The 1,130,783-nt window shown below is 45.9% G+C and overlaps 6 protein-coding genes and 1 long non-coding RNA gene across 26 annotated transcripts; 4 read left to right on the forward strand and 3 right to left on the reverse strand.

Annotated features, from left to right (window-relative positions):
• Positions 1 to 5,435: 5,435 nt before the first annotated feature.
• On the reverse strand, positions 5,436 to 628,912 carry PKNOX2 (PBX/knotted 1 homeobox 2). Of its 10 annotated transcripts, XM_050921669.1 has the most exons (14): positions 627,681 to 627,772; positions 537,712 to 537,784; positions 492,334 to 492,416; positions 353,560 to 353,664; positions 298,518 to 298,626; positions 248,812 to 248,951; positions 177,963 to 178,134; positions 156,156 to 156,344; positions 77,767 to 77,896; positions 76,462 to 76,559; positions 54,157 to 54,276; positions 23,849 to 23,925; positions 18,899 to 19,077; positions 5,436 to 7,885 (listed from the first exon to the last, which is right to left on the reverse strand). In XM_050921669.1, the coding sequence occupies exons 5-14, from the start codon at positions 298,602 to 298,604 to the stop codon at positions 7,659 to 7,661; spliced, it is 1,419 nt and encodes a 472-aa protein (XP_050777626.1). In that variant the 5' UTR covers positions 298,605 to 298,626; positions 353,560 to 353,664; positions 492,334 to 492,416; positions 537,712 to 537,784; positions 627,681 to 627,772; the 3' UTR covers positions 5,436 to 7,658. The 10 variants fall into 10 exon arrangements, with proteins under 10 accessions (XP_050777626.1, XP_050777618.1, XP_050777625.1 ...); XM_050921661.1 differs by lacking the exons at positions 492,334 to 492,416; positions 627,681 to 627,772 and adding an exon at positions 628,857 to 628,912; XM_050921668.1 differs by lacking the exons at positions 492,334 to 492,416; positions 627,681 to 627,772 and adding an exon at positions 628,608 to 628,627.
• On the forward strand, positions 550,372 to 554,347 carry LOC127033668 (deoxyuridine 5'-triphosphate nucleotidohydrolase-like). The gene is made up of 2 exons (XM_050921758.1): positions 550,372 to 551,034; positions 554,134 to 554,347. Exons 1-2 carry the CDS (start codon positions 550,446 to 550,448, stop codon positions 554,163 to 554,165), a joined length of 621 nt encoding a protein of 206 aa, XP_050777715.1. The 5' UTR covers positions 550,372 to 550,445; the 3' UTR covers positions 554,166 to 554,347.
• On the forward strand, positions 626,212 to 650,306 carry LOC127033692 (uncharacterized). Of its 2 annotated transcripts, none has more exons than XR_007769179.1 (5): positions 626,212 to 626,408; positions 638,442 to 638,576; positions 639,975 to 640,151; positions 644,312 to 644,504; positions 648,175 to 650,306. It is a non-coding gene; the product is annotated as an uncharacterized LOC127033692 (long non-coding RNA). The 2 variants fall into 2 exon arrangements; XR_007769180.1 differs by having other exon boundaries at positions 639,975 to 640,141.
• Positions 650,307 to 731,518: 81,212 nt separating this feature from the next.
• On the forward strand, positions 731,519 to 747,369 carry TMEM218 (transmembrane protein 218). 3 transcript variants are annotated; one of them, XM_050921768.1, is made up of 4 exons: positions 731,519 to 731,697; positions 733,103 to 733,213; positions 734,256 to 734,358; positions 745,712 to 747,369. In XM_050921768.1, exons 2-4 carry the CDS (start codon positions 733,104 to 733,106, stop codon positions 745,844 to 745,846), a joined length of 348 nt encoding a protein of 115 aa, XP_050777725.1. In that variant the 5' UTR covers positions 731,519 to 731,697; position 733,103; the 3' UTR covers positions 745,847 to 747,369. The 3 variants fall into 3 exon arrangements, with proteins under 3 accessions (XP_050777725.1, XP_050777726.1, XP_050777724.1); XM_050921769.1 differs by lacking the exon at positions 731,519 to 731,697 and adding an exon at positions 731,740 to 732,277; XM_050921767.1 differs by lacking the exon at positions 731,519 to 731,697 and having other exon boundaries at positions 733,081 to 733,213.
• An 84,708-nt stretch (positions 747,370 to 832,077) lies between these two features.
• Positions 832,078 to 892,439, reverse strand: SLC37A2 (solute carrier family 37 member 2). Of its 4 annotated transcripts, XM_050921647.1 has the most exons (18): positions 892,216 to 892,384; positions 867,528 to 867,609; positions 866,699 to 866,786; positions 865,006 to 865,084; positions 863,331 to 863,466; positions 858,213 to 858,289; positions 856,303 to 856,469; positions 853,577 to 853,614; positions 851,202 to 851,360; positions 847,014 to 847,104; positions 846,353 to 846,415; positions 845,471 to 845,556; positions 842,496 to 842,544; positions 840,888 to 840,961; positions 838,079 to 838,157; positions 836,951 to 837,048; positions 835,296 to 835,360; positions 832,078 to 832,409 (listed from the first exon to the last, which is right to left on the reverse strand). In XM_050921647.1, exons 1-18 carry the CDS (start codon positions 892,272 to 892,274, stop codon positions 832,394 to 832,396), a joined length of 1,506 nt encoding a protein of 501 aa, XP_050777604.1. In that variant the 5' UTR covers positions 892,275 to 892,384; the 3' UTR covers positions 832,078 to 832,393. The 4 variants fall into 4 exon arrangements, 3 of the variants coding, with proteins under 3 accessions (XP_050777604.1, XP_050777606.1, XP_050777607.1); XM_050921650.1 differs by lacking the exon at positions 832,078 to 832,409 and having other exon boundaries at positions 832,418 to 835,360; positions 892,216 to 892,439; XR_007769153.1 differs by lacking the exons at positions 832,078 to 832,409; positions 838,079 to 838,157.
• Positions 892,440 to 979,764: 87,325 nt separating this feature from the next.
• CCDC15 (coiled-coil domain containing 15) lies at positions 979,765 to 1,015,700 on the reverse strand. 5 transcript variants are annotated; one of them, XM_050921642.1, is made up of 11 exons: positions 1,015,616 to 1,015,700; positions 1,013,742 to 1,013,973; positions 1,009,162 to 1,009,311; positions 1,008,034 to 1,008,243; positions 1,006,005 to 1,006,121; positions 1,002,298 to 1,002,462; positions 999,459 to 999,578; positions 996,069 to 996,172; positions 982,458 to 982,637; positions 982,190 to 982,338; positions 979,765 to 980,293 (listed from the first exon to the last, which is right to left on the reverse strand). In XM_050921642.1, exons 2-11 carry the CDS (start codon positions 1,013,934 to 1,013,936, stop codon positions 980,172 to 980,174), a joined length of 1,512 nt encoding a protein of 503 aa, XP_050777599.1. In that variant the 5' UTR covers positions 1,013,937 to 1,013,973; positions 1,015,616 to 1,015,700; the 3' UTR covers positions 979,765 to 980,171. The 5 variants fall into 5 exon arrangements, with proteins under 5 accessions (XP_050777599.1, XP_050777600.1, XP_050777598.1 ...); XM_050921643.1 differs by having other exon boundaries at positions 1,015,606 to 1,015,697; XM_050921641.1 differs by having other exon boundaries at positions 1,015,558 to 1,015,697.
• Positions 1,015,701 to 1,044,946: 29,246 nt separating this feature from the next.
• HEPACAM (hepatic and glial cell adhesion molecule) lies at positions 1,044,947 to 1,118,563 on the forward strand. The gene is made up of 7 exons (XM_050921708.1): positions 1,044,947 to 1,045,351; positions 1,082,306 to 1,082,647; positions 1,098,741 to 1,099,022; positions 1,108,676 to 1,108,769; positions 1,111,457 to 1,111,530; positions 1,114,333 to 1,114,403; positions 1,116,419 to 1,118,563. The coding sequence occupies exons 1-7, from the start codon at positions 1,045,267 to 1,045,269 to the stop codon at positions 1,116,713 to 1,116,715; spliced, it is 1,245 nt and encodes a 414-aa protein (XP_050777665.1). The 5' UTR covers positions 1,044,947 to 1,045,266; the 3' UTR covers positions 1,116,716 to 1,118,563.
• The last annotated feature ends 12,220 nt before the right edge of the window (positions 1,118,564 to 1,130,783 follow it).

The following is a 1,130,783-nucleotide window of genomic DNA, read 5'->3' on the forward strand; positions in this document are numbered from 1 at the left end:
CTACTATAAGATGAAACTGACCAGCTAGAACGCCTCACTGCAGCACTGTGTGGGAATCATTCACAGTATTGTAAAAAATAGCTTAGGAGCAATGTTCTCTTTATACTCAAGAGTTCCTTGGTCTGGCACTACATGTAAGAGTGAAATGTTTAGCTTCAGGGAGGATCAGGGAGGATCAGCTGGCTCACTTAGTTTTGACAATCCTGAGTCTTTTGCCAAAATGCCACATCTGAGGAAGCAATGGTTTCCCTGATGTAGTGTCTGTAAAGGTATTGGCTGAATGATAGATGACTGCTTGGCCAATATCCATCACTGATGCAGCGTTAGTCTGCAACGCTGCCCTAGCTCTTGCTGAATGAACCCTGTTTCCTAAGTGACTTCCACTCATATGTGCCTCTATGCAATCATATGTCCACTTAGTCAGACAGCATCTAGACATTGTCTGATCTCTCTGGCAACCTTTAAAGAACACACACAAAAGGATTCTGACCAGAGTCCTATGATAATGGTATTTTAGTGGCCTAACTACATCACGAGACTGTATTTCTGGGAGGATTAGGGGGATGGAGGAAAGTGAAAGCAGGGCAAATTGAATTCACTGGGAACGTGAAGGTCTACTGAGGTGATGCTATTAGGAACCATTCTCAGGTTACTCTTGCCTAGATAGAAAACTAGGAAGCAGTAGCTATAGGATTGATTTCCTTGTATGAACCGTCCAATTCAGGTCTTTGGGTCAAGCACGTGCATAAGCATTTTTTAGCACAACAGACTGAAATGGCATAAAGATCACTTCAGTGTTAACAATAAAAGGGAATTTAGACTTTTGATACATTAACAATGTTGCTGCAACCATTTTTACACACACCTGCAAAATCCTTAACAATAGGAGCCTTAAATTAAGCTCTTAAGCAGATATTTAGGGAGGGCTTTTTCAAAGCACTTAAGTGATTAAGGTGCACCAACTGCCATCAAGCTGCAAATCCCTGTTGGAGGAGTACAGCCTAGTCAAAGCATTTAATCCAGTGCACAAAGTCTTTGCTTATCACTTTTGTGTTTGTGTTGGCTCGATGGTGAGGCTGTTAATGAGGCCCTAGTCTTATCTTTTTCAGCACAGCTGAGCATTTTATATGAGAAATGTCTTGGTACAGAAAATTCTATGTAAAATCTGAGTCTACGAGCAATTAGGAAACTATTAAAGAAACAAGAACAACATGTCCATTTTAGCAATTTAAGACTACAAAATGGAAAGAAAGGCAAGAACTGGAAATATGTAAAATTAAGGTCTGATTTGAATTAAAACTGATTTAAATAAAATAATTATTATTTTTAAAATTATTTTTGTACATCTTGAATTAAGTTATTGTAAAAGGATGGAAGATATCCACAAGCCATAGTCCTACTGCAGACTGGTCCAGGAGAGAAGTAGATTTTCATGGCAAGTAGACCTGTTTCTATCAGCTCCAATATTGACAGGTCTGTTGGACTATAGCTGTGGTGCTATATTCTGGGATGAGGCCTCTGACTGGTTCGTGGTTTCTGCCAGGGGGAGCTCATAGACTCATAGACTTTAAGGCCAGAAGGGACCACCATGATCAGCCAGTCTCATCTCCTGCACATTGCAGGCCACAGAACTTCACTGCCCACTCCTGTAGTAGGCCCATAACGTCTGGCTAAATTACTGAAGTTCTCACATCTTGATTTAAAGACTTCATGTTATAGCAAATCCACCATTTACTCCAGTTTAAAGTGATCTGTGCCCCACACTGCAGAGAAAGGTAAAACCCCCAAGAGTCTGCCAACCTGACCTGGGGGAAAATTCCTTCCCGACCCCCACTATGGTAAAGTTAGTCTCTGACACCTGGGAAAGAATTCTCTGTATTAACTCAGCACCCTCCCACTCCGTCTTTTCTCAGCTGTTGGGGATATTTGCTGCTCGCAGTCACAGATCAGCTACATGCCACTGTAGGCAGGCTCGTCATACCATCCTTTCCATAAAGTTATCATGCTCAGTCATGAAGCCACTTAGGTTTTTTTTGCCCCCACACTGCTCCCCTTGGAAGGCTGTTCCAGAGCTTTACTCCTCTGATAGAAACCTTCATCTAATTTCAATCCTAAACTTATTGATGGCCAGTTTATAGCCATTTGTTCTTGTGCCAACAATGGCCCATAACCTAAACAACTCCTCTCACTCCCTAGAGTTTATCTCTCTGATGTATTTATAGAGCGCAATCATGTCACCTCATCCTTCATTTTGGTAAGCTAAACAGGCCAAGTTCTTTAACTCTCCTTTCATAAGGTACAGGCCTCATTCCTCTGATCATGTTAATAGCCCTTCTCTCCTTGAAGGCATCTTTCTTAAACATAGGCAGTCAAAATTGTACACAGTATTCCAGATGAGGTCTCACTAGTACCTGGCATAACTCTAATATCTCTTCCCTATCTCTCCTGAAAATACCTTGCCAAATGCATCCTAGGACTGCATTAGCCTTTTTCATTGCGTCATCACATTGGTAGGTCATAGTTATCATGTGATAGACCATTACACCCAGGTCTTTCTCCACCTCTGTTCCGTGCAACTGATACTTCCCAGATTGGATTCTCCCCAGAACGTCAGATTGACTCTTTTCTTCAGATTCTTGCTCTGTGTCCTTGCCTGTTTGCTGATGCACATTATGATAGCTACATTGCCTGTCCTAATTAGAACAGGGTCCCTCTGACTTAAATCCTTTAAGGTCAGCAGTCTTCCATAGCTCTCTGAGTACCAGCATATTGGTATGAGATGTCCAGTCAAGAACTTCATCAGTCAGGTACTGGAAGTCCTTCCTCTGTGGCAAATTGGCAAGACTTTGTCCAGAATGTTCAGTGTGTTTGGCATGCACATAATATGGCCACAGCTGTCTGCACACTCGGGGGAGGGTAGGGTGGGAGAGAAAGGGAGTTTTCTAAAAGTTCTGGCTGGAGGGTCCCTCTAGTAGTGAGAGAATGAAGAGCAGATTTTCCTTATGGCGTCTTGCCCTCATAGAACTTTCACTAGGTAAGGAGAAACCTGAAGACCTCCTTCATTCACTCCTGACTGCAATGCTAAAACGGCTTTAAGGCTGTGAGGTTTTCCTCCCAAGCCCCTGCAGGAGGAGGACAAAGGTACCAAGAAGAATTAAACTAGCCACTGGAAAATTGGGTCTGGCATGGAATTCGATGGATGCTGCAGAGTTGCTTTTCCTGCAGTTTCCTCTAACATGGAGTTTGGTGGGAGGAGAAATGTGGTTTCAGCTCAACAGAACCATCAGTTTTGGTAGGAAAGAGCTATATCACACAATGGCTGGTCTCATTGCAGGTGTGGTGACCCAGGCCCCAGCACAGATCCTGTTGGTAGTGATTCTCCAGGTAGAGGAAGAGTTGCACGAGTCCCAGATCTGACTCACAGGGATGACACCCAGTGGCAGGAGGGACAGAACATCTTAACCTTTGCCTGGAAAAGCTCTGCTTTATAATTCAAGTGAAACCTTCCTACTCTCAAATCCCTTGAGGGGCTGCAATGCCCTGTTAATGCAGAAGGATAGATTCTGCTGAATTGCAGGGAGGACTGGAGTTACTGCAAATATTCTGCTACCATCAACCTCTTCTCTGAAAGGAACTGCCTACATGTCTTGGAAGACCAATGGAGCTGCTAATTCATTCTGTACTCATGGAAGCCTCAAGAAAAGAAGACAACAGTAAAAGGTTAAAGGAGGAAAAGAGCAATGAATTAGCCTGAGGTGATGTACTAAGCAATCCCAAAATGTTTTTATTTTATTTTACTTTATTTAAAAATCCATTGGCCTCACAGTCCAAGGTATGGCTTGCCCAGTATGAGCAATGTGATCTGTAATGCTCTCTTGGCTATGAAATGTCTGAAATGACTCTTCAGACCCGCATATCTGTTCCTGTTGTCCAGACATATACCACACTTCTGGATTTTGAGAATATTTTCAGCTTCATCGAGCAGTGAATTGGTGCAGTCTCTGAAGCAGACAGCACTGGTCTTCCAGTCATTCTCACCAGGTAGTTAAGGTGGTAGCTATGATGAATCGCTAAAATTAAAGACATGTTAGCCTTTGAGAATTACAGCAATTTTCAATTTTGAAGCCTGCCAAGGAAAATCACGTTCAGAGAACTCATGTCTTGGGTAACACTGGGTCCCCTTCATTGACCTAGATTTCTCATATCCTTTATTCCTAAACCTTAATCAAGAACATATAAATAAACTCACAATAAGATACAGCTGCAAAATCTCATCTGATAGCACTTTATAATAAATGGATATGAATTAATACTAGATTACAATGAAATTTCTATGAAATTACATATTACATTCACGCCATATCAGTATTGAAAACAGGCCCTTATGTCCATTGCCAGCCCAATAAATTCCCAAGGAATTATCATGGAGTTAACCCTTGTTGTAGATAATCAAACGTCTCAACTGCTCAACAGGCAAAAGAAGGAGCAAAGAGGAAACTGTAGTTCAGGGGCCATCAAAAATAATTGTTACAGAAAAATAATAGTTAAAAATGGGATCAAGCTCTGTCATAAAACATTAAACTCACTGAAACTGTCTCAAAACTCAGTGTGTGTTAGCGCCATCAAAAGTAAGTTGGGTATACAGTCCTTAGTCCTGGGCTGGTGTTGGGGCTGTGCATATTTAAGTAAGACTATGAACCAGAAAAGAAAAGCTTCCATCCTAACTGTCAGCTGGTTGGAAATTTTCTGCCAAACCCTTTTTTTCATTCGAAAAGGCAGAATGTTCAAAACCAAAATTTTTCACCGAACTGCATCAGTCTTAACGGGACAGTTTCTCAGGTCCAGCATGGGATTTCTCAGAAGAGAGAGAGAGAGAGAGAAAGCCAGGCAACAGACACAGTCTCTCTCTGGTCCAATTAACATTTAATTGTGTATACCAAGTGGCACGGCTCCAACAGGTGAGAGAGACTGCAGCCATGTCTACACTACAGGTGCTATGGCAGTACAGCTATAATACTGACAGTGACACTTCCTACACTGATGTAAGAGGTTCTTCCATCGCTGTAAGCAATCCACCTCTCTGAGTGGCAGTAGCTAGGACAATGAAAGAAATCTTTCATTGACCTAACTGCATCTATCGCAGGAGTTAGCTCAGCATACCTACATCGTTCTGGGGTGTGTGTGAATTTTTCAAACCCATGAACACCGTAGCTATGTTGTCCTAACTTTGAAGTGTAGAAAAGACCAGACTCTCTTGCCTGTTGCTGAGGGTATTTACCTAGGATGTAGCGACACAGGTCCAATCCCTGCTTTGAATTAGAGCAGGGCCTGGACTCTGCAACTTCTATCCCACAGCTGAGTATCTTAAGCATCAGGCTACTGGCTTTTGAGCGGTTGCTCTCAAGTGTGCAAATTTCAGTTTGCTTGTGTTCTTATTTTCTGGCTGCCCTAATTCCACTGCATTTTCAAAGGGGAAATGTGATCAAATTATGGCATGGAAAGGAAGCAAAATGTATTGCTCTATACCACTGATTATAAATAAGCTTGTTTCTTTCTCAAATTTCTATTAAACCGTTCAGTTTTGCTCATTGTAGGGAGGAACACATTCATTTCAGGAAGTCCTTCCTCAGTCTCAGTTACTGACTGCTCTTCAAAGGTGGAATATAGAGGTCCCCAGTTGTTTTGCTAAAGGTCATTCTCAGCCTTCACGATAGTGCCATCCAAGGGTTGTCACTGAAATTGTTCTCCTGCAAATGGACTGAAAGTTCATTCAATTAAATTTTATGGATAACACAACCATATTCAGTTCTACCATTTAGTGTGTGGCGAGTGGAGGTGTGCGAGTGATGTTTTGGGGTGAAATCTCTTTCTATCAAGGGGAGTTTATTTCCTTCCCACTGTGTGAATACTAGAGAGCCTTTGTTGCCATTTCTGTGATTATATTCATAATCTGATTCTTATTTGTTTATTATATTTGTATATATGTTAGTCAGCTCAGCAAATGTTTCTGATCTCAGGAAAGTCTTGGCTGTGATTAGTTTTGCCAGTGCGTCATGAAATGTTTTCTTCCTCAGTCAGTGAAGAAAATTTGTATGGTTCTGACCCATCCTACTGCTATTAAACACGCCTAAGGCTATGTCCACACTGCACTGTGCTTCCCAGTGTGGCTAGACAGATACTTGTACCTGGGGTAGTACAGGTGGCAGCTTGAGCTAGCCACCTGAGCGTGTGCCAAGTGGGTTTGGGTGGGTGTGTACTCAGGTGCCTAGACTGTGTCACTATCCCTGCTACCACAGCTACACTGCTATTTTTAGCCCACTAACTTGAGCAGAGCTAACAAGTGGCTGGCTAGCCAAACTGGGAAGGACACTCCCTGCTGCAGTGTAGCCATTGCCTAAATGACCATCTTATTTCAAGTTGGCTTTTCATCAATCTCTCGGCAGAATGCTTTACATGAGAGGGATAGTTGGTGGGGATTCTAGATGAGAGCTGGAAGTAACACAAGGAGCATTTTTATATTTTACCAGCTGGATAGCATGTTCAGCTATCTCAAAAAACCTTTTCCTAGTTCAGCAATCCATGAATTCTCAAAACCAGGAGATAGCATAGCAGAATATGAGCTTGCTTTCAGCATTTGAAATCTGACAACGTTTCAGATGAACAAGGCAAATTTAGCATTTTTTGCTTATATTTCATTAAAACATAAGAATGCCCAATCATTTCTTGATCAGTTTCTGAATATTTGTGATCTTTTAAACATTCTTTGTCATTTGACATTGCACCTATAGCCTAAGAAATTTCACTAACTGTATCACAAGCAGAACATTCAATAAAAAGTTTCTAAGTTTTCGTTCTCCTACAAAGGCTGCACAGCTCACAGTCTGGTGCCCAATCAACAGACCGTTTTACATGAACATGTGTGTGTCCCCTCTGTACTTCCTGGGGTTTGTCACTCTGTATAGGAAGAAATGGAAGTCTGAAGAACTGACATTCATTTAATCAGCACTAATCAGGAATCTAAATGGATCCAGCACTAAAGTCTTTCAATGTTCAGTTTTAAATTCTGACAATTTGCAAACTCTGATTTCCCTACATTTAGATATTTATAATCATTACAATCTTTTACTTAAAAAAAGCATCAATCCTTTTGTATCTATAAATCTTTCATAAATGCAGTGAAAATGAAAACAGACCTGCCTCTCACCTGCATGTCAAAAAAAGGCATTGCATGATAACATCCATCAAAGACTCAGTCATACAGAAAACAGCTTGCCCTAAAAACACTTTTGTTCTTATCAAAAACAACAACAACAACACCAAAAAAAAAAACAACAAACAAACAAACAAAAAAAAAAACTGGCCACAATATGTGCCTTGTAAACATGTGTCCTTCACTTAAATAATAACCCTGCACATTCTACTGGTCTCTTAAATGTGCACTCCTGTCCACAGCTGCAGTGTATTGCAGGCAAGCAGGACACTTTGTAAGGGTATCACTACTTGATTTTGTCATACATAATTTTTAAAGCGATGTGAGGGGCTTGTATGTCAAAGATCAGGGTTCCTCTAAAAATTCCTCAGGCTGCTGATTTAGGTAGGGAAACAACTTTCCGGGAGGCATCTGCTCTACCATAAATCAGGGAACCTTCAATTCTTTGTTACTCCAGTGAGTCACTGTGCTCCAAGCCAAGGTCACTGACATTCGTTGTCTGGAGCTCATCGTTATCTTCCTCCAGTTCTTCTTCTTCTTCTTCCTCCATTTCATCCTCCTCCTCATCTTCTGTTCCATCAAGTGAGTCATCATGAGCTGCCATCATGGCCTGCTGCATAGCAATGGTAGCATTATCGGAAGACAGGGACTGCAGATTGTCCATAATTAAGGAGCCTAAAATAAAAACAACACCTGATATAAATAATTACATTTGCAAATTTACTTTGCGGAGGCAACAATGCCATCTGACATCATGTTGCTTTACCACGACTGCTGACTTGCTATGGAGAGATCCACATTGGTTGGCATTTGCCGTACCTCCCATTCAATACAAGATGTGAAAATCAAACTTTCTCTTTAACCTAACACATTTTCTGTCGGAATCACAGAATTACACATCAGTATTTCCCATAAAACAACACAGCATCTGAATGTTCAGTAATAAGTTTGAATCTAACATATTAAGCGTGGACAATACTACTCTTAATGCATGGCATTTTTATCTGAGGAGCTAACAGAACTTTAAAAAATGAGTGCATACATGTTGAAGCTGACGTTTCACAATTCTGGAGATTTTATGCTTAGTGGATTAATTTGCATATTTTATTACATAAATGATATAAAATGTCCTAATGACCAGAACATGAACCTGGTAAAACTGAAGCCTGGAAGGAACTTTGGGAACATAGGAACTTCTGGTGGATAGGTGACTCTGACTGTTTCTTGAGGCTCTGGCCCTTGCTGCTCCTTGTCTAAAGACTGGACAGAAGGGCTGTGATTGGGTTTCTGATACTAGCCCTTGATGGCGGCTACTGCTTCCCCGGTCTGGGAGGGGGATAAGGCTGCTTCCTGCCATCAGCTGGGAGATGCTCTGGCTAGGCTGTCAAATGTCTAACTGGCTGCTCATTGCCTGATTGGGACATGCTGCTCTTACTGCCAATCCCTGGTTCCAGCTCAAAGATGTCTCTGGCCAGGGAGAAATGACTCTAGTGTCACTCTAGCCATACCTCCAAGTCTAATCATGGAGATTCCCCCCTAGAGCCACTCTTCCCATAGAGATGAAGCTGAGAGCATCTCTGCAGTTCTCAAGGAGATTTAAGTTCCTCCAGAGGAGCACTTCAGAAGGCAGCTGTACACAGGAGCCTTCTAACTAAATCAAGCGTCTTAACAGATCTGTGTGCACCTAGCATCTGACAGTGCTGCCAAATCTCACAAATTTAGCATGAGTCTTTCAATATTTGATGTTATTCTTGAAGCCCCTTCTGCTGGAGTCATAGCAATATGTGAGAATCAGTTTTCATTCAAATAAAAAGATTCTAACCTTCATGCTTGTGAAGAAACACCTGACAATCTGACCCAAGAGCACTCAAAAGGCTTAGGAACCAGGAGGCAAATAAAAAGACCCTGACTTTTTATTTGATGGTTTCCAATGTCATGATTTTTAGCCAACCTCATGATTTGGGAGGGGGCGCTCATTTGTGATTTTTGAATGCTTAGGTTGATGATACGGCATTGGACACCTCCAGCCCAAGAGACAAGTCAAGGTTTTCTGGGGTCAGAGCTCCCACTGACTGAGATGCTGTGGAGTAGTAGTTGACCAGAAGCACTTAGGCACATGTGTATGGTTGCTTGAATAATGTCAGGCATTTCAGACTCTATTCCCAGAAAAGCTATGCACTCACGTCACCAACTTGCTACTTCTTTACACTTTGCTAATGTTTCTCTTTTAAGCAACACTTTACGGTTATTATTATTATACATATTTATAACTGCCCACCACTTCAATATCTGGAACACAATATCTACCACCAACCAAAATGAGCCAGATCCTCAGCTGGTGTAAATCAGCAGAGCTCCACCAAGGTCAACAAACCTGCACCAATTTACACCAGCTAAGGATCTGGCTCAATATCATCCCCAAAACACTGGGAAAACACCGACTAAACATCTCCAAGACTAGGAATGCTTAAATAGCAATCTGTGTTACTAGAGCAGAATAGTGCACTAAGTACATTTACACCTGGTACAATACTGGGAGGAGTTGCAAACACCCGTGAGGATAAAAGAATCAAAAAGTGATAAAAAAAGATGGAGACATGGGCTGAAAAAAATTAATTAATAATTAAAAAGAATTGGAAAAATGCATCCAATACACCTGGGGAAACTAACCAGAAACACAGAGACCAAGACAGGATGCTGTCAATACGTTGCATTAGTAAAATAGTTGTGCTGAAAATGGAGGCCTGAATTTTGCCATTTGCTCCACTTGAATGCAGACAGTTCTGGAACGGGTTCTCTGAAGTCCAGCCCAGGGTCAAAACTCATCTGCTTCCAAGTTTCAAAGAGAAGGGGAACCTCACTGTACAGATGGATGGACATTAAGGGTCTAGAGAATGACTTGCAGGAAAAAGCACAAATAAGCTGCCATTTCTGAGAGACAGGCTAACAGACTGGAAATATCTACAAGGTATTAACACGATGGAGGCAGAGAAATTACTTGGTGCTATTCAAGAGATTTAACTAGGATAAAATGGATGAAATTAAGACAGGGAAAATTTAGGTTCCACATCAGACAATTCTTTTCAGTGAGATGGATTCGGTATGAAACAGTCTCTGAACGCAAATGAAGCTGGCCCCATTGCTTGGGACATTTAAAATAAGACTGGATGGAATACAGGGAAATGGCCTGTAAGGAACAACTCTGTATTGCACCCCATCCTTGAGCTGTGCACTGGATGACCTAACATGTCCTTTCCACCTCTAATTTGTAGGACTGTATGATTGCCATGCAGTCTGCAGTCAGTGGGGAGCCTAAACAGAAAGTGGTGAATCTACAGACTGCTCTAAAAGTGGGGACCTACAGCCAGAGGGGCTGGATTTCAGACTTAAGAGGCCTTGTTTCCTGCTCCTGTGAGCATCACCTTTGGTTCTGCTAGCCAAAATGTATCTTCTGAGCACAGTTGTCATGGTGGGACATCAGGGGGTAGTCTCTGAGATAACTGGGGCCTACACCAGGGCAGGTTTGCAAAAAGGGGTCCAGAAGGCAAATGAAGTATGGCAGCATCCCTGGGTTTTGGGAAAAGGGAGGCTAACCTCTACTGTACTTCCATCTCTAAGCCTTCAAAACTCATTAGTAAAGCCCCTCAAAAATCCATAAGAGTGGTTTAAAAATCAGGAGTTTTTCAAGTTTTCACGTTTTCAAGCTTTTCTCCACAACCACAATTTACTTAAAAATAAAAGGTGTGGAGAGAAGGCTGAGAGTCTCATCTAAGCACGCGCCTCCATGAGCTGCGGCTTTAAGAAAAACACCTAATACTGTGAGACACACGATAAAATCATGAGCGCTTCAAGGCCTGGCAACACTGAATGTTATGCCTCACTGCTTTTCCTTCATCTTCTCTCTGTTTCTCACTTTCATTTTTCACATTGTTGCACTTGGTGCTTATTTTAAACCCTATTTTGTAAATGTCTCTGCATCTCATTCTCCCCTTTTCCCACCTGCTTCTTCTCATCTGGAGACGTATGACTTTTAATACATGGGCAGTTGACCTCAGTGTTTGCTGCTCTTCACTTCACTTAAGGTCAAAAGCAGTAATGAGTAAAGAAACACCCCTCCACCCCAAAATCTAATTAACACACACACAGAAAAGTCTTGCAAAACAGGTTGTAAATCTCTGGCTATTTGAATTATTCATTGTTTAATCTGTTTTCAGAACTTTAAAACATACAATACTGGGAAAGTGAAACTATTCAAGAAAAGCAGTTAACACAGCTGGGGGAGCATCCCGTAGCCCCCATATTCCTCATTTATATATAATTGTGATATTGCATATAAAGCAGGGCATGTGAGGTATCAGGAGAAAGGTTATGATCTACTGAAAGTCACTGTTCTATCTAAATATATATATAATTAATGCATATGAAGTTATGAGAATGGTGTTGTATGGTTATCACTAAAATATGCTGTGGGTTTTGGAGACGCCCAGATACCAGCTCTCCAGAGACAATGACAAGGGTGGGTGCTGAACAGACATCACCAGCCATTGTCCAGCAGGGGAGCTACAAGTCAATGACCACACCTGTATGAGGCCACACCAGGGGAATTGCTCAACTTTGCTTGTCTAGGGACTCAGCAGTGCCCACCACACATGCCTGGACTTGTGTTCTCCAAGCACATGGGACAGAACACAGGGGTCCCATGCTTGGCCTTTCTCCTTCCCCCACCTATGCTGCAAGCAACAAGGACACTCAGAAGACTGAAGACCCCAACAGAGGAGACTGGCTCAGGTCTCAAAGGTGAAACCCGTGTACTATGAACTGCAATATCAAGGTTAATCTAGATGTTTCCCAGTCTAATAGAGTTCTGAGTTTAGACTGCGTTCTTATATTTTGCCTATCACTTAAAAATCTATCTTTTGTAGTCAATAAATTTGTTTAGCTGTTGAACTTTACCAGTGAGTTTTCGTGGAGTCTTTGGCAAACCTGCTCAGATTTACAGAGGCTGGCATATATCCACTTTCCATTGACCAAGTGGTGAACCAATTAATAAATTTGAACTGCTTGTCTTGAGAAATGTACGATGGTATATTCCTGAGGTGCAAGGCTGGGAGGTGGGGGGATTTGGCTGGTGCCTTTCTCTGCGTGATTCATGAGTGGCTCTGGGAGCATTCATGCAATCTAGCTGGGTGTGGGGCTCCACATGTGGTTGTACTGAGTGATAACAGCACCTGGAGGGGATTGCTGCTTGTCACTAGCAAAGCATTGTGAGAGACAGCCCAGGCTGGAGAGTTAAGGGGGCACAGAAGTCCCACAGTCCCATGCTGCACCCCGGGGATCCTGTCACAACAACATCTGCTTGAATTATTTATAGCAGCAGCTTCCAAGAGCAATCTGTATATACGTAATATAAGTGAAGTTTAGAGGCAGTGCCGCTTACAGCACCTCAGAAAGAGATTTTAGTCTAATAATGACAAGAAATTTTAAGAGGTTATTTTGTTAAATTTTCTTGTTTTTATCCAGTTGAAAAATCAATGATTTTATGCAGTTTATGTCCCTATATGAATTCTCAGTGTCTCTCTGACTCAAAGGGAATTTCATGATCCTAGTGATGGTTTACGAACTTGGAGCAGAAATTAGTCACCAGTGGATAAAGTGCCTTGGTGATGGCCCATTTGCATTTTGCAATGCTAAAACTTCCAGTAGAAAACCATCAGAGGCAATTGCAAACAACTGAAACCATGTGAGGGTAAGAACGGAACTTCACAACAAGACAGGGTTTCTGGGACAAGACACAAAAGGCTGTTTTCAGTATAGCACAGGGGAAGAGAAGCACTCTGTATCCACTCACTGAGGAAACCTTGTGAAGCAGTAGCGTTTTCATGGAGTTTGGATCCTGGTAGTCTGAACTTTGGGAGGAAAACTTAATCTATTAGACACAGGTTTTCATTTTATGATTTTGTTTCGCCCACAAAGAACAGTGATAGCAAGCATTTCTTGCCTGGTGTTTGCCTGTTCCTAAGATTAAAGCCTCCCCTGTTCATGTGTTCCATCTGGCAATGAGGATTCCCTGAACTCTGGCCTTAAAGGCTATTTGTTTCCCTCATTCTATTTTTTTCTAGTAGAATATCTGTTCTTCCTTAAATAACGCATCTTTTGGTTCATTACAAGTGCTATGTGGTTTACAGGAGCAGTGGTTTACAGTAAAACTGGTAAACCTCCTTTCGGGGGAGAGGATCTGGGATTTCTGTGAATAGCCAGTGACAGGGGCTGTGAATGTGATTGGGTGGCAGGATACCTAGGAATAAGATGATGCAACACCTAAATTCACTTGGGAATCCAGCCCTTAATTTCCCTGTGACTCAGCTCCCCATCAGCAAAAATGGGAATAAAAATATTTCTCTCACAGGGCCGTTGTGAGGATAAACACTTTAAATATTGAGAGGTGCTCAGTGGGGCTATCTAAATTCCATAGAAAGATCCCTTCAGTCCCCATCCAGGGTCCTTTTGTCTAGACCATATTTCCTTCTAGCAGGTAGTGTTTCAAATGTGATGAGCAAGTTGACCTTAGGCTGATCCCAAATGGCAAAAAAAAACAATTCGCCTCTGAGTCTTTTTAAAACAGAATTAAAAATTGGTTTGAGGTCTTCTAATAATATTACAAATGGTTGTTTAGCCAAAGCAGATGTTTTATTCCAAGACAGAAGGGATCTTTGGGAGCATCTAGTCTGACCCCTTGCATAGCACAGGCCAAAAACCTGCCTGAAAATAATTCCTAGGGCAGAGCTTTTAGAAAAACATCCAATCTGGATTTTAAAATGGTCAGTGATGCCACAACACATCTTAAATTGCTCCAACAGTTCATTACTCTCAGGGCTGGTCTACACTAGAGGGGAAAATTGATCTAAGATACGCAACTTCAGCTACGTGAATAGCGTAGCTGAAGTCGAAGTATCTTAGATCAAGTTACCTACCGTCCTCACGGTGCGGGATCGACGTCCGAGGCTCCCCCTGTCGACTCTGCTACCGCTGTTCGCGTTAGTGGACTTCCGGAGCCGACAGGAGCTCGTTTGGGGATCGATATATCGCGTCTAGATGAGACGCAATATATTGATCCCCGAGAAATCGATTGCTACCCACCGGTACGGTGGGTAGTGAAGACGTAGCCTCACTGTTAAAAATTTTAGACCTTATTTACAAGCTACATTTGTCTGGCTTCAAGTTCCAGTCATTAGATTATGTTGTACCGTTTTCTGCTAGACTGAAGCACCCATTATTAAATATGTGTCCCTCATGTCGGTACTTACAGACTGTAATCATCCTGTGTGATGCGGGACAACTTATGTTAATCCACATTTCTCTAGATGGCCACTAATTCTGTGTTCCTTATTCACTTGGGTCCAACAGGAAGACACTTGGAACTGGGACTAGAAGTGCTGAGTGCTCATAACTGCAACTAAAGTCACTGCTTTAGTCCTGCTCAGTCCTGCCAGTAGTAATAGATTGTGGACTGGAGGAATGAACACGGGGCTGGAAGTCAGGTAGTCCTGAAATCTGTCTTTGATAAATCACTTCATCTCAGTTTTCCCATCTGTAAAATGGGGTAAATAATACACTCATAACATCAATGGAGTTGTGAAGACACATTCAATACTGGTTGAGAGTGTCAGATATCACAATTATGAGCACCATAGAAAAGCCCAACAGGAAATTAATAATTTACTATTTAGTGCAGGGTTTGGATGGTGGCACTAGATAAGGCAGGGGCCACACATGGAATGGTGAGAATGAAAGGAAATACTGAATAGCTGGCTCATTCCCTGAGCACAGTCCTTTCTCTATACTGAATGAGGCAGGGTCCTGTGGAAAATGAATATGTGATCGTGTAATTAAAGACTATCATATTACATATGCACTGGCAACCTCAGTGCTGACACTTTCAGTTTAGGGCTTACTTTATATTACACTATCCTGTTGGCTGTTTTCCTGTTACATCCCCAGCATGTGAATTTATCCATCTTATGCTCACCCTCACTTATGTTGACCAATATGTAACTTAAACCACTATTTCATCACCTTAATATTTGTCTCTGGTGCATTTTAAAAACTAGTAACCTGTTTGCTACTTAGGGGAGTTGGAGTACTGAGGCAACTAGATCTATTGGATGGGGTACTAGACTTGGAGTAAGAAGTTGTGGCTGCTATTTCTGGCTCCCTTTGTATAATCCTGGGCAATTTACTTCCATTCTCTTTTCCCTCCTTCCACTCTTGTCTGTTTAGAGTGCATCTCTCATGGTATCTTTGCTAGCACCTAGCACAATGGGGCCCAATCTAACCTGAGAACTCTTGGAGCTACTTTAATAGAAATAGCTAATATTTGTTGCAACTTAATGCTGGTGTCAGGCAGACTTTACTAAAAAAATTATGATAAGGAAGTGGTCTCAGAGCTAATGGCTACAACAATAGGCAAATTAGCAAACTGAGGATAATAACACTTTTAATGTTAAATAGTTTGAAAAATCTTACCCTACCATCCTACGGGTCTGATGTTGGAGAAATACTAAAATAATGTAGTGAAATGCCCATATTAAAAATGTCCCAGCATTCTACAGGAATGGCCAATAATACTGAAATATATTGTGACATACTGATATAGCCAGAGCCAGAGGTTAAATAAAAGGAAACAGGTTGCTCCCAGTCATCCCCCTCTCCACTGACTGGAGTTACGCTCCTATGACCTTCCCATTCTCCTTGGCTAGCAAAGTGATGACTCCTAACCAGCGGAGCTTCAGGGAGCAGCAGGAGATATTGGTGCGTGGTTGGGAGACTTTCTGGGGCTCCCAACATTCCTTGAAACACACAGAGCTGTAGTAGAAAGAGCCTGAGACATGAGGCCAGGTATAAGGTGCCTGGTAAGACCCAAGACCCGTACTAAAGTCAGGTCCTGCTGATAAGAGCAAAGTTAGGCTCTGAACAAAACTCAGGCCCTGTTACAAAACATGTCTGCTTTCAAGTTCACAGAACCTGGCAAGAACCGGGCTAAGAAGTGCTAGGCACTGGACACTTGCATAAACACATTCCAGAAGGTGGTTAACCACTGGCTCTGGCTATATCAGTATGTCACAATATATTTCAGTATTATTGGTGTGTGTCAGAACACCTTGATACAAGGTTATGGCGTAAACACACTTACTGAAGATGATGCAAGGACATGCTGACCCCTCTTAAAGATAAGATCAGAATGACGGGCTAATGGATAGAGATGTTTTGATCAAACCAACAGGTAGAAAGTAAAGGGTGGCAATTACCCATGTCAGAGGAGCGGTATGTAACATTTGTATCAGTGTATAAAAGAGGGGTTGCAGAGGGTTGGCTGGCCGAGGTGGGAATGGAAAGTCCTGCAGTTCACTGAACTGGTCCACTGTAATGGGGATACATGTGTTGGTGGTCCTGTAGAGTCTATGTGATACTAGGACTGTGCTTCATCAATAATAAACCTGGCTGACTGTCTTTCCACTGAACCTAGTCTGTGGTCTTCTTGGGCAGTTCAATCCAGGTCTGTTGTCAGCTACCTGCGCAGAGCTGGCATAGCGCACAGTCAGAACACACACATAGCCAGCAACTGACAACAAAAGCAACAACTGAGGGGAGAAAAGGAGACATCTCAGTTGAGTGTCACCAACTCACCTTTTCTCTACTACACAAAAATCATTCTCCAGCCAGTTTCTCCTTCCTTCCAAGAGGGGAAGGCAACTCGCAGTTCTCTCCCTTCTTGAGAGAAAGGCAAATAAATGATATATCATACACTACACTATGCAAAATCTCTTGCAATTTTAAAATCTTCTGCAATACAGGAACCAATGGCCTCACATATAGGTAAATCAGGAGGAGTGACAAGAGATGTCTGCAGTATCTTTGGGGCACTCAAGATTCACTGTCTGGAACCATGTCAGCTACATCTCAGAGTCAACAATATCAAGTCAGCTGATAGACCTAGCAGAATTTTCATGGGTACTTGGTTCTCATTCACTTTCAGCAGAAGATCGTTGAACGATGAAAGAAGCAGAGTCTCCATTAAGTACCTAGCCTACGTTGTGACAGACCACAGCCAAGCTAATCTGAAGAAATCAGAGTGCTTTGAATATTTATAGAGTTGCTTTGACATCCCATTCTCACAAACTTCCTATAGTTATCAACATTACAAATGTCTAGAAAGGTTTCTTGAACAAGTGCCTTACAATAAACAGCTTTCTAAGAAAAACTGGCAACCCATCCTCCCAAAGGGAGACATTAATGATATATTTTAACCCTTGGGAGGCTCAGCTTGACCCCTGGCTCTGTGTTCTGCTAGTGCAGGAAGACGCACGCTGTCCCTGGGAGGAAAGTGTCCAGGAGCAGATTCAGAGACTGTGAGCAGCCCCGAGGGAGTGAGGAGAGTCATGATTTCAAGTGACGGCCCCTCGAGCTTTGAGGAGGATGGCAGTGTCCCTGGATGGCCACCAACTGCCTGCTCAGAGGAGGAGCCATGTCTGGGGTGGTGGGGGATACAGTCACATGTTTGATAAGTCAAAGCCCTGGAAGAAGAGCTAGAGTGACCAGCAGGATGTGAGGTGCCACCCCCGGGAGCGCTGGGAGAGGGGAGACACCATTTTATAGGAGCTGGAGCCAGCCACTGAAGGGACAGAACTGGTGTGGGGGAGCTGGTGAGTCCCAGGCCTGCATGCAGGGTCTCCCTGAGAACTGGCCTCCAGGTGCCTGGCAGCAACATCCCTCATCTTGGTGCTTTCATTCCTCAGGAGAGCGCCCAGCATTCAGGGTTTTGTGGGAAAATTCCCTCCCTAGCCGGGCGGCGTGAGCCCTACAACTCCACGTGGCCAGTGCTGCTTTACTGCTCACTCGGGGCTGCCTGCCTGCTGGGAGTGGGGCTGAGCACTGTGGAAGGAGATCAGGAGTTGGGTTTTTAGTAGAGTTATAATATGCACCTGAGCCCTGCACCCCTTTGTGGAGTGGGGAGATCCTGGCTCCAGAAGTAGCCTGACTCCGGCAGGAAAAGGATGCCTGCCAGCAGCAATCGTCAGCCCCTGAGCAGTGCTGAAGAGTCTAGGCTGAGCTCTAAATCTGAGAATCATACATGGATTTAAGAGTGCACCATCTTTTAATTGGATACCCAGCAAATTGTTTGGAAGACCCTTACTCCCTGAACTGTGTCCTTAAGCCAGGGGAAGAAAATAAGAAAGTTACGTCCTTCTGAGCTGGATGCAGGATCCAGATGAACCCAGCCCTGTCCATCAAAACCTGTAGGGAGATTGGTGTTAAAGGAGGCAACTGGCTGTATGGGGTGCGACATATTTTTATTGATTATACTAGTCTCTCTGTTTCTAACCTCCCTGTTTCTCCAGTAGAGTTTTCCAGCCAGGAGAGGCATGACTAACTAGTATGTGGTGACCTGGAGTCTCCTCTGTATATGCAGAAGTGCAGTGAGAGAAACTGGATAAAATTCAAGAAAGAAGACCTTGCACTTCTCTCAAAAACTAGCATTACCCCATAGAAACTGAAAGCAAAGTGTGTGAATGGACCGCATGCTTGTTAACAAACATTCTTAATTACTGACATTAAGTACAATAACCAACACAGATGTGCTCTACAGACTTCCCCAACCAATTCCTTGCCATGTCCCTGGCCCATTCTTACCATCAGGATTGGTAGTAGGATTGACTCCTTGTTGCTGCAACACTCCAGCTGCAATAGAGTTGGGCCAGAATCTTTGAGTAGGACGGTGCTGGGATTTGATCTTCTTGGCTTTGGGGGCTGGATCTGGATTGCTTGCGTCAAGCATGGGCTGCAGAATGCGCCGTCGGGCATTGATAAACCTTCCCACGGGGAAAAACAGGGAGTTACTTGCATTGTTGAATGTTCAGAATTATTACAAGGTTTTAGAATATTTATTTTCTTTCATTTATTGACTATGGATAACATTTTCAAACGCATCTGAGTGACTTAGGAAACTAAATTCCATTGACTTTCAATGAGACTTAGGTTCCTAAGGACCAGAGTTTTAAAAAGATCTAGGCATTGCTCAGTCCCATGTGGCCCCCGCCTAGTGGAATATGTAGCCCTAAGTTAAGGAGCTCAGTTTCACCCAGGCTCCATATGGTGTGCCTGGGGATAGTTAAGTGTCGAAGAGAGAGATTTTCAGACACTGGCCCGCTGAGTGGGAAGTGCCCTACATTAGCCAGGAGAAAAATGCCCAGGAAAAGGGTGGGGAGAGCAGAGAGCTGTAGGTGCATAAGCAGCTGACCTGGTGCACCTGGCTGATGGTCCAGAGACAGATATTACCCTCTGTTTGGGATTCTCAGCTGCAAACCCTCTTGGAGTTAGACCCCCTAAGACAGGTCACCTGATTAGGTAGCCTGTGCACTCTCTGGCTATGTCTTCACTGCCCCATTGTGTGGACTAAGGGTGTGTGAATTGCAGAGCACACCGAAATGTTGCGCTCCCACTGCTCTGTGTGGACACTGCTAGTGCAAACTAAAAGTTACTTTGTGTTAATGTAGTCCTCTTTCAAATAGAACTATGTTAATGTGAACTAGGTATCTTTTCATTAGATGTTAGACACACTTTGGTGCACACTTCAATTCACACCCCTGTAGTCCACCCCGCAGCAATGCAGACAAGCCCTCTGTCTCCTGGTCATAATCAATACCTTTCACATTGTTCAGGCACCTAAATCCCTTTAAAAATCTGGCTCTAAGTGCCAAAGTCACTTTTGAAAAGGAAACTTGGCCCCTAACCTGCTTAGGGCTTATCTACATAGAGAAGTTACTATGAATTAAGCTAGGATGTGATTTTAAAGTACAATTGCTATTCTGCATTAATTCCCCACATGAACACTCTTATTCCAAACCAAGAGTACCTTTTTCTGCTTCGTCCACTTCCAAAGTAGTGAAAGCTAAACCAGACAAAGGCAATGCAGAATCAGAGTGTCTACAATGGGAGTTAATGCAGAATAGTTGTTTGGCATTTGCTACTCCATGATAGCTATTCTGAACTATTTGCCTATGTAAACTAGCTCTTAGGTGCTTTTCAAAATGTTACCCTATTTCACAAGTAAGTACTTTGTTATAACTACTAGCAATATGCTGACTATTATCCTCTGTAGAAAAATATAACACTAATTATTCCATTATGTATATTTTCACCAGCAGGGGGCACTGGGTGATTGCAAATGTATACCAGCTACTGTTGCTAGAGTTTACATGATGTTACCAGGCATCAGTCAGTACAGGCCCTTGGTAGACTTAATCATTACTATAAGTAAATGTTATAATTTGATATTTAATCATTCTACTGCTCAGTTTAGTCTGGCATTATTGTGTCCAGCTAATGAAGCAGCAGCAGAATGAAATGACAGAAGTAACAATAAAACATAGTCCTGGCTGATGATGACCCCACGTAATGATAGTAGCTTTCAACTACCTGAAGGGGGTGTCCAAAAAGGATGGAGCTTGGCTGTTCACAGTGGTGGCAGATGATAGAACAAGGAGCAATAGTCTCAAGTTGCAGTGTGGGAGGTCTAGGTTGGATATTAGAAAAAACTATTTCACTAGGTGGGTGGTGAAGCACTGGAATGGGTTACCTAGAGAGGTGGTGGAATCTCCATCCTTAGAGGTTTTTAAGGCCCAGCTTGGGATGATTTAGTTGGGTTGGCCCTCCTTTAGCAGGGGGTTGGACTAGATGACCTCCTGAGGTCCCTTCCAACCCTGATATTCTATGATAAACAGTAAAGTACTCCCCAGGCAATGTTCCATATGATTACCCTGCTCCTCAGTCCATACATACTACAATCAACTCTTCAAACAGTGCAACACTCTCTGGATAAACAATCCCATAGTCCTAAATAATTCTACAGCTATTGATTTGTCTGTATCTTTCTAGTTGCCTGCCACTATGACATTTAGGCACAATAGCCCAAGGGCCAGATTTTTAAAGGTATTTAGGTATCTAATGATGCAGATACAAACGTACTGGGATTTTCAAAAATGCCTGTGAACGCAGCTTCAAGCTCCCCTCAGTCTGGGCAGCTCCAGGCAGAGTTTCTGGCTCTGGCTTCTCGGGCACAGATACTATCTGGTTCCATTTCTGCAGAGCAGGGCCCAGTGGGAGCTGGGGTTAAGTGTGTACACGTTTTGAAAATCAAAAGTTCCCACTGATTTCTTTTGATTGATTGGTTGCCGCTGAAAATCCCACTAAGTGTGTCAGGCTCCTAAGTCACATGGGCACTTTCAAAAAGGCTTTTCCAGGAATTAAAAGTTTCACTCAGGGCTCAATTCATCCCTGATATAACTTCATGGACAGCACAAACTTACACCAGCAGCAAATGTGGCCCAAGAAGTGGAAATGAGGTAGGTGACACTGAAGGTTTAAGAGAGACAAGGTTAGCAAGGGAGTATCTTTTACGGGACCAGCTCCTGTTTAAGTTAGTTTTACAAAGAGTATGAGTCAAATTCTGCTTTTACACTCGTTTAAAATTGGATTAACGGCAGCACAACTGGTGGCATTGCTGTGGCTGAACAAACTGTATGGTAAAACTGATCTCAGAATGTGTCAGTGTCATAGCAGTGCAACTTGCACCGATGCGGTAATTTGCTGGAACTAAATTCAGCCCCTAGTATGAACGGGTGCAATCTCTAGTGAAGTCAACAGGAGCTGGTCCTGAAAGTATTGTGTTAGTTAAAGTGTATGTTTGGCTACACTCTCCTTTTTGCTGCTTTCCCTGTTACACTGCCTTCAGCCCTCAGCATGTAATGCTCACTTTGCATACAGACTTAATCGAGGAGTTGGGAAAGTTATGCTACTGTATGAGCAGTAAACAGAAGCCTGATTCTGGTAGAGGTCTGATGTGTTTATACTACCATTTTTGTTACCATTAAATGCAGCCCAGAGACATCACCATGTCCAGACTACATTTGCCTGAACTGGACCAAAAGTGTTTTCTGGTTCTCCAGTGTTTCTGAGTTTGGCTCTGCTCTCTCTTGGTGTTTTATTAATAAATGGCATCCTACGGAGTCAAATCCTGGCCCTAGTGAAGTCAATGGAAGTTCTGCCACAGACTTCAGTGGGGCCAGATTTTGGCCAAGGAGAATTTCTAAAACTATTATATCTTCTGGCTACACTAGGACATCCAATGTGTTATTTTTATTTCATTGCTGTCATGTTTGTTGACAGTATTACATGGAATGAGACTGAGGATATGTCTAAGCTACAGGCCTGGGGTAAGATTCCTCTGCTAATGTACGCACACGCACACTAACTCGCACTGTGCTAGCATGATTATAAATAACAGTGTAGCCACAGTGGCACACGTAGAGGCAGCGGAGGCATGGCTAAGCTGTGCCGAGTACCTACCCACCTGTCTCCAGGGGTGTGCGCACTTAGCACGGCTCAGCGGTGCCTCCTCTGCCACTACCTATCCTAACGTGGCTACACTGCTATTTATAATTATATTGATAATCCTGCCAGTTTGATGAGAATAGAACAGTATGTGTATGTAAGCAGGGAATCACAGCCCTGGCTTGTAATGTAGCCATAGCCTAGGCGAGCTAGCGCGAGCATGTGTGTGTGAACAGAGCAATCACACCCATCTCACAGACACGGTCTCAGTGATACTATTAGCTGATTAGCAAAGACAAATGGAAAAGAGTGACCCAAAAATCAGGTAAACATTAATATTAAATAAGAATGAATATTAAATAAGAATCCACTTGCTGGTGGATTCTCTGCAGCTTGAGGTCTTCAAACCACAATTTGAAGACTTCATAACTCAGACATAGGTTAGGGGTTTGTTATAGAAGTGGATGGGTGAGTTTCTGTGGCCTGCTTTGTGCAGGAGGTCAGACTAGATGATCATATTGGTCCCTTCTGGCCCTAAAGTCTATGAGTCTATGAAACCTTTGCCAATGCCTCTCAGATTACACCTATAGCTGTACCAATGCAACTCAGCCCTGACCTCCAGCGTTCTCTGTTATTCCAGTCTGTTGCCACACCGTTCTACCAGTAAGATACCTTCTCACCTCACCTCCAGCAATGATACGCCTGAACAGAGAATGGCAAATATGGGGTGGGTTTCTGAGATGGGTGAACTCCATTCACACCTGGGCTGAATCCAGTAGGATTTCCAGAGAAGAGTTGCAGCATCATATTGCATTACCTGGAGCATGGTTTTAAATGTAAACAATTTATATAGAGATGTTTCTTTTTATATCTACTTTCTTTTTAAGCACCCGTGGATACAAATTCATTCCTTTGTCATCAGACTAAGAAGAACCAATCCGAGTCCATAAGGTGCTCAGGTTTGAATCTTGTCTTTTTCCCTAGGAGCTATTTCCACCTTACTCTATTGTTCAGATTAAAAAACACCTCAAAACCATAGAAAAACACCTCTTCTTTGGGCTCTGATGCCAATTTTATTTGGAGAAATGTCCAGTAAGGGGAGTTGCCTGAGCAACTTAATCAGCATCCTGCTATCCATATGACAAAAGTCGCAGGCTAGGCAGGGACACCAGGAGTAGTGAGATGACACCAGCAGTTTAATAACTATGAAAGCAGGAAAATTCCACAACCCCCACACTAAGGTTCACTCACCAGTTATTGACTTGCAAAAGTGTCAGGTTTGTCTGTGCTGCTATCTGCCTTTTCTCATCCTCTGTCGGGTAAGGGTGCTGAAAAGAGACAAATGGCATAATTGCAGTGCATTATCTAGAGGAAAGCATTGAGGAGCAGAGGGTCAGGGTCAGCTGTCGTGATCTGAGTTTTACGAGGAAGGGCTCTATTAAAGGGTGCCCCACCTCCGTTCTGGGTAGCTCAGCATTACCAAGTTTTGAAGTGCTCCTTTCCATACAGTTGAACAGTCAGCTCCCACAGGAATTGAAAGCCCAAATTCTAACCCATTTCTCAGTAGTATGCAGGGCCTCTTGTGATAGACTCTAGACACATTCAGTGGCAAAAGAGAAAAGCCAGAGCAAGGAACACAGCTGAAACCTTGCTAGTCTGGAAGCTGTCATTTATATTAATATTAAAACTATTTGTATCGCAGCTGCCAAAACAGCCATCTGCATTCACCCTCTACGACCAATCCATAGAAGCACCACTTACATTTTAGTGTGCTGGGGACTTTTAGAACAAACTTTTGGGAACTTTATCTTGGTTTGATTATTATTTAAAGAACAGAAAGTGCTCTTGGTTTATCTCATCTGGTCTCCACTTATTTTATGATAATGAGTGCATGTGATTGCTGGGGCATTTTATTCACAGATATGACCTAAATGCTACGTAAGCACTGTGGCACTTGCAATCAGTATAAAATGACGAACCCAACATCATTATTATGGTAACTTATAGGAGCTCTGGGGAAGACGCTGCATTACTTACTCCTGAAGAAAGGAGGAAATTAACTGGAAAACTCAAGACTGAGCTTCAAGAACTCAGGTCTTATTATGGCAATAAGACTGAAATGAACTATAGAAGCCTTACCTTCTATGTGTGTATGCAGTACATGCCAATTTTGCACAATGCATAAAATAGACAGTGACATTGTGATAAATGAAAGTGTGTGGGGGACTCCTTTTTATGGACACCCAGCCAGCAAGTTAGCTATAAAATCCCTGTTAGTAACTGTTCTCTACTTGCTTTACCTGTAAAGGGTTAAAAAAAAGCCCGAAGGTAAAAAGAAGGGACAGGGCACCTGACCAAAAGAGCCAATGAGAGGGCTAGAAATTTTTAAAATTGGGGAAAAGCTTTCCCTTTGTCTGTCTGTTGTTCTCTGGAGAGAGGGGACAGAGCAGAGACAGGGCTGAAGCTATGCTGTAAAAATCATAGAATATCAGGGTTGTAAGGGACCTCAGGAGGTCATCTAGTCCCACCCCCTGCTTGAAGCAGGACCAATCCCCAGATAGATTTTTTGCCCCAGATCCCTAAGTGGCCCCCTCAAGGATTAAATTTATAACCCTGGGTTTAACAGGCCAGTGCTGAAAACTATGAGCTATCCCTTGCCCCAGGTAAGGAAGTCACCAGATCATACCTAGAACTACTCAATTTGAAACTCCAGATATGTAAGTAGATCAGGAAATGTCTAGAAAGATGCAATTAGGTTTGTCACTTTTATTTCTGTAAGGTTTGTGGACTCCTCTATGCTAACCCCCAAATGCTTTTGTTTTGCTAGTAATCATTTAGCTGGACCTCAAAAAAAACATTCTTGATGCTTAATTATTATATTTTTCTCTTTTTAAATATAGCAATAGCCTAAGTTCCTGATGTATTTTCTTTCTTTTTGTTTTTAATAAAATTTACCTTTTTTGAGAACAGGATTGTTTTTTGTGAGTGTTCTAAGAGGTTTATACATATGTTGTTTAATTAGCTGGTGGCTAATTAGAGGGTACCTAACAGGGAGGAATTCTCAAGGGGTTTTTGCACTTGGGTGGTGGCAGCATCTACCCATCCAAGGTTAGCGAGAAACTGTAACCTTGGGAGTTTAATACAAACTTGGAGTGGCCAGTATCAATTTTTAGAATCCTTGAGGGCCCTTCTGCACTCGAAGTGCCAGAGTGGGGAATCAGCCTTGACAGGCATCCACAAACTGGATGATTAAATATTCATTTACCCCATTTGGTGCAGGACCAAGCACATTTATGTCAATTAAAGTCTTTCCATTGGGTTGAATGGGAGGAAAATCTGGAATCCACCAAAACTCCTGGTTAATTGTTCCAGTGGTTAAGTACCCTAACTGTTACAATCATGTTCTATCTTTCCCTGCTAGACTGAAGAGCCCATTATTAAATATTTGTTCCCCATGTAGGTACTCATGGTGTGTAATCAAGTCACCCCTTAACCTTCTCTTGTTAAACTATATAAATTGACTACTTTGATTCTATAACTTTAAGGCACGTTTTTTTAATCCTTTAATCATTCTTGTGGCTATTCTTTGAACCCTCTCCAATTTATCAACATTCTTAAACTGTGGACATTAGAACTGGACATGGGATTCCAAATACAGAGGTAAAATAACTTCCCTAATCCTACTCAGAATTCCCCTCTTAATGCAATTGTTTTCGCAAACTTCATGTCCAGCACATCTCATCTTGTAACTCTTGAATAAAATATTACATGACCCAATGAGCTCAGCAATAGCAAAATGTGAGTGAACCTCTGAGTAATGCTACTTTACACTGGGCCGCTAACAAGACTGTGTTTCTGCTCTACTGGGCAAACACATTAATGGACTCACTCTCTTCCCTGAAGCTTTTCAGATCTTCTTAAAATATAACACAGTCTGCATTTGGACAACAGCCACAGGCGCACTCATTGGATTTGGCCAAATCCAAAGGTTTGTTACATGGTTACCATTTCTGTGTGCATTCCAGAAAAATGTGCCACTATGTATCTTGTTTATTGGAGCCTCAGAACCACTAGTCAAGACCACAGTATGGGAGTCACCGACTCCTAGATTAAGAATAATCCATTCCTTTTCAAACAAAATACTAAAAAATAGTTGGTTGCATTGCTGGGTCTTTTAAAACTGAAATAATATAAAAGAAAAATTTCAGGACATTTATTTGAATTACATTTTTCTGCCAGTTAGCCCAAGAGATGAAGTTACTTCCTTATTAATAATTGATCCTCTGTTTATTGAGCCATGGCAAATCTTGCTGAAGCTTTATAAAATGTGTTAGCTCACATGTTCAGCTTGTTTAGGACAGCATCCTGAAAAATGCAAGGTGCACCTGCTACATTCCAGTCTGCACATGTCCCTTGTACAGGGATCAGGAGCACATGTTTAGTGGGTCCAGCTGAGATAAAACTGTATAAGAGATATAAGCCTTCATCCTGCTTCATAAACCAACTTTTAAGTGCCTTGGCTATGAAGAGACATTCCCCAAGGGCAGGTTATTCCATTAATTGTCCATTACAAGATTTTCTATAATTAATTAATAATTGGAGAAATACCTACCTCCTAGAACTGAAAGGGACCTTGAGTCCAGCCCCCTACCTTCACTAGCAGGACCAAGTACTGATTTTTGCCCCAGATCCCTAAGTGGCCCTCTCAAGGATTGAGTTCACAATCCTGGGTTTAGCAGGCCAATGCTCAAACCACTGAGCTATCCCTCCCCCTATTGTATTGGCTACCATTAGAGACTGCAAGGAGGGTAGACGGTTGTCAGTTTGATCAAGTTTGGTAATTCTTATGAGCTAGATTCACAATGGTACTTAGGCATGGTGATGCTGAGCATTGCCATGCTTAACTTTAGGGGCCAAGAAACCCACTAGGATTCACAAAGCCTGAGCTAGGTATCTAGACTCCCCATACAATGAATGGGGAGGTACCTCAGAATGGGATTCACAAAAGCCAGCATGCTGAGCGGGTGCCATCTAAACTAGACAATGGGAAATGGTAAGGTGAGGAATATATCTTAAACTCCACCCCTCTCGAAGAGTTTAATGCCTCAGTCCAGGCTGCTTGGGATTCTCAGCTGCAAACCCTCACTTGGTGTTACACACCTACATCACTTTTGCAGCAAGCCAGGCGTGAGGGTTAGAGTCCAGTCCTGAGGTTAGAGTACTCGTGGGAAGTGGGAGAGCCTTGGTTCACAGTCCTCCCTTTGCCAGATGGAGAAGAAAGGATTTGAACAGAGCTTTACTCAGGACAGGGTCCAGGCCCCAGCGCGCCAAGTGCGTGCTTGGGGCGGCATGCCGCAGGGGGCACTGTGCCGATTGCCGGGAGGGTGGCAGGCGGCTCTGGTGGACCTCCTGCAGGCGTCCCTGCGGATGGTCCGCTGGTCCCGCGGCTCCTGTGGAGCATCCGCAGGCACGCCTGCGGGAGGTCCACTGGAGCCGCGGGACCAGCGAGCGGCAGAGCGCCCCCTGCAGCGTACTGCTGTGCTTGGGGCGGCGAAATGGCTAGAGCTGGCCCTGGCTTTACTTCCTCTTGGGTGGGTGCCCTGACCACTAGGTTAATAGGATTTTCTGATGTGGGCCTCCATCAGTCCCTCCTATTGAAGCTAATGTAAAAAATCATTAGAACAGGGGGACTGGATCTCCTGTCTCCCAGGGGAGTGCTCTAACTACCAGGCTCCAGAATTGTTCTTGTGCTTGGGCACGCTTTCTCTCCAGCCCAACAATTCCATCTCCACGATCGTACAGTTTCAACAGGAGAGACTGAGACTAAGCCCCATTTCTGCCTCTTCCCCAAATGACCTATAGCTCAGTGGTTAGGACATGCACCTCAGAGGTAGAAAATCCCTTCTGTCCATCAGGCAGAGGGAGGACTCTCCTCATTCCTCTGGACTAAAAGTCATAAGGGAAGTCCTTGTCCCCCAGCTATTTTGTGGAAGAATGCCTATCAGGTCCCAATCTTGTAGGCAGCCTCTGAGCCCACTTACTAGATCAGGCCCTGCAGGTCAGTTAGATGGAAGAACAGCTATCTTCCCCCAGTTAATCCATCGTTATGGGGCTTAGGTGTCCAGCAGTGCACATGCGCAGAAGCAGAAACATAAGCCCATAGGGAATTTTACTGCAAAAAAATCTAGGTGCCAAGTGAGTTTAGTACTTAAAGGGTTTGACAGAAGCTGGATGGGGGCTCTGTGAATCTCAGTGGTGCCTGATTCTGGGATTTATGTTCTTAAAGGGACAGTTGGTAGCCTACGTCCTTTTGTGAATCTAGCCCTGTATTCCTAAACCGGTGGTATTCCGGTGAGCAATTTACATCAGTGTGTAGAGAGTGAGTGCCAGTGTGCATGTGCTTAGTGCCTGGCAGAATATGATCAGATGGGAGAAAGTGAGAGCAAGGAGGAAGACGGGGCTGGATTGGGTTGCAAGAGAGGAATGGAGATGGATAAGTTAGGGATGGGCCCACAGGAGAAACAGCCAAACTTTGTGAAATTTTGCCACTAACTAGAGCAATTCAAATGAATCTCAGATAATGGGACATACTTGCTAAAATAAAATAAACACCACATGGTATTTAATTGGAGACTTCAATACAAAACAAACTTGATGAAATAACTTATTTTTGTGTAACAATTAGTTTCCCTGAAACCTGTTATTCTGCAAATGAGCCAGCTGAGGGCAGTAGTTACTCTGCTCTGTGCTGGTGAAAGGCCAGAGCACTGACTTAGCAAAATTATTCACTAAATGACAAGTTTAAGTAAATATTGATTTAAGGATTGCCAGCATACAAACTTCTGAACCACAAACGATGATTCATCTGTTTAAAATTATAACAGCTCCTAGCAACTAGACAGAATATCCAATGGTCATGGCAGGCCTAGCAGCCCAGATGGTCCATGTTCCACGTTTCTCTCAAAACAGAAGCTCTAGACAGCTTGTTTCTCCCCCAGGCTCCCAACTTCAGAATTGGGATATTCATCCATGTTCTTCGTCTCTTGCCCAGGTCCAGCCTACATTACTTTGAAATAAGATTGATAGGAAATATGAGATGTGCCACATTTAATCCACAGGAGCTCTTCTGTGTGTCCTGTAAAGCACACGTATTGTTGGGACAGTCAGATTAAAACCAGAGTAATTCATTTGGTTTACAGTGCTAGAGAACTGTTCCTTAAAGAACCTCACGGAATGCTACTTTCCAGTTCCTTTTTGGACATCATGCCACAGGACTGAGAGTGTTGTATGCTGGAGAGACAAGAGCAGGGAAGGGCTAAAGAACGGTTGACAGACATTGTATGTCTCTGTTTAGAACTCACCATCACTCAGTGATCAACCTTTACCACGCAAGCCTCAGGCGAATCCCATTTAGTAAAAGCTGATCTTGATTTACAGCCTCCAATAGAAGCAACTAAATATTAGAGAAGCCAAAGCTTCTAACCTAAACTACACAGCAAATACTAGATTGACTTTCCTTCACATCAGAGGCTTTTTGCTAGGTTATCTGGTGCTTAAAAGAGATAAAGTGCTAATCAGTTGTGGGACCACTGGCTTAGGGCAGGGGTAATCAATTATTTTTTGTCAAGGTCCAAATTTCTTGGTGAAGGTATAGTCAAGGTCCACACTTCCACCCAGCTCCCCTCCCCAACTCTCCCAATTGTCCCTCCAAGCTCCCTGATCACCTTCCAGCTCCCCGTCTGGAAAGTAGGATGCACAGGGCTGGCCCAAGCCACCTGGTGTTGCCACTCACCCTCCCTCAAACATTCATCCATGCTCCCAGTTGAGCCAAATAGCAAAGCTGGGGGTGGGATCTGGGCAGCAAAGCAGGGTGTGAGCATGCAAGTGTGTGTGAGTACTTCTGAGCTTGGAACCAGGAGGTGAAGCTGTTGGGCTATGATCCAACAAGCAGTGCGCTACCCCTTTGGGGGCTGGGATAGCACAGAGTCAGGAAGGAGGATCCAGATAATGGGAGGGATCAAGGAAACTCTAGATAGTAGTGCTGGGAGATGGGAGAGGCAGGATGTGGCAGAGCTGGTGACTGGAGGTGGACTGGGGTGGGAAAAAGGCCATTTGGGGGTGTGGGAGGAGCTGGAGAGGGCTCCGCAGACCTGCCCCAAAGGACGGAGGGTGGGGAGGACACCAGGCTAGGGGTGGGACTCTGGGGACCACTTGGGGGTGGGGGGTCACGAGGCCAGGGAGGAGCTCGGGGGGGGTGCTGCGCTCAGTGCCCCAGCACAAACGGATGCTGCAGGACCCCATCAGACACTTATGAACTGGGTTGCCTAGTGAGGCTCACAAGTTGCAGCTCCATGGCCCAGCTGGCCCCACCATCTCCACAGAAAGCAGAGAAGAATTTGAATTAGGGTCCCTACAGTGCTGACCTCTGATTGACTGCAGAGTGAGCATGTGACATCCTATTGTTCCCTGATTGGAGGGGCAGGGCATAGCGGAGACACATTAGGCTGCCTGCTGGGGTGGATGTGTAAATTCTCCACCCCCCAAAAAATGTAACTGTTCACCCCCCCCTAATCCTGCACTGCTTGTGCTGGTGCAACAGAAATGTGCTAGCTTACAGAGCTGGGCTGCAACCAAAATCCTTCGTCTAAACTCCCTTGAATTTTGGCTATGTATGGAGCTACACCTGACATTAGCAGCTTGGGCCTGTCTTTAATCAGACAGGAGTTGTATCACCCAATTTTATAGTGCCTAGATTTTAATGCCAGAGAAGACAATATGAATCACCTAGTCTGACCTCCTGTGTAACAAAGGTCAGAGAATTTCACCCAGTGATTCTTGCATTGAACCCATATTGTGTGGTTGAGTTCTGTTATTTAGAAAGTCACCCCTAGGGAGGCCATTTGTCCTATTTTAAACTGGACAGTCCTTTCTTTGAGTGGTTTGTCCCCTCGCATGGTATTAAGACAAAACCAGATGTGATTTTGTCTGGTACCAGACAGGGGATGCTATTTTGAAGACCGTGTTTGATGCGTGACCTTGCACATGAGGTCACAGAGGTGGTGGTGGAGTGGGGCATTCTCCGTGCAGCGCGACACCATATGAATTGTGAGTGTGAGATCACACCAGCAGGTGGTGGGCCATCCACCAGGGCCAGGCCCACTCCATTCACAGAAGTGCTGGAATGTCTGGTTGTGACACTGACAGGCCAGTGAACTTAACCGTTATGACCCATAACAACTTAACAAGAGGCACTGAAATGTAATCAAGACAATCTACTTGTATGTGAATTTCAAAGAGATATACTAGACTAGCAATCATTAACCCATTTACTTGTAGGAATAGAAATCCAGGATATATGTTATGTGTATTTACCTGTATTTTGTTAGAAGTTTAACAATGTGATCTAATTAGCCTGTATATGCTAAATTCTGTTCCTGTCTTATAATGCTTCATTACTATGCTCTATTGACTTGGGGATGTTATCAATTAGATGGGACTTGTGGTGTAGGTAATATTATTGTCCTAATCTCTCTTGAAACTTGTAATTCCACATAGTAAACTACCTGTGAACTGTCTTGATAGTTTGAATGGCTAATTGCCTTAAGTGAATGAATGCAACTAGTCTACCTGTGTATGCACAGAAAATAGAAGATGAGTTTCAAAGCAACAATCTGCACTGCCTATTCTTCCTCGGGGAAGGTCCCTGTGTCAAGAGGCTTATTAGTTTTCTAGATGACTATAAAGGAAAGCCCCAGGCCTGATCCTGAATCTCTGGTCTGCTTAAACTTTAACAGGGAAGGTCTATGCCATAAGACTGAGGTCTGCAGGTTTACTCTGGATTAGCCTGGAATTCTCATGGAAGAATTTGGGCAAACGCTACACCTGGATTGCCTATTGGACCTTTTAAATTGATTCCAGAAAGATTTTTACAAATTAGAAGCCTCACCATCTCTGCTATGAAATTGACCTAAGGATTTTACACATATCTGTATGTATATCAATCTTTTAACCACAGCAACTGTTTTCTTTCTTTCTCCTTTCATTATTAAACCTTTAGTCTTTTAGTTACTAAAGGACTGGAATCTGCATGATTATTGGTTAAGATCTGAGACTCATATTGACCTGGTGATAAGTGTCTGGTCCTTTGGGATTGGTGGACATCACATATGGTGAATCAGGTTTTTAGACTTGGGGACTGTGTTTGGCTTCTTGGTAACCACAGTGGTATTGTAGAAGCTGTTTTGTCATTAGACTGCAATTTTAAAATATTGGCACAACATTAGGTTTTTTCCATTCCTTTGGAATCATCCCAAAATTCCAAGATTTGCTAAAAATCAGCCGTGGTTCAGAGAAGGCTAATGAAATCCTTGGCTGAATTAACAGGGGAATCTTGAATAGGAGGTGGGAGGATACATTCCCTCTGTATTTGGTACTGATGAGATCGCTACTGGAACACAGTGTCCAGTTCTGGTGTCCAGAATTCAAGGAGAATGATAAACTTGAGAGGGTTCAGAGAAAAGCTGCGAGAATCGTTAAAGGACTGGAAAACATGTCTTATAGTGATAGACTCCAGGAGCTCAATCTGTTTAGCTTAATAAAAAGAAGATTAAGGTGTAACTTGATCACAGTCTACAAGTAGCTTCACGGAAAATAGAAATTTGATAATAAAGGGCTTTTGAATCTAGCAGAAAAAGTACAACAAAATCCCAGGGCTGACATGAGACAAATTCAGACTTCAAATAAGGTGCAAAGTTGTAACAGTGAGGGTAATTAACCACTGGAACAATTTAACATGAAATGTAATGGGTTCACCATCACTGAAAATATTTAAATCAAGATTGGATGTTTTTCTAAAATATCTGCTCTAGTTCAAGCAGGAATTAATTCAGGATAGTCTTATATCTGTGTTATGCAGTAGATCAAACAAGATGTCCATAATAATGATCCCTTATGGCCTTATAGTCTATGGATATATATTGAATATGTCACCAGATGGCGCCCTTATACATAGTTGTAACTCTCCTTTTCTTAGTATAGGAGCACTGTTCAGTCTTTCGAGAAATGCTGTATTCATATTTATTTTGCGATGCAGAGTTCTTAAGGGGAGTTGCTACAAGTAGCTTTTGCTTGCTGCCTTAATCTCTACCTAGGGATAATTTTTGGTAGAAAGTTGCTTTCTAGGAACTAGGTTTAGGAAGAAGTTGCCTGATGTTGTGTAGTCACCTATATTCAAAGACTGGTGTATATAGCATAAATAAACAAGTTACATTAAGGAATTACATGGACTTGATGTCATTGATTTCTCCTTCAATGCGAAATCAACCTGCAAGACACTGAAATCTGACACCTCTTGGTAGAGGGGTGACACTGAAGTGAGACTGGAATATATTTTACAAGGAGAAAAATTGTGAGCTGGTGTTCCTCTTGACCCAAGATTGAGCATATAGTGAACATGCTTGCAGAAATCAAAGCTGTCCAAGAGACAATAAAAGCTGCCAGAAGGTATTAAAACAAGACCTAAAACAGGAACTAAAAGTTTCTCTGAATGAAAAACCTAGAGGCTTTGCAGAAGGAACTAAAACAGGGGCAGGAGTTTCTCAGAAGGAACTGAAGGCAATTAGGTAGAAAGAAAACTTTATTAAATCGAAGCTACAATGTATCCAGACTGATTTTAAACCCAGCTATAAATTACCCAGCCCAGATTAGCAAAGCAGATTAAAGAGAAGAGCAGCAACTTGGGTAACATGCATAGAAAAGATTTCTAGGAAATAGAAAACACCCAGAAAGCTTTTGCCAACTTGAAACTTGCTAATAGAGGGCTTATCTACATGGTCCTGCAGTGTGGAGCAAAGAGGTGGTGGTGGGGAATTGCAGAATTCACCAAAGCATTGTGTTGTAACCAGAGGTGAAAGTAAGCGGTCCGGTTCAGTCTGGCATACCAGCAAGAGCCAGTACGCCGTGCTGGACCAGACCAGCTTCCCCAGGCTGACACTTTAAAGGGCCTGGGGCTCCCTCCAGCATCTGGAACTCCAAGCCCCAGGGCTCTGGCAGCCAGGCTTGGGTGGTGCTTTAAAGAGCTCGGGGCTCCTGCCGCTGTGGGGAGCCCCAGCCCTTTAAAGTGCCACCTTAGCCCGGCTGCCGCAGGGCTCCGTTGGTGATTTAAAGGCCCCGGAGCTCTGCTGTGGTAGCGGCGGCCAGAGCCTCAGGTCCTTTAAATCGCCCCTTAGCCCCAGGCCTCCCAGCTGCCTCTTGATTTAAAGGCCCCACCTCGTCCAGTTGAGGCCACACCTCTTCTGGTTGAGGCCACGCCCTCACTCAGGACTCTGGAGTACCAGTAAGTCCTTTAATTTACTTTCACCCCTGGCTGTAACTGCCCCCAGCAGACCCTGCTAGCAGGAACTAAAGGATACCTAGTTTGCTTTGACAGAGTCCTGTTTGAAAGATTACATTGTACTGGGTACCTCTTAGTTCTCACTCGCAGGATATAAAGGGGGTAGTAACAATGTAACTATTTAGTGTATGCTGCAACTCACACCTCTGTGATCTACATCATGGGGCTGTGTAGACAAGTCCAGAGATGAGCTGCAGACAGACTGAGGGAGCTGGAAGATCACTTACAGGAGAAACGTCAGGGGTTGCAAATACCTGTAGGAGCTAGCTGTTTGGAGGAGGACTCAGGCAAGCCAGAGAATGTGGGTGAGACTGGACACTTCCCTCGCCCTCATCTGCACCCCACAGAAGCTCAGGTGTTGGGGGTGAGACTGGACACTCCTCCCTCCCCCACCTCCATCTGCACCCCACAGAAGCTCAGCTACTACTGGGTTGAGTAATATAAAAGCTCTGTCTTTGTGGGAGAAACTTCCTGGGCGGTTAATTTACCTCAGTTTAACATTATATGCCACGTGGAGATGAACAAATGAGTAGGGGGCGGCAGGATAGGGAGCTCCCAGCTGCTAACCCAAGAGGCCCACTTCTGATGGTCCTTCAAAACTTACCCCCTGAAAAGAGACTGAGTTATCCTGATTTGCTGCAGGTTTTGATACAAGGTTTGGAGCCATCCATCTGAGACCCTGACTGTCTTACAGTGTAAGATTTAGCTTATCAGTCTATATGGTATATACACACCTCCATAGGCACAAGATTTGTAACTTTGAGGACTCTAATATATCAGACAAAGGCATTATGAGCTCCAATGGCTAGAAAGGCAAGGTAAACAATTCTAACAATAAGGTGCACTACCAGATGAGGGTAATTAACCGCTGGAAAAACTGAGCAAGGGATGTGGTAGAATCTCTGCCACTTGAGGTCTTTAAATCAAGACTTAACATTTTTCTAAAAAATATGCTCTATCCCTCGCAGTAGTTATGGGACTGACATAGGAATTAGGGGGTGAAATTCTCTGGCCTGTATAACTCAGGAGACTGGCCTAGTTGGTTGCAATGGTCTTTTCTGGCTTTAAAACCTATGAATATATGAATCTGTGAATCTCTGATGAGCTTATACAGTTGGCTGATAACAACAGCTGTGATGGTGTAATAGACATAGACATCAGGAAACTGTTTGACTTAGTGTAACATGACATTTGGTTAAAGGATTAACACTATGTGAACTCCATATAGCATAAATTCAATGGATTAAAACCAGCTAACAGATAGTTCTGTCAATGTAATCATTAATCAGGAATCATCATCAAAGTAATGTGTACAAGCGGCCAAAGTTTATGCGAATAATAGACTTTTCAGTTCTCTGGCAATTCTAAAAAAAAAATTCGGAAAAAACACTTTGGGGTCAAATGAAACATTTAATTCAAATTCAAACGATACATTATGGTTCAGTTCTGAGCATTACTGAATGTTTTAATTGATTTTTAAATAAAATTAAAGAACATTTTGAAACAAAAAAATTGCTTTGAACCAAAAATTGCAACGTCATTTTGAAAACATCAGATAAAATGTTTTGAATTTTTCCGATTTTTTTTTTAGTTTCTTTTTATTTTAATCAAAACAATTTGGTGAAATGGACACAAAATGAAAAGGTTTCAGTGTTACCAAATCTGCATTTTTCAGCAAAAAAGTTTTGTACAGAAAATTTTGCCCAACTCTGCTGGTGGGGTCCTGCAGGGATTGGTTCTGAGACCACTGCTATTCAATATCAATGGTCTGGATGAAATTATAAAATGATTGCTGAAAAAGTTTGCAGATGACACAAAGATTGGTGGAGTGGTAAATAATATTGATAAATGGTGCCTAAATGAGAGCTAAACCATCTTGAAAATCTGGCCCCAATTATGTGTGTTGAACTTTTGAAAATCTGTCCCTGTATGTCATAACCACTGTATCTTGCAGTGATTCAGAGAATAATGGCTCAGCTGTTCCATGGATTAAATGATGCTGTCTGTTATTTGTATGATATATTGACATACTTGATATGGCTAGGGTAGAAGAAACAGAGAGGTAATGAAGGAGAATATTGACCTGCCATTGGAAGATAAAAGTTTGCAAAGGGAAAAGGACCTGAAATTGAACACGGTGACCATGTAATTACTGGGAAGGAAAATGATTGTCTTTTGATTGGCCTGAAGGTGATATAACTGAATATGGTCCTACAGAATGTGAATCTCAAAATGCTAAAGAGAGACTGGAAGAAGAGCAAGAACCAAAAGCTCTGACTGACAGACACCACTGACACAATGGAAATGCAGAGCTCACACAAGACTAAACTTATTACAAAAATATTGTAGAGAAGGAGTGTAGCATAGGGAGTCATGTAATGTCATTCTCTTCTGTATACTTTTCTTTTACATGTTTAGGCGTCTGCTCTCATCAGAGGCAGCTGCCTTTTTGTGAGGCGATTTATGCAGAATGTTGTAGTGTGGGTGAAGCGCTTAAGATTTGGCTTATATAATGTGTTAGTAGGGACTGTTGAGCATTTTGGGATCTTTGAATAAAACATGCTATATAAACATATTGTTTATTTATTTATTATCATTAGCCCCATTCTGCAAGTCAGTTGGGCTATTCACATACTTAGGCCTGGTCTACACTATGAGTTTATCTTGAATTTAGCAACGTCAAACCGAATTAACCCTGCACCCGTCCACACAACGAAGCCCTTTACTTTGATATAAAGGGCTCTTAATATTGATATCTGTACTCCTCCCCGACAAGGGAAGTAGTGCTGAAATCGGTATTACCATGTCGGATTAGGGTTAGTGTGGCCGCAATTCGATGGTATTGGCCTCTGGGAACTATCCCACAGTGCACCATTGTGACTGCTCTGGACAGCAATCTGAACTCGGATGCACTGGCCAGGTAGACAGGAAAAGCCTCACAAACTTTTGAATTTCATTTCCTGTTTGCCCAGCGTGGAGCGCTGATCAGCACAGGTGACCATGCAGTCTGAGAATCGAAAAAGAGCTCCAGCATGGACCATAGGTGAGGTACTGGATCTGATCGCTACATGGGGAGAGGATTCCGTGTTAGCAGAACTATATTCCAAAAGACGAAATGCCAAAACATTTGAAAAAATCTCAAAGGGCATGATGAAGAGAGGTCACAATAGGGACTCAGTACAGTGCCGTGTGAAAGTTAAGGAGCTCAGACAAGTCTACCAGTAAACCAAAGAAGCAAACGGAAGGTCTGGGGCAGAGCCACAGACATGCCGCTTCTATGCTGATCTGCTTGCAATTCTAGGGGGGCTGCCACCACTACCCCACCGTGGATTCCAAGGAGCGAGTAATCTCAGCCATGGCTGAGGATTCTGCAGATGGGGAAGATGAGGAGGATGAGCTTGCGGAGAGCACACAGCACTCCATTCTCCCCAACAGCCAGGATCTTTTTCTTAGCCTGAAGAAGTACCCTTCCAGCCCTCCCAAGGCAGTATCTCAGACAATGAAGCCATGGAAGGGACATCGGCTGAGTGTACCTTTGTAAATATAAAACATGGTTTAAAAGCAAGCGTTTTTTAATGATTAATTTGCCCTGAGGACTTGGGATGCATTCACGGCCAGTACTGCTACTGGAAAAGTCTGTTAATGTGTCTGGGGATGGAGCGGAAATCCTCCAGGGACATATCCATGAAGCTCTCCTGGAGGTACTCCAAAAGCCTTTGCAGAAGGTTTATGGGCAGTGCAACCTTATTCCATCCTCCGTGGTAGGACTCTTGACTACACCATGCATGTAGCAAGTAATCTGGTACCACTGCATGACAAAGCCTGGCAGTGTATGGTCCCGGTGTTTGCTGGCATTCAAGCAACTTCCATTCTTTATCTCACTGTGTTATCCTCAGGAGCGTGATTGTAACCTGGTTGAAATACGGGAATTTAATTAAGGGGACAGAGGTGGCCATTCCTACTGGGCTGTTTGCCTGTGGCTGAAAAGAAATCCTTCCCTGCAGTTAGCCAAGCGGGGGATTGGCGCTGAGCTTTTCGCATTTAGCTAGCAGGGATCCTCCCTGATACAAGCCACGTGGTGGGGGGAGGGGTAAAGTGAACTTTTTTCGTGGCTTTTTCCTTCCCTCCTATCTTCCTCCCAAACCCCACCTGGGCTACCTTGTCAGTTCTCTCCCTCTTTTTATAATCAATTAATAAAGAATACATGATTTTTAAATGATAGTGACTTTATTTCCTTAGAAAGCAAGCTGTGATCAAAGGGCGAGGGTGGGTTTCTTACAGGGAATGAGTCAATCAAGAGGGTGGGTTTTCATCAAGGAGAAACAAACAGAACTTTCACACTGAAGCCTGGCCAGTCATTAAACTGGTTTTTAAAGCTTCTCCGATGCGCAGCGCTTCCTGGTGTGCTCTTCTAATCACCCTGGTGTCTGGCTGCGTGTAAGCACTGGCCAGGCAATTTACCTCAGCCTCTCATCCCGCCATAAAGGTCTCCCCCCTTACTCTCACAGAGATTGTGAAGCACACAGCAAGCAGCAATAACAATGGCAATATTGGTTTGGCTGAGGTCTGAGCAAGTCAGTAACATGCGCCAGCGTGCCTTTAAATGGCCAAATGCACATTCTACCACCATTCTGCACTTGCTCAGCCTGTAGTTGAACAGCTCCTGACTACTGTCCAGCCTGCCTGTGTATGACTTCATGAGCCATGGCATCAAGGGGTGGGCTGGGTCCCCAAGGATAACTATAGGCATTTCAATATCCCCAACTGTTATTTTCTGGTCTGGGAAGTAAATCCCTTACTGCAGCCATTTAAACAGATTCATGTTCCTGAAGACGCGAGCGTCATGAACCCTTCTTGGCGATCCCACGTTGATGTTGGTTAAATGTCCCTTGTGATCACCAGTGCTTACAGCACCATTGAAAAGTACCCCTTGCGGCTTATGTACTGGCTGCCCTGGTGCTCCGGTGCCAAGATAGGGATATGGGTTCCATCTATCGCCCCACCACAGTTAGGGAATCCCATTGCAGCAAAGCCATCCACTATGACCTGCACATTTCCCAGAGTCACTATACATTTTCCCACATTTTCCCAGAGTCACTACCTTTGGTAGCAGCAGCTCAGTGATTGCTTTGGGTACTTGCAGCATAGCAGCTCCCACAGTAGATTTGCCCACTCCAAATTGATTCCCGACTGACTGGTAGCTGTCTGGTGTTGCAAGCTTCCACAGGGCTATCGCCACTCGCTTCTAAACTGTGAGGGCTGCTCTCATCTTGGTATTCTGGTGCTTCAGGCCAGGGGAAAGCAAGTCACAAAGTTCCATGAGAGTGCCCTTACGCATGTGAAAGTTTCGCAGCCACTGGGAATCTTCCCACACCTGCAACACTATGCGGTCCCACCAGTCTGTGCTTGTTTCCTGGGCCCAAAATTCGCGTTCCATGGCTAGAACCTGCCCCATTAACAGCATGATCTCCAAAGCGCCGGGGCCTGCAGTTTGAGAGAATTCTATGTCCATGTCCTCATCGCTCTCGTCGCCGTGCTGCATAGCCGCCTCCTCCTCGCCTGGTTTTTCAGGTCCTGGTTCAGCATAAACTGCACAATAATGCGTGAGGTGTTTACAATGTTCATGACTGCTGTCTTGAGCTGAGTGGGCTCCATGCTTGCCGTGGTATGGCATCTGCACAGTTCACCCAGGAAAAAAGGGGCAAAACAGTTGTCTGCTTTTGCTTTCACGGAGGGAGGGGTTAGGCTGTACCCAGAACCACCAGCGACAATGTTTTTTGCCCCATCAGGCATTGGGATCTCAACTCAGAATTCAAATGGGTGGAGGAGACTGCGGGAACTATGGGATAGCTATGGGATTGTTACCCACAGTGCAACACTCCAGAAGTCGACGCTAGCCTCGGTACATGGATGCACACCGCCGAATTACTGTGCTTAGTGTGACCGCGTGCCATTGACTTTATACAATCTGTTTCCAAAAATCGGTTTCTGTAAAATCAGAATAATCCCATAGTGTAGACACACCCTTAAATTTCAGAACTCACTCAAGTGCCTTGCTGAATGAGGGCCATAAAATTGCACCAGAGTTCTGCGCTTATGAGCAGATTGCAGGCAATATATGGTAAAGTAGGAGCAAGCAAAACATACTCAATGAATTATTTAGGGTTGAAACAATGGTGTATAATTGAAAATAACTAAGGCTGCGTGTCTGTCACAGAGATCATGGAAGTCATGGATTCCATGACTTTCCATGACCTCCGTGACTTCCGCAGTGGCTGGGGCTGGCAGAGAGGCTGCCCGAGATGGGCAACCCCTGGGTCAGCAGCAGCAGTTTGGGTGTGTGGGAGGGACTCAGGGCTGGGGCAGGGCGTTGGGGTGCGTGGCGGCGCTTACCTGGAGGGGGCTCCCTGGGTCCCACTGGCATGTCCCTGAAGCTCCCAAGCAGAGTGGCCAGGGGGGTCCATCCACTGTCTGTGCTGCAGGCGCTGCCACCGCAGCTCCCATTGGCTGCAGTTCCTGGCCAATGGGAGCTGCAGAGCTGGCATTGTGGCAGGAGCAGCGTGCAGAGCCCCCCTGGCCACTCCTACTCCTAGGAGCTGCAGGGACATGCCAGTCAGAGCTGGGTAGGGAGCCTACCAGTCCAGTTAACCTTCTCTCCCTCCCAGCACTGTGCGCTGCACCCCCAGGCCTCTCACTAGCACCAGCTGGGGTCCTGAGCCACATGCCTGCCTCCTCCCCAGCACTAGTGTGGGTTCTGCCCCCCCCCCCCACAGTACCCACTGCACCTCCCGCCCACCAGTTGAGCAGCAAGTAAGAAGGCCACTTAGCACACATGGTCAGGAACTTCATGCCAGTTTCCCCATTGCCATCACAGACTAGCAGGTCCTGCTACATTCCAGCTTCATGTTACTATCACATGTTATTAGGGGTCAGGTAAGGAGGTTTTTTCACTACATAGCATTGCCGTGAAAACTTCACATTATTTTATACCCAACAGGAGACAGATCTGAAATCATGTGAAGTTTTCATGGCCTCGCTCCAGGTGTGTTTGGTAGCACTGAAGGACCTGCCACCCAAGACCCGCCGAAAACTCTCGTGAGGGCCCCTGAAAACTCTCGTGGGGGCCTGGGGCAAATTGCCCCACTTGCTCCCCTCCCCGCCCTGGGCAGCCCTGTTGCATAGTGACCTAGTACAGCAGCCACCATGACTTTTTTCAGTCAATTTTTTCTCTCTCATTTCTGTTCTTTCTTTCTAATCCTAGTCACCTGCGTGGGGTGACAGTGAGGTGTGGTTGCTGGTTCTGTGGTGCTCTTTCAGCTGGGATGCATGCCACAGGGCAGAGAATTTTGAATCAATAAGCCGATGCCTGAGTCAGCAGTGCTTTTGTGAAGCTGGCTGCATCAAGGGCCAGTGCAAGAGAAGGTGGTTTTTCAAGTCTGTATTTTTAGAAGTGAGGGGAAAGGCAGGTTGGATCTAATGTCAAGCAATTTTCCCTACTCTCATTGCTCCTCTCCTATGCTTAGTGCCTCTAGAAGTAGCCTAGCGCTCCCCATATTGGGAAAGATTGCCTAAGGCTACGTCTAGACTACCCGCCATATCGGCGGGTTAAAATCGATTGCTCGGGGATTGATATATCGCGTCTCATCTAGACGCGATATATCGATCCCCGAGCGTGCTTATATCGATTCTGGAACTCCACCAACCCCAACGGAGTTGCGGAATTGACAGGGAGCCGCGGACATCGATCCCGCGCGGTGAGGATGGGTGAGTAATCCGATCTTAGATATTCGACTTCAGCTACGTTATTCACGTAGCTGAAGTTGCGTATCTAAGATCGATTTCCCCCCATAGTGTAGACCAGCCCTGAGTCTATGTACTGACGGCTTTACCAAGCTGCTCCTATCTGGGGTATTCAGTGCATCATAGCCTTACAATTAGTTCATTTTTAAAAACTTGTAGGTCACCTATAAAAGGGGATTTTTCCCAATGAGGCAAACTTCAAAGGAAGACACGACTAATTCCAGCAGCAAAGTCATCACTAGACACTCTCTGCTTTTCCCCAATCTTATTCCAGATGATCTCTCTGCCTCAGTAAGAGCATTTACTATCACCATGAAGCCTTAACTTTTGAACTAACGACTTTGAAAGGATTATATTGTTCCAATTTCAGCCTTATGAATCTAGTAAGACAAGTTGATGTGGTAGGAGGGAACAAACCTTTGATTAAACAACGAAATAGAGCTGCAAAATTCAAAATCTGGTTCAGAGTGTTCAGATGTAGGGTTTTGGAACAACAATAAGCCATCCACACATGAATAATAATACAAAATTACCTCCTTGATATTTAGCAAGGGGAGCCTGGTCTGAAAATATTTAAAAAGACGTGAAAATGAACTGAATCAAAGGGATCACATCCCTCTTTGAACCTATATATTTAGATCTTTGTTTCTGTGAATGTGGAGGATTTTTTTAAATCTATTTGTTATTTGTAAATGTTTGTCCAGTTATTTGTGCAAACCAGTTAAAACCTTTTTGGTCAACCCCTCTGCTCTCTCCATTTCTTAAGAAACCAACCTGGGAGCCTTAAATCAATGCCCATTTTAGGTCTCTAGCGTAAACTTTAGCTTAAATGGCACCAAGCCATTTCTCCAGCTGGGCTGAGGGAAGGATGCATTTCTGTGGCAGCATCACAAGCCGCAGAACTCTAGCAGCAGCCTGGCTGTTGATTTCAGTTAAAGTTTGGGCAGGAGGTTGTTAAGGCTCCCAGTTCAGCTTTTTAAAACTTGAGAGATTTGGCAGGAAAGAAAGGAAGAGAGGTAAGAGGGGGAGGGATGGATAAGGAGGCAGGAATAGGAATAGGGAAGTCTACAGGCTCTGGTTGCCTTTGTAGATGAAGCCTGTAACACATTTTAAATGTCATTTTCATCTGCACCTACAGAGTCTATTGGTGGAAATAATAAAAACAGTAAGAAGTGTTTATAAACTTTCTCTTAGGAATCCCCCAAAACTGCGGTGAAAAAAAAGAAAGAAAGGATCGAGCCAACCTCTGATAGCAATGAGCTACTCCTGCATATGCATTAGTTGACTACCGGAATATTTGACAGCAGTCAAAGATTCTCAGCCTAAGACTAGATTTGCAAAGGGCCTTAAGTGTTGTGATGCAACCACAACATACAACTTTTAGGAGTCTAGAAAGTCACACCTAACTTTTAGCCCAGTGATTATGGCGTTGGCCAGGATGTGGGAGACTCTGGTCTGCTCTACACTACACAGTTAGGTTGACGTAAAAGGCCAATTTTGGTTGGACGTATTCCTGGAGATTTAATCACATGACAATCTTTCATTAAAGGTGCATCTTTAATTCCTGGAGATTCCAGGCCAATCCTGCAAAGTTGGCAACCCTACTAAAGCAGCTTATGTCGATCTAATTATGTCAGTGTCACACTACAGCCTTGTCCCACCAGTGTAAGTGCCCTACTACACCGACATAATAACTTCACCTCCACAAGTGGCATCGGCTTATGTCGATGTAGTTAGGGCAATGCAGTGTCCATGCTGGAGCCATGAAATTGACAAGAAAGCCAGGCATCTAGAGCCTGGCTGCCCCCGGGCACCCATCCCGCTACCCGCTCAAAGGCCGGCTGCCCCCTGAGTTCCAGCTCCCCTCTCTCAGTCCAGCTGCTGTCTGGAAGCTCCCCACTCTGAGCTGGGCTGTGCATGTGGGCTCCATCCTCCAAGCCGGGCTGCTGCCCGCTGCTCTGGCTTCCCACTTTCTGTTCCCAGTCGGGCTGCCATGCTCTGCTCAGGGAACTAAGTCCGGATGGCTGTCCCCCAGGGGACAGCTGGGCTCCCAATAGGGAGCTGTGCAGAGGTGAACGCCCACACTACCCCTCTATTGGTGGAAGAGCTGCTGGTGAGGACATGCACCACCGACAAAAGGAGAATAGTGTTGACATAAGCCACCACAGTAATTATTACTGCAGTAAGTTGACCTAACATTTCCATTTTTCTGCTACATGGGGAGAAAGGATATGAATACAGGTATCCCATACCAGAGGAGGGTTTGCTAACCACTGAGATGTGGGACACTCTGAGATGGGCTTCCTTAATATCTCCTGTTGAAGCTGGAGTACAAGTAATGAAAAAGCAATTGGAGCAGGGGGCTGCACCCAGGATTACTCAGCACCGAGGAAGGGTGCCTTAAGCATGGACTACAGAGTCACTCTCGCTCTCTCTCAGGCCCAGTGATTCTTTGGGTATTTATCCACAGTAGAACAATCGTTGGGACAGAGAGAGAAAGAGAATGCAAGACAGAGAGTGAATTAACTCTGTAGTGCAGTGGTTCGAGACCCCACCTTGTAAATGCCTGGGGACTTAGGTATTTAACTCTGAAGTTTAGGTGTGGATGGTCACATATGGATCGCACCCAGAGTATGCTCTAGGATGGTATATTATTAAAATAAGAGGGGGAAAATGACAGGGGTCTATAAAAGTATGACTGGTGTGGAGAAAGTGAATAAGGAAGTATAATTTAGTCATTCACATAACACAAGGGATTATGTGAGACAAACAAGAGTCACCAAAGGAAATTAATAGGCAGCATGTTTAAAGCAAACATAAAGAAGTATTTCTTCATGCAATGCACAGTCAACCTGTGCAACTCATTGCCGGGGACGTTATGAAGGCCAAAAGTATAACTGGGTTCAAAAAAGAGTTACAGAAATTCATGGAGGACAGGTCCATCAATGGCTATTAGCCAAGATAGTCAGGACGCAATCCCATGCTCTGGGTGTCCCTAAGCCTCTTACTGCTAGAAACCATAACTAGAGAACAGGGGATGGATCACTGAATATATTACCCTGTTCTGTTCACTCCCTCTGAAGCATCTGGCATCAGCCACTGTCGGAAGACAGGATACTGGGCTAGATGGACCACTGGTCTAAACCAGTATGGCCATTCTTTTGTTTTCATGATGACTGATGATTAATAGGGACAGTATTGATATAAATTCCTCCTTCATATGTGTGCTCTGAGTTAGTGCCAAGAAGGTAGGCTAAAAATTAGAAGGAAGTTTCTAACTATCAGAGGAGTACGGTTCTGGAACAGTGCCCCATTGGGACGAGAAAAGTAAGAGGCTTTAAAATGGAGCTGAATATGTCTATGGACAGGGTTATAAAAAGAGGTTGCCTATGCTAGTGAAGCAGATGGCCCAGGAGGTCCCTTTCAGGCCCAAGTCTTATGTAACTCCTGTTTAACCAAGTAACAAATTGGTTTAAAATTCTAAGCTCTGCTCCTTTTAAAACAAATGGACAAATGAAGTATATTTTCCTAGGCACTGAGAGCTTTAGTCAAATGCAGATGGATTTATGAGGCACCAAGCCAAATAATAATTCTTCCTTTTCTTTTTCTTTCTTTTAAATGAAACCACCAAAGAAACTGTATACAAATTAACTGTAAATGCTATGGAGGCTGAGAAATTAAGTTAAGAGTTCTTCTGTATTCAATAGAGTTAAAATTGAAAGCTCAATTTTAGCTCTACACATTTAATTCTTGAAAGTATATTCTGTCTTTAGCTCATTATACACAATTTGTCAGTAAACACAATTTATAATATAATACAAAATGGACTTTGTTATAAACCATTACATATAGTAAATTATATTACCATACATTAATATTTGACTGCATTTTTAAGTCTCAATGAGATTTAAAAAACAATCCAAGTTTGAAGAAAATCAGTTCAGTAGTTTTAATGTCATTAATGTTTTAAATTGGTAAATTGAAACATTTTTGTTCCATTTTTAAAATTAATTCAAGTCTTCTATGGTTTAGAATACAGACCCATCCCTAATATCTGGCATTGCCTCAATCTCTAGGAGCATTTCAATCTTTGAAACGTCATATTTAAATAATGAGTTCCTACTTAGGAGTACTTCGTTTCCCATTCCCTAAGTTGCATTAACACTAGCATAAATATAGTACATAATTTTCAGATAACACTCTGTCTCCAGGAGATTTTTATATCTGCATCTACATTTCTTGTGAAACATTTTCCTAAATTGGCACTTTGTACCATCTGTCCAGTGGGCTGAGGTACTGCAATGAATTATGATGACCACGGCATCCTGATGATGACTACCAGATTAACTTCTAAACGAAGAAAAAAAGGAAATATTTGAGCACCAAAAACCATTAGATTAAAAAATACATAATTTAGAAACCCATAGCTTCAGGGATAATTAGGACTAGCTGCATGGAATGCCCTAGAGTCCCTTTCTAATAGTGCTAATTGCCTAAATCTGTATTAATTGGTGTGCAACATGGTGCACCAGAAAATCTGCCAAGTGCTTTTTCATTTTTTTGCACCAGAAGCCAACTGCAGGGAATGGATAACCCAAAAATCCTAGCTTCAAGAAAATATCCAGTGTACAGAAGATCCTGCATAGGATCATGGAATGATAAATTCAAGTCAGAATAGTCCTATTAGACCATCCAGTCCATAGCTCTACCAATGCAGGATTTCTCCCTGTAGAACAGTTTCTAGTCTGGCGTAGTTTCAGAAGTCCCAAATCATGGGACTTTCACATCTTCCATAAGGGTATTCTATAGGTATGGCTATACTTAGAGCTGGGGGGCTCAGTCCCAGTTCACGTAGACCCATTCATGCTTGCACTCATCAAGCTAGTGTGCTAAAAACAGTAGCGTCACTGAGGAAGCATGGGCAGTGGCAGCATGACCTACCCACCCTGAGTACAAACCTGCCTGAACCCCATGAGTATATACTCAGCATGGCTAGCCAATGTCACTGCACTGACTACACTACTGTTTTTAGCACATTGGTCACACCTCTAGCTCCAAGCGTAGACATATATAGAATCATAGAAGATTATATTTGGAAGAGACCACAGGAGGTTATCTAGTCCAACCCCCTGCTCAAAGCAGGACCAACCCCAACTAAATCATCCCAGCTAGGGCTTTGTCAAGCTGGGCCTTAAAAACCTCTAAGGATGGAGATTCCACCATCTCCTGAGGTAACCCATTCCCGTGCTTCACCATCTTCCTACTGAAATAGTTTTTCCTAATAACCAACCTAGACCTCCCCCACTGCAACTTGAGACCATTGCTTCTTGTTGTCAATTGCCACCACTGAGAACAGCCTAGCTCCATTCTCTTTGGAATCCCCACTTCAGGTAGCTGAAGGCTGCTATCAAATCCCCCCGCCTCATTCTTCTCTTCTGCAGACTAAATAAGACCAGTTCCCTCAGCCTCTTCTCGTAAGTTATGTGCCCCAGCCCCCTAATAATTTTTGTTGCCCTCCACTGGAGTCTCTCCAATTTTTTCACATCCTTTCTGTAGTGGGGGCCCAAAACTGGATGCAGTACTCCAGATGTGGCCTCACCAGTGCTGAACAGACGGGAATAATCACTTCCTTTGATCTGCTGGCAATACTCCTACTAATGCAGCTCAAAATGCTGTTAGCCTTCTTGGCAACAAGGACACACTGTTGACTCATATCCAGCTTCTCATCTACTGTAATCCCCAGGTCCTTTTCTGCAGAACTGCCACTTAGCCAGTTGGTTGCCAGCCTGTAGCAGTGCATGACATTCTTCCATCCTAAGTGTGGGACTCTGAACTTGTCCTTGTTGAACATCATCAGATTTCTTTTGGCCCAATCATCCAATTTGTCTAGGTCACTCTGGATCCTATCCCTACCCTCTAGCATATCTAACTCTCCCTTCAGCTTAGTGTCATCTGTGAACTTGCTGAGGGTGCAATCCATCCCATCATCCAGATCATTAATGAAGGTGTTGAACAAAACCGGCCCCAGGACCGACCACTGAGGCATTCCGATGCCAACCAGACATCGAGCCATTGATCACTACCCGTTGAGCCTGATGATCTAGCCAGCTTTCTATCCACTTTATAGTGCATTCATCCAATCCATACTTCTTTAACTTGTTGGCAAGAATACTGTGGGAGACCATATCAAAAGGTTTGCTAAAGTCAAGGTATATCACATCTACTGCTTTTCCCGTATCCACAGAGCCAGTTATCTCATCATAGAAGGCAATCAGGTTGGTCAGACATGACTTGCCCTTGGTGAATCCATGCTGACTGTTCCTCATCACCTTTCTTTTCTCCAAGTGCTTCAAAATGCAGTATTTGAAGACCTGCTCCATGATGTTTGCAAACTGATTGCTTAATTGTTTGCTCCATTATCTTTCTGGGTACAGAAGTTAAGCTGACTGGGTTGTTCTTATTTTCCTTTTTATAGACTGGCACTATTTGCCCTTTTCCAGAGTTCTGGAATCTCTCCCGTCTTCCACGACTTTTCAAAGATAATCGCTAATGGCTCAGATATTTCCTCAGTCAGCTCCCTGAGTATTCTAGGATGCATTTCATCAGGCCCTGGTGACTTGAAGTCATCTACATTTTCTAAATAATTTTTAACTTGTTATTTCCCTATTTTAGTCTCTGATCCTACCTCATTTGCACTGGCATTCACTATGTTAGACGTCCAATCACTACCAGCCCTCTTGGTGAAAACCGAAACAAAGACGTTATTAAGCACCTCTGCTATTTCCACATTTTCTGTTATTGTTCCTCCTACACCCCCACCCATTGTCACCCTCATGGATGCAGGTTGAGCTTGCTGAAGAACTTTGCAGCACTAACCCATTCTAGAAGCTCACTGATCAGTAGGCGAGGATATTGGTGCTTGATGGTAGTAGTGTTCCAAGGCCTGATAATCAACACAGATATGCAGTGTTTTGTCCTCCTTTTCAATGAACAGGATAGGGGCTCTTGCACAGGATTTGGAGGGTTGGACAAAGTTTTTAGCCAGATTCTCATCCAAGTAATCTTAAAGGCTCTTGAGCTTGGGTTCCAATAAAGGGTAAATATGCCCAAAGGGGATCTTTTCCTCTGGCTGGAGGTCTACAGGGCAATCACAGAGTCGATTTGAGGATGGGACATCAGTGTTCTCTTTATCGACCATATCCGCAAGGTCATTAAGGAACTAGTATTTCCAAAGTTCATGTACTACCATGCAGGAAGAGGGCTTTGCCAAGGGCCAGTTTCATCTCCCCACCCCTTAGATCTTCCTAGACATCACAGCCAGCAAAACCTGGAGCTGAACCATACCTCCTGCTCTGCCCAAGTGTAGTGAGGTGGTGTGGCTCCCTGCTGCCCCGGAGGGTGCTGAGCCCATCCTGAGGCCTGAGTGGGCAGGGCTAGGGAGCTCTGACCCCGCCCCTCAGCCGGTCAGGCGGCTACCCGGAAGTATAAAGGCTTGCCCTCAGAGCTCAGTAAGGCCCCAGCCCCTGGAAAGACCAGATATCTCAAGTCTAGCCTGCGACTGGGAAACCCCCGCGGCCCAAGCTGCAGGCCAGGACTGGCCTGACTTGCCCTGCGATAGCTACCTGGAGAAGTTGCCGGACCTGCCCTGAACTTGCTACCCAGGGAAGTTACCGGACCTGCCCTGCGCCTTGCACCCGCTACCTGGAGGAGTTGCTGGGCCTGCCACTCGCCCACTACCCCGAGGAACCGATGGTGCTGGACACCCCAGAGGACACCACCCTGATCCAGGTACTAACCGAGAGGGAGTCTGGAAATAGCCTGGGGGCAGCCGACCCTAGTCTGGCTGCAGTACTGTCAGAGCCCATGTCAGTGTGTTGCAGCCAGGATCCCCACTGACACAGCAGCGGTCTTCTGCCACCGCCAGGGCCCCGGGCTGGGATGCAGTGGAGTGGGAGGGCTTGCGTCCCCCCTGCCACCCAATTCGTGAGTGGCAGTCTCCCCCTCTCCCAGGCCTTTGGAGGCTTGAGGCTTACTATCATTGCTCAGCCCTGCCTGAGGGCCTGAGCTCCTGACTCTGCACTGCCCTGCCCTGACCCAGGGCCTGGGCTTATGGTGTTTGTTCCTGTACCACAAGGGCTGCCGAGGAAGACCCCGCGAACAGACTAATTCCCCAAGCGTCAACTGCGGCGAGTGAGCCAGTGTGGCTCCCCACTGCCCCGGAGGGGGTCAAGCCCCGGGGAACCCTTGTACACCAGGAAATGCTTGAGTTGTGGATGGAGAGCCCAAAAGTGCTGCAAAATACTCAGATCAAACTGCATAATCTTCTGGCGGTTCTGGATTTTGATCTGGAGAACTGCTATGTTGTTTTCTCCCGGGGACACAAAGTCCTGGGACATCCATGTCACATAAAGCGATTATGCAGGCCCTTGTGCTGCCTACCCACCAGCAATTACTGGAGGTATGCGTGCTCAGAATTCTGACCAACACTTCAGCATCTCTCAATCTCTTTTGAACAGTTTAATTAACAAAGAAATGTATGACTTTGTTAAAGGTCCCACTCTTTTCTGTTGCCTCAAATGTTACCTTGCATATGGTATTTTATGATCCATGATGTGCAGCCCTTTGTAATGCCTGCATGGCAGAGGCAACAAAAATAAAACATTCTTAATCTAGTGAAAACAGTGTACAAGAAAAATTAGCTGTTCTCTGCCAGGGCAAGAATGTGAAGTGGCCATACATTCTGGTCAAATTATGAACTAAGGGCCAGATTTCCAGAGGTATTTTGGCATCCAAAGATGCAGATGGGCACCTAGTGGGATTTTGATAGACACCTATCTGTTTGAAAATCCCAGTAGGCACCTATTTGCATCTTTACGTGCCTAAATCCCTTTGAAAATCTGCCACTAAGAGCTCTGAAAAGTTACCATGGCGATAAGCAGATAAAAGATAATACATATATAGAGATGGTGTATGTGTGGAACAGATCCCTATTTGGGTTTCCATTACCAACCAATACTTTCATCCCAACATTGGGTTTCCAATGTTCCCATCACCACTGTACATAGGTGCTTAGTTTTCTGATACCTCTATATCTGATGCAGCCAGATTCCCTACTTGCTCTAACTAGCAGGTGCACAGAGCATTCTTAACAAAAAGGGTGCAAACAATATCTAGATGTCTTAGGAAGTGTGTAAATTACCCTAAGAGATGCTACCCTGTGATCTCGTCATTATTAAGGCATGGGGCAGATTGTGGTATATGCAGATGGTCAAATAAGTCACTGTAATGCTTGGCAAATGCATGGCAAATTTGGCATTCTAGAATCAAGCAACTATTCAGGAATAACTTTTTCCTGATATTTGCCCAGCCTAGTTCTGCTTGCAACAACAGGTGCACCACTGTCATCATCCGAGCTGGCAGACAGGCAGGAGTATGCTAAAAGTGATACTGTATTATGATACGTAGAGCTGTTTGTAAACGTTCTCATCCATGTCAGCTATGTTTTTATTCCCATATACTTCTTATTTACTTTGATAGTTACGGGTAACTACGTCTTCTGGGATTTGAGACTGCATTCCCACTACGTGTACACTAATATCATCAGCTGCCACTCCTGTGCTCTGCATAACGGAGAACTTTCACATCTCAGCTGATTGCCATGGTTACAGGCAACCTGCTGGGACATCAGGAATCATAAATGAAGGTAATTTTACAGCATTTAGGTAAATAAACTTCCACACTGAAACCATACCCCAGGTTGCTGACTCAGCAAATGCACAAAGATTTGATAGGAAAATAAGGTTTCAGAGCAACTTAGCTTTTTACTATGAGTTCTGAGAGGTAGAGACAAGCTGCACGACCCATTACCCCCTCCTCTGGGACCTTCACTGGCTGCCTATCTGTCTCTTAATATGTAAGAAAATGGTCTTTTTGGTTTTCAAAACACTCAACCACACCTTTTAGCACAAAGATATGCTGGAGCTGGAAACTTGTCAGGCATGTAGGAACTGATCCAAACCCTACTATCATCACTAGGAGTCTTTCTGTGGGTCCGCTCCATGGTGGAGGATACTTCTTTCCAGGATATAAAAGCAGGGGGAAGTGTGGCTTCACTGGAGAGCCACAGCCTTTGTGGAGCTACAAGATCTCCAAACTAATGACCCTGTCCTCTAGTTAATCAGCCATGGTTCAGGTGGGCCCCATGGGATCCACAAGATTTTGTGAACACTATGCAGCCAGTTTGCTAAAAGGGTAGCGACATGGAGTTTTCTTCCCTCTTAGCTCCTTCTTCTATATCTTCCCCTGTAGGGATAATCAGGCCCGGTGTTAAGCACAGTTGTGTGGTTTTCTCTATTTGTTTTGTTAATTGTATATCTTAATATAGTTTTCCTTATTTTATAAAATGAACACCTAAAATCCACAGGATGTACGACAGCACTAGGGGCTTGTCTACACAGTGCAGCAATGCACACTAGAGGGTCGAGATGTTGAGCACTAACTAGCCCATGCAGAAGCCTGGTTGCATGAACTAAAATTTCCCTATTGCATATTAGCATACTACTTTAATGTGCTAACGTGCACCAAAGAACTTTTAGTTTGCACAAGTAGGGTCAACACAGGTCAGTTAGTGCATAACACTCTGATGCACTTGAGAAACCACACCCCTCTAGTGTGCACTGTCATACCATGTAGACAAGCCCTGAATTATTGCTGCACACTCCTTAGCCTGTGCATGTCCTGATTTTGTGATTTTTGCTGTGTAGCCATAATGGTGCCTTGGTGCTGTCTTTTACGCTTAATTTTCCTTGATAATATTTATCTTTGTCATGCAAGACCTTTGAAAGGAGCACACAACAGGTCAAACTGACCCAAAATTTAGGTTTTGTGGAAGGAAGCTTGGCAAAACGTAAGCCCAATAGAAAAGTTTCAAGGTTTGTTTTTAGAGAAAGAAATGTGCCTGTGTAGCATTTCCATCCCAAATACTGAAAGGTTGTGCAAATGAATGCAGACATAACTGGTCAGAAACTGAAATGAAGCCAATTAGTCTATTTCATGCTCCAGGATGAGAGAAATGCAAAATATAAACAAACGGCATAAGCAGTGTAACATGAATTAGATTTCTTAAAAATTCCTTCATTTACATCCTTAAGGTTTAAATTCATACATAACACCATTCTTCCTTTTTGTTTAAGACAACAAAGTTTTTATGAGTATCTTCTGACTGACCCTCCTGAAGATTTTTGTATGACATTTTATCAAAGCATTAGCACATATTAACTATTCTCTCATGAAGTGGCAGTGTAAGATGAGTACCCTTAAAACCTGTCCCTGCTTAAAAATCTCTTACACGCTTGTTGACTTCTCTCACCATAAGATGCTGGAAGAGCCAGGAACGCATTATATTGGTAGCGTGCTTCGGTAGCACTCCCCGTTTGTTCTTTGACTTTTTATCTTCACTGTCAAGGAGGGAGGTCAGATCCAGGTTAACCTACAGGGCAGGAAAGGAGAAAGAAAAGCTTAAACAACAGTGCAGGTAAAATTGCGTTGCCATGGTGACAAAACACACAATGGCTGTTTGATTTCATGGTGAGACTTGGCTGGGCTACAGAGCTTTCTGCCATTCACAGAGGTAAAAGCAAAATGGCTTAAGATGAATTTTATTAAAGCCTTTCTTCTGTAACCTGGCGTAAAATACACCATTTCTCAATGAAGATGTAGGATTGGCAAATGGAAAAAGAGAGATTTTAGAGTTCCTTTACTGGAGGTGATGTGGTAAATAGTAACAACTTCATCACTCTTGCTTGCACCTGTTGTTTTCATTAAGTTCACATCAAAGTGACTGAGCTGCGTCAGAGTCCTTGTCTGCACTCGGGGATAATCTCAATTCAGCAACTGGGGGGCGGCCGGTGTTTGGTACAGCTATACCATTGTTAATCCCTATTTGCCCCAGTTTTCAATCTTGATTAGCTCAGTCAATGCAAACTGCAGCTTGCCTTTGTCTACCCTGAATGGTCAGCAGCGATACGGTTCTACTGGCTGCTGAACTGGGGTTGGTCAAGGTCTAATTAGAATATGGAAGGGTTGGTAAAAGAATGTGCTATGTCTGTATATATGTAAATAGTTAGTAACAGGTAAGGCACCAGTACATGGCAATTTAAGAATATGTAGCAGAGTTCTAGGGGATTAGGTACTGCAAATGGATTCCTCTGGCAGCTCATGACAGGCGACTCTGGTCTTGCTGAACTGCAACTACAATGAATCTGGCAGGCAACCTTGATCAAACTTTCCTACTGAAAAATATATTACAATTTGGCACAACTGACCCTAAGTGCCAACGCAAAGTACAGGGCCTGGGCACCAGTGCTCCAAGCATGTGCTTGGGGTGGCACTTTCCAAGGGACTCTGGCTCCATTTTTTTTTTGCTTGGGGCACAAAAAGCCGGGAGCTGGCCCTGAGTGGAGATGAGCTGCAACCGTGGGTGGGGGTCGGGGCGTGGGGAGGGCCACAGGAAGTAACCCTGCAGGGAGGGGCCAGAGAATCACTCCTCCCCAGCTAATCTCTGCTCCACTGCCGCCTGCTCCCCCAAGCGCGTCACCGCTCCGCTTCTCCCCCCTCCCTCCCAGGCTTGCTGTGCAAATCAGCTGTTTTGCAGCAGGCCTGGGAGAGAGGAGGGAGAAGCAGAGCGGCAGTGGCACGCCCAGGGAAGCAGGCGGAGCAGAGGTGAGCTGCAGCAGTGGGGGGCATGGGGAGGGCCGCAGGAAGTAATCCTGGGGAGAGGCAGAGGAACCGCTCCCCCCCAGCTCACCTCCACTGGGAAGGAAGGAGGGATAGGAGGGGAAATGCGTCATGCCCGGGGGAGGAGGCGGGGCTGGGGATTTGGGAAAGGGGTTGGAATGGGGCAGGGAAGGGGCGGAGTTGGGGTGGGGCTAGGGGAGCACGGGAAAATTTTTTTGCTTGGGACTGCAAAAAACTTGGAGCCGGTTGTGGCAAAGTATCATTCAAATATGTTACTTACAGGCCCAAATGCTGTCTGCATTGCTCACATCAGACACAGAATACAGTTAGTCTTAAGCAGTAACTACCTTTTCTCTGAACAACCATTTGCTGCTTGAGATGAAAACCCTTAATCTATTAATAATAGGAGATATACCTATCTCCTGGAACTGGAAGGGACCTTGAAAGGTCATCAAGTCCAGCCCCCTGCCTTCACTAGCAGAACCAAGTACCGATTTTTACCCCAGACCCCTAAGTGGCCCCCTCAAAGATTGAACTCACAACTTTGAGTGTAGCAGGCCAATGCTCAAACCACTGAGCTATCCCTCATTCCTTTATAAGGAGTTATAAACATGTGAGTCTCAATCAGCTTATTCCCAGAACAGCAAAGAAATGTTTTTAAATAGAAAGGTGTGTGTGTGTATAAATATGTAACCCCCCAAGTAGATTCCTGGGGTTCTGTGTGATGATAGTTCAGTGAGAGGTACATTGTCCCTGGTAGGGTAGGAAGGGGGCCAAGGACAGACTCGGAGACTGCTCAGCAACCCAGAGGGAGAGAGGAGAGCCATGTAGAACAACAGGGGCTCTGTTGGTTTGGGGAAGGATTGCAGGAGCCTGCTCAGAGCAAATGATTGACAAGGGAAAGCAAAGGAAGAAGAGCTAGCCTGACCAATAGGGAGTGAGATGCCCTTCCAGGGAGCCCTGAATGGGGGAGAAGCCATTTTGGGGAGTAGTCTGCAGCCAGCTAGGGTAAGGGCAGGATGGCCTGTCAGGGGTGGGGAGACTGGTGATTCCCAGTCTTGCATGCAGGGTTGCCCCTGAGAACTGGCCTCTGGGGACCTGAAAGCAAGATCCCTCAGCCTGAGCCTTTCCCGCTCCAAGGCAACACCCAGTTTCTAGAGTTTTATTGGGAAAACTTCCCCCAGCTTGGCTGAGTTAGCCCCTCAGCCCCTCAGGTGAGATCAGTCACTACATGGCCAGCTCTGCAGGTGCTTGTCCAGGGCTGCTCCCTGCTGAGAGTGTGTCTGAGCACAGAGGCTGGAGACTGCAGTTTGGAGTTTAGTAGAGTTATTGTAACCTGCACCATGAGCCCGGCACCCTGTAGTGGGGAGGTGAAATCCTGGCACCAGGAGCAGCCTGACTCCTGCATGGAGAGGATGCCTGCCAGCAGCGCTCATCAGCCCCTCTGTAGTGCTGAGGAGTCCAGAGCCATCTCTGAACCTGCAGATCCATTGCGAGTGCACCATCCTTCAGTTAGCTAGTCAGGGAGTGTCCTCAAGCCCGGGAGGAAAGGTTTGGGAATTGTATCACCTGCTGCCTATTAAATCTGCAGAGGGACTTACTACCCTACCATGTGAGAGTCCTTTGGGCTGTACTGAACCCAGTCAGCAACATTGCTAACTGCTGCACCAAAGATCTCATGGTCACAGCCATCAAGGGCCCCTGTGAAGTACACCTACCAATGGGATGCTAATTGTACATTTGCTATATCAGGTTACATAACTGGGGAAATTCACAGGTATTGTCAGCATGGACACTGGTGACCCTGAGAATATGTTTTACCCTGTTATGTTATATTTACCTTCTGTTTAATAGAATTACTGTTAAATATATTGTAATGTGTTTGTATTATCGCTTGGTAGTCTGCAACTATCTGCAAGTAAGTGGGGGTTACTCTGTGATTAGAATTTTCCTCCCAAGCTGCCCTGGTGACCCTGCCAGGAAGGAGCAAGGCAGGTGGAGGCACTGCCAAATACATTCCTATTTGAAGAAAAAGAAGTTACATTCTGTTGAGTAGATGGCAGGATCCAGAAGAACCCAGGCCTGTCCATCAAAACCCATAAGGAGCTTGGCACTAATGGAAGTAACCAGGTGGATAGGGGGCACTATATATATTCTTGAGAAGAAGAGTTTTAATGAGGTTGCAGGAAACTAGCTGAAATCTCAATATCAACTTAAAGCCTTTTCTTTTCTTTTCTTTTTTTTTTAGGTTCTTCATCAAAACACTTCTCCTGTATGAATTAAACATCACTATGGCAGCCCCGTGTCAGGTATAAATGATTCCCTCAGGCAAAGATTGTGATGTATTGCAGGGCCTAGGCAGAATAAATTACCCAGGCTGTACAGGAATAGCATCAGGAGGTGCTTGTCCAGGGCTTTGTCACTGCCACAATATTCCCAGCATACTTGTATTTCATACATCTGATCAGTTTCACGGTATGATCTGAGCCAGCAATTCCCTTTATACATTAAAAAGAACCTAGATTTGGATTTTATTTTTTCTTCCTCATCCAGGCTCGAAGAGCTGAGGACAAGGTAAGGACCATGGAGACTGCAGTAGTGAAAATCCACTTCGGAGTGTTTTAGTAAGCTTTGTAAAATAAGAAATAAATGCATTAATGTGAAAAGAGGGTGAGTGCAAGTTCAAAGGACTCAAAGGCTGATCAGGTGCTATCTGGTTTCAACTGGCGCAGTGTGAAATGTTGAAACTGAAATGCAGGGTCTCACCTGTGTAACACTAGAAGGTATATGATTTTCCCCAGGTCGGAGCATGCCAAGGGAAGAGACTAACTGGAATTCATTTGCAACAGCAAGAAATACCTACATGGAATTTAGCTGGGACTGTGGCAGGTAAACAAAAGTAGCTACTCTGCTCTAAAAAGTTAGGGTCATAAGGGGAGAGGGCTCGCTGTCTGAGAGTAACAGAGTCTGCACTGGGATCGGATGGGGAGAGAAAAGGGGAGGGCTCCTTTTGAGCTCTTATTCATTCCCTGGGTGCGTTTCTGTATCAAACAAAGAAAGAGGGTAGTTTGTGCCCTCTATGTTACCCTGTAAATGCAGAGGCTGCATTATTACTCCTGGGAACCCGCGACTCTTCAGGAAGTTTGATCCTGGGTCTTACACTTTGTATTTGAATAGTTTCAAGTCCCAGCCCATGTTGTTAGAGACATAAAGAAAGTCAATCTCACCAGACCTTTCACAGCCTCCCATCCATCAGGTAGCTTTTCTGGAGAGCACATGAGTAAGGCTGCGTGTCTGTCACAGAGGTAATGGAAATCATGGATTTGGTGACTTTCCATGACCGCCGTGACTTCTGCAGTGGCCAGCAGCAGCAGTTTGGGTGTGTGGGAGGGGCTTCAGGGCTCGGGCAGAGGGTTGGGGTGCATGGCAGTGCTTACCTGGGTTGGGGGGCGCTCCCCAGCTCCCACTGACATGTCCATGCAGCTCTTAGGCAGAGCAGCCAGAGGGGCTCCGCACACTGCCCATGCTGCAGGTGCTGCCCCCGCAGCTCCCATTGGCTTTGGTTCCCAGCCAATGGGAGCTGCGGAGCTGGCATTGTGATGGGAACAGTGAGTTGGAGTCCCCTTGGCCGCCCCTCCCCCTATGAGCTGCAGAGACATGCTGGTCAGAGCCAGATAGGGAGCCCTCCAGCACCGCCAACCCTTCCCCCCTCCAGGACCAACAGGGGTCCCAGGCCACGTGCCGCCACCTGGCCCCCCCTCCCAACACCAGCTGTGCACCACTGCCCGCCTTCCCAGAGCACCCATGGTCCCCTCAACTCAAGTTTTAGTTAAGGGTATATGGTAAAAGTCATGGACAGGTCACAGGCCATGAATTGTTGTTTATTGCCCGGGACCCATCCATGACTTTTACTAAAAATACCTGTAACTAAAACATAGCCTTACACATGAGTGATGATTACTCATGAGTGATGAGCCTTACATTGAATTCTCCAAAACGTTTATGTCTCAAATGAGCAGGTCTCCCCCAACCAAAAAGAATTAAAATTTATAAATAATGGATGGCATCTCCGTACCTTTGGAAGTTTTAGCCTTGGGAGCAGGAAGTATTATGGAAGGCTGCCACTTCCATAGTTAAGGTTGAGAATAACTTTCTGTTTAACAGCTGACTTTCAAAGTGCTGAAAAATCCACTTCCCTAGGGGTTTGTCATAAAATGTGTTATGCTACAAGAGGGACTGGGATATACATTGTGCTATAAATTTAAGGTTATTTGGTCAAGGGTTTCCGAAAATATAGGTTCTCTCCAAAAAATGAGAGCTTTGAACATTTTCAGATTTTTATACCTTTTTTTGCTGAGCGCTACAGAAAAACTACGGCTCTGTCCCTCATAATAATATTGTGGTGGATTGAAAACTGATATGGCATGATATTTTGATTAAAAAACTAGAATGATACAAAATCAGCTCAGCACACATTAAATGGATTAAAAAACACTGCTAACTGATAGGTCTCAAAATGTAATTGTAATCAGAGAATCATCACTGAGCACTTGTATTTCTAAGTGGGGTCCCACAGGCATCAGTTCCCAACCTTATGCTATTTAACATTTTTAGCAATGATCTGGAAGGAAAAAATATCAGCTGATGACATAAAGATTGAGAGGAATGGTAAATAATGAAGAGGCTGGGTCCCTAATGCAGAGCAATCTGGACTGCTTTGTAAACTGAGACAAGCAGACAATATGTATTTCAATTCAGCCAAATGTAAAATCATACATTTAGCAACAAAGAATGTAGACCATACTTACATGATGGGGGACTCTATCTTGGGAAGCAGTGACTCTGAAAAATACTTGGGGGTCAGAGTGGATAATCAGCAGAACATGAGCTCCCAGTGTGGTGATGTGTCATAAAGGGCTAATGCGACACTTGAATGTATAAACAGGAGAATCCTGAGTAGGAGTCAAGAGGTTATTTTACCTCTGTATTTGGCACTGTTGCAGCCACTGGAATCCCATGTCCAGTTTTGGTGTCCACACTGGAAGAATGTTGAAAAATTGGCAAGAGTTCAGAAAATAGCCACAAAAATGATTGAAGGATTAGAAAACATGCCTTATAGTGAAAGACTCAAGGAACTCCATTTATTTGGCTTATGAAGGAGGAAGATAAGGGGCGCCTGGATCACAGTCTAGAAGTACCTACATGGAGAACAGAAATTTCATAGAAGGCTCTTCAGTCTAACAGAAAAAGGTAGAACATGATCCAATGTCTGGACGTTGAAGCTAGACAAATTCAGATTACAAATAAGGTGCAAAGTTTTAACAATGAGTGTAATTAACTATTGGAATGATTTACCAAGGTTTGCGGTGGAATCTCCATCGCTGGGAATGTTCAGATGTTTTTCTAAAAGATCTGCTCCAGTTCAAACAGGAATTATTAATATAGGGAAGTTATCTGGCCTGTGTTATACAAGAGGTCAGACTAGATAACCACAACGCTTCCTTCTGGCATCATAATATATTAATCTGAGTGGGTTCCTGGTCCATGATGATGGCTCATAGACATTGTGATAAGGCAAATAATGAATAGCACCCCCTTAGTTTTGAGAGCCAAGAGGGGCTATTGTGATCATGTACATGGCCCTCCTGCATAACACAGACCAGAAAAAATGGGATCCCTGATTCCTCATCCCTGGATCAATAGAGCTAGATCTAACCCTGTGGGTCAGTGACAGTATATGAATCACGAGAGCACAACATGATGCAGAAAATGGTAGGTTTTCTTGGTTATGTAACCACTAGCATAGCGTGTGCCATGTTCCACTGTAGTGGCTGATCCACACTGAGGATAATCATCTATTGCCACCACTTTAACTCCTTAACTCAAATAGTAGATGTCTGTGCTGTGGATCTGAAGGTCTTGTAGGTATGTGGCAAGTCTCCAAAAAGGGCCATGTGTCTGGAGTTTAATATACCTATCCATACACACACGCACATCATATCATTTGAAAGTTTATTTTATGTAAATTTCAATGAGATATGATATGGAGTTGTCAAGTGGTGCCATAAACCTGTAGGCAAGATTGAATGTACCCAAATGAGTCTTTGGTTCCCCCCCCTCCACAGTTCCAGAAACACTGCCACATAACTACAGTTTTTACTGTAGAAGTTAATTTCAGCACATTAATGTGGTATTTGTTGGTCAAAGCTACCAATCAACAATGTATTGAAAATTTATTGGTTTTGCATGGGCATTTGTTTAGAAATCATTAAGCTGTTTAGTATTTGGCAGATGTCAACATTTTGCAATATACAAACATGAAATGTTTTCATCTTCTTAATTGCCAAATTGTGATTATAATAGCTTTCTATAATTTCAGTTCAAATTTGCTGTCCAGCTCAGTCTCACACTGAAGGCTGTGCTCTAATAGTGGTTTGAGCATTGGCCTGCTTAAACCCAGGGCTGTGAGTTCAGTCCTTGAGGGGGACATTTAGGGCAAAAACTTGGGATTGGTCCTGCTTTGAGCAGGGGGTTGGATTAGATATTACAGGGATAACAGAAACACGGTGGAATAGTAGTCATGACTGGAGTACAGGTATTGAAGGGTATGTGCTGTTTAGAAAAGACAGAAATAAAGCGAAAGGTGGTGGAGTAGCATTGTATATCAATGATGAGGTAGACTGGAAAGAAATAAGAAAGGATGGAACGAATAAGACAGAGTCTGTCTGGGCAAAAATCACATTGGGGAAGGAAGCTACTACAGCCTCCCCTGAGATAGTGCTTGGGATGTGCGATAGACCACCAGGATCTGATGTGGATATGGAGAGACCTCTTCAATGTTTTTAATGAAGTAAATACTAATGGGAATTGTGTGATCATGGGAGACTTTAACTTCCCAGGAGAACAAGTGCTAGTCGTAATAATAGGGTTCAGATTTTCCTAGATGTGATAGCTGATGGATTCCTTCACTAAATAGTTGCTGAACCAATAAGAGGGGATGCCATTTTAGATTTAGTTTTGGTGAGTAGTGGGGACCTCATAGAAGAAATGGTTGTAGGGGACAACCTTGGTTCGAGTGATCATGAGCTAATTCAGTTTAAACTAAATGGAAGTATACACAAAAATAGATCTGTGACTGGGTTTTTTTATTTCAAAAGGGCTAACTTTTTAAAGAATTAAGGAAATTAGTTAGGGAAGTGGATTGGACTGAAGAACTTGGGGATCAAAAGGTGGAGGAAGCCTGGAATGACTTCAATTTAAAGTTGCAGAAACTATCAGAAGCCAGCATCCCAAGAAAGGGGAAAAAATTCATAGGCAGGAATTGTCGACCAAGCTGGATGAGCAAGCATCTCAAAGAGGTGATTAAGAAAAAGCAGAAAGCCTACAAGGAATGGAAGATGGGAGTGATCAGCAAGGAAAGCTACCTTATTGAGGTCAGAACATGTAGGGATAAAGTGAGGAAGGCCAAAATCCATGTACAGTTGGACCTTGCAAAGGGAATTAAAACCAATAGTAAAAGGTTGTATAGCCATATAAATAAGAAGAAAATAAAGAAAGAAGAAGTGAGAATGCTAAACACTGAGGATGGAGTGAAGGTTAAGAATAATCTAGGCATGGCCCAATATCTAAACAAATACTTTGCCTCAGTCTTTAATGAGGCTAATTAGGAGCTTAGGGATAATGGTAGAATGACAAATAGGAATGAGGATATGGAGGTAGATATTACCACATCCGAGGTAGAAGCCAAACTCGAACAGCTTAATGGTACTAAATTGGAGGGCCTAGATAATCTTCATCCAAGAATATTAAAGGAACTGGCACATGAAATTGCAAGCCCATTAGCAAGCATTTTTAATGAATCTGTAAACTCAGGGGTTGTACTGTATGACTGGAGAATTGCTAACATAGTTCCTATCTTTAAGAAAGGGAAAAAAGGCTTGTCAGTTTGACATCTGTAGTATGCAACGTTTTGGAAAAAATTTTGAAGGAAAAAGTAGTTCAGGACATTGAGGGCAATGATAATTGGGACAAAATACAGCATGGTTTTGCAAAAGGTAGATCATGCCAAACCAACCTGATCTTCTTTGAGAAGGTAACAGATTTTTTAGACAAAAGAAATGCAAGAATCTAATTTACCTCGATTTCAGTAAGGCATTTGATACGGTTCCACATGGGGAATTATTAGCTAAACTGGAAAAGATGGGGATCAATATGAAAATTGAAAGATGGATAAGGAACTGGTTAACAGGGAGACTACAACGAGTTGTACTGAAAAGTGAATTGTCAGGCTAGAGGGAGGTTACTAGAGGAGTTCCTCAGGGATCAGTTTTGGGACCAACCTTATTTAATCTTTTTATTACTGACCTTGGCACAAAAAGTGGGAATGTGCTAATAAAGTTTGCGGATGACAAGAAGCTGGGAGGTATTGCCAATACAGAGAAGGACTGGGATATCATAGAGGAGATCTGGGTGACCTTGTAAACTGGAATAATAGTAATAGGATGAAATTTAATAATGAAAAGTGCAAGGTCATGCATTTAGGGATTAATAACAAGAACTATTGTTATAAGCTGGGGAGGTATCATTTGGAAGTAACAGAGGAGGAGAAGGACCTCTGAGTATTGGTTGATCCCAGTATGACTATGAGTCACCAATGCAATATGGCCGTGAAAAAAGCTAATGCACTCTTGGGATGCATAAGGCGAGGTATTTCCAGTAGAGATAAGGAGGTGTTAGTACTGTTATACAAGGCACTGCTGAGACCTCATCTGGAATACAGTGTGTACTGCTGGTCTCCCATGTTTAAGAAGGCTGAATTCAAACTGGAACAGGTACAGAGAAGGGCTACTAGAATGATCCAAGGAATGGAGAACCTGCCATATGAAAGGAGACTCAAAGAGCCTGGCTTGTTTAGCCTAACCAAAAGAAGACTGAGGGGATATATGATTGCTCTCTATAAATATATCAGAGGAATAAATACAAGGGAGGGAGAGGAATTATTTAAGCTTAGTACCAATGTGGACACAAGAACAAATGGACATAAACTGGCTATCATGAAGTTTAGACTTGAAATTAGACGAAGGTTTCTAACCATCAGAGGAGTGAAGTTCTGGAACAGCCTTGCAACGGGAGTAGTGGGGGCAAAAGACATGTCTGGCTTCAAGACTAAGCTTGATATGTTTATGGAGGGGATGGTATAATGGGATAGCCTAATTCTGGCAATTAATTCATCTTTGACTACTAGCGGTAAATATGCCCAATGGCTTGTGATGGGATGTTAGATGGGGTGGGATCTGAGTTACTACAGAGAATTCTTTCCTGGGTGTCTGGCTTGTGAGTCTTGCCCACATGCTCAGGGTTTAGCTGATCGCCATATTTGGGGTTAGGAAGGAATTTTCCTCCAGGGCAGATTCGCAGAAGCCCTGGGGGTCTTTCGCATTCCTCTGCAGGGTGGGGCACGGGTCACTTGCTGAAAGATTCTCTGCACCTTGAAGTCTTTAAACCATGATTTGAGGACTTCAATGACTCAGACACAGGTTTGGTACAGGAGTGGGTGGGCAAGATTCTGTGGCCTGCATTGTGCAGGAGGTCAGACTAGATGATCATAATGGTCTCTTAAAGTCTATGATTCTATGAGATGACCTCATGAGGTCCCTTCCAACCCTGATAGTCTATGATTCTATGATTGCATGCCTATAGTTTGGACTGCATAGCTTCCAGGGGGGAGAGAGAGCTCAGTCATTTGAGCATTGGCCTGCTGAACCCAGGACTGTGAGTTCAATCCTTGAAGGGGCCATTTAGGGATCTGGGGCCAAAATCTGTCTGGGGATTGGTCCTGCTTTGAGTAGGGGGTTGGAGTAGATGACCTCCTGAGGTCCCTTCCAACTCTGATATTCTATGCTTCTATATTATGAATATGAAAAAGCTGTGAGAGAAAGAAATGCCTAACAAAAAGTAATGAAGACACAGTCCACAAATAAGTCTTTGTCTGTGGGATGAAGAGCATGTTATTATTCCTACAACCCATGTCATCAACAATATGACAGACTCTGAATCACATCCCGAGGTGTTTATCAGCATATCTACTGCAGTGCATGTAATATCAGATGTACAAGGGTCTGCTGAAAATAGCAGGTGTTGGTGAAGAACAAATGGAGAAATTTGTGAGAAGTGCATTTGATTCTGATGGGACACGTAGCTTTTTTCAGTCCAGTCAAGAAATCTGGCATCAAAACATTTGCTGACATAGCCAGGAAAACCATATCTAAGTCTGACAAGCGAGGGATAGTCAGAGCAGCTATCGGTCCAGAAACTGTTTTCCATACAACCCCATCCTTAGCAAGGTGCAGTGATGGTAACTGTTGCTTGTCACCCAAAAGGACCTGTGTCTATGTCCCTCTTGGATACTGATGGAACAATGAGAAGAACAGACAAAGTTGAATTAAGGAATCAGCTGGAAGCTCAAGCTGAAAGAATCCGGAAGCTGACAATGTAACATAGAAACCATAGTATGCGTCAGAGGTGCCATGGCTGTCATACAAATGATGGCTGGGGCCCAAAACTGGACACAGTACTCCAGATGAGGCCTCACCAATGCTGAATAGAGGGGAATGATCACGTCCCTCGATCTGCTGGCAATGCTCCTACTTATACAGCCCAAAATGCCATTAGCCTTCTTGGCAACAAGGGCACACTGTTGACTCATATCGAGCTTCTCGTCCACTGTAACCCTAAGTCCTTTTCTGCAGAACTTCCACAAGACCTTATTTGTGCCTGTACCAGCAGGACAGTCTACACAATCAATTGTCCGTAGTCAGAACAATCTTCCCCACACAGAACTGTGTACATGCAAGGCAATGAAGAATTGTGGTAATCCATTGTGGCCAAATGCACCCCTACTCAGGACTGTAATCTTTTGTAAAAAAAAACCACACGCCTTGTGAGATAATAATTTGAAAACCAATAACTCACTGGTCAATAATATTATGATGAAATGTGTAGCAACATTATCTGTAGAGTTATGAATTTGCTCAGAATGATGTTGATAGCACAAGTTCAAACCCATGTAGCCCCAGTTAGGCAGGACTGGTCAAGCAGTCTTAAAGGAATGTGTGTGTTTTACCTCAATTTACATATAAGTACTAAACAAAGTCCTCAAAACTGCAAGGTGGGAGACAAGGCAAATCTGCATTTTAGCAAACAACAACCTGAAACCTCTTTTACAGTGAGACTCCTTGTCTCTGTCATCAATGGGTGACTGAACTATGAAAGTGAGAGGTAGAAACACAATATCTCTCTCGCTCTCTTTCACCTAAGAAGACAAAAGAAACAACCTTTGGACTTTGGGAGCAGATCCTGGCCTGAGAATTTGTTTAGCATTGTTACTGGGAACTTGAGGTAAAAACCTCTCCTCAAGCCAAGACTAGTTTAAGTTTAGAAAATGTTTTATCTTTATTTCTCTTGTAAACACTTCTGACTTTAATACCTGTACTCACTTAAAATCTATTTCTTTGTAGTTAGATAAACTTGTTTTATTCTTTAGTCAAAACGAATCCAGTGCTGTTACTTGTTTGGGTAACTCAAATCAAACGTAAATTAAGTTGTCATGGGATAAGAGGCAAGATCCTGTCATGGATTGAGATCTGGTTAAAAGATAGGGAACAAAGGATAGGAATAAATGGTAAATTTTCAGAATGGAGAGGGGTAACTAGTGGTGTTCCCCAAGGGTCAGTCTGAGGACCAATACTATTCAACTTATTTATAAATGATCTGGAGAAAGGGGTAAACAGTGAGGTAGCAAAGTTTGGAGATGATACTAAACTGCTCAAGATAGCTAAGACCAAAGCAGACCGTGAAGAACTTAAAAAAGATCTCACAAAACTAAGTGATTGGGCAACAAAATGGCAAATGAAATGTAATATTGATAAATGTAAAGTAATGCACATTGGAAAAAATTACCCTAACTATACATACAATATGATGAGGGCTAATTTAGCTACAACTAATCGGGAAAGAGATCTTCGAGTCATCATGGATAGTTCTCTGAAGACATCCACGTAGTGTGCAGCAGCAGACAAAAAAGCACACAGGACGTTAGGAATAATTAAAAAAGGGATAGAGAATAAGATGGAGAATAGCTTACTGCCCTTATATAAATCCATGGTACGCCCACATCTTGAATACTATGTGTACAGATATTGTCTCCTCATTTCAAAACAGATATACTGGCATTAGGAAAGGTTCAGAGAAGGGCAACTAAAATGATTAGGGGTTTGGAACAGGTCCCATATGAGGAGCGATTAAAGAGGCTACGACTTTTCAGCTTGGAAAAGAGGAGACTAAGGGGGGATATGATAGAGGTATACAAAATCATGAGTGGCGTGGAGAAAGTGAATAAGGAAATGTTATTTACTTGTTCCCATAATATAAGAACTAGGGGCCACCGAATGAAATTAATGGGCAGCAGGTTTAAAACAAATAAAAGGAAGTTCTTCACACAGCGCACAGTCAACTTGTGGAACTCCTTGCCAGAGGAGGTTGTGAAGGCTAGGACTATAACAGGGTTTAGAAGAGAACTGGATAAATTCATGGAGGTTATATCCATTAATGGCTTTTAGCCAGGATGGGTAAGGAATGGTGTCCCTAGCCTCTGTTTGTCAGAGGGTGGAGATGGATGGAAGGAGAGAGATCACTTGATCATTACCTGTTAGGTTGACTCCCTCTGGGGCAGCTGGCATTGGCCACTGTGGGCAGATAGGATACTAGGCTGGATGGACCTTTGGTCTGACCCAGTGTGGTCATTCTTATGTTCTTAACTCGATTTAAAAGTAGTGAGAGTGTTGTATATTGATCCCCTTAAAGGGGCAATGGGTCTAGCACACCTGGAATGTCCAGGAAAGGGCTGGACTGTGCAGAACATACATTTTGGGGAGTGTGTTTGGGCCACTCTGCAGGTAGTAATCAAAGCTGTTTGAAGCCAGAGTGTTGCTGGTGTTTGCTGACAGGTTGCTGGGTTCAGAGCTGCTGGACGAGGGCTGAAGCTATACACAGACACTCAGGAGGTGACCTGCATGCTGTTTGGCTGTTTGTGAGGAACCCAGGTTGGGAGCTACATTAGCAAAGCATTGAGAGGAACCCCAGGTTTCAGGGCAAGTCACTGGTCTGGATTGTACCCCAAAATGTCATGCCCAAAGTCTCAACAGAGACCACAATGGTGAACAACATGATGATAATGATACCTGTACATATTTATTATTAGATTTTGTTTAACCCTTAGGTTATTCTTGTGATGCTTTGAGATCACAAAGAAACCCAATGTTGTCTTAGTTTAATGACTGTGTATTATTTAACAGCCAAATGCAAATATTTCAAAGCTGTCATTTTAACATGTTGGTGTCATTGTTTGTGCCACTACCATAGAAATGGAATAACTTGACCACTCTGCATCATATCTCATCTCAAAGTAAACCTGATGAGTTTTGTATGATGTGTGTGCAGAGAGGGTAAATTAAGTCAACCAAATTACTGGTGTTTACTGCTCCCCTACTGGGTTCAAACCACAGAGGGAGGAGTCATTGTAGAATCATAGGATTGGAAGAGACCTTGAGAGGACATGTAGTCCAATCCCCTGCACTCATGGCAGGACTAAGTATTATCTAGAGCATCCTGGACAGGTATTTGTCTAACCTGCTCTTAAAAATTTCCATTATGGTTCTATGTGACAGAATTTCAGTTTTTATAACTTGTTTTTTAAAAAACCTAAAACTTCATACTCATTACTTTTATTAAAAGACAGTTAAAATGGCAAAATCAAACACTAACTGGGTAGGAAACACCCATGCAACCTTAATTCTGCTTCTGTGTGTGTATTATGACAGTCTTTAATTACATGAGTATAGAAACAGAGGGATCCCTGCCTCTGTTACAAAAGAGGCATATAGTTAGGTTGCACAGACAACCTTACTTCTGGCATTTTGAGTGCTTAAATCTGCAACCTTTACCTTCGGATATAGTTTTTTGTATGAAACAAGCACAAACATCTGCCAGCTAGGTTTGACTTTGTCTCTATGGACTTCTAAGGGAAGGCTGGGAAAGTTCTTTAGCACAGTGAATACAAATCTCAGTATTCTGAATCCGTTTCTGCAAATGCCTATAATTTATGAAAAGGGAGGGAGAATACAAAGGAAACAAACTAGTGGTGAACAATAAAAGAAATGAACCTTTTTACTGAGCTCCATAATTCATGTGCGTGGGAGCTGAGGATGAGTGATTATGGCGATATCTTTTGTTGACAGGAGAGATGTATTATCCTGTGCACTGCTGTATATTGTTGTATCATTTTTTTGTTCTATACAATGCAGATCATTCAAAAATTTGCTGTTGTGTCAAGCAGGGCATGGGTCATTTTCAGGTTAAACTAGTGTCAGTGGTGGATTCTCTGTAACTTGAAGTCTTTAAACCATCAGGAGGTCAGACTAGATGATCATGATGGTCTCTTCTGACCTTAAAGTCTGTCTATAACCCTACAGTAAATTGCTCAAATTCAGCCTAATTCACATTAAAATGTCTGATAATAACCTTAGCTGTAGCTCTGGAATGAACCAAACTGAGGGATATCTCAGAGAAATGCCTGTATGGAATTCCTTAAAATAAAAGGTTAATTACTGTGTATTTTTTCACTGCGACTCTCTGCATTTCTGAACACTCTGAGATTCAATGCATTCATCTTTCTTTGTTAAGGACATGACTTTCAGAAGTGCTGGGCATCCACAGCTTCTATTGCCTCAGTCACATCTGCCAACTAGGCCATAATTGCTTTTAAATGTTTGTTCTTTTAAATATTGTCTTTTCAGTCCATGGTAAACCGAGTACAGAATTACACTTGGCTTGAAAGTTATCAATACATTTCTAGCTAGACCAGTTCAAGTACATAGAAAACTGTTTTTTTTCTATAAACTGACATCAAATATACATGTATTCCTGATGGAAGAGTTTAGCATTTGATTTTAAACCTATGTGAAAGCCAATGCATTTTCATTATGATCCTTTGTTGTTATGACTCTTTGTTGTTCATGGCATGTTGTCTAAGGGTACGTCTACACACGGGATTATTCCGATTTTACAGAAACCGGTTTTTTAAAACAGATTGTATAAAGTGAAGTGCATGCGGCCACAGTAAGCACATTAATTCAGCGGTGTGCATCCATGTACCGATGCTAGTGTTGACTTCCGGAGCGTTGCACTGTGGGTAGCTATCTCATAGCTATCCCATAGTTCCTGCAGTCTCCCCTGCCCCTTGGAATTCTGGGTTGAGATCCCAGTGCCTGATGGGGCAAAAAACATTGTCGCGAGTGGTTCTGGGTACAGCCTCACCCCTCTCTCCGTGAAAGCAGCAGACAACCGTTTTGCGCCTTTTTTCCTGAGTGAACTGTGCAAACGCCATAGCACAGAAAGCATGGACCCTGCTCAGCTCAAGACCACAATCGTGGACGTTGCCTCCTCGTGCATTTTCGTGCAGTCTATGCTGAACCAGGACCTGCAAAACCAGGTGAGGAGGAGGCGGCTACGCCAACGCGGCGACGAGAGCGATGAGGACATGGACACACAATTCTCTCAAACCGCAGGCCCGTGTGCTTTGGAGATCCTGCTGGTAATGGGGCAGGTTCTAGCCATTAAATGCTGATTTTGGGCCCGGGAAACAAGCACAGACTGGTGGGACCGCATAGTTTTGCAGGTTTGGGACGATTCCCAGTGGCTGCAAAACTTTTGCATGCGTAAGGGCACTTTCATGGAACTTTGTGACTTGCTTTCCTCTGCCCTGAAATGCCAGAATACCAAGATGAGAGCAGCCCTCACAGTTGAGAAGCGAGTGGCAATAGCCATCTGGAAGCTTGCAACGCCAGACAGCTACCGGTCAGTCAGGAATAAATTTGGAGTGGTAAAATCTACTGTGGGGGCTGCTGTGATGCAAGTAGCCAAAGCAATCGTTAAGCTGCTGCTACGAAAGGTAGTGACTCTGGGAAATATGCCGGTCATAGTGGATGGCTTTGCTGCAATGGGATTCCCTAACTGTGGTGGGGTGATAGGGATATGGGTTTCATCTATCTTAGCACTGGAGCACCAGGGCACCCAGTACATAAACTGCAAGAGGTACTTTTCAATGGTGCTGCAAACACTGGTGGATAACAAGGGACGTTTCACCAACATCCACGTGGGATGGCCGGGAAGGTTCATGATGCTCGCGTCTTCAGGAACACTACTGTGTTTAAACGGCTCCAGCAAGGGAATTACTTCCCAGACCAGAAAATAACAGTTGGGGATGTTGAAATGCCTGTAGTTATCCTGGGGGACCCAGCCTACCCCTTGATGCCAGGGCTCATGAAGCCATACACAGGCAGCCTGGACAGTAGTCAGGAACTGTTCAACAACAGGCTGAGGTTAAATGCAGAATGGTAGTAGAATGTGCATTTGGCCATTTAAAGGCACGCTGGCGCACATTACTGACTCGCTCTGACCTCAGCCAAATCAATGTCCCCATTGTTATTGCTGCTTGCTGTGTGCTCCACAATCTCTGTGAGAGTAAGGGGGAGACTTTTATGGCGGGGTGGGAGACTGAGGCAAATCACCTGGCCGCTGATTATGCGCAGCCAGACACAAGGGCGATTAGAAGAGCACACCAGGAAGAGGTGCGCATCAGAGAAGCTTTGAAAATGAGTTTCATCACGGGCCAGGGTACAGTCTGACTGCTGTGTTTGTTTCCCCTTGATGAACCCCACTCCTTGATCGATCCATTCCCTGTAAGCAACCCACCTTCCCGCTTCAATTACAGCTTGCTTTCTAAGGATATAAAGTCACTATCATTTAAAAATCATGTATTATTTATTAATTCATTATAAAAAGAGGGAGAGAACTGACAAGGTAGCTCGGGTGTGGTTTGGGAGGAGGATAGGAGGGAAGGAAAAAGCCACTAAAAAAATTTCAAAGTAATGACAGTCTTTTGGTTGTACTGTCCACGGGGGTGGAGTGGGCGGGTGCACGAAGGCTTCCCCCATGCATTCTTACACGTCTGGGTGAGGAGGATATGGAACATGGTGAGGGGTGAGGGTGGTTACACAGGGGCTGCAGCGGCACTCTGTGATTCTGCTGCTGTTCCTGAAGGTCCACCAGACATCGGAGGATGTCAGTTTGATCACGCAGCAGCCTCAGTGTTGCATCCCACCACCGCTGATCTTCCTGCCTACACCTCTGATCTTCCTGCTGCCATCTCTCATCTCGAGCATCCCTCCTGTCCTCACGTTGGTCCCTTCTGCCCTCACATTCACTGGCATCTTTCCTGTAATTTGATACCACATCCTTCCACTCATTCAGATGAGCTCTTTCATTGCGGGTCACTTCCATGATTTCCGAGAACATTTCGTCTCATGTCTTCTTTTTCCACTGCCTTATCTGAGATAGCCTTCGGGATGGACTAGGGAGGCTTGAAAAATGTGCAGCTGCATGAGGGAGGGAAAAAAGGGAGAGAAGTATTTAAAAAGATACATTTTATAGAACAATACTTATACTCTTTCACGGTGAACAACACTATTCACCTTACATAGCACATGTGATTTCACTACAAGGTCACATTTTGCATCTTAATATTGAGTACCTGCGGCTCTGTTGTTAGAGATCTCACAGACACAGGTCCGGGCAGCAGAATTCAGCTTGCATGCGGCCAAGGTAAGCCATTGTCTTTCTGCTTCTGCAGCCTTCATATACACAGTGCCCTCCTTTCCCAAAAACCAAGCAAATACTGTTCAATGATGCTTCTTTCCTGTTAACATGCAGCAGCAGAAACCACCCCCCCATCCAATTCTCTGGGATGATCGCTTTACCTCTCCCCCAACCATGTGGCTGGTATTATGGAAGATCACTGCTAGCCAAATGCGAAAAAGCTCAGGGCCAATCCCCCTTCTCCTCCCCCCACTTGCAAGGAACGATTTCTTTTAAGCAACAGGCAAACAGCCCAGTAGGAATGGCCATCTCTGTCCCCTTAATTAAATTCCTGAATTTCAACTAGGTTACCATGAACGATATCACTCTCCTGAGGATAAAGCAGTGAGATAAAGAACGGATGTTGCTTGAATGCCAGCAATCACCAGGACCATACATAGCTAGGCTTTGTCATGCAATGATACCAGATTACTTGCTACATGCATGGCGTGGTCAAGTGTCCTACCATGGAGGACGGAATAAGGCTGCCCTGCCCAGAAACCTTCTGCAAAGGCTTTTGGAGTACCTCTAGGAGAGCTTCACGGAGATGTCCCTGGAGGATTTCCGCTCCATCCCCAGACATGTTAGCAGACTTTTCCAATAACTGTACTGGCCGTGAATGCATCCAAAGTCCTCAGGGCAAATTAATCATTAAAAAATGCTTGCTTTTAAACCATGTTTTATATTTACAGAGGTACACTCACCAGAGGTCGCTTCCATGGCTTCATTGTCTGGGCTAGTGGCTTGGGAGGGCTGGGAGGGTAATTCCGTCTGAGTGAGAGAAAGCTCCTGGCTGTTGGGGAGAATGGAGTGCAGTGTGCTCTCTGCAAGCTCGTCATCCTCTTCCTACTCCTCATCTTCCCCACCCGCAGAATCCTCAGGCATGGCTGAGATTACCAACCTCACCTTGGAATCTAGGGATAGGGTTAGGGTAGTGGTGGCAGACCCCCGAATTGCATGCAGCTCAGCGTAGAAGCGGCATGTTTTCGACCCTGCCCCGGACCTTCCATTTGCTTCTTTGGTTTTCTGGTAGGCTTGTCTGAGCTCTTTAACTTTCACTCGGCACTGTACTGAGTCCCTGGTGTGGCCTCTCTCCATCATAGCCTCCGAAATTTTTTCAAACGTTTTATGATTTTGTCTTTTGGAACAGAGTTCTGTTAGCACGGAATCCTCTCCTTATATAGCGATCAGATCCAGGACCTCCCGTGTGGTCCATGCTGGAGCTCTTTTTCAATTCTCAGGAGACTGCATTGTTACCTGTGCTGATGAGCTCTGCGTGGTCACCTGTGCTGGTGAGCTCTCCACGCTGGCCAAACAGGAAATTAAATTCAAAAGTTCGCGGGGCTTTTCCTGTCTACCTGGCCAGTGCATCCAAGTTCAGATGGCTTTCCAGAGCGGTCACAATGGTGCACTGTGGGATACTGCCCGGAGGTCAACACTGTCGAATTGCGGCCACACTAACCCTCATCCGATATGGCAATACCAATTTCAGCGCTACTCTTCTCATTGGGGAGGAGTACAGAAACCGGTTTAAAGAGCCCTTTATATCGATATAAAGGGCCTCGTTGTGTGGATGGGTGCAGGGTTAAATCGGTTTAACGCTGCAAAATTTGGTATAAACACGTAGTGTAGACCAGGCCTAAGTCTGTTTTCCACATACATTTCATATAAACAACTTCTGTGGACTGCATAGCACTACAAGATGTTATATGTGTCTGTCTGAAGTTGTAGAAAAGACCTGTATGATATGTTTTTTTATTATCTTGAGAAATAGTGTGTGATCATGTAATTAAAGACTGAGCCAGATTTACAGGTACACTCCAGCTGCTTTGCACTACTGTGATGCAAAGCAACTGTAAACCTAGCTTAAGTTGCTGCTTAAATGGGTTTATAGCTGCTTTGCATCATAAGAGTCGTGCAACACAGCAGGAGCATTTGGGTGAATCTGTCCCTGTATTTATAATGCATTCAAACAAAGAGGCAGAGTTACAGTTGTGTGAGAAACCTTTAGTTTAACCTCTCTTGACTTTTGCGTGTTTAGCTGTAATTTTATCATTAGCTTTTTGTAGTATTTTTTGCATTCTGTGTGTATAGTTTTATTTTGTAAAGAGAAAACTAAACAAGGAGCTTTGTTCTCCCAAGCTTCAAAGCTCTGCAACACTGAACTGCCAAAGAGCTCTGGAGGAACAGAGCTTTATTTTAGTAGAGGGCAGTTCTTATTACCAGACCCTGAACTCTCTGAAACATTAGGCCCTAGCTAGTTCAGGACTCTTCAGTGGATGAGGCAGCCCACTGCTAAGCTAATGTAGCTAACCACAGCAGAAGCACATAAATATTTGGGATTCAGATCCTAAAAAGTCTTACTGAAATATGTATTCATATAGGGCAAGCACAGGACTCTATCAGTTTGTCAAACCTATTGCAATAAGGTCAGATAATAACTTTACTGAATCACCCTGCCCCTCAGAAATGGATTAGCATAGAATCATAGAAGATTAGGAAGAAAACCTCAGTCCAACCCCCTGCTCAAAGCAGGACCAACCCCAAGTAAATCAGAGCCTTTCTTTGATTTATTTCACACAGGCTGGTCATGGGTCTGCATCTCCTCAACGACGTTCACATGTCATGGGTCAGTTACTTACTAAGAAGCCAGAGTGTTAGTGCAGGATCGAAACTCAGATCTCCCTTTGTCAGCCCATCACACTTGCATTATCCATAGGTCTGGCTGGATGTCCCAGGCCTGATCATGTGTGAGTACATAACCCCCACTGATTGTAATGAGAGCTGTCTGCACTCTGACAGAATGTTTGGCTCCTCATTGCTAAGTATATTGTCAGGAACTGCTGGACCTAAAATCTGCTAAAAGCAATGGCAGCTGTTGTTTGTAAGTGAGTCTGCCTGTACAATTTAGGTGAGAGAGCAGGAGTGAGTGTGAGAGGGGAGAGAGAGCACAAGATAGCACGGAGGGGAGAGTGTGAGAGGAGGGAACGTGAGATCATGTCAAAAAGAGAGTGTGAGAGCAAGCATGTGACCAGAGAGAGCAGGAGCTGAAACAGGGCATGAAAGGAGATTGTAGGGGCAGATGGAGAGCAGTGGATGTTCCCTGTAGTTGTTCCCCTTTTAAAACTTTAAGGAAGCCAGTGCTCTGGCTTAGCCCTTCCAGGCCTCTTGGTCCCACTCATCTTACCTGTGTGTTCTGGATCTGTATGGCTCCTTGTGGGATTGCTTGAGTTACCACCTGGCCCTGAGATGTTACCATAGTTACAGGCTGGTAGAGGGCTCCACCTGACAAAGATATGGTTCAAAGCAGAATTTTAGGGAAACAGCTGATATTTATCACTCCAGGCTGGCCAAGGGGAGGCACATGCACAAGGCCAGTGGTTTCATTGGTCCCAGCTGCAGCCCAGGGTTGTAGTGAGAAGTCAGTTTTGAAAGGAGCATATTAACACTAATAGCTGCGCTGCACACTGTCCAGCACAAGGATTGGACCAGCCGGACAAAAATGGGTCTAGATCCATCCCTGTGGTTGAAGCAAAGGATCATAGTAAAAGCATGACAAAATAATGTCATTTCCTTCCAAAGCCAAGATCTCTCAGGTTCTGGGGTCCTGGGGCAGCCACAGCCTGGAGTGGCTGTGAGGGGATAGAACTCTCCCATCCTATTCTGGGGATAAGACCACCCCTAGAGCTACAGAATTTGACACAGGGGTGGCTCCAGGCACCAGCACAGCAAGTGCATGTCTGAGGCGGCAAGCCGCAGGGGGCAGCCTGCTGGTTGCTGTGAGGGCGGCAGTCAGGCTGCCTTCAGTGGTATGCCTGCAGCAGGTCCGCCGGTCCCACAGCTTTGGTGGCGGGTATGCCGAAGGCGCAGGACCGGCAGATCACCCACAGAAACGCCGCCGAATCTGCGTGACCAGTGGACCGCCGACAGGTGTGCCACCGAAGGCCGCCTGACTGCCATGCTTGGGGCAGCAAAAACATAGAGCCGCCCCTGGTTTGACGTTCAGCAAAGCAGAGATGACAGAAGGCTGATGCATCAACACTACAGCTCTGTTTTAAAACACATCCATTCTGCACTGGACCACAGATTGATACTGAAAGCAGAACTAGAGTTGCTGAAATAACAGACAGTGCCTAGCTCACAAAGAATGGTTCTGAGAAAATGAACCTACTGGCTACCAAGGGGCTAGCATGCAGTATTGTGAGCTCTGATCCAAGAAGGCAGAGCCAGTAGAGCTATCAGAGCTCTCCTTCCGTGCAGTTAATGATCTCAGCTTTAACAGAAAGACAAGTGTTCCCATTTCACAACATCTGAGTCAGAAGACACTTGGATGTGCCAAGTGCTGTCCAGTTCCATGCCGTACCTTTCATTTCACAGACATTTGCTCTGCCTGTTCTTACTTCAGTTTTTTTTCTTGTCATCTAAAGAAAGAACCTAAGCATGCAAAAGATGTGACTAACATGGTCACTGATGTACATTGCACGCCTCCTACCTGACACAACTTGTGAATTGACCGTTGTCATGGAGATATTCCCCGGCTGCAGCGCTGATGCTGGGACCACAATTCCCTGGGGGTTGTTGGCCACTGCAGTCATTGAGTTCGGAGAATTCTGCAGCAAATCCTAGAGAGACCAACACAAACCTCAGCTTATACAAAGATTTCAGACACAATCAGTAAAAACAAGCCTTATTGGGAATTAGCCTTTGATCAAAGGGTTAATTCAATACTAACCCTGTGCTCTTCTGCAGACCCAGATTTTTAGGGATCTCAATGCATTTTAGAAATATTAATAAACAAAGAATAAAACACACTTTTTTCCAACAATGAATTTCTGTTGCAAATATTCTGATATTTTTTTCTATGGGAAAACTTCAAAATGAAATAAAACAGTATTTTTTCATTTAGATTCAATTTTTTTAAAATGCTTTAGTTCTATCTGAAATTTCATTTCATTTTTATTTTAATTGACATTCACATTTCAATTCAACCTTCAGAAATTAAAACAACCTTTTGAAATTTCGGATTTTTGTTTTCTCCCTTTTTTGCTCCTGAATGGAACAGAATGTCTAGTTGTTGGATTTTTTATTCTTTCCTCTCTTTTTTTAACATTTCCCTTTTTCTACTTTAACTTTTAAAAATGTCTCCAACTTTGTAAAAGTTACCAAGTTAGAAAAATGAACTTTGTTAACTCTTCCCCTCTGTGACTTTTCAAAATTTCCTCAACAGGATGAAGTTTTGAAACACTGCTGAGTAGAAAAGGGAAAAAAATACAGCAAAAAAAGCCCTACAACAGCTTGGACATTATTTATTAATTTGTGCACAATGGCAAAAAAGGTGGCAAAGGAGGAGAAAAGGGGAAAAAACAATTTGAATTTTCAAAAAATATTTGGTTTTCAGAAAACAAAACTAAACAAATTTCAATTGAAATTTTAAAAATTGCCATGTTTAGAAACTTCCTTTAAAAAAATCTGCAAATTTAGTCAAAACTGCCTTTTTCCTGAGGGGTGATACAGAAACCCAAATTTTCAGTGGGAATTTTTTTGGTCTAAAAAATGTTGATCAGATCTATTAGTGAATGAAGCCTCAATGCCCAGTGACAAAGGGCTCTCTTTCCCCAGTTTATAGATAGGGGAGCTAAGGCAGAGACAGACTAAGTGACTTGCCAAAAGGCACACAGCAAAACCAGGAGAAGAACTCGGATCCTCCCACTTCAAGTTCTTTTTAAAAAACATTTTTCATTAAAAAAGATTTTTTGACAAAACTGTTTTATAATCTTCACTATCTTCAGATTTTTCATTAAAAACTTTTTTTGGTTCAGTTCAATTTGAAAACTTTAGAAGGAAATCAAACAATTCTCTTTTTGTTAGGAAATGTTCACTGGTTTATCAATTTTTCATCCAAACAAAAATTTTCAATTAGGTTTGAAATGAAAACACTCATGTATTCTTAGTTGTTGTCATTGTTCTTGTTTCTCACTCTTTCTCTTCCTTTCCGGGGGGAAGAAGGGGGGAGGAAAAGAAACGAGAAATAGCCTCCAAAAATTAAACCATTTTATTTTGATTTGACTCAAATTACACGTAATCAAAATTTTTCATTTGAAATCTAATCTATTTCTTTTGCATGGAAAATAAAAATACATAGAATACATAGAAAAGAATTGCCACTTTTTGAACAGCTCTCTCAAAGTGTATGAGATGGATGATGTTTCTCCTAACAATGAGGATTGATTGGCTTTCACCTTCTCTGCTGCTTGAGGCTGTTTCTAACCTATAGAGATTATACTGGCGTAGATGTGTTGGCATATCTATACCAGCATAACTCTGTAGTGTAGACACAGCCTACACCACCAGAAGGCCTTTTTCTGTCAGTGTAGGAACACCACCCAAACGATGCTAGCAATGTCAACAGAATCATTCTTCCACTCACATACCTGCATCTTCACCTAAAAGTTATGTAGACATAACTAAGTTGGTCAGGGGTATGTTTTTTCACCCCCCTGACTGATGTAGCTATGTAAAGCTAACTTTTAAGTATAGACCAAACCTAACTCTAAAAACCCTTCCCAGGGCTCACCTTGACTTTGAACTAACCCGTGTTAAAATATAATTTGCCTTGTCTACACTAGCATTTTAAAACGTGGTAGCTAATGTTTAAAAAACCTACCTTTTATGCTAGTTGAGACAGAACCTCAAACTATTGATTATGGCTACACAGATTAGATGAGTTGAGACTGTTCCTTTCCTCTTCCTTCTCTTTCCTGCTTCCCTACTCATACTCACTTCCAGGGGTGGCTCCAGGCCCCAGCACACCAAGTGTGTGCTTGGGGTGGCATACCACGGGGGACGCTCAGCCGGTCACCGGGAGGGCAGCAGGTGGGCAGTCTTCGGTGGCATGCCTGCGGAGGGTCCGCTGGTCCCGCGGCTCCGGTGGACCTCCCGCAGGTGTGCCTGCGGAGGGTCCGCTGGTCCCGCGGCTCCATCGAAGCCACGGGATCAGCGGATCCTCCGCAGGCACACCTGCGAGAGGTCCACCGGAGCCGTGGGACCAGAGGACCCTCCGCAGGCACGCCTGCGGGAGGTTCACCAGAGCCGCGGGACCGGCAAGCTGCAGAGCGCCCCCTGTGGCATGAGGCTGTGCTTGGGGCGGCGAAATGTCTAGAGCCGCCCCTGCTCACTTCCCCATGCCTGTCCCCCTCCCCTTCACTTTCCCTGTACTCTCAGTTAAAAAGCCAGCCAACCAGAAACATGTAGCAAACCAAGCCATGCCAGTGCCACACTTCCAAGAATAAAGTTTTGCTTCCTTGAAGTTTAAACAAGCTCGGTCTTCCCTAATCTAGAAGTGGAGGCAGTAATCTCCCACACACGCTGCTCTGAGCCTCCTGAAAGCACATACTGCAACCAACTGCCCCACTATGCTTATGTAGTACAACATAGCAATTTTTAAAAAATGTTAATTAAATCAATATTCAAACAACATCCCAATTGGCTGGCAAATACAAGGTGTTACAATATAACTTCAACTATGACATTTACTCCAGGGTCCTCACATGAATTGCAACCTGTCCTTTTGCTGATATGTTGTTTCCAATTTCCAACCTTTTATCTGTTTATTGTTTCGTAAACTGCAAACCCTCCATGGCAGTGATTGTCTTGGAAAAATAAGTAAACCGTATGGTGCAGAATTTAATACAATCTCTAATTACTAGGGAGGATCCTTACACCTTGGGAGGGTCCTTGCATCTTCTTCGAAAGCATCTGATGCATACCACTATTGGAGACAGGGTACTGGACGAAATGGTTCATAATTTTGATCCACACTGGTAGTTCCTGTATTCCTGTGTCTTATCTGTGTTTGTAGAGCATCCACCAAAATGGGGCCCCAGTCATTAGTGGGGCCTTTGGGAGCTAAATATGTACATACGATTATATAGTAATAAAGCTGTCACCTGGCATGTAAGGGCTTCTCTCCCCCATCATGGTTGTGATTCAGCATGATTGAAATATGACCTTGTATATCAACGCTGCTACCACTGTCATTGCAACAAATCTTATACAAAGTATGTCATGCAAGGAATCAATGAAAAAGTTAGAATCTGTCAAATATGATTATTTTGTTTGTATGCATGTATCATCTTTGTATCTGAAGTTATGAACATTCGCGGTGTGCCAGTATTTCAAATATATTTGATCCTGGGGTAGCACCCACCACATAAAAACTACATTCAGGCCAGACAGCTTTGTGTTGATGGCCCATCAAGGGCAATTAACTCTCACAGTGGGCCATAAAAAAAACTCATTTCACCCAGTTAGTTCTTCCTGTAGAGCCTTAGCCTCCATGTGGCCAATGGCTTACTCATCTGAGTCAGCAAGTCATGCAAGGGAATGTGACTTGCTCATGTGACCCTGGACTCCATCTTGTGCCTGTACTTATCTACAAACTGAGACTGGGAGCTCTGTTTGGGACAGTAAAATTCCATCCACATGGGACAGGGTATAAAAGACCCTAGAAACATCTCCATTTTGTCTTCATTTCCTGCTTCATTTCTCTGGGTTGGATTTCTAATAAGGAAGCTCTAAACAATGACTGATGACCACCAAGCTGACTGGGTAATTTCTGGAGAGACTTGCAAACTTGCAATTTATTCCGTCACGGCTTCAAACCTGATAGAAGTACTTTGCAATGATTGTATGTATATGATTTCCTTAACCATTTTAACTCTCTATTTCTTTTCTCTTAAAAGTAAACCTTTAGATTTTAGCTATTAAAGGATTGGAAACAGTGTGATTATTGGGTAAGATCTGAGTTATATATTAACCCAGCTATGTCACTGGTCTCTTGAGATCAGAAGAATCCTTTGTTTGATGAAATTGGTTTTCAATAAACAGTTGTCATAAACTAGTGTCTGGGTGGTGAAATAAATGCTGGAATTCCTAAAGAGAGTGCATTTTTGACTTCTTGTGGTCAGTCAAAAGTTTATTTTTGTTACTGGCTTAGTATATCTAATGGTAGAATAACCACCAGTTTGGGGCGAGTCTTCCCTATTTCTCAGCCGTTTGTCCCGAATCTGGTATTCTCAGCTGTAACCCACTGAGGCACGGTGACAATGCTGTGTGTATATACATAAAGCCGTTGAAAAGCCTCTTTGCCAATCCTTGGTTCCCTGTGCTGCTCTCATTGTAGGCAACCTTGAAGGTGGGGCTGACAATTTCTTGCTCATACAGATTCAGGCTGCAAACCTCTCATTCCCACTGGTATGCTGTTGTTCTCCAAAGTCCTATTGACTCCACTGATAGCTGCTCACCATTGCGAGTAAGGGATTTACAGTGTAATCCACAGTGTATAAATAACGTTTTCCCTCTAGTCAATTCTAAAACTCAGAAATACATGCTGAACTTCAAGTGCAATACTCAAGTCAACCTTAACTTTGGAGCCACAACAGAGCTCACTTCACCAAGTACTGAAATGTCACTGCCTCTAGCGTGAAGCATGACAGCTGATAAAACAGTGCACAGCCTAGGGCACTATCTGCAAGTAAGAATGATCAGCATTGTAGAGAAGAAACTGTCTATTGATGGAATGAATGGGTAACAGCTAAGCCCATGTGTAGAGATGCAGGCCTCCTAAGTAGAAACATCCTATTATCAGGGCCTTGAACACTGCATGAAAGTGCAAGGTAATTTCTGCTGAGTCATACTGTCAGGTGCATTCAGCAAGCTCTAACTATAGCATAAGAGCTGCAGCTTCTCTCAGGTCCCATCTTCGTGCTCTCAGCAGGAATAACTGACACCAGACTGAAAATAACTGCTGGAGTCAGAGAGGTATCTATAGTAGGGCTACATGGTACAGCTGTGGAGAGGGCATCTGGAGAGAACCAGGATGTGGAGCAGAGGGGTTCTGCAGCAAAAATCCTAAGGACAGCCATGCTAGGGAAGAAAGCGTCACTGAAGTTTAGTTTTTGTTACTTACATGGCATAGATTAATAGAGTCATTGATTTTAAGGCCAGCATTTTGACGATTGAGTCTGATCTCGTGCATTAGTAGGCCATAGAATTTCACCCAGTGATTCCTGCATTGAGATCATTGATTTCTGGTTGAGCTAGAATGTATCTTTTAGAAGGACACTCATTCTTAATGTAAAGAGTTCTAAGGATGGAACTCCTTGGAAAGCTGCTCTTAGGTATAGCTACCCACACTGTAGCTGGGTAATGCAGAGGCATATAGCAGGGGCCTTGGTGCAGAGTGGTTGATTTAATCTACTTCTCTCTATATCAAAAGTCTAAATCCCTCTTCTTACTCCATCATATCCACCCCATGTGCCATTACCGAAAAGATCAGTAGCTTTAAGGGACCGTCAGCCAAATACTGTGAGCAATACATTTCAATCAAAATTTCTCTGTAATAGCCACAAACACCTTAAAATTAAGGCAATGAAGTAGGAGGGAGAGGATTCTAGGCCCAGATGAGGAAGCAAATTCTGTTCAGAGCTACCCATGTGGAATCAGGTATGAATCTATTACATTAATTGCATCATTGGGCAGCAAAGACCTTCTAGTATTCAGCGCTATCATTATCTGCCTGCTGCAATTTCACTCCTCCGCCCCCCATGACGGCAGCAGTTTCAATGTGAGCACTCTGCTGAGAAGCTGCTTTCTCACTTCACTCTGAACATGAGTCCCACAGGGGGCCTTGCTTTGTCTTTTGTTTTCTGAAGCTGCCAGGGTTACACAATGCCAAGATGGACAACCAGATACGCTAAAAATCAGGGATTTTAAATGGGCACATTGATTCCCCCATGCTGTGGCCTCTTGATGCTGACAGACCATTGCCTATAATCATAAAATTCCTCAGCTTGCAGGACAGAGAATTGATCTTGTGTGGACCCTGTAAGGGCAGCAAAGGAGATGATATCTTCTTTTACCCCAATTCCTGCCTAGAAACACAAAAGGGAACAGCATTTATTCCCATCAGATATAATCTCTGCAATAAAAACATTAAATCTGACCTCTGCAGAACATGTACATCTCAGTTTCACCAGGAGACTTTCAGGCCTGATCCATACCTAAAACTATATCATTCTACTCTAGGGCAGGGACTTCCTCTTTCTCCTCCCCCTGCAGAGCCGTCTAGCAGCTATCCAGCCAGCCTAGCAATATAGAGAGTGAGTCTGCAGGGGGAGCAGCAGACTGCAGCCTAGAGCACACTATAGCAACCAAGATATTGATGCCCCAGGAAGACAGAAAAGCTCAAAGGAGATGCGAGCAGGAGTGAGAGGAAGAAAGGAGAGGAGAGAAATTTCAGGGAAGAAGGAGTGAGCAAGGAGGAGGAGAGGATTTGAGGGCATAACAAAAAAGCCAGAGAGGAGATGGGGAAACTTGGAGGGAAAAGGAAGAGAGAAAAGTAAGGGGGGAATTAATAGGTTTGATGTTGTGGTGGCGGGGGGTGGGATTGATGCATTTATGACTGAAGGTTCATGCAAATACTGTAATTCATATTCATTTAATATAGAAATTAAGACACTATAACATTTACATAAAATCTCCAGATGCCCAGATTTACAGCCCTGATAAGTAATGTCTGATACCTGGCCAGGAACCATGATGTGACGGAGAGACTGCCGAGACTCATCAAGCCCTTGGATCGCTACCCCTTCCTGCTTCTCCACGTGGGCACCAATGATACTGCCCAGAATGACCTTGAGCGGATCACTGCAGACTACGTGGCTCTGGGAAGATTGAAAAAGGAATTTGAGGCACAAGTGCCGTTCTCGTCCATCCTCCTTGTGGAAGGAAAAGGCCCAGGTAGAGACCGTCGAATCGTGGAAGTCAACGAATGGCTATGCAGGTGGTATCGGAGAGAAGGCTTTGGATTCTTTGACCATGGTATGGTGTTCCAAGAAGGAGTGCTAGGCAGAGATGGGCTCCTCGTAACGAAGAGAGGGAAGAGCATCTTCACAAGCAAGCTGACTAACTTAGTGAGGAGGGCTTTAAACTAGGTTCACCAGGGGAAGGAGACCAAAGCCCTGAGGTAAGTGGGGAAGTGAGATACCAGGAGAAAGCATGAGCAGGAGAGCACAAGAGGAGAGGACTCCTGCCTCATACTGAGAAAGCAGGATGATCAGCGAGTTCTCTTAAGTGCCTATACTCAAATGCAAGAAGTCTGGGAAACAAGCAGGGAGAACTGGAAATCCTGGCACAGCCAAGGAATTATGATGTGATGGGAATAACAGAGACTTGGTGGGATAACTCACATGACTGGAGAACTGTCATGGATGGATATAAATGGTTCAGGAAGGACAGGCAGGGCAGAATAGGTAGGAGAGTTGCATTGTATGTAAGAGAGCAGTATGACTGCTCAGAGCTCTGGTATGAAACTGCAGAAAAACTGCCATTGGAGTCAGAACCTGAAACAAGTGTGAGCAGTGCTGAAAGGGAAGAAAATTTGCAATGCAAGAGTTAAATTGGTGACTATGCAAGAGTTAAATTGGTGACTATTAATCTTCAGAAATGTCACACTGTAGGCCTTTCTGGAGCCTTAGGCATAACTAAAAGTGTGAACCAAAGACCGTGAACCAGAGGAGACCCGGTCTTGGAAAAACTAGGTTTGGCTAGCCAAGTAAGCACATTCTTGATCAGACAGGTTGGTACAAGAACACGGAGAGTTCTCAAGTAATTACCTAAACACATTCTTAAGAAATGGTACAAGAACACACTGACCCCCTCATAAGATAAGGATGGGATGACAGGATAATGGATAAGGATGTTTTGTTCCAACTAGCAGATACAAGGTGTAGGGTTGGTAACTAACAATGTCTGGAGTATAATATGTAACATATTTGTATCAATGTATAAAAGGAGAAGTCATAGGAGGGACATGGGTTGGATGAATGGACTATAAGGTGGATAGAAAGCTGGCTAGATCGTCAGGCTCAATGGGTAGTGATCAATGGCTCCATGTCTAGTTATTAGCCAGTATCAAAGGGAGTGCCCCAGGATCGGTTAGGGCGGCCAGCACGTCCCTTGGCCTGCGCCACTTCCCGCAGCCCCCATTGGCCAGTGGGAGCCGCGATCGGCAGAACCTGCAGATGCGGCAGGTAAACAAACCGGCCCGGACCTCCAGAGGCTTTCCCTGAACAAGGGAGGCCCGACTTTGAGAAGCACTGGACTAGATGACCTCCTGAGGTCCCTTCCAATCCTGATATTCTATGATTCTATGACATCTTTGCCTAGTCTAGGGGGCACTCTCCTGGTGCACTGACTGAGCTGGTACAATTGTCGTGGACATACATGTGTTAATGTACCTGTAACCACAGAAGCAGCACTGTAGTATTGTTCTTTGTCAGAAATAAACCTGGTTGAGTGCCTTTGCCACCAAGCTGAGTCTGTGGTCTTTCTTCATGAGTAACATTGAGGTCTGTTGAACCACCAGGCTGTGCTCTCTTCTCGTGCATCTAACACCAGAACTCCAAGAATGGGTCCACTGAGCAGCTGTAACAGTGCAGCAGCCTTGATAGCATTGCTGCAGCAATGACATTCCACAGCACTTAACAACACTGATGACTCCGACCGCTGATAAGTTAAGTGGCAAGTTGCCTGCTCTAGGAGTCATGACCTCAGATGGCAGAAAACTATGAGCTGGGGCACCTCCTCTCCTCCACAGAACTCCAGAAACTTTGATAAGGTTTGGATGTGCTGGGTAATGAAAAAAGTGGTCCATACGAGTTTAAAAAAGGGGAAACATGGACTGGAACCTGTAAGGCTAGGGCAGAGAGCGTAGCCTTGAAAAATAATAAGAATAATATATGTACAATATTGCAAACTATGGCCATGACTGTTAGACGGTTAAGACAACACACCACAAAACTGGCTGGGCAAATAACAAAAACAAAAGAAGAGTTAAGAGAAGCAACCAAGCCATAGAACGTTTCAACTCTCCTGGCAGGGCAGCAAGCAGTCCAGAGACATTATACATTACAGCAAGCACAAGAATAGAATAGAAAATTGGAAATAGCTGTAGAGGATCTGCAGAAAAAAAGTGCCAGCCCCTGTTATAAATCTTGTTGGGCAACAAAAGGCTTCGGGTATTTATATAGCGCCTGAAGAATGGGGACAGAAATAGAAAAAGGTGGCTCTAGCAAAATTAAAAGATGGAACATGAGATGATTGGAATGGGTGTTGGAATGGGGGCACTGGGAATGACCCAGACCAAGAGTCACCAAGCCATCTCTGTGCATTGCAACCACCACCATATGATAAGAGCTACATTCTGGTAAAACCTAAATTGAGACCTAGACTGGTGCCTGCTGGAATGGGAAGTATAAGTGCACAGGAGGGAAAAGTAGCAAACAATACTTTCATTAGACTGGTAAATCAGATGAAAGAGAAAATGGAACCGTTCACAGACAGGGCTGGGTTTACATCTTAAGTGCCCTGAGGCACAGCAACTTCAGCACTCCTCTGCCTACAGCTGAATGTGTTGCATACCGTTTTAGAGAGGTAAGGTGCCTCTAGAATGCCAGTGTCTCTGGGCACATGTCTACTGTGCCTAACTGGAAATCCAGCCCTGTTCACAGAGCATATTAGGAGATGGGAGCTATGACTTAATTGCTGGGGAGTGGATTAAAAAAGAATTTCAAACTGAAAAACCAAGAGCGATCAGGTTAACACCTAGAATTGATACGTTAATACATGCCACTGCACAGAAATGGTTAACTGCAGCAGGGAAGGGCAATCCTGCAATCCATTTGACATGCAGACAAAAGGAACTGGGGGAACAGATTCGGGTTTTCCAAAAAGAGGTAAATAACAACCCCTACTCTCCTCTCAGGGCCAGGATAAAAACTAGGGTTATGGGTTCCCAACCTTCTGCTTTAACCTATGGAGCCCCACTCCTCGTTCAGAGCTAATAATATAACCTTCTTTCTCAAATAGTTTTATATATCAGTTAAATTTTCCTTTATATCTTCTCTCAGTTGGCAAAACTTACCGCTGCTGCCGGTACTTCACAGAGTTAATTAATCTCTTGGCTCAGGTCTCCCTCCCTTCCTAGATTGCTCTTCTCCCCTCTCCCCTTCCTCCTCCAACCTCTCCTCATTTCTGCGTTCTGTTTTAAAAGTTAAAAGTTGTAGTTATTACAGAAACCTGCATCACAGGAAAAAGATGAAGGAACTAGGGGCAAGGGGAAAGAAAAAACCTAATGTGAAAACGTTACTTTAAATAAGCCCAGTAAATTAATCATTTTAACCTTTCAGGAATGCAACAGCTGGAACTATTCCTAACTTTCTAGAAGATATGGTTGCCAAGCAACAGAAACATTAGCTCTTCTTCTAATCCTAGCCATTAATTACTATATAAAACATGAGTTTTTCTTATTTCCATATAGCAGCATTTTTAAAATAAAAGGAATATGAAGTAATGGAAACTGCTTTACGTTAACTAAATTAATACAACAAAGTGGGCAAATACTGTGCATTTTTATCAATTCTTATTTAAAGTTTTAAATAAAAAGGTAATAATTTGCTTATTTAAATATCTAACTCTTCTGCTCACCTGTCTGTTTTCTAACATGCATTGCTTTAATAACTTTAAGCTCTTAAAGCCTTATTTTATATAATTATAAATACAATTCTAGTGCCATTCGTCTTCAATTGTAAATTTGTCCTGTATGTCATATATGTTGTGCTCACAAACAGAGAAGAGTTAATAGGGAAAGCAAAAGTGCATGGGAACCTGGGAGGCAGTGACCACGAACGAGATGGTCGAGTTCAGGATCCTGACACAAGGAAGAAATGAGAGCAGCAGAATACAGACCCTGGACTTCAGAAAAGCAGACTTTGACTCCCTCAGGGAGCTGATGGGCAGAATCCCCCAGGAAAATAACATGAGGGGGAAAGGAGTCCAGGATTACTGGCTGTATTTTAAAGAATCCTTATTGAGGTTGCAGGAAAAAAACATCCCAATGTGTAGGAAGAATAGTAAATATGGCAGGCGACCAGCTTGGCTTAACAGTGAAATCTTTGCTGACCTTAAACGCAAAGAAGAAGCTTACAAGAAGTGGAAGACTGGACAAATGACCAGGGAGGAGTATAAAAATATTGCTCAGGCATGCAGGAGTGAAATGACGAAGGCCAAATCACACTCGGAGTTGCAGCTAGCAAGAGATATTAAGAGTAACAAAAAGGTTTTCTTCAGGTATGTTAGCAACAAGAAGAAAGTCAAGGAAAGTGTGGGCCCCTTACTGAATGGGAGAGGCAACCTAGTGACAGAGGATGTAGAAAAAGCTAATGTAATCAATGATTTTTTTGCCTCTGTTTTCACAAACAAGGTCAGTTCCCAGACTGTTGCACTGAGCAGCGTAGCATGGGGAGAAGGTGACCAGCCCTCTGTGGAGAAAGAAGTGGTTCAGGACTATTTAGAAAAACTGGACGAGAATAAGTCCATGGGCCGGATGCGCTGCGTCCGAGGGTGCTAAAGGAGTTGGCGGATGTGATTTCAGGGCCATTGGCCATTATCTTTGGAAACTCGTGGTGATTGTGGGAGGTCCCAGATGAGGCTAATGTAGTGCCCATCTTTAAAAAACAGAAGAAGGAGGATCCAGGGAACTACAGGCCAGTCAGCCTCACCTCAGTCCCTGGAAAAATCATGGAGCAGGTTCTCAAGGAATCAATTCTGAAGCACTTAGAGGAGAGGAAAGTGATCAGGAACAGTCAGCATGGATTCACCAAGGGCAAGTCATGCCTGACTAACGTAATTGCCTTCTATAAGGAGATAACTGGGTCTGTGGATGAGGGGAAAGCAGTGGATGTGTTATTCCTTGACTTTAGCAAAGCTTTTGATACGGTTTCCCACGGTATTCTTGCCAGCAAATTAAAGAAGTATGGATTGGATGAATGGACTATAAGGTGGATAGAAAGCTGGCTAAATCGATGGGCTCAACGGGTAGTGATTAACGGCTTCATGTCTAGTTGGCAGCCGGTTTCAAGCGGAGTGCCCCAAGGGTTGGTTCTAGGGCCAGTTTTGTTCAATATCTTCATTAATGATCTGGAGGATTGCATGGACAGAGGCGGGTCTTGGTATTTTGCCGCCCCAAGCACAGCAGGCAGGCAGCCTTTGGCGGCTTGCCTGTGGGAGGTCCCCGGTCCTGCGGGACCAGCGGACCCTCCACAGGCATGCCACTGAAGGCAACCTGCCTGCCGCCCTCGTGGCGACTGGCAGAGCACCCCTCATGGCTTGCCGCCTCAGGCATGCGCTTGGCGTGCTGGTGCCTGGAGCCGCCCCTGGGCATGGACTGCACTCTCAGCAAGTTTGCAGATGACACCAAACTTGGAGGAGTGGTAAATACACTGGAGGATAGGGATAGGATGCAGAGGGATCTAGACAAATTAGAGGACAGAGCCAAAAGAAACCTTATGAGGTTCAACAAGGACAAATGCAGAGTCCTGCACTTAGGACGAAAGAATCCCAGGCACTGTTACAGACTAGGCACCGAATGGCTAGGAAGCAGTTCTGCAAAAAAGGACATAGGGGTTACAGTGGACGAGAAGTTGGATATGAATCAACAGTGTGCCCTTGTTGCCAAGAAGGCTAACAGCATTTTGGCCTGTATAAGTAGGGGCATTGCCAGCAGATCGAGGGATCTGATCATTCCCCTCTATTTGACATTGGTGAGGCCTCATCTGGAGTACTGTGTCCAGTTTTGGGCTCCACACTACAAGAAGGATGTGGAAAATTTGGAAAAAGTCCAGCGGAGGGCAACAAAAATGATTAGGGGGCTGGAGTACATGACTTATGAGGAGAGGCTGAGGGAACTGGGATTGTTTAGTCTGCAGAAGAGAAGAATGAGGTAGGATTTGACAGCTGCTTTCAACTACCTGAAAGGGAGTTCCAAAGAGAATAGATCTAGATTGTTCTCAGTGGTATCTGATGGACAGGACAAGGAGTAATGGTCTCAAATTGCAGTGGGGGAGGTTTAGGTTGGATACTAGGAAAAACTTTTTCACTCAGAGAGTTGTGAAGCACTGGAATGGGTTCCATAGGGAGGTGGTGGCATCTCCTTCCTTAGAGGTTTTTAAGGTCAGGCTTGACAAAGCCCTGGCAGGGATGATTTAGTTGGGAATTGGTCCTGCTTTGAGCAGGGGGTTGGACTAGATGACCTCCTGAGGTCCCTTCCAATCCTGATATTCTATGATTCTATGCTGTGTCATTGTGTGTTGTATCTGTCACATAAATACTTCTTTTGTTTTCACTTTGTTGCAACACAAGTCAATTTTATATTTTTTTAAATATAAGTGTTACCACAACATGTTAATATTATGGTTGGAGTATAGCCATCATAATATTATTAATAACCAATTTTTGTTGCAAAGCTCAAAAAGGCCTCAGTTATAAATATATGTACATTTTTGCCTCAACAAATAATGCAATTGCAAATGAAAACAATCCTCTTTTACCAGGTTTTTTTATACAACTAGTGCAAAAGTAGTATTAATGAAATGACAATTTTTGGTTTGGGTTTCTATAAACTTGTTTGCACCTTTATTAAAGATTAAATTATAGTTATAGGAATGTTATAGCAAAAATCTTTAAAAAGATAATATATACCGGGGTAGCCAAATTTACTGACCCTCCGTTCAGGAGCCGCATGACGTATATAACCTTTACACAGGCATTTTTTTAAAATATTACCATCCTAATTATTGCATCATGGCTAATTACTGCTAGAGCTAGAGGTCTTGTGGGTCTCCATCATGGTTGTAAGTCTTTGGAAATCTGGTTCAGATGTTATCAAGGCGGATGTTGATTTGTAAGGACTGAAGGATGTTTCAATTTTACGAACTTCATCGCGGAGTAGAGAGATTCACAGGAGTATGTTGTGCCAAAAATTGAAATGAGTCGCACACTAGTCTTCTTGAGTTGAGGCTACTTTGTTCCTGGCACTTGATTCCAGAACTTGATTGTAGATTGTGATATATGCATCATCTTTAGAGCCTGATCAACCATGAATGGGCTTACAAGAAAGGTAAAGCAGGATTTCAGCTTCTATAAGTCTTCAAATGTGGCCTGAAAGTCATCAGTCCTTGTAATTTACCTCTGTATTCCTCACGTTTGTGATTTTCTATTTTGATTTCAAGGAATGTGTTTACCGTACTCTTGAGACAGGGAGTATGGCTGAAGTCTTCTGACAGTATATCTGTTTCCAGAAGCTTTAACTTCTGGAAGCTGAATACTGTCTGGGTAAGGTCAGAAAAAAATCTTATCCTTCCCTTGGAGTGCCAAATTGAGAGTTTGCGGATGAGGCATAATATCAGTGCATCCATTGCTCATCTTTCAGTGGTGGATAAGACTTTTCCTTTTCTTCAAGGAAAGCACTCATAGGCTCCAACAGTGTAGTAACTAATTACAAGAAGTTTTAATATGAAAGCTTCATTTGTGATGTCACCATTCCAAATTCCTGTTTTACTCCTTATAGACAAAGCACTGTGGGACACACTGTAATAGTGCCTATCCCCATTGTTCAACATGAATCAAAGACTACACCTCTCAACTAAAGTCCTGGACCTAATATTCTCAGGCCCACTATATGGGACTAAGAACAATTGGAAAAAGAAAACTGTCCACTGGTTGTATGAGGGAATGTGCAGACCATTTGACACAAGGAGCATGAATGTATGAATGAGTAAAGTGAACTGGCCAAGAAACAGTGCTTAGCCCACTGGGTTATTTTCAGTTAATACATTATACTTTTCTGGTATGATGGGTAAACATCCTCCCCCTAAAAAGACAAAAAGGAGGGGAATGTAGGCCTTGCTGGAGCCCCAGGCATAACGAACAGTGTAAACCAAAGGCTGTGAACCAGAGTAGGCCTGGCCTTGGCAAAATAACAACACATTAGGTATTTACTAGCCATTAAGCACAGTCTTGACTGGAGAGTTTGGTAGAAGAGCACCCAGAATTCTCAAGTAACTACATAAACCCATTCTTAAAGAAGGTAAAAGAACACAGTGATCCCTTGTAAGATAATGATGGGATGACAGGATATTGGATAAAGATGTTTTGTTCAAAGTAGCAGGTACAAGGTGTAGGGTTGGTAACGAACATTTGGAGTGTAATATGTTTGTATCAGTGTATGAAAGGAGAAATCATAGGAGTGGCATCTTTGTCCAGCCTAGGGCAGTGTCCTGGTTCCATTGTCATAGAATATTAGGGTTGGAAGGGACCTTAGGAGATCATTTAGTCCTACCCCCTGCTCAAAGCAGGACCAATCCCCAGACAGATTTTTGTCCTAGATCCCTAAATGGCTCCCTCAAGGATTGAACTCACAACGCTGGTTTAGCAAGCCAATGCTCAAACCACTGAGCTATCCCTCCCCCTATCATAGGTATATATGTGTTAGTGTCCCTGTAACCATGGAGCCAGGGCACTAGTGCCATGAGTCGTTGACAATAAGCCTGGCAGAACATCTTCGCCAGCAAGCCGAGCCTGTGATCTTTCTTTGAGTAACATCAGTGTCTGCTGAATTAGCAGGCTGTGCTCTCTGCTCGTGTAGCTAACACTGGAGCTCCAAGAACAGAAGCACTGAGCAGCTGTTACAGCTTAGCAACCTTAACAGTGTTGTCACAGCAACGACATTACACAGAACTTCACAACACAGACAACAGGAGAAGTTCAGCTTCCACTGAACTTGGTCACTACAGTAAAGTCTATTTAGTATTCCAATATTTCTAGTGCTGTTATTGCGAGTGGATTTTATCTGAAGGCATCACACGAATTCCTGGGGTATTAATAGAACAAACCTGTTCCTGGAAAATATTCAGATACCTCTGCTAGATGTGGGTAGGAAGAAGCATGGAGCCTGCAGGGAGGAACAAATCTTGGAACCTACCATGACCACAGGACAAGAGCGATGAATGTCATGAACCTGTGGTGCTTCAGAATAAAGTTGCAGCAAAACCAGATCATCACACAATAATACCCTAGAATAAAGGACTGCATTACTGAACCTATGGGAGTGTTTGAAGCTATGGATATCCAGTCAGAATTGTGTTTAGCAGAGCTCTGTTTCAAGTTGGACCAAAAGGGGAGTTTTGAGTAAGAGAAATAAATGTGAGTGACCAGAAGATGCAGGTAGTGAAAATTCAGATCTTGGGGACAGTGTCCAATGTAGCTAGTATCTCAAAGACTCTCACACACGCAGTGGTCAAGAGCTATGATGCAACCCAAACAGAAAAAAGAGATAGGGGTTAACTTAACAGAAGCATCCATACAAGGCAATGACAAGAAGCAATTAGAACAGCTACTCTTACTGTACTTCGGAGATATGATCATGTGCAACGCTGGACTGGGCTTAAGACAGAGAGAATTCCTGTGAGGCATTCCCCATGTTAGAGTCCCCTGTTGTATCTGGTTGCATTGAAAGAGAAGCTAAATTATGTGCTGTAGGATGGCCAGATGGATATTTGGAAAATATCAGATAAAAGAGTCACCTGAGACTCAAGGAAGAATTGCCTCTCTGACACCATATGGGTTAGAATAATAGAAGATTAGGGTTGGAAGAGACCTCAGGAAGTCATCTAATCCAACCCCCTGCTCAAAGTAGGACCAACACCAACTAAATCATCCCAGCCAGGGCTTTGTCAAGCTGGGCCTTAAAAACCTCTAAGGATGGAGATTCCACCATCTCCTTAGGTAACCCATTCCAGTGCCTCACCACCCTCCTAGTGAAATAATGTTTCCTAATATCCAACCTAGACCTCCCCCACTGCAACTTGAGACCATTGCTCCTTGTTCTGTCATCTGCCACCACTGAGAACAGCCGAGCTCCATCCTCTTTGGAACCCCCCCTTCAGGTTGTTGAAGGCTGCTATCAAATCCCCCCTCACTCTTCTTTTCTGCAGACTAAATAACCCCAGTTCCCTCAGCCTCCCTTTGTAAATCATGTGCCCCAGCCCCCTAGTCATTTTTGTTGCTCTCTGCTGTACTTTCTACAATTTGTCCACATCTTTTCTATTGTGGGGGGACCAAAACTTGATGCTATACTCCAGGTATGGCCTCACCAGTGTTGAATAGAGGGGAATAATCACTTCCCTCGATCTGCTGGCAATGCTCCTACTTATACAGCCCAATATGCCATTAGCCTTCTTGGCAACAAGAGCACACTGCTGACTCATATCCAGCTTCTTGTCCACTGTAATACCCAGGTCCCTTTTCTGCAGAACTGCTGCTTAGCCAGTCAGTCCCCAGCCTGTAGCAGTGCCTGGGATTCTTCCGTCATAAGTGCAGGACTTTGCACTTGTCCTTGTTGAACCTCATCAGATTTCTTTGTTTTATTAGTTCTGTCTTTCAGACACCCTCATATACTTAGATGCCCTCATTTGTTTTCATAAAACACACGAGGAACATCTGGTGGAAATAGAAAGGATTCTAAAGCTTTATAAGGAGTCAGGGTGTAAACTTGCCAAAAACACATCAGTTTTCGAGGGGGCATATCACCTTCCTGGGACATATAGTCAGTAAAGATGATTTGGAACCCCAAGCCCAGAACCTGAATGTTATAAAGAACTGGAAGGTTCCTACAAACCTGGAGGAAATTCAGCACCATTATATTAGCTAACTAAGAGCAAGTCTATAAAGCCCTGCGAGGATACAAAATTTGTACCCACATCCCATTTGCACATATAAATGCTGATATCTGCAGATTTGCAGGGCTCTACAAATCTGGATCGAAGAATAGCAAAAACTTTTGAGTTACTGAAAGAAGGATTTCTAAACCTTCCTGTGCTTTCACTCCTGGACTCTTCTCATCCATTAATCATAATTTGTAATGCCTCAAAGTGCCAGATTTGCACTTTTTAGATACAGAATTCACATACTGCACTGACCACATTGCCTCAAGGTGACTTGTTATGAAACACAATCCAGAAGCATGCTTGCGGAGATATAAAAGCAGCAAAGAGTCCTGTGGCACCTTATAGACTAACAGACGTATTGGAGCATGAGCTTTCGTGGGTGAATACCCAGTTCATCGGATGCACCCATGAAAGCTCATGCTCCAATACGTCTGTTAATCTATGAAGTGCCACAGGATTCTTTGCTGCTTTTACAGATGCAGACTAACATGGCTACCCCTCTGATACTTGTGGAGATGGATTCACAAACGGCCCCAAGTATATATTTACAGTTCACCATAAACAAAGCAAAATGTGGTTGTGGATGATTTCAGACAGGTGAGGGCAGTGAGACTAGACTCTGCTTGGGCCTCTGAGCACATCTTGCAAGAACAGCCTAAGGACCCTGAATTATGTGTGGTGTCAACAGATCTACCGAAGGGGAGAGACTAGTGAAGTTCAATGCAGCTCAGGAATGATTATTCATTGATTCGGCTACCAACTTGCTGGTGTATGAAGGTAACAGCTTGCCAGCAAGCTTACAGAAAACAGTATTAGACTGTCTTCATGACAACGAAGCAGCAGGCCATTTGGGGTATGAAAAGAGACTGAACCTGGTACCTGACAGATTTTTTTGGATGGACATGGCTGCAGACATGAAGGACTGGATTCCTTCCTGTCTTATGTGTCAAGAAAGGAAATCACCTGTGAGGAGAGGAAGAATTACTTTAGAGGAAACACTCCAATCTAGTAAACCCTGGGAGTTCATACAGATTGACTTGAAAGGCCCACTTCCAGGAACACCAGCTAGAAATCAATATTGGCATATGATGCCTTCTCAAAATATGTGGTGGCACAACCACTAAAGGATAAAAGGACTGAGTCTGTTATAAATGCATTGCTGAAACATACAGTGTTACAACTGGCCCACCAAGCTGTATCTGCAGTGATCAGGGGAAGGAATCTGAATTGTGGTTATTATAGAAGGTTTGGCAACAACTCCAGATAACCAATGTGAGAACCAGTGTTGCTCATCCTACAAGTAATGGGGGAATGGAGAGAGCAAACCACACCATTGGTTCCATGCTAAGAGTCTGAGTCAGTGAAGACTGAGAAACAAAGACATCTTTGTTGTCTTTGCATACAACAACAGCCAGCACTCAACTATTCATCTGTCTCCTTATGAGATTATTTTTAGACTCTGCCCCTGTGACTTGATGTCCAGGCAGCAAGAACTGGCATCTACACAGGTCTCTAATATTAGCGACCTGAGGGCTGCATTCCAGAAGCTGGAGGAACAGATGAGCAGGAAGTGTGCATACCAGACACAGGATTCTAGGGGAAAAAAATTATGTGCCCATCCAGAAATCAGAGACTGTGGCTAAACAACTGGAAAAAGCAGGCAGCAGAAATTTTTGGAAGAAATCCTTATGTAGTAATCAAGAAACTAAACAGCTTATCCTTTCTGATACACAACATAGCATAGCTTTTGTGTTCAGTTAATTATCCACTGTTATCCATGAGTCCTTTTCAACGTCACTGCTTTTCAGGACATGGGAAGAGTATGCTGTATGTGTGACCTACATTTTGGCTGTATTTAAACACATATTATTTACCCATAAAAGCAAACCGCAGGAAGGGGGGTGCATTTGGATGTTCTATGTTTCATGTTTGTAGTGTTGCTGTGTTAGTTCCAGGATATGAGAGAGAAAAGGTGGGTGAGAACTTATTTTATTGGACCAACTTTGTTGGTGGAGGAGACAGAGACAAGGTTTCAAACTACACAGAGCTCTGCATTTAATGCTTTCTTTCTTTCATGGTACTGGATGCCATTTTAGAATCCCTAACTCTTAGAGAAGGATGGCATGACATGGTGCTTAACATGTTGGTAGCCACCAAATCTTTTCTATACTAGTGCTCCTGATGTTGATATCGCTATGGGAGCTGAATCTAGGGAATTCAGCAGGGAGAAATTTTAGCAACAATTTTCCAGTGAAGACAAAGCTAAAGACACAACACTGTCAGCTGTCCTTTCCCTTGGACTGTAGTGTTTCTCATCATCCTCTTCAGTTTTACGTCCCAGGTTACTTTGGTCTGCCTGGCTCTGATGCTCAATCATAAATAGAACAACACAGATGTCCCATCTTAGGGGATCTAGCTGCTTGTTGCTCCTGCAGTGCCCATTTCTATTTCACAGCTCCACTTAGCACCGTATTCAGTGCTTTTCAGAAATAGCTTTGGGCTCCAGTTTAGCCTGTAATCCTTGAACAAATGCTTTCTTGAAAAATCCTTTGGGCATTGCATCCACACAGTAGCTGTCTCTCAGTCCTACATTCACATCCTCTGCCCCCCAGGGTGACTCCGTGCTGTTTGAAATAATCCTTTTAGGGAAACTAATTAACCTGCCTCTCAATGTTTAGTGTCTCTGGTTTGAGATGTTACCTTTAAACTAGTTCTTTAGGAGATCTGATGTCTATTTACAGATTTGTCACAGTGGAGAAGACTGTAAGTAGGACAAAAGAAATCCAAGCAATTTGTTACGTCTGTTACTAGTTAAGGATGGTAAAATTATCAATAATGATGCAGAAAATGCAGAAGCATTCAATGAATATTTCTGTTTTGTATTTGGAAAGAAGTCAGATGATGTAGTCACATGAAATAGTTATAATGAAATATGTTCTGTTCTAACAGTAACCACACAGGATATTAAACAGCAAATATCTAAAACTGAGCAAAATTAAACATTTTAAAATCTGCAAGAATGGTTTATTTACACACTTTAACAAAATTGGCCGAGGAACCTTCTGAAGCATTGATGTTGATACTAAATAAATCTTAGCATCCTGGGAAAGTTCCAGAGGACAGACAAAATCTAATGTTGTGCCAATATTTAAAAGGGGTAGTAGCTATAGGCTGGTTAACCAGGCAAAATCATGGAATAGGTTGACATGGGAGGCAATAAGTAAAAGACAAAAGGAAGATAGCACAATTAATGCCACTCAACATAGCTTTATGGAATACAGGTCTTGTAAGAAAAATACTTGATAGCCTTTTTTTGATGCGATTACAGGACTAGTTGACAAAGGTAAGTGCATTGACATACTATACTTAGACTTTTCAAAGGGGTTTGATTTAGTAATACATGACATTCTGATTAAAAATATCAGCTCTATAAAAACAATAATAGCATATATTAACTGTTTTAAAAACTGGTTAACTCATAGATTTAATAAAGTAATTGTACATGGGGAATCATCATCCAAAAGGATATGTTCTTAGTCGGTTATGAGAGGCATCTGTTTTGTGCTCAATGCTATTGAATATCTTTATCAATGATCTGGAAGAAAATATAAAACTGCTACTGTTAAATCTGGTAGATGACAAAAAGGTTGGCAGAACTGTGAATAATTATAAGGACAGGTCAGTTCTACAGAGCAATCTGGATTGTGTGGTAAACTAGGCTCTTTTAAACAACATTGACAGAACAAGGAGCAATGGTCCCAAGTTACAGTGGGGCAGGTCTAGCTTGGATATTAGGAAAAACTATTTCACTAGGAGGGTGGTGAAGCACTGGAATGGGTTACCTAAGGAGGTGGAGGAATTTCCATCCTTAAAGGTTTTAAGGCCCGGCTTGACAAAGTCCTGGCTGGGATGATTTAGTTGGGGTTGGTCCTGCTTTGAGCAGGGGGTTGGACTAGATGACCTCCTGAGGTCTCTTCCAACCTTAATCTTCTATAATTCTATGATTCTAACGTGTTTAAGTAAGCTAAATGCAAGGTCACAGCTCTAGGAAAAACAGTGCAGGCCATACCGCTGGCATGGGGGACTGTATCCTGTCAAGAACTTTCTGGAATGTAACCTATCACTTCAGTCAGCCTTTGTACCATATGACTGGAGGATAGCTAAAGTGACTCCAATTTTTTAAAAAGGCTCCAGGGGCAATTCTGGAAATTACAGGCCAGTAAGCCTAACTTCAATACCAAGCAAATTGGTTGAAACTATAGTAAAGAACAGAACTGTCAGAGACACAGATGAAAACAGTATGTTGGGGAAGTGTCAATACAGCATTTCTAAAGGGAAATCATGCCTAGAAATCCAAAATTTGAGCTGTGTTGCTTAGAGTTAGGTGGGGGATGTTAGGAAGAGAGAGTCTGGAGCATGTCCCTGGTACAAGACCTGAGGCCTGAACCAAAGTCAGCAAAAGTTATGTTTTGAGCAAAAGTCAGGCCCTGTCAAAAACAGATGCTTCCCTGCAAGTTCAGTGTTGGGTACATGAACTTGTCGCTGGTATTGCTAGCATTGCTAAAACACAATGAATATGTAAACACATTCCAGCAGAGAGGGTGTATGTACTCCAGTTAAGTTAATAAGCTGAGATGTACTGACGCTTTAAGAGAGCAGCGAACTTAATCTCTTCTGTGAATGCACAGTGATAGAGCCAATGCATTTCAGAGAAACAGCGTTGACAAGCTCGGTGGTTGGAGTTCACTGATTGTTAGCTGCTAGGCAAGATCTGGGACTGGAGAGTCTAGATGAGTTTGCTGGTGAGGAAGATAGACTGGTGAGGCAGGGAGTTGACACACAATCTAGTCGCCAGCAAAACTCACTTTTGCTGAGGTAAAGAGGTAACACGGTGGCTCACAACTTTGGATATCCCCCAGCAGCATGTTATAGTAGGACAAGAAGTAATGGGCTTATTCTGCAGCAAGGAAAATTCACGTTAGATATTAGGAACATCTTTCTAACTATAAGGATAATTAAGTACTGGAAAAGCTTAACGAGGGAAGTTATGGAATCCCTATATGGTGGTTTTAAAGAACAGATTAGGAAAGTGGTTCTCAAAATTACTTGACTGTGTTCCCATTCTTTGTACATATACTGATAAAAAACAACAACATGCAACTCACTAAATATTAAAAACAGTAAGGCATTGATTCAAACAGTGGGGATGTACTGTGGCTCCGTGCGGCTCCTGGAAGCAGTGGCATGTCCCCCCTCCAGCTCCTATGCCACGGCCAATGGGAACTGCAGGGGCGGTGCCTGCAGAATTGCCTGGCTGCGCCTCCGCGTAGGAGCCAGAAAGGGGACATGCTGCTGCTTCTGGCAGCTGCTTAAAGTAAGCACTGCCCGGACACTGCACCCCAGGCCCCGTCCCAAGCCCCAACTCCCTACCCCAGCCCTGATCCCCCTCCTGCCCTCCGAACCCCTTGGTCACAGCCCAGAGACCCCTCCTGCACCCCAAACCCTCATCCCCAGCCCCACCCCAGAGCCCACACCCCCAGTCAGAGCCCTCACCCCCCCACACATCCTAACCACCTGCCCCAAGCCAGATCCCCGTCCTGCACACTGAACTCCTCATTTCTGGTCCCACCACAGAGCCTGCACCCCCAGCCGGAGCCCTCACCCCCTCTCACACCTCATCCTCCAATTTTGTGAGTATTCATGGCCTGTCATACAATTTCCATACCCAGATGTGGCCTTTGGGTCAAAAATTTTGCCCACCCCTGACCTAGAGTCAAATGCACAGTGCCATCTGAGGACCTGATACGTTTGGAGGAATCAGCTTTGCTAGCTATTCATTGCTGTTGGTAAAATATGTGCAGTAGGCTTTTTTTCCCTAAAGCTTCTCACTTCCCCCTTGAATACATTCCGCGCCCCTCTGGGGTCTCACCCCCAGTTTGAGAACCGCTGGGTTAGACCAACAGCTGTCAGAGATGGTCTACATATACTTAATCCTGTGTCAGTTGAGAGGAATGGACTAGATTACCTTTGAGGGCTCTTCCAGTCTTACATTTCTCTGATTCTATTCTTGAATTGCAAAGAGTCCTGTGGCACCTTATAGACTAACAGACGTATTGGAGCATGAGCTTTGCTGGGTGAATCCCTACTTCGTTGGATGTGGGTATTCACGAAGTGGGGATTCACCCACAAAAGCTCATGCTCCAATACGTCTGTTAGTCTATAAGGTGCCACAGGACCCTTTGCTGCTTTCACAGATCCAGACTAACACGGCTACCCCTCTGATACTATTCTTGAATTGTGGACACTAGAACTGGACATAAGCTCCAGTAGTGCTCACATTCGTGCCAAATATGTTATTTTAACATAATTTATTTTAATGTAATTTTCTGTTTTTTAAGAACGTAAACACTGAAAAAAAATCACATGGAGCCATATAAAACCCCATCATGGGGTGATCTGTGGGGTTTCGATCTTTAGATTTACAGCACAGTCTTCTACTTCTTGAGCTAACTGACTAATTGGTGGAAGTAGAAGATAGTTATCTTCTATATGAACCTGTCACTATAGGGGACTGGAGACATACACTTTGCCAGTGGGTTTCGTAGTTATTTTGAGACAGCAACAGACTATAGAAACTCATTATTCCTTGGTTCCATTCCTGGTTCTATAGGACATTGTACTCTAGTGATACATACCTATGCCCCTGTCCCTTCAGCATTTCTCTGTCCCTTTATCTGCTCCCTCCTTCCTAGGTCCACCTTTGTCTCTGCTGCTACTGCTGTCTCCTGCAGCTACTGCCCCAACTCCTCTCTCTGCTCCCATGTTCCCCCTCTCTTTCCTTCTAACCTCAACCCCTCTGCTTCTATCCTCCCTCTTCCTCTGCCTTTCTCCACCCCCTTGTTCCAATAACCTCTTGTCTTTTACCCCCTTTTCTCCTACCCTGGTCCTCTCATCCTGGCTCCTGCCCCAGGCTCCTATCTCCTCTGCCACTGTCAAGCTCTTGTCCCTGCCCTTCATCTCTGCCCCGTCCACTCTGTTTTTTACTCCCCTGTATGCAAATCACTCAGAACCCTCCTTCCCCTCCTGGATGCCTGGGCACTAGCAGGGAGAGCACTGAGAGCACATGAGAGAGAGTCTCTCTACTCTCAGACCTATGTCCAGCACCACATTGGCCCCCAGCAGCAGGCAGATGCAATTGCAGCGGAAGTCCTGCTTCGCATATTCAGTCACTCTGTGACGATGATACGTGCACAGGCCGTTGGTGGAGCCAGGTATTGCAACCAGGAAGGGCGACGGGTCATTGGTAGTGTCTTTAAAACAGCACCCACATTTCAAAGGGAATGTCTCATGCAGACAGGAGTTACCCCTCAGGGGCATGCACGAGGGGGGGACAAAAATGCAGATCCCCCCCTCCCTGAATCAGAGGGGGCACAGAACTCCTCTGGGGCTGGGGAGGGGAAAGCAAGCTCCTCCGGTCCTGGGCTGGGATGGGAGATGATAGCTTCTCCAGCCCTGGGGCCATGAGGGGAGATCCAGCTCCTCTGGATGCTGGGGGAAAGCCAGCTCCACTGGATCATGTGGGGAGGGGGAACCAGGTCCTCTGGCTGCAGGGGATAGGACAGGAGAGCCAGCTCCGCCAGTCCCTGGGCTGTGGAGGGGACTGGGGAAGGGGGGAGAGCCAGCTCCTCCACCGCGGGGGGGCACAGAAAGTGAACCTCCAAAAACAACCCAATTTTTATTCAAATGCATGCCCCTGTACTCCCTGCAGCTTCATGAACCCCCTCACTCCAGATCAATTCCCCTTTCAGGGTGACAGAGCATCAAATGTAGCAGCAGTTAGCAGGAGGAGGTGGCTAGGTTGAGGAGCATTTCGGCACATGAGGAATTCATTGACAGTATTCATATGGAGACTTACAAGGCTGAGGACGCTATCCAGCTAGAGAGGACAGCTGTCACACTACCGGGGAAGGAGGATAAGGCTCTGGTACAGGGAGGAGACTTGCTGCTGGTTACTTCTGGCAGTAGGCAGTGCTCCACCCCTACTCACAACCCACCCACCATGGTAATGGAGAACCGTTATGCTACCCTGGCAATAAGTGATAAGGAATCACTCCCAAAGGTTGAAGAGGAGAAGCCATGTACCCCCAAGGCTGGGAGGATCATAGCCATCACTCCCAGGAGGAAACATAGGGCAGTGGTGGTTGGAGACTCTCTTCTGAGGGGGATGGAGGCACTCATCTGTTGCCCTGACATGGCATCCCGGGCAGAATGCTGCCTGCCAGGGATCCGTATCCGAGATGTAATGGAGGGATTGTCGAGGACCATCAGGCCCTCTGACTACTACCCCATGCTACTCATCCATGTTGGCACTAATGATACTGCGAGGTATGGCCCTTAGCAGATCAGAAGTGATTACAGGGCTCTGGGAAAAAGGGTGAGGGAGTTGGGAGCGCAGATGGGGTTCTCTTCAGTCCTTCCAGTCAAAGGTAGGGGCCCAGGTAGAGATAGATGCATCCTGGAGGTGAACGCCTGGCTGCAAGGATGGTGTCACCAGGAGGGCTTCGGCTTCCTTGACCACGGGATGCTGTTCCAGGAAGAAGGACTGCTAAGCAGAGATGGGGTCCAACTACCGAGGAAGGGGAAGAGCATATTTGGCTACAGACTGGCTAACCTAGTGAGAAGTGCTTTAAACTAGGTTCAACGGGGGTAGGTGACCAAAGCCCACAGGTAAGTCAAAAACATGGAGACCTGAGAGAAGGGTTGGAATCTGGAGGGAGCATGGGCTGTTATAGCAGAAATAAGGGAGAGACGAGACAGAACTGGGGGGGAAATCAAATCAGTATCTTAGATACTGTATGCTAACGCAAGAAGTATGAGGAATAAGCAGGAATGCTATTACTCGAAATGCTAGTAAATAAACACAACTATGACATAGTTGGGATAACGGAGACTTGGTGGGATAATACGCATGACTTTAGTATTGATATAGAAGGATACAGCTTGCTCAGGAAGAACAGGCAGGGAAAAAATGGAAGAAGTGTTGCCTTATATATTAAAAATGTACACACTTGGACTGAGATTGAGATAGAAATAAGGGACAGACTTATTGAAAGTCTCTGAGTAAAGATAAAAGGAATAAAAAACAAGGGTGTTGTCATGGTAGGGGGTCTACTACAGACCACCAAACCAGGAAGAAGAGGTGGATGAGGCTTTTTTAAACAACTAACAAAATCATCCAAAGCACAGGAATTGGTGGTGATGAGGGACTTCTACAACCCAGACATCTGCTGGGAAAATAACACAGCAGTGCACAGATTATCTAACAAGTTATTAGCATGTATTGGAGACAATTTTTTATTTCAGAAGGTGAAGAAAGCTAGTGGAGGGAGACTGTTCTAGATTTGATTTTGATAAAGAGGGAAGAACTGGTTGACAATTTGGTAGTGGAAGGCAACTTGGGTGAAAGTGATCGTGAAATGGTAGAGTTCATGATTCTAAAGAATGGTAGGAGGGAGAACAGGAAAATAAAGACAATGGATTTCAAGAAGGTAGACTTTAGAAAACTCAGGGTGTTGGTAGGTAAGATCTCATGAGAAACAAGTCTAAGGGGAAAAACTATTGAAGACAGTTGACAGTTTTTCAAAGAGACATTATTAAGGGCAGAAGAGCAAACTATCCCACTGCGTAGTAAAGATAGGAAGAGACCACCCTGGCTTAACCAGGAGATCTTCAATGATCTAAAACTCAAAAAAGAGTCCCACAAAAAGTGGAAACTGGCTGAAATTACAAAGTATGAATATAAAGAAATAACACAAATATGTAGGGACAAAATTAGAAAAGCCAAGGCAAAAAACTAGATCAAAATAGCTAGGGACATAAAAGGAAACAAGAAAACATTCTACAAATACATTAGAAGCAAAAGGAAGACCGAGGACAGAGTAGGCCTGTTACTCAATGAGGGGGGAAAGACAATAACATAAAATGTGGAAATGGCAGAGGTGACTTCTTTGTTTCGGTTTTCACCAAGAAGGTTGATGGTGACAAGTCAAAAATTACTTAGACATGTTAGATGTCTTCAAATCACCAGGGCCTGATGAAATGCATCCTAGCATACTTAAGGAACTGACTGAGGAGATATCTGAGCCATTAGCAATTATCTTTGAAAAGTCATGGAAGATGGGAGAGATTCCAGAAGACTGGAAAAGGCCAAATATAGTGCCCATCTATAAAAAGGGAAATAAGGACAACCCAGGGAATTACAGAACCAGTCAACTTAACTTCTATACCTGGAAAGATAATGGAGCAAATAATTAAGCAATCAATTTGCAAACACCTAGAAAATAATAAGGTGATAAATAACAGTCAACATGGATTTGTCAAAAACAAATTGTGCCAAACCAACCTGATAGCTTTCTTTGACAGGGTAACAAGCCTTGTGGATAGAGGGGAAGCAGTAGATTTGGTGTATCTTGACTTTAGAAAAGCTTTTGATAATGTCTCGTATGATCTAGGGAAATACAACTTAGATGGAGTTACTATAAGGTGGGTGCATAACTGGTTGGAAAATCATTCCTAGAGCGTAGTTATCAGTGGTTCACAGTCATGCTGGAACGGATAACAAGTGGGGTCCTGCAGGGATTGGTTCTGGGTCCGGTTCTGTTCAATATTTTCATCAATGATTTGGATAATGGCATAGAGAATACACTTATAAAATTTGCAGATGAAACCAAGCTGGGAAGGGTTGCAAGTGCTTTGGAGGATAGGATTAAAATTCAAAATGATCTGGACAAACTGGAGAAACGGTCTAAAGTAAATAGGATGAAATTCAATAAGGACAAAAGCAAAGTACTCCACTTAGGAAGGAACAATCAGTTGTACACATACAAAATGGGAAATGATTGCCTAGGAAAGAGTACTGTGGAAAGGGATCTGGGGGTCATAGTGGATCATAAGCTAAATATGAGTCAACAGTGTAACGCTGTTGCAAAAAAACCCAAACGTCATTTTGGGATGTATTAGCAGGAGTATTAGCAAGGCACAAGAAGTAATTCTTCCGCTCTACTCCACGCTGATTAGGCCTCAACTGGAGTACTGTGTCCAGTTCTGGGCACCACATTTCAGGAAAGATGTGGACAAACTGGAGAGAGTCCAGAGAAGAGCAACAAAAATGATTAAAGGTTTAGAAAAAATGATGTATGATGGAAGATTGAAAAAATTAGGTTTGTTTAATGTGGAGAAGAGAAGACTGAGTGGGGACATGATAACAGTTTTAAGTACATAAAAGGTTGTTACAAGGAGGAGGGAGAAGAATTGTTCTTCTTAACCTCTGAGGATAGGACAAGAAGCAATGAGCTTCAATTGCAGCCAGGGCAGTTGAGGTTGGGAAAAACTTAGGAAAAACTTCCTATCAGAGTGGTTAAGCACTGGAATAAATTGCCTAGGAAGGTTGTTGTCTAGATAATTCTTGGTCCTGCCTCGAGTGTAGGGAACTGGACTAGATGACCTCTCGAGGTTCCTTCCAGTTCTATGATTCTATGAATCTATGCTCCTCCATACTCAGACTTCCCTGGAAGGACCCCACTGTAGCCTTGCCCAGCCTTGTACTAGGGATCTATTCTGAAAAGCATTGTAGATTCATAGAGTTCAAGACCAGAAGGGCCCATTGTGACCATGTAGTCGGACTTCCAGTATAACACGGGCCATAGAAAGTCCCTAAAATAATTCCTATAACAGATCTGTTAGAAAAACATCCATCTGGATTTAAAAATGGCCAGTGCTGGAGAATCCACCACAATCCTTTGTAAATTGTTCCAATGGTTAATTATTCTTACAGTTAAAATGTACATCTTATTTTCAGTCTGAACTTGTCTAGCTTCAATTTCGAGCCATTGGATCATGTTGCACCTTCTTTGCTAGATTGAAAAGCCCATTATTAATTATTTGGTCTTAATATATGTTCTTACAGACTATAAACAAGTCACCCCTTAACCTTCTCTTCGATAAACTAAATAGATTGATCTCCTTGAGTCTATCACTATAAGGCATGTTTCCTAATCCTTTAATTATAACCATGGGCTGAGATTCACAGCATGGGGCTCCATCTGCCCCCCACCCCCAGTAGGGCTCCGCCCCCCAAATCTCAAGCAAACTCCTCGGGTGTCAATCTGAAGGGCACCCTAGGGTGCTGGGGAAGCTGTTCTAGGCCTGGGGGAATGGGTCCCTGACATGAGGCTGAAGGAAGGCATGCAATACATAGGTGGAAAAATAAGGGGAATAATACAGGGGGACTGGACTCAGGACATGGGGTAGGGATGGGGAAGACTAGGACACAGGGGACAGAGGGGTAGGCTTCAGGATACAGTGGGGGACTCAGGTGAAGGGAATGAGGAAATGAGGGTGGATGGATGGAGTGCCAGGAACACAAGGGATAGGGAGCAGATAAGGGGACGGATGTGATGAGGGATAGGACACAAGGGAGCACATGGGGCAGGATGCTAGAGTAGGGTGCTGAAGGCATGTGGTGTAGTAAGCAGCAGCTGGGAGATGATTTTACCTCTGTATACATCATTGGTGAGACCCATAGTGGAATACTGCATCCAGTTCTGGTGTCCACATCTTAGAAAGGATGTTGAAAAATTGGAGAGGGAGCAGGAAAGAGACACAAAAATGATTTGAGAAAGTGCTGTACTGTGAGAGACTTAAAGAGCTAATTCACGCTACCAAAAAAGAAGATTGAGAGGTGACTTGATTGCAGTGCTAAGTATCTTCACAGAGAAAATTAAGGGCTCTTTAAGCTAGCACAGAAAGACATAAGAATCAATGGCTCCAAGCTGAAGTCAGGCAAATTCAAATTAGAAATAAGGTACACATTTTTACCAGTGTGGGTGATTAACCATTGGAACTAACTGCCAAAGCAAGGGCGAAATTCTCCATCACTTTCTTCACACCAAGACTGGCTTTCTTTCTAGAAGAGATGCTTTAGCCAAACATAAGTTACGGGACTTAAGTCATGGCCTGATACACAGGAAGTTAGAGAAGATGATTAAGTGGTGCCTTCTGGCCTTAAACTCATGAATCTATGATCTTGGCCAGTACATTGGGACAATTTAGATAACAAAATCAAGCAAGGCTCTACTTAGCATGTGCAAACTGACAATTTTTAGAGGCTTATAACTTGGCTAAATTTGAGCAAATTTTCATGGGGACAGTACATAGGAACATAAGAATGGCCATACTGGGTCAGACCAAAGGTCCATCCAGCCCAGTATCCTGTCTACCAACAGTGACCAATGCCAGGTGCCCCAGAGGGAGTGAATCTAATGGGTAATGGTCAAGTGATCTCTCTTCTGCCATCCATCTCCACTCTCTGGCAAACAGAGGCTAGTGACACCATTCCTTACCCATCCTGGCTAATAGCCATTAATGGACATAACCTCCATGAATTTATCCAGTTCTCTTTTAAACTCTGTTTAGCTCTAGCCTTCACAACCTCCTCAGGCAAGGAGTTCCACAGGTTGACTGTGCACTGTGTGAAGAAGAACTTCCTTTTATTTGTTTTAAACCTCCTGCCCATTAATTTAATTTGGTGGCCCCTAGTTCTTATATTATAGGAACAAGTAAATAACTTTTCCTTATTCACTTTCTCCACACCACTCACGATTTGATATACCTCTATCGTATCCCCCCTTAGTCTCCTCTTTTCCATGTAAAGACATCTCCTGACACCAAATTTCAAGTGCCTGCACCAAAGTGTAGAGCTGCTAGAATTTCTCAGTGAAATAGTAGTAAAAACTGTTTTTAATGTGGGAAAAATAATATAGTTCCCCCCAATCTTATTTTGAGAAATACCTAAACCATTTTTATCTGAAACCTGTGATAAAATTCAGCGGTGAGGCACGCACCCAGCATAAGAAATTTCAGTCTGAACAGCTGAAGTCTGGAAAAGTTATAGGCAACTGAAAACATTATTTTATAATGGAAAGTGTTGGGTAACCTCAAATCTAGGCATTGCTACCAGCTCTGCCTATCATAAAGTCCTCCTGCTTAAACCAGTGCAGCTTTCAGGGAGCATCTCTCTCCCTAAAAGAGGTTCCTCTTTGGCTGAATATAATATAATATAAGTCACCTTTGGAAAAAAAACTTGGGTTTAAGTTTACAGGAAAATAAAGACTCTTGAACTATTTTAAAAATTCTGAAATTTAATCTGTGAATGTCACAAAATCTCAGCATCACTGAGGTTTTCCCATCTCTTTCCCATTTTACCCCTAACATGTGGTCTGCACTGATGCTGGGCTATTTTACTTGACTGATGCTTTAAGTGACTGAATTGATCTGTACTACCCAAACTGACTTGCGCTCGGCATACATTTTGCAGTCTAGCCCTCCATCAGCAATGAAAGCAGAGTTCAGAAAGCTGGTTCTCGCTTGTAAAACAGGGCAGCTTTATTTAAAAAAAAAACAAACCTAAATGCTGTTGGCTCAAAAAATTAAGAACTGAATCCTCATGAGTGGTGGGTATAATAGTCCAGGAGAGTCTCAGCCTGTCCTGGCGCCGCTGCTGCCACTAGATGCTGGTTGTGGGTTTGGCGTGGGAAAATTTTGCTTATTTTTATGCCACAGGTAGATTCCGGGACAGTTGAGGAGATGGTATGTGCTACTCGGCTTCCTGGGTTTGTCAGTAATCTCCCTGGAGTTCCTGGAGACTCGGGGCTCCTCGGGGTGGGGGGTGGGGGTTCAGGGCTCTGGCCACAGGAGGGGGCAGAGGGTCTCGGGGCTACTGCCATGGGTGGGGGGCAGGGGGTCTTGGAGCTCCAGCTGTGGGGGTATATGTGGGTGGAAGGGGTGAAGCAGGGGGCTAGCCTCCCCAAAGTGGGGGTTCCACCCACCACCCATGCTAATCCTCATGTGTCTCTAAAACATGTTGGAAAAGGAAGTTATGGGCCACTGAGACTAGCAGCAGGCAGCCTTGGAAATTTTCAGCTGGAGAAGACTAGGCTCTACTCCTATTTAACATCTCCTGACAGCTGACATTCCCTGCAGAGAGAGACTTGGGGTTTGACATTTGGCCCACTGACCTGGGGGGAATGAAAGGGCCATCAAAGCTAAGGGGATAACAGGGTTTTCAGTTTGAAGGGTGCTTTAAGGCAGGCATAATCAATTATTTTTTGTCAAGGTCTAAATTTCTTGGTCAAGGTCCAGACTCCAGAGAAAATAATAATAATAAAAAACAAATAATGATAATAATAAGTAAATAAAAATATTTTGGAGACCGTTCAAAAGTGTTTGGCGGTCTGAATTTGGCCCGCAGTCTGCCTAATTGACTACCACTTCTTTAGGGAATCTGAAATTGTACACTGATTTTTATGAAATTTTATTCTTGTCTCCAAAGCCCCATCTCCAATCTAGATGCACTATGAGTTGTAACACACTATGGATATATCTACACAGAAATAAAAGTCCTGCAGCATGGCCACAGCTGCCCTGGGTCAGCAGACTCGGGCTTGCAGGGTTTGGGCTGCAGGGTGAAAAATCACAGGGTCCTGAAGCTTGGACTCCAGCCCAAGCCTGAACACCTCCACAGCAGTTTTTCAGCCCTGGAGCCTGAGTCTTGTGAGCCCAGGTCAGCTATTTTTTATCCCTGTGTAGATATACTCCATAGAGCTTTGAAATTGCTTGGTCATCTCATGTGGGTTCATCATTGTGACAGGGTATGTTTCTGTCCTGCCTCTTTCCAGACAAACTATTCAGAAGCCTTCTTCAGGTGAAACACCCAGTGATTTTTTACAAAGTTCATTCCTACCACCTTTGCAGATGGTGCAGCAGCTTTAACAGCCTCCTAGGACACTATGGCTCCTGAGCCCAGCAGGGGAGACTCCTTCTATGTCCTTGGCACTACCAGATTTCTCACTTTTGCACTATCCTCCTCTGCCTCTGGACCTTCTGAGTTAATGAGGTAATGAGCTTTTAACTCTCTCCAACCTATTGTCAATCCATCAATTTGGCCCCTGGCACTGCACCATTACAGCTCCCACTGGACACAGAATGTTTAGAACAGTAATCAGAATCCTTATCAAGCGTATATTTGAGCCCTTACAGCCTTATCAAGATTATATTTGAGGCCTTACAACTCTATGGGGAGGGAGGCCTCTTTTAAGTCCCTTCCCCTCTACCTACATCCTGAAATCAGCAGCATGAAGGCAGGGCCATGCACACTTGCAAGTTGGTGAAAAAGGGGGTCATTCCCAACCAGGCAGAGCCAGAGCCAACCAGGACTATGTCTGCCTGTGAGTTCCTATCTGGCACCTTCCCCCAGTAGCTAAAAATCTCTCTTCTCCTTCACAGTGTTGCCACATGCCTCCCTGCAAATGGCAGGATCTTGTAAAACACCTCAGGCTAAATATGGTGCTGAAGGAGAGGTAACAGAATGTGATAGGATTATATGTAACAAGTCACTGCAACAAGACCCCAGTGCCTCCCACCAGCTGGCAGTACAAACATAGCCTGAATGCTTCCTTCCAAACTCCCAAGCAGCTAGATTTCTCCTGGCCTGACATCTGACATGCAACAGAATAAAAGGCAGCAAAAACCCCATCAGTGTGGGGTCAAGGTGGGGGCTTTGGGCTTGACATGCATTTTCCAAGTAAATTTGCTTCTCTTTCCTCCAAAACAAGTCAAAGTAATTAACAACTTGAGAAAAACATTAACGAGCTGCCTTCAACAAAGCTGGCAGCAGAGTGGAAGTTTTATCCTGCTGTATCATTTTCCAGTAGGAAGCAACCTTAACATACGCACAGACGATGACTCTTCTATTTCAAGCTTCAGGGATTAAACTCGAATCATGACAAATTCTCTCTCTCTTCTTTAAAAATTGTGCCAACCTTCCAATCTCTGAGTTTTCCAGTGCCTCTTCACCCTTCTCTGAGAGCCAGTCCCACCTTAGATCCCCTTGCGCAGTTGTGTGTTTATGTCTCAGATAAGCCAAATTTGCCCACACCGGTTTTACTGAAAAATCCATTAACTTCAAATTATGAATAACTCGCACTTTGCAGATTTCATGCCATGTATCCAAAAGCAGCTGACTCCAACCTTCCCGTTTGCTCAGAATGGAAAATTAGAGCTGTGAGAGCCTGAAGTGAAGGCTCATAGCTTTCCAAACGGTACATGCTGAAAATGCATGGGTAGCCTGTCTGGTGTCATTGAGTGCTTCCCTGTGTCCCCCATGATGCAGACAGTAGAGACTCAAGATGAGCTAATATAAAGGACAGTCCATTAAGAAACTGAGATAGGCTTTATTCTCCTGCTGTGGTGATATTTGCTAACAACCTCATCAAATTCAAGCTCTTCTATGCATGAAAACAGCTCTAGGAGAAAGTTTTTCCTTTTGTCAGAGGATACAGAGCCAGTGCTACAAGAACTTGCTAATACCTCTCAACTCTCACTTACTTTAAACCTCAGTACTGTACACCAGACCCCCATACATAAACCAGAGCTCCTATGACCCTTTTTCTACTGTCACTTATTTTAAGCTCATTGCCCCATTGCTTGGTGTCTCCTGGATCCAGGGGATTTGCATATGTGTTTAAGGTTTTTAAAGTGAATTTTGGACAGGTGAAAAGTGCCAACCTCACAGCCATGGACAGCAAAGCTGTCTCTATTATTTCAAATATTTACTTGGCACTGGGATTATCTGGGGCCACATCAACATTTTCAGACTAGGGAAGTCATCCAGCAATTCTCCAAAATGGGCCACGTACACCACCCTACACACACCCATAGCACATATCATTTGAAAGCTTATTTTATGTACATTTAAATGAGGTATGAAGTGGAGATGTCATGTGGTATTGTAATCCTGTAGGCGAGGTAAAACAATGACACCCAAAATGAAAAAGTATCATTTTTTGACAGTTCCAGAAATACTGCAACATGATTGTGACTACAGTTTTTACTGTTTAAGTTAATTTTCACACATTAATACGGTGTTTATTGGTCAAAGCTACCAAAAAACATTTTATCAGAAATGATTAAGCTGTTCAGCATGTGGCCAAAATGGCGAATGTCAGCATTTTGCAATATACTAACATGAAATGTTTTCACATTGCGTATTCTTAATTGTCAAAGTACCTCACAAGTGATTATAATAGTTTTCTATATTTTCAATTCAAACTGGAGACCAGCTCATTCTCACACTGAAGATTGTGCTCCAATAGCAGTAGATTGCATGCCCATAGTTTGGACTGCATAGCAGGGACACCCGGGGGGAGGAGGGGCAACTGGGGCAATTTGCCCCGGGCCCCGCAGGAACCCCCATGAGAATGTCAGAGGCTCCCCCCGCCTCCACCTTCCCCCAACCCCCGGCGCCTCAGCGCGCCGCATCCAGGAGTGGCCCTGGACGGAGCTAAAGCGGTTTGGCACAGGCGGGGCCTGAGATCCTCCCACTCAGAACCGTGTGGTAAGGGGGCAGAGCTGCGAGCTCAGGTCCTGCTGGAGCCAGGCTGCTGCAGCGCTGTCCAGGGCTGCTCCTGGATGTGGCGCACTAAGGGGGTGGGGGGTGGCGGGGGTAAGTGGCTTGGTAAGGGTGCTGTGGTGGGGGGCGTTGGATAAGGGGCAGGGAGTCCCGGAGACACTCAGGGGACAGGGAGGGGGCAGAGGTTCGGGGGGGGTCAGGGGACGGGGAATGGGAGGTTGGATCGTGGGCATTCAAGGGTCTGTCAGGACTCGGCAGGGGGTGATGGTGGATAGGGGTTGGGGCAGTCAGGGGACAGGGAGCAGGGGGGGTCATGGAGGTGGAGTCCTGGGGGGGGTTGGGAGATCTCAGGGGGACGGTCAGGGGACAAGGAGCAGGATGGGTTGGGGATTCTGAGGGGGGCAGTCAGGGGGCATGAAGTGGGTGGGGGTCGGATAGGGGACAGGGCCAGGCTGTTTGGGGAGGCACAGCCTTCCCTACCCTAAAGCTCATTCAGCAGTTTGAGGCTTGCAGACAGCTATTTAACACAAAGAGCCAAACTGTTATTTTTTTCCCTTAGGGCTACCATCCCTTTCACTTCTCAAATGCTAAATTATAGTCTACATTTAATTTCAGTGCCACAGGGAGATTCATGTCAGGGCAGAGTAGCTTCATTTAAAATTAGCCACTTTACATTAACAGTGATAGAGCCAAGAGAGCCATGGGGAAGGGAATCACATGAGAAGAGCAATATCCTACACCACCTACCTCCTTCCCAACCCTGCCAAGGGAGACATCCACTCCCCTTCATTCCCCAAGGCTCCAGAGGGGATAATTCAGTGGTTCTCAAACTTTTGTAATGGTGACCCCTTTCACATAGCAAACTTCTGAGTGCAACCCCCTCCTTATAAATTAAAAACACATTTTTATATATTTAATACTATTATAAATGCTGCAGGCAAAGCAGGGTTTGAGGTGGAGGCTGACAGCTTGCGACCCCCGTCATAAACAGATAGTTAAGGGTTAATGTCTCTTTTACCTGTAAAGGGTTAAAAAACAGGAAACCAAAAAAACCACCTGACCAGAGGACCAATCAGGAAACAAGATACTTTCAAATCTCGGTGGAGGGAAGCCTTTGTTTGTAGTTTTGGGTTTTGCTTTGTTGTCTCTAGGCTCTGAGAGTGACCACACATACCTACAGGCTCTCTAATCTTCTGTTCCAATTTTGTAAGTACAAAAGTAGAAAGACAGTTTAGTCTTTTTAATTGTTTTTCTGTATTTGCAACTGTGTATCTGGCTGGTAGAGTTTGAATATGTATTTGGGTGAAAGTATTGGAGAAAGCTTTCTTTCTATTGTCTATAAGCTGACAGACCCTGTAATATTCCATCTTGAATTTACAGTGATTTTCTTTATTCTTTTTTCTTTTATTAAAAGTTTTGCTTTTAAGACCTGTCTAATTTTTCCCCTTGTTGAGGCTCAAGGGAATTTGAGTCTGTACTTAACAGGGAAGGAGAAGGGACGGGGAGAGAAAGGGCGGGGACCCACCTGATTTCTCTGTGGTGTGATTCAAGAAGTTGAATCATGGTGAATCATGGTGATTTCCTAGTGTACCAAGGGCGGGAAAGATCTGGGAGGAAGAAAGGAGAAGGGGGAATCCCTTTGTTTAGATTCACGGAGCTTGAATCTGTATATCTCTCCAGGAGCCCAGGGAGGGAACACCTGGAGGGGAGGAGGGGGAAGGGACATGGTTTATTCCCCTTTGTTGAGAGACTCAAGGAATTTGGGTCTTGGGGGTCCCCAGGGAAGGTTTTGGGGGAGACCAGAGTCTATCAGGCGCTCTACCTAAGTCCTGATTGGTGGCAGCATATCAGATCTAAGCTGGTAATTAAGCTTAGGGAAATTCATGCTAGTACCCATATTTTGGACGCTAAGGTTCAGATCTGGGAATTATACTATGACACCCCCAGTAATAACCTTGTGACCCCCTGAGGGGTCCTGACCCCCAGTTTGAGACCCCGGGTTAATTTAATTTTAGCACCCTGTCTCCATTCACATGCATGTGCTATTTTGAGCATTTCAGTTTTCACAACATAGGCTCATCCCAGATTCTGGAACAAGCTCAAATGCTCAGTTTGTGGAGTATGTACATAGTCTATACTAAAGAGAAACCCACAGTAACCAACTCCAGTTTGTGAGGGACCCCATGGAACCAGTCTCTAGGAAACAGATAAATTCATGGAGGTTAAGTCCATTAATGGCTATTATCCAGGATAGGTAAGGAATGGTGTCCCTAGCCTGTTTGTCAGAGGGTGGAGATGGATGGCAGGAGAGAGATCACTTGATCATTACCTGTTACGTTCACTCCCTCTGAGACACCTGGCATTAGTCATTGTCAGTAGACCGGATACTGGGCTGGATGGACCTTTGGTCTGACCCAGTATGGCCATTCTTATGTTCTAACCTAAATGAACCCAAAGTTATGGAGACAGATATGAGTCAAGGAAGCCAGCAGAGTATCAGAAACCTGCAAAAATCTCTGACTGGATGGGCTCAGATGTTTGGTCACAAGCTGAGGTGGTTCAAAAGTTTTGGATTTTTTTTAAGCAGAATTTTTTTTATTGTTTCTTTAAACAATCAAACACAGCAAGCAGCAAATATTTGGCCACACACTTCTGAAACCCAAACCATGTTCAGGTTTTGGCAGACTAATTTCAATTCTTTTCAATTAAAAAGCCACAACAAATTTTGAAGGAAAGCAGACATTGTCCGTGATTCCTGTGCTTTTTAAAAACCCCTAGTTTTTGCTCCAAAAAAAGTTTTGATGGAAAATATTTGTCCAACCCTTTTAATGAGCTTTAGTGCCTTTTAGCACTAGCTGATGCTGAGAACCAGTGATACCTTGTAAAGTTGACTTGAAAAGAAGTTTTCTCAAAACTGGGTTTGTGCTGAGATGCGGAAGGTTTTAAATGTTTTTTTCCCCCAGGGTGGCCCCGGGGCGGTAGGGGAGGGGAAGTGGGGCAATTTTCCTTAGGCCCTGCAGGGGTCTCCATGAGAATATAGTATTCTATAGTATTGCAACTTTTTTTTATGGAACGGGCCCCTGAAATTGCTTTGCCCCAGGTCCCCTGAATCCTCTGGGCTGCTGCGTAGCTTCATATTATGAATATGCAAAAGCTATGAGAGAAAGAAATGGGCTTACAAGAAGTGGTGAAGACAAAAAAATAGGTCCTTCTCTCTGCACTGAAGAGGGATGAAGAGCATGTTACAGCTCCTGCGAACCATGCCATCAACAATATGACAAATCCATTTGACCTTGAATCACATCCAGAGGTGTTTATCAACATATCTACTGCAGTGCATGTAACATAAGCGGTACAAGAGTCTCTGCTGAAAATAGCAGGTGTTGGTGAAGAACAAATGGAGAGATTTGTGAGAGGTGCACTTGATTCTGATGGGACATGTAGCTTTTTCAGCCCAGTCAAGAAATCTGGCATCAAAACATTTGCTGACATGGCCAAGAAAACCATATCTAAATCTGGCAAGCGAGGGACAATCACAGCAGCTATCAGTCCAGAAACTGTTTTCTGTACAGCCCCGTCCTTAGCAAGGCTCAGTGATGATTTTTCTATGGCAACTGTTCCTCGTCACCCAACTGGACCTGTGTCTATGTCCCTCTTGGGTACTGATGGAACAAAGAGAAGAACAGACAAAGCTGAATTAGTGCATCAGCTGGAAGTTCAAAATAGACTCATAGACTTCAAGTCAGAAGGGACTATAATGATCTTCTAGTCTGACCTCCTGCGCAAAGCAGGCCACAGAATCTCACCCATCCATTCCTGAAACAAACCCTTGACCTATGTCTGAGCTACTGAAGTCCTCAAATCATGGTTTAAAGACTTCAAGGTGCAGAGAAACCTCCAGCGAGTGACCCGTGCCCCACACTGCAGAGGAAGGCAAAACCCTCCCAGGGCTTCTGCCAATCTGCCCTGGAGGAAAATTCCTTCCCGACCCCAGATATGGCGATCAGCTAAACTCTGAGAATGTGGGCAAGACTCACCAGCCAGACACCCAGGAAAGAATTCTCTGTAATAACTCAGATCCCACCCTATCTAGTGTCCCATCACAGGCCACTGGGCATATTTACCACTAATAGTCAAAGATCAATTAATTGCCAGAATTAGGCTATCTCATCATGCCATCCCTTCCATAAACCTATCAAGCTTAGTCTTGAAGCCAGATATGTCTTTTGCCCCCACTGCTCCCCTTGGAAGGCTGTTCCAGAACTTCACTCCTCTGATGGTTAGAAATCTTTGTCTAATTTCAAGTCTAAACTTCCTGATGGCCAGTTTATATCCATTTGTTCTTGTGTCCACATTGGTACTGAGCTTAAATAATTCCTCCCTCTCCCTGGTATTTATCCCTCTGATATATTTATAGAGAGAAATCATATCTCCCCTCAGCCTTTGGTTAGGCTAAACAAGCCAAGCTCTTTGAGTCTCCTTTCGTAAGATAGGTTTTCCATTCCTTGGATCATCCTAGTATCCTTTCTCTGTACCTGTTTCAGTTTGAATTCATCCTTCCTAAACATGAGATACCAGAACTGCACATTATATTCCAGATGAGGTCTCACCAGTGCTTTGTATAACAGTACTAATACCTCCTTATCTCTACTGGAAATACCTCGCCTAATTCATCCCAGGACCATATTAGCTTTTTTCACAGCCATATCACATTGGTGGCTCATAGTCATCCTGTGATCAACCAATACTCCAAGATCCTTTCCCTCCTCTGTTACTTCCAAGTGATGCGTCCCCAGTTTATAACAAAAATTCTTGTTATTAATCCCTAAATTCATGACTTTGCACTTTTCACTATTAAATTTCATCTTATTATTATTACTTCAGTTTACAAGGTCATCCAGATCTTCCTTTAGGATATCCTGGTCTCTCTCTGTATTGTCAATACCTCCCAGCTTCATGTCATCTGCAAAATTTATTAGCACATTCCCACTTTTTGTGACAAGTTCAGTAATAAAAAGATTAAATAAGATTGGTCCTAAAACCAATCCCCGAGGAACTCCAGTAGTAACCTCATTCCAGCCTGACAGTTCAGCTTTCAGTACGACCTGTTGTAGTCTCCCCTTTAACCAGTTCCTTATCCACCTTTCAATTTTCATACTGATCCCCATCTTTTCCAATTTAGCTAATAATTCCCCATGCGGAACCGTATCAAATGCCTTACTGAAACTGAGGTAAATTAGATCCACTGCATTTCCTTTGTCTAAAAAATCTGTTACCTTTTCAAAGAAGGAGGTCAAGTTGGTTTGGCACGATCTGCCTTTTGTAAAACCATGTTGTATTTTGTTCCAGTTATCACTGACCTCAATATCCTTAACTACTTTCTCCTTCAAATTTTTTTCCAACACCTTGCATACTACAGATGTCAAACTAACAGGCCTGTAGTTACCTAGATCACTTTTTTCCCCCTTTCTTAAAAATAGGAACTATGTTAGCAATTCTCCAGTCATACCGTACAACCACTGAGTTTACAGATTGATTAAAAATTCCTGTTAATGGGCTTGCAATTTCATGTGCCAGTTCCTTTAATATTCTTGGATGAAGATTATCTGGGCCCCCCGATTTAGTACAATTAAGCTGTTCGAGTTTGGTTTCTACCTCGGATGTGGTAATATCTACCTCCATATCTTCATTCCTATTTGTCATCCTACCATTATCTCTAAGCCCCTCATTAACCTAATTAAAGACTGATATCAGAGGGGTAGCCATGTTAGTCTGGATCTGTAAAAGCAGCAAAGAGTCCTGTGGCACCTTATAGACTAACATACGTATTGGAGCATGAGCTTTCGTGGATGAATACCCACTTTGTCGGATGCATGTAGTGGAAATTTCCAGGGACAGGTATATAAAGGCAAGCAAGAAGCAGGCATATATGTGCTTCTATGAAGAATCATTTCTTCCATGAGGTGCTCACTACTCACCAAAACCAAATCTAAAATGGCATCCCCTCTTGTTGGTTCAGCAACTATTTGGTGAAGGAATCCATCAGCTATTGCATCCAGGAAAATCTGAGCCCTATTATTACTACTAGCACTTGTCCTCCAGTCTATATCTGGGAAGTTAAAGTCTCCCATGATCACACAATTCCCATTAGTATTTACTCTATCCATATCCCAATCAGATCCTAGCGATCTATAGCACACACTAAGCACTATCCCAGGGGAGGCTCTAGTAGCTTTCTTCCCCAATGTGATTTTTGCCCAGACAGACTCTGTCTTATCCATTCCATCGCTTCTCATTTCTTTACAGTCTATCTTATCATTGATATACAATGCTACTCCACCACCTTTGCCTTTATTTCTGTCTTTCCTAAACAGCACATAGCCTTCAATACCTGTACTCCAGTCGTGACTACTATTCCACCATGTTTCTGTTATCCCTATAATATCTGGTTTCACTTCCCGCACCAATAGCTCTAGTTCCTCCATTTTGTTACCTAAGCTCCTCACATTAGTGTAGAAACATCTTAATTTTTGCTGTTTAGCTTCTCTCACATTCTTTACCCAATTAGGCACAGACATTCTACTGCCAGTATCACCTATTAGACTGGTATCTACACTAACCTTCCTCCTTATGTCCATTCTCCTACCCATGGCTGTATCCTTTCTTACTTCATTTTCTTCCCTCTCAATTTTAAAATCTGGTGTGGAGATTACGTGGACATCTCCCAAACATCTCTCCCAAATTCCTATTTTAAAGGTCTTTTAATCAGTTGTGCCAGCCTCCATCCTAGGATAAGTCTATTTCCCTCTCTATTCAGGTGAAGTCCACCCCGAGAGAACAGTCCTCTGTTCATGAATGCTTCCCAGTGGCCACACATCCCAAAGCCCTCCTTATGGCATCACTGCTTGAGCCATCTGTTGATCATCATAATCTTGTCACACCTTTATTGCCCTTCTCTAGGAACAGGCAGAATCCCACTGAAGATCACCTGAACCTCGATTTCCTTAGGCATCTTCCCAATCTGGCATAGTCTCCCTTGATATGTTCCAGTGAGAATCTAGCTGTATCATTTGTTCCCACATGAAGGACAATCAGTGGATTCTTTCCCACTCCCGTTAGGATCCTCTTCAGCATCAGGTCTACACCCCGTATCTTAGCACCTGGCAGACAGCACATCCTTCTGTTCTCCGGATCAGCTCTAGTTACAGGCCTGCCTATTCTTCTCAGTAAGGAGTTCCCAATCACTTAGACCTGCCTTTTCCTGGTGATGGTGCGATTCTCTGGTCTATCCCCTGTTCCCTCTGGCTGCAAGTCTTCTCAATTCCTATTCTCCCTTGCAATCCTCCACAACCCATCCCGTATCCTCTTGGGGCTCATATTTGGTATTATCTCAATTGACTCTTCCGCTCTTCCTATAGGGCTAGCTGCTCTTCTCTTCTTCCTTGCCCTCTCACCTTCAGTGACCACCTGCTATGCCCTTTCTTCATTTTCCATCTCCGCAAACCTGTTCCTGAGCTCTATTTCTCCTTCACTAGCCTGTCTTTTCCTCTGCCTGGTTCTCTTAGTCACATGCTTCCACTGTCCATTTTCCTCACCCAGCAGTCTCCCCTCAGAGTTCTTTGGTCCTGCTTCCATCTGCAAGTCTGAGCTTTTCCCTTCAGCCTCCTCATGTCTTTGCTCCATCATCTGCTCAAACCCCCTTCTAAACTCAACCAGAGTTTCCACTTGCATCTCCAATCCTCAGATCTTTTGTTCCATCAGCTTTATCAGGCATCACTTCATGCAGATGAAACTCTTTTTAGGTACCTCCTCCAGGATCATGTTGTCATAAACAGATAGTTATGGGTTAATGTCTCTTTTACCTGTAAAGAGTTAACAAACAGTGAACCAAACACCTGACCAGAGGACCAATGAGGAAACAAGATACTTTCAAATCTCAGTGGAGGGAAGCCTTTGTTTGTGTTTTTTGGGTTTGGCTTTGTTCTCTCTGGGTCCTGGAAGGGACTAGACATGCAACCAGGTTTCTTGCAAATCTCCCTGCTACAGTCTCTTATATATTCAGAATAGTGAGTGTTTAGTAAGAAAGGCGGTTATAGTCTTTTGATTGTTTTCTGTATTTGCAAATGTGTATTTGGCTGGAAGTATTTTAAATTGTATTTCTGCTGGAGGAGGCTTTTTCTCCAGTTTCTATAAGCTGACGGACCCTGTAACTTTTACCATCTAAATTACAGAGATAACTTTTACCTTTTTCTTTCTTTTTTTATTAAAAGGTTTGTTTTTAAGACTTGTTTGATTTTTTCCCCTTGTTGAGGCTCAAGGGAATTGAGTCTGTACTTAACAGGGAAGGGGAAGGGAGGGGAGAAGGGGGAATCCCTTTGTTTTAAGATTCAAGGAGTTCAAATCACGGTAATCTTCCAGAGTAACCCAGGGAGGGCAGGTCTGGGAGAGGCAACGGTGAGGAAAGGGGTTTGCTTTCCTTGTGTTAAGATCCAGGGGGTCTGGGTCTTGGGGGTCCCCAGGGAAGGTTCTGGGGGGACCAGAGTGTATCAGGCACTGGAATTCCTGATTGGTGGCAGCTTATCAGATCTAAGCAGGTAATTAAGCTTAGAAAAATTCATGCTGGTACCCCAACTTTTGGACTCTAAGGTTCAGATTGGGGAAAGAGACCGTGACACATGTACATGCTGCAGCTTCCACATCCAGTCATCTGCATTGTGTCTTCTACTGCTTGGGTCACTACCACTGCTGCCTCTGTATCCGTCATAGCCTTCTCACCTAAGTCCCGTTAGTCTGGGAAACAGAAACCAAACCAAACACCACCACCCACAGCAACACAAACCCCCAACAAGCACCAAAACACTGCCAGACCACCACACACTCCCTTCACTAGCCTGGCTCTCTCAGTCTTCCCTACAAACTCCCCATGCAAACTCCCACTCAAACTCCCCTGTTTACAGCTCTGTTTCCTGGCTTCTGTGCTGCTGCAGCTGTCTATGCTGCTGCCTGGCTGGTTAGCTACCTTTATAGGACCCTAGTCAGAGGTTCAAGCTGAAAGAATTTGGACGCTAGGACAATGTAACATAGAAACCACAGTGTACGTCAGAGGTGCCATGGCTGTCATACAAATGATGGCTGGAGACAAATCCCACATATTGATGAATTGGCTGCTGAGTACCTAAGGCAGATCCAAGAAGGATTTATCAAAGCTAATTCTGTAATTAAAGTCTTTGACAGATATGATAGCAGTAACACTGTGAAAAGGGCAGAAAGATAGCACTGGACAGGATCTAAGGCTGGATGCAAGAAACCCCAGGTGATTGGTGGACGCCATGTGACTCCATGGAAAATGTTTCTAAAGCTGATATCTGACCAGCAGTCATTTGTAAAATTTGTCTGTGTATATAGGGTTCAAAATGTACCCAAGAGGGTAAGAGCACACCCAACACAAACACTTCTCGTGGAGGCTTTTCCAATGGTGAAGTAGCAAAGTTCATTGGCGGAATAGGTCCTGAAGTCCAAGACATGACAGTAATCTCGAGTAAGCAGACACAAGGGTACTCCTTCAGGGGGAGGGATAGCTCAGTGGTTTGAGCATTGGCCTGCTTAAACCCAGTGCTGTGAGTTCAATCTTTAAGGGGGGCATTTAGGAATGGGGATAAATAGCTGTCTGGGGATGGGTCCTGCCTTAAGCACACCATTGGACTAAATGACCTCATGAGGTCCCTTCTAACTCTGGTAATCTATGATTCACCCAGTATGGGTCTTTTGGTGTCAAAAGACCCGTAATCATTAGATCACGTGATACAGATGTTTTGGTCTTTGCTGTTCACTACTGTCCAAAAATGCAATACACAGATAACATCTGCATTGAAACAGGCACCATTACCAGCGTAATCAACAAGTGTCACTCTATAGCTGTTCATGCAATTTGTGACCCACTCACTCCTGATTTCTGCATCATACTTCCCGCTGTATATGGATGTGATGGGATCCCCAGGGTACAACCCAGAACTGGGATACTGCTGTGCCCCCTTAACTCTCCAGCCTGGGATGTCTCTCACAATGCTTTGCTAGTGACAAGCAGCCAACCCCTCAAGGTGCTGTTATCACTCAGTACAGCAGCATGTGGAGCCCCACACCCAGCTAAAGTGTATGAATGGTCCCTGAGCCACTCAAGAATCGCACATAGAAAGGCATAAGCAAATCTCCCAAGCCCCCAGCCTTGCACCCCTGGAATACACTGGCATGCCCTGGTCAGAAGCCTGACCAGTGTAAATTCATTACCCAGTCCACCCCTTCTTTTATGTGAAGAGGACACACACATGCCTTTTTAAACTGAGCTGAGAATTCCCAAGCATTTCAACCCAAATACACTGTTTTAGGTAAAATACAAAACAGATTTATTAACTATAGAAAAATAGATTTTAAGTGATTATAAGTGGTAGGCACAAAAGGTCAGAGACAGTTACCAAAGAAAATAAAAGGTAAGCATACAGTCTAAATCTTAAACCTTATTAGACTAGGCAGTATTTGGATCAAACAGTTTTCTCACCCCACTAGATGTTACAGTTCTTAATATGCAGGCTTTCCCTTTAAGCCTGGGACCAGTTGTCACGGAGTGTGGAGGGAGACTAGGCCCAGCACCCCCAGCTTCCTGCGAGTCACCATGACTCTCAGCCAGCCAGTAAAACAGAAAGTTTATTTAGACGCCAGGAACACAGTCCAAAACAGATCTTGCCGGTACAGACAACAGGACCCCCTTTAGTTAGGTCCATCTGGGGCTCCCAGGGAGGCCACAGCCCCATTGGGAAGCCAAAGCCCCGTTGGGGCATCCCTCTCCATTTCCAAGCCAGCTCCAAACTGAAACTCCCTTCAGCCTCTCACTTAGACTCCCCTCGGCTCCTCCCCCAGCCTTTGTCCTCTTTCCAGTTTCCCAGGCAGAGGTGTTACCTGGCCTCCAACCCCCGTCCTGGGTTCTCAGGTTACATGCTCAGGTATGCTCCCTTCCCCAATGCAGGCTGTCCTAGCAAGACTCCCCTGCAACCTTCCCAGATCAATACTCCCCACTCAGCATTCACATAACACATCAAGAACATTCCCACTTCGTCACACCAGTCTCCTCAGTTCTTTGTCTTCCAAGCATTCTTGTTGCTTCCAATGTAGGTGGGGGAGGAGAAAGGCAAAAGTATGATGCCATTATCCCCTATTTTATATCCTCAGTCCATGTGCCTAGAAAACACTAGCCCAGAAATGTTCTGGTGGGCTTCGCTGAGTCACAAAGTTGAGCACTCTCCTACTGTGTGATGCTTGTGCAGCACTCTTACAGAATTGTAAATCCCTTGTTTATAACTCCCATACTGATTAACGGTTGCTTAACACCCTCCTGGGAGAGTATCACCACCTAGCATTCGAGACTCTCAAATATACAACCTACTTCAGTAACAACCATGCAGCAAAATCTCTTAACTTCATACACACTAATGATATACATATTTGGACAGAACAATAGGTTTCAGCAGATCATGACCTTTCATATGATATCTTACATGACATGCTTTGTATGAAATATATCAGAATTATATGATGGGGTGTGTATGAGGGCTCCAGGGAGCTGTTTTGAGGTACAAAGTGCAACAATGCATTACCAGGATGTGGCTCTGTGTCATCCCTATTTGATATTGGGAAAAATATTCATTTAATGTCAAAGCAGAGGGAGCTTACTACTTCAAAGATCTTGCCAAACTGGGAGAAAGTGACAGACAAGCCACTATTTCTGTGGCAAGGAAGTTGGTAGCAGTGCTGTATGATGAGAGCGAGAAAGAAAAGGAGACCTACAGAGACTTGAATTGCTTGCACCTCAGAGCTGGTCTACACTAGGGGGGGAAATCGATCTAAGATACACAACTTCAGCTACATGAATAGCGTAGCTGAAGTCAAAGTATCTTTGATCGAGTTACCTACTGTCCTCACGGCGCAGGATCGACGTCCGCGGCTCCCCCTGTCGACTCCGCTACCGCCATTCGCATTGGTGGAGTTCCGGAGTCGACAGGAGCTCGTTTGGGGATCGCTATATCGTGTCTAGATGAGACGTGATATATCGATCCTCGAGAAATCGATTGCTACCCTCCGATACAGCCGGTAGTGAAGACGTAGCCTTAGTCTAGCCAGCAAAGAGGAGAAGTTGCTCATCAAATTCCTACCACATGAGAACAATTTTGAGTATTTCAAAAGAGCATCTTGGCAAACAAAAATGTGGATGTCTTTGCACATAGGTAAACCATTGCAACATGGATGGAAAAATGTGGCTGATGAACTACTTCCTGCATTCTTCAAGGACTGAATGGCATCTGCACTTTTATAAGATCTTATTTGTGCCCGTACCAAAAGGTGTTGCTACACTACCAACTGTGTGTGCAGTGAGAACAATTTTCCCTGCACAGAACTATACTCATGTGAGAGCAATGAAGATTGTGGTAACCCACAAGATGATGATGATGATATTGATTAGAAATGTCACCAGCACTATTACATTTCAACTATGTCTGTACAAATTTATTACTATATTTTGTTTTGCCCTTTAGTTTGTTGTTGTGATACTTTGAGGTTAAAATAAATCAAATGTTCTGTTTTGAAATAATACATACAGTCATGAAACTAACAGAAATGAATGCAAATATTTCAAAATGGTCATTTTAACATGTTGATGATATTATTGTTTAGCCCTGTTTCAATGGTAGCAGCACCACTTGACAGCTCCACATCATAGCTCATCTTAAAGCAGACATAATAAGCTTTGCAATGGTGTATAATGTGCATGTGTGTAGGGTACAGTAAGTTGACCAAATTGGGGCCTCTGCCATGCACCCACACCTGCTTCCTAAATTTGAGCAAAAGCATTGTGAATCTCCTCACTCTACTCCCACTCCAGCACTGAGACTTTAAAGAGTAGAGACAGAGGAAGATCTGGGCAGTAGGCTACATGCCAGGCATTCCAGAGCCCTCAGTTAGTAGAAAGCAAGGGGCATCTTACAACATAAGTTGCCAGGCTTTGATATATGTCCACTGGGAGCTAATTCCAGAAGTGAGGCCGTGCTGACCCCTGCTTTATCTTGAGGACCTAATGTGTCCGGGATGACTGCAACAGGTGTGCTGGAAAGGTGACTATTAATCTCACAAGACCCAGAAGCAGCACTGTCTGGGATATCTCTAACAAAGCAACTATCTCCGATGTAATGACATGGACATCTGCGCTCTCCAGCTTGCCCCACAGCATGTTACGATGCTCTCTAGTCCCCTCTCACCAGCCTACCCCACAGTATGTCCTGACCTTCACTCCCTAGCTGCCCATAATTCCCACAGGGCAGCTGTCAGGCATCTGACCTGACAATTGTGCATCTGGTGGCCCTATCACGTGTTCCCACTGCTAAGTGGGAATCTCTCACATCTAGAGCTGCAGGCAGGAGCTGTAGTTATGCCTTGACAGTCACTAGAGGCTGCTGTGGCATCTGGCTTCAGACAACCAGTACTATTAGTTAGCAGTTGGAACAAAGCACTAGCAAAAAGGGTTTTAAAATAACAAACAGCCCATATGGATATGTGATGTCTTACCCTTCGCTGTAAGCTAAGTTAGACAGGCTTTCCTCTTCAGTGACAGGAACAGAAGAAAACCAAGTTACAGTCTCTTAAAAAACCTTGTGTCTATATGCTTCTCAGTCCAAGACTAGATGAAGAGCTCTGTGTGGCACAAAAGCTTGTCTCTCTCTCACCAACAGAAGTTGTTTCAGTTCAAGCTGTTACCTCACCCACCGTGTCCCTCTAATAGCATGGGACCAACACTGCTACAGCAACACTGCCTACACGTCTCTCAATCTGAATTGCTCAGGGCATGTCTGCACTACAAAATTAAGTCAACTTAAGTTAAGTTGACCTACAGCCACAGCAGTAATTAAATGAGCTCTTCATATCCATACCACGCTCCTTTTTCCGGTGGTGTGCATCTTCACAAGAGCCTGCACCGACTGTAGTGTGGCATTGTGGGGCACTGACAGCTGGAACCCCGTTGTCCTGGTGATGACAGCTGGAGCCCCACCACCCAGGGCTGACAGCCGGAACCTTTCCAGGGATAAGGGCTGGAGGTAAGGCTCTGACTGTCAGCCCCACGCAGTGGGGCTCCAGCTGTGAGTCCCGGGAGGTAGGGCTCTAGCTATCAGCCCCAGGAGGCTGGACTCTAGCTGTCAGCCCTGGCAGTGGGGCTTCTGCTGTCAGCCCAGCATGGCTCCAGATTTCAGCCCCTGACAGAAACAAGTGATGTAAGCAATGAAGTGTCTACACAGACACTGCATCGACCTAAATACATTGTCTTATGCATTATTCCTCTCTAGAGGTGGAGTTATTAAGTCGGTGTAGTGGGTGACTTTCACTGGCAGGAGGGACATTTTGGTGTAGACGCTTACAGAGTTCAGTTGACGTAAGCTACCTTATGTGGACCTAACTCTACAGTGTAGACCAGGCCTCAGTTTGACTTTGGTGCTCCCTGAGGGAAGCAAGATAAAGGCAATAAAGCTACTTGCTCTGTCATTGTCTCTTAATGACTCTTAAGTATAAGCTGTTAGGAGACTGTTAGAAAAAGCCTTCTCCCTCTTCCTCTAGTTGGGTAGGCTCAGACCCCTACTGTGAAAGTCTGTTCCATTGTATGATACAGAAACACTATGCTAGCGATACAGCCATATAAAATATTAATAATGATTAAAGAGGAACTCCATATTTCTCACAATCATTTTTTTAGTTCTTCTTTGAACCCTCTCCAATATTTCAACATCCTTCTTAAAGTGCACACACCCAGTTAGGATGCAGTATTCCAGTACTGATCTTACCAATGCTGTATACAAAGGAAATACCATCTCCCTACTCCTATGTGATATGCCTGTTTTTATACATCAAAGGATAGTGGCTTCCCCCTCCCTACCCAATATCACACTGGGAGCTCATGTTCAGTTGATTATTCACTATGATAATTTACTATGGTTATTCAGAGTCACTGCTTCCCAGGATAGAGTTCCCCATCCTGTCAACTTGGCCTACGTTATTTGTTCTGAGATGACCTTATACTAAAATGCAGGTTGTTTGATTGCACCCAGCTGACCAAGCAATCCAGAACCCTCCAAATCAATGACCTGTCCTTATTGTCATTGTCCATCTTACCAATATTTCTGTCATTTGCAAAGTTTATCAGCAATTGCTTTATATCCTTCTCCAAATCACAGATAAAAATACTGAATAGGGTTGGGAAAAGAACCAATCCTTCTAGTGATACTAGAGATACCCTGCCAGAGATACCTCTTCTAGTTGATAACCCCCCAATAATAATAAAATATTATATTTTAACATCTCTCAGCCAGCATTTTAGCTCTTTAATGGGTCGTCATGTTTCTGTATGATACTAATTTTTTAATCAGAATATCATGCGTTATTCAGGTAAACATCTTACAGAAGCCTAAGCCTAACATCAGCATAGTTATCTTTATCCACCAGACTTGTAATCTTGTCAAAAAATGATTGATGATGATGATGATCCTGTTTGTGTGACAAGATCTATATTCTAGGAAACCAAGTGGACTGGTATTAATTATATTTGCATCCTTTAATTCTTTATTGCTAGAGTCTTGTTTAATTATTTTACCCAGGTTCAACGTCAGGCTATGTGGCCGATAATTTCCCAAGTTATTCCTTTTTGGTACTATGTTAGCTTTCTTCCTCTAGAACTTACTCAGTTTTCCAATACTTTAAACATTAACATAAACAGCTGGAGATCTCCTCAGTCAACCCTTTTAAAACTCTTGTGGGTAAATTATCCAGATCTGTTGATTTTAAAATATTTAGCTTTACTAGATCTGTTTAACACTGTCTTTAGTTATACCTAAAATAAAAAGTATCTCATCCTCATTACATGATACTGATACATCATCCAGCTTTGTTCTAAATCCAGAACAGAAATATTTATGGAACACTTCTGTCTTTTCTGCATAATTATTGATATTGTTACCATTTGTCTCTAAAAATGTACCTATAGCATTGTTGGTATTCCTTTTGTTCCTGATATATTTTTAAACTCCTTCATATTATCCTTAAATTTGTTGGCCATAGATATTTTGTTGATACTTTTTCTTGACTTAACAATTACCTGCATTTTTTAACTTTTAAATTATGCTCATTGCTGTCTGTTGTCCTTTTTTCCATTTCCTATATGATTTATTTGTAATTGCTGCTCTCACGTCCCCCTTCTCCCTTAACCAAGATGTTTTTTAACCAAAAAGCTCTATTTTTTGAGTTACAGCCTAGATGCGAAACTGAAAACGAATTAGAGAAAGAGGAAATGTTAACAAAGGACATAGTTACAGAGCTGCTCATGGTTACAGAACCAGGTCTCTCTGTTGAGACTGAAAGTTTGCATCCTTTGCCACACATCCTAGTTGTGGAGCATCTTCCCGAAGATTCTAATTATAATTTTGTGGATTCAGCAGCAAATTTAACACATCTGAAAGTATTAAAGAGCATCGGACTGGTGGCAGAGGAAAGCAAAATTAAGTCAATGGCTGACACAATTGGAAGCCTCCAGCAAATATTTTGAAACCACTCTGGCTTTGAAAAGCCCATGGGGGAGTATATATACTTTTATCATTGACATCAGGAAGAATGAGCTGCCAGGCCTTATATGGTCCAAGCACGAGGCTACAATGAAAAGAATACAGATTGCACTGCCATATCTGCTACGAAGGAGCAAACGGTGTGAGCAACAGAAGGTAAAAAGACACTCTGAAAAAAGGAAAGTCACTCTGCAGGCTCAGAAGCACCGGTCACTTCCCCTGTCCTGAGCTAAAGGTTATAGTTAGACCCTACTGTGCTTTTAAATATAAATATACATTCGATAAAATGTAAATGCATATGTTTATATAATGTGTACACGTTATATAGAATATAGCCCTGGGCACTCAGAGACTGGGCTTTTGGGCTAGGTCTATACCCCTGGGCATGTGGGAACTGGGCCTGTGTCCCAGGTGTTTAGAAATTGGGCTCTCAGGGCCTGGGGGCATGGCCCTGTGTGTATTGGTGGTAGATCTGGAACTAGACACTCTGGATGCCCAGACACTGGGTCCTCAGAGGCTGGGCAAGTGATCTTGGGTGACTGTGGGACTGTGTGGGTAGCTCTTGCCTTGAAGGTTTGGAGTGGCTCATGTTTGTATTTGACCTTGGGTGGAGAACACATTCCCCAGGCCCATTAGTCAGTGTTTGAGAGGAACATAAGTTTCACAGAAGATGCTATTTAAGTAATTTTAACTGCAGTTGTGAACTCCTTTTTGGCAGACATAAGAAAGTGCCATCATTGTAGCTGAACCTCTCTGTCCCTGAGGGCTTGGCTACACTGGAGAGTTGCAGCGCTGTAAACCCACCATCAGCGCTGCAACTTACTCACCGTCCACACTTGCAAGGCACATACAGTGCTGCATCTCCCTGGCTGCAGCGCTGGTTGTACTCCTGCTCTGCCTGAGGTATAACGATTGCAGCGCTGGTGATGCAGCGCTGCTCCACAAGTGTGGCCACCAAAAGCGCTGTAATTGGCCTCCAGGGTATTAGAAGGTATCCCAGAATACCTGTTCAGCCACTCTGCTCATCAGTTCACACTCTACTGCCCTGGCCTCAGGTGAGCCCCCTTTAAATGCCCCGGGAATTTTAAAAATCCCCTTCCTGTTTGCTCAGCCAGGTGTGGAGTGCAATCAATCAGTGACCATGCCTCCACGCGCCAAACGAGCCCCAGCATGGAGCAATGGTGAGTTGATGGACCTCATTAGTGTTTGGGGGGAGGAAGCTGTGCAGTCACAGCTGCGCTCCAGCCGTAGGAATTACGATACCTTTGGGCAGATCTCAAGGGCCATGCTGGAAAGAGGCCATGACCGGGACGCGGTGCAGTGAAGGGTTAAAGTAAAGGAGCTGCGGAGTGCCTATTGCAAAGCCCGCGAGGGAAACCGCCGCTCAGGTGCTGCCCCCACGACCTGCCGTTTTTACAAGGAGCTGGACGCGATACTTGGGGGTGAACCCACTGCCAATCCAACGACCACGATGGACAGTTCAGAGCGGGGAGAGGAGAGGGAGGTGGAAGGCGGGGAGGAAACCGAGAGTGAGGGTACTGGGCTGGGGGGAGACACCCCGGAGTCCCAGGAGGCATGCAACCAGGAGCTCTTCTCAAGCCCGGAGGAAGGTAGCCAGTCGCAGCAGCTGGAACTTGGTGGTGAAGAAGAAGAAGAGGAGCGGGTTCCCGGTAAGCAGCTTTTATTTTCAGGATGGAAATGTTTCGGGAGAGGAGGGGGGGTTAGGGCTGCATGCATGCATGCCTAGATGTGGAATAGCCCATCGATGTGGTCTATCACGTTGCGGTAATCGGCCTTGGTAATCTCTTCAAAAGTTTCTGCCAGAGCGTGGGCAATGCGCTTGCGCAAGTTTATAGGGAGAGCCACTGTCGTCCTTGTCCCAGTCAGGCTAACGCGTACGCACCACTGTTCCGCGAGGGGTGGGGGGACCATTGCTGCACACAGGCAAGCTGCATAGGGGCCAGGGCGGAATCCGCATTGCTGTAGAAGACCCTCCCTTGCTTCCCAGGTGACCCGCAGCAGTGAGATATCTTCCAGGATTAACTCCTGTGGAAAATGTAGGGATAGTGTTCAGTGTAGGTCCCCCTGCAGCTCTTTGCTTTCCCCAACGCACAGAAACTCCAGTGCAGCCCTGAACCAATCAGTCCCCCTTCCCAGGTGACCCGCAGCAGCGAGATAGCTTCCAGGATTAATTAACTCCTGCACTCATTCCCCCTTACTCACCATGTCTTCGCTGCTGTGGGCTCTCTGTGCTCTGTTTGGTAGGTGGAAAGTATGCTAAAATGAGACTGTAAACTCCTTCACTCGTCATGCATCTGACGAAGTGGGTATTCACCCATGAAAGCTCATGCTCCAAAACGTCTGTTAGTCTACAAGGTGCCACAGGATTCTTTGCAACTCCTTCGCTGTGATTATACACAATGCTGCCTCTCTGTTAAATGTTTCAATTTTTGTCTTTCTAATAACAGTGTCCTTGACTACTACTACTACTCAACTGGCCGTATCAGAGACTGCTGAAAGGCTACAAAACCTGAGGAAAAAGCCAGGAAAAAGCAAAGAAGATATGGTGAAAGCAGTAATGAATCAGTCTGCCAGAGAGAGTAAGAAGCTGCAGGACTGGAGAGAAAAAATGCAGCAGTGGAGGGAAAGAGAAAGCAGGAGAAAGGCATTGGCTAAGAAGAAAAGCACAAAGCAGCTGATAAGCCTCCTGGTGCGCCAAACGGACTGTATCCAGTCACTCGTAGCCATGCAGGCAGAGCACTACCGTGCCGCCCCCCGATCCCAAAGCTCTCTCCCTTGTTCCCCAATGTCAGCTCAAAACCCCCTTCTCCAGCATCCAGGTTCTTACCACCACCAGCTGCCCCCAACCCCTGAACGTTCACCTACCAGCCCTGAGAACTACGAACCTTACCCTCTGTACTCAACCCCCATCACCACGCAGCATTTTCATCCTGAAGTGCAGCAGTCATTGCACAGCACTCCAGGCAGCACATATTCAAACCTCTGACTGTACAGCTCACCACCCTACCCCCCTGCCCTTTTACATACTTTCTTTTCAATAAATGATTTCTTGGCTTTTAAAACAGTTTTTATTATTGCAGAAAGTGAAAGATACCATACCCCAAGGAAAAAACAGGCACTGCAAATCATTGTAACCACTGCACTTCACTCCCGTGCAAGGCACCAAATGTTACTGTTGGCTGTCAGCCTCAAATTCCTCCCTCAAGGCATCCCTAATCCTTGTAGCCCTGTGCTGGGCCTCTCTAGTAGCCCTGCTCTCTGGCTGTGCAAATTCAGCCTCCAGGCGTTGAACCTCGGAGGTCCATTCCTGACTGAATGTTTCACCCTTCCCTTCACAAATATTATGGAGGGTACAGCATGCGGATATAACCGCAGGGATGCTGCTTTCCCCCAAGTCTAGCTTCCCATAAAGAGATCGCCAGCGCCCTTTTAAACGGCCAAAAGCACACTCCACAGTCATTCAGCACCAGTTCAGCCTGTAGTTGAACAGGTCCTTGCTCCTGTCAAGCTTCCCTGTATACGATTTCATGAGCCAAGGCATTAACGGGTAAGTGGGGTCTCCAAGGATCACAATGGGCATTTCAACGTCCCCTACTGTGATCTTCCGGTCCGGGGAAAAAGTCCCGGCCTGCAGCTTCCTAAATAGGCCACTGTTCCGAAAGATGCGTGCATCATGCACCTTTCCAGGCCAGCCTGTGTAAATGTCAATGAAACGCCCATGGTGATCCACAAGTGCCTGGAGAAACATAGAGAAATACCCCTTCCAATTAATGTACTTGGATGCTAGGTGGGGTGGTGCCAGAATAGGAATATGCGTCCCATCTATCGCCCCTCCACACTTACGGAAACCCATTTGTGCAAAGCCATCCAGAATGTCCTGCACGTTCCCCAGAGTCACGGTTCTTCTTAGCAGGATGCGATTAATGGCCCTGCAAACTTGCATCAACACGATTGCAACGGTTAACTTTCCCACTCCAAACTGGTTCGGGACCGATTGGTAGCTGTCTGGAGTTGCCAGCTTCCAGACTGCAATAGCCACCCGCTTCTCCACTGGAAGGGCAGCTCTCAAGCTCATGTCCTTGCGCCGCAGGGTGGGGGCAAACTCCTCACACAGTCCCATGAAAGGGCTTTTCTCATCTGAAAGTTCTGCAGCCACTGCTCATCATCCCAGACTTCCATGAAGATGTGATCCCACCACTCAGTGCTTGCTTCCCGAGCCCAAAAGCGGCATTCCACGGTGCTGAGCATTTCTGTTACTGCCACAAGCAATTTAGTATCATACGCGTCAGGCGACTTGATATCATCGTCAGACTCCTCACTGTCACTTTGGAGCTGAAGGAATAACTCAACTGCCAAACGTGATGTGCTGGCGACACTCATCAGCAAAGTCCTCAGCAGCTCGGGCTCCATTTCCCACAGAAATCGTGCTGCACAGAGACTCACAATGGCGCCAAATGTGGACGGAAAAACTGTGAGTGCTCGGATGTGAAGCGATGCACCACGGGACGTTGCGACAGGAAGCGAAATGACCCGCACCCTTCCGTCCCCTTCCCACAACCCACGGCGCCAAAATGGGACGAGGTGCTCTGTGGGATAGCTGCCCACAATGTACCACTCCCAACAGCACTGCAAATGCTGCAAATGTGGCCACACTGCAGCGCTGGTAGCTGTCAGTGTGGCCACACTGCAGCACTGTCCCTACACAGCTGTACGAAGACAGCTGTAACTCCCAGCGCTGCACACCTCCAAGTGTAGCCAAGGCCTGAGAAAATAAAATCAAGACAGCTCCATGATTGCAGAGCAACCTGTAAAATCAGAAGGAGCCAAGAGAAGAGGTTTAGTGACTCTCCAAGGGCCTGATTATTTCCAAAGACTTGTGCTAATTTTCTGATATGATCCTCACATCTTTGTGAAGCGCTAAAGCTCTCATTACTTTTCCTGACCGATGCATTCTAATTAGATCAACACTTAAAAAAAAATTCACAATAGCCACAGGACAGCTTTCCATCTCATTAACTCCTCACTTATTATTTTCATGAAAATTACTGATAAAAATGTGCATCTCCATTTGCTGGGACTTAGAGCCTCGTCGGCTCATATCTAACATCTCTCTCATCACCCTGGATGCGAGCTGTTGCTATAGTGACTCACAATAATAGAAACTAATAAATTACAAACGAGATGCTCGTTGAGCAATTATTGTTCTCTTTTATGCAAGTTTCTTGCTAATTTTGATCATAAGGGGAACTAAAATAAAGCATCAAAGGAATAATAAGTCCATTTCTAGAGAATATTAGAAAATAGAAAAAGGCCAGATTTTTAGATCCATGATTAAGTGATTTGGCTATTTCAGTAAATCTAAATAAGAAATGAACTTTTTATGGCATTATTTTTCTCTGGACCTCTCCCTGCTGGTGCAATGCCACATCAAGTGCCTTGAACTCTATGTGACTCAAAGTTAAACAAGCTGCCTGGACTCTCCAAAGTGACCCTTTGTGGACAGAATCCTATCCCTGTTCCTGGAAGCATGGTCATAGCAAAAAGGTCTTGATAACATCTGTAACATGGCTGCTAGAGCAGGCACACATTATACTGCTGAGATTGCTTTCAAGCCCTCTCTATACAGGAGACATGTTTTCTTATTCCACTGCTTCAAACCCCCTACCAAAAGGGGAAGCAAGACCATATCTAGCACAAGCAGAGCCCTACTTGCTCACCAACCCACGCTGTCACATGCACCTTTCCTGGAGCAAGGAGAAAGAATAGCAGGTTTCCAAGCAGCCCATCTCTAGTGCAATGCATTGGTTTAAGGGCCGTATGAATACAGCCACCAACTGCCTACCACACAGCACTAGTGCTCCACACACCTCTGCATGATGAACTCAGGGGGGCAGTATGCAAGTCAAGTGGGACAATTTAGACAGTGCCTTTGGAGACCCCACTGTTGGAGATTCAGAGTCAAATGGGGTACAGAGGAATACATGTTTCTGCAAGTTGCAACTAGCACTGACCCGATCATTGTCCCTCCCCTGATCATACACACATACCTGCCCACCACTCTGGTGTGCTGAAATAATGGCCAGGTATCACTCCAGATGCTGGCTCTGCCCAATGGCCTGGTTCAGGGTAGTTAGCAGCCCATTCCATGCCTTCTTAAACCAGGCCAAGATTTAAAGAGAGCATACAGAGTGACACTGCTAGTTAGCAGAGTTACCAGGTTTAAAAAAGACTGAAGAGTTAGAATATCAGGGTTGGAAAGGACCTCAGGAGGTCATCGAGTCCAACCCCCTGCTTAAAGCAGGACCAATCCTCAGACAGATTTTTACCCCAGTTCCCAAAAATGCCCCCCTCAAGGATTGAACTCACAACCCTGGGTTTAAGCAGGCCAATACTTAAACCACTCCTGGTCCTGGATTACTCTTTTCATAGAGATTAGCTTTTGGAGAGATGGAAGGTGCACTGGACTGAGACTCAGGCAACCTGGGTTTTATTTCCAGCTCTGCTACTGACCTGCTGTGACCTCAGGCAAGCCAATAGGCTTCTTTGTGCCTCAGTTTCCCCTCCCAACTTTTGTCTCTTTTGTTTAATTAGACTAAGATTTTAAGGGCAGATATTCTCTCTTGCAATGTGTGTGTGCAGCGCCCAGCACAATGGGGATTTCAGGAATTATAACAAGGACTTTGTCTCTTGTTTCCCCCCTCTAAACGTTCTTCTCTCACCATTGTTCACCCACCACTGTTTCTTCTTGCCTCTACCCTTTACAGCCTCCTTTGTTTCCTCTTCTTCCTCCTTTGCTTTCCTCCATCCTAGGTCACCTCTTTTTCTCAACCTACTGCTTTATTGCTTGTCTCCTAATTCATCTTAGAAGTTCAGTGAGCCCCTGGGCCACACTGGGAGAAGATCTCTGTTGGTCCATAGTCAAAGTGAAACTTAACTACCTCCTAGTAAGATTCACTTTGAAGTCCCACTGTGCTGACAACACAACAGGCTGAGGGGGAGCGGGTTAATTGCCAGGCAATGCAGGAGATAGGGGGAGACTGGCAGAATGGAGAGGAAGGTTCCACACAGGAGTTTTGACAGTAGATAGTCATTCCACGATTCCCAGCTAGTCTGCCTACTGCCTGACTTGCTCTAAGGAATACACTACCAGCCATAGCTCACCCCAACATTTGCTTCTTGCTCCTGCACAGAAAAGCATCTCTGGTGGGTATCCGCGACCATGCTGCCTTCCTGCATTACAAATTTGTTCTCTGCTCCTTCAATTCTGCCATTTTCTTAGACAAGCACCTCTACTTCTGCACCCTGATTGACTTCCACACCCAGAAGCCCAGCCAACTTTAACAACCTTTCACTCCCACCTTTGGCCCCACTTGCCGAGAGGGCTGGGGCTGGGAGTGGAGCTGTCCAGGGATCGAGGCCTGGGGCAGGGCTGGGGCCATGGCCAGGATTGAGAGTGGAGCCACATCCAGGCTGCAGTTGGGGCCTGAGGCTGGGGACAGGACTGGGGCCACAGCTGGGTGCAGAGCTGCAGCCAGGCCTGGGAACCAGGGACCAAGGCCAGGGCCACATCTGAGAGCAGGCTGGGAGCAGAGGTGTGGCTGGGAACCGGGGTTGGAGCAGATCTGGGGGCAGAGCCAGGCTGGGTAACACTCCCTCACACACCCCTATGGGGGCTGGGCTGGGCCCCACTGCACACCCCCAAATGTTTCTCTGCGCCTCCGTAGGAGGTATGTGTCCTAGGAGGGTGCGACCACTGCTCTACAACATCACATTCAGACTGGTTCTAAATCCTCCAGATTCTTTCTGCATAACATCTCTAGGATAAGGCTTTTCCTATCCAGCCACACAACTAAATCTCTTATCCCAGCTTTCACCATCTTGTATTGATAACTGCAACATCCTCTTCTCTGACCTTGAAAAAAGAAATCACATCCCACTCATGTCTATTAAAAATGTAGCCACAAAGATCATTTCCCTAGCCTGTCACTTTGACCATGTCACCTCTCTCTTCATTCCTCCATGGGCTCCCCTTTCTCTATCACATCAAACATAAGCTGCTTGTATTCACCTTCAAGACTCTTCCTAGCCTATCTCCATCCTACCTACCATTTCTCATACACTGTTGAGATGCTGACTTCCACTCATGTATGAAATTTGCAAACCTGCACTCAGGCTGCCGCTCCTTATTGAGAGGTGCTTCCTGTAAATCTCATCAGAACCATCTCATGGTGCTCCTTCAATCCCTTCTTAAAACTCTCCTTTGCTGTGATGCCTACAAAACACTTTGCAATTGTTAGGCATCTGTGGAGAGCACTGCCTATCATGCTGACAAGCATTGTTTTATTGTTTCCTCGTGCACCACCTTCGGACTTTCTGTATCCACCCGTTCTCTTGTCTTATATACTGTAAGGTCTTGCTGGTGAGAACCATCTTTTTGTTCTGTGTTTATACAATGCCTAGCACAATAAGGTCCTGGTCCATGGCTGGGGCTCCTAGGTGCAAAGACAATACAAATAAATAATAATAGTACATGGCCAGGTAGTTAATGGTTAATACTTTTCTACCTTTTTCACTTGGTCCTCTTGGAAGAATCTCAGATATGCTCTGTGACAGTTATTGCAGCCCCATGCAAGAACTTTGGGAACCATACTGAATGGTTTATATATCACGGTAGGCCAAAGCCTATATGCAACTCCAGGGGGGAAGGTTGCCGCAGCTCTGCCAGGAAACAGAAACAGTGGGTGTGATTAAGGTGAATCACTTAGGTTGCAAACACTGCCAGAAAGGCACCATCCCTGGGGAGGCTTGCATATCCTGCCTCAAACTGTATTTTCCAGAGACCAATAGACAAAGAAAGGGCTTTTGATTTTAAAAGGTTAAGTTTAAACTGACTCAGGGCCTTTTTACTATCCACCAAACAGACAGGACCTCCTGTTCAAGGAGGGGTTGAAAAGACTTCGGCCTACTATGGGGTCCATATGATTGATAAGTGACTCCTGGCATGTTTAAATCTGGTTTTTGTTTTTATTATGTTTTCTGTGTCATGCCTTTACCTTAAGAATAATTTAGATTGCTTAGGAAGAGCTGTGTGGTAACTTGTAGCTGCTGGAAATACACTGTGCATAGCCCTCAGAGAGAAAACAATGCACAGGCACTGGCTATTAGGTAGACTGTCTTGCTGGGAATATCATCATGTTAGGCAGTGAGCTGTGCAGTTTTAAAACTCCCCTTGGTCAGAAGTGAATGGCATAAGGGTCCCTGCCTAGACACAGGTGACAGCTGGAGAGCTAAGTCCTGACTAGATGCTCCTGGAGTGGACCACAGAGAGGAGAATGCAGGTGCAGCTCCATTGAGACTGTGACACTTTCTTTCTTGCTCTCCAAATGATTCTTTTCCAAAGTTGTTGCTCATTTCAATTTACATCTAAATGTGAATTTTAATGAAACTGACTGATATTGCTATGACAGAAATAAATATGTAAAAGCTTCATAACTCTTACACGTTCCAGGGTAAGAGCTCCATCTATCCCACACCCTATACTACCATGCCACTACCACCATGATGGTGCAGTGCTTGGACAAGATCAGCTCATGGATAAAGAAGAGTTGGTTGATGCTGAACACAAACAAGACAGAAGTGATGCTGATGGGACAAGGAAAGTTCTTTGAAGATTCTGCAAGCATGTTGCGGTCTAATTTGGTTGCAAGCTCATACCCACAACTGGTCAATCCAGTCCATAATTTAGGATGCTCCCTGATTTCTTGTTGATGCTAAGATATGACAAAGCAGCATCCATGAGTAATGCATTCTACCATCACTGGTTGGATAGGAGACTCCATCCCATCCTGGCAGATAATGACCTGGCCTTCATTATACACCTTTTGTCACTCCTTGTCTGAATTACAACAACACATTCTACCTTCAAAACTTCAGCCTTCAGAGCATTCCAAGCAGTGTAGACTGCTTTGGCACATCTCCTCAGCAACATGGGCTACAATGAGTACATCATACTTGTCCTCTTCTCTCTACATTGGCTTCCCTCTCTTGATTGCTGAGCTCCACGGTGGTTCTGTGCCAATCCTGGCTGCTACCACACTGTGAGTTGCCCACCTCCCATCTCAGGGGCAAAATTCAGCAGCAGTGAAATAAGATGAAGTACTGGCTTCACCCATCTCATTTCTTCAGTCACAGAGCCTCCTTCATCCGACCAATGGGACTCAATACTATTGGGAAGCTGTTTTCTTCTGATAGGCTAGAATTCCTCATGCCTGGAGGACTCCCATGGATGAGTGAAATGACTACAGCATCTCTCAAAATGGAAGACCATTTTGATGAAACTTTTTCTTCATTTTCTTTCAAATTTCGTTTTGACAGAAATTTTCTGATGTTCTTTAGAAATGGCTCCAATCAAGTATCAGACATGCTCAGTAATTGTGCTTGGTGAATTTGAAGCTCGTCACATATTCTATCAGACCCTCTAAGGATATGGCACATTTTCTCAGTTGTCAAAAAAAAAAATCCAAACCATGATTAACACTTTAAACCATTCTAATGCTATATTAATGTGCACAGTAATCCAATTAGATGGCCAGGGCACCTAAACTAATAGGATTTTTGTCACCCTAAAGCTTTACATATGCTTAACAATGATTTCCACATGCTCCCAGCAAATGATTTATGACATCGGACAAAGGTAGAGGTCAGTTGAACAAAAAATATTTAATGACTCAAAATGCCATCTGAGTCCTGTAAACTTCCAAATGGACTAACCAAATTTACTAATTCCTGCAGGCTGGAGGAATATTTTGCCCCCAGTGTTCACTCTAATTTAAATGACTACTCCATGTCAAATAGAATAGAACTCTGTACTTGAAATGACTAACCTGTGTAAGCCCGGTCTGAATGAACTCTCTCCTGACAGCTATCTGGGATGAAGAGAGACTTCTGGAGTAAACTCATTAACATGAACACACCTACTCTGCCTAGATATCCAGCAGTGTTTGAGCAGTGTTGCTCAAAGTGATCAACTTTGGCTGCTATTGGATTACAAATCACTTTGGTACTGAATGCAGGGATAGTGAAATACCGTTATCAATGTTGTTGTCTTTACTGTATGAATAAAGGGAAACAGAACTGTACTTAAACTGTCCAAATGAGGGGATCACCCTGATCTGAAAGGACCTCATTAAGGATCAGGAACTCCAATGCCAGAGCCCTGAAATTAAGGGTACGTCTTCACTACCGGCAGTATCGGTGGGTAGCAATCGATTTCTTGGGGATCGATATATCACTTCTCATCTAGACGCGATATATCGATCCCCGGACACGCTCCTGTCAACTCTGGAACTCCACCAACGCAAACGGCGGTAGCGGCGTCAAAATGGGGAGCCGCGGAAGTCGATCCCATGCCGTGAGGACGGTAAGTAACTCAATCTAAGATACTTCGACTTCAGCTATGCTATTCACATAGCTGAAGCTGCGTATCTTAGATCGATCCCCGCCCCCAGTGTAGACCAGCCCTAAGAGGAGAGGGGACAGGTATCTCAGCCAGGAGGTGTGAACTGTCCCTCAGAGTTCCCAGTCTGGTTTAACCTGTTTACCCCCTACTGTTCAGAGATAGAGCTAAATAGGCTCCATTAGGAGCCTTTGTTATTTTAAGTGCTTAAATGAGAGCTGAAATCACTTATGATGGCACAGCATTTCTGCCCAGCCTGCTAAATGCTGAAAATCACCAGGAGCTGACAATCACTAAGGCCACATCTACACTACCCGCCGGATTGGCAGGTAGTAATGGATCTATTGGGGATCAATTTATCGAGTCTTATCTAGATGCGAGAAATCAATCCTTGAATTGACGCCCTTACTCCATCTCAGCAGGAGAAGTAAGTGGAGTTAACAGGGGAGCCGCGGCGGTCAACTTGCCGCCATGAGGATGGCCAAGTAAGTTGAACTAAGATACTTTGACGTCAGCTACGTGAATAGCAAATAGCGTAGCTGAAGCTGCATATCTTAGATCGATCCCCACCTTCCCCACCCCCCAGCGTAGACTAGCCCTTTGAGACTGACCTGCGGCAGTCACAGCAGAGAGGCAGGTGGCAGTGGGAGGTAACTGACAGTCAGCTGGTGGGAGCGGTGAGCAGTCAGCTGGCAGGAGCGGCAAACAAGCAGCCAGCAAGAGCGGTGAGTGATCAGCCAGCGGAAGTGGAATGAGCGGCTGGCAGGGCGGCCAACCAGAGCAAGTGCTCAGATGGTGGAGCAAGGAAGGTCCCTTCCTCCCTGGATGGGAGGTGAACTTATACAGATGCGTCCTGGGTCCTCACTGACCAAGGGCAACTACTGTGAGTGGGATATGGTGAGGGAGCAGAGGGGGGCGCAGAAAAGGAACTTTTGGTTGTAGAATTCAAGGACATGAGGCAGAAGGCACTGCCCCACACACTCTGGGGCGGGTGGTCCTGCTCACAGTTTCATGATTATGAATCCCACTTGTGGCATTTTCCCTAATTAGTGTTGGGTGACTTCCCTCCTTTCATTAAAAGTCTTTTTTTTCTACACTCAGACTCTGTGTTTGTGAGTGAGGAAATATTGCCTCTCAGAAGCGCCTAGGGGTAGTGGGTAATTTTCCCAGGTTATTGGGTGGGGGCTTGAGTCGGTACTGTGTTGTATTATTGAAAAGGAACACCTAGCTATTGAACTTGGCCCTGGTTGCTGCCGGCTCCACCTGGCTGAAGGGTTACACTTGGATCATTTATGACTTCAGCTACATGAATGCCTGCTCTAGAGTTTCAAATGACAACTGTAAGGTGGGCTTTCACACTGGAACATTTTTTAAATGACAATATATCCAGCTGAGTAACATTTTCTAGGGCTGCCCAAGTCCATTGGCATTTTCTTCTGTGTTTGAAAAAGAGTTTACTTCCTTCTCAGCAAATGTCTCCCTTTGCCTGACTCTTATTTCAGTGATGAGCAGGAGACAGCATGTGAGGCCCTGGTTAATATACCATGGCAGACTGAAGGGAAGTTTGTGGTTTCCTTTCCTCTAAAAGAGTCACTCCCCTCTGGTAAACTGCCCCCACCAAGGATGATTTTCACTTCTAGGACTCAGGAAAAAAGTGCAGTAAAGCTCATTTTTTACTTTTGGAATGCACCAGATTGCACCAAAGAGGTATTTAAAAAAATGTTCAGGGTAGGAGACCAGTGGACTTTACACACATACATTTCAATTGCCATCAGCTGCAGCATCAATACACTCAGGAGATTTTCAGGAACAAAGTATAAAAATATCAAGCAAATGGACTTGATATAAGTTTGTTTCCCCAGTTGTGGAAGTATTTTAGTTTACATGGGAAAACAAACTGACACCACTATCGTAAATATTGCTGATAACAAATATTGCGAGAAAGTGACTGACATTGGTACAATTCCACTGGAATCTAGGTGATGGAAACAGCCTTCTACCTTCCCCTTCTGCTATCATCACCACTCAAAGTGGATTTCAATCATCATGGGTTTTGCATACATGTATAAAAGTGCTATAAGGTAGCATGGGACATGGATGCCCCAAGTTCCCCATGGTGTCTGGGGATGTGAAAGGGGCACAGTGATGCAGAGAAGGGGAGACAGCATTGCGAGAGTGATCTAGTTTGTCAAGGAGACCATTAACAGAGGACTTAATTGTGGGCTATAAAAATCAGCATACAGAGAAAGATTCTGATCTTTGATCTAGTGGACAATGATACAATATCCAAAGGCTAGAAGTTAAACTGGAGAAATTCAGACTGGAAATAATGTTTCCATTTTTAACAGAGGGTAGTTAGCAATTGAAACAACGTATCATGGGATGTGATAGATTTGCTACCACATAAAGTCCATAGTAGATGTTTTTCTAAAATATAGGCTCTAGTTTAAGCTTGATGCACGAATCACTGGAAGGAATTCTCTGACTTATGTAGTGCAGGAGGACAGACTAGATGACCATAATGTTTTTTTTACTTTAATACCTATTAATAGTTTCTTAACTTTTTTTTACTGTTGCTGCTCATTGAGCAGAGGTTTCCATTGAGCTGTGCAGAAAGACTCCCTGATCCTTTTCTTGATTAGTTACAGTTATTCCTTTAAACGTACACGGGAAACTAGAAGGGATGTGGACAATGGCTGACTGGAAGACAAAAGAACAGGAAGGGGAGGGATAGCTCAGTGGTTTGAGCTAATCACCTAGCATTGTGATCTGTGGCAAAATCAGTACTTGGTCCTTCTAGTGAAGGCAGGGGGCTGGAGCTGACGACTTTTCAAAGTCCCTTCCAGCCTTATGAGCTAGGTATATCTCCATATTATAGGAAAGAGTGAGATTCACCATAATGGCAGCTACTGTCACTGTCTCCCAGAATCTACAGTGACACGGTTGGACTATCTATGTCATAATTCTCAGAGATGTCCTGATTGAACCAGGCCAGAGAGAGGGAGCCAGATGACAATGCACCTCCACCGGCTACAGTTAAAACCTGAATACCACCTGGAAAGTGAGATTTTATCACACACATTGTCCCTCTCCCCATTTGTTCTTTTCCTTCTCCACCTTATTTCTTTTTTTTCCTATCACTCTTCTCATAAGAACCTGGCTTAGACAGCAAAGACTGTATTTCAAAACACTGCTGTGAGCCTGTGACAAGAAAAGCAGCCAAAAGCTGTGTCCTAAACAGCCTGATGCTGTTTGCAGGTCTTGGAGTGGCTGATAAGACCATAGGCTCGGCCTATCTTTGTCCAGGAGTTTGGCTGCAAGTGAGGGCCAACACCAGAGACAGAACCTACCTTTTCTATTTTTGCTGTTCTTTTCCTGCTTCCTCTTGTGTGTATTTGTCATGAGTTGTTTTTTAGGAAATGGGATCAGACTTTAACAACTACAGTGACAATAACAGCTCCAGCCCAGGTCAACTAACTTTTCTTTTCCCTAGAAAGACCATTAGTACTATCCTTAATACTATCAGAGACTCTCAGATGGGGGAAAGGGGTGCTCTTTCTAAGGGTACGTCTTCACTACCCGCCATATCGGCGGGTAGCAATCGATTGCTCGGGGATCGATATATCGCATCTAGATGAGACGCAATATATCGATCCCTGAACGCACTTATATCGATTCCGTAACTCCACCAACCCGAACGGAGTTGCGGAATCGACAGGGGTAGCCGTGGACATCGATCCCGCGCCGTGAGGACAGTGAGTAATTCGATCTTAGATACTTCGACTTCAGCTACGTTATTCACGTAGCTGAAGTTGCGTATCTAAGTTCGTTTTTCCCCCGTAGTGTAGACCAGCCCTAAGAACTCTCCTCAGGGAAAGGAATAAGAGATGTTATTAAGATGAAAGTCTCCTTTAATACTTTGCATTTCAAAGGCTTTAACTGTTTTCCCTTCTTTTCTCTATCTTTAATAAAAGGTTACAAGGATTTTTAAAGGTGTGTTTGACACGGTACTAAGCAGGCTGAGGTTAAACCAAATCTGTCCAATGCTGGACAGTGATGAGGTCATGTCAACACGTCTGATGCTTTGGGCCTGTATATTCCATCGAATTAACACAGTACACCCATCTGTAACCTTGTACTATTTTGGAAAATGATCATAGAATCATAGAATATCAGGGTTGGAAGGGACCTCAGGAGGTCATCTAGTCCAACCCCCTGCTCGAAGCAGGACCAATTCACAACTAAATAATCCCAGTCAGGGCTTTGTCAAGCCTGACCTGATCATTTATTCTTACTCTGGCTCTCCTTTAGTTGACATGGTCAAACATTTGACTTGATTAGAAGCCCTTGGTCTTTATCATTATCACAACCTATACAGGCGAATCTCATCTTACTTGCATTTAACATACATAAATTCAGCTTTGGACGGTCAGCAAAAAAAAAAAAAAAAAAAGAGAAAAAATAACAATTTACATATTGTACCTGTAGTGCGGGAAATTCCGCCCACCATTACACTCAATGTAATTTTGACTATACATGATTTTTGCTTTATGCGCTGACAGCGGAACGTAACCCCGGCGTAAGATGAGACTCACCTGTATACCTAGATGCATCCTATACATTTTTTACAGGTGGATTCAACAGTTGCTGCCCTCCTGTTCTCCAGTACAACTGATGAGTTTATTGAGGAATTGCATATTTTTGTGATCAGCTCAGCTCTTTTATGCTCTGTCTATACTACGAGCTAGGGCTGTGATTCCCACACCTGTGGGCATTACTTCTGCTAGTATAAACATCCATGTATAAATAAACAGTATAAACAGCCGTGTAGCCCTGAGAGCAGCAGCAGAGACATGACTCAAGTACAAACTCTTCTGAAATTGGTGGGCATGGCTCGGCATCCGTTGGTGAATAACGAGACAAAGAAATCATTTAGCATCTCAGCAATGTCATGATCTTCCTTAGTTGCTCCTTTAGAGCTAGTTGTGTGCTTTTAAGCTCAGCCCTGTGTGAATTCCTTCCCTGCTCCCACCTTCTCCTGGGTGATAGTACTCTACAGCAGCTCCACCAGAAGCAGATTACTATCCTGTCCCCTATGCTGGCTGGACTGGCTAACATTCCAGGGGGTGCAATCAAAACTGGGACAGACAGCAGCCTCACAGAATTTGCTCTCCATCTGCATCCAGAGCAGGAAGATGTCTTATTCTCCATAATTCCTTGCAAAAGCCTGGGCCACAGTTTGGTCCTTCACTCCCTGATAGTCCAGCAGCTCTGCAGCCCTTTTGCAGGCTTCATGCTTCTGTTCTATGGAAAGAATCTCTTGGTAGGTTTTTAAACCTTGGGCTAACTGCACTTCAAATCCCCTCTTTGTTCTTCAATTCCTTCTTGTACATCACCCGCTCTGGTTTGTTCATTTCTATTGGCTTCCCTAATGGTTTGGATTTCCATTTTCTGAAGGATACCTGTTTTCTCAAATAGTGTTACCATTAAACCAGACTAGTTTTGCCTTTCTTTTTATTTTGTTTTATTTCTTTTTTGCTTAGGGGGCATTTAGTGACTCTATTAAGGAATGTTTAAATACCCTCCATGCTGAATCAAAGGATTTCAATTTCCTTTTGATTTTTATGGCTTTTTTGATGAGATTTCTCATTTGTTTGAAAATCTTTCTTTCTACAATTGAGTGTCACAGTGCTAGCTTTTGGTTCTATTCCTCCCCCAGGAATGTTGAACACAATTGTGTTGTGGTCACTGTTACTTAGGGCTTGTGTACCTGGAACAGCAAAGTGCTCTAGAGAAGGGTGATTTGTAAAGCACTCTAGCATGTTGCACCCTAATGTAGACTATGTTAACCTGAAGTAGGTGCGTTTTCATGTTAGAGCACTATAGAAATCACACTTCTCCTCAGGTCTTTGCCATGCCATGCAGACAAGTCCTTAGTAGCTCAATTATCTGACTTCAAATCATGTATTATTTTTTTTTCTTTGATTGGATGACTTACGCACTACACTGAGGTACTTTTAGATGTCTGGATATCCAATCTGAAATTTGCTTTTGGTGGATAGTCAAACCTTTAGATTTTAGATTTGCTTTTCACAAATATTTGTTCTAGTAAACACTCAAAAATTTGCAGAAAGCTGCCAAGAAACAGTCATAAACACAGTGGGATTGAAACAGAAACTGAATAAAAACCCTCTTATCAAAAGAAAGCAGGAGAATGCCATGTTGTGTAACCAAATAACCTGATAATGCAACCTTCAATATCAGATTTAAGACAAAAATCATTTGTCCATTTCACACTAAGGTGTGCTCACACTGTCATGTTTATGCACTAAACTTGGCTTAGTGCAGTGCACATTGGGGAGCCATTATTTGAGGAAAGTGCTTTACTTTGCATTATTCCAAGAGCTACTATAAAAAATATTTGAAGTCCTATTGGAAGCATAGCACTCTTGGAGACTGGGTCATTTTGCAGAGGTTCTTTGGGAAGGTATGGTATATGCAGGGTCACATTAAGACACGGGCACACGTGCAGAATCATAGCTATCCATTGAAAGTTTCTAGTGATCATGATGGCAGAAAAAGGCTTGAAATGAGTGTCACTAAAAGCAGAGAGATCTGCCTCAGTCTGCAACAACAGCTGTAAGAAGGTGGCAGATGCCTGACTCATCTCAATAGAGTGTTAACTCCAAGACCTACATCTTGGGGGTCCTGCCAGCCTCACCTTGGCAGAAGACAATGTCTGTGAAAGGAGGAGGAGACTGGACCTGTGTGTGGCACTAGTGAGATTACAGTCTTCCCCTTCACCTGACACAAACATGGAATGCAAATTCACTGAATTTACATCCCAAGACACACCTGGATGGACCTTGATTTGGGCCATTTCAGCTGAAATTTTCACAGATGTTTAAGACCAGAAGGGACCTCTCTGTAAAATAATGACTTTTCAATCCTGATTGTGATCCATTCCAAAATTTCAGGGAGTATCCTAAGCATCAAATGGCCAGAACCATATTGATTTGGAGAAAATCAGGGAGAGAGGAACCAATGCATTGGGAGAAGGGAGGTAGGAGGGCCCATGCAAAGTCCCTGTTATGGGGGTGAGAGGGGGACCTTGGAATGGGGACTCACGGGTGGAATGGGAGGCACACAGAACCCCTGGTTGGGAGTGATATTAGGGAAACCTGCTATGGGGTCGGGGGCCCACAATCCCCCTTCCAGAGGGGAAAGCAGGAACAGAAGGCATGGGGGAAGTGGAAAAGTGAGTGCACTCAGAGCTGCCGGCAGGAGGACAGGGAGTGCAGGCACACAGAGCCCCTGGCAAGGCACAGATGGGGGAGTTGCAGGGAGTCCCTGCAATAAGGGGTGAGAGGATAGCACCCAGGGAGATGGGAGGGGGGAGAAGGTATGCAAAGAGCCCCTTGTGGGTGCAATTCACTCAGCCTGCACAATGTGTGCGACCCCCTAATATAATTCTATATTTCATAACTGTTACAATTTACAAAGTACAGACATTCAGCTCACTGGTCAGTGATTCCCCAGATCACTCCAAGCACATTGAAAAAATAGAGATATCAACATTTGCGACCCTGTAACTCTCTTGAATGGCAGCCGATAAGGAGAGTTTGCATATTTTTGCTATCAGCAGAGTCACTTCACGCTGAACCTCCTTCAGAACATTTGTAACTATTTGAACCAGGTTACTAATTTGTACCAGCACCTCTTCTTCAGACCCCTCAGTCTTTGACAGTGCCTCATTGCTGTTACCTGAAAAGAGTAGGTCCAGAGTAAGATTGTCCCCAACATCCTCTGTGGTGAAGACTACGTTTGTGCCTACACTACAGGGCCTGGAATTACTTCAAGTCAAAGTTGCAGAAACTATCAGAAGAACTGCATCCCAAGAAAGGGGATAAAAATCATAGGCAGGAGTTGTAGACCAAGTTGGATGAGCAAGCATCTCAGAGAGGTGATTAAGAAAAAACAGAAAGCCTACAAGGAGTGGAAGATGGGAGGGATTAGCAAGGAAAGCGACCTTATTGAGGTCAGATCATGTAGGGATAAAGTGAGAAAGGCCAAAAGCCATGCAGAGTTGGACCTTGCAAAGGGAATTAAAACCAATAGTAAAAGGTTGTATAGCCATATAAATAAGAAGAAAACAAAGAAAGAAGAAGTGGGACCACTAAACACTGAGGATGGAATGGAGGTTAAGGATAATCTAGGCATGGCCCAATATCTAAACAAATACTTTGCCTCAGTCTTAAATGAGGCTAATGAGGATTTTAGGAATAATGGTAGGATGACAAATGAGAATGTGGATATGGAGGTAGATATTACCACATCTGAGGTAGAAGCCAAACTTGAACAGCTTAATGGGACAAAATCGGAGGGCCCAGATAATCTTCATCCAAGAATATTAAAGGAACTGGCACATGAAATTGCAAGCCCATTAGCAAGAATTTTTAATGAATCAGTAAACTCAGGGGTTGTGCCGCACGACTGGAGAATTGCTAACATAGTTCCTATTTTTAAGAAAGGGAAAAAGAATGATCCGAGTAACTATAGGCCTGTTAGTTTGACATCTGCAGTATGTAAGGTCTCGGAAAAAATTTTGAAGGAGAAAGTAGTTAAGGACATTGAGGTCAATGGTAATTGGGACAAAATACAACGTGGTTTTATAAAAGGTAGATCGTGCCAAACCAACCTAATCTCCTTCTTTGAGAAGGTAACAGATTTTTTAGACAGAGGAAATGCAGTGGATCTAATTTACCTCGATTTCAGTAAGGCATTTGATATGATTCCAAATGGGGAATTATTAGCCAAACTGGAAAAGATGGGGATCAATATGAAAATTGAAAGGTGGATAAGGAACTGGTTAAAGGGGAGACTGCAATGGGTTGTACTGAAATGTGAACTGTCAGGCTGGAAGGAAGTTACTAGTGGAGTTCCTCAGGGATCGGTTTTAGGACCAATCTTATTTAATCTTTTTATTACTGACCTTGACACAAAAAGCGCGAATGTGCTCATAAAGTTTGCGGATGACATAAAGCTGGGAGGTATTGCTAACACAGAGAAGGATCGAGATATCATACAAGAAGATCTGGATGACCTTGTAAACTGGAGTAATAATAATAGGATGAAATTTAATAGTGAAAAGTGCAAGGTCATGCATTTAGAGATTAATAATAAGAATTTTAGTTATAAATTGGGGACACATCAGTTGGAAGTAACAGAGGAGGAGAAGGACCTTGGAGTATTGGTTGATCGCAGGATGACTATGAGCCGTCAATGTGATATGGCTGTTAAAAAAGCTAATGTAAAAGCAGCAAAGAGTCCTGTGGCACCTTATAGACTAACAGACATTTTGGAGCATGAGCTTTCAGGGGGAATGCCCACTTCGTTGGATGCATGTAGTGGAAATTTCCAGGGGCAGGTATATATATGCAAGCAAGAAGCAGGATAGAGATGATGAGGTTAGTTCAATCAGGGAGGATGAGGCCCTCTTCTAGCAGCTGAGGTGTGAAAACCAAGGGAGGAGAAACTGGTTTTGTAGTTGGCAAGCCATTCACAGTCTTTGTTTAATCCTGAGCTGATGGTGTCAAATTTGCAGATGAACTGAAGCTCAGCAGTTTCTCTTTGAAGTCTGGTCCTGAAGTTTTTTTGCTGCAGTATGGCCACCTTAAGATCTGCTATTGTGTGGCCAGGGAGGTTGAAGTGTTCTCCTACAGGTTTTTGTATATTGCCATTCCTAATATCTGATTTGTGTCCATTTATCCTTTTCCGTAAAGACTGTCCAGTCTGGCCAATGTGCATAGCAGAGGGGCATTGCTGGCACATGATGGAGTATATTACATTGGTGGACGTGCAGGTGAATGAACCAGTGATGATGTGGCTAATATGGTTAGGTCCTGTGATGGTATCGCTGGTGTAGATATGTGGGCAGAGTTGGCATTGAGGTTTGTTGCATGGATTGGTTCCTGAGTTAGAGTTACTATGGTGCGGTGTGCAGATACTGGTGAGAATATGCTTCAGGTTGGCAGGTTGTCTGTGGGAGAGGACTGGCCTGCCTCCCAAGGCCTGTGAAAGTGTGGGATTATTGTCCAGGATGGGTTGTAGATCCCTGATGATGCATTGGAGGGGTTTTAGCTGGGGACTGTATGTGATGGCCAGTGGAGACCTGTTGGTTTCTTTCTTGGGTTTGTCTTGCAGTAGGAGGCTTCTGGGTACACATTTGGCTCTGTTGATCTGTTTCCTTATTTCCTTGTGTGGGTATTGTAGTTTGGAGAATGCTTGGTGGAGATTTTGTAGGTGTTGGTCTCTGTCTGAGGGGTTAGAGCAGATGTGGTTGTACCTCAGTGCTTGGCTGTAGACAATGGATCATGTGGTGTGCCCAGGAAGGAAGCTGGAGGCATGAAGGTAGGCATAGCGGTCGGTAGGTTTTTGGTATAGGGTGGTAATGTGACCATCACTTATTTGCACCGTGGGTCTAGGAAGTGGACCTCCCATGCAGATTGGTCCAGGCTGAGATTGATGGTGGGGTGGAAGCTGTTGAAATCATGGTGGAATTTTTCCAGAGCCTCCTTCCCATGGGTCCAGATGATGAAGATGTCATCAATGTAGCGTAGGTAGAGAAGGGGCGTGAGTGGACGAGAGCTGAGGAAGCGTTGATCCAGGTCAGCCATAAAAATGTTAGCACATTGTGGGGCCATGCAGGTGCCCATAGCAGTGCCAGTGATCTGGAGGTATATATTATCATCAAATTTGAAATAGTTGTGTGTGAGGATAAAGGCGCAGAGCTCAGCAACCAGTTGTGCTGTGGCATCATCAGGGAACCTGTTCCTGACAGCTTGTATTCCATCTGTGTGTGAGATAGTTGTGTTGTTAAAAAAGCTAATGCAGTTTTAGGATGCATCAGGCGAAGTATTTCCAGCAAAGATAAGGAGGTGTTAGTACTGTTATACAAGGCACTGATGAGACCTCATGTGGAATACTGTGTGCAGTTCTAGTCTCCCATGTTTAAGAAGAATGAATTCAAACTGGAACAGGTACAGAGAACGGCTACTAGGATGATCCGAGGAATGGAAAACCTATCTTACGAAAGGAGACTGAAAGAACTTGGCTTGTTTAGTCTAACCAAAAGAAGGTTGAGGGGGGATATGATTGCTCTTTATAAATATATCAGAGAGAGAAATATTAGGGAGGGAGAGAAATTATTTAAGCTTAGTACCAATGTGGACACAAGAACAAATAGATATAAACTGGACACTAGGAAGTTTAGACTCGAAATTAGACGAAGGTTTCAAACCAACAGAGGAGTGAAGTTCTGGAATAGCCTTCCAAGGGGAGTAGTGGGGGCAAAAGACATATCTGGCTTCAAGACTAAGCTTGATAAGTTTATGGAGGAGGTGGTATGATGGGATAGCCTAATTTTGGCTATTAATTTGGCAATTAATCTTTGATTATCAGCAGGTAAGTATGCCCAGTGGTCTGTGATGGGATGTTAGATGGGCTGAAATCTGAGTTACTACAGAGAATTCTTTCCTGGGTGCTGGCTGGTGAGTCTTGCCCACATGCTCAGGGTTTAACTGATCACCATATTTGGGGTCGGGAAGGAATTTTCCTCCAGGGCAGATTGGCAGAGGCCCTGGAGGTTTTTCACATTCCTTTGCGGCATGGGGCATGAGTCACTTGCTGGAAGAGTCTCTGCAGCTTGAGGTTTTCAACTCACAATTTGAGGACTTCAATAACTCAGACATAGGTTAGGGGTTTGTTACAGGAGTGGGTGACTGAGATTCTGTGGCCTGCATTGTGAAGGAGGTCAGACTAGATGATCATAATGGTCCATTCTGACCTTAAAGTCTATGAGTCTATGAGCCTATGCTGGCATAGCCCCCTAGCCGAGACGCAGTGAATGCCGACAGAAGGGGGCTGTTGGTGTAGTAACACCACTTCCCCAAGCAATGCTAGCTATGTTGACAGAAGCTCTCTTCTGTTAGTATAGCTGCATCTATGCTGGGGGGGTTTGTCAGCGTAGCTACGTTGCTACTGGGTGTAGTTTTTTCACACCCTGACTGACATAGCTATGCCAGTATAAGTTTTAAGTGTAGACCAGACCTGAGGGAAAAATTGCTTAACTTTCCAGCAATTTCCTTAATTTCCTGAATTTCTCCCTGGTGGTGTAATGGACCTACGGATCCTCTTGCAAGCATCTTGCTTCTGATGTAATTTCTTGTTATTTTTAAATACCTTGAATTATTTACGGTTCAAATTCTATTTTAACCCCTTAATTTTCTTCTTACATGTTGCCTGATGTAGTTGATCTTCCATTTCCTGGGCTTCACTAGGGTTGGATTTCCATTTACCACTTGACTTCCTGCTTCCCTTCTTGGGGAAGCTGCTCATCCAGCGCCTACACAGAAATTTCAAGCAAAGAGCCCTAAAAAAAGCCTTAGGAAGCACTGAGACAATAAGCTAGTGGTCAGCGGGCAGGATGGAATAGTATAGAAACAATGCACTGCACTGCCTGTCCCAGCAGCTGTCTGTGATGCCTCTGAAGGAAGAGGTAAAAGACGGTACTAGTGAGATTTGTGAAAGGAAGTTCACTGCATTACTATTCTGTCAAAGGCACAACATCTGCTGGATTTCTAGAAGATTTTCTAGAAAAAATCCAGCAAAGCAATTCAAATGGACAAACTCTGACATGAGGTTGCTTAAGAAAATGTTACTAGGGATTAGGCTTCATGAAATTTTTGTGCCAGGATTTTGTTGCTATAAAATCTTGTACCTTTTCTATGGTAATTGACAAATTCAACAGTTTATATCTCCATAAACTTTAAAATGTAACCCAAAATCTGTTTTTTATTTTACATTTTTTTCAAAGTGAGGATAAGGATTTGTCTATATGCAGTTAGTGTGCAGGGTTTCAAACACCAGTACATCAGAGCGCACAGAGAGCTAGTGTGCAGCATGCTAGAACCCTTCAGCTTGCTGTGCACTAATTCACCATATAGAGAAGCACTAAGAATCTCCTATGGTTCTAATTAGTTTGTGCCCCCTCTGTAACTATCACTGCATACTGACATACAGCCATATGCAATATTTTATCTGACATCTCAGTTTCATCATCCATAAACTTTCATGGTTAAAACTCTACCAGTCAGCGGCAGTCACCCACTAGAGTCACTTTTCTATGAAAGAGTGCTCTGCTGCAGGATGGCATTCAGAGCAACCCAGTGAAAAACACTCAATCACTGCATCATTTCCTCCTGTGGCGTTGTGCTTATTAATTATGGGTCATTTGCTTTCAAACACATATATTCACATACACACACACAGATTAAGACTTACATTTTCAATAGTGCCCCAAATTTTCAGGGGCTTCCATTTTTAGAGCCCACCTGGAAACACTTGTTGATTGATTTCCAGAGCTGCTGAGCAAGTACAATGGGAAGCCAATGGGAGCTGCAGATACTGAGTGCCTCTGAAAATCAGACCCAAAATGTCTTAAATCTCCAGGATTCCTCTGCCATGCTCACACAGCCCGTTAGGAAAATGTGCCTCCTGGCAACTGGATCAAAATGAGGAGGAACTTTATAAAATGGAGTGAAACTGTTTGTAGAACAATAAGGCCCAAGGGGAGATTTTAAGAAAGCATGTGTGGTGGACATTTTCAGCCATTACCTGTGGGTGTAGGTTTATGGAGGGCTGGTTTGGGGAGTAGGGCCCCCCAAGATCATTCCTGAGTAGGTTATCGCTGTGCATCTTTGTTTTGAGGCAGGTGATATAACGGTTACAAAAATCCTTGCACAATTCATTCACCTTCTCCAGCTCCAGCAGATGAATTCTCAAGACCTGAATTGCTTTCACCATCTGAGAAGGATAAACAAAGAGAGGAGGTCAATGCGTATCCACTGGCTTTCTAGTAACTACTAGAATCATTGGGCAACCTCAGGAACTGCTAAGGATGAGTATCTGCAAGATTACCTCGGAATTGCTAATGAAGACAATCTGATTAAAAAACCTAGTGTACAATTTGCCACATAATCCTTTTCAGGCCTGCAGTTCAGATCTGTTGGTGCTAGTGCAGAAAAGCAGCCTTTTCAAACAGTGCAGCTTTTTCACTAGTGGTAAAAGAAAATAAATATTTTTGTTGCCATGGAATTCACCAATCTCCACTATTTGGAGATGCAGAAACTCACTGTAATTACCATCCCAACTAAAATAAATGCCCAAAGAACATTTGGAGACTAAGCATTGGATGTAAAAATGTGTTTGATTATTCTCTACTGGCCACTCTCTCTAACAAGATTTCAGAGCAGCAATGTGGCTGTGAGCTTTCCCTAGAGCAAAGCTGAGGCCTCATTAAAATGTATCCCATAAATGTTAAAAAATGTACACATAAAACATTCCTCTCATGGAACTGAAACTTTAAGTTTTACAGCTTCAGTTTGAAATCTTGCATAATATATAAATTCCAGATATTCGCTGTGGGGTGATAAAGCCAGTTTTATATAACAAAAAGTCTTTACATGTCAAAGGATTTTTTTAATTTGCAAATTGTAGTGATCATCTTTACAAACTGTTAGTCATAGACTGCTCCTGGGTTGAATGGCTACACACATTTCAATAGCCTTGCCGTCAATTGCCCTGATGAGCCTGCAGGGGCAATAGTAGGCCTTTGGAACTCTGCTGCTATAATGAGACCTTGCTCGCTACTAGCTCAGAGATTTATAAAAGTGGCATTAAAAAGGGGTAGGAGAGGACCTCAGGAGATAGCCACATTTCTCTGTCCTAATGCACTGTGAAGGCTTTCTCCGCTGAGTCACAAAGCCAGCAGGGAGACAGAATAATGGGTGCCGATGAGGTACAATTTACAAATAGAACAAGAAGAGATTAATCAGAAGCATGGTTAGCCAGGGCAAACAGGGGACAAACTCCTTTTAGTCCCCATCTACTCCAGGGAATTTTGAGAGGAAGAGGTTGAAAGCCCTTTGCCTTTCAGCTTCTGCTTCAGCCCCAGTAATACTGGTTCACGACGATATGCTACTGAACCCTTGCACTCCCATGCTCCACATCCTACTTCTTTTCTCTTGCAGAAATGGGAATAACGTACAAGGTCAAACAAAACAAAATAAACAAAAAACTCTGACCAGCACACAAATTGGGAAATTAAGTTCTTCAGAGCTATTCAGTAAATGGACACGAGAAAAGTGTAGCTCCGAAGAAGGACAGAGATCCCTCAGACTGGTGTATCCATCCAACAATCACATTTATGAAAGTCAGTATTCAAGGGCAAAGGCAAGAAGACCTGACACACTCATATATATAAAATATAAATCTCTCAATTATCTCAGCTCATTTGCTTAGGGTCTCTCATTTTATGTTCCTGCTTCACTGCGTAGTATATCTGTCCAGAAAAAGAGTTACAGTCCAATGGAATACGTGCGCGGGGTTGTAAAAAAATACAGATGCTGAATTAATTGACTGTGTGGCACTCAGCAACTGATTGAGTTGATAATGGCAAGATCTGACCTTTTTCTAATTTCTAATTATATGCATCTCAGCTGGGAGGAATACATGATTCTTATTCTAATGATGGCTAATGTTGCTGGCCTTTTCATCTCCTTTTTGCCATCAGCGGTGGTGGACAATTTGTAGGGAATTAGTGGTGTGAAGAAATCCTCCAGACAACACAAACAAACTCCAGCAGAAGATTTGTTTGCCCTCGCTTGTTCCAGACACAATGATTGCCTAGCAAATCCCACTCAGGAGCGTAGTGTGAAGTGGAGAGACACAAACAGAGGAGTGAGAGGCAGAAATGCTGCACCCCACACAAAAGGCGCTGTATCTGCCAAGGAATCTGGAACAGCTCCAGATTATACATGAGTGAGAAGAAAATTTCATTTCTGTCACTCAGTTGCAAATTCATTAGAGCCACTTCCTTCACTTTCCCTGTATAAACAAGGGCATTGTCACAGGTCCCCCACTGCTGATTATGCTGGGGAGACACAAATGTGTTTTGCTGTGGCCAAACCCTGTGAACATCAGACCCCTGGTTCTCATTAAAGAATGAGCAACACGAAGAATAAGGCAGAGGCCTACATGGATAATAAAAGTGGCTATACTAGACCCCCATCATGACATTGTCTCTATTTATCTTCATCCAGAATCTTTCAACTAGTCTGCTTCTGACCTCCTTCTATACCGCAGAACAAATGTATATATTCTTAATTCATAATGTAACATCTCCTCCATCCGGACCCTGCCACCGCCTGTCCTTCCTGAACAAGCTATACCCTTCTATACCAAAATTCCAGTCAAGCAGGATTGGTACTGCTTTGAGCAGGGGGTTGGACTAGATGACCTCCTGAGGTCCCTTCCAATCCTGATATTCTAGGATTCTATGATTCTATGATTTATCCCACCAAGGCTCTGTGATGCCAGTTAAGTCATAATTTAGCTTATGGACTCATAGTTTCAGTTCATCCTGTTTATTCTCCATACTTCTTGCATTTCAAAGAATCATAGACTATCAGGAGGAGGCGGATGAGGTCTTTCTTTCTTTCTTTCTTTCTTTCTTTCGTGTGAATCTATCTATCGATTGATCAATCGATCGATCGATAGATAGATATCACTAGACCTGGTAGTAATGGGGGACTTTAGCTATCCATACATCTGTTGGAAAAGTAATATGGCAAAACATGAAATGTCCAATAAATTCACCTTAATAAGCTATCTTGTTTCACTCATATCCTGGGATCAACGCAGCCACTTCACCACTGGCAAACAATAAGTTCATGGACTGTATTGGGGACAACCTTATGATTCGGAAAGTGCAGGAAGTAACCAGAGAGTCAGACCGTTTAGACTTGATTCTGACTAATGGGGAAGGACTGATTGTGAATCTGAAAGTTGACGGCAATTTGGGTGAAAGTCATCATGAAATCATGAATTTCATGATTCTAAGGAAAGGAAGGAGTGAGAGCAGGAGAATAATGATGATGCACTTAAAATAACAGACTTTAACAAACTCGGAGAACTCATAGGTAAGGTTTCACAGGAAGAAAATCTAAAGGAAAAAGGTCAGGAGAGCGGGCAGTTACTGAAAGAGACAATATTAGAGGAATAACAGCAAATAGTCACAATGAGAAGGAAAGATAGCAAGATCAGTAAGAGGCCAATATGGCTCTATTGGCGGCTCTTTAATGACCTGAAAATCAGAAAAGAATCCTATGAAAAGTGGAAACATGGACAAGCAGCTAAAGATGTGTACAAAAGAATAGCACAAGCAGGTAGAGACAAAATCAGAAAGGCTACAGCACAAAATGAGTTACACCTAGCAAAGGACATAAAAGGCAATAAGAAGAGGGTCTACATTAAAATCAAAACAAAGAAATTGTAGGTCCTCTATTTAGCCGAGAAGGAGAGCTAATAACTGATGATATCAAAATGTCTGAGATGTCTGTAGTCAGTCACAAGGAGCTGTCACATACACACTGTTCTCTCATCCAAAAGGGGAAACAGAGAAGGGAGTGAGTGTGGTGAGCAGGATCCCCAGGTGGGTGATCATCAGTGTTCTCGACACCCTGTTCCATATCTGAGGACACAGGAAGCCTACAAAGAGGCTCCATATTTTTTAAATAGGCAGTTTTATGTACAGGCCTGGAGAGGAGACAGGAGGAGTAGGAGTGAGCAAGGTGGTGGGGTTTAGGAATATTTGATGTTCCCTAAGCAGTGATAATTTCTCCTAGGGAAAATCCAAGCACAACTCTTTCTTTGGTTCTTCTGCACTGGCAGTCGGGCCATTATGATAGGAATCCCTGGAATAAATGTTCTCACTGAGGGGAGGTCATAGCCCTAAGTACACAGAATCCACTGAAATCACAAGGAACCTCTTTATGCTTCAAAACGACAAGAAAACACACTATACCAGAGGTTCTCAAACTGTGGTCTGTAGATTACTCCATTCAGGTGATCCACAGATAGTTCCCTCTAAGGTGCATGCCTGAGCAGCCACACATGAGAGAATGAAGACCCACCCAAGTAGTGGAGCCATGCAGGCGTGTCTCCACTAATTAGGTGCCTGGACCCTGGAGAAGATGCACATGTAAGGTGAGGTGGTGGCCTTGGGGGGAATAGGAGGGAGATGGGAGTAAGCTGCCAGCAAGAGATGGCCCCCCTTCCCAGCCCCAGCTTGGAGGCTGCTGCAGCAGGAGAGAGAGGGCACATCCATCACATTAGAAAGGTAAGACTACTGATATTAAAATGCGTTGTGTGCTTTTATTTGTAGAACAACAAAAATTAATTATTACATTTTTTTATATAGTGCTTTTCTCCAAAGCGCTTTATAATAGTTAGCTAATGGTACAAACATTTGGAAAGACCATTAAGTGGTCCACCGAGACCCTTGGCAATTTTCAAGTGGTCCATGAAGAAAAGAGTTTGAGAATCACTGCACTACACACAACACACTGATCTCCCACAGTTGCAATCAAAATTGCAATCGGGGTGCCAGAATCTATGTAGAAGTGGTGGGGTCAAGGCCAAACTTCCCCCTCCCTCTCTGCACTTGGCTGCGAGCCAGCTGACCTTTCTTCTGGCACTACAGCAGCCCTGGTGCAATTGCAACCCTAACAAATATTGAGGGTTAATATGATGTTTCTCCATAACTTCCCCTCTGACATGTGAGGACATACAGGGAGCAGTGATGTTTGCACAGGGGGAAGGAGAGATGATTGGGAAGTGCCCTTCCAAACTCCAGCATAACTCCGTACCCTATGAGGCACTCAAATATAAACAACAGCATTTTACAAATTAAGTAACCAAGAGGTGCACAACATCATTTTGAGAAGAGCTGGGACTAGAACTTACATCTTTGACGTGGAAAACCTCAGCCTCATTTACTCAAAAGGAAACTGCCATACCTATATGCTTGACTACAATGGCTGTAACCACTGGTCTGGCAACTAATATATACTGTATTCTAAGCCAGGACTTGAACTCAGCTGTCCTGGCTCTCTGTAACGCTGCTCTAAACCCCAAAGCAATCCCCTCCCCTGAAAGTCAGGAATCCTGATTCTCAGTAGTCTTCTGTCTAGCAAATAGTTGAGCCATGCTATGGAAAGAAAAGTGTGTCATGTTCTCCCTTTAGTGGCTGCTCCATAGTGAAGATGACAAGATGTCGGGTTCAAACATTGCCTGGGTGGGTCTCTTATGGTTGCACATGGCAAACTGTGGCTTCAATATCTTAGGAAAAAATTATGAAAGGCAGATATCTTTACTAGACATAGTGACGATCTTTAATGAGGACTTACATTGTTATTGGTGGTGTCGTTGTCGTAGTGCCTAAGAGCCCCACTCATAGACCATGATCCGTTGTGCTAGGTGCTGTACATTACTATTGCTATTTCATAGGTATATTATGGTAGCACTCAAGAGCCCCAGCCGTGGCGCAGAACCACATTATGCTAGGAACTTTACAAACACAGAACAAAAGATGATCTCTGGCCCACACAGCTTACATGCTGTCATGCTGATTTAGTCCCATTGTCAGTTATGGGAAATGGTGGCCATTTTGAGAAAGGGAACATTGAGACTATAGTGGGAAAGATGGCAAAGGGAATCATTAATAACTCATCTTTACAACCTAATTTCTTCAGGTGTACATTTGAAGGGGGCTGTCAGTGAATTTTATCTATATGGAAAATATGATGGATAAGAACCCGGTTATTAGTTAGCTACGGGTTACAAAAAAATAAAAGTCAGACACTGGAAATTTCCTAAATATCCCATTTTAAAACTAATCTAACTCATTAGCTAAGAAAAAGGTAGCTGAAAATCCCTATAAAATTTGATCTTTGCTCACATATTTGTGCTGCAAGTTTGGAAAGATATACTGTATTCTCCAGACAAATCAAATCCCTACTTCAATTGAAAAATGGAACTCAACCTTCAAATATCATCTTCATGTGCTGCTTTTGTGTGTATTTGTGTGTATCTGTGAGAACCACAAAAATTCACTCCCCATGGCCAGGAGGAAGTCAGGGACAAGCATCCATGAATACCCAGGTGACATGAAGGAATTAGATTAGACCAGGGGTCAGCAACCTTTCAGAAGCGGTGTGCCAAGTCTTCATTTATTCACTCTAATTTAAGGTTTCACGTGCCAGTAATACATTTTAATGTTTTTAGAAGGTCTCTTTCTATAAGTCTATATTATATAACTAAACTATTGTTTTATGTAAAGAAAACAAGGTTTTCAAAATGTTTAAGAAACTTAATTTAAAATTAAATTAAAATGCTGATCTTACGCTGCCAGCCTGTTCAGCTCACTGCCAGCCTGGGGTTTTGTTCACCTAGGCTGGCAGTGGGCTGAGTGGGGCCTGTGGCTGGGATGCCAGCTGGCAAGGGGCTGGCAGCCAGGACCCCAGACCTGGGGGGTTCAGGGGTCAGGGCAGAGGGCTGAGTGTTTATGGGGGGAGGTTCAAGGCAGAAAGCTGTGCATGTGGGGGTGGTTCAGGGGTCAGGACGGAGGGCTGGGGCTGGGGGGATACAGGGCAGAAGGCTGGGTGTGTGTGGAGGATTCAGGGGTCAGGGCAGTGGGGGTGTGGGGGTGTAGGGCAGAAGGTTGTGAGGGGGGTTTCAGGGTTCAGGGCAGAGGGCTGGGGTGTGGGAGGGTGCAGGGCAGAAGGCTGGGGTGCTCGAACTCGTGGGGATGCTCCCAGCCCCCTGCCCTGAGCAGCTCATGGAAGGGGGCTGGAAGGATTATGCCCTGTTCCACTCCCTTCCCCAAGGCCCCATCCCTTCCTCTTCTCTGCCTCCTCTACGGAGCAGAGAGCACGCTGCCACTCTTTCCCCTCCCCCTCACAAGGGGCATCAGCTGATTAGTGCAGGGAAGGAGAGGTGGAAGGGCAGGAAAGCAGCACGCTGGGGGAAGAAGTGGGGGAGGGGGGAAGCTTGGCTGCCACAGGACCAAGCTTCTGCCTCCTGCCCCCACAGGGGAGAGCGGTGAGCGAGGGAGCTGAGTGAGGCTGGGGACCAGGAGCGCGGCAGGCAGCAGTGTGCCACTCAAAATTGGCTGGAATAGACTAAGATTAATTCTGCATAAATGGTGGGTTCCACGGTGAATTTCATGGTGTAGACAAAATATACAAGATCCTAATCATAATATAAGCACAATAGAAGCTTATTGTCTCCAAATGTAAACCAATAATTAAACACAAAAATAGCAAAGTCTCCACGTTTTGTGTGGCACATTAAGGCTAAATTCTGTGTATGGATTCTAATATTGTGATACTTCCCCCCAGTCCCCACACCTCCCAGTACTATACAATCAGTACGGCAGCCCTTGTGTTATTTGTTGTTTCCTCATCTGCATATTGTATGATGCCTCCACATTTTCAGTTTTCAGTGCACCACATACTTTTGTATTAAAAATCCCAAATTGCAGAGGCGCATTTAGATGTCCTGGAGAGTGAGGGATGCGGTGAAGCTAGAGGTTCTAACACCTGGATAGGGAAAGACTGGAGTACTTCGCTCCCAGGAAGATACAGGAAGTTGATTTGGGCTTTGGCTCTCTGGATGCCACTGAGGCTTTTAGAACTGGGAAGCACAATGCAGGGGACAGCATAACTTGGGAAAAAATTGCGCTGTAATAATCAGTAACTGCACAGTGGACTGGCTCTCTGATTGGCTGTGACAGTTCCAGTATATGCTTGCTGCCTGCTGTGATACAGACTCACTCTTGAGTCTGGGTGGCTTAGTCTCTCCTGTGCTTGTCATACTGTAAAGGTTTGACATCTACCTTCCATTCCTGGCACAATTGTTCAGGCTGGGGTTTGCTTAAGCAGTGGGCTGTCTAAATTATTTCAGATAAAACGAAGTAGCTCTTGCTGCTACGTCAGTAAAGAAACTATGTGTTCACTTTGGACTCCTCAGTCATCAATAGGCCTGAAATACCCCTTTTATGATGCAAAAAAGCGGAATGAAAAGCAAGCATGCATTTTGTGATGTTCTAATCAGTTGTGGGTTTTTTTACAGAATTACTCAGCTAAGTCCTGATCCTGAACCTTTACTCATGTGAGGAACCTGCTGGGGTTATCAGGTAAGTAAATGCTGCTCAGTCCATAGTTAGTAAAGTACAAGGTGAAATTCCTTCAAATGACCCCAGTTCTGTTACCCCACTCTCACCAACCTGCTATCTGAGCACCTAGAACTTGTTGCATTAGGACATAATGGGGGAAAGGGAGCTGGTGCCACTCTACATCAAAGACACTTTTACCTGTTACAGAGGTACAGACAATTCAGAATCACAGGACCTCAAACACTTATAGATTAAAGTTCAAACTAGTAAAACTAAAGATGAGGTAACAGTGGACATTTGTTACAGACAACCAGCTATCACTAGGGGACAGGATGAACTGCTCTGTAGACATCTGTCCATAATGTATCAGAATAAAAACAGTATTATCATGGGTGACTTCAACCTGGGGGACATTTGCTGGACATCTCATGCAGCCAGTAACAAAACATCCTTGAAGAGTTTCGGAAAATAATAGATAATCACTTCTTAACACAAAGTCCTGCACTCAACATGGAGTAACTCAATACTGGGCCTCAATCTACTGGACAAGGAAGAGTTAATCACTGATCTAAACATTAGGGATTGCCTATGTATCAGTGGCTATGATCTGGTTACATTTACTTTGTGTAACAGAATATGGCACCATTATTTCAAAGCTTAAAGCAGTTGTCAGCATAATTTACTGGAACACAACTTTAAGGTGCGAAGTGTTAACAAAATCTGGGGATTGTGCAAGGACATCTTAATGGATGACTAAAAAACTAAAAAAAGTTATGGAGAACATGAAGCCATCCCGGTTAAAAGAATATGAGGAAGCAGTGATAAAGCACAAAAATAATCAATATATAAAGAATGGGAAAAAGGGAAAGCAAATGGCAATGACTATAAGTAGATTAAAAATATAGATGACTGATAAAGGAATGTACAGGAATCAATGTACTATCAGTGGCTAATAGGATTAAAGATAAGAAGAAGACAATTTTAAAACATATTACAAACAAACAAAGGAGCTCTATGTCAGGTACAGGTTTATTGCCAGAAACAGATGGTAAAATTGTGAATAATGATGCATAAAAGGCAGAAATGTTCAACAGATACTCCTTTTCTGTATTTGGAACAAAAGAGAGGCGGGGTATATCTATCCCGTATGATGTGGATGGAACAAAAAATGTATCATCTGTAATGAAGCAGGATGTGAGGCAGCATCTGCTAAAATTAAACATTCTGAAATCAACAGGCCAAGATAACTTACACCCAGGAGTCTTAAAAGAACTAACTGAGGAGTTCTCTAAACTACAAACTGGGGAAATTCCAAAAGAGTGGAGCACTGCCAATGTAGCTCCAGTATTATAAAAGGGTAAAAGAGATGACCCAAGGAACAATATATCAGTTAGCCTTATATTGATCCCGAGTAAAATAATGGAATGGTTAATTTGGGACTTTACCAACATAGCTAAAACTATCATTACTGCCAATTGACACAGTTTCTGGAAGGTAGGTCTTGCTAAGGATTACAGATCTGGTTGATAAAGCCAACAGTGCTGATAGACTGTACTTGGACTTCTCTAAGGCATTTGATTTAGAACCACATGATATTTTGATCTAAAAAATTGCATTATATGGAACTAACAGGGAACAAAATAGATAGATTAAAAACTGGCTAACTTGCAGATCTCAGAATGTAGTTGTGAATGGGAATATATCAATGAGCAGAACTCTCGGTAGCTCGGTTCCCCAAGGATCCATTTGTGGTCCAACACTATTTAATATTTTGATCAATGAGCTAGATGATGATATTTTATCATGATCAACGGAGTTGGAGTCAGAGGAACCATGTCCTCTGGAAGGGATGTCATTGACAGGTTACCAGTGGAAAAGGGAGTGCAGGGAGTTAGGGTGGAAGCTACTTAGCCACATGAACAGAGTAGTGCACAGAGTTTAATAAAGTTCTACTTGTTCAACTTAACCTGCACTCGGCATCTCTCTTTTCAAATGAAACAGATACAAAATCTTTGCTGGTAAATTTGTAGATAACACAAAGACTGGTGGGTTAGTAAATAACGAGGAGGACAGGTTCTGTTACAGAGTGATCTGAATCTCTTGGTTAAGTATTCATTATCCAACAAAATGTATTTTAATATAGCCAAATGCAAAGTAACACATGTGGGAACCAAGAATGCTGGCTGTATGTATAGGTTGGAGACTCTGTGTTGGAAAACAATGACTGAGATAAGGACTTTAGGAGTCATCGTAGATAATCCCTCAGCGTGCGCTCCCAGTGCAATGTCAAATATTGGAACTAAATTGGCAGTCCTCCAGTCTGTTGGAGTTTCCCCAGTCTTCCAAGATTAAAGGTAAAAAAAGGCTCATGTGATCCTTGGATGTATAAAAATGGGAATATCAACTTAAAGTAGGGCAGCGATCTTATTCCTGCACTGGTAAAATCACTACAGTAGAACCTCAGAGTTACGAACACCAGAATTCGAACTGACCAATCAACCACCCACCTCATTTGGAACCAGAAGTACACAATCAGACAACAGCAGAGACCAAAAAAAAAAAAAAAAGGCAAATATAGCTCAGTACTCTGTTAAATGTAAACTACTAAATAAATACAATAAAAGTTTAAAGATAGATTTGACAGGGTAAGGAAACTGTTTCTGTTCTTGTTTCATTTAAATTAAGATGGCTAAAAGCAGCATTTTTGTTCTGCATAGTAAAGTTTCAAAGCTGTAATAAGTCAATGTTCAGCTGCAAACTTTTGAAGAACAATCATGACCATTTGTTCAGAGTTACGAACACTGCAGAGTTACGAACAACCTTCATTTCCGAGGTGCCCATAACTCTGAGGTTCTACTGTACTAAAATACTGTGTCCAGTTCTGGTGTCCATGCTTCAAGAAGGGTGTGGAAATACTGGAGAGAGTTCTAAGGAGCAGCCAACAAATGATCCAGGGACTGGAAAAGAAACCTTGCGATGTGAGGCTTAAGGAACTCAACCTATTTAGCTTATCTAAGAGGAGTTCCAGAGGCGAAGTGGTCATTGTGCATAGGAACTTACACACGGAAAAGAGATTTGACAGTAGGAGCTTTTCAGCCTTGCTGTCAAAGGTTCAATTTACCAGCAGTGACGATAGTTAAATATTGGAACAGTTTACCGGGGAGGTGATAGAATCTCTAAAATATATGCTGTAAGACAATCTCTAAAATACATGCTTGTAAGACAAGTTCTGCAGCCTGTAGAGGGAATCAGGTTGGATAGTCGTGATGGTCCTTTCTGGCCTTCACTGCCTTCAACATGCTCATAATGCTTGCAGTTCTGGATTAATACAGTGACTACAACCAAACCTCAGACTTCAGGGTTTCAAGTCATCACTTGCAGGGGTCAGGAAGGATTTTTAGACTTTTTCCATGTGAGTTACAGAGGCAGAGGTGCAGCTGCCAATAACTTCCTTCTTGGATCAGTTGAAGTGGAAGGATCTGACTAGCTCATTGTGCTTCTGACCACCCTCACCAGGTCTCGAAGGTGAGTCAGCAGTACTTCAAATGCTGCAGAGAGATCCAACGGTCAGAGCATGGCTCTTTGCTTCTTTCTACTAACATGGCAAGTGCTGTCTCTTACTGTGATGGTCAGGGGTTAAAGATGGATCGTCCACATCTTCACAGTCACCTTTCTCAAGAATAGGAGGTGAGTAGCTGAGTAGAAGCTGACACAGTTAGTTAAAATCAATGTTTTTGCAAGCACTAGACAGATTATTAGAGGACTGGGCCGAAAGAAATCTGATGAGGTTCAACAAGGTCAAGTGCAGAGTCCTGCACTTAGGACAGAAGAATCCCATGCACTGCTACAGACTAGGGACCGAGTGACTAAGCAGCAGTTCTGCAGAAAAGGACCGAGGGGTTACAGTGGATGAGAAGCTGGATATGAGTCAACAGTGTGCCCTAGTTGCCAAGAAGGCTAACAGCACCTTGGGCTGTATAAGTAGGAGAATTGCCAGCAGATCGAGGGACATGATCATTCCCCTCTATTCGGCATTGGTGAGGCCTCATCTGGAGTACTGTGTCCAGTTTTGGGCCCCACACTATAAGAAGGATGTGGTTGGGGTTCCCCAATGTGCGAAAATGTCACATAGCACCTGCCATGGAGTTCCCATTCATGGTCAATCGCAAAGTGTCTGCTGAGGGAGTGTGTGAGCACATTCTATGTCCTAGAAGGGTAGGCTGCTGACAGAGTGATTTGATTGCTGGTGCACCAGTTCCAGAGATTGCCTGCTTCTGTGCACAGGAAGGCAGACTTCGCTCCCCCTTGTTTGTTGATGTAGAATGAGGTTCTAATGTCTGACATTATGAGGATATGGTGAGAGCAGATGAATGGAAGAAAGAACTTGCATGCCATTCTTACTGCCAGAAATTCCAGGACATTGATGTGCATTCAGGATATCCATGTCTCTTGTGTTGCGTGGTTGTCCATATGAGTGCCCCAGGTTATTAGGGATGCAGCGAAGTGGAGCACAGGATCAGGTCTAAGAAGTGACTATAGCTGGACTGCTTGGTAATAGTGACCATAATATAGTTCATAGGGTTGGAAGGGACCTCAGGAGGTCATCTAGTCCAACTGCCTGCTCAAAGCAGGACCAATCCCCAGATTTTTACCTCAGTTGGCCCCCTCAAGGATTGAACTCACAACCCTAGGTTTAGCAGGCCAATGCTCAAACCACTGAGCTATCCCTGCCCCCTTAAAGGGTCATTGAGTCCAGCCCCCAGCCTTCACTAGGCAGGACTAAGTACTGATTTCTGCCCCAGTTCCCTAAGTGGCTGCCTAAAGGCTTGAACATGCAAGCTTGGGTTTAGTAGGCCACTGCTCAAACCACTGAGCTATCCCTGTGGTAGGGATAACTCCACAGTGCCCCAACACTGTAGCATTTCATTTCAGAAAGGGGACCTACACAAAAATGAAGAGGTTAGTGAAACAGAAATTAAAAGGTACAGTACCAAAAGTAAAATCCCTGCAAGCTGCATGGAAACTTTTTTAAAACACCGTAATAGAGGCTCAACTTAAATGTATACCCCAATTTAAAAAAACATAAAGAACTAAAAAAAGTGCCACCATGGCTAAACAACAAAGTAAAAGATGCAGTGAGAGGCAAAAAGGCACCCTTTAAAAAGTGGAAGATAAATCCTAATGAGGAAAATAGAAAAGAGCATAAACTCTGGCAAATGAAATGTAATAATTGTGATAGACCCAAACCAGTGGGGTACAGGAGTCTGGTAGAGGGCAAATATACTGGTCACTGGGTGAGTAGTTTTCTGATCCCTGAGTGACCAGAGCAGAGGCTGCACTTGAGTAATCAGGAACCTGCTAGAACAAATTAAGGCAGACAGGCTGATTAGATCACCTGCAGCCAACCAAGGCAGGCTAATCAGGGCACCTGGGTTTAAAAAGGAGGAAGTGTGGGTGAGGAGCTGGGAGCAAGAGGTGCAAGGAGCTGAGAGTGAGAGCTCCTGGAGGACAGAGCAGTACAAGCATTACCAGACACCAGGAGGAAGGTCCTGTGGTGAGGAAAAAGAAGGTGTTTGGAGGAGGCCAGGGGGAAGTAGCCCAGGGAGTTGTAGCTCTCATGCAGCTGTTACAGGAGGCACTATAAACAGCTGCAATCCACAGGGCCCTGGGCTGGAACCTGGAGTAGAGGGTGGGTTCCAGCCTCCCAAACTTCCCAACTCCTGGTCAGACACAGGAGAAGTTGACCCAGACTGTGGGGAAGATCACTGAGGTGAGCAAGTCTGCCAATAAGTGCAGGACCCACCAAGCTAGAGGAGGAACTTTGTCACAAACATAATTAGAAAGACCAAAAAAAGAATTTGAAGACTAGCTAGCCAAAGACACCAAAAGTAATAGCAACAATTTTTTTTAAATACATCAGAAGCAGAAAGCCTGCTAAACAATCCGTGGGGCCACTGGATGATCAAGATTCTAAAGGAGCATTCAAAGATGATAAGGCCATTGTGGAGAAAGTAAATTAATTCTTTGCATCAGTCTTCACTATTGAGGATGTGAGGGAGATTCCCAAACCTGAGCCATTCTTTTTGGATCTGAGGAACTGTCCCCAAATTGAGGTGTCATTAGAGGAGGTTTTGGAACAAATTGATAAACTAAATAGTAATAAGTCTCCAGGACCTGATGGTATTCACCCAAGAGTTCTGAAGGAACTCAAATGTGAAACTGCAGAACTACTGTTGTCTATAACCTATCATTTAAACCAGCTTCTGTACCACGTGACTGGAGGATAGCTAACGTGACACTAATTTTTAAAAAGGGTTCCAGAGGTGATCCTGGCAACTACAGGCCAGTAAGCTTCACTTCAGTACTGGGCAAATTGATTGAAACTATTGTAAAGAATAAAATTGTCAGATGCATAGAGGAAGATAATTTGTTGGGAAACAGTCAATGTGGTTTTTGTAAAGAGAAATCATGCCTCATCAATCTACTAGAATTCTTTGAGGGAGTCAACAAGCATATGGACAAAGGAGATCCAGTGGATATAGTGTATTTAGATTTTCAGAAAGCCCAGTATGAACAGAAGGATAATGGAACAGACTGCCTAAGGAGGTTGTGGAAGCTCCTTCACTGGAAGTTTTCAAAAGGAGGCTGGATAGCTGTCTGCCTTGAATGGGTTAAACACAACAAATCCGGCATCTTGGGAGAAGATTAGACTAGATGACTCTTGCAGTCCCTTCTAATTCTATGATTCTATTATTTATGGGGCAAGTTCGATGGTTCTCTAGGAGAGAAAGCAGGTGGCAACTCCCTGATGGCGTGGATGGTCTCTGAAGGGGGGCAGTGTTCCCTAAGTCCCAAATATGCCCAATAGGAGGAATCGACAGGTGGTCATTAAGGCCTCCATGGCATGGGATACCAATGGCTCAGAGTATCAGAGGGGTAGCCGTGTTAGTCTGGATCTGTAAAAGCAGCAAAGAATCCTGTGGCACATTATAGACTAACAGATGTTTTGGAGCATGAGCTTTCGTGCATCTGATGAAGTGGGTATTCATCCACGAAAGCTCATGATCCAAAACATCTGTTAGTCTATAAGGTGCCACAGGATTCTTTGCTGCAATGGCTCAGAGTCAGGTGAGGCAATGGCTGCTCCCAGGGTCATGCAGGTCTCCTGGGAAATGGATAAGAGTGGTATGGGAGAGGCAATTCTTCCAATGGTTCCAAATCCCCCAAGGAAGAAAAGGCTACAGTGGCAGAACCATCAGTGCCATCTGAGAGGTGTACTTTGTGTATGGGCATGGGGGGAGGGATGGAGGCTCTGAACCACAGTCTGGAGTCAGTGGAGCACAATGTGTCTGGGCTTTCGTCTCATGCCTAAGGGACTTAGGACTTAATAAATCCTCATGGACAGAGCTGGTGAACGGAACATCTGATCTTTTCGAAGTGGACTGAGAGGAAGACTTATGAGAATATTTCTTCCCAACGAGACCCTGCCATGGGTCTGTGGGGGTGGAGTCTCTGGTACCAGAGTTCGTCTTCATAGCAGAAGACTCACTCCTTGCTGATTCAGGTCAATGTGCAGGAGGTGGGGGGTTCCCAAGCATGGGTCCGAATGGGGTCTCATGGCCATCCCATGAGATATCTGTGGAGACAAAGTGCCCACCCTTCTCGGGTATGGCTGGGGAAGGACTGACAGATACTGCACTGAGTGGCAATGTGAGCTTCTCCCAGGCAGTAGAGGCAGTGTTGATGGTCATCGCTGATGGAGAAGACAGTGGGCAGGGGCACAAAGTTAGAAGCCCATAGTTCTGGGCATAGTCTAATATCCAAATGCGGAAGCACGGGGGAGATCCCTGTAATCTACTCTACAACTACTAAAACTATTCAAACTGGTAAAACTACTAATCTACACATTATTTAAGAATTAATAAAACTATTTACAACTGTTTATTTAGAATGTCAGAGATGAGGACACTGAAGTTTCCAAAGCAGCAATGAGAAGGAATTGAAGAGGCAGTTGGTCCGACCCACCTTTTATTGCCTTGGTCAGAAGCACGAGGTGAGCCAGGGCACATATGTGGACCAATGGACACTGCTTTCAAAACTCTCTGACTCTGAGCACATGGCGCACGTGCATAATCTCAGTGGAACACAATAGGAACCATCACTTGAGGAAGAGAGCTAGTTTGCCCTTCTTTTCAGCTGATAGCATCAGGAACCAACTCAGGAGTAAGAATAGCAAAGTTGTTACAAAACTCTTCTGTAAGAAAGCATTTCTTGTTCTTGTTCTTCATATATAATATATATATATATATGTGTGTATATATGTGTGTGTGTGTGTGTATATATGTGTATATATATATATATGTGTGTGTGTGTGTATATATATATATATATATATATACACACACACAAATCATTGGCAAGTAATATATGCCCAACTGTGACTGCAATTTCCACCAGGAAAATGCAGGTAGAAAGCTGTGAAATGCAGGGATCTAGAGATTGGTATACAATGAAACATTAACTTTGTTGAGAAATTGCTCACATTTCTTAAGGTAATCACTGATTAACAGTATATAAGGTCCTGGCAGTAAATCCATTTTGCCTAGGCAGGGAGATCATGTCATTGCGGTTTCTTATCTGGAATGTTTTACAAACCAAAAATTACAGTTTGCCAACAATCAAACATAAAAACTAATTTAATAAATCAGAAGCAAGCTACTGACTGTCAAGGGCACTTATATTTAAACCACACATTTGCATTTGCTAGATAAAGCAGGGACTATTGGTAGAGCCAGTTCAATGACTAAAGTTGAGTCATCTTGCCTTGGGTACAGTCAGTCATTTGCCTCATGTGTGTGGAGGTCAATGCAGTTTGTGGCTTTTCATAGTGGTAATAGTGACCATAATGTAATTAAATTTAACATCGTTGCGTGGACTGGGGAATACCACTATAGTGTTTAACTTCAGAAAGGGGAACTACAAAAAAAATGAGGAAGCTAGTTAAACGGAAATTAAAAGGTACAGTTACAAAAGTGAAATGCCTGCAAGCTGCATGGAAACTTTTTAAAACCACCTGTCATAAACAGATGGTTAAGGGTTAATGCCTCTTTTACCTGTAAAGGGTTAAAAAGTTCACCTACCCTAGCTAACACCTGACCAGAGGAACCAATGGGGGAACAAGATGTTTCAAAAGGAAGGAGGGAAGTTTTTACTTTGTTTAGAGTTTCAGTTTCAGCTGGAGTGAAAAAGATCAAGGAACCAGCCTCTTATCAGAGTAGTAAGTTTTAGAAAGGAATAAATAGGTTTATGTTCATTTCTTTGTAAACTGTCTTATGCAATTAGAGGTAGAATCAAATTGGGTATTTTTTTGCGAAACTAAATTTGTGCCCAGGGGAACATCCTCTGTGTTTTGAATCTGTTGTCTGTGAGAGTAGCTGGTATGCTAATCTCTCCCAGAGGGTTTTCTTTTACCTTTTCTATAATTAAAAGCCTTTTCTTAATACTTGATTGATTTTTTCCCCTTGTTTTTAGATCCAAGGGGATTGGATCTGGACTTACCAGGGATTGGTGGGAGAAAGGAGGGGGGATGGTTAATTTCTCCTTGATTTAAGATCCAAGGGATTGGATCTGGACTCACCAGGGAATTGGTAAAGGAGTCTCTCAAGGCTACCCAGGAAGGGGAAGGTTTGGGGGGTAAAGGGAGAGATCCAGACACTGAAAATTCTGGATGGTGGCAGCGATACCAGATCTAAGCTAGTAATTAAGCTTAGAAGTGTCCATGCAGGTCTCCACATCTGTACCCTAAAGTTCAGAGTGGGGAAGGAACCTTGACACCTCAATACCTCAATTTAAATACACCCATAATACCTCAAATTAAAAAAAAACATAGTAAGAGACTAAAAAAAAAATGCAACCATAGCTATACAATAAAGAAAAGGAAATGGTCAGAGGCAAAAAGGCATCCTTTAAAAATTGGAAGTAAAATCCTATTGATGAAATTAGAAAGAAGCATAACCTCTAGCAAATCAAGCATAGAAGCATTATTAGGCAGGACAAAAAAAGAATCTGTTGAGCACCTAGCAAAAGACTCGGAAACTAACAACAAAAAACTTTTTTTAGTATGTCAGAAGCGGTAGGTCTGCCAAACAATCAGTACATCCACTGGACAATCAAGGTGCTAAATGAGCACTCAAGGAAGATAAAGTTAAATTAATTCTTTGCATCGGTCTTCATTGCAGATGATGTGAGGGAGATTCCCACACCTGAGCCACTTTTTTTAGGTGACAAATATGAGGAACGGTCCCAGACTGAGATGTTGTAACAAACTGATCAATTAAACAGCAATAAATCACCAGGACTGCTTGGTATTCATGCAAGATTTCTAAAGGAATTCAAATATGAAACTGCACAATTACTAAGTGATATGTAATCTATCACTTAAAACAGCTTCTGTACCAGATGACTGGAAGATAGCTAATGTGACACCATTTTTTAAAAAAAGGTCCAGAGGTGATCCTGGCAATTACAGACCAGTGGTTTAAACTTAACTTCAGTACCAGGCAAAGTGGTTGAAATTATAGTAAAGAACAGAATTATCTGACACAAAGATGAACATGATTTGTTGAGGAATAGTTAACATGGCTTTTGGAAAGGTAAATCATGCCTCATCAATCTACTAGAATTCTTTGAAGTGGTCAACAAATATGGGGAAAAGAGTGATGCAGCAGATATAGTGTACATGGACTTTCAGAAAGCCTTTGACAATGTCCCTCACCAAGACTCTTAAGCAAAGTAAGCAGTCTTGGGATAAGAGGGAAGGTCCTCTCATGGATCAGTAACTGGTTAAAAAAGAGGAAACAAAGGGTTTGAATAAATAGTCCATTCTCCGAATGGAGAGAGGTAAATAGCGGTTCCCCCATGGATCTGTACTGATACCAGTGCTATTTAAATGTATTCAGAAATGATCTGGAAAGAGGGGTAAATACTGAAGTGGCAAAATTTGTAGATAACACAAAATTACCCAAGGTAAGTCAATCTAAAGCAGACTGAGAAGAGTTACAATCACAAAGCTGGGTGATTGCGCAACAAAATGGCAGATGAAATTCAATGTTGATAAATGCAAATGAATGTGCATTGGAAAATATAATCTCAACTAAATATACAAAATGATCTAAATTAGTTGTTACTATTCCGGAAAAAGATCTTTGAGTCATTGTGGATAGTTCTCTGAAAACATCCACTCAGTATGCAGTGGCGGTCAAAAAATCTAACAGAATGTTAGGAAAGGGATAGACAATAAGACAGTAATATCTTAATGCCACTTTATAAACCCACATCTTGAATATTGTGTGCAGTTCTGGTTGTCCCATCTCAAAAAAGGATATATTAAAAGTATAAAACGTACGAGGAAGAGCAACAAAAATGATTAAGGGCATGGAACAACTTCCATATAAGCAGAGATTAAAAAACTAAGGGGGGATCTGATAAAGGTCTAGAAGTACTTCTTCACACAATGTACAGTCATCCTGTGGAATTCATTGAGATGTTGAGAAGGGCAAAACTATAACCAGGTTCAAAAAAAAAATAATTAGATAAATTGATGGAGGATGGGTCCATCAGTGGCTATTAGACAAGATGGCCAGGGATGCAACCCTATGTTCTGGTGTCCCTAGCCTCTCACTACCAGAAGTTGGGAGGGGATGACAGGGATGGATCAAACGATTATTGCCCTGTTCATTCTTTCTTATGCATCTGGAATTGGCCACTGTCAGAAGACAGGATCCTGTACCAGATGGACCATTGCTAAGGATACGTTTTAGTCATGGGTATTTTTAGTAAAAATCATGGACAGGGCACAGGCAGTACACAAAAATTTACAGCTGTGACCTGTCCATGACTTGTACTATATACCCCTAACTAAAACTTGAGTGGTCTGGGGCAGGGGGCAGCCCAGGGTCACTAAAGGTGCTTTGGGGGAGGGAGCCAAGGGCACTGCGGGTGCTCTGAGGGAGGGGGCTGGGGACACTGAGAGTGCTCAGGAGGGCGGGCAGCGGTGCGCAGCCCAGGAACCCTGGTGCTGCTAGGGGGTAGGTGGGGATGACATGCTCCCTACCAGGCTCTGCACGGCTCCCCAGAAGCAGCGACATGATGTCCCTCATCTCCTAGGTGGAGGTGCAGCCAGGGGGTTCCACACGCTGCCCCCACCCCAAGCGCCAGCTCTGCAGCTGGGAACCATGGCCAATGGAGCTGTGGGGCTGGTGCCTGCGGACAGAGGCAGTGTGCAGAGCTGCCTGGCCATGCCTAGCAGATGAGAGGTATATTGCTGCTTCTGGGGAGCCTTCCCCCCGTACTCCCCCTGAGGTAAGCACTGCCCAGAGCCCTCACTCCCACCTGCACCCCAACCCACCCCTGAGCCATCTCCTACACCCAAACTCCTGCTGCAGGTGGGGGGCAGGGGGCAGTGGCTTGAGACTGCCCCTGCAGAGGCTGGCCCAGGGGCTGCCCGAGCTGCTCAGGCTGCCCCCGGGCCAGCTGCACCGGTTGCTGCAGAATCCATGACTTCCGTGACCTCCATGACAGACTCGCAGTCTTAACCATTGGTCTGACCCAGTATGGCCATTCTTATGTTCTTAAACTATTTCTATAAATTTTAGACAAAGATTTACAATTATTCCTTTTGAAAAATCTCAGTTGCCAAGCTCATCCAGACTCTTCAATGCTCTAACACAATGGTTTTCAAACTTTTTAGACTGGGTACTTCCTTACAAATAATGCAGTATACCTCATACCCCATCTGAGATAGGCAGAGGTGACATGTGCTGCCTCAGATTTCTGCCTTCCATTTAGCAACAGCTTCAAGAGGTTTTCAAATTGTGGGGCGTGGGGACCCAGAGGAACTTTCAGGGGGGTGAGCAGCGATGCCAGAGGGATCCGGGGGGGAGTGCCATCTTAACCCCCGACTCACCTCAGTGGGGCACCCAGCCTGTCTGGAATGGGTGGCGGGCGGTGCAACCAAAAATTGTAACTGAAAGGGGACTCAGCTCAAAAACTGAGCCACCTCACATCGCCGCTCACCCCACCGAACATTCCTCCAACACCCCAGGGGGGTGCACCCCACAGTTTGAAAATCTTGCTACTAAATAAAAGTGTTGTCCACCATTACAAGATTTTTCTCATGTACCCCCCTGACGAGAGCTCGTGTACCCCTAGGATTATGTGTACCCCATTTGAAAACCACTAATATATGCTCCTTAAAACACATCCAACCTGAGACTTCTCTAATCTGCTGCCCTTCGGGCTTTGGGTTCAGAAGCCTATAGTGTAAGAGCAAAGCAGTGAGATGTCCCTGTTATCTCAAATGCTAAACAAAGCAACGGGGCTGGGACTGGTCTGAACCAGGGCTTTACCAGGTTGTCCAGTTCGGGGTCATCACTGAAGAATGGTTTGTGTTCCTGCTCCTGCTGGTGTACAAAGTTCTCAATGTCCACGTCAAAGCTGGCAGAGGTGATGCACTCGGAGCCCTGTGTTGCCTGCTCACACTTCTCAAACAGCAGCGTCAGGAGTGGGAAAAGAGGATGCCTGGAGAGACAGGAAATCACAACATTCTTTCTGTAAAGCCATCTTCCTATGTGTTTAACTGATTTCAGCTTTCTGCGCCAGAGCGTGGGCGAGTATTACATTCACTCACCAGCTAAATAAAGGCATTCTCTTTTCCAGTCTCATTCTCATCTTGTTTTCTAACCTTTAATTTACACTTGCCTCTGGGAGGTAGGGGATTTCTTATGCTGCTAAAATGTCAAAATGGCAGCCAGACAAACAGGTAAATCTCCCAAATGTATCTGTAGGCACCCTATTCTGATCAGTTCTATAAAGCAAATTCCAGTGGCTGTAATGTCACAGGATCAGTTACCAACATTACTACAGGGGTTAGGGTCCAATTCTGATTGGACTGAAGTTGGTCAGATGGTGCCATAACTTATAGTTGTTTTGAAGAGGTTTTGAGCAGTTGGATTTGGATGCTCTAGAAACAGGGTGAACTTTCATAGCAGTGGCAGTTATATTTCCTATTCCTATAGGCTGTGCTATCTCCCCTTGGGCCCCTTAGGCAGGGGTGGACATCATCTACAATGCTTGGTTCACATATGAAGTTCTTCGTGGCCTAGAACTCGTGCATGATTTGATGTTGGCTCTGCCCACAGTAGCACTAATAATAGTAATAGTGCACAGCAGTCCTGTGGATCATGGCATATATGGAGCCAGCAGGGCACAAAGAGGCAGCACATAGGGTCATATCACTTGCATACCTATGAAAGGATCCAGTGAGAAGGATCCCAATGGCTGTACTCACCTTGATGGGGTCAGAGGGAGCCTTGCTCCTCTGGGTTGGACCTTTTAAATCATTGCTTGTGTGATGGCCATGGGGGGAGACTTTCTCTTTCAGGTCTGTGCCTCAGTGAGTCTGAGGCTGGTCCAAAATTGAAAAAAAAGTCTTGGGACCCATGATAATTGAATCCATGTGTGCTGGACTTTATTTGGACATAATTCAAAATTTCAACTAAAATAAAATGATCCAAACATTGAATTTGGACCATTTCCCCCAGCTCGGCCAGTGAGGCTGCGAAAGATCCTCCGAGGCGAACAGACCTTACTCGAAGGGTCGAAGCCTCAGCCTCAGTTGCCTGAAACTCCTTTCCATGAGTTCCTTCATAATGTACCAGCCCAACATGGTTAGGTACTGCATTGCCACCTCCCACAATGATGTTTCCCCACCTCTGTGTTCCTCAGTCTCCCAAGCCCTGATTCTGTGTTGTCTTGTATGTGTTTGATTTTGTCTTAGTTAGACTCTCAGTTCTCCAGGGCACAGAATGTGTCTCTTGTGTTTGGAAAGTGCCGTGTAATTTACAGCCCTCCATCAATGGTTTGTAGTAAGAAATGTACCAGTCCAATACTATTACATGACCTGCTGCCCTGTGGGCAGTCAACATCCTGCTTTGTGGTTTCTGCAGTTTGCTACCCCTGCTGTTTGGATGGCTGACAAAGTCTTCATAGATGGTCACCCAACAGTTTGCAGATGGCGCCAACAGCTTGTCCATTTTGAGCTGAAAGTGCCTGGGCATCAAAGACAAAATTGTCAAAAGTAGCCTTGGACTTTGGGTGCTTCACATTGTTGGCGCCCAGTATGAGACATCCAAAACACTGCAATGCCCTAAATCAGGGGCTGTTTATAGGTAATTTCAGCCCAACTGACTGGAATGTGCTTCCTGTTTTAATAACTGAATACCTATAAACCTACATTGTATTCTTCTGAATGTGTCTAGCTATGAAATAAGAGAGAGTCTTCCAAAATGTACCACATAGCCCCCCAATTCACACCACAGCTGGATAGGTCAGCCCTTTTTAAGTACAACAGAGAACAAAACCACCTTTTCAAACCACTTAACCGTCTTCTTACTCAGAACCCCTTAGCTGTGGTCAAGATTACCCCTTAGCAAAAGCAGGGGAGGGTGAGAGGTCACCTCGATACACTCTGAACCTTACAGTATCTTTCCCACAAGGGAGTGGATACCTCAGTCATGGGCTCATTGTAACATTCTGGAATGTTCTCTTTTCTTGATCTTTTAAGGGTATTTGAACCTTTGAAAATAATAAAATAAAATAAAATAATAATAATAATAATAAAAAATTAATAATACCAGCAAACAATAACAAGGAGCAAAATAGACAGGTAAAAAACCTGACAAACTCATCACACTTTGGACCACCTCTGCTATCAAGTTATTTATTATATAGACTCGTCTGGTGCAGGTGATGATCCTCAGGAACCCATTCATCTGAGTCCCTCTATCTCCCCAGCCTAATCTTAATTCCCTTGCCTCTTGCCTCTCAGTATTTAGCAGCCTCTACCCTGGAAGGATTCCCACCACCTCTATCCTTCCTGTATCTCGCAGATAACAGTTACTTCAGTGAACTCAAAGTGTTCAAATGATCTTCTCAGAGATCTTTCCTGTCACATGAGCAAAGGAAGACAGAAGGCAGAAGATTCTGGAAGTGAACCGCTGGTTAGGTAAGCAGCAGTGGGTTATGGATTTCTGGAACAATGGCCCACCTTCTGTGAAGAGGGGGCTGTACAGTTAGGCTGGCCTCTGTCTCAATAGGAAACCCAATCTCTTTGGGGACAGGCCAGCTAGAGTAGTCAGGAGGGTGTTAAACTAATAGCCAAAGGGAAGGGTAAAAGAGGGAAAGATATGAGCACTCAGCACAAAATCAAGATGTTGAGAAAAGAAGGTAACTCACCTTGTGCAGTAACTGTGGTTCTTCAAGATGTGTGTCCCTCTGGGTGCTCCACTCTAGATGTGCTGGCATCCCATGTGCCTCAGATTAGAGATTTTAGGTGGCAGAGTCCATTCTGCCCACACATCGCCCTCCCCATCTCATGCCCTGCACCAGGGCTACATAGTGCTGTGTGGACGAACTGCCCTCAGTTCCTTCTCTACCATGAAGCTCACTGAAAATAACTCCAAAGCAGAGGGGAGGAGAGTAGGTAGTGGAACACCTATGGGGGGAACATCTCAAAGAACCACAGTTACTGCACAAAGTGAGTAACCTTCGTTAATTCTTTGAATAGTGTCCCTATGGGTGTTCCCTTCTCGGTGACTCCACAGCAGTACCCCTAATGGATGGGTGTGACAAGGTGTACCTACCCCACACCAGTCCGAAAGGGTTAACTGTGCTTTGCAGGCTGAGGAAGACTCGCCCTTCTAATTCTGCTGTGCCTGCTCAGCCAGGAGGCAGAATATGAAAGGAAGCAGCCCAACTCAGTCTGGGCAGGCTACTGAAGGGAGAGGACGCAGACTGTAGGCTCTCTCCAGGGAGCTGCTACAGGCTCTGATTACAAAGTCACAGCATATAGCGCTCCAGATGGACTCCAGGCTGCCTGATGAGCCTGGAGAAGAGAATGCGCTGGCGGAGCTAGCCCAGTTGAGAATCCCAGAGACCTGGGGGAACCATGTAGTATCACAGAGGGAGAAAGGGTCGGAAGCAGACCAGGGGACTTAAACTTTTCTCCTGTGAGTGAACTGGGGAACCAGTCAGCGTGTTTTGGGAGGATCCCCCGACTCAGTGGCAAGCACCCCACCACCGCCAGGGTCTTGGGCTGGGAGTCCAAGGAGCAGGGAGGGCCCGAGTCCCCCAACCCTGGGTGCCACACACCGCTAAGTGGCATCCCACTTCCCCAATGAGCCAATCAGCCACGCAATCCCACTGAAGTGGGTTATTTTATTGACTCTGGCAATTGCGCCACATTACCCTGAGTGGAAGGGCCGTTTTATTGACTCCAGCCCTTAGGCCATGCTGCCCTGAGTGGAAGGGCCGTTTTATTGACTCCAGCCCTTAGGCCATGCTGCCCTGAGTGGAAGGGCCGTTTTATTGACTCCAGCCCTTAGGCCATGCTGCCCTGAGTGGAAGGGCCCTTTTAATGACTCCAGCCCTTAGGCCATGCTGCCCTGAGTGGAAGGGTCATTTTATTGACTCCAGCCCTTAGGCCATGCTGCCCTGAGTGGAAGGGCCATTTTATTGACTCCAGACCTTAGGACATGCTGCCCTGAGTGGAAGGGCCGCTTTATTAACTTCACTAGGCCATACTACCATGTTTTAAGACAGATTCACGAACACAGGACCTAACTGGCTGCTATACAGTTTTTTAACTTCTTCTGTCCATACGTGACCCGGCACTTGGGACAGAGTGTACCTATCCCATGACAACAGCACTTTGGTATCGAGTCTAGAATTGAGGATAAAATAGTGGAGCCAAATATGGCATTGGATGCTGAGGCATGAGTGACTGTGCAAAGTTCAGCGAATGTATGACTGGATGTCCACTATATATATCTGCAACCAGAACATTCTTGAGGAAGGCTATGGAAGTGGAGAGAGATCTCATGGAGTGAGTTTGTATTCTAGAGGGAAGTTGAAGATCATGAGACTGGCAGCAGTAAATAATACAACCTGATAACCATCTGGAGAGCTTTTGCTTGGAAATTGGGGATTAGTTCTGTCCACAATTGAGAGAAAGTCTGGGAGATTTCCCGAAGGGCTTAGTCCTATCTAAATAAAAGGCTAATGCCCTCCTGACATCATGTGTGTGTAATGACACATCGCTTTTGACCTGGTGTGGTTTAGGAAAGAGAATTGGAAGGTGAATAAGTTGGTTTATATGGAAGTCTAAAGATATTTTCAGCAGGAACTTGGGATGTGGACTTAATGTGACCTTGTTTTTAAAGAAAAGTAAAGGGGAGTATTCCATTAGATCATTAACTCCCCTACTCTTTGATCAGTAGTAATGGCCACTAGAAATGTGGTCTTCATAGACAGATGTAAAAGGGAACAAGTGGCCATGGCTTCCTGGGGTGTGTATGTGTGTCTCATAAGACATCTGAGTACAAAGTTGAGGTCCCATGCTGGTGTGGGGCATCTGATTTGTGGAAAGAGCTTACCCAGTCCCTTGAGGAACCTTATTGTTGTTGGATGAGCAAAAACAGAAAACCCTTCTATCATGTGATGGAAGGCCATGACAGCTGTGAGGTGCACCTTTACAGTGCTTAGAGATAACCCAGACCTTTTTAGCTAGAGTACAAATGATAGTGGAGAGGATGTAGGTGAAATGGGCTTTGAGTCACACCAGTGTTTGAATCTCTTCCACTTTTGGACATATGTGTCACAAGTGGCTTGTTTCCTGCTGTGCAACAGCACTGTCTGTGTCCTCAGAACAGATTGTTTCTAACCCCTCAAACCATCTATCAGCCATGCCTTGAACCTGGAGACTGGGGAGATGAATTTGACCAGCATGCTCGGAGAGGAGATGGGGAACAGGTTGGAGAATGATTGGCTGACAAATAGCGAGTTGACATAAGGAAACCATATTTGTCTTGGTCACGTGAGCACTACGAGAATAACTTTGTCTTTTTCTTTACTTATCTTGAGCAGCACCATGGATATTAAGGGAATCAGTAGAAATGCATACAAGAATCCTCAGTTCCAATGCAGGAGAAATGTGTTTCCCAGGGAGTGGTGATCCAGACCGGCTCTGGAGCAGAAATGGGAGCATTTCTTGTTCTTGGCTTTGGCAAACAGGTCTATCTGTGGGACATCCCAATGTAGAAATATGCAGTGGACTATAGTGGGATCTCTCTCCAATTCGTGATCTTGCAAGAGGCATCTGCTGCAAGCATTTGCTGGGGTGTTTTGTATGCCAGAAGGTAAACAGCTGAGATGTTGATCTGGTGCAATGTGCACCAAATCCAGAGTCTCACTGCTTCAGCGGAGAAGGCAGTTTATGTAAAATATACATGACATGCTGTCCATCATGATCTTTACATGTTTGCCCCTAATCAGTGGCAGGAAATAAATACAGGAATTTCTGACAGCTGTGAGTTCCAGCAAGTTGATGTGTACTCTGGACACAACAGGAGACCACCTGTCTTGAATAGTATGGTGTTTTGGTGCGCTCCCCATCCCAATAGGGATGCATTCATTGTTATTAATGATGTTGGGAGTGGCTGAATGAAGGAGACCCCAGCACAAACATTGTGAGGGTTCTTCCACCATTTGACGGACTTTTTAACTACTGAAGGTATAGAGAGTAATTTGTTTAAGATGTGTTTGCTTGGTGAGCAAATAATTCTGAGCCACCTTTGGCTGTTACTGCATTGAGGTAGACTCCTATGAACACCAGATGTTGTACCAGACTGAAGGTGGACTTTTGGATGTTTAATTGTAGTCTCAGTCAGAGGAATAGGTCCCCGGCCTTCTGTGTGGCCATCAAACCTTCGCTGAAGGACTGCGCTTTGAGCACGCAATCATCTAAGTATGGAAAGATCAGGATTCTTTGTTTGTGGAGATGTGTCAATACCACAGAAAGGACTGTTGAGAACACTCTGTGTGCAGAGGAGAGACTGAACAGGAGCACTGTGTGTTGAAAGTGCTCTTGACCTAAGGTGAATCATAGAAACCTTCTGTGGGGGGGTGGATCACTAAATGGAAGTAAGTGTCCTGGAGGTTGACGGCTGAGAACCAGTCCCCTTCATCCAGTGATGGACTCAGTGCTGCAAGGGTTACCATTTTGAACCACTAAACATTTACAAATCTGTTGTGTGATCTTAGATCTAAAACGGATCTCCAACAGCCATTCTCTTTTGGTACCAGGAACTACCTGGAATAAAATCCCTTCCCTCTGTGTTGGATAGGAACTGATTCTGTAGCACCCAGATCCAGGAAAGAATCGATTTCCTGTCGCAAAAGGTGCTGTTGAGAGGGGTCCGTGAAGACAAACGGAGAGGGTGGGTGGAGGAAGATAAAATTGATAGACTATCTTATTGAAATAATATCCTACACCCACTTGACCGTAGTGATATGTTCTTAGTTCTGACAAAAATGAAAAAGGTAGTCATTGAAGCAGGGGAAATATGGATTGTTGCAGCAGCTAAGAATGGGTGTGGTAACTTAGGCTACTCCTGGGGGAATTCTACACTACTGCACATGTGCAGAATTCATGTCCCACACAGAATATTTTTCTCTGCAGAAAATATATTCTGCCAGGGAAGTGCTGTAGTTATGCTGTGGTGCCAGAACACAGAGAAGCCACTCCCAGTCAGGAGCAGCTCTAGCTGTGGATAGGGAAAAGAAGAGGCTTCTTCCTCACAGTACCCTGCCTGTGAGGCAAGGTTAGGCGGCATCAGACTGGGAGGGGACAGATAGCATGGGGCATATGGAGCTGCTTGGGGGTCATAGACTGCGGTTCAGAAGGGCTAGTGGGAGAGGACAGACTGGGGCGGAGGCTGAATGGGAGTGGGGATGCACAGACACATGGGGAGGAGGGTGGCTGAGTGGAGGTGCAGGGACTCATGGGGATGCGGGTACAAGGACACATGGGGACAGGGAGAGGGTGGCTGATTGGGGTGCAGGGCCACAGGGGGAGGAGGGTGGCTGAGTGGGGGTGCAAGGACTCATGGGGATGGGGGTACAAGGACACATGGGGATAGGGGAGGTGGGGTGGCTAAGTGGGGATACAAGGACACATGGGGATGGGGGTACAGGGACACATGGGGACAGGGGCAGATGTGCCTGACTGAATGAGAGAGACTAGGGGTCATCTAGGGTCCGCATGGGGATGTCTCCACAGCAATCCCTTGCCCCCCGCCCAGAAAACACTTGTTCAGTACTTTTCCCACCCACACCCAACAACTCTCCAAGTTCACACCCTGGTTCCTTCCAACCAATTACTTCCATCTCCTTCAGCTCCTCCTTTACCCCTGACTCCACCAAGCCTTCACACTTCTTCTGAGAGATGCGAGAAATGGATTTCTGTATTGTAGTTTAAATGAATTATTACTCAAAGGTCTGTATTAATATCGCCAATAAAGAATCCATTTCTTAAAAAACATTTCCTGAATCTTTTTTGTTGTCTGTATTATTACAGACATACTTGTTGACAGGTATTTTGAAAAAAAATTACCAGAATAATTGAAACTGGCATGTGTTAGTTTGAGAAATAAAATATACAGAATTTTAAAATATTGTGCATAAAATTTAAATTTTTTTGGTACAGTATTCCCCTACGAGTATCAGGACATTGACCAACCTGTTAAAATTGATTTTTCAAGCTAGTTAGCTGTGAAGTCTATGCCTGCGTAGCAACAGGTCTCTTTCTCTGAAATTGTTGTCTCTTGTGCTGGGGTTCATAATGCCTCTGGAAGGCAGGAAACTGAGTAGGCCAAGATCTCTGTGCAGTCTGGGACTTACTGAATCTTCTTTTTTATGCAGGGGTATAAATTCCAAGAGTGTGCAAGGTGGCTCTAGGGTCTTTCAAGGTGTGCAAGGATTCATCAATTTTCTTGGCAAACAACTTTGATCCCTCAAAGGGAAGGTAATTGACTGTAGTTTGCACTTCCCTCAGAGAACCTGAGAACTAAAGCCAGGGAGCCTTCCTCATGACCACCATTATGAAGAAGACAAAAACAGCTGTGTCATAGAATCATAGAATATTAGGGTTGGAAGAGACCTCAGGAGGTCATCTAGTCCCATACCCTGCTCAAAGCAGGACCAATACCAACTAAATCATCCCAGCCAGGGCTTTGTCACGCCAGGCCTTAAAAACCTCTAAGGATGGGGATTCCACCACCTCCCTAGGTAACTCATTCCAGTGCTTCACCACCCTCCTAGTGAAACAGTGTTTCCTAATATCCAACCTAGACCTCCCCCACTGCAACTTGAGACCATTGCTTCTTGTTCTGTCATCTGCCACCACTGAAAACTGCTGAGCTCCATCCTGTTTGGAACCCCCCTTTAGGTAGTTGAAGGCTGCTATCAACCTCCCCACTCACTGTTCTCTTCTGCAGACTAAATAACCCCAGTTTCCTCAGCCTCTCCTTTGAATGCCTCAGCAGCATTCAAAGAGGCCTGCAGAGATGTCCTTGCAAGCAGTTGGCCATCTGCAATGATCACCTGAAATTGCTCCCTCTGTTCCATCTACCACTGGAAGATGCTCAATAAAGGCATTCAGTTTTGTGTAATTAGTATGGCTATGTTTTGCCATAAGGGCTTGGTAATTGGCAATCTTAAATTGTAAGGTAGCTGACAAGTATGACTTACAGTCAAATACAACACAACACTTAAAACCTTTGTAGTATGACATCAATTTAGCATAGTGCTGTCTGCCACATTAATTCACAGCATCAACCACGAGGGAGTTTTGGGATGGATGTGAAAATAAAAAGCCTGAGTTGTTGGAAGAAACATAGTATCTTTTGCCCACTTTCTTACAGGTGAGTGGTATTGTGGCCAGAGTATGCCATATTATTTTTGCTGGATCCAACAAGACCTCATTAATGGGTAATGTGATGCGGGCATATGAGGAGGTACCAAGTAACTTATGTTGTGACTCCTTAACTTCCTCTAGTAGAATTTGCAAGGAGTCTGCTATCCTTTTAATAAGGTCATGAAATTGTTTAAAATCATCTGCCAACGCAGCATAACAGTTTCGTCAGGGGTGGATGAAGAGATGTTGGATGTAGAAGTAATCTCTTTGTCCAATCTCACCTCCTGTTCCTCAAAGGTCTCATCTTGTGGATCAGGAGCCCTAGAGAGAAAATCTGGTGGGAAGTGCCTTCTCTTTTCCCAGCAAGAAGCACTAGGGTAAGCTGCCAAGAATCCCAATAAGGCCACTGAGGTGCTGCATAAGACCAAAGTGCTTGGTACCAAGGCTCTAGGGGATTCTGTCAGTACCAGTTTAGAAGAGCTGATCTCTCTACTGCTCTGTTCATCTGATAATACTGATCTTCTGAAGACTGAACTTTTAAAGTCCTTGCTGGTGGTGATGGTATCTAGGGAGCCTGCTGCCTTGTGGGAACTGAGTTGGAGACCAGTGGATGCCGAGGTGGTCAACATGGTCAGGGACTGTCTCTTTGCAGTAGATTCTTTACCCAGGGGACTTGAAGCCCACTTCCTAGAGACTTTTTGAGAGGATTCCAGCGATTTCCTCTTTGAATCTCTAGAGGAGTGTTTCATGGAAGAAGCTGATGCAGTTGGTCTGGTTGGGACCGTTGTATGGGGGTTCCTAGGGCTGAAGTCAGAAGCTGGTCAGAGCAAACTCTTCATCATAACGAGACGCACTATTAGTTCCTGTTTTTTTCTGCCCCCTGACTTTAACTTGATGCAGAAATTACATTTTTGAGGAACGTGTGACTCCCCGAGACAGTGCATACAATGGGAATGTCCATCAGTGACTGGGATAGCCTCTCAGCATGAAAGGCAATGTTTAAACCCATGAGAACTGGGCATAAACTTTCTGGATTTCAGTTCCCCGGAGGGGAAGAAATAAAGAAAAATAGTCAGATGGGCAACAGCTGTGAACCTAGTAACAATACATTTTTTAATTTTTTTGGAGGGTAAACTAAAAAAAGAAAAGGAAAAGGATTACTACCACTAACTAAAAGAAACTCTAGGAACTAATATTATTATGAATGAGAGGGAAAAAACGGTTGAAATAATGGGATGCTGCTTAGTCTCTGTCTTAGGCCTAGGCAGTTGAGGGGGACCTGAGAGCAGTTTGCTCATGCAGAGCGTTATAGCCTGGTGCAGCACATGAGACAAGGAGGGACATGCACAGGCCGAATGGACACTGCTACCTCAAATCTCCAATCTGAGGAACATGGGGCAGAAGCACACCTAGAGTGGAGAAGCCATAGGAATACAACCTGAAGAAGAATAAAATTAACCAAGGAAACAAAGGACATGAAAAGAAGAAAGTCTTTAATTTCCTACACATCAGTACTAGGAGCCTGGGTAATAAACACGAGGAATTGGAACTGATCATTTATGAGCATAGGTTTGATCTAGATGGTATTTAGAAAGGGCTGAGTGGCCAAAAAGAGAGGGTGAGTGCTTTACCTATTTCTGAGTCACTGATACGCGGAAGAAATTATCTTAAATGCTTATGGATCAACATCCTAAGAGATAAAGCACAAGATGGGGTACTAGTTGGTGTCCGCTACAGACCACTAAATCACGCTAAGGATCAGGATGACCGCCTTCTTAGGCACCTGTCTATAATGTGAGGGAAAAAAGCTGTGTTATCATAGGGCAGTTCAATTTGAGTGACCTGTGCTGGAGGTTTGATGCTGCCAGGACTAAAACATCCTTAGAATTTCTAAACACTGTAGGTGACGATTTCCTAACTCAAAAAGCATTGCAACCAACATGTTAGACTTTGTCTTAACAGATAAAGAGGAACTGATCACAGAACTAAAAATTAACAGTAGCTTAGGTACTAGTGATCATGACTTCATCATATTTACAATGTGCAACCAGAACACACTGCAGGCCAGTAAAATACTTGGTGCTTTAATGGGGCTAGTTTTATAATGCTGAAAAGGGTTACGAGCCAGATCAGCTGGGAGGAAGAATTTAATCAGAAAAATGTGAATGCTAATTGGGAACAATTTAAGAACACTGCACTAGATGCCCAAAAGATCACAATCCCACAATCAAGGAAGACCATACTGGTTAAAAAACTGACCTGGTTTAAAGGAGAAACAAAGGCAACTATTTACAAGGGAAGCAAAGGGACACAGGGAGAAATCTATAACCAGCAGAGTCAAAGACAATAAAATATTTTAGGAACAAAAAGAATCCTGACAATGGCATTAGTCCATTACTAGATGGAAATGGCAGAAGTATCAATAATAATGCAGAAAAGGCAGAAGTGTTCAATAAATATTTCTATTCTGCATTTGGAGGAAAACAGATGATACAATTTCATCATATGGTGATGATAACATCCTTTCCATTCCACTAGCATCTTTGGATGATGTTAAACAGAAGCTACTAAAGTCAGACATTTTAAAATCAGCAGATCCAGATAACTTGCACCCAAGAGTTTTAAAAGATATGGCTGAGGAGCTTATTGGACCATTAATGTTGATTTCAATAAGTGTTGGAGCCCTCGGGTAGATAACAGATTATAGAGATAATAGATTATATAGATAATATACTTGGTGTAATATACTTAGTCTTCTGTAAGGCGTTTCACTTATTATTGTATGACATTTTAATTAAAAAAATAGAACAATATAAAATTAACATGGCTGATATTAAACTGATTAAAAACTGGCTAACAGGTCTCAAACTGTAACTGGGGAATCACCATCAAACAGGTGTTTCCAGTGAGGTCCTGTAGGGATCAGTTTTTGACCTTTCACTATTTCACATTTTTATCAGTGACTTGGAAGAAAACATTAAATCGTTACTGATAATGTTTGCAGATGACTCAAAAAATGGGGGAGTGGTTAACAATGAAGAGGACAGGTCACTGATTTAGAGCGATCTGGATTGCTTGGTAAACTGGGTGCAAACAAATAATATGTGCTTTAATATGGCTAAACGCAAATGTATAGCTCTAGGAACAAAGAATATAGGCCATACTGACAAGACAGGGAACTCTATCCAGGGAAGCAGTGACTCTGAAAAAATATTTGGGGATCAAAACGGATAATCACGAGCTACAATGAACTACAATGCAATGTTGTGGCCAAAAGAGTGAGTGTGATCATGGTATGTATAAACAGGAATTAGGAATAGAGAGGTTATTCCTCTATATTGGTGATGTGACCACTGCTGGAATACTGTATCCAGATCTGAAATCCACAATTCAAAGCAGTTGATAAATTGGAGAGGGTTCAGAGAAGAGCCATGAGAATCATTAAAGGATTAGAAAACATGCCTGATAGTGATAGACTCAAAGGGCTCAATCTATTTCGCTTAATAAAGGAAAGGTTAATTATTACAGTCTGTAAGTATCTCTATAGGGTATGTCTACACAGCAAAGAAAAACTCGTAGCTGGCCCATGCCAGCCAACTCGGACACGCAGGGCTCAGGCCGCTGGGCTGTTTCATGGCTGTGTAGACCTCCAGGCGAGGCTGGAGTGTGAGCTCTGTGACTCTCCCACCTTGCTGGGTCCTAGAGCCCAGGCTCCAGGTTGAAAGTCTACAGAGCAATGAAATAGCCCCACAGCCTGAGCCCTGTGAGCCCAAGTCGGCTGGTATGGGCCAGTCACGGATTTTCTTTGCTGTGTAGACATACCCATAGGGAACAAATATTTAGCAATGGGGTCTTCAATCTAGCAGAGAAAGGTAGAACATGATCCAGTGTCTGGAAGTTGAAGCTACACCGATTCAGACTGGAAATAAGGTACACGCTTTTAACGCTGAAAGTTATTAACCACTGGAACAATTTAAGAAGGGTCGTGATGGATTCTCCATCTCTGACCATTTTTAAATTGAGCTTGGATGATTTTCTAAAAGATCTGCTCTGGGAATTATTGTGGGGCAGTTCTCTGGTCTGTGTGATACAGGAGGTCAGATTACATGATCACAATGATCCCTTCTGGCCTTGGAATCTATGAATCTATTATAATCAGATCCAAGAGCAGCCATACAGCTAATTGACTGCTAGAACATGCTTCTTTTACTGACCTTTGAAATGTTATTTAAAACCACCTCTTCTCCTCTAGAGAGACAGTGTGGCAGGCTAAGCCCTGGTCTACACTTAAAAATTAGATCGATATACTCATGGTACAGATCCCTTTGGGTCCGTGGGCCACAGGTTGAAAACCACTGGTCTACAGGGCTGTGCTCTAAGGTTCTTCAACTCAGCAACAGAGTGGCAAGCTGCCTGATGAATATAGGAAGTTCTCACATCTGCTAGAAGAAAGGGACCCTGGACATTTGGGCCAGATCCGAAGCCCACTGTAATCAAGGGAAATACTCCCATTGATTTCAATGGGCTTTGGATCAGTTCCTAGCAGTCTAACTTGGGTTGCTATTTAACAGGATGGGGAGGAATGGCTGAGCCCAACTAATGACAGTCTATTATTAGCTCTGTATGTATTATACATTTTGGGCTGATTCTTCATTGTGTTTTTTCTTGTTATTATTCTGCTTAGGCAACATTTTGCACCCATTTTGCATCCGTGCAAATGACTTCCTAAAACACCAGGAAGAATCTGGCCCCACATATCTCTGTAGATTATAATAAATGAATCACCTGTTAAAATTGGCATTGTATAACATTTTGCTTTATACACAATACAAAATGCATTACTATAATATAAAAGAAATACCCAACAAATGAACAAAACTCATAAATGAAAATAACTATTTACATGTGTATAATTTTTTTTAAAAATGTAATAACTCCCAGGAAAGAACTGTAAAACGTGGGTAATTTCCCCCACAGAGCCCACAGGACAATCAGCACACAACAGAACTCTCTGCCATGTCATGTGTCCCTGGGACTAGGGCCAGACACTTTAAAGCATTCCCCTTGCCCCTGTAGGGGTTCAATGTGACCACTATGAGGTTAGCGTGCTCTTACACAGACTGCACAGCTCTGTGGGAAGCAACCTGGATCTGCTACACTGGTGCAATTCATTCACTGAGTCTACATGCTACATTCATCTTTTTTATCTTAAAATTTCTCTTTCTCCTCTGCCTGCTACTTTTCCACATTGGATTCTTTACTCTGCCCCATCTCTGCTGCATTGTTCATCCCATTTTTCATTGGCTATTTTGCCTTTCCGCTCCTTTTGCTCAAGTCTCCTACGCAGAATGCAAAATCAATAACATTTGAGTTCAAACCTAGGTGAGGTGAGTTCAGCCCTCCATGTGGCAATGTATCACCACCACCAAAGCACCAACGAATCTTCCAGGGAACCCTCAGCAAATAAAAACAACTCCGCACCCCTACACAAACTCGCCTGGTCTCTTCCCTGAATGAGAGGAAATTAGAGCAGTCATTAAAACAGGCTGGACTGGAGGGTTGCCAATCAGAATGTGGTGGACAGTGTGACATGCTTCATTTGTGAAGCTTCACTTTAGAGGTATGAGCCTCATCCCCTCCCCATTATCCCTGAGTAGGGATGACTCTGCCCAGAGACCTGCACACTCTGTAAAGCTGCTTGCAACCGGCTTTTCATTTTTCCGGTTAATCCCAGATTGGTGAGTTGCCATGTTTCTCCTGTGAATAAGGGGAGTCAAATCTCTGTCAGTGAAAAAGTAATAAACACTCTGTCTCCTGAAAGAAGAGCTGGTATTTCAGTTTTTTAAAAAACAGCTAAATCCAAATACTCATGTGTGTAAAGCTAGAGATTCCAAGCTGAAGCTGCATTTAAACATGGGATGGTAAAACTTTATTTGGCTGCTCTCCCTTATCAAATCCTGAGGAAATGGGAAGGACAAGAACCATGTTACAAATAAGTTAACTGCTCTCCAAATCCATACAACAGGTTGGCAATAGAGCTGCTTAAATTTGTAACACATTTCTAACATGACACCAGGTAGGCTGTCTCTTCTTTCCTATATATTTGCGGGGAATTGAAAAAAAAATGTGTCTCTTTCACTAAAATCTGAAAGGCACCTTATTTAATCAAAGCAAGTGTGCTTTAATTTTTTAAAAGTCTTGGACACTTCATGCTCCCAGGAGTCCACCAAGCTGAAAGATCTATTAAACACATCAACAAATCAGAGGAAGCAACGGATTAGCCGAGCCTTCCAGGTCCAAGACAAAGAGAAAGTCAGGTGAAGGGGTTAAACTCTGGTATAAGTCTTCATTTGCAGCCACTAATACTGCAGCATATTATAGTCTAATCTAGACTGATCCCAGTTTAATGCAAGATTCTCCAAGACCTGAATAGAATACGAAAAAAAGCCTCAGCAGTCATAATTTAGGCAGCCCTGCAGAGGTTTAGCTGAGCAATATGAAAGGCAAATTCCAGACGGTGTTATGAATTATTGCACCTTATGAACCTTCCAACTCTCAACAGATGCCTGCTGCCATTTAAACAGCCACTAGATCAATTAGAAATGAAAGGCACAAATCGACCCTGTGCAAGGGCACTAAATTACCAGGAACTAATAACCCAAGCAGTAATGCCAGGTGGTAGGAGTTGAGCAGCACACCCCCCAATCTCTGCACACTGCACAAATTCCTTTTTCAATTTTTATGGAGAGAATTAAAGTGCACACACTGGGTGGAGAAAGGACCAATTTGTAAACCCCTGGCAAATGCTCAGCAAGCAATCTCTCTGACTTGCCTACAGCTCAGGCACTTTCCTTCAAATAGTCCTAGAAGCTGGAGATAGAAAGTGACAATTTCACTATCTAGCCCATCTCCCTGTGGCCAAGCAAGGCAAGATTTTTCCATACAAGTAGTATTAATTATTATTATTGTTATTATGTAGTGCCTAGAAATCACAACCAGATTGGAGCTCTGTGTGCTAGGAGCTGTGCCCTAAAGTTTACAGTTGTAATTCAGGCAAGCAGGTGGGTAAAATGAGCAAAGGGTGGAAGAGGTGGGGCAGTAATGTAAACTTGGGTTTGCACTGACTAGCAGCCTGCATGCATAATTTGCAGGCAGAGATTTTTGTTAGTTGTGTTTTGTTTTGTTAAATACAGACAAAGAAGCAGATCAATTGCACTACCCTCAGCTCACCGCTTAATAACAATAACACCAGCTAGCTCTTCTCATCAGTAGAGCTCAAACTATTTACAAAGGAGGTCATTATCATTATTCCCATTTTACAGATGGGGAACTGAGTCACACAGCAGTGCAGTGACTTGTCCAATGTCAGCTGGCCAGTGGCAGAGTCAGGAATGGAACCGAGGTCACATGAGCCCTGGTCTAGTGCTGTGAATGTTTGGTAGGCATCATGGTAATAATGGGGTTTGAAATATAGGGTTTTGAAGGAGCCTGGAAGAATGGAAGGTATTCCAGCATGGAACAGAGCTTGAAGAAGCCTGAGGCAGAAATAAGACAAGTTGGGGAGGGAGGATGGCACCACAGCTGGAGTAAAGGAGGAAGCTTACAATTAGATAATGTAAATAGAGCAGATAAATGAGGATGGGTTAAATTGTGATGGTCCTTGAAGATAAGGACAAGAACACTACACTTTATGATGGTGAGGGGGGACTAGCCAGCAGAGGAATTCAGGGATGGCTGGTGCGGTCAGAGCAGCGAATGATGAAGATGATCTCAGCCGCTACATATTGAATGGACTCATAGGCGCCAACTCTCCTGGAGCCGGTGAGTGCTCGCATCCCCCCACCCCTGCCCCAAAGTCCTGCTCCAGCTCCACCCTCTCCCTACCCCTCTTGGACTCCTTCCCCAAATCCCGACCCCAGCTGTGCCTCTTTCCCGACTTCTCCCCTGAGAGTGCTGTGTTCCCGCTCCTCCCCCCTCCCTCCCACAGCTTGTTACATTGCAAAACAGCTGTTTCACGGCAGCAAGTGCTGGGAGGAAAAACAGAGAAGGTGCACTCAGGGGAGGAGGCGGAGGTGAGCTGGGGCGGGGAGCTACCAGTGGGTGCAGAGCACCCACCAATTTTTCCCCGTGCGTGATCCAGCCCCGGAGCACCCACAGAATTGGCACCTATGGATGGACTTGAGGGAGGTCAGGCTGCAGAAGTTAAAGGCAAGAGAGGTGGCTGCAGTCGTCTGTACACAAAATGTTGAGGACCTGGGTGGGAATGTTATTGTGACAGGTTGGATCACAGAAACCCCTTTGAGACTGCCATCTGATGTGCTGAGACTACCAATGAGCCTGTTTCCCCTTCAGTGCCCTGCCTGGTTTGAGCCAGACCTACTAGCCTGCTGCAAACTCAGACCCAGGTCTGAACCACATCCCCTAAAAGCTGCAGGCTTAACTGAAAACAGCTTTAAGAAGTGTTCCTGTCTCTGTCACTCAGATGCCCAGCTCCCAACGGGGGTCCAAACCCCAAATAAATCCATTTTACCCTGTATAAGGCTTATACAAAGTAAACTCATAAATTGTTCGCCCTCTATAATAATGCTAGAGAGATATGCATAGCTGTTTGCCCCCTCCCCACAGGTATTAATGCATACTCTGTGTTAATTAATAAGTAAAAAGTGATTTTATTAAATATAAGAAGTAGGATTTAAGTGGTTCCAAGTGATAACAGACAGAACAAATGAATTACCAAGTAAAATAAAACAAAACATGCAAGTCTGAACCTAATACAGTAAAAAAGTGATTACAGATGAAATCTCACCCTCAGAGATGTTCCAGCAAGCTTCTTTTACAGACTAGCCTCCTTCTAGTCTGGGTCCAGCAATCACTCACACCCCTGTGGTCACTGTCTTTTGTTCCAGTTTCTTTCAGGTATCCTTTGGGCTGGAGAAGCTCTCTCTTAAGACAGCTGAATAACAAATGGAGGGGTCTCCCAGGGGTTTAAATAGACTTTATCTTGCGGGTGGACACCCCACTCTCCCCCTGTGTAGAATCCCAGCTGCAAGATGGAGTTTTGGAGTCAGATGGGCAAGTCACATGTCCATGCATGATTCAGAACTTACAGCTAGCAGCCATTGTTCATATGCTACCTTGAACATCCTCAGGTAAACTTCTTATGTGGATTGGAGCCTTCCAAGATCCATTGTCTGTTAAGCGTTTCTTGACTGGGCACTTAACTTGCAAATTCCTTTCTAAAGAAGCTGCCCAAATGCTTTACTAAGGCTACTTACAATCAAACAAGTACACAGCCAATATTCATAACTTCGAATACAAAAATGGTATATGCATACAAACAGGAGGAATAGAGTAAGTAGATCAGAACCTTTGCAGAGATATGTTACATGGCATATGTAGCATAAAACATATTCTGCTTATGTCATATATACATTCATAAGCATATTTCCATAAAGCATTATGGGGTGCAACATAACAGTTATTGTGGTAGACAGCGAAGAAAGGCAACTTCTTTGAAGTTTTATTTAGAAAGAAGTGGCAAGGTTTAGATAGAGGCTGGTTGTGTGGGTCTAGACAAAAGGCTCAGTGGAAAATGATGCCCAGCTAAGAAGCCTGAGTGACTGTGGAGATGTTGTCCATGGTGACAGATGAGAGAGCTTCAGGTGAAAGACCAGGAGCTGTTCTGGCCATTATCACTTTGAGTTTAAGGCTATACATCTGTCAGAGAGACAGTGCAAACTAGGAAACTGGAGGGAGGGCAACAGGTATGGAGTACAGAGGCAGTTTTGTGAGTTATCAGAGTAAAGATGGTCATCAAAGCCATGTGAACAGGTAAGATCAATAGTGAAAGTGTTCAAAGAGAAAAAAGGAGGCGATTTAGGATGGACCCCTATAGGATCCCCACCCAAGTGGGAGACAGACAAAGGACTGAACTGAAGGAATGATCACAGAGGTGTGAGGAGAACCAGCAGAGGATGGAGTCATGAATGCCCAGGAAGCACAACTTCTAGTGCTTTGTCCAGTCTAGTTTAAAAAATCCCAAACAATGGGCAGTGCCAGGTTAATGCCCAGGGTTAGATCTGCACTATCTGAAGCCACGTGATTTCATCAAAATCAGAGTTTTCACATAAAAAGAAGGAATTTAATAGTCTTTACTGTTGCAAAGGAAACAAAGAAAAAGTAGTTTGAGCATGGCTTATGCCATTATGTCTGCCTGAGTCTGCAGAGAGTCTGAAACAAAAGCTTTGGCAGATGTGACCAACCCCAGGCATTTCAATGGGGGTCCTCACTAGCACCATCCCAGGGGAGGACAGTGCCTGGCAGAAGCAGATAAGTGCAGACAGGCCAACTCCTGAATCCAAGCTGAGGCATCCTGACTGATGGGATAATTACAAGGGATTCCAGCTGCACCACTCTGACCCCTGTTGCCCCACGTCCTGCTTCTAGGCACTACATAATAATAATAATAATAATAATACTTAATATAATCTGTATGGAAAAATCTTGCCTTGCTTGGCTCCAGGGAGATGGGCTAGATAGTTTCTATCTCCAACTTCTAGGACTCTTTGACGGAAAGTGGCTGAGCTGTAGGCACGTCAGAGAGATTGCTTGCTGAGCATTTGCCAGGGGGTTACAAAATGGTCCTTTCTCCACACAGTGTGTGTACTTTAATTCTCTCCCCCTGAAGCTACTCCTTGAAAATGAAGGGTTCCCCATGCCATTGCCCTGTCTGTACAGAAGAAGAGAGGGCACCCTACAACCACACCTCCAAGTGAGAGGCAGGATTGTGGCATGAGATGAGGCTACAAACTTCACTTTACTGAAGCGAGTGTTACTGATGACCAAATAACAAACAAACCCCACATTGCAAAGTCAAGCACTCAAAAGTTAGGAAAATCCCACATTAAATAGTTTTATCAGTGCACTTTTAATTCCTCTCCTATGGCCCACACTCATGGGCATGCATTATGTTACAGTCTTTACTTACAGGATCCATGATTGTTTTTTTTCCAGAGGCCCCTCCTTCATACAGTGAAGCTGGACAGTGCTCAGTGATTAGGTAGTTATTCAATCTTTCTTTTTATCCACCACAGTCACTGTATGGCCCTAGCCCTTCTACAACACACATCAGCTAAATCTTGCACTGAAAACAATATCATTAATTTATTCATAGGCATTTCTATGGCGCTTGCCATCAGATTATCTGAGCGCTTCTCAAACATTAATGAATTTATTTTCACCACACCCTTGTGAGATGAGCTGGTATTATCCCAAATGTATATCTCAGGGACTGAAGCACAAAGAGGCCAAAATTGTCAACAGAGTTCACTAAATTTCAGTGCTTAACTTGAAACACCTATGGCCTGATTTTTCAGAGTACTTAGCACTTCAAAGCACTGTATAGTTCACCTCCAGTGAATTATTTGGGGCAGGTCTCTAGCCTGTGTGATATATGAGTAAGGTTGCCAGGCATTCGGTTTACGACCGGAACACCTGGTTGAAAACAGACCCTCGTGGCTCTGGTCAGCACCGCCGACTGGGCCATTAAAAGTCCGTGCTGTGCTGTGGTGCTAAGGCAGGCTAGTCCTTACCTGTCCTGGCTCTGTGCTGCATGTCGGAAGTGGCCAGCAAGCCCGGCTCCTAGGCGTGTGGGCCACGGGCTCCATGCACTCTCCTCGTCCCGAGGACCGGCTCCGCACTCCCATTGGCCGTGGTTCCAGGTCCCTGACGCCCTGCCCCAGCCCAGTTAAAGTGAGTAAGGATGGGTGAGCCATCGAGGGAGGGGGAATGTAGTGAGCAGGGGACAGGGCCTCAGGGAAGGGGTGGGGCTAGGGTGTTCGGTTTTGAGCCATTAGAAAGTTGGCAATCCTATACAGGAGGTCAGACTAGATGATCACTGTAATCCCTTCTGGCCTGGGGATCTACGAATCTATGAAAGCCCAGCTCCCAGTGACTTCAGGTGCAACTGTGTGTACTCAGCATTTCTGCAAATCTCAAGTCAGGCACACAGACAGTGAGGATCACAAAACCAGTGACTACCTGTAAAAGGTTTGGTTTAATAATAAATAAGAGCAGGCAGCTCTCGTGAGATGACAAAGGGGATTTTCACTGTCCCAGAAAATATCAACAGTAACGTGCTAGACGCTTCTGAATGGAGGGAGTTCCAGTGGCTGGGTGTGTGTCGGGATCTTCACCAGCCCTTCCCAGACAGGCTATAGGAGGGATCTCAGGCTGAGGACCATTGGAAGGAAACAAGGCTGGTCTGATTCATTTCTCCCCCCTCAGGCCATGGGAGAGAGGATCCCTGTCCTTTCCCCAGCACACAGGTTCATTTGGAATTTAGGACTTAGTTCTGGGCACCTCGTGTCCAGAAAGAGATGAGCAAAGTATAATAAGTGCAGAGCAGAGCAACAAAAATGGTCCGGGAGAGGGGAGAACTGACATATAAAAACTATTAAAAGAGCTAACTTTGCCGAGCAAGACTGAGCTCCTGCTGAGAGTGTGGGGTGTACAGGTGTGTACAAACACCAAGGAGAGAGGAATTATGATGTAACAGTATATCCTGGCATGTGCCTACTGGCACTCCTAGAGTGCCTCCCACCCTGTGTCTGAGCACTGAGCAACAAGATGAAAGAACAAAAGGAGAGTCTAGACGGAATGTCAGGAAACTTTTCTCCCCCCCTGCAATGTGTGCAAGGCTGTGGCCAGCTCCCCAACCAGGGTATGCAATGCACTTGGCACTGCCGCTTATATGCCCGCAGGCAGACAAATCATCCAGGACAACGCTGTGCATGGCTGCTGACATGACACCAAGGATATGGTTACCGACAAAATTATTTCTACCTCTGTTTATATTCTAGAGGAGGCTGCCATGGCACTGGAGAATCAAAGCAAACCAGACCATTTTCTCCACCCATGGGAATGAAAAGCTCAGGCTTGTGCAATGACAGAGGGTTAGTGGTCGCCTTCACCTTCTCCTCATGGGTAGAAGTGGGGCTCCCTGTTCATTCAGTCAAAGCAGCCAGTCCTTCCAAGGTCCAAAGCAGACACATATGACCTACACTGGAACTGAGCAGGGATTTCACTCGCTCGCTTCCCCCCGCCACCCCCTTAAGCTATTCAAAATTTGGAGGAAATAAATCTCTACACTAATTCAGGGAGAGTTTGATCCTCGTCAGCGTAGAACAAATAAAAGGGCTGAACTGGCCTGACATTTTACTGCAGAAGAGAGGTCGTTTTCAGCCACTAATAAAAAGGATTTGACACAGGCTAATAAAGAGAAATGAATTCCTCTAATGGCCTAATTTAGCACATTCAGCTGTGTTCTGCCTGCAAGCCAGGAGGGGAACAGCAAAGAAAGAGTGAGGCTGGGGACGGGAGGGAAGAGGAAGAAATGGAGGGAGGGAAAGAGAATTTCAAATTCCATTTCTTCTTTTAACTCTAGTAAAGAGCATCAGAACAAAAACAGGGCAGGGAATATTTGGTTCTCCTTGTTAAAGAGACAAAGAAATAAAAGGCCCTTCGCAACATGAAAATTACAGTCTTGTGTCATTGATGTAGGTGATTAAAATGGATGTGTTTATTTCTTAGGGAGTGTAAGCCTTTATTTAGTTAAATTACTCCTGCCTTAGTTCTGGCATCTACAAAGATTCCACATATTCCCATATCTAAGAGCAAGTGGGAGTGCTCGTTATTAGAGGTCAGCAGAGCCTGGCGAACTTGCTGAACAGAGACTACACTGCTGCCAAAGAAAAGGACTCACAATTCTGGGAGCAACAATGACATATACCATGAATGGAAAGTGTTTCCTCAGGATTCTGCTTTTATGCTTCAAATGGCTGAGTGATTCCAGAGATGGGCCAGGAGTACAAAGGCAGAGGAATAAAAAGTTCCTCTAACATTCTCTTTAGCTAAGCCAAGGAAGAGACACTGTTTACACCAAAGGCAAAGAGTCCCGTTAGCTATGAAGAGCATTCAGTCATTGTGAAACATTGAGGAAGGCCTGGACAATCAGGCCCAGAACCCCAGGATAGGCACCTTACCACTTGGACTGGAAGAGAATAGGGCTGTCTGCTATAGGGAGGTAAACATAAAATCTAATTCACTGGGACTCTTGATGCATCCCTACTGCTCTTGCCCCAGACAGGCTCCCAAATGCCAAGTGCAGACTGTCTAAGGGAGACCTGCTGTGCCTGGGCTTCACAGAGTGCCGAAGAGAGACATCGCGTCACTGAATAACAGAGCCCTGAGAACATACTTTGTAGATGAAAGTAAGAAGGAGAAACTATTTTGTAAAGTTCTTTTTATGGGTGATAAAACTCCAGATATAAAACCGAGCAGTAACTTCACAGTCACTCAACCATTTTTTTCAGAGTGACCTTGGCAAGGAAGCTAAACTTCAATTACGAATCCGACCAACTGTGCGGCAATCTAATTGCTGGGCATGGCTTTCCTTCCCCTGTGAGTGACCTTGGAAACCTCTGTTGACTGCACGGACTTCAGTGACGTTCAGCAGTTAAGCTTTTACAGCCCACACTAACACTTAAGGTATGTCTACAGTGAAAATGCTACAGGGCCGCTGTAGTGCTTCAGTGTAGACACTACCAACACTGACGTAAAGGGTTCTCCCATCAAAGTAGGTAATGAGTCTTCCCAACAGATGAGAGCTAGCTCAATGGAAGTATTCTTCCATTGCCCTAGCACTGTCTGTCTACACCGGTGGTTAGGTTAGGGTGACCAGATGAGAAGGAGAAAATATTGGGACAAATTGGTGGGGGGGAGCAAAAACAAACAAAAAAAAGGCCGAGTGCTGCTGGCGGAGCAGCGAGGGGAAAACGTGCTGGCAGAACGAAATATCGGGACAAATTGCATCCTGAACAAAAATCATTCGGGACGTGGGACAAACAGCTAAATATTGGGACAGTCCTGATTTTATCAGGATGTCTGGTCACCCTAGGTTAGGTCAGCCTAGCTACGTTTCTCAGGGACATAGCTACGTCACACCCCCGAGTGACATAGCTATGCTGATATAGGTTCCCAGTGTAGCCCTTGGAAATGATTATTTAGCAAGGCACTAACTTTAGAATTGTAGCTCAGAAGCCAAACACTGCCTTTCACCTACCAAACACTCCAAAGTGTAAAATAGCCTCTCCAATCCTACTGTCCTCCTCCACTATGGAGCCAAGCCCATTAGAAGAAGTCTTCATTTGGAATCTTGCTAATTTGGGATTGATAGTGGGAACTGGCAGGAATGGGCCAGGCACTCAGGCTGGGGAGGCACTGGGTGGAAGTGTGGCTAAGACAGTGGGAAACAGTTGTGTGCCCACTACAGTGTAGCCTTTCCCCATCTGTTCATCCTGTTATCTCATTGCAAGCTCAATTTCAACCTTTGCACCCCCAGAGAACCAACCTTGATCACCTGCTTGTCCACTTCTCCCGTAAGCACCACTGCAGTTTTGCCCTTGCCCCCACCCTCCCCGCTACATGCCAAGGGAAAGCTGCCTGTGCACTCAAATAGCAACTACCAAATCACCTCAAGCAGAGACTGAGTTTAGGGTGAACCTTCAGAAAGTCACAAAAGCAGTGAGTTAGAATGGAAACTACTATGCAGCCTTAGCTAGAATGGTCGTCACTCAATCTCCTGCTACAGCAATATCAGCAAAAGAGCAGTTAAATAAGTGGGTAGCTTGAAAAGTAACTGAAAACTTCCCGAAATGGTGGGGGACTTGTGGTCGAGGCACTAACCTTGAACTCAGAAGCTCAAGGTTCAGTTCCAGGCTCTGTTACAGACACCCTGTGTGATCTTGAACAAGTCACTCGATCTCTCTGTGCCTCAGTTCCCCTTCTGTAAAAAGGAGGCAATAATACTTCCCTATCTCAAAGGGGCTTCACAAGGATAATGCATAAATCCTTGAGAATGGCTCAGAGCTTGTCTATACCACAGAACCTTGGCCAGGACAGTTAGGCTGATAAAGCCCACTAGTGGAGATGCAGTGGAAGTCAGCAGAAATAGCTAGTTCTCAAAAGACATTAACTAAAGTGACAGAAGCTCTCTTGTGTTTACACTAGGTGTTTTGCCGGCATAGCTGTTTTGGCTGGGGAGCTGATTTGTTCACACTCCTAGCCAACAAAGCTGTAGACCAGATCTTAGCCCTGGTTTACACTTCAAACTTACGTCAGTATAACTATATCGCTTGGGGAAAATCCACACCCCTGAGCAGTGCAGTTATACCAACCTGACTCCTGGTGTAGACAATGCTATGTCAACAGGAGAACTTCTCCCATCAACATAGCTACTGCTTCTCAGGGAGATGGAGCACCTACATTGTTGGGAGAGCTTCTCCCATCAGCATAGGTAATGTCTTCACTTTAGTGCTGTAAGATTCAATTTATGTCTTTGGTTTCATTTTGCACAGAACCCTGGGTAGTGTAAGCTGCTGCTAATCTCCCTGTAGGTCCAACCATGGTTATGAAATTTCAGTCTAATTTCCTCCTGCTATATGCATAATGACTAAAAAACTCTATCGTTGTCCTGTGGAACAAGCAGTTGGTGATGATGTACAGTGAACAAGCCCTGTACTGCTGCTCATAAAGTAAATACAGGAAATTAAGTGCTCTTCAGAGTCCTGTGGTCTTAACTTGTTCAGCTCTGCCTGGGAATGGTGGTTTCCCATTTAGCTCTGAATTTGATGGCTCTTGCTTAGCTCAGACCATTATCAGGGCTTTAACATTTTTCAGGGTTTAATTAACCCTGTTCTTAACTAGGTAGTGTTAAAAGGCCAAAAAACAAACAAAAAAACCCCAACTGATTGTCTGATGTCATCATTTACATCAGTGTAAAGTGAGTGCAAATTGGCTGTAAGGTCTTATCCAGTCAGAATGGTGCAGGTGCAAGTTATTATAGATGGTTCAATCCAGTGGACAATTGGGTCCTTACAGAGCAAAGATGGCTGAGTAAGAAATGCTATTTTTGACATGTGATGAAGAACAAAAAGAATGAAGAAATAGGAGGGACAAAGTCCAGCAGCACAAAGCTGGTGAGAGGGCGCTGTGGCAGGTCATTGTGAAGGCTGAGGCAGTGGAGAAAGATTAGATAAAAGGGAGTAGATTTAATTTTATATTCGGAGTTTTAGTTCAATCTTTTTCTTTATTATACGATGAACCATGCAGGACATTTTCACAGGCTGTTTGTATATCACTGTTAAATTTGATCTGCATTTACTTTTGTTTCAAAGTAAAACAGACTCCACACATATTTTCTTACATCATGAATTTGTATATTGAGCCTTGGTGCTGGTCTGAAATCTACCATATGTTGATTCTCTATACTCTGCTGGTGTTACCAGGGAAAGACACAGACAGACATTCTTTCTTTGGCTTCAAGGCACAGATTTTATTTTTGTGCCTCTTCTTTTATGTTTGATGGCTGTAATTTTTATTTATATTGTTATGGCAGGTGCTTTATTACACATAGTCTCCCCACATTCTTTTTCTTAGCTTTCAAGCTAACATTTAGTTTGGTGAAGACATGCTGTGTTGTTGGTAGTTTTGGAGATGTAAGGCTCTGTGTAGAGGCAGTGGTCCTTGGATGGGAAGCTGGGTCAGCATCAGGATAGTTTTCTTTCTGTCATAGTCTCTGATTAAACTTATTTTTTGAGGCAGAGTTGCTCTCTGGAAACCAGGCATTCATATTGGGCTGAGAATCCTCAAAGAAGAGATTGCCTTGCATTCTGTTTGCCTCAGTTCCAGGACTGGTGTATATGTTAAATTAACACAAATTACACTTAGGGTTTGTCTATACTTGACAGTTGTTTCAGATTAAGGTAGACTGTGAATTTAGAAAGTGAAGTAGCTAGGCCCGAATAACATGTGTGAGCACTCTTATACCAGAATAAGAGTACCTTCTTCCTGTTTAGCTTACCCACTGGCCTGTTCCTGAAATCTATTCCAGAATAACTCTATGTGTAGACAAGCCCTAACTTAGGGTTTATGACGATTCTGGATCACTGATTTCTCCTCCACTGTGAAGCTGACTTGAAAGGTCTCAGTTGCCACTGCTCAGCTGATGGGGTTCACTGGTATCAGAAGATGGAGATATAGTATATTTCAATAGAACATAAAAATGGCCATACTGTGTCAGACCAAAGGTCCATCCAGCCCAGCATTCTATCCTCCGACAGTGGCCAATGCAATGTGCCCCACAGGGAACGAACAGAACAGGCAATCATCGAGTGATCCATTCCTCATCGCCCATTCCTGACTTCTGGAAAATAGAGGCTAGGGACATCATCACTGCCTACCCTGGCAAATAGCCATTGATGGACCTACCCTCCATGAACTTATCTAGTTCTTTTTTGAACCCTGTTATAAGTCTTGACCTTCACAACATTCTCTGGCAAGGAGTTCACAGGTTGACTGTGCAAAGAAATACTTCCTTTTGTTTGTTTTAAACCAACTGCCTATTAATTTCTTTGGTGACCCCTAGTTCTTGTGTTAGGAGAAGGAGAAAATAACACTTCCTTACTTACTTTCTCCACACCGGTCATGATTTTATAAACCCCTATTATATACCCCCACTTAGTCATCTTTTTTCCAAGCTGAAAAGTTCGTCTTGTTAATCTCTCCTCATACAGAAGCTGTTCCATACCCCTAATCATTTTTGCTGCCCTTTTCTGAACCTTTTCCAATTCCAATATATCTTTTTTGAGATGGGACGATCACATCTACATATATTATTCTAGATGTGGACGTACCATACATTTATATAGAGGTAATATGGTATTTTCTGTCTTATTATCTATCCCTTTCTTAATGATTCCCAACATTGTGTTCACCTTTTTGATGCCTGCTGCACATTGAGTGGACGTTTTCGGAGAACTATACACAATGACGCCAAGATCTCTTTCTTGAATGGTGGTAGCTAATTTAGATCCCACCATTGTATATGTTTGGATGGGATTATGTTTTCCAATGTGCATTACTTTGCATTTATCAACCTTGAATTTCATCTGTCATTTTGTTGCCCAGTTCTGAGAGATCCTTTTGTAACTCTTTGCAGTCTGCCTGGAACGTAAGTATCTTGAGTAGTCATGTATCATCTTCAAATTTTGCCACTTCACTGGTCCCAGTACAGACCTCTGGGGGAAACCACTATTTACCTATCTCCATTCTGAAAACTGACCATTTATTCCTACCCTTTATTTCTTATCTTTTCACCAGTTACCAATCTATGAGAGGACTCCTATCCCATGACTGCTTAATTTGCTTAAGAGCCTTTGGTGAGGGATATTGTCAAAGGCTTTCTGAAAATCTAAACACACTATACCCACTGGATCCCCATTGTCCCCATGCATGTAGACCCCCCTCAAAGAATTCTAGTAGATTGGTGAGGCATGATTTCCCTTTAAAAAAACCATGTTGACTCTTCCTCAACAAATTATGTTCAACTATGTGTCTGACAATTTTGTTCTTGACTATAGTTTCAACTAGTTTGCCCGTTACTGAAGTCAGGCCTGTAATTGCTGGGATCACATCTGGCGCCATTTTTAAAAATTGGTGTCACATTATCTATCCTCCAGTCATTTGGTACAGAAACTGATTTAAATGATAGGTTATAGATGACATTAGTAGTCCTGCATTTTCACATTTGAGTTCCTTTAGAATTCTTGGGTGAATACCATCTGGTCCTGGTGACTTATTATTGTTTAGTTTATTGATTTGTTCCAAAACCTCCTCTAATTACACCCCAATCTGGGACAGTCCCTCAGATTTCTCACCTAAAAAGAATGGCTCATGTTTGGGAATCTCCCTCACATCCTCAACCGTGAAGACAGACGCAAATAATTCATTTAGGGCATGGCTACACTTGCAGATGTAGAGCGCTGTGAGATAAACCAGCCTTCGAAGAGCGCAGTAGGAAAAGCGCTGCAGTCTATCCACACTGACAGCTGCAGTCACACTGGTGTGGCCACATTTGTGGCACATGTAGCGGCATTGGGAACAGTGCATTATGGGTAGCTATCCCATAGAGCACCTCTTCCCATTCTGGTGCTGTGGCTTGTAGGAAGGGGTGGGGGGGCAGGGCATTCTGGATCCTGTTCCAACACCCCATGATGCATCGGTTCACATCCCAGCAATCCCTCTGCTTCCATCCACATTTGGCACCATCTTTCAATGTTTTTTGTGCTGCGCGTTCTGTCTTCCCTTTTGGTCTATGGAATGGAGCCTGAACTGCTGAGGAATATGCAGACGAGTCTCGCCAGCATGTTGCATTTGGCAGTCGAGTTACTCCTTAAGATCCAAACTGACAGTGAGGACTCCAACAGTGATATTGACTTGAGTAACGCATATGACATGAGATTGCTCGTGGCATTCATGGACATGCTCACCACCATGGAATACCGCTTTTGGGCTTGGGAAACAAGCACTGAGTGGTGGGATCACATCATCATGCAAGTCTGGGATGAGAAAAGCCACTTTCATGGGACTATGTGATGAGCTTGCCCCCATCCTGTGGCGGAAGGACACGGGATTGAGAGCTGCCCTGATGGTGGAGAAGCAGGTGGCTATTGCAGTCTGGAAGCTGGTAACTCCAGACTGCTACTGATTGGTAGCTAACCAGTCTGGAGTGGGAAAGTCTACCATTGGAATCATGTTGATGCAAGTTTGCAGGGCCATTAATCACATCCTGCTCAGAAGAACTGTGATTCTGGGTAACATGCTTGACATTGTGGCTGGCTTTGCACAAATGGGTTTCCCTAACTGTGGAGGGGCAATAGATGGGAGGCATATTCCAATTCTGGCACCAGCCCCGCTAGCCTCCGAGTATGTTAATTGGAAGGGATATTTCTCTATGGTTCTCCAGGCGCTTATTGAACACCATGAGCATTTCACTGACATTAACACAGGCTGGCCCAGAACGTTAATGATGCACGCATCGTATGGAACATTGGCCTGTTCAGGAAGCTGCACGCTGGTACTTTTTTCCCACACCAGAAGATCACCGTTGGTGAAGCTGAAATGCCCATTGTGATCCTTGGAGACCCTGCTTACCCTTTAATGTCGTGGCTCATGAAACCCTATATAGGGAGCCTTGACAGCAGCAAGGAGCGGTTCAAGAGGCTGAGCCGGTGCAAAATGACTGTGGAGTGTGCTTTTGGCTGTTTAAAGGGCCGCTGGTGCTCTCTGTATGGGAAGCTGGACCTGGCCGATGACAACATCCCCGCAGTTATATCTGCGTGCTGTACCCTCCATAACATTTGTGAAGGGAAGGGTGAAAGCTTCACTCAGGCATGGACCTTGGAGATTCAACACCTGGCGGCTGAATTTGAACAGCCAGAGAGCAGGGCTATTAGAGGGGCCCAGCGTGGGGCTGCAAGGATTAGGGATGCCTTGAGGGAGCAATTTGAGACTGAAACCCACCAGTAATGTCTGGTGCCCTGCATGGGAGTGAAGTGCAGTGGTTCCAATGTTAGTAGGAATCTGTGTTTGCTACGCTGACTTGCAGTACCTGCTGCTTTCCTGGACTAAGGTATCTTTTACTTTATGCAATAATAAAGAACGTTTTCAAAGCCAAAAAATCCATTTATTGAAAAGAAAATTCATGTATGGAAAAGAAACACAACTGCTTGGGAAACAGAAAGGGCAAGCGGGTGGGGTGGGGAATGGTACAATCACAGATTTGCGTAAGTCCTGTTATCACACTCAGTCTTCCTGTCTGGAGTGCTGTGCAACGAGTTCTGCACTTCAGGATGGCTATACTGCATGGTGATGGTGGTTGAGTGCAGACAGTAAGGGTCATAGTTTTCAGGGCTGGGTGGTGAAGCTACAGGTGTGGGAGGCAGCTAGTGGCGATAAGAACCCGGACGTTGGGGAAAGTGGGTTGGAGGTGACATAGGGACACAAGGAAAAGAGTTTTGGGGGAGGGGGCGGGCGCGGTAGTGCTCTGCCTGCACGGCTACAAGTGCCTGGATCGAATCCGCTTGGTGCTCCATGATGCTTCTTGGTTTAGTTGGGGACCAGTCCTGCTTTGAGCAGGGGGTTGAACTAGATGACCTCCTGAGGTCCCTTCCAACCCTGATCCGTGCTTTGCTGTCGGAGTTCCACGCTTTTGTGCCAGCAATCCTCATTCTGCTGGCGGATCCTCCTTTCACTTTCCCTCCACTCCTGCACTTTTAGATTCTTGTTAAATGACTGCTGCATTAGTTCATGCAGCATGTCTTCTTTGCTTCTACGTGTCCTCTTCCTGAGTCTTTGCAGTCTCTCAGTGGTGATAACACAGACGGTTGAGATGTCAAGATTGCATCTGTAAAGGCAAAATGCAATGCTTAACAGAGGCAGCATTGTTCACACCAGACAGAGCGATGATTCTCCCGGACTTAAGGAGGGCAAGGACAATCTACACAATAGCATAATTTGCCCGTCCCAAAGCGAGTGCAGATAACCCATGGGAGCCCCAAAATGATGAGTAAGCACAGGGGCTGGGGGAATGATTGTTTCATGGCTCTAGTGTCCTCTGGGTTTCTGTGCCTTGGGGAGAGCAAACAGCTGCAGGGAGCCCCTATACTGAACACTGTCCCAACATTTTCTACAGGAGTTTGTCCTGGAAGATATCTCACTGCTGAGGGTGACCTGAGAAGCAAGGGAGAGTCTTCTACTGCAATGAGGCTTCCGCCCTGGCCCATATGCAGCTTGCCTGTGCGCAGCAATGGTCCCCCTGCCCCTCATGGCACAGTGGACACATTAGCCTGACTGGGACAAGGACCACAGTGGCTCTCCCAAGAAACCTGTGCAAGTGCATTGCCCAAGTTCAGGCTGAGACCTTTGAAGAGATCATTGAGGCTGATTATCGCGATGTGAGAGAGCACAACAATGCCCTATTCTGCATCTAGATATGCATGCAGCCCTAACCCTCCTCGCCCCAAGAGCCCCCACTGAATAACTTCCTTCCCAAAATAAAAGCCGCTTACCGGGCACTTCCTCTGGTGTCTGTCCTTCCCCAAGCACTGGCCGCGGTAACTGGCTACCTTCCTCCTGGCTTGAGAACAGCTCCTGGCTGCATGTATCTAGGGTTTCCGGGGCATCTTCTTCCACCTCAGCACCCTCGCTTTTGCTTTGCTCCTCCTCCTCCTCCTGCCTTGTTGAACTGGGCTCTGAAATGTCCATGCTGGTAATCAGAGTGGAGGTGGGGTCGCCCCCAAGTATTGCATACAGCTCTTTGTAGAAATGGCAGGTCGCAGAAGCCGCCCCAGAGTGGTGGTTTGCCTCACGGGCTTTGCAGTAGGCATTCTGCAGCTCCTTCACTTTAACCCTGCACTGCAGTGCACCCTGGTCCTGGCTCCTTTCCATCATGTCCCTTGATATCTGCCCGAAGGTACTGTAATTCCTATGAATGGAGCGCAGCTGGGACCCGACAGCTGCCTCCCCCCAAACACTGATGAGGTCCAGCACCTCACCATTGCTCCATACTGGGGATCACCAGGCACATGGTCAACTGGAAAGATTCGCTGATCGCACTCCACGCCTGGCTGAGCAAACAAGAAGGGGATTTTCAAAATTCCCAGAGAATTTAAAGGGCGGGTCTGATGGTTGGTCACCTGAGGGCAAGGCAGTAGAGTTCAAATTGATGACCAGAGTGGCTAGAACAGGCATTGTGGGACACATCTGGAGGCCAATCAGATCACATTAACAGACCAGGGCACCCACACCGGCGTCACAGCACTCCAGCGGGGGCGCATCAAACGTTATTCCACTCGCCGAGGTGGAGTACCAGGAGCGCTCTAGCCGCGGAGTCAGAGTGCTCTACATGCCTTGCCAATGTGAACATGTCGTGAGTTAGAGTGCACTGAACTGCTTTAATACACTCTAGCTCGCAAGTGTAGCCATGTCCTTAGTTTCTCCGCAATGGCCTTATCGTCCTTGAGTGCTCCTTTAGCATCTTGATAGTCCAGAGGCCTCGCTGGTTGTTTAGCAGACTTCCTGCTTCTGATGTACTTAAAAAAAATTTGCCTTTACTTTTTGAGTCTTTGGCTAACTGGTCTTCAAATTCTTTTTTGGCCTTCTTAATTATATTTTTATACTTCATTTGCCAGAGTTTATGCTTCTTTCTATTTTCCTCACTAGGATTTAACTTCAACTTTTTAAAGGATGACTTTTTGCCTCTCACTGCTTCTCTTACTTTGTTGTTTAGCCATGGTGGGTCTTTTTTTGGTTTCTTACTATGTTTTTTAATTTGGGGTATACATTTAAGTTGTGCCTCTTTATGATGTCTTTAAAAAGTTTCCATGCAGCTTACAGAGATTTTACTTTTGGTTCTGTACCTTTTAATTTCTGTTTAACTAACCTCCAGATCAATAGTCATCAGACCAAGAAAAGAGAGGAATTAATTAATCCCAAAATTGTGGGGATGGAGGGAAGGAGAGAAGGAGAAATAGAGAATTCCCTGCTTTAACATTTAACAGAAGACATTTTACAGTCCATAAAAATGAAGGAAGGAGGGGGTCAATAAACTGAGCTGGTAAACAGAGAAATATTAACATAGCTGGGACTGCATTGGTCTCAGGTTAGGGCTGACGGCCACTTGGGATAGAATAGACACCAAGGTATAATCCATGCAGTTACTTTTCAGTTGAGCAGATCAAAAAAAATTCAAATACACTTTTTTTCTGTTGAAACTGAATTTTTTTGTGAATGTGTATCAGTTTCAACAAAACTTTTGTCAAGAAGGTTCTTCAGGTCCAGGATGGAATTTCTGGTCAAACTAGAGATATAGAAAGGTGTACCCAGGCATGGCCAATAACCCCATGGTTAAGGCACTTGGGTAGGATATGGGAAACCTGGTTCCTGATCCTAGTGTGGATCAGACAGAGCAAGGACTTGAATTGGGTCTCCCAAAGGCCCAGGTAAGTCCTCTAATCACCATGCTAGTGAGCATTCGGGGGTAGGGCTTATTCTTTCTGTAGAAAAAATTATTCAAGAAAGAAGGTTAACAAGGTCTGGATATGTACAGAGGTAAAAAAAAGCATATGCCTAGCCATATTCCCGAATTCCACCTGGTGGAACATGGAAGAGGTGGACAACAGATGACATATATAAAAACTATTAATTAAAATGCTGTTGTCACGGAAACAGACTTTGATGGAGCAAGAAATGTGACAGTAGCCTGAGAGAAGTGGAATCCCTGGGTTGCTTTTCTGCCACAAGGCAGAGAGCATTTGATCTTGTTCTCTTGTGCTTGTCTGTACACAGTTTCACAAGGCCTCATTTCCATTCTGCAGTGGAAGGAGGATACATTCTGACACCTCACAGTTTTTTCATAAAATGGAAATGCTGTTTTCCAGCCAGCCCTACTTTAGCATTAGGGCACTTCACTCACCTGCCAGGCTTCAGAGAGGCTTCAGCAATTCTCTTTACTTAATCCTATAGGTGTAGTTATTTATCTACTGCAGATGTCCAGAAAGGGCCCCTCACCTTGTCCCCTCAGTGTCAGTTTGATTATTAATAACATACTTATCTCCCCAGTACTGCACTTGTATGTGCCAAAGAGCCAGAAAAGAGCTGTCCTTTTCCCATGTCTCATATGGGCAGTGAGTCTATTTCATTGCTAACAAGATACTGTTGAGCATCTCCTAATATTAAAAGGTAATGTCTAGCCTAGAACCTTGGCTACGCTACAGGTTACTTCAGTATAACTTACATCGGTCAGGGGTGTGAATAAGCCACCACCCAGAGTGATATTGTACCGGGGGAGAGAGCAGGAGAGCTTCTTGACAGGGTCCTTCACCAAATGCTCTTAAGCAAAGTAAGCTGTCATGGGATAAGCGGGAAGGTCCTCTCATAAATCATAGACTCTAAGGTCAGAAGGGACCATTATGATTGTCTAGTCTGACCTCCTGCACAATGCAGGCCACAGAATCTCACCCACCCTCTCCTGTTTCAAACCCCTAACCCTATGTCTGAGCTACTGAAGTCCTCAAATTGTGGTTTAAAGACTTCAAGGTGCAGAGAATCCCCAGAAAGTGATCCGTGCCCCATGCTGCAAAGGAAGGTGAAAACCCTCCAGGGCTCCTGCCAATTTGCCCGGGAGGAAAATTCCTTCCCGACCCCAAATATGGCGATTAGCTAAACCCTGGGCATGTGGGCAAGACTCACCAACCAGACACCCAGGAAAGAATTCTCTGTAGTAACTCAGATCCCAACCCATCTAACATCTCATCACAGGCCACTGGGCATGTTTACTGCTAATAGTCAAAGACCAATTAATTGCCAAAATTAGGCTATCCCATCATATCATCCCCTCCATAAACATATCAAGCTTAGTCTTGAAGCCAGATATGTCTTTTGCCCCCACTACTCCCCTTGGAAGGCTGTTCCAGAACTTCACTCCTCTGATGGTTAGCAATCTTTGTCTGATTTCAAGTCTAAACTTCCTGACAGCCAGTTTATATCCATTTGTTCTTGTATCCACATTGGTACTGAGCTTAAATAATTCCTCTCCCTCCCTGGTATTTATTCCTCTGATTTATTTTTAGAAAGCAATCATATCTCCCCTCAACCTTCTTTTGGTTAGTCTAAATAAGCCAAGCTCTTTGAGTCTCCTTTCATAAGACAGGTTTTCCATTCCTCGGATCATCCTAGTAGCCCTTCTCTGTACCTGTTCCAGTTTGAATTCATCCTTCTTAAACATGGGAGACCAGAGCTGCACACAATATTCCAGATGAGATCTCACCAGTGCCTTGTATAATGGTACTAACACCTCATTATCTCTACTGGAAATACCTCGCCCAATGCATCCCAAGACCGCATTAGCTTTCTTTCACAGCCTTATCACACTGGCACCTCATAGCCATTCTGCGATCAACCAGTGCTCTGAGGTCCTTCTCCTCCTCTGTTACTTCCAAGTGATGCGTCCCCAGCTTATAAAAAAAAATTCTTGTTATTAATTCCTAAATGCATGACCCTGCACTTTTCACTATTAAATTTCATCCTATTACTATTAGTCCAGTTTACAAGGTCATCCAGAGCTTCTTGTATGATATCCTGGTCCTTCTCTGTATTGGCAATATCTCCCAGCTTTGTGTCATCCGCAAACTTTATTAGCACATTCCCACTGCCAAGGTCAGTAATAAAAAGATTTAATAAGATTGGTCCCAAAACCACTCTCTGAAGAACTCCACTAGTAACCTCCCTCCAGCCCGACAGTTCACCTTTCAGTATGAACTTTTGTAGTCTACCCTTTAAACAGTTCCTTATCCATCTTTCATATTGAGCCCCATCTTTTCCAATTTAGTTAATAATTCCCCATGTGGAACTGTATCAAATGCTTTACTGAAATTGAGGTAAATTAGATCCACTGTGTTTCCTTTGCCTAAGAAATCTGTTACCTTCTCAAAGAAGGAGATTAGGTTGGTTTGGCATGATCTACCTTTTGTAAAACCATGTTGTATTTTGTCCCAATTATTCATGGATCTTTAACTGGTTAAAAGATAGGAAAGAAAGAATAGAATTAAATGGTCAGTTTTCAGAATGGAAAGAGGTAAATAGCAGTGTCCCCCAGGGGACTGTACTGAGATCCGTCCTATTCCACATATTCATAAATGATCTTGGAAAATGTGTAAACAGTGAAGTGGCAAAATTTGCGGATGATACACAAGTACTCAAGATAGTTAAATCCAAAGCAAACTGTGAAGAGCTACGAAGGGATCTCACAAAGCTGTATGACTGGGGAACAAAATGACAGACGAAATTCAAGGTTGATAAATGCAAAGTAATGCACATTGGAAAAGATATCCTCAACTATACATATCAAATAATGGGGTCTACATTAGCTGTTACCACTCGAGAGAGAGATCTTGGCGTTGTGGATAGTTCTCGGAAAACATCCACTCAATGTGAAGCAGCAGTCAAAAAAGAAAACAGAATGGTGGGAATCATTAAGAAAGGGATAGATAATAAGACAGAAAATATCATATTTCCTCTATATGAATAGGAAAAGGCCCAGATATATACTGTTTAATTGTGGAAGTCAACAAATAGCTTTGCAGGTGGTGTCGGAGAGAAGGCTTTGGATTCTTTGACCGTGGGATGTGCTTCCAAGAAGAAGGAGTGCTAGGCAGAGATGGGCTCAACATAACAAAGAGAGGGAAGAGCATATTCACAAGCCGGCTGGCTAACCTAGTGAGGAGGGCTTTAAACTAGGTTCACTGGGGGAAGGAGACTAAATCCTTGAGGTAAGTGGGGAAATGGGACGATCAGAGAGTTATCTTAAGTGCCTATACACAAATGCAAGAAGCCTAGGAAACAAGCAGGCAGAACTGGAAGCCCTGGCATAGCCAAGGAACTATGATGTGATGGGAATAACAGAGCCTTGGTGGGATAACTCACATGACTGAAGCACTGTCATGGATGGATATAAACTGTTCAGGAAGGACAGGCAAGGCAGAAAAGGTGAGGGAGTTGCATTGTATGGAAGAGAGCAGTATGACTGTTCTGAGCTCCAGTTTGAAACTGCAGAAAAACCTGAGAGTCTCTGGATTAAGTTTAGAAGTGTGAGCAACAAAGGTGATGTCGTGGAGAGAGTCTGCTATAGACCACCAGACCAGGGGGATGAGGTGGACAAGACTTTCTTCAGGCAACTAACAGAAGTTACTAGATCACAAGCCCTGGTTCTCATGGGGGATTTCAATCACCTTGATATCTACTTGGAGAGCAATACAGCAGACAATCCAGGCCAGGCCAGGCTCCGGGAGCCGAAGGGAGCTCTAGCCTGTAGCCTGCCTGGCTGCCAGGCTGCAGGACCTTAAGGGAAGGGCCTAGCAGGTGCAAGGGGCTGTAGGGGAAGTGGCCTAGGGAAGTGGACAGATGAGGGGAGAGAAGGAAGACAGCGAGGCTGCCGCCAGAGGGTCCCTGGGTTGGGACCCAGAGTAGAGGGTGGGCCTGGGTTCCCCCCTTCTCCACTTGCCATACACTCAGCCATCGGCAGTGGGGAGCAGTCATTACAGACTACGCCAGATCCCTGACAAGAGGGATTAGACTTTGGGGGCATGATCGGATATGGTGGCTGGGGCACAAAGAGACTGCTGATCACCACCACCTCCCAGAAGGGGGTGTGGATGGACTAAGAGGCACTGGTGGAGGGCAGTGGTCCGGAAGAGGATGCTGTGAGCTGGACAGCGATGTGGGCTCAGACGCCAACCTAGGGCGAGACAACAGATAGGACACCACCAGGAGAGGGCACTCCACCGGACTGAGCTAATTCCTGGAGACAACCAGTAGGAGGCACTAGGTGGTGAGTCCTGACCTGTCACAGGGACAATTTCCTGGTGCAAGTGCTGGAGGAACCAACTAGGGGCAGAGCTCTTCTAGACCTGCTGCTCACAAACCGGGAAGAATTAGTAGAGGAAGCAAAAGTGGATGGGAACCTTGGAGGCAGTGACCATGAGATGGTTGAGTTCAGGATCCTTACACAAGGAAGAAAGGAGAGCAGCAGAATATTGACCCTGGACTTCAGAAAAGCAGACTTTGACTCCGTCAGGGAACTGATGGGCAGGATCCCCTGAGAGAATAACATGAAGGGGAAAGAAGTCCAGGAGAGCTGGCTGTATTTTAAAGAATCATTATTGAGGTTGCAGAAACAAATCATCCCGATGTGTAGAAAGAATAGTAAATATGGCAAGTGACCAGTGTGGCTTAACAGTGAAATCCTTGCTGATTTCAAACAAAAAAGAAGCCTACAAGAAGTGCAAGATCGGACAAATGACCAGGGAGGATTATAAAAATATTGCTCAGGCATGCAGGACTGAAATCAGGAAGGCCAAATCACACCTGGAGTTTCAGCTAGCAAGAAATGTTAAGAGTAACAATAAGGGTTTCTTCAGGTATGTTAGCAACAAGAAGGTCAAGGAAAGTGTGGGGCCCTTATTGAATGGGGGAAGCAACCTAGTGACAGAAGATGTGGAAAAAGATAATGTACTCAATGATTTCTTTGCCTCTGTCTACATGAACAAGGTCAGTTCCCAGACTACTGCACTGGGCAGCACAGTAGAAGGAGGAGGTGACTAGCCCTCTGTGGAGAAAGAAGTGATTCAGGACTATTTAGAAAAGCTGGACGAGAACAAGTCCACAGGACCAGATGCACTGCATCCGAGGGTGCTAAAGGAGTTGGCGGATGTGATTGCAGAGCCATTGGCACTTATCTTTGAAAACTCATGGTGATCGAAGGAGGTCCCGGTTGACTGGAAAAAGGCTAATGTAGTGCCCATCTTTAAAAAAGGGAAGAAGGAGGATTCAGGAAACTACAGGCCAGTCAGCCTCACCTCAGTCCCTGGAAAAATCATGGAGCAGGTCCTCAAGGAATCAATTCTGAAGCACTTAGAGGAGAGGAAAGTGATCAGGAATATTTAGCATGAATTCACCAAGGGCAAGTCATGCCTGACTAACCTAATTGCCTTCTATGAGGAGATAACTGGGTCTGTGGATGAGGGGAAAGCAGTGGACGTGTTATTCCTTGACTTTAGCAAAGCTTTTGATACGGTCTCCCACAGTACTCTTGCCAGCAAGTTAAAGAAGTATGGGCTGGATGAATGGACTATAAGGTGAAAAGAAAGCTGGCTAGATCGTCGGGCTCAACAGGTAGTGATCAATGGCTCCACTCCATCAAGCGGAGTGTCCCAAGTGTAGGTCATGGGGCTGATTTTGTTCAATATCTTCATTAATGATCTGGAGGATGGCGTGGATTGCATCCTCAGCAAGTTTACAGATGACACTAAACTGGGAGGAGTGGTAGATACCCTGGAGGGTAGGATAGGATATAGCGTTACCTAGACAAATTGGAGGATTGGGCCAAAAGAAATCTGAGAAGATTCAACAAGGACAAGTGCAGAGTCCTGCACTTAGGACAGAAGAATCCCATGAACTGCTACAGACTAGGAACAGAGTGGCTAGAAAGCAGTTCTGCAGAAAAGGATTTAGGGGTAACAGTGGACGAGAAGCTGGATTTGAATCAACAGTGTGCCCTTGTTGCCAAGAAGGCTAATGGCATTTTGGCTTTATAAAGAGGGGCACTGCCAGCAGATCGAGGGACATGATTATTCCCCTCTATTCTGCATTGGTGAGGCCTCATCTGGAGTACAGTGTCTAGTTTTGGGTCCCACACTATAAGAAGGATGTGGAAAAACTGGAAAGAGTCCAGCAGAGGGCAACAAAAATGATTAGGGGGCTGGAGCATATGATTTATGATGAGAGTCTGAGGGGACTGGGATTATTTAGTTTTCAAAAGAAAAGAATGAGGGGGGATTTGATAGCTGTTTTCAGCTACCTGAAAGAGGGTTCCAAAGAGGACGGATCTAGACTGTTCTCCGTGGTAGTAGATGACAGAATAAGGAGTAATGGTCCCAAGTTGCAGTGGGGGAGGTTTAGTTTGGATATTAGGTAAAACTTTATCACTAGGAGGGTGGTGAAGCACTGGAATGGGTTACCTAGGGAGGTGGTGGAATCTCTTTCCTTAGAGATTTTAAAGGTCAGGCTTGACAAAGCCCTGGCAGTGATGATTTAGTTGCGGATTGGTCCTGCTTTGAGCAGGGGGTTGGACTAAATGACCTCCTGAGGTCCCTTCCAACCCTGATATTCTATGACTCTATGAATCTAAATCCAGGGAACACCCACATCTTGAATACTGCATGCAGATGTGGTTGTCCCATCTCAAAAAAGATATATTGGAATTGGAAAAGGGTCAGAAAAGAGCAAAAAAAAAAGAGATTAGCACCGGGGTATGGAACAAGGAGAGATTAATAAGATTTGGACTTTTTAGATTGAAAAAGAAATGACTTAGGGGTGATATGATAGAGGTCTATAAAATCATGACTGTGTGGAGAAAGGAAATAAGGAATGTTATTTACTCCTTCTCATAACACAAGAACTAAGGGTCACCAAATGAAATTAATAAGCAGCAGGTTTAAAATAAAAAAAGAAAGTATTTCTTCACATAATGCACAGTCAACCTGTGGAACTCTTTGCTAGAAGATGTTGTGAAGGTTAAGTGTATAACAGGGTTAATAAAAAAAACCTAGATAAATTCATGGAGGATAGGTGCATCAATGGCTATTAGCCAGGATGGGCAGGGATGGTGTCCCTAGCATCTGTTTGCCAGAAGCTGGGAATGGGGGCAGGGGATGGATCACTTGATGATTACCTGTTCTGTTTATTCTCTGTGGGGCAGCTGGCATTGGCCACTGTTGGAAGACAGGATATTGGGCTAGATGGAACTTTGGTCAGATTCCGTATGTCCATTCTTATGTTCATGTTCATAGATATCGCCTCTCGCAGAAGCAGGAGTTATTAAAGTGATGGGAGAGCTCTGTCCCGTTGGCTTAGAGTGTCTTCAATACAAGTGCTGTAGCGGCAATGCAGTAAGTACTGAAGTGTAGATATAGCCTACGAAAATGTTGTTTTTATAAAAATGTTAAGTGACAAGTTTTACTTAACACGTTTTAAAACACTGCTAAGCATCCAGTGCAGACAGGTTTTAGAAACTTTAAAACATGTTAAATGGATGTGGTCAGTCCTAGGCTTCACATTAGGGTGGCAGTGACACCCATTTACTGCGCAGACTGGCTACATACCCAGAAAACCAGGCAGCCCCCTACCGCTTCAGTTACCAGGCAAATCCTCTGTCATTATCAGACTGTGGATCAGTGCAGCTACGTCCTCCTCCAAGAACAGACCTAGTCCCTTAATAAGTCAGAGGAGGAAGTGGTTTCACTTTCAATGCCTGACCATCAAGAAGCAGTGCTAGATCGACTAAGACTTCTGGGTGTTACACTGACTTGACAATTGGAAGGTGAGGTCAATGTCTCATCTATCTCTCTCTTACTGTGTCTTGCAAGTGTTGCAAATTGAGTGACAGCATCACTGTGGCTGCTGAGGAGGTGGTGTAAGGATGGGTATCAGCAGCATTACGGTACCTAGGGGACCTGGGGCATCTCATGATGACTCCCAGAGGATTAGCATATATTCTGAAAAGGAAAAATAACAGGACTGATGCCTGCAGGGTTTCATAGATTGGGATTCCTGTGGAGGAAGAGTCTCTGCCCAACCTAATTTTCTAGGGTTTATTTGAGAAGAATGATTGAAGCTAGTTTAGTGCTGCACCATCCATTCCTGCTAGGTCCTATGCACAGGACAGCAGCACCTTATGGTTGACTGAGGAGCCATAGGGGTGTCTGAGTCTGTCAGTAGCCATGAGGAGGTCATTCATCAAAGTTCTCTGCGCCTCACCCTGGTCTGAAGTTTGACTGAGAGCTGTCCAAAGCTGGATGTCATCCCCTCTCATTATTTACCTAGGAAAATGAGGGAGCACGGCTGGAAACTATGCAGAAGTTTGTGAGTATGTTAGCAACACTTTTCAAAATATAGGCACCTATTCTCTAGACCTAAGATCCTAAACTGATATTCAGTTACCTAGAGATGGGATTTTCAAAAGCACTCAAGTCCCACTGATTGATGCTGTCATTTAGATACTTTTTTTTCTCTTGAAAATCCTTGAATAGTGTCTTGGATGTTTAAGGTGGTTCTGCCACTGACATTCCAATCTTCTGCCTTTTTGTTAGATGTGATGTTGTTCATCAGTTGTCAAAGGTGATTTACAGGATCCATATAAAGGGAGAGATGTTTTGGGGTTAATCATGGTGTTGACAGTTGAAACCACCAATTGGTTGCATTTCTCCACCAGATCATCCGCATATTGGCCCCACAACTGGACAGCTTTGCCTCCCATGTCAGTCTAGAGGCTCATCAGATTCATGAAACTCTAGGGAAACCAGCGTAGTTGGCTCATGTCTCAGCCGAAAGGGAGGACAGCCATGCTAGCTGCTCAGAAGACATTTGCTGTGCTCCATGCTGATAACCAAATTAATTACATAAAGTTTCAGAAGGCTTTTCAGGTTTTGTTATAAGATCTCTCTCTCTCTCATTCTCTTTCAATTCTGCTTCTATTGTGCATTTAAATCTTATCCTTGGTCTACCCTGTCATCCTTTGCTCTGGAGGTCCTAGTCCAGAGCCTGTCTTATTATGTTATTCAGGTCTTTTCTACATATATGACCTAGCCATCTCCCTTTTCATTCCATAATTTCCTATCTTATTGGTTTCTATTTCATCCTCTTCCAGAATTGTTGGCTTGTGATTTTTTTCTGTCTATCCGATATTGAGGATTTATCTAAGACAGTTGTTTACGAAAACTTTGAGGTTAGATAGTAAGGTCTTAATAAAACTCCAAGTTTCACTACCATATTATAAGATAAATTTTACAATTATTTAAAATATTCAAAGTGTAGTTTGAAGATTACATCTAGCATTTCTCCAGGCACCCTTGGAAGCAAACAACTTCACATCACAATCTCCCAATGGAAACATTTGTAGCCCAATGTGTCCATGCAAGGAGCTGGTTTGATTAGAGATGAACATTGCTTTTAAAGAAAAAAGCATTGTGGCCAAGAAAATAGTAAATTATCAGCAGTGGCTATCAGTCTGTCAGAAAACACATTACTTTGGACATTCAAGTGAAAGCACTAACCACTCACTGGCAGAAGAAAATTTCTTAGCACAAATGGCTATATAACTAAATGGTGAAATAAGTGCAGATCAGCATTAAATATGAGCCACTTCCCTAAATGTAACAAAAATACTTCTTTCCATTAAGACGAACTAGGCTTAGCAGCTGAAAAGAAATGTTTATTTTTAACCAAACGTTTAAACTCAAAAAAATTCTTTCTTCCTTTTTGTCTTTCATGAGGCTTTTGCTGCTTAGTTCACTTTGCTGTTACACCAGTCTCCTAGCACTGCCTCCTGCCAGATCAGTTCTAGTTGCCTTACTTCCAGTAATGCTAATGTTGCATATTGCCATCTATATCAGTGGACAATGGGCAATATGTCTTCTGTGACAGAAATGGCAATATCCTGCAATATCATTGGGAGAGCTTATTGAATTAAGTTTAAATCGCTTTGAAGTCCACTGTATTATAAATGCAAAATGTATATATTAATGTGAGATTATATGTAACTTCTTTAGGGAGCAGATGTGGCCAATGTAAACCCTGGGAAGTGTTATGAGCTTCAAAGGGCTATTTTAAGCCATGTGCCACACAAGAAGGAACTTTTGGGACAAAGCTAAATGGGTTTCCTAGGAAACACCTGAGGGGAGGGGAATGCAACTTCCTACCTCCAGACCTAACCTTTTGAAGTTATGCGCTGAGGAGAGAACCCATTGCCATTACCTATTTATACCTCCAAAGATCCAAGCTGTATAAAGAAAAGACTAACATGCATTTTGGTTCCTTTTCTGAGCAAAATGCTATTATGAACTTATAACTCAAAAAAGCCCTTGAAGGACTGACTATTTGCTGAGCTGGAGTGAGGGAGTGAACTCTGGTAAGATTGTTAGCACGTGTAGGTTCTTTTATTGTTTTAATGTTTTTCTGTAATGCTTTCACCTTAAGAACAACTGCTCTTGCTTAAAATGGGCTGTGTGGCAGGAACTGTAGGCAATTATGCTATTTATAGCCTCTAGAAAGAAAACAAAGTGCAGATGCTGGCCATTTAGGCAGTCTGGCTTGCTGGGGAATTCACGATGTATGCATGGAACTGTGCAGCCTGGAAAAACCCTGATCAGGAGGAAAAGAGATGCAGGCCTCTACCTAAAAGACATAACAGTTCAGGTGCCAAGAACCTAGGGTGGGGGGGCTTACTGGGCCACAAGGGGAAAATTCAGCCACAGTTATTTCAGCCAAAGTGTGACATTTTCTACTAAAGTGGGATGCAGAAGACATGAGTTCCAGTCTTGGCCCTATCAACGATCAGCTGTGTCACACTGGAGAAGTCTCGGTTCCTCCTCCCACTCTTTGTCTGTCTTGTCTATTAAGACTGTAAGCTTTCTGCAGGAGGGCCTAAAATCTTTATCCCAATGAATCTTGTGGCTGGAAGTTCCACAACCTAATTATACATTGTGAAAAAGCACTTCTATTTATCCATTTAAATGCATTGCTTTCAGTTTCACTGAATGTCTCTTGTTCTTGTTCAGAAGCCCTTGAAGCTATTTTATCGTTAGTAGCTGAGAGCCAGAACTGTTGCCATAAAGTCATGTAATTGCTCTAAAGTCATGTACTATACTGTAATTTGTAAAGTCATAAGTGTAAAATGGCTGAGAACTTCAAAATGGGACACTAACAGACTGTGAATCCCAGTGACAACTGAACCTGGTGATATTCTGAACCAAAAAATCTCTCAACCACGCTTGTAGCTGTTTCCATCACAACACGCTGATTCAACAGACATTCTAGGCTTCAGAGTGATGTTTGGGGTTATTGTTTGTGCTGGTTGTGTTGTTGTGCAGGTGGTTGTGCTGCTCTGTGTATGGGTTTTGTTGTGCTGGGAGAGTTGTGTGAATTTGTACAAGTGGAGAAAGAGAGAGTGTGCTGTGGCGAGGGGCGTGGTGTGTTTGGAGTTATTATGTGTGCTGGTTGTGTTGTGGTGAGGGTGATTGTGCTGATTTGGGTCTAGAGTGGGGTTGTCCTGGGAGATTTGTGTTGATTTGTGTGGGTGTTAGTTGCGTGCCTGTGCTAGTTGGGCCAAGTAATCCATCATCTGTGCAGCTGTCCTCATACAACCAATGAAACTGTAGCATGCAAGTTAACTGTAACCTGATGTTGATTGGTTGAGTTACCTCTGATATCATAGTGCTCTTGGATTCTTGGCATGGCATAGATACACGCCTTATAGTAGTTGTACACCACATGGGTGTAATTTGTAATGTCAAAATGGCTGAGAAGTTAAGAACTGAATGGTAACAGACTGTGGAAGCCAGTGAGGATTTAACCTGTTTACATTCTGAACAAATTCTCGTCCATGCCTGTCGCATTCTCATCCATGCTTGTTGCTGTTTCCATCGCTTCACGCTAACTCAGCAGACATTTTTGCCTACAGCATAACACAAAGACTTACAATCCTAGAATCTTATTATACAGCTGTACCCTCTCTAAACTACACAGTTCCATTTTCCCCAGTCTTTCTTCATGTGGAAGTCTGTCGTGCCTCTACTCATTCCTATCACCTCTCTACAACCTCCTTCTATTTCTGCTATGCTTTTTTTTTAATCTTGAGTGACTAGAATTGAGCACAAGTATTCCAGGTGAAGATACACCACAGATTTATATGATGGCATTTTAATATTTTTGGTACTGTTTTCTATCCCATTATTTTTATAGAGCCATATTTTGTTTGTGTTTCCCACTGCCATTGCACATTAGTCAGAAGTTGTCAATGAACTGATGTGCAGAAAGAATAGCAAATATGGCAGGCGACCAGCTTGGCTTAATAGAGAAATCTTCAGTGAGCTTCAACACAAAAAGGAAGCTTACAAGAAGTGGGAATTTGCACAGATGACTAGGGAGGAGTATAAAAATATTGTTCGAGCATGCAAGAGTGTAATCAGGAAGGCCAAAGCACAATTGGAGTTGCAGCTGGCAAGGGATGTGAAGGGTACCAAGAAAGGTTTCTACAGGTATGTTAGCAACAAGAAGAAGGATAGGGAAAGTGTGGGACTCTTACTGAATGTGAGACGCAACCTAGTGACAGATGTTGTGGAAAAAGCTGAAGTACTCAATGCTTTTTTTGCCTTGGTCTTCACTGGGCAGCACAGAAAGGGGAGGAGGTGAGCAGCCCCCAGTGGTGAAAGACCAGGTTAAGGACTATTTATAAAATCTGGACATGCAAAAGTCGATGGGGCCGGATGCAATACATCTGAGGGTGCTGAGGGAATTGGCTGATGCGATTGCAGAGCCATTGGCCATTATCTCTGAAAACTCATGGTTATTAGGGAAGGTACCAGATGACTGGAAAAAGGCAAATATACTATCCATCTTTAAAAAAGGAAAGAAGGAGAATCCAGGGAACTGCAGTCTCACCTCAGTCCCTGGAAAAATTATGGAGCAGGTCCTCAAGGAATCAATTTTGAAGCACTTGGAGGAGAGGAAGATGATGAGGAACAGTCAGCATGGACTCACCAAGGGCAAGTCATACCTGACCAACCTGATTGGTACCTGTGATGAGATAACTGACTCTGTGGATATGGGGAAAGCAGTGGACATGATATACCTTGACTTTACCAAAGCTTTTGAAATGGTCTCCCACCGTATTCCTGCCAGCAAGTTAAAGAAGTATGGATTGGATGAATGGACTATAAGGTGTATAGAAAGCTGGCTAGATCATTGGGCTTAATGGGTAGTGATCAATGTCTAGTTGGCAGCTGGTCTCAAGCGGAGTGCCCCAGGGGTTGGTCCTGGGGCTGATTTTGTTCAACATCTTCATCAATCATCTGGATGAAGGGATGGATTACACCCTTAGGAAGTTCGCGGATGACACGAAGCTGGGGGGAGAGGTAGATAGGGTGGAGGGTAGGGATAGAGTCCAGAGTGACCTAGACAAATTGGCAGATTGGACCAAAAGAAATCTGATGAGGTTCAACAAGGATGAGAGAATCCCAGGCACTGCTACAGCCTGGGGACCAACTGGCTGAATGGCAGTTCTGCAGAAAGGGACCTGGGGATTACAGTGGACGAGAAGCTAGATATGAGTCAAAAGTGTGCCCTTATTGCCAAGAAGGCTAATGGCATATTGGGCGGCATTAGTAGAAGCGTTGACAGCAGATGGAGGGAAGCGATTATTCCCCTCTATTCAGCACTGGTGAGGCCACATCTGGAGTACTGCATCCAGTTTTGGGCCCCCCAATATAGAAAAGATGTGGACAAATTGGAGAGATTCCAGCAGAGGGCAACAAAAATGATTAGGGGGCTGGGGCACATGACTTATGAGGAGAGGCTGAGGGAACTGGGCTTGTTTAGTCTGCAGAAGACCAGAGTGAGAGAGGATTTGATAGCAGCCTTCAACTACCTGAAGCAGGGTTCCAAAGAGGATGGAGCTAGGTTGTTTTCAGTGGTGACAGCCGACAGCACAAGGAGCAATGGTCTCAAGTTGCAGTGGGGGAGGTTTTGATAGCAGCCTTCAACTACCTGAAGCAGGGTTCCAAAGAGGATGGAGCTAGGTTGTTTTCAGTGGTGACAGCCGACAGCACAAGGAGCAATGGTCTCAAGTTGCAGTGGGGGAGGTTTTGATAGCAGCCTTCAACTACCTGAAGCAGGGTTCCAAAGAGGATGGAGCTAGGCTGTTTTCAGTGGTGACAGCCGACAGCACAAGGAGCAATGGTCTCAAGTTGCAGTGGGGGAGGTTTCGGTTGAATATTAGGAAATTCTTTTTCACTAGGATGATGGTGAAGCACTGGAATGGGTTACCTTGGGAGGTGGTGGAATCTCCATCCTTACAGGTTTTTAAGGCCTGACTTGACGAAGCCCTGGCTGGGATGATTTAGCTGGGGTTGGTCCTGCTTTGAGCAGGGGGTTAGACTAGATTACCTTCTAAGGTCTCTGCTAAACCTAATCTTCTAACCTGCCACAATGATCTCCAAGTCATTTTCCTGATAATTTCTTCCAACGTACATTGCTTTGTTTTTTAACAAAGTTGAATTTCACCTGCCATTGTGTTGCTCATTCATCTAACTTGGTTTAGGCCTTCTGACGTTACTCACTTTTTCCTGGGTCTGATGAACCTACATAATTTTGTATCTTCTGCCAATTTTGCCACCCCCGTGCTCACCCCCATTTCAAGATCCTAAATAAATATATTAGACAATACCAGTTAAAAATGCTGACATGGGGGTGCCATCCCCACCATAAATCTTTTATTATACTGACGGTAAAGCAGTTATTCCTCCTCTTTGTTTTCTCTCTTAGTAAGGTTCTGATCCTGACAGTACTTTTCTTACCCTTCAGCTGATTGTGACGGACTTTATCAAAAGCTTTTTTAAAATTAAAATAAAGGTTCAATGGGTAGCTGTAGTTTTGTTTTTTTTTAATATAGTCAGATAATTGATTAGAGCCATATGATTATCCTTTCCATGCTGCTTTATTCTTATCATACACTGTTCACATATATGTTTTATAATAATTCTATTAATTATAATTCCAACCAATTTTCCTGGTACAATTCCCTGGTCTGCAATTCACAGTATGACTCCAAGGGTCTCATAATAATAATAATAATCACAGAATATCAGGGTTGGAAGAGACCTCAGGAGGTCACCTAGCGCAACCGCCTGCTCAAAGCAGGTCCAATTTCCAACTAAATCACCCCTGCCAGGACTTTGTCAAGCCTGACCTTAAAAACCTCTAAGGACGGAGATTCCACCACCTCCCTAGGTAACTATTGCAGCGCTTCACCACCCTCCTAGTGAAAAAGTTTTTCCTAATATCCAACCTAAACCTCCTCCACTGCAACTTGACACCATTACTCCTTGTTCTGACATCAGGTACCACTGAGAACAATCTAGATCTATCCTCTTTGGAACCCCCTTTCAGATAGTTGAAAGCAGCTATCAAATCCCCCCTCATTCTTCTCTTCTGCAGACTAAACAATCCCAGTTCCCTCAGCTTCTCCTCATAAGTCATGTGCTCCAGCCCCATAATCATTTTTGTTGCCCTCTGCTGGACTCTTTCCAATTTTTCAACATCCTTCTTGTAGTGTGGGGCTCAAAACTGGACATAGTACCCCAGATGAGGCCACACCAATGTCATATAGAGGGGAATGATCACGTCCCTCGATCTGCTGGCAATGCCCCTACTTATACAGCCCAAAATGCTGTTAGCCTTCTTGGCAACAAGGGCACACTGTTGATACATATCCAGCTTCTCATCCACTGTAACCCCTACGTCCTTTTCTGCAGAACTGCTTCCTAGACATTTGGTCCCTTAGTCTGTAACAGTGAATGGGATTCTTCTGTCCTAAATGTAGGACTCTGCACTTGTCCTTGTTGAACCTCATCAGGTTTCTTTTGGCCCAGTCTTCTAATTTGTCTAGGTTCCTCTGTATCCTATCCCTACCCTCCAGCGTATCTACCACTCCTCCAAGTTTAGTGTCATCTGCAAACTTGCTGAGAATGCAGTCCATGCCATCCTCCAGATCATTAATGAAGATATTGAACAAAACCGGCCCCAGGGCCGATCCTTGGGGTACTCCACTTGAAACCAGCTGCCAACCAGACATGGAGCTGTTGATCACTACCCGTTGAGCCCGACGATCTAGCCAGCTTTCTATCCAACTTATAGTCCAACCATCCAGCCCATAGTTCTTTACTTGCCAGCAAGAATACTGTGGGAAACCATATCAGAAGTTTTGCTAAAGTCAAGGAATAACACATCCACTGCTTTCCCCTCATCCACAGACCCAGTTATCTCCTCATAGAAGGCAATTAGGTTAGTCGGGCATTACTTGCCTTTGGTGAATCCATGCTGACTGTTCCTGATCACTTTCCTCTCCTCTCCTCTAAGTGCTTCAGAATTGATTCCTTGAGGACCTACTCCATGATTTTTCTAGGGACTGAGGTGAGGCTGACTGGCCTGTAGTTCCCCGGATCCTCCTCCTTCCCTTTTTTAAAGATGGGCACTACATTAGCCTTTTTTCCAGTCAACCGGGACCTCTCCCGATGGCCATGAGTTTTCAAAGGTAAGGGGCAATGGCTCTGCAATCACATTCGCCAACTCCTTTATCACCCTCAGATGCAGTGCATCCGGCCCCATGGACTTGTGCTCGTCCAGTTTTTCTAAATAGTCTTGAACCACTTCTTTCTCCATGGAGGTCTGGTCACCTTCTCCCCATACTGTACTGCCCAAGTGCAGCAGTCTGGGAGCTGACCTTGTTTGTGAAGACAGAGGCAAAAAAAGCATTGAGTACGTTAGCTTTTTCCACATCCTCTGTCACTAGGTTGCCTCTCTCATTCAGTTAGGGGCCCATACTTTCCTTGACTTTCTTCTTGTTGCTAACATACCTGAAGAAACCCTTCATGTTACTCTTAACATCTCTTGCTATCTGCAACTCCAAGTGTGATTTGGCCTTCCTGATTTCACTCCTGCATGCCTGAGCAATATTTTTATACTCCTCCCTGGTCATTTGTCCAACCTTCCACTTCTTGTATGTGTTTAAGATCAGCAAGGATTTCACTGCTAAGTCAAGCTGGTCGCTTGCCATATTTACTATTCTTTCTTCACATAATGTGACAGAGCATCCCATATTCTTCATAGTGATATTATTATGACATGAATATAGCATAATTATGATGTATTTTATGCAAGATAAGTCATGAGAGGTATCATTGGAAAAATTATGATTTGCTTAATATAATTATCCTATTTGTATGCATATACCATTTTTGTATGTAAAGTTATGAATATTGACTACGGATCTGTATTTCAAAAGGGCTTACTCTGGAAAACACCCACAGCTAGCCTTTCAGGTACGACAAGGAAGAAGCCAGATGGGGCTAATGGCCCATCAGCAAAGACAATGGACTATGAAATAGATTAGCCTTCTTGTGGGCATTTTGCCCAGCCTGTAAGAAATGGCTGCTGTAACAGCAATGTGACCAGACCACATGTCTCTGGACTCCATCTTGTGATTCTTCCACAAACCAGTCTGGGAACCACGTTTTGAAACAAAGGATTCCTGCCATATGCTAAAGCTTTATAAGGCGGGGACTGACATCATCCATGGTTCTTCACTCCCTATACAAGAAGACACCTGGAAACACCTGAGGAACAAAGACTGAACTAGGGGACGCGCTGGACCCAGGCTAAAGGGATTTCTAGCCTGTTTATGAAAGACCTGGGCATTCCAAGCTGTGAAGCAAGTGCAGTTTGTCCCATAAGAATCTGCAGTGTGCCTGTCTCATCAGCCAAGATGAGAATTTGCTAGTTCATATCCTATATTTTTAGTATTTTAGACTTAGTTGCATTTTGTTTATTTACTTGTTTATCTGCTTTGATCTGTTTGCTATCACTTAAAATTAGGGCTGTCAAGCAATTAAAAAAATCAATTGTGATTGATTATGCTGTTAAAACAACAACAGAATACCATTTATTTTAAATATTTTGGATGTTTACTATATTTTCAAATATATTAATTTCAATTACAACACAGAATACAAAGTGTACAGTGATTACAAATGTTTGCACTGTAAAAAACAAAAAAATTGTATTTTTCAATTCAACTCATATAAGTACTGTAGTGCAATCTCTTTATCATGAAAGTTGAACTTACACACCTCACCCCTCTCAGATTTTGGATGGCATTTCAGATTCTTAAACCTTGGGTCGAGCGCTGTCGCTATTTTTAGAAATCTCACATAGGTACCTTCTTTGCGTTTTGTCAAATCTGCTGTGAGAGTCTTCTTAAAATGAACATGTGCTGGGTCATCATCTGAGACTGCGATAACATGAAATATTTGCAGAATGCGGGTAAAACAGAGCACGAGATATACAATTCTCCCCCAAGGAGTACAGTCACAAATTTAATTGATACATTTTTTTAACAAGCATCATCAGCATGGAAGCATGTCCTCTGGAATAGTGGCCAAAGCATGAAGGGGCATACAAGTGTTTAGTATATCTGGCATGTAAATACCTTGCAATGCCAGCTACAAAAGTGCCATGCGAACGTCTGTTCTCACTTTCAGGTGACATTGTAAATAGGAAGCAGGCAGCAGTATATCTCCCGTCAATGTAAACAAACTTGTTTGTCTTAGAGATTGGCAGAATAAGAAGAACAACTGAGTGGACTTGCAGGCTCTAAAGTTTCACACTGTTTTGTTTTTGAGTGCAGTTATGTAACCAAAAAAAAAAATCTGAATTTGTAAGTTACACTTTCACAATAGTGTCAAGTATCACAATAAATAGACTTCACTTTAGTACTTGTCTGAGGTCAGTTGAAAAATACTATTTCTTTTGTTTATAATTTTCACAGTGCATATATTTGTAATTAAAAATAATAATATAAAGTGAACACGGTGCACTTTGTATTCTGTGTTGTAATTGAAATCAATATTGAAAATGTAGAAAAACAGCCAAAAATATTTAATAAATTTCAATTGGCATTCTACTGTTACAAGTGTGATTAATCATGATAGATTTTAAGTAGGGCTGTCAATTAATTGCAGTTAACTCCCGTGATTAAGTCAAAAAAAATTATTCACGATTAAAAAAATCAATCTTTTGTAGTTAATATACACCTCTACCTCAATATAACGCTGTCCTTGGGAGCCAAAAAATCTTACCACGTTATAGCTGAAACCGTGTTATATTGCACTTGATTTGATCTGCTGGAGCACGCAGCCCTGCCCTCCTGGAGCGCTGCTTTACCACATTATATCCGAATTCGTGTTATATCGGGTGGCATTAAATCAGGGTAGAGGTGTACTTATTTTATGTTTTAATCCAAACCAGTAAGCTTTGCCTGGAGTGCTTGAAGAAAATTTCTGATTGGTTACCACAAGTGTGCATTGTTCTCTTCACATTGTGGGAGAGATGGATCGTGGGCAGACCGGTACTGCTCTGGGGTCCTAGGCTGGGAAGCTGGTGGTTAGAGAGCCTGGGTGTAACTGCAGCTGGGTGTGTTCCTACCTGTGTGAGTGCTGGTGAAAGTGCAGGCTGGAGGGCTTTTCAACTTTCTCACAGCAGCACAGTGTGAGAGGGAGCCCAGGCTGGAGGGTAAGAGGGCTCAGTGGTACCCCAGTTCCAGGTGGCACCCCAGGGGGATCCCATCACAGATAGGTGTATTTATTAGAGCCCAATCCTCCAATCTAGTAGCTGATTTTAATGAGCAGTGTAAGCCACTCAGTCACATGTATACCTGACACATTAATTTCTGCAGAGCAGTTGGAGGTACCAGCTGGGCCTGGTAACTTGTTGTTTTTTAATTGATCGGATTCTTCCAGCAGCCAGTCTGCTGACATCTTAGTCCCTAGAAATACCTCATCTTTATCACCATAACTATCCAGGGCAGGTATCCTCTGGGGATATCCTTATCATCCTTAATTGTTCCCTTTACTCACTGGTAGTCCAGCAGACTCAAAGATTTCTTCACAGGCTTTCTGCTTCAGAGATACTGAAAGTTTTTTTATAATTTGTTTTTATATCTTTGGTTAACTGCTCTTCAAATTCCCTTAGCCTTCAAATTCTCTAATTTTATTTCACCTTTTATCTTCTATGGTTTATGTTTCTTTCCATAGACTTCCCCAGGGTTGGATTTCTATTTCTTGAGTGCTACATATTTGGTTCAATTAACCTCTTGAACTTTCCCATTAAATCAGACTGGTTTATATCTTGCCTTCCTGATCCCTTTTTACCATAAGGGGCATGTGTCTTTGGGACTCTACTACTGTTCCTGGAGTAGCCTCCAAGAATTTTAATTCCCTCACTTTAGACTTTAGGGCAGGAGCCTCATCTTTTACAGTCCCCTTTTCTGAAAGTGCATGACTAATAGATCTTTTACTATGTGTCTGGTATGTGGGTCCATTGGCCAAAACGCTTTCTTGCGGGGGGGGATGCTATTGCAGCTCTAGAGCTCCTCTGCTACTCAAGGCCCTGCCCCTCCTCCAGGCTTCTCACAGGAGGTAAGGTTTGTCTAATTGATTTATTTGTAATACCTACCTTACAGCACGTGTGACTGCAATAGAGGTTTGAATGGAAATCCCATTTTGGGAGTAATCAAAGTATGAACTCCACCTGGGAGTGTTCATCCCATGTGAGCACTCTCCCTGCTAGTACTCTCACAGGTAAAGTAACCCTGAGAATTTCCCAAACCCAGGTCTCCGTTATTAACTGGCTTTACATTACATCTGAAAACATTTTAAGTTCCTCCCATACTGATGATATTACTGTTTCCGTAGTAACTAGTGTATTTTAGAGGGGAAAAGTGGGGGGAGACTGAAGAGCCCAACACAGTAAGTAGCGTGAGCAAAATATGTGATGAAATAAGGACTGCTACGAAGTTTCCTGAATGGTTTTGCCACATGTGAGCAATGTTGGCATCCCAAGCTTATGGCCGTGAAAACTTCAGAGCACCTCATTTTGAGCGCTACAAAAATAAATACCATTAGCACAGATGTGCATCTGATCCTCAAATCTTCTAAGATTATTTTGCAATCATTAATCTCAGCCAAAGAGGCTCTTTAGTGCTGCTGCCTTGCTGATTAACTAAAGAGAAGCTCCCATATGATCCAATTAAAATCAGACTTCTTTCCCATATTTCAGATCAGGGGGAAGTGATACATTTTATTAACACATTGCTCTATACACACACAAGCTAGCAGCAAATCATGTGCCTCGTTCAGCTTCCCTTCTTCTGTCTTTTGCTGAACAAAAATAGCTCTCTCAGAATGATTCTGCTGGGGTTTCTGAGTGTGTGTGTGTGTGTGTGTGTGCATGTGCGTGTGCGTGTCCGTGTGTGTGGGAGGGAGAGAGAGAATAAATTAAGTTCACCAAATATTTTTCCTTTATCTGTTCTTTAAGAGCAGAGCATAAAAGCTAGGAGCTCAGGTATTAATTTGAATTGAATGGGGCCTTGTTAAATTTATTGACATGAAATGAAAACCCCCCAATGTGGTTTTGAACTGTCATGCTCTCCAGAGGAAAGAAATTTTAATTTAATCCCTCCCCCCCTTAACTTCCAGGCATTCAGTGTGATATACAAGGTTTCCAGTGAACCATTAAACTCTTCCACTCTTCATCCTGGCTCCAGTTCTCTTTTCTATCCTGAATGATAGCAATTGATTCCCCCTCTTCCCTCAACTTCCTTTTATGAAATAGGAAGATACCGCCTATTACAACAATGTTAAGGGACTGAAATCAACAAAAGCAGAAGATGCCAGAATTCAGGCTGTCTCACCACAGGGTGCAATTTGACCTGGTTTTGGCACACAGTTGGACTTGCTCCCAAAGAGGCACTACAGAGGCCAGACTCAAGTTGTGATCAGATTCACTACCCACATCCTCTGCAATGATGCCTAAGCTGAACCCACTCCCCACATGACCTGAGATTCCTAGGCATGGTGCGTGATTAGGCCAACATGTTCTGTGGTGACAAAGCAGGGCATGTAATCAAAACTACTTCTTCCAGTGTGTGTGTTTGGCACATGATAGGAGTAATCCTTACCAGCCCTGCAGTGCCTAGCTACAACGTGTGAGCATGGTGAAATACCCAGCCAGGACAGGTTGGCCCTGGTAGTCTGGCCCACATTCCTTGTCTCAATAAATGGGTGCAAGTGTGTAAGTCTATGTGAGAGCTCCCCTGAGTGTGGAAGGTGAGATAGAAAAATTAATTTGTTTCAATGCAGTGTGATGAACAGAGGGACTCATTAAATATTATCTGGATATGTAACTAAAATATGAATTATATGATGAATTTTTAAAAAGATAGGCTGTAAGCCAAGACAAGTATGTTTCAGAGCAGAGATCCAGTCAGGGTCTATTAACTTTTCAAACCACAGGCCATAGGCCCATCAACAAACAATACCACCTCCAACCAATGAGACATTAAACAGGACCTTCTGGTAGCCAAAAGCAAGTTTTGGCAATACCTTGTCTTAGTGTCCATATAGTTGTTCTTTTTTGGTAAATTCTGAATATTTAAACCTTAAATTAAAAGAAACTGCCAGAGCACCCTTGTCACTGGTAAATATTCTGAAACCTGAACACTTATTACCACTCCTCTCGTGATTCACAAGCCAGATGACAGTGAAACCACATTCACTGAATTCAATTATTTTTAATGAAAACGTCAGACAATTATTTTGTTAACAAACATCATTAAGCAGGGGGTACACATGTCTGTATTAGGAGTATATTCTGCCATCCCCATCCTCCCTCCAAAATGAGAGACAGCACTCTCACAGCAGGCTCTCACAAAAGGCTCACTTAACGAATTCTTACATATTCATTCATGAGAATTACTTTTCAAATACTGGACAATTATAGACATTAACAGATTATAAACCAAAACCACGGCCAACCGTTTTCTTCATTCAACTTTTGTTTTCTTTTATGCTTCTGGAGTGACGTGCATTGAAGCCACTTTCATGAGGTATGGACTGAGCCATGGTGGCATAACTGGGATCAGGGACGGTGCAAGGATGTTTTGTGACCTAGGTGAAACTTTCACCTTGCATCCTCCCGCCCTCCCCGTGCTCCCCTGCCCCAGCTCCCTCCACCTAAATGCCGGCAGCGACTGGGGTGGCCGAAGATCCGGCCGCTGCAGTTGCTGCCAAAGAAAATGCCACTCCCCAAATCCTTGCGCCCTAGGCGACTGCCTATGTCACCTAAATGATTGCACTGGCCCTGACTGGGATCATCCTGAAACAAGAATTGCTCAAGACTTAGCTTCCACTAATGCTGTGGTTGGTGACCTCAAGCACCATGCCTAGCCACCACAGGACATTGTTGGTCCAGTTAAACACCAGGCTCTCGTGAGAGTGCTGCACCTTGTACAGCTATGAGATGTGTCTGTAACAGTGCCAAACTGCCATGCCCCACATTCTGGGCACACCAAGGCAGTGTGGGGCATTGCACTGACCTGACAAAATCAGCTTCAGTATTTGCAGACAGAAATGGCAATGATAAGTAGCAACCTGTATTACTCAGTTTAGGGCACTTACCTGCAGTTTGAATGAGAAAAAAAACACTAGTAGACATTTATAATGATTCCAAAATGAAGTATTTGGTTAAAATTGTTATCATGATCATTATTACTATTTTGTTGAAGATATATATTTATCATGTGTAGAATATTTTTCATGGAAAAAACGTGGTCAGTGTATCAAATGATCGGTAATTTAGTTACAAGGGTGTTTATCATGTAAATGTTTGCTATTACATTATGGCAGGAATAAATAAGTGAAAACAATACCAGTAACATTCCACAAGTTTAAACATCTGAATTCACACTTATACAGCCAACCATTACTTTGATCTACACAAGGGAATTGACCTGAAGACACGCCAGTGTGACCTGGTCAGCCAGTGACACAACCATATCTGTACATTGGCTGTGCTGGAGCCTGCATTATCCCACAAGCCATTGTGCAGGGTTTACATGTGTGCCAAAAAGTTGAGGAGACAGTGCTGAGCCTCACAAGGCTTAATTTCTGAGAATCATAGAAGATTAGGGTTGGAAGAGACCTCAGGAGGTCATCTGATCCAATCCCCTGCTTGAAGCAGGACCAACCCTAACTAAATCATCCTAGCCAGGGTTTTGTCAAGCTGGGCCTTAAAAACCTCTAAGGATGTTGTCAAGGCTGATTCCTCACTCTGGCACTTTGAATGCAGAAGGTGGGGGCCCGCAAGGATTCTAATAATTAATACTGGCCCTCCAGGCTAGTATTAAACTCCCAAGGTCACAGCTTCTCTCTGACCTTGGATTGGTAGATGCTGTCACCACCCAAGTGCAAAAAACCTCTTTGGACCCAGGAAGCCGCACTTGGGAATTCCTCCCTGTGGGGTACCCTCAAGCTCTTCCCCCCGCCCCCGGGGGAGGAGCTGAGAAAGAAAACAAAGGAAATCAGCTGTTGCCACCAGCTAATTAAACAACATGTGCACAAACCTCTTAGGAACAAAAAAAAAACCAACCCCAATCCTGTTCTTAAAAAAGGTAAATTTTATTAAAAACAAAAAGAAAGAAAATACAGCTGGAACTTAAGCTATTGCTATATTTAAAAACAGCAAATATAATAATTAAACATCAAGAATGGTTTTCTTGAGGTCCAGCTTAAAGGTTACGAGCAAAACAAATGCACCTGGGGTTAGCACAAAGGATTCCACAAGCCAAAGAAATAAAAGAGAGAAACCTAACCGCATCTTCCTAGACCTTTCCTGATCTACTTACACATCTGGGGGTTTCTAGATATGATCTAATGGTTTTTCATACCTGGCTTAAAGCTTCTTACAGCATGGCTTAAAGCTTCTTACAGCATAGTTCAGCCCTGTTCATGCTCTGTGTCGCCTCTCTCTGGAGAACAACAACAGACAGACAAAGGGAAAGGTTTTTTTCCCCAATTTTAAAAAGTTCTAGCCCTCCCATTGGCTCTTTTGGTCAGGTGCCCGTTCCCTTCCTTTTACCTATGGGCTTTTTTTTAACCCTTTACAGGTAAAGCAAGTAGAGAACAGCTATTAACAGAGATTTTACAGCTAACTGGATGGCTGGATATCCACAAAAGGGAGCTAACCCCCCTTCATTTATCATAGATGTAGATTCCACCACTTCCCTAGGTAACCCATTCCAGGGCTTCACCACCCTCTTAGTGAAACAGCGTTTCCTAATATCCAACCTAGACCTCCACCATTGCAACTTGAGACCATTGCTCCTTGTTCTGTCATCTGCCACCACTGAGAACAGCCGAGCTCCATCCTCTTTGGAACCCCCCTTCAGGTAGCTGAAGGCTGCTATCAAATCCCCCCTCACTCTGCTCTTCTGCAGACTAAATAAACCCAATTCCCTCAGTTTCTCCTCATAAGTCATGTGCCCCAGCCCCCTAATCATTTTTGTTGCCCTCCGCTGGACTCTCTCCAATTTGCACATCCCTTCTGTAGTGGGAGGACCCAAAACTGGATGCAGTACTCCAGGCGTGGCCTCACTAGTGCTGAATAGAGGGGAATAATCACTTCCCTCGATCTGCTGGCAATATTCCAACTAATGCAGCCCAATATGCCATTAGCCTTCTTGGCAACAAGTTCACACTGCTGACTCATATCCAGCTTCTCATCCACTGTAATCTCCAGGTCCTTTTCTGCAGAACTGCTGCTTAGCCAGTTGGTCCCCAGCCTGTAGCAGTGCATGTGATTCTTCCATCCTAAGTGCAGGACTCTGCACTTGTCCTTGTTGAATCTCATCAGATTTCTTTTGGCCCAGTCCTCCAGTTTGTCTAGCTCACTGTGGATCCTATACCTATCCTCCAGCATCCTATCCCTCCTCCTCCCAGTTTAGTGTTATCTGCAAACTTGCTGAGGGTGCAATCCATCGCATCATCTACATAATTAATGAAGATGTTGAACAAACTCATGAGTCTTTGAGAACTGTGTGAAAGGAATGGGGGAAGCCACCTGAGTGCTACACTGTCTATTCCTGGTTAGGTGTTATTTGGGATTGCCAGTGCTGAAAACAGTTTAGAGATTGTCCATACGCATGAACAGTGCTGTTACTGTGCCACAGCCTAGTCTGAAACCTGATTACAGAAGACCAAGAATATCAGCAGTGATATGCTGCTGGAAGGCAAAATGAGCCCTATCCAGGTCCCAAGAGTTCTGGGGTTTGCTACAAGAACATGTAATACCGATGACTCTTGGCGGATTGACAGAGATGGTGACTGAATCTGTACTGTTTTAAGTGTAGACAAGCCCTTAGTATTTAGATTTGTATACAAGCACTTATAAAATGTGTCAATATTTAGTTGTCTGCCTTCATGTGATGTACTTTAATGGGATTCTTTTTCATTTGACTGTTTCTCTTCAGTTCCTACCTGTACTTTACCATCTTCTATCCTCTCCTCTTTACTAGGATATAGAGAATCTTTATTAATAGATCCTCCCCTAAGGGACATCTCTGTCTGAACTGTGTTCTCCTCCGTGTCTGTCGGCTTTCCTCCAGCCCTTAGTTTCTCTACTACCTTTTCAATTTTACATGAAAGCAATCTGGTTCCATTTAGGTTTAAGTGGTGCCCATCCTTCCTGTATAGGCTCTCCCTTTCCCGAAAAGAACAGGAGTACTTGTGGCACCTTAGAGACTAACCAATTTATTTGAGCATAAGCTTTCGTGGGCTACAGCCCACTTCATCGGATGCATGGAATGGAACATACAGTAAGAAGATATTTATATATGCAGAGAACATGAAAAGGTGGAAGTACCCATACCAACTGTAAGAGGCTAATTAATTAAGAGAAGCTATTATCAGCAGGGGAGAAAAACTTTTGAAGTGATAATCAAGATGGCCCCTTTTTGGACAGTTGACACGAAGGTGTGAGGATATTTTAACATGGGGAAATAGATTCAATTAGTGTAATGACTGAGCCATTCCCAGTCTCTGTTCAATCCGATGAAGTGGGCTGTAGCCCACAAAAGCTTATGCTCAAATAAATTTGTGAGGCCTTGGCTACACTGGTGCTTTACAGCGCTGCAACTTTCTTGCTCAGGGGTGTGAAAAAAACACCCCCCTGAGCGCTGCAAGATACAGCGCTGTAAAGCGCCAGTGTAAACAGTGCCGCAGCGCTGGGAGCCACCGCTGCAAGCTAAACCCGATGAGGATGTGGAGTACGTGCAGTGCTGGGAGAGCTCTCTCCCAGCGCTGGTGCTGCGACCACACTCGCGAAGTTTCAAGTGTAGCCATACCTCTAGTCTCTAAGGTGCTACAAGTACTCCTGTTCTTTTTGCTGATACAGACTAACACAGATGCTAGTCTGAAACCTTTCCCAAAAGGTTCCCCAGTTCCTAATAAACCTAAAGCCCCTCTCCCAATGCCGCTATCTCATTCACACATTGAGACCCTGCAGTTCTGCTTGTCTAACTGGCCCTGCGCATGGAATTGGAAGCATTCAGAGAATTCAACCATGGAGGTCCTGGACTTTAATCTGTTACTTAGAAGCTTAAATTTGGCCTCCAGGACCTCACTCCTACCTTTACTTATGTCCTTTGTACCTACTCCCACTGGTTTTAATAGGACGCGTGCAGTGAACTCCACTTTTCACTGCCATCATGTCCAGCCAATATTGGAACATGGGGAGGGGAGGAAAGAATTGACAATTGATATAAAATATATAGGAAAGTGCCTCTTCTTAGCATTCAACATTTCCTTGGAAATACATTGGTAAATCCCTAATCTGTAACCCCCAAGCACATCTCCAAAGTATCTGAGAGAAATGCTGCTGTTAGCAGCTTGCTAACACTGATTAAAATTATTAAGCCTGCTTACAATGTTGTTAAAAAACATTAAGCAGTAAGTTACAAACCCCAAAGGTGAAATAATAAAGAGATTGATCTCAGATGAGAGTGAAAGAGAGAAGTGGTGCCCGCAACAGGCTGCCAGCAATCTGGAAACATCAAAACAAGTCCCCAAAGTCTAAGAGCCCCAGGCTGACTGTGGCCTTCAAACAAATGCACGTAGGCTTGTGCCTGTGCAGCAGGATGTGCTTACCGACACCAGCTGAATCTCCCTTTCTATTAGGGTTTCCAGCAAGGGGAGAGAACTGCCATCTCCCTTGTCCTGCTGCTTCTGCAAAGACTGAGGGGGAAATTGTTCAGTTGTTGTTGTTGTTTTCGGGATTTTTTTTAACTCCCATAGACCATTTCTTCTTCTTTTGTCCAGTACATCTATACTCGTCTCAAGCTGCACATGGCAGAATAAAAAGGCTAGTATAAATTAAACAAGACAGGGTCATGACCAGTGAAGATCAAAGATACCCATCACGTAAATGAGGGATGGGGAATAACAACAACTCTTATTTTGAAGTACCTTCCACTGCCAGGCTCTACTGGGGCTGAACTACATAATATACATAAATAAAAATGCCATGCAAATGTAATTAACAATATCTGGAAACTCACAAAGCAAAACTCCCAAGGGGTTTGTCCCAGGGCAGGGGCAGCAGGTTTGTATAATTTTTGATGGTGTACAGAATGTGTCTAAGTCTCTTCCCTCTCACCCTGGCCTGCCTTGTAAGCTGATAAATATTTTATTAAATAATGTAAAAATGGACTGGCAACTGTAAGCATTTAAAAGTTTCCCTTTATTGCACAATATCACTATTGTAAGAAAAAAATATTTAACTAAGAATATCAACGTTATTAATACTCTTTTGAATACATAAACAACCAAGCACTCTTTGATCAATACTCCCTCAAAAGCAAATACTTTCTAAAATTAAAACAAATATAACCCCTTCTTCTGTGATGTACTTTTGTGAAGATCAAGAATTTGTTGCTGGGATAAAATGAAGCCCCAGTGCGCCAGCGCCACAAGATTACAAGGGCCAATTAAAAGTGGAAAGGCAGAAGCAGCACTCACCTGCTTCAGTATATTATATTTTGTTGTACCTGTTGTGATGAAGTGGGAATTTTCTTAATGTTTTCTCTGAATACTGTGTGGGTGCCTCAGTTTCCCCTGCAAGGTGCCAACTGAAGGTGTTGGAGAACAAAAAGATCAGGTGGCCTCCTTGTCAGGAAAAGAGACAAAGGCCAGAGAAGGGGCTGGAGAGACTATCAGTTTGGAACTGGCTGGGGAGACAGGGAGAGGCCCAGAACTTGGGTCTGGCTCCCCATCCCTGAAGATGGACCTGACTGAAGGGTCCTGTTTTCTGCACCTACAAGCTCTGTTTTGGACTGTGTTCCTCTCACCTAATAAACCTTCTGTTTTACCGGCTGGGTAAGAGTCATGTCTGACTGCGGAGTTGGGGTGTAGGGCACTCTGGCTTTCCCAGGAGCCCCACCTGTGCAAACTCGCTGAAAGAAGCGCATGGTATGGAAGGGGATGCTGAATGCTCCGAGGTCAGACCCAGGAAGGAGTAAGCTTCTTGCCCTGGAGACAGTATGCTCAGAGAGAAGAGGCTCCCCCAGAGTCCTGACTGGCTTCATATGGAGTAGTTCCAGAGCATCCCAGCATCCCCTTCCACACTGTGCGCTTCCCGCAGCGAATCCGCACAGGCACTGACACTCCCTCCAGCCCCTCGTCTGGCCTTTGTCTCTTTTCCAGGCAAAGAAGCCACCTGAATTCTTTGTTCTCCAGCACCTTCAGCTGGCACCTTGCAGGGGAGGGGCCTAGGACATCAGCTGCCAGGAGACAGGGTGTCAGCCATTCTCTGTGCAGACGGCATCACATTGGCCCTCTAGGGCTCTGCAACAATCACACACCCTTATCCAACCACCTAGATCCTTAAGAAATGCATAAGGGAAACTGAGGCACCCACAAGGTATTCAGAGAAAACATTAAGAACAATCCCACTTTGTGACACCTGTATACAATCAATTATTTACTTTAAAGGGTGTAAAATAATCAAGTATTGTGCTAAACAAGATCATACCCCAAACTGACCACCAAATTTAAGTTGCATGTTTTTCCCCTCAGGTGAGGGCTCTGGGGTGGGGCTGGGAATGAGGGGTTCACAATGCAGGAGGGAGTTCAGGGCTGGGGCTCAGGGTTGGGATGCTGGGGGCACAGGCTCTAGGGTGTTGCAGGGCCGGGGATGAGGAGCTTGGGGTGCAGACAGGCTGCCCCAGGGCTAGGGCCAGAGAGGACTTCCCCCCTCAACCCTCTCCCCATTGGCATCAGCAAGCTCCGGGGCAGGAACCCCTCTTCTCTCTCCCCCCCGCAGTACACTCACTCTGCACCACTGTCACTGCACATGCTTCTAGGGCCCTTCTCAGGTCCAGGAAGCCCCCTTGTCTCCCCTATGGTGGATACCGGGGGAGGGGAGTTGCCATCACGTGTGGCCTCCCCAGCTGCTGCCCCTCACTATAGCCTCACTGGGGGTGGGGGATGGGGCTGCCCCTTGCCCAGCGTGGGGCAGGAGTGGGGGCTGTGGGTGGGGGAGGGGTGGCTCACAGAGTCAACCACTCACCGAAGCCCCAACCAAAGCCCCAGCAGCTGCTCAGGTGAGCGAGATCCACTCCAGATGTCTCCTGGCTGGAAGCCCCCTTGGCGTCTTCTCCCGGTGGGTACCAAGGAAGGGCTGCCAAGCATGTGTGTGCCTCCTACTCCCCTCCTGAGGTGCTGCAGCAGCCACCAGCTGCCTGAGCCTGCCGGCGTTGCTCTTGTGCTACAGCTGTAGGCAGTAGCAGCAGTAGCAGTGGCCGCCGGCAGCACAGGCAGGCAAGGGAGAGCCGCACGCCACTTTCATGCAAGCAGGGACGCTCCGGAGCTTGGGGGGCGGGGAGGGGATGGAGGTGGCAGGTGGGGGAGAGACCTAGCTCCAAACATTGGCGGAGCAGGGCCCCCAGCCCTGAATATTCCTGGAGCCCAGGCATCACAGGGGAGACCTGCTGAGTCAGAGCTGCGTGGATCAGTCAGGAAGGGCAATGGAGAGCTGCGTGGATCAGTCAGGAAGGGCAGTGGAGAGCTGCGTGGATCAGTCAGGAAGGGCAATGGAGAGCTGTGTGGATCAATCAGGAAGGGCAATGGAGAGCTGCTAAAGATCAGAGGGACAGGCAGAGAAGCAGAAGTGTTCCAGGGATGCTGGATCCTCATGAAAGTAGAAGGGCTATGAGGTCCTGCCCCCTCTGTGGGCCTGCCCCTCCTCTTCGCTTCAAGGCCGTGCCCCCATGGCCAGACTGCAAGCCAGAGCCTGGCCAGGGTAACAGCCATCCTGGCTGCTGTGGGGAGCCCTGGCAGACCCTCCATCTTCCCTTGAGAGTACAGGTGTGGTGGATGACACCGGAGTTTGGTGAGAGGGTGTGCCCAGCAGAGAGTCTGGTGAGGTCACCGGAGTCTGGTGCAGGGGTGTGCCCAGAAGAGAGACTGGTGGTGTTTCTGCTACATAGAGAAGGGTTTAGGACTATGTTTGGGACTCTTGGTGTTAGAGCATTTGCATGATTTTTTTTGTAATAAACCAGGCCCAAAGAGTGGTACTACTGAGGCAAGGGAGCCTGTGGTGGAGTCTGTGGGATTTTTGAAAGGCAAAAGTGAGGCGGGTACACCTGGCATGCTGTGACCTGCTGCTGGAGGGCACTCCAGGTGGGATTGCCCTATGACAAGGTTCTAATACAAAGGATGGCAATTTGCAATCATAAAAGGAAACTAATACAGGACAACCTCTAACACCTTTGGGGAAAGACTGACTTGGTGTTTTTTAAAATTCAGGGCCAGAGGAAGTAAGGGAGATTTCACAGGGAAGAAGTTCCATACCCAAGGGCCAAATACTTCAATGGTGTCATCATCTGTTAACATAGCATACAGTGGCGGAGCATCATGTAACTGAAGTTAGCATCATAATGTGTACACACAAGGGAATACAAGGGGAAAAAAACTAGTAAAAGAAAAGAATTCCATCATGTGAAACCATAGACCCCCGGCATAGGTTTGAACTCAGAACATTCTGAGCCACACTACTGATTTCAACCACGTGAACTGAAGAACTGATGCCATCAGCTGGAGCAGTAGTAGGCTATTGTTCTCTAGGCACACTGTGTTAGGATATAGATATTCAGGCCTGTCTGCAAAGGCCTATGCTTTAAGAATTTAGCTGTATTCTTATCACTTCACTAGTTATAGAGGTATAAAAGAAAGAATCAAAACCACTGTCTGTGTAATGGCCTTCTCTTACTGGTTCTTCGGCTAAGAGCAGAGGCAGCCGTAAGCTGGGAAGTGTATGGTCCCATTCACACATTCCGAACTAGTCACATTGAAATAAGGTGCTATTGGGCTATTAGGAATACAATCCTGTCCTGATATTCCTATCACCTCCAGAGAAAGAGAAGAGCCTAGAAGATGTAAAAGGAAACTTAGTTTAATAGCATCTTGTCTGGCAAGAACTCACTTATCAATAGACACAGCTGGAAAACCCTTATGTCTGTATAGATGTAGTTGTGAAATCCTCACTTCTGTATAGTTTTGTATGTTTATTTGCACGGTCTCTGTCTGTTTCTGTAATTGTTTCTGTCTGCTGTATCATTAATTTTGTTAGGTATAAACCAATTAAGGTGATGGGGTATAATTGGTTAAATAACCATGTTACAGTATGTTAGGATTGGTTAGTTAAATTTCCGTAAAATGATTGGTTAAGGTATAGCTAAGCAGAATTCAAGTTTTACTATATAGTCTGCAGTCAATCAGGAAGTGGTGGGGGGGGGGAATGGGAACAGGTACTGGGGATGAGGGAACTGGGATCATGTTTTGCTGAAGGGGGAATGGGAACGGGGGAATGGGAACAGGAACAGGGACACAGGCAAGGCTCTGTGGTGTCAGAGCTGGGAAGGGGGACACTAAGGTAGGAAATGGAATCATGCTTACTGGAAGTTCACCCCAATAAACATCAAATTGTTTGCGCCTTTGGACTTCAGGTATTGTTGCTCTCTGTTCAAGGGAGAAGGACCAGGGAAGTGAGAGGGTGAAGGAATAAGTCACTAGAGGGTGAGATGACACATTAACTACATTGGTCAGGGGCATAGGCACCAACTGCGTGGAGCACCCAGGGAAAAAAATCAGCAGGTGCTCCGCACCCACTAGCAGCCAAGCACCCCCCGCCTCTTCCCCGCCTCCTCCCTTGAGAGTGCCGCATTCCTGCTCCTCCACCTCCCTTCCAGAACTTCTGCCCACTGCCAAACAGCTGTTTGGCACTCCAGGAGGAGGAATGGGGACACAGCGCGCTCAAGGGAGGAGGCAGGGAAGAGGTGGGGTGGGGGCGGAGACTTGGGGAAGGGGGTGGAAGCGGAACAGGGGTGGGAAGAGGCAGGGGGAGTGTGGGGGCTTGGGGAAGGGATGGGGTGGGGGTGGGTCCGGGGGGTCAACCACCCACTGGCAGGAGCAGAAGTTGGTGCCTATGGTTAAGGGTGTGAAAAATTCACACCACCTGAGCAGCATTGTTAAGCCGACCTAAATCCCTATGTAGACAGCGCTAGGCTGACAGAAGAATTCTTCCCTCGACCCAAATCCCGCTTCTCAGTGAGGTGGATTACCTACACCTACAGGAAAATCCCTCCTGTCACACTGAAGTGCTACAGAAGCACATCTGTGCCGCTGTAGCATTTTAAGAGACAAGGCCTGAGAGTTTAGACTCTTGGATGTCAATGGTGTTTTGGATTTACAGAGTGCTCATTGATGTGTGCATCTCAAAAGCGGGTAGGTAGGATATCTTACAAATATCCTAACCAACTGCACAGATTTGGTATATGCATTCTGAGAGGCAGTGTGACTAAATGGAAGAGACTTGGGTCTCCCATATTTGATACCTGGTTCTTTGTGATTTTGTGCAATCTTGCCAGTAAAAGGAGGAGGCTTGCTTTCCAGGATAGGGACATATGAGGTCCTGCTCAATAATAAGATTTGTTAAGTACAAAGGATTATTAACAGAAGCAGAAGGATCTATTTCGCTGTGTTTAATGTGGCTCACTAGCTCATGTGATGCAGGAAATTCTGCAGGTCCTGGAAGTGCACATAGTTTGGCTGAAATATTCATAAAACTAAGGGCACATCTACACTGCAAAAAACCCCTCACATCAGTGACTCTTAGTGCCTGGGTCAATTGATTCAGGCTTGTGAGGCTCACGCATCACAGGCTAAAAATAGCATAGACTGACTCAGGCTCGCACTGTGAGGCTAAAAATAGCCATGTAGAGGTTCCAGTTTGGGCTGGCATCTGGGCTCTGAGGCCCTCTCGCCTCGCTGGGTTTCAGTGCCTGGGCTCCAGCCCAAGCAGGAACCTCTACAGTTGAGCCAGACTCTGAGATGTGATGTCGCAGGGTTTTTTGCTATGTATATGTATCCTAAGGGACCAGTGTTGAACAAGTTCTAAAGTGCATGCACAAATGAGGACTTTCTGTATCCTATAACTTGACAAAATGTGGATGAATTTTCACAGGGACAGCGGAAAGGATCTCTCTGGCTTTCAAGTTCCTTCTCCAAATCATAGAAGCATTAAATTATTTTAAAAAATGGCAAAGCTACCTGTCACTGACCTCACTGAAAAACAACTGAACTGTTCTCACTCAAATTTCAAAAGAAACGAAACAACAAAAACATCTCAAGCCAAGAACAAGAATGAAAAATTTCAACCCACGTGGTTAAGGTCTGCAAAATTTGTAATAGCTGAAAATATTGTCTTACAATGGAAAAAACAGCTGCAGCTGCACCTCTAAGACCACCAGCCTCCCTTTGTTACAGTGCTTGGATGAGCAGTTAAAACTGACCAAATATCCTGCCCTGCCCCACAGCACTCTCTACTCTTGAGGTTGGATGGTACATTCAGTGAGCAGAACCTAGATACCTGTATTATATTATTGAGTGCTTAGAGCTTGTGATCAATATTTTTATAACTACACCTCTACCTTGACATAACGCGACCCGATATAATACGAATTCAGATATAATGTGGTAAAGCTGTGCTCCGGGGGGGCAGGGCTGTGCACTCCGGTGGATCAAAGCAAGTTTGATATAACACGATTTCACCTATAATGCAGTAAGATTTTTTGGCTCCCGAGGACAGCGTTATATTGAGGTAGAGGTGTATAATAATAACGTAGGAGAGGAGGAGGACATTTTGCAGAGGGAGGCTCTTTCTGCTGCAATTTTTTTATTCCAGATATTTTCTTTTCTCATAAATATCTGCTGGAGTAACACCAGCTAACCCAATTACTGACATCACATTAGCTTTTATGCAGCTATAGACACTTCACCAGAAATGTTCCTCAGTTTCCAGGCCTCAGTTGCCCTTCCATATACCTGAGCAAAGTGGGGACAGAATGTTGCCATTCTGGTCTGATAGTCACCTATTTTGCACAGGAACAGAGCAGGGCAGAATCCAGCTCTTAATCTCTACACCAAGGAGCCCACCCTGTTGTCCAGTATGCCAGCCAGTTGAGTAGGGGGCCAGATGCACTGAAAGCTGCACTGGCAGAATCTTTTCCTTGGATCAAAGAGGAAATAAAGCCAGGTGTAAAGGTGGCAGATGAAGAAGCAAGAATCCCCAGGTCCCCGTGAGCCTACAGTATCAATGCAGGGATCACTGCTCAGCGACACTGCTGCTTTCTCATCTATCAAGTTACAATACAGACAATTTTTAGTTTTAAAGAGCAAATGTTCTCCTCATCCTCTTGTGTCTACACATGAGGCCAGGGATGGGATATTACCCACAAGGGTCAATGCAAAGGTCACCCTGTTGTCATGGCTGAGGGATTAAGGAGAGAATGAGCCCACTGCTGTGGATGATTACATGGTTTATCATGTGGGCTAACTATCTGCCCTGAGATGTGGTGATGACTGCTAGTGTGAGCCTGCTGCCCAGATGGGGCTTGGACAGCGGGTTGAGCCAAGTGTGAGGGCAGGTCTGGCTGACTATTTATGTCACAGAGGCAACCAAACAGGCATCAGATAGTATCCCCGTATTCCTTTAAAAAAGCAATGATAAGTGAATCCCATGGTCATTTTAGACCAGTGGTGTATGAGGAATAACCAGGTGAGAAGCCGAACAAATTAGGAAGGAAAAGTAACAGAAGAAATTCAGAATTCCCCAGTATCCACTGAGCATTTCATCCTAATATCTTCCATCACCTGATCTCTAGCATCCCAGGTGCACTGGGGTCACTGTCTCCTGCATATTGTTCAGCACAAAGGTGTGTAGGAACCTTTAATTTCTCTGGAACAGGGGTCTCACCTAGTTTAAAGTGAATTGAAAGCTGCCTCCTGAAAAATCTATTGACAAAGATGCAAATGCCTCTCTGTAGACTCCTGCTGACATGTTAGCCCCAGGCCAGATTGCACTAACAGCTCAACATGCCACTCTAGTGATGGGAAGGAACTTTAAAGAGCAGCCTGGCAATAGTTTCTCTGTACCTGTAGACAGCTCGCTTGTCAGCCTCCAGCTGCGCCTGAGGGTCAATAGGAGCGCTGGGGACTGGGGTGTTGGCTGCTGCCGAGGGTGTTGTGATGTGCACTGGCTGTGCCTTAGCCGGCTGTTGCGCTGTGGCAGTCATCTGTTAAAACAAGACAAGAAAGCACTGGGGTTTAAAACAAACCAGATCTAGGTGTGAGTGAAAGGTGGTGGAGGTACTTCTCTGTGACTTTGTGTGTGTACGTTATCAATATTGCAGCATAGGCATGTGACCCTCTGGGTGCTTGTATGTGTGTGGTTGTAGCTCTGTGTTTATGTGCCACTGAGTCCTGCTCATATGTCTCTGGGTGCGTCTCAGTCTCACATTATGTCTGTGTTCCTGTGTGTGTGTGTCTGTGCATTTACATGTGTGTGAATTGTGTGTTACTGCCTCTATGTGCATCTCTCTGTGCAAGTGAGTCCATGTTTGCATGTGTGTGAGTGTCTCTGAATGTATGGGTATGTCTGTCTCCTTTCTCTACAGAGCTATTATTAGGGCCCTACCAAATTCACGATCCATTTTGGTCAATTTCATAGTCATAGGATTTTAAAAATCATAAATTTCATTATTTCAGCTATTTAAATCTGAAATTTCATAGAGTTGTAATTGTAGGGGTCTCGACCCAAAAAAAGTGGTGCGGGGGGCTGCAAAGGTTATTGTAGGGGGGTTGCGGTACTGCTAGCATTACTTCTGTACTGCTGCTGGTGCCAGTGCTGTCTTCAGAGCTGGGTAGCCAGAGAGCAGCAGCTGTTGGACGGGGGCCCAGCTCAGAACCACCGCCAGCAGCAGCACAGAAGTAAAGGTGGCGTGGTATGGTATTGCTACCCTTCTGCGCTGCAGCCTGCAGGGCTGGGCACCCAGTCAGAAGCTGCCAGATTTCACAGTCCATGATGCGTTTTTCATGGCCATGAATTAGGTAGGGCCCTAGTTATCATGTACCATATGTTTTTTGTCTGTGGTTTTGCTGATCTCATTGGTGTCTGTGTAACTTTTTGGAGGGTTGTGCCAGTATGCTTGATAGCCTTGTGGTCTTTTGTGTGTGTGTCTCTGTGTCAATGTGTTTCTTGGAAGCTATTCCATGGAGTAGCACATAATTGGAGGATGCCAGAACCATTAGAAAAGACAGACACACAATTCTTTAGTCCTGTTCCCCACAAAGAGAATTAATTGAGATTCCAGACTAAGTCTTTTTAGGACAGGAAGGGTCTGACATGAAAAATTCAGGAAATTCAGGAACAACAGATCTGCTCCACCATTGCCCTGCATCTTCTATCATCATTTACAGCCATGCAAAGTCGGTGTACATCTCTACTATTCTGAGTACCTATTGGTTCTCATTTATTTTGATGTAAATAATAAAAAGCAACACTTCTCCAAGAGTTTAGGCACCCTAAACATTATTAGCATTACAGCAAGCCCAAGAGCATGGCATGAATCATTTAGACAGGAGCTCTGCCAGACAGCTACCTGCAACAAAAGCTCTATTCCACCCTGCATTGTTCTAGGCAGGACACCCTCAGCCCCCTCTTCAAAAACCCTTATCAGGTGAATTTTACAATGTGACTGGCAGGTCATCAAAGCTGGGCTATTTCTGACCACTTTGCACCAGTGCAAATAATGACACCAGGTGCAGGCCAGCAATGAATTGGACCTAGCAGTTGGAGTGAGGATGGAACCACATGCTGACTTTAATGCCTTGGCTGAACTGCACCAAACACCAGGCTGCATGTCTCTCAGGACAGAGGAGGCCAATGCAAAGGGTTCTCTATGAGTCTGCATTTAGGCAATGTGTGTGGCCCAGGTACCTAGCTTTCTGAGTAAGTCAGAGCTGCATAGCTCTTTTGAAAGCCCAGCTCTGGTAAGTGAGTGCTGCTGCCATTGCTGGAGCCCAGAGCTGGCCAAAATTGGGGTGAAAAATCATTTCTTCCATTGCATCCCATCCCATGCCAAAAGGAAAAAAAGAAAACAAAAAGATAGGGACTGGGGTTTGGGGAAGAGGAAAAAACAAGCATGGAGAAAGGGGAGCAAATAAAAAACTGGAACAATAAAAAGCAAATATAAAAAGGCAATTTTTATTTGCAGATGCACACATGTTTTGCAAAAGACCACATCAGATCTTTCAAGCTGCATGCCTATCTGCTCACATTTCTTCCCACCCTCGAGCTATAGCAACTGATTTATAAACTCTGCCCTTACGGGCAAAGATCTTTGACCTGCAAAGGTCAGGCTCCTCACGCCCACCCTGAACTAGCACAAAACAGCTTGAAACACTTATTACCACAAAGCAATGTCATATTTCAGGAATGATGGTTGATCTCGGGTAGATGTGGCACCTGCACAAGGAAGTAAGAGTGCACAACCTTAACCCCTTGTGCTGGATTGCAGGTAGCAGCATGAGAAGGACAGCACTTCCTTACACAACTGGAGAAGAGTGGATGGGGCCATGTGGGGAGTGGTCAAAGCCTTGGCTCCACCCCTGTGCACTGGCTATGCTGACCTGCTAGGTATGGATCTGGAATGGGGGTATTTCCTCTTCAGAGTAAGTAGGGGCCCATCCAGAGAGGAGACTGTGTCTCTGAGCCACAATCTGCCCCTTAGTTTGCTCCAGGGGCAGCATGACCACACACTGCCCCTCGCTCACAGCTCATGGCAAAGCCACTGCTCACCCTTTGTCACTAAAGCTCCAAAAACAATCACAGACTCAAATACAGTAGGGCTGGCAACAAGGCCTCTGGTACCAGGCAGGGAATTTCCTGATAGTCCTTTCTCTGTAGTAAAACACAAAGACATTCTTTGCACTAGGAAAAGTGTACAGATCTGGTGCCTCTCCACTGTACCACCCATTTGCCTCTCTCTCTACCAGAAGCCAGGATTCAGACAAACCACTGAATTTCCAGACTAGTATTTTGGGAACAAGTAGCTGAAAAGTCAGTACATTTAACAGTACAAACCCCAAGGAATTAGCATCTGGATTGAAATGTGGAACAAGCCACTTCTTATTAGATTTTCTAACTTTTTATTTTTCCAAATATAATTCCCACCAATTCCTGTTGTCATCATCCAGCTACCCACCAGTAACCCTTAGCCCTGTTGAAGGAGAGAAATGCTGCAGCTCTCAAAATCTTATCCAAAGGTCACACAAAATTACTGCAAGACAAACCCAAGAGAGAAACCAACAGGACTCCACTGGCCATCACATACAGCCCCCAGCTAAAACCCCTCCAACGCATCATCAAGGATCTACAACCCATCCTGGACAATGATCCCACACTTTCACAGGCCTTGGGTGGCAGGCCGATCCTTGCCCACAGACAACCTGCCAACCTGAAACATATTCTCACCGGTAACTGCACACCACACCATAATAACTCTAGCTCAGGAACCAATCCATGCAACAAACCTCGATGCCAACTCTGCCCACATATCTACACCAGCGACACCATCACAGGACCTAACCAGATCAGCCACACCATCACTGGTTCATTCACCTGCACATCCACCAATGTAATATATGCCATCATATGCCAACAATGCCCCTCTGCTATGTACATCGGCCAAACTGGACAGTCTCTACGGAAAAGGATAAATGGACACAAATCAGACATTAGGAATGGCAATATACAAAAACCTGTAGGAGAGCACTTCAACCTCCCTGGCCACACTATAGCAGACCTTAAGGTGGCCATCCTGCAGCAAAAAAACTTCAGGACCAGACTTCAAAGAGAAACTGCTGAGCTTCAGTTCATCTGCAAATTTGACACCATCAGCTCAGGATTAAACAAAGACTGTGAATGGCTTGCCAATTACAGAACCAGTTTCTCCTCTCTTGGTTTTCACACCTCAACTGCTAGAACAGGGCCTCATCCTCCCTGATTGAACTGACCTCGTTATCTCTAGCTTGCTTGCTAGCACACATATATACAACTGCCCCTGGATATTTCCATTACATGCATCTGAGGAAGTGGGTATTCACCCACGAAAGCTCATGCTCCAAAACGTCTGTTAGTCTATAAGGTGCCACAGGACTCTTTGCTGCTTTTACAGATCCAGACTAACACGGCTACCCTCTGATACTTGACAAAATTAACAACGGTCCAATTCAGCAGCAGTCACCAACTGAATCAGAGAAATATACTTTAACATCCATACAAATATTCCAGAGCAGTGTGAATTCTTTACCCTTTCCCAACCAACTGCTCCAATCCCTCTCTGCTCCTGAACATGTTTGGGGAGGGGGACCGTTTTCTTAATTTGATTTTCCTCACTCTGTTGAATGTCTCTTCCTTTTACTCATTGCACTTCAATTTCTTTATACAAACGGAGGTGAATTCCTGAGAAATTATGGCAGACCACAAAATTTCGCAATGCTCCAGATCCAGTGCAATTTGACAATAATCTGTGTTTCTGCAGCAAATGGTTCCCTATACTGACTGTTAATATCATCCAAGGGTCAGCATGAGAGGAGATACTTTTCTCTGCTTCATCCCATTTCTATCCAGGGCGCATGGGGAGAGGGTGGCAAGAGCTACGTAATTTTGAATACATAAAGACGGTCATTTCACAGTTTCCAAAGAGACATCAGCCGAGAGGGACATAAGAACATAAGAACAACCATACTGGGTCAGACCAAAGATCCATCTGGCCCAGTATTCTGTCTTCTGAGAGTGGCCAATGCCAGGTGCCCCAGAGGGAATGAACAGAACAGGTCATCATCAAGACATCCATCCGCTGTTACCCATTCCCGGCTTCTGGCAAACAAGCTAGGGATACCATCCCTGCCCATCCTGGCTAATAGCCATTGATGGACCGATCCTTTATATGAATTTATTTAGTTCTTTTTTTAACACGGTTATAATCTTGGCCTTCACAACATCCTCTAGCAAAGATTTCTACATGGTGACAAAGTGGGCTGTAGCCCACGAAAGCTTATGCTCAAATAAATTTGTTAGTCTCTAAAATGTCACAAGTACTCCTGTAAAAGCAGCAAAGAATCCTGTGGCACCTTATAGACTAACAGACATTTTGGAGCATGAGCTTTCGTGGGTGACGAAGTGGGTATTCACCCACGAAAGCTCATGCTCCAAAATGTCTGTTAGTCTATAAGGTACCACAGGATTCTTTGCTGCTTTTACAGATCCAGACTAACATGGCTACTCCTCTGATACTTGACAAGTACTCCTGTTCTTTTTGTGGATACAGACTAACACGGCTGCTACGCTGATACATGTTGACTATATGTTGTGTGAAAAAATACTTCCTTTTGTTTGTTTTAAACCTACTGCCTATTAATTTCATTTGGTGACCCCTAGCTCTTGCGTTATGAGGAATAAATAACACTTCCTTATTTACTTTGTCCACACCAGTCATGATTTTATAGATCTCTCTCATATCACCCCTTAGTCGTCTCTTTTCCAAGCTGAAAAGTCCCAGTCTTATTAAGCTCTCCTCACATGCAAGCTGTTCCATATCTCTAATAAAGATATTTGCTGCATTTCACTCCAGGGAAAGATAAGATGATTGGACAGTGAAGTTACAGACCTACAAAGCTCTTGGGAGCAAATTCAGCACACTGCATTTAATTGTAAGCAGCACCGTGTGTAAGCACAGGCTAAAGAAAGTCCTTTTTATAAATATGTAAGCAGAGTCAGGATAAGCTCTACCCTGACATCTGGTGGAAAGAATTTCAGAGAGTGCATTTGCATAGGCACGCCGTCCATCTATCCCAGACTGCTGAGCTGTGGGACTGCTTGGTGACAAATGACTCACCCTCAGTTGGGTGGTACTTGCTAGACAAGGGACATGGGTTCCAAAACCCAGTGAATTGAGAGAGGCTGGGGACAGGTATCTGTGCCTGGTCGTGCAGTCTTCTTGTGGAGCCAGAAGCACCAGTTCCACCCCCTCCTCTCTCCACTGTGGAATGTCAGAGTTGATTTTTTATTCCTTCAAGAATCTAAATACAGGTTACTGAGCTGAATTCACTTTGGGCTAATGGTGCACTAGCACTGGGGCTCCCCTACTAAGAGCTGAGATCACTAAGAGTTGAAATCACTAAAGAGCTGAAATTACTGAGCTGAGAGCACTGAGTACTGTGCTAACTAGTGGGGGAGCCTGAAGATATACTGGGGAACAGAGTGGTTGGCGGAGTGGAGCAGTTGTGGGGATGGCTGGAGTGGATCACGGGACAGCTGGTGGCAGCGGAGCGGCTGGCAGAGTGGAGTAGCTGTGGGACGAGTGGAGCAGCCCATAGAGTGAGCGGAGCTGAGCAGTTTGCAAGGAGAACTGGAGCAGCTCATGGAGCAGAGCAGCTGGTGGAGCGGAGCAGTTTCTGAGGACGGCTGGAGGAGCAGAGTGGAGCGGCTGGTGAAGCGGAGCAGTTCGTGGAGAAGGTGGAAGCAGAACCCATGGAGAGGCAGGGCAGTTGGCCCCGGACCACGTAAGGTGCCCCTTTCTACCCAGGCTGGGGGGAGGGACCTCTACAGATAAACTCTCGAACTCTGGGGTGGCATTGACCAGAGACTTTTGGGTTGTTGGACTTTGGGGTGATTGGACTTAAAACCCTAAGGGGAAAAAGGACAGTGCCAAACGTACTTGGAGGTGGGTTTTTGTTTATGGTTTGTGTTATAACCCTGTTTGTGGTGTTTCTCCAATGGGACGCCGCATTGATTCCTTCTTTTATTAAAAAGATTTTGCTACACTCAGACTCCGTGCTTGCGAGAGGGGAAGTATTGCCTCCTAGAGGCGCCCAGAGGGGTGTGATATGTGAGTGTCCCAGGTCACTGGGTGGGGGCTCGAGCCGGTTATGCATTGTGTTACTGAAACGGAACCCCTGGATACCAAACCCGGCCCTTGTTGCTGCCAACTCAGAGGGGCAGAAGGGTTACAAATATAAACCCTGGTTTCCCAAAAACTAGCTGTCAAGGGAAAAATTGACCCACAAACACAGGACTTTCCATACACTAGCAACTTAGGAGGGCTTCTGATAACCTAAGCAGGCATGATGGAACACAGTGGTTTGGTTAGGATGGTTCCACTTTGCTGCTGTGTCCCTCTTTAGAGCCAGGTGCTGAAGAGATTGAAATGACTGATTAAAGAAACAAGGTGGGTGAGGTAATATCTTTTATTAGGCCAACTTGTGTTGGGGAAAGAGACAAGCTTTCAAGTGACACAGAGCCCTCCTTGAGGTCCATGAAAGGTACTCAGACTGTCACAGCTAAATAAAAGGTGGAACAGATTATTTAGCATACACAGTTGACACATATTCAAAGAGACCATTCAAGGTGAAATGGCCTGTTAACACCTCAGGATTGATAAAGTCTGCTGCAAGTGGTGCTTGCTTCATTCTTCCTCGGTTCAGCCTCTCCGAAGGAAGAGCTGAATAGTGTATTTCAAGGGTGGTGGAAATGTGAAAACCGAGGGCATGGCTACACTTCCAGATATAGAGCGCTTTGAGTTAAACCAGCCTTTGTAGAGCGCAGTAGGGAAAGCGCTGCAATTTGTCCACACTGACAGCTGCAAGCGCACTGGCCTGGCAACATTAGCAGCTCTTCCAATGGCCACAGAGAGCAGTGCATTGTGGTAGCTATCCCAGCATGCAAGTGGCTGCAACGGTGCTTTTCAAATGGGGTGAAGTGGAATGTGACAGGGAGTGTGTTGTGTATATGTGGGGGAAGAGAGTGAGTGGGTTTTTGGGGGGCTGAGAGCATGTCAGCACGCTATCTTGTAAGTTCAGACAACAGCAGACCTTCCCCCTGCCTCTCTTTCTCACACACAGCATTCCACAGTAATGGTTGCTTTGTCTCAGAGCAGATAAGCATGCTGGATGTCAGAAACAGAGCTTTAAAAGGGCATATTCGCATTCCTGCAGCGATTACAAAACAATGATAAGAGTGGTCACTTGACTTAAGGGGATTATGGGATGTTTCCGGAGGCTGATCAGAGTGCAGTAATGCAACACCTCATTCACACTGACGTCCAGGCGTTTCAGCCAATGTGCACCAAGCGTTAATCTTCTCACTCAGGTGGAGTACCAGGAGCACTCTAGCCCTGGAGTCAGAGTGCTCTACGTGCCTTGCCAGTATTGCCGGATAGTGAGCTAGGGCATCTGGGGCTGCTTTAATGCACTCTAACTCGCAAGTGCAGCCAAGCCCTGAGGATGTTTGCAATAACCCAAACTTGGAATGAACTTGGAAATCAGGGGATTTAGATTTCATTCTTTCCCTGTTTCCTCCTGAAGGTTAGTTAGATAATAAGAATGCCTTCTGCAGCTTGGGTCAGATTTGTGTACAATACCTCTGGACAGAGAGATTGCCTGCACAACCAATCATTTCAACACTGCCAAAACAGCCTCCCACACAATGACATGAAAACAAGGGATAAATCAGCAGTGGAGGAGATTAGGCTACAAACTGAAATCTTCTCTCTGTTTGGCTACTTTGGCCAAATGTCCCAGACCTGAGCACCGAGACATATCAGGGAAACATAAGACATTAGCAGCTGTGATGGGATGAGTATCTGCAGATTAAAAATAGAATAGTAATCACAAACCAACGTTTAGGTGAGGGGAAAGGAACGCATGCCAGCTGCCTTAATATGCTCTGAGTGTACAGGAAACACACCGATCATTCATTAACTGAATAGATGAATACCCTGTTTGTTTTCTGTTGGGAGTAACACAAAGAGTAACAATGTTGGAGAAACAAGAGTCACAACATTTACTCTTGATTTGCAAAGCAATGTTAAAATAAAGCAGATTTTATTGTCTAGCTCAGGGGTAGGCAACTTATGGCACACGTGCCGAAGGCGGCACGCGAGCTGATTTTCAGAGGCACTCACAGTGCCCGGGTCCTGGCCACCCATCCGGGAGGCTCTGCATTTTAATTTAATTTTAAATGAAGCTTCTTAAACATTTTAAAAATCTTATTTACTTTACATACAGCAATAGTTTAGTTATACATTATAGACTTATAGAAAGAGACCTTCTAAAAACTTGAATGTATTGCCAGCACATGAAACCTTAAATTAGAGTGAATAAATGAAGACTTGGCACACCACTTCTGAAAGGTTGCTGACCCCTGGTCTAGCTACATAGATGGTCTGTTGCTTAAAAAAGAAAAACAAAATCCCTGAAACTCTTCCAACTAATTTGTTCTCCAAAGTACAGAGATTATTCACCGTTTTTGCACCACTGAAAACCCCTTGCCTCAGAGTGCCTGTTGTAGTAGGAACTGAATAGAAACCAGCTCCTTTGTCCAGTGCTGTGCTCTCACCAGGACATCAACTCTCTCAAAGAACAACACTCAGCACCAGACAAAGCAAGCACAGCTTGACTGGGAACTTCACAGGCTTCCCGGCTTTGCCACTTCAGAGAGCGTGAAGTTGTGTAATTAAGCCCCTTTCACCTTTCCTGAAGTTAAACCTAGGAGCTGCTTCCCCACCTTTCCTCAACAGGCTCTGGCTAGTCTATTACATTTCACACAGGGAATGGGAGTCTCTCTGACCTGGTGGTTCACTTTTTTAAAGGTTGCTCATTGTGGAAATCTGGCTGTCTTTCAGCTACTAAACATTTGAGAGCCTGAAGATTTTGTAATTTTGTCTTACAATGGCAGACTTAGGATCAACCAGCTAATGGGTTGTTGATGGTAATTGTAAATTACACGAGTATCAAAGTCTGTAGCCACAAAAACAACGAGGAGTCCGGAGGCACCTTAAAGACTAACAGATTTATTTGGGCATAAGCTCTCATAGTTAAAGAACTCACTTCTTCAGATGCATGGAGTGAAAATTACAGATACAGGCATAAATATATATTGGCACGTGAAGAGAAGGGAGTTTACCTTACAAGTGGAGAACCAGTGTTGAAGGCCAGTTTAGTCAGGGTGGATGTTGTCGCCTATGCTACTTGTGCTACCTGCTGTTGCTCTGAGGTGTCAGCCAAAGAGCATTGGGAAGGGGACATCGTCATGACCACCATTCCCCATGTACCCCAGTAAGGCCACTGGTTTGGCCACTGGCCTTGATATCACTGCAGTACCAAAGTTGATGTGGTCTCGGAGCCCCTGTCGTGCCGGTGAGACCATGGAGGAGCTGTTGATGCCAGGAGCCATCAGAGCAGAGTGCAGCACGGAGCTGTAGGGGAGAGTCACTGGCTTGAGGTAGGGACGCTCTGGGGCCCGGAGGAGGCATGAGGGGCAGCAAGTGGGGGCCAGGGGACATTTGGGGGAGGCGCGCAGGGGCAGCAGGTGGGGCTAGGGGAGAGACCTGGCCCCAGAAATTGGTGCAGCAGGGCCCCAGGGCACTGAATATTGCTGGAGCCCAGGCACCACAGGCCCATATAACTTATTATTATGCCAGGGCTCAAATCATGTCAGTTCCAGCATCTCTTTTGCTGTGTTCTGGTATTTTTAATATTAAGTACCAGCACTATGAGTACACTTATGGGTGACAGTACTGGCAGTGCATTCCAGGCTTATTTATTTTATTTTTTGTTAAGGACTCAGTCCCTGGTGTTTGCAGAGGCTATTTATTTATCGAGAGTACACATAAGTAGCCTCTTCAATGTACCTTCAGGGACACAGTAGATGGAGCCTTGCTTCCACGCAACACAGGAAATCTGCAAGAGGGAAGACATGTCTTTTGTGAACTGTAGGAGCTGCACATTTCCCATGGTGTGCAAGAGCAGGCATCCCGCCTGTGCACCATAAGATGTGTGTAAGAATTCTCTTTCAACTCTTTTGCACTTGACTAGGAACAAGAGGAGTTAGGCACAGGTCTGTGCTTCCTCACAGCTGCACTTTCTAAGCCTTCCAAAAAAGTGTACTGCAGTAGTGTGAGGTTTTCTGATAATGATAAGAACTTTTCACCAGACACTCTTCCCACTTAGGGCTCTTCTCGATATTTTGTATTTGCTGTAGGCTCTTCTCTTCAATAAGGGATATTTCCTGGCTAATTTTCTACTTCATCCGCAGACACTTTTGGCTGCAGAGTTGGTCAGGAAAAGTCACAAGGACTTTTATTTTTTAAATAGGAACATTATATTTTTTATTCTTCTCATTCATAAAATAGTAGAACTAATTTAGTTCAAATTTTTATTTTTATAAAAACTTCACTTTCAGGCAAAGAACAAGCCTGGACAAGTTGAGCCCCAGAGGTTTGGAAAGGTATGAGCAAATAGAGGGCTAGAGTGAAAATTGTTGTTCAACTTTACCTGTAGAAGGGATCATCGCCACTCCTGCTTTACTTTTACTTCAATTACTTTAAGGGAAGGGAGGGAAAGTTATTCAGTTAGGGAACATTGGTCTGAAGCTAAAAAAGAAAAAAGGGTTTCTTCAGGAAAGTTTTTTTTAACAGTAAGAGAAAGTGGCAGTGAAAGAGACTCCTAAAGGAGGTGGTTGAGGTATCATCACTTCAGAGATTCAGGAGCAGGTTAAATGCAGCTTCAGCGCAGACAGTGTGGCAAGCCATCTCGAAGAGTGCTGGGGGTCCAACTGATGGTCCCTATGGTTATTCCTATTATCTATGATTACATTAATTCTTTCCAGACAGCTAATGGAATGTTTCTGCAATGACTTTTAGCAGTAGATAATACTGCTGAGGAAAGAATTCTGATTGTTAATGAGGCTTCTGCCATGAGAGAGCTAATTTTGATTGAATATTATGATTAATGCACTTCACAAGATTTATTTATTTAGAGCACTCACCACTACCCCAAAGGGAAAAGTCTCTACCATTATCCCTATTTTCCAGTGCATTGAGGTTAATTGCCCAAGGTCCATTGGAATTTTGTGCCAGTCTCAGGAAAAGAGACCTGATCCCTAAGATGATAGACTCATGTCTCAACCATTACATCACAGCGTCTCTCATGCAAATTCCTCAGTTATCTATACTTAGGCCTACTGTAAAATGATTGTAATTTAGGCACTGACTGTGGAACTGAGTCCTTAGACCTACCTAGAGTCTGAATTTCTGTATTGTGTATGGATCTTTGCAGCACATTTCTCAACACTGGAGTGAAAGTGTCCATGATGTACATACATGCATAGCTAAATTAGCTGCATAGACATAGTTGCCAAGTTTGGTGTAACTCCATGTGACAGTTTATGCAAATTATTGAATTGACTGATTTGCCTATTTCTGACTGATTTGCATACAGCCATAAACTTTGGCTTAAAAAAACATTCTGTGGCTGTAGTGCTCGTGCAGCACTGTGAATGAATCCCTCTGCTTATCTACAAAGCAGCATCAGAGCAAGCTTCACTCACGTACTAGCCCGCCAGCTTCCCAAGCACTGATCTGGGGGGAATCTCTAGGGATCACAGAGGAAGTTCAGTCTCCAGGTCATTTTTGGTCTCTCTGCTTAGTCTGCCAAAGAGTATTGGTGAGTTTATGCTGTGGGAATATTAGCTAAGGGACAATGCACATTAGCATGGAGATGATAGCAGGCTCATAAACCTCAATGTGTGCCTAAACCAGGGGTCTCAAACTCAAATGACCACGAGGGCTGCATCACGGACACATCCCCCTCACTGCCCCCTGCCCCTCCCCCACTCCACCTCTTCCATTAGGCCCATCCCTTCCTTGCCCCATTCCAACCCCTTCCCCGAAGTCCCCACCCCAACGCTGCCCCAGGGGGTGCACAAAGGGTGCAGGGTGTGGCAGGGGCTCAGAGCAGGGAGTTGAGGTGCAGGAGGTGTTCAGGGGGCTCAGTGCAGGGAGTTGGGTGCAGGAGGGGTGCAGGATGTGGCAGGGGGCTCACGGCAGGGGGCTGGGGTGCAGGAGGGGTTCAGGGTGCAGCAGGTGGCTCAGTGCAGGGAGTGCAGGAGGGATGCGGTATGCGGCAGGGGACTCAGGGCAGGGAGCTGGGTGCAGGAGGGGTGCAGGGTGTGGAAGGGGGCTCAGGGCAGGGGGTTGGGTGCAGAAGAGGTGCAGGGTGCAGCAGGGGGCTCAGGGCAGGGAGTTGGGGTGCAGGAGAGGTTCAGGGTACAAGCTCCAGCCCGGTGCTGCTTACCTAGAGTGGCTCCAGGGTTGCAGCAGTGCGCACCGGGGCCAGGGCAGGCTCCCTGCCTGCCTGCCTTGGCCCCTGGCCCTGCACTGCTCCATTTCAGGAAGTAGCAGGAACTGTGTCCCTGCAGCCCCTGGAGGAGGGGGAGGGGGAGGGCTCAGGGTTCAGTGCGCCTGCTGCTCTTGCCGCTCCTCCAGGTACCTCCCACGAAGCTCCCATTGGCTGCGGTTCCCTGTTCCCGGCCAATGGGAGCTGCGAGGGCCGGTGCCCGGAAGGAGGCAATGCAGAAGCCTTCTGCCTCCTTCCTCCTCCTCCCCGGACCGAAAGGATGTGCTGCCAGCTGGTTCAGATAGTGGCACGGGGTTTGCAGCACCACAGGGAGCAATCCTGCGGGTAGGCAGAGGGGCGGGGAGCTTGGCAGGCCACACGCAAGAGCCCCGCAGGCTGCATGCGGCCCATGGGCCGTGCGTTTGAGACCCCTGGTCTAGACTGTAGGCACTAGCTTGAGACAAAGCCACACTGTAAATGTGGGTTACACAAGCACATAATTTGGGAAATGTCTTTCTTCCCAATATGGGGAAGCAGAAGAGACTTAAATAAATAAATAATTGGAGATATACCTATCTCCTAAAACTAGAAGGGACCTTGAAAGGTCATCAAGTCCAGCCGCCTGCCTTCACTAGCAAGATCAAATTTTGCCCCAGATCCCTAAGCGACCCCCTCAAGGGCTGAGCTCACAATCTTGGGCCAAGCAGGCCAATGCTCAAACCATAGAGCTATCCCTCTACCTTGTTAGAGAGCTGGGTTCTTAACTTGCTCTACATCATTTAAAATTAAGACGATCATCAAAGGTGATGAGTAAGCCTATGTTATTGGTGCCCTGGTAACAACCAGATGTTTTGTATAAATCAAAGTCTGAAGTACATTTTATAGCTCTCCCTTAAAGAAGTTACTGCTTTTTGTGCGTGTGACCCAGCCATGGACTTGCAGCAAACAACCCAGCAGGTAGCAGTGAAAGAAGGGAGTGTTCAAACTTCTCCTGTCTCTTTTCAATGTGAAATTGCAGGATTTTCTCACCCAGGAAGAGACCACCTGGAAAAATGACACAGCATTGATAGATGTGTCCATTCTACCCTCTTCAAAACTTAATAGTCATTCTCTAGCTAAGGAGGTCTAGTTCTCTAGATTCACACAAAGAAAGTTATAGAAACTATTTATTACATTTTAATCTGATTCTTTCTCTGCTTTTAATAACTCCTGTTTTTCAGAAGCTACTGTTATGTGAGTGTTTCATACAGTCTGCCCTGAAGGAGAATTAAGTCCATCCACCTACCTACTGAGAGGTAGTGAAGGGAAACTGGGTGTCTGGATCCTAAAATCCCCATTCCTAGACTAGGCCACACGGCCTCAGTAGAGGTAAACTCTCCCAGTGAGGAGTTTAGAACAGGTTCTCCGTGTGCATACAAGGACAGAAACCAAAGGCCCTATGTGATGGAATATATTCCTGTATTCACACCCTACACACTACTGTAATAATCTTTGTACAAAATATGCCTTATGAGATATCATTTGAAAGCTAATAATTCACTGGTTACTAATATCAGGATGAAATGTATGTAGCAACATTATATATAAAGCTATGAACATAAGCTGAAATCATGACTGAAGTGTGTTTGCCAGGCAAGTCTGTTTCTTAAAGACAAAGAACAAGTTGACACATTAGCCAGGTGTCAACAAAACTGATGGGCATTCACTTATCATGTGGTCATTCTTTGGTAAGGAAGGGAAGCAGGAACAAACAGATCTGCAGTTTAGCAAGCAACAGAAACCCTCGGTAACCCTCGGAAAAATGCATTTCAAAGGTGACTGAACTATAAAAGTGAGGGGCAAACCCCACCCCCAAGTTATCTTTCCCTATCCGTCTCTCTCCTTTTTACCTAAGAAGACAAAAGAAACAGCTGTTAGACTTTGGAGCAGCTCTTGGTCTGAGAATTTGGTCAGCAATGTGACTGGAAATATGTGGTAAGGGACTTCACCTTCAATCAAATACAGTTTATTAAGGGCTTGGCTACATTTGCAGATGTAGAACGCTGGAAGTTAAACCAGCATTCGGAGACTGCAGCAGGGAAAACACTGCCGTGTGTTTACACTGTCAGCTGTAAGTGCAGTGGTGTGGCCACATTGGCTGCTCTTGCAATGACACAGAGAGCAGTGCATTGTGGTAGCTATCTCAGTGTGCAAGGGGCTGCAGTGTGCTTTTCAAATGGGGGGTGGAGTGTGATAGAGTGTGTTGTGTGTGTGGGGGGGAAAGACAGTGTGTTTTGGGGGGGCAGAAAGAGGGTCAGCATGCTGTCTTGTAAGTTCAGACAGCAGCGGATCCCCCATACCCCTGTCTCTCTCTTTCTCTCTCTCACACACACACATGCCTTGGCAGCAGCAGCATTTCACAGTAATGGTTTTCTTTGTCCTGGAGCAGATAAGCATGCCGGCTGTCAGAAACGAAGCTTTGAAAGGGGACATCTGCATGCCTGCAGCTGAGTTCAAAACAACGACAAGAGTGGCCACTTGACTTCAGGGGATTATGGGACATTTCTGGAGGCCAATCACAGCACAGTATTGCAACACATTGTCCACACTGACACCCAGGTGATTCAGCCAGGGCACAGCAAGCTTTACGCTTCTTGTGGAGCTGGATTACCAGGATTACGTCCAGCTGCAGAGTCCAGGCACTCTAAGTACCTTGCCAGTGTGGACACCTCAGGAGTTAGGGTGCCCAGGATTGATTTAATGCACTCTAACTTGCAAGTGTAGCCATGCCCTAAATTAGTATTAGGAAGTGTTTTATCCTTATTTCTCTTGTAACCATTTCTGATTTTAATGCCTGATATTTGTACTCATTTAAAAAATCTCTTTGTAGTTAAATAAACTTGTTGTATTCTTTAATCAAAATTAATCTAGTATTGTCTTTAAATGGAATGTGTGGGTGTCATAAACATACAGCTAAGGGTAACATAAAATCCCTCCTTACCCTGTAAAGGGTAAATCCCTCCTTTACCTGTAAAGGGTTAAGAATCTCAGATAACCTGGTTGGCACCTGACCAAAAGGACCAATAAGGGGAGAAGATACTTTCAAATCTGTGGGGGAAGGTTTTTGTTTTTGTGTTCCTTTGTTCTCTCCCGGTCAGCGAGGAGCCAGGGCAGGGAAAATACATCTCCCTAAGCCACATCTGAACTAAGCATCTAATATTACAGAAATAGTAAGTAATAGCAAGGAAATGTGTTAGATTATCTTTTGTTTTAGCTTGTGAATTTTCCCTGTGCTAAGAGGGAGGTTTATCCCTGTTTTTGTAACTTTAAACTTTTGCCTAGAGGGGAAATCCTGTGTTTGGAATCTTTGTTACCCTGTAAAGTTATCTTCCATCCTGATTTTACAGAAGTGATTCTTTTATCTTTTTTTAAATGAACTTCTTTTAAGGATCTGATTGGTTTTCAGTGTCCTAAAGACCCAAGGGGTTTGATCTGTGCTCACTTTGTAACCAATTGGTTAGGATATTATTCTCAAGCCTCCTCAAGAAAGGGGGTGTAGGAGCTTAGGGGGATATTTTAGGGGAGGTAGGGCTCTAAGTGGCCCTCCCTGAATGTTTGTTTAAATCAGAGGTCAGCAACCTTTCAGAAGTGGTGTGTCGAGTCTTCATTTATTCACTTTAATTTAAGGTTTCGTGTGCCAGTAATACATTTTAACGTTTTTAGAAGGTCTCTTTCTAGAAGTCTATAATATATAACTAAACTATTGTTGTATATAAAGTATATAAGATTTTTAAAATGTTTAAGAAGCTTCATTTAAAACTAAATTAAAATGAAGAGCCCCCCAGACCGGTGGCCAGGACCTGGGCAGTGTGAGTGCCACTGAAAATCAGCTCGCGTGCTGCCTTCGGCACCCGTGCCATAGGTTGCCTACCCCTGGGTTAAATCATTTGGTGGTGGCAGCGATACTAAGGGCAAGGAAGGAATTTGTGCCTTGGGGAAGTTTTTAACCTAAGATGATAGAAATAAGCTTAGGGGGTCTTTAATACGGGTCCCCACATCTGTACCCTAGAGTTTAGAGGGGGGAGGGAACCCTGACAGTGAGTAAGTCCCTTTAAAGTAATAATCTGTTGTATATTGATCCCCTTATATCTGGACTGTCCAGGAGAGGGCTGGACAGTGCAGAACACATGGTTTGGAAGAAAAATCCAGGACCAGGAATGTGTTGGGGTCATTCTGCAGGTAGTATCCAAGGCTGCTGGAAGCCAGAGCGTAGCTGGTGTTTGCTCCTGGACCAAGAGTGTAGCTGTACACAGACACACAGGGTGGGACCTGCACGCTGGCAGACTGATTGTGAGCAGCCCAAGTTGGAAGTTACAACAACAAAGCATTATGAGGCACCCCTAGTTTCAGGGCAGGGGTAACACAGCCCCTCACTGGTCTGGATTGCACCCAGGAATGTCATATGCTAGTAGGAATAAGCTGGATCAGGTATGGGTGACAGAATTTGCTTTCCTCTAGTCTGATAGACTCCAGGTTTATGGGCCTTCAGGGACCCACAGTCAAGTCTATAGATTGATGGGGACTTTTTGCAGAGGGTGGCTTAAATGGGAAGGCAGGGGACTCAGAGGTTTTAGCACCCAGGTGTGGTGTTTATTACCATAACTGATAACGGGTCAAGTGATGTACATATAGGATTGTATAGATCTTTATTTTACATGCACCTGGCGGCCACATTGTTATAAAATGATGATAAAGAAGAAAATAAAGAATATCCCAATGAATTAAGCCAATCTGGCATATGCTTTTGATGGCTGTATAATGCCTACGCTCCTGCTCTGACCTATCTCTAAGGTAAGTTCTACATAAACATTCCACTTCAGCCGTGATGCCTGGACCTAAACAACCAAGTGCCTTTTAACACACGCTTTACAAATGTTTAATGGGACAAATGAGTCTCAGTGCAAAAACGATTGTTCAAGAAAAGTAAGTTCCCTGGTTTGAGCCTTTAGTGCTATCAGTGCAGTCACTGCAGTGCCCTCGAGGGGGGGATATGACTGGGTTGTTCCTAGATTACAATTAGCATGGGCCTTGCAGGAGAATGTCACAGGTGGGACCTCCCTTCTGGACATATCGTGATTTTATACTACAGTGACAATTCTGGCTAGTTCCTATCCTCGAACCTATAAGCCTATAAGCATTGTTCACTACCTTCCTACTTCCTTCCTTGGCTTATCTAGTCAGCCATATTTCTCCTTGCTTCTTTCAAGTTATTGAACATAAGTTCAAAGTTAGGGCTTATGAAAAAGTTTTCAAGGTCTGTTAACTTCCCTCTCTGCAGCCAACCCCGGACTTAGATCCGGCTGTCCACCATCTTCACTGCAGGGTTGGACAGGTGCCACAGGATTTGTAAAATGTACAACCACAATAGTGGGGTTCACAGCTTTGCTTTGGTCTGAGATGTGTAGCAGTTTGTAAATACCTGGTATTTTAGATATTAAGATATTTTCTATTTGTATTTAAAAAACTGTCCTCAAGGCACATCAGTTGTGGCATCACACCCAAGAGACTCCACGGTGCTTTCTGCTCCAGTCCCATCTCTGCAGGGGTCACTGCCTCTGATTGAAGACAGGAAATTTCTTTTCTTCTTGCTTTATTTTGAGGATACCACTAGGCCACACTTCATCCTGTGGGAAAACCCATGGAGGGGCCAGAATTCTTCAAAAGGTTCCTTGGGATGTGTCCCCTCAGTTGGGAGAAACTCAGGGTGGGCGAGGGATGGGACCTCCACACCATGAATCTAGGGCATGCACAGGGAAGGCAATAGCCAGAAAAGATCCACCCTGAAGGTTTGGCTGCCTCTGCACCTTACTACACTAGCCTCCCTGTTTTGGCAGCATGCCTCCTGCCATGCCTCCTCCTGCCCCCAGTTCTTCCTACACAGCCAGGCTTCTGCAGAGTTTCAGAGATAGGTGGCCAGAACCAGAAAGGTGGTACACCTCATCTTCGATATCCCAAGGGGAACTCTACCTGTGCCGCAGTGAAAGAGATGATACAGACTATGTTATCTAGTGTAGCCAGTTAAGTCATTTTACCATCTGTTCATCATTGTGTTATTGAGGGTTTGTTCAACTCTTATGCTATTTCATATATAATCAATGTATGCTAAATAGATGTAAGTTCTAGGATTATAGCCTTGTAAAACTGACAAGTATTTAGGTATGTAAGTAAAGCATGACTGTAATGCACAGCCTATAGTCTGAGGCCTGTAAGATTTTAGCTTAGCCATAGTAGGCCACAGGCTTAAGAATGCTTGATGTAAGTGGGTAACCTAGGCATAACCCTATGTAAGGTTACAAGATTACTGGAAAGAAAGTGCCAAAAGGTGATGTTACAGAAAAACAAACTGTATCAGATGACAAAACAACAGCATGAAAAGTTCGGTTCTAACGGTGGGTTATCATGGACACATGATGTGCGTAGATACTATTGAGAATAAGGGGAGCTAAGACAACAACCTATGAAAAATGGTACACACCAATATTCGCTGAAATTCTCATTCATAGAATCATAGAATATCAGGGTGGAAGGGACCTCAGGAGGTCATCTAATCCAACCCCCTGCTCAAAGCAGGACCAATCCCCAACTAACTAAATCATCCCAGCCAGGGCTTTGCCAAGCCTGACCTTAAAAACCTCTAAGGAAGGAGATTCCACCACCTCCCTAGATAACAAATTCCAGTGCTTCACCACCCTCCTAGTGAAAAAGCTTTTCCTAATATCCAACCTAAACCTCCCCCACTGCAACTTGAGACCATTACTCCTTGTTCTGTCATCAAGTACCGTTGAGAAGAGTCTAGATCCATCCTCTTTGGAACCCCCTTTCAGATAGTTGAAAGCAGCTTTCAAATCCCCCCTCATTCTTCTCTTCTGCAGACTAAATCTCAGGTCCCTCAGCCTCTCCTCATAAGTCATGGGCCCCCTAATCATTTTTGTTGCCCTCCGCTGGACTCTTTCCAATTTTTCCACATCCTTCTTGTACTGTGGGGCTCAAAACTGGACATAGTACTCCAGATGAGGCCTCACCAATGTCGAATAGAGAGGGGAATGATCACGTCCCTCGATCTGCTGGCAATGCCCCTACTTATACAGCCCAAAATGCTGTTAGCCTTTTTGGCAATAAGGGCACACTGTTGACTCATATCCAGCTTATTGTCCACTGTAACCCCTAGGTCCTTTTCTGCAGAAGTGCTTCCTAGCCATTCGGTCCCTAGTCTGTAACAGTGAATGGGATTCTTCCATCCTAAGTGCAGGACTCTGCACTTGTCCTTGTTGAACCTCATCAGGTTTCTTTTGGCCCAATCCTCTAATTTGTCTAGTTGTTAGGTGTGGTCAGAACAACAATATAAAGGAGGCTCCCTGTCTGGGTAAAGGTGGGAAGACCCCCAAGGGAAGACCCATGGGAAATCCCAGCAGGAACCACTTCTCTATCAATGGACATCTGTTGAGATCTCCATCAGATCCTGGAGTTTCTTTGGGGATGTAAGTAGGAATACAGTATTAGTCATTCCACAGGTTTTTGCAGCATTTCTATATTCATGGGTAATTGTAACTACTTACTGCTTTAACAAAACTTGTAGTACAGTTAAGACTTCGTACTTGTGATTGGGTCTGTGGTCACTGTCCTTGGTCTTTGTGTGTTCCTGGAGTCTCCAAATTTGAGAAAAGCACCAAAGGTGATTTTCACTCTGTCAAGCTTGAAACTGTAACAGCAGCTGAACCCACTGTAGTTTAATACAAAATCATTAAATTCCATTTAAAAAAAAGTCTGTTCTACCATGTGTATATGAAGAGACGTACTGTCCTTTTAACACGTAGGTGTCAGCCTTAGGCAAAGGCTGGATAGGTAGCTTCCAAGGGTACCACATCTAAAGAGGTTCCAGCAATAGGACCTGCTGTGGGCACTCACAAAGAGACCAGACCCTGTATTGATAATCTGCAGCTGTAGAGCTTTGGCTTATCTAGGTGTCAGTTATCAACTGCGATCCTTGTCAGCCTCCCGAAAGCCAGGGCAAATGATTCTGGTCCTCCTGGGAATTAAAGCTACTTGCAGCACATGCCTGAGCAGCTATAGTGGCAACCGGCTGGAGGAAGAAAGAGAACTTTCCCAGGACTAGGAGTGAGTAGTTGTAGTGCCAAATACTATCTTCTGCACTGAGGATACACACTGCATTCAAGGCAAGCCCTGACCACATTATTCTCTGGATCAGACAGTCTGGAGTGCTCTTTGCTGAACAATGGTTGGCATCCTGAAAAGTCTTCATGTCTAAAAAAATGTTTGGCCAATTGTGTTTACACTGTCATACTTCCATATGTCACAGATATATTTCTGACTTTTTTGTTAAGTTTTATTCCACCCAAACTTGAGAAGTGGCTGTGACTGGCAATATCTTCCTAGCAAATCAAAGTTCCAAGCTCAGAAAAAACTCCTAGATCTAGTAGATAGCAAATTCAAAGTTGCACGTGACAAGAGATCTTTAATATGCCGGCAAAGTTCTTCTCATCACTGGCTATAGCGCAGCTGGCTCTGGCATTATAGACCCCTCAGTAGAGCTGGGCAGAAAAATCCCAACAAAATATACTTTCATCAGAATTCGCCAAGTCATGAAAATCAAAATGTTCCCAGAAATGGTTCAATTCCGGCAAACTTCTCACAAAAGCCTGCCTGTTTTCCTGCCAGCTCCCGCAGCCCGTTCCTCTGTAGCCCACCAGGCAGAGCAGCCCACTAGGCAGACTTCTTCAGAGCTGGGGAACTCAGGGCTTCCAAATTCCCAGGCCAGGTGCCTCCCCAAGCTGCCTGATTCCCAGGAGTTAGGCAGCCTGGAGAGCCAGCTGCCTCAGGAGTCTGCCAGCCTGGGCAGCCAGCTGGCTTGGTATTTGGGAAGCCTTTGGAATCCTAGTTCCCAAGCTCCCAGGCTCCTGACTCCTCCACAGTTCACCAAGTGGGCTCCAGTAGAGCCAGGCTCCTAAGGCTTCCAGTTCCCCTCAGCTTACCTGCAGCAGCGGACTTGGGAGCCTAGGAAGAACTGTCAGCCCTGGGTGAGACAGGAGCCTTGGAGCTTGGGAGCCAGTGCTCAGAGAGCTTTCAGGCTACTGGCTCCCCACTCCCTATCAGCCTGCTAGGGACCCTAGAGACCTGACAACTGCAGACTGAAATTTATGTAATTCTTGTCAGTTTCACTGCTGTCCACCACTAAATAGCTAGAGAGATTTTCACCTGAGTCTGGCTAATTTGACAAAAAGTGTTTGTCAAGTTTCACTGCTGCTGCAGTGGTGGGCAGCTGTGAAACTAACAAGAATCATAGCAGTTTTAGTCAGCAGCTCTGCATTAATCTATTTTTTTTTGTTTTAGAAACATCACAAAATATTGCAAGATTTCAGTTCTGCAAAAATTTGAGTTTTTGGCTTTTCATCCTGACCGAAGATGAAATTTTCCAAAAACTGAAATTTGTCTTTCCAGATAAAACTACTTTCAAGCAAAGTGGAGTTTCTTCTTTCTTGACTGTGCTGCAGTGGAAATTAACAGAAAATGGAGAGATACAGGATGAGGTAAAATCCTGCACTTAGTAATTCCACTGAGAAAAAATCATTATCTGGGTTTACACCAGTGTGATGGAGAGCAGAATTTTTCCCACTGTGCTTCATCCTCAGAAGATAAACAACAGCATATTTTTTAAAAAGAAGCTTCTATTTTTCATAACTTTATTCCCCAAACGTTAAAAATAAAGTTGCAGTGAAATAACTCCACTTAAATTTTTTAATTTTTTTTTATGGAGAACATGGGATCCTGGATTTTTTATGCAGATTTCTAATTTTAAAAGACAGTCTCCTGTGCATTTGAATAGATTATGCTCAATATTACTAGCCTTTAGCCAAACCAGAAGATTATTAAAGCAGTTGCTCTATTCTCAAAGCAAATTTTTCCCTTTTCTTCCTCTGTATTTTAGGAAATTCAGTCATTTTGACAGTCAACTGTGTTGCCTTTGAAAAGATGTGTCAAGCAGCATCATAGCGAGCAGAAAAGATATTAATGCTAAGCTACCAAGGAAGAGATCTGATCTTTCTTTAGTGCTACTTATCTCCTTGCTCTTTTGCCTCCTTGTATAAGCTGCTTTGGGGAACAGGGGTTTGTCACACATACATTTCACAGGAGTGGGTAGGGAGTGTGTTCAACGCTAGGGTCGCACATTGGTTTATTACATAAAAGGAAAATGAAGAACTGTAGTGTTACTTGTCGGCACATTCCTCTCCATCCCCACTGAGCCAAAAGACAGCTTTTGTAGACAAAACAGTGGCCTTGTACACACTACAATGCTCTTCCCACCATCAAAACTCACCTGCTTTGCTGACAAAATAAAACCACCTCGATGAGAGACATAGAGCTTTTTGCAGCAAAGTTAGAGCAACAAAGTGTCAGTGTAAGACACTGTGTTCGCGATGTTGCTGTAACTGGCCTCCAGGAGGTATCTCACAATGCCCCCCCCGCGATCGCTCTGCTCACTGTTTTGAACTCCACTGCCCTGCATCCAGCTACACAGACATGCACCTCTTCCCTTTCAAAGCCCCAGGAAGTTTTGAAATTGCTCAGCATCTGTGGCGTGTTATCGCCGAGGGGTGGCATATTTATAATAGCAGCATTTTTGTAATCACAGCATCAGTGATGCTGCGATTCTAACAATCATAGCATGTATTGAACTCGGGGTTTTGGATCCATGCGCAGTCCCGTGCTATAAGCGAAATCACACTATACAGACATGTGTTCAAGTGAGGGTCCGCTGTACTCGTAAATGTTCAATTATTTTAATGATATTTAGATTCATTTTAGTGCAAACCAATTTGTAAAAGAACTAAAACACGTTCATACGGGGCCAGGGGCGGCAATTATTTCAGGGCCTAGGGGCAGCAAAATCATTAATCCGCCACTGCTTAGTGTAGAGAGCTCATATAGCCACTGCCTAGCTGAGCATGCCACTCCTGACAGCAAATGCACTCCTACCTGGACTACAGGGGAGGGGGTGGATCTCCTTGGTCTGTGGGTAGAGGAGGCTGTGAGAAAACTTGGAGGCAATCACGGAATCAAAACACCAATGTGGAATCCTGCTCTCCCCAGCACTAGGACGCAGCGACCAGCCGGCAGGGTGAGCTGCTGCTGAGGGAGGAGGGAAAGAGACTCATGCTGTGCTGTGCAAAGCCAGGGAGGGAGGTGGGGCTGATGTTGGGGTGTCCCCCTCTCCCACTGAGCAGGGGTGAGGGGGCAGGGGGACACCAGCTGTCTATCTCAGGATTCAAGTATCAGGGGGTAGCCGTGTTAGTCTATCCACAAAAACAAGGAGTCCGGTGGCACCTTAAAGAGTAGCAGAAAGCTTATGCCCAAATAAATCTGTTAGTCTTTAAGGTGCCACGGCCACTTTGTTGTTTTTATCTCAGGATTGGTTGCTTCCAGCTGCTGTCTGAACAAGTGATCGGGCTGGTGAGTGCTATACTTAAAGAGACAGGTGCCGACACACTCACTCTCCCCCAACACACACACAGTCTCACTCTCTCTCACGCACTCCCCCACATCCCCCTACATTTCTGTGGGCTTCCTGTGTTAGTGTTCAGCAATGTCGGTCTGGTAATATTACCGAGTGCTACATTAAAAAGTGATGCACAGTGTATTACTTTTCAGGCACACACAGCACTCATTACAAGGTTCCTGGCGTGGTGCAAACAAACAATGCCAGGCTCAGCACACTACAGCAACACACATTACTGTGGCTCAGTGTTAATATGCTCTTTCAAGGCATCCCCCAGCTGAATTGCCCCCGTTGGACTCCTCTTATAGCCAAGGGCAGCTCTATATTTCTTGCCACCCCAAACACGGCAGTCAGGGAGCCTTCAGCGGCGTTTCTGCAGAAGGTCCGCTGGTCATGTGGATTCGGCGGTGTTTCTGCCGGTGATCTGCTGGTCCCGCGCCTTCAGCGTGCCCACCATCGAATTGCTGCCAAAGCCGCGGGACCGGCGGACCTTCTGCAGAAACACCGCCGAAGCCACATGACCAGCGCACCTCACGACAACCAGCACGCCGCGCTCCCTCCCCCACCCCGGGCTTGCCATGCCAGGCACATGCTTGCTGTGCTGGTGCCTGGAGCCACCCCTGCTTATAGCCTTTTGTTCATAACACACAGAACAGTGCTGAAAAGCAGCGCACGTCCTGTGCTTTCGTACAGAGATGGCTGGGTTGCAGATTGCCAGGACAGTTGAAAAGCGGTTGGCAATCTAGCAGGATGTCCATGGAACAATGGGATTGAGAAATCTTCATTGTGTGAAGCTGTACCTGCCCCATGAGGCATTGCAAACCCTTCCCAATTCACCCTACGGCCAGTTGCACAGAGGAATAGCTACCCACAGTGCACTGCTCTCTGAGTCGATGCAAGAGCTCTTATTGTGGATGCACTCTGCTGACACAAGGAGCATAGTGTGAACATGCAACGGTAGTTTAATTACAGCCGTGGCTGTACGTTGGCGTAACTTGCATCAACAAAACTCTGCAGTGCAGGCAAGGCCTGAGAAAACCCTCAGTCATCTCACATCTCAGCTTCTGCAATCTTTTTGGCTTTCTCCACATTCACCTCCCCCCACCAAAATCATCTGCCTTTCCCAATGTTGTGAACAGGCCCAGCCTTTCTTCAAAACCCTTGCTATGTCACTACCAAATTTGCAGAGGAATTTTTGTTAGTGTGCAACACCTATGAACCAGTAGCATAGCTGGCGGGGTTCTGTGGAAGCAGCTGCTTCCACTCAGACTGGCAGGCGTGCCAGCGCTGTCAGCCACACGGCCAGCGGAGCTGCGGGGCGGCAGGCCGGTGTGGAGGCTGCCTCTGCCAGCTGACACAAGCACAGCCAAGCGCTGCAACAGGAGACGGGGACAGGCAGCAGCGCAGGAGGGAAGATGAGAGGGGGTGGGGGTGGGGTCTGATATGGGGGCATGGCCAGAGGAGTCAAGGGGGCGTGGCCAGAGGGGGAGCCAAGAGGGGGTGCCTTTTTATGTTTTTGCTCCCCTTACACTGAAAACCTGGCTACGCCACAGCTATGAACCCTCTGAGGCAGACCTCCTGCAGCTGTGCAAGCTACTTGTAACCCCTAGCGAGCATGAAAAATGGCTCACAGCAGCCAATTGGCCCGTCAGTGAGCAACATTCTACTTTGCCAGACACCGGTCCTGACGCTGAATACCAAAAAAATTGTAAAAACCAGGCTAAAAAACCTACCTGAGGCCATTCCTCCAGTACAGACTCCTAAAATCAACTGGACAGCCATACATTGCTGTAAACAGCAACAGGGAGAAAGCCCAGGCGACTATTGCACCCAGCTGACTGATGTTTTTCTGCAACATTCTGGTATACAGCAACCGGGTGAAAATGGAAATGAAGCCCTGGCTCATGCATTTGTTAATGGCCTCCTACCTGCTATTGGCAGTATGCTAAAGCGAATAAGTGTTGGGTGGGAGACCGAAACCATGGACAAATTGTAAGCAGTGGCAGAGCACTGCTACCCCACTCTAAAAGGAAAGGAGGAACAATTCTCCCAAAAGTTAATGGCCCTGCAAATACAGCATTATTCAGGGCAGGGCAAACAGTACTGGGGATGGGGACGTGGTTGCAGGAGGGGCTATGGAACTGGATTTTTGTAATTACTGTAAGCAACCAGGAAATTGGAAGAACGAGTGTCTGTGCTGGCCTAATAGCTCTGTAAACAACCAGCTAGACTCCCTGTCTGCACAGCCTGACAGTCCCCAGCCTTACTTTGTCCCACAGCAATGACGGGATGCCGGGGAACCTCAGGAAATTTTAGCTCCTTTACTACCTCTCACTCCCACGAGTGAATGTGTTTTGACTATCAATGATCTTTCTCTCCCTTTCCTTGTTGATACAGGAGCTTTGCTCTCTGCAGTTCGTACTACCGACCTTCCAGTGGTTCCCCACTCCGGAAAAACCATGTCCGCTGTGGGCATTATGGGAATCCCAACCCCTTATCCCCTTTCAAAACCTCTACTGTCCAGGTTGGTCCCCTTTCCATGGATCATGCCTTCCTTCTCTCTGATTCCACCCCGGTAAACCTTTTGGGTCGAGATCTGTTATGAAAACTTGGCTGTACCATCTACTGTTCCCCGGATGGTGTCTACTTACAAATTCCCCAGTCCTCTCTGAGTGATTCTGTGGCCTCCTTGCTGTCTGAAACTCCCCTTTCCACTCCGGTTCCCTGTTACCCATTAATCCTGTCCCTTGAACACCTAATTTTGCAGGTCCCATCCTCTCTGTGGCCAACCCATCCATATGAAGAGGGCTGCTTAAATACTGAACCCGTCTGCATTACTGTTGACTCCTCCAAACCCCTGCCTCACCTGTCTCAATACCCTTTAAACCCTGAAGCATTGCTCCGGTCATGACTGCCCTGTGGGAACAAGGCATTACTGTCCCCTGCTCCAGCCCCTGTAACACCACTATCCTCCCAGTTCGAAAAGCTGATGGCAAATCGTGGTGGTTTGTTCAGGATCTTTGAGCCATTAACCGCATTGTCATACCCGCCTTTCCTGTTGTCCCTAACCCAGCAACGATTCTGGCTTCTATCCCACCAGGTGCAACTCATTTTACTGTTGTTGATTTTTCCTCTGCTGTCTTTTCTGTCCCAGTTCACCCTGACTCCCTGTATCTTTTTGCCTTTTCTTAGAAGGGGCAACAGTATACATGGACCACGCTCCCCCAGGGGTATACTGAAGCCCATCTTACTTTTCCCAAGCATTAGCCCGAGACCTTGCTGACCTTGTTTTCCCATCTGGGTCCACACTAGTCCAATATGTAGATCAGTGGTCCCCAACCTTTTTGTGGCCAGTAGCACATTCATGTTTTCAGAAGAGTGTGGCAGGCGCCAGCAATTTTTCAAGACTTATTTTGTATTTGTACATTAAATAATATGAAAAACATCATATTTAATATTACATAATATATGACTTGCTAAGATACAAACGGTAATTTTACATGTAAAAGGTATTAAATTAAATTATTCAGCAATTACTCTTTCACCTTACCATGTGAATTTGCTGCTTTTATCTACCTGTAAGAAACATTAAGGAGTTTTTACAAAATAAATATCATAAACAGTTTTCATCTTATTTATTTTAAAAAAGTAAAACATTGTTTAACTGCTGGTCCAAATATATTTATTATTCTTACTTTAACATAGAATGAAGCCTGCAGCCCCGGAGTTCTATGTCCCCGGCAGGCGCGGGGCCATGGCTTCTCTCCGGCTTAAGGCACAACCTGGCACCTGCCAGGGACTGACAACACCGGTGCCCGCAGCCCCAGAGTTCTCTGTCCCTGGCCGCCGTGGGCCCAGGTCTTCTCTCCAGCTTCGAAGCCGAGAGAAGGGCCCGGCGCCTGCCGGGAACTGAGAACACCAGCACCTGCAGTCCCAGAGAAGCCGGAGAGAAGTCACAGTCCCGCGCCTGCCAGGGACAGAGAAATGTGGCGCCCATAGCCCTGGAGTACTCTGTCCCCAGAAGGCGTGGGACCCCAGCTTCTCTCCTCTGCTGGGCACTAGGCGGGCACACATAAATGCCACAGCAGGCGCCATGACGCCCTTGGGGACCACTGATGTAGATGATCTACTCCTCTGTTCCCCTTTGTTGTCTGCCTCAGAAACTGATTGTTTAGTGCTCCTTACTGCCCTAGCAAACAAGGGTCACAATGCTTCTCACTCTAAGCTACAGCTCTGTCAAGCCTCTGTCACACACCTTGGCTTTCTCCTCTCCCAGGGTTCCCATACACTTTCTCCCACCCGCATCCAAGCTATCCTTAGCTTTCCCAACCCCACTCCCCACGCCAGGTCAGAAAATTTTTGGGCATGGCTGGATTCTGCAGGCAATGGATTCCTCAATATGCCTCCCTTGCAAAACCTCTCCAGGAACTCACTTGATTCTCTGTGCCTAATCCCATGCCATGGCCCCCTGAGGCCGACTCTGCCTTTGTTTCCCTCAAACAGGGTTTGGCTTCTGCCCCCACTTTAGGGCTGCCTGACTATTCTAAGCCTTTTAACCTTTTCTGCCATGAACAATCTGGGTATGTACTTGGAGTTCTCACTCAGATGCACAGACAAAAACCGCCCAGTGGCTTATTTCTCTGCCACTCTGGACCCTGTTGCCCAAAGCTTACTGCCCTGCCTGCGTGCTTTGGCTGCCGCAGCACACCTAGTTGAAATATCCAAATCCCTTGTCCTCCATTCTCCTCTTACCCTCATGGTCCCTCACTCTGTGGAAACTCTCCTGCTACAACGTAACACAGGCCACTTCTCCACCGCCTGCCTTACCAGGTACGAACTTTTACTGCTGTCGGCTTCGTATATCACTGCAAAGCGTTGTTCTCAGTTAAACCCTGCCACTCTCCTTCGTCTGATGATGGTGATTCCCACGACTGCCCTGCAACTGTTTCTGCTGTCACCATCCCGCGCTCAGACCTTTCTGATGTCCCTCTCCCTAACTCAGACATCGTTTTGTTTACTGATGGTTCCTGTTTTCGAGACAACCAAGGTCGTCTCCTTGCAGGATACGCTGTAGTGTCACTCTCTGGGTTGGTCTACACTAGGGCAAGGGATCGATCTAAGATACGCAACTTCAGCTATATGAATAGTGTAGCTGAAGTCGAAGTATCTTAGATCTAATTACCTACCGTCCTCACGGCGCGGGATCGATGTCCGCGGTCCCTGTGTCGACTCCGCTACCGCCGTTCGTTTTGGTGGAGTTCCGGAGTCAACAGGAGCACGTTCGGGGATTGATATATCGCGTCTAGATGAGACGCGATATATCGATCCCTGAGAAATCGATTGCTACCCGCCGATACGGCCGGTAGTGAAGACGTACCCTCTGAAACCCCAGAAGCTGTGCCTTTACCTTCTGTAACCTCAGCACCAGTCGCCAAATTAGTTGCCCTCATTCGTGCCTGCTTTTTGGTGAAGGGACGCTCCGCCACCATTTACATTGACTCCCGCTACGCTTTTTGGGTTGTACATGACTTTGGCACCCTCTAGCAAGCTTGGGGTTTCCTTACCTCCGCTGGTACCCCTATCAAAAATAGCTCCTACATTGCTGCTCCCTTGTATGCAATTTTACTTTCATCTACCCCAGCTATTGTTAAGTGCCCTGGTCCCTTGACGGCAGATACTGATGTTGCTAAGGGTAACGCATTTGTTGACGCCTCTGCTAAACATGCTGCTGCCATAGAACCTTCCCTAGGTGCATTTCTAGGTTCCCTTTCTGTTTCTATACCACCGCCATCCCTCACTGACCTCACCCTGCTACAAGACTCTGCCCCAGAAACCGAAAAAGACTCCTGGGTTGCCCAAGGTTGCTGTCTACATCCTGATTCCCTTTGGCGTTCGCCTACTGGCGCCTTTGTGGCCTCTTCTTCACTCTACCTGTCTCTGGCCACCCTGCTACACGGTGTTTCGCATGTTGGAAAGGAGGGGATGGTCTCTTCTGTAACTAAGGCAGGATGGTGGGCCCCCTATTTCAGCTCTTTTACAGCCCGCCACTATGCCGCCTGTACCACTTGCCAAAGCCACAACATTGGTAAACCTCTAAAAGTGGCTCAGGGGTTCTGGGGCCTGCCCCAAGCACCATTCTTGCACTGGCAACTTGATTTTGTACAAATGCCTAAGTGTCGACAATATGAATTATTTTGGTTATGGTATGTTTATTTTCTGCTTGGATTGAAGCCTTTCCCTGTTACAAGGCTGACTCACTATCTGCTGCCAAATGTTTGTTAAATCATATTATGCCTGCCAAGGGAATTCCTGCCACTCTGTCCAGTGATCAGGGTACACATTTTACCAGACAACTTGTTCAACACTTGGATCATATATTACATATCACACACACATATCTACCACCCACAGAGCGCAGGTGCAGTTGAAAAATGAAATAGTGTACTTAAGAATAAGCTTGCTAAAATTTGTGACTCTACAGGATTAAGCTGCCCAGCAGCTTTACCAGTAGCCCTTATGGAAATGTGACCCACTCCATCCGAAAGGCATAAATTGAGTTCTTTTGAAATCGTTATGGGACACCCTATGCAAGCTATGGCTACCATTACTCCAATCTCAGACTTGAATTTGACTCACAGTACGCGCCTTCAATATTGCAAGGGATTAATGCAAGGCGTAAATCACTTCCATTCACAGGTTCGAGCTGCCTGGGTGATGGAACCCACCTCTGACGCTTGCCATGACCTTGAGCCAGTTGATTGGGTCTATGTACGGCACCATCATCGAAAACATGCCTTGGAGCCCCAGTGGAAGGGTCTTCATCAGGTACTGTTTACTACCCAGATGGCTGTTAAACTGTCTGGCATCACAGCGTGGATACATGTTTTGCAGTGTAAGAAGGCACCACTCCCAGCAAACCAATCATCACCTCAGGACCGTGCAGAGTCAATTTTGACTCCAGAAGAAGCTGTAGAGGAACAGCCTGCAATACCTTACAATCTACGCTCTCATAAGGGTTGCCAGAAGCAGACGATGACCTAAAGCAAGGCCCAACAATAAGCAGTAGAGAGCCTAGCGCCTGCTGCCTGGTGGATGTAAAATCGTGATTGCGGTTCCCTCAGTTGAGGTTGTCAGAACCAGAAGGGCCTTGCCTCCAACATGAGCCTCTGATGGCACCTGTTCCTCGGCTGCTGAGGTCTTAAGGTCTGGGGAGTCCACGATGACAATTCTTTTATCCAGCAGCAAGTGTGGATAGCTTAGACCCTTAATATTTCTAAATGCTGGGTCTGCAGCCACATCCCAGCCCACTCTCAAACTGGTGTTCCTGTCCTGGCAATCCCACTCCATTCCCCAGACCTCACTGGAGAACCTCATACGTTTAACAAAACATGGAACAGCAATGACACTTGGGAAGTGGTGGGAATAAATGTATCTAAATGCTTAAGTGTGGAGGAGGGAAAAGGTCATTGGTGTTGGGTGTGTAATGGGACAGGGCTGGATCTGGGGAAAAGCCATTGCCTTCAGCATACTGTGGCCAGTGGTGTATGGGATTATTCAAGCAAAACTAAAAAGTGGTGGGTCAGGTTTGGAGATATGAATTTTTTCTCAGCCTGGTATCAAACAGAGAAATCAATCTCATGTTCCCCCTACAGTAACCTTAGTGAAAACAATACAATCTTTCAATGCCATGCAAATAACACTACTCCTTGTAAGGAGAATTACCCTGTGCCCTTTGGGGGATATTACTCCTCATTTGCAACACACCTATATGACAAATGGGTGCGACTGACTCTTCCCGGCCTTCATAGGCCATCATTGGGTTTGTGAGACCAAGGCTTATACCGCGCTACCAGCCGACTGGTCAGGTATCTGTTATCCTGCCTGACTCTTCCCACAATTCTGAGTGCTAAGGTCTTTCCCACGAGAACGCCTCCATAATTTCAGGTGAAAAAATGGGACCTATCAGATGCCCAATGGTATGTAAATAACATAAGCCCCTTAACATGGGAAGAGGCCATTAGTGGTTCCTTAATCCCACCTGGGGAGTAATACACCATGCAAAAATGCTCCTGAGGTTACAAGCAGTAGTTGAAATAATGGCAAATGAAATTGGAGAAAGGTTAAGAGTCCTGGCCAAAGAAACAGGGGCGATCTGACAGATGGCCCCAAAACTGTCAGGCATTGGACATAGTGCTGGCAGCCAAAGGAGGGACCTGTGCTCTCATTGGAAAAGAATGTTGCGTGTATATACCTGATAACACCAATGAGGTAACAGATCGCGCTAGTCACTTAGAAAAAATCACATATCTTCCCCATGAAGAGCTGAGTTCTTTATGGAAATGGCTAAGTAACCTGTTCAATTTCTCTGGCATAGGAAACTGGTTGTTTCAGGGAGCCCTGACTATCTTGTTTGGAATCCTAATGATTTTTGTATGTTTTCAGTTAATCTCCTGTCGCATCCAAAATTGTGTAAGACATGCTATACAGATAGCTGTCCCAAACCAGAGTGCTAATATGATGATTTTAAATATCACTGATGAACAAAGAGATAAAGAATGATTGATATGTGGAACCCAGTAATTGTTGGTCATTGCATAGCTTGACCAAAAGGAGGGACTGTGAAAGAAGAATGAATTATATTGTAAAAATAGAATGGATTAAAGAAATGCTGTATGTTCCTTTAAGCAGAAATAAGGAATGCTGAAATACAGTTGTCAGGAAGAGAAACATTAAGGTACGAAACAATGGGTCCACTTAAGCTAATGGTAGGACATTGACAGGAGATCGGTAATAGTTAGTTAGTAAGGAAATAAGATATGCATGTCTAGCCCAGGTAAACTTATCAGATTCTTGCATCCGACAAAGTGGGTATTCATTCACAAAAGCTCATGCTCCAATACGTCTGTTAGTCTATAAGGTGCCACAGGACTCTCTGCTGCTTTTATTAGATTCTGCTTCCTTTGTTATCTTGTTAAGTTCGTGCCCTTTTATCTGTATAAATAAGATAGTTTGAGTCTTGCATGGTGCTCACATTATCTGGGTGTATTAGCAAAGTTGTCTGATAAACTGTGAGTCCTGAATCTGACTTTGACACGAGCAGTACCTGCCAAACACCTTCCTGGTAGGGGAGTGGCACCATATGTGAAAGAAAGCATAGACTAGTCAAATATACCAACAATTTTAAATTTATCAACTTGTACCATAGAATCTCTATAGGTAGAAATTCCATGCTTGAATAATAAGTGTAGCAGTAGGAATATACTACCGACCACCTAACTAGGATAGTGATGGTTATTGTGAAATGCTCCAAGAGATTAGAGAAGCCAAAAAATAGAAAACTCAATAATAATGCGGGATTTCAACTATCCCTATATTGACTGGGTATGTCACCTCAGGATAGAATGCAGAGAGAAAGTTTTTAGACACCATTAATGACTGCTTCTTGGAGCAACTAGTCCTGGAACCCACAAAGGGAGAGACAATTCTTGATTTAGTCCTGAGCTGAGTTCAGGATCTGGCCTAAGGAGTGAATACAGCTGGACAGCTTGGTAATAAGAGATCATAATATGATTAAGTTTAACATCCGTGTGTGTGTGTGTGTGTGTGTGTGTGTGTGTGTGTGTGTTAACAAAGAAGCCCACAACAGTAGCATTTAACTTCAGAAAAGGGAACTACACAAAAATGAAGAAACTAACTAAATGGAAATCAAAAGAAACGGTAACAAAAGTGAAATCCAGCACGGTGCATGGACACTTTATAAAAACATCATAATAGAGGCTCAAATTAAATGTATACTCCAAATTAAAAAGAATAATAAAGGACCAAAAAAGTCAACAATGGCTAAACAGAATAAAAGAAGTGGTCAAAAGCAAAAACGGATCCTTTAAAAATTGGAAGTCAAATCCTACTGAGGACAATAGAAAGGAGCATAAACTCAGGCCAGTCAAGTGTAAAAGCATAATTAGGCAGGCCAAAAAGGAATTTGAAGTGCAGCTAGGAAAAGACTCAAAAACTAACAAAACCTTGTTTTTAATACATCAGAAGCAGGAAGCCTGAAAAACAGTGGGACCACTGGACAATCAAGGTGCTAAAGGAGCATTCAGGGAAGACAAGGCCATTGTGGAGAAGTGAAATGAAATTTTTGCATTCATCTTCAATGCAGAGGGTGTGAAGGAGATGCCCAGGCCTGAGTCATTCTTTTTAGGTGACAAATCTGATGAATTATCCCACATTGAGGTGTCAGTAGAGGAGGTTTTGGAACAAATTTATAATTAAACAGTAATAAGTCCCCAGGACCAAATGGAATTCGCCTGAGTCCTGAAGAAACTCAAATATGAAATTGCAGAACTACTAATGTGGTATGTAATGTAACCTTTAAAAGATAGGAAACAAAGTATAGGAATAAATGATCAGTTTTCAGAATGGAGAGAGGTAAATAGTGGTGTCCCCCATGAATCTGTCCTGAGACAATGCTGTTCAACATATGCATAAGTGATCCGGGAAAAGGAGTAAACAGTGAGATGGCAAAATTTGCAGGTGATACAAAATTACTCAAGATAGTTAAGTCCAAAGCTGCAAAAGGGATCTCACAGAAATGGGTGACTGGGCAACAAAATGGCAGATGACATTCAATGTTGATAAATGCAAAGTAAATCACATTGGAAAACATAATCCCAACTATACATATACAATGGTAGGGTCTAAATTAGCTGTTACCACTCAAAAAAGAGATCTTGGAGTCACTGTGGATAGTTCTCTGAAAATATCTGCTTAATAAGCAATGGCTGTCAAAAAAGCTAACAGAATGTTAGGAACCATTAGGAAAGGGAGAGGTGATAAGACAGAAAATATCACAATGCCACTATATAAATCCATGGTACCTCCACACCTTGAATACTGTGTGCAGTTCTGGTCACCCCATCTGATAAAAGATAGAGAGTTGAATTGGGAAAGATACAGAGAAGGACAACAAAAATTATTAGGGGTATGGAACAGCTTCCATATGACCAGAGAATACAAAGCCTGGAACTGTTCAGCTTGGGAAAGAGATGACTAAACGGCTATATCAGGCATGGCCAAACTGTGGCTTATGAGCTGCATGAGGCTCTTTCATCATTAAAGTGCAGCTCGCGAACCCCCCCCCCCTGCACACAACACTCCATCCCCATTCTCCACCTACCAGACTGGGAAGGGGAGCTCGAGACCTCTGCCTTGCAGCAAGGTGGTAGGGTAGGGATTTCTGCCCAGCAGGGAGCGGGAGTCTCAGGGCATCATCCCCGGAGGGCATGCGTGCTGCGGCTTGGGGCTTCAGCAGGAGCAAAGCTGAAGCCTGAAACCCTGTCAAATGCCTCCCACAGGGATGAAGTCCCGAGCCCTGGCAGCTCTCGAACTTCTGAAGACTGTCATATGCGGCTCAGAGGGTCGGTAAGTTTGGCCCCCCTGGGCTATATGATAGAGGTCTTTAAAATAATGAGTGAAGTGGAGAAACTGACTAAGTGCTATATACCCCTTCATGTAGCACAAGAACCAGGGATCACCCAATGAAATTAACAGGCAACAAGTTTTAAACAAACAAACAAAAGAAGTATTTCTTCACACAATACACAGTCAACCTGTGGAACTCATTGCCAGGGGATATCGAAGGTCAAAAATATAACTGGATTTAAAAAAGAATTAGGTAATTTCATGGAGGATAGGTCCATCAATCGTTGTTAGTCAACTTCCACAGTCCCTGCCCTGTTCTGTTCATTCCCTTGGGAGCATCTGGTATTTGCCATTGTTGGAAAACAGGATCCTGGGCTAGATGGAGGAGCAATGGAGGAGCTGGCCTTGTCCCCTCCCACACCTCAAAGCACAGTGTTTCCTCCTCTTGCTGAACAGGGGTTAGGGCTGGGGCCACTTCCTCCCCACACAGCTGCCTTTGTGTCTGAACAATTCTGAGATTAAATAATGATATTTCTTCTGGCTGTGAGTTACTATATTAACTGCTTTAGCCACAGACTAAATATCATTTCCCGCAAGAGTTGCTATTGGAATTCCATCCAGCACTCCAATTTTTAAAGTTCCATCTAAGCCTTTCCACTCCAAACATACCACAGCCAGAGGCAGAGGAATTTTATATCTTCCCAATGCCAGGAGTTCTTGGCCTCCTGGCCTCCTTGATCACAGAAATCTGGGCTCCAGTGTGTCTCTACCCTAGATGCTCTGCAGGGCCACAGGGCCTCAGCATATCAGTGAGGGAGAGGGAATGGAAGTTGCACTGAATGTTTCAGAAAGACCTGGCTATGGAGAAGCCCTCCTATTTTAACAGTTCTTTCAACTGCAAACAGGAATAAAATATCCCTGCATTTCCCTTCTGCTTCCACCACACCAGCAGAAAACAAAGTGCAGTGGAGATCAGCCAAAACAACATGTTCAACTCAGAGCGCTCACAAAAGGAAACCAGGAGGAGCAGTGAAACCAGCAAATGATTACATCAAATTTCAACATGTCATAAAGCTCGCACCAAGGTGTCGTTTGTGCAAAGTGACCTTTCTCACCATAGGGACATGTTAAGGAGATGAGCATAAAGGGCCATGTGACTCTCACACAGGCTTATAACGTGCAGATTTCACTGTATTATAAAAGCCTCTCGAAGGTGGCAAGCAGGTCTCAGCACTGCAGAGTACAGCTCTTAGTCCCATTGGTGAGAAAGCGTGAGATGACAATCATATCTTTCACTTAATCATATCTTCACTGTGAAAAATTAACTTGCCTGCCCCTTTCCCCTCACACTCAGACCAACACATCAGGTGGAACTGACTCCAGGCGCTTTCTGAGGAGGGAGGGGATTTCAGTCCAACTCTGACCTCAGGCCAGGCAAACCTACAGGACACAGGAGAGGAAAATGGCACTCTTCTGCCCAAGGAGTTCCCCAAAATGTGTAGGGGTAGGAGAGGCTTTGGCAGGGGGTTCTGCCCCCAAATCTTGTGATACCAGGACATGTACAGGACACTTGTTCATGTGCGGTCCTGTGCCTTCCAATTCATTATTGGGGCCACATCCCCCCTTTTCTGGCCCTCAAGCAGCAGGCTTCAGGGCTTCCTTAGCCAGCCCCGGGAGCTCCCCACGAAGGATTTCACAGCATGGGAATGCAAAGCTCTAGAGGACCTAATGAAGCATCACCAGATTAACAGTTCTTTGTGGTGCATTGTGGGGGGAGGACAATATCTATACTTCATCTCCCTGTCTGTGGTCCCCTCCCTCCTACCCTGGATTCTGATCTCAATGGGGCTACTCACGCAGTAAAGTACTATTGGCACACAATCTGACCCATGAAATACCTATCAGTGTTGGCACTTAAACTGTCATCACAGGCTTCAGAGCTAACAGGCTCTGGAGATGAAAAAGGCAGTTCACACCTCTCAGTTTTGGCTGTCTACAGACTCATTCACATTCACAGAATTACCTTTGCAGCCATAAGGGCTAGAAACGTGCTTTAAGAGGAAGCTTTAATTTTGCAGAAACTGCCGAAGTCGCCACACAGGTGCCGCTGATCCCACTGCCAGGTCGCGCCAGCCTCGCCTGTGGCTGTTCCCAAACCCCACGCTGTACAGTATTGCCATTTATGCTGCAGGCTGGCTGCCTGAAGTGTGGCTAGCACAGGAAATGCCATGTGAGCAGAACATTTCCTTTTAAAGCCCTAAAAATAAATTTGAGTGAAAGTTTCTATTTCAGATTCTAAAAAAACCTCTTGACTTCATTTGGAGCCATTCAAAGGGCACTGAAACCCTCTTCAGTTAAGTGTCACTGAAACGTACCCTGAGGCTTTGTTTCCAGTGGCCATAGAGACTATAGTGAGGTGAGGGAGAGTCACTTCAACTATACTGCAACATTTGGAAGAGGCTGACCTGCCGTAATGTGCATTAGGAAAGGAACGTTGCTGCGAGTGTGAGTTTCGCTTTAACTTAGACTTATTGAAAGGATTTTCAAGGAATCACTCAGGGCATAAATGAGCACCCAGATGCAGTGAACCAATCAGTTACAAGTTTTCAGGAGGGCTCATCAAGTGACTCAAACAATTAGTATCTAGATCAGCCTGAGACCATGCAGCTCCAGAGAACGCATGCTGGACAGCAGAGAGTGTGCTGATAGACCAGCCGTACCGTGGAGACTGCAGCATGGACCCAGGGCTGGGGCTACCATTTAGGCAGCCTAGGCAATCGTCTAGGGAGCCAGAATAAATGGTGGGTGCCGTTTTGCCGGAGGAGGCGGCAGGCGGCTCCGGTGGAGCTGCCACAGTCATGCCTGCGGGCAGTCGGCTGCTCGCACGGCTCCGGTGGACCTCCCACAGGCACCACTGCGGCAGCTCCACCGGAGCCGCGGGACCAGCGCACGGGGCGGCGAAATTCCCATCAGCCTAGGGCGCTCAAACCCCTAGCGCCGGTTCTGCATGGACCACATTACCATGCGGTCCCAATAAATATGGCTGCAAGGGGTGCTCTCAATAATATCTCAGCCAACAAACAGAAACCATTATGAACTCCGAAGGCAGGAAGATGAAAAGGGGGATGCCTGATGTGAGGAGACAGCCACGTTGGCAACTGTTTATAACTCACAGATTTCCTGTCCAGCTCTGAATTCAAAACAACCACACTAATCAGTTTTGCTGCTTGTTCTAAATAAAATAATTCCTTCTGGGGGAGAGACAGATGAATGCCACAATTATTCTGCCAGACTAACAATAGAAAGGGCTGCAAAGTCTCCAGAAAGTAACTACTAGTGCCCTACATAACAGTAATTTTGGGGCTACAGCAGAGATGGGCAAACTACGGCTTGCGGGCCACATCCGGCCTGTGGGACCCTCCCACCTGGCCCCTGAGCTCCTGGTCTGAGAGGCTAGCTCCTAGCCCCTCCCCTACAGCCTCAGCTCACTGATCCGCTGGTGCAATGCTCTGGGCGGCTGGGCAGCGCAGCTGCAGAGCCCACAGCTTGACACGGTGCTCTGGGCAGTCTGGCTGTAGCGCCATCAGCCACCGGTGCTCCAGGCAGCGCGGTAAGGAGGCATGGAGCAGGGAGAGTTGGATAGAGGGCAGGGGAGTTTGGGGTCATGGTCAGGGGGTGTGGATGTGGATAGGGGTCAAGGTGGTCAGAGGGTGAGGAACAGGGGGGTTGAATGGAGGCAGCGGTACTGAGGGGGCCATCAGAAAGGAGAGGGGGTTGGATGGAGTGGCAGGGGGTAGTCAGGGGCGAGGGGCGGTCAGGGGACAGGGAGCAGGGGGAGTTGGATGGGGTAGGAGTTTGGGGGAGGGGCTGTTGGGGGCGAGAAGCAGGGGGGGGTCAGATAGGGGTCAGGGGCCGGGCCATGCCTGGCTGTTTGGGAGGCACAGCCTCCCCTAACTGGCCCTCCATACAATTTTGGAAACCCAATGTGGCCCTCTGGCCAAAAAGTTTGCCCACTCCTGGGCTACAGTCATCCCTCCACACCTATGCACTGCAGATACACCACCCAAAGCAATTAACCATTTATTATCCCAAGGAGAGATGCTTAATGTTTAAATATGCAACTGTCATGAAATGCAGCACTGTTTGGCTTTTGAGTTAGAATTTTTCACTATGGAAAAGTTTTGTTTTTTAAAAGATTCTATAGAAACATTCTCTCTCTCCGGAGCTCAGCATCAGAGCTTGTGGAAATGATAAGAAAACAGCATGAAGGTGAGGGTTACCTCTGTCACACGGCAGGTGCCTTGGATGTGCAAAAACAAATAGCTTTTAAGTATAGTCCCTAACTGTACGGTTCTCCACATGTGTTAGCCAAAGACATGCTAGCTACACTTCCTCTGCGGTCCAAAGGGCCCTTCCCCTCCAATCACAGCACCAGCCGAAGACATTCCCCATTCACACAATGATCTTCAATCCAAATGCATATATGGCATTTGGCAATTAATTTGGCAATTGATCTTTGATTATCAGCAGGTAAGTATGCCCAGTGGTCTGTGATGGGATGTTAGATGGGGTGGGATCTGAGTTACTACAGAGAATTCTTTCCTAGGTGCTGGGTGGTGAGTCTTGCCCACATGCTCAGGGTTTAACTGATTGCCATATTTGGGGTCGGGAAGGAATTTTCCTCCAGGGCAGATTGGCAGAGGCCCTGGAGGTTTTTCACCTTCCTCTGCAGCATGGGGTCTTCAAACCACAATTTGAGGACTTCAATAACTCAGACACAGGTTAGGGGTTTGTTACAGGAGTGTGTGGGTGAGATTCTGTGGCCTGCTTTGTGCAGGAGGTCAGACTAGATGATCATAATGGTCCCTTCTGACCTTAAAGTCTATGAGTCTATGAGCTGCAAGGCTAATGTGAACATTGAGCTAAAAGCTCAGAAATGTGAGTGATCTGCAAGTGATCTGACTTTTCTCTAGCACCTTCCATTCCAAAGTGATTTCTAAACTTAACCTGATACACACTATGAACTTTAGGCAGGCATCTCTTCATCTGGTACTGAACAGAGTCACTTTGCTAGTGAAATGCCACCGGTGTAACAGTGCACAGTCCCACCACAAAACAAATTAGGACAGGAAGTGAAGGATGGCATGTCCAACAGGTAATCTGTTCTAAATCCCCATTAGCTAATGAGAGACCCTTCAATTTACATATTTGAAAACATTCTCTGTCTTTCTCTGTCAAAACCATTGTCATGTCCTAGTTTTCCAGTGATACCCCAGAGCACAGCACTCTGTGACACCATGGACACAATTAATCCCATGTCTGGAATGCCATGCCGCAGGTCGAATGATATCACTGCAGTTCATGGGATTAATAATGGTACCAGTGACATGGGAGAATTTTGTATATTGGGAGGTCTTTGGGGAAGCAGGAATTCCCAGAGGGACTCACAGAAGGGAGTAATCACTGGAGAGGTAAGTCTAAATGATTTCACCGTTGGATGTCACCAGAGCCTAGATAATGGGGTTCACGCTTCTAGCTTTAACTGAGATCTGTTTCAGCTCTGTAATGTACCTTTAAGATACCCTTCTGTCCATCTTGTAGCCAGTCAAAATCTTTTCTGGAGGTCCAGTTGGCTCCTGAGCTTGCTTCACGGGGCAGTCTTGCCACCACGAACACGAAGTTCCAGGAGTGCATCCCCCTCAGCCCCATGCACCCACATCCACCCCCTCTGGAAGAATGTCCCACTATTCTTTTTATGTGAATTTAATTTTCCTATATGTATCACAATATATGTTACCCATGTTGGTTGGCCTTGGCCTAGTTCTTCACGTTTACTGTAGGACGGTCCATTCCCTTCCTCCATCTGTTACTACGTGAGTTCTGTAACTGTAAACTCTTCAGGGAAGGGGCTCTTGGGCACCTAGTCTGCGTTTTGCTGCTGGATTACAATACATAATAATTCTGAGATGAGATGAGAGTAGTAGGAAGAAAGTCTAAGCCCTTGTATCAGAGGCCTGGTATGAGGCCTGAGGCTTGAACTAAAGTAATGGTCAAAACTTGATAATATAAAGCAAAGTTAAGTTGTAAGCAAGAGGCAGGCCCTGCTCACAGAATTTGGCAAGCATAGGGCTGATATTGCAAAAACACATACTCCTAAGAGGTGATAGGCACAAAACACTCATGTAAACACATTCCAGAAGGGTGGTACCAGAACACCCCTATAAACATATTCCCCAAAGATAACAGGAACATTCTGACCCTTCTTAAGGATAAGGTCAGGATAACAGCATGATGAATAGAGATGTTTTGATCATGCCTACAGGTACAAGGCAATGGGTGGACCATGGCACCCTAACATGTCAGAGGGTTGCACCCTGATATTTCAAGGGTAATATGTAACTTGTTTGTATTGGTGTATAAAGGTGTATCTCAGAGGGAGTGTCTTTGTTTGATAGCGAAAAGTCCCACCACTATCTGAGCCGGTCCATTGTCACAAGCATACATGTGTTAGTGTACCTGTAGCCATTAAGCCCGGGCCTTAGCACTGTGCTTCATCAGCAATAAACCTGACCAAGTGCCTTTTCTATGAGCCAGGTCTGTAAATTTATTGGGTGGTTTGCTTGAGGTCTGCTGTGCCAGCTGTCTGCACAGAGCTGGGACAGCACATGGTAGAACACACGGGAGAACACACACGCGGCCAAACATCTGACAACACTGGTGACACCTAGGACAATTCTCACACACACATGCACATACACACACAAACATGCATGCACACACTCGTGTCTGTATCATGCTTGTGCACAAACAGATATGTTCATGCACACACACATGCATCCCCACACACAAGACTAAGTGTTCTCATCTGTAAAACTCATGAGTTGTCTCCAAGTATCCCAGGGATACCTATTCATTTATATCAGCTGCTCTAGCTGTAGCCGGAGCCATCCGAGGAATGAACCAAACTTTCAAAGCATGCTTGAAATGAACAAACTGGTTCTTAGCAAAGAGGCAAAAGGGATGTTCCTATTCTTGTACCAACTAAGCAGGTCATTTACGGTAGAAACTCAGATGTTTTCAGACCAAGGCAAATCAAGTTCTTACTGGGCATCACATTTCGGAACAACTTGAAGTGCTCCCCACTGAACACAGATATTACCATAAATGTGCGGTTGGAGCCTCCAGCTCGGTGGCTGAAATGGTGTCAGTACAGCTTGGCACACATGGGCCAACACAGAAATGCATGTTGGAAGCAGCGATTGATTTCTCCTGGGACACAAGAGCGTTTGGCAGCCGGACTAGCCATGAAAGTCCGTTTCAGCAGCTGTGATTTGTTAATCCACAGTATAATGTGAATTAAATAAGGCTCTTCTCACGCCCCACCTCCAATCTACATTCTTTTGTAATGTTTGGGTGTCTCATGCAGCTACCTACTAATCTCTCCGGCCCTAAACATCTCCCAGCTGCTGACTACAGCCATTATGGAGGAATTCCAGCAACTCAGACCCAGTGAACACTTAATTATAAGCTGTTAGAGTCTGAGGAAATGGGCCCCTCCAGTTTAAAACTGTAACCCTTAACTAATGGAAAGGGAAGCATTCTGTTTATGTCCTAAGCATACCGCAGAGCCTGGGAGCTCATGTCTTTGCTTACTTTACATGTTGTAATTGTCTGTGCAAAAAAGTTCATGGAAGGTCACTGACGGATGGGCTTGTTTGGAAGAGGCAGCCAGAAGCTGGGCAGCAAAATGCAGCAGCTCTCTGCTGTCTTCATCCCCTGTGGGACTATCTGCTGTCTCATCCCTCTGTAGTGATCAGTATGGACAGGCAGACAGTCACCTGTCCTCTAGCCACAAATGAGGGATCTCTGCCTCCCAGTTTGCAGGAGGGGAAACAGCTTCACAGGGATGTGCCTAAGGTCACAGGGTTGGTCACTAGCAGAGCTGGGCACAGAAACCAGAACTCCTTATTTTCAGCCCCACACTAACCACTAAGGGCCAGATTCTCAAAGAAGCTCAGCTCCTGCTGCGAACTCCCAAAGGCCTGAGCAAGGACTGGGGCATAAACTGCACCACCCCAGGAGTAGTCCTGGAGGCTTTGAGCTCTTCTCTTGCTCCAGGAGTACAATGATTTTCTATTTGCCTATACCCGCAGCAGATTGCTGCCCACTCAGCCCCACACATTCTGCTGTGCTGGCCAAGCAGAACTAGTTCCCAAACTGTGTTCTGTGTATCACTGTTGGTGACCTGCAAAACGCTGGGAGGTCACATAGTGCAGGATCCTCTTTGTTTCCAATTAACTGTAAAAGCCTGGAAGCCTGAAGAAGCAGCTAGGAAACAAGGGGCAGGAACAAGACAAGTTGCCTCGCCTAGAGGCCATCGCTACACAAGAGTGGGAGGAGAAACTTAACGCATCGCCAAGGACCGGAACTACCACGAGGAGGAAACGTCACTTGGGAAGAATAATGGGAACTGCCACAGCGAGAGTCCTGGAAACCAGGGGAACTAGATGTCAGGGAAGTATGTACAAGTGCAGGGAGCAGGGAACATGCAAGGGAGCAAGATGGGGGAGGGAAACAAAACAGATCAAAGTGGGAGATGAAACAAAGAGCACAGCAAGCTAAGTGATTACTTTCTTCTCCAAAAAGGACAAAACATTTATTGCATTAAATGCAGTAAAGGTATTCAGCTTCCCCAGAGTGACCAGAGCCTGTGAGAGACGGAACTAACTTACATGAGAAAAAACTAAGGTGACTACGAACAAACTTCAGAGAATAAAAATGGGCAAATAACTGAAAATGGAATGAGAGCGCGATAAGGTTGGTGAGGTACTGTCTTTTATTGGACCAACTTCTGTTGATGAGAGAGACAAGTATTCTGGAATTGTTTGAAAACTAGCTCTAAATTCACTGAATACATTATCTGGATGAGCTCCACTCACACTGCAACTGATGAGAGAGATAGCGGGCTTGTCTACAAGTGTGTTGATATGGACTAGAGAGTGTGAATTCTAAACCACACTGTGTTGCATGTTAGCTGTCCATGTAGATCTAGCTGGCATGCACTAAAAGTTCGCTAGCGCATGTTAAGGTAGCACTAAGACTAGTATGCAACACGCTGGTGGTTGGAATACACACCCCTCTTGTGTGCACTCACTGTCGTGCCTTGCAATCAACCCTGAGACAACAAGAATGACACCTTTGTAGATAAACAAAAAGAAACCTACCAGTTTTCCAGGAGCTGAACTGCCTCTATGGTTCTCATCTGTTTAGATGGTCACAGTATTTTTTATATGACTTACTCCCAGCCACATCACAGAGTGGATTAGACAAGTTAAAGAGTAAAACACATAAATACTGATGGGTCAGAAACCAACCCTCACCTCCAAACCCCTGTAATTTTTAGGGAGGAGGCCCTGGCTTCCAATTCAAGGCTCTTCACCAGAACCTTCTCTGTGCAGGCTGGTTCCAGGTTAGCTCCAGTGCACAAAGGTGCCTGTTCTCTGCATCCAGTTGCAAGCAGACAGTATCTCAGGAAAGCTGATGTCATGAGGCACCTGTCAAAACTGGGTTAAAACCTACTAGACAGCTGTTGAGATTGGTGCATTATCAGATTTGAATCTCCTGATTCAGCTTTGAACACAAAGCTCTGTGCCCAACCTAGCTCCACCATGGATGGAAATGCTGCCTTTTCAGTCACTGTAATAATAGAGCCACTAATGCAGCTGCTTTTAGAAAAGTTAGGTGTGTTGGCCCAAAGAGCCCAGCACAGATTGTGAAGCACCCCTGGTATTACGCAGCAATTGAATCTAAATAGCGTCACAAAACTCCATGTCCAAGACTTTTGAGTGCTTTGGCAGACATTCTTTATAACAACTAAATCCTTATTTGCATTTGGACAGAGATTTGTTCTAACCCGTAGAGCCACATTATACAGGAAGTATTTTTTCCCTGAGATAGGTTGCCAAAATCTTTTAAATAAATCAAAACATTGTTTACATTTTCTTATGGTTTCTTCCCCTAGCTTGTATTTAGTTAAAGGGTTCATATTTCTAGCTTGTTAACCTACAAGTTGTGCTATGCACATGATGTGGGGTGAGGGCAGAAGTATGCAGAACTGAATGGAAAAGCCTTTACCATTTCATTCCGTGCATTTTTCACCTCCTTGAAAAGTTGTTTTTCTGCAAAATATTGGGGTCATGGGGCAGAGAGGAGAAGGAGTTGTTTTTTGGTTTGGTGCATAAAATCCAGGCCAGTTTTCCAGAGCCAGTTCAGATAGGTCCCTGGATGTCAGGGATGGCATGAACCCAGCGCCATCAAACCTGAACCCAACCCTTGCCTAGCCTTAACTCTGAAGGTGAACCTCAGGAGGAACCTCACCAAGGGTCCAGATTTGAACCCTTCCACTTCCACCAGCTCTGACTCCAAGCTGTCTAATTATTAGTGTGACAGTAAAAGAACCATCTTCCTGGCCATCTTCCTAAGTACAACTTTGCTCAACACTCTGAAAAACAGTCAGCAAGGCCTCTGGAAAGCAGCTAAATCAGGGAAACAGAAATAATACAATATGACAAACTATATGACTTGTCCCAACCAACCCAGTTTGTAACTAGAAAACGCACTGTGAAACCAGCTCAGCATTTGCATGGGCATCCAAAGAGTGCTGACAACACTGTGCTTATTTCTCACTTCATGCCGACTGCCACACTCACTTCATTGCATGCTCAGCGTGTTCATCTTCCACTGCCAAGTTCTATTTTCATAGAAATGCCACAAACTCATTTTTAGTTTTGTTATGAATATTTCACACAGCTCCACCTTCTAGTGGCTTCAGTGCATTGAATCTAGCCATTCTCAACTTTTTCCATACTATGACCCCATGTTACAAAAGAAGAATTTCTGGACCCACTTCCATCTTGCCATAGTACCCCTAGACTTGTTTGCCACCTGCTGCACCCAGGGTCCATCAAAATAAAGAAGTTCTGAGATTTCCTTACATATACATTTCCTCCTAACAAGCTCTTGGTCCAATGGGTCTCACAGTCAAATACTAACGTTTTAGCATTGTGTGGTCTACTTAATCTAGCTCCTGATTGGTAAATATCAGAATGCAATTTTGGTGTTCTGTTCCTGGCTTGAACTAGATAGTCTAAGTTCATTAACAGTGGGGCTGAGCAAATAACTCACAGCAAATAAATTATTTTCCCTCTGAGTGGATCACAGTTTCCTCATACTCAGTCATTCCCCACACTTATTCAATTCATGTTGCAGGGTTGTTTTTTTAAAGTGAACTTTGTGGCTTTATTATGAAGAATTTGCTGCAGCATTTGATGCTTCATATGCAAAATCTCAATTGTGTTGGTTGTTTGATATTGGGTGCATAAGCCACATGCTTTTGTCTCCTGTGCCTTTTGGGGTGAGTGCAACTGATGAAATCAACAGCAGGGCTTGAAGTAGCACCTCAGGGAGAAAGAGCAGATAAACAGGATTAGGGGGGTTGCAAAAATCAAACTCTTCCTTTTGTGTGTCCCTCAGGCACTCCTTGAGAAGTGGTTCCTAGGAACATCAGGTTATTGTAATGTTTACTAGATGAGCGCAGAGTGGCCCATTCATTTTTCTGCTGTCATGCTGGCACAAAGTAACTGCCTGTGAATGTGCTGCCCAGGGGTTAAGGGTTTGTTTAGATCCTTGTTTGGCTAGTTTAACTGGGGAGGGGCTTTGGGAGCTACATCTCTGCTGCCCCATTGCATAGTATTAAAAATACTCCAGTCTGGTGTGAGCAGTTGAGCTTTCAGCTTTACTGTAACTTTCTGTCAGTGAATATGACATTGCTCAAAAGTCCCTGGAAAGAGACTATAGAAGAGGCTTGAGCAGCGCCAAAGAAAATTCACTTTGAAATCAGAGTGCAAATGCCAGCACATGTTTTGTAGTATTCATCCAACTCCAGTACATTTGCCGTACTGGTCCTGCCTTCTGAAATACAGGCTGATCCCTTAGCCAGCTTTGCATTAGACCTATCTACAGAAAAGCACTTGTTTTAGCTGTCTGAGGACTTCAATGGGATTGACATGGTGTGATGCAGGTATGTGTCAGAGTTGCTGAGACACCACAGCTGTCTTTTCATAGGGTATCTATACTACCCACTGGATCGGTGGGCAGCGATCGATCCAGCGGGGGTCAATTTATCATGTCTAGTCTAGACACGATAAACCAACCCTGAGCACTTTCTCATCAACTCCTGTACTTCACCACCTGGAGAGGCACAGGCAGAGTCGACGGGGGAGCATCAGCAGTTGACTCACCGCAGTGAAGACACCGTGCTGAATAGATCTAAGTACGTCGACTTCAGCTACGTTAGTCACGTAGTTGAAGTTGCATAACTTGGATCGACGCCCCCCCCTTCTCCCCCCCAGTGTAGACCAGGCCTAAGCTTGTATCTTTTATAGTTCTTCAAGGACAGAATTAACTCAGCAACACAACAGCGTCTCCTTTCAGCCGGCAGGCCTCCAGCTCCTCTCCCCCAGCCCTTTTCTCCCAAGTACTGTATATGCCAGCTACAGAGAGCTGAGCACTTTGCCTGCTTATCCCAGTGTGTGGTAAAGAAACTCCTTTTTGGAATCCAGGCCGAATTAAAAAGGTCATGATGACTATTCACTACTCACCCTTCCTTCCTCAAACAGATTAGATGCAAAAGTAACAATTTTAAAAAGGCACCAAGAGATAGGACCAACAGTCACAAAGTCACAGCACTTCCACCCATTCTAGGGGTGAAGTTTCACGCTATCTTGGAGTGAGTTCTTTCAGATCAAGCACATTGCGAAACCAGCCATTCTCTGTATACCCTCTTTACGCCTCTTCCCTCTTGGGAAAAATATCAGATGACATTACTGGCAGAACTTTTGGAAGTGTAAGGCTCAGATTTGTAAAGTGATTTAGGTGTTCCTGTGCTCCATGTCATCCTAACATCTAACTGATTTAGGAGCTTAAATGGCATTTTCAAAAGGGATTTAGGAACTTAGGAATCTAAATGCCTTTGACTGTCTCCCAAACTGTGTTCTGGACTCTGGCACAAAAGATTCCAGGGTGGCATATTCAAACTGGGGAATCTAAAGTTAGGCCAGGCCAGATTTCCAAAGGTGCCTCAAGATGAAGCAAGTTGGCTAGTGGGGTTTACAAAGTCACATGAATAGATTAGTCCCATGGCTCCCATTAGAGTTAATGGGAGTCAAGCTACAAACTTATTCAGGTGTGTCTGAACCTTCCAGAAGGTGCCAACGTGTATTTTTGGGCACCTAAATACCTTTGATAATATGCGGCCTAGGGGATTTGGCATTTGGGGATATATTTGGTTAGAGTACGGCACAGAACAAAATCCAGTAATGCATTGCAACTTCATTTGCATTTGGTTCTAGATAACAATGTGAGATCCTTCCATTTCGTGCCAGAATCAATTGTGCTTTGCACTTGGCAGCAATACCGATTCATAAGGAATTTTTTCTTTGATGCTAAGTCCCCTGCTGTTTTTTCAGCAACACTCCAAACTCTTCTACAAAGGCTGTAAGTGGAAATGCATGGAAAGCCCCTGGCCAAGCCTCACTGCTGCTGCATGTTTGAAGGGTGGTGTTGGATGGGAGCTCTGCAGCACACTCACCTGCTGGCTGTCTTGGTAAGGGGGAGGGGGCACACTCTGTGTGGCCATCATTGTCAGAGCTGGTGCTGGGGAGACATGTTGCATCATGGGATTGATTCACATCTAGAACCTGTTGATGGGAGAAAGTTCAGCTTGATTAACCGAAAAAAAAAAAAAAAAGGACAAGTCAGTCAAAAGATGAGACACTGCCTGCTCCCGAGTGAATGTTGCCTTCTGGGCATGAAATAGCACCCCTCATTCAGCCTATCATGCCTGCACTGGTCCTGCCACTGCGCTCAGCCTACTGAGTCATTTTCCTATGTGGTCCCTACAAATGAACTTCTGCCACTAGAATTACTCAGACTCAAAAGAGTTCAGTACTGACACTCTAAGATGGCTGCATTTTGTTGTTGTTTGAAGTGGCATAGTTGTGCTAATTATACAAATCTCAAGTCCTGACTCCAAGACACACTATGAAAACACTCACTATTCAGGAGGTGGTCATGTTGCCAAAGGAAACTGGGTGAGAGGGGAACTGTTCCGAAATATTTCAAGGCTGTGATCAGCTCAGGTCTGAAATATTAGTCAAAAGTAGGCGTACAAGCATTGTTATTGTTCATTGCCAATTGCCAGTGTGCTCAGTACAAACTCTTGCTGTATTGTGTGAGTAAATAAATATGTAGCCATTGCATCAACCAACTCTACTGCATTTTAAAAAATATTTCTATAGCTTCACGCACATTCTCCCCACAGGTAGGCCCCATTTATCTTGTGGAATATCAGCCTGGGACTAACATTACTCACAGTACATCTTGCAACAGTATATTTGAAAATCTGTCAAGAGGACAGAAGAGCAGAGGGTCACCAATTAGTCAAACATTGAATGACTAAGTCAGTTTCATTCCCATCTGCTGTCTTCTGATTCAAAACCTTTCCAAACATATCCATTTATAGTATTAAAAAATAACCCTAAACAATGCTAAATCTAGGCGATTTACTGCTTTAGGCAAACTGAAAAATCTTTCTACCTTTTTACACATCATGATGTAATGTAGAGATGACATTCTTTGCTTCCCAGGTAACCATTCTGCCTGTGGGATCAGGGCCAGCTCCAGCTTTTTTGCCACCCCAAGCGGCGAAGGAAAAAAACAAACAAAACGATTGAGGTACCGCTGAAGTGCCGCCAAAGACGAAGAAAGAGACTGAAGGACCCCGCTGCCTAATTGCTGCTGAAGACCTGGACGTGCCACCTCAATAACCAATGGAGTGCCCACCCTTTCTATTGGCCGCCCCAGGCCCCTGCTTCCTTTGCTGATGCCTGGAGCCAGCCCTGTGTGGGATGCAAATAATTATTAGCCTAACTGCAAGTGAGGGAAATATTGAGAGGAAGTGGTCCTGCTAACAAGAGCAGCCCTGGGGTGGAGCCAGTTGTGGCCCCTTGTGCTGATGCCACTGCAGTATCACAGTCTGTTGTCATGCACTGACTGTGATGTCACCAATTCAGCATTATGACTTGAATAAATAATCCTCAAGGAAGGGAAATTCGGTTGGCAGAGAGCAGGAACGTAGTTATTTTTTGATACTGAACAAAAGCCACGGAGGGAAAGCCTTCAAGCTTATGGACAGTAAATAGATGATCTGGAAAAAGGAGTAAATAGTGATGTGGCAAAATTTGCAGACGATAAAAAATTACTCCAGATAGTTAAGTCCAGCGCAGACTGAAGATCTCACAGAACTGGGTGATTTGGCAACAAAGTGGCAGATGAAATTCAATTTGATAAATTCAAAGTAATGAACATTGGAAAACATAATCTCAACTACACATACAAAAAGATGGGGTCTAAATTAACTAATACCACTCAGGAAAGAGATCTTGGAATCTTTGTGAATAGTTTTCTGAAAACATCCACTCAACGTGCAGCAGCAGTCAAAAAAGCTAATAGAATGTTTGGAACCATTAAGAAAGGGATAGATAATAAGATAGAAAATATCATAATGCCTCTAGGGGCATGGATCACTTGATGATTGCCTGTTCTGTTCATCCCTTCTGAAGCACCTGGCACTGGCCACTATCAGAAGATAGGATACTGGGCTAGATGAACCATTGGTCTGACCCAATATGGACATTCTTATGTTCTCTATATAAATCCATAGTACACCCACATCTTGAATACTGTGTGCAGATGTAGTTGCCCCATCTCAAAAGATATACTGGAAGTGGAAAAAGGTACAGAGAATGGCAATAAAATGATTAGGGGTATGGAACAGATTCCATATGAGGAGAGATTAAAAAGACTGGGACTTTTCAGCTTGGAAAAGAGACGACTAACGGGGGAATATGACAGAGTTCTATAAGATCATGTGCAGAAAGTAAATAAGGAAGTATTAGTTACTCCTTCACATAACACAAGAACTAGGGGTCACCCAATGAAATTAATAGGCAGTAGGTTTAAAACAAACAATAGGAAGTGCTTCTTCACACAGTGCAGTCAATCTGCGGAACTCATTGCCAAGGGATGTTGTGAAGGCCAAAACTAGAACAGGGTTCATAAAAGAGCTAGATAAGTTCAAGAGCTAGATAGGGCCATCAATGGCTATTAGCCAGGAGGGGCAGGGATGCAACACTATGCTCTGTGTTCCTAGCCTCTGTTTGCCAGAAGCTGGGAGTAGACAACAGGGGGATGGATCACTCAATAATTGCCCTGTTCTTTTCATTCTCTCTGAAGCATCTGGCTTTGGCCACTGTTGGAAGACAGGATCCTAGGCTAGCTGGATCACTGGTCTGACCCAATATGGCTGTTCTTATGACTGTTATTTGCCTGACCCAGAGTGACTATCTGCATATGGAGGGGCACAATACTCTCTTCTGTAAGGTCCTATGCAGGGTTTCCAGAATGAGTCAGATCAATAGAAAAAATAACAGTGTTTGGTGCCTTGTAGATCTAATAGGCAAAGGGCAGATGCAATGCACACAGTCGGTGCTCTATTAGGGATGTTCAGAAATAGTGAAGAGGAAGACAGCAAAGAACTAAATTCCTAAGAAAAAAAGAGAGTAACAGCAAAATACCCAGATCTTGGCAGGTTCCAAAGAAAGAACAGGGCATACCTAGGAGTCAGAAATACCAGTGAGGCACAGAATGGCTTCTGTAGGCTCCAAAGCAATTCAGTGGAGCGGCGAACGGCGGAGGCTAACAGAGGGAGTTTGCCTGGGATCTGTCCGAGAGGAGGTACGCTAAGTGCTGCATTAGGGGGGCTGTGTTGGTGAGTATCTGAGTGTCTGTTGCAGGGGACAGTTTGTCAGTTTGACCGTGTGCTTGATTGTTTGTTTGAAAAGTGTGAATTGGGAGTGCTTTGTTCCAGGTGGGCCTTGAGTAGGCTTGTCATAACTATAAAGGGAAGGGAACATCCCTCCTGTGTACAATACTATAAAATCCCTCATGGCCAGAGACACCAAAATCCTTTTACCTGTAAAGGGTTAAGAAGCTCAGGAAACCTGGCTGACACCTGACCCAAAGGACCAATAAGGGGACAAGATACTTTCAAATCTTGGTGGGGGGAAGTCTTTTGTTTGTGCTCTTTGTTTTGGGGGTTGTTCGCTCTTGGGACTAAGAGGGACCAGACATCAATCCAGGCTCTCCAAATCTTTCTGAACCAGTCTCTCGTATTTCAAACTTGTAAGTAACAGCCAGGCAAAGCGTGATAGTCTTATTTTTGTTTTCTCAACTTGTAAATGTTTCTTTTTGCTGAGAGGATTTTACCTCTGTTTGCTGTAACTTTGAACCTAAGGCTAGAGGGGGTTCCTCTGGGCTATATGAATCTGATTACCCTGTAAAGTATTTTCCATCCTGATTTCACAGAGATGATTTTTACCTTTCTTTCTTTAATTAAAAGCTTTCTTTTTAAGAACCTGATTGATTTTTCCTTGTTTTAAGATCCAAGGGGATTGGATCTGGACTCACCAGGAATTGGTGGGGGAAAGGAGGGGGAATGGTTAAATTCTCCTTGTGTTACGATCCAAGGGGTTGGATCGGTCTTCACCAGGAATTTGGCAAACAAGTCTCTCAAGGCTACCCAGGGACGGGAAGGTTTTGGGAGGAAAGAGGGTGTTCCAGACTGAGGAATATGGATGATGGCAGCAAAACCAGATCTAAGCTGGTAGTTAAGCTGAGAAGTGTTTATGCAGGTCCCCACATCTGTACCCTAAAGTTCAGAGTTGGGGAGAAACCTTGACAGGGCCTGACTGCTATAAAAAGGCAGTCAGCAGCGAACCAGCTGAGCGGCGAACAGCGGAGGCTAACAGAGGGAGTTTGCCTGGGGAGAGCCCACTGAGGCTTCCATCTCGTGGGCTTCTGTGAGTTGCTGCAACAGCTGAGGAAGCTCTTAGAAGGAAGAAATTATGGAAGGTGAGTGGTTCAGCTGTTGTAACCTGTACAGGTTGTGCCAGAGGACAGAAGCAACTTTGTCTGTTCAAAGTGCAAGCCGGTCTCCATATCGGAAGAGAAGGTTTGAGGTCTGGAGGAACAAGTATCGACCCTACGCTGCATACGAGAAAATTAAGTTTTCCTGTATAGACGTCAGGATATGCTTCTACGGGCCCAACGTTCTGAAGAATTGGAGCAGGCTGGGCAGAGGAGACTGAGGGATGGTGAAGAAATTTGGCAGCATGTGACCTCCAGAAGAAGAAAGAGAAGCATCCATGTACTAGCAATGGAGATACAGATGAGCAACCGTTTTCATGTTCTCTCCACAGGTACTAATGCGGACAGTGGACTAGATGATACATCTGAGGGAAGGGAGCAGAAGGAGACTCCACCGATTGGAAGGCATGAGATGCACTGTCCTAGGGATGGGGGCTCCATGACCACCGCTGCCAAGAGAAGGAGGAGAGTGGTGGCGGTTGGGGACTCCCTCCTCAGGGGGACTGAGTCATCTACCTGCCGCCCCAACTGAGAAAACCAAGAGATCTGCTGCTTGCCAGGAGCTAGGATTCACGATGTGACGGAGAGACTGCCGAGACCCATCAAGCCCTCAGATCGCTACCCCTTCCTGCTTCTCCACGTGGGCACCAATGATACTGCCCAGAATGACCTTGAGCGGATCACTGCAGACTACGTGGCTCTGGGAAGAAGGATAAAGGAGTTTGAGGCGCAAGTGGTGTTCTAGTCCATCCTCCCTGTGCAGGGAAAAAGCTTGGGTAGAGATCATCAAATTGTGGAAGTCAACGAATGGCTACGCAGGTGGTGTTGGAGAGAAGGCTTTGGATTCTTCGACCATGGGATGGTGTTTCAAGAAGGAGGAGTGCTAGGCAGGGATGGGCTCCACTTAAAGAAGAGAGGGAAGAGCATCTTTGCAAGCAGGCTGGCTAACCTAGTGAGGAGGGCTTTAAACTAGGTTCACTGGGGAAAGGAGACCAAAGTCCTGAGGAAATGGGATACCGGGAGGAAGCACGAGCAGGAGAGTGCAAGAGGGGAGGACTCCTGTCTCAGACTGAGAAAGCGGGATAATCAGCGAGTTCTCTTAAGTGCCTATACTCAAATGCAAGAAGCCTGGGAAACAAGCAGGAAGAATTGGAAGTCCTGGCACAGTCAAGGAACTATGATGTGATGGGAATAACAGAGACTTGGTGGGATAACTCACATGCCTGGAGCACTGTCATGGATGGATATAAACTGTTCAGGAAGGACAGGCAAGGCAGAAAAGGTGGAGGAGTTGCATTGTATGTAAGAGAGCAATATGACTGCTCAGAGCTCCGGTATGAAACTGCAGAAAAACCTGAGAGTCTCTGGATTAAGTTTAGAAGTGTGAGCAACAAAGGTGGTGTCGTGGTGGGAGTCTGCTATAGACCATCAGACCAGGGGGATGAGGTGGACGAGGCTTTCTTCCGGCAACTAGCAGAAGTTACTAGATCGCAGGCCCTGGTCATGGGAGACTTTAATCACTCTGATATCTGCTGGGAGAGCAATACAGCAATGCACAGACAATCCAGGAAGTTTTTGGAAAGTGTAGGGGACAATTTCCTGGTGCAAATGCTGGAGGAACCAACTAGGGGCAGAGCTCTTCTAGACCTGCTGCTCACAAACCAGGAAGAATTAGTAGGGGAAGAAAAAGTGGATGGGAACCTGGGAGGCAGTGACCATGAGATGGTTGAGTTCAGGATCCTGACACAAGGAAGAAAGGAGAGCAGCAGAATATGGACCCTGGACTTCAGAAAAACAGACTTTGACTCCCTCAGGGAACTGATGGGCAGGATCCCCTGGGAGAACAACACGAAGGGGAAAGGAGTCCAGGAGAGCTGGCTGTATTTTAAAGAATCCTTATTGAGGTTGCAGGAACAAACCATCCCAATGTGTAGAACAAATAGTAAATATGGCAGGAGCCCAGCTTGGATTAACAGAAAAATCTTTGGTGAGTTTAAACACAAAAAAGAAGCTTATAAGAAGTGGAAGATTGGACAAATGACCAGGGAGGAGTATAAAAATATTGCTTAGGCATGCAGGAGTGAAATCAGGGAGGCCAAATCACACCTGGAGTTCCACCTAGTAAGAAATGTGAAGAGTAACAAGAAGGGTTTCTTCAGGTATGTTAGTAATAAGAAGAAGGTCAAGGAAAGTGTGGGCCCCTTACTGAATAAGGTGGGCAAGCTAGTGACAGAGGATGTGGAAAAAGATAATGTACTCAATGCTTTTTTTGCCTTTTTCTTCACGAACATGGTCAGCTCCCAGACTGCTGCTCTGGGCAGCACAGCATGGGGAGGAGGTGACCAGCCCTCTGTGGAGAAAGAAGTGTTTCAGGACTATTTAGAAAAGCTGGACGAGCACAATTCCATGGGGCTGGATGTGCTGCATCCGAGGGTGCTAAAGGAGTTGGCAGATGTGATTGCAGAGCCATTGGCTATTATCTTTGGAAACTTGTGGCGATTGTGGTACGTCCCGGATGACTGGAAAAAGGCTAATGTAGTGTCCATCTTTAAAAAAGGGAAGAAGGAGGATCTGGGGAACTACAGGCCAGTCAGGCTCACCTCAGTCCCTTGAAAAATCATGGAGTAGGTCCTCAAGGACTCAATTCCTCAAGGAATCAAAGCACTTAGAGGAGAGGAAAGTGATCAGGAACAGTCAGCATGGATTCACCAAGGGCAAGTCATGCCTGACTAACCTAATTGCCTTGTATGACGAGATAACTGGGTCTGTGGATGAGGGGAAAGAAGTGGACGTGTTATTCCTTGACTTTAGCAAAGCTTTTGATACAGTATTCTTGCTGGCAAGTTAAAGTAGTATGGGCTGGATGAATGGACTATAAGGTGGATAGAAAGATGACTAGATCATCAGGCTTAACGGGTAGTGATCAATGGCTCCAAGTCTAGTTGGCAGTCGATATCAAGAGGAACGCCCCAAGGGTTGGTCTTGGGGCCGGTTTTATTCAATAGCTTCATTAATGATCTGGAGGATAGCATGCACTGTACTCTCAGCAAGTTTGCAGATGACACTAAACTGGGAGGAGTGGTAGATACGCTGGAGGATAGGGACAGGATACAGAGGGACTTAGACAAGTTAGAGGATTGGGCCAAAAAAAATCTGATGAGGTTCAACAAGGACAAGTGCAGAGTCCTGCACTTAGGATGGAAGAATCCCATGCACTGCTACAGACTAGGGACCGAATGGCTAGCCAGCAGTTCTGCAGAAAAGGACCTGGGGTTACAGTGGATGAGAAACTGGATATGAGTCGACAGTGTGCCCTTGTTGTCAAGAAGGTTAATGCCATTTTGGACTGTATAAGTAGGGGCATTACCAGCAGATCGAGAGACGTGATCATTCCCCTCTATTCAACATTGGTGAGGCCCCATCTGGAGTACTGTGTCCAGTTTTCGGCCCCACACTACAAGAAGGATGTGGAAAAATTGGAAAGAGTCCAGTGGAGGGCCAAAAAAATGATTAGAGGACTGGAGCACATGACTTATGAGGAGAGGCTGAGGGAACTGGGATTGTTTAGTCTGCAGAAGAGAAGAATGAGGGGGGATTAGAGCTGCTTTCAGCTACCTGAAAGGAGGTTCCAAAGAGGATGGATCTAGATTTTTCTCAATGGTAGCAGATGACAGAACAAGGAGTAACGGTCTCAAGTTGCAGTGGGGTAGGTCTAGACTGGATATTAGGGAAAACATTTTCACTAGGAGGGTAGTGAAACACTGGAATGGGTTATGTAGGGAGGTGGTGGGATCTTCCTTAGGGGTTTTTAAGGTCAGGCTTGACAAAGCCCTGGCTGGGATGATTTAGTTGGGAATTGGTCCTGCTTTGAGCAGAGGGTTGGACTAGACGACCTCCTGAGGTCCCTTCCAACCCTGATATTCTATGATTCTATGATCCGAGAAAAATGTTTGACATCCTTTTTAATTGAGTTCTGATGCAGTTTGTTTTTAGATGCAAAAGTAAAACTATAGGTGAAGAACACACGTTTAACCCTTTGGAAAAGCTGTTTCATTGGAATGCCTGCTTCAGGGCTTCAGAACCAGCCATCAAGTGCTCAGATACCATGATGGAGGATGCAATATAGGAATGCAGACAGACAGGCAGACTCTGGGCAACAGGTGTTGGGGTAAGATGACAGGAAAATGTCAAAGGTTGTCCGTGTCTACCTGTGAATTTGGGGACAGGCCTGGCAGTGCAGAAATATGTTCAAGATTACTAGGACTTTCAAGATAACTGAGAAACTTCCCTCTATAGGGCCAGCAACAAGAGATCCCAGCTTTGAAGGAGCATAGAATGCAACGAGATCCCTAAGGAATTTTCATGAAGTGTAGAAGCCTGGTGAAGGAAAGTACCTACGTTGCTACTGCTGCTGACACCCTGAAAATGCTCCTGGGATAGAGCTGAGGAATATAACCAAAATCAGTTGTGAGAACTCTGCAATTCTTCTTGCAGTAAAATCCTGTTTAGTTCATCAGATAAGTGTCCTGACCTCTCTCCTTTTCCAGAATGCCACATTTTGTTCACGAGTCAAGACCTGGCTGGAAGAGGCATGATCTCAGACTGGCTGCTCAAACAGGCTCTGCCTTTTGCATTGCAATGGCTACGCAGCAGTGTGTGTCAGAATCTCTGTGCTATATTTTCAGCATATTAATGATGTTGTAGAGCAAAATCCCCTGCAGCCCCCTGGAAAAGTGCTTCTCCCTCCTCTGCTGTCAATATATGGAATTTTCCAAACAAGATACAGCCTTTCTTCTATAAGCCAGGATATGACTGAGCTCTCCCCGGCCATCTGTTGATGAACTGAAGGAAAAGACTGTATTTGCATAGACACACCTACTCTGCTATGTGCTCAGCAGACAGACCTGCTTTGCCAAAATGCTCAATTTTGGCTGTTTGGGGCCACTGGGGGACAAGGAACAAGTGTTCCTGTCTACTGCTACGGACTGTGTTTAAAGAATCCTAGATACTATTTATCCTACCACCTTCAGTATTTAAAGGTAAAGCTGGTCAGATTCACTCTGAAGTCCTTATTTCTACTCAGGGTTCACCAGAGCTGTAATCACTGCTGAGCAAGGTCTAGGGGGGCTGAACTTTAGACCTTGTGTGGGGACAGTGTTGAATGTAAGACAATGCAGAGGATACAACAGCAGTGAGGTTCCCCACTGCCTGCTGAAATCACTGAGAACTGGGCTCTGTGCTGGCAGCATATCTAGAAGCAGAAGGGGCAGCAAGCAGCAGCAGTGAGTAATGGCAGAGACAGCAGTGAGGAGCAACAAAGGCAGCTGCAGCAAGAAGTGGCAGAGACAACGGTGACAGCCAGGATGAGCTGTGGCAGCAACCCTGCCCTCTTCGGGAATGGGAGGTGAACCCACATGAATGCCCCCAAAGTCTGTGACATGGCTGAGTTCAGACAACCAGCCGTGAGAACAGTGCAGCAAAGGGAAAGAAAGTGGAATGTTAAAAGGACATTCACCTGCTGGACTTTCACACACTGAGACCATGGACACTGCCCAGGCTATTGTGGGGCAGGTGTTTACTTACGGTTTGCACACTTTTGAATCACTGTGGAGTTCCCTCTCCCTCTTAATAATAGATTTATTTTGTTCCACACAGACTCGGTGCTTGTGAGTGGGCAAGTATTGCCTCTTAGAGGCACCCCAGGGTAGTGGTTAGTTTTCCCAGATTTCTGGATGGGGCTTGAGCTGATTGTTTTTTAATGTCAAGAGGAGCCCCTAGATACTGATCCAGTCCTTGCGGTTGCTGACGCCCCTGGCAGAAGGGTTACGTCCCTACATGCACACACTCACATTCATATATACTTGTGCACACACACACACAATTGAGACTGTGCTTCGGATCTCCCTCTTACCCACCTCATGCACAAGAGGACCAGAGAAGATTTTTTTCACACCCTATCTATATCCCAGAGGAGTCACTGCTGAGTGGCAGAAAGAACTCTCCCATTCTCTGCTGCTGGCTGCAGTCCTGGGGGAAGGCGGAGGAGAAGGAGACCAGGAGTTGTTGGTACAAAACATTTTTTTTAATTACAAAGATTCTTTCAAAACCAGATTAATCATGAACTAAACATTTTCTTCAAGGGGCCTTCCTGATTTTCTGACTTTGTGAAAGAGTCAAATATCACCAGCAATGATGAGAACTGTGAATATCTTCTGGAAACTCAGTGTAAAGAGCTGCACAAGGGAAGCCATTTGAGGATCACAAGTTTATGGGTCCTACTAAACCTCTAAGGATGGAGATTCCACCACCTCCCTAGGTAACCCATTCCAATGCTTCACCACCTTCCTAGTGAAACAGTGTTTCCTAATATCCAACTTAGACCTCCCCCACTACAACTTGAGACCATTGCTTCTTTTTCTGTCATCTGCCACCACTGAGAACAGCCTAGCTACATCCTCTTTGGAACCTCCTTCACTCTTCTCTTCTGCAGATTAAATAAGACCAGTTCCCTCAGCCGCTCCTCATAAGTCATGTGCTCCAGCCTCCTAATAATTTTCATTGCCCTCTGCTGGACTCTCTCCAATTTATCCACATCCTTTCTGGAGTGGGGGGACCAAAACTGGATGTAATACTCCAGATGTGGCCTCATCAGTGCCGAATAGAGGGGAATAATCACTTCCCTCGATCTGCTGGCAATGCTACTACTAATGCAGCCCAATATGCCATTGGCCTTCTTGGTAACAAGGGCACACCATTGACTCATATCCTGCTTCTCATCCAGGTCCTGTAAGCCCCAGGTCCTTTACTACTGAACTGCCACTTAGCCAGTCAGTCCCCAGCCTGTAGCAGTGCATGGGATTCTTCTGTCCTAAGTGCAGGACTCTGCCCTTGTCCTTGCTGAACCTCATCAGATTTCTTTTGGCCCAATTCTCCAATTTGTCTAGGTCACTCCAGACCCTATCCCTACCCTCCAATGTATCTACCTCTCCCACCAGCTTACTGTCATCTGCAAACTTGCTGAGGATGCAATCTATCCCATCATTTAGATCATTAATGAAGATGTTGAACAAAACCGGCCCCAGGACTGACCCCTTGGGCACTCCACTTGATACCAGCTGCCAAATACACATTGAGCTGTTGATCACTACCTGCTGAGCCCGACGATCTAGCCAGATTTCTAGCCACCTTATAGTTCTTTCACCCAAGCCATACTTTTTTAATGTGCTGGTAAGAATACTGTGGGAGACTGTATCAGAAGCTTTGCTAAAGTCAAGGTGTATCACGTCCATCACTTTCCCAATATCCACAGAGCCAGTTATCGCATCATAAAATGCAATCAGGTTGTTCAGGCATGACTTGCTCTTGGTGAATCCATGTTGACTGTTCCTGGTCACCTTCCTCTCCTCCAAGTGCTTCAAAATTGGATTCCTTCAGGACCTGCTCCATGATTTTTCCAGGGACAGAGGTGAGGTTTGTAGTTCGCAAGATTCTCCTTCTTCCTTTTTTTAAAGATGGACACTATATTTGTCTTTTTCCAATTGTCCAGGACCTCCCACAATCGCCATGAGTTTTCAAAGATAATGGCCAATGGCTCTGCAATCACATCAGCCAAATCCCTTGGCACCTTTGGATGCATTGTATCCAGACTTGTATATGTCCAGCTTTTCTAAATAGTCCTTAACCTGTTCTTTCACTACTGAGGGCTGCTCACGTCCTCCCCATACTGTGCTGCTCAGTGCAGCAGTCTGGGAGCTGACCTTGTCTGTGAAGACCGAGGCAAAAAAAGCTTCCCTGATATCAGTTGGAAGACTACTACTGCAAAACATAATACATCCTGTAAACTCTTAGTGTGTGTAGGGGACAACTTTCTGATTCAGATTGTTGAGGAAACAACTTCAGGGTGATTCATTTTGCATCTGGTTTTGACCAGCAGGGATGAATTAGTTGAGAATGTGTAGGGGGTCCGGAACTTGGTAGGAAGTGATCATGATCTGATAGAATTCAAGATCCTAAGGAAAGGAACACATGAGGACAGCAAAACAAGGACACTGGACTTCAGAAAGGTGAATTTCAACCAACTCAGAAATAGCAGGCAAGCCCCCAGGGAAAGATCAATTAGGAAGAAAATGAGTCGAAGGGGGCTGGCAGTTCCTAAAAGATGTAATACTAGGGACTCAACGTCAAGCTATTCCGACATAAAAGAAAGATAAGAAGAGCCAGAGGGAGTCAATGTGGCTGCACAAGGAGCTTTTTAGCTATCTAAAAACCATACATACAGGAAAAGGAGGGAGGGGCATGTCACCAAGGAAGTATACATGGAAATAGCATGAGCGTGCAGGGAGAAAATCAGGAAAGCCAAAGCAAGGAACATGTTACAGATGACAAGACATGTGAGAGACAACAAGAAGGGGTTGTGCAAATATGTCAGACAAAAAAGAAAGGTCAAGGACAGTGTCGGTCCACTGCTCAGTGGAGAAGGTGAGCTGGGAATGGAAGATGATAGAAAGGCAGAGCTTCTCAATGCCTACTTTGCTTCAGTCTTCTTACAAAAAGTAACATTTGACCAGACGACTAGCAAAGGGGAAAGGATGCAAAGATCTTCTGACCAATCTGAAGGAATTCAAACCATCAGGGCCTCATGCTATTCACCCCAGGGTACTGAAGGAATTAGCTGAAAGGTACTGAAGAAATCTCAGAGCCGCTGGCAATAATATTTCCAAACTCATGGAACAGAGGGGTTAAGACTGGAAAAGGGCTAACATAGTGCTCACCTTTAACATAGTGCCCCTCTTTAAATATGTGAAAAAGGAGGAGCTGGGGAACTATAGACCAGTCAGCCACACCTTGATACTTGGGAAGCTACTAGAACAATGTATAAAACATTCAATTTGCAGGTACCTGGAAGATGAAGGGGTGATCACTTGCAGCCATCATGGATTTACCAAGAACAAATCATGCCAAATCAACCTGATTTCCTTCTTTGACAGGGTAACTGGTTTGGTGGTTAGGAGGAATGCCTGGACTCCAGCATGGCTTTTGACACAGTCCCACATGACATTCTGATAAGTAAGCTGGAGAAATGTGGGCTCGGTGGAACTACCATTAAGTGGATACATAATTGATTGAACAACTGCAAACAAAGAGTAACTGTTAATGGAATGTCAGATTGGAGGGAGATCTCAAGTGGGGTTTCACATCTATCTTTTCTGGGTCTGCTGTTCTGTAAAATCTTTATTATTCACCTGAATGTAGGAATAGAGATCACACTGACCAAATTTGCAGAGGACACAAAGTTGGCAACACATTGGAGGATAGAGTTAAAATTCAAAGGGATCTTGATAAATTATAGAACTGGGTTATAGACAACTAAATGAAATTCAGCAAAATGAATGTAAGGTGCTACATTTACGGAAGAAAAACCAAATGCACAAATACAGAATGGCAGATAACTGGCTTGGCAGCAGCACTGCTGAGAAGGATCTGGGAGCGTGGGGTATTAAAACATGAGTCAACAGCCGTTGCAAAAAAAGCAAATGCAATTTTAGGTTTCATTAACAGAGGTATAGCATGCAAGTCCTGAGAGGTGATAGTACTGCTCTACGCGGTGCTGGTTAGGCTTCAGCTGGAGTACAATGTCCAATTTTGGTCACCACTGTATAGAAAGGAAGTGGAGAAACTGGAAAGTATCCAGAGGTGAGCAATAAGGATGATCAAAGGGATGGAATACAAACCATACAAGCAGAGGCTGAAGGAACTGGGTATATTTAGTTTGGAAAAGAGGAGATTAAGGGGAGATATGACAGCTGTCTTCAAATACTTGAAAGGCTGCCATAAGAAAGATGGAGAAAAGTGTTCTCTCTTGCCACAGAGGGCAGGACAAGAGGCAATGGGTTCAAACTACAGCACAGCAGATTTAGATTAACTTTAACTTGAGTTAAAACTCACACATTGCCCCTAACTCAAGTCCCATTCACCCACAAAAACCCTTCACTCTAGTTGGCTGGACCAAGAGGAGGCTAAAACTTGGGTGAGCAAAAGTTAAATGCCAACATGATCACTCTGCAGTGTGGATGCAGGCATCCAGCAATCGAATGCCACTGCTCCTCCAGTACCTTCCCACAATTTCCCTTGTGTTCCCAGAATGGACAGACAAGTTCTCCCACAATTCACTGGGAAAGAATTAATGTAACAGCTAAGTTTACTGCTGTGCTAAGAACATCGGGATGTGCCTCCAGAAGTCTTAGTGCCACATGAGTGACTGCAATGCCAGTGTCGACCCAGCAACTTCAGTGTTATTGTGCAGTATGTCCACTCTCACTTTGGCTAGAATAACTTGAGAGGAGTAATTTGAGTGTAGAACGCTTGAATTAACACGAAGACAGACCCCAATCTACGACATTACAAACACCTAAAACAATAATAACAGCCATGTTAATATAACTGTTTGCTCTGAAACAAATGACACCTTGAGGCCAAGATTCTAACCTAAGATAACTGCAATATGTCCTAGGGGAAATAAGCTTCTGTGCAACGTCTAGTGACTGTCATGAAAATGTAAATTAAGAACTGTTTTATGATAAACGGCTCATAATCACTAAGCAGAGATTTCAAATGTCTCCAGCAGCCCCTAAGGAATCACGGGGGGAGGGATAGCTCAGTGGTTTGAGCATTGGCCTGCTAAACCTGGAGTCACGAGCTCAATCCTTGAGGGTGCCATTTATGGATTTAGGGCAAAAATCTATTTGGGGATTGGTCCTGCTTTGAGCAGGGGGTTGGACTAGATGACCTCCTGAGGTCCCTTCCAACCCTGATATTCTATGTTGTATTTGAGGCCATGTCTATGCTTCAGGTGATATAGCTATGGTGCCATCACCATGCTGCTGTAACCCCAGAGTGAGATGCAGACCACAGAGATAGAAAGGAACTCCACCTCCCCAGGAGAGGGTAGTTTGGTTGATAGAAGCATTCTTCTGTTAACCAACCTGTATCTACACCAGGGATTAAGTTGGCATAGCTATGGCATGGAGGAGTATGGATTTTTTCACACTCAAGTGCCATAGCTCTGTCAATCTACATTTTAAGTGTAGACCAGGCCTAAGTCTCTGCTATAAAACTGCTACTGCATACAGCTGGTTCCACACAGAGTCTGCAAACACACAAAATATAGTGATTCTACATAATGCTAAAGTATTATTGGCCATGAAAGAAGCATGACAGACAGTCCTTGATTATTTTGGGTATGAAAGGTAAAACTCTAGACACAATTACTTCTTAAACTATTCTGCCTTATTACCCAATGACCCACCAGAATGCGGGAAGATGTCCTTTCTCAAACCAAAAAAGGGGAAGGAAGATTATATGCATCATGTGGAAGAAAAACGACAGATCTTATATTATGGTTATGGAAAAAACCTAGTGAGCTCCAAAAGCATCAGGTTTATAATAATTATTTTCCCTTTCACTATACTGTGAAACAGATGAGAAAAACTTAGTTACTTTCAAAGAGAACCCGTTGCTGTAAATCTTAAGAATTCTACATTAAAACTTAGATTTCAGCTGAATAAACACCAATATTCATATCTCCAAGGATTAATAATGATATTTGATTCCATTGGCATTAATATTGATGCTGAATACCAATAATGCTGTTGCCAGCTCTGTGGATAGCAAATATAAATAGAAGGAATCGTGATGTTGCATGGCAGCATGTAAAGAAAGCTTGTGCTGGCAAATGAAATATTTCCATTACTAAAAGAGAGAAAGAAAGAGATTTGGGAGAATTAATAATGGAGATTCCTTAGCTTCATATTGCACTGGTTGCTTTAAGAGTTGAAAGGAAACCTTGTGAATCATTATCAAGGATGCATCACTTTAAAATACTTAAAAAGAAACGCACCCTGCCATTAAGTGGATAATGTCAGATTTTTCTCAAGAGATGTGCTAACTCCACTGACTCCCTCCTGGATTAAACCTTCTGACTGGAGCCAGAACATTAACAGTCCCGCTGCAATGCTTTGTAACAGCCATCCCTGCTAGAGAAAGGTGAACAGTTCACGGCTTTAACTCTCTAGATGTGGGTGAAACCCCTCCACAGAGAATTCATTTTGCAGGGGGAGAGGAATCTCTGCAGAACAGTTGCTCAGCTGGAGTCCACTGTTCACATTGGAAGAATGAGTATGCCCCTAGCACACGCCAGCGATTTATTTTATCGTAAATGATCGTCTACGTACAACTTGCTACTTTACGGGCTGCTAGCTTCCTTTCTGCATATTTGCAGAAGGTGGCAGTGTGGAGCATTATTTAACTGTTATATAAAATAACCTGTTTACTAAAACATGTAGTCAGTTGTCTGCTTTTGACGTGTTTAGATCATTGGACTTATAGGCAAACATAAAACAAATAAAAATGAGAGGCAGCTGTTGCTGATAGTGTTATATTTATCTTTGGGAAATAAACTTATTCAGCCACCATAAATATTCCAGGAAGAGTGTTTAGTTTGCTGGAAAGATATGGACAGTTCCCTCTCAATGGGAACCTACAGCTATGAATCTTGAAATAATGGTGTAAACCTGTCACAAATTTCATGTGACTCTGTGGATTTATCTGAAGAAAAACACACACGATCTGCTCTGCAAAACCCATGAAGGGCCATAAATAGCTGAGTTGACTAGCATAGCATTTTGCAGCTCAGTCTGACTCATGGCAGTCATCAGTCATTCCCTCTACTGAATGGCATTGCCCTCTGTTCTTTCTCACCTCAGTGTGTCAGAGAAAGCCTGTTTCCTTAGTCAGATAGATTGATATAATGAAACCATCCCATGCTGAAGGTACAAATAAAATCCATAGTTTAAGAATAAATGCAGGAATATTTCAAATCAACAACGTCATACAGTAAAAGACTCAAAGGCCACAAAACTAAAGACCAAGCACTATCTCCTCAATACCTTCCCCACCCACATACCAAGCAGCATGCCCCTGAGGTCAGCAAACTCAGGCCAAAAGCCTCCAGTAAGAACTTGCTGAACTGTCCAAAGTGGAGCACATTCAGTGAGTGTATGGTTGAGCCTCTCAGCTGATCTCAACTGCCAGATGATAAAATGATGACAGAGACCTTGCAGGAAGGGGTGCCAGAATAGCACCTGGACACTAATCAGAAGCCAGTACAGGGCACACACATGTTGACACATGTTGAATCTGCTCACAGTAGGTAGCCCCAGGTAAGTGAATAGCCACATTCTGCATCAACTGAAAATCCTGAGTGGTCTTCAACTGTAGCCCAAAGTAGGGCACATTCTGCTTCTCCAGTGTGGAGATAGCAATGGCGTGGACACTGCAGTGCTGAACTCCACATCTGAAAGCAAAAGCCCCAACCTTCTTGCAATGTGCAGTTGGAAAGACATAGTCTGGGCTACTGCTGCTATCTGATCATGAAGTAGCTGGAGATGGAAGAAATCCAAGTCAGGCAGCTCAATAACAAATGGCAGAGAAAATTGCTCAGATATCATCTCCACCATTTGCTCTAGTTGTTTGTCTCAGGCCACCAAAATTACCTGTTTCTTATCCGCACTGACCCTCTGCCCCATGTCTAACCTTTGGCTTGGATAGAGATTGGAAATCTATCAACTGTGCCCTCAAGGACTGAATAAACAGAGACAGAACTGTGTATCATCTATGTATGGAAGGAAACACCTCACTTCTACCCTTTTTGCCTCATAGACACATCAGATATAATTGTGTAAACCCCCACATGAGAAGTACCTTGGGCTCAGATGAAGGGATGCCCCAAATTACCTTCTGGGTTCTCCGCAAGACAAAAGGTCTCCATCTATCTCTTTGAGTGAGTGTCAAAAATTCTTCACATCAACAAGAAAATGCTGCTTACAGGTGCTCCAGCCACAGCAGGAGGATTTAGAAAATCCTCGATTATTATTTCCAGTTCCTGCAATTTTATGTCTCATGTAAAGATCTTCAGGGTAAAAAGGGCGGAATCATAGAATATTAGGATTAGATGAAACCTCAGGAGGTCATCTAATCCAACCCCCTACTCAAAGCAGGACCAACTTCAAATAAATCATCCCAGCCAAGGCTTTGTCAAGCCAGGCCTTAAAAAACCTCTAATGATGGAGATTCCTTCACCTCCCTAGGTAACCCGTTCCAGTGCTTCACCACCCTCCTAGTGAAATAGTGTTTCCTAATATCCAACCTAAACCTCCCCCACTGCAACTTGAGACCATTGCTCCTTGTTCTGTCATCTGCCACCCTGGGAACAGCCGCACTCCATCTTCTTTGGAACCCCCCTTCAGGTAGTTGAAGGCTGCTATCAAATCCCCCCTCACTCTTCTCTTCTGCAGACTAAACAAGCCCAGTTCCCTCAGTCTCTCCTCGTAAGTCATCTGCCCCAGCCACCTGATCATTTTTGTTGCCCTCCACTGGACTCTTTGCAATTTGTCCATATCCTTTCTGTAGTGGTGGTGGGGGGGACAAACTGGACACAATACTCCAGATGTGGCCTCCCCAGTGTTGAATAGAGGGGAATAATCACTTTCCTCAATTTGCTGGCAGTGCTCCCACTATGCAGCCCAATATGCTGTTAGCCTTCTTGGCAACAGAGCACACTGCTGACTCATATCTAGCTTTTCATCCACTATAATCCCTAGGTCCTCTTCTGCAGAACTGCCACTTAGCCATTCGGTCCCGAGCCTGTAGCGGTGCATGGGATTCTTCCTTCCTAAGTGCAGAACTCTGTGCTTGTCCCTGTTGAACCTCATCTAGGGTGACCAGATGTCCCGGTATTATAGGGACAGTCCCAATTTTTGTGTCTTTTTCTTATATAGGGTCCTATTACCCCCCACCCCCTGTCCCCATTTTTCACACTTGCTGTCTGGTCACCTTAACCTCATCAGATTTCTTTTGGTCCAATCCTCCAATTTGTCTTGGTCACTCTGGACCCTATCCCTACCCTCCAATGTATCTACCTCTCCCACCAGCTTACTGTCATCTGCGAACTTGCTGAGGGTGCAATCCATCCCATCATCCAGATCATTAATAAAGATATTAAACAAAACCGGCTCCAGAACCAACCCCTGGGGCACTCCATTTGATACCTGCTGCAAACTAGACATGGAGCCACTGCTCATTATCCATTGAGCCAGACAATCTAGCCAGCTTTCTATCCACCTTATAGTCCATTCTTCCAATCCATACTTTTTATCTTGCTGGCAAGAATACTGTGGGAGACCGTATCAAAAGCTTTGCTAAAGTCAAGATATATAAGGACAAGAATAATAGTTAGCAGCACTTATACAGCACACAACATGCCACAATGGGCAAGAGTGGCACATCAGTTAGGCTGAATCAGCATATCTTCTGGCTTTACCCCTTCCCAAGTCAGGGCCTCGCTGGCCAGTTCTGAGCCCTTCATTGTAGCAGACGTCTTGGGCTGCTTGCATCACTATGTTCCCTCTTCAGATGGACTTTCCTTCATATGCAGCCTGCAGCCTTAGTGCCATCTGCACGACCCAGTGGAACTCAGGTGCTGAACCTAGGCTCACATCTTCAAAGTGCTGTAAATGAGAAATTTACCTAACATCAGCTACCTTCAGCCCTGAAATTAACAATGTGCTTGAGAAGAAAATGTGAGTATATTTATGTAGATAACAGTACTGTAAGCACTCAGTTTATGCCACTCCAACCTGTGCAACAGGATAGAGGCTGAGAGAAAACTCCTGCTAGATTGACGAGCCCATCATCAAATACCTATTCCCCATAGGTACTTATAAACTGATCAAGTCACCCCTTAACCTTCTCTTTGTTAAATTAAATAAATTGAGCTGCTTGAATCCATCATTATAAGGCATCTTTTCCAATCATTCTCATGGCTCTTTTCCGATCCCACTCCAGCAACGGTCACACCAGGGCCAAATGCAGAGGTAAAATAACCTGTCTACTTCTACTCACAATTCCTCTGTTTGTGCATTCCAGGATCACATCAGCTCTTTTGGCCACAGTTCCACACTGGGAGCTCATCTTCAGTGTATTATCCACCACAACCTCCAACCCTTTTTCAGAGTCACTGCTTCCCAGGACAGAGTCCCTCATCCTGTAAGTATAGGGTACATTCTTTCGTCCTTGCTATTTTGAACTGATCTGAATTTGTTTGTTTTGATTTCATGTATTTTGACCCAAGCACTGGAGAGCTAGCTGGTGAGAGATAGTGGCTTCCTTATAACCTCGAGTCTGGTACTTAGGGGCTCCCATGGAATGTAGCACACTGAGGTTCAATTCCTCCTTGATATGGAGAAGGGAAGGGAACTTGGTTCTGCAATATTGCAAGAAAGTGTCCTAATCAATGTGCCATGGAATATTCCAATATTGAGCTTTCTCAGTCTCTCCTGTTGAAGCCATTTTACTGTATATAGCTTGTTGAATATTCATTGGAGCAGGGCAGGGCCGGTGCAAGGATGTTTCGCGCTCTAGGCGAAACTCCCACTTTGCACTCCCCACAACCCCACCCTGAGGTGCTCCCCCCGGCGGCAGCTCCCCCCCTCCACCCTGAGGCGCCCCCACCTGTGGCAGCTCCCCACCCCCACCCTCCACCCTGAGACACCCCCCGCCCCAGATCACCCCTGCTCCACGCACGAGCACGAGCACCCCAAGCATGGCGTCGCCGCTTCACTTCTCCTGCCTCCCAGGCTTGCAGTGCCTAAGCTGATTGGTGCCGTAAGCCTGGGAGGTGGGAGAAGTGAAGCAGCCATGACGTGCTCAGGGAGGAGACGTGGCAGGGGTGAGCTGGGGCAGGGAGTTTCCCTACATGCCGCCTCCTGCCCCTTGCTTGCTGCAGGCGGAACTGCCCGCACTCTCCTGCCCCAGCTCCCTCTGCCTAAATGCTGGCGGTGACGGGGCGGCCGAAGATCTGGCCGCCACGGTCACTGCCAAAGAAAATGGCACCCCCCAAATCCCAGTGCTCTAGGCGACCGCCTAGTCGCCTAAATGGTTGCACTGGCCCTGGAGTAGGGACTTGCACGTGAGTCTCCCACATCTTGGGAGATGGCCTTAACCATTTGGTTACAGAATCATTCTTTCTTTCTCCATGGCCAAAGGACTATTCACTGTCATGATGAATGACTATGAATTGTCATTATGAACATGGATGGAACAAAGAATGTCGGCCAGGCTTACAGGATGGGGGACTCTATCCTGGGAAACAGTGACTCTGAAAAAAAAAATCAGTGACTCTGAAAAAGCCATCTTGGGATACATAAACAGAGGAATCTTGAGCAGGAGTATAGAGGATATTTACCTCAATATTTAGCACTGGAGCAACCACTGCTGGAATATTGTGTCTAGTTCTGGTGTCCACAATTTAAGAAGGAAATTTATAAGTTGGAGAGACTTCAGAGAAGTGCCACAAGAATGATTAAAGGGTTAGAACATTTGCCTTATAGTGATAGACTCAAGGAGCTCAATCCATTTAGCTTAACAAAGGGAAAGTTAAGGGATGACTTGATTACCGTCTCTGAGTACCTAGGTGGTGAACAAATATTTGATAATGGGTTCTTCAGACTAGCAGGGAAAGGCAGAACATGACCCAGTGGCTGGAAGTACAAGCTGGACACATTCAGACGGGAAATAAAAAGGAGATTTTTAATAGTGAGGGTAATGAACAACTGGAAAAATTTACTAATGGTTGAGGTGGATTCTCCATCACTGAAAATATTTAAATCCAGACTGGCTGTTTTTTCTACAAGATCTGCTCTAAGAATTATTGTGGGGCAGGTCTCTGGCCTGTGCTATCCCTGAGGTCAGACTAGATGATCACAAAGGTCCCCTCTGCCTTGGAATCTATGTATCTTAGCATGCTTCAAAACTATACGGCTCATTTGTCACTGTTCTCTGAAGATAAACATCACAACAGATCACCTTTCTATATCTTCCACATTCTAAGGGCTGAAACATTCACAGCTTTTGCCTGTGCAGAACTGCTCTGATCATGTGATCCAGGCGAGCACACTGCCAAAAAGGAAACAGGAGGAGACTGAGGGCCGTGGCCCTGCCCCTGTCCCTTTCTGCACAAGCCCTTACAGTAGGCCAGGCCATGAGCACTGAGAGAAGCAGACTGCACCATCCTGGGAATTGGTGTGGAGTAGCCTGTACAGCCACACTATGTACCACGAGCCTTGAGGAACCTTCCCCAAACTCCTTTCAACCACCCCCTAATCCATGCTGTGCCGGTTTGTCACAATCTAACCCAAAATGTTCCAACAGAAAGTGTCTTCTGCCAGACCTTGCCATACAATGCAGTCACAACGGGTGCTTTCACCAGGGGAGGTGAAATCCTTCCGATAGGTATAAAGAGGAGTATCATTAAAACATTTTAAATTACAGCCCCCTCAGCATTTTGAGGAGAAAAGTATGTGAAGGGGAGCGGTTATGATGCATATCTGACGAGAACAGCAATTACAGCTAAGTCATTCTCTCTTTTCTGATGACACTCAAGCCAATGCATCTCAAGACTAAAATGCTCCAGGGACATCTCAATAACAAACACTAGAATAAAAACCGCAACAGCCAATCAGAACTTTAGTAGCCAAAGATAATGAACCTTGAAAAGCCACATTAAACAACTTTGTTCTTTTAAGTGGAGGCCTGAGGTACCTACAGACATTTTAAAGTGTTATATTTATAGAAAGAGAGCATTAAGATACCTTCCAAAACAATCTGGCAAAGGAAATCCTCATCAAAGACACACCTTCAAAGTAAAGTAAAAATACTATGGTTTGGGGGTTGGATTTTTTGTGTGTGCAAGAGTTTTGGTGCTCCTTGGCCCAGCAAAAGTTTCTGTAATGCTGATAGAACATTCTTGACTCTCATCTACAAGGCAAACTGAAAGGGCTTGAAATAAAAATACAGCTTCAATTTAGTAAAACTGGACAAATAATTTTTTGACAAATTTCCTTTCTGATCACGAATGGTCCATGAGAAGCTGCTGGTTTTCTTGAAAGTATGTGTTATTTGAAATCATTTGTTGATTCATTCTTCAACTGTAACTCATTCAAAATCTCCCTTAGTGTTATCAGTTCAAAATCTGATATGCACAAATAGTTTTGTATATTTGCTTGCACCTTACTCTTTCCATGCACATTCCTAATGAGAAGTTTCTATGCATGCATACTTCGAGGAGGTGAACACAAAGGGGCTTGACTAGTCTGAAAATGAATTGATTAAATATTCATTAATCTTTTGAGAATCTGGCCCATTTTTTCAGGCTATGTTTAAACTCAAGAGGAAAGCACTTGTATTAGTTGATTTCAGTAGGTTCATGTTTGGATCATTTATTTCACTGGGCTGGACATCTTTTTTTTTTTAACTGAAAGTTTTGATTCTACAGCACAATTCTGCAGTGAAAGCTGAACTTTGCAACACATTTATTACATTATCTAGTGCCTTGACCGTGGCCCTGACTGAGCAAAGCACCGAAGTACGTGTTTAAAGTTAAAAAGGGAAGAAGTACATTACAAAGTTAAGAAGGACCCTAAGGGACTAACATCTCTTTGAGCCACTTGGCTTCACTCTCATTATTCCCAACGGGAGGCAATAGCCGTTCTGAACTGATAGCCACTGTAACCTCTCTCTTACTGAGAACAAAAAGGAAATGACAACCATTTTGAAAGAGGGCAGCTCTTTGTGGAATTCTCTGTAATGGAACATTATTCACCAGCCTCCACTCACAGGCAAACTTTCAGTTATGAAGAATAACAGCAAAAAATGACAATAAGTCCTAAAAAAAACCCTCAAAAACTACTCATTGCCCCAACCTATTGAGAAGGCAGGAAGGGGAAACTCAAGAGGCATGTGAGAGCAGGAGAACATGGAGCCTGAAGTGAGGGGGAAACGTGTGTGTGAAAGAGAGAGTGTAGGACACATACTCAGCCACAAAGGAGTGTGACTGAACCCAAGCAGCAATTATAGAATGGAAAGACCTCCAGATTAAAGAGGTCTTACTCATGGTTTCATCACTCTTGAATAAAGTAACAATTCAAAACACATGCCTGATGCCTATAAGGCCTCAGTGCTTAATGTCCTGTTCAATAGACAAATGTCAGTACCTAATGTCTCCCTTGAACAAAAAGTTATAAATCCCTTTTTGTATGTGTTAATTTTGCATTTTTGGCATTTGTATGATAACAATGTGCTTATGTTTCCTAAATCAACAATTATAAAAACAAAACAAATAAACCTTCTGCATTAAGATTGCAAAGTCAACCTCTCAATGTTAGGAATCCCATCAATCAGATTACCCAGGCTGATTTTATTTTACTCTCTTGTGCACATGCCTTATAATGCAGTCAATAATTACATGGTAAATTAATTTTTGCCTAAGTCAGTGGACAGGGTAGAAGGTGCTCACTGCTCAGTAAAGAAAGCACGCTAAGGACATAACGTAAGAACAGCATACTGGGTCAGACCAGTGGTCCATTTAGCCAAGTATCCTGACTTCCCACAGTGGTCCGTGCCACATGGTTCAGAGTGAATGAACAAAACAGGACAATTTGTCAAGTGATCCATCCACTGTCATCAACTCCCAGTTTCTGGCAGTCAGAGGTTTAGGAGCATCGGGCATGGGGGTCCATCCCTGACCTCTGTCGCTGATAGCCACCGATGGAACTATCCTCCATGAACTTATCTAATTCTTTCTTGAACTGACTTATACTTTTGGCCTTCAAAACATCCCCTGGCAATGATCCCCACAGATCCATTGTGCGAAGAAGTACTTCTTTTGTTTGTTTTAAACCTCCTGCCTCTTAATTTCATTGGGTGACCCCTGGTTCTTGCGTTATGTAAAGAGGTAATTAACAATTCCTTATTCACTTTCTCCACATGATTTATGATTTTATAGCTCTCTAACATATTTCTCTGTAGTTGTCTCTTTTCTAAGATGAACAGTCCCAGTCTTTTAATCTCTCCTCATATGGAAGCTGTTCTATATCCTTAGTCATTTTTGTTGTCCTGCTCTGTACTTTTTCCAATTATGCTATATTTTTTGACATCCTCAAAGAATTATAATAGTTTGATGAGGAATGATTTCCCTTTCCAAAATCCCTGTTGACTCTTCCCCAACATATCATGTTCATTTATGTGTCTGATCATTCTATTCTTTACTATAGTTTCAATAATAATGAACAACTATTTGAGATGGGGCGATGAAACCTGCGGGAAGAAGTCAAGGTGTGGTCAATACCATGAATTTATATAGTGCAATATGATATAATCTCTCTCATTTACTACCCCTTTCCTAATGATTCCTAACATTGTTGCCTTTTTTGACTGCTACTATATTGAGCAGATGTCGTCAGAGAATTATCTATGATGACTCCAAGATCTTTCTCGAGTGGTAATACTTAGCCTGAACCCCATCATTTTGTATGTAGAGTTGGGATTATGTTTTCCAATGAGCATTACTCTGCATTTATCAACACTGAATTTCATATGCCATTTTATTGCCCAGTCACCCAGTTTTGAGAGATCCTTTTGTAGCTCTTCACAGTCTGCTTTGGACTTAACTATCTTGAGTAATTTTGTATTGTCTGCAAATTTTGCCACTTCACTGTCTATCCCCTTTCCCAGATCATTCATGAAGACATTGAAAAGTACTGGTCCCAGGACTGATCCTTTGGGGACCACGCTATTTACCTCTCTCCACTGTGAAAATTGACCTTTTATTCCTACCCTTTGTTTCCTATCTTTTAACTAGTTACTGATCCACAAGAGGACCATCCCTCTTATCCCATGACAGCTTACTTTGCTTAAGAGCTTTTGGTGATGGACCTTGTCAGGTTTTCTGAAAGTTTCTTTGGTATTTCCCCCTACAAGGACGTTAAATTTAATTACATTACAGTCACTATTAGTTATTTTCATCTCCTGGACCAGATTCTATGCACCAGTTAGGACTAAATCAGGAATTGCCTCTCCCCTTTGGGTTTCAGGAGTAGCTGCTCCAAGAAGCAATCATTAATGGTGTCTGGAAATTTTCTCTCTGCATCCCATCCTGAGGCAACATGTTCTCAGCCAATATGGGGATAGTTGAAATCCCCTGCCCTGCCTTATTTACTGCCACCAACCAAACCATGCACTGAATATAGAATTATTCATTTTTCCATGGGCTTTTCTAGTGTGATCCTCACTGTAGTATCAGACACTTCACAAACATTCTTCACCAAGCATTCTCAAAACTACGATTCCCACACGAGGAAATAAGGAAACAAATCAACAGAGCCAGAAGTGTACCCAGAAGCCTCCTGCTGCAAGACAAGCCCAAGAAAGAAACCAACAGAACTCCACTGGCCATCATCTACAGTCCTCAGCTAAAACCTCTCCAACACAACATCAGTGATCTACAACCCATCCTGGACAATGATCCCTTGCTTTCACAGGCCTTGGGAGGCAGGCCAGTCCTCACCCACAGACAACCTGCCAACATTAAGCATATTCTCACCAGCTACCACACACCGTACCATAGTAACTCTAACTCAGGAACCAATCCATTCAACAAACCTTGATGCCAACTCTGCCCACATATAAACCCCTGCGACACCATCACATAACCTAACCAGATTAGCCATAACATCACCGCTTCATTCACCTGCACGTCCTCCAATGTAATATATGCCATCATGTGCCAGCAATGCCCCTCTGCTATGTACATCAGCAAAACTGGACAGTCCCTACATAAAAGGATAAATGGACACAAGTCAAATATTAGGAATGGCAATATACAAAAAACCTGTAGGAGAACACTTCAATCTTCCTGGACACACAATAGCAGATTTAAAGGTAGCCATCCTGCAGCAAAAACAACTTCAGGACCAGACTTCAAAGAGAAACTGCTAAGCTTCAGTTCATCTGCAAATTTGACACCATCAGTTCAGGATTAAACAAAGACTGTGAATGGCTAGCCAACTACAAAAGCAGTTTCTCCTCCCTTGGTGTTCACACCTCAGCTGCTAGAAGAGGGCCTCATCCTGATTGAACTAACCTCGTTATCTCTAGACTGATTCTTGCCTGCATATTTATACCTGCCTCTGGAAATTTCCACTACATGCATCTGAAGAAGTGGGTATTCACCCACGAAAGCTTATGCTCCAATATGTCTCTTAGTCTATAAGGTGCCACAGGAGTCTTTGTTGCTTTTCATTAATGACATATTTTCACAACTCCCTTGTCAGGTAGGGAGGTCTTACTGAGGCATAGAGGACCAGATTTTCCAAAGATATTTAAGTGCCTGTAGTGGGGTAGACCCCTCAACTCCTAAAAGCCTGGGCTGACTGGGGGGAAAGTAGGCTCAGCTGGGGCCATGCCCCAACCAGGCCCAGTCCCAATAAGAGGCTGCGAACCAGAAGCCAAAGAAGTCTCCCTTTGCCTGTAGAGGGAGAAGGGCCTGGCTGTAGGGAGCTAGACACAGGGTACCTGTAGGGCTGGGGAAAGACTGGGGAGCTTCTGCCTGGAAAGCTCCAGGCTGTAGCCTAGCATAAGGCCAAGAGGTATTGGGGATTGCAGGGGGCAGCCCAAGAGGTAGGGAAAGGCAGCAGGTCCAAACTCAACCTTGTCAGTGATGAGTGGCTGATACTGCAGTTTGCCCCAGTGAATGGGGGCTAGAGGAGACTGGGCAGTAGCCAAACTGAGGCAAATTGGGGATAGTGGGTTGGGGGTTCTCCAGGGAGGAGATACCCAGACTGGTGGGGTAGTTCCAGGGAGCAGCACCCCAGTTAAAAGGGCACCGGGGTCCTGGGAGGGACATGGGGGCCAGAGGACAGGCAGATCACTGGCCTGCAGAGGGCACTCCAGAGCTGGAATGAGCTAATTCCCTGAGAGACCAGCAGGAGGCACCGCAGGAGAGAATCTGCACGTCTACAGTGCCTAAAGATGCAGACAGATGTTCAGTGGGATTTTCAAAAAGAGCCTAACTCCCACAGACTCTGATAAGGATGTAGGTGACAGAGTAGACAAGCAACTGAACGTGAGCTCCCAGTGTGATGCTGTGGCTAAAAGGGCTAATGAGATCCTTAGCTGTATAAACAGGGGCACAGTGAGTAGCAGTAGTGAGGTGATTGTACCTCTGTGTACACCGTTGGAATACTGCATCCAGTTCTGGTGTCCACCAGAATTAGAAAGAATACTGAAAAGAGACACAAAAACGGTTCAAGGGCTGGAGACAATGCCTTACAATGAGAAATTGAAAGAGCTCAACATATTTAGCTGATCAAAAAGAAGCTTGAGAGGCAACTTGAGTACAGTGTATAAGCACCGTTACAGGGAAAAATACCCGGTATTAAAGGACTTCTTAATCTAGCAGAGAGAGGCAAACCAAGAACCCAGACAAATTCAAACTAGAAATTAGGCACAAATTTTTAACAGTGAGAGTTATTAACCAAACTACCAAGGGCAGTGGTGGATTCTCCCACTCATGTCTAGGTACCTTCAGAACAAGATTGGAGCCTTCCTGGAAGATATGTTTTAGTCAAACACAAGTTACTGGACTCAAGGCAGGGGTAGTTGCATGCAATATAATGGCCAGTGATACAGGAGGCCAGACTAGATGATCTAATGGTCCCTTACTGGCCTTACATTCTATGATCTATGACTCTATGAATCTTCAGAATAATGTTCAGAAGACCTTTTCATAATGGAAAGTGTCAAGCGATCTTAACATAAGGGTTATTGCTACTCTATTATACATGGAATTCTCTCTCAGAAATCACATTCAACAACAACTATGTCTGCTGTCAAACACTGGAATTATGAGTTTTTAAGACAAGAAACAAATTGAGACCCAGGTCCTTGAAAACACTTACGTACACACATCATTTTATCATGTGAGTAGTTCCATTAGTTCACATTAGCAAAATTATGCATTTGAATAATTGTTACAGGATTAGAATCTTAAATTCTCACAGCCCGCCTCCTCCCTCTCCCCTCATGGCCATCCAAAAAAAAAACAACCCAAAACAACTAACCAAACATCAGCACAACTCTGTGGGAAAGAGACAATAGGATCTGAACACTTTCTTGGGCTCCTCATACTGAAATGTTTAGTGCTTGGTTCTGTATTGAATTCTGGACCTTACAAGTTTAACAGTCATTGTGCCAGATCACAGTATTGCTTTGTCTCACCAGCTAACAACAACAACTGACACTCTGATGCCCTCTATCTAGGCTGGTATCAGCAGCCTCTAGAGCTGAAAGCATGAATTTCCACAGCTGTGAGCTGTAAAGATCCACATTCCCTGTGGATCAGGCACAGAGGGAAACACCTTACACACACAGACCAGTGGGTTATGTACTTCACCCTGCAAGAAGAAACTCATCCCAAGCTGCTCACACACTAGTCAGTTCTCCCATGTATGTGGCAGCCACCATTAGAAATTGCACCAGCAAGCTCCAGCTTGAGCTAAACAGGTGAGAGCTGTTAGCGAGCCCTGCCTACTATGGATCAGGCACAGAGAGGGGAACACAAAATACACTGACCAGTGGGTTCTAATACCAGAGCATGTGGCCTGGAGGTTGAATATGCGAGGTCCTGACTGATTATTACAGAGGTCACTGGCTTTTGGGCACTGATAGTTTGATGCAGTTGGTGCATGCAGATTCTGTTACCTTTACTGCACAGTATGACTGAAACATCCAACTTTCAACACTTATACTTCCCATGGGACACTCATTTTCCCCAGTCACTACAAGCATCAGCAAAGCCATTACTGTTCTTGAAAGCAGAAGTATGACTCGCACCTTCAAATGAGCCTTTTTTCGCACTCAGAAGTGTTGCGGGGATTTCTGTCAGACAAGAGTATAATTTAAGGTAGAGGTTCTCAAACTGGGGGTCGGGACCCCTCAGGGGGTTGCAAAGTTATTACATAGGGGGTTGTGAGCTGTCAGCCTCCATCTCAAAACCCGCTTTACCTCAGCATTTAAAATGGTGTTAAATATATTTAAAAGTGTTTTTAATTTATAAGGAGGTCACACTCAGAGGCTTGCTATATGAAAGGGGTCACCAGTACAAAAGTTTTAGGACCACTGGTTTATGGTTACTGGAAGCAAAAAAAAGAAAAACACACAGCCAAACCATTCTAGCCTCATCAAAATTTAAGCAGCCTCATCCTGCATAATTCCTGAATTTTTCCATGCATAGGAATATTTGAGACAACGCACTGGGCAATTTTAGAGACCAGATATGTATTTGGAGACAGAATTGGGAGAGGGGGCCATTAGCACTCACTACCTCACAGATAGTAATTACTGGAGTCAACTGTCTGCTCTGCCAAAGAACACCAGTTCTCTCAGTCTTCCCAGCGTTTGGAGGAACTGGTCCTTTAAGAATCACTGGTAAGAGCTAGTCTGAACTGGTTCTTATGTTACAGAGGCTCATGTTATGCTACACTGATCATTTGGAACTCAGACACTGAATGAAGCAGGGCTCTGTCAGATTTATTGGCTCTGAGTGATCACTGAACACCACATGGTACCAGGAGTAAAATGAACTAAGAAAACACTCTGAGTGGAAGAATGGAGCTGTGAAAAGCTCCCCCACACACACCCCAGCTGAAACCTGTTGGAAATGTGGAAGACCACTGGAGAAGGGTTCAACAGCACTATACTCTGTATCGGCAAGTGTAACCCACACACCTCTGGGGTGTGGTGCTCTGTCCCATCTAGTGGCACCGAGACCACTTAGAGAGAGAAAGATTAATGAGTCTGTTCTACAGCCTTAGCTAACAGCCATATGGCTTTTAGCTCATGTAGTAGAGGCTCATACACTAAACTCCAGAGATTCACCGACAAACAGGGTGTGTCGGTGTTACACAAGCAGGAGGACAGTCAGCAGGTAGCTTTATTTTTTAGCACAGCTGATTCTGAAGTCCTTGATGCACTTGACAGCTAACTCAGGCAGAGGAGGGTAACTATGAAATGGTATTACAGAAGTCTGAAGAGTACTGCACTCCAGAAAACGCAGGAGAGAGATGGTCTATAACAGACAGTACAAAAACTAAAAGTGAAACCATAGAAGAGTTTATGACTGATCTGAAGCTGGAGAGCCCATCTTGCAAGTTTAGGGAACTAATGGAATCCCTGATAACATACCACTTTGTGAATGGGATCTGGGACAAAAAGCTCCAAGAGAGACTACTGGGAGACCCAGAATTAACATTTCACAAGGCAATTAGAATTTGCCAAGCAAAGGAAGTCACCTCCTGCAGGGGAGGATCTATTAATGGGGATTCTCTATATCCTAGTAAAGGGGAGATGATAGAAGTTGATAAAGTACAGGTAGGAACTGGAGAGAAACAGTAACATGAAGAACATGACCTTGTCTGTGAAGAATGAGGCAAAAAAAGCATTGAGTACTTCAGCTTTTTCCACATTGTCTGTCACTAGGTTGCTTCCCCCATTCAGTAAGGGGCCTACACTTTCCTTGACCGCCTTCTTGTTGCTAACATATATGTAGATACCATTCTTGTTGCCCTTCATATCCCTTGCTAGCTGCAACTCCAACTGTGCTTTGGCCTTTCTGATTACTCCCCTGCATGCTCCAGCAATATTTTTGTACTCCTCCCTAGTCATCCGTCCAAGTTCCCACTTCTTGTAAGCTTCCTTTTTGTGTTTAAGTTCACCGAAGACTTCTCTGTTAAGCCAAGCTGGTCACCTGCCATATTTGCTATTCTTTCTGCACATCAGGATGGTTTGTTCCTGCACCGTCAATAAGGCTTCTTTAAAATACAGCCAGCTCTCCTGGACTCCTTTCCCCCTCATCTTAGCCTCCCTGGGGATCCTGCCCATCAGTTACCTGAGGGAATCAAAGTCTGCTTTTCTGAAGTCCAAGGTCTGTATTCTGAAGGTCTCCTTTCTTCTTCTTGTCAGGATCTTGAACTCGACCATCTCATGGTCACTGCTGCACAGGTTGCCACTCACTTCTACTTCCTCTACCAATTCTTCCCTGTTTGTGAGCAGCAGGTAAAGAGGAGTACAGCCCCTGGTTGGTTCCTCCAGCACTTACGTCATGAAGTTGTCCCCAACACTCTCCAAAAGCTTCCTGGATTGTCTGTGCACTGCTGTATTGCTCTCCCAGCAGATGTCAGGGTGATTGAAGTCCCCCATGAGAACCAGGGCCTGTGATTTGGAAACTTCTGTTAATTGTCCAAAGAAAGCCTCATCTACCTCATCCTCCTGATCTGGTGATCTATAGCAGACACCCACAACTACATTACCCTTGTTGCTCTTGCCTCTAAACTTAACCCAAAGACTCTAAACAGGCTTTTCTCCAGTTTCATACTGGAGCTCTGAGCAATCATACTGCTCTCTTAGAAACAGTGCAACTCCTCCACCTTTCCTTCCTGAACAGTTTATACCCATCCATGACAGTGCTCCAGTCATGTGAGTTACCCCACCAAGTCTCTGTTATTCCAGTCACGTCCTTGACTGTGTCAGGACTTTCAATTCTTCCTGCTTGTTTCCCAGGAGTCTTGCGTTCATGCACAGACACCTAAGATAACTATCCGATTGCCCTACTTTCTCAGTACGAATCAGGAGGCCTCTCGTGCTGCACCCTCCTCCTTGTGTTTCCTCCTGTATTCCACTTCCCCACTTACCTCAGGGCTTAGGTCTCCATCCCTCGGCAAGCCTAGTTTAAAGCCCTCCTCACTAGGTTAGCCAGCCGGCTTGCAAAGATGCTTTTCCCTCTTTCCATTAGGTGGATCCCATCTCTTCCTAGCAATCCTTCTTCCTGGACCAGCATCCCATGGTCAAAGGATCCAAAGCCCTCTCTCCGACACCACCTGCGCAACCACACATTTACCTCCACAGTTCGATGGTCCCTACCTGGGCCTTTTCCTTCAACAGGGAGGATGGATGAGAACTTGTGCCTCAAACTCCTTTATCCTTCTTTCCAGAGCCACATTGTCTGCAGTGACCCACTCAGGGTCATTCTTGGCAGTATCATTGGTGCCCACATGGAGGAGTAGGAAGGGGTAGCGGTCTAGGGCTTGATCAGTCTCGGCAGACACTCCGTCACATCCTGAATTCTAGCTCCAGGTAAGCTGCACACTTCTCGACTTTCCCAGTCTGGACGGCAGATGGATGACTCCGTCTCCCTTAGGATGGAGTCCCCAGCCACCACCACCTATCTCCTCCTCTTGGGATTGGTGGTCGTGGAACCCCATCCTTAGAACAATGCATCCCATGGCTTCTGGTCGATGGAGTCTCCTTCTGATCCCTTCCCTCAGATGACTCTTCCAAACCACTCTCCACCATAGCACCTGTGCAGAGAGCCTGAAAATGGTTTCTTACCTCTATCTGCAGTGGGGATACATGGGTTGTTCTCCTTCTTCTTCTGGAGGTCACATGCTGCCAATTTTCTTCCCTGTTCTGCCCTCTCTGATTCTTCAGCATGCTGTGCCTGGAGTACCAAATGCTGACTTCTATCCAGAAAGTTTTCATTTTCTCTGATGCAACACAGGGTTGATACTTGGGTCTCTAGTCTTTTAACCTTCTCTTCACATATGGAGACCAGCTTGCACTTCATATAGACAAAGTTACTTTGAGGGAAGGATAGCTCAGTGGTTTGAGCATTGGCTTGCTAAACCCAGGGTTGTGAGTTCAAGCCTTAAGGAGACTGTTTAGGGACCTGGGGTAAAAATCTGTCTGGTCCTGCTTTGAGCAGGGGGTTGGACTAGATGACCTTCTGAGGCCCCTTCCAACCCTAATCTCCTATGATTCTATCCTTTGGGAGAAAAACAAACATTGTACATCCTGTGCAGGTCACAACAGCTGATCACTCACTATCCATATTGTCTTCTTTCTAAGATCCTCTTCAGATGTTGTATTTACTGCTCACGTCCGTTAGTCTATAAGGTGCCACAGGATTCCTTGCTGCTTTTACTGCTCACAGAAGCTTGAAAGGCAAATAACTTTGTGGGAACTCCTCCCAGGCAAACTTCCTCTCTTAGCCTCTCTGTTTGCCATTCACTTGGTTTGGAACTGGCAGATTTTTTATCAGGCAATAAAGAACTGATCTGATTTGCAAAATGGTTTTGTCCTTCCAATAAAAAAACCAATGCCCACCTTATGTCTAGGGAGTGGAGACATTGCTCTCCACTATTAGCATGTGGCTTAGGGTAGAACACTGGAAGGAAAATGTCCTAGCTTGTGTGAAAATGGGATACCACTTTTGAAAGGAAGGCTGGATGAGGCCATAACTGAACTTTGTCCTTATAGAATACCGTGTATGAGGGCTCGGATGTCAAGGCCTTGAGCTCAGACACTCTCCTGGCCGAGGTTACAGCAACCAGAAATGACACCTTTAATTAGAGGTAGAGGAGCGAGCAAGTTGCTAAGGGCTCAAAGGTGGGCCCCATCAGCCTGAAGAGCACCAGGTTAAGGTCCCATGCCAGTACTGGGTGGAGAAATTGAGGGTATAACTTGTCTAGTCTCTTGAGAAAGCAGCCCACCATCGGGCTAGCAAAGACTGATCGGCTGTCAGCCCCAGAATGGAATGCTGAGATCTCTGCCAGGTGAACCTTTATGGATGACACCGCCAGAGCTAACTGCTTCAAGCGCAACAGGTAGTCCAGAATGAAGGGTATTGATGCCTGCATTGGAGACATACCTTTCTGTATGCCCATCTATAAAAAGGGAAATAAAAACAACCCAGGAAACTACAGACCAGTTAGTTTAACTTCTGTACCAGGGAAGATAATGCAGCAAGTAATTAAAGAAATCATCTGCAAACACTTGGAAGGCGGTAAGGTGATAGGGAATAGCCAGCATGGATTTGTAAAGAACAAATCGTGTCAAACCAATCTGATAGCTTTCTTTGATAGGATAACGAGTCTTGTGGATAAGGTAAAAGTGGTGGATGTGGTATACCTAGACTTTAGTAAGGCATTTGATACGGTCTCGTATGATATCCTTATCGATAAACTAGGCAAATACAATTTAGATGGGGTTACTATAAGGTGAGTGCGTAACTGGCTCGATAACCGTACTCAGAGAGTAGTTATTAATGGCTCCCAATCCTGCTGGAAAGGTATAACAAGTGGGGTTCCGCAGGGGTCTGTTTTGGGACCAGCTCTGTTCAATATCTTCATCAACAACTTAGATGTTGGCATAGAAAGTACGCTTATTAAGTTTGCAGACGATACCAAACTGGGAGGGATTGCAACTGCTTTGGAGGACAGGGTCAAAATTCAAAATGATCTGGACAAATTGGAGAAATGGTCTGAGGTAAACCGGATGAAGTTCAATAAAGACAAATGCAAAGTGCTCCACTTAGGAAGGAACAATCAGTTTCACACATACAGATTGGGAAGAGACTGTCTAGGAAGGAGTATGGCAGAAAGAGATCTAGGAGTCATAGTGGACCACAAGCTAAATATGAGTCAACAGTGTGATACTGTTGCAAAAAAAGCAAACATGATTCTGGGATGCCTTAACAGGTGTGTTGTAAACAAGACACAAAAAGTCATTCTTCCGCTCTACTCTGCACTGGTTAGGCCTCAACTGGAGTATTGTGTCCATTTCTGGGCACTGCATTTCAAGAAAGATGTGGAGAAATTGGAGAGGGTCCAGAAAGAGCAACAAGAATGATTAAAGGTCTTGAGAACATGACCTATGAAGGAAGGCTGAAAGAATTGGGTTTGTTTAGTTTGGAAAAGAGAAGACTGAGAGGGGACATGATAGCAGTTTTCAGGTATCTAAAAGGATGTCATCAGGAGGAGGGAGAAAACTTGTTCACCTTAGCCTCTAATGATAGAACAAGAGGCAATGGGCTTAAACTGCAGCAAGGGAGATTTAGTTTGGACATTAGGAAAAGGTTCCTAACTGTCAGGGTGGTTGAACACTGGAATAAATTGCCTAGGGAGGTTGTGGAATCTCCATCTCTGGAGATATTTAAGAGTAGGTTAGATAAATGTCTATCAGTGATGGTCTAGACGGTATTTGGTCCTGCCATGAGGGCAGGGGACTGGACTCGATGACCTCTCAAGGTCCCTTCCAGTCCTAGAGTCTATGAATCTATGAATCTATGTACTGCCCAAATCAAAAATCTCTTCCATTTGGCTAAGTAAGTAGCGCTAGTGAATGGCTTCCAGCTGCCAAGGAGCACCTCTCTGACAGGCTCTGAGCATGCCAACTCCATGGGGTTTAGTCATGAAGCTTCCATGCCATGAGGTGGAGAGGTTGGAGGCTGAGATGCTGGAGGCAGCCGTGATCCTAAGTGATTCAGTCTGGCACCAATGGCAGGGCAATCAGAGTGGCTACTGACAGTTCCAGGAGCATTGTATACCAATGTTGTTGGGCCCAAGCTGGCATTATCAGACTGACTGATGTTCTGTCCCTTCTGACCTTGAGCAGGACCTTGTGGCTGAGCAGGAAGGGCAGGAATGCATAAAACAGATGGTTCTTCCAGGGGAGGAGAAACACATCCACGACAAAGCCTGGGCTGTGATTTTGGAAGGAACAAAACTGCTGACACTTCCTACTGAGTCTCATCACGAATAGGTCAATCTGGGGAATTTCCCACCACCGGAAGATGCTGTTGATGATGTCCAGGCAAATGAACCACTCGTGACTGTGGAAAGATCTTCTCAGATGGTCCACCAACTCATTCTGGGGCCCTGGAAGGTAAGGAGCCTCTAGGTGTATTGAGTGGGCTATGCAGAAGTCCCACAGCTTGAGGGCTTCCTGACATAGGGGAGAGGAGCGTACTCCACCCTGTCTGTTTATATAAAATATTGCTGTTGTACTGTCCATCGTGACTGACATACACCTGCCTTCCAGATGGGATTAGACGGTTGGCAGGCTGGGTGAACTGCTCTCAGCCCTTTCATGTTGGTGTGAAGTGAGAGCTCTGCCTGGGACCAGAAGCCTTGAGTTCTGAGACCCCCGAGATGTTCTCCCCAGTCCATCACCAATGGATCCATGACTAGAGACAGCGAGAGCTGGGGCCTGGAGAAGGGGACTCCTGCACATATCGTTTGGGAACTGAGCCACCACAGGAGGGACTTGATAACCAGGCGAGGAAGCAAAACTATCTTGTTGAAGTTGTCTCTGTTTGGTCTTCATACTAATGCCAGCCATGCCTGAAAAGGTCTGAGTCACAGTCATGCATGTTGCACCACGTATGTGCATGCGACCACGTGATCGTGCAACTTCAAGGAGTTCTGTGCCATTGTGGCTGAAAAACTTTTGAAGCTGTCTATTATGGAGGAAATGGCTTGGAATTCCCTGGCTTGAGTGGAGCCTAGGACTGCTCCTATAAACCCTATCCTTTGGGTAGAGGATAGAGTCGACTCAGGCATGCTCATAATAGACCCAGACTGCTAAAAGTCATCCATGTCAGGCGTACATGCACTTCTACCTACACCCTGGAATGGCCCTTGACCAGCCAGATGTTGAGATATAGGAACATCTGCACCTGTCTGGAGAGCTGCCTTGGGGGGGTGCGCATGGTGGAAGTTTTGCCTAAGGAGCGAAACATCCCTGCACCTGCCCTGGGCAGTGGGTTGGCAGGGACCTATATATACTGCCATAAAGGTGCCACTCCAGGGGATTTCACAGCTGGCCCAACAGGTGCCACTAGTGGAAAAACCTTCTGACAACTGCGCTCGCGGCACATGCACATCTACTTGAAATTGACATGAGCAAGCACTTCAAGAAGAACCAAGTAGGCATGGCAGGATGGATTCAGCATAGGCTGGGCACCAGAATATATATCCAAGGTCTTCTTGGGGCAGCCAGCCCACGAGGAAGCCTGTGTCACCCTGTCTACATTACTATTGTTGCATGGGCTTGGTCTACCCATGCTACAACTACACTTTTTTTTTATTTTTTGCCATGCAGATGTACCTCAGATGTCTAGGAGACAAATGAGATTTTGGCTCCCAAAATGATTGACTGGCTCAACAGGCAATAGTGCAGAATTGGTTTAGACTTTGTGACTTGTCTCCCTGGATGGCATTGACAAGTATTGGGCATTTCTTTTGTGTAAATGGATCAGGCAGGAGGATAGCTGAGAGCGGTACAAAGAGTGGAAGTAGGATCAATGGGATGAAGTGAGCCACAAGACATTTAAACCTTCCTAATAGCGAGAACAATTAAGCCATGAAAAGGTGACCCAAGGGCACTGGAGGAAAAGTCCCATTGCTTAGCTCATTAACACTAATCTATGTAAAGTAGCAGGGCAAGCCTTAGGGAAAATGACACCCTAAGCAAACTTGTATTTTGCCCCCCCATCACCCTGGCCCCCACGGGCTCCCTGGGCTAACCCCCCATCACCTCTGGGCCCCGCTGCCTCCCCCAGTTTTTAATTTGCATTGAAAGAGATGCCAGAGCTCAGCCCTTGCACAAATTAAGACCTGGCAAGGCAGCCTGATACCGGCGGGTGCTGGCTGGGCACCCAGCTCTGAAGGCAACGCCACGGCCAGCAGCAGCAGCGCAGAAATAAGAGTGGCCTGGTATATGGTGTATTGCCACCCTTACTTCTGCACTGCTGTTGTGGCTTGTGGTGCCTGGTGCATGGCATGTGGCTCAAGGCGGGCTTTGTGCTGTTACACAGGGGCTGCATCTTGGCCACTTCTGGCTCACTGGGGCACTGTTTCAGATTTTGGGGGATGGGAGGAAAGTTTGTGATTCCAAAGACTACTTAGGCACCTGAAAATGCTAGGGTTTTTTGCAGATAATAACTTAGGAATTAGCTTGCAGGAGCACTGTTTCTAATCATTATATAAAGAAAGAAAAATATATACAAACTCCAATTAAAACCATGTTTAAAGTTTATATGTAAATTTAGAACAATCAGGAGATAATATGGCAAGAGAGTCCCAATCCCAAGACTTGAGGTATCAGTTCTGGAGCTTTAACAGAGATATCGGAAACACACATTTGATACTTTGCATATTATCTTTAGTAGAGATAAATAAAAATAAATAAAATCTGCTTAAAATCTGTTTACTTTCTCCACAGACACACTCTGTGTGACTGCCATTATCTACTCTATTTTAGTAAATTGTTTTTGACTCCTCAAAAACACACACCTAATTTTAACATGGGTGATTATGGTTCTTTTCTCTTTTATTAAGAAAGGGAATTTATTTTTCTAATTATTTTGGCACTTACGTTTACCGATCACAATCATGTACATGACTCACTAACATTTGACTACATCATTGCTATTGGTATCATAGTTGGAACTGCATCTATTTTTATGCAATTTTTAAGTTATTTTACAGATAGAATTAAAAATACAATTTGGAAATAAGCAACCTTCATCTGCCCGGTGTCTAAAATTATATTTTTAGCTAATGTTTTTTCAGCTGGCACTGCTAAGGTTACTACAAACTACAGTTACATTCTAGAAGGATTCTAATATTTGATTGTAACACTTTAAATAATGAATGACAAAGAACAATATGATAATAAAAGTAATAATGATAATTACTCCAGCTGGGACAGATTAGGCATTTTAGAACTCACTACTCAAAGAATTAATTTTAAGCATAAGAGAGAAATAAAATTATGAAATGCATAGATCAGTCAAAAAATAAAATAACAGCACTTTGAAATAATAAAATTACAGAGAATATATGCAAAAAGAACAGGAGTACTTGTGGCACCTTAGAGACCAACAAATTTATTGTAGCATAAGCTTTCGTGGGCTTCATCGTGAAATGAGCTGCAGCCCACGAAAGCTTATGCTACAATAAAGTTGTTAGTCTCTAAAGTGCCACAAGTACTCCTATTCTTTTTGCAGATACAGACTAACATGGATACTATTCTGAAACCAGAGAATATATGTGCTTTGCAGGCAGGGCCGGCTCCAGGCATCAGCTTAGCAAGCAGGTGCTTGGGGCGGCCACTCTGGACCGGGGCAGCACGTTCAGGTATTTGGCGGCAGTTTGGCGGAGGGTCCCTCACTCCCGCTCGGAGCGAAGGACCTCTTGCTGAATTGCCGCAGATCGTGATTGCAATCAGGGCTTTTTTTTTAGCTGCTTGGGGCAGCAAAACCACTGGAGCTGGCCCTGATTGTAGGAAGTTGGAAGTAACAACAACAATAATACAAGTATGTGGTGAGTGTGAGAGACATTGTGTGTGTGTGTGAGAGTGTGTGTGCATGTGTGTGCGAGAGAGACAGTGTGTGTGTGCCTATGTGTGAGAGAGGCAGAGACAGAGTGTGTGTTCTGTGGGAGTGTATGGGAGACAGAGCACTGCCCCTTTACGTGAGCAGCCCTCACCAGCCCCTACTTCTCCCCTCCCATCCATAGCAAACAGGAGTTCCTGGGAACAGCTGGTCAATGGGGCTCCAAGGAAGGGGGCAGGAGCAGTGGGGCTGCAGATGGCAACAGAGCAGTGGGAGGAGGGGCATTCCTGATCTAGAGGCACCGTGCTTATAACAGCACCCCGGGCTTTCACCCAGTTCGCCCATATCAAAGGCAAATTGCAAAGTAGTAAATAACTACACAAAGCATTAGATATCACTCTGTAGGGAATCAGCCATGTAGCTAGATAAGCTAATTAATCTTTTTAATCTCTAGTTTCTATGATACTGTATATTCATGGCTTGAATGCCATAAAATGTCATGATTTATGTCATTACTATTTTTGCTGTGCCTAATCTTTTCAACTCCACATACATTTTCCACTCATTGATATTTGCTATAAATTGCAAATGTTACCTTCTTGTGAAAGCTTCACAAGAAGGACAAAAATTATATATTAAAATGAAAGATATCTGGGAAATGCCTTCTCTTTTCTTGGGTGAAAGTGAAGGAGCGGATTGATGGCATATTTTGGTGCTTCCACTTAGTAAAATAATTAGCTAAAATAATATTTTAATTGTGAAATACAAATACTTAAAACAGAATGTGTAATTGCTGACCTTTGTAACCCCCATTTTCTTCTCTGCATGTGTCACAAAATGAGGATGAGAGGATGAAAAGATGATGAAGTATATAAGACAAATGTTTGTATAAATCTGAGAATTTAACTTATATAGCTGTTTTGCCTTTCTGATCAATATACTTTTAACAGTATTGCCCCAGCCAGTTGTACTTAACAAAGTTGACAACTCTGAAAAAGTAAGTTCCTGTAAGTCTATTTCTGCCTCCATTGACAGACAACTTTTAGGAATTCATCACTAATGTGGGCTATCCAATTTATTTAATCGATAAGATATTTCAGGTAATTTGCTAGATTTCTTTTTACAGCAAAAGTTGGGTGTCCTGTGGACTAAAAAGCATCAGGTTAAGAAGCTGAGCTGTCCACTCTCACAATATCATGAGATGCACAATTACCACTTGCTTCATCCCTGTTTGCAGTGGGTTAATGGCTAATATCATCACAACAAAACAATTTAACTTCTTCAGTGTCCAAGGAAAATCAGTGATGCAAAATAATGGGCCAGTATATATGCCACATGGCTGAAGATCTGAATATACAAAACAATGAATTACAGCTCACTTTATTAATCTCCTAAAATAACTGGGTTCACTTTTCCTCTCTGAGTAACAATATGCTTGCAGACAAACGTTGCTAGTTGTAATACCAGCTATTCAAACAATATATAGTAGTTGATAATACATAGTGATTTTACTACTAAGCCTCATGTCACAGGGTAACTGGCTCTTTTGAGGGGGGTGGGTCCTACCACACCTGTGCCAAAATTAATCAGCTGCTTCCCAGCCTAAGGAGGCAAGTGATTGGACACCTGTGCCTTATAAGAGGGCTGAGGGAAGGGGCAGGATCCTGTGGAAGGATCCTGAGTCTGGGTCTACAGGGGAACTGGTACTTCAGAGGAACCAGCGTAGGGCTAGCACTCTACCCCAGAATGGAGAAATACTCTCAAAGGGAGCTTACAAAGGGGCTGGGAATAGGGCCCATAGAATAGGTTGAAGAGAAGCCCCAAAGAGCAGAAGAACCTTTTTGGGATGTTGGGCTTTTTAATTTGGACTTCTTGTTTTGGAACTTAGCCAGGGATTAATACATATCTCTAGAACTGACTGGTGTGTGTGTTGAGCCAAGGAGACCCACCTCGGGGAGGGAAACTGATGCAGGGAGTGTTAGAAGGTAGCCATGCCCTACGACACAGGGAGTGTTAGAAGGTAGCTATGCCCTACGACACCTCAGTTTCAGGGGTTTATGACTTATGTTCTAAAGATCTTGGGCTGGAGCTTGACAGTGTTTTAGACTGAATTGGAGCCCTTTTTAAACAATGGGGAATGGATGAGCTGGGCTGGCCATTGATTGACAGCACAGCGCATTGCTGCACACTTCAGGGATTTGCAGCTGGGGCCAAAGCTCTGGATCGGCAAGCTGGCTGTGGTTTAGAGTGCTGTGGAGACAGCAAAGTTGGCTTCTGATGAAAGGAAGCAGCTACTGATAACTAAGCAATGAGAAGGATCTAACTCCTCATGAAGGGCTGAGGAGCACATTGCAGCCAGTTCTCCGAGTGGTACAGACAGGCCTTGAGTGGCAGTTTCACCTTGAGAGCTCAGTGCACAGTGGGGGAAATTATTCAAACATCTCAGTAAATCTAATTGGCCATGTTCCAACCTGTTTAAATTGGCCTCTTGCAAACAACTCTCCAAGTGGTTTTTTATTCAGATAAAAGTGCTGAGAAAAACAAATACTGGCCCGGTAAATGACATCTGTTTCAAACAGACATAGCAGAGTGATCACAGAAACAAAGGGCCAGAAATGAGAGAGAGGTTCTACTTTGAAAAGTGACTCTTTAAAACTGGCAACTTCTCACTTTACAGATGTGCTCCTGGTATGGATACAGCATCAGATCTACTGATCTGAAGGGATAATATTAATCGCCATTGCTTCTCACTCCAGTTTAGCAAACACACCAAAGAGGAAATGAGCTGGATTCTATCTGTGATTGCGTATCAATATGTAAACATTTCTACCAAGTTTCAATACAATGTTGATCAATTACAACTGTGAAAACCACTCAAGGGTATAGGCATGCAAAAGTGTCACAGCCCACGTCCAGACTAACCCGCGGCATCAGCGGGTTAAAATCGATTGCTCGGGGATCGATACATCGCGTCTAGTCTGGACGCGATGTATCGATCCCCGAGCGCGCTTACATCGATTCCGGAACTCCATCAACCCGAACGGAGTTCCGGAATCGACACGGAGAGCCGCGGACATCGATGCCGCGCCGTCTGGACGGGTGAGTACCTCGATTTTAGAAATTCGACTTCAGCTACGTTATTCACGTAGCTGAAGTTGCGTATCTAAAATCGATTTTAATACCCTAGTCTGGACGTGACCACAGAGAATAATCTGATGAAATCCCGTAACAGCTAGGACTATGTAAAGCCCCTGTCCAGAGCCCAGGTGCAGATTAAATTAAATAGACCATACAAAATCTGGGCACATTCCAGCCAGCTAGGACCATATGTGCACATGTTACATGCAATTATGTGGTGATGAAGTCATTTTAAATGTGACCTAGCCTATCGGATTACAATAGACTATGATGTCTACCAGTTATATTTTAGGAAACACCTCACTGGAGTGCCCCAGCCCCCCGCCCTCCAAAAAAATGGGGGGGGGGATTAAAATGTCCTAAAATTCTCTGATCCTTTCAACCCTATTCTGCTTAAAGCAAAAGAATGTTCCCACCTGCTCCCTAACGGAGTCAAAGCCCTAATAATTGACAGAACCTTCCTTGCTTTATTACAGTTCTAGCAAGCCAATCAGGAAACAGAGACAAGGCCCGACTGATATAGTTAGTCTAGGATTAAAGTTTCTGATAGGGCTGTGTCAATAACCTAGTCCCAGATTTGGACCTTAGCGTCCAAAATATGGGGGATAGCATGAAAACCTCCAAGCTTAGTTACCAGCTTGGACCTGGTACTGCTGCCACTACCCAAAAAATTAGAGTGTTTTGGGGCACTCTGGTCCCCCCAAAAACCTTCCCTGGGGACCCCAAGACCCAAATCCCTTGAGTCTCACAACAAAGGGAAATAAATCTTTTCCCTTCCCCCCTCCAGGTGCTCCTGGAGAGATACACAAAAGCAACCTCCGTGAATCTAAGCAGAGGGAGTCCACCCTCTCTAATTCCAGTCCAGGAAACAAAAGCACTTCCCTCTTCACCCAGAGGGAATGCAAAGTCAGGCTAGTACATCTAACACACAGGTCTCCCCTGACTTCTTCCTCCCACCAATTCCCTGGTGAGCTGCAGACTCAATTCCCTGGAGTTCCTCACTAAAGAAAAAACTCCAACAGGTCTTAAAAGAAAGCTTTATATAAACAAGAAAGAAAAATACATACAAATGGTCTCTCTGTATTAAGGTGACAAATACAGGGTCAATTGCTTAAAAGAAATATGAATAAACAGCCTTATTCAAAAAGAATACAATTTAAAGCACTCCAGCAACTATAGACATGTAAATACAAAACAACAAACCATTTTTGTACTCACAACTTGTAAACAGAAGATTAGAAAGCAGGAAATAGAAATCCTTCTCATAGCTGAGAGAGATTCCGGCAGAAGACAAAGAACTCAGACACAAACTTCCCTCCACCCAGAGCTGAAAAAGGTCTGGTTTCCTGATTGGTCCTCTGGTCAGGTGTTTCAGGATACTTTTTTTTTTCAGGTAAAAGAGACATTAACCCTTAGCTATCTGTTTATGACAGGCTGTCAATTAATTGCAGTTAACTCACGCGATTAACTGAAAAAAATTGTCTTGCTCAGGAGTGTGAAAAAATACCCGAGCGCTGTAAATTTCAGCACTGTAAAATGCCAGTGTAGCCAGTGCAGCAGCACTAGGAGCCACACCGAAGGTGGGTTTTTTAGAGTGCTGGGAGAGCTCTCTCCCAGAGCTATGCTGCGACTATGCAAGCCACATTAAAGCGTTGCCATGGCAGCACTTTAATATTGCCAGTGAAGACATGCCCTCAGATGATGAAAATGAACATGCATCAGTCTGCACTGCTTTGGATTGTTATCAAGCAGAACCGATCATCCACATGGAAGCATGTCCTCTGGAATGGTGGTTGAAGCATGAAGGGACATATGAATCTTTCGTGCATCTAGCACGTAAATATCTTGCAACGTCAGCTGCAACAGTGCCATGTGAACGCCTGTTCTCACTTCCAGGTGGCATTGTAAACAGGAAGCAGGCAGCATTGTCTCCTGCAAATTGTAAACAACCTTGTTTGTCTGAGTGATTGGCTGACCAAGAAGCAGGACTGAGTGGACTTGTGGACTCTAAAGTTTTATATTGATTTATTTTTGAATACAGGTTTTCTTGTATATAAATCTACATTTGTAAGTTCAACTTTCATGATAAAGAGATTACACTACAGTACTTGTATGAGATGAACTGAAAAATACAATTTTTTTGTTTTTTACAGTACCAATATTTGTAATAAAAATAAATATAAAGTGAGCACTGTACACTTTGTATTCTGTGCTGTAATTGAAATTAATATATTTTGCAATGTAGCAAACATCTCAAAATATTTAAAATCAATGGTATTCTATTGTTGTTTAACAGCATGAATAATCGTGCTATTAATTGCAATTTTTTTAACTGCACCATTAATTGTGATTGCTTTTTTAAATCACCTGACAGCCCTGGTTTCTGATTGACTTCTTTTTTGCTTCTGTAGATTTCTCCCAGTGTCTGTGAGTTAACACCAATGGGCCATATTCTGCGTTCAGTAACACAAATGCAACCTCAGACTTCAATTGGATTATAAACTCATAGACTTTAAGGTCAGAAGGGACAATTATGATCATTTGGTCTGACCCCCTGCACAATGCAGGCCACAGAATCTCACCCACCCACTCCTGTAACAAACCCCTAACCTATGTCTGAGTTATTGAAGTCCTCAAATTGTGGTTTGAAGACCTCAAGCTGCAGAGAATCCACCAGCAAGTGACCTGTGCCCCATGCTGCAGAGGAAGGCAAAAAACCTCCAGGGCCTCTGCCAATCTGCCCTGGAGGAAAATTCCTTCCCGACCCCAAATATGGCGATCAGTTAAACCCTGAGCATGTGGGTAAGACTTACCAGCCAGCACCCAGCAAAGAATTCTCTGTAGTAACTCATATCCCACCCCATCTTACATCCCATCACAGACCTCTGGGCATACTTACCTGCTGATAATCAAAGATTAATTGCCAAATTAATAGCCAAAATTAGGCGATCCCATCATACCATCCCCTTCATAAACTTATCAAGCTTAGTCTTAAAGCCAGATATGTCTTTTGCCCCCACTACTCCCCTTGGAAGGCTGTTCCAGAATTTCACTCCTCTAATGATTAGAAACTTTCGTCTAATTTCAAATTTAAACTTCCTAGTGTCCAGTTTAGATCCATTTGTTCTTGTGTTCACATTGGTACTAAGCTTAAATAATTCCTCTCCCTCCCTAATATTTATCCCTCTGATATATTTATAAAGAGCAAGCATATCCCCCCTCAACCTTCTTTTGGTTAGGCTAAACAAGCCAAGCTCTTTGAGTCTTCTTTCATAAGATAGGTTTTCCATTCCTCGGATCATCCTAGTAGCCCTTCTCTGTACCTGTTCCAGTTTGAATTCATCCTTCTTAAACATGGGAGAACAGAATTGCACACAGTATACCAGATGAGGTCTCATCAGTGCCTTGTATAACAGTACTAACACCTCCTTATCTTTGCTGGAAATACCTCGCCTGATGCATCCTAAAACCATATTAGCTTTTTTAATGGCCATATCACATTGGCAGCTCATAGTCATCCTGTGATCGACCAATACTCCAAGGTCCTTCTCCTCCTCTGTTACTTCCAACTGATGTGTCCCCAATTTATAACTAAAATTCTTGTTATTACTCCCTAAATGCATAACTTTGCACTTTTCACTATTAAATTTCATCCTATTACTATTACTCCAGTTTACAAGGTCATCCAGATCTTCCTGTATGATATCCCGGTCCTTCTCTGTATTGGCAATACCTCCCAGCTTTGTGTCATCCACAAACTTTATAAGCACATTCCCACTTTTTGTGCCAAGGTCAGTAATAAAAAGATTAAATAAGACTGGTCCTAAAACCGATCCCTGAAGAACTCCACTAGTAACCTCCTTCCAACCGGACAGTTCACCTTTCAGTACGACCCGTTGTAGTCTCTCCTTTAACCAGTTCCTTATCCACCTTTCAATTTTCATATTGAGTCTCATCTTTTCCAGTTTAGCTAATAATTCCCCATTTGGAACCGTATCAAATGCCTTACTGAAATCGAGGTAAATTAGATCTATTGCCTTTCCTTTGTCTAAAAAATCTGTTACCTTCTCAAAGAAGGAGATCAAGTTGGTTTGGCATGATCTACCTTTTGTAAAACCATGTTGTATTTTGTCCCAATTACCATTGATCTCAATGTCCTTAACTACTTTCTCCTTCAAAATTTTTTCCAAAAACTTACATACTACAGATGTCAAGCTAACAGGCCTAGAGTTACTTGGATCACTTTGTTTCCCTTTCTTAAAAATACGAGGTAGATTAGTAATTCTCCAGTCATACGGTACAACCCCAGAGTTTACTGATTCATTAAAAATTCTTGCTAATGGGCTTGCAATTTCATGTGCCAGTTCCTTTAATATTCTTGGATGAAGATTATCTGGGCCCTCTGATTTCGTCCCATTAAGCTGTTTGAGTTTGGCTTCTACCTCAGATGTGGTAATATCTACCTTCATAACCTCATTCCCATTTGTCATCCTACCATTATCCCTAAGCTCCTCATTAGCCTCATTAAAGACTGAGGCAAAGTATTTGTTTAGATATTGGGCCATGCCTAGATTATCCTTAACTTCCATTCCATCCTCAGTGTTTAGTGGTCCCATTTCTTCCTTCTTTGTTTTCTTCTTATTTATATGGATATAGAACCTTTTACTATTGTTTTAATTCTCCTTGCAAGGTCCAACTCTACATGGCTTTTGGCCTTTCTCACTTTATTATCCCTACATGTTCTGACCGCAATAAGGTAGCTTTCCTTGCTAATCTCTCCCATCTTCCACTCCTTGTAGACTTTCTGCTTTTTCTTAATCACCTCTCTAAGATGCTTGCTCATCTAGCTTGGTCTACAATTCCTGCCTATGATTTTTTTCCCCTTTCTTGGGATACAGGCTTCTGATATTTTCTGCAAATTTGACTTGAAGTAATTCCAGGACTCCTCTGCCTTTAGATCCACAAGTTCTTCAGTCCAATCCACTTCCCTAACTAATTTCCTTCATTCTTTAAATTTAGCCTTTTTGAAATAAAAAATCCTAGTCCCAGATCTATTTTTGTTTATCCTTCCATCTAGATTGAACTGAATTAGCTCATGAGCACTCAAACCAAGGTTGTCTCCTACAACCATTTCTTCTATGAGGTCCTCACTACTCACCAAAACCAAATCTAAAATGGCATCCCCTTTTGTTGGTTCTTCAACTACTTGGTGAAGAAATCCATCAGCTATTGCATCCAGGAAAATCTGAGCCCTATTATTATTACCAGCACTTGTCCTCCAGTCTATATCTGGGAAGTTAAAGTCTCCCATGATCACACAATTCCCATTAATGTTTATTTCATTAAAAACATTGAAGAGGTCTCTAATCATATCCAAATCAGATCCTGGCGGTCTGCAGTGCTACCCCAAGCACTATCTCAGGAGAGGCTCTAGTAGCTTTCTTTCCCAGTGTGATTTTTGCCCAGACAGACTCTGTCTTATCCATTCCATCACTATTTCTTTACAGTTAACCTCATCATTGATATACAATGCTACTCCACCACCTTTGCCTTTATTTCTGTCTTTCCTAAACAGCACATAGCCTTCAATACCTGTACTCCAGTAATGACTACTATTCCACCATGTTTCTGTTATCCCTATAATATCTGGTTTCACTTCCTGCACCAGTAGCTCTAGTTCCTTATGGGGTTAATTGAGAACAGCATACTTTGTACTTTGCATATGCCTTCTTCAGCATATGTTCGCTTGGGGGGGTGTGTGTGTGCAGGAATAAGGTCTAGAAGTCCTGCATGTTACCAGTTTGTTTAATATATTAAACACTAATCATCTGCTTAGAATTGGTAACTAGCAAGTGAGCAGTAATAGAGCCTTGCAATATTCTACTGACATGTTTGAAGATTAAGGCTACTTCTTTAAAGATGCATCTGTTGTAATATAGAACCTAGGCAAACAAATCTCCTTTAGAGTTGGTTCTTTCTCCATTTCCAAGCACTTCCCTCAGCCACTATAGAGGATACACCAGGCACCCCGTCAGCAAAGTTTTTGATTTACTCCCTCTCTGAGCACTTCTGAGAGCTCTGTGCCCTGCACTACTTCTTAGTTTTAGTTGCTTCATTTAAAACAGTTTGATTTTCCTCGTAAAATGCAAAAATTCCAAACAAAAAGTGTTGTAAAAAAAGGAAGATGCAGTGAGACTTCCAAAAATGTCATGCACATTTTTAGCACATGGGCTACCTGGTCCAGATAATCAAAGATATTTAGGTACCTAACTCCCATGGGAATTAGGTGCTTAAATATCTTTGAGGATCTAGGCCTCTGTGCCTACAGGACATAGGCACCAAACTAGCTGATTACAGCATCACTGATTTGCTATTAAATTAACATTCACAGAATAAATTGTAACAGAAGCTGTTTAGTCAACTGCTCCCATTTCAAACCCTTTCTATTTGCATGTTTACAGGGAAGTTAGAAGTCTGAATCAGCAGCCATATTTACAGCTTTTTACATCCTATCAGAAAAAAAACTACCAATTTTAAGAGCCAAATTATATCACTACTGTACAAACCTTCAACTAATCAGGGAGTCACAAATATTTTGAAAGCCTGTAATTATATTTTATGTTGACTATATTTTCTTTGTCATTATCTCCAAAAAATAAACCATAAAATGTGTGTGTAGGGGATACAGATTTGACCTATACTCACAATAGCAAGGGAATTCCAAGCAAAGAATCTGTGAATTGCCAGGTCCTGAGAAAGGTGCATGAAATTGTGCACAAGCCATGCAGTTCTTCCCGGCAAGCACAATGACACAATTAGTGGTAGATCATCAACTCGGACATTCAGCCTAAACCCTGAATTGCTTGGCTGTTTGGTTTCAGGCAGGGTCCCAATTTCATTTCATTAGTTTTCTGGAGTTCAAGAAAACATAATTTCCCAGTTCACCTGTGCTCTGAAAAGTGTATCTTCTCCCCACTCTCATCCCATGTTCTCTAAACACAGCACTGATTAAAAACACAAACGTTCAAGCCTCTGGGTTTCTAAAATGAGCTGAAATGTTTCTAACTAATCTGAAGTTTTCAGTGACATTGTGAAGATTCTGTCTTTGCTGAGAACCTTCTGATCTAGCAGCCCCAACACTGGAACAAAAGGAAAATTTCTGGCTGTTGCTAAGCATGCTGTGCTGGAGCCATCACTCACTGCCGCCGAGGAGGGAGGTATCTGATGGTGGCTATTGGGCTAATCATATTTGCATTATAAATCATTGTAATTTTTTCTCCAGTTTCTGCTAGGAGTTCTCATCATAAGGCCTTATTAAACAAAGTTCTTAGAGAATGTGCCAAACTTTAAGCATATGAGGCAGCCCCAATGACTTCAAGCAAGCGCTTAAAGTTAGCCACATGCCCTGATCCCCTGCTGTCTCAGGGCCCTGGTTTCTCTCTTGGTGAGTCTTAGGTAATTAATTCCCTAGGGCTAGATTGTGACCTGGCTTGGACACCCACAGAGGGGAACAGGGCATGCAAAAGTCACAAGTTGTGCACCTGCTGGCCCCCACTCCAGAGCCAGAGCAGGTGGGTGGGGAGTGATGGGGAATGGGTGGAGTCTTGACTCCATCCCTTACAGTGTGCTGGCCAATATCATGGAGCTGGTGCAGGAGGGCTCATAATTGGCTGCAGATCTAGGTCATTGCTACCACCCAAGTGGGGAGGGAATTGTGCCTCAGAGGCTCTCTAGCGTACAGGACTTCCAGGGGCTACTCTAGGGCAGTGCAGCATACAATCTCTGCCCCCGTTCAGGGCACTGTCCAAAGGAACAATCAAATCCTTGGGCCAGATGGGACCAAGGAAGAAAGACATCATCCCGAGAAATCTAGCCACCAAGGTCAACTGGAACATTGTAGCCAATCTCCTATGAATGGAACTGGAAAAGAATCTTCAAGTATGGAGAGTTCCTCTCTGGGGATTAGCCCTGTCTTCTGAGCCATTTAGTTCCAACAAAGAAGGGGTTAATTGACTACCTGACATAATTTTATAAACACAAAGTAAAATACACATGATGTCACCTTTCCTCAGGTTAAAATAATGAATTTGTAGAAAAAAATAGAAACTGTCACATACATCTTACCAAAGAGCCAGATTTGATTACAATTCACCTACACCATTGTGAAATCTGGCACAGCACGGTAACACAAAATGTCATTGCCCTTAGTCCTGACATCGTTTGGTGGAGGCTATGATTCATAGCTACCAAGGCCACAAGGGACCATTGTGAGCTTCTAGTCTGACCTCCTGCATAACACAGGCCAGAGAACAGCCCCCAAAATAATTCCAACAGCACATCTGGAAGGCCTAACCTCTGATTAGGTCTCATAGAGAGGGGCCTGCAGAATATAATCCTCTCATAACTTTATGTGGTTTATTAGAAGAAATTTTTAAAACATTATGGAGGCAAGAAGGTTCTGTTAAAAGAGAGGGATATAGAAGCCTTTGAACTTTGCTCTGGATCAAGGTAAGTTTTATATTTGATTAAAAGAACAGAAAAGGTTTTTCTCCCAAGATGCTCAGACCCTAATATTTCCTAGTTAACAAGAGAAAGGCCAGAGAGATGGCAGAGGTTCATGTTTTAAGAAAGAAAACGTGCACAGTTTGGAGCTACAGCAGTTTTGTTTCTTCTAACTGTGGGGTTATATTAAGACAAAGGTTTTCTAGGTAGTATCAGGCCCATCCCTAGCCATTTTGGTGCCCTATGCAGCCCCCCTGCTGGGGGCTATGTGGAGCCCCAGGCCTCCATGGTGGTGGAGGGCTGGCTTGGAGGGCAGAGGGAACCGCCCCTCAGCACGAGCAGGCAGAGCGGGTTGGGGCCAGGTCACTCCACTTCCTGCTGCCTGGTGAGTCCAGGGCAGGCTCGACTCCACACTCACAGGGCAGCGGGAAGTGGAGCGACCCAGCCCCAGCCACTCTGCTCTGCTCCGCTCCCCTTGCTCCCAGCCTTGGGGCTGGGGGGCAAAGGGGAACCACCCCCCAGCACTCACTGGCAGTGCGGCTGTGAGCCAGGGGAGCGGAGCAGGCTGGGGCCGGATTGCTCCACTTTCTGCCGCCAGTGACGCGGGGCAGGGGCAGGAAGAGCTGGGGTGGGGCAGAGCAGGGGTGGGGACTTTGGGGAAGGGGTGGAGTGGTGGGCGCTGGGGTGGAGCAAGGGCGGAGGCCATGGGGAAGAGGTGAAGTAGGGGCTGGAGCAGCACGCAGCTGTGTAGGGCACCAGAAAATTTGGTGCTCCACATTTCCTGGTGCCCTGCACAGCTGTGTACTTTGCATATGGGTAGGGATGGCCCTGGGTAGTATAACACTGCACTCCATATTCCTCACCGTGATATTATTATGATATGATTATGGCATAATTATGATGCATTTTGTACTAGACAAGTCATGTAAGGTGTCATTGGAAACGTTATGATTTGCTGAATATGATTATCCTATCTGTATGCATTTATCATTTTGACTCTAGCCTTTCAAGTACAACAATGAAGAAGCCAGACAGTGCTGATGGCCCATCAGCAAAGACAATGAACCCTGGAAGAACTTAACTTTCCTGTGAACGTTCCAGACAGCCTGTAAGTAATGGTTGCTATGACTCAGTAAGGTATGCAAGGGCATATGACCAGGCCACATGACTCTGGACTCCTTTTTGGGATGTCTGTATTTTTCCACAAACTGGTCCGGCAACCAAGTTTTGAAACAAAGGGTTCCCACCATATGCTAAAGCTATAGAAGGCCAGGGGTGTCATCATCTGTTGTTCTTCACTCCCCACACAAGAAAACTCCTGGAAACATCTAAGGAACAACAGACTGAACCGGGCGCAGTGCTGGACCCAGGCTAAAGGGATTGCTAGTCTGTGTATGAAAAACTTGGGGATTCCAAACTGCAAAGCAAGTGCAGTTTCCACCTTAAGAATCTGCAGCCTGCTTGTACCATCACTCAGGTGAAAAACTACTAATGCATATTCAATCTAGTATGTTAAGCTTAGTTTGCGTTTTTCTTTATTTGCTAGGTAATCTGCTTTGATCTGTTTGCTATCCATTATAATCACTGAAATCTATCTTTTGTTGTTAATAAACTTGTTTTATGTTTTAATTAAAACTCAGTGTGCCTTTAAGTGAAGTGTCGGGGGAAAAATCTCAGCTTGGTTTAACACAGGCTTGTTGCATTTCCTGTCCACATTGAGGGGGAGGCGAACTGAATAATACATTCATCCTGGTTGAGGTTTGGACCAGAGCAGGACAGTACAGCTGTGGGGTCCTAGGCTGGGAAGCTGGTGGTTATTTTGGCTGTAGCCTATTGTTGGTTTATGCATTGGCTGGTCAGACAGCATGTAACTGCAGCTGAGTGTGCCCCTGCCTGTGTGAATGCTGGGGGAAGTGTAGGACCAGGAGCGGGTCTGCAGCTCGTCACAGCAGCACAGTGTGAGAGGGAGCCCAGACTGCTGGGTTAGAGGGCTCAGTGGTATCCCAGTCCCAGGTGCACCCCAGGGGGAAGCCATCATAGGTCGCACTCAGGATGAAGCAAGTAACTTTCAGATAACTTTGTGGTTTCTTCAGTGCCTCCAGAGCATCCTGACTTGGACACCAGTTTGAACCCTGTTCCTGCAAACACTCACATGGGCAACTTTTTGCATGTGGGCAGTCCCATTGGAGTGGTTACGAGTTCAGGGCCTTAGACAGCACAGAGAATTCTGACAGCACTGACTTCAGACACATTTCATCTGATTGTTTTCTGTATTCTTAGGGTTTGTGTTTTTTAACAACTGGCAATTTTTGACTCAGATCACACCCTATTGCTCTTGTAAATTTGGCAGTAATAATGGGTATACTTTGGGTCATTTTCTTTTCAACCTTTTTTAGTTTTTAAAATACAGTTGACCTTTTGGAGAAAGCTCTGATTTAAAAGTTTATAAACAAAAATGTTTAAAAAACAGGCATATTTTCCATAGGTAGCAGTAATAGTTGTGCTTATGGCATCCTTTCAGGCTCCAGCCATTAGAAGCTGAGACAATTAAAAGTTTGGATTTTTTCCCAAAACACACACTTTGTGTACTTGTTTTAAACAAATACCAGGAACCAAGCACTCATGAGAAACCCTGTTATAATATGATGGATTAACACTATTTTGCTAAGTCAATCTCTGGCTGCCGGGGCTATTTTATTACAATGATATTAAAAAATATGATAACTATATTGCCAGTGTCTCTATTAAAACTTCAGTAAGGTCACTCCTGGTCTATTTCATGTATAAAGCACCTGCTTTGTTAATTTATTTGTGCCACTTATTGAAATGATTCTGATTTGTTTTGTTCATTTGCTTGAAGCTATAGAAGTATGATGGGTCTTACTGTTTGGAGTGCGCTCTGGGAGCTGCCAGTCCTTTGAACCTCTCCCCTTTGCTCTTCCTCTGCCAGTAAAACAAAACCTCCTTCTTTCAGTCAGAGCCAAAGCACCTGAAAAGAGAAAGATAAACTATCAACTGGAGAAAGCGCATTTCCCCCATTAGAAATTCATTTCTATACAAGTGAAAGCAGCAGGGACAAAAACAAATCTGCAGCTCCCGCCAACAGATCTACTCTTCATAAGCATCACTGAGATCTTTTATGATCCAGACTAACAGCAAGAACAGAAAATATTTGGAAAACCATGAAAATATTGCTCTCTGCCATGGTATGTTTCCAGTCTATAAAAAAACAGGCAAATAAAAGGGACAACGTCAGACCAAATTTGGCCTCGAATTTAGGAATATTTTTTAAAAATTCTAGAGGAAACAGTTTAACACCCCTCTCCCAAACAAACAAAACCATAAATAGTTCCCTGCAGTGTTTGGAACACAAATGTTGGAGTGCTGTGGTAGAGCATGAAATACCCTCCGTGAAACCGGCCAATTACTAGGAATAAAAATGAAACTGCTCATCATGTTTCATGGCCCAAGCCAAGAGAAATATGGAAAATAATACACAGCATGAAGAGTAATTCCTAAATGAGATTTAAAAAATTCTTTGTTGTATTATTCTGTGATGTTATTAGCCCAATCGCTAAACACACCTAAAGATAAATAAAAGCCTCCAACATCACTTCTTTAAAATCAGCTGAGTGAATTTTTCCAGGGGGACTAACTGGGAAAATGCCTTCAGCAATATCCCCAGGACCACCCTTCTCTTCACTCTCTCTCCCATGGGTTATAGATGTGTGGGGACAGATTTTCAGGTACTTGAAGGCTGCTATCAAATCCACCCTCACTCTTCTCTTCTGCAGACTAAATAAGACCAGATCCCTGAGCCGCTCCTCATAAAGCATGTGCCCCAGCCTCTTAATCCTTTTCATTGCCTTCCACTGGACTCTCTCTAATTTGTCCACATCCTTTTTGTAGTGGGGGGCCCACAACTGGATGCAATACTCGAGATGTGGTCTCACCAGTGCTGAATAGAGGGGAATAATCATTTCCCTTGATCTGCTGGCAATGCTCCTACTAATGCAGCCCAATATGCCGTTGGTCTTCTTGGCAACAAGGGCACACTGCTGACTCATATCCAGCTTCTCGTCCACTGTAATCCCCAGGTCCTTTTCTGAAGATCCGCCACCTAGCCAGTAGGTGATGCATTTGAACTCTCATCAGTAGGTATTACACCCCTGGAGTATCACCATTAGGTGATATTGCTGGCTTGTGGCACCCAGCCAATCCCTGACAGGAGGGCACTCACCTAGGAGGTAGGACAGCCAGGCTCCAGTCCCTCTGCTCTAATGGCTCCTTACTTAGCCAACGTGAAATAGCTTCAACAGGAGAAGCTGAGGGAGGCCTCCCACTTCAGAATATTCCATTGCCCAGTGGTAAGAGGATTCACTTGACAAGTGGTAGATCCTCAGTCAAACCCTTACTCATCAGCAGGTGGCTTGAACTGGCAGTTGCCCACATCCTGCCTGAATAGAATGACCACCTAACAATTATGATGTAAGAGTCCAGGACAAAGCAGCAGCTGAGCAGGGCTTTAGTGAATACTAGTGGTACCTTAAGTAGCAGATAGGCACTGTGACAAAATCTACTGCTGTGTTCACACCCTGCGCATCATTGCAATAATGTTTTTGTATGGTATCATTTGAAAACTCATAATTTTCTCGTTCGTATTGTCCTGATTAAAATATGTATGGCAATATTGTATGTGAAGTTACAGTAGAACCTCAGAGTTATGAACACCTTGGAAATGGAGGATGTTTGTAACTCTGAAATGTTGGTAAATCTGAACAAAACATTATGGTTGTCCTTTCATAGAATCATAGAAAATAAGGGTTGGAAGGGACCTCAGGAGGTCATGTAGGAGCAGGCCAACTTGAGACCACTACTTCCTGTTTTGTCATCTGCTACCACTGAGAACAGTCTAGATCCATCCTCTTTGGAACCTCACTTCAGGTAGTTTAAAGCTGCTATCCAATCCCACCTAATTCTTCTCTTCTGCAGACTAAATAATCCAAGTTCCCTCAGCCTCTCCTCATCAGTCATGTGTTCCAGCCCCCTAAGCATTTTGTTGCCCTCTGCTGGACTCTTTCCAATTTTTCCACATCCTTCTTGTAGTGTGGGGCCCAAAACTGGACACGGGTACTTCAGATGAGGCCTCACCAGTGCTGAACAGAGGGGAATGATCACGTCCCTCGATCTGTTGGGAATGCTCCTACTTATACAGCCCAAAATGCCGTTAGCCTTCTTGTCAACAAGGGCACACTGTTGACTCATATCCAGCTTCTTGTCCACTGTAACTCCTAGGTCCTTTTCTGCAGAACTGCTGCCTAGCCACTCACTAGTCTGTATCAGCGCATGGGATTCTTCCATCCTGAGTGCAGAACTCTGAACGTGTCCTTGTTGAACTCCATCAGATTCCTTTTGGCCCAATCCTCTAATTTGTCTAGGTCCCTCTGTATCCTATCCCTACCGTCCAGCGTATCTACCACTCCTCCCAGTTTAGTGTTATCTGCAAACTTGCTGAGGGTGCAATCCACGCCATCCTCCAGATCATTAATGAAAATATTGAACAAAACTGGCCCCAGAATCGACCCTTGGGGCACTCTGCTTGACACCAGCTGCCAACTAGACATGGAACCATTGATAACTACCCGTTGACCTCGATGATCTAGCCAGCTTTCTGTCTACCTTATAGTCCATTCATCCAATCTATACTTCTTTAACTTTCAAAAGTTTACAAAGGAACATTGACTTAATACAGCTTTGAGACTTTACTATGCAGAAGAAAAAGTCTATTTTTAACCATCTTAATTTAAATGAAACAAGCATAGAAACAGTTTCCTTACCTTGTCAAATCTGTTTTTTAATCTTTCCCTTTATTTTTAGCATTTTTCATTTAACACAGCACTGTGCTGCATTTCCTTTTGTTTATCTCTGCTGCTGCCTGGCTGCGTACATCTGGTTCCAAATGAGGTGTGTGGTTTACCAGTCAGTGTGTTCGTAAAACTATAAAAATGAGGGACAAGCGCTCCAAGAAATTCCTCTCCCCCTTCCCATTGCATTCACTGCACCTGTAGAGCTAAAGAAAGCAGCCATTGGACTCTGGGAGAGTTCAGACTCAGTGCTGAAAGGATGTGATGAGAAAACTTTGCTTTGAATCTAATGTAGTTTGTTAAAATTAGGTGCCAGTAAGTGGTTTATCTTTATTTTTCTTGTAACCGTTTCTAACTTTTATGCCTCGTTACTTGGACTCACTTAAAACCTCTTTGTTGTTAATAAACTTGTTTTACTGTTTGATCTAATTGAGTGTGTTCAATTGAAATGGGAGGATAACTCCATTTGGGGTAACAAGTTGTGTGCATATTATTCCCTTAAAGGAACAATAGACTCAATACATTAGTATAATCCAGGAGAGGGCTGAGCAGTCCAGGCCATCATTTCTAGGGGGAAAGTTTGGGACTGGGAGTGTGTTGGACTCTTTAAGGCTATCGAGAACTAATGTGTGGCTGGCTGGCTGGCTGCAGCACATGGACGTGGCTGAGATGACTTACATGCTGAAAGCTGTTTGTGAGCAGTCCAGGTTGGAGGATACAGCAGCAAGGCATTGTCAATAGCATCCCAGGGCAGGGGTGACACAGTTCATTGGTCTGGATTTCACCCTGGTATGTCACAAGTGCCTAATTCCTTTGTGAATCTAGCCCTGGAGCACTTTCTGGAAGAGATGCTTTAGCCAGACACAAGACATTGGGCTCTTTACAGGGTGAAAGTTAATGGCCCGTGATATACAGAAGGTCAGACTAGCATATCTAATGCTCTCTTTTGGCTCTACACTCTGTAAATCTCTATGGCATGTTGTTTTTTTAGCACAGCAGCCAGTCTCTTGCAAGCTGCACTCAGAACACAGCAGCCACATCCATGGATGATTTGGAAATGGTTGGAGCAGGACCAAGAAGTGATGGGTGAGGATGCACCCTGAAGTAAATATACTGCTGTGGCCACTGACACTGCCAATACCACCCATATCCTCCCACTATTTGTCCATTTTGCCCCCGATTATTAGGACTCCAGGCCACCAGGTATTACAAAATGGGTTCTGGTGAAATCCTGGGCCACAGGGGGCAACAAAGCAGGTTGGTCATGCAATGTTCTAAGCATCCTCAGCTCATCTGTATTGTTTCGATGCCTGACATTTCTATGGCAACCTATGCAAACGGAGAGCTAATGGCTCCAGGACATTGATGAAGAAAAACTGCACAAAAGAATCTATAATCAGAGGGGGAAAATGGGAAAATGTCTCAGTCCTAAACAACCCTACCCTCACTACAGCTCTGAGTTCCACAGACACTGCTGCCAAAAGGGGAGAAACTAGTCGCAAGGGGAGAAGTGGAGAGGTGCAGCGGTACTGACTCTGTAGCAGACAAGTCTTTTCGCTTCTCACTTTCATGCTTGGCAGATATAAGCAATTTTTGTTCTAAATTTCTGCTCTGCTGTATTGCAAATTTTCAGCTGCTTCAGGAAGCTTCACCCATTGGTGAAAAGGCAAAACCAGTTATTTGCAGGCGGGACCACTGTGACTATCTTGTCTGACCTACTGCTTAACACAGGTCAGAGACTTGCCTCCAGTGATTCCTGCCGTGGAGCGAATTATTCCTCACTGCCCTGAAAAACCCAACCCTTGTTGCTGAAGTAGAGCAGGTCTTTTAGGTAGAGACTTCCACACTGCGTAGTAACTACAGCGGGGGAAGCAGATGAAAAATATTTCCATAAAATTTCACATAAGAACATTTTTCAAGTTCTGAAACTTTCGTGTGTCTGTGACATGCAATAAAATGGCTCTTTTCACATCAAAAACACGGACAATTCCAGTTTTCTTCTTCATTCAGATTTCAAAATGTGCTCACGCTCACTGCCATAGTTTACACTGTTCTGGTCACCATTTTACTAAATTATAATAAAACTTATGTAAAGTATCATTGGAAGAGTCATAATCCGTTGACCATCATTGTCCTATTGAAATGTACATGTCAGCATTGTACACGAGGTTATGAGAGTTTGCTGGGGGGCGGGGCGGGAGGGGTTGTTGTTCACGAGCATAGCAATGTAGCAGACAGCCTGGGCTGGAGAGTTAAAAGTGGCACAGTGGTTCCACGGTCCAGATTGCACCGCAGGGGATGTCACACTTAGCCAGACTGGGGCATATTTTCTCTACAAAAAAATCACAAAACCTGACAAGTATTTAGGTAAAATGGGCCCATTTTCAAAAATTTTTGCTTTGATTGTGAATATTTGTTATCCTTTTAATAAATATGTTTGTATACAACCTGTGCTGTAATAACCTTTACAATACATTTATTCTGTTCTCATGTTTATTATTTTAATTTATTTTATTTGGTGATCTGGATTCTATCCCTGGATAGCTCACCAGGGAAAATAAGTCTAATAGTCACTTTAGATCTCCTCTAGACTCACTCACCCACCCACCCACACAAACACACACACACTAAGGTTTGTTCAGGAAAGGAAATGCAAAGGCCCTGCAAGTCAGCACTGCACGGTGTGTGACTGCTGTGAATGCAGGGAACAATGTGATACAGCCAAAGCTACGCTACAAACATACATTGGAAAGCACATGGCTCAGGGATGTGAGAAATCCACACCCCTAAGCGATGCAGTTATACCAACCTAGCCTACCAACCATTCCCAGCCCTGGCACAGACAGTGCTAGATCGATGGGGGAGCTTCTCCCGTCAACATAGCTACCGCCTCTCGCAGAGGTGGACTACTAGGCCAATGGGCAAAGCTCTCCCATCAGCGTAGTACCGTCTTCGCTAAAGTGCTGCAGCTGAGCCGCCTCAGCTTTTTCACCCTAGACCTGCCCACGGACTTGTTGTTGCTTCTGCCAGTTGTGGCTCGCTGGCGCTCACTGGCGTTGAGTTTGAAGATGGGGTTGCAATTGCTGGTGCTGGTTGCTGTTCCAGTTCTGGGCCTGGGACTGGAGGTGCTGTGGCTGTTTCAGTGGTTGGCCTGGAATCCGGGTCCACTACCTCTGTCTGGGTCTCTGGTAACCCAGACGGGGCGTCTGTGGACGGTTCAGGAACAGGAATGGGTCTGGAAGCTTGCCTGCTTTGGCTACGTGTAACCATTCCCACTCTCTTGGCCCGCCTTAACTGGTTGGCCAAGTCTTCCCCCAGTAGCATGGGGATAGGATAATTGTCATAGACTGCAAAAGTCCACATTTCTGACCAGCCTTTGTACTGGACAGGCAGTTGAGCTGTAGGCAAGTCTACAGCTTGTGACATGAAGGGGTAAATTGTAACTTTGTCCTTTGGGTTGATGAATTTGGGGTTAACGAAGGATTGGTGGATAGCTGACACTTGTGCCCCCGTGTCTCTCCACGCAGTAACCTTCTTTCCGCCCACTCTCAAATTTTCCCTTCGCTCCAAGGGTATTTGAGAGGCATCCAGGCCTGGGGATCTTTGGTGTGATGGTGGTGTAATGAATTGCACTCGCATGGTGTTCTTGGGACAGTTGGCCTTGATATGTCCCAGTTCATTACACTTAAAGCATCTTCCATCTGATGGGTCAGTGGGCCGAGGTGAGTTACTGGAGACTGGTGAGGTGGAAGAGTAGGGTGTCTGTGGCTTTACTTGGGTGGTATGTGGGGTCTTTGGCTGTCCTCGGTTGTAGGGTTTATGGTCGGTGTGCCCCCTGGGGTAATCGTTCCCCTTGACAGTAGCTTTCTTGCTTTTTGCCACTTCCATCCATTTGGCTCCAATCTTCCCCGCCTCAGCGAGATCTTTGGGTTTTCCATCTTGTATGTACCGTGTGATGTCTTCAGGAACACCATCCAAGAACTGCTCCATTTGTATGAGGAGGTGCAGTTCTTCCAAGGTTTTAACATTGTGTCCTGATATCCAGGCCTCATAGTTTTTTGCAACGTAGTAGGCGTGTTTGGGAAATGACACATCTGGTTTTTACTTTTGGGTTCTGAAGTGCCGACGGGCATGATCTGGGGTTATCCCCATTCTGTATCTGGCCTTGGTTTGAAAAAGTTTATAGTCATTCATTTGCTGCTTAGGCATTTTAGCTGCCACCTCTGCTAAAGGTCCACTGAGCTGTGACCTCAATTCTACCATGTACTGGTCTTCGGGGATGCTGTACCCAAGACAGGCTCTTTCAAAATTTTCCAAAAAGGCCTCGGTGTCATCACCTGCCTTGTAGGTGGGAAATTTCCTGTGCTGTGGAGCAATAATTGGCGCCGGGTTGTTAGGGTTGGCTGGCACATGCAGCCCAGCTTTTGCCAAGTCCAGTTCATGTTTTTTCTGTTTTTCCTTTTCTTCATTTTTTTTTGTTGTTTTTCCATTTCTTTTTGTTGTTTTTCCATGTCTCGGCGGTGGGCCGCCTCTTCTTCTTCTTGCTTTCTTCTGTGGGCCAACTTTTCTTCTGCTTGTTTTCTTCGGTGGGCCACCTCTTCTTCTTCTAGTTTTCTTTTGTGTGCTGCCTCTTTGGCTGCCTGTTCTCTTTGGTAGGCTGCCAGTTTGATGCTTTTTTCCTTTTTTTTTAGCTCCATCTCTTTTTGTTTTATTTCTAGTTCCTGTTTGTGTTTTTTCATCTCTCGCCTGTGTTCAGCTTCTTTGATTTGTTCTTTGGCCTCAATTTTTGCCTTAGAAGTCATGGTTCCTGTTTTTTTGTGTTGGGGTGCCCTCCGGTGTTTATCTTCAGAACTGCAGGTTCTCTGTTGCCTCCTGAAGTCTGCCTAGCAACAGTGCCTTTAGCTAATCTTCAATGTTAAGTAAACCGGAAAAACCACTTTATTTGCATGTATATAGTGCTGGTAATGACTCTCAATGGGAGTGCTATTGTGTGACAAAAGACTCTTAATAGCACCTTAATGGTTTCTTGCTTAAGATGCAAGCCACAAACTGCCAGAGAGAGCAGAAAAAAAAAATTTCTCTCTGGTTTCTTTGAAAACCAAACCCTCTCTGCTAAAAAGTCCCTAGCAGAGAAAAGAAAAATATAATATTCCTACTGGCTTCTGGATTCTATCCCACCGCTACCACCATGTCAAACCTTAGTCCCAGATTTGGACCTTAGCGTCCAAAATATGGAGGTTAGCATGACAACCTCCAAGCTTAGTTACCAGCTTGGACCTGGTACTTGCTGCCACCACCCAAAAAATTAGAGTGTTTTGGGGCACTCTGGTCCCCCTGAAAAACCTTCCCTGGGGACCCCAAGACCCAAATCCCTTGAGTCTCACAACAAAGGGAAATAATCCTTTTTCCCTTCCCCCCTCCAGGTGCTCCTGGAGAGATACACAGACACAAGCTCTGTGAATCCAAACAGAGTGACTCCCCCTCTCCGTTCCCAGTCCTGGAAACAAAAGCACTTTCCTCTTCACCCAGAGGGAATGCAAAATCAGGCTAGCAAATCCAACACACACAGATCTCCCCCTGATTTCTTCCTCCCACCAATTCCCTGGTGAGTACAGACTCAATCTCCCTGAAATTTCCCAGAAAAGAAAACTCCAACAAGTCTCAAAAAGAAAGCTTTATATAAAAAGAAAGAAAAAATACATACAAATGGTCTCTCTGTATTAAGGTGACAAAATACAGGGTCAATTGCTTAAAAGAATATTGAATAAACAGACTTATTCAAAAAGAATACAAATCAAAGCACTCCAGCACTTATATTCATGCAAATACCAAAGAAAAGAAACCATATAACTTACTATCTGATCTCTTTGTCCTTACACTTAGAAACAGAAGAGTAGAAAGCAGAAACTACTTCTCCAGAGCTCAGAGAAAGCAGGCAGACAGACAAAAGACTCAGACACAAACTTCCCTCCACTCAGAGTTGAAAAAAATCCGGTTTCCTGATTGGTCCTCTGGTCAGGTGCTTCAGGTGAAAGAGACATTAACCCTTAGCTATCTGTTTATGACAGGACTCCAGGCTTTTAGCAGAACATCCCTGCCTCGGAATTTCTCCCTGCCTTTATTAAAGTCCACATTATTCAGTCCTTCTTGGGCCTGTGCAGGCACTGGAGGATCGAGACTTTATGGTTTTAATTCCATGCTGGTGTATCTGTGCGTAAAATCATTGTCCTCTACTGGCTGGAGTATGAGGCCTGAGGAAATGTAGAGCATATGTCTCCCTAGCGTGGGTGGCCTATTTCTATTGCATGGAGGAGTGTTTCTCTTGCTCCAGAGGATTGGGCCAGGCCTATGCTTTGAGTTCTGTCTCTACTGGGAACAAGTGGAGGGATTGGTCTCGACACGCTTGGACAGTGCAGTGCTGGGTAGAGTGTAAAAACCTGAATAGGGAGGTTGAGGATGTTCCTACACTGCAATCTGAAGTGTGACTGCAACATGTGTAAGCATACCTGAGCTACCTTGAGTTAGCCCATTAAAGATAGCGGTGGTGGTGGCACAGGCTAACCACCTGAGAGCAAGCCCATTATGCAGCCTTTGCTGCTGCATTTCACTGCTGGTTTTAGTGAACTAGCTGGATTGAAGCTAGTGCGGGTGTGTCTACACAAGCTGCAGTCATACTGCTGCTTGAAGTGTAGAGAGAAAGGGAGAGACCCTGGTACTTTGATCACTTCATGAGTCCTGGGGCAGCCAGGAGTGTTTCCGCTAAGTCAACCTTGAGGTGTTTTGGCAGCGCTAGAAAGAAGTTTGCCCAGCACTCGTCTGCACTGTCCCAGGAGCTGTCTAGCCAGCGCTGTCAGCTCCTTGTGCTAGTTAGTGAGCATTATGCTCACTCCCAATGGAAGCTCAGGCTGCTCCTCCTGTCAGCTGATGCCTTATAAAGAGCAACTCCGCTAAACTGCTGCCAGGTGCCTCCTCCAGCTAAGCTCCAGCACAGACTTGGGGAGCTACATGGAGGGATTCATCAAGAGCCTCCCTGCTTCGCAGTCCTTCCTTTTCTGTCCAGCCAGAATGAACACTGCCCTACGTTTGTTTTCAAGTGTTTGTATTTGATACGTTGGGCTGAAATCCAGCACACTGCTGGGGTTGGGGATTCATTATATTCCAGTCCTGAAAATGACAAATAAAAGAGAGGGCTGATGTAGCCATGAACTCCCCTCTCACATCTCTGCTTGCTGGGCTTCGGTTTAGCACCTCTTTTTGTCACTGTGCTAGTTAATTACAATCTTTATTTAGGTGTGAATGTGTTTTGACACTCAGACTGAGATGGTGCTAACTAGGAAGGAGTTGTTCACACCAAAGAGCAGTTTACTTATACCCTATATTCCCAGCCCTGCCCGTCCAAGAACCATGAGACTGACCCTTCGCCCCACAAATAATGAGTCTGACGTAAACATCATGAGCTATTTAAAAAAAAAAAATCACAGGGAGAGTCACTGCTTTGAGTGCGCGTGTGTGTGCATGTGCTTGCAGGCATACAGATATGTGTGTGGCTTCATCCATCAGGAAATTCAACCAAAATGCGCACACACTGTGACCCCCCTCTCCATGTGACTGGTGACACTTGCCCAGACTGCCCCAGGCCATGCCAAGCATTCGCTCCGACACACTCCACTTCTTCCTCATGGACACTGTCCCCAGCTCCCCTACCCCTGGACCTGCCCCAGCGCCCCTCCACTGGACACTGTCCCCAGCTCCCTCACCCCTGGACCTGGCCCAAGCTCTCCTCCACTGGACATGGTCTCCAGCTTCCCCACCCCTGGACCTGCCCCAGCACCCCTCAAACCTGGACACTGTCCCCAGCTCCCCCACCCCTGGACCTGGCCCCAGCTCTCCTCCACTGGACATGGTCTCCAGCTTCCCCACCCCTGGACCTGCCCCAGCACCCCTCAAACCTGGACACTGTCCCCAGCTCCCTCACCCCTGGACCTGGCCCAAGCTCTCCTCCACTGGACATGGTCTCCAGCTTCCCCACCCCTGGACCTGCCCCAGTGCCCCTCCACTGGACACTGTCCCCAGCTCCCCCATCCCTGGACCTGGCCCCAGCTCCCCCACCCCTGGACCTGCCTCAGCACCCCTCAACCCTGGACAGTGTCCACAGCTCCCCTCACACCTGCTCTACCTCTGGGCACTGTCCCCAGCTCCCCCACTCCTGGACCTGACCCCAGCTCCCCCACCCTTGGACCTGGCCCCAGCTCATCCTTCACCATTGCTCTCCCCCTGGACATTGTCCCTGGCTGTCTTTCTTGGACCCTCCCTTCCTGCCCTGGGGAGTGGCCTGTATCCAGTTCTCTCCCTTCCTCAAATATACCCAGCTCCCTGTTCTGCCCCAGCCTGCTCTTTCCCTCTATGACATTGCCTCTCGGTCTCTCCTACTCACTCTTCCCCCTTCTGTCAGCAGCATCTGGCGAGATCCCAAGTAGCTATTAGAATTGTGAATTGCAGGACCTTGTGAAATCTGGTGGCAGTCAGCAACCCTGGGTCTGTCCCCACTGCCCTGTCACATTCCACAGCCTGGGTTCATTTCAGAGCAAGCATCCTCAGCTGTTGGCATCCTCAGCTCCATCCCCTACCCTTGGGTGCGGTTCAAAGGAGTTTGAAAGCTGCCATTGCCCTTTCTCCTCAGTTCTGCACTGCCAGGCACTGGGCCTATACAGTGGGAGTCCCAGGTGAAGCCTTGCTGAAGATGTGGGCCAGAGTGCCACAGCTGGAAAGCCAGCATCAGGGAGCTGCTGCATGGCTGTTAATGTTGAAGGCCTGAGGATGAGCAATACTCTGCTCTCCCTGCAGCTGAGGCCTTGGCTCCACTGGCGCTTTACAGTGCTGCAACTTTCTCGCTCAGGGGTGTGAAAAAACACACCCCTGAGCGCAGCAAGTTACAGCGCTGCAAAGCGCCAGTGTAAACAGTGCCCCAGCTCTGGGAGCGCGGCTCCCAGCGCTGCAAAGTAATCCCCACAGGGAGGTGGAGTACCTGCAGCGCTGGGAGAGCTCTCTCCCAGAGCAGGCACCGCGACCACACCCGCACTTCAAAGCGCTGCCACGGCAGCGCTGTATGGCTGCAAGTGTAGCCATACTCGGAATGATTTAGGCCTTCAAAAGAAATGAATAGCTTGGTCAGAACAGGCAATTAAAAGACACTAAAGAGAGTGTCTTGGGGAGGTGGTCTGTGTGGCTGGGTGAAGGTGTGTATGGGGGGGTGCATCTGTGAAAGTGAGTGGGTATGTGGGGGGTGCATGAGTGCTGTGTATGGGGATGTGGGCGTCTGAGTGAATGAAGGGGGGTCTGGCTATATGTGTGAGTGCAGGGTGATGTGTGTTGGAATGGGAAAAGGGGGTGCATGGGTGATGTGGAGAAAGGTGAGGGGGTGCATTAGGACATACATAGGAAGAGTGTTTGAGTAGGGTTACCATATTTCAGGTTCTCAAAAAGAGGTCACAGCCAGAAGATGGGGTGGGGGGTGGGGGCATTTGGGGAGTTGCTGGAGGGGGTGTGTGAGCACTGGGAAGGGTACCTGGGGGGTCCTGGATGGGGTTCCTGCAGCCTCACCCTCAAGGTGGGTGGCAGTGTCACTCTCTGGCAGGGTGGCTGATGCAGGCCCAGGACTCCGTGCCAGCCTCGGGGGCACTGGAATGGGGGGGAGGGTCAGGAGGCCACCACGCCCCTTTTTACCATCTGTAAGGGCAAGCAATGGGGGGAAGTGAGCGTGGGGGGGCTGGGGGGAAGAGGGGGTGCTGAGGAGGGGCCTTGGGGAAAAAGTGGCATGAGGGTGGGGCTCAGGAAGCAGTAGGGTGACCAGACAGCAAGGGTGAAAAATCAGGACTGTCCCTATAAAAGGGTGAGGGTAGAGGAAGCAGTGCAGGGCTGTGGTCACAGGGGAAGGGGTGGTGCGAGGGTGGGGACTCAGGGAGCAGGGGCGGTACAGGGGATGCGGGGCACTGGTGGCCCCTCCTCCACTTTTAGGAAGCTTCTGCTGCTCCTGGTCAGGCTGTCAGTCAGTACCTCCCTGCAGGCCTCTCCCTCTCTCCAGGGCTGGGAGTCAGGGCCAGGATGGGTGGGATTTCAGCTGCTGTGGCTGCAGGGAAGGGATCAATCAGCTATGGACACAGGGGAGGGACCAATCGGAGCATGGAGACAAATCTCTCTGAGCTGCAACGTCTGCTCTGCAAAAATCCTGGATGTTGCCTCTTATTAGAAAAATCTGCCCAGACAGAGGATCAAAAAAAGAGGCAATGCCTGGAAAAACCCAGATGTATGGTAACCCTGTATGGTTTGAGTACGTTTGTGTGATCACCTATGCTATTTATGGATCAGGTGAACCAGATTATTCCTGTCAGGCGCATCATTACTTTTAGGGATGTGTTGTTCTCTGACTATCCGGAGAACCCAGCTTTGTTTTATAGGTGAATCAGAATAAAAATTGCTTAGTGCTGGTCGAAAGAAGCACTAGAATGGTATAAAATATTCCTGTTTAGTGCATTTATCATTTCCATTCATCAAGAGTGACCACGTGTTAGAGCTCACTGGAATAGTACTGTTCTCTGCCATGCATACAGTATGCTGTCTCTCCGTGATGAATGAAGACCAATAAGGCTAGAATGATGGGCCCTATCAGGCCATTCCTACTGACACCTTCAATACACCACAATTTGGGCTGCAAGGGATCTCAATTGGTTCAGCTACTGCACTTTATTGTGTATGGTCATTTCTATGGCAATCACCATCATCCATCCATTAAGCCTTCAGCAAGGCAACGCAGCAGCTATTATTGTTCCCACTTTCCAGGTATGGAAACTGATGCGCAGAGGAGAAGTGATTTCCTCAAGGTTCCACAAAAAGAGGACCAACATCACTTGACTCCAAGTCCTATGCTTTATCTCCTGGACCTAGTTCCCATCTGTCCCCTCCAACCTATGGCATTGTGATGAATGGAGAATACTACATGGAAGCATCTGTTGATAAAAGTGAGTGTTTTCCTTCTTCCTTATAGCTACCCATGTGCTGTGACACAGAGTTGTGGTCAATTCCTGGCAGATCTGAGGGTAAAAAAGTAGCTTCTCTAATTATTTGAGTCTGGCCCATCTAAACCATTGAAGGAACAGATTTAATTCAGAGCAGAATTATAAAAACCTGATACGATTTATTAACCACTGGAGCATCTTACCCCAGGTGATGGTGAATTCTCCATTACTGGCAATTTTTAAAGCAAGATTTGATGTTTTTCTAAGAGATCTGCTCTGGGAATTATTCTGGGGAAATTCTCTAGTCTGTGTTATATAGGAAATCAGACCAGAGGATAATAATGGTTCTTTCTGGCCTTGGAATCGCTAAATATTTTAAATTTGAAATGTTTTAATTCTTTTACGTGGGGCATATCTACACTAGAAACATAAGTCAATCTAGGTTAAGTCAATTTACAACCACAACAATAATTACAGCAGTGGTTCATGTCCACATTACCCTCCTTCTGTTGGTGATGCACATTCTTACCTGGAGCACTTCCACCACCTTAGAAGGGCAGCATGGGGGGCTGAGAGCCTGTGCACTCAACTCCACATGCAGCTCCTTGCCAGAACCCCAGCTGCACCACTGGGCTCTCGGCTTCCAGCTCCCTGCCACACCTAGGCTCGCAGCTGCGATCTCCACACTGGGAATCCAAGCAGCTCCCAGGACCCTCTGGACAGCCATCATGCTATGACTGCCTGGCTCTCTGCTGTCAGCCAGGCTGCACCCTAGGCTCCCCACTTCGCGCAGGGAGCCTGGCTGCAGCAGGGAGTGGAAAGCCAAGAGCCTGGGGAGGCAGATGGGCTCCCAATGACAGGGAGCAGGGAAGGGGAAGCCTCTGTGCAGTACCAGGGCTCTCTGTGGGAAGCCTATGGGCAGCAATGCGGATGGCAGCAGGGAGCTGGGCAGCAGCTGGGCTGGAAGCCAGGACCAGGGAGCCAGGGTGGACGCAGCCTGACTGGGAGCAGGGAGAGAGCCCTCACCCACCACATGACAGCTCAACTTTCCTGTCAATTTCAGGCCTTCAGCATGGAGCTGTGAAATTGACAAGAAAGACAGTCAACAGCCTATGAAAGTAATGCAGTGTCTACACAGACACACTGCATGACCCTCACTACACCAACATAAGTCCTACGCCTCCTGCTGTAGTATGGTACTCACATTGGTGGGAGTAAGGCTGTAGTGTGGACACTGACATAATTAGGTCAACGAAAGCTGCCTGACATCAACCTAACTGTGTAGTGTAGACCAAGCCAAACGATACAGGGGGGAGGGGAGGAAGGGTCAAAAGGATTTTTAACTAACTTGGTTTCAAACGGGTTGATGTTGGACAGTTTCAGGATCATGTTAACACCTTTAACTCTTTGGGCCCTATGTCCTACTGTGCACTGTACCCCTCCAATCTTCATCTTAGGCCTGGTTTACAGAGGGTGGGGGAGGAATCGATCTAAGTTATGCAACTTCAGCTACGTGAATAATGTAGCTGAAGACGACGCACTTAGATCTACTTACCGCGGTGTCATCACTGCAGTAGGTCGACTGCTGACGCTCCCCCGTCGACTCCGCCTGCACTTCTCGCTCCGGTGGAGTACCGGAGTCAACAGGAAAGCGCTCAGCAGTCAATTTATTGCATCTAGTGAAGATAAACTAGACACGATAAATCAACCCCCGCTGGATCGATCGGTCCCGAGGTAAGTGTAGATATGCCCCTAGACTCTTCCCAATGGCTCCCCAGAGACCATCCTTTTGTTTGTGATACCTCATCTATGTGGGATGTTCCCCTCTTCCTCACCTTCTGAGTCACCTCCTCTCCTGAAAATGCATTTCTTTTTTGTTAGCATGTGATTGCCTATCGCAGTAAAGGATTTTGTGATACCATCCATTAAAGATGTTGCATTGTTCTGTAGGGCATTGTACTAGCATTTGGAACTTAAAATTTTCTCTGTAATCTAAACAATTGGGGATTAATAAAACACATATCAGAAACAGAAAAGAGGTTCAAAGATGACACTGCAGTCATTCTTTTCTTCAGGCTGTGGAAATAATTAGATTTGCCCCCATAATTAACAATTTACCTTGTTCTTATTATTTTCCCGACAGCCTGAAGAAAGCTGCCAGGCTGAAATACAGCCTCTCGCCTCATCTTCTATCCCCAGTAGCTATTCCTCTGAGTTTAAGCATAACAATTTATATGACAGAAAGAGAGGAAGCAAAACTAAAAGGAGACAGAAAATGAGGAAACTGTGGCCAATATCAAACCACCATAACATACAGCACAGTGCTATTAGCCATCATTGCTGCCACAATACGGCAAAGCAAGCAACAGCTCCAACAAATCCACCCTGCAATAAGCAGGCACCACTCCCATGGACTCAGCAGGTGTTGTGCTCTCTTACACCAATGTTTAATTTGGTCCCGGAAGAGCTTTGCTTCCTTAGAGCTGTGTCACAGATGGGACATTATCTACCACCTTTAATTAAATGTAAAATCTTATCATCTGCAGAGATTAAGATCAGCCAGCTCCACCTACAGCCAACTGACCCAGAGGCTACAGAATGGTCAGTGGAACTGATATCATCTGCACTCCCCGAACACCTCATTAACGCCAAGGCTGTCTGTACTAGAACTCCATGGGCGAGAAGAGTCTGCAAACTGGGGGGGACGGACAAGGTGGGAAGAGAGGGAAAATGAATTCACTAATAAATGAGCTTCAGCTCAGACCATCCCAGGCCTGCTCTGCATTACACACGAATGCTTGAGAGCAGACACAGTTAAGAATCACACAACTCACACCAATGTAGTGACTTCCCACTTGTGTGAAAAACAAGAAGATAGCAAGTCAGATAGGCATGAAATGGAACGGATCTAAGAGGTGGGTGCAATGGAGATGGTGCCAGGACATGACTTCCATTTAAAAAGGAAAGGCAGCAAAGGGCAGCTCCCAGACAGACAAATCCCAAGTTTCTTCTGGGTGACTACAGCCCTGGGCTGGATTCCTGCCACTCCAGGCTTCAGAGTCCAATTACTAATCACCACTTTGTTTTCAGGGGCCTTTATTAAGATGTGTAAACAAGGTTACAAATGTGATGAAGCCAGAGTTTCAAATTTTTGACTGGTGAAAATTGGTGCAGCTCTGTTGAAATCAATCATGTTCGCCCATGAACATCAACAGACAATATGCCCCTAAGAGAAAGAAACTTATATAAAAGTCAGAACATTCTGGTATGTCTCGCAAATAGAATCACAGAAGATTAGAGTTGGAAGAGGCCTCAGGAGGTCATCTAGTCCAACCCCCTGCTCAAAGCAGGATCGACCCCAACTAGATCATCCCAGCCAGGGCTTTGTCAAGCCGGGCCTTAAAAACCTCTAAGGATGGAGATTCCACCACCTCCCTAGGTAACCCATTCCAGTGCTTCACCACCCTCCTAGTGAAATAGTGTTTCCTAATAACCAACCTAGACCTCCCCCCCTGCTCCTTGTTCTGTCATCTGCCACCACTGAGAACAGCCTAGCTCCACCCTCTTTGGAACCCCCTTTTGGGTAGTTGAAGACTGCTATAAAATCCCCTTCACTCTTCTCTCCTGCAGACTAAACAGTCCCAGTTCCCTCAGCCTCTGCTCATAAGTCATGTGCCCCAACCCTCTAATCATTTTTGTTGCCCTCCGTTGGACTCTCTCCAATTTTTCCACATCCTTTCTGTAGTGGTGGGACCAAAACTGGACACAGTACTCCAGATGTGGCCTCACCAATGTCAAATAGAGGGGAATAATCACTTTCCTCGATCTGCTGGTAATGCTCCTACTATTGCAGCCCAATATGCCGTTAGCCTTCTTGGCAACAAGGGCACACTGCTGACTCATATCCAGTTTCTCGTACACTGTAATCCCCAGGTAATTTTCTGCAGAACTGCTGCTGAGCCCTTCGCTCCCCAGCCTGTCGCGATGCATGGGATTCTTCTGTCCTAAATGCAGGACTCTATACTTGTCCTTGTTGTCCTGCGTGTTTGGACTGAAGTGTTTGGGAAACTCCATTTGGAATAACAAAATTTGTGCACATAATTTTCTATTAATAAGCCATAGAACCATAGAGTTAGAAGGAATCACAAGGGCCATGTAGTCTAACCCCCCTGCCAAGCTGCAGATGGCTATCCAGCCTCCTTTTGAAAACCTCCAGTGAAGGAGATTCCACTACCTCCTTAGGCAGTCTGTTCCATTGTCCTCTTCTTATAGTTTGGAAGTTTTTCCTGAGATTTAATCTAAACCTGCTTTGATGTAGTTTGAACCCATTGTCTCTTGTCCTGCCCACTGTTGCTGAAGAGAACATCTTTTCTCCATCTTTTTCAGCCTTCCAAGTATTTGAACACGGCTATCATGTCCCCAGTTAATCTCCTCTTTTCCAAACTAACCATACCCAGTTCCTTTAGTGACTTACATTCCATTCCTTTGATCATCTTTGTTGTTTGGCTCTGGATCCTTTCCAGTTTCTCTACATCCTTTCTATATAGCAGTAACTAAAATTAGACACAGTACTCCAGCTGAGGCCTACCCAGCACCAAGAAGAGCGGTACTATCACCTCCCATGACACGCACGCTATATCTCTGTTAATGAAACCTAAAATTACATTTGCTTTTCTTGCAGCAGTGTCACACTGCTGACTCATGTTGAGATTGTGATCCACCACAGCTCCCAGATCCTTCTCAGCAGTGCTGCTGCCAAGCCAGTTATTCCCCATTCTGTATTTGTGCATTTGGTATTGTTTCCCTGAGTGTAGCACCTTTCATTTATCTGTGTTGAATTTTATTTATTTGTCTAATTTATCAAGATCCCTCTTAATTTTAGCTCTATTCTCCAAAGTATTGGCAACACTTCTCCCCTAGCATTGTGTCATCTGCAAATTTGATCAGTATACTCTCTATATTTAGATCCAGGTCATTAATAAAGTTGTTAAACAACACCAGACCCAGAAAGATGCCCAGGGAACCCCACTTGAGACCTCCCTCCAATCTGACATCATTCCATTAATAGTTACTCTTTCTTTGTGTTTTTTCAACAAATTATATACCCTCTTAATTATAGTTCTGTCAAGCCCACATTTCTCCAATTTATCAGAATGTCATGTGGGACTGTGTCAAAAGCCTTGCTGAAGGACAGGTATATTATGTTCATCCCATTCTCCCATTCACCAAACCAGTTACTCTGTCAAAGAAGGAAATCAAATTGGTTTGGCAGGATTTGTTCTTAGTAAATCCATGCTGGCTGCTACTGATCACCCCTTCATCCTCCAGGTATTCACAAATTGAATGTTTTATACATCGCTCTAGTAGCTTCCCAGGTATCAAGGTCAGGCTGACTGGCCTATAGTTCCCCGGCTTCTCCCTTTCACTTATTTAAAGAGGGGCACTACGTTAGCCCTTCTCCAGTCTTCCGGGACTTCTTTTGTCATCCAGGAGTTTGTAAATATTATTGCCAGTGGTTCCGAGATTTCTTCAGCTAATTCCATCAGTACCTTTGGGTGAAAAGCATTAGGCCCTGCTGATTTGAATTTATTCAAATTGATCAGAAGATCTCTGACATGTTCTTTATTTATCCTGATCTGCATTTCTTTCCCTTTATTGTCTATGGTAACTTTGCTAGTCCTCCGGTCACGTTATTTTTTATGAGAAGACTGAAGCAAAGTAAGCACTGAGCAGCATTGCCTTCCTATCATCTTCTGTTACCAGACTTTATATGATGGACTTTATATGATCTTATCCAGGAGGGTTCTGGGCAGTACAAGACGCACATTTCTGGGGAAAAGTCTGGGACTGGGAGTTTGCTGGTGTTGCCTTGCAGTGTAATTCATGAGTGGATGGCTAGAGCACTCACACACTATAACTGGGAGATATTTACATGGTGGAGGCTGGGTGTGAGCAGACCAGGAGTGGTTGCTCTCACAGCAAACAGTGTAAAGGGCACCCCAAGTTGGAGAATTGAGGCAACACAGCTGTTTAACAGTCCAGATTGTACCCTGGGAAATGTCACATCCTCCCATCACTCCAGAGACCCCCTTACCAATTGATCCTCTCTTAATGCAACCAGGTAGATACCAAAAAGCCACAATTGCAGAGCCATTGGCTATTATCTTTGAAAACTCGTGGCCATCGGGGGACGTCCCAGACCACTGGAAAAAGGCAAATGTAGTGCCCATATTTAAAAAAAGGAAGAAAGAGAACCCGGGGAACTACAGATCAGTCACCCTCACTTCAGTCCCCAGAAAAATCATGGAGCAGGTACTCAAGGAATCCATTTTGAAGCACTTGGAGGAGAGGAAGGTGATGAGGAGCAGTCAACATGGATTCACCAAGGGCAAGTCATGCCTGACCAACCTGATTGCCTTCCATGATGAGATAACTGGCTCTGTGGATATGGGAAAAGTGGTGGATGTGATATATCTTGACTTTAGCAAAGCTTCTGATACAGTCTCCCACAATATTCTTGCCAGCAAGTTAAAGAAGTATGGATTGGATGAATGGACTATAAGGTGGACAGAAAGCTGGCTAGATTGTCGGGCTCAACAGGTAGTGATAAACGGCTCGATGTCTAGCTGGCAGCTAGTATCAAGCAGAGTGTCCCAGGGGTTGGTCCTGGGGCCTATTTTGTTCAACATCTTTACGAATTATCTGGAATGATGGGATTAATTGCACCCTCAGCAAGTTCACAGATGACACTAAGATGGGGGCAGAGGTGGATACGCTGGAGTGTAGAGATAGGGTCCAGAGTGACCTGGACACATTGGAGGATTGGGCAAAAAGAAATCTGAAGAGGTTCAACAAGAACAAGTGCAGAGACCTACACTTAGGAAGGAAGAATCCTATGTACTGCTACAGGCTGGGGACTGACCGGATACGCAACAGTTCTGCAGAAGAGGGCCTGGAGATTACAGTGGATGAGAAGCTGGATATGAGTCAGCAGCGTGCCTTCGTTGCCAGGAAGCCTAGCAGCATATTGGGCTGTATTAGCCGGAGCATTGCCAGTAGATCGACGAAAGTGATTATTTCCCTCTATTCGACACTGGTGAGTACTGTGTCCAGTTTTGGTCCCCCCACTACAGAAAGGATGTGGAGAATTTGGAGAGAGTCCAGCGGAGGGCAATGAAAATGATTAGGGGGCTGGGGCACATTACTTATGAGGAGAGGCTGCAGAAGCTCGGGTTATTTAGTCTGCAGAAGAGAAGACTGAGGGAGGATTTGATAGCAGCCTTCAACTACCTGAAGGGGGATTCCATAGAGGATGGAGCTAGGCTGCTCTCAGTGGTGGCAGATAACAGAACAAGCAATGGTCTCAAGTTGCAGTGGGGCAGGTTTAGGTTAGATATTAGGAAACACTATTTCACTAGGAGGGTGGTAAAGGGCTGGAATGGGTTATCTAGGGAGGTGTTGAAATCTCCATCCTTAGAGGTTTTTAAGGCCTGGCTTGACAGAGCCTTGGCTGGAATGATTTAGTTGGTGTTAGTCCTGCTTTGAGCAGGGGATTGGACTAGATGACTTCCTGAGGTCCCTCCCAACCCTAATCTTCTATGATTCTATGATTGTGCCCAAAAGAGCTAATGCAATCCTTGGATGCATTAGCAGGGGAATCTCAAGTATGTGTAGAGAGTTATTTTACCTCTGTATTTGGCACTGGTGCGACTGCTGCTGGAATCCTGGATCCAGTTCTGTAGTCCACAATTCAAGAAGGATGGTGATAAATTTGAGAGGGTTCAGAGAAGAGCCCCAAGAATGATTAAAGGATTAGAAAACATGCCTTAGGCCAGGTCTACACTACAGATCTACACTACAGACACTATATCACTATGTCGCTCAGGGGTGCAGATTTTTTATACCCCTGAGTGATATAGTTATAATGACCTAACACCTCATGTAGACAGTGCTATGTTGGCAAGTAGAACTTCTCCCACCAACAGACCTACCGCCTCTGGGAGGCGGAGCACCTACACCAATGGGAGACGTTTTCTTGTTGGTGTAGTAGCGTCTTCACTAATGCACTACAGCTTAAGTGCTGTACATGAAGACAAGTCCTTGTAGTTATAGACTCAAGGAGCTCCATTTTTTTAACATAACAAAGAAAAGATTCTCCATCACTGACACTTTCAAATCAAATTTGGAAGTTCTTCTAGAAGATCTGCTCTAGGAATTATTGTGAGGCAAATTTATGGTCTGTGCTATATAGGCAGTCAGACTAGATTATGACAATGGTCCTTTCTGGTCTTGAAATCTGGCTACCACCACATAAGCAGCTACGCACCAAACTTCCACAACTACACAACCAGCTACACACCTCCACAACCAGCTGCCTCACTAAACTGACACAACCAGCTTCACCCCAAACAGCCAGAACTGCCAGAGTTCGAAATGGCAATACAAATGATAATAATTGCCATCATCATCCCCCTTGTAAAGGGATGTGTGCAGAAGAAGCAAAGAATTCAGGTGTGCTAATGGTAGGGTGAGTGGCTACAGCTGGAGGCCTGGAGGGGATCTGCTGTTAGGGGACTCCGCCATTCATTTCCTTGCTTTTCTGGGTTTGTGCCATGTGAAGAACAGCCCCAAAGGAATGTTTTTGTACATGAATCATATGACAGGTTTTAGTGAGCTTGCTTACTGGTAGTGGCATCAATAGCTTGAGAGAATCCCAGCAAAAAGGGGTGTTCCTGCTAACCTTCACCGAGCTTTAGAAGACCTGATAGCTAAATGCTGTTGCTACAACAACTCCTCTGTTTAGATTTCTCTTCCTCTCACTGGGCTACGTGGAGAGAGAGTGCAGAAGTCCTACCGTTGCCTATAAATTATAGCAAAACAACTTCTGAAAGTCACAAGGATGTGCATCTCATCTAAGTGACATGTGAGAAACAGGAGAGCAGCTGACGCACATGAGTGTGTGGGTGTATATGCAGGGGGCATGTACATGCATGTATGTGTATTTGTGTGCATGCCTGAATACATGGTGTATGTGTGTGAAAAGGTGTGTACGTGTGCTTGTGTCTGCATATGTGTGCTTGCGTATATGCATGTGCATGAATGTGAACACATCAGTATGGAGTGTGAGTGCCTGTATATGTGGGAGCGTGTGTGCATGAGTGCACAGCAGTCACTCACTGCACATAGTTGCCTCACTGCACTGGGCCAATAAATAACAAAAAGTCAAAGTACCCTGTCGAAGCAGGCACCATACTGTTTGGCCTCAGGCAAAACAGAGGAAACTTGGTGCCCCGGAGGTCTAGAACAGTGGGATTAATAACACATCAATTTTAATGCAGAATTTTTTTTCTGCTTCACAAACAGCAAAGTGAATGTTTGAGCATCTCAGTAGGGGGTTAATGAGGACTCTGATTAGTTATTCAGGTTTCCTTACACTGCCTCAATCCATCCTAGTGCTCCTGGATGAAAGGAAAGAAGGATTTGCAAAGAAGCTCTTAAAGATATATTGCTCTGATTTCATCTGTAGGAGAACTACACATGACAGGAGCCCCTAAAATTCAGAGCACTCCAGTGGTTCAGCTGGCAATGTGTCTATAGCACCCCAGTAAATTAATCCCACCTCTCTTATTGCACACAGCATCCACCTTTTCCCCCTCCATGGCGGCTGACAATTAGGGAGAGAATAAAAATGTGGTTCAATCTGGCTTGAACCCAAACTTCTTCCAGTTTGAGGTGCACTGGATTTTCTGCAGAACATCCCAGAGTATGCAGAATCTGCTTGCTGTCCAGCGCATGAAGATTAACCCTCAAACAGCTCATCTAAAAAGACTGAAGTCAAAGGCCCCTTTACATGGGTTGGCTTCACAAGGGCTGCTCAGAAATCTGAGGGTAAAAGAGAAACCGGTTCTGCAAATGGAAAAGAGGGAAGCAACCAAGCAGGGATAATAAAGATAATGGAAAGGGAAGCCAAACAAGTTAATGATGCCAAAGGGGTTAAGGAAAATAAAAAAGGACTTTTAAAAACATATCAGGGAAGACAGAAATACGGACGGAACTGGGCCTATTAATTAGTACAGGAGGAAGGGGATGAAATTAACAATGATGCTAACATAACAACCTGCTTTTAAAATCCATCTTAAGAAAGATAAGCATAGAAAATAAAATTGAACATATTAGTATGGAAGGGCAAGCCTGTAAAAATAATTTTTGAACAAGAACTGGTAAATGAATTCTGGGGAAAAGGAACGTATGCAAATCAGCTAGTCCAGATTAAATGCATTTAAAGGCTTTCGGGTAATGAACTAGCTGAAGCACTGACAATTTATGGTGAGGAACCCTAAGACGGGTGGAAAGTCACTGCAGTACTGATTCTCAAAAAGGAAAGATTAGTGATCCTGGCAATTACTGCCCAGTAAATCTAACTTCTACTCCCAGGAAACTAACAGATCAAATATTAAGAGCCAATATTGTTGAGCATTTAGTGGGTAATGAGCAATGGGCAGCCTGGATATATATATGCACTCTTTAAATTGTTTTGTAATAAGCATTGAGCTCTCAGCCTTCCCTTTACACTGTGTAGCTCTCTCCATTCCACACCCCCATTCCCTCACTACTTCAGAAAAAGGCAGGTTACACAGATTTCAGTTCTAGTTCTGCAGATCTGGGTCCCAATGAGCCTCCCTTTTAATTCACATGGCATCTTCCCTAATGGAAGCTGGAAGCCACCTAGTGCTTAGTCATGGCAGTGACAGGCATGGGGTAGGCAGAGAACAAGATCTGCTTTTGCTGAACTCCACCTAGGCCAGATGCCAGCAACTGCCCCACTCCTTCCTGCCCTGATGCACATTCTGGATCCCAACTTGTCTTGCATTCCTGTGGCTCTGGAAAATCACTGATTTGTGTTTTCATTGAGCCTATCAGAATCAAAGTGACACCCCCATATGAAGGATGAGAAATACGTAGAGGGTGGGGTGTGGAGGGGAATACAGGGCTGCAGGGATGGAAATGAAGTTACCAACAGCAGCTGAAATCTCTGCTTCTACTCACACCTCCCAGTCTGCAGTAGCAGGAGGAGGCCATAGATTGTGTCACCAAAGAACCTAAGCATCAGCATCAACTCTGTTTCCTCAGGGAGTAGCAGGAAGATGCAGTTCTGGTTCTCGAACTGACCATTTCACCCAGTGGAACAACTGGGGGAGCCACTGACTGAGAGACCAAGGATCCAAGGGGAGGATGTGAGGAGTGAATATACTTATTATTCATGGAGGTATATGGTTTGTGCAAAAACATGTGTGTGTGTGTGCCTCTGTGTGTGTGTGCACGTGTGTGTATGCACGTGTGTATGCAAGTATGTATGCACCTATCTGTGTGCATGCACATGTGTGTGCCTGTGTGTGTGCATGTGTGTGAATATGCTGGTGGCCAGGAGCAGGCAGGCAGAGGCCAGGAACAGGTAGCCAATGGCTAGAGACAGTGAGTTGCTGTGAGTTATAATAAATTATGTCACCAAAGAATCAAGGCATCAGCATCTATTTCATTGTCTCAGGGAGTAGGGGGAGGATGCAGCAGTGGCTCTGGAACTGTATCTCCCAGTGCAATCCCCTTTTTTCCCCCCAAACTGAGTCAGCTGCAAGGGATGCTGGGAGAAAAGCAATCTGATTGTCTTCATGATAGCAAAAGTGTATTTTTTTCATTCTCCTCAAACTTGGAAAAATAAAACAACTTTAAGTAGAGGCCAAGTATGGAAAATTTACTGACAAATGGCAAAAGTGTGGGAAAGGCAGGCGCGCCTAAAAATAAACAGACTGAAAACTACGTGTAGCCTCCGCAGAGCAATTCATGACCAGTATCACGCTAACTATAGAGGCTGCATGAAATGTTATCAGCCTGAAGAGCAGGAACAAATTGAAGTCAGTGCCTCTCCTCAAATAAGAATCCAGGCTTGTGGTTTGCATGAGGCTATCCTTATAAAAGAGTATATTCTAGGTGGCAACTATTGGAACTTGGACTATGACAGTCATGTCAGCGAGGCACAGTCAGGCAGTTACTTCTGACCAAGATAGAAGCCATTCCCCATGCAACAGGCATGGCAGGTATTACACACAGGAGACATTTGGACTTCATCCACCCGCAGATCACACATGTAAAAGAGCAATGAGGCCATTTGTCAAGCAACTGGTGTCAGCTGACCGACTAGGCCCTGTTGTTGATAACCCATGGCTCAGTATGGACACAGAATAGGATTCCCTGATGATTATTTTACACTTGTCAGCAGCCTTTTGACACTTTTCAGGAGGTATAGAGAGGCTCTGTGTGGGGCAGTTCTGCACTTTCCTCCTAGAAAGATGCCAGGAGGTGGTTTGGGGCAATTGTCCATCAGGCCCTGAAGGAACTGATGTGGGGTTCCTGGTCCCACTGGGTCCATTCTGGCAGAAGGGCACTGGGGGAGAACGAGAGGAAGCAGCAGCTCATCTATCAGCAGTGTGCCAATAACATACTCTTGGGCTTCATGCAGCAGTCTCTGAGTGGGGACCTCTGGCCTGCGTTATGCCAGAGGTCAGACTAGCAAATCACAATAGGCCAGGGTTGCCAAGCCTCCTGGAATTGGGCTTGATCTCCCGGAGGTTACTGAAGCCAATACGGGAGATTCTAGGCCGTTAAAAGTCCGACGGTGCAGCAGGGCTAAGGTAGTCTCCCTACCTGCCCTGGCTCTGCGTGGCTCCCGGAAGCAGCTGGCAAGTCCCTCTAGGCACAGGGACGGCCAGAGGGTCTCTGTGTGCAGCCTCCACCCTGAGTGCCAGCTCTGCAGCTCCTATTGTCTGGGAATCACGGCCAATGGCAGCTGCAGGGGTGGCGCCTGCAGACAGGGGCAGTGCGCAGAGCCAGCTGGCTGCCCCTGAGCCTAGGAGCTGGAAATGCCAATTGATTCCCGTGATCTGCCCAAAGTAAGCGCAGGCTGGCTGGAGCCTTCACCCCTCACCCCCTCCTGCATCCCAACCCCCTGCCCCAGCCCTAAGTGCCCTCCTGTACCCAAAGTCCCTCCCAGAGCTTGCACCCTGCACCCACTTCTGCACCCCAGCCACCTGCCTCAGGTTCAGCCCAGAGCCCCCTCCCACACTCCGAACTTCTCCGCCCCACCCCCCAGCCCAGAGCCCCCACTCCCTGCCATACCCCAACCCCCTGCCCCAGCCCGGTGAGGGTGAGTGAGGGTGGGGAAGAGTGAGTGATGGAGGGAGGGGGGATGGAGTGAGTGGGGAGGGGCCTCAGAGAAGGGGCTGGGCAGGGGACAAGGGTGTTTGGGTTTGTGGGATAAGACAGTTGGTAACCCTACAATGGGCCCTTCTGACCTTAAGACCACTCTGATCTGAGAGGCTGCTCTCTGACTCTGTCATGGTTAGATGTCCTTTCCTGCCAGGGCCTAAGGATGAGATTCTATGAGAACAAGCTGGCTGAGGCACAATCCAGACACGCTGGAAGTTATAATGGTAAGTGATGAAAATGTAGATATGTGAGTGGTTTCCTCTTCAGTGGTTCACCACCCATGTGGACAGCAGATAGCAGTTGGGATGGATGGGGCTTTAGGGACCCACAGTGGCCTGGATTCTCAGGTGGTGCTGGTAACTTTTTTTTGCCTCACCCAGGAAAGGTGTGGAGCAGCTATTGTTGTGCGAGGCTGTAGGTTAGGGTAGCAGAGGTCAAAGGGGTCGCCCTCCATATTGAAAGGCAGGGGCTTGCCTTTCAGGGACAGAGTGAGTGAGCTGCAGGTTCTGCTGTTTTAGAGTTACATCATCTACATGCTTTCGTGCTTTAATGCCAAGAATAGCACACGGAGCTAGCTGTGACCTTTCCTCTCTGAAATGGACCTTTCCACAGCTATCTGTGCCCTTGTGACATCCAGGCTGCCTTCTGCATGGAGCCTTGCAGCCTGTGAAGAATATGGCTAAACACCAAGAGTGAGCTGCAGGAAGCTATGAGATCAGTTCTTTGAAGACTGCTTTGGGGTCCCATTTGCTTCTTTGTACAGTTGAATAAACTCACATGGATCTATAAGGGCCTATATGGCCTGGATCCTGGCTCATTGAGACACCTCCAGCTGAACCCTCAGTCCCTCTCCTTCCTGTCCATCTCATCCCCTGCTTTCACTAAGCCTCTCACATGGAGTTTCACTGGGTTCTGTGCCAGCTTTGCCCAATTTGTCAGTTCAATGAGACAGCAGATGGGGAGGAGGGAAGGTTCCTGACAGGGAGAGGGGACCCAGATGGGACTCCCTGGGCCTAGAAGTCCTGACCAGCCCTTTTCTTCTTGGTCACAGACCCACTTAGCAACCCAACTCAGCACCCCTAGAGCCTCCACCTAATGCACACACCTCAGAGTTAATGTGTGTTTCCTGTCTCTGCCGCACAGGGGATCTCTGGAGCAGGGACGCAAGGTTATTCCCTCCCTGGCAACTGAACACCTGACTGCCAGTCTCTGGTTTCCTTTATTTCCAGTAGAACCCCCACAACTGGAAAGTTTGACAAAGGCACCAGCCCAGTCTGCTATGAGCAGGTCTCATTCGTACAATTGTGGGCACTGGGCTGTAGGCTCAGTAAGATGGAGAGGACGGAGGGAAGGACTCTGCTGTGCTCAGTGCTATGGAGTCTGAGCAGGCCGGACTGGCTTTGTGACATGCTGACAAACCAAGAGCTTTCCTTTTTGACCAGAACTTGGTGGTTGCCAGGAGGAATGTTTCTTTTCATCTGTGATCCAGTGAGAAGCTGCTCTTTGAAATGAGCTATTAAGGTAGAAAAAGCTGAGACTCCTGATAGAAAAAAGGGAGAGCCCAAAGCCACTCTGATGCCTCCCTTCAGCTCAGATCTTATGGGAAAGACACCCAGGGTGAAAGGCTTTTAAAAAGGTATAAGATTTCCACGTTGGGGTGAGGTGTAGGAGAGAGAGTCTGGGTAGCCCTCCACCTCTGCCCACGTCCCCTTGCTTCATTCCATTACTACTACATCTGCATTTGAGAAAGGAGCTAGGAGGCTGCCCCAGTCTCTGAAATCTTCTCCCAGAGTCTCTAACTGGCATTGCTGTGCTGTGGCTTTCAAAAGTATGTATCAGCCACTCAAGCACTGCCCTCCAGTGCCAGGAAAGGGCACTGTCCCCACCTGCGATGAGGGGCACATTCCCATCCAATGGGGAGGCGGTGCCTTCCAGTGCTTGTAGATACCATCAGGACAGGTGCCTTTGAAATAGAGAGCTGCCAGGTATAGCTGGACTGACAATGGATGTGCCGGGTAATAGAGAGACTCCGTTCAGGGCAGAGTGATCCCACTGCACTGGGGTTAGGGGAGGGGAGGAGAATGCAAGCAGGCCAGGAAAAGCATCCTCATTTTCTGCTCCAACACCTCAATTTTCCATCTTAATTGAAGCCTCTCTTTTTCCTCCATTGTCTTTACCTTGACCGGGGACTTTCCTTCTCCTCTCACATAACCCAGGCCTACAAACTGACAGGTCACTATCACTGCAACATTCCCATGATGTTTATAGGGACCCCAAGAATATCAAACACAAAATTTTGGAAGGGATTCTAAACCTTCTGACACTGGGCTTAAACGAGTCTCTGACTATTAGAGATCAGGATGAGAGCTAGCGCATGGGGCAGATTATCCCACATCTGCTGCATGGGGCTCTTATCCTTTCTTCTGAAGCACCTAGTGCTGCCACCCTCAGAGACAGGACACTGGACGAGACAGACCTCGCATCTGATTCAAACTGCAGTTCCTATGTACCTATGCTGTACATCCCCACCCACTTTCCCACCCCCTCTGCTAAATCCTCATCCCTCCTCTCACCGTGGCCATTTCAACTAACCTCTCTGTGGCCTGTTGTGGACCCTGCTCTCCAAACAGCAGCATGTGCTAAATGCTGCCACCATATACACTAACACACTGCTCTGTTGGAATTATATATCTGCCTCGTTGTGCATAAGGGTGATGGTAACACACACCCCTGCACAAAGCCTGGGCCAGCAGACTTTGTGCAGAGCAGCTGTGTGGGCTGAGGAGGATTGAACCCACGGACAGGAGGCAGGGGGGCTGTGCAGCACCTCTTATCCCATTACAGAGGGCTAGAATCCCAGGCACACCTATGGGTCTATTGGATCATTTTTATCATGAGCTGGGTGAGTTGCATCTAACATGAGAATGAGAACAGTTATCTATTAGTGTATGAACCGGGACCCCATTGCATTGATAGGCACTGTGCAAACACAGAACAAAAAGTCAGTCCCTGCCCCAAATATAGCCATATCCAGGGCTCTTTACACAGTGGAGACCAGCGGCCTCAACTTGGAACAGTCTGTAAGAAAAAGTCACTCATGCCAGGTTCCTACCTAGGCCCTGTACCTATTTCTGTCTGATCTGTGTTAAAAGCAGCCAGTGAAACAGGAGCAACAAGTGGGGAAATCACTGAGCATAAAGGCGCTTCTGTTCCAGCAGACTGGTCATGGAGGAGGCATGTTTCCAGCTCTTGGAGAAGGCACCTCAGCATAAGCTTCCGGAGCCTTAGAAAAGGAGTCGCAGAAAGCTCTGCTTACACCTCCCTTTCTCGCTCCATTGGCCCACAGCCAATTCTTGACGTGAACTTCACAGCCCAAGAACTTCCTTTCCCAAGCTTGCTCCGCTGGCGTAATCAAGACATCATTTATTCCTCTCTAACATTTTCTTGAAGGAATGTTCACGTTGAATTATAGCCAGGAGCATTATCTCACAGTAACTAGCTGGGAAATGTTACTGCCTCGATCAGGGCTACTGCCACAGGAGTTTTTATGGTGGACATATTTTTATGAACTTTTTCTCTCAAAGCTTTTCCTACAGAAAAAAAAGAAGAACCCACTGCCATCAGAGCATTTGCAATGGCTTCCTTAGCCTCAGCACAAATTTTGCAGGGTGCCATGGGGCAGAAGCCCCAGTAACCTTGTTGGAGCCATCCCAAATGATGGAACCTCTTTGCGATTACCATTTGTAATTGGGACTCTACCACAGATCTAGTAAACTTTTCTGCTAACTCCCAGGTCTGCAGCTGGCTGAGCTCAAACTTAATGTGTGCTTACGAAGGAGCTATTACACCATACATAGTGTTGATGTATCTTGTGAGCAGCAAAGGGGGCTGCCAAGAAGTGACAGCCTGAGCTGTTAAAATATCTCTGAAATTGAGAGTGTCTTCAGCTGAACTTTGGGGTCTCCCTTCAGAGGAATGTGGGTAATTATTTAAAGTGATTCTCATTTAGGTCTCACAAAAATACTTTCAAAGTGGCAGTATTTCACACAGACTTTCATAAAGGTCTAATAAAGCCGGTGTTTAGCATTTTATATCCTTGCACAAAAATAATGGTCTTGGCTCTTTGCTCCTCAATGCAGAAATATTTTAAATAGGTTTAGGTCTCCCACCTCTGGAATACTGTTAAAAAGACTGACTTTATAGCTTTGTGCTTTACCTGCCCTCAGCTTCAATTTAAGTCTCATAACTACTACATTATAGGCAGACTGGGTCCTTTTTGTTGCACTTGCATTCAGGGGTTACATCATTTCATTATTCTTCTAGACAGAGCACTGTTTAACTCCTGACATTTCTAGTAATGGCTGGATGCTTAACAGCAGTTTACAGCAGTTAGGTTGACAGTGTCAAAGCAACTGACCCGGAGGAGGCGGGGAAAGCCTGCATACGTGACCTGGTGGCTCTCTCCTGAAGAGCGATGTCACCCTAGGAATATTCATGGCAGCATTAGACTGTTCTACTGGAAACATTCCTGTCAAACATCACTGCAAGAGCCCTGAACAGGTGTGAAAACAAATGATAGAAACAACAAACTCTGGAGATGTCGTTTTCCAAGGGTAGCCAGCCCTGATGTCACAGTTCTAAAGCTAACTTCGTTATCAAAGAAACACAGCATGTATTGAATAAACTACCCTATGCCAGACACTTGTTCTTTTTACACACACATACAATCTTCTAAATCAGCCTATTCTGGCTTCTGAGTCCCAGAGTCTGACGACTTGATGCTCACGAGAGTGAAGTTTTCCACAAGAAAGCCACCACTGGATTTAACCAGAGAGGCTACCTGCGTTAAAGCATCTCTAAGGGGCCATGTAAAGTGGCAATAGGAAAAACAGAAGATTTTGATGATTTTAGAGTTGGATGAGGGGCTGTCTGTCATGTTGATGTTAATTTTTAATAAGTCATGGAAAACTGGGTAAGTTCAAGAGGTTTGGAAGAAAGTCAATGGCATGCCAGTATTTCCAAAAGAGTAAGCAGGATGACCTGGGTAATTATAGGCTTGTTACTGTGACAGTGATCACAGGCCAGGTAATGGACTGGCTGATACTGACTTTAACGATAAAGAATTAAAGAATGGAAATATAATGACATTTAACATGGTTTACTGAAAATAGGTTTTGTCAAACAAACTTACTGTTTTTATATGCTGAGTTTACAAGTATGACTGATAAAGAAAACTGTGTAATATATAATGACTCTGTAAGGCTAAGTAAATAAGAGTACCTCACAACATTTTGATTAAAAAATAAGCACTATGCAGAACAAATATAACATATATTAAATGGATTAAAAACTGGAAAAAGGATAGTTCTCAAAGTGTAATTAATAATGGAGAATTATTGATTAAAGGGGTTGCTTTCCAGTGAAGTATCACAGGGATCAATTCTTGACCACTGTGATTCATTATTTTACTCAGCTATCTGACATAAAATATAAAGTCATTGCAAATGACCGAAAGATGGATGGAGTGGTAAACACTGATTAGGACAGGTCACTTACATGATCTGATCTGGATTGTTCAGTAAACTGGGCTCATGCAATATATTCATAAATGTTAGGGTCAGAAAGACTCACTAGACCTGTTACTCAATCATGGGGGAAAAACAATAGCAGAAAATGTGGAAATGACAGAGGTGCTTAATGACTTCTTTTTTTTGGTTTTCACCAAGAAGGTTGGTGGTAATTGGATGTCTAACATAGTGAATGCCAGTGAAAATGAGGAAGGATCAGAGGCTAAAATAGGGAAAGAACAAGTTAAAAATTACTTAGACAAGTTAGATGTCTTCAAGTCACGAGGGCCTCATGAAATGCATCCTAGAATACTCAGGGAGCTGACTGAGGAGATATCTGAGCCATTAATGATTATCTTTGAAAAGTCATGGAAGATGGGAGAGATTCCAGAAGACTGGAAAAGGGCAAATATAGTGTCCATCTATAAAAAGGGAAATAAGGACAAACTGGGGAATTACAGACCAGTCAGCTTAACTTCTGTACCCGGAAAGATAATGGAGCAAATAATTAAGCAATCGATTTGCAAACACCCAGAACATAATAAGGTGATAAGTAAGAGTCAGCATGGATTTTTCAAGAACAAATCGTGCCAAACCAACTTGATAGCTTTCTTTGACAGGGTAACAAGCCATGTGAATGAGGGGAAGCAGTAGATGTGGTATATCTTGACTTTAGTGAGGCTTTTGATACTGTCTCGTGTGACCTTCTCATAAACAAACTAGGAATATACAACCTAGATGGAGCTACTATAAGGTGGGTGCCTAACTGGTTGGAAAATCATTCCCAGAGAGTAGTTATCAGTGGTTAACAGTCTTACTGGAAGGGCATACCGAGTGGGGTCCTGCAGGGATCAGTTCTGGATCCAGTTCTGTTCAATATCTTTATCAATGATTTAGATAATGGCATAGAGAGTACACTTATAAATTTTGCGGACAATACCAAGCTGGGAGGGGTTACAAGTGCTTTTTAGGATAGGATTAGAATTAGGGCTGTAAAGCGATTAAAAAAATTAATCAAGATTAATCACATCATTAATTGCGCTGTTAAACAATAATAGAATACCATTTATTTGAATAATTTTGGATGTTTTCTACATTTTCAAATATATTGATTTAAATTACAACACAGAATACAAAGTGTACAGTGCTCACTTTATATTTATTTCTGATTACAAGTGTTTGCACTGTAAAAAGACAAAAGAAATAGTATTTTTCAGTTCACCTTATACAAGTACTGTAATGAAATCTCTTTATCATGAAAGTTGAACTTACAATATAGAATTATGTACAAAAATTCTACATTAAAAAAATAAAAATGTAAAATTTTAAAGCTTCCAAGTCCACTCTTGTACTTCTTGTTCAGCCAATCGCTCAGACAAACAAGTTTGTTTACATTTGCAGGAGATAATGCTGCACACTTCATGTTTACAGTGTCACCTGAAAGTGAGAACAGGTGTTCTCATGGCACTGTTGTAGCCGGCGTCGCAAGATATTTACGTGCCAGATGCATATGCTTCAACCACCATTCCAGAAAAGGCAGAAGTGTGTAATAAATATTGTTGTTCTGTATTTGTGGAAAAACAGATGATACAGTCTCATCATATGGTATTCCATCCATTCCACTCGTATCTCTGGAGGATGTTAAACAGAAGTTACTAAAGTTAAGCAGTTTTAAATCAGCAGGTCCAGAAAACTTGCAGCTAAGAGTTTTAAAAGAGCTGTCTGGAGAGCTTACTGAACCATTAATGTTAATTTTCAAAAAGTCTTGGAGCACCAGGAAAGTTCCAGAGGATTGGAAGAAAACTAATGTACCAATTTTTTTAAAAAAAGTATATGGGATATCTGAGTAATTATATACCTGTTAGACTGACATCAATCCCGAGCAATATAAGGAAGCAGCTGGTACAGGACTTGATTAATAAAGAATTAAAGGAGGGTAATGTAATGAATGTAAATCAACATGGGTTTATGGAAAATAGATCCTGTCAAACTAACTTGATATCTTTTTTTGCTGAGGTTACAAGTTTGGTGGCTAAAGGTAATCGTGTTGATGTAATATACTTATTTGGGACCAAAATAGCTATAGCAACACTGTATGTAACATGTAAGGTGTCTGGCATGCTATTGCACAACATTTTCATTAAAAAAACTAGAACAATATAAAATCAACATGGCACACATTAAATGGATTAAAACTGGCTAAATGATAGGTCTCAAAATGTAACTGTAAACAGAGAATCATCATCAAATGGGTATTTCCAGTGGGGTCCCACAGGGATCAGTTCTTGGCCCTACACTGTTTAATGCTTTTATCAGTGACCTAAAAGAAAACATATATTTATCACTGTGTGATGGACTGTTTGTCCCCCATCAACCCTGACAGGGTTAAGGAGGCTCAGAAAATGCCAGTTAGTGTGATAGGCCCCACATGAGGGCATTCATCTGGAGGACCAACCCCTAATTGGAGGATGAAACTCACCTAAGCAGGTGTGGGCTGGGCTAGTATAAAGACAGGCAGCTGGCAAAAGAAAGGGCTGCAATGAGGAGGTCTGCAGCCACCCTCTGTGCATTAGAGAAGGAAGGAAGGAACCCAGGAAAAGAATAGGACCCTGGGAGCTTGGCCCTGAGGGAAGGGCATACCCCAAAGAGAGAAGGGTGGAGAAGAAAGCCTGTGGGAGGTGAGTAGGAAGTAGCAAGGGAGAATACAGCAAGGTTGGGGACTGAGTAAACCTTGACTGAATTTTGTAGAGTTCCTGGGCTGGAACCTGGAGTGGTGGGTGGGCCTGAGTTCCCCTAGCAGACACTGATGAAGTGGCATTGTCTGGACATCAGGTCCAGTGAGACTCTATACCCTAGAAGGGGAAACTGCATAGTGACCCAGCCGGAGGCAGAGTCACAAAAAGGCAGCTGAAGCTCCTGAAGCAAGAGAAGGGTCACAGTGTATGAGAGAGAACAATGGGTGGAGAGACCAGAAGGGGAGATGTCGGACCTGGAAGAGAGCTAATCCCCAGAATGGCCAGGAGTCGGCACCACCTGCAGTGAGCGAGAACCCCTTGACACACTGATAAGAACTGATGCAAACATCGAGGGACTGGTAAATAAAAAAAAGGACAGATCATGGATTCAGAGTAATCTGGATCTCTTGATAAACTGGGAACAAGAAAACAGTATACATTTTAATACAGCTAAATGTAAATGTGTGCATCTAGGAACAAAGAATACAGGCCCTACTTACATGATGGGGGACTCTATCCAGGGAAGCAGGGATTGTGATAAAGATTTGGGGGTTGTGGGGGATAATCAACTCATCATGAGCTCCCAATGTGGTGCTTTTGCCAAAAGAGCTAATGTAATCCTGGGATGCATAACCAAGGGACTCTCAAATAGGAGTAGAAAAGTGATTTTACCTCTGTATTTGGCATGGGTGTGACTACTTCTGGAATACTGTGTCCCGTTCTGGTGCCCACAATTCAAGAAGGATGTTGATAAACTGGATGGTTCAGGGATAGAATGCCTGAGGAGGAGGTAGAGTTGCCTATATAAGGGCTCATCTACACTGGAGGGGGGAATCCATCTAAGATACGCAACTTCAGCTACGTGATTAGCGTAGCGGAAGTCTAAGTATCTTAGATCGAGTTACCTACCATCCTTACGGCGTGGGATCGACGTTCACGGCTCCCTGTCGACTCCGCTACTGCCGTTCGTGTTGGTGGAGTTCCAGAGTCGACAGGAGCGCGTTCAGGGATCGATATATCGTGTCTAGATCAGACGCGATATATCAATCCCCGAGAAATCGATTGCTACCCACCGATATGGCCGGTAGTGAAGAGGTACCCTTAGACTAAAGAGTTAGAAAACCTGCCTTATAGTGATAAATTCAAGGGGCTCGATCTATTTAGCTGAAAAGGAGAAGGTGAAGGTGTGACTTGATCCCAGTCTTTAAGTACCTACATAGGGAACAAATATTTGATAATGGGCTCTTAATTATAGCAGAGAAAGGTCTAACGGTTGAAGCTAGACACATTCAGACTGGAAATAAGGTATGAACTTTTGACAGTGAAGGTAATTAACCATTGGAACAATTTACCTAGACTGGATGTTTTTCCAAGAATCTGCTCTAGGAATTGTTTTGGGGCAGGTCTCTGGCCTGTGTTGCTCAGCAGGCCAGACTAGATGATCACAATGGTCCCTTCTGGCCTTGGAATCCAAGAATTTCTCCAGCATATGCGGTCACATTGTGATGAGCAGAAAGGGAATGAGTTATGCCCTCTGTATGAAACTTTTTTTATCATCTCACAGTCTGATGAGAGGTTGCCTCCCTTGGAGCTGCCTTTGTTGAAAGCACAACCATTACAGAGGTGAGGGGCAATGTTGTATTATTTTAGATGGAATAAAGGGGTCCAAAGAGTCCAAAATGCTAATAAGACCTTGAAACTGTCCAATGTGGAATAGTTTTAAACAAGGTTTGGGGTTTGATATGCAGAGACCTCAGCCAATTTAGTACCACCACAAACACACCACTAAACGTCCTTTTAACCTTGTATTAAAGATACAAAAAAGAAGGAAAAAACAGTTAAAGCCTTTGAAATGTAAAGTATTAAATAAGACTTTCATTTTAATAACATCTCTTGTTCTCTCTCCCTTTAGCTTGAGAGCATTTTTAGAAGAAAACAACTCCTTATTTGACAGACTCTCAGATAGTATTAAGATGGTAAAAAACATCCTTTTGGGGGAAAGAGAAGAAGTTAGTTGGATGGGATGAAGCTGCTGCTGTTGTTAAAGTTTGAAGAAGCCAAACGCACGCAAGAGAGGAGAGAAAAAGAACAGCAATAATAGAAAATGCAGCTTCTGTGTCTGGTGTTGACTCACACTTGCAACCTCATTGCTGGAAAAAGACAGGCCCAGCACATGCTCTTATCAGCCACCCTGAAACCTTGCTAACTTGTACCAGCATTGGGCTATTCAGGGCATTGCTTTTAGCTGCTTCTTTCTGGTCATAGGCTTATAGCGCTGTTGCAAAATATACAGTCTTGGGCAGCTAAGCCAGATTCTTATTAAACAGAACGCAAAAGGATGGAAAGAGAAAAGAGAAGAAATAAAGTGGGCAAGAGAAAGGACACAAAGGGAGGGGAGAATGACACAGTCTCACATCAGCTGGAGCTGGTGGAGGTGGCAATGTCAACTGTCTCCCTCTCCCTCTGGGCCAGTCTTCTCAGGACAGCTCTCAGCATTGGGATGACGAAAGTCTGGGATCCCAGGAGACAGTCGGGTGGCAGCCTTGATGGTTAAGCCTGCTCCTTCCCTTTCTCTTGTCTTTCAAGGCAGCCAGTACCACACCTTCCTTTGCCTTTCCAAAGGTTCTTTTCGAGGAAATCAAATGGAAGCGATGGGCAAAACAGCCCATCTCCTCATTGTTCTGTCCACTGGCAGTTTGGCCTAATTTGCAACACACCAATTTTGATTCACTGATTTATAATCACATACTTCTCTTGTTTACCAGGCATGATCTTAACCCAGTCCTGGAATGATATCAGTAGCCTTTTTCATTTGGACTTATGCGATCTGTCTGCCTCTTTTTTGCACCACTTCCCATCAATATTATAAGTTGTTGTGACATGTTATGAACTTTGACTCACTTTTCACAGCCGATCTTGCAGTTAGGGTAAAGCTGTAGGCTCAGTTAACACAACACTGAGGTGTGTGGTGAGGACTCAGGACCAGCCCTTAGGGGAGCGGTGGTTGGGTGAGGACTCTGCACACTTGCTGAATCACTGCTCATCTCAGGCAGGTCTATCAGGAGGATTGTCCAGATTCCATACTGCTGATCCCAAGGTTACTGAATGGGTAAATGCCTGCGATGTCTGCCTACACCCTTTGGACATTTTTGGACATACACGTCTGCTTCATCTCCCTCCTTTATATTTTGCATTTTGAACTTTTTTCCAGCTTTATTGTACCACTTGCGCATTTGCTAATAATAATCTAGTCAGACCTTCGGCATAACATAGGCACCAGCATTTCATTCAGAGACTCCAGCATCAAGCCCATGACGTCTGAGCTAGAGCATATCCTTTAGAAAGATATCCAGTCTTGACTTAAAAAACTTGAAGAGATGGAGAATCCACCGCATCCCACAGTACGTTTATAAATGTTGAGTTAACCTCACTGTTAAAAACTCGCACCATATTTCTAGTCTGAATTGATCACGCTTCAGTTTCCAGCCACTGGATCTCATTTTGCCTTTATCTGCTAAAACAAAGAGCCCTCTACTATCAAAAAATCTTCTCCCAATGTAGGTTCTATTACATGTGGTCAAGGCCCCTCTTAGCTTTCTCTTGGATAAACAAAACAGATGGAGCTTCATGAGTCTCTCGCTGTAAAAAGAGAGATTTAAGGAGCTCAATCTATTTACCTTTTCAAAGAGCAGGCTAAGACTGACTTGATCCTACTCTATAAGTACCTGCCTGGGAAGATGATTTCTGATTGTAATGGAAGAATCCAGAAGAAAGAGGGATAAACCCAAGAAGTCTGACTGCACTGACTGTAAACCTGCTAGACCAGTGCAGATGGTAGCCGGAATATATGCAGAGGTTGTGTCTCTGTGAATTTACCATTGCAAAGAGTCTTGAACTGGTGAACTAGAATCAACCGAGATCTTAAAATGAAGATGAATTGCTGGAGTGCGTATGCTAGACATTTGTTAAGTTCCCTAAAGTAAATGAAAGCTGGTGCACCTGCTCCTAAGTAACTCAGGTCCTGTCCTATTCCTCCTCCCTCCTGCTGTAAACAGCCTGTTTTTCAGACTCTCTATCGGATACTAAAGAGAGGCTGTAATAGACTTTTTTCTTTGGGACCATTCCATATGCTTCATTTCAGTTTTAAACTGCACAGTAATTGTTCAGAATTAACAGCTCCAGCTGGAAAAACAAACAAGCAATTTGTAAACCTTAAGATAACACCCAACTTATCTTCAGTGAGTTAAATTTCACTTGGAACCTCTCCTTTCTGGTATGTAGAATACAAATAGGACCGGTACTTCTAACCAGCTTTCACACCACGGATGAACCTCTCTGTACTACCGGGCTTAAAAAATTTAACTAGAACTTTCAAAATAAGCCAAGCTCCTTCTAAGCCAATAATAAGAATGTTACAATTACTCCCCTAAGGAAAATCTCTACAACAAGGCCAAGGATTGAAAGGACCCTGGAGACTGAGTTCCCCCTCTCACCCTCTGGAGGGACTCTTTTCAGTTCAGGTGACACACTGACAGGTCAGTGGAAGGAATCCTCTAGAGTCACTGCCATATGTCCCTGGTTTTGGAAAGAGAGAATTTCACTCTCCATTGCTTCCAGCCCAATGCTTCTCCCCAGCACCGAATTCTTGAAGAGAACATTTGGAAATCGTCAGGCAAAGGCTGGGCAATTCAAACAGACCAAGTCAAGGATGGGATCTGACTCCCAGCGCTTTAATATGGAAAACAGTTCCTTTTTGGCTGCAATTTTTAAGAAGAGTACAATCCAGTTTAACTTAAAGCTCGTGTTCTATCAAGGCAAAGTTTTCTCGTGTACATTATGACTGATAGGCCCTGATGCAGTTTACAAGAGCTAGTGTATAAATGACCTTCTGCAGAATTAGAAAAGGGTGAATGAAGGTTTTCTTTTAAAAACTGATACTGCATCAAAATGCATTTTTGAACTAAATATTATTTCTTTCAGCAGCTCTCTGCCCCGTCACGGTAGCATCTGTAAAAAGAGGCAGGAAAAGACCTTGGACAATGTCTCTGTGTATCTAGGACTTGCAAGTTATTCAGAATCCAACAGTGAGTATGTGGCTCCAACTTTCCGCAGTGCCAGTGCCTCTGGAGGGGCCTGCTGGGCAGCACAAAATAAAAGAGAAACCCATATGTCATTTCTGTGCAGCCTGGGGGACTCTGTTGGAACAACAGACCTCAATAAAAGACAAAATTCAAAAGTGAGACAGCTTGAAAGTGAAGCCTGTCCCTATTCCCAGCGTGCCCTGTTACACAGATTAATCCTTCTTGATGGAGAATTACAATTAGGGCTTCGTCTTAAGGAGGTTTCAGCAATCAGATATCTTATCAAATGCCACCTCAATTATTCAAATAATCCCTGACTCTACACTTGGGTGCTGTTTAGGGAAAGTGGCCCTATTAATGTGCTGCTACTTCCCCATCACGTCCAACATTCTGAACTTCATGTCTGATTACAGAATTTGCATTCAATTTAATGTTTCCATCTGAAGTAAATGAATAATCCGAGTACCTACCCCAGCCTTAATTACATTTGTTAAATTAAAAACTGGAATGTGAGAAATGTAAATGCATGTGGTTCTGAGGCCAGACAAACTGCATGTTCAGCCTGCTACAGCCCTTCTATCTCCTGCTCCAATTTCTTTCCCTTCTCCATAGCCATGCATCAAAGAAATTACAACTGAAAAACAAAAATTCTTTATAAATGATGAAACAATAGATGATCTTTTGACATTTTCAGTGCTGTTTGCAGGAGAATGAGATAAAATGTAATAAATTCATATGCTTCTGTGTGTTTCTTGGCTCCAGCAGTTAAAATTTCCATCTCTTTATGCAGAATTCCTGGGGAGCAGAAATCCTTGATAATGCCAAACAATTCAACATTTTATTTTCTCTTTATTCTGCGCCACACAAAATATAGACTTCAAGCTGCCAGCTGCTGGAAGTGAAACCAGATGCCATATTCCTTTTGCGTATGGAAAAATTGTTCAGACTCAGAGGCTGCACATAAGAAAGCCATAAAAGGATGAGTTTTAATTTCTGAATCAGAACCTGTGTACAGTGCTCCTGACCCTTAAGAGGCTACTAGTTTGCTGAGCCAGTCAGATATAAATTCCTTTCTGCAGGTGCATTTACACAGTATAAAAGTTGCTTTCTTTTTATTTCCACTGAGCAGCATTTTGCTCTCTGCTGTGGTGATGTCTAGATTGTGACACTTTAGGAAGCACGATGGCCAACACAAGAACTTTACTGCAGACATGAAGGTATGTGTTCGAATGAGCATTTATGTGCTAATGTGTCACAAAAGAGCATGACTTCCTAGGCACTTTGTGCTGTGCCATGCTACAGAATAGCTGTTGCTATGTCTTGTACAGTTCACACCAAACCAGAGACCTCTGGTGAAGGTCCTCTTCCTACTGGAAGGTCTCTAAGGATTAGTCTATGATGGAGAGAAACCCAGAGATAATAGCCAAAATGCAAGCCACTGCAGTGCGAAGGAGAATGTGGCAATGGGGGCCTGAGATGGAGCACATAGTAAGCAGAGAGAATTGCATGGTGTATCAATAGAGTAGTGGTGGCATGCTTGAGCACAGAGCGTAGGGGTGTGCAGTGGAGCCTGGGGCAATGAGGTGTGGGTGATGGAGCATAGGGCAATGTGTCAAGGCTGGGTCACAGGCAGCCAGACCTACTGGCCAGAGTTGGAGTCCATAGTAAGGACTTGAGCATCAGCTGGGTCAGGATACCAGGAGATAGAAGCAAGAGACAAACTGGAGATCAAAACCACACACAGGCAATCAGAGTCAGGCCATGTGAGGATACTTGCAGGTCAGAGGCAGGAAGCAAACCAGAGACCAGAACAACACATCAGCGGTCAGAAGCCAAGCCAGGTCAGGATGCCAGGAAGTCAAGGTAAGGGAGCAGGAGGTGAAGGCACAAGGCACACAGTCCAGAGCACGGTGGATCCCAGTTCAGTGCCTGTTACTGTGCCTATTACTGGCATAAGTAGGGCCACTGGGCCAGCCAGTAGCTCTGAGATTCCACCAATAGGATGTTGGGTGGACCCTCAAACTGAGGCTGGGCTTTATAGGCCCTGGGTCAGCAGTTGTCAGCAGGTTGCCAAGTGGAGGGTTGAAGTGTATGTTCATTCATCATTCTCTGAATGCTATTTTTGAAGTTTTTGCCTCATATTAATGTACCAACAATTCTTAAGAATGATTTTCAGTCCTAGAGAAAATGTTTAAACCAAAAAGGCTGACAATCACTCTCTCCATCCTCAAAACCAAAACCTTGCAGAAAAGCAATACTGAAATGCAAACAGCCTGATAGATTTCTGTAGTGTCTCCTGCACTTCTCCATCAAATTCCGGTCAGCAAGGAAGAGGATTGCTGGGAAGGTGTCAGGTTTTCTCTAATAGCCCTTTATGTACACGGGAAGCAAGGGAGGCAGCAAATGCCAAACAAGACCACGCCACACAGAGACATCATGAGCAAAGAACAAAATCTGTGCTCACAATGAAACAGTCAGCATTTGCCAACGGTTACTACACAGTTATTTCCTTTTCAGAGGATAAGGAAAATGGTGGGATCTCAGCTACTGCTGTGTGTAGTATCAGCTGGCAAATACTGAGTGTTTAAGGGTGAAAACTATAAATCTAGATTATCAAGGTAGCATACAAGTGAAGATTGCTCTAAGGTGGTTTCTAGCAGCCAGGGCTGTCTTCTAACAGGGATATTTATAATGCACATCCACGTAGGGTCAAGAACAATCATTCATTATTTCGTCTATTTGAGTGATTTATAAGACTATAACAGGGTTCAAAAAAGAACTAGATAAATTTATGGAGAATAGGTCCATCAATGGATATTAGCCAGGATGGGCAAGGATGGTTTCCCTAACCAGAAGCTGGGAATGGGTGATGGGGATGGATCACTGGATGATGACCTGTTCTGTTCATCCCCTCTGGGGCACCTGGCATTGGCCACTGTTGGAAGACAGGATATTGGGCTAGATGGACCTTTGGTTTGACCCAGTATGGCCGTTCTTATGTTCTTATACAACTACCAATACTAAAGCAGCCAGACATTTTATTACGATTTGAAAAGAACAAACCAGAGGCAGTGCTAGACCACGGGACTGGAAGACAGACACTCTTGGATTCCCACCCCAGCTCTGCCACGGCCATATGTACATAGCTTACCAGGCCAATCTGTCTGTGTCCTAACTGGGGGCCCAATCCTGCCCCATTAAAGTCACTGGCAAAACTCTCACTGAGACAAATTCTGCCCTCACTTACAGGAGTAATTACATTGCGGGCAATGAGGCAGGATCAGGCCCTGGAGGGACAAGCAGTTAGGGCAGTCTCCAGCACCTTCAGTCTGTGGCTGTTGCTCAGAGTTCCAGCAAAGCGGCCATTCCCCAGTACTGAAGTGGTTACAGTTTTGTGAGGCTGACACTGACTTGAGCCACTCCTGGCAGGGTATATTTGGGCTGGTGACCTAGACTCACAGGACCTAGTTGAGAGGCTAGTGCAGAGTGTCACCCAATGCCTCCTGCAGCTGCTTGGTGCCCAGGGGAGTCACCTTTCTGAGGGTGGAGCAGTCACTCCTTCTATGGCTGGCCCATACTGCTGGCTGGTACATTTAGGGGCTGAGGAGGACATGGTCCTGCATCCTCCCACCATTAATCTTGCATACACTTGTGCTCAAGTGAGCAAAAGGACAGCGACTACTGTCAGCCTTTGTGTGGGGATGTGGAGATCAGGGTGAGGACAGGGCACAGCAATGGCTGGAGTCACAGCAGTGAGATCACCCAGGGCCAAGGCAGGGCGGCTTCTTGCATAACAACATCCGCTGTTTTGTCTCGTCTAGTTTTAAAAGTCCCAAGCAATGGGGCTCCTACCCCTTCCTCCAGGAGCACTTCGAGTCTAGAACAGTTTGTGGGACCCTGCATTCTACACCCCTCTGAGCAATATGATTATAGCGCCCCATTTGTTCTATCTGGCAATGGTTACAACTGGTTCACCTGATCATAAAATAGATGAACATGCCTCACTCCTCATAGCCGGACCCCCACTGGCAGCACCTAGGAGATGGGAAGCCTTCTCCACACTTCTGAGTCATTGGGAATACAGTTTAAATTGGTGTTAAGCAAGCCTATGCAGGGTGCTAAATGGAAAAAACTGATGCACATATGCTGATGAAGCTTAAAAGGCAAAAATTAACAGCCACTGGGACAGGCTACTCAGGTAATCGCAAAAAAAATAAGTTTGGCCTGATATAAATAATAGATAAATGCAAAGGGAAAAAAAGATGAATGTGTTTCAATTCTTAGAGACAATGGGTGAAGGAATATCTCCTATTGCAATGGTTTTCAACTGGGGTACGTGTACCCTGCGGGTACGCAGAGGTCTTCTTGGGTACAGCAACTCATCTAGATATTTGCCTATTTTTACAACAGGCTTCATAAAAAGCACTAGCGAAGTCAGTACAAACTAAAATTTCATACAGACAATGACTTGTTTATACTGCTCTCTATACTACACACTGACATGTAAGTACAGTATTTATATTCCAATTGATTTATTCGATAATTATATTGTAAAAATGAGAAACTAAGCAATTTGTCAGTAATAGTGTCCTGTGACACTTTGTATTTTGATGACTGATTTTGTAAGCAAGTACTTTTCAAGTGAGGTGAAACTTGAGAATATGCAAGAAAAATCCTGAAAGGGGGTACAGTAGTCTGGAAAGGTTGAGAGCCACTGTTTTATCGGACCAACTTCTTTTGGTGAGAGAGACAAGCTTTTGAGCCACACAGAGCTAGTCTTCGGGCTGGGAAACATACGCCAAGTGTCACAGCTAAATACAAAGTGGCACACCTCTGCACCCTACCGCAGGGGCACAGAAACCAGCCACAACTCACTCCCAAAGGTGCTCAGCGAGATGAGAACCCCAATGCTGGGGGAAGGCAAGAGCAAGGACAGATGAGAGGGCAAAGCTGCAAGTGTGTCTCCCTTTTGTGAGCATTTTCAGCTCAGACTATATTTTTTCACTTCCCAGAACCTGGGTTTGACGCACTACCAGAAAAATTCTCTAGGAAACAAGTCATTGGCTACATCCAGCATTGAGATTTACAGCCCGGCACTCCCCACTGCACCACCAGTAAATCATCACTGTTGGTACGCTGGCTCTGACAGAAGGAAGAAAGAATCCCACCAAGCAGTAATCACCTGCGTCTTGCCCGAGGAGATTGTCATTATAACTTCAGTCCCTGGCCCTCTGATTTACTTGCATAAATAATCCAGCTCAGTGACAACCCCAGAGACCAATAATAGATTTCTGTGGGAGCAGATGCAGAAAATACAAATAAGAATGAGGCACACCAGGCCAATATAAAGTGATGATGACACGAGCACAGGGGAGAAGCCAACTGGGACCTGGAAGACTAACAGAGTGGGATCCAGCCAGCCATTACATATATTTATTGGTCAATTCAACTCTGCTGTTGCAATGGACAGCAGGATTTTGTGTGAGCAAATACCCTCTCTAAATGGCTGGCTGCTGCTTTATATCATGCTGGTGTCTGAGAGTGCTGCAGTTAAACCTTGGGAACATAAATGTGATTGTTTTACAGCAAGCCCCAGTGCAGGGCTGGAAACCAGAGAAAAGCAGCAGTCTACTTCTTGGAGTAAACTCACATTTATATTTCATCAAGAGCATTTTGCTACTGCAGGTTGATGCGCTGCCAGGCAGAGCACTATGTAGGGAATGAATGATGCACCTTTTTGTGCACTGAAGGATCAATGCTGGGTCTATGTAAAATCTCGAGGTGGGGAGAAACGGCACAGGAAATGTATCATCAAGAAATAAAACTGTCTGAAAGGAATCCAATGTCCAGGTGCTTCAAACAGATGGATCTTTATTAATCACCTCCAGGCCTCACTCCTGGGACTTCCAATTCGGCAGCTTTCATTATGTGAAAAAAATCACAGGAACCTTAATGTCTCATGTGTGCTCAACACATTTGAATGGCCCAACCCTCTGCTGATGTGCACAGTGCAGCTTCTCCCTGAGGGCTCCTGAGTCCAAAATGGTGGTCTCTCTGGATCTATTAACCGAGAGTCTTGGGAGAGCACAGGTGGTTTCCCCAGAGTGCAAACCTCAGCGTCAACAAGAGGAGAGTGACAGAAGGGAAAGGCCTTGGCTGAGCTGCACCAGGAAGCAAGCAGTGGCTACTCTAGCTTCAGGCAAATGAGGCAGCTGACTAAAGCAGTAGATTCTTCCTAGAGTGGCAGGGGGCAGCCAGGCCAACCTGAGCAGTGCTGCAAGCCCTCATGCTTCCCATCATAACAGATGTGTGGCTGGGCCAAACCTGAGTGAATGATGCTGCAATCTGGCACTTGGTCCTCCACTTCTACCATAACCACTGCACCATCAGGATGCTTGCCAGTCCCCCTGATTGAGAATTTCTGTTCTGAAGTTTTGCCTAGGACAGCAGATTGACTTGAGTGCCTCTGAAAGCGAGCCACTCAATCTAGACTGCCCAGCCTCTTCGAATGCTTGGCCCAAGACTGCTCACCGTGGGCACACAACTCAGAGGATACCAACTGGCTGGTGTGGTTTCCTTCCCCTCTTCCCAGACCAGGGGATGTCTCTCATCTCTCCCACCAGAGACACATCATGTGGCCCACTTGATGCTCATCCCTGTGTTTTGGTGGCTGCTGTTCTGTAATTGTTAAGATTATTTGAAGTCCCATTAATAGTTTGATAAGAAAATCGAACAGATTGTGTCTGCCAAGTGAGACCCAATCTTCACAGAGTTTTTTCTGTTTTGTTTTGGTTTAACAGTTATTGTGCTGGAGCATAAAATATCATGTTTTAGCAATGAGGTCCCTAGTGAGTCTGTTTAAAAATTAATCAGCACCACACAACATATTAGCAATGAATAACAATTTTATTTTCACCCCTTCATCTACGGCAGCTATTGAAGCTGATCTATCACCTTCCCAGCAATTCCCAACCCTGGGCACCTCTGGGGCCTTGGAAATTGCTCTCCATCCTTGGCTGAGAACGTCCTTAATGGGAAAGCTTTAGATTCAGAACTGCTCCTCTTGTATTTTCAGTTTTAAAATTCTTCACCAGCCCGGTAGTGTTCAGTTACCACTTTGAGTTTCTAAATAAATCAAAGCTCAGCGAGCAACTGAGGACCACTCATATTTGCTGGTCTAACTCCCTGCCACAGAAGCAAGCCATTGTGCCCAACAAGCTAGCTGCAATGTATGCTTTCCTAGGTGACTGGTTTGCCATCCATCCTTACCTCCCTCCCTCATTATTATACTCCAGAACTGTATTCTGAGTAGCCCAGCTCCTGAAACCCACTTGCCCTCGTTTTGTCTCTTAACTGCAACATTAGCTGTGCTGCATTCAAACGGCCCTGGAACCTCAAGCAAGGAGCTGGGAGGAGACCCAGAAACTTTACGGCAACACACTTGCCACACATTTTTGAGCTAGTAAATTAGGCTATGTTGGCATCAAGTCCTAATCAACTGATTCATTTTTAATGCTTCCCGGTCACAGACTCTGTTGCACTTACTAGAAATCACTGGCACTGGAGTTGAAGACTGTTCAGCTGTAAAATCTTGCACAGTATTTGTCACAAGTGAATCCCTAAGAATCCATGTGCCTTGTCTGAGATGAGAACAGAAGTGCTGGGACATTTTTTTTTGGTGGGGGGAGGGGGCGGGAGGGTGCAGATGATGGAAACCATATGAACCATTTATTTGGTGTTTGTTGTTACTACTCGAAGACAGGCAGTGCAGAAGCACCCCCTGCACTCCTAGTTCCAGCAGCAGTGTTTGAGAATGAGAACACAGGCTTTTTCCAGTGCACTGATACAGCAGCACAGGAGACAAAGTGTGCAGGAGCAGGCCATGGCAATTCACCACTAGCCCAGGTGGGGGCAGCGCAGAGCTGCACTGGGCTCAGCATTGGTGTGGAGGGGATGATGGAGTTATAGCCCTTTCTCAGCCCTTTTAGAGTTCTGCGTGGGAGGGAGCAGTCCCTGCATCCCCGAGGGCAGAGTCCATGCAAGCAGAGCATTGGCGAGCTCCTGGGGCCCTCCCAGCCCCTGGCACATCACCCACAGCCCAGCTACAGACTGGCTCACTGATAGTTACCGAGCTCTCATTAACAGGGCCAGCAGGAAAGAGACAGGAGGAGGATCAGAGGCAGGAGGGAAGGAACATTCTGCTTGGGATGAACTGTGCTGGAGCCTTGTGTGCTTCGGAGACAAAGCACGGCTGTTCTAGCCAGCAGCTGTGGAGGCAGTGTGAGGCGCGTGGCTCCAGTGCGACAGGAGAGGATGAAGTGCAGGGAGCAAAGAAGCATGGTGTAGGAGTGCAGCTGCAGCACGTGGAGGGAATGTTTAAAGCTACAGCTAGCAGGACCTGTGCCCTGCAATGTCTGGGGGACTCCTGAAGCTGTTTCTGGCGAGCTCATCCCTCTCATGCGTAAGTCCAAAGCATTTCAGCAGAAATTGGGAAAGCAGCACAAAGCCTGCTGGCTGCACTAGTTAAAGAGAGAGGAAAGGAAGAAGGCCTGACTGTGGATTTCAGCCCACATGGAATCAAGAAAGCCGTGAACAAAGGGATGGTGCGAATGGGGAAACAGGCAGATTCGCAGGCCTGGGAGGAGAGGGAATTTCTGGGTCAGGCTGGTGTTTGGGTTATAGGCAGTGGCGGGAGGCCAGGGGAAGAAGATGGCACTGGGTTCTGAGATGCTGCTCTTGCACTAGAGAAGCACTTTTGTTTTTTAGTAAACAGGGTAAAGGTGCCCCTCTCCTGCCAGGCTCTCGGCTGCCTTTACAAGCATCTCCTCCCTGCTAGCAATGCGGCACTTGAGACCTGGCCGGTGAGTGGAAGACGTTATTTTGTGACTCAGACTAACTCAGCCTGTGTGCAGGTACTGAAGGGGCCAGTGAATTGGCAAGGGGAGCTGGAATCCTTCACTGAAGAAAATCCTGCTAACTGAGAGAGGCCAGCTTCTGTGAGGTGCTGTCAGATGCTTTCGCTCTACAGAAGGCCTTGGCCCCTGACTTCTTGATCAGCTGGATCCTCACTTGTAGCAGCTCCCCCTCCTCACATGCTGTGCATTCTGTAAATCAGTGTCCTCCTGCTGATGTCAATGGAGCCACCTGATTGGCATTGGCCCATACCAGGGAATTCCCTCATCACAGTGATAGCATGTGCCCATTTGGGATTAACTCCAGTTTTGTAGATTATAAACTCCTAGGGGCAGGGCCACGTCTGCCTCTGTGTTTGTACAGTGTGTAACTCTGGGATCGGCAACCTTTGGTACACAGCTCGCCAGGGCAGGGCGGCCAGCCCATCCCTCGGCCCGCGCAGCTTCCTGCAGCCGCCATTGGCCTGGAGCAGCGAACCACGGCCAGTGGGAGCTGTGATCGGCCAAACCTGCCTATGCGGCAGGTAACCAAACTGGCCCGGCCTGCCAGGGTGCTTACCCTGGTGATACACGTGCCAAAGGTTGTCAATCCCTGATGTAGCACAATGGGGCCCTGATCCTGAGTGGAGCCCTGGGGTGCTATAATAATATGTGAAATAATAGCAATAATCTCACACACAGAGACACACCTCTTTTTGTTTCTCTTCCTTCATGTTCATTTTAAGGTCATGAGAGAAGGTGCATTTACATGGTTGTAAAATAGCTTATGCAAGTCCTGAAATGAAGAAAGTCTATGTAGCAGCTTACTTTTATTTCCCTTTGTCTTGTACATCCCTCCTCTCCAGTGGAGACATTTGTTTTGCATGGGTATCCGTCACTTGGGTGGGTTTTGTACTGGGGTGGAAACTTCTGTAATTCGCATGGCCAGTGTGCAGCACAGTTCAATGGGAAATGAAATGGGGGGGCCAAGCAGGCAGCTGTCCTCATTAGAAAACCATTATCCAAAATCAGCACTAACTGCCACCACTTTTGACACTCTCAGCATAGAAGACAAAGCCTGGGCACAATGAAATCCCCTTTCCTGGTCAGAAGGCAGTGCTAGGTGTGAGGAAAGCTTGCACTGATGGGTCTGGGCTGTTTGGGTCAGATTCTCCACACCCAGCGTGTGCATAGTATGCTGAGCTCCTTTGAAAAGCTGGTTGCACAGGCTGCACCTGCCTGATGAGTACCAAGAGGCCTTGGACCACTGGGCTCCGAGTACAGCACCCTGCATCAATACTAAACCCACTGAAAATGCAAAGCTGAGTCAGCAAAGCAGATCTCTGCAAGGGGTGACAAAGGTGCTTCACCCACTTCCAAGGAGAGAACTCAGCGTTTGTTGGGGAAGAGCGCTTGCCTCTCTGCTAGTGACCCAGCCCTAGAGTGACCAGGAGCGCCTTTTCAATTGTTACACTCACCCGTTCGAAGACCATTGGTGACTTAGGGACCCGCCGCCGAAGTGCCACCGAAGACCCGGACATGGCGGGAGAGTGTAACAATTGAAAAGGCAATCCCCTTGCTGGTCACCGCCGCCTAAGCAATGAGGGGAAAAAAAAAAAGAAAAAGGCACCCAAAACAAAATATCAGGACAAATGGCATCTCGACTGTACTTCGGTCAGGACGTGGGACAAACTGCTCGATATTGGGACAGTCCCGATAAACGTCTGGTCACCCTACACAGTCCTGTGGGAGCAGCCTAGGAGATATTGGTTGTAGGAGACTCAAGGCGGATAACACATGTTCCTAGACATTGCCCAACAGAGTGGTGCCCCAGTCCTGATACTACTATTGGGGTTCAGTAACATTGCATAACCTCCAGCCCCTCCCACAAAGCATGAGAAGAGCCACTGGGCCCTGTGCAGGAGCCCCCCTCGCAGCTCCCAACCGCAGGGGAGAGAGAGAAAAAGCATTTGAAATTATTCTGCCAGGGAGTGGGGTTCTATCCCCAGCCCAGTCCTGGGGCTAAGGTCAAACCCAAAGCTTAAGGGTGTTTGGAGGGGTAACGATCACTGGTTTCAGTTTCCTTGGTTCCTCTTGGTGACTGTCTGGGACATGCTTCAATACCGGGCCCTGGTTTACTCTCACAAACACTCACTCACTGAGCAAAGCTGGAGTTTTCAGCCTCTCTCCGCCATGTAACAAAAGGCCTACATGACAAGAGTCTTCTCCCAGCTAGCGATGGCACATCCGGGGTGAAAACTCAACATGGTGACCTCAGCAGCAACACTCAACCCTTGTCAGACACACATCCTGGCCACGACCTCCCCAGACCCGTGCTAGGAACTGTTCCTTTCTTTCTCGCACTGCGGGCGGAAGGCAAGTGCGATCGACCCCCAGCGACAGCCAGAAGGTGTACTGCTGACAAAACCCATCCCAGTGGCTGGTGCTGTCTGAGCACGGCAGCAGCGTGAAGGAAGCATTCCCAGTCAGTACCAGTCAGGTGGATGGAAGGGTTGATGAGAATTCCTGGCTACATCTGGAACACATTCATTTTATGGCATGTTTCAGATCACAGGCAGGTCCTTTGAACTGGTAGCTGATAGCAGGACTGCAGGTCCCTCTGGGTGGGCTGCAGTTTATTCTTTCAACCAAAGCTGCATTGACATGACAAAGGGGCTGAGGACAGGGAACTGACATATTCCAAACACAGCTTTCTGCCTCTGGGGGGAATCCGAAAACAAATTACAAACAAAACATGAAAGTCTTTAAGTGATGTTGAGCCCCACATCAAGCCATTAGCAGTCCCATCACAAATTGTAAATGACTCGGATAAATTAAATGACTTAGCAGCTGCTAGGACGGAGCCTTCTGAAGATTCATTTGTTTCATGAAAAAGAAATTAGTCAGGAATTTAAAATCTTTCCAGCAGCTTGTAGTAGAAGCCCTGCCAGAGCCCACATGGTGCCGCCTGCATGGCCCTGTGCTGCAAGTCCTTGCCACTCAGCACAATTGCAGACTTTACATGGGGAGGCTGGAAAGCCAGAGCGAGTCAGGTTTAAAAATGCAAAGGAGTGGGGTGGGGAAATGGTATTTCTAATTACTCTGCACACACACACATCACAAACACACATTGGCACTCACAGACACAGATTTACTCATACATACATTCACAAACACAGACACAGATCCTTGCATACACTCACAGACACAACGAGAGGCAGACACACACACACACAGACGTACACTCGTACTCAGATGCACACCCACATTCACAAACACAGGGGCACACACACAGAGACACATATGCACACACACTCACACAGATATGCAGACATGCACTCAGATGCCCATACTCACATATGCACTCACAAACACAGATGCACTGTCTCTCTCTGACACACACCCACACCCACCCCTCCTGGAGTTACTACCACAGTGTCCAGTTGCAGAATTCCATTCCCAATTATAGCAAAAGAAGAGATGGACCAAAACCTGAACTATGCATATTGATGAGGAGGGATCTAGTTCAAATCAATAATTTCCTTATTAGCCCCAGGTCAGAGTCAAAACAGGGGGGATCCTATTTTCCAAGTGTTGTTCAGATGCTGTCAAAATCTAATGAGAATCTACTCTAACAGGCCATGAAATATCCACCAGTAGGGGCTGAAATCTCAGCAAACTCCATGAAAATCTCCATCTCCAAGAGAATCCATACCCAAATCCTGATTCAGCTTCCAGCCCAATAGGGAGACCAGACAGCAAGTGTGAAAAATCGGGACAGGGGGTGGGGGTGTAATAGGAATCTATATAAGAAAAAGACCCAAAAATTGGGACTGTCCCTATAAAATTGGGATATCTGGTCACCCTACAGCCCAAACACAGAACACCAGCCAGATGTAGGGCCAGACCCACATACACACACTGCCCCTTGAGCTACCACTAACTAATTTCGAATGCTTAAACATCTTAAAAGAAAATTTGCAGTAAAAACATTCTCCTCAGGTGCTGCGGCGCTCACAGCTTCAGAAGAACCATTGCTGGATACTCTGCTCAGTTCTGGTGTCTACACTTCAAAAAGGCTGTTGAAAAAGTGGAGACAGTTCAGAAACGAGCCAAAAGAATGATTCGAGGTCTGGAAAACTGTTGTCCTCCAATCCAAGGATGTGCTGAGATGTAGCTGCAAATCAACCAGGAACCTCAGAACTGCTGCACTAAAGCCCCTGAATTTCCTCTGGGAGTGAAAGCCTCTCCTGTTTGTCCTCTCTAACAGAAGCTTGTAAATGAATAATGGAACAGCTGCCAGCTGCATCTCTGTCCTGGGAGCAGGTGTGTTCTGGCCTGTGCAGAAAGATGGGAAAGAGTGAGCTAGGTACGTTTCCTGGGCCAGGTGATCTTTGCAGGACCCTCAAATTCATGAGAATTTGGAACTGTGGCAACAATTTGTGGTGTTTTATAATCCACATTCCACCGACCTCCTTTACAAGGTGTTCACACTATAAAGTCTTTCACTCGCCTGCATCTGAAGAAGTGGGTATTCACCCACAAAAGCTCATACTCCAAAACGTCTGTTAGTCTATAAGGTGCCACAGGATTCTTTGCTGCTTTTACATATCCAGACTAACACGGCTACCCCTCTAATACTTCACTCGCCTGTTAAGAAAGGGTTAAAATATTTATAAGAGCTCTATGTATAAAAACAGAATATTGGGAATCGTTAAGAAAGACAGAAAATATCATATTGCCTCTATATTAATCCATGGTACGCCCACATCTTGAATACTACATGCAGCGGTGGTTGCCCCGTCTCAAAAAAGATATATTGGAATTGGAAAAGGTTCAGAAAAGGGCAACAAGAATGATTAGGGGTATGGAATGGCATCCGTATGAGGAGAGATTAATAAGACTTGGACTTCTCAGCTTTGAAAAGAGACGACTAAGGGGGGATATGATAGATGTCTATAAAATCATGACTGGTGTGGAGAAAGTAAATAAGGAAGAGTTATTTACTTCTTCTCATAACACAAGAAGTAGGGGTCACCAAAAGAAATTAATAGGCAGCAGGTTTAAAACAAATAAAAGGAAGTATATTTTTCACATGACACAGTCAACCTGTGGAACTCCTTGCCAGAGGATGTTGTGAAAGCCAAGGTGATAACAGGGTTCAAAGAAGAAGCAATGGGCTTAAACTGCAGCAAGGGAGATTTAGGTTGGACATTAGGAAAAAGTTCCTAACTGTCAGGGTAGTTAAACACTGGAATAGATTGCCTAGGGAAGTTGTGGAATCTCCATCTCTGGAGATATTTAAGAGTAGGTTAGATAAATGTCTATTAGGGATGGTCTAGACAGTATTTGGTCCTGCCATGAGGGCAGGGGACTGGACTCGATGACCTCTCGAGGTCCCTTCCAGTCCTAGAGTCTATGAGTCTATGAGTCTAAGAACTAGAGAAGTTCATGGAGGATAGGTCTATCAATGGCTGTTACCCAGGATGGGCAGGATGGTGGCATCCCTAGCCTCTGTTTGCCAGAAGCTGGGAATGGGCAACAGGGGATGGTTCACTTGATGATTACCTGCTCTGTTCATTCCTTCTGGGGCACCTGGCATTGGTCACTGTCAGAAGACAGGATATTGGGCTAGTTGGACCTTTGGTTCGACCCAGTATGGCTGTTCTTATGTATTTAAAAGTGTTCACCTGTCACCGCCCACCCATCCTGGCAATACCTGTCTAAGCTCCTAGCCCCCAAAGTGAAGCCCCTTTGGTTCAGGTAAGATTCAGTTCTTTAGGCCTTCAAGCCACATTCACACTCTTTTGTAGGCTGCAATTTTCCAAAACTCCTTCTAGTCTGAGTTCAGAGGTCTAAAAGAGAGAAAACATTTCTAACTTTCCATATGGTATTAAATATATCAGCCTGTTACCACAAAAGGAATATGAGAGAGAGAGATGGACATATATTACAGAACCATGCCCTCTATACTGTCTTTTTCTTTCCTCTTTTTTGGATGGAAAATCATTTTGTATTTTGCTTATACATGAAACATGCTGGAAGGGCCAACAGAGAAAAAGGGAGAAAGAGCCTAACAACAAGAATTTTTGCTATAAACTGGGGACATATCAGTTGGAAGTGACAGACGAGGAGAAAGACTTGGATGTACTGGTTGATCACAGAATGACTATGAGCCACCAATGTGGCCGTGAAAGAGGCTGATGCAGTCCTAGGATGCAGCAGATGAGGTATTTCCAATAGAAACAAGGACGTGTTGGTACCATTATACCAAGTGTTGGTGAGACCTCATCTGGAGTATTGTGTGCAACTCCGTTCTTCCATGTTTAAGAAAGATGAATTGAAACTGGAACAGGTGCAGAGAAGGGCTACTAAGATGATCCGAGGAATGGAAAACCTACTTTATGAGAGGAGACAGAAGAAGCTTGGCTTATTTAGCCTAATCAAACGAAGGCTGAGGGAAGCTATGATTGCTCTCTATAAACACATCAGAGGAATAAAATGCCAGGGAGGGAGAAAAGTTATTTAAGTTAAGCGCCATTGTGGACACAAGAACAAATGGATATAAATTTGCCATCAACAAGTTTAGGCTTGAAATTAGACGAAAGTTTCTAGCCATCAGAGAAGTGAAATTCTTCAAGATTGAGCTTGATAAGTTTATGAAGGGGATAGTATGGTGAGACTGACGACAATGGCATGTAGCCAGTCTGTGACTGATAGCACTAAATATCTCCAATGGCTGGAGATGGGGCACTAAGTGGGAAGGACTCTGTGTTACTACAGAGGTGTCTGGCTGGTGTGTCTTGCCCATATGCTCAGGGTCTAACTGATCGCTCTATTTGGGGTTGAGAAGGAATTTTCCCCAGGTCAGACTGGCAGAGATCAAGAGGGTTTTTCATCTTCCTCTACAGCGTGGTGCACAGTTCACTTGCTGGTTTGATCTAGTGTAAATGGTGGAGTCTCTGTAACTTGAAGTCTTTAAATCGTGATTTGAGGATGTGTGTAACTCAGCCAGAGGTTAGAGGTCTGTTACAGGAGTGGGTGAGTGAGGTTCTGTGGCCTGCGATGTGCAAGAGGTCAGAATGGATGGTCATGATGGTCCCTTCTGGCCTTAAAGTCTGTGAGACTGTGAGTGAGAGAGAGAGAGATGGTGTAAAATCATGGAGGAGCGCCCCCTTGCACACTCAGTCCAGCATTAGAGAGCTGTAGTATTTACAACATGGCCCAGATTCCTTGGCACTCAGCCATCTTTATTCCATGGCCTCATCAACCTCACCACTAGAGGACAGTATGGCCACATTTCCCCCTCTGTGGCTTATTTGAGGATGTCCCTCTCACACAGTCTTACCCAATACAAACCAGAAAAATCTGTCACCTGGCATCCGACTGATGCTGAAAAAGTCATTTAGAGGGAGCAGCTGCAGCTTACATCCCTCCTCCCTGCAGCTGCTGTCTCCAGCACAAATGGGAAACGAGAGCAAGGCTATAATTTAAACACACCAACACTGTGTTACACCTAGAATGGCCCATTTCTGGGCCTGTCATTTACACTGTAAGATCTTCAAGGCAGGGGCTGTCTTTATCATTGTGGGCTATGTAGTGCTCAAAATAGTATACGCTAGGAGCCAGGGTTCAGGGTGTGTCTTAGGAGCTTTACACATGGATCCCTAACGACACCAGCCAAAGCAGATAGAGATGGGCAAAAAATGGAAAAACAACTGTGTGGAAAACTCTATCACTCCTAAATTGTCTCTGTTTTTCAGCGTTTGGATCTGAACCATTTTTGTTTTAAAATTTTGCTATTTAAAATTTTTTTTTCAAAATTTTGGAATTTTGTTTTTTCCTTTTCATCTGTCTCTCTGTTGTTTTTTTAATTGTTTTTTTTTAATTATTTATTTATTTATTGCCCTGCGAAGTAAACTGAATGATGTCCAGGGGGTTCAGTTTTCATTTTTTTCTCTTTTTCCACTTTTCTACTTTGTAACTTTCCAAAATTTCTCCACCTTAAAGTCACCTAAGAGTGAGGGAGATGAATTTTTCTTTTGCCTGCTCTAATTTTTCCAAAGCTGAGAAAGCTTTGAACTGTTAGTGCAGCAAAAGGAAAATGTTTTTAAAAAAAGAAAAAGAAAAAAAGGAAAGAAAATAAAATAACCAAAGAACCTTTGGCCATAATTTCTTCAGTTGTATTCAGGGCCAATAAGGAAAACAGGGGAAAAGAAAAAAAAAGTGAGAATGGAGAAAAAAACAACTCCACTTTGAATTTTACATTTCAAACATGCAACTTTAAAAAAAAAAGGCAGAAGAAATAGGGAAGAAAAATGTATTCTGTTTTTCCCCTTCCAAGGAGAAATAAGACTCTGAAAATAAGGAAAATAAGATGCTGAAAATTCAAAACTGTAAAAACTAAAAGGAGATAAAAAATGCAATTTGAAACCAAACCAAACCATAAAGTTCATTCTGTTTCATTTCAAACTTTTTTGCTTAAAAATTGAAAAAATTCATCAGAAACGAATTGGTTTTGTGTAACGTTTTGATTTCTGACAGAAAAAAATTGTCTAGTTGGAACATTTCAATCAGCTTTAAAAGTGACGTATTTTACAAACCATGATGAAAAAGAGCTGACAGGGGTTGAACCCAATTTGGGGTAGGCCAGGGCAGAAGGACTCACACCCTGCTTCTGTCTTACACAGCAAATACTTACAAGTGATCTGAAACACTGGAGCAAACCGTTACTGTACCATGACTCCCCTTCAAATAAAAGGGTGAGGACTGCAGGCTGGGACTGTGCTGGGTCAACACTGCTAATGTCTCAGCTGGCTGATGTCTCCCTACATAGTGACCATGGACCACTCCACTAGCAAGGATTTCCGGCATTTTGCCTGAACAGTCCAGAAAGCCTTGGACGAAGCTTACTGTTAGCATCCTTTCCAACGTGGCCATCAGTACTAGTTAGAAGGGGCAAAAGTAAGAGGCAACCCCCCAATAAATCAGGACTCAGCTTGATACTCATTAATTAGCCAGTAACAGTATTTATATGCTGCTGGCATTCTCAGAAACACAGCTCCTAAGAACCGAGGTCCACATCAATATTAATGCTGCTGCTCTCCTGTTAGTACCCTGAGTCTCCTAGAGACAAAGAAAAGGCAAAAAGAAGAGGAAAAAAATTTTCCACATTCAGAAGATTTCTTAAAAAAAAGAAAAAGAAAAGGGAGAGCAAAGGGCATCAGAAGTACCAGGTACTGAATAACTGGATTTCTATCCACTGGTGTAAGGAATTAACCCAGATATTAGAATTACAAACCAGGGCAAAAGGCTCCTAGATCCATGAAACAGAGATAAATAATCGAGCAGAGGAAATAATTCACAGTCCATAATCTAGTCATCACATTTTGTCTTTACATTGTTCATGATTGGTTTCCATTTATTATTCCATTATTTAGTCTTGATTCAAAATCATTTGTGAATTTCAGCATGAATTCTTCCCCTCAGATGAATAGCTCAGAAACCTTTTACTGCAAATATTCCATATTGGAACTTTCAAATTCATGCTGTTTTGGCTTGTCACACAAGCCATGTGGCAACTGTTTCTGTTCCCTGACTCCATCACAGCCCAGCATCTGAGTTTTGAATATAATAATTCAATGTACAATTTCAAACTGGTATGCGCTAAGCATTCTAGCATTTGAGCTTCAGATTTGCTTCTGGTGACTGTTCCTGCCAGTAAAGTTGGAATATTAATGGAAAGTGAATTCCAAAGGGTCAAATTGCCATTTATTTTCAATTTCAAATGAATATTTGCAGAAATGATGCTCCACTATTTGCTCAGCTCTAATGAATATGCAGAGAAAGCAGCAGTTTGGTGACACTGCCAAAGGAATTTTAGAATAGTTCCCTCTACAAGAGAGATCACTGGGTGAACTTCTCTGATCTGTGCTGTGCAGGAGGTCAGACTAGATGATCACAATGCTCCCTTCTGGCCTGAAACCTATGGATGAAATTTGGGCCTCACTGAAGTCAGTGCCAAGTTCTGTGACTGCCTTCTGCCAAGTGCATGTCAATCTACTGAGTCCTGGGAGACAGTCACATGTCCCGGCTGCACTATTTCATTCTACCTGACATCTCTTTTTAAGTCATTTCTGTTCAATCTTATTTTGTAAGGTTGCACTCATACATAGTTTATAAAGGGTTAATGAATTATTTATAGACTGTAACGAGTACACTATAGATACAAGTACATCACTACAAGGTGTTATTGATGGTTATAAGTAGAGCTTTCCCTTGAAAAACGCAGTTTCATCAAAATCAAAACATTTCGTGAGAACATGTCGATGTCAACAACATTTTTGATGGGAAAAAGTCAGAAGCCTTGTTTCAACAATGTAAAAACGTTTTGTTTTGACTTGGTCATTTTGATTGCTGTTGTTATTACTATTATAGTATATTAATATATAAATTATGAGATGTTATGTTTAGCTGCATAATGTATTTAATGTTATAAGTATATATATATAAGTCAAAATGAAATAAATCAAAATGATAAAGTCAAAATGAAATGTTTTTACATTGCTGAAATGAAAATGTTTCAATTGTCCCACATTTTTAAAAAGTGGAATTTCCATTTTGTGGGAATTTTTTTAAATTTGGTTTTTCATTCCAGTTTGTAATGTAAACCAATAATAAAATAATTGGTGCTTTAATAGGGCCATTTGCACAAAGCTGAAAATAATTATGAGCTGAATCAGTTGGGATGAAGAATTTAATAAGAAAAATGTGAATGCTAATTGGTAATTGTTTAAGAACACTTTACTAGAGGCCCAAAAAGCCACAATCCCATATTTGATGAGGAAGGCCATAATGATTTTAAAAAACAACCAGGTTTAGAGGGGAAGTGACAGCAGCTATAAAAAATATAACAAATGGAAGAAAGAGGAAGTTGATAGTAATGAATATAAATCAGAAGTTAGAAATTGTAGAACATGTATAAGGGAAGCAAAGGGATAGAAAGAGAAATCTATGGACAGCAGAGTTAAGGACATTAAAAAGGAGTTTTTAAAAATATATTAGGAACAAAAGGAATCCAAGAACAGAACTGGTCCCTTACTAGATGGAAATGGTACAATTATCTATAATAATTCAGAAAAGGCATAAGTGTTCAATAAATATTTCTCTTCTGTATTTGGGGAAAAAACAGATGATATAGTGTCATTATATGATGATGACAATACTGTTTCCATTCCACTAGTATCTCTGAAGGATGTAAAACAGAAGCTACTAGAGTTAGACATTTTAAAATCAGGAGGTCCAGATAACTTTTATCCACAAGTTTTTAAAGAGCCAGCTGAGGACCTCACTGGATCATTAATGTTGATTTTCAATAAGTCTTGGAACACTGGGAAAGTTCCAGAAGACTGGAAGAAACCTAATGTTGTACCAATTTTTAAAAAGCATAAACAAGATGACCTGGGTAATTATAGTCTCGTCAGCCTGACATTAATCCTGGGCAAAATAATGGAGTTAAAACACGAACAATATTTGTTTTAATACGGCTACATGTAAACGTATACATCTAGGAACAAAGACAGTAGGCCATACTTACAGGAGGAGGGACTCTATCCTGGGAAGCAGTGGCTCTGAAAAAGATTTGGGGTCATGGTGGATTATCAGCTGAACATGAACTCCCAGTGTGATGCTGCAGTCAAAAGATCTGAAAACCTATCTTATAGTAATAGGCAGGAGCTCAATCTATGTAGCTTAACAAAGGAACAGTTAAAAGGTGACTTGATGACAGTAAAGTACACAAGCCACAAACCTCAAGTACAAGACAATAAGTACCTACATAGTACTCTCTTCAATCTAAAAGAGAAAGGTAGAACATGATCCAATGGATGAAAGTGGAAGCTAGACACACTCAGACTGGAAATAAGGCATACATATTTAATGGTGAGAATAAATAACCATTGGAACAATTAACCAAGGGCCATGGTGGATTCTCTATCCCTGTCAATTTTTAAACCTAGACTGGCTGTTTTTCTAAAAGAACTGCTTTAGGACTTATTTTGAGGCAATTCTCTGGCCTGTGTAATACAGGAGGCCAGACTTAATGATCACAATCATCCCTTCTGGCCTTGGAATCTAAGAATCAAACAATCTTAACTCTAGGGTGACACAATGTAATAACCATACAATTGCCATTAATGCATACTACAGGTTGGGTTCTCAGATTAGAGTGAACTGATTTTTAAAGTAGTTGGTTTTTGCTTTTTGTCCTCATTGTGTCATGATGGAGTCTCAAGTGATTTTCCCTTTCCACCTCTGAGTTGTTACAGGGTTTGTATGTTCTCTAAAGTTTGTTCTTGGTCCTCTGCTCATATAAACTGCAGTTGTTCCCTACTTCTTGAGGATCACATTTCTTCTGCTTGCAATAGGAGGCTTGTGATTTCGATCTGCATATTACTATACATTGTTTTCTCTGTTCAGGAACAGTCAGACTCCTTAGCAATTGCTACAAACAACCACAGTGAAGAGGAAATTCTCCAAATTTACAGGGCAAAAAGCATGCTGGGCTTTGGCAAATGCTGCTTGCATAGCCTGTTCCATTCCCATTTTAACTGAATGAATATTGTTATCTAATTACTCTTTGAGAGCTAAACCAGATATGGGGTGGGGGGGAGTTAAGCAGATTAGAGCAGACTGCATCCTAACTGAGCAATACTAAAGGCTTGTGTTGAAAGAAATTCTGCAATGTTTTATATAAAGGGCAATTAATGCTGCTGTCCCTATCCTCTTTGTAGGGGAAGTCACAGCCTGGGGAAGGTGCCTGGCTCTAAGTTATGTCTGATTCCTCATTTTTCATCCTACCATTCTCTCTGCCTGAAGCAAAGCAAGGAGATACAGCTCATAATCACACGCACTTCAGAAAGATCCCCTCCTCCAAGGCAAAGCTGCATTCCTACTCTTTTAGGTCAACTAAATTCCCAAACAAACTTTAAACCAATGCAAGTACTGACAGGAACAATTGGGAATTGAATTCTCAGCTGTACAGGCCAAATGAGAACACATTCATGTTTCATTTGCCATGGCAGCTACACCCAGCAAATGCTGTTTGGAGAGCCACTGCAGGGTTAAGCCCCGAGAAGGCAGACTACTCTAAAAGTTATGGTTTCTGCTACAGCTTTAACTTGGGGCCTTGCAGCATATCTCTATATTCCATGGAATGGATTTAACAAGAGAGGGCCAAAGCCTGAACCATACTTGGGTGGCCTTAAGGGGCCCAATAACCCAGTGCGAAGACAAGTCTTCTGACAATATATCCCTTGCCTCCAACAGAGCCTCTGAGAACCGTGTCAATCTTGAGGGCCCATGGGTTTGGGGCCCACCCCCCAGGGTTGAATTAGGAGAAATGACATGAGTTCAAACATACAGAGGGCTGGATCCTGCCATCGGTACATTGAGTAACACCACAGAAACCCACAGGATTACTCACAGAGTAAGGCACAGCTCTGTGTGAGAAGGGGTGGCAGAATCAGCTCAGAGTTTGCACTCCCCCGTGTGGGTTATTCTTACCTTGGTGGCCCTGGGGTCAATGTTTTCAAAATGGTCCAAACTTCACGTAAGAGTGAGTGGCATAAAGCAACTTTGTATTATGTTGGCACAAGAGCACCCTCTAGTGGTGGCAGTGGTTCATTGTGTAACTCAAATATTGTACAGTAAAGAAGGACCCACCATGGTTTTCTCCTGAATACACTACTTTACTTTTTAAACCTAGGAAACGCAATCCAGCTGAGTGAAGAATAATTCCACCCTTTCAAAGCTTGCTGGTTTAGAGTTATCTATATGGACAAATACCCACACGGCTGGACGGATTAGGAAACTGTGTGTTTTCTCTCCTTTTACATAAATAACAAACAGCTAAATACAACACATTCAGTCAACAGCGACACTTGTCCTGAGTTCTGCAGAGCTACAATTCATTTGCAAATTTAACACCATTAATTTGGGCTTGAATAGGGACGGGAGAGCAATTTTCCCTCTCTTGGTATTGACACCTCCTCATCAATTATTGGGAGTGGACCACGTCCACCCTGACTGAATTGGCCTTGTTAACACTAGCTCTCCATTTGCAAGGTAACTCCCTTCTCTTCATGTGCCAGTATATCTATGCCTGTATCTGGAATTTTCACTCCATGCATCTGAAGAAGTGTTTTTTTACCCATGAAGCTTATGCCCAAATAAATCCGTTAGTCTTTAAGGTGCCACCAGACTCCTCGTTGTTTTTGTGGATACAGACTAACACAGCTACTCCCTGATACTTGTCCTGAGTTCAGTGCTGCACACATCCCCATATCACGTTTTACTGATGCCCCTGAATGGCTCAGCAGCAGCAAAGTTTGAACCTGGGACTTCTGAATCTAACAGCAAGAGCCTCCACTTCCTAGGCTAGGACATCATTCACCTTAGCTTACAGCCAGTAACTGACACATAAAAGTTTACATGGTCCACCACTGAAGAGGGACAGAGGGGCACTGCTCAGCTTGCATCATGCAGGAACAGAAAATTTCTACACAGTGGAACATTTTTCAGAAAACAATGTGTTTATGAAATAGTAGGTGATTTAAACTATTTTCCTATTTCTACAATACAGAAGTCTCTATCAGCAGCAATGAAAGCAAAGCATGAATCCCAGAGGGGTAAAATTATTTAATCTTATTTTCCTTATCTTCCACTCGATTGCATTTCCACTTGCATGCAATACCCCTTCCCGGTACTGAAACCTACAACAACATCGATCCCCATGCCAGCCCTGTAGGTTGCATCAGCAAGAGGGATTCATTGTAGTGACTCATCATTACAACTGATCAAATAATTTACAAACAATAACATAGCTATTGATAATGCACCTATTGAGCTCCTTTTTCTGCTAACAGGAAATCTGTGAGCATATTGTGATTCCCTAAAATGTATTCAATATCTGAATTTGACAGAAGAAAAAGCCAACATTTTTAGTCTGCAGCCTGATCATGAACTGTATCAATGCTATAAATTCTATCTGTGCCATTTAAGTGTGATTGCTAACATAAATAACACAACATTGTCTTCTGTTACCTGGAAGGATGAGTGTAAATGATTTAAAATTTGGTTTTCATCGTGAGACTTTGGAATTCAGTTTCCAGTCATGTCAGTAGGAAGTGGTCCCTCTCATTGACATGGAAAGTAAACTGAAAAGAATGAAATTAACTGACAAATACAAATGAAAATGAAGATACTGCAGTTCTATTTATTACTCTGCCCAACTGTAATTGAGGAAGGTCAATTTCATGGTCATTTCTTTATCCTGGGCGGCAAACATTGGAGCCAAAATTACTCAATGCCAGTGCTGCTCAAAAATTTTCCAGAAAAAAAACCTTTTGTCAGATAATGTGGTTTCATCAAAATAAATGTTTTTTACAGGGAAATGTCATATTTGACCAAAAAAAAATATTTTTCAAAACAACGTTTTGAAATGGAGTGAAATGTTTAGTTTCAAAATGTCAATTTGAAATTAAACATTTGGCTTGAATCAACATTTTTATTTAAATGTCAGGCTACCATCATATGCTATATAAACACAACATAACATGAACATAGTGGCAAAGAAAGACAATGCTATCTCTTCCTCAAATTACATTGAATCCTTTCTTTCCTAGTTCTTTTCAGAGCTGGGAACTGTTTTTCGCTCTCTTCTTCCACAACTAGATGAAACTGAGTTGCTGGGAAATATATCTCAGGACAATCTAGCCAGGTAAATATGGATGAAACTGGGACTGTGGACCAAAGACGACAAACTCAAATATTTAACAAAAGTGTTCCCTAAAGATCAGAGCATGATTTACCATTACACTGATTGGTAACTGTGAACTATACATGTACTTGCTACACTGAGTGATACATTTGTACAATATCATAGACTCATAGATTCTAAGATAAGAAGGGACCAATGTGATCATCTAGTCCGCCCCCCTGCATAAAGCAGGGCACAGAAGCCTACCCATCCACTTCTATAACAAACCCCTAACCTATGTCCGAGTTATTGAAGTCTTCAAATTGTGGTTTGAAGACCTCAAGCTGCAGGGCCCTACTAAATTCACAGTCCATTTTGGTCAATTTCATGGTCATGGGATTTTTAAAACAGTAAATTTCATTATTTCAGCTATTTAAATATGAAATGTCATGGTGCTGTAACTATAGGGGTCTTGACCCAAAAAGGAGTTGTGGAGGGGTCATAAGATTATTGTAGGGGGGTTGTGGCACTGCTACCCTTACTTCTGTGCTACTGCTGGCATCAGCACTGCCTTCAGAGCTGAGCACCTGGAGAGCAGCAGCTGATGGCTAGCAGCCCAGCTCTGACGGCAGAGCCGCTGCCAGCAGCAGCGCAGAAGTAAGGATGGTGTGGTATGGTATGGTATTGCCACTCATACTTCTGCGCTGCTGCTGGCAGGGCGCTGCCCTCAGAGCTAGGTGTCTGGCCAACAGTCATCGCTCTTTGTCTGCTGAGCTCTGAAAGCAGCACAGAAGTAAGGGTGGCAATACCGCAACCCCCATAAAATAACCTTATGACCCCTCTGCAACTCGCTTTTGGGCAGGACCCCCAATTTGAGAAATGCAGGTCTCTCTCGTGAAAGCTGCATGGTATAGGGTAAAAGCACACAAAAGACCAGATTTCATGATGGGAGATCAGATTTCACAGTCCATGATGTGGTTTTCATGGCCATGAATTTGGGAAGGCCCTAAGTATGTGATTTGAACTTAATATTTTGTCACTATTTCATATATATATATCTATATATGTCAATCATACTGCACATCATATTAGGTTTTGTGCTGCTTTGATTTTTTCAGGGTTGAATTGTAATCTGTCTTTTTGCTTTTCATTGTTAACCTCCAAGCCAGCCTTTCAAATTGCACAGAAACTGCTTTAGTAGATTTTCTGTTTTCTTGGTGGCTCTGGATTCCTGGATGGCAGCTGCTATGCACATGTTTCCTGGTCTGAGCTGGCTGATTGGAGGACTCACGCTCCACTGTTGACCATACAGTATTTGCAGCATCGATGAGTGAGGGTATGGCTCCTGTGGCTGTGCATATGGGGCAATGTCCCACTCAATATCTGAGCTATCTGAAGCTTCATGGTAACATCTGCCTCAGTGTTGATTCATGTAGGTTAACTGCCCCCAAGATGTGCTTTGAGATATGGATTGAAACATACCATCAAAGCTTAGTTCAAATGGGTGATTCACCCACTTTAGTACCAAAGCCATATAAAACTACAGATTTCACATGATTTCCAGCCCATATTGATTCAAAACAGTGCCCATTCCTGACCAAAAATCTTCAGAGCCTCAGCAAGTCTTTCTGTGAACTTGACCCATGTGTCCAGGTTGTAACAAACCCGCAAATACAGGTCACACATGACTTCAAGTTTCACTTGTTAGTATTAGTACTAGTAATTTTATGGGGTGCCTAGGAGTGCCAGTCAAAGATCAGGCCCCCTGTGCTTCCTGCTGTATGGACAAATAACAAAGAAGTCTGCCCCGAGAGCTCAGTGGGATAGACAGGACTCCACAGATAGGCCAAAGAGACAAGGGGGAGGGGAGGATGAGATGCAGAGTTTAGCTGGAAGGCTTCTCACTTGCCAGCACACTGCCAACTTGGAGGGGGGTGGGCATGTGGCAGAGGTGTGCTGAGGAAGGGCTCAAAGGCAAACAAGAGTAGGTTGATGGCTGATAAGTTTTTCCCATGTCCAGTGGGCAGCATGGGGTCAGAATGGAGAGGTCCGTGAAAGAAGTGTACGGACAGGTGATCAAGGCTGCCATTCTGGGAACAGCAAAGTCAAGGTCAGTGGCTTGATAAGCTAGTACAGAACTCCTCACTTAAAGTCATACCGGTTAAAGTTGTTTCGTTATTAGGTTGCTGATCTATTAGAGAACACACTTGTTTAAAGTTGTGCAATGTTCTCTTATAAGGTTGTTTGGCTCGCCCTGCTCCGCCTGCCTGGTGTTCCAGCCACGGAGTAGGGTTGGGGCGTGGGGGCTTGTCCCCCTCCACCCGCCTGGCGCTCCTGCTGGAGAGTGGAGTCAGGGGCTTGCTCACTCCCTGGCTGGAATGTTGAGCGGGCAGAGTGGGATAAGCCCCCGTGCCCCAGACTCTGCTATGTCTCATTTTTCTTAACATTGATTGTTGCTCAATTCATCTCTGCCCAAAGAACCCTTCGTTCACTGTTTCCTGCTTTCCAACAGGCACCCCCTCACGCGCTCACCTTCCATTTTTGAGTGACTTCTCTTTCTAGATGGGGCATTATGTAGTAAAGGTCTTTTAACGCCTCCCCAGAGAGGAAGTCAATCAGTTGATCTGCATATTTGCTTTTTATTCACATGACTCTTCCTTCAGGTGTTGCAGCAGAGGCACCGTGGTGCCAGTTGCTAAGTATAACACAGAGTTCTGCCTCTTGGTAGCAGACATCAAGTGGAACGAGGCCATGCAGCGCTATTCTTTTGCCTCAGCCTAAATGATGATATCAAAGGTGAGCTGGTTCCAGCCCTGCAATCATCAACACGTTCTCTGCTGCCCACACAAATCAGTCAGGCTCATCCCCGTGTTTTCAATGTGGAGAAATCTTGATGCCAGAGATGAGATCTATGTCTATATTGGAGGGAACTGGGACACTTTGTGTCAAGCTGCCCTGCCAAGACACAATCTGCATTCCAATCGGGGAATGCCAGGCCCCAGCCGCGATAGAGGTGCCAGGGCAGGGGGGTGCTCTCTCCCTCTCTTTGGCATCCAGCATCAGTACCTCTCTGGTGGTACCTTGGTAACAACTAAGTGGGATACAACACATCTTCAACTCCCCTTGAGATCCAACATCCTACCATGTCCAAGGTCAATCGGGAGGCACTGGTGGACTCGAGTGCCTCCAGCAACTTCATGGACTTGGATTTTGTGTGGGTACATGAGATCCAATGCAAGAACTCTCCAGACTTGGTGAAGTCTATCGATGGCTTGCTCTTTTTGTCAGGCCCAATTACCCACCAGACTGTCCCCTTGGAAACAGTTACCCTTCAGGGTCACTGAAAGACCTTCCAGTTTGGCCTTATTCAAGCACCACACTTTGCAGTCGTCCTCAGCATAGCCTGGCTTGCCACTCATGACCCACGTGTTTGTTGGCGCCTGGGCACGGTACAGTTCTGCTTCCCGCACTGGCAACATTTTTGTCTCTGACTGTGGAGACCATTGGCTGGAAGCCCTCAACTGCTTCGTTTGCCTTCCCTGAGATTCTGAGTTTGAGCAGGTTAATCCACAACGAGTCTCAGCACCCCTTGTGGCCACTTTCATTGCCTTTGTGATACCTCTTAAACAAAAGCCCCTTGCCGAGATATTCAACAAAAAGAACTTGGACACCTTGCTGCTCCATCACAGCTATGACTGTCCCATTGACCTCCAGCCGAAGCTGAAATTTCTTTTGACCACATCTATTCCCATTTGGAGTCTGAACTGCTGGCTTTCCATGACTACCTCCAGGAAAACCTAAAAAAGGGGTTTATCCATCCTTCCACTTCTCCAGATGGGGCTCCAATTTTCTTTGTTAAGAAAAAGGATGGCTCTCTAAGGCTTTGTATTGACTACGGGGCATTAATCAGGGCTACTATTAAAAACTGATAACTCCCTCTCTTGAAAAGCTTTTCAAAAGACCCCATTCCACCAAGGTTTTTACTAAGACGGACCTTCGTGGGGCATATAACATTGTCCAAATTAGAAAAGAAGACGAATGGTAGGGATACCTTGAATATTGGGCTATGTCGTTCAGCCTGTGCAATCCCACAGAGACTTTTCAGCACTTCCTAAACAATACTTACAGGGATATGCAAGATTGCTATTTAGTCATTTATCTTGATGACATCCTAATCTGTTCTGACATTCATGCTCTCCACAATCATCACGTATGCAGAAATACTTCACCAATAGTATCTATATGCAAAACCCCCAAAAATGAGAGTTTGACCAGGAAACGATAGAATTCATTGGCTACATTATCTCTCTCAAAGGGCTAACCATGGACCCATGCAAGGCGTATCCAACTGGGCCACGCAAAAGAGCATCCATGGGGTAAAACAATTCCTAGGCTTTGCTAGCTGTTTATCAAGAGATTCATCCTAGGCTTCACTGCAGGCTGTACACTGAGAGGTTTTCCAGTCTACTTGTTCTTCTGATTGCATTGCTATGAAAGGGAATCTGGTTCATCTGGTCCTCAGAAGCCCAAGCTATGTTTGATCGACTAACAGAAGTTCACCACTGCACCCATCCTTATCCACCCAGATGCCACAAAACTGTTTACAATGGAAGCTGACATGTCCAATTTTGCTGTGGGGGCAGCAATGTCCCAGCTAGCAGATCCTCATGGTCAACTTCACCCCTGTGCCTTTCACTCTCATAAGCTAGCCCCAGCAGAAAAGAATTATGATATCTAGGACGAGGAACAATTTGCCACCAAGACTGTATTTGAGGAATGGTATCATCTACTGGAGGAAGCCAGGTTCCCCATCCAGGTTTTCAAAGATAATAAAAACCTGGAGTATCTCCAAACGTCCATGCTCCTTAACCAACACCAGAGCTGCTGGTCCCTCTTCTTTGCCTGGTTTGACTTTGTAGTTACCTACACTCTGTTCCACAAGGACAAGAATCTGGAACCTGGTGTGATAACTCCTTCCAGGATTCTCAAAGCATCCAATTTTGTTAATGATACAGTAGACAACCGCCTGATGGTGTCAATTTGTTCCTTGTTATGCAATAATCACTTTTGCTGTTCAGATCTACCAGACCAGACGTGGGAAAACTATGGCCCTCAGGCCACATCTGGCCTGTGGGACCATCCTGCCTGGTCCCTAAACTCCCGGCCGGGGAGCCTAGTCGTCGGCCCCTCTCCCACTGTTCCCCCTCCCCCACAGCCACACCGCTGCATGGGCTATGCTCTGGCCGGCTGCTTCAGCTGGGCAGCATGGGGAGTGGAGCCGTCTCTGGCCGGGTGTTGCAGCTGCAAGCTCCTGCTGCTGGGGGGTCCTAGAGGGCAGTCAGGGAGGAGGGGGTGGTTGGATGGGGTGGAGATTCTGGGGAGGTGGTCAGGGGATGGGGAACAGGGAGGGTTGGGAGTTCTGGGAGGCCTGTCAAGGGGTGGGGATGTGGATAGGGGTCAGGAGGGCAGTCAGGGGACAGGGGAAAGGGGGGGTTGGATAAGGGGTTGGGATCATGGGGGCAGTTAGGGGCAGGGGGTCCTGGGTAGGGGTGGTCAGGGGACGAGGAGCAGACTGCAGTTGGATAGGAGTGGGAGTCCTGGGGATGCTGTCAGGGGGCAGGGGTGTGGATAGGGGTCGGGGCAGTTAGGGAGCAGGGGAGTTGGATGGGGCAGGGGTCCCAGGAGGGGGTGGTCAGGGGACAAGGAGAAGGGGGGGTTGGATGGGTTGGGTGTTCTGAGGAGGGCAGTCAGGGTGCAGGAAGTGGGAGGAAGCGGATAGGGGGCGAGGGCCAGGCTGTTTGGGGAGGCACAACCTTCCCCATCAGGCCCTCCATACAGTTGCGCAACCCTAATGTAGCCCTTGGGCCAAAAAAAGTTTGCCCACCCCTGCACCAGACCCTGAATAATGCCAGCACTTTGCCAGTCATCGAGTTCAGGTTCCAAGATGTGAGTCTCTACCAGTGTGACCCAGAAGCCCCCCCAATGGCAACTAGCAGGAGGCACCCCATACCATAATTCTTATCAGTCCTAACACACTCATTGCCCCAACAAGTGGTTGTTATAATCCGTATCTAAAAGTTGTCATGTGAGGTATCATATGTAAACTGGTAACAGGTTGCTCATTAATATTACTGTGTGATGAATTATTGTGTGGTGTATAAAGAATCATATGTTCTTAAAAAGGTGTTTTGCAAGCAGTGCATAAGTCCTGGCTGCACTAGATAAAGTAATGTTGTTTCACTTGTTTTCCTGTGTGTCCAGTGTAAATTGACCAGGTAACACCTCACAGGATAAGGAAAATCATAGAATATCAGGGTTGGAAGGGACCTCAGGAGGTCATCTAGTCCAACCCCCTGCCCAAAGCAGGACCAATCCCCAGATTTTAACCCCAGTTCCCTAAATGGCCCCCTCAAGGATTGAACTCACAATCCTGGGTTTAGCAAGCCAATGCTCAAACCACTGAGCTATCCCATAAAAGATAAACAAAGCTATTGGGTGAGCTAGTGGGGGAAGATGACCACTTAGTCTGGACAGGAGATGGAGACTGCACCCCTGGAAGCCTTCCTGCCTCTTGATACAGGGTCGATGACATTTGGGAAGAGAAAAGCAGAGCCAAAATGCCATTTTGTTATCGGTCACTGGATGGTAATAAGGGACTACAGCTCTTGTAATCTGAGAAAGTTGGATCTTTCAACCAAGGGGACTGCAATCTCTGAGACCTGACTATAGGTGAGATTAATGAAGAGTATACGTTTTGGTCACTAGTTTTGTTTTACTTATAACCATATCTGTGTCTTCTATTTTTAGTTATCACTTCAATCTCTGTTCTTTGTTAATAAACTTATTTTTGTTTCATTACAAACCATCTCAGTGCTGTGTATTAAACTGAAGGGTAAAATCCTCAACCCAACTACCAGGCTTGTGTGCACTCTGTCTCTTTGGAGGCAGTGAACTTGCTAATTTCTGTGAAGGTCGAGGGAGAGGGACTGGACACTGTAAAGGGATGACTCTGGGGAACTCAGGAATTGGGGTTAACTCATTGTTACCTGGAAGGCAAGGTTTGGATGGGCAGAGTCCTAAAGAGTTTGCCAGCAAAGTAGACAAGCTGGCGTGTCAGAGAGCTGATTCACAGTTTAGCAGCAGAAAAGCTCACTGTTATTGAAGCCGAGTAGTAACTGTGGCTCACAGTCCTGAGTGACCCAAGCAAGGTGTCACAACCACAATGGCTGTATCTATGTCCTGGAATGCCCCTTGCTGGGCACTTAGGCCACCTCAAATCCTGGAGCCTAATCTTGAGGATTTTCTGATGGCTGGGTTTGCACAGTCAAGAACTACATAAGATCCTGCAGCATTTGAACCCAGACCAAATGCCCATGCTCAAACTTCTCCAGCCCATGCCCATTCTATCTCAGCCATGGGCTCTTATCTCGACTGATTTTATTGTGGAGCTGCCACATTCCCAGTGGCATAGAGCTATACTAGTCATGGCCCACCTCCTAACCAAGATCCCTTGCCATGCCAACCCTACTGCCTAGGAAATGGCTTGCCTTTTCCTGGAGAACATCTTTTGTTTCCCTGGATTGCCAACATGCACCATGTCAGACCACGGTCCTCGTTTTGTTTACCAGTTCTAGTGGGCATTTCTAAGGCTTCTGAGGATGGAGCCACTCCTCTCATCTACCTATCATCCACACACCAATGGACAGATGGAGCGGGTTAACCAGATTCCTGGACAATACTTTTGCTGCCTTCTGAATCATCATCAGGACAACTGGTTGTCTATGCTTCCATATGCCAATTTGCTTACAATAATGCCACCCACACCTCAACCTAGCAAAGCCCATTTTCTTAACTATGGGTGTCATCCTCACTTTCCTCTGGATGTTCCTGTGAAGTCCCTGGTACCTGTGGCTGCAGAACGAGCTATCCATTTCTCCCAAGCACACGAGGAGTTCAAGGAGCAACTACAAACCTCTAAGGAAACATATAAGCATCATGCTGACCAGGGCTGCCAGGCCACCTGCAGTCTTGCCATAGGAGACAAACTCTTGCTGTCCTTACACAATCTTAAATTGCTTCACTCTTTGCCAAACTGGACCACAAATATCGGGACCCTTTGGTACATTCAAACTGCAATTTACCCAGGTCTCTGAAGATTAACTCCATGTTTCATGTTTCCCTCCTGAAGCCGCATGCTGAGAACCCCTTCCCATACCATTCCAGCCCTCTGCCTGCAGTGGTCCATGGGCAAGATGAGCACATTGTGCAACAAATCCTTGACTCCCAATGTATTGGGGACAACTGCCATACTTGGTGGCCTGGGAGGCTTATGGCCAGGATGAATGGTCCTGGGAACCAGCAGAACAAATCCATGCCCCAGATCTGCTGCATGCTTCTCACAGAATCTATCCTGAGATGTTGGGTCTGGGGACACCCTTGAAAGGGGTACTGCAGTTGTGCCAGCTCAGTCTCCTGGCAGACCTAACAAACAGAGCTGGGCTGCATCAGCTAAACTACCTCTTGGAATGCTCTGTCTGGTTGGCTGAGGGAGCTAGCAAGCTTGCTCTTAAGCCCAGCAGCAGCAGCAGTTCAGCAGCTGTTCAAAGCATTTGCTCATGGCTGTGATAGCTCTTGCGCCCACTTTTCTCTGCCATGCACCGCCTTGTTCCATCTGTGCTGCTGCCTCGGACTCAGCCCTACTCCTGCCCTGGCCCCAGCCTTGCTTTACTCCAGCTAAACTGGGTCTGACCCTTGGCTCCAATTCCTGACAGGTAACTTTGGCTCTGATCCTTGGCTCTGGCACCTGGCTTCTGACTCTTTTTCTGATCTTTGGCTCTGATTCCTGGCTACTGTCTCTAGCTCCAACCACTAAACACACCTGCCCCTGCCCCGGTTCCTGACACATGCTCATATACTGATGGGACAGGAGCATCCGGGCCAGGCTTTCTGCAAGTGCTCACACCAAGTGCCTGATAGTTATGTTCAACCAGACAAGGAACAGAACCAGCACAGTGTGGCACATCGGAGCACTTCCACCTAAGCCTGACACTTGAAGTTAGACCAAGCTCTGATTCCATGGAATTCACACCAAGTTGTGTTGAACAGCTGTAAATAACTCAAATATCTGAGAAAAGGACAGGGAGTTTCTGGGTAATCCATCAAACGTATTACCTGACCCACAGCCCTAGTCAGAAGACAGTGTCTTTATCACCAATGAAGGGCCCTTGATTTTGGAATTCTGCACTGCCCTTTGCTCTGACAGCCCAACTCAGCAAATCTCCCAGGCCCACAGCAAGGCTTCTCCACTTCCTGAGGCTCTTGGGGCTATAAGATGGGCTCATAATGGCAGGATGCATGGGGAGGATTCACCATGTTGTTATTTGCTATGGATTGCTCAGGGCTTTAGTAAGCATGTGCACAGAGAGACTGATGGGAATTTAAAAAAACTGAAATAAGTACAGAAGTAAAATTAAATGCCCCACTGACCTCACTGTTTAAATAACTGCCTGCCTGGGGGCTGGTCATGTGCCACAAGACAGGTTTTCTTCAGGAATTTCAGTTGTAGTCATCTGTATGCTTTGCTGTGGTCATCCACTATGACCTGCACATTTCCCAGTCACAACCTTTTGTAGCAGCAGCTTAGTGATTGCTTTGGCTACTTGCATCACAGCAGCTCTCACAGTAGATTTGCCCACTCCAAATTGATTCCCGACTGACCGGTAGCTGTCTGGCGTTGCAAGCTTCCAGACGGATATTGCCACTCGCTTCTCAACTGTGAGGGCTGCTCTCATCTTGTTATTCTGGCGCTTCAGGGCAGGGGAAAGCAAGTCACAAAGTTTCATGAAAGTGCCCTTAGGCATGCAAAAGTTTCGCAGCCACTGGGAATCGTCCCATACCTGCAACACTATGCGGTCCCATCAGTCTGTGCTTGTTTCCCGGACCTAAAATCAACGTTCAATGGCTAGAACCTGCCCCATTACCAGCAGGATCTCCAAAGTGCCGGGGCCCACAGTTTGAGAGAATTCTGTGTCCACGTCCTCATCACTCTCGTCATCGCTCTGAAATAGCCGCCTCCTCCTCACCTGGTTTTGCAGGTCCTGGTTCAGCATAGACAGCATGAGAATGCGCAAGGTGTTTAAAACGTCCATGATTGCTGTCTTGAGCTGAGCAGGGTCCATGTTTGCCGTGGTATGGCGTCTGCACAGTTCACCCAGGAAAAAAGGTGTGAAACGGTTGTCTGCCACTGCTTTCATGGAGGGAGGGGTGAGGCTGTATCCAGAACCACCAGCAACAATGTTTTTTGCCCCGTCAGGCACTGAGATCTCAACCCAGAATTCCAATGGGCGGGGGAGACTGCGGGAACTACGGGATAGCTATGGGATAGCTACCCACAGTGCAACGCTCCGGAAATCGACGCTGGCCTCGGTACATGGACGCACACCACTGAATTAATGTGCTTAGTGTGGCCGCGTGCACTCGACTTTATGCACTCGACTTTTCTGCCCTTGCTCCTGCCCCACAGAACACAGCTCCACATGGGATTCCCAGGGGGTGTGGAGCCAGGACTGTTGACTTAGCCCCATCCCCATTTCCTTACCCACTATTCTGGTAGGGTAGCAGTCTGCACAGATTGAAACCCTCTTGACCAGGATGAAAGGAACAACAGGAGCTCTGGATACCACAGATCATATACAAGCTGCAATATCGCTTGACTGTGGAATGAAGCAGTTCCACAGTGCATCTCTCCAGGTTCTCCACAGAGCCCTACGCTAGGAATACTCCTGTTCACTTCAGATACAAAGGCCATCTCCTCACTCAGCTGTGCTACCCCCATGACCGAAGCTCCAGGCAGGGAGCAGGCCTGGGGCAATTCCACAGGGGAAGCCAGCAGGGGACAAACCATTAATGTCAGGAGAATCCCTCTGAAAACACAGCTCTTTTTAAAGTGTCCCTGTATTCAAAAGCACCATATCCACTGACTGCAGTGGAACAGCTCCGGGCCCCTTCGGGGATGGAATCACCAAACTGGGCCATAGAATCATAGAATATCAGGGTTGGAGGAGACCTGAGGAGGTCATCTAGTCCAACTTCTGGCTCAAAGCAGGACCAACCCCAACTAAATCATAACAGCCAGGGCTTTGTCAAGCCAGGCCTTAAAAACCTCTAAGGATGGAGATTCCACCACCTCCCTAGGTAACCCATTCCAGTGCTTCACCACCCTCCTAAAGAAATAGTTTTTCTAATATCCAACCTAGACCTCCCACACTGCAACTTGAGACCATTGCTCCTTGTTCTGTCATCTGCCACCACTGAGAAGAGCTGAGCTCCATCCTCCCTTCAGGCAGTTGAAGGTTGCTATCAAATCCTCCCTTACTCTTCTCTTCTGCAGACTAAACAATCCCAGTTCCCTCAGCTTCTCTTCATAAGTCATGTGTCCTAATCCTCTAATCATTTTTGTTGCCCTCTGCTGGATTCTCTCCAATTTGTCCATATCCCTTCTGTAGTGGGAGGACCCCAAACTGGATGCAATACTCCAGATGTGGCCTCACCAGCGCTGAATAGAAGGGAATAATCACTTCCCTCGATCTGCTGGCAATGCTCCAACTAATGCAGCCCAATATGCCGTTAGCCTTCTTGGCAACAAGGGCACACTGCTGACTCAAATGCATCTTCTCGTCCACTGTAATCCCCAGGTCCTTTTCTGCAGAACTGCTACTTAGCCAGTCGGTCCCCTGCCTGTAGCAGTGCATGGGATTCTTCCATCCTAAGTGCAGGACTCTGCACTTGTCCTCGTTGAACCTCATCAGATTTCTTTTGGCCCAACCCTCCAATTTGTCCAGCTCACTCTGAATCCTATCCCTACCCTCCAACGTATCTACCTCTCCCCCCAGCTTATTGTCATCCGCGAACTTGCTGAAGGTACAATCCATCCCATCATCCAAATCGTTAATGACGATGTTGAACAAAACCGGCCCCAGGATTGATCTCTGGGGCACTCCGCTTGATACTGGCTGTCAACTAGACATCAAGCCGTTGATCACTACCCATTGAGCCCGACTGGATCATAGCTCAGTGCTGCTCCTCCATCTGAGCTAGCATGAGTGGCAAGAGGAGTACAGCACGAACTATGATGATCACAGAGGAGCTGTGTCCCTGTGCTACCAGTGCCTGGTGCCCTGCTACTGGCAGGGGTGTATGTGCCCATATATACAGTCTCTTGCTATGAAGCTGCCAGTCTTGGAAGCTGTGCCACTTATTGCAAACTGACAAAAGAATATTTTTGTCTTTCAGTTTTTACAAAGTATTTTTTTTAAATAGGAGATTGGTCAGTGTAGTGAATCCATTTTCTGTTATAAGAATCTCAGTACAGAGAGTTGCTGACACATTCATTAACCTTGACTATTTCTCCCCTAGATTATGTCTCCCCAAATTTCTCCTTGGCAATCGCTCACTTGACATCCCTTTCTCTTGCTCTGCTCTTCGAGCAACTGCAAGTTATGAGACTATGATACAAACTCAGCCCTGAGCCATACAAAGCACCTGGGTGTGGGTTCCTTCTGTCAGGAGGTGCATATCAAAGCCAGAGTTTAAAAAATGTATTGGGAATAGTGCAATTATCTCATCTCACCACATTTCTCAGCCCTGACTGAGGTTTAATTAAAGTCAAGTAAAAACACAGAGGAGAATCACTATTTCAGATATCACCCCACTGCATGCTGCTAAAAAAGAAAACCTTTATCACAGACTTTTAAACTTTTTAATTTACTGCGAGAACTTTCCAGCTCAGCTGGATATTATTCCTTTACAACATTTTCTTTAAAGAATATATATATATATATATATATATATATATATATATATATATATATATATATATATAAATTAGCTAATCCCCCATAATCTCCTTGAGTTGCACTTAAAACACAGTTTCTAGCATGTGACCTTTCCATAAAAAGCTGTTCCTATGGCAACGGCATTGTTTGATTCAGTCAAGAGAAAAAGCCTGCATGAAAACGTATTTATTTTTGCTTAACTTGATGTCATATTTACCACTGACATGCTGATGGTGCAGCAGGGCTCAGCTGCTAGGCCAGCTCCCCAGTACCAGTCAGAGCCAGATCCAATGGGAAAGCAATGAACACACTAGAAAATCTCCACCATAACAAAGAACCATAGATTTTGAGGCCAGAAGGGCCCATTCTGATCTTTTAGACCGACCTCCACAGGCCAGCCCAGTGATTCCTGCATCAAACCCAATAAACTTGTATTTGAGCTAGAGAATTGCTCTTCCAAAGACATCCAGTCTCAATTTAAAGACTCCAAGCAACAGAGAACCATTGCATCCTTAGCTATGTTGTTCCAATTGTTGATTATTCTTCTTGTTAAACATTTCTGACTTATTTCCAGTCTGAACTTGTCTAGCTCCAACATTCCAAAAATGTGGAAAAGTTTCAACCTATTTGGTGTGGTAAACAGGGTGTAGCGGGCCTCTGACACCACGCATACTTCTCTACTCACCAGAGACCCATTTCTCCCCTCCCCACACATCACCAATTCCCAACCTGTCCTACAGAAGAGGTGGCAGAAAGCATCCCACTCTCTCTTGTCCAGACCCGACAGTAGAAATCTGAGCATGGGATAGTATCACATTAGCTGGTATCACAGGGGTGCCTTCCCAAGGGATAGGCCTTGAGGAAGAAGAGGGTGCAGGAAAAATATGCTAAGCGTAAGCTGTATGTGCACTATGGGAGACTGCAGTGAAGCACTGGCTTTTCTGTAGCACCAGCCTTCTGTAAGGCTAAGATTTTGTCACGGATATTTTTAGTAAAAGTCACGGACAGGTCACGGGCAACAAACAAAAATTCATGGAAACTGTGACCTGTCTGTGACTTTTGCTGTTGCAGCTGCATGGTTTTCCCCTGCCACCATAGTGGATGGGAGCTGTGGGGTTCCCCCTCTGCCCATGGCAGCTGGAACCTGCTGTGGGGCCCTCCACTCACAGTGGTTGGGAGCTGCAGGGTGACTATATTTCCCCAAGAGAAAATGGGACACACCCAAACATAGGTGCCAACTTCCCTTCTGCCCCATGGGTGCCCCCCCCACCTTCAGCCTGCCCCAAGTCCCCACCCTTGCCCCACCTCTTTACCAACTCCTCCCCCAAGTGTGCTACATCCCCATGCCTTACCATATTGTGGGGGGATAGCTCAGTGATTTGAGTATTGGCCTGCTAAATGCAGGATTGTGAGTTCAATCCTTGAGGGGGCCATTTAGGGATCTGGGGCAAACATCTGTCTGGGGATTTGTCCTACTTTGAGCAGGGCATTGCACTAGATGACCTCCTGAGGTCCCTTCTAACCCTGATATTCTATGGAATCTTTAAATCCAGACTGCATCTATTTAAGCTCAATTGCACTTTACAGGGCTCAATAATGTCATCATAGAAGTGTAGGATTGGAAGGAACCTTTAGAGATCATCCAGTCTAGTCCCCTGCATTCACACCACAACTATGTATTATCTAGACCATCCCTGACAGGTGTTTGTCTAACATCCTCTTAAAAATCTCCAATGATGAAGATTCCACAATTTCCCTAAGCTATTTATTCCAGTGCTTAACAACTCTGACAGTTAGGAAGCTTTTCCTAATGTCCAACCTAAACCACCGTAGTTGGAATCTAAGCCCATTGCTTCAGTCCCAGCCTTAAAGGTTAATGAGAACATTTTTTTGCCCTCCTGCTTGTAACAAACATTTATGTACTTGAAATCTATCATGTCCCTCCTCAATCTTCTCTTCTCCAGACTAACAAACTCAGTCCTTTCAGTCTTCCCTCATAGGTAATGTTTTCTAGACCTTTAATATTTTTGTTACTCTGCTCCGGACTTTCTCCAGTTTGTCCACATCTTTCCTGAAACTTGGTGCCCAGTACAGCAGAAGAATTACTTCTTGCTTACAACACCCCTACTAATGCATCCCAGAATGCTGTTTACTTTTTTTGCAACAGTGTTACACTGTTGACTCATATTTAGCTTGTGATCCACTATACAAGTAGTTCTCAACCAGGGGTACATGTACCCCTGGGGTACACAGAGCTCATCCAAGGAGTACATCAACTCATCTAGATATTGCATTATTTTGCAACAGGCTACATAAAAAGCACTAGTGAAGTCAGTACCAACTAAACATTTCATACAATGATTTGTTTATACTGCTCTATATACTATACATTGACATGTAAGCACAATATTTATATTCCTATCAATTTATGTTATAATTATATGGTAAAAATGAGAAACTAAGCAATTTTTCAGTAATGGTGTGCTGTGACCCTTTTGTATTTTTATCTGTGATTTTGTAAACAAGTAGTTTTCAAGTGAGGTGAACCAAGACAAATCAGACTCCTGAAAGGGGTACAGTAGTATGGAAAGGTTGAGAACTACTGCATTATACCCCCCAGATCCCTTTCCACAGTAATCCTTCCTAGGCAGTCACTTCCCATTTTGTACGTTTACAACTGATTGTTCCTTCCTAAGTGGAGTACTTTGCATTTGTCCTTATTGCTTTTCATCCAATTTACTTCAGACTATTTTTCCAGTTTGTCCAGATCATTTTGCATTTTAACCTTATCCTCCAAAGCACTTGCACCCTCTCCCAGCTTGGTATCATCCGCAAATTTTATAAGTGTACTCTCTGTGCAATTATCTAAACCACTGACATTGAACAGAACTGGACTCCGGACTGATCCCTGCATTACCCCACTTTATATGCTCTTCCAGATTCACTGTGAACCACTGATAACTACTCTCTGGGAATGGTTTTCCAACCAGTTATGTACCCCCCATTTAGTAACTCCATCAACACTATACTTCCTTAGCTTGTTTATGAGAGAGACAGTATCAAAAGCTTCACTAAAGGCAAGATATACCACATCTACCGCTTCCTCCACACCCACTAGGCTTGTTACTCTGCCAACGAAAGCTGTTAGGTTAGTTTGACATGATTTGCCCTGGACAAATCCATGCTGACTCTTACTTATCACTCTATTGATTGCTTGATTATTTACTCCATTATCTTGCCAGGTACAGAAGTTAAGCTGACTGGCTGTAATTCCTCAGGGTTGTCCTGAGTCCCCTTTTATAGATTGGCACGATATTTGCTCTTTTCCAGGCCTCTGGAATCTCTCCCATCTTCCACGAGTTTTTGACGATAATCGCTAATGGCTCAGATATCTCCCCAGTCAGCTCCCTGAGTATTCTAGGATGTATTTCATCAGACCTTGGTGACTTGAAGACATCTAACTTGTCTAAGTAATTTTTAACTTTTTCTTTCCCTATTTTAGCCTCAGATCCTGCTTCATTTTCACTGGCGCTCACTATCTAACTTTCCTGAGTAAGCTGTACCCTTCTAACCCAGTATTCCAGTCATGTGCATTATCCCACCAAGTCTCTATGATGCCAGCTATGTCATAGTTGTGTTTATTCACTGGCATTTCTAGTTCTTCCTGCTTATTCTCCATACTTCTCGCATTAGTATACAGACAGCTAAGATACTGATTTGATTTCCCCTCCAGCTGCTCTCGTGTCTCTGCCTTGTCCCACTTCTGTAATGGCCCATGCTCCTCCCAGATTCCGACCCTTCTCCCAGGTCTCCAAGTTTCTGATTTCACAGTGGGCTTTTGTCTCCTGCCCCCATCAAACATAATTTAAATCCTTCATAACTAGGTTAGCTAGTCAGTATTCAAAGATACACTTCTATCCTGATATAACGCTGTCCTCGGGAGCCAAAGAATCTTACCGCATTATAAGGTGAAACTGCGTTATATTGAACTTGCTTTGATCCACTTGAGTGCACAGCCCTGCCCCCCAGAGTGCTGCTTTACTGCGTTATATCCAAATTCATGTTATATTGGGTCACATTATATTAGGGTAGAGGTGTACTTTTTTTGACATTCTGAATCTCAAAGTAGCACCCCAGAACCCCCATATTCACCACTGTCATATAATTAAGATATGTTTTGTATAAAGTATGCCTTGTGAAGTATAATTTTAAAAGTCTTAATCTATTAAATATTAATATCCTGTTGGATTGCATGTGCTATCATTGTATGTAAAGTTATGACATTTTGCTATGTATAAGTTACTGAAATATGTTGTGAGGTTGGGAACAATCAGAACTGACCTTTGGCACAACAATGGAGTAGCCAGACAGCAATCAACAGCCATCAAGGAAAGAATCCACTATCCTAGAGCTTTCTCAGAGGAGCGGGGAATAGACTAACCCATCTCACAGCAAAGACCTTTTCAGCAAGCTGGAAGAAAGTATAAAAGAGGGGAAGTGACATCATCACTTGGACTCACTCCTCCCACAACACCTGGAAACACGTCTGGAGAACAAAGACTTTGACCTAGCGAGGGTGGCCCTGAGCTGGAGGAAAGTTCCAATCTGTATATTGAAGATCTGTGACCTGTTTGTACCATCCATAAGAGTGAGGCACTGAGTGATTGAAATCTTGTTTTAGTTTATAGAACTTACACTGCTAATTTATTTGTATTTATTAAGTAACCAGTTTAGATCTCTATGCTTGCTACTTAAAACTACTTAAAATCTATCTTTCAATAGTTAACACAGCTGTTTTATATTTTACCTAAAAACAGTGTGTTTTTGGTTGAAGTGCTTGGAAAATCTCAGCTCAGTTTACAAAGGCTGGTGAGTCTCCTCTCCACATTGACAGAAGGGCGGACTGGGTAATGAACTTACACTGGCCAGGCTTCTGACCAGGGCAAGACGATAGCATTCTGGGGTGCAAGACTGGGGAGCTCAGGCCTGGCAGGAATTGGTTGGATCCTCCCTATTGATGGTTCATGAGTGGCTGGAAGAGCATTTATGTAACTCAGTAGGGTGTGTCCCTGCCTCTGGATGGCTGTGTTAGTGTAGAACCTGCCAGAGGTTTATGGCTTGACACAGCATCACAGTATGAAAGGATAGCAAAATCCTGTGGCACCTTATAGACTAACAGACGTTTTGGAGCATGAGCTTTCGTGGGTGAATACCCACTTCGTCAGATGTATGAGCTTTCGTGGATGTCACGAAATCCAGGTTGCACCACAGAGACCCCGTCACATTCTTTCCCTTCCTCGATAGGTGGACCCTATCTCCACTCTGCAGTCCTTCCTCCCGGAACAGCATCCCATGGTCAAGGAATCTGAAGCCCTCCCAGTGACACCATCCTTGCAGCCAGGCATTCACTTCCAGGCTGCATTTTTCTCTGCCTAGGCCCATACCCTTAACCAGAAGGATCAAACAGAACACCACCTGCACCCCAAGCTCCTTCATACTTACTCCCAGTGCCCTGTAGTCACTTCTGATCTGCTATGGGTCAGACCTCGCAGTGTCATTAATGATCGCGTGGATGAGTAGCACGGGATAGTAGTCAAAGGGCTGAATGATCCTCAACAATCCCTCCATAACATATCGGATACAGGATCCTGGCAGGCAGCATACCGCCTGGGATGCCATGTCAAGCAGACACATGGGTGCCTCTGTCCCCCTCGAAAGGGAATTGCCAACTACCACTACCCTGTGTTTCCTCCCGATAGTGGTGGCTGTGATCCTTCCAGCCCTGGGATTACATGGATTCTCCTTCTCCACCTTTGGAGGGCAAGGCAGGGCAGCATACCAGTTCTTCATCACTATGGTTGGTGGTTTGGAAGTGTGTAGAAGGGAAGAATAAATCCCTTTACTGCAGGAATCTCAGCAGGAGGTTCTCTGGCCAGTGTTATGCAGAGGATCAGACTGGATGATCGTAACAGTCCCTTCTGAGAGGCCTTAAACTCTGTGAATCTACATCCATCCCTGTTTTTGCTCTTCAATACCAAATTGCAAATGTTGAGTCCCATGGCAATTGTCATGCAAAATTTTGAATCCACAAAGTTATGGGAATCCAAAATTTCACACTCAAAATGGATTCCACACCCACCTATGACAATACTTAGGGAATTATTGACACACAAAATTTTGCAGTGAAGAACTAAAAAAAGTGTGAAACTAATTGGTGAACATTTTTGTATGAAATTAAAAAAAATCCATCAGCCCCTAATACTTGTTTCATCTTTAAAAGTATTTATGTTAAAGAAATAGGCAAAGACCTTTGGATTTACACATTCTGGCACCCCATTAAAAGCTATTTCAGAAAATAAATTATATTTGTCTTTCTCCACAAGGACAAAAATTAAATTAAATCCTTGACTCCAAATTCTGAAAGGATTGGAGAAATTGTGAAAAATAATGTACAAGCAAGATTCTCTGCTAAAAGCTTTGAAAGCAAACACAGAAGACTTACCTCTACTGTGCAAAGTAAAGAAGCTGAATGTGGTACATTTCCCTCAGAAACGACATGGACCAAGAAGAATGTTTGGAACGGTTTTTGTTTTGCTAAACTGAAGGTGTGAGAAATAGATTTCCCTTCTACAAGTACTATGCAGAGTTCTGAACCAGTTTACAGGTTCTTGGTACTCAATTTTCACTGATGCTGTTGATTACTTCTGTAATGCTGACACCTATCAGTGGTTCAGCAGCAGCAGAAATCAAACCCGAGACCATTACATTTTAATGTGTAAGCCTCTACTACCAAGGCTGTATCAGACTCATCAAGCTCTGGGTAGCCCAGCCACCACCAGAGGGGGGACCTAAGAATAAAAGAACAGCCATATTGGGTCAGACTAATGGTCCATCTAGCCCAGTATCCTGTCTTCTGACAATGGCCAATGCCAGGTGCTTCAGAGGGAATGAACAGAACAGGGCAATGAAAGCAAAGTGAGAGAGGTTTAAAGTCTCTCTGCCTGACACTAGTGTCAACTAGATTCATCCAGCCCCTACCATCCACTCCCAGCTTCTGGTAATCAAAGGCTTAGGGACACCCAGCGAATGGGGTTGCGTCCCTGACCATTTTGGGTAACAGTCACTGACGGACTGATCATCCATGAAATTATCTAATTCTTTTTTGAACCTCTGATGTTTCAGTCCATATTCTTTATGAAAATATGCTTATGGTATGAATATGACATAACTGAGATGTACTTTATGCAAGATGGCTCATGTGAGATATTATTAGAAAGGCTATGATTTACTGAATGTGATTATCCAATCTGTATGCCTGTATCATTTCTGTATCTGAAGTTAGGAATATTAACTATGTATCTGTATTTCAGCTATGCTACTTGGGTGACACCCACTGCTAACACTTCAGGTACAACAATGGAAAAGCCAGACAGGGCTCATGGCACATCAGTGAGGACAATGGACTGTGAAAAGCTTGGCCTTCCTGTGGATGCTCCACACTGCCACTGATTCATGGACGCTGTGATCCTACAGAGTCAGGAGGTCTTGTTACTTGATACTAAAACACACCTGGGACTTCTTGAGGCAGGGTGGGTCAAGTTTGGGAAACAAAGGATTCCTGCCTTATGTAAATCCTATTGAAGGGTGGGGAGGAAGGCAAACGGGGCTCCTCCTATCCTGGGCTGACTGCCCAAGAAGAAAGACTGCAAAAGCCACCTGAAGGCAAGGCAAGGGGGAGTCCAGACTGAGACATGGTTCCAGTCTGAAAAGGAATGTAACTGGAACTCTGAACCACAGAAACTTTGCAACCTGCCTGCAACAACATCCAGGGTGAGAAATACTATTGGTAACCAATTTCTTTAGTGAAACGAGCTTAGTTTGAGTGTTTGATTTCATTTGCTCAGTAATCTGCTTTGTTCTGTTTGTTACCCCTTTTACCACTTAAAATCTGCCTTTTATAGTTAATAAAATTTGTTTTATAATTAAAACCAGTTTCTGTAATTTCTAACTGGGGGGCAAGAAGTGTGCACACCTCTCTCCGCATTGAGTGAGGGAACAAATTTCATAAAACCTTTGGGTTTGTACCCCTTAAAAGGAGTGAGCACTAGAGTGTTGGAGGAAGTCCCTTAAGCTGAGTCTTCCCAGAGCTGATCTGCAGCTGAGTGTGGCCCTGACGGTGTGTGTGTTAGAGGAGGCTTTAATAGCCTGGCTCAGCAAGACTAGTGAAAGGGGGCCCAGGCTGGCGGAACAGGTAGACTCAGTGGTATCTCAGCAGGTGGTTTCCTAAGGGGCACAGCCCGTCACGGAACCAAATTATAGTTTTGGCCTTCGCAACATCTCCTGGCAACGAGTTCCATAGCTTGACTGTGTGTTGTATGAAGACGTATTTCTTTTTGTTTGTTTTAAATTTGTTGCCTATTAATTTCATTGAGTGACCCCTGGATCTTCTGTTATGCGAAGGCATAAGTAACACTTTCTTATTCACTGTCTCCGCACTGTTCATGATTTCATAATCCTCTATCATATCCCCCCTTAGTCGTCTCTTTTAAAACTGAGAAGTTCCAGTCTTATTAATTTCTCCTTCTCTGCACCTTTTCCAATTCTAATATATCTCTTTTGAGATGGGACAACCAGAACTGCATGCAGTATTCAGAGTGTGGGCATACCATGGTTTTACATAGTGGCATTGTGTTACTTACTGCTTATTACCTACCCCTTTCCTAATGGTTCCTAACATCCCGTTAGCCCTTTTGACTGCCACTGGACATTGAGCAGATGTTTTCAGAGACCTATCCACAAGATAGACTCCAAGATCTCTTTCTGGAGTGGTGGTAGCTAATTTATATCCCACTATTTTGTATGCATAGTTGCGATTACGTTTTCCAATGTACATTACTTTGCATGTATCAACATCTCTCATTTTGTTGCCCAGTCACCCAGTTTTGTGAGACCCCTTTTGTCACTCCTAGTAATCTGCTTTGGACTTCACTATCCGGAGTAATTTTGTGTTGTCTGAACATTTTGCCATCTCCCTGTTTACCCTTCCCACCCAGATCATTTATGAATACATTGAACAACACTCGCCCCAGTACAGATACCTGGGAGACACCACTATTTACCTCTCTCCATTCTGAACACTGACTATTTATTCCTATCCTTTGTTTCCTCTCTTTTAACCAGTTGCTGATCCATGAGAGGACCTTTCCTCTGATTTCCACGACAGCTTACTTTACTTAAGAGCCTTTGGTGAGAGACCTTGTGAAAGGCTTTCGGAAAGTTCACTGGATCACCTGTGTCCACATGTTTGTTGACCCTCAAAGAATTCTAACAGATGGGTGAGGCATGATTTCCCTTTACAAAAGTTGCCTCTTCCCCAACAAATAGTGTTCATCTGTGTCTCTGATAATTTTGTTCTGTAATTTCAACCAATTTCTCTGGTACTGAAGTTAGGCTTACCGGCCTGTAATTGTTAGGATTGTCTCTTGAGCCTTTTTAGAAAATGATATTGTGCTATCCTCCAATCATCTGGTACAGAGGCTGATTTAAGTGATAGGTTACATACCACAGTTAGTTGGGAGAGATCATCACGCTGAGAGGGCATCGCTTACATTTCTATGATAACCATACACCATGAACATATCAGGAAAAAGGGAATGGGCTTTTCTAGTGAACTGGCTGCAAAACTCAGATCACAAACAACTGGGCTCAGAGCCAAAGCCAAAACCCAGAAACTTCCATTCTACTCCCAAAAGTTACTTACAGATCAATCGCATGCCAGCTGCTAATCTAAACATATGCTCCTTTCAAACAGGCAAAGCTAGTAGTTCAGTGATGCTCCTGTATTTGTACTCTGCTATGGAATTGTCACTGTCTGTGTTGGGAATGGAAGGATATTTCTAGGTTTGATTTAAACTAGCCTTTTTCTCATTAGAAATTAAAACGGTAGATTACTAATCTAAACTGAAAGCAGAATAGCTTCATCCATTCCTGCCTTGGCAGCTTTGGCCAAGCCCTGGCAACCAAATGGAAAACCCCTCATATCTTAGTGCAGTCTTGCCAATACATTTCCTATAAATTATTTCTTTGTTCTGGGCTGGAGATGGCCTGTCATTTATAAGCAGCTTCTCTATAACTGCTTAGAAATCTCATCCTCCTGCAGGTAGAGACACCAGGTCATAGCCCATTTCCTGTGTCAGTACCTCAGTACCCTGCAGTAGGAGAGAGAAGAGAGGAGTCCAAGTGAGGGCCTGATAGAGTCTGCAACCATGAGAGCCAAAGTCTCAAAGCTGGTTCTGCACTAACCCCTAGGCAAGATTGTCCCCTGAACCCGCACTGACACAGGGAGGGCTGGAAGGCAAAAGAAGATCTAATGACCTTTGGGTCTCCCTAATTCTGGGCCATGCCCAGGGCAGTTTAGAGCAGCCTCCTCCATGGGTCATTATTATAACATGACCTAGGGTGTAATCTGGACCAATCTGGACAAGCTGTGTCCCCTCAGTTCTCCAACTGCGGTGTCTTTTACCCTTCTTGGCTGTGAAAGCAACCACTCTTGGTCTGCTCATACCTAGCTGTACTATACGAGTGCTATGGCCAACCACTCTTGAATTACACTGCAGAGCAACACCAGCAAATTCCCAGTCCCAGACTTTCCCCCAGAAATGTGCGTGTACTGCCCAGGCTTCTCCTGGACAGCACAAACTCAGAGAAAGTCTGTCATTTTATTAATAGGAAATGGTATGCACAATTCCTGGTCCCTCAGGTGAAGTTTCCCAAACACTTCAGTCAAAGCACACTGATTTAAATAAAGCAATAAAACAAGTGTATTAACTATAAAAGATAGATTTTAAGTGACTACAAATAATGAGACATAAAAGTCAGAATTGGTTACAAGAAAATAAAGTAAATAACAACTAATGCCTAACTTAACAAGCTAGGCTGAATTCAAAGCACAAGGTCTCTCTCACCACATATTACAGCAGTTTACTGGCGGAATTCCTTTCAGTCAGGATCCTTTCCCAGTTCAATGATGCTTCCTTTGTCCTTCAAGAGTTGTTGATGCCATGAGTAGAAATGACAGGAGAGATAACATGGGGCATCTCTTCCCCATTCTTATACTTTTCTTCTTCTTTGAGAAACTTCTCCAGCTGGGGTTCAAGAGACAGAAAGTCTGTGGGGATGGGAAACTCCAGCTGCGTCTTTGCCAAGATATAAAGTTCTCACTTATTCCCCTTTTCCTGCCAAAAAATGGCCACTTCACCAGGTGATGGTCCATTTGATTTCACTGACACCTGGCTGAGGCATCAATTTGCCTTTTGTTTCTAAGGAACTGGTTTGCGGCTGCTTTTCTAACTTTGGAACATGTCTCAGTAATGTCATACAGTAGCATTTTATAACTTTACATACAAAGTTGCCACACGTATTTTACCAAGACAAGAGCAATCAGCAAATTATGAGTTTTCAAATGATACCGCACATGGTATTCTTTGCACAAGATTTATCATAATCCTATAAAAGGGGTGAACATAGGGGTACAGACTGTCACAATTATTTCACCACAGAATAGGGCAGTGTGCTCTGCCCAGACCCCTTCCCATCCCTCCCTCTTGCCCCTATGATGCCTTCTAGGCTGGGAGCTGAGCAATGGATACACAGTGGTGTTAAGGCAGAGGTGTTGAGAAGGGGTTGTTTCATCCCCTTTTGCAGACTATTTACATTGCCAGGACAGTGTAAAAGGAAAGGACACATTTCCCTGCTGCTCAGCACTCAGTGTCCACTGGGGAGGAGGGTTATTTAATTCCATTTTATTATTAAAAATTGGAGCAAAATCCCTTGAGTTGTTTTTGAGTGAGAAGAGAGAGGAATAAAGCATGCCTGGCCATCACTGAAACAGCAGCAGCTGCTCCTGCGACCACACCTCATGTCCTCTCTGCAGGGAGCAAGTGCCTCATCACCCAATATCCCCTGCTCCCTGCAGGGAGCAAGCTCCTCACCCCAACACACTCCCTGCCCTCACTGCAAAGAGCAAGCTGCCCCCAACAGGCTCCCCCTGCCCTTCCTGCAGAGAGCAAGCTAATATGCACATCTTCCTGTGCACTTTTCATAGACATGGCTTCCCTGCGCTCTCCCAGTGCTTTGCTACACACCTGTGTATATAAGGCTGTCAAAATGTGCCTTAACCTAATTATTCAACAAATACCATGTGATCATGTAATGACAATGTGCAGTGAAAAGCATACACACAGGACAGGGCCAAGGGCATCCCATCACTTGACCACCGAGTTTTTAACCACACAACTCAGCACTGCATTAACATGGTTTTTTATAATTAACTCTATTGCAGTGAGGAATAATCACACTTCCCATAGGGTAAAACCATTCTCTCAGAGGAACAAGCATTCTTTATGTTCATTAATATACACACAGACACACGCACACGACTGTTCACACACAAATGGCTGAACACACGTGCCTGTAAAATGTATGAATTCAAAAGATTTTAAAAAGAGTGTGAAAGCAGAGAAGATGGGCTGAGTCCATTGAAATCCCATAGGACCTGGTTCTGCACATACTGTGACAGACCCAGGCCAGTGGGATACAGGAGTCTGGTAGAGGGCAAATATACTGGTCACTGGATGAGAAGTTTTCTGTTCCCTGAGTGACCAGAGCAGGGGCTGCACTAGAGTAATCAGGAACCTGCTAGAACCAATTAAAGCAGACAGGCTGATTAGATCACCTGCAGCCAACCAAGGCAGGCTAATCAGGGCACCTGGGTTTAAAAAGGAGCTCACTCCAGTCAGATAAGGAGGAGTCAGAGGAGAGGAAGTGTGTGTGAGGAGCTGGGAGCAAGAGGCACAAGGAGCTGAGAGTGAGAAGGTGTGCCGCTGGAGGATTGAGGAGGACAAGCGTTATCAGACACCAGGAGGAAGGTCCTGTGGTGAGGACAAAGAAGAGGTTTGGAGGAGGCCATGGGGAAGTAGCCCAGGGAGTTGTAGCTGTCATGCAGCTGTTACAGGAGGCACTATAGACAGCTGAGATCCACAGGGCCCTGGGCTGGAACCCGGAGTAGAGGGCAGGCCCGAGTTCCCCCCAAACCTCCCAACTCCTGATCAGACACAGGAGGAGTTGACCCAGACTGTGGGGAAGACCACTGAGGTGGGCAAATCTGCCAATAAGCGCAGGACCCACCAAGGTAGAGGAGGAACTTTGTCACAATACTTATTCACGTGAATAACTTTTACTCACCTGATACAAGCTACTCACCTACATAAGTGTTTGCAGGACTGAACTCACAGCCCTATGTCTGATGTATTACACACTTGTATTTCCTCATGTCCATGATCTTTGTGTTCCCTGTTAGCATGGTTACACTGATCTCCTCCATGGATGTGCCAAAGTCCAGGTGGACTCAGCAGAAAACAGTTTTCTATCTCGTTTTTGGTGCAACGGCAGCTTTGCACCATTATCATTGTTACCCACATCAGTAAAGTGAAAAGTCACGGAGACATTTAAAATGCTCCTCATTTCTTTGTCTTCCCCCTTTTGGAAAGGAGGAAAGCATTGTGGCAGGGTGCAGCACAAACACACCGGAATTTTGAGGGGCGGGGGCTGCTTTTCATTTGGTTAAATGAAATCCAGTTCAAATTACAGGCAGGTTCACTCTTCCTCTCACTGCAAACAAACAAGGAGAAAATTGCTAGCTGCAAATTAAAGACTCTTTCAGGGCATTAACTGCCCTATCACTTCCTCCTCTATCAATCAATTAACAGAAGAATATACTGCAAATTAATTAAAAACTGTCAGCCTTGGAACATAGCGATATGGTGAACCTGGGTCGTGACAGACCACTTAATAAAGAGCTACTTTAATGCACTGCTGAGTGTAGCGAGGTGGTGTGGCTCCCCTCCTCCTCACGGAGGGTCAAGCCCCGTCAGACACCTAAGGGGGCGGGGCCACAGAGCAGTGAGCCCACCCCTCAGAGGGTTAGGAGGCGACCCGGAAGTATAAAAGCCGGCAGTCAGCGCTCAGTTGGAGCCCAGCCGCCGTCGGGAGCAGACCTGCCAGAGGGTGCTCGTGACTGGGAAGCTGCAGAGGCCCAGGGCCATTGCCCTGACTGGCCGGAGCTTCCCCGCGCCCGCTACGACGAGGAGCTGCCGGAGCTTCCCCGCGCCCGCTACGACGAGGAGCTGCCGGAGCTTCCCCGCGCCCGCTACGACGAGGAGCTGCCGGAGCTTCTCCGCGCCCGCTACGACAAGGAGCTGCCGGAGCCGCCCCGTCCCTGCTGTTACCCCAAGGAACCCCCGGAGCAGGCCTGGCCGGACTTCCCACAGGTACTGCCGGACCTACCACCCAGCCCTGGCCGGGAGGGGCCCATGCTACTGGACTTCCCAGGGGCTGACGCCACAGATCAGGTAGACCCGGGGGGGGATTGGAAGTAGCCCGGGGGCAGCTGACTCCAGTCAGGCTGCAAGTATACCTGAACCCATGTCAGTGTGTTGCAGCCAGGAACCCCACTGACCATTAGCGGTGATAACCGCTACTATGGCCCCAGGCTGGAACGCAGTGGAGTGAGTGGGCCTGCGTTCCCCCTGCCACCCATACCCGGGTGGCAGAATCCCCCTCTCCTCGGCCTAAGGAGGCCATCAAGCCTGAACTACTGACTGCTCGACCCTGAGCCACGAGGGTTTGAGCCTTTTGTAACTGTGTGTTTGGTGCCCTGCCCGAACCAAGGGCTGGGCCCCCTTTAACTGTGCCACTGCTCGGTCCTGCCCCAAAGGGCCCAAGCTGCATTAACTATTGACTGCTCGACCCTGAGCCACAAGGGTCGGAGCCTTTATAACTTTGTGTTTGTTGCCCTACCCTATAGCAGAAGGCCGGGGCCCCGAGCGATTGTGCCGCGTCGCTCAGCCCTGAAGAAAGGGGATGACGTAGACGACGTGTATCGAGGCTGGTGTGGCTCCCCTCCTCCTCAGGGAGGGTCGAGCCCCGGCTGTGTGCCTTTACATGAGACTGAAATTTCAACCCACAAATGCCAGGGGAGTCAGTATTAAGGGGCTCACAGCAAATAAGATCCCCTTGCAAGTGTGAGGTGATTCACCCTATGCAGAGGGCCAGTTCAAGGCCTATGCACCACAGACATGCCACTTCAATGAGGCTTAAGGGAGGTATGATGAGATTCTGTATCAGCCCCAATGCTTTCCAGTGCTTTAGCATAGTAAGTCCTAGCCCCCATGGCTCCATCTTATTCTCCCACTCCAGACTTCATCACTTGATTCCATGATGCTCCTACACTGGATCAGCTTTCCTGGCACACAGCAAGTAGCCTGACCCTTTTCCTTAGGGTAACCATATGTCCCATTTTGGCCCGGACAATCTCCTTTTTCAGCCCTGTCACGGGTGTCCCAATTTTTTTTTTTTTGTGGCAAAACTGGATGTGTCCCATTTGCTCTTGCCAACTGATCATTAGTTGGCAAGAGCAAATGGGACAAATGCCCAGTTTTGCCAAAAAGTGGGGTGTGTCCTCTAGTGAGGTACACAGAAACAACTGAGGGAGGACCAAGTGGCAATGCTAGCCCCCTGCAGTGGGGCTCGGGCGAGCAGTGTTGCCAGGTAGCTCCAACTAACCTCATGTGCGGGTGAGCAGCTCAGGCCAGCTCCATGCACAGGGGATGGCGGGGGGAGGCTTGGGCGACCACCATATGGGATCCCATTTTCCCTTTGGGAAATATGGTCACCCTACCTCTCCTCAAATGTCAAAACACTGCCCAACACCCTGATCTCCTCCAACTCCCCCCTCCTCCCATAGTCCTGCCCCTCTCCCCATGGGGAAAAGGGGGAAGGAATGGAAAATAAATGAAATATTTATTTGAAGGAAGTGACAGAAAAAACTACAAACTTGATGCACTGGCAGCTTCACAGGCCAAATCATCTGAGCTGGATTCACAGTTATCTGAGCAGCTTCCATCACCCTTCCTCCCCCATGCCATGGTCTGGTCTGGTCTCACTCACTCGATAATGCCTTTAGACTGAAAATTCTTCGAACTAAAACCGTCTCTGTAACAAACTAAAACTGTCTTCAAACTAAAACCATCTCTGTAACACTGTGTAAGGCTCCATGACCACCTCTGAGGCTGTTCAATGATAACGTGTAGTAAGTGGATGCAGACCCTGATCCATCCCATGCCATCAGTTGCAGATGCATTCTGTGTGCACTGACATCCCCAGAAACAGTTGTATGTTGGCAGGCCACTCGGGGGATTCTTACCTATCATATGCTAAATACGCTGTGGTTTCTGTAGTGTCTGCTTTTGTTTTCCCAGGGACCCCAGGTTTTGTGCTGACCCTTCAGATTGAGGTTCCTCCCACCTCTCTCTAGCTCAGCAGTACTATTTCTGTGCTGTTGCTGGGAGTGGCAGCATGCCAACCAACAGGCGTACAGCAGTGCTGAGAATCTGGAGGTTGATTATCTTGTAACTTGATACACTTTTTGGCATGCGGGTTATGGGAACATAGGACCCTATATTTGGAGTTCTTAGCTCTGTGGTGTCACTACAAGCAACGCTCCAGAGATAAGCAGCAGTAGAAGAGAGCTCAGATCCCACCTATGGATGATAGATAACATGTATTGAACTTGTCCCATAGCTCAGATGGGAATAAGTTTGGATTTGGTGTGTAGGATGGGCAAAGATTGGAAACAGTTGCAATTTGCCCAGATTGGCTTGCCCATTCCTAGATAGGGAACGAGACGTATGGTAAGACCTATCCGCACTGCAGAGTGTTAAGGATGGTGGGGATATCACCACGGGAACTTCCTGAATCTAGGTGTTAAATTCTCAACCTTAACTTTGTATTAATGGAATTTTTTGGTCAGAATTTCTTTGTTTGTTTAAGAAAATTAACAATCGCCACTATGCCAGACACTTCTAACACATATCCTCCCTGACCCTGCCTTGACACACCCAAACACAGAGCTGTCAGCTGCATAAACAGTCTTGCTGACTTCCCCAAGGGACAAATATCAAGCTCAATTCCCTTCCTATCCCATTCTCTGGCAGTGCAAAACTAACTCAAATATGGAGGGACAGGAAAAGATGAGGGGTCAATTGTCAAGACAAGATTTTGAGATACACGGAGGTAGGTGCATAGAAGTTGCATGTACTTTTTCTTCGAGTTCTTCCATCCAAGTACAGACTGGGCCTTTGATGAATCTGCTTACAATGAGATCAAGACTCAGAGCCTTTCTGGACTCCTATGATCATGAAGGCAGCCAATATTTTCTGGTGGATGAGTCCCAGAATGCACAAATATAAGAGGATAAAGATACTGTTGCCATGGGAACTTAATCTCCATTTCCTGAGTTTTAAAATATGAAATTTAACCTTGCACTAATTTGGTTTCTTAAATTACGTGTATTTTCTGTTTTATTAAGGGAGGAGTTTGAGAGGGATCTTCTTGGCTGCCCCTGCACAAACCACTCTGCTGTGAAGCGAGATCTGTTGTTTCCATGACTGGCATGTTTTCACAAAGATGATGAAGAGACAGCGTATCCCCCCTGGGGACCAGGCCAAGTGGCTTCAGGCCCAATTGGTAACCATCTCCCAGGGCCTCTCCAGGGGGTGGTTCTGCAGCTTGAGCCTTCTCCCTGACTGGCCTCTTTCCTGATACTCAGTTGCCATGTCAGTCCTGTATTCACAGTTACATAGTTCCTCTGCAGCTGCAGGTGTCCAGGTCTGGTTGAGCTGTGTGGGGCACGGAACTTGGGGGCAAGGAATGTGATTTTAAGCGAACTCTGCACTTCCCCATCCCTGGAACCAACCAGGGTTAGAAACAGCCCCCAGAATACATCAGGGCAACCTAAGGGCAGCTCTAAATTACTCTGGCTTTGGTGGTCCTCTAGGGACTGCTCTGCTGGATAGCCAGAGCACACCCCACTAATGACCTCCTGCAGCCTGTCCAAGAACTCCCCCATGCCATCCAGAGGTTCCCTTACACCAGGGAAACCCTCAGCATCCTTCTAGAGCAGCTCTCCATCTCCTTTGAGCTGAAGGGATGGGGCTGGGATCAGGTGCTGGTCCATGGAGTTTACCCCCTCTTCAGCTATTTGAAGGCCTTTATCCTGCCACCTCCTTAGTCATTTTTAGTCCCATTAGATGCAGGACCCCACCATGGCCCACTACCTGGACAGACTGTGAAAGCTCCCAACCCTAACAGCCCCAGCTGGCAGGGCCCTAGAGACATAGGAACCACCTTCCCAGCCTCCAGCTTTTCAGTCACCACTGCCTCATCTCTCACAGCTGCCCCTCCATGCCATCAGCTAACTCCCTCCTAACTGGTCTCCCTGCCTTGCCTGGATATTCTGACTCTGCTGCTGGCATTGCTCATCAGGTGACCTGCAGGTGCCACTTCCCCCGCTCCCTGGCTTCTCTATTCCCTTTCCCCAATTCCACTCCCATCCTCCTTCCTTCTGTGTTCTGCTGCACTCTGGCTCCCTTGTTCTGCTCTACTGCTGGGTGATCTTCTCCTGACCTCATGCCAAACTAGCCTCTCTCATCATTTATCCACGAAACCCATACTTTTAATTCACAAACCACAGGGTGTTGCCAGCTCTTGAGAGTTTATTGCGAGATTTGCAATATTTGGTATTTTTCTTTAAGTCCCAGGTCCCGGGATTAGGTGAGGATCTCAGCTTCCATTAAAAAATAAGAAAAAGAAAGGAAACCACAGTGTACCATGAGGGTAACCTAAAGGCTCATAAACCAGGAAGGCAAATAATAAGGCCCGAACATTTATTTTAAAGCTCTTGATTTTTAAATCAACTCCATGATTTTTGAGTCCTGATTAATTATTTTAAATCCATAGGGTTGGCAACACTGGGATGAATTTCTAAAAACATCTACTTTGAAAAGATTCCCCAGGTAGTATGCAGTGAAGCAAACAGCGAGCACAAGGCAGTAATTGTTCTACATTTCCCTCTCCCTCCCTGCATTGTGTCTCACTAGGGTGAGATGCCTCTCCTATGGAAGATGCCATGGGGAAGGCAGAGTTAAATATCAGAAGGTCCCTGAAGGAAGCTATCCAGTACATGAGCAGAGGGTTGGACTAGATGACCTCCTGAGGTCCCTGCCAACCCTGATATTCTATGATCCTCTGTTGGCAGTTGTTTGTAGGGCTCTGGACACCATTTTCCTTCCTAGCCTACACATCTCAGAACAGTTTCTACACTAGAAGTTGCCTTTTCATTTTCTGGGTTGCCTATGGTTCTTTCTTTGTAACAAAATTTCAGCAAAACCAACTTTGCTTATTCTGAATTGACAGTAATGCCTAGTAGTCAGACATGCCAGAGATAGCTCTACAGAGAGAAAGAGGCAGTCTCTGCCCAAAGAGTTTCCAATCTAAATAGTCAAGACCCAGAGTAGGCAAGGGAAAGGCAGGATTATTAACCTCATGTTACAGATGGAGCTCAGGCCCAGACAGGGTAAGGTCATGATGCAACAGGCATTGAAGTAAATAGAAAGACTCCAAATGACTTTACCAGCCACTGCAGCAATCATAACGGGTCACACAAGGAGTCCATGGAACAAGAACTGAACACAGCTCTTCTGAGTGCTAGGCCAGAGCAATAACCACGAGACCATCGATACTTAAACCTCCAGCTAAATGTGAACTGCAAAGGGTTGTTTAAAAATTGCATTCACACTGTCCCCCTTTTTGTAACTTCTTTGGGATGTAGCAGAGACCTGGAAGGTTTGTTGGTTTGTTTTTAAAGGGTTTTTTCTCTGCAGAAATCTCAGGAATGTCCAGGCCTCTCTGCTTGGTTTGCAGGAGAACCTCTTGTGGGTAACACAGATGCTTATTGTGAGCTCCAACCCCTGCATTAAAGAGGGGGCAGGCTTCAACCAAAACTGACTTTCTCCCAGGTGTTCACTAGGCACTGGCATTTACACAGGTCTTATACAAACAAGAAAAACTCAGAGTTCTAAGCTGTCAGTCTAAAACTCTCTTCCCTCCTCTGCCAATCATCTCCAAGGCTTAGGTCTCTGCTGAGAGAAGACCTGAATTTCTAATGTCAAAAGAAGCAGAAATCCAATGTCTTCCTTTAATTTAGAGAAACTAGCCCTTTTATACCAAACACACCAAAAACCCCACCTTTAATCGTTACTTTTATCTCTCTCTATCTAAGGTCTGGCCCCCATTATCAGAGTTTCTGAGCACTGCATCACCCTTAATTTATCCTCACAACACCCCTGTCATGTAGGGAGATACTACTGTTCCCATTGTATAGGCTGTAAACTGAGGCACAGACTGACTAAGGCACAGACCCTCAAAGGGAAATTAATGGTGCCTAGGATCCTAAATACCTCTGAGGATCTGGACCTAAGCAACTTGGCCCAGGTCACACTGGGAGTCTGTGAAAGAGCAGACCCTAATCACTGAACCATCCGTCTCTATTGCACTGCAGCTTTCACCCTTTGTTATCTATTCTACTACAATAGATAGCTGTTAAACAGTTACTGGTGCTCTGGCAAATGGTGGTAGTTGTATAAAGCTGATGAACAGACCATGTACAGGGTGTTATGTTACATACTCTCTATATCATTGGTTTTCAACTGTGGCCTGTGGACCCGCAGAGATCTGCAGACTATATGTAAGATTTCCAAAGGGGTATGCACCACCATTCAATTTTTTTAGAGGTGCTCAAATGAGAAAAGGTTGAAAACCACTGCTCTATATTATATATTCTGTAAAGTGGAGAGTATGGGGTCACGCACTCTGTATTTGAACTAGTCATTGTACAAATGGAGATATAAGGCCACATTTTCAGCCTCAGTCCTGGCCTGATATGCAGGGGAAAGAATCGAGCCTTAACGGTCCAGCTGAGAATTCTCCTGGCCAGGGGTGCTCTCAGCTGTGGTACAACCAGCATTGCCAACTCTTACACTGAATGCCCCCATCTCCACCTGGCATATTAGGGGACAGGGCAGAGCCCATTGCTCAGGTGATGTATGGTCCCAAAGCCAGCTGGCATAAGTATCAGCCATTTACACAGATTACCAAGGGAGGGGGGTCCGTTGAGTTCTTCGTCACTTACAGTCTTCTGGACTACGTGTCTTTCTAAGAGACCGACTCTAGTTCAACCACAAGCTTTGGGCTCACAGCATGAATCACCGGGTGAGGTTCTATAGTCTGTGTTCTGCAGGGGATCACAGTGATCACTGACTCAATGACTCTATGTAAGTGTGTTCTGTGGGTCAGTTAGGATTGTCAGAGGAATGTGTAAGGTGAATTTTCCCATATCACTAGTGTCCATAACCAAATATATGAGAAGTAAGAGTAAAATAATAGATTGCTCACATCTGTTTGATATGTAAGCACGTCAGTGCAGGGACAGTCTTCATTGGGTTTGCACCAAGCACAGTGGCAGTATTTAAAAAGTATCACATCATAATAAACAATATCTAAGTAATCTCACTGCCAGGTAACAATGATCCATATTTCATAGCTGTGACATCCGTGAGATCAATAGTTATGAATTATAAGTATGATTCATAGTCATCAATATGAAATGATATTCATATGGATATTGATATGAGTCAATATTCATCATATTAATCAATAATCATTAATTATTATTTTAATTAATATTAATTTTAAGTAAAAAATGTTAACGCCTTTTAACTAGCAGAATTTCAGGAAAGGCAATTGTATGTGAATTGTTTGGGTTTTCTCTAATAGTGTTATCCCATAATAAGCAGAGCTATTTCTAAACAAAACTGTAAAGTACAAAAACATCTCTGGAATTTTTTACATAGTTAAAAACAATATGCAGGGAATTTTCCAAAGTGCTTTTTTAGTGAACCATCTAATACTGATTCATGAAAATGGACGGGTCACTCTTTCCGACATGGAACTGAAATACTATGAACCAATCCAAGTAGTAATAATGCTAAAACCCACCATGCAAGGAGAGACATTTGATGGATGATTTTAAATCCTGGTTTAAAATCTTGAGAGAGCCTTTAAGTGTGTGGGGGAAAAGAAAAACACAGAGCGAGAGAGAGAGGGGGAGAGAGAGAGAGAGAGAAATGGGAATAAACATCTACCTGTGTCTCAAGATTTTGGTGATTTCACAAAGGACTCGGATTCACGTTCATGTTCATTTAAATCTCTGGATGTGAGTGTAGACTTCCAGTGTACTGTTATCTGAACAGAGACCTCAAAAGAGAAACACACATATCATAATGATGGTGTGTCATTACATAGAGCTTTTATTGGAATAAGTTTAGGCTTAGAGTATGACTAATCAGAGGTGAACCGCAGGCCCCCAATGTGCACTGCAAGCAAACAAACCATCTTCTATATGTGCTGTTTTAATTGTGAAAGTTTCTGTGAAATGCATTAGGTTCTGCCATTTCTTACAGATGCTGTTACAAACTACCTTCATCATCAACATCGAACTGATTAGCTCTAATCAGGGCCCAATTCAGATACAATTCCCTCAACCTCCATGCCCGCAACTCCGCTTATCCAGAAATACCAGCAAATCAGCTATATATATACACACATATATAAATGCACAGCCTTTGCTGCTTGAAACCATTGACTGGCTCAGAGATATTTTTACGACTAGATATTTGCTGGAAGGGTGCCGGACAGTATGTATCTCTGGCTTATGTTCAGAAAGGATTCAGGGAGATCCTTTAAATGGCACATTCTTTTCTGGAAGGTCCCCTATTTCTTGGCATCAGTAAAACAGATTTATGCTGAATTAATAATAATGAATAGAAGGAAAAGTACAGAATAGTCTATGTTACTCTGTATAGAAAAATAGGGCTGTTTGAACTGATCCATCTGGGACATCAAGTTGTTATCCTTGAAAATGATCTTTTCATCCAAAACGACAGCCATTTGCAAACCAGGTCAGTCTGTGGTTTAAATTAAAACAAAAGAGACACTTGGAATGTGTCTAGATCCACGATGGACTTTGGTGACTAATTGCCACTGTAGCTGCCTAAGTATAAGTACATTTAAGCATCATTGAGATCCTCAAAAATCCCACTCTGCTGCTATATAACTCTGTAGGTGACTGAAGTCCCTCAGCACCTACATTTCCACTGTTAAAGTTCCTGAAATCCCCAAGCTTCTGCCAGTGACCACATGCTCAGACACTTCCCGATAAAACATCCGAATGCCTAGCTCACACCAAAGTCCCAGCAAGTATTCCCGCACCTGCCTAGCCTGCTGGGCTTGAGACAGCGAACATTCTCAGAGCATGTCTAATCCTCCACAAAACAATCAGCCAAGGAGGTTGTGGTGGGTCCCATCCCTTTACAACTTTTAGTACATTGGTTAGTGCACTCACCCAGTATGTAGGAGAACCAGGTTCAATTCCCTTTTTGCCTGATATGGAAAAAAGGATTTGAACTTGAGTCTCCACTCTCTCTGTAGAGGGCCTGGGATAAGGGTACTCTGGGGCAGGGCTCTCTCAGTTTCTCCAATTAAATAGTCATTGGATCAAAATGAGAATCAAAATGACTGTATATCCTAGTGGGTAGGACACTCTCCTTGGCTGGGGAAAACCCAGGTCCAGTCCCCCTGCCCCAATCACTATTGAATGATTTATACCCAATGGAACAACTTCAACAGGAGATCCTGAGAGTAACCCAGAGACCACTGGCTAGGGAACACTCATGAGAGAAGGAGACACAAGTTCAAATCCCCTCCCCGACCAGGCAGAGGGGGGGAAATGAACCTGGGTTTCCCACATTGCAGGTAAGCATCCAAACCCTGGACTAAAAGCTATAAGGGGAGTACAGGGCAACTCGTCCTCCTCCATTTCTTGAAAAGAACAGTTTAGGCACCTGACTCCAGAAAAGCGGTACTGGCTCTGAATCCCAAGCAGACATGGCTGCATACCTCCAGTGAGGCCTTAGACACCTAAGTCCCTTTGTGTGGTGGGGCTTTGACCACACCCCTCTCCTCAGATTTTCCTATTGTCTATCTTGGACAGCACCTCACTCAGCTTGCTGACTGTGGTGCATCCCCTTGCTAGGTGCCTAGCTCTCCCCATGCATTGTACAGGGAGCGTGGGTGCTTAACTCAGGACTATGCGGTGTTCGTGTAGCCATGTTGGTCCCAGGACATTAGAGAGACAAGAAGGGTGAGGTAAAATCTTTGACTGGACCAACTTCCATTGGTGAGAGAGACATGCTGTCGAGCCACACAGAGCTCAGAACTAGGAATTCCAGTGGGTGGCTGGGCACATCTCTTTGTGTATCTGGGCTCCAGCGTTTATATGAAGTGAGGAATACTTGACAGATTCCCCTAAACAGGGAAACACAACAAAATTCAAAGAAAAATCAAATCCCAGCTCTTCCAATAAAGAGGCAGATTTTAGATGGCAGGTCACTAGTTCCAGTCTAAGGCTATTGGTTCAAATGATGCAATCTGTGCAATGATCAAAAGCATGAATGAAAGCGGCAGATGTCACCTGACACTGTAAAGAATGCAGTAAATATTTGTGTTTATAAAAGTTGAGCTCTTGAACACCAGGACATGAATACTCTTTCTTCATCCGCCTTTTCTCACAAACAAAGAGAAAGTCATCACTAAAACTAACTCTAATATTCGCCACAATATAGTACAGTGGGATCTGAAATACTGTCTATATCTTGAGCCAATGAACTTGCCTATAAAAATGTGAAAGGAAAATAAAAGGTGTTGGTGAAAAGGGGAAAGAGAAGAAATGAAGTCCTGTTTTATCCGCTGTGGGTCACTGAACTTCCCAGCTCCTTATTCAGCCCCACATTTGCCGGCTCACTCATCACAAACACTGCTAAGATCATCAAACTCATGGCACCTGAAACAGCAGCTGTGGTGCAGCAGTTCACAGCTCCATAGATTTTAGTATCAGAAAGGGACCCTTCTGATCAATTAGTTTGACCCATAACTTTGGGTTGAACTAGATGAAATCTTTCTGAAAGACCGCCAATCTTGATATTAAAATTTCAAGTGCTGGAGAATCCACCTCATCCCTCCGTAGGTTGTTTCAATGGCAAAATAATTAGCTTCATTGTTAAAAATGTGTTTTCTGTTTCCAGATTGAATTGGTCTAGCTTCAACCTTCAGCAATTAGATTTTGTTCTGATTTTATTGGATAGAGTAAAGAGTCATCTATTATCAGATGGCTTCTTCCCATGCAAGTATTTATAGACCAGGATCAAGTTATCTCTTCTCTTAACCTTCTCTCTACTAAGCTAAATAGATTGAACTTCCAAAGTTTTTCACTGTAAAGTAAGCTTGAATTGTTTTTCTGACTCTTCTATGAACCTCCTTCAATTTTCCAACATCCTTTTTACAGCGTGCAGCCCAAAACCAGATACACTATTCCTGTAGTGGTCTCACCAGTACCATATCCAACTCAATATCCCTCATGTAGAGATACAAGCATTGCTATTTGCCCTTTTGGCCACAGTGTCACACTGAGAGCGCATGTTCAGTTGGTTATTCTTCATATCAGCTAAATCCTTTTTGGAGTCACTGCTCTCCAGAACCCAGGGCCCCATACTGTAAGTGTGACCTACAGTCTTTGTTCTTAGATTTATGACCTTGTATTTGATTGTATTAAAATACATGTCATTTGTGATCACTTACTGGACTATCCATATCACTTTCCAGAACTGACTTGTTCTCGTTATTTACCTCTACACCAATTATTGTGTCAGCTGCAAGCTTTATAAACAATGATTTTATATTTACTTTCATATTTCGATAAAAACATTCAATAGCAGCGGTCGGAGAACATATGCCTAGGAACACCCCAGTCGACAATGACTCGCCATCAATGATCGCATTTTGCGATCTGTCAGTAGATAGAGAGAAGTAGAGTCACAGAATTACCTCCTGAACCTCAGGTGGGGCCTGGTCCTGCCATGTACTGAGAGCCGCTTGAGGTACTGAGTTAATCATTGAAAGTGCGAGTACTCAGTAGCAGGCAGGATCAGTCCTCATGGACAGTAGGAGCTGAAGTCTGATCTCAGGTACATTGGTTTTACCCCAGTACGATTCTACTGAATTCAGTGGACTGGCTCCTGATTTACAGCAGCATAGATAAGAATAGACTCAGGCCCTAGGTAGCCCAGGATTCAGAGCATTATTATCTTTTTAGGGCAACCAGTTCTGAACATTTCTAGATCTATTCCCATGTTCATCTTCATAGCTCTTGCAACTTGGTTACAGAATCACAGACAGTAAAATCAGATATGGCCCTACTGGTGTAGATGAACTTGTAATGATCTGATTATTTAAAAGCATTGATTTTGTATGTAGCTTTCTTACCAATATTGATAGACATTAAAGTGAACGGATATTCTGGCATTTATTATAAACAAGGTTCAGACATGACAGATGTATTTTATTAATAGAGACTGGGGTGTTCAAGTGGTTATTTTTGTTTATGTGTTTATTATTTTAGCTGGGTATGTTGTGTAGGGGTTGCCACATGCACGTCTGTTGCTGTTACATGTGTTAGTGTGACTGTAGGGGTACGTCTACACTACAGGATAAATTCAAATTAGCTTAAACTGATTTTATAAAACAGATATTATAAAGTCGATTGTGCGCGTCCACAGTAGGCACATTAATTCGGTGGTGTGCGTCCGTGGTCCAAGGCTAGCGTCGATTTCTGGAGTGGTGCACTCTGGGTAGCTACTGTAAAAGAATGAGGCCAATAACGTCGATTTGCGTCCACATTAACCCTAAATCGATATAGTAATATCGATTTTAGCGTTACTCCTCTCGTTTTCTAGGAGTACAGAAATCAATTTAAAGAACCCTTTAAATCAATATAAAGAGCAGTGTAGTGTGGACGGGTGCAGCGTTAAATCAATTTAATGCTGTTAAAATCGGTTTAACAGTGTAGTGTGGACCAGGCCTAAGGGCCGTATGGGTGATTGTCGCTGTTGATGGGTGTAAGTTGTGCGTGGATTGTTCTATATGTGTTTTAAAAGAAGAACATGTTGTTAATTAGCAACTAAAAGGAAGCCTCTGGTATTCATCTGCCCCTCAGCGCAAAGAGAGCCACTAAAAGGGCACTGGACAGCCAAGCAGAATTGAACAGACAACAAGGCCCCTCATTCCTGCGCTGAAGGTGAGCTCCAGCACTAGGCAAGGAAGGAAAAGCACAGCATGAGGAAACATGGGCAGCCTGGCCCTTCAGAGGTGAGGGGTTGGCGGGGATGCTCGCTCACCGCCCCTTCTGCTCTTGAACTGCAAGCTGTTATCACTCATGTTACTGCTATTCTCGTCACTAATTCATCTGAAACGCTGCCGGGGAGGAGGCTGTCACAAGGAGACAGTGAAGCGATTTCTAGGGACCTTCAGGCTAATAAAATGGAGCTTTTCGTGCCTAAATTGCCTCACCCAATTCTGCAAGTTTCATATAAACTACAGAAAGGTCTGCAGGTTAAGGGGAGATGGGAGTGCACTAACCTAGTGCTCTGCAGCCACATACTCTTCAGCTGAGCTAACTCCACAACTGGCTTGAGGAGGGGAACTATTCTGAGAAAGTGGACCTTTGGCTGGTTGCTATAGAAACCGACATACCACAGCTCTGACCCCAGAGAGGTTTAGCGCTCTTCTCAGCAGGGTTGCCAGCAGCTGGACTGCAGCTGTTACAGAGGTAGAGGGGCCTGAGTGGAAGGCAGAAATCCCTGCCCGACTGAGCACAGAATGACCACGGCCAAACAGAGTTGCCACCCTGCCATTGCTATTGACTGAATATTTGTTTCAAGGCAGCAATATGCTCTGTGCTGAACAACACATAAACCTGACGACAGTCCCTGCCCCACAACCTCCGAGACAGCGGGACACAGTAGAGAACGTGGGGCAGAGAGTGAGTTAAAGCTTTGTTTACTTCACCCCAAGCTAATAAGAACATGCTTGTTTCTCCTGGCCTTCGTAGAAGGAGTGCGGTTTGACGAAGAGTTGCAATGAGCCATGCCTTGTGCACAGACGAAAGCCTGCAAACAGAAAAGGGCATCATACCTACAGGCAGCAGCAAGTGTCTTTAATGCAAAGCTCCTTACAGAACTCAGAGAGAAGGTGCCCCTCACTGTTATAATGCTCTGTGCAGGGGCTTCTCCAACCCTGCCATTTCCATGAGTTTTTTTGCATTCTTTCTGCAAAGCATCAGCTCCACCGATAAATCCTAATGCCCCTGAGCTGGCAGCCAGTACCCAGGTGATCCAGATATTATACTTAATTCATCCAGATCTTTAATTTAACAATCTTGATGCCAGAGACAGAACAAACACTCAGTTTAAGGAGTAAATTGTTCTGTGCTGGATACTTGGAGCAGTTTAGAGAAAAAAGATTAAAGTTTGTTTCAACAAGGCATTTTCTGTAGTGTCCATAATCCCTTGCTCTCCCCAAGTGATCTTATGCAAACAGCGCCAAGCAGGCTGCCTATAAATGGAGAGCAGCAGGGCTCTGGTCAGGCTAATCTGTGCTGGGATTTTAAATAAATACACTAAATGCAAGGAGAGGTGAGATAGCTTTCGCACAGGAGGCTAGTATCAGTGTCATCAATCAGCAACTTCCTGGAGTACAGAACACTATTCATGCCACCACATTTCTTTGCCTGCCCCATGTCCCTTCCGCCCCTGCGGCTGCCCAGAGAGCTGACAGTTCTTCTTTAAACATTAACTTTAAAAAGGCACAAATGCAGCTTGCAAGCCTGCACTGCCAGGTTCCTTCAGCTGTCAGTGCTCACATGCATTCATGTAAAGCTTCCCAGCCTCTTGGCCAGTGGACAGGATGTCCTGCAATTTCCACTGGAGACTGACTCTGTTTCCATTTGAAAAGCAACAACTTCTCACACGTTACACCTCAACCCAATAAAACACAGGTACTGACTAAAAGAGTCTCTTCAGTATACCCCAATAATCGATAACGTTCAAGAACTGAAGACCTGACTCAGCTATGAACTTAGCAGATTGCTTTTGTAATTATCACCTTTTTAATAAAAATGCTGTGCTTCCAGTGAGTTATTTATACTGTCCCTGCAGCTCTACAAAGACAAGATTAGAGTGACCCACTCCTTCACATCCCCTCTGAACAAATTGCTGGCTATTTCCTGGCACTTAGCCTTGAAATAGAAAATAAAGTAAACCTAGTAACAACTTTGGACCCCACCCCCATCCACTATAGGATACCCAAACAAGATAGGAAGCAGCTTAACCATATCAGACTGAGTATTCCCAAAATTTTGAACAGTGGTCACTGATTTGGGCTTTCTCAGTTTGGGGGGTTCCCAAGCTGAGAGACCTTGAGCCTGATTTTCAGAGGTGCTGAATACCCACAACTTATTTATGGCTCAACATCTCTAGGTGTCTTGACTTGGGCATCCCAAAACAGAGGCACCTAAAATCAGTGATTACTTTGGACAGGGCTGAATTATCTCTTTCCTGTTACAATCAAACTGTCTGAGGGAAGCCTGATGCCAGTGGTGCAAGTAGGGCGGTCAGGTCCGGTCTGTGAGACCAGTAAGATATTTATAGCTGGTACAGCATACTATAAAGACAGAGGAGGAGCCCACCTCCAGCCCCGCCCCCAGCCATGTCTCCTGAGTCCTCCTGCCTCGGGTCTGTACAACAGCCCCGCTGGAGGATAAAGGTGCGGGGGCATGGCTGGGGGCAATACAGCAGCCACGCCAGAGGAGCTGCCAGCGTGCCGTGGTGGCCCTATGTTCTGCTTCTTTCCCTGCTGTGGTTCCTGGGAGAGCCCTGAAGGAGCAGAACCCCCAGCCCTGCCCCCTGCCCTTCCACAGAGCTGTGTCTCCTCCGTCTGTACAGTAGCCCCACCGGAGGACAGGGCTGGGGGTGGGGCTAGGGGTGGTACAGCCGCCAGAGGAGCTGCCGGCGTGGGGCTGCCCGAGGGCCCCACATTTTTCTCCTCCTTTGGCCACTGTGGTTTCGGAGAGCCCTGAGAGCCTGCCGGCACAGCTGCTGTACCGTGGGGAGGTTATGTGCCCCTCCTTTTTGTCCCTCCCATGAGTCCAGCGTACTGCCAAGAAATTATTTCTACTTGCACCACTGCCTGATGCAAGCAGCACTCAGTGAGCCTGAGATGGGATAAGAAATCCTTTAGGAAGCAAACTCCCACAGAATTCTATCCAGGCTGAACTTTCTCTCAACTGGAATTCTCCCTCTGCTTAGCCATGTATGGACAGATAAAAACACAACCCATGGGATGGAAAAGTGGCTGTGTCAGTGCCAGACCAACTTCCAGTTCTAAAAAGCAAATTCAAATGTGGTTTGTTCTCCTGCTGTCCTTGGCCCTGACACCAGTCCTGTTCTGCCCAGAGAAGAAAAGCAGGCAGCACCGAATATGCACACTCAATTCACGCATCATTGATTTTGCAGCAAGCCCTGCGTGCCCTCTGTAGCTCAGTGATTGCAGCCCACTTGCCCAGCTGGGATTGTTTCAAAGGCTGAGCATGCTTTCAGTAACAAGGGACATTTTGACCAACAATAAACAAATATTCAGTGTAGATTAAACTTTGGCTTGTCACTCTTTTATTATTAATTCCTGACTTCTCTAGCCACTCCGTTCCTGAGGAGATTGGTTCCCCTCATAATGAGGTGTAGACAATCCAAACCATACAGTTCCTTCTTCCCACAGAAGGTGGACCAATGTTCCACAAAAACCTATACTTCTCCACTTCCTTAGTTCACTTCTTGCATCTTCTGCCTCTGTCTTCCTTTGCTATATGAAAGGAGAAGCCAAGCACCACAAACCAATATGAGCTACGATGGGTAGAGGAAGCTGGCTTTGCTCCTGACATCAGTGGCTACAGGAATGTGGAGTACCTTATGCTTTGTCCTGTACTCTTGTGGCTTCTGAACTGAAAGGCTGCTGAACCTTCCGTCAGAAGAAGGGTCTTTCCCTGATTCTAAGGCAACAGGGCAATAAAATGAAAAAAAATAAAGCCAGAGAGTCTCCTTGTTTAGCAGGTCAAGTGAAACTGAGACAGTCTGGGGGATCAGGAAGCTTCATTCTGTGATCCAAATCCAAACCTGCAGCGGCCTGGGTCACAGATCAACAGAGAAAGCAACAACCACTCTCCAGCCAGTTGCACCACAAGTTGCAAGAGCAAGAAAAAACTGCAAGAGAAACTGTGATTCCCAAATGCATGCTGTGCAGATGAACACTCAGGATATGTTTTCAGAACACTTTTCCCCATTGTAATGCAATGGATGCTAGAAGTGTCAGCCCAAATCATCAGACAGGTAAATTTCTCTACATGAAACTTGTTATATTCAGTAGATAACCAAACCCATCAAGCAGAGATCACTTACTAGGTTATACTCTCCACCAGCCAGAAGGGGTCTGGAGGTTGCCACTCTCTCTGCCAGCCTGTTAACCTAGACTAAGCGCTTGCCATATCTCCTTCTTCCTCTTTTCCTCATTGCAAGACTAAAGTGAAAGAAATGTAACCAAGCTACTTCAATGGGAAATCGCATCAGTTCCACTGATTCTGCATTACAGCCAGCAGCACAGTGCACAAGGGATCCTTGTCAGACTCCAAGCTGGGGCCCAATATTCATATCTAAATACCAAGACTGACTTTAAAAGCTGACCACGCCATCCTGGGCATTGCGCTCTCTGTGCCTCACCCTTCCCACCTTGGTGCTCCTCCTTTAACTTTCTTTTCTTTTCTCACTCCCACCCTCTTCTGTCTCTTCCTGAAATGGACTTAAACATTTACTTCAGCATCACTGCAGAGATTTAAATGCTACACAGGACTATGATTCTCACTGGGTTATGAGCTTGTTTCTAATTTAGATTTACTCTCTTTGGGGCAACGACTATGAGTAATAGTAAATCCGATCAATAGAAATGCTTTTTCATACAATGTACAATTGATATATGGAACTCATTGCCACATGAAATCATTAAGGTCAAGAACTTAGCAGAATCCAAAGAGAACTGGACATCTACATCGACTACAGAAGCATCCAGAGATAGATGAGTGAATATTAATAAAATAAACAAAAACTTTGAAAGGATACTGGCCACTAGCCCATGGGAAATGGAAGAAATCTTCCCCTGAGGCAGTTATCTGATAATTGCCAACTGCACGGCTTCTTCCTCTGAAGCATCTGTTGTGAGCCTCTGTCAGAGAGAGGATACTGGACTAGCTGGATCCTGACCTGATCCCGCATGACAGTTCCTATACCCTTATCAATCTGGGCAGTCATGTAGGGTATGGTACTATATGAAAGTTTAACAACATTTAGATCTGGGGATGCTGAGAGAGTGGCATTCAGGCTGTTTGACTCCTGATTAACAACACTGTAATCCAAGTGCTGTGGAAATGGGAAGTTCCTTATTGATTGAAGTGTATTATTTATTAATATGAATTAATTGTATTAATAAGATCGACAAATGTTCAAGTTAGATAAGCCATAATCTGACAGGTATGGAGTTAGGCAAGAGATCATGAGTAAAGCTGGGCACATTTTTCCACCGAAATATTTTTTCACAAAATATGAAAGAAAAAAAAAAAAAAGCAGATTCAGGGCAACTGAAATGTTTTGTGAATTCATATACATTTCGGCAATTTGTTTTGGTAAAAAAATAATCAGAAATGTCAAACCAGTTCATTTAGACATTTCTGAAACAAAATGAATACATTTTTCAGGCTAGACTCATGGGGGAACTTAGGTGTCGTTACACCCAAGAGCCCACTGGTTAGGGCATTCGGAATCCCATGTTTGAATCCCCACTATGGAGCAGAGATTAGGAACTCAGGTCTCCCTCCATATAGGCTATTCAGTCATATTTGCTGCATCGCTTTCTAACCTAACGGAATAAAGTGGAGCCTAAGAAAAGGAGGGGACCAGACAAGAACCTGGTAGGCTCAAGCTGAGAGTAGGAGAGGGAAGGAGGAGGAAGTGTATGATTCAAGAGAGAAACTGATGGAATATTTGGAGAGCTAGGAGAGGAACCACTCAAGCATAGAGCTGTGAAAGCCTAGGGAGTTGAGGCTATTATGGTGGATGATGTGTCGGGCTTGTGTGCGTGGCAGAGAAATCAAGGAGAATGGGATACAGAGGAGGCCCTTGCATACAGCTGGTCACATTTGTCAACACTATTACTTTTCTTAGTTTTAATTGTGAAATATTGTGAAAATCAAAAAAGGTGCCCAGCCGTACCATTGGCCTTGGCCAGAACAAGAACGCAGCCTTGGCAGAAGTCAGATTGCAGAGATCCCAGAAAAGAGCTAGTGGCTAGGAAGTTAACACAGTGGGATCTAGAGAACATGCAATGGAGGAAGGCAATGGATCAGGGACTGCATCTGCGCAGCTCCCCACTGCCGGGGGCTGTTGAGTAAACAACTAATATCACAAGATGGGGCAGCAGTGGGGATGTCATTTATTCCATATCTCACTTGGGAATTAAATAATATTTTGGTATTTAATATTTCAATGAAGAGTTCTCTTAAAGACTGACGGCAAGGACATCTCAAATCTATCGAGGCATTGAAAACACTTCAAGAGGGTGTCTCAATTATACCTGACGAAAAGAAGCAAAGAGAAGGGAATGGGTATTCCAACGAGACTGCAGATGAAGTCACAGTAGGTGTTAGAGAATAATCATTGAGCAACAGAAACATTTACAGTAAATGTCAGTGACTCTAGTACTGATGAGGTTCTGGATAAACAGCCCTGCAGACTGACAGCCTTAATTTCTCCACAGAGCATGCACAGTCTGGGAAGCAGGAGTGCAAACTTCCCTGCACTGCCCCGCCAGTGGGCATCGTCATGTTCTGCAGAGACTCCACGGAGATCAGCCTTCATTCTCCAGGCTCATTCCAGCCTGGCCCTGTTCTCTGAGTCTACTAACATGGGGGCCAACTGTGATGGTGAGTTTAGTGATGGGGACATCTACACATCAGCAACTGGTCCAAGCGCCTAAATGTATTGCACAGAGAGCTGGGAACAGCTGTCCGAGGATAATGGCTCTCAGTCAGCAAAGACCAGAACAGATTTCAATAGCTGACCTGAAGGTCAGTCCCAGTCCTGAGTCATCAAGTGTCCTGGTTTCCAAGTCACTCCCCTCTAAAGTCAACAAGAGAAAAGATGCTTCCCTCCAGGATTCACTGTTTCTGAAAGATGTGGTGCCACCCGTGAGAGGAGAATGCCTTGCATTCTAATGTCTGGGGCTTAAGAATTCAAACAGCTTCCCCACTCTGTTCCCAGTTCTTATTCCATAAACAGGAGACTTCCTTATTCACAATGATTCTTATTAAAGAGAGAGAAAGAAATAGAAATATAATGCCTCTTACCAGACCACACTGTGCATTCATTTCATCTGCAGGGTTTTAACTGGACCTGCGTTTTAGACATTCAGTAATAAAAACAAGCCAATAAAATGAACATGGAAATATATTCATTAGGATTTATAATGCTCATTAAAACTGCCTGTGTACAAAAGCATGACTGAGCTCCATAGAAGTAGAGGAAAATGCAAATTATACTGCATGAGAAGAGGATATTTCCCTAATCATCCAATCAAATGCTAGCGCAATTATCTGTGGCCAACCCAATGGGTTAAAATTATGCTGTTCATCCTTGGACACAGTGAGGAGTCTAAAAGTGTTTCATTTTAATAAAAATGAAATCTGGACCCTGCAGAAACCAGCTTCACTAATGACGTGTTTACACAGAAAAAGACAATTTCTATTTAATGGTGATTACCATCGAGAACAAATTAAACTTCCTGGAGTATATGGGTTAGAGATAATGGGAACAAAAAAAAGTTATGGTTTCACTCTCTGTGTATCTTTGTGCAAATCAGTGCATGGGAGAGTGAATCTATGTCTGCGTATATGTGCGGGTAGACATTTGTGTTTGCCTCTGTCTCTATGTGCCTGCATCTGTGCATCTGCCTGTGTGTACATCTGTGTCTGAATCTGTACATGGCAGTGTGTCTATAAGTGTGTGTATGTGTATGACAGAGACAGGGGACGCCTCTGTCTCTGACTGTATATATGTGTGTGTGTGTGTTTGTGAAACAGAGTGACACTGTCATAAGAAGTTAAAACAAGCAGGAAAAAACAAAAGCAATTTCAAATGTCAGGTGGTACCAAATATGAGTTCTGATCAGCATTGGAATATTTGGACCCAAGGAAACATCTGTATGTTGTTTTCTGTGATACATGTTAATTCATCGTAACATCACCACCCAGAACATAAGCTGCCAGTTGATCCTGAATCTGATACAAGATACAAACGTGAGACTCTGACTTTCAGGTAAACTGATTTCCAGTGCTTGACTATCATTGCAAAAATATGCAAAATACTTCCTGTAGCACTTCAACAGCTTCATAATGACACTTGAGGCCATAGGCTGGGAACCCCTGGAGCAGAATTAGCTTGAGACAAAGCAAAGCAAGAAAACATTTAGAATGCCATGATCTATGCAGTGAACAGGCATAAAGTGTGCAACATTACCCGAGTCTGGTAGCTTTTTCTTTTTCAAAGCCAAGGTCCACAGTCACCTCTCCAATCCCTCTCTAGTTCTTTGTTGTGTAACTCCAATGGGTGAACAGAGGGTTAGATATTTTTGCTATTTGCTGAATAGGATTAAATAGATTCTGATATTCCTTTTTCTGCCAAGGCCATTCCAAACAGATTGTGTTACAGCATGTACCTGTGCAGACCCATCCCAAAGAGTTATGGGAAATCATTTCAACATTCAGCTTTAATATCTATCCCTTTGTAAAGAACATTTGCAGAACAAGCCCAGATGTGAGCAGTCCCTAATTCAGGAATTTAAGCTCAGAGGCACATAATAATGTAATGTCTGGGAATATTTAATAATAGTAAAATGAAAACTGTAACTGAGATGAAGGTATTACACACAGGCTTGCAAAAACCCAAGATTAATCTCAGTGGAACAGTGACTGGTTCAGAGCAACAGCAAACAATGCACAGAAATGTAACTTAATTATTTTTTGATTCAAAGTATGCAATGAGATGCACATGCAATCCATCTAAGGAAGTGGAGGCAAAGAGAGATTAGAAAAGGGGCTGGCATATTTCACAATTCCAGAGTAGAAGGTTTGTACATAAAGGTCCTCAGTCAGGATATGTTCAGTAGCTACAATCATCAAAATAGTAGTAACAATATAATCGGTGTGTGGCTTATTCTAAAAGCTACTATCACTCACTCAGAAATAAATGGTTAAACCTAAGAAAATATTAAGGAGAAAAATATCCCTCATGGGGTTGTAAGAGGATTCAAGAGTGGTTTGCTTTCTCAGTGACACCAAAACAACTTTGTTGCACTGTGAAGGCCCTTTTAAAGGATTAAGAAAATTGAAATAACTAACGGGAGCTGGGATTTGCACGTTTGTTTGGAAAGAGTTAGAGAGCAAAATACTCCCATGAAGTGCACAAAAATACTCCAAAGGGAAAGACAATAGACAGTGCCACCTTCTCAAAGGATGTGCAGACTTAGCCACAAAATCCAGCAATGGCAGATGCAGTTTGCAAACACCTCCAGGATTACATTTTCAGTAGTCAGCAATTGTGTGGTAGATAGCACGGCCGTCAATTTCAGGGGACAGGGGAATCTTCCAGCTACAGGTAGGGTACAAACTGTGCTATGAATCAATCAGTTTTCATGTTTACAGAACTAAACCGAGCTCTGCTCCATCTGCAATGCTCTCCTCTCAGCTCCAAGAAATCAAGTTTTGGATGGAGACACTTGACAGGAAACATATCCAGAACGTTTTCATAGTTGTTTTTTAAGCTTCCTTTGTATTAAAGTGGAACAAAGTTATAAAGGTCAGTCAGAGTAGGCAGCACTGCATTAATCTCATAGACTCATAGACTCTAGGACTGGAAGGGACCTCGAGAGGTCATAGAGTCCAGTCCCCTGCCCTCATGGCAGGACCAAATACTGTCTAGACCATCTCTAATAGACATTTATCTAACCTACTCTTAAATATCTCCAGAGATGGAGATTCCACAACCTCCCTAGGCAATCTATTCCAGTGTTTAACTACCCTGACAGTTAGGAACTTTTTCCTAATGTCCAACCTAAATCTCCCTTGCTGTAGTTTAAGCCCATTGCTTCTTGTTCTACCATTGGAGGCTAAGGTGAACAAGTTTTCTCCCTCCTCCTGATGACACCCTTTTAGATACCTGAAAACTGCTATCATGTCCCCTCTCAGTCTTCTCTTTTCCAAACTAAACAAACCCAATTCCTTCAGCCTTCTTTCATAGGTCATGTTCTCAAGACCTTTAATCATTCTTGTTGCTCTTCTCTGGACCGTCTCCAGTTTCTCCACATCTTTCTTGAAATGCGGTGCCCAGAACTGGACACAATACTCCAGTTGAGGCCTAACCAGCGCAGAGTAAAGTGGAAGAATGACTTCTCTTGTCTTGTTTACAACACACCTGTTAATGCACCCCAGAATCACATTTGCTTTTTTTGCAACAGTATCACACTGTTGACTCATATTTAGCTTGTGGTCCACTATCTGTAGACATGTAGGGGTGGGAACTGTCTCCCACCCTGACTGAGGCCATCATCATCATCATCTAGTGTGGTCTAGTGCATTGGCCTGAGGATTAAGAGACCTGGCTCCTCATCTTGGCTCTGACACTGATCTTCTATGGGCAAGTCACTTCCCTCTTCATGCATCTATTTCCCTCCCACTTACTGTCTGTGTTGTCTCTTTACATTGGGAGCTCCTTGGGGCAGCAACTGTCTCTCTATATGTGTTTGTGCCGGGCCTGGAACAAGGGGGCCCTGATCTCAAGGGCTAATCACATGCTTACTCTTGAGCTGGTGCTTAAATTCTTTGCTGGGTTGGGACAAAATTAATTGAAAAATTAAACCTTTACTAAACTAAACAACATAAAACCAATCCTAAATCAGCCATTATAAAAATCTCATACCTATGTCTGATCCACTAACATATAACTATTTAAGAGAGCAATGGAGAGAGCACCTACATTCAATGTATATCTCACAGTCCAAGTACATGTAAAAAGGCTGCCAACCCATTTCCCTATGAGTTTATGAGTTCATTGTATGGCTACAATGAGAAATAATGATTTTTGTACAAATCTTATAGGCTACATAGTCAAAAGCTTCATACCTGAAAGCCAGATGCATTGATTACAGGACAGTTGTGACAACAAATGTTTGCTCCTGATTTCTGTGCAAATTGTTGGTCAGATGTTGGCCCAGCAATTTTAGGTTGAAAAACAGCACCCTTAATACATAGAAAAATAATTTTAGTTCTACTAAGTACCTCAGTTTCTGGACTGAAAACTATTTGAAAATCACCCTATAAATCCTGACTGAATCATTGGTCAATGACTCTCCATTTTGTTCATGACCAAAAAATTCCTAATCTTGGTGAAACTGTTAGAATTATTGTTGTTATTGTTATTCTAGGCTTTTGGCAGCCCACAAGGGACCCTGATTAGCTCTGAGTTTCTGTCTATGATATCAGACCAACTCCCAATGAACCTAAAGTATCTAACATTATCTTCAGTCACCAGATTTGTTACTGCAATGATCTTGCGACTCCTGATTAGCTGAATATATAAGTAGGAGCATTGCCAGCAGATCGAGGGATGTGATCATTCCCTCTGTTCAACATTGGTGAGGCCTCATCTGGAGTACTGTGTCCAGTTTTGAGCCCCACACTACAAGAAGGATGTGGAAAAACTGGAAAGAGTCCAGCAGAGGGCAAAAAAAAATAATTAGGGGGCTGAAGCACATTATTTATGAGGAGAGGCTGAGGGAACTGGGATTATTTAGTCTGCAGAAGTGAAGAATGAGGTGGGATTTCATAGCTGCTTTCAACTACCTGAAAGGGGATTCCAAAGAGGATGGATCTAGACTGTTCTCAGTGGTACCAGATGACAGAAAAAGGAGTAATGGTCTCAAGTTGCAGTGGGAGAGGTTTAGGTTGGATATTAGGAAAAACTTTTTCATTAGGAGGGGGGTGAAGCACTAGAATGGGAGGTGATGGGAGGGTGGTGAAGCACCTAGGGAGGTGATGGAATCTCCCTCCTTTGAGGTTTTTAAGGTCAGACTTGACAAAGCCCTGGCTGGGATGATTTAATTGCGAATTGGTCCTGCTTTGAGCAGGGTGTTGGACTAGATGACCTCCTGAGGTCCCTTCCAACCCTGATATTCTATGATATTCTATGAATGTACAGACAATTAGATCTCAAAAGGCATGCTTATTGTTAACTGTGATGCACAGATTCATAGATATTAAGGTCAGAAGATTATGATCATCATGTCTGACCTCCTGCAAAACACAGTAATTTCACTAGCAATTCCTGCCTCAAGTAGGGTGACTTGTTGTTAAACCATAATATTTGTTTTAGAAATACGTCCAGGCTTGATTTAAAGACTGCAGGTAATAGAGAATATAGTGCATCCCTTGGGAATCTGTTCCAATGATTAGTTATTTTCACTGGTAAAAATTCGCATCTTATTTCCAGGTTGAATTTTTCCAGCTTCAGCTCCTACTATTAGATCTTGTTATGCATTTATCTGCTATATTAAAAACTCCTATGGTATCAAGTATCTTCTCCCCATGTAGGTAATTATGACACCTAAGTCATTTACAGAGTCTGTACCCTGCTTTCCAGGATACAGTCTCTCATCTTGTAAGTGTGACCTATATTCTTTGTTCCTAGATTTATAACCCTGCATTTCGTTGCATTAAAATTCATGTTGTTCATGTCCAATTTAACAAGCGATCTGGATTGTCCTGTATAACTGACCTTTTCACACTGTTATTTATCACTCCACCAATGTCTGTGTCATCTGCAAATTTTATCAGCAAATATTCCATAACAAAAAGCACATTAAAATGGAGTTAAGGTTGACAGTACATGTCAGTAGTTTAGGGTACACTACATTATAGGAATGTGGTAATTGTCTAAAACTAAGTCTTATGAACCCAGGAAATTTACAAATAAGGTTAAATTGAAAAGAAATCCAATGTGTTAATATCTGGAAATGCACTGTTATGGCATCTAAAGAACCTTAACTCTGCCCTGTCATAGACAACTCCCTGTATCATTAAAACTTCCTGAAATCTTGTGCATAGACTACATTTGAATATATATATTTTTAGGATTAATTGTCCTTTTCTTCCTTTTGTTCTTCTTAATCTTTGAGCAAAAACCTTAACTCTGCCCTGTAGTGACACGGAGAGGAAAAGATGAAAAAATCTAATGTGTTTTTAAAAAGCAGTTTAGTGTAATCTGAGTCCACAAACACTCAAATGCCTTAGATCATAAACTTTGAGTATGATACATAAAGAATAACAGGAAAAGAAGCTACTGGGTTTGTTGCAGGAATCACGGGGTGAGGGTCTATCACTTGCGATATGCAGGTCAGACTAGATGATCACAACGGTTTCATTTGACTTAAAATCTATGACTATATGAAAGTATAACCCATGTGTGTCCCGTGTCCGCTTCTGTGCCCAATCCACAGAGGATATGAGTCTGTTACAGACCTCTGCCAGCCAGCTGCAGCTCAAGCTATAGCAGCTCCTACTTTGTACCTCTGGAAATCCTGGTTCAATCCCTTGTGTTGGCCAAGGTGGTGGCTTTCCCAAAAGTACCTCTCCCTGCACGACACACTGCTACTGTTTGGGGTGTGGAGGGGATAAAGAAGAACACACCATATCGTCCAAGAAATCTAGTGTCCTCCTGGTGGAGTAAGCACCTCTCACACGCCCCTCCCTGAAATGGAAAGGGGGCTGAGAAAAAAAATTGCTGCCATGGGGCTTCCTAGACCAGCAGTTGTGAGGCTAGCCCTTAGAACCAAGCTCCTAGCAGAAACCATGAGCCAAATACTTGCCCCTGCTCTTTCCAAATGCCCTTTGATCTTCATTCATATAGGAGGCCTGCTGTCTTGCACAGGAATCTAAGAATTCTCACATTTGATCAGACCCAGTGTCCTGTCTCTGACAATGGCCAACACCAGATGCTTCAGAGCAAAAATCCGGGGAGGGTGGCAGTTATGGGATACCCTCGCCCCAGGAGATGTTTTCTCACAATCCTTAGGAGTTAGAGGCTGGTCTATGGCTTGAAGGAGGATGATTTATATCCACACCAAAGCTCTTGTCTTTTTTAGAATATGTACTATTATAACTGGGCATTTTTGTTTTCTAGATAAACGTCCAATTCCTCTCTGGATCTTGCAAACTTTTTGACTTTAACAACATACTGTGGCAATGAGTTCCTCCGTCTAATTACCCAGTGTGCGAAAAAATATTTCCTTTAATCAGTTTTCATTTTGCTGCCTTTCACTTTCATTGAATAACTGGAAGAATAGAAGTTTCCTATCCACCATCTCAATATCATGCATTATTTTGGACACCTTTATCACAACCTCTTACTGGTTCCCTTTCAAAAATAAACAATCCCAGTCTTTTCAGTCTTTCTTCATAGAAGAGTTTTCCCAGGTCCTTAATCATTCTCATTGCCCCTTTCTGAACCCCATCTGGTAATATCGTTTTGGAGATGGGACGTCCAGTACTGCATTGTCCATTCCAGTTGATGCTATAGCATTGATGCGTATAATGGTGTTACAGTATTTTCTGTATTATTGTCCATCCTGTTCTTTTTACACCTTAACATTTTGTTCAGGCAAAGCTGCACACTGAGAGGATGTTTTCATTGAGTTCTCTACAATTATGCCCAGGTCCATTTCCTGACTTGATTCAGTTAATTTAGAACCCAGCAAGGGGCATGAGTAGTTCATACATTCCCCTCCAACATGAATTACTTTACATTTATTGACACTGAACTTAATCTGCCATCTTGTTGCCCATTTAACTACCTTGGTTAGGTCCCCTGTAGTACCTCACAATCCTCTCTGGACTTGACTAATCTAAATACTTTTGTGTTAGCTCCAAAGTTTGCCACTCCCTGGTCACTTCCTTTCCCAAATCATTACTGACGATATTGAACCATACCTTTGAGCTGCACTATCCTAGTGGGAGCTGTAGGAGGCAGACAGAGAATGTCTCCAAGCATTCCCGATGTGCAGAATGAGTGTGTCCAGTGCTATCCACCCTGCCAGGGAGTGCAGAATATTGCCCGCTATGTGTATGGCCAGGGCAGGGGGCACAGGGCCTAACCAAACCTCATCCCTGGGGTTTCTTCAGCCCCAGGTATCAGAGAAAGGGAGCAGTCCCTGCACTGTGGTGAACATGGGGATTGCAATTGTGCCCAACTGCTGCACAGGGATGGAAAGGCGATGTGGCCGCTTGCACCCTCCATCACATAACCATGACACACCCAGCACATTTCGACCCTTTTCATTTGAACAAGACACCAAGGGTACATCTACACTGCAATGGAATCCAGGGACCAAACTCAAGCTCAAGCCTAACCCCCTGTTCCATCTACACACAAAATTCACTAACCCAGGTCGTGGACCCAGCACCCTGGGACCCCAAGGGTGTAGAATGTCCAAACCTGAGTCAGGATGGGACCCAGAGCTCAAGCCCTATTGCTTTGCAGTGTAGACGCAGCACCACTGGAGTCATGAGCTGGGAGTCTGCCAAAGTATCCCACAATCCCATGGGCCGACTTTTTTTTGTCCACTGGATAGTCACGTTTGATGGACAGTCATGTTTTCCCACACTGCACCACACACAACGGGCTAAAAAAAGCCACATTTTGGGAGAGGCTAGGAAGTCTGGGATAAGGGTGGTGGGACTTGAGCCCACATATGCAGTGTAGACTCTGGAGCCCCAGGCCGGGACCCAGGGTTCAACCATTCCTAACCTGGGATTACAACTGAGTGCAGACACTCGAGTCCTAGGTTAACAAACCCAGGGTCACTAACTTGAGATCTACTAGTTCTGGGTTTCCAGTGCAGTGTAGACAGACCACAAGGGTGAAATCCTGGCACCACTGAAGTCAGTGCAAGTTTTGCCATTTGCTTTCTCTGGGCCAGGCTTTTACCTCTGGACACTAGGGTGATGGGAACACTGGACTGCAGGCAAACTCATACCAGGAGGGGGAAGGATCTTGTGGGTGAAACACTAGACAGAGACACATCAAACAAGCTCCCTGTGTGACCTCAGGCCAGTCACGCAGGGCCAGATTTCCCAAGGCGTTGAGGAGCCTAAAGATGCAGGTCTGGTGCCTAACTCTCATTGAGAGGTAATGGGAGTCTGGCACCCAACTCACTTAGGTGCTTTTGAAAAATCCCACTGGATGCCTATCTTTAAGTGCCCTCCCTTACCCACTCTGTGCCTCTGTTCCCCATCTGTTACTTGGGAGCAATAAACCTTCCTGCCGCTCTGGCATGTTATGGGGGTTACTTCATTAATCTGTGGGAGACCCTAGGTTCTAGGGTGGTGAGAACCACTGAAGTACCTGCAGGGGCAGGGAGACAGACTGGGAAAAGGGGGTGTTCTCGCAATAATAGTAAGGTTCAAATTTGCTTTCCACTATAAACCCAATTTTTTCCTGGCTCCAAATCCTCAGAAAAGCACTTCTCACTTCATACTTCGCACTGTAGTCTACAATCATCAGGGTTTTTGTTTGTTCACTGGTTGGTTTTTCCCCCTCAAAATGAGGTAATTCAGCCCAGCTATTTTTGAGATTTATGGGACTTGGAAAAAATCAGTCATACTCATGTTTTGCAACGCCTTCAAATGCTTTTTTTGCCTCATCTTATTTTAAAAAGCCTTTTCCTAGAAACTTCAGATCAAGCTGATTTATTATACCCCCTTGACAAAACTTGGCAAAACTCTAGTGCCCAGGATTAACTCAGAGATGAGGAAAGACATATCTGGGTGGCTAGTCCCTGGTGAAATGAGAACATCAATCAGAATGGTTCACTGGGCTTTGAAAAACATTTAAATGGCAGATCCTTAGCTTCAAACCAATGCCTCTCTTCCTATGAAGACAGCTTTGGCTATAAAGAGAGAGGATTTCTACGGTGAATGTAAAAAACACAACAAAAATATTCCCCGTGTGCTATTCTTCCCAGCTATGTTCATATCTGATTCCCTAAGAGCGCTAAGCACTTACTACAGAAAATAGTCTTTCCTTGGTGGAATTTTTAAATGAATGTGACCATGTTGTGACCATTTTCTTGTCCTGGCTTTGAGCTGTTTGTAGCCACAGTGCGGAAAAAGCACTATACTTGTACAGTTTGTGGGTGACATAACAAATATGCACCACAGAGCACTGGTTTTATAATTCATTTCATAAAGACACGTCTCCAATACTAAGCGTGATGCTTTGTAACCATTCTTCTTTCATATAAGTGCAATAATTTCATGATCTGTGCCTAGGAGGATTGTATATGTATATACACTAACTCTGTGTTTAATAACATTTGTATAATTGGTGACACATGGAATCCTAATGAAGATTGGGGAATGATTACCTCTTAAGAATGCTATTTGCAAAGTACATCCTTTTCTGTGTACTGTGTATGGTTCTAAAGTGGCTGGAGTTGACACAACCACTGTATGAGCAGAATTCAAACATCTTAGTGTTTCTGGTTGCTGATGAAATGGAATAGATTTTAAGGATAAGGTTGTCAGAGCATTTCTGAGTTTATTTTTTCCTAAGCATTGCAGCGAGGGCACAGTTAAGGTTGTTTGGGTTCCTTGACTGTACAGTTCCATACTTTCAATTATTAAGATTTCTGTTAATTTGCACCCTAACTCCAAGGCCTGGTCTACACTGGGGATTGGATCTAAGATATGCAACTTCAGCTACGAGAATAGCGTAGCTGAAGTCAACGTATCTTAGACCGATTTAGATTGACTTACTTCACGTCCTCGCGGCGCGGGATTGACGGCCGTGGCTCCCCCGTCAACTCCACTTCTGCCTCTCACCCTGGTGGAGTTCCGGTGTCGACGAGGAGTGCGTTCTATCCCCGATAGATCGATCACTACCCACCGATCCAGTGAGTAGTGTAGACATACCCCAAAATTCAGAATCTTAGTTGGTGTAAATCATTAAATTCAATGAAGATATGTCAGTTTACATCAGCTGAGGAGCTGGCCCTAAATTTTCTGGGTTTCTGATGCTTCTTTTTGACAATTACCCTATTCTTTGGAGACTAAAAAAGTTACTGAAATGAACCTCAACCTTAATTCCAGCTTAACAAATATTTCTGTCTTTGAATAAACAGCTACCTGAAGTGCTTGAAGTCAAAGTGGACTAAATGATTGAAGTGCTTCCCCCCAGAGCCAAAGGGCTCCTTTTTCCAAAGCACTTGGTGCTTGCTTAGCCTGTAGTGGAGTAAGAACAGTGAGCGAGGCCTATGTTGTGTCATGCAGCCAGGTAGCCTCCGTGCTCGGAGGCTTGGCTTTATTCCACATTGAATCATGATCACAGGGGCAACACCACGCTGCCAAGAACAGCTTTTGATCACATGCCAGTGTCCCAGCCGAGCTAGCACCCTGCCTAAACATTTAATTTAGATGGATATTGGTGGTTAAGAGAAACAAGGAGCTTCATAGTGATACACAACCTGGGTTCCTCTGCAGAAAGTGAGCTTTTTCTCCTGTGCAGCGAGCTTTTGGAGCCAAGGTACCTTGCAATGCAGTGCCTCTGCTTTGCCCTAACCTGTTAAAGGATTTTTAGATCAGGATATGATCCTGAAATGGGTCTGTCATTGAATGGGCATCCAGTGAAGGGCACAGGACACCAGCATGAGGCACTCTTATCAGTCCTTCTTGTCTGGGAGGTGGGTTCCTGCATGCAGAATTACTTGAATCTTCTTGTGGCCTTCACAGTCAGACCCAGGTCAAGTGCACTGCCATAATTACCTAGGGAGGTGGGTGAGCATGGCCTGCTCTACAATGGGTGCAGTCTGTGGGCTCGCCAAAGATGGATGAAGCTGTTTCCCAGCAATGTTATTGTCTGGGACTAAGGAGAGTAATGAGTCCTATGGGTGCAGCCCTTCTTGCCATTCAGAGGGATGCCGCGCATGGTGTGCACAGTGTGCAAATGGGAATATGACGGCAGCACCAGCATTGGCAATCACAGACTAGTTTAACAGCAAGGAGGAGAGAACCATTTTCATACCCTGAACTCCAATGCTGAAAGAGGCTATGGAAGGGCAAGACAAGGCCACTGACTATCCGAAATACCAGCCCCTGCCTTGCATCTTGTCTGATCAGCCCTGCCACAACACACAGGGCTCGTTCCAGTCAGGTGGCTTGAAAAGCAGAGGCAAACTGCCTGCATCCCTTTAAATGTCCCCAGGTTGATACCATCTTCATAACACTGACAGCAAGCACCACACTTGCCCAGACTCACTCCTCAGATCCCACTGCCTCTGGAGAACCCACCCAGCCCCATCCTCCTACAGCTCTTCCTTCCTGCCCTGCCCCTCTCCCACTCACGTCACTGTAGTGAACTACCATTTGGCTTCACTTGGAGCTTTGTTTGTGAACCAAGGGAAGCTGTCTAAATCACAAGGGTACTGTCTGACCTGACGGTTTGTTCATGTAATTCTGCACACTGTGTGTGTATGTGTGCACGTGTGTGTGAGTACGTGTGTCCACTCACCAATACCTCCTCCAAACCAGGGGCTTCAATGCACGGTGACTCTTAGAACGAACAGCAGAGAACAAGTGCCAGTGAGCAGGTGAGGGAACCAGGGGATGTGGAGCACAGGGGCTGGGAAAGGAAAAACACTTCACGTGCATGAGGTGTTATTCTCAGGCATTCTCATTCTTACCCACAGGAAGTGAAAGATGTGTGAAATGCCAGACCCCATGGCAGTGCCTATCAGGAGGGCAGGTGAGTTCCCCTGACTCTGTTGGCACCACCCCGAGGCTGGGACGTGATCCAGAATTTAAGGGGTAAGTCAGGAGGTGACAAGGCTGAGAAAGTGCTGGCCAGGCAGACTGGTGGTGGTGGTGGGGTCATTGGGAGATTCCACTCTCCAAACACCTGATCAAGGTAGCTTTATTAACCTGCTCAAATCCAGGACAAGGAGAGACAAATGATCCTGTCCAGACGTCTGGATCAGATCATCAGGACAAGAACAAGTCTGCAACAACAAAGCAGCTGCCTCACAGGCATATGCTGCAGTGACTGGGCCAGATTCACCCCATCGAGTTCCACTGGTGTGACTGAGCCGTGGGCTTCCAGCTTCACGAGAGAGGCTGGGTGGTAACCTCCCTCCAAAGTGCGAGCATCTGCCAGTGAGGTTCTTATGGAGACAGGGCAGAACTGAAAGCTGCAACCCATCACTGCCTGCCTTCCCTCAGGACTGGATGACCCGCCAGTACAGTGCCCTAGGGGCAAAAGGGAGTTCCGTTTGCATTCCCTGCACCTTCGTGTTGGCATGCAAGTGTGTTTCTTTCTAGTCATGCTTGATATACTCTATTCATTGCCAGAGAACCCTCTCTTCCTTGTGACTCAAGAGATCTCGGAAGAGACTGGCTCCTTTACATTTCTTCATCCAGTGGACTATCCAATGGACTACCAGTGCTGAGAGACCCACACCAGTCTGCATGATCTCTCTGGGACTGTGCTCTGGGAGCCCCTTAAGCACTAAGGGTGAAATTCACCCCACAAGGGGGAGCAGCACAAGGCCTAGCCCCTCTCACTCCTGGACAGGCCTCAGTACAAGGCCTCCCCCTCCCCACAACACCTTGGAGAGGACTGGCATGAGACCTAGGCCCCACTAAAAATAGGGTTAAAATACTATTTAAGGAGTGCCCAGGCCTTTTGCCCTTAAAAGTATAAGCTGAGCGTATGACCTTGTGGGCTTGGATGAATTTCAGCCTATAGGGGAGAGTCCAGCCAAAACTACTACAGTCAGGGTTTTAGAAGAGTTTCCATTCGAAGCCCATATTATAGGTTCATACACCTGCAGTAATTTTTCCTGCATGGGCTGCCTGAAAGGTGGTGGTGGTTGTTTTGGCACTTGAGCAAAGTCTTTTCAGCCATTATGGGAGTTCTGGGCAGATAAAGCAAATGTATGTTTCCATTGTAAAAGAAATCATACTGTCATTTTTCTGTGGTGATAATGCAAATATAGTAGAACTTAGCAACTTAAGACTTGTCATATAAATAAGTCTCATAAGCAGTATAAATTCTGTCAAGCGCCCAGGTGCAATTCAGAATATTAATGATGATCTTTAAATCCCTGAATGGTCTGAGACTCAGCTATCCAGAAGATTTCTGGCTTCACACCAGCTAAGCTGGCTTCTGCTGCTGGGACAGGGAGCGTACTGTCTGGAAGCAATGACAGGACACTCCTTGCTGTGGGCCCTCTCTCCCCTGTGACCAACACAGCCCCTGATTTGGGCAAGTGTCAAGAGATAATGCAAGGTGCACTTCTTATATCAACCTTTTAACTGAATCCATCCCCGCAATTTGACCATTTTTGCCACTTTGTGTTCATTGTGGAATAAAGGCATAAAAGGACATATCAGAAAATGGTCACGGAGGATCTCTGGATTGACTGAAAGCTCAACTGGTGAGAGGAAGTGGAACATAGACAAAAGCTATGTTCTGTACAGGTTAAGCAAGTTTCTAATGATCCAGAGTACAGGTGCATTCCCTTTAGTCAAGCTAAGATAAAAGTGAGCCGTGTTCCTTTGATCTGGGAAATTTGTAGCTGAGGCATGAATCAGTTTAGCACAGCCACTTGTGAACTGAGTTGTACAGTGCATGACTGGCCTGTGCCCTTTGCTGTACAATCAATGCTGAGGATACTGAACAGATGTTAGTAGCAATGTCACACGCCACAGTGCAGTAACCAGTGGCAGCTGCAGGCACCAGCACTCCAAGCGCATGCCTGGGGCAGCAAGCCCTGTGAGGGCGGCAGTCAGGCAGCCTTCGGCGGCTTACCTGCGGGAGGTCCACCAGTCCTGTGGATTCGGCGGCAATTCGGCAGCGGGTATGCCGAAGCCATGTGACCAAAGACCTCCCGCAGGCAAGCCGCCGAATCCGCAGGATTGGGGACCTCTTGCAATCATGCCTCCGAAGCCGGGGCAGCTCTAGCCATTTCGCCACCCCCAGCATGGTGGCACGCCGCGGGGGGCACTCTGCCGGTCGCCGGTCCCTCAGATCCGGTGGACCTCCCGCAGACGTGCCTGCGGATGTTCCACCAAAGCTGCGGGACCAGCGGACCCTCCGCAAGCATGCCTGCGGGAGGTCCACTAGAGCCACCTGCCGCCCTCCCAGAGACCGGCAGAGCGCCCCCCGCGGCATGCTGCCCCAAGCACGTGCTTGGCGTGCTGGGGCCTGGAGCCGCCCCTGCTCCGAAGGCAGCCTGCCTGCCGTACTTGGGGTGGCAAAAAAGCTAGAGCCGCCTCTGGCAGTAACAATCTGCACTGCTTTCTCAAATTGGAGAGGGTATTTCTACTGTGTTTACAAGCATGGAAAGACATTGGATAAAGGACAGTTCACCCACATCAGCTCAAACCACCCAAGATGGTTTAACCCCCCAGCACAGGTCAGCAATTCACATATCATTGGGTCCTATCAGTGCATAATTGCCCTTTGCAATGTCGAGTGAGCTGACTAGTAGTACTTGCCACCCAGTTACTCTGCCCTGGTTGTGGCCTCCTCACCATTCCCACACAAGGGAAATACTGGAGCACAGTGTGAGTGCAAAGGACCCCTATGGGAGCAAACAGATTAGTTTTCCACACAGGTTCATTACCACCAGGATTGCTGTGTCACCCATAATAACATCCATGGAGCTGCTCCGTGAGCAGATGGAGGAGTTGTCCGTTCTGGAGTAAATCTCAGCCCAAGAGTCTAATGACACTTAAGCCCCACTTAAACCCTTAGGACAGGACTTAAGTGATGCCTAGGGCCAGGTGCTGTCCCTCTGCACATGGCTGAATATGAATATACCAGTTACACAGCTTTCCCCACTTTGAATGCCACCCATATTTTTGCATGGAGGCAGCTAATAATAAGGTGGTAAAATTATTCATAAGGGCTTTCTGATTAAATACAAGGACATTTTATGCAAAAACAACCTGGTGGCTTCACTCCCTGGTGCCGTCTCTCCTCTTCTTTGTACTGTCTGTGCTCGACCACTGCTACAGAGCTCACTGCATTTGCTGTACATTAAGTTGAAGTGCCCACATGGGAGGCAGTGGTTTAAGTGGGGGCAGCAGACAGGGCGATGTGGGTTCAGTTTTTAACTCTGCCACAGAATCCCTGTAAGGCATTGCTCAAGACACTTACGCTCTGGGGGCTGTAATACTTTGGTCTCATTCCGGCTGTTGGGTTCAGTGTGAGGGTGCTGAGTGCTGTTGGTGGCCTGTGATGACAGGAGGTCATACTACATGATCTGGTGATCTCTTCTGGCCTTTAGCTCTATGACTCTGTAGCTCAGGTCACTAATCTGCATAATGGGGAGGATATCTACCCATCTTTGAAAAGTCTTTAAGCTCCACAGATGAAAAACAGTATATAAGTGGTATTATATGGTATCCCTATTTGGATGGACAACCCACCTCTTTGATGACATACTGGGGTTGAACTTGGTACATCCAGAGCTAAAAGCATGAGCTGCTACAGCTAAAGAGCCAAGGCTGTGTAGCAACTGTAATAACTTGTATCTTCTGTGGATCAGCACAGAGAGGGATCTGTAATGCACACTCACCAGAGGGTTACATTTATACCATTGCTCCGACCAAGAAGTCCTATAGTGTTAAGAGGAAACTGAACATTTTAGCACATTCAGAATGATGGTGCAAACACAGAGGAGAGTATTAAGCAGATGGCCTATTTCAGGATGTATTCTTGTAGGCTCAACAGTCCAATACCCTGCACCCTGCTTCCTTACACCTACTAATAGTCATCTCTCCTTCCCCTGCTTCCCCATTTAATGAAAATCTGTTCACTTGAAATACAGATTATTATTTACAGTAGTGCACTGAGACCTCAGCCTAGATCAGGGCCCCATTATGTTCAGCATATGTTATTGATCGCCCTAGCCCCAAAGAGCATACAGTCTCATAGATGTAACAGCAGGTGGGGGAAACAAATGAATAGGGTGGAAGAAGCAAGGATGAGATCCCAGTTGTCAGAGCTGGATTTTACACAGACTAGCCATGTACACAGTTTGTAGGTGTAGTAAGCTGATCAGTAGCTATAATAAAGCTCACCACTAGCTTAGCTGTTCTTAGAAGGGAGACAACATAGCAGAGGTGCATTTTAAGGAAGGATTTGAAAGAGAATCAGGAGTGGCTGCAAATGTTTTGGCAGAGAGTCTTCCCATGCATAAAGGGTAGCGTGGCAGAAAACATGAAGGTGCTTGTTGGCGAAGCTGACTGGTGGGTGGTCAAAACAGGAGGAATGCAATCAGCATCACAATGAGATAATGGTGCATCCAGGCAATTTCTGTTCATCTAGGTATCAGTAGGCTTTGTTCATCTACACTCTTCCCCACATCTGCAGCATGCCTGTGCTTACCACTTTACTTTTTGATGCATTAGCAGGTTGACATGGATTCCTGTTCCTGTAGTCATGAGACCAAAGCCCAAGGAGCAATCTCTAAATGACTACTAGAACCAACAGAACAGAATGGATCAGCAGAGAATGAGTAACATATCATCCTAGTGTCCCTGATGCTAGGCAGAGCACTCACTGAATTTCTCCAGTAGCTACAGGAAAGAAACATTCTGAAACAGAGAGAGGGTAAAATTTTCAGAAGCACCTAAGTGGCTTAGAAGACGAGGTCCCATTTTCAAAAGTCACTCAGGACCAGATTTTCAAAAGTATTTAGGTGCCTACAGTTGCAGACAGGCACCCAGTGGGATTTTCAAAAGTACTTAGGTTACATTTAAACTGTGTAGCCCATAGCCCAGAAATTAGAGCCCTCACTTGAAATGTGAGTGAGCCATATTCAACTTCCCACTCTGCCGTGTTTAGCCCAGGGACTTGACCCCACATTCCCCACCTCTCTGGTGGGTCCCCTAGCAACTGCAGAATTCTGGAGTGGGTCTGTTGCAATATTTTCTGTTGAAGTTATTCTACTTTGTAGAAAATAATTAAATAGCAATTTTTACACATAGCAAATTTCAGTTCTATTTTTATATATTTAACCTATAATAAAGTTTTAAGTCATCAGAAATGTGGTGCTAGTTTATTCATTTCTGCACTTTTATAATATAATGTGGACCTGCTGATGTGTCTGCATCTATCCACTGTTAAGCAAGCTGACCGAACGAAAGAGCAAAGTGGATAGAGGAAGGTGGCCATTAGAAGGAGCAACAAGAAATGAAGTGATTAAACGTCTATGGGCCCTTTTCACCTAGCCACCCAGAGAGATTCAGAGATTCCAAGGCCAGAAGGTACAACTGTGATCTTCTAGTCTGACCTCCTGTATAACACAGGCCACAGAAGAGCAGATTTTTTTTTTATTTTTTTTTGCGGGGGGGGGTCAGGGGGGAATCCAATCTTGATTTAAAAATTGTCAGTGATGGAGAATCCACCACAACACTTGGAACATTGTTCCAACAGTTATTACTCTCACAGTTAAAAAAGTATGCCTTAGTTCCAGTCTGAATTTGTCTAACTTCAACTTTCAGTTGCTAATTGTATACCTTTCTCTGCCAGATTGAAGAGACCATTATCAAATATTTGATCCCCATGTAGGCACTTATAGACAGTAATAAAGTTAACCCTTAATCTTCCCTTTGCTAAACTAAATAGACTGCGTTCCTTGGCTCTATCACTATAAGGCAGATTTCTAACTCTTTAATCATTCTAGTGGCTCTTCTTTGACCCCTCTCCAATTTATCACCATCCTTCTTGAACGATGGACACCAGAACTGTACACGGGATTTCAGCAGCACTCACACCTGTTTATGTATCCAAGGATCTCATTAGCATTTTGGTCACAGTGTCACACTGGGAGCTCATGTTCATCTGATTATCCACCACAACCACCAAACCTTTTTCAGAGTCACTGCTTCCCAGATTAGAGTCCCCTATCCTGTAAGGATGGCTGACATACTTTGTTCCTGGCTGTACACATTTACATGTAGCAGTATTAAAATGCCTATTGTTTGCTTGCACCCAACTTACTAAGTGTTCCACTTCGTTCTCTATCAGTGATTTATCTTCTTCATTATTTACCACTTCCCAAATGTTTCTGTATTCTACAGATGTTCTCAGTGATAATTGTTTTCTTCTAGGTCATTGATAAAGATGTTAAATAGTGTAGGGCCAAAAACTTATTAGTGAGTAGGGCCAAGAATGGATCATGAGGAATATGAGAAGACTGGATGAAGTTCACCCTTTGCAGTGGGCCCAAAAAAGTGGCAGAAACCCCATTGCTCACAACTTTTAAAACTAGACTGGACAAAATGTAGAAAATGTCCAATATTGAATAATCCTGCCTTGGCAGAGATGGACAGGATGGTCTACTAGGTAGTTTCCACTTCTCTCATCAATGATTCCATACAAGAGTAGATGGCGGTATGTTAGTCCAGAGCAGAAGATCAATATTTCCACAGGGATAATATTTCAAATATTATTTCTCAGCTTTAGAGGCAAAGAACAAAGGAGCGTGTGTTGGCGGAGGAAAAGAATCATCAGGTGACAGGAGGATCTGGTCTTGTCTTGTGTGATTATTTTCTTTTCTGCTAATCTCATGGAATTGTGCTGGATTGGCTTTATTTTGTTCACAGCTACAGTGCTACACTGCGCACTTACATTTAATTTTAGATTGGGTGACTTTTACTGTAGTGCAGTTAATCGTTACGCACTTGATTCTCAAAGTGTCAAACAGAAACTGTATAACTTCCGTTAGTACTAACTGGATCCTGTAAAATTTAGGCTGCCGTCATTTTTGGATATTAGTGCATGTATGTTAGCATCATGATGGCAGCAATATGTATAATTGTGTGTAGATAGACTTATTCTAGGGGCTGGTCTACACTAGGGGAGGGGATCGATCTAAGATACGCAACTTCAGCTACGTGAATAACGTAGCTGAAGTCGAAGTATCTTAGATCGATTTACCTACCGTCCTCACGGTGCGGGATCGATGTTCGCGGCTCCCCCTGTCGACTCCGCTACCACCGTTCACGTTGGTGGAGTTCCGGAGTCGACAGGAGTGTGTTTGGGGATCGATATATCGCGTCTAGATGAGACGCGATATATCGATCCCCGAGAAATCGATTGCTACCAGCCGATACGGTGGGTAATGAAGACGTAGCCTAGGTCTCTAATTATGAGTTTCAGCAACAGTCTCTGAAGTCCTGGTTCATTCTCTTCTTTTGTTACACTATCAGATTATGAAGTGTTTGGTATCTGTTTACAAAATAAGATGACATGCCGAATGCAGCATAAGGAGTTACGTGATGGACACATGCCCAACTAAGGTGAAAAAGATAATTATCTTCCAAACATGACATTTTCATTCTTGAGGCTAAGATTATCTTCTTGAATCTGGTGTAACCATTTTCTGGAAAGATGGCGTAAGTTAACGAGACTGAACGTTTCACGGAAATCACAAATCATTAGGAGGGGGACTTAATGAATGCCAGAGCCCCCAACTTAAACACTGAGAAGCAACAGTATTGTCAGATAAATAGACTTCAGACCATTTTTAACTAGGCCAGTCATTGCTTTTGGCCTGAGAAAAACATTTCTGTTGAGACTATGAAAGGTTTGAAATGCTTCTCAGCCTCCACCTTCAGGGCAGAGGACAATTTTGTCCTCCGTTTTAATGGGAAAAATCTACATCTCTGGACTATAGGAACCAATCAAATGTAATCTGCTTTACAATCTTAGACATTTCTGTTGACTGTTGTGTCTGGCCTGGTCTAAGCCCAGAGTTGTTCCAGCTTAACTAGAGATGTGATGTTGCAGCAATTTGTTTAAATCAGTGCAACTTTGTTTGTGGACACTTACATCAATTTAAAGCTGGTTTCTATCGGTTTAGTTTACAGCTGTTATTTAACAGTTTAGTTAAGTTTTGTGTGCAGACAAGACCCAAGCGATTTACGTTAGAGTTTGCTTAATGTATTTACCTGGCAATCAATCCTTCCCCAGCTAACCCCACTTCAAAGTAAGTGTAAAAATCAGCATTTTACACCACTGGTTTAAATGATGTCACAGAGTGGAGTGGAGAATCCATGTCCCTCTCTGCCTACTGCCCTTTTATGGACTCTCCTGTCCTGCTGAGGCTGCTGTTCACAACCCCTTTTCTGTGCATGGGGCAGCTGGAGTAGGGCAGCAGAGTACAGCCAGGCAGCAGCATGGAGGAGGTTTTTCATGTTTCTTGCCTGGACCCATTCTGGGGTTGTTTGCCCATGGTCTGTGTATTTGAAACCCAAGTTGTGTCTGTTCCCATTAACCGGAGTAGCCACTTCTAGAACTCCCCAGGCTGGACTATAAGCAGTGCCCCTTCCCTATTCTCCCTCCCTCACTTCCCTCCCTCTAGGACAGGGGTCTCAAACTCAATTTACCTTAGGGCAGTGTCAGTCCTCAAATCCTCCCAGTGGGCCAATAATGTCACTCATGCCGCCCAGAACCTGCCCCCCAAACTCCACCCCCCAGACTCCGCCCCCTATGTGCCTAAGGCTCTGGGAGGGAGTTTGTGTGGGGGAGGAGGTCTGGGGTAGAGGATTGAGATGCAGGCTCTGGGAAGGAGTTTGGGGACTGGGGGTGTGTGGGGATGGGTGCAGGCTCTGGAAGGGAGTTGGGGGCAGGAGGAGGAGTGTGGGAAGGGGTGGGATACAGGCTCTGGGAGGGAGTTTGGCGGTTTCATGGGGGTGTGGGGAGGGGGAGAGAGTAAAGACTATCGGAGGGAGTTGGGGGCAGGAGAGGGTGTGTGGGAATGGAGGGGTACAGGCTCTGTGAGGGAGGTTGAGGGCTGGAGGTGTGTGAGGGGAGGGAGAGGGGGTGCAGGCTCTGGGAGGGAGTTGGGGGCAGGAAGGGGGTGTAGGGAAGGGGGTGAGAGTGCAGTCTCTGGGAGAGGGGTCGGGGGGTGGGGCGCTTACCTGGGGCTTCAAGGTGTGGCGGGCTGGGGGACCTCCGTACTGCTGCCCCCAGGCACTGCCCTCACAGCTTTCCTTGGCTGCAGGGGCACTCAGGGCGGGGGCCATGTGCGGAGGCACAGCCCCGCCCCGCCCTGGGGCCATAGGCAGGGGCCAGCAGACACGTGGAGCAAGCAGGCAGATGCCTCTCAGCTCTGCTGTGCTGCCAGTGGTGGGCGGGGCCCCAGGTCATTGTAAATTGCCCAGGGGACAGGTGGGGGGGGGGCGCCTGAGGTTGGCCGGCTGGGCCAAGGGAGAGACCCAGCCCCAAAATTGCTGGAGCCCTGTGGGCCACATAAGGGAGGTTCTCAGGCCTCAGATGGCCTGTGGGCTGGGAGTTTCTCAAGAAAACCTCAGACTGGCATTAGCCATGCCAGCATCTGAACAGCAGGCAGTGGGTCTCTATTAACACAAACATCATTTTATGGGAGATGCGGAAAGTGAGGAGAGTCACAGTCCATCCCCACTTTGCAGACAAGGGAAGAAACCCTGCTTCACCTCCAGCATTTATAAGAGTGTTAAATATTAAAAAGTATTTTCTTTAATTTATAAGTGGGGGGGTCACACTCAGAGGTTTGCTGTGTGAAAGGGATCATCACTACAGAAGTTTGAGAACCACTGCTCTAGTAGGTGTACAGATGTTATTTTACCTCTGTATTTGGCACTGGTGCCACTGCTGCTGGAATCTTGTGCCCAGTTCTGGTGTCTGAAGTTCAAGATGGATGTTGACAGAATTGGAGATGGGTCATAGAAGAGCCACAGGAATATTAAAAAACAGGCCTTACAGAGATGGACTAAAGGAGCTCAAACTGGGGTATCTTAACAAAGAGAAGGTTAAGGAGTGACTTGATTACTGTCTATAAGTACCTACCCAGGTAACAAATATTTAATAATGGCCTCTTCAACCTAGTAGAGATCTGGTATAATCCAATAGCTAGAAACTGAAGCTAGACAAATTCAGATTGGAAATAAGAGGTAAAATATTAACAGTGGGAGTCAATAACCATTGGAACAATTAACCAAGGGTCATGGTGGATTCTCCATCACTGACAATTTTTAAGCCAAGATTGGGAGTTTTTTTTTTAAAGATCTGCTCTAAGAATTTTGTGGGGGCAAGTCTGTGGCTTGTGCTATACAGGAAGTCAGACTAGATGATCGAAACGGTCCCTTCTGGCCTTGGAATCTATGGATCTTCAAAGTTTTATCTATCAATGAAAAGAATAGATGGAACTGATGTGGAAAGGCTGTTGAGGTCTCATATTTGGATCACCACAGAGCATCTCTGAAAGAGGGCAGAGTATCTAGGAAACCCATACCAACATCTTCTCAGTGCTGGCAGCTGATTGGACTGTTTCCCTCAGTTTGGACTATCACCCTCAAGGGAAGCATTCCATGCTGAAGAGTGTTTGAGTTCCCAGAGAGTACAATGGACAGCACGAGAGCTTGCTGGGTCTTATCCCAGCTGACAATTAACCCATGAGATTTTAGGACTCATAGCACACTGTATATCTGCCTCACAAGGCACCAGTGAGACCTTATCTGGAGTATTGTGTGCAATTCTGGTCTCCCATGTTTAAGCAAGGTGAATTCAAAATGGACCAGGTGCAGAGAAGGGCTACTAGGATGATCTGAGAAATGGAAAACCTACTTTATGAGAAGAGACTCAAAGAGCTTGGCTTGTTTAGCCCAACCAATAGAAGGCTGAGGCGAGATATGATTGCTCTCTATAAATATATCAGATGGATACATACAAGGGAGGGAGAGGAATTATTTAACTTAAGCTTCAGTGTGGACCCCAGAACAAATACATATAAACTGGCCATTAACAAGTTTAGGCTTGAAATTAGGCAAAGGTTTCTAGCCATCAGAGGAGTGAAATTCTGGAGCAGCCTCCCAAAGCAAAAAACCTAGCTGGTTTCAAGGCTGAGCTTGATAAGTTTATGGAGGGGATGGTATGACAGGAAAGTTCCCAATGGCTGAGGATAGGGCACTAGATGGGGAGGGCTCTGAGTTACTACAAATATTTATTTCCCAGGTATCTGTCTGGTGGGTCTTGCCCACATGCTCAGGGTCTAACTAATCATCATATTTGGGGTCAGGAAGGATTTTTTCCCCAGGTCAGACTGGCAGAGAGTTTTCACCAGCATGGGGAACGGGTCACTTGCAGGTTTAAACTAGTGTCAATGGTGTATTCTCTGGAACTTGATGTTTTTAAACCATGATTTGAGGACTTCAGTAACTTAGCCAGAGGTTATGGGTCTATTACAGGAGTAGGTGAGTCAGGCTCAGTGGCCTGCAATGTGCAGGAGTTTAAACTAAATCAGGGGTCCCGCAAGCGGCGTCATCGAGAGGCGTCGCCCCCGAATTTCTGCGGCATTTCTGCGGCAATGCCTCTCGATGACGCTGCTTGCCGCCAACAAATGACGTCATCGAGAGGCGTCGCCGCCGAAATGCCGCCAAAATTTGACATTTTGGTGGGTGCTCCACCGCCGCCATGGTCCTTTGTCTGGCGCCAGCCAGACAAAAAGGTTGGGGACCACTAAACTAGATAATCACGATGGTCCCCTCTGACTTCAGTAAGAGTATCTGAGTAAAAATATAAATTACAATTTTAAATGTAACCAGTGTCCCATAAGTTACTTGACACAAGATGTCAGAACATAGTAGCATTAGAGCTGAGTGGGTCTAATATTTATTTAATTTTCTTTCTTGATATAGGAATTAGATACAATCAGGGCTGGCGCTTCCATTAGGCGAGCCTAGGCGGTCGCCTAGGGTACCAGGATTCAGGGGGCGGCATTTTGTGCACTCCCCACAGGGCACGCGGGAGCTTCCGGTTCCACTCCAGTTGCGCCGCTGAAGAAGGACCTTCTGCCGATGTACTGCCGAAAACAGCGGCAGGCAATTGAGTTGCTGTCGCCTGCGGCATTTCGGCGGAGGGTCCTTCTTCGGCGGTGCAATGGGAGTAGAACCAGAAGCTGCCACGCACCCCGGGGGGAGCATACAAAATGCCGCCCCCCCCCCCCCAAATTCTGCCTAGGGCGCCAGAAACCCTGGTGCCGCTCCTGGATACAATACTCCTGTCAGATATTTCTAAGTTATCTGCAAAAAATCAGTTGCCTAAATAGCCCCTGGAATCATGGTTAAAGTTGCACCCCATCCCCAAATCTGAAATGGCGCCCCTGTGAGCAAGCACAGAATTTGTCCCTCGCATCCCCACCCACACGGCTCCACTGGCCTGACTGGAGCCGCCGTCCAAATATAGAAGTCAAATTACACCTATGCTCCTTGGAGCCAGTGGAAGTGGAGAAATCTGTGATGTGCTGGATGAATCGGAATGTGTAGGTAAGCTTCCTTTCAATCTATCGAGGAGAAAAGTCGCCCTGCACCGAATACATTTCCTGACCCTTTTCTGGTTGAGGAATTCTCTCTATGGCATCCTGTCCACAGCAGAGATTGGATAGGTACTTGCTATCTGCTCTCTTTTGTGGGTTTTCAGATATCAGGGATACTAGCAATTTGCCCTTGAACAATTAGATAATTCTAAACAATAGCCTTTCTACCCCTAGCATGAAGGTCTGACCCTGCCTGCCTGTTGCTGAGGAGGTAGAACTAAAATGCTAAGCTCTTCCAGGGTGAGGCTACTCCCCTCTTCCCAGAACAGACACATCTAGTTCTGTCCTCTAGCTGCAAAAAGGCTGAAGATCCATTGTGAGGGAAGATGGACCTTCCTGCACAGAAGAAAAGATCTGTTGAACAGCTGCCGCATACACTAAGCACTGTCCATCCTGTGTGCTGAATGAGGCAGAGGTCTTGTGGATCGTCTATTTAAAGTCTGTATCATAATGCATAGACAGGTGGGGGAAGAATGAAGCTTGCACGGGCAATTTTATATCTGGGCTGTTCCTATCTTCTGAGCACCTTATTTTGCAACATTAAAATTACTTTACCAAAATATTTTGTTTGTTTGTAATAGAAAAAATGAGACTGACGGAGAACAGATACTTATAAACATATGAAAGAAAAGGCTGACAAAGATCGGGAAAAACTGAGAAAAGAAAGAGAATTAGGGAGTGAAGTGAGAACAAAACACAGACAGTATATTAAGTTAATTCTTTTCATTATTTTTAAATTATGCAAAAGTAGGAGCCAGTTATTTGATTTTTCTGTGTTGTATTTGCCATTATAAAGGAATAATTTATTTTGGGCTCAGTTATCTAGAAATGTAGTGTAGCATCAGGCATATTGGAACGAATGAGGCAGCCCATATCGTCTAAAACATCCAATAAACTTCCATAAAGCCCAGTCCAAGCCCTCACCCAGCAGCATTTGCCTCTTCTAGAGGGAGCGACAGGTAGCATCACTCCCCAGAGCTTTCACTTCCCATTCCTCTAGCCTCACCCTCATGCAACTCAGCTAGTGGGGAAGGGAAATCCCACCACAAATACCATTGTAAAGGAATTTAAATTTTCCTTTTTAATGGCAACAAAGATATATGATACTAGGGTGTGCTGGGGCGCATCTGTGTAGTGAGTGGGAGGGAAGAAGAGGAGGCCAGGAACACACAAAAGAACACATTTTCCTTACATTATACATGTTGACTCCCGGTGTAAGTGCAGATCAAGCTGCTGCTATGGACGAACAAGCAGAGAGACTTGGTGGGGCTTCCTCTGGAAGGAAAGGAAAAAGGAGCTTGTATGTACAACCAGCTCCCTGGGCCCACAATACCCCAATATTTGGACCAATATTAGTAGATATTTTTCTTTTTACACGTAATTTCTTTTTAATGGTTTTCATGTAAAAACTTACTGAGGTGCTGAATATCACTATCAGTATCTAAGGGCCCAGTTCTGCAACTCTTACTCAGACTGAGTAGCAGTTACTCATTTTAATAGATCCATTGAATTCAATAGGATTGCAGGGGTAAGTACTACTAAACACGAATCAAGGTTGTCCGGTTGGGCCCTATGGCCCCTGCTCAGCAAAGCAATTGAGCACATGTTTCACTTTAAGTACGTGCTTAAGACCATCTCTATTCAGAAAATACTTAAGCACGTGCTTAACTTTAAGCCTGTACTTAAGTCTCCTTAAGCTTAAGAATTCTGCATTAAAATCCCAATTGGCCAAGTGAAGAGTGAAAAGGAGGGAAACATGGGCTGGTTGGGGGGAAAAAATCACAGGATGAAAACCTTTTTTTAAAACAAGATCTACACCGAAATAATATCTGATTTGGAAACAAAAATAATATCTAAGGACCCTTGAAGTTTCAGCTAAAAAAGCTACCCTTGGCTGACAGGCAAATAAAACATTTATTAACACAAAAGGCTTTTTATAATAGTCATTATAATTATTTTAGGCAAAGAAATGCCGTAATTCCACATAGAAGAAAAGGCAGAGTTCACACATAGGCAGCTGGCCTCAGAACGACAATCCAACTTCTTTTAACTAAGCTGAACCTGCAAAATAGTACTAACGGGTAAAGTGCTTCATTCACTACTTGCTCAGTTTTCTTAAAATTAGTTTGTAAACTCTTTTGGGCAGGGAGTGTCTTTTTATCTGTTTGTACAACTGCTAGCACAATCGACCTCCAATCCTCTACCCAGATTATTTAGTTACCATCATCATAAATACATGCCCTTGATTCTCCCATACAGTGGGCAGAAGGAGCATGTGGATTTAGGTGAAGACAGGCTGGCAGGACCAGGGACTTTTTAGAACATCTTAAACCTTTTCTTTCCGGGCCCCCTTGGTTAGGCTTTGGCCAATAGCATGACAGTTAGGAAATGAGGTAGTAATATCACAGGCTGAGGCCAGCTTTAGAATTAGTTTTCCCATCACATGCACACAAACTAATTGTACGTGTATAATGATGCCACTTAGGCCGACAATGGAATTTGAATCTCAGACCAACAGTGTAAAAGTATGAGCCTCTACTGCTTGAATTAGAGTAATTCCATTAGCAGGCAGTTCAGTAAAGTCTTATCCTCTTATGTGGTCCAGCCACTATATCGGGACAAATAGTCAGACTCTGCCATTGTGGGTTACATGGGCACAGTTCTAACAGTAAAGGTTGCAGCCAGATCCTAATGTGGTTTATGTGGCTCTGGCTGGGGGATTGCATGGTTGTAGCTATGAAGGGTGTGTCTGTCTCTTTAAATTTTGGTGATGCCAAGGATCTGCGGATTTCTCTATGGTGCAGTGTTGTGTAACAATATCCCATCCCTTATATCACTAATCTCCATTTCCAGCACTCCAAAGCTGGAAAACATCAGACGTTAAAACCACAGTATTGTTATAAGCAGAAAAGCTTTTATTCACCAAGGTCTGAATCTTACACATCCTAGGCCTCTGGCAGGGATAATTTGGGGAGGAAAACTCTACATCTGTGGGGAGAAAGAGGAAACATTTTTCTGGCAGCTTGACTAAAAAAATGGCAGCTATTTGAAATTGCTGGGGGGGTTTGAGGTTTTTTTTTGGAATGTTAAAAAGGCCTCATAGAGACAGATTTAGTGGGAAGGAGTTGTGGCTATAGGTAACTGTATTGATCACACAGCATTCTAATTTTATCATATGTGGTGTTCTATATGTAGATTTAAAATATATATATTAGAAAAACCAAAACAGTGAACTGACAACCAAAACCCCTCCAGGCCTAGGCCTGCCTTGGATGCTGAGCAGGGATGGGGCTCACTCCTGGGGAGGATAAGGGAAAGGATGGGTAACATTCGCTAGGGGGCAGAGAGGTATACCGACATCTTGGGAGGGGACTACTTTCATCCTGTCATCCAGATAAAGGCCATCAATCTTCCAGTGAGTTCCCTCTGCTCCTTTGGACCCAATGGCCTCCCTTGCAGGCAGGCTGTGAAAGGATGAATAATCTTAAAGGTCTGTGAGGAAAGAAAGCAGCTGACCCCATTCCACAGATACAGGATCCTGTCAATGGGGCCATATTTGATGTTCTCCCAGCTGTCATTGCTCCTTGGTGGCTGCTGTTCTCTGGCCCAGATACCCTGTCCCCTGCTAGCAAGGAATCCAGCTTTCCATTCAAGGCCTGCATCTCATGAGCTGCAAGTGAGCTTAGAGCTTCCGTGCTGGGGGCCTAGAGATGTACAGAGTGAGTCCTACTCCCAGGCCTATCTTCCTTCCAACTGCAGCTGGCCCACTTCCGCTCCAGGTCCCCATCTTTCCTTCTCCATTCTCTCCCACTCTGCCTCACATCCACTCTCCTCCTTCACAAATCCCAAAACAAACAACTGAGTTGGTCGCTGCACTACTTCTGTTGCCACATGGAAGGAATGTAGCTTAATCACTAAACTAATATTGTCTTTGAGCCTGAAAATTGTTTTCCACGTACATTCATATAAAGAAAATGTAACTCTTGTGTCCCTTTGTGAGAAGAGATTGCAATGTGATGGGCATGTCAAACTGAGGTGCACTTCCTAAGACCGTGGCTACACCGGATAAATTGCACTGACTTTTTACACTCAGTTGATTGAACAGCACTTTGGCCTGATTCTTCTCTCACTTACACTTCTATACCAGTGTAACTATAGTTTGCTCTCAGTGTCCACACAAAATTGCTTCACTGATTGTTGGGGAAGCAGAAATCGATGTAACTCACCCAAAAATGTAATAAGAGGAAGAACTGCAGTAGCCCGGATCAGTGACAACTCCATCAGTGGTGTACAACACACTGGCATAGTTAATGCCCTATCAGCTGATATCTGTCACCTTCGACACATTACTTTCCCCTGGAAATGCCTGCACACCCCACAGTGCTGCAAGTCTTCAGCTGGTAATCTGCTCAGCCTGCCTCTCCTACAGACATCCCACACCCCTAGCCAAGCATCCCCTGGCCATGACACCCCTTCCTAGCCCTGCTCCTCCACATATGCTTCCCTCCATCTCAAGTGATGCTTCCAGTGCCAGCATTACAGCACAAGAGCCTGTGACCCTGGTTTCTTGGATCTGCACCCACAGTCACCCTGATGAGCCACATGCTCTGGAGAACTGCAAGAGGATCATCAGAGCAGAATCTGCAGCTGGTCTCTCAGAGATGGGTCATCAGCTTCAGAACTGCAGAGCCAGAGCCAAGGGGCATCGCTTGAAGTCTATATACTGTGAAGGGCAGCTTATGTGGGGGCGCATAGCCAGGGGAAAGGAGGATACTGTGGGAGCACCATGATGGGGTCAAAAATGAATCCCAGCCCAAGACCCACACATGGCTCAGCAGCTGAGCGCTAGTGGAGCTGAGTTTATTTTGGGGCTCGTAGCAGATGGGGGAAAAGCTGAAGGAGCATTTCTCATGGAGAGGGATTTACTGGATGGGAGTGACAGAAGGAGGATTTTCAGCTGGGGAATTACGGACATTTGCTAGCTAAGGGAGCTCTTATTTGTATCCAGACTTGTATTGGTTTAACTAAAGGTACTGTAACCAGATTGAGTTAAACCAGTGTAGACATCTTAGTTTAAGGCCACGTCTACACTACAGCATAAAATCGAAATTATTAAAACCAGTTTTATAAAACTGGTTTTATAAAATCGATTTTACGCGTCCACACTAGGGCACATTAATTCGGTGCTGTGCGTCCATGGTCCTAGGCTACCATCGATTTCCGGAGCGGTGCACTCTGGGTAGCTCAGTAAAAGAATGAGACCAATAACTTCAATTTCCGTCCACACTAACCCTAAATCGATATAGTAATATCGATTTTAGGGTTACTCCTCTCGTTGGGGAGGAGTACAGAAATCGATTTTAAGAGCCCTTAAAATCAATTTAAAGTGACTTGTAGTGTGGACGGGTACAGCGTTAAATCGATTTAACGCTGTTTAAATCGATTTAACGCTGTAGTGTGGACCAGGTCTAAGAGTGGCTCATACTGACTTGGATTAAATCAATCCCTTACTGTCCTAAAAGAGCCAGAAATAAACCAGTCTTAAACTGAAATAACAATCTCTTGCACTAATTTAACGAAATTGCATAAAAAACGGAGTTAAGTTAAACCAGTGGAACCTCGGATGTGTAGAAAATCCCTCTGACAGCTGTCAGACATGACAGTCACTCTGCCTGAATTGATGGAAAGCAGCCCTGTTGTGGATGCAATGGCACACCTGACACCTATGCTGGGGGAGTAGTGTGCACACACTCAGTTGGTTATACTTCAATGGGAGCAAAACAGACAGTGCTTCCATGCAGAAGAGAAAGCCAAGTTGCAAAATTGTTTGTGGATTTTTGTTGCCAACTCTTTACGATTTTATTGTGAGTTTCCTAATATTTGGTCTTTTACCCAAAGACCCAGCTCCTGGAGCCAAGTGATTAGGTGAAAATCTCAGCTTTCATTTCTTTTCTTTTTTAAAAAACTTCCAGCCCTCATAGTTGTGGAGAAAAGCTTGAAAATACAGGTTTCGTAGGGTTTAAGAGTTCATACTGTTAAAGGCCAGAAGGGAGCACTAGATCATCTAGTCTGATCTCCTATATATCACAGACTATTAAATTTCACCCACTTTTCTCCAGTACTGAGCCCAACAACTTGTTCTTGGCTAAAGCATCTCTTCCAAAAGTGTGATCTGAAGCGCACCTCCAAAAGCAGAAGGCAAAATGAAAAGACCTCAACATTTGTTGGGATTTTTTATAGCTCATGATTTTAAACCCAATCTCATGATTTTGGGGGCCATAACTCATGAGTTTTGAGGTGAACAATACCGGAATGAATTATAACTCCCTCCCTTCACATCAGCTCCAGCCAATCAGCTTTCACCACTCTGAAAAGTTCCATTCCACAAAGTAGATGTGTGATGGAAAACAACCTAAAAACTCTTTTTATGAATCAGCCTATTTCATTGTGTAAATTCAAGGACTGTCAGGCTACTGCACAAATACTGACTAAATTAGGCCCGCTGGGCCTGTGGTATGTTCTATACCTGCCAGCCAAGCAGTCACCAAAGAAACTGAAGGAGCATGTCAAATTACCAGCCCCCTCCTCATTAGGGCAAATGCCTTTTCCTTTATATAAACCATTCCAAACAGAAGATAAAGCCCTCATGATAACCACCAAGAAGTGGCTGGTCTTTCATAAACTTTCCCTAAATTATAACCAGAGTGTATGCGTGCACACACACACACACACACACACACACAAGAATCTTCTACCATTGAAAGTTGGTCTCTATAAAATAAAAGAAGCAGTTTAAATGTCTCTTTTCCAAGCCAGCCCCACAGAGCTGGAGCTGAGAATACATTAGCCTTTAATGAAGTGAAACTCTCATCTTGCCGGAGACACCTCATTTAGCGCAATTGTTTCAGAGCCATTACAGAAAGACAATTACAAGGAAGCGGCGAGAGTAATTGGAAATGCTGGCAGGAGCTGGGCGAAATGATAATAAATAAAAATATTCACCCTAATAAGCTTCCAGGAGGGGGTGGGCTGAAGAAAATCAACATAATTAGAACTGAACCTTGGCAAGGAAAAACAGACAGCAGGGTGGCAAGTGCTCAACATGTACAGGAAGAGGAAAAAGTGAACGAACCCGACTATTTACTTCATCTTCAGCTCTGAGCACTGAACTGACCTCTAGAGAAACTGTTTCCAATGGAAAGGAGAGAGGCACTTTATGAACAGAAACAGATCCAATGTGCCAGAAAGAGTTACAAAAACCTCTCTTTAAAAGTACTCCTATGACAAGCCTTACACACTGTTGTATTCATTGTTTAAAATATGAACTACATTGTGATTTTAAGATGAATCAGATCTCTCTCTCTCTCTCTCTCACACACATACTCATATACTCAGGTGAGGAAGGAATATTCATTTTCAGGTGAAAAGCTCTGCTGTGTCTTTTCAGTGAGGAACATGAGGAAAGCACGCTGTTGGGTACCAATGAATAACGTACAAAATATAATCCATCTTGGATGCCCAAAGTAGGACCAATAATGCCTCTTCCTCAACCATGTATTATCATACTGAATTCAAGATAAAGAGTTAATGATGATCCGTTTTTGTTTGTTTGACAAAAAACTACCTTCTACAGTGTCCTTTTAATTATGCCCTAATAAAAGAAGAAGAAAATGCTTTGCCAGGAAGGCTACCCTAAGGAAATATTCTTTCTGTCACTGGAGTATGTTTCAGTTTTGGAGGGCAGGGAGGATGCTACAGAGTTGATTCAAAGTTTCTTTTGTTGGTGAAAGTGATTCCTAACCATAACAAAGTGACATGAAGGTTTAGCTAATTCTGTTTGACCACAATCTTGTTTTGAATTATTAGATCCATGAATGTTTATCTTCATATACAGAAATGGAGGGAAGTGACCCTAACTCCCTGAGATCCGGCAGCTCTTCCAATGGCTTTTAGTGATAAAGATGCTCCCCTGAAATCCAGTTTACACCTGCACTTGGGGACACACCTGAAAATGCCTTTTAGTTTTACATAGTGTAAGTGCCTCCATCTCTGTAACGACAGTCACCATGAATTAGATATTCAGCCATCCTATTTAACTGCACCAGCCAAAGACTAGAGTAGTGTAACAGTCATTGGCTTGACAGCTTCCAAGTGGTAGCATTTTTTGAAGTCTATATATTTTAAATTACACATACTATAAATGCATAATAATTGTTACCTGTAGCAAGATCTCTGGGGTTTAGGCTGGGAGGGTATATGTTTCTATGGCTTTAGATTTATGTCTATTTTTATCTCTCTATAAAAAAGCATGCCGAATGGATAATGGTGCATAGGTTCTCCGGGGGATATTTAGTATCATGCTGTTTCTATGAGCTGTTCCCCTATAGAATAAGAGCTCTATTAGCACCTAAGGGAAAAGGAGAGGAAGGGCATGATGGAGGGGCACGGCAGGGCTGTTTTATACAATGCTGCTTTGGTAGCCAGCTTCAGCAGGGAACAGCTGGAGCAGAATGTGCAGTTGTTTCACTCCCACCTCTCACAGCAGATGCTGCTACAGGGCAATGATGTTCAACAATCTACGGTAAACAATGGAAACTAGGATAAAAATGGAAATGAAATTTAGGGGCCACGATGCTTCCGAAAAAAGCTCTACTAAAAATAACCCCCGCCCAAAATGGACCCTGCCTTGCACCCAGCAGGGAAAGAGAATAGCCCTGCCTGTCTCTGCATCTCCTGCCAGCAGTGGATATCTGCCTCTGTCTGCAGGGATGGCTGCCAAACCTCAGCCAAAAAGTTAAAGAAAAAAAAAAAACAGACCCAAAGCAAAACCAAACATTGCTTATTTGTAATATGGGCCAGGTCCAGAGCCATGAAACAAAAGGGTTCTGGCTCAGACATGACCCATGGCCAATTGAAACATTGCTCTGAAAGCTTCTTGCTGGAGATTACAGCAGGAGATTTCCTGCAGATTTGGGCTATGCGCCATCCCCACCAACTGCTGACCAGCAGGAGAAACAGGGAAAATTTGCATTTAACTTCACAGCAAGCTGAAAAGCATTTAAATGAATCAATAAATGGGTTAAACTCTCAAACTATTAGCAGTGTTTATATGAAGATTTCAGATCCAGCAAAATATTCTCAAAGGGGCATTGTGTCCCAGCCTGGCCATTTCTTCAGCTTTACAGAACCCCCAAACGAAAAGGGAAGTTCCATCATAGCATTTTCTTCGTAAGTTTCCGAGCTCCAGACTGATGGTCTCAAGACCCTGATGGCCCCAGCAAACCCATACACAGGCTACTCCTTCTCTGCTTTCTCAAACATACACAACCCCAAATCATATAGCCCTTCCCCACACCCGCCCCCAAACACACACACATGCGGTCTCCTCTCCCTTTCCCATCACTCCTACTACACTCACATCACTCACCCTGCCCCCTCCCAATGCTCCCCAGAAAAACATGCCTCCCCTGCCCACCCCACATCCTCCCCCAACACACCCAGCTTCCCCTCCCCCACTCACATCCTCGTCAAACACTCCCTGCCCCCGTCCCCTCCCAACACTTACATCCTCCCCCAAACATGCCCTGTCCCATCCTCTCCTCCACTCACATACCTCCCACAGATACATGCTTCCCCCCACACCCCACCCTCATATATCCCCCGCCTTCTCTCCTCTCCCCCAAACACTTCCTGCCCCGTCCTCTCCCCCCACTTACATGCCAATAGAGCCAGGATTTGGCACAGAGGCAGCAAAGGGTAACAGGACAAAAGCCACACTGACTGATGTCAAAGCAACACAATGGCAGAAAACATGAAGCAATGGCAGACAATGCAGGCTTGGCATGGCTGCCTGAACCAACAGCTGCCAGCAGGGATCTGACTCCCGTGGGCCCGGGGCTGCAGGAGCAGGATTAGAGCAAAGCAAGCTGCAGTTATTCGTTTATACCCCACATGACTTCCAGAGCCTGTAGCAAACACAAAGCTAATAAAGGAAACCATTTGGTACAAGAGCTTAGCAGGAAGCTAAAAAGGCTTGGACATTTCTATGACTAATGAAAACATCCACAATCACATCAGAGTTAAGATTATTTCCAAACCAACACTATATAATCCTCCCAGTCCACAGCGTGAACTGGCCTCTAACTCACGGGGTTAAGAAGAAACTTTCCCTGGGAGCAGGTTAGCCCGCAATTGCCCACCTTCTGGGGCCATCTTGAAACTGCTTTAAGTTAGCAGTATGTTAGCAACAAGAAGAAAATCAAGGAAAGCGTAGACCCCTTACTGAATGAGGGAGGCAACCTAGTGACAGAGGATGTGGAAAAAGCTAATGTACTCAAATGCTTTTTTTGCCTCTGTCTTTACAAACAAGGTCAGCTCCCAGACAACTGCACTGGGTGGCACAGCATGGGAAAGAGGGGACCAGCTCTCTGTGGAAAAAGAAGTGGTTCAGGACTGTTTAGAAAAGCTGGATGAGCACAATTCCATGGGGCTGGATGCACTGCATCAGAGGGTGCTAAAGGAGTTGGCGGATGTGATTGCAGAGCCATTGGCCATTATCTTTGAAAGCTCATGGCGATCGGGGGAGGTCCCAGATGACTGGAAAAAGGCTAATGTAGCGCTTATCTTTAGAAAAAGGAAGGAGGAGGATCCAGAGAACTACAGGCCAGTCAGCCTCACCTCAGTCCCTGGAAAAATTGTGGAGCAGGTCCTCAAGGAATCAATTCTGAAGCACTTAGAGGAGAGGAAAGCGATCAGGAACAGTCAGCATGGATTCACCAAGGGCAAGTCATGCCTGACTAACCTAATTGCCTTTTATGACGAGATAGAAGGGTCTGTGGATGAGGGGAAAGCAGTGGACATGTGATTCCTTGACTTTAGTAAAGCTTTTGATATGGTTTCTCACGGTATTCTTGCCAGCAACTTAAAGTAGTATGGGCTGGATTAATGGACTATAAGGTGGATAGAAAGCTGGCTAGATCGTCGGGCTCAGAGGGTAGTGATCAATGGCTCCATGTCTAGTTGGCAGCCGGTATCAAGCAGAGTGCCCCAAGGGTCGGTCCTGTGGCCGGTTTTGTTCAATATATTCATTAATGATCTGGAAGATGGCATGGATTGCACTCTCAGCAAGTTTGCAGATGACACTAAACTGGGAGGAGTGGTAGATACGCTGGAGGGTAGGGATAGTATACAGAGGGACCTAGATAAATTGGAGGATTGGGCCAAAAGAAATCTGATGATGTTCCCACATATTCCCACACATTTGTAAGAAAAACAAAACAAAACATCCCATTCTGGATACCAGTACTTTAACTTTTACAGAATCTTCCATTAAGGGGCTTCAGATGTATGATGCACTGTGTTCAATACTGTATTGAACTGTACTAAAAATCAAAGAAAGCCAATTTTTTTCTCTGATGTATTTTTCTGTACTGGGATGCACAGGCAACCAAGTCCTTTCCTTACACTCAGCCTAGTTCCACAGGCCAACATATCTTTGTATTTTCAAGGGGCTGCAAAAGCACTGGAGGAAGCTCAACACACAATGTTGTAGGTTTCTCCCTCCCTGCTCCCTCAAGGATTTTAAATCCACTTCTTAGCAGGCTATGATAGAAAGACTGGCCGAATAGGCTAAAGGCAGGTTCTGTCCATTAAATCCATCATAAGTGTACCTCACATTTGATTTCTTTTAGGTTTCATTCCAAAAACTTAAAGCTAAATAAACCTGAAGTTAGTCCTCATTTTTCTGCCTCAACTCAAACTAACTTCTTTCCCAAACAGAAAATGTTGGGTGAGCGTGGAATGTGATTTGAGAAGGGAATGAGAACACAGGCCGATTCCTGCTGACAGTTACACCTGTGTAGCTTTACTGACTTCAAGAACAGATTTTTTGCACAAGAATAGATTTTGGTCCCTTCTGCTTTTTCACACCTGGTATAAACAGAATTTAATTCACTTTCCTCCCCTAAACTCTGAGCACTTCAAGGGAAAAAAATAATTAAGGTTTGCTTGATTTACACATGCAAATCAAACAGGATTCCTTTCATTCCACAGCAGCCTTAAACAAACACCAGACCTGATGTAACCAGGGTGTCACTACAGCAGCCTTGGTTGATGCTGATTTTCTGTGAAGTCTTTTTGTTCGGGGGGGGAGGGGGCAGGGGGCAGAGAACACAACAGGGAATAGCTCTGTTTTGTCAACTCCTAGTCACTCGAAAGCTGAAAGGCTTTAGATTAAGTTTGTTTAATGTTTGTACAGTGATTTTGAAGAGCTCATGTAGTACAAAAGTGCTAAATATTATGACTGGGCAACGATCTAAAGATCTATGTCACTGCTAGCTGTTACCTTTTTCATACAGAAGCTTAATATATACAAATACAAACTGGGCTGGTCCACACAGAACTTATGCTTAAAAAACCTATGTCAGAGCTGCTGATCACACATTCTAGAACAGATAATACTTAGTCCTGCCATGAGTGCAGGAGACCGAACTAGAAACGACCTCTCAGAGTCCCTTCTACTCCTACGATTCTATTCTATTATTGTAACTGCAGAAGAGCTTGGTGACAGAATGGCCTGAAGGGGTGAATCACTGGAGATTAACGACATAAACTGGATATCATCCCACAAATAATATTTGGGTTCAATGTGAAAACAGTAATTCACTGTCCTCAGCCAGTGCAACACTGGGAGGCAGCTTTCAAGGCAAGACAACACAAAAATACACCACAACCCAATGTAATTTTCCCATCACTACTTCCTCTACTTCAGTGGATTTTACACCAGAGTGGTTTTCTTTTATATAATAAAAGCTGGCTGCCTCCCAGACTGCAGTCAGAGCGAGAGAGGCTGTAGAGGCCATAGCTTGGGGGAAACACCTGCAGGGCTCAGCTTTGCACTGTGCCAGGTGGAGAGCTGAGGGTAGAAGCACCAGGTTGAAAGAGGTGAGCAGGACGGGGAATGTTGCAGCATTCACCCTCATACAGATGAGCTCTCCACCACCTAGGAGGAAGGAGGCCTAAGAGAAGGACAGTGTAGCATCCCTCGCGCTACCTCATACTCAAAAGTAGCTGTTTGGAGAACTGAGTGTCATGAGAGTAGAATAAACTTAATTTTACATAAATAAATAATATGTAAATATGTATGTAGAAAAATATTTGATGACTTCAACATTTTTTTGCAATATGTCATTCATACTTAGGCCCTTCCCTCCCATTAGCCTTAGGCCCCTCAGAACCTTAATCCAGCCCTGAATGTGAGCCCCCAACTTTACTTCCTGCATAACATGCAAACCCTGCCCTCCATGCAGAATGATTTTTCTCCTCACACTCTCTGGGGGCCTCTCTTCACAACCCTCTTAGGAAGTATGGAGGGATTTTGTAAACAGGGAACGGAGACCCAGAGAGATTACAACCAAAATCCAATCGGAGACACCTCCGATTTTTCAGTGTGCTTCACAGTGCTTTATATATTCAAAGCCTCACGTTACAGCTTGGGAACCTGCGACAGAGAGACAAAGGGACCTGGCCACACAGGGAGTCAGCAGCAGCGGCAGTGTTAGAGTTCTGGCCTGGCTGTCTGCTAACCCTGCACATCACCCTGCCTCAGCCCCAACAGCGGTACCGAAGCAGCAGCTCCCAACAACTTTGCTTGCAACTATCAGTTCCTGAGCCTTGCTTCTCTCAAACTGGGCACCCAGAAGATGAGGAACACACAGTTAGTGGCCACCTGGGAAAGTTTTGGGTTGTGTGACTTGCCCAGCATCACAGAGCGGCTCTGTGGCAGAGACGGTGATAGAATACATTTATCCTGCATAGCGTTAATTGTGCTAAGGACATGCCTTTCTCTTCCTGCAGTCCCCTGCCTATTTTGAGCTGCTTAAAAGCCTCTGGATTCTAGCACCTATTATGAGGGACAGAGAAACTCCTTTGCTCACCACAGACAGACATTTTTGCTCAGTATTGGTTTCAGGACCTGCAGGTATGCTATCCGCACAGTTTCAAGGTACTGAACAGCCATGTGCTGTCCTCACCAACCTCTGCCATTTGTGGGATTTGGGGCATGACACATCTTAGGGTCTCAATTACACCTGGCACACAAATCAGTTTCCAGGGATTAGGAGCTTCCCAAGGGCAGTGAGATTTAGGCTAACTGATGGGGTGATGGGAGGCATGAAAACTGCCCTATCACCAACTCCTTGAACGTGGAGAGTCTTGGCTGATGATGAGAGGGCCGCAGGAGTTATGTTTAGCTTCTGGGACATCTGCTGTGTGTGGGGTTGCTTAGGGAGAGACCACTGCAATGCTAAATATATATTTTAAAAACAGGCTCGGTGAGTGAGTCTATGCATAACCCTTATGTTTGCCAGCCAGAGGGCACAGAACAGACTCACCCCGGGAGATTTAGGAGGACTCTCCTGAAAGAAGTTTTTAACATTTGCAGCTGAGTATGAACTCCCTACTGGCCTTTGGGTATCTGAAGCTCAGGCTTGGGATAAGGCACCTTAATTCCTTTGTCTGACTGCTTCCTTCTCACCTGTACCCCATCCAGCCATCTAGAACCCCTTTCCTCTCCTGAGATCATTACTCTGTGTTTTTCTTGCCTTGCCTTTCGCCCTCTGGTGAAGAGAGGACCTGGGTAGAACTGGGCAAACATTTTTAGATCCATCGTTGATTTGCCAGACAATGCAGTTACGGTTGGCCTGAACCTATTTGCAAATTAACACAAATTCACCAAATAGTTTTGGCCAGGGAAAAAAACCAAGACAGTTAGATTCACAATACAGCAACAGAAGGTGGAGGAGCCCACCTTATTAGCCCAATGGTTGGGGTGCTCACCTGTGAGTCAGAGGCTGTGAACCAAACTCAGGCCATGCATTGAAGCATATGCTTACAAGTTCACTGTCCAGTACATGAACTTGGTAGAGTTGTGGCTAGTGTCCTAGGCACTAGATCACAGGTGGCCAACCTGAGCCAGAATTTACCAATGTGCATCGCCAAAGAGCCACAGTAATATGCCATCAGCCCCCGTCTCCCCTCCCACTCCCAGTGCCTCCCGGCCACAGGCAGCCCCGTGGATCAGCACCTCCCTCTCCCTTTCACACTTCCCAATCAGCTGTTTCATGGCATGCAGGAGGGGAAGGGGGAGGAGTGAGGGCATGGCAGCATCAGGGGAGGTGGCGGGATGGGGTGGAGGGGCAGAGCCAGGGGTTGAGCAGTGAGCATCCCCCGGTACAATGGAAAGTTGGCACCTAGCTCTAGCCTATACAATTGATGCCTATACAGGGAGCTGCATATTACTTCTGAAGAGTCACATGTGGTTCCAGAGCCACGGGTTGGCCACTCTTGCACTAGATATTTATGTAACTATATTCCAGCTAGTACAGATACACCCCAATCTAGTACATGATAAGATGGTTTGACAAAACAATGAATAGGAAAGTTTTGTCCAAGATACCAGGAACAAGGGGAGGTAACAAACAGATGTCATCAAATACATAAGCTGGTGTGTAAGTTGTGTATGTTAGTTTGTTTTAGTCTATAAATGTCAGGGTACTTCGCCATAATTCTTTGCATGGCCTAGGGGACGTCAGAAACCCCCACTGCTGACTGAGCCATTCCTTGCTACTAGACACTCGTGTGTCAGTGTACCTGTAACCAGGGAGCCAGGGTGCTGAGACTGTGTCTAAGGGGCAATAAACCTGGCCGAGTGCCTTTGCCACCGAACCATGCCTGTGGTCTTTCTTTACGAGCAACAGCGAAGTCTGCTGCATTAACATGCTGCCCTATCTACTAGTAACATTGAAGCTCCAAGGACGGAACCACTGAGCAGCCAAAACAGCACTACCAAGGCAACGACTTTCCAGCTGCCAACACTTAACCACATTGGGCAGTACTATCGAGGTCTGCTGAACCAGCCATTTGCGCAGAGTTGGGAAAGCACACAGAAAGAATACAACTGACAACCATGACTAGTCATGGTTAAAACCTATGATACCGAACACAAGCTCGCTTGGTCTATATTGACTACAAAGACACTGTCCGCATTGTGCAAGCTACCTTCTTTTTTGTGTACAATGTTTAAACACAATAAGATCCCCCAAGGTAAACAATCCCAATAGGAGTTGTGGGTCCTCAGCTCCTCTGATAATCAGATCCAAGATGCCTCATGTAGGGCAACCAGAAAGCAATGCACTCAGAATTTGTGGCAACTTTTAAAAATTCTGTCACCAGTCCTCCCAGCTATGCACAATAGCACAAGATGTTCATTTGGGCCTTTTCATTCCTTTCCTCCCCCAAACACAATTTTTTCTAAAACAAGGAATATTTAAAAATCATGCTGAATTTTTTACCTACTATTGTTACAAGAATCACCTAAGATCACTGTCATGGAAAGAGACTGGAGACAAGATATTTCTCTTTGCTTTTAGTTGTTTTATTTAGGACCTGACTTTCAAGAGTGCTGCATACTCTGTGCTCTCCTGGAAGTCAACTGGGGTTGGGAGTTAATGTTTCATTAAAAAAATCATTTTCTGTATTTCCATTTAGTAGAAAATTATTTTGTTCTCCAAGGAGATATCACAACTGACAGTATGTTTCCTGTAACTTTTTCAGTTTTACTGTCCTATATCACTGACGAGTGTTTGGAGACACGACACAGTGTGTGCATCTGAAGAGTTAAGGCAGATCTTGATCGTAGTTACTGTGAGGAAGCAGAGAAACTGCCAGCCAGCACAGCAGGGGTTACAAAGAGCCTTTGGGCCCAGCTAGCCCCACCACGCTATACCTGCAGCCAATGCCAGGCCTGGCCGAGGGGAGAAAAAGAGAGAACCTGGCTCAGTTTGGGGTTCACTGGTGAAGAGACAAGAGCGAGCCGCCTCTCTAAGTGAGGGGAAGGGTCATTAACCTACCCATCCAGGCAGCCACCTGAGAGGAAGCCTTGTGCCCTTAGTTACAGGAGGAGACCTAGGAGCCTCCAGCTCCAGCGGCACTGAGTGAGCAAAGCCCAGGGACACTGTGAAGCTTGACCTCCCAACTTGCAGCCACCCGCCCAAAGGAGCTTGGGACCGTGATGAGGTGCCACTCAAAACCCTATGGGAAGCAGGCAGCCAACTAAGTGGACTAGAGGGGCCATGCCCCAAACTGAACAGACCTTGACAGGAAGTAGCCAAAGGCAGCAAATTTAGACTCCACGCCAGGAGGGCTGCCTCTGTTCAGGCATTGACAAACACAGGGCTCTGGGCTGGGACCCAGTGGAGAGGGAAGGCCTGGGTTGCCTACCCCCTAACCCTAACTGTGACCTTAGAGATTGAGGCCCCATATTCAAGCAGGGGGTCAAGAGACATGTGCTGTAACCACTAGGACATCCAGCCCTCCAGACCACCCATTACAGTTACACTGGTGTAAAACCCAGGTTTGAAGTCAGATGCCTTACCCCAGATTTACGTGAAAGGGACAGCTTCACAACCAGGGTCAAGCAGCATGACTACACGAAAGGCAATGGAGCTACCTTGGTTTAAAACAGCTGAGGATGTGTGTCATCTACCAATGGTATTTACATGGCCCATGGTACCATAGTGCCTGAGCATCTCTCAGTCTTAACATGTCTCTCCACACGATGCCCTGTGCAGCAGGGAGCACTGTCATCATCATTGTACAGCTGTGGAACTGAGGCACAGACAGACTAAGTCCTAGATCCTCAAAAGGTATGTAGACTCCTAATTTCCATTGAAATCAAGGGAATGGAACAGAAATTCATGCCACTGAATGATTTCAATGGAAGTTAGGAGCCTAAATACCTCACAGAATACAAACCTATGTGACTCACCCCAGCTCTCACAAGAAGACTTTGGAGGAGGAGCAGGGAAATGAGACCAGATCTCCCATGCCCCTGGCTAGTGCTCTAACCACTGCACCTTCTTTCCTGGAGGATATAACTCAAATCAGAATCTGTCCCTGAAATATAAATATGCACCCCATATACAATTATATATGTGCACCCCTCTGAAGCGAATAGTAATGTACGTTTGTCATTGCACAAATGCAGACATCGCAGTATTTGGCCCAGTATATAGTGATGACAGTCTGTTGTGATGCTTTCTTATTCATCTCTCTCCTGTAAGGTTTCATCTAGTACTCCATCTCCTAATTCTCAAGGCAGCTATGATGCACTTTCTTCGAGAACATGAGTAGACACTGTATTGTGCATTGTGGGGGCTCTGGAGAAGGGTGGTCTGGTAGCTGAGGTTGTGACTTGGGACTCAGGAGATCCAGGTTTTGTTATTGCTTCTGCCAGAGACATGCTGTGTGACATGGACCAAGACATGTCATCTCCATGGGCTTCTCTTCCTCAGCTGTAGAATGAGGCTAATCGTTCTTTCGTATTTCACAGGGCTGTTGTAAAGCTACTCAGATACTGTGGGGAGGAGTGCTACTGCCAATCCAATAAACAAGCAGGGCCCTTCAGCCAGGGGAGGTTAGAGGATGGGGATATGTATGACAGTTCTGGTCCATGTGTGAATTTGATTCACTTGTCACAAAGTGAAGAAATAAAATAATAGGCTCCCTCTTTACTTTCTGGGTATGGCTACACTGCAGTTACAAACTCATGGCTGGCCCGCACCGGCTGACTCATTCCTTCATCCAGAACTCCTGGTGTATCTGAACATGGGGCTGGTGCTGGTAACTATTCCCTGAACTCCTTGTTCTGGTCATGAATGAAAATCCAAACCTCTGGATTAGTCTGATGTGGGGAAACTGCTGAAAACCCACCAATGGGAAGGTAAAAGTAGAAGTGCTTCGAGCCAACCTAGCTCACCTGGGATGAGGCTGGGTGAATAGCGGCATGAATGCCTGGCTTTGTCACCGGGATTGCAGAGTTTTAGCCCCACGTGTCAGTGTGGGCTTCTTTTTTACCCTAAACACCGCATCACTAACTATGCCGCTTGCCTGAGAAAATCAGCTCTGCTGTGTCCAGGCTGCACAAAATGCCTTTGAAAAACACAACTTAAGCTCTCCCAACAGGTGGCCAGAAACCCTACACTTAGCGGGCCCTGCCTTACTGAATCTGTTAGTGAGAAACATCTGGCTGGGAGCCCAGAATGCCACCTGGGACAGTGGGGGTGGGGTAGGGCACAGCTTCAGGTCTCATGACACAGAAAAACAAACAAGGCAACCAATCAGGGAGATGAGGCGCTCACTTCCTGTGCTGGCCTAAAGTAATGCATTTGTGACCCTCACGCTACAGGAAACGAGGCTGGAAGACTTGTATAATTGGGGTGTCTTTGGGGAATTGTCTTGGCAGCTCATTGTCACCAGGCTCACAACAAAGCATTGATGTGAGATGGTGGGAAATACAGGTTTGAGTGAAAGGGAAAAATCACCCCTAAATAACCATCCACAGTTTAGAACCAGGCAACACCCTTCAGATAGGAACACAATGGGCCAGATCTCAAACTCACGTAAACCTGGCAGAGCCTCCACTGACTTCACCAGCCTCTGGGAGGAACTGAAATCAGTCCCCGTCAGCTGTAGTAATTGAAGAATATATTCAGCTTTCATCAGGGATGCATGCTGGACAACAGCACACCAGGCAACTGCCTCGAAGCAAGAGGTTGAGTCTATGGCTGATGCATCTCATTGTCTCCTGGGAAAGCACTTGAACTATAGGACTATTCACAGCACCACCGAGGCACAGCAACTCACATGGAAGTAGCTGGGCCAGGCCCCTGACTTGGAAAATCCGAGTTTCTGGACACATATTTCATGGGTTGGAGCAGGGAAATGTCTGATTCTGTCACTGACAAACACTGCTCCTCGGAGGGGTTACAGTGATAGAAACAGTCTGGCTTTTCAAACAGGGGGTTCTGTAAAACCCAGAGTCCTGGAGTTGGCAAAGTGCAATCACTGGCTGCCATGGGTGCTGCAGGCCCTGCACAGGGAAGGGATAGGATCAACAAGGGTTAGAACAAACCAAGAGCATGCACATCGTGCGCGTGAAGCTTACAAATGTTGTGTTTTTAACTGCTCCTGAGGGCAGGAGAGGAGAAGCAGATGGTTCGGGAAGGAAGGACAATGAAGGAGAGGCATGAAGGGACGAAAAAGGTGAGAAGAGTTGGAAAAGTGAAGGTGGGAGATAGGAGAAAGGGAGCAGCAAGGCCAGCGATACAGCTGCACAGCTCCTTTCACAAGGGTTGGGGGAGATATAGTCTCAGTGGCAGGAAAAGGTTATTTTAGCTGCACCATGTTGGAGAGACTAAAAATGGGGGGAAGAGAAGTCAAGGAGATCAGGGAAAAGATAGTCAGGAGCTGGCGTCTGCTGTCACCAGTTGCCTAGTAGTTAGAATGCTCGCTGGGATATGCAGGTTCAAATCCCTCGTCTGCCTGTGTGGGAGCAGGGCCATGAACCCTGGTCTTCCCCAGTGTTGTGCCCCAACCCCTAGGTATTCTAGATGTGAGTGAGTGAGTGTCTCTGTCAATCTCTCCTGTTGAGGCTATTCCAGTTTGGATAAATAATTATGTATCCATTGGGCGCAAGAGAGTGAGGCTATGTCTACACTATCGGGGACCTTGCTGTGGTGCTGTAAGGTCTCCTGTGTTGCTATGCTGGCAGGATAGAGCTCTCCTGCTGGCATAATTAAACCACCCCAACGAGCAGTGCTAGCTATGTTGGCAGGAGACACTCTCCCGCCAACATAGCACTGTCCACACTGGTGCTTTTGTCGGTGAAACTTTTCTCAGTCAGGGGGGAGGGAGAGCTCACACCCCTGACTGACAAAAGTGCTAGTGTAGACATAGCCTGGGGCCCTGATCTATCTTCCAGGCCCTGTACCAATGAATATTTTATTATAGCACAGAAAGTGCAACAGCTTCACAGCAGAGAGCCCCACCCCAGAGCATTTGCCTATAAGGTGGGATAGCAGCATTAAAGTCCTTGGGCTGAATCAGACAAAGATGGGATTTGAACCGGGGTCTTCTACATCCCAGCTGAGTGTACTAACCACTGGGTACAAGGAGGACCAACCCCTTACCTGACTTTCTCTTGGGAGGATTAGGCATGGTTTGAGCATGCTTACTGAGCTGGGCCCAGGAAGTTAGGCAGGGCAATGCCTAATTCAAGAATCCTGCCAGGGCTTAGGGGTGAGCTAGATGCCAAGCTGCTCAGCAGCATCAGGACTTTGGGCGCAGGGCCAGCACTTCCATTAGGCGACCCTAGGCGGTCGCCTAGGGCGCCAGGATTCGGGGGGGCGGCATTTTGTGCGCTCCCCACAGGGCGTGCGGGAGCTTCCGCTTCCGCTCTCATCGCGCGCCGAAGAAGGATCTTCTGCCGACGTGCCGTGGAAAACAGCGGCAGGCAATTGAGCAACTCAATGACTGCCACTGTCGTCTGCGGCATTTCAGCGGAGGGTCCTTCTTCGGCAGCGCGATAGGAGCAGAACCGGAAGCTCCCGCACGCCCCATGGGGAGCACACAAAATGCTGCCCCCTGAATTCTGCCTAGGCCACCAGAAACCCTGGCGTGGCTCCTGTTTGGGCGCTGGCAGAAATGTAGATACCATGGTGGAAACGCAGGCTCCTAAGAAATTAGGAACCTCCGGGGTTAGTGGGCAGCTGAGAAAACTGTCTGAAGATCTTAATGGCACCTAAACCTGCAACTTCCTTTACATTCTATGGGTTTTGGAAGTGCTCAGCACTGGCCAGGAACTGGTCCTGAGAGTTTCTGCAAGGTGAATTCTGTCCTCAACAAAGGGCTTTATTGTCATAATTCTCAGTACCCAGGAGAGTCTCTTTGTGCAGTTAGATATCCACGGAAAGGGACCACAGGAGAGCAGGGCACAGGCCCACATTAGCGCTGCCCTGTCAGAGCACACTCACCGTGATGGCTAAGTTGCTCTGTGCCAGTATTTAGCTCTCTGTTGATTCTTTAATAACATTAAGCATTTGGCCGTGGTTCCTTGGGGCACTTCTCTGTTTGCCTGTCTGTCTGCTTGAATGTAATGCAATAACTTTGGAACTCTACACATAATCAATTCCAAAATATCAAGGAATGTTCTAGGCATCAGTGGAGGAGCCCCTATTGATTCGGATAAAAATCAGAAAACTGGAAGGGTGGAAATGGGGGACCCATTGAGACCTTGACATCTGGTTAGCAGGCTCAGCCACTTCAGCAAGCTCTGTAATTCTCTATAGGTCAGACATGGTGTTGATGCCTGGAATGACTTATCTCCCAGACAAAAAGAAAAGAAATAATACTAGGGTGTGGGAGATATAGGATATGGGGGGCACGATGGGGAAGAGGGTGCATATAGAGGCCCTGACACGAGGGTTATGGCGGACCCAGTATAGAGAGAAGTGGGAATGGGAGGCTGCACAGAGATCCTGGAATGGAGACAGGTGGGAATGTGGGTGGGCACACAGAGATTCTGGTATGGAGGAGAAGGGGGAATGCAAAGGACACACAGAGCCCCTGGAATGGGCAGGCGGGGTGGGAGGGAGGAGCACACAGACCTCCTAGTATGAAGGAGGGAGTAAATAGTTGCAGGGAGTCCCTGCTACAGATGGGGACAGGAGGGTGGCACACAGGGAGTTTCGGGGCGTGGGGATGAAGGGATGAGCTCAGGTTATAGAAGCTACAAAGTGCGCAACACCCTAGTTAAATCTGATTCAATTTAATAGGCCAAATTCAAACCTGGTGTAAGTGGGCACAACCCCACTGAAGTCAATGAAATTGCACTCACTCACATGTGGCTGGAATTAGACCTGTTACACAATGCGAGAAAAGGCCTTGCTTGTGTAATGCCCATGGACACAAACCTGCTCTGTATTTGGCTGAGCAATTAGAAGGTTCTTGCCTTCTTCAGAAACTACAGCCAGGTCTTATAACTCCCCTGAGGATTGCCAAAGCCATCCACATACAAAACAACAAATTTCCAGTCAAAGTCATTCAATAAGCTCCCCCACAATTCGCACTGTTGGAACTGAACCTAGAAAAAACAAATAGGCAAATTTCACACTAAGCCAGGCATGCTGAGAATTATCTTGTGCATAGTTATAGACTGTTCTATCAACAATGCATCGATTATGAAATGTTACCAGAGTTACATTCTTAAACATTTGGGTTAATAAATGATTTACAGAAAGAACCAGAAAGTTAATTCTGTGACCATAACCAGTAAAAGAAACAAGTTGAGGGACAACGGCGCACACAGCACCCAGGTTAAATTTAAGTTTCTTTGGACTCTTGTGTACTCAGGATTGAGAGATGTTCGTGTTCTAGTTATTGATTCAGAAAGCATCAGTGCAGTACAGATAGCTTCTTTAGGTGTTGTTGGTTTTTTTTAGAGTAGATCCATTCTTGAAGTGATGTGACGAGTACAGACACTACATGCCCAGCTAGCAGGGGTATGAATAGCAGTGTAGACAGGGAAGCACGGCTTAGGTGAGTAGAATAGAGCAACGTGCCCTACACAGCTCTCGACATACCCACGCAGGGCCTCCCACAGCTACACGGCTATTCTTAGAACTGTAGTGTCCCACTGTCTCCCACGTGCCAGCGCCTTTCACTGTCACACGTCGAAATAGACATGGACACAGTCAGCCTTTCACTGCAATGTGTAGCTGCCAACACATACCCCACACACTGCTGCAAGTGTAGACAAGGTCGTAGTTTCACAGGGTGGAAACCTGTTCCTTACCCAGAGAACTGAATTATTTATAATTGCTCAGAATTAGCAATTTGATTTCCTTGGAGTGGTCAGACGAATTATCTGTCTTATAAGTAATTTGTAGCAATAATCTAATAGTAACTGAATTATTTAGAAATAACTATGGAAATCAATTACCTAGTAAACCCAAGGCTAAGTTCAGTTACTCAGTATTTATTGTGGGTTACTGAGCAGTGCTACTGTAGACTGTTGTTGTTGCTTAATAAAATCGTTCACTAGCTCAGCTGCCAATAGCCCAATTAGGTCAGGACAGTCTGGATTTTTCAGAACCTGCCCCAGAGAAATGCTCTACTGGCCAAAGTCCTGGGGCTGTGCTGTAGCTGTGCCTCTGAAAAAGATATGGGGGTCATGGTGGATAATCAGCTGGACCATGAGCTGCCAGTGGGAGGCTGTGGCCAAAAGAGCTAATGCATAAACAAGGGAATCTCAAGTAGCAATCCTGTGTCCAGTTCTGCTGTCCTCAGCTCAAGAAGGTTGTTGATGAATTGGAGAGAGCTCAGAGAAGAGCCACGAGAATGATTAAAGGATTAGAAAACCTGCCTTATAGCGATTGAGCTCCCTGAGCCTATCTATTTAGTTTAACAAAGGGAAGGTTAAGGGGTTACTTAACTACAGTCTATAAGTACCTATATAAGAACAAATATTTGATAATGGGCTCCTCAGTCTAGCAGAACAAGGTATATAACATAGTCCACCAGCTTGAAGTTGAAGCTAGCCAAATTCAGACTGGAAATAAGGTGCACATTTTAAGGGTGAGAGTAATTAACCAGTGGAACTTGACAAGGGTTGTGGTGATTATCCATCACTGACAATTTTTAATCAAAAGGGGATGATTTTCTAAAGGATTTGCCCTAGGAATTATTTTGGGGGATTTCTCTGAGGACACCCAGAGCAGGCTGCTGCTGAGGAGAGAGAGAGGCAGCCAGCAGAGGGGATGGGAGGGACTACTGGTCTGACAGGAGAGAAGTCTGTATGGGACCCATAGGTCAGTCTCAGGGCAGGGGGTGAGGACATCAGCTTTTGGAAGGAGAAGAAAGGGAGAAGCACCCATATGTGGGGAAAAGAGAGGAACAAGGGCCAGAAGCAGCCATGCACAGGCAAAGGTAGATTAAGATTTACTGGGGCCCTGGGCACAAAGAACATTTGGGCACCCACACCCTGGGGCCCAGAGCTGTCAGGAGGGTCATGCCTGCCCACTTTTTAACATGGCCATAGTAGCCTCAGGCAACCAGCTTTGTTCCCTTTGAAATGGCAGGTGTAGAGTGGTGGTGGCATAGGTGCAGTTTGTAGGGGGATGAGGGCCATTGCCTCCCAAACTGACAGCCTCAGGCCAGAGGTGACAGGAGGAGCAGTATGCACGTAGTTGCTGCCTCGGGCAAAAAGCCCAGGTGGCAGTAGGGTCAGCCTATGACCAGGAGCAGGCGGAACCCGGTGGAGGCAGCCTGGCAGCAGCGGGACATCGAGGGGACAGCCTGGGAGCAGCGGGACATCGAGGGGGTAGCCTGGGAGCAGCGGGACTGGGCCCAGCAGTGTAGCAGCTGTGGGACCCAGCAGGGGCAGCCTGGCAGTAGGAGCTGGGCGCAGCCACTCAGCGAGCTCATGTGGAGTGTGGCAGCCGCCGAGGCTGGGCCAGTAAGAGCAGGACCTGCGCTGGAGGCGCCCTCCATGCATGGCCCCTTGCTGCCTGTGACCTTCCTGGGCCCCCAACCACCTCTCAGCCGGGGCAGAGTCTCCTCTCCCCACAGAGTGAGTCTGCTGGCCCCAGGGACAGAGCAGGAGACCGGATTGGAGCCCCCGCCCCTGGATTCCACCAACAGCGGCATGCCCAGGGGCCGGGACATGGGCCAGTGGCTTCTCTTGGTCACCCTGGTCTCTGCCCAACGCAGGCTGAGGGTCCAGAACTCCCTGGGTGGCTGCGACCACTGCCAGGCTATGGCTTCTGACCCAACCAGGGGGCAGGTCCCTGGGGGGAAAGAGGAGGAGCAGGGGTCAGGGCACAGCTCGGTCGCAGGTGGACCCCCCACTTCTACCCAGGTTCCAGCGCCTCTGTGGGGCCCCCAGATTGGCTGGGGCTCCTGGGTATGGACCCTGTGGGATTTGTATTAATCCGCCACTGGCGGGGAACGGGGGAAGTCATGACGAGTGAGGGGAATGGCACAGAAGAGACAGGGAAAGCAAGGGAAAGCTGTCATGGGGCAGAGAGAGAGGAGCCTGGCAGAGGGGATGGTGGAAGCACAGGAAGCTTCAGGGGCCAGAAGGGAACGGAGCCGTGGGCAAGGACAAGCCATGGGAGCCACATGTGGCACAGGAAGCAGAACTAGCCAATGGCAGGGCCAGGTGCAGCAGAGAGAGCAGAGCAGAAATGGCCGACACTCATTTAAAGACTCATCCTTTGAAAAAGGGAGGGGTCTGGGGGCATTTCTGTGCATTCTCTTCCTCTGCCTTTCCCTCTCCAAAAGAAGAATGTATTTAAATTTTCCCAAATGCTACACATCCTTCAAGAGCCTGGATCTTTAAACAGACACCAAACAGGGTAACATGGGACAAAGTTACACACAGCCTGCCATGACACTCACTCTGCTGTGTTCAGCCTTAGAGATGAATTCTAGTCAAGTTCTGCTTAGACAGGTCTGTCCTACTTCCATTCCCCTTTAAACAATCTCTCTCGCTGCAACCATGGGCACTGACCTACTTTTCAGTTCTTTTACTTAAGATGATGCACAAACCCGTAGAACTCCAATGTACTTAACGTTTCGCTGGAGTAATCCATACATTGTTTTCAGAACAGTTTATAATTGCGTTGGGTAACACTCAGGGTCTGTTTCAGGAGCGTAAAGTAATCGTGCTTGCTTAGCTTGTTCTTTGATGGTTTCACTTCGCAAACCTAACATTTTTTTCATGTGGTGTTTGCATGCAAAGTCATACAGATGACACTGCCTTCTCATTGGTCCTCTACTCTGAGATCTTGATCCAAAGCCAGTTGAAGTCAACAGAAAAAGGATAGCCAAGCACATAGCTGTGGCACATTCATTTTGGAAGGTTGAGTGGGTAAAACTTGGGATTGCCATATTAGAGCCCTGGATACTATGGCAAGCCCTGCCTGAAGGGAACATGTGAAACTTCTGTTAATTTAATTGTAAAAAGGGGATTGTATGGCAGGGTTGCCTGCAACAGCAGGGGACTGGACTCAGTCCTGTATTCTAGTGTAAAATGGGAGAATTCCACAGAAATATTAACAGTGGTAAGTGGAGGAGGTGAGATATTCTCTTGTGGGCTCCAGCCTACTGTGTCTTCCCATAGCTACAGAGTGCTCGGACTATACTATGGTTCTGGGGACAGGTGACAATTCTGCCTTCGCACTAAAGATTAGCACAGGGCTGCTGGGAACAAAAGAATAGCTCCCTCCTGCACTGGCATGTATGGAAGCGCACAGGCTTCCTTCCACCAAGCAGACTGGGGATTTGGAAGAACCAGTGACCTTATCTATCAACCCCGTCCTACAAGGGACAAGATGCAAGGCTTGCCAGAGTAAGCGGGAAAGATCCAGCCATGGCGGGGTTTGTGGGGGATGAGGAGGCATTGCCTGGACCAGGTAGCGTGGTTGGACTGAGGGAGATAATTTGGGGCACACAAGCTTTGAGACATCAAAGGCCTTTTCCTTCTTCTGGAGCAGGGAGTTCTGAGACAGAGCAGATCGTATAGAAGGTTAGCTACAGCCCATTAACTTGTTACTTGGGATTTACTGTGCCACAAAAGTTACTGAGTTTCACATAAAGAATTCAGCATAAAAGTAGAGTTGTCCAATACGCTGAGATATGGCATACTGAATACTAAATACATCCACTTCACACTCCCAACTTCCAGCCCCCTATGGAGAAATCTTACAGAATATTACAGAGAAGGGCATTCTGTGGTGGGGATATCATTCTCTAACTTCCACGGCATGGTGTAATAGTTCTATAGAAACTGGAGACTGATATTTCTTACGTAGTGTATGTTTTTAGAGTAACTGCTAATAATAATGTTACTTAGCCCTTCTGCAGAGCTCTTTGGTCATAGATTTCATAGCACTTTACAAAATGGGTCTTGATCATTATCCCCATTCACAGAGGGGAAACTGAGACACACAGGAGTGAAGTGACTTGCCTGAGGTTGCCCAATAAGTTAATGGCAGAACAATGACTAGAAACCAGTTTAATTGGTCTAGAATCCTAATAGTTTCATCCCTATTAAATAGTGCAGGGCTTTTCCGTAAGTGGAGTGTGAGCAATGCTTTCTATTGAGATAAGGTTTGTAAAGAGCTTTGAACATGGCAAGGCCCATATTAGCACAGAAAGGCCATGTTTTCCTTGGACGTCACAGTAGGTCTGCAGCAAAGCCAGGAGTGAGCCCAATCTCCTGAAGCCCAGCCCAAGGCCTCCCACTTTGCTAAAGGAGCACCAGCAGCTGGAAATCTGGTCAGTTGGAAAAAGGAGTTAAAGCAGTAGCCAGTGCTGCCCCGACCGCAGCCCCCTGCTGATGGGTGTGCTGACCAGTCGCATTGTCCTATTTTTAAAATGTTTTCTCTCCCCTCCTGATGCCTGAAAGACCCACAGAGACAGAGGAGCTGGCTGATTGCTCAGCAGAAACAGTGAAAGGGCCTACACACAAAGGGACTGAGGTGCCTTTAGGCATCCAAGTTCAACATTTAGGGGCCACTGAGATCCTCCAAACCCCTTCTCAGCTGCTACCTAACCCTGGAGGTGTCAACGTTTCTGCTGGCAAGGACCTCAAGGTGCCTACATTTCCATCGATGGGTACGCACAAAGCAGGTAATATATTTGTAGACACGGGTATGTGCCTGTGATACAGAGAATCCTTGACAATGGGTCCCCTGTTCTTTGTAAACAGCTCTGACCTCAGACCGGACAAACTCATTATAACAAGCACCCATCTTACAGGATATTTATCCACAGGGATATCATGTGAGGTGTCTACAGACAGCCCATGACTTGTCAAGATTCATAATCATTGTGAGCTGTGTGTACGGGGAGTATTGAAGGAACAATGTAATTATATTGAAAGTTGGCTTTATGGACTTGGAGAAGAAATTAATCACCAAGAGGTAATGGGACTTGGAGATGGCCCATCCAAGCAAGAGAGAGTAGTTGTCCTCCCTAATCAACCAGCGGGGTAATGCAAGGCTCAATTGAGCAGGCTTGCTCCCTCCCAAAACTATCAATGAAAAACCATCAGAGCCACCACTGGCCAACTGAAACCACTCAAAGGTGAAAGGAAGGTTACACCAGATAGAGCTTCTTGCTGGTTGGGAATACGCTGGGAACAAAAATACTGTTTTCGGTATAACAGAGTGTAGGGAAGATGCTCTGTCTCCATTCACTGAGAAACTCCTCTGGCAGAGGGGAGTGCTTTCATGAATGGTTTGGATCCTAGTTACTGAGAAACCAGCCAGTTCTGCAACAGACTGAACTTGGTGGGGGAGGAGAAGAATCTACTTTATAGAATCCTAGAATGATAGGATTAGAAGGGACCGCAAGGGTCATCTAGCCTAATCCCCTGCCAAGCTGCAGGATTTGTTATATCTAACCCATCCAAGGCAGATGGCCATCCAGCCTCCTTTTGACAACCTCTAGTGAAGGAGCTTCCACGACCTCCCTAGGTGTCTGTTCCATTGTCCTACTGTTCTTACAGTTAGGGAGTTTTTCCTGAGATTTAATCTAAATCTGCTCTGCTGTAGTTTGAACCCACTGCCTCTTGTCCTGTCCTCTGTGGCAAGAGAAAACAACTTCTCTCCATCTTTCTTATGGCAGCCTTTCAAGTATTTGAAGATGGCTATCATACCCCTGCTTAATCACCTCTTTTCCAGACTCATGTGGCTTGGATTCCATCCCTTTGATCATCTTTGTTGCTCACCTCTGGATCCTTTCCACTTTCTCCACATCTTTTTTATACAACGGTGACCAAAATTGGATGCAGTCCTCCAGCTGAGACCTAACTAGCACCAAGTAAAGTGGTATTATCACCTACCGTTACTTGCATGCTCTATACCTCTGTTAATGTAACCTAAAATTGCATTTTCATACTTTGCAACAGCATCACATTGCAGAGTCATGTTGAGGTTGTGATCCGCCACAACTCCCAGTTCCCTCTCAGCAGTGCTGCTACCAAGCCAGTTATCTCCCATTTGTACATTTGTTTTTTCTTCCCTAAGTGTAGCATCTTACATTTGTCTTTGTTGAATTTCATTTGGTTGTCTACAGCCCAGTTCTCCAATTTATCAAGATCCTTCTGAATCTTACCTCTGTCTTCCAAAGTGTTAGCAACCCCCCACCCCCACCCCCATTTGTGTCATCTGCAAATTTGGTCAGTGTGCATTCTATTCCTACATCCAAGTCATTAATAAAGACGTTAAACAACACTGGGCCCAGAACAAACCCCTGTGAAATCCTACTTGAGACCTCCCTCCAATCTGACATCATTCCATTAATAGTTATTCTTTGTTTGTGGTTGTTTACCCAGTTATGTACCCACTTAATGGCAGTTCCACTGAGCCCACATTTTTCCTATTAGATAGGAAAGATGATTATTGATAAGTGTAGATGCATTTTATGAGTTTGTATTGTATTGCAACCGCTTGTTTTCACTACGCTCTTGTTTCTAGTTAAATCCTTAGACTTTCTTAAAGAAACCCACTTTTGTTTTATCACCCACTTTTGTTTACCAGAGCAATGGTTCATGGAAAAACTGGCGTACACTGTTTTGATTCTTTGTGTGCAGAGAATCCACCACAACCACTGGTGACTTGTTCAAAGGGCTAATTACTCTCACCGTTAAAAATGTACACCTTATTTCCAGCCTGAAATTGTCTAGTTTCAACTTCCAGCTATTGGATCATGTTAAACCTTTCTCTGCTAGATGGAAGAGCCCATAATTAAATCTGTATTTCCCGTGTCGATATTCATAGTCAGTGATCAAGTCACACACTGTCCTTCTCTTTGGTAAGCTCGTAGGCGTCCACCTCCCCATACAATACATATGGACAGATAGGCACCTGAGGGCTTGTCTATGCTTACAGCACTGCAGCAGTGCATCTGTAGCACTTAGTGAGGATGTTACCTCGGTTGACAGGAGAACTTCTCCCACCGGCATAGGTGCTCCACCTCCCCAAGAAGCCACAGCTATGTCAGTGGGACAAGCAATCCTGTTGATACAGTGCTGCCTACACTGGCGTTAGGTCAGTGTAACGACGTCAATCTGGAGTGTGGATTTTTGACCAAGTTATGCCAAGGCAGCTGTCTAAGCAAGCCAATAGGAAATGCTGAGGAGAGCAGTGGGACCTCAAGTCCACCCTCAAAGGGTATGTCTACTCAGGCTCCGGGGACTTAGGCTGCCGGGCTGTTTCACTGCAGTGTAGACTTCTGGGCTTGGGCTGCAGTCTGAGCTCTGGGACCCTCCCACCTTGCAGGATTCTAGAGCTTGGATTCCAGTCCAAGTCTGGAGGTCTACACTGCAATAAAACAGCCCCGGAGCCTGAGCCTCGCAAGCCCAAGTCAGCTGGCAGGGGCCAGTCTGCAGGTGTCTAGTTCCTGTGGAAACATACCCTAAAGCAGTAGTTCTCAAAGCTGGTCCGCTGCTTGATCAGGAAAAGCCCCTGGTGGGCCGGGCCAATTTGTTTACCTGCTGCATCCACAGGTTTGGCCAATCGCGGCTCCCACTGGCTGCGGTTCGCCGCTCTAGGCAAATGGGGGCTGTGGGAAGTGACACAGGCCGAGGGATGTGCTGGCCGCCCTTTCCGCAACCCCCATTGGCCTGGAGCGGCAAACTGCAGCCAGTAGGAGCTGCAATCGGCCGAACCTGCGGATGCGGCAGGTAAACAAACCAGCCCCGCCCGCCAGGGGCTTTCCCTGAACAAGCGAGGGACCAGCTTTGAGAACCACTGCCCTAAAGGACTTAGGTACCTTCCTCTGCTGGGATTCACAGTTGTGAACACTCTCTTGGAGTTAGGTGCCTAAGTACCTTCATGGAAAAACTCAAGAAGGTGGTTGTGTTAATACCACTCACTTATACCTAATAGCCCAGTGATTAGTGCACCCACTCATAGTATGAGAGTTACAGGTTCAAATCCTCTCTGCCTGATATGGAGCAGAGATTTGAACCCAAGTCTTCAAGTACTCAAGACTACCCCCTGGGCTACATGGCATTACAGGGTAATGTTTTTCCAGTTGAAGCTGTTCCACTTTGTATAATTAATTACTCATTAGACCAGATAGCTTGAGAAGAGCTCTATAACTCAGCAGTTAGGGCACTTGCCCCAATTAATATTTTTTTATACAAATCCCTTTTTGGCTCTATCCCTTGGGGGACAGGTGAACTAAACCCAGGGCAGATTGGGCTGGCCCATTGGTTGCACAAACTGAGCTGGATTGCTTAGTGCACACAGTTTATTAGACCGTATGGTTAGGTAGAGAGCAATGCATGTGCACCATCCCACTGCTTGGCTGAGCCCTGCAGCTGGGACTGACATGAGGAGCCAATTATCATTAAGCACCACTGAATAAATGTAGTGTGTGGGTGGGGGAGAGGGTACTTACATTCCATCTAGCAATAAAGGAAACATTTATCTGCAAATAAATAATTATTCGATGGAAAAAATGGCAAAATTAACAACAAATCATTTGACCAGCTCTAGTTCCAGCTGCACAAAAGCCATCCAGTTCAGTGACCAATTTTCAGTATCATTTCAGGGTTTATGATGTCATACTGATTACTAATCACCAGCCAATGGACTGAGAATATGGCTTGCAGCTGTACAGGGCATGAGCTATTACAGCAAAGCCTGCATTTGCTGGGATCCACAGGCAGCACCCCCACTCTCCTAGCCAGACAACATTTGCAGCAACAGCTGAGCTGCCACTGCCTGATTTAGAAGCAAACATGAAGAAGCAGCAGGAATGAGATCAGGAGCTTTCTGGCTTTAAAGTATCCCATAAGCCAGGGGATGTTGTTAGAAAACCACACACACAGTCACATACATACCAGAAAGCAGCTTTTCAAGGTTTCAAAAGCTAATTTGTTTCAAACCCAGTGTTTGTACACAGAAATTCCTGTCTTTTCTTTGCACTGGAGTGGAAAGGGTTATTTAGCCAGTAGCAGAGAAGGATTCACAAACATTCCTCTAGCCTGCAGGGACAGTCACACCTACAGAAAGGAGATTTAATTAGTAAAATCTCGTTAGGCAAACGAAATTATCCGTAAGACAATACTCCTCTGGACAGGGGGTATGATTAAACAAAGCCATTAATTGAGAAATAGCTTCAGCAGCTCACTGAATTCATTCATCTTTGCACTGGCTCTATTTTACCTCTTCAGGTTTGAGTTGAGTGGACTTTTTTTTGTGTGTGCGTGTGTGTGGTTTAATGGAAGGATCCCTCAAACCTTTCAGAAATGCAAGATTTAGGGCTTCAGACCTTTGCATCTCATCAGCAGGCTCTCCCTGCCAGATTTCAGCTCAAGTGGTTTGATTGCATAATGTCTATTTGCATAATGTAAATTGCAATCTACTGGCACAAGAGATGGGAGACACAGAACAGCCATTATTTTTTTTACCACGCCACAAAAATTCTACATTTAGGAGGCAGATTTGCAGCTGAAAAAGCCTTATAAATGTGACTACAGCATACTGCATTAGATCAGGCTGATTAAACTAGACCAAGAGACATTGGACATCCAAGAGTCAGAAGTTCAAGACAGATCAGTGGTCTGGTGAGGACCCATGGCTGGAGTCATAGATACATTGTGGCTTCTGCTAGAGCTATCTTGATGGCTACTTCCATCCAATGGGACTCTTTAAACACAAAAATATTTGGATATCTATATCCTTTGCTTAAAGAACTTATTCAAAATACTGCCACAATCTGCTAATAAGGTCTTCAGGGCTACCTCAGGTGTTTGCAGAGTGCCTAGCACCATGGGTCTCAGTTCCTCAATGGGGCTGCTGAGTGCTACTAGAACAGAAATGTTTATTATGAATCATAAGAATAATACAGTTTAGCAGCACTTAGATACATGGTGATACAGGGAAACCTAAGCTAGCTGAGAGTCGGATCTGCTGCACCCAGTCATTTCCCATTAGTTAAAATCTGGTGTTATAACAACTGATTAGAACAGAAGAGTGAAATGTAACTGTTCCATTACTATTTTGCCTTATTAGTATATTATGAGCTGATTTATAAAAATAGATGAGGTCATGCCAGGGAATAGCATTCCCTTTTCCAGGGAGTATTCCAGTATGCAATAATTATTATCTAACAAGTCTTATTTCCTCTCTGAACATATATTTAGAACAGCGGTTCTCAAACTAGGGCCTCTGCTTGTTCAGGGAAAGCCCCTGGTGGGCCGGGCCGGTTTGTTTACCTGCCGCATCTGCAGGTCTGGCAGATCGTGGTTCCCACTGTTTGCGGTTCAACGCTCCAGGCCAATGGGGGCTGCAGGAAGGGCAGCCAGCACGACCCTCGGTCCGCGCCACTTCCTGCAGCCCCCATTGGCCTGGAGCATCGAACCGCAGCCAGTGGGAGCCGCGATCAGCCGAACCTGCGGATGCGGCAGTAAACAACCGGCCCGGCCCACCAGGGGCTTTCCCTGAACAAGCGGTGGCCCTAGTTTGAGAACCTCTAATTTAGAGTACTACATAGCCTCGTACTTGGCTATTTCTTGTCATTTTATTATAATCATTCAATAGTAATTTGTCAACAGACAATATGCCAATAAGTATGATTCAAATATTAGTAGGCTAGCTAAAATTTATATACTATTAAATGCAAAAAACTCGCACTAAAGCAAGAGTAAGGTGGCGAGACTAAGCATTCAGTAGCAAGAAATCCCAAAGTTGAGGTTGTTCCAGCAATGTTAATAAAAATTGTTTATTGGTGATATTAGTAACCAAGGGTAATTCAGAAAGCTGTACAGTTTGAGAACTAGAAAACAGAACACATGTGCAACATGATCAGGTTAATGTGCCCCAGTAATCTTCTCTCTCTGGAATTTCCTGACTTCTGAGTGCTTCATCTCTCAGGTTTAACCTGACGTTAATGCTTTATTTATTTCATTTGGCTTTTGAAGGAATTTTTGAAGGAAAAGGAAGTAAATTTTCCATCTAAAATTTTCCAATTTTTCTAATTGAGAAAAAGAAAACCATAGACAGACTTTGGAACCATCTCTAACTGTCTCCCAGGAAATCTGTCTGTCCTAGTTGTTTAGATTCCCTTATGTGCCACTGCTGCTCCCACATTACCCTGAAGTGTGGTCTTACCCTTCATTCACAGGTGTTAGCAAAACATTCAAAGGAGGACTAGCAGTTTGAAGCACTGAACTCAACTTGGATTTTTAATATGTGTTGGTTTCAAATTTATTCTACAGCACAAAATATCAATGCATTTTGCAGCCTGAGGCAATAGCCTCCAAGCCATGATGTCAATGCATTTTCCTCTCAGTTACAATAACTTTCTTTAAAATATTTGAAGGCATTGCACTAGGGGCTTTACCTGAACCTGTGACCTTCACCCCAGACCACAGCAGCATGCTGACAGCATTTTCTGGGATAGGAGGAGACCTGGTCAAAAATTTTCCAACAGAACAGTTTTCAATTGGAAAATACTGATTTGGCAAAACATTTCATGGGAATGATTTTGCTGAAGTTTTCAATAAGAAATTATCAAAACCTTTTTTTTTTCAATGAGGTCAAAATGTTTTGTTTCAACTTTTATGTTATAATAAAAGTCAAAACAATAATGTTGAAATAAAATGAATCAAAATGAAACACTTTAACACTGGGTGTTTTTCTAGAAGGGATGCTCTAGTTCAAACCGGGGAAATTCAGGGAAGTTCTCTGGCTTGTGATGTATAGGAAATAGGATCAACTGACTACAATGATCCCTTCTGGTTTTATAATGGACAAAGCTGTGAAAAATCCTTATCAAAAATGAAATATTTCATTTCACATAAAAATCAAGATTTTGACTTTTTGTCCCAATTTGGGACAAAACCACAATTTAAAAACTTGGCATTTCCCATGGGATGGAAATTCCACTTTTTGACCATGTCAAGATAAACCTTTTGGAGGTTTTGGCTTAGACAAACTTCAACCTCTGCTGAGAAGGATTGCTACCCTCTTGGCTCCCAGAAACAGAAACAGCCCAGAATGCCAGTTCAGAGTAAATAAAGCAAAGTTCATTTAACAGGGAAAAACAGAGAAAATCTACAAAAATGACAGTCAAAGGCAAAGCTTCATACCACTGAATAAGAAAACCACAGAGGTTGCGGGGAAGAGACAAAATCTCTTTTGTGCTGAAGTAGCAGGAGCTCACAGCCTGAGTTCCTGCTTCTGAGCTCCCAGTTCAAGTTTCTTGCCCTCCCTTCACCTCCAGCCTCTCCTTTTCTAGCATCCTGACTTTCCCTGCATGGCTCTTCCATCCACCTTGCCTGACCAGTTTGGGGGTGATTTAGCTTTCACTCAACCTTCCTCCCAAGAGTCACCGAGCACCACCTTCACGCTCGATTTCTCCTCAGTAAAACTGCCACTGCTGGGAGCAGCTGTCCACACTTTCAACCTACTGTATCATTCACTTGAGTTACCCGTGTAACGTACGACTCCACTGAGCAGTGACAGGAGGGCAGGGAGCAGATCTGCTGCTGCCATTTTCCTCTTACAGAGGAGGGTGATGGATCACCTACCACATTTGCAAGCAATTGGGGGACATCATTGGTCTGAGGCTCTGATGGGAACTTAAGCAACAGAGGCAGTTGGAGAGTGGATATTGGGGCGCACCAATAGCCTTTGTTGGAGAGCCCACAGTGCTGGCCTCAGTCATATGCCCCTACTGCATTACTAGGGACTGTGTCCTACAAGGGCTGGACACCCCATGAGGTCCTGAACTCCATGCCCAATGCGGCGAGCCTCTTGAAGGCTCAGTATATACGTGGCTGGTTACAGCAGCCAGTGGATGAGCTGATGTTCTCTTTAAGCCAACACTCCCCCCAGCACCAGAGAGTTTAACAGACATCAAGTTCAAACTTTTGAAATGTTGTACTTTAGCCATACAAAATGAAGTATCAATTAGGTCTGTCAGCCAGGCTTCTCTGAGGCCAGCAAGCGGGCTGAAAGTTTTCATGTGAAAAGCTTTCCTGCTGGGAATATGTTCAAATTAACATTTGTGTTTGAAATGTCTGGGTGTGGGAGGATGCTGGTTTTGGGAGCCACTCTAGTAGCCTCTAACTCAGACTGTCAACCCCCCACATACACCTCAAAGGGCAGACCAGGAAGCAGGTAAACTGGCCATCCAGAGGATGGTTTTCATGTGTCTTGTCGGTCTGAGCTGTCACTGTTCTCTGCCATTTAACATCACCTCAACCCTATCACCTCCTCGACACGTTTCCCACAATATTCAGCAATGGACGATGGGTCCATCAATTGGCCCGTCCTGTCGGTGGAATGATCTTGGTCTTCCAAAAGAGCGGCCCCTATGCTCCACTCCAAGCCACTATCATCAATGGCTCCTGCATTGTCTTCACTTCATGCTAGCCTGATAAACACTGTCACCTCCAGCCAAGCCAAAGGGGCCTGCTCTTCTTTTAAACACCCTAACTGCCATCTGTTTGAAAGACTATAGCCAGGGCCACCCTGCTGAACCAAAAACACGCCCCCACCCCCTAGTGCCACCCTGCTGAACCAAAAAGAAAATCACCCCCCCCGCCAAACCAAAAACAACAAAACCCGAGCGCCACCCCACCAAACCAAAAACATCAATAAAAATAAAAAACCCAAGCGTCGCTCTGCCAAACCAAAAACACGCCCCCCCAGTGCCACCCTGCTGAACCAAAAAGAAAATCACCCTCCCCCCTAGAGCACCGCCCCGCCAAACCAAAACCATCAACAACAATAAAAAACCCGAGTGTCACCCCACTGAACCAAAAACATCAATAACAATAAAAAACCCGGGCGTCACCCCGCCGAACCAAAAACAACCCCCCCAAGCACCGCCCCACTGAACCACAAACACCACCCCCGACCGCCACCCCGCTGAACCAAAAAGGAAATCAATCCCCCCGCCCCCGGAGTGCCGCCCTGCCGAACCAAAAAGAAAATCAACCCCCACCCCAACCCCCGGAGCGCCACCCCGCCAAACCAAAAAGAAAACCAACCCCTCACCCCTGGAGCGCCGCCCCGCTAAACCAAAAAAAAAACAAACCCAAGCACCGCCCTGCCGAACCAAGATTGGCCGCCCCTTATAACGTGCCACCCCAAGCACGTGCTTGGTTGGCTGGTGCCTGGAGCCGGCCTTGACTATAGCGATGGTTCAGGATCAGTCAGGTACAAGGAGAAGGAGAGCTCTGTGGGGAAGAAACACAGCACAGTTCTCACTTATCAACTTGAAATAAGCTCCTGTACATAACCTGCACTTGTGCTCACCAGTCTCTGTCCTCATTGTAAGCGAGTTTAGTGTTAGAGCAGAAGAATGACCCACCTGACGTAAAAGATGGGAGAAATGCACAGGCAGCAAGTAATTAAAAAAATCAATCCCAATTAAGTCTTCCTGAACTCCCATAAAGAGGACTCTGCTGGAGCGCTGGCTTGCAGTTGGAGCAAATAGTTTCTGGAACTCCTCTGCCAAAGCCTCATGGGATGATTGTTCTATTTGCTTTATGAGCTGCATCTAAACTGGCTGGACTAGGGCAACAAAGAGCCTGAATCAGTCTCCATGCGCTGGAGAGCAGGCCAGATGAAGAAGAGCTGAGTTATAAAAGGGAGAGGTAAATATCCCCATTTCCCAGGTTCAGCTCTCTGCCTCTCCAGATGGAAACAACAGCACAGCTTAGTGGGGAGCATTAACATTAATGAGAGGAAGCCTAATCATACTCCACTAGGGAATGGTTAGGGGCACAGAAATCCACATGTGGGACCGGAGTGCTGCAGGATTAACAAATCCTGCACTCAGAAGCCACACACGTCTTCTTTGTCTGACCTAATAGCCACAAAATGAGGCATCATTTAACCAACACTGGGCAGGGATGGCTGAGTTTGGGGACTGATCCTGCTTCAATTGAAGTCAATAAGGCAAGATCAGGCCCTTCAAGACCCTTGAAAGTAGAGTGTTATTTTACAGTGGGCAAGGTACTTCACAGAAGACAAAAAGAAATACAGTCCCTAAATCAAAGAATTTGCAAAACAGTGACTTATTTCAGACTAAGGAAACAACAAAAAAAGAATCAATGTAAAGTAAAGCAAGGGGTTCTCATTCTGTAGCCGAACTGAAACACAGAATCATTGTTGCCTTAGAATTGTCTCTGAAACAGGCAGGTGCAGTACCCAAAGCACATTTGAAAGATGCAGTACACAGAGCACAGTTACAGAGCTACATAAATCAGTGTGAGGAAGTTCTTGATTGAGTTTTTCCACATCCAAACCTTTCCTCAGACACACAGTCAAAGAGAAGACATGTAGACATGGGACTCAGCTTAGGAGGCTTTTGCTCCATAGAGTTGTGAATGGGTTGCTGTTATCCATAAAGTTACACGTTATATCTGGGATAATTAGAATAGAGCTAATCTTCATTTACTGAGTAATTCAAATATAACCAAAACAAGATACTGATGGAATATTCCCCGTTATTCAGCTGTTTCAGAAGCTCGCCTGTGGATCAGGACGACAGAAGGCAGGGAGCTTATCCCACTCTGAGAGACTTGGTAGTAGGTTGCCCCTGGCAATGACACCTCCCCAAATTGGCAGACACCTGGGCCCAAGAGCAGTTCCTCATGCTGCCCAGGTAGACCCACTTTCCTCCACCTCCTGTCTACTGGCGTGCTTGATGGTCCCAGCCAGCAGCCTCTCCTCCTGTGGATGTAGATGGGAACACTCCTTCCATTCAACTGCAATTTGGTATCTTTGGTGTATACTCTGTATCCATCTTGATTTTATAGTTGGTTTACTCATCAGGCCCTGGTCTTTTATAGCTCCTACCATGGTTAGATGGCCACACTGGTGCAGGCAGTGGGATGACAGCAATTCTGGGTCACTATGTACAGGGAAGGGCAAGGTTTACTCTAGATCAGTGGTTCTCAACTTATTTATCATTGTGTTACCTGGACAGCAGAGGCTGAGTGGCAGGGCAGCAGCAGTGCTGACCCCAGCCCTGGACCCCTGAAGCTCAAGGGGCTGGCCGGCTGCCTGCCCCGGACCCCAGACGACGCATGGCTGGCCAGCAGCCCGGGCCCCCGACCACCCCGGATTCCATGGGGCTGGCCAGTAGCCTCAACCAGGACCCCCACCACACTTTGTAGGCTGGCAGCCTGGACCTCAATCCCGCCATGCTGGGTGGCGGGGCAGCCCGGACCCCACCTCCACCATGCTGGGTGGCAGGGCAGCCCAAACCCCACCGCGCTGGGCAGATGGGAACCCAGACCTGTCTCACAAGCTGGCCTTTGGCACACAGGTGAGCTGGCCCGCAGCTGTGTGCTAATTGGGCCACGTGCAGCCCGCGGGTTGACAACCACTGCTCTAGATGGAAAACACAGAGGAGACATTACATCAGGAGCCAAGTGGTAGGAACCATAGGCGCCGAGTTTCTAATCTGCCGGGGGGGGTGCTCCCCCCTGGCTTCACCCGGGCCCGGCCCCTACTCCACCCCTTCCCCCAATGCCCCACCCCTGCCCTTCTTCTTCCCATACCTGCCCCGCCCCTTCTCCTCCTCCTCCCATCCCTGCATTGCCTCTTCCCTGCCCAGTTCTGCCCCTCCCCCAAGAGCACTGCACCCTCGCTCCTCCCCACCAGTGCCTCCTGACACTGCGAAACAGCTGATCCGCGGCAGGCAGTAGGCACCGGCAGGGAGGGGGAGGCACTGATCGGTGGAGCCTGCCAGCAAGGAGGAGGGGCTGCGGGGAAGGGGAGGTTCTGATAGGGAGCTGCCAATCGGTGCTAAGCACACACCATTTTTTCCTGTGGGTAGTCCAGCAACGCAGGCAGGGAGGGCATTCAGGTGCCACCAGTGCAGTACAGTCCCCTCCAAACTCCAGCACAATGCGGTGTGGCTGAACAAAACCTTCCTCAGACCCATCTGGAATCCTGGATGCTCTATCTAGGGTAGCCTGTCAGGACAGCTGCCTGCAGCATGGGAGCATCCCAACTCAAATCACAGGAGATGGTGGCCTGTTCCAGATAAGGGGAATGTTGTTATTACCCACATTCTTACTCCGCTCCCTGTGGTTACTCAAGGTGTGTGCTTTGATTTTCTCACTTGAATCTCAGTAGAGAGGCTAAGGAAACAGCCTGTTTATTATACATGTTTGCAATGATGACAAATGGCTTCACTCTGTAACACGACAATCTGCTGATTCTCCATCATTCAGCCCCATCCTTGTATCAAAGCATGTAGGGACAGTACCACGGCAAGTGAGCTGCTGCATCTTAGGTAAGCTGCCAGACAAATTCAGCAGCAAGATTCAGCAGGTGGATCAGCGATAAATACCAGCCGCACAGGCCATCTGTCTCCTTCAGGATTTAGCCCTCAAAGTCCTCCCAGAACAATGTCTCCACCCAGCATACCATTGAAACTGCTCTAAAACCTAAACCCCGGACTGGGCTGTCACCTCAGCCCTGCAGTGACTGGGAGTGTGGAGGTTACCGCACCAAACAGCTCCCCTTCTGTCTCTGGTGTTTCCTGCAGTCCCCCAGCCCTCACTCCCTCCTCTGAGCACCTGTTCAAAGAGACGGAAGAAGCCAAGTTAGAGTATAACCTCCCGATGACCAGTGGTCACGCTCTCACTATACTGCCTCATTTTAACTTTTGAGCTCAATTTTTGGCTTTAGGGGATTTTTGAAGCTCTCAGGACTGACTCCAAAATCTCAGAAACTTCAAGGACACCTCACCCATGGGCCCCAGAGGGGCCCATTCTTCACAGCCAAATAGGTTGGAGAAAAGCCTTCCCACCTGTCATTGTAGACAGGCATGGCTGTCACACAGACCTGCCCCGGCACCAGAAGGTGAGCTGCCTGACTGGCCATTCCCTTCCAGGTGCATGGTGACCTGGGGCTCCAGACTCAGACACACATGGCCATTGGTGTGAGAAGAATGAGAAGTGGGTGGAAGGCTCACTACTGCAATCACCTTGTTTCTGAACAGTACAGAGGAAAGGGTCACATTTTGTCCGCTAACTCAGGACCCTGCAGGAGCTTCCTCACTCCCTGCAGCAGAGATGCCAACTTTCTAATGTGCTGGGGGGGGGGGTGCTCAACCCCTGGCTCTATCCCAGACCCCACCTCCACTCCACTCCAGACCCCAAGGCCCCACCCTGCCTCTTCCCACCTCCACCCCGCCCCAGCTCCACTCCTGCCCCACCTCTTCCCATCTCCTTGTGCCCCCTTCCCTGAGTGTGCCCCGCCCTTGCTCCTCCCCATCCCCCTCAGTGCTACCTGGATGCTGCAGAACAGCTGATTTCAGCAGATGGGAGGAACTGGGAGGGGGAGATGCTGATTGGCATGGATGTTGGTGGGTGCTCAGCACCCACCATTTTATTCCTGTGGGTGTTCCAGCCCCAGAGAGCCTATGGAGTCGGCACCTATGCCCTACAGTGCCTGGCTGGGTGAGAGGAGAGCCTTGCCCTCACCCTCTCCACAGGGCTCCTGGCAGCTGTGACCAGGCAGGCTTGTTTTCCAGCTGCACCTAGCCAGAAGATTGTGAATGTGTCTTTCAAATGCAGGGACTTTGTTAGTTGATTTGCCTTTGTCACCTCGAGGCTGGGCCCTGCAATGTGTTCCTGATGGCGCTACACCTTAAGCCTAGCTGAAACTCAAGCTGATGCCGAATGTGCAGGCTGCTTGTAACAGTGTGCCTCGTGATGGCAGCACGACGCATGACCAGTCTGCCTGTGGCTTTCTGGGTGGAGCTCCAGGTGTTGTCTTTGACCTACAAAGCCCTAATCAGCTTGGTACCTGCCTTCTTGAAAGACCATCTGTCCCTGTGCCACATGGCCATGGCTTCAGTCAGATGCTCCTCAGGTCAGAAGGGGGAGGGGCTGCTTTCCTGTGGAATGCTTCTCCGATACCCAGAGCTGGTTGACCTTCTGGGTGCATCACTACACCCATGGGACTGAGTGGCCATTGGGGGAGTGCAAAGGCAGCGGAGAGAGGGATTTTTCTTAGGGGAAAGTTGCAATGGGGGGCGTGGGCATATGACTGGGGATGGCTGAGATGTTGGGGGGCAGGCAGTTATGCTACAGCTTTAGACAATGCATATTTGTAGCTCCTATTACTGTGTTTTCAAGTGTCCCTCCAGGGTGCTCAGAGCTTTGGTGCTGGGCTTCCTCTACATTGTAGTCGAAATAAATCATGGCCAGGTTGTGGCACACCTGCTGCTCCTGTGCAGGAGAGTAAAGGACGGCAAGGCAACCCTTTACTCTGCAGCACCAGCTACCTGCATTGTGTGGGAGGAGAACAGCCTCCACAGTGGCACTATTCCCTGTCTCTCCCTGCGTCCCAGTGCCATGAGCAAACCAGCTTCCCCAGACCCATGGCCTTCACAAACCACCTTCCCTGGTGCAGGGGGACCCAGGCAGCAGACTGTGACTCTCCAAGCTGTGCTCCGGGGTGCTGTGACAACACACTGCCCCGCCTTGGGGCTTGTGGCAAAGCCAAAATTCAATCCTCTGTAAATTACAGAGAATTTGCTAACACTCCAGGTGAACATAATCCCCCCAAGTCACTTGTTTTTCAAAATCAGAAAAACAACCTCCCCCTCAAAGGAGAAATAAATCAGTGGTGAAGAAAGACACATAAAACAAGTGCCCCATCAGATCAGTTGTTGCTAAGCAATATATTCCCAGTCTCTAAGAAAGAGAGAGGTCACTGCTCAGCAATAAACTAAGCCTATAGGACATAAACTCTTGGGTGACGTAGAGACACTTTATAACGGAGAAACATTTTATAACCAAGCGACTTCTTCCTCTTCTGTCCGAGGGGCTAATGAAGAGGAATGTGTAGGATGCGATGCTGGCACCCAGCTATGGTCTCAGGTCACCCCAATATCCACAGAGCCTCTTGGAGAATATCCATAGTAATTCCCAGCCTCCCCGTGGGAAAGATGCAGAAAGCTCCTGAAGCCAAAGTGATCATCACATCAACCAACGGTATTACAGAACAAACACACAGCACGAGCGGGATGCCTGGAAGGCCAAGCTTTCTTCAGGGCCAGAACTAACGCATGAGTGTTCACCATAACTGGGCTGCACTTTAATTACCCTGCTGCATCATCCTCCAGCATTCATGAGCTGAAGACACTGTTTGTGCAAGACCTCCCTCCCCCATCCACATATAATGGGGAGAAAGATTAGCAGCCAATGCCCAGTTTGAACATAATCTCCATAATTCCCTTATTTCTCAAAATCAGATGAACAACCCCCCTTACTCTCTTCTCCTTCTCTAAAACCTTGCAGAAGACTCCTGTGGGCTTCAATGATCCACACAGATCCTTCCTCCACTAGCCCTGCAGAGACTCTCCCAGAAAGATAGCAGCCTCAGGCCAATCTCCACACTTAACTGGATTCCCAGGGTAGCATCTGGCTCTGGAAACCCCATCAATGGAGAGCAGAGATGACAGAGTTAGACATGGAGCTAGCCTGGAAGCATGGGGTCTCTAAATGGCTGGGCCTGGCCTCAAGCTAACACCCAGGGAACCTAAACTAGAGCAAGCACCAGCAAACATCTCTAGGCAACCTGGGGCTTGTTCCTGAACCAATATCTAATATCAAGAAGTATCTCTAAGAGTTCTTGGCTATTATGGCTAGTCTGCTCCTTCAGAGGCCCCCAAATAACTGAGGTAATTTACTGCAGAGATGCTGCCATAAACAGCAATGGGTATTTTTTGCTTAGATCATGCAATGGGATACTATAGGACAAAGACAGCCACCTGCTTGGCCTTGTATTCAGCTGTTCATTCAGGACAATCACAAGTTCACGGTCTGGAAGACGAAGTCCAGGAGCGAGCTCTATAGCGCAGAGGATAAGCCATGACTCCTAATCTTAGTTACACATTCCCAGCGCCTGGTGTTCTCTCCCACTCTGATAAGTGAGTGAGCAAAGCAACGCACAGGATTACCATTGCTAATTGACACGAGCCAGGCACATACACAAAGGATCTGGGATGGGGAAAACCCTACAAATGATTCCAAAGATTCAGGCCCCAAGGAATTCTGTTTTAAGATTACAAGTCCAGCCAATCATAATACTGCACCAGACATTGCCATTACCAGCCACCAGCGTCAGAGAATAGAGAGGCCTTGAATGAAGCACTGAGATTTTATCGAAGACCTAGAGGTGAATTATGACAGCCCAAGAGATGGGAGCAGAAATGAAGAATCAAGCAATTACCTGTACCAATCCACATAATACCCTAGAAGTCACCACCAGGATATTTTAACACTTCAGCAAAGAAGAGTTGCACATCAAGATGGCCAGCTACAGAGTAGGACACAAAGGTCTAAGAATATAGGCATGTACATGGGATGGAGGAACATTTAAAAAACGTAATCCTTCCATTGCCTGCTGTTCTAGAACTACCAACGAATAACATAGTAGCAGCTCATCTCTGAGTCCTTCACACAATCCTGACCTTTTCCAGGGCATTTGTGCATATCACACCATTAGCATTACGACTGATTTTAGGTAGATGTGCAGAAGTTTCAGTTTCTTATTTTTCCGTTGAGCTAGATACTCAAGAAATCATGCCTACGTACCACATGACGTGCATGACGTTATATGATACCAGGCTAGCCATTCTTATGATTTATTCAAATGTTCATTACACTCAATCTGTTTTTACGCAGAGGTGACGATATTCGCTGATAACGGTTAATCATTTATAATTCCATGGACTAGTTCGAGGCCAATGTACTATTAAAGGGAATTCTACCAGACGCCTTCAGAGATGCAGTAAATTGCCAAAAACTGAGTTTCGACTCTACCTCGGGAGGGCTTAAAACGCCACATAAGGAAGTCAGTCTTGGCTGACGCCCACTGAACAAACTCCGCCATCTACACTCATCCCATCATGGGAGAAAACGAGTGCTCAACTAGCCCCTCGCAGCAGGAGAGACAAGGGCTACAGGAGATCTGCCTCTCCTCTCCATCAGTCACCCATCTCTACTGCACCAAGCCACGCTGGAAGCAGCCCCTGCCAGGGTGAGGTCCCCATGCCAAAGAATGCCACAGAGATGGGTGGGCTTTTATAAAACTGTTTCTTATGATTCTGACCTGTGGCTGTCAGGGGTGTTTGCCTGCGAGCAGGTGTGGCCAGGAGATGTAACTTTTTCTGTAACCACACGGGCGATTGTATATAAATCATGCAACAAGCAGCCAAGTAAATTATCCACAGGATGTGGCCTAGTCTCTTCACATACACACAAATGTCGGAACAGGGCAGGCCAAAACCTCTGTTCAGTGAAAGTGGTAGAGCTTGGCCCTTCACCTCCACACAGAGAGGAAATCTTTCTGCTACATGTGTCAGGTTCAGACTAGTCAAACTTGTGCCAAGCATGTATTGCAGGAGAGCTAATTACACATATAGTATACGAAGTCTACCTTAAAGCACAATCAATAAAGACTAATTAAATAGAATGTCATATTACAGGGCTGCTCTGTCACATGCAGACTAATCTAATTAGAATTTCGCTGTATTTTAAATCCTGACTAGTTCATTGTTAGATGTTTCATTACACAGTGCGGTGCAGACAAATATCAAATTTCTGGCCTGATCTTTAATCCATAACCTCAACGAAAGACAGGAGAAAATGCCAATCAAAGTTACTTACAGTTCAGGGACTCTTTCAGTGGATCAGCGTGAAGAACAGAGGAGCCTCAGGATCCAACCCCAGACGGTACCTGCTGATATTTTAAAAAGGGTTTTTATTAGAGAGGAAATTACTAGAATGAGAGCAGATGTCAGAGCAAAAATTAACACCCTGGGATGGATCTGTCAGGTGGGATACGCTCAACATGGAAGTCAGTTCCTAGCCTCAAAGTATGCAGCTGTTGTGCTGTAAATCAGCTGACCAGGACGCAAAGGCTACAGGGAGCAAACTGCCACATACATCCCAACCACACCTCCTGTAGGGAGCAAGCTGCGCCCCCAACACACTCGTCTGGGTAGCGCTATAATTGTGTCCTTAAAGTAGAAATGGGTGAAAGTAAGAATTGCTTAATTAAATTAGGGCAATGTTGCTGTGTCCTGAAAATTTCTGTGCATTTTGGAGGCTAAAAACACCCTGTGTTAAAAGAATATTTTTCAAGTTGCAAAATCAAAAACTCAAAAGTTAGGAAATGCAAGAACTAAAGTTGCCCAGAAAATGCTAATTTGCCCCCCTCATGTATATGCATTAATATGTTAGTTACATGATCACCCACTAGTTCTTCCACAGGACTTTCACAGGCCTTTTTGTTCCCCATGTACATGATGGATCCAGATTCCAGAGGACAACAAATGAAAGAAGAGAACAGGAGTGAGGTCATAGGTTTACAATCAGGATTCCAGAAGGATACACCAAGCAGAGAACCCCAGACATCACCTGCTCCTTTATTTGTGCAACTCCATAAAAAGCACATTGCTGGGTCTAATCTGGAGATGCCAAAGGCCTGGATCATTGGAGCAAGGCCCTCACACCTTTCCTGACAAGGGCAAATTGGTCACCACTGCTACCTCAGCAACTATGAACAACTGAGGACCAACTATTGCTCCTGCAATTGCAACCCCCTATAACAAGTGATGGGCAACACCTCAGTTGAGGAGACTCCCCTAATCTAAACCATTTCTTACACTTTCTTCTCCCAATCATCACACATTCTCTTGGTCTTCACTGGCTCAAACCTCAGCCATGCAGCCCTCCTACAACCCCCAGATGCTCAACCACCTAGTTAGGTCAGAGAAAAGAGACATAGCGGTGAGTGTCACCAGCATGTTTCGCTCTTCCTCCAAGGCCAGCTGGTGGGAATCCTGGAGTATAAGGCTAGCTCTCTTTACACACAGGGATACCATTCCCAAAAACAGTCTTTTAAAACTCTTCAAACTCTTCCAGAGTAGCTGTTGGTAATGCAAGATGTGCACTGCAAAGAATTCTGCTGGGGCTGGGAGGGACAAAGGTTTCCTTGTGATGCTTTGCAAACAGAATAAAAGGAAACACTATTCAACTGAATTTCTCTGCCATATAGGCACCTTGATGCACAATTCCAGATGAAAAGAGGCTCTGAAGCACAGAGGCAGTTCATCAGCTAATCATCCTCAGAAATTAGCCACTGAAAAGTAAGTATCTTCATGATGGAGGAAGCCTGTACACATGTAGAGTTGCCAGGGACTTTCTAATTGCACAAAACTAAACACCCTTGCCCTGCCCCTGCCCCACCTCTTCCTTGAGGTCACGCCCCTACTCTGAGGCCCTGCCTCCATTCACTCCAGCCCCCCTCCCTCTGGCACTCACTCTCCCCCACCCTCACTCACTTTGACTGGGCTGGGGCAGGGGGTTGGGGTGTGGAAAGGGAGGGAGCTCATGGCTGGGGTACAGGGTTGGGGTGCAAAAGGGGGTGCAAAAGAGGGTGCGGGGTGAAGGCTCTGTGAGGGAGTTTGGGTGCAGAAGGGGGTTCCGACCTGGGGCCAGAGGTTGGGGTGGGGGTGCGGGGTCTTGGAGGGAGTTAATGTGTGGGAGGGAGTTCTGACCTGGGACAGGAGGTCAGGTGTGGGTGGAGGGTCTGGGAGGGAGTTAGGGTGCAGGAGGGGGTTCTGACCTGGGACAGGAGGTCAGGGTGTGGGTGGAGGGTCTGGGAGGGAGTTAGGTGCGGGAGGGGGCTCCCACCTGGGGCAGGAGGTTGGGGTGTGGATGGAGGGTCTGGGAAGGAGCTAGTGTGTGGGAGGGGGTTCTGACCTGGGACAGGAGGTTGGGGTGTGGGTTGTGGGTCTGGGAGGGAGTTAGGGTGTGAGAGGGGGTTCCGATCTGGGGCAGGAGGTTCGGGATATGGGCTCCAGCCGGACAGAGCTTACATCAAGCGGCTCCTGGTTGGTGGTGTAGCGGGACTAAGGCAGCCTCTCTGCCTGCCCTGGTACTGCACAGCTCTCGGAAGCAGCTGGCATGTCCGGCCCCTAGGCAGAGACACGGCCAAGTGGCTCTGCTCAGTGCACGCTGCCCATGTTTGCAGGCGCTGCCCCCACAGATCCCATAGGCTGGGTTCCCAGACAATGGGAGCTGCGAAGTCAGCGCTGGGGGCAGCAATGCAGAGCTCCCCTGATCGCTCTTGCGCCTAAGGGACAGACATGCCAGCCATTTCTGGGGAGCAGCTGGTCAAAAACCGGACGCCTGTCAACTCTATACACATGGCACAAGAGACACCAAACAGAAGAGACACATGGCTCCTTTCCCTTTAACCTCTGAGCATTAAACAGGAAGAAATGAGGGAACAATATCCTTTTGTAGTTTATTTCTTCCTATTGTCCCAAACTCTCTTCGGAAGCTACACTTACAGTAGATGGGCACTGCTGTGATTGATGCAGCCGTGTCTATTTAGGGGGCCACTAAATCAATCGCAGAGTGCTCTCCTGGCGACTCCAGTACTCCACCTCCCCGAGAAGAGTAAGAGAAGTCAGCGAGAGAGCATCTTCCATCGACCCAGTATGGTAAGTCGACCTAAGCTACACCGACGTTATTCATGTAACTGGAGCAGCGTAACTTAGGTCAACTTGTCATAGTTAGTGTAGACCAGCCTCTGTCCCAACCGGCTGCAACTATTTCAACCTCCCAAATGCCAAGTGGAGCCTCCTCTTTGCTGTTCGTGCTGCACATGCAACATGACAGCTCTTAACATGGCTGCTAAATCATACTGCAAAAATTCAAGGAGCCTCAGAACCACGTGAGGGAAGAATGTCCTTGGGTCAGGAAGAACAAGTCAATGAAGGTCTTTGCCCTTTTCTCTTTACAGGAGCACAGGCTTGTGGAGCTGTGCAATTCCCCAGGACTGACACAGCAGCCTGTGTCACATTCTCCTTTGTAGGAACACGTCGCTGGCTATTTCACAAAGAGGACAGAGCCCACTACCACCTCCGCCAGCTGCTGCTGTTACCTGAGTAGCAGCAGCTGAGGTCTCCAGAGGGCAGCTGCTTCCAGAGTCAGACAGCAGAGCTTTGTGCAAAGGGAACCCAGAAGGGGCCTTTCTTCGTACGCAGCTTTGCAAAAAATAATAAATAAAAATATGCCCTTACTGAGCCTAGCAATGTTCCAGAATAGAGACAGGGAGCTGACTCACGTCCCCCTTTGGTGAGAGCCCACCTTTTATTCCCGGTGTTTCCCTTTGGAAACACAGAGAACTTTGCTAGTTTTCCCTTAATGCAGTTTCATTGGCTGAATGGCAGGACTCCTGATTTGCTCCAGCATCTGTGCTAGGAGATTCAGGCTCAGTTTCAAATGCCAGAACACAACAGGAATAGAATAGCTCTTTAAACATGAAATTTAGTGTAACAAAGGGCCCTGCAGATTCCTTATTTACCCTCTCTGCGGCTAGGAAAAAGACACATGAAGAAGCATATAGTCACACCTTTCTGTCTCTTTGCAGGTTGTGCAAAATTATAATATTTGAATCAACTCTACGTTCTAACTGCAAATAGGGAGGCTTTCAGACAAAGGTAAATAATACACAAGGCGCAATGTGCTATTTCAGAGTCCCATAACATAGGCGAATTGGCCAGTGTGAGGCTGTTCACATCAGCTCTAGACAAAGAAGCTGAATGAGGTCTCAGAAATAGAGATATATGGAGAGAGGGAATGTGGCCAAACTTTACTCTTTGTCCCCAATTTAATAAGCCGTTACTGAAATTACCAGTTACTGGAAAGCACTCCATTATTTTCTAATTGGTACATTTATTCATGGCACTTTGTCCCATAGAGGGATGCAAAATGACAAGGAAGCAGCACTACCTGAAAAGGGCCACCAGCTCTGCAAAGGTACCAGAAGTTTAGCTGCTCCCCAAGACCCCTGTAAAAGGCAAGGATCTCCCAACTCCAGCTCCAACACACTATTATGTACTTTTAGGGCAGTAGGTCCCTGTCATGAGATACTGAGTGTCCTTTCTCATTCTCTATGCACAGTAACAGTGTGATCACCACATTGAGCAGAAGTCTTCACTGAGCTGCGAACAGCGACACTCAGGTCTGTGTAGTAATGCTTAATTTAGAACCCAGCATCTTGTATGAGCGGTTTGGATTATTTCTTCTCATTTGCATTACTCTGCTTTTGCCAACAACTCATTATCTCCGTCTTCTGGCTGCCCATGCATCTAACTTGGGCCTTTATGCAGAAAGGCACATCCATAACTTTCAGCCCCTCTGGAGTTACATCGACCTAAGTGGAATTACACACATGCATAAAGTCACACATGTGCTTTAGTGCTTTGCTGGAGTAGGGCCTTGGTCAGGTCCAGCTTCTCCATTCTTGACTAATCTAAATAATTCTGTGTCACCTACAGATTTTGCCATCTCACTTGTTCAGTTTCTTTTTCAGACCACCATAAAAATATTAAACCAAATTGATGTGATACCAGCACCTTAGGGCACCCATCTTTAACTTGTATTATGTTGGAAATTGTCCATTTAGTCCTACTCTTTTCCTTTCTCAGATCCAGTTTCTAATCCGTGGTTGTACTTTAGCTCTCACCCCATGATTAGTTACCTAATTTTAGTAGCTTCTTGGACGGGCCATTGAAAGCAGACATAAATGACATTAAATGGGTCTCCTTTAGCCATTATTTTGTTGACATGCTCAATAATTCAACTAGATTAAAGCATAATTTTCCTTTACAAAGCCATGGTGCTTTATCATTATCACATCTAGTACACCTAGATGTTTTGTAATTCTATTATGAATCATCATTTCAGCCCATTTTCTTGAGTCTGAAATAAGTTGCACTACTTTGTAATCCTCAGGACTTCCCCAAGTGTCTTTTCTGTACTATGCTTTCCATTCTCCGGTACTCCAGTATAATAGGGGATGTTAATATGTGACTGCAAGTGGAATTTTCGAAAGCTCCTAAGTGACTTAGGAGCACATGTCCCATTGATAGCTCAGTGGTTTAAGCATTGGCCTGCTAAACCCCGAGTTGTGAGTTCAATCCTTGAGGGGGCCATTTGGGGATTGATCCTGCTTTGAGCAGGGGGTTGGACTAGATGATCTCCTGAGGTCCCTTCCAACCCTAATAATCTATGATTTGTGCTTCTACCACACTAGATACTTTTGAAAATTCAATCTTGCATATTTTGTTGGCAGCTGAGAACCTTCAGCCTGAAATTCTCATAGACCTCTTCACTGTCCCATCTGGTCCTGAGGACTTGCTGCTCTTAAATTTATCATTTTCATCTAGCACCTATTCTTGTGACACCTCAGTCTCTGACAGTGCCTCATCTTAATCACCACAAAAAGGCAGGTCTGGTGAAGACTGATGCAAAGAAATCATTTAGCATCTCGGCAATATCACCATCTGCTTGGTTGCTTCTTTAACCTCCAGACAGTCCAGGAACCCTACATTTCCTCCCCCAGATGCTCTGCTTCTGATGTACATACAGAATAGCTTGTCTTATTTGTCTCTTTGCTATTTAGATTCTGTCTTTATCCTGCTTACTTTCTTCTTACATTTTACCCACCATAATTCAGATTCCTTTCTATCAGCTTAACTTGGGCTGGGTTTTCAGGAGATGAAGGTTCAAGACTGGATGCCTTCTGTAAGATATGCTTTAGCCTAACACAAGCTATTGGGCTCAATAGTGGGAAAACCGGAGGGAATTCTCCGCCCTGTGTTATACAGGACGTCAGACAGATTATCTAAGGATCCCTTCTGATGTTAAAATCACTGATGTTTGCAGTGTTAAAACCTATGAGATTTATAGATTCATTTAGAATACAAGGGATGGAGCATGAAGGTGACACCTTGAACATGGATGAACATGTCTTGATGTGTATACACCCCATGCTGGTTCAGCAGCTGAAGTGTTAACAAATCACCCGCCTGCCTGCTCAGTTAACACTGAGCGAAAGCCCAACAGTCGCTGTGAGTAGAAGGGCTGCAAAGCAGGAGGGCGGGATGGCTGCCAGGGATGCAGAGAGGTTACCATGTATCCAGGGTTTCCAGGACATCGCTTCTTTTTTGAGGCTCCGCCCTCTGTCTGGGCAGATTTTTCAAATAACAGGCAATGTCTGTGATTTTTGCAGAGAAGATATTGCAGCTCAGAAAGAGCCTCGACTGGTCCACTTCCTGATTGGTCCCTCCCCTGCATCGACAGCTGATTGGTCCCTTCAGATCCCGGCTCCCAGCCCTGGGGCGGGGGGTCCCACAAGGATGCATTGACTGATGGGCTGTGACTGATGCCCTGCCACTGTAACAGGGAGCGACACTGCCCCCACCTTCAGTAAGTGTCCCCACCACAGTTACCCCCCACTCCGCCTCCCCCACTTCCATAGCCCTCTCCTCCCTGGCAGTGTTCTCTTTTGTGGAACCTGAAATATGATAGCCCTCCCTCCAGTAGACTGGGGAACAGCTGCCAGACACCACCCTGCCAAAGAGTGAAAAGCAGTCCAAGAGGGTGGAGAAGCCTACAGAAGAGGGGAGGTAAGAAGTTACTCAGGGAGCAGCCAGGGACTGAGAAGGACTGGCTCTGGCTGTTCCAAACAAGGATCCTGAGCTGCAACCCAGTCAGTCGAGCTGGCCTGGGTTCCCCAGTTTCCTCCAGCTAGGGGCCTTTGGAGAAGGACTTTAAACCAGGAGACCAAGGGCTGAGTAGCACCCCACCAGGACCCTGGAACTTTAGACTCCACATCATCCTGAAGGAGGCAGAGACTACTGAGGACCCAGCCAGGAGGGCTCAGCTCAACAAGGATGACATATGCCGAACTGTGCATGGCGACATAAGGGGGATGGAGCCAGGTTGGTGTGGTTTCCAGTCTTGCCACAAGGGGGTGCTAACAGATAAAGGCGCCCATATTACAGAACAACAATTACAGCAAAAGCAGCAGCACTTAGACTATAAGTGTTTGGAGTAGGGACCGTCTTTCTTATGTGTTTGTACAGCTCCTAGAACCAGGGGCGACTCTAGGCCCAGCTAAACAAGCAGGTGCCTAGGACAGCAAAATATATGAGGCAGCATAGTGGATCCAAAAATAGCCTCTGAAGTTTGCAAACCCTTAGATTCCACTCAAATCACTTCCCAGCACTTAATCAGGGTGCAGACAACGGGCAGCCAAGCCCCTGTGGGCCAAGATGAGCAGGAGCTGGGAGTTGTATTTTCACCTGGTTTTTAGTTAGAGGCTCATTTTTCAGTATAGCTGGAGCCAATGATGGGCTCGCAGATTACTAGCACACATGAAAATGCTCAACTGCATACTCCCTTTTTACCTGAAGATTAGATGATGAGCAAAAAAAGCAGCTATAATTACAGGTAAGGGGGAAAAGAGATTCAACCCCAAAAAAAGATTATCCAGAGATAATCTATGTTCATTGATTACAAAGTTAAAGTTGTTCTTCTTTAGCATTTATTAACGCTTGTGAGGCTAAGTTCCTACAGTAATAAGCACCACAGAAAAACCTAGGAGGAAAGTCTGTATTTGGTGCATTGTTCAGGTGGTGGGAGAAAAGACAGGAGCTGCACACAGAATGGTAGGGATGAAAAGAAATAGTGAACAGCTGCCTCATTCCACAAGCACTGTCACTGCTGTGTACTGAATGAGGCTTGGGGCCTGTGGAAAAAAATATGATGTGACCTTGTAACTGAAAGCTGTCTTGTAATGCATATGAACAAGGGACAGAGTTAAGGTTGCAAAGGTCATCTTAACTCTGCCATTTCTTCATTTTTGAGAGCTTGACTTTCCATTCTTTGAATGTAGTTCTTTTGTATGCAATATTGTTACAGTTGTCTAAGTGTTTCTATTCTAAAGAATCCTGTTGCACTTGCTTATAACATTAATCAAAATTTCACCTTTCAGGCTGTAGTTTTCTGAAGCTTCCAAAATTTTCTCTTGCAGTTTTTCTTGAAAGTTTGAGCAAAAATGGCTCCCCAGTTTTTGTGTTTCAAGAGAGTAAAATTATTAATAAATAATTCGCCAAAAACAAATTTGCACACAGCTACTAGACTGTCAACGGTTTGGGGTAGAAATCTGAAATTGAACAATGAAGACCTGTTTTGGTCTGGCTGAGTTATAAAGGTTTAATACACACACACACACACACCACGTTCTGCACACATTGTCATTAAAAATGTCGCATGTTGGATATTAGCAACAATCTCCCAACATTCAGTAGGCACTGGACATGCCGAAGAACCCTGTGTGGAATATCTTATCTCAGAAGCTGAATGTGGAACACAGCAGAGCCCCTCACCACATCCCTCACTGAACTTGGCTGTTCTTGGGTACATAAAATTCTGTATGGGTGGTGGGCGCAACTCCATTTTCCTGCTTGGTTTCCATTACTTTAATTCCAAAATTAATGTTGCAAAGAGGGTCCCACTATAAGCCAATCTGCACCCTCACTCTGTCTCACAGGGAAAAAAATTGCACCTCCAAAGTTTGTGATTACTCTTAGCAAAGAGGAGATTTTTTCCTTAAATTTTAAGTAATCCAATCAAATGTTTTTGAAGGTAAAACTCATTAAATATAGTAATTTATTTGAAATAATTATCTATTTTCTCAAACTTCAGGATGGGAAGGTTTATATCATTAAAACGTGTGTTTGTGTGTGTGCGCGCGTGCACACGTGCGACTGCAGAGAATCACTTGTGCAAAGGGAAATTTAAAACACATGCTAAAATTAAATAAAAAGGAATCTATTCAAAAGTCCATGTCTCTCTCTCTGCAGGGGCGGCTCCAGGCCTCAGCACGCCAAGCGCATGCTTGGGGTGGCATGCTGCAGGGGGCGCTCTGCTGGTCGCCTGCGGGAGCCACCGGAGCCGCGGGACCAGCGACCAGCAGAGCGTCCCCCACAGCAGGCCGCCGTGCTTGGGGCGGCGAAATGTCTAGAGCTGCCCCTGTCTCTCTGGGTCACAGAAACTGGTGCTGAATGTTTCCAGGGCCAGAATGTCCCTCCTACAGGGGAGTCTTTCAACTTCCATGTTCTCAGCATTAAACTTTCTCTCCTCACATTCACCTTGTACATGAATTAACTCCTACAAAATTATTTCACCGCAGGGCAATGCATATGCTGCAGAGCCACCATCCTCCCTTTACTCCAGGCTGCCACCCTGGAAAAAAGCAGATCCATGGTGCTGGGCATCCCAGCTGAACCGATCCCCATGACACTTTGCAAATCCTCAAGGACAGTTATGGAACTTAGAGGCTCATTGGACCCAGCCTGTTGCAGTGCTTCTAAGGTCAATATTGGCCCACCCCAGCTTTAAAGCACTGCATGGACTAGAGACGCTAGGAGTGGTGGAATCAGGACCTCAAGTGGACGAGGAGGCCTAGCTAACTCAGAAGGCAGACCCAGCACCATTCAGTCCACTGATTTTTTTGATGCACAAGTGCTGAAGCCTTTTCATTGCAACCGGATGCAATATGGAAAACCTGCGTTCAGGGCTAACCTAGGCCCTCATGAGCCAGGCTGACCAGTGGAGAGGAAACATGTTCAACCATTTGCGAAGGACACAGCAGACTTCTGCACCCCCCCAGTCATCGCTATACTTAAAGTTCCAGAAGCAGCTACAGTTGCTGCTTGGAACAGCTGCCAACAGGCAGCATTTAGTATATGAAATCTCTTAGGCTGCCTGACACAACTGGAACCAAGACAGTATGTGTCAAATGTGAATGGAGTTCAGGACTGATCAACAGGTGCAACAGCACTTTAGGTACGAAAAATAGCTGCAAGCAAGTCCACTGCAACTGATTTCTGTGAAAATATAAAGCATCATCCTAATCTCTGAACATTACACATCACGGGACTGTTGCAAGAAAAGAAGCGGAGAAAACTAGCCACTCAGTTATAAAACTGGAGTCCCTTGGCTTCCAGACTAGTTACAGCCACAGTAAGCAGTTTGCTAGTCTATTCTACTCTATTTTGGTTCATCTATGCACCCATCACGCTGAGCAATTTTCAGAGTTAGGATATTAAACAAGAAGAAAGTCTGTTGCTTGGGGTTTCCTCTCCCTGGAAAAGATATGCATGTTTGTTTGTTTGCTGTTTCAGGAGGGAAAGTGACTGTCCTTGTGTTGTGATCTGGAAAGGCTGACCAAGGACTGCTCTTTGCCTTACACAGGACTGGCCAGGTCTGCAACCATTGCTAGTTTCTGAGGAGGGAATTGTAACCCAAATGTGCAGAGTTTTATTCAACTCAAAACTGCAATTTTTTGGCAAATAACCTTTGCATCTGAAAAGTTTTGCCCAGCTCTAATGAACATGAAGCTCCCATGTCACGAGGATGCAAGGCACAGAGTGTTGTCCACCCCTACCATAGGACTGGGCCCTCTGTGCTGCTTCTCACACCCCACTGGCAGCGCAGGGGCGAACTGACTTTCCAAAGCACAGCACAGATGCACATATCACCGGGAGGGGCTGTGGGGCGTAGGGTTGCCAACTTTCTAATTGTCGAAAACCAAACACATTTGCCCCACCCTCTACCCTGCCTGTTCTCAGAACCCCCACCCCTTCTCCAAGGCCCAGCCGCTGCTCGCTGCATCCCTCCTCCCTCCATCATTCGCTCTTCCCCATCTTCGATCATTCACTCATTTTCACAAAGCTGGGGCAGGGGGTTGGGAGTGTGTGTAGGGATTGATCCTGGCTGGCAAACCACCAGACAATTAATCCCTGCGACCCCCCGTTATCCCCCGTGATTGTAGATTGGGCAAGCACAGTACAATGAACCCGAGTAGACAGCATAATACGCCCACGTAGACTGATAAACACAGCACGTCCTGCATGCCTGCAGCAGATGAGAGGCAGGGGAGAAGGGAAAGTCCTCCGCCTATAAGAAACAAGTAAACAAGGCTGTGAATTATGCTGACAATGTAACCAGAATGAATAAAAGGGCTGCCACGCCTGCTAACGGGGCGCCCTCCTTGAGCAAACAAGCTGTCTGTGTCTAGTTCCTTCCCGCATCTGGTGACCCCGACGTGATACCAGCCCTCCGTACCCACCGGCCGGCCGAGCCGTGGTGCACCACAGTGCGTCTTCGCACTCCCTTGTGAGTATGGGGGGGGATTTGTCCGTGCAACAGAAGGCTCATGCGAAAGAGCTGGTTCAATTACTCAAGGTAACAGGTCGCACAGCAGCATCGCAGCGACATGTGGAAAATTTACTCCATGTCATAGAGGTTAAATGCCCTTGGTACCCCGAGACAGGATCTCTCGAGGTTTCCGATTGGCAGACTGTGGGTGAGCGATTCCTAAAAGAACCGCGAGCACCCATCCAGTACATTTTGCTGTGGCAGCATTGTGCAGAGGCAATCGGGCGTTTGCGAAAGGAGGCGCCCCCGCTTGCCTCTCCCACCCCTACCCCATCTCCATTCTATGTCACGGAACCTCAAACCCCCTGTCCTGCCCCTCGGGCGCAGGCGACGGCCCCCAGTCCTGCCCTTTTTGATTCGCCGTCGCCTCCCTCTCTTTCGTCCTCGCCGGCTCAGAGCGCGGTGCAAGCCGCTCTTCAGCAGGCAATGGCGATAGATGCCTCCCCCTTATTGGAGGAATGGGAGGGAGACCTCCCGGCCCTCTATCCCGTTACCTATACCTTGAATGATGCCAGAGAGAACGTTGCTACACATCACCCGTTACCATTCAAGGTTATTAGCGAAATAAATAGCGGGGTCCGCCAATCCGGCCTCCGCTCCACTTACGTGGAGGGTCTCATTGAGGGGCTGGGTACAATCTATGTTATGATACCAACAGATTGGAAACACCTGTTCCGAATGATTTTATCTCCTGCCCAGTACTGTGTATGGGACAGTGAGTTCCGGGCTGCAGCATTGGCCTGCTCCTCTGCAGAGGTCATCCCTGACCAGATTTATGGGTCGGGGCGGTTTGCAGAGGTGGATGCACAGTTGGTGCTCCCGGCAGAATCTTTCAAACGCACCGCACTTTCAGTCATGCGGGCGTTTCGTCGTATTCCCATGACTGGCAAACCCTTGTCGTCCTTCACTAGTATTAGACAAGGGTCTTCTGAGCCTTTTCATCAATTTGTAGATAGATTAAAAGAAGCTATTTCCCGTCAAATTGATAACCCAGAAGCCCAAGAAGAACTTATTCGTCGGCTGTCGGCAGAGCAGGCTAATGCCGACTGTCGCCGTATTCTCCAGTCAGTTATTCACCGCGCGCAGTACTCTTTGGCGGACATGATCCAGGCTTGTGCTGAGGTGGGGACTCAAACCCATGCCATGGCGTTGCTTGCCGGAGCCCTGCGCACCGGCAACAAACCTCTGGGCACTTGTTTTAATTGCCACAAGCCAGGCCATTTTCGCCGGGAATGCCGGGCGCCGGGAGGGGGAGCCTGTCGGGAGCGAGGGCAACCACCGGGGGAAGGGGATGGAAGCCGCCCGAACAAAAAATGCCCCAAGTGTCACAAAGGCTTTCATTGGGCGAATCAGTGCCGTTCTGTCCCTTCGGGAAACTCCCAGTCGGGCTCCCCTCGGGCCCCGGTTTAACCGAGGGAGAGAGCGGTTTCCCTCCCCCTGCCACTTCTGGTAGTGCGGGCATCGATTTGGAAAACGCACAGGATATGGACTCTCAGCTCCCCGGGGAGGTACTCCTAATGCCCACTCAACTTCGGGGTCCTCTCCCTCCCGGGACGGTGGGGCTCGTGCTCCCCCGTTCTTCCGCTCACTATAAAGGCATTATGACTGTCCCGGGGGTCATTGATGCTGATTATACTGGCACCATCTATGCCCAATATTGGGGGCAGCTTCCGCTGTCCCTTAAGAAAGGGGAGTCCTGGTCCCAATTGTTGTTGCTTCCTTACTATTGTTCCGCAGTTTCCCTACAGGAACGTACAGGGGGATTTGGCTCCACACGTGCTAACCCCCTACAGCCCACCAACGGCGAGAAAGTGACAACCGACTCAACTTATCACCCTCAAATTGCCGCCGTGCTCCAACACATACACAATCGTAAGCCTACCTGTCCCTATCAGATCCACGGTAAGGTTTTGACGGGGCTTTTAGACACTGGGGCTGACGTCTCAGTGATAGCAAGCAAGGAGTGGGACCCTTCCTGGCCCTCCGAAGTGGCCCCTTCGGTGTGGGGTGTTGGAGGTAGCCAAGCCTCTAAACGGAGTAGCACTTGGCTCCCAGTGGTGAACCCCGCAACACAATTGATAGTGGCACAAATTAAACCCTGTATCCTTCCCATTGAATTCAATCTGTGGGGCCGAGATCTTCTTTCTCAAGTGGGAGCTACGCTTGTGTTTCCTTAAATCCATGCACCCATATCACAATCATTATTACAGCGAAAGCTGGACCGAAACCGAGCTTTATACGGCTCTTGTTAGCCCTCTTCTCAGTGATGGCATTCACTGTGATGATTCTAATCCAGCTGCACAAAATGCCTATAGATTAATACGCCACCCTGATCACCGTAGCCGGTTGTTTGTCCGGCGCTCCTTCTCACAAACCTCCTGCCTTGCGGTCTTACGCCCCTTCCTGTACATTCGACAAATAGGAGGCCGCTTTGAAGTATATTTTATAACTACCAATCCCAGCCACCCGCCTGCGGCGTTTTATGAGGCAGAGTACAGCGAGGACCATAACTGGTGCCTTGCCTTAACTGCCTTAAATCCCAACTGGGAACAGTTGGACCACCTGTATCGTGACTTTTTCCACCCTGTTGGTTAAATTAATTCTATCCAGGTTCCATATGGCACATGCTCCCACTGCCTTGGCCCTCACCTGGAAGCCTCACTCCCCTGTTTGGGTGGAACAGTGGCCCCTTCCTGCCGAAAAATTAACCGCACTCTGTACCCTAGTTCAGGAACAATGCAAGGCCCAACATCTTGAGCCCACTACCAGCCCCTATAATACGCCTGTTTTCGTGATAAAAAAGAAATCAGGAAAATGGCGTTTGTTACATGACTTGCGGGCCATTAATAAAATTTTGGAACCTATGGGCCCCTTGCAGTGTGGTTCCCCAAATCCCAATCTCATTCCCCAAGGTTTCCAATTGGCTGTAATTGATTTAAAGGACTGTTTTTTCTCTATCCCACTTCAAAACCAAGATAAAAGGTATTTTGCTTTTACCATTCCTGTTCTTAATAATTCTTGTCCAACACAACGTTATCAATGGACTGTTCTTCCTCAGGGCATGCTTAACAGCCCCACCTTGTGCCAATATTATGTACATACTGCCCTAACCTCTTTTCGGCAAAAGTTTCCCTCTCTGCTTGTTTATCATTACATGGATGATATTTTGGTCGCCGCCCCCGTCCTCCCAAGGGAGTGGCTAAGCTATTTAACCTCCTCTCTTCAAAAGTATGGGCTACAAATTGCCCCAGAAAAGGTCCAACTTCATGAGCCCTTTCAATATCTGGGCCATAAGCTGCAAGCCACCTACTCCACCCCGGTTCTTCCCTCTCTCCACCTTCCCAATCCCGTCAGTTATGTGGTCTTGCAACAACTTTTGGGGGCTATTAATTGGCTCCGCCCCTATTATCAAATTACCACCCAGACCTTACGCCCCCTTTTCATGGCCCTCACCCAAGGTAAACATCCTTCGGATTTAATTACCCTCTCTACTGAACAATTGGCTGTTTTAACTACATTAAACCAGCTTTTGGCCCAACGCTGGGTGGACCGAGCCTGCGAAAATGTACCGCCAAAATTAATTTGTCTCTGTGACACCCTGCAGCCCTGTGCCATTGTGGCTCAAGAGCCTGCTACTGCCCCACTACGCATTCTTGAATGGCTCTATCTTCCACATTCACCCCCCAACACCTTGTCCCCTTTGGAGCTTATGATTGCCCAGTTAATTACCAAAGGCCGACACCGTTGTCGTACCCTTTTTGCACTGGATCCTGTGGAAATTGTTCTCCCTTTCCCGCTCCGTGGTACTGAATCAGCCCTTGCTTTCTCTGACGCTCTTCAACTGGCTCTGGTGGGTTTTGTGGGCTCCCTCTCATATCATACTAATAAAGACCCCCGATTGCATGCCATTCGTCATATTCCCACTGTGTTTCGTAATCTTTGTCAATCAACCCCTATTACCGGTGCGCTCACAGTTTTTACAGACGGCTGCCCGACCCGTGGTGTAGTTTCTTGGCGTTTTGACGCGCAATGGCATTCGAAATTTACCACCCCTCAAACAAGTCCCCAGCGAGCAGAACTTGCTGCTCTTTGCTTGGCCTTTTCTCATTTCCCCACTATCCCACTTAATGTCATTACTGACAGTCTTTATGTTGCTAATGTTGGCACTGCTATAGCTGGCAGTTATGTGACTCCGCTCATGGAACAAGCACTCCTTGTTCTGTTCCTCACCCTCCAGCAATTGTTACGTTCCCGAACCTACCCATTTTTTATTGCCCACATTCGCAGCCATCTTCCTCTCCCCGGGGTATTGTCCGAAGGCAATGCCTATGCTGATGCACAAGTGCGCATTTCCTGGGTTCATTCCCCTACCTCCAGCCACGCCTTTCATCATCAAAATGCTAAAGCGCTTGCTCGCGAATTTTCTATCCCATTGGATGAAGCTAAGGCTGTTGTCCAACAATGTCCTCAGTGCTCCTCCCTCCATTCCTACCCCCCCACTGGCATTAACCCTCGCGGTCTCGGCGCCAATCAGCTTTGGCAAATGGACGTCACGCGTTTTCCCCCTTTTTCCCCATGGAATTTTCTTCATGTTTCTGTTGACACCTATTCAGGTTTCCTTTGGGTCACACCCCACAAAGGGGAACGTGCTCGACACGTTATCAATCATTTTGTTCGCTGTTTTTCTGTTATGGGCGTTCCAGCAAAACTTAAAACAGATAATGGGCCTGCATATTGCTCTCAACAATTTGCTGCCTTTTGCTCCCGTTGGGGCGTTGTGCACACCTTTGGCATTCCCTACAATTCACAGGGCCAGGCCATTGTGGAACGTGCCAACCGCACCTTGAAAACAGCTCTCCTCCAACACAAAACAAAACGGGGAATCCCGCCCACCTTGCCAGACAAGGAGGAGTGGCTGGCACACGTATTATATACGATTAATCAGTTAAATCTTGTTTTTGATGGCACCCATTATGTTTCCCGTCTCGAAAAACATTTTAGGTGCAAGGAAGCACTCCCCGCCCCGAAAGTAACGTACCGACAACTCCCTGGAAATACGTGGAGTGCTCCAGTTCCCTTGATTACCTGGGGGCGGGGATACGCAGCCGTCAGTACGCCAGAAGGACCGGTGTGGGTCCCAGCTCGTTATATACGTCCGTGGAAAGAGGACCCCACGAGCGACCCACAAGATGGCATGGCACCAGACCCTGAATAATCCTATTCCTGATTTTGATCCACTATTGACAACCACAGTTACTTTGTCCCAAGAACGACGCCGCGGTAACCCCAATGCACCAGTGACGTGGGGACAAGTGAAGTCCCTCTCGCAGCAAGCCGCGCGCCTGCTAGAACAACAAGCTAAGGAGAAGTCTCCGGAAAATATGTTAACTGCTCTTATTGCTTGCCTGAATGCTAATTCGTGTGTGTTTTTAGGCATAATGATTTCTGTTGTTTGCTTACCCTTGGGATCTGGAGCAGTAATGCACCCCCCCCATGCCCCGGTTGCTAATGTATGGGAGGTCCTAGCCCTATCCATTAATCGTACTGAATTTTGTTTATCCCAACAAACGGCAGTGGGACAATTACTTGGTACGTGCCTAATCCCAGTTTGCCATAATGCCAATGAAATAGAAAAAAGTACCTGGTTTTACTCCAGCCTAGAAAGTAATACCACAATTAAAAATCTGGGCTATTCAGCCTATCATAATTGGGGACCCCAGTCCCAACGCCTCCCAAATGGAGCTGTTCAGTTACTTACCCCTTATGTTGCTGATTTAAATGCCAGCTGTGCACGTATGACCAATTGCACAGCACACACTTGTGTTTCTCTTCCTGCCACTCCCCTTAACTGTTCCAGGCACTATAATATCTCTTATCTTTATAAATATATAATGTTACCCCCTGGATGGTTTTGGACCTGCTCTGACCGCACCTTTAATTATATTCCGGCTAATTTAACTGATGGCACCTATTGCTGTGTTAGCCGCCTGTCACTTATTCTTGCCCCCCGGTCTGAGCGTATACCACGAGCAAGACGTTCGTATACCCAGCTGTCCGCTGATTGCGACTCTAAGGTCGAGCTCTTGTCCAAAACCGAGTATGTGGCGTTAGCTGCCTCTTTGATTGGTATACCTGGCTTAACAATTAGTAATAGTAGAAATCTTAATCGGTTAGCTTGTTTAGCGGTTAAAGCTCTTAATGCCACGTCAATTGCAGTGGCCTTGCTTAATGAGGAGCAAACAGAGCTGCGCCATGGAATTTTGCAAAATAGAGCTGCTATTGATTATCTTCTTTTGCTACATGATTATGGCTGTGAAAAAATTGATGATATGTGTTGTTTTAATATTTCTGATCATTCCCATGCTATTAATAATCAAATAGCTGTAATTAAAAATCTCACTGCTCACATTCGAATTCACAAAGACCCATTCTCCTCCTGGTGGGACTGGCTGGCTAGCTTGCTACCAGGATGGGGTTGGTTACATCAGTTAATAACCTATGGAGGACTTTGCCTTTTATTCCTTGTACTCACCTGCTGCGGCATTCAGTGTATTCCCTCCTTAATCTCATTGTGCACCCAAGGGTGCCCTTGGACCAAACAAAAGCCTATCTTTTCCCTCTAAAAGATAAGGGGGAGATGTAGGGATTGATCCTGGCTGGCAAACCACCAGACAATTAATCCCTGCGACCCCCCGTTATCCCCCGTGATTGTAGATTGGGCAAGCACAGTACAATGAACCCGAGTAGACAGCATAATACGCCCACGTAGACTGATAAACACAGCACGTCCTGCATGCCTGCAGCAGATGAGAGGCAGGGGAGAAGGGAAAGTCCTCCGCCTATAAGAAACAAGTAAACAAGGCTGTGAATTATGCTGACAATGTAACCAGAATGAATAAAAGGGCTGCCACGCCTGCTAACGGGGCGCCCTCCTTGAGCAAACAAGCTGTCTGTGTCTAGTTCCTTCCCGCAAGTGTGGGCAGCAGTGAGGACTCCGGCTGGGAATATAGGCTCTGAGGTGGGGCTGGGGACGAGGGGTTTGGGGTGCAGGAGGGGGCTCCAGGCTGGGACAGGGGGTTGTGGAGTGGGTGCAGGCTCTGAGAGGGAGTTTGGGTGTGGGAGGGGGCTCTGGGCTGAGGCAGGCGGTTTGGATGCAGGAGGGGATGCGAGCTCCAGCTGGGGGTGCAGGCTTTGAGTTGTGACCAAAAATGAGGGGTTCAGGGTGTGGGAGGGGGTGTGGCTGGGGCAGGGGGGGTGTTGGGGGGGTCAGCTCTGGGAGATAAATTGGGTGCAGGAGGGGGATCAGGCCTGGGGCAGGGTGTTGGGGTGTAGGAGGTGGAGTGGGCTCGGGGCGGTGCTCACCTCAGGGAGCTCCCAGAAGTGGCTGGCATATCCCTGCAACCATTAGGTGCAGGGGCCACCAGGCAGCTCCGCGTGCTGCCCCCATCCACAGGCACCACCTCTGCAGCTCCCACTGGCCGTGGTTCCTGGCCAATGCGAGATGTGAGGCTGGCACTTGGGGCGGGGGCAGTGTGCAGAGCCCCCCTGGCCGTCCCTGCGCCTAGGGTCTGCGCAGAGCTGGGCAGGGAGCCTGGCTTAGCCCCGCTGTGCTGACTGGATTTTTAACAGCTGTAGTCCCTTTTTGACCAGGCATTCTGGTTGAAAACCAAATGCCTGGCAACCCTAGTGGGGAGCAGGCTATGGCCTTCAGCATATTAGATGAATGAGCAGAAGGGAGGTTCTAATTAATTCACTGGAATGTGATGCCAGGATCAAGGGTGAGACAGAGCCAAGCTGCCCCGAGTCAGTAGCCTGGACAGTGTGGAGTGCTGCCTCTCGAAGGTGTATTTAGGGCAGGGGAAGGACCTTTGTTCCTCAAAGGTCACCGCTCCCCACAGCACAAGGGAGGCTTTTGCACCACCCAGGAGCCTGCAGAGAACAGCAGCCACAGAGACTTAGCTGCCTTACTCCCAGCCTTCACGCACACGGACACTGTGAGCCCGCTGCCCGCCTGCACACACACAGGCAGCACCGGCTGAATCCTTATTCCTTGCCATCACATTGACAGTAACATCACTTCCACTGCTCATATTTATTAATTGTACAAACCTAATGGAGGAATGCATTGGCAAAAAAGGGTAATGGCCATCAGGCCAGCAATAAAACAGAATTAATGGTCCATAGGAAGAAATCATGTCCACTTAACACCAGCTTTGAAACTGTAACAGAATAATGTAATACCAGCAGGGCTTTTCTCTGTATGCAGATTGCTTACACCATGTTAATCACTCACAAAGCAGGCCACGTTCTCCCTCAGCTCACATGACCCTCCAGGGACAAGAAACATTTAGTGAAAGGATCATTACCAACATGCACAACTGCAACAGCACCCACAAGATCCAGCCCAGAGGAATACAGAAGCAAGCCCTGCACCAGACTGCAATGTCTGAGGAATGCAACTCCAGCCCTTTACAGCAGGGCAAGCAAGCAGCAAGTCCATGGCTCAGAACCACAACTGGGCAGTGAGCACCTGCTGTGCAGACAGGAGGGCAGGAACAGTCTGTCTGTATGCAGTGAAACCTCAGGTTGGCAGAGGCTGATTTTCAGCTGCTCTTTCCTGCAGCACCTGAGCTGTAGATGTGCTGGAGGCCAAGGACTGTGCAACTCCCACTGGCAGTTAAGGTTGCCAACTTTCTACTTGCACAAAACCAAACACCCTTGCCACACCCCCACCCCACCCCTCACCCATGACCTTGCCCCAGCCCCACCCCTTCTCCAAGGCCCCACCCCCAAAGGTTCCAGCTGGGGGTGCGGGCTCTGGGGTGGGACCAGGGATGAGGGGTTTGGGGTATAAGGTGGAGCTGAGGGGTTTGGAGTATGGAAAGGGGCTCCGGACTGAGGCAGGAGTTTAGAATGTGGAAGGGGGTCAGGGTTGCAGCCTCTGGGTGGTGCTTACCTCAAGCAGCTTCCAGAAGCAGCAACATGTCCTCCCTCCAGCTCCTATGCAGAGGCACGGACAGGCAGCTCTGCGTGCTGCCCTGTCTGCAGGCACCACCCCCACAGCTCCCATTGGCTGCGGCTCCTGGCCAATGGGATCTGAATAGCCAGCAGCTGGGTGGGGGCAGCGTGTGGAAGCCCCTTGGCTGCCCCTATATGTAGGAGCCAGAGGGAGGCCATGTTGCTGCTTCGTGGAGCCGCACAGAGCCGCGTGGAGCCATGGCAGGCAAGGAGCCTGCCTTAGCTCCCCTGTGCCGCCGGCCAGACTTTTAACAGCCCGGTCAGCAGTTCTGACTGGAGCCACCAGGTTCCCTTTTCGACCAGGCGTTCCAGTCAAAAACCTGACACCCGGCAGCCTTACTGGCAGTACTACCTGGAGGCACCTTGCAAGGGCTCAGGCTAAGACCAGGTTTCTGAACAGGAAGCCAGGCACTGCAAAGTGCTAGCCATTGAGCACAGTGGAAGTGGGAAGTGCCCAGGATCTCACTGGACTCAGCCCTCACTTTAATATTAACTCATTATTTTAAGTTGGAAGAAAGACTGTTAAAGGGGGAAACATTAGACCCTGGAGAGGGCTAATTCCTTTGCCTATCTGTGAGGAAAGCAATATTAAAATGCAATTCTACTGAGAATGCACAAACACACGCAGAGCTGCTGTTTAATTGCACTTCCATCAAAGTGGGGCTTTTATGGAAAATGTGGTTTCTGCAAAATCGATATTTTCCACAGAAAAAAAACTGTTCATTTATTTTTCCTGTTTTCCTCAGCCAGAGGGAGACACCATGGTGCATCATAGAAGATGCAGTCTGGCCAAGGAGCCTGTCTCACATTGGACATTGGAGGCACAAGGCGCTCAAACTGCAACTCCTAAGAGGCACCACAGCAGCTCAGACAAACGCAGCTTATTGTCGACCTGACTTGAAGTGAAACATTTCAATTCGGGAATGTTTCATTTCAGCTAAAAGTATCTAATCAAAATGTTCTGATGTTTTCAAATCCAAAGTTTTGGGGGAAATTTCATCCCTCCAAAAAATATGTTATTTCAGCTTTTTTCATCATTTGGAACCAAAACAAGATGTCAAAATATTGGAAATTCCCCCATGCAATCAGATCTATTAACATCCTTTGCATATTTGAGCAGAGATCACATAAAGATATGATACCCCCAAAAAATTATTGCTTCTGGGTGAGAAATAGAATTCCCACTTAAATGTGTTAACCCAAAACCAGATGGTACAGATAAGCAGGTTGTTTGGCCTTACAGAAGTGTAACATATTAAGTTATTGTCATAGCCTCCTGTAGCGACTGAGCCACAGAAAAGAATGGAGACTACTACTACTGTTGGATTATTTAACTGAAATCCTCCTTTAGCTCAAGTGGAAAAAAAGCTGGCCTTTTTGGTGCAGAACGTCTTAGGTTCAAGCCTCACTCATGACCCATGGTGAGGGCAGGTATCAAACAGTAAGAATGAGTGTGTTGTATGTACTTTACATCATGGGTAATAATTAATCAGGAAAAGGACAATGAACCAAAAGAACTCTGAAGCAGATTGGATGGACATGTGGTACTATCCAACCAAGAATTTTACAACTCATTGGTTCCTACTATTTTACTTCTGGCTATCTCTTTAAAGAAAGTTTAATTTAAAAAATAAAAAGATCATTCACACAAATAACCATAAAACAAACAGAAGTTTTCTAAATTTCAGGAAATTCAGCTAAGGAGAAGAGAGATGTTCACATGAAATTATGTAAATCAGAAAACATCTAAAATTCCAGCTTGGTAACAGCCTGTTATGTGTACACTTAAATATGTCCAAATACACCACATAAGGGTTCCCGTTAGCAGTCAGCATTTGCCCAGGAACCTATAATACTTTCAAAACAAAATATTTGAATATTAGTTCCTCCTCACCAACCAAGACTGGAATTCTGGGCTTTGAGTTTTAATTGCTTCAATTAATGGCATAATTAATGCCTCAAGTAGTGCAAGCAATGACCTCCTTCCCCCCAGTAATTTGCACCCTTCTCTCGGACCTTGGAGAGAAAGATCTTTTCATCTATATACTGTCCCTGAAGGTTCGCACCTCAGCGACTGTGGCCTTGGCATCATGCATTCAGAGCCTACAAAGCAGTACTTAGTGCAGCCCTACATACACCCCACTCCAGATCCAGACATTCAGTGTGAGAGCATAGAAGGGACGTCCTGAAGATGTAGGGTAGGTGAGTGAGGTGCTGAAGAGACAATCTATCTCAGAGAACTCCATTTACAGGTGAATAAACTGCCTGACTCCTTAAAGAACTGTCTCTGAAGATCTCCTCTTTTGGGCTATTAATTGGCTGTAATAACTCTCCTGAGTGGAGGCTGAGGAATGTCTTTCTAAAAGCTGTTCTCCTAAAAGAAGCTTTAGACTTGGCTCTTCTACTGAGAGGTGCAGCAAAACTAGAGCGACAAGATGTCCTGTTTTTATAGGGACAGTCCTGATATTTGGGCTTTTTCTTATATAGGCTCCTATTACCCCCCACCACCTGTCCCGATTTTTCACACTTGCTTTTGGTCACCCAAAGCAAGACTGGACCGGAGCTCTACGTGGCAGCTTTACAGATTTCAGTTCCCCCGTTATGTTCCACCCATTTATGTTCATGGAAATTATGACGTGCACAGAACTCCCCTTTTCATGACAGACCAAGGTCAGGAAAGTACAGAGAGACACACACAAGAGAGAGGCATGTATTTACAGGTGCAGGCTACTAAAACATAACATTTCCCTGCACTGGGCTCAGCACTGGATCCACCCCACCTGGGACCTCCTGTTGTTTCAAAGGTACTTTCCCATACACAGGAACTGCACTGTCAGGCCCTATGGGCTAAATTTACTGCTGGTGTAAACAGGCATAGCTCCATTGATATGGAGGAAGTTTTGCCTGATTACACCAGCTGAGAATGTGGCCATCTCTGCTTAATTTAGTTCTGATGATTTTTCTTCCCACTACAGGTCTGTTACGTGTCCTATTTAAGCAGAACAACCTATTGGGCCTGCTCTTTTGATTTCTATAGCCCAGTCCTCTCCTGTAATATCATAGCTCTACGGTTGTAACAAACATTCCCAAAGTATAGATCCCGAGAGGTCAGTTTTCAGAGGCCCCCATGAAACTGTTCAGCTACATTTTAACACTCAGTCCCCTACCCCCTGTGCCTGCATCCACTCTTCTCAACTACTGCTCAGACAGACACTTCCTCAGACCCTGCCCTTCCTCCACCAGCTGTAGGTAAAACACGGCCCGGAGGTATTGGTGTCTGACACAAACAAAGGCTAAACTTACTCTGTGACTTGGACTCATTAGGGTGACCAAATATCCCAGTATTATTGGAACTATCCCAATATTAGGGCTTTGTCTTATAGATAACCATTACCCCCTCCCGCTCCCAATCCTGATTTTTCACACTTGCTGCCTAGTCCCCCTAAGACTCAGACTGTAAGGGCAGAAGGGACCATCATGACCATTTAATCTGATCGTCTCCACACCACAGGCCACAGAACCTCACCCACCCACTCCTGTAATAGACCCCTGACCTCTGGCTGAGTTACTGACATCCTCAAATCATAAACTAAAGACTTCAAGTTACAGAGAATCCACCTTAAACTTATCAAGCTCAGTCTTGAAGACAGGTAGATTTTTTGCCTCTACTGCTCCCCTTGGAAAGCTGTTCCAGAACTTCACTCCTCCGATGGTTAGAAACCTTCGTCTAATTTCAAGCCTAAACTTGTTGATGGTCAGTTTATATCCATTTGGTTTTGTGCCAGCATTGGCCCTTAACTTAAATAACTCCTCTCCCTCCCTGGTATTTACCCCTGCGATGAATTTATAGCGAGCAATCATAGCTCTCCTCAGCCTTTTTTTGTTAGGCTAAACAAGACAAGTTCCTTAAGTTGCCTCCCATAAGGAAGGTTCTTCTTTCCTCTGATCATTCAAGTTGCTCTTCTCTGTGCCTGTTCCAGTCTCAATTCATCTTTCTTAAACATAGGAGACCAGAACTGTACACATCATGCCAGATGAGGTCTCACCAGTGCTTGGTTTAATGGTACTAACGCTTTCCTGTCTCTACTGGAAATACTTCAGCTGATGCATGGTAGGACTGCATTAGTTTTCTTCATGGCCATATCACACCAGTAGCTCATAATTATCTGTGATTGACCAATACACCCAGGTCTTTCTCCTCCTCTGTCACTTCCAACTGATATGTCCCCAGCTTATAGAAAAATGTGCATTGTTAGTCTCTCAGTGCAGGACCTTGCACTTTGCGCAATTAAAATCATCCCATTTCTATTACTCCAGCTTTCAAGGTCATACAAATAATGTATAATATTCCATTCCTCATCTGTATTGGCAATACCCCCCAACTTCGTGTCATCCGCAAATTTCATTTGCACGCTCCCACTTTTTGTGCCAAAGTCATTAATGAAAATGTTAAATAAGACTGGTCCCAAGACCAATTCCTGACCTCCCCAACCAGGGAATTAGTTATGACCATCTGTATTTTATGCAGGGGATGAGGTTGAAATAAGACAGTATAATTAACTAGGGACATTTCTGCCTCTCGCTCTGACCTGAATCATGGGAGCCAGGCCACAGCACCCATTATTGGAGTTAATTTCCACAAGATCAATGCACAAATATGAAGCATCTGTTATATAAAATGCTAGTACAATCTCCATCCATGACCATGGCAGCCCACCACGCTCCTGCCTTGATAGTTGGAGCATTTAAAGAAATGTGATATATTAAGAAGTCATGGTAGTGGCAGAGCAAACAAATTATTTGTGAGTATCTCATCTCAGATGACAGCGTTTCTCACCAATCACTGGCACACCCCCCAAGCTACAATCCCCATCTCCTGTCGCTACATGACAGCTCGCCTCAGATTACAAACTTTATCTACAAAATGCTATTAGAACAGGTGAACTCTGGAGGATCCCAAATCAGCTGCAGGCTCAATCAGTTCAAAGTATTTCCTCCCACTACTGCCTGGGATAGAATGAATTTTAATTGGAATACACTCTGGAAGATGGAGAACCATTCTGTTCAAACGCAAAGCTGTTATTAAATGCTAATTTTATGCAAGCAGGTTAGCTCTAGCTTTGGGGAGAGACTAGCATGGTTCAAATAATTCTCTCCTTTTATACTTTGTAACAATGAATTCTAATATCTTGATTAACATCGCATGAACAAAGGATGGATCCTCCTCTCTATCTGCTTATTGACAATAGCCATCACATAGCTGCATGCTGTAACGGCTATAAAAAGCTCTTTACTAGAGTTGGGAAATAGCTCCTTGCTATTTAATGGCAACACTCCCAAGACTGTAATGCGGATAGGCTTCTGTTACGGGCACCTCTCCACCAACCGGGTTCCACGCCAGACTCAAAACAAAGCTCTACTCAAAGAGAGTGAATAGATTCCTTTACTTCCCACCACCACTGGCCTCCTCCTAGGTTTAGGTTGCCATGAACACATCATGGCCTGTTCTCAAGTCCCTCCATTGGCTCCCCATCAGTTTCTAATGCCAGTTTAATAATTTCGTCCTAATCCTCAAAGCAATTAAATGAATCAAGACAAAACTATATTACAGACTGAATTTTAATCTATGAACCTCTCGCTCCCCTGGGACACTGCAGCTCACAGAGGCCAAGATGAAGCACATAAAAGCAGGGAATAAAAGCATGCATGGTCCAGGGTATCTAGTTATGGAACAAATTTGCAAGAGGAGATTAGGTGAATCCAGAGTCTGACCATCTCTAGGACAGGCTGCAAAGCATTCCTTTTTTAAAAGACCTTTCCAACATAAGAACGACACTCACAATGACACCTTTTTCCATGCAAAAAAATCCCAGCTGACTCCCATTAAAAATACCCTGGAACAAAGTCAACCAAAACAATCAAAAACCCCAGAAAAAAGGCTGCAAATATTCCTTCCACCTCAGATGATCCTCTTTGATAGCACCTGTCATGTCCATGAACATCAAACTGGATTTTCACAGGTCCTGAAGGGAAGGAGGGGCCCAAATCCCTAGCTCAGTGAGAATAGCAGACTCATAAACTTCAGATATGGTCTAGCCATTAGAGGGGGACAAAAAGCCAGACTGTGTTAAGATGCTTTACACAAAAGAATGACAAAATCTGAAGGGATAAAAGGGTGCAGCCCAGACAGCTCCTTCACAGGTCAGCCATATGAGCCAAGTTTCCCTTCTTTCCAGCTGAAAGCATTTCCCCAAATACAAATTTTGTGTGTGTGTGTGTGTGTGTGTGTGTGTGTGTGTGTGTCCTGCAAAGCTAGCACACCAGCCAGCCCTGCCTCCTCCTTACACACCTAACACACTCCCACTGCTTCAGGGTCACCCCCGTTTCCCTTCTCTCTAGCACTTCACCTCGCAGGGCTCAGGGCAGCAGAATGGGGGAGGGGAGGGGCACCAGTGGGGGCTGGCGCTCCCTAGTGGAAATATTGTGGGGGCTGATCTACACCCCCAAATATTTCCTTTGTACCCAGGGAGGGTGTGAGAGGGGCAGCCCTCCCCCATTCCTCCTTCAGCGCAGTCCTCTTGGGCTTGGTACCGGGCAGAGGGGACACCTGAAGTCAGAGGTGGAGCCAGGCAGGGCAGGGACAGGGTGGAGATGCATCATTTCAGAGATGGGGGCAGAACTGTTTCACCTTCAGGGCAGGAGCCGCTGCCAGTTGTGTAAAAGCAGCATGCGAGGTGGTGACCAGGGAGCCAGGCAGGCAGCTGCACTGGGTCCCCAGAGTTGAGACACCATGCCTCAGCAGCTTCCCGGACTGCACCGTTTCTTCAGCATGCCCCATTGCCCTCCCGACTGCCACCAGTGCCAGAGCTCTGGGTGCTGCCCAAATCCCCTGCACACCCCAGCTCTTTAGCCCCAAACCTGAGCTGCCTCCATTCGAGATTGAGCTTTTACCGCCTCTGCCCTGGCTAATGCAAACCTGGCGGTGTGCAGCAGAGCACCCTGTCAGTAACCAGCCACAGCGGGAAACGGACTCCGCACTGTTGGTGGTGATGTATGAAGGAGACAGAAGAAATCAAAGAAAGGAAATGTAACAACCTGACACATTAAGAAAATGACATTTTCTTGCCCCAGGAACTATTGAACACCAAGTATTTGGCTGGTGAGATGAGGAGACCTTCTAAGGCAACTATTCCTGGGAGCATCTGTTTGATACCTGCAGCAGTTTGACCTGAACCTGAGTGGTGGTGACAACAATGCCCAGAATCCTCTCCTGAAAGCGGCAGCTTCACCAGCATCCACTATTCAGACAGTTCTTCACTGCAGGCCTGTGGGGTATTCCTACTTCTCCTCTGCTGACAGAAACTAAAATCAAACTCAGTATCCGAATCACCCAGGGACTCGGGATGCCAAGTTTCAGAGAAAGGAGATAAGCAGAATGCAGCAGAGAGCAGAAGCTTGACTCAACCAGCCACCATCCAGCCAGATTTGTCACTGTCATTCGTATTTGGCAATATCCTGCATGTGAGCTTGTCCTTAACATTAGCCTACACGTTTACTCTGGGTCTCGGCAGAACAGCCAAAGGCCAAGGACTGAGTTACCTTCTCTTCCGGTCCGTCAGGAATATTTATAGGAGAAGGAGGGTGAATGTCTGCACCACTCCCGCTCAGGAGATACCTTTGCTGTGGGTAAAACATATGACTTCTGTCTGCCCCATTACGCAGATGCACAATGCGGGCTGATGAAGGCGGAGACCAGTAAGGGACTGTAAGGGCACTCCTCACAACGCACCACCTAAGAGTGGGGAAGGGGTGTTAGTAGCTGGATCATTATTCTCAGTGGATCTAGGGGGAGCTTTCCAGTTGTCCTGAACCAGGGAGCCTTCCCAAAGCAATCAGGTCCAGGAAAATCACTACGGACTAAATCCCGATGTTTGAAGGAGAAGTTATACAAGCCAAACAAAAAAAAGCCCTGGGATTTATACTATATACTGACCATTTTATTCGCTCTCTACTGCCGTGGCTATAGATAGCGAGGGCTTCTTCCCTTCATAGGTTGTGCACTTGGGCCAAATCTGATCTATGTTCCCAATCATTTGCACCTATACATTTCTCCCCTATTACGTTTTCCATGCATAGTGCACATTGCTCTTCTCTTCATATATTGATCCAGAATCATTGCCTACCATCTTTCACAGCATCAGTCTTGTTCAGCAGAACCACTGGACATAGCACTAGCTGAAGCACAATGGCACTGTTGCATACAGCCCAAGAAACCAAAGGATAATTACTGCAGTACCTGCTGCTAGCAGGAAGGCTGCTGAACATTTTCCATTGGGAATCCCTATTTTCAGATGTTTATCAGTTTCAGATAAGTTATCCCCAGTCGGAGAACACTTAAATCTCCCTGGTCACTCGATTACAGACCTAAAAGTCACAATATTACAACAAAAAAACTTCAAAAACACACTCCAACGAGAGACTGCTGAATTGGAATTAATTTGCAAATTGGACACCATTAAATTAGGCTTGAATAAAGACTGGGAGTGGATGGGTCATTACACAAAGTAAAACTATTTCCCCATGTTTATTTTTCCCCCCTACTGTTCCTCACACCTTCTTGTCAACTGCTGCAAATGGACCATTTTGATTATCACTACAAAAAGTGTTTTTTTCCTCTCCTGCTGGTAATAGCTCACCTTAACTGATCACTCTCATTATAGTGTGTATGGTAACATCCATTGTTTCATGTTCTCTGTGTATATAATATATCTTCCTACTGTATTTTCCACTGCATGCATCCAATGAAGTGGGTTTTAGCCCACGGAAGCTTATGCTCAAATAAATTTGTTAGTCTCTAAAGTGCCACAAGTACTCCTGTCCTTCCCTTTGAGACTGATATTCTCCAAGCCTAGTCTGCAGCCAAATGTGTATTTTGTTGAGAGACTCAAGCCAAATTTCTTTATAGAAAAAATATCCCCACAAAAGTGTTGCTCTTTAACAGACAGCCCCCACAAGACTCCATCTGGAATGACTAAGCTTTGGAAGTTGGAATTGGCTGGAGACAGCCCTCACTAAGCAGCAGTCCGTACGCTTCAGTGGAAGGATGTTGTTTATGGCATTAGAATGGTAGCTGCATTTGGAAACAGAGTGCTGAGTCCATTGTTTGGGTTTGCTGTGGGTAGCAAAGGCAGGAGGTAGATGGGGTGCATTTAAATGTTCTGTAGTTGTATATTTAGAGACTGTCTGCAGCTACAAGATGGCTAGTTATGAGCTCTGTAGCATGGGGATTCAATCCCCCATGCTCGCTCACAAGCTTTTTAGGATGGACTCTCACAAAAGCTCTGGGCCTCCCTTCATAAGTTCATGGTTCTGCAGAGCTGATGAGCCTGGGAACTCCAGAGAGTAAAGCTTGTTCACTTTCTCCCTCTTTTCTCTTCAAAAGAAACTGTGGAATTGCAGTAAATGAACCTGTGACTGCAGCAGCAAGGCTTGTGAATGCAAGAAGTGTGAATGCAGCATATGGATTACACAGTCAAACCATAAGAAAATGTCCCTTATAATGGCATTCTTGCCTATTTACATAGTTTGTTTTTCCAGTAGCTCAGTATAACTGTAAGGAAAGCAAAGTTTACGTTAAAAACTCCTAGAACAAGATGTTCACACTTGTGTGCCTAAAGTTAGGCACAAGATGGGGGAGGGAATACCTTTTATTGGACCAGCTTTGTTGGTGAGAGAGACAACTTTCAAGCTACACAGAGCTCTTCTTCAGGACTGGTCGGACCAGCAGAGCTCTGTGTGGCTCGAAAGCTTGTCTCCCTCCCCAACAGAAGTTGTTCCAGTAAAAGATATTCCCTCACCCACCTTGTTGCTCTGATATCCTGGGACCGACACACCTACAGCAACGCTGCGTAAAGTTAGGCACCTAACTCCACATTTAACCACCTAGTGAAAGGGATCTGGACACACCTCTGAAAAATAATGACTTACCAGTCTCAGAGTCTTTCTCCAAGAAATGCTGCTGTGGCCATGCATTCCCAGAGTGACATGTTTAATGCTGCTGGCTTTGCTAGGCCTTTGTTACAGAGATATTTATCTAATATTGTCCCCATATAATCTATCCCCTAATGCTTGTCATGAAAGGTCAAACATTTCTTTCACTGGGCGCTGAATTTGCTCGAGCCTGAGCTTACTCAGGACACTGCCAGACATTTCCTTCAGGTTTTTTTATTACATTCTCAAAAGCGAACACATCATAAAAATCCTCAAAGGAGGCTGACTCATGAGCTACCTATACAAGCACAAATGATCATCAGAGTTCCTTTAAACGTAGGGCCTGGATAGCTGCTGCACCCACTGACTCTCAGCAGCGGGACTTTTCAGTGCCATCTGAATGCTCGAGTAGATCAGCAAGATATTGTCTGTCCTGCTGTCACCTCTGGAACATGGCATTGGGAAGATTTCTGCTAAATTTAATGAGCTAGAAGCCAGGTTGGGGAAAAGAGGTACAAAAGGTACAGGACTTAGACAGCAAGACAAATTAATCGAAAACCCTGATTGATTGGCAGGGGATATTTCAAAGCCAGAATAGAATGCATAGAAAAAAATCGAAGAGCCAAAGCAGAAAAGGAGTTAGGTGGCTCTGCAGAGAAAGCCAGTCACACTGACTTGCTTTTATAGAAAATCTTGTGTCAAGGCTTCTGAAAGATCCTATCCTGGGAAAAAGCATCCCACCTTGCTTTGAGGAAAGCCCTTTGAAGTCCCCATAGGAGAAGCATGCTCTGAAACCTACTGCGTTGTCTACATTGGAAAAAGGAGTCTTGTATTATAGCCATCACCACCAGAAAGCGTGCAGCTGAACCAGAGTAACCGTGTACGCACAAATGCAGACAGGGCTCAGACACCTTTACTTGCTCTGAGTGAGTTTTTATGACGTGGCACTGGGGATACCTAAGCCCTTCCCCAATGAGCAGCTCCGCATTGGTTCTGCGGCACTCTCACCTGCTGTGGCTGTAATCAAGTACTAAATCCTCTGGTGTAAACACATACCAGCTAATCAGAGGAATCAAGACTGAATATTGTTCACTGCACATTTGTACAAGAAATACAATTTAAAGGAGTCCAGCTGCCATTTCCCCCAGATTTCAGCCCAGCCACCGAGGCAAAGAGAAGTGACTTCGCTCATCTGAAAAAGAATTTTGTGGAGAAAGGAACGAAAGCCTCCCACTTCCCATGCAGCAAAACTCAGTTACCTGTGATGAGAAGGGACATATATTCTGGAATCAGGCATTGACATACAGATCACATGACACTACATCACACATTTATCAAAGCAGGCTGCAGGACACAGAAAAAATTGATGAATACTAAAATCCAGGCCCTGCACTTGCTATGATCTTGCCCCCACTCCCTTTGTCAATATATTTTTTTCCCCTGCCCTAGCTGGGGAAGATCTTCTCAGTATTTGGCAACCTAAGGCTCTTTCACATAGTGTGCCCTGTTATATAGTACAGGGGTGGACCTGCATACATGCTCTCTTTTACATCAGTCAGAAGTTATTAAACTGCTGCAGCCAAGAGTCAGTGGAAAAACAAGGCAGTGGTACTCTTCCAAGCCCTGCCCACAAGATAAGCTCCACCCAGAGCTGCCACTCAAAGTAGATTGTTTAGCTTTGGTAACAGGACTGTCCCCTGCCTTTCTGACACACTTCGACAATGTGTGAACTATTTAACAATGCTGATATTTAGAGTATCGTTACTGGCATGGCGTGAGCCTGGCTCACCAACTCCTCTGAGCCATGGTTCAGCTTCTGCTAATTGTACAGGCAAACATCACTGTATCAGTCACAGGTGTTTTCAGGGCCTCTGAGAAACCAGAGCAGCTAGAGACTGACTGTAACCAAATAAAAGCTTAGATTCCGGAGAGCACAGCAGGAAAGAGGTGCCAGTATTGGACTGCCAGGCCCTGGCTCTAGAAAGAAGAATGAGTTATTTTACAGGAGCTCCTCTTTTATGGCAGCTCAGGTATTTTCCCTCCCTTGCTCCCCACTGAGCCATAGACACAGCCACCAGAATGATGAGCAGATAGTTGAGGAGAGGGAACAAGCAGGGAAGATCTCATTTGGCAGGGCAAGGGTGGAAGAAGGAGAAGATGCCAGGAGCAGGCAATGAAGTCAGGAATTCTGACTTTTGGAACTTGGGGTGATAGCTCCGAGCACAGCTGGCAAGGGCAGCTAGGCAAGCTAATGCATGGCGATTTCTCCTATTTTATCCCAAGGTAAATCACTTCAGATGTGAGCAAAATGTTGTCCCCTAACCACTGAGCACACCTGCCAAATGTAAAATGAAATTTACCTTTATAGAGGAATTTGCGGAGGGCTGGCTGGGGTGCAAGACTGAGATCAGGATGGAAAACAAGTTACGACTTTAGCTATGGAGGCTGTCACTTCTCCATAACTAGAAGTAACTCACGGGCTGCACCCTCCATCTAGTGACAATCACTAGCACCAGGAGCATCCAAACCAAAGCCCGGATGGCGACCCATTTACATGGCATGCCATAGGCCAGTGGTTTTAAAACTTTTTTTCTGGCGACCCAGATGAAGAAAATTGTTGATGCCCATGACCCAACAGAGCTGGGGATGAGGGGTCTGAGGCATGGGGTCTGGGAAGGGCTCATGGCTGGGGCAGAGGGTTGGGGTGAGTACTGCAAGGTGGGGCTGGAAATAAGGAGTTTGGGGTGCGGGAGGGGGTCAGAGCTCTGGGCTGGAGGTGCAGGCTGTGGGGTGGGGCTGGGGATGAGGGGTTTAGGGTGAAAGAGGGGGTTCCAGGTTTAGGGGGGCTCAGGGCTCAGGCAGGGGGTTGGGGTGCACGAGGGGGTCAGGGCTCTGGGATGGGGGTGCAGGCTCTGGGGTGGGTCCAGGAATGTGGGGTTTGGGGTGCAGGCAACCTGCAGGCAACGCCCCCGCCCCCCAGCTTCCATTGGCTGAGAACTGGTGCTCGGGGCAGGAGCAGCGCACAGAGCCCCATGGCCCCCCTGCCTAGAAGCCAGGCCTGCTTCTGGCCGCTTCCATGGTGCAGTGCGGTGTCAGATGAGGTAGGAGCTAGCCTGCCTTAGCCGGGCAGCATCGCTGATGGAACTTTTAACAGCCCGGTCAGCGGTGCTGACAGAGCCGCCATGACCCAGCGCCTTACATTCCACGACCCAGTACTGGGTCATGACCCACAGTTTCAAAACCACTGATGTAGACAACAACCACCCAAACATATTCTGAGGCTACCTCACCTGAGCCGTGAGGCACATATTTCTATCGGAGCTTAATTACAAGACACGTCTTAAGGTTAGTGGAACATTACCATCCTTTGCAGTTATGGCTGTGGGTGCAAAGCCACATTAACAGTGACTCTCTTTCCTGTCTCCCCCGGAATATGACCTGACACCCTCAGTCAGCCACATGCTAATAATCTACGCTGTCTTTTGTACAGACGCCTTTTTCATCTTAGGAAAGAATCCTGTGATTCATTTGGCACACAGACTACAAATTAATCATTTATACACACACACACACTTCATATTTTTTATATATTTATTAAAAATCACTGAAACAAACTGGATGCAACATGGAGGAAATGTGCCAGTGCACAATAAATCTCTGCAACCTATAATAAGAAGTTACTTAAACTCACAGCACTAAATGATTTATTAATTGTCTTCTAATCCTTCCCAGCTATACTGGAACCAAGAGTGCAGACATATTTCATCTGCTGTATCATAACTTCTCCAATACCAACCAGCGTGGCTGCCGTTAATGATTCGGTCAATTTTAATTCTGGCCTGCAGCTTCACAGAAATGACTTGCAAATGGCTAGAGACAGGCAGTTACTGCAAAATTAATATAAGCTATAACCAAGAGGAGGGTGAGGCTTAACTCATATGGAATGATTCACCAAGACATGCTGTAGTTGAAGTTAATTTTACAGGATCCAGCCAGGTGCTCATTTTCAAAGAGATATTACATTTCCACGCTATAAAATAGCTATTTTAAGACAGCCAGCTAAGGTTTGTATGGGATATTGTTTCACAAACTATTCCTCCTGGTTTCAGATGACATCACCCAGATCTCTATTTAAATTTACCCATCATATAAATAAATAAAAACTCTCCCGTTTTAACACAGTCGAAACATAATGCACATGATATGCATAATTCAGATAACGGAGGAATTTCTATTACCATTTTATCTATTTATCTTAGTGTCAGTTATGTATTTAAAGAAATAATAATACAGCACCCAGTACATACATGGCATTTTACTTCTAAGTGTTTTACAAATGCAGGTAATTAAATTAAATGCCAGTGACTGAAAATGAATTCAGCAGTTGCAGGAGTGGCTCAAATCTCGTAACGGCACATTACCAGTACAGCCACTCTCGCTAAAACTTGTAGCAGGGAAGCCAGCTTGGGACTCTCTACCATGTCACTGGCTCCTGTGAGATTAAAGCCCCAACCTTGGAGACCAGTAATTTGGTGAGAATCTCAGCTTCCTTTTTTTTAAAAGAGTAAGTTTCTGGCCCTCCTGGTTGTGGATAACAGAGTAAAAACATGGCACATGCGTGACCTAAAGGTTCAAAACAACAGACAGGAAATAAAGAGAACCCAACATTTATCATCATTTTGAAATCTCATGATTTTAAGCGAATCTTGTGATTTGGGGATGCTTAGATTGATAACATTGCTGCTATGAGTAGTCCCACTGAAATGACAGGTCCAAGGTTCTACTTGCTGTAGGTAAGGCTGACAGAATTGGGTGGTAAGTTTAGAATAGCTTTGTAGAATCAGGTCTCTCTTATAATTGTTAGGCTGAGCAGGGGCCAAACCAGGGAGGCAGGTGGTTTAGTGGACAGCATGCTGGACTGGGAGCCAGGATTCTGTGTTCTGATGTGTAGCCTCAGGCAAATCATTCATCTCTATGCCTGTTCTTCTGGGTGAAACTGTTGGCCTGCCTTGTGCAGGTCGGACTAGATGATCAGAATGGCCTCTTCTGGCCTTAAGATCTATGAACCATCAGCCAGGCTCACCATTTCCCTGAGAAGGGTGGATTTTATTTTGATCTTTTTAAATCCTGTTCTTACTGCAGCTATTGCAGGATTGCCTCATCCAGCGATAAACTCTGGGGCAGTGGATGGCTCCAGAGCCTGGGATGCAGTCATGGTGATAGTACCCAGCATGGCAAGAGGCCTCATTTGGAAAACAGCTGAAAATACTGAGCAGGCAGCTAGCGGAGAGAAATATTTGTCACAATTTTTTGTTGCTCACATTTTCCTGCTTTTAGGGTCTCTAAATATTTACAGTTTACAAAGTTTCAACCAAAGGTAGCTTTTCTTGTTTTAGATTGATTGAAAATCGTTAGAAGATTTTTGTGTTACTTTTCTGAATGTCAGTCTGGGTTGATTGGCTGTGATTGGTCAGAAAAGTCACTTGTGAGATAATTGGGTTCTGATTTCTACATTGCCATGTGAGTAAGCGACTGCACTTTATCTGCTGTCTGAGCCAGTCAGAAAAACATCTCTTAGTTGCAACAGTGTCATCTGCTTCTGTCTCCTGCTGCATCTCCACCAGCCTCTGTGTCCAAAAGCCAGGAGCTGGGCCCAAAACTCATGAGATTTTTAAAAAGTAACAACTTGGGGGTGAGTATTTATCTGCAGGCATCTGAGCCTTTAGGGGTCACGTTTTCAAGCTTTTCTTCCTAACCATGAGTCACCAATGTGATGCAGCTGCAAAAAAGGCTAATATGACTCTGGGGTATTAATAGGCATGTTGTAAGTAAGACACAGGAGGTTGCTGTCCCACTCTATTTGGCACTGATGAGGCCTCTAGCTGCAGTACTGTGTCCAGTTCTGGGTGCCACACTTTAGGAAAGATGTGGACAAATTGGAGAGAGTCCAGAGGAGAGCAACAAAAATAATAAAAGATTTCGAAAACCTGACCTAGGAGGAAAGGTTTAAAAACCCTAAGTTTTGTCTTGAGAAAAGAAGACTGAGGGTGACCTGATAACATGAGCTGTTACCAAGAGCACGGTGATCAACTGTTCCCCCGGTCCACTGAAGGCAGGACAATAGGTAATGGGCATAATCCACAGCAAGGCAGATTTCGGTTAGATATCAGGGGAGACAGGCCAGTCCTTGCTTACAGACAACCCCCAAACCTGAAGCAAATACTCACCAGCAACCACACACCACTGAACAGAAACACTAACCCAGGAACTTATCCTTGCAACAAAGCTCGATGCCAACTCTGTCCACATATCTATTCAGAGGATACCATCATAGGACCTAATCACATCAGCCACACTATCAGAGGCTCGTTCACCTGCATATCTACCAATGTGATATATGCCATCATGCGCCAGCAATGCCCCTCTGCCATGCACATTGGCCAAACCGGACAGTCGCTAAGTAAAAGAATAAATGGACACAAATCAGACGTTAAGAATTATAACATTCAAAAACCAGTTGGAGAACACTTCAACCTCCCTGGCCATTCAATTACAGATCTAAAAGTCGCAATATTAAAACAAAAAAACTTCAAACACAGACTCCAATGAGAGACTGCTGAATTGGAATTAATTTGCAAATTGGACACTATTAAATTAGGCTTGAATAAAGACTGGGAGTGGATGGGTCATTACACAAAGTAAAACTATTTCCCCATGTTTATTTTCCCCCCCTACGGTTCCTCACACCTTCTTGTCAACTGCTGCAAATGGACCATTTTGATTACCACTACAGACAGTTATTTTTCTCTCCTGCTGACAACAGCTCACCTTAACTGATCACTCTCCTTATAATGTGTATGGTAACACCCATTGTTTCATGTTCCCTGTGTGTATATATATCTTCCTTCTGTGTTTTCCACTACATGCATCCGATGAAGTGAGCTGTAGCCCATGAAAGCTTATGCTACAAAAAATTTGTTCGTCTCTAAGGTGCCACAAGTACTCCTGTTCTTTTTGAGGAAAAACTTTCTAACTCTAAGGGTAGCTGAGCTACGGAACAAGCTTCCAAGGGAGGTTGTGGAGTCCCCATCATTTGAAGCTTTTGAAAACAAGTTGGGCAAACCAACTGTCAGGGATGGTCTAGGTTTACTTGGTCCTGCCACAGAGGAGGGGGCTGGATCTGATGACTTCTCAAGGTCCCTGCCAGCCCTACATTGCTAGGATCATGATATAAAGCAGAAGACTCCAGGAAACAGGGCTTTAAGAAAAACACCAAGTATTGCAAGAGTTGGCAACCTTGCAGCTGCTGTAATTGGGGAGCAGGACTTGTCTGTCTCCATTTTATTCTTCTTGTAGACAATAAACCAATTTCACATGTACATGTGTAGAGTTGCCATTTAAGTCAATGAGAGCTCTATCCGACTATGGCAGAGCTGAATCTGGCATAGAGTTTACAGCAGATAAGGACTGGCAGTGGTCTAGGAACGTGGTGGGGTCCTGGCAGCAAACAGGTTGGCTGATTGGTGGCACAGCCTCACCAGAATGCCAAGCAATACTAACCATAATGCCCTGAACCTCCACCTCATTTTCCTTACTGCAGGTCCCCAGGATTCCAGCATAAACTCTCTAGCTCCATCTTGGGAGCATGCTGCAAACCCACTGAGAGGGGAAGATGGAGATCCGCCGTGGCAGGACTAGTCACCTATGGACGAAAGACTTTCTCAAAGTGGAAGGTTTTGCAGCATTTCCTAAAGCTTCTGATGCCACTTTAAGGCCTTGGTGCCAGTGATGGGCTGGGGGAGAAGCCCGCTACAGAGCAAAGGCCCACACCGCCTGCTTCTGTCCCCTTGGATCACCTGCAGGACAATGGCTCCAGGTCACACAGCAGCGAGCTTGGTCAGTGTCTCTCACTGAGCAGCTGGTGCCTCAGGGCCACTCCCTGTCTTCCAGGCAACAGGAGGCTGCTGCTGTCTCCTGAGCCATTGCCTGCTGCTATTTCAGCCCTTTATTTCATGAGATGTGCCGGCATCTCCGCCCCAGCCCAAGCAAGATGTGGGGCTTTGGGGTGTACAGATACAATACAGATCCTGTCCCACTTCTGGAGTGGAACCAGAGAGCTAGTGTGGGGCCTGTGCCTACAATGCACTGCTTTATTCTGACCTGCAGTCTCTCCTCAAGTTAGCATCACCCATTGTGGCAGCCTTGGGGTTTCTGTACCAAGTTTCAGAAATATGGACGTCTGAGCCGACGGAGGGTTTTGCAAACAGATTTGGAATAAGGCTCTGGTTCTTCCACCTTCTGGGCAGAGTGAAATTGAAGATCAGAGCGCAGCATAAAATGACCCAGCTAAGTAGCAGAAGACAAAAAGTGTCTTAGCAAGTTTGCCCAGCCCTCCAGGAGCCCTGTGGAATTCCCTGGCACACAATGCCAAAACCAAGCCATGTTGATGGCGTCTCTCTGACAGGAGTACACAGCATTCCTGGCTCTGTCAGGGTATAGCTACGGGAGCTACAGGAGCACTCCGTGGTATATGGCAATGGCTGCCACAGGTGCCCTCTTCCTCCCTCCCGCAGTGTGTTCAACAGGCAAAACAGAAAGAGAAAGTTTTAACCCCTGGCTTGTGTTTAACAGCTCCTAGGAGAAAGGAATCACAGGAATGAGAAATGCCTCTTGCTGACAACGAAAGAGAGGGGAAAAGGAGAGGAGAAAACGGGCTCCTACCAGCGACATTCACAATTCAGAAACCCCTTCTAGACCCAACCCACTACAGCCACCACCCCCAAAGAAAAAAAAGCAATAAAAACTAGGGCTGTCAAGCGATTAAAAAAATTAATCAGGATTAATCACTCAATTAATCGCACGGTTAAACAACAACAGACTACCATTTTTTTGAATATTTTTGGATGTTTACTACATTTTCAAATAGATTAAGTTACAACACAGAATACAAAGTGTACAGTTCTCACTTTTTTTTATTACAAATATTTGCACTGAAAAAAATTTATTTTTCAATTCACCTCATACAAGTACTGTGAAGCAATCACTTCATCATGAAAGTTGAATTATGTACCAAAAAAACTGCATTCAAAAATAAAACTGTAAAACTTCAGAGCCTACAAGTCCACTCAGTCCTACTTCTTTTGTTCAGCCAATCACTCAAACAAACAAGGCTGGTTACGATTTGCAGGAGATAATGCTGCCTGCTTCTTGTTTACAATGTCACCTGAAAGTGAGAGCAGGCACTCACATGGCACTGTTGTAGCCAGCATCGCAAGATATTTACTGACCAGATGCGCTAAAGATTCTATGTCCCTTCATGCTTCAACCAACATTCCAGAGAACATGTTTCCAGGCTGATGATGGGTTCTGTTTGATAACGATCAAAAGCAGTGCGGACCGATGCATGTTCACTTTCATCGTCTGAATCAGATGCCACCAGCAGAAGGTTGATTTTCTTTTTTGGTAGTTTGGGTTCTGTAGTTTCCGCATCAGAGTGTTGCTCTTTTAAGACGTCTAAAAGCATGCTCCACACCTCATATCTCTCAGATTTTGGACGGCACTTCATATTCTTAAATCTTGGGTCGAGTGCTCTAGCTATTTTCAGAAATCATATACTGGTAACTTCTTTGTGTTTGTCAAATCTGCTGTGAAAGTGTTCTTAAAATGAACATGTGCCGGGTCATTATCTGAGACTGCTATAACATGAAATATAAGCAGAATGTGGGTAAAACAGAGCAGGAGACATATATTTCTCCCCCCAAGGAGTACAGTCACAAATTTAGTTGACGTGTTATTTTTTTAACAAGCACCATCAGCATGGAAGTATGTCCTCTGGAATGGTGGCCAAAACATTAAGGGGCATACAAATGTATAGCATATCTGGCATGTAAATACCTTGCAATGCCAGCTACAAAGGTGCCATGTGAATACCTGTTCTCATTTCCAGGTGATATTATAAATAAGAAGTAGGCAACAGTGTCTCCTCTCAATATTAAAAAACATGTTTGTCTTAGCAATTGGCAGAATAAGAAGTAGGACTGGGTGGACTTGTAGGCTCGGAAGTTTTACACTGTTTTGGTTTTGAGTTCAGGTATGTAACCAAAAAAAATCTGCATTTGTAAGTTTCACTTTCATGATAAAGAGATTGCACATCAGTACTTGTATGAGGTGAATTGAAAAATTCTATTTTTTTAAATCATTTTTACAGTGCATATATTTGTAATCAAAAAGAATAATATAAAGTGACCACTGTGCACTTTGTATTCTGTGTTGTAATTGAAATCAATACTGAAAATGTAAAAAAAAAATCCAAAAATATTTAATAAATTTCAATTGGTATTCTATTGTTATAAGTGCAATTAATCACAATTTTTTTTAATCGTGATTAATTTTTTGAGTTAATCACATGAATTAACTGCAATTAATTGACAGCCCCAATAAAAACCTATCCAAAGCAGAGCTCTGGCCCAGTAAAGGGAGATGTTCCAAAGACTGCAGAAGTCCATTAGGGACTTTCTTAGTGCTATTGATTTTACAGACACTATGGTGATGGGTATGCATCTGAAGAAGTGGGTATTCACCCATGAAAGCTTATGCTCCAAAACGTCTGTTAGTCTATAAGGTGCCACAGGATTCTTTGCTGCTTTTATGGTGATGGGCAGCAGTATAAAATCTTAAAATAGCGAGAGAGAAAGAGAGGCAGAGCAGACAGTGCACACGTAGACAGAACTGAGTTACTGGCTTTTCCCCACATACTCTCTCCTTTCCAGAGACTTGACCAAATTCCCTAAGCCCAGCTTTCTCCCCCTCCTCCATGGAAGGGGATGCTCAAACCTAGAGTCTCCCAAACTTCACTGGTTCATGTCTTAAAAAGCTGACGGCTGAAGGACTACATGTACATTTCTCCTCTTTGTACACATTTTAGGCCTTGGTAGGCTTGCCTTAAGTATTCATAGACTCCTAGTAAAATAAGCTTAGAATCTGGCTGGTAGATGTCTGCCTAGGGAAATGAGAAAAGAATGGAGCTTGGCTGAGGAGTCTGGGTAGGAGGATGGGAAGGCGTGAGGTTTAGAGCTGGTTAGGAATTTTTAAACTGACCACAGAGTCCCACCAGAGAATACCCACTTGCACTCAGGATGCAAGAGACCCTGTTTTGCCTGATAGGAAAATGGCCTATAGACGCTTAGGAATGCAAGTGAAAAGCAAATTAGCCCTGAGTTTGCATATGATGTGGCAGTGACAAGTCAGTGGCCTAGACTACAACCACCACTCTCCTTTAGCTGATTGATTGATTGATTGGCGATCCCTCAATTTGAAGACCATGGATTTACATATGGGTCCAGAGATGACTCATGAGTCAGATCCTGGAACCACCAATCCGCCTGCAGTAGGTACAGACATTTCATGGCAGGCCAGCGGCCTGCTGGGAGAAGTGCATTCTTTCTCCTTCCTCCTCTTTCTCTTTTCGGCTTTGAGAGCACAGCGCTTCTCCTCGAGGCGAGCCACTGCCTGATGGAGGATATGGCACCATTGGGGTCGGTTGGTGGCTTCCTCCTCCCAGCTTGTGATGTCCACATCAATTTTCTTAAAATACACTTTCAGTGTGTCCTATGATCACCACGGGATCTCTGACCATCGGTGAGCTGAAAGTAGAGGGCTTTTTTTGAGAGGTGAGAGTCTGGCATCTGCACACAGTGTCTAGCCCAGCGAAGTTGGTGCATGAGGATCACTGCTTCAATGCTGGTGATATTGGCTTCAGCGAGGATGCTGGCATTAGTGCTGCGATCTTGCCACTTGATACGAAGGATTTTCTGGAGGCATTGTTCATGATACCTCTCCAGACTCTTGAGGTGCTGTCAATAGGTCACCCAGGTTTCACATCCATAGAGGAGTGTAGGAACAATAATTGCCTTGTAGACCTGGATCTTGGTGTCCTGCCATAGGTTACAGTCTGTGAAAACTTGTTGGAGCAATTTCCCAAAGGAAACACTTGCACACTGGATCCGGTGCTGGATCTCACTCTCGATTTTTGCATTCTGAGAAAGTTGGCTACCGAGGTAGCAAAATTGCTCAACTGTCTCCAAAGTCTGACCCTCGATGGTGATTTGTGGTGGGTCATGTGCAAGGCCTGAAGCAGGTTGATAAAGCACATTAGTCTTCTCAATATTGAATGAGAGACCTAAACTTTGGTAAGCTTGTGCAAAAAAATCCAGGATGGACTGAAGGTCATTCCCAGTGTGCACAAGGACGACACAATCATCAGCATACTGAAGATCAGTAATGGACGCTCTGAACATTTTAGACTTCGAGCAGAGATGTTGAAGATTAAAGAGCTGTCCATCTATCCATTCTATATTGAATGTCAACTCCATTAGGGAGATCTCCTCTATCCACTGCTTTCCTAAATTACAATGTAGCCAGGGCAATACTAAGAGCCATTCCTAGTTAAGAAACATTTGGTTTTACCTACATTTTTATTTGTTAAATACCATTTCCTGACTTCAGAATAGTATTTGTGTGACTGCTAGTCCCAAATTTGCAGACATTCTGTCCCGACCCCACCATCTGCCTCTGTTCAAGCAGCCCCACAGATGTTTTCAACTGACAGATGCCTTTTCCTAGTCAAACGGCCCTTAAAAGATGCCATACACTCAAGTATCTGCAAAAGCTTCATACTTGGTTTTACTATAACACAGCAATGATCTCAGGATTGTGACATATGTAGTGGTGGCAACAAGCACCGCACAACAAATCCTGAAATCAGAGTCTTCAAAGTGGCTTTTTGAAGTACTGCTTCTGAATCACTTTCAAAAAATCAAATTAATTTCCCACTTGCCCTTCCCCCACCCCCACCCCACCCACACAGGCAATGCTTCCTACTTACAAAACAACCTATTTCCCCATTATAATCCCTCAACCCTCTCCATAACCCCAGCCTGGGAAGCTTGTCAATTAATTCTTGTGAAATGATTTCAAACATCACTTCAGAGACTTTCCTTTTGTCAACCTTCTAGTCCTCAAATGTTCGCTATAACATGAAAAGAAAGTACAATGAAGGGGCTTCTACAGGTAGAATTATTCAAGATGTGTAACACTCATAAATCTTTTAGCACACATTCCAAATAAGGGCCTCTTTTATCTTAAGAAAAGCATTAAAAAAGTCAGCCATGTAAAAAATAGAACTCTGGGTACACTGCACACTGATTCCAACCGCCTCTGGAGAAGGGCCTCACCTCATCTCTAACTCTTTAATCTGTAACTCTACCCCAGTCCAATTCACTGGTGTCACATTCTATCCACTAAGGTCCAGAGGAGGGTCAGCAGCACAGAAAAACAGCTGATAAAAACAGCTGCACTCAGATTTCTCTCTTGTACTGGAAACGTGTGGCTAAATACCTCATCTCATCAGCTGAGTGCACTGTGGCAGCCATGTCACAGCCCTGCAGTTAGTGGAGGAGAGTGGGAAATGGTTTTTAGATGGATTGCGAGGAGATAGCCAATACCTACTAAGATAAAGGGATGAAGATTTGCAGGCCTTATATTTTCCACAGCTGAGCCCAAGAGATGCCTCAGGCACCAGTATCTTTTTATCAATTTCTCCTTAAATGAACGGAATAGATCCTGGGTTTCCTGAAAGCAGGCTTTCCCCCTCAAGTGGCAGAAAATTCCTGGCTGGCTGATCTATGGCAGGTCACTTGTAATGACAATGAGCAGCCATTGAACTGAACAGGGGTCTCCCACATCCCAGGTGAGGGCCCTAACCACTGACTTAAAGGTTAAAACAGTGGCACCACCACTTTCTGTCCCTCCTCCTCCTGCGGACAGTTTTGGGGATTCTTTGCTTGCTTTTGTCAAAATGGCTGAAAGTTGAACTGAAACATGGTGGGTCGAAGGGAAATGTTTCATTGACATTCCCAGACAATTTCAATTCAAAACATTTTTCAAATTCACCAAAAAACCTCAAAAAAGTTGTTTTTAGTTTGGCCCCAAATGATTTTTTCAATTTTTCAAACCTTCTAATGAATCAAAAAAATCCATTAATCGCCCAGCTTTAGTAAACACTATTCCTCACTAGTGCACGAGTGGCTACTACAGCTAGTGTGGGGGCGGGGGTGGGGTAAGGAATGCCGACAGAGCAAATTTTCATGATCAAAAGCCAACACAGAAAGCTTCACCTGTGAGCCCTTTTGATGGGAACACTTTCTGCTCATGCCCTCTGGACAGGCCATTGGGTATAAGCATGGAAAACATTCCAGCTGAGCTGACTGCTGAAAATGCTGGCACGCAGAAGAAGGCACCCAAGAGAGGTGTGACAGAGGTGGCAATCTCTTGAAATAATCTTGAAAAAACAAACTGAATTATGTGTCTTCAGAGTCAATTGTATTCAATGCAAAGGCTGTGTATTATTGTGGCCAGGATTGCATGCAACCTCGATAGGGGGAAATGTGATGCAAACCCAGGGAAGTGTTAGGAACTTCAACGGACTGTATTGAACAATGTGCTAGACAAGGATGGACTTTCAGAACGAACTGCGTCAAGTGGTTTGTCCTGGGAATCTCTAGAGGGAGATGAATGCAAATTCCCCACCTCCACTTACGCAAAAACCAAGCCTTTTGCAGCTACACGCTGAGGAGAGGCTCTTTGTCTGCTGATTGCCTGTTCCTTGAGACTGGATATCAAAAGCAAAAGCTGTTGAAAGGAGAGACTAAATAACTCATGAGGATGTGAGAGTTCTGAGCTAAGATAGTTATGAACTTGTAACTACAGAAAAACCCCTGGGTGGGTTTTTGAAGGACTGACCCCTACCAGAGCCCTTGCTGGAGTTGGAAGGTGATCTCTGGTAACTTACTAGCATGCATGTAGGTTCTTTTATTGTTTTTAATGTGTTTTCTGTGTCATGCCTTCACCTTAAGAATAAATGTGCTTGCTTAGAAAGGGCTGAACAGCCCTTATAACTGTAGGCAATCACATTGTTCATAGCCTTTGAAGGGAAAGCCAAGTGCAAATGCTGGCCTGTTAAGGCTGTCTGGCTTGCTGGGGATATCTAGGTGTATGCAAGAACTGTGCACCTGGAAAAACTCTGGTCAGCAGGGTGAGACACATGGATCTCCCCATAGGACAACTCAGGAGTCTGGTGGCTAGAGTGGGTGCCCTCGAGGGATTACAGAGGGGAAATGCAGGTATATTTGTCCTGAACAGAAACAAGAGGTACTCCATTCTACCCACTGGGTCTCAGCTATTCCCTATGCACTGATTCCCTCCACAACGCACTTCTCAGAGTCTCCGGGGTAATTCCAATCAAAGAAGTTCAGAGAACCCTGCATATGGCAGCAATTCTAAGGCCAGTGTTGGCCCATGCTAACCCTGGAGCAGGGATGGGCAAACTTTTTGGCCCGAGGGCCACATTGGGGTTGCAAAACTGTATGGAGGGCTGGGTAGGGAAGGTTGTGCCTCCCCAAACAGCCTGGCCACTGCCCCTATCTGCCCGTCCCACTTCCCACCCCCTGACTGTCCCCTCGGAACCACCGATCCATCCAACACCCCTGCTTCTTGTCCCCTTACCCCCCCCCCAGGACCCCACGCCCCTAACCACCCACCAGGACCCCATCCCCTATCCAACTCCCCCTGCTCCCTGACTGCCCCGTCCCCTGACAGGCCCTCAGGACTCCCATGCTTATCCAACCCTCCTGTTCCCCATCCCCTGACCGCCCCCCCCAGAACCTCCACCCCATCCAACCACCCCCTGTTCCCTGCCCCCTGATTGCCCCCCGGAACTCTCTGCCCCTTATCCAACCCCCAGGCCCTGGCCCCCTTACCATGCCACTCAGAGTAGCATGTCTGGTAGCCGCGTCACCCGACCAGAGCCAGACATGCTGCTGCACTGCCCTGCAGGAGAGCACAACCCCACCGCCCAGAGCGCTGCCCGCGCGGCAGGGTGGCTACGGGAGAGGGGGGACAGCTGGGGAGGGGCTGAGGGCTAGCTTCCCCAGCCAGCAGCTGAGGAGCCAGGCAGGATAGTCCTGTGGGCCGGATGTGGCCGCGGGCCATAGTTTGCCCACCTCTGCCTGTATAGCAGGTTGGAGGGCATGTGGTTCCAGCCTTTTAGGCTGACTTTTGGTTGGGGTGGCTTAGTGGAAGCAGCAGAAATCCTTCAAGCTCATGAACATTTGGGTGTGCATGTCATTAAGCACTTCTCATTGCACAAGTATTTATGCACTAAATGTAACCTGAGAGCAGATGCAGTTGTCTACACTTAACATATTATACAGTGAAAAGCTTTTAGCACAGAGACTTATGTGTAGATTGCTGTATGCAAAACATTTCATCACATATATGGTATCCAGCCCTCTCCCTTTCTGTGCTGCCACTGACTTCCTCAGATAATGTATGACGCTGAGTGTCTGCAGCTCCTAACGCAGACTGGGGCTAATGCCAGCCGGGGCCTGGGAAGCTTCACAGGACTTAAAGAGGAAAAGTTGTGGTGGATTCTCCATCAGTGGCAATCTTTAAATCAAGAATAGATTTTTTTCTAACAGATCTGCTCTAGGAATTATTTTGGGGATGTTTGTTTAGTCTCATCTCCTGTATAGCACAGGCCAATCACGATGGGCCCTTCTATCAATAACTGACTTTAGGAACCTCTACAAATGAGATACGCTAGCTTTTCTGTACATATTAATGTCACTGTTGTAGGGTCTGTAATGGAGCTAGAAGCAAGTGATTTCCCCTTTGGAGAGCTGGGGAATACCCCCTTCCAATGCTATGACGCTCCCATTTCTTGCCTTCCTGGATAATTCCTAGATCACAAGGCCAGAAGGGACCACTGTGATCAGCTAGTCTGACCTTCTGATAGCACAGGCCAGAGAATGTCCCTGAAAGAATTCTTGTTTGAAATATAGAACTGGGATGCATACTCTGCCCCTTAAGGATAGTACTACCTAACGGTCAGTCCACCTTACAAGCTGGCATGGCTCTTTAAGAGTTGAAAGGTCCTATCATAGATACAAGGACCTGAGAGATCCTGGGAGAGGGGATGTGGTCCTGGGAGTAAGGAGTGTTCAGGAGGAAATCCTGATACTGATTCTTTAAGGATCCAGAGCCTTGCAGGGAGGGTGGGGCAAGCTCCCCCTGTCCCCAACCAACTGGGGCTGAGCTAAGAAAAGGGAACCAGCATAAATGCTGCCTTCCTCCTCACACCAGAAGGAGGTGGCTCTGCTGCTGCCAGACCCTTTGACCTGAGGCCTAAGTGGGGCCAGCTCAGGGAGAAGCTATCTAAAGTCCTATAGTGAGCTGAATTGCAACCCAGCTCCAAGAGAAGAGCTGGGGACTTCTGGTAAGGAGAGGAACAATGACTATTTGAACTATCCAGCTTCTGGAGGAGAGCGGGGGCTCCTGCCAAAAGGAGAGACATAGGGTATGCCTACACTGCAATTAGAGTCCCTCAACTGGCCTGTGCTGGCTGACTCAGGCTCGCGGGGCTCAGGGTTTAGAGCTGTTTCATTTTGCAGTGTAGATGTTCAGGCTTCAGCTGCAGCCTGAGCTCTGGGACCCGGCAAGGTGAGAGCGTCCCAGAGCTGTGGCTGCGCTCCAAGCCCAAACATCTGCATTGCAATGAAAGCCCCAAGCCCAAATCAGCTGGCACGGGCCAGCTGCGGGTGTCTCACTGCAGTGCAGGCACACCCAGAGAGACAGAGATAACCCTGAGGGCACTGGGAACAAACCGCCTTCTGTTCATTTGGGACTTTTTGTTACAGACTGTTCGATAGGAAGTTTTATAATAAACCAGCCCCAAGAATGGTATCATTCAGTCATGTGTCAAGAGGGCCTAGAGTGAAGTTACTGGTTTTCTGAAAAGGGAAACAGAGGCAGTGAGTACCTGCAATGCCACACTAACTAAGCGGGTGGTACTACAAGGCAGTCTCACATATGACAAGCATACATTTTAGAAAAACATTCAATTTTGACCTAAAAATGGTCAGTGATGGAGATTCCACCACAGTCCCTGGTAAACTGTTCCAGTGACTAATTACCCTCACTGTTTAAAATTTGCACATTACAGCCAGTCTGAATTTGTCTATCTTCAAAATCCAATGGCTGCAAGGTGGTTATATCTTTGTCTGCTACACTGAAGAGCCCCTTTATCAAATATTCGTTCCCCATGAGATCCTGGCCCTTAACCTTGTTACTGGTTGAGCAGTGAAAGCTGCCGATCCTGAGCCTTAGGCCAGTGTAATATCTGGAGAACGGCAGGAGACAGTCTGGAGAATGAGGCTAGGTCCTGCAGAAATAACAGTACGTGTTACCACATAGCTGAAGGCTACTGTAACTTTGGCTTTTGTGACTTTGGAGTGATTTACTTTGCAACCTTAATGTTCTCAAAATACTGCTTCCCGTGTAGAATTCTATAGTGTTGTGGGATTTTGGGAGGAGGGGAGAGTGGCAGGGGGCTTGGGTGTTTAAGGTACCTTCACTATTTGCCTACACAATCTGGCTAGGCCTAACCAAACCAACTAGAATACAGCCAGGGTTGTTTAACATAGCACAAAGATATTGTGCACCATGTACATACAATTCTCAATAGTGCAGGCTCCCATCCATTAACAGTGAAAAGTTTATTTAAATAAATTTGATTTGTCACTTTATTTTCCCCCAATTTCCATAACTGACAATTCTATGGAGGATTTTTGTTGTCTACAGAGCAGGGATAGACAGCCGAATTGCTTCAGGGCTCAGCAGTCAATCTCTTTCCCCCACCCACTGGCGCTGCCTTATGGACACTCCCAAAGCTGTAACAATACTAATTAGATTGTTAAGTATTGAACCAGTTTCACTACAATATGTCATATGGGATTTTTTATTTAAACTATTTATCTGTATAGTACAGCTGAACAAGTCATTTATAATTTGTAATTTATTCGATAAATTTCACCTTTTTTTTAGGTAGGAATTGTCGAGGGACAGATTTGGAATAATAAGTGATTCACGAATTTCACAGTTACTTGCAATTTTTTCAGCAAATAATTCTTGGTCTTCAGATTGATTGCATTATTTGCAATTGGAACATACAGTGTGAATTTCAAATTATGTGTAACTAACTTAACACAGTGCAAATTTCTAATAGCATACACAATTGTGATATTTGCCATTCAAAATTTGCACTGGGTTGGTAAATTACACAACTCATCCAATCAGGGAACAGAAATAATATATCACATGATTTATGGAACTATCCAAACACTGCACCAAATAATTTTATAATTGAATACACAATTCAGAATTTGCTTTTGGCAAATATTTGAGCATTCAAACTAAACATTTGCTTTTCTTGACCTTGCACACTAGCAAAGCGCAAACACTTGGACACTTGCAGAAAACAAGAGCGCCAAAGCAGGTGTTTGTACTCATGCGCACATACTCACAATAGAGATTTTACAGCGTGTACATCTACTCTCAGCTCCATTGGATGAAGTGCCAGACACAAATACCAGTAAAAATAAAAATGAATTGGTAAGACAACCTTCTTCTTTCTCCCGCTTTCCTATGTCTGACAGTCCTGCTGGGAGGTCTGCATAACAGCACTGTCCAGGTAGGGCAAACATTTATGTGTGTTTCAGAAACAAAAGTAAGTGGAGAGATCATTAGATTCCTGACTGCTGTCCCTATCTCCCAGCTGCTACATCTGCAGAGAAAAGGGCATCTATCTTGTTGTGCCAGTAAATGTGGCTGGACCAGGCCGTCACCTTGGTGATCTTGATCCAGAAGCAGCAGCTGCAGAAGCAGCCAAAGCAGACACTGCAGCACTAGGGGGAAGGGATACAACAGAGTCCAGAACCAGGGCCACCCCTCTCTACCAAGCTAGAAATGTGCAGGGGAGACACCCCGTCCCCGCAGCGCTCTGGGGACACTAGAACCAGGTGGAGCCTCCCCTCCCGCTGCCATGTGGCCTTAGGGAAATTCCGCAGAAAAGATCCATTCTGGTCAGCAGAAGCAGCCAAAAGCAGAGACCTCCAGAGACCTCCCTCTTCACAGTCTCTTCACTGCAGCTTCACCCCACATCCACTTCTCCTTTGCTCTCTTTTCCCCTCCCCCATCTCTTCACTCTTCTTCCCACTTGGCTGATCCCCTCCTAACTAAACTCACCTAAAACCAAACAAGCTCATGGCACTAATTTGCTGCTTGCTGCCATCCCGTTGTTCAGTCGGCGGGGTGTTCCCCCCCTTCACCACCCTGCATTTGTCTGGTCTAATTAGATTGTCAGCTCTTGAGGGCAGACACCCTCTACAGCTCTGTTTATGCACTGACCAGCCCAAGGGAGCCCCCTTCTTGGCTGGTACTTAGGCACTACCCTAATAATCAGGATGGAGAAGGAGCATGCAGTCTTTCCACACAGGATATTGCTATTAATCGATTGATACCAGGGTCTTGCCTTTTGAGCTTCTGAACTGTATGTTTTATCCACCTGCACAATGAAGATTAGGAGCTTCCTTCCCTCCAATGCTTTAGCAGTAGGGTTCAAAAAGGGGCCTTGACTTTCTGTAGCTTTATTGTGCCCTATAAGTACATTTTAAATGCTCCCTGCAATTCCTCTTTGTGCCACTCCATCTCTCTACGTTTTCAAAGCATTCACCATCCAGTGCTTTAAACATCTCCTCCGAGTGCTGCTTGGAGATGAAGGATGACATGGTTTCCCCGCTCCCTTCCCCTTTCCTCCCCCTACCCAGGAGAAATCGTCTGTGATCACATGGGCCTTCCCTGGCAGCACACAGAAGGAGTTACCAAGGAAAAGGGGTTCCCTGAAAGGTAATATCTTAAGGCGTCGACCACCCACTTAACAGCGAAGGCCTCCCGCTCTATTGTGGAATAGCGGATCTCGCAGGGGAACAGCTTGGGGCTGGGATACAGGATGGGGTGCTCCTCCCCCGCTAGCTCTTGCGACAGCACTGCTCCCACCCTTATCTCCGAAGCGTCCGTCTGGAGGGTGAAAGGCTTTGTGAAGTCGGGCTGGGACAGCAGCGGCACCAGGAAGGCAGCCTCACAGTCTTTTGACCACTGGACTTTCCGTGGCTGGGAGCTCTTCATCAAGTCCGTCAGTGGGGTGGGAAGCATGGCGAAGTTGGGTACAAACTGGCAGCAATACCCCGCCAGTCCTAAGAATTGCTGTACTTCCTTCTTTGTCGTGGGGGTGTGGTAGTCCCACAAGGCCTGCACCTTGTCAATTAAGGGGCGTAGCTTTCCCCTACCCATGCTATGGTCCAGATACGCCACCTCCCGCTGTCCCAAGTGACACTTGGCCAAGTTCATGGTGAGGCCTGCATCTCCCAGGGCTCGCAGCACGCTCGCAAGATGCTGGAGATATTCCTTCCAGCCGGCGCTATAGATGACAATAGAGTTGATGTACGTGGCAGCGTATGAATTGTGAGGACTCGATATTTGGTTCATCAGCTGCTGGAAAGTGGCAGTGGCCCCATGCAATCCAAAAGGCATCGTGGTGAACTGGTAGAGGCCAAATTATGTAGGAAAGGCCGTCTTCTCTCTGGAGGCTGGCGTCAAAGGGATCTGCCAATATCCCTTAGTCAGATCTAAGGTGGAGATAAATTATGCATCGCCCAGCTGCTCAAGCAGTTTGTCCACCTGGGGCATGGGGTAGGTGTCGAACCGAGATACCATTCACCTTCCTGAAGTCAATGCAGAATCTGACCACTCCATCGGCCTTAGGGACCAATACTATGGGCTCTTCAACCACTCCCAGGACCGCATCATTTCTAGTTCTTTCTGCACACTCCCCCCTCATCTTCTTGGGGAGCGGGTGGTGGTTCTCTCTCACTTTCTGGCTGGGGATGTTGTCAATGCAATGGCTTGTCACATGCGTTTTCCCTGGCTGGGCAAACAAGACGGTGGGGAAGGAAGATACTAGCTGACATACCTGCTCCTGCTGTTCGGTATCGAGCTCCTGGCCAATTGCCACCAGCCCTAGCTCAGCGGGTTCGTCAGCCAGAGGCCCCAACTCAGGCTCCAGGTGGTACGGGACGATCATCAGCCCTCCCATTCCTTCCAGACCTTGAGAAGGGTCACATGGTAAATCTGTGCATCTCTCCGACACCCCAGTAGCCATATTTCGTAGTCGACAGGGCCTACCCATTTGGTTACCTCAAAGGGGCCCTGCCACTTGGTCAGTAGCTTAGACTCCAAGGAGGGTAATAACAACAGGACCTGGTCTCTAGGCTTGAAGGTCCTCATCTTTGTCCGCCTGTTGTACTGGTTCTCTTGAGCACTTTGGGCCCACAACAGGTTCTCCCGCACCATGGTACACAGCTCCTGGTACCCTTCCCACAGCGTGTACTGGACAGAACCCCTGATCTGGGTCTCCTGTTCTTCCCAAGTCTCTCTCAGGAGGTCCAGGATTTCCTGGGGCTGCCTCCTATAGAGGAATTCAAATGGGGAAAACCCAGTGGATACCTGTGGAACCTCCCATATGGCGAAGAGTAGTATGGGCAGCAACTTATCCCAGTGCCAGGGATTGTCCTCCATGAAATTCCTCAGCATCAGCTTCAGGATCCCATTAAATTGCTCCACTAACCCATCTGTCTGGGGGTGGTAGATGGAGGTTTTGAGGGCGTGGATATTTAGCATGCAGCATAGCTCCGCCATCAGCCTGGATGTTACATTAGTTCCCTGGTCTGTTAGTATCTCATGTGGTAGTCCAACTCCAGTGAAGATCTGCAGAAGTTTGTTAGCAATAACGGGGTCAGTGGTGGCCCACAAAGGTACAGCCTCCGGGTACCATGTCACGTAGTCGTCCATGATGAGGACATACTTGTGGCCCTGTTGCTCTTCTCCAGGAGCCCCACAAAATCCAGGCCGATATGCTCGAAGGGGATCCCAACCATAAGTAAGGGCACAAGGGGGGCCTTTGTTACCCCCTTCAGGCTGGTCTCCAAACACTCGGGGCAAGAGGTGCAGTAAACTTGCACTTCTTGGTGTATACCCGGCCAAAAGAACCTTTGGGCCACCCACCGCAGCATTTTCTCCCTCCCCAGATGCCCAGCCCAGGGTACCGAGAGGGCCAGGCAGAGCAAGCCTCGCCGAAACCACCGTGGGACCAACAGTTAGCGTAGGTCTTTATTTGTCTGCAGGTCCTGGACTAAACAGTAGAGAAGATCATTGCAGATCTCAAACTGAGGTCCTTGGACAAGGTGCTGAGGTTGATCCTCCTTCCAGGTAGGACCCACCGCCTGCTGCCAGGCCTGGCTGATGGTTGGGTCTCCCCTTTGCTCTTCTAGGAAGTTCCCATCAATGTCCAGCCATCCTTGCATTTTCCTTGTCAGGGCTTCAGCTAGGGGACAGCCTGCCTCTGGTGTCCCAGGATTTCCCGAGGGTCCTTCTGTGGGGTTCTTTGGCCTTGGAAGGCCAGCAACCTTCTCCTCGCGGGGCGTGTCTCCTTAGCTCCCAAGGGGTACGCGCGCGACTCCTGAAGGAGACCAGCGAAACCCTGCCAGTTGCACCCCAAGATCACCAGGTAGGCTAGCTTTGGGCCACGCAAACTAGGCACAGTCCTTCCTGATGGGCAGTCTCGAGTTGCACCCAGATGGTTGGGTACAATTTCACATCCCCATGAATGCATTGCAGATGTATGGGTGCCCCGGCCAGGCCGGTGGTCTCGACCAGGCAAGCACTGATGATTGTTTGGCTGCATCCCTGAATCTACCAGGCCTGTTGTTGGCATCTTATCCACCCAAACAGGAACCAAGATCTTACCTCGCTCCCTCCTCCAGGCATGGTGACCAGCTAACCAAACCTGCCTGTAACTGCAGTGCATGTAAGGGCATTCTCTCTGGAAGTGCCCTTCCTGTCCACTCTCATAACATCAGTCACAATTTCCCCTTGTGAGAGGAGTGGCCTGGGGTGCACTCCATCCACCCAGTGAGTCATCTTTGCCCTGGGTAGAGGTTGCCTCGATTGGGTCCCTTGCACTGGGCCCTGTTGTGGGTGCTGGCAGCCTGGCACAGAGGCGGGGACTCCCCCCTTCGGTCTTGCAAGGCCACTGACCTGGCCGTCAATCTTGATCTCCCGGGGCCCCTGATTTATGTCCCGATCACTCCGCTCTCTCAGCAGCCATGTAGTCCTCTGTCAGGGAGACCGCTTCGGCAAGGGTTGCTGAGCGATGCCATAGCACCCACTCCTTCCCCTCCAGCAGGCAGGATCTGAGTGAATTGTTCCATGGCCATACCTTCAGCCACTTGGACCCCCGTCCGATGTTCTGGTTCCAGCCACCACCAACACTAATCCTGGATTCGCTGTGCCACAGCTCTGGGTCTGGCCCTGGCAGGTACCACTCACAGCAGCGTCGCTGTCGGTATGTTCCGGGGTTGATGCACCTTTGGTCCAGGATGGCTGCCTTTACCTTAGAATATTCTCACACCTTGTGAGGGTCAAGGTTCCAGTATGCCATCTGTGCCAGGTCAGTTAAGTAAGGGGCTAGGAGTGTGGCCCATTATTTGGGTGGCCACAGGGCGGCAGTGGCGACCAACTCAAATGTCACAAGGAACGCCTCCAGGTTGTCACTGGGTCCCATCTTTGTCTGGCATACCAGAATACCCGTCAGGCCATCCCCAGCCTCGGACCCGGCCAGAGTAGGGGAAGGGTTTTTAGGGGGTTACAACAATGATGCAATCTGTTGGGCTAGTCGTTCATGCTGCACCTGTTGCTGGGTGGCCAACTCCCACAGTTGCGGCTGTGCCACTGAAGCTGTTGCTGTGAGGCGAGCTGCTGGAGCAGCTGCACCTTCTGCTGCTGTGCAGCCTGTTGCTGCTGGCTCTCTAGCAGCCATTTCATAAGCTTTTCTGTCTCCATCTAGCAGGTCCCGACTGATGCCCCTATTCTCCACCAGTTGTCACGGGGATGATACACCGTCACCCTGTGAAGGCAGGGGAAAGGTGCGTCACAGCCCCATGATCGAGTCTGAAGGGCTGCCCCATGTCTTGGGGCTGCGTGGCTTTGAGGTCTTAGCCCTTAATATGACCCTTGTTCTCAGGGCAGTGCAGCCTAGCAGCCAAAGTCCATAATACTGGTGAGCGGGGCTACCATCCCAGGGTGGGTAGTGGCCAGGAACGGTGTAACCGGGCCAGCTTCTCCACCGGGCCCCAACCCAGGGCCCTATTGGTGGTGGGGTTGCTCAACAACAGCTCAGTGGGGCTCCTACCAAAACATGCTGAACCTTGGTCCAGTTCTGTAACCGTTTCCCCGCAAAGCTTCCCTGGGTTACTTCCTACCCAAGTCTCTGGGCTTCTCCATCTCTGGGATTCTCCACTCTCTGTGACATCCCAAGCCAGTGCATCAGGGTCCATCTCCAACTGGCTTGCCTCCACATCTTGGAGTGCAGACAGTCCTCCCTCAGGAGCTAGCGACACACCTCCTTCTCCACTGGCGGTCAGCCCAGATGGAGCTGCTCTGCTGCTTTTTATATACTAGCTCCAACTAGAGCATGCCAAGCAGAGCTGGGGGAGAGGGTAGTGTGGCCTCCTCAGCTAAGAGAGAAGGGTTAACCCCTGCTGTACCAGTGCAGGGCTGATACACCCCGTCACACTTCCCAACCAATCACACAGCCTGCAGTCCTAAATCTAGCTTCCAGCTCAGAAACTTGTGGCAAGTTCAGTAACTGCTCCCTGTGAAGATATGAAACGAATCCTTGTTTACCAACATCTAATACAGTGGGTAAGGTCTGGGTAAAGCCATCACATGCACTGGAGGTAGTTTGGAACCCATCAGGCCATCCTGAAGGCACTCTAAGATGTAATTAATCTGTAGTGATCTGAGATGTATTTGTCTTGCTACGCCAGAGTTTGCAACCAAGCTTTGCTCAGGAACAGACTCTTTGATGAATGCTCATCTCAGTCCGGGAGGGCAGCAAACACCTGTGCTGAAAATTCCTTCTACTAAGGGTATCCTGCCCTCAGCTTCCAGGCAGCACCACACAATTTTCCTGCCCCAGGTATCACACTGGGCTGTGAGAGGAGGGGGTCTGGACAATGTGCTAGGATCACTGCTCGACATAGAACAATGATAGAAGGGCCAAGAAACATTCATAGATTCCAAGGCCAGAAGGGACCATTCTGATTATCTCATCTGGCCTCCAGTACAGCACAGGCCAGAGATTTGCCCCACAATGATTCCTAGAGCAGAGCTTTTAGAAAAACATCCTGTCTTGATTTAAACACTGTCAGTGATGGAGAATCCACCATGACCCTGGGTAAATTGTTCGAATGGTTCTGGGGTTGCTTGCTCACATTATTCCCAGCAGCCTGTACACTGATAAGGGGATGATTTCTAACTCCAAGGACTATGCGGGCCACTGGGAAGAATAGCTATTGCAACCAGCCATTGTGAAACAAAACTACCATGATGAAATGTCTTGGACACAAGGACTGTGACAACGCAACACACCGCTCCTGACCACCCAGGTCACTCTCCCTCCCTCCTTCCTGCACTAGATCCATGACTCAAGAGGCCATGGAGTTTGTAACCAGAGAATACCATCAGCCACAAGGGACTCTTTAATTTAGATTTTGCCAAAACTTCCGTGCCATACTGCTAACGTCCCTGTGTGGCAGCCATGCCTCCAAACTCCAAAGCCAAGGCAGAGAGTGCTATTTAACGGAGCTGGTTTCATTTTAAACTGATGAAAATTAACCCCAAATCTGTGATATTTCACACATATTGTCACTGTTTAAAAACAATCACACCGACTATTTCTGTTTAAAAAACTTGCCTCCTCCTAGGCTGAGCCTCTGTGCCAAGATTCATCCCCAACAAATGCTGATGGAGCCGTTCTAATGACATGGAGGTGTCGTTTGTAACGTTAAGTGCTAGCTCCATCCCCAGACATGCATGCATGGCCTTCCTAGACCAGGCACACTGAGCTAAGTGTCTTGGTCACAGGTGTTTAGCAACTATCTCCTCAGTTCTGAATCGCTGGGGAGAGAAATGCTGCAAGAAGAACCGGTGCGGGTAGAAAAAAAATTCCAAAGGACATCAACAGCTGCAGGTTGGCAGCAGTGCAGTGGATAGGGAAGCAAGCTCCTCATGGGAATTCCTTTTGCGCCTGATCACAAGACACACTGTGCCCATTGGCAACGGGGAAGCCCCGGTGGGTTATAAGGCCCCTGCACCAGAACCATCTCAAAACTCCAAGAAATGCAGGTATTTATAGTATCACCTCCCATCCTCACTGCCCCTCAGCTAAACTGATTAATTAAATTAATACAAAGACTGTCTTGTTGGGCGCTTCATCCTCACTGACTTTTTTCTAAGCCGGCCCGGCAAACAGGAAACAAAGGGTTTAATTCTGTCTGGTTTTATGAAGGGTCCTGTATGTCACGGCCAGGCGCTGGCGCGTGGCCAGCTCCTTGGGCTGGCACGCCCTCTCCCCCACATGGGGGTCATGCACACGTACCCTCAGCAAGAGCATGCAGTATGTGAAGCAGCTCAGCATCCCAGCACAGCAGCGAACTGGCAGAGCCAAGGAGAGGATATCAGATGCCTTTCAAACACAAACAAACAAACAGACCCTTGGGGACGGGGAGAATGAAAATCTGGCCCTATTAACTGGTGCGTGGAGAGAAAACACAAAGCAAGATCAGAACGCTCTGCTGCTCACATGGTCGCCCAAAGTCTTGCCTTTAGAGCTACATTTTACAAAATGAAGCATGCAAATCCCCTTCCAGGTTACAAATACCCTTAGATTAGTCAGCTGGAATGTTCAAATCTCATTTGTTTTTCACTATTTACACGCCAGGGCCTTGATCCAATGCCCAAGAGACAAGACTGCAACTGATTTCAATGGGCTTGCGGATCAGGTCCTGTATTTCTCTCAGCTTAGAAAGTGAAAACAGATGTCAGTTTCTCTTCTGGTGCAGGTCTAGGTTCTCAGGAATTAGCTGTAACAAGGTGCAAATCTTACAGAGGACGCTGATTCATTTTAAGAAATGTTTCCTTTGGAATTAAAAATCAAGGGACGTTTCTGCTGCTTTGCTGGTTTAGGAGAAGTGGGCTCTCACCTCCTATGGTGAGACTGCCTTAGAAAGGCCAGGGAAATGTACATTAATATAATAAATACAACCACTGGGAGAGAGTTTTCAAAGGGCCTCTGGGACTTTCCCAGTGATTTTCAATGGGCCTTGTGCTCTATCCCAATGATTGTCAGTGAGATTTATGCTCCCTCATCCCTTTGGCACTTATGAAAATTTCTTCCCAAATATACATATATATATACACCTCTGCCTCAATATAGCGGAACCCGATATAACGCAAATTCGGATATAACGCGGTAAAGCAGCGCTCCAGGGGGGCAGGGCTGCGCACTCCGCTGGATCAAAGCAAGTTCAATATAACATGGTTTCACCTATAACGCGGTAAGATTTTTTGGCTCCCGAGGACAGCATTATATCAAGGTAGAGGTGTATATATATATCCAGAATCTAACTGTTGCCACAGCATTTACTCACATGAGTAATCCTATGGACTTCCAGGGGACTTCTCAAATGAGTAAAAGCTGCAGGAGTGGATCCTAAATTTGGGGGCAAATTCAACCAGTGTCCTTTTAAAAAATGATTCACAGTTTAAACAAGAGTTTGCAGATTTATTTTAGCAGTTTGAGGAACAACTTGCGAAAACTCATCCTTACTCTCCTACTTTCTCCTCTGGTTTAGGAATAGGTTCATTGATGGAAACTGTAGGGAAGGTGGAGAGGAACAAAATCAATGGGGAATGAACTCCCAGGGCATTTGGGAATCCTACATACCAAAATGTTTTCCTCCCTCCTAAAAGCAGTTGCTAGCATGAACGGGGACTGAAAATTCCCTGCTAAATAACAAGAACAGAGGAATAACCCAGCTAGCTGCATGAGGGCTTGGCTGGAGCCTACAGCACAGAAGGGGGTAAAACTGAGAGACTGCATTATCAAGCTACTGTAGCAGCAGCCATGGCACCAGCAGCCAGTGATACATCAATCTCCAATATAATAAACTGGAAAATACTCTCAAGCAAAGAATTATCAGTATGTGCAAAGTTGCTGTTGTATGCGGATAGGAGGGGAAACAGCAACCTAGCCGTTCTTCTAATGCTTTTCCTAGAATCTTGTCAGCCACTGCTTGTGCAACCAATTCCTGTGTTGCTAAGGCTTTTGTAGCAAAAGGAAAAAGGAGAAAAAATGATGAAAACAAGACAACTGAGCATCCCACACTGCAGGTGCCACTTCTCAGCAACACTCTGACTGAATTTTATTTTCACCTCTGAAAATCAAGGGCTGACAGCTTTGAAAAGCTGGGTGTCTCTTTCTTCTCACAAACTCACACCAGGGAGCATCTCTGCACTCCTGACCCCAAAGAGATACACCAAATCCTGGCAATGGATTTAATCGTAAAATGAAAGGCCCCCAGCTGCAGGAGGCAGCATGTGGAGAGTATTAATCTCCAATCCATTTCAGTAATAGACTTGCCCTCCAAAGAGATATGGCATGTGCCAAATTTTGTAACAATACAACTGACTTTGCAACAGAAACTCCCCCTTGAGCTGAGCCTTCCAAACTCATTCCACAAAGGGACCTCCACTTGACAAGTGAAAGAGATTGTAGACCAGAGATTATGCACTAAACCCCTCTAAGGGTACAATTAATTCCAAGAGAAAAAGCTTCTGTAATTCACACAGAGATAACAGCAGATTTCCCCAGTAATATCAGTCTGAAAATTCTGTCACTGTATAACAAAATCCAAACATAAATTGTTACAGGGAAACAATAAGATGACCTACCTTGAGATGACCTTGGCTACCTTCCAGGTGTTCTAACAGCTAGGCTACTAAACCAGATTGTTCATTTGACTACCCCCTAGTGAAATAGCTTTACTTGGTGCTTTTAGCATACGCATTCCCACAGAGTTCTCCATCCAAGCACTGGGATATTAGACTTCTAAAATCAAAGGAAGGGAAATCTGTGCCTTGAATGCTTCCTGTCCAGAAATATGTGAATGGAAAGGAATGATTTACCATGGCACAAAGGGAGATTGCTCAGGGCAACAGGATGGCACTAAGAACAGAAAATATGCTAAATACAAGGAAATATTTCCTAATGGTTAGATCTATTAGACTGGGGAATTAACTCCAAAGAAAAGTGAGAGAAGCCCCACTACTTAAGAAATTGAAAACCAGATTAGAACATACATGGCAAGGACAGATTAGGCACGGTCCTTGCACCCAGCCTTGCCCTGGTCCTCTCAGGGGATGGTAATCAGACTTTTCATGGCTACTATGGAGGCTTCTATGACTTAGTTAATATTCCACACTCATAGACTCACAGACTCTAGGACTGGAAGGGACCTCGAGAGGTCATAGAGTCCAGTCCCCTGCCCTCATGGCAGGACCAAATACTGTCTAGACCATCCCTGATAGACATTTATCTAACCTACTCTTAAATATCTCCAGAGATGGAGATTCCACAACCTCCCTAGGCAATTGATTCCAGTGTTTAATTACCCTGACAGTTAGGAACTTTTTCCTAATGCCCAACCTAAATCTCCCTTGCTGCAGTTTAAGCCCATTGCTTCTTGTTCTATCATTAGAGGCTAAGGTGAACAAGTTTTCTCCCTCCTCCTGATGACACCCTTTTAGATACCTGAAAACTGCTATCATGTCAGCTCTCAGTCTTCTCTTTTCCAAACTAAATAAACCCAATTCTTTCAGCCTTCCTTCATAGGTCATGTTCTCAAGACCTTTAATCATTCTTGTTGCTCTTCTCTGGACTCTCTCCAATTTCTCCACATCTTTCCTGAAATGCGGTGCCCAGAACTGGACACAATACTCCAGTTGAGGCCTAACCAGCGCAGAGTAGAGCGGAAGAATGACTTCTCGTGTCTTGTTTACAATACACCTGTTAATGCATCCCAGAATCACGTTTGCTTTTTTTGCAACAGTATCACACTGTTGACTCATATTTAGCTTGTGGTCCACTATGACCCCTAGCTCTTTCTGCCATACTCCTTCCTAGACAGTCTCTTCCCATTCTGTATGTGTGAAACTGTTTGTTCCTTCCTAACTGGAGCACTTTGCATTTGTCTTTATTGAACTTCATCCGGTTTACCTCAGACCATTTCTCCAATTTGTCCAGATCATTTTGAATTTTGACCCTGTCCTCCAAAGCAGTTGCAATCTCTCCCAGTTTGGAATCATCTGCAAACTTAATAAGCGTACTTTCTATGCCAACATCTAAGTCGTTGATGAAGATATTGAACAGAGCCGGTCCCAAAACTGACCCCTGTGGAACCCCGCTTGTTATACCTTTCCAGCAGGATTGGGAGCCATTAATAACTACTCTCTGAGTACGGTTATCCAGCCAGTTATGCACTCACCTTATAGAAGCCCCATCTAAATTGCATTTGCCTAGTTTATCGATAAGGATATCATGCGAGACCGTAACAAATGCCTTACTAAAGTCTAGGTATACCACATCCACTGCTTCTCCCTTATCCACAAGACTCATTATCCTATCAAAGAAAGCTATCAGATTGGTTTGACACGATTTGTTCTTTACAAATCCATGCTGGCTATTCCCTATCACCTTACCACCTTCCAAGTGTTTGCAGATGATTTCTTTAATTACTTGCTCCATTATCTTCCCTGGCACAGAAGTTAAACTAACTGGTCTGTAGTTTCCTGGGTTGTTTTTATTTTCCTTTTTATAGATGGGCACTATATTTGCCCTTTTCTAGTCTTCTGGAATCTCTCCCATCTCCCATGACTTTCCAAAGATAATAGCTAGAGGCTCAGATACCTCCTCTATTAACTCCTTAAGTATTCTAGGATGCATTTCATCAGGCCCTGGTGACTTGCAGGCATCTCACTTTCTAAGTGATTTTTAACTTGCCCTTTTTTAATTTTATCTTCTAAACTACCCCCTTCCCATAAGCATTCACTATGTTAGACATTCCTTCAGACTTCTCAGTGAAGACCGAAACAAAGACGTCATTAAGCATCTCTGCCATTTCCAAGTTTCCTGTTACTGTTTCTCCCTCCTCACTGAGCAGTGGGCCTACCCTGTCCTTGGTCTTCCTCTTGCTTCTAATGTATTGATAAAAAGTCTTCTTGTTTCCCTTTATTCCCATAGCTAGTTTGAGCTCATTTTGTGCCTTTGCCTTTCTAATCTTGCCCCTGCTTTCCTGTGTTGTTTGTCTACATTCATCCTTTGTAATCTGACCTAGTTTCCATTTTTATATGACTCCTTTTTATTTTGTAGGTCATGCAAGATCTCGTGGTTAAGCCAAGGTGGTCTTTTGCCACATTTTCTATCTTTCCTACTCATCGGAATAGCTTGCTTTTGGGTGCTTAATAGCGTCCCTTTGAAAAACTGCCGACTCTCCTCAGTTGTTTTTCCCCTCAGTCTTGATTCCTATGGGACCTTATCAGCTCTCTGAGCTTACCAAAATCCACCTTCCTGAAATCCATTGTCTCTGTTTTGCTGTACTCCCTTCTACCCTTCCTTAGAATTGCAAACTCTATGATTTCATGATCACTTTCACCCTCTCTTCCTGAAATCTGCCAGAAAACTAAAGGAATGTAAGCAGAAGTATTCCACTGGGGACTCAATTCTGGTCTTAGTCACATTGGTGTAAAGCAAGAACTCCACTGGAGTGACACAGCTCCAACCTGGAATGAGTGGGGCCCAGTAGGTAGTATGGGGAGGCCCACTTGGATTGGACAATAATCACTAATAGACATTTTATTGGGTAAATAAGATAATTACAGATACGAGGTTAACCTTTATTCACTGACAGATTTGAGAACTGCTCCTCAGTCCTTCCCAGAAAGTAAGAATCAAAAGTAACTGCTGGTAGCAAGCAAGCAGGAATTCTCACGCCTTAGCCGGAGAGGGAAACGCAGAATGAAATTTGTTAATCTCTAAGGTGTCACAAGTACTCCTGTTCTTTTTCAGAATGAAAGGAAGACCATTTAAATCTCCAGTGTACACCTTGCCTGGTGTTCTCACAAGCATCAGAAGCACTTCAGTCTTTGTCACCACAGTGGAATGAAAGATTTGACTGGCCCAGGAGAGGACAGAAAGATTAGCTATTACCTCCCCTAGTCAAACACTAACTAATTATAATAATAGCCACAAGTAGGAAGTTATTCACCCTCCCAGTCACCATCAAAAGAGAGCACAGGGTGAAGGTAATGCTAGTAGGGGGAATCTTTTCCTCTCCTCGAAAAAAGATAAAGAACTCCTATCCCTTTCCTTAATGTTATTTACATAACAGCATAAATAAAGATGTTTGATGGCATGTCACCCTCCACAGGCTCCTAGTCCTATTATTATCCAGCGTATTTAAAAGTCAATTGAGCTATTCAAATACTAGGAAAAATTACGGCATTAGGGCCTTCTCAGGAGCAGAGATCTAATGCCATTATTTAAGTTTGACGCAGAGTGACGCTAAATAAATGCACAATTTCTAGAGTAAATTTTTGACAGATTAATTCAATTAAGATTACACCTGCCAATTTGTCTCCCATTTCTGGTTATTTCACCCTTCCTGTTCTGCTCATATTCTTACAGGAAAATAACCCACCACTACTGTTCGTTAAGTTTGCTCTTTGCTGTCAATCTGACAAAGCAGTCCAATGTACAGCATATTTTTTTAGGGCCAAATAAGCTTCTGAATTCATGTTCTGTGCTAAATATTTGCCAGAAGTACCATTTTCATCTAGTGCACAACCTCAAATGGGTTTTGAATGCTATTTTTAATGTTTAAATGCACTCCCAAACCAACAGAATGCTTCCGTGCCGTGCATAAACAGGGCCCGCAAACTGCTCAGCTGATAAAATGTTCCACTTAATTTTTTATGTTGCTAAATTAATTGCTGTAGTTAGATATGTTGGATCTGTCACTAAAATATAAGGAAACCAATTGCTGCACAAATGCATTTCTGGGCACTCTGCGCAAATGGGAACTCGCTGGGACTGAGATTAATATATTTTAAAGAAAAAGAAAGTTAATGTATTTAAAATCCAGACCTGATTTTTCTTTGTCTGAAGCAGGTGACTCAATGGGAACAAAGAGAAAAACACCTATAGAAATCTCCCTTCAGTGCTCTCCAAGAAGCAGAGAGACCTTGTCTAGACTTGGTTTTAAGATGTGACGTTAGCAGGTGTTAGCTAACCAAGACGCTAAAAGTCTACTCTGGACCAGCCATCCTGCCTGTAGTGTATCCTAAACTGGCCAAGTTAAACCCTAGCCTGCCCCCAGCTAATGTGCTAACATTAAACCCTTCAATTCTAGTCCAGATGAGGCCAGAAGGGCTACACAGCCCTGGATCTGCAACTGGCTCTCTCACAGATGGGATCAGTAAGTAAATAATAATAAACCAGAAAGGCAAACACTGACCCATGCTAAATCAGAAACAGTAAAAACTACCAGCCTCCTGTTTGCCATGACCCACTCAGGGTGCCATTTCAGATTTTTTGGGGCTGGTCGGGGGGCGGAACTTTAACTGTGATTCCAGGGGCTACTTAGGCACCTGAAAACTCTAGGGTTTTTTGCAGATAATAATTTAGAAAGTAGCTGTCAGGAGCACTGTATCTTATTCCTCTATAAAAAAAAGAAAAAACATGAAAACATCAATTAAAGCCATATTTTAAGTTTATATGTAAATTTAGAACAATCAGGAGATAATACAACAAGATAATCCCAAGCCTTGAGATATCAGTTCTGGAGCCTTAACACGGATATCTGAAACACAAGTTTGATACTTTTCACACTATTTTTAGTAGAGATAAATAAAATGTTCTTAGAATCTGCTTATTTTCTCCAACAGACACACACCATGTTACTGCCATTATCTCCTCTATCTTAGTCAGTTGTTTTTCATTCCACTAAAACCATATTTATTTAATTTTAACATATGTGATTAAGGTTTTTTTTCTCTTTTATTAAGAAAGGGAATTTATTTTTCTAATTATTTGGGCATTTATGTTTACCGATCACAATCATAAACATGACTCACTAACACTTGTCTCCATCATTACTATTAGTATCAGACTTGGAACCACATTTATTTTCATACAAATTTTAAGTTATTTTACAGATCTAGCTAAAAATACAGTTTGAAAATAAGCAACCTTTATCTGCCCAGTGTCTAAAGTTCTGTGTTTAGCTAATGTTTGTTTTTTGAAACTGGCACTGCTAAGGTGTGTACAAGCTAAATTTACATTCTAGAATGATGCTATTATTGGATTGTACCACTCTCAGTAATGAATGACAAAGCACAATATGGTAATAAAAGTAATAATGATTATTAGGACAGGACAGTTAGGTGTTACATCAGACCCCACAACTGAAGGAAAAGTAGAGACACAGAAAACAAGAAGTCCCATGGGACAAAACATAAAGACCCAGGAATATGGGGCAGGGAAATGTTTAAAATGAGCAAGCAGGAGGGGATACAGAGTAATGCCCAGGGCAGTGCCCGCCCACCACTCCACAAAGGAGTCCGAGGCTTAACTGGACGCTGCCCAGAACGCTCTGCCAGAGGCGTGAGACAATGAGGGAATGGAAGTGGGTCCTGTAGCTGCAGAGCTCCAACTCCTCCCGTACTGTGGGACAGCCATCACGGCCAGCACCAGGAAGAGGCTGGTGAGCAAAACCTGTGATTTGGGGGAGTCATGGACAGGGAGCTCGTGAGATGGAGGATGGGAGGAGAAGTGCAGACAGAACCTCAGCAGGAGGATCTGGAGGTGCCAGAAAGGGAGCGGCAACCTGGCGTGCTGCCAGTTGGTGTGCCAGGGTCTCTCGCTCGACACAGAGGAGCAGGGTCAGGGTGGCTGTAAACCATCCCCCCCACACACCTAAACCCATCCCAGGCTGCCCTTTGGCTAAAACACTCATTGTGCCACCCTCTGGGAACCAAAAACCAAAGTCTGCTCTAAAAGGAAAGATCATAGACTGGCACTAACAACCTGAACACTGCAAATCCCTGTCATCTGAGCGCACCTCAAACATCGCCAGCACACCGAAAGCAGACAGATACACACATGCCCCTCTAACAATCCTTGCGCGGTCACTGTAAGGCAACATTCAGATGGAAAAAATCTACACCTTGGAACAGTACAAATATAAACATTGCTACAGAAAGACGCAAAATGACTTCACAGTCTTATATGCCACATGAATTAGAAACTGTCTTCCACTTGTACAGGCTCAGGGGCTTGTGTTCCCTTTCTGATTTATTGCTAGGGAGCTTTAAAAATGTCTAAAACCATTTACACACCCCATCATGGTGGGAATTTGCTGGGGGATAAGGGAGCTTGTAATTGCTATTCTAAAACTAACTGCATAAGCTTGGAGGAATGTTTAAAAAACATTTTAAGGGTTTTACAAAGCTATAAAATGTCTTCTAACAAACCTAAAAATGATATATCTAAAAAGACCAGTCTTGCTTCCAACAGATAGCAGCCATGCAGCAATACGCTGCTGATCAGATAATGCAAGGTTCTTATAGATAATGCTGTTGAAATGAAACATATTTTTGATGGGATTAAGGGAATTATTTTGAAGAGTTTTGACTTGCTGCTTGACTCCTGGTGCTATTTCGTGAAGAAGCACAATTATAACAATGAGAATGACTTCCACAATCAGGTGCCTGCAAGGAGCTACAAACTTCACTTCAGGAACATGCTCTCCACAGAGTCTCACGCCCAAAGTCCCCTCCGGACCACACAGACCTTGCTTTTGCTTATTTTATTGTTGTATGTTACTCTGTTTACATCAGAAATCTGGAATCATGAAACTGGGGTACAAGAAAATGTTTTTTATGCTACAGAATTATACTGCACCCTGGAAACCTGGTCAAATTCCCATTCCCATTCTGTCTGGCCACAGTTAACGCTGCAAGTTGGAGATGGTGTTCTCTACTGGCCATCCTGAACTGTTGTGCTGTGTTGCTGTGCACTTCCAAGGCTGGATCCTCCAAGCACTAGCGCTTAATGAACTGGAGCTGGAGATGTAATTCCCAGTTCGGATAAACATCCCTGTGGTAGCTCTGATCAAGCCAATGCACTTAAAAATAGCAGCACAGCTGAGGCTGGTTGGGCGATGCGACAAGCTAGCCCGCAAGTGCACAGGTAGGGTTTCAGACAGCAACGTACTTGGGGCAGCCTTGGTTGCATTACGAGGGTCAGAGCTCCATCTCCAGTGTAGACAATCCCCTCAGACCCACATTAGGTAGGAAGCGTTTGCGGGGGCAGATTTTTAAACAGAAGTATATAGAAACGATGCCTGTGTTTGTCTGTAGCTCTCAACCATCCATAATTTGAAGCCGCTTGGGAATGTTCTGGAGGTAAGGACTCCAGATTCAACCCTAGAGTTTGATCATTCAGGCAGTAAAGTCCATAAAGCCTTTGGAATCCATCTTAAAGATACTGCTATATACACAGACGTTCCTTCTCACTAGGTCTAATGACACTCTTGTGTCCTTCCCCTCAGGTCTGGGCCTCGGCAGGTTGAGAATTCTGGTCCCTAAGGGGGCGGGGAGACGCAGTGCTAGCTCATTTTTCCCTTTGCCACCGTTTTTAATTGCTTGTGGCTAGGGCTGTCGATTAATCGCAGTTAACTCACGTGCTAACTCAAAAAAATGAATCAGTTTTAATCGCACAGTTAAACAATAGAATACCAACTGAAATGATTAAATATTTTGAAAGTTCTTCTGCATTTTCAAATATATTGACTTCAATTACAAAACAGAATACACAGTGTACAATGCTCACTTTATATTATTATTTTTATTAAAAATATTTGCACTGTAAAAACGATAAAAGAAATAGCATTTTTCAATTCACCTCATACAAGTATCATAATGCAATCTCTTTATTGTAAAAGTGCAACTTACAATGTAGATTTTTTTGTTACAGAACTGCATTCAAGTACAAAACAATGTAAAACTTTAGTACCTCAGTCCTACTTCTTGTTCAGCCAATCGCTAAGACAAACAAGTTAATTTACATTTACGGGAGATAACGCTACTGGCTTCTTATTTACAATGTCACCTGAAATTAAAAACAGGCATTCACATGGCACTTTTGTAGCCGGCATTACAAGGTATTTACATGCCAGATATGATGCTCGTTTTAAAAAAAAATGATTAAATTTGTGACTGAACTCCTTGGGGGAGAATAATATGTCTCCTTCTCTGTTTTACCTGCATTCTGCCAAGTATTTCATATTATAGCAGTCTCTGATGATGACATAGCACATGTTCTTTAGGAACATTTTCACTGCAGATTTGACAAAACTCAAAGAAGGTACCAATGTGAGATTTCTAAAGACAGCTACAGCACTCAATTCAACATTTAAGAATATGAAGTGCCTTCCAAAATCTGAGAGGGATGAGATGTGGAGCATGCTTTCAGAAGTCTTAAAAGAGCAACACTCTTGATGCAGAAACTACAGAACCCAAACCACCAGAAAAGAAAATCAACCTTCTGCTGGTGGCATCTGACTCAGATGATGAAAGTGAACACGTCGGTCTGCACTGCTTTGGATTGTTATCGAGCAGAACCCATCATCAGCTTGGACGCATGTCCTTTGGAATGGTGGCTGAAGCATGAAGGGACATACGAATCTTTAGTGCATCTGTCACATAAATATCTTGCAATGCTGGATACAACCGTGCCATGCAAAAGCCTGTTCTCACTTTCAGGTGACATTGTAAACAAGAAGCAGGCAGCATTATTTCCTGCAAATGTAAACAAACTTGTTTGTCTGAGTGACAGCTGAACAAGAAGTAGGACTGAGAGGACTTGTAGGTTCTAAAGTTTTCCATTATTTTATTTTTGAATGCATGTTTTTTTGTACATAATTCTACATTTGCAAGTTTAACTTTCATGATAAAGAGATTGCACTACAGTATTTGTATGAAGTGAATTGAAAAATACTATTTTTTTTGTTTTTTACAGCACAAATACTCATCAAAAATAAATATAAAGTGAGCACTGTACACTTTGTATTCTGTGTTGTAATTGAAATCAGTGTTTGAAAATGTAGAAAACATCCAAAAATATTCAAATAAATGGTATTTTGTTATTGTTTAACAGCGCAATTAATCACAATACATTTTTTTAATTGCTTGACAACCCTACTTGTGGCGCTTGAATGAAATCCAAGGCGAGTGATAAAACCGGCCAGACTGGGTCAGACAAATGGTCCATCTAGCCCAGCATTCTTTCTTCCAACAGCAGCCAGCAACAGGTGCTTCAGAGGGAAGATACAGAACAGGCAATCACTGAGTGATCCACCCTCTGTCATCCATTCCCAGTTTCTGGCAAACAGACTAGGGACACTCAGCACATGGGATTGCATCCCTACCCATCCTGGCTAAGAGCCATTGATGGACCTATTCTCCATGAACATATCTAATTCTTTTTTGAACCCGGTTATAGTTTTGGCCTTCACAACATCCTCTAGCAATGAGTTACAGAGGTTCACCGAGCATTGTGTGAAGAAGTACTTCCTTGTGTTTGTTTTAAACCTGCTGCCTATTAATTTCACTGGGTGACCCCTGGTTCTTGTGTTATGCGAAGGAGTAAATAATACTTCTTTATTCACTTTCTCCACTCCATTCATGATTTTATAGACATCTGTCATATCCCCCCCTTGGTCATCTCAGGAAAACCCAGCTTTTCCGATAGCAGGTAAAATTCAGGGAAGTTTAAACTCAAACAAATTTAAACCATTAATTCTAATGGTGTAGCAGCATCGCTTATGTTAATTTTGCCACGGCTACTCCAGGAAGCAATTATAGATCAGTTTCCTGACTTTGGATGATGTGACTTTAATGGCCAAAATCCTGTTTTGAGACACACTCTTTACAAGTGTAGAGTGGTCATGAAATAACACATCATTTGTTTTAAGTAAAGCTGAGATTTTCAGATCTCAGTATTTCACAGGTGAAAAGCCAAAGCGATAGATTGAAAATTGGTAACTGAGCAATTAGATTTAATTATTTTATTGACAGTGCAAAGCAGCACCATTGTAGCAGTGGAAAGTAGAAGCACAGCCTGTGCTTGCAGAAAAATGTGGCTTTAATTATAAGTATTTTCATAGTTCTTGCAACACCTTATTACAGTTGAAAGCTACATATATAACATTACTGATGGCACCTTTCTAATCCACTGCAGTCGTATTTCACTACAGCTCCTCACAGACATGGTAATGCAAACCAGTGCATATGATCATGCATTTTCACCATGCCCTCTTCTCTGCTCTGGGTTGTGAAATGCCTGTAATTTAAAGAACATTCATTCACCCGTAGACCGCACATATTCTGGACATTTTAACCAGCCTTGGACAGTAAATTGCAACAAAATGCAGCTTTCACCAAAGAGGCTGTTTCTTAACATGTGTAGGAATGAAGGACAGATTTCCTTTCAGCAGCACAGCTCTGGCATTTACACAAAGATCTAATAAGCCTGGTGGCCATACCAAGAGCATCTCTTCTTTTAGTCACAGACATCCCAGTCAAAGAATACTTGTAGAAATTGTGCCAGAACCATAATCCATGACAAAGGGAAGAACATCGATACGGTTGTCGCAGGGCCAAATTCAGATCTGATGCAATTACATGGGTGAAACATCACTGGCTTTAGAGCTGCACTTATACAGAGTTTGGATTTGGTCCATCATCTTTAACATACTTAACTAGAATCCTCTTTTAGAAGTGGAGGGGGCACCAATGCAGATGCCTATAGTTATGTGAGGAGAGACACCCTGCATCAGACAATAGCAAAAAAAAAATTGTTTTTTAAAGTCACAATAGTTGCTTGGAGACTGCCATGGGGTGGTGAGGGAGAGACTTTTGATGATGACTCTTCCTGCACTTCTCAGAATTTCTGCCACCTGCAGACTTTCAAAGTCTTGATTTGTGTGAAGCAGCAGCATGAATGATGGCCAGTCAGTCATCAGAGTAGGGTAAGAACAACACTGTCTAGACTAGAGCAACTGGGCAACAGGGTGCTCAGACTACAAGGAACTAGAGTCACAGAAGTTTGAGGTGAAAGACACGTGTGCATCCATCCCATCCCACGCGGTCATGGACCTGTCTCTAATGCACCCTCCATTGTAGTTCTACAGATCCCAAGCAAGGAGATTTTTGCCATTTCCTCTAGGAGATGAAGCCCCAGCCTGACCCACCTCACTGTCGGAAAGTACTTCTTGACGTTCACATTCACAGTGTTGCCAGCACTCTTGGTGGTGTTTTTCTTAAAGCCCCAGATCCCAGAGCCAGGTGACCACACGAGAAGCCCTTGTGAGTGTACAGAAACAAAAGCTTGAAAACGTGACCCATAATGGCTCAGACATCAGAAAGTAAAGAAAACAAAAACCCAAGCTTTATTTTTTTTAAATCTCCTGATTTTTAAGCCAATCTCATGATTTGGGGGGGAGGGGGCTGACTCATGATTTTTGAAAACCTGGGGTTGACAATACTGTGTTCAGCCTAACTTTTCCCTTCTTAATTTCATCTCATTACTCCTAATGTTGTTAAGAAAGGACTCCAGTCCATCAGCATTAGTTCTGCATACCAAACATTAGGCTCCCTCCAATCAGAGGGAAAGAATTCTTAGAATAGAGCTTAAGTATCTTGTCAGTCAGAAAGGGCATTACAGAAGAGCAACTCTGACCAAAAGACACTATCACCCTGGCAAGCCTTTTAAAAAAAATAATTGCACAGTTCTTTCCAAGGGCTGTACATCTACATGCCTGCAAATATTTAACAAGTGCTAATTCAAACATTCACAAATGCTAGATCCTGACAAGATGGCTGACAAATGTTTAATTTAATTCACCAACTTTATTTTGTACAGTGTCAGCTCTGTCTGGGAGACATGGGAGCATGAAGAGTTCCAAAGCACAAACCAGTGAAATCAGGGAAGGAGCCAAGAAAACATTCTGATACCATTTACATGGCTGTAAATCCAGAGTAACTCCATTGGAGTCACTGGCATTTCTCCAGATTTATAGTACTGTAATGAGTTCAGCACGTGCCATTTTCTACCAGGCTGCCTGTCGTGCTGCAGGAAAGGTGAGGTTCTGACACGGCTGTTCAGAAGCAGACACATGCATGCTCTGATCAACGGCAGCTGTTTCCTACCAGCATTAGAAAGGCTGTTTTCTGCAGGGGATTGCCTTGAGAAACAGCTCAATGGAGCCCTCATCAAACTACCTGCTTTTCTGGTGCTGCCCCGTCTCCAAACGTTGGTGTGAAAATCTATCAGTTCCTTGCAATTACCACAAAGAAAAACTACAGTGCAACCCTTAGTGACAAAAAGTGGCTTTAAACATCATCTGAGCTGTGATAGGGACACATTAATTCCTCCTCTGACTAGGGGAAAAGCTGTTTGCAGGGTTGTTCTAGCCGCGCTGGTCCCAGGATATTAGCGAGAGGAGGTGGATGAGGCAATATCTTTTATTAGACCAACTTCTGTTGGTGAAAGACAAGCTTTTACTCTACCCAGAGCTCTTCTCCAGGGAAAAAACTGTCAGTTATTCTCAGGTTCCACAATTACTTTCTCTTCTTCTTACTGTTATTTTGGAGTTGGAATCTTAACAGTCTGACTAATGATGCCATGAAATAATTTTTTTCTAATTAGAGGGCATTTGTTCTTAACGGGATTCCAATTCCAATTCTCATTAGGGGGAAATCTGCTCTGTGTATACTAATCACATATTTAGTCTCTTCTACAGCTCCGTAAAAGCTCTCCAGGATCAGTCTAATGATCATTACGACCCTCAGTTTGGTGGAGGGTGGTTGCAAAATTACTTGAGAATTGAATTATTCAATCACACATGTGAAATTAGCTTGAACCTAGAGAGCCTAGCCCCAAACAATTAAAGATGCTCCTGACTTATGCTCACATAAACCTACTGGGGGGTAGTATGAAGGCCAGAAAGGCCTCTGTGCTGGTTGCTTAGATCCCAACACCATACAAGATCTTTTCAGATAATGGGCCATATCACCCCTCTGACTTCTCTCTCTGAGAGAAATAGAAAACCCATTTCAGTAGCTCAAAAACTGTTGGACGCCAAGGAAGCGAGCCTAAGCAGTAGCCCCTTTGCCCCCCTCTTGCTCCGCTGTTCCTTGCCCAGTCCTGCAGATGCACTTTTGCTAATGTAAACCTTTCTGCAATCCACATGGGACCTCGGAGGTTTGGGTGGGGAAGCCACTGGCAGCAGGATACCCATGGCAGGGGGTTTAAGAAACAGTGCAGAGGAGCCAGCCTAATGAAAAACTCCAGGCCTCTGCAGATCTCTAAGATCTGTGCAATCTCTGTTGATCTTGAGACATCGGACAAGGAAGATCAGGGTACCCCAGTCACCCCAAAGGAACTCTGCACACATGTCCAGGGGAACTGCCGAGTGCTTTTAGACTTTGTTCTGCAGATGGACATGATCTGGCCCAATCAGCTAATTTGTCCCACTCAGCCTACGGCTCCAGAAGGTCATTCCTCTCTTCTATTTTCAAGCATGCACAAGTGTAACATGTGCTTTGACACTCCAGCTCTTGCCCTGCTAGCGTCACCAGTGGGCCATAAAGCATAAGCCACCAGCAGGGCAGAGAGCCAAGGACCAGCATAATCTGGAACATCTTCAGTGGCCATTTAGGAATATGATTTACCGCAGATCTAATAATCTTTGGTCTCCAGAACCTAAACAGAAAGACTCCGCCCTGGAGATTAATCTGGAGAATGCTGTTCAGTCTCACTATTTAGAAAGCTCGCATGAGGGCCATTGTTACCTCAATTTACAAGCAATTCTTGCCGGTTTCATTTTGGCTGAAAAATAAATGGTGCAAAACCTGCAGCAGCACTATTAGCTTCCTAGGGATGTCCATCCAAAGCAGAGAGCCACATGTTAAACAAACCCTGCTGCTCTATGACAGCAGGCTGTGGCTGTCAAAAGTGTCAACAAGGATCATCTCCTTAGTGACTACACAAATAGAAAGAATGAGGATCATCGAGGAGTCAGCATCCTACACTGTATATAATCCACATCCAGTTGCAATCACAGCCTTTCATGTCCTGGAGCAAAATAAGCAGACAGTATAGTTCAGTCTGAACAGTCATCCTGCGACCAGATGGTATGAGAGGATGTCAGGATCCCAGTCCCAAAGCCCTATTAGGACTGGACCTAATTTCAAATGCAGTTGGGTGAACCAGACCATTTTTCAAGTCCTAATTACTAGCAACATCAAAACACCACAGAGGATGGTCTCAGACCATTTATTGACATCCTGCTGTTCTTGATAAATACTTAAGTTCTCTTGAGTTTTACTTGTGAGGTGAACTTTAATCTTCCCTGGCTTTGGGCAAATGAGTTAGGGCTTCAAGACCAGCTTGAATTAGGCACTTTAAGAAGTTTCCAAGACTTGCAATAAAAACTACTTCCAATAAATATAGTTGTTCTGTTGAAGGGGTTGAGCCATTTTCTGCCCCTTGTTTATTACTTACAGTGAGGCTCTCAGACCAGGTGCCACCTTATGTCAAGGTCAGTAGGCATCACTGAACACTGAAAAGTGCATAGCTGGAAACCAATCCAACTCACACGTCCGTTAGTATTGATAAAATATAAATTAGAGTTAAGTGAAGGCACTTCTAAGACGATGGGAGAGATTCTCCTGTTGGCATAGTTAATCCACCTCCATGAAAGGCAGTAGCTATGTTGATGGGAAAGGATCTCCAACCGACATAGTGCTGTCTATACTGGGGGTTAGGTGGGTATAATTATGTCGCTTAGAGGTGTGAATTTTTCACACCTGAGTGACATAGTTATCCCAATATAAGTCTGTAGTGTAGACTGGCTTCAGTCAATAAATCTTGAGCTAGTAGTATAGGATTGGCTACAAGAGTTGTCTTGGGTTTGAGATCTGACATGGGGTAAGTGACTGATCCTTTGGAACTGGGATTAACTTGGGTATTGTTGTGATTTTTGGTTTAAGGGACCATATACCATCAAGACAGGCTTGCTCGGGTGGCAAGACAGACCGGAGTGCCCAATGGGACTGTCTGACTCCAGGCTAAGGCTATATCATGCTTTGAAAGTTCACACTAGTCACATAGTTGCTGAAATCTAATTACAGAACATACAACCTTTTGGGATTTGTGCCCTACTTTGTGACAGTCTTCCCTGAGGTTGGCATCCACGTTCATGAGCCTCTCCAGACAGTTTGACACCCATATCTCACTCAAATGCACAAGGAAATGGGTTTGCTGATTTTCACTTTACCCTTGTGCATATGAAAAAAGGGAAAAAAAAATAGTCTCTTTCAAGGAAGTGACTGGTGGCAGGAAAAATGGGGAAGGCAACTCAGCAGAAAGAAAAAGATGGGATTTATTTATTTTTCAATTATTTTATTTTTCAATTAGTCATTGAATTTTATGTATTTTAATTTCAGCTGAGTCTTTGTGGATAGAGTTAGGATCCCAATACGCTCGTTCCAGGCTCCTAACTGGCTTATAGAACTTTTGTCACCTCCCCATCAACTCTGACCAGGAAATGCTGTCACCATAGTAACGATGCACTCGTTTTATATTTTATTTATTTACTGTAAGTGGACGTAGCTATTGGAGTCTGGCATTGTATAAAAGACAAGAAAAGACTCAGGAAAAAATTAGAGCCCCAGCTTATTTCTTTGTGCTCCTAGATGCTCTTACTCCCAAGAGCAACCTTTCATGGTACTTCTGTTCATCTGAACTTTTGCTCCTTCTATGAAAAAAGAAAGCAACTCCAAAGTTGTTAGATACTGTATTATCAATTCACCTGTCTAGGCAAGAAATTGTCATCACATGGGCACAGCCTGCCAGACACCCTAAGGAGAATGGCTTTAGCAGGCTCAGCCATAAAGGCTCAGGACAGAGTTTGGAGTCAAAAGGTGGTGAAATTATACACAAAAGTACGGCTTTATCTAACCTGCGCATTTCCCATTCTCTTACAAACCTGAAACATGGAAGTTGTTTAAACAAGACATCAGGAGGCTGGAGGCATTTCATGTGCATTGCCAGAAGCGATCATTGGGCATAAGATCGTTTGACTTTATCAGTCATAGGGATCGATTATTGAGAATTGGCCTCGAGAGGAGTGACGTCATCATTGGTCACTGCCAGCTAGCACTGTTGGTCAGATAGTCCACTTCAGCAATATAGCCTGGCACACTGAGTAGTGAGGAACACACTTGGGGTCAGAAATGGACATTGTCTGCCCATGGACTGGCAGCAGCCATGTGGGCATCTTGCAACTAACCACACTGCACCAGAACAGCAATAATCCTACGGCTCTTTTAGATGCCTGGAATAAAGCCGTGCAATGTGGTCATGGACTTTCGGCACTGCCAACCTTCCTGGTCTAAGTGTATTGTTGTTGTTGTTGTATATTTTTCTAGATATTACAGCACTGCAGGGATAAGTGTCAGTCTGGTTTTATGACCAGCTGGGGCAATGTAGAATTAAACCATTATCGGTACTGTGCATCCATGTAAAAATGAAACCCAATCTTTATTCAGCTGAAAAGCAGTCCCAACTGCATAGGCATTAGTTCACACCATTCTGAAACTTACCACATACACCCTGAACTCTGTCTACATGAAAATAATACATTAACTATTAGGAGCAGCAAACATCCAGAAGAGACCAATGGTAAATGCAATCATGCAGGGAAAAAAAAATCACCAGAGACTCAGTCTGTACCTTATGAGACTGCTCCTTCTCCCACAAGGGTCCATGGCAATATTTCCACTGACTTTCCAGGTGCAGAGCCAGCCCTGAAGACGGTCCCCTTTGGATAGGTGTTAGTGCTCCACTACCCAAAGTTCAAATAAAAGGCTGCTAGGCCCCTACTCTCTAAAATCTAAAATGCTGCTGTTATCTTTTCAGGACAAAAATCACCGTGTGTAACAACTCTTTAGAGTCCATTCCTGCCATCCTTACTCACATGGAGCAGCATTGTATCTTCAGCCCCAAGTACTCCGCTCGATTGCAATGGGCCTATAACAGAGGAAGGGTGTAATCAGGTCCTTCATAATTGTATCCAGCCTACTCTATTGTTCAGTAAAACTGTAACAACATTAGAAACTGGTGAGAGGGCACATGAAACACTGGGAACAGGAGAACCAGATGCCTTCAAGTTGGAATAGTGGTTTAGCACCTGACAACTTATATTGCAGTGCACAATTGCCACCAAGGGTTTAGGACAGAAGTAAGAACAAAGCTAACAACTAACTCAATCAAATTACCTGGTCATTACTGCCTGTTTTCCTGCAGATGCCTTCAGCTTAAGTTTTGCCATGGAGCAGAGTGCATTGAAATAAAGCAATCAAGTTGTAATCCCAATTACAAGCCATAGGTAAATCTAAGGGAGCCACACACAAAAGCTTGTATTTCCCATGGAATGGTAACTGGTGGGATATCACCACAATTTCACTTCATGTTTCGTGACATTCCAAGAGGAAAAGAGAACTCCTCTGCCCCATCAGACAAAAAGAAACGGCTCCATTTCAGAGACTTGTGAACTCCTATTTAAAGAAAGTTCCTCCAAATCTGCACAGGATGGAAAGGGCAAAATACAGCCCTCTTGCTGCCAGTCACCCCACCACTGCACCTAGAAACCACTGAGCAATCAGAAAGTTCACTGGAAAGGCAAGGAAAGCACTGGAGTGTAGAGGTGCCAATACACTTGGGTATTTTGGGCTTGTAACTCACTCAGAACTATTAATGGTGAGTGAACTTCTCCTAACAAAAACTGAACCAAACAGACAGGGCTGGTGCTATTACCATTGATCTGGACAAGTTGGAGAAATGGTCTGAGGTAAACAGGATGAAGTTCAATAAAGATAAATGCAAAGTGCTCCACTTAGGAAGGAACAATCAGTTTCACACATACAGAATGGGAGGAGACTGTCTAGGAAGGAGTATGGCAGAAAGAGATCTAGGGGTCATAGTGGACCACAAGCTTAATATGAGTCAACAGTGTGATACTGTTGCAAAAAAAGCAAACGTGATTCTGGGATGCATTAACAGGTGTGTTGTAAACAAGACACGAGAAGTCATTCTTCCGCTCTACTCTGCGCTGGTTAGGCCCCAACTGGAGTATTGTGTCCAGTTCTGGGCACCGCATTTCAAGAAAGATGTGGAGAAATTGGAGAGGGTCCAGAGAAGAGCAACAAGAATGATTAAAGGTCTTGAGAACATGACCTATGAAGGAAGGCTGAAGGAATTGGGTTTGTTTAGTTTGGAAAAGAGAAGACTGAGAGGGGACATGATAGCAGTTTTCAGGTATCTAAAAGGGTGTCATCAGGAGGAGGGAGAAAACTTGTTCACCTTAGCCTCCAATGATAGAACAAGAAGCAATGGGCTTAAACTGCAGCAAGGGAGATTTAGGTTGGACATTAGGAAAAAGTTCCTAACTGTCAGGGTAGTTAAACACTGGAATAGATTGCCTAGGGAAGTTGTGGAATCTCCATCTCTGGAGATATTTAAGAGTAGGTTAGATAAATGTCTATCAGGGATGGTCTAGACAGTATTTGGTCCTGCCATGAGGGCAGGGGACTGGACTCGATGACCTCTCGAGGTCCCTTCCAGTCCTAGAGTCTATGAGTCTATGAGTCTAACTAGGTGGTTGCCTAGGGCGCCAACATTTGGGGGTGCCAAAAAGCGGCACCCCCCAAATTTTTTAAAGCCGTTTCAGCGGCCACTGCGCTGGAAGGGAGAGGGAGTCTGAGCTGCCGCCAGCAACCCAGGGGTTCCCCTGGGTTAGTGCGCCACCGGCAGCTTGAGGATTCCACCGCACAGTCACTGCTTTGCTTCTCCCGCCTCCGAGGCTTGCTGTGCCAATCACATGAAATTCAATGTTAATAAATGCAAATAAATGCACACTGGAAAACATAATCCCAACTATACATATAAAATGATGGGGTCTAAATTGGCTGTTACCACTGAAGAAAGAGATCTGGGAGTCATTGTGGACAGTTCTACAAAAATATCCACTCAGTGAGCAGCAACAGTCAAAACAGTAAATAATGTAGGAAATCATTACGAAAAGGACAAATAATAAGACAGAAAAATATCATATTGCCTCCATATAAATCCATAGTACGCCCACATCTTGAATACTGCATGCAGATGTGGTCGCCCCATATCAAAAAAGATATGTTGAAATTGGAAAGGGTTCAGAAAAGGGCAACAAAAAATGATTAGGGGATATGGGAGCAATTGATAAGACTGGAACTTTTTAGCTTGGAAAAAGAGATGACTAAGCCGGGATATGGGAGAGGTCTATAAAATCATGACTGGTGGGAGAAAGTAAATAAGGAATTGTTATTTACTCATTCTCATAACACAAGAACTAGGGGTCACTAAATGAAATTAATAGGCAGCACATTTAAAACAAACAAAACGAAGGGTTTCTTTCCACACAATGCAGTCTACCTTTGGAACTCCTTGCCAGAGGATGTTGTGAAGGCCAAGACTATAACAGGGTTCAAAAAAGAACTAGATAAGTTCATGGAGGATAGGTCCATCAATGGCTATTCGCCAGGATGATCAGGAATGGTGTCCCTAGCCTCTGTTTGCCAGAAGCTGGGAATGGGTGACCAAGGATGGATCACTTGATGATTACCTGTTCTGTTCATTCCCTCTGGGCACCTGGCATTGGCCACTGTCGGAAGACAGGATACTGGGCTAGATGGACCTTAGTCTGACTCAGTATGGCCATTCTTATATACTGAAGCACTAGCTGTCCCTCAATTTCCCATCCAAGTACAAATCAGACTCAACCCTGCTTAGTATTGCAGATCTGTGGAATGTGCTTGACAATAAAGGGCCATGTCATGCCTCTGCTTGCCCTAAGGGCTGCTAAATTCCTTCCAGAGGATAGTCTTTCACAAAGGCCAATCTCACCCAGTAGAGCTGCACTCCAGAATTACACAGTCATTGTTCAGCCAAAAGCCAGCCCTACATTTGGGACTAAATTTAAGTGGCTTTTGTTAATTCAGGGTACTTTTTTCTGCTCTCAGAACACACACTGGCCTCCAAAAATGATTTTCTTAACTGTGAGACTTCCTTACAGAGATTGTTACTTAATAAGGAAATGCATTATCTGAAGCATATTTATGTTTGTGCTCAGAGACTGCTGTGTCTAGATAACCTTATAGACCATCCCATCATAGATTATCCTGAAATTCTTTGCAAAAATGTCCATTACTAGCCAGTACTGCTCACTGATATGGTGGCCTATACCGGAGTATGTAAAGGGGGCAGCGGTTTGTATACCTAGGGTTGGCAAATCTTGCACAGCGAGACACTTAAGCAGTGTACTGCCCCATAAACAGTTTTAAATTCAATAATTAGCATTATTGCTTCCAAGCAATCAGGAATTTAATTTCTTCCAAATACGGAATTTTAGAGACTTCTATATTGCACCATTATGCAGTAAGAGTGGTAGGAATTGGTGGCACATATCAGGGACGTCAGAGTGAGAAGAATCTCAAACTTGCTATCTACGTTCACTCACATAAGAGGTCACACCCGTGTATGTCATGAAACAAGGTAAGTGTCATAACAATCCAGAACTAGAAGTCACTAAATGATATGAATAGGCACGTTTAAAACAAACAAAAAGGAAGTTTTTTTTTCCCATACAACGTACAGTCAACCTGTGAAACTCCTTGCCAAAGGATGTTGTGAAGACCAAGACTATAACAGGGTTCAAAAATAAACTAGATAAGTTCATGGAGGATAGGTCCACCAATGACTATTCACCAGGATGGGCAGGGATGGTGTTCCTAGCCTCTGTTTACCAGCAGGTGGGAATGGGTGACAGAGGATGGATCACTTGAATGATTACCTGTTCTGTTCATTCCCTCTGAGGCACTTAGTCCTGCCATGAGTGCAGGGGGCTGGACTAGATGACCTCTCAAGGTCCCTTCCAGTTCTATGATTCTATGAAAAAGGATGACACATCTGCAACCCTACCCCGAGTTTTGGACAGGCAGTTTCCCTCCTGAGGCTCACTTGCATACCAGTTTTAGAGAGTTAAAAGAAAACTGGAATCAGTTTGTTCATCCAACGGGGGTGAAGGCTTGAGAGATGATTGCATATTTCTCAGTCTATTCATGCTTTGTTTCTCTGGAAATTTCATAGGGCTGAGCTGACATAACTGGATACAATTTTCCTTTACATACGCAATAGCGAAGGAAGATTCTGCCTGCATGTTACAAATGAAAGTACTATAGTCAAGGTATAAAGGGGTGCATTCACCTCTCACAAGCACCCCCTGGCCAAGTGCTTGTGCCTGCACTCTCTGTTTCTGGTGGATCTTCGGTAACTCAGGCCTCTAGCCGAGTCACTCAGTCTGTATGTGTGATAAAATCAAACCCCTTCCAGGATATACGTCCAACAGATAGCCTATCTCAGCACCTTTAGTAAGGTCCATCGATCTGCAGCCCTATATGTGGGCTTTCTCCTCAGTCAGTCCAGCAGGGCATATCACAGTACCCTAGTTCAAACTGTCTTTCACCCCCTTCTGAGCTCTTTCAAGTTGTCCCTGCTATTTATGCAGGCCCAGCCCTTGTGTGTGTTCACCACCCCCAGAGCTCCGTCCCGGGAGACTCTTCACCACACTGGGCCTTTTTGGCACCAGCTCTTCAGCTGGGCCACTAAAAGAGTTCAGTTCCTCTTCTGGTATATATCAAAGTCTAGGCCACTTTCCCAGTGGCTTTCCCTCTACTCCAGGTCCCAGCCCAGGGACTCTATACATAGCAGCCATCCACCATGTCCCTTTAAATAAACTGCATTGTTACTACAATTCCCTGGGCCATTTCCCCATGGCTCCAGTACATTCATCACCCTTCCCTCTGGGCCCTGTCCTGCTGGAGCGCCAGCTGCCAGCCAGGACCACCCCCCACTCTCCTCCAGATTTAACAAGGAACTGAAAAGTCTGGTCCCTGCAGCTCTTTTTCTATTAGCCTGCTAGGTTCTGATTGGCTGCGTCCCACACAGCCACTCTAAGCTGTTTGGAGGCCCTCTCTACTGGCCTTTACTGGGGGAGGGTGTGGCAGGGCCTCAAGGCCTCCAGCAGGGGGCCTCCAGACCTAGTCCACCCCAACACACAAGGCCACACAGAACCAGCAATAATTTTGATTTGCACTCTGCTGTGTCTGGTGCTGAACTCTGTGGCTAACAAAGTTCTGCCACTGCACAAAACGGGCAAGCTTTCTAAACCACTGAATTAGACTTCAGTGTCTAACATGCATGGCAGTCTGCTGTACTGTTTGCTATTTAATTCAGTGCTATGTCCAGCTGGTAATGCTAAGCCATGTCTTTCATTTCATCACTGAGAGCTCAGTTTGTGGTAGGAGTCAGGGTTGCAGCACTTAGGGAAGAATTTATTAGCCACTAGGAGGAAGCTTTCTTCCTACCAGACAGTTCAGCAGCTTGAATGGTCAAGACTGTTGTCCATAGGGGAGGGGCTGTCAAAGAGAAAGGAGCCTCTCCTCTCCACCCCACTGGCTATGGAGGACAGTAGTGATGTGTTGGCTCCTAGCCACTCATTCTCTCCCTCTGGCAGGATAGGAGTCCCTGTCGATCTTTCTCCTCAGGGCTTCCTCCATCCTCTGCTGTGACTTCCTAATTCCTCCCACAGGTCAGTTGTCTCAAAATGTGACTGAATGAGGAGCAATGGTGAGGTCAGCACTCTGCAACCACTACTAATGCCTTAGCTCGCTCTGGCAGAGCTGGCGGGAGGGAAAATGGGTCCTGTGAGCTCAGGCAGACCACTGACCAACAAGCTTCTTATAATCTGCCCAGCAGAGAGAGGACATCACATTCCAGGGCAAGGAAAAAACTTTCTGTAGATCCCTATGCAGAGTGGCTACAGGATCACAAGCAGCACTGATCCCTGTTTATCTCTGTTCACTGCTGTAGGGATGTGCAGCACTCTGGAGAGGGTCACAAATCTGTAGGATGCTCTTGAGAGCTGCACGTTGTAGTTGGACGTCTAAATGAGTTGGTAAATGTGAAGTGCATTTAGCCAGACTGCATGCAGATGCTGTTAGCATTAATTTCTGCTCAGAGTTTTTGATTCTACTTTTCCTGATGGTATAATGCCTCACAGTGTTATATTTTATGGTCCCACCCACTTCTGATCAATCCCCATCTCTGTTTTGTCACTCTCCCACCGCAAACCTGGACACACTGCACCAGCAGAGCTGAATGTGCTGTGGAAGTTGATGCCACATCCTTAAGCAGGTAAGTGACACCAAGGTTTAAAAATCTGTAATGTGGGGGTCAGTTAATGACAACTGTAATTTCTCATGACTTTTGCTGGTAACCGCATTGCTAAGTGAGAGGCCAGCAGAGCAGCCCAACCAGAGACTAAGAAGGAAAACCTCTAACCTGGATCAGCTAATAAAATAAAATGATAATAAAAAAAGAACAACAGGGTCTAAAATCTGCTATTTAAAAAAGAGCGTCTGACTGTGTAATCAATATTGAAGCAAGTTAGAAGCTTCTGCTTGGCTACCTGAGTGAAAAATTATGTGAGTTCTAACAAGCTCCCAGTCCTCACTTTTCAGCTCAGTGATGCCAATGGGAATTCATTTTAGCGTTCAACACATTTCACCCACTGGGGCCAAAACTCACTCCAGGGCAATCCCTGCAGGCTGCTCATGTGCTCTGTGGGGAGCACTTTGCAAAGTCAGCACCTGTGCTCAAAACTGCAGAAAAGGGTAAGACAGGTGGAAGATCTGAGTGCAGAGGAAGCCAGGGGAAAACATTCCTTGCCCCTCTGTGGGGGTGTACATGCCCCACACTGGAGACAAAGGGGATAAACCCACACTCTGGGCAGAGGAAGCCACACCCCCTCACTCCTGCCGGGCATGCTCCAACTTGAGCAGCATTGTAAAAAGGAGTAGCCCAGCTCAGTCTGGGCTGACCATTGAGGTGGAAGGATGCCCATTGCAGATGCCTATCTGGGAGCTGCTGGAGCCCGAGACCAGGGAGGCCAAGCCTGTCAGGGTCTGGACAGACACTTGGCTACTGGTGGACACCGAGGGGACATTGGAACTGCTGGGAGCTTCACAGGCCAGAGCCCCAGGAGACCACGCCACTGGAAGACATGTTAGGAAGTAGCCTGGGAGACTAGACAAGGATTCATTTGGAGGACTGGGAACTAAGTCAGTGTGTTTTGGTCACGAGACACGAGAAGTCATTCTTCCGCTCTACTCTGCGCTGGTTAGGCCTCAACTGGAGGTTATGTCCAGTTCTGGGCACCGCATTTCAGGAAAGATGTGGAGAAATTGGAGAGGGTCCAGAGAAGAGCAACAAGAATGATTAAAGGTCTTGAGAACATGACCTATGAAAGAAGGCTGAAAGAATTGGGTTTATTTAGTTTGAAAAAGAGAAGACTGAGAGGGGACATGATAGCAGTTTTCAAGTATCTAAAAGGGTGTCATCAGGAGGAGGGAGAAAACTTGTTCACCTTAGCCTCTAATGATAGAACAAGAAGCAATGGGCTTAAACTGCAGCAAGGGAGATTTAGGTTGGACATTAGGAAAAAGTTCCTAACTGTCAGGGTAGTTAAACACTGGAATAAATTGCCTAGCGAGGCTGTGGAATCTCCATCTCTGGAGATACTTAAGAGTAGGTTAGATAAATGTCTGTCTATCAGGGATGGTCTAGACAGTATTTGGTCCTGCCATGAGGGCAGGGGAGTGGACTCGATGACCTCTCAAGGTCCCTTCCAGTCCTAGAGTCTATGAATCTATGGTCGGATCCCTGCTGACCCAGAGGCGAGTACACTCACTGCTGACAGGGCCCTGGGCTGGGACCTGGTGGAGTAGCGAGGGTCTCTGTCTCCCTACCCTAGCTACTCTCCCCCATCCCCCACCAGGTGCTGGCCCATCCCCTCACTGGCCATCGGGCTGCATTACCCTATGAGAGAGGGCAGGCATATGGACTCTGGCAGTTGAGCCATACAGCCTTGTAAGGGAGGGCAACTGTTTTGATTCTGGCCACTAGGCCAACTGCCCTGAGGCTAAGGGTGGTCAGGTGGACTCGAGCCACAGGGTCTCAATGCCCTTTTCTCCCCTCAAAAGGGGACAGGGTGTACTTGCCCCATGACACCCTCTTGCTACCAAAAACTCATATGAAGAGGCTTCCAGCTTATGGAAGCTTTAAAGAGCTCAATTTTCAGAGGCAGGTAACTCTGCCCTTTCTGAAACTCCAGCACCTTTAACGCAACCCAAGTCAGGGGCCCAGAATTGCTGATTATTGGAATATCTTAGCCTGGGGCTCCTTGACACCATGTGCTAAAGCTGCCCATACTGATGCTACCAGTTTCACAATGAATATCTTTTAAAACGATACTTTAATCTACTAAACTTTAAACCTGAGCGCTGGATCTCAGCCTTGGGAGTTCAGTGAAATGGGTCATTTCCTACTCCTTCTTCCTGATTTTATGCTATGAAGAGGAAAAGTCACCATAAGACTTTTTAAAACCAGGTGAATCTCCCTTTAGCATGTCATTATCCAGAAACCCTTTGTCCAAATCACCTCAACGTACGCAATTGTTTTGTGCGTCAGCATACTAATTCTGAGGCCAATTTGACATTGTGATTTTTAAGAGAATGGGAGAAAAAAAAGAGTCAGACTCTGGCTCATAATGGAAATCGAACTGCAACCTTAACTGTGCAATGCCTGCTGTCACCCCACAATGAGTCTCACACACTTACTAGTGTTATTTAATGCAGGGAATCCCCTTTTAAAGTCAACTGTAAAAATAGTAAAAAGCAAAACCTACTGGTCAGATAAATGTAGGGAGGCAGTTCAAACTAATGACTAGAGAATAAAGCATGTTCAATAAGGCCAGAAAGTGAAACTGAATATGTGACTATGTGCAAATAGACAAACAATTTAAAGGTCTCTGATTCATATGTTAAAGCCAGTTCTGGGGTTACAACCCCCTCTAATTAAAAACAACATCACAAAAAGTCCTACTGAAATGTGCTTTATACTGGCACCAGCCATTTCAGAACTTGCTATTGTAGTACTTTTAAAATCAATTTTATTATTTACAACAGCAAAGCTGTTCCACCCCACCTTTAAAATATATTCTGACTCTCACACGACTTGTCAGAGACAGCTGCCTTCCCCCACATTCCAGCCAAAAATAATAACAGAACAGAGCGGTTTGGAGGAGACTTAATCTAATCTTCATTGCTTCAGTTTTAAAATATCCTGCTTGGTTTAGGGTTTCTTGTTACATGGAGGGATGTGTTTTTAGTGAGATAGATCTTAGCTGAAAGGCCCTTCATAGAAGCTTCATGTAACTAGAAACCATGGAAGGCCAACTCTGCTGCAACCTAAACAAAAGCCTCCAGGAGACATAGCTTTAAGCAAACTGCACTGAAGTTGAACTTTTACAACCGTTGGTGTTAATGCCACTGGGGTTTTGTTTAATTTAAACTCTGCACCAAACCTGGATCTCAGCTACTCCAGAGTCTCTCTGGTATAATCTAAAATACTTTAAAAAAAAAAAACAAAACAATTCTAGTTACTCTGGATTTGCCCTGGTGGAAAGGGGACCAGACTCTGGCTGCTGTGCTAATACATGAAACCAGTGTTTTCTAGGCCTTCAGCTAGATAACTTAATGCAATGACACACTTAGTAAGAAAGGACTCTTAGTCCTCCATATGAAACAGAACACAAGGGGATAAAGAAAGCAAAATGCAGGGGGCTCCTCTGCACCACTTGTGAAAACTCAAGATTGAAGAAGGTCTGAAGTGAGACTTCAGAGACAGCACCAGAGCAGTAAATTCAGTTCTTCCAGAGATTTCCACAAATGCTTCCCATTCATACTTGCTAACACAGGCTTGCAGGCGAAAGGGCAAGATTTTGAATATTGCCTCATTATAATATTCTAGGTCAATTCAACTGGTATGTAACATACCAAATAAGCCCCATGATCAACACAGTTGTGAATCCAGGGCCAGCAACCATCATTCGTAATTACCTGCCAAGGGCCCTGTGTGCACAGAATTGTCAAATCGATTTTTAAAGGTTCATTTCAAAACAGAATCCAGAGAGTCTGGAGCTGAGGTCCTTAGCCCCAGCACTGCCGGAACAATGGAAACAGGGCACCAGCACTCAAACAAAGAATTGTCCTGTAGCCCTGTCTCACACTCACGCTCTCTCCTGTACACAAGGTGACCTATTTTGACAACTTTGCTCTCAGCAAAGCACTGCAGCCCCTCAATCTGCAGGAATCCAGCAAAAAGCGTTGAGCAAGCCACGCAAAGGGCAAGTCTATCGGTGGGTTTGATTTTGCGGACTTTCCATATCCCTTTTCCTGTCTTTCTCCAGTCCCTCTTCCTGGAACCTGCTTTGCATTTAATTTAATCCACACACTTTCCATCCTGTCCCAGGCACATCCCTTCTGGCTCTGAACCTCCAGCCACTGCATCGCTCACTTAAACATCTCTCAGCAGCCCCGTGCATCACAGCGTGGAAAAGAAATCGCTACTGCACTGCTGCTCCGCTCCTTTCACTTGAGACACAGCCCGAGAGGGTCATTCAAAAACCCAGGCTAGGCTGAAACCTGGGGGAGACAAAGCTTCTGAGAAGCAGAAAGCTGTTTTGAAAAGGCAAAGGTGTGTTTAGTAGAAGCAGCAAAGAATCCTGTGACACCTTATAGACTAACAGACGTTTTGGAGCATGAGCTTTCGTGGGTGAATACCCACTTCCTCAGATGCATGTAGTGGAAATTTAGTAGTTTAGTAGAAGGACACTTGATCTCATCTATTCTCGCCTTAGCCCCGTTTGCGGAAGATTCTTCTTCTCAGCCCATACAGATTAGCAAAACCGAAGCCATGATTAAAGTTTAATGTATCCCCCCCCACCCCATTCACGTTGTTTGTTCGCTCTTGGCGTTCCCTAGTCGCACACAACTGAACTGCCCTCTCTCCCCTTTGGTCCTAAGCCCTTTCAAACCCAACGCGTAGGCTCCAGCGCGTACTGGCCCGGAACCGGCACAGCACCAGACTGGACACACTCCGTGCCAAAGCCGGCACAGTCCCACCCTCTCCTGACGGCCGCGGAAGTGATCATGCCTGTCGGATCTGCTACTCCCAGGCCAGAGGTTCTCCCGATCCCATCAGCGGCTCACACCTGATGTGCTGGGACATTCCCCGCAGGAGGGTCAGTTACAGCCAAACACCGCGTGGGCAGGGCCTCGCCCTCACCGAGTAACCGGCTGCGGTGGGTGTGACAGGCGGGCAAGGCCCGCGCAGGGCAGCAGCCGCTCCCGTGCCAGGGGAGAGTCCGATCCGTGCAGCCGAGCGCTCCGGTACGAAGAGCAGGCTCCGAATAACCCGCTGACCGGCGCGTTTCTGGGGGAGCCGGGAGTGGGCGCGGACACTAGGCCGAGCTTTGCCCTCACTCCCCCGGGAGAATGGGATCGGGCCCAGGGCGCTCGCCCTTCCCGCACTAACCCGGCTGCTGCCCCGGGATTTCACTCACCCTTCGGTTTTGCGGCGCGCACCCCGCGCCAGGCCAGACAGCGGCCGGGACAAAGCTCCCAGTTCCAAGCCAAGGGCTCCGAGTCCCTCCCCACCGAGCCGGCGCGGCGGGCACAGCGGGGTCCGGGGAGGGCACAGCGGGCAGCCGCTGGTCCGCAGCGCGTAGCGCCAGCCTGGCTCAGCTCCGCACAGCTGGAGCCGAGAGCCCCAAGCGACACGGGCCGGACTGCGAGCCGCGCCTGGCGGAGCTTCCTCCTCTCGCCCGCACAGAGACCAGCGTCCCCGCAGGGCACGGCCCGGGCCCCCCGCCTGGGCCGCAGCAGCCCCGCAAGAGGCGCTGCTCCCCGCCTGCCCCAGGCATCGCCAGCCCCACGCCCGGGGCTCCGCACAGCGCCCGCCGGCGGGATCGGCCCCGCGGTGCCGGGGCAGCTCGCAGGAGGCTCGCCAAGGGAGACCATCGCAGTGGAGCGCCGGAGCTCCCCGGCCAGCCCCTACACGCGGCGCTCACCAGCCCGGCTCCCGCGGGCTCTGGCTTGCGGCGAGCCCCGAGCAGCCGCCGTGCGGGCGAGTCCGGATCTCCCTGCCCGCCGCGCTGCTGAGCCCCGCCAGTCTCCGAGGAGCCCCGGGCTTCGGCCGCAGCGATTATCCTCGGTTCCCGGCCCAGCTCTGGGCAGCCTCGCCCGCTGGAGCCAGGATCCCGCTGCTGGGGCTGATCCGGGCAGCACCCGGTCCCCTTCCCTCCGGTGAGTGAGCGGCGCTACCGGGGGCAACGGGGCCGGCCCCGGGGCGCGGGTGACTAGGGCAGGAGAGCGGAGCCGCGGGCAGCCGAGACGCGCCAGCCTGGGGGCTGCCCAGTCTGCAGCGAGCGGCGGCTGAGCCGCCCGGGGAGAACAGCGGACTCGGCCCAGTTCCTGTCCGGTCCCCGGGCTCTCCCCTCCCGGACCGCACTAACCCTTGCAGGCCGCCGGCGCAGGAGCTCCGGATCCACAGCGGGGTAATACTGGGAGCGCAGCGCGGCGGGGCTGCCCCGAAACCCTCCCCTCAGCCCGCACAAACTCCGCACCCCTGGGCTCAGAGCTGCGGCTCCGGGCACCCATCCTCCATCGCCCGGTTGCCAGGCCAGGGTTCGGAGCTGCACCTCCCGCAGCCTGCTCTCCGCATGGCCAGCCGGCCCCCAGCACCGCCGCTCCGCCAGGCACTGCCCCGCCGCTACTCCCCAGCCTGGCCCGCGAAGGGAGCCGGGCCCCACGCCGCAGCCTGCCCAGCTGCCGGCAGCGAAACCCGGCCCGGAGCTTCCTGCAGCCAGGGGGAGGGAGTCAAGCGCAGAAACAGCCGGTCCTGCCCTCTGCCCCTCAGCCAGCGAGCGCTCCTGCCCCGCGCCTCCCCCGCCCGCACCCCCTGCCTCTCCGCACCCCCTGCCCCTCCAGCCCCCTTCGATCCCGCACCCCCTGCCCTCCACCGCTCACCGATCCCGCACCCCCTGTCCTCCAGCGTCCCCGCACCCAATGCCCCTCCGCACCCCCTGCAACTCCAGCCCCCTCCGACCCCGCATCCCCTGCCCTCCACCGCTCACCGATCCCGCACCCCCTGCCCCTCCAGCCCCCTTCGATCCCGCACCCCTGTCCTCCAGCGACCCCGCACCCAATGCCCCTCCGCACCCCCTGCAACTCCAGCCCCCTCCGACCCCGCATCCCCTGCCCTCCACCGCTCACCGACCCCGCACCCCCTGCCTCTCCAGCCCCCTTCGATCCCACATCCCATGCCCTCCACCGCTCACCGACCCCACACCCCCTGCCCCTCCAGTGCCCTCCGACCCCGCACCCCCGGCCTCTCCAGCCCCCTCCGATCCCGGACCCCCTGTCCAGCACCGCTCACCTACCCCGCCGCACCCCCTGCCCCTCGAGCCCGGGCCGACCTCGCACTCCCTGCCCCCAGCCAGACCGCACCCGTCTTCTGCCCCTGCACCGCCCCCGCCAGCCCCACATGCGGGGTTACCCATCCCCGCCTGCCCCGCAGCGCCTGTGCCCAGCCTCGCAGCGCGGCCGGCTCCCTCGCTAGCATCCCCTGCCCGCACCCCGGTCTCTGCCCGCCCCTGGGTGCGCGCTGGCCGCGCTGAATGACAGCTTACCTGCACGCCAATCTTCATCACACTGACACCGGCCGGGCCGCGCAGCCTATACTCACCGCCCGCCGCCGCGCGTCACGGCCACGCCCCCGCCCCCGCCCCGCGCTTCTCCCGCCTGGCTCCCTCTAGCGGGCCGGCCTGGGCCGCGTGCTCCGAGCAGCGCCCGATCGGCCCCATCCCGAGCCAGCCCACGGCAGGGACCCTGGGCTGAGCCGGGCCAGCCCGGTCCCTCTTGTCTCGGGGCTCTCAGCTCCCGCACCCCCAGGGGTGAGACTGGAAAACGCGGTAGCAGCAGGGCAGTGCGGTGCTAGGAGCTCCAGCTCCCCCGACGCCTTTTGTTTGGTGTCCTATTAACACCTTTCAAAGGGGATTTTAAAAATCTCATCCCGATCCCTAGATGTAGGTGAGCAGGAACCATGTGTACAGCGAGGGAACCGAACTGTAAACCCTGGATATAATGGAAAACCACAGGTTCTGGAACTATGGGTCCAGCACCCCCTGGCTTGAAGTGGTTTCCCTCATAATCAGGGGTTACAGTTTGGTTCCATGGCTCTCAGCACCCCTACTGTACACATTGTTCCAAGGCCAGGCCCTGATGGAAACCACTTTAAGCAAGGCTGTGCAGCTGCACCCCTAGTTGTAAATGCATCCTGTCCCCCACCCTAGATTTCAGGTTTGACCCCATGCCCCCCACCCTCCCTCGCTTTACTGACAGGAAGTGCATTATTTTACACTCTGCTGCATGCAAAATCATATATCGGAATTGTAAAAGAGAAATCAGTCCCTTAAAAACTACAGAAGGGAGATGCTAAATTATCTCTTCTGCCCTTCCTTTAAACAAAATTATTCCAGGATTTGCTCCTCCAAGAAGCAACAAAAATAGATAAACTAGAGAGTTTTATTCACAGGTCAAAGGTGTTAATTTCAGAAGTGTTACTGATTGTTTGTGAAGTCTGTGAAATAGAGGCATCAATGATAGTTATTTTTAAAACAATAACAAAACTGACACAAATCCTGTGTAAAGTGATGCGGAGGTTGCAAAAGGCATGTTTTTTAATAAATACAAAATCCCCTCACCCCCCACTAGTAGTGCTGACTGAATAATAATATCTATCACATTATTTATTTGAACGATTTTGCAGCTTTTTAATTAAATTATTTAACAAATATTTGTTTCCCACTATTTACCCAGGCCTGGTAAATATCAAAGAAGAAATACTGCTCTTGGTTACAAATGCATGAACTTCTTAGATTCAGTGTGGATTGCATGTCCATAGAATTTGACCCCTGTATCTACAGAGGGCATGAGTGCCTTACACTTGGGGTAGTCATTTATGCTTCTGCAAAGTAGATGTAAAACACTGCCATCAACAAGGGTCTGCGGAAGATTCTGATTTGGTTAGTTGTTTTGTACAGGTGCAAGTGACTGCACAAGATTCCAGGCAAGAAGTCAGGGCTTAGGTAGCTTTTTCTATATTTTTATGTGGCATTGAAGGATTGTTAGCATACCTTGAATTTGGACAGACTGCAAAAGATTATTTTGATTCCACTTCCCCCCAACTCTTATTAGAAAATGTAAATGTTTCTCTCAGGATTTTCTATGATATGCCAATATAGAACCAGAGATTTGAGATCCTCTGAAAAGTAAAGCATTGAGTCCTCTTTTCATTAATATAAAACTGAACTACTTTGTCTACCTGAGGAATATAGTTCTAAATTAATTTTGGGTGCTATTTTTTTCTAAACCAGCAGTCAAAGAAGAAAATGATAAAACCAGCATCCAAAGAAAGGTACAGTATACACAGGGTATGCACGGGGTATGACTACACTGCAGTTAAACACCCCTTGCTGACCTGTCAACTGACTCAAGCTTCTGCTGTGGGGTTATAAAATTGCAGCGTAGACAGCCTGAATGCAAGCTCTAAGCCTTTCCTCTCACAACGTCTTCTCCTCTCACAACGTCTTCTCCTCAGACTTTGTATTTTTGTCTGGCTCACCTTAATTGTGGCTTGATCTTTCATTTCTTGTACCCAAAACTCACAATGATTTTAATGGGAGTTTTTCATCTACAAAATGCTTTGTTCTGATGCTCACCCTTTCAGTGCACTTTTCTTCTCCAGCTTGCAACATTAGGAATATGATCCCTTTTTGTGATGGATCCAGCATTTTGTGCATGAAAAACTCCCATTAAAATCAATGTGAGTTTTGGATACAAGAAATGAAAGATCAAGCCACAATTAAGGCGAGTCAGAGATGACAGATGAATGAAGCATTTATTTGTATGGGAAATTGTCAAAAAGCAGGTTTGATCACTTGTGCTCACAGAACTGTTTTTTCCTCATTTGTTTTCAGTATGTACAGTATCAGACAACATGAATTATATACAGTAACTCCTCACTTAAAGTCATCCTGGTTAACGTTGTTTCGTCGTTATGTTGCTGATCAATTAGGGAACATGCTCGTTTAAAGTTGTGCAATGCTCCCTTATAACATTGTTTGTCAGCTGCCTGCTTTGTCCACTGCTTGCAGCCCATTAGAGCTAGCTGGTGGGGGCATGGAACCAGGGTGGACTGGCAGCTACCTGCTCCCCTAAGTTCCCTGTGCAGTAACCACCCAGCAGGCTACCAATTGCCGGCAGTTCAGCTGTTCCTCCCCCATTGCCATGTGCTGCTCCTGATCTCTGCCTTGGAGCTGCTCCCAGGAGCCTCCAGCTTGCTGTGCAGGGGAGGGGGAAAGAGGAGGGCTAATGTCAGGGTGTCCCCTTTCCCCCTACTCCTGCCCCCCGATTATCCCTTCTCCCTATAGAGCAGGGTGGAGACAGGACAGGGCTCAGGACAGAGAGAGCTTGCTGGCCGCAGCTGCTGTCTCAACTTCCTGATCTTTTTAAAGACAATGTACTTAGAGTGATGTCAACATACTTAAAGGGGCAATGCGCATCACTCTCTCTCTCCCACACACAGACTGTGTCTCTCTGTCTGCCATGCTGTCTCCCCTCCCTCCATTCGTGATGCCTTGTTGCGTGTGAGGCTACATTAACAACGTGTTAACCCTTGAGGGCTCAGCCGAATGCTAGTTTATCATTTAGCAGTAAGGCATTCCCTGGGCAATATCCCACCCTCTTCCACCCTCTAACTTCACCACCTCAACCAGCTTCACAATCATCATTGCTGTGTACAGTATTAAATTGTTTGTTTAAAACTTATACTTTGTCATTTTTTGTCTGGTGAAAAAAATTTCCCTGGAACCTAACCACCCCCCCCCCCGCCCGCATTTACATTAATTCTTATGGGGAAATTGGATTCACTTAGCATCGTTTCATTTAAAGTCGCATTTTTCAGGGACATAATTACAATGTTAAGCGAGTAGTTACTGTATTCTCAAATAGTTGAGAAGGATTGCAGGCAGAGCTAGAAGTGGCCTATAAATTAAGGTTGCCTAACACCTTCCATTGTAAGAACCTTTTTCAGTTGCTTTTAACTTTGCCAAATTTTAACCATTCAGGCTGCAATGTTCCTCATGTAGAAAAAAGTTTTAGCTAAAATGGTTCAACGGTTTGCAGGAATGATGTGAGGGAAGAATACAGTGTTTTGGCCATGTTACAAAGTCTTAAAGCCCTTTAGATGCCACATGAGAGAATTCCATTTAAAAATAAACATAGGAAATTATATTAAAAGGACATTAAGGATGCAAAGTCAAACACTCAGAATGCAGGAAATGCAAAATTAAAGGTGCCTGTGCAACTTTAATTCAGCTCCCTTGCACACATGCATTATGATACAGTCTTTAATTACATGATCTCAGAGTATTTTTTCCAAAGGACCCCTACCTCAGTCAGTGTACAAGATGTACAGTGCTCTGGGAGCAAATCAGGGTTGGACAGTCAAGGAGGCTGTTGTTTATAGGACCTCTGCCCAATGGTGCTGACTTAGCAAGTGGCCGGGGGCTGCTCCACCCCCTCTCCACCCCAGGCCTCGCCCCCACTCCACCCCTTCCTCCATGCCCCTATTCCGGCTACAAGAGAAGTCAATGGGAGCTGAGCTTTGAACATATAAAGTGCTAAGTACTCTGAAGAATCAGGTTGTAGGTGTCTCAAGTTGGGCACCTAAAATTGCTGGATATTTTTCACAATTTTGGTCTCAATCTCTCTGTGACTCAGTTACCCATCTGTAAAATGGGGTACTATCACCTTTCTTCACAAGGGGGTTGAGAAGATAATTTATTAATGTTTGTGAAGCACTCATATCAGTGATAAACCTCATAAAAATCCCAGGAGGATATTAATTTTGCAATCAGTGCAGGGTTTGATTGGTGTGCAGTAAGTAAGTCCTGGGGCCACAGATTGAAAGATGAGGATAAAAATGACTGAATAACTACTCATTTAGTGAGCACTGTCCATTCTGTGCATTGAATGAGGCAGGCATCCTGTGGGAAAAACATTATGTGATTCTATAATTAAAAACTGTACCATAATGCGTGTGCACAGGGGGACCAAATTAAGGTTGTACAAGCAAACTGAATTCTGGTATTTGCTAACTTTTGAGTGTTTGACTTTGGAAACCTCAGCATTCTTTTACCATAGATTTTTGTGCATACTTATATATAAACTAGGGGCCCTCCCTGCCCCAGATCAAGTAACAATATTAATGATTTGGGCTCAATAAAACATTTCCTATGTACTTGCAAACACCAAATTATATCTCAGGGCTGTCAAATGGTTTTTAAAAAATCATTATTAATCACAAGATTTAAAAAATTGTTGCAATTAATTGCAGTTCTAACCACACCATTAAACAATAATACAATACCGATTTAAATTTATTATAAATATTTTTGGATGTTTTTCAACATATTCAAATATATTGATTTCAATTACAAACAGAATACAAAGTGTACAGTGCTCACTTTATATTATTATTTTTCATTACAAATATTTGTACTGTGAAAAAGCTAAAGAAAAGATAGTATTTTTCAATTCACCTGATATGAGTACTGTCATGCAATCTTTATTGTGAAAGTACAACTTACAAATGTAGAATTATTTTTTTTGGGGGGGGCTGCCAATTAATAGCAGTTAATGCAAATGATGAACGCAAAACAAATTAATGCATTATTTTTCAACAAGTGTTAATTGCACGCTTCTGCTTTGAGCCTCTTAACTTACTGTACTTCATCGCTTGGCGGACATTGGAACAGTTCTGCTGTGTTCTCATGATCTGGAGTGATTAAATGTCAGAAAAAGCTAATGGAGCAAAGCAGCAAAAGTTCAGGTCTTTTGAATGGGAAGTCTATTTTTCAAAAACGTATGGATGGTTCTCTGGATAAAAAGATGATTTTCTGGTAGCTACTGCAAGGTTGAGCTCCAGTACCATCGATGTAGTTCGAGTCTGCAGTACCACCTATGCGCTAAACATGCTTTCACCTCCAGTTCTTGTGCTACAGGTAACCCACCAGCAGCAAATGAATCCCACCAGCTGCAACAGAGTACGCTTACAGGGTTTCAGGATCGCTTCAAGCCAATGGATCAAACAAAGTACAACAGGTTAACCAATGCCATTGCTAAATGGATAGCTATCACTGCAGACCACTCAACATTGTAAATGACAGAGGGCTAAGAGATGTTATTCAAACTGCATCTTCCAATCAGTCATATACTTTGCTCTCTGGAGGAGCATTGCATCAGGACCTATATTACAAAGAGAAGATTACAAAGTTGGAGCTTCTGAAAAATGCACTAGCTGTTGCTTTGACTGGTGATCACTGGACATCCATGAGCCATCACAGCTATCCTGGAGTCACAGCACACCTGATCGCTGCTGCACGGCCACTGCAGTTGTTTGCTTTCACAGTAAATACATAAACCTGTGATTAATCGCAACTATTTTAAAAATCTAGTTAATTTGTTTTTCATTATTTGCTTGTGTTAACTGTGATTAATTTCCAGCCCTAACTATACAGAGAGGGAGAGAGAGAGAAAGAACAACACTGACAACTGGAAAAGTTGTATTCCGGGTGTGCTGGCCCACTGTGATCCCTTCATGGAACACCAGCATTGTGCACAGATCTCTGGTCAGAGTTGTGGGGGGGGGGGCTTAGCGAGATCCTCCCCTACAAAATATACCCTTTAGCCTAGAAGAAGACGAAATAGGCTGGGAGCCTTGAGATCAGGAGCCAAGGCCTGGCCTACTCCAAACAGTTAAGTCAACACAAGACTGCTTACATTGACTTAACTGTGTATGTATCTACATTTCATCTACATCTACAGCTCTGGCTGCTGTAACTTCCCCAATACGCTGTCTTAATAACATCACATCCCCAGGTGATGTAGAGTCAAGGTCAACATAGTTAAGTCAATGCACTGTCCGTGTAGACTTACATCAACTGTTAGTGGTCTCCAGGAGGTGTCCCCACCCTGAGTGTTCTGGTCTGACCCAGTATGGCCATTCTTATGTTCAGTAAGTTTAAAAAATATGGATTGGATGAATGGACTATAAGGTGGATAGAAAACCAGCTAGATTGTTGGACTCAACGGGTAGTGACCAATGGCTCAATGTCTAGTTGGCAGCAGTGTCAAGTGGAGTGTCCCAGGGGTTGGTCCTGAGGCCGGTTTTGTTCAACATCTTTATTAAGGATCTGGATGATGGGATTAATTGCACCCTCAGCAAATTCGCAGATGACACTAAACTTGGGGGAAAGGTAGATATGCTGGAGGGTAGGGATAGGGTCCAGAGTGACTTAGACAAATTGGAGGGTTTGGCCAAAAGAAATCTGATGAGGTTCAACAAGGACAAGTGCAGAGTCCTGCACCTAGGAAGGAAGAATCTCATGCACTACTACAGGCTGGGGACCAATTGGCTAAGCAGCAGTTCTGCAGAAAAGGACCTGGGGATTACAGTGAATGAGAAGCTGGATATGAGTCAGCAGCGTGCCCTTGTTGCCAAGAAGGCTAACAGAATATTAGGCTGTATTAGTAGGAGCATTGCCAGCAGATCAAGGGAAGTGATTATTCCCCTCTATTTAGCACTGGTGAGGCCACACATGGAGTAGGGTGTCCAGTTTTGGTCCCCCCACTACAGAAAGGATGTGGACAAATTGGAGAGAGTCCAGCGGGGGCAATGAAAATGATTAGGTGGCTGGGAAACATGACTTACGAGGAGAGGCTGAGGGAACTGGGGTTATTTAGTCTGCTGAAGAGAAGAATGAGGCGGGATTTGATAGCAGCCTTCAATTACCTGAAGGGGGGTTCCAGAGAGGATGGAGCTCGGCTGTTCTCAGTGGTGGCAGATGACAGAAGAAGAAGCAGTTGTCTCAGGTTGCAGGGGGGCGGTTTAGGTTGGCTATTAGGAAACACTATTTCACTAGGAGGGTGGTGAAGCACTGGACTGGGTTACCTAGGGAGGTGGTGGAATCTCCTTACTTAGAAGTTTTTAAGGCCCAGCTTGACAAAGCTTTAATTGGGATGATTTAGTTGGTGCTGGTCCTGCTTTGAGCAGGGGGTTGGACTAGATGACCTCTTGAGGTCTGTTCCAACCCTAATATTCTCTGATTCTATCCTCTGATTCTATGAAAGGGGTAGTTATTTGGAACTCCCCTCCCCAGGCAGCTACCCCAGGAAGTGGGACTGAGGCCACTAGTCTCCCTTAGGTGTCAGCATGGCGGGGATAGGTGAGGGGCATCGGCTATAAGGGCAGGACAGGGTCAGCGGGTGGAATTCTTCCTCCGCAGCGTGAGCCTGCTCTTCAGAAGCACCAGCAGCTCCATCAGCTTCTGCCACAGCTGCATTTGCTGCTGCTGGGGCTCATGATGCCTGGCACTTGGCCTGCGGCTGAAGGTGGGCTCCATGCTGTCACATGGGAGCTGTATCTTGCTGGAGCTCAGAGCCATCCTGCAGCCCTCTGGCCACTCTTGGCCTCCCCCCACGCCCCTTTGGATGCCTCTGCAGAGCAGAGCGAGCTCCATGCTCCCTGCTGTCACTCACTGCTCTGGGCGCTCCCCTGCCCTCTGGCAGCATGCTCCTCCATGCTCTGCATAAGACCTCCTGACCACAGTGCCCTGGACAATTGCCCACATTGCCCATCTGCAGGGCCAGTCCTTGTGGTATGAAACTCAGGGGGCAGGTGCCCCTACAGCCCTCCCTAAATGGCACCCCTGGAGGAGGAGTATGGGGGATAGGCATCCAGGGGATCCAGATATGCGGTGAGCCAGAACATGTGTTTGACTCCATCTCAGTCCAGCCAGTCCCTACAGTCTAGCATTATACAGGGGAAGGAACCACTGGTATATATGCTGTTTGCTTTGAAATTACAGGGATGTAACCCCCAAAGCAGCAGGACACCTCTGTTGATTTACTCTTTTTTACTTATGCTAGCAGCATAGGCAGTGGGTATAATCAGCCAGGGCAGGCTAAGCCTCCCCTAGCATAGCTGCAGACACCGGATGCTGTTTGTGGAGTTTGCATGGGAAGTTTTTCTTGTTACTATGTCCCATGCAGGTTCTGGGGTGGCTAAGGAGGTGGTACGAGCTACTCAGCTTCCTGGGTTCATCAGTAATCTCCCGGGACTCCAGAGCATGTCAAAAGCTCAGGTTCTTTGGGAAGAAATGAGCTTTTCCTGTGGAGCATCACAGGATGAGAGGCATGGCATGGCCGGGGGCCCTCTGGCCGGCCCGGGGCTCCTCTGGCTGTAGGGAGTGGGGAGGCTCGAGGCTCCAGCTGGCCTGGGGGTCCTCTGACCATGGGGATGGAGGGGAGTTCAGGGCTCCAGCTGAGGAGGGGGCTCAGGGCTTCTCCGGGAGGGGGGGCTACTGTCTCAGGGAGGGCCTCAGGCAGAAGGGGTGAGGCCGGGGGGACAATTTTCCATGCCACTCCTCCGTTACTTCAGTGGGAACCATAGCAGCACACAAGCTAGTCACATACAGTCCCAGATGGCAGCCAGTCACCTGCAGGACCTGTTCCCTTTCAGCCACCATTATCTCACTTGTGAAGGTACCAGCTAAAATCACCACCGCCTGTGGATAATGGTGCCAATATTCAGTTCAGTTGCCCTATACATACTCATGCCCCTGATCTACACCCATCATTTCCCCCATTCGCTCCCTGCCCCAGGGCTGTATTCACCATGGCTGGTGCTGTGAGTGCTCCTGTGCAGTATAGATCCCAAGATGAAATTAGACTGTAGTGCTTACAACTTGTGTGGATCAAGGGGAGTGAGTTCAGTATCCTAAGTTTAGATTTATCTTGAATACACTGAAATCTGTGTATTGTATCTTCAGCAGCCGTAAATGTGGCCTTGAGGGACTCTCCATCCACACCAGTGGAATGGCTGGGCCAGAAAAGGAAGGAGGAAGAGGACTGGGGTTGATATGTCCCAACAGATCCTGCAAGCTTCCACTGCTTCAGATAATGAGCACAGGACTTGGAGGATCACCCTTGCAGACAACATGGACAGGGACAGAGCGGAGAGGAGAAAGGCATAGGAAAAGGAGAGGGATGTGCAGCAGGAGATGCTTGCACATCTCAGGCAGGAGACAGACATGCTGCAGACTCTGATGGACCTGCAGGTTCAACAATCCCATGCTAACCTCCCTCTTCAGCCCATAGAGACCTGCATATCAGGACCTCCCAACACCCCTGCAACATTCCCCATGGCATCAGGTGTTGCTGAACTACCCTTACACCTCCACTTCTGGGACATTAAAGACAGTCCCAGCTTCCCATGTCTTTCACAGGTCAGTGTATATGTATCTGAAATGGAAATGATTGTTCTTTCCCCTTCATAAGGTTTTTTTTCCCCTCTAATTTATTAAGTTATAAATGTTTTTCTATTTGCATTGTTATGCAATAAAAGTCTGGTTTTAGAAATATAATTCTTCTTTATTAGTTCACAACATATGCTGGGTGGTGCTGGCATCATTCACAGACAATTTTAACACATGCATTGGTAATGTTATATTACCACACACAGAGCACTCACCAAAGTGTTCATACAGGGCTTCAAAAGAGCAAGGATAGGTTGAATACACTACAGCAATACCCTCTATTCTGACTTACAATTACAATGGTCTTTCAAAGCCTCACTGAGTTGTATAGCTCTCCATTGAGCTCTTATAGTGCTGCTTATCTGACTGCTCAAAATTAGCAGACTGCCAATCCACCTCTGCGGTGGACGTTTCCCTCCTTTGCTTCACAGATATTATGGAGGACACAGCAGGTGGCTATAACCATTGGAATTTTTTTTTCCCACTGAGGTCCAGTCTCATAAGTAGAAAGTGTCATGACCAGTCAAATGACCAAAGGCACATTCAACCGTCATTTTGCCCCTGCTCAGCCTGTAGTTGAAGTGCATTTTGGTGCTGTTGAGATGGCTGGTGTGCGGCTTCATAAGCCATGAGAGCAAGGGTTAGGCTGAGTCTCCCGAGATAACTACTGCCATTTCAATATTGGGAAAGAAAGTCCCTGCCTGCAGCTTTCTAAACAGCCCTGTGTTCTTAAAGATGCGTGTGTCATGCACCTTCCCTGACTGGCCTACATTGATGTCAGTAAAGGATCCCTGGAAATCCACCAGCACTTGCATTACCATAGAAAAGTAGCCCTTTCTGTTGATATACTCAGTGGCAAGATGGTCTAGTGTGAAAATTGGGATGTGCATGGCATCTATCGCCCCACCACAGTTCAGGAACCTCATTGCTGCAAACCATCCATTATGTCCTGCACACTGCCCGGAGTCTCAGTCCTTCATAGCAGGAGGCGATTAATAGCCCTGTACACTTGCATAACAACAGCCGCTGTGGTGGATTTCCCAACTCTAATTGACTCCCAACAGATCAGTAATCTGGTGTTGCAAGTTTCCACAGTGTGATCACCATTTGTTTCTTCACTGTCAGTGCAGCTCTCAGTCTGGTGTCCCTGCGCTGGAGGGCTGGGGCGAGTCTGGTGCACAGATCCAGGAACGTGGCCTTGTTCATCTGAAAGTTCTGCAGCCACTGCTCATCATCACAAACCTGTATGACAATGTGATCCCACCAGTCAGTGCTTGTTTCTTGGGCTCAAAATTGGCACTCTACTGTCTGAAGCTGCTCTGTGAATGCCACCAACAACTCTGATTTGTTTCTTTTTATGTCCCACAGCAAGCTAGGCTCCAGAGAATCATCAGGTTCCCTGTGGCTCCTCCTGTGGCTCTGCAAATACTGGAGGATCAGGTGGCCCGTGCACGCAACACTCATCACAATAGTGCAGAGCTGTGCAAGATCCATGCTTCTGTCACAGATGGCAGACAGTGAGGAGGGACGTTCAGGTTTGTGCAGGTGATTTTTAAAAGGACACAAAATATCATGGGATGCAGATGAAATTATGAGATAGAGAACAATGCATTGTAGGAAGTTGAACCCATGCTACCAGACACCCTGTGCAATTCGTTTCAGCCCCATGAAGCATTGCAAAGCCTTCCTGTAGTGGGGTAACCACCCGCTCCAGCCTGGAAGGGGTTGGAAAAACCCTGTAGAGGGCTGGGGCTGGGCAAGGTAAAACCCTGGCTGATTGGGGAAAGTGGCTGCAGCTGGGGCCATGCCCCAAACTGAGCAACAGGGCTGTATAAGAAGGCAAAAGAAGTCAGAAGGATCAGTCTTCCTCTGCCTGTAGTCTAGAGGGAGAAGCACCTGGCTGTGGGGAGCTAGAGACAGGGCACCTGAGTGGAGCAGGGCTGTGGAAAGGCAGAGGAGCTGGTAAGCTCCATCCTGGAAAGCCCTAGACTGCAGCCTAGCACAAGGCAAACAGGTACTGGGGGTTGCAGAGGACAGGCCAGGGGTAGGCCAAGGCAGCAGGTCCAAACCCAACCTTGCCAGTGATGAGGAGGGTGATACTGCAGTCTGCCCCAGGGCATGGGGGCTAGATGATGACTGGCAGTAGCCTGATACTGAGGCGAGGTGGGACTAGTGGGTGGGGGTTTCCTGGGGAGGGGAGACCCTGAGAGAAAGGGGTTACTGCCAGGGGGCAGCACCCCAGCTAACAGGGCACTGGAGTCCAGAGAGGGACACGGGGGCCAGAGGACAGGTGGATCACCGACCTGCAGAGGGCGCTCCAGAGCTGGAAAGTGCTAATTCCTAGAAGTCGCCAGCAGGAGGTGCCGCAGGGGTGAGTCCACACGACTACATTTCCCAAAACACCCTGTGCTACATGGTGGCAAGTTGCCCAATGGGACAGCTACCCACAGTTCACTGCTCTCTGCATCGATACAAGCGCTCCTAGTGAGAATGCGCACCGCCGACACAAGGAGCATAATATGGACACACAGAAGCAATGTAATAACTGCAGCAGCTTCGTACCAGCATAATTTAGGTCTACCTAAATTTTGTAGTGTACACGTGGCCCAAGTCTCTTCTCCTGCTGACCACTATTAATATAGCTGCATGTTTTACAACACTTATTTTGCCAAAGGTTCATTATGTTAGGAGCAGACAACTATCATTTCTACATTTACGATAACTGACACTGCACAAGGTCGCGTCAGGTAGAACTGGGATTAGAACTCAACTCTCCAATAGTGTAGACCCAAGTCACTTGAATGCTAACGCACCATCTTTTGCCACAAAGTTGTTCACTGTATATGTTTTCTAGCCACTGCTGAAATCACTAGAAATGTGATCCAGATGCGGGAACAGAACCCAAAAATTCTGATTTTCCCACCATCCTTGGTCATTAAATGGCTATGCAGCCTGAAGCAGTGTGTTTGGTTTGAAGTATGTCCTTAGGATAACAAGCCTGGTACATATCAATTTCTTTGTTAAATTGATGAACTCATATAAACTTGCAGCATCCAGCTGGCATGACTGGACACTGCAAGACGGAGGTTCCTAGGGTTGTGTCTGGGACTGGAGATATTGGCTAGTGTCATTCGGTTGTACAATCCAAGGAGCACTTACATGCCAGGGGCTGTGTGAACAGCCCAGGAGTGGGGGTTCTCACAGCAGAGCAGGGTAAGGCTGGCTCCCAGACCTAGCAGATCACCGGTCCAGATCACACCAGAGGGGAACGTCACACCCTCACACAGCAGCACCAATTCTTATCCACCCTGCCTCTCTGAAAGGGTAAGCCGAATTTATGTGCTTAGCTGTGCTTTACATGACCACCTCCATGCTGCTCTGTGTCAAGCACAGACAGTTTTGGTTAGCAATACGTGAACATGTTGAAATGGGTGTGTAGTGAATGAGAAGATGGACCTGTGGTCAAGGGACACACACTAGGACCACAAGAAGTGGGTTCTAGGGCTGGTCTGCCACACACTGAGTGACATGGAGCAAATTGTATCAAGCACAGTTCTTGGAGGTGCAAGTCGTGAGGTGGCTTCTGTCTCTGTGCCTCAGTTCCTGCCCGTAAATGGGGATATCCAAATGCCTGCATTTCCCAAGGGAATGTGTTAATAAACCCAGAAAGGTTTGGGATATGAAAAAGACCAGAGCTGTCCAGGGAGCAATGAGTGAGCTGAAGCTTTCTTGGATGTGGAGGAGAAGTGCAGGAGACCTAGAGCTGCAGGAGGGGTTCTGGGCATAGCAGTAAAGTTGGCACTGTCCCTGGGGTGTAAGGGGAAGGGGCTGGATCTCTGTTGGGCAGGGGCTGAAGGGAGTGCAAGGATCAGAAAGACCCAGGGAATATGGAAAATTGGGCTGGGGAGCCAGGGCACAAGGCTGGGTCAGGTGTTACAAGGTTTGTATAGAGAACTTGGCCTGGTACAAGCATGAGGCTAGTTTTGTTTCAGTGTCATGGGTATTTTAGCCTGTCAGTGTGATTAGTCTCTTTCCTTTGATGAAATGGTGACTCTTAAGGAGCTGCTGTGTATGCCGTTCCCTCCAATGGGGGCTGCTTCTGGAGCACTGTCAGGGATGACCCCAGAATTAAACTTTCTGAGACTTAAAGAAACCTCCAGTATTGTCTGCAAAGTCTGGGTGTCCCAGAGGTTAAACCATTCCATTGACAGAGATGTCAGAGCCTCCTGTAGCCTGGTTCAGTCACATGTTTTTAAAAAAGGAAATTCATTTACAAAAGCCTTCATTATGCTGAATCTACGCTTGGTGCCTTACAACAGTGCCCTGTGCCCGGCCAGGACTAGTATGGGACTTCAAAACCCCAAACTCAAACATTAGGAATCCAGGAACTGATCAGTTACAACCTCTCTGCATCTCCCTGGAAGAAATGTTCATGTGAGAAAAAAAAAACAGACCAACCAACCCAACTTACAAACCCAGCAAATGCATAGTTAAGGTGCTGCTCCATGGAGGACATATAGGCCCAGCCTTAATTCTGCCTCCCGAGGGATCACAAAAGGAACTGGAATTATACAGTACGACACTGCTCCCTCACAAAAAGGGCTATTTCCTCTGTCACACCATAACACCAAGCCAGGATTCCTGTTCATACAGTCCAACGTGACCCTCAATGTCTCTTTGTTGTTCCTACTATTGGAAATAAGGAAGTGTCTGAAAGTTGCTCTGGAAACTCTTGAATTTCACTCTGCTTGTCTAGGAGTTCTGCTGCTGGTCAGTGCCTGAACCTAAGCCACATTAAGGCCTGCCTTGCACTAGAAAATTAAGTCAGTTTAACTATGTTGCTCATGGTGTGAAAAATCCACTGCCCTCAGTGATGTAGTTAAGCTGACTTAACCCCCAGTGTAGACAGTGGGAAGTTTACCTAGCTACAGCCTCTAGGGGAGGTGGATTATCAACACCAGGAGTTCACAAACTTCATTGCACCGCAACCCCCTTCTGACAACAAAAATTACTACATGACCCCAGGACAGAGGGGACCAAAGCCCAAGTCCCACTGCTCTGGGTGGGAGAGCCAAAGCTGAAGCATAAAGGATTCAGTCCCAGGCAGAAGGCCTGTAACCTAAGCCCCACCGCCCAGGACTGAAGCCCTCAGGCTTTGGCTTTGGCCCCGGGCAGTGGGGCTCGGGCTTCAGCCCTGGGCCCCAGCAAGTCTAAGCCAGCCCTCGCCATTTTGGGGTCCCGACCCCCAGTTTGAGAACCGCTGACCTACACCAAAGGAAGAATCCTCCCATCTGCACTGGTAATGTCTACACTGAAGAGCTACAGCAGTGCAGCTGCAGCGGAGCAACTCTGCTGTTGTATCGTTTTAAGTGTAGACATACCTTAGGTGCTGGAGAGTGGTTTGCTTTAGAAGAGCTCACCCTGGTCAGAGGGAATAATGCAGGTATTGGAATGACTTTCCAGTGTTTTTCTTGTGCCTATTGGCAGTGGTAGGGAAGTTTCACAGCCAGTTTGACTGAGCCAAAAAAAGTAGTGTATCTTTAGCAAGTGTTGAAGAGCAGAATGAAAATGCATGGCTGACAGGATTAATGAGGACAATGTTACAAAAAACTTGCCTTCAAATCCTAACAAATGTCTGTATTTTTATTTCAAGTAGCTGAGCTGTCAGACTTCAAAAGTTGAGAAATAAACACTGCTTCCTTCAGTTACAGGACCTCTCATTTGCACTGAGAGAGTGAGAAGAGAGATTTGCTTAATTGTCCCTCCCACAAAGCCACCAAGACAACTCTCCTAAAAGGGGAGTATGGCTGGAAGTAGTGCACACCAGCCCCCTCTAGTTGCAGCGTGATTTATGGCTCTACAGCAACCCCTCTGATTGATTCAGGAGCAGCATCTGTGGTAAGATGTTTCGTTGCGTGTGTGTTCTCCCTGTGTATTGTCCCAGCTCTGTGCAGACAGCTGGCACAGCAGATCTTGAGCGAACTGCCCAATGACCACAGGATCTATTAAGGGAGGAAGGCACCCAGCCAGGTTTATTGTTGATGAAGCACGGTACTAGTATCCCACAGACTCTACCGAACTACTAATACATGTATGCCCATTAACAGTGGACCAGCTCAGTGAATGGCAGGACTTTTCGTTCTTCTCTAGGCTAGACAAAGACACTCTCTTTGAGATATAACTTTATACCCCGATATAAATAAGTTATGTACTGTCCCTCTGATGTAGTTAGTTAACACCCTCTGATGTAGCCAGTTACTACCCATCACATTGTACATCTCTATCCATCACACTGCCATCCTGAGCTTATCTTTAGGATGGGTCAATGTGTTCCTGTTCTCTTTAGGGATGTGTTGGTATCGAGGTGTTCTGGTACCACCCTTCTTGAATGTATTTGCTTGAGTGCTCTGTGCCTAGCACCTCTTAGGAATGATCAATGGCTCGATGTCTAGCTGGCAGATGGTATCAAGCGGAGTGTCCCAGGGATTGGTCCTGGGGCCGGTTTTGTTCATCATCTTTATTAATGATCTGGAGGTTGGATTAATTGCACCCTCATCAAGTTCACAGATGACACTAAATTGGGGAGAAAGGTAGATATGCTGGAGGGTAGGGATAGGGTCCAGAGTGACCTAGACAAATTAGAGGATTGGGCCAAAAGAAATCAGATGAGGTTCAACAAGGACAAGTGCAGAGTCCTGCACTTAGGAAGGAAGAATCCCATGCACCTCTGCAAGCTGGGGACCAACTGGCTAAGCAGCAGTTCTGCAGAAAAGGACCTGGAGATTACAATGGATGAGAAGCTGGATATGAGTCAGCAGTGTGCCCTTGATGCCAAGAAGGCCAATGGCATATTGGGCTGCATTAGTAGGAGCATTGCCAGCAGATCGAGGGAAGTGATTATTCCCTTCTATTCGGCACTGGTAAGGCCACATCTGGAGTATTGCATCCAGTTTTGGTCCCCCCACTACCGAAGGGATGTGTACAAATTGGAGACTCCAGCGGAGGGCAACAAAAATGATTAGGTGGCTGGGATACATGACTTACAAGGAGAGACTGAGGGAACTGGGGTTATTTAGTCTACAGAGGAGAAGAGTGAGGGGAGATTTGATAGAAGCCTTCAATTACCTGAAGGGAGGTTCCAAAAAGGACGGAGCTAGGCTGTTCTCAGTGGTGGCAGCTGACAGAACAAGGAGCAATGGTCTCCAGTTGCAGTGGGGGAGGTGTAGGCTGGATATTAGGAAACACTATTTCACTAAGAGGATGGTGAAGCACTGGAATGGGTTACTTTGGGAGGTGGTGGAATCTCCATCCTTAGAGGTTTTTAAGGTCCAGCTTGACAAAGCCCTGGCTGGGATGATTTAGTGGGTGTTGGTCCTGCTTTGACCAGGGGGTTGGACTAGATGACCTCCTGAGGTCTCCTCCAACCCTAATATTCTATGGTTCTATGTGCGTTTTTGGTACTGCAGGCACAGCATGCTGAAGAATCAGAGGGCAGTGCAGAACAGGGAAGAAAATTGGCAGCATGTGACCTCCAGAAGAAGAAAGAGGAGAACCCATGTATCCCCAATACAGCTAGAGGTAAGAAACCATTTTCAGGCTCTCTGCACAGGTACTATGGTGGAGAATAGTTTGGAAGAGTCATCTGAGGGAAGGGATCAGAAGGAGACCCCATTGACTGGATGACATGGGATGCATTGTCCTAGGGATGGGGGTTCCACGACCACCACTCCCAAAAGGAGGAGATGGGTGGTGATGATCGGGGACTCCCTCCTGTGGGGATGAAGTCATCCATCTGCCGTCCAGACCGGGAAACTTGAGAAGTGTGCTGCTTGCCTGGAGCTAGAATGCAGGAGGTGACAGAGTGTCTGCCAAGACTGATCAAGCCCTAGACCGCTACCCCTTCCTACTTCTCCATGTGGGCACCAATGATACTGCCAGGAATGACCTTGAGCGGATCACTGCAGACTATATGGCTCTGGGAAGATGAATAAAGGAGTTTGAGGCACAAGTCATGTTCTCATCCATCCTCCCTGTTGAAGGAAAAGGCCCAGGTAGGGATCATCGAATTGTGGAGGTAAATGCGTGGTTATGCAGGTGGTGTCGGAGAGAGGGCTTTGCATCCTTCGACCATAGGATGTTGTTCAAGGAAGGATTGCTAGGAAGAGATGGGATTCACCTAATGAAGAGAAGGAAAAGCATCTTTTCAGGCAGGATTGCAAACATAGTGAGGAGGGCTTTAAACTAAGTTTGCCGGGGGATGGAGACCTAAGCTCTGAGATAAGTGTGGAAGTGGGATACTGGAAGGAAACACAAGGAATGGGGTGCAACAGGGGAGACCTCCTGATTCATTCTGATAAAGTAGGGCAATCGGCTTGTTATTTTAGGTGCCTATATATGAACGCAAGACTCCTGGGAAATAAGCAGGAAGAATTGGAAGTCCTGGCACAGTAAAAGAACTATGATGTGATTGGAATAACAGAGACTTGGTGGGATAGCTCACATGACTAGAGCACAGTCATGGGTGGGTATAAACTATTCAGGAAGGGCAGGCGGGGGAGAAAAGGTGGAGGAGTTGCACTGTTTCTAAGAGAGCAGTATGATTGCTCAGAGCTCCAGTATGAAATTGGAGAAAAGCCTGTTGAGAGTCTTTGAGTTAAGTTTAGAGGCAAGAGCAACAAGGGTGGTGTCGTGGTGGGAGTCTTCTATAGGCCACCAGACCAGGAGGATGAGGTAGACAAGGCTTTCTTTGGACAACTAACAGAAGTTTCCAGATAACAGGCCCTGGTTTTCATGGGGGATTTCAATCACCCTGACATCTGCTGAGAGAACAATACAGCAGTGCAAAGACAATTCAGGAAGTTTTTGGAGAGTATTGGGAACATCTTCTTGGTGCAAATGCTGGAGGAACCAACTAGGGGCCATGCTTCTCTTGACCTGCTGCTCACACACAGGGAAGAATTGGTAGGGGAAGTAGAAGTGGGTGGCAATCTGGGCAGCAGTGACCATGAGATAGTCCAGTTCAGGATCCTGACAAAAGAAAGAAAGGAGAGAAGTAGAATATGGACCCTAGGTTTCAGAAAAGCAGACTTTGACTCCCTCAAGGAAGTGATGGGCAGGATCCCTTGGGAGGCTAAGATGAGGGGGAAAGGAGTCCAGGAGAGTTGGCTGTATTTTAAAGCCTTATTGAGGAAGCAGTAACAAACCATCCTGATATGTGGAAAGAATAGCAGATATGGCAGACAACCAGCTTGGCATAACAGAGAAATCTTCGGTGAGCTTAAACAGAAAAAGGAAGCTTACAAGAAGTGGAAACTTGGACAGATGACTAGGAACGAGTATAAAGATATTGCTTGAGCATGCAGGGGTGTAATCAGGAAGGCCAAAGCACAATTGGAGTTGCAGCTAGCAAGGGATGTGAAGGGTAATAAGGGTTTCTACAGGTATGTTAGCAACAAGAAGAAGGTCAGGGAAAGTGTGAGCCCCTTACTGACTGGGGAAGGCAACCTAGTGACAGAGGATGTGGAAAAAGCTGAAGTACTCAATGCTTTTTTTGCCTCAATCTTCACAGACAAGGTCAACTCCCAGACTGCTGTACTGGGCAGCACAGTATAGGGAGATGGTGAGCAGCCCTCAGTGGTGAAAGAACAGGTTAAGGACTAATTAGAAAAGCTGGACATGCTCAGGTCTATGGGGCTCGATGCAATGCATTGGAGGGTGCTGAGAGAGTTGGCCGATGTGATTGCAGAGCCATGGGCCATGATATTTGAACACTTGTGGCAATCGGGGGAGGTCCCGGGCAATTGGAAAAAGGCAAATATAGTACCCAACTTTAAAAAAGGGAAGAAGGAGAATCCAGGGAACTACAGATCAGTCAGCCTCACCTCTGTCCCCAGAAAAATCATGGAGCAGGTCCTCAAGGAATCCATTTTGAAGCACTTGGAGAAGAGGAAGGTGATCAGGACAGTTAACATGGATTCATCAAGGGCAAGTCATGCCTGACCAACCTGATTGCCTTCTATGAGGAGGTAACTGGCTCTGTGGATATGGGGAAAGCGGTGCGCATGATATACCTTGACCTTAGCAATGCTTTTGATACTATCTCCCACAGTATTCTTGCCAGCAAGTTAAAGAAGTATGGATTGGATGAATGGACTATTAGGTGGTATAGCGGGGCGACCACCTGCTCCACCTTGAAAAGGCTTAAAACAGCCCAGGAGGAGGGTTGTGGCTGGGAGCTACTAAGCTGGGCTGATTGGGAAGTGGCTGCAGCTGGGCTACGCCCCAGTCAGGCCACAGCTGGCCAGTATAAAGAGGCTGGAAGCCTCTTGTAGAGGGAGAAGGGCCTGGCTGCAGGCAGCTAGACACATGGTACCTGAGTGAAGCAGGGCTGGGAGAAAGGCTGGGGAGCTCCAGCCTGGAAAGACCCAGGCTGCAGCCTAGCATTGGGCTAAAATGTACTGGGGGTTGCAGAGGGCAGCCCAGGGGTAGGCCAAGGCAGCAGGTCCAAACCCAACCTTGCCAGTGATGGGTTGGCTGATACTGCAGTCTGCCCCAGGGCGCAGGGGGCTAGATGATGACTGGCAGTAGCCATATACTGAGGTAAGGTGGAGATAGTGGGTGTGGGTTCCCTGGGGAGGAAGGATGGTGTTCCCAGTGGTGCAGATGACAGAACAAGGAATAAGGGTCTCAAGTTACAGTGGGGCAGGTCTAGGTTGGATATTAGGAAACACTATTTCACTAGGAGGGTGGTGAAGCACTGGAATGGGTTACCTAGGGAGGTGGTGGAATCTCCTTCCTTAGAGGTTTTTACAGTCAGGCTTGACAAAGCCCTGGCTGGGATGATTTAGTTGGGAATTGGTCCTGCTTTGAGTAGGGGATTGTACTGGATTACCTCCTAAGTCCCTTCCAACCCTGATATTCTATGATTCTTTGGGGCACTCCTAGATAATTAATATGTATGGATATGGTGTATATATTTGCATGTTACATATGGGTATATATGCATACTATCTATGTGTACATATGACAGCACTTTATGTCCAAGCTTAACAATCCTTTTCCAGTCTGGGTACTGTAGTTTGGCCCTCGTGGTACTGCAGATAGCAACACATTGCTGTTAGGGCAATTACAGTTACAACCTGTATTATTACTGGTAGTAGGCTGAGTGTTCTGAAATACTGGGATAGACATTACTAAAGTGTGTCCCACCGTGCTATGTATATGAGAAGTAAAACAGAAATTTGCTTTTGTTGCAACAAAATTAAAATAATGATGTCACACAACATACAATACAGGTGACATACAGGACAAACTTACAATTAAGAACAAATGGTGCTAGAATTCTATTTATAACTATATAAAACAAGGCAATAACTAAAATAAAAAAGGGTTAAATATTTTAAAAAGCAAGTTATTACCTTTTATTTAAAACTTTTTAAAATAAAAATTGATAAAAATCCATATGAACATTTTCCAAATTTGTTGTATCAATGTAGTAACTTAAGGCATTTTCCATTACTTTATATTAAACTTTATTTTAAAACTCTGCTATATGGAAATAAGAAAAGCCCATGTTTCAAATATTACTCAGTGGTTAGGATTAGAAGCAGAGTCTGCATTTCTGTTGCTTGGCAACCATATCTTCAAGAAAATTAGGCATAATTTCAGCTGTTGCATTTCTGAAGGGTTAAAATAATTAATATAGTGGGCTTATGTAAAGTAAAGTTTTTCCTTTCTCCTTGTTTGTTTTGTTCTGTTTTTCAATTGCTTTCTCTTGGAAGTTTCTGTAAAAACTATAACTTTCAACTTTTAAAACAGAGAGAGCAGAAGTGAGTGCAGGTGGGGGAGGACAAAGGGGTGTGTGAAGAGCAACTAGGAAGGTAGGGAGATCTGAGCCAAGAAAGATTAACTCTATCAAGGTATCTTAAGGTACAGGCAGCAGCAGCGAATTTAGCAAATTGAGAGAGGATATAGAGGAAAACTTAACTGTTATGTAGAAACATTTTAGAATATTTCACCCTTGTGACTGAGTCACAGCTCCGCTCCCCTAACGTACTCTGTGAACTGTTCCATTTTTGGCCTTCATCTGAATGATCAATTCAGTGAAAGCACTGTTTGCTACTTCTGCCTTCTTTGTACTGATTTTTGCTGTTTTGACAGGCACCAGTCAGCTGCTCGGAAGGGGCGGGGTATGCAGCAAGCTGGGGGGAGCCGGGCAGGCCCAGCTTCAGAGCGGAGCGTGGGCCCTGCCCCTGGCGCCATGGTAACCCCGTCTAAGGCACAGCTTTTCTGAAAATGTGCTGAGGGGAAGCAGCTGCTTCCCCTGCACCCCACTAGCTACGCTACTGACCTGTCTAGGTATTAGTTAGTTTAACCGGAACCTGGCTTTTATAGTAAGGTGGGGGTTGCACTGCAGTGGACCCCATTTCATCTCTTAATTTTGCTAGGGCCACCTTTTTTCATTTGTCCTCATTTTTCAGGCACAGGGTAGCTACCTGAAGCCTACTGTTGGCCACAAGTATTTATAACAGGGGACAGCACATTTTTTGTAGCTTTTTTTTTTTACAGCTGTTTCCAATGTTTTATTCTGTTTTTGTGCTTGCTGTCTCTGGACTGCTTTCTGCCCTGCTAGGAGAATGGGAGCATTCCAGGGCTCCGTAGCTTCTCCTGCTTCTTTTAGCACTTTGTTTCAGTAACTTGCCTCGACAATTTTATGGTGTATTGTCTTAATAATTTAACAGCTATGGTTATAGTTTGCAATATTCTACATTTCAAGGCTAAACTCTCTGCCCTAACCTTACAGATTTCATTCCATGTTTCTTCTCCACTATATTTTTAAATGCATATAGGCCCCCCTTGCTGGCAATCCAGCGTGTCCAAATTTCATCAAACTATGTGGGGATTTGCAGGGAAGGGATAATGGAGTTCCTTAGCTGGTGGTTTTCTGTCATATTAGATTGTGATTCCTACAGGGGACAGATCACTTACTAGATCAGCGGTTGTGGGTTACCAGTGTGGTTAGAGGTTTGGCTGCATATGTGTGTTCTCCCTGTGTGCTGTCCCAGCCCTGCACAGACAGCTGGCACAGCAAACCTTGAGTGAACCGCCCAATGACCACAAGATCCGTTAAAGGATGAAGGCACCCAGACAGGTTTATTGTTGACGAAGCACCGTACTAGTATCCCGCAGACTTTACCGGACCATCAGTACATGTATGCCCATAACAATGGACTGGCTCAATGAATGGTGGGACTTTCCATTCTCCCCTCAGCCAGACAGAGACACTCACTCTGAGACTCTATTTTATACATCAGTACAAACAAGTTACGTACTGCCCCTCTGACATAGTTAGTTGACACCCTCTGAAGTAGCCAGTTACACCCATCACCTTGTACATCTCTATCCATCACACTGTCATCTTGACCTTATTTTTAGGATGGGTCAGCATGTTCCTTTTCTCTTTAGGGATGTGTTGGTATCAAGGTGTTCTGGTATCACCCTTCTGGAATGTGTTTGTTTGAGTGCTCTGTGCCTAGCACCTCTTAGGAATATGTTTTTGCAATATCAGCTCTGTTCTTGCCAGATTCTGTGAGCAGGGCCAGCCTGATTTTGCTTTATATCAGCAAAGTTATGACCACTACTTTTGCCCAGCAAGGCCTCTGATACAAGGGCTTATGTCTCAGTCTTTCTTCCTACTACAGCATCTATGTTATTATTTGTATGTTTTACTTAGTCTGCCATCAGAGATTAAGCATCTGTTCCCCATATCCATTCTCATGCAACCCCATAAAAACAAAACACTATAAATGAATCAGCATGTTTCTCCGACAACCCGGGAAAGAAGAGGGAGATTGTAATTGCAGTTTCTATTTTTCAATATGTGGTAGGTGCTCAGACACTGTGGTGATGAGGTCATAAAAGCCCTAGGTATCCATAAAGGAGGTGACATCTCTCTCTCACTCTTTCTCTCAGGGTCTGATCCTGCAAGTTCTGTGCATCCTCAGCACTCAGGGTATGTCTACACTGCAATAAAACATCCATGGCTGGCCCAGGTCAGCTGATGTGGGCTCCCGGGCCTCAGGTTGCAGGGTAGATTTTGGGGCTTGGGCCAGCTGTGGGTGTTTTATTGCCATGTAGACATGGCCCCAGTGAGATCATTAGGAAATAAGATGACATGGCACCTCAAGATCAGGCCCCTTTTGCCCCAGGATTTCAATGCAGTTTACAAACATTGGCAAACAGACAGAGCCTGGACTTCTCCAAGAGTGGGCCATTGAGGTTTAGTGAGCTGTAATAGCTCACTAAACAGAAATGCACAGCAATGTGATCAGTCAATTCCAAGACATTATTGCTCATGTTGATTTCCTGCCAAATTCTGAAGATGCAATTAAGTAAGCAGACAATTTGAAACAGTTTACTTCTTACGTCAAAATGGATTATAATCCTAATTTGATAATGCCTGCTAATGGCCCATTAGCTACCCTTGGCTTCTCCTCAGGTCAACTAACATCCCACTGCTGCGAGGCGGTTGGCAGCAGAGAGATGGCAGTGTTCGCGACAAAAAGACAGACAACAAAACCCAGTTTACTTGTCACTAGGGTGTTTATCGGACTCTAGATTTCAGGGTTAACTTTTACAGCTGTCCCCGTTTGACAAAAGGAGCCTATTGTTCTAGCTCTCATCTGTGGTGAATGGTGAAAGGGATGCTGCAGTAATACACTGTTAAATCAGGGAAGGGTTTTTTTAAGGACCCTGTTCTACGGCCCTGACCAGCAGAATTAGGGTGTCTCCGGCCACACGTTTTCCCAGCCTCAAACCATGTGCTGCCATGCCCAGGTTTCTTTTCTTAAACCTTGCCAAGGTTGGCAAACAAATAGAAAAACACTCTTAACTTCTTCCTTAGCCTCAGAGCCACCCCTCCCCAGGATCTCTGGCACTCCTGCACCTAGCAGCCACCCTGTTTCAGTCAGCACGGCTGCCTTTCTGGATTGGCAGCCGCAGGGCTGCTTCTCTGAGCCCCTTGCTCCAGGGACCCACCACAGACACTAACACCACTCCAGCATGGCTTTCCCTTCCCAGGGCACAACCTGTATCAGTCCATCTCCTCTAGCAGCCCTTCATAGACCCAGGTGTAAGCCAGCCCCCTTGAATTGGCTGGCTTGGACTCACCTGCTCTGGGCTTAGGTCTGTCACTGGGACCAGCTACCCTAGCCCTAAAGCCTGAATTCAGGAAGCATCAAAGCATATGCCTACCTATAAGCATATGAGTGGTCCCACTGAAATCAATTGAATTTGGTGAGTCGAGATTAAGTACCTTGGACACATGGGCTTAAGTGCCTCTCTGAATCAGTGCCCAAGTTAGTCAAAGTGGAAGATTTTTGCACTTTTCCCAACATGGAAGATGGAAAAATGTTTCCTCTCTTGTTTCTAGTCAGTATAACTCATGTTCTCATGCCCCATCACCACAGCATAATGCTTGGGGAATGCTGATCATTAAGGATACAATTCTGTTATGGAGGTCACAGAGACCAGGGATTCCAGGAGTTTCCGGGACCTCCATGACTTGCTCTGTGGCAGGGCTGGAGCAGCTGTCAGCCCTGGGGCCACCGGAACAGCTGATTGGCGGCCAGCCCCAGGACCGCCAGACAGGGTTGTCCCTAGCCATTTGGGTGCCCTATGCAGCCTCCCCATGGGGGGAGGCTGTGTGGGGCCCCAGGTCCCCTCCCCTCAGCATCTGGGAGGCAGGAGCTGTGGGGGGCCACTTTTGGGGGCTCCACAGGCCCAGAGAGGCCTGGGGGATTAGCGGGGGGCCAGGAGCAGCTCGCTCTGCTTCCCTCACCCCAGCTGCGTCGCTCGGGGAAAGGGGTTTGGGGGAAGCAATTCCCACCCCCGCACTCACCAGCAGTGGCGAGCAGCCCAGCCCTAGCCCGCTCTACCCCACCAGCTCCTTTCCCCAACCTGAGCGACATAGCTGGGGCCAGGGCAAGGGAAGCAGAGTGGGCTGGGGCAAATCAAGAGGGAGAAAGTGCAAGCCATTCAGGAAGCCACTCACTGCATGCTCTCCAACTAGCTGCATGGTGTCTGACAGGTTTGCAGGTTGCAGTTGGAAAGATTAGGGGTGACATTCTCCCCAAGTGCAGTTTGCACCAAATCAGCAGGAGGGAGAATGCAGGAAGTGTTTGCCTTGCTGGTTTCTGAGTATTCTCCAGCAGAGGCTGCCTGGTGGATGCAATGCACTGTTTAGCTTATCTCCTGAGCATACTAGCTATGCTCCCTCCCTGGTTTCTGCCACTCGCTTTTGGGGCAACTTTACCTTTAACTTTGCCCCTCAGAGACAATTTGTGCCAGACTTTCTGCCACTGAACATGTCTAAGTGTTTCTTTGGATTGGGGCCATGGTGCTTTTCAATTGCAGGACTGAGTTGAACATCAACATATTTAATCTTTCAATAAATGATCATTCTGATGTCTTTCCAATTTGTCATGACATTTATCTGGACAGTCTCTGTTATAAAAATACCTCCCAATCTATATTACTTGGGTGACTTTGCCTCTGCACATATGAGCTTACTGCCCATGGGGGAAAAAAAAGTGTTTAGGCTAGATCCACAAAGAGATGTAGGTGTCTAATTGGCATTTTAGGCACCTAAATCCAACAGTGAGATCTCAAAGCCCACACTCACCTGCCACCTAATCCTGTAGGAACGTAAATTCTCTAGCCACCTAAGTTTCTGCTGGTAAAGTCCCCTAGGTGCCTACATTTCTGCCATTGGGTGTGAGCACTGTCATGTAAGTCCCGACAATGCCAAACTGCTTGGGACCTAAGCCCTGGTGGGATCCTCAAACTAGGTTTTCCCCCATCTATCTCATCTGGCTAGCTTAGGTGGTGCAGTGTGCTGGTTTGTATGAGTCCCATTCTTAGGCACCGAACTGTCCCCATGCATTGTATAGAGCCTGGCCACTTAACTCAGGGGTGAGGATTCCACTAGGTGGCAGGACACCTGAAGTTATAAAGTTGTAACTCAGAGCCTACATGCCCTTTATGGAGCTAGCCCTCTGTATTTCAGTTCGAGCTGGCCACAGGGCCATCCTTAGGCATAGGCAACATAGGCAGCTGCGTAGGGCACCTGAAAATTTGGGGCACTACTGTGTCTTAGTGTCCACCCTCTTGTTTTCCTATCCCTGTTTTGACCCTTCCTGCAGGCTCCCACAGAGCGCTGCTCTAGCCTGGTGAGTCTTCCTTGGGAGGGAATCTAGTAGTTAAAAGTGAAAAAACCTCCAGCCTGCCAGACCTATTAGCACAACATTGAAACTGTTAAAGAGACATTCAAGGGGTAATAAAGCCATTTAACAGGCATTTGCCAACCCCAAGGTATATACTGACAGGTTTCAGAGTGGTAGTCCTGTTAGTCTGTATCAGCAAAAACAAGGACGAGTCCTTGTGTCACCTCAAAGACTAACAAATTATTTGGGCATAAGCTTTTGTGGACTAGATCCCATTTCATCAGATGTCCATGAAAGCTTATGCCCAAATAAATTTTTACACTGTCAGTTTCTGACTTTACTGACAAAAACAGTTGTGCATTAATGTAATATTTACACAGAACATGTCAGTCTACAGGACCTTAGTTTAAAATTTGCTTTAAAAATATTTCATTAGTGAGCTGGTGAAGATTATAAAATCACATTTCTAAAAAATGCTTGCATAGAGTTTTAGATGCACAATCATCTTTAGCCTTAAATGTGTGGATCTTCACACATAGTTTTTTAAATAAATCCTTCAAAAGACCTCCCTTATCTAAAATACACATTTTAATTACTATAGTTAAAAAAAAAAGTGCTTCCAAGTCTTCCTGTCCTTTCTGTCCATCCCTTCACCACCTCTCCCCCCACTCCCCACTGAAGAGAGCCCTTAAAGGGACAACAGTCCTTCCCTTCCAGATAGCTGGACAAAGAGTTCCCTTTCTTTACTTCTGACTATCCGACAAACTAGTTTTAAAAGAACCCTCCAGCAAAATCAGTACCTTAGTAAGACAAAATCCTTGTTATACCTAAAATCTTTGGAAACATATTTTTTTAAAGTTGGTGAAATTTCATAACCATGTCTCTTGTTATGGAGATCACACAAAGTAAATTACTGTTCCCTTTTTCTAAAAGCAATGAACATTGTTATGAACACACTAAATCTCTCTGATTAATTTAAAAGAATGTCTTTGTTTCAGTAAGTTAAATATGTAGTAATCTGGAATGCTGGTTTAAGATTTGAGTACATTTAAAATATAAATTCAACTTAGAAATCCTGATGAAGAAAATGTAAAACAGAGAAGAGCTGCATCATGTATTCCATTATATGTAATGTTGTATTCAGCAGGACAGCTGACTCACCCTTACTATGAAGTTTTTGCAAATAAATCTCTGACAAACTTCAGGGCATATCAAAAAGCCTGTGACTGACATTTTTTATTCCCAAATTTTAGTGCTTTTAATTAGGTACTTTCTTCATGTCCATTCTGCATGAGGGAGAGTGCATGGAAGTCTCTGCGGGGAACTGTGACTCTCCGCCACCATGAGGCAGGCTAGGCATCTCATTATCCTTTGCTGTCAAGTCCCTCCTCCCCCTCCTCCACCAGGCTGTGAGCTTGGGCTGCCATCCGGCATAGGGGAACCAGTTTAATAATACTGCCTAGGGCCCCATAAATCCTAAGGACGGCCCTGGCTGGCCAAATAATGAAATGACAGATTCTAGAATATATTCCCGGGCAAAGGAGCTGACCTCACTCTGCTGCTGCTTGCAGCATCACTTGTAGTTTTTATTTGTGAGTATTTGAACAATCAGATTAATGTGCTGGGGAATCCTGAAAGTTTCATGATATTTCATGAACGTTTCAGTGGTTCACAGTCATGCTGGAAGGGCATAACAAACGGGGTCCCGTAGGGATCGGTTTTGGTGGGATTCTGTTCAATATCTTCATCAATGATTTAGAAAATGGCATGGAGACTACACTTATAAAGTTTGTGGATGATACCAAGCTGGGAGGGGTTGCAAATGCTTTGGCAGATATGATTAAAATTCAAAATGATCTGGAGAAACTGGAGAAATGGTCTGAATTAAATAGGGTGAAATTCAATAAGGACAATTGCAAAGTATTCCACTTAGGAAGGAATAATCAGCTGCACACATACAAAATGGGAAATGACTACCTAAGAAGGAGTACTGCAGAAAGGGATCTGGGGGTCATAGCGGATCACAAGCTAAAAATGAGTCAACAGTGCAATACTGTTGCAAAAAAAGCAAACATCATTCTGGGATGTATTAGCAGGAGTATTGTAAGCAAGACACGAGAAGAAATTCTTCTGCTCTACTCCATGCTGATTAGGCCTCAGTTGGAGTATTGTATCCAGTTCTGGGTGCCATATTTCAGGAAAGATGCGGACAAATTGGAGAAAGTCCAGAGAAGAGCAACAAAAATGATTAAAGGTCTAGGAAATATGACCTATGAGGGAAGATTGAAAAAATTGGTTTTGTTTAGTCTGGAGAAGACCGTGAGGGGACATGATAACAGTTTTCAAGTACATAAAAGGTTGTTTCAAGAAGGAGGGAGAAAAATTGTTCTTCTTAACCTCTGAGGATAGGACAAGAAGCAGTGGGCTTCAATTGCAGCAAGGGAGGTTTAGGTTGGACATTAGGAAAAAATTCCTAACTGTCAGAGTTAAGCACTGGAATAAATTGCCCAGAGAGGTTGTGGAATCTCCATCACTGGGGATTTTTAAGAGCAAGTTGGACAAACACCTGTCAGGGGTGGTCTAGATCAGTGGTTCTCAAACTAGGGCCACCGCTTGTGTCATAAACAGATAGCTAAGGGTTAATGTCTCTTTCACCTGAAGCACCTGACCAGAGGACCAATCAGGAAACCGGATTTTTTCAACTTTGGGTGGAGGGAATTGAGTGTCTTTGTCTTTTGTTTTCTGCCTGCCTGCTTTCTCTGAGCTTTGGAGAAGTAGTTCTACTTTCTAGTCTTCTGTTTCCAAGTGTAAGGACAAAGAGATCAGATAGTAAGTTATATGGTTTCTTTTCTTTGGTATTTGCATGAATATAAGTGCTGGAGTGCTTTGATTTGTATTCTTTTTGAATAAGGCTGTTTATTCAATATTCTTTTAAGCAATTGACCCTGTGTTGTATCATCTTAATACAGAGAGAACATTTGTACTTATTTTTCTTTCTTTTTATATAAAGCTTTCTTTTAAGACCTGTTGGAGTTTTTCTTTACTTCAGGGAAATTGAGTCTGTACTCACCAGGGAATTGGTGGGAGGAAGAAATCAAGGGGAGATTTGTGTGTTGGATTGCTAGCCTGACTTTGCATTCCCTCTGGGGGAATAGGAAAGTACTTTTTGTTTCCAGGATTGGGAACAGAGAGGGAGATTCACTCTGTTTGGATTCACAGAACTTGTGTCTGTGTATCTCTCCAGGAGCACCTGGAGGGGGGAAGGGAAAAAGGATTATTTCCCTTTGTTGTGAGACTCAAGGGATTTGGGTCTTGGGGTCCCCAGGAAAGGTTTTTCAGGGGGACCAGAGTGCCCCAAAACACTCTAATTTTTTGGGTGGTGGCAGCAGGTACCAGGTCCAAGCTGGTAACTAAGCTTGGAGGTTTTCATGCTAACCCCCATATTTTGGACGCTAAGGTCCAAATCTGGGACTAAGGAAAGCCCCTGGCAGTTAGCACATCCCTCGGCCCACACAACTGCCCAAGCAAAAAAAAAAAAAAGAATGGCCAGAATGCTGCCCCTAGAATTGTGCCACCCCAAGCACGTGCTTGCTTTGCTGGTGCCTAGAGCCAGTCCTGATTTTAAAGAATGTTAAAATGTATCTAGCCCCCCACGCCCCCAACACTTGCTAACAAAACTACCCTGTTAGCTGCTCCTGTTTGCTAGCTCCTTTGGTTACTTAGGAGCGGGCTTTTTAAAGCTCTAGTCTTCCTGAGTAGCCCCCCTTCCCCCTGGTTATGGGTTGATCGGTGCTAAAGGTCTTGGGGATCAAAACCTCATCAAGAAGCTCTCAACCTTGCCTAGCAGACCACTAGGCTCAGCACATGGTCCCCCAAACAAACAGACCACACAGTTTATTTCAGCCAAACAGCAAGCACACCACAAACACACACACTACAGATGACAAACTTACCCCAAGGGTCTCATAATCGCTCCACCTGGAGAACTCCCTCACAAAACTCCCCTGTTGGCCACTCTTGTTTGCAGTTACTAAAGAGAAGGATTAACAAATGTGCTGTCTTTATTATCCCCTTTAGATTTGCAGCATATAGTTCGGCTCTTCTCTGTCTGAAACCCACCAAACAGCACACTGCAAATGCTGTCACTTTGGAGCAAGGGCTTCATTCTGATTCATTGGGAAGTCCCCATGTCCCACTTCCTCTTCTCCTCAACGCCAGTCTATTAACAGAACTAGCCCTGAGGATCTGATGCAGGTCTGACCAATCTCCTGAAAGAATGGACATGAAATTGGTGACTCCAACTTTGTAAAGTGTATCACTATAGAACACTTAGGCTTTGCAAGGTAAATGACTGAAGATGTAAAGATACATCCTCTTAGACTGATGTTCTGGGAGGCTTGTGCCCAGCAAAGGCTGTTCTTTGCGTCCTCTAGACAAATACCACAAGTAGCAATGCGGAACTTTTCCTCCTGAGAATCTTCAATGCTGACACATCAATAAACAATCCAGCCCAGTGCTCTGAACACTGGCAGCCGTTTCCTCTGCACTACTCACTCAGAGCATTACCAGCCAGCTAAATAGATGTAACATCAGAACTAGAACCCATAGCCTTTAGTTTAACAACTCAAAGATAACACACTTCTAAGCTGTAGGTGAGCTCAGCCAGAAGACAAATTTGTGCATGTGAGCAGCCCTAGCATATTCCACCCAGCAGAGGGCAGTGGTACCTATGTATCAGATGTTCTGTGGGCATTAAGATGTATACATGTAGTTCACATGGTGAGACAAAGGAGACTCCACATGGCAAATCTGCTCTTGATTGTGCAGCCAGCCACATTCTCCCCAAATATCAACACATATTTTGGAAGAGTGTTGCTGAATGCTGTAGAGCCAAGTCAGCATGTTAAAGATCCTGTGGGGAAAAGTAGGCTTGCAAACTAACCAACTGCAATTGTTTGCTGGGTTCCGAGTCCTGGGTTTGCAAATATGACACTGCCTCCTTGCTATTGCGCCATGTGTGTCTACTGTAAACCAATGGGATATTATGCAAGCGGTGAGACAGGTGGAGATTTCTTCATGAGACCTAGCTGGATTTCTATTAGAACAGCACCTCAGCATGAGAAACAACATTCCAGAAGTAACTTGAAGCCGCTCCTTTTCTCCCTCATTGTCAATAAGTCTTTGGAGATGTTTTGGGCAATGATTTATGATAATTTCTTGCTGTCCAGGACTTAAAATACAATGGAGACCTCAGAGTGCCTTATAAATCAGAAAACGGGATGGTTTTTACACCTTCATTATTATTCTACAAGAGCAATGTAAGACAAGGAGCCATAAAAGTGTCTTCAGTACTAAGTTGTTTCAGCCAGATTTGGTGCCAGGTGAAAAATATTTAGGTCTTCAGAGACTGTATAATTTAAATAGGATAGATAGGTAGGGGTAGACGTAACACACTGAACTCAATATCTAAGATGTTACAATTACAAGAGCACCAAGTTGGCCTTTCATCCTCTAGAATATGGCTGAAATGAAAAGAAAAGTGAGCAAAAGGCAGAGCCCCTTTTAAACACTGAGAGGAGATTGAATAGTATTGTCAGCATAAAGCAGACATAATTCGTAGATTTGTAGATTTCCAAAACCAGAAGGGATTATTGTGATAATTTAGTCTGACCTCCTATGTAACATAAGGCAGAGACCTGCCCCACAATAATTCCCAGAGCAGATCTTTTGGAAAAATATCCAGTCTGGATTTCAAAATTGTTAGTGCTGGAGAACCCACTAAAACCCTTCATAAATTGTTACTTACTCTCCCTGTTAAAAATGTATGCCTCATTTTCAGCCTGAATGTTTCTAGCTTCAACTTCCAGCCATTGGATCGTATTATATCTTTCTCTGCTAGACTGAAGAACCCATTATTAAATATTTTTACCCCACGTAGATGCTTATACACAGTAATCAAGTCCACCCCTTAAGCTTCTCTTTCTTAAGCTAAATCAGGGGTCGGCAACCTTTCAGAAGTGGTGTGCTGAGTCTTCATTTATTCACTCTAATTTAAGGTTTCATGTGCCAGTAACAGATTTTAATATTTTAGAAGGTCTCTTTCTATAAGTCTATAATATATAACGAAACTATTGTTGTATGTAAAGTAAATAAGGTTTTCAAAATGTTTAAGAAGCTTCATTTAAAATTAAATTAAAATGCAGAGCCCCCCGGACTGGTGGCCAGTGCCACTGAAAATCAGCTTGTGTGCCATAGGTTGACGACCCCTGAGCTACATAGATTGAGCCCCTTGAATCTATCACTATAAGGCAGGTTTTCTAATCCTTTAATCATTCTCATGGCTCTTCTCTGATCCCTCTCCAATTTATCAACTTCCTTCTTAAACAGTGGACACCAGAACTGGACACTGTATTCCATTAGTGCTCCAACCAGTGCCAAATACAGAGGTAAAAAAACCCCTCTTTATTTCTACTCAAGATTTCCCTTTTTATGCATTTCAGGATCTCGTTAGCACTCTTAGCCAGTGTCACATTGGGAGCTCATGTTCAGCTGATTATCCACCATGACCCCCAAATCTTTTTCAGAGTTACTGCTTCCCGGGACAGAGACCCTCATCCTGTAAGTATGGCCTACCGTCTTTGTTCCTAGATGTATGCATGTACATTTAGCCATATTAAAACACATATTGTTTGCGTCTAGCTTATCAAGTGATCCAAATCACTCTCTATCGGTGACATTTCCTCTTCATTATTTACACTCCCCCAATTTTTGTGTCAGCTGCAAACTTTATCAGTGAAGATTTTATGCTTTAATTAATAAAAATATTAAATAGTGTAGGGCCAAGAAGCAATCCTGGTAGGGACCCCACTAACAGCACACTTGTTCAATGAGTCCTGTCTTCTTCATGGCTTTACCGGGTTCTACCATTCCGATCCATCTGTGCCATCCCCATCCCCCAGTATGGTATCTCAATATGGCAGCTCTAATAGGCCTTTATGGAAATGTTTGAGTACCAAATATTTCAGTTATCCCCATGTTTAGGACTGGGCTGGATTAACTTTTTGTGGGCCTGGCACCAAACAAATTTGTGGGCCCCCCTGGGGAATGAAGGGGCCAGGGGCAAGAGCACAGCAGGCAGGGTAGATTTGATTTATATCACTAGTCAGTAAGACTTGATTTAATCATGGTTTTCTACATAAAAGTGCAATTTTGTTGGTTGTTATAACCTTAATACATGTTCTTCACAATTGAGAGATAGATGCAGGTTTCATTTTTAGAAGGTACACACTATACATTTTTAAACAGTGATTTATTTTGAAAACTTTTCAGATGAGTTTTACAGCTGTATCAGAAAATGACTGATTGTTTGGTTATTTCATTTACCATGATAATCGAAGCAGATATTGATGAAGTCATTGAGAGTTGAACTATCTCCAATTCAACAGGTTAATCATTAATATTTGGAGGATTTTCTTGCCAGGCTGTATAAGGAGGAGAAAGTCACCAGACAGACATTTAAATTGTTTTATTTAACTAATACAACAATGTTATGTATTCTGGATTTTTTTCTACAACAGCAAACATATAATATTTTAACAAAACAAGCATATGTCCCTCGTTTCTCACATTTATCTCCAGACTTCTTCTCCTTGTCCAGAGCTATTCCGCCCCCAATGATCTTCTATTCATTAAACTTTTTGAAACTTGGCACTTTTAGAGAGAGGTAGGGGATTGCCTCTATGTACACAAATTTGCAGAGGGACAATAGGTTTGAGGTCTGTTATTTCTCACCTCTCTCTATATATTTATTTATTTAAAAACATTTTTGCTGTTAACAAGCATGTTGCCTCTGGAGACACAAATCCACAGTTTGAGAAATGCAGAACTAAGCATCTCTGATGGTATCTTCTAGACTAAGCACTGAGTCCCACTGGGTAGATAGGAAGATTAACCTAAATGGAATATCAGGGTTGGAAGGGACTTCAGAAGGTCTTCTAGTCCAACCTGCTGCTTGAGGCAGGACCAATCCTCAGACAGATTTTTGCCCCAGTCCCCTAAATGGCCCCCTTAAGGATTAAACTCACAACCCTTGGTTTAGCAAGCCAATGCTCAAACCACTGAGCTATCTCTCCCTGGAACCCTATAAAATTGGGTCCCTAATCCATCAACTATTGGAACTCATTTACAAAACTTTTCTTAAACGTTACATGAATATATTGTCTCATACTATAGAATTAGAATTTATAATCCCTGTTCCATGGTGACATATAATGTATCTTAATTAAAACTACATTTAGATAGGGTTTTTTCCTCAAAAAAAAGATTTAAATTGTAAAAATCTGATTTTTTAAAAAAAGATGTCATTGATTTTTATCCATCCTGACAGTGGGCATGGTGGGGGGGAAGGACTGGTCCCCAGCTGGAGCGAGGCAGGGTCCAGGGGCAAGAGCACAGCGGGGCATGGGGGGGAAGGAAGAAGGATTGGTTCCCAACTAGAGCAAGGCAGGGGCCGGAGCAAGATGAGCACAATGGGGCATGGGGGGAGAATTAGACCCTGCTGACTGGAGCAAGGAAGGGGTCTGGGGAAAAAGCACAGTGGGGCGGGAGCTAGGGTTGTCCCTGGAGCAAGGGAGGGGCTGGGGTAAATTGCAAGCACAGCAGGGCTGAGGAGGGGTAAACAGGATCTGCCCTGCTCCTGCCCACATAGAGCGGGTACCTACTTTCTCCCTGGTTCTAGCCCATTCTCTTTGTCTCTCTCTGCACTGAGCTGAGGGTGGGGATGCACTGAGCACAGGGCTGGGGGTGCAGGGTCTGGGAGGGAGTTAGGGTGCAGGAGGAGGCTTAGAATTGGGGTTCAGGGTCTGGCCAGGGGTTAGGGTGAGGGAGAGGGCTCAGGGTTGGGACAGGAGGTTGGGGTGTGGAGCGCTTACCTGGGGCAGCTCCCATTTCGTGCAAGGGGTGCGGGTGGGAATGTGGGGGAGGGGGTGCAAGAGCTCCCATTTGGTGCTCAAGCTGGGGGTGGGGATGTGGAGGGATGCAGGAGTCAGGGTTGGGGTCATGGGTGTGTGGGGGGGGGTGCAGGAGTCAGGGCAAGGGGTTGGGGTGTGAGAGGGCAGTGCAGGAGTCAGGGCAGAGGGCTGGGGGGTGTGGGCTGGGGTCGTGGGGGTGCTCCCTGCCCCGAGTGGCTCATGGCAGGGGGCTGGAGGGGGTATGCCCTGATTCCACCCCCTTCCCCAAGGCTCCACCCCCGCCTCTTCTCCACCTCCTCCCCCGAGCGGGGAGTGTGCTGCAGCTCTGCTACTCCCCTCCCTCACATGGGCAAACAGCTGTTCGGCAGCAGGGGAAGTGTTGGGAGGAGGAGGGGCAGGAACGCAGCACACTCGGTGGAAGAGGCAGGGGAGGGGGAGCTTGGCTGCTGGGGGACCCTGCCCTGCTGCTGCAGGAGGCGGCAGGACCAGGCTTCTGCCAGCTGCCCCATCAGGAGAGAGCGGTGGATGGGGGGTGGAGAAGAGCGGGCTGGGCTGGGGCCCCTTTGGAGCGTGGGCCTGGCGCCATGGTAAATCCAGTACTGGTTTAGGCAGCAGTATATAGTGTCAGTATCACAATAGGTTAGTCCTGCTCAGAACTTGGATAGGAGATTTGCAAAGCAAATCCAGGGAGTTTAAGTATGGAACCAATGACCAAGCATGGCACTAAGGGGCACTGTGCTGTTGAAGGTACCACTTTTGGTAAAAATTAATAAAAATACCAAAGGCCTTTTTTTTGCAAAGATGACCCCTAGATCTGGTCTTCTGAACAAGTGCCACTGTGGACAGGACAACTGCATCCCATCTTTGCATTTCATCTCCAGAGTATTATTCGCTTTGTGACTTGCACTCCATATGTTTTATGAGTGTAAATATGATGTAACTGGAATATGCTTATGCAAAAGGTCTCTTGTAAGGCATCATTTCAAAACTTATAATCTACTGAGGGTGGTCATCTTATTTGTATGTATGTATCATTCTTGTATCTGAAACTAGAAGTATGAAGTATTACTCTGAGGTCCTATTGTAATTATGCAAAGTGTGGGCCATTAATGATGGCTTAGGATCTTGATGGCTTCCATTAACTAGGACAGCTGGTTGTGAATGGGTTCATTTACCTGCAAGCCTTCCAGTGTACCTGTGACCTGGGTAATGAAAAATGAGGTCTTGCATGACATGTGACCATGTCACATGATACTGGAATCCATCTTAAACCTGGTGCTTTTCCATTTAGAAGGAGGGCTGTGGACCCAGAGAGACAAAAGATTCCTGCCTTGGGCCAAAGCTATAAAAAGGGATGGAACAGAAATCCCCAAGTTACCACCTGAGCTGGAACTAACAAGAATTGTACCAGGGAAAGGATTGGGGCCAGACTAGGAAGGAGTCTAGTCTGTGAAAGCTTATTGGAACATCTCTGAGGGTGAGATTTACCTGTATTCAGTTTTTAATGTATTAGGCTTAGACTTGCATGTTTTGTTTCATTTTGCTTGCTAACTTACTTTGTTCTGTCTGTTATTACTTGAAACCAGTTAAATCCTATGTTTTATTCTTAATAAAATCACTTTTGTTTATTAGTAAACCCAGAGTAAGTGATTAATACCTGGGGGAGCAAACAGCTGAGCAAATAATTTATAGAGAATAACTTCATTAACAGCTGCAGCCTCTTTCTGCTTCGGGGATGTCATGCTTTCCTCAGATTTATTTGTGTTTTTAAATTACTAAATGATTTCTGTGAAATATGTTTCTATATGAACAATTTGCTCAGTATGTAAAATATGAGCTGTGAGTTGTGACTGGCCACGTGGTATTCTTCTTTTTCTCTTATTGGAAGAATGTAACTTTTCTAATGGCTTCCAGTGTTAATTCACAATTGAGCAGTTTAAAATTCACTTTGTGACTAAAACCTTATTTCCTGGATGTTTGTAGGAAGCCCCCACCAAGGCAGTATAAGCAAGCCAAAGTCAATTCACTTTTACATTTAACAGGCTGGATTCTGGCTATAACTTGCTGATGGAGAAGTCTCCTGGCAGAGGGGAAAGTTTGCTAGCACAGAGCTGGTAAGCTAGCTCCTGCACCAGCTGCTCCCAACACCGTGGAGTTCAGGTTCAGATACAGCCCAAATACAATATATTATACATATAATGTAATATTAACAAAATGTCAATTTCTTATTGGGTTTTTATAAACTTCCTTGCGCTTTTAAATATAGTTATAAAAATGTCATAGCACAAATGTTTTAAAATAATAATTTGTGCATAAAGCTCACTAAACAATTTCAACAGGTTTCCGCTTTTTCAGCAGGTTTCCACCTTGGGCTCCCAAACACAACAGTGTCATAAAAATTTAGTACCCTCAAAGTGTTACTCTGTGAACAGGTTCTGCCTTATACCAGACCTCTGATAAAAGGGCTTATGTCTTAGGCTCTCTTCCAACTACAGTTGGGACTAGAAGAAAGAAAAGTCATTCACACATCCAGCTTACCAAGTGCACAGAAAAAAAACAACTCTGCTCATCTCAAAGAACCAGTCCATTGGTTCGTGCAGCAAATACTGTATTTTATATTTTAGCACCAGCATTTGCTTTTTTTCACTTTACTAGTCCCATGGCATCATCATCGCTCTAGCCTTTGGGTGTTGGCTATGGTAACATGCAATCCTGAAATGGAAGAAATATCTTTAAATAAAACCACCACTTCAGCTGAATGTCAGTAGGTTGGCCAAGGTTCTTACTTGCTGTTTTATATCTGTAGGCTGACACAAGAGGCAAGGATACTGCCAGGCTGAGAGGGCAAACCCCTCCTCTGTGTGTCCAGAGACTGGTTAGATAAAACAATGTGCTTTCTTACAGCTTGTGTGCATGATTTTAATGGTGGCACATTTCAAAGAACATCACCTGTCCCTCGAAAGTTACTCATGGCACCCAACAATCAGAAACAGTAAGTGGATGGACTTTCAGAGTTATGGGCTTAAAAGTGGAACCACTTTCAAAGGAGGCCATTTGGGATGGGAAAGTCTCAATATGCTGCTGAAAATATAGGCTAGACAGGGATACGTACATATCCAGGACCTACCATTGGTGGAGCTAGTTGACGCTGATGGTCTTCATCATCCGATGTGGTAGTTCTGGCAAATGGTGAGAATATTCTGGGGGACACACTGGAACCACCACGTCTTAGAAGATTAAGTTCTCCCCTCTTCTGATTATATTTCTATCCTATCCTAGGCTAATTTCCGAAGATAGAAGATTCTCTCTCCTTCTGATACAGGTTCCTCAGCATGCAGTGGTACAGAGCAAGGATCTGGGGACTAAGGAGGGGCTGGTTGAAAACTGAGGTTCTGTTGGATAATTCTGTTTCAGCCAAGGAAGATTTGGAGAAGTTGGAGCCAATCTTATTTAGCATTTTCATTAATGACCTTGGCATCAAAAGTGGGAGTGTGCTAAGACAATCTGTGGATGACACAAAATTGGGAGGTGTGAGGGGCACCCCCTCACTCCAGTAGAGAGGAAGCTAACGAGCTCTTCTAGGCTCAGCCAACACTAACCAGACAGACCTGTAAGGCTTGTTCTGCCCGGAGAGAGGAAGCTTAAAAAGGGGAAATCCCCCACAGGGAAGGGCAGTGACTAGGAGAAGACAGTTGTGCCTCACAGACTGCTTGCTATGGTGACAGATCAGCAAACAGGAAGACATTTGCAGACTTTGCCACCCCTGAGACCATCTGGACCTGGTGCAAACTGAGGGTTACCAGAGATGGGCTGGGGGGAGACCTTAATCCTGAGCAAGGATATTAGAACCTGAAGGTAACAGGAACCCCAAAAGGGTGACCCAAAAGATTGCCTAAGAGGCTGACCACCTTTGTCTTTTTCTTTTACTCTCAAGTATCAGAGGGGTAGCCGTGTTAGTCTGGATCTTTGCTGCTTTTCTTTTACTTTGATTCTCCCTCTCCCAGGGGAGGGAGAGGGAAAAGAACCTTTGGTTGTTTGGAGAAGCCCTTGTTTGCCACAACCAGGGGAAGGACTCTGTAAGTAGCCCACATTATGGTCTGGTGGGGACTCAAGAGGACCCCTAGCCACCACAGGAAGTATTGTCAATACAGGGGAGGACTGGAGTATCATATAAGAAGATCTGGGGCACCTTGATAACTGTGGTAGTAGAAATGGGATTAAATGTAATAGTGCAAAGTGCAAGGTCCCACACCTAGGGACTAACCACAAGACTTTTTGCTATGAGCTGGGGACACGTCTGTTGGAAGCAACAGAGGAGGAGAAAGATCTTGGTGTACTGGTCGGTCATAGGATGACTATGAGCTGCCAATGTGATACAACTGTGAAAAAGGCTAATGCAAGCCGAGGAGTCATCAGGTGAGGTATTTCCAGTAGAGATAGGAAAGTGTTCTTACCATTTATACAAGGCACTTGTGAGCCCTCATCTGGCATAGTATGTACAGTTCTTATTGCTTTACAGTGTAGACATAGCACCCCCTTGACCAAAAGTATCCCACAGGGCAATTTCCTTTGTCCTCTCTATCCTAAGAATCTCCAATCCCCTGAAAACAGAAGCAGCCTCCTTGGTGTACTGCAGCAGCTCAGTGAGTCAGCGTTAACCCTTCCATTGTCTTGTGACCACTAAGCTACAAACACACCATCAGAGAGCCTTCTGTGTTTGCAATGCAGATTGACTAGAAGAAGCCTTTTGCGAGTGCGCTGCTTCATCTTCATGGGAGCACAGCCAGATTTTGGTGAATCTGTAGTGTGAGGCCAGCAAAACAGTGGACTTCCGTAAAGTACCTGGAATGATCAGGCGTCCCAGCAAATAGTGAAGAAGCTGCCAGCATTTTGCAAATATATCAGATCGGCGACCAGTCCAGGGAGCAGATTAAGTGGCTCAAGACTGAGTACCAGAAAAACAGGGACCAGAAGCTGGGAATGGGTGACAGGGGGTGGATCACTTCATGATTACCTGTTCTGTTCATTCCCTCGGGGGCACCTGGCAGTGGCCACAGCTGGAAGACAGGATCCTGGGCTAATGGACCTTTGGTCTGACCCAGTATGGCTGTTCTTATGTTCTAGACCCACACCCTGGGCAACTTGCCGACATCATGCCCGTTTTATAAGGAGTTTGACTGGGTGCTAGCACTGTTCCCAGCATGAAGCCAATGCTGCTGCATGATGACTTGGTCCACAGGGATGATATCCTGCTGGCCCCAGAATCCAGCATGGGGACTGATGGGAGCTAGCAGCAGGCGCCAAGGGAGGACAATGAAGTCACTCAGTTGCTGAACTGATCGCAGAACAGGCTTCGGAGAGGAGCAGCACACTGAGTCCCTGTACCCCCCTGAGGAACAGCCCACTGTGGAGTCTGCAGTAGACACAGGCAGGACAAAAGCTGCTCCTGAACCCAGTAAGTTTCTGGCTCCATTGTAATGTTTATTAATACAATAATGGGAGGGATTTCCAATCTATGAACCAATGCAAAAGTTACAGGATGCCCTGGCTAGCAGCATGTATCTGCTAATGGCGGATTGTATGCCAGCACCTTGGTGTCCCCCTTTCATCTCCCACCCAGCATGTGGAGTTAAAAATGGCAGCTGGGAAATGCAAACAGTAAAGAACACCTTGAAAGTGTATTCTGACAGGAAAGGCACAAATTTGTGCTAGAGCAATTATTGTTTCTTAAAAACAATGACCTTACATTGCCATGCCTGTGAGTATGCTGCTCTGTAACCACCCAATGGTCTGTTGAGCTCCCTGGAAATAGTGAAATGGGAGCGGTGGAAATGGGAGAGGTGGAAATGTGTTCCATTCACAAATCTAGTCCATGCTGACCACAGGTGACAAAATCATTTGTCCCAATTACAGTCGGGCAGGGAGGAGGAAGATTGTGAAGTTGTGTGTGTTTGCATGCAGCCATAACAGGCTAAGCCATGTGGAAGCTAATGGAGAATCCTGTTGATTCCCTCATGAATTTTGAACCAATCCCAGGTGCTGATAGAAACTTTTCCTGAAGCAGGAACCCCAGCTAGGCAGTCATATTGCAGGGAAGGGTGTATTTCCCAGGGCCAGCTTGGTAGCTGACCAGCCCACTCCATTAACCAATGTGCTGGTCAGTCTCTATACATTCAAATATTTCAGCTACGCACACTGCAGGTTTCCCACCAGCAGCTTGGAATAACAACTCCCTCTGCCAGCTGAGCAGCACAAGAACTGTTCTGCCCTCCAAAATATGGAAGGCCTGAAATGATAGAAAAAGCTTTTGTAGCGTTGTCACTGATGGCACCCTGCCCACCCCCACACCCTCCCCCAGCCAACCCAAGTAATTCTGCAATTTTCTAAAATAAAAAAGCAGCTTCGCATTTGTAACTTATCATTGTCTCTGCACTCCTTTCGCTGTGATTAACCAGGCTTGAAGTTCAGTTTGGAAAAGTAACATTTTATGTCCTTGAAATTCCACAAGGATTTTTTCTGTTCTCCTGCACGGGAGTGTGACGCATGGCCGGAAAGGTTTAAGCATCCTGCAGGATAGATGACCCAAATTCTACCCTTAGAGACATTTTGGTAGATAATGTTTGTGTTTTTGTCTGTTTACATATATATTGTCAGAGGTGAACAGTGTAATCAAACAGTCCCTGTCTATGCTGTATTCTGTTAATTCAGAGATCAAAAGTAAATATAGGATGTCACTGTATTCATCTCTTTGAAATGTATAGCAAATCATCCACGAATGGTGGAAAACAAGCAATTGCCTTATGTTAATCCGTGTAGCTAATTACTGGTGATGCTTAAGAAATAGGTCTACTTCAAAGTCTTGATGATTGCCTATTGTTCACCTAAGGACTCCGAGCTGTCAAAGAAGGCCTGGAACTGCATAAAGATGTCTTGGATCCTGATCCTTTTTATCTCAGATCTGCTTGATGCTTCATGCAGGGGAAGCTTAAGTCATAAAACTGAACTCTCCCTGAATATGGACATTGGATTATAACCTATGGACTAATTCTGAAAGTACTCTTTGGAACTAGAAAGGTTACCATCTCTACTATGAATCTGATCTCAGAACTGTACTTGTGTCTGATATTTTAACCAATACTTTCTCTTTTCTTTTTTAATAAATTGTAGTTTAGTTAATAAGAATTGGCTGTAAGTATGTATTGATTAAGATCTGGAATATTCATTAACCTGGGAAGTAATGTTTCTGATCCTTTGGGACTGGTAGAACTTTTTTCTATGATGAATAAGATTTTTAGTAATCCTCATCATATTTAACTTGGGTTTCTGGATAGAGGCCTGAGGCTGGGTTCCTTTAAGGGAACTGTGATGTTGGCTTCTGGCTAACTAGTGAGGTATTATAGAAGCTGTTTTGCGCTGGTTTGGTAAATATAAGTATTGGAATATCTACCAACTTTGGGGATTGTCTGCTCCATTCTTTCCAGTTCACCCTAATTGAGTAACTTCCACATGGCTCTCTGGGACCCTGGTTAAAGGGGGTATTTGAGACAATAACCCTTTGTGTCTTGTCCTGTTCCAGGCCCCTCATCCTCTACTAGCCCACTGTACCTTCACAGACTGTTTCAAGAGGAAGCATTTCCATAATGAACTGATGGTTGAAGTTGTGGACAGGCCCAACAAGCAGGTCCAGTACCACAAAGAGAGGGACTTGCAGCTAAAGGAAAGGCCTGGTGGGAAGCCAGAGGAAAGGCTGAGGCTGACTGCACAGCTTGAAGACAGGGTTCAGCACATGAATCATAGAACATCAGAGGTGGAAGGGACCTCAGGAGGTCATCTAGTCCAACCCCCAGCTCAAAGCAGGGCCAATCCCCAACTAAATCATCCCAGCCAGGGCTTTCTCAAGCCTGACCTTAAAAACCTCCAAGGAAGGAGATTCCACCACCTCCTTAGGGAACCCATTCCAGTGCTTCACCACCCTCCTAGTGAAAAAGTTTTTCCTAATATCCAACCTAAACCTCCCCCACTGCAACTTCAGACCATTACTCCTTGTTCTGTCATCTGGTACCACTGAGAACAGTCTAGATCCATCCTCTTTGGAACCCCCTTTCAGGTAGTTGAAAGCAGCTATCATATTCCCCCTCATTCTTCTCTTCTGCAGACTAAACAATGCCAGTTCCCTCAGCCTCTCCTCATAAGTCATGTGCTCCAGTCCTCTAATCATTTTTTTGCCCTCTGCTGGACTCTTTCCAATTTTTCCACATCCTTCTTGTAGTGTGGGGCCCAAAACTGGACACAGTACTCCAGATGAGGCCTCATCAATGTCAAATAGAGGGGAATGATCACATCCCTTGATCTGCTGGCAATGCCTCTACTTATACAGTCCAAAATGCCATTAGCCTTCTTGGCAACAAGGGCACATTGTTGACTCATATCCAGCTTCTCGTTCACTGTAACCTCTAGGTCCTTTTCTGCAGCCATTCGGTCCCTAGCCATTCGGTCCCTAGTCTGTAAGAGTGAATGGGATTCTTCCATCCTATGTGCAGGACTCTGCACTTGTCCTCGATGAACCTCATCAGATTTCTTTTGGCCCAATCCTCCAGTTTGTCTCAGTCAGTCTAGATCCTATCCCTACCCTCCAGAGGATGCAGTCCACGCCATCCTCCAGATCATTAATGAAGATATCGAATAAAACTGTCCCCAGGACCGACCCTTGGGGCGCTCCACTTGAAACTGGATGCCAACTAGACATGGAGTCTTTGATCACTACCTGTTGAGCCCCCCATTAGCCTTTTTTCAGTCATCCGGGACCTCCCCCGATCACCATGAGTTTTCAAAGATAATGGCCAATGGCTTTGCAATCACATCCGCCAACTCCTTTAGCACCCTTGGATGCAGCACATCTCGCCCCATGGACTTGTGCTCATCTAGTTTTTCTGTGTACTTCTCCTCCTGCTCTATCCTAAGCTCTGTCAGGTCAGAAAACATCTCCAAAACATCCACCAGCATCTCACAGAAGCTCTGCCTGTTTCCTGACACAGGAGTGAAAGCGCAAGCAAGAGCACCTCCTCCATGTTGCTGACTCTGGTAGCTGGGAGCACACAGACCAAAATCACTCCTTGGCAGGCTGCGTTGACGGGCTGTTCAAACTTCCTGCAATGTGCAGGATGGACAGCCAAGTTTCCCCACAGTGCACCAGGGTCAAAGGGCTGGAGTGGCTACATTTTGGGAGGGCACCAGGGAGTCTGGGATATTGTTGGTTTGACTCAGGTCTTCGTGCTGCCATGTGGATGCTGGAGCCCCAGGTTAGAAAAACCTTAACGTAGGTTTAACAATTAGTGTAGCCACTTGTGCCCTGGATTCTCTAACTCAGGATCAGCTGACCCTAGTTCCACTAACTCTGGGCTTACACTGCAGTGTAAACATACTCTTAAGGAACTTGGCTTGCTTAGCCTAACCAAAAGAAGGCTGAGGGGTGCTATGATTGCTCTCTATAAATACATCAGAGGAATAAATTACCAGGGAGGGAGAGGAGTTATTTAAGTAAAGTGCCAATGTGGACACAAAACCAAATAGCTATAAACTGCCCATCAACAAGATTATGCTTGAAATTAGACAAAGGTTTCTAACCATCAGAGGAGTGAAGTTCTGGAGCAGCCTTCCAAAGGGAGCAGTAGAGGCAAAAAATCTACTGGCTTCAAGACTGATCTTGATAGGTTTATGGAGGGGATGGTATGCTGGGAGTGCCTACAACGGCATGTAGCCAATCTGCAACCGCTAACAGCAAATATATCCAACTGCCAGAAATGGGACACTAATTGGGGAGGGCTCTGAGATATTACAGAGAATTCTTTCTGAGGTATCTGCCTGGCAGGTTTTGCCTACACGCTCAGGGTCTAAATGATCACCATATTTGGGGCTGAGAAGGAATTTTCCTCAGGTTAGATTGGCAGAGACCTTGGGAGTTTTTTGCCTTCCTCTGAAGTATGGGGCACGGGTCACTTTCTGGCTTGAACTAGAGTAAATGGTGGATTCCCTGTAACTTGAAGAATTTAAACCATGATTTGAGGACTTCAGTAACTCAGCCAGAGGTTCAGGGTCTGTTACAGGAGGGTCTGTGGCCTGTGATGTGCAGACTAGATGGTCATGATGGTCCTTACTGGCTATAAGTTCTATGAGTCAGGTGAGGGGGTGAGGTGAAGTATGTTTAGATAAGTGAGAATGGGCAAAGGTTTGGACATCTTCTTTTCTGAGCTGGCACCAGCTCAACACCACTGTACCTTGAACTACGGCTTTCACCTCCAGGACCCTGGGCTCTGATGTGGGAAAGAGGAATGGAACCGCCTCGCAAATATCTCTCTTCCCAACCTGAGCTCCTAAGGGAGCATTCTCCTTCCGGTCTTAGCAATACCCCTACATCAGGCACTTGTTAGCATTAAGGCCTTGGAGCCAAAGCTTCCGAACCACTGTCCTCTGCTTCCTCACAGACTCTGCTTTGCTCATCTCAATCTAGGCCAGAAAAACACAAGAAGAGATGAGCCTAACAGCACCTCGGCAGTTCTCTATGTCTCCTGTTCAGGGATGCATCTTCAAATGTCTCTGTGATGATGGATATGTCTATACTACAATCAAGGCCGGTGCAACCCATTAGGCAACGTAGGCAGTCTCCTAGGGCGCTAGCATTTGAGGGGGGCGGTATTTTGGGGCCTTCAGCGGTGACCATGGCAGCCAGATCTTCGGCGGTGATGGCATTTAGGCAAAGGGAGCTGGGGCAGGGGGGCCTGGGGAGGGCTGCCTGCAGCATGTAAGGGGGGGGCACAGCATGCAGGGGAACTGCTCCCCGCCTCAGCTCACCTCTGCTCCGCCTCCTCCCATGAGCATGCTGCCCTGCTCTGCTTCTTTCTCTCCCAGGCTTGCGGTGCCAAACAGTGGGAGAAGTGGAGCGGTGATGGTGTGCTCGGGGAGGAGGCGGAGCAGAGGTGAGCTGGGGCAGGGAGCTGCCGCATGGCTCCCCGGGCTGGGGGGAGCTGCCATGGGGGGGCATCTCAGGGTGGAGGGGTGGAGCTGCCATGGGGGGGTGCCTCAGGGTGGAGGAGGGGGAGGGGAGCGACTGTGGGGTGGGTGCCTCAGGGCAGGGGCAAGGAGCGGCCCCGGGGGGGGCGCCTTAGGGTGGAGGTGGGGAGCTGCTGCAGGGGGGGCATCTTAGGGCGGAGGGTTGCCACAGGGCTCGGGGGGGCGGGAAGCGCAAGGTGGAAGTTTTGCCTAGGGCGTGAAACATCCTTGCACCCGCCGTGACTACAATAAAACAACCACAGCTTGTCCACATCCCATGACTTGTACTTGTGGAGCTATAAAATTGCAGTGTAGACATTTGGGCTCTGGTTGGGGTTCTAGTTTTGGGATCCTCCCCCCTTGAGCCTGAATGTCTACACTGCAGTTTTATAGCCCTGCATCTGAGCCGCCCAGAGTCCAAGTCATCTGACACAGGCCACCTGTAGGTATTTTATTGCAGTGTTGACATACCCTCAATGCCATAGTTTAGCCCATTATTAGCACAGAACCATTGGGCCAATGTGCCCAGGGCTGCGGTGGATTCTCCATCACGGGCAATGTTTAAGACAAGAGGGGATGTTTTTCTAAAAGATCTGCTGTAGTTCAAATGAGAATTATTTCAGGTAAACTCTGTGGCCTGCATTATGCAGGAGCTCCCACTAGATGATCAGAGTTTTCTCTTCCGGATTTAGACTCCACGAACGTAATGGCTAAGTTAGCAGCTGTAGAAGGATTTGTCTGCACGGGAAAGCTATTGCAAAATAAGCTATTCTGCACTAGCTCCTCATGTGTGCACTCTTATTCCACACTAGAGTGTCTTTGTATAGTTTAATTTAATCCAAAATGTAGACTAGTATAGAATAAGAGTGTCCATCCAGGGAACTATTAAGGAAAAGCTATTCTGGCCTATTTCCCCACATAGACAAACCCCAACTGTTTGATTTGCTTGGACGTATAGGTACTGTGCGCTAATCACTGCTTATTAAAGAAATCTACTGGTTCTTTTTATTAAGTGACCAAAATACACAGAGCAAGTTTGCTAAAATATTAAACACTTAGCAAGGGAAGTGACATGCATAATTTATGTTTACACAACAGGCTTAGGGAGAAACAAATTACATCAAATATAAAGTTTTACTGTAAGTCATTTCACTCCATCGCCATGAATAATTCAATTCTCTTTACAACGTTACATTATCGCTAGTATGGACTTTCTCTAAGAAAACTGACAGGATACAATGAGAAATAAACGTTTCCAGCTTTATGTGTATGCAAAAAGAAATCTTGTTAAGTATACATAAGATAGGAAGCTGAATAAATAAACAATATATGTTAAAAACAACACAAAAATGTATCATGGAGAAGCAGTCATGGCTCCATAGCTGAGGTTAAGTTAAGTTTTGCACTTCAAGCTGGGATTCAAGCTCTTTGCTATATATGAAGAATGCTGTTAAAGATCAGGCCATGGGGAAGTGTGTCCTAATGGTCAGGGAGGGCGGCTGGCCTAGTGGCTGGAGCAGAGGTGACCAGGCCTAATGGCCACAGCCCAAATCAGGAGCCAAGTTACCAAGTCCAGGGAGCAAGCCAGAGCTGAGAACCAGGAATCAGGAGCCAAGGGTCAGAGCCAGAAGCATCAGGTGAAGCAGAGCATGAGGGGAAGCCAGGAACTGGGGGCCAAGGGGAAGAAATCAGTGGTGGCAGCCAAGAACAAGGACCAGGAGGCAGAAGCAGGGGTTAGGAGTGAGGGTCAGGAGCAAGGATGGAGCTGAGAGCAGGAACAGGAAGCAGGACAGCTGTAGGCAAGGAAACTATTGAGCAGCCAGGAACCCAGCCCTGCTCCAGAGTTTAAGAATGTGCCCACTGGAGTCTTCCATCAATCAGGAGGTCAGGTTCATTAGTTGAATCAGCCGAGGGCAATAAGCTGGGTCTGGGTTCAGCTGTGGGTCCCTGACACACACTGCATCCTCCCCAAGACTGCAACACTTATTTGCTGCATACTGAATTCATTTCCTGGGAGTTTTCAAGTAAATCCAGTATTTAATGTATGAGTTCAAATTAATGTTAAAATGGATCCTTTAAGAAACTGAGCCCCCCGTGCTAGAGCCAATTTTGTCCCAGGCGGTCTCAGTTCAGACGTGTTTACATAAACACTGGCTGAGATGAGCCTTGAGTAGATCTGATGCAATGTGTAATTTTTTTTAAATAGTTTTTTAACATTTACTTGTATCTCTCTCTATTGTTCTTTATAACTGAAAGTTTCTCCGTCAGCAGAGGCTGAAGAATAACGCTGTTTTTCACATAAATTCACAAAGAATTGCCCTATTTTAAATGGCTTCCATCTTCTAGTGTTCTCTATGGGAGGATGGGCATAGGCTGTGCTCAGCAGAGATAGCCACTGCCTCCATTGACCTGTGTCTCAGTTCTCCTCTCTGTCTCTATCTTCCATGAGAGCAGCTTGGCTCAGTTCTATTGAGAACAATGGGAACCACTGAGGAAATGGCCAGTTGCTACGTGTAATCTGTAGCCTCAGTCCTATTGAGAGCAATGGGAGATGGCAGCTATTTTGAAAGTGGGCAATTCTTGATAAATGTTTCTGAAATGATCTGTCGTGCGGGAAGAGTCAAAACAGTTGTACCTCAGCTGAAACCAAACAGCTTCATGGTGTCAGAGAAAAATGATTAATAAAAGGAAACATGCCTTTAACACTGTTTCCTAAAAAGAGAGAATTCTCAAAGCAGTAGCAACCTCATCATACGGAACTGATGTCCAATTCTGGTGCCTGCACTATTAAAAAAAAAGATCTTGAAAAATAAGAGAGAGGTTAGAGAAGAGGTACAAGAATGATTTGAGGTCTGGAAAACCTGCCTTACAGTGAGAGACTCAAAGAGCTCAGTCTATTTATCACCAAGGGCAAGTCATGCCTGACTAACCAAATTGCCTTCTATGATGAGATAAATGACTCTGTGGATGAGTGGAAAGCCATGGATGTGTTATTTCTTGACTTTAGCAAAGCTTTTGACACGGTCTCCCACAGTATTCTTGCCAGCAGGTTAAAGAAGTATGGGCTGGATGAATGGACTATAAGGTGGATAGAAAGCTGGCTAGATCATCAGGCTCAATGGGTAGCGATCAATGGCTCCATGTCTAGTTGGCAGCCAGTATCAAGCGGAGTGCCCCAAGAGTCAGTCCTGGGACCAATTTTGTTCAATATCTTCATTAATGATCTGGAGAATGGTGTGGACTGCACCCTCAGCAAGTTTGCAGATGATACTAAACTGGGAAGAATGGTAGATATGCTGGAGGGTAGGGATAGGATGCAGAGGGACCTAGACAAATTAGAGGATTGGGCCAAAAGAAATCTGATGAGGTTCAACAAGGACAAATGCAGAGTACTGCACTTAGGACGGCAGAATCCCATGTACTGCTACAGGCTGGGACCCGACTGGCTAGGCAGCCGTTCTGCAGAAAAGGGCCTAGGGGTTCCAGTGGACGAGAAGCTGGATATGAGTCGACAGTGTGCCCTTGTTGCCAAGAAAACTACAAGAAGGATGTGGAAAAATTGGAAAGAGTCCAGCAGATGGCAACAAAATTGATTAGGGGCTGGAGCACATGACTTATGAGGAGAGGCTGAGGGAACTGGGATTGTTTAGTCTGCAGAAGAGAATAGGGGGGATTTGATAGCTGCTTTCAACTACCTGAAAGGAGGTTCCAAAGAGGATGGATCTAGACTGTTCTCAGTGTTACCAGATGACAGAACAAGGAGTAATGGTCTCAAGTTTCAATGGGGGAGATTTAGGTTGGATATTAGGAAAAACTTTTTCACACTAGGAGGTTGGTGAAGCATTGGAATGGTTTACCTAGGGAGGTGGTGGAATCTCCATCCTTAGAGGTTTTTAAGGTCAGCTTGACAAAGCCCTGGCTGGGATGATTTAGTTGGGGATTGGTCCTGCTTTGAGCAGGGGGTTGGACTAGATGACCTCCTGAGATCCCTTCCAACCCTGATGTTCTATGATTCTATTCTAGCTTATCAAAGAGAAGGTTAAAATGTGACTTGGTCACTATCCATAAATACCTCCAGAGGGAGAAGATACCTGATAATAGAGGGCTCTTTAATTCAGGAGAGAAGGATGTAACCAAATCTAATGGTTAGAAGTTGAAGTCTGCAAAATTCAAACTGGAAATAAGATTCTTAACAATAAGAGCAATTAATGAGTATCACAGTTTACCAAAGGGTGCCTGGTGCATCCAGCACATGGTGTCTCTAAATCAAGACCGGATGTCATTCCAAAAGAGCTGCTCTAGTTCTACCATAGGATGCAGGAACCGCTAGGTGAAATTTATGTCTTGGTTTATGTAGAAGGTCAGACAGGCTAGATGATCATTATGCTCCCTTCTGAATTTAAAATCTATTAATCTATAAATATTTCAGGATCAGACACAGTGATAACTCCTCAGGCTCACGGGATCTTTATAGTGCTCAGCTTCTAATCTATGTAATTAGTGCTTATTATCATTTTGTATTAATTTTGGCAGTGACTTGGGGCCCTAAGCAGGGATCAGGCCCCCACTGTACTACGTGCTGTACAAACACATAACAAAAGTATGGGCCCTGCTCGGAAGAACTTACACTCTGAGCAGTGCCCCAGCCCTTATGTTCCCAACATACTGAGCGTGAGCACATTTCATCATGGGACAAGGAGGTCTAGAACTTCAGTAAGAGCAAAGGTGGCTGAATTATGAACCAAATTCTTTATAGATAACTTATCTGACAACTATCAGAAAACTATTGCCAAGAATTACTTGGTGAACACTACTCAGTCATCCACAGAGCTGGCCTGGGGCTAGTGGAGCACTATCCCCTTCTGCCAATGAGCACCTTGCCTCCGTTTATATACCACAGTATTTCATGCTATGGGTATTTACTGAATGTCCTGGTCTTCAGGTTTCTGTGGTTCATCAGCACTCACCATAGTCTCTGTGATAAAAAATGTTCTTATTGCATCTGAAATCCTGGCTGTAACGAGTCAGATCTCTGTAGCAGCCAGTGTGCTACGGACTGTGGGCCAAGTCAGTCCCCGTGCTGTATTCATGGTAAGTAGTGTCATAGAATCTGAATCATAGAAGTTTAGGGTTGGAAGAGACTTCAGAAGGTCATCTAGTCCAACCCCCTGCTCAAAGCAGGACCAATCCCCAACTAAATCATCCCAGCCAGGGCTTTGTCAAGCCTGACCTTAAAAACCTCTAAGGATGGAGATTCCACCACCTCTCTAGGTAAACCATTCCAATGCTTCACTACCCTCCAAGTGAAAAAGTTTTTCCTAATATCCAACCTAAATCTCCCCCACTGCAACTTGAGACCATTGCTCCTTGTTCTGTCATCTGCCACCACTGAGAACAGCCTAGCTTCATCCTCTTTGGAACCCTGCATCGAGTAGTTGAAGGCTGCTATCAAATCCCCCCTCACTCTTCTCTTCTGCAGACTAAACAAGCCCAGTTCCCTCAGCCCCTCCATGTAAGACATGTGTCCAGTCCCCTGATCATTTTCGTTGCCCTTCGCTGGACTCTCTCCAATTTGTCCACATTCTTTCTGTAGTGGGGGGCCCAAAACTGGACGCAATACTCCAGGCGTGGCCTCACCACTACCTAATGGAGGGGAATAATCACTTCCCTTGATCTGCTGGCAACGCTCCTACTAATGCAGACCAATATGCCATTAGCCTTCTTGGCAACAAGGGCACACTGCTGACTCATATCCAGCTTCTCATCCACTGTAATCCCCAGGTCCTTTTCTGCAGAACTGCTGCTTAGCCAGTCAGTGCCCGGACTATAGCGGTGCATGGGAGTCTTCCATCCTAAGTGCAAAACAGCATTGTGTTTACATAAACACTGGCTGAGATGAGCCTTGAGTAGATCTGATGCAATGGGTAATGGTCTTGTCCTTGTTGAACCTCATCAGATTTCTTTTGGCCTAATCCTCCAGTTTGTCTCGGTCACTCTAGACTCTATCCCTACCCGCCAGTGTATCTACCTCTCCCCTGCCCCCAGCTTAGTGTCTTCTGTGAACGTGCTGAGGGTGCAATTCATCCCATCCTCCAGATCATTAATAAAGATGTTGAACAAAAGATGATGAGCCACTCCTGAGGAGTCATCCAGGTGCTCAGATACTGTGGTGCAAACACATTAGAGTAGCATGATCGACTGGCTTTATGAGATGCCATAGCCCTCCGGAATTTCTTGGTGCACTTGGCCTCACGTGCCCTGAAAGCAACTGCCTGAACCTGGACCTTGCAAAGTGGCCACAGAGCATGAGGGCTCTGTGTGATACTGAGTCCTTGTAGTCATAGGCGCCGACTCCATGGATGCTCCGGGGCTGGAGCACTCAAGGGGGAAAAATGGTGGGTAGCTCCCTCATCAGCCCCCCCCCAGTGCTTCGTGCCCACCAGTGGGCCCCACAGATCAGTGACTCCTGCTCCCTCCCTGCACCTCCCACCCACCACAGTGAGGTGTTTTGTGGTGTGCAGGAGGCTGTGGGGGAGGAGTGAGGATGCGGCATGCTCGAGGGAGGGAGTGGAACTGGGCAGCAAGAGGTGGAGTGGGGTGGAGCAGGGGCAGGAAGAGGTTGGGGAGGTGTGGGGTTTTGGGGGAAGGGGTGGAGTGGGGGCAGGGCCTGGGTCAGGAGCCAGGGGTCAAACAGTGCCCTCCCCTGGCACTTTGGAACGTCGGTGCCTGTGCTTGTAGTGCTACCATCAGGGTTGTCAGTGGGGATGACACTGGCATTAGCCAGATGAGTCCATTGATCTGCCTGTTGTGAAAACAACACACTCAAAGCTCAAGCAGGTAAACAACGAACCTGAGGGCACAGGCCTAGTGCTGGCGCAAAAGTGCTGTAGGCTGACAGATAGCCACCCTGTCTAAAAATATGTGCACAAGAGCAATATACACTGGCTACTTACAGGGTCATCCCTAGCTATTCTGCGGCCCTACACAGCCCTCCTGTGGGGGGCGGGGCTGGATTGGGGGGCAGAGGGGAACCACCCCCAGCACTCACCAGTGGCCCGGCTGGGGCTGGGTCCCTGCACTTCCTGCTGCCAGCGAGTGCAGGCCCGGCCCTCCTGCAGTTCTCAGGGGCAGGGGTGGGGCGGAGCTGGGGCGGGAAGAGATGGGGCAGGGTGGAGCAAGGCGGAGGCTTTGGGGAAGGGGTGGAGTGGGGGTGGGGCTGGGGCTGGGTCTGGGGCTGGGGCAGAGCAGGGGTGGGAAGAGGTGGGGCAGGGGCTGGAGCAGTACGCAGCTGCGCAGGACACCAGGAAATTTGGTACCTCAAGTTTCCTGGTGCCCTACGCGGCTAGGGTGAGCAGATGTCCCGATAAAATCGGGACCGTCCCAATATTTAGGTCTTTGTCCCACGTCCCGATCAATCTTTGGTCGGGATGCAATTTGTCCTGATATTTCGCTCTGCCAGCAGCACGTCCCCCCACCCCCCGTGTGTCCCAATATTTTCTTCCTCTCATCTGGTCACCCTATATGCAGCTGCGCACTTTGCATATGGATAAGGACGGCCCTGGCTAACTACATGGATCCCAGCATCACAACCACCAGCAGGAAAATTCACACCGATGGCCATTGGTTTGTGTTGCATCTGCCAGGATAACATTCCATCCCAACATTTGTTAGAGAAACATGAATGGTGCATAGCTGAGCACCCCAAAGTTAGGAAAGAGCTATGGTTGCACAAATTTTCACTGTGATCTTGCCCCCCTGAGCAGAGCGCAGTGCAGTGCTGTGTTGGTAAACAGCTGCCATGCTCCATTTCTGAGATGGCTACACTTGGGTTAATGGTATGTCATGGAGTCTGCAAAGCACGTCGGGATCCTTCAGGATGACAGGGCTCTATAATTTAAAGGTTATATCATTTTTATTAGAAAATCCCTTCTGTTAATTTCCTTCCTTTTAATGTTTCATTTCAAGCCATAATAAGTCTGTTGCTTGCTCTCGCTTCTCCTTCAGGGCCTGAATCTGAGTTACTGCACTTCCAAACCTTCCTTTAAATGCAAAGCTGCTCTCGCTCTTGTCTTTACTGATCCTTCCTACACAGCTTATAGAACTGAAAAACCCTGCACGTATGCAGGGACTTTCACATGCAAGGTCCCCACCACTTGACTAAATCCAGCATCAAACAATAGCAGTGCAGGCACTATGCAGGCAAGCACATAGCAGTGATATGCTCACATCCTTAGACAGAAGAACCTGTTTTGCTGAGACAATACTGGTCACACTGGGGAGAGATATGGGGCCTTTAAAAATATATTTATACTTTCAAGTAGCTATTAGTATTTTAACAAAGCAAAAGAGAAGCTAAATAAAACCCTAATAAAAATCTAAACTGACATCCTGAGCTTCCTATAACAGCAAAGACTATAAAGTATTTTGAGATTAATTCATGACACCCACCCCACTGCGAAGTCAAATCATATATCTCATTAGTTTCCTATAGGAAATCTATTTTTCACGGCTTCCACTGGAATAATTGTATGTAAGATATTCAGAAATCCAAACACACAGAAAAACTAAAATGTAGGCAACAGAGACCTGGTGAATTCCAAGGCATGCATGGAGCTGCCGTTAACTTTCAGTTAACAGCCCCCTGAGACAATATTCAGTCTCTGGTAATTTTTTATGTCCCCTGCTTTGCTTCAGTTTGGCCCATGGTGCAAAATTGCCAGCATACGCAGCACTTGTTTAAACACTCATCCTGAAGCACTCCACAAAGCATAAAACTGGCCCTACCTCTGGTGTAACTAGGAAGGAACAAACCAAGAAATGGTCACAACTCTTTAAAGATGCAGATTGAGAATCAGCCATCATAACAAGAGAGTTCTGTTAATTCTCTTATGAGTATGCAGATTTCGGCACTGACTTTTGCTAGGCTTATTCGTTTTATTTAGCAATAAATTTAATACGGGCTCCCTGAAGCAAAGAGCCAGATGGACTATAAACTTTGAATTTTTAGTAGCTTTAGTTACTAGGTTAGTGTAATTTTTTTATCTTTACTTAAATTATCTATGAAAGTTTACAATGACTGAATTTGTTTTTTGTTTTGTTCTTTTTTTATAGTTTCCAGTGTGACTATACGTCTTTACATTAGAATTACAAAAGAACATAAAAACATAAGAATGGCCATACTAGCTCAGACCAATAGTTCATCGACCTCATTGTGACTTCCAGCAGTGGGCATTAGCGGTTATGTTGCCCAGAGGCAGGTGTCAGTGGCCATGTTGCCCAGCAGCGGTAGTCAGCGGCCGTGTCACCCAGTGGCTGGAGTCAGTGGCCATGTTGCCCAGCAGTGGCCTAGATGCTGGATTCAGCGGCTGTGTTGCCCAATGGTGAGAGTTAGTGGCCCAGGTAAGGGAACCCAGGTCCTCCCGGCTGCTCCACCAGGTTCCAAATCAGGGCCCAAAGAAACAATCGTTCAAAATGTGTGGCCTAGGGGACGGGCACCTCTATGCCTGCTCCCTGGGCCACTTCCTACCCCAGTTTCATATCCTCTGCTTGTGCCACTGGTCTGTCTTGGAATCCCCCTTGCAGATCTCTGGCCACTCTCTAGAGGGTCTCCCTTTGTCTGTGGCGGTTCAGTGGCCTTCCCCCTGAGCTGCTCCCTTTTGACCTCTGCCTCCACTGTCAGCATGCCCAGCAGGGGCAGCAGAGCAGGGTCTCCTGTGTCCAGAGCAACTCCTTAACTCTTGCCTCACCAGTATGGGGCCTGTACACACCACCACAGCCTGATGTTATTAACAATAACGACTAAAAGTCCCAGTGGTGATGTTGGATAGGTGTGAATCTTCTGTCCCCACATCTGCTGCAGTCCTTTTACCTATAAAGGAAATTAGTGCTGACTGTGCCTCCACCTGGCTAGGATCAGCACAGACTCACTGAAATGCCTTGGGAATTTCCAGGAATAAATCTGAGCTAATCTGTGTAATGGGTCTAACTCAAAAGTACCAATTATAAACAATATAATCTTAACTAAAGGTGTCTTCACTCTAATCTAACAATTTTGAAAAACATGATATAACAGATTGAGATAACTAAAATGTCACAACCAATTTAAAAAAACAGAAAGTACTCCAATAAATCAATTAATAAATGCAGTTTACAGTAGTAAATGAAATGTAATTAACTCACATTTCCACCGTCACCATTTAACCACCCCTGCATGTGCACTCCTCTGAATGTCAGAGATCTAGATGCTTGCGTGGGCATGTGTGACAATCTTGAAGCTGGGGACAGCAGTCTGTTGGTCCAGTAAAGCAGTCCAGCCAAGGTAACGAAGGTAGAACAATTCTACTTGGGATCATTCCAAGCTGCACAGCCCCTCTGAAGATGGGACTTGTTATAACTAGAGGTTAGTAACCCTGGATTCTGGTTAGACAATAAGACCATTGTCTCATCTCAGACTCAGGCAACCCCTTAGAGTCTCTTTGCTGTCCCCTGTCCCTTGCAGCACTTTTCCAAATAACAAAGAGGGTGCTGATGCACACTGCCTGGACTGCAGACCAACCTCAGTCAGCTCTGGGCACAGCAACAATCTCTGCCCTGGCTCCAAGGAAGCCCAGCAATAGACCCCATGGTATCCTGCTTAGTCAAAGCCCCAGCGGTTTCTCACTAGCAGCTTCTGGCTTTCTATCAGGAGCTTAGCAGCAGCTCCTGGCTCAGACAGAGTTCCACTAAGCAACCTCAGCTTCCCTGACCAGGATCTCAGCTCCCTGCCAAGATGGAGCCCACCACATGCTCTCCGTGCCTCCTCTCAAAGTGGTAGTCTTTCCCTACCTCAAGGCATCATGGGAGTTATAGTCTCCCAGGCTGGACTGCAGCACTCAGGATCTTCCCGAGTGGAACACTCTCAATTAAGTTCAGAGGCCCCTCTAGTAAAGGGTGCCTACTCTGAGCCTATGGCTACACAGTGCGCCTTACAATGGCGTGGCTGTGCTGCTGCAGCCGCCCTATTGTAAGGTGCGCTGTGTGCGGCCGCTCTTTATTGCTGGGAGGGAGCTCTCCCAGCAACAAAATAAAACCACCTCCAACCAGGGTCTGTATCTCCATCGACGGGAGAGCATCTCTTGCTGACATAGCACTGTCCACACTGGTGCTTTTCCTTGCTAAAACTTGTCTCTCAGGAGTGTGTTTTTTCACATCCCTGAGTGACAAAAGCTTTAGCGATGAAAGTGCCAGTGTAGACAAAACCTAAGTTACCATTGACTTTTAGTGCTGTGATCAGTTCTTCTTTATTTGTCAAGACAAAGTCCAATATAGTGTTGGAGGCAACACTTTTTGGGTTAGGAAATGGTCATCTATAATATTTAGAAATTCCCAGGATGTTTTAGTCCTGGCAGCATGAGATCTCCAGCACAGGTCACTCAGGTTGTAGTCCCCCATGATCACATAGTGTTTTTCTGCCTACGCATTATCAATAGACGTGAAAGGAGGCAGTCACCCTGTGTGTGGGGCATGGGTTCAAAATATGTGCTCCCCCCACCTCTGATTAATAGTTATGTGTTCTCTGTGCTTGGACATTCTTCTTCAACACACTTCTGAGTTCCCTGAAGCCATCTGTTATCTGTGAGATATCTGGCAATACAGTGTCATTAGTGCCAATATGAACCATCACTGATGGATCCTTGCTTATTGACATTGGAAGTCTATCCAATCAGGAGGTCATCTAGTTCAACCCCCTGCTCAAAGCAGGACCAATCTCTGGAGAGATTTTTTCCCCAATCCCTAAATGGCCCCCCCATGGATTGAGCTCACAACCCTAGTGTAGCAGGGTGCTGGTGCTGGTGCTCCTGCTCCAAAGGGCTTAAAACAGCCCTGAGGGAAGGTTGTGGCTGGGAGCTGCTAAACTGGGCTGATTGGGAAGTGGCTGCAGCTGGGCCATGCCCCAATCAGGCCACAGCTGGCCTGTTTAAAGAGCCTGGGAGCCAGGAACTCAGAAGTCTCTCTCTCTTTGTAGAGGGAGAAAGGCCTGGCTGCAGGGAGCTACACATAAGGTACCTGAGTGAAGCAGGGCTGGGGAAAGGCTGGGGAGCTCCAGCCTTGAAAACCCCAAGCTGCGGCCTAGCATTGGGCTAATAGGTACTGGGGGTTGCAGAGGGCAGCCCAGGGGTAGGCAAAGGAGCAGGTCCAAACCCAACCTTGCCAGTGATGAGTGGCTGATACTGCAGTCTGCCCCTGGGTGTGGGGCTAGACAATGACTGGCAGTAGCTGTATACTGAGGTGAGGTGGGGATAGTGGTTGGTGATTCCCTGAGGAGGGGAGATCCTAAGACTGAGGGGTTACTGCCAGGGGGCAGTGCCCCAGATAATAGGGCACAGGGTCTGGGAGGGATGTGGGGGCCAGCGGTAAGGTGGATCACCGGCCTGCAGAGGGCGCTCCAGAGCTGAATTGAGCTAGTTCCTGGAACAGACCAGCAGAAGGTGCTGCAGGGGTGAGTTTGCTCTTCTACGCCTGGTTTAGTAGGCCAATGCTCAAACCGTTGACCTATCCCATCTCATGCCTTGCCTCTGGGAGGGCAGCCCACCATCCGGTTGATCACCTGTCCCTGGCAGACTGTTCTTTTGAGTATTGAATTCCCAACAGGGATTGTCTGTCTCTCTTGGACAGTTGGAGAACTCTTTGTGAGCAAGCTTGATTTTCTTACAGGTTCTGGATCCCATGGGCACAGGCAGGACCAGCGCTAGGAGTTTGAGCACCCTAGGCGGATGGCAATTTTGCCGCCCCGTGCACTTGTCCCGCAGCTCTGGTGGAGCTGCCGCAGGTGTTCCTGTGGGCGGTCCACCGGAGCCGCGCGAGCAGCCGACCGTCCGCAGGCACCATTGCGGCAGCTCCGCTGGAGCTGCCTGCCACCCCTCCAGCGGTGCCCTGACCCAGGGGACACCCTGGGCTGCCAGCTGCCGCGGAGGCGCCCTGACCCAGGGGACACCCTGGACTGCCGGCTGCTGCCGGCAGCTCAGACTCCCTCTCTGTCCCAGCAGCAGCGGCTGCTCAACCATTTAAAAAAAAATTGGGGGGTGCTTTTTGGCACCCCCAAATCTCAGTGCCCTAGGCAACCGCCTAGTCTGCCTAAATGGTTGCACCGGCCCTGGGCACAAGAAACAAATAGAAGATTTAGAGCCTCTCTTGGACTCTGAAGACTAAACATATATGTATGCTTCCTAATCTGCTGCAATTACTAGAGGCAGATGCTGCCCTCAGATGGCTGGGCTCAGCCTCACTGAAATCAGTGGGATCACACAGGTGTACATGAGGGCAGAACTAAGCTGGGTCTTGGAATAGCATCTACGGAGACTTCGGTGACAGAGGGACAAATTCTGCGTAAGTTAACTGTCAGATGCAAGTTATTGATAAAGAAGGTGTAAGAGGCACAGGCAGTAAAGTGAAGAAAGAGGAATCTCATGAAAAGCTGGTAAATCTTGGAAGGGCAGATAGTTGTGATTCCAATGGACAAAGTTACTTTTGTTTGTGTATTCTAAGTTTTGATGCCATGATAACAAAAAGATTGGAAATGTCTCTGCTAGATGAGATTGATGCAGCAGTAAAGAAGGAAATGTGACTCTGGGGTGTGTGTGTGGAGCCATCGCATGACAGACAAAGGAGGTGACGGTTGCTATTGATATGACATTGGTGAGGCTGCATGTGGAATGCTGTGCATACGTCTGGGAGCCTCGATACTAGAAAGACATTGACAAATTAAAGGGTGTTTCCTAAAGTGTGACAGAAAGCATGAAAAAGCTGAAAGGACTTGGGGAAAAGAACAAAATACTTTCAGCTCAACTGAGCTCTGCCTGAGGCTGGATACTGAATGGGCTTATATACCAAGGAGGGCAAGGGCTGTTCAGAGTAGTACCAAGTATTTATTTAATTTTTCAAAAGAAAAGTCACAGATTGTCAAATGCGAATAATCCCGATATTGTGTAGCACCACATGGGCACTTTGTGGCATTCAAAGGAAGTTCCATAGAGTTGGAGGGTGCTCCCAGTCCACATTATCAGAAGTCTAACTGGTCTTTTCTATCACTTATTTAGATGATGTTATGCACACACAACAAAAGAAATTAAATTAAATTAAATTCAACAACAACAGCCACATCAATTTCAAGTTGCCTCCAGGGGGCGGGGGTTTGAAATCAATGTTTTGCCAAATGAGAGAGGATGAAATCAGGGTGTTGCAAACAGTGGAGAATAAAACCGTAATTAACACTATAAACACAGCACACGCACCAGAATTCTGGGAAAGAATGGGAGAAAAGTCTTTGGGGGTGCAGCTGGAGCAATTTTTAATTTTCTGACTGTCAGAAATTCTGTTCTTCCAACAGCAACGAACAGATTAATTTCAGCTCAGAGGACAGTGAGAAAGTGAAACTTCCTCTCTTTATCTTTATTCCAAAAACTTGAAGTCATTTTTTTAAGAACAGATAGCCACAAGTTAATAATTATACCAGTAGGAAACTCTAGAGAAGTAAAGGGCCAAGGCCACAATGAGGAGGTCATGTCCATACTTCAAAATGCAAAGATATTTTCCGTTCTTTATGCAAGCCAAGGGGTTTGGCAGGTCTGACTCAACAGAGAAAGTATAAAACTGTGGTGTATTGAAAACTGTATTAAAATGATAAGTTGTCACTTTAAATCCTCAGAGGTTTTCCTAGTCTTGCTTGCAGGTCAGGGGGCTGTGAGGAGTAGCCTGTGATCTGTGTCTAGCAGCAGTAAGTATGGAAAGAGTCAGTTTACTGCATGGTGGGTGTGGAAGCGAGCACTCTGCTCTCTTTCTCTCTTTTTCGTTCTTCTGTTAAAGTTCTGAATTCTAAGAAATATAGTCGTGTTACACTGCAACCATCCAGCAAAAATATTTGCTCTTCTTTTATTCAACTTGTGTGTGTGTGTGTAACGTGACTATAACAAAAACTCTGCCCCTTCAACTCCCTGTTTGGCAGATGTATGTTTAAATGACTCATTTTCAGGATTATCTCAGCTCCTGAGGTAACCAAAGCATCATGTCCTGCATGTTTGCAGATGTGGGTGAGGTGGAAATAGCTGTTGATGGTCTGCTATTTTGGGGTGGAAATGAGCAACACTGAGAGATGGCATAACATCCCACTTGTCACCAAAGGGAAAAAAAACCACAAACTGAGCAAGACCAAAGGCCAGGTCCAGCTGAATAAGACGAGTTCTGTGGGACACATGCTCAGTAACAAAGGCGCATAGCTGAACCCAAGCAAAGGGAAGCCAATTATATAAGCCCAAAGACCTCAAAACAAGCAAGCCTTGCTGAGATTCATCGACATGTTAACATGTCTAATCTGTGACAAATTAGGGTTGAGCTTGATAAGTGCTCCACCCAGCCTGCTGCTTGAAGACAGTACAGAAGAGCAGTGGGGTGATGGGCAAGATAAATGTTTTTGGTAATGACAAATTTTGTAGCAGAAGCAGTGAAATACTGTGAGAGCAACGAAGAACTATAATCCCATTCAGTGAGTCGGGGACACTGAGGGTGAATGCCCATCAAGTGTAGGGGCTGGCATCCACTAGCTCCAGTGGTTACTGTGACATGCTTGTTTCCCAACCTGAAAATAGTGACCTTTGACCCTGTCCTATAGATAGAAAGGGTTACAAGCGAATAAAAGCAAAAATATCTTCCTAAGATTTAGCCTGATGTAACAAACTGGAGTCTCTTGTTCAAAAGAGGAGTGTTTCTTGCCAAGTCTCTTTTCCAGCAGTGCCTGACCAACCTTTTGGACCCAGATCCTTTACAGAGTCCAAAATGGTCAGTTTCTTTGTCTCATCAGATAAAAGGATAAGTCTCTATAGACTAGTAAACTCTGAAATGTATTCTCAGAGAACAGTCTTTTTGTCCTGCTGGGAAGAGACACCATGTAGTCTGGTGAAGACTTCTGGCTGGTTCCCCTACAGCTGTTGAGTAGCTGTCTTCTCCACTTTCTAGCCTGATGACTTTGTTTATCTTTTATGTAAATGCATTTCCAATGTCTCTCAAGAAAACATTCAAGCTGGCAGAACCACATTCCTTTGCTTAGAGTGAGGTACCTTACATCTTGCCTGGGACACATTTTAAGACCATAATTTCAGCACATTTGTAACTTTGCATATGTTACCCATGCATGCACCACACAATAATATTAATGGTCAGTGAGTTATGAGTTTTCCAGTTATACATTACATGTTACCCTTTGGGTAAATATTATGATGACAGTGTGCCAGCTGGCATTGGGTGTTATTAGGGTCACAACCACACAGCAGTGGGGGAATAAAGAGACATGTTGAGGCTAGTGTTTGGGTAGTCTGGAAGCTGCTCCTGCCAGCAGTCTTCTCTACTATGTTAAGGCCTGAAGGACCCTGTAACAGAGTCTTCAGCCTTTCCTCCCTCAGTGGCTGGGAGGACCTGACCACACCCCATTATCTACATTGGCTGCTCCCAGCACAGGCCCCGCTTCCTTACTATCTGTGTGGTGTGGGGGGTTCCTCTTTGTGGGCCTTCTTAAGTCTCTGATTGTGGGAATCAAAATGAACATCACAAACCCCAGTATATTCAGGGATACTCCCTCTCTGTGACCCCAGAAGAGGGGTTGATTAGTCGACAGTGCTGCCAACAATCCAGCACCAATGTAGGGATGAGTGGGGAGATCACTCTGGCTGGGCCTTTGAGTCAGGCTCAGTCTGTCCATCTTACCCTAGAAGTCCACTGTACTCCTCTCAGGAGCAGGGTGAAGGTCTTCTGGCTAGGGGTTCCCACTGCAGCTTAGGGCAATCCTACTCTTCCCCACCCATTTACTGCAGCATCACCCCTTTTAAAGGCCTCCTCCCTCTCATACAAGATTGACAGGGTCAGAGGGGCAGGGCTAGCTCTACTGCCTGGGCCTCTCTGGCACCTCCCTTGTCTATGTGGGGTCTATGCACCCCATCACAGACCCCTCATTGACAGCAATGGGAAGTGGATCAGGCCCATAGCAAGCAACTGCGAGGGGAGAACGATGGTCTTGTGGCTGCTACACTTGACTGCTGCCCAGGGAATCTGGACTCAGTTTCTGGCTCTGCTATAGAATCTCTGTGAGACCTTGGATGAGTCACTTATTTAAAAAAAATGTCAGCACCTGGTTAGGTAACTAAATGGCCTGGCCAAAGATGCCAGGGACAAGACATGTCTGGAAATCTGGCCACTTTATTTAGTTGCTAAACGGGACCTGAGATCTTTCCAAAATATGACCCCAGCTACTTGTGTCCCTCAGTTTCCCCATCTGTAAAATAGGTTTAATGCTACTTTCCTGCCTCAGAGGGGTGTTGTAAGGAAAAATCCATAAATACTTGTGGGGGAGTTCAGATATGATAGTACCAGAGGGGGTGGAGGTTGGGGTGTTATAAAATACGTAGGGACACAAGGCTGCATGGGGGACAGCAGAGCTACACTTCCAGAGTTAGGAACTGTCAGTGAGAGCACCTCAGCTGTAAGGAAGATGTAAAATTAGCCAGGGCCTAAGCCAGACTGGATGTTCAAGGTCAAAACCAGCCCCATAAAATTACATGAAATCCCCTAAACGGGAAGAACTCCCTGCTTTACAGCCATCAGCACTGGTGCAGCTATCTGGATAAGGGATCAAGGGGCCTGATCCAAAGTCCCTGAGGCTTTCCATTTCCTTCAGTGGACTTTGGATCAGGACCAATATCAGTATCTAATTTACCTTTCTGGCTGGTGGCACGTTTCCAGAAAATACATGAATTCACACCAGGAATCAAGAATGCGCACTGTAGCTGCTCTTCCTTCTGCTTCTCAAAAGTGTGCATTGTGTATTGTGTGCATATGGAGAGTCACAGACGAACCCCTGCCTTTGATCCGTGGTACAGTCCTTAGTGCTTCCCTCCCATGACTCTTGTCCAAGATGGGCTTCCTGACCCACCATGGTCTCTGAGCAGAAGTGTTCCAAGCTATTTGTGCACCAAAATGACATTCTCCAGAGTGTATCCATTTCTTTATGTCTCTTGGGCTTTGTACATAGTTTTCTACATTCCTTTCTTTTTAAAGAAGTAAATACAGCTAATGTGTAGCACAGAGATGCAGAAGCACGAAGGAGGAAGAGCAGTGGCAAGGCTGTTTGGAGGTAAGAAGATTCTCACAAATTTCCATCCAGTCTTTCCCAACTGTTTATTGCAGAAATCTAATCTTTTAAATGCTCCTTTCCCATGGCAAGGTTACACTCTGGCTGTGGGATGGCAGGCAACCTCAGTGGACCAGTCATGACAATTTGTCAGACATGTATTAAAGACATTTCTTTTCTTCACAGCTAATGGTGCAGGTGTACTATAGTGCACTAGCCCATGAACCTTGGAGCTAGTGAAAATATACAGAAATACATGATGAGAAGAACAGTGACACAGTGAGACTATGTAGTCGGTGTCTCTCTGAAAGTGGTAGAAGAATGGAACATTCAGTGGTGATAGCAAACCATCAAAGCTGAATAGGATCCATAAACAGCTAAAAATAGAGGCTGACCATGCTATTCTGATGCTTAGGAAGGTCAGGTTCTCTCCAGTCACTGCCAGCAGTTATTTCAGCGTCCCTGGAGTGCCATTCGGGGATTTTATGACTCCTTATACTTTCAAACACGCCCAGAAAGCAAAATACATCATTTCCATTTGTGACAGGTGCCAAGTGCTACACAGACCTGCAGCTTTCCAAGGTCCATTCTCCCTGGGGAGCCGACATGATTTCTGCATCCCACATACTGCTGCTGAGAAGCCTGGAGGCCAGCAGACAGCTGATTGTACATGTGTCTGCATTTCATCTCTGCTATTGCATAATACATCAACGACATGAGTTTGCAAAATACTAACACTTTTCCTATGCCCTGACTTCACTCTCTACTCATGTCTGTTCATCAGCTTTATTACAAAATGGATTTAAGTTACATCACTAACACTTTCCAATAAGTGGACATTATTTAATGCTAAATTACAGTTGAATTAATATGGATTAAAATATTACAGGCATATTAAAGTCTAATGAATGGTTTATGATTAATGTCATTATGAGGAGTACCAAAGGAACTAATTACGATTAGCCACTTGCAGTTAAGTGTTAAGAGTTTCATTATCAATGTCTGTGCTGAAGTTTGATAACTGGAAAATACTTTGTCAGAGCACATGAAGAAGGAGAGAGAGGGTTGGCAAACAAGCTGTCGAAGATGACCAGTTCCACCAGGAGGCTAAAATGGAAGGTGATAGAATATCGAATTTTGCACTTTTAAAGAGAAAATAATACTAGGAATAAGTAAAAGCAGCAAAGAATCCTGTGGCACCTTATAGACTAACAGACGTTTTGGAGCATGAGCTTTCGTGGGTGAATACCCACTTCATCGGATGCATGTAGTGGAAATTTCCAGGGGCAGGTATATATATGCAGGCAAGCTAGAGATAATGAGGTTAGTTCAATCAGGGAGGATGAGGCCCTGTTCTAGCAGTTGAGGTGTGAAAACCAAGGGAGGAGAAACTGGTTTTGTAGTTGGCAAGCCATTCACAGTCTTTGTTTAATCCTGAGCTGATGGTGTCAAATTTGCTGATGAACTGAAGCTCAGCAGTTTCTCTTTGAAGTCTGGTCCTGAAGTTTTTTTGCTGCAGAATGGCCACTTTAAGGTCTGCTATAGTGTGGCCAGGGAGGTTGAAGTGTTCTCCTACAGGTTTTTGTATATTGCCATTCCTAATATCTGATTTATGTCCGTTTATCCTTTTCCATAGTGACTGTCCAGTTTGGCCAATGTACATAGCAGAGGGGCATTGCTAGCATATGATGGCGTATATTACATTGGTGGACGTGCAGGTGAATGAACCGGTGATGGTGTGGCTGATCTGGTTAGGTCCTGTGATGGTGTCGCTAGTGTAGATATGTGGGCAGAGTTGGCATCGAGGTTTGTTGCATGGATTGGTTCCTGAGCTAGAGTTACTATGGTGGAGTGTGCAGTTACTGGTGAGAATATGTTTCAGGTTGGCAGGTTGCCTGTGGGCGAGGACTGGCTTGCCACCCAAGGCCTGTGATACTAGGAATAAGCAACAGCACTGCTCAGAAAATGTCTCATAATGTTTTAGCTACTCTGGAAATGTCACTTTATTATGAATATCACTTAATTGCTGGTTGTAATTTTCCTCAACCTCAAAAGGTCCATTATTTTCTTTTTGGAGAAAAAAATAAACGGGGGAGGAAGGGACCACAGAAAGTATTTATGAAATGGAACACAAGACATACATCATGTGATTCGCTTCATAACCATATTAAATCCTCAAACACCATAGCCACATATTGTCCAAATTGACTGCTTCCAGTTCTGTAAGGCAAATATAAGAACACCACAGTCTAGTCATTTGTGAGACTAGTAATCTGTCTACAAAGAACTTCCAGGACTGTGTTTGCTGTTACTTCTTTCTCAATGAAGTTTAATTAGCATGCTGAACACCAGTGCCTCAGAAGCTAAATGCAACACGCTTGAGAGAGTCTCTCTTCTTTTCCATCAACATCATCTCCCCGAATTTTTGAATGGCGTCTTCTGCAGCTTGGACACATAATCTGTAGCATATGGTTTCCTTTCATGTAGAATCGGCAGCATTAAGTAGGGATGCGTCTTTTGTTATACGAACACTCATAGCTATTACCAGGTCATTACTCATGTTCAACTTCCTTGCATTAATGTCAGTGTTGATTCCTATAATTTTTCCTCTGTTTCTTTCACTTGGAGCATCTAGTAGAGGAGTAGATCCAGGGAGAGCGCTTCAGTCATTTCTTTAAATTACTCGCTTTGTCCTACACTTAAGGCGATGTTGCTAGCATAAAAGAAAGTTGCACTTTTCTTATCGAATTCAAATCTTTGCCTTTCTACTGCTCCTGTGACATAATCACAGATTGAGCATTGCCATTTTTTTGACTGTCAAAGATGAACAGAGATTGCTCCTGACCGTAGGCGATGTGAGGAGCTGCAGGAAGGCCTGGAACAGACATTTAAATTCTCATTGCTGGTGATGGGTACAGAAATGTCTGAATTGTAGGATCATCAGCCTCATTAGTGTTCTGCTCTTCCACCTCAATAGACAAAGCTTCATTCAATGGCACATCTGATCCTGGAGAATCGGAAGAAAAGATTTCCTGCCCTCTTGGAGAGAGGCAAAAATCCTTTCTCCCTGGCTACTTAGTAACTCTTGACATTTTACTCCAGAAGAATGATTATTTATAGTACTTCAGTGCATTTAAAGGCTTAGTCCCTACTACACCCTTCAACATTCGGCATTAGGAATCCCTCTTCTATTGCCACACACCCAACTCGCCCCACCCCTGTGATATGAATTAATTCATTGCCACATAGCCACCTGACCTCACACTTTCAACATCACCTCCCTCTTGTATATCCACAAACACACGTCAGCACCACTTGAGATGAGAAATCCATCCCACTCTATCCATATCACCCCATGCAAGTGTTTTCTAGAGTTCCAAACTCCCTTCATCTGTCCCTGCTGAGAAGTTGCTTAGGGCATTGGTTCTCCACCTTTTCCAGATTGGCAGTGCCCTAGGACTGTCTCTTCTCCTATCTTCCTCCCACCCCCATATCCAGGAACCTGGTCCCAGTTAGCAATATGGGATGGGCAGGATGGCTGTGACCCCTGACACCTGTTTGCAGCCCCCAGGTTGAAAGCTCATGTCACATTGTGCCCCTGGAAGGAAGCATTTAGAGCAACCCGATGCCCCTCAATGATACAGCAAGGGCATGGGAATTCTTTCCTTCCATTAGGGGAATCCTTGCCTATACTCTGAGCCCAGACATGCAGCTCAGAACTCTGACATGAGGAAGCCAATGGGCTGTGGTGAAGAAAAACAGCATATTTTGTTGGTGTTGGTCCTGCTTTGAGCAGAGGATTGGACTAGATGACCTCCTGAGGTCTATTCCAACCCTAATATTCTATGATTCTATGATGTAAAAGGCCCAATTTTACACATTAAGTAGTGTAAAACAAGGAGTCCGGTGGCACCTTAAAGATTTATTTGGGCATAAGCTTTCGTGGGTAAAAAACCTCACTTCTTCAGATGCATGGAGTGAAAGTTACAGATGCAGGCTTTATATAATGACACGTGAAGAGAAGGAAGTTACCTCACAAGTGGAGAACCATTGTTGACAGGGTCAATTCAATCAGGGTAAATGTAGTCCACTCCCAATAATAGATAAGAAAGTTTCAATTCCAGGGGAGGCAAAGCTGCTTTTGTAATGAGCCACCCACTCCCAGTCCCTATTCAAGCCCAGATTAATGGTGTTAAATTTGCAAATGAATTTTCGTTCTGTTGTTTCTCTTTAAAGTCTGTTTCTGAAGTTTTTTTGTTCAAAGAATAGTTACTTTTAAATCTGTTATAGAATGTCCAGGGAGGTTGAAGTGTTCACCTACTGGCTTTTGTATGTTACCGTTCCTGCTGTCTGATTTGCGTCCATTTATTCTTTTACGTAGGGACTGTCTGGTTTGACCAATGTACATGGCAGAAAGGCATTGCTGGCACATTATGGCATATATACCATTAGTAGAACTATCAGAGGGGTAGCCGTGTTAGTCTGGATCTGTAAAAAGTGACAAAGAGTCCTGTGGCACCTTATAGACTAACAGACTAACAGCTTAAAGCATAAGCTTTCGGGGTCTGACGAAGTGGGTATTCACCCACAAAAGCTTATGCTCCAATACGTCTGTTAGTCTATAAAGTTCCACAGGACTCTTTGTCACTTTTTATTAGTAGACATGCAGGTGAATGAGCCCTTGATGGTGTGGCTGATGTGGTTGGGTCCTCTGATGGTGTCGCTAGAGTAGATATGTGGACAGAGTAGGCAACAAGGTTTGCTACAGGGATTGGTTCCAGGGCTGGTGTTTCTGTGGCATGGTGTGTAGTTGCTGGTGAGTATTTGCTTCAGGTTAGGGGGTTGTCTGTAAGCGAGGACTGGCCTGCCTCCCAAGGTCTGTGAGAGTGAGGGATCATTTTCCAGGATAGGTTGTAGATCGTTGATGATGCGCTGGAGAGGTTTTAGCTGGGGGCTGTACGTGATGGCCAGTGGTGTTCTGTTATTTCCTTTGTTGGGCCTGTCCTGTAGTAGGTGATTTCTGGGTACGCATCTCGCTCTGTCCTCACTTCCCCAGATGGGTATTGTAGTTTTAAGAATGCTTGATAAAGATCTTGTAGGTGTTTGAGGGATTTGAGCAAATTAGGTTGTATGTTAGGGCTTGGCTGTAGACAATAGATCGTGGGATTTGTCCTGGATGGAAGCTGGAGGCATGTAGATAAGTATAGTGGTCAGCAGGTTTCCAGTATAGGGTGGTGTTTATGTGACCATCACTTATTTGCACTGTAGTCTCCAGGAAGTGGATTCCCTTGTGTGGACTAGTCCAGGCTGAGGTTGATGGTGGAGTGGAAATTTTTGAAATTCTGGTGGAATTCTTCAATGACCTTGTAAACGTTCACACCCTTGATCACCTCAGGGCTAGCCTGGGTCCTGCGAGTCCTACAGGAGCACTCCCTCTTCCTGTGCCCAGGCTCCCCACAGGCCCAACAAGTTTAGAGCCCCCCTGTTAACTTCACAGGGGGTTCTCTCACAGTTCCATAGTGTCGTGGGCAAAGCCTCCCTGCTCCAGTCCAGTAGGGGTACTCCCTTCTCAAGTGTCTCACTCACCCACAAGAAAAACAGTTTTTAGGCCTCAGCACCAGCCTCCAGACTTTGGTGCCTGGCCCCCATTGAGGTCCATGTGCCCTCCCCCACAGCAGCTGAAGCAGTTCCAATAATAGTACCGCATTTCTCCAGTCTTGAATCTGGGCAATCACCCAACAGTCCAGGCCCGGGCCCCTTGTATCAGGGGCACACTATCTATGCCCGCATTCTCCACCACTTGTAAATGTGTGGGACTCACCCCTGCAGTGCCTCCTGCTGGTCATCTCAGGGAATTAGCTCTTCCAGCCTCCGGAGCACCCACTCCAGGCCGGTGTCCCGCTTGCCACTGGGCCTGAGTCCCTCCTGGACCCCGGTGCCCTTTCAGGCTGGGGTGCTGCCCCTTGGCAATACCCCCATGGTCTCTGGGTCTCCCTCATCTAGGAACCCTCCCCCCACCCTCTAATCTCCACCTTGCCTCAGTCGGGGTTACTGCCTGTCATCACAAGCCCCCACTCTCTGGGGCAAACTGCAATGTAAAAGCCACTCATCATAGGCCAGGGGGTTAGGACCTGTTGCCTTCCTCTGCCTCCCAGTACCTCTGTGGGCCTAGGACCAGGCCCTGCAGCCTGGGGAGCTGCCAGTCTGGAGCTTCCCTGCTCCTCTGGCCTTTCCGCAGCCCTGCTTCACTCTAGTACCCTTTAGGACTCAGGCAGCTAGGTCCATCTCCCTCCTCATCTAGAGGGAGACTCTGCCAGCTCTTGGTTCACTGGCCTTTTATAAGGCCAGCTGTGGCCTGATTGGGGCATGGCCACAGCTATGGCTGTTTCCACAATCAGCTGAGGCTTGCTGCTTTCCTAGCAGCAGCTCTCTCACAGTCTCAGCCCTCTCACAGGGCTGATTTCAAGCCCTTCAGGGCAGGAGCGGGGTAATCATCCAGCTACAGGCGTCCTTTCTCTGGGTCCATATGATGAAGATGTCATCAATGTAGTGCAAGTAGAGGAGGGGTGCTAGGGGACAAGAGCTGAGGAAGCGTTGTTCTAAGCCAGCCATAAAAATATTGGCATCCTGTGGGGCCATGTGGGTACCCAGAGCAGTGCCACTAACTTGAAGGTATAAGTTGTCCCCAGATCTGAAATGGTTGTGGTTGAGGACAAAGTCACAAAGCTCAGCCACCAGGCATGCCGTGGCCTCATCAGGGATACTATTCCTGACAGCTTCATGTGGAATATTGGTGTAAAGCGCTTCTACATCCATGGTGGTCAGGATGTTTTTTTCAGGAGGATCACCAACGCATTGTAGGCCACAGCACGCCTGGTGGCTGAGCTTTGTGACTTTGTCCTCACCCACAACCATTTCAGATTTAGGGACAACTTATACCTTCAAGTCAGTGGCACTGCTCTGGGTACCCACATGGCCCCACAGGATGCCAACATTTTTATGGTTGACTTAGAACAATGCTTCCTCAGCTCTCGTCCGCTAGCGCCCCTCCTCTACTTGTGCTACATTGATGACAGCTTGATTAGCCTCTGGGACCGGGATGCCATGAAATGGTTTTTGTGGTAAAGTAAGTTTGAAAAGGCAGTTTACTGCCCTGAGTTATAGTTCTATTTACAGACACAGGAAAAAAACAAATTCCTCCAACTCTGGTGCCTATAAAATCATAATCCATGATTATAAAGGGGCCTCTTATGTCTATGTTAATAGCCTGAAGTGCATATCTCCATGTGCGAATGGTACACTGTTCATCTAATTTGTGTTTAATTGTTGGAAATACTTTGCCTAATCACTGTCACATAAGCCAGGAATGTTTGGGTCCTCAATATAAAGGTTTTCACTTGCTGGTAACAGACTTTTATTTTTAAAATGACTTCATATCCCACTTTATGATTTGTGAACTTTGCAGGATTTGTGCTATTTGAAGTCTTACATCCTCATTTCCTGTCAGTACTATTAAAATTGATTTCCGCCATGAGCAAGAGAAAGATAATACAAAATGGGTTCCTGTGAGAGAGAGACTTATCCCCAGAGGAGCCATTACAAACTCTCTTACATTATTTTAATTTTCTTTTATTAGTGATTCTCTTTGGAAAAGAGCAACTTATCATTTGGTCAATTACAGGACATGTTATCCAAGGACGATGTTGAGGTTCATTTAACCTATTATGTTTCCATTGTGGAAATATGGCACGACCTTTGTCCTTCAGAGTTCACTCCTCTTTTGTTTACATAAGATGATGTGTTGGCCAGCTGATCACATGATACTGTTTTTACTTCCTGATTGGCTACGTGTAATTGCTAATTCCCCCTTGGTGCTTTGAACCCCTCAGGGGGAGGGAGCCGATCAGCAAGGCTAGGGAAGATTAGAGCATGGCAAACCGTCTCCATTCTAGGCTGCACAAGGCTTGCCTGAGACTTTATTTCTGGAAATACCAGGTACAGATCTCCTGGCTGTCCCTTGTTAAAATACTACCACCACTGTGAAAGGCCTGTGACCCCAGCCTCCGATGGAGTCACCCTTCTCTGAACACTGCTAAGTCATCCTTGCAAGAGAGGCGTTGTTGGTTTTGGGACATGTCAGATTACACCAACTGTCATATTTTCAACAACTCTTCCTCTTCCCACCCAACCTTCCTGCAAGGTCCTCTGGCACATCTCACAAAATGTAACCAGGTGATATCACCAATGGACTCAGCATAATTTTCAAGAATCCAAAGGATAAACATTTTAACCTGTGGAACTCTTCTTCACTTACTTATTGTCTTATGATTAGAATGAGAGGCTTGGGAGCAATGCTAAACAGCTACCCCAATCCTTGCCCTTCCTTTCTGCCAGCATCTCGGTCGCCTCCTACCATCCTATTTCCACCATCTCCATCACTCCTGGACAGAGGTTTTTCACCAGGCTAAAAGAATAGTTTTTCCATGAGCTTTTTATTAAAACATTTGCAACACATCACTTGGCAACTATAAGATTAATTGGCTGAGCACTGAGTTAAAATGTAAATTTGTTCCATACTATTCACACAAAGTAACTGCATGTTGACACAGTTATTTAACTGACTCTGTGTCAGGGCTTATTTGAGAGGTTTGGGGAACTCTTGGCCTCTGTTTTGTCAATCAGGGTCTCTTTCCATATTCAAAAAACAAACCCTTTGGTGTGAAACCAAGTTCCACACATCTAACATTCCTGACAGCAAACCATAAAAGTGAGCAAATGAAAAGTGAAGCCATCTAACCACACATCCCCTCTTTGCTTCCACTCATAGGGCACATCTATGAAAGTGTGATTATAGCGCAGACAGGCATACCCAAGCTGGCCTCAGTTTAGCTAGCGCGGTAACAATAGTAGTGAAGACATGGTGTCACAGACTTCAGTGTAAGCCAGCAACCCAAGTACATACCCAGGTTTACAGGGGGCTTAGACTGGGGCAGCTAGTGTGCACTGAATCCCATGCTGCCGTGTCTTCTCTAATACTGTTACCAGCACTAGCTAGATTAAAGCTAATGCAAGTCTGCCTGCACACACTACAAACATACTTGAATTTACTGCGTAGAAATACTCCTAATCACTCGCCTCACTAATTCCACAGCCAGGGGCTTCGGAGTGCCATTTAAAGTGTGGGGGGTATAGATTTCCTGCCTCTCTCCCCACATCACCTTACTCTTCTTCTCTCAGGTTCCCCCTGCCAGCTAGCTGCCTGACCTCTCTGGCCCATGAGCCCTGACATCCCCACTTCTGAATTTGAGTGAATGGCATTGTGACAACATGACAAAGTGTTTAAGCATATTAGGAACAAAAATAATCCTAACAAGGGTATCGGTCTATTGTTAGATGGAAATGGTAGAATTAATAACAATGCAGAAAAGGCAAATCTGTTCTGTATTTGAGAAAAACCAGATGATGTAGTCATATCATAACATTCTTTCCATTCCGCTGTCTCAGGAGGATGTTAAACAGCAGCTACCAAAGTTAGATATCTTTGAATCAGCAGTTCCAGATAATTTGCACCAAAGAGCTTTGAAAGAGGTGGGTGAGGAGCTCCCTGGACTGTTAATGTAGACATTCAGTAAGTATGGGAACAGCTGTTATGTTCCAGAAGACTGGAAGGAAGCTAATGTTATGCCAATATTTAAACAGGGTAAAGAAGGTGACCTGAGTAATTATAGGTCTGTCAGTCCTGGGTAAGATAATGAAGAGGCTGATATGAGACTCGATTAATAAAGCATTAAAGGGAGTTGATGTAATTAATGCAAATCAACATGGGGAAAATAGATCCTGTCAAACTAAGTTGAGATTTTTTTTATGATATTATAAGTTTGGTTAATAAAAGGTAATAGTGTTAATATAATATATTTGGACTTCCATAAGGCTTTTTACTTGGTACTGAACGACATTTTGATTTAAAAAAGTAGCAAGATATAAAATTAACATAATACATTAAATGGATTAAAACTGGCTAACTAATAGATCTCAAAATGTAATTGTAAAAAAGAATCATTGAATGGGTGTTTCTAGTGGGATTTCACAGGGTTCGTTTGTGGCTGTACAATATTTAACATTTTTATTAATGCCCTGGAAGAGGAATAACGTTCAGTGGTGATTTTATGTTAATGACCCAGAAATTGGGGAAGTGGTAAAAAATGAAGAGAACAGGTCACTGATATAGAGCAATCTAGATCGCAAACAATATTCATTTTAGTGTGGCTAAATGTATACATCTAGGCACAAAGAGAGACTTTATCCAGGGAAGCAGTGACTCAAGGGGTCGTGGTGGATAATCAGCTGAACATGAGCTATCAATGCGATGCTGTGGCCAAAAGGGGTAAGATGATCATTGGATGCATAAAAAAGGGAATCCTGAGTAGGAGTAGAGAGGTTATTTTGTCTTTGTATTTGGCACTTGTGCGACTGCTGCTGGAATACTGTGTCCAGTTCTGGTGTCCACAGTTCAAGAAGGATGTTTATAAATTGGAAATGGGTCAGAAAAAGCCACGAGAATGATTAAAGGATTAGAAAACCTGCCTTATAGTGATAGAGCCAAGGAGCTCAAAATATTTAGCTTAACAAAGAGGTTAAGGGGTGACTTGATTACTGTCTATATGTACCTGCATGGGGAACAAATATTTAACAATGGGTTCTTGAATGTAGCAAAGAAAGATAACACTATCCAATGGCTGGCAACTGAAGCAGGACAAATTCAGACTGGAACTAACATTTACATTTTTAACCGTGAGGGTAAATTGTTCCAATGGTTAATTACTAAGGGTTGTGGTGAATTCTCCAGCACTGCAATTTTTAAGTCAAGATGGGATTTTTTCTAAAATCTCTCTAGAAATTACTTTAGGGAAGTTCTATTGCCTGTGCTATAAAGAAGGTCAAGCTAGCGATCACAGTGGTCAGAGGTAGATTAAGATTTATTGGGGCCCTGGGCACAAAGAACGTTTGGGGCCCCGCACACTGCAGGGGCACCGGAATCAGGGTCAGGGGGGCCATGCCTACCCACTTTTAACCATGGGTGTTGTAGCCTCGGGCAGGTGTGGAGCAGTGGAGGCAGGGGTTGGAGTACCTCGGAGTAGCCCCCGGCCTGTGACTCACCCCCAGGGTATGCCATCCAGGGCAGGTGGAGGGTCTGGAGCTCCCCACAGTGGCCAGGGGTCCCTGGGCAGCTCTTACCATGGCCCGGCTCAAACTTCCAGCCTGGCCGGGGGTGGAGCCTTGAGGGGAAGAGTAGGGGCAGGAGGCTTCTACACAGCTTCTGGTGCTCCTGCGAGGCCTCCAAATTGGCCAGGGCCCCTGGGTATGGGTTTCATGGGCCTGTGTATTAATCTGCCACTTACAATGGTTCCTTCTGGTCTTGGAATCTATGGTCTATAACCTGGCACATGGGGTTGCAGCACCACTCAGGTTTGGCCCAGCCAGGTAGCCAAAAAATGGTCAGGCCATGGCCTGGGTGGTTCCCCCTCCCCTCACCCATGGACCCACAGCCTATGACAGCTAGAGTGCACCGCTGACCATACATCACAATATTAACTCTGCTTGCGCAAAGCCAGCCTCCAGTGCTCTCCTGTCATATGTATACTGGGCAATATTTGTCTGTAACAATAATTCTGATGAACACCCCTGCCATTGTCATCCCTCTTGGTAGCACTCACATTCTCCCTGTTGGTTCCATCAGCTCCTTGTTCAGGGGGCTGGGCGGGTGACTCGCACTGAGTATATTTCCACCAGATTCTAGTACCAGTTTAGGTGTTAGGTGGATTAAAATGAACCCTTTCGCACACAGGTGCTGAGATGCTGGGTCACTTTCAGACTTCACTTCACTCTGCGCTGACAGATAGGGGTCTCTGTATGCTAGACTTACTGCATAATTTGGGGTTTTTAGAGCCAAGTTAAGGGTGTGGTACAGGAGCTCTGGCACTAGCAGAGCGTGTGTCTGGGTGGAAATGTGGAGGTGACATGCTGGTAAGTGGGTTAACATTTCATTTCTGTGTCAGGTCTGTTGGGGAGAGATGTGGGGAAGGCAACCTCAGCTGTGTCACAAGATTTTCTGGATGGATGGATTTCCAAGTATTGCATGTTTAAAAATTGGATATCAAACCTTCAGGCAAATACTTGATGCCACATCTACGTGCTGGTGGATGTGGGGTTGTGAGCCTGAGGCAAGATGTGAGGAGCAGCCTGGAGGGTCCTGGTATTGGAGCGATGTGGGCATCAGCACTGGGGGGACCAGTGTGGGAGGGGCATGGAGATCAGCACTGTGGGGACCGGTGTGGGAGGAGTGTGGGGATCAGTGTTCAGGGCCTGGGTGTGGGATGGGAATGGGAATCTAGGGGGCTGGTGAGAGAGGGATGTGGATTGTCACTGGGTGTGGGAGGCTGGGAGCAGTGCTGAGGGGCCTGGTATGGGAAGGACAAAAGGATTGGCTGTGGGGGGATGCATGTGGGAGAGGCCTGGTGTGGGAGCAGTGCTGAGCTGTGAGAGAATCCTAGCAGCCCAGGGTTTTGACCTGAGCTATGTTGATAATGTAGATCCAGCTGCCACCAGAAAAGGCTGCTGCACTGCTTGCTGCATCCTGAAAAGCAAGTGACTCATGGTTTTCCCACCTTGTGCCACCTGTGTCCAGCATCAGAGCTAGAGTGAGAAGACATCCCAATATTAGGGGCTTTGTCTTATATAGGCAACCATACAGCCACCACTCCCCCTGGAAAAAAGTGTCCTGATTTTTCACACTTACAATCTGGTCACCCTACTCAGGGCAGCTCCACCCAGCAACAGGGTTCAAAGCAGATCTCAGAGTATGCATGCTGCATTGTGCTGGGCAGTGGGGCTGGGCAGGGAGGGAGCAGGACAGGGAACTTGCTCCAGAAGTGGCCAGAGGGAAGCAGAGGGATGGTGTGTGTGTGGGGGGGATATTGGTGCCTGGGGAGGGAGGAGTTGGGGAAGAGTCCCACCTTTAATCCACAGTGCAAGTGGGGAGGCCTCCCCATTGCAGGTGCATTGTGTATGTGCCATAGGATCTGGTTCCATGGCGTGTGTGTTGTATTGTTGTTGGGTGTTTCCTGAATCCCTCACACACAAAGGGGCGATTTCCCCCTCCAAGCTCAAAGATCATGCCCAAGCTGCAATGAGATGGGTGGGGCGGTTCCCGTCATTTGCGGACCTTTCCAAGAGCTTGGAACTCGTGAGGTTGGCAGAACTGCTCCACCGGCCAGCATGGCACATCCACTACTCCCCTCAGGTGCCCCAACTCCCCCACTGGGAGTACCAGAATTGTTAATCTAATTTTCAGCTGCTGTTAATCACTGGGGTGGGGTATAGCACCTGGACTTGGCCCCAAAGCCTCCAAGCCCCAGTCACTGGTGGGTTACAGACCCTGGGCCTGATGCTCCACTTCAGACAAAGCACCCAAGGGGTGAACACGCTGCCATTGTGATCTGATAGCATTTTACACTTATGTGGACTGGTGTAAGTAATGACTCAAGGTTCCAGGCCACAGACAACCAGGCCTGTAAGAAGTGAGACTCACTTCCCCTGCTCCAAAAATTGTGGTTAAGTAGCTGACTCTGTGGGTTCTCTCTCTCTCCTTGCCTACCAGTCTCCATCTAAACAACCAGAACAAGGCCTCTGGGAATCAAGGACCTGATCGTGTGATGTGCTGGGTGTTACTGGCACATTGCACCTGACACGGTGAGGCCAACAGTCTCTGGTTAGAGGTTAGCAGCACATTTCCAATCCTCTCACGGGACTAATGCAGATTTTGCTTCTCTCTTTCTGGAGCTCCCTCAGCTACTTTCCTGATATAAGCTTGTTTGTCAACTCCATTCCAAAATGTTCATCAGTGTTGCCAGCTGTGAAAGGAGGAGACCAGGATAGAGGCGAGAAACAGGTGTGCTGGTAAGGCTGAAAATTCTGGAACTGTTTTATGTCACCATACGGAGATGCTGTAGTAAAATGAGAGTTGTGCTTACCCCATCCTCTGCCAGGCTCCTCCCTTGGCTTTCAGCTCTTCATACCTGCTGTGTATGTCAGACAGTTTTATGCCATCTAGTGGTGTTTTTATCAGAAGGCTTAACTGCCTTTACAAGAGAGTAATTTAACGCCATTTCCAGCTTAAGCACCATATCTACAGGGCGTGAAATTAGTTCCAGCAAGCAGCAAATTTGCTGCTAATAAAAATATTTAGCAATTCACTAGTCTTTAAATCAGTAGCAGAATATTTTTACTTGCATCAATGCTTGTTTCTTCCAATTTTAATACTTGATAATCAAGCTAGAATTTTTACAGCTTTAGCTCAGCAAGTTTTTATGACTGTGCAAAGAGTTTTGAATTGATCCCCAAGTCCTTCTGACTCCACAGTAGATCCTGGCGATGCATTTCAGATCCAGATATTGTAGCCTATTTATTTAATATTCATAAATGTCAGCAAATCACCTCAGAGCCGGGTGGCTAAGGAGCATTATATTTAAGCGCCTGTATTATTAACCCATTTCGGCTTGAACCTAGACCCGTGGAAGATTGGGCTGCTGTTTTTGGGAGGAGGTGATAGGATCAGAAGAGCTCATGGCATTCCTGGCAGCTCCCTCACTGGGTCTCCAACGGGCCACAGCAGCTCAAAGTTGCTCTGCTCTTTTTTCTGGCAGCATTTTTCTTCTCTTTCTTTATTCCCCTCTTCTATGAGAATGCTGAGTCTGAATCTCATCTCTACCTTTGGCCATGTTTATGGGAGAGAAGATGTCTCAAAATGACAGGTGAAAGGTAATCTTGAAGCTCTCTTGTTGGATGCATATGACCTAGGGACCCTTTGGTGCCCACAGGCAGAGGTCACAGGAATACATAGGGTTTTACAGAGATCCCCAGCCCAGGATATATGCATAAGGGTTCATCAGAGGGTAGCATATGAGGTTTCTACCAAAAGGCAATAAACTATTGGTTGTTGTAACCACTGCAAAATGTATGTCTGGGTCATATCTGAGGAGTTCTGTGTCTCTACTGAATGTTCTGCTCTGAAGATCTCAGAGTTCAGACAGGCTCCCGGAAAGTGACACACACCAGAAACATTCCTTTCACGCACAAGGTGACAAACACTTATCTCCCTGTCTGGCCATTCATATTTGCATCCTAAGCCAATTGTGAATCATAGAGTATCAGGGTTGGAAGGGACCACATGAGGTCATCTAGTCTAATCCCCTGCTCAAAGCAGGACCAACCCCAACTAAATCATCCCAGCCAGGGCTTTGTCAAGCCTGACCTTAAAAACCTCCAAGGAAAGAGATTCTACTACTTCCCTAGGTAACCCATTCCAGTGCTTCATCACCCTCCTAGTGAAATAGTGTTTCCCAATATCCAACCTAAACCTCCCCCACCGCAACTTGAGACGATTACATCTTGCTCTGTGATCTGGTACCACTGAAAACAGTCTAGATCCATCCTCTTTGGAACCCCCTTTCAGGTAGTTGAAAGCAGCTACCAAATCCCGCCTCACTCTTCTCTTCTGCAGACTAAATAATCCCAGTTCCCTCAGCCTCTCCTCATAAATCATATGCCCCTAATAATTTTTGTTGCCCTCTGCTGGACTCTTTCTAATTTTTCCACGTTCTTCTTGTAGTGTGGGGCCCAAAACTGGACACAGTACTCCAGATGAGGCCTCACCAATGCCGAATAGAGGGGAATGATCATATCCCTTGATCTACTGGCAATGCCCCTACTTATACAGCACAAAATGCTGTTAGCTTTCTTGGCAACAAGGGCACACTGTTGACTCATATCCAGCTTCTCATCCACTGTATCTCCTGGGTCCTTTTCTGCAGAACTGCTCCCTAGCCACTCTGTCCCTAGTCTGTAACAGTGCATGGGATTCTTCCGTCCTAAGTGCAAGACTCTGCTCTTGTCTTTGTTGAAGCTCATCAGATTTCTTTCTTCCTCTAATTTGTCTAGGTCCCTCTGTATCCTATCCCTACCCGCCAGCGTATCTACCACTCCTCCCAGTTTAGTGTCATCTACAAACTTGCTGAGGGTGCAGTCCATGCCATCCTCCAGATCATTAATGAAGATATTGAATAAAACTGGCCCCAGGACTTACCCTTGGGGCACTCCACTTGATACTGGTTGCCAACTAGACATGGAGCCATTGATCACTACCTGTTGAGTCCGACGAACTAGCCAGCTTTCTGTCCATGTTTTGTCAACAATAAACCTGTCCAAGCACCTCTGATGCAGCCTTTCTGGGGCCAGCCCTCTGGGGCTTGGTTTATCAGCTGGCCTCTACTTCCTTTACTTAGGGTCCACCTCCAGCCCCTGCTCTTGGGGCACCCTGTTCAGAGCCAGATTAACCTTTTGTGGGCCTGGCACCAATATTTGTGGGCCCCCATGGAGGCAATGGAGCATGGTGCAGGGTAGTCAGTTAGGGTGACCAGAGGGCAAGTGTGAAAAATCATGATGGGGTGAGGGTGGGATAATAGGTGCCTATATAAGAAAAAGCCTGCAAAATTGGGACTGTCCTTATAAAATCAGGACATCTGTTCACCCTAAGGTCAGTCCCAAAAGGCCAGCCAGAGACAATGGGGCATGGCATGGCAGGGGAAGCCCCACTCTGCCCAATGTGAGGGCACTATTTACAAATCGGCAGTTGCCAGATGCACAGTGGCCTGCCCGGCCCTGTGCTGCCAGCATGCCCCTTCTCTCAGGGGTGGGCCCATGCCATGCCATACAGCCCCCCTGCCCAACACCCTCAGCTGCCTATGGCCAGAGGCCCCCAAAATCTGTCTGGGGACTGGCCCTGCTTTGAGCACAAGATTGGACTAGATGACCTACTGAGGTCCCTTCCAACCCTGGCATTCTACAAATAATAAAACACACTGACCAGGGCCTGCGATACATTAATCTACACTGACTGTGTGTACACATAGCAGTGCTCATTATCTTACAATCCTTTTAATTAAGGAGGTCTGCAGCGGTTGGTTTGTTTGGAATTACTGGGAATGCTGTTTTCAGGTCAAATGTGAAGCTCAGTTTGTAATGTCTCACCCCAAGTGTAAACAGTTTTGTTTTTACAAAGCCTTGTGTGGCTGTTTCGGAAGCACAGTTGTGTCAGAAGAGAGAGAGCGCTTCTTAATGAATTTTTACTTCCCTGTCACTGTTTTGATTTAAAACAGGAAATTGGGCATGGCACTACTCAGTGAGGTTGTTTAATATGCATCTGGGACAGGTACACAGGACCAGCTCCTTACACCGATTTACACCAGCTAACTCCACAAAGTCAACAGCAGCTGAGAACCTGGGTGATATTTTATAATGTACAGCACTAGTGATAATGAAGTTTAAAGAGACAGAAACTTAAATTGCATCCGCTCCATGTGGCAAGTTATAACACAGGCCAGGATTTGTGAAAGGAATCCTAGACATCTGCACCATTGGACACAGGAGAGTTCAAGTAATGCCTGCTAGGTGCTCCTCAGTAAGATTTTCCAGGAAACAGGCTGAAACTGAGGACATGTGGAGGCTGGGTTTGGTGCTTCAGAAGAGGCAGGGTGATGATGGGCTTGTCTTTAGGATGCTTTCATTAGGGGATGTACGCTTTAATTGCTTTCTGACTTGTGCTTTATAAGTTTTTTGGATCCTGGCTCCTAGCTTGTTGAGCACCTAGTTAATGCTCCTGTTTTCTACCCCCGCCAACAACAAAAAAAGTGACTAAGAAAGCAGCCACAGCATGCCCTCTGGGGGGTAAGTGCTGCACTTTCTCATGAGGTTTTTCAGTACTTACGGTTGCCACATTGCTGTGCAGGAGTTTCAGGTGCCACATGCCTTTATCTGATTTATTTTTTCTTTCTTTCAAACATCATTGTATGTTAGGGAAGCTTCAGAACATTCTTTCTCAGAGTTGCCTCGGTTTTCTATGCAGATTCCCAATCCATTGGGCAGATGCTTTCAAGGGAGCAAAAATCACCAGAGAATATTGGACAGCAGAGATTATGGAGTGTGCCTACAGTCAGGCAGGGGTGCATCCACTGAGCATGAAGCTGTAGGGAGCAGGTCACATGCACTATCTTCTCTGACATGTGGCAAGAGAGACTCAGGCTCCTGTCACAGCACCTCCTGGCAAACAGGTCTCTTGGCAATTAAAAAAAAATCTATGGGCAGACACTAGCAGAGAAGATTGATGTGTTTGCTCCAGGGAATTGTGAAGAGTGAAGCTCCAGTGGGTCTGGTGGTTAGATGGGAGATGAGGGCAACACTGTTTCACTAGCAGTTCTAACCTCCATGACAGCAGTCCTGACAGTTGATCCAAAGTGGTTAGCTGCTTGTAACTTGTGTAGAGGGGAGGTAAGTCAATTTGCTTACCAATTCCTGTGCTACAGAATTCCTCTGACAAAGTATTTGCAAATACCATGAATCCCTGTTCTTGCAAGAGACTACAGCTGGATTTTCTATGGAAACCCTCTGAATATTAAAAGTGGAAATAATTGGATTCACTTTCTTTCTCTCCTCAGGAATCCAGTACCAGTCCTCACCATAAGATAGTTCTGCACACACCTGGTTAATAATGTCAAATTCCTTTTTATGAATAACACTCTAATAAAAATTCCCACCTGTTACAGCCAAGCAGTTGCAATGCAATCTAGCTAGACTGACATTTCTAACTAGAGATTTATTTCCCTTTTTGTCATGAGGTCCACTCATTGCTGTGGGGATTCACTCCTTCCAAGTGCTGTGCCCTCTTCTGGGGGCCTCTCCAACCATCATCCCCTTTCACACTGCAGCTTCCTCTTTGACTGCTCCAGAGAAGTCACTGTAGTCCTCCCCTTCCGGGGTATCAAAGTCTTTGGGGGCAAACTGTTCCAGGCAGTCTACTTTCCACTGCCTGCTCTGCACAACTTCCCCAGGGACTGTCAGGGGAACCCAGAACTGCCCTCTAGTCAGAGTTTCATCTCAGGGACCCTCTAGTCAGCAACCAAGGTCTGTTCCCTTCTGGACCTTGCTGCCTTTCCCTGACCCCTTTCCTTACCTTCTGGCTCTGCCCCCTTCTCTGGGTTTGCCAGCCCTACAGCTCCCTACTCCCAGGGAGTAATTGTAGGTTACTTGCTTCTATAGCCCCAAAAAAGCCTCCCTTCTCCCAGGGAGTGACTGCAGACTCCTTCCTGCCGAGTCCCTTGCTGCTCGCAGCTCCTGGGCTTTATCTAGGCCTCTCCTGTTCCTGTCTAGCTAAGCCTCGAGCCTCAACTCTAATCCTTGCTCCCTGGCTTTTCCTTCAGGTGCAGCCAGGCAGTTAATAGGCCCACTTGGCCACCTGGACCCCCATCATGTCTTGTGTGAATGGACACCCCATCATGCCTTTAAAATGAAGACTATAACACAGGGCCTAGACCCAATATATATATATATATATATATATATATATATCATGCCTTGCAAAATCAATACAGGGCTTGGGACTTCTGACAATCAGAGATCTTCTGCTTTCATGTAAGCTCACCCTTGGTAATGCACTAACAGTGAAATAAAACATTTAGCTGTCCTACATAAGCGGGTGTTTCAGCATCTACACTATTGAGCACATACACAACTTCAAATAAGAAAACAAACAACTTGGCAATGACTGCAGCTGTGAGGCTCACACAGTGTCTGTTTCCATGATACACTGCATCTCCTGGAGACATTTGGCCTCCTACCTGCGAGTCCTCCTCTATGCTTTTTCCCAGTCTCAATCCCACTGGGAAACTGCATTGAGATCTACCCCAGTGCTCAGCCTAGGTTATCACTGGCAGCTCTCTCTCCCTCCTGCAGGGCAGGGCTGGATCTGACTGGGGCTCTGTTTGGGTGCCAGTTTTGTACTCCTGATAGCACTCACTGCTGATTGGCCAGGTGCTTCCAGCCTCTCGCTAAGGGGCTATGTGTGTACATGCAGCAATGACTGCCCTTAACAAAGCCTTCTACACCAGCTTCAAAACAGCTACTGAGCATGGTTAACAATGTTCTGCACTCCCTCCAGTGTGCAGAAACAGCAACTACTTCTTTGTAGTCACTGCCCCCTTGTCTGGCAATGTTTCCATGTCAACTCAGAACAAGTAGAAACAGCAGCTAGAATCCCAGCAGTCAGTGTGTTTGGCTAAACACCAGGAAAGAAGAAGAAAGGAGGATTACACATTGACCAGTAACAAACGGGGCCAATGAGCTGCCAGATGGTGATAGCCACATGCTTCTCCATGCTAAGGGGAACTCTTTTGATGGAACTTTCCTGTTCTCCTGCTGCAGCTCCAGGATGGGCTTTGCACAGATTTCTAGGGAAGCAGCCTTGCACAGCCTGAAGTCCTGCCTCCACTGCTCAACATCCCAGTTCTGCAGCATTGTCCTGTCAGCTGGGCACTGCTGGCTGGCCAAGCCCAGAAGCGACTTTCTGCTGAACGAAGCTAATCCAGGAGAATTCCCTGCAGAAGTACTTGCTCAATTTCATCTTCCTCTAGCAGGATCCGCACAGTGGCTATACGGGTGGCTCCACCAACTCATCCGAACCATCCAGCAGCCTGACTGCCAGTACATCTAGTGCAGCTGTTCCTATCCATGCCTGTCAGGATTGCAGCACTCAGCAGTGTTTCTTCTTGCTACCTGACAGCAGTTTGAAAATGGCACTAGATTGCTAAAACCAGATGAAACCTGGGACACCACGAAAGGAATCATGGGAGGTTTAGTTTGATCCCAAGTCTCAGAGTTCCAGTAGGGTCCATCAGGTATCCAGCAATGTGCAATGAGAAAAATCCCCAAATGCATAGAACCAAGTGACAGTGCATTGCACCATGGGATATCTGTCCACAATGCTATGCAGTTATTTCAGAAAAGCACGGAGCTGTGTGGACACAGCATGACTTATAAGGGAAGGAGCTGAAGCTGTAAACTAAGTAAAGTTATACCGAAAAAATATACCAAAAAACTTTCCCATGTAGATAAGGCTTAAGTGAATTGGGAAAGTTAGGCTAGGGGGTCAAACAAGGAAAAGGATTATGTTTCCATTTAAAATTCACCCGTAATGCTAAAGAACTTTCCACACCCTGCCCCAGCGAGATTTACAGTGACCTTAGAATGTGCTAGAAAGGTTGATGATTCTCTCATTACCATGGATTCTTTCTCTGTTTTCTATATTTAAACTAGTGTGGTGTTTGATCATTAGAAGTATGGATAGCTGGGCATGCGCTGACCATGGAAACTGGGCAGTGACTTGTCTAGCAGCATCAAGACAGTGAGTACTGGAGGGAGACTGTGGTCAAGGGACATATTGGTTCCAATGGCATAAGAGAGCCATCCTGGAATCAGAATTTAGATTGCTAGAAAATAAGCTTAGGTCCAGGATCTCAGTTAGTTTTCTTTGAAATCTTCTAGTCCACAGGGGTGTGGATTAAGGTTCATTTACTCAGCAAATGTATCTAACTAAGGCAAAAACACTCAGCAAGTAGTGATCAATTACTCACAAGCGGGAAGCCCATCAGGATCATCTCATCACAGCCGTGTCCAGCATTGGACTATACAGCTCCAACATCCTGTTGTTACACAGACTTATTTATAAAACTTATCTTTTCCTATACATATATATTTGTGTGTCATTTCCATGTTCACCTTCCTCCCCCATCAGTATAGTTTTAGTGTTAGTTCAAAATGGTCCTTTCTAGCATTTTAGCTACTTTATCTTGTTCTCACAAACATGAGTGCTCTGCAATTTCTTTCACATGAGCAACACAACCCGATTACAGTTTCTTACACATGTGCAACATTAAATATGATTACTCTGCAATTTGTTACACATACACAGTTCTACTTCTGCTGTTAAACATTATCTGAACAGACTCTTAACATCCGCAGCACGCTTCTGTCAGGCCTAAAGATGCCTTTGCTTCTAATACAGGGGACACGAGATCAGGTGGACAGGGGGAACGTCAAGATCTCCATGTGTGGATGAGAAGATGATGTAAAGAGGAGGGGTTTATGCTTATTAGGCACTGAAGACATTTCTCAGGAAGGGCGAGCCTCTGCAGAAGGGATGGGCAAGTTCTGTAGGATGGTCTGTGTTATACAGGAGGGCAGACTAGATGATCACTGTGGTCTTTTCTGGCCATGGAATCAGATGGCTGGCACAGACAATTGGCAAACTTTAATAGCATACACATCCCTAGATTATAGTCAAAGAAATGTCAGCTGATATTAAACTGAATTCGGTGAAGGACTGAGACTTGGCTTCCAGTGGGTACAGCAAAAAGAAATGAGTGAAGATAGAGAAAGCAACTGCCAGGCCAGAGCTTTTATCGGTCAAATACAACATGGAGGGTATCCAATTAACACAGTAGTTAATATTGCTAAGAGAGAACACTGTTTTAAGAGCAGGGTAAATTCTTTGATACAGAGGCTGTCTTTTTGTTCTGTGTTTGTACAGCACCTAGCACAATGAGGTCCATAACGGGGGCTCCTAGGTACTACTGTAATATAAATAAATATTAATAAGGAAAGAACGAATTTCCCACCCAAGCACTGCGCCTTTAAATACAAAATTGCCAAACCCAGCCCGCCATGGAAAGCTTTGGAAAGTTTGTTCCAAAGTCTTCCGGGATGCTGCTTCTCTCCCCTTTGGAGGGCCTCAGATCATAGAAAATTAGGGTTGGAAGGGACCTCAGGAGGTCAATTAGTCCAACCCCCTGCTCAAAGCAGGACCAACCCCAACTAAATCATCCCAGCCAGGGCTTTGTCAGGCCGAGCCTTAAAAACCTCTAAGGAAGGAGATTTCACCACTTCCCTAGGTAACCCATTCCAGTGCTTCACCACCTTCCTAGTGAAAAAGTTTTTCCTTATATCCAACCTAGACCTCCCCCACTACAACTTGAGACCATTGCTCCTTCTTCTGTCATCTGCCACCACTGAGAACAGCCGAACTCCGTCTTCTCTGGAACCCCCCTTCAGGTAGTTGAAGGCTGCTATCAAATCCCCCCTCACTCTTCTCTTCTGCAGACTAAATAAGACCAGTTTCCTCAGCTGCTCCTCATAAGTCATGTGCTCCAGCCCTCTAATCATTTTCATTGCCCTCCACTGGACTCTCTCCAATTTGTCCACATCCTTTCTGTAGTGGGAGGGACACAAAACTGGATGCAATACACCAGATGTGGCCTCAGCAGTGCTGAATAGAGGGGAATAATCACTTCCCTCAGTCTGCTGGCAATGCTCTTACTAATGCAGCCCAATATGCCGTTAGCCTTCTCGGCAACGCTGTTGGTTCATATCCAGGTTCTCGTTCACTGTAATCCCCAGGTCCTTTTCTGCAGAACTGCTGCTTAGCCAGTCAGTCCCCAGTTTGTAGCAGTGCCTGGGATTCTTCCATCCTAAATGCAGGACTCTGCACTTGTCCTTGTTGAACCTCATCAGATTTCTTTTAGCCCAATCCTCCAATTTTTCTAGGTCACTCTGGACCCTGTCTCTATCCTCCAGTGTATCTACCTCTCCCCGCAACTTAGTTTTCCTGAACGCAGTGGAAACAAACAGCAGGCAGTTTCCTTGTTCAGAAATCTCCAAGTTTTTCCCTCCTATGACCACTGTGCCCAAGAACCTCGCTGCTTTGCTTCCTCAGGGTCATGCTCACAACTACTGCTCCTGGCTTTTTGCCTTCAGCATACAGAACCTGAAACTTATATTGTAGCCCCTGCATTTGCAACTATCCATTAATTTGGCTTAGCGCCTCATGTGGTAGCCCCACAGCTTCCAGGTGTTTTAATTACAGACTGGGGCTTGATTGCCTCTTCTGATGGGCCTGAAAGTGTGTGCTTGGAATCCATTGACTTCATATGAGGTCTGTGATTATCTTTGGATCTAATATCCACCTGATGGCAACCATTAGCACCTTTCACTATAACAGACATAGATATTATAACTGTGACATGGTCTATCAGGCCTTCTCTGTCTCTTGCTGGAGGCATTGGTACCCTGAAACCCTCTGCTCAAGGAAAATTCACTCAGACCAACAAGGCAATTGTCCAGAGGACTAGAAGGTCAGAAGGGAACAAGTAGGGGGTCATCCATTTTGGATCTGGTTTTGACCAACCAGGATGAATTAGTTGCAAATGTGAACATGGTCAGGGACTTGGGAGGAAGTGATCATGATCAGATAGAATTCAAAATCCTAAGGAAAGGAGGACATGAGGACAGAATAAAAGCCACAGGAGGCCAATGTAGCTCCACAAGTGGTTTTTAGCTATCTAAAAACCAAAAGGCATACATGCATGAAGGAGGGGACGTCACCTAGGAAATATACATGGAAATAGCGTGGGTGTGTAGGGAGAAAAATCAAGAAAGTCAAGGCAAAGAATGAGTTACAATTGACAGTGAATGTTAGAGACAACAAGAAGAGGTTCTTCAAGTATGCCAGTAAATAAGAAAGATCAATGATGTTGTGGGTGTGCTGCTCAATGGAGAAGGTGTGCTTAGAATGGAAGATAAGAAGGCAGAGTTGCTCAATGGCTACTTTGCTTCAGTCTTCTCACAAAAAATAACATGTGACCAGAGGACTAGAGAAGTTACCATAGACAATAAAGAGGAAGGGATGCAGATCAGTTGATTTGGTTGAGGATTGGTCCTGCTTTGAGCAGAGGGTTGGACTAGATGACCTCCTGAGGTCCCTTCCAACCTTGATAGTCTATGATCAGGATAAGTAAAGAACATGTTAAGGGACTGACTAATTTGAATGAATTCAAGTCAGCAGAGCTTGATGCTATTCACCCCAGGGTGCTGAAGGAATTAGTCAAAGATTCTTGGAGCCACTAGCAATAATATTTGCAAACTCATGGATGACAGGAGAGGTTCTGGAAGACCAGAGAAGGGCTAACATAGTGCCCATCTTTTAAAAGGGTAGAAAGGAGGAGCCAGGGAACTATAGACCAGTGAGCCTGACTGCTCTAGTAGCTTCCCAGGTATCGAAATATATAAAACATTTGTGAATACCTGGAGGATGAAGGGGTAATCACTAACACCCAGCATAAATTTACCAAGAACAAATCATGCTAAACCAGCTTGATTTCCTTCTTTGACAGGGTAACTGGTCTGGTGGTTAGGGGGAATGCAGTGGATATAATATACCTGGACTTCAGCAAGACTTTTGACACAGTTCCACATGACATTCTGATAAGTACGCTGGAGAAATGTGGGCTTGGTGGAACTACCATTAAGTGGATACATACTTAGGTAAACAACTGCAAACAAAGAATAACTATTAATGGGATGATGTCAGACTGGAAGGAGGTCTCAAGTGGGGTTCCATAGGGATCTGTTCTTTAACCTCTTCATTAATGAACTGGATATAGGAACAGAGAGCATACTGATTTAATTTGCAGATGCCACAAAGTTGGGGGGAGCAATACTTTAGAGGAGAGAAGTAAGATTCAGAGGGATCTTCATAAATTGGAGAACTGGGCTATAGACAAAAAAATGAAATTTAACAAAGACAAGTGCAAGGTGCTACACTTAAGGAAGAAAAAACAAATGCATAAATACAAAATGGGGGTATAGTGAGGTGGCCTGGCTCCCAGCCACCCTAGAGAGGGACGAGCCCCTCTGGGTGCCCAAGTGGGCAAAGCCACTGGAGCCTGCACCTCCCCCCAGAGGTCAAAGTGCAGGACAGGAAGTATAAAAGCCCAACCCCAGGGCTCAGAAGCTGCTGGAGAGGCCAGATGCTGGTGCCTGGGCTTACTGGCAGATTTCACTAGCCTCAAAGATCTTCCTGTGTTGGATCAGGAGTTGGGAGGTTTTGGGGGGAACGTGGACCTGCCCTCTACTCCAGGTTCTAGCCCAGGGCCCTGTGGACTGCAGTTATCTAGAGTCCCTCCTGGTACAACTGCTACAATTCCCTGGGCTACTTCCCCATGGTCTCCTCCCAACACCTTCTGTATCCTCACCACAGGACCTTCCTCCTGGTGTCTGATACTTGTACTCCTTAGTCTTCCAGCAGCAGACCCTCTCATTCTCAGCTCCTTGCACCTCTTGCTCCCAGCTCCTCACACACCCACCACAAACTGAAGTGAGCTCCTTTTTAAACCCAGGTGCCCTGATTAGCCTGCCTTAATTGATTCTAGCAGCTTCTTGATTTACTGCAGGTATTCTAATCAGCCTGTCTGCCTTAATTGTTCCCAGAAAGTTCCTGATTGTTCTGAAACCTTCCCTGTTACCTTACGCAGGGAAAGGGGACCTACTTAACCTGGGGCTAATATAGCTGCCTTCAATCACTTTCCTGTAGCCATCTGGCCTGACCCTGTCACACTTTACTTGGTGCTGGTTAGGCCTCAGCTGGAGTACTGTGTCCAATTTTAGTCACCAATGTATAGAAAGTATGTGGAGAAACTGGAAAGGATTCAGAGGCGAGCGAAAGAGATGATCAAAGGGATGGAATGGAAGCCATATAAGCAAAGGCAGAAGGAACTGGGTATGTTTAGTTTGGAAGAGAGGAGAGTAATGGGAGAGGGAGATATGACTGTCTTTCAAGTGTTTGAAAGACTATCGTAAAAAAGATAGAGAAAAGTCATTCTCTCTTGCCACTAGACTGAAGCAGGGTATGCTTGCAGTATCACACTTGGTCATGCAGTGGATGCCATGGAGTGGCCCCACTTGCCTTTTCCCTTCATTTTCAATGGTATAAATGGCAGTTAGATGCCCAACTCTCATTGACTTTTGTTGGGAAGTTGAGGGAAAAATTTCAGAAGTGCCTGAGTCCTATTGAAAGTTGATGGAACTTAGCCTTCTACATTATTTAAGTGCTTTTGAAAATTTTACCCTGGGTGTCTAACTGCACTCTGTATCTTTGAAAATATCTCCTGGTAAGTAAGAAGAGTTAACATTTCTGCTTGAGCTTTGTCACACCCCAATGGGCCCCTCCCTCAGGGGGTCTCCTGGGGAGGCAGATCAGCATTGTATGTTGCTAACACTGTTGCAGGCATTGCAAGGCATTTTGGGAAGGGTTAAAGATGTGAGTGTGGAGTGAAATATTCCTTTGCAGGTTGTGAGGCTGAAGGGGGAGGAAGAGAGAGATAGGAATGGGTTAATTTGACGCTCCAGCTAGGTCCAGCAGAGATAAAAGGCTGACTCCAGCCCAAGGCCACAGCACACAACTGACTCTTGGCTGCCTGCCAAGACACAGGGGCATGAATTCCAACCCTGACCAGCTGTGAGACAGGAGGCTTCAGCTGAACAGATCTGCCGGGGCTGTGAAAATGAGGGAGACAGTGAAGGCCAGTAAGGGGGAAAACAATGGTTTTGGTGTCCAAAACAGTTTTCGCATCCCTGAAGCTGGTGTGTTTTGGGAAAGCTGAGGAAGCCACGGAAGGTTGGTTTGGACTGGTACAAAGAGCATGGGGGACAGATGTCCCTGAACGGGACACCCCCAAGAGACCCCAGGACTTAAAATCCTCCTGGGAGCTAAAGCAACTTGGAGATCAACAGCGGACCCTGGACAACCTGTGCACAGAACAGAACTCCCGTCCACCTCTTCCCCCCGCTTCTTCGACGTTACACCCAGGCTTGGCCAGCCCCGGATAGTGCATGTGTGAGTATGAAAGTGGGTTAGGGCTTGGGGCACTAACACCTTCTTCCTTCCTTCCTCTGAGTGACATGGGGAACCCCCAGCACTTTCCGCTGCTATTTTATTAATAAAGCTTTAAAACTCAGTCACTTGGTGTGTGCTGTCATCTCCCCCCCCTAACGATCCTGCAGCCTCAGCCTGATCACTTGACACCTCAGGCAGATTGGTAACATAAATCTGTCACAGCTTCATCCCATAGTTGATTTTACAGCATTCTTCGTGGGTTATAGTGTTGAGGATTCCTATTTAATAGCCAGATTATTTTATTTCTTGGTTACATGTAAATAGTTCAAAGAGCATTAGTAACCTATTTGCTTCTGTAATATAAATAGGTGGAAATTAACATTGTGACAGAGTGACAATATCGTGAACAAACCTTATGGAATGAAGATAAACTGTACTGAATTAAGTTAAACTTTATTGAATTAATACCTTTGGGGTACACTGTATTAAAAGGCAATTGTGTATGTTACTGTGGCATCGTATGTACCTTCTCTGTTAGCAACGAGGATGCTAATGTACTTTGTTATCAATCCTTTGAAGTCACCCCCTGGAAAGGTGCACATATACTAGGATTGGGGCTCTCCCAATCCTAGGGTTAGGGTTGGAACGACTGGGCCTATTGAGGCCCCATATGACGGTGTGGTGCTTTCCAGGGTGTCAGAACTGTAAGTCACCCTGTTACCTCTCTCCCTCAGTATAAAAGGGTCTGCTGATGCTAAACCGAGTGACAACTCCTTTCCCCTCTAGTTTGTTAGCCAGCCACAGAGTTCTCAAGAGTTCACCAGTCCTAACTTTACTTTGCAGGTTAACCCTTGGTGTACTTCAATTCCCACACTCTCCAGAAGTGGCTTCCTGCAGGATCCAGCCTGTTGACTCAGCTGAGGATGCACACATCACTTTTTAATATAACAGTAGTGAGATGAAGTTATAATAAAACAAGAATACATTTAATAAAGATCAGAGATTTTAGTGATACATAGCAAACATAATAGAAAATGGTCACAAATACAACAAACGCATAAACCTGCTTTCTAGTGACTAGAACTTAACATGCTATAATCCTTGTCTAAGGTAAGTTTCTTACCTAAAGCAAGCTTTCAACATCCCCCGCCTGCATGGTAGGAGATCCACTGTTCAAAGATACAGAGAGTGCTGGCCTCTTTGTTGCCTAACTGATGGATAATAAAAATGTCTTTTTGCTTCTTCTTATATTCCCCAAAATGTATTGTCTTTGTCACCAGTGTCAGGATGAACCCCTGACATTCAGACCCTGGTGTGTCCTCTCGTGTGCTGATGCCATGCTGTTTCTTCATCATCCTGGTAATTAGAGTTTACCACAGATGCAAATGGGCTGCCTGTTGTCTCTAAGCGCACGTCCAGACTAACCCGCGGCATCGGCGGGTTAAAATCGATTGCTCGGGGATCGATATATCGCGTCTAGTCTGGACGCGATGTATCGATCCCCGAGCGCGCTTACATCGATTCCGGAACTCCATCAACCTGAACGGAGTTCCGGAATCGACATGGAGAGCCGCGGACATCGATGCCGCGCCGTCCAGACGGGTGAGTACCTCGATTTTAGAAATTCGACTTCAGCTACGTTATTCCTGTAGCTGAAGTTGCGTATCTAAAATCGATTTTAATACCTAGTCTGGACGTGGCCTAATATCACCATGCTCAATTTATATTAGACCTAGGGAAATAACGATGCTCCTGCTTCTCGGGAAGAGAACCTGTTCCCCATTTGTTTGGTCACAGACTTTCAAGCATAATATCAGTAAATATCCATAACGTTTCATAGGGTGTGAATACATTTTCACAATGATATTAATGACCAGTGTATCACCAGCTTTCATTTGATCTCTTACATTACATTCTTTAGAGATGAATATCATGACAGAAAAGTGTTAGGTGGAGTGAATTTGTTAGGCTTGATAGGAGTTGCTGTTACATGGCAGCAAACTCTTTGCCAGTGGGCATTGAGGGGCTCTTAGAGTCACAGTGGGTGCTTGTTCTGAGCAGTGATGAACATGTAACCACAAGGAATCACCTTGGGTGGGAATCTAAAGGACTGCCCCATCAGAAGTGGTTAGGGTTGGGGTGAATTTGGGTAAGATTATGAGCATGCATGTGGGTTCTTTTCTTATTTTTAATATGTTTTCTCCATAGTGCTATTATGATAAGAATAAAATAGGCTTGCATGGAAAGAACTGTGTGGCTCCATATAACTGTTGACAATCACTCTGTCAGTCACTGAAGAGAAAGTGAGTGGGTGTGCTTGGCAACCTGGCTATGCTGGGAATAACACAGCTGTCATAAATATAAAGGAAAGGGTAATGACTTATGTATGCAGTAGCATAAAATCCCTTCTGGCCAGATGTACTAAGGGGGTTAAGAAGCTCAAATAATCTGGTTGGCACCTGTCCAAAAGGACCAATAAGGAAAGAAGAGACTTTCAAATCTGGGTGGGAGGAGGTTTTGGTTGTGCTCTCTGTTTGTTTGTTCCCTCTCTGGACAGAGAGGGAGACCAGGCAGGTAAAACATACCTGAAATGATACATCTAAAATTACAGAAATTGTAAGTAAGGGCAAGGAAATGCATCAGATTATCTTTTGTTCTAGCTTGTGAATTTTCCCTATGCTAAGAGTTTTATTCCTGTTTCTTGTAACTTTGAAGCTGAGCCTAGAGGGGACTCCTCTGTGTTTAAATCTTTTTTATTACTCTGTAAAGTTACCTTCCATCCTGATTTTTTCAGGTGTGATTCTTTTACTTTTTCTTTAAATAAAAGTTCTTCCTTTAAGAACCTGTTTGATTTTCAGTGTCCTAGAGACAAAGGACCTGGTCAGTACTCATATTATTCTCAAGCCTCCCCAGCAAAGGGGGTGAAGGGTCTTGGGGGAATATTTTTTGGGGAACAGGGACTCCAAGTGACCCTTTTCCTGAATTTTTGTGTAAATCACTTTGTGGTGGCAGAAATACCATCCAAGGACAAGGAAACAAATTGTACCTTGGGGAAGTTTTAACCTAAGATGGTAGAATATAAGCGTAGGGGGTCTTTCATGCAAATCCCCACATCTGTACCCCCGAGTTCAGAGTGGAGAGGGAACTCCGACAGTGAAGGCAGGGAACAGTGTGGCTGGGAAATACACTAGTCAGAAGGGAGAGACATGCGAGTCTCCATCCAAAAAGGCAACAACTGGGGAGTGGGAAGCCTGAGTGTGGATGTCCTTGCTGGGCCCCTGAGGGGAAGTACCGGGGCAGTAGCCTGTAGTTAGCTAGTGTTAGCTGCACTATTGCATAATAAATATGATATAATTTAACCTGAGTTGCTTCACTTAGGGTAAGTTTACACTGCAGAGTTAACCCAGATACTTACCTGGATTTTAGTCTTAGCCCACCCCATCGTCCACACAGAAAAGAACAGCTGGCCTGGTTTGAAGATGCTTTAAGCCCAGGCTAGTTTAACTGGCTTGAGGTGTGGGTTACAGCTTGGGCTCTGCTTTAACTCAAGCTTTGCCTACACTACAACTTATGTCAGTATAACTGCTTGCCAACCTAACCCCCAGTGTAGATAGCTCTATATAGATGGAAGGGTGTAACGGGATCAGCACCCATCTCTCATGGGCATCTCCTTTCTGGGCAAGTGTGAGCCTGCATTTCTTTCAGTTCTTACAACAGGGTGGCACCTGCCTCTTGCGAGCACTCCCTCCCCTCAGCTGCTCATTCTTTTGGCAGGTCTTCTGTGACTCAGCCCTCCAGTCAAGTCTCAAGCATGGTCCCCACCTCCAGGGAATACTGTCTCTAGTTCTTTCTCATGGCCCTGGCTGGCTAAGAGTCATGTCTGACTATGGAGTGGGGGTGCAGGACCCTGTGGCTTCCCCAACACCCTGCCAGGGCGGACTCGCTGTGGGAAGTGCACAGGGGGCAGAGTGTTAAGTATCCTAGACACCACGATGCAAATAAGTGATGGTCACATTAACACCACCCTATACCGAAAACCTACCGACCGCTATGCCTACCTCCATGTCTCCAGCTTCCATCCCGGGCACACCACACGATCCATTGTCTACAGCCAAGCACTGAGGTACAACCGTATCTGCTCTAACCCCTCAGACAAAGACCAACACCTACAAAATCTCCACCAAGCATTCTCAAAACTACAATACCCATAGGAGGAAATAAAGAAACAGATCAACAGAGCCAGACGTGTACCCAGAAGCCTCCTACTGCAAGACAAACCCAAGAGAGAAACCAATAGGACTCCACTGGCCATCACATACAGTCCCCAGCTAAAACCCCTCCAATGCATCATCAGGAATCTATAACCCAACCTGGACAATGATCCCACGCTTTCACAGGCCTTGGGTGGCAGGCTAGTCCTCACCCACAGACAACCTGAAGCATATTCTCACCAGTAACTGCACACCACACCATAGTAACTCTAGCTCAGGAACCAATCCATGCAACAAACCTCGATGCCAACTCTGCCCACAAATCTATACCAGCGATACCATCACAGGACCTAACCAGATCAGCCACACAATCACCGGTTCATTCACCTGCACGTCCACCAATGTAATATACGCCATCATATGCCAGCAATGCCCTTCTGCTATGCACATCGGCCAGACTGGACAGTCTCTACAGAAAAGGATAAATGGACACAAATCAGATATTAGGAATGGCAATATACAAAAACCTGTAGGAGAACACTTCAACCTCCCTGGCCACACAATAGCAGATCTTAAGGTGGCCATCCTGCAGCTAAAAAACTTCAGGACCAGACTTCAAAGAGAAACTGCTGAGCTTCAGTTCATCTGCAAATTTGACACCATCAGCTCAGGATTAAACAAAGACTGTGAATGGCTTGCCAACTACAAAACCAGTTTCTCCTCCCTTGGTTTTCCACACCTCAACTGCTAGAACAGGGCCTCATCCTCCCTGATTGAACTAACCTCATTATCTCTAGCTTGTTTCTTGCTTGCATATATATACCCGCCCCTGGAAATTTCCACTACATGCATCCGACGAAGTGGGTATTCACCCACGAAAGCTCATGCTCCAAAACGTCTGTTAGTCTATAAAGTGCCACAGGATTCTTCGCTGCTTTCGCAGGGGGCAGAGAATGCTAAATGCTCCAAAGGTCAGACCCAGGAAGGTGAAGCCATGTGAGCTTCTTGCCCTGAATATAGTCTGCTCACAGAGAGAGACTTCACCAGAGTCCTGACTGGCTTTGTAGGGAGCAGTTCCAGAGCATTGCCTGGGAACTCCGTGACAACTGAAAATGCCTACTTTAACAGCCTAACAGGGGCCCCATCTCAGTACCCTTGGTGGGTGTCTTTTCGGTAGCCCTCCCTTGGGCTCAGTCTTCAACCAGACCAGGATGGCACATCACAGTACACTCAGCTAGTCTGGCTAGGTTCTGGGCTCAGTCCCCTCAGGTCAGCCTGCCCACACTGACCTGTCCATGGTCCTGCTGCTCTTCCAGCCAGCCAGGCACCTGGACTTCGGTAACCTTCTCTAGGCTCAGACCTGCCTGCAGTGAGCTGTCCACAGGCCTGCTGCTCTTCCAGCCAGTCAGCTATGCACCCAGTCCTCCCACTTCCAGCTCTAGGCAGCAACTGATCTCACTCTGGCCCTGCAGCAATTCTTATACTAGCCTACTGGGCCCTGATCAGCTGCTCCCAGCCACCCCTTTTTGATTGGCTGTGTCCCATATAGTCACTCTAGGCAGCTTGGAGGACCCTCTCCACTGCCCTTTTCTGGGGCAGGATATGGCAGGGCCACGAGGCCTCCAACAGAGGGCCGCAGGGCCTCATCTACCGCATCACAGAAGGCTTCTCTCATCAATATAGCTATGGCCTCTCAGGGAGGTGGAGCACCTAAACCTTATGTTGGTGTAGGTAGCATCTTCACTAAGCACTACAATGGCAAAGCTGCAGCACTGTAAGTGTGGACAAGCCCTCAGGCTGAAACCCACAGGCAAAAATCACTCAAGTGCTTATAGTCTTGTGATGCCTTCCTACAATCTCCCCCAAAGGACAGATATGTTCTCCCTTAATTAACACAGTTGACTGGGAAAGAATCATAGAATGTCTTCTGTCCACAGAGCCATGGGATGCACCACCCAGACACACAGGGGTAAGAACAGCAACAGTTATGACACAGTAACACTAGTAGAATTAGTAACCCATTTGGGGGATCCTCACAGCTGAGCTAGGCTAACCCAGGTGTGAATTACTTAGGCTAACTGGGCAGTGTAGACTTAGCCTTTCACTCCAAGATCTTGAGATTTTCCTCCCTAAGGAGCAAAGGAAGGTCAATGCCTCCCACTTATTATCTTGGTGAGAGCTATTTCAGGCTCTCACAGTCTCTTGGTATGGTCTTTTGAGGGGCCCCAGCTTCTCCAGGATGACCATCCTTAGCCTGTCTTCAGTTAGGTCAATACCTGGACCTTCACCTCTAATTAAGGCTAGCAGTCCTTTAATTTTACAGCTTTCAATCTGCTTCAGTCGCTTGGTTACTTTCTTGGAGGCAGCCTGGTGCATGGCTGTCACCTCTTTGTTGTCCTACACCACCTCCCCTTCCATCTCTGTACTCCCTCCTTTATAGAATGCCTTGTTTCCCCATTGGTTGCAGCTGTGGATACCTGTCTCCATGACTGGTAGCTCTGACAGCTGCATGGGGATGTAACCAAGCTGCTTGCTTGTAAATAGGAGAGGTTTTCCTCCCTCCTCTGTTTAAACTCAGTATGGGTTTTGTAGTCCCCATTACACAGGCCCTTACTGAAGTGTGACCTGAGCAAAGCATGCACAGAGAAGGTGTTGGAGGATTTGGAAGCTTAAATTGCAGTTCTGCTCTAAAAAGTGACCAAGTGAAAATAACATCTTACTTATTAAACCTACTCCCTGTGTATATGCAGACACAGGCCTGCTTGCTGACTTTAGTGACAGGGATACATTTTTCTGCTCTTTCCTCCTATTAGAGCCAACACAGCTATAGATGAAGGAGCAGGAGTCTACTCCTTGTGCATGAGCAACAGAATTGTTTAACCAGTTTCAGTTAGTTACACCTGTGCAGTTCCATTGTAGGCAATGGGGATTTCACAGGTATCACTCCGGGCATAATCTGGTTCTGCAGGATCTTTATTAATGAGGATAATACGTAACGGTGAAGAACCCAGCCTGGTTCTCAGATCCCAGGTGGAATCTGCAAGGCTGGCAGATACAAAAACATCTAACTGTTACTTAAACTGAACATATTTTCCCTATTTGAGCGATCCTAAACATGGGGCTGCATGCAGCCATTTGTACAGAGTGACTTTTCAGAGCAAATTTTCCTATTGCCTTTTCAGAAAATGTTACAGACACTAAAAGAACCAAGTTTTATCCCTGAATGTAACCAGGGAGAGGCCTGAGCCACAGAGTTCAGAGTGTGATCCAAATTTCCCTAAAGTTGAGTGGGCTGGGCTGGTTTAGGTCCATCTTTGATCTGACCATAGAAAACCTAAGGCAGGAATCTATTCAGATACCCAGTTGTATTCTGTCAGTGCATGGATCTTCTGATTGATGGAAACAGCAAATTAATCATGTCTGTGAATAACAGCAGAGAGCCCTTGTTTGAGAGTTGCTGAGCACAGCTATCAAAGAGAGCCCACTTTAAAAAAAAATTGTGAAGAGCGGCACCTTTCATGAAACACAATGAGACAGCGATGCCAATGGAAGGCTTGTTTGTTTGATTTCCTGTCCTCTCATCTCACTTCGTCAGACCTAGACCAGAGAAAATCCTGACTTAATAATTTACTACGGAAAGACATTTATTAAATGACAAGGAACAAGAATGGAACCTCCAATATCACACAGTAGAATTGTTTGCATCTTCCTGTTTGGCTTCAAAAGCTGCTTGCCCAACAGACAGAAACAATGCAATTTGCTATTTTTGTCAAATCCAGTTTCTATTAATCAGAACATCCTTTGATCACCTTTTTGCCTCCAGTTAATATTTATACTGATAAAACTTTCCTTTACCTTATGAAAGTGACAGGGTTGATGTCAAGGAAGAGACATATTCAAGATTCCCCCCCGACATCAATGGAGATCCAACAACTTCAACAAATTCTCAACCCTGCAGACATCTCCAGTCACCACCCCAGGGCCTCCACCAAGCCTCAGTACTTGAACTGAAAAAAATAAAAGCAAGATGTTCTCTGTCATCACCCTGTTGGGCTGCTCCACATAGCAGACTACACTATACCATCTCCTTACTGGTTGTTCTTATGGCTATGGTGGTTGAGCCCACTATTATAGCTTTGACAATTGCAAGTTCAGCCCCTGATAATAACCTCTATGAAAAAGTTGTAGAACACTAAGTATAAAGATTAAAAAGGAATTGTTCAAATATCTTTATTGTAAAACATTTATAAATGAGTTTTGATGTGTTTGTAATTATTTTATTTTTAGTGTTTGTAATTTGGTTAGTAGGAGTAGCTCTTTAAGAACAAGGTGAGAGCAGAGGGAGGGGTCTTCAAAGCAGTGTGGATGGAGGGATAACTTAGGGGTTGAGCACTGGCTTGCTAAACCTAGGGTTAAGAGTTCAATCCTTGAGGGGGCCATTTAGGGAACTGGGGCAAAAAATCTGTCTGGGGTTTGGTCCTGTTTTGAGCAGGGAGTTGGAGTAGATTACCTTCTGAGGGCCCCTCCAACCCTGATAGTCTCTGAAAAGAATTTGGAGGCATGTAGAAGTGGGGCCTAACGGGGGAGGTGAGGATGGGGTTTTAACATCACAATTGTTGCTCAGGAGAGTTTTCCAAACAGGCTGGTTGGTATGGGGAGGGGGAGAAGATTCCTCAGTCTATATGGTATCAGACAAGCAAGGGGGGGCTCCCTCATTTGGTGGATTCACACATATGGAGGGGGCTGGCTCACTGGAGGGTGTTCCTTCAGTCAGGGGGGTCACACTCATGAAGGAGATCTGACAGGCTGGGAGGGCATCAGACATGTCAGGGGTGGTCACCCACATTTTGTGGAGCTGTCTGAGGGCTAGACGAAGACAATGGGGGGGCTTCTTCAGCCTCACTAAGGCACAGAGGACAAGCGGATCCCTCTGCCTGTTTGGTATGAGATCTGGCCAAACCCGAACACAACAGAGAGCTGTGCTGCTGGACTCCAGGGGCAGTGAGTGAGATGGCTGGGCCCTAGGGAGTTTATTATCCAGGAAAGCGAAGGGACCCAGCTGAACTAGCGCTGGGGTCAGCACGAGACTCAGGCAAAGGGCCAGATCTCAGGGGATCCATGCACAGGAAGAGGGCAGGGCAAGGCACGATGCCCACGTGCCCCTCCAGCCCCAGAACCTGCAGGGCTCCCCAGGGGAGTCACTGAGGCAGAAGGAAGCGCCACAGAACATGGCCCCAGCACGTGGGGATGCCTGCAGCAAGCAGCCCTGGCTACGCTTCCCCAGGGCGCGGGGATCCCGGATCGCCGCGCGCCAAGCCGCCTGTCACGTGGCGGGGCCCAGACGGGCCGGGGAGCTTTAACCAATAGCGGTGCGGGGCAGCGGAGCGGGCCTCATTGATTGGCGTTCAGCGGCGCGCCCTAACCAATCAGATGGCGAATTTCAACGCGCGCGGGCCTGCTGGTTGCCCGGGCAAACCGGCCGCAGAGAGCCGACCTGAGGAGAAAGAGGTGCTGATGAGAGGGGAATGCTGACTGGTGCATAGCCACAGCCCGGAATAGAAGCTTATCTGCGATTGGCTCTCTTCGGCGCCCCGTCCTTTGCGCTCGAGCAGCCGGAGGAGAGCGCTGAGCGAAGCCCGCGAGGGTCGGGGCTCGGCTGGTGCCGCCCTATCCGCGAGACCGCCCCCAGGGCCCCCGCGCGCGGCCGGCTGTGAGGCGCTGGCTCCGGCAGGGCAGGGCCGGTCAACCGGCCTCGGGGAGAGGCGCTGTCACTCCCCGAGCTCGGCCGGGTCCCTGGCGGGCTCAGCGCATCACGTCCCCCGGGGCGGCTGAGGCTGCGCCTGGCCACTGCGGGGCGCGCCCCTCCCCCGAGCGTGGAGGTGAGTTGGGAGCCTCAATACCCGTGGGGAGCGGGGCCTGGCTTGAAGTGGTTTCCATCAGATCCAGGGGTTGCAGTTTGGGGCCAGGGCTCTCAGCCCCCCCACTAGAAAGACTGTTCCTGTGCCCTGTCTGGGCCTGGTCCCCTACGCAGGAAATCTGCTGGTATGTGTCAGCTAGAGCCCTGGGTCCCCCCAGCATGGCCATCCCCCCTCTCAGATGGGTTCCAGGGGCACAGCAGCAGACAGCTGGGTGCTCCTGTCCCTCAGGGACCTGGGCCTCACACCTAGTTGTGTGGCACTGCTTTAGGCAACACGGAAACAGAACGGCGTTGGCCAGGTGGTGGGACCTTGCAGTACCTGCCAAGTCACACCCATGCGGGGGACCCCATTGTGTAGAGCAAAATGCTGCTGGTCGGGGACAGAATCGTCCCAAGGCCTGGATCTGCCAGCTGGATCACTTCTAGGTGATGGATTGCTTGGAAACTCCGGATTATTTCTGTGCTGGCGGAAATGACCAGAACTGTTTTCCTACCATGCGGATGGACTGTGGGTGAATGTAGCCCATTAGTGGCTTTCGTTGGTGAGTGAAAAATGTATTGTCCCAGCTTGTAGTAGAAAAGGTTAATAGGTATTTAAACATTATTCATTCCAGATGTCATCAGCGAAAGGAAATTCGCATACATAAAATACACAAAAAAGAGGAGTCCTAATGGCACCTTAGTGACTAACACATTTATTTGGGCATAAGCTTTTGTGGGCTAAAACCCAAACTGTTGTTTTTGCTGATACAGACTAACACGCCTACCATTCTGAAACCTGTCTTAAAATACACAGTATGCTAAACCCTTAGTGTATTTGGCTGATGTAATGAGCATCGATTCTTTTGTAATAATAACCTTTATTTGTGTAGCACCTTTCATCTAGCTGGTTCCCAAAGTGTTCTACATATTTAGCAAATGGTACACAAGCTGTGCGCTAGGATCACTTCATTAAGATACACTCCTCTTGGGTGGAATGCATTTAATAGTACACACAACACTACGTAACAGTTTAGAATAGGAATGTATTTTTTAAAAAGTCCGTATGAACCTGGAATTTGGGTAAATAGAATATAGTTAACAACTAGTCCTAAAACAAAAAATCTCCTTGTTCTTACACTTCCAGTGTCATCACATAGCATTTCCTGAAGAATAATTGCCAGATGAAATTACTTGCTAGAGGAGATGGTGTTAGTTTCCCAGGTTGTTCTTTGCGCTTAGATTGTTAATGTTAAAGTATTTGTTTTTATTTTTGAATAATTACCTGTTTTAAAGGAAGGAAAAATGGAACCTGCAGAGAAAATCTATCCTCTGTGATAGAGGAGGCCAGCTGAAGCAGGTTTGCTGATGCTTTCTCTCTTCTCCAGAATGGCTGGCACTGTGCTTGGGGTGGGGCCAGGAGTATTTATCTTAGCACTGCTCTGTGTCTTGATGTTGCTGCTCTGCATGCTGTTATCCAGGACCTCTGGTCTTGCAAGGTAAGGAGATGTAGCCTTCTGGATAAAGAAAGCTAAAGTTATTAGAGGTGAAATGTCTGACTGTCCTCAGACATCTGGATTTTAGGGCACTGTTTCTTTAATTCCTCACAGCTTGAATAGGATCCATTTTAATCTGTTAAAATAGCAGACTCTCATTAACTTCAGTGGGGGTTAGAATGAGTCCATAAACACTAGCCAGCTCATTTGCAGTCTGTCCTCTCTGTAGAGTGCTACAGTGTGTAGAGTACCTGTACATACCAAGGAGGGTGGGAAGGATTATTGGCGGATTTGGGGTGTGAACTGTCATATTTCATTCCTAAAGGCACTTTTCCAGGACTTGGCCTTTCCCATATGTCTTTTTGCTGCAGCAGTAAAGATTAAATCACTTCAGGAGATTGTCACTCTAAAAGCTCTTGTGTGGTTCTGGGACAAGATGCTGATTGACTAAGAGACTCATCTGTTTTTTAAGTCTTTGCTCACTGAGCCAAGAGTCACCCAGTGAAAGTCAAGTAAATAATTAAAATTATTGATTCAAGCAAACATAACTATTGCCCAGTGCTCTTATGGGTAGGCAGTACAGAGACTATCCAATATCAGGCTCCAGCAAAACATCCAATTCAAACCTTACTCTGCAAGGCTGAAATTTTTCAATGCTACCTAGGGGATAAAGTGGAAATCCTGTGACCAGTTGTGCTAAACGGTTTTGAAAATCAGATTTTCTGTGTACTGCTTCACTACCAGTGTCTCTGCTTTATGGGAAATGACTATCTTTCATTTCAGGATATTGGCACTTTCCTTCATATCTTAATGAGAAAGACAAGAGTAGAATTCCTTTGAATTTGTGATGGCTGCTTTTCTTTGGAGACCTGTGACTGCACTAAATACCTGGGCTGGGGTTAGGCCAAGAAGGGGGATATGGGGCTATTGGTTTGTTTAATGTGGTATGGACAAAATGTGAGCAGTGTAAATGTCTCATTTATGAATGGAGCTGTGTGGCTGGGAGACCTAACAGTGGGATTCTTCCTGTCTGATTCTTCCCCAGATTCTCTGTCATTATGATTTTCTTCTCTGCTGTGATCGTTATGTTGGTTCTGGTACTTTTCCCTCGTGCCAGTGAGTTCCCAGCACCGGCTACAGAAATAAAGGTAAACTCATTTCTTTCCCCCATTTCAGTCTCTCTGTCCTGGCTGTTACACCTTGTTTAATGTAGGCCACTGGCTTTCAAGTGGGGTGGGGGTAAAATGAGGTGGTCAGGGGATGTGGGGCTGTGGCTGACCAGGTGTCCAGGACAGGGCGGGATAGCAATGGAGAGAGTGTGCAGGGAGTCCCTTGCATTCAGATATGGGGGATGGAAGCTCAGCCCAGCCTCAGCAGCAACTTGCTGCTTTCTCTCCTCTCTTCTTTGGCCACTGGTGACTCACTGCCAGCTCTCCCCTCTGCTGCCCTGCCCCAGATACCTGGCTGGCTGCCCCCCCCCCCCCACATATTTTAAGTCCTTTGGAGCCAGAGTAAGAGGCACAAGTAGAGTGGGGTGATTAGGACCCCCTGGTCTGTTCCATAATGCCAAGGGCTTCTCTGTGGGTGGAGTCAGCTGGGTCCTGCCACTGCCCTACTGTCCGCAGTGAGTCATTTTCTGACATGGATGAATGGGAGTTCACAGATTCTAAGACCAGAAGGGATCATTATGATTATCTAATCTAACCTCCTGTATAGCACAGGCCATAGAACTCCCCCCCAGATAATTCCTAGAGCTGGTCTTCTAAAAAAAAAACCAAAAAAAACCCCATAAAATAAAAAAAATCCAATCTTAATTTTTAAATTGTCATATGGAAAGTCTACCATGATCCTTGGTACACTGTTCCAATGGCTAATTACTCGCACAGTCTGAATTTATCTAGCATTAACTTTCAGCCATTGAATCATGTTGTACCTTTCTCAGCTAGATAGAACAGTAGTCCTTAAGTATTTGTTCCCCCTGTAGGTACTTATAGACTGTAATCAAGTCACCTCTCCACCTTCTCTTTGTTAAACTAAACAGATTGAGCTCCTTGAGTTTATCACCATACAGTATGTTTTCTAATCCTTTAATCATTCTTGTGGCTCTTCTCTGAACCCTTTTCAATTTATCAACATCCTCCTTGAATTGTGGACACCAGAACTGGACATTGTATTCCAGTATCAGTCACATCAATGCCAAGTACAGAGGTAAAATAACCTCTCTGCTCCTATTTGAGTTTCCCTATTTATGCATCCAAGGGTCTCATTAGCTCTTTTGGCCACAGTGCCATACTGGGAGCTCATGTTCAGTTGACTATCCACTACAACCCCCAAATCTTTTTTCAGAGGCACTGGTTCCCAGGATTGAGTCCCCCATCCTGTAAATATGGCCTACATTCTTTGTTCCTAGATGTATGCCTTTACATTTAGCTGTATTGAATGCATATTGTTTGCCTATGCCCATTTTACCAAGTGATCCAGATAGCTCTGAATCCGTGACTTGTCCTCTTCATTATTTACCTCACTCCCAATTATTGTGTCATCTGCAAACTTTATCAGTGATGATTTTGCTTTCTTCCAGGTCATTGATAAAAATGTTGAATAGCATAAGACCAAGAATTGAGCCCTGTAGGACCCCACTGGAAACAAACCTGTTCGTGTCAATTCCCTGTTTGCAGTTATAGTTAACAGTTTGCAGTTAGCTAGTTTTTAATCCATTTAATGAGTGTGATATTAATTCTAATTTTTTAAATCAGAATGTTGAGCAGTACCAAGTCCAAAACTTTATGGAAGTCACAGTTTGTTAGGTCAATACTATTACCTTTATCAAGCAAACTTGTGCTCTCATTAAAAAAAAAAAAAAAAAAAAAAAGGTCCATTTTCCATAAGCCCACATTGATTCGCATTAATTACATTACATTCCTTTTGGTCTTTATTAATCAAGTTCCTTATCAAGTGCTCCATTATCTTACCCAAGATTAGTGTGAGGCTGATAAGCATATAATTATTCGAGTCATCCTTTTTAAAAATTGGCACAATTTTTGCTTTCTTCAGATCTTCTGAAACTTCCCTAGTTATCCAAAACTTACTGAAAATCTATGTTAATGGTCTAGTGAGCTGCTCCGCTGGCTCTTTCAAAACTCTTAGATGCAAATTATCAGGATCTGCTGATTTTAAAATGTCTAACTTTAGTAGCTGCTGTTTAACATCCACCAAAGAGACTAGTGGAATGGAAAAAGTGTTCTCATCACCAGATGATGAGATTATATCATCTGGTTCTCCCTGCCCACCCCCGACTTAGTTTTTTGCATTTTTATTTTATCACTTCCATCTGCCATGCTGGAGCCTCTGTATTTATTTATTAACAAATCAAACTTGCAGAATTTTTAAATATTGTGTGCAGAATTTTTAATTTTTGTTGGCACAGAACGCCCTCAGGAGTAACTCTCCTTGTCTTCTCAGCAGCCTTTGTTATCGAGCAGATGTGCTACAGCAGGGGTCTCAAACTCAATTTACCTTAGGGCCAGTGCCAGTCTTCAGATCCTCCCAGCGGGCCAGTGATGTCACTGAAGATGGTGTTCAGAAAATAAAACGTTTATATTGTATTTTTTATTTTTAATTTCTTAGAAATAATAAAACTGTCAGCACTTTATATAGATCTTCACCTACAAGAGAGTTTTTAGTGTTTGCCAGACACCTGGCAATGCTTTGGTTCTGTCAGTTTGTTGATGTTTGGCCTCAGTGACTGAGCAGTTGAAACCTTCAGGATTTCAATAAAGTGCGAATCAGATAGTTTTGTTCGGTCCACTTTCCCACTCTTCATGCTTTGCTGACAGCAGGACTTTGCTGGGCTGGGCCTCCTTGGGCACAAAAGCTGCTGAAGAGGAGGCACAGTCATGGTCTGCTGACTGGTCAGATGGAGGGGATGAGGTGCATGGCTACTATCCTAAAGAGATGAGGCAGTGGGTGGTTCTAATCCTTCCTGTGTGTCTGGGATTATGCTCCCATCAGGTTCAGTGCCTCCTGGTGCCTCTGTTGAGATGGCCCTCTCCTACACAACCTACCAATATTACATGGGACAGTGGGTAAAAAAGTAAATAAAGGACCCCATTTCATTACACAGACCTGCAGTGCCAACAGCTAGAAAGAGCATCTTTCCTCTTATCTTATCTGCAGGCACCAGGCATATTACCTCCCTGTAGGCGCCGTTCCCTGGAGCTCCCATTGGCTATGGGGTCAGTGCTCGCGGAGAGAGGAGCCAGAGGCAGCTTGCCCCCTTGCGCTATCATTGGAGCCTCACGAGTCATGTCACCTCCCAGTCCGTTTCCCACTCTTTTCCCTTGCTCCCTGGGCCTCATGCTGCCCCAGCTGACTCTGCCCAGTGACTAGTGATGCTTTTTGTCTTAGTTAATTAGCTTCTTAGAGTTGGTAGGACAATTCTCACCTTTTCATGTTCTCTCTATGTATATACATCTCCTCACTATATGTTCCATTCTATGCCTCCGATGAAGTTGGCTGTAGCCCATGAAAGCTTATGCTCAAATAAATTTGTTAGTCTCTAAGGTGCCACAAGTACTCCTGTTCTTTCAGCCTCCATGGCTGACTCTGCCTGGCGACTAGTGATGGTATCTCTGTTGCTCTTCCCTGGCCAATGGGAGCATGCTGGGGTTGTGCCTACAGCAGACAGCCAACGGCATAGCCAGGGCCAGTGCAACCATTTAGGTGATCTAGGACTCAGGATAGGGCACTGGGATTTGGGGGGCGCCATTTTCTTTGACAGTGACTGCGGTGGCCGGATCTTCAGCCGCCCCAGTTGCCGCCGGCATTTAGGCGGAGGGAGCTGGGGCAGGGGAGTGCGGGGAGGGCCGCCTGCAGCAAGTAAGGGTGAGGGGGCGGCACGCAGGGGAACTCCCTGCCCCAGCTCACCCCTACCCCGCCTCCTCCCTGAGCATGCCATGGCTGCTTCACTTCTCCCACCTCCCAGGCTTGCAGCGCCTAAGCTGATTGGCGCTGCAAGCCTGGGAGGCAGGAGAAGTGAAGCAGCGACGGCGTGCTCGGGGAAGAGACGGGGCAGGAGTGAACTGCTTCACTTCTCCGGCCTCCCAGGCTTGCGGCGCCAATCAGCTTAGGCGTCGCAAGCCTGGGAGGTGGGAGAAGTGAAGAAATGGCGGCATGCTTGGGGTGTTCGTGTGTGAAGCAGGGGTGAGCTGGGGTGGGGGAGGTTCCTCAGGGCAGGGGGTGGTGGTGGGGAGCTGCCGCAAGGGGGGCCTCAGGGTGGAGGTGTGGGGGGGGGCACAAGGTGGAAGTTTTGCCTAAGACATGAAACATCCTTGCAGTGGCCCTGCGCATAGCTGCATCTCTCCTGCTTGCTCCCCTCCCGCCTCCCCCACCCTCCAACCCTCTCGGCTGACAGCCACAAGGGCCAGATGAAAGAACTTTTAAAAAAGTTTCCGCAGGCCGCAGTGGGGGGTTCTCAGGCCACAGATGGCCTGTGGGCTAGGATTTTGAGATACCTCTGTGCTACAGGGTTACATGTCACCCTGAGAAAGCTGTAGCTATGTGACTTCATTCCAGGTCAAGTTTGATCATTGCAGCTCACTTTAAGTGCACAAAAGCATGGATCCCTGTAGCCAAGTCTTTGCCCAATAGGATGGGCTGCAGTCTGCTGACTGTCTGTAGTGTGAAGTGAGTGCTATTTGCAGCTGTGGTTATATGAGCATCCTGAGTCCCCTACCTCTCATCTCTGCAGCATGTACATGCTAGGTACGCAGGGTTTATCGCACACCAAGAAGGAAAACTTTGTGGAGCCCCTTGTTAGATATTGCAAGCACATCACTATTATAGTTGCCATTCTGACTCTCTCAATCCCTGTTATGATCTAGAGTAACCCAGACTACCGTATTCTGGAATTCTTGCATTTGACAGTTCTGCTTGTATTCTTGCAAATTGGTATTTGCATCCCTATGGATCCTACCTCCTAAATTCCTTTCCATGGAAGTCCCTAGTCAGGATTGGAACTCTATGTGCAGTGCTTTGGTGGCCTAGCCTATCTGCGCAGTATAGTTTCTAGCCAGGAGCTGCAGTTTCCTGTCATCTTTCTTGCATGCAGGAAAGCTTTTTGCATTCTGCTAGGATAGTTCTTACTCTCTGATTAACTGATCATGAGGTAGAGGCATTTGTCACTCTTTTAATCAGAGGTAACCCATGCCTCACCATCACCTCGCTGCTCAAACCCTCCTGGAGCCCTTGCCTGGCTCCTGCTTTGAGTACTATACCTCTCCCCTTGTCTCTTTCTACCCTCCATGAACTCAGAACGCCTTCGCTAAAGTCATCTCCTCCTCCTCCTCCTGCCATATTTCGCATTCCCTCCCCACACACCCTCGCATACTTTCTTTAATTCTGCTGTGGCTCCTGGTCTCTTGCCACATCTTCCCTCCTGTGCTCCTTTGGCAACACACAACCTTTTCTCTCTCCTCCTTTGTCTTTCTTCAACTTTGATCTTTTCACCTTCCATCAGGCTGCCGTCTGGCCCCACGTAAAACAGTCTTCACCATTTTATCCACTAAACTTCAGTGCTCTCTCCTCTTTGGTATTTCATTTGCTTCCTCACCAGTAATAATCCCCATACTGTCTGTCTGGTCTTTGCCTTAGCTTAAAATCTTCAGGGTAGGAAATGTGACTTGTTCTGCATCTGTAAATTGCTGTGTAAATCTCTTGGCACTATAAATAGGATTTTTAATTTTGACAATCCCATAACAGGTCAGTCTGTGAGCTTTTTTTCATTCTCTCTCTTGTCACTGCCGTTGGCCAGGGGGGAGGGATAGCTCAGTGGTTTGAGCATTGGCCTGCTAAACCCAGGGTTGTGAGTTCAGTCCTTGAGGGGGCCACTCTTTACACCATCTTTTCACTCACACTGCAGCAATTAATTCCCCTGTTTTGCTGGGCTTGCCTGGGAATGGAGCTGGAAGATAGGCCTTTACAGCAGATTGCTTTTGAGTTTTTCCTGATCATCTACCTTTAGCTTCCAGGGCCTCTGTGCTACAGTGTCAGCTTGTAGGTACTGACAGATTCTCATACCAGTTTTCACCAAAAGGCTTGTGGGCTGGACTCTTAGTAGGCAAATGATCCTATGGTTCCTTTATCATCACACACCTGACTGTGTCCCAGTATAAAAAGCCCTTTCTTAGCACTCTGATTCCCTGTGTCCTTGAGGAACTCTCAGAGCTTGAGGAATGTTCACCTTGTTCTTCTGCCTTTGGAAGATGGGTACCTTCGAAGGGAAATTTTCTGTTCATCCTTGGTTTTCCTCTGGCAGAACACTGGCTGTTTGACTGGAGGATGCAGGCAGGCAGTTCTGTGGTGAGCCTGCTGTGCTGCACTCCAAGGTGGCTTGCCTCAAAACCTCTCTGTCTCTTGCTTGTTGCACAGTGCAGCTTGCCTGGCCTCAAATAATTTTGCTTGGTTTCTGGGAGCTCAAGCTGCCTTCATCACTTCTTGCTCACTTTTCTAAATTAGACAACAAATGCTTTGGTTCAGGGGCCATACCTTTCTTTGCCTTCTTTGCAGCACCCAGCATGCTTGTGAGCATTACAGAGTAATAATCACTTGGCAAGTAGTCCTGCATTCAGCACCCTGCCTAACCCTCCCCTGCCCTTCTCAATCATTTACCCTTAATTCCACTTGCCTTCTGGCTCAGAGCCAGATTGCTGTCCTTTCTCCTTCCTGAGAGCTTGGTCTCTGTTGGCCATAGTTTAGGGGTTTGGATTCTCTTGACTCCTGCTCACACCATGCTGTTTTCTGTGTTTGTCTTATTCCTGCTCTACATCTCCCAGCCCTTCTGTAGGTGTTTAGGGTTTTGAATACCCAAAGTGGTCTTTCCCATATTCTATTATTAGTATGCAGAGGAATGTTACTCACTTTCTAAATACTGAGTTGTGTGGTGTGTGTAGTGTTTCCCTGGTGTTATCTGGACTGGTGATCTGCTAAGTCACGCCAATCTTCGACTTTGGGAGCCAGCCTTACTCTGCTGTGCTGTGAGAACCCTCACTCCTGGGCTGTTCACATACAGCCTCTGACATGTAAGTGGCTCCCAGCTACGTGAGTGAGCACTTTTGGCCAGCTGCTGCTTGGATTGTGCAACCGAATGATACTCGCCAATATCTCTGGTCCCAGACACAACCCTAGGAATCTCCATCTTGCAGTGTCCAGTTATGCCTGATGGATGCTGCAAGCTTATAAAAGCTAGTCAATTTAACAAAGACATTGATTTGTACCAGGCTTGTTATCTCTGACATGCTTCAAACCAAATACACTGCTTCAGGTAGAACAAACAAATTTATTAACTACAAAAGATCAATTTTAAGTGATTATAAGTCAAAGCAGAAGAAGTCAGATTTGGTCAAATGAAACAAAAGCAAAATGCTTTCTAAGATGATCTTAACACTTTTTTTTTCAGTGCCCTAATTTAAGGGCAGACTTAGATGATTCTCATCACAGGCTGGTTGCTCTTCAGCCAGGCTCTCCCCTTTGATCAGCGTTTCAGTTGCTTGGTGGTGATGTCTGTAGATGGAGTTGGAAGAGAGAGCCAATATGGCAAACATCTCTCCCTTTTAAAGTGTCATTTCTTCTCTCTTGGCTTTGCCCCCCACCTTCAGAGTCAGGTGAGGAGTAGTACATCATCGTCGTCCCAAACTGACCAAGGGAAGTGGGGTGACTCACTTGAGAATCCAACAGATCCTTTGTTGCTGCTTAGGCCAGTGTCCTTTTTTTCCTGTTAGGCTGGGCTGGGTTTGTCGCATACGTGCCCTGATGAGGTGTGAACTGCCTCTCTGCTCCTGGAGAATTACAGAATCATAGAATATCAGGGTTGGAAGGGACCTCCAGGAGGTCATCTAGTCCAGCCCCCTGCTCAAAGCAGGACTAATCCTAAAACCTGGGGGATTTTCGCCTTTCTCTGCAGCGTGGGGCACGGGTCACTTGCTGGAAGGGTCTCTGCACCTTCAAGTCTTTAAACCATGATTTAAGGACTTCAGTGGCTCAGACACAGGTTTGATACAGGAGTGGGTGGATGAGATTCTGTGTCCTGCATTGTGCAGGAGGTCCGACTAGATGATCATAGTGGTCCCTTCTGACCTTAGTCTATGATTCTAATCCCCAACTAAATCATCCCAGCCAGGGCTTTGTCAAGCCTGACCTTAAAAACCTCTAAGGAAGGAGATTCCACCACCTCCCTGGGTAACCCATTCCAGTGCTTCACCACCCTCCTAGGGAAAAAGGTTTTCCTAATATCCAACTTAAACCTTCCCCCCTGCAACTTGAGACCATTACTCCTTGTTCTGTCATCTGCTATCACTTAGAACAGTCTAGATCCATCCTCTTTGGAACCCCCTTTCAGGTAGTTGAAAGCAACTATCAAATACCCCCTCATTCGTCTCTTCTGCAGATTAAATAATCCCAGTTCCCTCAGCTTCTCCTCATAAATCATGTGCTCCAGATCATTAATGAAGATATTGAACAAAACCGGCCATAGGACCGACCCTTGGGGTACTCTGCTTGATACCGGCTGCCAACTGGACATGGAGCCATTGATCACTACCCATTGAACCCGATGATCTAGGCAGCTTTCTATCCACCTTATAGTCCATTAATCCAGCCCATATTTCTTTAACTTGCTGGCAAGAATACTGTGAGAGACCATATCAAAAGCTTTGCTAAAGTCAAGGAATAACACGTCCACTGCTTTCCCCTCTATCTCATCATAAAAGGCAATTAGGTTAGTCAGGCATGACTTGCCCTTGGTGAATCCATGCTGACTGTTCCTGATTGCTTTCCTCTCCTCTAAGTGCTTCAGAATTGATTCCTTGAGGACCTGCTCCACAATTTTTCCACGGACTGAGGTGAGGCTTACTGGCCTGTAGTTCCCTGGATCCTCCTCCTTCCTTTTTCTAAAGATGAGCACTACATTAGCCTTTTTCCAGTCATCTGGGACCTCCCCCGATCGCCATGAGTTTTCAAAGATAATGGCCAATGGCTCTGCAATCACATCCGCCAACTCCTTTAACACCCTCTGATGCAGTGCATCCAGCCCCATGGAATTGTGCTCGTCCAGCTTTTCTAAATAGTCCTGAACCACTTCTTTTTCCACAGAGAGCTGGTCCCCTCTTTCCCATGCTGTGCCACCCAGTGCAGTTGTCTGGGAGCTGACCTTGTTTGTAAAGACAGAGGCAAAAAAAGCATTGAGTACCTTAGCTTTTTCCACATCCTCTGTCACTAGGTTGCCTCCCTCATTCGGTAAGGGGCCCATACTTTCCTTGACTTTCTTGTTGTTAACATACCTGAAGAAACCCTTCTTGTTACTCTTAACATTTCTTGCTAGCTGCAACTCCAAGTGTGATTTGACCTTCCTCATTTCACTCCTGCATGCCTGAGCAATATTTTTATACTCCTTCCTGGTCATTTGTCCAATCTTCCACTTCTTGTAAGCTTCTTTTTTGTGTTTAAGATCAGCAAGTATTTCACTGTTAAGCCAAGCTGATCGCTTGCCGTATTTACTATTGTTTCTACACATTGGGATGGTTTGTTCCTGCAACCTCAATAAGGTTTCTTCAAAATACAGCCAGCTCTCCTGGACTTCTTTCCCCTTCATGTTATTTTCCCAGGGGATCCTGCCCATCAGTTCCCTGAGGGAGTCAAAGTCTGCTTTTCTGAAGTCCAGGGTCCATATTCTGTTGCTCTCCTTTCTTCCTTGTGTCAGGATCCTGAACTCGACATCTCATGGTCACTGCCTTGCAGATTCCCATCCACTTTTGCTTTCCCTACTAATTTTTCCCTGTTTGTGAGCATCAGGTCTAGAAGAGCTCTTCCCCTAGTTGGTTCTTCCAACACTCGTGCCAGGAAATTTTCCCCTGTACTTTCCAAAACTTTGCATTGGATACCACACAGTCATATTATAAGGATGAACATGGGAGTGTAGGGTGTTTCCTCAAGGTACAGAGTATCACAGTGTGGTATGAGAGGTTCTTATTTTTTTTTTCTCTGTCCTGCATGTAAATTGCTTTGCTCCAAGTAAATCTTGGAGCTGAGATCAAGGGCCATGGTCAAAATAGAATGTAGTGTACATGTCAGACAAGCCAGCAGAATCAAAATGCTCATTTACAGGATCTCCAGAACTAGCCCCTGAAGCAGTCCGGCTTGATACTATATCAATAATACATGACCTGGGCTTTCTATGCTCAAAGCCTGCTAATTGGCTAATTAAAAAGTGAAAGTGTTGAACGAGCAAACATGTCACTCTCAAGAGACTTGTTCTGTAGCAGAGCCAAGGTCAAGCTTGTGTTAACACTGTTTCATAATATTCACCTTTGTTATAAGCAATCCCAGAAGCTCGGAGGATGATTTCATAATCCTGGGCTTTCTGTTTGGTGTTTCTCACTATCACTTTGTCTACCGTCTGTGTCTGCATCTTCGCTAAATAATGAGATTCTTTTCCTGCCACATATCCTCTGTAAGTACAGTGGTGCCTGATATCAGCGCCCATAAATATAAAGATCAGTGACTAATATTCTGGGAGAAGCAGCTGTGTGACTTGGAGTTCATAAAATAACTGGTTGACTTAAGGGAAATAATTGCTAGACAAGATTTCAGCTCTTGTCTCACTGTCATGATCTGTGGCCACATGTGATTCTAGTGAGCTGAGTATGGTTAGCTTAGGGCTATTTTGAACCTCATGTGTCAGATTCTGCACTCCTCGTTCACCTAAGATTCTCATTGAATTCTATGGAAGTTTGTGTCCAAGGAATGCAGAACTGGACTCCGTTCAGTGATTAAACACTTTCTCATTCATCTAAATAGTGGGTACCTGCTGCTTCCTGGCTTAGCTTAACTCTCACCTTTAGAACTAAGCTTAACATAGGAAGGGAACAGGACCCTATTATATAAACCCACTCGCAAGTGATAGCATTAGAACCACTACCCAGTAATCAGAACCAACAGAGAAATTCAGTGTGAGTACTACCATGAATGTTTCATGTGAACCTGTTAGATTTAAAATAAGAGGATGGCAGCTCTGTGGGTCAAATGCTAGCACTGTGGGTTGGTATTCAGCAGAACAGGCTTAGAATTTTATTCTGGCTAAGGCTGCTTTGGAATTGGTGCACACAGTCCCAGAGGGAGAAGACATCCCTTTTGTTACTCAGCAGTGACCCCTGCCAGCGGGTTAGGCAGAGCAGCCTGTGTTTATCTGAGAAATCCTGCTGAGACATGGCACATTTGGGAAGGGGTGTAGCTCCACCCCTGCCTGCCTGCATGGATCTGCCACCTTTATCTTGGCTGGCTTTTCCTTTTCAGAAGGCCAAAAGTTATATTCTATTTTCTACTGCCTGGCACACCATCTTTTACAGCAAACTGGTCAAATTGCCATGGTACCCGTAGTAGGGCTTTTGTTAACAGTGATAAAGAAGGAAATGATGCTGTTGTAATTTGTGACCTTTCCACTCTCCTCAGATCGTGGACACCTTCTTTATTGGCCGCTACGTCCTGGTCTCTCTTCTCAGTGTGACGTTTCTAGGAAGCCTGTTCCTGGTTCTGGTTCACCATGTCTTGGAGCCAGTGTATGCTAAACCACTCCGAGTTAACTAGCTATTATGAAGAAGGGAATTCCCTATGCTCCAAAGCAGACAAGTCACCAGTTGGGTAAAGAAAATATGCTCTCCAAATCTCTCCAGAAGCCTTTCTTCAAGTGATGTCATGATACCTACACTGACTTCCAGAATCAGCATCTGCTTTCTGAGGCCCTGGCATCTCCAGAATGAAGTTGTAGAATGTGTATGCTTTGGACTGGATAATTACCAAGAGCAGCTTCTGTGTTTTTTGAAGCTGAGAACTGTTTCCTGGCAGAGACAGGGCTGCTTACAGACTTCATCATGTCTCACCAGTATTTGTTTCCAGGGGTATATCTATGATCTCTGTTCTATGGAAATTCAGCTCGTCTTGCTTCTCCTGTGCCTCATCTACAGTTATAGTTCTGTCTGAAACTTCCTAAAAGATCTGATCCTTACCCGAACCACTGGGGTCTAAAAGTCAGGCTGGACATCTTTCCAGCATAGGAGGTGGTGCAGAATGCCATGATGGAGGCCTGAGCTGGTGCTTTTGGCTGAAAGTGGGATGTGTGGAAATACATAAATAAAAAGAGAAACTGAACTTGGAGGCTTTAGCCCAGCTCAGTTTGAACTGTGGGTGTCAGAAGTTTGGGTTGGTTTATCTGTCCCTGCCGTTTTTGTCATTTGTAATCATTCTTGAAACACCTGAGAAATGATTTCAGAGGCAGAAGCAAGTGGAGAGGGTAAACTCATGGGAAAGTGAGATCCTATTTTTATGGCAATAAAGAAGCAGGAACAGGAACAACCAAATATTGTTTCTCAGTTTCTCTGACTTGGAAAGCACTGACATGGCAGTTCAAATGTGTTGCTTATGCACAGCTCGGAATCCAGGGGCTCTTTCAGAGACACTCTGGCACAAGCAACTGCATCCATGTTGCCTTTCTTGAGGTCGCTCTGAACTGTGGTTTACTTTACCTTCTCCTTGTTCCCTTGGAGAGGGTCGGGGAGGGGATTGTGAGCTCCACTATGTAGGGAGCTGAATGTGCATGTCACTAGATATTCCCACCAGCACTTCGGGGGGGGCGGGGGGGAACCTGATGCAGAAGGTGGAACCACTGAAGGGAGGCTGGAGATGGCGCGTAGGGACAGAATGGTTGGAACAGATGGGGGAACCTCTCCCACATGCTCTTCTGGGGGCTGAGGCGATCTGGCCCTGAGCCCCGTGCAAGAGTGAAGTTTTGAAAAGCAGCTTGTGTAAAAACTTAACACCTGAAAAATGCTGCAGGAGGAGGCAGTGGAGGAAACTGTAGGACATGCTGCTTTCCATGCATGACTAGGCTACCTGGCACCAAACTTTCTACTGTAATAAAAAACCATCTTTGGGCTGGGAATTGGGCCTGAGAAATTGTAGCCCAGATAGTAGTATTTTTTCTCAGACGCATTCAAAACCCTTTATAATGTATGTGCCACCTTAGACACTTCCCTAACACCCGTGGCACTTGGCAAGAACAGCGGTTGTGTAGCTAGAGCATTTTAATAAAGAAATCACACATTCATTCCAGGGCTCGGCTTTGTCATCAGCTCTTTTCTTTTCCGCCAGGTATTGCTTTGCACTATGTTTTATTTAGTGAGTTGTATTTAATGGATCCCCAGGGGCTTATTTGTTGCCCTCCCTTCTTCATGCAAGTGGGAAACTAATGAGTCCCTCTGAGAAGCCACTGGCTGACTAGTTCCTAAAGACAAAATAAAGATGATGACTGCGCCAGTCCCTATAACTGTAGAGGGGCCTTTACTTATGAGCCAGGCTGAAGCTCTGGTGCCACTCATGCTCTTTTTTGTGCACCAGCCGGTGATTGGTGTGCAACTTTAGGCCTGGATTCTCCAAAGGCATCTTGGTATTGGCCACTGGGGCCTTTCCAGTGATGTCGTAGCCATGTACATGCTCCTATTGGGACACACTTCACTGCTCAGTATTGAAAGGGCATATGACTAAAAAGTTCCAATAGGACACACTCTCTCGGTGTTGCTTTGGGGAACTTCTTGCCATCCCTATTGTTCCAGAAGGGAAAGCAAGGAACCGTTCTTCCAAAATTAGAAATGAGTGAAAGTAAGGATTTTGTCATGTTATTTAGGGCATATTGCTCTTGCAACATTTTCTGGGCATTTTGGGGGCAATGTAGATGTGTGTGTCTTTCGAACACTGACTCAGAAGTACAAAGTGGCTCTTTCCAGTGAGATTCTTGCTCATAATTCAGGCACCATGGCCAATAGGGTAGAAGTTGGTTTTATCTTCTCCTTTGTGAGGAGGAGATGGGGTAGGATAGATCATGAGAAAAAACATTGTTTATATAAACAAACACCTGAAGCCTCTGACTCCAGCCATGTATGGAAAGTCAGCCAGTTCCACTCAGCTTTCTGGGACGCCCGGGTCAAACTGCAGCAGAATGGCCCAGGGAGCATTTTATGTTCTCAGAAGCACAACACACTCATGAAGGGCAAACTTATATGCAAAACATTTGCATTAGGTCCTATGTTCAGCTATAGGTGCACCGCACAGGTAGGTGAGACTAGTCTTTGTGATGCCTCTAAGGCAGGGGTCGGCAACCTCTGACACACAGCTCACCTGGGTAAGCACCCTGGCAGGCCGGGCCAGTTTGGTTTTCCTGCCGTGTCTGCAGGTTCAACCGATCATGGCTCCCACTGGCCACGGTTCACTGCTCCAGGCCAATGGGGGCAGCGGGAAGCAGCGGCCAGCACATCCCTCGGCCCCCCACCTCCATTGGCCTGGAGTGGCTAACCATGGCCAGTGGGACCCGCGATCGGCCGAACCTGTGGACGTGGCAGGTAAACAAACTGACCTGGCCCTCGGGCAAGCCACGTGCCAGAGGTTGCTGACCCCTGCTCTAAGGTATAGTGTGCCACCACATAAGCAACAGAGCGTGCATTGCTTATTGTTATGTACTTGCATCATATCTGCCTATTCTAATACAATACTAAATGCCATCTCTTTCCACTGACTGTGCCTAACTACTTCTTTCAGGCCATGAAATAGCCTCACTGGTTTTACTTCCACCATGGTTTCTCCATTACTTCTTGCAGCTTTCACAGTCTGTCCTGCCTGAAGTATTCCTACTTCCTGTGGATGGAAAGATCTCCTTTTTGCTGGAAGAAAGCTTGTAATTTTTTTGGTCAGAAAACTGAAGTGAGGAAGCAATCCTTTTCTTCTGATGAAAGCACAAAATCAGAGGGGGCTCTGGTGAATAAACTTCTAACTAGATTGTATAACTTCATTGAAAAGTACTTGGCCCAGCATTGAATGAGGAGGGGACAAATATCAAAGTGACACTAAACTGGCTAAGCTGCAACTTCATCTCTAACAAGAAGAATGTGGGGGAAAGGGTGTGAACAATCCCGAAGTATTAAAAACCTTGCAAAGAGCCTGGAAAAAATCCTGATATACTTCAATATTTTAAATTCGTTGGCTGACACCATGGAAAGCTGGGGATGTAGCAGCAGATTGCAAAGTACCAAAGGGGAGAAAGGGGAAAAAAGTATTGCTGGCAGTTACCATCTGGTAAGCCTAGCTTCAGCCTAGAGTAAGTCAATAGAACCAAAGTCTGTAAGCAATGGGGGTGTGTGGAACAATCCCCACTAGGCAACATAGCTTTGTGAAGCCGAACAAGCCACCATCCTCCATCTGTTCCCTTCACTTCTGTGATGCCCACAAGGGCCCTGTGTTCACTAAGGACATTTTGCAAAACTTTATTTTCTCAATTCAGCCTCATTGGGGGTAGCGGCGTTGAGAACCCTAGTGCATATGGGTTGTTGTCTGCTGTCAGCATTTTAACCAGATGCTGGTTGGACCTACTGTCAGCAGGAGAAGTTGGAAAAGATGTCAGAATGCTGAAAATGCTAATGGCATCCAGCAGCTCCTCTGCAGTATGGCGTCGAACACACGCAGCTGAAAAAGTGTTACCAAGGGTGTAATAGACAAAGCCAAAAAGTCAGTCAGTGGTTCACTGCTCTGAGTCTTTGCTCTGTCTGCATAGCTCAGCCTGCAAGCTCTTGGGAGCAGGGCTGTCTGTATTCTATATCATCAAGCATATTGTCGGTGCTTAAAGGAATGCTACTGCTTCAGTCTAACTCAGTGATCACCAACCTGTTGATCGTGATTGACTGGTCAATCCTGGAGCCTCTTCAAGTCAATTGCAATCTCTGGGCTGCTAAAAATCTGGTGGCACACAGGGGCTCAGGCAGGCTGCCTCCCTGCCGTGGCCCCACGCCACTCCCAGAAATGGCTGGCTGCTGGCACATCTCTGTGGCCTCTGGGAGGAGGGAGGCGGTGGGACTCCACACACTTCCCTGACCCCCAGCACTGTCCCGCAGCTCCCATTGGCCGGCAACTGACCAATGGGAGCTGTGGGGGCAGAGCTCACAGGCACGGGTAGGACATGGAGACCCGCTGCTCCCTTCCCTGGAGGGGCCACAGAAATGTGCCAGCAGCCAAATGCTTCCAGGAGTGGCATGGGGCCACAGCAGGCAGGCAGCCTGACTGAGCTCCACTGCGCTGCCGGCTGGGAGCCGCCTGTGGTAAGCGCCTCTCAGCCAGAGCTTGCAACTTCCTCCCACACTCCAGTCCCCTGCACCAGCTTGGAGCCCCCTCCTGCACCCAAACTCCCTCCCAGAGCTTGCACCCCTCACTCCTGCACCCCATCCCCTGCTCCAGGCTCAGCCCCCTCCCACACTCCAAACCTCTCAGCCCCAGCCTAGAGCCTGCACCCCCTCCAGCACTCCAACCACCTGCCCCAGCCCAGTGAAAGTGAGTGAGGGTAGGGGAGAGCAAGTGACGGAGGGAGAGGGGAATGGAGTGAGCAGGGTGGGGCCTCAGGAAAGAGGCTGGGTAGATCCTGGGTTGATCTTAATTCAAAAAGTGATCTTGTGCATAAAAAGGTTGGAGACCACTGATCTAGCTGGACTGTAGTAAAGCATTTGTCTCATGGAATCTCACCTCAGATGGACTTCAATCTCAGCTTCACCATGTGGATTGAAAACTGATCCAAGGACTGTTAAACAACAATAGATAAAGGTGGTGGGAAGTGTGACAAAGTTCCTCCTCTGCCTTGGTGGGTCCTGCACTTATAGGCAGATTTGCTTGTCTCAGAAATTCACAGCAGCCCTCAGTTTGGCCACTTTTGCTAGTGGCTCAAATCTGCCATCCACTCAGCTAACCTCATCACTGGCCAGCATGAGGGAAATGGAGAACAATCCCCACCGTCTGTGTCTGTGTCTGTGTCTGTGTCAGGCCAGATCCCTTTCAAATTTAGACCTTCCCTTCTGGTGTTTCTCACAGACCAGGTCAACTCCTCCTGTGTCCAATCAGGAGCTGGGGGAATGGGGGGAACCGAGGCCCACTCTCTACACCAGGTTCCAGCCCAGGACCCTGTGGATAGCAGCTGTCTGCAATGTTCCCTGTATCAGCTGTGTGACAGCTACAACTCCCTGGGCTACTTCCCCATGGCCTTCCCCCAGCACCTTCTTTATCCTCAGTTCAGGATCTTCCTCCTGAAGCCTGATCACACTTGAACTCTTCACTCCTCCAACAGCACACCTTCTCACTCCTTGCGAGCGTACACACACACACACCCTACTAACTGATGGGAGGTCCTTTTAAAACCAGGTGTCCTGATTAGCCTGCCTGCCATAATTGATTCTAGAAAGTTCTTAATTGGCTCCAGATGTCTTGATTAGCTTGCCAGTCTTAATTGGTTCTAGTAAGTTCCTAATTGCTCTAGAGCAGCCCCTGCTCTGGTCACTCAGGGAACAGAAAATTGTCCATCCAGTCGCTAGTATATTTGCCTTCTACCAGACTCCTATACCCCACTGGTCTGGGTCTGTCACAGAAGTCAGTCTGAATCTGGGTTTAACTTCACTCTTGAGGTGCAGGGAAAGTACATGATGGAGGCACAAAAAGCAGGAGTGTGTTAATGAAATTTGCTGGTGACAAAGTTGGATTCATCATCAGCATAGGAGGATTGGAATATCATATAGATACATATATGGATAGAGAAATTACTTTCAGCAGATCATAACCTTTCCCTCGATATCTTACAAGGCATGTTTTATATATAATATCATAATTATATACAGATGAGGAATGGGGGGGGGATTTACAGGGTGCTCCCCCAAGGTACAGAATGTCACAATGCACATTGGAAAACATAATCCCAACTATATATATAAAATGATGGGATCTAAATTAGCTGTTACCATGCAAGAAAGAGATCTTGGTGTCATAGTGGATAGTTCTCTGAAAACATCCACTCAATGTGCAGCAGCAGTGAAAAAAGCGATCAGAATGCTCGGAATCATTAAGAAGGAACAGATAATAACACAGAAACTATATTGCCTCTTTATAAATCCATGGTACGCCCACATCTTGAATACTGCGGGCAGATGTGGTCGCCCCTTGGAAATTGTACAGCAAAGGGCAACAAATATGATTAGGGGTATGGAACAGTTTCCATATGAGAGATTAATAAGACTGTGACTTTTCATCTTGGAAAAGAGACGACTAAGAGGAAGGAGGTCTATACAATCATGACTGGTGTGGAGAAAGTAAATGAGGTGTTATTTACTTCTCATAACACAAGAACTAGGGGTCACCAAATGAAATTAATAAGCAGCAAGTTAAAAACAAACAAAAGGAAATATTTCTTCACGCAATGCAGTCGACCTGTGGAACTCTATGCCAGAGGATGTTTGAAAGCTCAAAAAAGAAATAGAAGAGAGGTCCATCCATCAATGGCTATTAGCCAGGATGGGCAGAGATGCTATCCCTAGCCTCTGTTTGAGAGAAGCTGGGAATGGGCAACAGCGGTTGGATCACTTGATGATGACCTGTTCTGTTCATTCCCTCTGGGGCATGGGGCATTGGCCACTGTCGGAAGACAGGATACTGAGTTAGATGGACCTTTGGTCTGACCCAGTATGGCTGTTCTTATGATTGAGTGGAGAGTTTAGCAGAAAGATGACAACTTCCGTTTCTTTCCTCAGAAAGAACAATCAATAAAGCAAACTCTACAGATAGTGGATGCAGAATAAGAAGACTCAAAGATTCCAAACTGACCACAGACAGTCACTGGAACCAATGGACAGTCAGAACACCAAGTGGTTGCCTGTTCGGGTAGAGTAGTTAGAAAACTAGTATGATTCAGAGACACTTAACAGACTGATCCATGCTGAATGTTAAATATAGTAGTAGGCATCCTTCAGTCTTGAGGGACCATAGGTATGCACCCCTGAGAGATAAAGAATTTACTCAGTTGGTTTTAGTGCAGCTGTGACTGCGGATGAAGAGACCCACTCGAGAGAGACAATCTGCTGCATAGGTCACATTTAAAGGTGATGTTTCGACCCTTTGGCTCTGCCATCTGCTAGCTTCTTTCTCCTCTAAAATAGATGGCTTCCTCTCGTAACTCCGGAGACCTTTGTTAAGCTCTTGTTTCCAAAGGCTGTGGTCCTGAGTGTGATCTGCCCAGTTGTCCACATCTATATCCATTTCTTTGCAGTCCTGCTTGCCCACATCCTTGAAATAGAATTTGGGGCGTCCTTTGGGGCTTTTTCCAGATGCCAATTTGCCATAGACAATGTCCTTTGGGATGCACCCATCATTCATTCGGCACACACATGCCCAAGCCAGTGGAGTTGTCTCTGTTTGAGGATTGTTTGCATACTGAGTATACTGGCCCACTTGAGCACCTCAGCGTTGGTGACTGTCCCCTCCAGGAGATTCCAAAGATTTGATGAGGTAACGTATATGAAAACCGTTGAGCCTCTCTTCCTGATGAGAGTATAAAGTCCATGTCTTGCTCCCATACAAAAGTGTGCTGATAACATATGCACGATACACACAGATCGTTGTGTGTTCTGTCAGTTTGTTGTTTGGCCATACCCTCTTGCTCAGTCTTGATATAGTTGTGGCAGCTTTTCCACTGCAGATGTTGAGTTCCGTTTCAAGTGAGAGGTTGACTGTGATAGTGGACGCCAGGTATGTGAACTCGTTCACCACTGCAAGTTCATAGTTGCAGATCTTGATGGAGGTTGCTTCCTCAACTCCTTGTCACATTATGTCAGTCCTTTTTAGTCTTATAGTAAGCCCAAAGTCTTGGCAGGCATTGGAAAAACTGTCCATGAGGTTTTGGAGATGGGCTTCAGTGTGGGTTGACACGGCTGCATCATCAACAAAGAGAAGGTGTTGCATGAGGGCTTCTCGAGTCTTGGTTTTAGATCTGAGTCTTGCAAGATAGAACAGCTCCCCATCAGATCTTGTGTGCAAGTAGATTCCCTCAGTTGAGGAACCAAAACCTTGTTTCAGTAGCAAGGAAAAGAAGATCCTAGAGTTGATGCAAGTACACAGCCCTGCTTGATCCTGCTATGAATCTGGCAAGCCCTTCGGAGGCAGCCATCGAATTGGACTGTGCTGCGCGTGTTTTCATGGAAGGACTGAATCACGCTTAAGAGCTTGGGGGGACATCCAATCTTTTCTAGAAGTGCAAGTAGTCTTCTACTGACAAGGTCAAAAGTCTTTGTGAGATTGATGAAGGCTCTGTAAAGGGGCTTTCTATGTTTTCTCCATTTCTCTTGTATTTGTCTCAGCTGTCTGATGTCTGTTCTGGTTGACTCAGGCAAAGTTTTTTTCCCCATGATACTAAGAAGGGAAATGCCACGATAGTTGTTACAGTTGCTCCTGTCAGCCTTGTTTTTATAAAGAGTGATGATGTTGGCATCTCTCATTTCTTGTGGTACTGCGCCTTCTTTCCAGAACAGGCAGAGCAACTCATGAAGGTGTTGCAATAGATTAGGTTTTCCGCATTTTATGACCTCTGGCAGTATGCAATCTTTTTTGGGGGCTTTTTGCATTGGGGAAGTCATCTATGGCAAAGGTAAGCTCCTCGATAGTTGGTTCATTGTCGAGTTGGTGCATAACAGGCAGGCTTTCGATGGTGTAGATGGTCTGAGTCCGTAGCAATATTTTCACACGAGTAAAGCTCAGAGTGGTGTTCTACCCAGCGATCTATCTGCGTGGTGTGGTCGTTGATTCTTTCCTCTCTTGTTGATTTCAATGAGGCTGTCTTCTTTGAAGTTGGACCCAGGCTTTCTTGATCTCATCATGAATGTTTCTGATTTTGCTTGTATCAGCTGCTATTTGGATGCTTTCACATAAGTGCAATGTTGAACAGTTTGTTGTACCTTGGTTCTTGTCACTCTCAAAGCTTGTGCGGTTTTTGGTTTTTTTTTCATTTGAGTCTTTCCTGTACTTGGTTTGGGCTGTGCGTTGGCCTTTATGGAACTAGTGTCATCTCACTGGAATATGTATCGAACCAGTCATTAGTCTTGTTTTCCTTCTTCCCAAATACTGACAGAGCTGCGTCATAGACTGTGACGCAATCACATCAGCTGGGTGCTTGTGGCACAATCATTGGACGCAAGGGCTTGTTATTGTATGTTCTTGTACTCCTGTGACTTTTCTTGGATTGCTGTGGGACTGATGTTAATACGAGGACGTCCTTTTGCTTTAGATCTGTGTATTTGCTTTGCTTTAAGTCTGACCTTGCTGCATACCAGAGACTGGTCTGTGTCACAACACCCATTTCACGCAGTGCATTAAAAGATCTTATAGTGAACATGTACAGTGTGCATCTTGCTCAGAAGTAAGTGCTGTGGCCAATGGTGACCTGTTGGGGATGGGGGACCTGAAGAGTCACATGACTCTTCCCAAAACGCCAGGGGAGGGACCAAGCCTGCAGCTGGGGAGGTGAAAGGGCAGAGCCAGGGCCAGAGCCAGAAGGAAAGAGGCAGGGCCAGAGCCTCTCCTCTTCTGGTCACACTGCCTGTTGCAGCACGCAGTGGCTGCACTCTCCCAAGCAGCCTCGGGCCACGCTGCTTGCCTGGGAGGGCCCAAGCAGGCAGCATGGCTGGAGACTGCCTGGGAGAGTGCATTAGTGGCTCCACATACCAGGGGACTGGAGCAGAGCCTCTCTCTTTCCCCCCCACCAGGTAACATGGGATGGGAAGAGGACAGGGAGAGTGCAGGGCCCCCAGGCTGGGGGAGGGGCAGGGGCGAATCACGTGTGGGGGTCACGTGAGGAGGTCACTTGCTCCCTAAAGGTGCTCCCTTTATGTCCCTCCCACTAGTCGCTCATGTTAGAAGCCAGGGCATATTTGGTGCAAGAACATGACGACAACTTCTCATAATAAGTGCGTTTCAACAAATCTGCATTTTCTAATGAGAAACCATTTTGTCAAGAAATTCCTGCCTGGCTCTATTTAGGAGAATTGGCTGAGGGAGGGGCGGGAGCTGGGTGAAGAGGCTTGATGTTATTGTTTCAGATCTAAATAAACCAATCACACATTTTTAATGAACTGCGGTGCCTTTGCCTGGATGGGAATAATAATAAGAAAATGAACTGCCTAAATGAGTGAGGCTGGCCCAGCCAGTGAGTCCCTAGGTATGAACTTATCCAGCTCTTGTCTCTGGAATTTCTGCTGCAGACCAGCCCAACCCACATCTCACCAAATCCACCTGAAATGCCTTCTGAACTCAGCCCCACAGAATATTCCAGGCCTTAAAGGAGCAGTAACTGCACACAGTTACCATTATCCTGAAGGTGCCATATTCTGCAGTGGCAGCATAAGAGTAGAGAGGAGTCAGAGCTGGAACAATGTTTGCAATAACACCCTTTCCTTGACTCTGATAGAAGAGAGTCTGTGATTCTCACTGTGACATAACAGACTCCAAACAGTGAGAGGGGCCAACTTTGTTAAACTTCTCATAAGTGCAGTGAGGTACAGGACTCGTGCTTGTACCTGGACAAAAAGCCAGTACTGTGAAGCTAAAGAAAAATCTCAGGCTTTCAACATGTAGAGTGCGTTAAAATGATTAGGGTGCACACACCTTGTGATTTCTCTATTTTTAAAGAGAGGGTCCAGATTCTCTAAGAAAGCAAAAATGCTAAACTGAAGGCTGAAGATGCATGTGACTAACCAGAAAGACCTGGAACGACTGTAAATCAGAAAATCAGCTGGAATGCAGAGGAGAACAGGAGCATGTTTGCAGGCCCGCCGACAGAGGAGGGGCAAAGGGGGCAATTGCTCAGAGGACGGGGTGATTTAAAAGGATTCATCACTTCTGCCCTGGGCCCTGCCCTCACTAGGGACGGCCCTGGCCCCGAGGCCTGGAATTTCTGTCAGCAGGCCTGCATGTTTGCATAACAGCTTGGAATCCAGTTTGAGAGGAGAGCCCATGAGACATTTTAAGGCCAGAAGAGACCATCTTGATCATCTAATCTGGCTTCTTGCACATTGCAGGCTACAGATCTGCAGTCACCCACTCCTGTAATAGGCCAATCTCCTCTGACTTAGTAACTGAAGTCCTCAAATCTTGTTTTAAAGACTTACGAGTTACAGAGAATCCACCATTTGCTGTAGTTTGAACTAGCAAATGACTCATGCCCCAGGCAGCAGAGGAAAGCAACAACAACAAAAAATAATACAGGGTTTCTGCCAGTCTGACCTGGGGAAAATTCCTTCCTAAGCCCAAATATTGTGATAAGTTAGACTCTGAGCATGTGGGCAAGACCCACCAGCCAGACACCTGGGAAAGAATTATCTGTAGTAATTCTGAGCCTCCCGATCTAGTGTCCCATCTCTGGCCACTGGCGATATTTGCTAATAGCAATCATGGATGGGTCAGATGTTGTTGTAGGCAATCCCATCATAATATCCACTCTCATTCAAGGTAAGCTTTTCCTCCACTGCTCCCCTTGGAAAGTTGTTCCAGAACTTCACTCCCCTGATGGTTAGGAACCTTTGTCTAATTTCAAGCCTAAAGTTATTGAGGCCAGTTTATATCCATTTGTTCTTGTGTCAACGTAGGTCCTAATTTAAATAATTCCTCCTCCTTTCCTGGTGTTTTTCCATTTGACTTATTTATATAGAAAAATGAGAGCTGGTCAGAAATTTTTTGACAAAAACATTCTGTGTTGGTAAATGCCCATTCTTCAAAACTGAGACTGTCCACAGGAAAAGGTCAGTTTTGATGAACTTTCTGTTTTGCAGTTTTTTAAATAAAAGTTCTGAAATCATTGAAACATCTCATTTTAACATTTTTTTAAATGAAAAGTTTCCATTGTTCATTTTAAACAACTTTTTGTTTTGAAATTTGTTAGGGCATAGTTAAAGACATGTACTTTTTCACACAACTTCTTGATTTACCCAACCCAAAGGTATTTTTTGGATTTAAGTTCATGAAAATTCTCAAATCTCAACTTTTAGTCCTGATTTGGGATGGGAATTTTTTTTTTAATCTCAAAAGTCTTACAGGTTGGAAAAGTTGTTTCATGCTACCTAGGCATTAAAGAGCAATCTTCTTAAACCTTCAGGTTTGATAATGCAGTTATGAATCCAGGGCCAGAAACTGTTTAAGCATGTAGGGATCGTAACGCTTAGTCTAGATAAAACTCTAGTTGCATGGATTCCTTGTAGCTGCTAAAAGGAGAATCCAAACTACTCCAACTACATAAATACTAATCCTGCGCATACCCTAAAGCTGGGATCAAAGGGATTTCAGTGGCATCAGTGATGTTAAGGAACATGCTGATCATTTATGCAACGAGTCGTGGTGCCTTCGAATTGATGCCTGAAACAAAATTCATATTTAGATTATCCTCTTAATAATATTTATGCATATGTACATGTCTCACAGCAAACAAGGAAGGGCTGGTTTGGGATGTACATTTACACAGAAACTCTCCAGAGTTTAGTGCCCTGGTTCTCAACCAGGAGTGCCCAGACTAGTCCTGTATCACCTGCCAAGGTGCTTGGGCGTCTCCTCACAAAGGTGAGGCTGAGGCTGGGAGCTTCCCAAGTTCCCAGGTGGGTTGGAGCATGTCCGTTCAAATGGGAGGAGTGGCTCAGTCAAGGACTGATTGTGGCAAACTGGGCAGCAGCTGGTAAAGTGTGTCTGAAAAATTTAAAGCCAAGGTTTTGCTATTTCTTTAGGAACTTTTCATGTCCACATGATCCAGCTGATTTTTTTCCTCATTAATCAGATAATGTTTAAATGATCTTTCATTCTGTGAACAAGTTCCTCAAAAACAAACCGTTTCATTGTGCTTGAAAAGAAGCACTGCAGCTCACATGGCCCAGGAGTCGTCCATCTTTGGAGCAGAAAGTGCTTTGCCTATTATGGCTGATAGGGAAACCAACCCCCCTTAGTTTAACCCTTAGTTTAATAGCCTTGTTTATGTAAGTTTTACGGGCCCACATATAGAGGCCTTAGGCTTCTGCTAACTAATACATGTAGGAGTTAAAGGTTTAATTGCTTTAAGGATAAGGAAATGGGGTATGCAGCACTACAAAAGAGGACCTGGAAAAGAGACAATGGGTCCCCTAGAAATCTGTTCTGCTATAGATGAATATATTTGTTTTGGCTTGCATATGATGCATAAGGTGGATCCCAAGGAGAGGTCACCAGGTAACCAGCTCAATATTGCCCTATCATATAATACTCGATAATGGCTTCTAATGGAATTCCCCTTTAGCTTGAGTAAGTTTTATAACAAAGGCTTTGCTGGCTTTATGCTAACTTGCCTTAATAACTTGTCTGTCTGTATAAAGTTAAAAGCTTGCTTATCAGTATAAAATTAATACTTGTCTGTCAGCGCAAAAGCCATCTGGCCGGAACTGGGGAAACTGGACTCCAAAAGAGGATCCCAGGAGACCATGAGAAGCTTGCTCAAAGTAACCGCAAGTAGGGGTAACAGAACAGTCAGGGCCGCGTGATGGCCAAAGGACATCAACAAGGAAATATAAAAGTCAGTTGCTTGCAAAATTGCAATATGTATGCCATATAAGGAAAATATTAATTGTGTTTTGCAGTGTAAGCTATATAATAATCCAAATAAGGTTGTATTAATGCGTAAGCAAGATATGCTAATTTGCGGTTTTAAGCTTTATAAGGTGCAGGGAAATTTGTAAGGGTAGAGCAGCTTACCCCTTGCTAGGGGATATGCTAGCTCTCCCGGTATGCATACCTGTGTAACAATAAAGGAGCCTCAGGCTGTCTGATCAAATCATTGAGGTTGTGGTTTTTTCCCCGACATGGCAGTGGCAAGTTACTCAGAGTCTGATCCAGAGCCCTCTGCAATCAAGGGAAAGGCTTCAACTGGTTTCAATGCCCATTGTGTAAATGGCTGCAGATTCCAGGCCTCACTGCCCAGACCAGTGAACCAGGACCCTGACCAGACACTCAATACTGTAAGAGGCACAAAGAAAACACACTGAAAAAACAGAGAGAGTGATTATCTTCCTCTAAACTCTTTCAGTTGTAGGGATTGTAGGCATCACTTGTGACACTAGTGTCCCTTTAAAGACTCAGGTCAGGAGATGTGTAACGATGAGTGTATACAGCCAGTAGTTAGGGTTAAGCTGTTGTCTTGTATGTTGTGTGGTATCTGACTTGGGGGGTGTAGTAGGAAGTCAAATCCTGCCGGTGTGTGCTGGAGTTGTTACTTGCAGTATTCAATAAATCCTTGGATTTCTATAGCAAGTAATAAAACTGGTAGCAGTGGCTTCAAGATGGCAAAAATACTTTTGCCCGAGAAGAGATGTGCTGGTCATGCAAATTAAACTGGAATCTAATTACTTAAAGAGCCTTTAAGCTGTTAATCTCAGTGAATGAGTGGTCTTATGCGAAAGCAGCACAGTGTTTTTGGATGGTGATGCCAAAGACTTGGACCAGCAGCTTCCCAGTACAGATCATGGATCGTGCAGACAGTTACATAAACCGTTATATGACTGCTCTGAGGAGAACTGTTGTTTTTAAAATAGCAGAAGGAGCAGCAAGCCAGGAGGCAGCAGGGAGGGAAACCCCTGTGTGATGGGTTGGACCCCCCCATCCGGGATCTTACCTGGTGTACTGGGATTTCACTGAGCCTGCCCGTCCCACTAGCCTGTTTTGCTGAATTAAGGTCTCCGGCCTCTGGCAGCACACACACACAGATAGGGACGCACCAGCTGTAGAATCACACAGAGTCTGCAAACAGCTCTCTATGAGAAGACTCAGCTAGGAAATCGCCCAGCACTCAAGTGCAGCTCCCCTCTGGAAAGTACACCCAAAATAATATTGTCTTGCACTGTAGAGAAATCTATACAACGTAAGCTCATAAATTTGCCCCCTCCCTCAATGTGGAGGAAGATATACACAACTTCTTGCCTGCCCCCAGTTAGAAATTGCCCAAATTGGGTTTAATAATAAACAAAAACAAGTTTATTAACTATACAAGGCAGATTTTAAGTGATTATAAGGGACAGGAAACAGAACAAAGCAGACTACTTAACACGCATTCTAAGCTAAGATCTTAAAGAGACTGGTTACGAGAAGTAAGTTCTCACCCTAAATGTTGTTTTAGGCAAGTTGCAGAGTTTCTGTAGCTTAGAATTCCAGTTATTTCTCTTTACAGACTAGACTCCTGTCTTAGTCTGGACTCAGCCCTTGCCTTTCTCACTGCTCCGTTCCTTTGTCTCTTCAAATACTTCCAGCAGTTTTCCTTCTTGGGCAGAAAGGCAAAGAAGAGCCCTGTTTACCTTACTCCCCAGCCTTAAATAAGATTTACTTTAGGTGGGAATCTTTTATTTCCCAGTCTTGACATCCCCCTCCTTTTAGTGGAAAATTACTAGACGTCCAAGATGGTGTTTAGTACCATGTGACAGGACCACCTGACCTAATAGTGTCACAGCTATGTTCCAGGACGTGGCTCAGGAAGAAGAGAGATTAGTATCTTCAAAGTCTTATTGTTTCTTCCTAATGGCCCATCAAGGCTAGTGGCCTGTTGTCTGGTGGGTGTCTGCCAAATACACACACAGTTGTAACTGATACATAGTCAATATTCCTAACTTTAGATACAGAAATGATACATGCATACAAATTGGGTCATCACATTCCGTAAATTATAACCTTTCCAATGATAAGACCCATCTTGCATAAAATATATCTCAGTTATGCCATATCCATATTATAAGCATATTTCCAGAAAGAATATGGGGTGTAATGTCACAGCCCACATAGCAGTTTGTGTGCACTGAGGAGGCAGTTTGATAGGGCTTTCCCTGCCCCACCTGGCCAGGGGGGTGGCTCAGGTGAAGCAGAACCTGCTATGCTGAGTCAGTGATAATGCTGTCCTCACAGTCTTCTCTCTGGCCCCATTGGGATCCATCATCACAGACTCTGTCAAGTAATCCCGTATAATGTACTATGGCCTGTTAGTCCTACCGCCCAAGATGCAGATGTATGACATCTTCGTGTTTGCGAAAGAGATCTTGGGAGAGCTACTGTCAGGTGGGCTCCTGCCTCACTCACCACACCACTTATTGCACAGTGAATGAGGCCAGGGCACCTGCCATAGGGCCAGTGTGGAAGGGCCCTGGGCCTGATGCTCTGATAATACTAGCTAATGTAGCAGTGTCACAATTATTGAATTGTATTTTGAAGATGTGAAGTGGTGGATCAGTATTAACTAGCCCATTTATTTTATTATTTACACTGTGTTCATTGTCCTAATTAAAGTGACTCTCTTTTTTTCAGCTGCTATATTTCCTTCTGGTTGCATCAGAAGATACACATATCATCTATCATTTACACCCGTCACCTTAGTAAAGGAACAAACATGAAAAACAAATCACTGTCTGCGAATGGATCATTTTCATGTTCCCTCTTCCATGAGGGATTGAGGTCCCAGGTAGGTATTTTGAGGGTGAAAACTCACTGGCCATTCAGTGGCTATTGAGATTGGGGGACACCTCTAACGAGCTGTCTCCATTGTGCTCCAAGAGTCTGATCTAACTCACGCTGCACTCAGTAAGAGAAGTCATCTTTCCAACGGGTGGAGGTTCAGGCCCTAAAAGAGGAGGGATGTGCTTAGCCAAGGCCCCGCAGACCTGGGCACTGGATTAAGAGAGAGATTTTTACCTGTTCAGTGCTAGAAAAATCCAAATTCACTGGGAAAGGGACTTATAATACTACAGACAAAGGCAGGGATGGATCACTGGATTGCTAGTCTTCTGCTAGAAACCTTCTACTGGAACGAGGACCCTTTTCCATGCCCATCTCATCATTTACCAGCAGGCTGGGTACGCACAACAGTTGCTGGGTTTTCCTTACCCCACTTTGCCTGGATCTCTGGTACCAATTCTCCCTTGCCCCAGGTGACGTTGCTGGCAAGTGGCACCTCCTCCTGTAGTTTAAATGCAGGTTATTTATTCAATTAGAAGTTGATGAATTCTTCAGGTCTTTGTCTTTTAGTAGAATGGAAAGAAATCCTCTAGGGGGTGGGGAGATCAGGGGAAGCATTACTCTGCCATGGAGGAAGGATTAAATTCATCTTGATTCGGTCCCCTGACACTCCTGCCTATACTTTGTTTTTAAGCTTCTGCTGAGAAGCTGAACTTTGTACCAAGGATGATCAGCAGAGACGTAAATGGAAGGGCTGCAGAAAAAGAGAGGTGCCTGTGCCAGCCTACTCCAGCCTCTTTGGAAGGAACCCTGGTGTAGAGCATCCTGAATATGCTGAACCTTCCCTCCCCCCCGCCAAACCCAAACCAGCTCCTGTAATGAGAGTATCATGTGCTCTGGGCTTTATATGCAGAGCTATGACACTCCTGCTCAGTTAGCCATGATCAGCCAGGCCCTGCTTCTGCAAACTCTTCCTCAGATGCTTAATTTCAACCATATGAGCAGGCCCATTGATTTCACACGTTTACAGGACTGGGGCCTACGTCAGTATTGTGGTGAGAGCTGCACGGTGGAAAGGAGCCAGCACCCATGTTACAGGAATCACTCCAGTCTAATGAGACAATTGCTATCTCACCTAAGATCTTGATCTCCAGCTAGGGCTCACTGGCCCTGTAGAGGAGGTTTCACAGCGACAGTCCCTGAGGCAAGAGCAGCTCCTGTTTCTGTGTGTGCTCCGGCTGACAGCAAGAGTCAAACTTTGGGCTCCCTTGGGAGCTAGAGTACAATGGAGGGAGCAAAATGTCTGACAGAGCTGAGAAACAGCCTGCGTGTACGTTAGTCTCTTTTCGGACTATGATACTGATGTGTTTGCTGGACTCATCTCTATTAGCTCACGTTATTGCCTGCATGCAAAGAGCTGGATTCCTGAATGGGTTCCAAGCTAATTAATTGAGTGAAATATATTGTTACCACACACATTGCAAGCTGGCCTTGAAATACAAAAGGCTGATTATGTGAATCTATGTGCTAAATTCCTCAGCCACCAACTCCTTCTGAATTGTCACCTCCTCCCCTGGGCAGAAAGGTTCATTCGGTGGTGGTAATGTAGCTTAGAATTGTGTGTTGCATTTATGAATGGAGGCTTGTCAATAACATGAGAGGTGTGTCTATAAAACAGCCTCTAAGGTCTGACCTGACTGCAGTGAAGGGACTGGATTAAGCATCTCAAGAGTGAATACTGGAAAACCAGAGACCAGAACCCCACCTTGGGCTACTCACCAACATTGTGCCTGTTTTCTGAGGAGTTTGACTGGGTGCTGGGTATTGCACCGAACACAGAGCCAGCGATGGTGCATGACTACCTGGTTAGCCAGAATGGTGCCCTGCTGGCCCCAGAATCCAGCATGGGGACTGAGGGGAGCCAGGAGCAGGTGCCGAGTGAGGGCAGTGAAGGAACTGTTACTGAAACTCTGAGCCTGGCAGGCTTCTGACCCTGTTTTAATGTTTTTTATTATTAATATAGGCATGGCAGGGATTTCTGCTCTATTAACCAATGCAAAAGTTATGAGACATCCCAGCTAGCAGCATGTATCCACCAATGGCAGACTGTATCCCAGTGCTGTGGCTTCCCTATCACATGCAGTTCAAATGGTGACCTAGAAATGCAAATAGTAAAAATGCCTTAGAGTGAATTTTTACCTGAAAGGCACAGATTTTTGGTCCGGCCATTCCTGTTCCCTAAAAATAATAACTTTGCATTGCCATGCCTGTAAGTACACCATTCTGTAACCACTCAGTAACATAAAGAGCCACTGGAAAATGAACTGTCAGAGAGGGGAGAGGTGGAAATGAGTTCCAGCCACAAATCTAGTCCATTTCAGGTAAAGATAGTCCATGCAGTCTACAGATGACAAAAGCAGTTATCCCCAATTTGACTGGGGTTTGAAAATGCATCCAGAAATGTGCCATGGAGGATGGGGTATAAGAGAGATGACTGTGGAGTTGTGTGTGTTTGCATGCAGCCATAACAGACTAAGCCATGTGGAAGCTAATGGAGCATCCTGTTGATTCCCTCATGAATTTTGAACCAATCCCAGGTGCTGATAGAAACTTTTCCTGGAGCACGAACCCTAGCTAGGCAGTCACATTGCAGGGAAGGGTGTATTTCCCAGGACCAGCTTGGTAGCTGACCAGCCCACTCCACTAACCAATGTGCTGGTCAGTCTCTATACATTTGAATACTTCAGCTGCACACACTGCAGGTTTCTCACCAGCAGCTTGGAATAACAACTCCCTCTGCCAGCCGAGCAGCACAAGAACTGTTCTGCCCTCCAAAATATGGAAGGCCTGAAACAATAGAAAAAGCTTTTGTAGCATTGCCACTGATGGCACCCTGCCCACCCGCACAACCCAGCCAGCCCAAGTAGTTCTGCACTTTTTTAGGAAAAAAAAAAAAAAAGCAAGCCTGTCATTGTCTCTGCACTTCTTTCACTGTGATTAACCAGGCTGTGTCAAGGGGCTTCTGTGCATCCCTCTCGCAATATATTGACGTTCAGTTTCGAAAAGTAGCATTTTATGTCCTTGAAATTCCACAAGGATTTTTCTGTGCTCCTGCATGGGGGTCTTTGAGACAATAACCCTGTGTGTCCTGTCCTGTTCTAGGCCCCTCACTCTCTATTGGCTGCAGAACCTCCACAGCTCGCCCACAGTGCCGTACAAACGTTTCAGTGATGAACTGATGGTTGAAGTTCTGCAGAGAGCCACCGACAATTCCAGTGAACAAATTCCATGAACAAAGGGACTTGTGGCTAGAGGAAAGGCCTGGTGGGAGACCAGAGGAAAGGCTCCGGCTGGCTGCATAGCCTGAGGACAGGGTTTCAACGTGGGAACAGGCACTTGCTTTGCAGTTCCTGGAACAGGAATGGTGGCTAAGGGAGGACAGAGCTGAGCAGCTGTTGTCAGTAATAGCTACAAGAGTACCAGCTGTTGCTCCATTATCCACACCACGGCCTGAGATACCTGCACGGTACCCTGGGATGCAGGCCAGAAACTTCAGGCCTGGGTTGCCCATGCAATCAGGCCCCATGAGCAGCTGGGCAGGGCAACTTAGCCCTATGCAGCTCTTTGTCTTGACCTCCTCCTCTGTTGATGCCTCCAGCCCCTGCCCTGGCATCAAGTGCTCAGCAAATGGAGAACAAAGAGAAAGGAGAATGGGGGCCCAGGGGACATGCCACGGCAGAGGGCTCTGTCTTGTACTTGATTCCACTGTTCACACTTGTTCTTCTAGTGGTTTTTGTGGTTTTTCCCCTGTAAGGTTCTGTTGTTACTGGTGTTTTGGTGTGGGGGTGGTGGCTCGCCGTCTCGGAAAGGGCAACTGTTGTAGTTTTATAACACGTATGTAAATAAAGATTTGTATGTCTTCAGGAGAGTGTATTGCCATCACTGCACCATGTCCGACAATGTGTATTTAAAATAATAAAGCTAACACATGATCAGGAACAATTAGGAATTAGTAAGCAAACACTAGTCCTCTGTACAGTTAGGTACAGCAATCCACACTTCAGTTACTTCCTAATATGAATCAATACTGTGAATCATTCCCCCCCATGCTCCATTTCATGAATGGTCATGTCACTGATAAATACATTGCATGAAATCAAGCCCACATCTCTCCCCAAGCACTGACCCCCCCCCACACTAAATCAATGCGCCCCACCTCCACCCCCCACAAGCACATTCATAGAGGTGCTATTCAAGCTCTTCCATTGGACCAGGCCAGTTCATAACATGGAAGCACAAAGCATCCCTGACTTCTGTGCCTGGGTGCATCCAGCTCCAGGTGTAGCAGGGGCACTTTCTGGCTGAGGTTCCAATCCAGCGGCCTCTCGCTGTCACAGGTCCATTCAGGGGGAAAAGGCCAATCTCTGGCTTTGCAGAGATTGTGAAGAGCACAGCAAACCACAGCGATGTGGACAGCGTTGAAGACACTGGCATCCAAAGAGGGAGGTAGACACCTCCAGCGGGATTTCAATCTGCCAAAAGCACATTCAACAACCACTCTGCACCTGCTGAGAGTGTAAGTAAACCCTTTCTGACATCAGGGTACAGTTTCATAAGTCAAGGCAAAAACTAAGTACACAGGGTCCCCCAGAATGCTGGTTGGGACAGTAACTCCATTTATGACACTGTCATGTGGTGGGAAGAGTGTCCCAGCCGGGCCAAGAATGTAGACTGATGATCAGTGAAAATCCCTGGCATCATGGACTTTCCCTGTGCAGCCCCCTTTAAATCACCCTTTGTGGTCCACGAGGACCTGTAGTACCCTTTGTGGTTTATATACTCATGTGCTCCTTGGGGAGGGCAGACTATGGGCACATGGGTTGCATCAGTGGCCCCTGCACAGTTAGGAAACCCCATTCTCTCAAAACCTGGAATTGCCTCCGGAATAGCTTCAATTCCAGTCACCTTGGGGTTACCCACACGACTGGCTGCCTCCGAGACCTCTGCCACCGCTCTACCCACAGTCGCCGTGTGTGGGTCTTTACACTGAAGGGTCATGGAAAGCTGCTCACAAAGCTCCAGGAATGTAGCTTTCTTCATGCGCTCTGCCGCCAGGGCTGCCCTCTGGCTGGGGGGCTTGGCAAGTGCACAGCTGATGGGGCTGGACCATGTGGCACCCCCACCACCCACTAGTGTTACCGTGATCTGGTGTGACCATCAGATGGGTGAAGAGGTTGCCCAGACCAATGAGGCACCAGCAACAGTCAAGAAGGTGAGTGCGACACTGGACAGTGAAGACTAGCAGGCCACTTGGCTGGTGCAGCTGGTTCCTCAGCTCCAAACCCTCTGCATTCCACTGCTCCTGCCCTCGGCGTGTGACGAGCTTTGCTGGATGGAAATAAGGGACTAGGCTTTATTTTAAGGAACACTTTAGGGAAACCTCATTTCCTGGTGCAGACTGTGTTTGTCTCCCAAGGGCACATTTCCACTGCCCTCAGGTGTACCGTGCAATTAGCATCAGCTTCAATTTAATGTATAAAATGGTCAAGGGACGTCCCTTAAAATAAGGACGGTCTCCCTGTCTGCTTGGGCCTGAGCAGGCATCTGCTGACCCTGGGCCTGACCTCGGGATATCTTGGGGTTCATTCACCTCCCCTTGTTCTTTCATTGCAGAAAACTAAAGCAAGGCACAACGGCTGCTCCATTGCTCGCTGGTGTTGTCTGGGCAGCAGACTCCATGGAGAGGCCTGAGTCCAATGCACTGGGCACACCAGCACCAGAGGGACAAATGGGAGCTTTAGCCCTTTAGTGAAAATACTGACTCTGGCACCATCTAGTGGCTAAAGCCAGGAGCAAGCTGTAGGGCCTCAGACAAGCTGCTGTAATCAGGATGTAAACCATAGAAACGTTGGTGTAACGCCTGCTCCAGAGGTAAGGGCAGCTGGGGCCTCACCTGCTAGGTCCTTAGACCTGGTGGGTTCCCATAAATGCATGCACACATCTCACACAAAGGAAGTCTCTATTGGGGCTGGCAGACTCTAGTACTAAATCCTCTTTGTATCAGAGGGGTAGCGTGTTAGTCTGGATCTGTAAAAGCAGCAAAGAATCCTGTGGCACCTTATAGACTAACAGATGTTTTGGAGCATGAGCTTTCATGGGTGAATACCCACTTCGTCAGATGCATGTATCTGACGAAATGGGTTTTCACCCATGAAAGCTCATGCTCCAAAACGTCTGTTAGTCTATAAGGTGCCACAGGATTCTTAAATCCTCTTTGGCAGCAATGCAATGGCAGGGGCAGGACAGCACTGTCTGCGGGGCTCCTTGGGCCTGGAGCCTGAGCTGCCCCACAGCTCAGACCCTCTAGAAGTGTGGGATAAAATTCTTGGACAGTCTCTGGTGTTTGCTTGCCTCATTCGGGCTGTTCTGGGTCACTTGATAGCTTTTTTGGTGAGATGATAAATTTGGAGGATAAAGGTAACAGTGTTGATGTATTTAGCATTCTGTAAGCCATTTGACTTGATGTAACCTTTGGCTTGAAAAATGAGAATGATATAAAATCAACATGGCACATATTCAATTCTGACTAACTGATAGGTCTCAAAATGTGATCTTACACAGGGAATCGTCATCAAGCTGGTGTGCTTACATTGGGGGCCTGCAGGCAGAGGTTCTTGGCCTTCTGCTATTTAACTTTCTTCCAGGTGACTGGTAAAAAAAGCATAAAATCATCCCTGACAAAGTTTGCAGTTGACACAAAAATTGGGGGTCATGGTAAATAATGAAGAGGACAAGTCACTGATCCAGATCACTCTGTATAGCTTGGTAAGCTGGGTGCGAGCAAACTGTGCAAGCAAACGTGGCCAAATGTGAAGGTATAAATCTGGAAACAAAGAGTGTAGGCCATGCTTACAGGATGGGGAATCCTGTCCTGGGAAGCAGAGTCTCTCAAAAAGGCTTGGGAGTCATGGTGAATAACCAGCTGCACATGATCTGCCAGTGTGATGCTGTGGCCATAAAGGCTAATGCAATCCTTGGACGTATAAACAAGGGCATTTCAAGCAGCAGTAGAGAGGTTTTATGTATTAGCTCCATGTTTGATACTGGTGCAGTTGCTGCTGGAATACTGTGTCTAGTTCTTAGTATCATGGGGTCATAGAGCTTAAGGCCAGAAGTGACCACCAGAACATCTAGTTTGAGTCCCTGTGTATCACAGGCCACACCACCACCCAGCACCCTCACACTAGACGCAGCAACCAAAATGAGACCACAATATTAGATCTGACAGGAGCCTAGACTATTATGTGCCACAGGCAGACAACAGGAGGGACCAAGGACAGGGAAATGATTAAGAGAGATCTACCCAGATAATCGTGCCATTCTGCAGAGGAGGGAGAAAAACCCCAAGGTCACTGCCAATCTGACCTGTAGGAAGATTCCTTCCCAACCCCACATGTGGTGATTAGTTAGACCCTAAGCATGTGAGCAAGAACCCCCAGCCAAGCACCTGAGACAGAAAATGCTCAGTACCACCTCAGAGCCCTGGCCCACGCTGCCCAAAGTTCCATGTCCAGCCATGGCCATCCCTGACACTTCAGAGGAAGGAGCTTAAAAAAACCCCTCTTGGAATACAGTGGGAGGGGGGAAGGAGGGGGAATACACCCTCTCTGACCATTGCAGGTGGGCGGCTGAAACCCAGGGCTGTTGAGCCTTGCTCCTCACCATCACAAGCAACCCTGTCGTACAATGGCCTTCATAAATTAATCTACAAATCAAGAAGGATGTTGATACAATGAAGAGGATTCAGAGAAGATCCAGGAGAATGATTAATGGATTAGAAAACATGGTGTACAGTGACTGAGCTCTTTGAGACAATCTGTTTATCTTACAAAGAGAAGGTTAATGGGTGTCTTAATCAAAATTTATATGTACCTACTGTGACAAAGTTCCTCCTCTACCTTGGTGGGTCCTGCGCTTATTGGCAGAGTTTGCTCACCTCAGTGATCTTCCCCACAGTCTGGGTCAACTTCTCCTGTGTCTGATCTGGAGTTGAGAGGTTTGGCGGGGCCCTGTGGATTGCAGCTGTCTGTAGTGCCTCCTGTAACAGCTGCATGACAGCTACAACTTCCTGGGCTACTTCCCCATGGCCTCCTCCAAACACCTTCTTTATCCTCACCACAGGACCTTCCTCCTGGTGTCTGATAACGTTTGTACTCTTCAATCCTCCAGCAGCACACCCTCTTACTCTCAGCTCCTTGCGCCTCTTGCTCCCAGCTCCTCACACACACTTCTTCTCCTCTGGCTCTCCTCTTCCTGACTGGAGTGAGCTCCTTTTTAAACCCAGGTGCCCTGATTAATCTGCCTTGATTGGCTGCAAGTGTTCCAATTAAGGCAGACAGTTTGATTAGTTCTAGCAGGTTCCTGATTACTCTAATGCAGCCCCTGCTCTGGTCACTCAGGGAACAGAAAACTACTCATCCAGTGACCAGTATATTTGCCCTCTATCAGACTCCTGTACTCCACTGGCCTGGGTCTGTCACACTACATGGAGAACAAAAATTTGACAATGGGCTCTCATAGACTCATAGACTCATAGGTCAGAAGGGACCAATCTGATCATCTAGTCTGACCTCCTGCACAAGGCAGGCCACAGAACCCCACCCATCCAATTTTATACAACCCCTATCCCAGGACCGAGTTATTGAAATCCTCAAAAATGGTTTGAAGACCTCAAGCTGCAGAGACACCACCAGCAAGCGACCCGTGCCCCACGCTGCAGGGGAAGGCGAAAAACCTCCAGGGCACCTGCCAATCCGCCCTGGAGGAAAATTCCTTCCCGACCCCAAATATGGCGATCAGCTAAACCCTGAGCATGTGGGCAAGAGTCACCAGCCAGCACCCAAGAAGGAGTTCTCCGCAGCAACTCAGTACCCATCGCACGCAACATCTCCCCGCAGACCATTGAGCAGACCTGTCTGGTGGTAATTCAAGATCAATTGCCCAAATTAACGATCCTATCATAACATCCCCTCCATATACTTATCAAGCTTTGTCTTAAAGCCAGGAAAGTCTTTTGCCCCTACTACTTCCCTCGGAAGGCTATTCCAGAACTTCACTCCCCTAATGGTCAGAAACCTTCGTCTAATTTCAAGTCTAAACTTCCTAATATCCAGTTTATACCCATTCGTCCTCGTGGCTACATTAGTACTAAACTTAAATAATTCCTCTCCCTCCCTAACGTTAACCCCCTTGATATATTTATATAGGGCGAGCATATCCCCCCTCAGCCTTCTTTTGGCCAGGCTAAACAAGCCAAGCTCTTTGAGTCTCCTTTCATAAGGCAGTTTTTCCATTCCTCGGATCATCCTCGTAGCCCGTCTCTGAACCTGTTCCAGTTTGAATTCATCCTTCTTGAACATGGGACACCAGAACTGCACACAGTATTCCAGATGGGGTCTCACCAACGCCGTATACAACGGTACTAACACCTCCTTATCCTTGCAGGAAATACCCCGCCTGATGCATCCCAAAATCGCATTTGCTTTTTTAACAGCCGTATCACATTGGCGACTCATAGTCATCCTGCTATCAACCAGTACCCCAAGGTCCTTCTCTTCCTCTGTCGCTTCCAACTGATGCGCCCCCATCGTATATCCAAAATTCTTATTATTAATTCCTAAATGCATGACCTTGCACTTTTCACTATTGTATTTCATCCTATTTCTATTACTCCAGTTTACAAGGTGGTTCAGATCTTCCTGAATAGTATCCCTGTCCTTCTCCGTGTTAGCAATACCCCCCAGCTTTGTGTCATCCGCGAACTTTATTAGCACATTCCCGCTCTTTGTGCCAAGGTCAGTAATAAAAAGGTTAAATAAGATCGGTCCCAAAACCGATCCTTGAGGGACTCCACTGGTGACCTCCTTCCAGTCCGACAGTTCACCTTTCAATACGACCCTCTGGAGTCTCCCCTTTAACCAGTTCCTTATCCACCTTACAACTTTCATATTCACTCCCAGCTTTTCCAATTTAACTAACAGCTCCCCGTGCGGAACCGTGTCGAACGCCTTACTGAAATCTAGGTAAATTATATCTACCGCATTTCCTTTATCTAAGTAATCCGTCACCTTCTCAAAGAAGGAGATCAGATTGGTTTGGCACGATCTACCTTTAGTAAATCCGTGTTGCAATTCGTCCCAATTACCATTGACCTCTATGTCCTTAACTACTTTCTCCCTTAAAATTTTTTCCAAGACCTTACATACTACAGACGTCAAGCTAACAGGCCTATAATTACCCGGATCACTCTTTTTCCCTTTCTTAAAAATAGGAACTACATTAGCAATCCTCCAGTCATACGGCACAACACCCGAGATTATCGATCGCTTAAAAATTCTCGCTAACGGGCTCGCAATTTCACGCGCCAGTTCCTTTAATATCCTCGGGTGGAGATTGTCCGGGCCCTCCGACTTCGACCCATCGAGCTGTTCAAGTACGGCCTCTACCTCAGTTGCAGTAATATCCACTTCCATATCCACATTCCCGTTTATCATCCCTCCATCATCGCAAGGTTCCTCACTAGTCTTATTAAAAACCGAGGCAAAGTACTTGTTTAGATGTTGGGCCATGCCTAGGTTATCCTTAACCTCCATTCCATCCTCAGTGTATAGCGGCCCCACTTCTTCTTTCTTTGTTTTCTTCTTATTTATGTGGCTGTAGAACCTTTTACTATTGGTTTTGATTCCCTTTGCAAGTTCCAGTTCAATGCGGCTTTTAGCCTTCCTCACTTTATCCCTACATGTTCTGACCTCAGCAAGGTAGCTTTCTTTACTGATCCTGCCTTCCTTCCACTCCCTGTAAGCTTTCTGCTTTTGTCTAATCCCCTCTCTGAGTTGCTTGCTCATCCAGCTTGGCCTGCAACTCCTGCCCATGGTTCTTTTCCCCTTTCTCGGGATGCAGGCTTCCGACAGTCTCCGCAGCTGCGACTTAAAGTAATTCCAGGCCTCCTCCACATTTAAATCCACTAATTCCTCCGTCCAATCCACCTCCCTAACTAATTTCCTTAACTCTTTAAAATTAGCCCTCGAGAAGTCAAAAACCCTAATCGCAGATCTACATTTGTTTATCCTTCCATCTAGTGTGAACTGAATCAGCTCATGATCACTCGAACCAAGGTTGTCCCCTACCACCATTTCTTCTACGAGGTCCTCACTGCTCACCAACACCAAGTCTAAAATGGCATCCCCTCTCGTAGGTGCTTCAACTACTTGATGAAGAAATCCATCCGCTATCACATCCAGAAAAATCTGACCCCTATTATTCGTGCAAGTACTCGTCCTCCAGTCTATATCCGGGAAGTTGAAGTCCCCCATAATCACACATTTCCCCTTTGTGTTTACTTCATTAAAGACATTAAAGAGGTCTCTATCCATATCCCAATCCGATCCCGGCGGTCTGTAGCACACCCCAAGCACTATCTCAGGGGAAGCTCTAGTTGCTTTTTTACCCAGCGTGATTTTTGCCCAGACGGACTCCGTCTTATCCATTCCATCGCATCTTATTTTGCTACATTTAATTTCATCATTGATGTACAAGGCTACTCCCCCACCTTTGCCTTTCTTCCTGTCTTTTCTGAACAGCACATAGCCTTCAATACCCGTGCTCCAGTCATGAGTACTATTCCACCAGGTTTCGGTAATCCCTATAATATCCGGCTTCACTTCCCGCACGAGTAACTCCAGTTCCTCCATCTTGTTACCTAGGCTCCTCGCATTAGTGTACAAACCTTTTAATTTTCGGCGTTTGGCGTCAGTGACATTCTTTCCCCCGTCGTGCACAAACTGTCTGCCACCAGCATCACCCGTTACTCTGGTTTCTACTCCACTATTCCTCCTTGGATCAAATCTTGGGGCCGCAAGGGTATCCCCGCTCACTTTGTTTACTTCCCTCTCCAGGTTATGTTCTGGCGTGGAGATCTCCCGAACATTTCCCAACCATCTCCCCCAACTTTCTAGTTTAAAGCCCTCTTGATGAGGTCGGCGAGCCTCCATCCTAGAATCCTATTTCCCTCCTTGCTGAGATGAAGTCCATCCTGAGCAAACAGTTGTCTATCCGTAAATGCGTCCCAGTGACCGTACATCCCAAAGCCCTCCTTATAACACCACTCCCTGAGCCATCTGTTGATCGCCATAATCTTGTCCCTCCTTCGTCGCCCCGCTCTAGGAACCGGCAGAATCCCACTGAAGATCACCTGAGACTCGATGTCTTTAAGCCTCTTCCCCAGTCTGAAATAGTCCTCCTTGATACAGTCCAGTGAGTAACTAGCCGTATCGTTCGTTCCCACATGAAGGATAATCAACGGATTTTTTCCCGCTCCCGCTAAGATCGTATTCAGGCTCAAGTCCACATCCTGTATCTTAGCCCCCGGCAGACAGCACACTCTTCTGTTCTCCCGATCAGGTCTAGTTACAGGCCTGTCTACTCTTCTCAGTAGAGAGTCTCCAATCACGTAGACTTGCCTTTTCCTGGTGACAATGCGATTCTCCGGTCTATCCCCCACAGCAGCTGGCCGTGATTCCTCCTGATTTGTATTTGACCTCACAATCTTCCTAGGGCTCGTACTTGATGTCGCCTCCACTGACTGCTCCCCTCCATCTGCAGGACTATCTGCTTGCCTCTTCTTCCTCGCCCTTTCTCCTTCAGCAGCCCGCTGTTTTCCATCTTCATTTCCCAACTCAGCAAACCTATTCCTGAGTTCTATTTGTCCATCGCTGGCCCGTCTTATCCTCTGTCTGGTTCTCCTAGTGACATGCTTCCACCGTCCACTTTCCTCACCCAGCAGTCCCTCCTCAGAGTCCTTAGGTCCTGCTTCTATCTGCTCGCCTGAGCTTGTCCCCTGTGCCTCATCATGTCTGTGTTCCATCATCTGCTCAAATCCCCTTCTAAACTCAGCCAGAGTTTCCACTTGCATCTCCAGTCCCCTTACCTTTTCCTCCAGCAGCTCTATCAGACGACACTTCATGCAGATGAAACTCCTTTCAGGTGCTCCCTCTAGGACCATGTACATGCCGCAGCTGCCGCACCCAGTCATCCTCAGTGTGTCTGCACCTGCTGCCTCCGCCTCCATCGTAGCGCTGCAACTCTGTGCCTGGCAATCCACAGCTCACACCGCACCGCAGGCCACCGACCAGCACAGGGCTGCCTCTTCCCTGGTCTGCCTTCCCGGTTCCTCTGCCTTGGTCTCCCCTGCAACCTCCCCCTGGAAACTCCCACTGAAACTCCCCTGTTAGCCGCTCTGTTCGCCGCCTCCTGTGCTGCTGCAGCTGACTGTGCCGCTGCCTGAGTGCCTGGCTCCTTATATAGGACCCCTAATCAGGTAAGCCCCGCCCCCAACTCAGGGCTCAGCCTCGCTCTCAGCACACAGCCAATGTGGCAGACACGAGTATAACACAATCCAGTGGCTGGAAGTTGAAGCTAGATAAGTTCAGACTGGAAATAAGGCATAAATTTTTAACCATTGAAGTAATTGACCATTGGAACAATTTACCAAGGGTTGTGGTGGATTCTCCATCACGGGTAATTTTTAAATCAAGATTAGATGTTTCTCTAAAATATCTGCTCTAATTTAAACAGGAATTAATTCAGCGATGTTCTCTGGCCTGTGCCATATAGAAAGCCAGACTAGATGATCCCAGCGGTTCCTTCTGGCCTTAGAATCTGTGACCTTTAGAATCTGTGATTTCCAGAGGCTACATTTGACCCGAAGGCCGCACACCACAGGTGCTTTGTTGCCATAGCACGCTGACAGGAGATGGTAGCATGGCTCAGCAGTTCTGACAGGCCTGGGAGCGAAGAGATCTGGGTTCCTTTCTCATCTCTGTTACTGAATCACTGCGTACAAGTCAAGTTCCCCTCTCTGCGGCTCAGTTTCCCTCTTAAAAGTGTGCTACAGATGACCAGTACTTCATCTTCCTCCTCACCTTGCTCCATTAGCTGAGGTCAGCGGCTCTAGTTCTTTGCCTCCAAGCATTCCTTTCCAGTACATCTTCTAAGCTGACATCAGTGGTCTTCATGTCCTCCTTCAGCATCTCGAACCACCTTTTCTGGGTCTTCCTCATGGTCTTTGTCCTGCAGCTACTAGATCTTGCACTTTCAGACCAAAATATCTGGTGTCTCATCATCTCACATGACCTGACAATCTCAATTGATACTCTCTCAGCTTTTCTGTGGTGGGGCGACCTGCAACATGGCTCATACTGTTTCACTGTGTAGCCTATCAGCTCCCGTCTTATTCAATGTGGAGTAATTGTTCTTCTCTCCTCCTCAATGGCCAGTGTTCTGACCATTATGGTGGGCCTTTGGTCTTTAGTTTACTTGGCATATTCCTGTCTCAGAGAATTCCCACCAACTCCCTTCCATTTGCACCAAGTTTTCTTCACGTGTCTCCCAACAGCTGCATCCACATTTCCATCCTGGCTCAACACTGAACCAAGTTATTTGAACTATTCTGCAGACTTTAACTCTATACATCTAGTTTTACTGGCTTCTCATTGTCCCTTTCTATGAAGCATATATTCCATCTTTTGCCAGCTGATTCATAGGCCATTTTCTTCTAACGCAGCCTGCCATCATTCTAGATCCCTTTCCAGTTTGTATTTCTGGTTGTGACAACACATGTAATTGACAAAAGGAATATTCCACGAATCCTTTCCCCTAATCCTTTCCATCAAGGTGTCCATTATAGTCACAAACAGGAATGGACTTTAAACTAATTCTTGATGTATTTCCATTCACAATATACTGCAGTTATCTAAGGGGTGCTGGGACAATGCATTCATACATGGTATGTGCTCTGTAGCAATGAGGGGAGCACAGATAGTAGGTATCTGAAGCTGCTGATTCTGGTGCTCAGCACTATATCCCCTGCTCCAGCCTTTCTGCTCCCCGGCAGCCTGGCTTTCCTGGCTGGATGAAATCACTCACACTCTTTGTATGTGTCTGTTTATTTTGGTAGCAGTAAAACCGTTCTGCTTCCTGCTTTGCTCTAGATTTTCAGATGGTTCCTGTTTATTTTTGAAAAGGAAGAATGTGTCAAGAAATTGGTTTTCAGACCAGCCTTAAATGGCAGCTGCCTCCTTTGCAGAGTTTGCCATCCAGCCCTACCTCCTTGTTGTATGATATGGATTGGAACTAAAAGAAGAGTGAAATATGTTCTTATCTATCACAGCTAACTCTGTATCGAGGTTCTGACACAGGCACCCCTCACCGGGCTTTTGTCTATCAAAGTAAATGTGATAAATAAGCACTATGGTTAGTTCCAAAACTCTCAGTTCCAGGATGCTGGGACCATTGAAAACAGCAACAGGCACAATTTTACCCAGCCTCCCTTTTTACTCTATGGGTGCAACTGTCAGCACACACCCATTTCTCTCTCTCACACACATAGTAGCTAAACTGCCAATTTCATACATAAATGGTTATTTGTGCAGGCACAAAAATAGTGACCAGGACTATGATTTGTCCTTTGCTGTTTCATTGCTTGGGAGTTTAGTGCAATCTCTTTATCGTGAAAGTGCAACTTACAAATGTAGAATTATTATTTTACATAACTGCCTTCAAAAATAAAACGATGTAAAACTTTAGAGCCTACAAGTTGTCATAAACAGATAGCTAAGGGTTAACGTCTCTTTTACCTGAAGCACCTGACCAGAGGACCAATCAGGAAACCGGATTTTTTCAACTTTGGGTGGAGGGAATTGTGTGTCTGAGGTCTTTGTTTTCTGTCTGCCTGCTTTTTCTGAGCTTTGGGAGAAGTAGTTTCTGCTTTCTAATCTTCTGTTTCTAAGTGTAAGGACAAAGAGATCAGATAGTAAGTTATATGGTTTCTTTTCTTTGGTATTTGCATGAATATAAGTGCTGGAGTGCTTTGATTTGTATTATTTTTGAATAAGGCTGTTTATTTAATATTCTTTTAAGCAATTGACCCTGTATTTTGTCACCTTAATACAGAGAGACCATTTGTATGTATTTTTTCTTTCTTTTTAAAACCTGTTAAAGTTTTCTTTACTGGGAAATTTCAGGGAAATTGAGTCTGTACTCACCAGGGAATTGGTGGGAGGAAGGAATCAGGGGGAGATCTGTGTGTGTTGGATTTGCTAGCCTGATTTTGCATTCCCTCTGGGTGAAGAGGAAAGTGCTTTTGTTTCCAGGACTGGGAACGGAGAGGGGGAGTCACTCTGTTTGAATTCACAGAGCTTGTGTCTGTGTATCTCTCCAGGAGCACCTGGAGGGGGGAAGGGAAAAAGGATTATTTCCCTTTGTTGTGAGACTCAAGGGATTTGGGTCTTGGGGTCCCCAGGGAAGGTTTTTCAGGGGGACCAGAGTGACCCAAAACACTCTAATTTTTTGGGTGGTGGCAGCAAGTACCAGGTCCAAGCTGGTAACTAAGCTTGGAGGTTTTCATGCTAACCCCCATATTTTGGACGCTAAGGTCCAAATCTGGGACTAAAGTTATGACATGGTGGCAGCGGTGGGATAGAATCCAGAAGCCAGTAGGAATATTATATTTTTCTTTTCTCTGCTAGGGACTTTTTAGCAGAGAGGGTTTGGTTTTCAAAGAAACCAGAGAGAATTTTTTTCTGCTCTCTCTGGCAGTTTGTGGCTTGCATATTAAGCAAGAAGCCATTAAGGAGCTGTTACAGGTCTTTTGTCATGCAATAGCACTCCCATTGAGAGTCATTACCAGCACTATATACATGCAAATAAAGTGGTTTTTCAGGTTTACTTAACATTGAAGATTAGCTAAAGGCACTGTTGCTAGGCAGACTCTAGGAGGCAACAGAGCCTGCAGTGCAGAAGATAAACACCGGAGGGCACCCCAACCCAAGAAAACAGGAACCATGACTTCTAAGGCAAAAATTGAGGCCGAAGAACAAATCAAAGAAGCTGAACACAGGCGACAACTGGAAATAAAACAAAAAAAATGGAGATAAAAGAAAGAGAAGAACAAATCAAACAGGCAGCACACAAAAGAAAACTAGAAAAAGAAGAGGCGGCCCACCGCCGAGACATGAAAAAACAACAAAAAGAAATGGAAAAACAACAAAAAAAAATAAAGAGAAGGAAAAACAGAGAAAACATAAACTGGACTTGGCAAAAGCTGGGCTGCATGTGCCAGCCAACCCTAACAACCCGGCGCCAATTATTGCTCCACAACACCGAAAATTTCCCACCTACAAGGCAGGTGATGACACCGAGGCCTTCTTGAAAAATTTTGAAAGAGTCTGTCTTGGGTACAGCATCCCCGAAGACCAGTACATGGTAGAATTGAGGTCACAGCTCAGTGAACCTTTAGCAGAGGTGGCAGCTGAAATGCCTAAGCAGCAAATAAATGACTATAAACTTTTTCAAACCAAGGCCAGATACAGAATGGGGATAACCCCAGATCATGCCCGTCGGCGCTTCAGAACCCAAAAGTGGAAACCAGAGGTGTCATTTCCCAAACACGCCTACTACGTTGCAAAAAATTATGAGGCCTGGATATCAGGACACAATGTTAAAACCTTGGAAGAACTGCACCTCCTCATACAAATGGAGCAGTTCTTGGATGGTGTTCCTGAAGACATCACACGGTACATACAAGATGGAAATCCCAAAGATCTCGCTGAGGCGGGGGAGATTGGAGCCAAATGGATGGAAGTGGCAGAAAGCAAGAAAGCTACTGTCAAGGGGAACGATTACCCCAGGGGGCACACCGACCATAAACCCTACAACCGAGGACAGCCAAAGACCCCACATACAACCCAAGTAAAGCCACAGACGCCCTATTCTTCCACCTCACCAGTCTCCAGTAACTCACCTCAGCCCAGTGACCCATCAGATGGAAGATGCTTTAAGTGTAATGAACTGGGACATATCAAGGCCAACTGTCCAAAGAACACCATGCAAGTGCTATTCATTACACTACCATCACCCCAAAGATCCCCAGGCCCAGATGCCTCTCAAATACCCTTGGAGCGAAGGGAAAATTTGAGAGTGGGCGGAAAGAAGGTTACTGCGTGGAGAGACACGGGGGCACAAGTGTCAGCTATCCACCAATCCTTCGTTGACCCCAAATTAATCAACCCAAAGGCCAAAGTTACAATTTACCCCTTCATGTCACAAGCTGTAGACTTGCAGTTATGACACAAGTGCACTCACTTTGTTTACATTTATGGGAGATAATGCTGCCTGCTTCTTGTTTACAATGTCAGCTGAAAGTGAGAACAAGCATTCACATGGCAGCATTGTAGCCAGTGTTGTAAGGTATTTACATGCCTGACATGCTAAACATTTGTATCCCCCATCATACTTCGACCCACCATTCCAGAGGACATGCTTCCATGCTGATGATGGGTTCTGCTCAATAACGATTCAAAGCTGTGTGGACCGACACACATTCGTCTGCATCATCTGAGTCAGATGATATTAACAGAAGGTTGATTTTATTTTTTGGTAGTTCGGGTTCTGTAGTTTCCGCAACAGAGTGTTGCTCTTTTAAGACTTCTGACAGCATGTTCCATACCTCGTCCCTCTCAGATTTTGGAAGGCACTTCAGATTCTTAAACCTTGGGTCAAGCACTATAGCTATCTTTAAAAATCTCATATTGATACTTTCTTTGTGTTTTGTCAAATATGCAATAAAAGTGTTCTTAAATCAAACAACACATAATGGGTTGTCATCTGAGATTGCCATAACATAAAATATATGGCAGAATGCTGGTAAAACCATAGAGCAGGAGACATACAATTCTCCCCCAAGAAGTTCAGTCACAAATTTAATTCATGCATTTTTTTTCTAACAAGTGTTATCAGCATGGAAGCATGTCCCCTGGAATGGTGGTCGAAGCATAAAAGGACATACAAATGTTTAGCATATCTGGCTTTTATATACCTTGCAATACCAGCTACAAAAGTGCCATGTGAACACCAGTACTCACTTTCAGGTAATACTGTAAACAAGAAGCAGGCAGCATTATGTCCCATCAATGTAAACAAAGTTGTTTGTCTTAGTGATTGGCTAAACAAAAAGTAGGACTGAGTGGACTTGTAGGCTCTAAAGTTTTACATTGTTTTTTTTTAGTGCAGTTATGTAACAAAAAATCTACATATGTAAGTTGCACTTTCACAATGAAGAGATTGTACTACAGTACTTGAAAAATACTATTTCTTTTGTTTCTTTTTTACAGTACAAATATTTGTAATAAAAATAATATGAAGGGAGCATTGTGCACTTGGTATTCTGTGTTGTAATATATTTGAAAATGTAGAAAAACCATCCAAAAATATTTATAATCAATTTCAATTGGTATTCTATTGTTTAACCTGTGAATAAAACGATGATTAATCACAATTATTTTTAATTGAATGAATTTGTTTTGAGTCAATCACATGAGATAACTGCAACTAATTGACAGCCCTACATCAAATTTATGCTAATAAATGAGCAATTCCCATTCCTCATGTTTGTTACCCAGGCTCCTAACATTTGTGACTAGGCAACTAAGAATTACTTCACTTGTGTCTTTTGGTTCCTTTATTAATTTTGTACTCAACATCCTTCTTGAAACATGGACACTAGAACTGGCCAATATATTCCAGCAGCAGTCACACCAGTGCCAAACACATTCTTAAAATAACCTCCTTACCCCTCAACTTGAGATTCCCCTGTTTCTGTTGTGACAAAGTTCCTCCTTTACCTTGGTGGGTCCTGCACTTATTGGGATTTGCTCACCTCACAGATTCACCCTATGGGTCGGGAAACAGCCCAGAGACCTTCCCCTCTGGTAGAAGCCACAGTCCAGGTCAATTCCTCCTGTGTTTGATCAGGAGTTGGGAGGTTTGGGGGGAACCCGGGCCTGCCCTCTATTCCGGGTTCCAGCCCAGGGCCCTGTGGACTGCAGCTGTCTAGAGTGCCTCCTGGTACAGTTGTGAGACAGCTACAACTCCCTGGGCTACTTCCCCATGGCCTCCTCCCAACACCTTCTTTGTCCTCACCACTGGACCTTCCTCCTGATGTCTGATAACGCTTGTACTTCTCAGTCCTCCAGCAGTATGACTACTCACTCTCAGCTTCTTGCACGCCTCTTGCTCCCAATTCCTCGCACGCACTTCCTCTCTCCTGGCTCCCTTTGGCCTGACTGGAGTGAGCCCCTTTATAGCATCAGAGGGGCCTTAATCAGAGTCAGGTGCTAAACAGTCTCACCTGACTCTTAGCAGGTTAATTGGAGTCAGGTGTTCTCATTAGCCTGGAGCAGCCCCTGCTCTGGTCACTCAGGGAACGGAAAACTGCTTATCCAGTGGCCAGTATATCTCCCTTTTACTACTCTGCTGTTCCCAAATGGCCTGGGTCTATTGCACTGTATATGTCAAGGCTGAGTCCCCACTCTGTCACTCTGAGTGCAGGAAGTAGGAGCCCGCAAGAATTTTAAAAATTGATACTGGCCACTCCAGGCTTGTATTGATCCCCCAAGGTTACAGCATCTCTCTGACTTTGGCTTGGTAAGTGCTGCCACCGCCCAAATGCAAAAAAAAAAACCCAACCCTTTGAACCCAGGAAGGAGCACTTGGGAATTCCTCCCTGTGGGGTACTCTCAAGCCCTTTCACCCCCACTCCTCTCCAGGGAAGAGCTGAGAAAGAAAACAAAGGAAATTAGCTGTAGCTATCAGCTAATCAACCAACATGCACAAACCTCTTAGGACACCAAAAATCCAACCCTGTTCTTTAAAAAGGTCAATTTTATTAAAAACAAAAAGGAAAAAATACATCTGGAACTTAGGCTTTTTGCTAGATCTTAAAAGAAACAATTAAAAAAATTAAGCAGTCAAAACAGCTTTCTTGGGGGTTCAGCTTAAAGGTTACAAGCAACAAAAGCATCTGGGGTTAGCACAGATGAGATCCACAAACCAAAATAAAGAAATAAACCTGATCACGTCTAGCTACACATTTTGACCTTCTTAGACATTTGAAGTTCAGATAAGTAGTTCTAGGCGTGATCTGATGATTTATGATCATACCTGGCTTAAGCTTTACACAGCATTCCTGCTGCCCTCCTTCCCAAGAGCCACAGACAAAGGGAAAGTTTCTTTTCCCATTTAAAATAGTTCTAGCCTTCCCATTGGCTCTTTTGGTCAGGTGCCCACTTCCCCCCCCCCCCTTTATCTGGGGGACTTTTAAACCCTTGATAGGTAAAGCAAGTAGAGAACAGCTACCAAGAGGGACTTTATAGCTAACTGGCTGGCTGGGTGTCCATCAAAGGGAGCTATTTCCCCCCTTCCCCCTTTATTTATCACAGTATCCAAGGATGGCATCAGCTCTTTTGGCCAGCACATCACACTGGGCACTTATGGTCAGCTGATATCCACCAAGGCCCCAAAATCTTTTTCATAACCACTGCTTCCTGGGATAGTCCCCCATCGTGTAAGAATGTCCTAGATGTATACATTTACATTTAGCTATAGTAAAATGCATGTTCTTTGTTGGTCTTTGCAGAATTTGAGCGGGTTTTATTTCCAATTGGTGGAATCATTTATTACTGTTAACACTGATTTATTTAGCATATAAGTATGTATATTTACCTACACTCACTTCCTAACCAATCACTTGGCTACAGAATACCATAACAATGCACAATAGGAACAATGGTATATTAGTTGGATTGTGTCAACGCTCTGTAAGGTGAATTGGATATTTGTGGTGGGGTCAACGGGGTGCAACCTGGACTGTGGAACTGCTGAGCCCTCTCTCCCACAAGCTGGAGTATCCCTTACACTGTGATGCTGATGTTAAGCTACAAACCTCTGGCAGATACTGCACTTACACAGCCATCCACAGGCAGGCACACACCCAACTAATTTACATGAATGCTCTCCCAGCCACTCATGAACCAACCATAGAGACACTTCAGCCAATTCCCCCCAGCTCCCCAGTCTTGCACCCCAGAACTGTACTGTCCTGTCCTGATCAGAAGCCTGGCCAGTATAAGTTCCAGAATAGTCAACATGGATTCACCAAGGGCAAGTCATGTCTGACCAGCCTGATTGCCTTCTATGATGAGATAACTGGCTCTGTGGATATGGGAAATGCAGTGGATGTGATATATCTTGACTTTATCAAAGCTTTTGATATAGATTCACAGATTCATAGACTCTAGGACTGGAAGGGACCTCGAGAGGTCATTGAGTCCAGTCCCCTGCCCTCATGGCAGGACCAAATACTGTCTAGACCATCCCTGATAGACATTTATCTAACCTACTCCTAAATATCTCCAGAGATGGAGATTCCACAACCTCCCTAGGCAATTTATTCCAGTGTTTAACTACCCTGACAGTTAGGAACTTTTTCCTAATGTCCAACCTAAATCTCCCTTGCTGCAGTTTAAGCCCATTGCTTCTTGTTCTATCATTAGAGGCTAAGGTGAACAAGTTTTCTCCCTCCTCCTGATGACACCCTTTTAGATACCTGAAAACTGCTATCATGTCCCCTCTCAGTCTTCTCTTTTCCAAACTAAACAAACCCAATTCTTTCAGTCTTCCTTCATAGGTCATGTTCTCAAGACCTTTAATCATTCTTGTTGCTCTTCTCTGGACCCTCTCCAATTTCTCCACATCTTTCTTGAAATGCAGTGCCCAGAACTGGACACAATACTCCAGTTGAGGCCTAACCAGCGCAGAGTAGAGCGGAAGAATGACTTCTCGTGTCTTGTTTACAACACACCTGTTAATGCATCCCAGAATCACGTTTGCTTTTTTTGCAACAGTATCACACTGTTGACTCATATTTAGCTTGTGGTCCACTATGACCCCTAGATCTCTTTCTGCCACATTCCTTCCTAGACAGTCTCTTCCCATTCTGTATGTGTGAAACTGATTGTTCCTTCCTAAGTGGAGCACTTTGCATTTGTCTTTATTGAACTTCATCCGGTTTACCTCAGACCATTTCTCCAATTTGTCCAGATCACTTGGATCTTGGACCTGCACTTAGCACGGAAGAATATAATGCACCGCTACAGGCTGGGGACCGACTGGCTAAGCAGCAGTTTTTCAGAGAAGGACCTGGGGATTACAGTGGATGAGAAGCTGGATATGAGTCAGCAGTGTGCCCTTATTGCCAAGAAGGCTAACGGCATATTGGGCTGCATTAGTAGGAGCATTGCCAGCAGATTGAAGGAAGTGATTATCCCCCTCTATTTGGAACTGTTGAGGCCATATCTGGAGTACTGTGTCCAGTTTTGGGCCCCCACTACAGAAAGGATGTGGACAAATTGGAGAGAGTCCAGCGGAGGCCAATGAAAGTGATCAGGGGGCTGGGGCACAGGACTTACGAGGAGAGGCTGAGGGAACTGAGCTTGTTTAGTCTGCAGAAGAGAAGAGTGAGGGTGGATTTGATAGCAGCCTTCAACTACCGGAAGCAGTAGCATAGCTAGCGAGGTTCAGTGGAAGCAGCTGCTTCCCCTCAGGGTGGCAGGCGCTGTCAGTTCCGGCTGGCCCAGGAGAGCCTCGCCAGTGTGGCTGCAAACCAGAGGCAGCGGCAGAGCCCGTGCATGCTGGAGGAGTGGACGCCGCAGCTCTGTGCTGCTCATGGCAGCCACACCCAGCAGGAGCCTGTCAGTGCGACCCGCCCACAGCCAGGCTCTGCCAGCAGCCCTGGGCAGGGCAGTGCCCTCCAGGCTGAGCGGGCGAGCCATGCTGCAGCTCGCTCGGACCGCGCCTGGCGGGGCTTGCTGCCCTCTTCCCCCACGCCTCAAGGGGTAGGGCCAGCACTGAGCCTGGGCTGGTGCTGCATGCAGCGAGCCCCTCCCAGACTCTCCCGATCCTGGGAGCAGCTCCAGCCCCCTCTGCACAGAGAAACCCAGGGACCGCAGCCCACTCCCATCCCCAGTAACCCCTCCCCAAACTCCACACCCTGTGTACCCCTCCCATGTCCCTGCCTTTCCCTCCCCTTCACCTCCCCTCATACCTCCGTCCTCTGCCAGCCTCCCTGTACAGCCATGGGGGGGGGCGCAGCGTGGCCGGGGGGGTGCAGCATGGCCGCAGTGTGGCCAGAGGACCCAGCTAAGGGAGGGAGGGGGCACTGCGTGGCCGGAGAAGGAGCCATGGGGGGGCGCCTTTTTATGTTTGCTTGCTCTCCCTGCTGTTAGATCCTGGCTATGCCACTGACCGGAAGAGGGGTGTAGCGGGGTAGTCACCCTGCTCCGGCCCTGAAGGGGTTAAAGCAGCCCTGGAGAGGGCTGCAGCTGGGAAAAGGTAGACTGATGGGGAAAGCAGCCACAGATGTGGCCAGCTTAATCAGGGCCCAGCTGGGCCTTATAAGAGGGCTGTGGGCCAGAAGCTAGCAGACACACTCTCTCTAGCTTTTTGAGAGAGAAGAACCTGGCTGCCTGGGAGCTGGGAAGGTACCTAGGTGGAGCAGTGCTGGGGAAGGGCAGAGGGAGCTGGGGAGCACCAGCCTAGCAAAACCCCAGGCTGCAGGCCTAGTTACGGGCCTATAAAAGGGTATTGGGGCTGCAGAGAGGCAGCCCAGAGATAGACAGAGACAGCAGATCCTAACCCCCTTGCCAATGATGAGTGGTTTATAGACTGCAGTCGGCCCTAGGGAGTGGGGGCTAGATAATGACTGGCAGTAGCCACTGAGGCAAGGTGGGTTTAGAGGGTTGGGGGTTCCCCTAGGAGGAGAGACCGAGAGCGACGGGGTACTGTGGTGGGCAGAACCCCTGGGAAAAGGGCTCTGGGGTCTGGGAGGGACATGGGGCCCACGGTAGGCGAGACAATGGCCTGCAGAGGGCGCTCTGGGCTGGAAAGAGCTAATTCCTGAGATGGCCAGCAGGACGTGCCGCATCAGTGACCCCCCCACCACAGGGGGTTCCAAAGAGGATGGAGCTTATTTGTTCTCAACAGTGACTGATGACAGAACAAAGAGAATAGTCCAAGTTGCAGTAGGGGAGGTCTAGATTGAATATTAGTAAATACTATTTCATTAGGAGGGTGGTGAAGCACTGGAATGGGTTACCTAGGGAGGTGGTGGAATCTCCTTCCTTAGAGGTTTTTAAGGCCCAGCTTGACAAAGCCCTGGCTGGGATGCTTTAGTTGGTGTTGGTCCTGCTTTGAGCAGGGAGTTGGACTAGATGACTTCCTGAGGTCTCTTCCAACCCTAATCTTCTATGATTCCAAGTTCACTATCCAATTTGCCACTCCCTCAGTATGGAGAGGGCACACACCAGCTGTTGTAAACTGAGCTGAGATTTTCCAAGTGTAGGGGACCCCGGAAGACTTTGTCACGGCCTAGTTAGGGCTTATGCTTTCTCAAGGAGAGGTTATTAGCGGACACAGCATGCTAGCAGATGCTGCTTGTAACCAGTCAGAACTGCCCTGTGTGGGAAGCCCCCGGTGTTTACGAGTGTCACGGAGTGTGGGGGAGTCCGGCCCTGCACCCCTCTTCCTGGGACCCACAGTGACTCTCAGCCAGCCAGTAAAACAGAAGGTTTATTGGACAACAGGAACACAGGTTACAGCAGAGCTTGCAGGCACAGTCAGGACCCCTCCACCGAGTCCTTCTGGGCTTTCAGGGTGCTTGGATCCTAGCTAGGATACCCTGAATTCCGCCCACACAGCCCCAAGCCCAAACTCAAACTGCTTCCCTCCTGCCACTCCCTTCCTTTGTCCCCTTCCCGGGCAAAGGTGTTGACCTTTCCCCTCCCTTACCTAGCTCAGGTTACAGGCTCTGGCATCGTCCATCTCCTAAAGTCCTCCCCTGCTCTCCCACTCCCCACACAGACAGTCCCTACTGCATCACAACGAGGAACTGCAGAAAGCCCCTGGCCATAGGCCAAGGGGGGCAGCCATTGCTGTTGGAAAACCCCAAATTATTATGTATGTGCTGCTTTGCATGGGATTAGCATGATGCTATAATTGCTGTAGCCATTGGTTGCGCAATTGGACTTCGCACCAGGCCGAGCTTTTCGTGCCCTGGGTTCCCCATCCCAGTGACAGCAACGCTTGGAGTCCCCGTTGCGGGTGTGTCACTTAACGTTCAATAAAGCCAATTAATTCACCGAGTGTGTGGGCCTCGTCCTTGCAGAGCACCGAGGCACGCAGCACCAAGCAATTCAGCCAAAACACACTGTCTTTCTTTTATATTTTCTTCCAGATTGCTGGAAAGATCTTTGCTGTGAGGTGGGTTAGTCCATCACCATGGCGTACGTGCCTCCTCTGAGAAGTCTCTAGAATACAGGAATCTTTTCTTCATGGCTACTCTTTTGTGGTAACTGAAAGGCTGGGTGTTCCCAACCTCAAAACATATTTTAGTAACACATGCATAGAAAAACTTCATAACTTCACATGCAATGCTAGCACATACAATCCAACAGGGTACTAATGTTCAACAGATCAAGACTTTTAAAACGATACCTCACAAGGTATATTTTGTACAAAACATATCATAATCATATCACCGTGGTGAATATGTGGGTTGCAGGGTGCTACTTTGAGGTACAGAGTGTCACATCCTTATTTTATGCGTTTCCATTTTACAGAGCTAAAGATCATCTTCCTGGATCCCGCCTATAAAATATCAAGAAATGTGATTCAAAGGCAGACAGACTCTGGAAATGAAATGCAACATGGACAATGGGTTACAAACAAATATTAGAAGAAGAGAATAGAACTAGCTGGGGAAAGGATCACAACACCAAAAATCAACAATTCAGCACACACTGGAAAACCAGGCTAAAAAGATGCTGCATTGTAATTGAAATTGTGTCCACACCGGGAGAAATAAAGATGCTATCTGCTGGGATGCTATGGAGGACAACTGGGCCTTTAAGCAATAAGCACTCAGTCCTTTGAAGTAGCCTGGGACTTGGTATCCATTCCAAGGAAAGCCTTCACCCAGAGTGTGAGGACCATGACCTGCACAGGGGAAACACTGGGGTTTTGTTCTTCTTTGTTTCTTTATACACTATAACGAATATCTGGAAGGTGTGAAGACTTCCCTCTTCTCCCAACAGAAACAGGGCATCCCTGCTTGTCCTTGTGTTGGAAATTCAGGTAACGAAGAAATGGATGGGGCCTCGATTCTGCGCTGAGAACCCTGAGGGCAGCAGAACTGCACAGAGATCTGTTGTAGCCAAAGGTTTCACTCACAGTTCTCAGAGCAGGATCAGGGACTAAAACATTACACCTGTGCAAGGATAGTCCTGTGATCCAAGACTCCAATAGTGTACGGGCTTCTGAGATGTTTCTCTGGCTTGTTCCAACCATGCTGTGACTCTCAGATAACAAATGGTCCTGAGGGCACATGTGCAAACAGTATAGATTTGTGGCCTTTCTATGGTTTGGATGAGAAATTTCCCCCCCATTCATTTCCTCAAACAAAGAATACCACAGCCCTGAGGACAAGTAAAGGGCTGAACCAAAAGCCATTTCTTTGGCAGCCTAGGCCTACCGGAGTTCCCCATCCTGGGTAGGGGAAATCCTCCAGTGACTTAGGCCTGCTTCTTCCCTGCCCCTAGCATGGGGGGCATGGGAATGGGGAAGGATGTGAGGTCATAGTATCCTTGTGCTCTGACAACCCCAGATGCCATAACATGCCTTCAGGGCTGTTAGCAGCCTATGCCAGGGACCAGCCCTGCAGCACATCTGCACCAGGACTAGGGGGGGCACAAAAGATTCTTGAGGCTGCTGTTGCCCTTCTCCACCACAAAGCTTCACAGAACGCCACTCAGACACAGTCCAGGACTGGCCCTGAGTTCTTCTGTTCATGGAGTTGCTTTCTCTTGTGGGTGCTGAGGCAGCAGGCAGTTGGAGATTGCCACTCAAACTCAAGTAGCAGATCCAGTGTTGGGCAGCAGGCCTGCAGACTTCTGCCAACAGTGATCCTCATGCTTCTGAGGAGCCTCGCCGAACTCCCCAGGACTCTATGGGGCCATGCGCCTTTGCAGGAGCAGGGCCTTAGGCAATAGAGATGCTGTAGGATGTGAAGCCTTCCAAGGACTCCAGGAACAATTTGCTGAAATTATATTGATACCATTTCTTGCACTAGGACGCCTGCAAAAATGTGTGACACTTTCTCCCTTGTCTCCATCAGACAAATAGGACTATTGGGAAGACATACAAGTTATAAAAAGGTTGGTTGTCAAGGCCAGTGATTTGTATTACACATAGAAAATATATATTAAACTCCAGTAAAATCTGTGGGAGCTATAGGAACTCAGGAGGGAGGAATATTATGAGGCATGATAAATATTCCAAACACGCTGTGCGTGTCCCATAAATGTTATCTTAGAAACAATTGGCTAATGTGAACCAGCAATTAGCATGTGAAATGGAGCCCTTGCTCTGTAAAGTATGGGTTTGCAGTGTGAATATTCTAAGAGCTCTTTGACATAGTAAAAAGGGGAGGCTCAGTGTTTAACAAATGTCCTTGTAATGCACTCAATTGAAAAGCTTATTTAAGGTTTCTGTGTTTGTTCCAAACTCCTCCAGATGTCACATTTGTCACATCAGCACTGGGCTCATGTTTATTCTGTTCTGGCGGATAAAAAAAACGACCCCCATTGTGGGACTTATTACAATCATTTTTCAGGAGCATTGAATTCTAACCACTGTGCCACAGTGGCTATTGCCTAGCTCTTAATTTATTTGTTCCTACCACTTGACCACAGCTCACTGCCAAAAACAGGACAAGAACCCCGGAATGCTGATAGCCAATATTCCACCGCATCTCACAAGCAGGTGTATAACCAGCTGACGAATTGTATGTTGGATCCCCACTAAGGATTAGTTCACACCGGTGATAACAGCTTAGCTCATCTCCCATTTTCTCCTTTTGTTGGAGGAATTGAAGGTGGTGCTATGGATGTTAAGATGCTAAGTCCACACCCTGTAGGATTAAAAATAGTATGTGATGTTATCATAAAAGAGTGCATCATAATGCCTATGCACAGAGGTTACACGGGCAACTTTCGTTCTGCTATTTCCTAACTTTTGAGCGCTTGACTTTGCAACCTTAATATTTTTTGAACACTTTTTTTTCAGCGTTTGTGTGGGGGTGTGCATGTAATATCTGTCTGTCTTGGAGACTCCATCTTAAGTTATCACCAGGGATCCTAGTTTTCTGTGATTAAAAATAACCAAAATGCTCCTAGAGAAAAACATAAAAATCTGTGCTTTTCCTTGATGAAAATGAAGTGCTGAACTTTCGTTTTCCTATCCACAATATATATAGGTGTCAGTCGAACACATTTTATTGATATACAGTAGAACCCCATTTATCCGCACCTCCATTAGCTGGCTCTCTGTATTAACCAAATGACCAGCTGCCTGGGACTGGCAGCTGGAGGCCCCCCCCCCATCTTAAAATAAGGGATAGAAAGCGCTTTGCCAATTCTCCTGATTATCCCAATTTTTGATTATCTGATCTGGATAAGATCAGATAAACGGGGTCCCACTGTAAATTTAAAGTGCATTCAAAAATCAACCACAAGATGAGAAGGTTGTGTGCATTGAATAAGTGACACTGGTACTTTCAGTAAAATGTATTTAATAGTTAATATATGTTTTTATTTTTTCACAAAATGCAAAAACTAAAAATTCTCTGTAATAACGCCAGTTCTATGTTTTTCTATATTTTTTCCATGGCAAACAGATTTCTAGGATCCCTGGTTATAACTCACTGGATTTTAGTGGTGTCAGGGCATTGCTGTTGGGCTACTGAGCCTGTCTCCTATAGATTGTGAGTCTGAATCCAGACAAGCTCACCAAATTATTTGCAAATATACAAATGAACTAATTTGCATAAATGTTTATGCAATAGCAAGTGTCCTCAGGCTTTCCCCCAAAAGTGGCATTCTTAAACCTTTGCCAGCACCTAGGGCTTCCAAGACTGTATTTCAGAAATAAGGGGTTGTTTTCTTAGCCCCTCACCCAACCCCTCCTCTCAAAATTATCATCATCATCATTATTATTAATAATAACAATAATGATACAGTACTCACTGACATTTTCCAGGGCATTTCTTGCTCGCTTTCGCAGCACTCAGCAACTCCTGATTTTGTTATACTGAGATGAAAAATAAGGGATATCCCTTGTAATACAAGACTGTTGGTGACCCTGCCAGCAAGGGACTGCAGGCCAGCTGAGGTGTGCTGAAGAATACCATCCTCTGGCCATACCTTCTCCCTGCTCCTCCCCGCTTCCTCCCTGCCCCCTATGCCACAGGGGAGTCATGCAGGGGCTGGGTACATGCTGCAGGAATTCTCAGCTGGCCACATCCAGCTAGCTTCCAGCTCCTTTGTGCCACCAGAGCAACACAAAGGGGCTGTTAATACAGGAGAAAGCCTATGGCTCCAGCCAGCTTGAGTTTTGTGAAGGTGCAAGACCGTGCTGGAGTTATAGCATCCCAGAGCCCAGGGGCTTATGTATCCAGGGCCGGTGCAAGGAAGTTTTGCGCCCTAGGCGAAAGTGCCACCTTGCGTCCCGCCCCCCTCACAAGCCCCACGGCACCTCCCCCTCCCAGGGAGCCGACTGGCACCTCCCCATCCCAGCTCACCTCTGCTCCAGAAGCCCTGCTGTCACGCCCGTCGCTGGCCTTATGTCATGTGCGCTAAGCAGAGCTACGGAGCTCTGCCCAGCCACCGGCGCCACCACCGGCAATTAGAAGAATCGCATGGGATGGAGTGGTCACCGCGCTGGGAGGGAGAAGGAGTCTGAGCCGCTGGCAGGGAGCCCAGGGGTTCCCCTGGGTCAGCTTGTCGCCGGCAGCCCGAACCCCTGGGCTGGCTGACGGCGGCGGTGTGCTGACCCAGGGGAACCCCTGGGATGCCTGCCAGTGGTGTGCACTGAGCCAGGGGAACCCCTGGGTTGCCTGCCGCCGGCGGCGCGCTGACTGAGGGGAATCCCTGGGTTGGCTGCCGGCAACGGCGCGCTGACCCAGGGGAACCTCTGGGCTGGGTGCCAGTGCGCTGACCCAGGGGAACCCTAGCATGCATATTGTTCTGCTTCACCTTCTGGCATCTCTTCCTCAGCTCCTTTCCCTTGCATGGCACTGGGACTTCTCTCTGTGCACCCTAGCATCACCAAGTCACTGCAGAGAGCCTTGGTCCTGCAAGAGAGCAGTTGTTGGGCTTGCACACACCCCTCTTCCTACAGTGTAAGGGCAATGAGCACCTACCATCGGGACTGAGCCACAGTACAAGCCAGGAGCTAGGAGCCACTCTTTCAACAAACAGGTAGCAGGTATTTGGAATGGATGTGGCTGTGAATATCGAGCTAGGCATTTAAAAGCAAGGTGGACTTCCGGTCACGGTGACACCTGGGCAGTGAAGTTCAAAAGGGCTTCCTGACAGATTGTTTGGGAAGGGAATGTTGCATTGTGGGATTGCAGCTGGAGGTTTGCTTATATCAGCATGGGTACATAAAAAAGGGGAATAACTATGCTGGAAAAATCAGAGAGTTTTATTGGTAGGAGACAAAATTACATATGGATGCATGTCAGGCTGTGCCTAAATAGTTGAGTCAACTTTCTAATGTAGATCAGGCCTCAGATTTCACAAAGTGACTGTCCCTTTATCAACTTTCAGAGGTCAGTTTGGGCTTTTCACAGCAGTCTAGGGGATTTAGGCACTAAGACTAGATTTTCAAGGAGCTCTGCACGTTGGGTGCTGAATTCTTTTGACTATCTGGCCCCGAGTGTGGAGCTGAGATCTGGAAAGTTTGACCCTGAGCCAGTCTGAAAAGTTGGCCCTAAATTCCCTAGAATGCTTTGCACATCTCAACCTTAGTTTGTAAAACATAGCTCATGAGAAAGTGGGTGAGAATCTTAGCTCCATCTTGTATGGCTCCCACTTCGGCAGCAGCGAGAGCCCCAACCACCCCTGGTTGTTTCAGTGCTTTGCAACAGAGGCACCCAGCTGTGCTGGGGTAAGAACTTTTCTTTGTCAGCAGGCCCAGTAATATGAACCGTGCGCGGCTTGTTACCAAAGAAAGCAGCACTAAATCCTGCTTAGGAAACCAAGCTTGATGTGCAGAGCATTAAGGATCAGAGCAAAGGAAGGTAAAGTCTCTGGGGTATGGTACTCACAGACTGCAGAGCTGAATCATCATCCCATACATCATCTAGGTGACATGGAAATCGTGCTGGGAACTGTGGAAAGGATTGCTACCGTAATTCTCCTGGAGAATGGAGGAGAAAGGAAAGCAGGGCATCTGGAAAAAAGACTATGGAAGATTTTACTCTTTATTTCAAAGTAGAAGCCGCTCCACTGTCAACTCTCAAAGAGAAAGAAACTCCCTTTTGAAGATTAGCTTATAGTGAAGACATCGACACAAGCTGTAAAGCCTGCAAGTCCTTGACTCTGCAGCCCTTCCACCTAATATGGGCTCCTTACTTCAAAAACTGGTTGACAAAATCTGTTGTTGATCGTGTTTTTGATGGGTGGGACTATCTAGATCCCTTGGATTTCAAGAACTGCCTAAACGCAGGGATGCCTTTCTGACACTCCAGTATGAAAAATCTGCAAAGTGATGCACATTGGAAAACATAATCCCTACTATGCATATAAAATGATGGGGTCTGAATTAGCTGTTACCACTCAGAAAAGAAATTGTGATATCATCATGGATAGTTCTCTGAAAACATCTGCTTTGTGTGCACCAGCAGTCAAAAAAGCGAACAGTGTCAGGAACCATTAGGACAGGAATAGATAAGGAGACAGAAAATATCATAATTCCACTATATAAATCCATGGAATACCCACATCTTGAATATTGTGTGCAGATGTGGTTGCCCCAGCTCAAAAAAGATATTTTGGAACTGGGAAAAGGTACAGAGAAGGGCAACAAAAATGATTGGGGTATGGAACAGCTTCAAGATAATGAGAGATTTAAAAGATTGGGACTGTTCAGTTTGGAAAAGAGATGACCAAGGGGGAATATGATAGAGGTCTATAAAATCACAAATGGTGTGGCAAAAGTGAGTAATGAAGTGTTATTTACCCCTGCAGATAACACATGAACCAGGGGCCACCTGATGAAAATAATAGACCGCAGATTTAAAACAAACATACGGAAGTATTTCTTCACACAACACCCAGTCAACTCACCAGGGATTGGTGGAAGGTTAATTCCTCTCTGTTTTAAGATCCAGGGAGTTTGGATCAGTGTAGCCTCTCAGGGTAACCCAGGGAGGGGAAAGTCTGGGAGGGGGAAAGGAGGGGGGATGGTTTATTTCTCCTTGTTTTAAGACCCAAGGGGTTTGAGTCTTGGGTTCCCCTGGGTTCTCCAGGGAAGGTTTTGGGGGAACAGAAAGTGTGCCAAACACTATATTTTGGCTGGTGGCAGCATTATGAGATCTAAGCTAAGAATTAAGCTTAGAAGGGTCCATGCAGGTCCCCACTTTTTGGACGCTAAAGTTCAAAGTGGGGGAAAAAATCCTTGACACATGGCTACACTTACAGGGCCGCTGGAACCTTTTGAGGAGACTATAGTGCAATGGCAGGTGTATACTGAGTGTTTTGAGCTTTTCGTTATTGCAAATGACATTACAGAAGAGAAGAAGGTGCCAATATTCTTAAGTGTTGTAGGGGCTAAGACATACTGTCTGCTATGCAGCTTACTACACCCTGTTAAGCCAGAGACCAAATCTTACAGTTACATTGTGGAAATCCTGGGGTCCCGTTTTCTCCAAAATCATTGGTAATTGCTGAATGATATAGGTTCCACAAAAGAGACCAGAAAGAAGATGAAACAGTTGTACAATTTGTAGCAACTTTGAGAAAGCTTGCAGAACACTGTGAATTTAAGGAGATGTTAAATGACACCCTACATGACAGGTTACTGTGTGGCCTGCACAGTGAAGCTACACAGACGTGCCTATTGACAGAGGCTCAGCTTACCTTGCAGAAGGCTGTTGATATTGTGGTCTCCATGGAACTGGCTACAAAGGAGGTGCAATCCATCGGTGCATCCCCTAGGGTGCATTAGGTGTCACAAGAACCTACCCACAAAACTGTGGAGAGTCAGGAATGTTACCACTGTGGTAGGCCAGGTCACCATGTATCAGAATGCTGGTGTAAGGACCTGGTGTGTTGACACTCTGGCAAAAAGGGACACACTGAGTGTGCCTGTAAACAAAAGGAAAAGAGGCCTGTGGTCAGGCCGACCAAAAAGGGAAATCTGCATACCCTAGAGCTGACCCAGGATGACCAAGAAGACACCTCATCATAAGAAGAAGAGCCACTCCACATTTTGTCTTTGGCACTGGGCTCACATGAATACTGGGTAACCCCATTGTTGGATGGCAAACCTACCGGTGCAGCTGTCTCGCGGATCTCTGAGACTGTGCGTAAAGAAAAGCTACAGCATCTTCCGCTTAAAGCAACAAAAACAGTTCTGAAGACGTATACGGGAGAAGCTGTGCCCATGTTGGGCACTACTGATGTTAAGGTGGAGCTCAATGGACAGGCTGCTAAATTGCCACTGTTTGTGGTGAGAGGTAATTACCCAGCCTTAATGGATAGGTCTTGGCTTAGGAAGATCCAGCTGAACTGGGCAGAAGTGCGCCGAATGACTAAACAAGAAACTAGTCTGCCAGCTATACTAAGGAAACATGCTGCTGTTTTTGGAGAGGATCTGGGAAGTATGAAGGGAATCACTGTGACATTGAACATTAAACCTGACAGTCCACCAAAATATCTGAAAGCCCGAACTGTGCCATATGCCATCAGGCCAAAGTGGACCTGGAGCACCTGGTCACAAATGGAGTCTTAATACCAGTTACCCATAGCCCATGGGCAACCCCTATTGTTCCAATAGTGAAGAAAGATGGCTTCCTCCGGATTTGCGGTGATTTTAAAGTCACTGTCAACCCAGTGCTGCGTGTAGAGTAATACCCGCTTCCCTGCATCGATGACCTCTTCACAGGCCTGGCTGGGGAACAAAAGTTCAATAAGATTGATCTGAGTCAAGCGTATTTACAGATGCATGTTGATGAAAAGTCCCAAGAGCTGTTGACGATTGTGACACATAAGTGGCTTTATTGATACTGTCACCTACCCTTCGGAATAACACCTGCTCCCGTCCTGTTCCAGAAGGCTATGGACCAGATCTTGTGTGGCTTGCCAGGAGTCCAGTGCTATCTGGATGATATCCTGGTCACTAGAAGGAATGAGGAGGATTACGTAAAGAATTTAGAGGCTAACCTACAAAGTCTGGAAGAGTATGGCCTAGGAGTCCACAAAGACAAGTGTGAATTCTTCCAGCCCTCTGTTGAATATTTGGGATGCATCATTGATGCTACAGGGCTTCGTAAGGCCCCTGCAAAAGTTAAGGCTATTATGAAGGCTCCCACTCCTCAAAATGTTAGCCAGCTTTGTTTGTTTCTAGGACTATTGAACTACTATGGAAAGTTCATCTCACAGTTAGCCACACTGTCAAAACCACTTCACAAACTCCTTGGGCAGAACAAGGCCTGGAGGTGGACTGAAGCCTGTGATGTTGCATTTAACAAAGCTAAGGATGCATTGTTAAATTCTGAAGTTCTGACGCACTTTGATCTATCCTTACCCGTACAGTTGGCCTGTGATGCATTCCCTTATGGAGTGGGAGCAGTCGTGTCACACATTATGGCTTCGGGAGAAGAGAGACCTATTGCTTTTGCTTCACACGCTCTAAGCAAAGCAGAAACTAACTATGCCCAAATCGAACGTGAGGCATTGGGAATCGTTTTCGGAACTGGGAAGTTTCATAATACTTCCTGGCTGCTGGAAAGCACTCCTTCCCCTTCTATTCCTGTGCAGTAGATACAGATGCTGCTCCCATTAGTGCAGCCATCTCAGTGTCATCACCCTTACCCTCCCGCACTCCCCACACCAGCACATGGCTGGCTCTTGCTCAAGGGTGCTGAGATAGATAGTTTCCAGCACTGCCTTTCTCTGCCAATGTGCCTTGGCACCAGGAGGCCTATCACAATTGAGTCTTATCCGGGCAGCTGCCAGCTGGTGTCTCCATAGATCCACCTGCAGCTGCAGAAGGGTGGCTGCAGTCCACATTCCAAGTGGTTTCTTTCCATCCACCCAGGCTCTGAGGATGTTCCAGGCTAGGCTGGTCACATGGGATTCCCTCCCAGCCAGCTCTGCGGGCTTCTGGATCAGAGAGTGTGTTTAATGGAACACACGGCATCATAGGCCCCTGGCACAGCAATGGCTTTAGCTGGAGTGATGGAAGTAGCTGTTAGCAGTGCTGAAAATCCAGTCCAGGGAGCCCAAAGGAAACATCTCTAAGTGAGGTGAATAGCGTGAGCGGCAGAGATGAGGTGGCCAGCAAGGGACAAAATCAACCAGAAACAGAAGGTGAGGGGCAAACAAGGATCAAAGGGCTGCTTGTAACCTAATGGATTATACAGAAGCTATAAAATTGCCCATAAAAGGGAAGCACAGAAGGGACTTCAATGCTTTAACCAGACGCTCACATTTCTGTTAGTCAGAAAATCCAACCCCGCTGAGGATGAAATCGTTCCAATTGGTGTGGAGCGTGAAGACTTACCAGGAAACCATGTAAATCAGAGGTAGCTAAAACGATTCAACAGCCCAAGAAACTTCTGAGTGGGGTCCAGAGTTTGGCAGTGCTGGATATATGGTCTAACCTCTGTGTCTGTCATTTTATAGTTCATACTGTCTAGCATTTAGGCAGTGCCAATGGGGTACCAGGTTCTGTACCTGCAGGCACATTCCTGGACTAGGGGTTTATAGTCTAAGATTATATAGAGGGAATTCATATTGTTGTGGAGTGGTATAAAGGCTTTACCAGCATGAGTTTGACTAGGCTATATTACATGCAGGTGACAGAGAGATTTTGCATTCTTTCCCCTGAAATGTGGAACTCCCAAATGAGCAGCACATAGTCTGTGATGAGGATTGAGTTTTCTGGGGACTTTCAAGGAAATGTGTTTCTTTTCTTTAGTGTGGGTTAAAGATCCCAGCTTGCATTCATTTGTAATAAAAAGATTTTTTTTTATCTGTTGATCCCTTTTTTTGGATGCCTTTTGCTCACAAATAGCCCGTTTGTTTTCATTCACACTTTCCATACTTAACTCTCATTGGAGGTATATTTGTTTAAAGAATTAGATTGGAATCAAGCAAAGTTCATTTCCCTATATTTCCCAATGTTCCCTTAGTCGAAACAGCCACTATTTCCCCTAACTTACAATGGAAGTGAAGTTCCGTAGTGGAACTGAAACTACTCAAGTGCTCAGGAAAGATGGCCAGAGTCTTGCTAGTGGGGGGCAGTGATGCCACTAGTTAAGATGGCTACCGTCTGCAAAGCCACAGATTACCCTCAGAGAAGCTGGCCACCATTTCACTGAAGTTTTGCCATATGAAATGAGGCTGCTCCTAGCAAAGATGGCTGCTGTTTTCAGGGGAGCGGGTGCCACAAGCTATCTTCTGGGAAGATGGCTGACATTTCACTAAAGTCTTTGCCATCATTCCTCTCAACCTTCATGCTTCCCAATATGTGAGTCAAGCAACTGATATTTGTGACAAATGACCACAGTGTGGAACAGCTGGGTTGTTGCACATCACACCGTAACTGACAGATTCTAATGGTTCCTAACCATAAACTGCTTTGAAATGATGTTTTCTTACTGTGTGAATTAAATAAACCAGTTCCCCAGCAAAAGAAAGGTAGAAATACAGAAATTCTCTCATGTGCAACTATAAGATCCACATGGGTAGTTAACAGGACTTGGCACTGGACCTTCAGAGTCCTGGCACAGATTTCTACAATCTGAATTAATTTAATCAATCCTCCAGCTGGAAACAGAACCAGACTCAAATATTCCTTGTGGACCAGCCACTAGAGGGAACAAGGACCTTTCCTCTCTTAGTGTGGGACACACAAGCCCATACATATGGTTGAGCTCCAAGACCCAGTGGCTATATTGGCTCAGCCATATTAGAGACCTAATTTCTATTCCTAGGTCTCACAGAGGCAACCTGATGCAATTTCTCAGTTAACATATTTGTTATGCTAGGGAGGGAAGACTGATGCATGCCTAACTCGTAAGAGGATTTCACTGCAGATATTGCACAGGCTTATGGAGTCTCTGACCTCACTGCTCATGTTTGGCCAATTCAGGACATCTCAGGCCTCACATAGATTTACTTCAGCCCCAGTATGTGGATTAGCATTTTGGGATGTGTGTCTATAGGCAGTATGGATGCTAAGTGGCTCTCCTTACCTCCTGCCTGTGCATTCCCAGAATAATGACTGTTCTGAGTACCTGAGGTGCAGTGTCTGTTTGGACAAGTCTATTTGCAGAAGCCATTTCTCTATATCACCTGAAAGAATTCTGTCTGATTGATGTGTTCAAATTCCTCGTTCCTAGATTCCAAGGCCAGAAGGGAGTATTGTGATCCTCTCATCTCACTCCTGGATAACACAGGGCAGAAATCTGCTCCAAAATAACTCCTTGAGTAGATCTTTTAGAAAAACATCCCATCTTGGTTTAAACATTGTCATGATGGAGAATCCACCATGACAGTTGGTAAATTGTTCTAATGGTTAATGCCTTGCACAGTTAAAAATGTATGCCTTATTTCCAGTCTGAGTTTGTCTCGCTTCACTCCATCTTGGGTGCATGCTGAAGATTTCAAGGGTCCCATTATTCACAGTCTTTTATGGCACTGCTGCTCTGGACTAAAATTCTGCAATGAACGTCGGAAGCCCTCTCGGTATTGAATGTCCCAGTGATAACTGTGAACTGTCATCAACGCTCTTTGAAGATGTTCATGAGCTGATAACAATGGGTTTTTGAAGATGGATTGCAACCTGTGCCTTCAGGAGTTTGGGTTGGATCTCCTCAGTTAAAGGATAACAGAATCATTTTAGAGCTTTAGTGAGGTGTGAGCAGTTTGCTGGATTTTTATAGCTACCATAGTACTGAAAGCTGGTCAGTCATGTAACTTTCTTTACGATTCCCATCTCCACAAGTTTGTCAATCTGGATAAGCTCCTTTTTCAAAGGAGCAGCTGCTCTGTGCAGCTTGTTGTAGTTGTTTCACCTCAGGGTTGATTTCCATGTGATGTTCTCCAGAAGGCATCTGAGGCCTTTGAAAATATAGCTCCATCTTGATTGTTTGGTTCTTCCTTTATTAGAGGCATACAATTTGCAGATCATTACATTTTCTGCCACTTGGAGAAGCCCCAGCTTTTAGCTCAATGGTCTACATGGATACAGATAGGTCTTTGTAGAACTCTCTTGCAACAAATATTTGCTGAAGTTGTAATTAAAGCTTTGCACTCTGCTGTGAGGGAGATTAAACAAGAAAGCACTAATGGTAGACTTTGTACTGCCTATGTGTGGCAGCCATTCAGGTGTGGGAGTTCATAGGTTGCCAGACCATTTTGATTGGTCGCACAGGTTCAGCATTCAGTAGCACTTACTTCCTCCATGTAATTTGCTGGGCAAAATCAGTAGTCAGGATCACGGCCCCACAATTCCCTCCACGCTGCCCCCTCCCCAGGGCTTGTGTCAGAGTAACAGGATTTTACTGTAAAATTTCCTGCCTTTTGCCTGCTCCAGATTTCAAACTTAATATTGCATTTTGCCTTTATTTTCACCTTTATTTCACTTGTGCCTTTATTGTCCATGTTAATTTTGGAATAGAGACATGTGACGCAGTAGGGAGCGGAGTGGATTAACCTGGGAATGTCATTTAGTTTTATTGGGACTGTCCGCATGGGAGATGGTAGAGCAGGGGATGACTTTAGGTGAGGGACGGTACCTGAGCCTGTAACCTGAGCCAGGAAGAGGGGTGGAGCCCGGGAAACTGGACAAAGGGAGAGGAGGAGAGAAGTGGAGGGGAGAGCCTGCTGGAGTGGTTTTTGGTTTCAGTTTTGGGCTGGCTGGGAAGAGGCAGGGAACCCCAAGTCTGAGGTTTAAGATCCTTGCCCCACAGAAGGACCTGGCTGAGGGATCCTGGTTGTACCTACAAGTCCTGCTTGGGACTGTATTCTTGTTGTCTAATAAACGGTGAGTTGCAGGAAGTAGGGGTGCAGGGCCCTGACTCCCCCACACTCTGTGACAAGACATTAAGACAAATCACTGAGTTAATCAAGTGGCAAAGTAATACTGTGTACATGACAAACAGCTGCCCCTAGCTCACAGAACCAAGCAACCCCTGAAATAGCTGGCTTCCCACCTAGCTCATTTAAAGGTGACCTGCGAAGAGGCCCTTTTTTCTGTTTCTGTTACTTCATCAAGGATTAAAAAAAGCCTGAAATGTGGGCTTTGTCCAGGTGGGTTCCCCTGGTTTTATAAGAACATAGGAATGGCCATACTGGGTCAGATCAAAGGTCCATCTAGCCCAGTGTCCTGTCTTCCAACAGTGGGAATGAATAGAAGGGGTAATCTATTCATTCATCCCCTGTCACCCATTCTCAGCTTCAGGCAAACAGAGGTTAGGGACACCATCCCTGTCCATCCTGGCTATTGGCTAATAGCCACCGATGGACCTATCCTCCATGAACTTATCTAGTTTTTTTGTTTTTAATCCTGTTATAGTCTTGGCCTTCACAACATCCTCTGGCAAAGATTTCCACATTTTGACTTTTTTGAAGAAATATTTCCATTTGTTTTAAACCTGCTGCCTATTTACGTCTGAATGTGAGTCTTGATGGACCTTGGATTTTTTGGAGGCCCTAGGGGAGGTTGTGGAACATGTGTATTGGGAGCCCCACCTCACACTGCATGGATGTGTGTTTGACTCTTTAACAAAGACATCCTTTCTCCAAACTGTTCTTTGGTTAGATTGGTGTTAACAAAGACAAAGAGAGTTTTGTTACAGCCTTTTGGCTCTTGCAATCCCATAATCCACAGAGTGCTCCAAGGTGGATAAGACCTGAATTTCTATTGTAGAAAAGAGCAGAACCTCTTCCCTGCCCCTCTTTCTTTCTCTCTGGGTTTTGTTAAAGACAAACCTTCCTGCCCTTCTCTGTCCTAGAGAAGCAAAAGAGGGGAAAGGGCATGAACTAATCCCCCACTCCTTTGCCACTCACCTTTTAAGTGTCAGTGAGAGCCAGATTTGTTTCTAGCGCTGCTTGAGTCATTTTTGTGAACTCAATTTGTGAGAACAAGTCTGACCAGAACCAAGAGGGAAATGTAATGCCTTTTCCCCGTTGGAAAAGAAAGGACAAAACTACTCAACTGATTCTACACAGATTTTCTAGAAACAGTTCCTCTTGGGCTTAAGCCAAGTGTGAATCATTTCAGGCCCAAAGAAATTTATCTAGGAAAAATTATGAGTCACTGGAAAAGGGGGGAGAATTTAGGACAGATGTCTGCTGCTGTGCTGGCCAAAGTGTGCTGGCCATCTCATGAGTCTGGGTCCAACCTTCTGTTTCAGTGAGTGACAGTTCAGTGAAGCCGTGCAGAGAGTTTTTTGAACTGTCCCTGCTGTCTGTGTATTAATCCCCCAGGGATGGGAAGAATGAGGAAATATGAAGCCAACTGCCTTGGCTGTTGTAGGGCCTCTGTAAAAAGTGGACGTCTCTGCAGATAACGGTAGATGCTTCTCTGGCATAGGAGTAAGAAAAGCAGCACCAGCAATGGCCACAATTTGCACTTGAAAAATAAGATGCAATACAGTGCTGTGTGAGTGCCGGAGGGTCAAGAATGTCACCCCTGCGGCTGGCAATTCAGGCTGCAAGTTCCCAGTCATTCTTCTGCAGACTTGAGTCTAGAGTAAATTTCCTCCCATTCGTGGAATTTCCCCCTTTGGCAATTCAGGCTGCAAGTTCCCAGTCATTCTTCTGCAGACTTGAGTCTAGAGTAAATTTCCTCCCATTCGTGGAGTTTCTCCCTTTGTGCACGTTTCCTGTTCCATATGGAAGGACCAATAAAACATGATTGCGCTGGGTACCACACACCACGTGATCCCAGCTTGGGGGATCTAAAGAACTCCATTAATATTTATAGGAGCAGAATTAAAGTACGGTTTCAATTAAGGAGCAAGGCTATGAGGAGCTGGTCGGTGAGGAGTGGGGAGCAGAGGGGAGGTGGGAGAGGGGGCCTCTGCTATAGCAGCTTTCTCACATACCAGAGCTGTGCAGCCTAATATATATCAGTGCGTACAGCTCCACAGGCTTTTTCAAGCAGATTTACAGCCACCAGATGATCCATCCTGTCCTAGGGGCTGATATAGTGCCCCACTGGCACCCCACAGCCACGCTGCCCCAGCCCCCTCTGCCAGATGTGCATGCAGCTACTGAATTAATTTCACAGTTTCCACAGCAAGGGCTGGCTCCAGAGCGGCAGATGCCTCTGCTGTGAGCAAGCTGAATGAAGTGACTGCATCAGCACCCAGAACAACAGAAGGTCTTGCCTCTCATAGCAGAGCCCCACCAGGAGGAAGGGGAATTGGGAGCTGTGGGTTCTTTATCAGTAGGGGTGAATCTCACAGATTTGGGTTGGATAAGCCCCCAGAAGTGTCTCTGCACCTTTTATCTCTCCAGCATGGGGTTCAGGGGCCAGAAATCTCATGACCGGAGGCTCTCTTGGGAGACTCCTGGTATTTCCTGCTTTGGTCCAGCCAGAAATGCCTCAAGCAATAGCCACTCTTCTATATCTCTGCAATTCCACTCTACTCCCCATGGCACCTGGAAATACAGCAGCAGCACAAACCCCAAAAAGTGAAACCAAGTGACCCTCCAGAACATGTCTGGTGGGAGTATAGGCTGATGGCTAAGGGATGCATGTCTACACAGCCCATGCATCAAACCTCCCAGCCCCGGTCAGCTGACTCGGCTCATGCCAGTGCTCTCCAAACAGCTGTGTAGACAGTGCTATGACGGTGTGGTTCGGGCAGAGCTCTGGCTTCAGAGGTTCCGAGCTCAAGCCCAGGGTTTTGAGCCCAAGCTCCAGCCCAGTTAGGGTCTCTTAGGGGACATCTACACGGCAATCAAACACTCATGGCTGGCCTGGATCAGCTGATCCAGGCTCGCAGGGCTTGGGCTGTGGGTCAGTAAACTGCTGTGTAGATGTTCAGGCTCAGGCTGGAGCCCAAGTTCTGGGAGGGGGAAGGGTCCCAGGGCCTGGGCTCCAGCCTGAGGCTGAATGTCTACACAGCAAGTCGTAGCCTCACCGGCTGAGCCCCCTGCACCCAAGTCAGTTGACCTGGACCAGCCGCAGCCATGCTGCGGGTCTTTGATTCCCATATAGACGCACTGCTCCTGACTCCAAAGTGCTCACAGAGCCTACGCTACCTACAGAGAGCGCTGTGCAGGAGGGATTGTCAACTGCCCATGAAAAACCGTGGGCCCTGCTACGGACCTATGGCTGGGAACCAAGCACAGTGAGTTGTGCAGTAGAGCCTCAGAGTTATGAACCCCAGAGTTACGCACTGACCGGTCAACCACACCCCTCATTTGGAACTGGAAGTACACAACCAGGCAGCAGAGACAAACAAAAGCAAATACAGTATAGTATTGTGTTAAACATAAACTCCTAAAAAAAAAAAAACAATGAAAGTTTAAAAATAGATTTGACAAGGTAAGGAAATGATTTCTGTGGTTGTTTCATTTAAATTAAGATGGTTAAAAGCAACTTTTTAATTCTGCATAGTAAAGTCTAAAAGCTGTATTAAGTCAATGTTCAGTTGTAAACTTAGGAAAGAACAACCATAACGTTTTGTTCAGAGTAACGAATATTTCAGAATTATGAGCACTCTCCATTCCCAAGGTGTATGTAACTCTGAGGTTCTACTGTAGTACTGCACACAATGCTGGGGGGGGTCAGGAATGGGGGAGTTGGGGGGGAGGGGATGGCGGGTGGATGGTTTCTATGCTGCATAGCGATGAATAAGCTACAATCACAGGCTCTTGTTCGTAGCTTCCAAAGAGAATTGTGATATGAGTGCAGCTGCCTGGCCTGGCATATGGGCATGTGGGCATGTGGGCATGTGTGTGTGTGTGTGTGTGTGTAAAATGAGTGACATTGGCATGTGAGTGTGTGTGTGTGCGTATGTGTGTGTAATGAGAGGGGAGGGTGAGTGAGAGATTCTGGGCTCTGTGTTTTCACATGGAAACCCCAGATCACTCATTTTATTCCTCAGGGTTGCAATGACTTGGAATCTCAGGGGGAGCTCACCCCCTCGTTTTATCACCTGCTATCAACTCCCCGTCTCTACTCCGCAGCATATCACAAAATCAGATTCTGAGGGCCTGGGGAGGATTCCGCACAGCCCTGGGCTCTGGTGGTCTGAGAAGCACCCCATACAGCCCTAGACTCTATGGCCCTCTGGAATTACCCCACACAATTCTGAGCTCTGAGATTCAAGAGACCAGCACCCCACATGGCTTTGAGCATCCATGGAACAGCTGCCCATTTGGCCCTGGGCTCTGAGGGTCCAGGAATTGGGGGCCCGGGCAGCCCAGTAATATCTTTGGTATTGCCATTCCTAGATTAATTATATCAGATAATATTTTTAAATGCTGCCATAGAAGTCTTTCCAGCCAAAATAGACCCTTACTCCAAAATTCCATAGACCAGCTCCATGCTCCAGTCAGAGAATCAGAGAATATCAGGACCTCAGGAGGTCATCTAGTCCAACCCCCTGCTCAAAGCAGGACAAAGAGTGTCCTGGAGGAGTGGGTGGGGAGAGCTGGATGGAGCAGCAGGGGTCAGGAAATAAAGGCATTAGCAGAGCTGCTGTGGATGTTTAATCTCCCCTCATCAATCAATATCTTGGGTTTATTAATCATTTTTGTTTCCCACCTTTGAGTTCCCCTGAGATTGCACCATTTGTGTATGGAAGGGCCCATAACTGAAGGTGATAGCCCAGGTGCAGGATCTTTACGCTTGTCCGTCCCTTCCATCTCCAGACAGCTTGACTTTAGACTTTAGACACTATAGTGCTGCAGTTTCTGACCTGGGCCCAAAGCTTCTTGCTCTCTCTACACATTGTAATAATTAGTCAGTGTCTGGGAGTGAAGAGGCTCATGGTCAGTTCCTGCCCTTGGCCCAGGGTCATGGCACAAGAATTCCAAGCAGTAAGGTATTGAAAACACAAGCAGGATCATATGAAAAATTCCAGTTTCAGAAACACAGAGAAGGGGTATTATTTGCACTCATTTCATCCCAGATTAGGTGAGTTGTCTATTAATCTGCTTTTAGGTTAATCTCCCAGCACTATATTACATATTCAAATAGAGAGACGTTTCATGGGAATTGCATGGATTTGTTCCCATTTGATGAGAATGTCTGATACATGATCTCATAATGTATGTGCTCCAGTGAATAATAATCCCTGGAGGGGAGGGACAGGGGGGCTTTCACTCACCCTGGCAGTGGGACACTTGGCCAAGGGCACAGGTATGGCTCAAACACTACTGATTTGGGACTGAAACCAAAGCCAGATGTTTGGCTATGTCTAAACATCTGTTTGAAAACAGTGCACTAGAGACAAGGCCTGGCCCCATGCTGCTTACAGAGTTGCCATGTTTACTCAACTAAATTAAAAGTTGTTGAAAAACATGTGGGCAACATAACAATACTGGTTCCAGCCACGGCCTAGGGAGGGAAAGAAGTTGGTGATTAAACAGCAAAACCCATTAGGGACCAAGTGCAATGGTCATTGCCACCAGATTCCTCATCCTCCATAGAGCTGAGAGCCATGATCAGGAACTGCACTGGAGAAGCCCTGCCTTGAGTTCCAGCTTGGCTTGGCCTTCCCCCAGTGGCCTGTGAGAGGTGCTCCAGGTCTCCGAGCAGAAAGGCAGGCAACGCAGGGAAAAACTAGCTTGGGATTCCTGTTCTTGCTGCACACAGTCTCCACACCTGCCACCAAACCCTTCCCAATTCCCCCAGCCTCTCCACCTTCCCAGACTTCCTGTCTACTGCCCTGGTGCTTGAAAGCTCTCCTGCCATATTCAGAGCTATGACCTAGCCTGAGCCAACATGGCCTGTTTTTTGTTGCTAGAGAATGGGTGAAACCAAGCCCTGGGCTGTGCATTCTCTGGAATGGGATCCATTTGCTGTTATAACTGTCAGCCTGAGTCTGACAGCCAAGCGGAGCTGTTCCCTTCTGTCACATTATCACCAGTAGCTGAGACTCCCCAGGCCAAACAAGCCCTCAGTTAGCCTCCAGAATAAGCCTCTTGTTTTAAGGCACCATGACTTTTCATGCCCCAGCTACTGGAGAAAGATGGCTACTCAGGCAGTGCACTGTGTCGGCCTATGACCCAGTCATGATTTTGTAATACTACTATAGGGGAATGCTATTGGCAGGTTATAAGTATAACCCTTCTGGCAGGTCGAGTTGGAAGCAACAAAGGCCAGGTTCAATATCCAGCAGTTCCTCTTAACAATACAACACAGAACTGATTTGAGCCCCCACCCAGTAACCCGGGAAAAGGTCACACTGCTCCTGAGCACCCGTCAGAGCCAACACTTCCCCTCCCACAAGCACAAAGTCTGTGTATGGCAATAGAAAACTTTTATTAGAAGGGAGAGAGAACCCAGTATTAATTTGGGAAAACACCACAACCGCATTCAAAAGAATGTTATCATAAGCAAAGTAGACTCCACAGTGTCCTTTGCCTCAGTTTCCCACCTGGCAGTGGGAAAGTCCGACGACTGAATGTCCCTTTAACACATCACTCCTGCTGTCCCTGCTGCACCCACTCACAACTGGCTGTCCTTGGTCAGCGTTCAGAGGGGCATTCACGGGATTCACCTCTCACCAAGCGGGGGCAGGGCACGAAGCAACATCTCCACTGCTGCCTCTGCAACTGGCTCCCATCTACTGCTGTTTCTCTGACCACTGTCTCTTTGCTGCCACTGCTGCTTGTTGGGTGAGTGACCCGCTGACCGTGCCCTGCCCTTCCAGCAGATGCCCCCTAACCACCCCCACCATGCTGACAGATAAGGGAGATTAGTGGCCTCAGTCCCACTTCCTGGGGTAGCTGCCTGGAAAAGGGAGCTCTGAATAACTGCCCCTTTCCTCTCCCCATGCAGAAGGGGATCAGTCTGACTGTTGCTTGTGTCCAGGACAGTGGGTAGGAGGCTGATGAAGTGGAGTGGGTGGGACTCTCCCATGAGTCACCAGTGCAGGTGTGCTGCTCCTAGAGACAAACCTTTCTTGGAAGAGCTCTGTGCCTTCTCCACTCCAGAAATAACCAGCTCTGGCGTGTTCCCTCCCCTGCCTCTGTCATCTACAGGACATTGGGGTTTGCTGCCTGCTTGAATGGCAGGGGCTGTGTTCAAATGCTGGCTGGGTTTGGTTTTCTTGGTGTGTTCTACCCCGGTGTGGTGTAAGCCCTGCCAACAACCCCCTGGGAGGGGGGGTTGGGGCTAGCACATTAGTCAGTGAACCCACTCTGCTTCAGTAGAGCTTCATGTATGCACCACAGACAGGAATTACTCTGGAAGTTATAGGTAGGGCTGGGTGGGAAGGGGTTTTCCCATCCTGCAAAACTTCAAGATTTCAGCGCATTTCCTCTTGGGACCAAATAGGCATTTTGAAATTTCTTGCAAAACCCAAGTGGGGTGGGGGAAGGGAGGCACTCACCCCAGAATAGCTAATAGTCCCATGGTTAGAGCACTTGCGGGAGACTCAGGCTCGAGCCCCTGGGCTGAACCAGTCCTCTAGCCAGCAGCTTATTGATGGGCTGGGTCTCTCTCCTTGATCAGAAATTCCATCCTGGACCTGAGAAACCCTTGCTGATGAACTTTTGTTGAAACTGGCAAGTTCCTGTGAAAAGTTTTGGATTCAACCATCAGCATGTTCTGACAACAGTGTTTCGCTGAAAAATGCCTGGCCAGTTCTAGATATGAGGTGCTTCCATAGCATCATAAGAAGATCTCAAAGCACAATAATTAATGAAGTTTCACTATCCTAATTTAATCTTTATTAATCTGCGAGATAGGGATTTATTGTTTATTCCCATTTTGCAGAGGGGGACATCAAAGTATAGAAAGGCTAAGTTAGTTTCCCAGGTTCACTTAGTGAGTGAGTTATGGAGCCAGAAATGGAACCAAGAATTCCCAGTCAAGTGTTCCAACACTCGACCATACTCTTCTCAGGGCCAGTGGCACAACAGATGCTAATTCAAGCATGGTTATAAAGCCCTAATGATACAAGCTAATACAAGTGGATGGGGTGCACCACACATGTGCAGAGTCTTGCCTGCATCCATCAGTTTGGAGGAGTGGGCTTAAATCGGTATGCTTTATCACTGGGCTTGTTTACTGATTACCTGGTATGTATTTTAAAACAAACAGTCTGGCTGAAGACGTGGATAAATAGGCCTAGTTAGACATACAGCTATTCAATCAAGTCTTCAACCATATTTTCTGTCTTGTTTTCCTTTAATATGGAAAACTTGCAAAAACTAGTGTATGTTCTCACATATCAAAAGGACACTGCTGAAGTGTTCCAAATAGCGTTTTCAGGTGCCCAAGGTGTTTTCATGGTTAAAGATGCTCCCCTCCACCAAAATCTGAAATTGTGCCCCTGACCAGCTTGCCTGACTCAATTCAGGATCAGCACATTGCTTAATGCCACAGCACTGAGATATAGTTATAGTAAAAAAATATATATATGTTTCTTATCAAAGAGTCACAATTCAAGAGATAGTAAGTAAGGATCATGGAAACATAAGGGTTACATAACATGCTTTCTAGAGACTAAGGCCTTTTCTACACTGCCATTTTACAGTGCTGAAACTTTCTCACTCGGGGTGTGTGAAAAAACACACCCCTGAGCGATGCAAGATTCAGCGCTGTAAAGTGGCAGTGTAGACAGTTCAACAGCGCTGGGAGCCATGCTTCTAGTGCTGGCAGCTACTCCCCTCGAGCGGATGGATTTTTACAGCTGCTGCTCCGACTACACAGCCAAGCTGGTAGTAAAGACATATCTAAACTTAACTATTAGGTTAACCTCCTGTTTAATGAAGGTTATCTCGTGCAAAGCCTTTTGCAGTGTCTTCAGCCAAGGCTGGTTGTGATCCTGTTTTCATTAATGTAAACACACTGCCTGTTTACTTCCTAGGTGCAGGGTGTCTTCTTTGTTCCCCAAATATAGTCTAGCAAACCTTTGATGTGCATCTCAAGATAATGTTCTATTCCCCCACTGTGTCTCTATATCTGTTAATACCTTGCTGAGATTCTTACAATCCTTCCTCTGCATTCAGTTTAGATGGGTGATGGGAGACCCATTGTGAATGAGACACTTAATTTACATCTCAACAGAGAGACAGGTGAATAAATACCTTTTGTGTGACAGGAAACCTGTTTCTTCACTTCTGCTGTGATACAGACTCCAAGGATACATTTCCACTGTGCACGCAGTTCCCTGCACAGTATCTGTACATCCCTTGCTCAATAATAACAATGGCCTGAGTGACCCTGGCTTCCAGTTAACCCCTCACAGGACATTCTTTGCTGAACTACACTGGACAGAGCAGAATCAGGACATTCTTTTAACCTTCCTGTCAGTTGCCATTGAGGAGTTCTTGGATCATGATGGCCTCAAAGCCATTGCTATGAAGTTACGCCATGAGCTGATTAGGAGACATTGGGCCAATTCTGTTCTCATTTATACCAGTGTAACCCCAGTGAAATCTGGCCCATGTCATGATTATCACTTAGCGTACGACTCATGATTACAATTCACTGCTGTATTTTCCAGCAGCAGCATTTGCCAATAGCTCTGCGAGGGGCATTATCTGAGCTTGAAAACGTGCTGCTGAGCCATACTACATGTGTCAGTGCCTGCAAGAGAGGGTTTGCTATTGCTAGCAAGGTCGATCTGTTCAGGAATTCTTTCTTGGACATATGGATAATATTTCAGATACGCCTGATTGATGTCTAATGTTTGCATCTTTTCCTTCTGCCTCAATGCAGAGTATTCAGTTGGTATAAATAATAATAAAATTAATGTTAAACGTGAACGTGAGCTGGGGGGTGATTTGACTCAAAAGGCAGGCAGTTCTCTTTATCAGTAAATACACACCTCAAGCCTTTTCAGATCGGGAGCATTAAGACTCTCACTGCTCCTTAGCAGCCCCCTATCATGAGCAGACATTAATAGGGAGGTTTTGCAGTGCTGACTATTGCCATGAGGCTGTGTGAATGTGTGTGTGAGACTGTGAGCGATACGTGGTGTTTTGAAGTTCTGGCACTGGAGGGGAATGAATCAAAACAGAAAACAGAAAAGCACTGACCTTTTTTACAGACAAGCTTTCCCAGTCCTGCAATTAAAATGTCAGTGCAAAAGCCATAAACAAATGGTGCCCTTCCCACTGAGTCACACTGGGACCTTTCTGAAGCTCCATATCACACAGCAGCAGCACCATCTAGCGACCAAAGAATTTAACATTTCTTTTCTTTTTTCGCACCCTCCTTGATTTCTGGGGAGTTAGTAACTCCCAGAACTGTTGCAGCGTGTTCTCTTGAAGGTGCCCTTGTTGCACAGGACTACAGTGCTTCCTCCATAAAAGAAATGCTGGGTTGGAAGCAACTTCAGGTCTCAGATGCTATTGTGGAGACTTCGTACAAGAGGGGATGCTGTGGCACTTGGACTGGAACATTCTGTCCAGTGAACGCTCAATGCTCCTGACTGACCCTAGTGCCGAGGGGAGGGCCTGGTTGTGTTGGTGAGGCTGCCAGATTTGGGTCCTCTTTTCACAGCCAGCATGTGAATCCACAAGTGAGGTAACAGTGCCACCCCTAGGGGAGCTTTGGCATGGCTCTGACAGGATGCTGCTTTGTGTTATGCTTGTCATTACACCTCCCCCAGGAGAAAGCAAACCGTGTAATGCTAACAAATGTACACCAGTCTGGCATGACAACCACAGTCTATAGGGTACCAGCTCTCGCTCTCACACACTCTTTAATTTTACACATTGGCAGTAACGGGAAACTATGCTAAGGCTACTCAGTGGTTCTCAACCTGTGGCCTGTGGGCCACTTATGGACCAATCAGCACAGAGCTGAGGCCCATGTTACATCATCAGGACCATACTAATAGTACAGGATGCGGCCCACAAAGATAAATAGGTTGAGAACTGCTCTACATGCACTACAGCTGGGAATCTGATCCCACTTCATAGCTTGCTGCACCTCCAGCCCCTCTGTCAGTCCTCTCTCAGAGCTCTCCCCCTCCAGGATTTAGGCCTCAAGCTTTTACTTCCCACAGGAAAAAACCTGCACTTCTCCAGACAGTGTGCTGGGCTGCAGCCCCCATGTACCAGCCAGGATTGCTCAGAAGATCCGAGTGGATTCAGTTCCTGCAGCTCTTCCCTCTGGGAGCCAGGACTAGTAATGAATTCAGTGCCATCGGCAGCCTTTTCAAACCAAAGTATTGTTCAGTCTTAGCAGTGTGAATGCAGCATAATACACAAAGAGCTTTTAATACAACAAAGAATCTATCGGCAGCTCTGTCTCATCCAGAGCTTAGACAGTCTCTGCTTATCCCAGGCACCCACCCGCTGGGCATGAGGGGGCAGCCTGAAGCCCTCATCCTCTGTTCGTCACAAATTCCCTTTTATCCACCTCAAAGTTCTTTATCTCCCTGACTCTTGAACCAGCCCAACCGGTTAATTCAGGCCACCGGAGGTGAGGGTTCCCCGTGTTGTCCTTTAATCATTGGTAAATGGAGAGGTATCAGAAGTGTGTCTCTGCTTGTGCCACCTAACCCAGGCCTGGTTTAACACCTTGGAGTCATTAGTAAGTAACACAGTGTAATGGTGCAAGACTCAGCCCTGCCACACTTGCTGGCATCCTGGGAATTAACTCTTTTTCCAGCCTTGGAGCGCCCTCTGCAGGCTGATGTTTTCCTGCTGCTGGGCCCCCATGTCCCTCCCGGACCCTGATGCCCCGTTATCTGGGATGCTGCTCCCTGGCAGTACACCCCTCAGTCTCTCCCTTCCTGGGGAACCCCCACCCACTATCCCCACCTCAGTCATAGGCTAGTGGCAGACACTAACTAGCCCCCCGCTCCCTGGGTCAGACTGCAGTATATGCCACTCATCACAGCCAAGGGGGTAGGACCTGCTGTCTTCCTCTACCACCCAGTACCTCAAGGGTGGGCCTAGGACCAGACCCTGCAGCCTGGGAAGTCACCAGCCTGGAGCTCCCCAGCCCTGCTTCACTCCCAGTATCCTTTCTATAGGCAGCCAGGCCCTGCTCCCTCCAAGACTGGAGAGAGAGAGACTGTCTAGCACCAAGCTAGCATCCCTTTTATAAGGATCTGCTGTGCTCTGTTTGGGGTGTGGCCCCAGCTGTGCCTGCTTTCCTAAGCAGCTCGGGCTTTTCCTCCCAGGGCTGGCCTTAACCTTCTCAGGGCCAGAGCGGGTAACCACCCCGCTACATACAGTAACAAGCAGCTGGACATGTCCTATCATAAATGGTTAGGGACCTCTTCCTTACCCTTCACCGCTCCCTGCTGTAGAAGTGCCAGCCCAAGGTGGTCAGGGGTGAGGAAGGCCCAGGGAGGATTGCCTCAGGGAGCCCTTCCCAAATCAGTCTATTGGGCAAGGAAGGAGATGGTGGTTTGTCTTCCTCCAATGGCATTGTCAACAGTTCCACCTGAAGCCCCACCTGTCAGCTGGGACCTTCCCTCCGAAGAGGACCTAAACCTCTGTTCTGCTTCTGGTTCCATCAGGCTTTTCCCAGTTCATGGAGACATGCGCTGCCAAAGCTTTTTCAGCCGCGGTTTCTCTAGGCCCCACACAGAGGCGATGCGTGGGGGGCATAGGGAGTCAAGTGCCCCCCCCCGATTGGCCTGCTGGGGGCAGGGAGGGAGAGGGGCTCTACTTTCTCTCCCTATGCCCCCACCCCTCACCCCTGGGTACCTTTTTGGCTAAATTGGCTGCTTTCCCTGGCAGCCGGGCAGGGAGCAGGACAGAGCTGCAACTGCCTGAGAGAGCCTGGCTGGGAGGCAGCAGTGGCCTACTCCCTGCCTGGACTTGGTTGTGGGAGGTGGGGAGGGAGGGGACTCTAGCTTACTTGGCCCCTGTCCCCACAGCAGGGCCTTGATGGGGGGCAGCCTGCTGCAATCCCAGCTGCCAGGGACAGGGGACAAGTGAGCCAGAAACACACTGTGGAGGGGAGGGGACTCCGGCTTGCTCACCCCTGTCCCTGGTAACTGGGGTGGCAGGGGGCCGTCCCCCATCCGGGCCCTGCTGCAGGGACAGGGGCCAAGCAAGCCAGAGCTCCACTCCCTTCCCCTGGCAGCCGAGCCCAGGCTGCCTCCCAGCCAGGCTCTCTCAGGCAGAAGCAGCTCTGCCTCTCTCCCTGCCCACCTGCCAGGGAGAGCGGGTCAAATTTGCTTGAGGGAGGGGGAAGGCACAGTGAGAGAAGGACAGAACCCCCACAGTTCCCTCCCCGCAGATAACATGGGGTGGGAAGAATGAAGCAGCCCCAGCTGGGCGGAGGGGAGGGGGTGTCACGTGGTAGGGGAGACCCATGGGACAGTCACATGTCCTCCCATTTAGCTTGTGCCTCCCCAGTCGTAACTTGCTCCCAGATGCAGGGACAGTAGTGGCAGTGCAGGGATTGGATTTACCCTGCTGAGCTGGAGAGAGAGGGTCCATTGGCATTTATCAGAGGAGCTGCTGTCTTAACAGGGCACATCAATGACCCATGCAGACACTTCACCACCCCAGAAGGCTTCCGTAGTATTGCCCTAGTTGTGCGGATCCCATGTCCTTGTGAGCACGGGAAGGGTGGCTGGGGTTAAAATAATGGAATGATAGATGCTGAGACATTTGGCAGGCTGGGACCTTACCTGTGGACTTTCCCAGAGTAAGGATTCCCATTCACAAGCCTGACATCATCTCCTGCCTGGAGTGAGGGGAGGAGCCCTTTGTCGCAGCTGCCCAAGGCCTTGAGGAACCAGAGACCCTGAGAGGCATCTACACAGGGGAGGGATGGGATAAAACACCTCTGAAACCATGGACGAGGGAAATGAAATGTTGAGACTCTGGGAAAGTGGTGAGTGCACTCAGCTCCGCCTCTTTTGAGCTCTGCAGAGGCAGGTCTTGGCTGGAGATGTGTAGTGTTTGCCATGGCTCTGAGCAGCCCCTTTCTGCCTGGGGGGATTCGCCCCCCTGAGTACCAGAGAGTTCTGGAGCCATAAAACAAAACATAAACGTAGAGTCCTGAGGCCTGAAGGGACCATTACGCCCATCCAGTCTGGCCTCCTCAATCACTCAGGCCAGACAACCTCCTCTGGAGAATCCTGCATCCAGCCCTGTGGCTAGTGACTGAGCCAGACTGAATTGTAGGGATGCAAAGTGAGAGAAACACCCCTGCAGCCCCGCTACTGTGTCGCCTTCCCTTCACTGTCCCCTTTCCTAGCTGTCCTTTCCCATCTCCTCCCCTCCGCAGATGGATGTTGTGCATTCAGCGCTGGGGTTCGTGCCCTGTGAGCAGTGTTTATTGGTGACACGCCTATGTGCGGTTCCTATTCCCAAGGTTGCCTGTCTCCCACCTGCAGAGGACGGCTCATGCCCAGATGGCCTCTTTATCCCAGATGATGACGAGATTGTGTCTCCAACTCGAGAGTCCTTGCGACAGGTTCGGTCACAGAGACCCCCATGGGACTATCACCTGATGTGCTGAAACTACCACTGAGCCCATTTTCCTGCCAGCTTGGGACTATCGGTGCTGACTCCATGGGTGCTCCAGGGCTGGAGCACCCACAGGGAGAGATTAGTGGATTCTCTGCACCCACCAGCAGCCAAGCTCCCCTCACCCCCTGCCCCATCTCACCTCCTGCCTGCCCCGAGCGCGCCATGTCTCTGCTCCTCCCCCTACCTCCCAGCGCTTCCTGCCGCCAAACAGCTGTTTGGTGATGCTTAGGACTTTCCAGGAGGTGGGGGGAAGGAGCGGGAATGCGGCACACTCAGGGGAGGAGGCGGAGAAAAGGCAGGGAAGGGGTGGGGACTTGGGGGCAGGGGGTGGAATGGGTGCAGGAAGGAGGCGGGAACTTTGGGGAAAAGGTGGAATGGGGGCAAGGCGAGAGTGGTGCCGGGGCGGGGCCAGGGACAGGGATAGGATCAAGCACCCACCAGGAACAGTGGAAGTCGGCACCTATGCTTGGGACTCCAGAACCCTGCCTTGTTGAGCCAGACACGCTAGCCTGATGCAACACAGACCCAAGTCTGGTCCACACCCCCAAAGCTGCAGACTTTAACCAAAAACTGCTCAGCAGGTCACTTATCTCCAGCATCCAGACACCCAGCTTCCAATGGGATTCAAACCACAAATAAATCCTTTTTACTCCATATAAAGCTTATACAGGGTAAACTCATAAATTGTCCACTCTCTATAACACTGACAGAGAGATATGCACAGCTGTTTGCTCTCCCAGGTGTTAATCACTTACTCTGGGTTAATTAATAAGAACATAACATAAGGACATAAGAACGGCCATACTGGGTCAGACCAAAGGTCCATCTAGCCCAGTATCCTGTCTACCGACAGTGGCCAATGGTGTCCCAGAGGGAGTGAACCTAACAGGCAATAATCAAGTGATCTCTCTCCTGCCATCCATCTCCATCCTCTGACAAACACACACTAGGGATACCATTCCTTACGCATCCTGGCTAATAGCCATTTATGGACTTAACCACCATGAATTTATCCAGTTCTCTTTTAAATGCTGTTATAGTCCTAGCCTTCACAACCTCCTCAGGTAAGGAGTTCCACAAGTTGACTGCACTGCGTGAAGAAAAACTTCCTTTTATTTGTTTTAAACCTGCTGCCTATTAATTTCATTTGGTGACCCCTAGTTCTTGTATTATGGGAATAAGTAAATAACTTTTCCTTATCCACTTTCTCCACATCACTCATGATTTTATATATCTCTATCATAACCCCCCTTAGTCTCCTCTTTTCCAAGATGAAAAGTCCTAGCCTCTTTAATCTTTCCTCATATGGGACCCTCTCCAAACCCCTAATCATTTTAGTTGCCCTTTTTTGAAGCTTTTCTAGTGCCAGTATATCTTTTTTGAGATGAGGAGACCACATCTGTACGCAGTATTCGAGATGTGGGCATACCATGGATTTATATAAGGGCAATAATATATTCTCAGTCTTATTCTCTATCCCCTTTTTAATGATTCCTAACATCCTGTTTGCTTTTTTGACCGCCTCTGCACACTGGGTGGACATCTTCAGAGAACTATCCACGATGACTCCAAGATCTTTTTCCTGGCTCGTTGTAGCTAAATTAGCCCCCATCATATTGTATGTATAGTTGGGGTTATTTTTTCCAGTGTGCATTACTTTACATTTATCCACATTAAATTTCATTTGCCATTTTGTTGCCCAATCATTTAGTTTTGTGAGATCTTTTTGAAGTTCTTCACAGTCTGCTTTGGTCTTAACTATCTTGAGTAGTTTAGCATCACCTGCAAACTTTGCCACCTCACTGTTTACCCCTTTCTCCAGATCATTCATGAATAAATTCAATAGGATTGGTCCTAAGACTGACCCTTGGGGAACACCACTAGTTACCCCTCTCCATTCTGAGAATTTACCATTAATTCCTACCTTTTGTTCCCTGTCTTTTAACCAGTTCTCAATCCATGAAAGGACCTTGCCTCTTACCCCATGACAACTTAATTTACGTAAGAGCCTTTGGTGAGGGACCTTGCCAAAGGCTTTCTGGAAATCTAAGTACACTATGTCCACTGGATCCCCCTTGTCCACATGTTTGTTGACCCCTTCAAAGAACTCTAATAGATTAGTAAGACTTGATTTCCCTTTACGGAAACCATGTTGACTATTGCTCAACATACAGTTTATGTTTTTCTATGTGTCTGACAATTTTATTCTTAACTATTGTTTTGACTAATTTGCCCAGTACTGACATTAGACTTACCGGTCTGTAATTGCCGGGATCACCTCTAGACCCCTTTTTAAATATTGGTGTTACATTAGCTAACTTCCAGTCATTGGGTACTGAAGCCAATTTAAAGGACAGATTACAAACCTTAGTTAATAGTTCCGCAACTTCACATTTGAGTTCTTTCAGAACTCTTGGGTGAATGACATCTGGTCCCGGTGACTTGTTAATCTTGAATTTATCAATTAATTCCAAAACCTCCTCTAGTGACATTTCAATCTGTGACAGTTTCTCAGATTTGTCACCTGCAAAAGCCGGCTCAGATTTGGGGATCTCCCTAACATCTTCAGCCGTGAAGACCGAAGCAAAGAATCCATTTAGTTTCTCCGCAATGACTTTATCGTCCTTAAACACTCCTTTTGTATTTCGATCGTCAAGGGGTCCCACTGGTTGTTTAGAAGGCTTCCTGCTTCTGATGTACTTAATAACATTTTGTTATTACCTTTGGAATTTTTGGCTAGCCGTTCTTCAAATTCCTCTTTGGCTTTTCTTATTACATTCTTGCACTTAATTTGGCAGTGTTTGTGCTCCTTTCTATTTGCCTCACTAGGATTTGACTTCCACTTTTTAAAAGAAGTCTTTTTATCTCTCACTGCTTCTTTTACATGGTTGTTAAGCCACCGTGGCTCCTTTTTAGTTCTTTTACTGTGATTCTTAATTTGGGGTATACATTGAAGTTGGGCCTCTATTATGGTGTCTTTAAAAAGCACCCATGCAGTTTGCAGGGATTTCGCTTTAGTCACTGTACCTTTTAACTTCTGTTTAACTAACCCCCTCATTTTTGCATAGTTCCCCCTTTTAAAATTAAATGCCACAGTGTTGGGCTGTTGAGGTGTTCTTCCCCCCACAGGGATGTTGAATGCTGCCTAGGTCACGCTGGGGACAACTGCCCCTTCTCAGGGTGATCGGCCCAGGCTCTGCGCAGACTCAGGCAGCGTGGATCACACTTGGGGCAGCTGCTCCTTCCAAGGGTGATCAACCCAGATTCTGCGCAGACTCAGATAGTGTGGGTCACACCCGGGACAATTGCCCCCTCTCAGAGCAATCGGCACAGGCTCTGCGCAGACTCAGGCAGTGTGGGTCACACCCAGGGCAGCTGCCCTCTCTCAGGGCGATTGACCCAGGCTCTGCACAGACTCAAGCAGCATAGGTCACACCTGGGGCAGCTGCCCTCTTTCAGGGCGATCAGCTCAGGCTCTGTGCAGACTCAGGCAGTGTGGGTCAAGGGAGTCACTTTTGAAATATTTCTTTGCAGCCAGGGCAACTGAGCAGAGGGTTTCTGAATGCTTGGTCTTTTCAGTATGTGTTTATGTATGTGCTCTCTCTCTTCCAGTCAATCACACTCTACGGCAGGAGAGGCTTCCTTCAGAGCTTTCTTTGGCTAAGGCTCAAATCAGGTTGATCTCACAGAGATTCTCTTCATTTGGACATCTCTACTTCATGCAAGAAGCCATGTGGTCACCAGGCTAGTTCCTGAAGTCAGCGCTTGATTGCCTGCTCTGCCAGTGCTCCATTCAGTGGGGCCTGAACGCAGCCCTGCTGGGATTTGCAGGGATTTGCTTTTACTACATGTATTTTGTTTCTTAACTGATGGAATCAGCACTTCATAAAATAACATCAGGCACAGATGTTACTTCTTGCCTTATGTTCCAAGGAGGTGAAGTCAACTGGAGTTCAGATTTATACTGTACATAAACACAGTGCATGGCGCAGGCAGCCTTAATACCAATGGAACAATCCCCTGGATAATTAGCCTGACCTTCTCATCGATGTGCTTGCTGGACGGAGAACAGGCTGGGACACTCATGGCTCAGCAGACGGAACACATCAGAATTTTTTGCTCCAAGCTGCAGTTTTGTTTTCAGCGCATTAAAGCTGCTACTCAGACATTTCACATCTGTGCAACTGGTTGCTGGTTCACAATGTACACGCTCATTAACTGTCTTAGTTTGGCTGTGGTGAGATCCAAACCTGCGCCCTTTCTGCCCCAGGGCAGCTGTGCCATGGAGAGGAGAGCACCTGCTCTAGGCTCCAGGACCTACGGACCAATGTGGGTGTTCTAAAGGTGGGGAGCTAGAGAAGTCCGGGGAGCTCTGACTAGAACTCCTTAGCCTAGGGCTGATGCTGCAGCTGTCTGAGTGGAGGCTCTGAGCTCAAGTGCAAGAAAGTCTGCGGCCAGGCTGACCTGATTGCTCGGTAATCTCATCTGCAAACAATTCAACTCCCATCATTATGTGGACAGCTCACAGATCTGTCTCTGCTCCAGACCTGGCTTCTTCTGTCCAAATGAAAATCTCTGCCTGTCTCTCTGCTGTTGCCTTGGGAATGTCTAGCCATCACCCCAAGCTCAAGATGGCTAAAAGAGAGCTCTTAATCTTCCCCCAAGTCCTCCCGGTTACCTCCTGTCTCAGTCACTATGTCCAACAGCACCCAAAGACACGGCCATTCCTATCCATCCACCAGCTAAAACTCTCCTCCAGGCTCTCATCAGCTTGCACTTCAGTTACTGCAACATCCCGCTCTCTGGCCTTAACCAGGGCAATCAGGGCCAGCCCTGATTTTGCAACCCAGGGCAGAAAATATTTTCGGTGCCTTTCCCTGATCAGGTCAGCAGATCAAACCAAACAAAAACACTGGCAGGCCAGACCAGCCAAGTTATGTGGTGCTCCAGGTGTGGACGCTGAACAGCCAGCTCTCAGGTCAGTCCTGAATCTTGACCCACTCATCTCCATCCAGAATGCTGCTGCAAAGATCCTTCTCCTAGCCCATTGCTTTGTCACTCTTCTCTTTGCAACCCCCTACTGGCTCTCCCTTCTCTCACATCAAACATGAGCTGCTTCTCTTCACTTTCAAAGCCCTTCACAGTCAGTCCCTACCCACCTATCATCTTTCATTCACTATCGAGCTGTCAATGCTCCTCTCCAATCGGCCCTCAGTGCAGCCTCCATTGCTCACCTTTGTGCTTTCTCCTTGGCTGCCCCATGTGTCTGGGAAGCTTCCTCTGGGCCCCAAGGGTGCTCAACCTCTCGCTCCTCTTCCAGCCCCACCCCCTTACCCAAACCCCCACCCTGCCTTGCCTCTTCCTGTCCCACCCCCACCCCTTCCCCCAAACCCCACCTCTTCCCACCCCCGCTCCGCCCTACTACTTCCCACCCAGTTTTGCTCCCTCCCGTGAGTGTGCCCTGTCCCTGCTTCTCCCCATCCCTTCCAATGCCTCCTGCATGCCTTGGAACAGCTTATCGTGGCAGGCAGGAGGCACTGGGGGAGGGCGGCTGCCAGCTGGTGCTAAGCACCCACTAATTCCAGCCCTGGAGCACCCACGGAGTAGGCGCCTATGGGCACTCTCCATGAATACTCACAGTGACCTCATCAGTGGGAGACGTGGTAGATCTTGACTTTAGTAAGGCTCTTGATACTGTCTCACATGACCTTCTCGTAAACTAGGGAAATAAGTTGGATGCACAACTGGTTGGAAAATCATTCTCAGAGAGTAATTATCAGTGGTTCACAGTCAAGCTGGAAGGGCATAATGAGTGGCTCTTGCAGGGGTCAGTTATGGGTCTGGTTCTGTTCAGTAGCTTCATCAATGATTTAGATGATGTCCTAGAGAGTGCGCTTGTAAAGTTTGGGAGGGGTTGCAAGTATTTTGGAGGATAAGATTAAAATTCAAAATGATCTGGACAAACCGGAGACATGCTCTGAAGTAAATAGAATGAAACTCAACAAGGAGAAATGCAAAATTCTCCACTTAGGAAGGAACAATCAGTTGCACACATACAAAATGGGAAATGACTGCCTAGGAAGGAGTCCTGTGGAAAGAGATCTGGGGGTCAAAGTGGATCACAAACTTAATATGAGCGAACGGTGTAACAGGGTGAAAGGGCTTGAGGGTACCTCACAGAAAGGAATTCTCAAGTGCGCCTTCCTGGGTTTCAAGGGGTTTGCATTTGGGTGGTGGCAGCGTCTACCCATCCAAGGTCAGAGAGAAGCTGTGACCTTGGGAGTTTAATATAAGCCTGCAGTGACCAGTATTAAATTTTTAAAATCCTTGCGGGCCCCCACCTTCTGCACTTGAAGTGCCAGAGTGGGGAATTAGCAAGACACAAGAAGTAATTCTTCTGCTCTACTCCTGGCTGATTAGGCCTCAGCTGGAGTATTGTGTCCAGTCCTGGGTGCCCCATTTCAGGAAAGATGTGGATAAATTGGGAAAAGTTCAGAGAAGAGCAACAAAAATGATTAAAAGTCTAGAAAACATGACGTATGAGGGAAGTCTGAAAGACTTGGTTGTTTAGTCTGGAGAAGAGATGACAAAGGAGACAAGATAATAGTTTTCAAGTACATAAAAGGTTTTTACAAGAAGGACGGCAAAAAATTGCTCTCTTTAACCTCTGAGGATACAACAAGAAGCAATGTACAGTTTAGATTGGACATTAGGAAAAACTTCCTAACTGTCAAGTGGTTAAGCACTGGAATAAACTGCCTAGAACAGGGATTCTCAAACTTCATTGCACTGCAACCCCTCTTCTGACAATAAAAATTGCTACATGACCCCAGGAGTGGGGACTGAAGCCTGAGTCCACCTGAGCCCTGCTGTGCCGGGCAGAGGGGTCTGTGCCAAAGCCAAGCCCAAGGGCTTCAGCCCTGAGCAGGAGGCCTGTAACCTGAGCTCCGCCACACAGGGCTGATGCCAAAGCTAAGCTCCACCGTCAAGGGCTGAAACCCTTGGGCTTTGGCACTGAGTGGTGGGGCTCGGGCTTCGGCTCCAAGCCACAGCAAGTCTAACACCAGCCCTGGCAATTCCAGTAAAATGGGGTTATGACCCACTTTGGGGTCCTGACCCACAGTTTGAGAACCGCTGGCCTAGGGAGAGTGTGGAATCTCCATCCCTGGAGATATTTAAGAGCGGGTTAGACCAATACCTGCCAGGGATGGTCTAGATACTACTTAGTCCTGCCATGAGTGCAGGGGACTGGACTAGAGACTTCTCGAGGTCCCTTCCAGTCCTATGATTCTAAGATTCTGCACAAAGGAAGAAGCAGCAGTGGCCCCTGTATTAAGGTTGCCTAACATTTCCTATTGACACATTTTTCCTGCTTTTTTTTCTTTTTCCTTTTCCAGCAGGACCTTGGAATTTGGCAAGGAGGTAGGTCCAGGGGAGAGAGGTGCCTTTTACCATCCCTGTGTGGGCCCCAACTTAGAGGGCCCAGTGGCTAGAAAGGGTCCAGCACCCACCTTTGAGCACCAGACCGTTCTGAAGGATTGCTTGTGAAAGTCTTAGGGCTAGCTCCACACATGCCCTTAGCATTCTAACTGCCACTCTTGACACCTGAACTGCAGATTTAGACACCATTGAGAACCTCAGAATCCTTGCACAGCGGCTGCCTAGCCTGGGGTACCCCCATTTAAGCTGACAAGGGGTACGAGGTTCCCACATTTTCATCACGGGCATATGCACAGCCATCAAGCTGCTCAGAACCCTAGTTCACCACCAGTGGGATTCTCAAATCAAGCATTCCCCAGCCTCGCTCTCCTACAGGGCCTGGTCTGGTAGGTATGTTCAGAGCATGTTTACTGCATTGGCACTGCACAAAAGACAGTCAGGAATGTAAGTCTCCAGGGCCCACAATAAGTAACAGCCCAGGGTCAGGGTGGGGCAGGAAACCCAGGTTTGAATCCCTGCTCTGCTTGATGTGGAGCAGGGAAATGAGCCTGGGTCCCCTATATTCCAGCTGAGGGCCCTGCTTCCCAGGCTGTCGGGGGGACAGGGAGGGCTCTTGTTGACGTGCTTCCCCTTTGTATAAATACTCAGCGTGCAGAGCCGTCCTTAGGATTTATGGTGCCCTAGGTGGGATTATTAAACTGGTGCCCCTGTGCCTGTCTTGCTCTTAGCAACACAAACATAAGCTTACAGTATTGGAAAACTTGCCACATGCATGTTATTAAAACCAGTTTAACTTAATTAAGCACACTGTAATGCTGATGGACTAGCACTAAAGAAGTAGCACTATAGAAAAAATTCTGATTTGACAGAATGATGCAAATAATATCATTTTTTAAATTTGTCGACATTTTATTGGAAATTTCTATGAAGAAGTATTAAAACAAGGATTAGTTTTTAATTAAAAGCAATCTTTCTGGCTTTTTTAGCTGCAAAATCAGTAATAATGTCATCGTATGACAAAGACAAAGTGATATCTTGTTCGATTGCAAGAATAGCAAGACCAGTCAAGTGTTCCTGACTCCTTGTAAAGCTGAGATAATTTTTAATGAGCTTTAGTTTTGAGAAACTCCGTTCTCCTGATGCTACTGTTACAGGAATTGTCAGTAGAATACGAGTGGCAATGTACACATTAGGATATATGTCAACAAGTTTGCTGGTATGAATAAATTGTACAATGTCCATCATCGATTTTGCATGTGGCAACAGCTCAATTCTTCGTACAGTTCAAGTCCATTTAAATCAAAATAATCACCATGCTTCAGGAGGCTCTCTAGGTCAGGGGTCCCGAATGCGGTGTCCGTGGGTGCCATGGAGCCCGCAGGGGCCACTCAGTGCACCTGCATACTGGCCGGAGAATGAGCATCTGCCAAAATGTCACTGAAATTCGGCAGCATTTCGGCGCTGATGCCTCTGGATGACACCACTTGCCACCGACAAGCAGCGTCATCCAGAGGCGGCGCCACCAAAATGCCGCCGAATTTTGGCAGCATTTCGGCAGATGCTCGTCCGCCACCATGGTCCTTTGTCTGGGGCCTGCCAGACAAAAAAGGTTGGGGATCGCTGCTCTAGGTTCTTGCACTTTGTCATTAGTTCTCTTGTTTTCCTATTTCATTGAATTTAGTCCTGCTCAGCCCGCTGCCGGCCTGGGGTTCCTTGGGGGTCCCCAGGCCAGCAGGCGGTGCTGAGTGGGGCTGGCAGCCAGGATCCCAAGTGGCAATGAGGCAGCAGCCGGAACCCCAGAGCAGCGGCGGGCTGAGCCACTCAGCCCGCCACTGCGTGCCATCAAAAATCAGCTTGCATGCCACCTTTGGCACATGTGCCGTAGGTTGCCGACCCTTGCTCTATATACTAATAAGGAGATGAGCATATTACAGTTGTTGGAGGGCTCTATTTAGCAGTAACAGGGCTATAGGAAAGTCAGTCAACATTTTTTGTTTCTCTGATGAAAACTGGCCCACTCCCTTCCCCATATCAGACTTGTCACAAATAATTAACAACTTAATTTTCTGTTTTTGGCTAAGATATTGATTTTTTTTTAAAAAAATATTGAAATTGAATTCAGGATTGTTAGCAAGCATTTTTGGCAAACAAATTTGTTAAATGACATTCTAAATGGTAACACAGCACTGCTTTCATGCTTGGCTCGCCCCCCCAGCCTGCTGGTCCAACAACTGCAGTAGAGCAAGAGATAGGTGGAAAACTGCAGGACCCCAAAATCCACCTCTTGGGGTGCAGAGTGGTAACAGCAGCATCAAACCCTCAGATCCAATCACACGCCAATGGGCACCGCCACCAGCCCAACAGACCATAGTGAAATTAGCACAGCATCTGATCTCAGGGATAGGGCACCCATGGAGCCACAGCAGCTCATCCTGCCCTGTGCAGCTCCCCCGGGATGAGATGGATCGCTGGCAGCTACCAGTCCGGGGGAGAGACGCGCTCCTCAGCTAGGGTGACCAGATCCAGATGTTCTGATTTTATAGGGCCAGTCCTGATATTTGGGGCTTTGTCTTATATAGGCACCAATTACCCCCACTTAGGGTGACCAGACAGCAAGTGTGAAAAATCAGAACAGGAGGTGGTGGGGGAATAGGAGCCTATATAAGAAAAAGACCCCAAAATTGGGACTGGCCCTATAAAAGTGGGACATCTGCTCACCCTACCCCAACCCCCTGTCCTGATTTTTCACACACGCTATCTTGCTATCCCCAGCCCAGTCCTGTGCGACCCTTCCAATCCTGGCTTTCACTTTCATTCCTCAGCAGGCAGCCAGCCAGCCTCCCCTCCCCACCCAGCACCTCACTCAACCCAGCCTTGGTGGAGGGGATGGGGGAGAGAGGGGCGCTCCGTGGGGGGGAGAGAAATTGGGGGGGTGCTCCATGGGGCAGGGGGGAGAAGAATGGACGTTATGGGGGATAACAGAAGATACTGCCAGAGCTGCTAAGCCTGCCTCACCTCACGCCAGGGGAGAGAGTCACACTCAGGGCTGGTCTACACTATGGGGGGAAATCGATCTTAGATACGCAACTTCAGCTACGTGAATAACATAGCTGAAGTCGAATATCTAAGATCAGATTACTCACCCGTCCTCACCGCGCGGGATCAATGTCCGCGGCTCCCCCTGTCGATTCCGCAACTCCGTTGGGGTTGATGAAGTTCCGGAATCGATATAAGCACGCTCGGGGATCGATATATCGCGTTTAGATGAGACTCGATATATCGATCCCCGAGCAATCAATTTTAACCCGCCGGTACGGCGGGTAGTCTGGACGTAGCCTCACAGTCCTTTCCCCACCCCTTCCCAGCAGCCAATCTCCTCCCTCGGTTTGTGCTGCATTCAGCTCTCTCTAGGACCCAGCAGCCCTGCTCTTACATGCTCCACTGCTTCCCATCTGTCCCGGCTCCCAGCAGAGCGATGCCCCCAGACCTAGTGGTGCCCTAGGCGGCTGCCTGTTCTGCCTATGGCTAAGGACGGCCCTGTCAGCGTGCTAGGGAAGGGGATGATTGCCTGCTGAGCAGGGCACTCTGCGGGGATACGGGAGACCCAAGGCCCTGCTCCACATCAGGCCAAGTGAGGAGCTGAAAATGCACAGCCCAGGTGAGCGTCCTGACTACCAGGCTATGGGCTGACCGTGGGACAGGGGGCATGCTTTAGTTTTCTGACCTGGCTTAGGCTCCTAGCAGGATTCACAGCTGTGAATCCAGGAAGAAGGAGGTGCCTAAATCGCCTCTCATCTTAGCATTTCCTGTTGGCTAGTTTAGGCAGCTCCCCACTCTGCTTTCCCTCGGAAACCCATCTGGTTTCCAGCAGATTTGAGGGGCTTGACACTGTCCCATCACTTATAATTCAATACCAATGTGGCCAGACAGAGAAGGGCACTTGCCTGGGATGCAGGGAGTCCCTGGTCCAGTTGATATCAATTATATATCTGTACCCCCAGGGAGCTCAGCTTGGTCCCTGGCTCTGTGCACTGCTTGCACAGGGAGACGCACGCTGTCCCTGAGAGGAAGGGGGCCAAGGGCAGATTCAGAGACTGTGAGCAGCCCCGAGGGAGTGAGGAGAGTCACGATTTCGAGCGACGGCCCCTCGAGCTCAGGGGAGGATGGCAGTGTGCCTGGACGGCCACCAACTGCCTGCTCAGAGGAGGGCCATGTCTGGGCATGGTGTGGGGTACAGTCATATGATTGACACATCAAAGCCCTGGAAGAAGAGCTAGAGTGACCCCCAGGAGCACTGGGAGAGAGGAGATGCCATTTTGGAGAAGCTGGAGCCAGCCACTGAAGAGACAGGACTGGTGTGGGGTAGCTGGTGAGTCTCAGGCCTGCATGCACGGTCCTCCTGAGAACTGGCCTCCAGGTGCCTGGCAACATCCCTTATCTTGGTGCTTTCACTCCTCAGGAGAGTGCCCAGAGTACAGGGTTTTGTGGGAAAATTCCCTCCCCAGCTGGGCGGCGTGAGCCCTACAGTTCCATGTGGCCAGTGCTGCTTTAGTGCCCACTCAGGGCTGCCCGCCTGCTGGGAGTGTGGCTGAGTGCTGCGGCAGGAGATCAGGAGTTGGGTTTTTAGTAGAGTTATAATCTGCACCTGACCCCTGCACCCCTTTGTGGAGTGGGGAGATCCTGGCACCAGAAGTAGCCTGACTCCTGCAGGAAGAGGATGCCTGCCAGCAGCAATCGTCAGCCCCTGAGCATTGCTGAGGAGTCCAGGTCGATTGCTGAATGTGAGGATCATTTGCGGAGTTGAGAGACCCCCAGGGCAGAATATCCTGTAGCCCAGTGGTTGGAGCACTTCTGCAATATGGGAGACCTGTGTTCCAGTCCCTGATCCCTATCAGGTAGAGCAGGGATTTGGTTCTCCCACAGTCCAGATGAGTGCCCTGACCATAGGGTTAGTGGGTATGATTGGACAGATGGAACAGAGCCCCAAAGTGCCTGTTGTGCAGGTTAGGTGTGCTGACAATGCTTCAAGGATTGGACCCTACAGCTGGGATAGGCAGGGGAATGCCTAGTCTGAGAATCCCACTATGGCTTAGACCTGAACTAGGACCTAAGTAGCTCAGGGGCATCAAAATTTGAGTAGTTTTATGCAAGCTCCCCCAGCAGAAACATAAGTGCCTACAGGGGCTGGCAGCAGCTGAACAGAGGTTAGGTCAGGGCCAGGGTGCCCTGCTACCTCATTAAGCAGCAAAGTCCCTCTGTGGATCTAACCCTGACACACGGGAGGCAACTGCCAGATGATAAACTTCCTTCTCTTTCCAGCATGCTCAGCTAGTTCTTCTGCTGAAGGCAGTTCCATGTTTGCACTGTGATTTATGTTCAGTTCCTGAATGACTGGATTTCTGCCTGCACTTTCATGTGTCACTCTTTTGCTATACTAAGTGTACGTCTACATTGCAAAGAAAACCCCCGGCTCAGAGTCCCAGGGTCAATTGACTTGGGTTCGCGGTGCTCGGACTGTGGGGCTAAAACAGCAGTGTAAGTGGAGGCCAGTTGAATTGGAACCTGGGCTATGAGACCTTCTTCCCTGGCCACGTTTCAGAGCCAGAGTGGGAACGTCTGCACTGTTATTTTTAACCCTACAAACCTGAGTCAGTTGACCCAGGCCCTGCCACTCTATGCCACGGATTGTTCTTTACAGTGTAGATGTACCTAACAGGAGCCTCTCTTGCTTTCCCAGCACAGGAGTAGGGATGGATCTGCAAGTGGATGGCTTTTTGAGAGACTAATACTCCTGGAGCAGCACTCAGGGCTTCTGGAGAGGATTTTATCCCTTTTCTTTACACAATCAAGGAGTGAGGAGCTATTGCTTTGCTCTTATGAAACTACTAGGGTGAGGCGGGGGGAAGAATCAGAACCAACAAGGAGCTTGTCCTGCTCTGCCTTACTCATTAAGAACGAATGTTATGCCAAGCTGGTTAGACTAAGACATTGGCAGCAAGGATCTGTCTCTTCACACCGAGTGATGCACCCAGCACTACTGGAGATGCTGGGTAGATTGATAAAAGACAATTTGATAGGCCTATTATTGGTCATGAAGACAATTTACTAGTTTTTCATTCTTTTTTGGAAGGCTGAGAATTAGATGGGTATTAAATTGTTAAGATACAGAAGCCTTGTTCTTAAGTACTTAGCCGCACAGACTGGCATATTGGATTTAAATGGGGCTCTTCCCTCCCCCACCACCAATCTCTCTTTCTAGCACAATGTCTCCTAGACATGGGCATAGTTTGGGGGGACATGGGAGTGTTGCACCCCAAACAGCAAGCTTGGGGCAGGTGCAGAATTTACCCCCATGACTGCCCCATTGGCCTGGCTGGAACTGACCCCCCAAATATATAAATCAATCTACACCTATGCTCCTAAAGATACTTTAAGAAAGAGGAGGAATACATCAGTCAGATGCTTCTGGACATACAGAGGTTGTAGGAGAGAGAATCTTCTTTCCTCCTCCTCCTCACAGTATAGGTCACAAGGATGTTTAGCACTTGACTAGAAAAGTGATAAGCATGGTGTGAGAACTCAGACAGAGTGTCTTTACAAACATTATCAAAGTTACTCTTAAAACAACTGTCAGTGGCCTGCAGATGCAGATTAAGACATTTCAAATGATAGGAATTTAGTTCACTTTGAACAGAGGCCGGATGAGATTATAATCTCACTGAAAGTTTCTGAACTACAAACCATCATACTATGTTTTAAAATTATAAACCAGTATAAAAGATGCTGCTTCCTTCCAGTGTAAAGAGTGGTTCTGGAAACAGCAAAGCACATAATTAAACCTGACTTTGTGTTTATCAGCAAAGCTAGAAGTGGGATTCCTGGACTAAACTAACAAGTCTTTTTTTAGTCCAAATGGCAGCATTCTACTGTCTAGCACTACTCTGTATTATGACCTCAGAGAGCCACGAGCACTGACACAACTCTTTGTCTTGTTCCCAAAAACAAAATTCTTGCTCACAGTACCTGTTTGATAGCTAAAACTATCCATTTATTAGTACCTACTGTGTTAATCTGTCCAGAATGAGAAAGAATCCAGCCACAGGAACTGGCAAGTTTTCATCTCAGTTGCTGAGCACATTAATCAATGTTGCAAACAAATGACGACAGAGGCATCTGAAAAGCCAGAAGTGGGGCTCAAACCTGAGAATTGTTGTTTGAGAACCCGCTGGTGCTCAGACGGAACTGCTGATCTTGACAAGGCAAGGGCCAGCTGTAGCCCATCACACAGAAGGAAGCCAGCCTTGCAGCTCCTGGGGCCCAGCGGCCTTGGGAACATTTCCCTCCACTCCCAGGACAAAGAGGAGCTCCACTACAACACAGGTTTAGCACCATTTTAATAATAAAAGGAATAATGGAAGAGGAACAGAGGCAGTGGGTAAGAGACAGAGGCTCCAATTATACCTCACAAAACAGTCATGGGCCAGAATATACCATCTTCTCTGCATCCTCGCCCTGTATAAAGCTGCTGCCAATGATTAGAGTCCGTGGTGGTTGGGTTTTAGAGCACTACTCATCTTCCCAGTTCATTTTGCCTCCATAATTCCTCCCACTTTAAACTGAGAGCATCAAAGGTGGGTTCTGCCAGCAAAGCCCGTCACTGCTGCACTCTGCTTCCTGGTCACAGGGAGTCAGGTCAAAATTCTTTAAATCTGCGAGAACAAGAACCGCGATTAGAGCACAGCCCATGGAGTGTGGCCAGGCAGGTGCCTGCCAAGGAACAGTTTATTTTCATGAGTTTAATTACATTCGACACGCTTCCAAAGCACTTTTAAGCCTTACTAGCCACCGCTTCCCAGGTGCTCAGATACAGTCAGGGATAGATGGAACTTTGCTCCGATGGAGATTGTTCAAGAACTGCAGTGTGCCAGAATCCAAAGCCAAGTCACTAGTACTTACATCCTGCCTCTTTACATAGCCCTCACCCAGCTAACCTCACCTGCCAAGTTTTAGACCCACGGAGTCCTTGTGCAAGGGAAAGAACCAAAGGAGCAAGCAGGGAGAGAAGGCAGCAGAGATACCGCCCCCATTTTGGTTCCTGCTAACGCAAGAGCCTAGTGGGTGTCCCAGAGAGCAGAAAGCAGCTCACAGCTGTTAATTTGATTCCAGTGGGGAACTAAATAGTGAGAGTCTGAGAAACAACCCAAGAGGGACATGCAAGGACCACCCAGGGGCTGAGGTGGCTGCAGCACCTTCCAGAGGCTGGGGGTCCCAACATAAGGAGACACCAGCACTGCAGTGACTATGCAGACAGTGAGACAGACCTCAGTGACCACATGGGCCTCAGCTTTAGACATTAGAACCTTCTGCTGAGAGGGAATTTGGGGACAGAGCTGACTGTCCCAACTTTCTAGCCCAGCCCCCAAAGGCTGGCAGACGGGATAGTACTGTCGGGCCAGATCCACAGGAGGAGAGGCTGGCTTTTGTTGGTCCCATTCTTAAGCGCCTTCCCCACACCCCATTCATTGCATAGGGAAAATAGCACTTAACTCAGGCTTTGTGGATCCTGTTTTAGTTCCAGGGATTTCTAGGTGCCTAAAAGTTCGGTGTTGCAATATCTATGTCCCTGTGGGGATCTGGGCCTTCGTCTTAGTTGAAGGTTGCAGCTCTTGCACTGCAGCATTCCTCCCTCTCCTTGCTTCTTCACAGCTATCGCTGAGAATGAGCCAGAATCACACTGCGGAGACTTGAACTCACAGCTTTCTGGCCCAGTTCTCCCAGCTGTGCCACGCTCACAAGCCCCGAAAAAAGGGGAACCTTGTCTCATAAAATGCAACAAGAGGCACCCTGGCTATAGCCCTGCTTTTCCAGGCTGCTGTTGAGGTGACTCTCTCAAGAAGGCAGAACCAGCCAGATATAAATTGAGGTCCAGCTGCCATTAGCTGGCTGAGCCCACCATATTCCCTTCCCAAGGGATCAGACTGGAGCCTCAGACACCAAAGGGCTCTAAACAGAGCCTGAAGCATCACCCTGACTGACCAACATAAAGGAAGCAGGTTTGCCACCCTTTGGTGGACCCAGCAAGCGCAGAGTGGCACATTCCCAAAGCCAGAGCTGCTCACATCACATTCTCCCTGGGGCCCATTTCTGCCGGCAGATGGGCACACGTCACTCTCATCACTCCAAAAGGGAGCTCGTTCAGGTTGGAGAAGCTAGAACTGGGCCCTTTGTGACAAGGTAGCCGAGACATGAAAGCAGGAGTCTTATTACCCTGCCCCAGGGCTGAAGAGGAGACTTGGGCCAGACTTACCGTAACACAGGGGCCCAGAACATGGCTACAAAAAAGCTGTTTACCTGTAAACATAATCAAGATATAGTGTACCAGACTCCTGAGAGCATGGCAAGAACACACCTTGGCAAAGCGCAGCCCTGCACCACCACGAGCTGCCCTGGGATTGTCAGTTAAATTGCAAAGATGGCCTCTGAGAAATGTAGTCTACAATCTCATCAATTTCTTTTGACTCCAGGACAAGACACATGATTGTTACCTTCATTTTACACAGGCTTGGAAATTACTTTGATTGGTACAGCATTACATTTCTATTTTTATCATTAGATTCACTGGCAAGATTACAGGAGCAGTGGGGCTATGTACTTGGCCACTTGTAGTTTGTTAGTTTAACACACTCGTTGGTGGTCAGACAAGATGATCTGATGGTCCTGTCTGGCCTTATACGCTAGGACTAAAAATTTGGTGTCCAGATCAGTGTGTGTTTGGACATTTCCAGACAGTCTTCTGGTCAGTTAGCCCCACTACTCTGCAATTATGACCCAGAGCACAGCATGTGCCGCTCTCACAGTCAGGCACTGGAGATGGACATATTGGATTCTTTTCTTTGGAAGCTGTTCCCTTAGAAGTCCGTTGTATGACTACTGTGCCTTGGGTCTCTACTCTTCTTTAGTTAGCCACGGAACAGACACCTTCAAGTTTACCCCACAGATGCCAAGAAAGAAAAATCAGGATAAATTGCAGATGGAATTAGCTGCAGCAGCAAAATAGCAAAGATACTCACAATACAAACTATTTCCCATCCAACACTACTGCGTGTGTTAGTGCCACAGAAGAGCTAAGAAGACACACAAGGACAATTCATTTAGAACACATTAATAGGGTTTTGCAGGGATGGAGGTAGAACCCTTGGGTCATTAGAACAGTCATAACTCTCCCTGGGTTCTTCTGTGGCCCAGGCTCTAGGTGTCCCTTTGGGCATGCTTGGGGGATAGGATAGGGGGTGGGGAGGCATTCATTGTACAGGGGGTTCCATCAAAGACTGGACAAAGACAAAACATTTATAGCAGCATTTGGGGTGCTTCCCATTCTAAATGCAGGGAATGCAGCAGCAGACGTAAATTACCCAAGTACAGTATGTTTCCTTTTTCAATGGCATCTACTTTAAATCTAAAACTCCTATGTGCACTCAGCCATGTACCATACCTGCATATTTTGCTGGAAGTGAAGGCTTCTCTGCCAGTGTTACAGGAGATCTGAGAACAGTCATAGAAATACACGACAAACTTGGGATTTTAGAAGCACATACCCTCTTTTTCTTGTGTAGCAGCCACACCATCCTTTAATCTCTTTATACACCACCCGGGAAAGGAACTGGAAGGGAAAAAGACACTCATGATTCTAGCCTCTGGGAAAGTATTGAAGATACAGTCCCCCCCCCCGACCACCTTCCCTGTCCCTGGAGTGAATGAGAAGTATGCAAACAACTGGATGAATGATTTAGTCTGAATTTAGTTTGTCAAGCCATGTACTGTCTATAAATGTATTATTTATTCACCACAGTTCCAGGGAATACTTCTTTGTTTGTGTCAATTGAGAGTATTTTCATTATGAGTATCCAAGAGTCAAAATTCTGATAGGACAAAGGAATCACAGGGTCTACATGTAACCCCTGATTGGATGAACATATTCCTAACATCAGGTTTCCAAGGCCAACATTTGGTTAAATACAGGCTTTGCTTTCTGCCAATGCTCTGAAACATTTACATCATTTGCCGTCTCCATGACTATTCCTGCAAAGTCTTGTTTTCTAGAGTGTTCACGCAAAGCAAAACCCGCACACCTGCAATCAAAAATCTGACAAAACAGGAGTGGAAAAGCTCCTGATGTAGAGCAGGATGTCCTGCAATGACATGGAAAGGTGCAGGATGCAAATCACAGTGAGCCTGGCTCACTTCCAGCAGAGTTACCTCCTTATGGAAGTGGAAAGCCAGCGAAAAGGTGTTGTTGGGAGTGGGGGGGAGGAATACTGCAAGAGCACAGATTCCAACCCAGACTGGGGCCCTACGGCAGTGCTAGGTGCTGTACACAGGTCAGCGACAGAGCCAGGAACAGAACCCAGGTATCCCCACTTCCAGTCCAGTGCCTTGCCCATTGATCACTTTGTCCCTTTCAGCGACCCCTGGGCAGTTAACAGCAGCACTGGCTGTCGCAGAAGGAGGGGGAGACAAGAGTGCAGATTTTCTTTCGATGCCCCAGTGCAGTGCAAAGGAATTAGCAAAGTGGTTCTGAGCCGAGGTTGTTACACAAATCTAGGAACCACTTCACAATGGCTAAGAGAACCCGCTGTGCATAAAAGCAGCACTACAGATGGAAGAGGCTGTTCATTGTGCCTGGCTTTATGCAGAGCCCACCGCTTTCACCATGCATGCGACAGTCCTATTTACATGGCGCTTTTGCCTTCTATCTTGAAGGGTCCCAGAGTGTGTTCTAAGCTATGGAAATGCTCCCCACACTGAAATGGAGTCTCCTGGACAGCGGAACCCATTGCTGTTTGACATGTGCACGGCAGCACCACACAAGAGTTTAGGGCAGGAAATGAAGAATCCTGTCTCCAGCTGACACGCCAGGAGTAACACTGGGAGACATATGCAATTAACCCCACTGGCGTTTGGTTCCTCCCTCTAGCCTTGACAAGCATGCCAAGGGCTGTCCGTCAAACATGATGTTAATCCCTCAGGATGCTGGGACCCAAATTCAATGCTGCCTCAAAGAGAAGAGCACCAAATACTCAGGCACCAGCACTATGTGCTACAGCTCCTGGCCTTTCCTTAGCAGCTACCCATCCAAATGCAGGCCAGGCCAGATACTTAGCTTGTGAAATGAGACACAACCCCTGGCCCAGCTGCACACCAACCCCCTAATCTGTATCAAGAAGCCACAGCAGGCTCAAGAGAAACCCACCAGGCAAGCCAAGATATCCGCTGTTATTAGCATGTAGAAGACATTGTTCCAGCCAGTGGGAGAGATCAGCCCTGCCAGCAGGGGGCCCAGAGCAGCACCTGCAAAAGGACAAACAAACAAAGCATATCACTAGCAGCCATGAACCATCCCGGGCAGCCAGCCTTTGGGCACTGGCATATGCAGGGCAGAAAACCCATACTCAGCCCCCACGTCAGTTCTGGCACACGTGCTGGAGTGAGTGCTTGAAGGTTGCATGCTCAGAGCTGCAGGCTCCAGCTCCTCTGCCTGCTCTCTCAGTCATCTCCTCCCCTGCCTGCGTCTCACCTTGCTCCCACTCCCACCTTGGCAGCCGCTGCTGTTCAGCAATGCCCCTGCTATCAGGCACTGGCCAGACTCGCTGGATGCTGCAGCTGGGCCTGCAGATCCAGCTCCCACTTTCTGAGGGCCAGAAGAGAACAGAAGAGCTTGCTTCAAGTCTCCCCTCTGAGCAGTCTCCACACATGGCTAGCACTAGCCTCACAGCCCTGCTCAGGAAGTGAGTGTGCCTGAACTCCCCTGGCTCCGGCCACAGGCAGAGCTGGAGGAGCCGGCAGTCGCTTTCCTCCTGCCCCAGCCTGGGTGTGTCTCACTGCACAGCTCAGTTGCACAGCAGGGTTATTTATTGGGCACTGGGGACCATTTAATCGCCAGGGCCCCTGAGCAGTGGAGTTTGAGTCTACTTGGTAGTTTGAAAAGCTCCCTGCAGCACCTGCACCATTAGCTCCGACCCCCAGGGCCGTGGGAACCCAACCGTTCCCCTGGGTCTTATACCCTCCCTTCCCGTCTCTCTGCCTGCCCGAGAATGGGTCCTGTAAGCTTACAGGACCCAATCACCATCCCTGCAGAGGGAAGTAAAGAGTCTCTCTCCCTTTCCATTCTCTTGAGTAAAGCAGGCTGGCCCCGGACCATTTCCAGCTCACCAGCAGCCTGTGTTCCCTTAGGGCAAAGGGTGCTGGACCCTGGGGTCAAAAGGAACGTAGACCCTACTGGAGGCAGGAGAGCTGGGGAGTTGAATTAGGTTCTCCAGCTGTTGTATGGAGTTCTTGGAACAGTTTGCCCCCCTTGGTTAGTACAGCCAACCCTACTCACCTACAGATCCAGTCCCATCAATTATGGCTGTAACAGTGGACAGGGCTTTTGCATTTCCTTTGAGACACTCGTGAGTTCCCTGTGCAGGAGGGGGAAGTAAAAAATAAATAAATAAATAAAATCAAAATACTGGAGTAAAAATGAGGGATACAACTTGGGATCCATTCAGTGCATCCTGAACCCTGACTAGGGTGACCAGATGTCCCGATTTTACTGGGACAGTCCCGATTTTTGGGTCTTTTTCTTATACAGGCTCCTACTACCCGCTGACCCCTGTCCTGATTTTTCACATTTGCTGTCTGGTCACCCTAACCCTGACTCATTCTGGTTACTGGGTTAGTCCAGGACCTGTCTCCAGCTTCCAGCGAGGAACGCTGGTATCAAAATGCCAGAGAGGTTTCTTCTGTGACAGGCAGATTTAGGAACACACTGTCTAGAGAGACAGTTCCTTGAAGAGGGGAAACCCCTTTCTTGAATACTTGCCCTGGGGAGGGAGATTCTTAGACCAGTAAGTGACATCTTTGGGAGGTTGCTCCCCTTCCATGTACCAAGCAGGGGCAGCATTCCAAGAGTCTGATTTTCTGCACATTTCATGTTGCCTCCTACAGCCACGTTCCAAAGGCAGGCGAGGAGCATTAGAGCTCACGATGGCTGAAGTACTTTGCTCTGCATGAAGGAGAAACTGCTTTGGCCTCTCTGAAGTCCTGGCTTATGCTGGTTGGAGCGGAGGGATTTTTGAAGACTGAAGGTTGGGGGCAAATTGATTTTTTGCAGGCCTCTTCGCAGATTTACTGCATCTGGCTGCCCAAAACTGGGTCAGGTTCTCTGCTGTTTCTTACAGTGTTCAGCTACATTCGTACTGAATCTTTGGAGGAGGAGGGGTGGTGGTGGCACCTCCGTAGCTTGCCTGAGTTGATAGTAAGATTGATGAATGGATAATAGGATCGTTACTGAGGACTTCCATTGCTGTAGTGCCCAATGACCCCAATCAGGTGCAAGGTTCCATTGTACTAGGCACGGCACAAACATAAAACAGACCCTTCCTGCAAGAGCTAAAAATCCAGTGATTTTAATCCCATCTGATTTTATTAACTCTGCTTGTAAAGTTTTCAAGACAAGGGATTTTAAAGAGGTTTCAGAGCCAGGTGCCCAAATATCACTAAAATCTAACTCCAGTTGAATTCCAAGTCCCTTCTTTTCCTTTCCCCTCACCCCCAAAATCCTAACTTGTAGCCAGTTACGAAAGCCGGTAGAAAGGTCTTCAATTTGAACAAGCTGAAAGTGTCATCTTTAACAAACAACCCAAAGTTAATTCATAGAGAATTAAGGATGGAATTTTCAAGCGCGTATTGTGCTGGCTCCACTCTGCTTCCACTGAAGTACATGGAAGTTAGCTTGACGCAAGCCCAACTGCAGGTTGTAAAAACACTAAGTATAGTGGTGCTACCTCCCCACTCTAATAAAGTCTTAATAGGAAGCTCCTAAGGAGAAGGTTATTTAGAGGATAAAGCGAGCAGCGTCCCTCGGAAGACCTTCCAGTTTGTTAGAGGAACTTTTGGGCAGTTGCTCACAGTGGGGCCATGGCAAGGAATGGGACTCTGTGCTGTCAGACCACAGAGCTGTTTACCAACTAGCCTTACATTTGATTTGAAGAGCGTCAGTCCAAGCATATGCCAAAACTGGGAAGAAGATGTTCTGGTCTTCAAAGCAGCAGCAACAGAAAATATCCTTCCACAACTGAGGAACACTTGGACCGGACTAAATCTTTTGAAACAGATACTAGCAAATACTTTCTTATGCTTGGCTGCTCTGGAGAATTTACCTCAGGGACGCTTACAGCCGGCGGATTGCATAAAACCACAAATCCTTCTGAACTGCCTCGGAGATGTCTGAGCACTCCATACCACATCACTTAAATCCCTCCAAGTTTCTAATGCAGCATCCCAGCCCTTGTCCCCCTGCCACCAGGAGGGCTCAACCCAGGTGTCAGTGATGAGAAGACTTTCCTGCACTTGTGCTGTGTGCAATCCTAGCCCAGGGAGGGGAGGAGGGATTTGTACTAATGAGAGGCCCAAGATGTGGGTATTTGCACATGATCCACCAGTAACAACCCTCTACGGCGAAGCTCAGAAGAGACAGAACTGCCTTTGTGTGGAGGGCAGTGCACAAAAAGCTGCAGTGGGAATGGAAGGCCTCAAACTTTGAGCCAGGCAAAAAATAAGAAAAAAGGCTCAAGTGAGATGAGAGGGGCCAGGTCTACACTAGGAAATTAGGTCCGCATAACTACATAGCGTTGGGGTGTGAGAAATCCACACCCCTGTGCAATGCAGTTAAAGCAACCTAACCCCTGGTGTAGACAGTGCTATGTTGACGGGAGGGCTGCTCCCACCGACATAAGTCCCACTTGTCAGGGAGGTGGAGTACTCACACCAATGGGAGGGTTGCTCTCACCAACACAGCTACCGCTTGTCAGTGGGGTGGAGTACCCACAGCAACAGGAGGGCTGCTCCTGCTGACACAGCTACTGCCTGTCAGGGGGATGGAGTACTCACACCAGTGGGAGAGCTACTTCCACCAACACAGCTACCGCCTGTCGCGGGGTGTGTGTGGAGGCGGGGGAGTGGAGTAGCCACACCGACAGGAGGGCTTCTCCCGCCAACACAGCTACCACCTGTCAGGGTGGGGTGGAGTACTCACACCAACGGGAGGGCTTCTCCCATCAGCGTAGGTAGTGTCTTCACTAAAGTCCTGCAGTGTTTTAAGTATAGACCTGTCCCAAGAACAAACAAACAAACAGTGTAATTCTTACCAAGTCAGCTGAAACCGCTGTCGTAATGAGAGCATACGGCCCATTCACCAGGGCACCACATACAATTAGCATAGCTGCAAAGAGAAAGAGTATCAATACTACAGCACAGCTGGCCCTGCTGTATGCCAAGATCCTACAGCGATCCACTCAGAGATTTGTGTATTTGCTACACTCCACTGTAGGGAACAACCCTGTTCTGGCAGGATCTACTGGGTGCTTCTAACTTTCTATGAACTCTCAGTTCTGCCACTGAGTTCATAGTGGGACAACGGGGTCACCATGGGAGCAAGGGAATTGGAAGTAAGAGCCATTTGGAGTTACAGGGAGCCCAGGAAGGCCCTGTTAGGTTAAGAGTCCCCTCTTCATCTCCAACACACTATTCTGGAGGTCACTGCAGGACAGGTTCTATGTCACACATTTACTCTTCCCTTTCAGAAGGTCACGTCTTCCCTCCTCTGCTCCCCTAGCGCCTGCAGGCAGAAACAAAGGGTACGTCCAGACTACCCGCCGTATCGGCGGGTTAAAATCGATTGCTCGGGGATCAATATATCGTGTCTAATCTAGACGCGATATATCGATCCCCGAGCGCGCTTATATCGATTCCGGAACTCCATCAACCCCAACGGAGTTCCGGAATCGACAGGGAGAGCCGCGGACATCGATCCCGCGCGGTGAGGACGGGTGAGTAATCCGATCTTAGATATTCGACTTCAGCTACGTTATTCATGTAGCTGAAGTTGCGTATCTAAGATCGATTTTCCCCCCCTAGTGTGGACGAGCCAAAACTCTTACAACACGACTTCAGTGATGCTGTGACCTCCATTTCAGTCACCTAGCTGATAAGTGATTGGAGCCTGAGTCCTGGGAAGAGGGCCAGGAGATGAAATAAGACAAGTTGGGGCCCACTTTATTCGGCAGCTCTCAGCCATAGTTAGGTGCTTTGACAAGGGTGACAGTGAGTGACGCTCAGCCCAGAACAGCCTGGATGAAAGGAAGCTTTGCTGGGGACCTTGATACAAACAGGTTTTGAAGGCAGAAATGGGGTGTTGCTGGGGGGTGGAGAGGGAGGATTTTTAAAAATAACAGCAATAGCAACCGTGTGGCACCAATGACTAGTTTGGAGTTTAAGGCCAGAGGGGGGCACTGTGATCACTGAATCTGATTTCCTGCAGGCCACTGAATTTCACCCAGCAATTCCTGCATGAGCCCAATAACTGTTGGGGCCATGATTTGATTTAAAAGATGTCCAGGTGATGGAGATTTCACCACATCCCTAGATGAATTCTTCCAATGGTCAACCAATCTCCCTGTTAAAAAAAGCCATCTTATTCCAGTTTGAACTTCACCAACTTAAGGTACAATGGCTGGAAGGTACTTCTGCTTTTGGATGCTAGATTAAAGAGCCCTCTAGCATCAGACATCTTCTCCCAGTGTACATAACTACAGTCCATGGTCTACCAGTTAAGATTTTCCCTAGGGCAGATAATTCTGGAGGAGATGGGAGAACAAGACTAGAGGGTTTATTTGCCTCCAGAGAGGTACATCTAGAAACTCAAACTTGTGAAATCGCTCACTGGTTTGTTCCCAAGAGTCTGAAGTTCTACTTACCTATTGAACTGCCTATTCCATTCTGGCCAACATGATTGTACAGGAATAGCTGGAAGCAAAGCGGAGAAACTGATTATGTCAGCAGGTTAGAATTACCAAGCCCCTTAGCTAATTTCTGCTCTCCTCCCTAGACCTCAGCTGGGTGGAGTGCCATGGCCGAGCTGCAGCTATAACAAGTGGGCACAAGTATCAGGGTTATTTCCATGGAAACCCCCCACGGACAATCCCGGACCACAGACAGCAATTTGTCACAAGTTCCTCCCCCATTCAAGAAGGAACTCGCCTTCCTCTCGAGATCAAGCAGAGCGTCCCTGGGTCCCAGATGAGTTGCAAGGTGCAGTGAGCTAGTCCTGCCTGGATTCTGGTTCTGTTCCCTTTCCCAGCATTTTAGCTTGCAGTGGTATGCAAGACCCCTGAGTCCACATCTGGATCCTTTCAGACAAAGGAGGGACCACCACTGTCTATCTTGGGGGCCTAATGTCAGGTGCTAAATCCATTCTCTGAGAGTCCAAGTCTGTACTTGCAGCTCTCACCGAAGCCAGCAGTTGGGGTGCTCATACCCTTTGAATGTTAGCCCACTTACTTAGCTGCCTAAATACACACTGAGGTCCTTATTTTAGACCTAGTTTGTGGCTGAGGCATTTTGGGCACAATACATGCACATGTGCACAGCTCCCTCTCAGCGCAAAAGGAAATGCTCACAGAATTTGGCCTCGGCTCAAGAAGGCTCTTGGGCAAACCTAACCTGCACTCCAGCAGTTAAGTTCTCCTGCTTTCCATGCTAAACTCCTGGAACCAGATGTGTCAGGGTGGAGGATGCAGCAGTATTGATTCTGTACTGGTCTCTTGTCGCTTCTCCCAGACAAGAGTAAAACAGAGAGGGTGAGGAGAGCCAATTAGACCTATGAGCTGGGTGGGAGGTCATTCAGTGATCAGAGGGCACTGTTAATTCCAAGGCAGCATTAGATTGGTTAAGAGCCACTATCCTGAATGGAGATCTTTTTAGGAGTTGTGGAGTTGAGTGTGGGAAAAGAGGCCCACTGTGGCATGTTAAGGAGAGCGTTACTTCCATCCTTGCTTGCTGAGGGAAGGGGGGTCATTGCCACATGGTAGAAGAGCATGGGAAAGCAGGACTGAAGGGGAATAACAGAGCCAGAATCTCTCATTTGGCCTTCAGCTCTGTGGTTTGACTGCCAGATAAAATAGCAGCAGCTGGTAACTGAACAGCTAGCCAAACACAGCTATTTTTGAGATTCAGTTTCATTTGGTGGGCTACGTGAATCCTGAGTCTGGAAGAAGGTGAAATCCAGCAACACAAAATCATTTGTCTCTGTGGTGCTATCACTGCTCTAGGACGGCATAAGGACCAGGACCTCACAGCCTGCATTCTGACCTCCTAGACATGGTGTCACTGTCGCAGCTTTGCACTAATGATAGACTGCAGCATCAGAGGCATTTGGGCTGGGAAGAGAATTGCAACTAAGAGTCAGAGTGCATTCACATTGCAACTTGCTCCAATTAGCTGCTTTTAGGGGTGAACAGTGAAGTCTAACTGAAGTGGAGTTCAGCACAGACATGGGAGGTATACTACCCATGGGGGAAAAACCACAAACATTTTAACTTTAACCCCTCCTTTACTCCAGAACCCACAGGGCACTTTTGGGCTGGCAGAAGGAGTCCAATTGTTAGAGCCCTGCACAGATACATAATTAGTATCTGCATCCGATCTGCAAACATAGCCCGTGGATATCTGCAGATTTGCAGGGCTCTGTCCATTGTGATAGGAGGTGTTGGATTATTTTCAGCAACTATCAACGTTGGCTCCTTTGATCTGGTGACCCAGAGGTACCATAACCTGCCACCAGCCCAGACAATATCTGCCAACAGGCCCATCTTCCCAGCACTGTGCAGCAGGGTCTGACAGTCCTGGATGCCTGGATGAGCAGCCAGAGTTTAAGAACAGCCTCCTGGCTGCTGCTGGGTGCTGTGCAAAGTAGACAGGAGGGCTTCCCATTTTCCCTGCCTGAACCACCACGCATTTGAACAGAGAAGGAGCTCCAGCAGAGAGCAGTCAGATGCCAGCCTCCTGCCAGATCTGCATAGCAGCAGGACTGCCATCCGCACCTCACTGATTCACAGCTGCACCAAGAGCTGCTCTGTGGTGCAGAGAACTCCAGTGCCTTAGAACAAAAAGGGATGGCTATTCCCTGATTCATTCATTTTTGCTCCCAACCTCCATTCCTCTTGGAGAAACCAAGACCCTGAAGGTGCCTTTCTACCCCAGCTAAAGGGAGTAGATGGGTTCCTATTCAGCGATGACTCCAGCCTTACTTGGAATGACGCATTAGGAGTTTTGAACATTAATAGTGGAGTACAGCCGTTCTATTTCAGACCCACACTGACTAGGCAGAGGACCAGTCGTCCTGAGAGAATTGCTCTACAGCTCCTGTCTCTTACTGGAGAACATTACAAGAGCTAGCACAGGGCAGAACCAGGAAGCTATTCAGTCTCTAGGGTGCAGACCAAGCACACTTGGTATCAGGCTATGGAATAAAAGTTTAGGAAGAAGCAGCTGGATAGTGAAGTAGAGTCCCAAGGGAGGTGGAGGTGGCACCCTCACTGCAGAGGTCTAGGAAGGGGTAAGTGAGCAGAGCGTGGGGGGGAGGAGGGGGAAGGAAAGCCTCTCACATGGCCTCCTGTGCCCAGCTGTGGAGGATGCTGGAGCCCCTTACAATCTAGGAAGAGCTCCAGAGTGAATATCCTCCTCCAGGAACAAGAGCTAGACATGAAAACTGTGACTCATGCTGATCCCGCAGTAGGTTCCAGACTTCCCTGCACAAGGATCCATCTGACCACTCATTGCAGGAAAGTGCATATGACTCAAAGGGGCTTATGTGGGGAGGAGCAGAGGGAAAAGGCTCACATCAAGCCCTCATGACCAAGGACAAGTGAACATTTTCCATCACAATACGCACCATAGGAGCAGCCACTATCAGCATCACACAGCATGTGGTGGCCCTGCCATCAGTGTAGTCCGATATGAGACCAGCCAGAATGCCTCCTGCATGAGAAAGTCTCATAGAATCATAGAATATCAGAGTTGGAAGGGACCTTAGGAGGTCATCTAGTCCCACCCCCTGCTCAAAGCAGGACCAATCCCCAGACAGATTTTTACCCCAGTTCCTTTATATTCTGTCTTTGTCCCATTGCTGCCTTCCCACATGATTTCGGGAAGGTGCTTGGGGCCCTGCAGACAGATGTTACTGTCTGGTGACTGGTTAGACCCAGGCAGAGGACAGAATTCCAGGAGACTCACTCAGTGAGCTGGAAAACAGACATATGCAGCAAGGATATGGATTCTAAAGAGCTGTCACTACAAGCCAATCAGTGAGCAGAATAAAAAAAAATGTGATAATAATTGGTACTTCTATTAGCAGCTCTTAACATGCTTTACAAACAGGAGTCAATTCTTACATCCCCTGCCCCAGTGAGAAGGGCAAGCGTTACTCCCATTTTTTCAGATAAAGCCCAGGAGAGGACAGGGAGCCCTACACATCACATACGGCCAACTTGGGACACTCGTGGTCAGAGGCACTGAGCACCCACGACTCCAGCTAGCAATGGGAGTGGTGGGTGCTGAACACTTCTGGGAGTCACGCCTCAAGGTAGGCACCCAAATCAGGACACACATTTCACAGTGTAGATATAACCGAATTGGTCAAGGTCCCCCCAGGAACCCTGATCAGAGCCAGGGATACAACTCCTCTCTGTGTCCCAGGCCTGTGCTTTCGCCACAAGCCATCATCTCTCCCTGTCCACAATGGCAACACAGCAAACAAGAATGAAGAATGCCAGACCTAGGATGCCGCCAACATCAAAGAGCGTGGACAGGTCCCCAGCCTCCTTAGCGCTGAAGTGAGCTGCAATGAAATGAGATACATTCACTTTGTCAGAAGTTCAGAGCAAGCCTGAGCTCTGGCTGTGTGGCTGTTCTCCTGGCATCAGGAGCCAGAGCTCTTGGGGCCAAGAGACAGGCATCCACTGGTGCTGGGTATGGATCTCCTGGGAGCCAGAAGCAGCTCTTGTGGATGCCCAGGAAGACACCTTGTTCACTAGGAGCCCATTGGCAGGACCTGCACTCTAGACTGCAGACACAGGATGCACTGTCATTTGCTCAGTTTGGAGCAACATTGGCATCTAAACCCCATGGACCTGCCCAGCACCACGGTGGGCATCACTGAGCACAGCTGGCCACAACAGCTGAACTGCCATTGTGGTATACGTCTGTGTCCCTCAGCTGAGGTCCCCACACACTCCTGAACCACAGCCAGATTTTCCCAGGAGACTGAACACTTACGAGGAAGCAGAGAACACTTTCTTGCTCCTAAGGGCAAATAAGCAAGATTCTCTGCGGGAAGCCTGTGCACTCCTGCCAGGAGGCAGGCAAATGAGAATCCTCCATCCAGAGCACACCCGGTGAAATAGTTAAATGGGCATTAGTAGTTTCCTGTGACTCACCAACATTCACAATGTAGAGAGGCAGCCAGTAGAGGAAAGTGTAACTGACCAGCTTTGCAAACAGCAGGCATAAGGAGAACTCCACCACACCCTGGGGAGGAGATGGAGGGGAGAAGGGTTAGTGTCTGAAAACCTCAAGGCACAGAGGGGACCCCTAGCCTCCCCCTTCCATCTTCTTCTTTCTCCCCATTTGCTTTCAACCCAATCCCATATGTCGGGTGCATCAGTGGTGCTAATGATCATCTTAAACTCACTCATTACCTTGGACAATTAAACAGCTTCACCACAGTATCTGCAGAGTTCTAGGTGTTCGGGAAGCATATGGCTGATAGGGAACACTGCCGACACGGAGGGAATGTTATCCCGAAGCACAATAGGACAAGGAGTTACAAGCTCCCGGGGAAACAGCCCCCATGTGGATTTCTCTGACGCATCAGGCATGCCCACTGCACACTAGCCACCTTTCTTAAAATAAACATCAGGAAGAGCAGCTGAGCATTGTCCTTCTGAATTTTCGAACAGGAGGCCTCATCCACTTACATCTCACTTTTATTCATAGACTGGAGGAGGAAAACAAGCTTTCCTGCTTTTTCAACTCCCACACTGGTTTCTCAACTTTGAAGGAAAGAGTCACAGAACTGCACTTGTTGAATAAACTGAAGTGAAGAAAGTAAGGTTCTCTCTCTGCATGCGCAGAAGAGGCTACCGCTGTCAAAAGTTGGTTTAGCACTTCAGCAAACTCTGCTTCCAGGTGCTTCGCCACTGACTTCTCCCAAGTCAGTGCTTTGACTTCCTTTAGAAGTTCAGCAATGAACACGGCCTGCTTGAATTTTATTTAAATTGAAATTTTAACAGATTGTACCATTTTTAGGCCTTAGTATAGGATGTCAATTTCAAAAATTTAATTTTCAATAGGTTTATTTTAAAAAAATGTATGGAAATACATCTTTTTTTTAAAGCACAAGAGTTGATTATTAATCTCTGCTGCGCTATGTCTATGGTTGCCAATCTTCCAGGATTGTCCTGGAGTCTCCAGTATCAGAGATTAATCATTAAATAAAGATTATGTTAGGTGATCAAACCTCCAGGAATACATCCAACGAAAGGTGGCAACACTAGTGGTGTCTCCATGCCTCCCTTTCTCTTCTGTACAATGACTGCTTCTTGGAGCGGCTAATCCTGGAAGCCACAAGAGGAGAGGCAATTCTTGATTTAGTCCTCAGAGGAGTGCAGGATGGTCCAAGACATGAATCTAGTTGAACCACTCAGTAATAGCGACCATAATGTAATTTAATTTAACATCTTGAGGGTGGGTGGGGGAATACCAAACCCAGAAGCACTTAGCTTCAAAAAGGGGAACTACAGAAAAATGAGGAAGCTAATTTAACAGAAATTACAAGGAACAGTGACAAGAGTGAAACATCTGCAAGCTGCATGGAAACTTTTATAAATACCGTAATAGAGGCACAAATTAAATGCATACCCCAAATTTAAAAAAGGAGATGGCTGGAGGCAAAAAGACACCCTTTAAAAACTGGAAGTCAAACCCTACTCAGGAAAATAGAAAGGAGCATAAACTCAGGCCTGGTCTACACTACAGAGTTCTATGTAAGGCAGCTTACATTGATCTAACTAAGCGTCTACACTAAGATGTAGCTCCCACCAGCGTAACTCATCCACTACACCAATTTAATAACTCCACCTTGCTGAGAGGCGTAGTGCTGAGGTCAATGTAGTTGGGTTGATGCAGTGCCAGTATAGACACGGTGTTGTTTACATTGACTGGTGCGGCCTTTCAGAAGCCATCCCACAATGCCCACACTAACAATTAAATCAGTGCGAATACTCCTGGTGAGAGCACACACCGCCAGCACAAGAAAAGTAGCATGGACGTGCAAAAGCAATTTAGTTACTTGGGTGGCTGTACAATGACATACCTTAGGTTGACTTAATTCTGCAGTGTAGACTTGCCCTCAGGCAAATCAAGGATAAACGTACAAGTAGGCGGGCCACAAAAGAATCTGAAGAGCAACTAGCAAAAGACAAAACCTAACAGAAAAACCAACAACAACATTAGAAGCAGGAAGCCTGCCAAACAAAAAATCAGTGGCGTCACTGGATGATCGAGATGCTAAGCTTAACACAGCATGTCTGTTGGAGAGAGGCTAAATGAATTCCTTGCACTGGTCTTCCCTGAAGATGATGAGGGAAATTCCCAGACCTGAGCCATTCCCTTCAGGTGACAAATCTGAGGAGCTGTCTCTGACTGAAGGAGGAGGTTTTGGAACAAACTGTTAAATTAAACAGTAATAAGTCACCAGGACCAGATGGTATTCACCCCACAGTTACAAGGGAACTCGTATATGAAACTGCAGAACTACTAACTGTGATATGTAACCTATTGCTTAAATCAGCCTCTGTACCAGATGACAGCTAATGTGATACCAATTTTTTAAAAAGGCTCTAGAGGTGATCATGACAATTACAGGCCAGTAAGCCTGTTCAACACCAGGCAAATTGGTTTAAACTATACTAAAGAACAGCATCAGAGGGGTAGCCGTGTTAGTCTGGATCTGTAAAAGCAGCGATGAGTCCTGTGGCACCTTATAGACTAACAGACGTATATACGTCTGTTAGTCCATAAAGTGCCACAGGACTCTTTGCTGCTTCTACTAAAGAACAGAATGATCAGACACACAGATGAACACACTTTGTTGGGAAAGAGTCAACATGGCTTTAGTAAAGTTAATTCATGCCTCACCAATCTATTAGAATTCTTTGAGGGGGGTCAAACGCACGTATGGACAAGAGTGATCCAGTGGATATGGTATACTTGGAGTTTCAGAAAGCCTTCGACAAGGTCCCTCACCAAAGGCTCATAAGCAAAGTAAGCTGTCATGGGTTAAGAGGGAAGGTCCCTCTCATGGATCAGTAACTGTTAGAAAGACAGGAGAGAAAGGGTAGGAATAAAATGGCCAGTTTTCACAGTGGAGAGAGGCAAGGATCTGTATTGGGACGAGTGCTGTTCAACATATTCATAAATGATTTGGTAAAAGGGGTAAAGAGTGAGGTAGCAAAGTTTGCAGATGATACAAAATTACTTAAAATAGTTGAGTCCAAATCAGACTGGGAAGAACTACAAAAGGGAACTCACAAAACTGGGTGACTAGGCAAGAAAATGGCAAATGAAATTCTGTGTTGATAAATGCAGAGTAACACAAAATGGAAGACATAATCCCAACTATCCATACAAAATGATGGGGTCTAAATTAGCTGTCACCGCCCAAGCAAGAGATCTTGAAGTCGTGGATAGTTCTCTGAAAACACCTGCTCAATGTGCAGCAACAGTCAAAAAAAGCTAATGTTAGGAACCATTAGGACAGGGATATATAATAAAACAAAAAAAATCATAATGTCACTATATAAATCTACAGTATGTCCATACCTTGAATACTGTGTGCAGTTCTGGTCACCCCATCTCAAAAAAGGATATATTAGAATTGGAAAAGGTACAGAGCAGGGCAAAAAAACGACTGGGGGTATGGAACAGCTTCCATATGGGGAGAGATTAAAAAGACTGGGACTTTTCAGCTTGGTAAAGAGACAACTAAGGGGAGATATGAAACAGGTCTACAAATTCTTGACTGGTGTGGAGAAAAAGTATTATTTACCCCTTCACATAAACACTAGAACCAGGGTCACCCAATGAAATTAATAGGCAGCAGGTTTAAAGCAAGCAAAAGGAAGTATTTCTTCACACAGCGCAAAGTCACCCCGTGGAATTTGTTGCTAGGGGATGTTGTGAAGGCCAAAACTATAATGGGGTTCAAAAAAAGAAGTAGATAAGTTCATGGAGGACAGGTTCATCAATGGCCATTAACCATGCTGTGGGTGTCCTAAACCTCTGACTGCTAAAAGCTGGGACTGAATGACAGGAGATGGATCACTAGATAAAATTGCCCTGTTCTGTTCATTCCCCACTGACACTTGCCACTGTGGGAAGTCAGGATAGCGGGCTAGATGGACCTTGGTCTGACCCAGTACGGCCATTCTCATGTTCAGCTAAACACCTTGGACTTCACCTATGTCTGTGCTGGTGTATAGTAAGTGACATCCCAAATCCCACAGGACATTAGCCCCCTGTTCAGAATACTCTGGACCCACTAGCAACCTGGTTCTTCTACTCACGGGTATCCTGAGGGCTCCTAAGAAGCTGATGGCTCCTGGCTGCTCAGCTGGTTCTTTGGGATACTCTGAAGAATCGATAGTGTTCTCTCGGCTACAGCTCCCATCATCAGTGGAGAGCGTCACTTCAGGGTCTTTCTCCTCTGATTCCTCTGATTCCGTCTGAAACCAGATTAGCCCAGCAGTTAACACTCAGGCAGCTGGAGCAGAGCATGTCCATACCCTGGCCTGGCACACCTGTCGAGCCCAGACCTCCCCTTGGTTGCAGGTACAGCTTATTCTCTTGCTCAGGCCCATCACTATAATGGGATGAAGTATTGCATAGCCACACAACTGCGTAACAAGCCTGCTGTTTCAAGGCCAGGCATTATAGGCCCATGTGTAGGGCCCTCACTCTTGGGGTCATAAATCTCAGTTGTCATTTAAAAAGAAACAAAAACACAAACACACACCAAAAACTGCTTCTAGCCCTTATGGCTGCAAACACTTGGGTCATGCTTCCAAGCCGAATCAAGGCAGTGACACCTGGCTGAGGTTGCAGACAGCCTGAAACAATAGCTGACAAATGAGCTATGCCATGCATCTCAATGGATTTGTTAACGGTGGAAGCCACGGCTGGGTGTGAGGGGAGGGGCCTTGCCATCACCACCAGAACAGGGGCCCTCACTGCTGCCACCCTATCATCAGTTCTCATGGGGTGATGTTAGCAGAGCCCATCCCCTGAAGTTCTCTGTCCTCGCTGCTCGGGCAGCCCCAGGTCCCCAGAAGATGGAACAGTGATTTTCAGTTTTCCCAGAAAGGAGGGTGGTAGGCCTGCCTGACTCCAACCAGCTCACATGGGCAGCCCCTGCCAACACTGCCCCAGGCAGGGCAAGGTCCCAATGCCAGGCTGAGGCTGTGCCAAGGACTCCAAACTGCCTTAAATTCATGGAGGTTAAGTCCATTAATGGCTATTAGCCAGGATGGAAAAGGAATGGTGTCCCTAGCCTCTGTTTGTCAAAGGGTGGAGATGGATGGCAGGAGAGAGATCACTTGATCATTGCCTGTTAGGTTTACTCCTTCTGGGACACCTGGCACTGGTCATTGTCAGTAGACAGGATACTGGTCTGGATGGACCTTTGGTCTGACCCAGTGTGGCCGTTCTTATGTAACCTGGCTCTGGGTTTAAGAGATTGACAGGACTAAGGGCTTGTCTACATGGGGACGTTTACCAGCAGAACTATACTGGTATAGTTCTATTGCCACAGTGGAATAAGAATGTCCACACAGGAAGTTACACTGAATACAGCAGTATCATTATACCAGTACATTTCTGTGGGTAGACCAGCCCTAATAGAGCAGGAGTGTGGCAGGCCATGGCTGAAACATGTACCAAGGTGCACTGGAGTCCACCACTGCAAACGTGTGGGTATTCAGGTCAGGAATGAGCTTGTGCATTGACAGTTACATCTGCCTAAGGCCAGTGCTGCTAATCCCACTGCCTAAATGCTGGACACATATCAAGTGTCCGAGTTTCAAGAGAAAACTTGCCAACAGTACAAACTCCATTTTTCCTCTCCCTCCCTCCCCAGCTTTTCTATTTGTTTCAGGGGCAGCAGGAGAGAAAAGGGGGAAAACTGAAAGATTCAGTTTCTATCAAGGCTGCATGAGGCTGGGAGGAGGGAGAAGGTGGATTTAAAAAACACTTTTTCATGAAGTTTCATTTTAGAAAAAAGTTCATTAAATAATAAATAAAATAATAATAATAATAATAATAATGTCAAGCAGCTGTTGGCAGCCCTTCTTAGGTTCTGCCGAAGAGCTGCCTCGTCAGTGCACTCACACACAGCAGCTTGGCACCCTCGCTACGTGATGTGTCTCTAGCCCTGCAAAGTGCTCTTAGCGAGGGAGGCCACACGCCTAATGAAAGTAGGAAAGCTCAGAGCCCCACTTGTGTCATGGGATCAATGTGCCTCCATCGAGGCATCTGGACAGGGGACAGGCCAAGAACTTTAGAATGTATCTCCACATAGGTGTCCTGGGGAAATATGTTGTTACAGGTTATTTATAGATTTCAACCAGTGAACTACACAACAGCACACAAGCCAGATTTCAACAGCCAAAGCATCAGGAACACGCTCCTTGAGCAATTAGCATCTCTGGTTAAGTTGTGTCATTCCCATGGCTATGGCTGCACATCAGAACTTTTGCTGCACCACAGCAGAGTGAATTGCTGGGATATTCCTTGCTAGCCCCACACCAGGGAAATGGGAAACCTTCTGGAAGCTGGGGTTTGGAACTGTGGTCCCCGGAAATGGCACTGCCCTTGCTGAGTGGGGAAGAGGAAACTCTGCCTAGCCCCAGATTCCTCAGAGAGCCTGGAAAGGAAGTTAACTTACATGGTGTAGAGGTGGGCTGCAATCAACGTCTTCAGGATCTGAAAGAGAGAGGGAGAGAGAGATTTCATGTGACTGCCACACACAACAACCCCATTGCATCCTCCCGTTACCTCAGCACACGTACAACAGCCAGTGTGGGAAACTAATCTAGCAGTCCCTAGTCTGTAGCATGTGTGCAGCCCGCCCCACAGGACAAGAGCTTTCCGGTGCACTAACTCAGGAGCCCCACAACTAGGAAAAGGAGCATGCAAACAACATTTCATGCTACAAGACCTGAAGAATAAAAGGCCCCAATTATGGCAATCTGAAATGCAAGTCCAAGATTAAGCAGCAACAGCAAAGCCAGGTCTTGGCTGCAGCTCACAGTAAAGGTGACGACTTTAGAGACCAGTGACTATTTCCTAAAGTGAAGTGAACTGCAAGACCCCAAGTGTTTCCATAGGGCTCATTTCCCCTCCATTTTGCAGCTGCAAAGATGAGTGGGAGAGGGCCTTGGCTTTTATGGGGAGCATGCCTGGTAGGCAGCAGATCCACACACCTCTAGGGGAGCTCAGAGACCAGAGCACTGGCGGTAAGAGCTGAGTGGACACAATTCAGGGCAGCCATGCAGAGCAATAGCATGGCCAGGATAGGGAAGCAGTTGTATCACCACTTGCCACTAGATGGCAATAGCTATTTGTTGTTTCCATTCAAAGTGCTCCTAGTCTGAAGTTTAAAGGTGCTCTGAGCTGTCTGAGTCCCGTGGGGCAAGAGACACAAAGGAATCTAGGCACCTAAAGATGCAGAGAGGTACCTAAGAACATAAGAATGGCCAGACTGGGTCAGACGAAAGGTCCATCTATCTCAGTATCCTGTCTTCCAACAGTGACCAGTGCCAGGTGCTTCAGAGGGAATGAACAGAACAGGGCCATTTATCCAGTGACCCATCCCCTGTTGTACAGTCCCAGCTTCTGGCAGTCACAGGCGAGGGACACCCAGAGCACGGGGCTGCCTCCCTGCCCATCTTGGCTAACAGCTGTTGATGGACCTATCCTCCATGAACTTAGTTAATTCTTCTTTGAACCCAGTGATACTTTTGGCTTTCACAACATCTCCGGACAAGGAGTTCCACAGGGGCCTAACTTGGACACTTTTGTACATCCCACTAGGCACCCCTCTGCATCTTTAGGTGCCTCAATCCCTTTGTAAGTCAGGGTCTGGCCCAACGTTCCTGTTAGCTTTGGGGTCCCCACACATCAGTGGCTAGCAATCACAGCAGCGCGCCACGTGAGGATTCTCATGGAATCTGACCAGGAGGCTTTTCCCTTAGGTGACCCATGTACCCCAAAGAGCTCTGAAAACTGTCCACACTGTAAGGTACCATGCTTCCAGTAGAGATCTTTGTGGCTGGAAGGGGGTATACGAGGTCCCAGGAACTGCCCTCTCTTCACTGCTGTCCCTGCTTCACTTCTCTGGATGTCAAGATGCTCCTTTGCACTCCTTCCATTGTAAGAGTTCAGCCCTGCAGCAGACAGCTTTCTGGCTTCACATGGCTGCAAAAGCCCCACACAGCAGCTGCAGCTGTGACATGCTAAGCTTGGAAGTGGGCCCCAGCATAGTGCACCTTTCCCTAGGGCCAGCTCCCATGCTGCTGATTTACTGCTCTGCGTGCCAGTCAGAAACACGCTTAGCAGCTCAGTGTGTGCCACCATGGAGAAAGGCTGCCAGGGCCTGAGGTGCACATGCTGAGAGGGATAAGAGATCTTGCAGTCACTCATCTCAGGCATGGCTCTGCTAGAACTTCATGTTCCCTGGAATGTCAAGCCCCTTTCCAAGGTTTTCATTCTTGTTATCGGCCCATCATTTTCTAGTGTTCCCCCAGAAAGTCTCCACGTGGCCACGCAGCACTGTACTACAGAGGACAGTCCCATATGGACCCCCAAAACTAGACAAGCCTTTCAAGCTCTAAAGAGAAGAGATAACACTCACTTTTGTGCGTGAGAACCACTCTGACACCACCTACTGTTTCCACACAGGCCGCTGTACAGCCATCAGATAAGGACTTTGGAACCAGGGTCTTTAGCTCAGTAACAAGTCTTGGCTCTGCCCAGGTTATCCTCACTCAGAATTCATCAGCTCAATGAGATATTGTAGAATAATCAGTTTTTAGTCCATCAAGAGTCTGATCTTCACAGTTAGAGCTCTGCCAGCTAGCTCTGATTAACACTGATCTCACAAACACCAATGAGACTAGCATCATTCGTAAAACCCACTTCCTGGGGAGAGTACTCTTACAGCCTGAATCCACAGCCCATGGATATGCACCAGCACCAACTGATCCCATCTGCCACTTCCACCAATGCTCCTGCCAGGGAACCTGATCGCTGGAGGGTGCCCAGACACCAGCACAAAGGGGACAGAGCCCTGCCAGAGGTCAAGCCAATACTGAAGGGAGGTTTCAGCACCATTCTTTAGCTACACCAGTGTCCTAGAGCTGAAAGGCTTTAGATGCCAACCCTAAATATTGAATACAGCCAGTTCTCTCCTCATGACAATGGGGGGCTGGCATGGTGTCAGCAATGGGCACCAAGCCTCTGCTCTCCCTGCAGAGGCTACTGAGAAGCTGCCTCCCTCTCTGACACATTCTGTATCTACCTTCCCCACCCTCAGGCCATCAGAATGCTGCAGCACAGCTAGTCTTTCAGCAGGAGGTTGTGATGAAGCATCTAGGCCCAGCTCACACTCACATTCAACGAGGAACAAGAAGCAGACGATTCCCATGATTGCAATGATGATCCCAGGCACGATGAAAGACAGGCCCCAGGCTGACGAAACCCACACTCCAGCGATTAGGGACCCCAGGATGTTTCCTACAGAGGTATGGGAATTCCAGATGCCCATGATCAGACCTCTCCTGATGAAGGATAAGAGAGAAACCATTAGTACAGCATTTCTACAGTGCTTGCCAGTTACGACCATTTATTGGGATAGACTCTGGATATGAGACTCTTCCCTGCAGGCCCTCAATGTCCTGCCATTTCCTCCATGCCCAGGCCCTATACCCCAGCAGCTAAGAAAGGCTCACCAGGGATTCCCAGCTCAGCTGATGTGGGCAAATGGGCATGCAGGAACCAGGGCACATTCTCTTCTGTTCCAATCAGCAATGCCAATTTGGATTTGGCCAGTGGGCATGACATGGCAGAGTCCAGTAAGAAGTACCTTGCACCAAAGACTGGACCAACCTAACCCAAGAGGGAACATGAGAATGCCATTGCTGTATATCCTCCTCCCTAGGAGGAAGAGCCCACAAATTTGGGAACTGAGCCTTGCTCATGTTTTTTAAAGGTAAGGCAATGCATTAGTGATGTGACTGTGTGCAGCCCCCACTATTGCTTGAAATGGACAATAATGGGCCAATAGTTCATAACCAGCAATTTCACTCTGGGTAGCACCATTCCTACATACCACGAGGGCCCAAACACATCAGAGCTTAGCAACGGAGATACAGTTAAAGCAGTAATTCAGGAAAAGCCAAAACTAGGGGACACGTGCAAGTCAGAAGAGATGGTCACAGCTACAGTCTTTCAGCTGTAAAATCAGGGAGAGGCAAAGATCCAGGAAGGCTGCTACAGGTGGCAGTATCAGCAAAGGAGAAGCATGAACAATGGTGTGACTGTGAAGCAACATAACAGGCCCATGATCAGAGGAGAGCTGGGTTGCTTTGAGTCCATGGAGGGATACCACAGAACTGGCTCCCACATAAACGACTAAGTGTTTAAGGATGAGCTCCTGCTCCGTATGTGCAGAAGGAGATGTTGTATTCTGCAGTGGCTGGGAACTGGCATGTTAAGGAAGGGAGCTGTAGCAGTCAAGGGAGAGGAAATGAAGGCCTGAATGAGGACTGCAGCAGAGGAGCTCCTGGCAGCAGCAAACACAAGCAGGGGGGGAGGATATGCAGATTTACAGCCACCAAAACAAGGAAGGAAGAAAATTCTCCAAATCCAAAGTTATGGCCGGTGAAGACAAATGGGGGCTGGCACCATGGTGAGCAACGGCAGAGATGGGCATGACAGTTTGCGAGGTGTGTGCTCATCATCCCATTTGATCATGACAGAGGGCCCAGCAGGTACAACACATATGATCACTAGTTGCTGACATATAAAACAGGGTGGCAATGGCTTATCAAGCCATTGCTGGGTAAACAAACATTCTTCTCAGAGCTGGTGACTTACCAAGACAGGCTCTGAGTGCTGGAACACCTTAGGAATCTCTGCCCCAAAGCACTGATGGGCAGCTATGTGGAGTGGAAGGAACATAGGGAGACATGTAGTGTGCACAGAGCTTACATTGGCAAATGGCTCAGGGTAGCTGCCTCTTTAACGGTGCTACTATCCTCGCTGGGAAGCCTCAGCATTTTAGGGTCTCCCTTGCCATGCAAAAAAACTGTATTGTAGGACCTTGTGTGAGTTTCAGGCCAGGCCTTGACAGTGCCACCATGACCATAAACCAAAGATAGTCCACAGGTTTCTGTGCCGGGTGTCGTTTCCTGCCACTGCCAGGGTGTGAATCAGGCACTTCCTCAGGGGATGGGATTAAGCAACAAAACATTTGAGAGAAGCCACAACAAAAAGCTTAAGCAATGAAGAAACAGACTCACTTCCCCTTTCCGAACCAGTTCCCAACGCACGTCACCACGGATGGCCAGCCAGTCGTCTGCACCAAACCATTGCAGATCTAGCAGAGAGAGAGTAGATGTGTCTAGAAGCCATGCAATAGAGTCACAATGTTAGACTGTGCTATCCCCTGTCCCCGTCCCTGGAAAATTCAGTCCTCCTCTAGGACAGAAGTGTTCTCACTAGCCCACCACACATATCCACCACCCAAATCAGAAAGAAAGTAGTGCCTTACACCCTGAGCATGGTCAGGCCATTCACTCCAGCCAGCTTCCCCACCAAAGGAGAAGGAGAAACTCTGTCTGAGGCATCTCAAGGTATTTTTATCTGGCCATTTCTTCTGGATTTCAGGGGTGCCACTGGTTATTGAGGTAAATGCAGACCTAACTCAGTACAGGAACAGGGAGGCAAACTGAACAGTTTGAAATCATACCTCAGTATCAGGCAATTCTGGTGAAACATAGCAAAGAAAGAAATCTCTCTCCCTGCAAAGGAAGTCATTCTAGAGCCAGAGGTGAGACTCAGCAGTGTAGATGCTGTCTAGTAGACAGTCTCCCATCCAAAGCAGTGCCTACATCCTATGGGGTTATTGGTGCCACACTGCCAAAGTATCCTTACACGTCCTGGGGAAAGGCAGTGCATTTTCCATGGCCCAATAGTCTAATTCCTCCAAAAACCTGGATGCTTGGGGAGTCAAGTATGCAGTCGTTCTGAAGGGCTGGTGCCCAAGTTAAAGACATGCCAGTCCCACCCTCTCCATGCAGTGGCAGGGAAGGCCAATGAGTAGTGCAGGTACACTTTAACCCATCTAGTAAAGGGAACTATGCAGGGCAGGTTTCAGAAGCGCTACAAGGACATTCATAGAGCTACCATAGGAAGTAGGCCTCCATCTGGATGGAGCTGCAGGCATGCACTGCAAGGGACATGACATCCACTAGCTCCTGTTGTCTCCACAGATCTCTGCTTGTAGTGGAAGAGGCTGCTTTTTTTCACTAACGGGAAAAACTGCAGTGCTCTTTGGAAAACACCAGTGCCTGATGCCAAAATGGACAGGCCAAAACCAGAAGCCTAAAGTTCAGATCCCAAGCACATATTTTGACTCCTAAACAAAGTGGCTGATTTTCAAACATGCTGAGCACCCAACAGCCCCCTGGTAATTCAGCACTTCTGACAAGCCAGGACATTTATTCCAGAACCTAAATACAGATTTACTTTAGGTTCCTGCTTTTGAAAATTGTGGCCTTAATCCTCAGAACCCCTCACCCCATGCAGTAGGTGTACAGAAGCAGGGAGCTTATCACTTGCCCAAGGTCATGCAGCATGTCAAGAGAGAGCTGGGATTAGAACTCCTAATCCCTGGCTCCAAGATCAGCCCAATCTCACCTCCCTTGTGCCCAGGGCTGACTGCTCCAGTATGTCTGGGATGCTGAAAGCACCCACCCTTTTCAGTGAGTAGTCAGTAAGTTTTCCCTGCTGGACCATTTTACATGCATTAGGAACGTAAACTATTGCTGTACCCCACCTGGAGGCCGGGAATCCCTGCAGCGCTTAGCAATGCTTTCTCGGGCATTCGGTGATATTTCTGTCTGAAAGTCATTCCAGGAGCTTTCAAATTAAGTTGCTCTATTTCAATACCACAGCATTTTCCAACTGCCCCCGCCACCTAGGAAGTGAGGAGAGCCTGGGATCTAAGGCACGAGATTATTGAGAAGATTCTCAGTCTGCCACTAACTCGCTGCGTAACCTTGGACAAGTCACACCTCTCTGCTCCTTAGTTTTCCATTTGTAAAATGGAGTTAACCTGACCTGACCCACTTCACAGGGAGGCTGTGAGGCTAAACTCGTTAAAGTGTAGAAGGTGCATCAAGTCATGCTCAGCATCTCAGTCACTCCTGTAAATAAAGCCAGAGTCACCCTGAGACATGAAAATAGGTGTCTGAAAGCACTGGGAGTAGGAGATGGTTGGGGGGAGGGGGGAGGTGTCTCTGCACTTGGAAGGAGGCCTATGTTTGAAGCGCAAAATCCTGACCCGTGACCCAGCCCATCTGCCCCAACCTAAACATCCACTTAGGAAGCCCTGGCATGTCAAAACACAAAAAAGGGAGCAGTACACAAATGAGGCCTTTAACCCAGGCAGCTTGCCCTCTGGATTCCAAAGCTGCAATTAAGGTCTGCACTGCTGGTTGGGAGTTCATCCTTTAATAGGAAGTAACAGCCAGGGCCCCACCCAGGGCCCCACCAATAGCTCATTGTGAAATGCTTCCCTGGCATTGCTTGAGAGAACAGAATCCCTGCTAGCAGCAGCAGCTTTGCAGAAACCTGAGCAGCTTCACCGCAGCAGTGGAAGTCAAGATTTTTCCATTGTGAGGGATGGCGCCTCAGTCTGCAGCTGGAATATTTTTGGGAGTCAAGTTTTGCTGCACCCCACGTCAAAGTGGCAGGTTTGACGGCATATTTCTTATCAGAGAAACTGGAACAGGAACCTGCAATTACAGGTTCAGGAAACGTGGCTGTTGCCAGTAGGTTACATTTCATCAGCACTTGTGCCATTTGCCTCTGGTACAGGCTGTCTGGTGAAACAGAGATTTGCAGTGCTGCATCTGGGACATCAATGTGGAGAAATATCCATGTTTCCTGCTACTTGCTCTCCATTGGCAATAGTCAGGGCCAGTGAGATTTCCCGACAATCCTGTAACGTAGCACATCTAGGGAACTTTTACAGGTTGTTTTTCTGTTATTAGGCCCTTCCGTTTCCTGTTCGTACCTGAGCAGGAATGAAAGTACTTGGCACAGCAGGGTCTGGGGTGCACCATCTTCATAGCAAGAGGGTGTGAGGAGGGAATCTCAAGAATTGGGACAACTATTTTTAACTCCAGGTCCTATCAGCTTGCAGAGAATATCTGTGCGGCCTACTCTGGATGAAATCAGAGTGGAGGAGATGAACATCTCTCTGATCCTGAAGGAGAAGCAGCCTTGGCACTGCCCTATAGCCTGGGTCTCCCTCAGGTAACACAGTCTGCCAGTTCTAGTCACTTGCTAGTTTTTCCATACTGGTCATTCTGTGCCAGCCTGTCTGCTGTAAGTTTGGAGCATTTCAAGCCTCCTATTTCTTAAAATGTCCTTGGAAGTGTTCTCTTCTTGCTAGTACTTTGGAACAACCACATTAGAGAGAGCTCCTGGAGAATCCACTGCAATCTTCACACTGACTCAGGACACCATGGAAAATTTCTGCACACTTAGGCGGATGCCTGGCCATGCCAAGTGTATCTATTACCTTGCTTGTTCTTTCGTTGGTGGGAGGGGCAGGGGTGGAGAGAAAAAGAATCAAAACAGGTTTGTGGTTTGGCTTTGCATTCCTGGCTCTCTGGGCTGGCCAGAGGAACTGAACCCCAAGATGGTTTAAGAGCAAGTTAGACAAAACACCTGTCAGGAATGGCTTAGATTATACTTAGCCCTGCCATGAGTGCACGGGAGTAGACTAGATGACCTCTCAAGGTTCCTACCAGTCCTATGATTCTATGATCACATCAAAGGCTGCAGAAGCAAGTACTGAAAAAAACCCAAAAACCATCAGGCAGGACAAAGGGGTAAACAGTGAAATGGCAAAGTTTGCAGATGATACTAAACTACTCAAGATAGTTAAGACCAAAGCAGACTGTGAAGAACTTCAAAAAGATCTCACAAAACTAAGTGATTGGACAACAAAACGGCAAATGAAATTTAGTGTGGATAAATGCAAAGTAATGCACACTGGAAAAAATAACCCCAACTATACATACAATATGATGGGGGCTAATTTAGCTACAACGAGTCAGGAAAAAGATCTTGGAGTCATCATGGATAGTTCTCTGAAGATGTCCATGCAGTGTGCAGAGGCGGTCAAAAAAGCAAACACGATGTTAGGAATCATCAAAAAGGGGATAAAGAATAAGACTGAAAGTATATTATTGCCCTTATATAAATCCATGGTATGCTCACATCTTGAATACTGTGTACTGATGCGGTCTCCTCACCTCAAAAAAGATATTCTAGCACTAGAAAAGGTTCAGAAAAGGGCAACTAAAATGATTAGGGGTTTGGAGAGGGTCCCATATTAGGAAAGATTAAAGAGGCTAGGACTCTTCAGCTTGGAAAAGAGGAGACTAAGGGGGGATATGATAGAGGTATATAAAATCATGAGTGATGTGGAAAAAGTGGATAAGGAAAAGTTATTTACTTATTCCCATAATACAAGAACTAGGGGTCACCAAATGAAGTTAGTGGGCAGCAGGTTTAAAACAAATAAAAGGAGGTTCTTCTTCACACAGCACACAGTCAACTAGTGGAACTCCTTGCCTGAGGAGGTTGTGAAGGCTAGGACTATAACAGTGTTTAAAAGGGAACTGGATAAATTCATGGTGGTGAAGTCCATAAATGACTATTAGCCAGGATGGGTAAAGAATGGTGTCCCTAGCCTGTGTTTGTCAGAGGATGGAGATGGATGGCAGGAGAGAGATCACTTGATCATTGCCTGTTAGGTTCACTCCCTCTGGGGCACCTGGCATTGGCCACTGTCGATAGACAGATACTGGGCTAGATAGACCTTTGGTCTGACTCGGTACGGCCATTCTTATGTTCTTATGACAAAGAGAAACTCCCGAAGTTACCGAGAAACTCACACAATAGCCTTTACTCCAAAGGATGCTGAGGATTCCCCTTGGGAAACTCAGCCTTTTTAAAATGATCACACATTAGGCTGCTCCCATCAAATCAGTACATTTAATTACAGCTTTGCCGATGCACAGATTTAAGAACATTATGATAAACTATTCCGCCCTCTTACACAAGGCAGGCCAGAGCTTCCCTCCAGTAATTCCTGCACTGAATCCCATCACTTATGGCTGAGTTAGCACAGAGCTTTCAGCAGGAAGTCCGATATGGTTTAAAGATTCCAAGTGGTGGAGAAGCACCATGTACCTGCAGAGAGGCGTTCCAAAGAAACTCTAGGCTTGCTGATTGCAGGCAGACTCTTCAGAGGTACTGAACTCCCTGCTCTGCGCCCAACGTTGTGGTCAGTTAAGCATTTCAGAACAGATGGTAGGTGAAGGCCAGGGACTCCTTACCTGGATGATGATGTAGTACCAGAGAACGTGGATTTCCCAGAAGTAGGCCAGGCCAAACAAGGAAGTGAACAGTCCACTCAGCACCATCCCTCCCGACAGGTAATAGCGCAGTGGGAGGCGCTCACCAAAGATGCCACTGCACAGAGGAGGGGAGGAGCGGAAAGACCATTAACAGCCACCCACATGCACTCTGCCAGCTCAGCAATACTTTACACAAGGGCTGGGGTCTTACCTCTGGGAACCAGAGGCTGGGACATGCTTATGGAAAGCTACAGCCTTCCCAGCTCTGAAATGCAAGGCCCATCTCTGCATGCAGCGAGGCTGAGGGGGCAGTCTGAACTCCAGAGAGACAGAGCTACTTTCTTCCCAAGCAGGAACAAAACCCAGAACCAAACCCAAAATGCCATCCTGATCCTCTCACCCCAGAGCAGAATGTCCCAATCTAAGGCTCATTCTATCTCTTCACCATGGCACCATCCTAATGTTCAACTCTTCGAGTCCCCCTTCCCCTCAATGGCTCTGGTTGTCTCAGTGTGGAGTGCTGAAGTCATATCTCACAGGCATTGGGCATTAGCATTTATGTGCCGTACTGGCTGAGGCCAGGTGCCATAAGTCACCTACCCAATGCAGCGTCCCCAGGATAGACCTAGTATGTGGTCTCCTCCCAGCTGCACCCAGACTGGAGACCACCCCACCATCCCACTCAGCCCAGATCAACACAGAAACCAACCTGACCTCTCAAACAGGCTGGACACATTTCAGATACAAACCCCTGAAGCTGCCGTCACAAACAGCAAACTGATAAGAAACCTACTAAAGTGTCCACAGCCGGTAGCACGCATGATGGATGTTATTTACCAAGCTGGAGTGCAAGTCATTTCTTATCCCCACAGGGTTATTTTCCAGGGCAGGGTAAGGGCAAACGCCACCCAAAATCATCATCATAACCCAACAGCGAGCTCCAATAGAGGGAAAAGTCTGCATTCTAGGAACAGAACAAGGTGGCTGAAATTCCAAGCTGAGGCTACACCGATTCCACTGGCAGCGATAGCCAGAGTCTACGGGAAAGGGAAAGGTCTGTGCAGACCAATCAGCTAGGGTGCTTGGAATCACTGGGCTGAAGCAGGCAAGAGAAATGGGGATCAATTTATTCTCAGTGCCGGGAGGCCAGTTCAAAGTTTATCTTCCCTTCATCTTGCTTGACCAGAGATGTGACCAAAGAGCACTGGTGCTGCAGCTTTCTGCCAGGGTCTAGCTCCCTAAGGGTTGTTCCACTTCTTAACAACCAGTCATTGGCATTATACAGCACCATTCACCCCACTCATTCCAGAATGGTTTACAACAGCTTCATGCATCACTGAAATGCAGCCACTTCTGGGGTGCAAGGTAGCAGCCTTTGGCTATACTACATGTCCTGTGCTTTTGAGGCTACCAGGGGCATGCAGGAAGCCAGAATTAGACTGTCTGGCCCAGCTTTTGTCCAAGACACTACATGTCACTGAGCCAGGCAAAGATGCAAGAGCCAGTACACCTGTTGGCAGCTATGCAGTCAGAAAGCTCTCATGGGGTCTGCGGAATGGAGGTGATCCCAACGGGAAGCAGTGAGGCATCTGGGGGAGGATTTAAGATGTAACCGTCTCCTCCCTACAGGCTGGTGGTGCTTGGAAGTCCATACCTGATAAACATTCCAATGGCATAGGCAACCAAGAAGGCATTGTCCAGGGCACCAAAAAGCTCATTGTAGTTAGCCTGATCTGGAAAACAAGTGACAATGCAGGCAGAAGCCAGCATGTTAAAGAGCAACAGGCTGGAATAGCAGGACTCCCAACTGCAGTCTCTGCCCACTCTCCCCACCCCAGCACCGCAGGGATGCTTCAAGACCTGGAGGGTGGGCTTGCTGCTAGCTATATTTTCTGAGTTTACGCCTATATTTTAGAGAAGCCCTGCATCTCATTCACATCCACGGGGGATATTGCTCTCTCCCACTCCCTCCCCAATGCAGGTTACCGCTTTGTGCTCCTAGCAAGGCTCAGAGACCCTCAGAGCTGAATTTCTGAGTGCCTCATTCACCGCTTCAGGGATCAGATTTTTAAGAGTTGAGCAGAACCTTGTGTATTTAAACATTAACTCACTGCTCTTCACCCCACACCCCCAAAAACAAAGTGTAATTATCCCCGTCTACCAAAGGGGACTGAAGGTACAAAAAGGAGATGGGACAATGCAGCAGAATTGGGATTCAAACTCAGGACCTTGCCTCCTGAGCTCATTTCTCCAGGCTGGTGATTCTCAACCAGTGCAACATGAAAGGAACAAGGCATTGACTATGTTCTTACAGTTTAAAGCACAGAGGCTCTCACTCCCACACCTCCTGACCCTTCAAGGGAAGTGTTCTCTGTCAAGCGCTCAGCATGCACTGACCATGCCATTCCATTGGCTTGGCACTGTACGCATCGCTATGCTTTTTACACTCCATGTAAGAGAGTTTCAAAAGCGTTACTTTGAGAAAGGGGTGCCAGCCTGAAAAGGTTGAGGAGCATGGTTCTAGGCCACGCTAAGCCGCACTGCTTTCAGAAACAACGCCTTCTCCGAATGCCAGGACACCCCACTACGAGGCCAGCTTCTGTTACAGGCCTGTTTTCCACTAGGCATCTGTCCTTTGTACCTGGGACCTGAGGCAAAAGCACATTGGGCACTGCTCAGCTGGTTAATGGCCTCCAATTGGCTCTGATTAGCAACTGCCAAACCCAGCTGTTCTGGGAACCCAGCCCTCAGCTAACGTACTAATGAGACTCATAAGTATGTTGTAAACACATTAAGGCTCCTGAGTAAGGTCATTAATCACGCTACGAGTCTATTTGCCAGAGCATTGCCAATTCTTAATATTTGATCGGACTTCCTGGGGTCACAGTCTAGGGCGGAGGCACACAAGCTCAGTCATGGCTTGCTCTTGGAGAAGGGGCTGGGGCCCCCAACAGGCAATGCAGAGGCACTGGAAATTGCTGGCCCCAAGGGCTACCCAAGCAGCACACCTACAAAGCCAGGGTCACAGCAGCACCATGGGGAGTGTGGCAGAGGGAAGTGGACAGGCTAGGGGGAGATAATGAGGGCTCCCAACCCAGGCAGCCTGAACAGTCTCTGTAATTTCTGCCCAGCCATTAGAGCCTCCCACCCAAACACCTCCCTGGAGACATTGGACCAAGTGACTTGCAGCTAGTTCTGGGCACTGAGCTCAGAGGTGAAGCTCTCCTGGCTGCCCCCGGCACGTGAGGGAAGGGAGCTGCACTCTCCTACGCTCTTTGCGATTCAGAGCGCAGCCGTCCAGAGGAGCTGGGTGGGAGGCCCATGGCACTCAGTCAGGAAGCTCTTACCAAAGGGAGGCCAGTCACACCACGTGGTGCTGTTGGTGCCATTGGGGGGAATCTTTTCCAGAGAAGAGCAGTTGGTGTGCAGCTCACTCTGTGGACCGAACAAGGAAAGAAAAGGCTGAAGAGTCCAGGTCTCCTTCAAAAGGCATCATCTTCACACAAGAACAAGAGGCAGCTCCCGCTTCTTGTTTCACACACACACACACACACACACACACACACACACACACACACACACACACACACACAGAGCTCACCCCACAGCCTGTCCCCAACCCAAAACTTCCCGACATCCCCCCACCCATGTGCTCTCTGCCTACCCTGTCCCCACCAGCTAGTGCCTTTTAAGCACCCTTGGTACCTAGGATGTCTTGACTGAAGTCTCCCTGATGCTGCTTGGCCATGTTTCAGGCACCAGGAATGGTATTTAACACCCCTGCATGAAGGTCTGAACCTACATGACACAGATCCTCCTCAAGGGAAAAGTCTTGCCAGAACTGAGGATCTGAGAAGTCGCCCAAAGAGAGAATCTGGAGAACTCTTCCTCCTCACCCTCGCCCAAACATCTCTTAATAAAGACACTAGGATGAGACACTAGTGTGCCAGGCCAATGGCGGCAAGCAGCTCACTGCTGGCTGTAGAGGTTATGGTGAGACCAGGCCATTGGCAGGGTACAGGTACTGGCATGGTGGGCAGGTGGGGCTGCAATACCATCAGACTCATGCATTAGCAGTGGGTTGGGGAGCTGGCCAGAACAAGACTACAGAAGCAGAAATCTCATCTCATGAGCATAGGGCCACACTAGGTGTTACAACCCAGGTGCAGCACTTACCTTCACAATGCTAATGGGTTTGCGAGAGAGGTGGAAACTGGCATAAAACACGAATGTCAGCACAAGCGTTAGCCCCCGATACCTGAGTGGAAGAACAAGAAACAGCACAAGTGAGAGACAAGGCATTAAAATGGAGAGAAAATGCCCTCTTTGGCTCCTGCTGCAGGAGCCATACAGGTTCATAGAATATCAGGGTTAGAAGGGACCTCAGAAAGTCATCTAGCCCAATCCCTGACAGATTTTTACCCTAGTTCCCTAAATGGCCCCCTCAAGGATTGAGCTCACAACCCTGGGTTTAAGCAGGCCAATGCTCAAACCACTGAGCTATCCCTTCCCCCTCATAAGCACCTGGGTCAGAGACAGCACAGTCACAGTCTGTGCCGGTCACTGCTCTGCCATGTAAGAGCTGGGGACAAGCCTGACTCCTTTCCCCACCATCATGGAGCAAGGAGACTCTGGACACATGGGCAGGATCCTACCCACAACCCTGACCCACAAGCTGGAAGAACTCCACTTCCCATATGTAGAGGTCCAGAGGAGCGTGGCCTGAACATGGCACTGGCTCCACCTTAAGTGGGTCTGAAACAAGCTTCCACCCCATTGCAGAAACCCTCAGCTGACTGGTGCACCACTTCTTTCATCACGCCCCGGGGCTGCAGAGGCAGGATATTGGTGGGATTGGGTCACAGACGTTACACAGGTGAAAGACACAGATGAGCTTCTAGTCAATCCACCCACCTATGATGCTAGGTGGAATGAGTGAGTTCCAGCAATCTCTATATTTAAATTCCCTAACTGGTCCCATTCTAAGGGATTCTTCTGACTCCGTTTGAGATGTTCTCACACCTGTTTGCAGAAAGCCTTTGATATTTAGCAGAAGAAATTCCTTCCACAACACAAATGCCTTTTTCCTTCTCCCATAAATTTCAGTTCAGCATTTCATGAGCTATAAACCATTCAGTTTCCATTCCCCTTCCCGCACTCCTCAGGGAAGTGTTGGCAGCCTTCCTAGATTATAACTGATGACAACGCCCAACTCACAATGTCAGGGTGGCAGCAGACATGCTGAGAGGGCCTGGAGCTGCAAGAGTAGCTGTAAAATTGACAGTTGGTGACGTGGGGGTGGGGAACATGCATGTGGAAGGGAGGGAAAAGAGAGCAGAGATGCCTGGATTCAGCATATGGCCCAAGTGACCCATTTCTTCCTCCCTTGGGGACACTACATACAGCTGGTGTGCCCCCCAACTTCCAGGGGTGGGGAGAGAGGAGTACCCCATTCTCCTGCACCTCCCCAGAGCCAGCAGTCCACCCTTCTGAGAGAAAACAGCCTTCACCTGCTGCTAGCTAATATAGCCAGTCCAGTAATTCAGGTGATAGAAGTCTGGACTGTAGAAGGCCCAAGGTTCAAAACCCACTCATGATTTATCATGAGAGGCTGTGATAGTCATATCTATATAAATTTGCTTTTATTTTTTTCCTCTCCAACTTTAAAACAAAAAAACCACACATAAGCATGCACACACACAAGTTAAATAAAAAACTGCATTTAAAGAACATTTCCGTTACAGAGTAAAGGCGCCCACAAATTAGGAAATGCAAGATTTACTGCTGCCCAAGCAACCTTAGTTTGGTGCCCTTGTGCATAGGCACTATGATACAGTCTTCAGTTCCATGCTCGAAAGGTGAAGGCAAGAAAGCTTGTATAGGTAAATGGGCGGTAGCGGAGCGATGCAGAGGGGGCTGACAGGATCCAAGCAACAAGCCAAGGTTGTGATTTCAGCACCAACAGCACATACAGACATAAGGGGAGCAGGAGTGGAGCAGCCACAGCGCGACACACTGAGGCCTCGACAGGCAACTGGCTAGGTGGGTGGGCAGAGAGGAAAGGCTGGATTTCAGAGATGTGGTATAAGGAAGTGCACCACTGCAAGGACAGCCGTTTGCTCACAGTGCTGAGAAAGGAGGAGGAGGAGATGGAGTCTAAAGGTGATGAATGGGCACCCAAAGAGGCATCAGGAAGGCCAACTGAGGCTAGGTCTTCACTACAAATGTCCTCAGTAGAACGACGTCATTCTACTGACCTAGCTTCTGGTGCAGACAGCTCTGTATTGACAGGAGAGCTTCATAGTATATCAGGGTTGGAAGGGACCTCAGGAGGTCATCTAGTTTTACCCCCTGCTCACAGCAGGACCAATTCCCAACTAAATCATCCCAGCCAGGGCTTTGTCAAGCCGGGCCTTAAAAACCTCTAAAGAAGAAGATTCCATCACCCTAGGTAACCCATTCCAGTGCTTCACCACCCTCCTAGTGAAAAAGTTTTTCCTAATATCCAACCTAGACCTCCCTCACTGCAACTTGAGACCATTACTCCTTGTGCTGTCATCTGCTACCACTGAGAACAGTTTAGCTCCCAGGGCTGGTGCAATCTTTTAGGCGAACTAGGTGGCCGCCTAGGGCACCTAGTGGTTGGGGGAGCCTAAAAGTCCCCTCAGGCAAGGAGGTGGAGTGGAGGTGAGCTGGGTGGGGGGGTGCGGGGGGGGGACTGCCTGCAGTAACAAGGGGGGGGCGCACAGGGGAACAGCTCCCCGCCCCAGCTCACCTCCACTCTGCCTCCTACGCTGAGCACACAGCCCAGCTCTAAGTCTTCTCCAATCAGTGCCGCAAGCCTGGGTGGGGAGGAGAATTAGAGCAGTGCCGGCATGCTCAGTGGAGGAGGCAGAGCCGAGGTGAGCTGGGGCGGGCTACTCAGATAGGGTTAGCTTCCGCAGGGGGACGTCTTCCCAGGCAGGGTTAGCTGCCGTGGAGGGGGGGGGAAGAGGGGGGAAGTCTCCCCAGGTAGGGTTAGCTGCCGTGGGGGGACAGAGGGAGTCTCCCTGGGTGGGGTTAGTTGCCATGGGGGGCAGGGAGGGAGAGGGGTTAGCTGTCGCGGTGGAGGGGGTAGCTGCTGCAAGGGGGCTCCCCGGGTGGGGGGTTGAGTTAGCTGTCATGGGGGGGCGGGGTTAGCTGGAGGAGGGGTGCAAGGTGGAGGTTTCGCCTAGGGTGCGAAACTTCCTTGCACCAGCCCTGTTAGCGCCATCCTCTTTGGAACCCCCTTTCAGGTAGTTGAAAGCAGCTATCAAATCCCCCCTCATTCTTCTCTTCTGCAGACTAAACAATCCCAGTTCCCTCAGCCTCTCCTCATAAGTCATGTGCTCCAGTCCCCAATCACTTTCCTCTCCTCTAAAGTGCTTCAGAATTGATTCCTTGAGGACCTGCTCCATGATTTTTCCAGGGACTGAGGTGAGCCTGACTGGCCTGTAGTTCCCCAGATCCTTCTCCTTCCCTTTTTTAAAGATGGGCACTACATTAGCCTTCTTCCAGTCATCCAGAACCTTCCCCGATCGCCATGAGTTTTCAAAGATAAGCTTCGTGGGGAGGTGGAGTACCTACGCTGACAGGAGAAGCTTTTCCATCAGTGTAGGTAGTATTTTCAGTAAGTGCTACAGCACTGTATAAGCGTGAACAAGCTGTGTGATACTGGACTGGATAGAGGGAGAGAGCTCAGCCGCAGAGAGGCAGATTTGAGAATCAACACAAACCACAAACATGAGGAGGTTAGTTAAAACGGAAATTAAAAGATACAGCACCCAAAGTGAAAGCCCTGCAAGCTGCATGGTAACTTTTGAAAGACACCATAATAGAGGCTCAACTTAAATGTATACCCCAAATTAAAAAACATAGTATGAGAACCAAAAAAGTGCCACCGTGGCTAAACAATGAAGCAAAACGCAAAAACAAAAAAACAAACAGAACAGTGAGAGGCAAAAAGGCATCCTTTAAAAAGTGGAAGTTAAAGCCCAGTGAGGAAAATAGAAAGGAGCATAAACTCTGGACAACGAGGTGTAAAAATATAAGTAGGCCAAAAGAGAATTTGAAAAACAGCTTGCCAAAGACTCAAAAAGGAATAGCAAAAAAATTTTTAAGTAAGTCAGAAGCCTGCTAAACAACTGGATGATCAAGTTGCTAAAAGAGCACTCAAGGACATTAAGGCCATTATGGAGAAACTAAATGAATTACTTGCACCTGTCTTCATGGCTGAGGATGTGAGGGTCTGGCTCTGGTCCTAGAACCCAAGCATCCCGCAATACTTACCAGATAAGAAGCAGCGAGTTTCCTTAACACAAGAGAATCTGGGGAGCCAATGGAATGGAATCAGACTGTCTGTACTAATAGAACTTTGGCACCCCAAGCCTGAGCTTTGCCCTGACCTCAAGGGATGTTTTCCCAGGTGTGGATGCAGTTCACAGAAAGGCCTAATGTAAAACGGCACCCTCTATCCTCATATCTGCTCCCTGTGTGCAACAGAATCAAATCCGATGTGAGTGACAAAATAAAATTATTTATTGCTTTTTACTTCCTATTGCTCCACAGAGCCAACAGAGCAATAGAGGAGAGAGAGGGGAAAATCTATTTCCTCTTGTGCATCAATGCAATTGTTTGTGGAGTTCCAGCGTCACACCTACGCAAGCCCCGGAAGGTTGCCCAGGAGTCTCTGAGTGCAGAACTCAGCCTATGGAACCTTTATTGCAGCTAATGCACAAAGCAATCAGTACCCACTTTGACTCCTGGATGCCAGGTTGAATTTGCAGGGCTGGCAGTTAGAAGAGCCTGCTTTGAATTTGAAGAGTGAATGCATTTAGCATGGAACCTGATAGACAAAGATGTGATCACCGGATGACACACTTACTAAGACATGGTGTGACACAGATGGAATGTTGGGCAGGGGGACATGCTACAGAAGCACCCACTTCCTACGTACACAGATAGAGACCCAACCACTTGGGAAGAGGACGACTTTTGATCCAGTCTCCCACAGTATTCTTGCCAGCAAGTTAAAGAATTATGCATTGGATGAATGGACTACAAGATGGACAGAAAGCTGTCGGGCTCAACGGGTAGTGATCAACAGCTCGATGTCTAGCTGGCAGCCGGTATCAAGCAGAGTACCCCAGAGGTCGGTCCTGGGACTGGTTTTGTTCAACATCTTTATTAATGATCTGGATGATGGGATGAATTGCACCCTCAGGAAGTTCACAGATGTGCAAAAAAAAAAAAAAATTAGCAGCCTTTCCACTTCTGGTGTATTTAAACAACCAGTGAGGCCACTGGATGATCGAGGTGCTAAAGGAGCACTCAAAGATGATAAGGCAATTGTGGAGAAACAAAATGAATTCTTTGCATTGTTCACTGTTAAGGATGTGAGGGAGATTCCTAAACCTGAGCCATTCTTTTTGGGTGACAGATCTGAGAAATTGTCCCAAATTAAGGTGTCATTAGGGGAAGTTTTGGAACAAATTGATAAACTAAATAGTAATAAGTCTCCAGGACCTGATGGTATTCACCCAAGAGTTCTGAAGGAACTCAAAATGTGAAATTGCAGGACTATTAACTGTCATCTGTAACCTATCAGTTAAATCAGCTTCTGTACCAAATGACTGGAGGATAGCTAATGTGATGCCAATTTTTTAAAAAGGGCTCCAGAGGTTACCTTGGCAACAACAGGCCAGTAAGCCTCACTTCAGTACCAGGCAAATCAGTTAAAACTATCGTAAAGAACAAAATTGTCAGACTCATAGATGAACATAATTTGTTCGGAAATAGTCAACACGGTTTTTGTAAAGGGAAATTATGTCTCACCAATCTACTAGAATTCTTTGAGGAGGTCAACAAGCATGTGGACAAAGGAGATCCAGTGGATATAGTGTATTTAGATTTTCAGAAAGCCTTTGACGAGGTCCCTCACCAAAGGTTCTTAAGCAAAATAAGCAGTCATAGGATAAGAGAGAAGGCTCTCTCATGGATTGGTAACTGGTTAAAAGATAGGAAACAAAGGGTAGGAATAAATGGTCAGTTTTCAGAACTGAGAGAGGTAAATAGTGGTGTCTCTCAGGGATCTGTACTGGGCTAAGTCTATTCAACATATTCATGAATGATCTGGAAAAAGGGGCAAACAGTGAGGTGGCAAAATTTGCAGATGACACTAAACTACTCAAGATACTTAAGTCCCAGGCAGACTGCAAAGAGCTACAAAAGGATCTCACAAAACTGAGTGACTGGGAAACAAAATGGCAGATGAAATTTAATGTTGATAACCGCAAAGTAATTTACCAGCAGTGAGGGATAGCTCAGTGGTTTGAGCATTGGTCTGCTGAACCCAGGGTTGTGAGTTCAATCCTTCAGGGGACCATTTAGGGATCTGGGGCAAAAACCTGTCTTGGGACTGGTCCTGTGGTTAGCAGGGAGTTGGACTACATGGCCTCCTGAGGTCCCTCCCAATCCTGGGATTCTATGAAAGTAATGCACACTGGGAAACATAATCCTAACTAGACATACAATGATGTAGTCTAAATTAGCTGTTACCACTCAAGAAAGATCTTGGAGTCATTGTGGATAGTTCCCTGAAATCATCCACTCAATGTGCAGTGGCAGTCAAAAAAATGAACAGAATGTTTGGAATCAAGAAAGGGATAGATAATAGGACAGAAAATATCATACTGCCGCTATATAAATCCATGGTACACCCACACCTTGAATACTGCATGCAGATATGGTCACCCCATCTCAAAAAAAAAAATATTGGAATTGGAAAACTTTCAGAAAAGGGCAACAAAAACAATTAGGGGTATAGAACAGCTTCCATATGAGAAGACTTTTTAGCTTGGAAAAGAGGCAACTAAGGGGGGACATGAAAGAGGTCTATAAAATCATGACTGGTATAGAGAAAGGAAATAAGGAAGTGTTATTTACTCCTTCTCATAATACAAGAACAAGGGGCCACCAAATGAAATTAATAGGTAGCAGGTTTAAAACAAACACAATGAAGTATTTTTTCATGCAACGCACTGTTAATCTCTGGAACTCCTTGCCAGAAGGTGTTGTGAAGGCCAATACTTTAACAGGGTTCAAAAGGGAGCTAGATAGATTCATGGAGGATAGGTCCATCCATGGCTATTAGCCAGGATGGGCAGGAATGGTGTCCCTAGCCTCTGTTTGCCAGATGCTGGGATTGGGTGACAGGGCATGGATCACTTGATGATAACCTGTCTGTTCAATCTCCTTGGGGCACCTGCCATTGGCCACTGTCAGAGGACAGGATACTGGGCTTGATGGACTTTTGGTCTGATCCAGTATGGTCGTTCTTATGACACTAAGCTGGGGGGAGAGGTAGATACGCTGGAGGGTAGTGATAGGGTCCAGAATGACCTAGACAAATTGGAGGATTGGGCCAAAAGAAATCTGATGAGGTTCAACAAGGACAAGTACCGAGTCCTGCCCTTAGGATGGAAGAATCTCATACATCGCTACAGCCTGGAGACTGACTGGCTAAGCAGCAGTTCTGCAGAAAAGGACCTGGGGATTACAGTGGATGAGAAGCTGGATATGAGTCAGCAGTGTGCCCTTGTTGCCAAGAAGGCTAACAGCATTTTGGGCTGTATTAGTAGGAGCATTGCCAGCAGATCGAGGGAAGTGATTATTCCCCTCTATCTGGCACTGGTGAGGCCACAACTGGAGTATTGCATCCAGTTTTGGTCCCCCCCACTATAGAATGGACGTGGACAAATTGGAGAGTCTAGTGGAGGGCAACAAAAATGATTAGGGGGCTGGTGCACACGACTTATGAGGAGAGGCTGAGGGAACTGAGGGTATTTAGTCTGCGGAAGAGAAGAGTGAGGGGGGATTTGATAGCAGCCTTCAATTACCTGAAGGGAGGTTCCAAAGAGGATGGAGCCAGGCTCTTCTCAGTGGTGGCAGATGATAGAACAAGGAGCAATGGTCTCAAGTTGCAGTGGGGGAGGTTTAGGTTGCATATTAGGAAACACTATTTCACTAGAAGGGTGGTGAAGCACTGGAATGCATTAGCTAAGAAGTTGGTGGAATCTCCATCCTTAGAGATTAAGGCCTGGCTTAATAAAGCCCTGGCTGGGATGATTTAGTTGGTGTTGGTCCTGCTCTGAGCAAGGGATTGGACTAGATGACCTCCTGAGGTCTCTTCCAACCCTAATCTTCTATGATTCTATGATCGTGCCATTTTCTTGAAAATGCCATCTTTTGCCCTGTTTTGGGTGGAGATTGTTTGCAGTGGTGTTGTAGCCATATTGGTCCCAGGATATTAAAGAGACAAGGTGGGTGAGGGCAATATCTTTTATTGGACCAACTTCTGTTGGCAAGACACAAGTTTTTGAGCTTAGACAGAGTTCTTCTTCAGGTCTAGGGTAGAGACTAGAAGACCAGAGGGAACGTGGGCTGGATTTATCACACATGAGCGACAGGCCAGCTGGTGCCATTTAAAGCCAACATGATCAGGTTCAGTGGCTGATGACTTAGTGCAACGTTATTTTCAGAACATGATGTGGGACTAAGAGGATTTCCTGGGCCATCAGGTCCAGTCCCTGTTATGGCAGACAAACCTGACATGTAAATCTTGTTCATAAACTGATCATGTTCCATCTTAAAATCAAATCAGGTTTCTTGTCCCCACTGCTCCTAGTGGGGATGCTGTTCCAGAACTGGCTAGAAACCTGCTTCTCATTTCCAGCTTCAATTTATTTCTGGCCAGTTTATTCCCATTTGTTCTTGTACCAAAATTGTCCTTCAACTTCAATAGCTTTTCTTAGTGTAGCCCCTGATGTATTTATCAAGAACAACCATGGCCCTTCTCAGCCTGTGGTTTGCTAGGTTACACAAACCAAGCTCTTTCAGTCTTCTCTTGTAACACAGCCTCACCACTCCCCATGAGCATCCTAGCAGCCCTTCTCTGCACCTGGCCCAGTCTGGAAATTAAACAGTCACAGTTCTAGGACAGCAGCTGGAATTCTGGTTCCTCCAGCAGCTGTTTATTAGATGATTCAGACACTCAAGAGTTAGAGATGAAGACCTGCTGGATCATCTAGACCCTCTCCCAGGGAAGAAATATTCCCTATGGCATGTGTACTCGCACTGTCCTCAGTCTACTTTTACAAGTCCCAAGCAAGAAGACGTTCACCACTTCCCTGAGGAGACTATTCTACAGCACAATACATCTAGCACTCAGGGAGATTTTCCTGATACACACCACATTTACCACATTACAGAACTCCCCCCAGGGTTAGAATGCAGGGAAATGGACAAGTTCTACTCAAATGCCATTCATAACCTCAGAGTAGGTATGGATTCCTTTCTAAAAATCATCAATTGTTACATAGTCAAAAGCTGAGCTTAAAACCCATCTTTAGGGTTCATAGTGAATGATGAAGAGACAGTGTGTCCAGAAAGAGTTGTACTCTCCAAATTCCCAATGCCAATCGTTCATGGCTCCATTAGCCTCTTTAAGACAAAATGCACTACTGTGGACAGGAGTTAGGACTTAGGGGATACAGAACATTAAGTGATCCTGGCAGCTCTTTCCTTTCTGGAAAGGCGGTACAGAGTTTGCTGTCCTCCACACTTCTAATACCTCCCTAGTTTTCCATGTGATTTTTTACAAACTATAATTATCACTGATTCAGTGAGTTCATTAGTTAGTTCCCTTGCACACTAAGACACATGTAATTCAGGTCATCTGATGACCTGCATGGCCTCTATGACCAAGCTTAAGAGCAGACGTTTAGGAAACAAGTTATTTTGGCAGGATCTTCCTTCTTTACTAAAAGATTTATATATCCAAAGACTGGAGGGAACAGAGCACCTCACAGCAGGGGACATGTTTGTTTAAAATTCTAGAGAACAGAGCAGTTCCTAGTCATTCCATTACTCTGGACTGATTATTGAAGGGCAGTCACAGAAATCAGAGACGGAAAAGCAAAATTAGTTCAAACTGTCCATCTCCCACACGTGCAGGCTCACTCCCTGCTGTACCTACCACATTTTGACAATATATTACATTGTACCTTAGAAGAAGCTTTCAATGAATGGCCACAACACTGATCAACAGGAAAATTCCTCTTACGTTCTTAGTTCATGAATAAAAAATTAGCTTAAAAAGATAGTTTCTAAGAGGTACTCTCAGCCTTTTCTCTAAGCTTTTAATGGTTCCAATAAATGCCTAAATAAAGCAGCTCAAGATTTCTGTGGGGAGGGCCTAGCAGCTTCATCTTTCTAGAATATGTTACAAATTAGATAGAGGACTCTTCAGTTTAGCAGAGGATGGTATAACTTAACATAATCTAATGTCTGGAAGTGGAAGCTGGGCAAATGCAGACCATAGGAATAAGAAAGAATTGTTATAGTTTGTATTTTTTTTTTTAACAGGGAGAGTAATTAACGGCCTGTGGTGGATTCTCCACCACTAGCAGTTTAAAAAAAATCAAGTTGGAACATTTTTCTTAAAGATGTGCTTTGTTCAGCCACAGCTATTGGACTCCTAACAGGAATTAATTCAGGGAAATTTGGTGCCCTGTGTTATGAAGGTCAGACTAAATGCTCAACACTGATCACTTCTGGCCTTACAAATCTATGAACTATCAGGAAGCAGTTTAGAAATTTAGGGAGCTACTGAGAGATATATGTAAAGGCAGCAGAAATCTGCAAGAGAATCCTAGACATTGATGGTGGTTCACGTGTCAGCTGTTTATCTGGAGCAGATTCCATTGAAATGAGAATATTTCCATTCCAATATTTCCCTCAGACAAGCAACTGAACCACAGAATGACTCATATGTTTCCAGTGTCACAAGGGAGAAGCAGTGGAATTACTGCCTCCCTGTGACCAAATTCCACTCAAGCCCTGCTGTGTGCACTGTATACAGAGAAACAGGCAGGACAGGGAAGGAAAGATTCAGAGAATATTTCCATCTCCCAGGACCAAGCACTAAAGCATGATGCAGGAAGGATGATCAAGAATCAGCACCCTAGTCCATAGTGATCACACTCAGGCAGGCCAGATGCACACAGAATAAGGGAATTTCCCTAACCTGAACGAAAAAACAGGGGTGGGAGGGGAGAGTGCAGGGAGGTTTAGATCAATGACATAAGTTGTCATTGTAGCTTCATCCCAAAAACAATGGCATGGAAAATACCTCATCTGCAGAATCGCCTAACTCCATTTTCTGCTTTTCCATTTCACTAGACAAGATTTAATTCAATTACACGTCATCTCTGCTCTGAGATGGGCACGAGTCCTTCCCATCCACCCATTCAACCTGGAGAAGAGCTTTATCTTCATTCAAAAGAATTCTTTGGTTTGGTTACTTTGGTCTATTCAAATGCTGGTCACTATGCCTTCCACTTCAGGCCTCAAAAGTCAGCAATTCAGACTGAGATATCTGTGATTACTGATGATCAGTACTGACCAGAGCTTTCACATTTACTACAGGAAGGAGAAGCCATCATTAGTGCATTAAACAATCTAAAGACAAGAGAAAATGCAATGACTTAGCCAGCTTTACACATTCCTGATGGGCATAAGAGCCTGGCTAGTCTCATCACTTCCCCTGTAACTTCCGAATAAAGTTTACATTCACACATTGAAGTGAGAGTGTTTCTAGCATCCAAAGATACTTTCTGATATGTTATATGGCTATAAAATCATTCAAAGTGACACAAGAAATTCAAAAAGTGAAAAAATAAAACAAAAGATCTGACTAAACAAGCAAAACCCACCATGCTGGCATTTTGTCTCCTAGGAAAAGTCTGTTTTTTCACAACCCTGAATGCATTGGAGAGTGAAAAAGATCAGACATGCTAGAAGATAAGTGGGTCTTAGGCTGCCTTAGAGGTGATGCTGGTGTAAGATCCTTACTTAATGGCCCACCTGGGAGTCTGGTAAGGGTAGCAGTCCCCATAAAAAAGTGAACATTTGCCCACAGTTCTCAGTATATTTCCCTTGATACCTCACTTATGCAGAGCCTGAGTATCTCACATACTGCTCTGTGGTGCAGGCACGTAAATACTGAGGACCCAGTTTTCAGAGGTACTGAGCACCAGCAGCTCCCATTGACTTTGGTGGGATCTGTGGGCGCTTAGCATAGATGAAGATAAGGCCTTTATCTGGGGGCAATGGAGGTGGAAAGAGATAGGAAACTAAGGCCCTGCTCTAGCCACTCGCAGACACGACTTCAGCTTTTAACTTTTAACGGCTGAGGACTCTCACCCTAGCTCCCCACCCCCAACATCCTCTTAGCATCTGATTCAGCATTTATGTTCCACAGCGCTGCCTCTAGAACGGATGCCCCGCACAGAACGGCTAGAGACAAAATTGGCTTGAAGACGATTGTATTGCGGGGAGAAGGGAGAGAAGATGCTGGCTCCGAGAGGCTCCTCAAGGGTCAGTGTCTCAGGCAGGGATTATCTATTCCCTCATTAGCATAGAGATATCAGTGAAAACAATCACACTGACTTCAGCCAAGGGGGGAGTTTCAGCCCCAACACAGCAGGAGCCTGTTCAGCAAATTTACCAGTCCCAGGTACTTTTATCCCAAACTGAGGGCAGCACCACAGGTGAGCCGAGAGAGGGGAAAATGGACACATCCAGGGACATCTACTCTTCAAGACACAAGCTGACAGCTGTTTAGTCCGCAGCTCCCTTTGGTCCCAAAGTGTCAAGATGACCAGTCGTGTAAACCCATCTAGCAGATTTCACAAGGCACACTGAGTAGGTCAACTCAGTGGGCTATTAGTAATGGATAAGGGACTCCCTAGGCAGCTGGGTTCTGAACAAACAGCATCACATCCTCATACCTTTCAGGGGCTGTGCTGGTTCAGAGTGTGGCTAGGATCTTGTGCTCTGTACTGAACAGGGAAATTTCATCTCATGAGGACCTTTTTAGGCAGCATGAGACAGTTAAAAGCCATGTCCTCCTCTCATTTCTGTTTAAGAGGAGCCAGGGAGAGGAAAGGGTGCCAGAAGTCAGGAATAACCGTAGGAGCTGCCAAATCAGTGCCACATAGCTGTGCTTCTTAGCGCTGATCAGACACTGAGGAGGATCGGTGCTGCAGTACATAGAACTGACAAGTCTATATGAATGATTAAGAACATACAACAGAGGACTGCGTAAGATCAGTGACACTAGTGACTTGTACACAAGTGCCTCAGAGCTCAGCCTAGCCAGGGAACTACTATATGCCATTGTAGCTTCTGGTTTCCTTCCCCCAGAGAATTAATCTTCTGAACTGAGCAGCTTCTGTTCTTGCCCCCAAACTGGTTTCACTTCTGCTTAAGAGAGAACTGACTTAGACATAAAACACAGTTCAAGAAAATCCTACAAAGAGAAAGTAAAGACCCTTTGGGGGAGGGGGCCAAGGAGAAGGCAAGGCAACTCCTAACGGAGGATGCACAGTGCCCTTTCCTGGAACTTGCTGCCCCTGATCAATCTAGAATTCAGCTATTTTAGAGGAAAGAGTGGACAGTAGAGAGGGCTGAAGAGTTCTGAGAGGAAACTGCTGGCCCATGATGTGGTGAGCAACAGGAGTTAGGATCTCTCAGGCCTGTCAATCAAGGATCTCTCAATACAAGAGAGACCAAGAAAAACCTGACCAAGTCAAAGCATATGCAGGTCCTGTATTTGCTGGGAAAAGAGGGAACTGGAACCAAGAGGCTCTGGGACTAACACCAACCCCCCATTTCTCTGTCTGGATGAGGAGCCAGATCCACAAATTAAGGCGATGCCGGAGCTCTATAAAGCCTGTGTGCAAACAAATTAGTATGTGCTACACAAAAAAAACCCTACTCCCTCACCACACTGCATCCAAGTCACTTGGGAGTCAAGTACAGACTGCTGCAAAGACTCCAGTGGCAGGGTGTCATCAGAAGAAGCCATACTGTGGTTTGGGTAGGAGTTGATCCAAAGCCCAATAGAAAACTGCACTTATTCCATTTGGCTTTGGATCAGGCCTCCACAGCAGTGAGCCCAACCGATTTTATCCATCATTACAAGTGCATTGTAAGCAAGCAGTGCAGACTCCGCATAGGAGAGCTAGACAACGGCTCATTTCCAGAGTTGGAAAACTCTAATTTCTTTCCTCGGCACAGAAATCAGATGACTTAATATAGCTTTGAAACTTTACTATGCAGAAGAAAAATGCTGCTTTTTTTAAAGCAGTTTACAATTAACACAGTGCTGTACTGGGTTTGTTTGTTTGTTTTTTTGGTAGAGGGGAAGAGGTTGTCTCTGCTGCCTGATTGTGTACTTCCGATTCCAAATGAGATGTGTGGTTGACTAGTCAGTGCGTAACTCTGGTGTTCATAACTCTGAGGTTCTACTGCATCAAATTGTGCGGTTGGAGTTGGAGAAGGAGCGAGACTCCAAAAGACAAGTATTAACAGCCTAAGGTTCCCAGTGCATAGGAGGCTTTGCAATGTTTTCCTGTCTTACCTAACTCCAAATGCTAACAAGTTCAACTCAGATGCATAAGTCACTCAGCACAACTAAACCTGCTATGTTAGCAGACCAGCCTACACTCTTCCAATAGTTTTAACTCGATCAAAAGAGTAGCACCTCATGAGTTTAGTATTTTGTTTGAAGAGATCTCTTTGGGATCTTTTTGAATCTTACCGAGTTTCTGGCCTCAGTGATAGCCTATGGCAATGGAGTGCCACTGTTTAGTTGTGCACTGCGTGAAAGTGTATTTCCTTTTATCGGTTTTGAATTTGCTATCTTTTAATTTCATTGAATGTCTCCTTGTTCTTGCGTTACAAAACAGGGTGAACAAAAACTCCCAGTCTACCTTCTCTAGATCACTGCTTATTTTATTGACTTTTATCATGTCCTCTCTTGTCTCCTTTGTAAAAAGGTAACAATCACAGTCATTTCAATCTCTCTTCATATTAAGAGTTTTTCCTGGCCCTTGATCATTTTTGTTGCCTTCTCTAAACCCCCTCTAATTCTGCAATATCCATTTTGAGATGAAGTGACCAGTACTGCACTCAATACCCCGATAGTGCTGCATCACTGATTTACAGAAGGGCATTGCAATAGTTTTGCTATTATTCTCCAGCCTATTTCTTATGCATCCTAACATCTTGTTTGCTTTATTGATCGCAGCTTCTCACTGAGCAGAAGTCTCCATTAAGCTGTCCTAAATGACACCCACATCCTTTTTCTGAGTCGATACAGCTACATAAAATAAGGCGTACAAATAGTTTGTTTTCCTTCCAGTATGCATTACTTTGTGTTTATCAAGGGAATGGACATCATGGCTAGTTAGGTTCCCCTATATTCCCCCATAGTTCTCTTTGGAATTGATAATCTTGTGCTATCTGCAAACTTTGCTTCCTCATCGCCCCCCTCTACCTCCCCATTTCCAGAATATTTATTCACACGGATGCACGCACACACATACACACCATTCAAAGGACGTTAAGGTTGCTAAATCAAGCACTCAAAAGTTAGGAAATGCCAGAATTAAGGTTCCTGATGCAATCTTAATTTGGTCCCCCTGTATGTCTGCATTATAGGACACCTTTCAATTACAATTAATTGGTTCCAACCATTTCTCTCCACCAGAACTCAGAGAATGGTGATGGGTAACTGCTCCTCCTCTCCAAAGGTGGAATTCCACAAGGATCCATACTATCCCACTCCCCTTCAATAGCTACACGAGAGGACAGAGAGACGCCATGGGCTCAGATGCCCCTGGATGCCAATGACACTCTACCACCTACCTCAACTGACACAATCACCACCACCACTCAAGTGTCAGCATTCCAACAGGAAATTAGCTCTCCGATGAAGAGCAGCTGGCCCATGTTGAACCTAGACACAACTGAAGCAATGCTGACTGGAAAGAGAAAACACTTTGAAGAGCTAGCCAAAATGTTGCCACTATCTTCCATAGAAAGCACACAGCTCCCATTTCTCAAAGTGGTGGGAAGTCTTGGGGTCCTGTTTGAATCCTCACTAATGTCGGGTGACCAGGTAGCATCAGTTTCCAAAAATGTATTGTGAACCAGGACAAAGAGTTCCATGCCTTTGTCACCTCCAAACAAAGTTACTTTAACTCCCAGTGCCTTTCCCGGGGCAACTGGGACTAACTGAACAAGGATATTGGGAGTGGGGGGAGATTGGGACTCTGATGGGGACCCCAGAAGGGGAGACTAGGGCTGGCTGGCTGGCCGGCTAGGACACTGGGACTTGGATGAGAAGCCTGAGGAGTGGGACAGGATAGGCAAGGAGAATGGAACTGGGATAAGAAGCCAATGGTGGGGAAGAGACGGGATTGGGATAAGGACAAGTTGGAGTGGACAGGGCACAAGAGTCTTTGACCACAAAGCACACTCCCCCTCCAGAGCCAGGAATGGAATCCAAGATTCTCGAGTCACCACGCCTCTGCAGTCAGCAAATAACTGTGAAATCCTTCCACGAAGTGTGTGTCTCATCCCCCGCAGTGTTAATCCACATAGAGGATTTAATATTGCTTTCAATGACTCCACTAGTTTCAGTGGCAGAGGTCTGTTTGATGGAGCTGAAGGTTCCAACCCTGCTGATACGCCAACCACATAAGCGATGATGGAATTTATTTTTTCAAATTTACATTTTTAAACATCTAGAATATTAGTGGGCTCCCGAGTCAGGAATGGCAGCCACTTTAAAATTCATAGTTTTAGAATTTAAGGACAGACGGGACCATTGCATCATCTAGCCTGTTCTATATTTCACAGGCCATTAATTTCCACCTAGATACCCTTATGTTAAGCCCAGAGACTTTAGTCTTCTGAGGACTGAAACACTTTAGTTTAAACAGGGACAGAACAGAGAAATCAAGGTACTTATAATGCCAGAGACCCCTGCAGTGCAAGGAACTGATTAGGAGAGATAAGCCCAAATGCTCCCAGCAGGCGAACCAAAAAATCTTCAAGTCTCAGGAAACTGCCATGGCCGCAGGGAAACCCCCTGGCGGCCACATCTGAGAAACAGTGCTCCAGACTCACAAAGCTGTGGAGTGTCCACCACAAACACTCCGAATCATTTACGGCCAGATTTAGGCACCCTTGCTCTGAGTAGTTTTTTCATGCCTCTAGCATTCCCAAAGGGCACGTCCACACTGCAGCTGGGAGGGTGCTTCCCAGCCTGGGGAGACAGAGGCACAAAACTCTGCTCAAACCAGCATGCTAAAAATAGCAACATGGCTGCAGTGACACGAGCGGTGACTCAAGCTAGCCATCGCGCCTGACCACTGGGTACATGTGTGGGCATCCAGCACACACAGCTGAAGGGAAAAAAAGCCGGTCAGTCAGCAGTACAAAACCAGCTGGTCAATCAGAGTGGAACAAAAATTCAAGTGGGGTAGCAATACAGCTCCCTTGGAAGCTGGCAGCCAGAGCACCTGTCCTGCTCACCTGCCCCTAGCAAGGGAATGTAGCAGGTACACAGGAAGCACGAGAGATGCATTCAGAGTGTCCTCTATTTTTTTCTTCATTTCAGTCTGGTTCACCTGCCCCATATACACAACTCTGTGGTGCAGAAATGTCAAATCTGCAGCCAGGTGCAGACCAAATCCTAATCCCATGATGTACAAAAGCCGGTTTCACTAAATGAGGTATGTGCTCTGAGCTTCCTCTGCCGTTCTCCGCCCCCACCACCCCGCCCAGTACATGCTGAACTGTATGGCACATATTACACTCGATCTAGCTGCAATGCTGACCCATTTCAAAGAGTTTATTATGCTTAATGCATAAAATCAATTGAACACTGGATTGAAACCCAGTACAAAAGCCCAACACATGTGAGGAGATTCATAGACTGTGAGGCCAGAAGGGACCACTGTGATCATCCAGTGTGAGCTGTTTAAACACAGGCCATAGAACTTCCCCCACAATAATTCCTTTTGAATTAGGGCAGATCTTAAAAATGCATCCAGACTTGATTTATAAATTGCCAGTGTCCACCACAACTCTTAGTAACCACTGGAACAACCTAATTACCCTCAACATTAAAAATCTGCACCTTATTTCCGGTCTGAATTTGTCTAGCTTCAACTTCCAGCCACTAAATCACATTAGACCAGGGGTAGGGAACCTATGGCACGCATGCCAAAGGTGGCACACGAGCTGATTTTCAGTGGCACTCATGCTGCCCGGGTCCTGGCCACCAGTTCGGGGGGCTCTGCATTTTAATTTAATGTTAATTGAAGCTTCTTAAACATTTTAAAAACTTTATTTACTTTACATACAATAGTTTAGTTATATATTATAGTCTTATAGAAAGCGACCTTCTAAAAACGTTAAAATGTACGACTGGCACACGAAACCTTAAAATAGAGTGAATAAACGAAGACTCGGCACAGCACTTCTGAAAGGTTGCCGACCCCTGCGTTTGACTTTTCTCTGCTAGACTGAGGAGCCCATCATGAAAAATATTTATTCCTCATATCCACACTTACGGACTGTGACCAAGTCACCCATTAAACCTTCTCTTTGTTAGAGTGAGCTCCTTCAGTCTATTAGGTTATCACTCTAAGACAGGTTTTCTAATCCTTTAATCATTCGCATGGCTCTTCTCTGAACCCTCTCCAATTTATCAGCATCCTTCTTGAATTGTTGAGACTGGATCTGGACATAGTGTTCCAGTAATAGTCATGCCAGCATCAAATCCAGAGGTGTGTCCTTTCTTCTTACACCTCTGCAGTTTAAAGGCCAACAGGAATTTTTTGAAAAGCAAGAATTAAGTTGCCCAAAAGCTTGTCGCTACTCCCCAGGTAATACTCGCATCATCCAGACTGCATTATGGTTAGTGAGCTCTTGAAGGCCCACTCAAACACAGTGTTTGAGTGACTGTTGTGGATGATACTCCTTGGCAACAGGTTTGAGTAAGTTATTAACATTTGTGCTGCTTTGTTATGAAAGCCTGTGGCACACCCATGTCCCATAGGCCTTACTAGCAATCAGAGAGTAACCAAGATCAGTTACACCCATTAGATGTAGTTATTTCTAAGTATTTCTATGGTGCTCATCCCCATAGTGTCGGAGCGCCTCATATTTATTAATGTGACAATAATGCAGCCTTCCAGACTGCCAGTGTGCCTTGGCCCTGAGCTGGGGAGGGAGGCGGCGGGCGGGGGGGAAAGCACCTCAATAGCCGAGAGGAGAGTGCTGTCTCCATGGCCCAGTCACTCACTAGCAGCAGAGGGCCCAGCAGAGTTGAATGAATAATTGACACTTGTTGTTCGGTTTTGGTTTTTGAATTTGGCAACCAAAACCAAACAACATTTTGAAATGGAATATTGAAATAATTTGTTTTTAAAATGTCAAAATAAAGCATTTTGACATTTCTGGGTTTTTCTCCAAAACTATTAGTCGAATTCAACCCAAATAGTTGGGTTGCCCTGAAAAAGTGATTTTTTTTCTGCTAATTTACTATTTGCCAAAAGATTTCGCCCAGGGGACGACTGATAGTATTCACTACTGGGTCCCAGTTCATCAGGAGTTGAACCAAGACAACCAGTTCGTTATGCACAGGCAACCAGCCAGCCGCCACAGACCACACATTTGGTATGGTGATGCAAGCGTGAAAGGCTCCATAGCTTCCTACCTACCTACACACTGAACCATTAACACACCATGTAATTACGTACAGTACGTATGTATTTGACAGATTCTAACCACCAGAATGGATGTGTACCTCTATCCTTGCTTTCTAAGAGACATTACAGTACATTACCGTACACCAGATTTCATGACCATCCAGATACCATGGTGATGGGCACAATGAGAAAGTCTCCTGTTTCATTGAAATTGCAGCAAGAAGTCAGGCTAGGTCAAGTGAGATGAGTGAGCTGGTAAGATTGTCAGTAGAAGCTTTAAACTAAAGTAGAGCAAGACAAAGTTGCTTTAGGAAGAGAGTTTCTCTTCATTGCAGAAGGGCTCCTTGCTCCGTGCTAGAAAAAAGCAATACTTTCCACGATTCTTCAGTGATCTCGTGTCTATCATGTGACAATGCCAGATTACATGTCAAAGAGGCACAAGCCACTAGCTCCCCTGGAAATGATGACTCGGTATTTATACTAATAGCCATAATAGGAACTGAAAGGTTTCAAACCCTTGTTATGTAGAAAAAGTCACACAGACTCCAAGACAGTCAGGTTTGAAAAACAGGGTGTAAGGAGAGGGTTATCTACACTAAACCTCGTGGGAACTGCACTGCCACTCCATGTGCTGCTTTGAGAGTTCATCAAAAATTACAAGGCTTCTATGGGGCCCCTCCATCTAGAGAGAGATTATCAAAAACGAAATGTAAAAAGAGAAGCCAGAAGCCCTGTGAACATTCTGTTTTTGGGGATCAAGTCTCTCTCCAGGAGATCTTTGCCTGTCTGGCTCCAGAGCTTTCCCACTCCCAGCCCGGCCCAGTTATAAAAGGAAATGAATATTGCAGACATCCATTTCTATCTCCGTAGCCCCACTAATCTTCTCATGTTCAGAGCAGGGCAGACGGAAGCCCCCTACAGAGCCTGAAGCTTAGGCTACGTCCAGACTACCCACCGTATCGGTGGGTTAAAATCGATTGCTCGGGGATCGATATATCGCGTCTAACGCGATATATCGATCCCCGAGTGCGCTTATATCGATTCCGGAACTCCATCAACCCCAACGGAGTTCCGGAATCGACAGGGAGAGCCATGAACATCGATCCCGCGCGGTGTGGACGGGTGAGTAATCCAATCTTAGATATTCAACTTCAGCTACGTTATTCACGTAGCTGAAGTTGCGTATCTAAGATCGATTTCCCCCCCGTAGTGTGGACCAGCCCTTAGGCCAACAAAGCCCTGAGAATTCTTCAGGGATTGGAGTGCAACTCAGCAGACTAACAAGGCAGCCCCCCGACACATGGGCTGCATCTTTCCATACAACGCAGCAATGCCCAGGGGAAGAACCTTTCTTGTAGCCGAAGACGAGAGGCCTGGGCAGGGGAGAATCAGCTATGAGGAGAACAGCTACAGATAAGTTGTATTTTCCTTTCAGTGACCTGAAAAAGCCAGATAAGCTTCACTCTCATGGTTTAGCTGATACAGGTAAAGCAGGCTCACTTTATCTCCTATAATCCTGGCACTTCATAAGGGTCTATCAAGTGACAGGCTTTCACAAAGCACTGTCATGAACTGCAGAGATACAATATAGCATTATAGGAAATGTCATAATATGACCTTGGATAGTAATATCACTTTAAAGCCAAATGTATGGAGAAAGTGAAATATTTTTAAAGTAGAATAGGATATCTGCAGCAAACCAACCCAACAGAAGTCCGCAAAGTTTACTGTTTTATCTTAACAGGGTAACATCTGGAAGATAGATACATTAAGACGGACAGCAAACGGTGAAAATTATTGCATGCCAAGGACATATGCTCTAGCTAAAGCAAATGAGAGAAAACTGAGGCTGATAGTTTCTAAGATCAGCTCTGTCACAAATGTGACATTGTCAAGTCCCTCGCTAGTTGTGCCTCAGTTTCCCCATTTGTAAAATGAGTCTATTTCACAGGGATGCTGCAAGATTTATTAATTATGCAATAAATGGTGATCCTTGGATTAAATAGGAAGCATGAAGTATTAAGAGCCCATGCATAACACACCCTGTTCTAAGGTTCTGCTGATATAGAAACCTCTAAAGATGAACAAAGCAAACATTTTATGAAGAGTGTTATTTCACATTTATTTTTACAGGATTTTCAGATTTTAGAGAGCCACAAAAATAATCTTAAAAATATTTGTTTCATTGCTGGCCACGAGCATTATGTTGGGGTTTCCATGGTCCACATAAGAACTATCTATACAGTGACATTCAGTGCAAGTCTACCCTTAAAATGCTGCAGCTGTGCCACTGTAGCACTTTAACGAAGACGCTCTATGCCGACAAGAGATGGCTCTCCCGTTGGCATAGTTAATCCACCTCCCTGAGAGGCAGTAGTTACGGGTAGTGTAGCATGCTTTATCGCCGGGGGAGAGCTCTGCCAGAGGTTTAAAAAACAAAAACAAAACAAAACAAAACAAAACAAAAAAACACCACAACCCACCCCTACCTAGTGATGGTAGCTTTATCGCCGGGAGTCCGGCGATAAAGAGTTGTCTACACTGGTGCTTTTCAGCACTTAAACTTGTATCGCTCGGGTGGGGGTTCACACCCCTGAATGACAAAAGTTTTAATGCTGAAAGTGGCAGTGTAGATGCAGCCTAAATTGGTGGGATTTTTCACACCCCTGAGGGACATAGTTATACCAGTACAGATTTGTAGCGTAGAGCCAACCTCAGAAAAGTTAATCCAAATTAATTAAAACTGTGACCAGGTCAATCAGTTCTGAATAAGTGTCCTCAGGAGTTTAATGCAGTTTAACTAATCCACTTCAAATGCAGTTTTAGGATATGTCTACACTTAAAACACTACAGCAGTGCAGCTGCACTTCTGTAGCACTTCAGTATAGGCACCACCTGATGTCAACAGGAGAGCTTCTCCCATCGGTGTAGAGAATCCACCTCCACAAGAGGTAACAGCTAGGTTGATGGACGAATTCTTCCATTGAGTATAGCTATGTCTCTGAGGGGTGTGCATTTTTTACACCCTGAGCGACATGCCTGGGTTGACCTAACTTTTTAGTGTACACCAGGCCTATGTTAATTTGGATTAACTCTCCTGAATGTAGACATGCTCTAAATACACTTAATGTTGGTCCACGGAGATGCACCAGCAAGTTGCCCAGCAACCTGCAGCAGCAACTGGCATAGACTTGGGAAAATCCATTGCTCAGCATGAAATAGAACAGGTGCCAACTGAGGCTACGTCTACACTACAGGATAAATTCGAATTAGCTTAAACTGATTTTATAAAACAGATATTATAAAGTCGATTGTGCGTGTCCACATTAGGCACATTAATTCGGTGGTGTGCGTCCATGGTCCAAGGCTAGCGTCGATTTCTGGAGTGGTGCACTGTGGGTAGCTACTGTAAAATAATGAGGCCAATAACTTCGATTTGCGTCCACACTAACCCTAATCCGATATAGTAATATCGATTTTAGCATTACTCCTCTCGTTTTGTAGGAGTACAGAAATCGATTTAAAGGGCCCTTTAAATCGATATAAAGAGCAGTGTAGTGTGGACGGGTGCAGCGTTAAATCGATTTAATGCTGTTAAAATCGGTTTAACAGCGTAGTGTAGACCAGGCCTAAGTAGGAGGAGAAAGCCCCCAAATGACAAAATAACCACCCTAGGCACTTTCTAGCTACAGACTGATCTGGGTGAGCTCCTTGTTTCAGTGACAAAGTATCAGATGCCAAAGAGCTGGTGCATGGGGCAGGGCCTGGAGTTTGTGACAGACGCAATAAACTCAAGAGCTGGAAGTGCTCCTTCACCCGCACATCTGCCCGCAAAAAAAACGCAAATAAACCAATCATGACTACCAGCTCAGCCCCACATCCCCAGCTCTCCAGTGCCACCCTGCACTCATTCCAGATTTGGGCTCCTCTCAGCTCTGTAGTGCCACCCCGCACCCATTTCAGCCCTGGGCTCCCCCCCCCACCCAGCTCTGCAGTGCCACCCGGTGCCCATTCCAGCCCTGAGCTCCCCTCAGCTCTGCAGTGCCACCCCACAGCTATTCCAGACCAGGGATCCCCCCAGCTCTGCAGTGCCACCCCATGCCCAGTCCAGCCCTGAGCTCCCCCCAGCTCTCCAGTGCCACCACACAGCCATTCCAGCCCTGGGATCCATCCCAGCTCTGCAATGCCACCCTGCACCCATTCCAGCTTTGGGCTCGCCCAGTTCTGCAGTGCTACCCCATGCCCAGTCCAGCCTGGGGCTCCCCGCAGCTCTGCAGTGCCACTCCATGCCCAGTCCAGCCTGGGGCTCCCCGCAGCTCTGCAGTGCCACCCCATGCCCAGTCCAGCCTGGGGCTCCCCCCAGCTCTGCAGTGCCACCTCATGCCCAGTCCAGCCTTGTGATACCCCCAGCTCTGCAGTGCCACCCCATGCCCAGTCCAGCCTTGGAATCCCCCCAGCTCTGCAGTGCCAGCCTGTGCCCAGTCCAGCCTCGGGCTCCCCTCAGCTCTGCAGTGCCACCCCATGCCCAGTCCAGCCTGGGGCTCCCCCCAGCTCTGCAGTGCCACCCCATACCCAGTCCAGCCTTGGGATACCCCCAGCTCTGCAGTGCCACCCCATACCCAGTCCAGCCTTGGGATACCCCCAGCTCTGCAGTGCCAGCCCGTGCCCAGTCCAGCCTGGGGCTCCCCTCAGCTCTGCAGTGCCACCCCATGCTCAGTACAGCCTTGGGATCCCCTCAGCTCTGCAGTGCCACCCCATGCCCAGTCCAGCCTGGGGCTCCCCCCAGCTCTGCAGTGCCAGCCCGTGCCCAGTCCAGCCTGGGGCTCCCCAAAGCTCTGCAGTGTCACCCCATGCCCAGTCCAGCCTTGGGATACCCCCAGCTCTGCAGTGCCACCCCATGCCCAGTCCAGCCTGGGGATCCCCCCAGCTCTGCAGTGCCAGCCCGTGCCCAGTCCAGCCTGGGGATCCCCCCAGCTTCGCGATGTCCCCTCCGTGGCGCCCCACTAGTCCACCCCAGTCCAGTCTTCCTGGAACAGACAGTGCCACCATTTAGGGTCTGGGGGCAGGGATGAATCGGTCCATCCTCGAGACTCCGGGATTCTGGCTAGAGGTCCCGGCGGAAGGACCAGCCTCGCTCGCCCGCCGGAGCCCCCACGGGCCTGTCGGGCATCGCAGCGCCGCTGGTGCCCCTGCAGCGGGCCGGTCCCCGAGCTTACCAGCTGTCCCGGGGCAGAGCCCGGATGAGGTGGATCCCGGGAGCCAGCGACGATCTCATGCTGCCGGGCGCGGAGAGGAGCGAGCTCTGCTGCAGGCCCCGCGGGCGCTGCCATTTAAATGCCCCGCTGGAGCCCGGCAGCCGGGCACATGCCGCTGGGTCAGCCCCGTTCCCCGCCCCGCCGGTCACATGCTGCGGCCGCCCGGGACCGGCTCGGATCCGCCTCCTGCGTCCCGACTCCGGTCCTGCGGCCGCCTGGCGCTGTGCGGGGGCTGGGCCTCCGCGCCCCTACCCCGCCTCTATCCTCCTCGCGTCCCCTCCGTGCACCCTCCCCTCCTGCGCCGTGCGCCCCCTGCACCGACCCTCCCGCCTCTATCCTCCGTGCACCCTCCCCTCCTGCGCCGTGCGCCTCCTGCTCCGACCCTCCCGCCTCTATCCTCCGTGCACCCTCCCCTCCTGCGCCGTGCGCCTCCTGCTCCGACCCTCCCGCCTCTATCCCCCGTGCACCCTCCCCTCCTGCGCCGTGCGCCTCCTGCTCCGACCCTCCCGCCTCTATCCTCCGTGCACCCTCCCCTCCTGCGCCGTGCGCCTCCTGCTCCGACCCTCCCGCCTCTATCCTCCGTGCACCCTCCCCTCCTGCGCCGTGCGCCTCCTGCTCCGACCCTCCCGCCTCTATCCCCCGTGCACCCTCCTCTCCTGGGCCGTGCGCCTCCTGCTCCGACCCTCCCGCCTCTACCCTCCGTGCACCCGCCCTCTCCTCCCCGTGCGCCCCCTGCCTTCTTCCTGTCCCTCCCCTCCCGCCTCTGTCCCCCTCCGTGCACCCTTCCTCTCCTCCGCTGTGCACTCCCTGCCTCTCCCCTCCCCTCCCACCTCTGTCCCTCGCCCTGCATACTCCCTCTCCTCTGCTGTGCGCCCCCTTCTCCTCCCCTCCCGCCTCTATCCTCCGTGCACCCTCCCCTCCTGCGCCGTGCGCCTCCTGCTCCGACCCTCCCGCCTCTATCCTCCGTGCACCCTCCTCTCCTGCGCCGTGCGCCTCCTGCTCCGACCCTCCAGCCTCTATCCTCCGTGCACCCTCCCCTCCTGCACCGTGCGCCTCCTGCTCCGACCCTCCCGCCTCTATCCTCCGTGCACCCTCCCCTCCTGCGCCGTGCGCCTCCTGCTCCGACCCTCCCGCCTCTATCCTCCGTGCACCCTCCCCTCCTGCGCCGTGCGCCTCCTGCTCCGACCCTCCCGCCTCTATCCTCCGTGCACCCTCCCCTCCTGCGCCGTGCGCCTCCTGCTCCGACCCTCCCGCCTCTATCCCCCGTGCACCCTCCTCTCCTGGGGCGTGCGCCTCCTGCTCCGACCCTCCCGCCTCTACCCTCCGTGCACCCGCCCTCTCCTCCCCGTGCGCCCCCTGCCTTCTTCCTGTCCCTCCCCTCCCGCCTCTGTCCCCCTCCGTGCACCCTTCCTCTCCTCCGCTGTGCACTCCCTGCCTCTCCCCTCCCCTCCCACCTCTGTCCCTCGCCCTGCATACTCCCTCTCCTCTGCTGTGCGCCCCCTTCTCCTCCCCTCCCGCCTCTATCCTCCGTGCACCCTCCCCTCCTGCGCCGTGCGCCTCCTGCTCCGACCCTCCCGCCTCTATCCTCCGTGCACCCTCCTCTCCTGCGCCGTGCGCCTCCTGCTCCGACCCTCCAGCCTCTATCCTCCGTGCACCCTCCCCTCCTGCACCGTGCGCCTCCTGCTCCGACCCTCCCGCCTCTATCCTCCGTGCACCCTCCCCTCCTGCGCCGTGCGCCTCCTGCTCCGACCCTCCCGCCTCTATCCTCCGTGCACCCTCCCCTCCTGCGCCGTGCGCCTCCTGCTCCGACCCTCCCGCCTCTACCCTCCGTGCACCCGCCTTCTCCTCCCCGTGCGCCCCCTGCCTTCTTCCTGTCCCTCCCCTCCCGCCTCTGTCCCCCTCCGTGCACCCTCCCTCTCCTCCGCTGTGCACCCCCTGCCCCTCACATCCCGCCCCTTCCGTGCACCCTCCCTGTCCTCCGCTGTGCACTCCCTGCCCCTCCCCTCCCCTCCCACCTCTGTCCCTCGCCCTGCATCCTCCCTCTCCTCTGCTGTGCGCCCCCTTCTCCTCCCCTCCTGCCTCTGTCCCCTCGTGCCCCTTCCGTGCACCCTGTCTCCTCCGCCATGCGCCCGCTGCCCTCTCCCTTCTCCTCCCCCTACCTGCAGCCTTCCCGTCTCTGTCCCCCCCCCCCCGTGCGCCCCCTTCCCTCTCCCGGTCCTTCCTCCCTCTATCCCCCTCCCTGCCTCTCCTGACCCTATCCCCCTCGCACCCCACATCCCCCTCCCCATGCATCCCCCTCCTCCCATCTGCCATGCGCCCATCTAGTCTCTATCTGCTTCCCCGTGCACTCCCTGCTCCTCCCATCTCTATCCCCTGTGTGGCCACATCCCCCTCCCCATGCAGCCCCTACCCTCTCCCTGCCCCTCTCACCTCTATCCCCCTCGCACCCCACATCACCCTCCCCGTGTACCCTACTCCTCCCATCTGCTGTGCTCCCATCCTGCCTCTGTCCCCCATCCCCGTGCGGCCCTGGCCTCTCCTTTTCCTCGCGCCCCCCTCCTCTCATCCACCATGCATCCCTCCTGTCTCTATCCCCCTTCTCCTGTGTCCCCTCCCCTCCCGCCTCTGTCCCCCTCCCTGTGAGCCCCCTGCCCTTCCCGCCTCTATCCCGTTCGCACCCCCATCCATCGTGTGTCCCTCCCCTCCCAGCTCTGTCCCCCTCCCCGTGCACCCCCCTCCTCCCATCTGTCGTGCACTCCTCCTGACTCTATCTCCCTCCCTGTGCACCCCCTTCTCTCTCCCTGTTTCTCCCCCCACATGCACCCCTCCCCTCCCATCTCTGTCCCTGTTATCCATATAAATACCAAATGCCTTTGGAATCGTGCTAAATTATTGGTCATAACAACATCATGTGGCAGCAAGTTCCACAGTTTAATCACACATTGTGTGAAAAAGTATTTATTTTGACTGGTTTTAAATGTCCAATCTTTTACATTTCATATAGGCCATGCATCTCGCCCCCTCTCTCCACTCCATACATATAGCCCTACGATCCTCCCTCCCCATACAAGCCCTGCCCCTATCCCCACAAACCTCCCCTCTCTGTGCACCCCCACCCCATCCTAACACACGTCCCACCCCATGTCTCCCCATACACATACCAACCTTATACAGCCCTGCCTGTATCCCCAAGCACATACAGCCCCACACCCTATTCCTCTCCATAGACCTCCTGCCCCAGCCCCACCCCCACTCCCTCCCTCCTCATACTCCCCCCAGCCTTGCCATCCTCACACATCCTTCTGCTTCTTTCATTACACACACTCGCCATACACCCACATCTCCATCTCCAGACACTCCCCCCACCCAAACACTTCTCAGCCGCCATATATAGCTACTTTCCCCTTAAGCCAGACCCCACCCCCATACACTGGCTTTGCCTGCCAGGGAGTATCCTGCTGCCAGACACACCCTTCCTCTCTTGGCCCTCGAGGTGCTGGCCAGACCCCTCGGACAGCATCTCCTATGTATGCACCCCCTCATACACACACTTCCCTCCATTCCCCACAGAGAATGGCCACATTTGTATGTGGCATTTCTGACAGGTGAGCATCAGCCATTCATTCTCCCCTGCACCCTGGGTTTCTTTTGGGGGAGCAGGGCAGGAGAGGCTGGTGAAGGGTTGGGAGAGCCATGGGCAAGAGGGTGTGTGGGTAGAGAGAACCTAAAGGAGAAATGGGGGGAGAAGGCTTTGGTGGATTGAAATGAGGGGGCAAGGAGAGTAGGAAATCCAGCAGAAATCTCATCTACCCCCCCCACATTCTGCCCCCTTCCAGCCCCTGCTCCCCCAGCCTCTGTCCCTTGACTGGGATCCAGCAGAGAGAAGGGGAAAGTGCAGCTGCCTCGCCACACAGATAACCCCTTCCTATACCCCCAAACACACCCTCTCCCTGCACATATTCACAACTACCCCCCCCCATCCATTTCTGTAACAGCAGAGGAGGTTTCCAGTTGACTTTGTCTGAACCAAGGCTGCGAGCTGAACAAAATATTAAATACAAGTATCTCCTTTAAATGTCTTCCTGAGCCCTTCAGGGACGCAGAGAAATTGTCTGGTGGGTCAGTCTAGCCATTGCAGCAGGTGAGGAAAGAATCCCACTTTCTTGTGTGGATCTCCATATCTGGGGAAAACAAAACCTTGTCATAGAGCAACTTAGTCTGGGTATGAAAGGCACTGGCTCCCAGGAGAGCTGCCCAGCACCGACCGTGGGAGAGCTGGGGAACAACCAGGCCAGGCTGACTGAGGGCACCTAGTAGCACCCAAGTTCAATCAGGCTCCTCCTCCCCGTTTTCCCTCCTTGGGCTCTGCCATGGCAGCAGAACAGAGGGGAATGAAAACTCACACAGTCCTCCCTTGCTTGACTGACAGGAACCTGAGGAGAGCGCCCTGACCCTGCAGAGCGTAGTAGAGAACCTCAGGGCACTGGCTCATAGTCTGTCAGGCACTAAAGCAGGTTTCAGTGTCAGAGGGTGGAGGGAGCTCCTGGTGCAGTGGTTCTCAAAGTTTTGTACCGATGACCTCTTTCACATAGCAAGTCTCTGAGTGCGACCCCGCCCCCTTATAAATTACAAACATGTTTAAATATATTTAACACCATTATAAATGCTAGAGACAAAGTGGGGTTTGGAGTAGAGGATGACAAGTCACGACCCCCCATGTAATAATCTCGCAACCCCCCCGAGGGGTCTCAACCCCCAGTTTGAGAACCCCTGTCCTAGCGGCTGCTGTTTTCTCCTAGGTAGTCACTGACCCATCAGTAAGTAGCAAAGCAATTCCCTCTAGCACCAGTACATAAAACAAGTGGCAATACAGAGCCTGGTTCTGAACTGGTACTGCAACATAACATCTCCCACTTTCCCAGCAGTCAAAGCAGAACTGGGCCCTCTGAGGGGACAGTGTAAAAAACCAATGTTTGTACTTGTGATTATATTAGGAATGTTCATTTAATTAGAGGTAGAATTTCTGCTTTCCTTGTAACTGGAGCGTAGGGGTCAACTCTAGCACTATTCAGTGTTAGCTCCTAGAGTCAAAGAGTATGTGATAATCTCAGCCTCCATTTAGAGGAGAGGAACGGTCTAGCCTTCTTAGCGGGGAAGAAAGCTTAAAACCCTACGATCGCTAAAAGGTTTTAGTGATCAAAAGTCAAAAGTCAGCAGGCAAATTAAAAGAGCCCAAATCTGTGTTTTGTTTTGTTCTCATGATTTTGAATTAAAATCTTCTGTTTGGGTTTGTCAATACTAGGTCACTGCCCTGCTGAGGACCTTAACATTCACCGGAGAGAGCAGAGCAGATGCTGTGGGGCCATGCAGATCTGGAGCTGCAGAACCTTGAGCTAATTAATACAATTAGACAGCTGCTTCCAACAGATTTCTTCTTTCTTACATTCTTTGGCACTCACTCACCCTGCTTAGTGTGGGACAAGAAAGAGTCAATACTGTCCCACTAACTAGCAGAGCATTGCATTATTCTTTTAGTCAAGTTTGCGGATACTACACAGGGAGAAGATTTCTGATAGTTAAGGACTCTTTAATTTACCAGGCAGAGTAAGGTGCAATAGCTAGAAGCCATTCGAACTACAAAGAAGACACAAATTTTTAACAGTGAGGATAATTAACCTTTGGAACAAAAGACCTAGTGGATTCTCCATCACTTGAGGTCTTTAAATCAAGATTGGCTGAAGTTGTAAGAGATCTGCTGTAGCTCTACCAGGAGTTATGGGTCTGATGCTGGAATCACTGACTGAAATTCTCTTGCCTGTATTAAGCAAGACGTCAGAATAGATGGTCACAGTTTGAGACTGAAGGATCCCTACTACTAAGGCTCTGCCTACAATGTGAGATGTCCAGCAAAATCAAACTGTCTAAGCAGGCCTGCTTTGTGTTTGAGCTCAGAGACAGTAAACGGTGTAATTACTATAGTTAAGTTACCACACAGCTCTTTCTAAACAGACACGTTTATTCTTAAGATAAAGTATTACAGAGAAAACATATTAAAACAATAAAAAAACCCTACACACATGCTAATAAACTCACCAGAGATCACCCTCTCTCTCCAACAAGGGCTTTGGTCTGTTCACCATAGTCCCTCAAACTCCACCCAGGGGTTTTTCCCTTGTTCACAAGTTCATCAGCACTTCAGCTCAGAACAAACACTCATGAATGAGGGAGTCCCTCCTTTATCCAGTTGAGGTCTTTGAAGGGACTGTGAATAGGTTATCAGCCACACATGGGTTCCCCCTTCAGGGCAAAGCTTCAAAAGGCTGAGTTCTTGCATAACTGGAATATACCTCTTAAAAGACGTTACATACAATCCCACAATCGTACATAAACATTTGCATTTTGAATATAATGAATTCCAGAGATACTTGTACTAAATTCAATCAAGTTTGTCCATGATATTTTCATATCTATCACAGTCACAATGGTCCCTTCTGGCCTTAAAGACTATAACTCTATGAAAGAAGGGATTGATTCTGTAGGATTGGTGACAGCCCCACCTCCCTTCCACAGTGTGCTGCTCTCCGCTCAGCAAGCAAGCTATGCCAAGGGAAAGCTTCACATTTAAACTACCAGGCAAGACAGAAAGGTTTCCTGCAGTGGGGGTGTCACAGATCCACAAGTCCAATGCTCTCGTACAGGTCTGGAACAGTTCCTGGGAGAATCCCTTCAGTCTGTTAGCCCCCTTAGGGTCACACTGTTTCACTAGGGTAAGTCACTTGGCTTTACTGCCTCCTTAGACTGAACCTCGGGGCCTTCAGCACTCCTGAGGAAGACTTGCAGATCCAAAAGGAGTAATGCACTCCCAAATTCCTTAACCTGGAGTAGCTCTCAGGCAGAGGTGTAAAAGCAGGAGGCTTTATTAGTTGTCTGGAACAGAGGATGGAAAGTCCTTAGTTAACACAGAGAACAGATAGTTGCACCATAGTCTATCTGGGTCAGTCCCAGAGCACTGTTTACACTGGGGCTTTACTGAAACTCGCTGTGCTCAAGGAGGTGTTTTTCATCTCCCTGAGTGAGAAAGTTGCAGTGCTGCAAATTGCCAGTGTAGACAAGCCCCAAGCAACTTTTCTCACCATCTAGTTAACCATGCAGCACATAGGGGAAACTGAGGCACAACAATACACACCTCTACTCCGATATAACACGACCTGATATAACAGGAATTGGGACATAATGTGGTAAAGCAGTGCTCCGGGGGGCGGGGCTGCGTGCTCCGGTGGATCAAAGCAAGTTCAATATAAAGCGGTTTCACCTATAATGTGGTAAGATTTTTTGGCTTCCGAGGACAGCAGTATATCAGGGTAGAGGTGTACATACAAAATATTATGAAAAATTCCCACTCCATCACAGGGGGCCTCCAGGTTTGCAGCTGTGGTTTTTTAATACATAATCTTGATAAAATTCCCATGCCAATAGAGACCTGCCTGGCAAGGATTTTTCGACAACAGTCTGTGGACTGTGGGTAGTGAGGAGACCACCTGGGTAAGCAGAGATAGTTATTTAAAACCTGCTGCTATTTGATATTTGTTTCAGTTACTTTGGTTTATGGTTATTCTGTTAATGGAGCGTGAAACCTGTGTTCATTCCCCGATTCTCTGTGCTCAAGTCCCCTCTCTTTCTGTCCCCCCAGTGTCACACTCTGTTATGAGTGATGGCTCTCAGGTTTGGCTGTTTGTGAATGTATTGCCTAAAATTCAATAGGCGTTTTAAAATAAAAGCCCTGTTTTCGGATAGTACAAAGAGCTAGAGTCACATGAAACAGCCACTGATGGCTGTGTCCGAGACACAGCTATCAGCAGCATGCAGTTCTGCCTCTCAGACATCGCGCATAGCTCCCAAAGATAACAGTGCAGCTATAAATTCCAGAGCCACGATGGTCCCTCTTTATAGGTTGTGTCATGTGCCCAACTACTCAAAGTATGGATCAGTGTTTCCGTGCAGATCACCAGGGACTTTCTCCTGTCATTTCCAAACACATTCTAACGCTGACAGCCAACAGGTGATGCAAGCAATGCAGTGTCTATTCAGACACTGTATTGCCCAAACTACATCGACCTAAGCCTTATGCCTCTTGCAGAGGTGGATGTATTAGGTCAGCATAGCGGGTGAGTTACAGTGGCGGGAGGAACATTGTAATGTGTATGCATACATAGTTAGTCCACATAAGCTGCCTTACGTCAACCTAACTCTGTAGTATAGATCTGACCTGAGAATTCTATTCCTCAGGGCACATGGCTAAGGGCCCAGCCTGGTTATTTGACCAGCGTGTGATTTTTGAGAATTTTGCCATCACAGATAATTGAAAGTTAGTGCAGAGGGGTAACGATTCGTGGCTCTGCACCACTGGCTCCTCAATGCCTTTGTGCAATGCTGGCCCAGAGGAATCTAGCCAGGTTGAGTTGTGTGGGAGAGTGACTAGAGTGTCTAAGCGGCTGGTTTGCTCTTACTTGTTATTCCCTGTCACATTAACCTCATGGCCACCATGTGTTACAGTTTTGGAGGAAAGAGGGAAATGAACATGACATCGCCCACTGTCACACAGATCCAGTCAGGCTCCCCCTGCTGGCAGCCTGTGGACTCCAATGAGGGATCAAGTCAGTGATTCCCCCCATGGACTCTAAGCTTCCCAGGGTGTCAGCAGGCTGCAGCACTGGTTCCTTCCCCATTTCCTGGGCATTGACTCTCAGTCTGTTACCACTTCATGGAACTGGAGCCCTGCAGCCCTCAAGACCAATGCTGACCCCCGAGATACCCCCATATCTTAAATACACCCGGGATGAAAGTAACTTAAAGGACTTACTGGTATGCCGGAGTCCTGAGAGGGGGGCAAGGCCTCAACCAGAAGAGGTGGGGTCTTTCAAGATTTAAAGGCCTTTAAGCCACTCTGGAGCTACCAGCTGCTGAGGCAGCTGGGAGCCCTGGGGCGAATTAAAGGGCCTGGGGCTCTGGCCACTGTGGAGCTCCAGGCCCTTTAAATCCCCGCCCAAGCCTAGCTGCCTCAGCTCCAGTGGTGATTTAAAGGGCACAGGACTCCCTGCAGTGGCAGGAGCACCGGGACCTTTAAATCCCTGCCTGAGCCCGGCTGCCAGAGCTCCAGCTGGGATTTAAAGGGCCTGGGGCTCTCCTAGTGGCAGGAGCACCGGGCCCTTTAAATCACCTCTGCAGAAGCCGGTCCAGTCCGGCACGGTGCACTGGCTCTTGCCAGTATGCCATACCGGACCGGATCGGCTTACTTTCACCTCTGAACACACCTTTCCCATAGTCCCACTGAAGGAGTGAGCCTGCTGGGTTACTGCTTCAAGGGGCCACATGGCAGGTGCAGCGTATAACACACAGACACTTTGCACAGGGTCTGACTCATTATTGCTCTTTGCTTAAACACTTAAGAACTACATAGTGGGTACAGACCATATAGAAAACAACAAACAGCCTGTGCAGAGTGCTCCTCACTTTAGCTCATCATTCCTTAGGAGTCCTTGGGAACCATCTGTGTTCAAAGAAGCAAGGTCCTGCATCAGCTTCCCTCATCTTAAGCTGGCCCATGATGACCCACAGAGATCAGTTCCTGCCGTCTTATAACCTTCCATTCCCTCTGTCACCTGGGTATGTCTACACTACGAAATTAGGTCAACTTAATAGAAGTCAATTTTTTAGAAATCGATTTGATACAGTCAATTGTGTGTGTCCCCACTAAGTGCATTGAGTTGGCGGTGTGTGTCCACAGTACTGAGGCTAGCGTCGACTTCTGGAGCATTGCACTGTGGTAGCTATCGCACAGTTTCCGCAGTCTCTGCCACCCATTGGAAGTCTGGGTTGAGCTCCCAATGCCTGATGGGGCAAAAACATTATCGCGGGTGATTCTGGGTACATGTCGTCAGGCCCCCCTCCTTCCCCCTGTGAAAGCAATAGCAAAAAATCATTTCTCACCCTTTTTCCTGGGTTACTCATGCAGACGACACACTGTGGCAAGCAAGGAGCCTGCTCAGCTCACTGTCACCGTATGTCTCCTGGGTGCTGCTGGCAGATGTGGTACTGCAGTGCCACTCAGCAGCATCCCCTTGTCTTGCCTTGCGGATGGCAGATGGTATAATACGGCTGCTAGCCATCATCATCATCCCATAGGTGCTCCTGGCTGACCTTGGTTAGGTTGGTTGGGGGTGTCTGGGCAGACATGGGTGCTCCTGGCCGGCCTCAGTGAGGTTGGTAGGGGGTGCCTGGACAAAAATGGGAATGACTCCAGATCATTCTCTTCTTTAAGTTTTGTCTAATGGAGATTCAGTCCTGCCTGGAATATCATACCAGCTGGAGGCTTCTGCCTCAGGCTACTCTTCCAGTCGGCAGCACCGTGTGGTCGCACCTACCCCAACCTACCCCTTGCTCCCATGGCTCATGAAGCCTGTGCCACAGTAAGGAGCAGTTCAACCATAGGCTGAGCAAGTGCAGAATGGTGGTAGAATGTGCCTTTGGACATTTAAAAGCTCGCTGGCGCAGTTTACTGACTCAGTTAGACCTCAGCAAAATCAAGAGTCCCATCGTTATTACTGCTTGCTGTGTGTTCCACAATGTCTGTGAGAGTAAGGGGGAGACATTTATGGTGAGATGGAAGGTTGAGGCAAATCGCCTGGCCGCTGATTATGCACAGCCAGACACCAGGGCAGTTAGAATAGCACAGCAGGGTGTGCTGTGAATCAGAGAAGCTTTGAAAACCAGTTTCATGACTGGCCAGGCTACGGTGTGAAAGTTCTGTTTGTTTTTCTTTGATGAAAACCCACCCCCTTGGTTCACTCTACTTCCCTGTAAGCCAACCGCCCTCCACTCCCCACTTTGAGCTCTGCTTGCAGAGGCAATAAAGTCATTGTTGTTTCAAATTCATGCATTCTTTATTAATTCATCACACAAATGGGTGGACACTGTCAAGGTAGCCTGGGAGGGCTGGGGGAGGAGGGAAGCACAGGGGTAGGGTAGCTGTAGAGGCACTCCCTAGAATGGAATGCAGCTCATCACAGAAGCGGCATGTCTGGGGCTCTGACCCGGAGTGGCCATTTGCATCTCTGGTTCTTTAGCAGGCTTCACGTGGCACTGCTGGGGGTCCCTGTTATAACCTCTGTCCTTCATGCCCTTGGAGATTTTTTCAAATATTCCAGCATTTTGTCCTTTGGAACAGAGTTCGGACAGCACGGATTCATCTCCCCATACAGCGATCAGATGCAGTACCTCCCATTCAGTCCATGCTGGAGCTCTTTTGCGATTCTGGAACTCCATGGTCACGTGTGTTGATGAGCTCTGCGTAGTCACTTGTGCTGATCAGCGTGCTACGCTGGCCAAACAGGAAATGAAATTCAAAAGTTTGCGGGGCTTTTCCTGTCTACCTGGCCAGTGCTTCTGAGTTGATAGTGTTGTCCAGAGCAGTCACAATGGAGCACTCTGGGATAGGACCTGGAGGCAAATACCGTCGAATTGTGTCCACACTACCCCAAATTCAACCCTGCAGGGTCGATTTCAGTGCTAATCCCCTCATTGGGGAGGAGTACATAAATTGATTTTAAGAGCCCTTTAAGTCAACAAAAATGGCTTTGTCATATGGATGGGTGCAGGTTAAATCGATCGAATGCTGTAGAAGGAAGAAAAAGGAGAAGGTTCAGGAAGAAAGAAAAGTCTGTGTAAGGTGGTGACAAGGCCTGCAAGAGGAGATATTAGAGAGGTAAAGTGAAATATGGGATTGGATGGAAAGAAAGATTTGTGAATCATCAGCACAGAGGTGAGAGCTGGAGCCCCAACGGCCGATGAGTTCACCCAGAGCCAGGATATGCTGTAGGAAGAGCAAAGGGCCAAGATCATATCCGTGGGGAGCCTCACAGAATGGGGAGGGGAGTAGGGCCCCTGAAAGAGAGAAATAAATAAACCAGTCACAACAATGTCCTTGTTGACACACAATATTGTCCCCTGGAGAGGGCACTGGACTAGGTCTCAGGACGCCTGTGGTGTGGACCAAGCTCTGCCACTGACCCACTGTGTGATTTCAGGCATATGTGGGGAGGGGTGGCAGTGGAATGAGGTAATCCTCCAGAGAGCAGGCTGTGGGTCTGGGTCCCAAGCTGCATAGATCCTGGGATGTCTGCAGGAGACCAGAGCCAGGGGCGCCAAGCTGTTCCACATCCTTATCTAGGCTAGGGTTGAAAGATGTCTTGCTAGTATGTGCGAACTAACACTCTACAATTAGGCTTGCTTAATTAATTAATTAATTAGGCTTGAATAAAGACTGGGAGTGGATGGGTCATTACACAAACTAAAAACTATTTCCCCGTGCTAATTTTCCCCCTACTGTTACTCACACCTTCTTATCCACTGTTTGAAATGAGCCATCCTGATTATCACTGCAAAAGTTTTTTTTCTCCTGCTGATAATAACCCACATTAATCGATTTGTCTCTTTAGAGTTGGCATGACAACCCCCATCTTTTCATGTTCTCTGTATATATATATATATATCTTCCTACTGTATTTTCCACTCCATGCATCTGATGAAGTGGGTTTTAGCCCACGAAAGCTTAAGCCCAAATACATTTGATAGTCTCTAAGGTGCCACAAGTACTCATTCTTTTTGTTGATTCAGCCTAACATGGCTATCACTCTGAAACCTGTCTACAAGTCTAGCGTAAACACGGCAGACTGGTCAAATTAAAGCATAGGCTCTGTCCAGCTGAGGCACAAATATCTGAGGTCTTCTACATTCTACACCTTCAATGGGAGTAAGGTTTGCCTTGTGTCTACACGAGGACTTCCTCACCTCAACTGAGTCAGGGTTGCTGTTATCTCTCACAGCTGTCAAATGTGAGAGCTTCCTTACCCAACAAACCACCTTCATTCACCAGCTGAGTCCTCCCATCCAACATTACCACTCTTAAAATGCCCCTTCAACTAGGCAGTCCCAAGCTGGTGTCCTATCTGTGGGTCGCTGGTGGGAATTTCACTTTCTGCCCTTCCCATTGCCTTCTTCCTAGCCAGGCTACTCACACATATCCTTTCCCCAACATTTCAGATAAAGCACCAGCTCCCCTGTGCGTCTGTGTCTTACCAGCTGGCCTGCCTGGCCCTGGCCTGACAAACCTCCTTGGAGGGTCAGCGTGGGGATATCAGTAGCCTCTGGGACCTGTGCCTGCAACAGCCTGTCATCCACTGGGACAAAGGATTTCACCTTATTGTCTTTATTTCTGAGGCTCATGATAGAGGTACTTAATAATGGATGTTGTAGAGAAGAGTATATCTGGGTGAGACCACCTGACAGGTGCTATAAAGGGGGTCAGACTAGATGATCACACTGGTCCCTTCTGGCCTGGGTATCTGTGACTGTGATAAAAAGAGGGTTCTTGTTTACCTTTTCCATAACCCAGCAGCAACGCTCTGTGAAATGGCATTGGAAGGCACCATATTTACAACTGATTAAAAGAAACACTTATCTATTTCACACCATGCACCATTAACCAGTGGAACTCCCTACTCCAAGAGTGCTAGACAGAGATGGGCTTCACCTAACGAAGAGAGGGAAGAGCATCTTTGCAAGCAGGCTGGCTAACCTAGTGAGGAGGGCTTTAAACTAGGTTCACTGGGGGAAGGAGACAAAAGTCCTGAGGTAAGTGGGGAAGTGGGATACCAGGAGCAAGCACGAGTAGGAGAGCGTAAGAGGGGAGGACTCTTGCCTCATACTGAGAAAGCAGAACAATCAGCAAGTTATCTTAAGTGCCTATACACAAATGCAAGAAGCCTAGGAAACAAGCAGGGAGAACTGGAAGTCCTGGCACAGTCAAGGAACTGTGATGTGATTAGAATAACAGACCTAGTGGGATAAATCGCATGATTGGAGTACTGTCATGGAGGGGTGTAAACTGTTCAGGAAGGACAGGCAGGGCAGAAAAGGTGGAGGAGTTCCATTGTATGTACGAGAGCGGGATGACTGCTCAGAGCTCTGACATGAATCTGCAGAAAAACCGGAGAGTCTCTGGATTTAGTTTAGAAGTGTGAGCAACAAGGGTGATGTCGTGGAGAGAGTCTGCTATAGGCCACCAGACCAGGGGGATGAGGTGGACGAGGCTTTTCTCTGGCAACTAACAGAAGTTACTAGATCACAGGCCATGGTTCTCATGGGAGACTTCAATCACCCCGATATCTGCTGGGAGAGCAATACAGCAGTGCACAGACAATCCAGGAAGTTTTTGGAAAGTGTAGGGGACAATTTCCTGGTGCAAGTGCTAGAGGAACCAACTAGGGGCAGAGCTCTTCTTGACTTGCTGCTCACAAACCGAGAAGAATTAGTAGAGGAAGGAAAAGTGGATGGGAACCTGGGAGGCAGTGACCATGAGACGGTGGAGTTCAGAATCCTGACACAAGGAAGAAAGGAGAGCAGCAGAATATGGACCCTGGACTTCAGAAAAGCAGACTTTGACTCCATCAGGGAGCTGATGGGCAGGATCCCCTGGGAGAATAACATGAGGGGAAAAGGAGTCCAGGAGACCTGGCTGTATTTTAAAGAAGCCTTATTGAGTTTGCAGGAACAAACCATCCCGATGTGTAGTAAGAATAGTAAATATGGCAGGTGACCAGCTTGGCTTAATAGGAAATCCTTGCTAATCTTAAACACAAAAAGGAAGCTTACAAGAAGTAGAAGATTAGACAAATGACCAGGGAGGGGTATAAAATTATTGCTCAGGCATACAGGAGTGAAATCAGGAAGGCCAATCTCACCTGGAGTTGCAGCTAGAAAGAGATGTTAAGAGTAACAAAAAGGATGAGGAGAAAGCAGTGGATGTGTTATTCCTTGACTTTAGCAAAGTTTTAATATGGTCTCCAACAATGTTCTAGCTGGGAAGTTAAAGAAGTAAGGGCTGGATGGTTGGACCATAAGGTGGATAGAAAGCTGGCTAGAATCTTGGGCTCAACAGGAAGTGATCAATGACTCCATGTCTAGTTGGCAGCCGTTTTCAAGTGGAGTGCCCCAAGGGTTGGTCCTGGGGCCGGTTTTGTTCAATATCTTCATTAATGATCTGGAGGATGCCATGGACTGCTCCCTCAGCAAGTTTGCAGATGACACTAAACTGGGAGGAGTGATAGATATGCTGTAGGGTAGGGATAACATACAGAGGGACCTAAACAAATTAAAGGATTGGACCAAAAAACATCTGATGAGGTTCAACAAGGACAAATGCAGAATCCTGCACTTAGGACGGAATAATCTCATGCACTGCTACAGACTAGGGGCTGAATGGCTAGGCAGCAGTTCTGCAGAAATCGACCTAGGAGTTCCAGTGGATGAGAAGCTGGATATGAGTTGACACTGTGCCCTTGTTGCCAAGAAGGATAATGGCATTTTGTGCTGTATAAACAGGAGCATTGCCAGCAGATTGAGATATGTGATCATTTCACTCTATTCAACATTGGTGAGGCCTCATCTGGAGTACCGTGTCTAGTTTTGGGCCCCACACTACAAGAAGGATGTGGAAAAATTGGAAAGAGTCCAATGGAGGGCAACAAAAATGATTAGGGGGCTGGAGCATGTGACTTATGAGGCGAGGTTGAGGGAACTGGGATTGTTTAGCTTGTGGAAGAGAAGAATGAGGGGGGATTTTTTAGCTGCTTTCAACTACCTGAAAGGAGGTTCCAAAGAGGATGGATCTAGACCAGGAGTTGGCAACCTTTCAGAAGTAGTGTGCTGAGTCTTCATTTATTCACTCTAATTTAAAGTTTTGCGTGCCAGTAATACATTTTAACGTTTTTAGAAGGTCACTTTCTATAAGTCTATAATGTATAAGTAAAATATTGTTGTATGTAAAATTTATAAGGGTTTTAAAATGTTTAAGAAGCTTCATTTAAAATTAAATTAAAATGCAGAGGTCCCTGGACCAGTGGCCAGGACCCAGGCAGTGTGAGTGCCACTGAAAATCAGCTTGCATGCCGCCTTTGGCACAGATGCCTTAGGTTGCCTACCCCTGATGTAGACTGTTCTCAGATGACAGAACAAGGAGTAGTAGTCTCAAGTTGCAGTGGGGGAGGTTTAGGTTGGATATTAGGAAAAACTTTTTCACTAGGAGGATGGAAAAGCACTGGAATGGGTTATCTAGAGAGGTGGTGGAATCTCCTTCCTTATACGTATTTAATGTCAGGCTTGACAACGCCCTGGCTGGGATGATTTAGTTGGGGACTGGCCTTTAGATGACCTCTTGAAGAGCCTTCCAACCCTGATATTCTATGATTCTATGTAGTTGAGGATGAAAGCTTACCAGGATTCAGAAAAGAATTGGACTTTTAGATGGCCAATGGGAACATCAACAGTCAAAAGGACAGAATGTCTGAACACTGCGGTGAATACGCCAATCACTGACTGCTTAGGGGTAAGAAAGAAACATCCCAGGTAGGCATGTTATTGCATAATTGTTCATTATGAAGGTTTTACACCTACCACTAAAGCATCTGGTATTGGCCTCTGTAGGCCAGGACATGGGACCTATGACCTGATCAGGTCTGGCAAATCTTATATTCCTAAAGTTCCCATGTAACCCCCCCCCACACCCTACCCCACTCCTCAAAAAGAACAAAACAAAACACAAGTACAAGAGAACATGCTGGAGGTGAGTGTCAATGACTTTAGTGCACACCCTGGGTGTGCTAAAGCACTCTGCTGTCTCATACCTCAGCACATTCAAGTGTGTGTGACAATCACAGATACTCTCAGAGGTTGTTGCTGACAGATAAGAAGAACAAGATAAGTAAAAACTGTCAGGCTCAAAACAGCAGGGGAAATCTCTAACCTGCTACTCTTTGAAAACAATAATTAAGTAGTAGTTGAATGTGACCCCATCCATAATTTACTTGGGTTTCCAAAAAGCTTTTGATAAGGATTGTCATAAAAGCTTATTAAGGAATCTAACTAACCCACAGGACAAGGGGCAAAGTCTCATTATGGAGTAAGCACTGGTTAGGCAATAAGGAAGCGCTGCCTGTCCTAGAAAGGGTAGAGGTTAATAGGAGTCAGATCTAAAGGGGTAGGTACTGGAACCAATGTGACTCATACACTTAATGGCTTGAAGAGGAAATTTCCTTGAGTTGGTGACATTTAGTTCAGTGATTTGCTGCCATTATTTTAACCAAAGGTTTCCTTTGGCCTCTGCTAAAGCCAGCTGTGTGTGTGCTTACGAGAGTCTATTCAGTTATCTACCCATTTTAAAAAAACATTTTCATAACTTTATTTGCTAAAGGGTGTTTCCTCCCTTCAGCAAATAAACCTGATTAAATGAAATTTCTGGAAATGCTCCGGCAACATTTTCAGAATGTGTTGATGCATGAGAAGTTTGAGTTCCCAGGACAAGTTGTTTCTGGCAGGGATGAAGTAGCAGCAAAGAGAGAAGGCTGGGAGATCACTCCAACTCTCCCTGACATGGGTGGCAGAATTCCAACAAGCACATCGCCAAGGTACTTGGCTGAGTGGTTTGCAGAGCGACAGTCACTGCAGATGCCAGCTTGCTGATGATGTTAGATTTCAGGAACCACAGAAGACTTTAAGTACCTCCAGCTGGACTTTCCTGAACTAGGATACTGGACAGTGTGATGAGGGATGACATTTCATTGTCATCACCCTAAGGCTGAAATCAAATTCATCTATGTTGATGGGCTCTCAGCTTTCAGGGTCCCCTGAGAGTGGCATTGGGGTCCCCATTGGAATGCTGTGATGCTGTGCAGCCTGGAATGCTTCCAGGTGCTGTTTGAAAAAATCCATCCCCAGTGAGCCTTGGGAGTTAAAAATTCCTAGTTTATTAAACATACAAAACACCTGGGCTCTCCCTCCTCCATCTGCCCCCCTGAAAAGCTAATATAAATCCACTCCAGATAACTTAGCAGCTTGTGTGAGGACAGACTAAAGAGCCTGGGTTTGGGATTTGAACCTGGATTGTCAGGATTCCCTCCCCACTCTGAACTCTGGGGTACAGATGTGGGGAAGTTCAATCCTTGAGGGGGCCATTTAGGGATCTGGGGTAAAAATCTGTCTGGGATTGGTCCTGCTTTGAGCAGGGGGTTGGACTAGATGTCCTCCTGAGATCCCTTCCAACCCTGATATTCTATGAAAGACCCTCTAAACTTATTTCTACCAGCTTAGGTAAAAACTTCCCCAAGGCACAAATTCTTCCTTGTCCTTGGACAGTATCGCTGCCACCACCAAGTGTGTTAGATGAAGATTCAGGAAAAGGACTCTTGGAGTTCCTGTTTCCCCAAAATATCCCCCCAAGACACTTCATCCCCTTTTCTGGGGAGGCTGGAGAATAATATACCAACCAAATAGATAAACAAGGTGAGCACAGACCAGACCCTTGGGTTTTTAGGACACTAAAAACCCAATCAGATCCTTAAAAGCAGAACTTTATTATAAAGACAAAAAAAGTACAAGAAGCACCTCTGTAAAATCAGGATGAAAGGTAATTTTACAGGGTAATAAAATTTAACACACAGAAGATTCCCCTCTGGGCAAAACTTCAAAGTTACAATAAGCAGGAATAAATCTCCCTCTTAGCATAGGAAAAATTCACAAGCTAAAACAAAAGATAAGCTAATGCATTTCCTTGCTATTACTTTCAATTTTTGTAATCTTGGATGCTTATTTCAGGTAGAGTTTTAGGAGATGTTTTTTCCTGCCCAGAGAGAACAAAGAAAGCACGAACAAAACCTCTCCCCACATATTTGAAAGTATCTTCTTCCCTTATTGGTCCTTCTGGTCAGGTGCCAACCAGGTTATTTGAGCTTCTTAACCCCTTAAAGGTAAAGGATGGACTTTATGCTACCCTTAGTTGTATGTTTATGACATGAGTCTTAGAGTTACTTTCCATTTTCTACCCACTCAGACCGACTCCTTCCCTCTGGGTCAGGTTTTACAGCCCTTGAGCACATCAGCTGTATCCTCTCAGTCATTGCTTTTGATGCAAAAGTTTTCCTTTGTCCCATCTTATAAGTAGCCCAACTCCCAGGGGTGGCTCCAGGGGTGGAAGGAGGCAGATTCAGAGGCCACTATCTACACTGTAATGTAAGGGTTAGCGGGATTCAAGTCAGCTGATCCGTGTTAGAGAACCATGGGCTTGTGCATCTACACTGATTCTTAACCCTACGTTCAGACTTTTCTGACTTGGGGCTCTGGCTTCCGTACTGGAACATGCAAACATGAGTCTAACCAACAATATCTGAGTCCCTAGCACCCTTCTGAAATGTGGCCACTCCAGCCCTTTGGCCCTGGTGCATTGTGAGGAAACTTGACTGTTCATCCTGCACATTATAGGAAGTTGGAACAGCCCGCCAATGCGGAGGAGTCATAGAATAGAATCATAGAATATCAGGGTTGGAAGGGACCTCAGGAGGTCATCTTGTCCAACCCCCTGCTCAAAGCAGGACCAATTCCCAACTAAATCATCCCAGCCAGGGCTTTGTCAAGCCTGACCTTAAAAACCTCTAAGGAAGGAGATTCCACCACCTCCCTAGGTAACCCATTCCAGTGCTTCACCACTCTCTGAATGAAAAAGTTTTCCTAATATCCAACCTAAACCTCCCCACTGCAACTTGAGACCATTACCCCTTGTTCTGTCATCAGGTACCACTGAGAACAGTCTAGATCCATCCTCTTTGGAACCATCTTTCAGGTAGTTGAAAGCAGCTACCACCTCATTCTTCTCTTCTGAAGACTAAACAATCCCACTTCCCTCAGTCTCTCCTCATAAGTCATGAGCTCCAGCCCCCTAATCATTTTTGTTGCCCTCCATTGGACTCTTTCCAATTTTTCCAAATCCTTCTTGTAGTGTGGGGCCCAAAACTGGACACAGTACTCCAGATGAGGCCTCACCAATGCCGAATAGAGGGGAATGATCACATCCCTCGATATGCTGGCAATGCTCCTATTTATACAGCTCAAAATGCCATTACCCCTCTTGGCAACAAGAGCACACTGTTGACTCATATCCAGCTTCTTGTCCACTGTAACCCGTAGGTCCTTTTCTGCAGAACTGCTGCCTAGCCACTCAGTCCCTAGTCTGTAGCAGTGCATGGGATTCTTCCATCCTAAGTGCAGGACTCTGCACTTGTCCTTGCTGAACCGCATCAGATTTCTTTTGGCCCAGTCCTCTAATTTGTCTAGGTCCCTCTGTATGCTATCCCTACCCACCAGCTTATCTGCCTCTCCCCCCAATTTAGTGTCATCTGCAAACTTGCTGAGGGTGCAATCCACGCCATCCTCCAGATCATTAATGAAGATATTGAACAAAACCGGCCCCAGGACTAACCCTTGGGGCACTTTGCTTGATACCAACTGCCAACTAGACATGGAGCCATTGATCACTACCCGTTGAGCCCAACCATCTAGCCAGCTTTCTATCCACCTTATAGTCCATTCATCCCGTCTATACTTCTTTAAGTTGCCAGCAAGAATACTGTGGGAGACTGTATCGAAAGCTTTGCTAAAGTCAAGGAATAAAATATCCACTGCTTTCCCCTCATCCACAGACCCAGTTATCTCCTCATAGAAGGCAATTAGGTTAGTCAGGCATGACTTGCCCTTGGTGAATCCATGCTGACTGTTCCTGATCACTTTCCTCTCCTCTAAGTGCTTCAGAATTGATTCCTCGAGGACCTGCTCCATGATTTTTCCAGGGACTGAGGTGAGGCTGACTGGCCCGTAGTTCCCCAGATCCTCCTTCTTCCCTTTTTTAAAGATCGGCACTACATTAGCCTTTTTCTAGTCATCTGGGACCTCCCCAGATCACCACAAGTTTTCAAAGATAATGGCCAACGGCTGTGCAATCACATCCACCAACTCCTTTAGCACCCTCGGATGCAGTGCATCCAGCCCCATAGACTTGTGCTCATCCAGCTTTTCTAAATAGTCCTGAACCACTTTTTTCTCCAAAGAGGGCTGGTCACCTCCTCCCCATGCTACGCTGCTCAGTGCAACAGTCTGGGAGCTGACCTTGTTCGTGAAGACAGAGGAAAAAAAAGCATTGATTACATTAGCTTTTTCCACATCCTCTGTCACTAGATTGCCTCCCTCATTCAGTAAGGGGCACACACTTTCCTTGACTTTCTTCTTGTTGCTAACATACCTGAAGAAACCTTTCTTATTACTCTTAACATTTCTTGCTAGCTGTAACTTCAAGTGTGATTTGGCCTTCCTGATTTCACTCCTGTATGCCTGAGCAATATTTTTATACTCCTCCCTGGTCTTTTGTCTAATCTTCCACTTCTTGTAAGCTTCCTTTTCATATTTATGATCAGCAAGGATTTCACTGTTAAGCCAAGCTGGTCGCCTGCCATATTTACTATTCTTACTACACATCAGGATGGTTTGTTCCTGCAACCTCAATAAGGCTTCTTTAAAATACAGCCAGGTCTCCTGGGCTTCTTTCCCCCTCATGTTATTCTCCCAGGGGATCCTGCCCATCAGTTCCCTGAGGGAGTCAAAGTCTGCTTTTCTGAAGTCCAGGGTCCATATTCTGCTGCTCTCCTTTCTTCCTTGTGTCAGGATCCTGAACTCCACCGTCTCATGGTCACTGCCTCCCAGGTTCCCATCCACCTTTCCTTCCCCTACTAATTCTTCTCAGTATGTAAGCAGCAGGTCAAGAAGAGCTCTGCCCCTAGTTGGTTCCTCCAGCACTTGCACCAGGAAATTGTCCCCCACACTTTCCAAAAACTTCCTGGATTGTCTGTGCACTGCTGTATTGCTCTCCCAGCAGATATCGGGGTGATTGAAGTCTCTCATGAGAACCGTGGCCTGTGATCTAGTAACTTCTGTTAGTTGCCAGAAGAAAGCCTCGACCACCTCATCCCCTTGGTCTGGTGCTTTATAGCAGACTCCCATCACAACATCATCCTTGTTGCTCACACTTCTAAACTTAATCCAGAGACTCTCAGGCTTTTCCCCAGTTTTATACTAGAGCTCTGAACAGTCATACTGCTCTCTTACATACAATGGAACTCCTCCACCTTTTCTGCCCAGCCTGTCCTTCCTGAACAGTTTATATCCATCCATACAGTACTCCAGTCATGTGAGTTATCCCACCAAGTCTCTGTTATTCCAATCACATCATAGTTCCTTGACTGTGCCAGGACTTCCAGTTCTCCCTGCTTCTTGCATTTGTGTATAAGCACTTAAGATAACTCGCTGATCGTCCCACTTTCTGAGTATGGGACGGAAGGCCTCCCCTCTTGGGCTCTCCTGCTTGTGCTTCCTCCCGGTGTCCCATTTCCCCACTTACCTCAGGGATTTAGTCTTCTTCCCCCAGTGAACCTTGTCTAAAGCCCTCCTCACTAGGTTAGCCAGCCTGCTTGCGAAGATGCTCTTCCCTCTCTTTGGTACGTGGAGCCCGTCTCCGCCTAGCACTCCTCCTTCTCGGAATACCATCCCATGGTCAAAGAATCCAAAGCCTTCTCTCTGACACCACCTGCCTAGCCATTCGTTGATTTCCATGTTTCAACAGTCTCTGCCCTGGCTTTTTCCTTCCACAGGGAGGATGGACAAGAACACCACTTGGGCCTCAAACTCCTTTATCCTTTTTCTCAGAGCCACGTAGTCTGCAGTGATCCACTCAAGGTCATTCTTGGCAGTATCATTGGTGCCCACATGGAGAAGCAGGAAAGGGTAGCGATCTGAGGGCTTGATGAGTCTCGACAGTCTCTCCATCACACCATGAATCCTAGCTCCTGGCAAGCAGCAGACCTCTCGGTTTTCTCGGTTGGGGTGGCACATAGATGACTCAGTGCCCCTGAGGAGGGAGTCCCTGACCACTACCACCTGCCTCCTTCTCTTGGGAGCGGTGGTCGTGGAACCCCCATCCCTAGGACAGTGCATCTCATCCTTCCAATTTGTGGAGTCTCCTTCTGCTCCCTTCCCTCAGATGCATCATCTAGTCCACTCTCCATATTAGTACCTGTGGAGAGAACATGAAAATGGTTGCTCACCTGTATCTGCATTGCTGGTACATGGATGCTCCTCTTTCTTCTTCTGGAGGTCACATGCTGCCAAATTGCTTCACCGTCCTTCTGTCCCTGCTGCACAGCTTGCTCTGATTCTTCAGAGTGTTGTGCCTGTAGAAGCATATCCTAACGTCTGTCAAGGAAATCTTCATTTTCTCTTATGCAACGCAAGGTTGATACTTGTTTCTGCAGACCTTAAACCTTCTCTTCCAATATGGAGACCAGCTTACACTTTTTATAGACAAAGGTGCTTCTATCCTGTGGAAGAAAGACAAACATGGCACATCCTGTGCAGGTAACAACAGCTGAATGCTCACCTTCCATAATTTCTCTCTTCTAAGAGCTTCCTCAGCTGCTGAAGTAACTACTCAGAGAAGCCTGCAAGATGAAAGCCTCAGAGCACTCTTCCCAGGCAAACTCCCAGGCAACCTCCCTGTGTTAGCCTCCGCTGTTACCCCAAGGTGGGTGGCATTAAAACTATTCCAGAGGCAATTGCTGGCTTTGAGAGAATGGGGTTTCCTAACTGTGCTGGGGCCATTGATGGGATCCATGTGCCCATAGTTTGCCCTCCTCAAGGAGCACATGAGTATATAAACCACAAAGGATACTACAGGTCCTCGTGGACCACAAAGGGTGATTTAATGGAGGCTGCACAGGGAAAGTCCATGATGCCAGGGATTTTCACTGATCAGCAGTCTATATTCATGGCCCAGCTGGGACACTCTTCCCACCACATGACAGTGTCATAAATGAAGTTACTGTCCCCACCAGCATTCTGGGGGACCCTGTGTACCTAGTCTTTGCCTTGACTTATGAAACTGTACTCTGATGTCAGCGGCTCTGGCAGAAGATGGTTTAATTACACTCTCAGCAGGTGCACAGTGGTTGCTGAATGTGCTTTTGGCAGATTGAAATCCCACTGGAGGTGTCTTCAGCCCCATTTGAATACCAGTGTCTTTAATGCTGTCCGCATCACTGTGGCTTGCTGTGCTCTTTACAATCTGTGTGAAGAGAGAGGTGGGCCTTTCCCCCCTGAATGGACCTGTGACAGCAGAGGCTGCTGGATCGGTACCTCAGCCAGAAAGTGCACCTGCCACACCTGGAGCTCGATGCACCCAGGCACAAAAGTTAGGGATGCTTTGTGCTTCCACATTATGGACTTGCGTGGCCCAATGGAATAGGGGGAATAGCACAGCTATGAATGTGCTTGTGGGGAGAAAAGAGTTAATTAATTGTGGAGGGTCAGTGCTTGGGTGTTAGGGGGCTTGATTGCCATGCAATGTACTTATAAATGACATGATGAGTAATGATTTGGGTGGAAGGGGGCGGTCAATGAATCACGGCATAGGATCTTGTAAGGAAGTTATTAAAGTGTGAATTGCTGTATCTAACTGTGTAGAGGAGAAATGTTTGCTTAGTCATGTATAATTGCTCCTGATCCTATTTTTAGTTTTATTATTGCAAATCATGATTATATGATAGGATGCAGTAATAGCAATAAAAATCCTTGATGTTATAAAATGTTTTATTTGTAAACATATTATAAAACAGTACATCTTCAACAATTGTCAGACAGGTCAGCAAAACAAAACAAGACCCAAACCCGAGTAACAGAACATTTCCAAAATGAAAAAAATTAAAGTGCAGAACACAGTGTAGACACAACTCACTCCCCTCCCCTCCCCGCTGCATGTCTCCTGGCCCTACATTCTTCTTTCCTTTCTTGCCCTGTTTTCCACACACTTGGTGCCAGGTGAGGGGGATGGATGTATCCACAGGAGAGGGGTTCAGAAGGAAGGCTGCACAGGTTTTAGGTGCCCTGCCCAGCCACTCATGGGGCCTGATTGCATGGACCACCCAGACATGGAGTTGTCTGAGCTACTTCTGGACAGAGGGTATGTTGCAGAGGGATCAGACCATGGTGTGGAAGAGGCAGCAGGAGCTGGTACTCTTCCAGACATGATGGAAGTGAGTTGCTCAAACAGTTCTCTTTGTTGTCCTCTGTTGTCCTTCCTTAGCCACTATTCCCATTCCAGGAACATTGTTGCCTGCTCCCATGCTGAAACACCTGTCCTCCAGCTGTGGGGGGAGCCTCAGCCTTTCTGCCTGCCTCTCAGCATGCCAGTTCTCCAGTCTTAAGTCTCTTTGCTCCTGGTACTGGATCTGCTTGTCGGCCCTTTCAAGAACTCTGATCATAACTTCATCACGGATATGCTTCCTCTTGGAACTGTCCGTGAAAGGACGTTGAGCCCGGAGTCAAGTTGTGGACATACAGCAGCTAGTAGAGTTCAAGGGGCCTGAAACTGGACAAGACACAGAGGGTTATTGTCTCAAAGAGCTCAGTGAAGGAGCACAGAATTAATTATTGTGGAATTTCAAGGACATAAAATGTTACATTTCAAAACTGAACCCCAGCAGACTGTGAAAGGGATGCTTCAGTTCACAGAGCAGCCCTGGACACAGCCTGGTTAAGTGCAGAGACAATGAATTAGAATATGAGGGTTGGAAGGGACCTCAGGAGGTCATCTAGTCCAACCCCTTGCTCAAAGAAATACCAGCCCCCAACTAAATCATCCCAGCCAGGGCTTTGTCAAGCCTGACCTTAAAGACCTCTAAGGAAGGAGATTCCACCACCTCCCTAGGTAACCCATTCCAGTGCTTCACCACCCTCCTAGTGAAAAAGTTTTTCCTAATATCCAACTTAAACCTCCCCCACTGCAACTTGAGACCATTACTCCTTGTTCTGTCATCTGGTACCACTGAGAACAGTCTAGATCCATCCTCTTTTGAACCCCCTTTCAGGTAGTTGAAAGCAGCTATCAAATCACATCTCATTCTTCTCTTCTGAAGACTAAACAGTCCCAGTTCCCTCAGCCTCTCCTTATAAGTCATGTGCTCCAGCCCCCTAAGCATTTTTGTTGCCCTCCGCTGAACTCTTTCCAATTTTTCCACATCCTTCCTGTAGTGTGGGGCCCAAAACTGGACACAGTACTCCAGATGATGCCTCACCAATGTCGTATAGAGAGGAATTATCACGTCCCTCAATCTGCTGGCAATTCCCCTACTTATATAGCCCAAATGCTGTTAGCCTTCTTGGCAACAAGGGCACATTGTTGACTCATATCCAGCTTCTATTTCACTGTAACCCCTAGGTCTTTTTCTGCATGCTGTTTCTGTTTGATAAATTTTGCATAACTAGTTGAAGTGGGGATGGCCTTGCAACAAAAGGCTTCTTCAATCATTTCAGCCTTTCATGTTTGGATGATATAATTGTTCTTATGGTGGCAAAGGGAGATGTTATTCCAAGTTGCTGGTGGGAAATGTGTGGTGTATGCAGCCAAAGTATTCAAATGTATAGTGACTGACCAGCACTTCTATGAGTGGAATGGGTTGGCCAGCTATCAGGGTGGCCCTGGAATATACACTCTTCCCTGCAATGTGACTGCCTAGCTGGAGTTCCTGCTTCAGGAAAAGCACCCATCTATCAGCATCTGAGATTTGGTCAGAATCCATGAGGAAATTAATAGGATGCTGTGTTAGCTTCCACATGGCATAGTCTGTTATGCCTGCAGGCAAACGTGCAGAACTCCACAGCCTTCCTCATCCCTCCCCTGGCACATTTCTGGACAAAAACTGACACCTCAGTCATACTTGGGAGAAATGATTTTGTCCCCTAAAGACTGCATGGACTACTGAAATGGGCTAGATTTGGAAACAAAACACATTTTCCCAAACACACACAGAGACTTCACTGTTGCCTGGCAGCTCCACAGATCGTTGAGTGATTACAGAGCAGCAAAGGTAAAGCCATTATTACTTTAAGGAAAAAATGAATGACTCTAGGAAAAAAATCAGTGCCTGTCCAGTGAAAATGCTTTTCAAAGATGTTATTTACAGTTTGCATTTCCCAGCTGCCATTCTGAAAGCCATGCGAAAGGAAGGGGTGGGGAAGGGGGTTGAAGGATGACAAGGTGCTGGGATACAATCTGCCATCAGTGGGCACATGCTGGTAGCTGCGGATTCTCATGACTGTTGCTTTGCTGTAGTAATTAACTTTTAAATGAGGCCAGAAGCTTACCAGGCTTGAGGGAAGATTCTGTCTCCTCTTGTTTCAGAGTACCAGCCATGCTAGTCTGTATTCGCAAAAAGAACAGGAGTACTTGTGGCACCTTAGAGACTAACAAATTTGTCTCTAAGGTGCCACAAGTACTCCTCTTCTTTTTGTCTCCTCTGGGTTCGCTGCAGGCTCAGCAGTGGGCTGTTACTTCAGGGGGAAAGGGGCAGGGGCATCAAACAGCTCCTCCAAGTATGGACCCAGAATTTGTTGCTGATCCTGTTTCACACAGCTGTGGGACCAATTTCAGCAACAGAGTGACTTGATGGTCCTCGCTCAAAGCCTGCTGCTGATTTCCATCAGTCACCATCTTGACTGACCAGATCGTCATGCACCACCATTGGTTCTGTGATGGGTGTGGTGCTCAGCATCCAAATACCTTATAAAACAGGAATGAGGTTGGCAAGTTGCCCAGGTGCAGTTCTGGTACCTGGTCTTCCAGTACTCACTCGTGAACCTCTTGATCTGCTCCCTGCACAGGTCATCAGTCCAGAAAATTTGCAAAGCTTTTTTGCTATCTGCCTGGTCATTCCTGGTACTTTTGCTAAAGTCCACAGTTTTGCTGACCTCGCACCAGAGATTCACCAAAATCTGGCTGTTTTCCCATGACCATGATGCAGCACCCTTTGCAAAAAGATTCTTCTGGTCAGTCTCCATTGCACACATGAAAGGTTCTGCTTTCCAACGGGGAATTTGGAGCTTAGTGGTCAGAATATGATGGAAAGGTGAATGCCACCTCACTGAGCTACTGCTGTACACCAAGGTGGCTGGCTTCCATTTTCAGTTGAGTCCTTTAGAGATTCTTGGGACCAAGAGGACAAAGAAAGTTGGCCCATGGGCATGTAGATACTTTTGGTAGAGTTCCAGGACATGAGTCAAGTGAGGCTGTGTCTACACTGCAAAGCAATAAGGCTCAAACTCTGGGTCCCAGCTTGACTTGGGTTCGGACTCTGCAGCCCAGGAGGGTCCTGGTACCCTGGGACTAAGCCCTGGGTTAGTCTGATTTGCGTGTAGATGGAAAGGGGGTTAGGCTTGAGCCTGAGTCAGAGCCTGGGATTACACTGCAGTGTAGACTTATCCTGAAAGCTCCTGTCCTCAACCCATGAATAACCTCCATCCTTGCCATAGCATCTGAAAGGCAGTGTCCTATTGCTCCCTCTTAGTAGAATGAGAGCTGCACTGACAATGGAGAAGTGAGTGATGATCACACTCCAGAAGCTTGCAAAGCTGTATTGCTACTGGTTAGTGGGGAATCATTTTGGAGTTTGAAAATCCACAGTGGAGGCTGTTGCCATGCAAGGGTGCAGGGCCATTAATCATCTCCTGCTTTGTGGATGGATTTTCAGCAATGGGGTTCCTGAACTTTGGACATCTGTATTTTGGCACCAGAAAGGGTTACTTTTCTATGGTTATGCAAGCCTTAGTGGATCGTCAGGGACACTTCACCGACATCAATGTGGGCTGGTCAGAGAAGGAGCATGATATTTGCATCTTTTAGAAAATACCACTGTTCAGAAAGCTGCAAGCAGAGATATTTTTTTTCCCAACAGGCAGATTATCATTGGCAATATTGAAATGCCCACAGTGATTGTGCGGGACCCAGCCTACCCCTTGCTCCCCTGGCTCATGGTCTGTATGCCCACCACTTTGACAGCACCAAGGAAAGATGCAACTACCAGCTCAGCAAGTGCAGAATTACAGCTGAATGTGGTTTGAGTAGATTGAAGGGACTCTGGCAGTGTTTACTCACCAGACTGGATCTCAGTGAGAAAAAATATCCCAATGGTTATATTGCATGTTGTGTTCTGCATAATATCTGTGAAACAAATGGAGAAAAGGTACTGCCAGGATGCAAGTAGGACAGCTGTCAGATGAGTTTGAACATCCAGACACAAGGGCCATTACAAGAGCTCAAGGTGGAGCTATGAGGCTGAGGTAGGCTTTGAAAGAGCACTTTAATGGTTAGCCACATTAATGTGCTGTGCTGGACTGTACTCTGGCCCTGAAGGTTTGAGGATTGTTAGGAAACATGTAGTGCTTGATGTACATTTATAACAATTAGACTGTGTGTTTTACTGAAGCTACGAGTTATAGATTCATAGATTCTAAGGCCAGGGACCATTGTGATTATCTAGTCTGACCTCCTATAAAACATAGGCCAAAAACCTTCCCACAATAATTCCTAGAGCAGCTCTTTCAGAAACAAGTCCAGTCTTCATTTAAACGTTGGCACTGATGAAGAATCCACCATGACCTTTGGTAAATTGTTCCAATTACATCTTATTTCCAGTCTGAATGTGTCTAGCTTCAACTTCCAGCCACTGGATCATGTTCTACCTTTCTCTACTAGATTAAAGAGCCCGTTGTTAAAAATCCGTTCCCTGTGTAGGTACTTACAGACTGTGATCTAAACACCCCTTAACCTTCTCTTTGTTAAGCTGAATAGATTGAGTACCTTGAGTCTGTCTCTACAAGGCAGGTTTTCTAACAGTTTAATCACTCTTGTGACTCTTTTCTGAAACCTGCCCTTCAATGGGTCAGTCCTGCAAACCTTACACCTTCCCTTGCAGAGGTCATAGGCAACACCGCCCCCCACCCCAGCCTCATATAGCCCAGGTCACCTGGCCAATTTACATTTAGATGGGTTTACCATCTGTCCTATCTTTCAGAGGGTCTGTAAGACTACTGTGAGATGTGTGTGAGGTAGACTCCCCAAGCCTTGCAGTACACAACGATATCACCAATATATGCCACTGCTTATCAGTTATATGGTTTTAAAACCTTGTTCAGCAACCTCTGTTAAGGAACAGATATGGACACTGTGTAGAGTCAATCACAGGACTTTATTATGCACAGTGCTGGTGGAGTGTCACTTTGCTTATTAGGCTCAGAGACACTGCCCAACAATTAATTACAATAGATTATATAGGGAGCCATGGGAGGAGAGAAGCAACAGGGATGGGTTTTCTGAAGCCCCTGGATAGGTTCTATCAACAAGGCAAGATAAGCACAATAAGCCAATGGTCTAAAAGATTACATAATGGCTCCACCCATGGCTTAAGTTAACATATTGCTAATACACAGGGAATTACCCTTAAACTATTTCTATTAAATTATATAAATTAAATCCTAATTTTGGGGTTTAGGGGAATGAGGTAGCAGCTCTCCCAGTTGACCAACAGATACATAAGAACATAAGAATGGCCAGACTGGGTCAGACCAAAGGTCCATCCAGACCAGTATCCTGTTTACTGACAGTGGCCAATGCCAGGTGCCCCAGAGGGAGTGAACCTAACAGGTAATGATCAAGTGATCTCTCTCCTGCCATCCATCTCCACCCTCTGACAAACAGAGGCTAGGGACACCATTCCTTACCCATCCTGGCTAATAACCATTAAAGGACTTAACCTCCATTAATTTATCCAGTTCTCTTTTAAACCCTGTTATAGCTCTAGCCTTCACAATCTCTTCAGGTAAGGAGTTCCATGGGTTGATGGTGTGATGGGTGAAGAAGAACTTCCTTTTATTTGTTTTAAACCTGTTGCCCATTAATTTCATTTGCTGCCCCCTAGTTCTTCTATTATGGGAACAAGTAAATAACTTTTCCTTTCTCCACATCACTCATGATTTTATATACCTCTATCATATCCCCCCTTAGTCTCCTCTTCTCCAAGATGAAGAGACCTAGCCTCTTTAATCTCTCCTCATATGGGACCCATTTCAAACCCCTAATCATCTTAGATGCCCTTCTCTGAACCTTTTCTGATGCCAGTATATCTTTTTTGAGATGAGGAGACCATATCTGTACGCAGTATTCAAGATGTGGGCGTACTATGGATTTATATAAGGGCAATAAGATATTCTCTGTCTTATTCTCTATCCCCTTTTTAATGATTCCTAACATCCTGTTTGCTTTTTTGATTGCCACTGCACGCTGCGGGGACGTCTTCACAGAACTATCCACGATGACTCCAAGATCTTTTTCCTGATTAGTTGTAGGTAAATTAGCCCCCATCATATTGTATGTATAGTTGGGGTTATTTTTTCCAATGTGCATTACTTTACATTTATCCACATTAAATTTCATTTGCCATTTTGTTGCCCAATCACTTAGTTTTGCGAGACCTTTTTGAAGTTCTTTGCAGTCTCCTTTGGTCTTAACTATCTTGAGTAGTTTAGTATCATCTGCAAACTTTGCCACCTCACTGTTTACCCCTTTCTCCAAATCATTTATGAATAAGTTGAATAGGATTGGTCCGAGGAGGTAACACCACTAGTTACCCCTCTCCATTCTGAAAATTAACCATTTATTCCTACCCTTTGTTCCCTGTCTTTTAACCAGTTCTCAGTCCATGAAAGGATCTTCCCTCTTATCCCATGGCAACTTAATTTACGTAAGAGCCTTTGGTGAGGGACCTTGTCAAGGGCTTTCTGGAAATCTAAGTACACTATGTCCACTGGATCCCCCTTGTCTACATATTGTTGATCCCTTCAAAGAACTCTAACAGATTAATAAGAAATGATTTTCCTTTACAGAAACCATGTTGACTTTTGCCCAACAATTTATGTTCTTCTATGTGTCTGACAATTTTATTCTTTATGATTGTTTCAACTAATTTGCCCAGTACTGATGTTAGACTTACTGGTCTGTAATTGCTGGGATCACCTCTAGAGCTCTTTTTAAATATTGTCATTACATTAGCTATCTTCCAGTCATTGGGTACAGAAGCTAATTTAAAGGACAGGTTACAAACCATAGTTAATAGTTCCGCAATTTCACATTTGCATTCTTTCAGAACTCTTGGGTGAATGCCATCTGGTCCCGGAGACTTGTTACTGTTACATTTATAAATTAATTCCAAAACCTCCTCTAGTGACACATCAGTCTGTGACAATTTCTCAGATTTGTCACCTACAGATGCCAGCTCAGGTTTGGGAATCTCTCTAATATCCTCAGCCGTGAAGACTGAAGCAAAAGATTCATTTAGTTTCTCTGCAATGACTTTATCGTTTTTAAGTGATCTTTTTGTATCTCGATTGTCCAAGGCCCCACTGGTTGTTTAGCAGGCTTCCTTCTTCTGATGTACTGAAAAACAAATTGTTATTACTTTTTGAGTTTTTGGCTAGCTGTTCTTCAAACTCCTTTTTCGCTTTTCTTATTACATTTTTACACTTAATTTGGCAGTGTTTATGCCCCTCCCTATTTACCTCACTAGGATCTGACTTCCACTTTTTAAAAGATGCCTTTTTATCTCTCACTGCTTCTTTTACATGGCTGTTAAGCTACGGTGGCTCTTTTTTAGTTCTTTAACTGTGTTTTTTTAATTTGGGGTATTGTAGTGATGCGGTCTGGTTCCCTGCTGCCCCGGAGAGGGACGAGACTCTCTGGACACCAAAGTGGGCGGAGCCAGCAAATCCTGCACCTGCCCCTCAGAGGTCAAGGTGCAGGACAGGAAGTATAAAAGCCCGACTCCAGAGCTCACTTGGAACTCAGCCACCGGAGAAGCCAGACGCCTGTGGCATAGCTCCCACTTGGGAGACCACAGCAATTAGCGGCCGACCTGAGGACTGGCCAGACCAGCCAATGCCTGATGCTAGCCCAAGCCCAGAGATGCTGCCAAGCCTGCCACTCGCTAGTTACCCTGAGGAGCTGCCAAGCCAACCATGTGACAGTTACCCTGAGGAGCCCATGGTGTGTGACCCCTCGGAGGATGCCATCCGGACCCAGGTACCTCTAGAGGAGGAGAAAGGAAGTAGCCCGGGAGCAGCTGACCCTAGTCTGGCTGCAACACCGCCAGAGCCAATGTCAGTGTGTTGCGGTCAGGATCCCCACTGACACAGCAGAGGATTTTCTGTCGCTGCCAGGGCCCTGGACTAGGATGCAGTAGAGTGGGTGGGCCTGCATCCCCCCTGCCACCCACCTCGCGGGGGCAGCCTCCCCCTCTCCACAGCTGCTCAGAGCCAGGAGCCTGGGGTTTGCTGCTCAGCTGTTTGTTCAGCCCCTGCCTGAGGGCCTGAACCACTGACTGTTGCCCTGCCCTGACACAGGGCCTGGAACTGCTAACACTGAACAGTTTACTCAGCCAGTGCCTGAGGGCCTGAGCTACTGACTGTTTGCCCCGACACACCTGACAGAAGTAGTGAGGCGGTCTGGTTCCCCACTGCCCTGGAGAGGGATGAGTCCCAGCCGAACCTCCCTACAGCTATACATTTAAGATGGGCCTCTATTATGGTGTCTTTGAAAAGTGTCCCTGCAGCTTACAGGGATTTCACTCTAGTCACTGTACCTTTTAATTTCTGTTTAACTACCCACCTCATTTTTGCATAGTTCTCCTTTCTGAAATTAAATGCCATAGTGTTGAGCTGTTGAGCTGTTCTTCCCACCACAGTCATGTTAAATATTCTTATATTATGGTCATTATTTCCAAGTGGTCCTGTTATAGTCACCTCTTGGACCAGCTCCTATATTCCACTCAGGACTAAATCGAGAATTGTCTCTCCCCTTGTGGGTTCCCCTACCAGCTGCTCCAAGAAACAGTCATTTAAAGTATCGAGAAATGTTGTCTCTGCATTTTGTCTTGAGGTGACATGTTCCCAGTCAATATGGGGATAATTGAAATCCACCACTGTTACTGAGTTCTTAATTTTGATAGCCTCTCTAATCTCCCTTTGCATTTCATCATCACTATCAATCACTGTCCTGGTCAGGTGGTCGATAATAGATCCCTAATGTTATATTCTTATTAGAGCATGGAATTACTATCCATAGAGATGCTATGGAACATGTGGATTCACTTAAGATTTTTACTTCATTTGATTTTACATTTTCTTTTACATAGAGTGCCACTCCCCACCCCCCACCCCCCGCACGACCTGTTCTGTCCTTCTAATATATTTTGTACCCCGGAATGATTGTGTCCCATTCATTGTCCTCACTCCACCAGGTTTCTGTGATGCCAATTATATCAATATCCTCCTTTATCACGAGGCACTCTAGTTCACCCATCTTATTATTTAGACTTCTAGCATTTGTGGTCAAGCACTTTAAAAACTTGTCCCTGTTCATTTGTCTGCCCTTTTCTGATGTTTTGGATTCTTTGTTATGTGAATGTTTCTCATCTGATCTGGCCTCTCCTCCTGACTAAAACCTAGAGAATCTCTATCAATAGGCTCTCCTCTAAGAGAAGTCTCTGTCCGATCCATGTGCTCCACTGCAGCAATCAGCTTTCCTGCATCTCCTAGTTTAAAAACTGCTCTGCAACCTTTTTAATGTTGAGTGCCAGCAGTCTGGTTCCACTTTGGTTTAGGTGGAGCCCATCCCTCCTATATAGGCTCCCCCATCCCCAAAGTTTTCCCAGTTCCTAATAAATCTAAACCCCTCCTCTCTGCACCATTTTCTCATCGACGCATTGAAACTCACAGCATTGGGTATGCATCCAACTTGGACACAGCTTGGGAATGAGCATGATCAGGCTATGCCAGTTGCTGTGGGACTCTTCCACCATGCCCAGGTCCAGCCTGTAATTCTTTACATACCATGTTCCACTTGTGTCTTGGTAGTGGTCTGAAGTGTCGTGTACCCTTTTTCCCCATTCTATTTCTGTGTGGTGGAACACAATATGTGTATAGCCAGATGCCTTTAAGAAAACTGTTGTGACAGTCTAGATAAGCTCCTGGACTTGTTGTTCCTGCTCCATCCATAGATTTGGCCCTTCTGGCCCTGGGGCTATACGTCTTGAGGGCCCAGCTCAGGTTCTGGGGGAAATGGCATGATCAGTCATCCCTCCTGATCCATTCGCCAAAAAGCTCTTCCAAGAAATGCAAATCTGCCTGAACTTTTTATGAATAGATTTCAGTCAGGTCATTTCTTCCTTCTCCTTCATCTAAAAGCTGTATGAGTTTTAGCAGGTGCAAAGATTCTCTGTTTATGAATCAAATTCTCATGGAAATGGCATAAGAATATAAGAATGGCCCTATTGGGTCCATCTAGCCCAGTATCCTGTCAGGTGCCCCAGAAGGAATGAACAGAGCAGGTAATCATCAAGTGATCCAACCGCTGTCACCCATTCCCATCTTCTGGCAAACAGACCCTAGGGACACCATTCCTGCCCATCCTGGCTAATAACCATTGATGGACCTATCCTCCATGAATTTATCTAGTTCTTTTTTGAACGCTGTTATGGTCTTGGCCTTCACAACATCCTCTGGCAAGGAGTTCCACAGGTTGACTGTGCATTGTGTGAAAAAATACTTCCTTTTATTTGTTTTAAACCTGCTGCCTATTAATTTCATTTGGTGACAGCTAGTTCTTGTGTTATGAGAAGAGGTAAACAACACTTCCTTATCTACTTTCTCTACACCAGTCATCATTTTATAGACCTCAATCATATCTCCTCTTAGGCATTTCTTTTCTTATTAATCTCTTCTCATATGGAAGCTGTTCCATACCCTAATCATTTTTGTTGACCTTTTCTGAACCTTTTCCAATTCCAATATATCTTTTTTGAGATGGGGTGACCACATCTGTACGCAGTATTCAAGGTGTGAGCGTACCATGGATTTATAGAGAGGCAACATGATATTTTCTGTCTTATTATCTATCCCTTTCTTGATAATTCCCAACATTCTGTTTGCTTTTTTGACTGCCGCTGCACATTCATTGGATGTTTTCAGAGAATATCCACAATGACTCCAAGATCTCTTTCTTGAGTGGTAACAGCTAATTTAGACCCCATCATTTTATATGTATAGTTGGGATTATGCTTTCCAATGTGCATTACTTTGCATTTCTCAACATTACATTTCATCTGCCATTTTGTTGCCTGTAGCGGGGTGGTCACCCACTCCTGCCCTGAAGGGCTTGAAGCCAGCCCTGGGAGAGGGCTGGGGCTGGGAGCTAAAGCCTTGGCTGATTGGGAAAACAACCACAGCTGGGCCATGCCCCAATCAGACTGCAGCTGGCCCTATAAAAGCCAGTGAAGCCAGGAGCTGACAGGACTCTCCCTCTAGCTCTTGAGGGAGAAGGGCCTGGCTCCAGGGAGCTGACAGAAGGTACCTAAAGTGGAGCAGGGCTGGGGGAAGGCTAGAGGAGCTAGGGGAGCTCCAGCCTGGAAACCTCCCAGGCTGCAGGCCTTGTTAAAGGCCAAAAAGCGTACTGGGGTTGCAGCGGGGCAGCCCAAGGGTAGGCAGAGGCAGCAGGTCCAACCCCACCTTGCCGGTGATGAGTGGCATTTACACTTCAGCCTGCCCCAGTGAACTGGGGCTAGATTGAGATTGGCAGTAGCCATAGTCTGAGGCTAGGTGGGGATAGTGGGTGGGGGTTCCCCGGAAAGGGGAGACCCAGATCTGTGGGGGTACTGACAGGGGGAAGCACCCTGGCCTGAAAGGGGCACCGAGGTCCAGGAGGGACTCAGGCCCAGCGGCAAGTGGAACACCAGCCTGCAGAAGGCACTTTGGAGGCTGGAAACACTAATTCCCTGGATGACCAGCAGGAGGCCCCGCAGGGGTGGGTTCCACCCCGTGACATTGCCCAGTCACCCAGTTTTGAGAGATGATTTTGTAGCTCTTCACAGTCTGCCTGGGTCTTAACTATCTTTAGTAATTTTGTATCATCTGCAAATTTTGCCACCTCACTGTTTACCCCTTTTCCCAGATCATTTATGAACACATTCAATAGGACTGGTTCCAGAACAGACACCTGGGGGACACCACTATTTACCTCTCTCCAGTCTGAAAACTGATTATTTATACCTACGCTTTGTTGCCTATCCTTTAACCAGTTACCAATCCATGAGAGGACCTTCCCTCTTACTTTGCATAAGAGCCTTTGGTTAGGGACCTTGTCAAAGGCTTTCTGAAAATCTAAGTACACTGTGTTCACTGGATCCTCTTTGTCCACATGCTTGTTGACCTCCTCAGAGAATTCTAGTAGATTGGTGAGGCATGATTTCACTTTATTAGAACCATGTTGACCCTTGCTCACAAATTATGTTCATCTATATGTCTGACAATATTGTTCTTTATTATAGTTTCAACCAGTTTGCTTGGTACTGAAGTCAGGCTTATAGGCCAGTAATTGCCAGGATCACCTCTGGAGCCCATTTTAAAAATTGGCGTCACATTAGCTATCCTCCAGTCATCTGGTACAGAAGCTGATTTAAATGATAGGTTACAGACTACAGTTAAAAGAGCAGAAGTACTTGTGGCACCTTAGAGACTAACAAATAAACTAATAAATAATAAATTTGTTATGCTCAAATAAATTTGTTAGTCTCTAAGGTGCCACAAGTACTCCTGTTCTTTTTGCAGACTACAGTTAGTAGTTTTGCAATTTCACATTTGAGTTCCTTCAGACTCCTTGGATGAATACCATCAAGTCCTGGTGACTTATTGCTGTTTAATTTACCAGTTTGTTCCAAAATATCTTCTAATGACACCTCAATCTGGGACAGTTCCTCAGATCTATCACCTAAAGAGAATGGCTCAGGTTTGGGAATCTCCCTCACATCCTCCGCCATGAAGACCGACGCAAAGAATTCATTTAGTTTCTCTGCAATATTCTTATCCTACTTGAGTGCTTCTTTAGCACCTCAATTGTCCAGTGACCCCACTGGTTGTTTAGCAGGCTTACTGCTTCTGATGTACTTAAATTTTTTTTTGCATGTTTGTGCCTGCCTTCCCTTCCAGCATAGGACTCCTCACGTTTCCCATCCAAAGCTGGACAGGCAGATCAACCCTCTGCCTCTTGTGTTTCTGATCCCTCAGTGGCAGAGGAGTTCATACGAGATGTTCTTCATCTCACTCAGGAGCCCCTTTTGGGCAAGTTCTGGAGGAGTTTAGTCTTTCCTTCCCCCAGCCGGGCTTGTGGCACTCCAGGAGGCTCTGGTAGCATGTGGGTGGGAAGCCCTTTACGCTGTACATTAAAGAAGAACCTCTGTGTGCTGGCTGCTGGGGAATTCAGCAAGGCTGGGCCCAATTCTCTTCTTACTTCCACCAGTTTTACACCAGTGGAAATACTCCTAATCTGCAGCAGTGTGAGTGGAGATGAGTTCAGGGCAGGTTATGGAGTTCAGGGCAGTAATTTATTATGTTAGTAGCGTTAACTTTCTTACCTTGCAATAACCAGTTTGAACTAAAAGTCAATCCAAAAATAGCCCAGGGTCCACTTACTGCTGGCTGCCCTTGGCACTGCTGAGCAAACTCTGGGGATTCTGCAGTCATGCTGCCTCTCAGGAAGATGCATCGGATGAGCTGAATGGTGCTGTTGCATCACTTGCTTTGCCAGGGTCAGACAGTCTCCTCCTGTGGGCAGCACACTGTTGGAAACTGCACCCAGTTCCCTGGGTTTCCCTTGCGTCATCCCACAACTTGAGGAGATTGTGCTTGGAGAGGGATCAGGGATACAGCCTGTGTGTCCAGCAAAGACCTATGCTCCATGGTGACAGCAGACTCCATTCTTCCGGCTCCTGGGCTTCCCTAGTCCCATTCTCCCCTTCAGCATGGCTACCTTAGGAACCTGATACCATTGGCTTTCCGTGTGGCTAAGGGAGAAGGTGTGGTCCTGCTGCTGGAAGCTGTGTTAACTCTAGAGGAGGTTTCCATTAGGGAAGCTGCTAGGTCTCCTGGGGAGTGTGCTGCAGCGGGCAGCTGCCCCTGGAATGACCCCACCCTCCCTGCAGAGTTCTGACTCTGCACCTGCCCTGGACAGAGGGCTCGGAGTGCGAGAGGAGCCTGTTGTGGGTTCTTTTCCCCCTGCCTACCCCGACCTCTCCTCCAGAGGCAGCAGAGGGGAGCTGAGGGCTCTCAGCTTACAGCTGTTATTGTTTTATGCTCATTAACACACCAACCACAATTGCTATAAAGTCCATCTTTACTCACTGTCTCTAGATGTGTCTCGCAGGCAGATGCCTTAGTGGAGGCTGATGTTGGTTCTGGGTATGATTCTCCCTATGTCCAGGGCCAACAGAGGGCCTGAGAAGGGAACGGACAAGGTGGAACATGGGACCTGCCAGACTGGGTCAGACCGGAGGTCCAGTGTCCTGTCTGTGCCAGTGGCCAGCCCCAGGTGCTTCAGACGTTAAGTGTAAGAGCCCCACATTACAACTCGTTATGGTCTCTAATAGGTAGGGACAGGCTAAAGTCTGGAAGCCGGAAATTCAAACATCCATTCAGAATCTGTTGGCAGGAATTGTCGTAACTCTGCATGACTAGTTATCCCTAGAAATGGCTGATCCTTTCTTGGTGCTTAGGCCTTGCTCTGGCTCTTGGCATGGGATGATGGACGCCCAGAGTCAGCAAATGGTTTACTGTTTCCCTTCCTTATCTCTGCTGTGCCGCGTCAGATTTCTGACAGCCCAACCACTGTGTGCATTATCGAGTTTCCCATCTCTAGTCATTTCCTCTCTAATTGCTGACGTCTCTTGGGGTTAGCTGTTTGTCACCGGCCTGTCACTTTCATAGCCCGGTCCCAAACAATGTACATTGCTCTACTTTACACCATGTTTACCTTGCTCATCTGATTTACCTGCCATACCCACTGCGTTGCTAGCAACCTGGAGCTGAGTCCTCTCTGTTGGTAGCAATACTGTCAGTCCTTCCCTTCCTCTTGCATTGTGACCTTCAGAAATAAATATATTTTGTATGGATCTAGGCTATTGACCCAGCGTTTACTGCTGGCTCAGAGCAAAGCTGTGACACATTCCATTAACCTAGGGCCCGATTCACAACGATGCCTAAGTCCAACATATTGGCACCATGGACATTCTCTGAACCAGCGCATGGTCTGCTGCCTCCCTCACAGCCACCAGAGTGCTCATCTTTCCCCCACGTTCAAAGTCTCTTGTGTCTTGATGACACTCCACGACTAACCAACAGATTGGAGCCCTAGTGCAAACCATGCCCCTGTGGGAGTTGCAAACAAGATGTTCCCCTGCCTATCTCACCAGCAGGGTCCCATCCCATAGGCATGCTCGGAGCACGGGTACAGGGTCAAGCCTGGCACAAAAGACAGGCGTTTGTGTTTGTCCCCAGATTCTCCAATAGACCAGTGGTTGGAGCTCTTATTGGAGATGTGGGAGGCCCAGGTTTGTATCCTCCTCTGCCTGGTTTGGACTCAGCCTGTATCCAGGTGAGTGCCTGAACCACAGGGCAGGTCTCTCTAAATCTCTCCTCCTAGAACAGTTCCCTTTGTATCACTACTTCAATAATTTTTGGAGCAGGAACTGAACCTGACTTTGCCGCAGGGTTACCCTGTGTACGTCACAGGAGTACCAGGCTATCCCAGTCTCTTGCGCACTCTGGCCCCATTAATAGAGAGATTGAGAGCCACCCCCTGTGTCGCTCCCCACCTTATTCTCAATAGCCAGGTGTATGGGGCAACCACCTGGGAGCTCCAAAATAGGGAGAGGAGGGACTGGAGTCTGAGTGTCCCTTAACCAGATGAGAGCCCTGACAACTGAGCTACTGGCTCTGATAGACTGACTTTCTCTCTCCGTTATTTGTGAGATAAAGCTGACTTGGCTTAGATGCCTGGCTCCGGGAAAGGGATCACGGCAGAGAATCTTGAAAAGAGGGAGATGCCCCAAGTCCCAGGTCCGTGGGAGTTAGGCATCTAACTACCTCTGAGGATCTGTCCCTAAGTCCTGTCCCTTTCCTCTGCATTTCACACCAGACTAGCTCAGGCAGTGCCCCACTCACATTGCTCTCTCCTGAGGATCCCTTTCTTAGGTGCCTAACTCTCCCCAGAAGATGCACAGGGCATCTGGAAGCCTTGGGCTGAGGGTCTCATGAGGCAGCAGGTGCCTAAATGTTCTGCATGGCAACACCTCTGTGAGCCAAGCCTTAGCTGGATTCATTTTTTTCATTCTCATTTAGGTGGCACGGAAGGTCAACGTAGGCCAGACACTGAAACCCCTGGAGGGTTTTCAATGGCAAACAGGCTTTTCCACTGGGCCCTGAGCTTCGCAATGCAGGGTGGCTCCCATGTAGGGTGAGTCAATGGGTGGGTGTCCCCCCCAAGGGATGCCAACAATGTCAAGGGTTCGTTAGCATTTATGGAAATTATTTGCTGCTTTGTCTCTCACGCTGTTGAGACCTTTATGTCCTTCTGATAAGCCCTAATAAAGTTTATTACTCTATTCTTGATGACTTTAATTGGAGTACAAGAAGATCTTATCTCTGCAGAAGGCTCTTGGCCAACGATGGCATTCATGCTGCCATGAAGCAGCTAAAGCCTCGCAGTGGTGGATATCATCTGTGAGTGTGTGTGTGTGTGTGTGTGTGTGTGTGTGTGTACGTGTGCCTGATTGTGGGGGGAAGCATAATGGCATACAGTTCTTCCCCTCAATGTCCCTAGTCACACCATATAATTATGTGATTCTTTGCCCCTGTGGTGTGGAGAACAGGTGAGCATCAGAGTGACCCCAGATTCCCTAAGCTTTGTCACAGCCTGTATTGCATCCTAACAGGGAGATAGTTGTGGATGTAACCCACAATACCCCCTCTTGCCATGCAATGCCATGTGCCCTTCTCCCCTCCCGCTCCCCATGGTGTATACCCTTCCCAAAACATTCCTGTCGAACCAACAGGAGCGGTTGATGGTTCAGAACTACACCCGGAAAGTGTTTCTGTTTTCGCTGTCTTGGTCCAGCAGTGTTTCATCTTATTTGAAAAATTGTTGCTTAGTTGGGGTTAGAGCGTCAGTGGAGACCTGGTCACCTGCGTGCTCTTCATTTCACTTCGTACTCCTTCGGCACCAGGTGTCTCCTCTCCCACGCCCAGGCATATGCCATTCTGCTGCCTGTTTCTCTTCTGTCTGCTTCCCTTATATATCTAGCCCCATGGCTCCAATCACCATCTCTCTCTCCTCCATGTGCCTCTCACCCTCCAGCGTATCTACCACTCCTCTCAGTTTAGTGTCATCTGCAAACTTGCTGAGGGTGCAGTCCACGCCATCCTCCAGATCATTAATGAAGATATTGAACAAAACCGGCCCCAGGACTGACCCTTGGGGCACTCCGCTTGATACCAGCTGCCAACTAGACATAGAGCCGTTGATCACTACCTGTTGAGCCCGATGATCTAGCCAGCTTTCTATTCACCTTATAGTCCGTTCATCCAGCCCACACTTCTTTAACTTGCCAGCAAGAATACTGTGGGAGACTGTATCGAAAGCTTTGCTAAAGTCAAGGAATAACACATCCACTGCTTTCCCCTCACCCACAGACCCTTCTATCTCGCCATAGAGCAATTGGGTTAGTTAGGCATGACTTGCCCTTGGTGAATCCATGCTGACTGTTCCTGATCACTTTCCTCTCCTCTAAGTGCTTTAGAACTGATTCCTTGAGGACCTGCTCCATGATTTTTCCAGGGACTGAGGTGAGGCTGACTGGCCTGTAGTTCCCCGGATCCTCCTCCTTCCCTTTTTTAAAGATGGGCACTACAATAGCCTTTTTCCAGTCATCTGGGACCTCCCCCAATTACTATGAGTTTTCAAAGATAATGGCCAATGTATCTGCAATCACATCCGATGACTCCTTTAGCACCCTTGGATGCAGCTCATTCTGTCCCATGGTCTTGTGCTTGTCCAGCTTTTCTAAATAGTCCTGAACCACATCTTTCTCCATGGAGGGCTGGTCATCTCCTCCCTGTGCTGTGCCCCCAGTGCAGTAGTCTGGGAGCTGACCTTGTTTGTGAAAACAGAGGCAAAAAAAGCATTGAGTACATTCGCTTTTTCCATATCTTTCACTAGGTTGCCTCTCTCATTTAATGCTTTTAAAAGCACATTTTCACCAATAGAGTAAAAAGTGAATTCACTTCCAGGTTGTCTTAGGGATTGTTTCCTGGGTTAACACCCACTCTGGCACCACAGCAGACAGACACACTCCCCCTGGCTGCCTGCAGCCCCAGCATACCTGAGGTCTGAGTCTCCAGGTGGTTAACTCACAAGCTACCCCATTTTATTCAGAGTGAGATTTATGGCTAGGGCCTGCTAAATGGTGGGCTTAATCTCTTCTAAATGATATTGCAAGAAACACACAGAGCCTCCCATGGCTGATGCGGTGCGTGTTCGAGTTTCGTGTCTACCGGTTTACTGGATGAGCTGCTGTGGGTGGGGGCAGTCAGTGCACCCCAGCACTCTGAGCAAGCCCCTTTTACACTTGCTTTGTCCAGTGGGAAGGTGAGGACACCAGGTGGCAAAGCCGGTGCTGATTCTGCAGGAGACACAGTCAGTACAACGGAGTGTCAGCAGCAGGGAAATGCCCAGATGGGCTGAGGGTTTGATGCCTTCCAGCTCACACAGTCGGAGGTGTCGTCGTCTCTAAGCACCGCGGAGTTCATCCCTATGGGCTGTCAAGGTTAATGATCATCCCCAGAGATGAAATTTAACACAAAAGGAAAATTGCAGGGAGCCAAGCAGAGGTGAGCACAAGCCTCTGCTTCCTGTGAGTCTGAGCCCCCTCACTCCCCAGTGTTCTCCTTAGTAACGCTGGGGTGCTCCTGACCACAACACGGGGGAACCTGCCAAGTCGAGAAATGGGCCTGGCTGATGTACCACGTGGCTACACCAACCCTCTCTGGGAGCAGTGCTCCTCTCCCTCCGACGCAGCAGCCTCATGCTTCTCTGGGCCTTGCTGCACAGTTATGGTGCCAGTTTAGAAATCCGTATAGTTACAGCGGTGCAAGAGTGGCTGGGCAACCACACCCCCAGGAACAAACGCTTGTCCAAGTTATTCACTTGTTCTTGCCATATTTTAGCCTCGAATCCTACCTCAATTTCACTGGTGTTCATTATGGGATGTGTGATCGCTCCTAAACTTTTTGTGGAAACTGAAACAAAAACGTCATTTAGCACCTCTGCCATTTCCACAAGAACAGAGATGTGGGTTTGGCAAGTCTCCTCAACTCAGAGCATTTAAAGGGCTGGCTGGTTATACACACACCCACTGTAACAAAATATTGATTTTGGAATAGAAGGTGCTGGCATTTTTCAATAGCATTTTTATGGCCCAATATTCCTGCCATTAATCTGCCTCTTTGTTTTCTCCTGTTTTATAGGTCACCTGAAGTTTGTGAGGCTTGGCAAACACTGGCACCTCAGCATAGTGCAGAAGCCCCAAGCTCCATCTCCTCTGGCTCTTGCTGGACAGCGACAGGTTATCAATGCTCCAGTTCGAAAACAACTTGCAATTATGTTAATCCCCATGTTGTTAGGTTGGCTCCAGTTCGACAGTTAGGTGTTTTCAAGTCACCAGGCCCTAATGAAATACATCCTAGAATACACAAGGAGCTGACTGAGGAGATGTCTGAGCCCTTAGTGATTATCTTCAAAAAGTCATGGAAGATGGGAGAGATTCCAGAGGACAAATAAAGTGCCAATCTATAAAAAGGACATTAAGGAGAATCTGTGAAATTACAGACCATTCAGTATACAAAAAGATAATGGAGCAAATAATCAAGTTTGAAAACACCTAGGAGACAGTAAGGTGATAAGTAACTGTCAACATGGATTTCTCAAGAATAAATCATGTCAAACCAACATAAGAGCTTTCTTTGATAAGGTAACAAGCCTAGTGGATAGAGGGGAAATGGTAGATGTGGTAAATCTTGACTTTAGTGAGGCTTTTGATACTGTCTCTCATGACTGTCTCATAAACAAATTGGGGAAATATAGCCTAGATGGAGCTACTATAAGATGGGTGCATAACTGGTTGGAAAACCATTCCCAGAGAGTTATCATCAGCTGTTCCCAGTCAAGCTGGAAGGGCACAAGGAGCGGTGGGACCAGTATAAAAGTGCTTATCCCAGTGTGGTTTACTCTCACTGTCCAGTTTATGAGGAGATGCTGTACTAGTATAAACCCTGTTACCAGTTGTTGAGGGGCAAGTGTGCTCTAGCTCCTTTTGTGGCAGGGTGAGAGTTATTATTTCCCTGCAGCTGAGTCTGTGCGACCACCCTTTGTCTCAGGAAAGTGTGGCCTAGGGGCAAAAGTCAATATGGCTGCCCTGTCCCTCAGGGCTGTGTGACCCACTGGCCAGAGTCAGTATAGCTGCCCTCCCCGTCAGGATAGTCTTGCTTAATGGCCAGAGTGAGTAGAGCTGCCCTATTCAGAGGGCTGTGCAGCCTAAAGGCCTGAGTCAATATGACTGTGTGACCTAGTGACCTGAGTCAGTAGGGCTGCCCTCTTCAGCAGGGCTGTGTAGCCTAGTGCCATTCCAGTCAGGGATGGCTGTGCCTTGTTTGTGCCCTAAGAAACTTTTAGTGGCACAAGGTTTTAGACTCAGGAAATCTGTGGGTAGTCCAGGCCTTTCTCTCCACAGAAGTCATTATAGGGCAGTGAAGAGTGACTCTGGTAGCAACAATGGCTCAGTCCACCACCCCTACCCTGGACCCTCACCCACTCTCGGATACTGCCCAGAGAGGAGCAACATGGCACTGTCACTCCTTGTCACGGAGTCTCCGGGCGATGCTCTGGAACTGCTCCCCATCAAGCCAGTCAGGACTTTGGGGAGCCTCCTCTCCCTTGGAGCAGACTTTTTCAGGGCAAGAAGCTCACACGTCTTCACCTCCTGGATCTCTCCTTGGAGCATTCAGCATCCTCTGCCCCTCCGTGCGCTTCCCACAGCGAGTCTGCCCAGGCGGGGTCCTGGGGAAGCCACAGGGTCCTGCACCCCCACTTCACAGTCAGACGTGACTCTTACTCAGCCAGAAAAAGAGAGGTTTATTCGATGACAGGAACACGGTTTAAAACAGAGCTTGTAGGTACAGTGAAAAGGACCCTTCAGCCGGGTCCATTCTGGGGGGCAGTGAGCCAGACACCCACATCTGCACTTCACTCCTTGTCTCCAGCCAGCTCCAGACTCAAAAGCCCCTCCAGCCCCTCCTCCTCTGCTCAGTTCCTTTCCCAGGCCACCTGACCTCTTTGTCTCCAACACCTTCAGTTGGCACCTTTGCAGAGGAGGGGCCCAGGCCATCAGTTGCTAGGAGACAAAGTGTCAGGGATTTATGCACACCGGCCCTTTGCTCTGCAGCAACCATACACCCTTATCCCACCACCTAGATACTTAAGAACTGCATAGGGGACACTGAGGCATCAACACTGTATTCAGAGAAAACAATAAGAACAGTCCCAGTTCGTCACACCCCCTACTGGTTAGGAAACAGACCTTTGCCATTTCAATTGTAAACTTCAAATCACAGGCAAGAAAATGCAACAGAGAGCTGCTGGGAGGGATCTGAAAGAGCTTCCCCCAGAAGACACACCTGGCCAGGCCCAGCCCTGCCATTAATGATTAGCTCAGTAAGTGAGATTCTCCCAGCTGCTACAGAGACCTGCAAACTGCCCCTGGGCTCCAGGAGGATTCCCTCTGGTAGTGGGGCACTGCCAGCCTCCTCCTGGGGCTCAGGCAGTGTTAGTTTCCATCAGGGTCTGTGTGGGAGCCTTGCAGGCAGAGGCTGTTATGCTAACTCAGTGCAGCCCCAGTCCCAGCCCCAGCCAAGGCTTGCAGGACTGAACAATGAGCACTGTGATGTCCATTGCCAGGGCCCTGTTTGCATTTGTGCTGATGTAACTGTGTGGAAGCAGGTACTCCAGTGCACGCAAGCAGCACTGACGTAAAGAGGAACTTAGGCTGGAACGACATAGTCTAGTAAATTACTGGCGGAAGTATATGTTGGAGATGACACAGAGGCAAGTTCATTTCCAGAGTGCCTGTGTCATCTCAATCTGCAGCTCCTGAGATGACACAGCATTCTGCCCCTGTGCCTTCTCCTGTCCTGAGTTTTGGACATGGGTTTGTTCGGGCAGACCTGAGCAGTGAGCAGTCTGTGCCTAGCTCTTCTGCTAAACAGTGTAACTGCTCAGCCATGTCCAGCTAAACCTGGTGATAAATCAGGAAGGGAAGGAGGGGAAAGTCTCACAAACCCCAAGTTAAAATTCTGCCACCACCCCGGTGTCTTGGATGGGATCATCCTCTCTCGGAATGCTACAATATCATCTCTATTGGAGAAGAGTGGTCCCTGGATCACCTAAAAATCACAGTATCGTAGAAATGTAGGACTAGAGGGGACCTCGAAAGGTCGTCTAGTCCAGTTCCCTGCAGTCATAGCAAGACTACATAATAAATAGACTATTCCTGACAGGTGTTTGTCTAACCTGCTCTAAAAATCCTCCAGTGATGGAGATTCCACAATCTCCCTAGGTAACTTGTTCCAGTGCTTAACCACCCTGACAGTTAGGAAGTTTTTCCTAATGTCCAAGCTAAACTGCCCTTGCTGCAATTTACTCCCACTGTTTCTAGTCCTGTCCTCCGAGGTTAATGAGAACAATTTCTCATCCTCCTCCTTGTAATATTCTTTTATATACTTGAAAACTGATGTTATGTCCCCTCTCAGTCTTCTTCTCTCCATACTAAACAACTCATTTTTGTCAATCTTCCCTCATAGGTCAAGTTTTCTAGACTTGTAATCGTTTTTGTTGCTCTTCTCTGGACTTTCTCCAATTTGTCCACATCTTTACTGAAATGTAGTACCAAGATGTAATAACCTTAGTCCCAGATTTGGACCTTAGCGTCCAAGATATGGGGGTTAGCATGAAAACCTCCAAGCTTAGTTACCAGCTTGGACCTGGTACTTGCTGCCACCACCCAAAAAATTAGAGTGTTTTGGGGCACTCTGGTCCCCCTGAAAAACCTTCCCTGGGGACCCCAAGACCCAAATCCCTTGAGTCTCACAACAAAGGGAAATAATCCTTTTTCCCTTCCCCCCTCCAGGTGCTCCTGGAGAGATACACAGACACAAGCTCTGTGAACCCAAACAGAGTGAATCTCCCTCTCTGTTCCCAATTCTGGAAACAAAAAGTACTTTCCTATTCCCCCAGAGGGAATGCAAAATCAGGCTAGCGATCCAACACACAAATCTCCCCTTGATTTCTTCCTCCCACCAATTCCCTGGTGAGTACAGACTCAATTTCCCTGAAGTAAAGAAAAACTCCAACAGGTCTTAAAAGAAAGCTTTATATAAAAAGAAAGAAAAATAAGTACAAATGTTCTCTCTGTATTAAGATGATACAACACAGGGTCAATTGCTTAAAAGAATATTGAATAAACAGCCTTATTCAGAAAGAATACAAATCAAAGCACTCCAGCACTTATATTCATGCAAATACCAAAGAAAAGAAAACCATAGAACTTACTATCTGATCTCTTTGTCCTTACACTTAGAAACAGAAGACTAGAAAGTAGAGCTACTTCTCCAAAGCTCAGAGAAAGCAGGCAGGCAGAAAACAAAAGACTCAGACACACACTTCCCTCCACCCAGAGTTGAAAAAATCCGGTTTCCTGATTGGTCCTCTGGTCAGGTGCTTCAGGTGAACGAGACATTAACCCTTAGCTATCTGTTTATGACACAAGAACTGGACACAATATTCCATTTGAGGCCTAATCAGTGCAGAGTAGAGCGGGAGAATGACTTCTCGTGTCTTGCTTACGATACTCCTGCTAATTAATCCCAGAATGATGTTCACTTTTTTTGCAACAGTGTAACACTGTTGACTCATATTTAGCTTGTGGTCCATTGTGACCCCCCCAAGTCCCTTTCTGCCATACTCCTTCCTAGGCAGTCATTTCCCATTTTGTAAGTGTGCAATTGATTGTTCCTTCCTAAGTGGAGTACTTTGCATTTGTCCTTATTGAATTTCATCCTTTTTACTTCAGATCGTGTCTCCAGTTTGTCCAGATTAGGGCTGTGAATTAATTGCAGCTAACTCGCATGATTAACTCAAAAAAGTTAATTGTGATTTTAAAAATTAATCGTGATTAATCACAGTTTTAATCACACTGTTAAACAATAGAACACCAATTGAACTGTATTAAATATTATGGATATTTTTCTACATTTTCATGTCTATCGATTTCAATTACAACACAGAATAAAAGTGTATATCATTTTTTATTATCATTTTTACAGTGCAAATATTTGTAAACAAAAGAAATAGTATTTTTCAATTCACCTCATACAAGTACTGTAGTGTAATCTCTTTATCCTGAAAGTGCAACTTACAAATATAGATTTTTTTTCGTTACATAACTGTACTCAAAAACAAAACAATGTAAAACTTTAGAGCCTAAAGTCCACGTGGTACTACTTCTTGTTCAGCCAATCGCTAAGACAAAATAGTTTGTTTACATTTACAGGAGATAATGCTGCCCTCTTCTTATTTACATGTCACCAGAAAGTGAGAACATGCATTTGCATGCCACTTTTGTAGCCAGCATTGCAAAATATTTACATGCTAGATATGCTAAACATTCGTATGCTCCTTCATGCTTCAGTCACCATTCACCATTCCAGCGGACATGGTTCCATGCTCATTAAAAAAAAATGTGATAATTAAATTTGTGACTGAACTCCCTGGGGGGAAACTGTATGCCCCCTGCTCTGTTTTGCCCACATTCTGCCACATATTTCATATTATAGCAGCCTTGGATGATGACCCAGAACATGTTGTTCATTTTAAGAACACTTTCACTGCAAATTTGACAAAATGCAAAGAAGATACCTCTGTTAGATGTTTAAGGATAGCTACAGCACTCAACCCAAGGTTTAACAATCTGAAGTGCCCTGCAAAATCTTAGAGGATTGAGGTGTGGAGCATGCATTCAGAAGTCTTAAAAGACTCTGACGATGCAGGAACTACAGAACCCAAACCACGAGAAAAGAAAATCAACCTTCTGCTGGTGGCATCTGACTCAGATGATGAAAATGAACACGTGTTGGTCCACACTGCTTTTATTATCGAGCAGAACCCATCATCAGCACGGATGCATGTCCTCTGGAATGGTGTTTGAAGCATGAAGGGACATATAAATCTTTAGTGCATCTGGCACATAAATATCTTGTGATGCTGGCTCCAACAGTGCCATGAGGATGCTTGTTCTCACTTTCAGGTGACATTGTAAACAAGAAGCAGGCAGCATTATCTCCTGCAAATTGTAACCAGCCTTGTTTGTTTGAGTGATTGGCTGAACAAGAAGTAGGACTAAGTGGACTTGTAGGCTTTAAAGTTTTACATAGTTTTATTTTTGAATGCAGTTTTTTTTGTACATAATGCTACATTCGTAAACTGCACTTCCATGATAAAGAGATTGCACTACAGTACTTGTATTAGGTGAATTGAAAAATACAATTTCTTTTGTGTTTTTACAGTGCAAATACTTGCAATCAAAAATAAATATAAAGTTAGCATGGTACACTGTATTTATTCTATGTTGTAATTGAAATTAATATATTTGAAAGTATAGAAAACATCCAAAAATTAAATAAATGGTATTCTATTATTGTTTAACAATGCAATTAATCACATGATTAATTGCAATTAATTTTTTTTAACAGCTTGACAGCCCTAGTCCAGATCATTTTGAATTTTAATCGTATCCTCCAAAGCACTTGCAACCTCCTCAACCCCAGTTTGGAATCATCCACAAACTTTATAAGTATACTGTCTATGCCAGGGGTCGGCAGCCTTTCAGAAGTGGTGTGCTGTTTTTATTTATTCACTCTAATTTAAGGTTTTGCGTGCCAGTAAAACATTTTAATGTTTTTAGAAGGTCTCTTTCTATAAGTCTATAATATATAACTAAACTGTTGTTGTAAATAATAAATAAATAGTAAATAAAGTTTTTAAAATGTTTAAGGAGCTTCATTTAAAATTAAATTAAAATGCAAAGCCCCCTGGACATCAGTCCAGGACCTGGGTAGTATGAGTGCCACTGAAAATTAGCTTGCGTGCCGCCTTTGGCACGTGTGCCATAGGTTGCCTACCCCTGATCTATGCCATTATCTAATAATGGATGAGGGATTGCAACTGCTTTGGAGGATAGGGTCAAAATTCAAAATGATCTGGACAAATTGGAGAAATGGTCTGAGGTAAACAGGATGAAGTTTAATAAAGACAAATGCAAAGTGCTCCACTTAGGAAGGAACAATCAGTTTCACACATACAGAATAGGAAGAGACTGTCTAGGAAGGAGTATGACAGAAAGGGATCTAGGGGTTATAGTGGACCACAAGCTATATATGAGTCAACAGTGTGATGCTGTTGCAAAAAAAGCAAACGTGATTCTGGGATGCATTAACAGGTGTGTTGTGAGCAAGACACGAGAAGTCATTCTTCCGCTCTACTCTGCGCTGGTCAGGCCTCAGCTGGAGTATTGTGTCCAGTTCTGGGCACCGCATTTCAAGAAAGATGTGGAGAAATTGGAGAGGGTCCAGAGAAGAGCAACAAGAATGATTAAAGTTCTAGAGGACGTGACCTATGAAGGAAGGCTGAAAGAATTGGGTTTGTTTAGTTTGGAAAAGAGAAGACTGAGAGGGGAAATGACAGTAGTTTTCAGATATCTAAAAGGGTGTCATAAGGAGATGGGAGCAAACTTGTTCACTTTAGCCTCAAGGATAGAACAAGAAGCAATGGGCTTAAACTGCAGCAAGGGAGATTTAGATTGGACATTAGGAAAAAGTTCCTAACTGTCAGGGTGGTTAAACACTGGAATAAACTGCCTAGGGAGGTTGTGGAATCTCCATCTCTGGAGATATTTAAAAGGAGGTTACATAAATATCTATTAGGGATGGTCTAGACAGTATTTGGTCCTGCCATGAGGGCAGGGGACTGGACTTGATGACCTCTCGAGATCCCTTCCAGTCCTAGAGTCTATGAACCTATGAATCTATATTGCACAGAACTGGACTCAAAACTGACCCTTGCAAGACCTCATTCGATATGTTCTTCCAGCTTGACCTTGAATCACTGATGATTACTCTCTGGGAAGAGTTTTCCAACCAGTTATGCACCTACTTTATAGTAGTTCCATCTAGGCTATATTTCCCCAGTTTGTTTATGAGAAGGTCATGAGAGACAGTATCAAATGCCTCACTAAAGTCATGATATACCACATCTACCACCTTCCCCTATCCACTAGGCTTGTTAAACTGTCACTGTTAGTTTGGTTTGACATGATTTATTCTTGAGATATCTGTGTTGGCTGTTACTTATCACCTTATTATTTCCTAGGTGTTTGCAAACTGATTGCTTGATTATTTGCTCTGTTATCTTTCTGTGACTAATCTGTAATTCCCCAGGTTGTCCTTAGTCCCCTTTTTATAGATGGGCACTAAATTTACCTCTTTCAATCCTCTGGAATCTTTCCCATCTTCTATGACTTTTCAAAGATAATCACTAAGGGCTCAGATATCTCCTCAACCAGCTCCTTGAGTATTCTAGGATGCATTTCATCAGGCCCTGATGTGATGAAGTGGGAATATTCTTAAAGTTTTCTCTGAATACTGTGTGGTGCCTCAATTTCCCCTATGCCTTTCTTAAGTATCTAGGTGGTGGGATAACGGGTGTGATTGTTGCAGAGTCCTAGAGGGCCAGTGTGATGCTGTCTGCACAGAGAATGGCTGACAACCTGTCTCCTAGTAACTGATGGCTTGGACCTCTCCTCTGCAAAGGTGCCAACTGAAGGTATTGGAGACCTTAAAAACCTCTGAGGAAGGAGATTCCACCACCTGCCTAGGGTGGTGAAGCCCTGGAATGGGTTACCTAGGCAGGTGGTGGAATCTCCATCCTTGGAGGTTTTTAAGGCCTGGCTTGACAAAGCCCTGGCTGGGATGATTTAGTTGGTGTTGGTCCTGCTTTGAGCAGGAGACTGGACTAGATGACCTCCTGAGATCTCTTCCAACCCTAATATTTTATGATTCTATGAATGTTTTGGGAAGGGTATACACCATGGTGAGCAGAAGGGGGGCACATGGCACTGCAGGGCATGAGGGAGTGTTCTGAATTACGTCCACAACTCTCTCCCTATTAAGATGCAATCCAGACTGTGACAAAGCTTAGGGAATCTGGGGTCACCCTGGTACTCACCTGTTCTCCAGACCACAGGGACAAGGAACCATATAATTATACAGTGTGGCAAGGGACATTGAAGGGAAGAACTGTATGCCATTATGCTTCCCCCTACAATCACACGCACGAAAACACACACACACACACACTCACAGATGATATCCACCACTGCGATGCTTTAGCTGCTTCATGGCAGCATGAATGCCATCGCTGGCCAAGAGCCTTCTGCAAAGATAAGAGCTTTTTGTACTCCAATTAAAGTCATCAAGAACAGAGTAATAAACTTTATTAGGGCTTATCAAAAGGACATAAAGGTCTCAACAGCGTGAGAGACAAAGCAGCAAATAATTTCCATAAATGCTAACGAACCCTTGACATTGTTGGCATCCCTTGGGGGGACACCCACCCATTGATACACCCTACATGGGAGCCACCCTGCACCGCGAAGCTCAGGGCCCAGTGGAAAGCCTGTTTGCCATTGAAAACCATCCGAGGGTTTCAGTGTCTGGCCTACGTTGACCTTCCATGCCACCTAAATGGGAATGAGAAAAATGAATCCAGCTAAGGCTTGGCTCACAGAGGTGTTGCCATGCAGAACATTTAGGCACCTATTGCCTCATGAGACCCTCAACCCAAGGCTCCCAGATGCCCTGCGCATCATCTGGGGAGAGTTAGGCACCTAAGAAAGGGATCCTCAGGAGAGAGCAATGTGAGTGGGGAGCTGCCTGAGCTAGTCCAGTGTGAAATGCAGAGGAAAGGGACAAGCCTTAGGGACAGATCCTCAGAGGTAGTTAGTTGCCTAACTCCCACGGACCTGGACCTTGGGACATCTCCCTCTTCTCAGGATTCTCAGCTATGAGCCCTCTCCCAGAGCCAGGCACCGAAGCCAGGTCAGCTTTACCTCACAAAGAACGGAGAGAGAGAGTCAGTCTATCAGAGACAGTAGCTCAGTTGTCAGGGCACTCACCAGGATAAGGGAGATCCAGACTCCAGTCCCTGTTCTCCCTATTTTGGAGCTCCCAGGTGGGTGCCCCATGCACCCAGCTATTGAGAATAAGGTGGGGAGTGGTACTGCGGGTTGCTCTCAATCTCTCTATTAATGGGGCCAGAGTGTGCAAGAGACTGGTATAGCCTGGTGGTCGAGGTACTCCTGTGACGTACACAGGGTAATCCTGCGGCAAAGTCAGGTTCAGTCCCTGCTCCAAAAATTATTGAAGCAGTGAAACAAAGGGAACTGTTCCAGGAGGAGAGATTGAGAGAGACCTGCCCTGTGGTTCAGGCACTCACCTGGATACAGGCTGAGTCCAAACCAGGCAGAGGAGGATACAAACCTGGGCCTCCCACATCTCCAATAAGAGCTCCAACCACTGGTCTATTTGGGAATCTGGGGACAAACACACGTCTGTCTTTTGTGCCAGGCTCAACCCTGTGCCCGTGCTCTGAGCATGCCTATGGGATGAGACCCCGCTGGCGAGAAAGGCAGGGGAACACCTTGTCTGCAACTCCCACAGGGGCATGGTTTGCACTAGGGCACCAATCTGTCGACGAGTCATGGGGTGTCATCAGGACACAGGAGACTTTGAACGTGGGGGAAAGGTGAGCACTCTGGTGGCCCTGAGGGAGGTAGCAGCCACGCGCTGGTTCAGAGAATGTCCGTGGTGCCAATAAGTTGAACATAGGCATTGGAAGAGGCTATTAGGCACCTGCACTTTGTGAATCAGGCCCTAGGTAAATGGAATGTGTCACAGCTTTGCTCTGAACCAGCAGTAAACGCTGGGTCAGTAGCTCCATACAAAATGTATTTATTTCTGAAGGTCACAATGCGAGGGGAAGGGAAGGACTGACAGTATTGCTACCAACAGAGAGGACTCAGCTCCAGGTTGTTAGCAACGCAGTGGTTATGGCAAGTAAATCAGACGAGCATGGTAAACGTGGTGTAAAGTAGAGCAATGTACATTGATTGGGACCAGGCTATGAAAATGACAGGCCTGTGAGAAACAGCTAACCCCAAGAGAAGTCAGCAATTAGAGAGGAAATGACTAGAGATGGGAAACTCGATAATGGGCTGTCAGGAATCCGACACAGCACGGCACAGATAAGGAAGCCAGGTGAGATTCACAAAGGAACTTGGTCATTGCAATGCCATTTTTTGTCTCAAATCGTAATGAAGAGTCAGAAATGCAAACTTTTCACAAATGCACAAAGAATGTAGTCTGGGGCAAACAGAAATGGAATCTGTCAGCTGATGGCTCCCTGGAAGTCAAGCAAACTGGGGAGTCAGCCAACCAGACAGTCAGGGAGACTGCCTTCAGGACAGTCAGAGAGTCAGTCTCCAGGGCAGTCAGAGAGTCGGGGAGCCAGTCTCCAGGGCAGCTGGTTAGCCTATTGCACAAGCTGCTGGGAGCCCAGCCTGCCTGGCTGCCATTGAAAGGTTCAACAGAATCACCAGGTTGCCTTGGAATGGTTTGATTTACTTGAATCAGCATTTTCTGCTGCCAAACTGACCATTGGAAACTTTCCCAGCAGCTCCAAATTCAGGGGGAGGCACTAGTGCTTTGCAGTTTCTCATCGTGCATGTTTCCCTTTGTCTGAAGCAGCATCTCACAGGGTTTTTAAAGTGTACTGGTTCTGAAACCACACGGGGTTAGAGCTGAAAGCAGACAGCACGTCTGATGTGTCACCGTAATTTATTAACAGCTTTTTCCCCACAACCATTTGAAAGCCAGATCCCATTTTTAAAACCATGAGCAACATCTGAGGAGAAGCGTCAGTCTCTGTAATCCAGCAGCTTCTCTTTGAAGACCGTGTAACTAAGGCTGGGTCTACATGGCAAAGTGAGGTTGACGTATGTCGCCTTGCACTGACCTAGTTTTGCATGTCTACAAGCAAATTTGTCTCCAACTGACAGGCAATGCAGTAAAGCCATGCCCCTGAACTGCATTGAGCCATTGTCAACCTACCGTGGTTGATGGAGTGTGAGTGTATACACTGTGACATATGCTGACCCTCACAGTCCTCTAGCAGCTGTCCCACAATACTCTCTTCCCTGCAATAGTGACTGCTCTGGTCACAGTTGTCAACTCCACAGTCCAGGAATCATGGACCCCGGAAGCCACTCCTCCCCACCATCCTTGAAACACCTCATCTGTAATGATGTTTACAGACCTCACACATAGGATGAGACAGGGGAGGGCTGGAGAGTACTAGGAAAGGAAAACTTCACCCCTCAGCACTGCTGAGCACACTCCTGGGAAAAGGACCTCTATTAAGAGAGCTCCAGCAGCCCAGGCAAGGGGGAAGAGAGCAGCCATTTCCTGGAGGAGAACCACCTGGCAGCAGGAGGAGAAGCCCCCACTAAGGAGGTCTGGCTGGGAGTCTTTACCCCACCATGACATTACCCAAGAGGAAGGGAGATCTGCATGCTGGGGCACCACCTTGCAATGACTCCTAGACTGCCGGGTGTGAAGCAAAGGAGTGTAATTCAATGGAAGCCAGTCCCCAAAGTGAGGCATTGGTTGTAGTGGGAAGTGGCCAGGGGAATGTAAGAAGGAGGTGGGCTGGACCTCGGACATCCCACGCTGTCATACTTTCAGGGCATTGGAGCGGGAGGGTCCAGGTCCCCCTACCCACCCCAGATTCCCCTACTCCGAGCCTCAGGGCAGGCAGCAAAAGAGGTGGTCCTGTAGCAATTCCTTCGAGTTCTACCAGCTTGGGGTTTGGGAATGAGTAACAGGGCCCTGCCCTGAGACATTGTCTAAGGCCATGATGTTGACCAGAAATTATTTGTTGACCACACACCTGAAGGTAGAGACCCCATAAGGCTGGCCAACCATGGCATGACCCCTAAAGGAACGGAGGGGAGAACTTGGAAGGGCAATGTGATGGGTATAAGCCACCTGGTACCAGCAGAACAAAGCCTCTCTATCTAGAGACAAGGTCGGGTGTAAGCAGGGAATGGTGGTGCTATCGTGGGGAATTTTCCTGGCTTCTGTACTATCCTGGTGGAATTGAGTGGCGAAAGGATCTGAATTCCTTCCCCAACTCCCTTTACCCAGAGGCCTTCTTGACCTTGAGGACTCCCCTTCCATTCTCCTGGATGGCAGACTCCTTGTAAACCCAAAAAGGCTGGGCCCAGGTCCCCTGGTGATCTTAACTCCTATTCTCGTTGTGGGTTGCTCAAGACAGGGGGTTAGGATGTCCCCATTTTGGTATTCTCTCCTCACCAGCCACTTCCCTGACCCAGTGATCGCTGCCTTGAGTTTAAACCACATACAATTTATGAACCAGGAACTGTCAAGCAATAAGGGAATAATTGAAAAGGTTAAGGGCTCAAGGAACCTCACATGATGGGCATAGAGACACTGTAAAAAGTCTTTGGGACTCAAGAAAATTTACAGCTCATTACCTGTCTCTGACCACTTTCCCAGGCCCTGACGGCGCTGTGGTGATACTGCGGGTAAAACATCTGCTGTGGTGGCAGCTACACACCCTTGGGGTCTAAGTGGAGCACCCTTCTCCTCAGCATGAGGCCTCCTGCTGGGGTCGCGTCCTGCCCCTCCGAGTCCAGCCTTCAAGGCTCTCTTGTCTGGTGACATCTCCGTCAGGGGGGATAGCTGTGCACCTGACTCTGGAGTGAGACAGGACAGCAGAGCCACATAGCGTGACTCTTGTTTGCAATGGAAAGCAACTTGAGCTCAGGGACACTATCCTGGAGCTGTAGCAGGCTCATAAATCTGTCTATGGAGGCTAACTACTAGAATGGGCCAGAAACCAAAACAGTGTTCGTTTGGGTTAGACAAGTATAGAATTTGGACGTTTCTTCTGAAAGGCTGTGTGGGACAGTAGAGGAGAGTTAAGCTGTCAGAGTAGAAACTTGGGTTGTATTCCTGTATTGGCCGGCCTCTCATTTATCTATAGTGTGGGGGGATGATTGGCACCTCCCCTTATTTCCTTCTGTAGACTTGATTCTTTTACTTTGTCCCTTGTCTTTGCTGTTTTGCTAGTTCCATCTTGCTTGGTCACCATTCCTAGCCCCAGTGCTGCTCTTCCTTTGATGTCTCACAGCTGTTTGTGGCATCCCAGGCAGATGCTCTTTATTTCATGCTTGTGCCCAAAGCAGGAGAAATCCTTCCCTCCAGCAACCTGATGGGGAGCTGGCCTGGCATGGGAGGGAAGGTTTGGCACAATGCGCAGTGAGGTACAGGAGCTGCTCCCTCTTGCCTGGGAATGGCGTTCACCAGCATGGCTTGAATGGAATGCTGGAGGAGGAAGGGGTGCTGCTGGGCACTGCTCTTAAAGCAATATACACCCAGATGTTAATTTCAATGCTCTATTGGGGGTTACAAGTCTATTAACAAAGCACCCACCATTTTAAAGATCAGTTAAGAAACCACACCACCCGGCACTAGCCAGTTGCTGGGTGAGTCTGTCATTGTTTGCATTAGGATCCAAAGGCCCCTGTACCGGAAACATCCCCATGTCCTTGAAAGAACGGGGGCTTTGCCTTTTCAAATCACTAGGAATGGTCAGACAAAATCCAAGTGTTCTGTTTTTCTCTCTCACAAACTCTGGGCAGAACTCCTGCACAATACCTGTAGGGGGAGGTGCAAGGAATCCTGCAAAGCCTCGTAAAGTTATTTTTCACAGTAATGCAAGAGGAAGGTTTCTCAAGAGAGCTGGGTGGAGGGGAGGCTCACTCAGTTTGGGGCTTTTTCTATCTTTGTTTGCATACCCAGTGCCACATGGGATCTGTTTCTCAAAGAAGTCACCATGGTCTATTGGGACCCTGAAGATTCAAACATCAAGTCAGTCATCTGTGCTCCAAGCCCTTATTTCCCAGGAGAGCACTGTGCCTAGCTCAGCTCATGGTTGTATAGCACCCATCACAACTATCGACAGAGAGGGGCATCCCTCACAGCAGACTCCTCATGCGATTCCCAGTGGGTAGGTGGCAGCACAGATGGATTCAAGGTTGGACTTTCATAGAATATCAGGGTTGGAAAGGACCTCAGGAGGTCATCTAGTCCAATACCCTGCTCAAAGCAGGACCAATCCCCAACTAAATCATCCCAGCCAGGGCTTTGTTAAGCCAGGTCTTAAAACACTCTGAGGAAGGAGATTCCACCACCTCCCTGAGTAACCCATTCCAGTGCTTCACCACCCTCCTAATGAAATAGTTTTTCCTAATATCCAACCTAAACCTTCCCCGCTGCAACTTAAGACCATTAATCCTCATTCTGTCATCTGCTACCACTGAGAACAGTCTAGATCCATCCTCTTTTGAACCCCCTTTCAGGTAGTTGAAAGCAGCTATCAAATCCTCCCTCATTCTTCTCTTATGCAGGCTAAACAATCCCAGTTCCCTCAGCCTCTCCTCATAAGTCATGTGCTCCAGCCCCCTAATCATTTTTGTTGCCCTCCACTGGACTCTTTCCAATTTTTCCACATCCTTCTTGTAGTATGGGGCCCAAAACTGGTGACAGTATTCCAGATGAGGCCTTACCAATGTTGAATAGAGGGGAATGACCATGTCCCTCGATCTGCTGGCAATGCCCCTACTTATACAGCCCAAAATGCCATTTGCCTTCTTGGTAACAAGGACACACTATTGTCGGAGAAAAACTCAGTTCTCGCTTTTCGTTTGGGTGCAGCAGAGTCAGATACTTTATTCTGTTTAGCAGCTACAACAGGGAGAGAGAGTGCACTAGGACATAGGGTCTCCCCTTCCTAGATAGATCTCTCGATAGATAAACAATTACAACAAGCATTTATACTTTTGTTACATATAATAAGCAACAGCTGCATTTTGTTTATACAAAGGTCATGCTGATATCTTGTTTTTCTCACTTAAGAGACGCCAGTCTACATATTGTATTATCTACACAAGGCCGAAAAACAACTTCTCACACAGTTTTTTTCCACTTGCCTCACACAGTCCTTGCTTCTACAAATCTCGCGTTATTAGGGTTACAGCTAGCCTAACTCTTGCTAACAAAGACTGTCATGCATTAAGATCCCCTACAAATCCCTGTCAGTTCTTTCTGTACTTCCACACTGTCAACTCATATCCAGCTTCTCATCCACCGTAACCCCTAGGTCCTTTTCTGCAGAACTGCTGCCTAGCTGCTTGGTCCCTAGTCTGTAGTAGTACATGGGATTCTTCTGTCCTAGGTGCAGGACTCTGCACTTGTCCTTGTTGAACCACATCAGATTTCTTTTGGCCCAATCCTCTAATTTGTCTAGGTCCCTCTGTATGCTATCCCTACCCTCCAGCATACCTACCATGCCTCCCAGTTTAGTGTCATCTGTAAACTTGCTGAGGGCGTGGTCCACGCCATTCTCCAGATCATTAATGAAGATATTGAACCAAACCGGCCCCAGGGCCGACCCTTGGGGCACTTTGCTTGATACCAGCTGCCAACTAGACATGGAGCCATTGATTGCTACCTGTTGAGTCCGATGATCTAGCCAGCTTTCTATCCACCTTATAGTCCATTCATCCAGCCCATAATTTTTTAACTTGCCAGCAAGAATACTGTTGAAAACCATATCAAAAGCTTTGCTAAAGTCAAGGAATAACATGTCCACTGTTTTCCACTCATCCACAGACCCAGTTATCTCATTATAGAAGGCAATTAGGTTAGTTTCATCTGCTATGTGCTGCATCCACTCCAGGGAGGCAGGTTGGAAGATTGCATGGGACAGGTCTCTGCTGCTTGGGCTGCTCTGCATCTTCGCCTCAGACTGGCATCTCCTCCACTGGCTTTTTCTTTATATTCTAGCCTGAAGGGAGTGGCTACATTTCATTTTCTCAATAAGAGCAAATCAGTAAGGCTCTTTCCTTATTATGGGACTTTACTGCGGCATGTCCCCTAGGGGCCTTAGAGTGAATATCCAAAATGTACCTTGGGCCTGTTTTATGAAATAGCTTTTAGAGTCTGGGCAAAAGTCACGCCAGTGTCTCACTGACCCTCATCATTACAGCAATCCCACTACGTGCGGAGGCAGTGACATCACACTCAACGTGCACTAAAAACACAGTTACGGCCTCTACACATTTTAAAAGGTAAACAGAACTGATAGTGCATTTATAGCAACTTCATTGCAACCAGGCCCTTGGAAGGATCATTGTGCGCTTGGGTTTGAGGGCCCCTTCAGGTTTCTTCATCTCCAGCTCACCTGGCGCTTCAGTCTGTGGTGCAGGTGCCAGCTCTGTGCCAACCGAGGCATTAGTGGCCAGCTTTGCAAAGGGATTTAGGCAACGAAAGGTGCAGACAGGCGCCCAGTGATATTTCCAAAGGGCCCAGGCACATAAATCTCTTTGGGAGCTTTCAAAAATCTCACTAGGCGCCTGCTGTATCTTTAGTCACTCAAATACCTTTGGAAAGGTCAACTGGCTCTGTGCCTTTTATTGGTGCTTTGCTGATTTTACTCTGACGCAAATTGCTCCGGAGACATCAGCTAATTAATAGACTGAAGGACCATATTAAAGTGATAAATGATTCATTGGCTACTGTGTGGGAGGAAATTAGCACAGGGTGAAAGGAGACAACCCTAAACACGTGAGATGGGCAATCTGCCTCTGGATTAATAAAAATCCATAGCTACCTATGAACTGTGGTTACAGGTCGTGGAGGGTTCCTTCCCGTGCCATTACTGAGGCATGAGAGTGTCTGCCCTGTTATTGGAATGACAGATAAACAATGTTCTGCACTGTTGCGTACCCAAACACTCAAAACCATGAGCTGCAAAGCACAGCCCGTAAGACACTCTGCTGGGTAGTGTGTCCCAGTGCACGTGCTCCAGTCCCACAATCTGTAAAGCTGGAGATACAATGCATGTCTTCCACATCAGATTCTACAGCACAGAGGCAACAAAGAAAGCCAAGACATCGATTCTGTCCCATCACGTTCCGAGTCTAACTGTGTGTCGCGGGCTTCCTCTGTATTCTAAGTGGCAGAAGATGCAGAACTGCAGGGGTAGTAGTTAAAAATTAATGGCAAACATAACACACTTCAGGATATGGATTCTGTTCTTTGAAAACACGGGATTCTTTATTATTTCAGTCATATAGCACAAAGCGCACATCTGTACCACGGAGCAGAGATTTGGGGCTGTGCGTGAAAACAGGGCTCCAAAACCACGTCAACCTGTTCTCTCCTGGCCCCCACAGCAACCCCAGGCAGCAAGAGCAGGTGCACAAGGGAACACAATAGGGGGTTGTCCAAAAAGTTCAACCACTATGCACTTCCTTTTTGTCACTGTACACTTGCTTTTGTGCATGCCTTACAGAAGTCAAGCAGTGAGCCTTTAACAGTCATGTAAAGTTATGCTTTCATTTCTCAGTAAGACACTTATGTGAACCTAGAGAATTTTTATTTCTAGGCTGCACTTTTAGTGTACGAGGCAGGAACATCTATTCATCTTTTACCGCAGCATTTGATATGTATTGTTATACCTCTTCCTCCCATTCACTCCTGAGGGCAGTTGTGACCATATCTGCTGGCTGTGTGTCTCCTTAACCCCCTGCCAAACATGGATAACAAAGCCCTTTGGGTTTTACGTATTATTAGAGCCCAACCGGTAGCTCTAACTTGCATAGCAACTCTCGATTTTGATGCTTTCCAATGGCAGTGGCTGCAGGACAGTCAGAAACATCAGAAGATGTGGGGAGCAAGCAGAGAGGACAATGACTGGCACAATATCAACATGAGAGATCACACCACAGTGTATGTGTTGAAAGGCCAATGAGGCCTGTAGTAGAAGGTCAAACAACAGCCACACTGAGAAGCCTAAATAAAAGACTTGGTACAAAAGCTACTTGCGTCCATTTCATAAGAGACTTCTGAATCCCCTAAGCAAGCCATGAAAGACTTCATACCAAACAGGAACGATGGGGCTAACATGAATTCTCAGCATTGCGTTCTGACATGGTTATCTTAATATTTTACCCAGGAGTTCACAAGGTGTGGAAGGGTATTGCAAAGTGCTAGGGTACCATCCAAAGGGGTTGGCTCTGGAATACGTGTGATCTGTATTTATGATCTATTAAATGTGATGTTTTTCGAAAAGAGATACTCTATTTCAAAGATAACTCAATTCAGGGAAGTCATATGGCCTGTGTTATGCAGGATCAGATTAGAGGATCCCAGGAGTCCCTCAGCTTAAGATCTATGAAATAAAGTGGCACTATCTCCTGAGCTGTCTGCACTTCAGAGCATTCTGCTTGTGCACACACTCCAGCGCTAGCTCATGCATGAAAACAGGCAATGAAACTAGTTGATAGCAGTTGATCCTTCAGATGGATACATGCCTGCTCACAGATATGAGCTCAGCCAGGCCCCAGATAGGTGCAGTTTAAGACAATTTTTTCACAAAGTAAATTTCTTTATGGAAAATGTGCTTAAAATATGATTTCACTAGAGAAGCTTTTGACTTTACACTGAGTTCTTCTTCAGCAGCTCAAGGACCTGAAGAACAGATCCAAGTAACCACAAAACCATGTCTCTCTCACCAACAGAAGTTGGTCCAATAAAAGATATTACCTCACCCACCTTGTCTCTCATTATCAATATTTGTCTTTTGTGTTACTCAAATTACAAGAAACAAATGCCATAAATTATATCTTGATATATTTTGGTGTGCGCCACTGCATTACGTCAGTAACGTGACTTTTTAACTTGTCTAATTTTAGTTTAAAGTTCCTGATAATTCTTATCTGGGTTACTGTTGCACACAAGTCAAAGTTCTCTTTGCTTCTCTTTCACAAAATTAAAATCACGAAAAATACAATACATTTGGCATAGCGCTGAATTTTTTCAAAAAGTGCCATTAATGGGAAGGATGTTCTTCTTTGACAAAACAGACCTGCTTTCTGTCAGATGAGATGTTGGTGAGCTTCAGCCAAACGTCTGGCCCTGGGCTGAGCTTCATCCTGACTTAAGAACATCAGAATGTCGATATCGGATCAGACCAAAGGTCCACTTAGTCCAGTATCCTGTCTTCCAACAGTAGCCAATGCCAGGTGCCCTAGGGGGAATGAACAGAACAGGCAAACATCAAGTGATTCATCCTGTCACTCATTCCCAGCTTCCAGACAAACAGAGGCTAGGGACACCATCCCTGCCCATCCTGGCTAATAGCCATTGATAGACCTATCGTCCATGAACTTCTCTAGTTCTTTTTGGAACCCTGTTATCTTCCTGGCTTTCACAAAATCCTCTGGCAAGGAGTTCAGCAGGCTGACTGTGTGTCATATAAAAAAAAAACTTCCCTTTGTTTTAAACCTGCTGCCTATTAATTTCTTTTGGTGACCCATAGTTCTTGTGTTATGAGAAGGAGTAAACAACACTTCCTTATTTACTTTCTCCACACCAGTCATGATTTTATAGACCTTGATCATATCCTCCTTAGATCATATCCCCCCAGTCTTATTAATCTCTACTCATATGGAAGTCGTTCCATACCCCTAATAATTTTTGTTGCCCGTTTCTGAACCTTTTACAATTCCAATACATCTTTTTTGAGGGGGGACAACCACATCTCCATGCAGTATTCAAAATGTGGACATACCATGGATTTATATAGAGGCAATATGATATTTTCTGTCTTATTATGTATCCCTTTCTTAATGATGCCAGTATTCTATTCACTTTTTTGACTGCTGCTTCACACTGAGTTGATGATTTCTGAGAACTATCCACATTGACTCCAAGAGCTCTTTCTTGAGTGGTAACAGCTAATTTAGAACCCATCATTTTATATGTTTAGTTGAGATTATGTTTTCAATGTGCATTACTTTGCATTTATCAACATTAAATTTCATCTGCCATTTTGTTGCTCAGTCACTCAGTTTTGACAGATCCTTTTGTAGCTCTTTGCAGTCTGCCTGAGACTTAACTATCTTGAGTAGTTTTGTATCATCTGCAAATTTTGCCACCTCACTGTTTACCTCTTTTTCCACATCATTTATGAACATGTTGAATAGGACTGGTTCCAGAACAGACCCCTGGGGGACACCACTATTTACCTCTCTCCATGAAAACTGACCATTTATTCCTACCCTTTGTTTCCTATCTTTTAACCAGTTACCAATCCATGAGAGAACCTTCCCTCTTATCTCACGATAGTTTACTTTGCTTAAGAGCCTTTGATGAGGGACCTTGTGAAAGGCTTTCTGAAAATCTAAATACACTATATCCACTAGATTCCCCTTTTCCAGATACATGTTGACCCCCTCACAGAATTCTAGTAGATTGGTGAGGCATGATTTCCCTTTTCAAAAAACATGTTGACTCTTCCCCAGCAAATTATGTTCCTCTATGTGTCTGATGATTTTGCTCTTTATTATAGTTTCAGTCAGTTTGCCCGGTACTGAAGTGAGGCTTACTGACCTGTAATTGCTGGGATCACCGCTGGACCCCTTTTTAAAAATTGGCGCCACATTAGCTATCCTCCAGTCATTTGGTACAGAAGCTGATCTAAATGATAGGTTATATATTACAGTTAGTAGTTCTGCAATTTCACATTTTAGTTCCTTCAGAACCCTTGGGTGAATACCATCTAGTCCTGGTGACTTATTACTGTTTAGTTTATCAGTTTGTTCCAAAAACTCCTCTAATGACTCCTCAGTCTGGGATAGTTCCTCAGATTTATCAGTTTATTTCTCTGCCCTGGTCTTATCGTCCTTGAGTGCTCTTTTAGCATCTTCATCGTCCAATGGCCCCACTAGTTGTTTAGCTTAGGTGTTGGAGTCTGCTGTGCAGCCTGTGTCATATTCAGCACCGTATTCTGATTTTGGTGCCGGCGGCAGTTTGTCCAAGCCGGTCAGAGAGGAATGGTGGGAATATGGGGGAGGGATAGCTCAGTGGTTTGAGCATTGGCCTGCTAAATCCAGGGTTGTGAGTTTAATCCTTGAGGGAGCCATTTAGCTGTCTGGGGATTAGTCCTGCTTTGAGCAGGAGGTTGGACTAGATGACCTCCTGAGGTTCCTTCCAACCCTGATATTCTATGACTGGCATGACAGGAAGGCCCCATGGATTCCAGTATGGCCAATGAGTGGGCCACTGCTGAGGTGCTAGGTGTGGAATCCAGTTGGGAGGACTCCAGCGCAGGATAAAGCATGGCCTTCATGAGGAGGGCTCTCAAGCAGATGTCCTAATCCTTCTGAGCTCTAGGTCAAACATTTTTACAGAATCTGCATTTGTCCTTTCTATAGGACTCCCCTAAACACTTCAAACAGCTGTTGTAGGGGTCACTAACAGGCACCTGCTGGATGAGGAGCAGAGATGAACCCTGGGGGAACACGGCACACCCCACTTTGGGGCAAAGTCCCAGATAGGACTCTAACTACTAAACTAACCTAACACTTCACTTAATGACTAAGTGCCTATGAACTATATACAAAGAAGATAGAACAATGGGTTGTAAAGAACTGCTAATGCTCTTGCAATGCATGACAAGGTGCTCTGACCAACCATCACAGGGTGGCAAGGAAGAACTGAGAGGGTGTAGGGCCTGCAGCGCCTAATATACCAGTGTATGAGCACAGCACTCAAGGAGGATACTGCTAAGGCAAAAAATCTCTGACAACTGTGCACATGAGCGTGTGCACACCTAGAATGAAATTAACATGAGCAAGCACTCGAAGAACAAAAATCATCATTGTAACCGAGGCGGGATGTTTGTTGTTCCTTTCTGAAATATTAACTATTTATGATCTGTTTCTGCCAGTGAAGATGTACCATAAATAAAACGTTCAAGTTTTTGCATGCAAAAGTCAATATCAAAGCCTATTTCTATCGGCGCATACTGCCATTCCTTTTTTGACATAGACCTCGATTCATAAGCAACTGGTTTCCATAGATCAACAAAGCACCAATAAAAGGCCCAGCACCAGCTGAGCTTTCCAAAAGTATTTGAGTTCCTAAAGATACAGCAGGAATCTAGTGAATCTGAAATTCTGGGATGATTTAGTTGGGGATTGGTCCTGCTTTGAGCAGGGGGTTGGACTAGATGACCTCCTGAGGTCCCTTCCAACTTTCTTAGGGTGCCCCAAATCATAAGTCACAGTGTAACCCCTCTCTCCCTCCCTCCTCAGCAAAAGAGAGATTTGCTGGTGTAACCCTTCTGCCTGTCAGAGTTGGCAGCAACAACGGCCAGGTTCAGTATCTAGGGGTTCCGCTTCAATAACACAATGCAGAACCGGCTTGAGCCCCCACCCAGTGACCTGGGACAATTACATACCACCTCCCGGGCGCCTCTAAGAGGCAATACTTCCCCTCGTGCAAGCATAGAGTCTGAGTGTAGCAAAAGCCTTTTAATAAAGGAGGGAAAAATGTGGCATTATGTTGGGGAAACACCACAAACAGGATTCATAACACAAACCATGAGCAAGTTTGGCAGTGTCCTTTTCCTCTCAGGGTCTTAAGTCCAGCAACCCAAAAGTCACCCCTTCCACACTTTCTCTCCTTGGTCAGTACAGCCCTAGAGTTCAGAAGTCCATCTGTAGAGTTTACCTCCCACCTTGGGTGGAAGGGGGCAAGGGGACAGAGGTATGGGGGTGGTACCTTACTTGCTTCATAGCTCAGGTTGAAAGCCAATTGCCACACCTCTTCGTGGAGCTCTGCTGCAGTTTTCAGCTCTAGCCATCCACCAATATGTCTTCAGCTCCCCCTAGCTGTTAGTAGGGGAGCCTCAGTGCCAGGGCACTAAGAACAACTAGCCCAAAGTAGGTCTAACACATAGACCTAGGTAACAGAGATTACAGCTCTGCAGCATGTAATAAGACTTCTAATAGAATCAAAATTAGCTGTTATGATGCAGTGGAGAGAGAAGATGTCAAAGTGGCATTTAGGGCCCTCAGAAGGGGCCCACGCTCCCAGGTATAAATACCCATCCCCATCTCTCAATTCACTGAGCTTTGGAACCCATGTTCCTTGCCTAGCAAGTGCTACTTAGTTGAGGGCGAGTCCCTCAGTCATAACATGCCAAGTACAGTTCTACTGTTCTTGATTCACATAACCAGGATAACAACACTTTGTTATTGGGGCAGGAGTAATAAAGAGATTGGGGGTCCCACAGCAGCCAAGGTGACCATTCAGGCAAGCAGTCCCATCATGCTAGGCAGGGTGGGTGTATACATGCAAAAGAGATCAGCCCTTGAAGTCCTTTTCCACAGCTCACTAGCAGATGTCAGGGTAGAGCTCATTCTGACTCTGCTTACACTGGTGCTAAACTGGGTGACATCTCCCTGTCACCCCAGTCTGTTAGCCACTCCAGACAAACCCAGAGACAAAACTTCTCAGGACTCCGCCAACCCTTGCTTTGCCTTGCAGATAACATTTGTGCACCCCAGTTCCTGAGCCCTTTGGAAGCGCATGCCTCTGGCATATCCAGCCCTTGTCACTGGACACACAGAAATTACCAAAAGTTTACTATCAGACACCAGCTTGTTTGATTCAACTAAGAAGTCACACTTTCCTTAATATTACAGTACTGAGATCTACCAATGATAAAACAAAGAGATGTTTATTAACAAAGAGAGATTTAGGTGATATAAAGCAAGGATAATGGAGAGTTGGTTACAAGTGAAACAAAAGTACAACATTCCTCTAAGAAACTAAATATAACTTTAGCAAGCTACAGTCCTTAAGCTAAAGCAGTTTTCTCACCCTCACAGTTTTTCTGTAGAGTTTTGCTGATTTTCAGGCAAATCAGAATCCAGATTTTCATGATTCCACCATGCCCTACTGGTGGTTTCCTCAGTAAATGGGTAACAAAATATTTTTTTTGCTTCTCTTTATGTCTCCCCAAAACACATCATTTTGGTCCCACTGTGGTTTCAGTCTCCAATGTCTACCCATACTAATTGCCCATCTCCTCCTGGCCATCGTCAACCTGGCTTTTCCTGGTGACTTACATGCAAATACAGCTGCCTATGTGTTGGTTTCCCAAGGCTTAATTTACATTGGATGTAGGGAGATAACTACCTTCCCTCCAATCTGGAAGAAAATGTGTTTGGTCCCAGACTTTAAAGTATAAAGTATCCATAATTCCAGCCCATCACCACCTTTCATTTCATACCGTACAAGACTCTTTTTGAATAAACACTATGGTAACAATGTGTTAGGTGTAGTGAGTTGGCCAGGCCTGACAAGAGCTGCTGACACAGAGCAGTGAACTGCCACAGCCCGGTAAAACGTTCTGCTTTGACTTTGCCTGACGCCTCAACACAACAGCAATGTTAACATGAGCCAGTCAGTGCTGGGAATGCTGTTATTTCATGCCTTTCACCCTAAATGCCTGTCTCAGACAGCTCTTAACCCTTCCATAGCTGGGAGGAGGCAGGGCAAAGAGTGCATCACAGACGAATGCACAGCTTCAGATAAAATTGGAAAGGGATAAAATCCCATTCATAGAATCAAAAAAGATTAGGATTGGAAGAGACCTCAGGAGATTATATAGTCCAACCCCCTGCTCAAAGCAGGACCAACCCCAACTAAATCATCCCATCTTCTAAGGATGGAGATTCCACCACCTCCCTAGGTAACCCATTCAACACCTTCCCTAGCAGCATCCTGGGCCAAAAGGGAACCTGCACCAAAGGGAACTCTTTGTGATGCCCTTTCACCTGTAGACTCGTTCATCAGACAGACTCTACGCCATGCGGCGCTCAGAAATAGTTAAATTTGATTACCCTTTAGAGTGTAGCCCTGCTGGATTCCATCCTCCTGCCTCCTCTCTCTCCCCTACTATCGTTTTTCATATGTTCCAAACATATCGGGCCAGGGCAGAGGTTGCAATCCAGACAGACATTTACTTGCTAGTTTCCTTTCCAGTACTGAGCTCCCTCAGTTCAAGTCACCTGAGCGAGGTGCCTGAGGAGAGATTCCAATGGCCTCCTGGATTCACGTAAGTGGTTAGTGAGCTCCTGAGAGACAATCTGTCAGCAGCCTATGGAGCATTCCTGGAGCATCACAATATTCACCCGGAGGGGTGTGGTACTTTAGAGCACAACCTAGCTCCAGAGTCCTCCTGGCCAACTATGAGCTGCTTTGTATTTATTAGCAGAGAGGCACAACCCAAATGGCAATGACTAGGGGTGAGGTCTCTGCCACAAAGAAGATTACCAGGTCATAAATATCTTAGTATTGACCCTCTGGGTTGATAGCAGTCATAAACTGGCTTTTCATGACCTTGCCGCTCTAAAGACTTGCTCCATGGAGACGCCAGCAGAGTTTATAGCTACTGGAATCAGCTATTTCTAGGGCGTTTCACAGCTATTACAACCGCTAAAGAGAAGCTGTGGGTATTTACTCAGGATATGTGAATGAACTACGTCTGGGTTCGTGGCTATTATGAGAATGCCGAGTGTCCCATGGGTCAGTAACTTGCTGGTTTTGAACTCCCACTGTTACAAATGCGGTCTGCATTGATCATGAATCAACTTCTTTCGCTCAGATCTATTCTAATCTGTACAAACAGAAAAGAGAGTTCATTGTGTCAGAGTGAAATTCACTTGTGCCAACTGTTTATACGCTCACAGCTGTTACGCACTTGCCAACAAAGCCAATATAATCCCATTATGGTAGCATCTAAGAACCTGTGCTTGAGTCCTTAAAAAAAAAAAAAAAAAAAAAAAAAGAAAAAATACCGGAACACTATTTCGGCTCCTAATAGAATGTGACTGAGTGTCATACGTTCTTGTTGCACACCCGTTCCCCAGCCGCAGGGGAAGGAACCATGATGATGCTCATGCTGAAGAGCAAGAGTAAATAGCCAATATTCAAAACTTCAAATACAAAAATGATACACGCATACAGACAGCATAATCATAACCAGCAAACTACCACCTTTCCATAGACACCTCACTTAACCTCTTTTGTACAAGATTTGGTGCAATTATAGGACCTTGGTTGCAACAATGATCTATACGGTCACAGTTCATGTCAACAACATCACACCTGTAGTCCAGACATGCCCTGCAGAGTGGGAGACAGGGCTTTGAGTGTTTGCTGCAAATCAGGCAGACCAGAGACTTGAACGTTGGTTTGCCATATCCTAGCTGAGCACCCACACCATTGGGCTAGTGAATATAAGGTGACAGGGCTACTCCCTACAACATCCTCCTTGGATGATTTTTTTCCCTTTTGGCAAGAAAGGGTTGACCTGGATTAGGCACCTAATTCCAGAAGAGGAGTTGTAGATCCACAATGACGCTAGTACAGTATAGAACCACAGAGAGGCAGTCTCCTCTGGATAAATACTAGATCTATAGCCCAACTGAAATCATACTTAGAAAAGATGGATCAGCTTCTGGCCTTGAAATCCTTGCACTACATTGGCTGGAATCATGACCATGAACCAGTAATAAATGTCTCCAGGAAGTTTAAACCGGAAATGCTAGAGTTGTGCACCCACCTTATCATAATTTCCTTTAGCCCATATTTTCCTGGTTTGCTTATTAGCCTGTCATATGGGACTGTGTCAAAAGCCTGACTAAAGACAAGATATAACACCCCCTGCTTCCCCACATCCACTAGGCCAGTAACCCTGTCAAAGGAGAAAATTAGGTTGGTTTTGCATGGTTTGTTCTTGACAAATCCATACTGTGGTGTTACTGTGGCTTTAAGAGAATGAATAGACTTTCCTGGATGTGGGAGTTGACAGTTGGTTTTAGGTTAGACCAGTGGTTCCCAAACCAGGGTTCGTGAACCCCTGGGAGTTCGCGAAATGTTACAGGGGGTTCTCGGAAAAAAATTCCCTACTGGCAGACAGAGCTGTCCCTTGGACTTCCAATAGCTATGCAGATCAAAGCAAGCATATGTGTCACACTGAGGAGATTTAAATTTTAAGACTCCTTATAAGAAATGAAAAGGGGAGGTGGATATTTTTTGCTGTTTTTAAAACTAAATAGGTACCTAGCACTGTTAGCAAAATTATTATGAAGAACAAATTCAAGCTTCGTAACATGTGGTGTTTGGTTGGACTACTCAAGACCTGAATGCTCGTGTAGGAGGAACTTTGAGTAGGCTTCTTAAATACCTTCATGCTGTTTCACATCTGATACTCCTTGATGAAACAGGCTTATTCGAAGTGAGACAAGCTACGAAAGTGAGATCTTGGAAGAGCGTTGCTGTTTTCCTAATGTAATAAAAATACTGTAATGATAAATAATAGTGTGAATAAACATGTCATTAAAAGCAAATTTTATATTTCCAAGATCACTGCTTTTATAATTTATACTCAGGTAAAAGAGAAAATCCCTGGAAATAGTCATTTTTAGGAGGGGTTCGTGAGACTTGACATTTTAGTGAAAGGGGTTTCCAGGCTGTTAAAGTTTGGGAACCACTGGGTTAGACACTTTGACAGGAGTTAAGATGCTCTGTCTGTTAACTGTGTATCTAATAAAGACTGTTGTTAAGTTACTAGAACTGAATGGTTATTAGGATTGTGGATTACTTGACCATAAAACAATACACGGTACCAGGAGTGAGGGACCTGATAAAAGGAACTGGAAGAAGTTAAAGTTTTTTTGTTTCTTTGAGGTAAAAGTTGCTCAGGAGAGAAAAACAAGTTTGAATGAAATTAGACGGATCAATTGAGAGAGTTTCCACATTTCTAAAAAGGTCAATAAATGCTGCAGAAAACTGGGAAAAGTTTAAAAAAGAATCTGACTTATTTTTGAGGGCATCAGAATCTACTCATAAGGAAGGTGAGCAAAAGATTCCTGTCTTTTTGAATATTGCAGGTACTGAAGCAGCGTCATTCATTTGAGCTTAATGTGAGAGAATGGACTGACTTTGAATTTGCCTTAAAAAAATGTGTGGAATACTTTTTACCAAAAAGAAATGAAACATTTGAAAGAGTTCAGTTTCACTCCAGAAATCAAAACAGAGAAAAAGAAAGACTTTTGAACCATTTTAAACAGATCTAAAGATAAGAAGTCAGAGATGTAATTTCCAGAATCTAATTGAGTCAATATCAGAGATCAAATCGTGATGGGTATAAAAATATATCAGTGTAAGAAAAAGACTGTTAGAGCCAAATCTAAAATCTAGAAAAAACTGAGAATTTGCCAAACTGCTGAACATAACTACTGCACATTTTAGAAAGAAAACAAACTGATGTGAATAGAGACTTAAGAAGTAAAAGTAAAAAACAAGTCTATGGAGGAAAAGAGAGTGAAAGTATTAAAGTTAAAATGAATGCACATGGGAAAGAATGCTCTAGAGGTGGAAGGAAGCCCCAGTTTAGACAATGCCCAGCATATGGGCAAATCTGTCATATCTGCAAGAAAGAGAATCATGTCGCAAACAGTTGTAAACAGCGAAGTCTGGAAAAACTTAGAAATATACATTTAGTTCAAAATTTAAAAGTCTCTGAGAAGATACAAAATAAGGAATACATAGCTAACATTACAGAAGAAGAAAATTTGTTTCTGGGTATTTTGAAACAATCACTGCGAACTACAAGGAGGACTGTACGGTTACATTATCTACTAAAGGAACATTAATTTCATGTGTAATAGATACAGGTGCCCAAGCTAATGTAATTTCAGAAGAAATTATAAAATGTCAAAGTAAAACCTGTAGTAAGAGAACAAAAATACATATTAATTTACAATTGTTTTGAAGGAACTCTAATATGAAATTGCAGAACTACTAACTGGTATGAAATTCCTGTTATGGATATTTGTGAATTACAGGTCATAGTTATAGATAATTTAGAACACATAAGATTTGTAGTAGTTTTAGGTTTAGAAACATGTTTAGCACTAAATATAATTGGCAGGATTCAGACTATTCATGATTCTGAAACCCTGGAAATAGAACATCAGTTTACAGAGTTATTCTCTGACATTGGTAAATTGGATACAGTGTGCAAAATAGAATTAAATAAAATAAAGAACCAGTTACACATGCAATCAGAAGAATACCCTTAGCTTTAAAAAGTAGGGTACAAATGGCATTGGAAAGGTTTGTTAATTCTAATATAAGTGAAAGAGTAGAAGAGCCAATTGTGCGGGTGAATTCATTAATAATAGCAGAAAAGAAAGGTGGATCCCTGTTTATGTTTAGATCCAAAAGACTTAAATAAGTATGTTAAAAGGGAACATTTTAAAATTCTGAAATAAGAAGAAATATTTGGACAAATGTCAGGAGCAAAAAACTTTTCTTCTTTCTTAAAAAGGATTTTGGCAAATACCATTGGAGCAAGAAAGTCAATTGCTATGTATGTTTAACACACCTTTTGGACGGTACTGTTTTAGAAGATTACCTTTTGGATTATGTTTAGCTCAAGAGGTATTTCATGGAGAAATAGAAAAGATTGTTGAAAATCTAGATGGTACACAAGTCTACATGGATGATATAATAATATGGGGAAGGAATACAGAAGAGCATGATTAAAATGATCTAAGTCATTATTTAGAACAAAAGAAGCAGGATTTTAATTTAACAAAAATAAATGTAAATCTAGCAGCAAGAATTAACGTTTCTAGGAGGAAGAGTGACCAGTCAGAGATTACTGATTGATCCATAATGAATACAAGCCACTGATAATGTTGCTTACTCAAAAGAAGCCATTACAGACATTTTTTGGTCCGGTTAATTTTGTAGGAAAATACATACCTAACCTAGCAGATAAAAAAAACAACCAAGAAATTTAAGGACTTTACTTTGTAAAAATAATCAAGAATTTAAGCATCTTAAGTAACTAATGAAAACAGTTCCAGTATTAAAACAATTTGATAGAAACAGACTCACAAAATTGTCTTCAGACAAATCCAAATGAGGCCTAGGAGCAGCTCTGTTACAAAAGTATAGTGATCTGTGGAAAGCAGTTGCTTATGCATCAAATTATAAATCAATTATAAATACTTTTTATAAATACATACTATACTTATATAGTATAGCATACTATATAAATACTTTTTTGAATTCATAGTATAGTATAGTTTTGACCTTCACAACATCCCCTGGCAATGAGTTCCACAGGTTAACTTTGCATTCTTTGAAGTAGTACTTAAGAATGGCCCTACTGGGTCAGACCAAAGGTCCATCTAGCCCAGACTCCTGTCTTCCAACAGTGGCCAGTGCCAGGTGCCCCAGAGGGAATGAACAGAACAGATAATCAAGTGATCCATCCCCTATCACCCATTCCCAGCTTGTGGCAAACACCATTCCTGCCCATCTTGGCTAATAGCCATTAATGGACCTATCTTCCATGAATTTATCTAGTTTTTTTGGAACCCTGTTATGGTCTTGGCCTTCACAACATTCTCTGGCAAGGAATTCCACAGGTTGACTGTGTGTTGTGTGAAGAAATACTTCCATTTATTTGTTTTAAACTTGCTGCCTATTAATTTCACTGGGTGACCCCTAGTTCTTGTGTTATGAGAAATAGTAAACAACAATTCCTTATCTACATTCTCTGCACCAGTCATGATTTTATAGACCTCTCTCATATCCCTCCTTAGTATCTTTTCCAAGCTGAGAAGTCCCAGTCTTATTAATCCCTCAAATGGAAGCCGTTCCTTACCCCTAATAATTTTTGTTGCCCTTTTCTGAACCTTTTCCAATATAACTTTTATTTAATATTGGAATTCAAATCCCCCTCATCCAATACTTCCTTATATTTGTTTTAAACCTGCTGTCTATTAATTTCATCAGGGGATCCCTGGGTCATGTATTAAATGAAGGAGTAAATAACACTTCCCTATCCACTTTCTCCTCACCATTTATAATTTTATAGACCTCCATCATATTCCCCCCGCCACATCATCTCTTTTCCAAGATGAAAAGTCCCAGTCTTATTAATCTCTCTTCATACAGAAGCTGTTCCATATCCTTAATCATTGCCCTTCTCTGTACTTTTTCCAATTCTAATATACCTTTTTTGAGATGGGCTGACCAGAACTGCACAGTATTCAAGTTGTGGGTGTATCATGGATTTACATAGTGGCATTATGATATTTTCTGAGTGATCTATCTCTGTCCTGATGGTTCCTAACATTGTTAACTTTTTTGACTGCTGCTGCACCCTGAGCAGATGTTTTTAGAGCATTATCCACAGTGACTTCAAGACCTCTTTCTTGAGTGGTAACAGCTAAATTTAGATCCTATCATATTGGATGGGTAGTTGGGGTTATATTTTCCAATGTGCATTACTTTGCATTTATTAACATTGAATTTTATCTGCCATTTCGTTGCCCAGTCACCCAGTTTTGCAAGATCCTTTTGCAGCTCTTCTCCAGTCTGCTTTGGACTTAATTATCTTAAGTAATTTTGTATCATCTGCAAATTGTGCCACCTCACCCCATTTCTAGATCATTTATGAACGTGCTGAACAGCACAGGTCCTAGTACAGATCCCCGGGGGACACCACTGTTTATCTTTCACCATTGTAGAAAGTGACCATTTATCCCTATCATTGTTTCCTGTCTTTTAACCCAGTTATAGATCCATGAGAGGACCTTCTCCTTTATCCCATGACAGCTTACTTTGCTTATGAGTCACTGGTGAGGGACCTTGTCAAAAGGCTTTCTGAAAGTCCAAGTACCCCATACCTCCTGGATCACCCTTGTCCACAAGTTTGTTGATCTCCTCAAAGAATTCTAATAGATTAGTGAGGCATGATCTTCCTTTATAAAAGCCATGTTGACTCTTCCTCAACAAATCAAATTCATTTAGTGTCTGACGATTCTATTCTTTACTATAGTTTCAACCAATTTGCCTGGTACTGAAGTTAGGCTTACTCACCTGTAATTGCCACAATTGCATCTGAAGCCTGTTTTAAAAAGTGGTGTCACATTAGTCCTGTGGTAGAGAGGCTGATTTAAGTGATAGGTAACATACCACAGTTAGTAGTTCTGCAATTTCATATTAGAGTTCCTTCAGAACTCTCGGGTGAACACCAGCTGGTCCTGGTGACTTATTACTGTGTAATTTATCAATTTGTTCTATTGAGACCTCAGTTTGAGAGACAGTTCCTCAGATTTGTTACCTAAAAAGAGTGGCTTACATCTGCAGAAAAGGACCTAAGGGTTACAGTGGACAAGAAGCTGGATATGAATTGACAGTGTGCCCTTGCTGCCAAGAAGGCTAACAGAATTTTGGGCTGTATAAGTAGGGGCATTGCCAGCAGATCAAGGGATGTGATCATTCCCTTCTATTCGACATTGGTGAGGCCTCATCTGGAGTACGGTGTCCAGTTTTGGGCCCAACACTACAAGGATGTGGAAAAATTGGAAAGAGTCTAGCAGAGGGCAACAAAAATGATTAGTAAAAGCAGCACAGAGTCCTGTGGCACCTTATAGATTAACAGACGTATTGGAGTATGACCTTTCCTGGATGAATACCCATTTCGTTGGATGCATTCACTCATGAAAGCTCATGCTCCAATACGTCTGTTAGTCTATACAGTGCCACAGGACTCTTTGCTGCTTTTACAGATCCAGACTAACACAGCTACCCCTCTGAAAAATGATTAGGGGGCTTGAGCACATGACTTATGAGGAGAGGCTGAGGGAACTGGGATTATTCAGTCTGCAGAAGAGAAGAATGAGGGGAGATTTGATAGCTGTTTTCAACTACCTGAAAGGGGGTTCCAAAGATGAGGGATCTAGACTGTTCTCAGTGGTAGCAGATGACAGTGTGATGTTGTGCAGTCTATATGGTTTTATAAAAAATTGATAATAAGTGAATATAATGCAACTGGAATATGCTTCATGCAAAAGGTCTCTTGTAAATTATCATTACATAGTTTATAATCTACTGAGTGTAATCATCCTATTTGTATAAATGTACCACTCTTGTATCAAACTAGAAATATGAAATATCTCTCTATTGTAATTATGTAAAGTGTGTGCCATTAATGGTGGTTTGGAATCTTGATGACTCCCATTAACTAGGACCATTGTCTGCAAATGGCTCTGTTTTACCTGCAAGTCTTCCTGTACACGTGTGTGCTGGCAAGTGGATAATGAAGTCTTGCAGTGACATGTGATCATGTCACCTGAACTGGAATCCATCTTGAACCTGGTGTCTTTCCATTGAGAAGGAGGGGTGGGAACTCAGAGAGGGACAAAAGGATTCCCACCTTATGAAAAAGATATATAAAAGGGGTGGAAGAGAACAAAGGGGGATAAGAGCCATCGTGAAGAATCCTATAGCTACCACCTGAGCTGGAATAAGAGCTGTACCAGGGGAAAGAATTGTGCCCAGGCCTGGAAGGTGTCAAGTCTGAGTAAAAAAAAACAAAAAAACAACTTACTGAACCATCTCTGAGGGTGAGATTATCTATATTCAGTTTGATTAGACATAGATTTGCACATTTTATTTTATTTTGCTTGGTGACTTACTTTGTTCTGTCTGTTACTACTTGGAACCACTTAAATCCTACTTTCTGTATTTAATAACATCACTTCTTACTTATTAATCAACTCAGAGTATGTATTAATACCTGGGGAAGCAAACAACTGTGCATTTCTCTCTATCAGTGTTATAGAGGGCGAACAATTTATGAGTTTACCCTGCATAAGCTTTATACAGGGTAAAACAGATTTATTTGGGTTTAGACCCCATTGGTAGTTGGAGCCTCTGAGTGCTAAAGACAAGTACACTTCTGTGAGCTGTTTTCAGGTAAACCTGCAGCTTTGGGGCAAGTAATTCAGACCCTGGGTCTTTGTTGGAGCAGACGGGAGTGGCTGGCTCAGCAAGACAGGGTGCTGGAGGCAATACAGCTGACAGGGAAAACAGGAACAGAGGTAGTCTTGGCACATCAGTTGGTAGCTCCCAGAGGGGTTTCTGCAATCCACCCTGTCATAGACAGAACGAGGAGTAAGGATCTCAAGTTGCAGTAGGGGAGGTTTAGGTTGGCTATTAGGATAAAAACTTTTTCACTACAAGGGTGGTGAAGCATTGGAATGGGTTACCTAGGGAGGTGGTGGAATCTTCTTCCTTAGAGGTTTTTAAGGTCAGGCTTGACAAAGCCCTGGCTGGGATGATTTAGTTGGGGATTGGTCCTGCTTTGAGCAGGGAGTTGGACTAGATGACCTCCTGAGGTCTCTTCCAACTCTGATATTCTATGATTCTCACACGGCTCACGTGGGAACCTCCTTCACATCCTCTGCCGTGAAGACCAAGGCAAAATATTCATGTAACTTCTCTGCAATGGCCTTGTTTCCCTTGAGTGCTCCCAACATTTTTATGGCTGACTTAGAACAACGCTTCCTTAGCTCTTGTCCCCTTATGCCCCTACTCTACTTGCGCTACATTGATGACATCATCATCTGGACCCGTGGAAAAGAAGCCCTTGAGGAATTCTACCATGATTTCAACAATTTCCATCCCACCATCAACCTCAGCCTACACCAATCCACACAAGCAGTCCATTTCCTTGATACTACTGTGCTAATAAGTGATCGTCGCATGACCCCCACCCTCTACCGGAAACCTATTGACTGCTATACTTACCTACATTCCTCTAGCTTCCATCCAGGACACACCACATGATCCACTGCCTACAGCCAAGCTCTAAGATACAACCACATTTGCTCCAATCCCTCAGACAGAGACAAACACCTACAAGATCTCTATCAAACATTCTTAAAAGTGCAATACCCACCTGCTGAAGTGAAAAAAAACAAAAACAAAACAGATTGACAGAGCCCGAAGAGAACCCAGAAGTCACCTACTACAAGACAGACCCAACAAAGAAAATAACAGAACACCACTAGCTGTCACCAGGGCCGGTGCAAGGAAGTTTCGCGCCCTAGGCAAAACTTCCACCTTGCACCCCCCCCCAGCCCTGCAGCAGCCCCCCACCCTGAAGTGGGCCGCCCACCCCTGTGGCAGCTCCCCACCCCCTGGCCTGAGGAGCCCTGCGGTACCTCCCCATCCCAGCTCACCTCTGCTCCGCATCCTCTCCAAGCAGGACTGCGCAGTGGAACCCCTGGGCTGGTGCCTGCCGGCAGCGGCGTGCTGACCCAGGGGACCTCCCTGGGTTGCCAGCGGCGCGCCAGGGCAGCCCAGAGGATTCTGGGGGCCTGGGGTCTTCGGCGGCAGGGGGTCCCCGCTTTGGCGGTAATTCGGCGGCGGGGGGCCCTTCCGCTCCAGGACCTGCCACCGAAGTGCCCTGGAGACCCGCGGCGCGGCCCCCCCCCACCGCCAAATTGCCACCGAAGCGGGACCAGCTGCCGAAGTGCAGCCGGGTCTTCAGCGGTAATTCTGTGGCGGAGGGCCCCCGCCGCAGGTCTCCGGAACACTTCGGTGACTGGTCCCAGAGCGGAAGGGCCCCCCGCCGCCGAATTACGGCCGAAGACCGGGCTGCATGTCGGCAGCGGATCCCGCTTCGGCGGTAATTCACCGGCGGGGGAGCCTTCTGCCCCGGAGCGGAAGGACCCCCCGCCAGCGAGGACCGGGAGCAGAAGAAGCTCCAGGGACCCGGGCCCCACGAGAGTTTTCCGGGGCTCCCGGAGCGAGTGAAGGACCCCGCTCCAGGGCCTCGAAAAACTCTCGTGGGGGCCCCTGCGGGGCCTGGGGCAAATTGCCCCTCTTGCCCCCCTCTCTGGGCGGCCCTGCTGGCGCGCTGACCCAGAGGAAGCCCTGGGCTGCTGGCTGCCGTGGCGGCGCCCTGACTGGGAGGACCCCTGGGCTGCCAGCTGCCACGGCGGCACCCTGACCCGGGGAACACCCTGGGCTGCCGGCTGCTTCAGCGGCACCCTGACCCAGAGGAAGCCCTGGGCTGCCGGCAACAGCACGCTGACCAGAGGGACCCCCTGGGCTGCCGGCTGCCGCGGCGGCGCACTGACCCAGAGGAAGCCCTGGGCTGCCGGCAATGGCGCCCTGATCCGGGGGACCCCCTGGGCTGCCGGCTGCTGCTGGGAGCTCAGACTCCCTCTCTGTCCCAGCAGCAGCAGCTGCTCAACCATTTAAAAAAAAAATTTGGGGGTGCTTTTTGACACCCCCAAATCTCGGCACCCTAGGCAACCGCCTAGTCCGCCTAAATGGTTGCACCAGCCCTGGCTGTCACCTTCAGGCTCCAACTAAAACCTCTCCAGCACATCATCAATGATCTACAACCTATCCTGAAAGATGATCCCTCACTCTCACAGATCTTCGGAGACAGACCTGTCCTTGCTTACAGACAGCTCCCCAACCTTAAGCAAATACTCACCAGCAACCACACACCACAGAACAAAACCCACTAACCCAGGAACCTATCCTTGCAACAAAGTCTGATGCCAACTGCCCACATATCTATTCAAGTGACACCATCATAGAACCTAATCACATCAGCCATGCCATCAGGGGCTCGTTCACAGCGCATATCTACCAATGTGATATGCCATCATGCGCCAGCAATGCCACTCTGCCATGTACATTGGCCAAACCAGACAGTCTCTATGCAAAAGAATAAATGGACACAAATCGGACATCAGGAATCATAACATTAAAAAACCAATAGGAGAACACTTCAAGCTCTCTGGCCACTTAGTAACAGATTTAAAGATGGCAATTTTGCAACAGAAAAGCTTCAAAAACAGACTCCTAGGAGAAACCGCTGAACTTGAATTAATATGCAAACTAGATACTATCAACTTGGGTTTAAATAAAGACTGAGAGTGGCTGAGCCATTACACATATTGAATCTATTTCCTCATGTTAAGTATCCTCACACCTTCTTGTCAAACTGTCTTAAATGGGCTATCTTGATTATCACAACAAAATTTTTTTCCCCTCTTGCTGACAATAGCTCATTTTAATTAATTAGCCTCTTAGAGTTGGTAGGGGAACTCCCACCTTTTCATGTTCTCTGTATTGTATACATATCTCCTCACTATATGTTCCATTCTATGCATCTGCTGAAGTGGGCTGTAGCCCACAAAAGCTTATGCTCAAATAAATTGGTTAGTCTCTAAGGTGCCACAAGTACTCCTGTTCTTTTAGCACTTCAATCATCCAGTGGTGCTACTGATCTGAAGCAGGAAGACTGCCCAACAATCTACTTAATTTTTTTGTTGTTAGTTTTTGAGGCTTTGACTAGTTGCTCTTCAAATTCTTTTTCGGCCTGCCTAATTGTACTTTTACACTTGACTTGCCAGAGATTATGCTCCTTTCTATTTTCCTCACTAGGATTTGACTTCCAATTTTAAAGGATGCCTTTTTTTTTTTGCTTCTCACTGCTTCTTTTACTTTGCTGTTTAGCCACGGTGGCATCTTTATAATCTTCTATGCTTTTTTGATTTGGGGTATATACTTAATTTGAGTCTCTGTTATGGTATTTTAAAAAAAGCTTCCAAGCAGCTTGCAGCTATTTCACCTTTATGACGGTACCTTTTAATTTCTGTTTAACTGGCTTCCTCTTTTTTCTGTAGTTTCCCCTTTCTGAAGTTAAATGCTGCTGTGGTGGGCTTCTTTGAGATTTTCCTCCCCACAAGGGTGTTCAATTGCATTACATTATAATCGTTATTACAGAGTGCTCAGCTATATATTAACCAGATCCTGTGTTCCATTTAGGACTAAATCAAGAATTGCCTCTTCCTTTGTGGGTTCCAGGCCTAGCTGCTCCAAAAAACAGTCATTGGTGGTGTCTATAAACTTTATCTCTGCATCTCATCCTTACATGTACCATGTCAATATGGGGATATTTGAAATCCCCCAATATTACCAAGTTTTCCCATTTTTTGTAGCCTCTCTGATATCCCAGAGCATTACACAATTACTTGTCACCATCCTGGTCAGGTGATTGGTAGTATATTCATACTGCTCAACTCTTATTATTCAAGGATGGAATTTCTATCCACAGACATTCTATCATACCGTTTGATTCATTTAAGATTTTTACCAATATTTGACTCTATGCTTTCTTTCACATATAGTGCACACCCTAACTCCCCCAGCACAACCTACACTGTCATTCCGATATATTTTGTACCTTGGTATTACCATGTCCCATTGATTATATCACTCCACCAGGTTTCTGTGATGCCTATTATATCAATATCCTCATTAATTCCAGGCACTCAAGTTCACCCGTCTTACAATTTAGACTTCTGGCATTTGTATACAAGCACCTATAAAATTTGACACATTTTAGCTATCTGTTATGTGATGTAAATGAATTGGACTCTTTCATTGGACTGCCTCTCCAGTTCCTACCTGTACTTTATCAATTTCTGCCTAGGGAGGTTGTGGAATCTTCATCAGTGGTGCAGGGGACAGGATTAGATGACCTTTTGAGGACCTCTCCAGTCTTACCATTCTATCCTCTTCTCTTTACTAAGATGTAGAGCAGGGTCGGCAACCTTTCAGAAATGGTGTGCCGAGTCTTCATTTATTCACTCTGATTTAAGGTTTCGCGTGCCAGTAATACATTTTAACGTTTTTAGAAGGTCTCTTTCTGTAAGTCTATAAATATATAACTAAACTATTGTTGTATGTAAAGTAAATAAGGGTTTTAAAATGTTTAAGAAGTTTTAAAATTTAAAATTAAATTGAAATGCAGAGCCCCCTGGACCCAGGCAGTGTGAGTGCCACTGAAAATCAGCTACCCCTGATGTAGAGAAACCACCCGAGAGGACGCCATGACATCTGGAAGGAGGGTCCCAACTATGGAATTGTTTCCCTCTGCTCCACTTTCATGTTCTCCTTCCCTGAGACTTTCACCTTCCTCAGCAGCACCTCAGGCGTGGGACCAAAATAAATAAATAAAAATCTCATCTACACATCTTTCTGTCTCCATTAGCTCCTCCAGTTCAGCCACTCTGGTCTCAAGAGCCCATGCTCAGTCTCTGAGGGTCATGAGCTGCTTGCACTGAATGCACGTGGCACCTGCCCACAAGGTAGATAATGGTACATGCTGCACTCAGTGCAATAAACTGGATAGCCCCCACTCTGCTGCTGGACTCTGCCTGCATGCTTTTTACTCCTGTAGCTTCTTTGCTGGGTTTTTTATTGCTGGGGGGTGGGGAGAGAGATTTCTTGGCCTAAGTTTAGAGCAGGTTAATCAGGTGTATTGGGTTCCCACACTCCCTCGCAAAACTCCTATTAGTTGCTCCTGTTCGCTAGCTCCTTTGGTTTCTTAGGAATGGGCTTTTTAACCCCCGGTTCTCCCTGAGTAGCCCCACCCCGTGGTGAAGGGCTAACAGGTGCTCAAGGGATTAGGGTTCAAAGCCTTGTTAAGAAGCTCTCAGCTGTACCTAGCAGGCCGCTAGGCTCAACACATGGCCCCCCCACACAAACAGACCACACTGTAAACTTCAGTCAAGCAGCAAACACACAAACAGGTGACAAACTCACCCCAGGTGTCAGGTAGTCACTCCTCCTTCACCTGGAGAACTCCCTCGCACAACTCCCCTTAGCTGCTCCCGTTTGCTAGAGGAAAGCACAGCGCCAATCTATCGGCCTTGGCGAGAGGTCACAATCCAGAATGCTTGTGATCATTGGAGATTAACATCTGGAAACTCCAGCTCAGCAGCTGTGATAACCACTTTCAACGTCTGCCTGATATTTAGTCATCAGGTTTATTATTGCTTTAATGACAATACTTCATTATTTGATTTCCACAAGATAAACCAGAACATCAAGTGCAATTCTGCTTTAAAAGTGATTCTGGCCAAAGGTTCTGGTGGGTATGTCAACACTGCAGTGACGAGCAAGCTCAACCTGAGCAGACATACAGAACATCTAGAAGATAGAGATGCCTCTGGTAGCTGGCAGAAGGGGGTATAAATAACTCAGGGGAGCAGGCAGCTGAAGGACACATGGAGAGCTTTTGCCTTCTTAAGTAGGATGTAGATCCTTCGTTTTGTCTACAGCACCTAGAAACTGAAACCATGTGCTAGAATCTAATGTAGCAAATAAAGATTATGATTTTAAAGTATGTGAGGGTCTTAAGTGTGTTTAGGACTCATATTCCAAACAAGGCCACAGGAGTTTGGACGCTCCTCAGGTCCATCAGTTTCCTAGATCTTGTTACTCCATCGGGATTAGCTGATCTGAGCTGGTGAGCTCCGAAATCATTGACTCTGCAGCACTCCTTGTCCCTCGCCCATCATCCAGTGATAAGTCTGCTGTAGGAGGCTATTAATTTGCCAGTATAGGCCCTTCCATAGGTGGGAAGTCCCCCCACCTCCCTCTGTACATATTCCCTGCATACCTTCTAGCTGAGGACCCCTTGACTATAATGGAACTGTTCTGACAAGAACAGGAGCTGAAGTAGAGACATGGGGCTTCTACATATATGACCTTGAGCATCCAGGAGATTTCTCAAGATCCATGGGGTGAAGGGATCAGATCTCCTGCTCTTCCATGTGATGGTAGCAGGTGGGGGAGGTTAAAGGGTGGAGAGAGACACATGCACATGTTGCCCCCTCACAGTGCTGTGTAGCCATTTATTTTCCTGATAAGCTTTCAGTTTCATGCAGCCCAGCCAAACACAAACCCGCTAAGCATCACTCAGCGGCAGCAATAATCACATTCATCCCTGCTGTCACTCCTAGGCAGGGCTACAGGTACTGTGCATTGTTTTGCCTGCAGCACCTCCTCTTGGCTACTAAAAGCAACTCCCAGGGCTTCTGAGCAGGCAACCAATGCTTTTCCCCCTTTACCTCTGCTGCTGCTCCTGGGCCCTGAGCAGTAACACGTTCCGCATGCAGGAGGCAGCCACGGTGCGGAGACAGGAGCAGAGAGATTTAGGAAAAGGAACCTGTGGGAGGAGACTAGACTATTGCAGAGAAAGGCAGGGAGAAAGACAAGTGGGAGCAAAGACCATGCTTAAGAAGAAAAGATAGGAGAGAGACTGGAACCAAGAGAAGGAAAACAATACAATCCAGGAACGAACAGGGAAGGACAGACTTGTGGCTAATATACAGGCTCACGACGAAGGAGAGTTGGGTTCTTTTCCCAGCTCTGCCCGTGACTCTCTGTGCCTTAGTTTAGTCATTTGAAGATGAGGGAGAATGATACTGACCTACATTTCAAGTAGATGGAAGCATGTTAAGATTCAGTACATCAGTCTGTGGAAGAGACAGGCCCCTCACAACAAGCTGCTCACTACACCCGCTCCTCTCCAGCCAGGTGACACAGGAGAAGCTACTGAGTGCTTGGCAGCCATGTGAAGAGCTAATTGGGGATTAGCCAGTCCATCAATGGGGAATAGGGTGAGGCCTCAAAGCAAAATTGGAAATTGATGCAGGTTTCTTTACATCATATGAGAGAAAGAGATTTACTTGACATGTTTTATGAGTGAGTGATTAGCTAGCCAATGGAACAAGCAGGAAATTATAGACAGCAGAGTGCTGGTATGTGACAGAGTGCCCACGGGGCATTTAATATGTGGAGGTAGGGAGTGAACTAGAGGACACAGAGAGACACAGTCCTTGTGCCTCTTCAAAGGAGCTGGTCAAATTCTTTTGGGGAGATCAGCCCCTGCTCCCTCCTAGGGCAGCTACTAACCACTCAGAAGGAAAGGGGGGGAGGAGGTGTGTGATGGCTTCTCCCCAGTGGCAGAGGGACCACTCCCCAGAGGGAATTTTGGCTCCCTCAAAACAGAATTCCTCCTAGGAAGTCCACTCTGCACCACTCCTCACCAGCATGTAGGACAGCATCCACAGCATGTGGAATCCAAACTCACCCTGTTGCTGGTTCTCTTTACACATCACGGAACAGCCCAGCTCAAATCGCCCACCACCCAGATTCTTCTCTCCCAACCAAGCCTGTGGCCTCTCTAAAGTGCCAGAGAGCAAGGCAACTGCCCTAGTGAGAGAGTCAGACGACACCCTCTAACCTTCCCTGGAAGTAGGGCATCTTTCAAGCAAACACTACAAGACTGCAACATATTCCTACAGGAAGAGGAGGGTTTCTGCCCCTGCTTTATAAATGGACTAAATCCAAGGAGAGGATGCACCAGTGTCTCCTCTTCCCAACATGCAGGGTTGAGTATAAGAATATTCTGCTACTTGATGGAGCCATTTGCAGACAGCAGAATGAGATTGCACAGTATACACGTGGATATGCAGCCTGGGACCTCTTTATTGCCAGGATCTAATAAGAGAAAAACCCTCAGTGCTCTGGACCCTGCAGAGAGGAGACTATGGGATTGACAACACAAGAGAACTGGGTGTTTTGTTTCAACAAACATCTCACCGCCTCCTTCTCTTTGGACTTCAACTGGAGAAGCTTTATAGTTTTTTTCCTCATGGGGCAAAAGCTGAAGATGTTGCAGATTTGCATCTCTTTTCTGAACAGTTCGTTTTATAAATTAAAACTGCAAAAAATCTTTCTGGGCAGATGCACTAACAGACCACGGATTGTTGAGATGGTGGAGCAGGGAGGGAGGGGAACCCAACCATAGCCAGGCTATCCCCCACTCCCTCCCCAGTTTAGAGACTCGTACAACATGAAAGCATGCACAGCTACAGCCACAGAAGAATTCTGCACAGATGCTTTGAACTTGGAAGGGTTTATTCATCAGTCGAATAGATAGAAATTTGGATTTATGCTTCAAACAAAAATCCCTCATCCATTATAACCATCCCATGGTATCTCTTTACATTAGATCCCTGCATTACTGATCAGTGGCAGCAGCAGGGCTAATTCTGGGCCTTTGGAGTACTCATCTTCCATAGTGTATATGGATCACACATGATGAAAGGAGTTAGAGGTACAATTTAACCCTGAATGTGAGTATTAGTCAAAACAAACCTAGTGTCTCTCTGGATAAGGGCTAACAAATGAAGAAGAGAGTGAATGCTCTGGGACAGAAAACTGCTCTGGGGAACAACTGTCTCTCCTGTGCACGCGCGAGCTGTCTGCTGAACATTCGTAAAAGCTGATTCCAGGCCGACTTTTCATGGATTCTTCACAGAAGGTGCACGTATTGAAGCTAAGTTATGGATTGCAAGTCGTGTGGTTGAATTCCCATCCGAAATGTCACATGATGAGATGACCGACTGCAACGCTCGAGCATAAGCTGAAAAATCAGAAAGTGCTAAGTGACTGTAGCCTGAGCCAACTTTCCCACAGAGTCCTGGGGCTTACTTCTGGAGTCATTTGCTAACTTGGGAATTAAACAAAATATGCAGTTGTGCCTCTTGACAAAGATAGAGAGGGACATTTTCCCAAGGGCCTCATCTCTGAAGGATGGAAATTCATAGGATCTATGGGTATCGAGCAATCATGTGCTCTTGTTGCTGCTGCATAACTGAGCAAGAAGATAAGCTTCTGCATGGCTGTGGGGGCAGAGTAGCTGCTTAGCAGATTACGACATGGGAAGCTGAGACACACAAAACAAGCAAGGAAAGGATTGGGCACCAAATGGGAGGAGACTAGACATGAAAAATCCCAACTCCATAAGAGAGTCTTGCACGTATTCTGCACACAAGCATTTAAAGTGTAAAGAGTTTGAACAGCAATTCCTCACTCACCAGCCAGCTCAGATGTTCAGGGCACTTTCTGTAGGCCACAAGCAGCATCTCAGCATTGCATGTGTCTGAGATGTATTAGTGGGTACAGGGCAAATAAAGAACCTTGAACCTAGGAGCCAGAAGGTAAGTGCTGGAGAAGCTGATTTTTAACTAGCTGGCATTCTACAACATATATGGGGCAGGGAAGGATAGCTCCAGTGGTTTGAGCATTGGCCTGCTAAACCCAGGGTTGTGAGTTCAATCCTTGAGGGGAGCATTTGGGGATTGGGCCTGCTTTGAGCAGGGGGTTGGACTAGATGATCTCCTGAGGTCCAACCCTAATAATCTATGACTCTGTGTCTGGGCTGGGCATGCAAATATTGGTTAAAAAAGTTAAGTGGTTAAACTGTTAGAACTACAACTGATTAACCGAGGTAGTGCTGGGGCCCCACCAGCCTGCTGTGGCCAGCACAGCTGGGGTCCCTCCTGTCAACACAGGGCCATCAGGCTTAACAGTTAGTGTTGGTTAACCGATAAGCCTAATAATTACCCGTCAACCTTTAAAATCCCTGGTCTGGGCACTGTAAAATAGCAATAGCAGCACCCACATGTGCCATTACTGACTTTAGGCTTGTGTATTTATTGATTTTTTCTACAAACTGTTGCATTTCCCATTTGTCTCATGACTTTGTATTTTTGAAAGTAGTTTATGAGGATTGCCCCAAATGTCTGTTCAACCAAATACCCTAATTGTTCTGCAGGATAATTTAAAGCACAAGACTGCTTTGTTACAGGTGATTGATAACATCTCCCTCCCATCCACCTTCCGATAAAGACCTTGGCATCAAAGTGGAGAGCAGATTTTCCAAGAGCCAGGCATTTTCTGTCCCGTTTACATGTTTGCTTTGCGGTACTTTTCCCCATAACATGTGTCCCCATCAGTTTTCAAATATAATTTCATTATTCATTCAAACAAACACGTGCATCCCTGGAAAGTTGCCAACCCAGCTCTTGGTGGGACAGTTGCAGTTTCTCCAAAGCAAGGGTTGCAAATGGGGGTGCCAGGTGTCTGCAGAATGCCCAGGTTTTTCTAGTTCCTGGATTTGGACTCCCCCTTGGCTTTGCATTAGTGAGAGCAGCAGCTGGTGCTTAGCTTTAACAGCTGTATAAAAAAAGTTACAAAATATCTGTGCCACAAGAAAATCTAGTTTAACAGACCACCGAGGCTGTCAAATGAAAATGAAATACTACCCAAGTAGTCTATATTTCCCTGGGAGCGTGCATGGGGGATGTGTGCACACATACATAAATACAGAGCTCACATTAGAGGAAGTTAATGGAAATGATGCTACAAAACTATGGGAACTCCTAGCCAGGCTTAACATTTGTCTGTATGGCAGGACTCCTGCATCTGACCTCAGTTCTGGGTCTACACTGATTCCTTAGGAAGCAAGAGCTCAAACCTTTGTGGTTTTTGTAGAACATGCAGTTGTTGGCACAGGTGTCAGGATGAGAGTCCCAGAAATCAGACCCACAGCAGCACAATGGAGGCAAGTCAATGTTATACAGTTTTATCTTCTCCCTCATCTGAGCTCTTAAAGCTTCCATGTATCTGCAAAAATAAAACAGTTTCCCTGTGACAGGATAATACCATTGCCTTCATTAATCCCACTGGCAAAGCCAGGATTTTGAGAACAAGATGAAGGAGCCCTCAATCATTCACCAGCTCACCTCACGTATTCCTTATTTCTCTGTTGCTTTTCCTTACTCGTCCTCACTCTTCTCTCCTCCAGTCTGAGTTGAGCCAGTACTTCACATGCCTTCTCCCCAGAACAGGTGCCTTGCTGGTAGGCTCTCTCCTGGATCCTCTGCTCCTCTGCACGACGCTGGTGCTCCTTCTCAGTCTTAATTCTGTGGGCAGAAGTGCTGTTTAACTGGATCTTTCAGAGAGAAGGAAGATGGTCCCATGCTCAGAGGACAGGACTAAGTCAGGAGCACTGGGTTCTGTTTTCTGCTGCATGTGGGACCTAGGGTATGTCATATATCGTCTTTCCCCCCACAACTGTAAGATACTGACAATACCCTCTTTCTAGAAGCACTGGATCTACAGCAAGGAGTTGGATTATGCTGCTTTCTCCCAGGCCCCAACTAGTCACCTACCTGCAGAGGAAAACAATTCTGCACTGTGTTTAAATGCAGCATCAGCTTTCTATGTGATAAACTTTAACATAACGTAACTGTTCCTTGAAATTTGTCAAAGCTAATTTTCCCTCCTGGCTTCCTCACTGGAGAGTTTTGTGCCTTGTGTGTGCCTTCTCCTTTCCTCCATCCCTTTATAGCTTTTCCTGTTTCCCCTCTCCCCTCCACCACCACTGTCTTTTGTTCTGCCCCACCCCATGTTTTCTGTCTCACATTTCTTCTCTCCAGAGAGCTCTGACCCCTCCACCCACAGGCTTGCTTCTGGCTCAGAGGATTTGCACACAGTTCCAATAGTCATTTTGTGAGGTCAGAAGGTACCATTGTGATCATCTAGTCCGATCTTGTGTACAGTACAGGCCAGAGAACTGCCCAGAAAGGACTCCTGTTTGAACTACAACTGAAAAACATCCAAGCTCAACTTAAAAATGGTCAGTGACAGATTCTCTTAACACTTAGTAAACTGTTCCAGTGATTAATTATCTTCAGTATAAAAATGCATGCCTTATTTCCAGTCTGGATTTCTCTACCTTTAACTTCCACCCTTTGGATTTTGTTATCTTTGTTTGCTGGACTTAAGAGCCAAATATTTGTTCCTCATGTCAGTACATAAAAACTGATCAAGTTGCCCCTTAACCATCTCTTTGTTAACCTGAAGGAACTCAAGCTATCACTACAAGACAAAACTTTTCCATTCATTTAATCTTTCTCATGGGTCTTCTCTGAAACTCTTCAATTTATCAACATCCTTCCTCAGTTATGGACACCAGAACAGGATACCACATTCCAGCAGTGGTCAAACCAAAACTCAAATAAGTAGAAGCAATATTACCTCTTTAGACCCACTTGAGATTCCCCTGTTTATGCATCCAAAGATCACACTAGCCCGGAGGGCCACAGGATCACACTGGGACCTCATGTTCAAATAATTATCCACCATGTCCCTCAAGTCTTTGTCAGAGTCCCTGTTTCTCGGGATAGGAATCCCCTAACCTGCAAGTATGGCCTATATTCTTTGTCAGGAGGCTCTTGTGCTGCTCTGCTCTACAGCTCTTCTCCACCTTAGAAAGTAGCAACAATGCCTATGCCACTGCTGCTTCTTCCCTTCCATCCTCTTAAAGGAGCAGCTGCCCAAAGGGCAGGAACCAGCAATTCTGTTTCCTGGTCCCACTCAGCCCACGGCAGATTTCAAAGGGCCCTAGTAAATGGGTTTCCTCACCAAGTACTGGGGATGATCTTCACTCCTCCCACCACTCCAGGCTGAGGACAGGACTCAATCAGCCAAAGTAGAGGACTGTAGCTCTAATCTGGGCTTCCCTTCCTCTCCCCGGTGCATTCTCAGAGCAGGGAGAGAGAAGGAAGCCTGAATCTAGGGAGAAATTTGGTATAGACTCCATCCAAACGGGGAAAGGATACAGAAAGGCTCACAGCTGCTTGCCTTCAGTGCAAGTGTTGGGCTGACCAGCTCTGGGGAATTAATCTTTGTTACATTGTAGTGGACTTTAAAACAAAAAAAATCCCACATATGTGGTGTCTGGAGTTTGGGAGAGAGATAGGCAACAAGAGTGAGAGGGCTGAGGTGGGAGTCATGGGAGCCAAGTGTTAGAGCTTTGCATGGAAGTTGGCTGGGGAGCAACTTGCTCCAGCCAATACATGGGGCAGACTGCATCCATGCAATCACCATCCAAGGGGACATGCTCAGGACAAAGCTGGGGGAAGATTTAGTACAAGTACTATGGACATTCTGGGCTGTACCACAGGACACACTGCTCTAACGTATGCCAGAGGCCATTTCAGCCCTTAGAACAGCCCAGAATCCAGAGGGCACAAAGGTAACTTACAGCCACCTTTGCCCTCAATCCCGGGAGGGCCCTGACCTCTGGCTGAGGTATGCCATGCTGTGCTTAGTGCTTTAATGAACCAGAACATTCTTTACATGTAATTTTTGGTTTTATGATAAAGCTCTTCACATCTAGGTGGTGTTTAATACCTTGATGTAGAATCTGGGTTACTGTGTAAATAACTATATAAGCTTGTACTAAAAATGTTAAGGACATTCTCTGGAACAAGTTATTACCTTAGGCAGAAATGGACTTTAAACAGAGACATCTGATTTAGTTGAGGATTCGTCCTGCTTTGAGCAGGGGGTTGGACTAGATGACCTCCTGAGGTTCCTTCCAACCCTGATATTCTAGGCTTCTATGATCTACCATGTTATTCTTTTCAATGAATACCAAATACAACATATTCTAACTAATCACTGCCAAAATTCAATCTGAAATCCAAGCTGGGTTGAGCTCAGATTGGAAGAGTACCAGAAATTAAATAAAGGGAGTTTGCCCAACAGACCAGAAAAAAAAAAAAAAAAAAAAAAAAAAAAAAAAAAAACACATCACACACACACACACACACACACCAAGGAGGAGAGTGCCTAAGCCAAAGCTTCTCTAGTCAAGTTATAATGCCCGAAGATGTCTTTACAATGAAGTGCTAATAAAAACTTAAGTATATCGTAAGTGTGCTCCTATAAAACTCAGAACAAGGACAGCTTAGCTTTACATCAAGTAACTACAGGAACACTCACTTCCATATATAGAAAGGCTGGGCAGCTAGTAAATTTAGCAAACTTATAAGACTGCATCAACCTGAAACAAGAAAATCCTTCAAATGGTCTCCACATACACAGCAGCCTCTTGGTGTTCATTCCTGGGGCAGAATGGGTTCTGTACTAGAGGCTCTTTCATTGCCACATTTTATTTATGGAAATGTAATCAACAAAGAAATGTTTCTTTAAAAGGTGCAGTTCTACTCTGAAAAGCGACAATGTTAAAACAGCATTCTTGAAACAGGTCTGTTCCCTGTGGGTATCCAGAGTCAGACATGCTGACTTTAAAGACCAAGGACCTTTACTATTTCACTCCAGTTAGCTCTGCAGAATCAATCCAGCAGTGGTCAAGTGAACTGCATGCTGTTTCTTCTCTTTCAATGCAATTGATAGCCCAGATTCAATTGGAAGGCCAAATTCTGCCCTTCAACATACACCTACACAAGCCCATTTCAGACACTACAACTGGACAGGCATATGAGGAGAGTTTGGCTGGCATAAATTTAAAATTACAATATTACATAAAAATGTACATTTAATTTGTATTTAATGATTATGTAACTCATCTCCCGGGGCTAGTTTGCAGGACAGGTACTTAGCAAAAACGTCTTTCTCCTCATATAGTCAACACATTTGATCAGGAAGTTAGCAACTGAAACTAAATGGAGCACCATGAGGCACATTTACAGTCACTCATCAAACCTAGGGATGGAAGCCAAGGGATATGTACAGATTCACAGGTTAAGACCAGAAGGGACCATTATGATAATCTAGTCTGGCCTCCTGCATAACACTGACCAGAGACCCTCACCCAATAATTTCTGAACATGGAAGCCTGTTCTCAACGCACATCACAAAGATTTCGTTTTTCACCTATAGTGCAACTGTCCAAATCATAACTACTGTCACCTCAAACCATCTCTCTGACCAAGTCTTCTCAGGAACCTAACACTATAGCTAGGAAAATCCATATTCTAGCAAATGAAACAACTACCCAGTTCACGCAGTGGGGGGCAATTCAGTAGCAGATAAGTGTACTTATATGGTTAACTTAACAGTTTTGGTTGCCCGTGAAACTGTTTGAGACTCCCTTCAGCAGGTTCATGGCTTCTCTCCTCAACCCTACAAGAGGTGCTAACTCTCTTTTCTACCCTCCATGACTGTGCAGTTGGTCCCTCCTCCTTACAATTACTGCCAATCCCTATCTTTGAAGAACCCTTTAGCCCTGGCAGTCACTGTACTAGATTTGGAGATATGCCAAAGGCAGGGTGAATAAAAATAGATTAAAAAAAAACTTATAAAGTGAAAAAAGTTATTTTTAAAAAGAAACCTATAAAATAAAATAGAAATTATTACAATTTACATGAAGGTTTAAGTGTACTATCAATCAGAATATCAGGGTTGGAAGGGACCTCAGGAGGTCATCTAGTCCAACCCCCTGCTCAAAGCAGGACCAATCCCCAAACAGATTTTTACCCCAGTTCCCCAAATGGCCCCCGTCAAGGATTGAACTCACAACCCTGGGTTTAGCAAGCCAATGCTCAAACCACTGAGCCATTCCTCCTTCCCCCATTTAATAAAATTATTTAAATTCAATTAAAGCAATGTCAAGCAGTACTTGTTTGCTGCCAAAGTTTTAAAGAAAGCCAGATTATTGCAGGGTGGATAAAAAAAATTTTAAAAATCAAAAATCCTATTTTTTTAATTTAAACTGGATTTTTTTTTGATAAATGCTTTTTGAGGGAAAACCTATCTAAATATAGGTTTAATTAAAGATATATTATATCTCATCATGGAATAGGGATTATAAATTCTATAGTATGAGACAATTCATGTAATGTTTAAGAAAAGTTTTGTAAATGAGTTCCAACAGCTCATGGATTAGGGACCCAATCTTATGGAGTTCCAGGGGCTTCTGTATAGCAAGATTAACCTAAAATAATCTATCTACGCAATGGGACTCAGTGCTCAGTCTAGAAGATACCGTCAGAGATGCTTAGTTCTGCATTTCTCAAACTGTGGATTTGTGTTTCCAGAGATAACATGCTTGTTAAAAGCAAAAATGTTTTTAAAATAAATAGAGAGAGAGGTGAGAAATAACAGACCTCAACCGTATTGTCCCTCTGCAAATTTGTGTACACAGAGTCAATTCCTTACCTCTCTCTAGAAGTGCAAAGTTTCAAAAAGTTCAATGAATAGAAGATTGTTGGGGTGGAATAGATCTGGACAAGCAGAAGAAGTCTGGAGATAAATGTGGGACGGGAGGGACAGGCAGCAGAAACAAAAAAGTGAAGCTGTTTGAGCAGCATATTCCAGAAGTCTTGAGATCTGAGTGTAGCCTTCATTGATCTGCGATCTACCATACCATTCCCCCACTAGAAGGGAAAACCTATAATGGAAGCAGACTGTAGAAAGAGACCCAGTTTGGGAATATTTTAATGAAATTCCTTTACCTGTGGGTTAAGACAGGCATGCATGCAAAATGCAAACAATGCAACAAAAATGTAAGGCCTGGTTGCCTGGATGAAACAACATCATGAGAAGTGTTCCTGCTCAGGGGAAGCTGCGTTGAAGATGATGAAAGGAACATGTCTGAACACGCAGGATCTTCAGGTTGGTCAACTTTTTTATTTCACACTTCTTTCTTAAGGACTGCCTGTCTTCCTTCTGGACTATTCTTGAATTGTCATGTTTGAGCAAAAAAACCTCTGTGATACTATCATTTTAGATGCAGTTGTGATAAAAAAAAACTAAATAGCTGAAATAGGGAGATCGTCCTTTTACAATTTCACCTTTAAAGTAGTACTGAGTGTCAGTGCATGCAGTGAGTAATACTAAATGAGCAGTATGGTAGTAATAATTAAATAACTGCACTGAATTCTTTTGTTTAGCAGAATTCATCCTCAACATACAGGATTCTGAAGACTATTCACCTTCAAGATCATAATTTTTTTTTACAGTTTCAGAGTTATCTGCCAATGATAGTGTTTCAGTCACATCATGTATGTCACATAGCCACAGTATATCACCTGTAGCAAAAAGAAAAGAAAATCTCCATCACCCAGAAACAACCACAGATAAGTTTGTGATAAGAACCAGCAGATTACAAAGAGAGGTAATTGATGAAAAAATTGCCCAGGTTGTTTATGCAACAAATTCTCCTTTCTGTATGATTGAGAACCCACACTTCATTAACATGGTTCAGCCATTAAGACCAGGATACAGCCCACCCAACAGAGCAGATGTTGTAGGCAAATTGCTGGATAAAGTGTATGAAAGAGAAATTGAGCAGTGGGCAAAAGGTCTAGCAGGTAAAATTGTTAACCTGAGTCTCGATGGGTGGAGCAATGTCCACAATGATCCTGTTGTATGTGCTCGTGTGACAACCGAAGAAAGGAATGTCTTTCTTACAGAAATAATTGATACATCAAGAAATGCACACAGAATACTTACAAGTAGTAGCAATAAAAACTATAACAAACTGAAAAAAAAAAATCAAATGTCTAGTAAGCAGCTTGGTCACAGACAATGCTGAGAATGCATCCAAGATGAGAAGAAATGTAGATGAGAGTAAAGAGATTCCCAAGCTAACAACATACAGTTGCAGTGCTTATTTGATGCACCTCCTAGCCGAAGACTTCAGCATTCCAGAAATAAAGGCTAATGTTGCCGATATTGCAAAATACTTCCATAACAACCACTTTGCATCAGCTACTCTGAAAAAAGTGGGAGGAACCAAGCTAACTCTCCCATAAGACGAGTGATGGAACTCAGCAGTGGACTATTTTGAGCACTATATCAAGAACTGGCCTAATCTGATGATAGTTGGTGAACAAAATTGTGAAAAAATAGATGGCACTGTCAGAGCCAAAGTTCTCAACATTGGGCTTAAAAGAAATGCTAAACACATGCAGAGTACCCTGAAGCCTATTTCTGTAGCCTTGAACAAAATGCAGGGAAATAGCTGTTTTATTGCTGACGCTGTTGAAATTTGGAAGGAACTGAGATCTTAAAGAGAAATATGCAGAGTTAAATTACAAGCATTAAAAAAAAAAAAATGAATGGGACAAGCATTATCTCCAGCTCATTTTCTTGCAAATTTTCTCAATACTCAGTACCAGGGTCAAACCTTAACTGCTGAAGGAGAGGAGTTGGCTATGACATGGACATCCAGCAATCATCTCTCCATAACGCCAACTATAATAAAACTTCAGAGCTAAGGGTGAACCATTGAAGAAACGTATGTTTGCTGATGATGATTTAAAGAAAGTCACACCAGTGAACTGGAGGAAGTCACTTAAGCACTTGGATTCAGAGACTGTTGAAGTGATAATCTCACTTTTAACAGCAGTAGCTTCTTCTGCTGGTCCAGAAATATTATTTTCTTCCTTTGGACTAATTCATTCCCAATTGAGAAATCATTTGGGACTTGAAAAAGCAGGAAAGCTTGTTTTCTTTTCCAGATTATGAACAGTTAGTTGCAGGAGCCAAATATTTTAAATTTCTCATGTTGACCTGGCTGACATAGTCGATTTAATTTGTTTATCTAAATATTTAACTATTTTAGTTAAACAATTTAAACAAAAACAAACCTGATTTAAAAAAAACTTGAATGTTTTACTAAATTCAAATTCATATGCTTGTTTTGTTATAATATTATATGTTTGCTGTTGAAGAAAAAAATCCAGAATACTTAACGTTGTTGTTTTAGTTAAAACAAAAAATTTTAATGTCTGTCTGGTGATGTTCTCCTCCTAATACACCCTGGCGAGAAAATCCTCCAAATATTAATGATTAACGTGTTGAACTGGAGATAGTTCACCTCCCAATGACTTCATCAATATCTGCTTCAATTACCTTTGGCAAATTAAATAACCAATCATTCGTTTTCTGAGATAGCTATAAAACTCATCTGAAAAGTTTCCAAAAATAAATCACTTAAAAAATATATAGTGTATACCTTCTAAAAGTGAAATCTACATCTGTCTCTGAGTTGTGAAGAATACATAGTAAGGCTATTACAACCAGCAAGAACGCACTTTTATGGAGAAATTCCATAAAATTTTATGCTTATTACAACAAATCTGTAAGCCACTAACCCCCCTTTTTTGTCCTATGAGGTGTTAACTGGCCATTTCCCTTTCAATGGTCTATTATAATATGTGTCAGACTACTTATGTTAAACTATCTGTTTAACATAATTAAATTAAATTAAAGTCTTCCTGACTAATGATTTAAATCAAATCTACCCTGGATTACTGAACTAGCGGAAGTCAACGACTAAGCACCTAGAACCAGAGTTTGCAGGAGTGCTAAACCAGCTTTTGACAGCAGTAATCTCATCTGCAGATGCAGAGAGAATATTTTCATTTCAGTTTCAAATAATGACTAGTTCATTCCCATTTAAGAAGCCACCTGGGAGTTAAAGATGCAGGAAAGTTTGTTTTCCTCTTCCAATCTATAAATAAAAACAGGTGAGAGGATATAAGCTCTAAAATCTTCAAGGAGAATGGCGACCAGAAGCAATCAGTTCAATTCACTAACTACACATAATACTTAGTTTTAAATGCATAATGTTCTGATAAACTGTCCAATTTTTTTCTTATGTAGCCAGCAAATCTGAGATATTTTTATTTAACTAATAAAACACAAATATTAAAACACACTTTTTTGGTATTTAATTGAATTTCCAAATAGAGCATGACAAATTGCAAGTAAAAAAAAAACCTAGTAAGAAAATGGTGAACGATACATTGCTAACATCATAATAACGCAATAATTGAGAACCTGAAAAAATGTAAGATAATTGGTTAAATAAATGTATTAATACCGCGTAGCCTCCTGGTGAATAAAGAAGCACCACATTTAGAGTAAAGACTATATTTAATTGAAAATCAACATGTTTTAATGGTTAGAATTCTCTGAAAAGGTCAAACAAACACGTGGACAAGGGGGATCCAGTGGATATAATGAACTTTCAGAAAACCTTTGACAAGGTCCGTCACCAAAGGCTCTTAAGCAAACTAAGCAGTCATAAGATAATAGAGAAGATCCTCTCATGGATCAGTAACTGGTTAAAAGACAGGAAACAAAAAGGGTAGGAATAAATGGTCAGTTTTCAGAATGGAGAGAGGTAAAACAGAGGGATCCCCCAGGGATCTGTACTGGGACCAATACTGTTCAACGTATTCATAAGTGATCTGGGAAAAGGGGTAAACAGTGAGCTGGCAAAGTTTCCAGATAATACAAAATTACTCAAGATCGTTAAATCCAAAGCAGACTGCAAAGAGATCTCACAAAACAGGATGACTGAGCAACAGAATAGCAGATGAAATTCAATATTGATAAAATGCACAGTAATGCACATTGGAAAAACATAAAATGATAGGGTTTAAATTAGCTGATACTAAAGAAAGGATCTTGGAGTCACTGAGGATAGTTCTCTGACAACATTCACTCAACCTGCAGTGGCAGTCTAAAAAGTTCCTACCATTCTGTTAGCTTTAGGCAAATATCATAAATGCCACTATATAAATCCATGGTACTCCCGCACCTAGAATATTCCATGCAGTTCTGGTCACCACATCTCAAAAAAAGATTATGGAACTGGTTGCCAGGGGATGTTGTAAAGGCCAAAACTATAATCAGGTTAAAAAAATAATTAGATAAATTCATGGAGGACAGGTCCATTAGTGTCTATTAGTAATGGTATGATTCTTCTCACGGAAGTCACAGATTCTGTGACTTTCTGGGACCTCTGTGACTTTTTCCAGGGCTGCTGGATCAGCAGCTCCCAGGGCTGCCGGAGCAGTGCCCAGGGTTAGTTTATCCTTCCTGGGGCTGGAGCAGAGATGGTCAGTCCCTTTTGCAAGAGCAGCAGCTGAGCTGGAGCAGATGCTGGAGGTCAGCCACTAGCAGTACTCTGACTGTTAGCCTCCGCCTCCCCCAGAATATTTTTAGTAAAAATTAGCGACAGATTGCAGGGTTCCATTAATTTTTGTTTATTGCCCATGACCCGTCCCTGACTTTTACTAAAAATACCTGTGACAATCTTAACCTCAGCAAATAGCCAAGATGGTCAGGGATGCAATCCCATGCTCTGGGTGCCCCTAAGCCTCTGACTACCAGATGCTGGGGCTGGATAACAGTTGACAATAACTTGATAAGTGCCCTGCTCTGTTCATTCCCTCTGAAGCATCTGGCATTGAGCAGTCAGAAGACAGGATACTGGGGCAGATGGCCCATTGGTTCATAAGAATGACCATACTGGCTCAAAGCAATGTGAATCACCCTTTCTTTAGGAAAATTGCTAAAAAGTACAAATGCAAGATGTTTAAAAACAAACAAACAAACCACCCATGATTTAAATCAAGGTTTCTGGCTTGTTGATTTAAATCTTGATTAAAATCAATGATTTCAGTCAGTGATCTAAATCAAATCCATCCTGGGTCAGTGAACAGGAAAAGAAAAAACACTGTCAGAAGGGTACAGAATCCTGAGGTTCATAGAGTTTCTAGTCCCACCTCCTTTTGAAGAATGGAGAAAGTTGATTTTTGACGTGAATAAAAATCCTGTCCTTCATTTCCATGTTGCAGGGAAAAAAAAAAGTTTTTATTAAGAACTTTCATGTGTACTATTTAACATGGTTCTCAATTCATTCAACACTTAGTCTTTAGGTTAGCGCCAGGTTAAACTGTATATAAATAAGTAAGTGCATTAATTCCTGGTTGAAAAGGTCATTTAAAGTAGCATTTCCTCTTTTAAAGCTCAGAGATCACCCTTGCACATCTGCAAACAATGGCTCCAATCCCACAAACACTAATGCATTAGTCATTCTCAGCACACGAGTAGTGTCTCTGCAGTCAATGAGGCTACTCACCTGCATAATATTCACATGCACATGTGTACAGATCAGAGCCAGTGTGTACTATCTGAAAGTTAAATCAGGCTGCAGTTTGTGTCACTCAGAGACACAAGAAGTCAGCTGACACTTCTTGATGTATTTGTGTCATGATACAGTGACCTAATACCTGAAGAAAAACTTTCTTCTGCAGTTACTGAGTTGAAAAGAACTGAAAACAGAAGATTAAAATACAATTTATGCAATGCAAAAATAAATCAAGATGCTAATAAGAGCATGTTAAACATTCATATAAATTTAGGAGTAAGGATTTAGACTGTAAGACACTTACTTGGACAGGGCCCCTATCACTTGGGAGCGTCTGTTAAATGCCATGCACACGTATGGTGTATTAGGAGCGGATTCCTTCCAACGAGGCACAAAAAAATGGAAGAGCTCAGATAATAGCAAACAGGTAATAGGTGATGCAGCTACATTTGCTATAGAGGCCCTTCCTACACATTTAATGGGTCAAAGTTAAGAAACGAATAAGACCTGTTACCATTATCTAGTCCACCCCAATGGTCAGAGAGGGGCGTTCCCTACACAGCTCTCCAATTGTTTTGTCCAGTACAGTTTTAAGTGACTTGCTATCTTACTGAGACAACTTTCCCCAATGAACAGATTATACAGAGTCAGGAAAGTTTTGCTGATTTTTACCCAACTCTTTCTTGGATCAGCTTCACCCCTTAGTTGTAGTCTCTTCAGCTGTGCCACACCAATTCCTCCTTCCTGCCTTGGGTTTATATTCTTCAAATACTTCTATATGGCTCTTCTACTCTTAGGTTATGTCTACACTACCATTTGTGTCAACATAACTCATGTCAGCTAGGGGTGCAATAAACCATCCTCCTGAGTGACAAATTCTGCTGACATAGTGCTATGCCAACACTAACATAGCTACCACCAATCACAAAGATTGTTTTATTATGCGGACAGGAGAATTCACTATCTATCTATCTATCTCCCGTAGATCATTATACCACATATACAGGATATCTCCTATGTGTTTGATGACAAAGGGGCTGCAGCACATGGCAGCTCTTGAGAGAATTAAGCACATAAAGCTTCCCTCATACTACAGCAGTTCTCCTGTTAACCACACACGAATTTGAGGCAAAAGAAAGGAACTGATGCAAGGAAAAAAAAAATTCAATCAGAGGACTAAAAGGATAGTAATAGAATTCATATCAATCAATATGGTTTTATGGAAAATACATCTTCTAAGCTAATAAACACAAAAAGTGATGTTCGACAAGTTCAGTTGATAAGAGTAACTTGCATAGAAACACACTTAAAACTCCAGTACAGCATTTGTCTTAATACTGCATGACACCTTAAGATGCCAGTTCCTTTAAGCACAAAGCGAATGAGGAACATATTAAGTTATTAGAAACTGGCTAGCAGATCTCAATAGATAATTGTTAATGGAAGATCCTCATAAATGGGGGCATTTCTAGAGGGATCGGTTCTTGGCCAGACAATATTTTTAATCAGTGCCCTAGAACAAAAGTATTCTTGATAAAGTTAAGATCTGTGGAAAACTAATAAATAATAACGGGGAAAAGGTCACTTACACAGAGCAACCTAGATTACTTGGGAAAGCTGGGCACGATTAAACAAGGAGTTAAACACACAGATAAAAGAAAGTAATAAACTTAAATTCAAGAAAGTTGGTCATACTCAGAGGATGGGGGCTGTAACCTGAAAAGCAGCAACTCTGAGAAGGACATATAGTCAGCTGGGTGTTAACCATGACCCCGGAGCTCCCAGTGCAATGCCGTGACCAAAAAACCTAATACACCCAAAGATCATATGAACAGTCAGTAGTAGGGAGACTATGCATACAGCTCTTACAAGACCATCACTCGCATATTGTATCCAGTTCCTGTGTCCACACCTCTAACAGAGCATTGAAAAAACTGAAGAGGGTTCAGAGAATAACTGCAAGACTAATTTGAAGTTTTGGAAAACATGTCCTTACAGAAACTATTTAGTTTATCAAACAGAATGTTAAGAGTTGACATGGATCAAAGCCTATGGGTCTAGCTACACTGCAGTCAAAGCTCCTGAGGGCACGGCCAAGCTAGCTTTCATCTAGTTAGCTAGCAGTAGCAAAGCCCTGGCAGCTTGGGCTGCAGTAGCCCAACCAGGACACCGCTTACATACTCTAGCAGCTACACCCTGTAAGTATCCACACAGGGAGAAGATATCTGATAGTAGAGAGCTCATTAATGTAGCAGACAAAACTCACCACAAGTTCCAGTGACTTGAAATTAAACCAGACAAATTCAAACTGGAAATAAGAGTGCAAACTTTTAACAGTGAGAGTAAATAACCATTGGACCAACTTACCGAGGCAAGTAGAGGATTATAGAGGACTATAACGAAATCAAGATCAAGATTTAAATCAAGATCAGATGTCTTAAAAAGCTTCCAGGTAGTAAAACCACAAGTTATTGGCCTTGATGCAGAAGTTACTCTGAAATTCTATGGCCTGCATTATGGAGAAAGTCAGACTAGACCACCACAATTGTCCCTTCAGGCTTAAAATCTGAAATTTACGAAAACCTTCTTTCAGTTGACTGTACATCAAGGGCAACATCTATAAAGAAATCTATAATTATTAGTAGATACCTACTTTGCAATTTTCTTCTGCTGCTCTTTCTGCCTCTGCTGTTCCTTTACTTGTTCTCTCTCGATATCCATGAAGAGACGTCTGTATCTCAGGTACTGATTTTGACGCTGCAGGAAAGACGACATAGTCTTAAGAGGAAGGTGTCTTGGTGCAATATACAGCAGGACCTGGAAGTGGCACTGCAAGAACTCACACTGTGCAAGTTATACTGCAAGAATTAAAGGAGGAAGGATTAAGTTTTGAGCTGAAAAGTCTTGCCAAATATCACACTGAATAAAAACCCAATAAGCAACACCCTGTGAAATCCACCACAGAGTTTACTTGTCTCCAGCTGCTGCAGATGGTCATTCTGATGATAGAAAACACACATCTTGTCAGTCATCTTGTGCTCCCTGTGTATGAGTTTCTTCTTTCTCCTCAAGGGAGAACTAAAATGTTTCATTGCACATGTTCCAGAACTGAATGAAAGGCAGGAAGAAAGCTGTTAGCTTGCTCCTCTTCTCTCCAGCTATCTTCTACTGCAAGGGTTCTTAAACTTTGTGTGACATTTTATTAGCAATATCGTCTCATGGACGCCAGCTATAGCAATTGCTTGTGTTGTAAGGTATTTTTACTGGAGCTGGCCAAATTTTATTTTATTTTTTCCAATGGAAGAGTTTCCCCGCCCCTCCCCATCAGAAAAAGGTGTTTCACTGAAATCAAAGAGGTTTCACTGCAATGTGCCAACTGACAGAAAAGTTTAAAACCTATTTGAATGGAAATGGAGGATTGTGTTCCAATTTTCTTGTTTTGTTTCAACTTTTAAATGTAATATGTTTAATTTTTTTTTTTAAAGTTTTTCAATGTTTGGACATTACTGAAATGATGGGTTTCTATGAAGTATTTCAGAATTTTTGTTCCATGGTAAACTTTGACTTCTCATCCTGACTGGAAATGAAAGGAAATTTTGAAGTGTCAGACTTGCCCATTTTTTCCCCGATCATCTTTAAGTTTTGCCTTCTTTCAGTGTTATTCTGTAGTTGCAGTATGGTAGAGGCAGCACCATGTGACCAACCAGCTCATTGACAACCACTAGCAAGTGGGCCACAGTTCGAGAACTTCTATGCTCCTGATGGACCCACAGTGGATTTCCCAAGACAACACTCATCTACTCAACCTCATGCACTCAGTTCTTCCTCCACCCCTAAGATTTCTGCTGTAGAATCTCTGAAAGGAGATCCAGCATAAAGGAGGGCCTGTAGTGAGAAGCCAGAACCAGGGGTGTGGAAGATTTACATTACCCAGCCAAGGGGAGAGAAAGGAGTGCTAGGGACATTTTTTCCCCTTCAATGCCTACACATTTTCTATTCAAAATAAGAGACCACATGGTTTTAAGATTAGCCCTTTGTCTGATCAGCCACAGGGCATGTGAAAAAGCCACGCCATCAACTCCAGCAACAGCTGGAGCCTTAAGTATCCACTGTTTCACAGGGGAGATAAGCCCCATATGTGTTGCTATATAAGGAAAAGTCTTTGCTGTCAAGGCTTCAGCCTCATCCATAGAATTCAAAGGGAAGAAAAAAAACCCACGGATGTACTAAGAGTGGAGAAAGCATCTAGCTAAGTTCACATCTCCATGCAGATTCGTAAGATTTAAGGGCAAATAGGACCATCAAGATCATCTAGTCTGATCTCTGGCATAACACAGGCCACAGAATTTCACCCAGTGATTCCTCCACCAAGCCCATAACTTCAGGTTGAACTAGTTTATCTTTCACATGGGAAAGGAACCCTATATGCATACAGAGTCTAGAAATAGACTCAGGACAGAGGCCTGCTGAGCATACATCAAACGCTGCACATGGCATAGAAACCCAAGTAAATCCTTCCTTGGTGGGGAACTGTTCTATGTACCTAAAAGAAGCCCTGGTTTCTAAGTCACATGCTGCATTTGATGCACTGCTATTTTCATAGTTTATATAGGGTTTTCCTCCCAGGTAGGCCCTCTGCTAAGAGTTGAGATGACTGAACTTTTGAGCGATCATGAAGTTAGAAATAATGGTGTGCAAGATACTGGTAGGCTTGCAATAGAGAAATCAAGCTTTAGGGTGTGAAAGAGAAAAGAAATGGGAGGATGAGCAGGAGAGAGCAGTGAGCTAAGAGGAATGGGTGGAGGAACAAGTCAGAAGGGTTGATATACAGAGGGTAGAGACCATTTGGAAGCGATGAAGGAAAGATTCTTTGGACCTCAGGGGTTCAGTGGTTGCGAAGTAATTGGTAAGAAGTTGTTAATTTAAGAATAAAAGCAAACTGTTTATCATTTGAAGCTTATGTATAACATACGGCAAGGCTCACAAGTGAAAGAGGGAAATATTACATTAATATAAGTGGACAGTGAAAGGGAATGGGTGGGGAGGAGAAGCACCTACTAAAATAATTCTCTCTTCCGGGTCTCCCAGCGGTTGTCATCTTCCTATGTCTTCTAGGCTGTAAGCTGAGCAAGGTAGGGACTAGCATGTCATCTCTGGTGCAGTGTCAATCACATGGTCTGTACTTAATAGTTACTAAATATTACGTGATAGCATGGCTCATCTAGTGTATTGTACAATACCAAGCACCTTGAGGGTGCTTCATAAAGACAGTGGTCATAGATTCGTTGCACGGTACAGTTAAAATTATTTTGTTATAATGGATGTTCTGGAAGAATTTTGCTGCTGAAATCCAGGGCAGTGCTACAATAGGCAACTCTGGGTTTGGCAGGCCACAGAAACCTCTGCCCATTACAGGTGGATACTTTGCTTGCAACGCTGTACTCTACATGCTTTGCAGTTTGTCTGGATTCCAACATACATAAATGGAAAAGTAACAGGCTTTGCTTGCAGTTAAGGCCAGCCCTGTGTGTAAAGGAATGAAAAGCTTGCATAGAAGCCAATTCCATACACTACTGAGGTCCAGGTTATTAAGGTCCAACAACAGACAAGTATCAATCCCCTCCTCGCAACTAAAAATGGAGCCTAGAAAGAAGCCAAATGGCAAGAGAACAGAAATCTTCATGGGACGAGCATGTACTCTGCTCCTCTTGGAATGCAGGGTTTCAGTGGTTTTGTATGTCTTTTGTGGCAGTGTACGTGGTAAGTTAAACGGTGGGATCCTGCAGGGATTATCGCACCAACTGAGACTATGTCGTTATGGTTCCAACTGCCCCAATGATTCCATGTATGAAGTCAACCAACAGCCTTAATGGTGTTAATAAGCATTACACAGTATTGGCAGCTATGCCACCAGCTTTGATATATTATGCCAGTTTCTGGTGTTTCACAGTAAACAGCAGTGTCTCCTAATGTGTCCTGCTCTTGGTATAATTCAGACGCAGATGCCGAAAATACAAGTAAGACTTTATGCTATTTGACATACCTGTTTCTTGGTTTCTTCTTTGTCTATCCCAGGCCAAAGTACAAGAGGAGCTTGGAAATCAGTGCTCAATCTTGAAGACAGGCCAGCAGGGTCTGACACCTTCATTAATCCATTATAAAGCTGAAAAAAAAATATGCAGTGGATCAAGACATGATAGGCCTCAGCACTTTCAATAAGCCAGAGTGTCAAGACTTTTGTTGAAGTTTACAGCAGTAACACTGGTCTTTTGACTAATTACACAAGATCTGCACACCATTCATACAAAACACAAAACATGGGGCATTGACATTGCTGATAATTTTATGCATGGCACACAGGAAAGATCATTGATGCCACTGTTATTGCTGAGAAAACATCTGCATTTCTACAGTCAGGCATTTATAACACTGCCATGTAAGTTTGTTTTGGACAGAAACATAAAATAAAAATCTCAGCTCGGAACAAACTGAAGTTTTATTCACAGCTATAATCTGTTTTGGAAATTAAAGTTGCCCCACTTTAGCCCAGAAATTGTGCAATACCCCTTACAGAGCTCTGTGCACAATATATCTTAAAAAAAATAAAATAAAAAAAAAAAATCAGTCAGCCAGAGGTTATTGAGAAGGCCAGAAACATAACTGGATTAAAAAATAATTAAATAAATTAATGGAGGACAGGTCCATTAATGGCTGTTAGCCAAGATGGTCAGGAACACAATCCCGTGCTCTGGTTCCTCATAAACATCTGACTGCCATAAGCTGGGACTGGACAACAGTGGATGGATCACTCAGCAAATCGCTCTGTTGTATTAATTTCCTCTGAAGCAATTGGCACCAGCAACTGTCAGAAGACAGGATACAGGACTACATGGACCATAGGTCTGACTTGGTATGGCCACTCTTATGTTCTTATGTAATTAATGTGAAAATTAGTGGATGTTTTTGCACAGTATACGATTCCTACTGTTTTTCACAGATGTATGTGACTTATTTTATTAGATATTCCCAGACAGAAATTTGTTCAAGATGCAGTTAAGAATGAGATTCTATACTTATTATAAGGACAAAAATCATTACAAGAGCATCGCAGTTAGCCCAAACTGACAAATTAACTACCTTAATTCTGAATGTCCTGGTGAAAAATTATGAGAAATTCAAAACATGGAGATGTACAGATGTTAGAGTTAAGGTCCCCAAACATGCTACATTTGACCCTGTAGTGTCACTAGCACTAACTTCCCTTTTTTTCTCCCCATTTACACTTAAGATCTGATCCTGCAAACTTTTATTCATGCAGTTCACAGGGTCATACTTCCACACTGAAAGATGGGGATTTTTTGATCAAGGACTTAAAGATTAGTTTGCAGATATCTTAATAGGTAAAGCCATTGCACTCGTACAGTGGCCAAATCACGATCATTCTCCCATCTTTCTTATGTTCTTTTTCCCCACAAGGGCTCGGAGACATACCTGTGAGAAGCCAGTTGTAAGTGTGATGCTTTAGCCACAGAAGCCCTTGCAATACAAATAGAATAATTCCATGATCTAGGCTTAAGTTTGTATATACAGATACAATGTGTTCAGCTACACATGTCTAACTGGTGGCACATAGAATGCTAGTGAAAAAGAGATTCTTCAGCATGCTATCTGAAGAATCAGGTTTGGGAATGTGTATTTTTGTGGACCTTTGTATGTTAATGAAGGTGTCTAAAGTTTGCACAACCAATGATTGACTAAGGACAAAGCATTTCTCTGTGTGCTCACCTATTATGGATGGATAAGTCTGTCTTGGAGTTTGCTCTTGTCCCCTCAGAGCATTGCTATAGGAGTGCAGCTTTCTATTTTACTTTGGGTTAACTCTTACATGAACTCTGAACTTGGGTCCTGCCAGAAATATTACTTTTCAGTTCATTCATGCAAAGTTAAGGACACTTAAACAATGGTTTTACAAGACAAATTGATGTATAAGGATCAAAAATGGAATTTAGTGGGATTGGAGCCCTCTAGTAGCTGGTAACGGGACATAGCACGAAAGCTGTGAAAATACTGCAAAAAGCTACTTGCAAATTGCTCAGTTACGCGTGCTTGTTATATTCAACACATTTTTTTTTAGTTTCACAAACATTTGTACCAGTAAGTACTTATTTACAAGAATATTTTCAGAATGTGGACGTCCCACAAATACTTAGGCAAGTATTTGAAGCAGACAGAACTTGCTCAAGCCCTCTTGCTTCAATATTTATAATCGAACCACGGATCAAAAAAATACGAACATCCCATGTCTAATATAACCATTCCTGGCACAAATAGTAAACGCTCCCATTTTTGAGTAAACAATTTATAAGCAACCCATTGGGTGAAATGTTTGCCTAAAGTATCAGATTCAAACAGATGCTTATATAAATATATCAGCCTGCTTGTAAACAGGAAAAAAAAATCCAGTCATTAAATATGCTGTCACAAGTACTTGTCCTGGATTCACATGGAATATTCACCTGTAATCATGGGTTTAATTCCAGCTCAAAATGGCAGTGATAAAAAAAATTAAATAGCTACTTGCTGTTTAGTGGCTTGAGTGAATGAATAGACACCTATGTAAAAAAAAGTCACCACCACAAATGCTACTCTTTGCTATCAAGCTCAGCAGAGAGGTCAAAGTAGAAGTCTGAACTCGTATCTGGAGTCTAGAGTTCAGGTTAGGAGGTCAACTGGCAGTGCATCACCACTGCTCAGGCAGTAGCTGTTCTGGAACAGCAGTCTTAAAGACCAGAAGCCACCTTTACTTAGGACAAGAATTAGGGACGTCAGGACTGGCTGTCCCAACCTTGGTCACATCAGGTCTGGGATTTTAGATGTCTTACTTTTCCAAATTCTAGTTTGTAGTATAAGTTGTCATCTCCCTGCTCAGCCTTATTTTTGGTTGTTGCCTGGTCTTGTAATTCAGCGGGAAGGTCATGATGTCCTGCCAGAGGAAACTCCTCACACTCGTCTCCATGCACTGGAGTTGGCCTGCGAGACACTAGTTTCTGGGGAAATAAATGTTAGATTTAAACTTAATTGCATTATTTCAATGCAGGAGCAGCTCATGAATATAAGACCCCTGTAAGCTTTGGGTGAAAGAGCAACCTGAGGACATTTGTTCTCTGGGTCAGTGAAGACTAGGCAGGTTGTAAAGAGGACGTGCTTGAACTTCAGTAGAGGGGAATGAGCAAGAAATAGTGCCACTGCAGATTTTAACTGGTGGACAATCTTATCAACAGTGCAAAAGTGACTAGCTGGTGGGAATAAAGGAAGTGGTTTTCTGTGTGTGTCATTTTGCAGTTGCAGGAGACGCAAACACCAAAAAAAACAAAACATTTGCTAATTGCTGCTACAGATTCTCTCAATACTTAGAACAGGCGCCATCTGAGCCATCTATGTTTGTGGTACAAACAGGAACTACCCGTGGCATTTGCAAAGTAACTGTTGGCAAATACAGGGTGCTGTATGTGCAGGTTTCTGGAGTCACATCAAGGTGCACAGAATCTTGGGACGTCTCAGAAGAGAGGATATTCACCCTACAATAACTACCAATCTTTGAGATGTTGTAGTAAGTGTGGCTCCCACTGTAAGCGTACCTGAGATCAGAGTTTTGTGAATACCAGTGTGTGTCAAGGTGGTGCACACACACTGTTCCTCCTGATGCTCCCATCTGAGAGCATAAGGGTGGGATAGCCACAAACCTCCCTTGGTTCCTTGCAATACAAAGTCTGTGGCTTTGGAGAATTCTGAAAAGCAGGGATGGGGAGTAGATCTACACAGATTACATCTCATAGGGTTGGAAGGGACCTCAGAAGGTCATCCAGTCCAACCCCCTGCTCAAAGCATGACCAATCCCCAAGTATACCCCTCAAGGATTGAATTCACAACCCTGAGTTTAGCAGGCCAATGCTCAAACCACTGAGCTATCCCCCACCTCAACTAGCCAGTTACTGTAGGGTAAGTAACTGAGCTCTCTTCTTTAAGAATGCCAGTGTGGATCCCACAGCAGGTGTCTGGCAAGCAGTTTCCTCATTAGATGGTGGGAATGAGAAGTTTCAAATAAAAATTGAAGCACTGCTCTCCAAAACTTGGTACCTGATCTAGCCTTGAGGTCAAGGACAGAATATCTGACAAAGGTCAGTGACCTGCTCTACACTGTTGCCATGCAGATATCAGATCCTGGCATAATCCCGTGCCCTGACAGAGTGAGCCTTGACCGTTGGAAGGAGAGGTCTGCCAGCTATCTTGCTACAAGTGGAAATACATTGTGTGATGCACTTAGAAAGAGTCTTTGCAATGAGATGGCCTGATTTTTTAAAGGGCTAGATGTGGCCTCAAAAAGGTGAGGAGACACCCTAAAAGGCATGGTCCTTTTGATACAATGGAGCAAAATTCTGTCCATCAGAAATTAGCCCAGATGGGTTGAGTTTGTTTGTTTTAGTTTCCTTCAGCAAGTAAAGTGAATATCGAACTTAGCTGAAGTTAAATAGTGAGTTGGACACTCACCGAGTTCTCTCTCGCTATCTCCAGCAGTAAGAGGGAACTGGAGGGTCATGGCTTGATGCCCCAATACCAGGGCCCAAGGAGGAACAGGGCCCAAGCATAGCCCTGACAGATATGACTATCCAAAAGATAAATCTCACATTCATGAGGCACGTGGGCACTTACAATGGGATCCACAGCAACACACTAACAAAAATAGATTCTAGTTTAAGCTGAAAAAAAACCTAGAACAAGAATTTGTGGGTAATTCTTTTGTTGAACACGGAAGTGTTCAATACATTTAATCAGGCCATGGAAGATAGAGAGATGGTGTTCATAGAGAAGCAGGCCAGATATTGATTCAGATCCTCTCGATATCTGAAGATACAGTAGATCTTAAAGGGAATCTGTGAAAATGAAGGAAGATAAAACACAGACCCAGGGTATCATGGACTCAGGATTTGTTCTACTTTGCTGTTTCTATGCTGGACGAAAAAAGACACTCTTGAAACAGGCCAGACCAATAAAAAATGCATAATTGCAAGAGATGAGACAGAATTTTGTTGGTTTATGTATGTAATGACTGCATTACTTACGAGCATTGAGGCCACTAGCATCCCAAAAAAGTGCCAATAAAACATTTGTACCATTTCACCCTGCCATGCACCATGGCTTTCAGAGAAACATGTTCATAAACAGCTTGGCTATGATAAGGCAGTAGTTAAGCTATTTTTGCAGTTCTTCCACCATAAAGGCAAACTCCTTAAGCACCACAAGCCCAGTAGTGCACATGTCAAGAGAACTCCCTCAATAACCCAGAAGCATCTCTCTCCATCAGCGGTTCTCAAACTGTAGGTTGGGACCCCAAAGTGGGTCGCAAGCACATTTTAATGAGGTCATCAGGGCTGGCTTAGACTTGCTGGGGCCCAAGGCCCAAGCCCCATCACCCAGGGTCCAAGACAAAGCCCAAAAGCATCAGCTCTGGGTGGCGGGGCTCAAGTTACAGGCCCCCTGCCTGGGGCTGACGCGCTTCGGCTTTGGCTCTGGGGCAGTGAGCCTCGGGCTTTGGCTTTGGCCCCCCAGCCTGGGATGGAGGGGCTCAGTCTCCCCCATCCTGGGGTCGTGTAATAATTTTTGTTGTTAGAAGGGGGTCTTGGTGCAATGAAGTTTGAAAACCACCGCTCTAAGTGTCTATTTTAAAAGCCTTCTAAAACAAACCGGGTCCCTTTGGGCAGCTAGGAACTGACAACCTTCACTTGCAATTTTCTAATGGTATAAAGCACTGGGTTTAGGGGCATGGGGGGGGGTCTTGCTAGGTCACATAACATCAGGCCTTTTACCCATCATTTGGGCAGGACTAAATGTGGCCAGCCCTGAGCCTTTGGCTAGCGTCATTTTCGGAAGCAAACTCCACATTCTAAAAGGAGGGGTATTGAAGGAAGTGTTGATCTGGAAGGAATGCTGATTTAAAAAACAAACAAACAACCGCACCGCCCCCCTCTCTCAAGACAGCTATGTGATGGTGTTTGAAATGCTAGCCCTGGAACTGGATAAACAAGAAGGTGATCTGGAGTCTCTCAACTGTTGGCTCTGTAGGGCAAAAGGAGGTTACTCATACAGAAGTGAAGAGCATTGGCATATCTGCTCCCTGTATATTCAAGGCTGATGGGCAAGGAGGAGCCATCTTTACTATCATTATTCAGAACAAGACTGTACTTTAATGGTGGTTATTTCTGCAAGTTCCCTTTCATGTGGTTTTCAGTGGAGCTTGTTTTACCTGAATGAATAGTAATAAGAGGGGAAGAAAAAGTAACTGGATAGTCTAGGCACACTACTCCGTACTGTAAAGACATCTCCTTGGGTCTCTCAACCCCAGTGAATTTAAACATATGGGATAATAAATTATTAAGTGACAGCAATAATTCATTTTATTTTCCCCTTTATTGAAAAGATCCATGGCACTGTGTGGTTGGCTGATTGTACAGGGCTCAGGATCTTCACACAGTGCAAGGAGCAATTTATGATCACTCTACTAGTGGCTGAGCTGAGTCAGTCCCTTACTTACGTTTCTGGTTGGGCTGACACCCCAGATGCCTCCTGGTAGTTCAGGTGGGCCTGCTCCTTTGGGCACTGTTTTGCAGGATGCTAGCCGGCGACGGACCTGTTTCATAGTTTTGCCAAGCTGCCAGTAAGAAAGATAGATCAAAGTGCTAATAGGTTGACAGTTTAGTGACAGCTTGCTGCTACAAATGAGGAGAAGGCCAGAAGGTTCATTACAAGGTAGATCACATGACATCTGAAAGTAGTCGTCACTCAAAGTGGCCAAAGTCATCTTGGCACTTTGCCTGAGGGTGCAATGCAGCATCAGTTGCTTGACTGTTGGAGGTAATCCACTGACAGGTACGTGACAGGCAGCTACAGTACCTTGCAAGCATACTGCAACTCTAATCCATTGGACAGTTCTTGGTAAGAAAAAGAATTTCATTGATGGCCAATTCACTCCTTGACTAGTCTGTTATGATTGCAGGGATGTAGCCCATTAGTATGTGATCACCAACAGTTTTGTTTCACGTGCCTCACAGCTATCGCAGCCTGACTTGGTTCCTACTGACCTGTTTTAGATTTGGACTTTGGGGCTAGGCAGGAGACATTCTAGATCCCATTCCTGCTACCCAATCACAGGTGCTGTGTGACTAGCTCAGAGAAAAACCTGTGCTATGGTCAATTTAGTCTCAATCCTCTTACCACGAGTAACCTGTGCATGAGAGGGAGGAGGGATTTACCCCCTCACCTTCTAAAATATCTGTTAGAAGCCAGTACCAGAAGCTGATGTCCTCCTTGATCCAGTTCTGGATGTTCTGTGGGCTCATGTATATACTGACACAGACACTGAGTAACACTAACCCAGAGAGGTGGTTTCTTTTTTTATTCTTGTATCAGAGGAGTAGCCGTGTTAGTCTGGATCTGTAAAAAGCAACAGAGTCCTGTGGTACCTTATAGACAACAGATGTATTGGAGCATAAGCTTTCGTGGGTGAATACCCACTTCATCAGATGAAGTGGGTATTCACCCACGAAAGCTTATGCTCCAATACGCCTGTTAGTCTATAAAGGTGCCACAGGATTCTGTCGCTTTTTTTAATTCTTGTTCTAATATAAGCAGGTCTAGGGGCTTATGATACAGAAAGATACCATAATTAGAGAGCGCACTGAACGAAAGCCCCAGATACCTCTAAACTTCACTGAATTTGGATTGGGAACTGAACCTTTAAACTCAAGTATAGCCCCATGGGATGATGGCGAGTAATTTTTTAAACTGAGAAGATAAATCATAAGCACAGTTAATAACTATAAAAAAAGGCAGCTAGCTCCCACCTCACACGTTTCACAAGGCTTTAGTTATCTCACACCTTTGTTCCTGGATATGCAGAATGTCAGTGGGGAGATGACTCCATCTAGTGCCTTCGACCCAATGACACACACCAGTGGGGAAGAACCTTTATTCTATGGAGGCTTTACCTCACTTCTTTGGAAGTTTTTCACAAAGGGAATGCTTGCATCTCCACTAAACTAAAGATGGATCAAATTTAAGTGCAGCATTATTAATAGGGATATTTGTTGTTAGTTTTAATACTGAAATTATGACTAAATGGAACCTCAACACAAAAAGTTCCCTATATAATAGCTTTGTACTTTACCACCACAAAGCATTGAACGTAAACACACAATGACATCCAGCCCATAAAAGGAGAGACTGGAGTAAAAAAAAAAAAAAAATAAAATAAAAAACAAAACATACCATTGTCTTCCACCTCAAGAACAGATAAGTGTCATGAGTGAGATGTACAAAAGGTAAAAGTGAGGTAAGAAGTAAAGCATTGTAACGTTATCTTGTAATGACCCAGTTTTAACAACAGAACTCACACACGCTTCCCCTGTAATGCTAAGTGTCAGAGTACTCTGCAAAGCTTTTACGTTCATGATATGCAAGCTCAGTTCTAAAACAGGGTACTCTTGTATCGTAGTTGGGGAAGTTTTAATGCTATGGGCATACAACAAACGGAGGCTGTAAGATTGTTGGCAGTCAACACTCACTGTGTTGGCTTGTTGATAGACTAACAGGATTTGCTTCTCTCTTCCCTCTTCCTCCCAACTGGCACGAAGCTGCTGCCCAGGGATCAAGTTGGTACCAGAACTGCAGATGGCAGATGCTGCATTACTTCGATACACACATGTATTCCTCTTAGGGGTCAGGTGCAGTGCAGACTCTGAACATCGCATCACAACAGAGCTTTCTTTTTCTGCCTGCAGTGATGGGGGGACAAAAAACCCACACAAGTCCAGAACAACCATCTTACCGAAGTCACTCATTGAGTAAATCCACACACGTACTGACAGTTTGCTGTCGCAGGTGCTACCAGTGGAACTTTCATTCATGTGATGACAGAAAGGTACAGGAGCAGATGGATTTTGGAAGCTATTGCCCCTGTGGCTCTGAAGGTTAGTGCCCCCTTAGATCTCAAAGGTGACCCCTCATGGAACAAGTTTATTAAAAAGGGAATTGCTGTGCTAACTTCCCTTCCTAGTTCATCTCCTCCTGCCAGAGTTCAAAGACACAAGCAGGGCAAAAGTATGGCTCTTCAGAGACAATGCCTCTTTCTTCTTCTTCTTCCTCTCCTCCTCTGCTGACAAGGCAGGGAATTGGGGAAGAAAGCAAGGAGCTAGCCCAGCCCAGCGACATGTAGCTCAACCAGATTGCTCCACTCAGATTGCAGTTAGAAGGAACTAGCTAGGAAGGTTCTAGAGGTATTGCAGGTTGGGAGGAGGCTCATGCTCAACTACCAGTACCTGAAAGACCCAAAATACAGAAGTTCCCAGCCAGTAACACACTAGTGCACAAGACATAACAGTAGGAATCCTGCAAGGGTCACATCTGTAATAGACACCTCAGCAATGGTTTTCAGTTGTGGGTGGGAAGTTCCCTGCTGGTCTTCACTAGGACATAGATCTCTGGACATTAAGTCTGTGCAAGATGCCTAGAGTCAAAGCAGCTGTGGAAATAATTGCAAATTTCCTGACTTAAGAGATAAGCCTTAAGATTGTATAAACAGTGGTTGTATTTACACAGGACCGTTTGCTTTTGAAGCAGTGTCACCATCTAAGCAAGACTCCTTGTGTGAATAAGAGCAGACAGAGGCTGGTGTTGACACAGGTTTGCCCTACCGCTTCACAGGATTTCTGGAGCTGCTGCTTTCTCCTCATCTTGATTTGCTGATTCACCCTCTGCTTCACTTCCCCCTGGAAGCGTTTCAGATTTTCTTCCTTTTCCTTTTGCTGCTCCTTTAGCTCCTCTTCAACCTGAAACGCTGACGCCTGGAACAGGTTAAAGCAGACGTTCAATTTTTTCACCATGCAGCTTCACAACAGCCTTGATTTCAGCTTCTCTCTATCTCTGGGACCTGTACATAAACCTACAGACAAGCAGTATCTCTAGGGAAAGGGATGTGTGTCAATGTTCTGGTTTAAGGATAAATACAATTAGTTAAAATTGTGACAGTGTAACACAGATTGTTCTGTGAATCTAGTAACAGCTGCACAGATGGGTTGAGTAGATCACGTTACAAAGTGGAAATCTTTACTTTCCCCCTTTAAAATGCATAATATAAAAAAAGGAAAGAAAGGGGGCATGTTTAATAAAGTAACTCATGGGGCAATCAGACATGAAGCTGCTTTCAGAAAGACTGACAGAAGCCACAAAATCCGAATCAGAAAACTGAGGGTTGACACCCATTGTGGTCTCCATTAAGGCCCAGTGCAAGTCCCACATCGGTCTTTCAACAATGTTTTATGTACTCATCCCAGATCTATAACAACATGTCAGGGAACTAACTTACAGGGCCAAAATAAAGCAAGACCTGCTCTTCTCCCAGTATTTTCACCATCTGATGGAAAACAAACACTCACATAAATCAGCAATTTCAAGTTTCTCACTTGTGCCTATGAGGACCATTCATCCAACAATGACTTGTATAAATATCCTAAATTCAACATTAGCACCACACCAAGAGCAGGCATCCAACACCACAAACCCAAATTAGATAAACTGCAAGAAAACTCAGGTAAATCTAAAAGAAAATGACAGGTTTTTTTTCTTTCTCCATGAAACTCCATGTATAATACGAAGATACACAAGTCACAGCACATAAAACCACAACAGAAGCACAACTTCTAAGACTGTCTCCAGAATACTCACTCTTCACCCTCCTTCCATCAGGGCCAGAATGGATTCTTATTACTGATTGTTTGTATTAGAATAGCGTTTTGAGGCTCTAATGCCCCATTGTGCTAGGCACTGACCAAAGACAGCGCAAAAGATGTTTCTCGCTCCAAAGAGTTTACAACCTAAACAGACAAGACAGAAAGGATAGTGAAAGGGATAGAAAACACACAGACACAACGAACAAGGATGACTTGTGTCAGGCTAGCACCTCCACTGATTGTTTTAATAGGGTTTGACTAGATTTGTATTTATTTTAGTTTACATGTGTTTGTACTAAGTGTATTCTATTACAGGGGTGAAGGAGAGGAGAAATGAGGAAGAGAAGCACGCAGGATAGCTGAAGTGAGACTGAGCAAAAGCATTCCAATCCAAAGTATTAACACATTTCTACTCATCACCAACAAAATGAGCTCACGTAAACATCGCTTCTACTGCAAAAGATGAAATCAAGTTATTTGAGACACTTTTGAGAACACCCACAAGTCTCCAGCTTTACAGACATATCAAACAGTATGAAAAGCTTCCAATAAATTTTGTAAAATTCAAGTTATGTGCTTAGAGAGAAAACTGTAAAACTACAAAACAACTGAATATTAACAGCAGAGAGGCCGTACATCACCATATTACACTGCTGTTGCAATACAATATGACATGCCTACATAACATACAATAAATGAGAGCTGGAACAGAAAGCAGCTTCATTGAAGTGTGAAGAGGAGTTTATGGCACATCAAGCCTTAGTCCAGGGGTAAGCAACCTATAGCACGTGTGCCAAAGGCTGATTTTCAGTGGCACTCACACTACCCGGGTCCTGGTCACAGGTCAGGGGGGCTCTGCATTTTAATTTAATTTAAAATGAAGCTTCTTAAACATTTTAAAAACCTTATTTACTTTACATACAACAATAGTTTAGTTATATATTATAGTCTTATAGAAAGAGACCTTCTAAAAATGTTAAAATGTTTTACTGACACACAAAACCTTAAATTAGAGTGAATAAATGACGACTTGGCACACCACTTCTGAAAGGTTGCCAATCTCCTGCCTTAGTCAATGACCCATTTGTAACACAGATGATAAAAAGCCTCTCAAATTAGAGCAACGCTTTTCTGTACTTAGAATGATGCCAGTCTCTGACTTGCATAGACGGTGGTCATTATACAAAGTATATTGTATATTGATAAATAAATAAATGGTAATTCTGTATCATGCTTTTATGGTATGTAAGAATTGTACATCAGTGCATATGACTGCACCAAATACTTGTGTTTAACAATACTGCAGTCAGAATCTATGAACATTTATACATAACTGAATACAACACCTAATCTACTAGTGAATTTTGTGTGTATTTACATGGGCAGAGGGCATAAAAGGTCACGGGAAGCTAAGCCTCCCCAAACAGGATGAGGCACACCTCCCTTTGGAGGCATGCCAGCCCACTGCCTTTGGAGCGCCGCTGCTGAAAGGGCGCCCGAGCCATGTCCCCGTTCATGTTCTGCCCTGAGGCCCCACTCCTGCTTATTTTCTTCCTGCCCCTGCTCTGCCTTTTCCCAAGAGGCTCCACCCACACTCTGCCTCTTCCCATCCTAACACTGCCTCTTTCCCAGAGACCCCCGCACCTCTCCACCCTCTTCGGGATGGACCAAAGGCGTGGGGCTACACTTGAGGCACCATTGCACCCCCTACTTCTGGGGAGCTTCTGGTACCTGCACCCAGCCTCCTCAAATGCAGGTGTCACACATGAGCAGCATGTATTTGTTTGTAAATATGCTAGTAAAAGACAAAAGAAAAATCATAAGGCCATTGCTGATTGGTTTGCTGTATGGGTTAGTTAAATAGTGAAAATAAGGAACCTCAAAACACCAGCATATCAAACCCTACTATTCTCCGGTCTGTTTCCTACCAGAGGAGTACTGTAAAATGGGCTACTCATTTCATTGAGATACATAGTTATGCATGGCAGCCCTTGTGCCCACTAGAGTAGGATTTTGTGCTGGGCCGAAAGAGCACATTTCCATTTCTACCAGCTCCTAACAAATGTGTCTTTCTAGCACAATCAAAGTAAACACACTGGGGACAGTCCTGCCTTCCACTTGGTTGAAGGTGCTATACAAAAAAAAAAACAAAACCGATCTCTGAGCAAACGCAATGAAAGAGAGAGAGACAAGTAAGGGCAAGGATGCACATACAAACCAAAGCCTGCTACAGCATACTTATAGACTCCAAGACTGGAAAGGGCCATCATCATTCTAGTCTGACCTCCTGCACACTAGAGGCCAGAAATCCTCACCCACCCACTCCTGCAATGGACCCCTAATCTCTGGCTCAGTTACTGAAATCCTCAAATCATGATTTAAAGAGTTAAAGTTACAGAGAAACCACCATTTATACTAGTTTAAACCTGCAAGTGAGGAAGGCAAAACACCATCAGGGCCTCTGCCAATCTGACCTGGGGAAAACTTCTTCCCAACCCCAAATATGGTAATCAGTTAGACCCTGAGCTTGTAGGCAAGACCCACCAGCCATGCACCTGGAAAAGAATTCTCTGTAGTAACTCAGAGCCCTCCCCAACTGATGTCCCATCACCAGCTACTGGATATATTTGCTACTCACAGTCACAGATCAGCTACATGCCATTGTAGGCAGTCTCATCATACCATCCCCTCCATAAAGGTTTCATGCTCAGTCTTGAAGCGAGTTAGGTTTTTTGCCCCCACTGCTCCCCTGGGAAGGCTGTTCCAGAACTTCACTCCTGTGGTGGTTAGAAACTTTCATCTAATTTCAAGCCTAAACTTGTTGATAGCCAATTTATATCCATTTGTTCTTGTGTCCCCACTGGCACTTAATTTAAATAACTCCTCTCCCTTAGCTACACCCAAGTTCTTCTGGAAGGTGCCTAGACTCAGCAGTGCTTAGGTGAAAATTCTGGGGACGTTTTAGTTAAGTTTTAAGAATGCAGGTTTTATTGAGTTAAACGTGAAAATAAACAAACAGCTGCTGTGGGATTTATTTAGCAGTTAGTTACAAAAGAAAAAAATAAAAACTTGTCTGCACATTTTCCAGGGTACTATAGATTGTCATCTTAAGAGTTTCTGCATTAACAATCCCTTAAGATGAAAGGAGCAGTTCAGGTCTCTCGCAGGTATCATTTCAGGCTGTCTGTAAACTCAGGAAAACTATGCTGTATTGGTTTACATGCAGGTCACCTTTTCTATCTTCACAACTCTGAGTACTAAAAACAGAATTCAATAAAATAGATTCTGCAGCAAGGGAGGACTTTGGAGCTGTGGAATCGCAGAACACAGAGGGCCTTGCCCATGACTATCAGATTTCTGCGGAAGAGTAGAGGAATAAGGAGCACAAAGTCACGGAAGAATACTTAGAAGCTACAATCTGAACCCCAGCTGAGATTCCCACTCAGAGATGATCTAATCCTGGCCTGGATTACCAAAGTTGAGGAGAGAACAATCTGGAGAAAGCAAACAGCGGAACAGACAAAGCATTCAGACAGGGCACTCACAAATGCAATGCTCTCCTTCCATTTGCCACCAGCTTGGGCGCTCTCCACCCAAGCCCCCACAGGGGCCACACTCTGGTTCCTCTCAGCCAGTACTGCCTGATTCACTGCCATCCACAGACACCTCGCTTTGTCCCCTACAGGCTGTCCCACCGCCATGCTCCGGGCACAGGATTGCTGCTTCGCAGGTGGCAGCATCCCAGTCACACAGGAAGCCAGCCCCTCATCCACAGCCCTGTTCAAAAACAATGAAAACAACAACTCAAGGGATAGCTCTAGGCAAAAGCATCCCAGTGCCCCCAACCCCAGTACACCCCCGCAAAAGCAACCCAGTGCCTGCTGCCCTGACACAGACATCCCTACACCAGCCCCAAACTAGCCCATAGCCCCATCCCATCCCACTCCAGACACCCCCAACCCACTCCAGCAAAACCAACCCAGCACCCCTTGCCCACACCAGACACCCCTAACCCACCCCCACAGAGTAACCTAACCCAGCACCCCCAGCAGACACCCCCATCTCACCCCAACAAAACCAACCCAGCACTGCCTGGCCCCCAGACAGCCCTAACCCACCCCCATAAACCAGCCCCACGCCCAAACCCACAGACCAGCCTAACCCAGTGCCTCGTGCCACAGACACTCCCATCTCACCCCAACAAAACCAACCCAGCACTGCCTGGCCCCTAGACAGCCCTAACCCATCCCCACGCCCAACCCCACAGACCAACCTAACCCAGTGCCTCGTGCCACAGACACCCCCATCTCACCCCAACAAAACCAACCCAGCACTGCCTGGCCCCTAGACAGCCCTAACCCTCCCCCACACCCAACCCCACAGACCAACCTAACCCAGTGCCTCGTGCCACAGACACCCCCATCTCACCCCAACTAAACCAACCCAGCACCCCTCGGCCACACCAGACACCCATAACCCAACCCCACAGAGTAACCTAACCCAGCACCGCCTGCCCCCGCGACACCCCTAACCCAACCCTACAGAGTAACCTAACCCAGCACCCCCAGCAGACACTCCCACCTCACCCCAACAAAACCAACCCAGCACTGCCTGGCCCCCAGACAGCCCTAACCCACCCCCATAAACCAGCCCCACGCCCAACCCCACAGACCAGCCTAACCCAGTGCCTCGTGCCACAGACCCCCCATCTCACCCCAACAAAACCAACCCAGCACTGCCTGGCCCCCCGACACCCCTAACCCACCCCCACAGACCAACCTAACCCAGTGCCTCGTGCCACAGACACCCCCATCTCACCCCAACTAAACCAACCCAGCACCCCTCGGCCACACCAGACACCCATAACCCAACCCTACAGAGTAACCTAACCCAGCACACCCAGCAGACCCCCCATCTCACCCCAACAAAACCAACCCAGCACTGCCTGGCCCCCAGACAGCCCTAACCCACCCCCACGCCCAACCCCACAGACCAACCTAACCCAGTGCCTCGTGCCACAGACACCCCCATCTCACCCCAACTAAACCAACCCAGCACCCCTCGGCCACACCAGACACCCATATCCCAACCCCACAGAGTAACCTAACCCAGCACCGCCTGCCCCCCCGACACCCCTAACCCAACCCTACAGAGTAACCTAACCCAGCACACCCAGCAGACCCCCCATCTCACCCCAACAAAACCAACCCAGCACTGCCTGGCCCATAGACAGCCCTAACCTACCCCCACAGACCAACCTAACCCAGTGCCTCGTGCCACAGACACCCCCACCTCACCCCAACTAAACCAGCCAGCACCACCTGCCCCCCCCGACACCCCCATAAACCAGCCCCGCGCTACCCCGCAGCCAGGCGCCCCCAACACCCGTCGCCACGGCAACTCGGGCACCTCGCCCCACCCGCTCTCACGGCCCGAACCCGGAAGCAGCTGCCGCCAACCGACACTTTGAATCCAGGCGCCGCTTCCGCCCAGCGCGCTGGACCCACCCCAGGACACGCCCCTTCCGCCTCGCTCGCGCCTGGGCTCGCCCCCAGCGGGGTTCCCGCAAGGGAGGGCGGGGCTGCTGGGGGCCGCTGCGCAGGCGCAGTAGACCGGGCCTGCTGCGGGGCGCGGGGCGGGAAGGCGGGAACGGGCAGGGCCTGCGGGAGCCCGGGCTGAGTGACCCGCGGGGCTGGCGCTGCCGCACTGTGCAGTGGGGGGCTGGGAGCCATTGAACCAAACGAGCCCCTGCATGTGGTGGTGTCACCTCACGGCAGAGGGTGCTGCAGCACCCCCAGTTCCAGCGCCTATGGGTGGGGGCCTCGGGGTGCCAGCGGTCACCCCCCAAACGGCTCCGCCCTGCCCCACCACGGCGCTCCTCCAGGGCCACAAGCCAGCCCTGCCTCGCTCGCTGCAGGCTCGGGGTGGGACGGGTCTCCAGGCTGAGCCTGGGGCGGGGAGTTGGGGTGGAGGAAGGAGTGGGGGTGGGGGGGCTCCAGGCTGAGCCTGGGGCAGGGAGTTGGGGTGGAGGAAGGAGTGGGGGTGGGGGGGCTCCAGGCTGAGCCTGGGGCAGGGAGTTGGGGTGGAGGAGAGGGTTTAGGGGGCTTGAAAGAGTTCAGGGCTGGTGCAGGAGAGGTCAGGGGGTGGGAGGGGGCTCAAGGTGCAGGCTTTGGCTTGGAGAAACTTAGGCAGCTCGCAGAAGCGGCGGCCTATCTGGCAGTGGCTCACAGGCGACCAGGCTCTGCACGCGGTCCCTGCAAGCATCGCCCCCACAGTTCCCCATTCCTGGCCAATGGGAACTGTAGAGTCGGCACTGGAGGCAGTGCACAGAGATGCCCTGGCCGCACCTCCTCCTTAGCCCCACCACGCCATCAGACTTTTAGCGGCCTAAAACCTCCTGGATTGGCTTCAGTAGCCTCTGGGAGATCAAGCCTAATTCCAGGAGACTCCCAGCCAAGCGCCATAGGGTTAGTTCCCTAGACCAGCGACAAGGGTGACCCGGGTCAGTGAGACGGGCCTGCCAGGTAGCCACAGACCAGGCCTCAGGGAAGCTGCTTTGGCTCCGCAAGATGGCTGGCTATTGGTCACTTATACCAAATGCACAGCATATTGGGCCTCTGCCCAGCTCCTTCCCCCAGATTGGTGGGCAACTTAGAGCCAAAGACAGCTGGTAGCCAGTCCAAGAGTAAACTAGCTATGGCTTTATTAACTAGGAAAAGGCAACGGGAGTGTTATGGACAGGTTAAAGCAGCCAACACATAAGCACCAATGAGTCACAGGCTGTGGTTCCAACGAGTGACAGAGCTGTAGTTGTTGTCAGATGCTACCGGTGTGGTGCTCTGCTCTCTCCTTGTTGGTATCACTCGGCTGCGTGCGTGTGTTCCCTCTTGTGCTATCCCAGCTCTGCAGATAGCTGACACAGCAGACCCGAAGAGAATCCCCAATGACCACAGAGTCTAGTAAGGTACAAAGGCACGTCGGCCAGGTTTATTGCGATCTCGGACACAATTGCAGTTCCCTGTAGGTTTCTTAGCCTAATTCAGGGCATACTACAAGAACGTGCCTCTTGGCAATGGACTCGGCTCAGTCAGTGGTGGGACTTTCCACTGCCCCCTAGGCCAGACAAAGACATCGCCCCAGGGATACATTTTTATACACAGGTACAAACAAGTTACACATCACTCCTGACGTATTGAGGTGCAGCCCCTCTACGCAGTAAGGTGCCGCCTCTCACCTTGTATATGTTGGTTCTATCAAAACAACTCTATCCATCATATTACCCTTTTGCCCCTGTCATTGGGATGGGTCGGCCTGTTCTTTCTTATCTGTGGAATGTTCCAGTATAAGGTGTTCTGGTACTGTGTTTATACTTCGGTATACTAGGTGAATATATGTTTATGCAATATCAGCCCTTTCCTTGCCAGCATCTGTGAACTGAGCCGGCCTTCAGCTCACAGCTTGACTTTGCTTTCTAGCTAAGTCTTGACATTACTTTAGTTCAGGCCTCAAGCCTCATACTGGGCCTTTATCAGGGCCTTCACTTACTACATTCCCCCACTTTTTGTCTTTTTATGGGGAGGATGTTTACCCATCGTCCCGGAAAAGCATAATGCATGGACTTAAGATAACCCAGTGGGCTAAACACTGTTATATGGTTACCTTATTTTATTATCCATACACTCACGCCCCATCTGTCTGTTTAGTCTGCACATTCCCTCGTACGACTGAGAGACAGATTTTATTATCCAATTATTTTTTAGTCCCTTATGGTGGGCCTGGGAATGTTAGGCCCGGGACCATAAGTTCTTGGGGGTTAGTAGCCTATCTGGTATTTCATTGAGGGCTTCGTGGGGACACACAGACTATGCCCAGGATATAAATAAAAATGATGGATTATATGACTTACATATTGATATTATCTGAATAGGAGTATGTATGTGAATGATATGGTGATTGATATATAGGTTTTGGTTATAACAATCTACCCATTACTAAAAATATGAATACCTGTGTGCTGTAACAGATTTGTTATTTAGTGTGACTTAGTTTTTGTGCCTTACTTTTTTTACTCTATGAAGTGATTGTTTGGGTGTACAACAACAGTGTTGATTGCCATTTCCATTCCCCTATTGACTCGATCTTGTAATTTTGCACGTTTTGTTTGATGGATCATATAGCAACACATTCCTATTAAAGCCACAACAGTTAGGGCCTGGATTCCCATTAGAAATATGCTTAGGGTGCGGACTACTGGATGCAAAGTCACATCCTCGGGGATTGCCCACCAGGGTGTTTCCACCGCTTGTTGAACCTCGTCCACTTCACGCATTTGCTGCTGGATTAAGTGGGCTATTGATATTAGGGATTCCTTTGTTCTTGCTACTAATTCATGTGTATCTAAATGTAAGAATTTTACAGGTGGAAATAGATCAACCAATAAGCTTTGCAGCTGTTTATGCATAACGACCGTTTCAGTGACAGCCTTACCCGTTTTTGCTGGCCAAAAAGCATGGGCTCCTATCTCAATAATGCCGGTGATAGGTACACAAAATCCTGCCTCACTTGTGGAGCAGATATTGCCATCTATGGAAAAATTATGATACCCTATGGCACAGGCCATGTCCTGAATACGCACTACCTCGTTGACCAATTCCTTTTTTACTAGTCTCGCCCATCCTTTTTTAGTGGCATTGATGTCAATATTGGCATAGCACTCACACAACCACCAGCCATTATGTTTTGTACAGCATGCCTGATTGATTTCAGAGCCAGTTTCCGTCACTAGACGCACAGTGGGGTAGTGTTGTACATATGTCTTATTTACCAAAGTCCCCACACTATTAGCATAATATACTTTAACTGGCTCTTGTACCCATCTAGGCACAGCCATCATGAGGTGTATGCATTTGCATTCCCCTTGATTTCGTTTTGGAATGCTGTCGAACTTAGCGAATTCTAGAAAGAAAGGCATCATATGGTCTATGCCCTGTCGTTGTATTTGGTTCATGATGGGGGCATCGTTTAAAATACGTGGCCAATTATGAAGCTGTAACTGTAGTAAACTTTGCTGTACTATTTCTATTACCCTATTGCCATAGGCTGTGCAGGCCACTGCCAGTGAAACATCATTATTTTGTATACTGTTAATAAGAGACAAAACAGTGGCATTTAGGTGTTGAAACCCTTGTGCAATTACATGCATGTTGTCAATAGTGATTGCGTGTTGGTCCATCAATAAACTGCTAACACCTCCCCCTGTTTTAACTGCTTTACCTATTCCGTCCACCACAGTGCTTATTTTCCAATTAAGATTTTCAATATCTGCTGAATTCCATAGGGACATCCCAAGGCTTGAACCTCCCAGGGCTGCTCCCAATATATCTCTTTTGTTTCTGTTTTGTTGTGAGACAATTTGAGAGCCCTTCCAGAGCTGTAACTGCATTTGCAGCTCAGAATTAAACCAATTTTTATAATGACTGGGACACTGCTCTGGCAGGTTCATTCCTGCGAAATCCAATTTTAATGGCACATAAAGCCATCCTACATTTTCTACCATATATTCCGTAGTGGAGTGTAGGAAAATTCCTGATATAGGCCATAGCTGTATAGGTGGACATTCTTCCTCTAGCCACGTCCAGACTAGGTATTAAAATCGATTTTAGATACGCAACTTCAGCTACGGGAATAAACGTAGCTGAAGTCGAATTTCTAAAATCGAGGTACTCACCTGTCTGGACGGCGCGGCATCGATGTCCGCAGCTCTCTGTGTCGATTCCGGAACTCCGTTCGGGTTGATGGAGTTCCGGAATCGATGTAAGCGCGCTCGGGGATCGATACATCGCGTCCAGACTAGACGCGATATATCGATCCCCGAGCAATCGATTTTAACCCGCCGATGCCGCGGGTTAGTCTGGACGTGCGCTAAAGTAGTATCTATGTATGGAGGAAAGGGAGGAGATGATGTAGGGTCTAAAGTGGGGCATACATCCTTACAAACCTGCACATGGTAAATGCATTTACTAATACTGGGGGTTATAGACCAAGTCCCTGTGTATGTGCCTGCATCCCTTAGCTGAATATTACGGATGCGGATCGATGCACTCCACTTATTTTGCACATTTGTAAATTCCGCCCTATTTAGCCAATCTCCATATGTTTTTACCTGCACATTAATATAACTGATTACAGGGTTTATTGCTCGAAACCAATCCAGAGAGACTGTATTGGTCTGGACCAGGTGTGGTTGTATAATGCATGTTAGTGTAAGATCTTCCCCCACCATTACTGTAAGATAGTCCTCCATAATTTGTTTTGGTGACACTAGAGCATGCTGCATTTCCGGAGTTGCTTGTTTTCTTTCCTTGTTTATATTATACTCATGGTGTTGTGGTGCAATAACGGGGACATTGTTGTCTGAAACTGGAGGAGGGAGAGCTAAAATATCCATGGGTTTACAATTTACAATAACATCAACTTTCCAACAGCATGCATACTCCCCCTGTGTTTCTTTACTTAAAGTTAGTTCCTTTTCAATTTGTTTGTGTGCATCCTTAAACTCTGGTACGGGAACCAGTTGAGTTTGGCCCCTGTCATTAACTTTCCATCCCCACGCCATTAGGATTGGGAAAGGCGATGTCCAGAGGATGTTTTCCATTTGTCGCTTTCCTTCAGTGTCGCACACCAACTTTAACACAGTTCCGGAAGGGTGCTGCTGGCTAGTTGTTTCCCATCCGTTAGGGTTATCAGCTGTTTAGACCCAGAAGGTTCTGGTCACCGAATGGGTTTGGTTGATTTTGATGACATCTGCCAGTCCCGTTGACTCTTGGGCTACTACCAAAACGCCTGCCACGATCCAAATCCATGTTGGCATCTTAACCTATGAAAAATACAAAACAACACTCGCCTCTCTCTTACGTATACATAATAGAGGTTATACTGTATGATGTGTTGTTTTTTTTGTAGCAGCAATATTTTAGAGCCATAGTGTTTGATTTATGCTAATGTCAGTTAGTCGCATTCATGTATCTTTGTTGGCTCTTGCTGGATATAATCCATATTTAACAAAGCCAGTATGACCTCATCCTTGAGTGGATTTAAGAATAGGAATCTTGTTCCCATGGGGACCATAGGAACATTGTTAATCCATGAAATTCCTGGCCCCACCATCCACAGCGGCTGTTTTCCTTCTTGTTCCAATGTTCACACAGAGGTGTTTACATCATTCCACCAGATAGTGAGTATATTACCAATGCCCCAAGTGAACTGACCCTTCGCTCTTAATTGTCTGACTGGGTAGGGTCTAGTTAATTCAAAATGTTTTAATTGTCCCCACGCAATATGTAACAGTAAGCGGGGTGCAGATGGGGCTGTAAGGTTAAAACTTATAAAACTTCCATTATTTAGTTGGAAGGTCTCCATGGTACTTACGGCACTTGCTTATTCTGCGTATTTTCCAGATCAGCGGTCGGGGTCACCAGTGTTGTCAGATGTTACCGGTGTGGTGCTCTGCTCTCTCCTTGTTGGTATCACTCGGCTGTGTGCGTGTGTTCCCTCTTGTGCTGTCCCAGCTCTGCAGATAGCTGACACAGCAGACCCGAAGAGAATCCCCAATGACCACAGAGTCTAGTAAGGTACGAAGGCACGTCAGCCAGGTTTATTGCGATCTCGGACACAATTGCAGTTCCCTGTAGGTTTCTTAGCCTAATTCAGGGCATACTACGAGAAAGTGCCTCTTGGCAATGGACTCGGCTCAGTCAGTGGCGGGACTTTCCACTGCTCCCTAGGCCGGACAAAGACATCGCCCCAGGGATACATTTTTATACACAGGTACAAACAAGTTACACATCACTCCTGACGTATTGAGGTGCATCCCCTCTACGCAGTAAGGTGCTGCCTCTCACCTTGTACATGTTTGTTCAATCAAAACAACTCTATCCATCATATTACCCTTTTGCCCCTCTCATTGGGATGGGTCGGCCTGTTCTTTCTTATCTGTGGAATGTTCCAGTATAAGGTGTTCTGGTACCGTGTTTATACTTCGGTATGCTAGGTGAATATATGTTTATGCAATATCAGCCCTTTCCTTGCCAGCAAGTGTTGTCAGAGGTGTGTTGTCAGATGCTACCGGTGTGGTGCTCTGCTCTCTCCTTGTTGGTATCACTCGGCTGCGTGCATGTGTTTCCTCTTGTGCTGCCCCAGGTCTGCAGATAGCTGACACAGCAGACCCAAAGAGAACCCCCAATGACCACAGAGTCTAGTAAGGTACGAAGGCACATCGGCCAGGTTTATTGCGATCTCGGACACAATTGCAGTTCCCTGTAGGTTTCTTAGCCTAATTCAGGGCATACTACAAGAAAGTGCCTCTTGGCAATGGACTCGGCTCAGTCAGTGGCGGGACTTTCCACTGCCCCCTAGGCCGGACAAAGACATCGCCCCAGGGATACATTTTTATACACAGGTACAAACAAGTTACACATCACTCCTGACGTATTGAGGTGCAGCCCCTCTGTGCAGTAAGGTGCCGCCTCTCACCTTGTATATGTTGGTTCTATCAAAACAACTCTATCCATCATATTACCCTTTTGCCCCTGTCATTGGGATGGGTCGGCCTGTTCTTTCTTATCTGTGGAATGTTCCAGTATAAGGTGTTCTGGTACCGTGTTTATACTTCGGTATGCTAGGTGAATATATGTTTATGCAATATCAGCCCTTTCCTTGCCAGCATCTGTGAACTGAGCCGGCCTTCAGCTCACAGCTTGACTTTGCTTTCTAGCTAAGTCTTGACATTACTTTAGTTCAGGCCTCAAGCCTCATACTGGGTCTTTATCAGGGCCTTCACTTACTACAGTAGTAACCTGTCGAATGCCTTTTAAGGCTAGCCCCAGATGGCCTGGGGATATCTGCTTTTATTTCTGAGCCCTTGTGAGCAAAGAGATAACTTTCTTCTTGTGAGCATCTCTACCTGTACTTACCCCAGAATTCAAACCCATGGGACAAGTGCTCCTGCCCATAACTTCTTTGTGGGTGGATGTGGCAATCACCAAAGTTCTCATCCTACAGTGCCCCATTAAGTTTTGATAGCCCTTCTTTGTGAGTGGGTGAACCACTCTTCTTGCCCAAGTGCACAGATTTGGAGCAGGCATTTCTACAATTATAAAGTAAACCTATATTACCTTAGCATGGGATACAGGCATTACAAGTAAGATTAATGCACACAGCAACTTACAAGCATTTTGGTGAATCTAAACACATCTTTGCAAGTCTAACACCTACCCTGAACAATATTAATGTAACCCTTCTGCCCCTCTGAGTTGGCAGCAACAAGGGCTGGATTCAGTATCCAGGGGTTCCTTTTCAGTAACACAATGCATAACCGGCTCGAGCCCCCACCCAGTGACCTGGGACACTCACATACTACACCCCCCTGGGCGCCTCTAGGAGGCAATACTTCCCCTCTCGCAAGCACGGAGTCTGAGTGTAGCAAAATCTTTTTAATAAAAGAAGGAATCAATGCGGCATCCCATTGGAGAAACACCACAAACAGGGTTATAACACAAACCATAAACAAAAACCCACCTCCAAGTACGTTTTGCACTGTCCTTTTTCCCCTTAGGGTTTTAAGTCCAATCACCCCAAAGTCCAACAACCCAAGAGTCTCTGGTCAATGCCACCCCAGAGTTCGAGTTTATCTGTAGAGGTCCCTCCCCCCAGCCTGGGTAGAAAGGGGCACCTTACATGGTCCGGGGCCAACTGCCCTGCGTCTCCATGGGTTCTGCTTCCGCCTTCTCCACGAACTGCTCCGCTTTACCAGCTGCTCCACTCTGCTCCTCCAGCCATCCTCAGAAACTGCTCCGCTCCACCAGCTGCTCCGCTCCATGAGCTGCTCCAGTTCTCCCTGCAAACTGCTCGGGTCTGCTCACTCTGCAGACCACTCCACCCGTCCCACAGCCGCGCCGCTCTGCCAGCCGCTTTGCTGCCACCAGCTGTCCCGTGATCCGCTCCAGCCATCCCCACAACTGCTCCACTCTGCTAGCTGCTCTGTTCCACAGTATATCTTCAGGCTCCCCCACTAGTTAGCACAGTACTCAGTGCTCTCAGCTCAGTAATTTCAGCTCTTTAGTGATTTCAACTCTTAGTGATCTCAGCTCTTAGTAGGGGAGCCCCAGTGCTAGTGCACCATTAGCCCAAAGTGAGTTCAGCTCAGTAACCTGTATTTAGATTCTTGAGGGAATAAAAAAAAATCAACTCTGACATTCCACAGTGGAGAGAGGAGGGGGTGGAACTGGTGCTTCTGGCTCCACAAGGAGACTGCCCCACCAGGCACAGATACCTGTCCCCAACCTCTCTCAATTCACTGCGTTTTGGAACCCATGTCCCTTGTCTAGCAAGTACCACCCAACTGAGGGTGAGTCATTTGTCACCAAGCAGTCCCACAGCTCGGCAGTCTGGGATAGGGTAGGCGTGCCTATGCAAATATACTCTCTGAAATTCTTTCCACCAGATGTCAGGGTAGAGCTTATCCTGACTCTGCTTACATCCTCCCCCCAGCCAAGAATTTGTTGTCCCAACAAATTACATTCCCTACTATACCAACTTATTGGTCCCCTCCAAAAGGCATTAGATAGCCCACTTTAGCTTTCACAAACCTGTGTGCTAAATGTATAGGCTCCTCACTAATCACCCCAGGTGCATCGTAAGTTAACCGTTTCACTGGTCTTATTACCCTGTCTTGCCTATTGAGAATCTCTGTTGCTATGGTAGGGGGGACATCCTCTTGAGTGACGGATGGGGAGGTTTCCTGTGAGTTCCCCTTGAGTACTGGCATAGGCCCCTGCATTTCTAGTTCTAACAGTGGAGGGTCGCAGGTGCTCTGGACATCCTCCATCTGTATGTCACCACTGTCCAATAGCCTGTTTAAGTCATTACACGGGGGTCCCACCAGTGGCTCAGGGATGTCAGGAATGGGCCTAAATACTTCTGCCATAGGGTTTAGGGCGGAAGAGGATGTGCTCTCTTCTGATTCAGCGGATCGAGACTGAAATCTTGTCTTCATCCCAGGATACACCATGGTTGTGTCTTCCTCCTCAGACTCACTGTCAGATGTGCTGAGTAGGGGTAGGTTAGCTGCAGGAGGCCGGCTGTCCACGTTGGAAGGCGGCTTTGGTACAGCACCTTCGTTCTGCCCAGTTGCCCTGTTGTGGTCCATCTCATAAGGGCTGCCTACCAATTCTCCCACAGGGAGCAAAAGGTTTTGGTCTGCCCTGGACCCTCTTCAGGTTTGATCTTGTAGACCGGCAGGTCTCCTAGCTTTTCCATCACTAAGTAAGGTATTGCCTTCCATCTGTCAGCTATCTTGTGTTTGCCAGCAATACCCAAATTTCACAGCAGGACTCTGTCCCCTGGCTGGAGCTCTTGCAGACGCACCCTAGCATCATATCGATGTTTGTTGCGTTCTGCGTTCTTCCGAGCTGCAGATGTAGCTAAGTGATAAGCATCCCGTAGCTTTTCTCGTAGTTGGGATACATATTGCTGATGGATTTCATAGCTATCGCCATCCTCTGATACACCAAAGCACAGATCTATGGGTAGTCTTGGTTCTTGCCCAAACATCAAGAGATATGGGGTGACCCCCGTAGGATCGTTCTTTGTGGCGTTGTAGGCGTGCACCAGAAATGCACCATGTTGGCTCCAGGTTGCCTTCTGCTCTGGCCGCAAAGTCCCTAACATATCCAATAGAGTTCGGTTGAACCTCTCTGGCTGAGGGTCACCTTGCGGGTGGTAAGGCATTGTCCTCGACTTTTTAATACCTGCTATCCTCAGCACCTCCTTCAGAAGGTGACTCTCAAAGTCTCGTCCCTGATCTGAGTGTATCCGGGCTGGGAATCCATAAACTGAGAAATATTTTTCCCACAGTACTCGAGCGAAAGTGGCGGCCCTCTGATCACGTGCGGGATATGCCTGTGCATATCGCGTGTAATGGTCGGTCACTACTAAGATGTTCCCAATATTCCTCTTGTCCACTTCTAAAGACAAGAAATCAATGCAAACCAGCTCCAGAGGTTTGTTACTGGTGATGTTCTTCAGATATGCAGCCCTCATGGGCAGAGTTTTCCTTTGAACACATCGCGCGCAGGTCTCACATTTCCTGCGAACATCTTCAGCCATCCGTGGCCAATAGAATCTACTGCGGATAAGTTCCAGGGTCCTCTCCATCCCTAAATGTCCGAAGTCATCATGCAGGGCCCTCATGGCCAGGGCTCTGTAATCTTTTGGCAGCACTAGTTGATTCCGTTGCTTTTGTACAGGGTCTGTGGTTGTGCGGTGTAGCACTCCCTGAATCAGTTTTAGTTTGGTCCATTCTCTCAATAGTAGTTTGCCCTCTGGGGTAGGTGGGACAACCTCAGCTGGGCCTCGCCCCTCTCTTTTGGCAAGTAGTGCATCACGAATGTCAATATCTTGCAGCTGGGCTTCCTGCCAGTCAGCCGCATTGAGCATGGGCAAGGGAGATTGGTCCAAAGCAATATAGTTTATTGAAGCAGAAGGCACGCATTCAGGGGGTAGGCCCAAAGTTTCAGCAACACATCCATGAAGGCTCTCATGGGCCTCTGGCTCTCGGTGACTCACACTGCAAATAGCTCTCACTCCATCCGTGGGTATCATACCAACTTCTGGTGCCTGTGGACGCCTGGACAATGCATCTGCATCTACATTGCTTCTCCCTGATCGGTATTGAATGCTGAAGTCATAGCTAGCCAAAGCGGCCACCCATCTTTGCCCTGTAGCATCCAGTTTAGCACTTGTTAACACATAAGTCAGTGGGTTGTTGTCTGTCCACACCTGGAACTGAGCCCCATACAAGTAGTCTCGAAATTTCTCAGTGATGGCCCATTTCAAGGCCAAGAACTCCAGCTTGTGGGTGGGATAGCAGGTTTCACTATCAGACAGTCCTCGGCTGGCAAAGGCTACAGGTTTACGCTTGCCTTCCACCTCCTGGTACAGTACTGCCCCCAGACCCTCCAAACTGGCATCAGTATGCAGGATAAATGGCTTGCTTGGGTCAGCAAATACGAGGACTGGGGCATGAGTTAGGCAAGTAATGATTTCTTGAAAAGCCCTTTCACATCTCTCATCCCACCGTGGCCCAAAGGGTTCAAAGGGGCCATAGTGTCTCTGCACGGAAGGCCCTTTATTCTTGGTCTTAGATTTGTCCTTGCTGGACTGATATCCCCTGGTAAGGTCATTGAGGGGTTTTACAATTGTAGCATAGTTTTTCACAAATCTACGGTCTTGCTGGACTGATATCCCCTGGTAAGGTCATTGAGGGGTTTTACAATTGTAGCATAGTTTTTCACAAATCTACGGTAATAACCACTAAACCCAAGGGAGGTCTTGAGTTCTCTGTAGTTGCTTGGACCTGGCCATGTAGTGAGTGCTTCTATTTTATCAGGATCAGTACTCACACCCTCTTGGGACACGATGTGCCCCACATACTTCACTGAGGTCCTGCAGAGCTGGCATTTGTCAATTGAAAGCTTCAAACCATAATCCTCCAGCCTATCAAGCACTTTAAGAAGTCTTTCTTCATGCTCCTCCAAAGTTCTTCCAAACACAATCAGGTCATCCAAATAAACTAACACTTGCGGTAAATTCATGTCTCCCACAACTTTCTCCATAAGATGTTGAAATGTGACAGGTGCTCCAGAAATCCCTTGGGGCATGCGTTCGAACTGATAAAATCCTAATGGGCAGATGAAGGCTGTCTTCTCCTTATCTTCTTCACCCAGAGGGATCTGGTAGTATCCACTCCGAAGATCCAACACAGAGAACCACTGGCTTCCCAGCAAACAGTCTAAGGCATCTTGAACTCGAGGCATTGTGTACTGATCAACCACAGTACGGCGGTTTAGGGTGCGGTAGTCAATACACATCCGGATTTTCCCATTCTTTTTACGGACCACCACAATGGGTGAGGCGTATGAGCTGCGGGACTCTGTAATGATGCCATTTGCAGCCAGCTCTTGAAGATGTCGTCGCACATCTTCCATCTCAGAGAGAGCAAGCCTCCTAGATCTCTCTCTGAAAGGTCGAGAGTCATGTAGTCTGATGTTGTGCTCTACTTCTTTTGCACATCCCACATCCCACTCATGCAATGAGAACACCTTGGATCTTTCACAAAGTTTCCTCCTTAGGCGATCTTTCCACTCCTCGGACAATGGTGAAACTCCAAAGTCAAACTTTGCTGGATCTATTGTTGGCACTTGAGTCTCATACTGGGGTTTTACAATTGATTCAGGCTCAAAGAGGTCTGCTATCTTTTGTCCTTGCCTCACAACAACATCTCTACTTGTTTCATTAGCAATCAGTATAGTCACCTTTTCCTGGGCTTCAGCAGGTAGAGTTATGACTCCACTGGGGACCAGCACTCCTTCCGGGAGCTCTCCTTCAGCCGGCTGCTCTATCATTGCTAATGCCCCTTTACTGCCTTTCAGCCTGGTACTCATGACAAGTACTTCTTGCTCCGTCCTTGCAGGCACTACTAAGGGGGTTGTACCCATGTACTTCAGTGCCCCAATCGGTAGCTCAGATGTCTCCTTTTTAGCGCTCTCAATCTTCCTATAGGCTTCAGCACAAAGCGTATGGATCATCAGGGTACTCAGGTACGGGTCCCCAGCCCGTTGTCTGCAGTAATCCGCGAGCACCTTGAAGAGGCTGGAGTTGGTCCCTATCCGCACAGACACATCAGAGGTCCCTTTCGGGTCAGGGCATATTAAGGCAGCGGTGTCTACCTCTTGCTTTACCCCAGCAACCTCCTCTGGGAATTCCAGATGCATTATGACATACCCTTGATAGGGGTATTCATCCATGCTGAGGCCACACAGACCAATGCCAGTCAGTGGCTATATAGGCAGGTGCCTACGCATCTGTTGGTAGAATGACTGAAATATAATAGTCACTTGAGATCCAGTGTCAAGCACGGCTTTACACTCCGCCCCTTCAATCCTCACCATGACCTCTGCTTGAGGGCCTATCAGTCCTGCAGGGATCCCAGCTGGATGGTCTCTTCTGGGGGAATCTTCAAATCCTCTAGGCCTAGGTGGTCTCCGTCCCCGGACCTTCTGGCAGCTACTGGATCTCTTCCAACTAGTCCTCAGCTTTTCATACACTAAGGAGGGGTTCTCTTCCTTATGGCAGTTAGCAGCATTGTGCCCATCCTGACCACACAGGTAGCAAAAGAATTGTCCTTTCCCCCTTCGGCGAGGTGGGACGGTGACTCTAGATACTGACTTCTCTATCGTCACCGTCTGAGGCTCCTCATTCCTGGAAATCTTAGCTCTGTCAATGATGCTTTGCAGCTCAGCTATCCGTTCTGTCAGGACCTGCATTTGTTGGGCAAATTCCTCTGTGGTGCTCACCATCAGTACCCTGGCCATTGGCGGTGGCGTCGTGCTGGCTGGTTCCAATGTTTGGGCTTCCCAACACTCGCTGGCTGCCTGCCTTTCTTCTTCTTCCCTGACCTCCTTTATCAGCTGGGAGTAACTTGGGGGATGTTCCTGCCGTTCTCTTAGTCGGAGATGAAGTAGGATCGGGTTCTGATACTGAGTCCCTCTTACAACCTGAGCCAGTCTGGTCTGATCCATCTGCTCAGCAGTCACTGCTCCCCTCATAACAGCTCTCTGAAGCAGTCTCTCCAGCCTCTGTATATAGGCTGAAGTTTTCTCACCCCTTTCCTGTTGGGAATTAATGAATTTACAGTAACTGTCCTCAGGGCCCTCTACGCTCCCAAAGGTATTATCAAGGGCCTCTAGGCAGTCCTTCACACTGACCTCAGGGTCAATGAGCTTCAGGGTGCGAATTACATCTGATGCTGGGCCACTAAGGCTCTCTATTAGACATCGTCGCTTTTCTACATCGGGTACGGCCCACTCCCGCAGCATTTCAGTAGTATGCTCCGACCAGAGTTCAAACTCCTCTTCCCCATCAAATAACCTTAAGTTACAACAAGAGTTTGATGTAGCATAGGCCAACACAATCTTTTCCAATATATGCCCCAGTGTTTTTGCCCAATCATAGGCTGAGTCTGCTGCCCCTGAGCTAGAGTTTGGGCCCAACAAACCCGACATATTAGCCATTATACAAACAGTAGTTTCCTCAAAATATAAACACAATTATTTCCCAATACAGTGGAACACTCAACAGGTGCTTGCGAGGGGTACTGACCCAGGGATCCCGGACGAGCTCCCAAAAATGTAACCCTTCTGCCCCGCTGAGTTGGCAGCAACAAGGGCAGGGTTCAGTATCCAGGGGTTCCTTTTCAGTAACACAATGCATAACCGGCTCGAGCCCCCACCCAGTGACCTGGGACACTCACATACCACACCCCCCTGGGCGCCTCTAGGAGGCAATACTTCCCCTCTCGCAAGCACGGAGTCTGAGTGTAGCAAAATCTTTTTAATAAAAGGAGGAATCAATGTGGCATCCCATTGGAGAAACACCACAAACAGGGTTATAACACAAACCATAAACAAAAACCCACCTCCAAGTACGTTTTGCACTGTCCTTTTTCCCCTTAGGGTTTTAAGTCCAATCACCCCAAAGTCCAACAACCCAAGAGTCTCTGGTCAATGCCACCCCAGAGTTCGAGAGTTTATCTGTAGAGGTCCCTCCCCCCAGCCTGGGTAGAAAGGGGCACCTTATATGGTCCGGGGCCAACTGCCCTGCGTCTCCATGGGTTCTGCTTCCGCCTTCTCCACGAACTGCTCCGCTTTACCAGCTGCTCCACTCTGCTCCTCCAGCCATCCTCAGAAACTGCTCCGCTCCACCAGCTGCTCCGCTCCATGAGCTGCTCCAGTTCTCCCTGCAAACTGCTCGGGTCTGCTCACTCTGCAGACCACTCCACCCGTCCCACAGCCATGCCGCTCTGCCAGCCGCTTTGCTGCCACCAGCTGTCCCGTGATCCGCTCCAGCCATCCCCACAACTGCTCCACTCCGCTAGCTGCTCTGTTCCACAGTATATCTTCAGGCTCCCCCACTAGTTAGCACAGTACTCAGTGCTCTCAGCTCAGTAATTTCAGCTCTTTAGTGATTTCAACTCTTAGTGATCTCAGCTCTTAGTAGGGGAGCCCCAGTGCTAGTGCACCATTAGCCCAAAGTGAGTTCAGCTCAGTAACATGTATTTAGATTCTTGAGGGAATAAAAAAAAATCAACTCTGACATTCCACAGTGGAGAGAGGAGGGGGTGGAACTGGTGCTTCTGGCTCCACAAGGAGCCTGCACAACCAGGCACAGATACCTGTCCCCAACCTCTCTCTCAATTCACTGGGTTGTGGAACCCATGTCCCTTGTCTAGCAAGTACCACCCAACTGAGGGTGAGTCATTTGTCACCAAGCAGTCCCACAGCTCGGCAGTCTGGGATAGGGTAGGCGTGCCTATGCAAATACACTCTCTGAAATTCTTTCCACCAGATGTCAGGGTAGAGCTTATCCTGACTCTGCTTACATTAATATACAGTTGAGCTGGTCTGAATGCAGCTATGACACCTCCAGCATTGGCAAGAGCTGGCACCTGGTTTACCAGCATTATGGGGGCAGCTGAAGGGGGCGAGGGTGGCAAGGAGCAGCAGCTGATCTTCAGGCAGCATGACCCTGTGCAGGAGTACTGGAGAGGAGGAGCGCTTGCTGTGCCAGCCCAGCCACAATGGGAGCTGCTTTGGGGGCTCTCAGGCCCAACTCACAGAAACAGCCTGAGGCTGACACCCAGTGTGGAAAAGTTTAGCCTGAACATTTAAAGTTTAGGTTTTTTTTAAAATATATGTATCTTTATAAAACAGCATCTTCTAGCAGGAGGTGCTGGTGACATCACTAGTGGATGGTGCCACCAGCCGTGCCTGTAATGAGGCCCTTTTACCTGGTACTGCTAGCTAGAAGCTATTACGCTCACGGGCGTAATTTGTAAAGTGTGGTTTACCAAAAAAAAAAAAAAATTAAAAATTGGACAGTAGCAGCTCATGACTCCAAGTGACTGAAGCTGGTGATAGTCTCAACAAACAGAGCCCTGTTGGTAGCTAGCTGCTTCCAGCTGACTCAAACCATTTGGGGCTTCAGGGTGACAAGGTGGGTGAGGTAATATTTTTTATTGGACCAACATCTCGAAAACTTGTCTCACCAACAGAAGTTGGTCCAATAAAATATATTACCCTCACCCATCTTGTCTCTCTAATATCTTGGGACCAACATGGCTACAACAACACTGCATACACAAAGTGACAGTCCTAGAATCTTATTATATAGCTAACTGCATCTATGTATGGTTTCTATCTAGACAAGACCTAAAGTTCATGGTGAGCCATGAGAGGTCTCCTTGGAGACCCACTGCAGAGTTCAGTACACAGGTATGGGGACAATGCTACTGTACTCCCAGTAGTACCACCCAACCTCTGTCTTCCAGAGTCCCCCAAATCTACTGGAGCAGGGATCCCTTCCTCAGGAGCTCCACATTTTGCAGAGGGTGTTCTTTGTTCCCTGTGGCCCCCATAAACCACACGAGGGGAGGTTCCCCCTCTCACTTGAGCTGCTGGATGGCGAGATCTTGATTGTTCAGCGACCAGTCGCACTCGTAGCCCTAGCTGTGTGCATGCCAGAATACAGGTCTGGATCTGCAGGTGCCGTCACACACTGGGCTCAGGTCTCGAGCAAGAGATCCCTTCTGCAGTTACCAAATACAAACATGGCAATGTAGCATGTTCTCCTTCCTACCACTGAATTGTGGGGCTGCGCACTAGATCCCATATCTCAGCTATGGAACTGAGCTCCATTTCAATACTGCAGTAGAGATGTTTGCTACCTAGTGGTAAATAAGGAGTTTGGAATTTATGGAAAAGCAGTGACACCTCGTGGTCATTTAAGTAACTATTTGAACACCACATGTTTCTTCATTGAGGAGCAGCAGCATCTGGGGCTTTAAGGAAACCCTCAAATAATGAGAGACTCACAGTACAATCAAGGAACTGGTGACACTGTGAACTAGCTTCCCTAATGCAGAAACAGAGCAACGCAAATTAAGTAGAGCACACATTCTGTTTTTTACGACAGATCTGTTTGCCATCTTCTGCTTCGGTAGGGCTGTGGTTTGGAACATGTTAATAACGTCATACAGGGAAATCTTATAACTTCACATCCCATGTCGCCACACATATTTTACGAGGGCAAATATGACCCAAAAATTATGAGTTTTCAAATGATACCTTAAAAGGCATACTTCAGAAAATAAGGATGGCCATACTGGGTCAGACCAATGGGCCATGTAGCCCAGTATCCTGTCTTCCGGCTGAGGCCAGTGTGAGGTTCAGGGATGCTAGGGACGCTCATAGCATGGGGTTGCATCCCTGCCCATCCTGGCTAAGAGCCATTGATTAACCTATCCTCCATGACATCTTCATACAAACATTATTACAGTAGGGCATAAGGTATCAAGACAGGGATAAATTCTGTCACAGGTACAAACCATGTATAAATAACAGGGAATTAACACACACAAGCCTTCATTTCCTGACTGTTCAAGAAACATCAGGACACATCCACCACTCCAGAAAGTTAAAGACAAAATCTCAAACATTCACTGCCATCTTCATGTTGCCTCCTTCACAGTCATTAACACATTGATGTGTTCCACAAGGGCCTACTTACCTCTCTAACAGAAACTGGAGGGCAGTGTGCACCCAGCATCATCCTAGGTCACAGCGGATGATCTAATGGTCCTTTCTAGCCTTGCCCTCTATGAAAATTGTACTTTACTGCAGAACCTCGACAGCGTCATATAGAATAGCCTGGCACACTTGCAGCACTGCAACAGCCAGATCTGAGAGAGCAAGAGGCGGGTCAGGACACCTGAACCCCTGGGAACTATGAGGACTCCAAGGACAGAGAGGGTCCAGCTCAGACAGTGTGTGACAATCGCAGTAGAAAACTCACAAACCAGAATGGAGGCATCTGCAAGGCTTTTCTCAAAGGGCCAAGGAGGGTCAACTTTGTTTTGTTGACACCACTGCTAGTGCAGGGCAGCTCTGCAGCAGGAATCTGGCAGCCTGGTTTTCCATTTTAAAGGAAACCCAAGTCAGGCAGCAGTTCCTAGCAAATGCCCCTGAGCAGGGGAGCTGGGAGCCATATTTGCAGGTATGGCTCTCTGCTTCCCTCTGCCTCCCTTCTGCTTTAGCTACTTTCTTGCTTCTCCAGTTTCCCTTACTTTGCCCACACCAACTTCCTGTTTGCCAGCCCTCGGGTAGCTTTGACCTCTCCTTTTTCCCCACTCTGCCAGCTTTAAGTGCCATGGACCCCTCTGTGACCAACACTTCTTTCCTCTTCCTCTTACAGGGATGTCACCTGGACCACACTGGGCCTGATTCTGGTCTCACTTGCACTCTTTTATGCCATCTTCACATCCTTGACTCCTGGCTGACACCAGATGGGTGGGAGGAGAACGAAAAGACTTGTACAGGATTTTCCCCATGGCCACATGCCAAGCCTGAGGCTAAGAAGGACCTTATGCAGCCTCTGCCCCAGGGCAGCACCCCATCCATAGGTTTGCCAGACTTCCAGTTTTCAAGAGGAGTGCCTAGTCAAAAAGGACCCTGGCGGTTCCAGTTAGCTCTACTGACCAGGCTGTTAAAAGTCCAGTCGGCAGCGCAGCAGGACTAATGCAGACTCCCTGCCTGCCCTGGCTCCGCAAAGCTCCTGGAAGCGACCTAGGCCCCTAGGTGCAGGTGCAATCAGGGAAGTTCCGCGCGCTGCCCCAGCACCGCCTCCGCAGCTCCCATTGATTGGGAACTGTGGCCAATGGGAGCTGTGGGGTTGCACCTTTGGGCATGGGCACCGCTCATGGTGCAGACCCTCCTGGCCATGCTTCCGCCTATGGGCCGGACATGGCCGCTTCACAGAGCAGTGTGGAGCCAGGGAGCCTGCCTTAGCCCTGCTGTGCTGCCGACCAGGAGCCGCCTGAGGTAAGTGCTGCCTGGCCAGAGCCCACATCCCAAACCCCAGGTTGGAATCCCCTCCCACACCCTAACTCCCTCCCAGAGCCTGCACCCCAAACCCCCTGCCCCATGTCAGAACCCCCTCCCTCACCCAAACACCCTATCAGAGCCTGCAGCCCCTCCCACAACCGAAGCCCTCTCCTGCATCCAAACTGCAGGAGCCTGCGCCCCAAACTCCTTCCCTCCCGCACCCCAACCCCCTTCCCCAGCACTAAGCCCCCTCCTGGAGCCCACACCCTGCACTCTCTACTGCACTCCAACTCCCTGAGCCCTGCCCCAGCTTGGAGCCCCCTCCTGCAGCCTTAACCCCTCATTTCTGGCTCCACCCTGGAGCCTCCATCCCTGGCTGGAGACCTCACCCCCTCCTGCATCCCAACCCCCTGCCCCAGCCCAGTGAAAATGAGTGAGGGTGGGGGAAAGTGAGCAATGGAGGAAGGGGGGCTGGAATGAGAGGGGGGCAAGACCTCAGAGAAGGGGCATGGCAGAGGTGTGGCCTCAAGGCAAGGGGTGGGGCAAAGGTGTTCAGTTTTGTGCAATTAGAAAGTTGGCAATCCTACCCATCCATTGTTCCAAAATCAGCTCAAGATGGGAACAGCCCAGGCTGGACTGATCTTGCTTGTGGTTTGGCTTTGGATTCATAGCCTGCAGGAACATGGAGGTATGGGGGCCAGGTCCTGGCCTCGCTAACTAAGCACCACAGACTTTCTGAGGCCAGGTGGGGGAGCTGCTTGGGGAAGGGGCTGGAACTGTGCAAGGCCTTAGGGCAGGTTTCGGCAGAGCTGTATGTGTGTAATATGCTTTGGAATGAAAATGCCTCATCACGGCATCCAGTGGGGCTGGAACAATGTGTACAGTGGGGGTGCTGAGAGACACTGAACCAAACTGTAAACCCTGGATATGATGGAAACAACTTCAAGCCAGGGCATGCTGCAACATCTCAGCACCCCTAGTTCTAGCACCCATGACTGTGTCTCTTTGCTGTCTCTGCTCGTGGCCAGGGGGTGATGCATTGGGCACAGAGGGAGGGTTATTTGCACATTCTTGGATTGCAATTCACCACTCAGCAGATGGAGCTAACAAATCTTTATTAAGGCAAAGCTCTCATAAGCCGTGATCAGTTACTTACAAGTGGAAAGCACATCAGGATGGTCTCACCATGATCACATCCAGCACCAGACAATACATAGCTTCAGCTTCCCTTTATATTACTTTCTGCTATCTTATACATATGCATTAGTCTGTCATTTCCATGTTAACTCTCCTTTACTGTCAATATAGGTTTGATATTAGTGCAAACCAGTTTCTTCTAGTTTTGTGATTACTTTATCTTTTGTTTTGCTCACAGACATGATTACGCTGCATCTTCCTTACACATGCATAACATTAAACACGATAAGCTGTAAAACTGTTGGATGACAGCTGGCTTCAGTCAGGCCTAAATATACCTTTCCTCCTAACACTCCTTCGCATGAAGCTATAGAATCCTTTTTAAGGCTTCATCAAAGCCTGTATTTCATTTATATCTCTTCTTTCCAAACTGCCTAAACAAGCGCCTGTCTTTTCAAATCTAAGTAATTAACATGATCACCAATATAGCTTGCATAGTTACAAAGCCCATTGATACCATTTGTAGCCACAGATGTTCCCCAGTCTTGTATGCTAACTTCCAGCGTGGCAAATTTCCCAGCATATCTGTATCACTTTGAAAATTTCAGCTTTCCTGACTTAAGGTCAACAAACGTTCTAGATGCTGTGATAAACCCAGGTCAGTTGAGTACAACAAAATAGTCGAAGGCAGATATACTGGCCACTGGATTAGCAGTTTTCTGTTCCCTGACTGACTAGAGCAAGGACTGCTCCAGTCTAATGAGAACACCTGACTCCAATTAACCTGCAAAGAGTCAGGTGAGGGCAGTAAGGTAATGTGAACACCTGACTCTAATTAAGGCCCTTTTTGATACTATAAAAGGGCTCACTCCAATCAGGCTGAAGAGAACTAGAGAAGAGGAAGTGTGGTTGAAGGGCTGGTTAATGAAGACATAATCAAGTCATTGATAAGGGAGCCCTAAGGTAAGGGTGGAGAAGTGGGAGAGCTGTGGGGAAGTGGCCCAGGGAAATGTAGCAACTCTGGCGGTGAAAGGTTGGTTGCTAACAGCTGCTACCATTAGGGTCCCTGGGCTGGAACCCGGAGTAGAGGGTAGCCCTGGGTTCCTCCCAACCCACCACTACAGAAACATCTTCTGGGAGGGGAAGCCAGGCCCCTGTCAGGACAAGAGGCTAAACTGTCTTGAAATAAGTCCCTAGGGACAATAGAGACTGTAGAAGTTCTCTCCCCAACCTCCTTGCTGGCTTATGATGAAAAGGGCTCAGTAGACTGTAACCCTGGAGAGAGGTTACATGGAGGGTTGTACTGAGCCACTGAGACTAGCATATACTGCCTAGAACTGTGGGACCCATGGGAACAAGGTTGGAGCTCTGCTACAGCACCTACTCCATAAGGTCTGCACACTTCAATGCAATGGTGGTGTGACTTGGCTTAACTGTACTGTTGTGACTAGGGCAGCAGCTGATATGTTGGTGATCTTCTGGTAGGGAACTGGAAAAATTGCCTTGTCCCATATTCAGGTAACCTGTCTTGGAGCAAAACAGAACTTGGCGAGTTATGAGCCCCATTAAGTGTCCAGCCCGCAAGGTTACACAATATTTGCTTTCTCTGGCCTTTGCAACCTTGGCTTGACCTTGTTCCTATTGTCTCAGCTATACTGTATAATTTGGGGTTTCTTCAACCAAGGTAAATACCTCATGATATAACCAGGTGCCACTCCCCTTGGGGCAACATGACTTATCTGGGGGTTTTCAGACTGCCCCAGCTGTCTGTACCAGTATCTGAGGTTGAGCAACATATTCCTTTAAGATGTATCCTGCCATGGTACATTCCAATGTACCTATGGACTGGACATCAAATACCCTTAATGTGTGATTTTAGTTCTGTGGCTGTGGGTACTGCTACTACCAGAGGAAGCATAACAGGGTGCCTGGAGAGCCAGACAGCCTAGTGGGTGGTGCACTTTACCTCTGGCCCCTTGTTTCCCTGGTTGAGGTGCCTCAGTCTTTTAGGCGGGGGAGGAGGGGTGGTATAGGGGGACATAGGCGTTCCCTCTCCACCCAGGGCCCTGTTTGAGTTGACCCCTGAACAGGGAGCATGGCCCCTATATCCCAATTCACTGGGGTGGCTTTCTTCCCAGAGTGCACCCTCATGGATCTTGAGTATCACCCTGCCACAATCCCAGGCTCCTTTGGGCATGGCAGCCATAAGGTTGGTGAGGGCAAACCCCACACTGTCTCTGGGCAGCAGTCATGCAGTTCCCTCAGGTGCAAGAGGCTCCTAGGTCTCCTCTGCAGTTTCCCTTGGCCAGGAAGATCGTCCTCGCACTCCTTAGTGGCCACCTTGGCTGGCGGGCTACTGACCCTTCCTTTCCAGTAGGGAGGCAGTAGCTCCTGCCTCTTTGCCAGGCAGCCCCAAACTGAGCCAAGGTCTCCTTTTCTCCCCACTCTGGGCCTAGCATTGGCTGCAGAGATACAGGGCAGGGCTTGCTGGGCCAAAAGGTTCTCTTTAACTCCTGGCAGACAGTTTTTCAGCTTCATTAAGAAAGGCTCCATGTCTCATCAAAATTGCACCTCTTCTCAACATAACAGACCCTTGGATAGTGCCTAACCCTGCACCAATCTATTCCTTTTATTTTTGTCCATTGAGCCAACATTTTCTTTGTTATGAACACAGGCAGTTTGCCACTTTGAATTTCCTCTAGTCCTATCTCTAGCTCCTGTATTAGGAAGCTGCCACACCACAAACAGGTAACTTTTGATATACTAGAAAATGGTTCATTATTTTTTCCCATTTCATTGAATGTTACTTCCACTTCCCTAAACAGCTGTCCTGCATCTTGAAATCCTCCCTTAATCTTTATTTTGTTGTTTATTTCACTTTAACAGATTTTTCAACTGAACTCTCCCCCTCTGATATTTCCTTCCACAATACCGTGATATTCATGATTCCATGCTATTATTTCCAACTACCAGTATTGTTCCTATATCTGTTTTCTCTCTTCCCATGACCCTCTCCCTTTTCAGGCTACCAAATTTCCTCCAATTCCACCTTTCCCATTGATTCTCTAAAATTTTGCATGATGATAGTTCAACAATCCATTACATAGAATGGACCATCCCAACTGGCCTTTTATCTGAGACGTACTGCATAAGTTCCCCAATATCCCACTTCATGCTCCTTGCCACTGGAAATAGTTGTTCATTTTTCACTGGCCTTCCCCCTAAATTAAGCAGCTCACATTTCTAACTGTGGTTTTATTTTTATATTTAAGCTTTGACTGCTGTGTTTAAAGGTGAAATAACTTTTTGGCCTGGGCTTTAGCTGCTCTTAGCAATGTTCTGTTTTATTTCCATTTTCTAAGCTCTTTATTCTTCGGAGTCTCCACCAACTAAGATCTCAATATAGTTTTGGTGACAGTGTTAGTCATTTTTCTTTGACTTACTAGGCGTTTTCCCTTTTTTTTAATTAACATCCTCTTTAACACTTCCACTATTCCCGAATGTCTAATCCACTCTCGGCTCTGCAGTGAACTTAGTCTGTGCCAAAGCTCCTACTAACATCACTTTTCTTTACATCACTCAGCTTCAGCTCTTCATTGTCCAACAAGACACTTCCCAAGGCCTCACTAGCCACTAAATCCTGGGATGTAAACTTTCTACCATATGTGGCAGAGTGACAGTTTTCCGCCAATTTATTTGGCAGCTTTAAGCTTCTCTCTGTGCCTTTTATACCCATTTTGCAGCTGCAAAGCTGGACTGCCAGAGACAGTCCTTGAAAGATGGCTGCTTTTTGTTTCTGGCTTTTCAATAACCACATAAATCGAATCTGCTGCCTCTCTAGTAGATGATACTGTTTTAGGAAGGGGATCCTGTCTCTCCACTCAAATACCTATATTGTCCCACACTGGTGCTTTAAGTTTTCAAAAACTGCAGCAAGAGGCATACACTGCTCCAAAACCTCAGTATTTCACAATCTCCCTCCAATCTACAAAATTAAGTCTCAACAGTAAACATCCTGTGAGCCATTGGTATACACATGTTCTCATTACCTCTGAGGTACTTCACAGCTTAGCTCATCCATTCAGCAGGGAAAGGGCAGACAAGCAACTGAGAGAAGTCCCTGGAAAAATCATGGAGCAGGTTCTCAAGGAATCAATTCTGAAGCACTTAGAGGAGAGGAAAGTAATCAGCAACAGTCAGCATGGATTCACCAAGGGCAAGTCATGCCTGACTAACCAAATTGCCTTCTATGAGGAGATAACTGGGTCTGTGGATGAGGGGAAAGCAGTGGACATGTTATTCCTTGACTTTAGCAAAGCTTTTGATACGGTCTCCCATAGTATTCTTGCCAGCAAGTTAAAGTAGTATGAGCTGGATGATTGGACTGTAAGGTGGATAGAAAGCTGGCTAGATTGTCAGGCTCAACGGGTGGTGATCAATGGCTCCATGTCTAGTTAGCAGCTGGTTTCAAGTGGAGTGCCCCAAGGGTCGGTCCTAAGGCCGGTTTTGTTCAATATCTTCATTAATGATCTGGAGGATGACATGGACTGCACTCTCAGTTTGCAGATGACACTATCCCTACCCTCCATATTGGTGCACAAAATTCATTCCACACATAGATATAAAAAATTAGAGGGAAAATTGACTGCAGCCACCCCCAAAATAGCCTTGTAAGCCCCCCCAATAAAACCTCCTTTTTGGGTCAGGACCCCTACAATTACAACACTGTGAAATTTCAGATTTGAATAGCTGAAATCATGACACTTACAATTTTTAATATCCTATGACCATGAATTTGACCAAAACAGATGGTGAATTTGGTAGGGCCCTATTTACGTCCTGTCAAGAGACAAATGGCAACACACCAGACTACAGTAACTCCTCACTTAGTCATTCCAGTTAACTTATGTTGCTGATCAATTAGGGAACATGGTTGTTTAAAGTTGTGCAATGCTCCCTTCTAACATCATTTGGCAGCCACCTGCTTTGTCCACTGCTTGCAGGAAGAGCAGCCCATTGCAGCTAGCTGGTGGGGGCTTGGAACCAGGGTGGACCAGCAGGCCCTCCCCAAGTTCCCTATGCTGCAGCTGCCCAGCAGGCTAGCAATCAGCAGTTCAGCTGTCCCTCACACCTCTGCCTTGGAGCTGCTCCCAGAGATTCCTGCTTGCTGTGCATGGGGGAGGCTAATGTCAGGGTGTCCCACTCCCCACTGCTCCTGCACCCCACTTAACCCTTGTCCATATAGAGCAGGGTGGGGACACTGACCGAGAGCTTGGGGCAGCAGCTGCTCTCTCAACTTCCTGATCCACTTAAAAAGACAATGCACTTAAGAGTGGGTCAGCTTAGTTAAAGGGGCAGTGTGCGTTTCTCTCTCTCTCCCACACCCAAGGTGTATGTTTGTCTCTGTCTGCTATGCTGTCTCCCCTCACTGGTGTTCATGCTGCCTGGTGTGAGAGGCTGCATTAACAACGTGTTAACCCTTGAGGGCTCAGCTGATGGCTCGTTCATCATTTAGCAGCAAGGCATTCCTTGGGAAATATCTCTCCCTCTTCCACCCTCTAACTTCACCACCTCAACCAAGCTTCACAATCATCATAGCTGTGAACAGTATTAGTTTGTTTAGAATGTATAGTGTGCGTATATCTATGTAATATATAGTTTTTTGTCTGATGAAAAATTTCCCTGGAACCCAACCCCCACATTTACATTAACTCTTATGGGGCAATTGGATTCACTTAACATCATTTTGCTTAAAGTCGCATTTTTCGGGAACATAACTACAACGTTAAGCGAGGAGTGACTGTATTTGGGATCCAGTGGCTTGTGCTGCCTTGCTGAGTAGTGGGTGAGCCTCCAGCACTGGTTCTGAGACCACGTTCTGAGACTGTGGTTCTGTCTCTGGCAATGATGTAGGATCTGTCTGTGATGATACTGTCACTGATGACTATGTCTTCTGCAAACATAAGGGCACCGTCTGGTGGCATGTGGCTGTGTCCTTTGGTGATGTGAAATCCAGATCTGCAACTAGAAGAAGGGCTGCTTTTGAGGAATGGGTCAGACCACTTTGGTCCAATGAATGACTCCATCACTGAGTATCAGTACAGCAAACACAGTAGCCTTTCCATGCTCAGCAGTATTTCCCACACAGAAGGGGAAACTTGTCCCAAACACCACAGTGACAAACCAAGGGCTAAGAGATCTTTAAATCCCTCTGGCTTACCCTTCTAGCCCAAAGGAGCAAGGCCAGCTTTAAGCTGATTCCCCAGAATTGGGCCCCACGCCTTAGGCATCTTTTTTATTTTTTTTACTTACCCGACAGGGGTGGAGGGGTCCACTCTGGGTCTTCGGTGGCATTTTGGCAGCGGGGGGGTTGCCCAACCTGTTCTGAAAAACCTCCAATGATGGGGATTCTACACCCTCCCCTGGAAGACTATTGCAGAGTTTATCCTTATGGGGGAAGTTTTTTCCTAATATCTAACCTAAATCTCCTTGCTGCAGATTAAGCCCTTTACTTCTTGTCCTACCCTCAATGGACATGGAGAACAATTGATCACTGTCCTCTTTATAACAGCCCGTAATAGATTTGAAGACTGTTATCAGGCTCCCTCTGTCTTTTTTTCTTAGAACTAAAAGGGGGGCAATCACCTCCCATATCTTTCATCCGACACTCTTGTTAATATTCTCGTAGCTGAAGTTGTGTATCCTAGATAGATTTCCCCCTCCCGTCTCCCAGTGTAGACCAGGCCTAGGACAGGGGTCTGCAACATTTCAGAAGTGCTGTGCTGAGTCTTCATTTATTCACTCTAATTTAAGGTTTCACGTGCCAGAAATACATTTTAACATTTTTGGAAGGTCTCTTTCTATAAGTCTATAATATATAACTAAACTATTGTTGTATGTAAAGTAAATAAGGTTTTTAAAATGTTTAAGAAGCTTCATTTGAAATTAAATTAAAATGCAGAGCCCCCCGGATCAGTAGCCAGGACCTGGGTAGTGTAAGTGCCACTGAAAATCAGCTTGCGTGCTGCAGGTTGCCTACCCTTGACCTAGGTGCTCAGCAGCTAGACCTGTTTTGGCTGTTTTAGATTAAAATTCACTTTAGTCTTGACCGCAGGGGTAATGAAATGTAATTATCCTTTTTGTATGCCTAAAAGGCGACAAACCTGTACTTAACATGTCCTACACCTCACTCGCTAGGCAGGGGGTAATGTCAAATCCAAGGGAAATCTGAGGGAGCGGACAAGTGTTTCTACCTGGTGGAATGTCCTCTGTTTAAAGAATCCTATTTAACGCTCCACCTCCAGGGCTTAAAGAGAGCTGATCAGACTCCACTTAGAGCCTGTGGTTCTGCTCAGGGGTCAATAGAGGTGAAATCACTGATCAGCAGGTCTTGGGGACTGAACCTTTCATCTGATTTGGGGAGAGCATTGCAATGAGAGATCACACAAAGGACGCAGCAGCAACGAGGTTCCCTGCTCACTGCTGAAATCACCGAGAACTGGGCTCAGTGCAGGAATCTCAGAACATGTCACTACAGCTGGAGGCAGTGATGAGGGGCAAGCAGTGGCAGAGACATTAGCGGTGGGGGTGAGCAGTGACAGCAGCAGAGGCATCCCTTGCAGGGATGGGAGGCAAACCCATGCAAGAGCACCCCTGAATTCTAGGGCTTTGCAGGTGTAGCAGAGGGGAAAGGAAGTGGTGTATTAAAGGGACATTTGTCCATTGGATTTTCACACTGCAAGGGGGAAAGCTGAGGCAAAGACACTGCCCCCATATCGTGAGGCAGGCCTTTACTTACGGTTTGCACACTTTTGAATCATGGTGTTTTCCCAAATGAATGCTGAGTTGCAACTCCCTTTTAATAACTGTTTTCTCTTGTTATCCCTAGACTTGGTGTTTGCAAATGAGGAAGCATTCCCCCTTAGAGGCACTCTGTGTAGGGATTTAGTTTTCCCAGTTTTGGGGGAGCGGGCAGAGGGGGCTTGAGTTGGTTTGGTTTTGTAACATTAAGAGGAACCCCTAGATAGTGAACTTAGCCCTTATTGCTCCTGGCCCTGCCTAGCAGAAGGGTATGGTATGGAAAATCCACTCATGGCAATGCTGTAGTGCTGGACAAGCCAAGTGGAAAAGGTCTTGGAGGGAATCTCAACAAATATCCTCAGCCTAAACTGCTCTAAGAATGGGCAGTAGATAGCATCCTGCATCAGGAAGGAGCCCCTTCTTCCATGAGGAAGGGAAAGTATTGGTTACGGTATCTAAACCCTTTTTACAGGAATAGGGGTTCCTCTAGGGGGCAGCAGTCCCCCTTTCCTCTTGCCACTTCCTGTAAGGAAAGTCCTGTTTAATGAACCCCAAGAGATTTGACCATCTGAGACATCAGAGCAGAGTTATTTGTGATCTAATGAGCCAGTGAAGCTTGGCAAACTCCACTGCACAGTTACCACAAAGAACACAACCCCTTTAAAACAATGCTGTGTCTGGCTTGAGCCCGAGAGGCCAGGAAATGCAAATACCCTTTATAACTGCCCTGCCGGTGCATTTCAAGGAGAACTGCACATGCAATGCAGTGTGAGCTGCACTCTCAAGGAGCGAGCAAAAGACACTGTCAGCTGGGATTCAGAAGCTTCTTGTTTTCGGAGATTTAAGTCAGGCCTTTGCTGTTACTTTTGTGATTGAAGATTTGGAGATATTGTTCATTATTTCTCAGTCCTGGCAGCTAATCTCCTGACGCTGAGGATGTAGGGTTCATGAAACCAGAAAGTGTCAGGTCTGACCAAAAGAAAAGACAAACTCAACAACACACAGAGCTCTGTCTATTCACAGAGAAGTTGGCAGGGCTGAGCGGTGGCAGAACAACTCCAAGCAGTATTGAGGGACGTGCCTGGAGTGGACAAATCATGCCAATTGTCTGTGAGAGGGACCTAAAGCTAAACACAAAATGAAGAGAGAAAGGGAAGCCTTATCCAGAGTCCCTAGTGCTCCAGGTTTCGTGCACTTAGTGTGCCTTCTTCTAATCCACTCAGGTAGGAAAGCGAATCTCTTTAAGAATCTGGGAAGTGGGAGAGGGTGTGCAGATGTTGTGTGGCGTGAAGATGGGGGTGAGGTGAGGCTTTGGAGCTGAATGCTGGTGTTCATGAGCCTGCTTAGCCCCTACACGATCAGAGGATGTTCATTCAAGCAACAGTCCTGAATACCTTTTCTTTCCCCTCACACAGCGGCTTTCTGACTTTGGGGAAGGATTGTTCCAGCTGCATTTCAATGTAACAAAGAACTAACGAGCAGTTTCTTATAGAACACATTGTTGGTTTGTGCGTCTGAAATCAGACACTGAATTGCGCCTGGGGAGTGTTTGTTCTGTTTGAATGAGTTTGTAGAAGCAAGATAGTTTGATGTCGTGAGTTAATCTAACACTCTCTTCTGGAAAGACAATTGAAATCACTTGAGACCCATAATTCAGCTGTGCTTAATGCTAAGCCAAGGTCTGGAGATGCTGGAAAGTTCAAACAAAATGTTATGTCATCCCTGCCATGCTTGCTGGCTATACATTTTGACTCACACCCGAGTAAAAGTGTAAAAGAGACTGGATCACATTTGGAAAGTAACTGGCTCCTGATATTACTGTAGAAATGCCATAAAAGTAGTTTATTTAAAAAGCTTGCTCCTGAACAAACTCCTCTATGTTCATACCAACATCCCAGCTCCCAAGAGATGTGGAATTGAATGAGTGCTGCGTGTGAGCCTGGATCCAGTTTGACTTCACCAGCTGCTACTGGGAAGAACTGTCTCCCATGTCACTGTTTCTTGTGGCAGCCCACACATGCATTGTACAGACACACTCTCTGGAATGGGCTTTCCTGAAAGAGGAAATTTCTACTTTAATTTACCTTTTGAAAAGTCCCCTTTGGTACCATGTTGTGCTCATGTTAGTCCACTCCTGCCAGCTAGACTCTGCCCAGTTGCTGGCTAGTTGTGAGTGCCCCAGTGTCCCACTCAGTTGTTCTGGTTGTGCAGTGAGCACATTTGGAACAGTTTGTCCCAGTCCTTTCAGCCGCTGAATGAAGATATTTCTCTTTAGAACAGTCTGTGCTATTTTTTTTATGGCTTGTATGTTCAAATAGCTCTAAACCCCACACTCCAGTGATGCTGACTGATCACTGAGAGGCCTCCAGGAAGGGAGGTAAACCATGGGAATGTGAGGTAAACACTAGGGCTGTTAAATCTGCTCTTTCCATGGAGGAACTAGACTCTCAGCCTGTCCTAACCCCACAGAGCTAGGTTACATCTGAAAGGGCCTAGGCAGGAAGGGCACAGAAAGGTGTCCAATGTGCTGTAGCAGCTACAGGTCATCTCGTATTGCCAGCAACTCTTTGGCTAAAGCACTGACACTGGATTTGCATCTTTATCAAGCAGATGTGTTTCCAGTGAGGTCCCTCAGGGCTCAGCTACTGGCCCTATGCTTTTTAACATTTTTATCAGTGATATGGAAGAAAACAAAATGGTCACTGACAAAGTGTGCAGTTGACACACAAATTGGGGGGTGATAAATAGTGAAGAGGACAGGTCAATGTTACAGAGTTATCTGGATTGCTTGGTAAACTGCATGCAAGCAAACAATATGTGTTTTTAATATGAGTAAATGTATACATCTAGGAACAAAGAAGGCAGGCCATGCTTGCAGGCAGGGGGACTATCTCCTGGGTAGCAGTGGTTCTGAAAAAGATTACCAGCAATCCGGATGGCTCGGTATCAGTGACCTGTCCTCTTCATTGTTTACCACATCCCAATTTTTATGTCATCTGCAAACTTTATCAAGGATGATTTTATGTTTTCTTCCAAGTAATTGATAAAAATGTTAAATTGAGTAGGGCCAACGAACTGAGCCCTGTGGGACCCCACTGGAAACATACCAGCTCGATGATGATTTCCCCATTTACAGTTCCATTTTCAGACCTATCAGTGAGCCAGATTTTAATACATTTAATGTGTGCCACGTTAATATTATATTCTAGCTTTTATTCAAAATGTCATGTGGTACCAAGTCAAATGCTTTACAGAAGTCTAAGTGTATTATTTTAACACTATTCCCTTTATCAGCCAAATTTGTAATCCTATTAAAAAAATATCAAGTTAGTTTGACAGGATCTATTTTCCGTAAACCCATGTTGATTGGCATCAGTTACATTACCCTCCTGTACTTCTTTATTGAGTCCCATATCAGCCACTCCATGATCTTGTCCAGGACTGATATCAGACTGACAGCCCTATAATTATCTAGGTCATCCATTTACCCTTTTTAAATAGTGGTACAACATGAGCATTATTCCAGTCTTCTGGAACTTCTCCCAGGCTTCCAAGACATACTGGAAATCAACATTAATAGTCCAGCCAGCTCTCTTAAAACTCATAGATGCAAGTTATCAGGACCTGCAGATTTTAAAATGTCTAACTTCTGTAGCTGCCATTTAACGTCACTGAGATACAAGTGGAATGGAAAGTGTGTTATCCTATAATATGAGTACATCATCTGATTTTCCCCAACTACAGAACAGAAATGTTTATTGAACACTCTTCTTTTTCTCCATTATTATTTATAATTCTACCAGTGCCATCTTGTAATGAACTGGTACTATTGTTAGGATTATTTTAGATATTAATATACATAATAAACTCATTATCCTTGTCTCTGCTGGCCATAGATTTCTTCTTGTGTCCCTTTGCTTCCCTTATCAATTTTGTATACTTTGTTTCAGATTTTGTTAATTACTATCAACTTTCTCTATTTGTCATTTGTTATATATTATTTTTATAGCTTCCATCAATTCCCCTCTAAACCAGGTCATTTTTTAACTAGTTTTTTTTAACTTCTTCCTCAGTTGTGGGATTGTGCCTTTTTGGGCTTCTGGGAAGGTGTTCTTAGACAATTTCTAATTATCATTTATACTGTTCTGATTAAATTCTTCCTCCCAACTGATTTGGCTCTTACTTGTTTTAAACATTCTAAAGCACCAAGTATATATACTACTGGTCTGGGCTTTATTGTTTGTACATTATAAATGTGATCAAGTCAAACTCACTTGCACCTAAGATACCATTAATTGTTAATTCTGTGATAAGGGACTCTTTATCTGTGAGGATAAAGTCTAATAAAGAATTCCCACAGGAAATTGTCATGTATAATATTTGGAAAATCCAAGGATGTTTTAGCACTGGCTGCATGACCCCTCAGCCATAAGTCACTCTAATTGAAGTCCCTCATGATCTCACAGCTTTTTTTTCCATACACATTGGAAAAGGGTTGTGTATAGAAGCAGTCATCCTGTCTGCTGGCATGATCTGGTGGTCTGTAGCAGACACATACTTGTGCTCTATCTGTTAGGACATTGATCCATAAATATTTAAGTTAATTTTCTTCTGAGTTATGAGTGACTCAGACACAAGTAATACCATTTTTGACAAAGAGTCCCACTTCCCCTCCCCTCTTGGTTACTTTTCCTGAATAGATAACCATTGATTTTAACATTCCAATTGTGCACATCATCCCACCAGGTTTCATTAAAACAACTAGACTGAATTATGCACATCAATGAACAATTCCAAATCCTCTTGTTTGTTACCCAGACTCCTAGTGGTATACAGGCAAGTCAATAATTTCTTCTCTTTGTGTCCTTTGGTTCCTTGATTAATTTTGTTCTGAGCATCTTGACTTTGTGCTTGTATCTTCCCCCATCCTTTTTACCATCCCCTTTTGTTATTACTTTCGTGAGCCAGCCCCACCCTGTGCCTTGCACAGCTCCGATCCTGCCTCTCTGCTAGTCCCATTCACAGTGACTGAGACTAGGACGGAGCACCACTTGCAGGGTAAGGTACTGCCAACCAACTGGCTGCTTTCATCTACTCGGTATACGTGCCTTCTCTGCCCACCTCACACAGGTGTGTCCTACTCCATCTGCCTCTGTCACCAAGGCAACACTCGGTTCTTTCTGCTTAGTCATGAATGGGTGCTGCTGTCAGTGATGCAGTGTCCATCGGTGTGAACAGCCGTAGATCCCAGCAGTAAGACATACTTGGCAAAGTGCCTTCCCCTTCAGTAGGGCCATTCAGGGAGGGGGCGGCAGGCAGTGAACACATGCTTTTGGGAGGGTCAGGTGTTTGCACCCCGTAAGGGCTCGAGGAATATTTACTTTGGACTCTTAAAAATAAACATATTTTGAGAAGGAACCGGTCTGCAAAATGTGGATCTAAGCCACCACTGATCATTTAAAAATATCATTTTTGATGTGGAACACTTTGTTCCTTCCCCATTAAATGCAATGAAATAGAACTGCAACATGTGCTTGGACTAATGTAGCTCAGCCCTTTCCTCCCTTTTAGCTGCTGCTGCTTTTGTACGGCTGGTGTAGAACAGCGACTACGCTCTCACTTGAAGCTGATCAAGCCAAATGGCTACATCAGGAGTAGCAGAATTATTGCAGTGATGCCTCCTTCCAATTTATATATTGGGCAGTAGGGGGTGAGATGTTTGATGGTCTGTTGTGGGGAACCACATGTGCGCACCAGGGAGTCCTGGATTTTCCATTTGTGCATTAGATATCTGCATCTACCATGGTTGGTTTGGATTTGGCTCAGTTGATCAAGATAACCATGGAAGGTCAAACCCAGGAACCTTCTATGTACAATCCGGCACAAGGTTTTAGCTGCTGATGGCCCAGTTTATCAGAGCAGACAACTTCTCTATACCTAGCCAGGACACCAATCTCCACCTCTCCTCCCTGCCTGATGGAGAGATGTTCAGAGACTGGGGTTTACTGCTAACAGACTCACTCACACAGTTAAACCTGGTGCAAGAATGGGATAGCCAGGCCGTAGGTCACTGCCAGGATGATGGGTCAGGGTAACAGGATAACCAGGCCCTAAGGTCACAGGTGGGATGATGGGTCAGGGTAATGGGATATGAACGGCCATACCGGATCAGACCAAAGGTCCATCTAGCCCAGTATCCTGTCTTCCAGCAGTGGCCAAAGCCAGGTGTCCCAAAACCAGGCTCCAGGGTCACAGATGGCATGATGAGGTTGAGGTAACAGGATAACCAGGCCCCAGGGTCACAGGTGGGATGATTGGGTCGGGGTAACAGGATAACCAGGCCCCGGGGTAACAGGATAACCAGGCCCCAGGGTCACGGGGGGGTGATGGGTCGGCTGATGGGTCACGTCTGAGCTGACAGGTTTTGAGTGCTCTCCAGGACAGAGAGCTCTTTTACGTACTGATGTCAGGCATGTAAATGGCACAGTGTCACAACCAGGGCATGGATGGTATGACCTAGGGTCAGAGCAGGAGTCAGTAGTCAGGCCAGGTCAGATACCAGGAGGCTACAGTCCGAGTCAAGTCAAAGGGCAAAACAGAGTCAGGTGACAGGAGGCAGGCAGGGTCAGGTGAACAGAAGCAGGTGTTACTGGGAAGCAGCCCTCAGCAGGGAGAACCCAGCTGAATGGACAACTTCCTTTCCTTGGGCTTGGGTTAAGTAAGAGCTGGGAGCCAGGCAGGGCTCCCAGGGTTCCACAGATCAGATCCTTGCACTGGAGTCCTCTGCCAGGGTTCGGGTCCTACTCTGGCAAGCAATTAGCAGGTCAGTGGGTGGCAGGTTGGAGCTGAGTAGCACGTGAGAGCCCTGTGGTCCAGTGTTCCAGGCCTGCAGTCCCTGACACGCAGCCAATAGCCCATGGTTACATTTGTCACTAAAAGAAGAGTGGCTGGTCTGTGTCAGGGAAGGCTCTGCAGTAACAGGCCTTTCAGTGGCCCCTCCTTGTAGTGTAATCATGAATGGCTAGAGGCAGACATTTCCCCCAGCTTTCAGGTGAACATCCCCCCCCCCACCCCGGTTGAGCCTGGCAGAGGGGAGATGAAAGAGGTCAGTTCCAGGCTAGGAGTGTTGCTGGACTAGGCACTCCCTTCTCTGGCTGTGTGCCACTCACCCACTGGTGAGCACAGAGAAGAACTGGTGGGGCAGGGCCATAGGGAACTGCCCAGCTGCCTTCAGTCAGCTCAACCCATGGCATGAGAATCCTGCTGAGCCAGTGAGCAGACGTGATGGGGCTGCTGAATACGGGGATGTCACACGAGTTGCACGATGCTTGGCAGCCCTGCCCTAGGCTCCTGTGACTAGAGCCCCGTTCAGAATGAATGGCTCCTCCCAGTCCCCACTCAGTCAGTCTGCAGCCAAGGTCTTCCAGCATGTCCCTGTCACTGGGAATCCCTGGCCCTGGGGCAGTCCATCTCCAGAGCTCCCAATACACTTTCCAGTCTCACACAGATTCCCTCACTTCCTGCAGAGGGGAACCATTCTCAGCTGAGCCCCACATCCTTACCCATGGCACCTTGTAATCTCTGCCTTGGCCAGGGTTGGATTAAGGCAATCCAGAACACTAGACACAACACGACATGGGCCTCCCACTAGTTCTGGTCCCGTGTTTTGAATGGTGGTGCAAGGTACCCACCTTGCCTCCAAAGAGGCAAGGGCAGTGGCATAGGGCATCCAGAAGGGCCCACCCACCTGTAAGGAGCATCAAGGATCCAATCTTCTGCCCAGACAGGAAAAGCGGGCAGCAGAGAGGGCCCACAACATTACACCGTCAGCTGAATTTTCTCTGCTTGGCTGGATTGGGGGCAGAGCCTGACACACAGGATCCCCTGCTGCTGGGGGGTTGTCAGCCCCTACTCCCAGAGCAGTGAGTCTTGAAGGTAGGATCCCATTGAGATGCTCCCTAGTGCTTCAGGGTCTTTGCAGACTCAGGTCCCCTCCCCACCAAATCCAGGATGCACATGTTCTGTCCCAGCTAGTATTGCTGATGTCAGAAACTACCTAGGAGAATCTAGCTGCAGCTTGTTTCCGCCATGAGTGCTGGAAGTGTAGGTGTGGTGCTGCAAGGCTGAGTTCAGCCCTAGGCCAATGTTTCTCAGCCTTTCCGGGCTGGTCACCATATTAGTCAAAAATGTTCAGGACACCGTCCGCACCCCTTTACCGTAAGAATAAAAAATGTATCCGTTCTAGCAGTGCTAAACCACAGATTAGGCCTCATTTTTTCACATTCTTTCCTCATACTATACCTGACTGAGCCACTTTAACAGGAGAACTCACTTGACATTCGAAAACCTGCTGCAGAAATGAGCCGCGGTGCTTCTATGACACCCATTTTCCAGGGCGTTATGCAGAGCTTACTTCAAGGGAAGTCTGATTGCCTTAATAATGGCCAATATCAATGGACCAGTGACAATTCCTGTGACACACTGTCATCTAGTGGCTTAGACATTGGCCTAGGAGACAAGAGACCTGGATTCTAGTGTAGGTTCTCGGTAACACTGACTTGGTCTATGATGTGGGGCAAATCTCGGTGTCTGTTTGCTCGGCAGTGAACTGGGGATCATGATATTGACTAGAGATGATGGAAAAAACAGGTTTGTTCATGAAAAATTTTCGTTCACATTTTTTTTTTAATTTTTCACAGGAAAAGTTCTAAACAAAAATTAATTTTTTTGTTTATTTTCATTTAAATAGAAGTTTTTGTTCCAATCTGTCATTGAAAACCCCAAAATATCAGGTTTTGATTTCTTTTTACGTTTCCTTTCCCACTTTTCCTTTTTGCAGTGAGTGCAATAAATGAATGTTTTGTTGTGCTTTCTTTCCCCCTCACTTTTTCCTTTTCCTTTTTCACTCTGTAACATTTCAAAACTTCCCCAACTTTGGGAGAGTTACAGGGTGTCAGAGTCACACCTTCATTTTCCCTTTTGCTGCTCTGTGACCTGTTTTCAACGAAACCCCCTTTTGGGGAAGAAAATAGTTGAAAATTTTTGCCCAACTCTATTACTGGTTTACAACTAATGCTCGTCAAAAGCTATGTTGGCACCAAGCAAAGGGTGATCACTGGGGAATGTGAGGCTAAATATGTTAAAGATCATTGGCCGGCCAGATGTGACAGTAATGGAGCCATGTGAGTACCAGAGATGGAGAGAGCGACTGCCTGACATTGGAGTTGGGGAGGCATGCAGGGGACATTGAGGCTGGGAGAGAGAGAGAAATGTCATAGAGAAAATAAACATTTAAGCAGAAGAAAATCAATTGCAGGGGAAAGGAGGCTCAGAGGAAGCATTAAGGATACAGATTGCACACAGACAGAGAGGAGAGGGAGGAACAAGAGCACCCATATCTCCTAGCAACTGGCTATTTTCTGCATGGCAGCTTCTGGACTCACTGTCTGCATCCATGATGCAATGGCCATTCAGCGGCTTGTAGAGTAGAATCTTCCTCCTCCTCCTCCTCCTCTCTGTAGATGGCCATGGTGGCCAGTCTCCCCTCTGTGCTGTACATAGACTTCACTCATTGTCCCCACTCCCAGCTGACCTTTTTCCATCATTTCCTCATGCTCCAGCCCTCTTTCCTCTCACTTTCCTCAAACAGCCTTCCGACCTCTCCCCTGCCTCCCTATTCCCCTCTCCATCGATCCTCTGCCCACCTCTTCTTTCTCGACCCTTGGAGTCCTCCTTCCTCCTCTCCCTTGTCCATCACAACCTTGGCTTGGTCCTTATCCACCACACTTCCAGCCCGCACACTCCTGGGATTTCCTACACTTGTAGGTGGAGCCTGCCCCTTTTCTTCCTAAAGCACTGGCTCTGGCCTCCCCTCAGGCTCAGGCCCTCTGCTTGCCCAGGCCTTTATCCTCCTTCCCCCACAGTTCCTGGTCACTTCCCTCCCTTGCCCCTAATCCCCTCCTGTCCCCACCACCATCTGCCCATGGCCTTTCTTTCCCTTCTGCTCCCACAGCCCAGCTTGTGACTTGCTGGTTTTGCTGTTGACCATGGTTAGGCAGTTACCTACCCCAACGCTATAGAGCAAAGGCACTAGATAATGTAACATCCCAAAGGTGATTTGAAAAATACTATTTCTTTTATCATTTTTACAGTGCAAATATTTGTAATAAAAATCATATACACTTTGATTTCAATTATAACACATAATACAATATATATGAAAATGTAGAAGAACATCCAAAATGTTTAATAAATGTCAATTGGTATTCCATTGTTTAACAGTGTGGTTAAAACTGAGATTAATCGTGAGTAATTTTTTTGAGTTAATAGTGTGAGTTAACTGTGATTAATGGACAGCCCTACAAACTACGCCTATGGCTGAAACCACTGGGCCACACTACTCCCCAAACAGCATGATAGCGCCCCATGCTGTCCCTCATCCCTCCTAGCCTCCAAACACCTGTATGTAACCAACACGAGGGTTAATTATAATTCTGTGTTATGATAATGGGAGCTCTGTGGCTCACAGAACAACTCTGGGGAAATGCTGCCACCACAGCAAGCCAGTGTGCAGCCCCTGCCATGTGGCAAGCTTTCCAGCTGCTGCCTCCGGGCTGAAGCGTAGAAGCATGTCCCTTTTCAGGCCAGGCCTAGCCCCGCTCTGCCCCTTCTCTGAGTCTCAATCTCTGCGGATTACCGGGTTACTTAAATCCGTGTGCGGTGAGAGACTCTTTATTCAGCTAAAACTGCTGTACAATAGAAAGGATTAGGTGCCCCAAATACATTTCCTTAGTCACTGCTGAAATGCGGAGCAAAGCAGGATACCGATTGGCTGAGAGAGGCTTTTCACAATGGCCCCACTGGCTTTGCTTGGGCCTGGCTGAAGCCCAGGCTGCCCTGCTGCCTTTGTGCAGCTGCTGATTAGTTTGGTCACTGTGTCTGTGCTGCTGCCTTGGGAGCTGCCTCGCACTGCAGCCTTTAACCTAGAGCCGGGGGGGAGATAGGCCCAACACCCAAAGACTTTGCCCTCTGCTTCTGGCAACCCCATTCGGCCCCACAGCTGGAGCTAGCTCCTGGAAGTGCAGCCCCCTGTTCCTGACAGCACCAAGGCCAGCCATTTATCCCCCTCCTTTCCAGTGTGATTTACATCGGGGACATTTCGTAACAGGGCAAGTGGCTGAGAGATCAGATACCTTCCTGCTTATAAATGGAGTGATGCCGCCCTGTAGTTACTCGCCCTGCGTGAACTGCTCTGAACAAGGGGAGATGGTTTCCTCCTGCTCATAGACTCTCTAGGACTGGAAGGGACCTCGAGAAGTCATCGAGTCCAGTCCCCTGCCCTCATGGCAGGACCAAATACTGTCTAGACCATCCCTAATAGATATTTATCTAACCTACTCTTAAATATCTCCAGAGATGGAGATTCCACAACTTCCCTAGGCAATCTACTCCAGTGTTTAACTACCCTGACAGTTAGGAACTTTTTCCTAATGTCCAACCTGAATCTCCCTTGCTGCAGTTTAAGCCCATTGCTTCTTGTTCTATCATTGGAGGCTAAGGTGAACAAGTTTTCTCCCTCCTCCTGATGACACCCTTTTAGATACCTGAAAACTGCTATCATGTCCCCTCTCAGTCTTCTCTTTTCCAAACTAAACAAACCCAATTCCTTCAGCCTTCCTTCATAGGTCATGTTCTCAAGACCTTTAATCATTCTTGTTGCTCTTCTCTGGACCCTCTCCAATTTCTCCACATCTTTCTTGAAATGCGGTGCCCAGAACTGGACACAATGCTCCAGTTGAGGCCTAACCAGCGCAGAGTAAAGCGGAAGAATGACTTCTCGTGTCTTGTTTACAACACACCTGTTAATGCGTCCCAGAATCACGTTTGCTTTTTTTGCAACAGTATCACACTGTTAACTCATATTAAGCTTGTGGTCCACTATGACCCCTAGATCTCTTTCTGCCATACTCCTTCCTAGACAGTCTCTTCCCATTCTGTATGTGTGAAACTGATTGTTCCTTCCTAAGTGGAGCACTTTGCATTTATCTTTATTGAACTTCATCCTGTTTACCTCAGACCATTTCTCCAATTTGTCCAGATCATTTTGAATTTTGACCCTGTCCTCCAAAGCAGTTGCAATCCTTCCCAGTTTGGTATCATCCGCAAACTTAATAAGCGTACTTTCTATGCCAAGATTTAAATCGTTGATGAAGATATTGAACAGAACCGGTCCCAAAACAGATCCTGCGGAACCCCACTCGTTATACCTTTCCAGCAGGACTGGGAGCCATTAATAACTACTCTTTGAGTACTTTTTTTTAACACAAGGTTCACCTACCTCTCCATGCTTGATCACAATTTATCCTTTGTTGCTCCCCGCCCCCGCTACTGAATCAGAATAATCTCTTCCGCAGCCGTAGGAACGGCCTTGATGAGTCAAGAATACAAACAGGCCTTATTCTAATCTCAGGTTTTACATTGGAGGTGGTGTAACTTCACACCAGCCCATGACTTCAGAATAAGGCCCAATTTGTGCAAATATAGAGGCATTGCTCATCTTATTAAGATATGAGCTCTAAGCTGTTTACTGTAAAATTTAAGGTAGTGTTTTGATTTTTTCAAGCCAGTACTTTTCAGTGTTAAATTTTAAAGTGTTGACTTAAATATATTTAAGACTAGGACAAAGATTTTAAATCCATTATGATTTAACTTCCATGCTTTTCAAAACAATCCTCAAAGACACGGCAGATACATGATTTTAATGTCAAAGGCTGCAAAAATGCACCTTCTAAGCAGTGTGTCAAGATCTTAGCTTTTGAACTGTTTCTATAACAAGTGGGAAAAAAAAGCCTCTATATTCAGAGACCAAAACATTCAAAAGTTAAGTTGCCTAAAATCAGCTTTCAGAGGTGCCGAATAAACCTTTAAATTTATGAGAGAGAAGAGAGGTGTGTTTGCTTAGCACTTCAGAGAATCAGGCCACTTCTCGCTAAGATGCCTAACTGCAGTTACCTAATGTCAGCTACCCATATGTCATGCTCTCCCCTTCTCTAGGGGAAGTGTGAGGTCAGGAGCGCTGCCAGCTTTTTTGGTGTCTTAGGCGGTGGAAGGTCCCACCCCTGAAATACCAGCCCCAACAGAGGCAGCGGAAGGTCCCGCTGCCGAAATACTGCTGACGACCAGGGCGGCCGAAGATCTGGTCGCCGCCCCACAAATGTTAGTGCCCTAGGCGACCGCTTAGGTCACCTAATGGGTTGTGCTGGCCCTGTGTGAGGTACTTGCCCTGAGAAGAGAGGTAGGTGCTGGATGAGGTTTGGCAGCTGGAGACAGGGGAAGAGGAAAGCCCACTCCCCTGTGTTTTTGTCCTTTCCCTCATGGTCTCCCCTCTCTCCCACTTCTTCCATCTATCCTCACCCTCCTTTGGCTCCCCACTGGCCATGCTGGGGCCAGTGACCCGCCCCTCTGTCACAGCGCCATCTCTGTACAGGTTTGTGCTGAAATCCCGAGGCGCCCCAGGGTGTCTCCCGAGATCCCTCCCTCCCAGCCCCAGCACTGGGGCCTGAGTTCCTATGAGAAGATATAGGGTGGGGAGGCACAGAGGCTGCCCTACTCCACCTTCCCCCATAGATACCCATCCCTAAGAGAACGTTTCACCTATATCTACCATGTTGCCCTATTCTTATTTGTGGACGAGGTGAGTGCACCCTGGGGAAGATGATGGCCAAAGCAACTGCAAGTTGCCATGATAGTTGAACAGGCAGTGGTGTGTGGCTGTGTGGGGCTTGCTGGAGTTCTATGACTCTGCATGTTCATTGTGTTACTCCCCATCATCCAGAACAGGAGAAAGCAGCTCTTGGCAGGTGACTAAAGCCCATTGGCAGGAAAAGTCTGGCATATGCTCCTAGAATCTCCCCGTGCCCAGGGCCTTTGGATAACTTCTGCCTCTCCCCCTTCATCTCACACGGAGCCAGAGATCCTGCTGATGTCAGGACTGGCCCAAGGCTTGATGAATAAATACCTGTGGAAACGTTTGCTTGGTAAGCGCACTCAGAGGAAGGTCACGGCATTGCCGAGTCAGGCTTGGATGTTAGCTAGACACGGTTAGAGCTGTGAATGGCACAAACACAGAGGAAGACAAGGGACCAGATTTACAAAGGTGCCTATGTGAGTTAGGTGCCTCACTCTCATTGATTTTCATAGGAGTTAGGTGCCGGACCAGTTAGGTGCTTTAGTATAGTCCACTAGGCACCTCTCTGTAGGTTTAACTGCAAATCTGGCTGAACTTCCCTGCCCTAGGGAGCATAGCTCGTTAGCTGGGCAGGTCCAGCACAAGTGATAAAGGATCAGGCAGAGCAGCCAGGGTAGAGAGGGCCAGCCAGGGGATCAGAGATGCCTGACTAAGCATGTAGTGAGTTTAAGGGAGATTTGAAAAAGGATGGGAGGGGCTCGGCCCATTTAACTTGCCCAGTGACAGCAGCGTGGACAGTCTAGTCATAGAGTGGGTGCTCCTAGTTCTCACCCCTTCTATCTAGGGGGACCATACATCCCATTTTGGCTGGGACAGACCCTTTTTTGAGCCCTGTCCCAGCCATCTCGACTCTTTTGACACTGATCAGTTGGCAAGAGCAAATGGGACAAATGTCCACTGTATCAAGAAAGTGGGGTGCAGAGGAACGTGGGGGGCGGGAAGGAGAGCAGTGATGCCAGCCCCATGTGGGTGGTGGCGGGGGGAAGCAGGGCTCCGGCAGGATGCAGGCAGGGCTTGGGCAAGCAGCAACACTAGTCCCAGCCTTTGGGAAATATAGTCACCCTGTGTAGTGTGTGCATCGCTGCTCGCCTGAGCCCTGCCTACCCCCGCATGTGGGGAGGAAAGCTTGGGAGAGTGGTCAGGTCAGCCCCACATGGTGGGGTTCAGGCAAGCCCCTCGTGATGTCCCATTTTCCCTTTGGGAAATATAGTCACCCTACTTCTGCCCCACACATCCTTCTCCCTGGGAAAGGGGATGTCTGAATCAGAAACTTGTTTTTTCATCAGCCTTTGTCTTTAGATCACTCGTTAGCAGAAATAGCTTTTTCTGCTGGTTGCATGGAGCAGGAAGGAGGAGATGCTCTGCATACTAATAGGTCTCATGACTTTCAGACTTGTTTAAGCCTTTTCTTATGCTCCTGCACACAGCTCCTAATCTGATACTGAATTGTCACCCAGATGAGTCATTTTCCCCCGCTGCATTTCAATACGGGTTTTGTTTGCCATTGGATTACGGCGTCCAGGCTGCAGGCCGATGTCCTGTCGGAGGCGGCCTATCAGATATGGAATATTTCCTCCCTGTGCTGTCTGTTAGCCAGGCATTGTTTACACAGCTCTCTCTTCCAGACTCCAAAGCACTGACTGCAAATAGCAGCCCTGCCTCTGCATGGACTAGCAGGGGGCAGGCGAGCAGAGCGGCAGCCCCTCTATTCCAGGGCTGTAGATCAAACAATGAACCCCACTGCCATGCACACACCGAGGACTGACAGCAAGATTAACTTGGCCCTTTGTCTCTATAGGATAGGAGACATTCCTATCAGACAGCTCAGAACAATAGCCCACTCTCTGAGCAAAAAAGGCCTTCATCAAACAGACCCTGTCTCTTCCTGCTGCATCTTCCTTTGCCTAGGATTTCTGCTCAGGCCCCAAGCCTTCTGGAGTGCCCCTGGTCCTCCCCTTCACACAAGTCTGCAGCACAGTCTGTATTCAGGGCACGGGAAGAGGTTGTGTAACGCAGCCATAGCCAAGGAAGTGACCTCTATTCACAGAACAGGCTCGGTGCTGGTGGCAGTAGAGTACGTGTCCTCCACACTCTGTCACTGTGGTGGCTTGAATGCATACCTACAGGGTCATTGCTAGGCATGGCAGCTGGGCACAGCCCGAGGCATTCATTATGGCCCAGGCAGCCCTTGGACGTTTTGCTGCTGTGGCCAGCAAAGGGGCCATTTAAAGCCAGTTGTGATCTCCTAGGCATTGCTAGGGCCTCCGTCTATTTAGTTTGTCACAGCTACCTTCAGCCTCCTGCCCCTACTACCCACTGATTCATATAATTACACATCTTATTCCAAATGAGTGACATTGTCAAGCATTTTAAGATTTCTAGACTTCAATTGATGGGACTTGGGTAATCTTAAACCTTTTCAATGAGGAGTCCGGTGACACCTAATAGATTTATGTGGGTATAAGCTTTCATGGGTAAAACCCCCTGCTTCTTCAGATGCATGGAGTGAAAATTACAGTTTTTTTGTTGAAGTATGTCTACTTTTAAATCTATTATTGAATGTCCCAGGAGATTGAAGTGATCTCGTACTGGCTTTTGTATGTTACCATTCCTGATGTCTGATTTGTGTCCATTTATTCTTTTACACAGAGACTGTTCAGTTTGGTCAATGTACATGGCAGAGGGGCATTGCTGGCACATGATGGCATATATCACATTGGTAGATGTGCAGGTGAATGAGCCCCTGATGGTGTGTCCCATGTGGCTGGGTCCTCTGATGGTGTTGCTAGAGTAGAGTGACACATAGATAAACACGATATTTTGGGGAGAAATCAACACAGCTTTTGTAAAGGGAAATCACACCTCACCAATCTATTAGAATTCTTTGAGGGAGTCAACAAACATGTGGACAAGGGTGGATATAGTGTACTTGGATTTTCAGAAAGCCTTTGACAAGGTTCCTCAGCAAAGGTTCTTAAGCAAAGTAAGGAGTAATGGGATAATTAGGAAGATCTCTTTATACCTCAGTAACTGGTTAAAGGAAAGGAAACAAAGGGTAGGAATAAATGGTCAGCTTTCACAAAGGAGAGAGGTCAATAGCAGGGTCCCCCAAGGATTTGTACTGGGATGAGTGCTGTTCAACATATTCATGAATGATGTGGAAAAGGGGGTAAACAGTGAGGAGGAAAAATTTGCAGATGATACAAAATTACTCAAGATAGTTAAGTACAAAACAGACTGCGAAGAGTTACAAAGGGGTCTCACAAAACCGGGTGATTGGGCAACAAAATGGCCCAGATGAAATTCAATGCTGATAAATGCAAAGCGATCCATGCTGGAAAACATAATCCTAACTATACATACAAAATGATGGGGCCTAAAGTAGCTGTTACCACTCAAGAAAGAGATCTTGGCGTCACTGTGGATAGTTCTCTGAAAACATCCAATGAATGTGCAGCGGCAGTCAAAAAAGCGAACAGAATGTTAGGAATCATTAGGAAAAGGATAGATAATAAAACAGAAAATATCATAATGCTGCTATATAAATTCATGGTATGCCCTACCTTGAATATTGCATGCAGTCCTGATTGTCACATATCCAAAAAGCAATATTAGAATTGGAAAAAGTGCAGAGAAGAGCAATGAAAATATTAAGGGTATGGAACAGATTCTGTACTAGGAGAGACTAAAAAGACGGGGACGGTTCAGTCTAAAAATGAGACGACTAAGAGGAGATATGACAGTGGTCTATAAAAGCATGAATAGTGCGGAGAAAGTGAATAGGAGAGTGTAATTTAACCCCTCACATAACACAATATATAGGGGTCACCTGATGAAATTACTAAGTATCAGGTTTAAAACAAACAAAAGAAAGTGTGACGAACCCGGAATGTTCTTAATGTTTGCTCTGAATACTGTGTTGGTGCCTCAGTGTCCCCTAAGCAGTTCTTAATATCTAGGTGGTGGAATAAGAGTGTGTGATTGCTGCAGAGGAAGGGGCCAGTGCACCTAAATGCCTGGCACTCTGTCTCCTAGCAACTGATGGCCTGGGCCCCTTCTCTGCAAAGGTGTCAGCTGAAGGTGTTGGAGACAAAGGGATCAGGTGACCTCCTGGGCTGGGAAAGGAGCTGAGCAGAGAGGAGGGGCTGGGAGGGGTTGTTAGTCTGGAGCTGGCTGGGGACGAGGAGTGAAGTGCAGACGTGGGGGGTCTGGCTCACTGCCCCCCAGAATGGACCCGGCCGAGGGGTCTGGTTTGCTGTATCTACAAGCTCTGTTTTAGACCCTATTCCTGTCATCGAATAAACCTCTGTTTTACTGGCTGGCTGAGAGTCACGTCTGACTGCAAAGTGGGGGTGCAGGACCCTGTGGCTTCCCCAGGACCCCGCCTGGGTGGGCTCGCTGTGGGAAGCGCACGGAGGGGCAGAGGATGCTGAATGCTCCAAGGAGAGACCCAGGAGGTGAAGACGTGTGAGCTTCTTGCCCTGAACAAGTCTGCTCCAAGGGAGAGGAGGCTCCCCAAAGTCCTGACTGGCTTGGTGGGGAGCAGTTCCAGAGCATCGCCCGGTGACTCCGTGACAGAAAGTACTTCACACAATCCCTAATCAACCTGTGGAACTCATGCAGGATAGGTTCCTCAATGGCTATAAGTCAAAGTGGTCAGGGATGCATGCTCTGGGGTGTCCCTAAACCTGCAACTCTCAGAAGCGTCTGGCTCTGGCCACTGTCAGAAACAGGATACTGGACTAGATGACCATTGGTCTGTCCCAGTATGGCTGTGCTTATGTTCTTAAAGGTAATAGTGTTGATTTAATATACTTAGACCTCTATGAGGCATTTGACTTGGTACCACGCAACATTTTGTTTAAGAAACTAGAACAATACAAAAATATATATGGCACACATTAAATGGATTAAAATATTGCTAACTTGATAGGTCTCAAAATATAATTGTAACCCGGGAATCAGCACTGAGCAGATGTGTCTCGAGTGGAGTCCTGCAGGGATGTGTTTTTGGCCCTCTGCTATTTAACATTTTTATCAATGACGAGGAAGAAAATATAAAATCATCACTGATAAAGTTGGTAGGTGACACAAAAAATTAAGGCAGTGGTAAATATTGAAAAGGACAGGTCATTAGTACAGAGCAATTTGAATCGCTTGATAAATTGGGCACAAGCAAATAATTTGTGTTTTAATATAGCCAAATGTAAATATTTACTTCTAGGATCAAAGAATATAGGCCCTATTTACAAAATCGGGAACTCTATGCTAGGAAGCAGGGATTCGGAAAAAGTCTTGCAGGTTATGATGAGTAATCAGCCGAACATGTGCTCCCAGTATGAGGCTGTGGTGAAAAGGATTAATACAGTCCTTGGATTTATAAACAGGGGATTCTGAAGTATGACTAGAGAGGTTCTATTAACCCTGTATTTGGTACCCGTGCAATTGTTACTGGAATCCTGTGTCAGGTTCTGGTCTTCATAATTCAAGAAGGATGTTGATAAATTGGAAGGTGTCAGAGAAGAGCTACAAGAATGATTAAAGGATTGGAAAACCTGCCTGATGATAATAGATTCAAGGAGCTGAGTTGATTTAGTTTACCAAAGGGAAGGTAAAGAGATGACCTGATCATGATCTGCAAGTACCTATAAAGAGAACAAATCTATATAATAAGAATCCAAGATTGTCATTCTCCGTGTCACTCTGAAGCCTAAAATGTCTGTTGAGTCAGTGTGAAGTGAGGGAAAAAACTACAAGCATGGCTGAGACCTCTTTTTGTTCAGAATATCATGAAGACAAATTATCACTGGAATTCACAGTCTGTTACCATTCAATTTTTAAGTTCTCAGTCATTTTGATTTTATGAATTACACCCGTGCAACAGTAAGCCATGTATCTATGCCATGCCAAGAGTCCTAGATGTTTGTGATATCAAAGATAACTCACCAATCACTACTCTTATTCTACAGTAAATTTGCATGCAACCATTTCATTGGTTGTTCAAGGGAGACCACACGAATGGTGGATTACGGGGCCCAACTACCACAGTTGTTAAAAACCACCCACACAGCTACACAGCCAGCACACACAATAACCCCAAACCATGGGCGGTGGGTATGAAAGGCTGAGGGAGGTTGTGTCTCCCCAAACAGCCAGGCATGGCCCCACCCTTGCTCTGCCTCCAGGCTCCCCCCATCCTCCTTCCCACTTGCCGTGGCTCCAACCCCCCTGTGCAGTGGCCCCAGCTCAGGCTGAGGCCACACCACCTGCCCTCCCGGTGCTTCAGGACTGGGGAGCCTAGTCTGGAGCAGGGGCCGATGGCCGCTGTGGGCGAGCTCTGGACTCTGGTGCGGGGGTTGGGGGGTTGCAGAAGGGGCAGGGTTGGGGACTAGTCTCCCCCAGTCGGCGATTCATGCGCCACCCATGCCCAAACACAAATAGCCCCTCATGGCAGCACACACCCGTCATTCATCCCCTGCACTGATATCCTAGCACAACTCCGCCAGACACAAATCAACACAACCAGCACACACAATAATTCAAAGATGCACAACCCCTCACCTCAGCGCACACCCCTTCTTCCCCACCTGCACAAATCAACACCAATCTCTCAGCACAACACAATCCACACACTAATCAACACAACCTGCACGAATAACCGAAAACATCACTCTGAATCCTAGAACGACTGTTGAGTCGCTGTCAAGAGATGGAAAGCGCTACAAGCGTGGTTGAGAGCTCTTTGGGTTAGAATATCACCAAGGTCAGTCATCGCTGGGATGAGTGGTCTGTTGCTGTCCAGCTTTTAAGTTTCAAGCCATTTTCAGTTTTACAGGTTTATACACATGACTTTATAAATTACACCTGTGCACCACAACTGGCTTCCATTTGGCAATGGGCTCTTCAATCTAACAGCTAGACAAATTCAGACTGGAAATAAACCATAACAATGAGGGTGATTGACCAGTGGAACAGCTGACCAAGGGCTGCAGTGGAGTCTCCATCGTTGGACGTTTTTAAATCACGATTTTTTTTCTAAAAGCTCAGCTGTAGTTCAAACAGGAATTATCTGGGGGCAGGTCTGCGTTATGTCTGGAGGAAGACTGGATGATCACAATGGTCCCTGCTGGCCTTGAAATCCATTCAGACAGGTTTCTGGCCACCTAGGGTAGGTCTGAACGGCATTTTGGAGCGAGCCTCCCAGCCCCAGTCGACAGACTTGGGCTAGTGGGACTCACTCCAGTGCTCTCAAAGTAGCTGTACAGACTTGCTGTGAAGTAGCCCCTCCCTTCCCTCACCCCCCAGACTTCAGAGCCCAAGCTCCAGCCTGAGCTACAACTTCAATGCACAGTCTACACAGCTATTTTTAGAGCACTGGGTCAAAGACTCATTCCAAAATGCTGTGTAGACGTACCTGTGGAGTTAAAGCTGGCAGTGAGTCCTGCAGAAGGGAATGTCAGACAGGTCCTGTGGCAGGGTGGATGGAGGGAGATGAGGCAGGACCAGCGAGGTCAGATTGAGTCCTGAGTGGAGAGAAGGCAACTGAAGTCGTACAAATTGAGGAGCTCACCCAAAGAAAAAGTGTGAAATGAGAAGGGGAGGGGCCCAAGGACAAAGTCCTGTGGTGCCTGCTCAGAAAGCAGAAGAGAGGAGGAACCACCATGAGAGAGCCTGTGGAGGAGCATCCAGAGGAGAAGCAGTGATAAAAAATCAGGGAGGACAATTCAGGCCTTAGCTTGCTCCAAAGTCCAAAAATATTGGAGTCACCACAGGCCCCAAACATCCTCCTTTATCTGAAAGTCACTAATCTGCCAGCACTGTCAGCCTTGCCATTTCCAGAACCCCATCCCTGCCAAGATCCTGATGCAGGCCTTAGCCATAGAAATCAGAGATATTCAATGACCTTTTCCAGCATCTCCCCCTGCCCCATACTGGGATTTCAATCTCCCATCACTTTATCCAGCCTGCAGGGTCATTCACTCACATCTTAGAAACCTAGAGCCATAGGGTTAGAAAGGATCACAAGGGTCATCTAGTCTAACTCCCTGCCAAGATGCAGGATTTGTTGTATTTAACTCATCCAAGGCAGAAGGACATCCAGCCTCCTTTTGACAACCTCCAGTGAAGGAGCTTCCACCATCACCCTAGGCGATCTGTTCCATTGTCCTACTCTGCTTACAGTTAGGGCATGGCTATGCTTGCAGATGTAGAGTGTTGTGAGTTAAACCCGCCTTCGTACAGCGCAGTAGGGAAAGCGCTGCAATCTGTCCACACTGACAGCCCACTGGCATGGCCACATTTGTGGCCCTTGCAGCAGCATTGGGAGCGGTGCATTATGGGCAGCTATCCCAGCATACAATGACTGCAATGTGCTTTTCAAATGGGGATGGTGGGGTGGAGTGTGACAGGGAGTGTGTTTTGTGTATGTGGGGGGAGAGAGTGGGTTTTTGGGGTGCTGAGAGTGTGTCAGCATGCTGTTTTGTAATTCAGACCCCTCTCCCCCTCGCCTCTCTCTCTCACTCACTCAAGGCAAACAGTAAATGGATAAGCAACCGGCTTCTCCAAAACGGAGCTTTGAAAGGGCATTTCTGCATTCCTGCAGCCGATTTCACAACAATGACGAGGGGCCACTTGACTTAAGGGGACTTTTCCGGAGGCCGATCACAGCGCAATAGTGCAACACCTTGTCCACTCTGGCATTGCGGTGCTCCAGCAGGGGCGAAGCAAATGTTATTCCACTTGCCAAGGTGGAAAACCTGCAGCACTGTAGCTGCGGAGTCAGAGAGCTCTACGTACTTTGCCATTGTGGATGGGGAGTGAGCTAGGGTGCCCGAGGCTGCTTTATTGCACTGTAACTCGCAAGTGTAGCCAAGCCTGTAGTCTGAACCCATTGCCTCTCGTCCTGTCCACTGTGGCAAGAGCAAACAACTTTTCTCCATCTCTTTTTATGGCAGCCTTTCAAGTATTTGAAGATGACTATCATATCCCCCCTTAATCTCCTCTTTTCCAAACTAAAAATACCCAGTTCCTTCAGCCTCTGCTCGTATGATTTGTGTTCCATCCATTTGATCATCCTTGTTGCTCACCTCTGGATCTTTTCCAGTTTCTCCACATCCTTTCTATACAGTAGTGACCAAAACTGGACACTCTACTCCAGCTGAGGCCTAACCAGTGCCGACTAGAGGGGTACTATCACCTCCCATGACCTGCATGCCTCTGTAAATACAATCTAAAATTGCATTTGCTTTTTTTGTAACAGCATCACGTTGTTGACTCATGTTGACTTCTCAGCAGTGCTGCTGTCAAGCCAGGTTCCCCTCATTCTGTATTTGTGCATTTGGTTTCTCTTCCCTAAGTGTAGCACCTTACATTTGTCTTTGATGAATTCATTTTGTTACCTATAGCACAGTTCTCCAATTTATCAAAATCCCTCTGAATTTTAGCTCTGTCTTTCAAAGTGTTGGCAACCCTACCCACCCCCGAGCTTTGTGTCATCTGCAGATTTGATCAATATGCTGTCTGTTCCTACTCCAGGTCATTAATAGTGATGTTAAATAGCACAAGGCCCAGAACAGATCCCTGTGGAACCCCACTTGAGATATCTACAATCTGACATCATTCCATTTCTGGTTACTCTTTGTTTGAAGTTGTTTAACCAATTATGTATCCACTTAATGGTAGTTCCGCCAAGACTGTATTTCTTCGTAGAAATGTGGGCTCCATTCTCCACTTTCCCTACTTTACATTTCTGTCCTTTATCCCTGTCCTCCACACGTCTGCCGATTTCCCTTTTCTCCTACTGCCCTCTCCCCATCTCTCTCAATCATTTCTCTGTTCTTCTTTCCATCAAACATTTTCACTCACTCTTTATTCTCTCTCTTTCTTTTTCTCTCAATCTAGCTTCCCTCGCTCTCTCACTGGGTTCTCCTGTCTCTATAGCACTCTCTGCCCCTCTCCCCCTTTCCCAGTTCCAGTACTTTGTTGCCATGACACCTGATACAAGGAATAGCCCCTTTCTATAGCAGCAAGAGAAAGAGCCTTAGCTGGGAACAGATTGTCCAGCATGGCTCTGGCGTGCTTCCCGTCAGCCACGACAAGGCATTTCTGCTGCTTCTCTCTGCCTTTCCTACACTGAATTTAATCTTTCTTTCTTTCTTTTCTTTTTGGATCCTGACCTTCCTTCCCTGGCTAGTGAGCAGGTCAGTTATTGACACTGATTTTTACATGGAAGGCACTCAGGTGTGTAGTTCAAACAGGAATTAATTCAGGGAAGTTCTATGGCCTCTGTTATAATGGAGGTCAGACTAGATAATCACAGCTGTCCCTTCTGGCCTTATCATATAAAAATACCACCTTAAGAAACAGAGATCCTTCCGCCAAGCTCTTTGACGACAGGTGTCTGAATGCAGCATTCCCACCCTGCTCCCCTCTGAATACTTAAAGGGCCAGAAACAGCTGTTCCCAGCGGCAGATTGATCACCTGAGCATTATATTAACATAAGACAATTCTATGTTGTGGTTTCTGTACCCCTCTGCACAGGGGGACCAGAACAGGGGGGGCAAGGGGTGATGGCCCTCTCACTTTTCACCATGGACCCCGCTCCCTGCCCCTCCACTTCCTCCCAAGGCCCCGACCAGGACAGAAGCTCTTACCCCAGCAAGGGTATGAGTGGCCTGGGGTGCCCAGGCAGCTGTGGGAAGATGTGGATCCTCCACCTGCCCTGGGCAGGGGGTCCGGGGAGGTGGGGACACAGGTTGGAGGCTGCTCTCAGGCTCCCCCTCGCCAGGCAGATGGAGGGACCTGGGTTCCCTGCCTGGCTATGGCTTCCGGCTTGACCATGGGGCCAGGCCTCGGTGTGGTCACCCCTGCCCCTGCAAAGCAAAGAGGGATTTACCTGTGCTTGACCTGCTAGAATTAGACATTTAATACCCTGGAGTCAGAGGAAGGCCCCTCAATTCAGCCTCATCTAGATGAGCAGTTAAAACGAGAGAGGAAGTTTGTGCTCTCTGTAGGAGATGGATGCCACAGGGGTCTTATCTGGTTCCATCTCATTAAAATATTCAATTATTTTTCTTTCTGGATGACATATTTTTCTTTCTGGATGCTGCTCTCCATTAACCCCACATGGATTTTAGAGCGTTGCTTCGGTTTTACACCAGTGTGACTGCGAGCAGACTTTTGTCCCTTGCTTTACTATTTCCAGATTTCCTCTAGGACCGATTCATTGCAAAAAGACAAAGTCCTAGGATGTCCTACAGGTGCGTACAGTAGGCTCCCGGGCCAGATGTTCCAGAGAGCTCAGCTCCCAGTTAGGCACCAAAGGAAGTGTCTCCATGTTGAGTGCTGAGCATTTTTGAAAATCTGGCCCCAGCTGCAGATACAGAGAGCTTGGAAGTCTAGCCCCATGTCTCAGCCCTTCAGCACCCACCCTGGTGCCAGGATCTGCAGCACTCAGCGCTCTTCTAGAGCCATGAGGCAGTAGGGGGCGGTCTGCACACATTTCACTCCATGGTCCATGTGGTTTACTGACTGTTACAACCATGGATTGAATTAATAACTAGTTTCCCCACTAGTTCTGGGAGGCATTCGCTTTAACCTGAGTCCATGCTGCTGGATGGACCCCAATGGGTTTTGAAAATCAGTGAAACAGGGAAATATTTTCCCCTGCCATTCCCAGCACAGCGATTAAGCGGTGGCTGTAGAGTAACAGTTCTGGCCCAGGTTCTGTGCCAGCTGCATGGTGCCCTGGCAGAAAGTCCATCCGGGAGGAGACTTTGGCAGTAGAAAACAGCACTAGCCCGGCCAGGACAGGGACAGACAGAGCAGCCGGGGGATGGGCTGATCTATTACCGAGAAACACCTTTGTGGACAGTGCATGTTATTTTCTTGCATAAACAAGAGTGACTGTGTAAAGGTAACTCTCCCTTCTGCCCAGCCTGCAGGGCAGGACCCTGAGGGACCCACTCCCGCTGGGGTGACCCTCTGGAAAGACAGCAGCAGCAGTTGCACTGCCTGTCCTGTCCAGGGCAAGGCCACTTCTGGGCCAAATCAGTGCAGGGAGGTGTAACTTACACCATCGGTGCAGGTGGGAGCAGAGGTGACATATGGGGGGCAGGATGTGGGGTCACATGCCCCCCCCCAGATTGCTTGGTCACATGATATGGCTGGGCTCACTCCCTGCAGAGCAGTTGAGCCCAGGAGCTGGAGCAAAGGAACAGCTGAGAGCTGCAGGGAGGGGCTGCTGCTTTCCAGGAGGGTGGGGGGGGTTGGCATGACTTGAGCTGTTCCGGTGGTTTGCCCCCCCAATCCCCTCATCAGCAGGCACAGGTTATCTATGGGTAGGAGTCTAGCCTGGGAGCCAACTGCCTGTGGAGTTAGCTGATCCGACTCACACAGATTGGTGTTGTGACTCAGAGGCACAGCTGCCTGATATTAGTGAGGCTCAGAGGAGATGCATGGGAGATGGGGTATGTGGGGTTATGTGCTCCCCCAGATTTGCTGCTTGGCTTGTACTAAGCATGCTCACATGGACAGAGCATGCTCAGTAACGCTGCTGAAGCCAGCTGCTCTCATTCTGTCCCCCTCGATCCTCTACTCCCCACTATCCGCAGACACAAGGCCTCGGGCAGGCTGCAGCCGACATAGACTGCGGCACCCTTGAACCTGCGTCTCCACTGGTGTTGGAGCTGTTTGTCTCCAGCCAATGCCAGGATTGTAGGGTTTAGTTCACGTGTGATGAAAGCCCTTTAAAGAAGGACAGAGAGACATTTTGTTTTGCCTGATCCAAGTCCTGCCAAAAGAATCACTAGAGTGAGACCAGAGAGCCCCAGAGCAAGGCTCTGACTGCCGAGCTGCTCTGACACTAGCAGGGAGCACCCAGCTCCAGGATGCATGGAACACACGGGAAAGTTGGCACTCAGCCCTGGGGAGTGACGCTTCAGCACACACATGCATTTGGTGAAGCAGGTGCCAGAGCAGAGGTAGAAGGGTGTGTGCTAAGGCAGGGTGTCATAAACAGATAGCTAAGGGTTAATGTCTCTTTCACCTGAAGCACCTGACCAGAGGACCAATCAGGAAACTGGATTTTTTCAACTTTGGGTGGAGGGAATTGAGTGTCTGAGTCTTTGTTTTCCGTCTGCCTGCCTCTCTGAGCTTTGGAGAAGTAGCTCTACTTTCTAGTCTTCTGTTTCTAAGTGTAAGGACAAAGAGATCAGATAGTAAGTTCTATGGTTTTCTTTTCTTTGGTATTTGCATGAATATAAGTGCTGGAGTGCTTTAATTTGTATTCTTTTGGAATAAGGCTGTTTATTCAATATTCTTTTAAGAAATTGCCCTGTATTGTGTCATCTTAATACAGAGAGACTATTTGTACTTATTTTTCTTTCTTTTTATATAAAGCTTTCTTTTAAGACCTGTTGGAGTTTTTCTTTACTTCAGGGAAATTGAGTCTGTACTCACCAGGGAATTGGTGGGAGGAAGAAATCAGGGGAGATCTGTGTGTGTTGAAGTGGCTAGCCTGATTTTGCATTCCCTCTGGGTGAAGAGGAAAGTACTTTTTGTTTCCAGGATTGGGAACAGAGAGGGAGATTCACTCTGTTTGGATTCACAGAGCTTGTGTCTGTGTATCTCTCCAGGAGCACCTGGAGGGGGGAAGGGAAAAAGGATTATTTCCCTTTGTTGTGAGACTCAAGGGATTTGGGTCTTGGGGTCCCCAGGAAAGGTTTTTCAGGGGGACCAGAGTGCCCCAAAACACTCTAATTTTTTGGGTGGTGGCAGCAGGTACCAGGTCCAAGCTGGTAACTAAGCTTGGAGGTTTTCATGCTAACCCCCATATTTTGGACGCTAAGGTCCAAATCTGGGACTAAGGTTATTACATGAGTAGCAGCGGTGGGAGATAGACAGAATCCAGAAGCCAGTAGAAATATTGTATTTTTCTTTTCTCTGCTAAGGGCTTTTTAGCAGAGAGAAGCAGTTGGTTTTAAAAGGGAACCAGAGAGAAAAATTTTTTTTTCTGCTCTCTCTGGCAGTTTGTGGCTTGCATGTTAAGCAGAAGTCGTTAAGGACTATTAACAGTCTTTTGTCACACAATAGCACTCCCATTGAGAGTCATACCAGCACTATATGAATGCAAATAAAGTGGTTTTTCAGGTTTACTTGACATTGAAGATTAGCTAGAGAGAGAAAAGGAAAAAAGCACTGTTGCTAGGCAGACTTCAGGAGGCAACAGAGAACCTGCAGTTCAGAAGATAAACACTGGAGGGCACCCCAACACAAGAAAACAGGAACCATGTCTACCAAGACAAAAATGGAGGCCGAGGCACAAATCAAAGAAGCTGAACACAGGCGACAACTGGAAAAAAGACAAAAAGAGGTGGAGCTGAAAGAAAAGGAAGAAAGCATCAAACTGGCAGCCTACCAAAGAGAACAGGCAGCCAAAGAGGCAGCACACAAAAGAAAACTAGAAGAAGAAGAGGTGGCCCACCGAAGGAAACAAGCAGAAGACGAGGCAGCCCACAGAAGACAGATAGAACTCCAGAGGGAAGCCCACCAACAGGCCATGGAATTAGAAAAGGCTAAGCAACAGACTCCAGCCAACCCTAACAACCCGGCGCCCATTATTGCTCCACAGCACAGGAAATTTCCCACCTACAAGGCAGGTGATGACACCGAGGCCTTCTTGGAAAATTTTGAAAGAGCCTGTCTTGGGTACAGCATTCCCGAAGACCAGTACATGGTAGAATTGAGGTCACAGCTCAGTGGACCTTTAGCAGAGGTGGCAGCTGAAATGCCTAAGCACCAAATGAATGACTATAAACTTTTTCTAACCAAGGCCAGATACAGGATGGGGATAACCCCAGATCATGCCCGTCGGCGTTTCAGAAACCAAAAGTGGAAACCAGAGGAGTCATTTCCCAAACACGCCTACTACATTGCAAAAAACTATGAGGCCTGGCTAACAGGAAACAACATTCAAACCTTGGAAGAACTGAACCTCCTCATACAAATGGAGCAGTTCTTGGATGGTGTTCCTGAAGACATCACGCGGTACATACAAGATGGAAACCCCAAGAATATCGCTGAGGCGGGGGAGATTGGAGCCAAATGGATGGAACTGGCAGAAAGCAAAAAAGCTACTGTCAAGGGGAACGATTACCCCAGGGGGCACACCGACCATAAACCCTACAACCGAGGACAGCCAAAGACCCCACATACCACCCAAGTAAAGCCACAGATACCCTACCCTTCAACCTCACCAGTCTCCAGTAACTCACCTCGGCCCAGTGACCCATCAGATGGAAGATGCTTTAAGTGTAATGAACTGGGACATATCAAGGCCAACTGTCCCAAGAACACCATGCGAGTGCAATTCATTACACCACCATCACACCAAAGATCCCCAGGCCCGGATGCCTCTCAAATACCCTTGGAGCGAAGGGAAAATTTGAGAGTGGGCGGAAAGAAGGTTACTGCGTGGAGAGACACGGGGGCACAAGTGTCAGCTATCCACCAATCCTTCGTTGACCCCAAATTCATCAACCCAAAGGCCAAAGTTACAATTTACCCCTTCATGTCACAAGCTGTAGACTTGCCTACAGCTCAACTGCCTGTCCAGTACAAAGGCTGGTCAGGAATGTGGACTTTTGCAGTCTATGACAATTATCCTATCCCCATGCTACTGGGGGAAGACTTGGCCAACCAGGTGAGGCGGGCCAAGAGAGTGGGAATGGTTACACGTAGCCAAACCAGGCAAGCTTCCAGACCCATTCCTGTTCCTGAACCGTCCACAGAGGCCCCGTCTGTGTTACCAGAGACCCAGACAGAGGTAGTGGACCCGGATTCCATGCCTACCACTGAAACGGCCACAGCATCTCCAGTCCCAGGCCCGGAACTGGAACAGCAACCAGCACCAGCCATTGCAACCCCATCTTCAAACTCAACGCCAGAGGGCGCCAGCGAGCCAAAACTGGCAGAAGCAACAGACAGCCATACCCAAAAGGCTCGGCCAGAGCCTGAAATAACCTCAGGTGCACCAGCGGAGAGCGGTTCACCAGCAACGGAAACAACCCCATCACCTACATCGCTTCCAGAGGGACCCAGCCCAAGTCCACAGTCTGAGGAAGAACTGGTGACCCCAGCCTCAAGGGAACAGTTCCAGGCTGAGCAGGAAGCGGATGACAGCCTTCAGAAAGCATGGGCGGCGGCACGGAGCACCCCACCGCCTCTCAGCTCTTCTAATCGATCCCGGTTTGTTATAGACCAAGGACTTTTATACAAGGAAATTCTTTCTGGTGGACACCGGGAAGAATGGCAGCCGCAAAAACAGTTGGTGGTTCCAACTAAGTACCGGGGGAAGCTCTTAAGCTTAGCCCATGATCATCCCAGTGGCCATGCTGGGGTGAACAGAACCAAGGACCGGTTGGGGAAGTCCTTCCACTGGGAGGGGATGGGCAAGGACGTTGCCAAGTATGTCCGGTCTTGTGAGGTATGCCAAAGAGTGGGAAAGCCTCAAGACCAGGTCAAGGCCCCTCTCCAGCCACTCCCCATAATTGAGGTCCAATTTCAGCGAGTAGCTGTGGATCTTCTGGGCCCTTTCCCAAAAAAGACGCCCAGAGGAAAGCAGTACGTACTGACTTTAGTGGACTTTGCTACCCAATGGCCAAAAGCAGTAGCTCTAGGCAACACCAGGGCTAACACTGTGTGCCTGGCCCTAACAGACATCTTTGCCAGGGTAGGTTGGCCCTCTGACATCCTTACAGATTCAGGATCTAATTTCCTGGCAGGGACCATGGAAAAACTGTGGGAAACTCATGGGGTAAATCACTTGGTTGCCACCCCGTACCACCATCAAACCAATGGCCTGGTTGAAAGGTTCAATGGAACTTTGGGGGCCATGATACGAAAATTCATCAACAAATTCTCCAATAATTGGGACCTAGTGTTGCAGCAGTTGCTGTTTGCCTACAGGGCTGTACCACATCCCAGTTTAGGGTTTTCACCATTTGAACTTGTGTATGGTCACGAGGTTAAGGGGCCATTACAGTTGGTGAAGCAGCAATGGGAGGGGTTTACGCCTTCTCCAGGAACTAACATTCTGGACTTTGTAAGCAACCTACAAAGCACCCTCCGACACTCTTTAGCCCTTGCTAGAGAGAATCTAAAGGATGCTCAGGAAGAGCAAAAGGCCTGGTATGACAGACATGCCAGAGATCGGTCCTTCAAGGTAGGAGACCAGGTTATGGTCTTGAAGGCGCAACAGGCCCATAAGATGGAAGCATCATGGGAAGGGCCATTCACGGTCCAAGAGCGCCTGGGAGCTGTAAACTACCTCATAGCATTTCCCAATTCCTCACTAAAGCCTAAAGTGTACCATGTTAATTCTCTCAAGCCTTTCTATTCCAGAGACTTACAGGTTTGTCAGTTTACAGTCCAGGGAGATGATGCTAAGTGGCCTGACGGTGTCTACTACGACGGAAAAAAAGACGGTGGCGTGGAAGAGGTAAACCTCTCAACCACCCTGGAACGTCTGCAGCGGCAACAAATCAAGGAGCTGTGCACTAGCTTCGCCCCATTGTTCTCAGCCACCCCAGGACGAACTGAACGGGCATACCACTCCATTGATACAGGTAATGCTCACCCAATCAGAACCCCACCCTACCGAGTGTCTCCTCATGCCCAAGCTGCTATAGAACGGGAGATCCAGAACATGCTACAGATGGGTATAATCCGCTCATCTACCAGTGCATGGGCATCTCCAGTGGTTCTGGTACCCAAACCAGATGGGGAAATACGCTTTTGCGTGGACTACCGTAAGCTAAATGCGGTAACTCGTCCGGACAACTATCCAATGCCACGTACCAATGAGCTATTGGAAAAGTTGGGACGTGCCCAGTTCATCTCTACAATAGACTTAACCAAGGGGTACTGGCAAGTACCGCTAGATGAACCTGCCAAGGAGAGGTCAGCATTCGTCACCCATGCGGGGGTGTATGAATTCAATGTCCTTCCTTTCGGCCTTCGAAATGCACCCGCCACCTTCCAGAGGCTGGTAGATGGTCTACTAGCTGGACTGGGAGAATTTGCAGTTGCCTACCTCGATGATGTGGCCATTTTTTCAGACTCCTGGCCCGAACACCTACTACACCTGGAAAAGGTCTTTGAGCGCATCAGGCAGGCAGGACTAACTGTTAAGGCCAAAAAGTGTCAAATAGGCCAAAACACAGTAACTTACCTGGGGCACCAGGTGGGTCGAGGAACCATAAACCCCCTACAGGCCAAGGTGGATGCTATCCAAAAGTGGCCTGTCCCAAAGTCAAAGAAGCAGGTCCAATCCTTCTTAGGCTTGGCCGGATACTACAGGCGATTTGTACCACACTACAGCCAAATCGCTGCCCCACTGACCGACCTGACCAAAAAGACCCAGCCAAATGCAGTTAAGTGGACTGATGAGTGTCAAAAGGCCTTTACCCAACTTAAGGCAACGCTCATGTCTGACCCTGTGCTCAGGGCCCCGGATTTTGACAAGCCATTCCTAGTAACCACGAATGCATCTGAGCGTGGTATAGGAGCAGTGCTCATGCAGGAAGCAACAGATCACAACTTCCATCCTGTCGTGTTTCTCAGCAAGAAACTGTCTGAGAGGGAAAGTCACTGGTCAGTCAGTGAAAAGAAATGCTATGCCATTGTGTACGCCCTGAAAAAGCTACGCCCATATGTTTGGGGACGGCGGTTCCAACTACAAACTGACCATGCTGCACTAAAGTGGCTTCATACTGCCAAGGGGAACAACAAAAAACTTCTTCGTTGGAGTTTAGCTCTCCAAGATTTTGATTTTGAAATTCAACACATCACAGGAGCTTCTAATAAAGTTGCTGATGCACTCTCCCGTGAGAGTTTCCCAAAATTCAGTAGTTAAAAAGTGTTCTTAAAATGTAAAAGTCTGTTAGTTATATACTTAGGAGTATATGTAAAGGTGTATGTGTTGTATTAATCTGTTTATTTTCAAGTTCTAGAAGGAAATCGCCGCCAGTGAGATTCCCCACTGTCTGCAATTTGGGGGGCGTGTCATAAACAGATAGCTAAGGGTTAATGTCTCTTTCACCTGAAGCACCTGACCAGAGGACCAATCAGGAAACTGGATTTTTTCAACTTTGGGTGGAGGGAATTGAGTGTCTGAGTCTTTGTTTTCCGTCTGCCTGCCTCTCTGAGCTTTGGAGAAGTAGCTCTACTTTCTAGTCTTCTGTTTCTAAGTGTAAGGACAAAGAGATCAGATAGTAAGTTCTATGGTTTTCTTTTCTTTGGTATTTGCATGAATATAAGTGCTGGAGTGCTTTAATTTGTATTCTTTTGGAATAAGGCTGTTTATTCAATATTCTTTTAAGAAATTGCCCTGTATTGTGTCATCTTAATACAGAGAGACTATTTGTACTTATTTTTCTTTCTTTTTATATAAAGCTTTCTTTTAAGACCTGTTGGAGTTTTTCTTTACTTCAGGGAAATTGAGTCTGTACTCACCAGGGAATTGGTGGGAGGAAGAAATCAGGGGAGATCTGTGTGTGTTGAAGTGGCTAGCCTGATTTTGCATTCCCTCTGGGTGAAGAGGAAAGTACTTTTTGTTTCCAGGATTGGGAACAGAGAGGGAGATTCACTCTGTTTGGATTCACAGAGCTTGTGTCTGTGTATCTCTCCAGGAGCACCTGGAGGGGGGAAGGGAAAAAGGATTATTTCCCTTTGTTGTGAGACTCAAGGGATTTGGGTCTTGGGGTCCCCAGGAAAGGTTTTTCAGGGGGACCAGAGTGCCCCAAAACACTCTAATTTTTTGGGTGGTGGCAGCAGGTACCAGGTCCAAGCTGGTAACTAAGCTTGGAGGTTTTCATGCTAACCCCCATATTTTGGACGCTAAGGTCCAAATCTGGGACTAAGGTTATTACACAGGGTCACTGGAGAACACCTGGGACAGAGGTATTGGACCCCCAGCCCCTTTTCTCTCTCTTGCACTGAGCACTGTGTTCGGAGACCAGCCAGATCGAAAGCAGCACAAACATCGCTCCAAGGCTTTTCAGAGCCATGTGCAGGGTGGCAGCGGGTTGAGAGGGGCTCGGTCAGGGAAATGGCTCTAGCTGGGGCTCAGCAGCCAGGCTTCTGGCAACATTTGTCCACTGGCTGCTCCATACCCCCCTCGAGGCCCCATGAGCTGTACACATCCAGAGGTGCTTTGGGTTTTCAAAGCAGTGGCCTCCTGACTAATGGGTGTGACTGGCCCTGCAGATTTTCATGGGAACAGCAGTGTGTTTTCTTCTGACTGGCACCCTATAACAATATGCACCTACATGCATACATTCCTGGTAATCCTGTAAGTGCAAAGTCACCAAGGGAAATTTCTCTGCTTCTTTGTTCCATTGCCTGGTTTCGGTGGAGATGGTTGGAGTTGGATTTTTTTGCAATCACTGCACTGTGAGCCTAGTACAACAACTCTTAAAAGAGCCTTAAGGAACCATTCAATGGAACAGAGGAGACTTGGTGCTGAAATCAGCTTGAAATGCAGAACACCATCAACTGGAGTCCACAGCTTACCGATTACATCCCATCAAGCTTTGGTGAACGGGACTGGAGTTAGGGCCAATAACTAATACACGTATGTTCTGCTTCAGCTGGGTCCCTTGTGGAATTTCTCTTCAGCTGCACAGACCTTGATCCTGCATTAGATCTTCCTTCCCCCGACGATGGAAGTACTGGCTACAACTCAACTTAGCTGCTAACCCAACCACTCTGTGCAGCCCCCGAGTTATTTTGCCATGTGGCTGCTCTGACTGAAATGATCTAGCTCAAGAGCAGATCTCTAGAGGCAACATTTAAGTTCAAATCCAGCCCTGGAGTACGTCTACACTGCAATCAGAGGTGTGACTGCAGTATGTGTAGCCCCTCCTGTGTTCAGGTCTAGCTAGCTTGAAAAACAATAGCCATGAGGCTGTGGCAGCACGCCCAGGACCTCAGGTATGTACTTGGTGACTAGCCCATGCCGCTGCAGGTTCACTGCAATTGATGTTCCAGTGTACTAGCGAAAGCTAGCTCCGGTACGTCTGCAGGTGCTGCAGTCATGCCTCTGATTGCAGCAACGGCAGACCTTAGAGCCCAGAGCACCTGTGGAGGAGGGACGTGAACTGGAGTTAACCCCTTATTCACCAGCCCCTGGCTATCGCAGGGCAACCAGACAGGCCCTCCGCCAGTTTAGCACTGGCCCAGCATCCTTGCTGTACTATATGCACTGTGGAGCACTGTCTTTAAAATGGGCCCCTGGAATTGCAGGGCTCTCCTGGTGCCAGTTGCCCATTGCAGTCATTAACCTCCCCTTTCTTGCTAAGTCTTGGCTCCTTGCCTTTTGCATGGGGAGGCTCTCCTGGCCTCTCTCCTGTCACTATGTTTGGCTGAATGGTGATGAGCTCATACATCATCCCACTCCAGACGCACAGTTCTAGGTAATTAACTTGGTAGTGTAGCAGCCCTTCACATTGCTGACATTGTGCCATGGGTGCCGAGGGACTGAAAGGTCAGGCAGGCTGTGCCTCCCGCCAAAGCCTGAAGCTGGTTTGCCTTGCCAAAGGTGGGGGAAATGATTTGGAGACTTCCTCATAATGGTGTCTGGGAGGCTGACCTCGCCCATCAGCCTGCCTCAAACATGCCAGTCAAGGGTGCGATTCTCAGAGACAGTGTTCTAAATGTGCATTTAAGAGCAGCAGCGCAAGGATTACACCCACCAAAACATTGGAAACTGTGTGTAACAGTGGATTAGCCAAGGCTGAGGTGTGTCTCTTTGAACTGTGTTCTTTAGGGCTGATCTCGCTTTTCTTAACTGGCTAATTCATGTTTGGCTCATTTGTTCTCATTTGGCAGGGGATTTTGTCCTAGCTGCTGTGGGGGTTTGTGGCTAGCTATTTAATCTGGTAACCCATCAATAGAAACGAGCATTTTAAAACAACATGGAAAATATTTTCTGAACAAAGTGAGCACCATTTAAAAGAATAATCTGCATGTCCTGCTTGGCTGCAGTAGTCATAAAATAATTAATAATGCCTAGCTCTTATCTAGTGCTCTTCTTCAGTAGATCTCAAAATACTTCACAATCTTTCATCTTTAGTAGATCATCTGAAGGGGGTATTTCCTAGTTGCAGGGTAGGAAATTCTGCAATAAAGTCAAATATTGCCACGTGGCAGTCATTGATGTTTTAGTGCCACACACTGCATGTTCATGATGGACTCTGGCAGTGGAGTGAGCGCAGTGCTACTCACGCTCTGTAGGAACGAGCCTGCACTGACAATGAGATAGATGGACTGGAGTACTTAGCAGAGCGTTTCCACCTCCAGCCTCTGCAGGCCAGATTCCCTCTCGCTCCAGACACACACAGCTGTAAGTGCAGTCGGAAGGAGGTGTCTGCATACTTGGAGTGCAGATTTTGGCCCAATGACTGAGGTGTAGACGTACCCTGAGTGATGGCTAGGAGCATGCTCGGTACCACTGGCTTGTCGGAAACTCTGTGGAACTTGAGCAAGCTTATAGCAGTTGATGCACAGGAAGCTCTGTGGGGCTGGAGCGTGCTCAGTGCAGATGGACTGTTCAGAAAGTTTATCAGCAAGCCTTTACTAAACAGCATTTTCTAGATGCTTATAACTTAGCCAAATCTAGGTGGGTTTTCATGAGGACAGCAATAGGCACCTCCCTGACCCCAGGACTTACAGTTACGTGTTCAGCCCTAACTTTTATTTACCCCGAGCTTAACGGTGTTTAATCTTAACATTGTCCTCATTTTCTAATTGAACTTCCTTGGTTTGTTTAAGGCAAAAGAGGTCGGGCCCAGTTCTATCTTAGCTCCTATTTTATTTATTTGATCAATGGAAGGCACTGATATTGCACTTGTCACTGTGAGGGCTGTGCAAATGTCTCCTAAGCGGCCTAGCCATGTACATGTTAATGCACATCCTTTTGCAGTCTTAACTCTAGAGGATGCTACCACCACGACAGCTATAATAAATCATTTCACTACCCACCATTGAAAGGCAGACACCTCTGGGGTGGACTGTGGCTGTAACTGCTCAGCTGTGCACCAAGACATTGCACAGCATTGTAGGATCAGAAGAGAGGTCCAGTTATATGTGACAGTGCAGTTCTACAGCATGCACCTGCCCCAGGCTGTTAAAGGCAGTGGGCAAGATGAAGGTTTGATCTCCATTAAGCCACCATCAGGGGAGGGATGGCTCAGTGGTTTGAGCATTAGTCTGCTAAACTCAGGGTTGTGAGTTCAGACCTTGAGGGGGCTACTTGTGATAAAAATCTGTCTGGGATTGGTCCTGCTTTGAGCAGAGGGTTAGACCTAGGTAACCTCCTGAGGTCCCTTCCAATCCTGATATTCTATGATTTTATTGTCAGAGGAGTAGCCATGTTATTCTGGATCTGTAAAAGCAGCAAAGAATCCTGTGACACCTTATAGACTAAGAGATGTTTTGGAGCATGAGCTTTCGTGGATGAATATCCACTTTGTCGGATGCATGCTGATATGGTTTTATTAGCACACTGCAAGGTCCCTCTGACTCGCTGGAGCTGCTGTGTGTGCACAGTGTCTGAAATGTGAATTGTGGGGCTAATGGCTTTGTTAGTATGTGTAGAATATTCCAGCTGCTAGCTATACCCATTGGGGTAGGCCCTCTACCGCCCTACCTCAATGCTGTGTATCCCAGCCTTTGTATCCAAGACCACTGGCAGCAGGTTCGCTGACGGTTCCTGGATGTCTAGGCCTGGGTTCTTTATGTAGCCCTGACAGAGAACACATTGATTAAAAAAATTAATTCAGACCTGCTCCTTGGGGAAGTCTGTCCCGCTTCGTATGGCTCAGTTTTCTGTCCACAGTCCACTGGAGGCAGTGTGCACTAGTGGCTAGAGAAGGGCACTGGAGTCAGCAGTGCTTCACTGTTTTGTTGTGTCCTGAGGCAAGAATGTCACTTCTCTGCTTTTCAATATCCTGTCAAATGCAGAGAACGAGATTTCCTCTTCCTTGTGAAATGCCTAAAAGTTGATGTGGGGCGGGGAGGGAAGGTGCTGTGCATTTAAAACCACAGTAAGGAGGAAAGGGCCATGCAGCCTGAGCTGCAAGGATCAGCAGCATCATGCTTGGAACTAGGTTTTGCTCATTGCCTTGAGAAGGGTTCAGTTCTGTTTTCACTTAGCCAGTGCTCCTGCCTAATGTGTAATAAACTCTCAGGAGAGAAGGCCCAGTACTTTCATTAACTGCATAAGCAGGCAGCTAAGACTGAGCCTGACAAGGCTTCTGGAAACATCTGGGCATCTTCAGAAGCTGAACACAGGTATTAGACTGTCACTCCCACAGCGATAACACAAGTCTTAGCCTTGCCTTAACCTGCCCTGCTGTCTCTTCCCTCTAGGCCTACTGGAAGGCGTCAATATCACCAGCCCAGTTCTCCTCATCCATGGCACAGTTGGCAAACCTGCCCTGCTCTCAGTGAGGTACACCAGCACCAGCAGCGATAAACCTGTGGTCAAATGGCAGCTGAAGCGAGACAAGCCTACCACAGTGGTGCAGTCCATTGGCACCGAGATCATTGGCAACCTGCGCCCTGATTACAAGGACCGGATTAAAATACTTGAGAATGGCTCCCTGCTGATCAGTCACCTGCAGCTGTCAGATGAGGGCACCTATGAGGTGGAGATCTCCATCACAGATGACACTTTTACCGGGGAGAAGAACATTAACCTTACCGTGGACAGTAAGTGTACAGAACTTCCCAAGAAAACAAGCACAGCTCCTTTCTTCAGTAAAATCCTCCCTGGAGACCCTTTGTTCTCTCTTTATTACAGAGAACTTAAAGGACTGATCCAGGCCAGCTCTCTGGAGCCCAGCAGAGAGCTGCAAGGGGGATTTTGCTCCATGCTAAATGCAGAAGAAACCTCAGTAAAAGTTCTTAGAACCACAACTGTTCCGAGTCCTTAGATTTTCATAAGCAGGGTTACTTTCCAAGAATCCATTTTACAGCACAAGCTCATCTAGTCTGCATTTCTCTTGCCAGATTGGTTAACTATTAAGGACATTTGTAAGGGCTCCGACTTTCTCAATGAAAAGCCGTAGTTAGGGTTAGTGGAGGGACCCAAACACTTCCTGCTTGGTTTTTGCATCAGTCTTGGGAATTCGGGGTTTGTCCTCAGGCATGTGGTTTCCAAATAGAATATGGATGATTCACTTTCCCAATTGATCATGCAGACAGGGCCGACTCCAGGGTTTTTGCTGCCCCAAGCGGCGGGGGGGGAAAACAAGCAAACCGCAATCGCGATCGGCAGCACTCGGCGGCTGCTGTACCTCACCGCTTCATTCTTCAGCAGCAGTTTGGTGGCAGGTCCTTCCCTCAGAAAGGGACTGAGAAACCCGCCGCCGAAGAGCCGGACGTGCCGCCCCTTCCCATTGGCCGCCCCAAGCACCTGCTTGCTGTGCTGGTGCCTGGAGCCGGTGCTGCCTGCAGACTCAGTCCAAATGAAGGAGCGGCCCTTAGGTACCAGCAAAGCTTCAGTCACAGGGAAGGAGGAGGGCAGGAAAATGTGAGACACAATTTCAGCAAACCGCCTAGCTATCTAGCACTGCACATTATTCCAAGTGTTTGTCACCTATCCCGGCACTGGAGATAATTTCCAAACTTCTGCAAACGAGTACACTTTAGAATGCCAGCTCTCTAATCCTATAGGCTGGGTAGGACCCTTCATTGGAACAGTGTGGGGTTCTGCAGGCCAGGGGTGAGGAGTGTGGATATGTTGGTAAGAGCTGTGCAGTGGGGGTCCCAGGGACTGGATAACAGGGTCACTGGCAGAGCTGTGTATGGAGCACAGCGTTGGATTAGCAAGGGTTGTTGCACCTCAGATTTGAGACACATTAAAAGAGCTGGTAGGGGAACCCCGTAAAGGTCCAGCCCTCACCATCCTGGACCGTTGCTATTATTTATTACGTGCTTTCATTAACACCTTGGGGCTCCATCAAGGGGTCAGGGCCCCTTATGCTTGGGTTTATACACACATAACAAAAAGACAGGCCCTTCCCTTACTGACTCACTAACCCTCCGTTGTCCTTCAACTGCGGAGATATTAACTGCCCACTTCACCTTCAACAGTTTCTTAGAACATGTTTACTCCTTATGCTAAACAATCTGTTCCACCTTGCATTGAGCTGTGACCCTCTGAACACCTTTTCTGGACCTGAAGAAGAGCTCTATGTAAGCTCAAAAGCTTGTCTCTTTCACCAGTAGAAGTTGGTCCAATAAAAGATGTTACCTCACCGCCCTTGTTTCTCTGATACAGTTTAGTATTCCATTGCATCTCCCTCTTTAAGTTCTACATTCCTACCATTTACAATATTTATACTATCATTGTATCTTTGAAGTTCAATACAGATCAGTCTAAGTGTTGCTGAACCATATGGGTTTTCTAATTATTTGCCTTGAATGCATAACAATTTGGTTGTCTGGCGGTCTACTAGTTAATGACTGGCTGTGGTTGGTTTGGAATCCTTGAGTCATTTCCTTGTTCTGCATCCACCATCTGTAGAATTTGCTCTGTTGATTGTTCTTTCTAAGGAACAAACTGGAGATATTGATAGTTTCTGCTGAACTTTCCAACTCTCCACTGTCGGTCGTGCTCACATATGATCTGGGCACTGAATTATTTTTCTTCATGACAGCAGAAGCTATCCATCCTTTTTTTTCCATCCAGTTTGACATGAACACAATCGTCAGGTTCTACACCTAGCAGTTCTGAGTGTCCTGTGTTGCAAAAGTGTTTGCAAGCTCCTTTTGCTTTTCATCCAGTTTGGCTACTCTCTTCTCTGGCCATTTTGGAGACAGATTCTTTTCCAGAGTTAGAACAGTATTTCCGAGTTGTCTTCCCATTTGCTGAACTATATCCAGTAGCCGCTATTGGTGTCAGAAGAGCAAGGAGTGGGTCTTCCTGCTCTAGGATTTTCTTGGCTCTCTGTACACCTCTGTCAGCCTCTCCATTTGCTTGTGAATAATGTGGGCTGCGAGTAATACAATCAAAATCATATTTCCTTCTGAATTACTTAAATTCTGCTGCAATGAATTATGGTCCGTTGTCCATCACTAGATGTTCTGGAATACTGAAGTGACCAAAAGTGCACTTCAGTTTCTTGATAACACCGCGACGTGTGTTTGAATTGTCTCATTAGCACTGACCCCCCCCCCACACTTGGTAAGGCAACTCCCATCTTTTCATGTGCTGTATATTTATACCTGCTTACCGTATTTTCCACTCTCTGCATTTGATGAAGTGAGTTTTAGCCCATGAAAGCTTATGCCCAAATAAATTTTCTAGTCTCTAAGGTGCCACAATTATTACTCCTTTTTTTTACGGTGATATGTTATGTCTTTTTTGAGTACATTATTGCTATATACCTGGAAAAACAGGTAATGATGACCTCTGGATTTGTATAAATCTGCAGCTAGTCTGTCTGATAGAGGTTTTTGTACATTGTATAGTTCAGCATTATTCTTAAGTTTATTTGTTCTGAATCTCCTTTCAAAAGTCCAATTTCACCAAATTCTCTGAGTTCTTCCACCTTTCTCACTAGATCCATCGCAGCTGCCACGTTGCTGCTGAGAATGTTGCTGATCTTTGATCCTTTGTTCAGCACTCTGAATGCAAAGCTTTTGTCTTTTTAAATTGCTTCTGTGGTGAACTGGCCCATGTGATTCAGAATAACTCCAGGGCTAGTCAGAGCTGTGTCAGGTGACTTCAGCTCTGGAGATGTTGAAGGTTATGTTAAGTCCCTTCTGAGAGGTCTGCTCCTGAGTCTGTGTTTTAAAGTCAATAGTCTTTCCATGCATATTCAGTGTCACTCTCCAGGCACACTCTGTGTCATCACATGTGATAGATCCCAGAAACAATGGCTCTTGATTGTCTGTCTGTAATATAAATCAATTCCCCGATTGCTTTGGTTCAGCAAACAACTGCAAAATGTCCATACTTTGTGCATTTATTATACCTTGTGCCTTTGGGTGGATGTGCATCATCTTTTGGGATATGATTTTTTTCCACATATTGTGCATTTAGGCTGCAAGGCTTTGGTGTCTGACTGGAATTCATCCCTCTCAACCTAGGAATGATTTCTCCTTGCCCCAGGGGTCTTATGGCAGCGTTCTTGCTGGTTCTGTTGACTGCTTCTAAGCTAGTTTCTTGTTTTTCAAGTGTGGGCAAGTGGCTCTTGGTTTTGCTATCTCACCAACTCAGACTGCTTTACTGTTTGAATAGCTGTGTGTTGGCTTAAGTCTGTTTTTAAGTGTAGCTGCTGTGAAATATTTGTATCTGTTAACTAAATATCCAGCCTGTTTCTGATATTTTCATATTTGCAGTTCTGAAATCCCAGTTTTCAGCCAATGCATATGGGGCTCTTATAAAACATTCAACATTTTATCCTGGTTTTTGAATTCTCTGGTGAAAACATGCTGTATAAAGTATACATTGAACATAGCCAAAGCCTTTTCATACTCATCTTTGTGACTGTCTTCAGTAAAGTGAAAAGATTTGAAGATCATAGAATACCAGGGTTGGAAGGGACCTTAGGAGGTCATCTAAGTCCAACCCCCTGCTCAAAGCAGGCCCAATCCCCATATGGCCCCCTCAAGGATTGAACTCATAACCCTGGGTTTAGCAGGCTAGTACTCAAACCACTGAGAGATTCCTCCCCTCCCCAAGAGCTACTTCCCCATACCATAAATTAAAGAGCATACCTGTAAACCTTCAGTTTCCTAATAGAGTTTTGTAGCAAACTGAAATCTTGCAAAATACTGCTTCCAATCTGCCCACTGTAAAGGTGTGATGCATGGCTAGAAAGCATTAACCATCCTGCAAATAAATAACCCGCAAAAGACATGTGGAGGGATCATGTATGTGTATTTACATTCTGTATGAGTACAGTCAACAATGTAATCAACAGTCCGTCTATGCTGTATTCTGATAATTCAGAGGTCAAAAGAACATCCTATGACTTAAATGAATTGTAAACATGGGATATCTTGGTATTCATCTCTCTTTGTTCCTCCATCATTCACAGTACATTTCAGACAAATGGCCTTATATTAATTCGTATAGCTAAGTACCGGCGATGGAACCCCTTTGAAGTCATTCTAATTATCTTTTGAACTCCCAACTTGTCAAAAGACATGACATTATGTAAAAGATCTGTGGGTCCTGATTCTGTCATTGCAGATCTGTTTAGGCTTCATCAGGGGAAGTTTGAGTCGCAAGACTGAGGTCCCAGTTACGCTGGAATGCCCTGAATATAATATTTGGACGTTGGATTATAACTTCAGAACTATTTCTGAAAGAGCTCTTTGCAGCTATGAAGCTCACCATCTCTGCTATGTATCAGAGGGGTAGCCGTTTTAGTCTGTGTCCACAAAAACAACAAGGGAACTGTTGTTTGGACTTCTGAGTAACCAGCAAGGTAATAAAGAAACTGCTTTATGATGTCTTGGTAAATCTAAATATTGGAATCTCCACCAGCTTTATGTCCAATCCCTGTAACAAACCCCATTGTTTACTCTATCCCCATATCTACTCTAGTGACATCATCAGAGGACCTAACCACAGGAGCTGCACCATCAGGGGCTCACTCATCTGCACATCTACTAATGTGATATATGTCATCACATGCCAACAATGCCCTCTGCCGTGTACATTGGCCAAACCAGACAGTCTCAGTGTAAACGAATAAATGGACACAGATCAGACATCAGGAATGGTAACATACAAAAGCCAGCAGAACACTTCAATCTCCCGGGACATTCAATAACAGATTTAAAAGTAGACACCCTTCAATAAAAAGCTTCAAAAACAGACACCAAAGAGAAGCTGCAGAGCTACAATTCATTTGCAAATTTAACACCATTAATTTGGGCTTGAATAAGGACTGGGAGTGGCTGATTCACTACAAAAGCAATTTTCCCTCTCTTGGTATTGACACTTCCTCATCAATTATTGGGAGTGAACCACAACCAGCCTGACTGAATTGGCCTTGTTAACACTGATTCTCCACTTAAAAGGTAATTCCGTTCTCTTCACGTGTCAGGATATTTATGCCTGCATCTGTAATTTTCACTCCATGCATCTGAAGAAGTGAGTTTTTTACTCACAAAAGTTTATTCCCAAAAAAATCTGTTAGTCTTTAAGGTGCCCACGGCCTCCTCATCATTTCTGCTATGTATCTGCACCTAAATGGATTGAACTCGTGTCTGTATTGTGGCAGGGTTGGGTCAGATGGCTACAGGAGAGTGATAGAAGGCAGATGTATAAGCCCCAAATTAAGCAGGTCCCTTTCCCCTGAGTAGGGTTACAGGGGTGGTTTCAGAACAATCAGGAACTTGCTGGAACCAATTAAGGCAGGCTAATTAAGACACCTGGAGCCAATTAAGAAGCTGCTAGAATCAATTAAGACAGGCAGGCTGATCAGGGGACAGCTGGTTTAAAAGGGACCTCACTTCAGTTAGTGAGGGGCGTGCAAGGAGCTGAGAGTGAGAGGGTGTGCTGCTGGAGGACTGAGGAGTACAAATGCTATCTGATGTGTAGAGCCAGCAATGCTCCTGGTTGGTTACAATCCCAGTTAAATGTCTAGTGTAGACAGGGCTAAATAAATAACTTTGTCATTGGTAAATTTTATCACATCACTGTTCTCCTTCCTACCCAGTTCATGTAAGTAGTAAAAGGTTCTATAGCCATATAAATAAGAAGAAAACAAAGAAAGAAGAAGTGGGACTGCTAAACACTGAGGATGGAGTGGAGGTTAAGGATAATCTAGGCATGGCCTAATATCTAAACAAATACTTTGCCTCAGTCTTTAATGAGGAGCTTAGGGATAGTGGTAGGATGACAAATGGAAATATATATTACCACATTCGAGGTAGAAGCCAGACTCGAACAGCTTAATGGGACTAAATCAAGGGGCCCAGATAACCTTCTTCCAAAAATATTAAAGGAACTGGCACATGAAATTGCAAGCCCATTAGCAAGAATTTTTCATGAATCTGTAAACTCAGGGGTTGTGCTGCATGACTGGAGAATTGCTAACATAGTTCCTATTTTTAAGAAAGGGAAAAAATGTAATCTGGGTAACTACAGGCCTGTTAGTTTGACACCTGCAGTATGCAAGGTCTTGGGAAAATTTTGAAGGAGAAAGTAGTTAAGGACATTGAGGTCAATGGTAATTGGGACAAAATACAACATGGTTCTACAAAAGGCAGACCGTGCCAAACCAACCTGATCTCCTTCTTTGAGAAGGTAACAGATTATTTAGACAAATGAAATGCAGTGCATCTAATTTACCTCGATTTCAGTAAGGCATTTGACACGGTTTCACATGGAGAATTATTAGCTAAATTGGAAAAGATGGGGATCAATATGAGAATTGAAAGGTGGATAAGGAACTGGTTAAAGGGGAGACTACAACGGGTCGTACTGAAAGGTGAACTGTCAGGCTGGAGGGAGGTTACTAGTGGAGTTCCTCAGAGCTCGGTTTTGGGACCAATCTTGTGTAATCTTTTTATTACTGACCTTGGCACAAAAAGTGGGAATGTGCTAATAAAGTTTGTGGATGACACAAAGCTAGGAGGTATTGCCAATACAGAGAAGGACTGGGCTATCATACAGGATGATTTGGATGACCTTGTAAACTGGAGTAAAAGCAATAGGATGAAATTTAATAGTGAAAAGTGCAAGGTCATGCATTTAGGGATTAATAACAAGAATTTTGGTTATAAATTGGGGATGCATCAGTTGGAAGTAACAGAGGAGGAGAAGGGCCTTGGAGTATTGGTTGATCATAGGATGACTATGAGCCGCCAATGTGATATGGCCATTAAAAAAGCTAATGCGGTTTTAGGATGCATCAGGCGAGGTATTGCCAGTAAAGACAAGGAGGTGTTAGTACCGTTATATAAGGCACTGGTGAGACCTCATCTGGTATACTGTGTGCAGTCCGGTCTCCCATGTTTAAGAAGGATGAATTCAAACTGGAACAGGTACAGAGAAGGGCTACTAGGATGATCCGAGGAATGGAAAACCTGTCTTATGAAAGGAGACTCAAAAGAGTTTGGCTTGTTTAGCCTAACCAAAAGAAGGCTGAGGGGAGATATGATTGCTCTGTATAAATACATCAGAGGGATAAATATCAGGAAGGGAGAGGAATTATTTAAGCTCAGTACCAATGTGGACACAAGAACAAAGGGGTATAAACTGGTCATCAGGAACTTTAGACTTGAAATTAGACAAAGGTTTCTAACCATCAGAAGAGTGAAGTTCCGGAACAGCCTTCCAAGGGGAGTAGTGGAGGCAAAAGACATATCTGGCTTCAGGACTCAGCTTGATACGTTTATGGAGGGGATGGTATGATGGGATCACTTAATTAGGCTATCTTTGACTATTCGTGGTAAATATGCCCAATGGCTTGTAATGGGATGTTAGATGGGGTGGGATCTGAGTTACTACAGAGAATTCTTTCCTGGGTACTTGCTGGTGAGTCTTGCCCACATGCTCAGGGTTTAGCTGATCACCATATTTGGGGTTGGGAAGGAATGTTCTCCCAGGGCAGATTGGCAGAGGCCCTGGGGGGTTTTCACCTTCCTCTGCAGCACGGGTCACTTGCTGGAGGATTCTTTGCACCCTGAAGTCTTTAAATCATGATTTGAGGACTTCAACGGCTCAGACACAGGTCAGAAATTTGTTACAGGAATGGGTGGGTGAGATTCTGTGGCCTGCATTGTGCAGGAGGTCAGACTAGACAATCATAATTGTCCCTTCCGACGTTAAAGTCTATGATTCCAAGTAGAGCCCTGCGCAGATACAAAATTTGTATCCACGTCCGATCTGCAATCCACAAAAATGATCCATGGATATTTGCATCCGCGGATGTGGATATCTGCAGATATCTAGGAATTTGCAGGGATCTACATTTAAGATCACCACAGTTAGCAGATGACACACTTGCCTGTGTACATGAACGGCTGGGGCTGAGGGTGTTATAAGCAATGCAGGTATCATGCTGGGCACCATGTCAGAGAGTCAGAGGAGTGAGGGATAGAAAAATTCATCCTACTATTATTAGTGTCAATCATGTTTATTAGGGTAATGCCAAAGGGCCAGCCAGCCACGGGGCCCGTTTTGCTAGGTGCTCTACAAATCAATTCCCCGGAGTGTGCTGTGTTGTCCCCTAGAGTTTCTATTATTCTGTCTTGTCTAGTTTGAAGAGTCCCAAGCAATGGAGCTTCTACCTTTTCCCCAAGAGGTCATTCTGCACCCTGATACATCTCCCACACAGGAATTGTTATGTGCTATTCATGCTACATTTCTTGTTCAGTCCCATTATTCCTAGTTTGCTTTCACACATCACCCTAAATACTATTACCCATTATGTCCCTGTCTCCCTACTTTTAGTCATTGTTTAGGTAAACTATGCACATCAAGCCAAATCTATCCCTGATTTCATTGGAGTTACAACAAGCATGAGTTTGGCCCGATCTTTCACTCACACCTGTCAGGCCTCTGTTCATCAATATCAATCATCTCTGGATTCCCCCCCACCCCCCTCCCGTAGAATATCATGTTTTTAGCCTTTCTTGAATTGCTTTGTCCTCACAACTCCCCCTAATCTGTTGTCACCTTTCTGGGCCATTAACATGCTGTTACTCCATTAACAAAGCTGTTAGATAAGGCTGAGCCTAACACTGCTCCCAGCTGAAAGCATTGCCCTATCATTTCTCATTCCCCTTTGTTTATGAGCCTTCCACCAGTTTTTAGTCCATATCACACAATCCTTACTCAAGCCTTTGTCTTTGTATTTATAGCACCTCAGTAATGCTGCCCCCAGAGTGAAAGGCAAATGCTGCTTGGCTCCTTATCGGTACTGAGAGTGTTACAGAATACTCGGCCTCAATGGAGCTGGAGGTTTTCCCACAGCTCACGCGGGGAAAGCAGTGTGGTTTTGGTTTGGAGATATTTCCTGGCCCATGGTGTCCCATCTCTCTGAGCTGTGCATTAGCTGCTAGCTTTGTGGCCAGTGCTTGCATACTGCCCTGTCCAGAGGCAGTCCTGGGTCCCAGGCCCTCTATAGTAGAGGTCTGCTTGAGTCTAACTTTCAGGTCAGACTTGGACCCAAGTCCACCTAACTTGACCCAAGAGAGTCAAGTCATTTTACAACCTGACCCAACATGATCTGACTTGGCACTGCCATCTCGTTAGGGTGTCTCTCCTCCTCGGTGCACCAGGGGTGCATGCCCTGCTCCTGCCATCTTTTGCAGCTGCCCCACTTTGTGTGCTGCAGAGGGAGAGGTGACGTGACTTGCTCCAGGCTGCTGTACACAGGGCGCAGTAAGCTGGTGGCTGGCAGGACTGGGGCATGCAGCCACTCTCACACCAACCCCAAAGGCAGCAGGAGGAGGAGAGCCCACCTGACCTGACCCAGAAAGTGTCTGGTTGTTTTCCCACCTGACCTGACTCAGCCCTGACACTCGTACCGGGTTGTGTCAGTTTGGGTCAGGCTGCAGGGCTCTACTGCAGAGGAGATTCACCCAGTGCTTTAGAGAGAGAAGAGGAACACAGAGAGAATCCTTCACAGAGGTGTGCAGAAAGAAGGTTACAGAGAGGAGAAGGGGAGAGAGACAGAGAGAAAGGAGGTCCTCTCATGGATTGGTAACTGGTTACAAGATAGGAAACAAAGCTGGAATAAATGGACAGTTTTCAGAATGGGAAAACTAAATAGTGGTGTCCCCCAGAGGTCTGTACTGGAACCAGTCCTAGTCAACATATTCATAAATGATCTGGAAAAAGGGGTAAACAGCGAGGTGGCAAAATTTGAAGATGACACAAAACTACTCAAGATAGTTCAGTCCCAGGCAGACTGCAAAGAGTTACAAAAGGATCTCTCAGAACTGAGTGACTGGGCAACAAAAGTGCAGATGAAATTCACTGTTGATAAATGCAAAGTAATGCACACTGAAAAACATAATCCCAATTATACATATAAAATGATGGGGTCTAAATTAGCCGTTACCACTCAAGAAAGAGATCTTGGAGACATTGTGGATAGTTCTCTGAAAACATCCACTCAATGAGCAGCGGCAGTTAAAAAAGTGAACAGAATGTTGGGAATCATTAAGCAAGGGATAGATAAGAGGACAGAAAATTTCATATTGCCTCTATATAAATCCATGGTACTCCCACATCTTGAATACTGCATGCAGGTGTGGTGGCCCTATCTCAAAAAAAAAAAATATTGGAATTGGAAAAGGTTCAGAAAATGGCAACAAAAATGATTAGGGTTATGGAACAGCTTCCATATGAGGAGAGATTAATAAAACTGGGACTTTTCAGCTTGGAAAAGAGATGATTGGGGGGGGGGATATGTCAGAGGTCTATAAAATCATGACTGGTGCAGAGAAAGTAAATAAGGACGTGTTATATACTCCTTCTCATGATACAAGAGCTAGGGGGTCACCAAATGAATTAATAGGCAACAGGTTTTAAACAAGCAAAAGGAAGTATTTCTTCATGCAACACACAGTCAATCTGTGGAACTCTTCACTAGAGAATGTTGTGAAGGCCAAGACTATAACAGGGTTAAAAGAAGAACTAGATAAGTTCATGGAAGATAGGTCCATCAGTGGCTATTAGCCAGGATAGGCAGGAATAGTGTCCCTAACCTCTGTTCACCAGAAGCTGAGAATGGGTGACAGATCACTTGATGATTCCCTGTTCTGTTCATTCCCTCTGGGGCACCTGGCATTGGTCACTGTTGGAAGACAGGAGACTGGGCTAGATATGACCCAGTATGGCCGTTCATATGTTCTTATGGAGTAGCTGTTTGGCTTTGCAGCAGAACAGGCTTCCTGCCTTAGCATGTGTTACACTAAAAATGCAAAGTGCTTTTGATTATTCATTGTTCTCATTTGCTAAGCATCCTTAGCAACCCTTGTTAGATTTCATTGTTTGGTGATGTTCCCGGCCCTGTATAGAACACTAATGCACAGACAGCTCTGTGCAACACTGCTCGAATGTGTTGTTTGCCTGCAGGTTGTGGAGCTCTATTATTCAACATTTGTTTAGATTTCTAGTTTACTACTTCAGAAATGCCAAAGACAAAGGACCTAGCAACTCCAGAGCACCGAAAAGCATGACCTTACTTCTTGAAGATGGTGACAGCTAGGCAACTAGAGTCAGAACAACTGCAAACGCTACCAAGTGCAAGGCCTCCTGCTGAGTCCCATTGTTCTCCATTGGGTCATATGGGTGAAATCCTGGCCTCAATGACCTCAGAACTCCCATTGACTTCAGTGGGGCCAGAATCGCACCTGATCAGACTATGGAAAGCTGCTGTTTTGAATGGGTATATGAAGTGCTATCGCTAGTCTCAGTACTGATCATAGAATCCTAGAATATCAGGGTTGGAAGAGACCTCAGGAGGTCATCTAGTCCATCCCCCTGCTCAAAGCAGGACCAATTCCCAACTAAATCATTCCAGCCAGGGCTTTGTCAAGCCTGACCTTAAAAACCTCTAAGGAAGGTGTCATAAACAGATAGCTAAGGGTTAATGTCTCCTTCACCTGGAAAGGAGTAACCTGAAACACCTGACCGGAGGACCAATCAGGAAACAAGACTTTTTCAAATCTGGGTGGAGGGAAGTTCGTGTGTGAGTCTTTTGTTCTGGTCTTGTGTCTGTCCCTCTTGGCTATGGGAAGGATTTTTCTGCCTCCTGCTTTCTAATCTTCTGTTTCCCAGTTGTAAGTACAAAAAGAATAGACATAGGTTTATATTGTTTTCTTTTGTACTTACATGTGTGTAGTTGCTGGAATGTGTTAAATTGTATTCTTTTTGAATAAAGCTGTTTATTCATATTTCTTTTAAGCAATTGACCCTGTATTTGTCACCTTAATACAGAGACCATTTTTATGTATTTTTCTTTCTTTTTACATAAAGCTTTCTTTTTAAGACCTGTTGCAGTTTTTCTTTAGTGGGGAACTCCAGGGAATTCAGTCTGTAGCTCACCAGGGAATTGGTGGGAGGAAGAAGTCAGGGGGAAATCTATGTGTGTTAGATTTACTAGCCTGACTTTGCATTCCCTCTGGGTGAAGGAGGGGGGTGGGGGGAGAGCTTGGCTCTCTCTCTTGGTACCTATTTCCAGGACTGGAAATAGGGAGGGTGGAATCCCTCTGTTTAGATTCACGGAGCTTGCTTCTGTGTATCTCTCCAGGAACCCAGGGAGGGTCCACCTGGAGGGGAGGAGGAGGAAGGGAGATGGTTTATTCCCCTTAGTTGTAAGACTCAAGGAATTTGGGTCTTTGGGGTTCCCAGGGAAGGTTTTTGGGGGGACCAGAGTGCCCCAAAACACTCTAATTTTTTGGGTGGTGGCAGCTTTACCAGGTCCAAGCTGGTAACTAAGCTTGGAGGTTTTCATGCTAACACCCATATTTTGGACGCTAAGGTCCAAATCTGGGAAATATGTTATGACAGAAGGAGTTTCCACCACCTCCCTAGGTAAACCACCCTCCTGTTGAAAAAGTTTTTCCTAATATCCTATCTAAACCTCTCCCACTGCAACTTGAGACCGTTACATCTTGTTCTGTCATCTGGTACCATTGAGAACAGTCTAGATCCATCCTCTTTGGAACCGCCTTTCAGGTAGTTGAAAGCAGCTATCAAATCCCCCCTCATTCTTCTCGTCTGCAGACTAAACAATCCCAGTTCCCTCAGCCTTTCCTCATAAGTCATGTGCTCCAGCCCCCTAATCATTTTTGTTGCCCTCCATTGGACTCTTTCCAATTTTTCCACATCCTTCTTGTAGTGTGGGGTCCAAAATTGGACACAGTACTCCAGATGAGGTCTCACCAATGTCGAATAGAGGGGAATGATCACTTTCCTCGATCTGCTGGCAATGCCCCTACTTATACAGCCCAAAACGCTATTAGCCTTTTTGTCAACAAGGGCACACTGTCGACTCATATCCAACTTCTCATCCACTGTAACCCCTAGAACCTTTTCTGCAGAACTGCTACCTAGCCATTCAGTCCCTAGTCTGTAGCAGTGCATGGGATTCTTCTTTCCTAAGTGCAGGACTGTGCACTTGTCCTTGTTGAACCTCATCAGATTTCTTTTGGCCCAATTCTCTAATTTGTCTCGGTCCCTCTATATCCTATCCCTACCCTCCAATGTATCTACCACTCCTCCCATTTTAATGTTCACAAGAGCCTCTAGGAATGTTTAGTTTCCTATATCCAGTCCAAAAGAAGTCTAGTAATTAGCATGACAGCAATGTCCTGGACAAATCTTACTGACGTAAATTGAAGTATCTTAGGAGTTCATTGTATGGAAAACACCAAATGTTCACATATTATTGTGGGATTGTGTGTGACATCTCCAGGGAGGAGACCTGACTAATGAAAACCCTGAAAAGTGTTAGGAGCTTCCAATGACTATTTGGAACAAGGTGAATTTTTGAAATTCAGTGGGTTCCCCAAGAAATCTCTAGGGGGACGCGTACGCAAATGTAACTCCTCTGGTTCTGCAAAACCTTGTCCTTTGGAAACTACACCCTGAGGAGAAACCCATTGTCTATGAATTAGCTATTCCCATATCATATAAAGGAGGCACTAAGCTTTGCATGAGTGTTCTTGTTCTGAGAAAAAGAAGTTAGGAGCTTGTATCCACACAAAAACCCTGGTGTAGGATTTGAAGGACTGTTTACCTGCCTGAGCCCTTGTGGGGTAATCTCTGCTAAGTTTATTAGCACATGTGTAGATTCTTGTACTGTTTATAACATGTTTTATCTATAATGCTTTCACTTTAAGAATAGCTATGCTTGCTTAGAAAGAGCCATGTGTTACCTCAACTGTGGCAATTACACTGTTTGAGGAGAAGGCAAAGCAGGCCTACTTAGACAGTGTGACTTGCTGGGGAACTCACAATTTAGGCAGGGGACTATGCAGTCTGGAAATATGCCGCTCAGGAGGAAGAGAGGCACAGGACTCTGCCCAAGAGCCATGACGGCTGGGGAGCTGGAAGCCTGAGGGTGGGTGTGCTTGGTGGACCTTAGAGGGGGAAATATAGGTGCAGTTACTCTGACCTGTGACAATTAATAGGCATGTTGCTAATAGGGCTGGTTTGCCAAATATTTTTTCATGTCAAATGTGTCAATTTTGAAAAAATCCCACAGAAAACATCTTTTTTTTTTCCCATTTTGAAAATTTTTAATTTCTGGGAATTTTAAACTTTTGTTTTCAAATTTATTTCATGGGTTGTTCTCATTTCCATAGCAGCAGTGCATAATATGAACTCCTCCTACTACTCACAGCCCATAATATGGCATAACAGTTGAAATAGCTAATTATTTTTATTTTATCAAGGTTTAAGATTCTTACAGGCAGCTGCTGCTTAGCACAGATTGAAACATCTTATCTTTTTTCTCAACCAAAGTGTCTCCTGTTTGTGTTGTAATGAATGGAATAGTTTGTCACTTTGACACAAATCATTATGCGTTACTACCACTGACATGTTATGAAATAATGTAAAAATAATGATAAAAACATAAACATGAACAAAACGTCACATTCTAAACAAAATTTCACAATTTTGTGCAGAAATTTTTCTGGAAATTTTGAAAACACTTTTCAGTCCAATTTGGAATGAAAACAAATTCTGAAATGTCAACGTTTCCTGCGGAATGGAAATTCGTTTTGACCAGCTCTGGTTGTTAGCAAGATCCCCATATGAGCTGATCTACATTTAAGAACAAGCGAAAACAGAGACAGCCAGGTGACCTGCAGCCACTTGGGTAGGACAGCGCCCTCGCTCTGGAGTGGCAGTGCCCTCCTCTAGTGAGAGCTTCCTTAGCTCCTGTTTCTGTCCCCCGTCAGGTCAGACAGGGCAATTGATGGAGGGTGGGCCATGGCATGTGACATGAGGCCTCTGTGGCTGTCACAGACCAGTGTTTGGTTAATGTCATAATATCACTTCCTCCCAGCACCAAGTGTGGGAGGGGAAACCTCTCCCTGAGTAGGCGGAGCTGGGATTTCAGATGGCTGATTAACATGTCAAGGGACTTGTGCTGTCACTGGTGCACAGTGAATGGAATCCAGCAGCAGCTGGGGACCAATGGCCGTGGCCAAACAGTAAGCTTCAGGGCAGAATCAGAAACAAACAAAAAAAAAAAATGAGAGAGACTCACAAACACGCCTGCTAACCGTTTGGAGAGAAAGGATCTCCTTGTAGTTTAGGTGCTGGGCTGGGCTGGGACCCCGGAGCTCTGTGGTCAGTCCCAGCTCTGTGATCTTGGGCAAGTCCCTTAATCTCTCTGGGTTCAGGTCCCATCTGTACAATGGGGAGAGAATGACCCTCCCTTTGTCTGTTTAGAGGGTAAACTCTTTGGGGCAGGAGCTGTTTCTTCCAGTATGTGTCTGTGCACCACCCAGCACAATATGGCCCTAATCTCTTTTGTGGTCTCTGGGTGCAAACAAATAATGACATGTGAGGACTGCTGGAAAACTCAGCAGTTCTTTGCAGTCAGAGTTTGCTAAGGCCCAGTGATCTGAGCCTCAAGGACATGGGGATTCCCTCGTCTTCAGTGCTCCTCCATGGCCAGACCCCTGACTCTTTCTGGTCAAGTGCAATGAGTGAGCAGGACTCTGCTACTGGCTATGCCAGTTTCTCCTCAGGCCGGGGATGGGGAAAGCTATTGGAGCAGGGGCAGGGGCTGTAGAACTGCGGGGAGAGGCTGTCTCTTTCGTAGTGTTAATTAGAAGTGTTTTTATTTTCTTTTTCTTCTAGTTCCAATTTCAAAGCCTCATGTTGTCCTTGCATCATCCACTGTGCTGGAGCTAAGTGAGTATTTCACCCTGAACTGCTCCCACGAGAATGGCACAAAGCCCACCTACACCTGGCTGAAGGACGGCAAGCCCCTCAGCAACGACTCACGGCTCCTTCTCTCCCACGATCAGAAGGTGCTCACCATCACAAGAGTCCTCATGTCTGATGATGACATTTACAGCTGTCTGGTAGAAAACCCCATTAGTAGCGGGCGCAGCGTCCCAATAAAGCTGACGGTGTATAGTAAGTATTCCGACAGTGCGGACATGTGGGGGGAAGGCATACAGTTTGTGCGGTGACATTGTCCATTCCACATGCTGCAGAAACTCTCCAGCCTGGCACACACTGGGAACACGATATGGTGGTTTCAGGCAGGACATATTTAAATCCAGTGAAATGCCCATGGAAAGCAGTGCACAATTGTGACCTGTGGTGGAAATTTGCTGATAGGTGTAAAAGGGGCCCCTCTTCACTCGGCACCGATATGAAGCCAGCCCTTCAGCGGCACACTAGGGAGTTCTGCGCTGCAAGAAGGGTGCCAGTAGCTCAGTGGAAGGTTCTTTGCTTCTTGGCTCAGTATTGACTTCAAGGCCCCCAGTAACTGATAGAGAGCCCAATACTACAGAGAGGGAGGTAAGTCACTCATGAGACGTGTGCTGATCTTTGTGTCAGTAGTGACGCAAATGCCCCAGCGAGGTGCTAGCGGTTCTGTGCTGCCTCATCTAGAACCTGAAAGCAACATTTACATAGTAATTTTTTAATAACTGAAAACAAATAAACAAATTCCTTGCCCTTTACTGGTGATTGCTCTGTATTACTAAGATTAGTTAATTGTTACAGGAAGTGACTGAGTAATTGGTATTTGCTGATACCAAATAGGGTGACCAGATGTCCCGATTTTATAGGGACAGTCCCGATATTTGGAGTTTTTTCTTATATAGGCTCCTATTATCCCCCACCCCCGTCCTGATTTTTCACACTTGCTATCTGGTCACCCTAATGCCAAATGATATAACTACTTGTGTTTTCTCAGGGTTGCATAAAAGCAGTAAGTAGCTGCATGTGCAGAGCCCACAATGTGCGGGGCCAGGTTCCCACTCTGGGGTGGCTGATCTTTTAGAAGGCTTTTTCCTTCTCACTGTATCTGAAATAGCCACTCTCCAGTTCTGTGTGGGTGAAGTGCAGGTGAATTCCGCCTACCATCTGCAGCTAGAGCATGGCATTGCAGTGCAGCCTTCTGAGGCCACTTGGCTAGTCTGGCTCCTTCGCACTGACTGCCTGGAGAGATCCTGTGGTACATTCCTTAGTCCTAGCACAGACCACCCTTGCCTCTGCCCTCCACACAGTGCTTCCTGTGGCAGAAAAGAGGTGCCAAGGTACCACTGAATGGCCACTTCACCCTTCCCTCTGTGCAACCCCAATGCAAGGCACAAGTGTTGTAGAGATCCTTCCCCTCTCCCAGTGCACGAGAAGTGAATGATACTGTCTCAGTACTAACGCTCACAAACACTTACTGTGATCTTCTCTTGGGATAATACATGCTGCAGCTGAAGTTAGCCTATGAACTATGAAGTTAGCCTATGTAGTTAACACTGGTGGTTTCATCCAGGTCAAAAAATTCCTACGTGCGATTTCTTTGAGAAGCCCTAGTGTCACCGTGCTTTGGAGCAGGGACTTGAAATTTGGCAGAGTGGCAGCCTTGGGGTCAGGGAAATGGCATTTGCTGCCCCCATATACATCTACCCAGATTTGGCACCTGAAAAATCACCGTTTGCACATGCTCACCAGACGTCTGTTAAGGCAAGTAGTAAAATCTCAGAGCAGTCCATCACAGGGAGCAATTGCTCCTCCAAGTCAGTGGAGGTCAATGTGGCACCAGGCACAGGAACTGAGAGCCGGGAGACTCTCGGGGGGGGAGAGGGGTAGCTCAGTGGCTTGAGCATTGGCCTGCTAAACCCAGGGTTGTGAGTTCAATCCTTGAGGGGGCCATTTGGGGAACTGGGGTAAAAATCTGGGGATTGGTCCTGGATTGAGCATGGGGTGGGACTAGATGACCTCCTGAGGTCCTTTCCAACCCTGATATTCTATGATTCGGTCCTGTACTTGCTGCTCACCTGCAATGCCCAGCAGCGTGGGGGGCAAGGGGCTGCAGGGAAGGCTTAATGCATAGGGCAAGGCCAGGCTGGGGACAGGGTAGAACAGGGGACTGGAGACTCATGGAAAGGGACAGAGACATTCAGTGTGTGGCCCTGCCTCGCCTGCCGCCACCATCCAAACCTGGCATTGATGGGGCGGGTTCGTGTCCGTGGGTGTCTCCACCATGCCCATCACCGCAGTATCTGAGCCTCACACACAGCAGGGGCTTTGTTTGCACTGTCTGTCAGGCATCCTGCAGGCTCTGGCTTCTGGGGAATGTTGTATCCCTGCTGGGGCATGCTTCCCGCTGCGTTCAGTCCAAGGGCTAAGCTGCATTGCTGAGCACAGCCCTTACTGAGCTGAAATGTCTCCCTAAGTTAACAGAGCACTAAAATGCATTCAATTCCCACCCCAGTGCATGATGCAAAATCCAAACGTCAGCCAGGCTGCTAAGGTCTCTGTCATGTTAACAACCCGACTGGTCCCAAGGAGTTAAATGTTGGTTCCATGCTGGAAATGACTGAGGGTGAGAAGGCAGGAATCTGTGTCCTCTTTGGCCTTTAAACTCTTCTCTGAAGTGAGGAAGAGTCCCTGATGTGCTGAACTTGGCCTCAGAGCTGCAGGGTAAACAGAGCTAAATTAGAGGCCTTTCTTTGCTTGTCACAACCCCTTTCTTTTCTGTCCTTGTAGGCAGGATACAAAGCCCGATTGTACCTGTGCCAGAGAAACATAGCATTCAAAGAGGGGGGCTCCTGCCTGGTCCTCTCTATGAGGGAGGGGCCTGCACAGTTCGATCCCTCTGACCCCCTTGCCTGTGTCATGCTGTCTGGACTCTCCCATAACAAAGTGCCACAGTTCTGTCCTGCCCAACCATCAGTGCCCTGTGTTAGCCTGGGGATGGGCCAAAGCCTACCCCACCTTTGTAAGCACAGGCTCAGTTACAAATCGGGTTTAATACCGGACCCATGCAGAATGTTTGCAAGTGGACGTGAGGGTGCCAGGATTTTCTGGGTCTGATGCTCATGGTAGAAGTATCCTAGTCACTGAAATGCTGCTTTTCACAGCCAGGGCTTGAGGAAACCTTGCCAACTTTATAGCAGTGAGTGGGATGGGGACCTCTTACTTTTGAAGAAATCAGGATGCTTAGGCAGATTCTTGGGGCCAGCCGCAAGGTGCAATCTCAGAAGAGAGGGTAGTTTGGGTCTGGCTTCCCTTATTTGTCCCTTAAAGGGGAAGTCTCCTGTGGTGCCTAGAATGTCTTCCATATTCATCAGGGCTTTCAGGCCAGGAATAATACTCAATTCCAATCGGGGTCAGGGTAATTAAAGATTCAACTGTCAACAGACTCTGTTCTAGTTGTTTATAACATTCTAATACACACACAATGTTCATTTAATGCATGGCTAGAATTTGTTCTCTTCACCTCCCACCAGCAAACCCTTCTCAGTCCTTACAGTCATTGATTACATTTGTTAGGAAAATGAGTTCAATCTCTTCATGCTCAAAGCTGGTTTTTCTTAGTAAATATTTCCATCACACTAGCACCTAGAGGCCTTGATCAAGATCAAGCCCCCATGGGGCCAGAAGCTGCCCAGAAGCAGACTGAGAGACAGTCCTTGCCCCTAAGATCTTGCAGTCCGAATAGACTAAGCAAAGAGTGGGGCATTGGGAAGGGAAAGTGACTTGCCCACAGTCACCCAGCAGATCAATGGTAGAGCCAGGAACAGAACCCAGCTCTCCTGAGTCCCCATCTACTAAGCCCACTCAGAGTCCATTTTTAGCCTGGTCATGATTCACATTCAAGACTAGTTGAGGATGCTGATCGTCACTGGTCAGATGAGCCTTTTATTTGATGCAATAACCTTGCTATAACCCCTGTGCTGCTCATTTGGATCTCACCCACCAGGAGAGGAATCTTTTCCATTCATGATGTTAAAAATACAACATTGCCAACCTCAAACATTCAAAAATCATGAGCTGGGCTCAAACAATCATGAGATTTCAAAAATATGTATTTTTGGCCTTCTGTAAGCTAGAAAGTAAGCTTGAGTGAGCTAAAAATGTACTCATTTAAAAATGAGAGCTGAGATTCTCATGTCATCACATGACTCCAGGAGCTAGGGCTTTAAGAACATCAAAACAGTGACTACTGTTCTCCTTTTTGCTCTCTTCACTTTCCTCTCTCTCAAACACCTCTCTTCAGCCTATTTGACTCCCTGGCATAGCTTAGTGCTGCAGGCTGGCCTGTTAGCTGTATCTTCCCAGATCTTGAAAGTTTTCAGGTCCCTATTACAAATGTCCTTGAACATCAATCTAGGTCGGCCCAGTAGCCTTGCAGCATCCACAATTTCTCCTTATAGGAGATGCTTTTGAATGGGTCCATCCTCCATCTGATGCAGAAGACCAAGGCACCGGAAATGTCTGTATTTGAGATTAGTGATTAGACTTGGCAATTTTGCTTTACTTTGGTGTCAGAAACTCTGCTTTCCCATTTGATATTTAGAGCACAGTGTGGACAATGGGTGTGGAAGCTTTTTAGTCTTTTTGATGCCCATTGTAGGAGGTCCAGATCTCGCCACCATACAGCAGCATGCTCGAAACACACGTTTGGTAAACTCATACCTTGGTGTTCAGTGTTAGTTTCCTGTCATCACACACACACACGCTCTTAGTCACTTGGCCAAATATAGGACCTGCCTTTCTATTGTGAGATTTAAACTCTTCATCTTGAGATAAATTCTGACATAGTTGATCCTAGAGTGCAGAACCTGTGCACAACTTTGAGCATGGTGTTAGCTATTGAAACTTCTGGTGCAATCAATACGCCTTGTGCCATATTCATTTTCTTCTTTAGACTGATGGTTAGTCCAAATGTATCACAAGCTAGCGAAAAGCTGTTACAAAGTTGCAGCAGCACCACTTCACTGTGTGTGATGAGTCCTGCATTGTTGGCAAAAAGAAATTCTCTTATCAGCAAGTGTTGGAATATTGAAGAGTTTTTTTCCATTTGAGCTTGCATGGAGAGGAGAAAGCATGACAAAGTAGCAAACAGTATAGATCGAAGAGTGTTGGGCCAAAACATATCCCTGTTTGAAACGGCAGCACAATTCCGATCTGTCAGAGTGATCACCATAATACTAGACTATAGCCTTCATGCCACCATGGAAGAATTGAATCTGACTGAGGAGGATTAGGGGGCAACCAGTTCTCTCTAGCAGTTGGAAAAAGGCCTGTTCTGCTAACCAGGTAAAATCTAGGAAGGCAACTTAGAGAGGTTTTCCTTGTTCTTGACGCTTTTCTTGCAGCTGCCTTAGTGTGAAGACCATGATGATAGTAGATCTACCAGCATGGAAGCTGCACTGACTGTGGATATGTATTCACCCATGAAAGCTCATGCTCCAATATGTCTGTTAGTTTATAAGGTGCCACAGAACTCTTTGCTGCTTTTGTGGATATGTATGTTCAACCAGAACTTATGGTTTGAGAATGACCTATGCAAATGCCTTGCCAGCAACGGTGAGGAGAGCAATTCCTGAGTAGTGGTGGCAATCACTGCAGTCTCCTTTAGTTTTATACAATGTTATGATGTTGGCATCCTTCGCGTCTTGCGGTACCCCTCCTTGCCTCTAGTAGCCAAGCAAAACATTGTGTGGAGGTTTCAGCACAACCTGCCCTTGTTTCAGTACTTCAGCTGGAATTCCATCTCTTTCTGCAGCCTTTCCTGCTGCTAGGAAGCTGATTACATGTACTAGCTCATTTTTAAATGGTTCTGTATCAAGCTGTTGGATGGTCTGAAGCTTGGGGATTGCGTTTAGTGCTGCTTCAGAAACCGTGATTTCACATTAATCAATTTTGTGATAGTGTTCAACCCATCACTACATCTGTTTGCATCCGTCAATGATGATGTCTCCATTAAGAGATTTGAATGAGGCAGACTTTTTGGCTGACGTACCTATTGCTTTCTTGATTGCATCGTTACATACAAGCATCCAATGAGAATGGAGGTCTAAGAGGTCTCTTCTTACACAGATGGAGCCAGTATGATTTAGCACATTGTCTTGCTGTTCATTGCATTGTGCTTTGGCCACTCTGCAGTTAGCCCATGTCTCAGGAGAGGAGTTCATGTTGTGGTGCAAATATGCTGTGCACTTTGGTTCAATAACTGGAAGCATTTCTTGAGAATATGCTGCAAAGCAGTCTTTATCTTGTACAGTTTTTTTACCAAAAGCTAAGGTTGCAGCTATATGTATATTCATTCTGGCTGTATTCATGCTGCATCAGCGTTCATGAGAAGTGCAACTGATGCCATACCTTCCAGGAGATTTGTAGTGAATTGGAGACATCTTCCTTGGTCTTGTGTGTTGTTGATGTTAATACATGGGCAACAGTTTTGTTGAGTATGATGGAATTTCCATAGCGAAAGCCATATTTTGCTACACACCATTAAAACTATGAGTATGGAGAACATCCTGTAGAGGTTTTCTGCAGGTGACAATTAAATTCAATCAGTGCCAGCATCCACATCTGGGGTGTCTCCACAAGACTGTCCTGCAAGACACTGCCTTGGAAGTAGGTGTCAGTCATGCTCAGTCCTCGGGGGTGCAGAGCTCCAGCCTTTGCTTGTTGTTCATTTTCCCCAATCCATGGTGGCCAGTGCCTAGCAGTCACATCTTGTGGCTTGAGCTGACTCTTGTGTTGAAGTCTCCCAGTAGACAGAGTTGCTTGCCTGGTGGTAGCTTGCTGATGGCATTGTCGAGTTGCTGATAGAACAAGTCCTTCCCTTCAGAGCTGGAAAGTGGTGGAGCAGATATACTAATGACGTTGGCAAAGCCTCCTGTGATAGATATTCTGAGTGGTACAATTCATTCTGATGTTTCAATGGGACATTTAACCATGGCTACTACTCATAGACTCATAGACTCATAGATTCTAGGGTCAGAAGGGACCAATGTGATCATCTAGTCTGACCCCCTGCACAAAGCAGGCCACAGAACCCTACCCATCCACTTCTATAACAAACCCCTAACCTATATCTGAGTTATTGAAGTCTTCAAATTGTGGTTTGAAGACCTCAAGCTGCAGAGAATCCACCAGCAAGTGACCCATGCCCCACACTGCAGAGGAAGGCGAAAAACCTCCAGGGCCTCTGAGTTTCTGCCTGCAAAACCCACCCCATGTTTGTGATGATGATGTTTGCTTTTTCTGTGCCAGGAGAAAGTGTAATGCCTCTGGTGCAGAGAGCCTATCAGTTAGTCTGGTTTCAGAGAGATGGCCTACATTGATGGCAGATTTCCTAGGGTCACTAGCCTCCTCTAGATCATTTAGCATATCAGAGCACATTGTCCTCACATTCCAACAAGCAAGTCTGAAGAGGGTGACCATTCTACCTGAACGTTCAGTGTGGATGCCTCGGCAGACAGAGGTGTGCCTTAGGATCAAAGTCCTCCTCTTGGCAGCACTGACTGCGCCCAGAGGCTTGGAAGACCAAGATGTTTGGAAGCCAGCACAGCTGCAGGAAACGCCAGAGGGCAAAGCTGAATTGCAGTGCCAACCACTTGCCACTTTCTCTGCAGCGGATTTAGTTCAGGATTTTCTCCCCTAGCCTTTGCTCAATGAAGAATTAGCTGCAGAGCAGTAGCACCAAATGGAATTACTCCTTCACGGATATTAAAAGCAGCAAAGAATCCTGTGGCACCTTATAGACTAACGGATGTTTTGGAGCATGAGCTTTCGTGGGTGAATACCCACTTCGTCGGATATTGTTTTTCATTCCAATTGGTATCGGGCTTATCTGCTACAGGACTGTGATTATTGCAAAGACGTGCACCAATTATCACAATAAAAGATCATCAATTATCAAGATAAAATTGTGAAAGTTGGCAAGAGTGGAAGTCCCCCCGTGTGTGGGGGGAGGAGATGCCGAGGGGGGTAGGAGGGAAATTCACCCTCTGTACATTCGTGGTAACACTTGAGAATTTGTGCCTAAACTTGATGCCCAAATTTTATAACACGTGCAGAGGAGCTGAGCAGCCCATCCTCAGCTGAAATCAATATTTACTGTAGGTACTAATGAAAATCAGGCCCTTGGCGCCTCCAAGTGGACATCCAGTTAGTAATCACTGAGATAGGCAGATAAGCAGATCCATAACCTCTGTAGCAGAGCTGGGCAAAAAACTGATTTTTCGGTTCACTGGCAGTTCCAAAAAATAATTTTTTAAAAAGTGGTTTGACCCAAACCAAATCCAAAAACTTCAGTGAATTGGCAACGTCTGCTTTGGAGCCAAAGAAACTTTTCATTTGAACTAGTCACTGGGCCAGAAAGAGTGAGAGAATAAATGACTTTATGGTCTAGTGTTTAGGGCACTCACCTGGCAGGTGAGATGCTCGACTGGCTGTTTAGTTATGTATACAAAGTGGAACAGCTTCAACAGCCTGTGTGAGAGCCCCAGAGCCCAGCCGTTAGGGTGCTCTCCTAGGAGGGCTGGACCCATGTTCAAATCCCTGCTCCACTGCAGGTAAAGGGGGGACTTGGATGTGGGTCTCCCACATTCTCGATGTGTGCACTAACCATGGGGCTAAAAGTTGTCAAGTGGAAATCTCCTCCACTACTACTTTATGAACAGCACCAAAGTCCCCTTGTGACACTAGCCCAGGGGTAGGCAAACTTTTTGGCCCGAGGGCCACATCTGGGTGGGAAAATTGTATGCAGGGCCATGAATGTAGGGCCTCAATATCCACTTCACTCTTACCTCAGGGCCTCCTTCCTTGTGCCTGATATGGTTTATACTGCTCATTCTCTCCAACAGCACGGCTTTCTCCTGCAGCTCCTGACACACACACACACACCCCCCTAACTAACTGGGAGGTTTGAAACTAGTTTCAGCCAGCCCCTGATTGGCTTTAGGTGTCCCAATCAACCTAGATGTCCTCCCTGCCTTCTGGAAGGATCTTAATGGCCCCAGGTGTCTTAATTGACCTGGAGCAGCTGCCATTTGCTTATCCTGGTAACAGGGATTTGTTTAGCCTGTGGCTACTATATCTGTCTCCCACTACTTTACTATAGCCTTCTGGCCTTGCCCTGTCACTATATAAACTAAATTTTCCTGTCATACTGTTTAATACGAATAGTACTATAGTAAATGGCACAATGAATTCACATGACTGTGGCTCTTTTGGGTAATGTTGACACTAATTTGGCTCCTGAACCCCTTAAGTCTGAGTCTCACTGACACAGACCCCACCCAACCTGGGCACTGAAGTTCCAGTGTGTCCAAGACCCAGGGCCAGCAAACGTTCTTTTCTAGTCACTGGCGTTCACTGCCTCTGCACCATCCCTGCTGGGTGTGGTGTTTGACAAACACCTGCGAAGTGATAAAACAGGGCACTTAACTGGGTCCTGGGGGCTCAGCCTGGAAGCTTGGAAGAGGAGCAAATCATCTCTTTCTGCTTCATTTCCCTTATGCTAGGGGCCCAGAGAGGCTGGTCCAGATCTCCTCCAGCTCTCCCCAGCTGTGTGTGTTAGAACTGAAAGAAACAGAGGATTGTGCTCATCTCCTGGGCTGTTTGGGTTCTCCTCCATCTGAGGCATCCCTGGCAAGGTTTCAGTGTGACCCCAAGCTGAGCATTGCTGAGGGCAGATTGATGCTGGGTTGCTCCTTGTACTCTCTGCAGAGAGCAGAATGGGCTTTGTAAAGGCTGAGGCAATGACACGGCAGCCACGGCGGTGTGAGCGGGTAATTCCTCTGCCTTCTCTTTCCTAGGAAGGAGCTCCCTCTACATAATCCTCTCCACTGGGGGCATTTTCCTCCTTGTCACCTTGGTGACGGTCTGTGCCTGCTGGAAGCCCTCCAAAAAGTGAGCATTTTCACATAACTTGAATAAAATATCTGTTACTCTGCTCCCTGGCACCAGGCTCCTGGCTCCCAGCCCCATCCCGGGGATCACACAGGGACACAGCACCCCCGATGGATCCCCTACACCAGGCTCCTGGCTCCCAGCCCCATCCCAGGGATCACACAGGGACACAGCACCCCCGATGGATCCCCAGCACCAGGCTCCCAGCCTCAACAAGGGGATTGCAGAGGGACACAGAGCCCTCTGGCTGCTTCCCCTGCTCTGTCAGGCCTGTCTCTCTTCGACACACTAGTATTTATCTGCATTTGTTTCTTTGTGGCCTATTCTTTCTTTCCAATCTGTTCTCTCACGCTGCATTTTCTCACCCATGCCAGCCCCGCCAGGCGGAGTGGGGTGTAAGGTGACCAGATAGCAAGTGTGAAAAATCGAGACGGGGTGGGGGGTAATAGGAGCCTACATAAGAAAAAGAGGCAAAAATCAGGACTGTCCCTATAAAATCAGGACATCTGGTCACCCTAGTGGGATGGGGCTGGCTGAGAAGCTGGGAGCTCTCTGGGGACCATCTCCCAGCGAATGGTTCCATGTAGTTTGCTGGGCTGTCTGTGGAGCCCAGGGCCCAGCGGCCTTTTGTCTGCTTCAGGGAATACAACCCCAGTAACATTGCCTTGGTGTCTTTATTCTTTCCCAGAAGGGGCTCCCCAGAGCCCTGGACACTTAAACTTGACAAACTCTGCAATCAATCAAACCCACAATGAACTGCCCCCCAACCCTGGAATTAATGAATAACCCCAATAACCCCACACGCCAAGTGGGGCGGATTCCCCGTGGGGTGCAGACAGGAGGGACTGTCACAGCGCTGGGCATGGCGTATGATTATTTGCCCTGGTTGCAGAACAGAATAGCCTGGGGACTGCCGTACTGAAGGGACCTCAAGCCCAATGGAGATTGCCGAGGTGCCCAGGGCCCGCTCCTCCTCCATCCCTTTCCCGTCACTGGGGGCTGTGATGAGGGAGGCGTGGGAGTGAGCTTTGCTGGCTCTAGTCCCATGGAGGGTCCCCATACCAGGTGACAGGCAATCTCTGCCCTCGCTGCACTGCCTCATAAGGACCAAGAGTCCAACTCTGTCCACCGCCTTCCCAAAACCCATGAAGAAAGGGCTTGACTTGCCAGTAGCGCCCTCCCTGTGTTACACTCAGGCTGGGAATGGGAGTGTCTGTGCCTATTTGCACTGCAGGGTTCGTGGGGAGCAAAATCTCTTTGGCAGATGAAGCCCACACCATAGAACACAAGTAGTGGGGGGAGGGATAGCTCAGTGGTTTGAGCATTGGCCTGCTAAACCCAGGATTGTGAGTTCAATTCTTGAGGGCCTCGTTGAGGGCCTCGTTGAGGGAACTGGGGTAAAAATCTGTCTGGGGATTGGTCCTGCTTAAAGCAGGGGTTGGACTCAATGATCTCTTGAGGTCCCTTCCAAGCCTGATATTGTATGTGATATAAGGGAGGGGATGGCTTCCATGCAAAGAGTCAGGCTTTGGAACAAATCCCATTCTGTCACATGAGATGATGTCAGCACTTAGGGAGAGTGGGAGGCTTCCCTATCCCCAGAGATGTCATTGGAATATTAAAATCTGTTTCCTTTCCTGGCTCCTGTTGGTTTCTCTTTGCCCATCACTGATTCCCCCAGGACCACAAACAGCCTGGCTTGCTTGTGTCCTGCAGTTCTGATGAGTTCCTCACATTTTCAGAAACAATGTGCATGAGTGTAATGCTGCTGCACAGCCAGCTGGCACTCCCCCTCACTGCCACCCCTGCCAAAGTTCACTTGCAAATAGTCTCTTACAAAGTGGTGAGTTGATTTTTTAAAAACCAGAAATGTTTAAAGTTGGAGAAGGCTAAATACCAGCTTATATCCACCTTGACAATAGGGCAGACTGGGCTAACTGCTTCTCATGCACCCTGAGCTATTTCTAGACATAAACCCCTGATAAAAGACAAGTCATTCCCAGTGGAGGAGCCTGACCCAGCCCCAGCCCCCTCCCCCAGACTAGTGCTGCCATAGAACCCAGGCTACAAGTCAGTTCCTTGTTTGCTCCAGACAGTGGATTCTGACCTGAGTCGTGTGGCACCATTCTCATGTATATTTAACCCTTACTCCTCATCTGCGTTTTCCCTGGAGTCATTGCTGCAATGCTGTTCCCTTCTGTCCCCCCAGAGCTGGGATCTCCTCCCAATCCAATTCCCGAATCCCCTCAATATCTCTCACGCTCATTCACTACCTGGGTGTTTCCCCACATTGCCCCCCGTCAGCCTCTCTGTTTCAAACCATCCTGTTGTCCCAGGAATTTGCTGACCAGTATTGCAGTAGCTGAGGTGACAGGTCCTGGAGCAGGCAGGGTCCAGCAGCAGCATCTCCCAGACTCAGCTGCCACCCTCCTTTCGCTTTGCAGTCCTAGGATGTTTGTTCCCTTCTGCCACTGAACACATTCCTCAGGAGTGATCTTGGGCTGTATATAAAGCTGGGGAAACCTCCCCAGCATCGGTGCCTCAGTGCCACTGTGCTGCCTTGGAGCAGAAGAGCCATGAGTAGCACACAAAGGGCCTTCCCCTGGGATGAGAACATGGTTAGTAAAGGGCATCTGAGCACAAGTCTCCCGGCTTGTTCTTTACAAAACACTTTGTACATTTAACAGAGACAAACGGAAGCTGGACAAGCAAAGCTCCTCTGAATACGTGGATCAGAATGAAGAGCATTTAAAGCACGAAGGTAAATAACTGTCCTGAGATTCTGTCTGCTCTGAACTCTCTGCAGGGCACAGATGGCTGGAGCCTTCCAGGGCTTGTTGGCCAATCCCGCCAACCTGGCTTCTGTGGCTATTTGCAGCCAGTTAACACAGCACCTCTGCAGGCAAAGAAAACAGTCAAAGAGTTTTCCTGTTTACACACACTGGGGAGCTGGGAAAACAGCTGGTAATAGCTTGTTGTCAGGGCTCCTTAGTGACCCTCTTATGCAATGACTCTTACGACCTGCAAACCGTTGCCATTGGGCACAGTTGTCACCACGGGACTCCTTGGGCTGGGTAGCACAAGGGCTACTAGTAAACGCTAGCTATGTCAAAGTCATGTACAATGGAATGCGTTCCCTAGCGAGGTGGTGGAATCTCCTTCCTTAGAGGGTTTTAAGGCCCAGCTTGACAAAGCCCTGACTGGGATGATTTAGTTGGGGATTGGTCCTGCTTTGAACAGGTGGTTGGACTAGATGACCTCCTGAGGTCCCTTCCGACCCTAATATTTTATGAAATAACAACAGGCTAGATTTTGTCCTGGCTTCCTGTATAACAAAGAGCTCTGTCCTGAGCAATTATTTCCCAGGGATGCATTAGCCAGAAAGTTAGTCTGAAGATGTTTAATCATGTCATCATCCTGAATAATCAATGTGTGGGTCAAATGTCCCTGCCTGTGCTCAGGCTGCTGTGCAGCATCCCAGAGCCAGGATTAACGGGCTACAGGCCTAACCAAACCCATGCTTTTCACATTGAGACAACCCAGCAGGAAGAGACAAACGTTAACAAACACAGCGCTGGTGGCTCCTGCCCACGTGTGCATACACAATTTCCCTTGTGATGTTTTGCATGCTCTTTCAGTTGTGCATTCTTTCAGCTGTTAATCCTGAGCTCCCAGCATGGGGAGGGTCAGGCACGTAACAACTCCTCTGTGGCATCTGTTCAATGGAAGCCCTGCTTCACATGGAGATGGGAAGTCTGTGGCTGTGACTGATGCACTGAAGGCTTTGGAGCACCATGCTCTTGCAAAACATGGTTTTCAGATTTCTCTGCTTTCTAGATCCTGAGCCCCATCATTTATTCTGGCTTCTGCTTAAGACCCTGTTCCTTCACTGGGGCTCTGTATGCATGCATGAAACCAGAGGCCAGATGGGATCCTAGAGCAAGTGTTGTGTCACTCAGCCTGTTTGGGGTGAGGGAGGGTACAAGGAGGCTTGTATAAGAACATAAGACTGGCCATATTGGATGAGACCAAAGATCCATCTAGCCCAGTATCCCATCTTCCACCAACGGCCAATGGCAGGTGCCCCAGAGGGAATGAACAGAGCAGGGAGTCATCAAGTGATCCATTCCCTGCAGGGCCGGCTCTAGGCACCAGCACTCCAAGCATGTGCTTGGGGTGGCACTTTGCACGGGGCGGCACTCCGGCTCCTGTTTTTTTTGTTGCTTGGGGTACAAAAAGTTGGGAGCCGGCCCTGAGTGGAGGTGAGCTGCGGTGGTGGGGGACGTGGGAGGGCCGCAGGAGGTAACCCTGGGGGAGCAGAGGAACTGCTCACCCCTCAGCTCACCTCCACTCCACTGCCACCTGCTCCCCTGAGCGCGTCGCCGCTCCGCTTCTCCCCCTCCCTCCTGGGCTTGCCGTGCAAATCAGCTGTTTTTTGGCAAGCCTGGGAGGGAGGGGGAGAAGCGGAGCGGTGGCGGCACCCTCAGGGGAGCAGGTGGAGCAGAGGTGAGCTGTGGGGAGGGCTGCAGGAGGTAACCCTGGAGGGGGCAGAAGAACCACTCTCCCCCTCCAGCTCACCTCTGCCTCCTCCCCCGAGCACACCGCCGCTCTGCTTCCCCACCCTCCCTCCCAGGAAAGCCTGGGAGGGAAGGGTAGGAGGGGAAATGCGGCACACCCTGGGAAAGAGGCAGGGCCGGGGACTTGGCGAAGGGGTTGGAATGGGGGAGGGAAGGGGCGGAGTTGGGGCAGGGCCGGGGGGATGGGGAAAATTTGTTTGCTTGGGGTGCAAAAACACTTGGAGCCGGCCCTGATTCCCTGTCTCCCATTCCCAGCTTCTGGCAAACAGACGCTAGGGACACCATCCTGCCCATCCTGGCTAATAGCCATTGCTGGACCTATCCTCCATAAACCCCTGGCTCCTGTTTGATTTTTCACAGACCATGAATCTGAGCAAAAAAAAGTCCTGTTTCCCTTTCCTGCATCTGACCAATTTCTCATATGGCGCCCAGGAGAGGAGGGATCCTATATGCCATAGGCCACCCTTACAGCCGCTGGCTCTTTCTTCCTAAACTTTAGTTGCTGATTGCCGTGATCTCAGGTTCCTGCTATGATGCAGCCTTTGGGAGGCTGCCCACAAAGTTTGTCTAAATATTACACTCAGGAGGGAGCCAGCTCTGCCACTCCTGATCTATTTTTTGTGCAGCACAAACACGCACAGGCATGTTTTTACCCCGCTTGTGTGTGATTCTGTGCTTGGCAGCCTGTGCCTGCACTGCTAGTGTAATTCAACAACAGGCAGGATTTCCAAAATCTGGTTCAGTAAGTCTGACTTAATGGAGACTGGAAGATTGTGGGAACTTGCACTTTGAGTCTTTGTCCTGCTCCTGGAATCTAAGCAAAACCAGGAGGATTCTAACACCCACACACCGGGTCTGGCCTGGGCAGCAGCTGGGATGGACACACATACATACACATACATACACACACAGACACGCTGCGTGCAGGGTCCTTCTCCAGTTATTAATCAGAAATGTCACTGAAGTTTGTTGCTGTTTCTGTACAGTTGAGATTGTCCCCCGCAGCGGAGAACATGAATGCAGGAATCCAGTCGCTCTCTACATCTTAAAGGACAAAGTAAGTGTTGTGCTTTGTAACTCGTCGGGTCTGTAGGCCAGTAATTTCACAGCTTTCCCCTGGGATGGTGCAGGGCAATTTCTTTCCATATAAGAGAGTGAGACAGCATTGTTCTAGGCAAGGCCAAAGGGGACACGTTCACATGGAGGCACGGGCACAGATCCTGTAAATGGGCTCATAATCCTGGAGCTGTGTGAAACACTTCCAGTGTGGCCCTAGCAACTTTTGTTACCAGTACGAGTCATAGACTCGCTTGGCTGAGTCTCCTGCACTACTTGGGGGAAGCTGTTTGTCTTGGACAAATTTGGATCAGTTTAGAGCCGTGCATGGAAATTGTGCAGGACTTGTGGTTTCAGGTGAAATAGGGGGAGACCCAGACATTCTGATTGAATTCCTCTGAGGTTTGCAGTTTGTTTGAGCCAGAAACTCAAAGCAAAACTTGTGGGCCGTGAACCCCAGAGGGACGCACCCTGGAAATGGCTAGTCGAGCGCCTCCAAAGCAAACTGCTGAGATTCATCTGGCTCTAACAAACTGGCCATGCATGAGAAGAAGCTGCATCAGCACAGGCAAGGGCGTGTTTGCAGGTAGCAATGGGATTTGTGGCACCTGTGAGTTTGGCATGTCCCAAGTAGCTGGCTGCAGTGGAACATTCAACCCAGGATATCAGATTGCATTTATCTGGGTATGGAGGAGCCCAGCCCACCAAGGGTACAAAAATAGCATGCCCCGGCTTTCACTCCCACCCAGCTCCAGTAGAACCCCTCTGTGTAGCCAGGCCTCTGCACAGCTGAGCTTTTCCCATGGGCCCAGAACGTGGGCTTCTTTGACAGTGGCAGCTGGGCTCTTCTGCTCCAGTACTGCCAGGGCTGGGAACTCTTTCAGCATCCTGGGAGTGTATTAAGTATGTCCAGCAGCACAGCACTGGTGTGGCAGGATGAGCATCTTGCAGGCCTTCCTGCTTTGCTCAACGTGACAGTGATCCCGCGCGAAAGCATCTCATCGAACCAATTATCAAACACGTAGGGGGTAGCCAGCCTCAGGCCTAACAGAGGCAGAACAGAAAAGAGAAATGACAAGATTCTTTAAAAATTGAACTCTTCCCCTCCCCCCAGTTTGCTAAGTCCCGAACCCGTCTTGGTAAGTCCAAACTTTTCCAAGTCATTCTCCCCTGGCTGAACTGTATACCCAAGGAATTTCAAATGGCAAGGGGCTTTTTTTTCAGCATGCAACCTGGGAGGGATATAAAAAACAGCCTTTTAATGGCAGCTGACTCACATCCTTAACCATGGGCTGTGGCTTCTTCATTTCTCACCTGCTCTGTTATTAAAAAGAACAAGCAAAAGAAGACAAGTTCAGGTTCAGCAATGCCTCCCATCCTCCCCTGCCAGCTCATCCTGGCTTGTCTCAGTCAAGCATATTGTGACTCAAGGGCGACACCTGCTGGTAGACGTGGAGAGAGCAGGGTGCTGTGGAGAAGCCCCCAGGAGCACTGGGAAGCACTGCAGGCATGGGCAGCAAAACATGCCATTCTGAGTCTCTGCTGGCTGAACCTTCTCCAGGGAAGGGAGCTGGTGTGTGTGATAATCCGCAGCTCAGGACATCAGAAAGCACCAGCTGAGCGGCGCTTAAGGGCATGCACCTGCTGGGAAACCCCATCAAAAGTCCAGGGGTCCTGCCCTGGTAGCAAACACGATTGATGCTCTTTACAAATGCCCTCTGGCATGATCTGTCCCCACTCTGCAGTGGCCTGAGGCCTGCCTGCGCTCAGAGGAGGATGGAGCAGATTGAAAACTAGTAAGCCATGCTGTCATGACTCCTAGTGCTGTGATTGGAGCTCACACAAGCATTAACCCCTGTGTGTCTCTGGGAATGGAAAAGCGCTGGATGGAGAACCCAGCTACTGCAGGATCTGCCTCTTGCTGGCTTTTAAGGCCTGCCCCAAATGCAATGCCACTACTGTCTTTGCTCAGCTCATCCTAAACACTGCCTGTTGCTTCTTCTTGTATTCCTGAAGGATTCTCCGGAGGCAGAAGAGGATTCCTTTCCGCATGCAAGAACGGCAGCCGAGCAAGGATCACCCAGCTATTCCAGCTCTCCTCCTGGCAGATCCCCAGGTCCTCCTGTTCGATCGGCTCGCAGATATCACCGCTCCCCAGCCCAATCTCCAGCCTCCTCCAGAACACACAAATCCCCGCCCAGGTCACCCGGCTCTCCGGTGCGCTCCCGGAGTGCTACACGCATGCTGCGGACTGCTGGCGTTCATATCATCCGGGAGCAGGAGGAGGCCAACTCTGTCGAAATCAAAGCCTGAGAGCATCCAGCTCATGTGAACAGGAAGCTCCCGCTGCCTAGGAATGGGTCTCTAACAGGTGGCAGTGCATTGGTTTCAGGCGTGTGTATGTCCGCGTGTTCCAGGTGGTGAATGGGGCCCAGGTACTGCCTGTAGATAAAGGTGAAACGTGTTGCTCCGCTGGCTGGATGAGCCCAGTTTAAAATTTACTGTAGCCTCAGTGTTCCAGCTTCAGCGGGTTTAAAGACACTAATTTGCTATTTAACGCTCTAGGGCAATCCCAGGCAGCTCACTAAGGTTTGGCTTTCTGGGGTGTCAGACTAATTCCCTCACACTTGAGATCTGTCCCTACGCAGCTCTACACGTGCATGTATGTGCATGAGAACCTGTGTCTGTGTGTGTGCGTGCAGCTTAGCGTGAGTAGGTGTGTGTAAGCAGGCATGCTTTCGAGTGTGACTAGGTGTGCCTGTCTGCCTCAGTGTGCCTCTCCGTGTGACATTATGTGAGCCTGTGGGCAAGTACATTTGCACGTGAGCTTCCACACAGGCCCCTGTGGGCTGCTGTCGGCGTGGAGCGTGTCTGTGGGCACACACGTGTGGCCGTGTCCCTCTGGGCGGAGGGCTGATCATTGGCCAGGGCTCGCAGACATTCACAAGGCATTGCGGGGCTGGTTTCGGAGCTGTGGGAAAGGAGCGGAGGCCCAGGACTCTCAGAGTGGTGAGTCGTTGCTCATTTACAGAGCTTGCTAAGGGGCTGGAAGGGGCTGGAAGGCCTGTTAGAGGCAGCACGCTGCTGAAACTAGTCCATGCTTGTGCCGGAAAAGCAGGCAGAGCGAAAGGCCACTGGGTGGAGCTGACAGCCACAAAGAAGCTCACTGTGGGTCCCTGATCATGGGACCAGTTACAGGGGGCCCCAGCCGCAGTGTACTTTATAGCCGTCTCAGATCTAAATTTGCTGTGGCCCCAAGGGGGCATCACACTGGCTGAGAACAGCTAGTGCAGTAACCTTCCAGCCATGCATATGCCCAGGGCTGCACAAGGGCCGGCTTAGGAGCTGGCTGTTCCAGTTGGGACCTCTCCCTGCACCTATGCCCAGGGGGCTCCTCAGCTGAGGGGAACCTGCAGCTTTCCAGCCCTTTGCCCCACCAGACAGCGCAGAGGGCCCAAAACAGTGGCATGAAGTCACTGCTTCAGCGAGCGCAGATGTGAGTCCTGGCCCCACCAGGCCCCCAGCCTCAGCCTCATCTCATCTCTGCTTGGGGCAGCAGAGCCAGTCAGCTTTGCCATCTCAGCAGCAGCCGCCCTGTTCCCTCCACGGCACTGCCCCTTGCCTGCAGGGTCAGCTCCACTGACTGTCACTGCCTTCCTGTAGGGCAGCCCCACAGGTGTGGGGGGGGGACTTTCGAGGCCCCGGACTGGAACTCCAGATCACTAGCACAGCTTGGGGTATATTCTTTTGCTGTGAAATAGCTTTTTGTTCCGTCTCTGACATACGGCTGCACGGACCATGTTCCCTCGCAGTCCGCTTGCTCGTAGCACGCTGAGCCCTGGGATTTGCCTGACAGGTGTCTAGTTAGCCCGACTGCTGTCTTCTCTTCCCCCGCCAGCTCTGCCATGTCTCTATTTTCTGTGAAAATTGCCTGTTCTTTACACGGACATTCAGACGTGACACTAGTGCAAATTCATGTTTGACTTCTCTGGGGACGGTAGCTAGGAGAAGAGCGTCCCACCCCCCAGCAATGTGTGGTGAGAGAAGCTGCCATCTAGCCAGGAGGGGTTAGGGCCCCACATCCTCCTCACACCCACAAGCTTGTACTGCATCCCTGTAAGAGCAGACACTGTTGAATAATAAACTAAACCTACTACCCTCCAGCCTGGCTGCTTTGCTCCATTCATCTGCCACCACTGCCAAACAAAATCTGGTGCCCAAGCCCTGCATGTCGCAGACAGACGAGTCTGGCCTGGCCAGGACCTGCAGCCTCACCTTTGACGTTTAGAAACGTTTAAGGGCAAAACACGACCAACATGCCTCTCAGGTCAGGCGCTTTCTGCTCCTTGAGGAGGAGATGGGCTGAGCTGAAGGCCCAGAAAAACATCTTACTCTCTGAAGGAGGGAGCTTTACTGGCTCACAGCCTGACTCAACTCTCAGCCAGGCCAGAGTAAATCAGGAGTGACGCCAGCGCAGGCAGTAGGGCTACATTGGTGTAAAGCAGGAGTGAATCTAGTGCAGACAGTGGGTAACACTGATGTAAATCAGGAGTGACTCCACCACAGGCAGTAGAGCTACACTGGTGTAAAGCAGGTGTGACTCTAGTGCAGACAATGGGTAACATTGGTGTAAAGCAGGCATGACTAGTGCAGAAAATGGGTAACATTGGTGTAAAGCAAGAGTGAATCTAGCGCAGACAGTGGGTAACATTGGTGTAAATCAGGAGTGACTCCACAGGCAGTAGGGCTACATTGGTGTAAAGCAGGAGTGAATCTGGCACAGACAGTGGGTAACACTGCATCCTCTTTGCTGCTGCATGCCCCGATGTGTGTCTGCTGGGGGTACATCCCAGGGTTCGTTGTGCTGCAGGGAGGAACCCGCTCTTCAACTGTTCCCCGGTGAGCAGTTGGAGAACTCATCTGACCTCCTGGGGGGATTGTGGGAAAGCACCAGAGGACCATCAGCACTGGCGTGATTTAACCTACATCCTCTCTGCAAAGCGGGCAGGTCACCAGCCCTAGGGACAGCAGTGCCAGACTCCAGCCCACCGCCCAGTCAGGCTAGCTGGCCTGGGCTCAAAGCACCACCAGACTCGGGGAGAGGGTGGCGTGGAGCCCGGGAGAGCCAGGCTAACTGCAGTGAAGACAGACCCTATGGGAGGAGCTGTCACCTCTGCACCTGGGACACCTGGGAGGATCCTGAGCCCACAGAATTGGACAACTAGCCAGGAGTGCTAAGCCCCGGGCAGATTTCCTGGGACAAGTCCCTTGAAAGAGTGGTGATCCTGGGAAAACCTGGTCAGGTGGCAACCCCGCAATTAAAGAGTGTGAGGGGAAGGAGGGGGCAAAGTCCATCCTGTGTGCCATGCCCCAGCCCAAAGCACAGAGCAGGCAGAGCCTGAGCACAGCCGAGTCGACTCCACCCTACAGGCCTCAGGGCAGATCCAAGGGGCCTGTGGTCAGCGTCTGAGCACCTGGGGCCCATCACCTTGGCAGATTGCTGCCAAGGGAGCAACTGGTGCCCGGGGGGAGAGGACTGCGGGCACTCATGGGAGCTGGGCCGAGACCAAGAGGGTGTCCAGGAGACTCTTCAGTTTCACTTCATTTTTACCTTAGAAACCCAGGTCCTGTCTAGGCTGGAAACTGTGTGGGGAGCAGAGACCAGACACTGGGGACGCTGCAGGAGGGAAGTGAGCACAAGCAGCAGCGTTGGTGGGGGACTGTCACCAGGCCATGAAACCCCCCGGGACCCATTTGCTGGTACCCGGCATTTAACGCCAACAACTCCTTAACACTGTGGTTAAAGGAAACCTGTGCCAGAGCCCCAGCACCCCTCTCCTCCCAGTAGCAGCCTCTGAGACACCAGGGAGCCAGGTCAGGCCTGGCATGGCTAGAGCTGTGCACAAAGTTCGGCTTCCAGTTTGCTGGGCAGAGTGAAAAATTTGGGGCGGGGGGGGATTTGTTTCAGGTTGGCTAAAAATGAAATTTTTGTCAGTGAACTGAAATAGTTGAAAAAAATCGAATTTCTGGTTGAATGAAACTTTTTGTTCCGCCTGAAACAAAGCACTTCGGTTCTAAGGTTTTTAATCTTTTTCAAACATACAACTGAGGTCAAATATCACAAGAGAAGGTTCTGATTTTTTCCAGAATTTTTATTTTGGGTTTTCGGGTTTTTTGTTTTTTTTGTTTATTAGGCAAATTCAACCCAGATTTGTGAAATGTTTCCACCAACCCAAATCTGTGTTTTTGGTGAAAAAAAGCCTGGGCTGGAAGATTTTGCCCACCTCTAATGGTTAATTCTAAGGCTGGCTCCAGGCAGAACATTCCTCAGCCAACTTTGTCATGCCAAAGTCAAACAATAGCCCTAGTGCCTTGTAAACAAGCAATGAGGAATCGCTCATCTGAGAGCCTTTGCCATGGTAGAATTCCCCCTGGGACAGAATGCACCTTACAACACATGCAGAATGTGGTCCCTGCTGTAACTGGTTGTGGCATGAACCAAGTCCACGTGCTTCCTTGCCTGTCCCACAGGACTGGCCAGCTCATGACCCCAGGCAGGGCTGGTGCTTGAAGGATGAGCTGATCCAGAATCTGGGGAAGCTGTTTATAGAGCTGTTTGTTGGACACACTGAAGAGAAAGATGCACGAACCCTGCCAGAAGGAGAGGAATTGCCCTTCTTCAGGAACAGCGCCTGGCGTCTGTAATAGCCAGGGACTGGTGCTCATCCTGTCACTCCCATCACTGGTATGAGCATGCAGGTGGTGGCTGGATCCAGCCATAGGTGAGCTGTGGTGCAAACGCTTGTTTGCTGGTTGGTGGGCCCTTTCTGGCCCTTTCGCAGTCATAGAGATGGCTGCAAAGTGGAATGGCTTTGGGCTCAGTATGTGGTTAGAATCATTGGGGCAACTGGACTGTTTGAGGCTCCACTCCGCTGCATGGGTGCAGCTCTTGGAATGGCCCTCTCCAGATCCTAGCCAGCACTCAGATACTGAGCACATAGTCACTGCGGAAATGTTCTCGGCAGATGCAGATTCCTAGGGTAAATCAGACAGAAAAATCTGGGTTTGCAGTAAAAGTCTGAGGCCAACTTCTCCCATCACAGAGGAGAAGTAAAAGTCACACTAGTCCGCCTTTGGGCCATGGGAGGAGAGAGGGGATTCCTGCTGGAGAGGGTGCTTGGGTAGCTTCCTTCTTTTAAAATGAATGCATTACAAAGTGTGGGGGTAGGGGCCCTGTACAGTCACACGTCTCTTTCACCTGGATTGTGGCCTGCCACATTGGACTGAGAGATGGACCTGCCTGCCTCTCCCCATGTCGTCAGCTCCGCTCTCCATGGCAATGTACGTGTTACTCCTCCTTGCACTTTCTCATTATGAGACTAACTTCGCTATAGCGGGAAAACTGGCCTCTTTCTGTGTGTCCTAGTTTCTGTTCCCAGCTGTACTTGATGTAGAAAGGGTATAGTATATTGTAAAGGGAGACCCAGCAATTAAAAAGCCTAAAGGAAATGCGCAAGATGCGTGTCTGCCAGCTTTTGCTTTTGTCTAGTTGGTCTCGGATGAGCAGTTTTGCTGCCAAGTTGTCGTTTTCTTTAGATGGAGTTTAAAGAAGGGTGAGGACAAACATCAAGGCCCTGGAAAAACTCTCCTGGCGATAGAGATGGAAACGACCGGGATCATCACCTTAGAGTGGACACGGACAAGAGGGAATTAAGGCTGTGATGCCAGGGGAGTGGAAAAGCAGAAAGCAGTGGTGGTGGCTTGGCACCCCCCCCCAAAGGAGTGGGGCTTCTCTGCAGCCCCTAGAGCCCCCCTGTATGGGCTTACCACCATGCAGGGGCCTGATGGAAAAAGGAGGGCAATGGGTGTCTCTTCTCCCCCCGTCCTGTGGCCCCTGGATGTGGCAGGTGTGGGGGCTTGTCCCGGCTCTGTTGGCACTGCCCTCTCTCCAAACGCCTGTTTTGTGTTTCCCACGGAATGGCTGAACCTGATGTTTTTTAAGTGGGCATTTCTGAGCATGCCGGTGTTGGCTGGAATAATCACCGAGTGTGGCCAAGTGGGCCTTGTGAGCCCCCCACAGCCTACGCCTCCCAGAATGCCAGGGGGAAGGGAAGGAGTCAGAAAAAACAGGGCAGTTTCACATAAATGGTCATCTGGAACAACAACCATTTTCCCCCGGTGTCAGAGTCAGCCCCCAGCACACACACCCCTGATTGCTAGTGGGACAGGGCCTGTCCGTACCCTCCAACGGCACTCACCAGGCACAGCTGAACCCCACTGTGGCATGGCAGCTCTCAACCGCCCCAGGGAGACGCCGGACACAGAATCAAAGCAGGGCCTATGTCCCCTGCCTGGCACCTCATCCATCTCCGACCCCCGGGTGTAGTGGGCTGAGCGCTGCCTGGGTCGCTGTGCATCAGGGCAGGGCTGCACAGAATCAGGCCCAATGGATTCCCAAGGACAACAATGTTAAATGGAGGAAAATCAACTCCCAGCCTGTCAATCCAGGTGACAAGCCCCACGGTGCAACGGCAGGACAGTATTCATCCCTAGCTCGTGCAGAGCGAGCCCTCCTGTGTCCCAGCACAGCAGCCGTGCTGCATGCACCCAGCGCAGTGCCACACTGACCTCCCAGAAGCAAAGGGTGTAGGGGACTTTTGTTACTGAATAAAATGTTTACACTCTCCAGTGTTAACAGCAGGGGCGCTGTCACACACCCCAACAACGGGAAGGGCTGCAATGGGGTGGGGGTCACTCTGAGGGCACAAGTGGCAGGGGCATTCTGGCAGGCCCCCATCAGACTCCCTGGTGCTGCTGCCCCAGGACCCGCACGCCGCCAGGTAGGGCCTGTGGAGAAACGGCCTCCTCTGGCTGGTTGTGCAGAAGAACTTTTTCACACGCCATTCTTTGGGGATTCAAAAGCAGCAGGCCTGGGCTTGTGTCTCAGAGCCGAGGTTGTGACACCAGCTCTTGCCCTAGGGCTGGCCCATCTCACAGAGCAAGAAGAGCCCCAAGGAGGCTGAACCAGGCCCCACTCATTACGGCTGGCTGGGAAGCATTCATTGGTATCAGGGGGCTGGGAGCTGGCAGGGGAGGTTCTGTTTGCTCAGCTCGGCCTGTCCAGGGATGCAGCAGGAGAGAAGGAGGTGACCAAAGGCAGAGCAGGTCTGAGAGAAGCACTCTGACGCTCCATGTGCTGGCTGGCAGCAGCTGTAACCTGGGAACCTCTCTTCTCCCTGTACAGGAGAGTCACAAGGAATCATAAGGAGAACAGGATGCAGCAAACGTCTCTGCAGGCTCCAGGAAGGGGAGATCTGCTGGTCTGGGGAGTGGTAGGAAGCTCGTATCCTGAATCACTGAAAGCTACGTATGGCAAAACACTGGGAAAGTTACTGCATGGCCGGGAATGGAGCTATGGCTGAGAGGTCTGCTCCTCAGCGGCTGGGCTTAACCAAAGGTTGTGGTGGGTTCTCCTTCACTGGCAATGCTTAAATCCAGGTGCACTTACAGGAAATCCCCAGAGAAGCCAGCGCCCCTCTGAGAGAGGGCTCTGCTATACCAGTGCAAAGTGCTTTCCAGACAGGAGGATGGGATGTGGTCCCTGCCCCAGAGAGAGGTGGGCTGGATCCATGGGGAGCCAGAGGGGACAGGAGCATGCGAGGGGCTGGCAAGGTTTGGTGCATGACTGCTTTTTCCATGAACCTCACAGGATTACTTGCTATTGTCGAAGCTGGTTGTCAGCTCTGTGCAGGGGTCTCCAGTAGGAAAATCCTGTGAGATTTAACAGTGAATAATTCACCAATTAGCCACCATCACCCTGGGATTGTAGCTAGCAGTGTCTGCCTTGGCAACATTCGCATCCTTGCAGATAATGGACAGATGGCTCCCAGGCTTCCCCTGCGGAGCTCTCCGATGCCTGGCCTGCAGCTCTGCCTTGGCTGGCACTAGGGAGTTACCTCCTGAGGGTCTGGCTGTGCTGGAGCGGGAGCTGTCATTGCCAGTGCCGATCGAGTTACTGTGGATATGTCCGTCCAAATGGGAAATAGCAGTGGTGCCATGGGGGTGAGAGTGCTGGGGGGTCTAGCTGCCCCCATACATAGCTGTGGTCTTGGATGGGATTGTACTGAGGCAACGAATCCCTTCCCGCCTCCACAGCTACACTTCTACCCTTAGCATATGAGCTCGGTCAGGGGCTGGAGCTCGAGCTGACCCCTTGGGGGGAAACGGGGCTTCTGTGACACCATTTGGCCTCTAGAGGTGCACATGCAATTACTAACTGCCTCTGGGTGGCCCACTCTCTCCTAAGCCCAGCTGCCCAATAGTGGTATAGGGGGCCTGCATAAGAGAGAAATAAGACAGAAACCGCTGACCATCTCCAAGGCACCACAGCCTGGGAGAGCAGAAAGGGAAGGAATTCCAAAATGGAGAAAAAAACAATGCTTTATAATTGCTGGCCTGTAGCCTGGGCCTGAGATAATAACACTGTGTTTGCTCTGCCCTCTAGCACTTGCCACCCCTCCCCCCAACAATGAGTGGCTCACACTCCTGGCAGGCCTGGCCAGTTCCATCGGCTTTCACTGTGACCTGTGTTCTCGGGTGGGTCAGCAGAGGGTTTGTATTTACAGCTCTGCTGGGAAACGACACTGAGGCTCAGCTCCCCTGAGCAATGGCCATTCCTAATAGCATCGTTGTACAAAACAGATCTATTCTGTTCATTTTCTTGGCTCTCCGCACCCCATCCTGGCCTGAGAGTACAGCACAACGCTTCCCTGACCAGCCGCGAGGCAGCCTCTCTGCAAGTCCAGCTCTCCAGCTCCCAGCCTTCAGGGAGACTGGCTTTCTTGGTCTCACAGCTGTTGTGCAAAGCACTGCACGCAATTATCCAGGGAGACAGAGACTGCTCAGAACCCTCCTTCCTGGTCCTGAGAAACCTCCACCTTCCCTTCTGTCTGCAGCCACAGGGGGACAGTCAGATAGCTCTTTTCTCCTGTCCAAGTGACTAGTAAATGGTTTGATAAGGCAAAGAAGCAGAGGGGAAACTGGGGCCCCCTTTTGACAGGAGGAATCACTTTACCATTAATGTCCATAGTGGCTTGGGAAGTAAAAGTTCCACTTTTCCTTGCATAAAACAGTGCTGAGTTCCTAAAGATCATGGTAGTATGGAGCCCAACCCACATCAATGCTGGTGAACCTGGAGCACCGATCAGCCAGCACTAGGGGGGTGACGAACATCCAGAAGGTGATAACCACATGTTTTTCCATGCTGAAGTAGGGTTCCCACATGTCCGGGTTTTCCCAGACATGACCTCTTCTATGATCCTTCAATCTCCGTCCAGGTGGATTTTTGAAATCTGAACACGTCTGTGATTTTGAGCTGGGCAGCTGGAGAGCAGCCGCTTCTGGCCGGGTGCCCAGCTGCAAAGGCAGTGCTACCGCCACTATCAGTGCAGAAGTAGGGGTGGCAAGGTATGGCATTGCCACCTTGTGAACCCCTTAGTAGGCAGGAGCCCCCTGAAACACCCACCTCAACCATAGGGTTAAGGAACACTTATGGACTAAAGAGGCATGCTCAGACTGGAGGACAGGTTTAAAAGCCAGCCAGCAGCTCAGTCTAGGGCTGGTGAGCCAGGGACCAGGATTCGCCCTGGGAGCTCCCCAGAAGGACTGGAATGGAGCCAGTATGAGCTGGTGAGTGAAGGGAGCTGCAGCAGCCAACGGAGGAGACAGAAGCCTGAAGGCAACTGTGGTGGGGAGAGTGCCCCACCCCGCTGTGAAAGTGGGCTAAGACACACCAGAGAGGCTGCGCAAAGTGACAGCCAATCAGAGAAGGCCTGTTAGAGAGCCAGTCAGGGCTAGACAGGAGGTGGCCAGTCAGGGCCGGGCTCAGCCCTATATAAAGGCTGCCCATGAGCAGAGCAGTCAGTCTCTCCCAGACCTCCAACAGGGAAGGTCTGTCTCCTGACCCAGGAGACCAGCACCTGGGACAGCGCAGGCTTGGGGGGGAGCCGAAGGGAACTCCAGCCTGCTACCTGCCAGACTGCAGGCCCTGAGGGAAGGGCCTAACGGGTGCAGAGGGGAAGTGACCCAGGGAGAGTGGACAGCGAGCGAAGGGAGAGAAGGAGGGCAGGGAGGCTGCTGCTAGAGGGTCCCTGGGTCGGGACCCAGAGTAGAGGATGGGCCTGGGTCCCCCCCTCCCCTTTCTCCCTTATATTGCAACTGGCTGTGGGAAGTGGCCATATTGGGCTGCACCATAACCCTGAGGGAAGGGGTTAGACTTTGGGAGCGGCTGGCCACTGTGGCAGGTGAAGGACTGCTGTTAGCTCCTGCCCCCCGCCCCCCGAAGGGGGTGAGAACAGACTAGGGAGCACTGCTGGAGGGCAGTGTCCTGAAGGGGACACCATGAGCAAAAGGGAGCAACACCGGTCCAGGTGCCAAGCGAGGGCGAGAAACGGATGGGAAACCACCAAGAGAGGGTGCTCCACATGGACTGAGCTAATCCCTGGAGCGACCAGCAGAAGTTGCCAGCGGTGGTGAGTCCCAACCCCATCACAGCAACATTCCCCAGAGTCGTGCTGTGGCCAGATGGGAGCCGGACAGGAGCAGAAAGTGATCCAGGGAAGCTGATGGGAAGTTGTAAACCACATGAAGTCAGGTGAGCAGCTGAGACAGCTTCCCAGGGCCCTGGTCAGAACCCAGTGAAGTAGAGAGGGCCCAATTTCCCCTGCTCCTGCCCAGATGACAGACATTAGGCAGGACTGTCGCCATCTTGGATTATCACTGCTAGGCGTGATAACTGCCCTAGTGAACCATGATCACAAGGCGGGAGCCCCTTGCAACATCCCCCGCTCCCACACGCTTACTTCTGTGCTGCCTTCAGAGCTGGGCAGCCGGACAGTCTGCTGTTCCCGTGCCCAGGGCACAGGCTGGTGCCAAGCTTTGGGCTCACTCTCTGCCTGTGTCATTCAAACCAAGGGGAGGGGGGCGTGCTGGGGACTTGGTGGCTGTGTATGGGAACATGCCTGGGGATAAACAGCTGTCTGGGGCGGGACTGGTGGATCTTTGCCATTCACCGAACCGGCCAGCCACAGGAGACATTTCCAAAAAGTGCATTTGGCGATTTATGCTGCTGTGGCTGGTGTCAGCCAGGCAGGAAACATGGATTGGAACAAGTGCCTAGTGTGCAGCCCAGCCATGGTGTGAGGTCCTTGCAATGGCTACTCAGAAAACACTGCCCAGCCTAGCCCTCTGCCATCCCACTGGAGGAGAGAACTCACGTTCTCCCCACGCATGCTCCACAGAGAAAGAGCCTGGGCGGGGCCACACATGGCCTGCTGCACGGCCCACGTGGTCAGCCAGGCTTGTGGGGAAGGTCTGAGGGTGGGGCTGGTCTTGGGGGCATGATGTGCTTGGGGCTAATTGCCTGGCGGGTTGGTTTAGGGGGGAGTTGCTGCCTTTATGTTGTATTTTAATGATTCTTAGAGCCCTGGATTGGGGCATTTCTGTGTGTGTTACCCATCTAATTTCCCTTGAGCTTGATTTATTTTGTTGAACTTGATTTGTTGTACTTTGAGCTGGATGAAGTGACCTACCACTGAACATAATGCCAAAACGAAATGTCAAGAACTGAAGACAAAATGTCCATGTTTTCATAGCGGTCGAGTGGAATGGGTAGCAGAGTGCGTGATATGCAGAGCTGGTACATATATCTCTCTTGCAAATAAAGGTGCTCTTGATGTACAGGGTCATGTGGATTCCGAGAAATATAAGAAGTTCATTCAAAGAGCTCATCAGCAAAATCAACTCATTATTTTGTTAAACCCAGGCAGCAAATCGGAGGATACTGTTACTGCAGTAGAAGGTGTTCTGGTGTTTCACACAGTCGTGCATTGTAATAGTTTCAAATCAATGGATTTCATATCTGTCTGCTGAAAAAGACATTCACTGATTCTGGGAGTGCCTGAAAATATTCCACTGCTCGAATCAAGCCAGAAGCAATTGTTAATTCCGTGCTTGCACCGCATCCTGTTGACCCTGCTCTGAAAGTGCTTGAGGACAACAACATACCTTACTGTGGAGTTGCTACAGATGGAAGCATGGTGCTGTGAAAATATTTCCAGTAATAATTCAGAGGCACGGTGGGTTGCAATCAAAGCTAACTGAGGTCCAAAGCACACCTAATGAGACTGCAGGTACAATTGCACAACACTTCAAGGAACCTGAGAAAGAAAGGTTTGTGTGAGAAGTGTATTGCATTTGTGTGACAACTGCAACACAATGTTCAGAGCACTCCAGTGTGATGAGGAAAGCAAGAACATCTTTGCAAATTTAAAGAAGCTGTTACAGAAGGGGACTTTAATCAGAATGGGTTGCCCGGCACACCTTTTGAACAGTTGTGCCCATCGTAGGTCAGACACACTTGATGTTGACATTGAGAGCATTATTTTAAAACTTTAAAATTATTTTCATATCAACACTGAGCTTCTGAAGGAATACCGTGAGTTTGTTGACATTGAGTACAGAACGTTGCTTTATCACAATAAGACACAATGGCTGTCCTTATTTCCAGGTATTACAAGGCTGCTTCAGATGTTTCCTGCCTTTAAGTCTTTCTTCCTGTCACAGGACAAACCACGTACTGTGATTAAGAAATTTTTCAAAGATGAGTTCAGGGAGATTTACCTGTGGCACATGCACTCACTCATGAGTGCATTCCAGTCACACATTCAGGCAATAGAAAAGGAAAACTCCATCGTGCAAGTGTGTGACGAACTGGGAATGTTCTTAATGTTTTCTCTGAATACTTTGTTGGTGCCTCAGTGTCCCCATGGCAGTTCTTAAGTATCTGGCCGAGCAAAGGGCCATGCACCTAAATGCCTGACCCTCTGTCTCCTAGCAACTGATGGCTGGGGCCCCTCCCCTGCAAAGGTGCCACCTGAAGGTGTTGGAGACAAAAGGATCAGTTGACCTCCTGGCCCAGGAAAAGGGGCTGAGCAGAGGAGGAGGGGCTGGAGGGGTGGTTAGTCTGGAGCTGGCTGAGGGCAGACGTGGGGGTCTGGCTCACTGCCCCCCAGAATGGACCCAGCCGAGGGGTCTGGTTTGCTGTTTCTACAAGCTCTGTTTTAGACCCTGTTCCTGTCATCGAATAACACCTCTGTGTTACTGGCTGGCTGAGAGTCACGTCTGACTGCAAAGTGGGGGTGCAGGACCCTGTGGCTTCCCCAGGACCCCGCCTGGGTGGGTTCGCTGTGGGAAGCGCTTGGAGGGGCAGAGGATGCTGAATGCTCCAAGGAGAGACCCAGGAGGTGAAGACGTGTGAGCTTCTTGCCCTGAACAAGTCTGCTCCAAGGGAGAGGAGGCTCCCCAAAGTCCTGCCTGGCTTGGGGGGGAGCAGTTCCAGAGCATCGCCCGGGGACTCCGTGACAAAGTGATGAAAAGCTTGAACTCAACGTACACTGTCCTTCTTGAACACAAGACCTGGAACTTCATGCTGCTGACAGTTAAGGGACAACTGGCACAAAAGAGCAAGGCGGGACCTGATGAAGAGTGTAACGTATTCTGTGCTAAAGTCGGATGTCTGTTCAGCACAGGCTTAGAATATTGGGAGGTGTGGATGGCACCTCTGGAAGACATCTCTTGTTCCATGTGGATTGCCCTGAGTGAGACACCAAACTGGAATGATGTGGAATCTTGTGTCAAATACCTGACAGAGAAGAGGGTGGAAACTGATGACGTTAAGTGATTTGATCAGTTCAGCAATCTCCAGAAATTTATGGGAGGTTGCAAAAGGGATGGAGAGTTCAATAATTTGTTAGCACACCAAAAACAGACCAAATATTTTGAGACGTCCAAAAACATTGAATGTCACTCAACAGTGTTAAAGATTGCAGTTCTTTGCTGTTTCCTCTCACGATGCAAATGTACAGTGAGTTTTTTTTTTTTTCTGCTGTTGCAAAGTTTGCGGATAAAGGAAAAGAACAACTTGACTGAGACGCTGAAAGGGATCTTTCTTGTACAGTACAACTTCAGGCACGGATCTTGCAAAGGCTTTCATGGCTATTTGATGAGCCATCAGCCATTGTTGAGAAAGATCCGCTCTACAGAGAAATATGCATGGGCACAAGAGGAAGCGCAGTAGGAAAGGAATGACTGCGTGTACATTGAAATTTGATTTCCATTTATTTTTGTGGCCATTACGCTTGTTATTTATAAATGTTAGACATTCAAAATAGAAAGAAACTGTACAGTAGAAACTGTGCCCCACTCCTCCAACTCTCCATTCCCTAGCAGTGTCCTCTATTTGGGAACTTGAAATATGGTATCCCTATGCTGAGGGGGGCTCTCATGTCGGTGTTCTGTCACTGCCGCTCTGGCGTGAGCTCTG

This window comes from Gopherus flavomarginatus, chromosome 13, assembly GCF_025201925.1.
Source record: "Gopherus flavomarginatus isolate rGopFla2 chromosome 13, rGopFla2.mat.asm, whole genome shotgun sequence".
Lineage (NCBI taxonomy): Eukaryota > Metazoa > Chordata > Testudines > Testudinidae > Gopherus > Gopherus flavomarginatus.

Bases quoted from the DNA above. Each gene is read 5' to 3' on its own strand.
- PKNOX2 (XM_050921661.1), bottom strand. From the start codon at position 298,604: ATGATGCAACATGTCTCCCCAGCACCAGCTCTGACAATGATGGCCACA. The intron at 178,135-248,811 runs GTACAGAGAAAC...CTGTCTCTCCAG, and splicing joins GACAAGCGAGCTGTCTACAG to GCATCCTCTTTTCCCACTCC. The intron at 23,926-54,156 runs GTGAGAGAAGTC...GTCTCTTTTCAG, and splicing joins GGCTCTTCCAGCATCTTATG to CACCCTTACCCGACAGAGGA.
- SLC37A2 (XM_050921650.1), bottom strand. From the start codon at position 892,274: ATGAGATCGTCGCTGGCTCCCGGGATCCACCTCATCCGGGCTCTGCCC. The intron at 858,290-863,330 runs GTAAGGAGTCCC...TCTCTCTGCTAG, and splicing joins GGTACTACATCATCATCCAG to ATCTGCAATGGTTTGGTGCA. The intron at 856,470-858,212 runs GTGAGTCTGTTT...ATCCTTCATCAG, and splicing joins AACTGGTTCGGAAAGGGGAA to GAGAGGTCTGATCATGGGCA.
- HEPACAM (XM_050921708.1), top strand. From the start codon at position 1,045,267: ATGAAGAGAGAAAGGGAAGCCTTATCCAGAGTCCCTAGTGCTCCAGGT. The intron at 1,099,023-1,108,675 runs GTAAGTATTCCG...TCTCTTTCCTAG, and splicing joins AATAAAGCTGACGGTGTATA to GAAGGAGCTCCCTCTACATA. The intron at 1,111,531-1,114,332 runs GTAAATAACTGT...GTTTCTGTACAG, and splicing joins AGAGCATTTAAAGCACGAAG to TTGAGATTGTCCCCCGCAGC.
- CCDC15 (XM_050921642.1), bottom strand. From the start codon at position 1,013,936: ATGCTGCCACCTGCGAAGCAGCAATCCTGTGCCCGGAGCATGGCGGTG. The intron at 1,008,244-1,009,161 runs GTAGGGCAAACC...CCATCACTGCAG, and splicing joins TCCAGAAATCCTGTGAAGCG to GCAGAAAAAGAAAGCTCTGT. The intron at 999,579-1,002,297 runs GTAAGACATCTA...TTTTTTTTTCAG, and splicing joins ACAAACTAGAATTTGGAAAA to CTTTATAATGGATTAATGAA.
- TMEM218 (XM_050921767.1), top strand. From the start codon at position 733,083: ATGCTTTCTCTCTTCTCCAGAATGGCTGGCACTGTGCTTGGGGTGGGG. The intron at 733,214-734,255 runs GTAAGGAGATGT...ATTCTTCCCCAG, and splicing joins AGGACCTCTGGTCTTGCAAG to ATTCTCTGTCATTATGATTT. The intron at 734,359-745,711 runs GTAAACTCATTT...CACTCTCCTCAG, and splicing joins CACCGGCTACAGAAATAAAG to ATCGTGGACACCTTCTTTAT.
- LOC127033668 (XM_050921758.1), top strand. From the start codon at position 550,446: ATGCCCCAAGTGTCACAAAGGCTTTCATTGGGCGAATCAGTGCCGTTC. The intron at 551,035-554,133 runs GTAAGGTTTTGA...AAAACATTTTAG, and splicing joins CTGTCCCTATCAGATCCACG to GTGCAAGGAAGCACTCCCCG.